General features: G+C 41.9%; 13 protein-coding genes and 6 non-coding genes across 31 annotated transcripts; 10 read left to right on the plus strand and 9 right to left on the minus strand.

Annotated features, from left to right (window-relative positions):
* The first annotated feature begins 2,602 nt into the window (after positions 1-2,602).
* On the plus strand, positions 2,603-32,721 carry NARF (nuclear prelamin A recognition factor). Of its 3 annotated transcripts, XM_077834268.1 has the most exons (13): positions 2,603-2,858; positions 3,114-3,185; positions 4,078-4,252; positions 5,077-5,157; positions 7,950-8,093; positions 10,340-10,472; positions 12,544-12,678; positions 19,666-19,784; positions 22,901-23,030; positions 24,034-24,106; positions 27,449-27,586; positions 27,989-28,146; positions 28,728-32,721. In XM_077834268.1, exons 3-13 carry the CDS (start codon positions 4,226-4,228, stop codon positions 28,967-28,969), a joined length of 1,380 nt encoding a protein of 459 aa, XP_077690394.1. In that variant the 5' UTR covers positions 2,603-2,858; positions 3,114-3,185; positions 4,078-4,225; the 3' UTR covers positions 28,970-32,721. The 3 variants fall into 3 exon arrangements, with proteins under 3 accessions (XP_077690394.1, XP_077690393.1, XP_077690392.1); XM_077834267.1 differs by lacking the exon at positions 3,114-3,185; XM_077834266.1 differs by lacking the exons at positions 2,603-2,858; positions 3,114-3,185 and having other exon boundaries at positions 3,996-4,252.
* A 2,670-nt stretch (positions 32,722-35,391) lies between these two features.
* TRNAQ-UUG (transfer RNA glutamine (anticodon UUG)) lies at positions 35,392-35,463 on the minus strand. Its single transcript has one exon. It is a non-coding gene; the product is annotated as a tRNA-Gln (tRNA).
* Positions 35,464-36,536: 1,073 nt separating this feature from the next.
* TRNAQ-CUG (transfer RNA glutamine (anticodon CUG)) lies at positions 36,537-36,608 on the minus strand. The gene has a single exon. It is a non-coding gene; the product is annotated as a tRNA-Gln (tRNA).
* Positions 36,609-38,140: 1,532 nt separating this feature from the next.
* On the minus strand, positions 38,141-38,212 carry TRNAM-CAU (transfer RNA methionine (anticodon CAU)). The gene has a single exon. It is a non-coding gene; the product is annotated as a tRNA-Met (tRNA).
* Positions 38,213-41,946: 3,734 nt separating this feature from the next.
* On the plus strand, positions 41,947-42,053 carry LOC144275337 (U6 spliceosomal RNA). Its single transcript, XR_013348016.1, has one exon. It is a non-coding gene; the product is annotated as a U6 spliceosomal RNA (small nuclear RNA).
* A 1,962-nt stretch (positions 42,054-44,015) lies between these two features.
* LOC144274567 (uncharacterized) lies at positions 44,016-96,227 on the plus strand. Of its 4 annotated transcripts, none has more exons than XR_013347894.1 (13): positions 44,016-44,153; positions 50,011-50,207; positions 53,700-53,825; positions 54,738-54,863; positions 58,815-58,897; positions 60,615-60,724; positions 61,918-62,120; positions 62,214-62,339; positions 62,645-62,767; positions 63,233-63,344; positions 63,469-63,539; positions 63,633-63,836; positions 66,581-66,749. XR_013347894.1 is itself a non-coding variant. In XM_077833447.1 (10 exons), the coding sequence occupies exons 5-10, from the start codon at positions 58,834-58,836 to the stop codon at positions 96,119-96,121; spliced, it is 642 nt and encodes a 213-aa protein (XP_077689573.1). In that variant the 5' UTR covers positions 44,016-44,153; positions 50,011-50,207; positions 53,700-53,825; positions 54,738-54,863; positions 58,815-58,833; the 3' UTR covers positions 96,122-96,227. The 4 variants fall into 4 exon arrangements, 1 of the variants encoding a protein (XP_077689573.1); XR_013347893.1 differs by having other exon boundaries at positions 63,633-63,736; XR_013347895.1 differs by lacking the exons at positions 63,233-63,344; positions 63,469-63,539 and having other exon boundaries at positions 63,633-63,736.
* Positions 96,228-96,963: 736 nt separating this feature from the next.
* Positions 96,964-161,207, plus strand: FOXK2 (forkhead box K2). Of its 2 annotated transcripts, none has more exons than XM_077833445.1 (9): positions 96,964-97,392; positions 138,972-139,166; positions 142,022-142,169; positions 142,684-142,830; positions 145,265-145,458; positions 146,330-146,505; positions 147,481-147,777; positions 149,617-149,826; positions 159,266-161,207. In XM_077833445.1, the coding sequence occupies exons 1-9, from the start codon at positions 97,055-97,057 to the stop codon at positions 159,460-159,462; spliced, it is 1,902 nt and encodes a 633-aa protein (XP_077689571.1). In that variant the 5' UTR covers positions 96,964-97,054; the 3' UTR covers positions 159,463-161,207. The 2 variants fall into 2 exon arrangements, with proteins under 2 accessions (XP_077689571.1, XP_077689572.1); XM_077833446.1 differs by lacking the exon at positions 96,964-97,392 and adding an exon at positions 136,305-136,437.
* A 6,430-nt stretch (positions 161,208-167,637) lies between these two features.
* On the minus strand, positions 167,638-198,095 carry WDR45B (WD repeat domain 45B). 4 transcript variants are annotated; one of them, XM_077833332.1, is made up of 10 exons: positions 197,895-198,095; positions 186,358-186,432; positions 183,240-183,341; positions 181,383-181,470; positions 180,751-180,845; positions 176,931-177,121; positions 171,330-171,415; positions 170,912-171,013; positions 170,388-170,509; positions 167,638-169,173 (listed from the first exon to the last, which is right to left on the minus strand). In XM_077833332.1, the coding sequence occupies exons 1-10, from the start codon at positions 197,959-197,961 to the stop codon at positions 169,067-169,069; spliced, it is 1,035 nt and encodes a 344-aa protein (XP_077689458.1). In that variant the 5' UTR covers positions 197,962-198,095; the 3' UTR covers positions 167,638-169,066. The 4 variants fall into 4 exon arrangements, with proteins under 4 accessions (XP_077689458.1, XP_077689459.1, XP_077689460.1 ...); XM_077833333.1 differs by lacking the exon at positions 197,895-198,095 and adding an exon at positions 195,019-195,037; XM_077833334.1 differs by lacking the exon at positions 170,912-171,013.
* A 4,864-nt stretch (positions 198,096-202,959) lies between these two features.
* Positions 202,960-265,144, minus strand: RAB40B (RAB40B, member RAS oncogene family). Of its 3 annotated transcripts, none has more exons than XM_077833210.1 (6): positions 224,484-224,527; positions 217,649-218,170; positions 215,416-215,476; positions 212,567-212,644; positions 207,636-207,858; positions 202,960-205,333 (listed from the first exon to the last, which is right to left on the minus strand). In XM_077833210.1, exons 2-6 carry the CDS (start codon positions 217,699-217,701, stop codon positions 205,062-205,064), a joined length of 687 nt encoding a protein of 228 aa, XP_077689336.1. In that variant the 5' UTR covers positions 217,702-218,170; positions 224,484-224,527; the 3' UTR covers positions 202,960-205,061. The 3 variants fall into 3 exon arrangements, with proteins under 3 accessions (XP_077689336.1, XP_077689335.1, XP_077689334.1); XM_077833209.1 differs by having other exon boundaries at positions 217,649-218,173; positions 224,484-224,524; XM_077833208.1 differs by lacking the exon at positions 217,649-218,170 and adding an exon at positions 264,163-265,144 and having other exon boundaries at positions 202,962-205,333; positions 224,484-224,544.
* LOC144274408 (uncharacterized) lies at positions 237,413-239,168 on the minus strand. The gene is made up of 2 exons (XM_077833211.1): positions 238,675-239,168; positions 237,413-238,019 (listed from the first exon to the last, which is right to left on the minus strand). The coding sequence occupies exons 1-2, from the start codon at positions 239,084-239,086 to the stop codon at positions 237,637-237,639; spliced, it is 795 nt and encodes a 264-aa protein (XP_077689337.1). The 5' UTR covers positions 239,087-239,168; the 3' UTR covers positions 237,413-237,636.
* Positions 265,145-286,260: 21,116 nt separating the features above from the next.
* Positions 286,261-305,886, plus strand: LOC144274344 (ketosamine-3-kinase-like). Its single transcript, XM_077833102.1, has 6 exons — positions 286,261-286,457; positions 295,021-295,172; positions 301,463-301,554; positions 302,048-302,130; positions 302,651-302,773; positions 303,918-305,886. The coding sequence occupies exons 1-6, from the start codon at positions 286,317-286,319 to the stop codon at positions 304,254-304,256; spliced, it is 930 nt and encodes a 309-aa protein (XP_077689228.1). The 5' UTR covers positions 286,261-286,316; the 3' UTR covers positions 304,257-305,886.
* Positions 305,887-318,342: 12,456 nt separating this feature from the next.
* LOC144274403 (fructosamine-3-kinase-like) lies at positions 318,343-332,363 on the plus strand. The gene is made up of 6 exons (XM_077833203.1): positions 318,343-318,691; positions 321,765-321,916; positions 322,454-322,545; positions 323,910-323,992; positions 325,276-325,398; positions 329,789-332,363. The coding sequence occupies exons 1-6, from the start codon at positions 318,551-318,553 to the stop codon at positions 330,125-330,127; spliced, it is 930 nt and encodes a 309-aa protein (XP_077689329.1). The 5' UTR covers positions 318,343-318,550; the 3' UTR covers positions 330,128-332,363.
* On the plus strand, positions 319,486-319,607 carry LOC144275344 (U6atac minor spliceosomal RNA). The gene has a single exon (XR_013348023.1). It is a non-coding gene; the product is annotated as a U6atac minor spliceosomal RNA (small nuclear RNA).
* Positions 332,364-334,230: 1,867 nt separating the features above from the next.
* TBCD (tubulin folding cofactor D) lies at positions 334,231-586,592 on the plus strand. The gene is made up of 40 exons (XM_077833123.1): positions 334,231-334,344; positions 335,046-335,264; positions 346,071-346,121; positions 346,344-346,441; positions 348,036-348,137; positions 351,751-351,897; positions 352,677-352,732; positions 355,616-355,748; positions 369,399-369,444; positions 372,439-372,571; positions 376,324-376,469; positions 383,318-383,378; positions 383,877-383,951; positions 390,614-390,708; positions 434,151-434,307; positions 451,221-451,278; positions 460,834-460,863; positions 468,303-468,388; positions 474,133-474,213; positions 477,160-477,233; positions 478,076-478,193; positions 480,172-480,232; positions 482,575-482,597; positions 491,635-491,666; positions 493,929-493,991; positions 495,199-495,275; positions 498,942-499,023; positions 503,919-504,037; positions 511,933-512,024; positions 514,841-514,981; positions 530,864-530,947; positions 537,162-537,320; positions 542,719-542,857; positions 556,587-556,708; positions 557,912-557,989; positions 563,740-563,829; positions 564,938-565,025; positions 577,693-577,802; positions 580,909-580,993; positions 585,955-586,592. Exons 2-40 carry the CDS (start codon positions 335,072-335,074, stop codon positions 585,964-585,966), a joined length of 3,597 nt encoding a protein of 1,198 aa, XP_077689249.1. The 5' UTR covers positions 334,231-334,344; positions 335,046-335,071; the 3' UTR covers positions 585,967-586,592.
* Positions 398,627-401,234, minus strand: ZNF750 (zinc finger protein 750). The gene is made up of 2 exons (XM_077834278.1): positions 399,799-401,234; positions 398,627-399,344 (listed from the first exon to the last, which is right to left on the minus strand). The coding sequence occupies exons 1-2, from the start codon at positions 401,232-401,234 to the stop codon at positions 398,627-398,629; spliced, it is 2,154 nt and encodes a 717-aa protein (XP_077690404.1).
* QTGAL (queuosine-tRNA galactosyltransferase) lies at positions 585,963-873,178 on the minus strand. Of its 2 annotated transcripts, XM_077833125.1 has the most exons (14): positions 872,369-873,178; positions 865,350-865,466; positions 865,130-865,229; positions 855,865-855,929; positions 827,287-827,352; positions 783,937-784,032; positions 648,259-648,354; positions 632,964-633,088; positions 613,401-613,536; positions 601,754-601,822; positions 599,906-599,980; positions 591,390-591,478; positions 587,305-587,338; positions 585,963-586,081 (listed from the first exon to the last, which is right to left on the minus strand). In XM_077833125.1, exons 1-12 carry the CDS (start codon positions 872,576-872,578, stop codon positions 591,398-591,400), a joined length of 1,236 nt encoding a protein of 411 aa, XP_077689251.1. In that variant the 5' UTR covers positions 872,579-873,178; the 3' UTR covers positions 585,963-586,081; positions 587,305-587,338; positions 591,390-591,397. The 2 variants fall into 2 exon arrangements, with proteins under 2 accessions (XP_077689251.1, XP_077689250.1); XM_077833124.1 differs by lacking the exon at positions 587,305-587,338 and having other exon boundaries at positions 585,964-586,081.
* A 24,714-nt stretch (positions 873,179-897,892) lies between these two features.
* Positions 897,893-932,731, plus strand: METRNL (meteorin like, glial cell differentiation regulator). Its single transcript, XM_077833424.1, has 4 exons — positions 897,893-898,240; positions 904,976-905,364; positions 931,005-931,064; positions 931,810-932,731. Exons 1-4 carry the CDS (start codon positions 898,131-898,133, stop codon positions 932,124-932,126), a joined length of 876 nt encoding a protein of 291 aa, XP_077689550.1. The 5' UTR covers positions 897,893-898,130; the 3' UTR covers positions 932,127-932,731.
* A 133,426-nt stretch (positions 932,732-1,066,157) lies between these two features.
* Positions 1,066,158-1,066,238, minus strand: TRNAS-AGA (transfer RNA serine (anticodon AGA)). Its single transcript has one exon. It is a non-coding gene; the product is annotated as a tRNA-Ser (tRNA).
* A 55,052-nt stretch (positions 1,066,239-1,121,290) lies between these two features.
* TRIM16 (tripartite motif containing 16) lies at positions 1,121,291-1,137,027 on the plus strand. The gene is made up of 6 exons (XM_077833730.1): positions 1,121,291-1,121,857; positions 1,123,761-1,123,856; positions 1,127,327-1,127,560; positions 1,128,955-1,129,126; positions 1,135,935-1,136,030; positions 1,136,390-1,137,027. The coding sequence occupies exons 1-6, from the start codon at positions 1,121,291-1,121,293 to the stop codon at positions 1,137,025-1,137,027; spliced, it is 1,803 nt and encodes a 600-aa protein (XP_077689856.1).
* The last annotated feature ends 16,406 nt before the right edge of the window (positions 1,137,028-1,153,433 follow it).

The following is a 1,153,433-nucleotide window of genomic DNA, read 5'->3' on the forward strand; positions in this document are numbered from 1 at the left end:
TTTATGAGGATTGTGGCTGTTTTACTGTAGGAATCCAAAGGCCTATGAGGGAAACAGAAAAATTTCAAAAATGGGAGTATAGTATTCTTTAATATTTCCTCTTCAAAAGTTAATAAATATTTAATTTAAAAATATATAATTTAATTTGACAATGGAAGAATAATTGTGCCAATTTTAGAGATTATAATCTAAGGGCCAGTAAACTCTTTCACAACCTGAAACTATCGTGAGGAGTGCCACCCTCTAACAATCCTTTGTCTTGAGATGTTTAGAGACATACTTCTAACTTCAAACACTGTTCACAGCTGCAGACCGAGTGTGATATCAGTAGGGAAAAAAATGACACTAAGAGTAAAATAGAACGACAGCATTTGTGATCGAGATGGCAGAAACACAGGAAATGAACACCTCAAACTGAGCTGTGTGCCAATTCCGCAATATGAGTACAGTAACATTCACTTAACATTTTCAAAAGTGGCCACTGATTTTGGATGCCTCAGCTTCAGGACTCCCAATATGAGACATCCTGGCTTGATTTTCAGAAGTGCCAAAAACTCATGACTCCTAATAAAGTCAATGGGAAATGCAAATGCTGGCACCTCTGGCCATAAATGTCTGGGGTCACAGATGTTTCAGGTTGGACACCCAAAAACAGAGAGACCCAAAATTAGTCTGTAAATTTGTACCTTACGTTTTTACAAAAGAACCAGGGGTCACCTAATGAAATTAAGAGGCAGCAGGTTTTAAACAAACAAAAGGAAGTACTACTTCACACAATGCACAATCTCTGAAGTGTTTGCCAGAAGCTGGTAATGGGCTATAGGGGATGGATCACTTGATGGTTACCTGTTCTGTTAATTCCTTCTGAAGCACCTAGCATTGAAAGGATACTGGGTTAGATGGACCATTGGTTTGATCCAGTATGACCGTTCTTATGTTCCTGCCCAGATGTGCATAGCTGCACATTTATTTGGTTTTTTAAAAAAAGATAAAATGGAAAAGAGATCTCAATATTGAATTTGACCTTTGTGTTAATGTCTGAAAATGTTGAACCTGTGATCCAGGTGCATAAGGATCTGCGGCTGAAATTGTAGAAGTCTTTTTCATGGAGTTGGGTGTATCTGCTGTTTTGGGAAGGAAAACTTTTGTGGTAAATAATACCATTACAGCTGAGGCTTCCAGTTGGGATCTACATGAAAACAGATTCAAGGTAATTTACATTTTAAAGGCTAAAAAGTGGCAAAGGCCTCAGAAGAGAAGTGAAACATGTACAGTGCTTACTAAATCATGAAAGCCAGAGTTATAGAAACAGGAAATTATCATTTGCATTTTATTTTATCTACATGATTTTTCCATAATCTTCCTAAATCCAGAAGGAGCTATCTTAGAGAAACTCAGAGGGAAAAAAATAAAAGGAAAGAAGTTTTGCCCTTATGTAATTGTTGAATATTACATACAAACAAACTCAAGAACAGCACGAAAAGCTATTCCAATCTCTCTATATGTCAATGACTTGGCATTAATGTTAACTGTCTCATTAAGGGGAATGTGTGTAGAGTTGTCATGCAGAGGATATATGAGGCTTCATACTACTGTGCATAATTACGGAGTTTACATGTTTCTACTGTATGCCATTTTCTGATTTATAACAGCACTTTAAATTATGCTTTGGGGCACCAAAAGAGCCAAATACTGCCTACAGACAGCTTCCCTTCTCACTGCAGGGTGTGGGCAAAGCAGCTTTCCTGCTATTTTTGTTATTGCCAGTGAACAAAATATAGAAGCAAAAAGAAAAGGAGTACTTGTGGCACCTTAGAGACTAACCAATTTATTTGAGCATAAGCTTTCGTGAGCTACAGCTCACTTCATCGGACGCATACTGTGGATGAAGTGAGCTGTAGCTCACGAAAGCTTATGCTCAAATAAATTGGTTAGTAGTATGCATCCGATGAAGTGAGCTGTAGCTCACAAAAGCTTATGCTCAAATAAATTGGTTAGTCTCTAAGGTGCCACAAGTACTCCATTTCTTTTTGAGAATACAGACTAACACGGCTGTTACTCTGAAAAATATAGAAGAAATTTCTATTTGTCTCTCAATGAAGATACAAGCAAATAGTGCAGTTGTGTTCATGTATTGTTTATTGAAATCAATATATGTGCAGTAGGGACAGCCTTCAGGCTGGGGCAAGTAGGTCAACAATTTAGATAGTTTGATATAGGCTCTCTTTCTTTGTAATAGTCATAGTGAAAAAACCAACACAAAAAGCTCGATTAATATAGGAATGTCTTAACACAAAAATCCTCAAGGAGATCTGTAGAACTTCACGTTAGTTTCTGCTTTTGAGACGCGAGAAAAGCACATCCTGTATGGAATGGGGAAGAGTGTACAAACAAGGCAGTGCCCTTTAGCAATGTCTAAATGTCAGTCTTGAAGCTCCTTTGCTGCTGTGGCTCCCACTCAGTCCTAGCCTAGCTGTGAGAATGAAGCATTACGTTTACGTCGTCTGCAGCAGAGAGGCGCTGTCCCTTGCAGTTCCAGACGAGTGCCTGGGACTACGTGACAGCGCTCAGGTCTACAATGAACACTTCCAACTGAGTGGGAGGCTGCTGGGGGAACAGCTCAGGGCACTAGCGGGACAGAAAGACTTTACATTAAATAATAGCTGAAAAACAAGAGCATTTCGCTTCCTTTACTGGAGCCTGTGCTTGCCGCCCTACCCTTGTTGCCTAGTTTTCCCCCCTAATATATATATGGATCTCTTTAATAGCTGCAGCATGTTCCAGGCTTTACCTCATGCTATTTAATTTCTACCAGCCAAGAAATAATTTATTGTAGGTTAAATGAAGTCAGCAGCAAGGTACAGTATCTGATTCTTCTCCCTTCCTTTCTCAGCCTTCTCTTTCATTCCTTTAGCTGCATGGCGGTTATTTTGTTACTGCTTGTGATTGCACGTCTGTGTGTTTTGTATAGACAAAAAATGTTATGTCTTTGCTCTGCATCTGAGTGCCAAGCAATGTACTGGGGTTGTGACAATGGGAAATTGTTAGCCTTGAGCTGACTTTGCGGGAAAAATCGTTGATGGTAGTGAGAATCATGAATCGTTTCATTGCAGATGATCAGAATTCAAGGCTTAAGGTGCCGTACACGGAGCGATTTGTGTAATCACTGGGATGAGGGAAGAGAGGTTTGTGTATGTGATTAAAAGGGGGGCTATTAAACGCTTAAGTAAAGAATGAGACGCCACCACATTCAAGAGACTCAAATCAAAAGCAGTTTTTCCTCCTCCGTTGTGACGGTGTGAACCTGTTGTTCCCGTCCTTTTGATGATCCAGCAAGACAGAGTCTACACCAGCACTATGTAGCACTCCCACCATTATTAAGAAGAGAGCTGTGCTTTCCCTCGAGAAGCGATGTCCTAAGTCTCCTCGGGTCTTAGAGCAAGATACAGTCTCTTCTGCATGTGCAGGGGTGACCCCTTTTACCACCCTTGTTTTGCATGTTCATTTCACATCAATTGCATGTAGTGTCAGAGCTTGCTACCTCTGTGCAAAATACAGGGATGACCACAATCACCGACCCCCAAAGCAACATGTATTCGCTGCCAGAATCTACAGAATGAACATGAATCAGAGTCATGGGTTACAGATTTGTATTCTAAGCATGTCAAGGGGGTGGGGGAGGGGATTGTTTCTCTACAGTACATTAAAGCCATTAATCATGATGGTTGCAGGCCCTGCATCTAGCCCACTGATCTTCCTAAAAGCTTTTCCTCTGCGGTATTTGTTACTCATTACAATGTTAGCAAATTCTCTAACGTGTAGTGTGAGGATTATTTTTTTTAAACCGTCCATTATAGAGTCTGAAGAAGCTACAAGGTCCTTCCCACCCACAGGAAGACCGAATTGGCTGCTGTGCAGTCAGACCCTCCCACTCCTGGGCATCCCGATGGCTTTTGAAAATGCCAATCAGGAGGAGTGCCATAAGAGGGCAGTAGGGCAATAATAACAACAAAAGGCAACAGGAATTGGAAGGAAGAGCTGGCTAATTTCTTGCTCTTTGGGCCTTTATTATTGCAGAGAGCTGACAAGCAAAGTCACTGAAGTCCGGCTGCTTCCTCCTTTCTTCCTCTGCCTGTAGAATAAAGAGAATAACACTCTTCTGTAGTAAGAAAATCACCTTTAAAAATTTAATAGACATACCAAAAAGTAATACAAAGACTCACAGATGAAGTGTGAAAACTGCACCAAAAAGGTGAGTACTATTTTCTTAAGACTTTATGCATTGGAAACAATCGGTAGTTTGACTCCACCCCAGGTCAGGCACTTGCTTGATCTGTTACATAATATGAGGATCCTTTGTCTTTCAAGGGGTTTCCATTTTTGAATAAGTAATTCGAGTCTGTGCTGCTGGAGGGACTTAACTTTATACCGCAGGGCAGGGCTAAGTTGCAGCCAGTGCACAGTTAAGTGACTTGAACTTTTTTGTATATTATCTCTGAGACAGGTGGTGCAGTAGTAGAATTTTGTTATAGATTACAAGGTCACAGATAGCCAGTACACAGCCCATACTTCCAAATGGGCCTGCCTCTTGTATTCTACCTTACTGATACCATTCAAATATTAATTTATAACCTGTTTTTTTTTTCCCCAGGAAAGGTTTAATTATATTTATTTCTCTGGGCAAGTTGTGATGGAAATGACATTTAATGTAACCTACTGATGCTGTTTTTTTGGTGTGTGACAAGATCTTTTATACAATTTTCATTATATTCATTATAATTGATTACGTTTCAAATGGCTTTATGTGACTATTTTATGGTATACTATAGTGGTTGCCATATATACTGCAGTCATTTCTCTCTACTCTCTTTCCTTATCCCTGCCCCCAGTGTTAAAAATACACCCAAAGCTGTAAAAGCCAAGCAGGTGAACTTCCCATCAATGTTTTCATTGTAATAAACATGTTGGAAAAATGTAACACACTATCTGAAGTCATAGACCTAGTTAAAAAAATGTTTTTTGAGTAGTGTTTTTTTTTTTTTTGTTTATAACACACATTTCTATTATCTCTTTCAGGAATGTAGTAAAAAACAGAAAAATGATGACAAGCAAAATACATCGGTGGATCCACTGAGCGCAAATGATGAAAATGAGGAGGTAATGTTCCTTTTTTTTAAAATGATTTTATTAATCTAAGGTATATTATTGCTTTGATTTTTAGCCTTCTCTGTTCTGTGCCTTTTTTTCCTTTGGAAAAGAATAAATAAATGTTCGGATAAGCTATACATGAATAAAAATATGCATTGTACTTATAAACCAAAGCCCTACTTATAAGAACCATTGACAGAAAATAATCCAGAAGGGAGCTGGAATAGGTAGAGCCCTGCAAATCCGCGGATATCCACTTTATAGACACAGATATATGTGGGCTCATAGAATATCAGAGTTGGAAGGGACCTCAGGAGGTTATCTAGTCTACCCCCCTGCTCAAAGCAGGACCAATCCCCAATTTTTGCCTTAGATCCCTAAATGGCCCCCTCAAGGATTGAACTCACAACCCTGGGTGTGGATCATTTTTGCAGATCACAGATGGAAACCGATGCATTTTATATCTAAAGCTCTGCAAATCTGTGGATATCCACAGATGCAGATATCTGCAGATCATTTTTGTGGATCAGATGCGGATACAAATTTTGTACCCACATAGGGCTCTAGGGATAGGGATACAAACACAGGGTTTGGTTTTTCAAAAGTGCTGAGCACCTAGAACTCCAATTAAAGTCAATGGGGATACACGACTATTCAACAGCTATGAAAAGCAGGTTCATTATATTGATGGTTTCTTAAGAAGGATGAAATTGAAAACATAGCACTCGGTGCAGAGCACCCACGAGGTAATTTCTTTCAGTGGCTTTGTAGAAAGAGTCAAAAAGGCTGAAAATGCTTCCTCGAATCTTTTTTTTAAAAAGGGGGGGAGTGGGGTTGTGCCTGTTCTTATTGTATCTCAATCAAGCTTTTTTTTGCAGTTTTAGTCCTCCAAATAAATGTGGTTCATAATTACAGAATGATATGCAGCTGATACTTTACCAACACTTAAAATGACACAGTATCTCCCCTCCCCCCTGAAAAAAGCATCTTGCATTCTAAGGGCCTGATCATTCATGGGGCTGAACGCCTTTGTCTATGAGTGAAATCAGTAGAAGTTTAGGCTGCTCAGCATCTGACCTGATCTGGTCCAACCCATGAAATCGTTACTCCCATGAGTGGTCCAAATGACGACAATGGAATACCTGAGTAAAAGTTACTCACAAGTCAGAGTTTGTAGGATCAACTCAAGGCAAATGCAATATACAAGACAACAGTTTCCATGCAAAAATTGACCCTACAACTTTCTTTCTTTTTTGGGGGGGTTTTGTTTGTTTGTTTGTTTTTAAAGAAAAGAAGGAGGGTGCTTGACGCTTCAAACCACATAAAAGTATGTTCTAACTATAGGTGAAAGAGGTAATGTTGCTATAGGTCTCATACCTGGTTTGCTAAATTACACTAAATAACACTTTTCGTTTGAGAGTTTTGCAAGGGGTCTGGAAGTCTCTCTCTCTCTCTCCTTTGCAGAAGTTCCTCCTCCCTCAAACTAACTAACAAACAATATTCCATCCATAAATCATAGAACTGGAAGGGACCTCAAGAGGTCATCTAGTCCAGTCCCCTGCACTCAGGGCAGGACAAAGTATTCTCTAGACCATCCTGACAGGTGTTTGTCCAACTTGCTCTTAAAAATCCCTGATGATGGAGATTCCACAGCCTCCCTAGGCAATTTATTTCAGTGCTTAACCACTCTGACAGTTAGGAAGTTTTTCCTAATGTCCAACCTAAACCTTCCTTGGTGCCCATTGCTTCTTGTCCTATCTTCAGAGGTTAAGAAGAACAATTTTTCTCCCTCCTCCTTGTAACAACCTTTTATGTACTTGGAAAAGGGTTATCATGCCCCCTCTCAGTCTTCTCTTCTCCAGACTAAACAAACCCAATTTTTTCAATCTTCCCTCATAGGTCATGTTTTCTAGACCTGTAATCATTTTTGTTGCTCTTCTCTGAACTTTCTCCAATTTGACCACATCTTTCCAGAAATGTGGCGCCCAGAACTGGACACAATTCTCCAGTTGAGGCCTAATCAGTGTGGAGTAGAGCAGAAGAATGACTTCTCATGTCTTGCTTACAATACTCCTGCTAATACATCCCAGAATGATGTTTGCTTTTTTTGCAAAAGTGTTACACTTTTGACTCATATTTAGCTTGTGATCCACTATGACCCTGAGATCCCTTACAGAGCTGTCATTCATATAATGTAACACAAAGACAATGCAACTTTAGGGCCAAATCCTGCTTCCCATAGACATGGGACTCATCTTGTTTAAGTCATTGAGACAGTTTGCCTGACTCAAGTGATCATGATATGACCTTTCCTTTGTTTTGTGTCCTTAAAAACTATTGCCAAAGTTTTCAGACTTGGGTGTCTGATGTTAATTATGTAAATACATATTAGGCATTGAAGAAGCCTGAGAAGGTAAGTACTCGCAACTGCCTGTGAAGCTAATGGATGCTATGCTCAATGCCTCTTCAGATCAAGCCACTTCAGGTGCCTAAATATGGATAGGGTTTAGATGCTTAACTTCCAAAATTCTGAGTTTGAATTTTTTTGCCACTAGTATCTTCTGAAAGATACTACACAATATCTCAAAATGCTTTGGCATAGAATAATACAGTTTAATAATTTCAGAGGGGCCGAGAAATCAAGAGGTACTGAATAAACCATTTTCTAATTTTAAATGATACACACACACGAGGGGGACGGTCTTGTGTTTTTAACAAAATAACAGAACTACTGTTGGAGTTTAAATAAGCCAGTACAAAGGCCCTGAAAGTTAGCTTATCCAATCTCCTTTCATTTCCAGAAAAGTGAATTCCATAAATTGGCTAGTGCTAAAATATTCCTTAGTGACTGCCTAGCTTGTGACAATTGTGTGACATCAGAAGAAGGTGTCAGGATTTTCCAGCAGAATCAGAAGGAACTCTTTCGCATACTCAACCTTAACAAGGTAAAGTGACAAAGCATGCAGGAATTTGTGTGAGAGGAAGGATGTGAGATAGTGACTAAGCCGTTTCAGTGATAAATAAAAACCCTTGAATAGTATAGCAGTTAAAGCACTTCATCCGTAAAAGTAAGATCATGGCTGTAATCTAAATTTTGTGAGATGTATTCTGTAAGGCATAGGTAAGAAGCTGTAGGGCAAAGCATGATGATTATCTCATAACTTCAGTAATAAACTGTTGGGTGTGCAGTTATAGTGTTGCAAAACATACACTTCTTGAGTGTTGGAGGCATTCTGTTTTTTGTGATCATGGTGAAAGTATGAGATAATTTCATACCTTGCGCATATTGTTATCAAAGACCTGACTGCAAAAATAGAGAGAATTGTAGCATTAGTTTCTAGTACAGCGGTGGGCAAACTACGGCCCAGGGGCTACATCCGGCCCTCCAGACACTTTAATCCAGCCCTCAAGCCCCAGCTGAGGAGCAGGGTCTGGGGCTTTCTCCACTCCAGCTGGGGAGTGGGGTCGGGCTTGCCCCACTCTGTGTAGCTCCTGGAGGCAGTGGCATGTCTCACTCAAGCTCCTATGTGTAGGGGCAGCCAGGGGGCTCCACACGCTGCCACTGCCCCAAGCGCTGCCCCTGCAGCTCCCATTGGCCGGGAACCGTGGCCAATGGGAGCTACAGGGGGGCGTCTGCAGACAGGGCAGTGTGGAGAGCTGCCTGGCCGTGCCTCTGCATAGGAGCTGGAGGGGGGGGATATGCCGCTGCTTCCAGGAGCTACTTGAAGTAAGCGCTGCCCAGACTTTGCATCCCTGTCCTCCTCCCGCCCTCTGAACCCCTCAGTCCCAGCTCGGAGCACCCTCCCGCACCCTGAACTCCTCATTTCTCGCCCCACCCCCGAGCCCTCACCCCCTCCCGCACCCCAACCCCAATTTTGGGAGCATTCATGGACCACCATACAATTTCCATACCAGATGTGGCCCTCGGGCCAAAAAGTTTGCCCATCCCTGTTCTAGTACATGCTTTAAGGTATGAATGATACCAGGCACATTTGAAAGGTGTGTATTCAGATGTGTATCTTGGGTTCTTTTTCCTCTTGCAAAATAAATAAATAATATTATAGCTTCTGTCTGACACAAAGAGTGCCATTTTATTGCTGAGGGTGGTTCTTTGGAAGCTTTCCTAATACACACAATACTTGAGTCTGCTGATCTTGACATTGACTTAATAATCTACCACTCCAGACTATTGTACTCTCACCCAGGAGGCAACAGCTACTCTTAAAATTTCATTTTTAATTGAAATTGATACCACTCTCTCTACCTATTTGATATATCTAAGTATTATCAGTGTAAGGATTCCTCCCAGAATATTCTAGCCAGTTTTTAGGACTGGTTTGATTCTATAGCATGATGTGGTTGTGTAAGTGTGAGACAGACAAAGATTTAAATGTAGCAAAATTATTGCTTTCTTCCAGTTCTAATGTCTATTAAGTCATCTGGTGCAGGATTTCTCTATTCCTGTTTTATTGCTTGTGTCTTTTAAGTCTTCCACTACCATTGGTGAGAAACATACACGACAAGCATCATGTCCTAACTAAAACACAAAGTGTACATCTTCACATATATGACGTGATCCTCACAAGAATGTTACCTTTGCACATCAGTCTTTTTCTTCAACCAAACACACTTGATTGTGCATATATAGCATTGTTGGGATGGTTTGTTTTAGGGTCCAGTCCTGCTGAATGCCTTCAATTCCAGTTGAAGTTAAGGCCACTGCGGTATCTCTCAGGATCACATCCTTAGTTTGAAGGATCACATTTAAAATTTCAAATCTCCATGCTCCTGTAAACCTTAATCTAAACACCTATATTTGTTTCCAAGTTCTTCCCATATTTTTGGAGCATTATGCTTCCCTTAATTATCAAAATCCTGTAAGTGTTGATTCTCTAACTCTGCTTGTCTGCTTAACAAGCCAAGGATAGGGTTGTCCTGGGAGGGATGGAATTCCTTGAGTCATACAACAGCAACTTCTCCAGCTGAGTGACTCTCAACATTAACAGAACCAGAAGGAAATTCCATTCTACACTCTGTAAGGATGGTAGTTGCTTCATTGGGGCTTTCATGGTATGTTTGTTTAATGCGTAGGAAATTAGAGGAGCGACTCTTGAGGATGGGGTGGGAATGAGAAGGAGAGGGACCTTATGCTGTTGTAATAATCCACCTGCATGCTTTGTTTATTTTCCAGAAATGTGATACCTCAAAACACAAAGTGTTGGCAGTGTCTATATGCCCTCAGTCATTGCCTTATTTTGCTGCTAAATTCAATCTGTGCGTAAATGATGCAGCTAAGAGACTCTGTGGTTTCCTCAAAAGTCTTGGTAGGTTCTGATTCATTATTACACTGGGAGAACACAGCAGGGTTATCTTGCGTTTCTTTCTTCCCTGGCAGAATTTTGCAGCACTGTCCAGTTATAAGAGACCGTTTTGCAATTGTTTGCAATCCCTGGCCCATGTCCCTGCCCCCTGGGGCATGCCACCAGGGGCAGGTGGACTGTCTGGGGCTCCCCACAGTGGCCTGAGGTCCCTGGAACCATGGTCCGACTTCGGCTTCCAGTCTGGGCAGGGTGTGGGGCCTTGGCCCATCTCAGCCCCTCCCCACCACCAGAAAGAGACGGGCACTTCTCCTGCGTCTCGGGCAGGTGTGGAGTAGCACCACAAATCCGAGACAAATGCTGTCTCAGAGTCATTCAGTCCAGGATAGGACTTGAACTCTGCATTTCAGAACTGCCCCCGCCCCGCACCCAATTCAGGACAGGTGGTAACCCTATGCAGGAGTGATTGATTTGGAGAACAGCTGCATCCTTCTCTATCTTCATCACTATCAAAGAGAGCTCCTACAAAGTACTTTTTCAGAGTTCCTTTACCTCACGTGACTTAAACTGAAAAATATATGTAGCAGGAGCAAAAATGTGTGCTGAGGTGCTGTGGAAATACAGGGACCTACCTCCTTATTTGCTGTAATTGTCTGAAGACAAAGTAATTTTGGAAAGGAATGTTAAGAATTGTTTAAGAAAGCAGCCAGTTCTGAACCACCTTGCAGCCCTCTAGGGGGTGGTGAGTGTCACTACTGGGCCTCCCTGTAAAGGGCCAGTGTGAGGTAAGGAAAGTAAAACTATTGACCCATCTGTCAAGCGCTGCAACGTGTGAAATTTTGCCAAGTGGAAGCAGAAGGAAGCCCCAACTGTGAGTAACTGTTTTGAAAGAAACTGGGAAGTTTTAGTTATGGAAAAGATAACATTGTTAGAAATAACACAAGTGACTGTCATAGTCTAATTTCCAGTCCATGGGGGAAATCCTGGCCACAAAGAAGTCAATAGGAGTTTTCTCATTGAGCTCAGTGAAGCCACAGTTCTCCATATACCTTTACTAAGGGGAATTTTACTCCTCATGCTATCAGACCAATCCTTTGAGAGTTTGAGTACTGATAATAGTCTTAGAAGTTCTGCTTCTTTGTTCCTGTTCACCGTTGTTTCAACAATTTTTTCCAAGCAGTATGCAGTCTCTCTATTTGATATTAAAACTATACTTTTTTGATGTCTCCTATACCATGTGCTTCTAAGACTTCCTATATGTGTACCATTTTGCTAAAACTTCCTCTTTCCTATCGTTTTTCCTACTTAAATAATAGGGAAAAGAAGATGCTTTTCCTCCTCCAAGATCTATGTCATAGTTTTCCACAGAACAAACGTTATAAGTGTGTGTAACTGATCCATTTTTTTCCCATTAATAAGGGAAATAATTATCTGAAAGGAACACTGTAAGTATTGGTGGGCCCCAAATATATTTTAGATTGTTTACATTATCTGGGAATACATTATACTAGGTACAATGGTATAGATAATATTTTACAGCTGTATAGAAACACACTGACAAGTAAATAGATGGGAGGCCTTTGGTGATGTACAGAACATTGTGCAGGTATTTACAAGTATTTAGGCAAGGGCATCAATGGAAGGTTGTCCTGTTGCAGGGATATAAAAGTTCGTACAGATAAGTATTAGCATTGGTTGTAAAGTAAAGTTCATAGTTTGAGTCCTTGCCAGCAGCCGAGTTCCGCAATAGGGTGTAAGTGTTCACTAATGGGCAAACTTTCTATAAGGAAACAGATTTCCTTTTGAAGTTTTGAAGGGATTCATATTGTTAACAAGTCAGCAGCTTTTTAAAAATCTGTGACACAGACAATGTGCTTTCAGATTTATGGTTTTGTTGTTCAAGTATGCTGCAGGTGTTAAAAGTGTGCCAAAAACTGGAGGGCAAGCAGGGTTTGCGCATTGTTTCTTTGAGTTTTTAAAGGTTACTTAAAAGCCTGGAGATGGGGAAGAAGGTCTGTGAGATGCAAAGCACTCCAGGAGTTAATTTATCACATATTCTTGTCCTTTTGTTTCTCAGGGGTGCATTATGTATTTGACACCACTATAGCTGCTGATTTCAGTATCCTGGAGAGCCAGAAGGAATTTGTGCAGCGGTATCGACAGCGGAACCAGGAGGAACATGCCTTACCAATGTTTGCCTCTGCTTGTCCTGGTGAGAAGTTGAGTCCCTAACTCTGCAGTATTGTATAGTCCCCCATTTATCACTACTGAAATAAAAATAGTGCAGTTCTAGTTGTGTATCTTGTAGAGCATAAGATTTTTGGCCTCTATATTTCAAGGATTCTGAATCTTACAGCACATCCTCCTTTCCTGTAGTAATACTTGGGAGCTATAGCACTGTTCAGATTCTTTGCAGACATGGAGCTAGATTCAGCCCTGAGTTAAGCAGGCTGCTGCGATGGAAGAAAATGTACCTGGAGAGCAGGGGGTTTGGTACCACATGGCACATGCAGCTTCTTCTCTGCCAGGGAGCCAGGATAACAACAAAATTGGGCAGTGTAGATGGGGAAAGTGTGACCAAGTTAGATATGGAATGTGCTGTATCACTACATCCCTGAGGCAATCTGACATAGGGGTTCTCCTATGGAGCCCCAACTGCAACTTAAAGCTGTTGTCATCCAGCAGAACTGTGAGAAAGTTGAGTAGTGCAAATGCTGCCTACCTTCCCCTGAGTGTGAATTCAACCAGGGTCTGTTGCACACTGCAGGTTCAGGGAAGCAAAATTAGTAACTCTTTGCACACACCATTAACCAGTTAAGTTTCACATTCTCCCTGTGAGAGAGGCACATATTATTTAATTTTATAGATAGAGAAACTGAGGTACAGAGAGCTTAAGTTAAATTCATGGAGGTTAAGTCCATTAATGGCTATTAGCCAGGATGGGTAAGGAATGGTGTCCCTAGCCTCTGTTTGTCAGAGGGTGGAGATGGATGGCAGGAGAGAGATCACTTGATCATTACCTGTTAGGTTCACTCCCTCTGGGGCACCTGGCATTGGCCACTGTCGGCAGACAGGATAGTGGGCTGGAGGAACCTTTGGTCTGACCCAGTATGGCCGTTCTTAAGTGTCTTGTCCAAGGCATCAAAAGGAGTCTGAGCAAGGATTAGAATTTAAGGAGTTCCTGACTCTGAGTCATGTGCTTAAACCACAGCACTCTCTCCACTACATCATTCTTCTCTCACTGTGTGGTTTTGGCTCTGCCTTCCATTTCTTTGAATTAAATATTTCCTGTTGAAAAGCACCATTAAGAAAAATATACTTTTACTAAGTGCTTTAATTAGAAATCATGACTTCCATTAACCCATGCAAAATTTTTAACTTGGCACTGGAGTATGGAAGGAAATGGTGAAATGAAACTATGTTCACGATGACTGTGTGAGTGGAACAATTTAATGTTGAAGGGAAGCCATCAACTTGAAATATCACATTTCTTTCTGAGAAGTGTATGCCTTGTTACAGGGAACACCTACCATTACTGGAACCAAGACAAGTTAAAGGGGACAATTTTTTCCCCAGTTTGTTTACTTTGTATAGTCAGTTATGCTATCCCCTGTATACTCAGTTAGCTAGTCATTTTAGCCCAGATCCTCAAAGGAAGTTACTCACCGAACTCAATAGCAGTAAGGTGTCTAAATACCTTTGAAGATCTTGCTGAAAAATCCTTTATAAACATCAACAAAGGAGCAGAAAATGCTTTCTTAGCAATAATTATTGTACATTTCAGGACACATGGTTTAAGAGGAGGTACTCTATCCAAAAATGGATTTATTTATTTTTTTAAATAGTTTAATATTAACTAGTTCAAGTGGGCAGTGTTCCATTCAGGAAATATTACTACAAAAGAGAAATGAAGGATGGTTTACAAACATAGCATGCTTTCCTTGGAGGGTTGCCAATCTCCATAATCTGCCATTATCATTTAATGTAAAATGTGTGGGCATATAATTTTGAATAGATTGTTTGTTTGTTTTCTGGAAAACGATGGTTGTTGTTTTTTTTTTTTAAATTATACTCTTACGTTTTATTGTGTAAAGGTAAGTATCTTTGTCGGGTGGATAACTTCTGTATATTCTCTGCTGGATGTGTTGAACATACACTTCTAGGAGCTGCATGTATATATCAGGAGGAGAATACCCTTTAGGTTTGTCTGTTAGGAAAAAAGCATTCTAGTTTGTTTTGTCTCCTGTGTTCAGAAGCAGATGTGCCATATGTTGTCTTTCCCTGCAGCTTGCAAGGTTTAAACAAAAAAGCACTCAATTTGTTACTCGTGATTTACCGGTAATTAACATTTAGAGGCCAGTCCAGCTCCCGCTGAAATCAGTGGCAAGATTCCCAAATTGACTTCATTGGGATTGGGATTAGGTTCTCAGAGAGTATAGTGGGCTCTAGAATAATTGCCCATAAGTGTGGTTTTGTGTTACAACTGAGCCAGAGGAAATTTGTTTTCCCTCATCTACAAATCAGAGATAATAACACTTAGAGGGATATTATGAGTCAGTCAATTAATGGAGGGCACTTATGGGCTTATCTACACACTAAGTTTGGCACCTGCTTTTAGCAATGGTACAACTGCATTGGTGCAAGCTATTGTGTAAGTATTAGTGGAGACGGGTCAGATGTTTTCAGCACCACTGCTGCAAAATAGGAGCAAAATATTGTGGTAGACAACTCTCTGATTGCAGGTTTTATTGTCATTCACAACGATACCTCATGCTCAGTTGCTCTCTAGATGTATAGTAAATATGTTCAACTTTATTTCAAATGTCTGGGGGGTTTTTTGTTTCCATTCTACGAACCTATGATATAAATTGCTCCCAGAAGTTCTGTTTGTTTAAAGGGTGCATTCCTTTATCTCAATATTGGTTTAAAAGTGTTTTGTACACAGAAGATCACTCCAGATTGAGGCACAACAGTTTCACTTCAGTTTCTTTCAGGGTGTAGTTCTCCATATCTTGAACCATTGCCCTTAAATATACAGTGACATAGTGATCTGTGATTCAAACTAATGCTCTCCTTTGATTATAAGACTGCAGAGACCATGATAAAGGGTCATCTTTTGTGGATGCATTTTAATCTTATCATCATATGAGGTTTCTCTGCTTTCCTGTTGGAACTGTGAGGATTTCTCATTTTACTTCTGCTTTTATATCCCCTACTCAAGACCTGGCATCACAACAAATCAGCCATTTGCCTGATAGAGACTAAACTATCCTTTAGCTCTTGTTGATTGTGTTCCTTAATTGGCCAGATTGGTCAACATTGAGTGACATGATGCACTCCCGCTTGGAATTGATCTGCTGTTCCCAAAAAATTCCCATCCCCTGCTGACTCCTAAAGCAAGTGACTGGGACAGGCAGTCACAAATAGCAGGAAAGTACATGGCTACTAGGTGACTGTTCAGGCCTGTTCAAATGTCTTTGGCCCACTGGGCCAAATTCATTCTCACTTTTTTTCCACTGAAGTGTATGGCGTTATGCTGACGATAAATTTGGCTCCATATTTCTCTGTAGTTTATAGCAATATGTATGTGTTCAAACCACACATTTTTAGACCATTTTTCATACAGCAGATACCACTGATGATAATACATGAACTGAGCCTGGGACCATTTACACACTGATTTGTGGTTTCATAAGACTTAAAAAAAAAAAAACAACCAGCAACACCCAGAACTGGTAGTTTAAAGCTAATATAAACCAGAAGATGGCCTAGAATTAATGCAAACATATGAGGAGTCTGTATGGTTAAGTAGAAGTGCTTCACTCCAGTAAGAAGCAGTCAAGTTTCTGCAGACCTATTGATGAGTAGGCAAAAAACAAACAGTGCATGTGTGAAGGGCAGATAAAAGCCTTGTATTGCTCATTCACAAAAGCTACTTCCATAACTAAACGGTGACTAATGCCCCTGTGAAGCTGGAGCTAATGGAAACTTGTTTGTTTCCTACCTATAGATAAATGGTAGAAGAGCACATGAAATAAATCGGGCCTACCTAGCTGTCTGCAGCTGCTTGGATTTTAATGGAACTCCACTGGGTTTGTGTGATTTATAATATTGAAAACATTTGGTTTCTGAAAACCAGCTTCCTAGGCACTGCACTGTGATGACTAATGAAAATCATGCCAGATATTTAAGGGCAGGGCCTTCTGAAAACATTGATCTAGAGTGACGTAGTGGAAAACTTCTAATTTAAAATAAGAGGTGCTTCCTCTTTTTAGGTTTCAGAGTAACAGCCGTGTTAGTCTGTATTCGCAAAAAGAAAAGGAGTACTTGTGGCACCTTAGAGACAAACCAATTTATTTGAGCATAAGCCATCCGATGAAGTGAGCTGTAGCTCACGAAAGCTTATGCTCAAATAAATTGGTTAGTCTCTAAGGTGCCACAAGTACTCCTTTTCTTTTTCCTCTTTTTAGAAGCATAATCTGTTCTACAGTCATGTACATGATATGGGGTGTCATATAATTGTTAAAGGGCTTGAGATTCCAGTGCTATCAGTCCAACTTTTATTCCAGGCACTAAAAAGAAAAGTAAAAAATGTGGAACATTTATTTATTTTTCATCTGACATTGAGTGTGACAAGGTGAGACCTATAGCACTGGTTGGAACCAGGCATAATGAAGGTAAACACAATACAAACTTCTTGTTCATAGCTCTGACAGGGCACCTCAGTCCTGACATGTAGATCCCTTAACTAATTAGCCCTTGTTTCTCTTGAGCACCGATAAATAAGTGTATGTTGGGGGGAGGGAAATTGGAGGGGGGGTGTTTCTGTGATGCAGAAAAATGCCTGTTAGGGTCTCCTGTGAAACTGGACAGTCTCACTGTCTCTTTTTTTAACCAGAATTGGAAACACCAGGCAGGAGGACGGCTAGTGCTCCCCTAAAGTGCACATGCCTTGTATAATTCTCCTCATACTGAAAAGGTGTCATCTGAGTACCATCCTGATTACAATAGTGTCTGCTTTTATTTGTCCAAGTGCCTGTTTTCAGCTGACCTGCATGTATAAGTAGTGTGTAATGTCTTCACTTTTATAGTGCTGCTTCTGTATGGTCTCCAAATCTCAAGATTACCCCAGGCCTACAAATATAACGTTTTCTGGTAGCATGTGCTCTGTAGCCATTGTATCTCTCTTACAAACACTAATCTGTTTGGGGACGGAGAGCCTGTCTGTTGTGGAGTGGGTGTTGCCCGTGGGCTAAGATATTGGGCTAACCCTAACTTTCTGTACTGTTTAGTTTTTGAAGTGGCAAAATATAAATCTACCAATGTAATAGACACATTGTAGGCCCAGTGGTTAGACACTAGCCTGGGACTTGGGAGAACCAGGTTCAATTCCTTGCTGTGTTCCAGGCTTCCTGAGTGACCCAGTCAAGTCCGTGTCTCAGCTCCTCAGCTGTACGATGGAGATAATAGCATTGTCCCGCCCCACAGGCATGTTGTAAGGATAAATACATTAAAGATTGTGAGGCGGTCAGATGCTACAGCAGTGGGGACATAGAAGTACATTAGATAGAATGTATCTATTAATATTTACAATAATACACAGAGACTTGGGATGCTTGTGGGGTTTTTTAAGAGGATATGGATAATTGATTTTCACGTATAACTGTAGCTGAAATCTGATTTGGCCAGGCTTGTTCCCAGTAATGCAGTGAGTTTTTAGATGATGCTTCATTCGACTCTGCTGTTCTGGAGAAGGCACACTGTACAGTATACTGGGACACTGAAACTTAGAAAACAGAACGTTACAGAGTTACTCTTCACTCTCAGTAGAGTGGAGCAGATTAGTAAATGGTGATCCAAGTGGTGGCTGCCAAAAAACGTTGGCTTGTTTCATTATTAGCTGAATCCCCAGGTGAGGTGCTCTCGTAAATTTGTGCATTCAAGCGGATGTAATACATAATTCATTTCACAGTGGATTCTAGGTTATAGAATTAATTACCCAGTAGGTTCACCAAATCCATTTGTAGATTCCTCTTAGTATCCTTCAGAACAGCAGCCCTCATCAATAAATCTTTTACTGACATGGACAAACTGCATAGTCAGAATAGAAATTTGAAAGCACATGCAAATTGTGATTGTCTTATGGAATACTGAGGTGAGGTTTGTTCTCTCCTCAGTGTGTAGGGAGACCTCAGACTTGTCCAATAAGTGTGCAGGGCAAAGGAAAGGAGTAAAAGGAGGAGGGGGAAATTGTATGATCCCAGTCTGGGTCCCCTCAGTGCGAAAGTACTCATGGAGCTACGTGTAAAACAGCAGGTGACTCCTTGAAAGTCACTGGATATCTTTTCATCTCCTGTGAGCCCTTAATACAGCCAGATGCAGGAGTTAGCTCACCTGTACAAGGGTCAGGCAGAGAGCTGCTGGCTAAAGCTTCTCTTCTCTGCTTCTGCTGTACTTGGCTCAGCCAGGGGAGCACCAGTGGATACTCCCACCCTAAGCAAGCTGTCTGAGTGAGGGCATGAGGAGGAAGAGCAACCAGAGGAGGAGATGAAGGGGGTAAACGGAGGAGAGCAGCAAAAGAGAGAGTGCCTAGAAGACAATAAAGTGAAACTGAGAGAAAAGGAAGGACAGTCCAGTGGTTAGGGTGCTAGTCTGGCACTCAGGACATCAGAGTTCAGCTCCCAGCTTTGCAGCAGATCATTTGCATGATATTGGATGAGTCACTTAAGTCTCTCTTGGCCATCTGTAAAATGGGATAATAGAACTGCCCTACCTCATTGGGGCAGTGGGGGGATAAATCCATTGACTGTGGGGCACTCAGATTGTACAGTAATAAGGCACCACATAAGTACCTAAAAGATAATTGGTGGCAACTGTGCCAGGGGAGAGCAGAAGAAGAAACCAGTCACCCATCCAACAATCCATAACAAAAGCAGCTCCACCAAAAAGAAAAAGTTGGAGTCCATCAATGCAGGGAGTCTCTGGAGAACATAGCTTCTGTTGGCATTAATAAGAGTTATTGCAGAAACTTCCTGCATACGGCAGAAGACAAGTCCATCTTCCAATCCCCACTTTTAACAAGAAGTTTCCCATCAGCCTCGCCATCCCATCATGCTGGATTTTTTTTATCCCTTTCCTCAAGGACCCATTTCCATATGCTCTCAACTTTGCTATCTTTCTTCATTCACTGTAATTCTAGGTTGGATCCGGTATGCTGAAAGGGTGCTTACCAACCCAGTGACTCCACACATTTGCACTGCGAAGTCTCCACAGCAGATCATGGGGTCCCTGGTGAAGTGTTACTTTGCCAGGCAACAGGTAACTAATTCTGCTTTTCTTGACTGTTCTAGAGAATTGTTCTCTTGCATGTTGGTTTCTAATATTTAATTACAGATGTCTTACACCTCCTCCCACCCATTCATTCTTCCTAAACGGTCTGTGCTTACATCTTAGGCTAGATTGTGCTTTGCTGCTATGCAAGTGTGCAAGACAAAGAACCTCTCAATTTCACCCCACGCTGGCAGAACATAGTTGCAGTCATTGTGCTCTCAATGCCTCATGGAGATTGGATTTAATTCTTTATGTAAAAAAAAAAAGAAAAAAAAACTAAGTGACCAAAGTAAAGCTGGTATGCCAAATGCTGCCCACACAGTTCTACAATACAATCTTTAAAGCAGAGGGTATCATGCAGACACTACAGGTCCCAGCATGCAATGCTCTGTCATCTCAGATGGAGCTGAAGCATTTGTATGCTGAGAACTGAAGTATCCACTGGTTCTGAGTTCACAAGTTTATTCTGCCACTAATTTTAGGTACAGTCTTGAGCAAGTCATGTCCTCTCTCTGCCTCAGTTTCTCCATGTAGGGTGACCAGGCACCCCAATATTATAGGGACCATCCCAAAATTAGGGGCTTTGTTTTATATAGGCAACTATGCTCCCCCCCCCCCCAAAAAAAAAAAAAAAAAGTACCCTGATTTTTCAGACTTGTTGTTTGGTCACCCTATCCCCATATGATAGATGGGGATAATAATACTTAACTATCTATTACTCCTGGAGGGATTCTGTGCCAAAAAATGCAAAATTCTGCATATTTTATTTGTCAAAATAATGCAATATAATCACACCAGTTTAAATAAATTACCAAAACAACTGAAACTACAATACAGAAAAAAGTCACAATAACTATTCATCATTTCCTAAACACATGAAAGTTAAGTAATAAACACTTGGTTACTGATACCCTGCATTCCAGTAATCCTGGATTTTCATTTAAATTACATTACAGAGCACCAAACAGCAAAAAAAAAAAAAAAAGTAGAAAGTCATATAGTTTTGCTAATCATTGTCATGGACTTGGCTGGGTACTTCGGGAAGTGCTTTGTTCTGATTATCCTGACATTTTACTGACTGCTTGCTAAATGTTTTATTTGCTGTCATTCATTTTTTTTTTTTTTAATGGGTAAGTAAAATAAATCCTGATCTGTAATCTAACTCCATTGTGGTACTTTGGCACAGGAAAAAAGTGAGAGAGTGCATAGCTCTTCCTAGCTCAGGATTCCCTTAGGCTATGTCTACATTTGTAGAGTTTTTGCACTGTAAGTTTAACCGGTGATGGGGAACGGATCAAAGTAAAGCACTGGTTTGTGTACTCACTTAATTCCTCAGGCCTCCGGAGCATGTTTACATTAGCAGCACTTCCATCGCTGATGAGAGCAGCACTCTAGGGCAGCTATCTTACAGTGCAGCTCTCTCCATTTTGAGGATAGGCCCTGTGGGAAGGGGGCGGGGGTGATCACGGGGCATCCGGGGTTCCTGCACAGCCACCTCCTCCCCAAACACTGATCAGCTCCAGTAACTCAGCATTGCTCCAAGCAGGGGATCGCTTGCTCCATGGAGCAGGCATTGTCACCTGGCCAGATGATAAATGAGCACTTGCCAAGAAAACAGGAAGGGGAGTTTCAAAGTTCCTGGGGCTTTCCAGGGGGAGAGGTGGATGTCTGTTTACCTGGCAGCAGAGCTGCTGGCAAGAGTGGTCACCTAGGCACTATGGGATATCCTCAGGAGGCTAAAAGCTATGTAAACAGAACATAACTTCACTTGCACTTCACCGCAAAAGCATCACCAGTAAGAGCTGTATGCCTCTCGTGGATGTGGTTTTTCTTCAAAAAGTCATTGGCAAGTGTAGATGCTCCCATGGTTTTTGCGCAAAAAAGGGAATTTTTCTGCTTTAAATGGCAAGTGTAGACATGCCCTTACTGTCATTTTTATAATAAGACTTCTTTACTTCGCTCTGGCAATGTAGGGGCCTTAAAACTTTCACCGGTTTTAATGCTCCTGGAGGAGTTGACTGATAATGGGAACAGTTAATTAACAATAGGAACAATAGGCATGCTGCTACATTTCTGCCTCAGAGAATGAGATCAATTAACCATCAACAGCAACTTTAACAACTTTACTACACAGTCAGGGTGCTACATTTGTGCCTTGGAGAATGAGATCAATTAACTCAAGCAGGCTGCTTCATTTGTGCCTCTAGCCTGTCTCATGCATATAAAAAGCCTTACCCTTACACGCCAGGGAGCTGCAGTCACAAGAGAGGGACAGAGTCTCACTTACTCACTTTTTGGCACACATGTACACCCAGCCTCTCTTCCTCTCCCCCCAACCCCCGTGACAGTGATCAGGTAGGCACGCATGCCCAGCTCCCTTCCCCTGTCTCTGAGGCTGCTCCGGGCACACTGGAACAGACATATGCTGCCTGACCTTCTGGGGAAGAGGCATGTGTCCCCTGGCAGATTTTTTTTTTCTTTTTTTGCATTTTTCTGCTTTGGGGGGGGTCACAGAAAAATGCAGCCCATATGAATTCTGTGCCCCTGCATGGGCGCAGAATCCCCCCCAGGAGTAACCTATGATGTAGGGGCGTTGGTTGCATCAGTGAGTTATTGTAAAGTGCTCTATAAATATGTATGCTGCTGGTGCTGTTAGTAGCTGTCAACCTCCTAGCAAATGACCAACATCTCCTTCAGATGGGCAAAGTATGAGTGCCACTGTGATAAATGACAGCTGCAGCTCCAAATCTGGACATGTCCCATGTCTCAAAATGTACAGCACTAGAAGTAGCTTCCGTGAGAAGAGGCTTCTTGCTTTCTCTGTTCTTACAGACAAATTTTAGTTAACTAGGTCACTTGGAAGAAGTAAGCTGTATAGCCTAATGTGTTCGTTTGGGATAGCTCTGACAACTACTGTAACATAATCAACTGCTACAAAACAAAAAAAAGTTGCCCCAGTTGCTGTGCCTTGCACTTAGCTCCAGACCTAATGTGACTGTAAATATAACCTGTGTAATTTTCTGCAATAATACTTTCATCCATGTTTGTCTCCATGCATTCTTGGCCTTTTCACAAAATTCAGATGTGCCCTTTTTATTCCTTAGAACCTATCTCCAGATAAAATTTTCCATATAATCGTGGCTCCTTGCTATGACAAAAAATTGGAAGCCCTGCGGGAAGATTTTTACACCCCCTTGTATAACTCTCAAGATGTTGATTGTGTTCTAACATCAGGTAAAACCTCCTTTAAATGTACTCCCATATAAAATGGCAGCATGATTCACCAGTTGTTTGAACTGACTTTATGCTAGGTCAGCTTTTTTTTCATTTAGCATTTTGTAGCTGTCAAAATAAGGTTTAGTTTCATCTGATTCCAAAAAAAGGACCCTTCTTGAGTTACTGACTGTATATGTATTGCATAGACATTGGGTGTGGGATAGATAAAAGAACAAAAACTGGCTGTGTCTGTGTTCTGCTCTCCTTGTCTTATCTAGAGCAAGTATCTGAACTTGCGCTGCAGTCAAACCTTTCTGACAGGCAAAAGCTGTCCCGGCCAGCATTTATTTTGTGGCTTTGTCCTCCTTATCTACATTCCGCCTGTTAATTCATTAACACACCTCTCTTGGGAAGACTACTCGTTCCCACCTTCTTGCCCCCCAGCAGCTTCAAACAGCTGCCTTGTTTTTGCACAGAGGGGCTGGGAGGAATAGAAGGAAAGGGTTGTCTTTTAAGATCAACCTGCCACAAAAACATTTCCTCCTTTTCTGGGCAATGTGGAAATTTCTCCCAAATGCCACCCTGCCCCAAGGCTCAGGAGGCGTATCATCCAATACCGGGCCAGTGATAGGTTGAAAGTTATTCATTCATTCTTAAACACTGCCAACATAGTTTGGTAAATATGTGGCACATCCAGAAATGTGTAGTGATGTGGTATGGCATAAAGGTATTCTTGGAACTCCTATTGGGTGACCTGTAAGACTCATTCATGGCTTCATACGAAGGTTGCCAACTTTGAATGTATTCCTGGAGATTTCATCACATGACATAATCTTTAATTAAAGATTAATCGTTAATTCCTGGAGACTCCAGGCCAATCCTGGAGGGTTGGCAACCCTACTTCATACCACACTGTCCGTGTGTTTTTGCTCTGCCAGTCTCCGCTATCTGTCGTCTTGAAGAGAGACTGTGTGTGTACTTTGGTTTGTGTTAAAGATAATTGTCCTGCATTGCCCTACAGGTGAAATTGTCCAAATAATGGAGCAGAAAAATATATCTATGAAAGAAGTGGCTGAAGTGGCTATAGACAGTTTGTAAGTAGCTTTTGCTGTGGGCTATGTTGTTTATTGTGCCAGTGATCAAATAATGTTCTGCCATACATAGAAGTCATCACATGTGTAGTGCTTTTTCAAACAAATAAGTTATTCAAAACAAAAGTTTGCATGCACCAAAACCAGACTACACTGAAACCTGTTCACATGCACAGTGGCGAAAGAAACCAGCATTTTTCTTTTAGAGGCCTCTTGTATCTCCCAATCCATGAAGTGGTAAAATGCAACAGATAGCCCTTTCTAATGGATATATTTTTATATTAATCCAAAACCAATCACCTAAAACAGCAGCCTCTTCCAAAATGAATTCCTCTCTAATTGTTTTTAAAAGCCTAATTTAAAAGAATGAAAGCTGTGCTGTGCCAAGATTGTATGTTCAACAGGCTTCGGTGTCTGCAATGGATATGATTAAAAGAACCAGCAAGTAGCTTTTATATGTATCTTTGTGCAGTAGTATTAGGTCTGTATAAAGTGGTGAGATTCTGGATTCTACTGAACTGATGACTTGTTAGTGTTATCATGGGGTGTTTTGATGCCCCACCCTAAGCTTTTTTTTTTTTTTTTTTTTTTTTTTAAAGCTTTGCTATAGTTGAACCTGTGTAAGGGCTAACTATTCATTCCCTCAGGGTGTGTTCTCCTTCTAGTACCCAGCTTCCCACTAGACTGAGCTGGGGCAATTTCTGTGGGGTTTATTCTGTGTTCTGTCATCCCTTCATTCAGACCAGCATCTTGACAGTAAATTTCCATTTTTCCTATTGTCTTCATGCAGAATTAGTGACAAGTGAACACCACCCTCTCTGGGTATGGTAAATGTTTTTTTCCTGAATGGAGCAGCTAGGTTCTATCCAGATTAGATCAAATAAATACATCTATTGGTTAAAGGACAGCAGAGAAAAGTCATGCAAAACATTAGAGTATTTGTTTACTCACTGCCTAACTAGAATGGAAACTATCATGTACACTCACAGAATTCCTAGAGTGACCTGTAGCTCACGAAAGCTTATGCTCAAATAAATTTGTTAGTTTCTAAGGTGCCACAAGTCCTCCTTTTCTTTTTGCGGATACAGACTAACACGGCTGCAACTCTGAAAACAGATCCACTTAGTTAGTTACAAAGGTAGAGTCTCAAAGGTTATCCAGTTCCAATTTATGTGTGATGCGTGTTAGTCCAGTCTCATTACACAGCTGCATAATGAAGTGACAACTCTCCTGCAAAGAGTGAAAGAAAGCTCCTTCAAGTCTACCCAGAATCCCTTTGAGTTTCTCCCTTCATCCTCAAATTGTATCCCGCCTAAGCATTATCTACACTAGGGAAGTCTAGGTTATACAGTGATGATAACGCCTAAATCCTGTTTACACTACAGCCTTTGTGATTACTTTTGCTAATGGGGCTGCACTGGCTGTGAGTTGGGCTGCACTGGCTGTGAGTTAAAGGTACCCATTTTCTAAAGGCTTAGAGAGGCCAGGTCGGTGGCTTTTTGTTTTATTAAAGAGCAAGCTTGATGTCAAATTTTAAATATACCATTGGAATGTCTTTTAAGCTGTATTTAAGCTAAGTTATATTAGGGGTGAGAGCAACGCATTAAGAGGGATAACATGATATCAGAATTGAATCAGGCTACCAGACTTGACATAACAAGACTTTATCCGCCCCTACGGTGATTTTTCACCCATTAAAAACAGATCTTCAGAGGAATAGGAATGAAGTGAGAACAAAAGCTTCTCCAGTGCCATCTTACTTTTAAAATTAACATTAAACAAAATTAAACTCCTCTTTAAAAATAAGCCCCAATACACTTGAAGCTGTGGTATAATCATTGTGATTGTTTGTTCAAGTTACTTTTTAATCCTAAATGACTTCTGTTGTAATTCTCATAATTACTATCTTAACTGGAGAACATTACTATAAATATAAGTTAGGCAAATACAGGACACACTGACACCAAACAAAACCACAGCTGGTAACAACAAAAATCACTATCAGTTACATAAACCCACCATTAATGGTCTGGCTCAAAGAGCAGGTGGACATGCTATAAGCCTGGTTCTCACTTGTTAAATGTAGGTTTTATTCCTAGTTCCCTAGGAATAAAACCCCAACTTTTCTGTAGTTCTTTTAAGTTAGATGTTTGATATATTATTATTTTGCATTAACAGTTCCTGCCTTTGGTTTCTGGTTGAATGTAAGGAACTCAGGCTGCTACTACCAGCAGAATGCACAATCTATATAGCACACAAGCAGTGTCCCAGCACAGATCACTCTGGATGCTCAGGGAGGAGTGCAAAGTAGACCAGAGCTACAGATGCTTTTCCAGCAGAAGTGAGAGCAGGGTGACGAAGTTGTTATCCCCAGAGCAGCTAACAGGCTGGGACTGCTGTCAAAAACGCCTTTTTCTCACAATAGTGAAGCCATGTATCCCCGACCACTCCTTTTCTACCAGAAAGATAAAGTATTTGCCAGTGATTCTGTAGGACTGCATTCCCATCACCTACACCCCTTGTGTCCCAGCATAAAACTGACATTTTGATCACTAGAGATCATTCAGTACTATTCTTTGACCAGACATGAGTCAATTCCTGTATTTATTTACTTCTACAAATTTCAGCTTGGATAATTGTGTTCTGCCGACAGGTGAATCCAATGTCAACTGGATATAGTATTTTTCACTTCCTGCTATCCAACAGCTACCATGTTCCATGGAATGATCCCTCTATATTGTTTCTATATCAGTTTACAGACATAGTGTTGGAAATCCTTGAGGGTATACACAGTCCCATAGAAGCCAGCAGAATTGCTCTTATGAGCAAAAGTTTGCAGGATCAGGCCTATGATCTGTAAAGTACTTTTAGATCCTTCAATGTTAAAAGTGCATCCTACATTACAATAAACATGATCTGATATTTATTATTTCACATTCATTTTGTTTTGGCTGGGGGGTTTTCACAGTTAAAACAAGTGTTTTCGAATTGCCTAAGTGCTGATACAACTCAGTTTCCATGTGACTTTGAGTGTGGTTTTTAAAATGCCTCTTAACCAGCTAGTCTTGATGGCTGTTTCCAAGCCATTTCATTCTATTATGTATGAATATATTTTGTTAAACTTCTGTTGCCTGAAGTTTTTGAAGCTACAGTTTTTTTTTCTCTTTTGCCATTTTCATTTTACCACTGTCTCAAAACACAAATTGGACAAGTTCATTTCTAGGAACAAATATTCTTTTCCCCTGACAAAAAGTGTTATGGGAGAGAGAAACAAATCTCATTTTCTTCAGGTGAAATGATCAAACTCTGAGCTTCTTTCTCCCTCCTTTTTGTCCATTTTCTAAGGTTTGGTGAAATAAAGGAGGAGGACTTAGTACGGCATGATGGGAGGAGATCTGATGGGTACCTGGAGCACATCTTTAAACATGCTGCCAAAGAGCTGTTTGATATGGATATCAAGGAAATCACCTACAAAACACTAAAGTAAGTTGGATTTTGGATGTTTGTATTAATGGAATGGGATAACATGAACCTCAGTGCAGTAACTAGGTATTCCACATATCAAAATCACTGGTTTGCATTGTCCTTAATAAGCTACCTGTAAATTCACCACTGGAAAATCACTGTTGCTAACTCTCTTGTTTTATTAATAATACTTCTTCTTTGAAGATGGAATAGATATTTGTTCTTCAATCTCCACCCAAATTTTTATTTGACCGACAACACTTAGGAACTAGAAGCCCTGCCCATTCATTCTCAGGTTATCCCTTTTTTCTTCTATCATGTGAGCTCTGTGGGCATGTACTGAAATGCTTGTATCATCCTGTTAGTAATCCCTAAGGGATCTGAGGGTTTAGAATTTTCTCTCTCTCTCTTTCTGTACAGAAACAAGGACTTCCAGGAGGTCACCCTGGAAAAGGATGGTGAGACAGTGTTGCGCTTTGCAGCTGCGTATGGCTTTAGGAACATCCAGAACGTGGTCCTGAAACTGAAAAAGGGAAAGTTCTTGTATCATTTTGTGGAGGTTCTTGCCTGCCCTGGAGGTAAGAATGATACTGGATCCATGGTGACTTTTTTTCCTGTTTCTGTGAGTATCATGGGAAGGTTCCAGAAAGAGCTGATCCTTATTTTAATGATAGTAAGATGTTTACCACTCCACCATCAAATCTGAATGGTCCAAAATAAAACACACCTGTTTAGGCTTTCTGAGAGTCCATTCCATTTATTAGGTTGTCCAAAATGAGAGGGACAGTATTTGTTTTCTGCTGGGTGATCTGTAAGCACCTAGTCCAGAGTGCTGAGGAGTTGTCTGTCCTTTTGTGAAATACAGAGTTGAGGGAAAGAGAAGAATGTGGGACCTAGCTGGTGAAGAAAGGAGGGGAGGAGGAAAAGAGATTTTTGCTATGGAAACCCCATCAACATTTGGACACTTGCTGATGACAGAATCATTTTTAAAGGTGAACAGTGACTTTTAGCAGCATCAATGGGGCTGCTGACTGCAAAAGGCAGTTATCCTTTTTAATTAGCAACAGGACAACACTGAAAATCGAGAGTTTAAACTACAAGATAGTTCTTCCCCCAAACAAACTAATCCCGTCTCATTGCTGTGGTGTTCTATTTTTAGGGTGTTTAAATGGAAAAGGCCAAGCCCAGACTGAAGATGGAAAACCTGACAAAGTGTTGCTCAGTCAGATGGAGGAAGTGTATGCTGCAATTCCTGTCAGGCTTCCAGAAACCAGCATGCATGTGCAAAAGCTGTACCAGGACTGGCTGGAAGGGATGGACTCCAAGAAGGTCCAGGAAACTCTGCACACCAAATACTGTGCAGTAAATCAAACAGCAAGCAGCATGGATATCAAGTGGTGACAAATCAGGCTCACGAAAGATGAAAAAACTTGCATAGGTTAGTTATGAACTCAGCACTGGAAACATTCTATGCAATTGGGGATGCTATGCACTAGCCGAGTGTACGATGAGTACGCTTTCTGAATTGCGGAATATTCCTTACTTAATACAAAGAACCATTGCTCAATTTTTTATGTTGAATGCCTTGGTTCCCTATGGGTCTGTTAGACTCTTACTGTGCTTGACCTCCTGTGTATTTGGGAGTTTTTTGTTTAGTTAAGGTCTAATCTTGCAGGGTACAGTGAGCACCTTCTTCTAGGTGTACAATGCCCTCAACTTGAAGTGAAATTAATGCAGGTTGAGGGTTCTCACCACTTTTTACAGAACTGGCACCCTCAACCAGGAGCTATTGTAATCCTTACGTATGTGATTCCTTTCGCCAGGCAAGAACAGCCACCCTGTTTAGAATTGTTGTGTTCAGTGTACCGTAATTTAGAACTCTTTTTGCCTTGTTAACCAAAAAATGATTATTTTACACAAAGCGACAGATAAAAAATGTAATTGAGAGATTTACTTGACTCCTTCCACCACTATACAATAAAGAGGTTTATTCAGCTACTAAAACGTTGACAACAAGCTTCCTACGGACACACTAACCACAAAGGGAGAACATTCTGATATAAATGGCATGTCTTTAATAATATTAAATGGTTGTAACACAGTCCTCTCTTCCCTCGTTCTTTCATTAAGGATTTTTGCTAACAGGCTGGTTTGTACAAATAGTTAAACCTGTTAATCTCTCTTCAGAAACTTGCATCATGAATTAATCTTTTCTGTAACTTTTATTTTCTTTTGTCTGACTTGTTTATGAAAGCGAGATATGGTGACCCCATGTGAAGACAGGCATGATGTTGCCTGCAATCTTCACCCTACATCAATTCTATGCTAGACTTCAGTCCTGATTTACAATACCTCTGCTATTCCATTTCTGGCTAGTCCTGAGCATATACCGTGTCAGATTGAATCCAGAGACCAGATAAATTTGTTGAGTGCCTCTAACAAAAAAAATCTTAATTTTGGAACATTCTTGAGCTGATAATATGATGTAAACTGATAGTGCTAGTTTGGGGGCATTTTTATGTACATTACATGGCTGCTTCAATTAACAAGCTATCATCTTAAAAAATCATGCTTGATAGATGTAACCGTCTGTACAGCCTCGCAGTTCAGGGAGGGATGTTTAAGGATGTGATGTGACATTCCAGCCATTACAAGGCTTCCACCAGATTTCATAGCAGCCTCATGCTTGTTGTTTTGATTAGTGGCTCTCTCAAAACTGGAAGGATTTTAGCTTTCACGTTTTGTTGAGAAAATATGAATGGGGTTTGTCGTGATCTCAGGAAATGCATGAAAGCAAATCTTGTGGATTTCTTAATATCAGTTACTCTGTGTGTGTGTGCGCACAAAGCTAATAATACAAGATCTTGATGGAGTATATTTGAAATCAGGATCTACCCTTGGAATGTAGGAGGTGAGGCATTCAATGCTTCCAGTCTTTTTTTTTTTTTTTTTTCCCCTTTTAAATAAAGTATCTAACAACAGAGTCGATTATATTCCTGTTGGAGGCAAATGTGCGTTTTTGACTTAAATAGGAGTAGGCTCAAAACGAGGAGGGGGAAAAAAGGGTGCTGAAATGTGTGGACTTGCTGGAAGGGACAACTGGTTTAAAATGAACTTGTTGATGTGGTTGCAGGTTTCATCCAAGCCTCCTTTACTTTTAATAATACTTTATTTCAATGCAAAAGGCATATGGATCTGACTTGTATGGCTACCTGCATGCAGAGTAAGCCTTCAGGTTTGTTGTTGTGTTTTTGTTTTTGTTTTTTTTAAATAAAATGTTTTTGACGCAATAACTGAACATTTAGAGAAATCTACCTCTGTGCTAGGAAAAGAGTTTGGAGCAGCAGGGAGATCCTGGAAAACCTATACATCCAAAAAAATTTAAAATTGTCTATTAAAGAATAACCTGTGGGTTACATGAAGCTCGTGAACACTTTCAATACTTGAAAGCAACATGACCCCTTCAGTTTTAATTTCTTGATCTATTCTGATATCCCCAGAACCCTTCAATGGAATCACATTGTAATTAAGTTTTATTGTTCTAAGTTAGTATATACATATATTTCTATATGTATATATGGCTTAAAACTGGTTGAAATGTTAATTTATATATATAGCTTCAGTTCTGTGTATAGTTTATTTTTGTAAAGGAAAATGTGGATATACTTGACAATGTGAAAAACTGGTTCTCAGTTTAAATTTTTGATTAAAACTTAATTCTTCACTATGCTGTGAAAGAGCCACCTTCCTATGGGATTCTTTAAGTGTAAATCTAGAGATTAGAGCACAGCTTCATCTCATTGGCTGCTGCCCATCACTGAACAAAAACCCTCTCTGCCATTTTGCTTGAGCACACATGCCTGTTTCATTCAATAGATCCTCTTTCCATACTTGAGTTTCCACAGGAACAGTATCAGATGAGATGGCTGTAAAATATTAGTTGTTCTTTCCCATTATAAAGGCAGATTAAGAATTCACTTTCTTTCAGCTTCTCAATTTGAAATGCTCCACACTTAAAAAGTAGCTGTGTAACAATCTCTTAGAACTGTTACATGCCACAACCTCTCTTTTAAAAAAGAGTGCATTTTGAATGTTCATCCAACATATAGCTGTAGTGGCTACATACAGTATCATTAGGTGTACTATAATTTGGGATTGTGGGAGTTTTCTGATTTTTCAGGGTTTAATTTTTAGAAAAACTGAGACTATTTTTGGAATAAAAAATCTGATTTTATCATTTAAAAAAAAGTTTTCCATTAACTGCCAGTTTGTGAAACATCCAGGAATCTCCTCTGCAAAGTTTAACATTGCAAAAATCATTTTTCAGTGTTTTTTTTAACAAATCTCTAAATTTTTTGCTTCATTGAGGTTTCAGCCTAAAACTAGAAACCCATATTATGATTTTAGGTAATGCCCATCAGGTATCTAAAATCAGATTCTAGCCTTTAAGCCTACATTAGGAAAGTTATGCTGTGTTGACAATGGGTGCAGCTAGCTAGTTTCTGAAACTGCTGAACATAATGTAGTCCTGTCTACACTTGCAATTAAACTGTTTTGCAGGAGCAGTTTATTTACATTTGTTGACAGCACCCTGAATCACAAAATGTGTAAAGTTTCTAGTGTAATCACAGCCATAGTGCTTTACTTCTCAGTTGAATGTTGTGCTGGGACACTTCATCGCTGAGTACAAAAGAACGTGGGGTTTGCCGTGGACTTTTTTTCTTTTTAAGGAAAATTAAATCTGTGTTTAAAAATCTTTGGCAAAACAAAAATGCTAAACTGTATTTGGAGGTTGTCTTTAATGCCATAAAATATCCTAGACGTGTAATGTACTGGTAGTGAGAGGAGTTGTATTATAGTATTCTTCTGAGGTCTCTAGTGGGAAGGGTAAGTGTTGTAAAGACATCTTGCCAAGACCTCAGAAATAAGAGAGTTTGCCTCTTAGTAGCCACTGCTCCAGTGTATTTTTGTTTGTTCACCATTCTTCAAGTGAATACGATCTGGGACTGTGATATTTAATAAATACATGTCTGTACACAGCTCAGCAGCTTCAGCTGGATGATACTTGGATAATCAGTTATCTAAACTCTGGTGCTTTGTATTTCAAATGGAGCATGAACTTGAATTGCCCTAATAAATATCTTTGAATCTAATTTTGTGGTGGTTTTGTTTAGTTACATACATGGGCCTCATCTTATTCCAAGGTGCGTATTGCCTCAACACAGACACACATCTCTCTCTGAAAGCTTAGCAGACCCAGACAATGTACTTCATACAAATGTTTGTTTTAAAATATGTTTTGAGATGGTTATTTACCTAATGTGAGGGGAGGAGACTGTCCTTCCATGTCCCTTTCAGAGACCAAAGTCTGAATGAGCCCATATTTCACTATCCTGCCAGCCCCACCCCAGGGCTGAGTGTGCTGATTGTCCAAGGTTGTTGGTCCCCGTCAGTCTGGCAAATGAGATACCAGCACCACTTTTCTTTAAGCTTATTGCACCGTCATTAAACTGCCTAAAGGAAAATAAATGTTCCTCATTTAGAGCTGCCTTTGGACACACGGCAATAACAATTCTTTACATCCACTGTTCATAAAACATTTGGACTATAAAACTACCAACTCTTCCCAGTCAAAGTATGCACGCAAAAACCTTTCAGCTAACTACAGGAAATGTTCGGATATCGCTTACTGAGTGACTATGTAAGCCAGCCAGGTGGCTCCTGTGGAGTTCCTAACTTTGAAAACAATTATGGAGAACAAACTGGTAGAGGTTGGTTTGTGGTCAGTAACTGATTATACTGTAGCAGCATGTAACTACACTGTAGTCAGTTCATTTAAAGCACTTGAATGACAAAGACTTGTATTCTGATTCTGCAACTAAGGAGTTTGCCGTAGAATCCATCTTCTGGGAGCAGAATTGTGCTCCAGAAGCCAAGATTTAACTTTCAAAATAAGTTTGTAGTCATCAAGATTGGGAAGGAGTTTCCCAAACATGAGACAAATGTAACTTTCTGCTTTGTTCCCCTGAGTCTGTACACAGCACCTCCAGGAGCAGTTTCTTTACAAAATTGTTCTCAGAACCTACTGTGTGAAATTCATCCTGGTGTGGGAGATGCGAAAAGGGACCAGATTTTTAAAGGCATTTAGGCACCTAAAGATTCAGATAGGGGCTCTACTGGGATTTTCAAAACTACCTAGGTCGGGGTGGCCAACCTGTGGCTCTGGAGCCGCATGAGGCTCTTTAGAGGTTAATATGCAGGTCCTTGCATAGGCGCTGACTCTGAGACTGGAGCTACAGATGCTAACTTTCCAATGTGCTGTGGGGTGCTCACTGCTCAACCCCCTTCTCTACCCCAGGTCCTGCCACCACTCCACCCCTTCCTCCAAAGCCCCTTCCCCGGAGCCGACCATGCCCTCGCTCCTCCCTCCTCCCCACCAGAGCCTCCTGCACGCTGCAAAACAGCTGATTGCAGCCAGGGGGAGATGTGAGGAGGGAGCGGGAGGTGCTGATTGGCGGGGCTGCCAGTGGGCAGGAGGGGCTGGGGCTGGAGGGGGGTAGCAGATGGGGGCCTGCTTACATTACTGTGGCTCTGGCAATGTTTGTTGGTAAATTCTGGTTCCTTTTCAGGCTCAGGTTGGCCACCCCTGACCTAGGTGCCTAACATCCATTAAAATCAGGTGTTTTTGAAAATCCCGCTAGGTACCCATCTGACTCCTTTGGGCAGTTAAATACCCTTTGCACCTTTTAAGGCAGTTGGTGGGGTTACCTGGGCAATGTAAGGGAGAGGAAGGGAACTGCTTGCAGAAGGGAGGGCTCTGTATCTATGCACTGTGGAGCTCTCCTGTCACCCAGCATAAACTGACTGCTGAGTGTTAGTACTAAAATAGAGAGCAGGTGAGGGGACCTCGGATTATGTGGAGCCAATGACTCTAGGGTGTAGTCTCCATGCTGAGTTGCAGCTTTTTAATAGATGATTTTTAAACGAAAGCAAAAGGTGGTCTGGATAGTCTTATCTTGGTTTAGTTTAAGTCAGTTAACAGCACCTTTAAACTGCAATAAATTACAGTTAAAACTGAAGTAAGGGTGCTCACAGATGGATTTGCACCAGTGTAATTAACTGGTGCAAATCTGTGTAGAGAGGCCTCACTCCACCCCACCAGTGTCCAGGCAACAATCATAGTGACACAGGGGTGAGGCAGCCTTCCAGCCTGGCCCCTGCACTTGGATTGGCAGGGGTTCAGTTTCACCTGCAGAGACAATCAAGTTATTTTGGCTTTATCTGAGAAGTGAGTTTCCTCCAGGATGAATCATCACGTTTCTTTTAAAGGATGCATTTTAGAAATTGGTATCAACTTTAACTAAATTGCTCTTAAAAAAACAATATTAATCTTTTGAATAAAAGGATTTTCTATAACTGGGCATCACACTATACCAGGTTTAGACAAAACCTGTTTAAAATGTAAGGGCTGAATGTATGAGGAAAAATGAAACAGCAAAATAATTTGTATAGGAACCATAGAAACTTGGTTTCAAAATACTGTGCAGTGTTTACTGAAAGTTTTTATAAAGCACAAATATTACCCTCTTGGTATCAGAACATGAAGAAGAACAATGGGATAGTGCAGTGCATATATCAACAATTTGTTTACAAGAGGTTGCCTTGCAAAAAAGTCACTACCACCAGATGTATTTATTTATTCAGCCCCTTTTATTTTGTTATACAACGTCTTCCAAATTCGTAAATAAGCACTTACCTGCTGTGCCAATAACTGTAATGATTTTTTAAAAAAAGAAAGTTGGTAAAAATACCGCACGTAAATAAGGTTCTACCGAGATTTGAACTCGGATCGCTGGATTCAAAGTCCAGAGTGCTAACCATTACACCATAGAACCAAATGGTGCCCCCAATTTCTGTTCTACTGGCTAATAACAATTATTGGCTCACTGGGGAACTCCAAGTCGAGTTTTGCCCACCATCCGTTTAAAATTGAGGTTCTTTGCCACAAAATTTATCTTACAGACTTTATTCTCGGCTAAATCTCACGCCTCACCTGTACAATATGATGATCCCTCTCAGACATTAAAGTGGCAAGGAGCCTTCCTCAGACTGCAGCTTTGATTATTTAAAAAAAAAAGCAAAGAGGTCTCCGGTTTTGATACATACAAACTAGTTCTAACACAGCCCTGTGCATGCAAAAGAACGTGCACGCTGCATTGCTAACGCAGAATTTAGAACTGAATTCCCATGCAAGAAACTGACACGACACAACACAAGCCAACCCGCTTTTGATGCTTACTCAACCAGTGTCAGCTCCACTTTTAAATAAGATTTATGAGGCTGTTTCATTGGGTGCTTTTATTATAAAATATTATAGTTCTAGTAATATTTTAAAGCTAAAATGTGAATAACAAAAGATAAATTCACAGATAGGCCCAACACAGTTAAAGTTAGATAATACATAATTACTTTTGCTATAGTTAGGATTACTTGCATTTCATTATAGAAGGAGCAAATGATTCTTGCCCCATAACTCATACAGACTACAGGATCCTTCTAGCAAAGTTATAATGACCTCACAGTAAAAGCAATTATTAGCCTTGCATATAGTTGAAGGTAATAACAAAAAATCACAAGAAAATAGATAGATATAGCTATAAACAACCTGCAGTTTGTTTTCTCTTTTAAATAAAACTGCCTTTCTATTCATTTTCCAGTGGCATCCAATACATGTATAATAGTCAATGTATAATGTGCCCTTTATTGTTGTTTTCAATATATTTTTCTAATTAAATCCACAGTTCTTATATTTACTTGGCAGTAAAGAAAATATAATAAATAAAATATGAAGACTTTTAGGTTCCACTGAAATAATATTTATATACTTCATATAAGCGCATACTAATAATACTTCCTTGGCAATACTTAGTACAGAAACTAAGTCACACAACAAAACCTGAAAAATGCTAGGTTCCACCGAGATTTGAACTCGGATCGCTGGATTCAGAGTCCAGAGTGCTAACCATTACACCATGGAACCACCTGACTAACCCTTCAGAATTGGTCCTATTGAGGTAACGTCAGAGCGTATGTTCTCGTGAATAGCTGTGGGATTTTTCTCTTACGTATACATTTCCTCACGCATTAATTCTACATATTAACTAAATCCTGAAGTAATCCAGCACAATTTACTTCAGTAATAAACAAACCATTTTTAAAAAGAGCCCAGAAATACGTGGCATTTCTGTCCTGCTTTCAGTGATGACACTGATGCCTTTTTTTTTTTCCCAAAATTCAGCCGGTTGCCTACTTTTCGATGGAATTTCTTACCCATATTGCAATTTTGCACGATGAAATATTTTTGCTTTAAATTATGGACTTTCCGTTTTTGCCCACGTGTTGCATTTTATTCCATGTTTTTACGCTTATAGTTTCCCTTCTGTGCAGTTGAGCGCGACGTATCGAACGTTGAAGCTTTGCTGGCCAAGTAGCATTTTTGCTGTACGTTACCTGTAGCAATTTACAACCCGTTACGCGTTCCGTGCTGCATGACGTATTGTAAGTGGCTTGTAAAGATTTCCCTCATCCCGCAGTCCCACTTTGACATTGTAGATGTTCTTTAGTAACCTAATTTCAGTAAGGAAAAAAGAAAACACTCTGGAAAAATCACAAACTGAATAATGAATTACTTACCCCACCATCTATTCTGAATTATTCCTAATTAAGACCCAATCTTCAACCAGATGGGGGAGGGGGAGGAATGGAATGGGAATCTTGCAAGATGCGGCGCTTTGGGCTCCATGTTTCAGAGCAGATCCCAGGGCAAGTTCAGAGCTGACCAGAGCCAATCCTCCTCACAGCTGCCCTCTCTATTCGCATTAACGTCAGCCTCTTGCAGGATCAGACCCTAAAATGAAAGCATGTAAATCAAATAACGAGTATTAATCATCATAAATTATTGGCAGTAAACGTGTAAAATCAGAGTGAATACTGTGGATAATAACCTATGCCACAGGTTACTATGATAAAGAGAAAAATAACAGATTAAACAATAAGACTGAAACATGAGTCTGGCTATCTGTTTTGTATGTTGGTTTTTGTTTTGTTTTCTCAATGCTTAACACACTAGATTATCCGTAAAAACTCCGTGTACTACCATTAGTACTAATCATAAGTAATAACAGGCTCTTTGTGCATTATTAATTATTATTATTATAGCTGAAGTAATGGTCCATGAAGTACTGTAAACGTTGTAGAGACAAATATATTTTCACTATAAGAAAAGGAGGACTTGTGGCACCTTAGAGACTAACAAATTTATAAGCTTTCTGAGCTACAGCTCACTTCATCGGATGCATACCGTGCCACAAGTACTCCTTTTCTTTTTGCGAATACAGACTAACACAGCTGTTACTCTGAAACCAGTAAATTAAGTGATATTCTATTGCCCAACGGAGCGTTCAGGTGAAATAACTTTAGCTTTAACATGAACATTGAAAGATGTCACTACAATACATTTTTAAAGGAGAAAAAAGGTAAATAGCAGAGGATGAAAGGAGAAAAAAAGTTAAATAGCAGAGGATGGTTTCGATCCATCGACCTCTGGGTTATGGGCCCAGCACGCTTCCGCTGCGCCACTCTGCTGTGTAGTAACCAAGTGTCCAACTATAGCCTTTAGAAAGTGATATATTTAATTTATGAGGTTTTTTTTTTTTTTTTTTTTTTTTTTCTCCCTTTTGCTGGTGCTTGGGCACAATAGCTGAAATTGCTGTGTATATTTTCAGCTCAGCAGCATGCTCCCACCCGCCCTCCCCACACAAATATGCTCCCCCAAAATGTCCTGTGCAATGCTTGGGATACAAACATTCCTTTACCCAGTAAAGTTTAGAGACTAACCAATTTATTTGAGCATGAGCTTTCGTGAGCTACAGCTCACTTCATCGGTTGCATCCGATGAAGTGAGCTGTAGCTCACGAAAGCTCATGCTCAAATAAATTGGTTAGTCTCTAAGGTGCTACAAGTACTCCTTTTCTTTTTGCAAAGACAGACTAACACGGCTGTTACTCTGAAACCAGTAAAGTTTGAGCTTCAGATGTCTCCCTCTGAAATGCCATAATGCGATGGCCATGTCTATCAGGTGAGTTTACCTGCCTCACAGTTTGCCCAGAATGGCAATAAGCCTGGAGATTTCCCTCTTTCCCCAGTTATAAGGGAACAATGACAAATTACACTCTTTCAAATCTATTTTTTGCAGCAACAAACACTGGGACAATATTTTCCTCCCCTAAGCAAAGGGTGGAGGAAAGCACAATGCAGTTCTGCGCTCATTAAGTCCAAAGGTGAAAATGTTGGCCCCCTACCACTCCCCTCTTATGGGCCCATGAAAGTATCTAACAGAAGTCTGTGGTGGTCCCAGTCCCCTATACAGAAATGAATCATTAAATCATTATTTTGAGGTGTCCTGATCAGGGTTTACAAATACCTATGTTGCCCCTTTTCACTCAAGCAGATAGCCAAATTTCAGGGCCTTGAGGATGTTCCACTGACAGGTAAAATTAGATTAAATCTGGTATTTTCTATGTTGAAGTTTTGTTTATTTACAAAGAACATGCGAAGTCCCGTGTCTCCGAAGCAGAAGGAATCAAGAAAAAAAAAAGGAGCATTTTTTTTTAAGCTCACAGCCCCAAGTAGAGTGACCAGATCACAAGAGTAAAATATCAGGACGCATTTTGGGGCGCACAGCCCCAACCGGAGCCATGGGAGGGGGGCGCACAGCCCTAGAAAGCTTCGAGAGGGGTGTACCGCCCCTGCTGCAGCCCCCTGCCGCAATCCATGGGGCAGGGGCTCATGGCCCCAGCTCCAGCCCCCAGCAGAAGCCACGGGGCAGGGGCGCAGGGCCCTGGCTCCAGCCCCCCGCCCCGCTGCTGGCTCAGTCCAGCTAACAATCACCTCACCTCTCAGCAGGGCTGGGAGTGTGGCCCCGGGGACAGAGCAGGGAGTGGGAGAGAGTGTTTGGGAGGTCTGTGGGGGGGTGCTGGGCTGTGAGGAGGTGGAGGGTGCTGGGAAGTGGGGGAGATTTGTGTATTTTGGGGTGCTAGGCAATGGGGGGGCTTGTTGGAGGGGAACTGGGGGCAAGGGGAGGCTGCAGGGTCCTGCCAGCCGCTTCCTGGGAGCTGCGTGGAGCCAGATAGGGAGCCTGCCAGCTCGGGTGACCAGTCCAGCCCCGCACCAAATATCAGGACAAATGGCGTCCCGATCGTACATCAGTTGGGATGCGGGAAAAACAGCTAAATATCGGGACAGTCCTGATTTTATTGGGACATCTGGTCACCCTAGCCCCAAGCCTCTTTAGACAACAGACCCAAAAACTCTCAAACTAGTTTTTCCCAGGATCAAAATGTGCTCAGAGAGTAAAACTCCTAAGCTTTCTTCTTTATTTACCAACTACAGTGAATTTTAACCCAACCCATAATAACGTTGTACCCAGCTAATAACAAGCTACATGGGGGGAAATATTTGATAATTGGACTTTGAATCTAGCAGAGAAAGCTATAACATGAACCAAGTGTTGCAAGTTGAAGATAAATAAATTCATACTAGAAATAAGGCATCAATTTTTAACAGTGAGAGTAATTAAGGAGTCAAACAATTTACCAAGAGTCATGGTGGATTCTTCATCACAGTCAATTATGAAATCAAGATTAGATTGTTTTTTGGAAAATATGTGCTAGGAATTATTTTGCGGAAGTTCTATGACCATAAGCTCAGACCATAAGCTCAGATCACAAAGGTCCCTTCTGGCATGGAAATCTACGAATCATCACAATTATCAAAGGAGGAAAAAGAGGCCCATCCGGGGGATGGAGGCCTCATTACGTTAGGAGATGGACAAATATAAGAAAAACCCACTAACTACCTACCAGATCTTATTGTAACAAGGATAACAATCAGAGACGAATTAAAAAATGAAGAGGATGATTAACAATACATATTTCAGAAATATTTATTTTAATGCAAGACTAAATAATAATAATTAATAATGGGCCATTCAACCCTGGTCTGACCATCATTAAGATGAAAACCCTTGGATTAAGGGACACAGATCATAGGCCTGTAAGCTATTGACTTTGAGAAATTTCAGGTGACCCGCTACCACATCCGATAAGCACACAGGACCCAGCCCTGCCTGGCAAGGACCCTTTTCAGGACTGGCCAACGACAGACAAAGAGGGGGAAGAAGAAGAAGAAGGAGAGGAGGATATCCTTCCACAGGGAGCCCGTTGCCACCCTCACTTCTCCTACTACCTAGAGGTGGGAAGTACCTGGACTCCCACATCGAGGAAGAGCTGAAGGATGGGAAAGGAAAGCCTCATTGGCGCCGGAATGCTTTTTGATAGTGAGGATGCTGAAAGTGAACAAAACTATCCCCAAATTTTTTACCTCATGCTCCCGCCCCACACCCTGCCCCCGCAAAGGCCAGGACTAGGGCTGTCTCTCCAGGAGGCAGGGGACACGGACGGGGTAAGGGAGCTCAGGCTGTGGCCACGGCTGGGGACAGAAACGGGGCCAGGAGAAGATCCCCGTCTTTGTGAATGGCAGCAGGAAATCCCAGCCTGGGGCCAGTAGTTAGGACCTCCGGGCATGGGGCCAGCAGCCAGGACCCCACGTATGCAGCCGGGCACAGCTACAACACCCAGCCCCCACAGAAAATCTGGGGGTAATGCAGCACCCCTCAGACCCCACTTACCGAGCCTATGCCTTCTCTGAAGGGCTCGCCTTCGGCCCTATACCTCCCTAAAGATTCCTCCTCGGTGCCTGGCATCTTGCATGCCCAGCCTGCCTTCAGCAAGATCTAGCAGGAGGCAAACTGGCCAGGAGCCCTCACACAGCACCTAGCTCTCTTCTCCTGGGGGCTCACTGCTTCGCCTTTCACCTCCACCAGGCCCAGAACACCGCACCTGGCGTCTCACGCCCCGGCCCGCCTGCCCTCGGCAAGATCTAGCCGGACGCACACTGGCCAGGAGCCCTCACACACACTTGGCCCGCTTCTCCTCCCGCCCTCTCCCTGCTTGGCTCTTCACCTCTGCCAGCCCCAGAGGACTGCACTCCGGTGACCACAGGGGACTCTGACTCCCAGCATGCCTTGCTCTCATTCGCATACCAAGACCTCTGTCCTCTCCTCCCATAGGGGTGTTTTGTGCTGCCCCACTGGGCAGGGGCAAACTGTATCCAGTTGGAGGAACAAGGACACATGGAGGAAATCGAGGGCTCTGCTCCCATGCGTCTCCCTGGAGTTCCCAGGCCTGCCTCTCTCGCCCTAACTGGGAAGCCTCTATCTTCTGTGGGGTATTTATAGCTTAGGGCCCAAACTCCACCCTGTGCTTGCTTCGGCAGCACATATACTAAAATTGGAACGATACAGAGAAGATTAGCATGGCCCCTGCGCAAGGATGACACGCAAATTCGTGAAGCGTTCCATATTTTCTTTTCCCTGCTCGCAGGCCCTTGGCAGCCGGGGAGGCCCCGCTGGGTGGGCAGGCACCCTGCTGCAGCGCTTCCCGCTTTGCCCCTCGCCTTTCCTGGGAGGGACCCGAGGGGCCTCCTTTGGCGCAACGGCATCTCCTGCGCCTTGCGCTGGGCAGGCACCGCATACCCCACACCCGGCTGCCTCCCAAGCCGGCTCGCAGAGACAAAAGGATCCGCTGCCGCAGACGCCACCCAGCCCTGATTCACAGGGACCCCTTTATGGGACCGCCTAGGCGCCCACAAGCAGAGACGGGGAGGAAGAGGAAGAAGAAGCAGAGGACGATGTCCTTCTGCAGGAACCCCGTCACCACCCCTGCCATCTGGAGGCGGGAAACGCCTGGACTCCCACACCGAGCAAGGGCTGATGAAGAACAGGAAAGGAAAGCCTCGTTCTTCTCTGTAGGCCTCACCTTCGGCCCTTCGCCTCCCTACCGATTCCTCCTCGGCGCCGCGCCTCTCACCCCGCGGCCCGCCTGCTCTCGGCGAGATCCTTTGGCACAGCGGCATCTCCTGTAGCTTGCGCTGGGCAGGCGGGGTCAAACCATACCCAATTGGCGGGCGAAGGACGCATTGAGGTAATCTATGAGATGCCTTTTCACCTCTGTCAGGCGCAGAGGACTGGAGTCCGGAAAGTTCTTGGAACTCTGACTTCTAAGATGCCTTGCTCTCATTTGCATACCAAGACATCCTTCCTCTCATCCCTGAGGGGCATTTTGTGCTGCCCCACCGGGTGGGTGGAAACCATGCGAAGGAGTTCACTCTGGTCATCATGCATGTCCATTGTGTTCCCACGCCTCCCTTGCTTTCCTGCGGTGAAATAGTGCATCATGTTCTGACAGAAAGAAATGTTCAGACTAACTTGTAATGGTCTTCACTCTTTTTAAGAGTCAACACTTCATTTTATGTATTTTTTTCATTTTGGCATCGATGTTGTTTGAAAACAATTTTTAAAAATTTTGTTGCTGAGTGAGCAGGGTGGCACGCTGTTTTGTGAGCATTTCTCATGTTAAATGTTTTTTGTGTAAACAGAAGTATTTTCATTCTAAGTAATTTAGAGATCATTTTCTGGGCCCCCATCCCAATCATGATAATTGCTTAAAATTATGAATTTTGAATCATGAGAAAAATGGGTGTTTTTTTTAATTTCATTTTCATTTCTGAGCGCATAGTTTACTCTGGGGTCAAATTTTCAGGCGTTACTCTGTGGAACCTTTTAAGGCGAGAATGTTTCTTTTTAATGAATACTCCGATTATGAGGTCCAGGGCCTGCAGTTCTTGGAAAAACAGTAAAAAACTGTCATTAGTAACAAACTACTCATTCATGTTGCAAACACGGCACCAGTAGACACTTGAGAGGAAAGCCAGGATCGCGCAGCACCCTTCTGTCGCCACGTATGGCGTTTGTACAGCAAAGGAACTGCAGACGGCCCTGGGCCCTGCATCGGAGATCTGCAGCCTTTTGCAAGCTCTTCTGTCCGTCCTCTGCCCTGTTTCAGCTGCTGGAAGCTGACGGGAGAGGCGTCTCGTGGGGGTGGGGAAGCTCCAAGGACCCACTGGAGAGGGGATGGCAGCTGCTGAAGGGGGATTCGCGCACCCCGCTTGGGGCGCGGGGAGGCAGCAGCAGCTGCGGGCTCCTGGTGCCCCTTGTCTGGGGGGAAAGTGCTTGAGAAAACACTCATCAGCCCGGGGAAGCTACTGAGGGAAAAGCCCGGCGCCTAGCCCGAGGCTCGGGGCGTAAATCGACCTGGAGGTGACCGGTGTGCCTCCAGTCCTGCCCCGCAAGGGGCGTGGCAAACGGATAGGGGCGGAGCCTGGCGTCCCTTGGGGCGGAGTCTGAAGTCCTCACACGATGCTGGGGAAGCTGCTGGGCGAAGCGTTGGGTTTCTCCTTGCGCCCTGGCCCTGCCGTGACGTCATCCGTCAGCGCCAGTCTCGCGGTGTCACGTGGCCCGTGTGTCTGGTAGTGTCGGGACGACAACCCCCCCCCGCCAGCGCATCGGTGTCTCTTCGTTGGTCCCGTGCGCGTTTGCTGCGGCCGGGGCCGGAAACCCCGGCAGGAGGTGAGAGACAGAGCGGGGCGTGGGGTTCGGGTGGGGGTTAAAGTCATGGGAAGGGGGAGGTGTTCCGAGGCGGGGGAGCTACCGCGCGGGGAGGGGCGTCGGGCAGGCACTCTTGGGGGCGGTTGAGAGTCAGGCTGTGGGGGTGAGGAGCTGTGAGTCTGTGGGAGAAGCCGGGGAGGAGTGCTGGCGGGGCTGGATGCGGGGACAGCCGCACCAGGCTGAAGAATAGGGTCTGGAGTCTGTGCTCGGTTATGGGGTAGGGGTTCTCTGCTCTCCCCACCCTCGGGCTGCGTGCCTCTCTTGCACCTCCCAGGTTCCTGTTACAAATGTCCCTTGCTTCTCGTGAGGTGAGGGGTGATGTAGGCAGCAGAGCTAGTGATAATGTTTTTGTCACGGTACCTGGATGCTGTGGCAGGACGAACAGAAAAGTGGAACACAGTGGGCGGCAGGGCTTGTCTTTGCTGTTAAAAAACCTTGGAATTTTTTTATTTCCCGATAACTAGCATGCTTGAGCTATCCCAAGGTAAAAACACAGTGAAGACATCGTGGTACATCAGTTTTAATGTGAGGTTAATTTGCTGAGATCAGCTCTGTCTGGTGCTGATTTCTGTGAATTTACCTCCGATAAATCTGAAGTGCCTTGTGCTCCCTGTGTCTTCACCTCGGTGTCGCTCATGTACCTTAGTTACCTTGAAATTAAAAACACAAGTTTTTGGGGGGAATGAAGACAAATCCTGATATTGATGGTTGTATTTCCGTTACCTGTGGAAACCCATTCGTAGTTTTGCAATATTAAGGGTTACTTGGTATATGAGACTATATGAGAGTACATAGGTACAAATTGGGTTAATGCAGATCAAGATTATTCACAAATGGATCAGTGAATTAAATTATTTACCAATGTTCAGTATGTCTGTTGGGAAAATAGCACAGCAGGGCACAGATTATCCAACAAGTTCTTGGAATGTACTGGAGACAGTTTTTTATTTCAGAAGGTGGAGAAAGCTACTGGGGAGAGGCTGTTTTAGATTTGGTTTTGACAAATAGGGAGGAACTGGTTGAGAATTTGAAAGTGGAAGGCAGCTTGGGTGAAAGTGATCATGAAACAGTAGAGTTTATGATTCTAAGGAATGGTCGGAGGAAGAACAGCAAAATAAAGAGTGGTTTCAGAGTAACAGCCATGTTAGTCTGTATTCGCAAAAAGAAAAGGAGTACTTGTGGCACCTTAGAGACTAACCCATTTATTTGAGCATAAGCTTTCGTGAGCTACAGCTCACTTCATCGGATGCATACTGTGGAAAGTGTAGAAGATCTTTTTATATACACACAAAGCATGAAAAAATACCTCCTCCCACCCCACTCTCCTGCTGGTAATAGCTTATCTAAAGTGATCACTCTCCTTACAATGTGTATGATAATCAAGTTGGGCCATTTCCAGCACAAATCCAAGGTTTAACAAGAACGTCTGAGGTGGGGGTAGGAAAAAACAAGGGGAAATAGGTTACCTTGCATAATGACTTAGCCACTCCCAGTCTCTATTCAAGCCTAAGTTAATTGTATCCAATTTGCAAATGAATTCCAATTCAACAGTTTCTCGCTGGAGTCTGGATTTGAAGTTTTTTTGTTGTAATACAGCAACTTGCATGTCTGTAATCGCGTGACCAGAGAGATTGAAGTTATATCTGGTTTATGAATGTTATAATTCTTGACATCTGATTTGTGTCCATTTATTCTTTTACTGTCCAGTTTTGACCAATGTACATGGCAGAGGGGCATTGCTGGCACATGATGGCATATGCCAACAGCTCTCGTCCCCTAACGCCCCAACTCTACTTGCGCTCTATTGATGACATCATCTGGACCCATGGAAAAGAAGCCCTTGAGGAGTTCCACCATGATTTCAACAATTTCCATCCCACCATCAACCTCAGCCTGGTCCAGTCCACACAAGAGATCCACTTCCTGGACACTACAGTGCTAATAAATGATGGTCACATAAACACCACCCTATACCAGAAACCTACTGACTGCTATTCCTACCTACATGCCTCCAGCTTTCACCCTGACCACACCACACGATCCATCGTCTACAGCCAAGCTCTGCGATACAACCGCATTTGCTCCAACCCCTCAGACAGAGACAAACACCTACAAGATCTCTATCAAGCATTCTTACAACTACAATACCCACCTGCGGAAGTGAAGAAACAGATTGATAGAGCCAGAAGAGTTCCCAGAAGTCACCTACTACAGGACAGGCCTAATAAAGAAAATAACAGAACGCCACTAGCCGTCACCTTCAGCCCCCAACTAAAACCCCTCCAACGCATTATTAAGGATCTACAACCTATCCTGAAGGATGACCCAACACTCTCACAAATCTTGGGAGACAGGCCAGTCCTTGCCTACAGACAGCCCCCCAACCTGAAGCAAATACTCACCAGCAACCACATACCACACAACAGAACCACTAACCCAGGAACCTATCCTTGCAACAAAGCCCGTTGCCAACTGTGCGCACATATCTATTCAGGGGACACCATCACAGGGCCTAATAACATCAGCCACACTATCAGAGGCTCGTTCACCTGCACATCCACCAATGTGATATATGCCATCATGTGCCAGCAATGCCCCTCTGCCATGTACATTGGTCAAACTGGACAGTCTCTACGTAAAAGAATAAATGGACACAAATCAGATGTCAAGAATTATAACATTCATAAACCAGTCGGAGAACACTCCAATCTCTCTGGTCACGCGATTACAGACATGAAAGTTGCTATATTACAACAAAAAACCTTCAAATCCAGACTCCAGCGAGAAACTGTTGAATTGGAATTCATTTGCAAATTGGATACAATTAACTTAGGCTTGAATAGAGACTGGGAGTGGCTAAGTCATTATGCAAGGTAACCTATTTCCCCTTGTTTTTTCCTACCCCCACCTCAGACATTCTTGTTAAACCTTGGATTTGTGCTGGAAATGGCCCAACTTGATTATCATACACATTGTAAGGAGAGTGATCACTTTAGATAAGCTATTACCAGCAGGAGAGTGGGGTGGGAGGAGGTATTTTTTCATGCTTTGTGTGTATATAAAAAGATCTTTTACACTTTCCACAGTATGCATCCGATGAAGTGAGCTGTAGCTCACGAAAGTTTATGCTCAAATAAATGGGTTAGTCTCTAAGGTGCCACAAGTACTCCTTTTCTTTTTGCAAAATAAAGAGTGGATTTCAAAAAGGCAGACTTCAGCAAACTCAGGGGAAGCAAGTCTAAGGGAAAAAGCAACTGAAGACAGTTGGCAGTTTTTCAGAGAGACATTATTAAGGGCACAAGAGCAAACTATCCCACTGCACAGGAAAGGTAGGAAGTATGGCAAGAGACCACCCTAGCTTACCCAGGAGATCTTCAATGATCTAAAAATCAAAGAAGAGTCATACAAAAAGTGGAAACTAGATCAAATTACAAAGGATGAATATCAATGAGTAACACAAGTATGTAGAGACAAAATTAGAAAGGCCAAGGCACAAAAAAGATCAAACTAGCTAGCGACATAAAGGGTAACAAGAAGACATTCTACAAATACATTTAAAACAAGAGGAAGATCAAGGATAGGGTAGGCCCATTACTCAATGAGGGGGGGAAAACAATAACAGAAAATGTGGAAATGGCAGAGGTGCTTAACGACTTCTTCGTTTCGGTTTTCATCAAGAAGGTTAGTGGTGATTGATTGCCAGTGAAAATGAGGTAGGATCAGAGGCTAAAATAGGGAAAGAACAAGTAAAAATTACGTAGACAAGTTAGATGTCTTCTAGTCACCAGGGCCTGATGAAATGCATTCTAGAATACACAAAGAGCTGACTGAGGAGATATCTGCGCCATTAGCGATTATCTTTGAAAAGTCAAGGAAGATGGGAGAGATTCCAGAAGACTGGAAAATAGCAAATAGTACCAATCTATAAAAAGGGAAATAAGTACAAACTGGGGAATTACAGACTAGTCAGATTAACTTCTGTATCTGGAAAGATAATGGAGCAAATAATTAAGAAATCAATTTGCAAACATCTAGAAGATAATAAGGTGATAAGCAACAATCAGCATGGATTTGTCAAGAACAAATCATGTCAAACCAACCTGATAGCTTTTTTTGACAGGGTAACAAGCCTTGTGGATAGGGGGGAGTGGTAGTGGTATATCTTGACTTTACTAAAGCTTTTGTTACTGCCTCACATGACTGTCTCTCAAACAAACTAGGGTATTGTAACCTAGATGGAGCTACTATAAGGTCGGTGCATAACTGTTTGGAAAACTTCCCAGAGAATAGTTATCAGTGGTTCAGTCCTGCTGGAAGGGCATAATGAGTGGTGTCCTGCAGGGATCAGTTCTGGGTCCGGTTCTGTTCAATATCTTCATCAATGATTTAGAAAATGGCATAGAGTACACTTATAAAGTTTGTGGATGATGCCAAGCTGGGAGGGGTTACAAGTGCTTTGGAGGATAGGATTAAAATTCAAAATATCTGGACAAACTGAAGAAATGGTCTGATGAAATTCAATAAGGACAAATGTAAAGTACTCCACTTAGGAAGGAACAATCAGTTGCACACATCAAAAATGGGATATGACTGCTTAGGAAGGAGTAGTGCGGAAAGGGATCTCGTGGTCATAGTGGACCACAAGCTAAATGTGAGTCAACAGTGTAACACTGTTGCAAAAAAAGCGAATGTCATTCTGGGATGTATTAGCAGGAGTGTTGTAAGCAAGACACGAGAAGTAATTCTTCCGCTGTACTCCGCACTGATTAGGGCACCACATTTCAGGAAAGTCCAGAAAAGAGCAACAAAAATGATTAAAGGTCTAGAAAACATGACCTATGAGGGAAGATTGAAAAAATCAGGTTTGTTTAGTCCGGAGAAGAGAAGACTGAGAGGGGACTTAAGTTTTCAAGTACATAAAAGGTTGTTACAAGGAGGAGGGAGAAAAATTGTTCTTCTTAACCTCTGAGGATAAGTCAAGAAGCAATGGGCTTAAATTGAAGCACGGGAGGTTTAGGTTGGACATTAGGAAAAACTTCCTAACTGTCAGGGTGGTTAAGCAATAAATTGCCTAGGGAGGTTGTGGAATCTCCATCATTGGAGATTTTTAAGAGCACGTTAGACAAACACCTGTCAGGAATGTTTTAGATAATATTTAGTCCTGCCATGAGTGCAGGGGTCTGGACTAGATGACCTCTCAAGGTCCCTTCCAGTTCTGTGATTCTATGTCTGTGTATCTATTTATTTTGTTTGCAAACATTCTCAAAACAGGATTTTGTTCATATTAATACTCTTGAACAAAACAAGTAATTTGAATGTCCATAAACAAATTGTCAGTTGGAATCAGTAATGTGTGACATCAATCTTCAATTACGTATTGTATTTTTATATTATTATTTGAATTTTTTTTATTACCAAACACTTTGGGCAACAATCAGTAGGTTGAAAATGTTTGTATAAACTTTTCTGTGAACAGTTACCAAATCTTTGCCTAGCTCTAGCAGCACTGGCATAGGGTCTGCTACTGTTTGTAAAATCATCCTTTATATTTAAATATGAAATAAATTGATGAGCTTGATTCATGCTCATGAAGAGCAAGACAGTGTGTTGCTAAAGCAGAATTGTAAAAATCTAACTGTTCAAAGTATTAATGCTAAACACGTAATTTGGAGCTTTTGGTCGGGAGTTCAAATTGAATATCGCAAAGAATTTGTGAAGTGATTAGTTAAGGTCTTTGTTTTGAACATGTGAAGCACTACGTAAGCACTAATTATGACGGTTGCTTTTGCTGACATTCTTTCTCTTTAATATTTAAAAGCCAACAATGCCGAGAAAAAGATGCGCAAGACCAACAAAATTACCGTCTTCAGAAAAGAAAACCAGGAGAGAAATTATTGATAAAAGGGTGGCGTACACAAGGATATACTTGGGGAATCAAATTGGCCGATGGCTGACCTTAAGGGAAAAACTGGATTTCAAAAGTGACACAGACCTTGCAGGATTTTTGCTGGATCTGTAAGTAAAATAGTACCCCACCTGCATGAATATGAAACTAATCACCTTTTTTTTTTATTATAATTATTATTTTGCATATTAGATAGAAGTGGTAGAAGGTTCCCAGGATGGTGGCAGGAGACTCCAGGAGGAATTTGCCTTTGATGTCCTGTTCCCCTCAAAATCCAACTCCATCATAGTACCATTTCAGAATGTGGGAATTACCATACTGGAGGAGACCAGCTGTCTCTATTGTTTAGTAGTCATCAGTATCAGCTACTTTAGAGGAAGGTTCCAAAAAACCCTGCAGTCCCAATTATGGAATAGTCTTACTCCAGGTAGATTGTCTTCTTAACTCCCCAGAGATTGATTTATGCCCTGAAGCTTTCCAAAACTCTTGATTTTATTTTTAAATTTTTTCTTAAACATCTCGATATTTTTGTTATATGTATGTTCAATTCTCTTTTTGAATCTTGTTATATTTCTGGCCTCAATTATATCTTTTGTCAGCAAGTTTGATAGGCAAATAGTGTTGTGTTAAATTTTCATCAATTCTATATTTGTCACCTTTCAGTTTCGGTGAGTGATCCCTTGTTTTTGTAAAATGAGAGGGTGAGTAGCAGTGACTGATCTACTTTCTCAGAACCGGTCATTAGTTTGTACACCTTTACTACATCTCTTCCTTATTTACCCCCTCTCTAAGGTGTGAGTTTTTTTTAGTGTCCTCTTATGAAGATAGTCCATGGCTGTAATAATTCTTATTGTCCATCTCTGAATCCCCTCTTTATTTCTACTACATCTTTTTGAGATGGGGTGACCAGAACTAAACAGAGTATTCTAGGTAAGATTGTACCATTAGTTAATAGCTATATATAGTTTTAATTATTCTCCATCTTATTCCTTATGCATCCTAACAATTGTCCTTTTCTGACTGCTGCTGAGCAACAGGTCTCCATTGAGGTGTCCATACTGATGCACAGGTTTTTTTTCTTGAGCTGGCAGATAAGTTTAAATACACTGAGTTCTAAATTATTCATTCTAATGGGCATTATTTTGCATTTGGCAACACTGAATTCCATCTGCCATTGTGTTGCCCATTCAACTAACTTGATTAGGTCTCTTTGAAGGTCCTAATAGTCTTTAGTCTTCACTAACCCAAGTAATGTTGTGTCATCTGTAAATTCAGCCATGTCATTACTCACTGCCTTTTTTCCAGATCACTAATAAACACTCGTTCTTGCTGTACTCAACGGTTAACCTTGTGCTATGTTGAATATTGGGATTCTTCTTTGAGTGATTGTCCACGTGGATTCCATTCGTGCTGTGCATATGTCCCAGGTACACAATATCATATTCTTTTGGCCAGCAGTGTCTACTGAGGCTGTACCAACTCACTAGATATCCTTATGCCCCCTCACTGAGGACATAAAGGGCAGCGTGAGTCCAACTAGCTCTCAGTTCCTTCTTACCGCCCATGTCACAAAAGACTGAACCGCTGCAGTTTCCTTGCTTCTCTGCACACTTCACTAGTATAGTGTGTGTGTCTTTAGGATAGTTAATTATTATATAGTTAGTGTTAGTCTTTTGTCATTGGCATAAAAAAACCTTTTTAATTAAATACTTAAAGGCAGCCCCATCTTCCTTAGTTTTGCAGATCAGTGGTCAAACCCTGCATCTGGATCCAAATTCCTGCAGCATCCTGGATGCTGGATTGTAGAAACCCACCAAAAGAAGCTATTCAGCTGAAGTTCAGAACATTGTGCTCCAAAGCTGAAAAGCCTCAGCTAGACTAACTTAAAAAACCTAGTGGGAGAGGTTTGTTTTTTGAGCATCTCAGCACCAGCTTTCTGTCCTGAGAACATCTCAGCAATATTGGATTGTTTTTTAGTCCTGAAACAATCTGGGCCTTCCTGTCAGTATCATAAGGGTCTGTCTAGCAGCAATACAATGGTAAGGTTCCTTCAGGGCTTTACTCATGTTTTTTCCCCATCCCTCTTGGGACCTCAGTATAATATTGGCAGGGTTGGCGAGTTCCCTGCTTTGAGCCCTTTGTAACCTGTTCCCTCTACCATTTATCTATAAAATTTGCCTTTTTAGTGGCTGTTACATCAGCTTACAGGGTTGGAGAGATTCAGGCCCTCATGGCAGGTCCACCTTATACAGTGTTCTATAAGGACAGAGTAAATCTCAGGCCTCATCCCAAGTTCCTGCTTAAATTTGTTTAGAAATTCCATGTAAAACAATTCATTCATCTCCCAGTTTTCTTTTGCTAGCCTCATTCAGCCCCCAGGGAAACTAAACTTCACACACTCGATGTAGTAAGTTAACTGTCTGTGTGTATTGTCAGGACAAAACCAATCAGAAACATACCTCAACTGTTAGTGGCCTTTGAAAAGGTGACTGCAATATTAGGTCAAATATCCTCTTAGAAATTATCTAAGTGGGTCTCCAACTGTATAAGGACATGTTATGATTTAAGTAGATTAGGTCCATTACATCCAGCCATGTAAGAGCTCATTGCACCAGAGTTTAGGCAGCCTCTAATGCCTGCTTGAAGATTGTCGATTTCTGAAATCTTCTAGGGAAGCTACGTGTTGCTTGACCCACACTTTTACAGGATGCTTCCCTTTGGTAGAGGCGTCCAGATTGTATCCTTGCTTTGGTAGTGCTGTTCTGCAGTCATTGTTTAAGTTGGACTCCTACACGTCTCCAAGCAAAGAGAAGCTTGTTAGTCATAAAGAGTGGAATCTTGTTCAGTCACTCAAACAAGAAAGAAGTTACTTACTTTACACTAACTTCAAGAGGTTGTCCACATAGATTCCATGATCCACCCTCATTCCCTGTTACCACAAAATCCTACTCCTCTGGAATTCGGTATTGGCAAAGAAACTGAGGATGGTTGGGCCCATTCTTCCCTTTATGGTTGGGTGGGGTATGAGGGCATCTAGGGCGCACACATGGCCCAAATAGACATGGCTCGCCAAATAATCTGATCTTGCGTGCATGCAGTCCATGTGTGCCAAGAGTGGAATCCACATGGACAACATATCTCAAAGAACCACAGTTATCTAAGGTAAGACATTTCATGATTGGCTAGTTCCTTTTTTTTTTCTTTTATCTCCTTATGCTGTGGATCTGGTTGCACTCAGCAGAGTTTGTGAAGAAGAGGGGTGGAGAAGGACGGGTTTTGTTGAATGGAAGGCTGAACAGGGACAGATGGTGAAGGGGAGGAAGTAAAAGGAGCTCGTGTGACTCAACAGCTTGCCTCTCTCTCCAATAGAAGTTGGTCCAACAAAAGATATTACCTCACCCACCTTCTCTAATTAGACATGTGACAGTCATCACTCTGACCACTCTGCTTGATCGGTTGTATTTTTTTACCTCCACCCTGCATCTTTCTGTTTTTAGACAGTAATGTCTTGGGATGTGGACTGTGTGATCTCATGGCTGTGCAGTGTCTACCATGTTTTGGGTGCTGCTTGTATATAACTACCATCCTTTTAATTCTTGTAGCTATGACAATGATGATCAATTACCTAAAGAAGCAGTAATCTCCTTACCTGAAGATATGAGAATTGTAACTGCAAAAGAAGAAAGAGATTTACATGATGACTCCTCTTCAGCAGAGATTGTTGGAATGTTAGTGATATTACTTTATTTTATGCAATTGATATTCATAAAGATAGATGTAGAATACAAGTCTTCTAGCCTTCTCTTAAGTTAATTTTGCTTTATTGTCTTATATCAGATTTATGGCATTTTATGCTCTGGTGTATCCTAATAAGAAGAATGCATATTCTTTTAAAAGGTGTCCACACCAAACCCATTGGTCTGCCTGTCAGAGTCCCCTTCTTAAATACTGTATTTTACTCTTCAGGGCTTTAAAAAATCTGTTTAATGTAAGTAAAACATCTGCCTGAATGAATGGGTGGAATTGAGCCCATGGTGCTGTTGGCTCTGTTAGAGATGGAGAGGCTGGGAGCAAGTGCCACTATTTCTCTTTCAGGATGTGAGGGAGAGACAAGAAGAAGAGTAGTTAGAGCCAGTAATGTTTTTTCCATATGCTGGGGTGGGGGAACAACGGAGTAGAGTGCACTCTGAGCCACTGCTATTTTAATAGAACTAGAGATGGGGAGAGTGGGTCGCAGAACAGTCTCTGAACTGCTGCTCCTTTAAGAGAAGGGGATGGAGTGAGTAGCAGAGGGCCTACGAGGAAAGCAGGACCTGGGAGGCCAACGGCTATCCATATTTCCAGGAGAGGAGCAGAGGCAGCAGCAGAGAAGCAGAGCGTTGGTTGGTGCGTGGGATAGGGTAATGATAACGTATTTCATTAGGCGGCTTGAAGATGGGTCAATAGACATAAAATATGCATGATTTTGGCAGGGCATTTGGCAACCCGAGTATCTCACCTCAGGCAGCAGCTTGAGTTAATGGTTGAGTAGGCGTTGTGAGGAAATTTTTCAAGCCATGGGACTTTAAAAGACAACAATTATAAAATTAACATTAACCTTTCTTAAATATTTTACTAATATCAAGCCTTCTGTAATATAGATGTGACAGTGAGGACCAACTGACTGCAGAATCAGCCTGTTCTGTACCACAAAGTAGGGGAATCAGAACTGTGAAAGAAGAGAGGCAATTGCAGGATGACTCCTCTTCAGTACAGAGTGATGAAAAGTTAGTGATACATTTTTTTCCCCCCTACATTTTGAAATTTTCAATGAAGTAAAAATATTTTTAAAATATTTGCTGGTATCCAAAATAACTGGAAGGGCCAGGTTTTGTTATCTCCTAGTTACAACAAATGTTCTAAAAGGGAAACGAGTTAACTTGACTGTTGAGACACCTGCTCTTCTTGGATTCTCACAAGACTGTTGTTTTTCAGTCTGGTACTTGCAATTTATTGAAAGCAAGAAGTAGCTAATTTTATTGCTCTGTTTTATTAGATGGTGTTGCTTCCTTAAACCACTGGAGACTGGATTTTATATTAAATATTTTTTCTATGTTAGAAATGCATATTACTTCTCCAATTTAAACTGAAATCTGACTTCCCTAGTAATCCAAATTGAGTTTGGTTTATTAGCTGAAAATTTCCAGACAATAGTGTAACAGCTTTTAAATGACTCATGTCAAAAAGAAGCTGTGGTTCAATCAAACTGGAAAGAACCTGAAGCAGTTGTATATAATCTTTTCACTCTGTTTCAAGAGATGCTCTGTTGTGTCTCTTAAAACTTGTTACATACTCAAAAGTAGACTTCTTTCCTGGTCTAGAGTCAGTGAACACATCAACACTGCTATCCTTTTAAGTCAAGAGGCACATCAGTACTGCTTCTCATTTGGCCAAAATAATTAAAATAGAACCATGTGAGGTGCTACAGAGCCTGCAATCATTGAATGTGTTCCCTCCTTACAGTATGCCCTATCACTTCTGGTCTGTATAGTCAGAAAGTTGGTTTAAAAATTAAAACTAAGTCTCTCTCATGCAGCAATGCAGAGCACAACAGTTAGGACAATGCAAATGATGCTGCTTATTTCAAAAGTTTAAAATGAATGGATTAAACATAATTAATTTTTCAGTTATAAACAAGTATGTATATATTGTTTATATATTCCTGAAAGCATGCTGGACCTTTCACAAAATAAAAAAGTCACTCTCCTCGCTGCAGGGAGCTTAGTTTGTGACAATTAGACATATGTAACAAGTGAGCGCAAAAATGTTGGAGACTGGGAGAGAAAGCAGGATGAGGGTTACCAAAGTAAGGTTAATTGGCCACATAGATTTGTGGAGTTAGATGCCTTGATATTTCAATTCTGTATTTAGAAATATTTATTTATACTCACAGGAAGTTAAGGATCAGGTGGTTGACAGGGATACTTTGTGCAGCAGAGCAATGAAGCAAAGCAAAATCAATTAATGATTAACAGATTTAAGACAGGTAACAATGAAGAGTCAGTTGTGTTGAGTTCTGGGATTTTTAGTGTAATATTGACATCAGAAGGACAGAGTGGATTTAGAAGAGTGCAAGTACAGTGAAGTGCTGCTATTGGAGTAGCTGCTGCTGTTAGCCAATATTGTCTTTTGAAATTCCTCCCTGGGTGGCTGTTGGTGTGGACCACAGGTTGCGGGGAGTGTTGCTGCATCTAGTGTGCTCAGTTGGATTCCCTTGTCTCTGGGGTGAGGAGAAGTGAGCATCCAAACTCTTGTCTTCCCAGCAGTGCTGTGCATGGATTGGTTGCTGCTGTAAGCCACTCAGAGCTGTTGGTCTTGAAAATCCAATTCTGAATGGCAGCTGCTGCTGTATTTATAATGTATGCATATAGAGGTGGCATGTGTGTATACACACACTAAGTATTTTAAAGCGCTAGAATCAGTTACTTCAGTGACAAAATGTAAGGATACATGACATGCACACACAACAAAAAGTTGTAAAATCACTATTATTAAAAGTGAATAAATAGACTGGGAAGATTAAGTCCAAACAACTGTTTTAATTGAAACAGTACCTTGCTGTGTTTGCAACCCAGACACTGAAGCTTTACATAATGACGCAAGAGCTGGAAATTCAAACTAGCTAATCTATTTGGTTAGGTATGCTGAGTGAACTACACAAAATAAATTGCATAAATAACAGTGAAAAAGAACGTGGTCTTTTAAATCTTTCAGGTTTTAGTAATGTAAGTGGTTCTCAGTAACACAGATGAAGAAACTTAGTATCTCTAAAAATATCATTTTGAATCTGATGTTGGTCCTTTAACATTGCTTATTACAAACTGAAATGTTCTCTGCACCTCTTTTTCTTGACTTCAGAAATATGTTTTGGAGAGATCAAGTGAGAGTGGGGGGAATGGAAGGGAGGAAAGGACTTCAGTCATTTAAGCAACAATTTAAAGGTGCACAGAGCAATTTTGCTGGTCTACACAATCCATTCCATATTGTGAAGCTTGCGAAAACAAACACATTAAATATATTTGTTCAGGGCACCTACAGAAATGAATATAAAACTTTTTCTTTAACAGCCATAGTCTTTTAACATACATGTGACGGTCATAACCAAATATATAAAGTAACTGTGAAAGAGATGGAATGGCCAGACACCACTTACTAACATTCCATCCTGTACTACTGATGTCTTTTTACGTGTGCATTATGACACTGAATGCGTGCACTCCAATGAGGGATTCTACAATCCCTTAAGACGGGCTGGGCAGACTTTTTGGCATGAGGGCCACATCGGGTTTCTGTTGTATGGAGGGCCGGTTAGGGGAGGTTGTGCCTCCCCAAACAGCCAGGCATGACCTGGCCCCCGACCCCTATTCCACCCTCCCCCTGCTTCTCGCCCACAATGGCCCCCCTGGGACTCCTACCCTATCCACCACCCCCTGGTCCCTGTCCCCTGACTGCCCCTGGACCTCCGCCCCGGCTGCTCCCATCAGCCCCATCCAACCCCTCCTCTCATTCCTGACTGCCCCCCCCCCGGACCCTTGCCCCATTCAACCACCCCTTCTCCCTGTCCCCTGACCGCCCCCGGAACCCCTGCCCCTGACTTTCCCCTGCCGCCCCATCCAATCCCCCCTCTCCTTCCTGACTGCCCTCCCGGGACCCCTGCCCCCATTCAACCCCCCTGTTTGCCGCCCTCTGACTGCCCCGATCCTTATCCACACCCCCAGCCCCTGTCCCCTTACCGCACTGCCTAGAGCACCGGTGGCTGGCAGCACTATAGCCGTGCTGCCATGCAGCACAGAGCACCGGGTCAGGCCGGGCTCTGCAGCTGCACTGCCCCAGGAGCTCGCAGCCCCCCGCCCAGAGCATTGCACCAGTGGTGCAGTGAGCTGAGGCTGCGGGAGTGGGGGAATAGCAGGGGAGGGGCGGGGAGCAAGCCTCCTGGGCCAGGAGCTCAGGGGCCAGGCAGGAGGGTCCCACAGGCTGTAGTTTGCCCACCTCTGCCTTAAGGTGACTGTCAGTTTTAAAGCATATGTGATTCTGCTAGTTAATGAAGTCCATATGGAAAATATTTCCAATGTATTTAGGGCCACATTCTGTTCCATTCAAGTCAAGTCCTCTAGTTTTGAGATTGAGTAAACGTTGGATAGTCAATCCAGCAAACATTGCGCTGACTAGTGGTATAGCTGTGTGCAGTTCATTTTGCTCAGCTTACATTTACTTTGTATCCATTTGTGTCTACTTTTAATGATTCTTATAAAATGTTATAACATCAGTCTAAAATAGTGTGGTGCTCATGGAGGTGGTAATATAATTTAGCCAGTCGACTTGGGAGACTTCCACCAAACCTATTCACATCTTGACAGTAGAGACCAAGAAAAGCTCTGGTAGGTATGATTATCCATTTCTTTCTTTAGGTTCAGTTATCCATAAGAATTGATAATTAATTGTTACATAGTTTAGTGATCTTTCTAAAAATGTACTTTTAATATGTGCACGGGATACTAGAGAGCCTAAGAAATTATTGTAATTTCATGGTGTCCAGTCTTCTAGATATACAGTAATATATTCCAAGAACATAGGCCTACCTTTTAAATATAAGTTTTCTATTCAAAATTATTATTCCTGAATCTTCTATTTCTGATTTTTTCCTAATGTGATTAATTTGAATATTTCCCTTTTAACAGATAAGTCAGCATTCATACAATGAGGTTTCCTGGTATTCAGGTGAAGATTCTTCTATTGGCTCTGAATCTGACCTTTCAGAAAGGTAAACTTATTGAATACAGAAGGTATTTCCTTGGTGCATAGTATGAATTGATACTTTGAAGAGCAGTATATTTTATATTGTTTGCAAAGTATTTACTAAATATTCTTATTAAATGAATATTAAAATTATATTGTCTCAATGTTTTAATTTCTCTTCTGGTTCATGGGGCTGGCATTTTGGGATATAAATATTTAGCGTTCTTAAGGACTTCCTTTAAATCTAAGCAGCTTCCACTATTTACTCTTTACTTGTTTGAATGATAACCTTGTAACTACAGTCTTGTTGTTTTCAGAGCCTTTGTAGCAAGTATTTGCCTATTTCATACCCATTTGATCATCTGTTGTACATATCTCCTAGTTTTTAATAGCAGATTTAAGAAATAGTGTTGTTTCATGTTCTTCAGGACACTCCAGGCTGTGAAGGGTAGGGGAGCTCTTACTACTCAGACAATTCAGTTTGGTTTTGCAGGCTTTTTTTTTTTTTTTTTTAATTTTATTTTAATTAAGCTGTTGGACTTCTAAGAACCTAGTTCTAACCTTTAATTCTGGTTTCTCAATTCCGTGTCAACTTTGGTCACTAGTTCATGGCTGTCAGTCTTTTATCTCAAAGCAATTCATTCTTGCTTTGAATAGATCAGACTTTCCATCAGTCATCCAACTCAGAAGCTCTTATTTTGTGATTTGTTTTCATTCTGGTTTTAGGTTCGACCTAATTAATAAGATTGTGAGTAGTCACTGTTTTCCTTAAGATTTCGCACTTCCCAATTTCCCTTGCAGACAGCCATGCTTATCTCTTAACGTACATCAAATAAGTGAATATTTGCCACTTAGAGTACAGCGTGAGAACTCTTCCTGTAGATTGGCCAGAACTCTTCTGGCATAAGACAGAATTAAGTTCTTGTAGATGTTGTGATCCAAAGTCAGTGCTTGAAAAGTGTGTGAGTGTGTACATACAGATAACCATGTTTACAGAAGTTCAGCGCCAAAAATGCAGCTTTGCTCATATAGCCCTTAAGTAATAGAAGAAAGCAAACATATAATGGCTTACCCTTCAGGGCAACAACCACCTTTTTGTGGTGTGTCTGTGAAGTGCTAGCACAATGGGGCCTGGATCCCTATTTGGGCTGTAGGTACTACTGCAGTATCAGTAGCAATAATATTGATTTGCGAGAGGAATGTTGTATAGAATGGACTTGTTTTATATCCACATAGAAGATATTATGTAAAACTTATACTGAATATAAATAAAAGAATAATATCTCGAACTTTTAATTAAGTTAATCACTTAAGTAGTGAAATGTAGTCATTTTTCTGCAATGGATCAACAAAAATGACCACACTTGCTCATAATTTAGATGGTAGGGTTGGCACTTTATCAGATAGCGGCACTGCAAAGTTTCAACTTTTTATCACAAAATAGTGGTGTGGACTCTCTGGGTTTTATGAATCTGATGTGTGCTTATACCAGGAACCCATTTACCCTCTTCCACAGAGCCTAGTAACCAAGAGGAACAGCCAAAGTGTCTGGTGAGTTCCTTTCGTGACCTTTTTTCTAGTCACTGCTGCTAGCGTATGGCATTGAACAGTGTGACAAAGGCTCAGGCGCGGGCGAGCAGGGGGATGAATGACACTAGCCTGGCTGGGGAGATACAGTGGTGCGGAGCAGGGAGCTGTGAGTGGGGCACTTCAGTTTACGCTCCCCATCTCTGTGTCCGCAGCGCTTCTCCGCGATGAGCCGCCTCCACGTCCTGCCGGCGGGCTGCCCGGGGTCCGCGCGGCCCGCACAGATCCTTGGTCAGCGGCTGCGGCTCGCCTGAAATGCGAGACGGTAAGCGCGGCGTGGCTCTACCCCTCCCCACCCCAAATGTGCGTCATCAGGCTGCGACAGGACTGGGTGGTCACGTGTCCCGTGTTTATCTCGGTTCGGCGGGTCGCGCGCGCGACCTCGTCGCTCTGGGCCGCGCGCACCTGCTGTTGCTGTTGCTGCCGCCGGCGGCGGCGGCTCCGGCGCCGTGATTCCCCGCTGGTGAGCGAGCGAGCGAGCGGCCCCACGGGGAGGGGCGCGGCTGGGAGACGGGACCCTGCCCCGCCAGGTGCCCGGAAGGGATCGGTGGTGGGGGAGGGGAGGTGGTGAGAGGATTCCGGGGCTGGGGGAGCGGGAGGCGGGCGTGCGGGGGGAGCGGGGCTATGGGGAAGCAGCGCCGTGTGCGGGGGGCGGAGAGGGGCCCCAGGACACAACGCTTCCCGCACGGGTCCGTCCCGCTGGCACTGCCCGGGCTGAGTCGCACCGCAGGGCAGCGGCCGCTCCGGCGCCGCCGGCAGGGCCGGGAGCTGGGCTCCCTCTGCTCCCGAGCGAAGCCCTGAGGCTGCCTGCCCTCGCGGTGAGAGCGACAGACGAGGCTAAGGACGGCGCCCGCGCGGGGCAGCCCGAGGCAGAAGGCTCCTGCATCCCGCGAGGGAGCGAGCCGCACCATGGGAAGAAGAGCTGCAAAATGGGGCAGACGGGGGGGAAAGTGGAGGTTAAGAGTTGCTCCGAGCAGGGGGGAGCTGCAGGAGTAATGAGAGCCCCGAGAAGGGAGAGAACTAAAGGGGAGTGGGTACACAGGGGTTAAAAAAATTAGCAGTTGATTTTTTTTCTAAGATGGGGGGGGGGATATACAAGAAAGCACATTTTTTTGAAAATCCGCTACTACACATATGCGTGCATGGATGTTGCTTATGGTGTATATTGTGATCTATGTTCAGTTATGTATGTGCTCCCCAGAGAGGTGCTGAATCCTTGTTTAAAGTCAATAGGAGATAGAGGTGCTCAGCAGCTCTCTCTGGTCAGGCTCCAGGATAACCTCGGTTCTCCTAGAGCCTGAACCATGTGTAAACTGATTTAATTGGTATATTTGGTCCTGTGTTTGTGTATAAATATTGCAGTGTTTGAAATTAGCATTTACAGCAATGACTTAGAACACTGACATCTGCATAATTGCCATGAACTGCATTTTTACTATTATTTCTCTTTTTTGTAAGCTTACAATGTCGTTACCAGCAAAGAGGTGTGGTAGACCTCCTGTACTGTCCTGCTTGGAAAAGAAAAAGAGGAAGCAAAGTCTCGATAGAAGAAGAGGAAAAACAAGAATCTATGTGGGAAACCATATTGATAGATGGTTGACACTTAAGGAAAAACTGGATTTCAGAAATGATGCAGAAGTTGCAGGATTTTTACTAGATTTGTAAGTAAAATATCACCACATTTTATTACAATTGAATGAGCCAAAGACTATTCTCAAAGTTAATTTAATACCAAATGTATGTTTGTAATACAGATATGACAACTGTGACCCATTGTCAAAAGCATCAATCTGTTCCCTGCCTGAAGATGTGAGAAGAATTACAGTGAAAGGGGAAAGAGAGTTACCAGATGACACTTCTTTAATAGCAGCGGATGGAACGTTAGTGACATTCTCTATTTTTACATGATTGGTATAAACAAAGTTTAATCTGTGCTTAAAAAGATCACAGGAGAGTCTTTTTAATTAAAGTTCAGAAAGTTTATGTACAGTAAAATCGGCAGTCCATTTTAATAAAATTGGAAACTTCAGAATGTGCACAAAACAGGTGCTGGTCTTCCCATTATGTATATATTTTAGAACTTTTAATGATATTTCAAAGTTAAATGTATTCCTTCAGAATGCTTGAAGAGAATAAATGTAGACATAAGCAATATTAATTAATTATGCATATTTCTGTGATACAGGTATGACAATGATGACCAGTTGTCTAAAGAATCTACTTGTTCTGGACCCGAAGATGTGAGAATCATAACTGTGAAAGAAGAGCGGGATTTGCCTGATGACTGTTCAACAGAGACCGATGACACGTTAGTGACACTGTTGGTTTTGCATGTTTTATATCTGAATATATTATTTTGCATCAGTTTATTATCACTTTTAATTTTGTTTATTAGAAACCCATACCATTCATGCTCTTATCCCTTGTTTAAAAACAACTTGAATGTTTTTGGATGGTCCAGATGAGGGGAAAATCTGAAGTATGTTGTGGGAAAGTTGAAAACCTCAAGGGGCACACACAGCAAACGTGCATCTCTGTTTGCTGCCTTCCATAATTGTATGTAAAGCTCACTGATATAACAAGAAAATATAGTGTCTCAGGTATTTTACCGTGAAATTGTCAGTACATTTTGATACTTGTAGCAGAATGCAGCCTGCAGACTAATGCGATTTTTGTGCGTGCAGTTACCTTTGCTCAAAAGACAAATGTTTCATTGTTGCCTGTTTTGGAATGATGTTACATACAAAGTGACATGTTAACCTATCTAAAATAGTGCCGTGTTCCTCGGGGCAACCACACCATCAGTCGACTCTACTGATTTCTTTTACTGCAATACCAACAGTAACTGAGGCATTCACAGTTGAGATCAAAGGAGCCTCAAATAGGTATGCTTGTCCATTACTCTTTCTTTAGGTTTCAATTATCCACAACAGCGTTACTGAATACTTTAATTTGGTCCATATTTTAGTTATCTAACTTTCTTTAAAAATGTATTTTTAATGTGTGCAGGGGACACTGAGAGCCTAGGACATTACAATGGCATTGCATGGTGTGTCCAAACCCCTCGCTAATATGGTGAAGTACGTAAGGCATGAAGCATGTGTTTGCATGAATCTTATTTTCCACTATTCTTTTTTGTAACTTTGTTAACTTTTCCTACTTTGATTTGACAGATTAACAAACTGGAGTTTCTGAAAGTGATTCCTCTTGTGATTCAGAAGAATGTTGTTTGGAAAAACGGAGCAAATTACAAAATGGATGAAGCGGATAAATTCAGGTACATTCAAACTGGCATCTTATTCTGGCAACAGAACTTAAATGTGGTTTAGAAAGCAGCAAGGATCTGAGATTAACTTTGTGAGACTGATATATCATGGGTAAGTGAAACTTTCTATGGAATACTTGTTTTATGGCCTTTTAGTATGTCAGAAATATTGCGTAAATTGGATGATCATCATTAAAATTTCCTCATAGTCTAATATTAGATAGGTATACAGTACTTTGGAACAATTTTATAATCTTCATCTATATGGAGATGAATATATGAATTAATATTACTCCAGTGCTTTGAAATGGAAAATGCTGGACAAGTGATTGGTTTCAGAGTAACAGCCGTGTTAGTCTGTATTCGCAAAAAGAAAAGGAGTACTTGTGGCACCTTAGAGACTAACCAATTTATTTGAGCATGAGCTTTCGTGAGCTACAGCTTACTTCATCAGATGCATACCGTGGAAACTGCAGCAGACAAGTGATTGTTAATAAACAGGCCAGGTCACTGGGCATATGCATGCTCAAATAAATGTTAGCTATGTTTAAGAACTAGGAAAGTTGGAAATATAAGTGAAGTCTCTCATTTATGGAACAAGAAGCATTTCAGGTAATTACAAACTACCTAAGAATATTTATTTAATTGGATCACTTGAATGGCTGAACATGGATTTTTTTTTCCAGAAAAATACTACCGTTATATCTTAAGTACATATATGGCCCTCTTTATTTTAGTATCTGATCGCCTAACAGTCTTTATAGCTCAATTACATTGAGTATAGGGCTATCCCAGCAAGTTTTTAAAAAAACATTTATTCTTCCTATTTGACATTTCTTCTCAAAGAAGAGAGGAAGAAGATGGCTCTCCTGAGATGAAAGGACTGTTTTTTCTGGGTCTTAATCCTGGAACATAATGTTAGGTGGCTCTGTACATCCAGACCAAATACCTTTTGTCCTCATGTTCTACAGGGTGGTTTTTTTTTTTTTGCCTGAGCAATACTACAAATTAACAATCAGTTTGTTCAGCAATCCTGTTCCCACCAGTGTCACAGTTATTGGGTTGCTGCTTTGGGTAACATCAAATCTGTGAGATAAACTGGTGATGCTCATTGATACTGCTCACAGAGTAACATACTAATACTAAGCTATGTTTCTGGGTCTAGTTGTTCCTGTCCATGCTGAAGTGGTTCTGGCAACAACTATTTAAATGGTTATTCCAAGACAATGTCCCTGACAGTTGTGGATTTTTTTTTCTGAGAACCACTCTATATAGAACCCTCCTTCCCCAAGTAGTTTCTTTCTTCTTCTTTTTTTTTTTTTGGGGAGGGCTGGGAGATTTCTGTCCAGCTTGTTCAGTTAGATGTGGTGACCACCACCGTGTTTAAACAAAGTTCAGATCTTGGCAAACCATCCAGTAGCCTACTAAGCTGGAGACTTAGTCCCCAACAGTGTGTGGGGAGGGTGGTGCACTGCAGTTTCCTTGAAGTTCCAGTTATATTACAGCTTCATGAGGTTAAAATCTTTAGAATAAACACTCTGTTAAGATGAATGGAAATGATACATATCACTTTTAGGGACATATTACACCCATTCTCTGCAGCTATAGAGGACTCTCTTTGGCTCTGCCTACACTGAGGATTTTCTGAAATTCTCCCATCCTTCTCTGGGCAGTGTTAAATGATGTGATTAAAAATGCTTATTGCCAATCTGGAGTGATGGTGGAAGAATTCTAAGAATCCTCAAAGTAAATAAGATCCACTAGTGGAAACAGTGTAATTCAACCTCACTGGGGATGCAACAAGATTTTGGGGAGCCTGTATGGGACATGAGTACCTCTTGGAACAGTAGGTATTTGGATAAGGTGCTGATGGATCTAGTTAACAGTGCATCACTTCCACTCTCACAGAATGGCAAATGGTGTGGAGGAGGCTATTCTGTGGCTGAACTAACATCCACATGGTATCTCTGCTGCTGTACAGTAGCCTTGGGAATATGAGGGAAAAGAATGACTGTCAGCCCTACAGAAATTCCCAATATTGGTCCTGGCTACTCTGGCTGAGTGCAGAGCTAGGATTTGAATTGAAGTCAGTTCACACCTCTCATCGTTTTGGATAGATTCAATAAGACAACATAACACTGGTTCAGAAATTGAAGGGGTATCTTTGCAGCCATAAAGGGTAGATACTTTTTTTTAAAAGGCTTAAATTATGGAGAAAACTGATAAGATGTCACGGTCACCAGGGAAAGTTTTCTGCTCATCACTGGCAAGTGGGTTATTTTTCAAGCCCTGGCAGTTTTTGCTAGCACGCTTTCAGGTGAAGTACAGTCAGTACCAAACACAGAAATTACGACCTGAAGTAAAATGAGCCCTGATGTATTCAGCTTCCTTTTTTTCAGGCTACTTTGTTCATATTTTGCCTTGGAAAATGTGTGTAAACTGTATCTTCTATCACTGTTTTATTACTATCATTTTTAAGTGAATGTGTAACTATTTTTGTCCTTAGAAAAATAAGATGGGGTATTTTAGTGTAAAATACCACAGTCATTGAGTTATTTTGATTGGAACAATATATGTTAAACTGTATTGAACCACAGTGAGAAGAAATATTGTGAAAGTGTAGAATACCAGTATGGTAAAAAGTATGTATTGCATGTGCAAAAATGCATATGAATCATTATCAATGTAACTAGTTTCACATAATCCAAAAATAATTGGAAACAAATAGTTCATGTAAAATTCCACTGAGAAGTACTTGTCTTAATATAAATTATGTGAAAATAAAACCATATTTGTTTAGGTTTCTGAAGGCCACAAAAAAAGCAAGTTAATGATCATTGTCACATTACTTTTCAGGCTGGCCAACAAGAAGAATATCAAGCGTTTACATAATGGTGCTGAGACATTTTTGATCTCTTCTGGTTTTGCTGCGAGGATGTTATTTATTATGGAGAACTTATTGTAAGTTGTAGTATAAAATTCCATGTTAATTGTCGAGCAACAAATTAAAATTCATTAACTGAAACTTCATTGTGGTATGTTAACATTAATAAAGAGTGTGGAGTGGACTGTTTATTATGGGAGTCCATAGTGAAAACTGCATCGATGTCAGACATGGCTCTTTGATGGGAAAGAGAAACAGCAAACTACACTAACACTGGTAGGATAACTTCTGATCAGCTTGAGAATGATGGCTTACTTTCTATAATCTTTGAACATTTTATTCACATTCAAATATGTGGTTGAAATGTTCAAATGACATTCTAGAGGTGGTGGTAGTACCATCTGATCATGTTTTCTTTCCTGTAATTTTTTTCCCTAAAGTCCTCCTCCTTATGGAGCAGGTTCAATACATGCCTGGATTTTCTGCAGAGAGGTTGTGCACTGAATGATGAGTTTTGATAGCTAATGAGGACATGCATGTGGCAAATACATGCATTGATAAATTTCAGTGTTAATTATTTTGATTGCTCATGTATTAGTTTTCATTTTATTAAAACCAAAATAGTGCTTTTTTTTAATCTTTGATTACTTATGTTTCAGTTACAAAGGCCATATCAGCATTGAACATCACAATAATTATTAAAGCTCAATAGAGTAGTAGTGATTCTGTATATAATTGTGAGTTTGTGTGTAGTTACTAAATATGAATAATCTTGGAAAGTTTTCATCTGGCAATAGTGAACTAGTATGTGTGTATGTTCAATATGTGCTTATAAAATGGCTTGGATAAAACTGTGAGCCTAATTGGCCAAAGAGAATGAAGTCATATAATCTTCCATCTAACACACTCATGGGGATTTAGGTGTTGATCCTGCATCCTTCAAGTCAATCAGAGCTTTTCCATTGACTGGAATGAGACCAGGATCAAGCCCTTAGAGACAAACTCTTCCAATTAGACCATTACATAAAATATGCAATTTTTAAAAGGCACTTTAGTTCAGCTGTTGTTACAAAGCAAATGCTACTCGTTTTTCTTTAACTCTTCTTTTGCTGGCTTTGAAGTACAGTAACATTGAGGAAATTCTGTGTCTTGACAATAGTTATTTTGTATTATTCAATAAATGTTACATGGGCCACCAACTTGTTGAAATAAAACAGAAAGTGGTGGTATTTGTTGGAAACTTCCTATTGAGAAGGAACGTTTAACACTTTATATTATGACAGGTTTCAGAGTAGTGGCCGTGTTAGTCTGCATTTGCAAAAAGAAAAGGAGTACTTGTGGCACCTTAGAGACTAAAAAATTTATTTGAGCATAAGCTTTCGTGAGCTACAGCTCACTTCATCGGACGCATCTGATGAAGGGAACTGTAGCTCACGAAAGCTTATGCTCAAATAAATTTCTTAGTCTCTAAGGTGCCACAAGTACTCCTTTACTTTATATTATATCTTTCTCCCTGTTCTTTCAAAATTTTGTCCCTGGCTGCCTGATGTTCAGTAATGCAAGTCTAACTGCTGAATTAGTCTGGCCTAGAAAAAATGGCATCATAACTGGTGGCGGTCACTTCAGTGATGAAAGAGCTAAAAGAAAGGTTTAGTCTTCAACTTAACTTCCACCCTTTCACAGGATAGATCATCAGAATTTTTTCTAAGCTAAACACATTTGAAGTGTTCCATTTCAGATGAACAGTTATTTAGCTACAGGGCGTAGACATCACCAGTATGGTTTTAAACAGGAAAAAAATGGTTTGCTATAGAACATTGTTTTTTTTGAATGCAGCATTACTGTTGCAGTTGCTTTCTGTGTAGCCATAGGTCTTCTAATTCCTTTATTGGAATTCAGAAAGAGCTACTGAATCTTTGAAATGTAAGTGTTCTAGCTGTATTTAAACTGGGATACATTTGGAAACCTCCTTCTAAATGCAGGCATATTTACCAATCATTTACATGGGAATTTAAGTACAAAAATACAGACTTTCATAACTACTAAATTTGGTAGTTGTGTTCTTTCGCCTGTTTGCGTTGGCAAATAATTTTTTCTTGTTTTAAAATCATAAAAACTGTTGATATGAAATGGACTACTTCAAATACGTTTAGTTTAGAAATAATTCTGATAATCTGTCCTGTATTTTTTGAGATTTTCTTTTTAGTTAATTATTATAAAACTTTAATGAGAACAGGTTTCTTTTTAATAGCTCTTGCCCTTTATTTAAAGTGTGGAATAATCAGCCCTGTAACATGACAACTGATGTCTGCATAGCATGGGAGTAGTTTTCTTTTATTTTCCCAACTTAAAATAAACATGTTTGGATGTCTACATTGTAGTTCTTGTGAGGAATAAGCCGTGGGAGCAGATATACCTTGGAGAAATGCAGGCCTATTCCTTTATATACAGTAAAGAATAAAGAAAATAGGGTAGTTAATTAAAGTTGGTTTTAAAATAGAATATATATTCATTTTTTGTGAGACCTTAACAATTCTGTTTCTATTATAAATGCCTATGCTCAGGATTTATCATGCAGTCATAAATCAACAAGGGAAAACTGGTCACACATGTTACCTAGGATATATAATGAGGACATAGAAGTCTTTGGTTCTAGTTTCAGCTCTTCCACAGACTTGCTGGGTGATTTTTGTGGAAGTCAGTTTTCTCTCTATGCCTCCATTTCTTCATCAGTGCAGTGGGAAGAATATCTACCATAGAGGAATTGTGAGGTTCAAGTGTGTTTTGAACCTTAGAAGGAAGTCACATTAGTACAAAGTATTTAGTAAATAAGGCTGAGCTCTAACCATGATTGTTGTAGAAGTGGGATCCAAGATTTTCCAAAGGTTACTAGTGATTGCTTTGCTTTTTTTCCTGTACCTAGCTCAAGATACCTTAAAAGAGCCCCTTTAAAGTGTGTCAAGCTGAGCACAGAAAATCGCAAGTCACTTCTGAAAATCTTGGTCAATGATTTTTATGTTCTAAATGTGTCCTTGATAGGCCCTTCAGGATTTTTGTTATGAATGGCTGGATATAACAACACTTTAAAACAAATTTCCTTGCAAAGTTCAACCATGGACTGCATGGAAGAGAACTGGTGGTTAGAGACAGCACTGCAGCTGGGCAATAAACCAGTTTACTTAATCTCAGTGAGCTCTTAAATTCTACAAAGCTTTTTTTGCGTGCAGGAATTATGTACAAGTTAATGTTAAGCAGGGAGTAGAGAGGAGGGAAAGGCTGCAGGGGGTGTTTTTGCAGGGGCGGGGTGGGGGGTGATTGGTGTTGAGAATAGTGGAGAGTTGGCATAGTAGGAAGTTTTGGACAGGGAGGACTATGATTGGTGGCACCAGAGGAGAAGCAGTTGTGTGTGAGGGGCATGGAAGGAGCAGGACCATATACGGGATCATTCTTTGCGGGCAGTGGGGTTTCAGTTTGGTGGTGGGGGAAATGAAATAGAAGAGGAACTGCAATCTGAATATTTTTATGGCTTGTACTAAGCCATAGCTACTTTCTTATTCCGCTTCCTCTCCCTGTTCCAGAAACTGCTGTCCCATCCCCTCCACTCTTTAACAGAACTCCAATTCTCCCTCATCACCATGACACCCAGAGTCCATGGTGAGTGGACATATGTGTGGAATTCACCTGGGGTGTTGAGAAATAGACTAGGCAACTTCTAGGAGTGAAAGTAGCTGGTGGATCTAAGCAGTTGTCATTTCATTTCTTTTCAAATGTAATTTACCTTATATTGAATAAGAGTAATAACTTGGATGTAAAATTTAAAAACTGCTCTATGTGTGATATCAAAATGTTTGCGAGAGAATTTTGGAGTTTGTGGTGATGCTCGTTCTTTAGTGACAAGACCCAAGTGTTTATATTGAAATACTTTCTTTACCAAAGTTACTAAATCTTTGACCAAGAATTATTATGGAAAATTCACTTGTCCTCTGAAGTTGTTGTGTTTTATATATGGAACTAAATCAGTTATTAATATATGAAATGCAGCTGGTTTAATCTTGCTTTATGTGCAATAGTCAATGAAACGATAGGCTTGTTTATTTGTGTATACACACACTCCAATTTCTTTTATTTTGGAAAGCTGGAATAGTTTTACAAAGAATAGGATGCAGCATGTGCACTCATCTTGCTTTACTATATTCTTTTCTCTTTGCCCTTTTCACAACTACTGTAACAAAGTTAAGAAAAGACATAACTCGTCAGCGTAGGAGTAATTTTCTTTTCTTTTCCCAACTTAAAATAAATATGTTTGGATGTCTGCATTGTGCAGATCTAAAAAAATACTGGATTTAGATAGTTTGTTGTGCACATGCAAAAAAACCTATCTGCACAAGTATATGTAACAAGTGTTCTATGAATTTTCAGATATATACTGCAAGGGCATTAATTTCTCAGGCATTTAGGGAGAGCAAGGGCTGTGCTGGGTGGGGCTTGCATACTATGTCTGTTTTTAAGACATCTTATTTTGTTTTTAAGTATATTTGGTGCATTGATTAGTGCACATTTATATCACTGTGAAAACTGTGTAGGAGCTCATAGAGCATGGGGTTGCATACCTATCTCCATATTTATATGAATTTGGAAATATTAATGATATAGTGAAAGTTGATTTCTCCTTACATTATTTCATCACATTCTAACCATGATAAATGGAACCCTGCATGCAGGATCCTCTGCTAGGACAAAACTCTTTCTAGGTAGTTTAAGGAGAAACTGGCCAAGGCATTTTTGAGGCATGGGTGTTGAAATTTGAAATTTCTTTATTTTTCCCCTTTACAGCTCCAAACCATTAGAATATCAGAGGAAATTTCAAAAAGGGGGAAGCACTTCTGACTAATTTTTGGGTGGATGGAGAAGATAACTATTTTGGGGCTAGATTGTAGATTACCCCTTATGCAGCTGTGCAGTGTGGTTGGAAGCATAAGATACTTCTTCCCCCTTGCGCTTCCTGCATGGGTAGGATAGAGTTGCAGCTCCTATGCATGTGGGTGTGCAGGTGCTATTGCTAAGTGGCTCCTGCCTAGGACAAGCTCCCCCCTCAAAAAAGGGGGAGGAGTAGGGAAGATCATGGCTTTGTATCCATCCACGCTGGCTAGCTTTGATGTCCAGCCTTTATGGGGGAGGGGAGGGAGGGAAAAACAGGAGTGTGACACACCACTTAGTGGGGTGTCATAGATTTCACTCCCTCTAATACACCCACAGAGGTTTAGGAGAATGCTTTACAATGCTGTGCCAACTCAAGACTGTGGCTGAATGCCATCATTGAGCCCTTATTTAAAGCGTGAGGGAGTCCAGCTTGATTTAGGTGGCTTTCTTATCTGGTACATATAATGCAAGCATTATATGTTAATAAATGTGCATGGAGCCGATGCAAACTACAAAATATGTGCATAGATCCAATGCATCTATTGTATTGTCGATGCTGGGTGCATGCATGTGTTCTAAAAATGTGCATAACGCTGCATGTAACTTTATGCTTGAACATCAGACAGCTGCAATGCTAATGGCAGGAACTATAAATCCACAAAAATAAGCTTTAATAATGTAGGCAGAATATATCCCACCAAATGGTCCTCCAGTTAACCTACTAAAATATTAATATATCCACAGATTATGCTGGAAGAGCTAAAAATCCTGCCTATTGAAATCCATATGAATGCCTTATACATGGGCAATTCCAAATGAAAATGTTGGATCATTATCTTGCCACATCCTGAAACTTTTGATATTGTATTGACTCTTTAATAGTTTATGACAACTGTGGATGTATGCAGCTTTAATTTTGTACATGAGTAGCTCAGTTAATTACTCGTTGCTTGTGTACTATGAAGTATTGCTTAGTTCAAGATAGCTGCAGTAGCAGCAACATGTAAGCTTTTCAGAACAGGGACTTCTCTTCAAGTTTGTGTAGAAAGCACTTAATACATAGTGGGTGGTGCTGTAATCCATACAACTAATCTTTCAGGCTATTTATACAGTAGTCTGTAGTTGAAAATACACTGGATTTAAGACGTCCACGGGAACTTCTGTGTGCTCTTCTTACAAGACTGAAAAGAAGTACAACTGACCTATCAAAGCATTCAGAGTATTAAATAGTGATAATCTGGTGTATCACAGATGCTATATGTGAGGATCATGTACTTCTATTTAAGATACGTCTACAAAAACCACAAGCTTGAGTCTTAATACAAATTCCAGGGAGATTCTTAGAATAGTGTAGATTTAAGATATCTAGAGTTGGCAAACTTCTTAAAATCCTTAGTTACACTTTCAAGATTGACTAGGACCAGTCCCCTGAGGTATAAGACTCAGGATTTGTCAAACTGAGATACAAATATCAAACTTGCATGTGCCACAAATGGCAGGGGCCTAGAGTGCTGGTCATAGGGGATAGAGCAAAGGTGGTTTGGATGACTCCAGCTGTGCATTTCCAGATTTTCAAACTTCTTATAATTGAACCTTAACTTGTTGTTTCTTGGCATTACACATTTTTTTTAATTCAGTAGTGCTCTCCAAATTGTTTTCCTCTTAATTTTCTGTAACTTTTCTTTTTAAACCGTAACTCCAGTTTAGGAATTTTTTGTCTTGGCATTTGATATAGTCTCTTGGGTTTTTTGGTTCTGTGAAAATATACATTCAGAAAATTCCAAGGTACACTCTTCTGATCTTAAAAATTGCTATTGCATATGTGCACAATATTTCTATAAGTTTCTACTACATGTAGCATATGCTCTGTAATTATGTAAGCTATTGTCTATTAAGGTAAGATTTTAAATTATGAATATTTAACATTGTCTAGATAATGCTTTTTTGTAGTAAAAAAAACCCTTAGCTATTCCAGTCTAAGATAGTTAACTCCAAACCTTTCAGTCATTCACAAAAACAATTGGAAGCTTAGGTAACCTTTGTATTGTTGTGGTCCTTTAGACTAGGACTTCTCAAACTTCATTGCACCGCGACCCCCTTCTGACAACGAAAATTACGACATGACCCCAGGAGCGGGAACCAAAGCTTGAGCCCACTTGAGTCCCACCACCCTGGGGGTGGGGGAGGGTCAAAGCCAAAGCTCAAGAGCTTAAGACCCAGGCGGGGTGCCTGTAACCTGAGCCCTGCCACCCAGGGCTGAAGCCCTCGGGCTTTGGCTTTAGCCCTGGGTGGTGGGGCTCAGGCTTCGGCTTTGGCCCCAGCAAGTCTAACACCAGCCCTGGCGACCGCATTAAAACAGGGTCACGACCCACAGTTTGAGAACCGCTGCTTTAGATAAATACATGCGCTAACTTTCAGTGACCAATTAAAAATAGTAGTAGAAACTTAGTAGTATTAAGGATCCAATTTTAAAATGACAAACTTCAGGAAATAAAAAAATAATGCTGCCTTTTTCTGAGCATTATGAGTAAGAGATGTAATGCTGACAGCTTGTATTAACCAGGTTGCATAGGGCATTCAGCAAAGAAATATCTTAGCTAACTTTTTTGTAATTCCTTTATCTCTGCCTCTTGAAATCCTTTGGCAGTTATTAATTCATTAAAGACATTTTAGATCGTTCTGCATCATGAATTGTACAGGATCTATGTATCAATTATGTAAATGAACTGTTTATTTTAGTGTCTTGATTAAACTGGGAAGTGAGAGCTCTTGGAAAGAACTTAAGTTAATGAACACGTTGTGCTCAATGACCCTTTCTCTCCTTCTCCTCGCACGGTTCCCTGGAAGAAAAAGCCTGGTTAGTGGTGCAATTCAGGGGATGTTTTGGGGTTTAAGTCAACTTTAGTTTAGTTTCAGCTTTCCAGATCCCCTTTTAAGATTAGAATGTCAATTAGATACGTATTATTTAAAGAGGTAGGATGATTTCCAAAATGCAACCCCCCTCCCCCCTTCGTTCTAAAATATCTTCCTTTCATTGTAAAAACATCAAAAACGAGTTACGGCAGTGTTAACATTCCATATCAGGAGCTGGGCAACTCAGACAACATCATCATCCAGGATGATGTTTATTGATGCAATGGGAGTGCATTCATAGTCCATCAGCTCTCTGTTGTCAGCTCCTTTCCTGTGAACCAGAAGGGAACTGAAACTGACTAAAATCCTGCTTTCCAATGTCTGAATGTAAGATTCTTACCAACTTCAGACCCCTGCTGGCTCTGAAACATGGAGCCAGCAGTGATAAGTGATAAATGGTGTAGGATGTATCTGTGATCCCGGTACACACTGGGTTTTGTTTGTGTTGCTTATTAAAGCCCTAGCTCAGGAGAAGTTATTGCATCTCCTAGTTTGGAGTAATAGTCTGCCTTTCTTGTAAGAGAAATTAGTCTCAAAAATGTAGAATTTCGTGGGGTGTCTTTTTTTTTTTTTTTTTTTTAGCATTAGATTTTTGGGTTTGTCAACACTGATTGGCTTCTGACATTTTGTGTATAATAGATATACAGCATATAGAATGTGATATGTATGTCTAAGCTTCAGAAAAAAAAAAGTTGTGAAAATCCTAAAGCAAAAATGGAATGTGTAAGTGTAGCCAAGAAATGAGTCCTGGGTAAAAACTATGGTAAGCATGCTCTTATGATTTGTATCTCTTTCCTTTCTGTTTAATCAAAACAGAGCATGAATGAAAGAGAGTGAGCATGCACAAGTCTTGCACCAGCATGCACAAGACCTTACATGGTATGTCTACACTGCAACGTAAGCCCCTGCTTGAGCTTGGGCTCAAGCCAAACTCCCCCTTGCATCTGTACTACAATTGTGCTAACCCAGGGCTCAGACCCAGGGTCCCAGGACCCTGCAGGGCAGGAGGGTCCAAGCACAAGTCAACCTGAGATCCAGGGTCCCAGACCTATTGCTTTGCAGTGTAGATGCAGCCCCACTTTACTCAGGTCCTGGGAGTCTGCCAGAAGTATCCCACAATTCCATGGGACAACTTCCTTGGTCTTCTCTTAGTCCCAACAATCTGCAACCCACTGTATTGAAAGTAGAAGCCATACCCCTTGGTGAATGGCAGCAACACAGATAATCATAAACCCATTCTCTTCTGATCATCAAACTGAAAGCACAGTATCCGAGAACCTCCTGGGTTTGCAATGGAAAGTAAGCCAATCAAGCTTTTTTCAAAGTGAGCTGCTTCATGGTCATGGGAGGACAGCCAAATTTTGGTGAATTTCTGATGTGAAGCAAGTAAAACTGTGGACTTCAGCAGAAGCACCAAAAATGACCACACATACTAGCAGATAGCTAAAAAGTTGGCAGGTCTGCAGATTATCCGGACAGGTGATCAGAGCAGGGAGCGTATTAAGAGGTCGAAGAGCAAGTAGCAGAAGACCAGGGACAAGAACCACACCTCAGGCAACTGGTCAACAACATGCCCACTTTATGATGACTTTGTCAAGGTTCTGGGCACTGTACCCAACACAGAGCCAACCGTATTTCATGAAGATCTGGTCACCCAGGATGTGCCTTCTTGGTCCCTGAATCCAGCATGGGGACTGATGGGAGCCAACACTAGGCTCCCAGTAAGGAGCATGAAGTTCCCTTTTAATGAAATCATTCCTAGAACAGGCTGCGGATCAGGATCAACAGCAAATTCTTGGTCCCTACTTTGAAGAACTGTTCGATTGTTTTCCCTCCCCACCCTCAAGGAACAACTCGCTGCCGAGTCTGCAGAAAACCTGGTGGAGAGAGAAGCCACCCCAGAGCCCAGTAAGTGTATGACTGAAATTTACAGTTTATTATTACAGTAATGGGAGGGATTTCTGCTGTAAGAAGCAATGCAAAAATGATAAGCCCCAGCTAGCAGTGTGCGGCCATCAATGGCAGATTATATCACAGTGCCTTGGTGTCACCACTCCCCCCACTAAGTGGAATTCAAAATGGCAAGTTGGAATTTCAAACATTCATAAACAGCTGTTATTTTAACTGTTAAGTCACAGATGTTTGCTAGGGTCGTTCATATTTTCCTTTCGGTAATAAATTTGCCACTGTGTAATCATTCCTCTGGGGTCCCTGGAGCAGCCTGTAAACAGTGAACTGAGTGTGTTGTATTTGGGAAACAGTATTCTATTTCCAAATGTAGTCCATTTCAGTTAGAGGTAATCCATGCAGTCTGTGGGTCACAAAATCATTTCTCCAAAGTATGAGTGGGGTGTCAGTTTTCCCCCAGAACTATGCCAGGTGGTGGATGGAGGAAAGCTGCAGATTTCAGAATGTTCGTGTTCAGCAATAACAGAGTAAGCCACATGTGAGCTAACACAGCATCATGTTAATTCCCTCATGGGTTATGACCCAATCTTGGCTGCTGATAGCTGCAAACTTTTCCTGAAGCTGGACTTCAGATAGTCAATCACATTGCAGGGAAGGGTGTATTTTCTAGACCCCTCCCTCTGTATAGCTGATTAGTCCACTCCACTAACAGATTTGCTGTTTGGTCACTATATGTTTGAATACTTCAGCTGCATAAACTGCAGGTTTCCCTCCAGCCGCTTGGAGTAACATCTCCCTCTGCCAATAGGGTACCACAAGAACAGTTATCTTTCACAATATAGAAGGCCTGAAATGACAGAAAAAGCCTTTTGCAGCAAGGGCACTATACATACCAGCCCTCCATCCCTCATGGAAATTAGGAAAATTTTATGAAACACAAAAAAGGGTTATAATTTTAAACTTACCATTGTTTCTGCACTTCTATGATTGCGATTAACAAGGCTGTATCCAGAGACAGTCTGAGGACTGAAGCATCCCCTTCACATTATATGTTGGTTCACTTCAGAAATGTTACATTTTGTCCCTGAGATTCCACAAAAATTAATTCTGTGTTTTAGTTTAGACAATTATCCTCTTTCATGTCCTATTTCAGGACCCTCAACCTATGTACCCCCTGCTCTTCTTCAGGAACTCGATCCCTGGCTCAACGTACCTTCATGTTCCAAAAGGAATTGTTTCCATGATGAAGTTATGGTTGATGTTCTTGAGAGGGCAGACCAGCAGGTCCAGTACCAGAAGAAGAGTGACAAAAGACTGGAACAATGGCATGTTGACAGGCAGGAGGACAGGCTGAGGTTTGTTGTTCAGGTGGAGGACAGGTTTCAACTAGGGAGCAGGCACTTGCAAAGCAGTGCCTGGCATAGGAAGGCTAAGGGAGGAGGACAGAGCTCAACAGAGAGAACTGTTTCAGCAACTCCTGTCCATAATGGCTGCCTCTCCAACTCCATGGCATGATGTTCCTGCAACATACCTCAGTCCAGCAGTAACTTCGATAATTCTGTGTTGGAGTGGCCTATGCATTCAGGACTCATGAATGGCTGGGCAGGGCAGCCTTCCTTCGTCAATCCCCCCTGCCACCTTCAACCCCTGTCTGGTGGAAATATCCCTCCTCCCCTCCCCCAACAACCACAGAGTGAGGGGAAAATGTAAAGAAGGGACAGGAGAATGTTGGGCCAGGGAACATGTAGTGATAGGGGGATTGTGTCATGTATTAACTATTTCCTGCCCTTTTGGATGTGTGGTTTTGTAATGGCAGCTGGCCTGCCCAACGCTGTGTGACTGTTTTACTATTTTAGAACATGTTTCCAAATAAAGCCTGTTTATATTTTTAAGAACATTTATTGATACTGCATTGCATCATAGAATTATGGCTTGAGAAAGTAAAGCTAAAAAATGTTCAAGAACAATTAATAGGTTTGCTTACCAATGCTTCTTTTATTTAGGTATGGTACATCAATTCACATTTCAATAAACTGGCTGTACACCCATTCTGGTCCCGTCCCCCCCCCGCCTCTTCTCCAGCCAAGTTCATTGTTCATCATGTCACTCAGACTTACATTGCATGTCAGTCCACCCTACATCCCTCCCAAGCTCTGCCCCCTCCCCCCCTCCCAAAAAAAAAAAAAGGTAATAAGCCACTTTTTCCCCACAAGCGCATTCTTATAGGTACTATTCCTCCTCTTCCTTAGGGCCATGCAGGCTCATAATATGAGAACACAGCATCTGTGACTTCTGGTTCCCGGTGCCATCAGCTTCCACAGTGGTAGCTGTACTTTCTGGTTGAGGGTACTGATCCAGTATCCCCTTGCTATTGGAGGCCCAATCAGGGGAAAATAGCTCACCTCTGGCTTCGCAAAGGCTGTGAAGAGCACAACAAGCCACAGTAATTGACAGAATTGATGACACTGACATTCAAATGACTTTGTAGACACCTCCAATATGATTTTAATCTGCCAGAAACACATTCAACAACCATTCTACACCTGCTGAGTGTGTAATTAAACCTTCTTTTGCCAGGGTCTCTGAAATGGTTTCAAATGCCAAGGCAAAAGGGAGTATGTGGGGTCCTCCAGAATAGCAGTGGGGAAAGGAACATCATTTATGTCGATGTCATTTGGTGGGAATAATGTCCGAGTGTGGCCATGAACGCAGACTCTCAAGTGGCGAGAAACTCTGGCATCTCAAACTTTTCCAGTACAGACAACGCTGACGTTCAGAAATCTGCCTCTATAGTCCACTAGTGCCTGCATAACTAATGAGGACCCTTTGCGGTTTAGGTACACATGTGTTCCTTGAGGAGGGTAAACTATGGGCACGAGTCCCGTCAATGGCCCCAGCACAACTGGGAAACCCCATTCTCCCAAAGTCAGCAATTACCTATGGAATATCTTTAATGCATGCCACCTTGGGGTAAGCCACTCAATTGTCTCAGTTGCCTCTGCCACTACTTTACTCACAGTCAACTTTCCAACCCCAAACTGGTTGGCAACAAACTTGTAGCAGTGTGGGGTAGTCAGCTTCCACATGGTTATAGTAACCCGCTTCTGGATCAGCAAGGATGCCGTTAGATGTCTCTCTTCACATTTGGAGGGTTGGGAGTGAGCTGTTCACAAAGCTCCAGAAATGAGGCTTTCTTCATGCAAAAGTTCTGGACTCATTGTTGGTCATCCCAGGTCTGCATGATAACCTTGTCCCACCAGCCTGTGCTTGTGGCCCTGCGCCAGAAGCAGCAGTCTACGTAGGGGGCATCAGTGGCTACACCAGTTATGCTGATAAGCATCTGCCAGTGCAGATCTGCAATGCCAAGGTATTCTGCTTCCTCCTGACACTCCCTCAGGAAATCTGTAAGATACCTTTGGTGGGACAGAAAACACCATTGAAATTTCCACCGTTGAAATTGGCACCTCATGAATGTGCTGTCAGTTATGCAGGAGTGAAAATGCAAGCAAGAGGAGTTTGTCAAAAGGTGCCTCCTCCATGTCGCTGGGTCTGCTAACTGGGAGTGCAAGGACCAAAATGACTGCTCAGCAGGTTGTATTGTCAGGCTGCTCAAACTACTGCTCACCCTGCACATTACAAGAAAAGTTTTCCCACAGTGCATCATGGCCCTAGGGCGAGAGTGGACACATTTCAGGAGGGCACCTTGAACTCTGGTATATGGTTACTTTGACTTGGCTCTGTGCACTGAAGTGTAGATGCTAGATCCTTAGGTTCAAGCATGGATTAGAGAAGTCTTTTAATGTAGGGTTAAAACACAATGTAGATGCTCAGGCCCAGGGTTCCCTAATACAGGTCAGTCAACTGGAGTCCCACGAACCTTAGGACTACAATGCAGTGTAGACATGTCCATAGTGATGTGTTAAGGTCATACCTTGTGAAACCCAAAGATGACTGACTTAAAATGCTTCTGAGACAGTGTTTTCCCAGGAAGTACTCTGGTTTCTATTGATACAAGATCTCAATACCTAGGGATCCCTATTTGGACCATTAGCTTTCCCACCTTTAAAGCTCTCTGCCACAACCAAGATCCTAGCTGAGAACTGGACAAGATTCAACCATGTATTTCTTGATCTGGTTGTTAAACCAATATAAAAGCAGGATGGAAAGTGATTTATTCTTTTCTTTCATGTGGCAACTTGAAAAGCAACATAAAAGGTCGACGTTCAAGTTTGTCAACCACTCTGTGGCTTGTAGTGACATGGTGTGAACCAAGGTTGTCCCTCCAGAGAAGGATCTTAGAGGACAGCAGTTGACTAGGTGTTCTATAGTTCGGATATCTTCTCCACATTCACATAGTGGTTTGTCCTTCTTCTTCTAGTTGTATAGTAGATAGTTGCATCACCTGTGTGAGGTTCCGACATGGTTCACTGTGATCCATATCTTAGATGGCACAGTGAAGCGCAGTTGTTGGTCTGTAATATCCATAATCTGTTCTTGATCCTGCTGTCTTCTCACAGGCTTGGACAGTTGTCTTTTGACGATAGTCCCAAGTTTTAAGAGCTTTGTCTGCTACTCAGACAGGGTTCCTGAACCTAACACAGCATCTTCAGGTGGGTTGTGGGGGCAAGTTTAGAAATCTTCATAAATGGGCAAATCTGGATTTGTTTATTGCATTGTCATCGTGTTGTATTATTGCTGCTCCTCTTTGGAGGGATGATGGTGAGATATGTGCAATGACGTGAGACTGTTGTTGACTTCAGCACTCCTGTGACAATTCCCATAGCAGTGAACAATTGCTTGTCAACAAGTTTTATATACATTGTCTGTCCATACTAGTGTGCAGTATTCAGCTGCTGAGAAGACAAGGGCCAAGATGGCTGTCTGTAAAGTGTGAGCATCTGCTCCCCTATTGGTCCCAGCTAATTTGTAGATTTTATCATCCTTCGCCTTTATTATGGCTGTGGTCTTTGTCAGATGTTGTATGTGAGAACCACTCCAAGATATTTCAGGAAATCCTTGTGCCTAAATTTAATTTAGCAGAAAGTGACATTTAGGTGCCTCTTTGCATGGTGGTTGCTCAGATGGAATGCGGAGACGGGTTTGTTTGGTTTTTTTGGGGGGTTTTTTTGTTTGTTTTTTTTTAGGTCAGTCTCCATAATCAATAATACTCCCCAGTTTTTTCAGAGCTTCTGTGATGCATTTCTCTTGGGTAAAAGTGCTCACTTGGATGGTAAATGTGAGATCATCCGCTGTCCAAAAATCTGTGTCTGGGTCAGTGGCATATTGCTGATACAAATATTAAAGAGTGATAGTGCCAAGATAACTAACTGTGGGAGCCTGTTGTTAGTAGACAGGGTCTGCTAGTCTGTTTCATTAGTGTACAGAAATCTTTCAGTTGGTGACATGACTGTCAGTACATGCAGTGTTGTTCTGCATACACTATTTTGGCAATTTCTAAGCAGACCATCCCGCCAAACCATTTTGCATGCTGAGGATAGGGCCACAAAGTTCACTGTTCATTTTGGGCTCACTTTGATAGCCAGCTTCCATGTAGGTTGTCAGTGTGATTACCTGATTGCAGGTGCTTTGTCCCAGGCTAAATCTGGATTACTCCGTAGGGTTGTAGTCCTCAAAGATGGTTGTAAGTCTCTGGAGTAAGAGTCTTTCCAAGATATTGTATGTTATGCATAGTAATAATATTAGCCAGTAGATTTTCAGAATGCAGGCTTCTGTCTCTGGTTTGTGGGTGGCAGTGAGCTTTGCTTGCTTCCATGTCATTTGGCCAAGGCCGTGCATATTGGTAAAGAAGGGTGTCAGCCAGTCATGGCTATCCTTATCTAGGCTTTTCAGAAATTCTGGGAAGATACTGTCTGGGCCTGCAGTCTTGCGTAGATTGTTGAGAGTTATGGCCTTATCCACTTCTTTTCTAGTTAATGGCTTTGATGGATTCAGTGTTGTTGGGCATGGAGCGATGAAGCTCTTTCTTCACTTTACTTTTGTGATGATTTATTTGAGCCGTGGAATTCTGGGTGGCGGTGGCATCGGCTGTGATATGTGGCACTCTGCTTTGAGGAGGATTAGGACCACCAAGTTTACAGAGAAGCCTCCAGATTTTCCTATTTGAGTGGGTAAAATCTAGGCTCTGTGAGGCTTTTGCCCATCTGTCTCATCTAGTGGAATTAAGTGATTTCAGGAGAACGGTTGTAGTGGTGGGGTTACCCATTGTCCTGTACTCCTTTAGGAGTGCCTCACTGTCTGCCAACTAGCAGGGAGCGTAGGTTTTCCTGTAGCCATGGGAGATATTCCTTTTTGCGGCCACTTTAAGGAAAAAGAAAAGGAGTACTTGTGGCACCTTAGAGACTAACCAATTTATTTGAGCATGAGCTTTCGTGAGCTATAGCTCACTTCATCGGATGCATCCGATGAAGTGAGCTGTAGCTCACGAAAGCTCATGCTCAAATAAATTGGTTAGTCTCTAAGGTGCCACAAGTACTCCTTTTCTTTTTGCGAATACAGACTAACACAGCTGTTACTCTGAAACCTGTCACTTTAAGGAAGTGAACCTGTTGTAGTTGGCTACATTTGCAGGTATTCGGTGAACCACTTTTTCTGTGTAGTTGTTCCTGTCAGGCTTCCTAAGGTTCCAGTGTGGCTTCAGTAGTGATGTGATTAGAGGGACTTGGGAGACCAACATGTATGGCTTATTATCTCTCCATACTGCTTGTTCTTCAAATGATGTTTTTTTCCAAAATGAGAAAAGCTGCCCCCAATAAATCATGAGAAGCATTCTTATGGGGAAATTATAATGTTCTGTTTTATGCCATATGTGTTTGTATACCATGTTCATCACTGTAGTTTCTGAGAGCCTTCCAGTAGTACAGTAAGCAATGGAACTAGTATCTGTTACATCGTTTGTTTTTCTCATCCTCTCCCTAGAGGGAGAAGCGTGCACAGCAGAGTGTCTTGATCTTTTCTCAGTATAAATGTACTGTTGCTATGTGAGTGTTAAAGACAGCAAGGTCAAAGAAATGCACCTTGCACTTAGATGGAAAGTGGTGAAGTTTGTGATGGTGGTCTTGAGTTCCAGGGGAGTTCATTGCACAGTCTCGGTCCCTACCTTAGGAGAAAGTTCTGGTCCCACACAGATAAGCTTTACACTTCTTGTTGAAAGTCCCACTGTGCCAGAACAGCACAGTTGTTCCCTATAGTCTTTATCTTAGAGCTTTAGGTGATTTTTTAGATATTCAGGACACAGGTCATAGACTGGTTTGATTTGTGGTTATAGCTTGAGACAAAATAAATGCATTGGGTGGGTCATACTTCTCACTGGTCACTTTGCTTTATTGCATTTACGCCAAGGATGAATTTGGTCTGCTTTGACAAAGTTTGTTATGTTGGATAAATCTGTAAAATCTTGCCCGTGTCTGACTGTGGGGAAAGAAAATCTTTTTCCAAAGAAGAGCATTTAAATGTTGAACAACAAAAGCTTTCAAAATCCTAACACAACTGCCACCAAGAGATCTAGTCAGCATTATGGGGGAACTACGCAGCCATAGAGCCATTTGAGAGTATTCCTGCAATGTGCTCTACCTTGGGTTATGTTAGAAGACCACTTGGAAGATTCAGCTAGTATAAAATGCAGCACTCCACCATCTTGGTAGTATGTATTAGCATGAAAAATCACCTGTGCTTCATGAACTACTGATTTCCTTTTGTGGTGAATCGTTAGTATGGATTTTGTGTTGTTTACTGCCATCTTGTTCCAGAAAGTGTTCTGATGGTGAGAAGAGTGTTGCAGAAATGTTTGTATTTACAAATGCTAGTAGAGAACACTGCCTTATTTCGATTTTGAGTTTCTGCACTTGGAACAGGAAAAACAGTATTTTATATTCTGTAGCTAGCACTTCAACCCTCATTTTTGCTGCTTCAAAATTTCTTATTTCTTGAGTCAGAAAATGTTAGTTTCTGTTTTACCCAGCTTAATTATCCCGGTTGCTATAATTGTGACACTGTATTCTCAAATGGAAAACTTGAAAAAGTTTTTTAGTAGCAAGATTTCAGCTCAGGATTTGCACAGGTATCTTTTGCCATTAACCAACAAGCCCATACCAAACCACACATGTACAAACATAACTAAGAAGCTTGTATACATTGCAGCTATCTTTTCTGCTGTTGTACTCCACTCTTAGAAATTCCTTTTTAAATTAAGGTTTCCACTCCACCTTCATTTTCCACAGATTACACATAGTGAGGAGGATTTTTCATTATGTGAACTCAGATTGTTGTGCTTAGCAAAATGGGCATTTTTCTTCTAACATATATGTATGTTATTGGGAAACTGCATTGAGGAAGGTTATTTAATTAAATGACAACTTATTAGAAGGTGAAGCACCTCTAAAAATCAAACTTAAGTGAATTGTTCTATATTTTTCTTCTGTTCAGCTTAATCTTGCTCCAGAAGGGCAGTTCCTGTTCACAGGGGACTGTTTCAAAATATGCTAGGTGTACTAAATGTGTGAAACATTTGCTTGCTTACCTTTATTTTTTGGCCCCAATCATGACAAGGAGCAGTATCTACTGACTCCAGCAACTTCTGTTGCATCTTCCCTCCTTTCTGAAAATCAAATGTAAATACAATAAAACCAGCTAAAAATAACTCATTTTATTAATACAATACACAAATGCAGGTGGGTAGGATGAAGGCCAGGCAAGAATACTTGAACTCCTGCAAGATGACAGGATTATTCTGCCTTTTACTGGACGTCTGTCAGTATTTGTTATCTTTGAACATCAGTTGCTTTCTGATCACACAGGCATTTCTTGTTTTTAAAACAGTTCCTTCTGCAGTGGCCTCTTTGATTGCTGAGATTGATCTGATACCTGGAGCTTCTCTTTGTTGCTCCTGGTGTTTTAGTTATTAGTGTTTCTTACAACTGGTAGAACAGGAGCTCTGTCAGTAGTGTTCTAGATCAGAGGTTCTCAACCTTTTCTTTCTGAGCCTCCTCCTCCTCCCCCCCCAAACATGCGATTAAAAGCTCCACGGCCCACCTGTGCCACAATAACTGATTTTCTGCATATAAAAGCCAGGATCAACATTAGCAAGCAGGGCAGTTGCCTCGGGCCCCATGAAGCTACATTGGTCAGGCTTCAGCTTCAGCCCCGGGTGGCAGGGCTCAGGGATCTGGGCTTCAGCCCCATCCAGTGGGGCTTCAACTTTCTGCCCTGGGCCCCAGCGAGTCTCATGCTGGTCCTGCTTGGAGGCCCCCCTGAAACCTGCTCGAGTCACCCTAGGAGGCCCCAGATCCCTGGTTGAGAACCACTGCCATACTACTTTTTGTTTGGGTATTTTGTTTTTCTCATGAGACTTTTAGGGTGATTATGACATGTGACCTTGGTGAAAATGATAGAAATGTTCTATTGCCTGCTTTATGTTTTGGAATTTAACATTCTTCCCCATTTGCAATTGGGGTAAATTGTACGACATTTTTGTCATAGTATGCTTATAAAATATTTCAGTACTGGTGCTTCTGTGACTGTTATTAATTTGCAAATTTTTTCTCTTGCTGATTATCCTAGTGCCACTCTTTAATGTCCTCAAACAGAATTCTGAGTGGAGTACTTAATTGTGACAAACTAAGTATGTTAATGTGCCCATGAAACACTGAAAGGCTCCTGCATTTTGAAGTCTTTGCAGTTGTCCAATTTTCTCTACCTTTCTGGGTCTGGTTGAAATCCTTTGTCACTAAGTATATGTGTGTCCTGCATAACTAATTTCATTCAAACCAATTTGGCATGTGTTCCTTTTGATTTTGTTAAGGCTTTTTCCTTTGGCTTGCTTCCGATCACTCTGTAGTCTTTTACTGTGTTCTTATTTTCTCCCCAAATCATATCGTCAGTATGTTTACCCTGTCCAGATCTTTAGAAATCTGGGACATGTAGCTTTGGTGGACCACAGGTGCATTCAGTCCCAAATGGAAGTTTCTTAAACGCACACCTTCTAAAAAGAAAGTTGAAGATGCAGAGTTTTGCACATTTTCTATCTAGTTGGACTTGTCATAACCCTTGTTATGCATTCCAAACTTTTAGACATGATCTTCCTTCAACTGTTCCCATGGTATAGCGCTCTGTCTGGCCTTATTCAGAGGTTTTGAGTCATTATAGGAACGTAAAATTTGTCATACTGGACCAGACCCAAGGTCCATCCAGTCCATTATCCTGTCTCTGACAGTGGTCACTACCAGATGCATCGGAGGAAGGGATAAGAACTTGCAATAGACAGATATGGGATAATTTCTCTTTCCCCACCTCCTGAAAAGCACTCATCTGGGACTCTAATAGTTACTGTATATTTGTAATTGCTGTAGTATCTAGGAACCCTAGTCATGGACCATGACCCCATTATGTTAGCTAGGCACCATATAAATATAGAAAATGACAGTCCCTGCCCCAAAGAGCTTAGAGTCTAGAGACTGGCTTAAGCTATCTCGTAGAATTTATTGTAATTTAATTATGATAACACCAGTAATTCTTGATATCCACATAACTATCAAGTCCTTTCTTGAGTCTTTAATTCTTGGCCTAAACAACTTCCTGTGGCAATGATTAATTACATGTTGTGTGAAAAAGTATTTCCTTTGATTGGTTCTTAAGTCCCACTTTTTAATTTCATTGAATGTCTCCTTTATCCTGGGCTATGAGACAGGGAGAAAAAAAGCTCCAGATCTACCTTCTCAATGCCATTCATTATTTTATATACTTGTGTCATGTGCCCTCTTACTAATTTGCTTTCTAAGGCAAACAATCCCAATCTTTTCAATCTCTTCATGGACTTTTCTCATGCCTTTGATAATTCTTGTGCTCCTCCCTGATATCCCTTTAGTTCTGCAATATCCTTTTTGAACTGGAGTGACCAGTTCTGCACATGTTATTAAAAAAGAGACTGCACCATTGATTTTAAAATAAAGACATTATAGTACTTTGTATTATTCACAATCGCGATTCTTATGTATACTAGCATCTTGTTAGTTCCATACACATCTGTTGTTGAAAATTTTTTTTTTTTTGTAATTGAGCTACCTACAGTGATGCCCTGGTCTCTGTCTCGAGTTGATACAGTTAATCTAGAACCCTATATGGTGTATGAATAGTTCCCTCCAATGTGCATTACTCTGTATTTATTGACACTGAATTTCATTTGCCATCATGGTGCTCATTCACCTAGCTTGTTTAGGTCTCTCTGAAGTTCCTCACAGTCATCTCTGGTCCTGAGTAACCTGAATAACTTTTGTCATCTGCAAATTTTGCTACCTCATTACTTTCTCTACTTTCTAGGTCATGTAATTTGTCTTTTTATAATGGGGTCCATGTTGTCTGAATCTGCTCAATAACATTTAATTTTACTATCTGGTTATGTTCAGGTTTTTATCTTCTATTGGTGCTGCAGACACTTTATGTGGTGTATATATTATAGGCAGCACGTTGGGACCTCTATCACTGTGATGTTTTACATCCTTAATGCATCCCAGTCCATTAAACACTTCATCACATAATTTGAGAACATGTTTTGCATCCTGCTGAGTAGATAAGCTATGCACATATTTGCTCGTCTGCATTTGTAGAATACTGTCCAACCCAAGCACATATGGAACTTCCTGTTGAACTATTTTAAACTCCCTGAGTGATAGCCGTCCTTACACAGACATACTGGTGTGGTGTTACCACTTCGGATAATTTTTGTACCTGCCATATGAAAAATGGTTGGCATTTTAAGAATTATAATATTGGCATTAACTAATCTTTTTATATATGATTGCTATGTGTATGTTGCACATAACTCCATTCTTTTTAAATTCACTTGTCATTCATTTTATTTCTAATTTCACAAACCAATCTGTTAGGGAACCTTACTTTATAAAACGTATTAAGTTAAGCAATAAACAACTCCTGTTTCTGTGTTACCAGAAATTTGCACTCCAACTGTATGTTCATTAAATGTATTTTGCTTTTGTATTTGTGCTGAGAGTAACACACATTTGTGAACTAGTTGTTTTTGTTGCATATATTACTGAGCACCCGTTCAGACACTTTTGTGTCACGATTTCCTGTTTATTACAAACGAATCTAGTTCCTGCTGCTTGTTTACTCTTTTATGCTGTCTTTAACATCTTGGTATGTATTTTTAATAAAAAAAAAAGTGAAATAATTGGAGTGCATCTAATACCCTGTCATGAGGGAAGTACAGTTTTCATTAGCCCTACAAATATCCACTGTCCTTTGCAAAATCCAGTCCATTTTTCATCATAACTTTTTTTTGGTCTGGTTACTGGTTTTATCAAAAATAATTCAGTCATTCCTAGTCCACCTGTTGACAGGTCCAATCCTCATGACTTAGCTTTACTACATAGGCCTGTAATGGTCAACTGACGCACCTAGGAGTTGGTTTTGAAAATATGAGGATATGCCTTTCCCAGGTGATATACTTGCATCGATCAGAGTATTCTTCAAATATTTGAATGACATTTTCAAGCTGTCTTGTACTTCCTTCATGCTCCCACAGAAAAGTATTATAGATCTCAAATGCCTCAAGGCCTTTCACTTGCAGCAGTTGTGGAGGGATTCACCCTATCTAGTTTCTCTTTAATACCATTAGCTTCCAAGAAAACTTGGGCCATGTCTGTGCTAGGAAGTTATACTATTTTAACTAATATACTAATATAGTCTAAAGTGGTATAATCTCCCTACTGTGAAGGCAGTTTTATTGGTATAAAGATGCTTTAAAATTATAGCTTTTCCCATGTGGGAAGGGGAATAATTTCACTGATATAAGGCACCTTTATACTACAACTACATCTACACTAGGGTTTGTAGGTCTTTGACTATTGGTTAAAACTGATATAATTATACTGGCATAATTTACAACCGCTACTACAGCTTTCTTCAATTCGGTCAGGATCCCTTACAGATTGAGTGGTGTATACTTCATTTACTCCATTTTTTACAAGGTTTAATTTACGTCTGACCCCATGTAATAAGGCTGTGCTGACTGGTAAGAGACTGAAACTTTATCACCTGACATGGGTCAGAGTTACGAGAGGTTAAAACCCCTGTTAAATGGCAGGGTCACCACCCATTACTCCAGTGGTTACTGTTACAATGGGGGAAGATCCTATCAAGGGTTTAATACAGAAATACTAACCACTCTTAATTGTCATAGTACATTCTGCCATGTTACTCTCATCTCTCGATTTGAGGATATGTAGAAATTATTCTGAAGTGTGCCTAAAGATTTAAAAATAGTTGTTTAATAAGTCTCAATATATGATGCTTCCTTGAAGCGCTTTCACAATACAGCATGAGTAGGGCTGGTTAATTCTTACAGAAAAAAAATGTAAAAGTCATAATTTCAGTTTAAAGAAACTCATGGCATGGTATTTTAGTAACTGCTTATCCATAGGTGTCAATAATAATTATTAAATGTGTACAGTTAGCAAAACACCAAATTAATGTAAAGGGCCAAATATGGTCACAAAATAATAGAAAAGTTTTGCTCAGTAGCATGTTGATTGGAGTGAATAAGACTAACATAGGAACAAAAACACTGACGTTCACTTTTGCCAATGGTTGTGATAAACATCCAACCTTAACCATGATAATCAATACTAAATACAGGCAGTGCTGCAATCATTGTGTGTTTTGCTTCTGTGATATTAAGACTTGTTTTATGGGCAAAATTAACATTTTTGCAGTGTAGAAGTGGAAGAAATACCAGATTAAAAATGCCTCTGAACAATCTATCCCCATCTTCAATTAATTGTTAAAATAGCAACAATAAAATAGAACAGTGAAAAATTTACCCTATTGCCACTTTATTTGGCAAACATTATTTTAAATCCCATACTAGGTTGAACTACAAAAGTATTGAACAGTGGGGTTAATATTTCCAATTAAAACATAATAATCCTATACATTGTTTAAAACCCTCCTGTTGCGTACCCTTGAGTGCCTATGTGGATCTGCAGCTCTTTTTTAAACACAATTATTACTCTCTGTGGGTGGGGATGTTGCATATTTAAAAGTCATACTTCTGTCTGAATGTTTTAACCTTCTGTTTCTTGTAACAACTTAGAAATTAGAAGACCATTTCCCCCCTATTTTTTAGCTTACTTTGCTTTTGCATTTGATTACTTTTTGGTTGGCATTAGTTTCACTGTCTCATTTGCATAATAATTTCTCCCTTTTTGTGTGGATCTTTCACACTGTAACAATGGAGAGGAAATATTTTTAAAAACAGGGAAATGGGATTGTAAAACTACAAAAATTGGCATAGGAACTTGGGGCTGGTATAGATTTTAACTAGATTTCAAGTTGACAGTGTCCCTTTCAGCTGCCCTTGGCTCTGCTGCATCACATGGTTTCTTGCATTAGAAACTGTTGTAATCTCTAAAAACACATACTATTGCCTCTCAAACAGTCTCTTGGGCAACTGCAGGCAGTTTCATTGACATAACTGTCTAGTGTATGCTCAGGTGGTGATTGTTCTGCCTGCCCCACCCCCAGGGCCCTTCTCACTGTTTACAAACACACACTGCCTAGGTCACTGCCCAGACATTGCTGATGATGTCATCTAGAAAGCACATGTCTCCCTGCAGCTTCAAAGCTTGCAAATTTCTCCCAGCAGGGTGGCATAAAGTGCAGTTTGAAGGGGCAGGGGTTCAGCTTGTACCCTACTGATGAAGCAGACATCTCCATACATCTTATTCGCTGTTCCCATGCTACATGGTTTTGGTTAATCAGAGATTATTGCTCCGCACGTTGCAACCTCCATAAGCAGCTTGGGACCTAGAGCATGCTGGGTAACATGGTTTGTAAACCAACTGCAGACATTTGTGTTGGATAAAATAACTGGCGTGGATTTCTCAGTTTGCTGGACTATAGCTAACCTAGGGTTATAAACTACAGCAGAGAAAACCTGACTTGTCCTTATTCTCAGCGGTATCATATACTAATTCGCTTTAAATGTTTAGTGATGATAATTAGCATTTACATATCAAGGACAGCTGATCAGTTTTGATCTTTTTTGAATAACTAATGACATATATATTTTTGGAATTTATTTTAAATTTTTTCCCACCTATGTTGTGGTTTCAACACCAAGTAGATTAGTACAGAAGCATGATGCAGATTAGAGGGTCTGGTTTAAAAACCCCTGCCAAAAAAGAACCAAAAACAAATTGAAACTGAGTATGCAAGCAAACTAGAGGAAGGAGACATGTTTATTTGTGTCTTTTAAATTACTTTAAACACTGCCTAAATATTATCACACCTTTTGATTTTAGATTTTTGTTCTGTTTTTTAAGATAGTTAAAATCTGTATTGTGAAGGCTAAAATTCCTGCCTTCAGAGAAAAGTGTTATTTTTCTAAAGTTCTGTACAATTAATTTCTTGAAAATAAAAATATTCTGGGATGACATTTTTTGATTTTGCTGGATATCAAGTCTTTGCAACAACATATAGATGTTTAAGTGTGCAAATGGCAATTTTTTTCTATTAAAGGAGAGATTTCCATACCAGACCTCACCCCGTTGGATTTTTTTATAGATTTGTTTAGAATTACACCCATAATTTTAACTTTAAAAATCTTGCCTTTCACTAAAATCTGCCATTTGCAAAGCAAACCATTAGACTATGGCCTCAGTCCTGCAAAGACTTAAACAATTAAGCATGAGAGTAGTTCCATTAGTTAATGGGATCACTCGCACGCTTAAAATGAAACGTGTCCATAACTCTCAGCAGGACTGGGGCCTGTGTTGGGGAGCTGTTATTACTCCTCATAATGGCCTTGCAAGATGATAAGCAGAGGAAAATGTGTGTGCTCCTCAGGGAAAAACTCACATAATTTAAGGATCATCAAGTTTCTCTTCAGCTCACCCCCATTCTACAAGAGGCCAGTGTAAATATTTTCTATTTTGTAAACTGTGAAACTGAGAACTGTGAAATAGTATAATTTAAGGATAGAGTGCAACTTCTGAATTTGAAATATATTGTTGTATTAAATTGGATCCATAATGTTACTTATGTGGGTTTATATGTCAATGTTTTTTGTGAATAAAAACAATCTCAATGGAATTATATGAGAGACTTCTGTAACACGGGGATTACTGATAGATCATTATGGTTTGGGGAGCTGTTAACGTCAGTTGCCAATGTGTACTTTTAGGGACTCTTAATGGACAGATCAATTGGGCTGTCTGTAACCCATTCTGTCATGTCAGTGGAAATATGTATTTCTAGAAAATGATACTTTATCTATAAATAGGGTGCATACATACTGTAAGAATGCATGAGAGAAATCCTCTAGCTTTTCTTAAAATTATTTTTTCCTGTCTTAGTAATACAGGCTTGGAGTGTTATCGATAATACCAACTGTCTATGAAAATATATTGTAAATCATACCCATTGTGTGTTGAGTATAAAACAAGATACTGAAAAAAAATCAGAATTATTTTAATTTAAAAATGGATAGTGTGTCTCTTCTTGGATGAGACCTTATATACCAAGTATCAGTTAGTTCATTTTAAGGTTGAGTGATAAACACTGAAAATAGGGCTCTTTAATGGAATTGCTGACAGATCCTTAATTACAATGATGCTAACAGGTGCTGCTATAATATGTCAGAGTGGATTAGACAACATTCAGCTGCTTTGCAAATCAGGCCCAGGCCAGTGAGGTGCCATTTGCCCACAATTCCAGTTGCCTTCAGTGGGAGTCACACATGCTCAGCCCTCTCAAAAGATTAGCTTCTATATATCTACAGCCCAGATCCTGGCCTAAACAGCCAGGATGGGCATTGGGCAGATGAATCCCCCTCTCCTCCACCCTGATTGTGAAGCAGCTGTGGAATAATTTGAGGTCCCTTATGTAGACCCCCTACGGACAAGAGAATATATGCAGTGATGGATCTTTTGGCCCCACCGATACAGACGCCAAGCACAGAACTGCTGAGCTCTGTGCAGAGGGTGTGGCTCCATTGTGTCCAGCTTCTTTGTCCCGTTTGTGGAACAGAATGCAGAACCACAAATGGGAGTCCTGTTGTCATGGGTCCCTCTTTCCCTACAGAGAAGGGGGATGAATTTTTTACTCAGTGACGAAAGCACTGGCAGAAAATTTCCTCCTGTCACCTCATTAAAATAGCTGTTACTAATACATCAGTAAAATGACTTTCTCCTGAATGTTGTGTATAATCTTTTGCAGAGTAGCATACTAGCTACAGGACATTTCAAAAGGGAATTTATGATTGCATTTAGTAATCTATATTCTAATTTAGTGGTTGATATTTAAATAATTTTTCTGTAGAGTCTTTATGCAAAGGAAAAAAAACTTAGTTCAGTTTGTATATTTTTATATTTTCCACAATGTGAGTACTAACTGCTTTTTAATGTTTTTTCTTAACAGTTTTAATTTGTGACTGCTATCCACTATTAAATTAGCATTAATAGATGGAAGGTACACGTATAAGAGCAATGCAAAATGACCTGTCTGCAGCTGGCCAGTTGGGAATTTACCTGGCTCCTATTCCAACCTTCCTCTTCCCTCTATCCCTGGGTGTAGGTGGTGTGGTGTGGAGGAGGTGGAGCTCCTTTATGGCAACTTTTAGCTGGTATTACATTAAGGACCATAGCCAGCTATTGTAAACTAGAGCATCCCCTAGGCTGCTCTAATTTACATTAGAGCCAGTGGTGGGGCAGGTTGAGAATCAGAAGTCATAACTGCCTCCTTGAAGCCCCCGCTTTGTCTGTACTTAGCATATCTTGATGGAGGAGAAAATCTGTCCTTAAATCCCCAAATATGTGCAAGATTAATCAAAAGAGCTTAATCCTAACCCACTGCAATATATTACTGTGTGCCTGACTTTTTTTTTTTTAAATTTGGAACTGGTAATGCACACATCTCTGTGAACATCAGAGTAACAAATATGTGAGTGTCTACGACCTCATTCACTGCTGATGTAAGCAGGCAACTCCACTGGCTTGAAAGGTGTAGCACCTGCCTACACTAGCAGTGAATTTGTTCCTAAGATCACAGAACATTGGCTTGACATTACTTTGCACATAGTATGTAATGTGATTTTTTTTAAGCATGTTAGTTAACATATATTCTTAGTATCCACTTTTACAGTTAAATACCTGTTAATTTAAACTTAAAAGAAACTTTAGCTCAAGACTTCAAGTTTTGGACTAGATATCGGCTATGCCTTTTAATAAGTGAATTGTGTTTTGGTTAGAGCATGAAAAAATACATTTCCAAATGTATTTTAAGTTCTGTAGTAGAAGCATACCTGTGTCTCTAAACACCTTTACAGATTGCTTAAATATCTAATATTTTCAAACATTCTGTTTGGAAATAAAATGACTGTTAGCCACTATTTCATCAATATCTGGATGTCATCCAACAGCCAAACAAAAATCTCTTGAGGACTTTTAGGATCTTCTGTTGAAGCGTTCGTGGGGATTATATCCGTGTATAAATATAAATAGGCTTCCTCATCAGTGTGCAACATTATGCTGTTAATGATAGAAGCTAAGCAATGTATAGCTCTGTTATCTAAAGTCCCAATTCAGACTTTAAGTACACAGATCTTGTTCTTTTGAAGGCAAAGACAATGCACCTATTTGCATTGTTTAAATGTAGCTACATATGTCTTAAATTTGTACAACATTTAAATTACATTCCCTTACCAAAATTGCTTTTTCAGCTGGCAGTTCCAATAACACAAACCCTAAAAAGTAGGAAAATCAATAATTAAGATATTCATTACCTGTCCAACACACTTCTCTTCATTTCCTTCTTTGAACTTCACATCTTCCCCTTCTACCAGCTACAGCATCTACCTTCTCACTGTGTGTATTCTTACCAAGAAAATGTCCTGATCAATGTTTTAATTATAGTTGAATAGAACTAATTTGCAAATGTTTGTATGGGCTTTGAGCATGTAAAGCATTCTGTAAGTGCAAGTGTTTCAAGAGAAGTTTAACATTTGAAGTATTGAATGCAGTTAGCGAGGGCCTGCCTTAATATTTTCATATGGTTATACTTCTGGCCCTTCCCCCTAATATATTAAAACCATGAACAATCCTTAGCGAATGTCATGTTTTATCTGACATCTGCATTGTAAATATAGATGGGAAAGAGATGATGGTAACATATGTAGGAGAAACTTGCATCCTTCTGACATACTTAAAGATACAGCAGAGCTCTCAGTACAATTTTTAAAAAATGGAAGTAACTCCTTTATGAAACAGACTACAGGCAAAACCGTGGCCTGAGTGTGAGGATGCACGTGGGAAAGTTAGTCTCTTTCACACCCGACTTAGCTTCCTCTGGAACTAACAGCAAAATCTCCTGTGTGCTGAGGGAGGAGTCATATTGTTAGGCCTGCTCTGATCCATCCTGCCCTTCAACTGTTGGGAGATATTAGGAGGTGCAGCTGGCATCACCTCATATCTAATGGTAAAGACAGGCTTTCTGTTCATGGTGGTGTATGTATTGTACAATACAAGATGGTTTGTCTTCAGAAATTGAAAAGCTTGATTTAATGTAAGTAGTTCTTGGTAGCAGCCTGAATGTGTGTGGGGGCTGGGGTGGGGGGTAAGCAAGCTGAATGTGTGTGGGGGGGAAAACACGAGTCTTGGGCTTGAATCATTACCTTGGTGCACAGAAGCTTAGGTATTTCTATTCTTGTTGTTTTATTTCCTTTTAGTGGTGTTCGGTGGTGAAAAAGAACATCCTGTTTGTGAAAGCATCCATGGAAGGGGGAACAGGGCCTCAAAACCTGTTGAAAGATGCTATTTCTTTTGGACTGGCTGCTCTTTTGTACTAAAAGACGGGTGATGCCTGCTTAATGATGGTGTAGCCCTAGTCAGTTGCCTAGGGTGGTGTGGGACTATACAACTCCTCCTCCTCCTCCTCCTCCCCCCCCCCGCATCAGACTGGAGCTCAACCCAGGATGGTGGCTGGGAGAAATACATCATCCCTTTGGAAGCATGGCCGGTGACAGCAGTCCCCTTTTAAGGGACAGGCTAGCGTGTCCCTATGCCTCATGGGCATCGAGTGTGAGTTGTCACTGCGGGGCTGCAGCACTTGTCCCGTTGCCTTAAGGAGAAAGGTTTGAGGGTAGGAGGTCAGCGGGCACAGTGCCCTTTCCCTGCGGGGGAGAGGGGGCTGTGCGCTGGACTGTCTCGCCCCGCCCCTGGGCGGCTCGGGACTGGCCTACTTGTGCCTCCCTTGCCCCTGCTGCAGCCTCGGCTAAGGCTGGCCCTTGTCTTCCCTAGCGAGCGCTTCGCCGTTGCTTTCAGTGTGGCTGGAGCTGGCAGTGCAGGCGCCTCGCGGAGCCGCTCCCGCTCCTTCCACGCGCTGCGCTCCGCTCCGCGTTTTCCTGACGTCCGGGTGTGTGCCTTATTCTTGGGGCTACCACACTAACTTGTTGAGCTGCGCTGGCTCTAGCGCCTCTTGCCATTGGCCGGTGCGGCATAGCCCCATGGGCGTGCGGGCCGTGTATTGGCCGGGCCGGGCCGTCCATCAGCGAGCGGCGGACTGCGTCAGGTTGGGTTGAGCGGCGTCCCCTTCCCTGCTCAGTGTCTGGCGGCGGCTGCGGCGCCGGTGCGGGCGGAGGGGCGCAGGGAGGGCGGCCCGTTCGCTCGCTCGCTAAGATGGCGGCGGCGGCGGCGGCGGCGGCCGTGGCCCGGCTGGAGGGCCGTGAGTTCGAGTACCTGATGAAGAAGCGCTCGGTGACCATCGGCCGCAACTCGTCGCAGGGCTCGGTGGACGTGAGCATGGGCCACTCCAGCTTCATCTCCCGGCGCCACCTAGAGATCTTCACCGCTGCCCCCCCGCCGCCACCGGCCGGGGCGGACGGGCCGCCGCCGCCTCAGGGGGACGCCGCCGCCGGTGGCGGGGACTTCTACCTGCGCTGCCTTGGCAAGAACGGGGTCTTCGTGGACGGCGTGTTCCAGAGGCGGGGGGCGCCCCCGCTGCAGCTGCCCCGAGTGTGAGTACGGGGGAGCGGGCCGGCTGCAGCCCAACATCCTCTGGGCCGGCCTGGCCGCCCCGGGGAGCGAGCCATCCCCATCGCTTGGGAGCGCTGCCCCTGCCTCCCCGGGGACCCCCTGCTGGAGGGCGGGTGGTGCTGCCTCCGCACGCCGGCTGCCCCGTTTCCATTTTGCTGGCACATGGTGCATGACAGGCAGGGAGTCCTTTCGGTGCAGGGGCCACGCATCATGAACCCCATCGGTACGTCCCCCAGAGCACCCCATCGACAGCCAGCCAGGGCTCGTTGCAACCATCCCCGTGAACGGGCTTTGCGGTGGGTCCTTGCTTCCTTGTCCCCCATGCGGGGTGCCCCGGCTGGTGCCCCTGATCTGTGTCCATTCCACCAACATTCCTCTTCCTTTGGGTTGGCCTGTTAGATACAGGTGGCAAGCATAAAATTACAGGAGCATTAGGGTTGTCTTTTGGCCACTAATAACCCTTTTCCCTCTGCTTCTCTCGCACATAAGTGTGCAATAATAGTGCTTTGTGGGTATAAACTAGCCTGCACCACTGCTTGGAGCTATTACTGTTGGTAAACAGAATTGAATACACTCTTGCGTATTGTTTGTGTGTTGCAAAGGAGAACACAAGTTATGTGTTTATCCACGTATCTGGGATTTCAGATCAGCACTAAGCAAATTTTGTGGTCCCATTTGTACTGTTTTAATAAGTTTTTGTTGTATTTTCTGCATTTTCTGTGTAGTTTTAAGACTAGTTTTATATTTGTGGTTAGCTAAATTGAATTATGTTTAAAATATTCATACTCAGAATTTTAATATGTAGTTCTTTAGGTAATTTAGCAATGAAGAGAGTTTGCAAACAACAATATATTCCTTCACTTTTAGCAAATCGTTTCTGCAGAATATTTTTCTGGTGAAGTGTGTGAGGCCTGGTATTTTTAAGGGTGCACTGAACTACAAATATACATTCCATCCTTTGAAGAATTATTTGGGAAAAGTGAGGTGTTTATCACAGTCTGTGCATCCAAAATATTTCAAAAACATAGCGTATCTTAACTAAAATACATGAAAATGTTGTTTTTCATTATTTCCGGAAGAGTAGTTGTAAAATGTTTTAGGGGTGTGTTTCACAGGAAGCATGCTGTCACTGACAGAATCTAGTTACCGCACAGGTTTTTAACTTTATTTTGGAGAATGAGAGTGTGGCTTTGCTATTTAGATGTTTTTATGCAGTTTAAGCAATTCACCTATAAAAATCATACTATCTTAAACCTGTGCTTTCTAGGAAATGCTATAATTCTGAAAGGGCTTGTTAAGGAGCTGTGTGTGTAGTGTTGTATAATCATAAATACAGTTGGATGACTTGTTTGACCTTTAACAACTATAACTTCTATTTTTGCTTTTATTTTCTATTGTAATAAGCATGTCTGTCATGGCTAATCTGTTTTTTCTTTTCTTTATAACTGGCTTTTAAAATATTTTTATCTCAGGATATTTGTTAAATACAGGAGCAAGAACGCACTATTTTTTTAAATCTGTGTATTTAATTTTAAACAAGTCTTTAAATTGGTATATGATGTACTGCAAACAGATTTAAAATTAATTTGAGCAACTTAATCTGGTAGCAAATTTCCACTAAAAACCGAAGGTCATCAGAAGCAAAACACATTACAGTCACTGTGTGCTTCTCCTGTTACGTTATCAGTGTGGGTCTTGAATTGTATTTTGCTTTAATCCTTTTAAGTCTGTAATTTGCCACATAATTCTAATGGGGGCAGAAAATGTTAACTTGTGTTCAGGGTAATTTTTACACACATCACAAAATTTTGCATAGTAAACAAAGGGAAATTTTTATATAAGGTTAAATTATCTTGTGAACATAGGCGGAGTTAAGTAAATTAGTATTTGAAAGTGATTGCAGCAAATGATTGCATGATTATTTGGACTGTACACTTTTAACATTAACTAACTAACTTGAAAGCTTGAAAGTTAAAATAATATTTCCTGGCTACAGAATGTAATTAAGTTGAGGCTGGTAAACAGGGTAGCACACTTGCAGTCATTATCAGAAATTGTAGAACAACATTGTACGCTAAGTAGATTGTGATTTCTTTGAGAGATGTGAGGATAACTTTTAAAACTGTAAGAGCAGGCAAAATTGATAATGTCACCAGTAGGCTGTTGAACGAGATCTGCTTTCTGCTAAATGCTTTTGGATGGCTTATGATCTGTATCATTGCTGAAATATTTAAAAGCCCACTTGTGTGGAAGTTAAGCCTTCAAAAAATGTATAGCATATTTGTAGCTTTCTAAGTTTAGCAAAGTTCTTTTGCAGCAGTGCTTAGGCAAATCTAAAGCAGACATCAATTACTTATACCAAGTAATTACTATGAAATGTTGATGACTAATGTTATTCATTGAAGCCATGTCCTTGAATTTCACTGTGGATTTAAACTGACATATTGAATGTTATCTGCAAAGATTTAAATAAAAATAAAACTACTTTAAGTCCAGGTGAGCTAAATATATTAAATAGCAAGTTATGTATTTTAATTCAAAAATATATTATAATTTCAAAGTGAGTGATGCAAGTTTCATATCTTCCTACCTATGGCCCAGGTGATTACTCAGACTTAAAAAGAAGAAAAAAAAATCTAGTAAATTGCCCGCAATATTCCTGGCTTGTGATAAAATTGTAGTTTTAAAAATTGTCCAGTGGCAAATATGCTTTAAGCAAATCTGAAACCTGCTTGTCCCCTCGTTTGTTTCAATCTTTTAATATGTCTCAACCTGATTAAGAGGCTGGAGACTAATCCTACATTTCCATTGTTATAAAGAATATTTGTAGATGTATGATATGTATTTCATAAAGATAAAAAATACTGCTGTAAACTTTTACACCAAAGTGGTATTCCACTAGTTAAGGCCTGGAAGTTTACTTGTATTTAAACTGTTACACCTGAATATGAATGTCTTCTGGAATTAAGCTTTGGGATGCTATGGGATAATCTCCTGAATATACGTGTGGGTTTTTTTGTTTGTTGTTTTTGCTGTTAACGGCCACTGTTTTTGTAGGATCTGAACACGTTGTGTGTGTTCAACCAATTGCAGTAGATAACTCAGCAACCTTATTCCCAGAGCAGTTTTGATCTAAGTGCTTGTGCAGTAACAGGGAAGTAAACAAAAATCCAGGGTAGTTTCAAATTCTAGTAAAAGGCCAGGGAAATTGGTGTCCTGATGGTAAAGGGCACAATTAGTAAAGATGAAAGAAAACCGTTCCCAATTTCTCAGTGGTAATGCAAACAATTAAACTTAAAACAAAAACTAAATACCACAAACCCATCTACTCTTGAAAAAATAATTGAAATGTCTAATTTTGTCACTGTCCCAGCTGAGCATCTAAAATTACAAGGTTCATAGCCTCTGACTTCAGTACAATTAATATTTGAACATGATATAATTAACATTTTAATGTTACAGTCCTACCTGTTCCTGGAAGTGGGGAACTGAAATAAAATTTGTCAGTCTCCTGCAGAATACATACCTTAAGAATCTGGGAAAAGGGAAGCTTTGACAGTTTGGTAAACAAAGTGGCATATTTGTTTCAATAATAAAGAGTGGTACAAAGATGAACACCATGTAATGTTTAATTACTGTTGATTAGTTGACTGTCTTAGTCACTGCAACTTTGTTTTGATTATACTTCTCTGAAACTTTCAATCACAATGTAAATGTCTTTTCAGTCAGGAGGCACTATTAGTGGGAGCAGTGTGGTTTTTGTTCCTAGGCCTAACAGATTTGCATATATACTAACTGCATGTCACTTTGCTAGATGAACAAAATGGGGAAAAAATTAGTAGCAATTTTACACTCAACAATAAATAGCGCTTCGCTCAGTATAAGCATTCTGAAGCATGACATAAAGTGTTCAGAAACCTGTTAAACTACTTGAGTTTGCATAGCTTTAAGTAAAACCTGTTGTAATTACCTTTGAAAGACGCACAGTTTGACTTTTTTTATTAAATAGTTTCTAAATTGGCTCCAGTTGAAGTTTGTGTCAGAACTTCCACTGGGTTCATTGGAAATTGGATTGGGCCAATAAATAGTAATGAAATTGGAGAATTGAATTTTAAAGTACGGAATGTATTACATATATTTTTCTCCCATGTTGAGCAGAAATAGAAGGTAAACCTATAACCGTAAACCTCTTTCACCTGACAAGGGTGTATATTTCACCATAGTGCGGTACAAATTTTTTTTATCAGATGAGGACAACTACAGCACATCTAGGATATTGAAAATAAGTGTGATGTAATAGCTGCTGCGTGTCTTAAGGAAGTAAAATCAGTAGTTATACTTGTAAGAGTGTATGAATCACTGTTTTGAAGGAGCCACAAGTTCAGTCCTTCTGTCAGCTGGTCAATAGGAGCTCAAAGTACATTACAGCATTTTAGCAGTTTATTTGAAGAATGAAAATTATCTTTTTTGCTGGGAGTAGAAGCAGTTGGTAACAATGCTGTTAAGTTTTTATAGTATTTTTTTCATACTGCTGTCACTAGTTAGGAATTATTTTTTAGACAGGCAGTAATGCACACTTGAGTGCTTGAAGGTACCTGAAACTTTGGCCTTAAGTGTCCTAATACAACACATCTGGTATTAGTGTATTTTGATTAAACCATAGACTTGTATATCAAGGATTACTGATGGGTTTTGGTATCCTAAAAATGAAGTAATAAAAAATACTATTTAGTATGCAAAATAGTAGTATGAAAATAATGTAGCAAGGCATATAATACTTCCAACTCACTGGACAAGTACAGGTTTCAGAGTAGCAGCCGTGTTAGCCTGTATTCGCAAAAAGAAAAAGGAGTACTTGTGGCACCTTAGAGACTAACCAATTTATCTGAGCATAAGCTTTCGTGAGCTACAGCTCACTTCATCGGATGCATTCACTGAATGCGTCCGATGAAGTGAGCTGTAGCTCACGAAAGCTTATGCTCAGATAAATTGGTTAGTCTCTAAGGTGCCACAAGTACTCCTTTTCTTTTTGGACAAGTACAGATATTCGGCACACCACGTAACTCAGTCTCCTCTTCTAGCTGTGAAATAGAACACCCCCCCCACACACAAACTCGCACCACTCTGAAAATTACAAATGTTAAAATATTTATATACCAGAGTCTCACTTATTCTGTGGAGAGGACTAAGTTACACTTTTAGTTATGGTATGTTGTCCAGGTCTACAGAGGTGGGGCTCTATTAGTGCCATTAAATTACAGCATCTCTCCCATGTATTAAAACTAAGAGGTTCTGTACAAAGAATAAGGTTGTATACACTAACTGAACTTTTACTTGCTGAACATAACAGTAATTTCACTATCAGTTAATTAGGAAAAAAAATATGAGGCACGCCAAAGCCAACACTATTTCAGTGCCCTTTGTTTATTTGGACACTAGTGGATACAATTGCTTGATTTATGTGCACAAGTCCAGTTATTGTGTAAATTAGGTTCATAATTGCACACATGCGAGGTGAAAAGTGTCACCAGGATTCAGGTAACAGTTGAGATGAATGGGAGGGTAACCTCGCTCTCCTGGAGTTGATGGCCACTGTCTGCAGATTCAGAAGACGATTCTTCTAGTTTTCTTGTCATTTGTTCAGTTCATGTTTTAAAGGCTTTCTTGAGGAATATAAGAAGTGAATACTTAGTTTTTTTTAGAACATGAACTTTTTATAAAAAATAAGAGTGTCACAGCAACTAGATAAATACCTCAAGCAAGCTGTATTTGACATACGGACAGGGTTTTTGACACCGCTTCCCTAGATAAAATTGTCTGAAAGGTACTCAAAGTTGAAATATTGTTGAAGCCTGTGGTTGACGTGCATTTGGGGGTTTGATGGGGTGGCTGAGAATTTCATACAGATGACCACTAATTTATCTGTTTAATAATTTTAAGTATAATATTAAGAAAAGTGAGAGTTTTGGCTGTGGCCTATGAATCAGACTTCAGAATTTTTTAGTTTATTTTCTAGAATGGGTAACGTGTTGTCTATTGACAAAAATGACTAATGTTAATTGGGAATATATTTAATTGGAGTTTGTGGCTACTTTAAACTTGTGTGTAGCAGAAGTAGAATCTCGGACATCAAGCACAGTGAAGCCGCACTGCGCTGATCATTAACCGATTAAGGTGCAAAAGAATGTGTTGTGAGTAAAGGTAGAGCACATGCTATTTGAAATGAGACTGCAATGAATGTGATATTTATATAAAGTCTTTTTTATGTAGCAGTTGTCTTTTGCAATATGCAAAAGACAAAATTTCACAATTCAACACTGAGATTATCAATTTGAGTATCTGTTCAAAGTTTTACAGTAATATAAATATTCAGACACTAATCTGTTGGTATGGAGTGCAGTATGCAGTCAGACTAATACAATGTTATACTTTCTGTGTATGTAAATCTGTTTATGGTGCCTTATATCCATGATGTGATAGCGCCCTCAGTATTTCTCTGTAAAATGATTTCACATAGGAGAATTTTACTGCCTTTTGTAGTAAGCTTACTCATGACCATACACCTCAGTTAATTATAAGAGGAAATGTATTCTTTGTATTGTTACATGAATTAGTAGAAACCAGGAAATACATTCAAGAATTGGTAGTTTTTCTGTCCCACTATTACGATTCTAATCATGTGAGAGAAGAGGGATGTTCTTTTGCTTTAGAAGCCGTAAATGTTACAAGGCAAATGGAAGACATCTTATATCAGTTTTATAAAGCCTGAAAAATACCCATTGCCTTTCAGAATTGACCAACATACTGTAGAAATACAAGAATGCTTTTGAAATCCCTACTTCACAATTGCATTTTCAGCGTAATACATGCATATAGTAAACATGATGATTTCCTACAATGTGTCTCTCTTGAAATTGAACCATAATGTGTTGGAGGTTTTTTTGTTTTTGGAAATAAGGGAGAAGAGTAACAAACTGTTCTGCATTATATTTCTGTTGCTACTAGATTAATATGGGGAATTTAAGAGGAAAATAGGAAAATAATCACTGTGGTATCTTCCACCCTCCCTTCCAAAATGGAGTAATATTGTATTGTTGCGTTATGCCATGCCTCATCAGGAGAATAGTTATGGCCAATTAGGAACAGTTGTACATAATATATCACAACCCAAAGATGTCAAAGTAATTAGGACATGCCATGTAAGTTTTAAGCCTGAATCAAGGTTGTATTTTAGAAAATTGTCCTCTCCTGTGAAATAATATCATATTGTAGGGGTCTGTCCTGTAGTTCTGAGAAGTGTTAATTGTGTTGTGCACAATACAAATATTTTTTTCCTCATATCTATACCAATACTAGACCAGTCAAAGTATGAAAGTCAGTTGTCTTGTGCCTCTGCTACATATATTGAAAAATACAAGAATGTCTTCAAGAAATTCTAATCTTAACTTTCTTGTCTAAAAGTGTATAAATTTTAGAAAATCAAAGGGCATACGTTTTGAAAAAAGCTTCAATCTTTAGGTCATGCAGTAATCTGAGTCATCTCTTCTACTACATCTAATGAGTTTTTAGTGGACTAAGTGTAATAACTAACTGACATCTCACATGAAATTTCATGCTAAGTTTTTGAGAAGGTGCCTTTTTATCAGCTGCCTCACTTATTTTGACTGTGCAAAGTTGAAATGTAATGACAGTTGTTTACAGTGGTGATCTGCCGCTGAGGAGTTTTTTAACCTAGTTATAGCTTTGGGGGGTGGGGGGGCGGAGACTTGTTAATTCTGCAACTATTCCTTGTTGGATGGTATTGGAAATGAATGTCATATTCCTTAGTTGAGATTTCCTTACTGTTTTGGAATGATTGGGGTTTGATAGGTGGGTGTGGCACAGACCCATTGGTGGTTCACTATTCTGTCGGCAACTCTTGGAAGGCCTGACATACTCACTAACCCTAACATATTGTTGTCATAATCTGTGTCTTAACAGGTGTCATGTAAGGTAATCTATACAAATTGTAATATGCTGGTCTCAGAAATCATTGCATGGTATATGTATGGGGTGCATGCAAAAATTCATAAATGTGTGCTGAAATTAAATCCTTAAAATGTGTTTGACAAGCAGTGCATAAGACCAGTCTGCCCTAGACAAACGAATGTGTATTTGTTTTTCAGACAAGCCTGGGTATCAGGCAGAGACGGTGAAGGTATATTTACATATAAGGTAAACAAAGATATCAAGCTAAGAAGTGGGGGAGAAGGCAGTATGGTATCTACACCAAGCAAGAGAGAGAAACTTTTTTATTTCAAAGGTTTACTGGACTATAAGAAGAATGGGAAAGAACCCTGTAGTATCCTTTACCTGAGTCATCAAATAAACTATACACTTTGAGCTCTGTGTGTTGGGGTTATGGCTAAAGAGGAGGCCGGCCATGCTGAAAGGATTGTGGTGAAAAAAACTTCACTGAACAAAAGATTCTAGTTTAAGTTGTGATTTAGTCTCAGGCTATGGCTACAGTAGATAGCTGCAACTGCACGGTTGTAAGATCTCTAAGCTGACAGGAGAGAGCTTGCCCGTTGACTTAATTCATCCATCCCCAATGAGTGGTGGTAGCTAAATCCGGGGGAGAAGCTCCCCACTGACAGCGCTGTCCACATCATCTCTTTAATAGTTTGTAACTTATGTTGCTCAGGGAGTGGCTTATTCACACCCCTGAGTGACTTAAATTAGACCGACATAAGCGGTAGTGTAGACATAGCCTCAGAAGTGTATTTTTACTTTTGTTTGTAATCATTTCTATCCTTATTTCTTTTAGTTGATGTCACTTACACCTATGTCCTTTTGTTAACAAACTTGTTTTACTTTTACTATAAACTAACTCTGTGCTTTGATTTAAGTGGAGGGTTTGGCAGCTCTACTTAATAAGCTGATATGTACTGTTTCTTTAAAGGAACAGCGCACTTGTTAGGGTTTATTGGGTGCTACAGTAAGGAGGGGCTGAACACTGCAGAGAAAAGCATCTCTGAGGAGCTTGGTAATTGGAGTTCACTGATTGTTATCTTTTAGGTAAGGTTTTGTGTAGAAAGAATAGTAAATATGGCAGGCGACCAGCTTGGCTTAACAGTGAAATCCTTGCTAATCTTAAACACAAAAAAGAAGCTTACAAGAAGTGGAAGATTGGACAAATGACCAGGGAAGAGTATAAAAATATTGCTTGGGCATGCAGGAGTGAAATCGGGAAGGCCAAATCACACCTGGAGTTGCAGCTAGCAAGAAATGTTAAGAGTAACAAGAAGGGTTTCTTCAGGTATGTTAGCAACAAGAAGAAAGTCAAGGAAAGCGTGGGCCCTTTACTGAATGAAGGAGGCAACCTAGTGACAGAGGATGTGGAAAAAGCTAATGTACTCAATGCTTTTTTTGCCTCTGTCTTCACGAACAAGGTCAGCTCCCAGACTACTGCACTGGGCAGCGCAGCATGGGGAGGAGGTGACCAGCCCTCTGTGGAGAAAGAAGTGATTCGGAACTGTTTAGAAAAGCTGCACGAGCACAAGTCCATGGGGCCGGATGCGCTGCATCCGAGAGTGCTAAAGGAGTTGGCGGAAAGCGTTCAGCGGAGGGCAACAAAAATGATTAGGGGACTGGAACACATGACTTATGAGGAGAGGCTGAGGGAACTGGGATTGTTTAGTCTGCGGAAGAGAAGAATGAGGGGGGATTTGATAGCTGCTTTCAACTACCTGAAAGGGGGTTCCAAACAGGATGGATCTAGAATGTTCTCAGTGGTAGCTGATGACAGAACAAGGAGTAATGGTCTCAAGTTGCAGTGGGGGAGGTTTAGGGTGGATATTAGGAAAAACTTTTTCACTAGGAGGGTGGTGAAACACTGGAATGCGTTACCTAGGGAGGTGGTGGAATCTCCTTCCTTAGATATTTTTAAGGTCAGGCTTGACAAAGCCCTGGCTGGTATGATTTAGTCGGGGATCGGTCCTGCTTTGAGCAGGGGGTTGGACTAGATGGCCTTCTGACGTCCCTTCCAACCCTGATATTCTATGATTCTATGACTTGCAGAGTCCTGAAGAGTTTGTTGGCCGGGCAGGCAAGCTGGTGTGTTAGGAAGATGGCACATTACTTAGTAGCCCCAAAGCTCTCACTTACTGACCTTGAGAGGGGTAACACTGCCTCACACTTCTGGGAACCCCAGCAGATCATCAAAGCAAGGTATACGAAATTATGATTTTTTTTGTAGCACCTCACATTCCAAGGTAGCAGAGACAGGTTCAAAAATTCTTTTCAGCTCAAACGGTTAAGCCTTTGTAAGTCTCTTCTCATTTGGTTGTGTTATTTGTATCACAGCTTTTAAATGTGCTTCTATTTTGTACTTTTTGCTACAATACTGGAAATGGTATATAAGCTTCTTAGAGAAGCACTGTCAAGTATGGTTTGTTCCACAGTTTAGGTTTCTGCGAGGGGAAATAAGATTAGATATGTCTTCATGAATAACTAAACTGAATTTAATTTTGTTTATTTTCTCTAGCACCGTTGGAAACAAACATATCACCATTTTATTAGTTCATGAGAACTAGAAAATAAAAATTACATATGCTCGAATGTGCAATCAGTTAAGCACATGCTAATTTTTAAACATAAAAGTATTCTCACTGACTTCAGTAGGACATCTCACCTATCTGTTTGCAGAGTCAGAGACATAGAATAAAAAAACATAACTTTATTGGAAAAATGATGAGAAGTTAACTAGAATGAAAATGTGTTCATTTTAATAAACTGAGATATTACTAAAACAGTGAGAAATTTTTAAAAAATATAATTTTGTCCCTCTAACTAGTATATTGCATTGTAAAAGTGAAGTTTGACGTTAGGAGTATGGCATTAGTGACATTAGTAACTATAGGCTTGTTAGCCTGAGATCTGTCCTAGGCAAAATAAAGAAAAAGCATTAGTGGGGAGGGGATTCAATAGATTAATTATAGTCCCATCCTTTACTTTATGTCAGTCACCATGGTTTTATGGAAAAACAGACCTTGTTAAACAGACATGATTTCATTCTTTGAGATTACAAATTTGGTTGATAAAGGTAACTGTGTAGATGGAATGTATTTAAGACTTTTGTGAGGATTTGATGTAGTACCTCACAACATTCTTATTTAAAAAATTAGCCTTCTACAGTATCAATAAAGTGCATATTAAATGGATTAAGAGCTGGCTAACTGACAGATATAAAAAAGTAATCATCAGTGGGGAATCATCATTGAATGAGAGTGTTTCTAGTGGGGCTCTGCAGAATTCAGGATTAGTGCTCTTCAGTCTTTTCATCAATGATCTGGAACTAAATATAAAATTGGTGCTGGCAAAATTTGAGGATGATGCAAAGATTGTTAGAGTGGTAAATAAGGTTGAGGATAGGACAGTCATACACAGCAGTTGAGGTTGGGCATAGTTTAGCAACCATTCAGACCACATTCAAAGTTATGACTCTAGAAATAAGGAATGGAATGCTAGCCATTCCAGCGTATTGAGGGACTGTATCTGGGAAAGTAGTGACTCTCTGAAAAGGACGTAGGGGTCATAGTGGTTAAGCCTCCAGTGCAATAGTGTTGCAAAGAGGATTGGTCTGTTCCTTGAATATATAAAGAGGAGTAATAAATGGGAGGAGGGAGGTGAGACTTATACTGGAATATTGTGTGTAGTTCTGGTGTCCAGATTTTTAAAAGGATATTGAATAATCTGAGGATGCAGGAAAGAGCCACAAAAATGATTTGAGGACTGGAGAAAATACTCTCATGGTAAGGCTAAAAAGCTCCAAAAATTTAATTATGAAAAAGAAGATTTTGAGAGGTCGCTTGATTTCAGTGTATAAGTACCTTTACAGAGAGAAAATACCAGATACTCAAAGGCTTTTGAATTTAGAAGAAAAAAACACAACAAAAGCCAGTATCTGGAAGCTGAAGTCAGACATTTGAATTAGGCACAAATATTTCTCAATGAAGGTGATTAACTATTGGAACAGACTACTAAGGGAAATGGTGGATTCTCCATCTCTTGATGTCTTCAAATGAAGACTAGATGTCTTTCTGGAAGATGCGCTTTAGCCAAATTGCAGGTTATGCTTTAGTCAAACCCAAGTCATGGAGATCAATATGGGGTAATTGGGTGAAATGTGGCCTGTGGATATGTCAGGCCAGGTCTACACTATAAATTAACAGTTATAACTGCATTGCTCAGGGGCATGAAAAATCCACACCCCAAGCAATGCAGTTACATCAACCTAGCCCCTGGTGTAGACAGCACTATGTCATCAGCAGGACTTCTCCCGGTGACATAGCTACTGCCTCGTGTGGATTAACTATACCAGTGATCCCCAAACTTCTTACTTCGTGTGTCCCCTTACCCTTTTCTGTGCTGGGGCCCCAGGCGCAGAGCTGGATGACACTCCCTTCCTGCCCCTCGGGGGGGCTGGCCTGTGTCTCAGCTGTGCTCTCCCCCCCCGAACATTCCTCGGTGCTCCCCGAGGGGTCAAACCCCACAGTTTGGGGACCTCTGAACTACACCAATGGGAGAGGCTCTCCCATTGTTACAGTTGCATCTTCACTGAAGCACTACAGTGGCGCAGCTACACCACCACAGCTACACTAATGTAGCTGCTCTGCTACAGTGTTTTAAGTGTAGATCTGCTCTCAGATTAGGTGCTTCGAATGGTACCATCTGGCATTAAACTTTAGAAATCTATGAAAGAATGCAGTAGATCCTTGCCTAATTATCTCCTGTTGCGTTATAATGAAGTATTTTTCTAAAACAGTGGTTTTCAGTGGCAGTGAAACAGTGGCAGACTGTCTAAGATTTCCAAAGGGATCTGCACCTCCATTTGAAATTTTTTAGGGGTCTGCAAAAGAAAAAAGGTTGAAAACCACTGCTCTAAAGTGAAGTACATCTCTTACCTGTAATAGTAGGCACCGGAGGTAGTCTGGGCTTGCTTTTTCATATCATTCTTGAACTAAATAACATCTAGGTTGGCACTTCTGAGCCCAGCTGTGTGCCTCTATATTTGTCTGCTCTAGATTCAAATTGGTAATTTATACATTTTTCTTAATCATGTAATTTGGCTTACACCAATAAATGTCAAAGATCAGTTGCTTATTAACTGTATAAAAATACAGCAACTCTTGTGGCAAATTCATGAACTGAAATACAGCTGGTAAGGCCAAAACCTTTCTGTTAGTCCTGATACTGGTAGTAAGTCAGGTCACCAAGTAAACAGACTGGAGAAGATTGTTTCTTTTTACACATTTAATGGACATTAAATTTGGATTTTCTAAAAGTAAATAAGAAAATTAAAAAGAGAAGGCATTTATGATCTGGAGGTATGAGCACAGGGTAGGGAATTCTAATCCTAGCTCTGCTTCGGAATTGTTTGCAACAGTGGGCAATTTGTTTAACCTTTTGTCTTTTTTTCTCATCTATAAAATATGGATGATGACTTAACACAAAAGGGTTTTGGGGCGGGGGGCGAACATACAGTGCTTTGAGCATGTAAACTGCTATGTACATGCTAAACATTTTTATTTATAATACCAATATTTTCAGAATTGTAAATCACTCCCTGTGCTTGTTCAGATCAGAAGAAAAGTATATTTGTGTATCTGAGAGCTGGACTAGAGTATTTGATTTAAAATGTTTGTTAGAACATATAATTGGATTAAGAATCCAAAACTACTACAGCACAAAAAAAAAATAAGTGAAATTGTCATTTAAGCACAAATATTTCTGCAAAAACTTGGACCTGGAATTTTGATATTTTAAGGCTATGGATCTCAGTGTTATAAAATGTTACTGTACCAAGCTGAAGCTAAAAATCCTATATGGCTGTGGAGCTACAAGCACTTAGCTATTCATTTTTTTTTATTTTATTTTAAAGAACTAAAAATGGAGTTAAGGACAGTAAAGACTTAAATCCAGACTGGGTGTGCTAAATAAAGCCTATGAGTGAGAAATATAATTTGTCATTTTATATGGTAATCGGGGGGGTGCTTTATGGACAAAACTCTTGCCCCTGTAAATTTTCAGTATAAATCAGACAAAAGAGGCACATGGTGCACAAATCAGATAATTTGGATTTACACAAATGTGTTGGTTCCAGGTGTTACATTTCTTTTAGTTTTGTAAATAAAAGTTAATGTGTTTGGGTGTAAGAATGGTGAAGGATGAAGCAATAGGTTTCAGAGTAGCAGCCATGTTAGTCTGTATTCGCAAAAAGAAAAGGAGTATTAGTGGCACCTTAGAGACTAACCAGTTTATTTGAGCATAAGCTTTCGTGAGCTACAGCTCACTTCATCGAATGCATCCGATGAAGTGAGCTGTAGCTCACGAAAGCTTATGCTCAAATAAATTGGTTAGTCTCTAAGGTGCCACTAGTACTCCTTTTTCTTTTTGATGAAGCAATAGTGATTTTGTAGGAAGTGCTTGGAGGAGAACATCTAGGAAGCCTGGAACACAAGAGCGGGGGCGTTAACATGTGGAGGCCACACGTGAGAGGGAGGAGGCAGAAGGAGTTAATAGAGCACAGAACATGAATGGGGAGGTAGTGAAGGATAACTCAGAATGAACATCCTCATGCAGAGCCTGAATGTAAGGATAAGGAGTTTAAACTTGATTTGGAATGAGCTGGTAAACAGCAGGGGGATTTGATCCAGTGGGAATATAACAAAAGCATCAGACAAGGAAGTTGATTTTTAGCCTCATGGTTAGTGTGTGTGGATTAGAGGGGAGAGGGCAGGTTGCAGTAGTCATATGATAAAGATAAAAACATAGGCCAATATTTTTACATTGGGGATGAAGTGGAAGTGGTAGATTTTTTTCTAAATGTTCAAGAGGCAGATGTAGCAAGATTTGATAAGAGGTAAAGATGGAGGGAGAAGTTGAAGATGATGAGAGCTTGAGTGACTACTGTGTGGTTGTCAACCTAGAAGAGAGTAAAGAGGCTTCTGGTTTCTGGCATTTAATTTGAAGAAATATCATTATTGAGGAGGATCTGGAGTCTCATCAGTCATAAAGGTGGTAACTGCAGCCATAAGAGCAGGTAAGCTCACCCATGAGGGAAGTGTGGTGAGACAAAAGGAGATGCTGTAAATAGGCTGTGGAGGCATGCAAGGGAAAATCAGAATAGCCACTGAAGGCATGTTGGCCATGCAAGAGAAAACAGAGTGCAAAGTCATGAGAGCACTTGAAGGAGAGCTTCTCAAAGTGATGGGAGTTATAAATATTTGTTTAAACTATTAAAATAGTTCAAGAAGGAACTGCAAGGACCATTGATCTTGGGTGTGTTCCTCCTTACCTCTGGTATTCAGTCAGAAGAAAATTTTATGACTGTTCCTCCTTTGTCCCAAAAGTCAGCTCCTCAGCTGCTTCCTGCCTTTGGCTGAGATGCACCTTCTCGCCTATTTTTCTTGCATCTTGGCCTAAATCTAAATACCTGGAGAAGATCACTGGAAGAAAAGGCACATGTGCCCTGATTGCAACTCACCACCACTGACTGCCCTTTTTTTGTAAGGCCTGTTTGTACCTTGTGCTCTAGGTCATTGCAGATCTAGTTCAAATGCAGGCTCTGCTTCAAGGTGATGGTAACATGTTATCTTGGTATGCTCCAGGGCCTGTACCTATTCTGTATTCCCTGTGCAGATAGTGCTTGAGCATACTGCAGACAGGAGGAAAATGACAACTTACAGGAGTTGTTGGGGAAGTAGGATGCAAAGGAGGTGGGTGGCCCTGGTTTCTATTTCAGAACACTCACTTATCACAGAAGGGAGATTTTCTGCCTACAGGGCAGGTGACTGAATAAGGTTTATGCCACCTGCCTACTTTCCTCGTGAAAGGATCCATGTCCTTCACCTGTAAGAAGCTTCTAAAAGTCCTTTAGGATTCTCCCCGCACCCTCTTCAGCTTGGTTGGTGTCCTCCAGTCAGGAGCCACACACATCCTTTGAGTTAAGCAGGAAATAACTGAAGATGCTGAAGTGGTTTGGATCTAGATGACATGTGCTTGTCTACCATTTTGTCATCTGAATTCCTGTTTGATGTCTTGAATAAGTTAGGTCTTCAGGACCACTTGAAGGACCAAAAAAAAATTGCAGGAAGAATTGACACTGCTTACCTTCTATATGGTTGAAGAAGGGAAGAAAAATAAGAGAGTTCTTCTTCCACACCCCTCTATGCAAATGGTAGAAACAGACTGCCACTTCTGATGCACACTTGGCTATGCCCTAGAAATTGTAGAAGCTTTACAGTGGGATTTGTCCTAGGACACCTGGTTAGCAGACCCTAAGGACGACTGCTTCATTTCACTGCATTGTGAGTGAGAGTAGTGTCATTCTCAAGGATCTTTCAGACAGGAAAATGGATGGAGCAGTTAAGAAAAATCTTTGGTTTAGAAGGAGCTCAAATTGCATCAGTAAGCATCTTTCATTTCTGTAGCCACTGTGACAGGATTTTGGACTTTCAAGCTGGCAAATAAAGTCAGCAGGAGTTTAATGTAAATCAGTTGGAAAAAATCTGTCTAAATGCAGTTTGCTGCCTCCACAGACATGTCAGCATAAGTACACACAGCGCTGGTAGTCAGCATGACATACCCCAAATGCATCAAGAGTAATGCCCTATTGAAGGAAGCAATCTATCTCTTATGATGCGTGAATGTTCTGGTCTGACCGATTGGGTCCATCGGGGAAGTAGACACTGTCCCGTGACACTGTCCCATTGATGAGCTCCAAACTTCGACAGCCATCAATTCACCTCTTTTTGTCTTGGGGCCCAGTCACCAACTGCAGCAGATTCTGGTCCCAAAAAGGAGAGACCCGGGATGCTTTTTTGTTCAACTAGAAAGGATTGATGGTGCAAGCATTTCCATCTCCCTTTTCTGCTTCTTTTTTTTAATATATAAAATTAATATAATTTTATGGAAGCACTCAGAGGCCCTAGGCAAAATGTTGACCCCGTTGTGTTCTATGCTGTACAAATACATATTAAACAGTATTGGTCTTGAAGAGTTTGCAATATAATCTTAGCTAACTTTTATTAAAATCACCTGAATTATGGAACCCACAGTCATACAGTCTGACTTACAATGATGTCTTTGAGTGCTAGCTTACTGCCTTTTCCTTACAGCAAGTTTGCAACCACATCACTTAGATCAAGGGTAAATACTATGGTTTAAAATAGTTACCTTTTCAATATGAGTATGTGTTTTGAAATGAAGGCAGAAATGAGTTTTGAGTTTAGGGTAGGCTTTTCAGTTGTAGTTATTCATTCAGGTTTCTAGATATTGATAATCCCAACAAACAGATTTTGGACCTGAAAACCACAGTGCATTTGTCAGTTGAAATGATCAAATAACAAGCACATTGGCAACATACAGGAAGGAGATGCAGTAGGTAAAAACCACAGAACAGCTTCAGTTGTTTGTTCTCTTAAAAATTGAAGTGTAGGCCTTTCTGCTTTTAAAAAGTGTTGCTGGTACTGGCCTGTTCATAAGATTGAGAAATGCAACCAATTCATATTCCCAGCATGTCCCAGAATTGTTCAAACACAATGTCAAAGTGAGCAGTGAATAGAACTGGTCAAGAAACAGTTTAGTCAGAAAGTGCTGATTTGTCAAACCCAAAATGTTTAAAGAAAACTGTTTGGGTTTGACAGATTTTCTCTGTTTCCATATTGAAATCTGTGAATGTCCAATTTTTCAGTAATAACGTAGCTATCTTCCAGGAAACAGCATATTTAAATGTTGTTGAAATTATATTTTGATCAAGCATGCTTGCTGGATGAGCCTTTTTCTTCTCAACAGGAATTTTTACAATGTGGAATGGCAGTTAGGTAGTGGCATGATTCAGCCAGCCATGCCCTACAGAGAGGGTACTGGCGCTGTATCTCTGGTGGCAGCACAGGACTCTGTTCAGACACTCCATGAAGAGTTTCAGCAACAGTGGCACTGTATGTTTCCTGTGTCTTATTACTTATTAGCCTTGGCTTGGAATATGAAATAGGGCCTTTATTAAAGGATTTACCAGTTACCTGTTCTTAGAGAAACTGAAATAAAAATGCCCCCTTAAATGCAATCCCTTACCCTCAGAAACAGGGACCAAGTTCCCAGTACACAGGCTCTGCTTTAATCAGGGCCCAGGCAGACACTCACCATAGTTTCCAGAGGCAGGGGAAATTACTTCCAAATAGTCTCTGACTGGCTTCATTCTCCAGTAATGTCCACTTTGTATGAGCCATCATGATGTTGGGCTGTGTAGCTCCTCCCAGAAGTTTCAGGTTGTCCCTGTTGGTTCCAGGCTTTCCTTTATCAAATCCTTCCTTGGACATGATGATGGGAGGTTACATTTCTCACCCTAGTACTATTTCCTCTTTATATTCTGCCCCATAATAAACTCCTGCTAAAGCTTTCTGCCTTTATGATTGGCAACTGGCAGTTTCTTTAGATCAAGGCAGGTTGATCTTCCACTTCGAGGAAGTCCTTTCTTGCTTGATTGGGTGTGGGGTCTGTACAGAAAGAGCATCAGTTTGTGGAGGTGGGCATGAGTATTCTAGATATCTGATGACAGAATCACAGGAGATGAATAATCCTTTCCAGTGTCTTTAACACACAACTCTCCACTAACTTTTATTTTCCCAGTAAACCCTTTGGAATACTCTAAAGTTACTAACCCCAATCTCAGAAAGTTTGGAATGGCTTTGCTCTTTGCTGCTGCTAGATAGAGTCAAACCCAGCCCTCATATATACCGCCTTATCCATGAGTATGTTTCGTTTCTATCTCAGTAGGACAGTCCTGCTTATAACAGTGTTGTTTTTCTGAGGTTAGAAGACTGGTGAGGCTGGAAGTGATCACTAGCTCCAGCTTACTACTTGACTATAAATAAAGCTGATCTTGTGAGGACTGAGTGGCAGTAATAAGTAACCAGGAATCTTGTTTGAGAGAATTAAATGTTATCTTGAGTTACTGCCAAAATGGATGTTCTTTAAGCCCTCTAAAGAAAGAACCAGTAGAAGTTGTTCCTTATATACACTGCTGATGCTAGCTGTCATTGCTTTTAGCGTTTGCTTCACTTTCCATGGAGCAAGACATCAGCCTTTATAAAAAAAAATAATGGTTGTTGCAGAAGTCTGTTTCTCACAAAAACACACATGCTGATGCAGCTGACTCAGCTCCCAAAGGGAAGTATAATCAAAGAAAATGTGGTTTTGTTTCTGAGTATGGGAGTCTTATCTCTAGCAATCCCTCTGGCCTTCTTAGGAGTAGCTTTGACAGGGACCAAGAGGAATAGTGTTCTACGATATCTACACCAAGAGGATGGTCTGTTGTTGGTGTACACAATATGCTGTGTTGTAGGTTAGGTTTGTGAAACAAAACCAGTCCCTGCCCTGAGGTGCTTACAATCTAAAAATGAAGTGTGTATATTAGAGAAGAAAAGTTGTGAGATGAGAGAGAACGTGGTTTGACTATTTAAGGTATCAAGCTGAGGGACAGATTGTTTGGCTGAGGAGAGTAAATCAAGGAAGAAAGTATTTCATCATGATCATCTTTGACAGTTGAACCAAAATTGACAGTTGCACGAAGTAGTATACATTGGAGTTTCTAAAGTTACTATTAAAGTATAGCAAAAAACTGCAGTTATGGAAGTGAAGGAATAACTGTCGAAATAGTTTGCTTTAGTCTCTGCTCTTGCGGAATTAATGTAATAAAAAAAATTCTAACCATAAACTGTTCTACAAGTAATATTTACTGTAACTGATTCCAGATGTGTAACTAATGTAGAAGACTCTTCTAGTATTAGTTTTAAGTCTACCCTATTTCAGAGGTGTTCTGCTGGATTTAAAACTTTTTTTTAATAGTTGTTGTTAGTCTGGTTCTGATACTGGATTTAGCTTCTTGTTCCAGTTGGATGTCATACACTGGAAGATTGAGTAGTGCAGGGCTAATTATTTCCAGATAAATATAGGTAAATACCCTGGGGGTTGGGCTGCTGCTGTTACAGTGACATTGCACTTCAACTTAGAGGTCCCTGGGTTCCAATTAAGGAACCATTGGCTGTTGGATGTGTTAATACTAATGCACTTTTGTCCTACTTATTATTAGTCTTGGTAGGAGCTGTCTGCTCAAACTTTCTGTGGCAGTGTTATGGAGGAGAATGTATGTAAGCCTGTAGGGAGATTTAGACCCTGATCCTGACCATGCAGGAACAATTGTAGGATTGGGGCCTTACTGAAGAGCGCTAATGGGGAGCAAAGACTGGGGGCTAATAAATCTATTCCCTGTGAGTGGCTTTTATTTTTAAATACCTGGGAGGTTCTCAAATATTATGATGGCGTGAGTAGTAATAGTACCTAAATAGAAGTTGTTAGACTAGCCAGCTTGAAGACATGCTAAATGGACCCTCTATGAAGCTTGAAAGCTTGTCTCCTCCACCAGCAGAAGTTGGTCCAATAAAAGATATTACTTCACCCTTGTCTCTCTCATATCCTGGGACCAGAGCATAGATTAGGGGTAGGCAACCTATGGCACATGTGCCAAAGGCGGCATGCGAGTTGATTTTCAGTGGCACAATGCCCGGGTCCTGTGCAGTGGTCCAGGGGGTTCTGCATTTTAATTCAATTTTTAAATGAAGCTTTTAAAACATTTTAAAAACCTTATTTACTTTACATACAACAATAGTTTAGTTATATATTATAGACTTATAGAAAGAGACCTTCTAAAATGTTAAAATGCATTACTGGCATGCGAAACATTAAATTAGAGTGAATAAATGAAGTCTCGGCACATCACTTCTGAAAGGTTGCCTACCCCTGGCATAGATAGTTCTCTGAGATCATTTGCTCAGTGTGGAGCAACAGTCAATAAAGCTAACAATGTTAGGAACCATTAGGAAAGGGATAGATATTATAGAAAATATCATAATGCCACTGTATAAATCCAGGGTACATCCACACTTTGAATACTAAAAGAAAAGGAGTACTTGTGGCACCTTAGAGACTAACCAATTTATTTGAGCATAAGCTTTCGTGAGCTACAGCTCACTTCATCGGAAGTGAGCTGTAGCTCACGAAAGCTTATGCTCAAATAAATTGGTTAGTCTCTAAGGTGCCACAAGTACTCCTTTTCTTTTTGCGAATACAGACTAATACGGCTGTTACTCTGAAACTTTGAATACTGTGTGCAGTTCTAATCAGCCCATCTTGAGATATTAGGATTGGAAAAACTATAGAGAAGGGTGACAAAAATGATTAGGGGTATGGAACAGCTTCCATATGAGGATAAGCTGAGAAGACTGGGACTGTTCAGTTTACAAAAGAGATGACTAAGGGGGAGGTAAGAGATCTATAAAATCATGAATGGTGTGGAGAAAGTGAATAGGGAAGTGTTGTTTACCCCTTCACACATCACACGAACTGAGGTCAGCTAACGAAATTAGTAGGCAGCAGGTTTAAAACAAACAAAGGAGGTACTTCTTCACACAACGCACAGTCAGCCTATGAAACTCTTTGCCAGGGGATGCTGTGACAGCCAAAATAATAATGGTTCAAAAGAGCATTAGCTAAGTTCATGGAGGATAGGTCTATCATTGGGTATTAGCCAGGATGGTCAGGGTTGCAACCCAGTGCACTGGGTGTCCCTAAATCTCTGACTGCCAGAAGCTGGGACTGGATGACGGGATGGATCGCTCTGTAATTGCCCCATTCTGTTCATTCCCTCTGATGCCATTGTCAGTGGACCTGATACTGGGCCAGATAGACCATTAGTCTGACCCAGTATGGCCAGTCTTGTGGTCTTATGGGACTATACAGCTACAATAACATCACAAACATCTATATAGGAAAGGTAGATCCCCCTCCCCCAAGAAAGGTATAAAATTGGAGAGACGTGAAACTCGAATACTATCATGTGGGGGAATTGGTAATAGATCCTTTCATCAGTCTGAATCCAGAACGGGCCCAAATGATCAAAAGTTACTATCTGGTGGCTAGTTGGTGGTCTGTATCTGTTTGTAGTGGACATAGGTTCATATCACTGTTGACACCAACTGGCAAGGACCCTTGCTGGCAGCCTCAGATTGTTCTTCAATATACATAACCAATTCAAAGTTGATTGCAGAAATTAGTTGCACCCATATTGCACACACACTTTCCATATTTTGGAGTTTTACTGTGTTAGAAGAGTGATCTGATTGATGGTTGGTCTGTGCCACTTTTTATATTGTCATGTTTGGAGGCACGAGGACAAAGGCAGGTTGTGTGCCCAGTCAGAGGTCACTACTTTTCAAAAGTTCATAGCTCATGCACCCTTCCTGGATCTATCCAGGCAATCGCCTCAGAGATCCACAGATACTATAATAGCCATTTTATATAATTTGAATCTAGCAGTTGTAGAAATTAGTTTAACTGCCGCCACATGTGATATTTGACAGAACTCCTTTAAATGAATCCATGCCAAGCAAAGCTATTGTTTGGGGTACAGTGGGATAACAGGCAAGCCAAACAAAATTAGTATATATTAATCTGCTGAGTGACATGTATGTCTCATTTGGGCTGCCACATACTTCCTATGTGACCTCTAGCAAATTATTTAATATCTCTCCCTCAGTTCCTTGTCTGTTGAATGGGAAAATTTTCTATCTCCCATCCTTTGTATTTCCTGTTTAGGTTGTAAGCTTCTTCAGGGTAAAGACTCTCTCTCACTGTCTCCATACAGTGCCTAGCACATGGAGGCTTCCAGATACTGCTGTAATACATACAATTCTGTTAAATTTTGCAGTCAGCTAAGGTAGTGTGTGTTACTCCTTGAATTGTGTATGGTAAACCCTGAAGGGGATACAGTTTTGCTCCTAGTATTCTGTGTTGCTGAAGTAGTTGATTCCTCTAAGTTTTCAATAGTTCTGTCCATAAACTCTCGTCCTCTTTGTTTTAACAGGGAATTTGAGTTTCTCTTCTTATGAAAGTTAGCTGCTTACATAGGACAAGAAATATTAAAACAACAAGAGTAGTCCCTGATATCTGTGTAACATTATGAAAGGAGAAAATTGATGGAAGGTTCAAGCAGTGGCGATATTTATAACTGAGGGGGATCCACTACTTTTAACTACTGAAGGAGAATGGAATTTTGTCATAATTAAAACCAGTCTCCTTGACGTACATTACTATATTACTTTTATAAAATGTTTTTAATTGTTTTTTTCATTTACAACGTAAGTGATTCAGAAACTGGTAGCATATTTTAAAAATATTTAGGGGGTACAGTCATCCTGTTCAACTTCAGGTTCACCAATCATTTCCAGTGCGAAGAGTCACCCTTATTGTCTTTTCTAAGCTTTGCTGTTTGACTCTGTTTAGTAGAGCCCTGCGCAGGTACAAAAATGTGGATCTGCATCTGATCCGCATCTGCCCAAGATCTGCTAGTTGTCTTTTACCTGGATTTGCATCTGTACCTGCAGCAGCAAGCTGTCTTACAAGGGCTAGCGACGGAGGAGGGAGGGGGAAAAGGGAGCAAGTGGGGGGCAGGGTCTTGCAGGGAAGAGGCAGCACAAGGGTGGGGACTGGGGGTAAGGGGCAGCGCAATGGCTGGGTCTCAAGGAGAAGGGGCATCGTGGAGGAGGGGGTTGTGGAGAGGGGCCTCGCATCACGTGCTGCTCCCAGGGCTTGCGAGCGATGGTACGCGGCAGCAGCAGTGCATCACAGTGGGGTGAGGTGGCGGGGCCCTGCCCGCTCTAAACCCGTGGCCAGGGGTGGGCCCTACTGCTCAGGTGCCGGGTCTGGGAGCGCAGCCAGTGTGGCCGGGCCATGGTGAGGATGCTCGCGCTGCCCGAGAGGCCTGAGCTGCTGGACAGGAAGCAGCGCAGTGAGCGGGTGCTGGACAGCCTTGACTCAAACCTGCTGCCCAGCCCCAGCTTCTGGCCCCTAGTGTTGTGTTGTCCCCTCCGCCCCCTGGCTGCCAGAGCCAGGCGCAGCCAGTGAGTAGAGCTCTGCATGGTTGTATCTGCATGCGACCCACTATCTGCGAAAATGGTCCACGGATATGAAGCGGATATCCATAGATTTTCAGGGCTCTACTGGTTAGCTTTTTGCAATGAACTCTGTAATGAAAGTGACGTACACGCTAGGGAATCACTGCTGAGGACAACCAGCAGCAGCACATTTCAAAAGCAAGACTTCCACCTGTTTCCTACTACTACCACAGTCCCTGCCTGTCTTCAGTAGTGCTTCATGGCAACCTTTGGTACCTTGAACTTTGAGGTCCTGATAGTATTTACATTAAGGCTATTTTCCCCCAGTCTGGCAAAATAAGGGGGGTGTAAAATTGATGTAAATGACATTTAACCATTGTACATTGCCGGAGTGCTGTAAAGTTGTCTTAAAATAAATGAGAATCAGACTCTTAATTCCTTTCATGGTCTTGTATGAAGGACACACAAGCTGCTATATAGCGATGACAGCTTGTGGAAGCATTGTGGAGAGATAGAGATGCTTGATAAACCTAGATCAATCACTGAGATGTAGAGATGGCATGAAAGGTGTTCATGAGAGAAGACTGTATGAGGAAGCTCTAATCTTTGATGTTTCAGATAATACTTTAGCATGGCAGTGCATTTAAATATTGCAGTTCTGTGGCTTACCAGTTTGGAAGTGATTAACAAGCCCACTGCACTTGTTTAGGGGGAGGAATCTTGTTCATAGTCCCGGTCATCAAACTCCTGTTTTGTGGCCGGGAGGAGGGGGCAGTGCATTGATGATACTGCTTCTGTGAGGAGTTGTCAGAGTCCACAGTCCTGCAACTATCTGAAGATGATGCTGAAATCTTAGAGGAAAAAAATCTATTCAGTCTTGGGAAAATAGCTCCCCTTTGGGGTCTGTATCCCATTCCATGAGAAAACGGTGAGTGAGACAAGGAGCAAATATGATGTACATCCTGCCCTTTCTAAGGCAGTGTAGCATTTCCCTTAGCTTCCAAAATGCTGCCAGCCTGGGGTCCCTTTCACACTTAGATATGGCAGTAACCTTGTTATTCAGAAAGTCTGTGCTCTTTGCTGAAACTTTCTATGAAGTTATTTGGTAGCTTTCTAATGGGGATTCTGATCCACTAAGAATTGGATTGACACAACTGATTTCAAAGAGGCCAACAAAAATGCTGGTAGATAAGGATTTCTTGTCACTACTAAACTGTGGTGGATTTGAATAGGTGATTTAAAGCTGAAGGGCTTCATATCCCATTGCCAGTCTTCTGCATCATCTGGGTGGTCTCTTCCCTTACTGCCTTCCTAACCCGTAAATTAAGGTGAAAGTCAATGACTTTTTTCTAAAGTTGTTGGAATTGTCTCATGAGAGTGCAAATTAGCTTTAAGATACAATTTTGTAACTGAGCTAATTAGTGTTCTAAGCTCTTAGTGATTGTGATTCCTGGTGATAATGAAGGGAAAATTACTTTTAAAATATCAATTAAAACTTTTTGACTTGTATAGAAAATAATGAAAAATAAGTTCATGTTTTATGGCAAGTTTGTGATATATGGGAAAAGTTTGAAGTTTTTTACATATTGTTACAGATGTTAAAACAATTGTCTTTACAGGCTAATGCTTTAAGTACTCCATGTGTCTGTGGTCTTCCTTTTCAGCTCCCATTTGATTTCAAACCTTTACCACTTTCTGTAAATGCTGGAAAGGATATATAGGGTCATAGAGACTAGCTTAATACTGGATAAAGCCACACAAGTGACCCCAACAAATGTACATACCATTATTATTATTATTTATTATTTTTTGTATTTCCCCCTCTCCCAACTTTCTGTTGGTACTAGTTCTTGTAAAGTGTACAAATAGAAATAGTATATAGTCTTTCACTGTTCCAGGTACCAATATTAACTAAGATCATCCTAATGTACAAATAAATTGTGAAGTATGAGTTAAAAATGAGGAAAGTTGGGTAAAATGGATACTTGCTGGTAAAATGGATACTTGCTGGTTGGTAGTATTTACCTTTGCCACTGTATTCTGATATGCTTAAACAGGAACTGCCATAAATAATGTGGTAAATATCCAGTTTTCAAAGGCACCTACTTTAGCAATTGTAAGGGTTTTGTTTGTTTTTGTTTTCCTGGAACATCTTCAGGATAGAAAGTTTTTGCCATCAGTGGCAGGTGCTTGGAAATTAGGAAGCTTTAAGTAACTGCAGTTTTTATTGCTAAAGTGTAAGTTTTCTTATTACCGTGGCATCTGGCTGAAACCTAAATCAAGCTTTCTGAATGTTCAGACATTGACCATCTTCATGTGTGAGCGTAAACGTGACACTATATTAATATGGTGGGGCATATTATAAAGAATGACTGGAATTCTGGTTTAAGCGGTAGTGAAATATATGCACAAACCTTTTTAAAAGTATAATTAAAATGCTTAATTATAATTATAAGTATTTCAAAATGCTTCCATGTTCCTCTATTTTGACATAAGGGTAAATTCTGCTGTGGAATTTTGAAAAGAACATATTAATGGTGACTTTTTAAAAAATAGGCAAATATATTTTTGATTTCATTGTTTGTGCTACAAAGTAATATGAACTGTTACTTTTAGATTATCCAATATTTGTGCATGGAAAAATTAAGTATTTTTCAGTTCTTTCTTAAAAGGTTTCAGCTGTGAAAGGGTAGGAAAAGGATATTTCACAATATATGAACACATTTGTCTGAGAGTTTTCAAGATAACAAGTGGTTTACATGTCAGTTTGAGAGTCCCATTCAGTGAAAAATGAAGCCTAGTTGATATGCTGGGGAAGCTGGGCTGAGCAAACTTGGCTGCTTTTTTATAGCAAGCTCTAATGCATTTAGAGCAGCTTTTCAAATTTTTGCTCACCTGCGGCAACTTAATTGTTGGAGCAAGTGAGCAAAAATTTTCCCTTTGGTTTAGTGGTGCTATGGTGTCCTTGCTGTTGCAGATTTTGTATCTGGCATTTTTGTAGTGTTCCTTGTCTAAAAGGGTCCCCAAAGTATTTTACCAACTTAAATAGCTATACCAACTTGGTTTCTTCAGAAGGGAAGGGGGGATTCTGTGCTACAGGGTTAGTTGCTGTTGTGGAAGCTTTTAAATAGTACAGGGCTAGTTGTTATCTACCCCATAATTTTAAACTCTGGTTTAATGGAATTCCAGTCTTGGATTAGGTCTAGCGTCCGCTGAAGAGGGACAGGTTTCAGAGTAGCAGCCGTGTTAGTCTGTATTTGCAAAATGAAAAGGGGTACTTGTGGCACCTTAGGGACTAACAAATTTATTGGAGCATAAGCTTTTGTGAGGTACAGCTCACTTCATCGGATGCATTCAGTGGAAAGAATTTAAAGGAAATGGATTAAAAATGGTGTAAATCCTCACACCTTCAGGTTAAAACTCAGAGATTCTTCTGATCCTCCAAAATGCCTCAGGGGAGACAGTAGAAATTCAGTGCTTCTAGTGTGGAAAGCTGTTCTCCGTTGGCTTTTAAGGGAACGTAATGGATCAGCAAAGCTAAGTCACAGTGTGAATTTTGTTTTTCTTCAGAGAATCCTGCAATAAAACCAAAAGAAACTGCTTCTAAAAGAGCACAAAATGTATGACTTAAAGCAAAAATGTCTGATGAGGATTCATTATGTCTGACTGGACTAAATGTTATCTTTGAATATGATTTCATATAGAACCTTTCATCCTGGAGGATCACTCTGAGCACTGTATACCTTGCTACCCACCTACTGAAATGCATCTGCCTCTGAAGCAGAACACAGTTAATGGTGAATTGTGTTCAGTCGTTTAGGACAGGAATTGAACAACAGTTTATTTAAAGATACTATCATGAAATGAATCCCAGTGTTAAATCTCCACCTTCCAGCGTAAGACAAGCTAGGAGCTCTGTTTTTGGCTATCTGAAGCTGATCTAGCTTAATATCACTCACTTCTTCCCACACCAAGTATCACTTGCTTAGCTAGCTGAAAAGATATGGGGGAATCTAGGTAGGCAGAATGTAAATACTTTAATTACAATTTAGCCATGACACAAGGGTCTAACATGACTGGATTTGTGAAAAAGTCTTCTGGGATTTTTAATTATTCCAAGTGTTTAGGATCTCAGTTATATGTCCAACAACCTGTGTGTTAAGAGTAATACTACCCCCCAAAATATTAGATACTTACTTTTAAGGATATAACTGCAATTTTAAATAAATATCAGTTAGTTTTAGAGAGATTAACTTTCATTTTGTTGACTTGGAGAAGGTTCCATTTTTAGAGATACTGTCAGCTTGAAGTTTTTTACATGGACTAATTAAACCCAAAAATGTATTTAAATGCTGATGAGCCTTTCCTTTATTGCTAGCTGCCCCGGACAGAAGCAAGTTCTGTTTCTTTAGTCATTTTAATTTAATATCAAAGCTGTTTTAAGCAGTATGTTGTTTGATGGCTGTGTCTTAATCTGATGCCCTGAATTTTTACTTTTATTTTCTGAGAATGCATTCCTGATGTTAGCTTTCTCTCATGGTCTAGACAAATTTTTCCTATTATTAGTTCATCATTTTTACAGCAGTGAAGTTCTTTCAGAGAGGCAGAAACAGTGGCAAATTCAGCATGTAGTCATCTTCCCAATTTCCCAGAAATTTGTTGTGTAAGCTCCAATAGATGCGTAAGAAGTGAGATGTCTATGATTGCTGTACATGAACACCTACAGCCCCACAACACAAGCAGAGTATGTCCAGCTCCTAAAGAGAATGCATGCACCTCATATGTAGCTTTGCCATCATGCTCACTTTGCCTGAGGGTGAAGTGCAGGAGACTACACATTCTCTGAGCTGTGGTTTTGGGAAGAACATGTGGGAGAGGTAGTCTACTAACACAGAAACAAATCTAAGAAAATAAATACATTGATCTGAAAGTGGAGGTCTTACAAACTTCAGACTTCAAGTTTTTTTTTCACCTTGCTGTCTACCATCTAGCCTTAACTGCTTTGAGACGCTCTACTGTTCCTTTGCGGTCAGCTCGTACATTTGAAATTGTTTAACCTGATTCAAAGGAATTTTTCAGCTCGCAGGACATAGATAAATTTTTCTCCTCAAGGTGGGATCAGGGAGAGGTTGGGAAGGAGGGGGATGATCCTAGGGTTAAAGCAAAGACCAGGAGTTGGAAAATCTAGTTCCTAGTTCTGCTGCATACTTCTTGTAACACTTCAGGCAAGTCACTAACCTCTCTGTGCCTGTTCCCCCTATCTGAAATGTGGGGTTAATACCCACCTTACATGTGTGTTGTGTGGCTTAATTCATTATGTTGATTCTTGTAGTGCTTTGAGATCCTCTGGTGGGAGGTGGTATAGAAATGTAAATGGATGTTTGTTTTTATTACATCACAGATGTGACTGAACATAGCATGTGTGTATGTGAAAATGGTTGTATATCAAAAATATATTCCATTTTTTCCTCTTTAATTTAGTTTGATTATAAATTTTATTCTTAATCTGATTTCTGCTACTGGAGGGTGCTTAGACTGGTCCAGGTATTTTTGGGTGGGTTGTTTCATCTTAAGTGATGTGACTGCATGTCATTAACATCTTGACATTGGCTTTGACCAAGAAAGTGGGATTCTCAAAATGTCTTAAAGTAACTAGGCTCTTTGTTGTTCAGCACTGAGCATAGAACCTGTAAACAAGGGTTAAGACTTCCTTTCACAATTGGTGACTTCTAGGAGCTTGGACTTCCTGAAATCAAGGCATAAGTTTCTCATAACTTTTCCAAGCATATGGTTAGAGCAGTCACGTAAAGTAGGGCATTCTTACAATATGGCTTTTAAATTCACCTGACATGTCTGGTCATGGATTCTAACAACTTTACTCTGTCATCTTCGAGAGAAGGTGGGTATATGCAGATGAAAAGCTTAGAACAAAGGGTTACAGGCCACAAAGGGCCTCTCTGTTTCATGAACTAATAGGTATAATTAGAATCAAAGCATTAAACTAAGAGCTCTAAGAATTGGTTTCTATATGATAAGTTTTAAGTTAGCATCAGAGTATTGGGTTCTGTTTTTGACTCTCCCATTGACCCTTGGCAAGTTACTTAACCTCTCCGTGTCTGTTTCCTCATTTGTAAAATGGGGATAATGAAACCTCTTCAGAAAACTCGATGCAAGGATCTATGTCCGAAGTATTTATTCTTTCTAACATGAATGTCTTGTTAGATTTAGTATTATGATTACTGTATATTTCATCTTCATTAATCTTTCCCATATTGTACTTTTCTGTTGCCTGTTATGCATACTGTAATTATGAACTGTGACTACGCATACTTAAGGTTGTATCCTCTCAGGAGCTCTCTTGAGGCATGGAGAATCCATACATTGTACATGGATCTATACCAGTGGTTCTCAACCTGTTTACCCATTGTCGGCCACATGTGCATCTCTCTGTGTTATGTCAGCTGCACCCACAGAATATATATACTACTTGTTATGGCCCTGAGGATGTCACATGAGCTGCAGCTGTGTGCTAATTGGGCTGCAAGTGGCCCGTGTGTTGAGACCCACTGGTCTAAACAAATCCATTAGCAGTACAGTTATGTTAAAAACATAGAGCTCAGAGTACAGCTAAAACCATGGGTGTCCTTTAGCACTTCACGCTGTACTGCAGGGCTAGTTGTGGAGTAGACCTAACAGGGATACAGCTGGGAGAGGAGTCTGACAAAATTCTGTTTTCTGATCATCCAGTGCTGATCTAGAGAGGAAAAAATAACAATTATTTCTGTTTGAAGTTGGGATAAATATGAAGTACTACTTGTGGTCTCTGGCTCACTTTTTCAGTGGGCTGCAGTAATCGCGGATTAACAGATGAGGTAATGGACAGTATTACCAAGTACAGAGAGACTGGGCTTCTCAGAAGCTTAGACCTGGCCTATACATAAAACTTAGGTTGACCTAGCTGTGTCACTGAGGAGTATAAAAAATTAAACATCATTAGGCTGACCAGCTGTTGACCTAGCTACTGCTTCTCTTGGGGGTGGATTAAATACAGTGATTGAAAAACTACTTCTGTTGCTGTTGTGGCTGTTTACACACTATGGTGCTACAACAACACGGATGCAGCGCCAGAGGTGTGCCACTGTAACGGGTATAGTGTAGACAAACCCCTAGTGTTAAGTAGACCTCATTCTCTTGATTCAGATGTAGAGTTGCATATATGCAGACTTGCCTCTACAGATAGCTATTTTAATGATAAGCGAGTTTTGGCATAACTTGTGATAGAATATAGGTATCTGATAAGGTAATACATATACCACTTTGTTCTAACCTGAGAGTCATAGGTGCCTTTTATAGTTATGCACGTATCTCAACATTTCATGACAGCACTTTCTCTACTTCCCCCTTTTGTTTTCATTGTAAGGGATACTACAACACTAAAGTACTCGGTTTTAAAGGATTTGTTGGTTTTAATATGGTTTTGCAGGCAAATCTGTTGCTGACAGTTTACTTAGAAGTGAATGATGATATTATTAGAGTGCGGTGTTTCCACATGTTCCTTTGCAGCCAAGCAGTACCCCCAAGATGTGCTGACGGGGGAAAATGCTGACGTGGATATCTGTGACTGGCCTGCACAATAGTAAAGGAATATAGTACTGTTATTTTATATAGTGTCTACTTCCTTTTACTAAAAATAACACATTTTATAAAAAGCTAAAGTGTTTCAGAACAGTTGAAAATGTAGGCTTAAATATTTGGTGGTAATAGGAGAATCATTCTATAGTGCAATTGTATGAAAGGAAGAAATAGGAATTGATTTTACTTTTTTATTTTTAATTAGAAGCTATAGTATAGTGCAGTGATGTATGGTTTGTCAGGTGCTGAAATAGCCATTTATAAATCTGATACAAGTATGGGCATCTTTTTTAAAAAATGAAGTAAACTTTATCAGTTTAGGATGAAATTTACTGATGGAGACCACACAACCAGACTGCACACTGCTTTTGTATACAGAGATGCTAAATACTTGAAAATGTACTATTTCCATAGGCGGAGTTTCTTTTGTATTCACAGACTGGGGAGCCTCAAATTCCAGAGGCATTACATGAGCAGTTTTAATGAATTAGTGTCTGGTTTTGCTGCAGCAGATGTGACAAGCAGCTTTATAAGCTGCTTCCCATCGATCGCTGTTTTCCAGCTCTTTTGTCTCTTTCTTTTGGTTAGAGAAAAGCAGTGAAGAGCTTGGTTTCTACAGTAACTGCTGCCTACATTCCTGCCTGCAGGCCAGTTTCTTTCACTACTCCTTGTAGCCTATGCAGGGCTACTGTATTAGGTTTCTTTAGGGTTGTTTCTTTCCCCACCCCCTTGGTGACTTTAACATTTTACCATGTAAGAATCAGAAGATCTTGTGGTGGGAATTTGTAGTTTCAGTATATGTATTTCTAATTAAGCAAAGCACACTTCCAAGAATGTAGACTAGCATCAGTATTACTTGCAACTGATGAATGCCAATTTTTGTATGGCTGATGCTTGAAGAGCATTAAATGTCTGACTGCAAAAGAAGAATTATGGTGTTGGCTGAAAATTTGGGATGTCACTATATATTGTTTGTGGTTTAATTACCTTTTGAGAGGGAAAGAAGTGTTAAATACCCGTATTCATGTTTGAAATTCATTCATTCCCAAATATGCATTAGCTGATAAAGGTAAACATGTTTGTGAATCTTTATTTTTTTTCCCTCTTCCTCAGCCACCGTCAATATCTTTGTGTCATAGTGACATCCTGTTTCTCTGGCAGAGGAGAGCTAGTTCCAGATCCTTCTGGAAGTAGTCAGTAGCCATTTTAGAAGTGGTACTGAGATCTCTACAGATTTTCAGGTACTCGCTTCCCTACTCAAGCTGCAAGATTGTACCTTGAATCTCCAGTGTGGTAGTGCGTGGTTTTACTGGCACATTTCTGTGCCTGCCTCTTGAGATTCTGCAAAGTTATGTTGACCAGATTGGGCAAATGTGTAACTGGAATATTATCTTGACATAGTGGGACACTTCTTTTGTGCTGAGTCCTAATTTATATACAAGTTTTTGCATCGCAAATCGGACACTGTGGTAGTTTTTTTTCATGGTTGTTAGAGCATGTGAACAATAACAGCATATGCTAAAATACTTGAATGTTTAAGTGGAAAAATGTGCCTCATGCAAAAAAGAGCTACTTGTCAATTTAATGGTCCTGACATCTTGCTCCCTAGACTATCTTGAAGCTGATTGTTGCAGAGGCACTGATGCTCTGATATTGGTGGGAGAATATGCTTTGCAACTTTCAGCCCTTTGCCAATTAATATGTAGAATTAATGGAAACTTGGAAGGAAGTTTCACTAAGGCAGTGGTTTTCAAACTGTGGGTCGCGACCCAGTACTGGGTCGCGGAATGTAAGATGCCAAGTCATGGCGGCCCGGTTGGTGGTCCTGACCAGAGCCATTAAAAGTCCTGCTGGCAGTGCTGCCCGGCTAAGGCAGGCTAGTCCCTACCTGTTCAGACACCATGCTGACCCCGGAAGCGGCCATCAGCAGGTCCAGCTCCTAGGCGGTGGGGGCCACAGGGCTCTGTGCGCTGCTCCGAGCACTGGCTGGGAACTGGCCAATGGGAGCTGGGGGGGGGGGGGAACACGGTTCCTGCAGGCAATAGCTGTGGAGCTCCATCTAGGAACCGGACCTGCTACTGGCCGCTTCCAGGGCACAGCGTGGTCCGTGGTGCCAGGACAGGCGGGAAACCTGCCTCTGTACTCCCACTGCGCTGCTGACCAGGAGCCACTGGAGGTAAGCCCATACCCCAATCCCCTGCCCCAGCCCAGAGAACCCTCCCCCACCCTGAACCCCTCATTCCCGGCTCCACCTCTTAGCCCTCACCCCCGCACCCCGACCCTCTGCCCCAGTTCTGAGCCCCTCCCACACTCCAAACCCCTCATCCCTAGCTCCGTTGGGTCACGAGCATCAACAGCTTTCTTCAGCTGGGTTGCCAGAAAAAAGTTTGAAGACCACTGCTCTAAGGCATATCAGCCTGTGGAGGTAGTTGAGAGAATCATCCAGGAGGACATGCTTTCCCCCCCGCCCCTAAGACCTAGTTGCCCCTACTTTAAAATGCAATTGCTCTTGATGATTTAATTTAGAAAAATGAGTCATAATCAGTAAATGGCCAAACGTAATTGAAGTGGAAACTGGTGGCAAATTACCCAAATCAGGGTTTATTTAAAAAAAACACACACACTAAAAACTCCACCCCATACCCTGATCCAAAATTTGTCTTCCTGTTTATAGGAAGCAACACTGCTCTTCTGCTTGGGTAGTTTTTTACATTGCCAGCAAAGGGTGTTGCCTAGAGCAAATAGAAGAGGCATGAAAACTTCCTTTTTTAAAAGTTGTTAGTGTTTGAAATCTTCATGTTTCAGTACTCTCGCGTTTGACTTGTAATATTTAGTAAACAAATTTTGTGAAATCAGTGAATTTTTTCATAAATCTCTTCACACCGTGCGTGAATTTTTACAACTTAGTCACAAAATCCCTAAAGCTGGAATTTCTAGTGGAAACACATGAGTATAAATGGTACTGATTAAAAAGCAGCTTAAAAAAATACACCAAAACCTCATCATTTAGGGAGAAGATTCAATGTCATTCCCTTTTTTTATTGCAAGAAAATGAGTCCTCTTTCCCCCTGTAAGTCTCCATTATAGCATTTCTTACATTGTTAGCAGTTGTCTTATTTGGGTATTCCTAGAAGGAATTTTTACAAGAATATCTGAACAATTATTTGTTTTCTTTAAATATAATTAAATATTTTGAATAGTTTGCATTTCAGTTATTAATATAATAAAAACATTTAATGCTGAGGAATTTGAGATAAAAATCTAAAACAGTAATGGGGATTGTTTGAATTAATTTTATGGAACTGTCTAGATGGATTTACATATCTACATATAGTTTGAATTGGGAGCTGCTTTGGAGCTAGTGTTAAAATTTACCTTAACAGTTTTTTATAGAAGTTATTACATTATTAAATTAATTTAAAACTTTTTAAAATGACCTTTGCTTTTTACGAATATTTTTCAGTGTCCAGAGAAGATCACATTCTGAAGACTGACTGTATTTGTAACTTAGTTAATTGTTTCTACATGTTCATATGAACCATATTAAGCAGAAATACTTTAAGCAATGCTGAATTTGTAAACTAAGCAACAATACTAGAATGTAAAATCTTGCTAAGAATATCTTGTAAATTTAGCTCTAAAACAAAGCATAATATCCCAGTTCCTGTTTTTCATAAATTTCATTTCTGTTGGTTCCATTGAGGGCTGAAGTAAAAAAAAAAAAACAGCTCCTCTGCTCTTAAAGTCTGTTGTTTGAGTTGATTGGTGTGTGACTTGCAAAATACGTCAATTTGGAATTCTCTTAAACATAATCCCAACTTGTTTAAGCTAATGTTACAAAATGTTCTGGGAATGAATCGTTCAGTTTGCATACGCCAAGCAAAGTGCCCATGAACCTGAAGTTCCATGGTACAAAATTTAGCTGATGTAGTATAAAACATAAGATACCTTCTGTTGGAGGTGTGGGATGGCACTGGTGGTAAGGATAAGTGAAGGAGCAGAATCCCTTTCTCCCTCGGGGATAAACTTGTTACTCCTCAAGTTGACAAACTTTTGTCACTTTTAAGTATCTAAAAATGCAGTGCTTTACCCCATCTCCGGGATTTCTTAGTGGTTTCTATGCTTCGCTTTGGAGTTTGAAGCAAACTGAGCACAACTCTTTGACTCCAAACAGCCCCTCTGCTCCTACAGTCTAATTTAGGTGATAACTGAACAGTGTGTTCACATTGCCAAACTGCAAATTTAAATGGGGGCAGGGGGATTGTATTTTGTTTATAATGTAATACGTTTTTTGTCAGCCATTTCCTATCAAACTAGTAATCAATGAAGCAGCAAAAAGAGAAAAGACTCTATTGTGACTCTTTCTATAAACTATTTTCATGATGAATTAAATACCTAAACAGTTTACAAATGTTTTAAAATCCTAACTTCCTAAATGTGTAATGTTAAGTAAGCCTGGATGGCAGACAATTCTACACCTTGATCATAAATTTGGTAGCAAAACTTTTCACTTAACAGTTTAAATATTGCTGTAGTACTGTAATATGGAAGAAATAAAATGCTGTGTAACATTACAAACTTGCCAGAACTATTTTGGATAAAACAGTTGAGTTGCTTTATGTAAAATATAAATGAAAAACAGTTCAGGACTCGAAGTGGGCAAGCATGCACTGGAACATCTTAAGAGCAACTACCCCATCTCCAGGCACACCCTCCCCCCAGCTATGTGTATCACACAACATTGTCAGTCTGTGATGGAAGTGCTGTTTATATACAATGTACCTTTGAAGGGTCATGCTTCCTTGTAGGCTGAACAATCTTCAGTGAAGATCATGGTGGTTTTCTGGTATATTGAAGGGTAGACGAGGTAAAAGAAAATTGTGTAAAAGAGGAGAGGAATCCAAACTGGGGATGAAAGTCTAAATTATTGAGAAGCCATCCTGAAGCCAAAAGAAAAGGGGATCCTTGTTATGATGTAAATGACACTCTAGGGGAAGGATGGTTTTATCTTGGGAAATACTGTGATCTGTCTTTCTCTCCCTTGGTCAATTCAACAATCGTAGAAGGGGAGGAACAGAGACTGTGGATCACATTATTGGTGATTACTTTGCTATCAAAGAAATCCTAAGCGAAAACCTACAGAGTGACCCAAGATTCTTGTTGATTACTTTCATTTCTATTTTAAATAAAGTACAGTGGGGAAGATAGAGGATCCTTGTCATTCCCACTCCTTATCGCTTTATTGTTCCTAGCTATTTTCCAGATTTTTTTTTTTAGTAAAAGTTTTACAACATCTTCTAAAAGGAATCTCCCCTGAAGATTTTGATACCAGGATGATTCGTAGGGTTATCAGTGCTAAGTCCTCATAATATACTTCCATTTGAAAAATGGAGGTGTTGATCGAAGGAATTGACTCGTTCTGTAGGGGCAAATGGTGTTGCCAAACCATGTCTTGATCACTACAAGACAGCTTCAAACTGAATGGTCTAGGGCAGTGGTTCTCAATCTTTCCAGACTACTGTACCCCTTTCAGGAGTCTCATTTGTCTTGCGTACCTCAAGTTTCACCTCACTTAAAACTGACTTGCTTACAGAATTGGACATAAAATACAAAAGTGTCATGGCAAACTATTACTGAAAAATTGCTTACTTTCTCATTTTGTCTGTGTGAAATTTTAGTTTATAATGACATCACTAGTGCTTTACGTGTAGCCTGTTATAAAACTAGGCAAATACCTAGATGAGTTGAGGTACCCCCTGGAAGTCCTCTTTGTACCCCCAGGGGTGTGCTTTTACCCCTGGTTGGGAACCACTGTTCTAGGGAATATTGAAGCGCTGGGTCTGACAATAGGACTTGAAATGCTGGTGCCACAAAGGACACATCAGTGAGAGCTAGGAGTTCTAGCCTGTTTCATGGCTGGGTGCTGAGACAGGAGTAGGAATCCAGTCAGGTGATAAATTTTACAAGAGTGTAATTCTGCCCCCCTTCACCCCCCGCCAACAGCATGGACAGAGCTGTGAAGCAAAGAGGGAATGCTGGAAATGTGGATGTGACAAGTACAACCATACTGTACACATTTGCTCCTCTAATGAAACCATTATCTAGCAGCCTATGAAATTATTTTTATTTATTTAACACTTACATTGCAGTAATGCCTGCCCAGTCCCATTTTGCTACGTGCTATACAGACACATAGTAAATGACAGTCCCTGCTCCCAAGGAGTGATTGGAAAAGTCAATCTGTGGATTTGCTTTTTTTCTCTACCCCTCTGTCCTCCCCAATTTCATTACTCAATCCATTCTGGATTTATTTGTGTAGAATAAAAATATTGTGTGCTACATCTTACTCCCACCCTCTAGTCTGTGCTCGGTATGTTTTCTGTTTAGATGATAAGGTCTTTAGGGCAGGGACCTGTCCTCCATTTGGAGCTATGTAAATAATAAATACAACACAAGTACTGTTGTCCTGATTCATTCTTCTTTTTTTAAATGACCTAAAAGTGGATGCTATCAGTTATGAATTTTGGAGCTGGTAAAACCATGTTGTTATGTAGCTTTTGGAAATATTTATTTTCACCACTTAGAAATATGACACACACTTTTCACCCTGTAACTGGTGGTTTGAAAATATTTTAACTGTTTTTGATCAATCCCAAATGTACCCATTTGATTTCTCACTGTGAACTGCAATACCTTCCCATGCGTAATAGAGCAGGAAGGTTTCAGTGGTACAGTAAGATGAAATGCAAATATTTAGGTGTTCACATGTTTAACTAGATTAGAAGTTTAGCTGGAATCATATTATATTCTCCGTATAACACCATCCTCTCAGAGCCCAGCATTTGGAATGTTGAAAAGTGTGGTGGTAATGCTCACACAGTATAAATATAGTACCTAGCTTGTTACAAGTGATGTTAAGCTTGGCACAGAGTTTAATATCCAGTACAGAGCTTTGGTTACGCAAAGCTCCTATCTTCTCACACTTGACCAACACTTGAGAGCCACAGTGGTCTCAGACATAGTTTTTGGAATCAGGGCCTTGGACTTGGCAGGGGGGAAGCTGTTCCGTATCTTTGTGTATGATGGCCAGGGGCTAAGAAGCGATCAGGAGACAGAATGGCAACACGAGGGAAGAATTTTTAGTGGAGTGTAGATAGATATGTAGGAAGAGGGGGTTTGTGCTGAAGCTGACCTGGAATTCAAATTTTGTGTCTTTGGATTTGCCTGTACTTCAGTTTAGGTTATGAAGCCTCTCTCCCGCTCCCCAGTAAAAGCCCAGCAGCATTTTGGAGCATTGCCTGCTTACTAGTAGATGGTATCCTTGTACTATGCAATAACCAGTCTGAACACTGAATCAGCACTTGAAGTTATGTACAGCTGCTTCTGTATTGCTCTTCAGTTGAAGTGAGTCTTCTCTACAAAGTATTCAGTCATTGAGACTGAGGAGTAAATAGACTTGAATCTGCAAAATAGTTACATAAAATATGTAGAAAAGTCTGTTCCACAAAAGTCTAAATATTTAGGTTTCAAACATACAATATTGCTACTCAATTTCTGTTATTAATGTTTACTTAAAGTAAACATTCTGGCTTATTCTTCTGTGCTGACAAAATGGATGCCTTTGCTTGCTTTCTGTTTGTGTGCTCTTGAAGAGTGATGATGTCGTTGTTAAGAGAAATGTTGGTTGGGATAACGTTGGCTTTCAACAAAACAAACTTTATTCCTTTATTCCTTTTCTGTAGAAAGAGCAAGGAATTCCAGCTTTATGGTGTGGCAGTAATGTCATCTTTACTGTATACTCAAGTTTTTCTACATTTCTCAGCTACAGTCCTTCATTGTGGTTGTTAGTTTAAAAACAATTAGCTAGGATTGCATAGTGAAACAGGGAGAGTCTAGTCCATTTCACTTTCCTGCTGCAGCCCATGTGCAGTGTTTTGGCATAGATTCTGTTCCCAATTTAGTACATCAAGCATGCTTCGGAATCAAGTTGTCTGTTAAACTCAGACATGGTCCTTATGAAATGAGATTGAAAGGAAGGTCACAGTCACATTTCCCCCCCCCCCCCTTACTCTTTAAGCATGTAACATAGGAAAACATGATCCATTCTCGCTAGCAGTGAATGTCCATGTTTGCATTAGATGCATCTATCCTTAAAAGTTGTGCCAAAGTTATAGTGACACTTGGAACAAATGCTGCTTGCACCTGTTCCAAAGCAGCTTTGTTTCCTTTCTTAATAAAACTACAATAGAACCTCAGAGTTATGAACTGAGCAATCAACCACACATCTCATTTGGAACTGGAAGTACACAATCATGCAGCAGCAGAGATGTTAAAAAACGCAAACATGGTACTGTACTATGTTAAAAGTAAACTACTAAAAAAATAAAGGGAAAGCAGCATTTTTCTTCTGCCTAGTAAAGTTTCAAAGCTATATTAAGTCAGTGTTCAGTTTTAAACTTTTTAAAGAACAATCATAACATTTTGTTCAGAGTTCTGAACATTTAGAGTTACAAACAACCTCCATTTCCGAGATGTTTGTAACTCTGAGGTTCTACTATAGATCTGTGTAAAAGGATCGCTTCGCAATATGGTTTCTAAAGTTTGTTTGTAGATTGTCATTGACAAAGCCTCTCGTTGAGGGGCATGTAAATATGGATACCTTTGCATATCTAACATGGGTTCAGTCCTGTGCATATCTGACAGATTTCCAGGAGGGAGAGGGCAGCAGTACATCTAACATTATTAGCTTATTGCTGATTATGAGCAAAAGGTAAAATTACTTGAAATGGTTTTTGTTGGTGCTATGGTTAATAACAGAATTAAATGTAGGTATGCTCAATCTGTTTGTGTACAGTTAAACTATAAATAGCCTATTCTCCTGTTTAATTGGGTTAATTTCTAAAAGCTGTAGTGCTTGCCTAATGAGCGTGCGTGGGGGGGGGAATGTTTTAAAAGTTCATTAAAGATGGGTTTTTAATTAATGTATACAAAAATTAAACATTTTTGCATATTGTTTATATAACTGGATTTTATCAAATTTAAAACAGTTAACAGTTAAAGCAAACATACAGACTTATGGTTTAACTTTTTGTTTATAAGTGACAATTTTTGCATTAAATCTGTCTTAAACAGTCTGTTTTTCTGAGTCTAAATTAAGGCTACATTTGCCATGACTGTTCATTTCTGGTAGTACCTATTGCTTTTACAGTTAGGCACCATTAGCATTGCTGTATGCATAGTAAATAAAGTGGTTTAGGAGAAAAAGAACAAAAATTGCTTTTAACTAATACGAGTGAAATTACATAGGCCCTGATCCTACAAACACTTATGCATCTGCTTAACTTTACTTCTCTGAATAATTTCACAATAGGACTACTCAGAGAGTAAAGTTAAGTAACTTCATAAGGGTTTGCAGGATCAGGGCCATAGTGAACAAAATACTACTGATGAATGGATATTGGAGGACTTGTTAGCTCTCTTAAGTAGTTACTGACAGTTCAGTATACTTAAACGAACTGAGGTTTGAGATTTTTCTGTGGCAGTACTGATTGTTTGGGATACTGTAAATTGTTAATGCACAAAACCCATTCCTTCTGATGTCACTTGCTGTTCAGATGTTTTTGAAATAATACCCCATTTGGAGTATGTTTCCAGTTCAATCTCAAAATGGACTACAGAAATCTAGAGAGAGTTACAGCGTTAAAATAATGTATAGACTTAATACAATTATATTTGTATTCTAAAGTCTAAAATTTTGACTTTCTAGTGTTTACTAGATCTCTGTGCCTGTGTGTAAAATGAAGATAATTGCAAATCATTACCCAAGATAGGCTTTTACTACTTTAATCAGGGTTAAATATTGCTTGTGAGTTACGCAAAAAGGTCTGTTATGTATTACCTGTAAACAAGTTGCATAAATATTTGTTTTTATTTTTCAGATGTACTTTCAGGTTTCCCAGCACAAACATCAAGATAACATTCACAGCTCTGTCCAATGAAAAGAGAGAAAAACAGGAGTCCCCAGAGTCTCCAGTGAAACCTGTGCAACCCCAGATCTCTCCCTTAACAATAAACATTCCAGACAACATGGCTCACCTGATCAGCCCTCTCCCTTCTCCCACAGGAACTATCAGGTATTTAAAATTGGCAAAATTGCATGTAGGGTAATATATGGTTCCAGAATCAGTACAGAGATGCAGTTCATTTGATGTTGCTTTCCTTATGTAATAATGCTTAAGTTGGAGCTCAGAGTAGCCTCAGATGAGCCTTGGAGTAAAACTATAAGTGTTGTGGTTTTTTTTCAGTGGCTATCTATTCACATAAATATACAAATCTGTTACTGTCATTAAAGTCTGACTTTAAATTCACAAAAGCAATAAAATTGTGTTAGGGCTGTACTCTGAATGCATCCTTTTGTTCCTAGTATTCTAGGATGGTTAGAGCAGTGAATGAGCCCACATTTCCCAGTGGCTGAAATATTTGGACACACTAGAGTGAGTTTAAGAATTAAGCATCAATCTTAACTTACAATTTTCTTGCCATTGTTGGTCTTCATTATACCTGTGACAACACTTTAATTTAGTTTCTATTTTTATTTCCATTGTTAGTGCTATTCTTAAGCAGTTGACTAAAATCTAGTTTCCTTAGTAAGTTTGTCAGCAGAAAAATATGTTTTAGCTGTTTGGCAATGCTTACTTTGAAAGCTAATGATTAAAAAAAGAGTCTCTTATTGACAAATGACTGCAGTCAGTAAACTAAGTTTCTTGTTTATAGTATCTCAGTATAGCATCAGGAGAAGTATAGTGTTGAGAAATGTTTTGGTAGGTGTGGTTAATTTGGTTGGGTCTGTTAGTTTAGCTGTATTGATTAGAGACTCAGAGCCATCATTTGGCTTGTTGTTGGGTTGAAGTTCAATTAAACAAAAAGCTTAATTGCTCTTCTTGCAAACTTATAAAAGCATTTTGAATAGAATTTTCAGAAGCACCACAGTCACTTAAATATTTTTGAAAATTCCACCTTTTCCTCACAGATTCTGGTAGATATGCTTGATTCAAGGAATGTAAAGCTAGTGTGTCTAATTCTGTTGATCTTCAAATTTGGATCCTGTTATGAAGTTTAAATTCAGAGGTAAATCTGTTGATACTTAACAAGAGCAGAGATCTTGATTCCAGTTTTGTGATGTTGTTTGCAAATGGTGCATTTGGAAAAAGTGATTTGATAGTATAGCAGTCTTGCATTTTTTTATTTAAACCAGGAAAAATTTATCTTCCCCAAGAAATGACTGCATTCATAAATATTTCACCATTGCTTTTTGCATTATCTCAGCTGTTGCAATTATCTCCCAAGGCTATTAAACAACTGTTAAACTATACCGTTAAAAATCAAAGCAGTTCTGAGTCTATTTGACTAGCTTGACATTTTCTTCTTTAATTCACCAAGTTGTGTGGAGGATTTCTAAACTTGCTTTGATTATATCATATATATATTGCTGTGAATACATGGTACAGTGAGCAAAGTGTAAAGGGATACTGTCAGTTGATATGTGCAAAACTTACATAGCACAGCAATGACCAACACTTTTTAAAAAGTGCTGACCTTCTGACTCTTAACCCTTAAAACAAGGCCTGTTTCACACAACATTACTAAAATTCCATCTTCCCTGCTGGACAGTCCAGTAACAGCTAACCTCAAATGTTGGAATTGTGGAGATAAGCTTCTCTTCAAGAACAGTGGTTTTGTATGTTACTCTGTCTACATGTAAGAACATAGCAGGCAGTGCAAAGGGTGTAGACAGCAAGATGTTCCTGTCTGCTTGCAAAGCAAATCTTGGCAGATACAACTTTTTGTCCCACCAGTCCAGATGGTATCCCTTAACTCTAGTTTTCCTTAAAGTCTTAAATTTTATATATTTTGATTAATTTAAAATAGTATCTTTGATTTAGAACAAGGCTAGTGGATGGGGATCTGGTAGACGTCTCAGATTCCTACTTTTATTTTCGTATATGCGTTTTTTGATGCTTCTGAGGGCAGAATTGAATCCTGTCATTATGTAAATGTTTTGGGGGCTTATTGCATTACATAAAAATATGTAAGCAGTGAAAAGATTGTTCAATGACTGTGTCTCAAACGTAAAGGGACAAAGGAAATTCTGGAAGTATAGCTCTTTATACAGCTATGATTCGGGTGCACTATAAAAGGTGGAAAAAAACATAAACTTTCAAAAGATATGGTAGAAATTTATTTGAATTTTCGAGTTATATTTTATACCTTCTCAACACTAATGAGTCTTAGCAAAATGCCAATTATCAAATTTTACCTTTGGCTACTGTTTTGTTGGTGTCCTTTCCACTTATGTCGTCATCTTCCCAACCTTTGGCCTATTCGATTATTACGTTACATGAGGATTTACAGTGTTAATACAGCTCAGTGTCTGTATATAATTCTAAATCAATTTACCTGAAATATATATATTTGATTAAATAAGAATCACCCAGAACTCTTCCTTTATTATATTTTCGGAAGCATGCTGTTTCATCCAGACACATTATTGAGTGATTCTGACTAAGCTAAAAACAAGCACGTGGTGGAAATCTCACGTAGACCTACTTTCTGAAAACTTTCAGATCAGCGGTTCAGACGAGAATCCAGAATTTTTGGTTGTATAAGTAGACCGAACCTCCAATTAAAATGGACATATTGTCAGCAAAGCTTACATAAATACAATATAGCCTACAAAACAGTTAATCTTCTTTCTTTGAAGAGAGAGGCTGAAACCTCATTTGACAGGTTTCTTCCTGGAGTGATTTTGATTCTTACAGCGAGTTATAAATCCCATTTTCCAAGCATTTATAATGGAAATACTGACAGACCCTTAACGACAGTCTGGGAACGCTAGTGAGTTTTCCTACAATTAGAGCTATTTGATTAGACAAAATGTGGTGATATACTGTATAACAAAATAGTAGGATCCTCTTTTTATATTCTACAGTGCTGCAAACTCCTGCCCATCTAGCCCGCGTGGTGCAGGCTCTTCAGGGTACAAAATGAGTCGTGTAATGCCATCTGACCTACATTTAATGGCTGACAATTCACAGTCAGAAAACGACAAGGAAGCATCGGGTGGTGATAGCCCAAAGGTAAAAGTTGCACAGAATAAAACCATAAATAAAAATAAAGCCTTGAGCCCAATGTACCAATGTTGGAAATTTGTTGTCCAAAGTATATGAACTTAGACATGATTTGGCATTTAGAAATTGAAAACAGATTGGAGCCAGAGATCTTTTGTGTTTCGATGTGCCTTGTATCTTGATTTTTTTTTTTTTTTAAATGTAGATCTCCATTGAAGAGTTTCATGTCTGTATTGGTTTTTAGTTACTTGCATGACCATCATTTTTTAGACATTTAGATTCATAGTCCTTGGTTAAATGTATTAGTTTCTTTTGATTTTTACTGTCATCTTAAATCCTCCTAACTGGAAGATGTAAGTCTGGAAGATGTAAGTTTGGTTTTAGCTTTTCTTTTGAAATCCTCAAGTCATCCAGAAGTGTTGAAAAATGAAGTTGATTACTGCATTTTGTAATTTTAGAAAAGAGGTATACTACTGTAAAGTTTATGGAGGCAAATGTTTTAAGGGTTCTTTTTTTTTTATAGGATGACTCAAAACCACCTTATTCCTATGCACAACTAATAGTACAAGCAATTACAATGGCACCTGATAAGCAGCTTACACTAAATGGAATTTATACGCACATAACTAAAAACTATCCATACTACAGAACAGCAGACAAGGGCTGGCAGGTAAATCTAGTATTTCTTTTAAAAGTCATGAATAAAAACAACTATTAGTATGATAAATGAATGATAGTAAATAAACCAAGTCAAGTTGTTTTATTTATACTGGTTATATTAAGTGACCATGACAGCCCTTCAGTAGATTTTTGGTGGACTGAATGGGTCATAAATTCATATGTAATGGATTTCTAATCTTAAAATCTCTAGGTTGGCAGGAGCTTAGGTGTACTATGGCAGCATCATTCTCTAGCCTTAGTATTCCCTAGAGTTGCAATAGTGGAATTTATAGGACTTCTGTTGGAGAAAAATATAAACATACGTAGAAATGGATTTAAATGTTTGCCATAAAAGAATGAATATTTTATTAGAATTTCTTCTTGCGTTAACATACTTCTGTTACCTCAACAAGCCAAAATAAGATCCCAAAATCTCGGAATACAAGCTTGTTGAAAGCTGTGGTCTTGACCTTACAGCTCCTTAACTACAGGTATACATATCTTGCTTTATCTTGCACTGTTGACTACCTCACTTTTGATTGTGCTCACACAGGTGACTAGAAAGTTCCATTTGCCCATGGTCAGTTCTATTCTAACAATAGTAATTGTTTTTTAAAATATTTTTGCATGCCTTATATAAGATATATTTCAGGATTTTGTCTAAAGTACATCTATATTTGTGTCTATTGTACTGTTGTTTTCCATAGAGACTAGTTGGCTGATACAGATCTGCATTATGGCCTCTAGTTTTAAAATTAGGTGTTACATCGCTGCATGTTTAGATGCATAATACTTTGCAAAAACAAAATGGCAAGCACAGCACATCCCTTCTGTTTCAGAGAATTGAGTAAGAATTACACTAATGCATAACAATAGGAAAATATAATAAAATGGAGTGGCTGTTTTGGTCAGTAGTCCTATAAAATATTGCCATAATGGTAGGTAACTTACCTCATTTGTGAACAATACTCTTAGCCTTTGGCTTCAGGCAGTAGATGACAATTTTGTTAACTAACCTATATGCTTCAGGCTATGTTTTAGATAATTGTTTCAATACCTGATGAGGCTATGGATATATTCATGTATATTCTAGAACTTTTTTTGAAGGCCCATCATGTTGGACTCATTCTGTCGTGTATTTTTCCTCCAATCTAGAAAAGTTGGATTTAATATTCTCTTCTAGCAGATGGAGACACAAATACAACTGATAAACTTATATTCTTCACACCACCTGCTAGTTCTGTTTGTCATTGGCAGGGGAAACAGCTTCTGTTAGCATCAGATTGCATTGAAGAAACTGTACATGGGTAACATTGCCCTAAATTCTCTAAGCCTGCTGTCAAGGTCATGAATCGCATCTGAGGCTGACCTGTGACTAGGATTGGATTTAATTTTGAGGATTTTAAAGAGCCTTGATTTGGAATGTTATGAAAATTTTCCCCAGATGCTAACATTCAGTGGATCAGAACTGGACAGTTAAAGTTAGTATAAACTTAAATGGTTGTATTTGTTTCCCTCCACTTGAGTTATCAAATTCTGAAAGGTCTCAGTGTGATGTGTGTGTATATATGAAGCATATAAAGTCAACGATAGATTTTTCCCGCTTGCATCAGAACATCAGTACCTTCATACATTTCCATCCAAGTCCTCTATGAAGTTGCAACGGATTTTAGTCTTCATGACACTGCATATTGGACATATGGTAATATGCAGACCACAGCATAGTATGATGATCATTCTAGAAACTACATTTGGACCTACTGCCATTCAGAGTTTTCCTAGGCCCACTAAATCCTTGGCCTCTATGTTGAGATTGTCAGGTAATCAATATCTTTCCCTGTTTTGGGGAAGAATAACTGGGAACTGAAGTTGCCGAAAGAATCTTCCTCCTTTTGTGTGGCTTCTGGTAAGGAAAGGTGAACTCCCAAGTATCTAGCTGTATCTGAAATTTCTTTAATAAAACCTTTCCTTTCCTTACTATGAAATAATGAGAGTATTATTGTATAAGATCAGTATCAGAATCAGTGAATATAGTATGTTTTAGCAGCCCCATGGGAACAGTTTTGACTTTCATTTGAGCAGTGGAGGAAGGTATGGTGTTTCAGGTACTACTATTCTTCTTTTTATCCACTGCTTTATGTCCACACAACTTTTGAAACCATGCGTTGTGACTACTATCCTTCTCATGAGAGGATTGAAATGAGATTCCCTTAGGAGCTTGTTAGCATTGTTCTTTAATTGCTGGGAGAGGTTTGAGCAATGCCAAGGCTCCCTTCCCCAGGCTTTAGTATGCTGCCTTTATAGCGCTAGCAGGCACCTGCTGCTCTAAGGAACTAGAGACCTGAACCCCGAGTCTCCCGTACTACAGACCACTGCACTAGGCCACATTCTGACTTTTTAGAAAAAATATATATGAATTCTACATATTTTTTTATGTTCCATAGAATTCAATACGCCACAATCTCTCTCTGAATCGTTATTTCATCAAAGTACCACGTTCCCAGGAAGAACCAGGCAAAGGCTCATTCTGGAGGATAGACCCTGCCTCTGAAAGCAAATTAATAGAGCAGGCTTTTAGGAAAAGGCGGCCTAGGGGAGTACCTTGCTTTAGAACCCCTCTGGGACCACTCTCTTCTAGGTAAGGAAAAACAGATGAACAAAAAGACATTTAATTTTCAGAAGTTTACCTTAAATGTTAAATTTCCTGCTGGAAGTAAGAGAGAACAGTACTTTAAATAGTAATATGTTGGTACGGTAAGACTGAATTATAATTCTATAATAGAACCAAAAACGATCGCTGTTTTTAACCTTCAGGCTCATACAAACTAGATAGTTTTGTATATAGTACTAAAATCACAAGTTTAGTTATTTAATTTAAAACACCAGTAAAGATTGCCCTGATGCACGAGGTTTGTTTTCTATTGCTTTTCTTAGTGCTAATGTACTGGCTCAGTTTACATAAATAATTGTTAGCTTGTTAACTTAAGAAGGGCTTTCTGTACTTCAGTGTTACACAGTTACGATTTTAATTGCTAACTTTATCCCTCTCATGCCTTTAAAAATTGTGTTTAGTTTGATGATGCTTTACCAGTATTCTTAATGGTGAAATATATAGACTTAATTACTAGCTATGTAAAGATTGTGTCCCCTTTCTGCTCCTGCTGGCTTCCTTTGACTTACCCTTAGATAGAGCCGCTCATCATTCTGTCCCCCTAGAAAAAACATTTGTACTGTTGCATGGATTGCTTGGAAACACTCCATCAGAAAAAGTCCAAATGTTTCTATTCCATTAACCTTAGCCAAAGTCTGCCTTTGATTTCTCCTCTTGGTTAACAGAGGCTTTATGCAGAGTAAAATCATGGATTTGGTGGGTACTTGTTTGGTAGAAGGCAAAGGGTTCCCCCTTGTGGAAAGTAGATATATTACAATATTTTTAGAGGCAAGGTCACTCATCTTTCACAATTAACTTAAAACATACCAGCTGCTGCTTTCATTTTCTTAAAATACAGAAGTGCCCCAGCTTCTCCTAATCATTCTGGAGTGTTGTCTGCCCACTCCAGTGGCGTACAGACCCCAGAGAGTTTGTCAAGGGAAGGATCTCCAGTCCCAATGGAACCTGAGTCTAGTGCTATCCAGCCAAAATTAGCAGTAATACAAGAAGCACGATTTGCACAGAGTGCCCCAGGTGAGAATTTTTAAAATACTTTTTTGGTTTGGGGTGATGAGGGAAAATTTGTAAAATATGTTGCCTGAAACAGTCTTGGTGGAATTCACACCTAAATTAAGAAATCCGTAAATGTTTTCAGATAGATAATAAACTTTTAAGGCAAAGCATGGAGAAGTGCAGAAAATCAGTGTGCGAAATATTTCCTGAAAATGGCTAATACGGTCGATACATTTTCTTCCTGGTATTTATGTATGTTCATTCCGCACAGATAGATGCTTACTTCGCTGGTAAGCAGAGGCTGTACTTCTATCTCAGTTAGGAAAATAGTGGTATATCAGTGACATCTCTTCTTCTGGAAAACTGTTCTATCTTTTTGTGCAGCACAGATTGTCCATGCGCAGAACATGAATTTGGATTAAAAGCTCTATTAAGAATGGTTGGTGAAAACCAAAGTGATTTCCTGGATCAAGGGTTGCTATACTAAATTAAATGTCTGTCTTATTTACAGTACACATTTGTAGCCATTTTGCTCTTACCCAAAGCAGAGGACAAGAGAACTAGAATTGGGAAGGGTTGAGGAGTTGAATGGTTGAATCCTTGAATGGATGTTTCTTTTGTACTGATTCATCCCCCCTAATCCCCCATATTTATCTGTGTTGTATTGGTAGTTTTATTTGTGTTCTAGCTATCAAGTTTCCTAATGATATCACTTATGATACAATGAAGGCCTGTATAGGTCTTGTGACAAGATACATGGAGTCAGCAACAGCAGTCTGATCATTCCAACTCTACATGATAAAATTGTAAGGTGTAATTGTAAGGTGCGATAAGAGTCTTTATTTTCCACGTTTTAGCTTTTGTAGCAACCAGTGAAAGGGAGTAGCGAGGGTTGTTGCTTTTACAAGGCTTCAGTGTTCAGTGCGTTGGGATGATTAACTAACAACATACTTGATTCAAACTTCCAGTCTAATTTATCTTTGTCTTTTTTGTTAGGATCACCTCTATCTAGCCAACCTGTTTTAATTACTGTACAACGGCAGCTACCACAAACTATTAAACCCGTCACCTACACTGTTGCAACTCCTGTGACAACATCAACATCCCAGCAGCCTGTAGTTCAGACAGTTCATGTTGTTCACCAGATACCAGCTGTGTCGGTCACAAATGTGACTGGATTAGCACCAGCAAACACTTACACTGTAGCTGGACAGGCAGTGGTTACACAAGCTGCAATGCTAACCCAGCCCAAGGTAGAACCTCAAGAGAATGGAGACCACAAGGAAGTAAAAGGTGAGAATTGACTGAGTTCAGTAAGTCTCATATAAATATGTGTGGTTGTCTAACACCTTATTTACCTTTAAAAAATCACTTCATAGGTGCAAGTGAAAAAAACATTTGTTAAAATTAGGGCTGTTAAGCGATTAAAAAAATGAATCACACGATTAATTGCACTTGTAAACAATAATAGAATGCCGTTTATTTAAATAGTTTTGGATATTTTCTACATATGCAAATATTTTGATTTCAGTTACAACACAGAATACAAAGTGTACAGTGCTCACTTTATATTATTTTTTATTACAAATATTTGCACTGTAAAAAAACAAGACAGTAATTTTCAGTTCACCTAATATAAGTATTTTAGTGCAGTCTCTTTAACATGAAAGTTGAACTTACAAATGTAGAATTATGTACAAATAAATAACTGCACTCAAAAATAAAACAATGTGAAACTTTAGAGCCTACAAGTCCACTCAGTCCTACTTCTTGTTCAGCCAGTCGCTCAAACAGGTTTGTTTACATTTGCAGGAGATAACGTTGACCGCTTTTTGTTTACAATGTCACCTGAAGGTAAGAAATGGCACTGTTGTAGCTGGTGTCGCAAGATATTTATGTGCCAGATGCACTAAAGATTCATATGTCCCTTCATGCTTCAACCACCATTGCAGAGGACGTGCATCCATGCTGATGACTGGTTCTGCTCGATAACAATCCAAAGCGGTGCGGACCGATGCACGTTCATTTTCATTATCTAACTCAGATGCCCCTGGCAGATGGTTGATTTTCTTTTTGGTGGTTTGGGTTCTGTAGTTTCTGCGTCGGAGTGTTGCTCTTTTAACTCTTCTCAAAGCATGTTCCACACCTTATTCCTTTCAGATTTTGGAAGGCACTTCACATTCTTGGTCGCGTGCTGTAGCTATCTTTAGAAATTTCACATTGGTACCTTCTTTGTGTTTTGTCAAATCTGCAGTGAAAGTGTTCTAAAATGAACAATGTGCTGGGTCATCATCTGAGACTGCTATAACATGAAATATATGGCAGAATGTGGGTAAAACAGAACAGGAGACATGCAATTCTCCCCCAAGGAGTTCAGCATCATCAGTATGGAAGCATGTTCTCTGGAATGGTGGCCAAAGCATGAAGGGACATACGAATGTTTAGCATATCTGACACGTGAATACCTTGCAATGCTGGCTACAAAAGTGCCATGCGAATGCCTACTCTCACTTTCAGGTGACATTGTAAATAATAAGCGGGCCGCATTATCTCCCGTAAATATAAACAAACTTGTTTGTCTGAGCTATTGGCTGAACATGAAGTAGGATTGAATGTATTTGCAGGTTCTAAAGTTTTAGATGGTTTTGTTTTGAGTGCACTTATGCAACAAACAAAAAATCTACATTTGTAAGTCGCATTTTCATGATAGAGAGATTGTACTACAGTACTTGTATAAGGGGAATTGAAGAATACTATTTCTTTTTCTTTATAATTTTTACAGTTAAAATATTTGTAATAAAAAATAATATAAAGTGAGCAGTGTACACTTTGTATTTAATAAATTTCAGTTGGTATTCTATTGTTTAACAGTGTGGTTAAAACTGCGATTAATTGTGATTAATGTTTTTAATCACAATTAAGTTTTTCAAGTTAATCGTGGGAGTTAACTGTGATTAATCGACAGCCCTAATTAAAATAGAATGTTTGTTCCGTGCTTTTTCAGATGCTTTGAGGTTATTAGTAAGATTAATTATATTCATTGGAGGGATAAAGTAACTAAATCAGTTTTTGTCATGTTTTGTTTTAAGCCGTCTTGTCTTAACATATTAAATAACTTTTGTTGTTTTCCAGTTAAAGTGGAACCTATACCTGCTATTAGCCATGCTACAATAGGAGCTGCTAGTCGTATCATTCAGACATCTCAGACCACGCCCTTACAGACAGTTACTATAGTGCAACAGGCACCTCTAGGTCAACACCAGCTACCAATAAAAACTGTAACCCAGAATGGAACGCACATAGTACCTATCACCACAGCGATACAAGGACAGGGCAACACTGGTAAGCTTTTGACCAATATTTCGTATAGCCACAAACATTTCCAGTGTAGGAACTGCCTTCAGAATGAGCAAATTTGTACAGTTTCTCAGAATGTCCATTGTAAAATCTCATTATTTAGATTCCTTCCTCAGTCCTTTGTACCCTCACTGAAAGCAACTAGAGTTGCACGTACAGTTTCAGTTTGCCATCTGCAGCCTTTTTACATTTTATATATCTATATAGAGATATATATATATAGAGAGAGAGAGAGTATATATAGATATATGTGTGTGTGTGAGACAGACAAACAGACAATTGGTGTCTCCTTTCACTGATTGTTACCAGAATAGGAATTTAATCTCTGGAATTTTTAAAGGGGCACTGTCAGGGATGACAACTCCCAAATTAAACCCAACCTAAAAATAACTTTTAAAATGTTTTTTTAGTTCTTGAAAACTCCGTTCCTGCAAAGCAAGGGCTGCAGTACTACTAAAATGGACAACCAGTCCTCTGGGTGGTCAAGAACAAACTGGGTGCAAGGCTTCTTTGTGGATCAGCTTTTTAGGTCATTCTTCTGCTGTACCTTTCTCCAAAGCTTGTGGAAAAAAAAATATATTAAAATTTACAGGAATTCTAAAGGATTCTTTTGAAGCTGCTTGCCTGTCTTAATACCCTCAGACGTCTCAGTTTTTGAGTAGGCAGTCTGATTGGATGGCAGGACAAAGGTACATTCATATCAAATACAGCTTTTGGTTTGGTTTGTTGATAAATCTAATTTCGTGCCTATTTGTTTTGACAGTTTCCCTTTGAAATAAATATGCCCAAGGTGAATTAAAAAATTATGATTTAAAAAAATCTTCTGTTGATTATTTAAAGAAGATTAATCTACATGTTGCTAATTCTTTGCTTTCTTCTCAGTTTATACATGCTTGTTTCTTTAATTAAGTTTCCTAATTGTTCCTGGAATTTCAGATTTTACAAAGGAACTTCTTTCTAAGAGATTTTCCTACTTAACTTGTTCAAGTATGCTTGGAAAAGTCAAGTCCAGGCCTTTGTTAATATCATTACTATGAGAACAACACAAACGCAAACATAAAATGCAAAGATAGCACAGACTATTGGGGTTGTCAGCTGACACCTCCTTCCAATATAATGAGCTTCCACAGGTCAAGATATCTGTAATGCTTCAACAAAGCTATATTCCTCCATCAAGGTTTTCAGTCTGAAGTCAGTTAAGAGTTCTTGAAAATGCCATTCTAGGGTGTCTGGCTTTGTATTTAGGAACCTAATTTTAGGCTTCTATTCTTAAAAATATTGGCCTTTGTATAGAAAAAAAAGTTTGCAATAACTTTGTTGTTGAAAATCTGAGTAACTTTTCATTATTATCACTGAAACAGTTTTGTTTTGAAATGACAAAGATTTTGTCACTAGGAGAAGTTTTTAATAAAAGTACAGTTTTTTAGTCACTGATGCTATAACCATTTAGATGCATGCCTAAAGTTAAGTACATGAGTAGTTCCATTGAAGTCAGTGGGACAATTCAGGTGAGTAAAATTAGATGTGTATGTACAGTATTTGCAGAATCAGAGCCTTAATTTTCAATATTTAATTTTTTTTGTCCACAGCAATTTTGTAAAATTCAAATAGACCCCTTTCAGTAAAGGCATTTAAAAACAAAAACCACTTTATTTATAATTTATTATAAATCTAAATCTAAAATTGCCATAGCGCACATTTTCAATTAGTTTTACAAAGCTTCAACCTGATTTAATCTTTGATTTAAATAATTTAAAATTGCCTTAACTTTCATCACTCCACCCTGAATTTGCCATTCAGGAACAGACGGGCGATCCATTTTTTGTCAGCATCTTATTTTTGACAGTGGCCTGTACCAGGTGCTTCAGATAAAGCTGATAAGAACCTTAATGGACGGTTCTGGAGTAACTACTCATACTGGAAGTTGTTGTGTTAACTGAAGCATTTGCTTATGCCCAGAAGCATAGGGGCTTATATCTCATAGATTTTCTCTTATTAAATGTAACTTGATGGTCATGTCCATATGACTGTCATTTTTTGAATGCTGCCTTGTCTTGTGGCTAGTAGTTTGCACGGGTTAATACCTTATTTTCTAAACAAAACAAAACATTTCCTGTTATCAGTTTAAATTTTTGTTTGCCATTTAGTTTAATTGGATGTATCCTTTTGAATTACGGTAATGATTTGTTTCAGAGTAGCAGCCATGTTAGTCTGTGTTCGCAAAAAGTAAAGGAGTACTAGTGGCACCGTAGAGACAAATTTATTTGAGCATAAGCTTTTGTGAGCTACAGCTCACTTCATCAGATGCATTCAGTGGAAAATACAGTGGGGAGATTTATATACATAGAGAACATGAAACAGTGGGTGTTACCATACGCACTGTAACGAGAGTGATCACTTAAGGTGAGTTATTACCAGCAGGTAATGATTTCGACCATCTGTTTTATTTTCTCTGAACAATTTACTATGTGCCCCCTCTTATTTGTCTCCTCAGTTAAGAGTCCTGATCTTTTCAGTGTCTTGTATGGAAACCTTTCCATTTCTCTGTCGTAGTAGATCATCTTTGTGTCCCTTCTGTATCTGCTACATTTTTCTGAGATGGGATGACCAGAACTAAAAGCAGTGTTCAAGATGAGGGTATAACATCATTTTATATAATGGCATGATAGTATTCTTGATATGAGTAGGTATTTTATTGAAATACCTAGGTCCTTTTTGTGAGTGGTTTCAGTTAAAATAGAATGCTGTAATGTTTATTAGTTTAAATTATTCTGTCCAGTGTGCACTACTTCGCATATTTCCAAATTGCAATTGAACTACTATCATCACGTCCATTTGCCTTGCTTTGATAGGTCTGTCTGAAGTTGTCTTTTTTTGAGTGTCCTAAATTTTGTCATTGTGACACTTCAATTTTCCCTTCATTTTCACTTTTGAAAATGGGATTTAAGTTCCTAAATCATAGGAGCTTTTGAAAACTTTACCCCAAATCCAAAGTCATCCTTTGCTCTTGTGTGTGCACTAAAACTAGTTGTTCCAAGAAGGAAATATTTATGGAATCAAGGGATTACTTCTCTAAACAGGTTTATATGCAGGTGACTGAAGTCCCCTACTGTTGCTTGTGTTTAGAATACATTACTCTCTCCATAGGAGATTTTTCATGTAGAAACTGTCATCTTTAAAGTAAGGCTCAGACTTTTTAAACATCTGGGTTTTAAAACAGCTTTTTATATAATTACAGTAGTCTGTTTTCTTTTTTTTTCTTCCCATTTGAAGTAACTATCTTCCTTGCTGGCTATTCAGAGATCAGATTAGGAGTTAATCACAGTGCTGATTAGAGAGCAAATGATTTATGCAAAACCAAGCAAAAAAGGATATAGCAGGAATGCAGTCTTTTCACTGGGAGAAGAGACACTGTGAAGTATCTGCTATATCAGAAAAGTATCTTGACAGTATCGATGGTATCAAGCTGTTTGCTGGCCACATAAAATAACTGTGAACAGGCATTGTCTACTATAGTTTAGTAAGAACAGACTAATCTGACAGGTTTCAGAGTAACAGCCGTGTTAGTCTGTATTCGCAAAAAGAAAAGGAGGACTCGTGGCACCTTAGAGACTAACCAATTTATTTAAGCATAAGCTTTTGTGAGCTACAGCTCACTTCATCGGATGCATACTGTGGAAAATACAGAAGATGTTTTTATACACGCAAACCATGAAAAAATGAGTGTTTATCACTATAAAAGGTTTTCTCTCCCCCCACCCTGCTCTCCTGCTGGTAATAGCTTATCTAAAGTGATCACTCTCCTTACAATGTGTATGATAATCAAGGTGGGCCATTTCCAGCACAAATCCAGGGTTTAACAAGAACGTCTGAGGAACAGTGGCGGGGAGGGGAGAGGAGGAATAAACAAGGGGAAATAGGTTACTTTTTATAATGACTCAACCATTCCCGGTCTCTATTCAAGCCTAAGTTAATTGTATCCAATTTGCAAATTAATTCCAATTCAGCAGTCTCTCGTTGGAGTCTGTTTTCGAAGTTTTTTGTTGAAGGATAGTCACTTTGAGATCAGAAATCGAGTGACCAGAGAGACTGAAGTGTTCTCCGACTGGTTTTTGAATGTTATAATTCTTGACATCTGATTTGTGTCCATTTATTCTTTTACGTAGAGACTGTCCAGTTTGCCCAATGTACATGGCAGAGGGGCATTGCTGGCACATGATGGCATATATCACATCGGTGGATGTGCAGGTGAACGAGCCTTTGATAGTGTGGCTGATGTTATTAGGCCCTGTGATGGTGTCCTCTGAATAGATATGTGGGCACAGTTGGCAACGGGCTTTGTTGCAAGGATAGGTTCCTGGGTTAATGGTTTTGTTGTTTGGTGTGTGGTTGCTGGTGAGTATTTTCTTCAGGTTGCGGGGCTGTCTGTAGGCAAGGACTGGCCTGTCTCCCAAGATCTGTGAGAGTGATGGGTCGTCCTTCAGGATAGGTTGTAGATCCTTGATAATGCGTTGGAGGGGTTTTAGTTGGGGGCTGAAGGTGACGGCTAGTTGCGTACTGTTATTTTCTTTGTTAGGCCTGTCCTGTAGTAGGTGACTTCTGGGAACTCTTCTGGCTCTATCAATCTGTTTCTTCACTTCCGCAGGTGGGTACTGTAGTTGTAAGAATGCTTGATAGAGATCTTGTAGGTGTTTGTCTCTGTCTGAGGGGTTGGAGCAAATGCGGTTGTATCGCAGAGCTTGGCTGTAGACGATGGATTGTGTGGTGTGGTCAGGGTGAAAGCTGGAGGCATGTAGGTAGGAATAGCAGTCAGTAGGTTTCCGAGATAGGGTGGTGTTTATGTGACCATCGTTTATTAGCACTGTAGTGTCCAGGAAGTCGATCTCTTGTGTGGACTGGTCCAGGCTGAGGTTGATGGTGGGATGGAAATTGTTGAAATCATGGTGGAATTCCTCAAGGGCTTCTTTTCCATGGGTCCAGATGATGAAGATGTCATCAATATAGCGCAAGTAGAGTAGGGGCGTTAGAGGACGAGAGCTGAGGAAGCGTTGTTTTAAGTCAGCCATAAAAATGTTGGCATACTGTGGGGCCATGCAGGTACCCATAGCAGTGCCGCTGATTTGAAGGTATATGTTGTCCCCAAATGTAAAACAGTTATTGGTAAGGACAAAGTCACAAAGTTCAGCCACCAGGTTAGCCGTGACATTATCGGGGATAGTGTTCTTGATGGCTTGTAGTCCATCTTTGTGTGGAATGTTGGTGTAGAGGGCTTCTACATCCATAGTGGCCAGGATGGTGCCATCAGGAAGATCACCGATGGATTGTAGTTTCCTGAGGAAGTCAGTGGTGTCTCGAAGGTAGCTGGGAGTGCTGGTAGCGTAGGGCCTGAGGAGGGAGTCTACATAGCCAGACAATCCTGCTGTCAGGGTGCCAATGCCTGAGATGATGGGGTGCCCAGGATTTCCAGGTTTATGGATCTTGGGTAGTAGATAGAATATCCCAGGTCGGGGTTCCAGGGGTGTGTCTGTGCGGATTTGATCTTGTGCTTTTTCAGGGAGTTTCTTGAGCAAATGCTGTAGTTTCTTTTAGTAACCCTCAGTGGGATCAGAGGGTAATGGCTTGTAGAAAGTGGTATTGGAGAGCTGCCGAGCAGCCTCTTACTCATATTCGGACCTATTCATGATGACAACAGCACCTCCTTTGTCAGCCTTTTTGATTATGATGTCAGAGTTGTTTCTGAGGCTGTGGATGGCATTGTGTTCTGCACGGCTGAGGTTGTGGGGCAAGTGATGCTGCTTTTCCACAATTTCAGCCCGTGCACATTGGCGGAAGCACTCTATGTAGAAGTCCAGTCTGCTGTCTCGACCTTCAGGAGGAGTCCACCTAGAATCCTTCTTTTTGTAGTGTTGGTAGATTGTTCAGAGGTGTGTTGGAAATATTTCTTGAGTCGGAGACGTCGAAAATAGGATTCTAGGTCACCACAGAACTGTATCATGTTCGTGGGGGTGGAGGGGCAGAAGGAGATGCCCCGAGATAGGACAGCTGCTTCTGCTGGGCTAAGAGTATAGTTGGATAGGTTAACAATATTGCTGGGTGGGTTGAGGGATCCATTGCTATGGCCCCTTGTGGCATGTGAGTAGTTTAGAAAGTTTAGTGTCCTTTTTCTTTTGTAGAGAAGCAAAGTGTGTGTTGTAAATGGCTTGTCTAGTTTTAGTAAAGTCCAGCCACGAGGAAGTTTATGTGGAAGGTTGTTTTTTTATGAGAGTATCCATTTTTGAGAGCTCATTCTTTATCTTTCCCTGTTCGCTGTAGAGGATGTTGATCAGGTGGTTCCGCAGTTTCTTTGAGAGCGTGTGGCACAAGCTGTCAGCATAGTCTGTGTGGTATGTAGATTGTAATATATTTTTTACCTTCGGTCCTTTTGGTACGATGTCCATCTGTTTGCATTTGGAAAGGAAGATGATGTCTGTCTGTATCTGTACAAGTTTTTTCATGCAGTTGATAGATTTCCACTCCATACGGCTAAATGCAGTGCCTTGCATAATGACAGGTTTCAGAGTAACAACCGTGTTAGTCTGTATTCGCAAAAAGAAAAGGAGTACTTGTCTGAGATCCATAAAGGAAGTTTAAAATCAGAGTATCTATCTGAAATGCATGTTTCTGTTGTTGGAATGAACAAGTGGCTTTTAACTCTTTTTAATAAAGTGTTAATGAAATCTTGTCTAGTCTGCAAACCAAATTTCCTATAGACACTCATCTCTATTTCATTTTCATTTTCCATTACAACCATTAATGTCTTTCCTGAATGGGTAAAAGCAAAATCAGTCTTTGCACAATCTTCTGTTCATTTAAATTAGTGTTGTAGGATGTTAAACTGATCTTGACTAAAATACTGACGCTGATACTCCAGATGCTGGTGATTGTCACTATATACAGAAATTGATTTTACAAACCATGGTGCTGCATATATTGTCTAGCTGCCTTTTCAAGGTGATGCTGAAATTTATTTTCCTTCGCCCATTAATTTATTCTGATTGGGAGCTGGATTTTTCTGCTGCAGGAAACATTGCCCTTAAATTCTTTATCCTATTTTTGGCCAAATAATTATTTTTGTTGTACATTGCCCCCATTCCTGGCCATTGGGTTCATTGATTATTGTGGTGTAAACACCAAAGAAGAATATGAGCTGCTTTCTAAAAATCTACATTTTATCATCTTTATAATGTCATCCTTTTTATGTGAGACATATTTTACAAGGATCGGAGGTGTATTGTGTCTATAAAATTAGAGAGGTTTGTGTACTTTTCAGTCACATATTTACTCCCCCCAACTGAAATTTTATTTTCACCAGAGCTGTGAGAGTGCAGAAAGGAAGCTCTTGTATGTAGCCTGATGGTGTCCTTGTTAAATTCAAAGTTGTTATCTGTCATTTCCAAGTCCTCGGATATTTCATTGTCTCACATAATAATTAGTATTTTAGTAGTATTTGCAGTGGACGTTATACAGTACTACTAGGACCTGTGATTTTTTCCTAAATGCTGAGTAGTAGAGGGGGACAACTGCTTTGGTAGAGAGCTTCTTAGGACCTTGGCTCCTTTCTGGCCACATGACTTCAGATGCAGTTTATATACCGCTCCTAGGACAGCTAGGTCTCTCTTCTGTCCCTTTTACTCATATATTCCAACAGGAAATACAATATAATGTGTAACAATTGGGGGTTACTCAAGTACAGCTACCAGCAACCTAAACACTAAAACTTAAGAAACGCTGGATTAGTCAAACACACTACACAGCAACAGTTCAGCCACTTACAGAATCCTCAGTCTTCAGCGGGCCCCACTCAGTACTCATACATCATGCAACAGAGCAAAATCTCCACCAAAATAACTTTGGGGCACGAACAGTCAGATATCAGCTACGTAGCTTTCAGACCACAGTAACTTACGCTGGGAACCAAAGGTGGCCTCAGGATTTGGGAGAAGCAAAGGTGACTTAAAGCTATCTTCCCTTGATACTTCACTGAGCTCAGCTCGGCCAGGTCAACAAATCTGGTCCTTTAAATCTAAAAATTGAACGAAAAAACTTTGAGAGGAAAACCGCTTCTGGAAATTTTCCATCTGTGCCTTGCTCTCTTAAACATGCCTAATTAGAAATGAATGAAAGCTTGAAAAGCGTCTGTGGTGGATGTGGTGCATGAGATTCATACTATTTAATCTCTGCAAATAATGAGTAATAAAAATACAACCAAACCTGGCAAGAGTCCAGCAACATAACATTCCTGTCTTCACTGTGCCAAATTGAGTGTGTATGTGCACACATTTCTATAAACGTTAGTTGTTTTTAAAAAGCACGATACACACATTTCATTTTTTCAGATGGTGCAGAATACCTTGCTAAATTTCTTTTATGTAGCATTAACTGTTCACTGTGCTAAACTGTAGCAATGCACTTAAATGTATATTAATCAGCTACACCCTAATTTAGCTATACAGGACTGTGGAACTTTGCTATGTAGAAGATCCTGCTTTCAAAAGAGAAGTCAGCAATATGATGAAAGGTTTTGTACTACAGTGCATCAGTGTTTTATTTGCTGTATACATTACACTGTTGCATACAAAAACTATGCTTAAAAAATTAAGGTGGCAAAGGCAAGCACACAAGTTAGGTAATGCTGAAATTAAGGTTGCCCATGCAACCTCAGTTTAGCCTCCATATGCATTATGATACAGTCTTTAATTACATGATCACATACTACTTTTTCTACAGGACCCCTGCCTCATTCAGTGCTTACTGAATGAACAGCCACTCAATAGTTCGTTTTATCCTTCTTGTTCAGTGTGTGGCCAGCATTGCATTATTTGTTCACCATTCAAACCCTGCTCTCAGAACAGTGAGTTTTGTTGTTTGGTTTTGATTTTGTAAATGTTTTTTTCTAGAAATTCCAGATTCTGTTCATCTTGTTTACATCAGTATATTGGGGAAATCTGCAAATGCAGTGCAGAGTGAAGTTTTAAAATACATTTAAAACCATAACTTCAGCATAATATGCTAGTCCCTTGTTGCCAAAGGAAGTAATGGGGAATAACTAGAGAGCACTTCCCAGCTGTGCCAGAGACTCCATGTGTGATGGTGGGTTAAGTCACTTAATCTCTCTGTGCCTTAGTTCCCTGGCCACAGAGTGAAGACGCTTCCTTTCTGCCACCCTTTTTCTTGACTATTTAAATGGTAAGTTCTTCAAGGGCAGGGATTCTTACGTTTGTACAGTGACTAGAAGAATGTGCCCTGAATCCAGATTGGGGCCTCTAATGCGCTGCTGTAAAACAAATAATAGAGGAATTCATAATGTTTAATTAGAGTTTGACTCTTGTATTGTCTGTTTCAAAATTAATTTGGAATCTGAAGTTTTTCATTATCATTCTTACAGCTGCTGCAAGTCCTTTGCATATGTTAGCAACCCATGCATCTGCATCAGCATCTCTTCCAACAAAACGCCAGAATGGAGACCAGTCAGAACAACAGGAACTTAAACGTATCAAAACAGAGGATGGAGAAAGCATAGTCATAGCTGTTAATGTGGACACCCCATCTGTTGCAGTGAGTGATCAAGGCAGCCAGAACTAGAAGCTTAGTGGAGTTTTCTTTTTTCTTTTTCTTGGGGGGAAAAAAAAAAAATCAACTCCATGGTGCCAAAAGGAGACACTTAAATATAACACCTAAAACATTGGAACATGTTCTCACGCAGTGGGGAAAGGGGCCCTGTGATCAGACTTCAACTTTCAGCACTGAAAAAACAACACAGGTGGCCTTAAAACTCAATAATTTAAAAAAATCAAACTGCAAAACATCTTGTTCCAGAGGCTGTGACCCTGCTCCTCCCCACCCCCTACTGAACTAACTCTGTGTACACTGAGGAGAAATCCAGTGTTGGGGAGGTCCGCAGCTTTATAAAATCTTTATTGGATTATTTTAAGGACTGAGTATCTCAGTGTAATGGCAGCATGATAAGCGCTTAGTGTGAACTGGTTTCAAACGATTGTATATTCCTTAAAGGGAACAGAGGCAAGGAGCCATTTCCTACATCTTGGCAGCTAGCCTTTCATAATGACCTACCCAATGCAGTTGTTGGTAGATATGCAGTATTTTGTTGTTCACATGTGGAATTAGAAATTTTTGAGGTGTATTTTCATTTCTTTGCAAAATAATGGGGTCTTCGACATTTCAAATCACTCCATTTCTACTCCGGAAACTTTGGAATCACACAATACTTTTCATGTGAAATTTTGTTTCGTAAAAAACTGAATGTAGGGTTTTTTTAACCAATGGAATGATTTACTTTTGTCTGTTCTGTTAAAGTTCAGATAAAGCTACTTTATTACATCTGCAAATTTTCATATTTTAGCAGTTGCCTGATAAATTTAATCAAATTTTATTACCATGTGTAGTGATCAAATGCTTCTTCGGGCTTGCATGTAACTGATTAGAAATTACAATGTAAATGAGCCGTTAACTGACGTAAAGAACTGCTATGAATTTGACCAGAGCTGCACTTACCTGTTTCTCTTTCTTGCTACCTTTTGCTGTTTGTTACTTTGTGTTGACTTTGACTGTCCCTGGTATATTTTTCCAGTCGAAAGTAAAACAAGAGTCTCGCTTAATATTGTGTATGTTTAAGATAACAGACTGTTCTTCATTTAGAAAAGATAAAATTCTTTATCACAAGTCCTTTTAAAAAGAGAGTAAAAAATTATCTTGTCAGAGGTATATTCAGTATTTTTAAGCTTAAGCACCCATCTGTAGAAATTAATCTGACCAGTTTATCCATAAAACTTTTGATGTCATACACTGACCCTCTGGGGTCTCCATTAAGAGTAGCTGTTGTGGTTTTCTAACAGTGGCTACCATATTATTATAATAAAAGTTTGTTTTTTTTAAAGTGTGTGTTCTGCGGTTGAACAGTTTAAAATGTATTGGTAATTATTCACTTTAATTGTGGTAATAGATTCCACCTTACATTTCCAAATTAAACTAAAAGTTTAGGTTGCTGTTCAGTCTTTAATTCACATAATGTCTTGTTCCTTCATACAGCGAGGTGAGTGAAGGCTGGAGAGTGGGTTTAAACTTTGAATTCCAGTTTGTTACTTTCTGTTATTATGCCATTATTTATATAAATATTTGTTTTCCATTTCAAAAAGAAAAATCTGTATTTTCATGATGGACTGAAATGGCTTATATTTAGGCAGCTTTAGGAAACTCTATTTACCTGAAGACCAAATTGAGAAATCTGTACTATCATGTTAATCCACAAAATGGAGCTGTTACAATGTCAATGCAGATAATACATATTAAAAATTATGAAAAATACTGTACACTAGCTGAGTTTATAAGAGGCATTTTTAAAAAATCCATGATGTAAAACTCCAGAATGTTACTCAAAGTGTTAATGGGAGTTTTAAAAAAATGTAGAACAATAAGCGTCCCTCAATAGTAATCTGGTTTTTGTTATCGGACACTTCATAATTTATACACAGCCATGTAGATTTAATTTAAAATCAAGGCAGTAGTTGGATATAAACCTACTGATTAGAACTTGGTTTATATTCAGAAGTGAGTCTGTTCACAACTAGAAATGAGTGAATGAGTGAAATCTTTTTAATAAATGTTAAATTATTCAAAATATGTCACTAAATTAAGTCTAACAGTTACTCAACAAGTGTGTTTATGAAGCGTTCACTTAGGTGTGCTGCTTGTCAGAGTTTATACTGGCCGTGCCAATATAGCTGCTAATAGCAGAGCAAGTGGTGACTTGGTCCTGAATGTTTAAGCAGACAAAGGCTGTGCTGGCATACTCTTCCTGATCCCGCCGAGTATGGAACAGATTTGGCACTAACTCTTTCATACCCTGAAGGTTCTGCAAATGGAAATTTGGTAGCAGATCTTGACTAAAACCATTTGAGCCACCTGGAGTTTGTCACAGGAATTTGCCTTCATTAAAGGAGATAAATCCTGTGCATGAAAGCTGTGGGATATATTTTTCTTTTAATGTGTGGGTTTCCAAGCAGTCTTTAAAAATTCTCAAGTACAAAAATGCATAACCTCTTCCACGGATGCAGTACAGGATTTAACTACTTAAAATTCAATCCTAAATGAATTGACAATATCAGGTTATTTTTAAATCAAACTGTTCCTTTGGTAGTTCAATATATTATACTCTGCTTAATGTCAAACACATTTGGTGGTAGAACTGAGTCAGAGTAGAATCTCACAGCCACCTTGCTTTGGCTTTGACTGACCAAAAACTTGCCCAAATGTGCCATAAATATGGGGGTTTGGCCTCCGTCTAATATTGATTGGTCTTTGATCCAGTTGCCTCTTATGACTGTGATGTACTGTATTATGCTAACTACCTTCCCTTGGATTCCTTCCAGTGTCCATCTCTCCTTTTTAACCCTGCTTTTATGAAAAAGGCTGTGAAAGTGTCTAATATAAGCAACCCAGCTTGTAGTACTCTAAATGGGATTTGACCAAAGCATTTTATAACTTCACGCCTTATTTAGAGCTCGTTTACAATTGGCTCTAACTTTGCTGATTCAAATATGGAAGATTAAAGTGTTCACTAGCACCCAGTGCTAGTCTGTGTCTTGCTCTTATGCTGACTTCCCTGTGAGATGTGACTCTTTATGGCAATGTCTCCAAAACCCCACCTCTCCAAGGAGAAGACTAGCTTTTATGAAATTGGGGTGGAGTGGGTGGTGGCACTCACTCCAGACAGCAAGACTTTAACCGAAGCCCCTGGGAGATAGGATCCTCTTTTTTAGTCCTTGAACAAGAATATTCTCAGGCCTCTCCTCGTGCGGGCCATATTCAGAGCCCAATACAACCAGAAAGGACTGCTGCTACAGTGGGACAAAACACTCATTTTTTTCTAGTAAGTGAAGTTATCTGAATGTTGAGCCCTCACACAGATTTTTGTCTGTTTGTCACTTTGCATAAATGCACAACAGTTTACTATTACACTACTCTTGATTTCACTGATTTAGGTACAGCAGCCTGTACTAACCACAAGGATATCTGTGAAAGTGCTTGGGTGAGTAAATCACTTTCCAGTTTAGATTACTAGACAGAAGAGAAAATAGGGATGAGAGATTTTTTCAATTTTCATTGTTTTTGTTCCAGAGTGAAATGATTTAAATCACCAATTTTAATCCTGATTAAAATCAGAAAGTAGGAAGTCTTGATTTAAGTATCAGTTTTGTACTTTAGTCATTTTTCTAGAGATGTTGATTCTCATTGGATGTTAACCATTAAACATGTAGATTTGCAACTAAACACATTCTTCACACTAAATTTGGTACTACTTTTTGCTCACCAAGAAGATAAAGTATATTTATACAAACAGTTATATAGCTTAACATACATTTATTCAGATTTTTTATTGTTCCAAAATGGTGAATGATGCATTTATTTAGTAGATTAATTTTTTACTTGTGATTTGTGTCAGTCTGCAAATGGATGGAAGTTGGAATTCAATCAAAAATGCACATAAACAGCAACTTCAAATTGTTTTTATTAAGTAAACCTACCTTAAATGTGCTGGACACACAAGGGGAAACAGGGTTACCAAAAACCTTTTGAATTTGTGTAGTGAGTGAATTGAACTGATTTGTTTCTGGTAGTCATGTCTTGGATATTTATCTCATTTTTATTCATAAATTGGAAGAAAAAAACAAGCTTTCCTTCTGCTTTAACTTACAGCTGCTTGCTTAGTTTTGAATGAACTAGTCATTGAACTGAAATGAAAACATTCTGAACCTGCAGAAGATGATACTGCTATCGAAAACCAGATTAGTGCTTCAGCAACCTGATTCTGGGTGTTGGTCAGTTTCATCCAGCAGTTTGGCTTTCTTTAATTTAGAGTTCAATAGATTACAGTAAATCTAGGCCTTAATATAAATTGCTATAATTTTAAATTTATTTCTAAAATGTAAATCAGATTAGTATGATCTCCCCTGGTTGGTTCATTGATTGGAGGTGCAGGGACAATATTTATTTCCTTTCATTCTCGTGCTGAAACTGTAAGAAAAACAGCAGTATTCAAAGCATCGCAGTTGAAGAAGAGTGTGGGAAACCTTGTTACCGTCTCATTTTGAAAGGAGACCTATTGGAAATGTGAGTACCCACTTGGAAGAAAATTAATTCTTACTGATCCTTTTATGGTGTGACTCTTGCTGTTAGCAAATGTGTAGAAATTTCACTGAAGAAATTGAATTGGGAACTCCCTGTTACTGTATTTATTGTACTGGCTAACAATTTTTCTTTTCAGGATTTTGGACTGTCTTGTAGATGTTAAGATGGTGTCAGAGCATTTCCTGTTCTCTGAAGTTGTAATGGGTCTGCAATGTCTTCTGGATTAAGAGTATACATGTGCTTTTGATCAGCAATAGATTAACATCTGTGGGTCTTGCCAACACTATGGCAACCAATACATAACCTCCTCATCAAGTCAAGAAGGCCCCCTTATCTATTATCAGCTTTATGAGCTAGCTATATTTCTGGGAGAATTCTGCACTTCTCTGCGTGCACATAATTAATGAGCCCCATAGATTTATTTTTTTTGTGCAGAAAAAAGCTGAACTGTTGCTGCAGTTTTGCCCTTTTCCCACTAGAGGGTACTGTGGTGCAAGAGCAGCAGCAGCTCCCAGCAGACAATAAGTTTTGCAGTTCCACTTTTGCCCACCAGAGGGTGCTGTGGGGATAGAACAAAGCTGCAGCTCCTGGCCACTTCTTCAGGGTGCCTGTTAGGCCAGGTCAGGAGACAGGGGCTGTGGGGAGACAGACAGTGTGGAGCTGCTGGGGGGTTTAGACGGGCTCATAGGGGAGGACAGACTTGGGCAGGGGCTAAATGGGAGTGGAGGCACAGGTCCACATGGTGATGAGGGAGATGTAGAGTTACATAGGGATGGGGGTGGTTGAGTAGGGACACAGACACATGGGGAGGGGGTACCAGGCCCCAGGAGGCAGAGACACATAAGGGTGCAGGAATACATTGGGACAGGGGCAGATGTGCCTGACTGAATGGGAGGCAAGGGGTCAGCCAGGGTCTGCATGGGGGAAGCTCCCTAACACTCCCTCCCTGCACCTAAAAAAACCAAACTGTTCCATATCCCTGATACCCAACAACCTTCCAAGTTTACACCCAGTCTCCATCCCAGCAATTTACTTCCCTCTCCCTCAGCTCCTCTGTTACCCCCAAGCCTTTGCACTGCTTCTGAGGGGTGTGGGGAATATGGTTCTGTAGTGTAGCTTAAATTAATTATTAGTCAGAGTTCTGTATTAATATGCTTAGTAAGGAATCTATTTGTCAAAAAACATTTCCTGAATCTTGTCTGTATTGTTACAGATATGCTTGTTGACAGGTATTTTGAAATAAATGACCAAAATAATTGAAACTGGTGTGATTATAGTGTTTTGACAAATAAAATATGCAGAATTTTGAGTTCTTTAGCACAGAATTCCATCAGGAGTATAGCTGCTTTTTAATTAAGACAACTGGCTCTACTATCTTTTAAAGATTAAATGCTATTTAGATCTATTAGTTATTGTAAAGTAACAACCTCAAACCTTTCAAAATCTTAAATTTAAACCTTGGATTTTTAACCTGTAGTGAGTAGACCTATTAACTGGTAATGGAAAGGTGTGAGTGTGTTGGACACTCGATGACTTTAGTACTAGGGCCCAGGATATGAAGTAAAGAGATACTGCATCATCTCCTTACCCCCATCCACAAGGCTTGTTTCCCTATCAAAGAAAGCTATTAGGGTGGTTTGACATGATTTCTTCTTGACAAATCCATGCTGACTGTTACTTATCACCTTCTAAGTATTTGCAAATTGACTGCTTAAATTGTTTGCTCCATTATCTCTCCAGGTACTGAAGTTAAGCTGCCTGGCCTGTCATGCCCTTTTTCCTTCTTCCATGACTTTTCAAAGAATCTCCTCAGTCAGTATTCTAGGATGCATTTCAGCAAGCCCTGATGGCTTGAAGACCTCTAACTTGTCTGAGTAATTTTTAACTCCTATTTTAACCTGACTACCTCATTTTCACTGACATTCACTAAATTAGATGTTCACTTGCTACTGAACTTTTTGGTGAGAACTGAAACAAAAAAAAGTCTTAGGACTTTTGCCACGTCCATAGTTTGATACTCTCTCCCCCCGACTGTAACAAGTCTACCCCTCCCCTTTTGCTTCTAATGTATTTGTAGAATTTTTTTTGTCACACTTTGTCTCTAGCTAGTTTAGTCTCGTTTAGTGCCTTGGCCATCCTAATTTTATCCCTTTAGAGTTTATAGTCCTCCTTTGTAATTTGATCTAGTTTCCACTTTTTGTAGGGCTTATTTGAGTTTCAGCTCATTAAAAAGCTCCTGGCTAAGACAAGGTGGTCTGCCATACTTTCTATCTTTCCTATGCAGTGGGATGGTATGCCCTTATGTCTCTGAAAACTGTCAACTCTGTTGAACTGTTTTTCCCCTTAGATTTATTTCTAATGGGCTCTTACCTACCAACTCCCTGCATTTGCTAAGCTGCCTTGAAATTGTTTTTATTGTGCAGTTTTCCCTCTTATCATTCCTTAGAATCATGAATTCTGTCATTTCATGATCACTTGCAAATTCTTTGTTTGTCTAAATCAAATCTAGAACAGCCTCTCCACCTTCTGAAAAAAATTATCTCTAATACATTCCAAGAATGTGTTTGATGCTCTGTGTTTTCCCAACAGATGTCTGGGTAGTTGAAATCTCCCATCATGACCATGGCTTTGGCTGATTTAGTTATTTAAAAAAAGCCTCATCCACCTCCTCCTCTTGGTTAGATGGTCTGTAATAGACCCCTCCCATAACATCCCTGTTGGTTTTTTTTATCCCTTTTACCTTACCAGAGACTTTGTACAAGTCCAAGTGTATACAGCTTTTGATCTGTAAGAGAACACTTTTTCCCTCCTGAGCAAGCTGTACCCTTCTCTATCACACCAAGTCTGGGATGCCAGTTATGCCTCATTGTTTATTAACTAGCATTTCAAGTTCTTGCTTCTTCCTCATACTTAGATACCCACATTCTCTTATCCCTGCTATGATTCTGACCCTGTTCTGCATATTTTTCCCACTTACCTGTGGTCTTATCTCTTGCCCTCAAACCTAGTTTAAAGCCCCCCTTGCTTGGTTAGCAAGTCTGTATTCAAATATGCTCTTCCCTGTCTTTGATAGCTGGACCTCATCTCTGCTTAGCAGTCCTCCTTCCTGGAACAGCATCCCCTGGTCAAGGAAGCCAAAGCCATGCTCACAGTCCCAGCTTGACATTCACCTCTATGATGCATCTGTTTCTGCAGGGGCTCCTACCTTTCCCTAGAAGGATTGAAGAGACTACCACCTGTGTCCCCAGCTCCTTTACCCTTACTCCCAGAGACCTGTAGTCATGTCTGATCTGCTCAGGGTCATACTTTGCAGTATCATTAGTGCCCACATGGATGAGTAGAATAGGGAGTGGATGTTAGAGCCTGTTCCTCAGTTTTGTTTTAATATGAAGTACTTTTGGCTAAGTTTCAGATCTTACACTCAGACTCAAAGTTTACCATTTTTATCCCTAGACCCTTTATTAAAAAGGGGACATCAGCTATTCTTGAGAATTGAGACTTTATAAGGCAGTTTTCCTATAGTATACTGTCCATCCTAAAGGAAGTGGTCTAACATTGCTGTTAAAGGGGTGTGTATAAAAAAAAGTTAATCCAGTGCTTACCTTAAATGAATACAGCAAAATTAGTCATTTATTTAAAAAGAAACATTACAAATAAGTGTGCAAAACAAATGATTAAATACACGTAAAAGCAACATGCAAACTTGACCACACAATCTGCATAAAAGTTAGTCCTTGGTCCATTTTATCAGATACTAAAGAAACCTGCCAAAAATTTAATTTGCAGCTAAATAATCTTGAGTGAACTAGAACTTCAACTTTGAAGCATCTGTGAAATTAAAGCTGAGGCATTGTATGAATATGCCTCATGTAATTAGTGCTAGGAATTGAGAACTTGTGTTCTATTTCACTTTTTTTTTAGAAAATGGTATATGCCTTATTTCCAAAATCAAGGCTACAGCGTTGTCCAAATAGTTGCAGGGGGGGGAGCTGGATGCAAGTCAGTTGATAGCTGTTTGATTTGACCTAACTGCACCTAAGCAAACACCATTCAATATGCAACACTTCAAAAAATGCTTTGCAGATTTAGAGTCATCACAAGGTAGTGTACTTCACATCACCAACTTTAAACTGTGTATTAAGTGGCCTGTAAAGTCTCCTGGTTGAAGCCCAGAGAGTTGGTATTTTAGAAGCAACCCAATGCAACTGTTAAACCAACTTAAATTTTTAGCTGGAATGGATGTGTTTCATTATAGAAGCAGCAGCATCCCCTTCAAACATGAACTTCATTTGTCATAGTATCCTATGCAATTTACTTCATATGCTGAGTAGTGGTTAACCACATCAGCAGTACCTAACTGTGCCTGTGTGTCTAATATATATAGTTTGGCACCACTGAAAATTACTGTAGTGCTGATAGTTAATTCAACTTAACCAAGAACATCAGTGTATACATGACTATCAATCTGTGGCCACAAAGCAACTGCACCACACTCCAGCCCAGAGGGCAAGTGCAGTTCAGATTGGGTTTATTATAGCCACCGGTGTCATCTCTTCCCTTCTGCATGTTAAGGTGTATGAAAAGGGAAATAAATCCCTCCTGTTCTAAGGCAAGCTGCTGGTATAACTAACCTAGTTACCTAGTATTTACAGTTATTTCCTGCCCCCACAGAGAGGTTCAGTGGAAGTGATGTAATATGGTGCCTGAAATAAATTCACATCCTTGCCTGAAGTTTGTACAAGACACCTCAGGTATGTGGCAGGCACTCATCTGCACTCAATTTCACAGTTTAACACCACTTCTTGAAGAGCTGACAGAACCCCCGTTATTTCCCCCTTCTAATATTGAAAAAAATAGCATAGGAGTTTAACATAGGTAGAAATCCTCTACATCAGAGCTTGTTCTGCTCATGTTGGGCCAGGCTTCTCAATGAGGTCTGTTACACATCTTGATCAGTATTGGACATACATACCCAGTCCTTCTAAAGAAGCAGAATAACCAAGGCAGTACTTTGACCAAAACACTTTCTTCCTCAGTTTAGTCAAAGCTTGTCATCTGTCATTTCTAGAAACTGAGCATAGACATCCCTTGAGCATTCCCCTTTTTGGTTGAATAAGAATTTGTAGTAGCTACCATCTGCACATATTGCTGAAACAAAAAAACCAAAGACATTTTGTTTTACAGCCTAAAAAAGCAATATCTCCAGCACATTTCTTCAGTGTGCAGCTTTTTGGAAACTCACTGTTCTCAACCCAATAGGACACCTTGTTGAGCATTAGTTTGGCTGGTAGCCTAGAGAAAAAAGTTACTGTCTACAAGACAGTAAGGCAACTCCCATCTTTTCATGTACTATGTATATATACCTGCTACTGTATTTTTCACTCCATGCATCTGATGAAGTGGGTCTTAGTCCACAAAAGCTTATGCCCACATAAATTTGTTAGTCTCTAAGATGCTAGAAGGACTCCTCGTTGTTTTTGTCTACAAGATTTTGTCCTAAGCATCAGTGCAAGGAGTTTTTTGCTGTTTGCTCAAAGCCCACATTATTGGTCACACACCCTAGTTCAGAAGTGGGCAAACTACAGCCCACCAGCCATTCTAATCCAGCTCTCTAGCTCCTTCTGGGCAGCAGGGTCTGGAGCTTGCCCCACTCTGGCACTCCAGCGGGAGTGTAGGGTCAGGGCTAAAACTCTGTGGCTCCTGGAAGCTGCAGCATGTCATTCCCCCCCTCCAGCTCCTACATGTAGGGGCAGCCAGGGGGCTCCACACATCGCCCCCATCGGCCAGAAACTGCAGTCAATAGGAGCTGAGGGGGCAGTGCCTGCTGACAGGGCAGTGCACAGTGGAGGCCCCTGGCCACAGCTCCGCCTAGGAGCCAGAGAGAGGACATGCTGCTGCTTTCAGGAGCTGCTGGAGGTAAGTCTTGCCCAGAGCATGCACCCCTAAGCCACCCCTCCTTGCCCCAAGCCCCAGCCTGATCCCCCTCCTACATCCCCAACCCCACCCCCAATTTTGCAAGCATTCAGGGCCCACCATACAATTTCTATACCCAGATGTGACCTCAGACCAAAAAGTTTGCCTACCCCTGCCCTAGTTCTCGTTAGCACAGATCCTATGCAAGCCTGAAGGCCTGACCCACCATGAAGGTTTGCTTGCTCACTTTTCCAGACAGCACTGTCAAAGCTGTCACCATAATCCCTCCCTCAAACTGAGGGGCTCTAATGTCTTAGCCAGTCATCCTTTACAGTATTTAAATAAAAAAAATCTATCAGAGCAAAAAAAAAATAACCTTGTCACTTGTGGAAGAGCTTACCAGGGCTTGCTTTTCAAACAGAACCCTTGGGGAAGTTCAGACAACTTACCTATGACAGCATTTGGCTCTGTTCCAAAGGCACAAATGCATGGAGAGCCTGAGGGAACCTGAAATTTAGAAAAGCTCCATTTGGAACTGAAGTATTTGGGGAGGAAGCTGGCTGAGGCCAAACTGAAAAGAAAAAAAAAGATGTACATAAAAGATCCACCACAATGATTCTGATGCCACTTCCTTGATTGTTATGGTAACAGGAATACCAGAAACACCATGAGGTCCACTAGGGACTCCACTAGTGCTATATAGATTCTATGGAAAGCACTCACATATTTGTATTTGTTAGGTGGCAGTATAAAACCATACACTACATAGATATCTTGGGTTTCGTATCTTACTCTTGAAGATTAATCATTGCTAAGTTTTTGCCTCATTAAATGCTACTATGGAAAAAAACAACTTCATTTTGAAATAACTTGGGGGAGGGGGAGAAACAGTCTTGCTAGCATGTGTTTAATACCAAAAATTAAAACCCAAACAATCTCAAACCAATAGGCTAGAGAATGGATGAAAGCCTACCTAGACTGCTTATTCCTTTTGGGGTCTTCTGCTGCAAAAATATGCACTGTACCATGGTCACTTGATACACAAATTAGGGAAGCATCCTGATTGAAGTTAATGCTGTAGACACAAATAATTGCGACAGATTTTTATTTAGCCTTCATACACCATAGTAGCTTGATCTGTAAGGTGTATATATATATTGCATTTAACCTAGAGTTAGTCAGATGGAAAAAGGAGACAAACACTAATTAAACTGCACACACAACCTGAATTTAAAAAGGCACAAAATGTAGTTAGGCTAGGCACCTTGTGCCTTTGCACAAAGAACCACAGGGAAGTTTTTTTTTCTAATCTCAGCACAAAAAGATACCAGACGCATCAAAAGATGGAGGAAGTACACTACTTCAAAAGGGGGAAACAATTTTAAGCTTACCAGTAGATATTAGCTGCTTGCGAACCTCTTCGTAACTCCTGGATTAAATGCCCCGATGAAGTATCAAATATTCTTATGAGAGTCCCCTGGAAAAGTAATGAAACATTTTATTAGTAAAGAAGGAAGAAGTCTAACTATCCTATATTCATAAAAAGGATTACAAGCACATCCCATGCAATCCAACATTCAGAAACACTAGTATCTTGCTAAAAGAAAAGGAGTACTAGTGGCACCTTAGAGACTAACCAATTTATTTGAGCATAAACTTTCATGAGTTAGTCTCTACGGTGCCACTAGTACTCCTTTTCTTTTTGCGAATACAGACTAATACAGCTGCTACTCTGAAACCTAGTATCTTGCGAAGAGGATCAAATCCTAATTGACTTGTGTGTGGATTACTTTTATCCCATTATGAACCAGGAGGATCCCTCAATAAGGTTATGCTTAAGATTTGAAAGTACTGGAGTCTTCTGTTCACACTACTGGTGTCTACTTTTGTTTGACCAATGTCAGAAAAACTATTTAGTAATGTACAGATGACCAGCTGTAACGTTCTGAAATGTTACTGGAGTCCTGATATTGGTTTACTGGAACGTGTTTCCAAGAAGCTGGGCAAACATTCCAATCATCCATTTCTCACATTCAGAACTCAACTTCCTCAGTCACTACTCTGCATATTTCTGAGTTAAACCAAGACCAAACAGCATAAAGCAGGAAAATCCAAAGTTTAGTTTGTGTTGGAATCTTCTGGAAGGATTCCCTAAGTACTGTTGTCCAAGCGAATATTTCTCACACCATCTAGCATCAGGCAATCCCCATTGCAAAGCATTATCCCATTTCAGTAAACCAAGCCATTCAAGAGACCCAATAAGAAAGTCAAACTGCACTCCCTCAGAATACCACATTCATGTCAAACCAACCTGATAGCTTTCTTTGACAGGGTAACAAGCCTTGTGGTCAGGGGGAAGCAGCAAATGTGCTATATTTTGAATTTAGTAAAGTTTTTGATACCGTCTCACATGACCTCAAACTAGGAAAATACAACCTAGAGGGAGCTACTATAAGGTGGGTGCATATCTGGTTGGAAAACTGTTCCCAGAGAATAATTATCAATGGTTCACAGTCAAGCTGGAAGAGCATATCTATTATGGATCCAGTGCTGTTCAATATCATCATTAGTGATTTAGATAATGGTATAGCGAGTACACTTAAAGTTTGTGGATGATACCAAGCTGAAAGGGGTTGCAAAATACTTTGGAAGAGAAGATTAAAATTCAAAATGATCTGGACAAACTGGAGAAATGGTCTGAAGGAAATAGAATGAAATTCAGTAAGGACAAGCACAAAGCACTCCACTTAGGAAGGAGCAAATCAGTTGCATGCATACAAAATGGAAAATGACTGCCTAGGAAGGAGAACTACAGAAAGGGGTGTGAGGGTCATGTGGATCACAAGCTAAATATGAGTCAGTATAACACTGTTTAAAATAAAACCCCACCATCATTCTGGGATGTATCAGCAGGAACGTTGTAAGCAAGACATGAGAAAAAAATTCTTCCACTCTGTGCTGATTAGGCCTCAACTGGAATATGTGGCCAGTTCTGGGCAGCACATTTCAGGTAAGATATGCTCAAATTGGAGAAAGTCCAGAGAAGAGCAACAAAAATGATTAAAGGTCTAGAAAACATGACCTATGAGGGAAGATTGAAAATACTGGGTTTGTCTAGTCTGGAGAAGAGAAGACAGAGAGGGGATGTGATAACAGTTTTCAATTACATAAAAAGTTGTTACAAGGAAGAGGGAGAAAAATTGTTCTCTTTATCCACTGACGATAGGACAAGAAGCAATGGGCTTAAATTGCAGCAAGGGTGATTTAGGCCAGACATTAGGAAAATCTTACTGTCAGGGTGGTTAAGCACTGGACTAGATTGCCAAGGGAAGTGGTGGAATCTCCCTCATTGGAGATTTTTAGGAGCTGGTTAGACAAACACCTGTCAGGGATGATCTAGAATACTTACTCCTGCCATGAGTGCAGGGGACTGGACTAGATCTCTCAGGAACGTCATGTTTGAATTGGTCTGCTATTTAAGACCAAATACATGTACAATAAGAAGAAACAGTCCTAATTACTTTGTTTCTAAGTACTGTACCACTTCCATCTGACGGAAGTCTAGTACACAACACGGTCCCTTGAAAATGGCGTTACAGCCAAAATTACTGCATGCATTATTTCTCATAGCCCACATCAGTAAAGGGTAACAACCTTTTATCAAGTTAATCTAACTTTGTAAGTAATACTAACTTTTGGACAATGCTTATAGAACATTAAATAAGTAGTGTAGTCTGAAATGGTTGCCTACCTCATCGATCATTAATGATGGTCCCTTACGTATGCTCTTACCTCAGTTTACACATATGGGTTAGCCACTTAAAAGTTATTAGGAGCTAAGCTCTCGGCCTTGAGGAGAACAGTAGTCCACCCTGGTCTACATGCAATCACTACCTTTCATCTCTGTCATTCTCCTTCCCTTTGGGAACAGGATTGGATTTTTAATCATTTTTAAAAGTTTAATTTTAATTTAGGAAAGACTGCCAGGTTTTTTTTAAGCATTTGATGCTATTGGAATGTACATTAATACAGGCAAGATTCTAAATAGACTGGTTTGAGAGCTTATTTCAGCTGAAAGGTAAGAGGAAAGATAGCAAAGAGTAAGCTAGGATTTGGTTTTTCATTCCCCCAGTTTCTCTAAAGTGGAGTTCACCAGAATATTTAGTCTTCCTGCCCCCTCCATACACATGGGGCCTCTTATGAAGTGCTCTGCCTTGCATTCTTTCTACTCTGCTCTTCAAAATGGCAGAGGAGATATAGGTAAAGAGCAGCACAATCCACAAATGGGAGCAAAGGTGGAAATATGACAGGAAATGTGCAGCCAAAGTATTCAAGAACAGAAGCTTAAGTTTAGGATCCTAGGTCTGTATTTAGGAGCCTACAGGTGAGATTTGCGTGTTTAAGTCAGGGGCACACAAACTTTCTGGCCCGAGGGCCATATCAGCATTGAGAAACTGCATGGAGGGTCGGGTAGGGAAGGCTGTGCCTCCTCAAAGAGCCTGGCCCCTGCCCCCATCCACTTCCCACCCCCCTCAGAACACCCGATCCATCCAATGCGCCTTGTCCCCTGACCCCCCCCCCCCCAGGACCTCACCCCCATCAAACCCCTGCTTCTCCCTGTCCCCTATCCACACCCCCACCCCCTGGGACCCCATCCCCTATCCACACACACACCCCCGCTCCCTGACCCCTATTCACACCCCCAGAGAGGCCCCCCCAGGATTCCCACGCCTATCCAACCCCTATCCCCTGATTGCCCACCCCAGAACCTCCATCCAATCCAACTGCCCACCAGGACCCCTTGCCCCTTATCCAACCCCCCTCCCCCACCACGCTGCTCAGAGCAGCAAAGCCCCGCCGCCCAGCCCGAGCCAGCCACGCTGCTGCCACGCTGCCCAGCAGGAGCAGCAGGCCAGAGCGCTGGCATCGTGTCACGCTGAGGCTGCAGGGGAGGAGGGACAGCGGGGGAAGGGCCGGGGGTTAGCCTCCCTGGCCAGGAGCTCAGGGGCCGGGCAGGACGGTCCTCCAGGCCAGATGTGGCCTGCAGGCTGTAGTTTGCCCCACCTCTGGTTTAAGTGAATCTGGAGCACTGAAATCAACATTTTTTGAAAAAGCTCATCCCTGAGATGCCTCACTGTGGCTCTAGGGTCCTAACTTTGAGCTCCTGTTTTGAAAGTGTTGTCCCTGCAAAGTTAGGACTATACACTACCATTTTCTGAAAAATACATCCCTTGACATAGCAGCATGAAAAGTGTCCAGTGGAAATCTGCTTCCCTCCTCCTCACGTAATGACTGACTTTAGAGAGCTTTTGAAACTTAACTGATTCAGGAGTACAAATCCTACTGATTTTCAGTGAAACCTGTTCTGAGTCACTTGGGTGCTTTTGGAAGCCTACACTCAAAAATTATGTAAAGGAAGTGATTAGCTGTTATCTAGTAACGTTACTCTGATTGTGATACCAATATTAAAAAAACAGCATGACCAAATAGGTTTATAGTCCTCCAGTCCTAGAAGTTAAAAAGGTTTTTACAATGAAATGACAACAGTCCTTAAGAGCAAAGCTCCTGGCATCATGCCAGTGAAAATCCATATGTTAGTAACTTCTAAATTATGCAGTTCCAAAGGGTCTGGTAGAGCTGTAAAATATTTTCTAGCAATGTATAAAGCTTGGAACACATTTTCCAACATTTCAACACAGTGATCAAATACGTTCCTGGATCTGAAGCTAAAAATCAAGTTCAAGCTGAGCGAAAGCCAGCAAAGACTAGATAGTACAGCACCTGACAGACTTGTAGAATGTCCTTCTTTCCAGAAGTCAACTTTTTAAGTTAATAGTTTGATCTGTTACTGGTTTGTATGTCCATGTACAAGACAGTCAGGGTTAGTGGAAGAGGACATTTTTCTGAGGCTTTAGGCTCAAGGGAGGTTGTCTTTCAGTAAATCCATGGATTCCTTAGAAGCAAATTAAGAGTCCAGTCATGGGTAGCAGGTATCAAAGGCAGGGGAAGGCTAAACCTACCCAAACTGCCAGCATGGCCCCGCCCAACCTCCACCCCCAGGCCTCCTCCTGCTTCCCACTGTGCTCTGCTGTGGCTCTTCCTTCCCACAGTGGAGCCCAGCCAGGGAGCCCAGGCAGCTGTGGGGAACTGCAGCAGACCCTGTATCTCCCTGAGGTGCAGGGGGACTGAGAGCCTGTGTCCCCACCCAGGGCACGAGGGTCTGCAACTCCATGCTAGCTCCCCACAGCTGCCTGCACGGCTCTCCCCAACCCAGCTCTGGACAGGGTATGCAGGGGCCTCACAGCCACACCCACAGCCTGGCCACAGTAAGAGCCTCGCAGGCAGCTGTGAGGAGCTATGGACCCTCCACCTGCCCTGGGCTGGGGGCCTGGGACATGGGCAGGGGCCCCCAGCCTCCCCTACTTTGGGGAGGGCTCTGGTGCCTTTGTCCTGGGCTGGGGCTACTGGGGGCTGGCCTGCAGCCAGTGCTTGTGCTGCCCGCCCACCCAGGGGCTGCGCTGCCTGCCCGCAGGGCGCTCTGGAGGGGGGAGTCCTCTGGGCTCCAGCAGGGAAAGGGAGGGGCAGGGCCCGGGGCAGAAGGGGTAGGTCGGCCCGGGGATAGCCTCCTGAAGCCCATGGTTCACCCGCCGCCCATGAGTCCAGTATAGTAAACAAAGCTTGTTCTTGGTTCAAGATAGCTGGACTCAATTTGAATAAGTCCATTGGGTTACAGAATGAAGTAATGTCTCAGCTCAAGGCTGCTGGAGTTATGCCAGATCTCTAGGGAAGTATCCAGTTTTTGCTGAAGGAGCAGTAGAGATCAATGGGAAAAATTCTGTGCGCACATATTTAAGTCTCAGTAACTAGGTTCCTTAAGACTTAGTTTTCCAGTAGTTACAGTGTAACAAAGCATTTGTGCCATTAACAGTAGGACCATATCGTATATTCATAAATATAGCCACTGATAATAGAACATTTGATTATTTGCTTACTTTTTCTGATGCTGTTGCAATTCTTGTTCCCTGCAGGTTTAAAGCTATACAGCTCAAGACTCCTTCATGAGCTGGTATGTCTACAGGAGGCTTTTCTGTATTAGCCAGATCCACTATCTGCACATGCCCAGTATGTGTCCCAGGGAATGCAAGAAGGGAATTATTACTATTTGGACAAAGGACACAGAGACCTAAAAACAAAATTGACAAAAAAGAAGCAATTTATTTTCAAAGCCTTAAAAAAAAAAAATACACAAGTTCTTACAATACACGATAATTTTAATGTAAGGAAATCCTAAATTTCACATCTTAAATTTAGAAATACATTTTTGAATTGTACTGCAAAAAGTGAAGACATAAGGTTAAACAAGCTTCTAATGTCTCCAAATATAATCCAGCAATACATGCACTGCACTTACAAGCAAATATTTGGGGGGTTGAGGGGATGTTAAAAAGGAGCGTAGCAAATTAACAGAGTGATCTCTGGGACTGCAGTTCATCCTACAATGCAACCAGGATAGCCCATGTTCTGTCTAAGAATCTGGACATTTTCAGCAAGTAGTTTTACAGGTCTTATGTACTAGCTACCATAAGATGGTCCAAAGCCTATAGAAGTCTGAAGAAAATATCACCTTGCCAAAATTTAAAAAGCAGGGTAACAAAATATATTTTTAGAATAAAACTTAAGTTGGAGGGGCAAAATTAATTTCAACTACATTTTTAACTCCGAGAGCCAAAAAAAAAAAAAAAAAAAAAGATCAGAAGCCAGACTAAGATGCCTCATCTTCTGGCCCCCCAGATTTCAAGCTAGTACCTATTTACTGAAATGGAACTTACGTCTCTTCTGAATTTGGCCCATTAAGTCTAAGGGGTAAATTGGTGCAAGTCACACCAGTGGGGCAGAAGTGCATTCTGACAGGAAAAAAAAAAAAACAGGAAGGTATAACCAAGGATCAAGTTAAAATAGGAGACTCTCTCATTTAGACCTTCTGGCTCCTTGGCTTTTAAGTTGGTGCAATTTATATGCAAATTACACCACCATGCACACATCAACTCCAGAAATGCCAGTGACACTATCAGCCATGGCAGCCTTTTGAAAGTCCATATCTCAGCCTATCAATGGTAGCATAGATTTTAAGTACTTTTGGACAGGGCTATGCCTCCGTGTACACACACACACACACCCCCCGTAGCTCAAGGGTTGGCGATCTTTCAGAAGTGGTGTGCCGAGTCTTCATTTATTCACTCTAATTTAAGGTTTTGCGTGCCAGTAATACATTAATGTTTTCAAAAGGTCTCTTTCTATAAGTCTATAATATATAACTTAACTATTGTTGTATGTAAAATAAATAAGGTTTTTAAAATGGTTTAAGAAGCTTCATTTAAAATTAAATTAAAATGCAGAGCCCTCTGGACTGGTGGCCAGGCCCCAGGAGGTGAGCGCGCCACTGAAAATCAGCTCACGTGCTGCCTTTGGCATGCGTGCCATAGGTTGCCTACCCCTAGCTCAATGAGGCCCTGATCCAAGTAGTATTTCTATAGCATGCACCACACTTAGATATTTAATCTGAAAAGCTCAGTGATTTAAGAGCACTTACTCCTCGCTGTCTTGGAGAACTATGTGGAGAGAGACTATATTATGGACAATACCAGTGTTATAAAGACTGAAAGGACTGGTAATTAAGGGCAGTCTTCTTTGTAGAGACAAGGAGGGTGAGGTAATATATTTTATTGAACCAACTTCTTTTGGTGAGAGACAAGTGTTTTAGCTTACACAGAGCTCTTCTTCAGGTCTGGGAAATGTACTCCGAGTATCACAGCTACATACACGGTGGAAGAGATTGTTTAGTGCAGCTTTTCTCAAATGCAGCCACTGTGGTTGCATGTGACCACCAGGGGCTTTTCTTGTGGCCACAGCCTTCTGGACTGTTATTGGGGGAGGAGGAGTGTGGGGGGGCAACAGTGGCTCCTCCCTGGTGCTCCTGGATATACCAGTTTGGTGTTGGTTGCTGGGGCCACCAGCAGGGGTTGGACCCTGCCCCCCTCTGGAGACAGGTGGGGCACAACACTGGAGGAGCAGCTAGTGAGTTCCCTACCTTCCCAGGGGCAGTGCAACTCAGGCTTTGAGCTTCAGTCCTGGGGCAGCAGGTTCTTGCCGTGGGGCTTCAGGCTCCAGCCCTGGGCTCTGGAGGCATGGCTTTGGGCTCTGTCCTCCAGCCACAGAGCTTCAGGCTCTGGCTCACTGCTGCCTCCCTGGCCCCCACTGCCTCCTCCAACCCCTCCCAATCCAGGGCTTAATTTGTCCTCAAACTTGCCAGGGCTGAGTAAGTCTGCTGTGAAAAGTGATATTAACAAACATACAAGTATCACTTTGCCATTTTACTAGCTAGCAACAAACAAATACACGTCCTAATCATTGTAAAATGTGTGTATTTGTTTGTATTTTTCCTAAAGCTAATTAAGTATTGGGGGGGGAGGGAGAGTGTTAAAGCAGCCACCAGGAAGAGTTGGTGGCCGCACTCTGAGGCCACCAAATAATTTGTCCTGAGAACCCCTGGTTTATTGTAATTAGTTCACCTTGAATGGTCTCAGATTAATGTGTGTTAAGTGGCCCATTAACACCTTCCCAGCCATGGGGCAGTAAGGAGGTCAAAAAAAAAAAAAAAAAAAAAGAAGCTGGTAGGTGATAGTGGGTTATAGATTGTTGTAATAAGCCATAAATTCAGCAGCTCTAGGGAGTCCAGGATTTTTAATGTCTAGCATATGACTTTAGAACCCAGGATCATCTTTTGAAGGTGTTGTGCAGGTTTCCTTTGAGGACAAGGATTGAGAGGTCAGATATAGAGGAATCTCTTGGGGTAGAGGAGGGAGTGTTTGCCCACAAGTGATAGGGTGTCTTATTTTTCTGTGCAAGTTCATTCGAGCACCGTGATTGTCTCATTTCATCCACATAGTTGTTCTTGGGCCATTTAGTGCCCTGGATGAGGTACACCACATGTTGAGATAGGCATGTGTAGGACTCATGAATCTTGAAAGGTGTGTTGGGGTGAGGGGGTATTGATCATCGTAACAGTGGAGATATGTCTGCAGGTTTTGTGTCTGTTGTTCTGGCAAGGTCTGGTGCAGCTTTGAGTTGATGTGTCCTGGTCGGTGGGGAGCTTGCTTCTGAGGAGCTTGGAGGGCTGTTTGAATGCCAGAAGAGGGGGTTCAGGAAAGATTTTTCAGGATGTGGTTCCCATCGAGTATGGTTTGTAAGTGCTTAATGATACCTATATGGGTTCCAGTGCGGGGTGGTAGGTGACAACTGGGACTGTGCAGTTGGGAGGGGGTTATTTCCATATTGGAGCAGACTTGCTTCTTATTTGGGTGGCCTGTTCCGTGATGTGATCTACTGCTGTCTCTTTAGTAGGAACTATCCTTAATCATTAGTATTCTGTGCTAGAAAACTCACCCATTTTCAGAGCACACAGATTTGCAACTTTACAAGTACTGTGCCGAAAAGGGCAGCACCACCTTACTTTGACAAACCAACCCCAGGTATGATGAAATGTAGATTACGTGAGAGCTTTCCTGCAATAAAGTATTATGAAGCATTGTGAAATAAACTTTATGCTAACAGTTTGCAACAAAAGTATCATCCCACAAGGGTATGATTAGAATGTTTCAAAACAAGTCATTGTTAATGAAATTAAACAAAGTGAATAAAGCAAGGAATTTGAACTAGAGTAATATAATGATAAAAATGGGACAGACTCAAAAGAAGAGTAACAAGGGCCAAAAAAGAACACCTACCTTCCCCCACTTTAAGTACACTACTAACCTTTAGGGTTGTAGCAGGTTTCAAAGACATGCAACTGGTGGGGATTGTGTGTGAATGTGAAAACTTTAATCATGGAGTCCAAAACTACCACAATTCTGAAACAGATAAAAAGGGAAGCACTTATGTCTTATCAATCAAGAGCAGGGAAAGGGGACAGAGACAGATACACACTCACACCCCTACTAATGCATAATTATTTCAATTGTACAATGCCTTCAACATACTTTAATTAATTTGATCCTTACACTCTCCTACCCTCCCAACGAACAGTAACTGCAGTTCCTGCAAAACCACTTAGTCATGACTGTGGGTTAACTAACAAGACAGATAAACCAGCTGTTCACAAATTCAAGCACAGGTTCCTGCTACAGACCAACAGGAACTCCTGTAACATTCTTCTGTACATGGCAAAGCAGAACGTGTCAGTGGTAAGCTATACACCAATCTACATGAACTCTGATCCATTCTCCCTTTAAAAAGCTTGTCCAAAAGCACCATTTTAAATAGAGTTCTAGTTGCAGACATGCTTTAAAGAACTTCCTTCCATAAACAACTGAGAATCTCTCAAAAATACCTCTACACATAGCAGACAAAATGCCTTGCACATGGAATAAATTTTTACTCATACCTACCTATCTCTTCGCAATTTAACGGCTTTGACTTCTGTTGAAAATTCTATTTCAATAACTGTCTTCTTTTTCAGATCATCCCAGATCATCACTAAAATGGTAGAAAAGATCCCATCAGAAAACCAGTAATATTTCATTTCAGTTTTCTAAGATGTTTGACACAATCTCTTCCTAACTGGAAAGCACTTATATCAGTTTGATAAAGTGATAAGAAAAGCTATTTGTTGCACATTGATCCTGGGTTTGTATTCAGCCTGGGCTTACAGCAGTGGATGGTTGCTTTCCCCCCCTAAATTAAGTAGTAAAGAATTAAGACAGAAGCACAATTGTCAAGGTATTACTAGAACATTAATATCTCAAGTGTTTCCAGAGTGCTTTACAAACTGTGTACAAAACAAAAACCAATCACTTTACTGATCTTTGAAATGTAACCAACTCTGTAGAGGAACACTGCATCTGTTTAAGAGTATACACCAGTATAAAATACTGTAGGATAGGAAGTGAATACAAGTAATTGAAACCACAGAGAGGATTTAGGTAGCTAGATTAATTATGGATATGCAATACAACCAAGACACAAGGGCAAAAATGACAAGTGGTCAAGACCCCCATTGTAAATGCTATCTAAAAAGATAGCACCTCCAGTACAACAGTAAATTCTAACACCAGTGAGCTGGTTCAATATGAACGGAAAGAACTCCATGCACTTCAAACCACTTACTGAATCACCATGTGTTCTCTTTTGCTGTCTCCCATCAAATTGAGCTTTCTAGTTAAGTCTTAGGTGGTACAGTTGCCTAATACAATACAAAGGCTGACACTTTAAAAGAAAACTAAGATGTGGGGACTGGATGCCTTAACTGCAGAGGCAGTCTCACTTTCAGGTCAACTGCTTTGAGTAGGTACATCAGTGTTGATGGTTTTGATCAGATTCAAAGATACACGAATACAAATAGCTGAAGCAAATGATGATGAAATACAGGCCACTTCACTACTACCACATTATGAGCATTCATTGTAACCTGACAGTGTCAAAAATTAAACACTAAAATGGCCAGCACCTTATAATTTAGCACCGAGAGCAGGCCAGCTTCACTGACTTGATAACAAGGGCTTAGCAAACAATAGAAAAACCTCCAAAATTAAGTGCCAATATTTCAGTCTCTGTGCATCTCAGAACACCAAGTCCTCCAATTCAGAAAGACTTGGTCACAGTGGAAGGGCTTACTATTTTGTTAGCGATTGTCAAGTTCTCTAAATAGGTCAGGCACAATAATGAGTATAACTATGACTTCTGGGAAAGTTTTCAATCTTGTCAAGATTGAAAGTGAATTGTAAAACCATTACTGCAAGAAATCTGTGAAGACTTCCCCCAGCCCAGCCCTCTCAGACAAAGGTTTTTAAATTGTTAAAATGTATGAGAAAGTTTTAGCAAATTTACAAATCATTGGCCAGGCTTGCAGCTCAGTCAGGTTTTCTGTTTTTGCATGACTGATTTTTATTGGCATGCAGGTCTGAGTAGGTTTCTTTAGAGTTTATTTTCAATATCTTAGAAAATGGTGAGCAAGCCATTCACCAAGTAAAATGACATAAAAAGAACCACAGATATTCCAAAACAAGCATGACAGAAGTAGAGATAGAGAGTCTGGGGTCAAATTCATGAGCAGGCATAATGCCCAATGGCTTAAGAGGAAGATACATATCTTCCTTGAACTTAAAATACTAAAAGAATTTTAGGCAGGTTGCAACACAAAGACTACACACAGACTTTCTGGATTCTATAAAAAAAATTTAGTTTGCGGTCTGTTGGATGCCAGAAACACATTTATGAAATCTGTTCCTTAGTGCTCAACACTGTACCTTTGTTAGGTGGATATTTTGGCTTTTTTCCTCCACCAACTAATGCTAAATAGTTGCACCGAAATAACATTTCAACATGGCCAATGCCTCCTTCTAGAAATTCTGTAAAACAAAAAATGAAATTTGTAAATATACTCAGCACTTAATTTCACAGCAAAATGGGTCTTAGATAGCATTGGAACATTTTCTTCTTTACAGAAAGTGTGACATTTTAGGATTTACTACAGAAGCGCAAAATACCACTGAGGTCAAGCCCATGTTAAGAGGCCTTTTACTGCATTGCCACAAGAAAATGCTTCAGTATATGACTACGGCTACTCTCAGTTATCTACACTATGGAAAGATACTGTGTGAAGATCTCCTCCTGTCCCCATCTGGATATTAAGAGAATCCAAAGAAGAGTGATTACTCTTAGCTACAATTAACAGCTTTTTCAGCAGAGACCACAAGTTACATTTAAAAAAAAAAACTATACAACACAGGATACTTAGATATTCAAAGTTGTTTATGATTGCAAAAAAGTACAATTCCCCCCCTCCCCCCCACCACCACACACACACACAAATACTGAAGTATACTTTTTAAAATGGAAAACAAGAAGTTACTCATTTATGGTATGTATATATCAATGATCCGATTAAAATTAATTTCTCTTTTATGGTATGTTAACACTTCTTGCAGGCAACAAGAAAGAAGAGGGTTTTTAGGAAGGATTTTGAGAGAAAAAGTGGCTAGTGAATACAGATTAGGTAGGCATGCCATGTTTATGGGCAGTATTGAAAAAAGCAGAGGAGATGAAGAGATATCAAAGCTAGCATCAGATGTGATGGGAGAGTTGCAAGAGAAAAGGGTAGAGGCACTTGTCACTATTTTATGCCATTTACTTTTTTGATTTTCCTCTCCGTTTATGCAATCAGTTAAGCAAAAGTAAGTGTATTCTAGTCAGTTTCACTTTTTGGTTCTCAAATTCTACCATCCTTCCATACAGTCTTCAGGGGCAAAATAGAGCTGTTCTTAAATCTCACTCTGCACAGTGAGCTCTATGGTCACCAATATCTGGTGGAGGAAAGTTCCATAGCTGTAGGGCAGCCAGTCAAAGTTCAGTCCCCTTCCACCCCGATAATCATTTTCAAAACTACTAATTTTATTGGCTCCAGTCTCTGCAATTAAGTACAAAGCTCTGGTTAGTATTAACAGTGCTATAAGCACCTCAATTCAAGTAAACTGAGAAACATAACTTGGCATATGGTAGGGTATGTACTTCTTTTAGAGTGTGTAAGTAAGTTCTCTTGGGCAAGGCACAGTAGATCAGGATCTTGACCTGGATCTGGTATTGGACAGGTAGCCAGTACAGCATGCAGAAAAATGGGGTTGAGGGGGAATGTGCTCAATCTGTTTTGCTCTGAAGATGAACCAAACACATGCACATCCATCTGGAGCTTCTTCATGGCGTTCACTTCCATCCCCAAGTAGCAGTGAACTATCTGGACTAGGAAATAATGAATGCTTTGGTCCAATGAGAAGGAACTTTTAGCTAAAAGCGCCATTTGGGTATCCAAGAGTAGAAGTCCAGAAGGACACTTTAGTCCAGCATTACACTGATGGTCAGTGGACAAGTGCCCTAACATTATGGTTTTAGACAGTTACCCCCCAATAATATGAGCATCACTTCTGTCTTGCACAGATTAAGCTTCAGTCAGCTGCTTTTTAACCAAGTCTCTCTCTGACTCAGATACCAGGAAACCAGAGTGATGGTGCTGTCTATGTTTAATGTAAAGTTATGACAGCCACTATGCTTGAGGGCAGTGTGAAAACAGTGTTGGATTATATACAATTCAAATTTACAGATAGATGTGGAGGAGCATGTGCCACCAACAAGGCCTTCATGACAGGAGGTTTAGGAAAGAGACCTCTCCTTTGGAAGTGAGTCTCAGACAAAACACAAATGAGAAGCAGACATCCAGGTTTCAGAGGAAGAGAGGAAATGGAGTTTAAGTAGTTAGAAAGTCATGAATGACAATGAGCTTTCTGAAGGCAGAGCTGGCATTCCAGAAGGAGCAGAAAGAGGAGTGGGATCAAAAAGGTTAGGGACGCGACAGATTAAAGAACACAGAACCTGAGGGATGGGAAGCAAAATAGGAATGGTAGGAGTATACTCAGCAGGGATGAGATTAAAGATAGACATCACTAGCAGTTAGGAGGAGCTACATCCCTCTTAGGGCAACTAAAGGATGTACGGACTGGAATCAGAGACCTCCACACACTTTAAGTTAGAAGAGAACGCTTAAGAAAGGAGGACTGGAAAAGCAGTGAGGCTGTTAGGAAACCCCAGAGCCTCACTGGTAGTCAAAGGGAGAGAAAGGGTTATATCTGAGGTACAGAAAACACTGCCATTCCTCTCAGAACAGATGCAGTCTGGCTCCCTCCACTGGTTAGAAGAATGGTTTTCGCTAAGTTTCTGTCAAGTCTTATTGTTGAGCAAAAACTGTATATAGGCTTTAACAGAACCACCAAAGCAGTTTTTACATGACAGGATCAGGCAGAAAAAGCCCAGTACAGATTACAGCCTAATCCTCTAGCCACTTGATGTGGCGCTCTCCCTTATAAAACACACCACAACTTGTTTAACCTGTGACTTTAGAGAGCTACCCCAGTTCTTTCACACTTACAATGTGTTGCTCACCCCCTCTAGTGACCAGTCCACAGAGGTTTCAGTCTGATACTAGCTTCAAGATCACACACCTGAGTCTGTTAGCTCAGGCAGTAGAGGATTACCAGAAGTTAAATTGCCGATCTAGAAGACACATGATTGAGACTCGCTGTGGAGCCAGTGGAGCCCTCCTTGGCTAGAAGGAAAGTCATTGGACAAGGGCTCAATGCAGGAAGAAAGTAACCCAGGCAAGAGCCCTGTGGAGAAGACATGTAGGCTGGACTTTCAAAACAGAGCTAGCACAGAAAAATGACAGGTTTCAGAGTAGCAGCCGTGTTAGTCTGTATTCGCAAAAAGAAAAGGAGTACTTGTGGCACTTGAGACTAACCAATTTATTTGAGCATAAGCTTTCGTGAGCTACAGTTGCACCCGATGAAGTGAGCTGAAAAATGAGAAAGCATCTCACACCTTGTTTCTCTTTTTCTTTGAGAGGATCTGCATTATAAACTCTGAATCCATTTTCCATTCCACATGCAAAGCATCCTAAAACACAAAATGGAAAAATATGCATTAATTATGTAATACAGGCAAAATAGAGCAAGTCGGAGGGCTGGGGGGGGGGTCACTATTCAAGAGCTTTAATGTCAATGAAATTTATTTCAAGAAGAATGTTGCGTCTTTAGTTTAAAATAGAAAGAGTGGAAACAGTGCAAAGTTGTTTTTTCCACTTTGTTTCAATGTTGGAAGTCCCTGGTGTTCTGTTTAAACAGGTGGTGAAGAAACAATGGAAGGAAAGGAGATACTGTATCACATAGGAGGCAGTTTGATCATGAGTCAATACCAGGGAGAAGGAAATCAGTTTTGGTGTATTCTTACTGAAACTTACACTCCCCAGTAACAGCTAGCACAGAAAACCCCTATATTCATTTCATGTACTAAAAAAGGAGTCCTATTTCAAATATTCAGATTACTAATTAAAACTTTACTATGTTATCTAACAGGTTCGTTCCTGAAATAGGTGAGAATAGTTCTTTATCTATCACACTCTGATAGTGGCATGCAGGATAGCACAGTGCAACTTGGAAGTCCATCAGGTCCACTTAACTGTGGGGAACTAGAGCAACTCAAGCAACGGAACTTATACACTAAAGAGTTTTGAATATACAGAGATTTTACAGCTCTGACCATTTTTTTTCAAGCTGAAGCCCAGAAGTGGGTTATGCAGATCTCTTAGATTGGGGGGGGGGGAGGAGGCGGGGGAAGAAGGGAAGAGAATGACTTTTAAATGGATTCCTCCATACTCCCAGAGTGAGTTCTTCTGCTGTTTTATTTGATTTACGTTAGTAAATACTAATGATTCTACTTATCACAAGTAGTGAGTCATACTATCTGCCAGTATTGGACAAATGGCAGAACACACAGAAGCCATTAACAAGCATCCAGAGATTCTAATTATTGTGCATGCAGAGAGATTGTTACAGAAAAAAAATAACTTGATAAAACAAATACACAATTTAAAAGTGAGACAAGATGGGTGAGAAGAGCTCTGGGTAGCTCAAAAGCTGGTCTTTCACCAAGAGAAGCTGGTTCAATAAAATATATTACTTTGCCCACCTTGTCTCTTGTATCGTGGGCCCAACCCAACTACAACAGCACAAACAATAATTTACAAGTGGCATACCAAAATTCATAAAGAACTTTGAGATTCAAGGGCACAAAATGATTGGAACAAGTTTGATTTTCCTATGCAATGATCTGAAATTTTTTAAACAACCTTTAATACAAAAGTTGAGAATGTGTGTGTTAGTGTGTATCCATAAGGAACATTGTGACACTCCCCATCTCTATGTCCACCCTTTTTCAAGATGATACATTTTTACAAAATATGCCAGTACTGCATCATCTGAAAACTCATGATTTGCTGATCTTTATTGTCCTAGTAATGTGTGTGGCAACGTTATATGTAAAGTTATAAGATTCTACTGTATGATGTTAGTAAGGGCTAGTCTACACTAGAAGTGCTACAGTGCAGCTGTACGTCTGGCAATGACACTCTATGCCAACATGTGAGAGCTCTCCTATTGGCATAATAAAACCACCTCCGCAAGAGATGGTAGTTACATTGGCAAGAGAAGCTCTCCCACCAACAAGCACTGTCCTCACTAGCGCTTATGTCAGTGTAACTTAGGTCACTCGTGGGATGGCTTATTCACACCCATGAGTGACAAATTATGTTGACATAACCTGTAGTGTAGACAAGCCCTAAGACATATTCCAAATCTGGGGACACAGCCACAGACCAGTTCCTCAGAGACAAAAGTCAAACTGATGCCTCAACCAGGTGTCAACTAAATCAAATGGACCATCACCTGGTTAAGTGACCATTCTTTGGCAGGAAAAAGGGTATGAGTGAGAAATTTACATCTTGGCAAAGAAACAGTTGGAGGTTCCTATCCCCACAGACTAGGTCTCCTGAACCCCAGCTTGAGAGAGTTCTCAAAGAAGAGGAAAAGGTGTAAGAAGGAGAACAGATGCCCCAAAATATTCCTCCCTTTCTCTCTACCCACAGCAGCCACAACACCTGAGAAACAAAGAAAAAGCCTAGGACTGAGGGATAGATCCTGTATGAAAGGAATTCAGCCAGTAAGACTGCTGAATTATGTGGTGAGAGAGACTGTTTTAAATGCACTTAATTGGTTACAAGGAAATAAAAGGTAAAATGCAACAAGCTATGACTTTTAAGCCTCATTACTTGTAATCACTTCAAATCTTTCTGTAGTTCAGAAATTTGTTTTATCTAAACCAGTGTGCTTGGATTGAAGTGTTTGGGAAACTCCATTTGAGATATGCACAAATCCTGTATTTTCTATTAATAAATTGACGGATTTATATGAGCTTCTGGTGTCCAGCCCTGTCCTGGGCAACACAAGACATGCATTTCTGAGGGAAAGTCTGGGCCTGGGAATTTGCTGGTGTTACTCTGCAGCATAATTCAAGAGTACCTGGCCACAGCACTCACACAGTATAGCTGGGAGTAATTTACATGCTGGAGGTGGTGTGAGCATAGACCAGGTAGTTGCTCTCACAGAAAGCAGTGTAAAAGGCACCCCAGGTTGTAGAATTGACAGGAAACTGCTGTTCAACAGATTGCACCCTGGGTAATGTCAAACATCTACTTTAAAATAATAAAAACCAGGGTCTTGTTGGGCTCCGAGTTATAAACCCCAAATTAATATCTACAAAACTATTAATAAAAACCTCACTTCGCACTTTCCTTCTTCATCTTGCCAAACTATTTGCTCAGATCCTTATGTCCAATTGTTCCTGCATGTCAAAATAACTTGGTTGTTCTGCAGCTAAATGGCAGACAGACAGAGCCTGAAAAGAAGGTTCAGACTGCATATTTTTCTCTTTGTAAACCCTTAATAGCAAGCAGACATCTTATGATTTTATTATAAATAAAGTACATATGTTTATTATGGAAATCTACAATTAATGAAGCGACATATCCCCAAAATGATTATATTGGGTACTCTCGATTGGTGTTTCCTAATGATTGGTCCATGAACTGTCACTAGACCATGAGATCTCCCTGACATAGTTTAGGAAGGCAGCAAGCCAGTCCCTAGTACCAAAAAGGTTGAGAAACACTACTTTAAATTATGCCACATAAATATATGCGGTGAAGCATCTGCATGGCACCAAGGATATTCAGAATCTTTTGACTATGGATTATCAACTATATACTGGAATTATTTTACAGATAATTTTAAGATAAGCGTGGCTGATATGGCACAATCACTGAAAAACAAATGGATTCAACATTTTTGTTTTTCCTGAAATTTTAACTAGCTTGCATCAGCAAATCATCAATTTCAGGAAAATAATTTGTTGAGGATTGGCAGCATCCTGCATTTGTATGCATGAACCTTCCAGGTCAGCAGTCAAGATAGTACTTGATATATGGAGAAATCCCTCCCCTCTCACAAGGGGCTGAAATACTGCCAGAATTTTAAAGTAACCCAATAGCCTATTAAGCTGTTTAAGTGTAGGTCAACAAAAATGGTTGAGGGAAAGGAGGTGGTGAACATTAGAAGTTTGTGCTGAAAAATTTGAATGGTTAAATCACTGGATTTTTAGGGTATTCCTTCTCTTTTCCTAGGTTTTACTGCCATCTTACTGTAAGAGATAGTTTCTTCTCAAATATGACCATACACCAGCTTGATTAGTTGGAGGGGAGCCATTATACCATGCACAGGATGCAAGTTTTGGAGCATCCATAGGATTCCTGCTGACTGAGCTCACAGAAAGCAACAATTACAACAGGTGCACTGCTCCTCCCATTGTTGTCAACAGGTGCTTTGCCACTGATTTTCAGTAGGTACAGTGTCACTCCTATTTGGCAGGCACTCATTGCCAGCAGACTCCCGGGGCAACACAAGCAGCTACCTTTACATCTGCTTTCAGTACTACAAAAGTCATCTCCCAAGAATAGAAAAGAAAGACCAATGATTTTCTTCAAAGGCACTGATGTACTAGTTTGTAGAGCACAACTTCAAGCTGGGCTTTGAGATTTCTGCTTGACCCAGTTTCTAAAAAAGTTCCATATGTCTGAGAGTGTATACACATGGAAGAGGCCAAATGGTGAATATTACCAATCAAGAAAGTCTTTTCACTAACTATAATATTAAAGGTTTCAGAGTAGCAGCAGTGTTAGTCTGTATTCGCAAAAAGAAAAGGAGTACTTGTGGCACCTTAGAGACTAACAAATTTATTTGAGCATAAGCTTTTGTGAGCTACAGCTCACTTCATCGGATGCATTCAGTGGAACATACAGTGGAGAGATTTATACACACAGAGAACATGAAACAATGGGTGTTACCATACACACTGTAACAAGAGTGATCACTTAAGCTATTACCAGCAGGAGAGCGGGGGGGGGGGGACGGGGGACTTTTGTAGTGATAATCAAGGTGGGCCATTTCTAGCAGTTGACAAGAATGTCTGAGGAAGATACTTTAATGTGTTGAACTGAGAGGCTTATAGTCAAGCTAGAGCCACAGCTTCATTTTGCCATGTGTCATTGATTTGCAGCATACATTGAGCTGATAAAGCAAATGGCTATAGTATTCCATGAGCTGCAACTGTGGAGTTAATAAATTGATAAGTTATCTGACAAACCTTATAAATGGCTCTAAGGCTCTGTAGCTTTTTCCCCCATAAGGGAGAAATTATCTTTCCAAGGTAATGGCAAGCATGGTATGGTGATGATATAGTTCTGGATGAGAGCTGATATTTCTTGGAGACTATTTTTTCAAATTACATTTCCTTTCTATGAGAGGTTCTCTACAGAATGATTGATATATTTCCAGTATACTGTGGTGGTAAAGTAATGCTTTAAAAAAAAACCTGTTAGATACTAAAAAAATTTAAATTTTGCTTTAATATTAGTGAAGGACCAACATTTTATGACAAACCCGAATAGACTATGTTAGCAGACATTAAAATTTGCTATAATGCCACTGCATGTTTTCTACAAAGGCAGACTCCCCAAGGTAAGGGAACTAGAAGGAAAGCTCAGAGATTCCCAGGAAACTTAACTGAACACAATATACTTAGGGTATGTTTACTTGCAGCTGGGGGTGTGCTTCCCAGCCCCGGTAGACAGACTCCCACTAGCTTTGCTTGGCCTAGCACACTAAAAATAGCAGTGTGGACACTGCAGCATGGGCAGCAGCTCAGGCTAGCCACCAGAGCTCAGACGGGCTTGGCTTTGGGTGGCTAGTCTGAGCCGATGCCCATGTCCACACTGCTATTTACAGTGCACTAGCTCAAGCAACGCTAGCATAAGTCTGCCTACCTGGGCTAGGAGGCATGCTCCAAGCTGCAGTGTAGGAATATTTTCAGAGACCAATACAACAGGTGGCTGGAGTGGGAGAGGGAAGGAAACAAAAATGAGCTTCCATATTTAAGGATTTTGGGGGTTTTTTTCTTGACAGTGAAATCTATGCAAGACAAGAGGACTCTAAGTTCATAGTCCAGAGGTTTGAGCAGGAGAGAAGTTTAACAAGCAAGCAGTTTATTACACCACTGCTACAAGCCTGATCCAAGAATTTTGCAATTATTGTATGTATCTGATTCCTTTAACCAATTTTAACTCTCACCTTTCTTTCTATAAATAAAGCTTTAGATATTAGATACTAAAGGATTGGCAACAGTGTGATTATTGGGTAAGATCCGAGTTATATATTGACCTGGGTATGTGTCTGGTCCTTTAGGATCAGAAGAAGCCTTTTGTTTGAGGAAATTGGTTTTAAATAAACCACTCATCATTAAGTCTAGTATCTGGGTGTTGAATCCAGGACCAGAATACTTAAGGAGGCTGCATTTCTGACTTCTTGATAGCCAGTATGGTAAGACAGAAGTTTACTTTTGTTGCTGGATTGGTATATCTCATGGAAGAATAACCACCAGTTTTGGGGTGTGTCTGCCCTTTTCTCCAGCAACTTGTCCTGAATTTGATATTCTCAGTTGTGACCCACGGAGGCAAGGTGACAATCTCTCCTTCACATGACAACCTGCTCTGAACCTTTCGGATGAAAGAATGGACCAAACAAAAGATACAGACATTGACTCGGACATGAGGTACCACTACTACACTTTCAACTCTGTAACTTGTGTTTCCATAACCTACAGTAGCTCTTATTCCTGTGACAATGCCAAGTGACTTAGGAGCCTAAGTCCCATTTTCAACAGTGGCTTAGGCATTCAGAAGCTTAAGTCTCATTGAAGAAAATCAATGTGACTTAGGTGCCTTTGAAAATTTTACACAGCATCTATAAGCGTAAGTATTATTTTCTTTACTTTTATCCTTTTTCTTATTTAAAGAAAAAAGCAGTACGTTGTTTAATCTGCAACTATAACTTGAATTTGACTATTATTGGTGGAATGAGTACTATCTGCCCATATTGACCCAGTGGTGCCAAAGTAAAAAGGGAGGGCTTGGAAGGGGCTGAAATGCCTGTCCTGGAAGTGCCATGCTGCATAGAGGAAATCTTTTTACTTTAGGATCGAGGACACATAGATGTGTTATATTGATGTCTAACAGCATCCTCTGCTCTGCGCACATTACCTAAACTGCACACACTGTCTAAAAGTGGTCAGCTGCAAAGTCATTTCTGCATCATGAGGTCTAGACATTTTGTTTTGCTGTTAGGCAGGCTCAAGAAAGGGAGAACAGCCTAATAGCTTGAACACAGGACTGACAGATAATCTCTGGATTCCATTACCAACTCTGTCATATGCAGTATGACACCTAGGGGGCAGGGGGAGTGAAAGGGGAGGAATCCCTCTCAGTATGTGAAATTACTCCTTCCTTAGGAGACAAGGTTATTATGAGGTTTCTTTCATTCGTTCAGTAATTTTTGTGAAGTGCTTTGAGATCCTTGGACAGAAAACACTACAGAAGTGACTAGAATTAAGATTATATCAAATTTTAAATTAATAAAAACTTTGACAAAAAAGTTTGTTGTGAAGTACTTGACAGCACTTAACCTTTTCTGTAAGACAATGAAAAACTATCCTATATAAAAAAAACCAATAGTAATATTTCTCAAAGCTTAAAAGGTAAATATGGGTTTCTGATACTTCAGATGAAACACGCCAGTCATAGAACTAAGGTCTTTTCCAGCCCTATTAGATCATCCCTCCCATCTTCCTGTGAGTACTGGATTGGCTATTCTTGAGTTACTGAGAAATGAGGTGATTGCAAAATTATATGCAGGCACTCACACTAAGTTTCAGCACTCCAGTGATTCAGATTTCTATATTTAGTTAGTAGCAAAATGGAAGTAGTGAGGTTTTCCTCCTAGCTACTGTTATTAGAATTACATTCACAATAACCAGGAAAAATAACTAATAAGGGCTAGTCTACACAGGCAACACTAGTCTATGTGGCAGCGCTTTAACGTGGCTGGTGTGGTCACGGCAGAGCGCTGGGAGACAGCTCTCTCAGCGCTCTTTTAAAAAACAAAAAACAAAACAAAACATACACCTCCATGAGGGGCGTAGCTCCTAGCGCTGGTGCACTGTCTACACTGGCACTTTACTATGCTGAAACTTGCTGAGCTCAGGGGGATGTTTTTGCACACCCCTGAGTGAGAAAGTTGCAGCACTGTGAGTGGTCAGTGTAGACAAGCCCTAAGATAAGTACTTTTGTATCCTAAATGCTATCAGGTATCATACTGGTTAGGCTATTTTTTAAATGTACATATATACCATTTATAACGAGAAAGCGTTACAGTAGCTTGCAAACAGAACCTCCCTCACTTTCTTTGCCTATATAACTAGGGAACTGTTTAAGTTGCCAGTTTATTTAGAAAAAGTACCTAACAATGCAGCTAAGGTAAGCTCCTCAGCTCAGGGACTATCTTCCTAAGAGTCTGTACAACTCCTTCGTACATTTTGGGATGCTACCATAATTAAATAATGCTCAGCATCAGGGGTGTCATTTCAGACAAATTCAAGAGGTGGGGGAAAAAGTTGCATCAGCATATACAATATTCTTTGTCCCAATTGGCATAATCAAGAATAACTACAGTACTAGGCAATTATTTCTTTCCTAATGACAGATTCAAAGTTGGGGGAGGCTAAACCGCCCCCTCTTGTCCCATAGCAAATGACACCCCTGTTTGGCATACACTTCATTCTGAAAACAATGGGAGTCACAGCACCAACAAATTTATTCTAAACTGAGGACCTGATGCTGCAATGGGCAAAACCTTGTAGCACTCACAAATGGGTGCAAGCTTAAGATGGGTTTCAGAGTAACAGCCGTGTTAGTCTGTATTCGCAAAAAGAAAAGGAGTACTTGTGGCACCTTAGAGACTAACAAATGTATCTGAGCATAAGCTTTCGTGAGCGACAGCTCACTGCATCCGACGAAGTGAGCTGTAGCTCACAAAAGCTTATGCTCAAATACATTTGTTAGTCTCTAAGGTTAAGATGGTATATCTAGTCAATATTCCTCATTAGTAGTCACACATGCAGAACAAGTACCAGAGCTAATCTCCGATGTTTGAATACACAGATTGAAACTGTGGACCCAAAATCCAAGTTGCCCACACTTACCACTATTTCAAATGTGAGATAAGATGACAGGGGAGGTATTAAGATCAATTTAGGTTTTTTTTCCAGCCAACGTGGTAGCTCAAACACCTCAAAGGTGCAGCTTCACTAAAAAACAAAAAAATCACACACACACACCACACTGCTTACAAAGACAGTGAAACATTATATGTGTCACGGAACAATTCACATTCATTCTCACTTATTAAAAAAATTAAATCAGCTTTATTTGCTATGGCTACAAATGGAAAAAAAGGAAATATTTAACAACTTTGTTTTAAGCTATAAGACTTATTTCCTTGCACTCTGGAAGAAAATTCTGGTACTCATCCACAAATCTTTTCCCCCCCACAACACAAGAAAAAGATACTTATTCAAAAGACTGATACTTTGTACATTGAGACAGCAAGATTAGGCATACGTGCACTGTTTCTTGGAACAGATTATGAAGGAGATTTTCAAAGGCATTAGGAGCAGCAATGCACCTAGCTGCTATTAAAAGTCAGAGAGTTAGGCACTTTACTTTCACTTGTACCTTAGAAAGTCTCCCCCAGTTTCCCTGAGAACGGAGAGCCAAGCATAGGACGTGAAGCTTTAATTAGTTTTTTTTCCCCCACCCAACGGGCTCTACATATCATTAGATAGAATAAAACATTATTGATCTACTTATATTGTCAGTGTCTTTTTAAGCATGATGTAGAGTACAAAAATCAGACAGCACAACCAAATCTCCACCACTAATTTGTACAACATAAAAATGTGTTAAAGTGACACATGCTATTTGGCAAATTACTCCCCCAGTAAATCTCAAGAGAACCTCCCTTATTTTAAATCAGAAAATTAAGGCCACATAAGAAGCTGTTACAACTTAAATATCTTTCATTTCAGTGACTAGTGTTTTTAGGTGCCTAAATATAAAAAGGAATCTGATTTTCAGAAAGTGCCAAAGAACCCGCTAACTGAAAAGCGGGGGCACCCAAAAAAAAAAAAAATCACTAACCACTTTTGAAAATTCTGGTCACGGACTTTGGCTCCAACACATTCTTCTCAGACTTGATGGCTGAGAGAAACACAAATGAGGGCATGGTACTGCCAACACCATATAGAAATATCTCTCTACTTTAAGGGACACAACAGCTGCATCTACACTGGTAAAACCCAGATAAATAATGCTCCAACAGGAGTAGTGAGAGTGGAAACTGTAGCGTAAACAAGATGGTAGCAAAAACGCTATCACTTTGTCAGTGTGATAGCTTTCACTGATCTTACCATGTATAGAACTATGCACCAGATTTTTCCTAGTATATAAAAAGCCAGAAAGCATCTCTAAACATGATTATTGCAGAAGCCACATTATGAATTGGTCCCAATTCTGACATTTCATTTCCCTAACAGCACTTAAGCTAAAAGAAAAGGAGTACTTGTGGCACCTTAGAGACTAACCAGTTTATTTGAGCATGAGCTTTCGTGAGCTACAGCTCACTTCATCAGATACATACCGTGGAAACTGCAGCAGACTTTATATATACACAGAGAATATGAAACAATACCTCCTCCCACCCCACTGTCCTGCTGGTAATAGCTTATCTAAAGTAATCGTCAGGTTAGGCCATTTCCAGCACAAATCCAGGTTTTCTCACCCTCCACCCCCCCACACAAATTCACTCTCCTGCTGGTGATAGCCCATCCAAAGTGACAACTCTTTACACAATGTGCACATTGTGTAAAGAGTTGTCACTTTGGAATGCACATTGTGTAAAGAGTTGTCACTTTGGATGGGCTATCACCAGCAGGAGAGTGAATTTGTGTGGGGGGGTGGAGGGTGAGAAAACCTGGATTTGTGCTGGAAATGGCCTAACCTGACGATTACTTTAGATAAGCTATTACCAGCAGGACAGTGGGGTGGGAGGAGGTATTGTTTCATATTCTCTGTGTATATATAAAGTCTGCTGCAGTTTCCACGGTATGTATCTGATGAAGTGAGCTGTAGCTCACGAAAGCTCATGCTCAAATAAACTGGTTAGTCTCTAAGGTGCCACAAGTACTCCTTTTCTTTTTGCGAATACAGACTAACACGGCTGTTACTCTGAAACCTGTCATTAAGCTAAAAGAGTTAACCACAATCACACTCCAAAACACAAACCACTTCCCAAACCTGCTTTAGGATTTGAAGATTTACAGCTATGCTGCCCCAGAGTAAAGCCACACAGGCCCTGAATTTAGTCAGAGGTCAAGGCAGTGCCTGGGGCCGCAGGTAAACAGCGCAGTGTGGTGTCACGAAGGCGGCAAGGAGGACATGCTGCCACACACAGGCTGCCCTGGAGAGGCATTTCAGCCCCACTCCAACCCGCAACAGGTCACACTCCCCTTTGCCTCATGATGAGCCCCACTCCCTCACCAGCCGGGGGGCTAGTCTGTGTTATCCCAAAACTTTTGTTTGGTTGGAAAAAAAAATTGGAGGAGGGAATAAAGGGAAGGTTTGAGGACAAAAGGATGGAATATCTCCCCATTACGACACCCTCCCCCCGCTGCCCACCCACTCCCAGCCAACTCCTCCCCCGCCCCCACACAATCACCCGCCACCCCCACACTCCCAGCCAGGCCCCCCGCCACCGCGGCCCCCGCCACCCCCACACTCCCAGCCAGGCCCCCCGCCACCGCGGCCCCCGCCACCCCCACACTCCCAGCCAGGCCCCGCCACCGCGGCCCCCGCCACCCCCACACTCCCAGCCAGGCCGCGCCACCGCGGCCCCCGCCACCCCCACACTCCCAGCCAGGCCGCGCCACCCCAGACAAACCCCACCGGAACCCCATCTACTCCCAAGCTGCCCCCACAGCCGTTTCCCCTGATTCGGCCGCAGCTCCCCGCTCCCCCTCACCGTGGTCCTGATTGAAGCCGGCGTACAGCAGCCCGTTGCCGTGCGGGTTGGCCGGCAGCAGGTTCATGGCTACTGCCGGATGCGGAGCTGGCCCGAGGCCTTTAAACCATCGCGGCCGCGGACGGACTGAGCCCGGACGCCGACACTCCCCGCGGCCAGCGGGCAGGCGCAGCGACACAGGCAGGCCAGCGGCTGCTTCCGACCCCGTCAGGCCGCGCGCCGAGCCAGATACCATCCACCCGCCAGGCCGGGGAGCGCCGAGCAATCGAACCGCCGCCCGCGGAGGCTCACCCCCCGCGACGGGTATGTGGGATCCACTGCCCCCTCCCGGGGTAGGGTGACCCGGGGCTGGCATGGGGGATCCAATGCCCACCCCCGGGGCTGGAACGGGGGAGCCACTGCTGCCGTCCCGCGGCTGTCATGGGGGATCTGCTCCCCTTCCCTCCGGGACTGGCCTGGGGAGTCTTCTACCCCCTGAGGAATCTCCCCTCACAACCGAGAGGGAAGCTCTGATTTAGTTGGGGTGGGTCCTGCTTTGAGCAGGGGGTTGGGCTAGATGACCTCCTGAGGTCTCCTCTTCCAACCCTCATCTTCTATGATTCCCTCTGGGGCTGCTTTGAGGGAGGCCCACATATGGGGCTGGCGAAGGTGGAGCCTGGCTCTGGGTATGCATTGAGGGCCTAGAAGTCCACTGTGTAGCACCCATGCAAGCTGGGCTAAGGCAGGAATTTTCTGTTTCTGTTGTGTTATTCTCAGTGCTCGCCAGCTCAACACATTTCAGTGGAGTACAAAGGGGTGCCTGGCCTTTTCTCCCCTCATGTCCCTGATTACACCATTCAAATGGTGGCAGGTATGGAACATCCCCATCTCTCCCTGGGTATTGCTACAGCTCTCCAACATGCTGTGCCCCATCTCAATCCAAACTCTGCCCCGGGTACCGATATATCATCACCCATCTTGATCTGAACAATGGCTGTATCTTAATACAGGTTTGTGTGTGCAATACCCCGTTGTGATCAGAGCGCCACTGCCTGGCCGGTCATAATGCACAGTGGTCACCTGAACTTTCTGCCAAATAAATCACGCCCTTCGTAGCCTTCTATATAGCCACAGGGACACCAAAACTTTTCATATGAGAGCCATGTTAGCAGTTTGGATGGAAGCCTCAAGGGTTACCTTTAATTTATATAAAATGGAGCAGATTGCTGCAGCTAAACTCATCTTTAATAAAGAGATGCAGCCCACAGAGGCTGCAGGTTGTGACACTGCCTCCCTTCGCTCAAGAAAAAATGTCACATTCAGGGACCTATAATCTCTGTGGACCTCACTACTACTGATTTTTCTCAAAAAGAAAAGGAGGACTTGTGGCACCTTAGAGACTAACCAATTTATTTGAGCATGAGCTTTCGTGAGCTACAGCTCACTTCATCTATGATTTTTCTATTTAGGTTACAACCTATAGACCCCATTCAGGATAGGGATCCCACAGTGCTGGACAATGTATAAACATAAAAAGACACAATCCTTGCCTCAGAGAGTTTGTAATCTAGTTTAAGACAAGGTGCAACAAGGAAGTATAACAAACAATAGGAGGGAAAGGGGATGAGGATGGGAAAACAAAAAGACAAAACACTAACAGTCTAACACTGTTCTAACCACTTTCAGCCAATCACTGCCTATTTCAATTTTATTATTATTCTTTTGTAACCACTGCCTGGCTTTTTGTTATTGTTATTAGCTATTACTATTGAGTTTTTGTGTGTGTATTACAGAGGATGCAAGCTACCTGTCTGCTGCTGAAATAGCTACAGCTGAGGATGTTCAGGGCAATACATTTAAAAAGAGGAAGAAGGGAAAACACTGTTTTGCTTGGCTGATCTCAGTATATTTATTATTCCATACCCCCCCCCCAAAAAAAAAATGAAAATACTGTTACTAAGTAAGGCCCTGATCCTTCAATGACTTTTGCACATGCTTAATGTTATGCACTGAATATTCCCAAAACAAAGCCACTGTGTGTAAAATGGGACTGCTCACAGTCCATAACATTAAGCATGTACCTGAGTCTTTGAAGAGTCAAGGCCTGAGACTATAAAGTCAAGCTCTCAAAAGTTAGACAATGCCAGAATCAAAGTGGCATGGGCATGTGGTCTCCTTGTGTAGTCTTACACTTACATGCTCATGTACTAATTTTTCCACAGGGACTCAGCCTCATTCAGCAGTCAAGATGAACAGTACTTACTGAATGAGTGGCCACGCAAGATTTATTTTTATCTTTGTCATGCACTGTGAGGGCCCAGGCCTTATTGATTACACTCTAAATTCTGCCAGTTGGCTGCAGCCACAAAGGACCATTATACCAGTTGGGGATCACCTGAGCACAGGGACATTCTGTCCACATACTCTTTTTCTCAACAATGTCCCATACACAGGAGTTCTTAGCTGGCCATATCCACTGGCTTTATGATTCCTTTGTACTGACAGAGAGGCAGAGTAGAAATCTGACCCTGAGGACCCATATTTAATTTTGTACACTCCTATTTGTATCTTTTCTTGCTGTGCCATATCAGCCCCCTTGCTGTGTAATGTATGCACTCTGCAGTACCAGGGAAGCCTTTACCAGGAACATGAGAAGTGAGATGAATTTTCATCCCTCTTATCGAGAGGCTTTGGCTACCATTTGCCCAAGAGGTCCACATTTAGGGAGTGCCTTTTGGACCCCCAGCTTCCCATGATATCCCAAAAAGAACTTTTTATCATCTGTGACCCTTCCTTTACAATGTGCTCTATGGTAGGCCTCTCCTTACAGACCATTCTAGAGCTACTAATGCAGAATCAGACTGCTTACAGGTTTGGTGGTGGTAGATACAGAAAATCTATTACACCATTTCTCTAAAAACTGCACTGACTACCTGTTCATTTTCAAGTGCAATTCAGGATGCCTGCTTTGATCTTCAACATCCTGTGTGGTTTGAGCCCTGTCTCTTTGGGAGGCTCTCTTTCCCCCCGTGTATTGCCATTGTTGAGATCTCCTAAGGAAAAGATGTTCTCAGTGGATGGCCCCCAACCACTGTATCCTCTTCCCTCCACCCAGCAACTACTCGAATTGTCTGTTAGTGTTTATGGCCTGGTGTAAGGTCTATCAGCCTCATGTTTGTCTCTGGGGTAGGATGAAGTTGGATAAGTTGGTGTGTAATGTAATTTGAGAGGTTAGGTAAAAGTCTTTTGTTTTTAAGAGTTATCTATGTTAAATATCATACAGGCACCCGGCAAAGTTGCATTGGTTGCATTTTATACATTTTTGAATAAGCATGCACTGTGAAGCAAAGAACCTCTCTCTGCCTACTAGCCAGCACACCCTGTCTCCTTGAAATTACAGTTGGGAGGTGGAACAATAGCGAAATCCTCTCCTTAAGCGCTCTAGCTTTGCAGAGGGAAAGAGACACACACAAGAAGACACACCTCATACAGCTAAGGATATTGCATGTCCTGGAAACACCCTTTCTTTGGAATAATTAAGACAAGTATAAAGTTTGCCACAGAACAAAAACTGAACTTTGCTCTTTTGTGGCTAATTTTCTCTTTGGCATCCAACTGCAGACACACCCTTGAGCAAGTCAATGTTTTTCCTCTCACCAAACAGGATCTTATCTTTCCTTTTTCTTTTTTTTTTTTTTTAAGTAAATGAAGAGTGAGCAAAAAAGTTCTCGTCACCCATGTTTTGGGAAACAATTTCTTTATAGTTGAAGGGAAAGAATTTGTATAGGACAAAAATACGGAATTTTGTGAGATCTGAGTTCCTCTGTCCCAGACTTGGTGCCATCTAGAGCAGGCATGTTACTTAACCTTCTTGGGACTCAGTTCCACAGTTTGTAAAATGGAGATTATAATACCACCTACCTGATAGGGTTGCCAGGCTTACTCAGGGTTTGTAAAGTGCTGAGAAATCCTTAGTGGCAGACATTAAAATATGTTATAAATAACCTGTTCCCCCCCGCCCCAGCCTCTGTGGTCTGTCATCATTTCTCATTATGTTCTCCAACAAATTCAGACTGTAAGCTTCTGGGGACAAGGAACTTTTTTAAAGGTTGTCTATAAAGTGACATGCACACTACATAATAAAAATGCCACTACATAAAATAATCATTATCTTTGATAGTTTGTGGAGGAAGGATTCTGCTATCACTAGTACTTAGCTTCCCTCCCCATCTAATGTAATCAAAAAAGAGAATTTCTCTCTTTTTTTTTTTTTTTTTTTGCCCGCCTATAGCATTTAATTGAAAATTGTATCTCCGCAATAGAGTTTTATTGAAGGGTTCAAAAAAAAAAAAAATCCACCTCAGGAAAAAGTTATTTTCTATTAAATTGTGTAGATGAAATAATTTCTACAGTACTTATCAGTTCCATCCTTATTAAATTATGTAGAACTTTTCCATAACACCATGCTCAAAGAGTATAGTTTTGGACATTTAGCGAGCAGTTTGAGCCTAGTAGCAGTGAACCTATTGGAAGCAGGAATAGGTCCTAGAATGTGGATGATTGTTATTGATTTGAGGCAAGACAGCCTGTTGTATTAGGTATGGAAGCTGAGAAAATTGGGTTCTAGGCCCAGCACTGCCATATTTCCTTTGTGACATTGGTCACATCAATTTGGCCAGGGATTTTCTTTTTAAATGTATCCACTACATTTGAATGATCAGTCTGAGCTACCTAGATCATGATTTTCAGAGGTGTTGAGCACCTTTGTCTTCCACTATCTTTTACTTCAGTTGCAGGTGCTCAGCATCTCTCAAAAATCAGGCATCTCAAGTTGTGGATATTTAGATTTAATGGACCCTTTGGAAAATGTGGACTTTAACCTGACTCTTTTTCTCTATCTGTAACATGAGTAAAAAATAGCGAGCTATCTCACAAGGGTATTGTGGCAGTAAAGTCAGCAGAACACTTTGAACATGTACAGCACTATTATTAAAAGCCATTCCCTTCCCTCCAACATAGAAAGGGTCATGCTTTTCACATTGTTTCTATATCAATAAGGTCAGTGCTTTTTTGCACTCTCTTGAAACAAATTTAATTGAGCCAGTACAGCAATATTAAAAACATCTACTATATAAATATTTAAAGTATCTTTTTGATCACAAGTTGATATATACAGTTTAAGAATGCAACAGCACAAATTGTTTATGTACAGTAATTAAAAACTACAATGAGAGATAAGTGATCTATTACCAATTCAGATAATGCTTTAAACTGATCCCCTGAAATAAACGCACCATTAAAGATACAAGTATAAGTCAGTTGTACTGCTTACCATTTAGGGTTTGCTTAGGGCATTTGGCTTTACATATCAAATCTTATTCTGGAAAATGATCTCACAGTCCAAACTTTCCACTTCCCTCTTGGGCTTGTTTGTTTAGCCCTTATTTATTCTGAGGAGTGAGGGCAGAGATGGAAGGGGGTGCAGTGTTTCAGTATCCAACTATAAATTAATTTGGTGTTTTTAAGAGAATGAAGATTTTACACTTTTACTATTGGACCACAAGTAAAGAATGCCAACTTGAGGGAGAGTCAGAGCTAATAATAACCCAACTGATCTGCTTTGGTACTAAGAGTTCTAGCAGAACTTGCTCTGCCTTTGCAAAATGGAGACTTTGCTTCTATCCACATGCCTGCTTTGGGATGCTCTGCTTCTGGCTTCACCTGCAAGGATCATTCAGAAGTAATGATTCCCAAAAAGAAAACAAAAAAAAGAGAGGGTGGGTGATCACCCCCCAATTTAATCTTTATAACAGAGCCCCACTGTACTTGAGTGTTACCATCTGATCTTCTAACACATTTGCATCTTATCATTTATTAATCTTTTTGTTGTGCATAACCTACTGAGCTAGAATCCCAGTATAGCCTTGGCATTTTGTACCTGATAGACTTGCACCACTAGTGGTCTGTTGCTATGGAGATGTAGGGACATCTATGATGATTCAGAACTATTGCTACTGCAAGATGTTACCAAATTACATTTCAACAGAGGCACTTGTAAACACTGCAGGGACGCTACATACCACTCTCACCAAAGGTGCTGGAAATTGGTGTTATCACTCCTCTGCGTGTCAATGAGCCCAGGAACACGGTGCCACACCATTTCCATCACTTAGACACCTTTCCCCACAAACTGAGGATTTAACTCATACTGCTTTTCAAAATTTCTTATGCCACTTTTGAAGATTATGCTGTAAGAAGGGCATCCCCATGATCTATGAAACAGCCTCGCCATAAAAGGAGGGCAAGCCACCTACTGAAGAATAAAGAACAGGCTTTGTTTTTCCAGGAACATTTATTTTTAAATAATATTGTTCTTTCCCTATAAAGCAGCTCTTCAGTCACATTCCTCTTACTGCTGTTGCAACTATTGTCTTTGGCATTTTCTTCTTAGAACTACACTTTGTAGAACATCTGGTACAAAAAATGTAGATTTACAGAAAAATAAGAATATAAACCACAGATTAATCCCCAGAAGTATTAAATAACATAGCAAAAACTTTATCAAATCTGTTTCATACACTTAATGGACAAAAACATGTTGTGCATAATATTCTATATACACATTTGCAGCTTAGTTAAATTAGTGCTTCGAGGTTACCAAGGAAGTTGTACAAAAAATAATCATATCCACTACTTCAATAGTACTAGAATGTCTCACCATTTGTAAAGTTTCAATGTATACAATACATTGCATTTAAAAAAATCTCTGCTTGAATCTACAAACTGACACACTAATTTTTGCCTATTTGCAAATAAAGTTTGTGATAAAACAGATTTTTATCTAGTGAATTAAACAAGTCACTTCCAAGATCTATTGTAATTAACAACTTAATAAAATGATAATTATTCCCTTTATAAAAAACACACATCTCAAAACACGAGCATTGTGCACAACAAAAATTCCAATCTAAAAGTCCAAAAGCAAAGTGTCACATCCACTTCTGTTGCACAGAACACATCATTCATTCCAAAGCAGCATTGTTATAGTGAGCACACTGTAAAATAAGTCTTTCCTTATTTTTGTCAATGTCATGTGATACACAGAGCATGCTCAGCTATTCAACAGGACTCCCTGTGTTCAAGGCTCCACGTGAGGAAAGTCAACCTTGTTCTTCAGCCACATCAGGTTTAGGAAATTTTACAACTGTTTCTTGTACAATTTTTTGGTGGGCTCTGTGGGGGACGGATGATTTTAGCTTTCTTTAGGCTGTTCCTTTTATTGTTGTTGCTGGCAGTGAGTGAGTAGGAGCGTCCATGCATCATCCTGGCATTAAGGCCGTTGGCCATAGAGAAAGATTTTAGATGGCTTCGTAAGGCAACAGGGAGCGGGAGCTTGTCGACAAGATGCACAGGGGTGCAGGAAACTATGGCACGGCAGCAGAGATCTTGCAGATTCAGTACTTTAAAAAACAGACAAACATATTATAATACATAGTATGCTTTTGTCAGCCATATGGTGGCAGCACACACAGTATCATGCGTGTCCATTGTACTTTTAAAACCAATCCTCTCATTTTTCCTCTCTTTACAGTTCATTATACCCTTCCTCCAGTACTAGATACTTGCCCATAACACTAACCTGCCTTACAGAATAAAGGCCCCATCTCACAAGCCCTACACACATGGAACTTTCATTGGCTTCAATGAGAGATCTTGCAAAATTATTCCCCTCTCCCCCAAGTTGGATAGACCTTGGCCACCGCCACTACGCCGGGGACACTGGCAGCAGGGCGGTAGCAGTGGCCAGAGCCCCAGGCCCTTTAAATGGCCCCCGAGCCCCAGGGCTCCCAGCCACGTCTGCAGCTGGTAGCTCCGGCGGTGATGTAAAGGGCCCGGGGCTCCCAGCTGCCCGCAGCCGGAGACTGGGGCCCTTTAAATCTCAATTTAAAGAGCCTGGAGCTCTAAAGGCTCCGCCTCTTCTGGTTGAGGCCATGCCCCTTCTGGTCAAGGCTCCGCTCCCTGCTAAGGTCTCCAGCATACCGGTAAGTCCTTTAAATTAGTTTCACCCCTGCCTAAGACTTAAAGCTTAGGAAAGACAGCATCTAGTACAAACTCCTAAAAACTCTACTCCCTGCTCCACAATTTTCTACAGAATACAAAAAAGTGCCATTATATGAGGCTGCCGCTACAACCCATTCATACATCTCAAGGCTTTTCTTCAGAGATTGGGATAATTTGGGATTCAGGCTCTGGTGCTCTTGTATGATTTTTGGCATGTCTGATGCCTTTTTTTAAGGCTGTGAGGAATATTCTTGTCTTACTGCTTAAGTGAATAAGGAGTGTAATACTGCACAAATCAAAATAAACCTACACCAGTTTGTTAATCTAGTTTTTGGTAGGGTACCTACTTAAGTTAGGGAAATATAAACCTTCTTCAAAGCCAGTAAGTCCTTTTAAAAAACACTTACATTTTGCTACAATTTGTACCAAAAAAAACCCATCCAATTTTTATTCCAATAAAAAAACCCTATTTAGATATCCAACAATTAGGTCAACTGAGCCTATTTTCATTTAAAAAAACAGTTATTTGTACTCTATGATCCAGTTTTTCCATTAACCATTTCCATGCTTTTTATCTTGGAATCAGCTGAGGTGAGTCATCTAATAATGTACCTGTTCCAAAAATTACTTTGTTAAAGCATAAACTGTAGTAATCCTCAGACAGAGTCTGATCCTGCAAGATGCTGAGCATCCTCAATTCCCATTGACTTCAAATGGAAATAGAGGGTGCTCAGCACCTTGCAGGATCAGACCTATACAGTCTGATTGCTATTAAAAATGAATCATATAAGTCAGTGACTCAATTAAATACTTAACAGATCCAAATTAATCAGTAGATGGCTGTCACTGCACAATTATTTTCAGATGCTTTTAAAAAAAGCTTGTAACAAGAAGTTCATCATAATGAAGTAATGAGAATACAGAATTACCATACTTGATTAAATTAATGGGTCTCTCAAGTCCAGTAACGTCTCAGCAACAGCTGCCACTACCAAATGCTTCTGAGTAAAATGCAAGAAACCCTCCATTAAGTAACTATGGGATTAGCGGTCTCCAAGGAATGTTTCCTCCTTACCTCCAATAAACGGAGGCTGTCTTAAGCCCTGAAGCATGAGGGTTTATATCCCTTCCAAAACATTTTTTTAAAGTATTACTGTAACAACTATGCATATTCATATTATTCCTAAATAATCTCTTTTTGAATCTTGCTCAGCCCTTGGTCTCAGTAATATCCTGTGGCAATGGGTTTCACAGGCTAATTTTGCATTCTCTGGGGAAAATATTTCCTTTTACCAGAACTGAATCTGTCACCTTTCAGTTTATTGAATGTTCCCTTGAATTATGAAAGGGTGAACAGAAGCTCTCAATTTAATCTTCCCTAAATTATTCATTATTTTGTACACTTATCACATCCTTACCTCTTATTTAGTGTAAAAACAAAAACACAAATTTTTTCAGCTTCTATTCACCTTGTTTCACTGTCAGCATGTGTCATTTAAGGAAAGATCAGCTAATAACATTGTTAGCAAACCTGGTCTCTTTACATTTTTATTTAACAAAAATAAATTAATAAAGCATTTAAGGTACATGTCTCAAGGTTGTCAGCTTTTCACTGTTACTTTTAAGACTTTCAGAGGTTCAGTCTGACAGTTCTAAGAGTAATGAAGAAGAATGAACAAATGCATATTGTGTTTTGCCTACCCTTGTTTGGCCTCCAGAGCCGGTCCATCCCATGTCTCATTAACACTATCCTTGCCAGCTCAGTAAAAGACTCTGTGATGTTAAAGTTACAAAGTGGGCTAACTTCAAAAAAAGTCATGCCTAGTCTCTCGGCATAGGCTTGTGCTTGTTCAGTGGAGACTTGACGCTTGAAGGCTAAATGAAGGCGATTTCCAACCAGGATTTTAGGTACACCAGGAGCATGCTGAGTGAAGAGAAGCAATAACAGATTAGTGTTATAACCCTTCACCTCATCCTCCAATAAAATACTATAAAGCTTTTCACAAAGATTCAGAAACAATGCTGTACTCATGAAGCATGTCAAGTCGCAAGAGGATGTATGACATGATGGAAAAGTAAGCATACTTACTGTGACGTTGCACTCCATATGCTTTATGAAAATATGCTTATGAATGTGAATATGATGCAACTGGAATATGCTTTATGCAAATGGTCTCTTGTAAGGTATCATTACAAAGCTTATAATCTATTGAGTGTGTTCATCCCTATCTATTTGCATGTATTATTTCTATGTCTGGAGTTAGGAGAATAAGATATAAACTTGTATTACTGATGTAACCATATTAAGTGGAAGCCATTAAGGGTGCTTCAGAATCAATGACCTGTAAATGGCTCTGTTTACTTGCAAACCTTCCTGTGTATGTGTGGGCCAGCCCAGGAAGAATGGAGGCTGGGGTTTCACAGTGACATGTGATTATGTCACATGATGCTGGAATCCATCTTAATCCTTGTACTTTTCCGTTGATGAGGCGGGGGTGGGGACAAGCACCCACTAGATTCCTGCCTGTGCCAAAGCTATAAGAGGGGGTGGGTGGAGCAGGACAAAAGAGGCTGCCAGTCATGAGAAAACCCCTGCTTACCACCTGAGATGTCTGCTGGAACGAACAAGGACTATACCAGGGGAAAGGACTGGGCCCAGACTAGGAAGGAGTCTTGTCTGTGAAAGAAGCTTATTAGAACATCTTTGAGGGTGAGATAGTACCTGTAATCAGTTTCTAAATATATAAGGCTTAGACTTGTGTGTTTTATTTTATTTTGCTTTGTGACTTAGGGTATGTCTACACTTGCAGAGTTTTTGAGCTGTAAGTTTCAACGGTGATAGGGAACTGGTGAAAGAAAAGCACCGGTTTGTGTACTCACTTAATTCCTCAGGCATCAGCAGGGACAAAAGTAATTCCAGACACTTACTGATACAGGGCTGGGGCCGGTGCCTCAGGTGGAAGGGCGGGGCTGGGGGTCAGCATCCCCCAGCCAGCCCTTCCAGGCTGCCTGGCCCGCACCGCCCAGGGCTCCAGTGGCGATTTAAAGGGCCCTACTGCAGTAGCAGCATCCAGAGCCGGCCCTGGGGCAGCTGCACCCTTTGCCCAGCCCCCGCCCGTCGGCGGCTGAGGGGAGGCAAAAGGGGCAGGGACATTAAAGCGCTGCAGTGTCCTTTGCCGCAGCAGCACTTTAATGTTGCTGCATTCCCCCGCCATGCCCACATCAGTGGCCCTCCTGGTAGGGGGGCCACAGCAATGCTAACGCCGATGGGGGGTCGCAGCAATGCTAACGCGCTGCCATGGCAAAGGACCATCCTTAAAGCACTGCTGCGGCAGCACTTTAACGTCCCTGCCCCTTTGCCTCCCCTGTCAGTGGCCCTGCCAGTACGGACCCTACCAGCAGGGCCGCCGACGGGGGAGGCAAAAGGGTCAGGAAGATTAAAGCGCTGCCACGACAGGGCTTTAATGTGGGCTGCGTATGGGCTGGTGCGGGTTCTTACCAGTATGCCGTACCGGCCTGGACCAGCTCACTTTCACCCCTGGGCGTCAGAGTTTTTACACTAGCAGCACTTCCGTCACCAATGAGAGCAGCGCTGTAGGGCAGCTATCCCACAGTGCAGCTCTCCAGAGGTCTTGTGGGAAGGGGGGGCTGAGCGGAAGGCATTCTGGGTCCCTGCTCAGTGCTCTGTGCTGCCCTGCTTCATGTCCCAGAAGCCCCATTACTTCCTTGTTTATTTCATGGCATTTTTTTAAAAAGCCCCTGCTGTCTGGCTGCTTTCCCCACCATAAGCTACAAGCAAAAGGACAGGGACTTTCAAATATCCCGGGGCTTACAGCGGGAGGAGCAGATGTCCGTTTACCTGGCATCACAGCAGCGGAGATGCTGGCTAGAGTGGTCACTTTTGGAACTGTGGGATATCCTTCGGAGGCCAAAAGGTGTTTACGCTGGTAGAACGTGTCTTCACTTTCATAACAGCACAAAAAGAACAGCAGTAAGAGCTGTATGTCTCCCGTGAAGGTGGTTTTCTTTTTGCGGTGAAACTCAGAAGTTTCACCGCAAAAAGTCATCAACAAGTGTAGATGCTCCCATGGTTTTAGTGCAAAAAAGGGACATTTTGCACTTTAAACGGCAAATGTAGACATAGCCTAACTTTGTTCTGGCTGTTATTACTTGAAACCACTTAAATCCTACTTTTTATACTTAATAAAATCACTTTTGTTTATTAATAATCACTTACTCTGGGTTTAATACCTGGGGGACCAAACGGCTGTGCATATCTCTCTAGCAGAGATATAGAGGGCGCACAATTTACAAATTTACCCTGTATAAGTTAATCCGTTTTATTCTGTATACATTTGGGGTTTGGATCCCACTGGGAGCTGGGTGTCTGGGTGCTGGAAACAGGTAACCTGATGAGCTATTTTTAGTTAACGTCTGCAGCTCTGGGGGCGTGGCCCAGACCTTGGGTCTGTGTTGCAGCCAGCTAGCGTGTCTGGTTCAACAAGGCATGGTTCTGGAGTTGCAAGCTGGCATGGAAAACGGGCTCTGAGGTAATTTCAGCACATCAAGTGACAGTCCCAAGGGGATCTCTGAGACTGAACCTGTCACACTCATATCTACAAGAGACTGGGTTGGGAGGAGAAATGAAGGGACTATGCTTAGTTCTTGGGAAATGGGGCGGTAGTTATTTTGTCCCATCCTTGAAACCCGTCTTTTCTCAAAGTTTCCTCATTCAGTTTATTACAGAGAACAAACATTATAAATGTTCATTGTTAAGCTGCTTCTTTAAAAAACGTAAGTACTGTATCTTCATGGCTAAATTCAGGACAGAATGATCTCTTTTGGGGGTATGTCGACATTGCAGAGAGGGTGTATGATTGCAGCACATGTAGGCATACCCAAGCTAGTTTTAATCTAGCTAGCTCATGTTCCAATAGCCATGAAGCTTCTTCAAGCCCACCTGGGACTCTGGGGTGGCTGGCCTTCACTGAAACCTGTGCTGCCACAGTTTCACTACTCTCAGTATTCAAGCTAGCTATCTTAAAGATAGCTCAGATTAGTGGAATGCTGTGACATTTTTAGTCAGGCATGCAATTCTACACTTGCATGGAAAATGGCATTTCCTCTATTCGGCACTGGTGAGGCCACAACTGTAGTATTGCGTCCAGTTTTGGGCCCCCACTACAGAAAGGATGTGGACGAACTGGAGAGAGTCCAGCGGAGGGCAACAAAAATGATTAGAGGGCTGGGGCACATGATTTACGAGAAGAGGCTGGGGGAACTGGGCGTATTTAGTCTGCAGAAAAGACGTGTGAGGGGGGATTTGATAGCAGCCTTCAACTACCTGAAGGGGGGGCATTTCCAAAGAGAATGGAGCTAGGCTGTTCTCAGTGGTGGCAGGTGACAGAACAAGATGCAATGGTCTCAAGTTGCAGTGGGGGAGGTCTAGGTTGGATATTAGGAAAAACTATTTCACTGTGAGAGTGGTGAAGCACTGGAATGGGTTACCTAGGGAAGTGGTGGAATCTCCATCCTTAGCGGTTTTCAAGGTCAGGCTTGACAAAGCTCCGGCTGGGATGATTTAGTTGGGGTTGGTCCTGCTTTGAGCAGGGGGTTGGACTAGATGACCTCCTGAGGTCTCTTCCAACCCTTATCTTCTGTGATTCTACGACCCTCCATGTGGCGTGACCTCGCACAAAAGGTGCACACAAGGTTATGATGTGCGGAGGATACAATCTTGTTCAACATGGTGTCCTCCATGCACACTTGGGTGCCCGACAGAGGCATCCCTTGGGCACACCATGTCCTGGGACATGCAATGCATGCCTTGCATACACAGACAGCATGTCATGGCTCAGATATGTCAGATTAGATATTTTTCTAAAAAAAATTGCTTTAGTTCAAAGAGGAATTAATTCAGAGAAGTTCTGTGACCTGTGTCATGCAGGAGGTCAAATGAGATGATCAAAGGGATCCCCTCTGGATTTAGAATATGTAACTCTATGAACTAGGAGTGTTGACAAATAGTATTATTATTACAGTATCAAAATCCCACATCACATGTGCGGGACCTTTTAGGTCCATTTTCCTCTTTTACAGAATATATATTTTCACATTATACAAGTAAACTGCTTTTAATTTAAGACAGTTTGCATGTATCAGAGAAGTAGTCACTTGCATTCAAAAATCCAAGATAGTCTTTTTGAGATCTTTGGATTAAATGCACTATAACAGTGCTTAAGGCTTTATAAATAGTGACTTAAACCTCATAATCCCCATATGACATGGGAAAGCATTTTTTTTCATAAGAGGAAACTGAGACAGAGGTAAAGTGATTTGCTTAGGTAACACAGAAAGTCTGTGGCAAAAGTGGTCACTGAATCTAGGAATCTTGATCTCCATCTCCATTTTCTTCATCTAGAATTGACATCTTTTTAAATAAGTGGGCAGTTCACTTGTTTGTTACAGTCTAAAAGTATAACAAAAATACAAGTCTGTCATCTTGGATTCCTGTAATGAATTCTGACTGCAGTTACACAGTATAAACCAGTAACTGGAAAACACCACGAGCAAAACACATGCTTAATCACTAATCTTGTTATACATAAGTGATGTTCTAGGATACATCTTACCTCATCTATCTCCTTTATCCATCGATCAATACCATCAAATGACCAGCGATTTGTAATGTCATATACCAGTATCACCCCCTATGTGAAAGAATATTAACATGAATATCACTTAACATATACAAAATGCATAATACATAGTACTACCTCACTCTATCACCATTCTATTATCTGTATCAGGATTATGGGGTTTACAATCCTGCCAGATGCTGCGTGCTCCCTGAGTGGAGTGGAATCTCACAGCATCTTCCAGAATCAGCACCTTTGTCCCGATCTAGAACTGGGAATGGAAGGGAGCATGGAGGGTGGGAAGCATTTAGCAACTTGCAGGATCAAACCCAGATTCATCAGTTTGTGGTCAATGTTAATTCAATTATAAAACCAAATTATGAACATGTTTGGGTGATGTATACATCACAAGTAACACAGACATATTGCTTCCAGTTACACTGTATAGTGTCCAAAAGCTAAGGGCCTCAAATTCTATGGAGATCCAAATACCTCACTAGCAGAAGTAATCAATGCACATTATCACTGTTTACAGCAATACTTTTAGGAGCCTACCCCATGTTTTCAACCTGCAGCTAATGAATTGATGTGTCAGAATGCAAAAACACTAAATATAATGTAGCTGCACAAACATCTGAGTCTGTGGTAATAAGTTTCAAAGTGGTAGCCATGTTAGTCTGTATCAGCAAAAACAACAAGGAGTCCTTGCTAATAAACTGGATTTATAATTTCCCCCAATTCTTGACTAAATTCCATTAACTATTTATCCTTCTAGTTACACAAAATTTGAGAAAGTTTAGCATATAAAGTCCACTTGGACATTTGCTTCTTAACTAAAACTCCCATTACTTCTAGCTTTTACTGCAGCCTCTATTCAGAGGTGTAATGATAAGTAGGACTGCATATGTCTGTAGAGCACATACATTCTGCTCCCTCTTTTGGTTGAGATATAGTGGTTGCTAGAGGGCAGTATTAGGCATGTAATAATTCCTTAAGGGCTCCTCCCTTTCTTATTGTAGCTTCAGATTGTGGCATCTTGTTAGGCCTGATACTCTCCTTCTCAATGAAGACAGCAAAATTATGAGAACTAGGACACCAACATGAGCATGAAACTTACAAAAGTACTTTATTTATACAGCACATTTATATATATATTTTATAGCAGCCAAAGGTGGATCTGGCATTTTAGAAGAAACTCCCATTCTTCTGAAATATACAGCTCCAACCTCAAAGAACTTACAATCAAAGCCCTTAATCCTGCCAGGGGACCCATGCAGGCAGAACCCTGCATCCAGATGGAGTCCCACTGATGTCAATGGGGACTCATCTGCATGGGTCTTGCAGGATCAGGCCCAAGCTTAGATTTTATTATCCTGGCTTGTTGCATCAACACTATGGAGTGGGGAGGAAGGCCAGTGTTTACAGCAATATGATCAGGCAGTGACTCAGGTCAGGCATATAAAAATCATGATGGTTCAATAGTAGTATTTTTTTAATTTATAATCATTATTTATTTGCCTTGTGTCTACTGTGGAAGGAGTGAGCCTTGGGGGATTTAAATGAGGAAAAGGTGGCAGATTAGAAGACCAGAAATGGAAGGGCATTCTATGGATGGGGCAGCACAGAGAGTGTTGTGGGGGAAACAGATGAATGCTGCATCAAAACTGGCATTGAAGTTGGGGTAGGAGGGGCAATGTAGTGCAATAAAATATTTTGTATGGCCAGACAGACAGCTCAGAGCTATAGAGCTTTCGTGAGCTACAGCTACAGCTCACTTCATCTGCTTATGCTCAAATAAATTTGTTAGTCTCTAAAGGTGCCACAAGTACTCCTTTTCTTTTTGCGAATACAGACTAACACAGCTGCTACTCTGAAAACTAAACAGAGAGAGTCTGAGGAAAAAAACAAAGATAAGTTAAAGCAGACTAAGGACCTGATTATCTCCGATAGCATAAAATCCTACGCAATATAATGACATTCTGCTACAGCAAGTCATACCTTCCCTTTTGGGATCAGTTTCCCCTCTTTTGGCATTAGCTAATCTTGTCTTGCATGCTATGCAAATTTACAATCTTCTTATAATTTCCCCTCTTTTAAGCACACGCTTAAATCCATTCCTATTCAACAAAGCACTTAAGCATGTGGTTAACTTTAAGCACATGCTTTACCGAATAGGGACGGACTGCTGAAATACGGTCTAGAAGTACAAGTCCCTAGTGCAGTGATTCTCAAACTTTTGTACTGGTGACCCCTTTCACATAGTAAGCCTCTAAGTGCGACCCCCCCAAATAATTAAAAACACTTTTTAATATATTTAACACCATTACAAATGCTGGTGGCAAAGCCAGGTTTGGGGTGGATGCTGACAGCTCACGACCCTCCATGTAATAACCTCGCAACCCCCTGAAGGGTACTGACCCCCAGTTTGAGAATCCCTGCCCTAATGCTTGAGCTAAAGGGAAAGTTACTTTAGCTTTGGGCAATAACAGACTGTTGTAGTCACTGGGGCTTCCTGGGAGGAGTAAGACATAAGATTATGCATCAAGTCAGTGTATTACACTATCATTTCCTAAGTTTAGTCTTGTTCTTCATTTATTTAATAAGAAAGTAAAAGATACTGTCCCTTTCCTGAGATTGCTCTCATTTCTTTCCCCCCAGAAAACACTGTGTTGTATTCAGGAATATTACAGTATCTGTGTGCTAATTTACTTTATACAGTGAACTCTAAGAGCCAGTGTAATAAGGTTCACTACTCTTGTGATATATCTTTACCAGCTCTACATTTATTCATCCATCCATCCACCAGCAATTATACATTACAATGAAGACAGCTCTGAGCTTACCTGAGCACCTCTTGAATAGGAACGAAATATGGTGCAGAATCTCCCTTGTCCTGATGTATCCCTAAACAAAATAAGTTTTTATTAGGAGAAGTAGGGCAACTTCTTACGTTAAGAGTTAAATATTAGCAATTTATACACACACCAGCTCATACTAACTGGACAGCATCAATCTCTTCCCATCTGTTAAGCAGTAGCAGTCACCAAAACACATAAGAGCTTTCAGCGCTCTGCAGTTATTTACACACTAACTTGCTTTCTGTGTTAGTCTTCTACCCCCTGCTCTAAAACAGGGGTTCTCAATCTTCATGGCACCATGACCCTCTTCTGATATCAAAAATTACTACACAACCCTAGGACGGGGGGCCTGAAGCCTGAGCCTGCCTGATCTCCACTGCCCTGGGTGGGAGGGCCAAAGCCCAACTCCATTACATCCATTCTGTGTTAGGCCATGTCTACACTATGAAAGTACTCCGATTTTACAGAAGTCGATTTTTGGGAACACATCGTATAAAGTCGAGTGCATGCGTCCACACTAAGCACATTAATTCGGCGGTGTGCATCCACAGTACCGTGGCAAGCGTTGACGTTCTGAGCAGTGAACTGTGGGTGGCTATCCCACAGTTCCCGCAGTCCCCACTGCCACTGGAATTCTGGGCTGAGCTCCCAATGCCTGATGGGGCCAAAAATCTGTCGCGGGTGGTTATGGGTAAATGTCGTCAGTCAATCCTCCCTCCCTCCGTGAAAGCAACAGCAGACAATCATTTCGCACCCTTTTCCCTGGATTGCCCGAGCAGACGCCATAGCACAGCAAGCATGGAGCCCGTTCAGCTCACTGCAGCAGTTATAACCATTGTAAACACCTGGTGCATTATCATGCAGTTTATGCAGAACCAGCACCTGACAAACCAGGTGAGGAGGCGACGGCAGCGTGGTGATGAGGACATGAACACAGATTTATCTAAAACCACGATCCCCAGAAATTGGGAGATCATGGTGTTACTGGGGCAGGCTCATGCCGTGGAACGCCGATTCTGGGCCCGGGAAACAAGCACAGACTGGTGGGACCGCATAGTGTTGCAGTTCTGGGATGATTCCCAGGGGCTCTGAAACTTTCACATGCATAAGGGCATTTTCATGGAACTTTGTGACTTGCTTTCCCCTGCCCTGAAGCACAAGAATACCAAGATGAGAGCAGCCTTCACAGTTCACAAGTGAGTGGCAATAGCTCTCTGGAAGCTTGCAAAGCCAATCAGTCGGTAATCAATTTGGAGAGGGCAAATCTACTGTGGGGGTTGCTGTGACGCAAATAGTCAACACAATCGTTGAGCTGCTGCTATCAAAGGTAGTGACTCTGGGAAATGTGCAGGTCATACTAGATGGCTTTGCTGCAATGGGATTCCCTAACTGTGGTGGGGCCATAGACAGAACCCATATCCCTATCTTGGGACCGGACCACCAGGGCAGCCAGTACATAAACCGCAAGGGATACTTTTCAATGGTGCTGCAAGCACTGGTGGATCACAAGGGACATTTCACCAACATCAACGTGGGATGGTCGGGAAAGGTTCATGATGCTCGCTTCTTCAGGAACTCTGGTCTGTTTAAACGGCTGCAGGAAGGGATTTACTTCCCAGACCAGAAAATAACTGTTGGGGATGTTGAAATGCCTATAATTATCCTTGGGGACCCAGCCTACCCCTTAATGCCCTGGTTCATGAAGCTGTACACAGTCACCCTGGACAGTAGCAAGGAGCTGTTCAACTATAGGCTAAGCAAGTGCAGAATGGTGGTAGAATGTGCATTTGGACGTTTAAAGGGTCGCTGGCGCAGTTTACTGACTCGCTCAGACCTCAGCGAAACCAATATTCCCATTGTTATTGCTGCTTGCTGTGTGCTCCACAATCTCTGTGAGAGTAAGGGGGAGACGTTTATGGAGGGGTGGGAAGTTGATGCAAAACGCCTGGCCGCTGAATACGCGCAGCCAGACAGCAGGGCGTGCTGCACATCAGAGAATCTTTGAAAACCAGTTTCATGACTGGCCAGGGTACTGTGTGACACTTCTGTTTGTTTCTCCTTGATGAAAACCCGCCCCCTTGGTTGCCTCTAAATTCCATGTGAGCCAACCGCCCTCCTGCCTTCAATCACAGCTTGCTTGCAAAGGGAATAAAGTCACTGTCGTTTACAAAACATGTATTCTTTATTAATTGATTATAAAAATAGGGAGATAACTCACAAGGTAGCCTGGGTGGGGTGTGGGAGGAGGGTAGGAGGGAAGGAAAAGTCCATTTTAAAACTTCTTGAATGACAGCCTTCTGTTTCTTGGGCTGTCCACTGGGGTGGAGTGGTTGGGTGCCCGGAACCTCTCCCCCCTGCCCCACGTTCTTGGGCGCCTGGGTGAGGAGGCTATGGAACTTGGGGAAGAGAGAGGGCGGTTAAACAGGGGTTGCAGCGGGCAGTCTGTGATCCTGCTGCCATTCATGAACCTCCACCAGATGCTGGAGCATGTCCGTTTGATCCTGCAGTAGCCCCAGCATTTCCTCATGCCTCCTCTGATCTTCCTGCCGCCACCTCTCCTCATGTTCATCGGCCACTTTCCTGTACTCTGCTATTGTGTCCCTCCACACACTCTGCTGAGCTCTGTCAGTGCAGGACGACTGCATGAGCTCAGAGAACATTTCATCACGCATGCGTTTTTTTCGCCGCCTTATCTGAGATAGCCTTTGGGACGGAGGAGGGAGGCTTGAAACATTTGCAGCTGCTGGAGGAAAAAAGGGAGTGAAGTATTTAAAAAGATACATTTTACAGAACAATGGTTATAGTCTTTCAGGGTGAACAACACTATTCACAGGTTTCAGAGTAACAGCCGTGTTAGTCTGTATTCGCAAAAAGAAAAGGAGTCCTTGTGGCACCTTAGAGACTAACCAATTTATTTGAGCATGAGCTTTCGTGAGCTACAGCTCACTTCATCAGATGCATACCGTGGAAACTGCAGCAGACTTTATATATACACAGAGAATATGAAACAATACCTCCTCCCACCCCACTGTCCTGCTGGTAATAGCTTATCTAAAGTGAGCAACAGGTTAGGCCATTTCCAGCACAAATCCAGGTTTTCTCACCCTCCACCCCCCCACACAAATTCACTCTCCTGCTGGTGATAGCCCATCCAAAGTGACAACTCTTTACACAATGTGCATGATAATGAAGTTAGGCCATTTCCTGCACAAATCCAGGTTCTCTCACTCCCTCACCCCCCTCCAAAAACCCACCCCCATACACACACAGACTCACTTTCCTGCTGGTAATAGCTCATCCAAACTGACCACTCTCCAAGTTTAAAACCAAGTTAAACCAGAACATCTGGGGGGGGGGGGTAGGAAAAAACAAGAGGAAGTAGGCTACCTTGCATAATGACTTAGCCACTCCCAGTCTCTATTTAAGCCTAAATTAATAGTATCCAATTTGCAAATGAATTCCAATTCAGCAGTTTCTCGCTGGAGTCTGGATTTGAAGTTTCTTTGTTTTAAGATAGCGACCTTCATGTCTGTGATTGCGTGACCAGAGAGATTGAAGTGTTCTCCGACTGGTTTATGAATGTTATAATTCTTGACATCTGATTTGTGTCCATTTATTCTTTTACGTAGAGACACTATTCACATTACATAGCACATGTGATTTTGGTACAAGGTCGCATTTTGCATCTTATATTGAGTGCCTGCAGCTTTGGTGTTAGAGATCACACACGCAAGGCCGGGCAACAGAATTCGGCTTGCAGGCGGCCATGGTAAGCCACAGTCTTTCGGCTTCTGCAACCTTCATATCAGCAGCGCCCTCCTCTCCCATACCAAGCAAAGCACATTGAGTTGCCATTTAGTGCTGTGGTTTTCCTGTTAACATGTGGCAGCAGAAACCAAACTAACCCCCCTCATACAATGCTCTGGCATGATCGCTTTACCCCTCCCCCCACCACGTGGTTGGTATCAGGAAAGATCCCTGCTAGTCAAATGCGAACAGCTCAGTGCCAATGCCCGCCCTCTCCCGCCCCACTGCGTGGCTAACTGCGGGGAGGATTTCTTTTCAGCCCCAGGCAAACAGCCCAGTAGGAGCAGCCACCTCTGAATGTCCCCTTAATTAAATTCCCCTATTTCAACCAGGTTACCATGAACGATATCACTCTCCTGAGGATAACGCAGAGAGATAAAGAACGGATGAATGCCAGCAAACACTGGGACCACACGCTGCCAGGCTTTGTCATGCAGTACCACCAGATTACTTGCTACCAGCATAGTGTGGTAAAGTGTCCTACCCTGGAGAACGGAATAAGGCTGCTCTACCCAGAAACCTTCTGCAAAGGCTTTTAGAGTACCTCCAGGAGAGCTTCATGGAGATGTCCCTGGAGGATTTCCGCTCCATCCCCAGACATGTTAACAGACTTTTCCAGTAGCTGTAGTGGCCACGAATGCATCCCAAGTCCTCAGGGGAACTTAATCATTCAAAAACGCTTCCTTTTATAACATGTATTATATTTTAAAAGGTACACTCACCAGAGGTCCCTTCTCCGGCTTCGTTGGGTTGGGAGGGTATTTCAGTCAGGATGATAAAAAGATCCTGGCTGTTGGGGAGAACGGTGTGCTTTGTGCTCTCCTCAAGCTCGTCCTCCTCATCATCATCTTCCCCGTCTGCAAAATCCTCTGGCATAGCGGAGAGTACCCCATCATCGGAGTCCACGGACAGGGGTGGGATAGTGGTGGCGCCCCTCCCACCCCCCCAGAATTGCATGCAGCTCAGGGTAGAAGCAGCATGTCTGGGGCTCTGTCGTGGAGCGTCCGTTTGATTCTTTGGTTTTCTGGTACGCTTGTCTGAGCTCCTTAAGTGGCACTGTGTTGCGTCCCTGCTGTAGCCTCTGTCCCTCATGGTCTCGGAGATTTTTTGAAATGTTTTGACGTTTCGTCTTTTGGAATGTAGTTCTGATAGCACGGATTCCTCTCCCCATACAGCGATCAGATCCAGTATCTCCCGTTCGGTCCCTGCTGGAGCTCTTTTTCGATTCTGGGACTGCATGGTCACATGTGCTGATGAGCTCTGAATGGTCACCTGTGCTGATGAGCTCGCCTGGCCAAACGGGAAATGAGATTCAAAAGTTCCCGGGGCTTTTCCTGTACACCTGGCGTGGCCAGTGCATCCAAGTTCAGAGTGCTGTCCAGAGCGGTCACAATGGTGCACTGTGGGATAGCTCCCGGAGGCCAACACCTTCGAATTGCGCCCACACCAACCCTAATTTGAAACGGCGATGTCGATTTCAGCGCTAATCCCCTCGTTGGGGAGGAGTACAGAAATCGGTTTTAAGAGCCCTTTATGTCGAAAAAATGGCTTCGTTTTGTGGATGGGTGCAGGGTTAATTCGATGTAACCTGCTAAATCTGACATAAACTCATAGTGTAGACCAGGGTACTTATATTACCTCCCTCTCTGCATTACTGTAGTGTCTGAGCACCTTAGAATCTTTTGTTTATTTATCCTCCCAACACCTCATGAGGTCGGAAAGCATTATTATCCCCACTTCACAGATGGGGAAGTGCGGCAGAGAGCAACTAAGGGTACGTCTACAGTACGAAATTATTTCAAAATTATTCTATTCAAATTTTCAGAAGCTATTTTATACATTCGGTCTTCTGTGTCCCCACTAAAGCGCGTGAATTTAGCAGATTGCGTCCACGATACCAAGGCTAGCATTGAATGTCGGAGAGGTGCACTGTGGGTAGCTATCCCACAGTTCCCGCAGTCCCTGCCACCAATTGGAATTCTGGGTTAAGCTCCCAGTGCATGATGGGGCAAAAACATTCTCATGGGTGTTTCTGGGTGTGTGTCGTCAGAAAGCTATGGCAGACAATTGTTTCATGCCTTTTTGGCATGCAGACGCCATACTGCTTTCAGCAGATGGTGCACCGCAGCTCTCCTGCTACTATGAATCCACCTCTCCAGCTCAACTCTGCTCGGCTACCGTGAACCAAGCAGCACAGCTTCTGCCGCCAACTCTGCTGTCCTGCTATTGCCATGCTTCCGAGCTTCTCCATGTTGTCTGTCCTGTGTTCCCACCTCCCTGAAAACCACAGAAGACAACCATTTTCAGCCTTTGTTCAGCTACCATGAACCAAACAGCATAGCTTCCCCTGCCACTCTAATCTCCTACGTTTTGCACCCTTTTTCCAGGATTACCCATGCAGGAACCATAGCCATGGAGCCTGATCAGATCTCCACTACAGTTTTGACCATTGTAAATACCTCACACATTATCCCTATCTTGGCCCCGGAACACCGGGGCGGCCAGTACATAAACTGAAAGGGGTACTTTTCCATGGTGCTGCAAGCACTGGTGGATCACAAGGGACGTTTCACCAACATCAACGTGGGATGGCCGGGAAAGGTACATGACGCTTACATCTTAAGGAACTCTGGTCTGTTTGAACAGCTGCAGGAAGGAACTTACTTCCCAGACCAGAAAATTACTGTTGGGGATGTTGAAATGCCTATAGTTATCCTTGGGGACCCAGCCTACCCCTTAATGCTATGGCTCATGAAGCCATACACAGGCACCCTGGACAGTAGTAAGGAGTAGTTCAACTATAGGCTGAGCAAGTGCAGAATGGTGGTAGAATGTGCATTTGGACGTTTGAAAGCGCGCTGGCGCAGTTTACTGACTCGGTTACATCTCAGCACAACCAATATTCCAATTGTAATTGCTGCTTGTTGTGTGCTCCACAATACCTGTGAGAGTAAGGGGGAGACGTTTATGGCGGGGTGGGAGGTTGATGCAAATCGCCGGGCCGCTGAATACGCGCAGCCAGACACCAGGGCAGTTAGAAGAGCACAGCAGGAAGTGGTGCACATCAGAGAAGCTTTGAAAACCAGTTTCATGACTGGGTAGGGTACGGTGTGAGAGTTATATTTGTTTCTCTTAAAGTTACCCACCCCCTATATATATATGAAAGGAAATAAAGTCACAATTGTTTAAAAACCATTCTTTATTATTTGTTGCACAAAACATTGAGAGAAATCAGAAACTAGACGGTGGGAGGCTATTGGGTTAGGGGGGTGGAGGAGGAGGGAAGGACAAGTCCAGAAACCAAATCAAAATTTAGGATATGCCAGCTTTCTGCTGCTTGTGCAATCCTCTGGGGTTGACTGTGTTGGTCCCTGTAGCTTCCCCACCCCCACCCCATGTTCTTGGGCGTCTGAGTGAGAAGGCTATGGAACTTGGAGAGGAGGGAGGGCGGTTATTCAGGGCCTGCAGCAGCAGTCTGTGGTCTTGCTGCCTTTCCCACATTAGATCCACCATACAGCGGAGCATGTCAGTTTGCTCCCGCATAAGCTTGACCATAGCATCCTGCCTGCTCTCATCGAGCACGTCCCTCCTCTCTTCGTATTCATGTAACGCATCACGCGACTCTGCAATTCTTTGCCTCCACGTGTTCAACTGGGCCCTATCAGTGCAGGAGGACTACATGAGCTCGGCAAACATGTTGTCCCGAGTTCGCGCTGGGGACGGAGTAGATAGGGGCCACATTGAAACATTTGCGCCTGCTGCAGGAGGAGAAAAAGGGAGGGTAGCATTTTAAAAGATACATTTTAGAGAACAAAGGGGACACTGTTTCTCAGTGAAACAGGCAATTCATAGTACACAGCACATGTTCTTTCTGTACAAGGTCTCATTTTGCCTCTTATACTGAAGTGCCTGCCACTTTGGTGTGAGTAAGCCATCACATGCAGCCAGGCAACAGAATTCAGCTTGCAGGCAGCGGCCAGGCAACAGAATTCAGCCTGCGGGTTCTCTGGGATGATCGCTTCACACAACACCCTCCTCCCCCCGCACCACGGGGCTCCGATGAGGCTCTGAGCAGGGATGAGCCCTTTAAACTAAACGCGAACAGCCCAGAGCAGCTGGGTTTCCCCCCACCCCGCACCGCATGGCTCCAATCAAGCTCTCACTCACCAGAAGTGTCTTCTCCAGGGTCATGGTCCGGGAGCATGCTTTGGGAGTAGGGGGAGGCTATTGACTCCAACGTTAAGAACAGTTCCTGGCTAGGGGGGGAAACAGATTCCCCACTTGCTGCCTTGTACTGTCCTCCTCGCTCCGTGCTACTCCCCCCTTGTAGGTGTCCACAGACAGTCGTGGGATAGTGGTGTCGTCACCCCCCATAATTGCATGCAGCTCACGGTAGAAGTGGCATGTATGGGGTTGTGACCCAGAGCGCCCGTTCACCTCCCTGGCTTTTTGGTACACGTGCCTGAGCTCCTTGATTTTTGTACGACACTTTTCTGTGTCCCTGGAGTAGCCTCTTTCCGTCACGGCCCTAGAGACTTTAGCATACATATTTGCATTTTTTTTTTGGAAAGTAGTTCTGCCATAACAGATTTGTCTCCCCAACATGCAATGAGATCCAGTACCTCCCGTTCAGACTGGGAGCTCGTCTGCAAATCCGGTACTACGTGGTCATCTGTGATGGTGGACTGTGCTGATGGTCACTTGTGCTGATGGTGACCAAACAGGAAATTCAAAAGTTCCTGGTGCTTTTACTGCCTACCTGGCTAGTGCATCAGAGTTCAGAGTGTTGTCCAGAGCAGTCACAAGGGAGCATTCTGGGATAGCTCCCAGAGGCCAATATCGTCGAATTGTGTCCACAGTACTGTAACCCGGAACTGCGATCTTGATTTTAGCGCTACTCCACTTGCCGAGGTGGAGTACAGAAACCGGAGTAAAGACCCTTTAAATCGAAAAAACTGGTTTGGTCATGTGGACAGAACCAGTTTTATTTTGAGGTAACTTGGCTAATTCTGAAATAACTGCGTACTGTAGACCAGGCCAGGTTACAAAGGAAGCCTATGACGGAGCAGGGAATTGAATCCAGATTTCCCAAGTCCTAGGCTAGCGTCCTAACCACTAGACCATTCTTCATCGCTTTGCTAGGTACTTTCAGAGTGCAGAAGATATTACCTGCCTTGAAGAGTTACAGTCCACTGACTAATATTGTTTAAAAGGCACTGAGGAAGAACAATGGAACAAACACTTACCACAGCTGTAGCTTTATTCGACGGCCATCCAGAAGTATTGTCGTCGTCTTGTAATCAATACCTGGAAAATAAATTTTGTTTAGAGTTAGAATCTTAGACCTACTGAATTAAGTAGTGTCTGGATATTTATATCTTTAAAAGAAGTTAACAGCAAGGAAAAAATACTTCCATTAGTCCAATATGTATGGGTCAAACACATTCTGTGGATTTGAAGTTATGGAGACCTCTCAAAGCTTAGAAAAAAGTAGTCAGAAGTGGCTATGAGGCTGTGGGTGGCACTACAAAAACACACCATAATGCAAGCTAGCATCAGTGCTCTGAAACACTGGGCTTGGGTACTACATCTACAAAGCATACAGTTAAGGACCTTAAAAAAAAAAGTCCCTAAAATACAACAGATCTTTCAAATTCAATTTTTAAACATTCTTTACAAATATGTAACAGTCTGACCACTGAGCCAAACCATGCAGTAGCACTGGTAAATGCACTTCTCAAGTGTCCTCTAAACATTTGGCTTTGTTGTAGGTCAGTCATTTCCTATTTAATTCAACATGCTTATTCAAGAATTCCCCTAAATCAGTGACAAAGGTGGACACTAGCTCTGAGAACTTCATAAATATGAGTCAAGTCACATTCGGGTAAGACTAAAGATGATATATTTTATTACCTGAAGGCAAAGTACTAGGTAAGCAAAACAAAAGACTGAAAAGAAGGAAAAATGTGTTGCTGTGGAAAAAACAAACATTCAGGGAATAGGGTTTTATCACAGCTGAAATCTTCAGTTCAACTGAGATGAAGTGCATTCTCTATGAAGTTATATTACATATTTCTGATTTATAAAAGCCTACCTAGATACCATTTTGACCTGCTCTAACAGGTCAGAACCCTGGCTGTGCAAGACTATGTAGGAAAAATAAACTAAGGTATGAATTTAGCTTGTGTGTGTGTGTATATATATATAAAGAGTCATGAAGAGAATCATAGAATATCAGGGCTGGAAGGGACCTCAGCAGGTCATCTAGTCCAACCCCCTGCTCGAAGCAGGACTGATCCCCAATTTTTGCCTGAGATCCCTGAATGGCCCCCTCAAGGATTGAACTCACAACCCTGGGTTTTAGCAGGCCAATGCTCAAACCACTGAGCTATCCGTATACGAACAGCTAATAACAGTATCTGAACGTCTTTACAGTTAGCATTAGTCACTGTGATGTGACTTTTAGAATGAAAGGCAAAGGTTTTTGCCATGAATCAGAAACAGCATGAAACCATAACAATGAGACCAACAGATGTCAATTGTGTGGTTGTAGAAGTCTAATGTTCTTCTGAATGAATAATGTTCTTCTACGGAATAGCTTTGTCTGGCTTCAACTTTAAGAATATACAACCTGAAATCTATTTCTATGGAGTAGAAGGAAATGAATGAGGCTGTTAGAGCAAAGGGTACAGTTCGTGTCAAGAGCCTACTATTAGTGCAAGCAACAATAAGATAATTTGTTTCTTCAGCTTCCTATTACACAATAAGGATTACAGAAGAGCTCTACATAATTTCTACTGAACCAATCTGCATTTAGTAGAAGACAAGAAAATAAATCCTTTAACTCTGCTGGGAGCAATATCTAAGTTTTGGTTTTGCTTTTTTAAAGAACAACATTTTAATTTGTTGTAAGTTCTAAACTGTTATGGCTCTGGCCCAATTTGTGAAAGAATGTACTTGAACTCCAAGTCACACTTTGGAGTAATTATGCCTTCTTAGTATTTACATCCGCAAAACAGTAAGAGAGTCTGGAACAGTAATTATAATATATCTGCAATGGAAAATTCAAGTGAAGCATATCATTCACAAATGTGAGTATCAGACAGGGTCATTGACAGAGAGACAATTAAGGACTCAATTTGGGAAGGTGTTTAATGTTAAGCATGTGCTTATATACCTTACTGGGACATACAGCTGAACAATTTCTTTGAGGTAATTATTTGTGGGAAACTTATCCCTTTCTTTTTGTAAATCATACTTTAACTGCTCCCAATTTCAATTAACATTTATTAGTAACTATTCACTGGGTAGCTTGGAACAACATTTTTCAACCAATGGGTTGTTTGTGCTCAACTGTTCAACTTGAATACTGTATTTACTCTTTGTGGTATGTGAGATCACCTAAGATACACTATACTGTTTCTGATCCTTGGCTGGATGGCAAACTTTTAAATAAAAGGGAGAGGGGGAAAAAAATCAGATAACTAGTGAACACTCCTGTTTGCACACAAATGCCCCTGCTCACATGTAAATACAGGTATCCATATATAGAGTAGCCATTCCTCTCCAAACAAGAGTCACGTGAATGATTTCAAAAGCAAACAAGGCAGAACAAACATAGTCAAAACAGCATTTCAGGACTGAAAATAAAATTTGACCTGCTCTAAAATCAATTATAGTTTAATGAATATGGCACAAAAGAGATGCACTAGTCCCTTCACATAAAGCTTCATTAAAGGTGCAGTTGTCTGAGAGTATATTACTTTAGAAGAATACTTTTTATTTTTATAAAACCAAGGAAAAGCAAAGTTAAGGCTTCACTTAAACAAGTATCTTAACTCCACTCCTGTAAGAAGAAAAGGAGTACTTGTGGCACCTTAGAGACTAACAAATTTATTTATTTAGTCTCTAAGGTGCCACAAGTACTCCTTTTCTTTTTGCGAATACAGACTAACATGGCTGATACTCTGACTCCTGTAAGAGATACCTTTAGAAAAATCAGGTCATATTATTGTCTTCAACCATAACCTCATTTTATCCGTGATCATGAAGAACAGAATGCTTTATGCTTGTGCCACTTTACAGCCTTAGGAACCTTCTGAAGGAAAAATTTTCTCCCGTCCTCCACTGACAATCACCCTAGTGATTGGGTTACATTTTCAAGTCTCCCTCTATGGAATAGGGTTAAACTTTTTCCCTCTACAAAAACTGAATGTCAATCTCCAGCAGTCATTGAATGTGCTAGACCAGAGGTCCCCAAACTTTTTTTGCTGAGTCCCCCTTTGGAGATTCATGTCCCAGGCACAGCCCCCTTGGCACAGGGCAAACGGGGGAACCTCGATGGTGTCCAGTTTGGACCAACACACACTGGTTACCCTGAAGAAACAAGAAAAAATTCATAACCAGTCAAGTCCTTCAGTTTGTTGTGCCCCACCAGAGGGAGGACCCCACAGTTTGAAATGTTTGTTAGCTGACATTCCCTAGAGATGTTACAAATGCAAGAGTTAAACTTCTGAAGTTAGACCTTAAGCATCGAAATTTAGTTGACTATCTTCTAGATCACTGCTAGGGAAATCCAATAAAGCAAGTTTTATTTCTTGCCTGATTTCTGCTACAAAATGGCAAAAAAATAGTGGTTTTGTTTTTAAATCCAGGGAACACCTGTAAATTTAGGAACTTTTAATTCAGGGACCCTTGTCAATTTCACTTCAAATTTGGTAAAAAAGCTTTACCCTGGCCCCAGATCCAATCTACCAATGGTGAGGTCACTGAGATTTTTGTGCTTTTAAAGGAGTGTAAACCTGCCCCCCCCCAAAACAGGCTTACAAATGGACAACCTCAGTTGCTATTTTAACTATAGTGTGACTAACATTGCTTCATAATCCAAACTAGCATTACTGCAGTCATTAACAGTGCCATGAGAAACATTTCCATGTATAGAGCTTTAAAAATATTTGTGGCTATTTCTGATGATATTCAATACTGGCCGCGTATACGTTTACCACTGCAGCTGCTAATATTCATGTGTAGGATGTTGCTACAAGCAAGCTTTTTTTTTTTTTTTTAAATAAAAGCATTATATATCTTTTGGGTCTCAGTAACAAAGTAGTTTCCTAAAAATAATAAAAGGCATATTTACAAAAAACAACCAAGTAAAGAGAAATTGATCAATAAATGAAACATAAAAATACAGAATGCCACTCTGAGACACATACAGCAATGTCTGTTAAATGATATCCTCATATAAATCTGCCAAAGTCTATTCTTCAGCAGAACTGCTTAGGTACATTAGATTACTTGACTTTCTTCAATGAACATTTTCCACATGGAGTGGATTTTTAAAAATACTCATATTTCATTCATTCTTTCACTTGCAGGATCACACACACACCCCTCAATATTCTGTTCTTCCACTTCACTAGGACCACTTCTTCCACTAGGAATGGTCTAGATCAGTAGTTCCCAAACTTGTTCCACCGCTTATGCAGGGAAAGCCCCTGGCGAGCCAGGCCGGTTTGTTTACTTGCCGCGTCCGCAGGTTTGGCCGATTGCAGCTCCCAGTGGCTGCGGTTTGCTGCTCCAGGCCAATGGGAGCTGCTGGAAGCGGCGGCTGAGGGACGTACCGGCCGAACCTGCGGATGCGGCAGGTAAACAAACCGGCCCAGCCCGTCAGGGGTTTTCCCTGCACAAGCGGCGGAACAAGTTTGGGAACCGCTGGTCTAGATAATACTTGAGTGCCATGAGTGCAGGGGACTGGATTAGATGACTTCTCAAGGTCCCTTCCAGTCCTATGATTCAGTAGTGAAAGAAAGATTTTATTCAATGCCATATTTGGGCTTGACAAATCCAAAGAAACCAATTTTCTGTACTTTTTGAGATAAAAATTAATCCTTTCATCTTCGTACTTAACACAATAATATTTAAATTTTACTTTTAAAAAGAACTCCATTTCCATTAACTTACTTATTTCCCTCTTCCTTTAACTGTATGCCTATTACGTCAGCTAAATTCACACACTGGTGTTTGTCAGACCCCAATCACCCATCAAAGCACTGATCAGCAACTTTCATACTTACTGCAGTTGATACAAGAGACCATCACCTAGTCAGTGAATTCAACATTGAGACATTTAATAAGATGTTAAAAACCAAGTCCTATACTTATGAATATCATTCCACAGAAAGTTTATAGCAAAAAAAAAAAAAAATCTATCAAATCAAATTAAAATAAAATAAAATTGGGCTGCATCTCTTAATGTTAATGTAAAACAAAGGTCAGGTTTAGTGTCAGATCCATTTTTGCCTTCTGCTTACTTGCCATTCAGAATGATCATTCTTTAACTTCCAATCCTTCTGTCAAACTTAATTACGGTACTAAAAACTATCTGTTTAAAGTGTACAGACTGTACACATACCAAGAAAAATAGAGTCTTGGCTCCCAAGTTATTGGATATGTAAAATGAAGCCAGGAATTATAATACACTCTCTCACACTTTAAGGGAAGCTGTTGTTTCAGTCATCCCCAGATATGCTAAAGATCCAAGGATGCATGGTAAATAAAGGTGAAGCTCCTTCATCACCTGTGACACCCAAATATTAGCTACTGCCCTTTCAAAAGGCTTGATAAAATCCTATCCCAAATTATTCGTGTAAATCAGGTGAGGTTCATCCATCACAGACATGGATCTGACAGTTTGAGTCAAATGATTAGCATTACTGCAGTTTCGAGGGAGTCAAAGGATCTCTTGCTGCCATGTCCCTGGATGCAGAGAAGGCCTTTGACTGTGTATCCTGTCATTACCTTTTTTACATACTTGCTACATTCGGATTTGGTACTCAATTTATCTTCTGGATTAAACTTCTTTATATGAATCCATTTTTCAGGATGATTACTAATAGCACTATCTCAGAACCATTCCCAATTCACAGGGGTACACGAACAGGGTTGCAGTTTGACCTCTGTAATTTGACCTACCCCTAGTACTGTTAGCTATTGCTGTCCGTAGAAAACAACATATACATGGAATCAAGATAAGTCAAACAGAGCACAAGATCATGCTTTATGCTGACAATGCTCTTGGCCGACTATCCAAACCTGAAGATTCTATTAAAACTAATAAATGCATTTGGACACCTCTCGGGATATAAAATCAATAGGGAAAAAGCAAATTCTGGGCATAAGCAAAATGCTAATAGGGAATCTCTGACAACTGGAATTTTAGGTGGCATCCCAAACATATGAAATATTTAGGGATGCTCATCCCCAGTGAGATTGAGAATCTGGTCAACAATGATCTAGAGCCCATTTTAGCACAGGCAGCAAGAGATGTGGGCAGATGGTAAACCCTAAGCCTTTGAGGCAAAATTAGTATTATTAAAATGAATGTGTTTCCCAGAATATTGCATATCCTGAGAGGTTTCCCAGGTACTATTTGTCAGCTTTATTTTAGGAAAATTAATGACATTTTAAAAACATTTCTCTCGTGAATGGGAAGCCAAGAGTGGCTTTGTGTAAACTGCAACTCCCAATAACATCCAGAAGCTTCCATTTCCCCAACTTGCAGCATTATCATACAGCCTGTATTCTTAGTCAGGCAGGCAGTCCTATGGCTCCAGAACATAGCAGGATGATCAATATGATAATAGGTATCTCTTTAAAACTCATTTCCCAAAACAGTGTTTTGGGATACAGCCCATCATCTTAGAAACTATCCAACTCATGGAAAGCTTGGTTCTCTAGAGCAGTGCTTGTAGTCAAACAATTCATATTCTTCAGCTGGAAGAGCAGGCTGTCTCCAGGCACAGAAGCTTGGCTCAGCAACTTGGCTGACATGAAAAGCAGGTAACGTTCTTGAGAAGAGGGATCTTAGATAAATATGACTTTTTTTTAGAAACCTTTGATTAGTCTTGAGCAGATGGAAACTGCCATGTCGCTCCCTTTTTCTCTCCCAGCTTCCCTTCCTTCCTTTATTTTGTTGTTCTTTTGTCTCCCCCTGCCCCCATTTTCCCCTTATTTTTGAAAAAAAAAATCAATAAAATATAAATTAAAAAAAGAAAAATAGGGCCAATTGAAATTACAAACTAATCTATAATATTTTAAATCCTAAATGTATTCTTTGATTCATTAACTTGGTCATAAAACACAATTAAGAAAGTAATCATACACAATTTGCTGATTCCTGAATATGACAATTTTCTCATTTTGAAACCCACCTGTCAACAGATGCTATTTGAAAAAGACAATGTTCTGGCTGGCAGGCACATGGATAGAACTCTTTCCACCCTTTCACTCTGACTGCCTACTTCCCTCTAAGTGGCCGGAATATTGAAATTTACAAGAATTCTACACTCAAAGGGGGTGTTCTTCAGTCATTAGATAAAAGCTCCTTCATAGCTAGAGCACTTTCTTACATAAATTTAAAGAATGTTGTTATAGCCATGTTGGTCCCAGAAAATGAGAGAGACAAGGTAGACAAGATAATATCTTTTATTAAAGACCAACTTCTGGTGGTACAAGCTACAAGCTTTCGAGGTTCACAGAGCTCTTCTTCAGATCAAGTGAAGATCTGAAGCTGGTGAAGCTCAGTGAAGCTTGAAAGCTGGTACCTTCCACCAACAGACGTTTGTCCAGTAAAAGATATTACCTCACCTACACTGCCTCTCTCATAAACGTTAAGAATCAGATTACTTAGACTTTGGCAACTCTTCCAGAAGACTTCCCATCAGTTTTAACCCATATTATTGACTCCAATTCTAGATCAAACCAGTATTGTAAATAAAGTTTGTTGTGTATTTTCCATCAGTTGCCTTTTTTATTAAAAAAACAAAACAGAAAGCAACAAGTACTAAACCAAAAAAGCCCCATTTGAAACCAAAACAGACCTTTGATTAAAAGAATAAGGGGCTAAAACCTGTGTACTTAGAACTATTTTTGTTTTCCTCTCACTATTCGTGCCACTAGATGAAAAACTGAATTGTTGATAGTCATGTTGTACACCAAATCCAGACATTTTTGATGGATATAATGTATTTTGGTATACATGCTTTTTAAAATCCAGATTCAGTTTACAGTAATGTAATCTAAGATGGCTAAATATACTAAACACATAGGAAAAATATTTGTTCAGAAAAGGAAACTCCATTTAGCATCAGCTAGTGAATTGTCTTTTAACTGAAGTAACAGCCAGTGAACCATGCCTATCACTATAAATAGAAAGGAAGTAGAGAGCATAACTGAAATCACATTTAATTCTATCCTGTCCTAATATTTACTCGTAAGTGATGAAACAGTCTGTTTTTATCTGCATATCACTACAGACTTATCTTGCCATGGGAATTAGAACTAAAAACTTTCCACTTCAAAAGGAAGCATCAATTACAAACTTCAGTTCAGCATTTCCTCTCCTCCGTTCATCTAAAGGAAAAGATATCAGGCAGTAGCTCCTTAACTGAATGTTTACTACAGATTTCAGTTAGCATCCTCAGATGAAAGGTGCTATATATAGCATGTTATTGTGTAGAAGTATTATTAGCATTACCAGGGGGGAAAAAACATGTTTTCCTTATTTTGGTGCATTTTAGTCACGGCTTTCAGAAAAGCTGGAAGGGAATATCACCCTCCAAGTTTCAGAAATCTCAGAAAACTCATCAAGATTTGTTTTTTAGAAAGATACAGGATACTATACAGAAATGGTATTTTTGTTCATTCTCTCCCCTCAAAGGGAATGTATGAAAGAGGTGGTCCTCCTTCAGTTTATTCTATATGAGGTTTGCACTCATTGCTTATGGTCATGACAACAGGATTTTATACTATCCCTCTTCCAAGCTAATCCCTCCAACATGACCAAAAAAAAAAAAGAAAAGCATTTCTTCCAAACCAAAAGACAGCCTGACTCCCAACCAGCATTTTTATAAATCTTGGTATGTGTAAGAAACAAGGCCACTCAGATAAAATATGTTGTGTGTATTCCCACATATTGTATATACCATGATACCATCTCTTCCCCTCTCTCTCGCTCTCTGTGTAGTTTTGCCAATCAACACCAACAGAGAATCTAACTTACTATTCACTAATTATCTCCACACAAATGTGTTTTGCTAATCCCAAAGCAGTTTACTATCACAAAAATGACAGACACACTGGGGCTACGCCTCTGGTAGGCAATGCTCAGAATTAAGTTTATTTCAGAACATGTTACAAATTAGAGAAAATAACGTGATTTTTTATAAATCTAAGAGTTTTTAAAAAATCCTATTATCTGGGGTTTTTTTTTTTTCAAAATCTTTTTCAAACAGCAATTCTTCCCCTATCCAAAACTGATACAAGATCTAATATAAGAAAGTGCCAGTGTTGCCTAGAAATGGTTTTCTAACTAAGACTGTCAAGTATTTGTAGGTCTCAATCCTTTTCACATTGGCATATCAGTGGCTGGTTTGCGCTCATTTTTGTTTTTTTACATTTACACTCCAGTATTTGTTGCTATAGGCTGGGGGAGGGGAGCTTGGGAGAGGGTGAAGGGAGAAGAGAAAACTGTTTTACACCATAAAAGATATGGAACTATATGGGCAAGTATAAAGAGAATTTGACACTGTGAACAAGCGCATGTATGCTTTTATGGTGTTTTGTTTTTTAAATCCTCCAGCAAAGTGAATGTATGTGACAATTATTTGTAATGGCTTTGAATACACAAAATGCTAAGGGGCTTAGTCTCAGAGAGTCATTATTATACAAAAGCAAACAATCAAGAAGTGCACAATTTGTTAGCTCTAGACAGACTACTAAATTTATTCCTGATCTGCAAGCAACTGCGCACAATGATAAGAGTGCCAAAAACTGTACTGAATTGGCAGTAGTTTGAAGACCAATAGGTAGATTTTGTCGTTTCATCAGGAGGGCCATAGGATTTTTAGTGATGGCATTTATATAATAATAACTTTTCAAAACACCACAGTTCCTTGTTTTGCTTTATGTTGGTAGAAAAACTAGCACAATGGGGTCTGTGTGTGGTAGTGCAAAGTAACAAAACATTCTGAAGAGTAATAAAACAGAGGTGAAGTTATGGATCTTACCTACCTCCTGTATTGCACTTTTCATCTGAATGCTCCTCTACTACCTGTTTATTTCCAAATGATGTTAGTCAAATGGTATTATGGTGCTTTCACCTCATTTATGGAGTTGGCTAGTTCACCTATGGTAGGGAATACACTTCGCCAAAGCACAAGGACATATGCACATTTACACAGGATTTGGTGGGGGAGAGAGAAAGAAAATCCTGAAGCCAACATAGTAACTCAGCCTACTAATATAGTTTATACCCAGCGCGTCCCAGTTAAAGTCACTGTAACTCTAAAATGCGGTTACTATCTTATAAGTAATACATCAAGTTAGTTCACATTGCCATTTATTAAAAAAAATAAAAAATAATGCCAGCAGTTCGCTGGTATGCCCAAACCACTGCCTTTAATGCTGACCAATACTGTCTCATTGTTTCCCTGTACTCCCCTGCTGGCCTCTCTGTATCTGTTGTCTCTTATCTTATATTTCGATTGCAACCTATTTGGGACAGAGATGGTCTTTTTGTTCGGTGTTTGAACAGCGCCTAGCACAACAAGATACTGGTCCATGACTAGGACTCTTAGGGTATGTCTACACTACGAAATTAGGTCGAATTTATAGAAGTCATTTTTTCAGAAATCGTTTTTATATAGTCGATTGTGTGTGTCCCCACACAAAATTCTCTAAGTCCATTAACTCGGCGAAGTGCTTCCACAGTACCAATGCTAGCATCAACTTTCGGAGCGTTGCACTGTGAGTAGCTATCCCACAGTTCCCGAAGTCTCCACTGCCCATTGGAATTCTGGGTTGAGATCCCAATGCCTAATGAAGCAAAAACTTTGTCGCAGGTGGTTCTGGGTACATGTCATCATGCCCTCCCTCCCTCCCTCCATGAAAGCAACAGCAGACAATCGTTTCGCGCCTTTTTTCCTGAGCAGATGCCATACCACAGCAAGCATGGAGCCCGTTCAGCTCACTGTCACCATACGTCTCCTGGGTGTTGGCAGACATGGTACTGCATTGCTACACAGCAGCAGCCCATTCCCTTCTGGCAACAGACGGTGCAAAAGGCCAGATAACCATCATCATCATGTCCAAAGTGCTCCTGGCCGCCTTGGTAAGGTCGATCAGGAGCGCCTGGGCAGACATGGGCGCAGGGACTAAAATAGGAGTGACTCGACGAGGTCATTCTCTTTAGTCCTGCTGGCAGTCCTATTGCACTGTCTTCTGGCGAGCAGCCACGAGATGAGAATGGCTAGCAGTCCTACTGCACCGTCTGCTGCAATCAAAGATGTAAAAAGATAGATGGAGTGGATCAAAACAAGAAATACACCAGATTTGTTTTGTATTCATTTGCTCCCCCCTCCCTCCCTCTGTGAAATCTACGGCCGACAATCGTTTCGGTGTGGTCTGTCAGAGGCACCTTGAACAGTTTAATGGAGATTCAGTCCTGCCTGAAATACTGGGGGGAGGGATAGCTCAGTGGGTTGAGCATTGGCCTGCTAAACCCAGGATTTTGAGTTCAATCCTTGAGGGGGCCATTCTGTGTGACATTAGTTTTTGTTTCTCCTTGATGTAAAGCCACCCCCTTTGTTGATTTTAATTCCCTGTAAGCCATGTAATCAGTCGCCCCTCCCTCCCTCAGAGCAACAGCAGACAATCGTTCCGCACGTTTCTTCTGTGCAGATGCCATACCACGGCAAGCATGGAGCCCGCTCAGATCACTTTGGCAATTAGGAGTACATTAAACACCACACGCATTATCCAGCAGTATATGCGGCACTAGAACCTGGCAAAGCGAAACCAGGCGAGTAGGCGACGTCAGCGCGGTGAGGAGAGTGATGAGGACATGGACACAGACTTCTCTCAAAGCATGGGCCCTGGCAATGTGGGCACCATGGTGCTAATGGGGCAGGTTCATGCGGTGGAATGCTGATTCTGGGCCCAGGAAACAAGCGCAGACTGGTGGGATCGCACAGCGTTGCAGGTCTGGGACGATTCCCAGTGGCTGCGAAACTTTTGCATGTGTAAGGGCACTTTCATGGAACTTTATGACTTGCTTTCCCCTGCCCTGAGGCACAAGAATACCAAGATGAGAGCAGCCCTCACAGTTGAGAAGCGAGTGGCAATAGCCCTGTGGAAGCTTGCAACACCAGACAGCTACCGGTCAGTCGGGAATCAATTTGGAGTGGGCAAATCTACTGTGGGGGCTGCTGTGATAAAAGTAGCCAACGCAATCAAAGATCTGCTGATATCAAGGGTAGTGACCCTGGGAAATGTGCAGGTCATAGTGGATGGCTTTGCTGCAATGGGATTCCCTAACGGTGGTGGGGCCAAAGACGGAACCCATATCCCTATCTTGCCACCAGAGCACCAAGCCGGCGAGTACATAAACCGCAAGGGCTATTTTTCAATAGTGCTGCAAGCACTGGTGGATCACAAGGGACGATTCACCAGCATCAACGTGGGATGGCTGGGAAAGGTACATGACACTCGCATCTTCAGGAACTCTGGTCTGTTTCAAAAGCTGCAGGAAGGGACTTTATTCCTAGACCAGAAAATAACTGTTGGGGATATTGAAATGCCTATAGTTATCCTTGGGGACCCAGCCTACCCCTTAATGCCATGGCTCATGAAGCCGTACACAGGCAGCCTGGACAGTAGTCAGGAGCTGTTCAACTACAGGCTGAGCAAGTACAGAATGGTGGTAGAATGTGCATTTGGACGTTTAAAGGCGTGCTGGTGCAGTTTACTGACTCAGTTAGACCTCAGCGAAAACAATATTCCCACTGTTATTACTGCTTGCTGTGTGCTCCACAATATCTGTGAGAGTAAGGGGGAGATGTTTCTGGCGGGGTGGGAGGTTGTGGCAAATTGCCTGGCCGCTGATTACGCGCAGCCAGACACCAGGGTGGTTAGAAGAGCACAGGAGGGCGCGGTGCGCATCAGAGAAGCTTTGAAAACTAGTTTCATGACTGGCCAGGCTACAGTGTGAAAGTTCTGTTTGTTTCTCCTTGATGAAACCCCCCATCCCCTTGGTTCACTCTACTTCCCTGTAAGCTAACCACCCTCCCCTCCTCCCTTCGATCACCATTTGCAGAGGCAATAAAGTCATTGTTACTTCACATTCATGCATTCTTTATTAATTCATCACACAAATAGGGGGATAACTGCCAAGGTAGCCCGGGAGGGATGGTGGAGGAGGAAAGCACTGGGAGGGGTGGTGGAGGAGAGAAGGACAAGGCCACACAGCACTTTAAAAGTTTAAAACTTTAAAACTTATTGAATGCCAGCCTTCTGTTGCTTGGGCAATCCTCTGAGGTGGAGTGGCTGGGTGGCCGGAGGCTATGGAACTTGGGGAGGAGGGCAGTTGGTTACACAGGAGTGTAGCGGCGGTCTGTGCTCCAGCTGCCTTTCCTGCAACTCAACCATATGCTGGAGCATATTAGTTTGATCCTCCAGCAGCCTCAGCATTGAATCGTGCCTCCTCTCATCATGCTGCCACCATCTATCAGCTTCAGCCCTCTCTTCAGCCTGCCACCTCTCCTCCCGGTCATTTTGTGCTTTCCCGCACTCTGACACTGTCTGCCTCCATGCATTCGTCTGTGCTCTGTGGGAGGACACCATGAGCTCAGAGAACATTTCATCGCGAGTGTGTTTTTTTCGCCTTCTAATCTTCGCTAGCCTCTGGGAAGGATAAGATCCTGTGATCCTTGAAATACATGCAGCTGGTGGAGAAAAAAAAAAGGGACAGTGGTATTTAAAAAGACACATTTTATAGAACAATGGGTACACTCTTTCACGGTAAACCTTGCTGTTAACATTACATACATAGCACATGTGCTTTCGTTACAAGGTTGCATTTTGCCTCCCCCCACTGCGTGGCTAACCCCTCCCCTCTCCCCGTGGCTAACAGCGGGGAACATTTCTGTTCAGCCACAGGCAAACAGCCCAGCAGGAACGGGCACCTCTGAATGTCCCCTTAAGAAAAGCACCCTATTTCAACCAGGTGACCATGAATGATATCACTCTCCTGAGGATAACACAGAGATAAAGAACGGATGTTGTTTGAACGCCAGCAAACATGCAGAACAAAGCATTGCAGTGTAACGATTCCCGACTACGTGCTACTGGCCTGGCGTGGCAAAGTGTCTGACCATTGTGGACGGAATAAGGCTGTCCTCCCCAGAAACCTTTTGCAAAAGCTTTGGGAGTACGTCTAGGAGAGCTTTATGGAAATGTCCATGGAGGATTTCCGCTCCATCCCCAGACACGTTAACGGACTTTTCCAGTAGCTGTACTGGCCACGAATGCCAGGGCAAATTAATCATTAAACATGCTTGCTTTTAAACCATGTATAGTATTTTAAAAAGGTACACTTACCAGAGGTCCCTTCTCCGCCTGGCGGGTCCGGGAGGCAGCCTTGGGTGGGTTCGGGGGGTACTAGCTCCAGGTCCAGGATAAGAAACAGTTCCTGGCTGTCGGGAAAACCGGTTTCTCCGCTTGCTTGCTGTGAGCCATCTACAACCTCATCATCATCATCATCATCATCTTCCCCGTCCCCAAAACTGGCTTCCATGTTGCCTCCATCTCCAATGAAGGAGTCAAACGACACGGTTGGGGTAGTGGTGGCTGAACCCCCTAAAATGGCATGCAGCTCATCATAGAAGCGGCATGTTTGGGGCTCTGACCCGGAGCGGCTGTTTGCCTCTCTGGTTTTCTGGTAGGCTTGCCTCAGCTCCTTCAGTTTCACGTCGCACTGCTTCGGGTCCCTGTTATGGCCTCTGTCTTTCATGCCCTGGGAGATTTTGACAAAAGTTTTGGCATTTCAAAAGCTGGAACGGAGTTCTGATAGCACGGATTCCTCTCCCCATAAAGCGATCAGATCCTGTACCTCCCGTTCGGTCCATGCTGGAGCTCTTTTGCGATTCTGGGACTCCCTCATGGTCACCTCTGCTGATAAGCTCTGCACTCACCTGCAGGTTGCCACGCTGGCCAAACAGGAAATGAAATTCAAAAGTTCGCGGGCCTTTTCCTGTCTACCTGGCCAGTGCATCTGAGTTGAGAGTGCTGTCCAGAGTGGTCACAATGGAGCACTCTGGGATAGCTCCCAGAGGCCAATACCATCTAATTGCGTTCACAGTATCCCAAATTCGACCCAGCAAGGCCGATTTCAGCACTAATCCCCTTGTCGGGGGTGGAGTAAAGAAATTGATTTTAAGAGTTCTTTAAATCGAAAAAAAGGGCTTCGTCGTGTGGACGGGTGCAGGGTTAAATCAATTTAACACTGCTAAATTCGACCTCAACTCCTAGTCCAGACCAGGGCTTAGGAGCTACAATAACGTACACAAATAGTACATTTAATGGCAAAAGTAAAGACAACTCCACTCTAGGATTGCCAACTGTCTAATCACAGAAACCCAAACACCCTTGCCCCGGCCAGCCCCGTCTCCAAGGCCCCACCCTGCTCACTCCATCCCCTCTCCCTCCATCGCAGGGGGTTGGGGTGCAGGAGGGGGTGTGGGCTCTGGGCTCGGGCCAAGTGGTTCAGAGTGTGGGAGGGGGCAAGCTCTGGGAGGAGTTTGGGTACAGGAGGGGGCTCAGGGCTGGGGCAGGAGATTGGGGTGCAGGAAGGGGTGTGGGGTGCAGGCTCTGGGAGGGAGTCTGGGTGCAGGAGGGGGCTCAGGACTGGAGCAGGGGTGCAGGAGGGGGTGAGGCCTCCAGCCAGGCGCTTACCTCGGGCGGCTCCCAGTCGGCGGCACAGGGGAGCTAAGGTAGGCTTCCTGATTGTCCCAGTCCCGCGCTGCCCCCAGAAGCGGCCAGCACAATCCTGCAGCCCCTGGGGTGGGACAGGGGGCTCTGCATGCTGCCTGCGCCTGCAAGCACCACCCCTGCAGCTCCCATTGGCTGCAGTTCCTGGCCAATGGGAGCTGCGGAGTCAATGCTTGGGGCGGGGCAGCATGAAGAGATCCGCTCCCCCCTCCCCCGCCCAGAGGCCACAGGGTCGTGCCGGCCACTTCCAGGAGTGGCATGGGGCCAGAGCAGGCAGGCAGCCTGCCTTAGCCCTGCTGCGCCACTGGATTTTTAGTGCCTAAAATTTCCCAGTTTGGCTTCAGTAGCCTCTGGGAGATAGGGTCTGATTCACTGTTCCCTCTAAACTGTAAGCGTGTGCGGGTGCACACAGATCCTAAACCCCGTGCACACGACGAAACACCGCACGCACAAAAATTTGCACAGAAGCACAACAATTTGCACAGAAGAAATTTTTTGTGCACACGGCCTGTCAAAAATTAGAGGTTTCAGAGTAACAGCCGTGTTAGTCTGTATTCACAAAAAGAAAAGGAGTACTTGTGGCACCTTAGAGACTAACCAATTTATGCTCATTTATGCTATTTATGCTCATGCTCAAATAAATTGGTTAGTCTCTAAGGTGCCACAAGTACTCCTTTTCTTTTTTCAAAAATTAGAGGGAACATTGGTCTGATTCCAGAAGATTCCTGGCAAAACTGGAAGGGTTGTGAACCCTACTCCACTCTGAAGGAAAACATTTTGGATTAGAAATTAAAAAGTGTACTATCAGTTGAAAAGCCATTTCATCAGGATTACTCTGCTTTCTGCCTTCGCTACACCTTCTTCCGTCTATTGCTGCCTTATGATCAACCCTTCATAGTGGATGATGGGATTATGACACCAGCGGAGAGTCAGTCCTCCCCTTTAATTCATCTGCATACTTCAAGTCTGTTGGTAAAAGTGCCTTACAGTTCTAAAACCTCAATTTAAAAATAATATTAACTCTCCGGGGCAGAGTCTGTCTTCTTTGTGTGTCTATAGTGCCTAGCATGTTGTGGGTCATACTGAAAACACACACAACTTCAACCCCCTTATCTTGTGCCCCCTTTTTGTGGTATACATAATCTCTATGAACACAATACAAGCAAACAACATAAGATCAGGCATTCTGCCCATCCAGGAAAGAACAGCAAATGGACGCTTGGCACACGTGAAGTACTCTGACACCACAAAAAGTACCATTACTTTATGAAAAGTTGTCTTATCTAAGCTTCCCAGTTGCTTAGGCATAATAACTGCTCATTTGGCTACTAACTGTAACCTAAGTTCCCTGTAAACTGTGCAGCTGCATGGCCACATAGCAGCCTATTTAGTGCCGCACAGGTGCTCAGGGAACCTGCCCGGCCTGGACCTGCTGTAGATGGTCCGGGGCGCCCCTCCTCCAGCCCCAACTCAGCCCCAGACCTGACGCTGCCAGGGATGGGGTGGCCTGAACCCAGCCCCAGCTCGGACCTGCAGCGGTGTCCCTCCCCTGGCCCCAACTCAGCCCCGGCTAGGGGAGGGACACCCCTCCCCCAACCCCAACCCTGCCCTGGCCCAGCCCTGCCGTGGCCAGTGGAGGGGCACCTATCCTGTGGCCCCAGCCCTGAAGCTGCCATGGTGGGGAAAGGCGCCTCTACTCCCCAGCCCAGATGCTGCTGCGGGGGGGGGGGGGAGCACACTGGGGGGATGGGAGGGGGGGAGTCCTGTCTCCCTGACGTAGTCCCAGAGCATCCTCCTGCACCCAAAATCACTCATTCCCGGCCCCACCGCAGAGCCCACACCCCCAGCCAGAACCCTCACTCCCACCCACACACACACATCCCAACCCTCTGCTCCGGCCCTGAGCCCCTTATCCCCAGCCCCACCCCAGAACCTGCACCCACAGCCGGAACTCTCACACCCCTGCAACCCAACCCTCTGCCCTAGCCCTGAGCCCCCTCCCACACTCTGAACCCCTCTGCCCCACCCCCGCCACATGAATTTTGTGATGTGCATCGTCACATCACCTCCATATTGATGCACATCACAAAATTCATTCCACACATGTGTGAGAAAAATTAGAGGGAACTCTGACTGTAACTGTTCAGCTTCTTGTACATTTACACTAAGGCAAGGTTGGAAGGGATGTACAGAGAGCTGTTACAATAACTATAAAAGATTGCTTTCCAGTTCTTATTAAACTTTAGTTTACTTACTTCTGAAAACACAAAGTTTAAAACACACCCAGAGTTTGTGCTAGAGAATAGCTTCGAAACGCAAATAATATTGAAAACAGATGAAATTCTTCACATTGTGCAACATATTCCAGAAGAAAAACACAATGGCCTCTCATATCTTGGCACAAGTTTAAGATATTTGGCTCAAGAGAATCATGTACTCTGAGTTACTGAAGTCAGCAAGAGCCTTTCCAATTATTTCTTCAGGCTTTGGATCAGGCCTCATATGAAGAAGCTGATTCTAAGGGAAAAGACAAACCCATTTCAGTGAAAAAGATCAAGCTAGGTTTCTGAAATGGACAAGATGCAGCCAAGTTTCGTAATTTGTATTTTGTAAATCTACACTGTGCTACCACAAGCACTCTCAGAGGTTGTGATGACCTTTGCTACAACGCAGCAAGCTTTGACAGAGCAAGGGGAGATCCAAAGTACATCTGTAGTGTCATAATGACAGCACTCTCCTGAACCTTCAAATGACAAAAAGAAGAGAATATTTGAAAAACGTTTCTTTAACCTTAAAGAGCTGCACATGAAATTCATCCCCTATAGTAAAAGAAGGCTAAAGTTGGTATTCCCAGCCAGTGCATATATATACAATGGTCATTTAACTCTTTTAAAAAGTGCTAGCAAAAAAATTCTTATTGATAAATTTATAATTCACTCATGTCCCATTCATTAAGCCTTGTCATTGATTCAGTCTCCATTGAGGAGGTTTCTTTATATCCTGAAGGTTTCATGACCCCTAGACCAGTGCTTCTCAAAGTAGTGGTCCGTGGACCAGTGCCGGTCCGCGAGCCATTGGCTGCCGGTCTGCGGCGAGTTTCCAGGAAAGAAAGAATAGTATAATTTAAAAATCGCACCGGAATTCCACCAAGAATAATTATCAGTCGATAAAAGTCGACAATATTAAATAATATTATGTTTTCAGAAGTACATATTGATAATTATGCCATAGTGCTACAGCATGTTTTGCATGAGACGTGTGAGCATGCACTTACCCTACTCCTTCGCATATAAAGATGCCGCCCCACCGGCAGTTACCATCAAGAAGTTGAATAAAGAGCATCATACGGATCTCTGCGTGTTTGTCATTTGGGACCCCGTCCAAACCCACTGATTTGAGAATGTAACTACTAATAATATTATAAATTTTAATAATAATTATTTTCTGTCCTATTCTGCCATATCCCTTACGAAGTAGATAGAGACAATTGGGCACCACACACCTATAGCCAAATAGACAGTCCTTGTAGGAGCAGGATTTTATAATTGTACTAATTGTACTATAAGAACTGATGTAAACTTTGATTTCATTCTGCCAGCCACCCTTTTTGAATAACAGAAAAGAAGGACTGTCTGAGACTGGGATCCTGTTTCCAATATGCATTACAATTAGGACCTGTTATAAAGTTTAGTTAGTAAGAGACAGGATTTTATATTGTGTCTATGATAAATAGATTAGAGAAATGTTGAGGGCCTGAAGCCCCATTGTGAATTGTTTTAGTTATAAGATTTAGCAAGGCTTGATTTACAATGTATTCTGCTGAATATAAAATACTGCTGTCTGTATACCTTTTCAGGTTTCTGTGAGAGACTGTTTGTGTGAATGAGGAATGAATGCATCAGAAAAAGATATGGTGTGAAAGCCATCACATCTTGTCCAGATGGTCAAGAAAAAGTGAAAAAGAAAAAAGGAGTACTTGTGGCACCTTAGAGACTAACAAATGTATTTGAGCATACTGGACACCATTAAATTAGGCTTGAAGAAAGACTGGGAGTGAATGTGTCATTACACAAAGTAGAGCTATTTCCCCATGTTTATTTTTCCCCCCTACTGTTCCTCACACGTTCTTTTCAACTGCTGGAAATGGCCCACCTTGATTATCACCACAAAAGGTTTTTTTTCTCTCTCCTGCTGGTAATAGCTCACCTTACCTGATCACTCTCGTCAGAGTATGTATGGTAACACCCACTGTGTCATGTTCTCTATGTATATAAATCTCCCCACTGTATTTTCCACTGAATGCATCCGATGAAGTGAGCTGTAGCTCACAAAAGCTTATGCTCAAATTGTTTAGTCTCTAAGGTGCCACAAGTACTCCTTTTCTTTTTGCGGATACAGGCTAACATGGCTGCTACTCTGAAAGAAAAAGTAAGAGACTTGGAAAGAGCAGAAAACATCCATTGTATTGGATGCTAAACATGTTAGCAGCATTGACAACCTCAGAGGTGAGACAGGCACCCCTGAAGGCGAGACAACAAATAGGAGATAACGATGGGAAGCCCGACAATAACCATCAAATGATAACAGCAGAAAACCCCAAAATTAACACCACTTAAGGACTAACAATTACAGGATGACATTGCAAAATGCATGGACTCAAATGGGAATTTACTACTATAAAGCTGGGGTGTTTTGCCATGGAACTCTGGGTTCAGTCCTGCAAAGCCTTGGAGCATCGGATTGCGACCAACAGAGCCCAGCTTCTCACTCGTGCTCAATCTAACTAGCCATTACATTGACTCGAGCTACAATAGACTGGTAACTATAAACAACAACTGGCAGGACGTACGTGTGTGTGTGTGTGTGTGTGTGTGTGTGTGTGTGTGTGTGTGTGTGTGTGTGTGTGTGTGTGTGTGTGTGTGTGTGTGTGTGTGTGTGTGTGTGTGTGTGTGTAAAGCATGCTACCTGTTGCATTTTCAATAAATGCGGCATATTTGCCTTTTCCCCCTGAAAAGATCCCATGTGTTTTGTATGAGCATAACGTCCTCGCTTCCTCCATATCTATAAATTGTTTCATACACGCTCTCATTGTTCTTACTTATAGCCTTCCCCTCTTCTAGAATCAAACCTACGTGTTTCTGCCAGGAAGTTCTCGAAATTCCTCGCTTTCTCACTCCATATCTTTCAGACAGGTAAATCTTATTTTTGACGTTCATTATTCATTCTTTCCATATGTTCAAACCCTCTTAACTTTCCAATTATTATGTTGTTTTCAATTTAATTTTAAAATTTATATATTTTCTTATCCTAACATTACTTACCCTATTAATCAATGTTCTTCCGCACATATTTCTCAATTAAAAGCATTCCCACTGCATTTATTCGGCTTTTATCCTAATATCATAAATTAAGTATATACCCGGGGTAATGGAATTTATATTAATTATTTTTATGCCTAATTTACACAGGGCGAAGCGAGGCCCAATCAACATATTTAGCAAGCAGAGACATCCGGTTGCTGAACATGCAAGTTATTCTGAATTAGATGACGGCAATATAAATGAAACCGAAGTATTGTCAACAAAAAATTCATACTAGCTTTACTTGGAAATATGACTCCTCATACATTCAGTTCAGTTTTGTAGCCACGAATGATGGTGGAGTGCCAAAACCACAGTGCGTTATTTGTGGCGACGTGTTGGCTAACGACGCAATGACACCGTCAAAGCTCAAGAGGCATTTGTCAAAGTTTGACTCAGACTCACAATTTATCAGACCACTCTGTTTTATTAGCAAAGCTGCTCTGCTAATACATTTAGAAGTGAGCCCCCCGAGTGGGGCTTGTGTCTTTTAATTTATACAGTTTTCTGGAGGACAAGTTACAGAGAAGTTACAGACAAAAGAAGAAAAAGATTTTAGTCACCACCCTTCAAGATCCCTGAGACCAGTCACGTATCTTCAATTACCTGCCACCCTTAACAATCTCCTTTAACAGCTTCCAGTTAACTTAACTAATTGCCCTTCACCCCTTCCATTCTGATGCCTGCTTCTTAGACGTGCTGGCTCTATCTTAATTGCTTCTCCATTCAAAAGCTAACTGTCCCTACGTGTGCTCCCTCAGATACTTTGTAACACGTTTTGGCATGCCCTCTCATATACAACGTATCCAGCATGTCCCCTTATACAATGTTATACTTCCACACATTTAAATACAAAACATAATGAAATTAGTTCAAAGCCAAAAGAGTTCTTCGAAAGGAAGCATGTTGATTTAAAAGGCTGTCAGAAACAGATCTTTGAAGTGTCACACATAAATACTGGTGCTTTGCGAGCTTCTTATAAAGTAGCGTTTTGCGTTGTGTATGGCTTTTTAGCCTTAGCAATCAGTGAGACACTAGTGATAGGCTGTATTAAAGATGTCTGTATGGAAATGCTGGACGAGCCGGTGGCAAAGAAAGTGGCTCAGGTGCCACTTTCAAATGACACTATAGCTCGATGAATTCACAATCTGGCTCACAATATGGAAGATCATCTCATAGGACAGATTAAATTAGCACAGTACTTTTCTTTGCAGCTTGATGAATGTACAGACGTTGCTAATACGGCAATTCTGATGGTGTATGTGCGCTTTGAACATGAGGGTGATTTGAAGGAAGAGTTTTTGTTTTCTGTTTCACTACCAACAAAAACAACTAGTTCTGAAGTGTTCAAGACTGTGAGTGACTACATTGTTAACAAATGGGGGTTGGACTTCAAGTTTTGTGTAGGCGTATGTTCTCATGGCGCTGCCGCAATGACAGGATGGCATTCTGGAGTGGTTACCCAGATTAAGGCACTTGCACCCGAATGCAAGTTAACGCACTGCTTCCTTCACCAAGCAAGTCCTGCAACAAAAAAAAAAAAGTCAACAGAACTAAACAGTGTGCTCAGCGAGGTCGTAAAAATTGTGAGCCATGTAAAGGCAAATGTTATAAATTCGAGACTATTCACTGCGTTATGTGATGATATGGGAGCTGATCATAAACAGCTCCTGCTGCATGCCGACGTACGTTGGTTATAGAGGGGAAAAGTCCTGCCAAGAGTATTTGAGCTCCGAAACGAGCTCTCCGAGTTTCTTCAGGACAAAAAACCAAATTGGTCACAACTGTTCCGAGATGTGGACTGGATAGCCAAGCTGATTTATTTGGCTGATATCTTTGCCATTTTTAATGATCTCAACACCTCCATGCAGGGAAGGATGGCTTTGTGTCTTACAATGGCAGACAAGATTGACGGACATAAACGAAAGCTAAAAGCATGGAAGAGTCGAGTGTCAAGAGATTGTTATGACATGTTTCACAACTAAGTGACAATCATCGCTGATGCAGGTGAAGACCTTGATGTTACATCTCTACGAAATGTCATCAGTGAACACTTGACAAATTTGGCGGAACGTTTTGAGTTTTACTTTCCAGCAGAAGAAGATCCATGGAAAGGGACTGGATGGATCCGACATCCGTTTATTCCATTGAAAGATGACTTAACTGTCACTATGGAGGATAAATTGTTGGAGCTGGCTGCTGACGAAAGACTAAAGAGGAGTTTGAAACTACAACATCACTTGCTTCCTTTTGGATAAAAGTGAAAGCAGAATATCCTGAGTTTACTGAAATTGCTCTGAAAATTCTTCTCCCATTTCCTTCAACATACCTCTGCAAGACTGGCTTCTCAACCATGAGCGTCATTAACACAAAGTACAGGAACAGTATGGATAGTCATTCTCCATTGCGTGTGGTACAGTCCTCAATTGAACCACGACTGGATAAACTGACAAAGAAGAAGCAAGCTCACCTTTCACATTAGTAAAGGTTAAGATTTTAAAAGCGTATTATTGCGTTAATAAATTTTTTTATAATATCTTTGTTAGGAGACTTTGCTGGTTTGATTTTTTAATATTTTTTATTGTATTGTAATATTGTATTATTTGTTTACAAAATAAACATGAAATAAAAAATGTTTGCCAACTTCTATTTTATTCATTATATTGTTTCCGATATAAATTAATATTACTACGAATGTTCAAATAATATTTTCTTGGATCATAAACGAATAATAGTCATTTTATACTATCCGCACTAAGCCTTTCAGTCAGTCAGTCTTCAATGTATTTAATCTCCTCATGTACACCACACTCCCATTCCAATTAATACAGAGAAGTATATCAGTTTTTCTGATCTGATGTGCTACGTGCCCATGTGAAAACGATAATGATATGGCACAAATATGGTACTTGTCCCTGGTACATTGGGGAAAAAAAATTGCCGGTCCGCCACATCAGATCGTTTGAGAAGCACTGCCCTAGACAATACCTTTGCATCCAACCTTGGCACCATGACTCCCCGGGCTAAAAGCTACTGTCCTGAAAAGTCAGAGACACCACCCATGCAGCATTGGTACTTACAAAGACAGATTTCACCAGAAACTGTGTTTCCAAGCGCAGTAGAAAAACTACTTTGGCACTTCTAAAATGTGAGATTCTAAGTCACTTTACAAATATTAATGCATTTAAACACCCCATGAGGAATGTTATGGGGATAAAACTTGGCTGCCCCACTTTACAGATGACAATCCTGCAAATCTCAGAGTTCAAAAGTCATGAGACCCCCTCAAAAACACACACATACATACAATTAATCCCATGCATTTGGGTTCTGGTTCTGATTTAACTTTCAGTAAAAAGCCTCTCTACACCTGTTTGTGCACTCACCTTTCAGGACAAAAACGCAACACAAAATGCATGCAAAAAATGGAGTTCTCCTTTTAACAAGAACTTCTCTATCATAACCTATGGTGTGACAGCCTCTCTTTTGTGGTCCCCTGTTCACACTCCAGTCCTTGGGTCTCCCAGTTTCTCTTATCCCCTCTCCAGCAAGCTCCAGCTTGCCAGTGAAACTGTTCTGTTTCTGACAGAGTAAGCAAGGTAGGTATCTTTTCCAGCACTTCCTGAGGTTCAACATGGATTACCTCCCAAACTTCCTTAGTACAATGGAGAAAGATCCAGCTCCCTTGTGCTCTCCCATCTTGCTGTTTCTGCAAGATTCCACTTATTTGTAGCTACTCTGAGCAGAGGAATCAGTGAGCTGTCTGCTCAGGAAATGGAACCGACGTCAGCAGCAGAAACTGCAGGCAAATGATCCAGAAAATCCAAGTTGTTCACAGCCCTTCAGGTGATCCTGGACTGTGTGGGAAAAAAAGGTGCCGCAAAATTATGTTACAAATAATAGTCATGCAATGCTGGCAAGTCTGAAGACACTGATGCACACAGGTTAGTTTACTTGTTCATGATACTGAAGAATCCATGGCAGAACCAGGAACACAATATGTACATCTCGCAACCCCTTCCCAATACAACAAAATTATCCTTCCTATCAAGGATGGAACTCTCAAATCAACTGGCATCTACAGGGACATATTAACAAACAGGTGCATAAAATCAGGCCTAATGCACAGCAATTTTGGAGACTTTGGAGAGGATGCCAAGCGAGCAGAGAGAAGCAGCAGTAAAAAGCTGAGTCTTCAGGTGCAGAGTTGCTAGCATTGCATAACTATCATTTGTACCCTAATTTTGAGGCAGCTTTTTTGCAGCTGAATGGTGGTTATGCACAATGAAGGAGCTACGTGTCTTCTCTTGGAGTTAATGGGGGTCGTGAGGGCACGTATAATCGGGGAGAAGCCTCTCAGGGAAGATCTGTGGAGCTAGCAGAGGACATTTGCTTTGTGGAAAGATCATCAGGATGTCGACATGTCACTTTAGAAGTGTATCAAAACTAAAAGGTTTAAAGACAGCAATGGAAAGTGAAAGAAAGCAGACAATTGAAAACTTTTAATGCACTCAATGGGTTAATCTGTCCTGGCAGACTGAATGTATAACCTGTCATGACCCACCTAGTCAGAATAAGTTATAAAACAGATTTATATATTTACCAAAGCAACTTTTATCATGTATCCACTACAAACCCTACAGTTGTTATTTCCATTTAATGTGTAGTGCCACAACTGTCATTGGTATAAGAAAAGGAGGACTCGTGGCACCTTAGAGACTAACCAATTTATTTGAGCATAAGCTTTCGTGAGCTACAAGTGAGCTGTAGCTCATGAAAGCTTATGCTCAAATAAACTGGTTAGTCTCTAAAGGTGCCACAAGTCCTCCTTTTCTTTTTTGCGAATACAGACTAACAAGGCTGCTACTCTGAAACCTGTCATTGCTATGTTTAACTTTGAAGACCATTGATGTCAGCACCCTAGCATTCACAAGTAATCCGCAACAAAAGCATTGCTGCACAGAACTAGTGCTGTACTTCTCTTACACCAACTGAGATTTATTAGGAAGCAAAGAGCCAAAAAGATTTAAGAGAATGTGCCTTTTCCAGGATGGGGAAAAAGGGTGAGATACAAGAGACATCTCAAAAAAAAGAGTACAGCAAACAATTACAAGTATTGGGAACTATATAGAGTGTGGTCTTTAAAGCAAGATAATAATTTCAGTGTAATTAGTTATGTGTACAAGCCTTAATGCCAATTTCTATTAAAAATGCTTTACAAGCTAAGAAAAAAAGTAACCCTAAAATCATGTATGGCTATCATTGCTACATGAGCACATACACTTGTAGATCATCTTCATTAACTTGCTCTAGAACACCAATACGCAATCTTAAAATTAATCACAACACAAACTCTGAGTATCCATTCAAGCAATGAAGTCTGATGAGAGACAGTTACTGCATGAAAAAACAGATACTACCTTTAGCTACAAGTACTTGTTTAAATATCTTTATTTACTGGCAGAAAGTCTAAAGTTTCCCATTATACAGAGACATGTATAAACCAGTTTCTCACTACCAGTAAGAATCCTACTTCAGTGGGTAATGTAAAAGTAGACATTTTTCGTATTCAAAATGGAGGTCTGTATTTTTATATTCAAAACATTTAAAAGAAAAATGGTTATGTATGTGTCAAGATGAATGAAAACACAGAAAATTGAAAATGTCATAAAAGTAAACTTGCTCTTCCGCCATTCTCCCACCATCAAATAAAGCACTGCTTTTGAATAGAGCCGAGAGATCTCTGTAGTGAAGAAAACATTATGCAATATGCGCACATTTGTTTTTCCTACAGTGATCTGTGTTGTCCTCTAGATGGATAAGCAAAACCTCTTATCAATCTGAAGGAGTAAAAGAGAAAGAGCCTGTACTTCTAGTGTAAATGTTTATAAAAACATTTGTGTTATTCCCCAATGAGTCTGCACCAAAGGATTTTTAATCAAATTAAATACACTGGTTTCCAGTTGAATAGAAAGATGACAAAAACCTGTGTTCCGCTGGACTGCAGTATAAGTTATTAGAATTGCAGCTTTTTAGTCAATCAAAGACCATATAATTATTTCCCATGTAATCTTCTACACTCAACTGTCTGGCTTGCAGATGTCAGAGAAAAATCCTATGTAGGCAGAAATGAGATAGTAGCTGTCAACTAAATTACACTTCTCTCAAATACTTTAAGCAAGAACACGCCCTGCTTGGAGTTAAAGACTAATATTTAAAAGAAAAATATTGCATTATAGAGTTTCACTAGCAATGCTATGGTTAAAGAGGTGTTTGCATTCTCAGCCTCTACTTAGAGTATATAGGCTTTAAGTAGTTTTTTTAAAGACATTCTTCAAGCTTCAGAGTAACAGCCGTGTTAGTCTGTATTCACAAAAAGAAAAGGAGTACTTGGGGCACCTTAGAGACTAACCAATTTATTTAAGCATAAGCTTTCGTGAGCTACAGCTCACTTCATCGGATGCATACTGTGGAAGATATAGAAGATGTTTGTTTTTATACACACAAATCATGAAAAAATGGGTGTTTATCACTACAAAAGGTTTTCTCTCTCCCCACCCCACTCTCCTGCTGGTAATACCTTATGTAAAGTGATCACTCTCCTTACAATGTGTATGATAATCAAGGTGGGCCATTTCCAGCACAAATCCAGGGTTTAACAAGAACATCGGGGGGGGGGGGGGGGGGGGGGAATAGGTTATTATCAGCAGGAGAGTGGGGTGGGGGGAAAGAAAATCTTTTGTAGTGATAAACACCCATTTTTTCATGATTTGTGTGTATAAAAACAAACATTTTCTGTATTTTCCACAGTATGCATCCGATGAAGTGAGCTGTACCTCACGAAAGCTTATGCTCAAATAAATTGGTTAGTCTCTAAGGTGCCACAAGTACTTCTATTCTTCAAGCTGAAATCTTTCATACTTTGTCTCAGTCCAGAGATGCACTTTTCCAAAAAGTGAAGAAAATCCATTTAAGTTATTTGAGTCTTAAAGCATGAAAAATTGATTTTTTATTTAAATAAAAGTTATCCACATGCATTTTTTGCACACCAGTAACTCAAAAGTGGTTTGAAGAGACAAGGCTGGCCTGTACCGCAGTCCTCAGAAAGTATGTGTTAGTAAGTGTGAGGAAAGATAAGATAAGAATAAGAATAAGAATGGATAAGAATTAAGTCAAGAATGATTGAGATAATTATTGTGTACACAGAACATTCTTCCTTGCTGATGCACAGAGTGTGGCTATCCAGATACCAACACACTGGGTCTTCATCCACAGGTCTCTCTCCAGCCTGAGTCAATCATTTCCTTCTCTGCACAGCCCCTTGTATCTCCCTTCCCAGATCTACCCTTAAAAAGCTGCCAGACTTGTTGGGTCCCTTCCGGAGTTTTGTGGCTGCAGCTTCAAATTTCATGCACTATGGATGGGAAATTTTGGATTAGTTTGTGAATACATATGGACACCTCTTCTTTCCCCTTTTTCTTTAGGGACAAGCAATTTGTGTTCATACAGTGTTGTCACAGATTTTAAAGGGATATGGTCAACTTTAATTTTACGTTTACCTATTAAAAGATTCATTTTTCTGATAAATCTACCTTTGACAAGCAAGTACAGAATTTCTGTTGTGGATTAAGTTTTGTAACACTTTTCTATTCTCATGCAGTTATTAAAGTTTTTTTTCCAGCAAGGATTTCTGGGCAGACCTAACCATGCTCATACTACCACTAAACATACTTTCTATATTTTCCTTCTGTGCACATATGTACCTGCTGCCTTTTCAGTTCTACTGCTGCAGTTATTGGGAAACACCTATTTACAGAGCCCGGGGAATATCCTTCATGCAACCTCACTCCAGAGCAGTGGATGAGGGTGATGCAACTGACCATCAACAAAACAGTGAAACTGACTATACACTAAGTGCTGATGACTGCAAAGTAAAGCTGAAAAAATAGAGATGTGTTTCTCTGTCAATCTCAGATGCTATTTGCAGCAGCAGATGGAAATGTGATTTTCAAGTTTATAGTGCCCTTTTAGAACTCCAGAAAAGTAGTTTGGCTTTCCCCACAGCACCCATAACTGAGCCACATTGTATATATTTAATCACACCTAGCCAGAAACCAATGTTGCTTAAGTGAAGGTTGATACAATAAAAATAACAATGTTAGGAAAAATACTGGGAAACTTACTTAGAAGAAATAAATTAAGACAGTATACGTAAAGATGTAAAAACCCTTTGTTCAGCCATTTGCCAACTAAGATCTAGACATGCAAAAGTTAAGTACAGGAACTCTGAAAACCAAAACCACTTTTTCAAGTATGCAAGGGGTTAGTTAATTTAACTACTAACTTCAAAACCATCTAATTACTTCCTTTTTTACATTATACTCCATCCTAATGGTAATCATCCACATTTTTAGGTTTCAGAGTAGCAGCCATGTTAGTCTGTATCCGCAAAAAGAAAAGGAGTACTTGTGGCACCTTAGAGACTAACAAATTTGAGCATAAGCTTTTGTGAGCTACAGCATCCAATGAAGTGAGCTGTAGCTCACGAAAGCTTATGCTCAAATAAATTTGTTAGTCTCTAAGGTGCCACAAGTACTCCTTTTCTTTTTCCACATTTTTAGCAGTCTTTTCCGTCTCCTACAATAAACAAGGTAAAAGATTGGATTTTAATAGAGGCTTGGTCCCATCCTTATGACAGACAGACAAGGTTGTCTCTCCACAAATTTAAAATTTTTATTAAAGCTAATGTTAAAATTATATAATACACAGGTTGAGAAAAGAGTGTCTGTACATCTCGGTATAGTGCTTAGATTATCCACAGATACAAAGTTTGTTTAAAAACTCATAAAATACATATAGTACATAATCTGCAATAACCCAAATTTAGATAAATTTAATGATATAGTTTGGACATTAGAATCCAAATACTTGGGTACATCACTCATGAAAAGTTATACAGAGAGTTAGTTGTAGAAAGCAAATATAGGAATGAGTGTAGATTGTCCCTCAGTAATTGAGCATTTAGGATGGGTTGTCCTTTAGTAGATATAATCCATCAAAAAAGTATTTTAGTTACTTGCACTTCAAGAATGCATGGCATTTTTACAGAAGCTACTGTAGTTAACAGGCAGATTTAAGGCACTGAAGTTCACACTATATGAAGAAGAATATATTGCATTTGTGAAGAGAGACCCTAGTTACTGGTACTGTGGGAAACATAACTTTGAATCTTCTGACTTTGGGGTATTCAACATCTAAGTATTGAAGCTGCATTAATGTAGTTTGCATTTATGAATTATGATCACAGTAACGGCTACACAAACTGACCAGTCATCCACTTACTCTGGTCAATGCTGAATGCTCCAGAAGAAGTCATCAAATTCTGTTTAATACAAGAAAAAAGAAACCAAAGTGGCTTTTGTATTTCATTATAATTTTATACTGCTCTTCCTAAGAGAACAGACCTACGTAAAACCTTCCAAAAGCACTTAAATTAATTAGGAGCCTAAGTCCACTTTCAAAAATGAACTAGCCACATAGGCACCCAAGTCCCATTGAAAGTCAATGAGGCTTAGGATCTCTAAGTCATTTTTTACCCTGAGTCTTGTTACCCTTGTGTTGGATAGCAGCCCTCCCAACTCAGGCACTCCATCCAACCCTAGTTGCTTATTTCAAGAGCTTTTATATAAAATTTCTGCAACAAGAATCACTCTGAGCTTACTCATTTCATCTCATGGAGTAGGTTACCAGCAGCCTTGAAACCCAGGACTTCTTCATGCTCAGGCACGATTTTAATGTTCACTTATGATTTTGAAGCAATACCATTGGTCCATCTAAACTGTGTATATTTTCTACCCTTGGCTCACCAATTATTGCTTAGTTACCATCCCCTTTTGAAACTGATTACAAACTTCTGTCACATTTGTTAATTACTGTATATGTGTGATGAGAGAATTTGCATCTACCATGTATTTCAACATCAAAAGCTTGATGTTGAAATACATGGTATTTCATGGTAAAACAACACAAGTTGCAGCAAAGTGTTAAAGTCATGCTATAACCAGAAAGCCAATTTCTCATGAGAAATAAATAGCTCTCCCATTTCCCGGCCCGCCCCACCAAAAAGACTCAACGCCTTTTATCACAGCTGTGTCTCTGCCTACACAGCAATCACAAATTATTGAGCTTGCAGAAGGTGCTTTTATATGGAAATTAGGGTATTTACATTTCTAAATCTTGCCCCTCCCTGTCACAGTTGCCAAAGACTCACCTTCTTCATCCTGCAGAGAATCCCCTACCGACCTCATCAATCTCCACATTACATGTACCTGAGAACTCACCAGTTCTCTAAGGATTTCCCTTTTTGGTTTAAAACCCTTGTTTTAATGAAAGCAGCACCAATACGTTACTACTGGCTGAAGATAGCTGGAAAATATAAGCCCATGACCAGTGTACGGACAGATTAACAGCCTAATTAACATGTTAGATAGGAATGTAATTATACCAAGAATGGGTAGTACACGTTATAGCCCAAGGCCTTTGTACTTCAGCACATTGGATCCAGCTTACATAGCCCCTCCAAATTCTGCTACCAACACAATTTTCTCTCTCCTCCCTATCCCAGCCCAGATGAGACACCATCTTCTTGTCCACTGCCACAAGCTGTTGTGAAGATTTAAGTAATTAAGACAGTTTAACTATGCATGAGATCTTAACTCTCCTCTCTTTTCTGAGATGTGGAAGAAAGGGAAAATTGTAGCAGTGGGTGGGTGGAACATTTTGTGAGTTAGCGTGTGTGGATTCTAGGTAGGAGTTTAAAGTAGCCCATATTTAAAGCCACAAGCCTCCAAATTAAAGGTGAGTCAGAGACTGTGTCAGTAAAACTTTTTTGTTGGTCGGGGTGTAAAAAAACCACACCGCTGATTGACATAAGTTTCACTGTCAGAAGCACCAGTGTGGACAGTGCTATGTTGGCAGGAGATGCTCTCCCGCCAATATAGCTACTGCCACATGTTAGGGGTGGTTTAATTATGCAAGTGGGAGAGCTCTCTCCTGTCAGCATAGAGTGGCTACATGGGACACCTTGCATCTGCAGCAGTACAGCTGTGCCACTCTAAGGTGTCTAGTGTAAACATAGCCAGAGACTGTCTTTTTGTTCTCTGTCCATACACCACCTAGCACAATACGGTCCTGGTCCATGACTCAGGCTCCTAGGTACTATTACAATAAAATAATAAATAAAGGTTTAACGGCTATCAATTCATATTCAAAACTATGCAAAGCCAATTTCGTAGATCTCATTTAAACAAGTCAAACATTAAAATAGTACGTACTAGGCTATAATTTATGGCACTGAATGTAAGACTAGGCATTAAATTTGATGGGTTGTATAATTACATTATACTACTTAAAATTTTTCTTTCAATACTAATAAAGAAGCTATAATTTAAGATGTAAGAATACAGGGCTAGTTAGTATTAAACTTTCAGTCTTAACTCTGGAATTGAGTGTTTTCTTCTCAACCATAATTCTGCATTAACACTAGTTGTCTAGACTATCATACCTATGTATTACAACACATGAAAACAGAAAAAAGAGAAAAAACTATTATTTACCTGTGTATAACCCACTTAATCACTAAACAGTTTTGGGTTCCCCATTGAAAAATTCAGCCACCTGGGTGGTTTTCACAATAGCCAACCACAAAGAAACATGTTGGGACTATTACATAAGTAGATTATCCACACCAGGTAAAAGTACAAATGTTCTTTTAAAAAAACAAACAAACAAAAAAAAACCAACCATAAGGCAAACACACCCAGCTCATATTGGGTAAATATTTAGCCCAATATTATTTCTTCCTCACAATTCTCAACCTGAGTTCCAGAAAACAAACAATCCAGAGAATCCGAGTAAGAGCCTGACACAAATAAAACATTCTAAGGCCTTGTCTACACTGCCACTTTACAGCGCTGCAACTTTCTCATTCAAGGGTGTGAAAAAATACACCCCGAGCGCTGCAAGTTTCAGTGCTGGCAGTGTAGACAGTGCACCAGTGCTGGGAGCCGCGCTCCCAGCGCTGATAGCTACTCCCCTCGTGGAGCTCTCCCAGTGCTGGTGCCGCAACTGCACAGCCACTTTAAAGCGCAGCCACGTTGCTAGTGAAGACATAACATTAGTAAGTTGATTTCTACCTTTCAAGCAAATGATCTCAGATATTTTCCATTCAGAGTTCAAATCTGAAAACAAATAGGTTCCAGTAACACATTAAAAATTAGCTAATACACTGGCCCACATTCAGCCTGAGTCAGAGTTCAGTCCTAGTGGTTTAATGGGACAAAGTCAGATTGAAGTCTGATTAATTTTTAAAAGGTCAAGATACTTTCAAATAGTGTACCTGTCCTGAAGCCCTTGCCAATTCTGTGTTTTTACAACTTCTTTTCCCCCCCATGTTTTTCCTCTCTCTTGCAGCTGTGAAAAACCTATACAAGCAACAGGAAGACTGATTGCACATGACAAAAGCTGAAATTGGCTACATGCAGACAGATGTTGAATGCACAAAGTAAACTGGGGAAAAAAGAAAACTACTGTATTTTTCTTTAGTGTCTTTCAGTTATAGTAACCTTAGGTGCTACGTGTAATAATAGCAAATTAAAGTCACTTCTCTGAATTTTGTAACAGAATCTGAAATAAGAAACACGATACCAGTGTCAGATTTTAGCACCTCATTATTCTTCTAAAACACTACATCATGTAGAATATATTTGATCAAAGACACATTTAATTTTAAAAACGATAAGTTAGGGGAAAAGTCAGTTAAACCATAAAAACGATATTCGTGAAAATCAGGCATTTTAAAGGTTAACCATTTAAACGATCCAGTTAAACAAACCACCTTGTTTTTGAGGGGGACACAGACAATGTAAGCCTATTGATCACTTTGGTTGAGAAGCATCTGTCTAGAGATCCTGTCCTGTGCTGAAATATGCTGCTGTGGCATACATCTAATGTATGGAGGAACAGATACTATCACACCGACGTACCTGAGCTACACCATGTCAGGACAGATAGATGATCAACAGAAGAGTCAAAGTGGGAAGAATGTGGTGTGCAGTGAAGCAACAACAACAACAACAACAACAAAAAACTAGCCCCTTTCCCCAAGACCCCCCCCCGCTAGCGCCTCTTTACCCCTTCCCCTGAGGGTGACCCCCTGCCAGTCACGCCTCTTCGCACCCTTCCCCGAAACCTCCACGCACACACTTGCTGGGGAGAGAGACATGCAAGTGGCAGGTGGAAGAGGCCTTGGGGGAAGAGGAGCAGTGCAGGCAGGGCCACGGGGCGGAGCGTGGGGAAGGCCACAGCCCAAGTGCCCTTTAAGCAATGATGCTCTAAATCTGGCAGGCTGCCGCGCCTCCCAAGAGAGGTGCGCCACGTCCTGTTTGGGAATGCTTAGCCTCCCTTGGCCTATTACACCCACTGCCCATGATGGAATATGCTGTGATTTTTGGTGTAAGTGACCATTTATCACTAGTGCAGTTTGTCTGGGTGGCAAGATAGACTGGAGAGTCTAAGGGAACTGACTGTGACTCCATGGTATAACTGTTACAATGACCCAGGATTTGACATTTGTTACTGGGTTGGTGAAATCTAATTATAGAACACACCACTAGTTTGGGGTGTCTGCCCTGGTTTTGACAGTCTGTCCTGAGGTAGGCACTCACAGGCACAAGCCGCTCCAGAGAGCGTGACAGATATGTCTGCACATTTTGCATCTGTTGCTCTGGCAGGATCTGGTGCTGCTTTGAGTGGATGTGTCCTGGTCTGTGTGAAGCTTGCTTCTGATGAGGAGTCTGGCAGTGTGTTTGGGGTTGATAAATGAAAAAAACCCACCCCATCACCTGTGGGTAAACACTTTGCGCAAAGTGATCACTCTATATCAGTCCTCATCCTCAAAGGAAACCTGCGCAGCACTTTCAAAAGATGATCGTGAAAGCTTAAATTCATAACTTTGCTAGACACTAAAAATCATGATCTTAATAAAGACACAAATTATGGCTTATTACAACAATCTGTAACCCACTAATACCACTTTTTTTGTCCTGTGACTACACGGGTCTTAATGGGCCAATTCAGCTTGAATGGTCCTTTAGAATATGTGCTAACTACTTATGTGACGCTATCTGTTTGACCTGGTATTTAGCCATGACACTGGTACCTTTCCCAGACCTGAGGAAAAATTCGATGTAGCTCAAGAGCTTGTCTCTCTCACCAACAGAAGCTGGTCCAACAAAAGATATTAGCTCACCCAGTTTGTCTCTCTAATATGTTAATTTCACTCTGCCACTATTAGCAGCAGCAGAGGCACTTGAGTCATGCAGACTCAAAGACATCACTGCGTTCATTTACATTTGGAAAGGGATCCATGCAACTGTAGTGGCTAAGAACTTCTTTTTAATAATGAAGATTCATGTTCCATAGAAATTAAGGCTTAGGTCCACATTCATTGTTGAGTCTATTCTCTCTTTGTGCCCTCCCTCATAAACCCTTATTTCAGATGCAAGAGCATTAGAGTCATACCTAAAATACCCATAATGCAACCTTTCCTTTGCTTGTGAGTCGCTGAAAATGTCAGTCATGAAAATTGTCAAATTACAACATCAGCAACGTATAATTTACAATAGTTCATGAGCAAGCCTCCCTCTGTGTAAGAGCACTGATGTTTAGGCAACAACAGAGCAGTTCTCCTTTACATAAAAAGGGTCATTAAAAAAAACGTGTGGACTAAGATTTCTTTACAATGGTTTTAGTAATTTCTTGCTCAGAGACACACTCCTAGGAAAAACTTTTAAACTCAACCCAGCAGGCCGCACCCACAACCCCACCAAGCAAAGCTCATAGGAATTCAGGAGCTTAAACTGAAAGCTAGTTACGTAAGTGGAAAACACTGCAGTTTTATTCACCAAAGACAGTTCTCATACAGCACAGGCAGAATCAGTAATATATTGCCATTCAAACCATGTGCATTTACTCCCCCCAGTTTTAGCAGCAAGAAGATCAGTTCTAATACAGCCCTGCTTTCTTTCAGAGTACTGAGAAAGGAACAGCTACCATGACTTTTAGAAGTGTTTTGAAGTTTGAATTTCCCCATTAATGAGAAATTAAGAGAGAAACATTTAAGATTGCACTGATGTAAACAAATGGAATGCTTCTTTAAACATAGTGCTAAGGCAACTCAGAGCCTGACAGTGCATCTGTCCTTCAGGACAAAGTGCGAAGACAGACCTCAGGAAAACTAAACTTACTATGACTACTTAACTACAGGTGCTCTAACTGATCTGTGGACCATGGGTGGTCTGCAGAGAGCTGGCTGCTCACATAATGCCCATATTCTCAATCCTTAAAGAATCCACCCTTCAGCCCACCTCTCTTGCTAACTATTGCCCCTTCTCCCTTCACCTTTAAACTGATCAAATGTTCTATTACAATCAATACCTCAACTTCCTTTCCTCCTGCTCACTCATTAATCCCTTTTACTTTGACTTCTGTCCTCACTACTCCACTGAAACTGTTCTCAGAATTTCTATCTCAGGGCCTCTATTCCATCCTTATCCTTTCAGACCTCACATCGGCTTTTGACACTACTAATCACATTTTTAAAACCTTGCTCTTCCCTTGTCCATCATGACTTGTCCTCACTTGGTTCTTCTTCTACCTCTTTAATCATACCTTCAGTGTCCCATTTGGAGTCCCCCACCTCCTCTATCCATATGAGTCGCATAGGACTTGATATATGGCCCCTTCCTATTCTCATTTTACATGCTCTCTGGACAATCTCATCTGCCCATCTGGTTTTGACAATCATATGTCAATGACTTACAGCTCTCCCCTGTATCTAGTGTTGGACTGCGGCCTGTCTCTCTGACATCTCCTCTCGAAGATTACACAGTCAGCTTAAACCTAACATGGCCAAGACAGAATTCCCAACCTTGCTTCCCATACCCTCCCCTTGCTTTTTGTTCTGTTACTTCTGACATCAATGCCAGCCTCTTCCACCCATGTCAGCTTCATGCAAACCTCTCCATGCCTTCTAGCACACCACCTTTACCCAAGGATCACCCTCTTTGAGCTGATCCATCAACTACCCTCTCTTTCCTCAAATCCAACCTCAGGATCCACCTCTATTACTTATCAGCCTATTATATTCTAGGTGCTTACAAATTGATTGTTTAATAATTTTTCCAATATCTTTCCAGGTATCAAAGTTGCCTGACTGCTCTATAATTCCTTGGGTTCTCTTTGTTCTCCTTTTTAAATACAGGTAGTAAGTTTGCCCTTCTCCAGTTCTCTGGGACCTCACTCATCATCTATTAAGATAACCATTAAAATAGTTCCACGGTTGCTTCAGTGAGTTCCTTAAGTACCCTTAGATGAATTGCACCAGGCCCTGTTGACTTATATATATCTAATTTATCTAAATATTATTTAATATTTCTGTCCCTATTCTGGTTTAGGTTCCATCCCCCTTGTTCTTGCTAATAATCACCAACCACACTCCTTCTTCAGGCCCACCTCTTCAAGCATTCTCTCCTTCTTATATCCAATAATTCCTTCACTCTCCTCCTTCTGATTTATCACCCTTGGGTGGGCACAAACCACTGTGTTTGTTTAATTTTTATAATTTAGAGTGTAATTTCTTTGTCAAGTGTCTTATCTGTTTGTGAAGTGATATGTAAACTTACTGCCTTGTGCACATTTGTATATGATTATTACACTGATGGGAGAGCTTCTCTCATTGACATAGCTACTGCCTCTCGCACCGGTGGATTAACGATGCTGACGGGAGAAGCTCTGCCGTCAATGTAGTAACGCCTTCACTAAAGAGCTACAGCGGCACACTGCACTGGTGCAGCTGCACTGCTGCAGTGCTGTATAAGAAGACAAGCCCTTAGTATGGGCCTGATACACCGAGCATTGAAGTCTGTATGGATCTTTCCATTGGCTTCCATGGATTTTGTATCAGGCCCATATTATTTGGGATATTAAATACTCAGTTCTCCTGTTGACTACACCGGGGGTTAGGCAGATGTGGATTTTTCACACCCCTGAGTGACGTAGTTATACAGATGTAAATTTGTAGTGCAGACCTGAAGTAAGATAATGATAGTCATTTAAGGCAGTCAGCAAATTTGCAAGGTGATCTATAAAGGTATGTTAGAACTGTAGTGAAGAGCTAAATGGCGAAGCTGAGTTGGGTTCTATCAAAACATCAAAACAAAAAATCCACAAAGGACATCTCTTTTGCCTACACACAACCCATCAGAATTCAGTTTTGAGTCAGTTTATGTAGCTCATACTTCTCTCCTTTGCAAATATATCTGGTATTGATGTGGGCTCTTCAGTCTCATTCCTTAAAAGGTTAAATGAAGGAACAAACTACAAATAGAAACCCCATCTTAGAGGACCACTGCTTTGATGTCACAAGTTTTTTATATTCCAAAAATATAAAACTTTCCAAAGAATTGACGTATGGTAACATTTCATTGCAACTTATCAGTCTTATGCCCTTTTCTTCCCTCCTCCCTTACTTTTAAAATCACACAAATTGGTAATCCACCTTTTGGGCTTTTTGCAATCAGTGCATCATTTGCTGACTAACAATTCATTTTAGAGTAAGTATTTTTGTATAAGAATTTTAAAAAACCACATTTCTATGATGCACAAAAGTTATAATAAGCACATCCTTGAATCTCTGTGTAGCACACCATCCTAAAATATTGACTCTGTTTAACACACCATCCTAAAATAAAATGTGTGTTTATTTCAACAGTTGCTGGGTTTGCAGCTACAAGAAATAATGTATATCTTGTTTAGTTATACTTTGTTTAAAAAAAATACCTAAGTACAACCATGTTAAAATATGTCATGAATTTGTAAAAGGGAGGTTGGCTAGGAGCGTTATAACCCATCCCTTAAAAATGATTTGCTTTAAAAGGCAACACTTCCACAGAGGAACAAACATCCAAAAGCATTCTGCTGCAAATGACTATCATTTATAAATAAAGACGACTCTACCAATGCTCAACACCCCTCTTTACTTATTGGTCACAGGGAACACGGAACAGAATGTTATTAGGACAGCTTTGGGTAAGATGATCCCTACTTCTTTCATCAGTGATCTCCACTTGTCATTGATGAAGCATGTCTCTCAAGTCTTAGCTCCCAAAGTAGTTTTGAAGTGGAGACTTGCTGGTATGGGATTTGAAACCAAAACAGATAGTGATTGTACTCCCCTCTTCAAGAACATAGGCATAGGAAAACATCACACCTCCTCTCCTTTCCATGCACTCTTCCCATTCCAACTATGCCTGGGAACACCACAGTCATATCAGGAGAGATCTGTGGAGGCAGCCGTTTCAAACGTGTCAAGCAACTGACAGTCTAAGGATTCAGGTGTAGGAGATAGTACCTCTGCCTCCCATTCAATTGCGAGTTCTCTAATTTACAACGGAACTTGATTGCTGGAATCTGGAATAGCCTAATGGTGCCTTTGAGCACACATAGTTAAAGGGGAGGCAGGCAGCAGCAGACTGAAGCGCCAGACGAGAAGTTCATCATTGTCATAGGGAGGAGAAGCATAGCAACACTGAACAACGGAGACTGGGAAGGGAACTAGTGGGAAACTAGTTACCATCTCAAAAAACACTTACGGGAGTGGTATGGCCTCTGTCCTACTTACCCATGTTGTACCCATAGGGCGACTCAGTGGCTCCATCCTGCAGGCTAGCCAAGATCTCTCCTTTGCCCACGTCGCTGTCCCCCACCAGCAGAAATTTCAGCAAGAAGTCATAGGCTTTCACTGGGCTGCCCACGTGGCTCATCCTCTTTTTCCCTTACCCCCCGAAAATAATCTCTCCGGCGAATCAGCTCCCAGAGCCCATCACGGGAACCCAGGAGGAAAAAAAGTCACCGTGGGAGCAGCAGCAGCAAACAGCAACAGGAGACAAACAGAGGCATGTTCAACAGCGCCGCCGCTCAGGGCAGGCTGCAATGGGGCAGGGGGCGCCAGCCACGCACGGGGAAGGAGGTAACAGGTGGTGCAGGGCTAGATACTGCGACATGAAAACGCATCTGGTGCCAGGGACCGGTCTCAGCCTGCGTGGCCTGGGGACACTCGCTACAGCCCAACTCCGCACAGGCACGGCGGGCTGGCTGCTGTATCACAACGCCGGCAGCAGCCCGGGAGATGCGGACGCGCACCCTATGGCGCTGGGGGTCCAGCCACCCCCTGCAGCGGGCTGCGGGTCGTTACCGAGCAATGGGGACACCCGTCATGTCGTGACAGAGGAGAGACAGGCGTCTATCGCCTCAGGGGCGGGGGTGGCGACCTATCAGGGAGACGGGCCGCTATCACAGGGGGCAGCCGCGGGGGTGGGGGGGTGGCCTTTGGCAGGGAGGGGTCACGGGACAAGCCCGGGCCACAGCGGGATCCAGTCGCGGGGCTCCAAAGTGTAGGTGCGCGACGCCCCGTCCCGGCGCCACCGCCCTGGCTCCCCAAGGGATCGGGGGAGTCGGTGCCCAGCCCGAGCCGGAGCTCGGTCCCTCCGGCCGCGAGCGAAGCGCGGGTCTGCGTTTCGCGCCGTTCCTGGCCGCGATCCTGGGTCCCCGCTGCCTCCCCTCAGCGCAGCGAGCTCGGCACTGCAGTGGCACTGACTCTCTACCCCCGCTTTGCCCCAGCACGCAGCACCGTGACAGCAGCCCCAGCCCCAGCCCCAGCCCCACCCAACTCGGCTCCCATTGGTGCCTGGCGATCCTGGTCCCCGCCCTCCTCTTCTTCTATTGCAGCGCTACGCTAAGGGCCGCGCCCACCTCCTTTTCCATTGGGCAACGGGTCTCCCAGCCTCGCCCGCCTCTTCTTCTATTGGGATATCGGAACCCTCAGCCCCGCCTTGCTCTTTTTCCATTGGGGGCAGGGTCTTCGGAATCCCGCCTCCTCCTGTTCCCATGGGGGCACAGCGGCTTAGTTGCTGGGCTAGTTCTCCCGCGCTATTGATGCTGCCGCCCGTCGATCACAGATTTCCACGCCCCCTGCAGGAGCGGGGCGGCCTGTTTCATTGAGAGTAGAAAGAGAAGGAGGACTTGTGGCACCTTAGAGACTAACCAATTTATTTGAGCATAAGCTTTCGTGAGCTACAGCTCACTTCATCGGATGCTCACGAAAGCTTATGCTCAAATAAATTGGTTAGTCTCTAAGGTGCCACAAGGACTCCTTTTCTTTTTGCGAATACAGACTAACACGGCTGCTACTCTGAAACCTGTCATTGAGAGTAGAGTTTTGGGAGTATTTAAACTGGAGTGGGGACCGCGGGTTCGAATCCAGCCCTCCCTGCTAGGATCCCAGCCTACTCCCACGCCTGCGATTAGAGGCTGCAGGGGGGGCTGATCCCACTCACAGCAAAGCTGGGCCCCATGGAACTGCAGGGTTTGTGCCTGCGACCATAGAGCCCTACCCCCAGAGCTGGGCAGTGCAGTGACCACCTGGGCAGCAGCTGTCCCTGGCCATTGGGAGTCTCTAAACAGAAACTGTGGCATGAGGCCTGGGCAGCCATTGGTCCTGTCAGTCCTGATCCTGTGGGTACGACTCCCAAAGGGCGGGGTACTGGCTGCTTTTCTGAGCACCTCCCACCACGAGTGTGACATATTACCCCTGTGCCCACCTGCCCATCTGGTAGGGTGACTAGATGTCTCTATTTTATAGGGACAGTCCCAGTATTTGGGGCTTTTTCTTATATAGGCGCCTATTACCCTGCACCCCCATCCCAATTTTTCACACTTGCTATCTCGTTACCCTGTCCTCAGGTCATTTCAATGAACACGCCCTAAGAATAACATAACAAGGAGCCCACTGGTTTTAGGAGGCAGGAGACCTTGGCTCTGTAACCCAGGCTGCTGGCCTGCTCACATCAGGACTGAATGAGACCCAATGGCTCTCCTTGCTCACACCTCAGAAAGCGCATGTGAGAATTAAGTGTGTTGGGATGTCAGCATAAGAGGCATTTCTACCTTTCTAGGGACATGGGAAGGGTTAATGAGTAGCAATGTACCCAAGTCAGGGAGGAAGTCAAAGGAGTGGTAGCTTCAGGTCCATCTACAAATTCAAAGTAGACATTAAGAAAATTCAGTTTTTTCACTGACAGAGTTTGTCTAGAGATGGTTCCCCTAGAGGCTAGAATTGTTAATTATTTATATAGTGCTATAGGTGATCCTGGCACAAATAAGCAAGGTCTCTCCCTACAACAAATGTCTATCTTTGGCTATAACTGATTGCTTGGCAGGATCTTATACCATCAAATATGTACACACCAGAAATGCATCACTAACTTAAATAGAATGGCTGGGATTCTATGTAAATTATTTACAAGTAATATTAGTTCTTAGACATAATGCTGTTTGTCAGTATACTAAGGTAATCAATAGTTAGAAATTAATGGTTTCATGGAAGAAACAAATCTAAAAGGGTGTTTAGCTCATTGCTATGGTCTGGCACTGAAGAGTCAGCACTAAACGTAGATAACAATGGGCACAAATGGAAACTGGAGGATTTTAAAAAATAGAAGTTGTTTAAAGCTGCCTGTATTCAATTGAAGTGTGGTTTTATCAGATCTCACAGGCTTAGGCTGGGCTGAGCCAATAACAGACCGCCAAACAAAATCTTCATGTGGCTGAAAAGAGTGTTTGTAGTATTCATTTTGATTCAGTACTGAAACAGTATCTCACCAAGGTACTACAGGACAGTATGGTACTGGAAGTGTCATGCTGTGGAATGAGTGCTCACCCTCATCCTGCCCCCATCAGTAATGTAAACTCTGCACATCTACCATTAGAGGTTAGCATTAGTGCAGCTAGATTAGTGTCACTAGACCAATGTAAACAAACAAACAAACAAAAACAGAAGTAGATAAAGCCTTACTGTTAAAATTGTAGTTTTATATTGTTTGTTTGCAGCATTTCATAGCAAATACGTACAGTTTTGACATGTTCATAAATCCAGTAGCATTCAATATAAACATGTTTCTCTAACATGCAGGACAAATATAGAACTGCGTAGATGGCATAAAATATATATTTTTAAAAGCAGTAAGACATACAGTTGTATTAGAGGTGACATTAAGATAATAACAGGTTTCAGAGTAGCAGCCGTGTTAGTCTGTATTCGCAAAAAGAAAAGGAGTACTTGTGGCACCTTAGAGACTAACAAATTTATTTGAGCATAAGCTTTTGTGAGCTACAGCTCACTTCATCAGATGCCCACAAGAACTCCTTTTCTTATTAAGATAATAAGAGCTTTGGTAAACACAACAGCATAATGCTGTGCAACTACAAAATACAACAGCATACAAAGCCCTTTGAACTAGAAAAACAAGGAAATCTTGTTTTGCTCTGTTTTGTTTTGTTGGAAACCTAAGCATCATTACCAAAAGCATATTGCTGTTGGGAGGAGCAGCAAATACAGCCAGTCAGGGTTTACTCTGGGTCATCTCCCTTATCATACTTTTTATTGATAACAAAATAACTTTCTTCACTGCTAAATCCTGTGCACATAGGTATAGCAGAGAGCCAGTCTATAGGAGCTGTATTTCAAAGCTTCACCGCAGTCTTGGACCAAACTATTTAATTGCTTGTTTAACACCTTTGGATTAGATGCACCCAACCTTTGCAATGCATACACCTAAAACAGCAACTTGTCAAGAGCACAGGGTTTACATTTAGGCCTGTTCCTGGGTAGTGCTGAGTGCCTTCACCTCCCATTGATTAAGGTGGAAATTGAAACTATCCAGCATCTTACAGGACTGGGCCCTTCATTTGTAAATACATAATAGGATTATACCATTATACTGGTCCTGTAAATAATTGGTTTCAATGGATTTTACTTCTAATTTACACCTGTGTAAATGAAAGAAAAATCTAGGCTACTTTGACAGGAGATAGGTGTGTGACACACTAAAACTGTCAGATATAAGTAACAGCAGAGCTCTGTAAGGTATGGAAGACAAGGATGAGAAGTTTAAACTTGATGTGGTAAAAAAGATGGAGCCAATGGAAGGATTCAAAGGAGTGACATAGACCAATAGTATTTTCACTGTATTTTCCACTGCATGCATCCGATGAAGTGAGCTGTAGCTCACAAAAGGTTATGCTCAAATAAATTGGTTAGTCTCCAAGGTGCCACAAGTAGTACTCCTTTTCTATAGACCAGTAGGTAAGTGATAAAGTTTTAGCAGCCCCGTTTGGAATAGAGGAGAGCATTTAGGTGTTGGGGAAAGGGGTGATTTACATTTGTACAGTACGCACAGACTAGCGAATGGTAAGGGTTAGCAGGCTCAAAATTAAACATGCAACTTTTTTTTGTAATATTTACAAAGGACATGAAATTCACTGTGCATAGACACATACCTTGCCGTGTGTATCCATGTCAATCTCTAGGGGCATACAAATGTGCAGATGTATTTTACCAGCTTTCCAGTTAGTAACATTCAGTTAGAATTATTTAAAAGAGATGAGTTACTCTATAGCACTCTTTGCTCAAGTTTTGGCTATCCGCCCCAATCAGAGGAACACAATTGGAAGCTGAGGTCTGAAAACTGGCCAACTTAAATTCACAGTAACTTTTGTTTTCAAACTTATTTTTTTTAAATATACATATATCAGATTTCCATAGAAACTTCTAACACTGTGAATGACTCTAGACCATTCCATGACAATGTGAACATAGTACAACCGGAAACATTTGTGTTTGTAATATATGTGCTTTTATTTCTCTGACCTGGCACAGAATACTGCACTCCTGTCTTTCATTTTAAATCAGGAATTTTCATTTAGCATAATCAGTCAGATGATAGTTATAGCTCTGTTTGCTCCATTCATTACTTTATAGACTCAAAGTTCTTCTGAGAGTATTGCAAATTAGTTTTCTGCAATAAATTCTAGTTTCAATGGTCTGATAATGTGATCTTTGGCTTAATGCATGAGCTGACTGTGGAACTTCCTCATATAGTAGCATGTTGCTAGAACTACTGCTTCTATATGTATATGTGAGAAGTGTACTGTTTTTTCCAGCTGTTCTATGTGTCAGATCATGTATTTCTAATGTTTAAAACTGAGCTAACAGACATTCTGCTGTCTTGGTAGTTTTCAATCTTTTTGCTATGCAGGCAACTTTCTGTGCTGGCTATAGCACAACACTGGAGAGCAGGAGACTACTGTTCTAACACTAACTTGTTTTGTGATCTCAGTCAAGTTATTTCTGTTTTCTGTGCCTCAGCATTCCTATCTTTAACATAAAGGAAAGAAATTACTTACCTAAAGTAAAGAGGTGTTCTGAGGTTTAAACCACAAATGGTTGTAGAGTGTTTTGAGATCCTCATATGGAGAGTGTTCTACAAATGCTAAGTATTAGTTATGATAAATTATATACATTACATGTAACAATTGTGTGTGTAATTTGTGTTTGTTTTTTATATAGTGGTAAAACCTTCATGCTGGTGGTAATCTGTTCATTCCTTACATTTCTTCAGGTTTTGTTATGGCAGACAGCTAAAGGAAGGACAGCAGCTAAATTCTTGAAGTGGTAGAACTGATGGTTAAATTGTACTTCACTGGATTTTTACTGTGTGTTGGGATTGTTTAGCTTATTATGAAACATTGTAAGAAATATGAAAATAAAATACTAAAAATAATCATTTTTATAACAGGCAACGGGAAACCTAGTGGGTGGGTTCTGTTTATCTATTCTAGTCCTTACATTTGCAGTGGTTGTTTTTCAATTGTTTCTAAGTTATAGCAATAAAACTTACACTTTTCAAATATTTATTTTGATGTCAAACTATGAAGCACTAGAGTGTTTCCCTTTTCCTGAATATTTCCACTTACCTTTGACATTTACTTGTAATCGTGTTTGGAACAAATGCTTGGGATGAACCCAGGTTTGTTTTGCACAGCAGTTCATAGTTACACTTTATACAGGAACTAGTGGACTAGGAATACGCCCACAGTTCCTTAACCCATTAGTCGTTGTAAAAAAACATAAATGTCAAAAAAGATGTTTTAAAAAAAACTTTTCTTTTCTTTTTTTTTTAAAACATCTTATCTGCTAATCCACCTTAAAGTATCCTCATTGCCTGGTTAGCAACAGTTGAAAATAATGGCTTTAAAAACAGGAGAGGACATAAAAAAAATTCCCCAGATTATATATTGTTTTATATGTAGATCAAGTCAGAACAAGTCTGAGCTGCAAAAAAATTAATTACCTACAGTTCAAGATAAAAGAATAACTCACAAACATCCGATGAAGTGAGCTGTAGCTCATGAAAGCTTATGCTCAAATAAATTTGTTAGCCTCTAAGGTGCCACAAGTCCTCCTTTTCTTTTTGTGAATACAGACTAACACAGCTGCTACTCTAAAACCTGTCACAAACATTGATTTCCAAAAGTGGCAGCTTTGCAATAAATCCTTTTGGTTTATTTTTTTCCTTTTGTTATGAAAAACTCAAACAACTGTCCTGTTAATTACCATGTGCAGTTTCAGAACAGCAGTCTCCCTATTAGAAGTGAGTCAGAACATGAAAATTTTATCTAAACTTCTCACCAAAATGTGATTTGGAAAGAATGGAACCTAATGAGGCAGGGTTTGCCACACATGAAATGGACCATGGGACCAATGCCCAAACCAAACTACTTCTAATTTAGCCTGGGGGCCAGGGACTGGACACAAAAGGGTGGCAAGGTGATTTCTCCTCTCACCAGTTCCTGCATTGACTGCACCTCAGACAAATAGGTCTTCTGACTTCGGTCCCACTTTCATTAACATTCTGCCTAAACGATACCTTCAGAAGGCTGCAGAGAGTTAGAGTGTTACTAAGGCCTGGATCCTGCCAACACTTACGCATGTGCTTAACTTTACTACCATGAGTAGTATATTCGCAGAATCAGGGTGTAAGTGCTTACATGAGTGATCAGGAACAGTCAGCATGGATTCACCAAGGGAAGGTCATGCCTGACTAATCTAATCGCCTTCTATGATGAGATTACTGGTTCTGTGGATGAAGGGAAAGCAGTGGATGTATTGTTTCTTGACTTTAGCAAAGCTTTTGACACGGTCTCCCACAGTATTCTTGTCAGCAAGTTAAAGAAGTACGGACTGGATGAATGCACTATAAGGTGGGTAGAAAGTTGGCTAGATTGTTGGGCTCAACGGGTAGTGATCAATGGCTCCATGTCTAGTTGGCAGCCAGTGTCAAGTGGAGTGCCCCAGGGGTCGGTCCTGGGGCTGGTTTTGTTCAATATCTTCATAAATGATCTGGAGGATGGTGTGGATTGCACTCTCAGCAAATTTGCGGATGATACTAAACTGGGAGGAGTGGTTGATACGCTGGAGGGCAGGGATAGGATACAGAGAGACCTAGACAAATTGGAGGATTGGGCCAAAAGAAATCTGATGAGGTTCAATAAGGATAAGTGCAGGGTCCTGCACTTAGGACGGAAGAACCCAATGCACAGCTACAGATTAGGGACCAAATGGCTACGCAGCAGTTCTGCGGAAAAGGACCTAGGGGTGACAGTGGATGAGAAGCTGGATATGAGTCAGCAGTGTGCCCTTGTTGCCAAGAAGGCCAATGGCATTTTGGGATGTATAAGTAGGGGCATAGCGAGCAGATCGAGGGACGTGATTGTTCCCCTCTATTCGACATTGGTGAGGCCTCATCTGGAGTACTGTGTCCAGTTTTGGGCCCCACACTACAAGAAGGATGTGGATAAATTGGAGAGAGTCCAGCGAAGGGCAACAAAAATGATTAGGGGTCTGGAACACATGACTTATGAGGAGAGGCTGAGGGAACTGGGATTGTTTAGTCTGCAGAAGAGAAGAATGAGAGGGGATTTGATAGCTGCTTTCAACTACCTGAGAGGTGGTTCCAGAGAGGATGGTTCTAGACTATTCTCAGTGGTAGAAGAGGACAGGACAAGGAATAATGGTCTCAAGTTGCAGTGGGGGAGGTTTAGGTTGGATATTAGGAAAAACTTCTTCACTAGGAGGGTGGTGAAACACTGGAATGCGTTACCTAGGGAGGTGATAGAATCTCCTTCCTTAGAAGTTTTTAAGGTCAGGCTTGACAAAGCCCTGGCTGGAATGATTTAGTTGTGGGTTGGTCCTGCTTTGAGCAGGGGGTTGGACTAGATGACCTCCTGAGGTCCCTTCCAACCCTGATATTCTATGATTCTATGCTGAGTCATTTGATTTTCTGCTTGTTTGTTTGCTCATAGAGCTAGTCAGAAGCTATGGCTACACTAGAGAGTTTACAGCAGTGCAGCCGCACTGCTAGTGCAGATGTTCTAAGCCAATGGGCGAGAGTCTCCTCTTGACTTCATTAATCCACTCCCAATGAGGGGCAGTATCTATGGGTATGTCTACACTACGAAATTAGGTTGAATTTATAGAAGTCGATTTTTTAGAAAGCAATTTTATACAGTGGATTGTGTGTGTCCCCACACTATGCACTAAGTGCATTAAGCCGGCGGAGTGCGTCCACAGTACCGAGGCTGGTGTCGACTTTCGGAGTGTTGCACTGGAGGTAGTTATCCCGCAGTCTCCGCTGCCCATTGGAATACTGGGTTAAGCTCCCAATGCCTACTGGGGCCAAAACATTGTTGTGGGTGGTTTTGGGTACATGTTGTCAGTTGCCCCTCCCTCCAGGAAAGCAATGGCAGACAATCGTTTCTCGCCTTTTGTCCATGCGGGCGCCATACCACTTTCAGCAGATGGAGCAGTAGGACTGCAAACCATTGTCCTCATCCACAGCTTCTGCTGCCACTCTGCTCTCCTGGTGGTCTCACAGGGTCACTTCCGCTGCAACTCTGCTCGGCTACTCTTGTCTCATCATACCACAGCAAGCGTGCAGCCCACTCAGCTGTTGTGTCCTGGCAGCAGACAGTGCAGTAGGTCTGCAAAACTGGTCATCCAACCAACGCTTCCCCTGCAACTCTGCTCTCCTGCAGACGCCATACCACGGCAAGCATGGAGCCCGCTCAGATCACCCCGGCAGTTATGAGCATTTTCAACACCTTGCGCATTATCATGCAGTATATGCAGAACAAGAACCTGCAAGAGGAGGTGATGGCAGCGTGGTGACAAGAGTGATGAGGATATGGACACAGACTTCTATCAAAGCACGGGCCCCAGCAATTTGGCCATCCTGGTGGCAATGGGGCAGGCTCATGCCATGGAACACTAATTCTGGGCCTGTGAAACAAGCACAGACTGGTGGGACCTCATAGTGTTGCAGGTCTGGGATGATTCCCAGTGGCTGTGAAACTTTCACATGCATAAGGGCTCTTTCATGGAACTTTGTGACTTGCTTTCCCCTGCCCTGAAGCACAAGAATACCAAGATGAGAGCAGCCCTCACAGATCACAAGCGAGTGGCGATAGCCCTCTGGAAGCTTGCAATGCCAGACAGCTACTGGTCAGTCGGGAATCAATTTGGAGTGGGCAAATCTACTGTGGGGGCTGCTGTGATCCAAGTAGCCAATGCAATCACTGAGCTGCTGCTATCGAGGGTAGTGACTCTGGGAAATGTGCAGGTCATAGTGGATGGCTTTGCTGCAATGGGATTCCCTAACTGTGGGGAGGCGATAGACAGAATGCATATCCCTATCTTGGGACTGGACCATCAAGGCAGCCAGTACATAAACTGAAAGGGGTACTTTTCAGTGGTGCTGCAAGCACTGGTGGATCACAAGGGACGTTTCACCAAAATCAACGTGGAATGCCTGGGAAAGGTACATGACGCTCGCATCTTCAGGAACTCTGGTCTGTATGAACAGCTACAGCAAGGGACTTACTTTCCAGACCAGAAAATAACCATTGGGGATGTTGAAATGCCTATAGTTACCCTTAGGGACCCAGCCTACCCCCTAATGCCATGGCTCAGGAAGTCATACACAGGCACCCTAGACAGTAGTCAGGAGCTGTTCAACTACAGGATGAGCAAGTGCAGAATGGTGGCAGAATGTGCATTTGGACGTTTAAAAGCGCGCTGGCGCAGTTTACTGACTTGGTTAGACCTCAGGGAAACCAGTATTCCCACTGTTATTACTGCTTGCTGTGTACTCCACAATATCTGTGAGAGTAAGGGGGAGATGTTTATGGCAGAGTGGGAAGTTGAGGCAAATCGCCTGGCTGCTGATTATGCCCAGCCAGACACCAGGGCGGTTAGAAGAGCACAGCAGGGCATGCTGTGCATCAGAGAAGCTTTGAAAAACAGTTTCATGGCTGACCAGGCTACGGTGTGACAGTTCTGTTTTCATCCTTGATGATAACCTGCCCCCTTAGTTCACTCTACTACCCTGTAAGCCAACCGCCCTCCCCACTTTGATCGCCGCTTGCAGAGACAATAAACTCGTTGTTTCAAATTCATGCATTCTTTATTAATTCATCACACAAATAGGGGAATAACTGCCAGGGTAGCCTGGGAGGGGTGGGGGAGGAGGGAAGCACCAGGTGGGGTGGGGGAGGAGGGAAGGACAAGGCCACACTGCGCTTCAAAACTTATTGAATGCCAGCCTTCTGTTGCTTGGGTAGTCCTCTGGGGTGGAGTGGTTGGGTGCCCGGAGTGCGCCCCCCCCCCGGCATTCTTGGGCATCTGGATGAGAGGGCAATGGAACTTGGGGAGGAGGCTGGTTGGTTACATAGGGGCTGCAGTGGCGATCTGTGCCTTTCCTGCACCTCAACCATATGCTGGAGCATATCTGCTTGGTTCTCCAGTAGTCTCAGCATTGCATCCTTCCTCCTCTCATCATGCTGCCACCACCTTTCCTCTTGATCCTGCCACCTGTCCTCTCGCACATCCCTCCTGTCCTTGCATTCATTTTGTGCTTTCCTGGACTTTGCCATTGTCTGCTCCACGCATTCTGCTGGGCTCTTTCAGTTTGGGTGGACTGCATGAGCTCGGAGAACATTTCATTGCAAGTTTTTGTTTTTTTTTTCACCTTCTTATCTGCGCTAGCCTCTGGGATGGAGATGCTAGTGGCAGCGTTGAAACATTTGCAGCTGTGGGAAGAAAAAATGGGAGAGTAAAATTCAGAAAGGCACACTGGCCATTTAAAAGGAGGGGCTGATGTTTTCAGGTTAACATGCAGCAAAACCCCACACACACACCCCCAATTCTTTGGGATGATCGCTTCACCCCTCTTCCCGACTGTGTGGCTAACAATGGGGATGATTTCTTTTCGGCCACAGGCGAACAGCCCAGCAGGAACGGCCACCTCTGAATGTCCCCTTAATAAAATTCCCCTATTTCAACCAGGTGACCATGAATGATATCACTCTCCTGAGGATAACACAGAGAGATAAAGAACAGCTGTTGCTTGAATGCCAGCAAACACCGGGACCACACGCTACCATGCTTTCTTATGCAATGATTCCAAACTACATACTATGGGCCTGGTGTGGTAAAGTGTCCTACCATGGAGGACACAATAAAGCTGCCCTCCCCAGAAACCTTTTGCAAAGGCTTTGGGAGTACCTCCAGGACAGCTTCATTGAGATGTCCCTGGAGGATTTCCGCTCCATCCCCAGACATGTTAACAGACTTTTCCAGTAGCTGTACTGGCCGCGAATGCATCCTAAGTCTTCAGGTCAAACTAATCATTAAACCCGCTTGCTTTTCAACTGTGTAGTATATTCACAAAGGTACACTCACCAGAGGTGCCTTCTCTGCTTTCAAGGTCTGGGAGCCCAGGTTGGGAGAGTACTGTCTCCAGGGTGATCAACAGTTCCTGGCTGTCGGGGAGAACAGTTTCTCCACTTGCCTGGTGTGCGCTATCTTCCTCGTCCCCAAAATCCTCATCCTTGTTGTGTGAGACTCCCTTGCAGGAGTCCATGTACAGGTGTGGGGTAGTTGTAGGGGCACCCCCTAGAATTGCATGCAGCTCATCATAGAAGCGGCATGTCTGGGGCTTTGATCCCAAGTGGGCGTTTGCCTCTTGGATTTTTTGGTAGGCTTGCCTGAGCTCCTTAAGTTTCACACGGCACTGCTGCAGGTCCCTGTGATAGCCTCTATCCTTCGTGCTCTTGGAGATTTTTTTTTTTCAAATATATTGGCATTTCGTCTTTTGGAATGGAGTTCTGATAGCATGGATTTGTCCCCCTATACAGCAATCAGATCCAGTACCTCCTGTTCAGTCCATGCTGGAGCGCTTTTGCGATTCTGGGACTCCATGGTCACCTCTGCTGATGAGATCTGCACGGTCACCTGTGCTGATCAGCTTGCCACGCTGGCCAAACAGGAAATGAAATTCAAAAGTTTGCGGGGCTTTTCCTGTCTACCTGGCCAGTGCATCTGAGTTAAGAGCGCTGCCCAGTGGAGCACTGCTGGATAGCTCCCGGAGGCCAATACCGTCGAATTGCGTCCACACTAACCCAAATTTGACCCGGTGATGTCGATTTCAGCGCTAATCCCCTCGTCAGGGAAGAGTACAGAAATCGATTAAGAGCCCATTAAGTCGCCAAAAATGGCTTCGTTGTGTGGACGGGTGCAAGGTTAAATCGATCTAACGCTACTAAATTCGACCTCAACTCATAGTGTAGACCAGGGCTAAGTTGGTGGGCGAAGCTCTGCCACTGATTGATGCTGTCCACACCGGTGCTTAGGTCAGTGTAACTTATGTCACTCACCCCCCTGAGTGACATAAGTGGTAGTGTAGCTGTAGCCTTAGCCTTTTTTAAAACCAGGTTTTTCCTTTTTTTGGTGTGAGCTACACTTAAAGAATGATGAAAACAAGCATTAACAGCAAATCTGTGACAGTGTTAAATCATTTATTTCTGGAATGGAAATTCCTACATCCTTCCTGAACCACCATCTATGGATGGGGGGAGTGGAGCGCAAAGCATATTTGCCTTACATTCACACAAATAGAGACTTGGAGTCTGAAAAAACAAAGAAAATTCTGTGTGTGTTTGTATGTACACACCCCAACCAATAAAAAGCTCCAAATGTCAATTACCTTTTCTTTTTTTGTACATACTGTCAAGCAGTAAACAGAAATTAGCAGCTGCTGCAGTGTTTTATTCAGGATGTATTAACTGATGACTCACCAAATAATTCACAGCCCAGGGTACCAGTTGTCTCCTCCCCTACAGAGGGAAACACTATTTTAAACAGAAAGTTAACCACCAAGGACATCACAGGAATGCCGACAGTATCAAAAAAAGAGAGAAGCTTTGATGAAGAACTCCCTCAGGGTTTAGAGGAGGGCAGTGCTTAATTTGTAATGAAAGGTGCTGGATCTGAATAATTTTTTTTATATTCATAACTGATCCAGCAAGCCCAGAGGTGCCGGGGCTATCAACTGCCAAGCCTAGAGGTGCTGGGGCTCAGCCCTGGCACAAATTAAGCACCGGGGAAGGGTGTGGTCTCAAGAGTCTATGGCAAACTTTTTTTAAATGCTCAAAATCAGGAGCAAGCAATCTACAGAAGAGGAAAAAAATTATATACAATGTCAACCCACTCTTTTCCCTTCACAGCACGGCCTTGTATATCATTAATGTCCTCTTTCTCAGCAAGAGGAATCTGCATTGTATTACTTTAACGTCAGTATTTGGTTAAGATTTATTTTTATCCATCTTTACGCGAAGATTGGGGATATGGTCCGATGGTTTCTTTAGATTCTTTTCAACATGTAATTAATGAGGATACCACTACAGCTTTGGCCAATAGGCAAGCACTTATTATACCTATAGCAACCCAGTTCATCCACCCAAATGTTGAGCTAAATGCACTCCAATCCCTTACGATTAAATATTAAGCTATTCTCCAGTACATCTTGCAATACAATTATTTACTGATGGCATTATGGAGGAGCGTATTGCAACTCCATAATTAAGACTGGCAGCAAAGTGACTCAACACCAGCTGGAGCACAGCCTCCTGGCTAGGAGCAGCATTGAAGGGTTTTGTTCTCTGTAGTCCTGCTGCTCGGGTCCACTAGTGGTCCTCTTTTGCATTGTGACTCAGCCTTCCAGCTGGGTTACCTTTGGTCTCATCCCGTTTGGGGTGAATCAGGGTTTTCATCTAGTACTCCCAGGGCCTCACACAAGTTGATAGACCTCATCCAGGCCCAATAATCCTTCTAGCCCAGGGGTGGCCAACTTGTGGCTGCGGAAGCACATGCGGCTCTTCAGAAGTTAACACGCGGCTCCTTGTCTAGGCACCGACTCTAGGACTGGAGCTACAGGCGCCAACTTTCCAGTGTGCTGAGGGGAGCTCACTGCTTAACCTCTTGCTCTGCCCCAGGCCCTGGCCCTGCCCCCACTCCACCCCTTCCCGCCCCCTCCCCTGAGCCTGCCATGCCCTCGCTCCTCCCCCCAGAGCCTCCCAGCTGATTGGGAGGCGGGGGAGGGAGCAGGAGGCACTGATCATGGAGGCACTGATAGGGGGGCTGCTGACTAATTATTGTGGCTCTTTGGCAAGATACAGTGGTAAATTCTGGCTCCTTCTCTGACTCAAGTTACCCTCCCCTGTTCTAGCCTCTTGTGTCTGGGATCTTCTGGCTAGATTTTCCTATGAGGAGGTAAGGGAACCCAGCCCTCCCTCTACCCAAGGTTCAAGCCCAAGAATCCTTGTGGCAAGTGATTAAGGTCTGTTCAGTCAGAACTCTTGCTTCTTCCTGGGGCTACTTCCTACAGTGCATCTACCCTCTCCTCAGAGAGCTCATATTCTCAGCAGCAGCCCAGTTCCTAGTCTCAGTCCTCAAGGTAACAAATGAAAAGAAACCAAATTAACCCAAATAAAAAGCAGCTCCACCTTCTCTGTCATACCTTGAGCCTCCAGCCATCTGTCCTAGTGTCTGGTTTTTGCATTTAACCTAAGCTAGCTAGGTGCTCCACTATACTCCTTCCTAAGAGCTGAGGATGAACACTCTGTTCCCCTCCCCGCATTAGAGCTTTCTGAACTGAGCTTCTCGCTTTTGAAGGCTCCTCTTCCAAGATTGGCATGCCTCGTGTCTGAGCCCAAAGCTGCTCTTTAACCTCTTCATGCCTGGTGCAGGGTTGGTGCATCTGTCACAAAACCGAATGGAATTTCCATTCTAAGCTGCATTTTTCTAGCTCCCTTTAAATGTCGGTTGGCATAACCAACTTGTTTTCAAATTGCTTGGCTTAAAAGTCAAGCATGAAAGGAATTTGCCCTGAGAATTTAGGAAGTGCTACTTAAATAAAAATTACTCAAGGTTTAAGTTTTTCCCTAGTCCTGTAATTTTGCAGCCCATGTGTTCTCCAAGCTCCCAGTGTCAAACACAGAGACAGCATCTCACATACTTGACACTGGGCATTTCTCAGGTCAGTTTTCTTGAGTGGTCATATGTCCTTATAACTTGGAGCCATAGAGAATAGGGAGAGATCAAACTGGACAAATTAGTTTAATTATCCTGGAAAGTGCTCTGCCTCTTTGGTACTATTCTTTATAATTCTGCAGAGGGGAAGCCAGGGAGGAGGGGAAGATGTGTGGATTGCAGAGGAGACATTCCCCCATGCCTCCTACTGCTCCCTGACCTCTGTAGAGAAATTCCAGGGGAGTGAAGACTGATTCCATCCTCCATTCTTCCTGCTGTTTCCCAGGCTCCATGCAGGGGGTCCAGACTCCTTCCGCGTTATCTCCTCTCCTCCCCATAAGCCACAGTAGGCTCTTCAACTGTGGAAGCAATAATGCAAGTTGTTGGGCTTGATAACGTCACTTATAAAACAGGGAAGCATAATTCTCTCCACTGCAGGTAGCTCACGCTCAAATAAATTGGTTAGTCTCTAAGGTGCCACAAGTACTCCTTTTCTTTTTGCGAATACAGACTAACACGGCTGTTACTCTGAAACCGTCCACTGCAGGAATCACTGAGTGAAATTCTCTGGCCTGTGGTACACAGCAGGTCAGACTAGATGATCCAAGTGGTGCCACCAAATCTAGGAAAGCCGTTCAACATTCCACAATAGGCTCATCAAGGCTTATGATCCTAATTAGGCTCATGGGGTGGCTGACAAGTTGGGGGTAAGGTAAGAAGCAGATTCCTGGGGAGTGAAGTATCTCTACCTTTCAGGGGCAGCAGGCGTGTACAATTTTTGGTGGTGCCCAGAACGGGTCCAAGTCCCGTCTCCCCCACACCTGCCTTATAAGCTGATAGATATTTTTGTAAATAATGTAAAAATGGACAGGAAACAGTAAGCATTTAACAGTTCCCCTATATTGCACAATGTCGGGGATGAGGGGGAATGAGGGCTCTGGCTGGGGATGAGGGCTCTGAGGTGGGGCTGGGGATGAGGGGAGTGGGAGGGAGCCCAGGGCTAGGGCAGAGGGCTCTGGCTGGGGGTGAAGGCAATGATGGAGCTGGGGCCAGAAAGGAGGACTCCACAGTCCCCCCAGCCCTCTCCCCCGCGGTAGCACACTCACCCAGCACCGTCACTGTATATGTGCTCCTAGGGGCCGGGCCCCTCTCAGGTCCAGGAAGCCCCCTTGCCGCCCCTGTGGGGGGGGCTGGGAGGGGTGGAGGGAAGGCTGCTATCATGTGTGTGCGCCTCCTCTCCCTGCAGGTGGCAGTTGCTGCCTCAGCCTGCTGCCGAGCGGCAGGGCAGCCACCTGCTCATAGACTCATAGAATATCAGGGTTGGAAGGGACCTCAACAGGTCATCTAGTCCAACCCCCTGCTCAAAGCAGGACCGATCCCCAATTTTTGCCCCAGATCCCTAAATGGCCCCCTCAAGGATTGAACTCACAACCTTGGGTTTAGCAGGCCAAAACTCAAACCACTGAGCTATCCCTCCCCCCAGGGCGCAGGCAGGGATGCTCCAGGAAGGTGTGCGGAGAGAGACCCTGGCCCCAAACACTGGTGGAGCTGGGCCCCTGTGCCCTGAATTTGCTGGAGCACAGGCACCACAGGCCCATATAACTCGCCACCCCTGCTACCTTTCCAGGGGTGAAAGTAAGCCGGTATGGCGTGCCCGTAAAAAGTGGCCACTGGTACTGGCCTATACTCCGCTGATGTTAAAGCGCTGCCGTGGCAAAGGACCCTGCTTAAAATGCTGCTGCGGCAGTGCTTTAATGTTGTTGGGCCCCCCCCCCGGGCCATTGCCGGGGGCGGCAGAAGGAGCAGCTGCCCTGGGGCCGTGATTTAAAAGGGCCTGGGGCTCTAGCCGCTAGAGTCCCAGGCGGCACAGGCTAGGCCGTGCGGATTGGCTGGATGGATGTTGCTGACCCCAAGCCCCTTCCCTTCCGCCCGAGGCCCTGCCCTTTCCAGGGGCCGCAGCCGGCCCCTGTACCGGTAAGTGTTGAATGTTACTGTCAAGGTTCCTCCCCCACTCTGAACTCTAGGGTACAGATGTGGGGACCTGCATGAAAAACCTCCTAAGCTTATCTTTACCAGCTTAGGTCAAAACTTCCCCAAGGTACAAAATATTCCCCCCGTTGTCCTTGGACTGGCCGCTACCACCACCAAACTAATACTGGTTACTGGGGAAGAGCTGTTTGGACGCGTCTTTCCCCCCAAAATACTTCCCAAAACCCTGCACCCCACTTCCTGGACAAGGTTTGGTAAAAAGCCTCACCAATTTGCCTAGGTGACTACAGACCCAGACCCTTGGATCTTAAGAACAATGAACAATCCTCCCAACACTTGCACCCCCCTTTCCTGGGAAATGTTGGATAAAAAGCCTCACCAATTTGCATAGGTGACCACAGACCCAAACCCTTGGATCTGAGAACAATGAAAAAGCATTCAGTTTTTTACAAGAAGACTTTTAATAAAAAATAGAAGTAAATAGAAATAAAGAAATCCCCCCTGTAAAATCAGGATGGTAGATATCTTACAGGGTAATTAGATTCAAAAACATAGAGAACCCCTCTAGGCAAAACCTTAAGTTACAAAAAAGATACACAGACAGAAATAGTTATTCTATTCAGCACAATTCTTTTCTCAGCCATTTAAAGAAATCATAATCTAACACATACCTAGCTAGATTACTTACTAAAAGTTCTAAGACTCCATTCCTGGTCTATCCCCGGCCAAGACGACTACAGACAGACACAGACCCTTTGTTTCTCTCCCTCCTCCCAGCTTTTGAAAGTATCTTGTCTCCTCATTGGTCATTTTGGTCAGGTGCCAGCGAGGTTACCTTTAGCTTCTTAACCCTTTACAGGTGAGAGGAGCTTTCCCCTGGCCAGGAGGGATTTCAAAGGGGTTTACCCTTCCCTTTATATTTATGACAGTTACTTTCACCCCTGTACCCTTCCCACCTGCCAAGTGCTCCTGCTGCCCCAGATCCTTGTTGCGGCAGGCCCCAAGCTGTGAAGAAACTAAGGCACATTCCCCTTGCATTGGGCCCCAAGAGCATAAACATTTCCAAATTAAAAATAAAAGAAAAATTACCAGGATAAAAACATTGCTAAGGATAAGATTACATACCAGTAATTTTGAGTTTAAAAAACCATTAATTGCATTCTGGCTTTAATATAGGAAAAATGAAAAGCATTAAATATGTCTAGTTTAGCTAATCTAGTCCAAAGCAAGGAGGTACATTTCTACAGCTATCAGAAGAATTTTCACACAAAGTAGGGAAGGATTATTTTAGTGTGTGAACCAGAAATAATGGGATTAAATTAAGAAAGGGAAAAATGGGCTGAATATCAAGATAAATGTCATCATGTCAGTAAAATGTAGTCAAGTATGGTACACTCTTCCAAGGGAAGCAGTGGGAATACTATCACTTGAAATGTTTAAGACTAAACAAAATACTAGAAAAATAAATGGAAGGGTGCAATCCTGCACTGGCAGGGAGATGAATGGAAGATCTAAAGCAGTGGTTTTCAACCTTTTTGGGCTCATTACTCATTTGTAAATGTTTATGGCCTGTCACATCCCAGTAAACAGTCTGGGGGTGGAGGCCCTGGGGTGGTTTCAGTCTGATCCTTCCCCCAAGGGGGGCTGGGTGCTGCCTGGCACTCACCCCACAGTGGTGGCTTCTGTGCTGTTGGGCTGGCTGGGCTTGTCTCTCCACTCTGGGCAATGCAGCCTCCGAGGTTGCAGCACTGCTCAGGTTTGTCCCTGCCCCCCTGACTGAACCAAATCTGTGTGATTGGAGTTGTGACCTGGCTCATGGGATTGCAGTGCCACTTACTCAAATTTGGCCTATCTGGATTCCTGTCATCATGACAGCTAGGCTAAACCTGAGTGGCGCTAGACCCCAGAGGTCGCAGTGCCTTGGAGCAGGGAGGCAAGCCCAGCCAGCCTGCTGGGACAGGAGCTGCCACGTGACCCTTCAAAACATTCTGGTGACTGTGATGGGGTGTACAAACCCCACCCTGGGCAACAAAGGGTTAAGTGATTATTTTGGGCCCAGCCAGTCCTGCCTCACCACACCTGAAGCAAATGCTCCTTTTGATGGAGGAATTAAAAGACCAGGAAACAGGTGGTAGACTTGCAGTGGGAAGGTGGAAGTCTCTAACAAAACTGGTCTAAAGGGCCCTCTCTGAGGAAAAGGAGGACCTATTCCAGGAACAGTCAGAGAGGGAAGCATCCCCCTCCCCTTTATATTTGGACCCTGGATGTTGGTAATCCCTTTTTGTTTTCATAGACTATTTATTTTCTTGGTTTCCCCAGCAGAGGAAAGCTTTGGACTGAGCTAGGGGGAAGCTGCCCTCTGTAGAAAGTGGCCTGGAGACAGCAGCCCTGGTTGTCAGGCCACCCTGGGTCAGAGCCTAGTGGAGTGGGAGGGCCTGCACTCCCCTAACAACAATCCCCCGCCCCCGGTCACAGGGGTTGTGGCCCTGACTGTTTGGCCATGCTTCCTGACCAACCGCTGAGCGGAGGATGAAGAAAAGGAGTACTTGTGGCACCTTAGAAACTAACCAATTTGTTTGAGCATAATCTTTTGTGAGCTACAGCTCACTTCATCGGATGCATGCAGTAGAAAATATAGTAAGATTTTACATACACAGAGAATATGAAACAATGGGTGTTACCATACACACTATAATGAGAGTGGTCAGTTAAGGTGAGCTATTACCAGCAGGAGAGAAAAAACACCTTTTGTAGTGATAATCAAGATGGGCCATTGCCAGCAGTTGACAAGAACATGTGAGGAACAGTAGCGGGGGGGGGGGGGGGGGGGGAATAAACATGGGGAAATGACACATTCACTCCTAGTCTTTATTCAAGCCTAATTAATGGTGTCCAGTTTGCAAATTAATTCCAATTCAGCAGTCTCTTGTGGGAGTCTGTTTTTGAAGTTTTTTTTGTTGTAATATTGCGACTTTTAGGTCTGTAATCGAGTGATCAGAGAGATTGAAGTGTTCTCCGACTGGTTTTTGAAAGTTTATTTCCCCCCCTCCCCCGCCCCGCCCGCCGACTGTTGATCACAGGTTGTCAACTGCTGGAAATGGCCCATCTTGATTATCACTACAAAAGGTGTTTTTTTTTTCTCTCCCGCTGGTAATAGCTCACCTTAACTTATCACTCTTGTTACAGTGTGTATGGTAACACCCATTGTTTCATGTTCTCTATGTAGATAAAATCTTCCCACTATATTTTCCACTGTATGCATTCAGTGAAGTGGGCTGTAGCCCATGAAAGCTTATGCTCTAATAAATTTGTTAGTTTCTACGGTGCCACAAGTACTCCTGTTCTTTTTTGTGGATACAGACTAACACGGCTGCTACTCTGAAACCTGTCCTTATCTAAAGGATCTTTTCCATTTCTAAATTTGTCAATTAGTTGCCATAGAAAATTATTTGTGAAATTACTGAAAACAATTTCAGTAGGAAAGGAACACTATCATTCTGCATCATTTCAGACAACATATTGCTATAGCTGCTCTGGTTAGTTCCTACTATTAGCAAAATATTCTTGTTGGAGAACAAATCTAATATATTATTCTGTAATAACCGGAAAGCACCGACTCAAAATATTTTTAAAAGCACAGTATTTTGCGATTATCTTGTTTCAGTGACAGTAGCAATATATATATTTCCCTACAAACTGTTTTTCCTGTCCATGTGCTTCCTTTGCACTTCTATTAGGAAAGAATCTAAACGCACCCTAGGGAAACAAGTTGAAAGAGAACCCTTTTCACAGTCTGTTTGTGAAATAAAACACTCCAGAAAAGGGGCAACTGTTGGTAATATTAACTGGACTAGCTTGGGTACCTGCCCAGTGTGGACCAAACAACCAGGGAAAATGCCAGAATTATTTGGCCTAGTCACTGCATTGAGACGGGGGGGAAGGAAGGTGACTAGAAAAACAGTGGGTCCCCTTTGGTCCCCATCTCTTGCTGGGCCATGATTCCCTCTTCTCAGCCATGACACCCCCCCCCAAAAAAAAAAAAAAGCACAGGCAAAGCAGTGACTACTCTTTAGTTCACATTTTGTTCTGGGGTTCAGCTTTCTCCCCCATACAGTCTGCACAGCAGCAACACCGTCCCCCACAGCCCCTCTCTGCCCTCCACGGCACTGACTCCAGCATGTGTCACTATCTACCTGCCCCACTGCAAAGCAGTTTCCCCTCCCCCTCAGCTCTCCTCTGCCCCAATGCAATGCTCCCCTCCCCCTCGGTCCCTCTCCGCCGCCGCACAGCCTCCCCGAATGCAAAGCCGTGGTCCCCCGGCCCTGGCCGCCCCCAGCACAGGCAGCCTCGCGCCCGCCCGGGTATTCAGATCCAGCAGGCGCCTGCCCAGGCTTCGCTCAGGCGATTGTCACTGCGCATGCCTAGTGACAGCAAGGGAGGAGGCTCCAGGCTCCCTAGCGGCCGGGCTGCTCGCCGCGCGCGCCCCGCCCGCCCTGGCTCGTGCGGGCCGCCGCGGGAGCAGCATGGAGGCTGCGCTGAAGCGGGAGCTGGGCACCTCGGTGCTGCGGCCCACGGGCCACTCGGGCGGCGGCTGCATCAGCCAGGGCCAGAGCTACGACACCGACGGGGGCCGGGTCTATGTGAAGAGCAACTCCAAGGCGGGGGTTAGCGGCGGGCCCGGGGCTCCCCTGGGGGGCGGGGGGCTGGGTTAGCGGCCGGCCCGGGGCTCCCCTGGGGGCTGGGTTAGCGGCGAGCAATTGGGCAGAGTGGCAGGGGGTTTCACTCGGGGGCTTGCCTCCTCACTGGGAGCTAGGATGCTGGTAGCTCTTTAAGGGTAAGGGGACTAATTGGAGGGCTGTTCGTGCTAAAAATGAGCTGGCTTCACCTCTCAGGATTGGATGGGGAGAGCACTGCATAGGCTCGGGTGTAAGAGTGAGTAGTTTTAGAGCTGTCTGTACCATCTAGGGCTGAGTGTAGGCGGTTGCTTAGGGTCAGCAAAATGCCTAGTAACTCCTGTTTGTGGAAATATTTCATCTGGAAGCCAGTTACTGTAGATCTGAGACATTCCTCTTGATGGCAACGCTTTGCTTATACTGCATTTGGCTAGAGTTTGTCTGGGTACTTCTATAATAACTTGTATGTATGTGTCTTATAAGAAAGGCAAATAAATTCACTTATAAATGTAAAAAAACCTTCCTGTTTGAAGGACCGTGCTGGGTGGATGTTTGCTAGCCTAACTAAGAGCTGGTTTGGGGCATAGTTAGTCTTATGCCACATGCTTGAAGATACAGACTCCATCTTCTGGGTGGGATGGAATTAAGTATCTATCTTCATTGATCGCTAGGGTGGGTGGCAACGTCTGGTGGTCCTTGGGGTGAGCAGCTATATTTGTATCAGGCACCTCGCAATATTAGCTAGCCATAGACTGCAGCACAGTGGTATATTTAATGTCCTACAGGATAACATGGCAATGCTTGCTATAGATATTATTGTGCCCCATCACCTTACTACAAAGATTTGAAATAGACTGTTTTATCCTTTCTAATGTATTGGGGATGTAATAATAGAATTATAGAATGGGAAGGGACCTCGAGAGGTCATCTAGTGCAGTCCCCTGCACTCAAGGCAGGACTAAGTATTATCTAGACCATCCCTGACAGGTGTTTGTCCAACCTGCTCTTAAAAATCCCCAGTGATGGAGATTCCACAACCTCCCTATGCAATTTATTCCACTGCTGAACCAGGAAGTTTTTCCTAATGTTCCTAATGTCCAACCTAAACCGCCCTTGCTGCAATTTAAGCCCATCGCTTCTTGTCCTATCCTCAGAGGTTAAGAAGAACATTTTTTCTCCCTCTTCCTTGTAACAACCTTTTATGTACTTGAAAATATGTCCCCTCTCAGCCTTCTCTTTTCCAGACTAAACAGTCCCAATTTTTTCAGTCTTCCCTCATAGGTCATGTTTTCTAGACCTTTAATCATTTTTGTTGCTCTTCTCTGGACTTTCTCCAATTTGTCCACAACTTTCCTGAAATGTGGCACCCAGAACTGGACACAATACTCTAGTTGAGGCCTAATCAGCACGGAGTAGAGTGGAAGAATTACTTCTCATGACTTGCTTACAATAATCCTGGGTTCTGTACTATTCAGTATTTTTGGATAATGGAGCAAGAGTATGCTTATAACATTTGCAGATGACACCGAGCTGGGAGGGGTTGCAGGCACTTTTGAGGACAGGATTAGAATTCAAAACAACCATGACAAATTAGAGAACTGTTCTGAAATCAACAAGATGAAATTCAGTACTTCACTTAGGAAGTAAAAATCAAATGCACAACGACAAAATGGGGAATAATTGGCTAGTACTGATGAAAAGGATCTGGGAGTTATAGTGGATCACAAATTGAATAAGAGTCAACAATGATGCATTTGCAAAAAAGTCTAATATCCTTCTGGGCTGTATTAACAGGAGTGTCCTATGTAAGACAGCTGCACTTGGCATTGGTGAGACCTAAGCTGCAGTGTCCTTTCCAGTTCTGGGTGCCACACTTTAGGGAAGATGTGGACAATTTGGACAGAGTCCAGGGGAGAACAAAACAATTATAAAAGCTCTAGAAAACCTGATGTATGAGGAAAGGTTTAAAAAAAAAACCAAAAAACAACCCACTTAGTCTTGAGAAAAGACCGTGGGGAACCTGATAACAATCTTCAAATATGTTAATGGCTGTTATTAAGCAGATAGATGGTGATTGATTGTTCTCCATGTCTGTTGAAGGTTGGACAAGGAGTAATCAGCTTAATCTGCAGCAAGGGAGATTTAGGTTAAATATGAGGAAAAACTTTCTAACTTCAAGGATAGTTTAGCTCTGGAATAGGCTTCCAAGGGAGGTTGTGGAATCCCAGTCTTTGGAAGCTTTTAAGAACAGGCTAAACACCTGTCATGGATGGTTTGGTCCTGCCTCAGCGCAAGGGGCTGGACTCGGTGACTTCTCTAGGTCCCTTCCAGTCCTACATTTCTATGTTTCTGTGATTCTTTAGGATGTAAGTCAGTCTGCAACTGCCTGGACTTAAGAAGAAATTTCCCTTATGGAGCAGAGTTTTCCATAATTGTGTTTGATTGGGTTTCTTGCGTACTCCTTTTCAGTATCTGGTACAAGCCATTGTGTGAGACAGGATAGTGCATTAGATGGAACATTGGTCTTATACAGAGTGGTAGTTCTGTGTTTCTGCTGGAAGTGAGGAAAATTATAACAGGAAGATATTCTAAGGGTACATTTCATTTAGGCCCTAGGTGGAAGGAGAACAGTGGACACATGCAAGAAAGAACTATCTACCCATAGTACAACAGCTTTGGGGGGAAAATTTGAAAGAAAGTGTCCACTATGTCTGTTTCCAGTCTTCCTACCCTTTTCTGCTTGGTGGTATGAGCAGCAGGGTAACAATGTCACTCATGCTGAGGTCCGAGCTGGAAAGGTGATGAAAGGGCTTGTTGTCTAGTAGTAGACTTAGAGCACCTAGTTTTGATGGCAACCTAGTACTTCCACTTGGGCCTCAGTTAATACATACAACACTCTGGCAATAATTTTTTCAGCACATTTGGGAGTGCTTGAAAGAACTAGGAGCAGGATGGTGCTGAGTAATAAAGGAGAGATGTTGCTTTAAACAAAAAAGTCAGAAGACCTGGATTAATTTGCTATTCAGTCGGCCACTGTTTTCTATGCTTTTGCATGTCTATAAATGCCGAGTGCTGATGAAAGCAAACGTCACCTGACTGTATTATAATGCTGTGCTGTGTGTGCAGCAATGCACTATATCAGCAGTTCTATTATCAAGGTTTGTTTTTAGTTATTTATGCTATCAAAATTTGCAACTGGCTTAAGCCTGGCATAGTGTTTCAGGCAGAGATACAATTTTATTTAACCAATTTAGGCATTTGTAAGTCATAAAGTATTAAACTCCTTAATAGATAATTCAAGAATTCTTGCTTGCCTCCAGTCTGGGGAGTTTGTACTCTATGCCCACTGCGGTTTGTCCTGTGACTTTAATTCCTGTATTTGGCCCCAAACTGTTCTGTTGCTATTTTATTCACTAGGTAGTTATATTTTATTAGTTTCATTAATGCTTATAGCATAGACTGCAGCTTCGCTGATGTCTACGCTACGAAATTAGGTCGATTTTATAGAAGTCGATTTTTAGAAATCGATTTTATACAGTCGATTGTATATGTCCACACTAAGCGCATTAAGTCAGCGGAGTGTGTCCTTACTACTGTGGCTAGCATCGACTTACGGAGCGGTGCACTGTGGGCAGCTATCCCGCAGTCTCTGCCGCCTATTGGAATTCTGGGTTAAGCTCCCAGTGCCTGATGGGGCCAAAATATTGTCATGGGTGATTTTGGGTACATGTCGTCAGTTGCCCCTCCCTCCGTGAAAGCAACGGCAGACAATCGTTTCGCGCCTTTTTTCCGTGCAGACGCCATCCCACAGCAAGCATTGAGTCCACTCAGCTCAGCTCACCGTCACTGCGGCTGTTGTGTCCTGGGTGCTGCTGTCAGCAGATGTTGCAGTAGGTCTGGTAACCGTCGTCATCCACCGCTTCCACTGCAACTCTGCTCTCCTGCAGCTCGGGGGATCCGTTCTGGTCCACCTGGGTGCTGCTAACCGTCGTCATCCACCACTTCCGCTGTAACTCTGCTCTTCTGCAGACGCCAGACCATGGCAAGCATGGAGCCTGCTCAGCTTACAGTCACAGCTGCTGTTGTGAGCATTGTAAACACCTTGTGCATTATCCTGGAGTATATGCAGAACCCGGCTAAGAGACACCAGCACAAGGAGGATTTTGATGAGGACATGGACACAGATGTTCCTGAAAGCACGGGCTGTGGCAAATGGGACATCATGGCGGCAGTGGGACTGGTTGATACAGTGGAATGCCGATTCTGGGCCAGGCAAACAAGCACAGACTGGTGGGACCGCATAGTGTTGCAGGTCTGGGATGATTCACAGTGGCTGCGAAACTTTTCATGCGTAAGGCCGCTTTCCTGGAACTCTGTGAGTTGCTTTCCCCTACCCTGAAGCGCAGGAATACCAAGATGAGAGCTGCCCTGACAGATGAGAAGCGAGTGGCGATAGCCCTGTGGAAGCTTGCAATGCCTGAATGCTACTGGTCAGTCGGGAATCAATTTGGAGTGGGCAAGTCTACTGTGGGGGCTGCTGTGATCCAAGTAGCCAGTGCAACCACTGAGCTGCTGCTATCAAGGGTAGTGACTCTGGGAAATGTGCAAGTCATGGTGGATGGCTTCGCTGCAATGGGGTTCCCTAACTGTGGTGGGGCGACAGACAGAACGCATATCCCCATCTTGGCACCAGACCACCTTGCCAACCAGTACATAAACCACAAGGGGTACTTTTCAATGTTACTGCAAGCACTGGTGGATCACAAGGGACATTTCACCAACATCAGCGTGGGATGGCCGGGAACGGTACATGACGCTCGCATATTTAGGAACTCCGGGCTGTTCGAGCAGCTGCAAGAAGGGACTTACTTCCCAGACGACAAAATTACTGTTGGGGATGTTGAAATGCCAATAGTTATCCTTGGGGACCCAGCCTACTCCTTGCTTCCATGGCTTATGAAGCCTTATACAGACAGCCTGGACAGTAGTAAGGAGCAGTTCAACTGTAGGCTGAGCAAGTGCAGAATGGTGGAAGAATGTGCTGTTTGACATTTAAAAGCTCGCTGACGCTGTTTGCTGTCTAGGTCAGACCTCAGCACAACCAACATTCCCATTGTTATTGCTGCTTGCTGTGTGCTCCATAATATCTGTGAGAGTAAGGGGGAGACGTTTATGGCGGGGTGGGAGGTTGAGACAAATCGCCTGGCATCTGATTTTGAGCAGCCAGACGCTCTTCTGTGATTAGAAGAGCACAGCTCAGAGAGGCTTTGAAAACCAGTTTCCTGACTGGCCAGGCTACGTTATGACCATTGTGTGTGTTTCTCCTTGATGCAAACCCGCCCCCCTTGGTTGATTTTAGTTCCCTGTAACCAAACCACCCTTCCTCCCCTCTTCGAAATAAAGTAAGTATTGTTTTGAAACCATGCATTCTTTCTTTATTAATTTTTTTAAAAAGTGAGTTAACTGACAAGGTAGCCCGGGTGGGGTTGGGGAGGAGGGAAGGACAAGGCCACATTGCTTTTTGTAGCTACACTACAAATCAGACTGTTTGAATGACAGCCTTCTGTTGCTTGGGCCATCCTCTGGAGTGCAGTGTCTGGGTGCCTGGAGCCTCCCCCCAGCATTCTTGGGCATCTGGGTGAGGAGGATATGGAACTTGGGGAGGAGGTCAGGTGGTTATACAATGGATGCAGCGGGGATCTGTGCTTCTGTGGGCTTTCCTGCAGCTCTACCAGATGCTTCATCATGTCCGTTTTCTCCCCCATTAGCTTCCGTTCTTCGCGCTCCTGCCTCCGCTCTTCACGCTAACTTAATGCTTTCCTGGCCTCTAACACTGAATGCCTCCATGCATTAAGCTGTGCCCTATCACTGCGGGAGGACTGCATGAGCTCGGAAAACATGTCATCGCGAGTGTGGTTTTTTTCACCTTCTAATCTGCGATAACCTCAGGGATGGAGATGATCAGGGGAGCGTAGAAACATTTGCACCTGGGGGGGAGATAAAAAGGGAGAGTAAAATTTAAGATGATACATGTCTGAGAACAAAAGGGATACTCTTTCACAGTGAATCAAGCAGTTCACAGCAGACAGAACATGTGCTTTTTAGGTACAAGGTTGCATTTTGCCTTTTATATTGAGTGCCTGCTGATGTGGTGACACATCACACGCTACTGGGCAACAGAATTCGGTTTCCAGGCAGCCATGGTAAGGCACAGGGTACATGGGGTTGGCTTCTTACACATAACATGTGAGAATGGTTTCAAACTGCAGCACCATCCTTTCCCATAGCAAGCAATGGGTTGGGTTTCACATTTAAAAGGAGGGCCTGCGGTTTTTGGGTAGATATGCAGCACACACCTCCCCGCACCCCACCGTGTGGCTATTCTCTGGGTTGATCCCTTCACCCCTCTCCCCACCACTTGGCTATTCTCCAGGATGATCCCTTTTAGCCAAGCGAAAACAGCCCAGTATGAACGGGGTCCTTTTACTGTTCCCTTACAAAAATTCCCCTATTTCAACCAGGTGACCATGAATGATATCATTCTTCTGAGGCTAACACAGAAAGATATAGACCAAATGTTGCTTGAATGCAACCAAAACCCAGGACTATTCGCTGCCATGCTTTGTGCTTCATTGATTCCAGAATACTTGCTACTGGCTTGCCGTGGTAAAGTGTCCTACTGTGGAGGACGAAATAAGGCAGCCCTCCCCAGAAATCTTCTGCAAAGGCTTTCAGAGTACCTCCAGGAGAGCTTCATGGAGATGTCCCTGGAGGATTCCCACTCCATCCTCAGACATGTGAACAGACTTTTCCAGTAGCTGTACTGGCTGCAAATGCATCCCAGTTCTTCAGGGCAAATCAAACATTAAACGCTATTGCTTTTAAACCCTGCACTGTAGTTACAAATGTTCACTCACCAGAGCTGCCTTCTCTGGCCTCAGGGTCGGGGATCCCGCCTTTGGAGGGTATTGGGTCCAGGGTGATGGAAAGGTCCTGGCTGCCGGGGAGAATGGATTCACTGCTTGTCTGCTGCGCATTCTTCTCCTCCTCCTCCTCCTCTTCCTCATCCACAAAATCCTTCTCCATGTTGCGTGAGACTGCCCCCTTGCAGGTGTCCACAGACAGTGGTGGGGTAGTGGTAGGGTCCCCCCCAGAATGCCATGCAGCTGATCATAGAAGCGGCATGTATGGGGGTCTGACCTGGTGTGCCTGTTTGCCTCCTTTGTCTTTTGGTAGGCTTGCCTGAGCTCCTTAACTTTCACGCGGCACTGCTGTGTGTCCCTGTTGTAGCCTCTCTCCATCATGCCCTGTGAGATTTTGGCAAATATATTCGCATTTCTTCTTTTGCTCGGAGTTCTGCCTGCACAGATGCTTCTCCCCATATAGCAATCAGATCCAGTGTCTCCCTTTCAGTCCATGCTGGAGCTCGTTTGCGATCCTGGGGGGACTGCATGGTCACTTGTGCTGCTGAGCTCGCCATGCTGACCAAACAGGAAATGAAATTCAAAAGTTCCCGGAGCTTTTCCTGTGTACCTGGCTAGTGCATCGGAGTTCAAAGTGCTGTCCAGAACGGTCACATTGGAGCACTCTGGGATAGCTCCCGGAGGCCAATACCGTCGATTTGCGTCCGCACTACCCCAAATTTGACCCCGCAAGGTCGATTTTAGCACTATTCCCCTTGCCAGCGAGGAGTACAGAAGTTGATTTTAAGAGCCCTTTAAGTCGACGGAACGGGATTGATTGTGTGGACGCATCCATTTTAAAATCGACCTAATACCGGCTAAATTCGACGTAACCCCGTAGTGTAGAACAGGGCTAAGAGACCTTTTGTCCAATCCTTTCTCTCCTCGATAGTATTTACTTATGTGATTAGTCCCATTGAAGTCAATGGAGAGTAAGTACTACTCAACATGTATGGCATTGGAAGAATCAGGCCCTAAAGTTGTAACTTGAATAGATTCTCATTTGAAAGAACATCACAGCTGCAGGTTAGCCACAAAGTCATTCTTTATATTTTTGCTGAGAACATAAACTTAAGGGATGGCAGCAGTTATTTTGATATTTGTAGCTAGACTTTTAGGTAGACTATTGATTTTATGCAAAACTACACAGAATACCAACATGTAACACTGTCCTTTTAATGTATCTATTGATGATGTTTGTATCCATTTTTCTACTCAGATGCTGCACATCACGTTAATACAGTATTTTTGTCAGCAGTATGCATGTGAACTCTGTTCCATGAATGGAGATGGAGCCTGTTACCCAAGCCTTGATTGTTGAGTTATTTGCCTGACCCTACAAAATGCTAGAAGCTACGCTGCTTCTATAGGGGCAGGTTTATGGATAGGAACTTCTGTAATTCTGAAATTTAATGTCAGGTCTATAGGTCAGACTTAGCAGTGTAGGTATCACGACTCTGGACCACTGGTATCTTGTACCCGCTCTAGCAAAAAACACGCTACTGTCTGTTTAAAATCTTTACTTGGGGAAAGACCTTCATTTAGCCATAAGAGCATTCAAGGGGAGTGACTTTTTCCTTTGTATTTGACAGGCCAGAAGAATGTTTGAGGGAGAAATGGAAAGTTTATCAGCCATCCTGGAAACACAGACAGTAAAGGTGCCCAAACCCATCAAAGTTATAGACGTGCCAGGAGGCAGCACTCTATTTGTGATGGAGCATTTGGAAATGAGGAGTCTTAACAGGTAAATTCTAATTGTGTCATTGCTTCTTGCTGTGACCAGAAATTTAGATTTAAGGGAAACCATTTAAATTACTTGTTTTGGGGATGAAAATTCATTTTGATATGTTGGGGTTTTTTTGCTAGATCTGGAAAGGAGGGGAAGCTGCACGCTGTATACGGTGCCCTTTAGTATCTCCCAATACTTTTAAACCGTGAATCAATCATAAACTGAAGAGAAGCTCCAGTTATTGGGAAGAGACAGATGATAGTTACGAGAGATTCAACTATTAGAAACATAGGTAGCTGGGTTTGCGAGAGAAACATATGGTGACTTGCCTGCCTTGTGCAGAGGTTACAGATCTCTCAAGACATCTAGATAGACTTATGTGTAGTGCTGGGGAGAAGCCGGTGGTCGTGGTACATGTAGGTACCAGTGATATAGGGAAAGACAGGAGAGAGGTCCTGGAGGCCAAATTTAGGCTGCTAGGTAAGAGATTGAAGTCCAGGACCTCCAAGGTAGCATTCTCTGAAATGCTTCCAGTTCCATGTGCAGGGCCGGTTAGACAGGCAGAACTGCAGGGTCTCAATGTGTGGATGAGACGATGGTGTAGGGAGGAAGGGTTTAGATTTATTAGGACCTGGGGAAACTTTTGGGAAAGGGGGAGCCTATACAGAAAGAATGGGTTCCACCTTAACCAAAATAGAACCAGATTGCTGGCACTTATAATTAAAAAGGTCATAGAGCATTTTTAAAACTAAGGGGTGGGGGAAAGCCGACAGGTGCGGAAGAGCACATGGTTTGGACAGATACATCCCTTAGGGGAGGATCTATTAATGGAAATTCTCTACCTCCTAGTAAGGAGAAGAGGATGGAAGATGATAAAATTCAGGTAGGATCTGATGAGAAACAGTCTAACGAAAAAGAGTCCCATTCAATTACATCATGTAATGGCAGACAGCTAAAAAGTGGCAAGTTTTTTAAATGCATATATGCAAGTGCTAGAAGTCTAAATAATAAGATGGGTGAACTAGAGTGCCTCATATTAAATGAAAATATTGATATAATAGGCATCACAGAAACTTGGTGGAATGAGGATAATCAATGGGATACAGTAATACCAGGGTACAAAATATATCGGAAGTACAGAACAGGTTGTGCTGGTGGAGGAGTGGCACTATATGTGAAAGAAAGCATAGAATCAAATGAAGTAAAAATCTTAAGTGAACTAAACTGTACCATAGAATCTCTATGGATAGTAATTCCATGTTCTAATAATAAGAATTTAGCAGTAGGGATATATTACTGACCACCTGACTAGGATGGTGATAGTGACTGTGAAATGCTCAGGGAGATTAGAGAGGCTATAAAAATAAAAAAATAATAATGGGGGATTTCAACTATCCCCGTATTGACTGGGTACATGTCACCTCAGGATGGGATGCAGAGATAAAGTTTCCTGACTCCTTAATTGACTGCTTCTTGGAGCAGCTAGTCCTGGAACCCACAAGAGGAGAGGCAATTCTTGATTTAGTCCTAAGTGCAGCAGAGGATCTTGTCCAAGAGTTTAAAATAGCTGGATCGCTTGGTAATAGTAACCATAATATAATTAAATTTAATATCCCTGTGGCAGGGAAAACACTATAATGGCACAACATTTAATTTCAGAAAGGTGACTACGCAAGGAAGTTATGAAACAGAAATTAAAAAGTACTGTGCCAAAAGTGAAATCCCTGCAAGCTGCATGGAAACTTTTTAAAGACTCCATAATAGAGGCTCAACTTAAATGTATACCCCAAATTAAAAAACATAATAAGAGAACCAAAAAAGTGCCACCCCATGGCTAAACAACAAAGTAAAAGAAGCAGTGAGAGACAAAAAGGCATCCTTTAAAAAGTGGAAGTTAAATTCCTAGTGAGGAAAAGAGAAAGGAGCATAAACTCTGGCAATTGAAGTGTAAAAATATAATTAGGAAGGCCAAAAAAGAATTTGAAGAACAACTAGCCAAAAACTCAAAAAGTAATAGCAAAATTTTTTTTAAGTACATGAGAAGCAGGAAGTCTGCTTAACAACCAGTGGGGCCACTGGACGATTGAGTGGCTAAAGGAGAACTCAAGGAAGATAAGGCCATTGTGGAGAAACTAATTGAATTCTTTGCATCACTCTTCATGGCTGAGGATATGAGGGAGATTCCCAAACCTGAGCCATTCTTTTTAGGGGACAAATCTGAGAAAATGTCCCAGATTGAGGTGTCATTAGAGGAGGTTTTGGAACAAATTGATAAACTAAACAATAAGTCACCAGGATTAGATGGTATTCACCCAAGAGTTCTGAAGGAACTCAAATGTGAAATTGCAGAACTACTAACAGTAGTTTGTAACCTATCATTTGAATCAGATTCTATACCAAATGACTGGAGGATAGGTAATGTGACTCCAATTTTTAAAAAGGGCTCCAGAGGTGATCCTGGCAATTACAGACCAGTAAGCCTGACTTCAGTACTGGGCAAATTGGTTGAAACTATAGTAAAGAACAAAATTGTCAGACATATAAATGAACATAATTTGTTGGGGGAAAGTCAACATGGTTTTTGTAGAGGAAAATCATGGCTCAGCAATCTACTAGAATTTGAGGGGGTCAAGAAGCATGTGGACACGGGGGATGCAGTGGATATAGTGTACTTAGATTTTCAGAAAGCCTTTGACAAGGTCCCTCACCAAAGGCTCTTAAGCAAAGAAAGCGATCATGGGATAAGAGGAAAGGTCCTCTCATGGATTGGTAGCTGGTTAAAAGATAGGAAACAAAGGGTAGGAATAAATGGTCAGTTTTCAGAATGGAGAGAGATAAATAGTGGTGTCTTCCAGGGGTCTGTACTGGGACCAGGCCTATTCAACGTATTCATAAATGATGTGGAAAAAGGGGTGAACAGTGAGGTGGCAAAATTTGAAGATGATACAAAACTACTCAATATAGTTAGGTCCCAAGCAGACTGCAAAGAGCTACAAAAGGATCTCACAAAACTGGGTGACTGGGCAACAAAATGGCAGATGAATGCAAAGTAATGCACATTGGAAAGCATAATCGCCACTATACGTATAAAATGATGGGGTCTAAACTAGCTGTTACCACTTACGAAAGAGATCTTGGAGTCATTGTGGGTAGTTCTCTGAAAACATCCACTCAATGTGCAGCAGCAGTAAAAAAAAAACGAACAGAATGTTGGGAATCATTAGGAAAGGGATTGATAATAAGACAGAAAATATCATATTGCCTTTATATAAATCCATGGTATGCCCACATCTCGAATATTGCGTGCAGATGTGGTCGCCCGATCTCAAAAAATATATATTGGAATTGGAAAAGGTTCAGAAAAGGGCAACAAAAATTATTAGGGGTATGGAACGGTTGCCATAGGAGGAGAGATTAATAAGACTGGGACTTTTCAGCTTGGAAAAGAGACGACTAAGGGGGGATATGATTGAGGTCTATAAAATCATGACTGGTTTGGAGAAAGTAAATAAGGAAGTGTTATTTACTCCTTCTCATAACAGAAGAACTAGGGGTCACCCAATGAAATTAATAGGCAGCAGGCTTAAAACTAACAACAGGAAGCATTTCTTCACACAATGCACAGTCAACCTGTGGAACTCTTTGCCAGAGGATGTTGTGAAGGCAAGGACTATAACAGGGTTAAAAAAAGATAAGTTCATGGAGGATAGGTCCATCAGGGGCTATTAGCCAGGATGGGCAGGGATGGTGTCCCTAGCCTCTGTTTGGCAGAAGCTGGGAATGGGCGATAGAGAGTAGATCACTTGATGATTACCTGTTCTGATCATTCCCTCTGGGGCACCTGGCATTGGCCACTGTCGGAAGACGGGATACTGGGCTAGATGGACCTTTGGTCTGACCCAGTATGGCTGTTCTTATGAAGATTTTGCAGTAAGAATTGTGGAAGTTAGGGAAAAGAACTCGGAGATCATCTTACCATGTGATTCTTACCTTTGTGGGAAATGAAGCTCTATTTATTGTTTCTTATATAGCACAGGAGGGGTGTACATTGCACTTCCAAATAGATAAAGATGAAGTTTGTGTCCTGAATATTGATAGCTTAAAATCTGAGGGCCTGATTGTCCCCTTTCCTGGAAGAAGACCCACTATGGAGGTTGTTCCTCAGTTGTTCCATCAGGGTGCTGAGTTGCCCCCTCCTCACCTCTCTGGGCTTCTGCAGCTGGCTTAGAGAACCTATCAAGTAGCAGGGCTTCAGAAATGTAATCGTGTTTGATTGCGCTACGGGTCCTCCTTGATCTGTGCTGGGCTCAGGAGATAGACATGCATGTCTGCTCAGTTTGCTCTCTCCTCCTCTTGCCCCCTCCTATCTTGCGAATGCTCAGATTGATGAGGAGCCCACCGGGAGGTCCAGGGAATAAAAGGGATCCTGCTGCAAAGGTGGCTGAACTCCCTTTCTGTGAAAGTTGGGCAGAGATGAGCATGAATATGACCTTGATGTACTAATTTCAGAGGTGTGATCAGGCCCCATGTTAGAATAGGAACAACAGGAAGAGATGACAATGCACTGAATTCAGGGAGATGTTGTTGTGGCAGGTGAAGACTAAGAGTGAGCATAAGGTAATGTGGGAGGCTAGTATCTTGAGTATTACATGGTAGGCTTCTATCTTGTGGGAGGAGTTGCAAAATTTTCAAGAGAATATGAGCTTGTACTTGGAAAAAGTCTAAGCATGGAGGGTTAGAATGAGAGGGCAGAGGAGACGGATATAAGCTCAGAAGTCAAGAGGAACAAATTCACATGGAGTTTTAAGTGGAGGGATAACTTTTAATTCTGATTGGAGATGGATAGGAAGCCAGTGATGGTGCTACAGGAGTTTTGGTCTTGTTTCCTTGAGCGTGAGAGCAGTCTAGCTTTTGCGTTCTGGTCTCTGACTTTGAGAGAGTAGAGGTCTCAGCCATAAAATTGCAATAGATGAGGTATGAAATGATTAAAAGAATAGACACTTTAGCAGAGGTAGAGCCCAGGAAAGGGTGAATCCAACTTATCCCCTGCCTCTGGAATGTAGCTGGAGGTGCAAAAACTAATAGGCTGTATGATGCATGATCTTCTCAGGCTGATTATTAAATGTACAGGCCTCATGTAGAGCTAATACATAGCAGAAATGTTGTATTGCAGTAATTACTTGGTGTTAGGGTTTCTCTCACTTTCATTTCAATGTCACATTGTGAGAAATAGCCATTGTGTCCTAATAAATGCAATTTTCAGAACATTTTGGTCTTAAGCTTTTTTTCCCTCCTCAAAAAGATGTCTTTGTAGAGCAGGGGTCTCAAACACACGGCCCGCCAGGTTATTTTCTGCAGCCTGCGAGCTCCCCATGGCACCCTCACCCCTCTCAGTATTTACGTAGAGCAGCTCCAGCCTGGGGCGCACTGGGGGCAGGGTGGGCTCCCTGCCTGCCTTCTCTGCCCCCGCGCGGCTCCGGGAAGCAGCTGGGACCTGGGGGAGGGGGGAACAGGGGTCTGTGTATTGCCCTGGCCGCTCCTCCAGGTACCTCCCCTGAAGCTCTCATTGGCTGCGGTTCTCCATTCCTGGCCAATGGGAGCTTCGGGGGAGGTACCTGGAGGAGTGGCCAGGGCAACACACAGACCCTTGTTCCCCCCTCCCCCAGGTCCCAGCCACTTCCCAGAGTGGCACGGGGCAGGGCAGGCAGGCTGGGAGCCCCCCCTGCCTTCGGTGCCCACCGGGCCGGACCCACGCCCCGAATCCTTCCTGCAGCCAAACCCTCTGCCCTGAGCCCCCTGCTGCACCCCACCCCCCTCCTGCACCCCGACCCCCTGCCCTAAGCCCCCTGCCTCACCCCTCCTGTACCCCAACCCCCTGCCCTGAGCCGCCTGCTCCACCCTGCACCCTGACCTCTTGCCCCATCCTGCACCCCGACCCCCTGCACCTGAGCCTCCTGACGCACCCTGCACCCCTCCTACATCCCCTGGGGGCAAGAAGGGGGCGGAGTTGGTGTGGGGATTTCAGGGAAGGGGTTGGAATGGGGGAAGGGGCAGGGTGGGAAGAGGCGGGGGAGGGTTGGGTCCTCACAGAAGGGGTGGAGTGGGGGTGGAAGTGGGGCGGCCCTTGGACTAATGTACTAGTCCTCATGTGGCCCTCATGGTCATTTGAGTTTGAGACCCCTGTTGTAAAGCATGTGGAAAAGTTCTCAGCAAAGTACATGAGTAATTCCCTGCATATCAGGATGAGAATTCACTGCTTACTATATGCTTCAGTGATGCTAAAAGAACTTATTTTGGTTTCTTAGGCATTCAGCAAAGCTTGGGACACAGTTGGCTGATCTCCACCTTCACAACCAGAAACTTGGAGAGAAGTTGAAGAAAGAGGGGAATACTGTTGGTAGAGTACATAGTTGTCTGTAAATTTAATGACCTTAAGCTAGTTAACAGATAACCTGTAAAACAGGCAGTTGCTAAAATGATTTTGTTATTTCAGGAACATCTATTTGGCTCCAATAACACTGCCATGCAAATAAACTTGGAACACATTTTTTTTAGTATTTGAAGCAAGATTCAAAAATAGCAAAAAGCTCTTTATCTCTTTCATGGGCAAAATATTTCTTAGACTTGCTATCCCCACTATTTATTCCAGATCGTTACCTACAAAAGCTTTGTTTCAAAGGAGAGATATCATCAGATGATGTGATTAAGATTAAAATTTAAACATTTTCGATCATGTCCTAAAGTTAACTGAAGGCAGTTTAATAAAGATACCGCAGTGTAAGCTGTCTGCTACCAGCAAACTACTGTATCTCCATCTGATCTAAAGCCTACCTACACTGAACATGTTTACAATCTTTGTAATCAGTCTTCTTATTTTTTTGGTTTGCAAGGTAAAAGTGAGGGGCAAACAGACATCCAGTTTGTGGATCGATTTGGCTTCCATACAGTCACCTGTTGTGGCTATCTCCCACAAGTAGGTTCTGCTTAAGTCTTGGAACTTATTTAACCTATTGACACTTCTGTTGTTTTATGTTCTTAGGAATTTAAATGTAACACTTTAAGACTTTGCTGCACATTTTTCTAATTGTGGAAGAGCAAATGCTTCGATTGTAGGAGATGAGTTTTTGCTTTGGTTTGGAAAACATAAAGGGCCAAGATTATTTTGGATGTAGCTCCATTGATTTCAGTGGAGTTACACGAGGAATTAATATGTTCTAGATAGCTTGGAAAGCAACAGCCCAAGACAGGGTTTGGAGTTACACTGGGTAACTATGATCTCTCTGCTGTTGCTTTTATTCAGTGAAATGAGATTTTAAATAAGACTTGAACCTTTCCTGAACACTGGCTAAAATAGACAACTGAAATAGTAACACCTTGCACTAGACAGACATCAAGACACAAATTGTTTTATTTCCTAAAAGACTATATTTAAAAAATGCTGCCCTGTGTTATGCTATGTGTCCAATGCCTAACCTCTGATACTGCTTTTCCAGGTGAATGACTGGCAAAATGACTGGGTGAGTTTCTATGCCAGGCAGCGAATCCAGCCCCAGATGGATATGATTGAAAAGAATTCAGGAGACAGGGAGGCAAGAGAACTTTGGGCACAGCTTCAGGTAGAAGAGCTCCCTGTGACTCTTAATTTATTGATAGCTAGGTGGGGTTAGTTGGTTTTTCTTTTAATAAAGAAATTAGGTCCAACCTTCTGTTGGCATGTTCTAGGATTTTGTGAGAAGGGAACATATATACCCAAAGACTCTACAACACCCTTTATGTGGAGGTAGAATGGCTTCATGCAGTGCTCCCCAATACTATACTCTAAAGCAAATCCTTATAGGCTAGTCCTTTGGGTAGTGCTTTGCATTGCCAGTCCAGAGATCTTAGTTCAAGTTCATATCTCCTATTCTCTGGAATGGGAGTGGTACATGCTCACTACCTGAAACACATGTAGGGGAATGCCATGGGTTACTCAACAGCATCACCATTTCACGTATGGGTTGCATTCATCTTTTTGAGTGGATGCTCTTTTAGTTATTTTCTCACTATTTTGTGGAACATGACATAAGAACAGCCATACTGGGTCAGTTCAAAGGTCCATCTAATCCAGTATCCTGTCTTCCGACAGTAGGCAATGCCAGGTGCCCCAGAGGGAATGAACAGAACAGGGAATCATCAAGTGATCCATCCCCTGTCACCCATTCCCAACTTCTGGCAAACAGAGGGTAGGGACACCATCCTCTACTCATGGATAATAGGTTTCTTACCCCTTCTTCCAGTGGAACAGTATCTTTGAATTTGTTTGCAAATGGCTAAATTTGGAGTACTAAGTGAATGTTTAACTTTGGACTTTTTATAACACGGAAAAGTGATTACGACACATACTGAAGTTAGGAAGAAGTGACAAAAATGCAAGATGAAATCTCTAACAGAGACATTTCCCTGTATTGCAGGCTTGGGGATGGGATATACGATTGGATGACTATGGTCTTCAACCACTAATATCTATGATTCAGTAAAAATAGAATCCATGTTGATCCCCCTCTGAAGTTTTTTATTTTAAATGTCAAAAGGTGCCAGTCTGTTTTGACTGGCAGTTAACCAGCTAATTTTTAAGAATGTTGAATTCATATTTCATAACCTCTATGTGTGTGCATGCTACTCTGATGATTTCAACATCTGCTGTCTGAAGTAACACTCACCCTAGCATTCCTCATCTTGAGGCATCTCACTGGTAACTCTTGCTTTCTTTTCCCTTCCCAGCTGAAGATACCCAGTTTGTTCTGTGACATGGAGATTGTTCCTGCTCTCCTTCATGGGGATCTGTGGGGAGGAAATGTAGCTGAGGATGACTCTGGCCCCATTATTTTTGACCCTGCTTCCTTCTATGGTCATTCAGAATATGAACTTGCGATAGCTGGGATGTTTGGTGGCTTCAGCAACTCTTTTTACTCTGCTTACCACAGTAAAATTCCCAAAGCTCCAGGGTTTGAGAAACGACTCAAACTCTACCAGCTTTTCCACTATATGAACCACTGGAACCATTTTGGATCAGGGTACAGAGGGTCTTCTCTAAACATCATGAGAAACCTGGTAAAATGACTTCATCCTCAAGCAGAGTATCTCGCGCCCCCACCCCCCCCACACTTAGGAAAACCCACACTTCTCGGTGAAGCAACTACAATAATATTAAAACAGATACTTAACCCTCTCCCTCTTTGCACACTAAAGATATAGAATCGGAGAGTCCTGCTGAATCCCAACTGTGGCATTTTCCATCCCTTTAAGATATAATCACTTGTTGCAGGAATAATTTATTAGTTTGCTATCCAAGGAGGTGCTAATTCCAGAGTTACATGAAAGAACTTGCAGGGTCAGGGTAGTGTTGAACAATTCTGTTTTGGCAGATTGAATCAGAGAAGAAAACTTGAGTGTAAATGACTTGGAAGAGGTCCTCTGATAGAGACCAACTGTGCCACATATTGCTAAATGTTTGCACTTGAACATTGACTCAAAAATCAACACAAAAAGCTTGGTGAAATGGAAGGATGGCCTTTCCTTACATACCAATGCAAATGGCTGAAGGAGTTGCTCATTGGGACTTTTCCTTCTGGTTGCTTGTTCAGCCAAATTCTTTTCAGCCATGCATTTCTAGGTACAGGTACCAAAGCAATAGCATGTTAACATGAAATCCTGAAAGGAATAAAAAGTGATCAGAACAATTTTAATATGGTTCAAATGGGTGGAGTCCTCTGCCCATCCTGTTACATAGCACTGTGTCCAGACTTCTCAAATGTTTCATGTTTTGTGTGACACCATGTGTTTGGGCTTTGTTGGCACATTCTCAGGCAGTCCCGTATCTGCTAGTCAACCAGCTTCTGGCTAGAGCCTATTCACAGCTGATACCATCCTGCTTTTTGAATGGAGCTGTTGTCTGATAGGGTTTCCTTTCCCGCTGGATGTCTTCAGGCAGGGCTGGCTGCATGTACGTTCCTCGTGGGAGATACTGCTGGCTGGCACACACAACTGACGATCATTTTTGTGGTTGCCACATAATTTGGCCATTAGTTCAGTACCATCAGATCAGTGGGTGGTTTCCACATAAGTTGTCCAGAATTCACACTGCAGGAGCCAGGATGTGTCTTTTTGTATTTCCGAGAGCCCCACTAGCTGCACTACTTAGCTGTTGGCACTAGGCATTCAAGACCAAGGGAAGTCAAAATTGGACTGTGGATGCATGTAAGAGCACCTCACCACTTAATACCTGTGTCACTAAAATTTCTTCAAAGAATTAATGCAGGAAAACATTAGGTTGCAGGATAGTAGCTGTTCCCTGTGTGCTTGCAGGACAGTAAAACTAAAACAATAGCTCTGCTGTCTAGCTGTGGGCTTCTAGTGATGTTTCGACAAAAGGACACCAGGTAGGTGAGAGATGCATGATTCCGTACATGCATGTTAAGCATATGGGAGTGATTTTTATTTAACTAAAATGTTTTTCACTGGATTTAAGTTGGTACTCTGATCTGCTGAATTTCTCTGACCGCTGGTTTTGCAGTGAGTACTGATATGAATTTTGGTGACTACCATTAGAATATTTCGCCTCCCCCTAATCCTAGTAGTAGTTTCACTGGCTATTAATTGTTGGCTGAAAAAAACCCCCAAACCTTGCTTGGCAGCAAAGGTTTTTCCTCATCTCCTGCTGTTTAAATAAAATGTTAGTTTCCTAATTGATTATTGTTGTCTGTCTCTTGTCTGTATGAATAGCTTTCGGCTTACTTTCACAACTGGGAAGCTGTTCTAAACTGCTGGAGAATAGGAAGGTCCTATATCCTTCCCAATAAAAACCCAGTGTGATGGTTCTTGGGGCACCCAGGACAGTGACTTATCGTGTTACCTCCTTCCACCAGCATTGAGGTAGTCTTGCATTTGCCAAGGTGGGTGTCAGCTTCCTAACACCACCAACTCTATCATTCAGGCCCTTTCCTGTGGGCCTTGCGTTGCAGGTTGGCAAGAAGCACACCCCAGTCTCTGAGTTTCTTTGAAGTGTTCCCCTGTGCTATGCAGTCCCTGACACTGGTTACTCACAAAAATCACAGATCCTCTGCCCCCAAAGGTGCAGTGTACCCCAGCTTTACATTATACACTGTTCCTGTATAGTGCACCACACTTGTAATGACACACAAAGAGGTTTATTTACGATAGAGATACTGCTAGAAACAAGAGGGAATGATGGAAACACATTGTTACAATACAAAACAAAAGAATAAAACGTGAACCTGGGTCTGTACTTACTAACTGTTAAACCCCCATTCCTATCGAATAAAGTAGATTCTGTACCCCTACTCCCAGTTCAGTCTGTTACAGAACTGGCTGGCTTCATGGCAGCCAGGATCCAATTTTTCACATGAACATCCCTGCTTCTCAAGATGTGTCTCAATAAAAGGATCAAGAGTGCCTCCCCCCCCACCCCCTCCTCCATGTACTGAAAGAGGCTTTTGTCTTTATTCATAGGCAAGGTGATTGTTGGTTATAGTTTTTCTTTTTTTACCCCCAAGTAGTTTTGATTGTTTGCGGTTGTCTCTGAGGGTTTTCCATTTAAAATCTTGGGATGGAGCAAAGCTAGAAAGTTGGTTCTGGCTACCCAGGGTAGGGTGACAACTCCTTCCTGCTTGAATGGGCCATCACAGAGACATTATTCCCTGGTGACTAACTTTTATTTCAAGTCCATAAAGCATACTTTCAGTATATTATTACTCCATTATTACCTGTACATAGATTTCACAACGATTATGAATCTTGACATGCTGGGAGCTTTCTGTGGATATCTTACACATTACTCTTTGTGGATAAATATCCTGCAAGATGCGGTTGGTGTAGTGAGTTTGTCAGGTCTGAGGTGGTATTTTCACAGAATGGGACCCTTTGCCAAGGATTCTGTGTCACACCCAGATCCTGCTTTCTTACTCAAGGACAAAACTCCCATTGACTTCAGTTGGAGCTGAAGTAAGCTCAAAGACAGCATATTTGTGGAGTCTGTCACTGAATAAATTAACCTAGATACAGTGTAGCTGCGGGAGTGCCTGTCCATGTTGCCAGACGTGCAAGAGACATTGCCCTGTTTGTTTCTAAGGGGGTGATGATGTCAATCTATTACTCCAGCTGGCTTACAAGATCCACCCAAACTTAATGGTTGCTTCCTGGGTAGTGGTGGGGGCAGTAATGATGATTGTTAGGCAGTGGCCAATGTGGCTGGAGCCCTCAGTGTTCACTTCCAGACTCTCATGTTAAGGCTCATATTATTTCTGGGTGTTGTCTGGACTCCACTGCAATGCATTTCTAACCTGAGCACTCTTTAACTGTTCATTTTGTGTACAAATCTCTTCAGTAAATTGGGACTTTAAAAAAAAAAAAAAAGTGTCTCAAACTGATAGCCTGCAACCAGAAGATCAACTCTGATCTGAAAACAATGACAGATTTTGGATCAGTCACTTTCCAGAGCAATAAATCCCTCCAGAGATGGTAGCTCTCCCACACGCAACAGAATTTTAGAAAAAATGATTATACTGTGTGCGGGCACTGAACAAAGATTGCAAATAGAAATAACCATGTTGAAAGCAATAACAATTTTCTAGCATTTGGTTAACTTTTTTAATCTACATTCTGTTATAATTAAGGACCACAGTCTGTTATACAAGAATATACATGACATGCAAAGTGGCATCAGGCTCTGCAGTACCACCAATCTTTGGGTGCAGTGCTTCCTTCACCCAATAAGTGACCGCAGAGTCTCAAAGGGTGGCTAGGGTCTCTTCTGGAGAGAGGCAGCCAGTGGATTTTCTTAGGAATTGCTATATCCTATAAGGTAAAAAAGTGTTAAGCGTTATCAGATATTTTCTTCCCCAATGTGTAATTCTACATTACTGTTTTATGACTGTCCTCTCTCTTGCCCTCTCTTACTACCCCACCCCCCATGCTCCTAAGTTCTCTTATCTCCCTCCTACATGCCTGATCAATGTCCTGTTCCCTGTGTGCTCCACCCATGTTTCCCTCAGCCTTTCTGTAGTCTGACACTCGGGAGCCTGGCTCATTTTGCCTGTACCCTCACTCTGGTAAAGGCAAAATGGTTCTACACCCCGACTTCTGGGGCTCCTGTTTCTAATCAGTTCCCTTGCCTACTTTGCTGAGCAGCTGGAGGCAGAAAATCAGTTGAGATGTATGAATGTTGCTCTTTATACTGGTACACTTTAAAATAACTCTCTTATCTTTTTGCATCCACTCTTCATCATTTTTATTTATTTATTTATTTTTAAAGTAGAAGTCGCTTCTTAGCAAGGTCACCACCCCCACAGAATCAGCATTTCTATGACAAGTCATCTTGGAAATTCAATAAGAAAAGCTTTTATTTTTTTAAAAAGAACTCCAAGTAAATTTTCAAAAAAACAAAATTTAAAATGAACTTTTTGAATGAAACTTCCTAGAACAATTCCACCCTGGGGTGAGATGCAATCTGCACAATTGCAGAAAGATTAGCTTCTCTAGGAGGAAGTTATGGTGGAGGAATGAAGACTGGGCTGGGGAGCTGGTTTCAACCATTAATGTGAACCGGTTATCGAACCTTCATAGTAAGACCAAGAGCCTGAATATCAAGTAAAACATTTCCTGTCTGGAAACAAATTTAAAAGGAGGGTGTGTTAGGCAGGAACAGACTGAAAAAATGAATAATGAGGAGTTTTATTATTTATTTATAATGAGGTAACATGTAAGACCCCCAGTCAAGGACAGGACCCCAGTTTGCTAGATGCTGTACAAAGACACAAAACAAATCCCCCAAAGAGTTTATAATGTAAGTACATGATGAGACACCAGGTGGATACAGATAAACTGATGGTGAAGTGCAAGAAATAAATGAGATGCTAATTTAAAAAGTTATCATGAATCTGTGGTTAATGCATTCTCTGACTGCTTTTAATGCTGTTTAATACCCAATTCCCATGTGCATAATGATTAGTGTAGCAAAAAGTATACAGCTGCTGTAAATGAGCCTGCACCCTATCTTCAGTTTAACATAGTTACTAAAAAAAGAGAAAACACTTCCAGGACCTGCCAAGTCGGGCTAACAAACAATCGTCTGGGCCTCCAGGATTACGTGCTCCTCAGGTTACAGACTGCTATCCCTTCGTGTTAATAACTGCAAAAAGGGTGAAATGTGTTCTGCGGACTACAGCTGTGATGGTGGAGTATATATATATCTATACATAAGGTGTCTTAAAAATAGGCCTATGGTTTTGAATGTCAGGCTGAGATGCCCATTACTGACGTGTCCACATTGTGGAGTCATGCAGGGACCCTGGCAAACAGATGCATGAAAAGCTTGTGGGCAGTGGGATGGCTTTTAACTGTATATATTAGTGACAGAATAATAGAAATATAAGGCTAGAAGAGACTTCAAGAGGTGATCAAGTCCAGCCTCTGTACTGAGGTAGGATCAAGTAAACCTAGACCATCCCTGACAGGTGTTTTTTTTCCAACCTGCTCTTAAAAACTTCCTATGATGAGGATTTCACAGCCTCCTTGGGAAGTCTATTCCAGAGTATAACTACCATTAGATTTAGAATGTTTTTTATAGTTTCTGTTTTAGGGTGGGATTTTCAAGAACAGCATTGGCCTCACTCTATTCCAATCAAAGTCAAAAGTAGAGAAAAGTCAGTGTTGAGTGTGTTTGAAAGTCCTGCCTATAATATCATGACTCCCTAAGCCCAGGACTACACCTCTCTTGGTCACTGACCTGTGGACTCATCTTTGTCCCTGGTTTTCAGTTTGATCTTTTCACTCATACAGACCTCACCCACCATCACAGTTGCAAAATCTGCTTGGGGATGTAGATTTTTGCAGTTCCATGCTACTTTTCTTCATGTCCTTCATCTCTACTATTTGGGTTTCAGAATGGATCTCACTCAGTGATCTTGTTGGACACTGGTGGTTCTCACAGAAATAAGCAAGACTGGTTAAATCCAATATTCATGAGCTGGTCTGCCAGATGCTTTTCATGAGAGGAGGTAAAAAAACCCTTTTCTTCATGGCACCAGTCTGCCTGTATCCTGCCACCAGAATAACTTCTCTTTATTCTTTTACAAAACAAAAATATAGTCTCTTTCACTCAAGAGAGTTACCATGTTCTTGGTTTAAATCTTCCATCTCTGAGCAGGTCCCAAATTATATGCTGAGCTATAGCCTGCACATCATCAGTGAAGTCCAGGGGGTTTACAGGATTAAAGGAGTGCTGATTTATTTGGCCCCTGAAAACTTAGATGAATAATTGTAAAGGCTTTCCAGGACAAGCCTGGATTTTATAATGAGAAATTGTTGTCCCATGGCTCACACTGTTCTTAGTAGTGTGTTGATGGCTAGTCCGCTTTCTTGTGGTTCTAGAGATCTTTGTTATTCCCAGGAAGAAAAATGCATCCCTCTCAAATAGAAAGTAGAGGGGCCTCTGCATTCTTTCGGAGTGGCCTTGAGACTTCTGTGAAGATAAAATCTTTTTGCAAACATTTCTAGAGCTGTCATTGCAATTAGAGCTGGCTAGTGGACAACAGTTCTGTTTTGTGACTACTTTCAAGGCTTTGAAATTTGTTGTTTTGCATTGCAATGCAAATAAAACCTTTCAACAGTTTTTGCAAAACAATTGTTGAAAGATCAAAAAGTTCAGCTTTTTTATTTGGGTCTCTCTGTGGAGTCAGAGCAGCCTGGACCTCAAAATCCGTCCCATCAAAATTTATATTTCTCCATGAAAATTTCAGCTTTGATGAAATGACATATTTTGATGAAAACCTGTTTTGTTGGAAATTTTCTGTCCAGCCCTCATTGTAACTAAGTAGAGGTTGCTAGAGGTCAAAACCAGATTTCTAAATATGATCTCACACACCTGTTTTACTAAGATTACAGTACATACCTAATCTTCTGCTCCTTGATAGGGCAAAAATGTCTTCAAATCAAACTGGTAGGTTTTTTATTTACTTCAGCTAGGCAAATGGTGCAATGAAAATGGCTCTGCTGGATGCAAATGAAAATAATGAACATGAAAGACAGCTGGAAGAGTTTATTTTGGGCCTGTCATTTGAGCTTTGTTTTGGGAATAGAGCAAATTAGACAAACCCTGGATACCACAGTGAAAAAGGATCTGTGCAAACTCCAGCTGGTGGGGAGAGTATCAGTTCTTGAAACATATCAACTTGTAGCAGTACTTTGTACATAGAAGTGGCTGAAAATAGAGAACAAAATATGCTTTCCTCCATGCCACACATTCTTGCATAAAATCTATTCTCCATTCCCAAAGACACCAAATCATCAGAGGAAAGTATCTGTTGCTCATCCTGCTGAAATACATTACTTGGTAGTGTGACATTTAATTTCTTGCAATTCAAACAGTAGCCATTCCTCTCCAATCAAGTGATTAGTTTTCTTTTATTGTCCTAGTTTATGCAGGTGACTGGAAGATACTGTAGACTTGAAGACTGGGTTGTTTTCCTGGCTTCTCTGACCTACAAAACCAAATGGAAATCAGAAACCCTTTCTTGGCACAGGCTCCTTTTTAAATATAAACACAGACTATACATCCAGAGCAGTAGAAGTTTCAAGTTTTGATGGCCTAGAAATTTTTTTTTTTTTTTTAATGACAAGCATGGAGGATTTGGGGCAAATCTGTTTATGCTACAACTACCCCTGTCTACAATACAAGTTCATAGTGATAGGGCATATCAGACCTGAAATGTGTTTTGTAAGTGGTTTAATGACTTGGATGTGTCCTGAGTTTCCTCTTACTCTTGCATCTACAGACTTGGATGGAATTACATCTGACTTTCACTAGTGTGAGATCAGAATCAGGCCCTATATCATTACCCATCACAACCATGATAATATTCTTTATTTGTTTCTTACAGTGGATTGTGTTCTGCCACCCTTACACTGAGTAGTGCCTTACTCCCCAGTGGGATTGCCTGACAATTAAAGTATTACTCAACCTGAATAAGGGCAGCAGAATTTGGCCCTGAATTTGCTGCTTATTAGTGATAAATTAGTGTAGTAATTTTCTTAACCAGAGAGGAGAAATAACATAGTGAAAATCTACAGTATATATATCTAAATGCAAAGCAACACTTATGAATTTCAAAAGCAGCCTTTAAGGAAAATATACTTTCTATATAAACAAGTTACATTTTATTGTTTAAAGGGTCATTCAGCAAACTTCACATCATTATTAATATTCAGTGCAGCCATTTGCTTGCTAACATTAAGTGACAGCCCTAGAGGGTGTTACTACAGTTGCTGTTTGCTGTTCTGTCGAGAGATGGCCTATTCTGCTCTCATTTATTCCAGTGCAACTCCATTTGCAGCAGCTTCAGCTGGGCCCAGAGTTTGCAGTTTGATCTTGAGAAGTGCTGTGTCTCTGTTTTATCTCATAATTGTAATTATATTTTAATTAATTAATCATACATCTTAATAAAAGAAAAAAGTCACCCATGCATTTAGAGGTATAAGTGAACAATATGGTATTCATCTATAATATACAGTGCAGAAAATACTTCCCACATCCACTCAGCAACCTTAAGAATATATCTCATGTATATCTTAGCTATACGTAAAATAAAATCGCCTTGTTCTGTGACCTTGTAAGCCATATCAAAATCACCCTAACCTGCAAGGTTACTTTGTGTTTGTTTTTCCAGCAACACTGAGGAGACACTATATATCACAGTATATGAGATTATGACATATGAAAAATTAATTACATTGACCTGGTTTAGCTCTTTGGAAAATGTATTTTCATATTTCTACTGAGCTTTTATTCCATTGCAACATCACTGCTGTTACAGGCACTTACTCCTTGTTGTCAGAATTAATCCATTGGCAGAAATGGTCACCAGCACAAACCAATATTTCTCTCAATATGATAAAAAACGTAGTTCAGTGAAATCATCCCCAAGAGTGCTGATTCAGCTTCAGCTTGAATGGTTGTAGCCAATACCATTGAAAATAAGTGTACTTTTGGACAGCAGCCCATGTCCCTGGGCTTTGCAGTCACTGAAACTGCTCCCTTTTGTGAGGGGTCTTTGCCCCTTTGCCATAGCATGCCAATTTTGGCTTTATGCATCTAGCCATATGCCTCGTTCCTCTAACCTGATTACCATATGCTTATGAGGCATAATACTTACTTGTAAGCTTCAAAATGTTTGTTTGAGGGTGGGGGGAACTAAACTACTTAAGTTGAAGGCATTACATCTGAGCTGAGCCAAATACAAGAGACAAAGCATTTTAAATTCTATTCAAGTTCTTATATTGCCCTCACTACCACACTCAGCACATATATATACCACATGCCTAATAGCAAATTAAAACCTACAGCACTGTGGCCTCTCCAGATCTCAAACAAGCTAGTGTGTTTTAGTCTGTCATTGTATGTGTATACTATACAATAATAACCCATCTTACCTGGCCTTTGTTTATAAATGCCAAACAAAATGAAAATGTAAATACATGTTGGGAGGGAGGGGTGGTTTGCTTGCTTGCTGCTTGGGTTTTTTGAAGTAAAAGGGGTCTGTATCACTGTAATTAATGTCATTCTTACGGTAGAAAGGCCTTTTTAAAGAGGAAGGTTCTGGAGTGTTTTCCTAAAGCTGGTCTGACTCTGGATTCACATAATCTCTTCAGGGAGTTTGTTCCATAGCCAGATCCTCTGAGTGAGACTGCCTTTCCCCAGGTCTCATGCACTTAGTCCTGGACTTTGTGAACTGCTGATGCTTTGCTATTTCAGTGTCTCTAACTTCCAGGTACATGGGCAAGGTGCATCCTGGTGCAGCCACTGGAATGTCCCTTCTACATCCCTGAACTCCCAATATGTAGAAGAATATTGCCATGTTCCACTGTACTACAAACAACAATAAAGGGATTAAAGGAATGTGCTGTAATATACCTTGAGACTTTTCCCCTTCTCCACATTGTCTGTCTCAGTTCTTTGTCCTGGAATAATGAACAGCTGGTATACATAGCTCCTGGCTGCTCTGACTGATGGATGCATGGCCCTTCTGGATCACTTCTCAGGGAATTGCTGGCAAGCTTTTTTCCTCCGCTTGCTCAATACAAGCAGGTTGCTTGGTGATTGATTATGAAGCATCATACTTTGCAGAGCAATCTTTAGATTTCTGTCTCTCAGGTAAGCTGAATGATATGATGTAACATCACATGTGTGTATCATAAACTGACCTTCAAGCTACTGAATAAAGCCAAGGCTCACCACCCTCCTTACTGCTCAGTTTTCTGTTCACTGCCAGTTAGAACATCATAGGCAACAGCAATAGGAGACAAACAGAACTACAGAACTTGCAGGGGGTAAAAACAGCTTGTACCTACCTGCAGCTAACTCCACTCCAATCTATGGTAGCATAATCCAGAGGATAGACTCTGAGCTTGGGAGTCTAGAAATGCTCCAATAAATAACCCCTTCTCTCAGCTCCTTACTGCTCTCCTTTAATTCCCCCCTCATATTTCATTGTTTATATTTTAGCCTTTGTGATCTGACCATGGTGCTGAACTGCTGATGGGACAGGGCTGGGTTTACTCCAAGGTGATTATTTTCAGGCACTTTTGTTATTAAAAACCCATCTGGGACATTTCTGAGTTGGTTTGTTTCCAGTGTATTAAATCAGGATGATTTAAACATGTTGATTTAAAAAAACAACACAACTTGATAATAGGTTGTGAAGCCTTTCACCTCTAGGTCATCCATTCAATTCCAGCCCAGGTCAATAGTAAATACCATCTCAGGGATGTTCTATAACCTATGTGAAATAATTGGATTATCTCAGTCAAGTTCTAAGTGGATAGAGGTCCACAGCACAAAAAAACACCACAATTGGCAGCAATTGGCAACCTTGTTAGAAATCTCACCAAAGAAGCCAAGGACTATTTCGACTGTGGAAATGGAAAGTGAAGTCCAGGGCAGGATTCAGGAACGGTCATTGCAGTCTGGGTGAAATGTGCCCTGCTGCATCCTTTGCTACGTCTATTCAGTGGGTAGAGAGAGGATTTAAGTCTCCAGGCTTGACAATCAGGCACTTTTCACTGGCACCATTCGACCAGTGTCCTCAACTAGTTCCCTTATTTTCCCCTATAACCACTCCTATTCCTGCCATTTTTTTAGTGGTCCCAAAATACTCACTTGGTTTCCATATCATTGTGGTCCCTCTCCTCTTGTAAGGGAAAGGCCATAGTTGCTCCAGTGGTGGAGCCTTCTTCAGGGTCTCCACACACTCCTGGTAGTCAAATAGACTGGCCCTCCACTAGCCACACATCACAGCCATGTGATTTTTTAAATGCCCAAAAGGAACAGTCCAGGATCCAGGGGAATGAAAAACAAACTGTTAAATTTTGTTGGTCTGAAAGTACCAACATCTTTTAGAATAAAACCACTGATGTGATCTCAGTACTAGCATCCTGCACTGAACAATTTCATTCTAGTAAACAGGAATTGTTGACCCTGTTGGATGTTGGTCAGCATCATAAAACCACTCCATAATTTGGAACAATTAATTTCTACTGTCCGTTTCTGCTCAGGTGAGGCCCAGTACTGAAATATCAGGGATTGCTGTCCCTCAAGATGGAAATGTGTTGTCAGAGCTTTGTGGGGACCCAGGATCTGGAATAGCTACAGAGGTTGCAACTTTTAACATTGAGATTTATTAGCAGAGCTATGTTGAGGTCCAGCACTGGCATAGCAGAGGATAACATCTCTCACTCAGTATTGAAAGTTCAATTCTCACCTTGATGCCAACCTCCATCACCCCCTTGTTACATTTTCAAAAGAACCTTTGCGTTTTCTCCCATGGTGCCCCTCGTGATTGGGAGGAGCTCCCTCTAAACGTCCATCAAGTTACCTCATTATCCTCCTTCAAATCACTCCTTAACATTCTCCTTTACTGTAATGCCTAAAAAAAACAACTAGCAATGGTTAGGCTCCTGGTATGCTGAGACCACTGCTTATCATACTATCCAATATTGTCTTATTGTTCACATGTACTGTCCTGTCAACCTGTCTGTATCCATCTGTTCTCTCTTGTCTTATACTTAGATTGTAAGCTCTTTGGGGGTAGGGACTTTTTGTTCTTTCTTTGTACAACACATACCACAATGGGCCATGACTTGGGGCTCCTAGGTGCTATGATAATACTAATTAAATACATAAAATAATAATACCAATAATAAAAAATAATAAATTATGCAGGTCAGAATTTAGGTGATCTAGGGACACAGAGGGGAGCAACAGCCCTTGCCTAGTACCTCCCTGAACCATTCTGGCTTAACTCAGTATTTTCAGATCCTCAGTTTAATGGGTACCAGCTTTATCTCATTTAAACAATGATAGAAAAAGAAAAGAACTTGTGGCAGGTGTGTATGAGAGAGAGAGATACAGTAAGTGCCATTGCGCTTTTCTGTGCTCTTCGTAGATGAAGATTCTGTACATAGTCCATGACATGGAAAGCATTCCAGCTCATCTTCCTGGCAGTTTACAGGGAGGAACCATTGAAAGGGACAAATCTTGCTCTATTCTGTTGACTAAGCTGCTTTCTATGGCTATACAGAAAAGAGCTCACAAAAGGTGGAAAGCTTGGGCTTATCACAGTTCTTTATTCTCGACCTACCACAGGAAACTGCTCAAGATCTCAGAGCTTGAGCAATAATAATAAATGAATAATAAATTGTTAATACCCAGCTCTTAAATGGTGTTTTTCATTATTTGAACTATGTCCACTTTTCCATTCCTTGGAGAACTAGAACCATTTTGGGACAGAGGTCAAAGGGGTTAACTCTGAACATAAAAAGTAGTCTACATTGATGAAATCAGTGTTTCTCTAGTAGAGCTAATCATTCCTTAACCTTTAGTGATTCACACAAGCTGCTTATTATTATCCATGTAAACTAACAAACTTGTAAAGAAAGATAAACTCATGATAACAGAACCAGGTGCTGAGGATGAGGGGAGTGGCATCAGAATCCAGAGAATCATTAGCAGGATGGATGGCAGCACACATCTACTCCACGTGGAGACAATAGTTAGGGCCTTTTGTATAGATTGTAACATTACAGAATCCAGTCCTAACTCATATGACTGGTCCTGTTGACCCCAGTGGGGCTTACCATTTGGATCAAGGCTGTGGGATCAGGGCTATGATAATACTTCAAACCTTCTATCTGAGGATGCCAATGAACTTTACAAGTGAAAATTAATTAAAACTCACAACACCCCTATGAAGTAAGTAATTTGTGACACCCCCCTCCCATGTTATAGATGGAGGAGTGAGATACAGATAGGTAAAGTGACTTTCTCAGAGTCATATGCTAAATCAGTGGAGGAACCAGAAATAGGATCCAGATCTCCTGAATTTATGTGCTTGTGACGACAACACTATCCTTCTGTAATCAAGCCTGATCCTGAGCATTTCCTGAAAAATGCTCAGTTCCATCAACCTCCATTGTCTATAAAAGGCTTTGGTGGCACTTGGCTCCTACTGAGGGCAATGGGAATCTTTCCATTGACTTTAATGGGAGCAGTGCCAGGCCCTGAAGAAGGCATGTGGTCTAATATGTCAATGGAGACACAATGGTTCCTAGTCTATACAAAGCAGGTATGAACGGGAAAGATCATTGCTTTTCCCATATCCCAATTTGCTGATTTGTGGTTATATTGAGGCCTTTGGGTCGCCTGATCTTAAACATTTACAATAGGATGACCAGACAGCAAGTGTGAAAAATTGGGATGGGGGGGAATAGGTGGCTGTATAAGACAACGCCCCAAATATCAGGACTGTCCCTATAAAATTGGGACATCTGGTCACCTAATTTACAACACCACCACCACAAAACTCTGCCTCTTGCACAGTCTTCCATAAAATACAACCAGTTTATGTTATTGTGTATAGTTTTCATTGCTGAGCTCCCTCTGGTGGTTGATGATTTAAACGTTATCTCTTTGGTACTCATGTGAGCAGTGCTGTAGAGGGGTGGGGGGAGGTGAAGAAGAGGACAGTCCATACTGATTACCCAGTGAGAGGAACTACAAATACCAGAAGCTCTCAGGACAGCCATCGAAGGACCCCAGGATATTCCAACAAATTCAATATTTCCTAAATATCTATTTTTTAAAAAAAAAGTAAAGCTTTAATTTCCAGAAATAAATATTTCTGGGAATTATTGACTGATTTGATTTTTCTCTCAGCTGTTATTTTTCTCTTTGGTGTGTGTCGGTTTCAACCTCATAGCAAAGACACAGCAAAAAAGGAAGGACCCAGACCTTTAATCCTGTTTTGCAGTGGATTTAAGAAGAAACAATTGCAACAGGGGAACCAATGGAAAAACTCCTGAAAACTGAATTGAAGACCTCCATTCTGAAGGCGTTTGGGAGCTCAGGAGGAGGGTATATTAGCCGAGGGCAGAGCTATGAAACTGACAGCGGGCAAGTGTTTGTGAAAATCAATCACAAGCCTCAGGTTAATGCTGATAATATTGCTGCATGTTCACTGCAATATGCTTAATTGTCTGGAGATGTTTGTTGATGATTGTAAATTGTGTGTTTTCAAGCTTAATGTATTTTTCTCCTTTTAAGAACTGAAATCTTTTTAAAGCACATTTTAGACAGTAGGCTCAGTTAATGTTTATTTGTAATGCTGTTGTAAAGCAACTTGACATTCCTTTGCAATACTAAGTGCAAAATAATTTACATTGCTGCATAAAAAAGCATAGAGCAGAGCAATTGCCCTCATGCTTAGAATTTGTTATTGGGCCAAATACTATCCCTGAAATGGCTATTCCCACCCTCCAAAGCAGAGTACATTCTTTTATTGGGGAAAGGGTTTTGGTCCACAAAACCCAGGATCTCTTGAGATCAGCAGAAGCATTGAGCATCTGCAGTGCTTCCTGGCACCATGGCAACATAACTCCTACAGGAGATATGCTCCCATCAGCTTCCGTATTCATCCTTGCTCCTCAATCCCCCTTAAGAAAGTGGTTTCACTTGATGCAGTGGAAACTGAAATATGTTAATACTGACAGTATCAGGAATCCTTGAATGGTTGTGGGAGAAGGAGGGATTACTTCCGAAACCCCACTTCCACCTATCCTGATCCTACCCATAGAGTCTGTTCCCCATGGCATAGGGAGGAGGAAGGGAGTGTGCTGTGGTGCTGGTGAGCCACCATCCTGGATCTTCTCATTTTTCCTACCCTCTGTTCACAGAAGCAAGGGAGCATGTGGGCCATTGTTATGTTGTATTATAATTTAAATTGTGTGATACGAAAGGAGAGAAGGTTAGCACTCACCTTGATAAGGGTGGGAGAGTTGTAGTGGCCTTTTCAACACACATATGGTTAAGGCATTGCCACTTACTCACGGCACCTAATCACTTGTGGGAAGGATGCCTAGAGCCCTGCGTATGTACCCTTTCTTATGTTTTGTACAATTCTAAAATAATAAATAATTGGTTAGTATTAAGGCAAAACTAGAAAAAATACTTGAACTAAACCATTGGCTCCAAGCACCCTATTACTTTGGGAATATTGGCATTCAAATGTGATGTTTGTGGATTGGGACATTCTCTAGTCAGAACAAGGCTATCAGTCAATTTACAGTTGAGAAATAGGAGTTTAGGAGGAAAAGTGTGGCCTGGTGGAATCCAGATGCACAGAGGAACTGAGGGAGATCCAGCCTAGGGGCAACTGCTTGACCACTGTCTGCTGGCTGATTTTTAACACAGAATTGCCATCGACTCCCCTAGGACCCGCTTTCAGGTACGTGGTATTGGTGCCACATTTGTGGAATCTGCCTTAGAAAAATAGAAAGACTGACTCAGCCAGGAGAAGAGAAAGAAATCAGTTTAAATGTGCATGTTGAGATTTTTGTTTCTATTGCATTTAGGAGCTTTTTAAGTGGTTGGTAACATTTTGCTGAGTTAGAATGTTTTAGCCAACAGTCTGAGAGGGCTAAGTCATCAGATCCCCATTGTTTACATTTACCGGATGGTTCTGTGTGTGCATGCAATAATTAAATTAGCTATCAGTTGATTGCTGTAAAAACCTTGATTAACACAGTACAACCAAGTAAGAGTTTAAAAATTATTTAAAAGATCATTGAAATAAAATTGGAAAAAAATCTCCAGGCTATCTATAAACTTGTTTTATTCTTCCTCTTCCTTTTTAGGTAAAGATTAATCTTTCTGCAACCCAAGGAATTTATGCAGAGATTGCATGTGCAATATAATTTTGGATTTCTTGTTTTTCTTACTAATACCTGTACCTGCAGCTTGTTGCATGTAAATGGGTTCCTCCTTCTGTGTGGAGCCCCACTGACCTCAATAAGGCAATCACAATAAGTAGTAGGATTGGGGGCTAAAGGCCTGATCCTGTCGATAATCCTTACTGAAGCAAAGTGTCCATTGACCTTAATGGGGTTTATCTGTGCGAGGAGTGTAAGGTTGGGCACATAGTCAGTCTCTTCCTTATTGTAAAAAGCCTTTCTCTGCTGTTATTAAGGATAGTCCAGTGCCTCAGGAACTAGTTTAGGGTTTATGGGACTTGGATTCAAGTTTCTATTTTGCTACAGACTTCTTGTATAACCATAGGCAAGTCACTTAATCTTTCAGTTCCTATCTGTAAAATGGGGATAACAGCACATCCTTACCTCCCAGGAGTGTTGTGTGGATAAAGACTGGGAAGTGTTTAACTACTATGGTAATAAGAGACATGTGAGCACCTAAGATAGACAAACCCTTTCCTTATCCTCCTAAGAGAGAATAAAATAACATAAAAGTACTCAAATTTCTATTGCTGAACCCAGAAATCAGGTATGCAAGAAGCATCTAGCAGAAAGGTAACATTTCCTTACAGAAGAAAATGTGGGAGCTGCAGTCTTCGCTCAGTGGGAAGTTGGAAAGAAAAGGCTTTAATTTTCCAGGAAATACTCTTAGCTGTTCTGTTACTAAATAAAGGCAGAACAAAAAATTCAGCCATAAATTTGTAGTTCAGTACATGGGAAACTGATAAGTCTGGGTTATTTCATTCTAAAACATACAATTAAAAATGGGCAGAAAGAGTAATACTGTCACTTAGAAGGTCAAACTGTTCAGCAGTACACTGGCTTAATTAATGTGATCAATCTCCCACTTGGGACTTGCTGCTTAGTCACAGTCTAAGGATTTACTCCTTTATTTCAAGTGGCAGGTTTTTATGCTTTTCTTGTTGAAAGTTTTGGGTTCTAGCCCCACTGGTAACCCTGCTGTACCTAGGTTTGAGGCCAGAGATTAACTACACATAGATGTTTTGAGTATTTACACTGATAAGTAGTGTAATGTGTTGAACTATGCTGAACTTGCAAGAAAAGCAGTAACAATACAATCAAACCAATCTATCCTGGCTGGGACAGAAGCATTGCTAATTTGCTGCTACATTTTATTATGAAGGATTAATAGATTCACAGATTTATAAACAACAAATATTTTCCAATACACCTAGTGCAGAAATCATTTAGCCCAAGGATATTTGCCCCAGTGAAATTCTTGTTTCTGAATAGGCTAGAAAAATGTTTGAAGGTGAAATGGCAAGTTTAGAGGCTATCCAGAAAACCAACACCCTGAGAGTGCCCCAGCCCATTAAAGTGATTGACCTTCCAGGAGAGGGTGCAATGTTTGTCATGGAGTACCTGAAGATGAAAAATCTCAACAAGTATGTCTGAACTTCATACTTTCTTTGTTACTATGATTTTGAGAGTCTCTGCTTATAATTCTGTTGTGTTGGTGGGAATCTCTGAAAGAGTCTATTCACTATCTTCGGCAAATGATATCACTCGTGTGTCTGATAACTGTAAAAATAAAAAGTAAAAGTGAAATTCAAATCAACAATCAAGCTTCTAGGCCAAATTCTCTCTTGAATTTGGCCCTTTATCTCTTTCAGGAATATGTGGTCTATACCTGACTGTTCACATTTGTCAGAGCAGCTTTACTCACAGGTAGCAGCCATGTGATATATCTGTACATTTCTCAGACAATTAACTTGTCTTTGAGAGGTTCTGTTAAGCTTCTGTTGAGTTAAACTATTCCATTGCTTTCTCTTTCTCCTGATTTTTAAATTGCCTCCTGCTTTACAGAGTTGCTCCCTGCCTTCTCTGGTCTTTAATTCTCTCTTGTTTAATAAATGGTGTTTAAAGGCATATTTTAAACGAACAGATAAAGAATGTATGGTTTTGTTTTTCTGATCTTACAGGCACTCTGCAAAGCTTGGAGAGCAGATAGCAGATCTTCACCTTCACAACCAGAAACTTGGAGAGAAATTAAAGAAGGAGGGAAACACTGTTGGTAGAGTATAGATTTAAAGTACTAGTGCAATACTGCGATAATCACTTCTGGATATGACACAGTATTTAATACATGTAGCATTATAATCCTTATGAATGGAGAAAACCAATTTAAAGGGCCCCTGTCTGCTAAAATACCAAATATATATACAAAGTATCTTTTGATCCATAGAACACTAAACTTAAATAATTTGTAACTTTTTACTTTGCCTTTACTAAATAAAAAAAAAAACTGCTAACAATAAAAAGATTTCTATTGGGTTTAGTTTTTGTAATTTTTTAAAAACAAAAAATTTGGGTCAGATTTACCTTTCAGTATCCCTGTAAGCCTTTCATCATCATGTACTATCAAGATAATCCCCTGAAGGTTTTTGAACCAACCAAGTAAAAAACAACAACTATTAAACATGTCTATAGGTCAGGTACAGTTAACTTGTTATTATAACCTGTAATACCATTTAATACAAAATATACAGAAATTCACATTTACTTACACTAGAGATATTTTACACTTGCAGTAAAATACATAGCACTTTTTATTAAAATAATAAAGGAATGTATCTTTAGGTTAATAAAAAGACAAGTTAGTTCTACTGAGTATTACTGTTCATCTTGAGGGCAAAGTTAATTCAGTAGGGTTCTGATCCAGTTTCCACTGAAGTCAATGGGAGTCTTTTCAGTGACTTTTTCTACAGCTTGATCTAACTCCCACTGAACAACACATGAAGCACAGCAAGATCATTTGCTATGTCAGGGTTAGTAGTGTTCAAATCTAATGCCCAGATTTTGCACCTAGTTGTGTATGCATGGTTCCCACCGATTTCTGGGGAGGACAGAATGTGCTCTATAGTGGTATACTTATTACCAAGTAATTACATTATTTGTGAGTGAGGTGGAAGATTGCTGATCTGTCTGAAATAATGTACAGTATGAGACACACAGTTAAAAGTTTTGGTTAGGAGGCAGCAGGGTGAAGTGCTTAGAAAAGTGTGGGTGCAAATCAGGAGACCTGGGTTCTGTTCCTGATTCTGCCACTGACTTGCTCTGTGCCCTTCAGCAAGTCAATGAACCTAACTGTACCTCAGTTTTCCTTGCTGAAAAACAGCCCAGGTTTTTTACTTCCATCTTTAATAGGTCTGTGATTCTCCAAAGAAAAAAAGCTACATATACATGCACAGAATTATTACTCTTTGTGTTTTAAAGTATTTAGTTGACCTATTGTTTAATTACCTATTTTCCCCAATTTTTTTCTGCCTAGTCATATCAGAACTGGATTCATAAATCTATTGCTCTTGCAAAGTTCAGGATTGGAGGGAAAAAAAGCTGGTTTGCCCTTTGGACATGATCAGTCTTTTTGTTTGCTAGGTAAAGGTGCAGGACATTCTGAACCTCAGTATGTGGATAAATATGGATTCCATACAGTCACATGCTGTGGCTTTATACAGCAGGTAAGTCCCAGCTCTGTGAAAGTTATTATTACATATTAAAATCAAACACTAATTCTATATTCAATGGCTTGTTTTAACCACCAGTTTTGTTCTCGCTGTTTCATTTTCATCTTAAAAGTTTTTAAAGTATAAACAAAACGTAAATTTTACCTCCAACTTGGGAAAAGATGGGGTTTGTTTTCCTGCACAGGACTGCTACTTTCTTGGACTGATAAGGTTTTGTTCCTAATTCAAAACTGTAAGAGTTCTGATAGACAAAAACCTTATTAATTACATAACCCTGTCTCATTCACTGAGCAGTGGCTATTTTCTGCAATGAAAAAATAGGTATATAATTTTTTACATGATCCTAATGCACACGCATGAGGAAGAAGAATTAAAGTTTTGTTTGAGCTTCCTAATGTTTTTCAGTGCTTAATTTTGCAACTGTAATAATACTCTTTTAATGTAGTTATTTGTGTCTGTATAAAAAAAAATGGAATAATTTAACCACTCCTGAGATACAGCCACTTCTGAGGTGGAACCTGGCAGCACACAGCAAGCCTACACAGCAGTTTTGGACAGGAAATGAAAACTACTCAGGGATTCTCCAATGTTCAGACCTCTTGCTAAGAAAAGGATCCCTTCACAAATTACTTCCATCCTCTCCCAAAACTCACTTACATAGTTCTCAAAAGGTGAAATTCCCTCCCATCCAAAGGACCAGTGGCAAAGTCTATGCAACACTTAAATTCAACTTAAAACCCTCAGAGCAGGCTTCATATGGTGCATGGGCCTTCTGCTGGCTCTCTGCACAGGGGTGAGTTTCAACCAAAATATTTAACTGTGCAGACCATTGAGAAGGACTTTGCAGACTACTAGTTGTCCCTGAACCACAAATTGAGAACCATTATCTAATTGAAATGTCGGAGGGAATTTTGGCTATCCAGAGCTAATAAAAGGTTAAGCAATGTTTAATATCTGCAAGTGCCCAGAGCCTTAGGTTTATTTCTCATATGAAAGATAGCCCCTCCTTAACATGGGCGCAAAAGGCAGAATAGCCTTAAATGAATGATCAACAAAACATTTAACAGCATCCTAAATTTTTCTTGGTGGTCACCCATCCCAGAACTGAGTAGGCCTTGACCGTGTTTAGTTTACAAGCACCCTGGTAGCAAGGCAACAGGCCATAGTATCAGTAATATACAGTTTAATTTTACAGATATATCAGCAGAAAATCTTTACAGTGCTGTTTCCTCTTCAACTGATCATGATTACTTGAATCTTGAGATCTTATTTTCCAGGTGAATGAATGGCAACGTGATTGGCCTACTTTCTTTATATGTCACCGACTCCAAGCTCAAATGGATTTGATTGAGAAAGATTATGGAGACAGAGAAGCAAGAGAACTGTGGTCACAGCTTAAGGTAGGTAAATAAATACATGAATGTGTCTCATAGAGATAAAAGGTCCATTGTACTTATAAAAAATATACAAGATGAATACTTCAGTGGAATTTTACACAATTTTTATGGCAAACTTTATATGGCTTTTAGTAAACAGGTCTAATTTTACTTAAGGTCCAGATGCCAGAGTTAAGAAAAAAGGGTGCATGTTACTGTAGATGTACATGTTTAAAATGGGTGCAGAAGTTAGCATTGCATCCTGGCATTGAAATGTACATCTTAGAGCCCCCACCTAGTATTGACCAGACTCTACATTATTGCTAAAAAGCCAGAGCATCTGTGAATAAATATAACTTAATTTTAGTAGATTGAGCATTTATAGATCAGCTACACTTTTATTCCCGGAATTTATTGTAGGATTAGATTGCTGTCTAATGGTTGTAAGCAAGACACAAGAAGTAATTCTTCTGCTCTACTCCGTGCTGATTAGGCCTCAACTGGAGTATTGTGTCTAGTTCTGGGTGCCACATTTCAGGAAAGTTGTGGACAAATTGGAGAAAGTCCACAGAAGAGCAACAAAAATGATTAAAGGTCTAGAAAACGTGACCTATGAGGGAAGACTGAAAAAATTGGGATTGTTTAGTCTGGAAAAGAGAAGGCTGAGAGGGGACATGATAACAGTTTTCAAGTACATAAAAGGTTGTTACAAGGAGGAGGGAGAAAAATTGTTCTTAACTGCTGAGGATAGGACAGGAAGCAATGGACTTAAATTGTAGCAAGGGCGGTTTAGATTGGACATTAGGAAAAACTTCCTAACTGTCAGGGTGGTTAAGCAGTGGAATAAATTGCCTAGGGAGGTTGTGGAATCTCCATCATTGAGGATTTTTAAGAGCAGATTAGTCAAACATCTGTCTAGGGTTGCCAATTTTCTATTTGCACAAAACTGAACAACCTTGCCCTGCCCTGCCCCTCCTCTGAGGCCCCGCCCCCACTAACTCCATCACCCTGTTATCTCATTCTGTTGCTTGCTCTCCCCACCCTCACTCGGGTTGTGGGTGCGGGCTCCAAGGTGGGGCCAGAAATGAGGAGTTCAGGTGCAGAAGGGGGCTCTGGGCTGAGGCAGTGGGTTGGGATGCAGGAGTGGTTGAGGGCTCCGGCTGGGGGTGCAGGCTCTGGGGTGGGGCCAGAAATAAGGAGTTCAGTGTGCGGGAGGGGGCTCTGGACTGGGGTGTGTGTGTGGAACCAAGAGGTTCGGAATATGAGAGGGGGCTCTGGGCTGAGATAGGGGGTTGGGGTGTGGGAGAGGAGTCTAGGCTCTGGTCTGGGGGTGTAGGCTCTGGGGTGGGGCCAGGGATGGGGGATTTGGGGTGTAGGAGGGGCTCTGGGCTGAGGCTGAGAGGTTCGGAGTGTGGAATGGGACTCTGGGCTGGAGCATGGGGTTGGGGTTCGGGGGGGGGCGGGGGTTGGGTTCTGGCGATAGGTGCCAACTCCCTGGGTGGTCTGGGGCTGGAGCACCCACAGGGAAAAATTAGTGGGTGCTCCTCACCCACCAGTAGCCAAGCTCCCCCCTCACCTTCTTCTCCTCCCGCGCAGTGCGCTGCGTCCCTCTCCCTCCCAGCACTTCCGGCCACCTAACAGCTCTTTGGCGGCATTTAGGACTTTCCAGGAGGGACGGGCAGGAGCGGGAATGCAGCGTGCTCAGAGGAGGAAACGGAGAAGAGGCGGGGCAGCAGCGGGGACTTGGGGGAAGGGGGTGGAATGGGGCTGGGGCAGGGACTTTGGGGAAGGGGTGGAATGGAGATGGGGTGAGAGCGGTGCAGAGGCGGGGCCAGGGGTGTCGAGCACCCACTGGGCAGAGGGGAAGTCGGTGCTTATGGCTCCAGCTGGGGGTGCAGGTTCCAGGGTGGGACCAGAAATGAGGGGTTCATGGTGTGAGAGGGGGCTCCAGCCTGGGGCAGGGGGTTGGGGTGTGGGGAGGTGAGGGCTCCGGCTGGGGGTGCAGGCTCTGGTGTGGGGCCATGGATGAGGGATTTGGGGGGTAGAAGGGGGCTCTGGGCTGGGGCTGAGGGGTTCGAAGTGTGGGAGGGGGATCAGGGCTGGGACAGAGGGTTGGGGCATGGGGGCTGAGGGCTCTGGCTGGTGGTGCAGGCTCTGGGGTGGGGCTGGGGATGAGGGGTTTGGGGTGTAGGAGGGCGCTCCGGGCTGAAGTAGGGGGTTGGGAGGGGGAACAGGCTCTGGGCTGTGGGTGTGGGTTCTGGAGTGGGACCAGAAATAAGGGGTTCAGGGTGCAGGAGGGGCTCCAGGTTGGGACTGAGGGGTTCGGAAGGTGGGAGAGGGATCAGGGCTGGGGCAGAGGGTTGGGGCCCAGGGTGAGTTCCAGCTGGGTTGGGGCTGCGGATGAGGGGTTTGGGGTGCAGGAGGATGCTCTGGGCTGGGACTGAGGGGTTCGGAGGGGGATCAGTGCTGGGGCAGGAGGTTGGGACATGGGAGGGAGTCAGGGATGCATACTCTGGGTGGCACTTACCTCAAGCAGCTCCCAGAAGCAGCTCCTATATGGAGGTCCTCATGCCCAGCACCATCCCAGAGCCCAGACCCCCAGCTCAGAGCCCATACCCCCTCCTTCACCCCAACCCTCTGCCCCAGCCCTGAGCCCCCTCCTGTACTCCAAACCACTCATCCCTGGCCTCACCCCAGAGCCTGCACCCCCAGCTCAGAGCCCGTACTCCCTCCTGCACCCCAAACCCCTCATCCCTGGCCTCACCCCAGAGCCTGCACCCCCAGCCCAGAGCCCTCACCCCCCTACACCCCAACCCCTGCCCCAGCCCAGAGCCCCCTCCCACACCCTGAACCACTCATGCCCAGCCCCACCCCAGAGCCCTCACCCCCTCCTGCACTCCAACCCCCTGCCTCAACCCACAGTCCCCTCCCACACTCCAAATCCCTCTGCCCCACCCCCCAGCCTGAAGCCCCCTCGTGCACCCCAAGCCCCTCATCCCCAGAGCCCACACCCTCAGCTGGAGCCCACAACCCAGCCCAGTGAAGGTGAGGGAGAGTGAGCCACTGATGGAGGGGGAATGTAGTGAGCAGGGGTGGGACCTCAGGAAAGGGGTGGAACAGGGGATGGGCCCTAGGGGAAGGGGCAGGGCTAGAGTGTTCAGTTTGGTGCAATTAGAAAGTTGCCAACCCTAGCTTCTGGGAGCTGCATGGAGCCATGGCAGGCAGGGAGCCTGCCTTAGCCCCACTGCGCCGCTGATCGGACACCTGGCAACTCTACACCTGTCAGGGATGGTCTAGATAATACTTAGTCCTGCCATGAGTGCAGGGGACTGGACTCGATGACCTCTTGAGGTCCCTTCCCGTTCTATGATGGTTAGAATAGGGTCAAGAGAAGGTCAGGATTCCTGTGTTCTAGTCCCATCTTTGCCACTGTCACTCCATGACCTTTGCCAAGATACTTAACCCCTCTCTTATTTTCCCCATCTATGCAACTGGTATTATGAAGTTTAATTAATGAGTATTTGTAAAGAGCTTTGGGATCTAGGGATGAAAGGTGTAACAGAAGAGCTTCTCATTATAATAAAAGAAGCATTCCATAATATGTCCTGTGAATCCTGTGCTTCCATGGTTTTACAGTGCTATGGGTAGGGATATAATTCCTCAGGTTCAGAGGAGTTGAACATTTTGTGGCTTTAGCACAATGGATAATTCCAAGAGTGAATTGTTAAATGAGTCTAAAATGCTCTGAAACTGTCTGTGGAACCAGGCACTCAATGAAAACAACTGAACAGTATAAACAGGCTCAAAATAATATTGTACAGAGAATCAGTTGCATGGAGGACTTACTTTGATGGCGCACAATAAGAGGAAATGTTGCCTCTTTCTGCGCTTTGCTCCTTGATAGGATTCAGTAGCTCAGGAAGGGAAAGCAAGAGAGAAAGTGAGTGTAATCAAGTGGCTGCTTGCTTGGTTTTCAGAATCACTGTTCTGTTCTGACACTAAAGCACCAAGTTTATAGCTCTTTGTTCCATAATGGCACTTCAGTGAGCACAGGAGACTCAGGATTTTGGTGCTAAAAGTTGTTTACTTCTTAGAACTGTTCCAATGAAAGGAAGCTGTTCTTTATTTATTGTGATAACCTGTATTGTCCATGCCTGTAAGCATTATGACAATAGTGAATGTGAGTACTAGTGAATGATACATTAAACTCTGCCTGAAATGAATCAGAATTATTCTTGTTGATTAACACTTTTGACCTGCTTCTGCATCCATTGACTGTAGTTTGAATAGGGCTTCATAATGACTAAAAAGAGACAATGACTTTTATTTATTCTGTTATTTGTATTGTATTGCCTTTTAGTTTTTTTCCTTGGTCAAATTATAGTTTTTGCTTGATTGTTCATGCTTTTTCCAGCTGAAGATTCCTGACATGTTCTGCGACATGGAGATTGTTCCCGCTCTTCTTCATGGGGATTTGTGGGCAGGAAATGTGGCAGAGGACAATTTTGGCCCAATTGTCTTTGATCCTGCTTCCTTCTATGGCCATTCTGAATTTGACTTAGCAATTGCTGGGATGTTTGGTGGCTTTAGCAGCTCTTTCTTCTCTGTCTACCACAGTAAAATCCCCAAAGCTCCAGGTTTTGAAAAACGAAACAAGTTGTACAAGCTCTTTAATTATATAAACCACTGGAACCATTTTGGGACAGAGTACAGAGGATCTACTCTAAATATAATGAGAGAGCTCTTAAAATAACCATGTAGAGGGTGTTCCTCAAAGAGAATCTATCTATCACAGCCTCTTTCTAATTCATATTGCCTACTTGTTGATAGCAACACAAGCTAGAAAGAGTGACACATTGATGAGAAACCCACACGGCAGATATAAAAGATGAAGGATCCTTTGTACGCATTTAAACCCAATAAATGCTTGCGGTGGTCTCGTTTACTAGCACACATCCACACTGGTGAGTTAGGAGATTGTGTACAGTCTGTTATCCAGTTGGTGAAACTACATGTTTGAAAAGCAGTCTGATTGACAGCCTCATCTCATTCTCCATAGGATAACCCAGTTTTCCCCACTCTGTCATCACTCTTTGCCCTTCCTGCCCTATAAGAATCTTATTGTGGGATTGGAAATAATCACTACATTTATCACCTCCTCCTCCTCCTCCTCCTCCACTTTTACATTTGACTTTTCTCCTCCGTTCCCCTCTACCTACCTCCTAAAGGATCAACTCCAACATCTGTTGTGGTCAGTGGGAGACTTTTTTGGCTTTGAGGGTAGTTGAACTGTGTCCTAATTCAGTTGCATAGTGCAGTCTATGAGTTAGTATTTCTTACATTTATTTTAAATTAAAAATTTTGTTCTAGACATTTTTATGACTCTCCTTTCTAAAGGAAAAATGCAGTTCAACGGATACCCCCTAAGAGTAGGTCTCAGCGCCTACTGGAGAATGAAATATATATAGAATGAAAAAATGGATTATCTACATAAGATGTAGATAAAAATATATTTTATTTAAAACAGCCTTTTGAAAAACATACTAAAAAACTCCCTGCAATGTAACAGACTTAGCTGTTTGAGAAGAAGAAATCAGCAATTCCAGATACTATATTGATTGGTACTCACTCAATACATATGAGTTATACAGAATTAATCTTAATAGAGAATTGGGAAACTAACCTATTCCATCATTGCTGATTTACTAAAGTAAAGGCACGCTGTCAAAATGGTGAGGTCCAAAATTTAATTGTTTTATACTTGTTTGCAGAGTGCCTGTAATTGTTTATGACAGGGCTGCATTCTCCATCACAAACAGGTGGGCTGCTTTTTGGATTTATAAGCACCAGAGTGTTATTTATTAAGTCCCCTCAACAGTTCATCAGTATATGCTTGTGCAGTCAACGTACATGTGAACATAAACTTCCCCCTTAGCCTGCTTTCCAGGGAGGAAGGGGGAAAGACCTCTTAATTCTGTATCCTGTCCCTACCTGTCTCCTCCCCTTGTACTTCCTTCCTCTTCTTCCACTATTCCCTGATGATGGGTTGATTGTTCTCAGTAGCTCAGCAGCCTCCTGCCTAATTAACAACTGTCTCCCAATTAAATCCACTCCAGGGGGAATAGCTAGCACCATAATGACAGGTTAGCGCTAGGTTCCTAGCACTCTTTCCAGTTGTTGAGCAGCTTTTCTTTTGAAACATATTCTGCTTGCTCTCTTTATCTTTAAAAAAACAAAATAGATGTGTAATATTAGCAGCACAGAATTGTGAGCAACTGTAGAATAACAAACCTAATTACCCTTTAATGGAAGAAAAGAAGTGGTAAGTAAACAAAACAGTTATAATTAAAATCCCACAAACGCATACATGAATAGGAATATATATATGGGAGGGATACTGCCTGTAATTGTAGGGCTTCCAAAGATTTATAATGACCAATGAGTAAACCAGAGTTAAAATGATTAAATATGCTTTGCCATTTTTCTGTTAGTGTTAGCACTGCTATTATGAATCAACTTGAAAAACACCATCCTTCCAATGAAGTAAATCACAGCAGCTATTGAAACAATGTAGATTATTTTATCCATTTTTGTTTGTTTTTCATTTTGTTTAATGTATATAGTCTCATTTTAAACTCTCAGAAACTTTGGACAGTAATCAAGTGAATTTTCTTTCATTGTTCAAATATATAATGGCAGAATCAGAGGGTTAGATTGAAAACCATGCTGCTTCTGAATTCCGTTAAAATTAGTCCAAATTATCACAAGTAATTAAAGTGATTATGCTTCTGTGATTGAAATGGAAAGGTGGAATAATCTTGTTTATAACTAAATTGATAGTGTAGTTATTAGGTGGAGAATCCAGGTCTGAGCTAACAAAGTCCATGAGAGCTAATATGTATTACCTAAAATGTGAACTAAAATACATGTACTGCTTTGTAAAATGTGAAATTAAGATATGTGCACATCAAATAAAATCTAGATACTTGCACTGCAGTAACAAGATCCTGATGTTTCTATGTCTTGTGATTACAGCTTTTCTGTGTTAGTGAAATTGAAACTAAAGATGGGACTGTTATTTGGGAGGGGGTGGAATTGTTGGGTAATGGGACTCTCAACACCAGGAAGCATGACAGGAAGGAGCAAGTGGAAGATTGGATGCTGGGGTCTAGGAGAGAACACAGCACTGGATGGGAATAAGGTCCTGGAATAGAGCTGAAATGTGTCTGGAGGGTGAGCTATTGAGCTGGAATTAACTGAGGTGGAGAGTTTCTGGGGATAGGTAATAGCCAGTAGGAGGGAAATGTTCCGAACGTAAGTGATCACTGTCATGTGGTAGCAGCAGTTTTTAGTATCAGCACAATGACATTTCTTCCCCCCGAGCATGACTGTATGAAAACAGTTCATTTTATTTCCAGAACTGAATATGATTTGGCTCAGGATTGGACATTGTCTTATTCTGTGCTAAAATATATAATGCATGTTTCTGTATGGACTAAACATCTATGTAGATAACACACAACTGCTCATGAAATAGGATCATAAATGGAGTGATCTGATTGTCTGCTAGCCATTCTGCTTACAACCTATGCAGAGTGACTTCTGAGACAAACTCTGTGCAGCACTTACTGGCATGAGCAGGGTTCTGCATTTGCTGAGCTGGACAAAGCTGCTATCTTGGGACCACAGACCTCCTAGTGTGAATTTTGGATAGTCTAATAATGCATAGCAAACAGGGTCACATGCATCCAGAGCAAATCCAAGGCTTGATAGGGAAGTTCTACAAGTAGTAGGTTGTCTACCAGCTGACTACTAGGCTGGCAGACACTACACTGTTTTTATTGGAGTGTAACCGTATTAGTTATAACTGATTAGCTCAATCACCTCATATAGCATGTGTACCCGTTTCCAAAAGCTGTCAAAGAAGGGTTCTGACTGATGGGTCTGCTTTCTAACACCTGGCATAACTGCTAAACTAGAGGCGGATGTCCCCCAGAGCTAGGGGCCAGGAACACCTGAATTTTAATGCCTGCTTTGACAATTTCAGAGTAACAGCTGTATTAGTCTGTAACCGTAAAAAGAAAAGTAGGACTTGTGGCACCTTAGAGACGAACAAATTTATTTGAGCGTAAGCTTTGGTGAGCTACAGCTCACTTCATCAGATGCATCCAATGAAGTGAGCTGAGCTTATGCTCAAATAAATTTGTTCATCTCTAAGGTGCTACAAGTCCTACTTTTCTTTTTGCTTTGACAAAGTGATATGGCAAGTGATATGGGCCAACATTTTCATAAGGGTCAGTGAATGTTGGTGCCTCAGTTGTGGAGCACCCAGCTTTGAAATACGTAGGTCCTGATTTTCTGAGGTGCTCAGCGCTGGCCGCTCCCACTGACTTCAAATGGAGTTGGGGATGTGTGGCGTTTCTGAGAACAGGGCCCAAGGCATCTCAAACCGGGCATCTAGAATTATCAAATGCTGGATGGAGGCCTGACCTTGCATGTGCGGAGGGGGGAGAACACCTGCCTGGCACACAGAGCCAGTGTGAGGATTACATAGCTAAGGGGGGACAGTGGAGTGGCTGCTAGCTCCCCCAAAGTCACCAACGTTTCAGGCCCTGGAACTGTGATACAAAGGAAAGTTCACAGCGTGAGGAGACATTTAATGCCGCCCCACACTGCTTTTGTCTGGCAAGCCCCTGTTGGTCTGAGACAGGCTGTTCCCACAACCCCACCCCCTCCATGCTTGTGAGTGGAGCTCATGGAGCTGGGTCTCTGCAAGGCCCGCCTACTCCCCGCCCTCTCAGCTGCCGCAGCACGGAGAGGAGTGGCCGCGTTCAGGAACTGAGCCGTGGCTGCGTTCTTCTGTTCCGCGCGGCGCCCCGTAGCCGGGAGGCAGGTCGGCCAGGGCTGAGCACGGGAGAGGAGGATTCTGTCCGCTGAGAGGCCCCTGGTAGCGGAGCAGCGGTTGCCAGGGTAACGTGGCAGCTCCTGGGCCCCTGGCTCTGGACTGCCCCAGCCAACGGGGACGGGAAGCCCCGCCCGTGGCTCCGGGTGCAGCAGCTCCGCGTATGGGGGCGTGAGGGGTCCCTGGGGAATGGGGTAGCGGGAGATGGAGCTCTCGCTCCGGTAGTGATTCCCAGCCCTGGGGGGCGAGCCGTGGGAGTTCGGGGCACGGCGGGATGGGGTAGGGCAGCGGAGCAGCCGCATCCCGCGTGTTGGGGCTGCGGGGAGGAGGAGCCCACGAGAGAGTGACCTGCAGCGTGGGCGTGGCTCCTGGTGTAAGATGGAGCGGGAGTCAGCTAGGGGAAGAACGGCCCCTGGGGAGGACGGCGGCTCTTTCAAACCTCCTTCCGCAGCTGTGGGATGCTGGTCTAGGGGTGCTGCCACACCCCTGGCTTGAAGTACATTCCGTTATATCTAGTGTTTACAATTTGGTGCAGTGGTTCTCTGCACCAGATTGTTCCAGCACCCCTGAGTAGTGGCTCCTCTTTCAGTCCCACCCACCCCTTGGCATGGGATGTTGGGTCTCAGGGGATGGTGACCCCTCTTTCAGTCCTGCCCACTCCCCCCTGTGGGATGTTGGGTCTGGGGTGGTGGCAGCCCCTCTTTTATATCACCCTGCCGGATGTGGGTTTAATTAAATTGTAAATGATTATTTGCTCTTATGTTACCAGGGAAGAATTGGCTGCTCTCTTTGGAAATGGCTTTGAGTGAGATGAACGGGGATGGCTCTGAACAAGAGGAAGGAGGATGCCAGGAGCCAGATGTCATTGCCAGGGGAAATATATTGGAGAGTTTTGCAGAGAGTCAGGAAATCAGAGGGTTAATTAACAGCCTGAAAGGAATATATGGGGACCTGGGAACACGAGAGGTGACAATTGAAAAATTCATAGGTAAGTTTTCTTGGTTTGAAGATGTACAACCTATAGGGAGTATATTTTCATGTTGGTTGAAATAACCTCATAGGACAGTGTAAACAAATGTTTTTACACCAATTCTTGCTCTTACAATTATTCAGAGGAAGATTAGTTTTATTATTTATTCACTTTACCTTCCAGATAGATGTACCAAGCTTATTAGCCATGATAATGGGAGTCAGTGCTCTCTTGGCTGTCTGAACAGTCATATAGCACAAGATCCTCTCAGTGTATCAAGGAAACCATTCCAGAATGAACAAGCAGTAGGTTTAGATATATATTTTTAATAATTGACTTTAAGGGTGAATTATCTATCCTTGGACTTGGTCCTAGTCCCACTGAAATCAACGTAAGCAGGAAGGGGACCTTTTTAGTTAGTTCCTCTGCTTGTAATACTGCTGTTTGATTATTGGTTTCATGAAATGAAGCGTTGCCATCTAGCTGTTAAAGCACAGGTCTTGGAGTTGGAAGATGTGAGTTCTGATCCCACTTTAGCCACTTGTCTGACCGAGTTGTCTCATGATTGGATTATTCTTGTTTCCAAGTACTGACAGCATGCTTGTGACTGTACAAGACAATTGACAAGTGCTATGAAAAGCTTAGTCTAGGAGGGGCATAGAAAGTAGATAGTGTGAGGCCCTGAAGAAGGAGTTGGTTAGGTAACTTTCCTCAAACTTTAAATTCTGTTCATTTGTTTTGGGGTCTGATTCCTAACAAAAGTAGGTCTCTTGGAGGGATTTGAGGAAAGGGTTGCCCTGGTATCAGGGGTATGGGAGGGAATTCAGTGCATAGAGGATATAAAGATGGATAAAACGATGAGCATGGAATAGAACACCAGAGTGGAAAGAACATGGAAGTAAGAGTTCATCGTTGTGTTAAGCAGAAGGAAAAATATGCTTTAGAAAAGAGCCTTTAGAAATATCATATTGCCTCTATCCATGGTACTCCCAAATCTTGAATACTGCATGCAGATGTGATCACGCCATCTCAGAAAAGATATATTGGAGTTGGAAAAGGTTCAGAAAAGGGGAACAAAAATGATTAGGGGTATGGAATGGCTTCCATATGAGGAGAGATTAATAAGACTGGAACTTTTCAGCTTGGAAAAGAGATGACTAAGGGAGGATATTATTGAGGTCTATAAAGTCATGAAAGATGTGGAGAAAGTAAATAAGAGTTGCTGATCATTTGCAACTTCCATTGAAGTTAACAGGAATTGTAGGTGCTCAGGAATTCTGAAAATAAGAACTGTGTCTCAAACTAGACACCCCAGAATTAGTGGATGCTTTCTGAAAACTTGGGCCTTAGGTCTTCTGTGTGTATTTCCCTATGTGTAAAATATGACTAATATTTAAATATGTCACGGGGTATTGTGAAAATTAAATCACTATTATATGTGAGATGGTTTGAGATCCTTGTATAGAAGGTCATGTAGGTGTATAGAGTATATTAGGCAGCTACTGTGATGAAATTAAGAGAGGTATCACAGAGAAGTGACAGTTACCAAAGGTGATACCTACAGTAAAGATACGTGAGGGAGATATCAATTGGTTGGGCCAGATTGTCATGACACACATTCAGCTCTGTACAAATATGGAAATAGTGAAGAAGTGACTTATTTTCTCCAGCAATTATTTAGATACAGTCAAGAAAACGTTATATTTTTGGCTTTTTAAAATATTATTCCAGAGGTTGTATGTTGTCAGGGCCGTCCTTAGGATTTATGGGGTCCTATGCAGTATTATTAAACTGGTGCCCCTATGCCCGATGGCAGCCCAGGCTCACAGCCTGAGGGGGGGCGGGGAGGGATGAGGCAGCAAAGGATAGCAAGATGCCCGTCCTGCCTCACGGTGGCGGTGAGTCACAGTTCCCCCCAGAGACCCCGTACCCTCTCTGTCACGCAGAATGGACATGCAGAAGATACCTAATTAAAAGCACTAAAAGCACTTATTGGGAATAAAAAATCAGTCACAGATTTTTTGATATGCCCTGAAGTTTGTCAGTTTTATTTGCAAAAACTTTGTAGTAAGGGTGAGTCAGCTGTCTTGCTGAATACAACATTAAATATTATGGAATACATGATGCAGCTCTTCTCTGTTTTACATTTTCTTAATCAGTATTTCTAAGCTGATTTTATATTTTAAATGTACTCTTAAGCCTTCATAAAGTAATCATTCCAGATTTCTACGTATTTAACTCACTGAAACAAAGACGTTATTTTAAATCAGTCACAGAAGTTTAGTGTGTTCATAACAATGTTCATTGGTTTTAGAAAAAGGGAACACTAAATTAGTTTGTGTGATCTCCATAACAATAGACATGTTTATGAAATTTCACCAACTTTCAAAAATGTTTTCAAAGATTTTAGGCGTAACAAAGGATTTTATATCTTACTAAGGTACTGATTTTGCTGGAGGGTTCTCTTAAAACTAGTTCATCAGATAGTCAGAAGTAAAGAAAGGGAAACTCTTTGTCCAGCTATCTGGAAGGAAAGGGGTGTTTTCCCTTTAAGGGCTCTCTTCAGTGGGGGCTGGAGGGAGAGGGGGTGAACGGAGAAAGAGATGGACAGGAAGACTTTAGAAGCAAGTGGTTTTTTTTTAGTAATTAAAATGTGTATTTTAGATAAGGGTGGTCTTTTGAAGGATTTATTTAAAAAACGATATGTCTGAAGATTCAAGCATTTAAGGCTAAAGACGATTGTGCATCTAAAAATTTATGCAAGGATTTTTTAGAGATGTGATTTTATAATCTTCACCAACTCACTAATGAAATATTTTTAAAGCAAATTTTAAACTAAGGTCCTGTAGACTAACATGTTCTGAGTAAATGTTACAGTAATGTGCAACTGTTTTTGTCAGAAACTGACAGTATATACCTGGGGTTTGGCAAGTACCTGGTAAATGGCTTCATTACCCTTTGACAGGTTTCAGAGTAACAGCCGTGTTAGTCTGTACTCGCAAAAAGAAAAGGAGTACTTGTGGCACCTTAGAGACTAACCAATTTATTTGAGCATGAGCTTTCGTGAGCTGCAGCTCACTTCGTCGGATGCATACTGTGGAAACTGCAGAAGACATTATATACACAGAGACCATGAAACAATACCTCCTCCCACCCCACTCTCCTGCTGGTAATAGCTTATCTAAAGTGATCATCAAGTTGGGCCATTTCCAGCACAAATCCAGGTTTTCTCACCCTCTGCCCCCCGACACACAAACTCACTCACATTTATGCTGGAAATGGCCCACCTTGATTATCATGCACATTGTAAGGAGAGTGGTCAGTTTGGATGAGCTATTGCCAGCAGGAGAGTGAGTTTGTGTGTGTGGTTTTTGGAGGGGGGTAGGAGGGTGAGAAAACCTGGATTTGTGCTGGAAATGGCCCACCTTGATTATCATACACATTTTAAAGAGAGTGGTCACTTTGGATGGGCTATTACCAGCAGGAGAGTGAGTTTGTGTGTGTGTGTGGGGGGGGGGGGGGCGGAGGGTGAGAAAACCTGGATTTGTGCTGGAAATGGCCCACCTTGATGATCACTTTAGATAAGCTATTACCAGCAGGAGAGTGGGGTGGGAGGAGGTATTGTTTCATGGTCTCTGTGTATATAATGTCTTCTGCAGTTTCCACAGTATGCATCCGGTGAAGTGAGCTGTAGCTCACGAAAGCTCATGCTCAAATAAATTGGTTAGTCTCTAAGGTGCCACAAGTACTCCTTTTCTTATTACCCTTTGAGTGGCTCTTTAATAGTTTCAGTGTTGTGCTAATAGGTCTGGTAGGCTGGAAGGCTTTTTCACTTTTAACTACTAGATCCCCTCCAGAGGAAGACTCACCAGGCTGCAGCAGCCAGCTGTGGGAGTCTGCAGGAAGGGTCAGAACAGGGATAGGAAAGCCGAGAGGGTGGACACTAAGACCCAGTGGTACCCCAAATTTTCAGGTGTCCTATGCAGCTGCGTATGTTGCATATGCCTAAGGAGGGCCCTATATGTTGTTTTGACATAATTACTATTGAACATACATTCCATGGAAGGTTTCAGAGTAGCAGCCATGTTAGTCTGTGTTTGCAAAAAGAAAAGGAGTACTTGTGGCACCTTAGAGACTAACCAATTTATTTGAGCATAAGCTTTCGTGAGTTACAGCTCACTTCATCGGATGCATTCAGTGGAAAATACAGTGGGGAGATTTGTATACACAGAGAACATGAAACAATGGGTGTTATCATACACACTGTAAGGAGAGTGATCACTTAAGATGAGCTAATACGAGCAGGAGTTGGGGGGGGTGGGGAGGAGAACCTTTTGTAGTGATAATCAAGGTGGACCATTTCCAGCACAAATCCAGGGTTTAACAAGAAAGTCTGAGGAACAGTGGTGGGGGGAAGGAATAAACAAGGGGAAATAGGTTACTTTTTATAATGACTCAACCATTCCCGGTCTCTATTCAAGCCTAAGTTAGTTGTATCCAATTTGCAAATTAATTCCAATTCAGCAGTCTCTCGTTGGAGTCTGTTTTTGAAGTCTTTTTGTTGTAATATTGCGACTTTTAGGTCTGTAATCGAGTTACCAGACAGATTGAAGTGTTCTCCGACTGGTTTATGAATGTTATAATTCTTGACATCTGATTGTGTCCATTTATTTTTTTACATAGAGACTGTCCAGTTTGACCCATGTACATGGCAGAGGGGCATTGCTGGCACATAATGGCATATATCACATCGGTGGATGTGCAGGTGAACAAGCCTCTGATAGTGTGGCTGATGTGATTAGGCCCTATGATGGTGTCCCCTGAATAGATATGTGGGCACAGTTGGCAACGGGCTTTGTTGCAAGGATAGGTTCCTGGGTTAGTGGTTCTGTTGTGTGGTATGTGGTTGCTGTTGAGTATTTGCTTCAGGGTGAGGGGCTGTCTGTAAGCAAGGACTGGCCTGTCTCCCAAAATCTGTGAGAGTGTTGGGTCATCCTTCAGGATAGGTTGTAGATCCTTAATAATGCGTTGGAGGGGTTTTAGTTGGGGGCTGAAGGTGATGGCTAGTGGCGTTCTGTTATTTTCTTTGTTGGGCCTGTCCTGTAGTAGGTGACTTCTGGGAACTCTTCTGGCTCTATCAATCTGTTTCTTCACTTCAGCAAGTGGGTATTGTAATTGTAAGAATGCTTGATAGAGATCTTGTAGGTGTTTGTCTCTGTCTGAGGGGTTGGAGCAAATGCGGTTGTATCGTAGAGCTTGGCTGTAGACAATGGATCATGTGGTGTGGTCAGGGTGAAAGCTGGAGGCATGTAGGTAGGAATAGCAATCAGTAGGTTTCTGGTATAGGGTGGTGTTTATATGACGGTCGCTTATTAGCACCATAGTGTCTGGTTTGAAGGTATACATTGTCCCCAAATGTGAAATAGTTATGGGTGAGGACAAAGTCACAAAGTTCAGCCACCAGGTTTGCTGTGACATTATTGGGGATACTGTTCCTGACGGCTTGTAGTCCATCTTTGAGTGGAATGTTGGTGTAGAGGGCTTCTACATCCATAGTGGCCAGGATGGTGTTTTCAGGAAGATCACCGATGGATTGTAGTTTCCTCAGGAAGTCAGTGGTGTCTCGAAGATAGCTGGGAGTGCTGGTAACGTAGGGCCTGAGGAGGGAGTCTACATAGCCAGACAATCCTGCTGTCAGGGTGCCAATGCCTGAGATGATGGGGCATCCAGGATTTCCAGGTTTATGGATCTTGGGTAGCAGATAGAATACCCCAGGTCGGGGTTCCAGGGGTGTGTCTGTGCGGATTTGTTCTTGTGCTTTTTCAGGAAGATTCTTGAGCAAATGGTGTAGTTTCTTTTGGTAACCCTCAGTGGGATCAGAGGGTAATGGCTTGTAGAAAGTGGTGCCTCGCAGCCTCTTGTTCGTATTCCGACCTATTCATGGTGACAACAGCACCTCCATTGTCAGCCTTTTTGATTATGATGTGAGAGTTGTTTCTGAGGCAGTGGATGGCATTGTGTTCTGTGCGGCTGAGGTTATGGGGCAAGTGATGCTGCTTTTCCACAATTTCAGCCCGTGCACGTCGGTGGAAGCATTCTATGTAGAAGTCCAGTCTGTTGTCCTCGAGTCCAGTCTGTTGTTTCGACCTTCAGGAGGAGTCCACTCAGAATCCTTCTTTTTGTAGCGTTGGTAGGAAGGTCTCTGTGGATTAGTATGTTGTTCAGAGGTGTGTTGGAAATATTCCTTGAGTCAGAGACGTCGAAAATAGGATTCTAGGTCACTGGAGTCTGGATTTGAAGTCAATCTCTCTGGTCACGCGATTACAGACATGGAAGTTGCGATATTACAACGGAAAAACTTCAAATCCAGACTCCAGTGAGAGACTGCTGAATTGGAATTCATTTGCAAATTGGATACAATTAACTTAGGCTTGAATAGAGACTGGGAGTGTCTAAGTCATTATGCAAGGTAACCTATTTCCCCTTGTTTTCCTAACACCCCCCCCCCCCCGATGTTCTTGTTAAACCCTGAATTTGTGCTGGAAATGGCCCACCTTGATTATCATACACATTGTATGGAGAGTGATCACTTTACATAAGGTATTACCAGCAGGAGAGTGGGGTGGGGGGAGAGAAAACCTTTTGTAGTGATAAACATCCATTTTTTCATGATTTGTGTGTATAAAAACAAACATCTTCTGTATTTTCCACAGTATGCATCCGATGAAGTGAGCTGTAGCTCATGAAAGCTTATGCTCAGATAAATTGGTTAGTCTCTAAGGTGCAACAAGTACTCCTTTTCTCCTTACAGTGTGCATGATAACACCCATTGTTTCATGTTCTCTGTGTATATAAATCTCCCCACTGTATTTTCCACTGAATGCATCTGATGAAGTGAGCTGTAGCTCATGAAAGCTGATGCTCAAATAAACTGGTTAGTCTCTAAGGTGTCACAAGTACTACTCCTTTTCTTTTAGTGAAATATTACTTAGCTGTGTATTTCAAGAGTTTACAAAAAGTCTGCCATGCCTGTTTAATTTGTGATATTCAAAGACTGATAACTATATCAAACTAAAGCCAGTTTTTCATCCATTAAAAGGGATAAAGTAACACTAAACTTCAGAAAGGGAGACTTTGGTAAAATGCAGACTAGTCAAAAAGGCCCTGAAGTTAAAAGTAAAATCTTTGAGATGACATGGATGCTACTTAAAAAACAAAACAAAACCAAGAAGAGCCTCAGAAGGTATGCATGTTGCTGAACAAAACAGGAACCAGGCAGGCAAGTAGTAAATCAGTGTGGCTAAATGGGAAGGTCTGAGAAGCTATTCAAGCCAAACAAATCCTTTAAAACTTGGAAATCTGATCCAGGTGAAGCCCACAAGTAGGAACATACTGTACAGCATGCGGTATATGAGGGAAATTAAAGGACCAAAATGGATTTTGAAGAGCCAATAGCTAAAGTTGTAAAAAAACCCAGAAGATTCCCGAAGTATTTCAGAAGCAGGAAGCCTGCAAAAGAATCGGTGGGTCTACTTGATAAAATTCAGCACTGACAAATAAAAGGTAATGCACTTTGGAAGGAATTACTAGAACAACTCATGGATGCTTGCTCGGTTCTAAATTAACTGTGAGATGCTCAGGAAAAAGACTTGGTCATCATTGTGTACAGCACACTGAAAATCTCTCTTCAGTGTCCTTTGGCAGTCAGAAAACATACCACAAGAACAAGTGGTTGTCCTGTGAATCTGAAAGGTAACACATGTAAGACTGATAAAAAGAAATATCTTTTTTACACAATGCATAACCTGTGGAACTTACTGTCAAAAGGTATCACTGAATCCAAGAATTCAGCAGGTTTAAAAAACTGATTAGACACTTTGTGTGTAAAATGAGAATTTTCTACAGTTACATTAGGTAGGAAAAACATTATGCGGGATCTAAACCTTTGTGCTTCGGGGCATAAACCAACCAATAACTGCCTAATGATAGGAAGTAACTTAATCTGTGGGCAGAATATTCCATAATTGTCCATTATAGGGCTTTTTGACACTGTCCTCTAGAGCAGGGGCTCTCAACCTTCCCAGACTACTATACCCCTTTCAGGAATCTGGTTTGTCTTGCATACCCGCAAGTTTCACCTCACTTAAAAACTACTTGCTTACAAAATCAGGCATAAAAATACCAAAGTGTCAGAGCATACTATTGCTGAAAAATTGCTTATTTCCTCATTTTTACCATATAACTGTAAAATAAATTAATTGAAATATTAATTTTGTACTTAAATTTCAGTGTATAGTATATTGAGCAGTATAAACAAGTCATTGTCTGTATGATGTTTTAGTTTGTACTGACTTCACTAGTGGTTTTTACGTAGCCTGTAGTCAGACTAGGCAAATATCTAGATTAGTTGATAGAAAGACCTGGAAGACCTCTTTGTAGCCCCAGAAGTACGTGTGCCCCTGGTTGAGAACCACTGCTCTAAAGTATCTGGTGCTGGGCATTGTCAGAAGCGGGGTACTGGACTACATGGGCTACTAGTCTAATCTGGTGTGGGAATTCCTATGAAGATCTATCCAGTGGTACCAGTTTAATTTGTTGAACACTAAAGAGTGAAATTATAGCATGGAAAAAAACTATTTTTCCAGTTCACTCTTTCTAACATGATTTTAGGGCTTGTTTCAAGTTGCTGGATAGCATCATGGGCATGCAATTTGTCAGGGTACTGAGACTATGTACACGCTACCACTGTCTATAGTATAACTTATGTTGCTCATGGGTGTGAATAAGTCGTGTCTGCCCCCACCCCTCCAAGCGATGCAAGTTACACTGACCTAAGTGCTGGTGTGGACTGTGCTATGTCGGCAGGAGAGCTTCTCCCATTGACATGGCTACTGCTGCTCATGGAGACTGGAGTAATTAAGTTGACAGGAGATCTCAAGCTATCGTTGACTTCAATAGGATATTGGCCTTTGTAAGAACTGCAGAATTGTGATTGTTGCTAATAGATAAGCATTGTGTTACCATATCAGTGGAGTTATAGGTGTGAAAATAACAATATTAGTGGATTGGTTTAAGTTGGTTCCACAGTGCCATCTAGTGGTATTTTTAGTACAATGTTTTTAAACTTGCATTGCATCTAGGTCCTAACAATTGGTATGGTGAAGAGAGGAAAAAACACAAGGGGAGGAGCAAATGAATAAAGAGCAGAATGGTTTGCAGAAAAAAGAAAGGGTTAGAAGGATGTTATTTTGGTTTTAAAGGACAAAAGAGTACATTTTCCCTAAGAGAGATAGAAGAATAACCTGATGGGGTGAGAAGGAAACAGCCAAAAGAAGAAACGATATATTAGAGTGTAGTGAGGGGGGGAAAAACAACATCGTTTAGGCCAGTGCTACTCAAAGTGGTGGTCTGCGGACCGGTGCCGGTCTGTGAGTCATCGGCTGCCGGTCTGCGCTCACATTGGGGGGGAAAAAATTGCTGGTCCCACATATCAGATAGCTTGAGCAGCACTGATTTAGGCTATAATTTGATTTCCCTGGCAGCTATGTCATATAGTAATATGTATATGTTACACATCTCCGTCTCAGCATGGTTCATTATTGCTGAGATGATCCAGTTTTGCCTTCCAAATGTGAAACAATGCAGTATTGTCTTCTGAAGTCTGCCATCAGGCAGGCAGCTTGAAATAGTAGAGGTGTGAACTGCACAAAGCCCACATCCTGGCTTGAACGCATAGCCAGAGTAGCTGAGCTGTATGCTGAAGAGTTTCTCCAGCCTGGAGAGAAGAAATGGTGGAGCTGCTCCATGGCTGCTTTCCTGTGTCCACTTCCCGAGCACTGGAGTAGCCTCTCGTATGTGATCCATTGGTTGCTGTTGGATCTGCATGATAGTGGCTCCAGCAGCCTTTTTCCTACCCTGCTTGGACTCTAGAAGTCTGTGTGTGAGGATTTTCAGCTGGAATCAGCAGCTGTTGATGGTGAAGGACCGAGTAGAATGCAATAGCCTTGAAGATAAGTGGGAAAAGGAGTCTGTCAAGGGGACGAGCAATGGGAGGGGTGAAAGGGGAATAAGTCTGAGCTATTGGGGTGCAGGATAGGGGTGTTCTACTTGCAGCAGCTACAGTGCACACTCAGTATAATGGTGTCCTTCATTTGCAGTGCTCTATTAGAAATATATGGCTGACTGCTTGATCTTGGGAATGGAGAACTATAGTGAGATCAGCAAGTTGAGGACAGCAGCACACGGGGTGGGGAGGTATAATAGTGACCTCACTCACATCTCTTCATCTCTATGCGTATAGGTTTTTCCTTTAGCAATGTGGAAGAGGCCTAGAGGGAACTGCATGGGTCTGTGGTTGTCTTTACTACGAACCTCATACTACATTAATGGACAGGATGCATGATACTGGTAACCTCTCTGAGAATTTTGTACTCTTTGGTACTCTGATACGCAGTAGAGGGCAGTGTCAGCATTTAGCCATTAAGGTGGAAACACTTTAGTATAAAGTTTTGTAGCAGGGAGTATATTTAAATAAAGTTAACACTTTCTGCACTCTAAAGATATGTCTACACTACGAGCTAAGGATATGATTCCCAGCTCACGTACACATAGCAGCACAGGCAGGCGCTGAGTACGTATCCCAGGGGTTCAGGCAGGTTTGTGCTCAGTGCAACTAAGCTGTGCCTCCACTATCCATGCTACTGTGGCTACCCTGGTATTTATATAGGTGTTTTCGTGAGGTGGACGTCACACCCCTACCTCATAGTATAGATTTAGCCTAATTAAGGACATCTCACTTGAATAATTTAAATCTCTTTTTTTCAGTTATAATGGACAAGTACCAGGAACAACCTCACTTGTTGGATTCACACCTAGGTAGGAACATCATCTCTATGTTTTTTTGTGAATATTTTTTGACACAAGCTGCTAAACTGAAATGATTCATGTTTGCCTTGTAAGCCTGCTGTGGCTGGTGTTAAACAGTGTGCAATGTACTGTTATACACCCACTGCCTAACTTTTTGTGATTAGAAACATGCAAGCTAATTCAAATGCTTCCTGTGTTTTGTTTTCTCCCCCACCCTTCCTCCTTCTCTAGAGTGGATGATGCATTTATTGCTGGATGTGGTGCGGGATAACAAGTCTCCTTGTCCACTAGTACATCTGGCTTTTAAATTTCTTTACATCATTACAAAGGTATAAATGAGTTTTTTTTAATAATGTAGAAACTTTCATCAACTTATTTGTTGGTTAAGAATTACTTACTTTCTTAGAATATTTGGAGTGACTTTATATTTCAAAATATTGCAGTTGAGTTTTGAATGAAAAATAACACAATGTAGTTTTCTGACTTACACTGTTGTATTTTAGAACATGTTAAAATTAGATTTTAAAAGATCCTAGAAGGTATTCACCCATATATATATATATATATATATATTTTTTTTTTTCATAGTGTTGATCACAGCTTAATAAAGAGCGATTATCTTATGGGCACCTCCCCTCCCATTTGTGGCCATGAGGATCACTTCCCCCATTTGCAGTCCCATAATGTATCTGTGGCTGCTGCAGCAGCAGTTCTCTACATGCAAAGTATTTAGATATGTTTAGCTGTCTTTTAAATGTGATAAGTGTTTAGTCTCTTTTTGAAAAAAGATACATATACTGTGTGCTTGTGTTCTTCATTTTTATCTCTTGTTCCCATCTGTTCTGTTTTCTCTTTTTTCCATCTCCATCCTTGCTCATGCTTTTTGCTGCATTCCCCTCCTCTTCTTTCTCTGCATATGTTTCTCTGCTACTTGGGCCCTTCTCTCACAGACATTCTAGTCACATTGGTGAATCTGATCCCAGCATGTGAATTTTGTTTCCTCTCTTCCTCCTCTTACATAGCTGTGGTCCCTAGTGCAGGGGACTAAGTAGACTCTTCCTTCCCATTTCCTGCTGATTTGCCTGTTTTTACAGGCCCTTCTTTGCACTGATGATGCTGGATAACTGTAGAAGCAGTTGGAAACAACAAGTTGGTACCATGTGACCTGTCACCTCTCAGTGTTGAATCATTGCAGTACAAGATCTTAAAATCAGAGAAGACAAAATATAAAACCTTTGTTCAGCAAAAGTGTTAGTTGCTCGTGAGGCTCAAAGTAGTAATTCATATGATTTTCCCACTAGTAGGGTTGCAGACTAAGTTAATGCTGAAGTAGTCGGGGCCAAATCCTGGTCATTTGGAGTTCACCTTTGACTTCAGTGGGCTAGAATTTGGAGACTCTAGAATGGTGTCATTTTGTATGGCAGTGGCATGTCTCTCCATTACTTGAATTTAAGAGCGACCTTGAGACACCCACTCAGTGGATGGTATCATGTAGGTAGTGTTCTGACTGCTCATCTCTTCGGTTTGCCTGCTGTCTTATTAGCGGAGGGGCGGTAATGGTATGGTCATAGTTCTGGTTGGGAGGGGTGGAGTGGAGAAGAAATTTTGCCATAAAAGTCGAGCAAAAGAAGGGATGATGGAAAAATGTCATGGATCTCACAATTACATGGTTTTGTTAAATTCTGCCACTGACTCTAAATTACTTGGTGAAAAATCAAAAGACAGGATATCCCAGCTTGTCACCCAGTAACAGCTTTAGTTAGTAGAGTTTGTGATATGTAGTATTTTAAGATATTACCAGTTTATTTGAAAGTTAATTCATATCACTACTGTACCTACTGAACATCATATGTAAGATGCTTCCGAAAGTCGTCTTTGTATTATTTTCCTTGGACATGTTTTATTAAGTTGTTTCTTTGGTAGGTACGAGGGTATAAAATTTTCCTCCGACTGTTTCCTCATGAAGTAGCTGATCTACAGCCTGTCTTGGATATGTTTGCAGATCAGAATCCTAAGGACTATGAGGTGAGATTCCCCCCTCCCCCCCTTTTGTTTGTTTTAAAAGAAAAAAAGCCAAAGAAAGTATTGTGCAGAAATGAAAATGGAGCAACATAGCTTGATGCAATTATTCTTAAACTGGATATAAAAGTATATATTTATATGTCACTATGTATCATGAAACACTTAGAAATGTCAAACTGGATAGCTAGATTTAATATTCTGAAGTATCCTTTTCAGAGGAAAAATGTGGTCTTACTAAAAGATGCTCTGTTGGATTTTTCCATTTTTATTTTTGGGAGTAGGGAGGTGTGTAGGGAGTTTTGAGTGTTAGTAAAATTGGTGTAAACACCAACAAAAGAAGATGCAAGGGCTAAAATAAACTATAATGGACAAGGGTTAAACTAAATTTAAAGGGAAAATAGGAAAGGGTTAAATACTGAAAAAAAATTAAGTAGGGGGCAGAGAGAAAATAGGCAAGGGATTAAGGAACAATTAAAAAAAATTTTCTATCCCAGATAAAGGGGGTTTATAGTTATAGTTTGTTACATCAAAATGATGGAAAATTGTGAAAATAAAATCACAGAAGACAGGATAGTTCAGTCCTGTCAGATTGTAAGCTCTTAATTCCTGTCCAGACAACTCAGCATCAACTGAGTATGTTTTAAGCCCTGTGCGGATACAAAATGTATATCTGCGGATATAAAGCGGATATCCACGGAGCTGCAGGGCTCTACCTGGAACTGCAGCGGCGAAAGCAGCAGCATGTCGGAAGCCGTTGCTGCTTGTAGGAGCCAGTGTCTCAGGCGGGCAGCTCTTCCTGTGTGGCTGTACCGCCCCCAACCCCACCCACTGGAGCGGGCACCAGGCTCACTGGCAGCTGTCCCTTTTTGCATGTGTGTGCAAGTGGCTTGCATGCTCTCGGACAGGAGATGCAGACTTCTCTGTGGAAAGGGCTCTTGTCCGGTAGTGTGTGAGCCCCCCTGGCAGAAAACAAATGATATTTTGGGGACATTGAGGAAAATCATAACGTATCTGGGCAAAACAGATCAGTTACATTTTTCGGCTATTGAGTGCCCAGTCTTGGAAAAAACCCAAAACGTTAAACTATTTATTTGCTGGCATCTTTTGTCTTTTCACTGAGGAGTAAATCCAGGAGACTGAGTTCTGAAACTATGTAATGAAAAGGCAAAAAATGATTTTGCCGTGTAGCCAGCTGATGCTATGTTTGAGATTGCTGAGAATGTTCTAGGCAGGAGAGTCTGTTTGCTTATTTTTTTTTTTTCTTTCTGTCCAACAAAATGACATGGTATGAACTGTAGTTCTTGAATTCCTGCCAAAGGTGGTGATTGAGTTCAAATTTGTGCTGTTTGACCTATAAATGAGGAAAACTATACAAATGTCTTATTGAGATTGAATTTTTTAAAAAAATACTTCCTTTATACTGCTCAAGCAACAAGGCTCATCAGTATGAAACAGTGAATTGGATTGCATTGGTGCTCAAAATTTACATGAGCAAGTTGCTAATTATTAATACCATTTATTGTTCCTGCCTGTGCTATGATACAGTGTACCATTGTTGTTATTGACCAACACACAATGGTAAAGCGGTCAAACATAGATGTGGGATTTTTATTATATCAATGTTTTGTTTAAAATACAAGAAAATATTTTCTCTCAAAATTGGCAATTTCTACTAAATTATTCAAAGATACTTCTTAACACTTTAATCTGTGAATAAGTATCTTTCCAGATCATAGAAATACCTATATAAAGGATGAATTTGGTTGCACAGTAAAACCTTGATTTCTCAAGTGATTATATTGGGGAAGCATAGACATGAGAAGTTATGAAAAGGTTGCAGATGTTTTCTCTTCTTGTTACTCATTTTCAATTATGTAGGAATTGCCCTTCAGTGTTTAAAGAGACATTATCAATTTAAACCATACTCTTGTCTGAAAATGTTTTGTCTACTGTTCTTACAAGTAACATCTAAAAATACTGTAAGAGATTAAAGTAGAACACATTTCTCTTCAGTTTTGTGGCACGTGACAATGTCTACATTAAATTTCATTTTTACTCCTGTATAATCAGTTCCCCTACTGTTTTTGTTGGTCTTTCACACAACAAGAATAGAGAGAGATGATTTTTTAAAAAGACCCAAACAAACAGGAAAATGGCGATAGCTAATTCATGTGATTTTTACAGGGACACTCAGGACAGGTGTGGTACCTGACACTACTTTTAAACTAATTTTTATAAATTTGCTAGATTTCAACTTGATAACAACTTTGACAGGGATCCCAGAGGGGCCACCCTGAGATTGCTTAATCAGGGCAAACTGCAAAGAATGGGGCAGATGATCCCGAAAACTGGTGGTTATTCTAATACTTAGATTCACCAAAACAGCTTCTACAATACCTTACTAGTTACTGAGAAGCTAGAAATACAGTTCTGTTAAAGCAACCCAGTCTTGGGCTCCCACCCAGACAGCCAAGTCAAATATGAGGATTACTGACAATCTTGTTCATCATATGAAAAGTTCTATCAGTCCCAAAGGATCAGATACTTTTCCTACCACGTCAATGAATATTTCAGATCTTACCCAAATACACGCTTACAGCCAATTCCTATTAATGAAACTATAATTGAAAAAGAAAAGAGAGCGTATAGGTTAAAAGATCATTATACATACAGACATGAATAAAATTCTTAGGTCAGTTTCATTCTGAGGTCAAAGCTTAGGCGAGCTTTAGAGTTGCGAAGAGTTCTTTCAGAATTAGTTCCATAGGTTGTAGTCCAGTATCGGGGTGATCCAGACTGGAGCCGGAGACCTCAGTCTTGTGACTGAAACTTCCCTTGATAATGCTTAAGCAGATTTGAGATAACAGGATCAGGGCCCTAGAGTTTGTTTTATAGTTCGCTGGCAGCCTCTTGATAACCGGTATTCCTTGGGTGAAGCATTGTCGCTTTGAAGTAAGACTTCCTATTTCCTCTTCACTGGTAATTAGCTGCATTGATTAGCATACGACAACTGCCCATCTCCAGCCATTTACAGGTAGTTTACTACAGACTTCAAAGAGAAATAAAGACAATGATATTGTTACACCCAAACTTCATCAAAATGTTAATATTCCCTTTTGATCTTTTATTCAATAGAACATAGTGACAGACAGGAACTGTCTCTGGTTACGTTGTCAACATCTAACAATATGTATGTACACGCACAAAAAATTACAGTCATTATCTACTAATATGACAGGTTTCAGAGTAGCAGCCATGTTAGTCTGTATTCGCAAAAAGAAAAGGAGTACTTATGGCACCTTAGAGACTAAATAAATTGGTTAGTCTCTAAGGTGCCACAAGTACTCCTTTTCTATCTACTAATATGTCTCTAAGGGTTGAATTTGGGTCATTTTATCCTGTTAGTTGCTTAACCCCTTCTGGCTCAGTGTCACAGTAGCTCTTAGTATTGGGGTGCTGCCACACTTCTCTCTCCTTCTGTATTCTAGGGCATCTCATGTCTGAATGGCTTTCCCTGTATAGTTAGGTTGCACGCTCCTGAGAGCATGGGTTGTGTCTTTGCTCCAACAGCGTATTTGGAGCAAACAAAGTTTGTTTTATTATATTTTTTTCCTAGACGTGGGAGACTCGCTACATGCTCTTGTTGTGGCTCTCCATGACATGTCTGATACCTTTTGATTTGGCTCGTCTTGATGGAAATATCCTTTCTGAAGAAGGACACACTCGAATGCCAATAATGGATCGCATACTCAAAGTAGCAAAAGTAAGTGCTGCTTGGTTTTGTACACAAAGATGTCACTGTATTTTATTATATGTGATACATTTTGACCTCTTAATTTTGAGGCCTCATTTTGCTTATGTAATACGAAAGGGTTTAGCCCACAGTTGCAAATCCTGCATACAGTTTTTTCCATTCTTTAATGTAAGAAGGAAATTAAGTTTTTCATTCTTCTAAACTGGTAGACAATTTAATTTTAAGACTATGTAGTTTAAATGCATATTTTGTTAGACTAATTGATTTCAGAAATAAATGGGTAGTGTTTTCATGCTATAAACCCAGGTTAGTCAATTTACAGTCCTAAGTTTATGACTAGAGCAAACAATGATATATGAAATAGACGTGAAAAAGTGCTCAACAGGCTACAGCCAGCTTGATTGAAAAGTAGCATCTGTATAGATAAACTTTCCCACAAAGTTTAACCTGATGTAAATTGAAATGGTTAAGTTACAAATCCCTTCAGGATGGTTTTATAATAGCATCAAAAAATGAATAGCTGATGTTATTGACATTAGTCTGTATTGCTTTAATGCAACAGTATAGAAAAGATGATCCTACTTTCAAAGACATTGACATGGGAACTTTGATTTCTGGCATGTGGCTTGCTAAATGGAAAGTTGTTTAAACTTCTTTCTTTCATTGGCTCAGTCTAATGTTCATAAGAGTAAACATTAAGAAGTACGTATTTTCAAACCTGTTGTGTAGTTTATTACTAACTCTGTCTCTGCAAATGCTTTGACAATTAATTTTCTTTTTACCTTCAGTCTTACCTGGTTGTCAGTGATAAGGCTCGAGATGCAGCTGCTGTACTGGTTTCCAGGTAAGTCTTGTGCTGATCTTGGCAAAATGGAAAATGTTTTAATTTCTTAGCTTGAAAAGATTTCTATTGGCAGTACTGGGTGGACTTACAGTATTGGTAGTAGTACATGGAATACTTGTATGAATGTAGCCCCAATATATGGTGACGAAAAGTCATTGCCATAAGGCAGCTGTTTGGCCTATCTGAAATAAGCATATTCCTTCCTGTATGAGAGGAGAGGTGTCTATAACAGTTGATGCTTTTAGCAGTCTTCATCAGTACTGCCAAGAAAATGAAATTTGAATTACATTCTCTTGCCTGTAAGGAGTGCTCTTTAGTATAGGATTCAGAAAGGGTGGAAAATCATTCCCTACGGCTGCTGGTTACATAGTATATTATGTGGATTATGAGACGGTTTCTGTTTTCTGTTCTTTTAATCTGGCACCTTCTTGGAACACTAAATTCATGCAGATGGACTAGTAACATTAAATTTTGTTCTGTGTAACAGTACTTTTCTCATCTTTCTTCTCCCCTCCCCCAAAAAGTAGTGCTGCTGTTTTCTTTGTTTTTTTTTACTGTCAAAGAAGCCTTAAAGTGAGAATTAGACATAGGATGTTGGAACATCCTAACCATTTATCCTACATAACACGTGTTCAAGCACCAAATAAGCTGGCCTGTAAGGAAGGTACAATAATTCTCTGTCACAGAGCTATAAGATTGAAAGTTTGTCTCTCTCATCAACAGAAGTTGGTCCAATAAAAGATATTACCTCACCTACCTTGTCTTTCTAATAAGCCAGTGGATGTATATTTGGTACTGACAGTAGCCTGTCTTGTTTTCTTGTTCTAGTCCAGGGGTTGGCAACCTTTCAATGAAGAAGAGCCATTTTTTTGTTTTTGTCTTTGACCAAAATATTTCGAGAGCCGTATCACACGCAAAGCTACTTGTAGAGTTAGAATTTATCAACTAATTATAATTAAACAAATTAAAGTTATTACTACTCACCAATACTTGTAATGCGACTTCTGCCATTTGAATTTGAATATAAACAGGAGGAGGCTGGAGTGCAGGAGGTGGTGCGGGCTCTGGGAGGGAGTTTGTGTGCAGGAAGGGGTTCTCACCTGGGACAGGGGGTTGGGGTGTAGGTGAGGGTGTGGGTGAGGGTGCGGGGTGCAGGCTCTGGCTGGGAGGCATTTGCCACGGGTGGCTCCCAGTCAGCAGCACAGCAAGGCTCTGGCTTCATGCCGCTCCTGGAAGCGGCTGGCTGCTGGCACGTCTCTGCATGCTGTGCGGGGGAGGTGGCTCTGCACGTTGCCCTCAACACCATCCTCACAGCTCCAATTGGCCAGGAATTGGCCAATAGGAGCTGTGTGGGCAGTGCTTGCGGGTGCGGGCAGCGCACGGAGATCTGCTGCCCCCCTCCCCCCGAAGGGGCGCACAGAGATGTGCCAGCAGTCAGCCGCTTCTGGGAGCAGCATGGGGCCAGAGCCTTGCTGTGCCGCCGACTGGGAGCTGCCTGTGGTAAGCGCCTTCCGGCCAGAGCCTGCACCTTGTACCCCCTCAAAAAACGGCTGCCCACCAGGGGGCAGCCAAAGATCCGCATCTGGCTCCGGAGCCTCAGGTTGCCGACTCCTGTTCTAGTAAATTTTGAATGTGCACTCCCACCCTGCCACTTCCCCAAAAAAACAAACCTAGCTCTTCAAAAGAGCTAATCTGCATCTTTTTTAATCTTTGCCCCCCCCACCCCAAATTTTTTTTTAAAATTCCATCCACCCCTTTGGACTGTAAGTTCAGTTACTATAAGGCATTCATAAAGATGAGTTATTCATGAAAAGAGAGTAGTTTAATAGTTGGACTGAATCTAATGTCCAATATGACTTGCCAGTAATACAGTACATTAATGTAAGTTTCAAGCACCTGCTAACAGGATGACACCACAAAGAAGCCCTGTGTTTCAGTGCAGGGTTCTATTCTGCCCCCTTGTTGTCAGTCCCGCACCACCTTTTCAGTTAAAACCTAATTTGCATATGGATATGCACTCATAACAAATACCAGATAATTGAACTGGAGAACATTCTGAATATATTTTGATACACATTTGGATCTATTGATTCTTAATGTAAGGTTGTATCATTAGCAAAATTATCCTTTGGAGATAAATTCCAGTGACTCTTTGCCTTACATTTTACTTGGGAGGGAATTTGATCACATGGTTAGTATACAGATCAGGGAACCAGGACCCCTGGAATCCGTTTGTCTGTGGGACTGTGGATACTTTGCTTTGTGGCCTTAGGGAAGTTGTTGTGACTTTTCTGAGTCTGTCTGTTTCTCTGTAAAATGGGTATATTACTATATCTCTCAGGATGTGGTGAGGATTAAATCATAAAAGGTTTTTTAGATGCTCAAATAAAGGTGCTACAAATACAGATATATTACTTGCAATATCTAAGACTAACATGACTAAACTGCTGGTAATTAACACTGAGCAGTAGTGACGCATCTTACAATTTTTGATCAAATTCTTCAAATTTGCAGAGGTTGATCATTTTGTTTTGTTTGAGTGCAGTGGCTTCCCATAAAATTGAAACGAAAAATAATGGAAAGCATCTTTTTGGGGATTCCTGAAAAATCTAACAATTTGTAGTTCCCGACAGTTAAATTGATAAATTTCTTAATTCCAGTTACAGGATGGTGCATTGAAATGAAATACTATAGGTTAGGACTTCATTTGGAAATGGTAGGGTTAAACATCTGACATTTGGAATGTTCATACCAAAAATGTCTTGGAAAATGTCCATTTGACTGTTGCCTTTAGGAACTGAAATCAGTTTGGGTAGCAAGGAAAAATAGTTACTAATTGGATTGCTCTGAATGGGTAACTTGCAATGTGTTTTTCTGTGACAGGTTTATTACCCGCCCTGATGTCAAACAAAAAAGAATGGCAGACTTCCTGGACTGGGCCCTTTCAACATTATCTAAGTCCTCCTTCCAGACCATGGAAGGGAATATTGTAATGGATGGCATGCTTCAGGCCCTGGTAAACACTGTTGATACCATAAAAGATCGTCCAAGTAAATTAATGCATTTATAGTGTTTTGTTCCACAATGTGCTATTGCTGGTACTAAAATACATTCCTGTTAAATTTTTAAGACGTCCAGAATTTTGTTTGTATATATCATTTGGGTTTCTATTAGAACACTTCTAAATACGTGACTTCCTTAGTGCAGGTTCTATCATTGGGGAATCACTTTTTTTTTTTTTTTTTGCCATTGGCAGATAAAATAGAATATAAAAGTTGGTACCCATCCTAATTTTTAAAATATGCATTTGAATACAAAGTGGTCATTTCCTAATTCGCCATTTATTTCTGGTTTGGTACAAAAAGCTAAAAAAGTGGCGTAATAGTGATATTAATTGACAATGTCCAAAACGGAAAGCCCAGGATTTTCAAAAGTCTGTGTCCCCTGTAAGATCATTCAGATTGGATATCTAAAATTGCTAGTGATTTGTGACAGTCTTTGCCCAGTGTTCTGTTGAACTGGAATAATGATCTAACCATTTTTAACAGGCTATTTTATTTAGACTGTCTTTGAATAATCCAAAAAAGAAAACACATGTTATGTAGTATTTTTGCATTAGTCTGTTTTTCAGCTGTTACTTCCTCCAGTGACATTGCTTGCATTAAATAGTACTAACAGAGCCCATAAATTGAGGGGGTTTATTCCAAGATTGACATTAAAGACTAAAATATTTTTTCTCCTATGAATCGTATATTAATTTCATATTGTGTCTAACTGTAACCGTGCTCTTTGTCAGTGATCTTTTGGGTGATTGCACACTCCTTTCATATGTACAAATGTCCAAGATATCCTACGTAAATAAGATCGTGTTTGTGGTTTATCCTTATTACATATAGATAACTTTAAGGGTGACATACATGCTTGATGCAACATTTTACAATATACAATGTATTGTGTCTGGTGTTTTTGGTGCCCAAATATATTGGAGTGTGTTTTTTGTTTTGGTTGGCTGTTTTTCATCAAAGCTGAAGTAACATAAGTGCCATTAAATAAAGTGTGGTGTTGCACAGTCTTATTGGATTCAGGATTTGCTAACGTGCAGTGAGACTTTACATAACTTGCATAAATTTGCCACTCCCAAATACAGCGCTGTATGTTTGTTGTGGTGCATTACTAAATATTGAAGCAAGTTTGTGGGGCTGTAGTTGACTTTTTTTGGTCTTCGCTTGCATCCCCAGTTCAGAAAAATGACCCTGAGCTACATTTAGAATAACTTGTGTTAAGCCTTGTTGTTCAAGAAAGGGGAAGTATTGCTCCGTAGGCATTGCAGTGCTTTTTCAAAAGAGTTAGAGAACAGTGTTTCATCATCTCCTTGTCAGACCTGGAAAAGCAGACTGTAGACTGTTCTGAGGTGCATGATGAAACTTGCAGGGTGTATATTACATTTAGTGTTTTGTCATTCCTTTGAGTTTGGGTTTGGCTTTGGCTTTATCCACCTGTTCATTAATGCGTGTTAAGCGAAACAGGTGAACACTTAACAAGTAGAATCGAAACCAGAGTATGATTTAATCCCTGGAAGCAACAGGTTTGATATGATTTATTTTCTTCCCCTTCTGGGAAGGGAGCAAGTGTTTGGCAAATTTATGTCGTGTGTGTTCTACTGTTGGTAATTTACATTCAAATCATTATTGACATTAATTGTTTAAAATGCCCTTAAACGCTTCAGGATTGAAGGCAAGAAAAAGTTTAATATCAATTATAGAAATGAGAAACGAACGGACTCAAAAGGAAGAGAGGTTTTGCGAAAAAATATTAATATCTTAAAAGTGGAGTAGAATATGAGTAAATGAGTATTTCTTTCAGGAAATTCATTTTAGGAAGCTTTACTTTGTTTATACTGCACACTTGTTAAAGTAAAATCATGAGTCAAAATATAGGTTTTCCTTCTCCCTTGGAGAGGCTATATAGATTTCTTCGTACTATTCCCCCTAGTTAGAATTTTGTATAACTGATATTCAATAAATCATTACTGGATGGCGTGGAACAAAATGCAGCCTTGGCATGTGAGCACTGAGATTGCTTAATAATCTCCAGAAATCTTTATGCTATCCTTTTTGACTGTTGTTTTGTGATGATAGCCCCACCTGCACAGTTTCCCTTGACTGTGAGTCTGTCCCATCCCAAATAAATGAGCAAAGACCACTCCCCAATCATGCTGAATTAGCATGATAGTAATTGATTCTGGTAAGGGATGGTCAGAAATTTATTACCCTTCTGGAGCAAGGATGAGAGAAGGACAATTCCTTTCCTGGGCTGCTTCTGGGGTAGGGCAGCTGTGTGGTGTCCCAAACATAGAGCGCGCGTGTGTGTATATGTATGTATGTATGTGTGTAATTAATATATATATATATATATATATACACAGAATGAGAGAGAGAAAGAGAGACACACAAACTAGTCTTAAAGATTTCTTCTACATAGAAGTCATAGGTTTTTGCATATTCTCTGGAGAAGAGTAATCTAGCATTACATCTAGGCTCTTGTTTGTCAAGTGAGGCAAACTACTCTCCTGGTTTATGATATCACTGGGAAGATGATGAAAATGCTTTTGGAGGTTGGTATTCAAAGAATGTACTTTGGAACTTGCTTTTAGTGGGCTTGGATATGGCAAGACTGTTTTGAATTAGAATGAAACTCACAAATTGTTTCAGTGCATTGCAGTGTGCAAGTTTCGATTCTAGTTATAGTGAATCCTCCACCTACTGCAAAAACTTTCTCTTTGTGTGTGGGAAAACTTTGGCTCTAAGAATATTCCACTGATCAAACACAAATGGGGGAGTTTTACATTGCTTCTGTTTAGTCTGCCTCTTCATGGATTTAAATTTCAGTGACTGGTTATGTTACTGTTTAATCTAACTCAGCATTTTAAATGGAGCATGTACTATTGTGTCATAATTCTTGTTGAAACATGCACTCTGCATTACACATCTAAATTCCACTGAGGGGCTTGGTTTTTTTTACACCTGCTGACAGTAATACATCATTTCACAACAGGTGTGCCCTAGCAGGAAGCACTGCTTGCAGTATGTCACACTTAGTTTTTAAAAACGTTTTTTAAATTTTCCTGTAGATTAAAATGTACTGTGTATGTATATATGATTTTCTATTTATATAGAATAGGCGAGGTCACAAAAGCTGAATTATGAGGAAATGATTTTTAAAATCTTAATTTATGGAAACATTTAACGTATTTCAAGGATCTGCATTCTAAATGATCTTGGTCTGAAAGTTTGCTTTTAAACCTGCCATTATATCAAGTAGCCTTTTAGTTATTGCTGCAGGGTGTAGCACTCCCAGTTCTTGCGTGACAAAGATGACCTAATGTTGAAGTAGCTTAGGGCATTGAAACTTATTAAACCTTATTTAATTTGATTTATCAGTGACTCAAGATGCAAACGTGAATAATAATTAAAAATAAAACACCCTACACGGTGATTTAAAGAAACTTGGGAACCTTAAGAACTACATTTATTTGTATCTAAGAACAGGGCATTTCCCTGAGCTGCCTCTAGTGTAAGGATTGCTTGGTAATAGTTTCACACTTATATGAATTATGCCTCAGGGAAGAGACAGCTCTGCTACACTGTCCTTTCTGACCCAGAGGCACAAAAATAAATATTTGGTGTAAACATTGCCCAAGTCTTTTTATATTTTTGTTTCAGAATTTTGGTGTTAAGAGATAATTAGTGATTTTGGGACTGTCTATTGCTCTTAAGGATTTTATCTTTTAAAATAAAATTGCTTAGTTCAGGGCTATAAAAAAAAAAAAAAGCTGCACAAGTATAAGGAGAATGAAGTGGGGGAAAAGAGAGAGGGGCATATCTTTCCAAACCCTGTAGATAGGGAGGCCACTGGCCTCTTCACTGCAGTAATATCCCTGTCCCCTTCTTGATGGGGTTAAGTGTTCCAATTTCCCATTGTGTCACCTTTGCAACTTTTCCCCTTTCTCTTTCTCAAATAAACAACTTGTTTAATTAAACTTTTTATGGCAGTTTTCGGAGTGATTAGTTTGAAGTTCAGAATTTTAAGTATCGGACGCCTGCTTCGTTTCTTACCAAGCCTTTATGCTGCCTTGGGCTGCTGATACTAAAGTTGTAGTCGTTAAAATCTGCATGTGCTCATTTACTCTCATCCCTTGACCTCTGTCGTTAACATGGACATGAGTTAGGCAGATAAATTCCCTCTGCCCCCAATGGTTTTAAAACGTTGCTTGTACCTTCAAACTTCTTGTAGGGGACAGCACACTATAACTTCTGCTTTTCCCCGGATCTGTTTCCTGTGTTCCTATTAATGTATGAAAAGCAGGTCATTGTACACTTTATTGTTACCCTTTGAATTAGTTGTTGTGCAGAGTTTCACACAAGAATAATTTGAATGCCATGTTGAGTGTGGTGTAGAGCCAGACTGTAGCAATTCCTGGTGGTAAAGTTTTGCTATTAAAATATTCTTATACTTCAAACCAAGAACTTTTAATATAATATATTGCATGAGGACATGATTTTAAGGATTGTCTATTGCAAAAGGTTCAATTATTCTCTTGCTTTACTGTCTGATATAGTTAAGCTATTCGGAGGTAATGAGACCGCCCTAGTTCTTTCTTATGTACTTACGGAGTCTTTGTACAGGGCCACTCAACTCAAAAGATTTTAAAAATCACCAAGTCTGAAGTTTGAAAGTAGATGAATACAAACTTAGCTTTCAGTTGATCAAAATTTAGAGAACTTGTAAAATCTGTACTGTTTCCATCACTCTGCATAAAATTGCTACATATTGAAGTTTGCATGACAATGTACTAAACAGCAAGTTCAAATGTGCTGCATATAGCTACATAGAGGCAAATGTGAATGCTCTACTGAAGGAACACATTTCTGAAATATGCTAGTTTCCCATCTGATGTAAACAGAAATTATATGAGGAATAAAATAAGGGTCATAATTGAGTTACTTTACCATAAATTACACGTGTAGTACATTAAATCTTTTTGTTTTGGTGAGGACCATTATTTTGACTGTTTTTCATCTTAATGTTTTGTCTACGTTGCTGTACCTAGCCCAGAGGCTGACATAGCTGATAGTTTTCTGGATATTATTCGTTTGACCTCTAGGGGTTGCTCCAGAGTGATAGAATATGCTGTTTTCTCGCCTCCCTCTGAACGTTGGGATTATCCTTCTTCATCTTGGTTTATTAGAGCTGGAGGATAGCTTCAAACTTGTGTCTCCTGTTTGACAGCAGGACGTGCTTGTTGCCAAGCAGTCAGGCCACCCTTAATAGTGATGATTTGTATAGCTTGGGGTATATGTCCCAGAGGTAGTACTGATTCATAATCTCATAAAGGCCAGGCCTAAATGGGATATGTAGACAATTGGAAGGTGAGGTGCGTTTGTGTATGGTGGTTTTTTTTCCCCCCCTTCATGATTACTAAAACTAGTTTTTTGTTTGTACCATACACCATGTTGATTCTAAAAGAACAAAACCAGACTTGACAGTCAGATTATTAGTTATATGGCAGTGCTTTTCTCTAATTTGTAGGTGGCATAATTACTTAAGGGAGAGGGAGTTACATACCTTTCAACAAGCTGGTTAAGTTGGCATATATTTTATGTTCTTATTAAAGTGGAAGGAACATGGCGTAACTTTATGATTACCTGGTGCATCCAATAGGCAGCTTCCTTACGTTCAATATTATTTGTTGCTGACCTTAAAATTTTCTAAATAGAAGGAAAACGAAGCATATTGTTTCCTTTGTATCATATTTTTCTAAGAATGATGTGCCGTGATGTTTTTCCTGCTTTAAAGGCAAGAAAACTGAATCTAAATAATCTTATTTGCTCTCTGTTTACTCTCTGACTTTTCTCCTTCTCTTTTCTTTTCCATTCTCCTTTCATTGGAGCGAAATTTAATTTTTCACTTTTAATCTTTTTTTAATTTTTAAAACCATCCAATGTGTGCTCTAGGATTTCAGAGTTGTTCTGAGTCCATCACTTTACCTTATACATATAAACAACCGATGCTATATGCCAGGAGAAAATATGCATGCTACTTTTTTGAGACCACCATGCAATTAAAATGGCTTTTATTTTCCCTGGAAAATAAATCTTGTACATTTTAAGTTATTTAATGGTGATGCAAAAAGGATTTCTTTAAAAATTGGGGCCAGTGCTTGGTTTTTGTTTTTGTTTATGATGTGTAAAGAAAGCTGGAAAGTTTTTCTTTTCTTGTTTTGTTTTTTATGTCAGAAATATCTGGAATATAAAGTCAGGTTTTTCCTAGCTCTGCTGGAAGATCTCTTGGGCATCTAAGAACACGCTTATTTGGAGTTCTCACAACTTGGTGGTGGTTCTACCTGGCATCTTAAAGCATAATTTGCTGGGAGAAAGTGATATGGGTGTGTGTTTGTTTATTTTGAGAAGAAAAATGTATCTAGAACATCTTTTACGGGAGCATGATAATTTAGTGGAAGGTTTTATCAGTCCCTGTATTGTATTTTTTGTTTGTGCAAAAGAAATCTTTTGATCTTTCTGACTTGCTGCATCTCTACAGCCATGAGCATTTTATCTCCTGGTGAAAACATGCTAGCTGTTAAGTTGCGGTTTCTTTAGGTGGACAGAGATTTTAAAAATGAATTGTCTGGTTGAACATTTGCATTTATATAACACCTGCTCTAGTGTTAACTAGTTGTTTTGTAGTTATATTAAAAACAACAAATGTTTGTCAGCCTTGTGTCACTGCTGCCTACTTGTGTTGGTGCAGTTAAGGGGTGGGAAGGAAGCCTTTCCTTGTGTCCAGAGCTTGCTAAACTCAGAGCTGCTGTGGACCTCAAGGAAAGCTGATTCTCTAGGTACAGCACCCAATTTGAGTGCCCTACCACTGGTCCTAAAGACTTCAGGAACTGCTAGCAGTAGTGATCTAGCCAGTATCAATAAATGAAACAAGATATGGGGAGATAATCTCATCTATAACTGGTCCCAGACCATTAGGTCTTCAAAGACAATACCTAGTTCCTTTTAGACTGTTCCATGAAGTGAGTAGGTCACTAATGCAAAGCATGGAGCTTGGTGTTATGTACTCAGAGCCTCCAACCCTATTAAGCAGGTGAGTCACTGCATTATGTAGCAGCAGGAACTTTTGGATGCTTTTCAAAAGGAGCTCTAAGTACAGCACATAATTATGTGCAGTGTATATTGGAATATACATATATATTAGAACATAGAAAGATCCATTCATAGGAGTAGACAAGAAAAATATGTTCTTTATGTAGCGCATTGTGCTGTAGACCCACTACAATGACTATTTCATTCTATTAATTGCTGGTAATTATAGTGAATTAACCTCCTATTACTGAATAATCCAATAACTCAAGACTTAGAGTAGATGCAGGGTTATTCTTTTGAACATTCACAGTAATATTTGTGTAAGGGTATGTCTACACTGCAAATAAAAACCAGCGGCTGGCCCGTGCCAGCTGACTCAGGCTTGTGGGGCTTGGGCTAAGGGGTTGTTTAATTATGGTGTAGCTTGAGCCTTGGGATCCTGCAAGGTGGGAAGGTCCCAGAGCTCAGGCTCCAGCCTGAGCCTGAACGCCTGCACCGCAGTTAAACAGCCCCTTAGCCCAAGCCCCATGAGCCCAAGTCAGCTGGCATGGGCCAGCTACACGTGTCTAATTGCAGTGTAGACCTACCTTTAGTGTAATTTGCCTTTTGAAAAGAGACAGCAGCCATCAGGTTTTCTAGTATAACTTACAGCAGAGCTGTCTCAATGATTTTATTAACACTTGCGTATATACTGTAAGTGGTAGCCTTCCTTCACTGCTGCAACTAGTGCTGGAGTGATTCTCTACTGGAAAGTAGGGAAGAAAGTAGTTCAGCACTTACTTATTTAGCAAAATCTTTGTAGGAAAATTGGTGCATGTTTTATTCCACTCTTCACCTTTCAGAGAATGTGACATGAAGGAAAGCATTACAGAGAAACTGTCAACTTGAATTTTTTAAATTGGCTATAGGAAAATAAGTTTCCTTTTAAATGGTATGTGCTGAACAGTTTTTAAAAATCCTCTAAAACATTTTGAGTTTCCCTGCTCTCCTTTCTATGTCTAGAAAGGTCTTTCTGCCTGCCTGCCTGCCTGCCTGCCCGCCCGCCCTGAGAGCAATATCCCCCAATATTATATAACTTAAAATTGCTCACCTATTAAATACTTGCTGCTGCTTGTGTATATGTAAGGGGAGGTACCTTCTGGTTGCATTTCCTGAGGGGACAGGATAAAACTTTTACAGTGGCCATTGAGGATGTGAAACTTAAAGGCTGGTTCACTTTCTCTCATGGAGAAGCCTGTGGTGTGAGGCCAGAATGGAGGGACTACAAAATCCAAGTTTCATCTCAAGGACTTTTCAGAAAATTGTTCTAAATTGGAGGATTTAGGGGTACTGTGGAGAAGATGAGGGTGAAAGTAGACCTCCAAAATCCAGACATCAAGGAGATCCATGGAAAAGGGCAACCGCAGAGTTTCATGAACAGCTACCCATCTGTACTCCTGCAGGAATTGTACTGCCCTTGGCTTGAGTCCCCTTTGCTCATTATAACTCTGCAGGAGTTTGTTGCTTGAAACAGCATTTGCTCTTGCCTGTATTTCTGCACAGAAATAATGTATTTCTCTTATGGTAGTGTCCAGAAGCTGTAATCAGAATATAATTACATTGTGCTAAAATCATACAAAGGTAGAAGAGTTGAGTATTTTGATGAGTAGAAGATGGTGCTGTGGCTAATGATTGGTCTAGTAATCTGCCCCAAATTCTGCAGAATGGCTTCCTCATGGTCTTGGGGACTTGGTGGTAGATGGCAGATGATGTCGCAGAAGTGTCCACACAGCCGGGGTTGTGATGAAATGGGCCTAAGTAGCTTGCTGCAATGATCTTTCTTTAGTAAACATAGAGACAATCTAGACTAGTTTGTCGTGATAGCCGTTTGAGCAGAACTGGGTATATCTGAAAATTAATGATTTTTTTATACAGATTTAGTACCTTTATAAAATGATGTTTATGATGGTAACTATATTGCTACTGACTACCTTTTTGAGGGCCAGAGTTGACTCTGTAGTGTTTGCACTTCATAAGTTATTTAGGGCTCAGTCATGTGCTTGAAAATTTCCCTACTACTAATGTAAGCTGTCTGGGACAGGATACTGGGCAAGATGGACCACAGTCTGACTCAGTATGGCAGCTCTTATGTTCAAATATGAAATAAACTGATATAAATCTTCAAAGCCCACTGTGTAGCTTGTAATACAGTGATCAGAAATACTAATTTAGGATCCTGAAATGCAATTTAATAACAAACTAAAAACAGGTGCATAGCCTCAGGGTATTTTTGTTGCTTTTAAACTGTCATTTCAAGTATATAGGCATGTAAATAGTTGGTGCGTGTGGGGAAATATTTCTAGGGTAGGGCTGTGTTCCTATTACTTTAACTCCTGGCCATATTTACCTTGGAGATTTCTTTCCTTGTGCATGACAAAGCAAAAAGGAAAAATAAGGTTCTCGATACAGTAGCTTTGTTGCGTATTTAGAGAACGTTTACAGATTGTGCAGAGAAAGTCTTTGGGTACCTTTGGTCATTTTTGTTTGGCTTAAGTAGCTTTCTCTTGATTGTAATGCTAAGTGAAGCCTAATCCTGTTGAGATTTTTAACAGTAGCTCTAAATATGCCTCAGCAAATTCTGTTTCCAGAAGAGATTTCATTTTTATGTGGGTCAGTATTGTGTTCTGATTTTCAAAAAGGTTTATTTACATTATTGACTGGGTGGGCAAAAGGATAATATAGGAAAGTAAATTATATATATTTGTGAAGTGACACAAGTTTTTGGTTACTCCATCATTTTCTGTTTTCTAGAATTGACATCTATATAAGAGTTCTAGATTATTAAAACCTTAACTAAATCCTTAATTTATGGGAAATGCTATTTTCCTTCGTTTTGGGTTCTTGATTATTGTTATGTAGTGTTGCTGTAAGCTGCTAATAGCTGCTTCATATCACTGTAGATCAGAGGTGGGCAAACTACGGCCTGCAGGCCACATTTGGCCTGCAGGACCGTCCTGCCCAGCCCCTGAGCTCCTGGCCTGGGAGGCTAGCCCCCAGCCCCTCCCCGGCTGTTCCCCCTCCCCTGCAGCCATGCCACAGCATGGCTGCCAGTCCTGCCACTCTGAGTGGCATGGTAAGGGAGCGGGGGGGTTGGATAAGGAGCAGAGGGTTCTGGGGGGCAGTCAGGGGACATGGAGCGGGGGAGGTTGGAGGGGGGCGGAGGTTCTCGGGGGCAGTCGGGGACAGGGAACGGGGTGGGTTGGATGGGGCGGAGGTTCTGGGGATGTGGAACGGGGGAGTTGGATAGACATGGGAGTCCCGGGGACCTGTTGGCGGGTGGGGGGCGGTGGATAGGGGTCGGGGACATGGAGCTGGGGGTTGGATGGGGGTGGGGTCCTGGGGGGGCGGTTAGGGGCGGGGACAGGTAGCAGGGAGCATTGGCTGGGTTGGGGGTTCTGAGCGGTGCAGTCGGGGTGGGAAGTGGGAGGGCATGGATAGGGGGCAGGGGCCAGACTGTTTGGGGAGGCACAGCCTTCCCTACCCAGCCCTCCATACAATTTCAGAACCACGATGTGGCCCTCTGGCCAAAAAGTTTGCCCACCACTGCTCGAGATGTACAGTAGCTGCATTTCAGTAGTGGGTAGAATGTTTCCTATAACTTGTTACATTATAGAGGCTCCCAAAATAAAGCAATAAAGCTGAATAAATACAAGGTTGTTATATTCTTTTTTTTTTCTGTGCTACTATCCTAAAGGCCCCGGGACACAGCCACAGTTCTTGTAGCTGAAGCTGTGTGTGTGTGTGTGTGTATGTATGTATATGTGTGTGTAATATATATTTTCTTGTAGCTGTATATTGCACAACACCATGGGTGTAGCTACATGTTTGAAATTTGTGTGTGTACTGGCCAGCTTTTCAGTTGTAATTTTCTTAAGCAGGTCTGCTGTTCATCCAAAATGATCTGTAACTCAGTGGAGGTTGTTACATAGAGATGCCTGTTACATGTGATAAATGGCTTAAACAGCCCCCTTCCCCCCCCAGCCACCCACAACTCTTGCCATTCACTAGAAGATAATCTTCCCCATAGAAATTGAAACTGAAACATAAAGCATGTAGCATTTATTGTGTGAGAGACTCATGAATTTCAGTTGCTGAGCTTTAATATAGCAACAGTTTAAAACAGTAAGTGAAGGAAACTGTAGCCAGTTGAAACTAGTGGGGTGCTGTTCTCCTGCGTTAGTTTTGATTCATGACAAAAAATTATCTCCTGATTTAAAAAAAAAAAAAAAAAAGGTTGGAGAGGTTCAGTATTCTGACAAAAAAATACTGTAGTTTGAATATACATGTGGTTTTTGTTGTCCGTATAAATTTGTAATGAACTTAGATACTAAAGCTGGACATACTGAAATCATATAGAATTGATTAATTTTGGTTTCAGTGAAAGTGTAAACGGAACACATTGTAATAACTTACTTTTTTACTAGGAAAAGAAGATGAAGAGCAAGAATGTTGTTTAAAAAAATGAGTGATGTAGGAGTTTGTGCCGGTATCTCTTCGTAAGCTATTAAATGTACAACATTGAGAAATGTAATTAGGCAATGACCTTATGCCTTCCAGACACGTAGACTTTGCTCATTATTTGACATAGCACCTTGTTTTGAGAGGACTTTATTCTACTTGCCAGACCATAAGTGAGCATCCCGTGCCAAATTCTGCCTTCTGATACCCATAACTTTAATGGGAGCCCCACATGCATATCAGATGGCATATTGTGGATTGCAATATATTTTTATGGTGTCTTGGCTTATAACAAATTTTGTTTTCCTTTGTAGATTGTCCTCTGCCCCCAGCTCACATTTCACCATTTCAGCTCATAGTATATGTCCAGGGAAAGAAGGTTCTATGATTGTCAAATTAAGTCTTGAAAAAATGCATTTTGAGTGTGTGGGGATATATAGGCTGTGTTGCCTTTTATGCAGAAAGATAAAGTATTTTTATAAATTACTCCAATAATGTATAATGTGCTTTGAATATACAGATGATGTGCTGTCCGAACTAGATGGCAGTCTACATGGAACTTTTAATCTCCTAGGCATTCAGTATTACTGTTATCTTTCTTTTTGTTGACGCTAGGAAAGAGATCGTGATTGAAATTCTTGCCCTGGCTCTGGCCCATTTATGCTGGGGAAAAGGGCCAGAGCGGTGTAAAGGGGCTCTAAAAACCTTGGTTATGATTGGAGAAGAATTCCTCTGATGCAGGCAGTGTGAAAGCTAGTTGTAAGATTGCTTGTGAGAAAGTGCCTTCAAGTCCTGACATAGGGGCTGGTAAGGGAAGGCTTGGAGTGGGGCTGTAATACACAGACAGACATAGATTCACTCCAGCATTGTGTCACATTGAGTGACCTGGGGTGACTGGTGTCATTTAGACAGGCCCCCAGGGCTGTCTAGGGGTATGTCTGCACTGCAATAAAATACCTGCAGTAGGCCTGTGTCAACTCAGTTGGATGTGCGGGGCTCTAAAATTTAAAGTGTAGATGCAGCCCATGCCTGAATATTCAAATATATTCATTTGATTACAAGATTGTCTAGTTTAAATGTTCAGTTAGATATCCTGCATCTATGTTACTTAATACAGTAGGTTTTTTGTTTGTTGCACTCTGAATAACTCCTTGTCGGTGCTTGGAGTTAATGTGTTCCATATGTAACTTAGCAATTATATAGCAGATTTCAGTGTAAATTAAAGTCCTGTGGCATGCTCTTTTTTTTGTTACATATAGTATAAGCATAAACATATTCATATACAGTGGAGAACTTTTCTAACATGTTCCAAAGATGGAAAAGTAGTGACCTCATCACCAAGGTTGATTTAGTTCAGTGTACTATAAAAGTTATGCCCAATACTGCAATTTTATAGCCCCTCAGCCTGAGCCCCATGAGTCTGAGTCCGCTCCCATGGGCCAGCCACGGGTGTTTTACTGCAGTGTAGACATACCGTAAGTTAGGTCATGGGCATCTCCAGCCCCCATACTAGCCCAGTGTCAGAAGTGCACAGATGTGGCTTAAAGCTACATTGGGACTCACCCGTGTCTGCAAGATGTGTGCTTTGCCTCTTAGGGTACATCTGCACTGCAATCTGGGTGTGTGATTACAGCACATATAGCAGCGAAGCCATGGCATCACTGGCTTCAGTATGGGCTATACAAAGCCCATCTGGGACTTTGGTTATGTACTTAGGAAGCTAGCCCACTCTGAAGTCTGTGCTGCTGCAGCTTCACTACTATTTGTATCCAAGATAGTTAAATTAAAGCTAAGTCAGGTATGTCTATATGTGCTGCAGTCACATCTCCGATTGCAGTATAGAGATACCCTTTGAGGTGCATCACAGTATCTCATATTGTATGTTTATATATTATGGTGAGAATTTTGTATTACTGCAGGAACATTGAAGAATGCTTTAGATCTTTGGGTTTGGTAAATTGTGCTTTATAAGTTGTAATTACCATGTTCCACAAACATTTTTCTTTTTTTCCCCTTAGGCGCAGTTATTTAAACATGGCAAGAGAGACGACTGTTTACCATATGGTAAGAATCATAGAATATCAGGGTTGGAAGGGACCTCAGGAGGCCATCTGGTCCAACCACCTGCTCAAAGCAGGACCAATCCCCAAGTAAATCATCCCAGCCAGGGCATTGTGAAGGCTTACCTTTAAAACCTCTAAGGATGGAGATTCCACCACCTCCCTAGGTAACCCATTCCAGTGCTTCACCACCCTCCTAGTGAAAAAGTTTTTCCTAATATCCAACCTAAACCTCCCCCCACTGCAACTTGAGACCATTACTCCTTGTTCTGTCATCTGCTACCACTGAGAACAGTCTAGATCCATCCTGTTTGGAACCCCCTTTCAGGTAGTTGAAAGCAGCTATCAAATCCCCCTTCATTCTTCTCTTCCGCAGACTAAACAATCCCAGTTTCCTCAGCCTCTCCTCATAAGTCGTGTTCCAGTCCTCTAATCAGTTTTGTTGCCCTCTGCTGGACGCTGTCCAATTTTTCCACATCCTTCTTGTAATGTGGGGCCCAAAACTGGACACAGTACTCCAGATGAGGCCTCACCAATGTCAAGGCTCATATGCTCTGTGATATTTATTCTTAAGGGGAACTATTATCAGTTATATAGTTAAGAGAAATTGTTTTAAAAAAGAAATATGTTATATAGTTCGCTTTCAGTGCTTTTAGGTGTGACACCTTGAATCTGCTTTTGGGCTCCTGTATTATGCAGGCTTACAGCAGCCTGGCTAAGAGACGTTCCTATTAATTCAATATTAAACACTCTTCTTTTTGATCACTAATCCTGGACCAGTGGTTGGGAAAATTTTCCTGGTCTTGAAAACATTTGTGTTGGGCTACTAAAGACTTGGAAGCTTCATCCTTAAAATTGTCATTATGAATTTCCCAACTTGAATTTTGACATGACTTCAGTATTCTCTCTCTAGAACTGCTAGAGATGAATTGTTAATGCAGTAGTAAAGCTGGAATGGTCACAGGCTTTCAGAAGGCATAAAGCATTAATTTGTATAACTTGAAATAGTAACCACTAAAACCATAATAGAATTAAAGAGAGTGATCGGAAAGATGTGTTTTTTAAGACAAACTATTTTGAAATTTGCCAGGGCTAGAAAGAGATGCTTTATATCATTTGAAAGTTAGGAACTTGTAGATGGCTTGCAAATTGGATTTTGAAACTGTTACTGTTAGGTCAAGGGATTATTTTTTTTAAAGATACTAATTAATCACTTTTATACAGGACTAGTATAACAAGTTGCAGAACACTTAGGCCAGTGTAATGTTTAAATCTTTACACTTGTAGCACATTCTGTAAGAATTAGGGCTGTCAATTAATCACAGTTAATGCAAGCGATTAACTCAAAACTAATTAACATGTTGTTTTTTTAGCAAGCGTTAATTGCATACCAGGGCGTCATGCTCGGGAGGGACATCTGTGTGTCTCTGGTTCAGGAGTGCCTCTCTTCCTGCTGCCTTGCTCCACTGCTGCCCCGGTCAAGCTGTTCTGGACTGGGAGCCTGTCTGCTGCACAGAGTGGGGTGGGGATGTCAAGGTGTCCTCCTCCCCCTGTCCATGGTCGCTGCTCTGCTGGGGTCCGGGAGCAGGGAAAGCCTGTCTGTTGTTGCTGTTGGCTCAGGAGTGAGTGCTGCCCAGCTCAAAAATGTTCAGACTCCTGAGTGTTCTGCTTAAAGAGACAGCTCACCCCCAACACCCAAAATATTTCAGTAAATGACATTCTATTATCAACTGTGCGATTAATCACAACTATTTTTTTAATCTCATGATTTTTTTAATCATTTGACAGCCCTACTAAGAATGATAGCTACATGACAGAGAGTTACTTGTCCATATTAATTGCTTCTTAGGATCATACATCAAAGCATTCAGGAATCATTTTAGGTTGCAAATATAAAAGGCTTTGTTTTTATTTGTAATCAAAAACGAAGTATCCATCTTGAGTACCTTTAACACTACAACTTTATACTGAGAGAGTTTTGAGTTACTCATTTATGGCAAGAGCTTCCCTCAGCTCTCACTTTCCACCAGATTTTGAAACTTGTGATGCATGAATGTACTGTATGTCAGTGATTAAAGATAAACCTTGTAACAATACTCTAGGTCAGTTATATATATATATATATTTTTTATATTTTTATATTAGTTATATATATATATATATATTTTATATTTTATATATATATATATATATATATATATATATATAAAAAATATAAAAAATAGCACTTTTCATGTTCAAAGTGCTTTACAAACATTAATCCTCACAAAACTCTCTTGGAGGAGAGGTAGGGAGGTATTATCCCCAATTTATATATGGGGAAAACGGATGACTTGCTCAAGGACACAGAGGAAGGCTGTGTTGGAGCCAGGATTAGAATTCCTGCCTCTGTCCTGTTCTCAGAACACTCATAATAATATTTAGCGCTTTTCATGTTCAAGGCTCTTAACATACATTTTTATAATGAATCCTTCATGACATCCCTGTGAGGTATGTAAGTAATGTTACCCCCATTTTATCAATGGGGAAACTTTTGCAGTGTGGTTAAATAGTAATAATAAGTTATTTGCACTTAAATAACACTGTAAGATGAGGACCTCAAAGCACAAATATTAATGAATTTTGCTACCTAATTCTCCTGGGAGATGAGCGTTATCCTTTTCTTTTGCAAATGAGGAACCTGAGCCACAGAGAGGTTAAGTGACCTACTTAAAGTCAAATAGGAAATCGGTGGTGCAGCCAGGCATATAACCTAGATCTTGTAAGTGCAGTCCTGGCCCTTAACCAAAATTTTTTTTCCTCCTCTAAAACCAAAGTGAGTTAGTGATGGAACCAGGTTTTAGAACTTGGAGTTCCTGGTTCACAGTCTGTTGCTCAAACCATTAGACCACCTTCTCTTAATTATAATTATGCTTATGTGTTAAACATTTGTTGTTTCTTGATATTGATGGGCAGCAAGAAGCATTTTTGTTCAGCACATTTCCTTTCTCTTTTACAGCTTCTACTGTACTTGAATGCCTTGATAATTGCAAGCTGTCAGAAAGTAACCAGACGCTTCTTCGTAAACTAGGGGTGAAACTTGTTCAACGACTTGGATTGACATTTCTAAAACCAAAGGTGGCAAAGTGGAGGTTAGTTTAAAAGAAATAGAGCAAACTTACATGCATTAGTCCTTTAAACAACAGTATTGGATTTTGAAATTCAGATTTACTTATACAGTGGATGAGTAATAAAACTGGTACATATTCATTTGATTACAAGATTGTCTAGTTTAAATGTTCAGTTAGATATCCTTCATCTATGTTACTTGAATACAGGAGGTTTTTTTCTTTGTTGCACTCTGAATAACTTCTTGTCAGTGCCTGGAGTTAGTGTTCCATATTTAACTTAGCAATTATATAGCAGATTTCAGTGTAAATTAAAGTCCTGTGATGTGCCCTTTTTTTGTTACATGTAGTCAGGGGTGAAAGTAAGTCGAGTGACTTACCAGTACGCTGGGGCCAGCTCTGGCACCCAGAAGGGGTGGGGCCTAGGGCGGAAGAGGTGGGGCTGAGGGGGGTCAGAGCCATCCCCAGCCCACCCTGTAAGGTAAATGCCCCCCCATTCCTTCTCCTCCCCCTCCTCCCCTCCCCCACCGGGGTAGTAGCAGCAGCCTGGGGCTACAGGGGCTATTTAAAGGTCCCAGAGCTCCCCTGCTTCTACCGCCCTGGTCCTTTAAATAGCCCCCGTAGCCCTGGAGTAGCGGCGGCGGGGCTCCGGCTGCTATTTAAAGGGCCGGAGCGGTAGAAGTAGGGGAGCCCTGGGCCCTTTAAATAGCCGACAGAGCCCTGCAGCTGCTACCCCAGGGCTCCAGCATCAGGGCTCTGGAGGCAATTTAAAGGGCTTGGGGCTCCAGCCACTGCTGGGAGCCCCAGATGCTTTAAATTGCCCCCTGGGGAAGCCGGGCTGCCCTGGTACGGTGCACTGGCTTACTTTCACCTCTGCATATAGTAAGTACAAGCATAAACATATTCATATACAGTGGAAAACTTTTCTAACATGTTGCAAATTTGGAAATGTAGTGACCTCATCACCAAGGTATTTAGTTCAGTGTACTATAAAAGTTACACCCAATACTGTATTACAGAATTCTTACTCCCTGATCAAACGTAATGCCCATTTGGAAAAAAAACCTATTCATAAACCAAGATTATTTAGTTTAGTGAAATTCTATTGTCACCTTTCCTCTGGTGCCTGGTTTTATTTATTGCCACAGGGCAGACCCTTTTTCAGATTTCTCGCACTGATATTTTAAAATTGCAGGCTCCCTTGTCAGCTATTTTTATCATTTGGATTGTATCTTTCACCTTTGAGAAAGTCCCTAGGCTTAGGAAATTCTTTCTAGTTGTAGAATGTTCCCCTCCTGACTGCCAGAAATATCTACTTGTTTAGCAAGCTGAATACTTTCACTTCATTGCATATTGTGTTTTCTCTAAGTTGCACAAATGGTGATAGTAGTGGCATTGAGTAAATGGTCTTTTATTAAAGTATTTAATTTTATTAAACCTTTTCAGTTTCAGGAGTAGTGGAAAACTGTTTATATTTTCAGCTTTATTTTAATCTCTAATCTATTTTTTTAATCTTTCAGTTAATCAAATTCCCTTTCTTATGTCTTTCCTTTTTACCATCTTAAGAGTTTGCTTTCAGTGGTAAGGGTCAAAAATTGTCTGCTCACCACACCCTTTGAGGTTGATTGGAGCAGGGAATTTTCATGTAAGTGCAGAATTTATCCCTAATTTTTTTCATTTTAAACATGGACGTGTCAGATGTTGTAGCATTATTTGCTTCATTTTGTGTACATAAATGACAAACTTAGCTCTCACGTGAAGAATGATGATATCTGTAATTGTTGTGTATGTCTGAATGTACAAAAAGTTAAATTATCAGTCATGTAGTGTATGTAATCATATTGGCCTTTGATAACTTCATTATTTAATATTACAGTTTAGCTCTTACCATGGCTAATTTCTATCTAATTAACCTCTAATGGTAATAAAATGTAGTGACTGAAATGGAAAAGTTCTAATATACATTTCCACAGTTCTGTACCTTTTTCTCACATTTGGCATGATTTTCAAGCACCATGGAATACAAAACAAGCCAAGTTTTGAAGCTTCAGTTATCTGAGATATTGGAGTATAAAATTTCTGATTTAAAAAAAAAATAAGAAAAGGGTGTGTAAATGCTTGAATAAGTGAAGATGCATTACAGCGAAGACCAAGCATGGAAAATTACTGCTCAAAAGAAACCTTTTTCAGAGCGTTGCGAGCAACTGACAGAAGATTAGAATTGAATTTGGAATTCAACTTTAACTATACTGAGTCTCTCTAGGTCTTTTATAATAATGATTTGCATTTGTTGGGCAGCTTTCTTACCAAAGAAACTTGGATCACTTAATAAATGTAAACTGATGGACAAAACTCATATAGGAATCACTTCACTTGCCGCTGAGTTAGACCTATCTCTGAGGTAGAATCTGGCAGTTGTTTTACAGTGCACAGCAATTTAGTGTGTGAAGTGCTGATAAACACTATGTCCACATGAATTGAGATGGGGAATTTGAGGCAGAAAGTAGTCATTCAGCTTATAATTTTTCCAGGATGCTGGAGTTAACTAACTGTCCTGCTTTTGCTATAGGTGACTTGGGATCTTAATCTTAATTATTGTTTGTTCTCTCTGTGTCTCAATTATCCTACACTATGGGTGTACAAAGTAGTTTACAGGCAACAAAAAATATATGGTCCCCTTTCTCCAAGAGACTCATCGTCTAGTTGAGATAAATGTCTGAGTTAAAAGGTAAATGGAGGGGAAAAGGAGAGAAATTATAAGCTCTCAAATTCTCTAGTCTTTGCGTGTTCAATTTAAAAAAAAATGTATCTAAGTTGGCATGGAAGTGGAAAGAGGTGAAGGAGGTTGTATAGCATATAGTTTCATTTCGGAGATTTGGAGAAGTATAGAGAGGTTGGCTGAGGACAGTTGTGAAGGAAGGAAAGGAGGCCTGGAGGAGTACAGGGTCCAAATGGGCAATAGTATGTGCTGAGAGAGAGAAGCAGGGACTTGAGGAGTAGTTAAAATTTGAAGATGGAAAATAATTACCACATTTAACTTGATACTTACATTGTGTCCAAAAGATGATTCCTTCAGTTGCACAGTGCTTCCTGGTACTGTGCTGGAATATTGACTTCTTGTTGTCTTAGGTTATGTCTACACACTGAGCTAGGGGTGTGATTCCCAGGTAGCATACATGTACTTAAGCTATTGTTGGTATAAATAGTGGTATAGCTGTGGTAGCATGGGCAGCAGCGACATGGCTTAGCTGTGCTGAATACAAACCGTTCCCAACCTGTGGATATGTACTCCGCAATCGGCATTGCTAAGCTTTTCTGCTACTGCCTATGGTACTGTGGCTACGCTGCTATTTATACTGGTGCTAGCTGTCACTGGGCTATCGCAAGTACATGTCAGCAAATTGGGAATCATACTCCAAGCTCATAGTGTATACATAGCCATAGAAGGAAGGATGCTACCTACTGAATCTCTAGCATATTTTCTGAGGCAATTAGGTGTTTAAGGAGGTGTTTCAAAGTGCATCTGTTTTGCTTGTGAAATTTGATAGCTCACAGCATAAGGTGCTGTGAGAACACAAGTGCTATTGTATGAACATATATATGGTGTTCTTTGAGTACTAGAAAAGTGTTTTTCTACAGTAGATTAAAAAATACTACCGTGAAAATGTACTACACTGAGAGAAGGTTTTGAGGATGGCATATGGTGTGTTCCAGGATCAACTTGGTAGGCACACACTTAAACAAAAAATTGCAAATAAACTTTGTTTTCTGTACAGGTATCAACGTGGTTGCAGATCTTTGGCTGCTAATCTGCAGTTTTCTGCCCAGGTTCCAGTTGCACAGAACGTAGTAATTGCTGCTGTTGATGCTGCTGATGATGAAGAGGAATATGACATTCCAGGAGAGGTTGAGAATGTTATAGGTGTGTTGGATCCAAATAGAAATATTTTGTTTAGCCAGCAGGCATTACAACTGGCAACAACCTGGGATGGGCTTAAGAAAGAATTATGGTTACACAAACCGCTGGTAAAGTAATGGAGAAAATTATAATATGATGTATCTGTGTATAATTGGACAGGGTTTACCATATTTTGTAAAACTATGCCATGGTTTTCAGCATGTCACTTTTCCCACAAACAAAAATGAATAACTCCCATGGGGGGGGGAACTATTTTACTTTGAAACACACTTGCCCAATCTTATTCAGTAACATGATTCAGATCTTTCTGCTTTTGGAGTGGGACAGAATGAATTATATTATGATTTTAAAAAAGGTCCAGATTGTGTTCAAATAAAGTTTAAAGGCCTGCGGTAGGTCTGATTTGAAATTTTAAGCTGTGGTAGAATCAATGGTACAGCTTATTGTACCTAGGAATCCTAACATATAGTGTATGGTCATAAACATAGTGCTCAGCTAATTCATTGATTGGTATGTTATAAATATGTAGGCATTAACAGCAATAGAGGGCTCACAGCACTGGGCAATGTAACAAGCCACTCAAAATACCAAATTTTGTTAAAAAATGTATTTTGTTTAAAAAATACCAGTACTGCTGCTTTGAGTATGTGTCAGGGTAGATCTCATTTGAGGTGCTTATAAGCCTCACACACACACAATTGGAGTCTTTCAAATAGCCATGTCTGAGCTTGTGCATGCTCTTTTATCACCTGGTGCTCCTGTACAAGGGCGTAAAAAGTGGGACAAGGCAGCTCAACCACTCCTGGTGGACTCAAAGCCTTTAGGCTTCAAACCTTGCGCTTCCTCCGATGGGCTAATCCTGCAAACATGAGCATAGCACATGCCTGTTCTGCTTGGGTGAGACTCGTATACCAGAAAGATACCTAGGATGCTGATCGTTTTCTTCTAGGACTTGAAAGTCACAGAATGCCCAACTGAAGCTCCACTTATTGGAGCAGACAGTGAAGGTTTCTTTGGACTGAAGGAGTCTGGTACTGGAGAAAACAATGTCTGGAAACCTTCCCCCCTCCCCCCTAGCAGATGAGTGACACCCAAGGCCAGCACAGAGAAAATCCTGGAAATGAAAAAAGACCTGGTGCCAGTACTGAAGTCCAACATGGAGAGAGATCTCTCTGAGCATAAGGACAGAAACTCTAGGTGGAACTCAGTGCCTTCCAATAGAGACAGGTTTCAGAGTAACAGCCGTGTTAGTCTGTATTCGCAAAAAGAGAAGGAGTACTTGTGGCACCTTAGAGACTAACCAATTTATTTGCGCATAAGCTTTCGTGAGCTACAGCTCACTTCATCGGATGCATACTGTGACATCATTATCATCTGGACCCATGGAAAAGAAGCCCTTGAGGAATTCCACCATGATTTCAACAATTTCCATCCCACCATCAACTTCAGCCTGGTCCAGTCCACACAAGAGATCCACTTCCTGGACACTACAGTGCTAATAAACGATGGTCACATAAACACCACCCTATACCGGAAACCTACTGACCGCTATTCCTACCTACATGTCTCCAGCTTTCACCCTGACCACACCACACGATCCATCATCTACAGCCAAGCTCTGCGATACAACCGCATTTGCTCCAACCCCTCAGACAGAGACAAACGCCTACAAGATCTCTATCAAGCATTCTTACAACTACAATACTCACCTGCGGAAGTGAAGAAACAGATTGATAGAGCCAGAAGAGTTCCCAGAAGTCACCTACTACAGGACAGGCCTAACAAAGAAAATAACAGAACGCCACTAGCCGTCACCTTCAGCCCCCAACTAAAACCCCTCCAACGCATTATTAAGGATCTACAACCTATCCTGAAGGATGACCCAACACTCTCTCAAATCTTGGGAGACAGGCCAGTCCTTGCCTACAGACAGCCCCCAAACCTGAAGCAAATACTCACCAGCAACCACACACCACACAACAGAACCACTAACCCAGGAACCTATCCTTGCAACAAAGCCCGTTGCCAACTGTGCCCACATATCTATTCAGGGGACACCATCACAGGGCCTAATCACATCAGCCACACTATCAGAGGCTTGTTCACCTGCACATCCACCAATGTGATATATGCCATCATGTGCCAGCAATGCCCCTCTGCCATGTACATGGGTCAAACTGGACAGTCTCTACGTAAAAGAATAAATGGACACAAATCAGATGTCAAGAATTATAACATTCAAAAACCAGTCGGAGAACACTTCAATCTCTCTGGTCACTCGATTTCTGATCTCAAAGTGACTATCCTTCAACAAAAAAACTTCGGAAACAGACTCCAACGAGAGACTGCTGAATTGGAATTAATTTGCAAACTGGATACAATTAACTTAGGCTTGAATAGAGACTGGGAGTGGCTAAGTCATTATGCAAGGTAACCTATTTTCCCTTGTTTTTTTCCTCCCCCCTCCCTCCCCCCCCGACGTTCTTGTTAAACCCTGGATTTGTGCTGGAAATGGCCCACCTTGATTATCATACACGTGGTAAAGAGAGTGATCACTTTAGATAAGCTATTAGCAGCAGGAGAGTGGGTTGGGGGGAGGTATTTTTTCATGCTTTGTGTGTATAGAAAGATCTTCTACACTTTCCACAGTATGCATCCGATGAAGTGAGCTGTAGCTCACGAAAGCTTGTGCTCAAATAAATTGGTTAGTCTCTAAGGTGCACAAGTACTCCTTTTTCCAATATAGAGAGATCACATAAAGCCTCTGAGGGAAAACTCACTAAGCCCCTCAGTGAATCCAGGGTTATTGAGAAGGTGCCATCTATTATCATGGCACCCATGAAGTTTACCATGATTCCATCTCCTCTGATCCAGATGACTGCGCAATCATCTGTGTCGTGTTAATTGGCAGAGTTGCTAATGGTACCACTGTGCATGTCATTGCAGACTCTCGCATGTGATTCTGAGACTGTCGGAAATTATCCTCGCACCAAGACAACTACTGGTACCACTGATACCAGGAGTGCCATATGTATCAGTGCTGCCCTTAGAGGAAATCTATTCTTCATCCTTGTCACTAGGACATTCTTTCTTGCCTTCCTTGAGTAGGGAACCCTCTCCCCTGAGGTCAGCAGGTGAGACCATGGACAGACAAGGCAGTTCTCCCTTATAAGGCCCTACTGCAATCCCTCTGGAACCGGCACTGGGTTGGCAACCATCACACAAGCCAGCTGGACCCTTCTGGAATACCACGATAGTCCTATTGGACTCAGTGGGATCCTTCTTCACATACTTCCAGGAGCGGATCCCCATTCCATTCCTGGAAGAGGAGGTTGTACTGCTTGGTGACATCTCTGGCCAGACCACTGTTGCTGAGCCAGGAAAAATGCCAGGTAATGCCTGACATGGGACCAGAGGAGCAACACAGTCCTACTTCACCTTCCAAAGATTTGTTGTCCTTGTTACCAAATGAGACAGTAGCCTCAGTACTGATACTGGTGCTGGACTATTTTAAGATGTTCCAAGATCTGCTTATGAGAATAACAGACAATCTAGAAATAGAGATGTCAGTTAGCTAAAAAGATTCTCAGGTTGTTCAATTACACTGATGATATCCATGACAAGGGCACTGATGATGTGAAGGGCCTTGTGGCTTCAAGTTTCAGGCATTCCCAAGGAGGTGCAAGCCATGATAGAAGATCTGCCTTTCGAAGGGAAGGAGTTGTTTAGCAAACACAAAAAAGCTCTGAATTTCTCTGTAGCATGGGACATGGGTCACTTGCTGGAGGATTCTTTGCTCCTTAAAGTCTTTAAACCATGATTTGAGGACTTCAATAGCTCAGACATAGGTGAGAGGTTTTTTGCAGGAGTGGGTGGGTGAGATTCTGTGGCCTGCATTGTGCAGGAGGTCGGACTAGATGATCATAATGGTCCCTTCTGACTTTAGTATCTATGAATCTATGAACTCCAAAGCTACACTGTTCTCCTTGGGAAACTATACCCAGCCCCCTTACTGAAAATTGTGTCACTAGTGACCATGGATGTTAGAGAGGAACTAGGCATGTCACACATGCTTGATTATCCTTCCAAGAAAAAGCCCAGAAATAGCAGGGGATGCCAGTCTCCTCTTCTGGCACATGGTGCTAGCATCACATCAACAAATTTAATGGGACTGTCAGGAACTGCATCAGGAGCAGTTCCAAGCATGGAACCTTTGGAAGCCACCTTATCCTAATCTGCTGGGTATGGTCTGCTATAACTTCAGACATACATCATTGTTCATGGCTATTCTATCCAATTTAATTCCTTACTACCCTCCATTCTTCCCTTTCCCTCTTCAGAGGCCCTTCTTATGAGAGCCTACCATAAGTAGAAGTGGCCTTGTTGCTTTGGCTAGGAGCCATAAAAAAGCTGTCACCTGAATATAGGGGAAGAGGCTTCTGCTTCTGCTATTTTCTTACCCTTTCTTCTTCAGAAAATTTTTGTCCTTGGGAGACTCAAGAAATACATAAGACATCTCAGGTTCAGGATGGTAATGCTTGCCTCCATCACTCCATCTCTTCAAGTTCATGACTGGTTTGTGGCTCTTGACATGTGTGGCGTGTACTTCCACATAGCCATCCTACCCAATCCAGAGGAAGTACCTAAGATTCACAGTGAGGCCCAACTATTACCAGTACAAGGTACTGCCATTTAGACTCTCAACGACACTCAGATTCTTCATGAAATGGTTAGAGGTGGTAGCAGTATGCTTAAGGAAAGAGGGCACTCACGTCTACCTGTATGTGGATGATTGGCTGGTCAGAGGCAGGTCTCTGCAGGAGACTGAGATAGCCCTAGAGTATGTCGTCCTCTTGTTTGTGCAGCAGTCCCTTACTGTGAACTACAAGAAATCATCTCTGTCCCCATCACCCTCAAATGAGTTAATAGGGACTGTGCTAGACTCTCAATTGGCAAAAGCCTACTATGCATTATGTATATAAGCCAGAAGCAATCAAGCTGTGGACGTGGTGTCTTCGCCCTGGGATAACCCCATTGGCTCTGAACCTTCCATGAGTCAGCAACAGCCTGGCAGACTTTTTGAGCAGACATGCAGCAATCAACCATGAATGGTTACTTTGGAAGTCCATCATAGAGCTGATATTGGCTCATTGGGGGATTCCCAGAATAGACCTTTTCACCATGAAAGACAATACCAAATGCCTGATCTTTTGCTCCAGAGAAGGCATGAGCCTGGGCTTATTGTCAAACTCCTTTCTGCTACAGTGGATAAAGATGTCATATATCCCTTTCCACAGATCCCCCCCAAACTCCAGGCTGATATCCAAATGACAGATGGGACAAGGCCACACCTTATTGACCAAGGCAGTTTTGGCTGTCAGACTTATTGTGGATATCAATCTGCTGTGATCTGCTTCCCTTCCCTCCTTCCAATCTCCCAGCTTGTCTGAATATAATATCCCAGAATCATGGTCAGATACTGCACCTGGACCTACAGTGACTAAGTCTGAGGGCTTGGATGTTGGCTGGTTCAGCATTACTCACAGAGACTGACAAGTTCAGGAAATTCTTGGACAGAGCAGAAAGCAATTTATAAGAAAGTCCTTCTAACCAAAATGGAAAAGGTTCTCTATATGGGCAGTCCAACATGATCTAGATGCAACAGAGCCTGAATACTGAAAATAATTGACTGCTTGCTGCTATTGAAGCTTTTAGGAGTCCTCAGCAACTACGGTCTTTGAATTGCAAGGCATCTGAGAGGGTTGCAGCCACCCAGCCCTTTTTGCTTTCACTGGGAGCACAGGAATATTGCATGTGTGATCCAGAGGTGCCAGCTATTAAAATGTTTCTGAACTTGCATGATTGAGGTGCATGTGTGCCTATAGTGGGATCCATGTTGACTACAACATCATCTCAGAGAACCACAGTTACTGTAGGTTAAGTAACTGTTCTGTAAACATTGCCCCAACCTTGTCCCCTGCATCCCAGGGACAATTAATTGCGTAAGAAAACAGGTTGCAGTACCACTGATTTCCCCGCTTTGGGAGTTTGCACAGTGGGAGCTGCTTTAATAGTCCAGACAGTATAGGCAAGAGAGATGTGCAGATTCATTGTATTCCCTGACTCATTTGGCCATATTCTTCTCTGGCTAGTGCTGGAGACTGTCTGTCGATGTGTCCCTCCCTCTCTTTGTCCTGTGCTGGCTGTTTTGTAGGCTCTCTAGCAGGACAGTGTAGCCTTCTATTTGAGTGCCTGTTACCCCTTTCCTCTCTTTCACCTTTGCCTCAGGGCCTCAGCTAAGATATGCAAAAGCAGACATAGGGTTATGTGTGCACTGCAAGCAGAGGTCTGGCTGAAGCACCTGTAGACATTTCCCAAGCTATCGTTGAACTATCTAGCTTGGGTAGCAATACCAGTGAAACTGTGGTATCATGGGCTAGCTGTTTGGGCTATACCAGCCTGCCTGGGACCCCTTCCTGGGTATGTACTCAAGAGGCTAGCCTTTGCTGCTCTGGTTTCACTGGTATTGTTAGCTTTGATCTAGATAGCTTGGATATGTCAGGATGGCTACGCGTGCTGCAGTCACAACTTTGAGTGCAGTGTAGATGTATCCTTAATCGCCGTGCTAAATTACAGAGCTACCATCTATTCAGAAAGCACTAATACCCCTTGTTTGCTTTTGTGGCTTCAAATTTCATTTTTGTCACAATCATAACAAGTATGGGTACAAATGTTTTTGTTTAAATTAAGAGCTGGTTGTGATAATAAGGAAATGAGTTTTGAACATTTGTGGAGAATTGCTCTAAAGAACTTGGAGTAATCTGCTTTGCTTAAAATAATATTCTCTACAGAACAATTGCTGATTGGATTGAAAGACAAAGACACCATTGTGAGATGGTCTGCTGCAAAAGGGTAGGTTTCTTCTATTTAATTTAAAACTAATAGATTAGCATAACAGCTGAATGTTTCCCAGGGCTAAATAACTGCATGTTGTTTTCTCAGTGTTATCGGTTATTTATGATGGTTGCAACACAAGTGATGACATGGAGCCCGTGTCTGCTAGTGTTCTTGGATGGAGGTAGAAGTGGTGGGGCAGCGAACTAGGAAATTTTAACTAGGGTTGAGTTTGGAATGATGTGTGAGGATTTTACTTGGGGCTTTTTTGCAATAGTGTTTCTTCCCAGTTGGCTGGTCCACGTTTTCGTCTTTTCCATTTGAAAATCTTATTTCTTTGTTAAGCACATTATTTTGTAGCTTTTCAGCTTGTAGTCTGACATTTGTGTCCTAGTGTGACACTGTTGAAATAATGCATTGTGTCGTCTGTAGTTTGAATCCTGTTATCTTAGTGTAAACTTTTATCTTAAATTACTGTAATTATACAGCAAATCACTTTTCTTCTCTTTTTTGCAGGATTGGTAGAATAACTGGAAGGCTTCCAAAAGAGTTAGCTGATGATGTGGTTGGATCTCTGTTGGACTGCTTTAGGTAATACTATTTTGTATTTATGCAATAGCTTGCATCCTTGGATCTCAAAATGCTCCTATGCTGTGTACATAATTTCACAGCTGCCATGTGGCCATTTCTGGAGTGGGAGGGCAACATTCAGGCAGGCAACTGGCCCATAGCACATATAAAACAATAAGGAGAATTGGAATTTTGGCCAAGGGCATGGGGCAAACACCTACATGTGTGAAAAGTACTACTGGAACTTTAATGTCCATGCAAGTTTGGACCTCATTGTTAGGGTCTCATTGAAAGAATAAAACAGAATTTTGTGGTGGTAGGAGGTGGTTTGGATTAGTGCACTAACTTTTTCATGACAGATCTGTGTTCAAGTTCTGATATGCTGTATGTGAAATTGAACTTGATGGTTTTTCCTATCCTAGTATCCAGTGAATATTTCTTCACACAGCAAATTATGTAGGCATAATTTGCTATGACTTGCAATGTGGCATTTTTCAGGTCAGGGGTGAGGTGCATTGGCAGAGCAGTGTGGGAAAGTTTGAACAGTGTCCTCCTACACTGTTTGTGACTCTGGCTAGTACTGATGTATTATGTTCATGAACACCGCAAAATTGGTTCAGAAGTATAAAAAGAAAGAGGGAATGTTTTCTTGTACATGTAAGAGCAGAATTGTTGCATATGTGAAAACTAAATTGCTATGAAACCCTTTTCTTCCCATCCAAAGTTGCCTATTGTGTTTAGAATCAGCAGAAAAGCTGAGGAGTACGTGTACGTTTGGTTTACAGGTTACTTGTCCTAGCGTTAAACATTCATAAGTAATGCTTGGCTTTCTGAGGTGGAAGTGTATGGTCATGGTTGTCTTGCTAAAAACTATATCAGCTTATTGCATTCAGGATCCATATGTGCCTTTTGTTACTCAGCGTAGGCAACTTTGCAAGCATCCAGTCTGTATTAAATGTTCTTCCTTAGATGTGTTTTTTTCTTTTCTGCAGCCTCTAGCATGCCCAGGGACAATTTAAGGAGTGTAGTAACTGTGTCTGATATCAGGGGGTAGCTATGTTAGTCTGTATCCACAAAAACGACAAGGAGTCCAGTGGCACCTTAAAGACTAACAGATTTATTTGAGCATAAGCTTTCGTGGGTAAAAACCCCACTTCTTCAGATGCATGGAGTCATGCTTATGCCCAAATAAATCTGGTAGTCTTTAAGGTGCCACCGGACTCCTTGTTGTTTTTGTGTGTCAGATGTTGGCTTGCAGATTACCGTTTGCAAACTAAATAAAACATGGTAAGAATTTTCTATAATGGGAATATTCAAATAAAGAAATGTCTAAGAATGAAACAGCAGTAGGACAAAGGACACTATGGAACTTTTAGCACATGATCGGAGGGTATACCCAGCTAGTTATTCTGCAACAGGCTAGAGCATTGTAGAGTTACACCCCAGTTTGCTGCATACTAACTCACCAAATAAACATGCCCTCTGTGTAGCAGGAAACCTGGTTTGTTTTCTGAATATTGGAGTAGATTTGTAAATACTTTATACTCAGATAATCTCACTCTGGGGACAAAGTACTAGATATACCTTTTAAAATCTCTGAGGATACTCAGAAACTGTTAGCAATAATGGTCTCCATAGAATGTCAATCAAAATATGTAGAAAATGTATTTTTGTCTGGGTCAAGAAGAGGGAAACCATATTATATATTACACTTCAGTCCAGAGAGTAAGTGAGTAAGAAGAATAATAAAAAACAGAAGGAACTAATTAATACATATGATGTTGCTTTTTGCTATGGGAGTCACAAATTTTGTGATTCTTCCCCCCCCCCCCCGCCCCACATACAATTTTTTTTTTAAACCATCATGATAGTTGATATTCTGTGGGGCTTATTTTTATTTTTATTTTTTTTTGGCCTGTGGATTAATGATATACTATGCATGTGAATGAGTTTCGCTTAGAATCTTGAGCTGCCCAATAAAAAATTGTCCAGCTTAGGTGGCTAAGCAACCACACTGTGTCAACAAAAAGAACCAGACTAGTGAGATGTTTCATTGCTCCAGGGTTAGAAAGCTTCACTTTCCCTCAAGGTTTTTTTTTTTTTTTTTAAAAAGATACAAAACCCAACCTCAAAACATTTCAGAAATCAAATTCAGAGAGAGATGGGCTTGGGTAGTATAGCTATATAGCTGCCCGCTATTAACACAATATGAGCATGGCTAGTTAATTGTACTTAAGTGTTCACAACACTTGACTTTTTTTTAGTTACTGATTTGCACTTTACTTAGACTTTTTTCACAATTATTCTCCCATGGTTTCTCCCAAAATACTAGAATAAAAATGCCTTATTTAGGGTGGTTGACACAATGCTGGAATATCGACTTCAGTCAGCAATGGCAATAATTCTAGCATTCCTTGGCTTATCTCATCTGAGATAGGTGTAGAACGGACACATGGGAAACATTTTCCTCTGTTTTGTATTGTAGCAAGGAAATTGCAATGGAGAAGCATCCGGTAGGTACATATCCATTTTGTGCTGGAGGATATAACTAGACCTTATGCAGAGAGGCTAAGACTTGTAAATCAGCACTAAGTGTGGCAAACTGGTTAGCAAGTAGACCCAATAGAAAATTCTTCAATGTGTCCAACTTCAGGCTTGGTATGTATAAGTTACTATTTCAGCACAGCCTGTTTGTATTTTTTAGCTGTCTGGATGAATTCTAATTAACAACTAGATTTCATAAAACTATACAAGGTAATAAGTAGCTTCAGTTGCTTCCTTGGATTCTCCTTCACAGGATTGCCATCTTGGATTTTGTGATGAGCTGGCAATGCTGAATAAATTAAATTGGAGAAACATTTACTTGAATTGAAGAGTAAAGATGAGATACTCTAGTTTATGTACATAAAGAGAAGTGAGAATGGAACTGATCTACTTGAACAAGAGTCGCTTGAGTCAATATGAAGAATTTTCATGACAAATGTGCAAATGTACAGATTCAAATGTATATTTGAGAGTCTCGCTATTTAACAGTTTAATAAACAACAAAATCCAAGTCAAAAACTGATTTCAAGATGTATGCTTAGCTGGAAAACAGATCAGAGAGATTATACTAGTGGTGCTGGTCTGGACTGAACTGGACTGCAGTCTGCCTTGGCATGGGCTAGTGAGGAAGCATCATATCAACTGCAGTTCTAGCCCTGGTACGGAGTACAGAAAATTTTTGAATTGCCACTGGTGTGCTGTTCCATCTCATGTTTCCAGTTGTCTTTGCTGGGATGCCACATGGTCCTGGACAAAGAGAAGCTTGCAGTGCTGTTGTGGGAATGAAGATGATGAACCTGGTGGCCAGGATTACTGTGAGATAGGACTGTGTAGAAAGGTGCTGTGTGGAGACGGGACAGGCAGAGGGAACAGGTTTTGTAAGAGCTGCTCTTGAAAAGGACTGAAGCAAGACAGCCTTTTTAAAGACTTCTGCTGAAATCCTGGCCACTTTGTTCTCTAGTCTTTCATCAGCCTGAATGGAATTTCTGTGGAATACTGAGTAGAAGCAAAAGCTCATACCAAGAGGATGGGAGGGGAGAAGATTTAGTGACCAATTGCAGTGACCTGTCTGTGGTGCAGGGTGATATTGGAGGCAGTACCAGGTGGTAATATGGTATTCCTCCCCCTCCCCAGGTTGTTCTGCAGGGAATGTCAAGTTACATACACTGGTTGTATTCTTGGCACTTGATCACACTTCTGCTATATCTTATTAGTAAGGTTATGATTTTGGTGTGGAAACTTTCACATCAGAGGGACGGGAAAAAAATAAGTCACAGGTCACTAAATAATGTAGTTTTTGCTTCATCAACATATACAAAAGTATAGTGTGCCTACTGAAAGGTGCAGCCTGGTCGAGGGGTTGGAGAGTGAGCTCACTGTGCAGCGGTGGCTCCTGTGCCGCGGGGCTGGGGCTGCTCTTGTCCAGGTGTTGCAAACTGGATCATGTGGTCACAGCACCGCTCAGGTTTGGCCCATCCACCTCTCTGTAGGAGATGAAGCCCCTCAAACACCAGGTCCCAATGCCACTCTATAAATTATACTCGGCGCTTCAAAGACCAGTAGTTAGTTGCTATATTTTCATTTTTTTTTTTAAAAAGATCTGTTTTTCAAATCTGGGTGATTAATAATCTAATTAGTAAATAGGTGACTTCCTTTTTCTCACACATTAATAGGATGTACTGTAGGCAAGGAAAATAGAAATCTGCTGTGAATTTTGCACAAAATTTCTCCTAAAAAAACTGAATACCAATGGGGATTTTCATTTTGTATTTTGCTTGGCCCTACTCTTTTATAATTTAATGCCAGTAATTGCTGGATATAAGATGGGTCATTCTGAAATATGTTAATTTAATTATGTGAATAATAAGAAAAAAAATAAACAAAACTAGGTCAAAATAAATGGTTAGATAATCTGTAGATATTTTCTGAAACTGCACAGATATATGATAAAATATATTTCAACACATGACTTTTGAAAGGGGCCTACCTTATAGTTTTTCAGACATGTTTGTGATGAGTGATGGGGGATTTTTGATAGGGATCCATAATCCACATTACTTATGCCTAATTTAAATATTGTTACTGATTAAAGATATTTTTAATGACTACTTTTATATCTATGTGAAAGCACTGAGTAATGCAGATTATTATTGTTGTTAATTAATATTATCTAATAGGAAGTAACATTTAACTTGCTTAGATTGGCATCTAATTTTAGTTCAGCAACTTTGGTAATGATTTTCAATAATAAATTGAATGTTTTGGCTTCACGTGTGGAAGCTAGTAAACCATTATAAGATGGGGAGGATTGCTTCTTTAGGGCTATTGTTTCTATCTGTGTGGTTGCAGAGCAAAAAAAAAAAAAAGTTTGAGTATGAAGACTGCCTTCACAATAATGAGGGAGAAAAATCTTTCTCTTTAATATGAGATCTGAAGTCCAGCAGAACTTGATGGAATTAACCTAAGTTAATGATTTTTTTTGCACTTAGATATCTGTTGTCCTTTTGTCTCAGGAAGCTCAATTAATTCACCAAAGTATTTATTTTTCACCAATTTAAAACTCTTAGAAAATATTTTTATAAGGAAATGCTAGAAGAAAATTATTTCCTTCATACTCACTGCATATGTACCTAGTGGCATAGACAGAAAACTATTCTCATTGAAAACTCTGATTAGACTTTAGTATGTGATATTTACTTTGAATGACTTAGAAAGTGTGTGATACCTTAGCAATTGAAGCAGCACAAACATATTTTTTTTTAATATGCAAGGTTTTGGACTACAAAGGTTTACAAACTTCTTTGCACATGTTGGTTGGTGTCCAAGATAAGAAAATATTCTGTTACTTTTTTCAGTTACTAATTTGACTATTGTGGTTTTAATATGCGGGATTTTCTATGTCTATATGTGCTTATATCACCACAGTATATGGGCTCCTCCAAAGTATTTACAAATTAAAATAATCATTTCTCCTCTTCTTGCCCAGCCTTTTAGAGAAACAGCTTGACTAGTTTATAGGAGTTATTTTATTTTGTTGTTTTGTTAGAATTTTTTTATTTTATTTTTGGTGTGGGTTTTGCTATTGAAAGGTAAAAATCTAATGTGCTGTGTTTTGTATTTTAGAATGAACTAGATTTACCTGTACTGAGGTGCTGGGATTTACAAAGGAGACCAAGGTGCCCAACTCCCTGGGTCACCTTTGACAGTCCCAGCAAGAATGCATATTCTAATCGTGGCTGTAACTATGCATTTTTCTGTTTTAAAAAATTAGATTTATGCTCTGATTAGTGTAGTTCAAAGAAACTACACTTTGTAAATATCGTGCTATTACTAAATATTAAAAGTGAATGTATTGAGGATCCTTGAGGATCTTAAATTTGAAAATTTTAGAATTCTTAGTGGTATCGTATTGTTTTTAGGTTTTCTTTCTTATTATTAACTTAATACAAAATAAAATGTTCATGTGAATATGATGTTGCATTCTACAAGTCCCCCCCCTCATTTGTTTCTGCTGTCTCTGCAAAAGTGTCTAAATCTTGAATCACTTTTGGTATTCTTGCTCTAGATCTTAATTATCAGCCACTGCAGGTCACGCCAGTTTGTTTGATGTTTTTTGTATTGTGGATAAAAATCCACTATGGCTTAGTGTGAAGTCTGCTCTCTCTCATATTTTACTTCTGATGTAGACAAGCACGTGTTTGTTCTGGAGATAGAATGCCATTATATTAATACACTGTACCACCTACCCATTTTATACTCCTGGTTTTTGTCATGCACCAGGTTACTGAAAATAATTTTCTTTTTGATAATGAGATTTGATAATAATTGGCACACGAGTATCTGAAGTTGAACTTTTTATTTGTATTTGAGGGTGAGTATGTTTATATCAATAAATGGTTTAAGCACAGTGTTATTTATTCAGTTGAACAATTGCACCATTAACATGGTAGTTAAAGTAGGAAAGAACAAACATTTAAAAAAAATATTTATGCAGTGGTTCCTGTATTTAAAAAAAAAAAAAAGTCTGCTCTAATACTGTGAATACAAACTGCAGTAGACAAATAGTGATTTGGATTACACATGATAAAACCCAAAATGCTCAAGTTAAACTTAACAGTGTTTCTGTGTTCTAAAATTAGTTTCCAGGAAACAGACAATTCTTGGCATGGAGGATGTCTGGCTCTGGCTGAATTAGGCAGGAGAGGATTGTTACTCCCTTCCCGAATCGCAGATGGTAAGTTTCTTGAACCCCAATAATATATACAGTAATATGATATAACCTGTGGACACTGTGACCGGCTCCCCCCTCGGCTGCAGCCTGGGACTGTGCCCCCTGAACTCTCCCCGGCCTGGGCTGTCTCTCACAAAGACTTGCAGCAACCCCTCCAGGAGCTGTGATCATTCAGCACAACTGCATGTGGATTCCCACACCCAGCTAGATTGCATGAATGCCACTCGTGAATCACACAGAGAAAGGCACCAGCCAAATGCCCCCGGTTCCCAGCACTGTACCCCAGGAATATACTGTCTTGCACTGCTCAAGATGGGCAGTGCAAATTTATTAATTAGTTCACCACTTCAGCAATGGAAAGTGGACATACACCAGCCTTTGCGAAGCTGAGCAGATTGCCCCACATTTCATACAAGCTCACGGATAAAGATAACCAATTAAACAAATTTATTGACTATAAATGGTAGATTTTAAGTGATATTAAGTGATAAGCAAAAAGTCAGAGTGGTTACCAAAAGAAAATATAAGCATGCAGTCTAAACTCTCAATTCTATTAGACTGGGCAACATCTAGATTAAGCAGTTTTTCTCACCGCACTGGATATTGCAGTCCTTAATATACAGGTTTGTTCCTTAAACCTGGGCCAATCTCCTCTGTTGGAGTCTTGTCTTCTTCTCCGTGTCTTAATTCCTTGCAGTGAAGGTGAGGGCAGGAGAAGGGCCTGGTATGTGTCCACTCTGTTTTATATCCTCAGTCCATGTGCTTGGGGAGCACAAGTCCAGACATGTCTGGGGGGCATTGCTGAGTCTCTCCAAGCAAGGTTGAGCAATTCCCCTGGTGTGGCCTCATGCAGGTGAGTCATTGCATTGTAGCTCCCTTGCTGGACAATGGTTGTTCGACACCCCGCCCGGGCGTTGGTTATTTTCTTTGCTGTTGCCTCTGGGGAGCTAATATCTGTCTGATTCTCCAACTTATAGCATGTTTTAGTGACCACCATACAACACAATTCTCGTAATTTCATATGCATTAATGATACACATATATGGATAGAGTAGTGACTTTCAGCAGTTCATAACCTTTCCTCTGATACCTTACAAGGCATGCTTTATATGTAAGATCATGATTATATGAAAATGAGGAATATGGGGGTTACAGTATGCTCCCCCAAGGTGTAGAATGTATCACACTGTCTTTTTGTTATGTGTATTTTAACTACTAAAAAGTGCCACATTTTTCTAATCTACCAAGTGGTGTTGTAAAGAACTTTGGCAGAGTTTATATATTGTAAAATACAAATTGAAACAAACTGCCGCCCCCACCCAACAACTGAACAAACGAAAATGATCACCTAAGTCCCTTAATTTAAGATTATCAGATGTTGTTGAAGTGCTTGTACTGGAAGAAGATAAGGCTGGATAGAAAAGCTTGCCTATTTTCTATGTTAACCAATTTTTGTGCGCCAGACTTTGGTTTTAGGTGCCTAGAGAAGGGCACTGGCTTGAAATAATTGTCTTGCCTCACTACTAAAGTAATTTGCCATACTGTTGAAATGATTGAGACAGAGTGGACAAAGTGTTAATTTTCAAAGCCGTACATAGTGTGTATATATATATAGAGAAAAGCTCCAGGATCACATCAGTGAAAGCTTCATGGCCTCCAGCTTTTGTCCTGTTTTTGAAAATCTATTGATTCTTTATATTCTCTTTATTTCAGTACTGCTCCTCTTCATTCTCTGTCTCCATAAAATGACAAAGGCCAAAACTGTATAGGTCAGGAATACAGGATGTCTTTTATCATTGCTTAAAATGGTTCACTTATCATAATTTGGCAGAGCCTCCTTTTTTTATTTCAGTATAATTTTAGAGGTTTTCCTCCTACACAGAAAATCTTGGTACCATGCAAATATCTTTCTGCTTATACCACTATCTAATTACTTCGGCCCCAGTCCTGCAAATTTATATATAATGGTTAACATTAAGTTGAATAGTGCCATTGAACTAAAAAAGTTAAGCATGTGTGTAAGTCCTTACAGAATTGGAGGCTTAGACCTTTATACCTGGAATCTGATAGCCTGATAATGCAACATTTTTCAGTAATAATATGGAGAATGTCAACTGTAAATTAAGGGGTGTCAGGAAGTTTGGAATCAAATGTGGCTGGTTGGAATCCTGGCTCTGCCAGTAATTTGCTGTATGCCACTGAGGCACATCACTTTACCTCTTAGCCTCAGCTTTCAACATGTATGAAGTGAGGATGACAGTGATACCTCCCCTTCCTCCCTCACGTAGATGTTAACAGTACAAACATCGGTAAATCTTATCTGAATATGCATGGGCTATATATGTACTAATCTGTGGGTTTTTGACCATCAAATTGTTTCATGGACGTTCTGAGGGGTAAAGAAAGATGGAAATAAAAAAATTACGCTTTGCAGCAGCCTGTTTACTTTGATTGCACATCTACATTTTGTGATCTGAGGATGGTAATGACTTTCCTGCAGGATTCCTGCTTATGATATAATTGTCTTTATATCTTTGGCTACGATACTTTCATTTAAACAATTGAACACCTATAACCTCAAAATGAACCTTGATAAAATAATATAGGGGTAATCTTTAACAGGGCCCTGTAACAGGTTCACAACAACACCAACCCCGCTTTTTCCTCTCCTCCTTTTCATTTAGGGCTTTGTAGATCAAAACCCACATTTTCAAACTCCACCCTGAAGGCAGCCAGTGCTGGATATGCAGCACAGAAGTCATGGTTTCTCACAAAAAAATCCTGCTTTATAAGTGGTCTGCTCTGTCTTGCCACTTTGATGTAAGGTGTATCCCCATATAAGAGTGCATTACAGTAATCCAGTCTTGAGGTGACAGAAACATGGTTTATGGTAGCAAAGTCTACATCTGAAAGAAATGGTTACAATCTCTAGGTAGACACAGATTAGTGAAGAAAGTATTCCTACACTGCTGCTATTTGATCATCTAAAAGCAACTAGGACCCCAGTCCTACCGTCTGCAAACATAAGTCACAAATGGAGGGTATGTATTCTCAATTAAAGGAGATGTTATCATTTCCATATCTTCCAGTTGCTTCTCCCAACTAATCAGTGTCACAATCTCAGTTTTTTCTGGATTAAGCTTCAGGCAGCTAGCTCTCCTTGATGCCCCACTTTCCCTCAGACATTGGGCCAGGAACTCAATAGCACTGGATGTTCATCAGCATACTGAAAATATCAGATTCCGTATCTCATCAGTAACCCTTTAAGCAGCTCCCTGTGTGCACACTGCATGGGCAAGGGAGACAAGGTGAACTGCATACAGCTCCCTTAGGAGGAAGAAGCATCTGTCCTTTCCCACCTTCTGTGAATACTCATTGAGTAAAGAATGGAATTCCCCAAGAGTATCATCATCCACTCCTACTGTGATCTGCTTGTGCAACCATACTTTGGAACCAACTCCTGAGTGACTCAGACTAAGTGCATGTGTACACGAGCACTTATTACATGGAATATAAATCTACATTGCTTCAGTGTGCTATGCAATAACTCTCCATATGGACTGTTCTGCTGCCATATAAAAAGTTCTCTACTGTGCATTGACCTGCTGCAGTTTCAAACAGCAGGGTGCAAAGCACATTTCAGAGGTGATTGAAATTTTTCCCTTGAAAAATCACCAAGTGCTTTGCTTATATAAGGCCGAAGCACTTCATTTAGACCTTTTGTTTGGATATACTGTAAATGAAACACTTTGAACTTGTCAAAACAGCTTTGTGGGAAATTTCAAAATTTTGACTTTTTATTCTGATTTAGGATGAAAGAAAACTTCAAAATGTCAGAATTTCCCCTGGACTGGAAATCTTGAATTTCAACCAGCTCTAGTCAAGAGTAACCTCTCTTTTTTTAGGGCCCGAACAAACTGTTTCAAGAAGCAATAGCTGATAGTATGGAGACATAAGTTCTCTAAACCATGTCCTGATGTGACATTCAGCAAGTTTGTACCAGTAATTGAATTGCCTGTTGTTATTGTTTAGTAGGTTGTTGTCTCTTTCTCAGCATTCTGCAGTCACCATCACTTATCTGATACAGAGGTTAGTAGCATGCATAAAATGTTCCTGTTTCTCACCCCCTGTGTTTTATGCTACACCAGGCTGCCTTTAAAGAGGACTCCTTACAGGGACTGAAGATGAGGCACTATATAGGGGGGTGGATATTAAAGATGTAGAATAACTTGAGAAAATAAATTACACCACTGTGAGCTGGAGGGCATTTCATACAAGAGCTTTAATGTTCTACAGAGCGCAGTATCTGTTCTACTTACAAAAAACATGTACCTTATCATTAGAAAAGAACTAATCTTCAGGAAGGCAGGTCAACATTGTATCTATCTATTGTTAACAAAAGTGCTCAGGGTGATTTGGGAAATTGTAGGTTGCTAAATCTTGCTTTAAATAACAGGGAAAAAATTAGAAAAGTCTAGCTAGCTAGTTATAAAGCATCAGTCTGAATATAGTGGGCAAACTAGCATTTAACCTCTAAGTATGAACTATGCCTCTTTTAACTGTGTTAGAACACTATTGAAAATTGAAACAGGTAAAGGAGAACTGGTGGGTGTAGTTTAATATAGAGTTTAAAATGGCCTTTGATGAAGTTCCTCATAGAAGGCCATTGAGCAAAACGAGTAATAGGTGGGTGGAAGATGAAGTCCTGCAAAGGATTTTTTTTAAAAAAAGGCTTGGGATAAGGTATACAGAGTCAGAATAGACTGTTTTCAGTATGGAAGGAGATCCTGAGAAGGGCAGAAGGAATTTTGGAGGCATGGTGGTAGGAGAACATATGGTAAAGAGGCATGAGAACATGTTTTTATTAACTAAGATGATGAAGTTTGCCTATGAAAATATAAGAGAGTCAGTAATGAATGGGATGGAGGAGATCAGCCAGTTGCTCAGGTCTATGCTTTCCAATAGGTGAACATGTGAAGAAAGCTGCAAGCAAGCTTGCACAAGCATGAAAATGGATACAAGGGATCTTCAAAAGTATCTCTGGGTATGTCCACACAGCAGTGTAAGCTGAAGGTTAGTGGGACTTGAGTCAGCTGGCCTATGTCAGGGAACAATGGGCTTGATTGTCTACATTGCATTTTAACCCTAGGTCTAGGGCTCTGGTGTCCACATTGCAGTACACAGACCTGAGTCAAAGTAGTCCTATCCCAGAGTGCCTAGCAGCCATGCCCACACCCCCCATGGTGTCGACATTCTAGTCCTACGAATGTGTTGCACTGCGGGAAAACACTACTGCTGTTGATGGGACTCAGGTGCCCATAAGGAGCACATGAGTACATAAACTGCATAATTATCTTCTTTGGTGGCTGTCGCAGTAGAATGACTGCAGTTTGAGAACTCTTTAAACTGAACTCCCACGTAATCTGAGAATTGGCTCTCCACCTTTAGGTTGAGTAACGTTGGCAGTGCTGCTCCTCTTCTGCTGGGAACTCTGGGATACATCTGGAGAACTTCCAGGACCTGAGTCTAGCTAGGGCCACATGCACACAGGAAAGTAATCGGGCTCAGGACCCTAGGTCCCAGCTTAACATGGGCTTGGATCCTACAGCTATGCATGGCCCCAGGACTCTAGGTCCAATCTCTAGATTAGCACAATTGGTGTGTGGATGCAAGGGTGGTTAGGCTTTAGTCTGGGCTCAAACCCGGGCTTGCATTGCTGTGTAGACATACCCAATGTATAGCTAATCTATGGAACTCACTGCCTTGGTATATTATTGATGCAGTTGGCTTAGTCCTGCTCAAAAAAAATAAAAATAAAAAAATTGGACTCTAGTAACAACTATATGTACAGTACTAAGGATAAAGTAACACTTGTCATTTATCTTCATACTTCAAGGCATTAAACTGAATACCAGCTAGGGTCAGGGAGAAATTCTTCCTACTCTCTCTGTCGCTTGTTATTATACAGTTGGTTGCTAATTTATATAATGTACCTAAGTTATTAGCATTGGTTGTTAGAATTATCAAACATCTAATTTGTATAGTCTGCAGTTAATATTATATCTAGCAGAATCTTGCCTAGCCAAATCCATCTTATCCCAAGATGCCATATTATTTGGAAATTAGATTATGCCCCCAAAGTGCATCAGTTGCATTGAAAAGCATCTGTTCTTTTTAAAATTCATTTTATGGCCATTGTTGTCTTTTGTATAAATGGGGCTCTCCTGTATCTGAGTAATTAGTTGATGTGAAAGGTGTGTATATATGGTTTAAATTGGTTTATGATCTTCCTTTGTTTTACTCAAACTGATTGGGCAGTTTCAATTTTTTAATACCAGTTATATTAGCAGCTGCTGTACAAGTCTAAACATGATTACTTATGAATCATAAGTAGTACAGTTTTTTGTTAAACCTTTGGCAAAGCTTGTCTGGATAACATCTTTGTGGGATTTTCGGGAGTGCCTGTAGTTTCCCAAATGGCTGGGATGTACAGTATGCAGATTCATTCACCTGTAGCTTTCCAGTTAAGGAAACTCATCTTAATATCATAAGATAGGTGGCTGATATGCTAGGCCATGATTTACTTCAATTGCTAGCTCTAAAGCAAATATTGGTGTAACATGCTATTGATTATTTTTTGTGCAAAACACACTTTACCAACAATAATAACATAGACAATTTATTTGTTCCTTAATCATTAAAATATATGGAATTAATAATTAAAGTACAGTTCTTAGCTTTATTTGAAAAATGAGAAGTTCTTATACACAATTATAGAATTAGAAAATAGTTTGTCTGCAAAAGCACATTAAGTTCCAGAATTAGTGATACATATTTACTGAAATTGAAACCTTCACCAGCAGTGCTTTCCTCAAGTGAAATAAATTATTGGCATAGCTATCCTTTTAGGCTGGGATTTCCAAAGGAGCCTAGGAGTGTTAGGTGCCCAAATACTGTTGAACTCCAATGGAATTTGGACACCTAACTCTTTGGAAAATCCCAGCCTTAGGACTTGTCTGCACACGGAGTTGTACTGGTTTAATTCAAGCTATAAATTTAAACTGATTCAGTTAAACTGGTGCAAACCCTGTGTGAGCATGAGCACTTTTATTTCAACTTGAGAAGCTTATTTTGGTTTAAATTTAAACCTGTTCTTAGCTGACTAAGTTGGTTCCTGGGCCTTTGCTATGTCCGTGTTCTTCTGCAGGACTAATTTTATGAAGAACAGATTTAATTTAAAGCAAAGTAAGCCTCTCAAGCTGGAATAAAAGTGCTTATGCAGGGATTTGCACTATTTTAACTGAATTGGTTTAATTAAACTGGTGCAAGCTTGTGCATACCCAAGATCTAAAATTTAGCAGTGCTTCTTCAGTACAACCATTGCGGTGTATTCACATTCAAAACACAGTTTTTAAACTAAGGTCTAAATAACAAATTTAAATTTAAGCTGAATTTAAACTACTGCAGAATTAAAGAAAAATTATTTGCTAGGGAAAAAAATTAGATTCATTAAACAAAATTAAGTTAAATATGATATGAGAGCGCATGATGAACAGTATATTGTTTCTAAAGTTTATAAGTCTTGTAATAAAAGCAGATGTAAAAGGTATTTTACCATATTGCAATTCCCAAAAACATTAAACATCCATCTCATGTACTTCGATTGGCTTAAGTTATGAATGCAAAAGGTTACTCATGAAAATCTGAGTTTACACATAGGAAATTTCAATTACTTAAAAATATTAGTACAAAATTATAAACACATTCTATTTACATGGTAGTTTGTACATAGCTTCTTATGGCCCAAACAAAAAAGTCAGCCGAAAAAATAAGTCAGTACAGAGAAACTGTGTAATCTAGCAGCTAAGTTTAACAGTTGCTCCATGATGTAAAAGGATATACATTAGCAAGTGAAATAATATTATGATACTCGTGTTCTCTTTCTTAGAGTAAACACTCTGCTGCAGTCATTGGGTCTTACTCTTTTAGACCCTTGCTGTGATTTTGCTGAATCTTTTTGATTTGTCCTTTTTTGTCCTTTTGCTTTGTGATTGCGGTGATTATCCTGAGTATCTGAAGAACTGAGGATGGGCTCTGTACATGGAATACTACAGTCTTGAGAACTTTGCTCTTCCTTGTCCATTCTTACTTTACTAGGACTATATGCAGCTAGCTGACAAAGAGCAACCGCTGCTGTTTGTTTTTGTTCATCAGAATTGTCAATTACTCTTAAATCTTGGACTTCAGTACTCTGTGCTGTGAAAGAAGGCTTGTCACAGGCACTGTTAGGATTCATTGTGTTGTATACATCTTCAGAATTTTCATTTTCATTGTTTGGAGTGGTTGCAGTCCCAGCATCATATGATGAACGCTGAAATGAAGTTTTCAGGCTGATGATGTTATAGGAATCTTTCACTGAGAGATTCAGAGGCATGTCTTGCAATTCAGTTAAAGTCTGAATTTCCATTTTGGAAGCATTTTTGTACAGGTGTTCATGAACAACTCCTGTGTGTGTGTCAGGCTTCTTTGAAAGATTAAGTGGAGTTATCCCTGTGTCGTCCTCTGTGTTGGATAGAGAGGCCTCATTCTTTGCTTGACTTTCAGTCTGAATATGTGTATCTTCCCCAGTGATGTGAACACTGAAAGAAATGGAAACAAAAAACATAATTCATTAAGTTTTTTTATTTTCTAATGGGGAGGGGGAAGGAGAATTGTTTGACCAGAACTCTAACTACATTGGGCAGCCTTTAAACGTGAAAATCACTGTGGCTAATATCAGATTTTGTAGTGTTCGGGATATTTCTTTAGAGTAGGTAGAGGGAAATGTGGATACTAATGGAACAATTGAGTTAAGTTATATATTTATGGAAAGCTGGCAAGCTCTATTAAGTGACCACTGTACTTACAGGTTTTATGGGAACTGGTATTATACTTTGCATAGATATACATATAGTTTTTAAAAATTTTTTTAAACATCTCAACATTGTTGATAGTATTTCATATACTAGACATTTAAAATATGAATAGAGTTGTCTTTGTTTCCCCTAATAAATCTTGAAAAAGCAATTTGTCGAGGGTTTGTTTTTTTATTACCTGGTAGATGAATCTCTATATTGTTGTTTCTGCACATTCTGAAGTAGAGTTGATTGATCTGTGCTTTTCCTTGCAAGTCTGAAGGCTGAGAAATTTTCTTCCTGTTGGTCATACTTCCCAGTTACAGTGGAAGGTGATTTGCTAGAGAGGTCAAACAGGCCTTCACAGACATGGCTTGTCTGAGTGAAGTTAGTTGGGCTGGGTCTACCAGGTGAGCCTGTTGCTGCACTCCCTGCACGGGGGCTCATTTTGGCATTCTCTCTTTCATTTGTGTCTTCTTTTGAATGGTTTTTGGCATGCAGCAGTGGAATTTCTTTTTCATAATCAGTCTGCTTTTTATGGGCGCTTAATGAGTATTGTTGAGATGGACTTGAAGAAGTTGGATACAATAAGGTAGTTTCCTCCATTAGATGAGAACTTGGATCTCTGCTAATACCAGCTACATGTGGAAATCTATAAAATGGAGGATCTGTTGGTCTGCAAAATCCATATGGCACTGGGGGACTGGAATGATATTGTGGAAGTAATCGGTAGTGCTCATATGATGATGGATTTATTGGCTTTGGGAGTGGCCCAGGGTGGGGAAGAAAATGTCTTTGATCTTGGGTCCCATAGACAGACAGCACAGAGTTTTCACACTCTGGTGAGTTACTTGGAAGCAAGTAAGGTGCATAGATTGCCAGTCCATGCTCATAAAAAGGGGGTGAATACTCTGGAATCATTGGATGCATGTAAGGTGGAATGGGACCAAAACCTTTTGTGGGAGGAATTTTATGTGGAAACTCTGGTGGGATAAAAGTAGAACCTGTTTTCCATGGATGGTTTGGAGTATGAAATGCAGACTTTGCATGAAAAGGCAAGCTTTTGTTCGAATTAGACAGGGATATCATTTCAACAACCTCATTAGTTTCTGGGCCTTTACTATGTCTGTGTTCTCCTACAGGAACAAAAGCTGAGGGCCTTACAATGCCATCCAAACCAGGCTGCATGTTGATTACACTTTCTGCTGTAGTACTGGCAGGAGTTAATTCCTTCTGTATTACAGACTTTTGTTCTTGAGCTGATTTATTTGTTGTCTGATTTTGTAATTCTACATTTTCCTTGGCATCATCTTTTGCAAAAGCATATTGAGACTTAGAATCAAGATTTGATAGACCGTTTGTGATAGATTTAGAAGAAGTTGGTTTAGCTGTAGGTTCTATCTGATTGAGCTGTTTGGGCTCCAAGGAACTGGACTTTGGGCACTTGATAACTCGATCCTGCTCTGATACTAAAGTAATTGAGTTTTTGCAGAGACCATACTTCATATGGTTAAAAAGGTGGGATTTCTCATTGCAGGTAAAGGGGCACTGAAAACACTTATATTTAAATGGTTTTCCTGGAGGCCTTGGGATATAATGAGGTTTCTTTGGTTTACGCTCTTTGAGGAGACTCATTTTTCTGCTTTAAAGCTTATATTTAATGTTCCTTTATAAAATAATTTTTTTGCAGATCTCTTCAGTTTCAAACTGTTGATGTTTTCAGTTTTTCAGGTTTCAAGAATCTGTTCTCCACATTAGAAAGGAAAATTTGATTTGAAGCCAGCTCTTCTGTTGCAAGATGTTAGGGAAAAAGCAACTCTCCAGTAATTTATAGTACAGGAACTGTAACAGAAAAATTTAAGTCAAATATGCTGGCACACAATAATTAAATAAAAAAAGAATGCATTCTTTTGACCACATCTGTCTGAAGTTTTTTTCCTTGTTGAAATGTGTCAAGCACATGTATTACCCATATGTAATATCAGGTGGGCTCATAGAAAGCTGAAGTGAACGTTTTCAGACTTGGATGCCCAAAGTTAGGCATCCAGGTGCATATTTAGGCACCTAAAGAAGTGACTTTTTTTGCGAGAGAGAGACACTCCGAAAAAAGCTCTTCTGAAAGCTGAGGGAACATTCATTCAGAAGGTAAATAGGACAAAAAAAAGAGTATAGATAGGTGGAGCTGTAGGGAGGGATGAAAGAAGAGGGGGAAGAAGGCAAGGGGTAGATTCTGGCAGCAGCAGGTGGTATGGCGCAAGCCTGCCAGGCCAGCTGAAATCCCTCCTCCTCTTTTTCCTGGCTGAGATGTTAGGGTGGAGAGTGGGATTGGCTCCACTCTTGAGAGCTGACCCAGTCTTTCCAGAGACCAAACAGCACTCCCTCCTGCCTGGCATAGCATCTTTTGGCAGTCTAAGAAATGTTTGAATGGATATGTTAGGACTGGCTAGTGCAGGGCTGGGCAAACTTTTTGGCCTGAGGGCCACATATGGGTATGGAAATTGTATGGTGGGCCATGAATGATCATGAAATTGGGGGCTGGGGTGCAGGATGGGGTGAGGGCTCCGGCTGGGGGTGCAGGCTCTGGGGTGGGGGGGGCTGGGATGAGGAGTTGGGGGTGCAGGAGGGTGCTCCAGGCTGGAACCAAGGGGTCTGGAGGGCAGGAGGGGGACCAGGGCTGGGGCATGGAAGAGGGGCAGGGGCGCAAGCTCCAGGCGGTGCTTACCTCAAGCAGCTCCCAGAAGTAGCTGCATGTCCGCCCTCTGGCTCCTATGCGGAGGTGTGGCCGGGCGGCTCTGTGCCCTGTCTAATCTGCTGGCATTGTCCTTGCAGCTCCCATTGGCCTTGGTTTCCGGCCAATGGGAGCTGCAGGGGCAGTATGCGGAGCCCCTTAGCTGCCCCTATGTGTAGAAGCCACAGCGTGGGGGTCATGCTGCTGCTTCCAGGAGCCATGCAGAGCCATAGCACACGTGGAGTGGGGCAAGCCCCGGACCCCACTCCTTGGCGAAAGCTTAGGGCTGGATTAAAATGTCTGAAGGCCCAGATGCAGCCCCTGGGCCGTAGTTTGCCCACCCCTGGGCTAGTGTCTCGGGGATAAAAGCAACTCCCATTTTGGGGTCCTACTTAAAAGCAACTCCCATTTTGGGGTCCTACTTAAAAGCAACTCCCATTTTGGGGTCCTACTTAATTCAATTAAAAGACATGGGCATTAGAATAGGCATTAGAATCTCAAGCTAATAGATTCTAATGTCTTTTCTAATGCCTATGTCTTTTAATTGAATTAAGTAAGACCCAAAATGGGAGTTGGTTTTATCCCCAAGACACTAGCCCAGGGATGGGCAAACTATGCCCCAGGGGCTGCATCTGGCCCTTCAGACATTTTAATCCAGCCCTCAAGCTTTCGCTGGGGAGTGGGATCTGGGGCTTGCCCCGCTCCAGTCAGGGAGCGGGGTTGGGGGCTTGCCCCACTGCACGCGTGCTATGCACAGCTCCTGGAAGCAGCAGCATGTCCCCCATGCTGGCTCCTACCTCCAAGGTTCCCTACACAGATGAAGAATGTTAAATGTTAGTCATCTGTGTAGTGGACCTTGGAGGTAAGGGGGTGGATTGAGTGAGTGTGAGAGAGTGTGTGTGTGTGTGTGTAGAATATGTAATATTCAGGTAGAAACGTGTCAGACAGCCATTGATTTATAGGGGTATGATCCACTTGCTTTCTTTCAGAAAACTAAAGAAGTGGATACTTTATATAGCCTGATGATTTTCGGGTAGATAAGTCAGGAGGGCTTGTATCAGCTTGTTCCAGTATGTTCACTGATTCTGAAGGCGTGAGAACCTCTCAGAGTCAAGTTCTCATGATTTTTTAGGATGTGTTATGGCAGAGATCTAAAAACTGATGATTTCATCATGAACTATAAGCATCATTATCAAAATGATGACTGTTGCAAAACCACGTACTGTATCTATTGTGTTACCCGAAACTTCAGGAATACTAATTGTGAGTGACTAGTGTAGTTTGATATTTTTCTAAAAGCTTTACTTACATAAAAGTTTGAATTAGAAGTATTAAAATATTAAATTTAGGAAAATAACTACTGGTAACTACATGCTGTTGAGATTTTATTTAATGTATCAAGATGTCTTGCATTTCTCAAATCAGTCACTTTATTAATAGAAAATTATGTGCAAGACATTAATATTGAAACCTGGAGGCAAAGCTAGAAAATTGCTGCTTATTTGAACAGGTATAGTAATTTGAGAAAAATGTTCTTGTATTCAATATATTTTGTGTTTCTGCTATCATAGACATTTAAGTATTTACTGTTTTTAGTAGAATTGTAAACTTAAAGGCAGCTTGAATAAATTCTGCAGCACTTTATGGGAAAAAAATAGCTACGTTTAGATTTGCCTATAAGAATGGTTTTGATTCTTACAAACATTTCATTAAGTATGTATTTTAAATATATAGATTTACAACAAGTTAAATAACTAGAAACAAATAACTGCATGGTAATATTTAATGTATTTCTCTACATCAGGAAAAAAATTTAAAGCTCTTTGTTTTTTTTGTCAGACCTAGATCCTAGTTATCTCAGCATGATGTTAGTAAAATACATGCCAGCATGTTAAAATTTTGTCAGTATCAGTCACTTGTTAGAATTATGATTCAGTACACAGAAAATAAATTGCCAGACAAATGAAATTTAGCTAGAATCTCTCTGAAATATGTAAGCATTGCTCTTGCTAAAATAAGAAATGGAAAAAAAAGTTGGGTGATTTGCCATTGTTTTGACTGAAATAAAGTTTGCTGCATTTTTGACTAATGTATAACTAAAGTGGAGAGCTTATAATAACTTGGTCAACTCAGTTTGGACATGTTAGTCTTTGTGCTTTCTTGAAAGTACCAGAAATAATTATGCTTGAAGATAGTGTTGTCAAAACAAACTACTCTGGGCATGCATACTTGAGCAGTTTACATCAACAGTTTGAGTTTGTATTTGAATTTCAGATGACAATATTTATTATAAAGAGAATGTTAATTAGTTTTTCGTGTTTAATAATTAGTTTCTCCTTGATTAATAATGTAAATTCTCATACTTTCCTCCTTGTGTATGGTGTTTTTTCCTGTTGTTGAACAGGAATAATTTGAATAATATTTTAACTATCCTTTCTTAACCATGTAAATGGATTGCTGCACCTTGCCAACTCCTACAATATGAATTTTTAGTTTTGAAATGTCTTTGCAATGTGTGTATAAAAGGGCGAGAACTATAAAAGCTTTACATGTGTATATATATATTTTTAAAGTTTATTTTACCCTAGCGTGATTCTTACCTACCCAGCATGATGCCAGTAGTGCTTATAGAGGAAGTTGCCCTGACACCTCAGACAACGAATAAGTACACGGAGGGTTATTTTGAGGTTTTCACCTCTCTTAATTTTAGGCCAGTGTCTGCCTGTTGTATCTATCCTCTCCTCCTTATTTTCAATGCTTCCCTGAGGAACACTAGCTAAAACTCTTCTGGTTGAAAATTCCAAGAATAAAATACTTCTGGTTCCAACAAAGACTGAGAAATCCAGTTCCATTCTCTAAGTAAAACCCAACAATATTTGCAGGGGAATATATTTCATAATTTAAAATAATTATTCACAAAATAATACAGCTAGGAAAAATATTAGATCGTCCAAAATAGCTGTTCATGTTTAAAGTTGCTGTATGCACAGTACATAAAAAAAAAAAAAGACCTCATAGATGTACTATATGTAATTTGTGTGCTGAGGAAATTAAAAGTTAAACTGTTAATATTAGAATAGCATTGTCAATGTTGTCATGAGGAAAAAAATTAGTTTTTTCTTAGAATCTGAATAACACAAATATAATATCTAAAATTTATCATGATCTTCAGTAACAGTCATAATTTTAAAGTAACACTTTATTTCATTATTATTGTGGCTATCTGATTTTTAAAATTCATATTGGATAATTATGTAATTATTATAACAAAGTTCCTATCCCTAGTTTCCAACCTTGCTGGTATTTTTAATGGAAAATACATTCGGTTACTATTTGGTGAAACTATAAGAGAAGGGTTCATTGGCCTTTTATGAATTGCTTGTCTATGGTAGGTCTTTTAACGTAGACTGGGGTAGTCAATTATTTTTTGTCATGGTCCAAATTTCTTGGTCAGGGTCCAGACTCCAGAGAAACATTTTTCATACCGCAATAACTAAGTAAATAAAAAGGTTTCGAGGTCTGTTCAAAAGTGTCTGGCGGTTCCGATTTGGCCCATGGTCTGCCTCTAGAATATCCCTGTACTAGACTGTCCTTTTGCATAACAGCCCCTCACTCCTACTCCTCAGCCTAGATGTGTGTCATTTTGGTTGGCCACAAGTTTTTTGTCCTGGTTTTTAAAGAGACAAAACTGTTACCAGCCTCTTATTTTCATACTATCCTAGCAAATCCTACAAGAAAGAATATTGTGATTTTGTCACTATACATATAAATAGTTGGTATGGAGATTCTAAGTGGTAAAAGTTATTTAAAAAAGTCTAATCTACCAAAGGGGTAGTTCCAGAATTCCTTTATTGCAAACAGTGGTGGTAATTATAATCTTTCTTTGTAGGACATTGCTATGACAGGTTGCGTTACAGTTTGTCATACACATTAATATATGTGCTCAATTGTTGTTGCAGTATTCCTTTTGCTGATGTTACTGACCAGGAGTACTCATTGGGGTGGAACATTTTGAAGGGCATGCTATAATTAAAATATTGTGATGTGGCATTATTGCATAACTCAAGGACATGCCATTGTCACCTAACTTGTGTGTTGCAAGAACAAGATTTGTGAGTTTTATTCCAGTTGAGATTTTCCAGTGATTAACTGCCACTCCCTCCTACACTTTCAGTTCTTTTTCAACAGGAAAATAAATGTAAGCACAACTATTAGTTGATGGGGAGGAAACATAGGGAAGAGGGGTCGTTTTGTGGGTAAATAGGATAAGACATAGGAGGTTGGGGAGAGAAGAGTTTAAGGCTGCATGAATAGCTCAGCTAGGAAGCACAAGATAGTACCCCAAATCTGTGGTGTAAATACAAGGTTAATAGCGTCAAACCTCAGTTAATCAAACACAAAGTAAATTGAGTGCAGTCATTTTTTTAAATCAGTGATGCACATTTAAATAATTTAAAACTGAAGTTCTTACATTGTATGTGCTTAATCATGATTCATTTTAATTAACCAAAGAGACAGATGATTGTGACTAATAAAACAGCTGTATTTTCTCATACTGTGTAGAATATACCTCCTAGAAGCTTAAAAAAAGTTGAAACAAGTGCTCAAGATCTTATTTTGCACAAATTTATAGATTGGTCAAAATATTAATATTTTATAGTTAGAGAATAATCAAAAGAATATCTGGTACCTAAAATATTTTTGTTGTCATAATTATACCACAGTTTAAATTGTTGTTAACGTGCTCGGTAAACAGGTGCTTAAAATATTTTTTTTTGAAAAATGTTGTAATTAATGTAAAAAGTCAATGGGAGCTAAAGTGAAAAAAAAATCCTTTCTCACAAAATAAAAGAACTATTTCACTTAAGTCATGTTAAAGTTTTATCAGAAGCTTCTATGCAATAAGTGCACCTGCTAGAAGAGGAGTTATTTTGCTTACAGAGGCAGTGAAATATAAATGCTAAAAGAATAAGGGAATACATTTTGATCCTTTCGTATTGGGTGTCATTCTGATTACCATTACTCTTTAATTGATTTTACGTTTAAAAAAGTACTCACCAGATACGTAGATGGCTGAAGTGTTCAAGGTGATCACTGTTGCTAAGCTGTAGCTGTCAGTGCGGAGAGAGAAGTACCTGTTCTGTGCTTGATGGCTAAGTGAAACTGAAGGAGGCTGTTTCAGTGGGAGGGATTTAAAAAGTGTAGGAGTTGAGCCCTCAGGGTGTAGAGATGCACCTGATATTACTCCAGCCTGAAGCTACGATTCATGTATTTGTATCCACTGCTTTCGTTCAGCATTAGCTCAGCGTCTGAGCTATCAAACAAAACTCTTGTCACTTTTGTGCCCTCCAACAAGCACATTTCTCTGTTCCCACAGTCATGTTTGTGCCACTGCATAATGATCTACTGTAAGTGAGGTGAAACATGGTGTAGATATGTGCTTAGCTTATGATCTTTTAAATCCGTTTAGGTGGGACACAGATCATAATGATTAAGTGTTGGTAAACTGTAGAAAAAATTGCATGTAAAACACAGCAAGCTGCAACAAACAATATTTGGTTTCAGTTCTATAGAAACCATAGTTTTGTATGAATGCCTTTGTATGTTTGGCTTTTTAACACATTTGCTTATTATCTTTTTTTCTTTCCTTTTATTGAAATTGGTTTGTCCTTCATGAGTCTCTTCTCTGGTGAAGGCGGGACTCAGCTAACCCCAAGCTTGCTTGCCACAGGAACCTGCCAAAGCTTGCTTATAATTGACAGCCAAATGCACAGATACTGTAAATGGAAAGGAGACTCCTCAGTAGGAAATTGATTATCACATCCACGCATTCACTCCTTTTGCAGTTTAACTTTATGGCTGGTGAGCAAACCAAATTATAACCCTTGGCTAGCATTGACACTTGCTTTTAGTTAGATTTATAAATATGACAAATTTATTACTGCGTTCACCAGAACTAAATTAGATATCTAAAAGTTATCTTTGCAAAGCTATTAAATGAGAGAACATAGCTCATGTATTCTATCCCTTTAAAAACCTTTATGGTGCTTCATACTTTCTCTGAAATAAATTCCTTAGTTTTTGAAAGTCAAAACTGGATGTAGGCAGAGTCAAAGTTCATGTAAAAGAGGGCTATGAAACTGCTCTCCACATTTAGTTTAACAAATTCCTTCATTTATTTCCCCTGTGAATTCATAGTGAATTCAGGCAGTCAGCTTCAGACTGGGCACAAATTATTTTGTCTGATTTTTTTTTTTTTTTTTCTCCCCAGCGTGAGAATCAGTTGTGGAATTTCGAAAGAGTTTCTGCTGATGTGAAAGGGAAGGGTGGGTTTTTCTCGCTGGGTGTGTTACTTCAAGAAAGGAAAAACCAGAGGGAATGTTTCTGAATGAACATGAGTTTGGTAATTTGCTATTGAGAGAGCTTTTTTGACACGAGTGTTGTGTCAGACCTCTACAACAGGAATATGGAGACCAATAGAGAATTAGTTATGTAAATGCTGTTTCCTAATGTGTAGACCATGTTCACTGCTGGTATAAACAGGCATGATTCTGGGAGTTCTCTGTGTACACCAACAGTGATTTTTGCCTTCCATAGTTGTTTAAGATCTGTGTGCTGAATCCTGTTATCCGTCTGCACTAATGTCTCCTGTGGACTAAAATTGGAATTCTGCATGTGCAACTTAATTTCATATTAGGCAGTAAGGTGTTTTGGTTCAGGTATGGTCTGTCTTTCTGTTTGCACAGCATTTCACATGATAGGGTGCTGAGTCTCACTGAGGCAGTCGGGTGCTACTGCAAAATAGATAAATAATAAATTTTAAGGCCCAGCAGACAATGTTACGTTTGTATTACAAACATCATACAAAATACAAAACTTATACTTGTCTAAAAAGGTATGATTCCCTTGTGCAATTATTGCTAAGAAAAGAAATGTTTTGGCTTGACATGGGATGTAGGACCTTGTGCACAAGGTAAAGGTAATTTAAAAAAAAAAAAAAATTTAAAGCAGAAGCTTTCCAACCTTTTTTTTATAGTGGAACCCAAAGTTTAATAGATGGATTGACTTGTGGACATCCCCGGTTCTATTCACAGTTGCGCAGATCACGTCCCTTCCTTTTTTCAATTGCACAGCATCTCTGTGGCAGTTATAGTGGAGGAATAACATTAGGAAGTGTATTTTTAGGTTCTTTTAATGCAATTTAGCAGTTTGAAAAGGAGTACCAGCATTGTGTTACCATCAAGCTCTGCCTGCACCATTTGTCTGTAAGGACTGTTACATCCCTTCTCTTCCCCCTTAGTTCTGAAGGAGAGGTCTTAGTCTATTTGTACTCTTAAGAAAAATTTTTCCCCAGGGGAGTTTGCCATGTTTGCTTATGTTTAGTACTTCTCTGAAAACACTGTTCCTGAAAAGAGAGGTCCTTTGTTTCCTCAAATATCTGGGAGGTTTTCCTTTAGTATTCCTTTTCCCACTGTAGGAAGCCTTTCTCTTGTGCTTGTGAGACTGAAATGGAACATGAACGATATACTTAACTGTCTCCTTGTGTCTTCTCTAAAACTTGCAGCATGTATTTGTTTTTCCATTCCTTTTCCATGGAGTGAGAGGATACATTTTTTGTCTTTCTTTCATTCCCTTAAGAGTGATGGATTTGTTTGACTCTTGGGAAACTGAGGTATGTTTTCCTGGATAGATTCTGAGAAAATATTTTTAAGTACCTGAGAGAACTTTTCAGCTTCTGAAAGTTAAAGGAAAGTTAAAGGACAGAGAGGCAGTTAAGTTTTAGAAACTGTTGATTTGTTTTGTTTTTCTGGTCCTGCTCTCGCAAGTGTGAGGGAGGCAGTGAAGTGCTGTCCTGCTCCTGCCTTGATCCAGATATATCATGGAGCTATTAAACACTTAGCCACTCCTAGAAATGGCTGTTGTTTGGCAGGCCAGCCCAACTCAGCTGTGGCTGAAGTACAGCTGCAGCAGGGAACAGCTAAAGAAATTGGAGGTACTATGTATACGTTAAAAGGGTATAAAAGACATGAAATCCAAAGCCTTAGGAAAATTCCAAGTGGTAGAACCTAAGTGATAGGATAGCTCCTATATAATCTCTGCTAGGAATAATAAATTCTGGTAACACAAAGACCTAGTAAAAGCTGATAACCAATATTTATTTTATTGTTTTTTGTTAATTCGTTGCACTTGCAGCTTCTATCATTATTAGGTAAACCTAACCATTCACCTGATGGGTGACACTGTTTAAACGAGGATGAGCACAACAGTCATATTAGATGGTATAAACTCCAGGATTGATGTAACACACTGGTGTTTATTACTGAGCTGTCCTTTTGTCATTGTTTTAAATGGCCTTTTATTTCTGCAGAGGTCTGTATCTATAGTTTAAGTCCTGCCCGCTCTGTAGGCTAGGAAATGATTCTTATGAATCTTAAATGGAATTTAGACCAGCCTTCCTGACAATCAAATAAGTGTTACCCAGTGGCCATAGTTGGTTTCTGTTGACAATTGTACGGTAGCAAATAGCCTTTCTTTAAGATGCTTAAATACTAAAGTATTGGTGCTCTCTATATAGTAAGGAAGGTAGCTGAAGATCTATGTTGTTTAATTTATCCCTTTATTTCGGAGACTCAAAAGTGTAGTTGACTTGGTCAGAGAAAAGCTGTAGGGAATTTTTGTAACAGCTTATGATTCCCCCCCCCCCCCTTAGGTGAGGAATCTTTGGTCTGTCTTTTCTGTAAAGAGCTATTTTTAATACAGCAAATTGTTCACCTACATTTAATTTCCCTCACAAATTTTCTTATTTTATAATGCCACCATCAAGTTATTTTATAACTCCACAGACCTTCAAGGTCTGTGTAACAATAGCCACTACCCCACTGATAGTTATTTTTTTCCACAGTCATTCTACCTTTGCCATTGTTGGGGCTCCTATGAAAGCAGGAATCTGAGTTCCCACCTCAGATGAAGCAGAGTCAAAAAGGGTATAAATAGCTTAGGCATCTTGTCCAGGGTAAAGGGAGTTGTGAATCCCCTCGCCAAACAGAGCTGCAAAAGAGATGGCAATCTCCAGTATTACATTTCTACATCCTACTAAAGTTGTCTTAGTAGTATAAATATATTGAGCAGCTACTACAGATAATGCAGAGAATCAGAAAAGATAACCTTAAGGTAACTCATCTGGTTGGATACTACGATGCTTTCATTTAAGAATGGAAATATTACCTAAAAACATAATCACATGTCCAGGAAGTCCCCTCGCTTTCTACTGCAGAACCTGTAGATGTAGTTAAGTGTTGACAGATCCAGTAAGAATTAGCATGTCTTTGATTACATTACCCTAGCCAATTCCAAAATAGCACAATCTTCTTTGAATCTATTTGGTATGACTCCAGTGTTATGGCTTCTGCTGTGTCTCAAAACATGCATGGATTTTACACAATATCCTCTTTAAGTATCCTCTTCCAGTTCTATATGGATAGTTATTAGTTTTAATGATTCTCCAGTAACACCTTTTGAAACATATCTTTATTCTTCCTAAAGACTTTGAGTTCCTGACTTTGGAGATATGTCTGGGCATGTTAGCTTGGCAATCTTTTGTAAGCCATTTGTCCAAGCTCACCAGTTCAACTTATCCGTACAGAAAATACATAAAAATTCAGAAGTTTAATACCAGATTACAAATGATATTTTCAGGTGTTTGTTGTGGCCTATATTGTAACTGCCTTTTTGGCATTGGAAACTAAGATGATTCTTGTGCTGGCTCCTAACATCTCCCTGGGGTAGTGAACCAACACAGGGGAAGCAGGTTACTTTGGAAGTAGATGCTCGGGGCCGTGTTATAGACTGTTTATAATAAGGGGTTTTAGTAGTCATTGTTGTCTTTGCGTACCACTCCAGCAGAGAACCAAAATATGCCTTGCTTCTATTTGTGGTTGGCACTTGTGTTTTTTATTTTGCTCCAATCTCCATGTTTGCTTAGGATTTCTGGCACAAATCCATTTGCTGATATACTATCTAGTGTTTCATTTAGAATTAATTTGTACGTACCTTAATTGTTTCATGTTCAGTCTAAACTTGAGGGGCTAGTTTTATTAGTTATGTGATATATTCCAAGTACGATTCGGGGTATAGCTTACTTTGGTTTTTTTTCCCTCCTAGAAATTTGACTCCTGCTTCCTTGAAAGATGTCAATAGGTTAAAAATTTAGATAGAATTTTTAAAGACTTTCCACTGGACAGAGGAAATATCCCTTTATGGTGTGTTTTCTTGTCTGCCTCAGAAATCTGTAATAATAAAGCGCATAAATCAGCAGCTTAAACATATTTAGTTGAATAAGATATTTGTCCTACTTCTGAAAAAGATTTTAAGAGTGAAATTCTATTTAAGAGTACTGTTTCTTACTAATTGATTATATCATGTGATCTATTCTAAATATTTAGGTGTAGGTAAATGTTGCATGTTAGCAATTAGCCACATGACTTCCATTAACTTACTGTAGTTGTGAGGTTAAATTCTTGTACACTGAAAATGTACTCCTTCAAGCAAAATTACTAGAAGTCATTTAGACAGATGAGGTGGTTGAGGCAATGTCTTTTATTGGACCAACTTCTGTTGGTGAAAGAGACAAACTTTTGAGCTCACACAGAGCTATTCAGGTCTGGGAAAGGTAATCAGAGTGGCACAGCTAAATAGAAGGTGGAACAGATTAAGAAGTTAACTTGTTATAAGAAACCATTTGAGGAGAAGTGGGCAGTTAAGACCTCTGCAGTTACAGGATGAAGGAGGGTTAGTGGTTTACAGATTGTTGTAATGAGCCATAAATCCAGTGTCTTTACTGAGTCTATGGTTTTTAATATCTAGCAAAATTATGAATTTAAGCTCCCTGGCTTGTCTTTTGAAGGTGTTATGCAGGTTTTCTTTGAGGATGAGGTCCAATAGGTCATATATGGTGTGATCATTTTGTGAAAAGTGTTGACCCAGAGATACTATGGTGTTTTTTGTCTTTTATCATTATCCTCTGAGAGTTCACTTGGGAGAACAGTGATTGTCTGGTTTCACTCACATAGTTGTGATAGGGGCAGTTAGTGCACTGGATGAGGTACACCCCATGTTGTGATAGGCACATGTAGAACCCATGGATCTGGAAAGGTGTGTTGTGGGAGGTATTGATCATCATAACAGTTGGATGTATGTCTGCAGGTTTTGCGTCTGTTCTGACAGGATGTGGTGTATCTGGTCTGTGGGGAGCTTGCTTCTGATGAGTGTAGTGAGATTGGGGGTTGTTTGATGAAGGCTAAAAGAGGGGGTTTAGGAATGGTTTCTTTCAGGATGTCATTTAAAATGTTAATACCAGGAAACACTATAGGAGAACTAGAGTGGACTACTACACTGAGGATTGTAGCTCTCTTAAATGAAAGGCTCCTTACCTTACAGCATTTGTAGGTGATGAAATCTTAATATGCGCACTTAGTTGCTGTATGATTTCACATCTCTTTGGTCTTGCTGCTGTATTTGTGGTTTTGTAGCCTTCAGCCTTTGTTTTGTTTTGTTAATTGGGTGGGGATAAATACTAAATCAACAAGAGAATCCTTGTTTACTTGAATTTCCGGTTTGCTTGTGAAAGGACCTTATTAAAATTTCTCTTGATGACATTACAGTATAAACTTTCTAATTAATAAGATGGAATATATAGGAACTTTAAAATGCCAAGAGTTTCCTAATATGCCAGCGGTGAGATTAAAAGTGTGCTTATACTGAAGTCTCCACAGCTTCTTGACCACTGCAAATAGTCACAGCTATATTTAATTAGCAGCCGTAAAATTAGGGGGCTGATCTTGCTCCCATTAAAGTCAATGTTAGTTTTGTCAGTGATTTCAGTGGGAGCCTGATCAAGTCCTGGATATTTCAGGTAACTTAATTTTTGCATAGTGCACTGTATGGTCCAGCACAGTCCTACTCTTTTTTTATTTAAACATACTAATTGTTAAAGTAAGATTGGAAGCAGTTGCTTCGTGGAGGTTAGAGGAAGGGAAGCAGAGGGGAGGTGAGAGGCGCAGCAGAATGATTTTGCATGGTTGAACATGAAACTGGATTGGTGTTAATTTGGCAGGATTCCAGTAAGGAAAACACTTTTGTTGTCAACTAGCCTACACATTCATACTCACTTATTCATTCGCAGAGGATGAATTTCATCTCTCTTCCTGTACTGTGTCTAACAATGAAAGCTACTTTTTATTCAGCATTTCATATAGAAAGCAGTCACTTTGATTATATACATAAAGAGTTGACTATGTGGTTGGCTCAGAGGCTACTGACTCAGTGTAGGTGATCCAAGTTCTAAACTTGGTTTCTCACTCCCAAACTAGTGGGATCTGGGAACATTATGGATGCACTAGAATCAGTTTCTGATATAGAAGGTGGAAGAAAATGCTTTGCATATTTCTTTAGCACTCAGTGCATGGTAGGAGGAAGGAAATAACTTACAAACTGAAGTAACTATTTTCTGGGGAGGGAGGGAGGGAGAGAAGAGGAGGTGGGGAGAAGGGATAGAGGCTAGAAGGAAGGAGGAGTGGAACATGGAGGTCTGAGAGGAGAGTCACTATGTGAGGTGGGGGTGGGAAGCAATCAGAATAAACAGATAGCACGTAAAAGATAAGTCCAGGGACTGAGAAGGACATTCAGCTGCTTCTGGGGAATGGCTTTACCTCCGATGGCTTTCTCTGCCCCGGGAGTGCCTGCTTTTACCTTTTTGTAATTCCATGAAGCTAGGATCAGGGCTTGATGTCTCTCTTGATCTCATATAGGGGAACCTTGGCTGGCCTCATTTCTTGCCCTTGCTGTGGCTCAGGTTGCTGTTTGGAGGGATTCTCTATAGCTTCTAGAGCTTGCTCTATCTCTAGGGCTCCTTGCTTTACTGCCTCCAAACAAGAGCATGGAATCTAATGCTGTCAGTACAGAAAAGACCAGTGTGCTGATTTAGTGGAATAAACTGACTGTGTACTGTTCCAGTGAATGGCAATCATGGTGTATTGTTTCTGTAAGAGGCATAAAGGTATATACTATCTAGAAGTACACTAATAAATATTTCTGTAAGATATTGAAAAGAATGGTCCAGGTCCTCCGCCAGTATCAATTGGCATAGCACCATTAACTACACCAATTTACACCAACTGAAGATCTAGGGTAGAATTATCAAAAGCACCCAAGAGACTTAGCCTGAGTCCCATTTTCAAAACATTTGGACTCCTCAGTCTCACTGAAAGGCAATGGGACTTGTGCTTCTAAATTTCTTAGGTACTCTTGAAAATTTTACCCTGGACCAATATTTCAGCAAAGATTTATGTAATTAAGCAGCTTTTCAGTCCTTGCAGCCACCTGTCAGTTGTCATTTCTATTCTTTTCCCGAAATGTATGCATCCATCACCAATTAAATAGATATATGAAATGAGAGCTTTTATATGCTGCCATCATTGCTCTGCTGAGGTTTCACTAATCTCAATAGCAGACATTCTGGCTTTAAAGAAACATCCACCTATGTGTAACATGGTGTGTTTATGTTATACAAAAGTTCCCAGCTACTGTGAAAGTTATTATTAATTTGATTAAAGTGGAAATGTCCTCTGTGACCTGTGATAACAGCAGAATCTTTGTTAGCATTCTTTGAGGCACAGAGAGAGATACCAGCACACTTGTTGATGTTTGTAACGTAACAAACCTTCATGTGTTTTGATCTGGTAGTACGCAGAATGGTGATCCTTGATGTTAGAAGCAAGCTTGATTCAGCAGTTGGTGTCAAGGTGTGCGTGTATATTTATGCAAGGTCACTATCAGACTTTGTAGCCTAGGAGAACAGGAGCCAAGAGTGAAATAATCCAAGAGAATTATAGTTTCTGTTGATAATGATATACTTGTCTTTATAGGTAATTGAGTTGAATTGATTTTCATGTCAGCCATGTTCTTTCTAAAGTAGGTAACAGGAAAATCTAGCTTCCATGTGGGTGCTCAAATCTTTGACGGTATTTTAAAGGATTGGTGACACCTTTATATTTGAAAGTTGTTAGCCACTTCTTGCTTATGAGGAAGAAGAATGTAAACTCAAAAGATCTTACTTTAAATCTTCAATTTAATATAGCTGCTTACTACAATAGACTTCAGATTTCAAAACAGTCCATTTTGGGAACTAAAAATATTGTTTAACTATCAGAATTACACAAAATAAATCCAAGATGTAATCAATTGTAAAAGAGTGTATCTGAAGTGAAGCTAAAAAAGTAGAAATCTCTGTCAGAAGGAAATTTCCTTTAAAGGTGACTTGCAAAGGATTTTATAGAACTTGGGCTTTTTCTTTTTTCTGATGTATAAAAAAGAGCCTGACAACCTCACTATGTGTGAACATTGAAAAGAGAGGCTCCTTTTCCTGCCTCCTCTTTATAGGTCACTTTAAAGAATTTTGAAGCGCTGGCTTGTGGTTGTTTTGTATGAAAGATGCAATCTGTTGAATGATGTCTGCTTTTGTGAGAGAGCTCCATTTTCTTACATTATAGCTTCCCAAACTTCTGTTGTCAGGAGTGTTTTGGAAAGAGCTTCAAGGACCTTTAGCGGTTTTCATACTTAAAGTCAATACTTCAAAAAAATTAGTGGCTAATTTACAATTGCTAGAAATGTGTGTAGGATTGAACATATATTGTCAGCAGAGCTGGTAATGCCCACTATAGTCAAGGTTGCGTAACACAGATGCTATTTTCAGTTGTTTAAATTTTTGCTAAATGTTGTTTGTTTAGGCTAAAGTTTTTCATACTGGGTGGATGCCCCAGGCTGAACTTTTTGGCAAGTTTCAGTGAAATTGGTTGAGGTGTTTCAGAAAATGGGATAAGGGAAAAATACGTTGTTTTACCCATGTTAAAAAATTCTTAAAACTGTTTAATTGAGAAGGTCTGGCAACTCCATGCTTTGGAGCAAGGTCTTGAAAACTTGGCAGGGGGATTGCCTTTGTGTCAAGAATGTGCCTTTTGTTGGTCCTATGTCAAAACTGCCAGAATTTGGCCAAGTTAGAAGTCTTAGAAAAATCAGTTTGCACATTCTCAGTAGAGGCTTGTTAGAGTTTGGCAGCTAAATTCCTCAAAGATTCCATCTGTACTGAGCATGTTCCATCCTGAGTCTGCAGGGCTTGAGGAAGACTTTGCCTACCCTTGTTCCTCTAGGCAGCCAGGGGCCAGTGTGGTTCAGGATGCCAGAATTAAGAAGAGAGTAGTGTCTCTGGTGCTCTCCATACTGCCCCCTGCTGGTGTCCATGCAGTGTGGAGGAAGAAACTAGCTGTGGGGAGTTCACTGGGACAAGGAACCTGGAGAGGTGGGTAGACTGGGACACAGTTAGCAGAAGTGGGTAAGTGCAGGAAGATCGATTCGACAAAGAGGTAGTGTGGAAATTGAGACTGGCAGGGCAGAGAGACTGGAACAAGGAGGCTGGGGAAAGGGAGGAAGACGACAGGGACTCAAGTGAGGATTGTGGAGCAGGAGGTTGCTAGTGGTTTGGCAAGAAAACTAGAACTGGGAATGGGAAACCAGGAGTGCTGGTGGTGTTATGGACTGGTATTCTGTTCTTATGGAAATGGATGATAGTTTCTATGTATGTCATTTTTACTCCATCTATATCCTGATTCCTTTCTCTTTTCAGCCTCTAGAGCAGGTTGCTTATTAAAAGGGCCTTGGGTTTTTTGGAAAGAGAACCCATCAGGAAGTCAGGCTACTGAAGTGTATTATTCTGCTTTGTGGTGTTAGTTCATTGTGAGGCTTTTGGCAGGTATCCAGGTACTTTTTAATCTTTTTCATCATTGGCAGCGTGGTGAAGCACTGGAATGGGTTACCTAGGGAAGTGGTGGAATCTCCATCCTTAGAGGTTTTTAAAGCCAGGCTTGACAAAGCCCTGGCTGGGATAATTTAGTTGGGATTGGTCCTGCTTTGAGCAGTGGGTTGGACTAGATCATCTCCTGAGGTCTCCTCTTCCAACCCTAATCTTCTATGATTCTATGATAAAAGAAGAAATGGAAGATAATTATTTTAATTATGTCCTTTAACTCTTGGAAGTATTTTAAAAATGATATAAGGTTTTAAAAATAATATATTGAGGAAAAGTTGTTGGGCATTGTGATGGGATGTACAAATCTCGCACTGGAGAACAAGGGGTTAAGGAACAGCTCTGGGTTTAGGTGGCCCTGCCCAGCCACACCTGCAAAGCCTGCATGTGCTGGAGGCAGTGCTTTAAAAGGGAGCAGAGGAGCTCGCAGGCAGGCAGGCAGTGGAACAGAGCAGATGGCTGCTCTGAGCTCTTAGAAGAAAGTACTACCCAGGAGCTCATTGTGTGAGACCTGACAACACAGACCTGTACAAACCTGCAAAGGAAAGGCAGGTGACTGAGGGCTTGTCTACACTACCACATGGGGTTGATCTAAGATACGCAATTTCATGTGAATATGTGAATAGCGTAGCTGAAGTCGACGTACTTAGATCTACTTACCATGGTGTCTTCACTGTGTTAAGTCGACAGCTGATGCTCTCCCGTCGATTCCACTTGCGCTTCTCATTCTGATGGAGTACCGGAGTCAATGGGAGAGCTCTCAGTGGTCGATTTACTGCATCTCTGATAAATTGACCCCTGCTGGATTGATCGCTGCCCGCCGATCCAGGGGTAGTGTAGACAAGCCCTGAGTGTACAGATCAGAGACTTCATTCAGTTTCTGTGATTTACTCTCTGATGGTAAAGGAGACTGGGGTAGGAAGTGGTCCAGGAGGGCTGCTGCTTTCATATCTGTAGTATTTTTAACCCTCTACCCCCAAGCCCTGTTTCAGGGCAGCACTTAAGCACATACTTAAATGCTGTCCTGAGTAAGATGCTTTCCTAAATCTGGGCCCAAAACCCAAATATTCAAAAGTAACCACAGCACATAAATATTAAATGCATTCTTTTGCTGAAGTCTAAAGTGAAAACTTCAAACCTCAGTCACTGAAATTAATATAAGTGGCCTGATTTTTACAGATGCTGACCATCCACAAATTCCATCAAAGTCACTGAGAGCTGCATGCTCAGCACCTTTGAAAATCAGGCCTCTTACATTTAAATGTGTAAATATGTATTTAGGAGCCTAATTTTAGGTACCTAGGTTTCAAAATGTTGGTCTTAATCCTGAAACTGCTTGTGATTGCAAAATTAAAATTGCTTATGATCTAAAATGAGAGACTTTCTTTGATATTTGAGTAATGATGATGGATATGCTATGTAAAATGTGGCATGTTGACTTGCTGCACAGAGTGCATGATCTTTTCACTCCTCATTATTGTCTTAGGCTCTTTAACAAGTTAAACCCACCTAAGGATAAATCCACAATATGTTTGTTTTAGGGAGTAGTATTTTTGTGCTTCAAATGTATGAATTTAGTATGTTTCTTGAACAAAATTAATTCTACCTACCTATGTTTACAGCTTAGTTTTTATACTTTGTGATTCATTAATAATCCTGACAGTGGGTGGGTGAGATTCTGTGGTCTGCAGGAGGTCAGACTAGATGATCATAATGGTCCCTTCTGACCTTGGTATCTATGAATCTATCTATGCTTAGTCTTTTAAAAAGTGCGTTTTACAAAGTACTTTACTCGTAGTACACCTACTTTTTGTTGGAAATAATTATATATCCGTTTAGTATTTCCGTCTTCTTTATGATCCTAAAATAGTAGGAACTTTGCTTATTATTCTTACACTAATTTAGGTTATCTAAATTACATAATCCCAAGTAAAGTAAGAGAAAAAAACCTGCCTAAGAAAGTTGCACCAGCTGAATTCAAATTTGTTTTTTAAAGAGTGGTTTATTTTAGGTTAGCTGAAACCAGTTCCTAACTGATTTAAGATAAACTGAAATAAACATGGTTTAAACCAAAATAGTGTCTGTCAACACAGGGGTTTGCAAGAGTTTATAATCAGTTAAACCTGTGCAAGTTTATCATGTAGACAAGCCCTAAGGCTAAGGGAGATTTTTTTTTTAAAAAAAATTGCCCTATCGATGTGTCTTATATAATAAACATTGGAATAAATGGAAAGCACAGCAATGTGTGATAGTGAGGTCTAAGTGCATTTGTGATTCTTGATGATACTTGCTATTTTCCAGCTGCATGCAGAACACTTTTGGAAAAATCAGACTGAAGCTAGAGAGATTTTTGTTTGTTTAGATTGAAATGTCTGACTTGACTAATATTGCTTGTTAGTTTCATTAATAGTAAAATGCTTTAAGATTTTCTGTGCAAGTTGTTATAAGGTGGTATTTGTCGAAAACCTGTATTAAAAAGTAAAATATTTTTTATATTCTTGTTTCCCTCCAGTCTTTGAGAGAATCTTCTAATCTCTGTAAAGGTGGGAGGACAGAAGTTGTTACTTTTTTTTTTCACAGGACCTGAACAAAATGTGGTGTTGCAACCTGCAGTTATGTTGTTAGGTTAGGTAGGGTGGAGTGTAACAGGTGCTTATTAATACCTCTAGGCTATAGCTAAAGGTGACTGTATTTTCTTGAATGTTCGGAGCTCAGCAGGTGGATACTATTTTAATAACTGGATCGAGAATGGATTCTGTTTCCTATCTGAATAAGAAGATGTACATCCAGTACATAGCAATTTTACAAATTCAAAACTTGTTCATTTCAACCACATTTGTTCAGTTACTCAAAATAAATTATCCTGTTCCCAGTTTTCTCAGAGTATGATGAAACACACTAGCTCCTGCATTTCTAGTCCCTTTTTGTTTTTTTTCTCTTGGAAGTTGATTTTAGCTACAGGTTAACAAAATTCTTTTGAATTTGTGAAAATTGGAAGTAATGTAGACATACATACACACCACAATGTGAAAATAGAGAATATTTGACAGTTGGCTGCATAACTAATTAAAATGACATCACTGATCAAATACAAAAGCTGATTGTAAAGCACTAGAGTCTTTTACTGCTCAACATGCCAAACAAAGCTGTAGGAGAGAATGAACCTAATCTGTTTACTCTTAGAAAAAGCTTTGGCAAGATGTAATTAATTTAAAAAAGTGTGTGCATGTAAGGAAGTGTGAATAATCTCTACATAATCACATGATAAGCTGCACAATATCAAGAATTTTGGGAAACAGTATTATGAACAAAGGGCCAGATGCTGCAAATATTCTGCCCACACTACTCTCTGTTAACTTCATATGGAATCTCATGTATGTAGCATCTACGGCACCAGTCTTTGGTTTCTGTATTGCTAGAACCCTGGGTTAAAAAGTACATCAGTATACTAGGAGTAGTTTTGGTGTGTTTTTATATTTATGGTACTTGAATACCAAGATAAAACACTCTTAATGCAAGCTTTAAAATTTATTCTAAAGTTTGATTGTGAACATGCAAATGCTTAAGGACCTGAATAATCCTGTTGAACTAAATCAGGTGACATAGAACGTTACACACACAAATGGAAGAATTTGTAGCATTGGGTCCTAAGCACTTAAACTATCTAGTAATGTAATCCTGTGGGTATTTTTATGTTACGTTTCATTGTCAAAATTATACAATGTCAAAACTAGTACAACAAAAACATATTAAGCAGATGTAAAAGTATGGGGGTTTAAGAATATTTTAAAATGTTTACATTGTGTTTCCTTCATGGGGAAAATATGCATTCTGTTCAAAAGCTGTTTGTTCTTTTTTCCATTATAATAAAGAATTAGGCTAATATCTTTTGCTCTTAATGTAAAATATGTTATCAGTACCTGGAAAAATACTGGAAAAAATTATTAAACAATCAGTTTGCAAGAACCTAGAGGATAATAGGGTGCTAAGTAATAGCCAGCATAGATTTGTCAAGAACAAATCATGCCAAACCAACCTAATTTCCTCCTTTAACAGGGTTACTGGCCTAGTGGATGGGGGGAAGCACTAGATCTGATATATCTTGATTTTCAGTGAGGCTTTTGACATCATCCTGCAAGACATTCTCATAAGCACACTAGGGAAACTTGGTGTAGATAAAATTACCATACTGTAAGGTAGGTGCACAACTGGTGAAAAACTGTACTCAAAGCATAGTGATCAGTGGTTTGCTGTCTGACTGGGAGAATGTATGTTGTGGGGTCCTGCGAGGGGTCATCCTGGGTCTGGAACTACTCAATATTTTCATTAATTACTTGGATAATGGAGTGGAGAGTATACTTATAAAATTTGTGGATGACCTCAACTTGGAGGGGTTACTAGCACTTCAGAGGACAAGGTTAGAATTCAAAATGACCTTGATAAATTGGAGTATTGGTCTGAAATCAACAAAATGAAATTCAATCAAGACAAGTGCAAAGTACTTCACAGCTACAAAATGGGGAATAACTGATAGTACTGATGCAAAGGATCTGGGGGTTATGGTGGATCACAAACTGAATACAAGTCAACAGGGTGATGCAGTTGCAAATAGATTAATATTCTAGGGTGTATTAATAGGGATGTTATACATAAGACATGGGAGGTAATTTTTCTTTTCTACTTGGCACTGGTGATGCCTCAGCTGGAGTATTATGTTAGGGTTTGGGTGCCATGCTTTAGGAAAGATGTCACTAAATTAGAGAGGGTCCAGAGGGAGCAACAAAAATGCAGGGCTGGATTAACTCTTCGTGGGCCTGGCGCCAAACATCTTTGTGGACCCCGTTGGGGAATGATTGTAAGAGATTATAAAATGAAAGGGTTGGGTGGGCAGAAGGCTCAGGGCTGGCAGGGCTGTGGCGGGAGTGAGGGGCACTGGCTGAGTGTGTAGGGAAGTCCAGTGCTTGGCCTGGCTGCAGGAGGCTGCCCGGTCGGTCCCTAGAGCGAGGCAGAAGCTGGGGGGTAAGAGCACAGCGGGGCATGGTGGGGAGGATTGGTCCCCGGCCAGAGCGAGGCAGGAGCTGAGGGCAAGCATAGGTACTGGAACTAAGGGTGCTGCAGCACCTCCTGGCTTGAAATGGTTGAGACTAAATGTGGTTTCTCCTGTAACCGGACTTTTAGTTTCTGGTCAGCACTGCTAACCGGAGACTGCCAGGTCCCCTTTTCTACCGGAGTGGAGTTTCCAGTCAAAAACTGGATACCTGGCAAGGGGCGCCAGAACAGCCTTTTAAAAGTGGGAAGGGTAAGCTTAAGGGCAAGCAGAAAGAGGGTGGAGCAAGCAGTGGGAGAGGGGAGGAGCTGAGGGCGGAGAGAAGCCCTAGGTAGGCTGCCCAGAAGGAGCAAGTCATGGGATGGAGCCGGGGGTGGGTGGGGGGAGGAAGCTAGCGGGCAGGGCCATGTCTGTGCTGCCCAGGTAGGTTGGAGACTGTGGGGATCAGCTGACAGAAGTGTGTCCCAGCCCACGTCCAGCACAGAGCAGGGATCCCCGTTCCCAGCACATTGTTGCGCTTGGGGACCCCTGAAATCGGTACCCCTCACCACTTCACACCTGACTCACAAGTGCAAGTGGGTTGGGAAAGTTTGGGTGCACAGAGTGACCCTGGCCCCGCTGCCCCGTTACTTCCCACCTTGGCCACTGCCTGTGGCAGAGAAGGTGCACCCCGGGGGTGAGGGGCCCTGCCTGCCCACCACTGTTCCGCTGCAGAGCTGAGTGGCAGGCAGGGGCTCCACTCCGGGATGCCAGTGACGGTCCGTGGCTTTCGAGTTCCACGGGGGAGCCTGAAGTGGCAGACCATCTGTCACTGGCGGCCCAGAGGAGTGTCAGCTCCCTCCACACAGTCCCTCCACAGTGACGAAGGGTAGAGAGAGGAGCCGTCAGCTGGCTGGCTGAGAGGAGTGAGTGGGTGGAGTGGGGGAGAAGTGCGGGGCTGGAGAGGAGAGGACTAGGGCAGGAGCCAGTGCTGTGGCTGCTGGGCTGCAGTGTAAGTGAAGTGGAGCGCCGGGCTGGGCTGGCAGGGCCCCTGCTGAGTGTGGGCCCGGTGCCATGGCACGGTACTGCAAAAATTATAAAAAGTTTAGAAAACTGCCCTATGAGAAAAGGTTTAAAAAAAAAAAGGGGGGGGGGAGACTGGGTGTGGGGAAACTGATAGTTTTCAAATACGTAAAAGATTGTTATAAAGAGGATAATGATCAGTTACTTTCCATGTCCACTGAAGGTAGGACAGAAAGTAATCAGCTTACTCTGCAGCAAGGGAAATTTATGTTAGATATTAGGAAAAACTTTGACTATAAGGATAGTAATGCACTGGAATAGGTTACCGAGGGAAGTTGTGGAATCCATGTAATTGGGGATGTTTACGAATGGGTTAGACAAACACCTGTCAGGGATGGACGAGGTTTACTTGGTCATGTCTAGGCGCAGGGAGCTGGAGTTGATGACCTCTCGAGGGCTTTTTCAGTCCTACTTTTTTATTATTCTATAATGCTAATAACTAGGTACCACAGTGAATAGGTGTCTTAGAGACAGAATGTTGTGTATGGTGCATAAAAAGTCACATTGAATTTTGAAGTTATCAGAGTTTGCAAATATCGACATCTTGAATGATTAGGTACAAACTGTTGTGAACTAAATACTGTTTACAGAATAAAATAGATAAAATTTACTGTATTTTATACTTTCAACAAGTATAGGCCTGGGAATAATTAATTTTGTTAAAAATTATAGGGTTTTATCTAATAATGGAATTATGTTATGACTTTATTCCAGAATAATTACTTTCAAAAAGCCATGGTATATCTAGACACTTTGAACAGAGGACAGAACCACTGTAGGCCCTCATACACAAGAATGTAGTACTTGGTTCATCTGCTTTGGAAAGATAACTGGCTGAATTCATCCTGCCAGGAATAGAAATAGTAACTGGTTTGTTTGATTTTAGAATAGCGACAAATGTGTCCTTAGCTGGCTTTAGGGAGTTTACATGATAATATCAGAAGATGACTCTCATTTTCTTTTAATATACTTGAGATGTATCTTTTATGTCTTTGTCTGCAAGGTTAAAGAGCTCCCTACTATTAGAAATGTTTTCTTCATGGAGATGCTTCTAGACTTGATCAGGTCACCTTGTAACATTCCTTTTGACAAGTTAAATAACGTTCCCTTTGATAAGTCACAATTCTTTTATTGTAAGGTGGGTTTTCCAGACCTCTGATCATTCATGTACCTCTTTTCTAAACACTTTCATGTTTTTCAGCATTCTTTTTGAATTGTAAACGCCAGAACTGAACACAATATTCCAATGAAGGTTTCACCAGTGTATTATACAAAGATAATACCACCTCCTTATTCCTACTCAGTGTTTTCCTGCTTACTCATCCTAGGAATGCATTAGCCCTTTTAATCACAGCATGGCACTGGGAGCTCATGTTCAGATGGTTATCCACCATGACTCCTAAATCCTTTTTTTGAATCACTGCTTTCTAGGATATAGTCCCACTGTAATTGGGACATGCGTTCTTGGTTCCTTGATATTTGACCTTGCCTTTGGCTGTATTAAAACACATGTTTGACTGAGATCCAGATAGCTTGTATAAATGAATTGTCATTATTTATCACTCCACCAGTCTTTGTTTCATCTGCAGACTTACTCGGGATCTGGAAAAAGTTATAACATCATTGCTGGTAAATTTGAATAGCATTGAGCCAAGAATGGATCTTTGTAGGACCTCACTAGAAACATCCCCATTTGATGATGACTTAGACTGACGAAAGTCTCATCAAATAACTTACTGATATCTATCAGTTAGCAAGCTTGTAATATGTACTACATTGATTTTGTATGAGCTAATTTTTAACTGGAATGTCAAAGTATCGGCATAAGTCATCAGCCCCCTTCCTCATGTCTTGTCACTCAGCCTTTCTGTGGCTTTCAGTCCATTAGCACTGATAACTTTTACTCACCCCTTTACTCCCTGCCATCTCTTCCCTTTCTTCCATTGATATGGCTTTTGAGTCTCTTCATGCTTCACTCTATTCCACACTTGATCTCTTTGCTCCTCTCTCTCATCACAAGGTTTGCTCTGCCAACCCGCAGCCATGGTGCACCTTCAACACCTGCTTCCTCCATTCCTGCACTCTCACTGTGGAGCATCTCTGGCAGAAATCTCTTGACCAGGATGACTTCCTCCACTATAAATTCATTCTCTCCTCCTTCAGTTCTTCCATCTTCCTTGCTAAACAACTCTGTTTCTTCAAAACAGTTGAATCCCACATATGAAATACCGGTGTCCTTTTTGCTGCCTTTAACTCACTCTCCACACCCTTCCTCCACCTGCCCCCACTCTCTTTGCACAAGAACTCACCAATTTCTTCCAAGAGAAAATTGACAAAATACTATGGGACCTTCTCCCTCACCTTGGCTTGCCTTCCCTTCTCCACCTGCAACTTTTTCTTTTCCTTCTCCACTGTCATAAGTGCAAAATTTCTTGCCCCTTCATTTGCCACATGGACCCATGCAATCTTCTAATCTCCTTCATGCTCACTCTCATCCCCTCCCTTACTCATATCCTTAACCTCTTCTCCTCTGGCTCTTTCCCTTCACAATATAAGCATGTTTTAGTCTCTCCCATCTTACTCACCCTTGACTCCAGTTGTCTTTTCAACTACCACTGCATCTCTTTTCTCCCTTTAATCCATAAGATCACTGAACATGCTTTTACAATCACTGTTTGGAATTCTTCTCTTCCAAGTCTGTTCTAGCTCCTCAATAGTCTATTTTCTGTCCCTCGCACTCCAGGGAAACCACTCTCACCAGTGTCTCTAATGACCTCTTCCTAGCCAAATCTTAGAACCATACTCAATCCTCATCTTCCTTGATCTGTCAGCTGCCTTCGACACTGCTGACCATGTTGTTGTTCTTGAAATCTTAGCTTCCTTTGGCCTCTGTGGCTCCATTGTCTTCTGATTCTCCTCCTACCTCTCTAATCGCTTCTTCAACATATCCTTTGGGGGGATCATCCCCCCTCCAACTTTTGGTGCGGATTCTTCAAGGCTCTGTCCTTGGCCCTCTTCTCTTCTCTCTACACCTCATCTCTGGGTAGTGTCATCCGTGAACACAAGTTCAGCTACCATCTCTGTACTTATGACTTACAGACCTACCACAACATCAGGCCTGTCTCCTGTCCAAACTAAAATCTCAGCCTGTCTCTGTCTCCTTGTGGATGTCGAACCATCAGTTGAAGCTCCACATGGCTGAAACACAGCTCTTAATCTTTTCTCCCCAAAGCCTTCTACGATACCTTCATTCTCGATCAGTATGGACAGTGGCACCATCCTGTCTGTCAGATGCTTAAGCTGGTCACCATCTTTTCATTCGGACCTTTCTCATATCCATTTTGTCCAGGGATGATGTCAGGCTAACAGGCCTAGTTATCCTGGTTATTTTGTTTAGTCTTTTAAAATATTGGCACGTTAGCTTTTTTTCTAGTTCCATAGGACTTCTCCAGTATTCACAGAGCCATTAAAAATCAATATCAGTGGTTCAGAGAGCTTCTCTAAAATTCTGCATGGATACACTCCACCCCACCGCAGCTGCAATGGCTCTAACGCATGCAGCGCTTGGCTCACTGCAGAGGAGCACACAGTTGCACTTCCTTCTGAGAGTTGTAGTTTTGTGTCCTACATCTGAGCAAGCTGGGGACTACAACACCCAGAATGCCCAGCGGGCTATTGCCACAAATTGCAGCCTGCTGCTGTGTGATTCAGAGAACCGAGCTGGAGTTTGAGTGCTGAGTGACAGCTGGTCCATTTGGGTTAGTGCAGTGGTCCACAAACTGTGGGATGCTCCCTTCTAGGAGGCCTTGGAGGAATGTTCGGGGGGAGGCTGCGGTGGGACCCAACGGCCAGACCCCATTGGGGGCGGGGAGGGAGCGCTGTCCTACCCCACCCCCAGCTCTGCTCCTGGCTCCAGCTCCACCCCCAGCCTCAGCCCCCGGCCAGATCTCCGCTCCCGGCCCCATCCCTACCCCCAATCTTGGCCCGTGGCTGCGGCTTCCTTACTGGCCCCATCCCCACTTCTGGCCTGGCCAGGCAATATTCTTAGACTCCCAATTATCTTTCTCCTTTTTCTATTAAAATTATTCCTTCCAGTCAGAGTTGCTCATGATTGTTTTCAGCTTTGGGAAATTGGCCCCACGTATGTGTATTACTAGTTGCAATTGTATTGTTTTTGCACATAATTAATGTAAACAAGTCATAACTTGTACCTAGGCAAACACTGATTTTTAGATTTCAGAGTAGCAGCCATGTTAGTCTGTATTCGCAAAAAGAAAAGGAGTAAGTCTCTAAGGTGCCACAAGTACTCCTTTTCTTTTTACTGATTTTTAGTTCAATGTCAATTCATATTTATCCATCAGAATGAGGTCTGATGATAGAATTTCCCCAAACTGGGGACACTTTTGTGTTAGGAAGCAGTTTTGTATTAGAAAATTCTCATCTCTAATCTGTAGAAGCACTAGAAATGCTACTGGCATCATAAGATCTCCAGTATGTGTTCCCGATTTTGAAATTGCCCAGTTTTTCTTTCTACATATTCTAGATAGATGATTAAGGAGCCACTTGTTCCTTTCTCTAGTCTTGTTCAGTTAAAGGGGGAGGACAGGACAGCCATAAATGTTCAAAGTAGGGGGCATAATCAGTCTTTGTTGAAGGAAATTTATAGTAATTTTGTAAAAGTGCCTTTGGGAGCTGTTTCAGCGTTCTTGTAGAACCAGCTAATTCCATTTTTCCATCAGTTAATACAGCATTTTTCAAATCGAGTTTGACTGCATTTTTGAAGATGGTGGTATTGCTGTTTATTTCAGAAATGGAAAAGAAAATACCAAAATATCAACTTTGCTGTGCCATTTTCCTTTGAAGAGGGGTTGTATGCCTTGTATTTCTTTTATGTAATATTTGTCATCCTATTGGACCTTGAATACTTTTCAGATTATTATTCTATTTTATTTATCAGGCTAAAATCCATTTTAAAAGTTGTTTTGAATACATCCCTTCCTATTTGTTCTGGCATTAGTGTTTTCCAACAGTGACTGAAGTAAAGGTCATAAACTGACCTTATGTATATTGACATTAAATTAATTACTATTCTATTTTTTTCTTCTTGTGATCCAAGGGTAATTCACTAAGGGCAAGTCTACAGTATGAAATTAAGTCGACCTAAGTTACATTGACGTACAGTCACCACAGTAATTGGTTTTACATGTCCACACTATGCTCCTTCTGTTGGCAACAACAGTCAATGTAAACAATGCAGTGTCTACACTGACGCTGCATTGACCTAACTACATCAACTTCAGTGCTACGCGTCTCGCGAAGGTGGAGTTAAGTCGGAGTAGTGGGCGAGTTACGTTCGTGGGAGTTACATTTTAGTATAGACACTTACAGAGTTAGGTCCATAAGGACCTTTGGACCCATGTATTACGAGAAACAATGTAGTCTGCAAATCTGATATCAGAAAGAGAGGATTAGGAGTTAAATTACTTCTGTTTCCCCACAGGTTGTTGTTTCTGCAGGCGTTCGCATGTAATTTAATAAACTAATATCTAGAGAGAAATGTATTTAAACTATATTACTGGACTCATTGACAAAAGGAAGCCCTCCAGGAAACTTAGTAGATGTAACAAACTTTGACAGTATATTACAGGAACTATGAAAAAAACTTAATTCAAAGGTATTCTGAAGCTTCCTCATTCTTGAAGGAGTGAAATTAGGACCTGAGAGCTGTAAATTTATTTTTAAAAACCGTTTTTTCCCCATTCATAATATAGAGGCAGTAAGGTTTAGGAAAAAGGATGCATCATCTCTTCCAGTTTTGTTTGTGACGGGGACCCCTACAGACATCGGAGCTGAGGTTTTCACTTGCCCATTGTCTCGACCATATTCTCACCACTTGACTGCTGGTTACTGTAGGATCATTTGACCAGTCTAGTTAGATTCTGGGGTTTTCATTTGACTTTCCCTTTGGTGATTTCTGTTTTACTCTGACTCAGTTGTTATCACTTTTCCCATGTGACTAAGAAAGCAAAGCACTTTTCCATGGCTGTTATGCATGAAGTATATGATTTGTTTTATTCAGACTGGGAATCAAGAATAGAAGCCAAAGCACTTCAGCTACTTTATAGTAAGCTGACACTTCACTGTTCATAGTTTTATTTATTTATTTTATATTTATAAAACAGACAAAAAAAGCACATATTATAAAATCTGGGTGAATATAACAATTATCTAAAGTCACAAATAACCATGAAGATAAGACCAGCAGCAGTTTTTACTATATCCAGGAATAGCTGATACAACCTAACAACAATGTGCGTCTTCCTCAAAATTATGCCTTACGCAACATCCCCATTCACAAAGTCCTGCAAGAAAATGAACTTTTTAGTGTACCCTGAAGGTCAACAAATTCAGGCTGTCTTGGACCAAATGCTGTGGCTGTTGGGTGTGGGGTAGGGTGGTGATCTGCAAAGCTTAGTTTGAGGGGGCTTATGGAGAATACTCTGGCTGTAGTGTCCCCATTTTTATATTGAGTGAGCTCTAGCTTGTGTGCCTTTGCAATATGGCAGAGTGGGAGAGGTGGTATAATAAATAGTCAGGTCCTAGGCCTTTTAAGGCTTTGTAGGTCAAAACAAATACTTTCTGTTCAACCTGGAAACTCACAGACAGCAGTAAAGCAGAAAGACTTGGTTTAAATTCACAGTGAGCTGCTCCAGTTAACAAGCCCCTACAGGCAACCCCATCCCAATCTGCCCCCAGAGGTAAGCAAATAATGTCCTGCAGAATACTTTTGGGTCATAAATAGCTTTCTGAACCCAGGTTACCTCCCTCCACCTCCAGAACACAACTCATGCTGTCAGGAATCCTGTTATTTCACAGAAACCATTGCCTGAAACAAGCATGGCCTTATAAATGAGACGAACAAGCTGAGAGCAGGAACAGAAACACAACAGGATCCTTTCAAGAATTTTGCCCAAAAACCAGTTGCAGAAACATTGATGGCAATAGGAGCCACTTACCTGTAACCCCGCCCTTCCTGGGTAGTAAAAGAAAGAAGAAAACACTTGGTATGCCTCCTTTGATGAGGGGACTGTACCATTCACTCTCTAAAGTGTGCAGTAGTATGACCATACTAAGAAAACAAAAACCCCATTGCTGAAACTCAGAGACTTTGCTAAATAATGCCTTGTGTCTAAATTCCATTTTCTAAGAAAGCCAACTGAGAAGTAGCAAAAGAATCTCCAAAAATAACAGTTAGCTGCTGGTGTCCTAAATTTCTCTGCCAGGCTTTATGCCTGAGGTCCTCCCTATGTGTTAGGATATAGAGGTAGTTGTGGATAACTACACTCCACCTCCACAAGACTTAATCTTCAATATTGAAGATTTCCGTGAAGCCATTCTTGGAGCTGGGGGGACAGGGACTGAAGTACTAACAATGACAGGCAACACCTGGCTCCACATTTTTATTATGTCAAACATAAACAGGATTGTCTTTCATCTTTCTCAGTATCTGGCTGAAATGAATATTTGGATGAAAAATAGGTATTTAAAGACTAAATGAGGCAAGATTGCTGTCAGGAAGAGAAAAATGCATTGAAGAATTTATCTCCTTTGTAACCTCTCTCTCTATCAAGGGCCCCTGTCCTTGTTACAGTGCAGCTTTGGGTGTTTTGTTTGACTCCGTAATACTCTTGGAAGCCCAAATAGCTATGGCAGCAAAAAACCCCACCTGCTTCTATCTGCATTCTATCCTGTCAGACATATTCTGGTCATGGTTTAGTCCAGGTGATCTGTGCTTTCATGACAATGCTGTTTGTTGCATCTTCTTATATCTTGGAATGAAGTCACACAATGAAAAAGCTCCAAATGGTACAAAATGCAACTACTCACCAGGCTTCTGTTGTATACAGAGGCTATCCACTCAATACAGTGAGGGAGGATGAGAAGAGAGGGAAGGAGAAAATGCTAACTATGCTTCTTATCTAAAGTGCTATGAGAGAACTTGTGTGGGTAGATAGAGAATTTTATTTCTGTTTGGCAAATTAAATCCCAGAGTTAGTCGTAAAATTGTGTTTTGAACAACATGTCTGTCTGTGTCTTTGCTAATATTGTGTATTTTGTTTGAATGTTCATGGTACTGGCAGCTGAAGAAACAACTTAGGTGGATCACAGTATGCGCCTGCTCAGTAGTCTCTCTCTCTCTCTCTCATATCTGGCAGCTGCATAAATGACTTGGATGAAGATCTGTCAATTTCACGTCTGCTGTTGCCACAGAGAAATGTTATACAGGAATTACTTGCAGTGTTAATGTGTTCGCTTGTGGAATGTTTAATACATAATTCCCATAACAAATGGTATCATGGTAATTATTGGTTAAAAAGATCTCATTAACCCACCCTGAAATTGTACGATGTAGTCCTCCAACAAAGGGTACGTGAGATACACTTGACCTTGGCTAAAAGGCCAAAAAGCAGAGAGAAATTGATCCTTAGTTGCTGAATGGAACTCTCCATTACCCAGAGTTGTCATGCAAACTGTTCAGAATGTATTCTGTGGTTCTCCGTGGTATTGCACAATTTGTGGAGTTTGTGGACAAACTAATTTTTCAGTGAATCTCCTTCCTCATTGTTGTAAGCTAGTCAGGGTTATTTAGAGAGATTTGGATCATCTTCAATAATTCTAAAAGTTTAGGGGAATTTGGGACAATTTTATACGTATGGGTCTAACTTCATTTGGAAGGCAACTTGGAAATTGAGTGTTAATAGGCAGATGTATTTTTAAAACATCAACTCTTAAGTGTCACTCATCTCATAAAGATTACTTTGCACTTTACTAAACTCAGTGGTAAGTTAGAGACACAAGGTGGGTGAAGTAATAGCTTTTGAGCTTATCCTGAGTTCTTCAGTGTTAAAAGTCAAGTCAATATTCTATGTACAATTTAGAGCACGCTGTCAAATATGATATGGCCAAAAAATATACCTGCAAAACTATGAAAATAGTTCCATTTTAGGCACCTGAAGGCAAAATTTCAGACATGCCATTTTCACCACAGGCAGTGCCAGCTGTAGTTTACAGGTGGTGGTGGAATAGGTGCAGTTACATGACGTATAGTACAATTCTGTCAAAGTGGAGCATGCATATTATTTTGTATTCCATAAGTAAATCTTTTACCTTTCACCACACCTGTCTTTACACTATGTTGTGTGTAGGTTGGGGTAAAAATGTACACATTGTACTTTGAATCTTCAAAGGAAAGTCTAGGAACTAAAAGTTATTGCCAAAGCCATACAATGTATCAATTTTAGGCCTGAGTGTCCATTTTAATTAATAAAACAAATCTGTAAAAAGTTTTATCAACTTTGTCTTTCAGCAGTGTAAAAAGACTAGAGAGTCAAGCTTTTTATCATTTGAAGCAGCTTTCTGCTGTACTTCCTTATTTTGTTATCCCCTTTCTAACAAGATACTTAGAACAGTGCAAGATATTCCTTATGTGGACTCACTAGTATTTTACCCATGTACCATCTCGTAAATCTTTGCTAATCTAGGGTGTTGCCTTCTATGTACTTTTGAGTATGAGAACAATGAAATACACTTGAAGGGGATGAGAAAAGAAACAGAGGTTATTAGTCAAGAAACAAAATGCCATGTAAAGTCAAAATCCTGCTTTTTTAAATTTAGCCCTAAAACCACAGCCTCTATCCCCTGAGAACAGCATTCAGTTTGTTCTAATGAACGCAGGCAAATGTGTACCTTTCCTTATGTCTTTTCATTTAAAACTTATTTTATATTGAATGACCTTGTGTTTTTGTTATTTACTGTATGTTCATATTCCTAACTGTTGTGAATTTCTTCACTCCACAGTTGTTCCTGTTATTTTAAAAGCATTGACATATGACGAGAAGCGGGGAGCCTGCAGTGTGGGTTCCAACGTAAGAGATGCAGCATGCTATGTTTGCTGGGCCTTTGCTCGTGCCTATGATCCCTTAGAAGTGAAGCCATTTGTTAATCAAATTTCAAGGTGGGTTACTACAGTGAGAGACTGAGAGAATTCATTTTTTTTTCTTTAGGCTATTTACAGTACAGAGAATGGAAGACCGCTAAAAGAGATTTCAGAGACTTAAAACATAGATTAATGTTACAATTACTGTGCATCTAAAACTTTAAGACAATCATTTAAAAATGAAGTAAGGATAATTTGTTAATGTTGTTCAAGAGGAAAACATCTGGTCAGGGGAAGTATTCTCTCCATTAAAAAATTGCTTTGTTGTCACAGGTGATGTCAATGAGATTAGATGAGCTGTGAAAATTCTCACTTTTTTATCTTTGTATTCAGTGGAACAGATTTGTGGCTGTCCAGAATTTTTTTAAAAAAAGGCATAAAAATTATCTGCTCTTGGTGGTAATAACAATTATACCAGACATCTTAATCAAGGTACAACAGCAGTGTAATGTTTGGTCCTTAGTTCTGGGAGACCCTCCCTCCCTTTTTCCTTCAGATTTTCAGAGTTTAAGGATCATCATTGAAATCTAAATTTTATTTGATATTTTTCAAAGAACACTGTTAAATCAATTTTTAAGAGGCCGAAATATTTTCTTATTGTGTGTGGTGACTCATTTTCTTGTATTTCCCTGTCGCTACAAAACAAAGGTCAAGAAATCCATAAGCAAAAATTACTGAGGGACTGATGCTGCTTGGTGTGGAGGCTCCTTCCATCTCTCCTGCTTTTCTGCCCAGTCTTCAGCTCTAGGGCAGCGCCATTCCAAGGGACTGTGAAACCAGTACTGCTTCCTCTGCCTCAGATCAAAGTGAAGGAGAGGTGGAACTGATATTCTCTTCTAGAGTTGGGTTGCAGGTTTGCAGAGTGGTATGGGGTGGAAGCAGTAGCAAGGGGAAAGGCTAAGGCGCAGAGCTGCTTTTTCCCCTTACATAATGACAGGTTTCAGAGTAACAGCCGTGTTAGTCTGTATTCGCAAAAAGAAAAGGAGTACTTGTGGCACCTTAGAGACTAACCAATTTATTTGGCATAAGCTTTCGTGAGTGAGCTGTAGCTCACGAAAGCTTACGCTCAAATAAATTGGTTAGCCTCTAAGGTGCCACAAGTACTCCTTTTCTTTTTCCCCTTAGTTTCTCAGACACTCACTAAGTTCTAGTGATGCAAGAATTTTTTTGCTGCTTAGATGATGAGGTGCAACCCATCATTAGCCATTTTTAGATCCTTTTGGCTTCTATATACCCATATTTCTTTTGATTCTCCTTTGACCGATCCAGTTAAAAAATTCCTGTGAAGAATAGCTGATGCAGGCTTCTTAAATAGCCTTTGTGGGACAATTTTTTGCTTTAGATACTAGATGTGGCTTACTTTGGAAAAACTTGTACTGGAAGATATTGTCAAAGTATCAGATTGAATTACATAATACGCTCCAGCAATATTTCACTCTTGTTTAATTGAAATTGGAGAAATGACAGTCTAGCCATAGTAAATCTTACTTAATAGCACTTCATTTATCTATCCATTTCTTAGATACATGTTTCAGCCTTAGTCTCTCCCCTTTTCTCAGAAATGTTTAAGAACTGAGTTGTACAGTGTTGTCTTGTGTTAGTAAAAATATTTCTTTTGCAGAATATCCTGTAGAGTTTTCCTACTTGTAACAGGAAGCTTTATTATAAATAATTGAAACTAAATCAAAATTAACAAATAATGGGTCAAAGTATGTTGTGCCTTCCAGTTCTTTTGTTTTCATGGAATAGTCCTCTGCCAGTCCAGAGTCACTACAGGAGTGAACTCTGCTCTCTGAGGTTTGGATGGAGAAATGTGCCACCTCCTGTTCCTTAGGGTATATCTGTGCTGCAGCTGAGAGTGAGCCTCCCAAAGTGTGGTGGATAGACATGCTAGTGGGGCTTGAACTGGCATGCTAAAAATAGCTTCATGGAGATTGCAGCTCTGGCAGAGACTAGAACTAGTCAGCTGAGCTCAAGCCCACCCAGTCCCCTACGCTTGAGCTCAGGAGACTAGCCTGAGTCTCTGCTGGAGCTGCAATAGCCACACAGATATTTTTAGCATCCTAGCTCCAAACCCTACTAGTGTGAGTCTGTCTTTCTGGGCTGAGAGGCTCGCTCCCAGATGTAGTGTAGATGTATCCATAAAGACCCAGCCCTTGGTGCATAAAATAGACTAGAAACTTTCAGCAGATGACTAGGCACTAATGCAGCTTTCTTCTTCCACTGCTGGGATTGCTTTTCTACTACAGCTCTTACCCTTCCTTCTTTTGCTTTTGTCTTCTTTCTGCCTGACTTGTGAGATTCTCTCCTCCGAGATACAGGTTTTTTTCTCGCTGCTGCCCCTGACTGGCGGTTTAGGAGTTCTTTAATGGCTACTTTGAATCATAAGCTTGTAGCAGTAGCTCCTCTTGGCTTGTTGGCAAGTTTCCAGTGCTCCTCATCTATAGCATCAGCTCAAGTAGCTTTTTTTCTTGTCTCCACTGAAGTAACTTTTGACCAGCTGGCACTGGTCTCCAAAAGTACTGTCTGCTTCTTTAATTCTAGGCTTCCCTTCTTGGCCCTGGCCTGCTACTACTTGCCAGTCACATTAGTCCTTAGGGCTCTGAAGCAGTGGTGCCCAGTTGGGTTTCAGCTTGCCTTCCAGGATCCCGGTGGTTGCTATACTAATGTCCAACTGAAATGAACTTTAGTTGTCATCTCCTCAAATTTATTTCCTTTGCTGAAACACAAGGCAAAGAAAATAATTACGTGAAAATTCAGAGATCATAGGGGTCGCTGCCTTGTGGATAAGGAAGTTTCACCTTGTTCTGATCTTCTGCTCCTTTAATTTGTAGGATGCTTTTGATGAGGGAAGAGTCTTTGATGAGAGGAGTGCCTATGGGGAAGCCTGATAGTCCAGTTCTCATAGATGTTTTTCAGGAGGTGGTGAATAAAACAGTCATCTCCAGAAGGCACTCTTTCAAGCTAAGGAAATCTACAGAGGAGCTAGTCTTTCCCATACCAGGCTCCCAGAGGGAAAACCTTGAGTCCAAGGGGGTCGTATGCAGACCTATGAGGTCCAACTGGACCTGTCATAAATGGTATGTGGTCTAGAAAGACAAGTATGCCAAATTTGCCTCTTAATCTCAAGGCTAACTAAAAAGATGAGGATCCTGGTCAAAGGTGCTGCCTTCCTCAAAAATCTGGTCGTAAATCTTTTTTTTAATTTTTATTGTTTTTTTATTCTGAGGCGTCTGTTTCCACCCCCTGGCTTGGGTGATCATATCTAGGATCTCTCTTGAGTCCAACAAACTCATCCCTTGTCAAATCTAAAATCAGTTACAGCAAAATGTCTGAGCACTCCTCAGTCTTCCTTTTTATCATACTTTTCTTTTGTCTGGGATGTGACATGTACTTATGCCATTTTCTCCTTTGCTTTATCATGGAACAACAATATCTGGGTCTATATATGGGATGCAGATTCTCCATTAAGATTTTATCTAATTAATGCACTGTTTGATGGCGTGAAACTGTTTGGCACGACCTTGGGCTGAGTAAGCTCTAGTTGACTAGACTGGGAAAAAAAAAATCTTTTTTGGCTTTCAGGTCTCTGGGAATGGTTTCAGAAGGGATTTAAAGGTATCCCTTCTAATAAAAGGCCAGACCAAATAAGCCATCTTTTATGCCTACAATACTAACACCAAGTCACAGTGCAATTATGCTAGCCCAGGCTAACTTCAGCTGAGTGGGAAGAAGCTGAGGAAATTCCAGAGGGTCTGGACTGGTTTGAGTAGTGATAGATTGCACACAAATAGCAATAGACAGAGTCTGACAAGTATACTTTAGCTAGTGCTAGTTTCATAATAACGTTATGATGAAAGGTTCTTGTAGTTAGATTTGTTAGTGTCTTTTCTGAATATAATAACTTAGTTTGAGCTCTCTCAGAAGTAAAGTTACCACTCTGAGTAGAAACAGGTAATAAAAAATATTCAAGTACAGCATGACACACAGTTTCACCGTGACACACAGTCAGCACACTTTGGTTAGGGGCCAATGCAATGATCACACACATTTTTTTCTTTTGTTGTTTTAAATCTAGCCTTAGGTGTGTCGCTGTTTCACTTTAAGAAGAGTCATACTTTTAGCCACAAGCAAATTGTTGGCTAACTTGAAAATGTGAAACTCAGCATCTCAGAACAAAGAACTTGATGTTCATTATGGGTTCAGTTACACAGCAAAAACACATTCTTTCTCTGTCTCTAAAAATAAGTAGGTAAATTTTTACAGAAAAAGAACACAGATTTTTTTTTTTAAAAGCACACACTTTAAAATGCTGCACTTGAGTCTTTTCAAACATATGAACCCTGCATCACAAATACTATCGTTCTGGGTAACAAAGGTTGAAAGGTTTCAGAGTAGCAGCCGTGTTAGGCTGTATCTGCAAAAAGAAAAGGAGTACTTGTGGCACCTTAGAGACTAACAAATGTATTTGAGCATAAGCTTTCGTGAGCTACAGCTTACTTCATTGGATGCATGCAGTGGAAAATGCAGTGGGGAGATTTATATACACAGAGAACATGAAACAATGGGTGTTACCGTACACACTGTAATGAGAGTGATCAGGTAAGGTGAGCTATTATCAGCAGGAGAGAAAAAAAACCTTTTGTAGTGATAATCAAGGTGGGTCATTTCTAGCAGTTGACAAGAACGTGGGAGGAACAGTTTGGGGGGGGGAATAAACACTGGACAATAGTTTTACTTTGTGTAATGACACATCCACTCCCAGTCTTTATTCAAGCCTAAGTTAATGGTGTCCAGTTTGCAAATTAATTCCAATTCAGCAGTCTCTCATTTGGAGTCTGTTTTTGAAGTTTTGTTGTTGAAGAATTGCCACTTTTAAGTCTGTAATCGAGTGACCAGAGAGATTGAAGTGTTCTCTGACTGGTTTTTGAATGTTAGAATTCTTGATGTCTGATTTGTGTCCATTTATTCTTTTACGTAGAGACTGTCCGGTTTGGCCAATGTACATGGTAGAGGGGCATTGCTGGCACATGATGGCATATATCTCATTGGTAGATGTGCAGGTGAACGAGCCTCTGATAGTGTGGCTGATGTGATTATGCCCTATGATGATGTCCCCTGAATAGATATGTGGACACAGTTGGCAACGGGCTTTGTTGCAAGAATAGGTTCCTGGGTTAGTGGTTCTGTTGTGTGATGTGTGGTTGCTGGTGAATATTTGCTTCAAGTTGGGGGGCTGTCTGTAAGCAAGGACTGGCCTGTCTCCCAAGATCTGTGAGAGTGCTGGGTCGTCCTTCAGGATAGGTTGTAGATCCTTGATGATGCGCTGGAGAGGTTTTAGTTGGGGCTGAAGGTGATGGCTAGTGGTGTTCTGTTTATTTTCTTTGTTGGGCCTGTCCTGTAGTAGGTAACTTCTGGGTACTCTTCTGGCTCTGTCAGTATGTTTCTTCACTTCCGCAGGTGGACATTGTAGTTGTAAGAATGCTTGATAGAGATCTTGTAGGTGTTTGTCTCTGTCTGAGGGGTTGGCGCAAATGCGGTTGTATTGTAGAGCTTGGCTGTAGACAACGGATCATGAGATGTGGTCTGGATGAAAGCTGGAGGCATGTAGGTAAGTCTAGTGGTCAGTAGGTTTGTGGTATAGGGTGGTGTTTATCTGACCATCGCTTATTAGCACTGTAGTGTCCAGGAAGTGGATCGGTCCAGGCTGAGGTTGATGGTGGGATGGAAATTGTTGAAATCATGGTGGAATTCCTCAAGGGCTTCTTTTCCATGGGTCCAGATGATGAAGATGATGATGATGTCATCAATGTAGTGCAATTAGAGTAGGGGGATTAGGGGATGAGAGCTGAGGAAGTGTTGTTCTAAGTCAGCCATAAAAATGTTGGCATACTGTAGGGCCATGCTGGTACCCATAGCAGTGCCGCTGATTTGAAGGTATACATTGTCCCCAAATGTGAAATAGTTATGGTAAGGACAAAGTCACAAAGTTCAGCCACCAGGTTTGCAATGACATTATCGGGGATGCTGTTCCTGACGGCTTGTAGTCCATCTTTGTGTGGAATGTTGGTATAGAGGGCTTCTACATCCATAGTGGCTAGGATGGTGTTTTCAGGAAGATCACCGATGGATTGTAGTTTCCTCAGGAAGTCAGTAGTGTCTCGAAGATAGCTGGGAGTGCTGGTAGCGTAGGGCCTGAGGAGGAAGTCTACTTAGCCAGACAATCCTGCTGTCAGGGTGCCAATGCCTGAGATGTTGGGACATCCAGGATTTCCAGGTTTGTGGATCTTGGGTAGCAGATAGAATACCCCTGCTTGTGGTTCTAGGGGTGTGTCTGTGCGGATCTGTTCTTATGCGTTTTCAGGGAGTTTCTTGAGCAGATGGTGTGGTTTCTTTTGGTAACTCTCAGTGGGATCAGAGGGTAATGGCTTGTAGAACGTGGTGTTGGAGAGCTGCCTCGCAGCCTCTTGTTCGTATTCCGACCTATTCATGATGACGACAGCACCTCCTTTGTCATCCTTTTTGATTATGATGTCAGAGTTGTTTCTGAGGCAGAAACAACTTTGGATGGCATTGTGTTCTGTGCGGCTGAGGTTATGGGGCAAGTGATGCTGCTTTTCCACAATTTCAGCCCGTGCACGTCGGCGGAAGCACTCTATGTAGAAGTCCAGTCTGCTGTCTCGACCTTCAGGAGGAGTCCACCTAGAATCCTTCTTTTTGTAGTGTTGGTAGGGAGGTCTCTGTGGATTAGTATGTTGTTCAGAGGTGTGTTGGAAATATTCCTTGAGTCGGAGACATCGAAAATAGGATTCTAGGTCACCACAGAGTTGTCCTTCATAGTCCTTTAAAATTACTTAATTGGATGGAGGTGCTCAGATACTACTGTCCTGGGAGGAGTGTAGCAACATAGGTAGGTATCAGCCTTGAAGGACAAGGGGGTAATCATAGAGTAGTGCATTGAAAGGTTGGTAATAACCAAAAGTTGGTACTGCTTGATGGATGTTGATTGGATATGTAAATTAAGTGATGATCCATTTCATGTCTACTTCAATTTTGACGTAAATTGATGTTCTTGTTGGGAGTCTCAGGAGAGAAGCAGCATGTGAACTGAACTACATTTTTGCCCCGTTACCAGTTCAGCTTGTGGTATTGAGATTACAGACCAACAGTGTGGGTTTTTGACCCTTCACTGAAACCTAAAGCGTTACTGGTGTGAACAAGCATTCCCTTTACTGCTAATGAAGAGCATTGATAGAACTGATAATATCTTACCAATTGACAAAAAGGGAAAACTTTTCAATTGAGCCACTCTACATTTGTGGGGGAAGCTTGCTCTGTCACTTCCAGTGCTGAACCTGGTCTGTAGTTAAATAGGGGACTTAGGTTTATCACCTTCCACAAGTGTTAATGTTTTAAACAAAAATATATAATAATCTTCTTTTATAACGAAGTATTCTGCTATACAGGAAAAATCCTTTGATTCACAAAATGGTGACTCGCCTCTGCCTTTTTGTGGGCATAGGTGCTGTGTTATTAACAAGCGTTGTTCAGCATACTGATGTGACAAACTTGTTAAGGTGCCAGTAGGACCTAGACTATTTACCCCTACTCTAAGATCAGTACTACTCCTCCTAACTAATCAAATTGTAGATGAACAAAGTATTTGCCTCAGAATTATAGTACTTTTATCTGGATGCTTATCTTGACTATTTTTATTTCTGTCCTTATTTTGGTATCTGAACCAACACAAATGCCCTTTGGAGTGTTTATTTTTTTTAAGTCCGGTTCAACTGGTTTCTAAAGGAACAGTAGTTCTAACCCTTCCCTGCACTATCCAAACTACAAGCCCACATGCAACACAAAAAGAAAATTGTTGGGAGCATGGATAATTAAAAATTAAGTAACCTGTTGAATTAATTGCAGGACTGCCTTACCTTCTTCTGGAGTATTTGCATGTACCAAAAGTATCCTATTGGGAGTATTTTTTAGGGAATTTACCATTTGTTTATAATGCCTGATTCCCCCTCCCCCCCACTGTTTTACTTAAAATGAGTGAATGTTTCTTCCGTACTAGGAGAGTGCAAATAATGTGTAGTTTAAGAACTGTGAGGCATTTGAAAATAATTCTATTCTCATTCCCCCCCAGAAAAAATCCAAAGAAATGCATTCTATACTAAGCAGCAGCTTTGCACTTTGCAGTTTGTCTAAAGCCATTTGTGTAGAATTTTTTGAGTAACTTCTAAATTGTGCTTCAGTTGTAACCTTCTCGATTTATTTAATTACATTGAGCTGTTGGAATGCATTTTCATGTCCCTAAATAAAATGACACAATTGATCAATAAATTAATTGTTCTTAGCATTTGTACCTCTTTTATTAAGTTATAATTACTGACTACTCTCTCCCCCTCCTCCAATTCAGCATAGCACTGTACTATACAAATAGTGCATGCAGTGTAGGAGTGTAAGCAGTTTAGTCTTCCCTGCGGTAGAGCGTTGTTTGTGGTAAGAAGAAAAAGAGGGTGTGGCTATCGGATAAACTGAGGTAGCTTGCTGCAGGGCAAGATTGTCCTGTAGAATCAGGAAGTTTGAAGCATTGCTCTGAGCTACATCTTGTGCCCGGATGAAACAATGAGAATAATTTCTATGTAGAAAAATCTATTTGTTGATTTAATGCTGTCTTCAGAAGAGGGCTGTTGGATAGAATTTGCAACGTTGATGGTTGGTCTTGCTTTTCTGTAATGTAGAGCTGTTTGCTAAAAGTTAATCTTGAATTTAAATGCTGTCGTCTTTTTTATTCATTTAGTGTGTTGTGTTTAAGTCCCAGTGTTACAATCTCTACTAATAGTATTCTTTCAAAAGATTTATTTACTGCAATACACACAGTTTTCACACAATATAGCTGGCATTGCTATGGCCTCTTGAAATTTTTATTTAAGAAGTGATACATATCTCTTTACTTTTAATATTGAGGTATCTTTTAAAAGTTAGACACTACTAAATTCTGTTTTCTAGTATGCTGCCACAACTGCTTGGGACTAAAGTATCATTAAAGATTCCAACACAGTTCTTTCTAATAGTCAAATTAAGTTAAGCTAAAGATAGTATTGTAACAAAAAGTTAAATATACTTGGAACTACAAAAGGTGTCTCCTGGAGACTCAAATGAGTGAGCCATTCTTTGCTCTACCTGTTAGAAATCAGGTGCGGTAAGTTCCAAACAAGTCAAGACAAGTTTCTTTACCTGCCTTAAAAAAAAAAAAAAAAAATCCCATTTTATTTGACATGAACAGTTTCTTTACATTGTTTACTTGTGGCACCTTAGAGACTAACCAATTTATTTGAGCATAAGCTTTTGTGAGCTACAGCTCACTTCATCGGATGAAACTTTACGTTGTTTGTATCGCATAAACTCCCACAACGAAAGCAAACAGGAGAAGATGCCTTAAACATGTTTAATCTTAGAAAGACTGTTCTCATTGCTAGTTGTATTGCATATCACAGCAGTGTGTGTGTGTGCACTTATTTGAAATATGAAATGAACTTGAACAATTCATTAACACAGTTTGATGGGTTTTAAATGTTCTTAGTAAAAGGATTAACACACAACTATGATCATAGAGAAAAGGCTTGATTTGTGAATGCAACAGTGAAGAAGGGGCAGTAAGCTCTGTTGTACTGTTGCTCAGTGTTCACTTCTATGCATGTAAAATAGTGTACAGTCTGCTTCATGGTTTCTCTTGTGTGGTCAGTAGGTCAATTTCCCCTTTTGTTTATGTGGATCTTTCATACACTAACAGAGGAGAGGAAGAACGTGTAAAAAAATGTGATTGGCAAAACTAAAAAAATTGGCTACAGGGCTTCTGTTAGGTTTAGTAATGTGAAATTATTTTGAATTCAATTTTTGGAATTGATTAGATTTCAAGTTTACATTTTCCCTTTTAATTACAAAGCAGAAAGAACAGGACTTGCACTTCAGCTGGTAGCTGAAAACTTGTAATGTTTGATTCTAACCTTTAAGATCAGCATGTTAATTATGAAGTTATTGGGAGAGAATAAAATGACATCATATTTTTTAATAGAAGCTGCTTTTTGCACCTTAATCTCACTAAAGGTACCATTGTTACAAGAGAAACTGAGGATAGTGTAGATAACTAAAAGCTAAAACTGATACTCGGTCTGTAACTGTTGTTTTAGCAAAACTATCTCACAGTTGAGTTCAGGACAGCATACATAATGCTGAACTGCCTGGCTTGGATGGTTCATGTCACAAAAAGACACTGTCAAAATGTTTCATAATTTACAATTAATGTTTTGACCTTATGATGGGTCACATTTAACCCTTTGGAAACTTGAAACAGAAATCTGCTTCTTTTTCTTTACCAGCATAATTTTTTCCTAATATTGTGCATACCCACTTTTGTGTTTTAAAGGGTTGCTGCACCAAAAAACACATCCCTCAAATTCCCTTCCTTGTCCCCCAAATGGGGAAATGTTTATCTATTCCAGGAATTTTCACACTGTTTTGTAGTGACTTGTAGATTTGTAGACTACATTTTAATAGAGAGTATATTGCAGTCAACTAGTCTTCCACTCATTATTATACACATCATCACCCCTCCTCGTTTATAATCACATAAATCCTTGTGGGGATAGCAGTTGTGCACATGGAAGAGTAATATTAGGAAGGTATTTAATATATTTCTTTAGCTGTTTTCAGTGCAATAAGAGTTATATCCTCTTTGAAGAAAAGATTAACTATGTATATTTTTGCAGATGAGTACTCTAAATACAGGGTGATTTGATGGCATCGTGTAATTAATACCTTTATGCTGAAGCAAAGCCATTGTGAATTTACCTTTCAGCTAATATTTATTTCCTGTATTGCCTAGAGTCAATAAATAACATAATGAAGAATTTCAGAGTCAGAAAGGAATAATTTTCTGCTTAAATGATTCTGCTGAAATGGCTATTACTTGCCAAAGCAGTTGAATGCTGGAGGTGGGTTTATAGAGATGTAGACCTGATCTTCTGGGATATACTTTACACCTCTCTTGTTATATGGCACATTTAAACACCAGCTTCTGTTAACGTGAATGGGTACTGAACTGTGCAAAATCATGATGTATTGTGCATAAAGATTCCTCTTTTGTTTTGTCAGTTAGTACCATTGTAAATACTCTTCTTCGAGTGCTTGCTCATGTCCATTCCATATTAGGTGTGTGTGCTTGCCACGTGCACCGGTGCCGGAGGTTTTTCCCTCAGTAGTATCTGTAGGGGACCAGCTCTGTCGCCCCCAGGAAGGGCACGCACATACTGCGGTACAAGGGGCGCCGCTGGTTCCCCTACCCTCAGTTCCTTCTTGCCACCAGTGATGGTGCTGAAATGTCTGCTGCTTTGGTTAGCATTGTGTTTAGTTCAGTGTTTCTTCCAAACGTTTACTGTAAAATAATTGTAAAATAGTTGACAGCTAATAGTTCCCTTAGTGTTCGTTCTAATATAGTCAGCCCTGGACGAGACTCAGCCTAGGGATGGAGCATGCCCCAGTCCCCAGGCTTTATGCCCTGTGATTGTTTTAAGTGGCCTATGCCCATCAGCAACATGCACGCTAGAAGTTTTTGAGGTGTCTAGGCGAAGGACACATAAGCGACAAGTGTCGCAACTGTAAATCCTTCAAACCCCAAATGAAAAAGGAGAGAGAGATCCATATCAGGGCACTCCTGATGGAGTCGGAGCAGAGGTCTGACTTGGCCCCGAGCACTGCAGCATTGGTGTAGAGTACCCCGCCGGCGCCATCTTCGAGTCGGCACTGATTCCACCTCCCTGGCTCTGCCCAAGAAGCCAAAGAGAACTATGAGGGGATGATCCCCCACTTCCCGTAAGGGAAAAGAACAGGGCTGGAGGAGAGCGAAGACCTGTGCCGGGCGGCTCAACACCTCCATCAGGGAGTCAGATCCCAGCTCAAGTTGAGCAGTTCAGCCTATCTTGTAGAATGCCTGCCACCCTGGACAGTGATGTCCTGTTGACACAGGAGGCCTTGCAGGCAGTGCAGGAGATCCTGACGCTACTGGTGTCGCCCACACTGGCTCCAGTGGTACCCTGGTCTAAGGGTAAACCCGCCTTGGGACCTTACCGTGTGTCCCCACCTCAGCGGCACCACTCCCCTTTGCAGGGGACGGCCCGCCAGGGCTCACCTGCTCGGAGTCGTCACGCCTCAGAAGCAGGGAGGCAGGCTCAACGAAGCCCTCTTCGGTCTCCGGACCCTGGGCACTGAGAGCAGGATTCACTGTGTGGCTTGCCGGCAACCTGGCGCAGACCTACTGAGGCCTACCTGGCAAAAACATTGAGACTGGCCTTTTGTGTCTCCAAGGCCTCGGCACTGGTCAAGTGAACCATTGTTTGAATGCGGCTACCAGTTACTGACCCACCGACACCCGTCACAGAGACGTGAATCCCCGCGGTTGGGAAGATCCTCCTGACGACCGGCCCGCTTCAGCTCCCGGTCCTGTTCCAGGTACTGGTCAAGCAGCATAAGGCATAGATCGCCGGTTTACCGACACCGATCCGCCAAGCGCTGATAGTTCCCCAGGTTCCTGCGTGAGGGACTTGTCTAGTTCGGTGAGGTCGATGTCGAGGTATTGTTGTTGGCACCGCATGGAGAAGGAACACCGGTCTGCTTGATCATGGTCGCCTGGCAGTGACCACTCCGGCTCCGGAACTGAGTAGGAGTCCTTGATAGCAGGACAAGCCCTGGCACCGGCAGTACGATCCACATCATTGACACCACAACCCACTCTGTTGCCCAAAGCCAGTGGCTGCCGGCGGCCTGGTACCCCTGGAATGTGTGGGGGTTTCCCCAGCCCTCGCAGACAGTCCACTCGTTGTTGGGGGCCTCAGGCCATCAGGCTCAGCATCTCGCCCTCCACCAGAGGCAGAGGCCCCTGAAGGCAGGACCCCCCAGGTCCATGAGCAGTCAAGGGAACAGCCTGCTGGACCACCAGGGGACATGGTGGCTCTCCCACGGCAATGGCTTCGTCCTCATCGTCGCTGGACGAAGCCATCACGGGTCCCCCTCAACCAGTTCCACAAGATGGTGCTAAGACTCATCAGGAACTATTTGAAGAGGGTTGCCTCCAACCTGGGGCTCCAGGCGGAGAAGCTAGAGGAGCCATTGGACTTCTTATTTGAAGTCCTCTGCTCCACGGCACCTGCTAGGGTGGCTTTGCCCCTACACAAAGGGGTATAGAAAATTATTAATGCACTGTGGCAAACCCCTCCTCCCTGTCCCCCATTTCAAAAAGGGCTGAACATAAATACTTTGTGCCAGCTAAAGGCCACGAGTATTTCTACACCCACCCAGCCCCAAACTCTATTATAGTTGAGGCTGTTAATCAAAGGGAGAGGTAGGGGGAACCCGGGCCCACACCCAAAAATGAAGACTCGAAGAGACTGGATCTATTTGGGTGAAAAATTTATTCGTCTTCTAGCCTTCAATTGAGAGGCCAACCACCAAGCCCTCCTCGGCTGCTATGATTACAGCATGTGGCAGGCCGTGGCCAGGTTCAAGGTTTCGCTTCCTGAAGGGCTCCGGAAGGAATTCCAGGTGATCCTCGAGGAGGGCACTGCTGTGGCCAGGGTGGCCCTCCAGACAGCTTCAGACACAGCGAATTCCATGGCTTGCACCATGGCCTCGGCCATCTCCATGCAGCGGGTATCCTGGCTGCTCCTCTCTGGCCTGTCGACAGAGGCTCAGCAGTCAATGCAGGACCTTCCCTTTGATGGCCAGGCCCTGTTTGCAGAACAGATGGACAGTAAGATGCATGGACTCAAGGACTCCTACATTACCCTGAAAACTCCAGGCTGTATGTCCTCGGTCCAGCCTGTAAGTGGTTCAGACTGCAGCCAGCTCAGGGCCAAGGGAGGCAACCCCGGCAGGACTGTCCCACAAAAAGAGCAGGGGCTATAAACGCTGCCCAAACCACCTACCTTCTCCTTCCACCCAATTGAGCTTGACCTGCAATAAGCAGGGGAGCAAGCAGGAATTTGAGGGTGCGCCTGAGGGCAACCTACGAGACTATACCCCAGATTTTTCTTTCTTGCCTTTCTCCAACCACCTTTCTTTTTTCCTGCCAGCATGGACCATTATAACTTCGGACCGCTGGGTCCTCTGTATAATGGCGCAGGGCTATACCCTCCAGCTTATGTCTACCCCCACCCCCCTCAGTCCCTGTCCCTCTTCAGGGACCCCTCTTATGAGAGTCTCCTCGCGCAGGAGGTAGAAGGTTGCCACAGCTGGGTGCGGTGAAAGAGGTTCCTCAGGAGTACAGGAACAAGGGGTTCTATTCCCGGTATTTCTTAATCCCAAAGGCCAAGGGCAGTCTATGGCCCATCCTGGGCCTACGAGACCTCAACAAATACATAAAGAAGTTGAAGTTCCGCATGGTCTCCCTGGCCTCCGTCATCCCCTCCTTGGATCCAGGAGACTGGTATGCCACCCATGACTTGAAGGATGTGTACTTTCATCTTCCAAGGACACAGGTGCTTCCTATGCTTCATGGTGGGATCTGACCACCACCAGTTTGTGGTCCTCCCTTTCGGCCTAGCGACAGCACCGAGGGTATTTACGAAGTGCATATCAGTAGTAGCGGCTTAACTCGGGCATCAGGGTATCTAGATCTACGTGTATCTCTACGACTGGCTGGTCAAAGGTCAATCCAGGTCCCAAGTCAAAAGGGGTCACATGCTGATCACTGGGCCTGCTGGTAAATGACAAAAAGTCTGTTAGTTCCTATGCAGAGGGTAGAGTTCATTGGAGTGCTGCTTGACTCCACCTACTATGGACATGAGTAACACCTCTTGAAGAACACCAGTTACGGAAAAGGTAACTGTCTTTTCAGATATTAAAAATTTGCTTTGCAGTTAATCCTTAGGAAGCATGGTTTACTCATGCTTTTTGTAGCAAAGTGTTTACATTGTATTGTGGTTCTGTAACTCCTTCTAAGCTTCAAGGTGTAGTGTATGTTATTGGAATGTCTTGTATGGTTCTCATTACTTTGGTTTGTTTTAGATATATCTTACATAATACATTTGACATGTGGTGTTGACGTGTGGGGTAGTTAGTAACCTATTACTTTTTAATATTAGTTTAAAAAGCTGCTAAGTTGATTCCAAACCCAGAAAAGTTTGGCAATTGTGTGCAAGCCTAATGTCCTGCTAAGTTTAAAAAACCAAAAACTTGTCAGAGAATCAGGGCACAATTGTAAGTGTTTGCCATTGACAGCTTAATACATAGATTTACTTTTGTTTTAAATACAACACTTTATAAAAAGGTATATATTCATAGACTATTAATCAAATATTGTGATACAGTGTGACTTTATTCATTTGCATTGAGTGGGAGATCTATAGCATAATAGGGGAGTCAGTGAACCTGCACCCGGATAATGTAACAAAAGTTGTATTTTTGTCATCTGTAGTTCAGTTTTCAGTATTTGATACTACTAAATGGTATACTAGTAAGTGTATTGGGGCATACAGTACTTCGTTTAAAAAAGTCAGCTTTAGTGACTTGAGATGTCAGAGAGTTGTCTTCTATGAAATCACTACTGAAAGATGGGGAATAATCACCAATTGCTGAGCTCTATAATCTAAAAGATAGCATAGTAGAGCAGAGAGTAATTATTTTATGTTCCAGACTTGTAATCTTGCCTATCACCATGTCTCAGTAGAGATACTATACAGAGAATGGTATCTGATTCTTTGTTCTAGAGTTGATTGAGACGCTATTGAACTGACACCAATGACAAGTAGAGCTTTGATTTTAATTGAATTTAAAAGTTAGTCTTCTTAAAATGTCTTGAAATCCTAATTTAGTTTTATTTTCGTGTATGTCTAAAACATTTTTGGCATACATATATTTAAAGACATATATTTATATAATGTGAAGGTTATACATTAAAATACTGAAAAGTTTCGTATTGAAAAAGCAATGGGATAATATTAACAACGTTACAGTGCTGCTTGGTTGCTAGTCCATCATCCTTAAGCTACCCAATGGACGATGTCTAGTGTGGATGAGCATTAATCAGAATTGCCAGTGCAGGCCAGTTGCTGGGTTTTTCAATTTGTGTTCCCCTTAACTTCCTGCTGTCAGTTGGCCAAGGTGGGAAGAGAACTTGATTATTTTTGAACTGTGAAATATTATATCCTATGCTGCAGAGAGTTAAACTATGCCTAATCATGTCTCTGGATTGTTTTCCCCCCTAATGAGCTATCTTAAAAAAAATCACTTGTGCATTTGTTCATATTCAGTGTATCAAAAGGGGCAAGGAAGTTTGCTCTTTAAAATATAGTCATGTCCATGTGTAACTTCCATTCATCTGAGAATCTCAAGACTCTGTTTGTTAATGAAGCCTCATGAAACTCCAGAGATTACACGCTGCCATCTGTCTAAAGTGTGTCTTTAATGCTCTAATCTTCTGTCTGTTGGTATGCAAATAGAAACAACTCCGTACTGTGAATTGACTAGCTATGCTATTGCCTTTAAGGTTTTCTGTTATCAGATATTCTTTTATGAATGTTTCCATTCTACAAATAATAACAAAAGTTTGCAAGAGTGGTTTAATAATGTGTCCATATTGTGGATTGTCCCAGTACTCTCTTTTGCCAACTCACTACAAAGTAATGTGAACCGGGCTTGCTGCTTGCACATTTCCTTAATTTCTGAAGAGGTGGGAAACAATTCTGTGAATACAGGGAAATATTTGGTTAGCAAGCCAGATCTGATTAAACTATAACTCTGATTTGCATTAAGAAATTGTAACTTCTTTCCAGGGAATACTGAGTATTCAAATGGAAGGTTAAATGTTGGTATGCTGTTTGTAAATTGTTAATTTTAATATTTTATTACTTATACACTGTATTTTTCTTTTTCAGTGCATTGGTAATAGCTGCGGTGTTTGACCGTGATATTAACTGCAGAAGAGCTGCCTCAGTAAGTTATCGGTTTTGTTTATGCCTTTCTTTTTTTAAAAATTCCTTTATAGTTTGCTTGCAATACAAGCTAATAATGTAGAGCTAGAGTATTTGAACAAAATATTGTATGTCATGAACAGTAAGTATTTTGTAAAACCTCTATAGTGCATATTTAAAAATACAAAAAACATGGCTTTACACTTCATATAATGGATCCATAGTTAAAATCTGAGCTATTGTTACCACAGTTCCATAGTGCAATATATTTCTCAGAAAGAGCTATTTAGTAATATACTGTGACTATGTAATAATACATAATGGTGACTGCTAATATATAAAACTCTACTGAATCTTAACTATACTATGTGGCATCTAGTGTGAAGTTGTTCTGTTCTCATTGTGTGTCCATTGTCATTTTCTAACTGCAGTAAATAAATTTAAAAAAAATTCATTTCTGTAGAAGGAAAGAGGTTGACTTGTAAAGATGAAGCTCTTTCTGTAGAGCTAGGACATTTAAGTAAGTCACCTATGTAAGTATCTAGGATAGGATAAGAAAGAAGGGCCAGGAACACCAAGTGTGTCCTATAGAAACTCTATGCAGGACACTGTGATGGTGGCAAAAAGGTGGGAAGAAAGCTTGACTGTGGAGGAGGAGGAAGTATATGGAGGGGAAGTTATGTTCAAGTGGGGTGGGAGGAAGGGTAGGAGAGGAGAGGCTTGTTATGTCTGGGGATGTAATTCCGTATGACGTAATGTATATGTAACTTGATTAGATTGGATTTTTTTACTTCCTCATAAAGATCCTAGCCCTGAGGAAGGAGTCTCAACCTTACAACAACTAGAACAAACAATATCTCATCAAAAAATTAAAAACCTATAACATACTTAATGAATAGTCCATATAAATAATACAAAAGACATAAAAATATCCATCAACAAACCCACATGTCCCTATCAAATTAACCATCTTTCCAAATGCCCAAAAAGAATGGTGGGCTCTGTAGTGTACCCAGAAAGTTAAGAAATCTAGTCTCTTAATGGGTCTAATGTATTCCAAAGCCAAGAAAGATTCCTCACAGAAAATGCCCTAGTAGCATCTCTGTCTCTTACAGTCCACCTCTATTTAAAAGCTCAAACTGCTGACTGAAGCTGCCACGTTACCACTTGGAGAGGGAGTCAGTTGTCTGTGTGACCAGATCCCAAACCATTTGTGGCTTTATAGGTTAAAACCAAAACCTGTGTGTGGTAACTTCACCTAGAAGTTAATAGGAACAAGAGCAGAACATAGAGTACTGGTATAATATGATCTCTGCGTAATGTGTCTCTCAACAAATGGGTGGCAGCTACGCTCACTGCCCTAGTTTCAGCTTCTGTATAATCAGAACATGTTGCCCCACGTAGAGTGCATTGTACTAGACTAATTTCAAAATCACAAATTATTACAGTAAGGTCTGTGTATGAAACTAAAGATTTATACCCTTTTTATTCCAGGCATAGATGAAGAAAAAGCACTGAGAATGAAATTGTCTAGAAACTAATTAGTTAATTTTCATTTTTCAAACTGAGAAATATTGGAAAAAAAACCTAGTAGCATAAATGGTGAAAAATCAATTAAATTTTAAAAATATTGTTTTAATAATCCAAAGAATTAGTTGTTACATATGTAAAAAAAATGATTTTCAACCTGACTGCCTCTTTGAGTGCACTGCTAAAAAGAATTTTGTATGAATGCTCCGTACTCATACTTTATTCATTGATGCCACTAATTAACTAATTTCAAGAACAAAGTGATTCTCAGCATTCTTTTCTGAAAGAACATTTTGTGCTGACTGATTGTAGATTGATTCCCAGAGCCATTTTTACATCTGAACTTGTCCACGTAAGCCTTGGGTAAAGTGAAGCTGTTTAAATAATTTTTTTCCAGAGTATGTACCCCATCCTTGCAGATTATTTGCTTGGTACTCTAATGGGATTTTTTTTGTCTCTTAAGTTTTATGATTCTGTGTCTAAATAGTAAAACTGATACTTCGACTGTGAATTAAGGTGCCAAAATTAATACTGACTAGAACAATACTTACTAATCAGGCTCAGTGTGGATTACCTTTCTGTATTTCAAATGGATACAAATTAAAATACAATGATTTGGTTGTTTCTGCTATTACTGTCCTTGTATACCTAGCAGACAGCTTGAAAACGTGATTTTAATGTGGTTCATCACTAAAAAGTTAGTGTATTATATAAGGCTTTGGCACATTTTTATTGTGTGCTGTTTATCTCCTTCCTTGGGTTAGGTGTGGTTTTTGTAGGTGGGTATGGAAAGCAGTGCTACTGTCTACTCATGGTAAAGTGTACCTTCTGTGAGCTGTGCTTTGGCTAGTTTCTGGATGGAAGATTACACTATTTGAAGGAATCAAAGGCTTTGGTAATTTAATCATACTGATCCTTCCCAGTTCAGATTGTGCTGTAATCATAGCTGCAGGGTAACGTTGCATACAGTATGTCTGTTAAGTCCCACCCTAACTGCACTCCTCATTGCACCAAAGAATTGCTTCTCATAGAGAACTGAAACTGTTTTAAGAGGAAGTCTGTAGAAAATAGTCACCCAGTGTGGTAAATGTCCTTATGAATATGCTCTAGTTGATATCAAGTAGATTCTTGAAGCTCTTGCATTTTTAAGCTTTTACAAAAAACAAACCAACGACAAAACAAATACATAAATAGAATTTGAATTTCTTTAATAAACTGAGGGCAGAACCACAGTTGCAACGGATTTGTTTAATATCTAAATTAGTGGGTTTAAGAAAGTATCCACATGTATCATTTTGAATGTGTATATAAGGTGGATTGTTTTGATTTGTATGTTACTAGTGTCAATTCAAATTGGAAACCCTATAAAGAATGTGGAAATATGGTGAAGCATATATCTCTCTCAAAACAAATTAAATTGTGTTCTGTAAATGTATTTCAATGTAAAAAATGGTATCTACTGAAAGTCATTAAGAATATTGTGTTGCGTTTATCATATGTGCTGAATTAATTTTTTTTAAAAGTATGACCAATTCATAGCTTGTATATTTCCACTTCTGTTATTTTCTTGCCAATTTTAACTTGGTGTAATTAAAAGGCCATTTCTTTTGCTTAACTTGGTGGCTTGATAATACCACCTGGCATCATGTTTTTTAAATTAGTCTCTCCTCCTCCTCTTGTATCAGTGGTTGGTTTAAGGGAGGACTGGTACCACTGATTTCACTGTTTGGATTGCTCTATTGCTTGAACTGGAAATGTATAGTTATTATAGCTTTTTAGTATACTTAGTTAGATGTTTGTTAGCATTTTCTGCTTTAAATTTGGAAGCAGGGCTGAGAATATTTTCTTGAGACACAAGGTGGGTGAGGTAATACCTTTTTATTAGATTAACTTCTGTTTGTGAGAAAGGTGTTTGGTGTATGTTTTACTTATATGTATCTCTGTGTACCCATACTATGTGTGTTTATCTCTTTTTAAGCCCTAGTCCTGCATGCTGATAAACATGTGTGGATCCTTGCTATAAGAATTCCATTGAGCAGTGGGAAGGTGTGATTGAGTTAGAACATAAAAAAGTATCTAAGAGAATCTGATTTTTTGAACCCCTTAATTTTAATATTGAGTAAAAACAAATGAAAAAATAATTCCCAAGGGAGATGATTTATACCAAGTTTTAATTTTTAAGCCCAAATTTTGTAGAACTCCAGAAATAGGGCTATCTAATGGAAGTGCTGACACAATTTGACCTGAGTGATGTGAAAAATAAAGCTCATTTTATGAGGTACATGCATTAATGTGTGTAGTAGCCAGGTGGTTTCTGAATATAAAGTTGAAATAAACTTCTGGAGACTATCGTTGTTTAACATGCCTTTCTTTCTTTTGGCTTTTTGTTTGAATTCTGTTAACAGTATTTTTCTCATTAAAATGAGTCACATTTCCCCAAGACTTAACAAAAGATAGTAGGCATGAACGTATCCATTGGCTTTTTTGGATACTTAACAACAGTTCAAGCTAAGACAGGTTCAACTTGACACAAATACAAAAATAATAAAAATAAAAATTAATCCTAAATAACCACTCCCTGCAAATGAAATTGGCTGTCATAGTTTTAACCAAATTTAGCTTAGAGTTATGGAAAGTTTCAAAGAGCTGTTGAATTGTGTGTGGCAAATAAAGCAAACATTTAGATATTTTACAAATTGTAATCTTTGTAGAGTCTAGTGCTTGTACAATATACTGAAACATACATTTTTCAAAGGCTGTTGGACTGAAATGTTAGATTGTTTCATTGGACAATGAAACAAATACTTAATGCTAACATCTAGACTAAGAAACATGAAAAGAAAACTTTTTGAAGTCAGTGGGAATTGTGCATGTTTACTTGAAGGCAGAACTCGTCCTTAGTAAGTCAATTATGAAGTTTACTAGTCTCTTACTAAATTATCTTTTGTTGGGTGCTTTTCTTTTCAGTTTACCTAATTAATATATTTAATGAAACCGATTTATTCATTAGAGAAGACATGTTTTACTTTGTTAGAGGAATGATGTTTCCACCATGTTTAATTTAGCGAATTCTGTTTAGATTTTCATCTGCATGATGTTATTTAAACTGACATAGAAAATGCAAAAGGAAAACAATAGCAGAACGTAAAAACGTACAGTACATTAAGGATGGTTATTCTGCAAAGTCTTCACTTATAATAACTATCTGGCTAACATGTTATATTCAGTGTAAAATTCTTCTTTCCATTAATGACTAGTTTATGGTTATACTACAATATATTACACTGAATGGAGACTTACTCAGTCAGGCGCAAGTGGTGTTCTCTATGGTGAAGAGTGGTGTCCATCCTCCCTGTGGAAGGAAAGAGCCCAGGTAGAGACCGTCGAAACGTGGAAGTAAACGAATGGCTACGCAGGTGGTGTCAGACAGAAGGCTTTGGATTCTTTGATCATGGGATGGTGTTCCAAGAAGAAGGATGGCTAGGCAGAGACGGAGATGCTAACGAAGAGCGGGAAGAGCATCTTTGCAAGCAGGCTGGCTAACCTAGTGAGGAGGGCTTTAAATTAGATTCACCAGGGGAAGGAGACCAAAGCCCTGAGGTAAGTGGGGAAGTGGGATAACAGGAGGAAGCATGATCAGCAGAGCGCAAGACGGGAGGATTCCTGTCTCATACTGAGAAAGCAGGACAATCAGCGATTTATCTTAAATGCCTTTACACAAATGCAAGAAGCCTGGGAAACAAGCAGGGAGAACTGGAAGTCCTGGCACAGTCAAGGAATTATGATGTGATTGGAATAACAGAGACTTGGTGGGATAACTCACATGACCTGGAGTACTGTCATGGATGGATATAAACTGTTCAGGAAGGACATGCAGCTACCTGAAAGGGGGTTCCAAAGAGGATGGATCTAGACTATTCGCAGCGGTACCAGATGACAGAACAAGGAGTAATGGTCTCAAGTTGCAGTGGGGAAGGTTTAAGTTGGATATTAGGAAAAACTTTTTCACTGGGAGGCTGGTGAAACACTGGAATGGGTTACCTCGGGAGGTGGTGGAATCTCCTTTCTTAGAGGATTTTTAAGGTCAGGCTTGACAAAGCCTTGGCTGGGATGATTTAGTTGGGGATTGGTTCTAGTTTGAGCAGAGGATTGGACTAGATGACCTCCTGATGTCCCTTCCAACCCTGATATTCTATGGTTCTATGAATTGCAGATATTTTATAAATAAAACAAAAAAATGTCTGGCAGTCTGAAATCAATACTGTCGAGCTTAAAAATACAGATGTCCCACTCAGCTGTTGTTGAATTCGGGCCTGTATATTTATGGATAATCTGGCCACTTACTCAATTGAAACATTTCCTAAGGTAATCATAATGCAGTTGGTCAGTGATTGAATTGCTTAGTCAGTTAGGGGTGTAGGCATTAAGGGTGAGAGCCATATCTCTGTTGCAGCCCCTTTATGCCAGGGAAAAGGGCCTGAGCAGTGTGTAAAGGAGCCCTATAAAAGCCCTTTATCCGACCAGGAAGAATTACCCTGATTTAGGCACTGAGAAAGGCCTCTGTATGTTGTATTCTGAGGACCTCCTTGCAGGTCATGGCAAAAGGGTATGCTAGAGGATAGGGATGTAAATTGGTAAACGGTTTACAGGTTAACCGGTAAGAATTAGTCTTGCCAGTTAACCGCCCTAACTGTTAACTCCAGCTGTGCCAGCTGGCGGCCAGCTGGTCAGAAGGATCTCAGCCCCGGGCTGGCTGGAGCAGCCCCAGTGGTTAAATGATTAAATGATAAATTTTAATAATTTAAACGGTTAACTTTTTAAAACAATATTTACATCCCTACTGGAGGAGAGGCTGAAGGTGGAAGAAGCTTGTCAGTATTAGGGCTACAGCATGCAGTTGTGCAAAGATGTCAGGCAGCACTACAGCCCATGTTCCTGCCCTGGCAAGTCGCTGTAACCTAGACATGCTCTCAGAGCTTTATAAGAAGTTACACCGGGGGCCTTTCCAGTACACTTAGATTGCTACCGCATCCCTGTGCTATGAGTTCTCACCTGTTGTGTGGCTTACATTGATTCCTTGGAACCATAGGTTATTCCAGAGGGAATTCTGCACTGCTGCACAATGCAGAATTTGCACAGAATTAATGTTCTGTGCAGAATTTCATTTTTTTCCTGAAGAATTGGTGCTGAGGAGCTGCTGGTTGCCAGTAGGGGCCACTGGACCGGGCAGAGCCTGGCTTCCCAGTGCACAAATAAAGGACCCTGGTGGGGGGGGAGAGAGGGGTAGCTGGAGGGTTTCTGGCAGGTATTGTTCCCTGCATGCCCTGAAGGAAGGAGCTGATGTGTGGGCTGTGGCCCCACAGTGAGCGGAGCGCCCGGCCCAGCGGGAATGGAGTCCCTGCCCAGCATCAGTCCTGCACAGTCCAACACTGAAATCACCACAGGAAACTCCATACAAGCGTGGTTTGACCAGCATCAGGATATTTCTGCCTCTGGATCTCTGTGGGGAGGGGATGCAGGTATCTGGCCTTATGGCTGGGCTCTGCAGGGGTGTGTGGGGGTCTGGGTTGGGGGGGGCTTGCAGCTGGGTTTGGGGGGAGGTATGGGTGTCTGGGCTGAGGGGCTCTGTGCAGCCGCCTCCAGCACCCCCTTCAACACTCCCAATACCTCCTGAATACCCTATGCCAATACACACAGACCCCTTCAGGACCACCCAACTGTATCCACCTCCAGCTCCCGCTCCCCCCCCGGCAGTGTCCTGTATTTGGGAACCTCTTGGTAACCTTATGGGGGCAGGGTGAAAAAATGAGAATCAACTAAAAGACCAGAGAGGCAGAATTTTCCCCCAAGATGCGCCCAGCTGGCATGTGTGACACATGCAGACGGAGGCACCCAACGAAAGCATAACAGAGAAACAGAAATTGCGTTGTCATGTGGGGTTCCTTTAACTTTCTGCTCCTGGGGGAATCTTTTTTGTTCCAGAAATACTTGCTGCAAGATATTTTGAAATAGATTACCAAAATAATTAAAACTGACATGATTCTATTGCATTATTATCACAAATTATATATGGAGATTTTTGCAGAATTTTAAAACATTGTATGCATTTTTAAATTTTTTGACGCAGAATTCCCCCAGGAGTAACAGGTTCAAATCCAAGCAAGCGAACTCAAACTTTCATTTTTCCAGAGTTCAGTATTTACTCTGTTTTTCTTTTGGAAGGAATCTTACAAATAAGTGATGTCTGTCTATGTGGCAATCCAAAGATCCCATGGTATTTTTGAGAAGAATAGGATTTTTGCCCCAGCGTTCTTGGCCAAAATTTCCCACTGTGTTGGACATCAGTTGTCAGCTGGCTGCTGCTGTCTTTTCCCAAAAATTGTTTGTAAACATAGTGTCATTACATAAATGAGGTGAATAATTATTAGTATCCAGATAATAGTGATACTTACTTTTTTTGAACAATTTAGAAAACCTCTGCCAGTATTTGTACTTCTTGCTTTTAAAAAAAAATTGCCTCTTTATAAAAAGAAATTTTAAAATTTGTATGTAGTATATGTCAGGGACAGTTCTACTCCAGACTAGCTGGTGGGGAGTGGGGGAAGATACTGGAAAAAGTAAATACTGTGTGGGGGACTACATTGATGCAGATTGATCAATGCATTGATGCAGATATATATGTAATGCTCTAATTACATATATTCTATTTTCTTTATGATCTGTTTATTGCCAGACATAAGAAGTGTACATCAATTAAGATGCCTTCAAGTTTTGCAAGCTCAGAGACTGATATTTTAACATGCTTTCACACCTGAATGTTTCAAATATCAGTGTTCAGTACTCAAGAATAAACAGCTAAAGCAGTACAATCCCAATCACGCTGCTCTCAACAGCCTCTAAGTATTGTATTTAACTAGGCTTGGCAGAATTAAATTTTTATTTTTTATAATTTTGATAGATAATATTGATGTTTATTTTTAAGCATTTTTTCTGTGTGTATCTAGTTAAATGTTCACAGTTGTGAAAAATTATGGGGTGTGTGTCAAGCAATGAGGGGGTAAGACAATTATTTAATGACAGTTGATTTTGCAGTTAAAAGAATTAAACCTTTATAACTGTTAAAACACAAATTGTCAAGATCACATGTCAAAATATGCAAAGTAAATATCCTTAAATCAAATTCTAAGTTTTCAAGCATCATTTTTCTTTTACTTTGTCGATCTGTAAAATTCAATTATTATGGATGGAAATTTTTATTGGTTTGTGTGTGTTTGATGAAACTGATGTTTACCAACATATACTGATAAAAATGAATCCTTCCAAGCCTTTACATCACATAAACAAGGCATTATAACCATGATATTATCTAAGGCTATGTCTACACGAGCACTTTGTTGGTAAAACTGTTGTCAGTCAAGAGTGTGGAAAAAACAAAAAAAACCCCACTTCCCTGACCAACATAAGTTTTACAGACACCGCTATGTTGGCAGGAGATGCTCTACCACCGACATAGCTACGGCTGCTCATTGGGGGTGGTCTAATTATGCCAACGAGAGAGCTCTCTACCATTGGCATAGAGGTGTGCTGCTGCAAGGTCTGTAGTATAGACATAGCAGAGTCTTTATGGAAGATATCTGAAACTTTCCCAAAGCAGATAAACAAGACAGAGCTGTCCTGATTCCTTTTGTCGCAGGCTACTGACTTTTGATTGTACTGTGAAGCCTTGTCTTAGGAATCAAAGACTACTCTTATGGGTGTGATTATTTTAGTCAACTTGCATTCTTAAACTGTTATCATGCAACAGACAGATTTGAAAGCACATTAGAACATAAAGCATCAGTGACCTTCCCTCCTCCCCCCCCAAAAAACAAACCAAAAACAAAAAACAACCCTTGAGGGCCTATTCAACTAACAAAGGTGACTTTATTTTAAAAAGTAAAGCCATGGGTCATTTATATTGCTGCGTGTTTGTTTTGAATTCATCCTCTGGTGTTTATCGAAAAGAAAACTGACTCATTTTTGTATGTTTGTTCTCTCTGTTCTGTAGGCTGCCTTCCAGGAGAATGTTGGAAGACAGGTATAGTAACTTTTCTGATTCTTCATTAGACTTCTTGCAGATACATTGTAACATGTTACTCCTAAAACCAAATGAGTAAAAGAACAACCAAATTTGGGGAACACTGTTTTGAAACAATCATGTAACATATTTTCATCATTTGAACCACAGGTTCTTGTGTACTTTTTTCCCCTTTAAACTTAATTGAGAGTTTTTAGGACATTAGTTCCAGAAGCCTTTTAGCAAGTTGCTTCTAAAAAGCAAAACATTGATGTAAAGTCGCACAATATGCCTTAACTTGCATTAAGGTAAGTTAAGTGAACTACACAAGGCCTCACAGCAATTTGATCGCATAGCTAGCACTAGAACTCAGGAGTCCTCACTTCTGGTTCTGTGCTTTGTCCAGTAGGTCATGCAGTTTCTCAAACCATAATCTGAATTTTCCAAGAAATTTGTTAGTTTTGAAGTATGAGTTGTTCAAGTAGAAAAGTCCACTTTATTTCCATGTCACTTGGCAGGCAGATATTTCATGGCATAAAAGACTTAGAACAGTGGTTTTCAGCCTTTTCTCATTTGCAGACCACTAAAAAAGTTTGAATGGACAGGCCCCGTTGGAAATCTTCGACCTAGTCTGTGGACCCCCCAGGGCTAAGTTCCCTCTAAACTGCGTGGCCGCCTAGCAGGCTATCGAGTGCCGTGCACTTCAGGTGTCCCTCCCCCAACTCCCATGCTGCTTCTGCCCTCTGCCTTGGAGCTGCTCCTGGGAGCCTCCTGCTTGCTGTGCAGAGTGGGGATGTGGAAGGGGGCACTGATGTCAGGGTGTCCTCCTTCCCCCCTGTCCCTGTACCCCATCTCCACAGAGCGGGGTGGGGGACACAACAGGGCTCAGGACAGAGGGAGCTTGCTGGCAGTTGCTGCTGTGTCTGAACATGCTGATCTACTTAATAGGGCAGCATGCTTAAAGTGGGGGCAGCATGCTTAAAGGGGCTATGCGTGTGTCTGTCTTTTTCACACACTCTCACTTTCTGTCTTTCACAGTCACCTCCCAACATATACTTGTATTATTATTGTTGTTACTTCTTGATACTTCTTGCGAAGTGTGGTTTTTTTAGTTGTTTGACTGGTCTATGCATTTCATTATGCTTAAATTGAATTCTTTGAGTAGTGAGTTCTAAAATGCCCAACTTGTCCTGGCTGGAGTAATTATCCCTATAGTAACTTCTTAAAAGTATATATTATATCTAGGTTTTTGGTTTCTACTGGTGGTGCACATCCACACGTTATCTCGATATGGTGCACATAACAAAATTCATTCCACACATGGATGGAAAAAATTAGAGGGAACACTGCTCCAGGAGTCCATGGACCCCAGGTTGAAAACCACTAACTAAAAATCTCTTCATCTGTGTGCTGAATACACTAACTGCTAAGGTTTCTGCCTGAAGTCTAGAAGAAAGAGAAAAAATTAGCCATGCAATTATTTCCCATTTATAATACTAAAATAGTGTAAATACATTAACAAAATCTTTGAGATTGCAAATCATGTGTCTCACATATAAAAAAAAAAACAAACAAGCACATTTAAGGTGATCTGAGAAGCTTCTTATCTGCAGGAATCTGTGTTCAGGCCCTCATGATTCTCCTCTAAGAGCTGACATCACTGACATATACAGCAGAGCAGGGAGCTGTGTTCCATACACTAATATAGGTGTTAGTGATGTCATGTAGGTAAAGAAGCGCAGAAGCTTAAAAACCTGATTTTAAACTATTTTGTAGTGCCAATATACTCCTGGCACTATGCATTCTCACCATAGCACATTTCCAGTATCTTGTTAAAAGGTTATTTGTGGTGTTCATTGGTATGGTATTTCCTCATTGCATGGTGTTATCTTGATTCTCATTTTTACTAAGATTCTTTTATGCCACTTTGGCAGTGTGAAAAGGCCTTATAGTGTGTGTAAATGTGATACTGTACTGGGTATGTGTTAGCTGCTGTATTAAGGTCAAAGCAACATGGAGCTAATGATGGTCTCATCTTGCCTTCATTGGATTTAATCAGAAGCAGGGATGAGGGGCAGGGGGCAATGGGCCCAGGACTTTTAAAAGTGGGAGGGGGCAAACAGTAATGTGATAAAGTTTACAGGCGGTACAGAATTATTCAAAATAGTTAAGTCCAAAGCTGACTGCAAAGGGTTGCAAAAGGATCTTAAAATTCTGGGTGACTGGGCAATGAAATGGTAGATTGAATTCAGTGTTGATAAATACTAAGTAATGCACATTGGAAAACATAATCCCAACTCTACATAAAAAATGATAGATTCTAAAATTACTGCTACCACTCAAGAAAGAGATCTTGGAATCATTTTAGATAGTTCCCTGAAAAGACTGGTCATTGTGCAGCGGTAATAAAAAAAAAAAAAGAAAGAAAAAAAAGAAAAAAGGTGATGTTAGGAACCATTAGGAAAGGGATAGATGATAAGACAGAAAATGCCATAATGCCACTGCATAAAACCATATTACACCTATTCTACTGTGTGCAGTTCTGGTCACCCTTTTTCAAAAAAGTTATATTAGAATTGAAAAAAGTAGAGAGAGGAGCAACAAAATAATTAGGGGTATGGAGCAGCTTCCATATGAGGAAAGATTTAAAAAGACTGAGACTATTCAGCTTAGGAAAGAGATAATTAAAGGGGGATATGATAGAAGTCTGTAAAATCATGAATGGTGTGGAGAAAGTGAATAAGGAAGTCTTATTTCTCCTTCACATAACACAAGAACCAGGAGTCACCCAATTAAATTAATAGGCAGCAGCAGGTTTAAAACAAACATAAGGAAGTACTTCTTCACACAACTCTTAGTCAACCTGTGGAACTCGTTGCCAAGGGATGTTGTGATATAAATATGTGTGTGTATAACTAGGTTCAATAAAGAAATAGATAATTTCATAAGTGATCTCTCTCCTGCCATCCATCTCCACCCTCTGACAAACAGCGGCTAGGGACACCTAGCCTTACCCGTCCTGGCTAATAGCCATTAATGGACTTAACCTCCATGCATTTATCTAGTTCTCTTTTAAACCCTGTTATAGTCCTGGCCTTCACAACCTCCTCAGGCAAGGAGTTCCACAGGTTGACTGTGTGCTGTGTGAAGAAGAACTTCACATGGAGGATAGGTTCATCAGTGACTATTAGCCAAGATGGTCAGGGCTGCAAACCCATCTGACATGGGCTACTGTTGGAGGACAGGATACTGGGCTAGATCAATTGCTGATCTAACCTAGTATGGCCATTCTTATGTTCTTATTGAAAAGGCCCCTATTCTAAGGTCAGTTTTCAGTGTTAGGCTTTCTATACTCCAGCTGCCCCAAATTCTCTGTCACACGAGCTGGGTGTTCACTCCCCTAGTGTTGGGAGGTGGGCAATAAGGAATGTGTCCAGAACTGATGTGTGTTTCAAGATGAAGTTAGGATAATAGTGGAGGAAAGCTTCAAGGGAGGGCTTCTTCGGTGATGGTGGCCCAACTAGGGCTGAGGTAAAGAGGACATCATGATTTCCTTGATTCTCCAGAGCGTCTAGTCATTGCAGAGCAGTTCACACTGCCTCCATGTCATGTGGTACTGGATAAAGCAATAAAACACCTCCCCATGATTTCAGCTTATATCAGGTGGGATGCAGCCCAATGATGCTGTAGTTTTTAAGCCAGCCCTGCTGAAAAGTACTGGATATACATTAATAGGTCAGTTTTGTTTAAATGACTTCTCAAAAGTGTCGAGGCAATTCCAATGAACTTTGGATGACTATGCGGCTTTAAAAAAAAAAAAAAAAGTGTATGAACTGTCAACACCTGAAGCTAAGAAAATACTTGTCTTGGTGAGATGATAGTTTTGATTATGCATACTTATTTCATAATGGAAGTGATTTGTATAAATGGCTAAAATTATTTTTGTCTTATCCATAATATCAAGATTTCAGGATATTCTCTATCAGATCTAGATGTTTTCAATACATTATAACAGACTTAGGCTGAACAGATAGAACCAGACATCCACGCAATTTGTTGTAGAATGGCCTGTGGGTTAAGTATTCATTTATGCTCCTTTTTGAAAATATTGACTTTATTTCACCCTTTTACTAGGGAGGTCAAGACAACTACACACAAGCTTACGCTATCTGACACTTTCATGTCCCCAGTACTAAATTTACTAAACCAGTTTCAGTTTTCACTGTGAGAGTTTATGCATCTTACATGTATGCCACATCCAGAAAATAAGTTCCTGTTGCATCTTAGCATTGTTTCTTTGGTTTTTAAAGATGTGAGCTAATTGAATGAATATTTGGCTACACCTTTTCATTCAATGAAAGATTTGTAGGGTTGTTTATAGATCAGTCAAAAAGATTCAATCCCAAATTAATCTATTGCCAAAAAATTTCATTGCCAGGCATATGTTGATACATATGGTCTACATTTGAACTCATTACAGATTTAGCTAATGCACAGATAGACAACAGATACTGGATATGTTCTGGCATTTTCTGGAGGGATCTACGATGAAATAGTAAATTAGCAGGGCACAGAACCTGACAGTGGAATGGAACAATATCCATGACTCACCTTGTTCCTGTGGGAGGAGTAGTGAACCATTTCTTGCTGCCTAGGAGAATGGCTACTTCAAACCATCAGATACACCCATTATATCTCTTTATAATATGATGCAACAGACATCCTTTTTCTGCGTAGGTGGGAAGTAAAGTACTTTTTCTCCATCCAGAGCACTTAATACTTTTAGTAATTAGATGAGGAGAAGAAAAGTGCAGTTTTGTTGCTTTCTTGTTCCTGACTTCTTCAGCTCTGTAATGCCTCCTATCCTGGAGGTAAGAGAAGTGTATGTGTGTGTGTGCTACAGCAAATAGGTTGCTGTTCACTGTTAGGGTGGATTTAAAGATTCCATGTAGGTGAAAGGTTTTTTCTTTAAAAAGTCCCAGAATATATCTAAGAATAAATCAAAGTAGAGGCACTTTTTTTAACAAAATTAATTTTAATATTGAAGTGCACTTTTAAAAAATCCTTTGACACAATGGACACTTTCTAGATTATTTTGCATTCCTGTAGCCCCAATGGAGAAGGGATGTAAAGCAAAGAAATTGTCCAGATTTCCCAGAACCTCTACTCCTGCACAGCACTCATTGTTTACATATCATGTGACCTATCCCTTTTGTAACTGGGTGTAGTATGTTTGGTTATTAGCTAGTTTACGTTTGCCCTTAATTATAGGTTGAGTAGGCCATGCTGTCTCCTCCATCAGGAAATATAACTTTGTATCATACCATTATACTAAATGAAATCCCGGTCAGCCAATCAAAATTCTGAAAATCTGAGCTATGTATGAGCTATTAGACATGACTGGCAGTGAATTTACAGCTGATGACTGCATGCATAATCATATGTTATGAGTGTCTTCTGAAAAAAGCAATAATACATTTGCATAGCACAATCAGAAGTGTGATTGCTACTATGGAATTAAATTTGTTGAAAAATTGCTGGGTTTTATGAAAACTTTCTTTAGTTAATGGATAAACACACCATGAAATATATATATAAATGGAGACTAGTAAATAACTCTTACTTTTTTTTTATATGTGGTGATTTTCTTTCTACCTGTCCTCTCCTACACAGTCTCTACTGGGTGTTGTTCCTTTCATATGACCTGAAAACCTGATTCTGCTTATATGTCTGTATATACAAGATTTATACAACATTATTTTCTGTATTGGTAACAATATTGCTAGTGTGGAACAAGTAATTGAAGGAAAAGCTCTTGTTTATAATGAAATTTGTCTTAAATGTAAATATCTACTCTCTCTAATAATGCTCACTGCCTCTGTGACCACTTCATTACAATGGAAAGTATAGTTAATTAGCTTTGTGGATTTAGGCATGACTCTGATAAGCAGTTCCCTCAATTCCAATTGATGACACAGGAATTGAGGGTGTTTAGTTTGTCGTCAAGGCAATCAGTGCCTCTTAGCATTGAGCTCATTGTTCCTAATTTCTAATACCACCTTTGATTTTTTTAAAAATAAATCCTTTTACAGAGATGAAGGTGTTTAAGAAACTTCCTGTGTTATTGGATATTCCAATCCTACTGTTTTTCTAAAAATAATTTCAGCACAAACACATTCTGATATGAATGTATTTACTCTGCACCCTGATTGATATAGATTATATTTAGTAAAACTATGGCATTTTCGGTTTGATAGAAATCCTAAGAAGTTATGCTTCATCTGTGTGATATCACTGCTCTGTGTCACTGTATGATATTTTCTCCACTGTGTTATCTTAGCCATGAGACCTAGATCAAATCTCAAGTTAATTGATTTGCTGTAATAGAATAATTTTGGGTGGTATCTTAAGAGTGATGTGTTGTCTTGTAAAAAGTTTATCACATTCTTGACACATGAAGTTTATACAATATGAAGATAGAGGGACTTTATTTCTTATAGCAGTGTTAATAGGTAGGTCCGCAATAAGTAATGCTGTTAGCTTTTCCACTATAATTTACTATTAAGACATTTACTGTATCCTGAAAACAGAAACGGTCTCTGATGGACAGAAATAATCTGAAGAGGCTACCATGAGAGCAAATCATAATGAATGCAGGTGGCAAAGGGAGTGACTTTTGGGGCAAGGAAACTCCTCCAAGGCCAAATGGAAGTGGTGTCTGAAATACTTGGTTGGTCAGTGATGGATAAATTGGATGCCATTACAAGCCAAGATTAAGATGATAAACCTATTCCAGGGAAAGTAGATAAATATGATATATACAGTGTTGTTTAGGGGAGAAATTTTAAATTATAAAGTGGTGGGCATCTTGGTACAGTGTCTATATCATTCTGAGTGTAGCTAGAGGTATAGGTCTAGATAGATACACATGGTGTGAAGAAGATGAGTAACAAAACAAAGAAAACAAACATTATGAATCCAAATACTCGTGCCACCCCTTCACCTTCAAAGTGAATCTACAAACAATTAGGGCTCTATTGTGACTTCGGATACACACATGGCTTCCATTGAAATTGGCCACGTATCCTTAGTTGTATTATGGCACTTTTAAGGAACATGGCAATGAACTAGAAAAATGCAATTATGAAGCATCCAAACTTGAGGACCAACACCAAAATATATTTTAAAAACATTTTAAATTAATCATTTCAAATGATACTTTAACATTACTAAACTTACTGCCTGCTATTGTTTACTCTGTCTCTTGGCCATCCTCTTTTAAATGGAGTCAACTGTTCAGCACATCAGATATCTCTCTTGTGTAGATATACTTTCCACAAAATCAGGAGTTAGTGTGTATAGGTGGTGCCTGTTAGTATAGGTGATATTTTCAACTGTTGTTGACCATTAATACAAAATTTGATCAGTCGTCATTTTTTTTCTTCTCTTAATATTGATAGGGGACTTTTCCACATGGCATTGACATTTTGACTGCAGCTGATTATTTTGCTGTTGGTAACAGAGTTAATTGTTTCCTTAATATAAGGTAAGTTCCCATGCATTAGTTTCCCTACACTTAACAGAGCTTTATTACCTTATATTATGTTATATTACCTTATAATATTATCTTTTTTAATAAACAGGAAACTTATTTTTCTTATTCCTATCTGTGAACACAGATTATGTTCAGAACATGCAAAAATTTGAGTGAGTTGGCCCAAGGTTCTAAACTAGGTCTGATGTTCTTCATTGTTAACTGTGTTATCAGTAAAAGGGGGTAACAAGCAAAGTGGTAAAATTTGCAGGTGACCCAAAATTATTTAGGTTAGTCAAGAATGGAGAAGACTGTGAGGGACTTAGAGGGAACCTAACACAACTAGGTGCACGGGCGGCATGATGGGAGAACAAATTCATTGCTGACATATGCAAGGTAATGCCCATTGAAAGGAGTAATTTGAACTATTAGTTTCATTACTGAGGTCTTGTCTACATGGAAAGTTACTGTGAGGAAGCCAGGCATGTTAATCTACAATGCACCAGCTTCTTGTGTAGTAGTGTCCTGTGTGGACACTGCTGTAGTGCAGTGAAAGTCCCGGACTGTGGCTTAGTATGCTACTACTTCAAAGCATAGTACTCTAAGTTGCATTACGAGACTTTCACTGTGCTGTAGAAGTGTCCACATAGGACGTTACTGTGCAGCAAGCTGGTACTCTAGATTCACATGCTGGGATGCTGTGCAGTAGCTTGCCATATAGACAAACCATAATTTATATATTAACTATAAACACTAACAATAGAGACCAGGGCATCACAGTGGACAGCTCATTGAAAATCTTAACTCAATGTGCAGCAGTAGTTGAAAAAGCAAACAAAATGTTGTAGAGTAGGCTGTTTAAAGAATTGGACGGTGAATAATATTTAAATAATTAGGAGCCCGGTGGCACCTTAAAGACTAACAAATTTATTTGGGCATCAACTTTTGTGGGTAAAAAACCCAGTTCTTCAGATGCGTGGAGAGAGATTTTTTACCCATGAAAGCCTATGTCCAAATAAATTTGTTCATCTTTAAGGTGCCACCGGACTCCTCATTGTTTTTGTGGATACAGGCTAACACGGCTACCCTGCTGATATTTAAATAATTAAAATGCTCTTGTAAATCAATGGTGTGACTTTAGCTGAAATACTACGTTCAATTCTTTTAACCCGTGTAAAAAACTGCTAGCATGGAAATAGAGAGGTTTCAAAGTCAGGTGATAAAAATGACTGGTACAACAGAGACTTCCTTGTGAAGTGAGATTGAAAGACCAGGACTGTTTAGTTTAGAGAGGAGATGGATTAGAGAGGGTCTCCTATTACTGTTCTAATACAAGAGTAAGGGAACATTCAGTGAAACAGAAAACACATTTAAAACTGATACAAGGAAATATTAATTTCCCAATACAAAGTCTCACTGCCAGAAGGTATCAAGACCAAGAGCTTAGCAAGATTCAGGGTATGTCTACACTGCAGCGTAAGCCCAGGGTTAGTGGACTTGAGTCAGCTGATCCATGTTAGGGAGCCCTGGGCTTGTGCGTCTACATTGTATTTTAACCCTGCATTAAGACTTTTCTAACCTGTACTTGAACCTAGGGCTCTGGCGTCCATGCTGCAATACACAGACCTGAGTTATAGTAACCATATGCCAGATTCGCTAGCGCCTCATCCCCTTTTCCCCCAGTCCCCAAATGTGGCAGCTCTAGTCCTAGGACCGTGGTGCACTGTGGGAAAACTTTGCTGCCCGTCCTGATGTTACAGGAAATTTGAAGCATCTTGCTTAGCAAAAGATTTGGTCAGTTCGCTCTCCATTTCAAACCCAGGAGGCTCTATGATAGTGTGCTTGTGGATTGGTGATCAGAAGAGAATGGGTTAATGCTGACCGGAGCTGCTGCCATTCGCAAAGTGAGCGTGTCTTTCATTTTCAGAAAAGTGGACGGCAGATTTTTGGGATAGAGAGGACTAAGGAACTTGTCCCATGGAATTGTGGGATTTTTCTGGCTGACTTCCGGGATTCGAGTCAAGTGGGGCTGCATCTACACTGCAAAGCAGTATGGCTTGGACCCTACATCCTGGGTCCAAGCCATACTTAACTCAAGTTTGGACCTTCCAGCCCTGCAAGGTCCTGGGACCCTGGGTCCAAGCCCTGGGTTAGTGCAGTTGCAGTGTAGATGCAAGGGGGACTGTGCTTGAGCCTGGGCTCAAGCACAGTCTTACGTTGCAGTGTAGACGATTAACTTCTTTATATTGAGCTTTTTTTTTTTTTTGAGTTTGCTTCAGGATGTGGTGTTCTGCTGTGTGCTCTATATCTTGACTTGAACCTACTCAGCTAGCAGTATAATGATTTAAATATTCCCTTATCTCTGTGACTACACTTCTCTTTATTGTTGCACTATGTGGAGTGCCATCTTAAAATCAGAAGCATGATACAGTTTTGGCCATCCTGTATTTCCCCCCTCTCTGTTTCAGTCTTCTGTTCCATCTCAGTAAGGAGAGGTGAAAAAGAATGGCTGTTGCACACATCATACAAGGAATTATGCATTTTAAAATATAACAGATATAACAATGTGGGGCGTCGTGCCCACTCAGACAGAATAGAGGTACAGACCAAATGCCAGGACAACAAATGGGGAAATGGCGCACACTGTACACATACCTGCTTTTTAATTCCCACAAAGCAGAACAACAGGTTTAATGTTTTCTAGTTATCTTATTATGATCCTATTCCCTTTGCTTGAGCTATATAGTGTTTTGTTTTGTTTTCATTTAACTGATCCTTCTTTGTATTTGTCCATAATTCCCACCTTATCCCTTCTCTTTCCTTTCCCTACTCCACATCCTTTTTCTACACATAGGCTAGTTGGGGGATATAAGCAATCTTCAACCAAACCAAACTAGGGAAATGCAATTGGTCATATTCTCTGAAGTCTGTTTAACTGCGCCAATTTGCACCCACAGAGCATATGGCCTATTACTTTAAAAATGTACACAGCCTTAAAAGAAGTAGTAGATTTTTCTGGCTTCGGGGTAGTGAGAAGTTTGTTTCTCTTCACTTTTTGCATTATTTTGTTGATGCCTATGCTGTTGTCTTTTCTTCCATGCTCTCTGGTTCAGCTCTCTTTTTCATTGTAACTTTCAGTGTGGTGTTAAGCATACATGATAAAAATGTTTCATTTGCTTAAGGGCAAAAATATTCTAAATTAAAAAGTCCTGCTTTATTTTGCCTGATTACAAAGCAGATAACAAAGTATTTCCCAGCTCACTCTAGATCCTATGGCTGCTCTTTTCTTTCCTTAATTTCTGCTGCACTGATCACTTTAAGAGGAATTTCACCTAGTTACTGAAGTGTGATTCCTTGAAACCATATTCACTATTCTTAATCGAGATTTTGTTCTTGAAGTGTGTGTGTCATCCTGAAGTGTGTGTGCCATCTGAGCTGTAATTAATTGGGTCAATACTTCATTACTTCCTTAATTCTTTGTGTGAATGGCATCAAAGCACAAGGGGATAGGTATATATTTAATTGTCTATACAGAAAATATGCAACATTACATGACGGATGGAAGAATGGACCTCTCTGACAGGGCCTCTCTCCTTGATTGCTTAGGTATAATTTCTTAGGTAGTTTTAAAAAGCAGTAACATGGTGTACAGAGTCCATAGTTCTGATTTAGAATCTCAGCCCTTCAGAGATCTGTCACATGACTCTTATGCCTGCATAAATTCCCATTAACTATAAAGGGACTGTGTGTAGATGTAAAAGTCTGTACATTGCTTCCTTTGAGTAATCATAACATTAATAAAGTTCTGACTCTGGATGTTTATTGTTCTATACCTTTGAACTGATAGAAATAATTTTCTGCATTTGACTGTTTTCATTAATGAAGGCATATTTCAGAGGTACAATATTATATATAAAAAGTTGTATGGCTATTGCCACATTATTATTAGATGGGCTGGTAGCCCTGCATATTATTAAAGTTGCCCAACACTTCCAATAAAAACCCAGGTTTTAGTTTCTTATATTGAGCTAAAATTTTCTTTGCTGAATGTCTACCTCAGGCTGACTTTTTTCTTTTCTTTCTTTTTTTTTTTTTTTTAATTTCAGTAGTAATGCTTCAGCCATTTCTGAGAACAATGAAAAACAGTGTTTTGTCCATATAAAAAAATCTGGTGACTTTGTCTTTAAGAAGCTCTGATGTACCTATGTTTTAGAGCAGGCATTTAAAATTTGGCTGGGGGTGGGGCGGGGTGGGGCTTCGTATCAGAGATGTACTTTTTGCCATTCCAGTGAAAATCTGCCCAAATGTGGCCAAGTTAATAAGCCTTTACAAAATCACAGCTCATATGTACTCAGTAGATTTTAGCAGCTAATTCCCTAAACATTCTGTCAGCATTGGGTGTGTTCCAGCCCAGGAGTGAGCAATTGCAACTGTGAAATGCAGGTCATGCCGGATCTGGGTATCTGAACTGGGAGTTGGGATATATGGGAGTCTGAGACTGGCTAGGCAAGGAGACTGAGATGGCCTAAACAAGGAGATGGGGCCTGGCTGGTCAGGGAGAGTGGGACTGGGCAATAGGAGGTTGGAAATGGCTGGGCCAGGATACTGGTATCCAGGTAGGGGAATAGGGATTGGAGAATGGGAGTCCGTAGGTAGGGTGCGGGGACTGAGATCAATCAGACGAGGAGCTTGGGGAACTGGAATTGACTGGGCAAAGGACTGGAACTGAAACCAGTGGAATGGGAATGTGGAGGTGGACAGACCTGAAGAGGTGTGGAGGTATGTGGGTGTCAACATGGTGCCACATGATGGAGTTCGTGTTTTCAGTTTGCTTTTTTAACACTATGTGGGTCAGCAGTAGAGTTAGGACCTTTAGATCCACTGCACAGATCTGTCACTTGAGCTAATGGAGTAACTCATAGTAATAATAGTAATAGACTGTCCTCCATGTACACCAGCACTAGAGGGGGATGATGCACACACTATGCCAATATAGTATAATATTACTGTATTTTAAAAAAAAAAAAGCACTTTTCCCCAATCTAATCTTGAAAATAATTATAAATGTAGAATGTATTAATCATTGGATTTAAACAGTAAAATCTATAAGCAGTTTATTTTTACTAGTATTTATTGATCATATAATTCTTTATATATGTATGCAATGGTGTTCACTGATCTCAAAATAGTTAAGAAAAATATTGTAAATATTAACATAATGAATGTTACATAATATGGAATATCATGTTTTTATGTACCCCTTTTAATAGACAAACGGGTAGTATATTTTTGAAGGTTTTTTTGTTATTGCATTAAAAGCAATGGGGGCAAAATCTTCAAAGCAGTATAGTAGAACCTCAGAGTTACGAACACCAGAGTTACCAACTGACCAGTCAACCACACACCTCAATTGGAACTGGAAATACGCCATGAGGTAGCACCAGTACCATACAGCACTGTGCTAAAAAAAATAAAAAGAATGTTTGTTTTTTTTAATTGGCAAGGTGAGGAAACTGTTTCTGTGCTTGTTTAATTTAAATGAAGATGGTTAAAAGCAGCATTTAAGTCAGTGTTCAAATTGTAAACTTTTGAAAGAACAACCATAGCATTTTGTTCAGTTATGAATATTTGAGTTACGAACAACCTCCATTCCTGAGGTGTTCATAACTCTGAGGTTCTACTGTATGTGCCAAAATTCAAACTGATATACATTCTGTATTCTTTTATATATATGGATGTACTTATTTCTTTTTCAGTGTGTACATTGCTAGTTTTCCTGAATATACACAATCAATGATTGACCACCTGGTTAACATGAAGATCAACCATTGGGATGGGTATGTTTCAAACATGTAACTTATATTATTTGGAAGTCAAAAATTCTGTAAATTTTACTTTTCGGAACTCTTCAGTTATCTTTCTTTAAAGGGAGAGGGTGGTAGTTGTCTATTTGTTCTTGTCTGTACGATGGTAGGAACTAGAAGCCTCGATCAGGATCAGATTCCATTGTGCTGGGGCTTACAAATGCTAGTTATATTTTCCTGAATCAGGGACTAAGGGACTGAGTCATATTCCTTAGAACGTCTAAAAATCATATTATGGTAATTATTTTTTAATAAAACAGGCCCCTCTGAAAACCGTTTTTAAAAGTATTAACAGATTTGTGCTCCTTTTTAATCTTGGAAATTTGTAATAACTTTTTTCCATGAATGATAACATTTAAAAAAAGAAATGTTAACATTTTAGAATTGCTAATGTATTTGATTGGGCAGGCAATGGCTTACATCAGTGGTTCTCAATGTGGGGAGGGGCCTCTAAACTTTCTGGTGTGGCATGAAAAGCACTCGCACTTACTCATGGAGTCACAACAGCACTGAAATTTGGCCCCTCTGTAATGACATCATGGATTGCATGGACATAATGAAATTATTCCAACACTTCTGATTTTTTTTCAATAGCAGAGAGGTGGATGTGGGTATCTCCCCACTGTTGGATCTGGGTACCTCCCCACTTAAAACATGTTTTTAGTTTTCGTGACATTTAAACCTAGTTTTAGGAGGTGAATAAAACACATCATTATTTAATACATTACGTAGTATATCTGAGTGTAAACATCATCGCCATATAATTATTGTTAATTAAGTAGACTTAATACATGAAGATAAATGTAGTTATATTCGCTGTTGCATGAAGATTGAAATGTGTATGTATAACACAGATGTGATGAAACAGTACTATAAACTATTTTTATTGCTCATGATGATGTTCCTGGCAGATATGGGATGAGCCCTGAAGTGCTACCATCCATATTTGTTTTGCTTTTCCTCTCCCTTTGTCTCTTTCAGCAGTAAGTTTTTATTCATGTAGCCAAGAGCTAACTGCAGGCTGCCTGGTTTGGGCCACTAGTGTTTGGGAAATGCCATATTCCATAACATTGAGTGGTGTCTTTATTTGTGGTGTGGAAATACAGTCATACACTGTAGCCGTGCTTTTTTACATGACAACTCTCAACTGGATTGGATATTTGAATTAACTATCAGAAACATTTTTTAATGGTAATTTACCTCCAGGAATTCTAAACAGGGTTCTCCTTAAAATCTCTCATTTTGTCATGGAGAAATGAAGGGGAAAAACAAAGCACCCATTCATCTCTTTGTGAGACTTATTGTCTTAGTCACGGTTTTGTTTAAGTTCACATTGTTTAAATGTTTGTTCATACATGTGTCTGTGTAGGACTCTCAGAATTCAGAAGTTTGTCCTTTCTGTTGTAATTTCACTATGTTGTAAGTGTTGCAGAATCAAGAAATGTTAGAAGTAGACTAATAAGAAACTTCTGTTAGATAATTGTGAGGATGTATTTTAAGGCTTGAACTTTCAGAAAAGCCTAAGGATTTTCAATTGGAGTTGGGCACGTTACTCTTCTTGGCTCCTTTTGAAATCCCAGTGTAAATCAATTCTGAGGAGTAAACTAATTGATTGATTTCCATGTAAAGTAGTATTTTTAAAAGTAGGTTGCACAAAATATGTTGACTGTTATGGAACCTTTGATCTTGGAACCAATGGATGATTTTTTTAGTTAAGATTTCTGATATTTGACCTATTATGTTTAAAAAAAACAAACGTAGGTGTTCATTCTTCTAGAACGATTGCACAAAATAGTCTGCTAAATGTTATTTTGCAAATAGAATGACACGCATAAGTGAAGCCATAATAGTTTGTACATGTCTGGTATATGCTGGATTTCCTTTGACTTCCAGAAACTTCCCCCTTAGCATTCATCAACTTGTAATAATTATTGGTATTGCCCGATGTGGTGAAAATGTATATTTGATAATATACATGTTACACAGAGCTTTTGTGATTAATCTTATTGAGTTTGTGAGCTGTTAGATATACGTGTTTTAAAATGAGTCTAAGCTTATTTACTAGGTTTTTCAATATTCTTTCTTTTTTAAAAAAGAAATAAAAACCAACACCACTTGAAGTAAGAATGAGGTACCTGTAAACTTAAATTTAAAAAGCTGTAACTATGGTCTAGCTGCTCTGGGACCACAATTATCCCTTTCTTTTGCTAGACCATGACAAAAAGCATCTGCAGCAACAAATTTTTTTCCTTTTTTTTTTCTGATTTCCTTACACTTAAGAAAAAAATAATTTAGCCAGTATTCTTTATAAAAGGTAGTTTCACTGTCCTGAATTAAGAGTAGTAATCAGCAAGGGAGAATAACAATGTTAAAAATGAAGGTAAAACATTTCTCATTATCTGTGGAAGGCACCTGTGGATTTCCTTAACATGGTTTCTCAGAGCATGTTTGTGTCTCACATAATTGTGTAGCTTATAGTTTAGTCAACATTTCTATCCTTTTGTGCCCTCTGAGGGTCTTTTAGTGTGTGTGGGCTAGCATGGGATACAGTATTTACTGAAGAGAGTCCTAATATATATAATTCAAACAATATATATGAAGCTGATTAATTTTTCATTCCTCCATTTAATAACAGAAATGCATTTCTTCACTGGAAAAATGTTAAATGCTCTCACACACAAAAAGATAGAGGAAGCTTGAGGTACTGAAATAGCCCTGAAACAAGGGTGTACTACTAGGCCTGTATGGAGCCTGTTGAATTCAGCAGGATTCTGTGCTGTGCAGGGGTCGGTCTGTGCAGATCTGATTGCAGGACGGGGTCATAATATGTAACTGCTTTTGTTATGAAGAGCAGCAGTAAATAACTGATACTACAGTGATTTATGGAAGCTGAACAAAAACTTTCTTTAATTTCCACAGTGTTATTCGAGAACTGTCAACCAAGGCTCTACATAACCTCACTCCACAGGTCCCTGAGTATATGACAAATGTGGGTGAGTAGCAATATATCTGTGTTTGAGGTAGCACCCCATATCAAGTGTTTCTGGGCACCTAGCAAAAACATACCAACAAACAAGACTTAAACAAAATACAAGTTAATATGGCTTAATAAGAGATTAAGCAAGATTTTTCCCACAGTGGTGCTGTAATTTTGATGGCGTTAAAACTTTCTTTTTATGAATTGTAGTGAGATTTATGAATTTGGGGAGGGGAAAAGGCAGCAGAATTTTCAAGTTCAGCTTTAAGCCACTCCAAAATGTAAAGTGACTAATGTTTTTAAACCAACATTCTAAAGCAACTGAAGAACCACTTTATGCATAAACTGAAAAAATCAAGAAATGTCTGAGAGCATCTTGAAACCCAAAGATATCTTGACTAGCATATGTAACAGCTAGTAAGCTACAGATTTGTGTAAATCTTTCCAACATGTGTGGTTAGGGTAGATAAAATGAAATACAATGCATTTAATATGTGGCTAATAGAGAACTAAAGGAAGCATTTGCTCATAGTGTGTCTTTGGGTGGGGAACCATTTTTGTTACACCAAACTGAAAAATCTAACTGTGGAAATGGAAATTCTTGGTATATTTTGATAACACAGGCAAATCTTATTCCCATTTTTAAAAATGATTTTCAGATTTAGGGATCTAAAAATGATTTTCAGATTTAGGGATTTGAAAATGTTTTTGCTCTGTATCTCTCTAAGATACAGTTCTTGCTCTATATCTCTCTAAGATGACTTCTAGAAATGATTTTTCCACATTAATTTCTAGATGGAAGTGTTTACATGTAGTAATATAATATGTAATTATTATTTTTTATTTCATTTCTTGCAGTTTTGCCAAGACTGCTACCATTAGCAGTGGGCACAGATTTACACACTCGGCATGGGGCCATTCTTGCCTGTGCTGAGATCACCCACGCACTGTACAAACTAGCAGCAGAGAATAATAGGTATAAAGACAACATTATGTAAACTATTATGTTTCTTTCTCATGTATAATCTTTCAGAAACCTCTCCAGTATAATTATGAAAATCTCCATCTTCGAGAACTTCTCTTCTGTTGTGATTTTTGTTTGTTTTCATCAGTGCTGCCAAGCCTTCACGCTTTACTTGGTGAGGTTATATACCTCCGATCTAAATCCATGAGTAATCATAAAAGTGAGACCACCTGTTGTCATTCTCAAACAAGAATAGAGAAAAAAGAAAAGGAGTACTTGTGGCACCTTAGAGACTAACCAATTTATTTGAGCATAAGCTTTTGTGAGCTACAGCTCACTTCATCGGATGCATACTGTGGAAAGTGTAGAAGATCTTTTTATACACACAAAGCATGAAAAAATACCTCCCCCACCCCACTCTCCTGCTGGTAATAGCTTATCTAAAGTGATCACTCTTCTTACAATGTATATGATAATCAAGTTGGGCCATTTCCGGCACAAATCCAGGTTTTCTCCCCCTTACAATCTCCTTTAGATAAGCTATTACCAGCAGGAGAGTGGGTTTGTGTGTGTATGTGGGGGGGAGAAAACCTGGATTTTTACTGGAAATGGCCCAACTTGATTATCATACACAATGTAAGGAGAGTGATCACTTCAGATAAGCTATTACCAGTAGGAGAATGGGGTGGGGGGAGGTATTTTTTCATGCTTTGTGTGTATAAAAAATCTTCTACACTTTCCATAGTATGCATCCGATGAAGTGAGCTGTAGCTCACGAAAGCTTATGCTCAGATAAATTGGTTAGTCTCTAAGGTGCCACAAGTACTCCTTTTCTTTTTGTGAATACAGACTATCACGGCTGTTACTCTGAAAAGAATAGAGAAGACATTGTCACAAGTGTGGGTTAACCACAACAGTTTGCCAGACTACTACTGAGTGAAGCATCTTTCCTTCTTTGCTGTGAGACAATCCCTCACATTGTTATTTGGGTTGGATTGATGTAATTTTTCACTTACTTAATTTTGGCCCAGAAATGCAGTTTATAGATATTAAATTTAGCATATGTATCCAGCATGATTGCCATAAATTAGTTGGTGGAGTTACTGACTCTCTCTTCAACCTTCACTGGAATGGGTGTTGTGTACGCCTGTGTAAAATGATTGTAAAACACTATCAAATTGTAATTTGCCACTCACTCACACTAGTAGTAGCATTTTAAATTTACTCTGTTCTGATAGGTATAAATAATTATACAGGATTCAAGGTAGTGGATAGTGCAGCCTTTGAATGTAAATCTGAATAAAAGTAAAGAAACAAAATTCTGTAAAATTCTTCAGATGTTTATTAATCAAATGCATTTACAGAATTTCGTTTTAGTTTTAGTCTCATTTCTTCCAAAGCTCTGACATCCAACCTAACTCTTGTATCCCAGGGGAGCTGAACTTAGGCAGGGGAACAACAGGTAAGTAGGTAGTAAATAGGTCTGCTTTTTTGACTCCTGAAGTTGTTCAGATGCACTGTTACGAAAAGTACTTGTGCATGTCAGCAGTATAACAATGACACTTAATGTAATTATTTTATTAAAGTAATGATTGTACATAGAAGCTAAGTATGTTTTGTAATAAAAAAACTTGGAAAAGTAGAAAATTGGAAACTTTTTGAGTTTTGGAAATTTGGAATTTGGAAAAGTGTTAGAATTATGTCATTACGTATAGCCATATTCTGTTACAAAAATGTTATTGTATAATTCTGCAGAAATAATATATCTGAGTGCTTGTCAGAAAATAGGCTGTTTGTATGTTTCCTAAACCCGTTTAATGAACATTAATGAATGTTACACATTTGTTCCGAGAATCACTTAGTCATAAACTCTTAAGTTTTTTCTGTCACTTTAAAAGTGCAACATATATCTGTTGATGCAGGGCTGTTTCTGAATGTAAATTCAAGAAATTGCCATGTTTGGACTTAAAATCTTTTTATAACATTGCAGATCAGTTACGAATTATTTCAATGAAAAATCGTTGGAGGGACTTAAGCAGATCCATTGGGAGGTTTGTGCCAAGTATAAATAGCGTTGGAATCTTAAATGTGTTGTTTCATTTTTATACAAAGGATGTTGAAAGGTGTTTTTTTCCTTTTAAAAAATTCCCCCAAATCCTGCAAATGTTTCGCGTCCTCCCGACATCCTTTTCTTCCGCTTTTGCTCTCTCACTGCTGTGTGTGTCTGGTGGGAATCCTGTGATCATGCTGACTGACTTCACTACAAATTTGTTCTCTCCACTTTGACATCTGCCGTCTTCCTAGTTAAGCAACTCTACTTCTTTATCCTAATTGAATCCCTTGAAATCTCAGTGTCCATTTCACCACGTTTGATTCCCTCCTTGCACCCTGGTGCCCTCCTACCTCCACTTCTCTCTCTGCACAGATTCTCACTTCTTCAAGAAAAATATCTGCAAAATACCACATGAACTTCTCCCTTCCCTCTCACCTCTTGCCCTTCCTCTCCAACTCTTCTTCTTCTCTCTTGTTTCTCATTTGCTCTCCTCCTCAACCTCCTCCATTTACTCCAGTGATCCTATCCAATCTCCTCACCTCCCTTGCAAACCACTCTCATCCCCTTTCTTGCCCTTCTCTTTAATCTCTCACTCTCTAGTCATTCTTTCCCCTCACAACACAAGCATGCTTTAGTCTCTCCCATCTTATGGACAACCCAACTGTGACTCCATTTGACTCTGCAACTATTGCCCCATCTTCCTTCTTCCTTAAGTTCACTGAATGAGTTCTTTTCCTCCACTTCCTCCCTAGACCCTCTCCAAATCTGGTTTCTGTCCCTTGCATTTAATTAAAATGGCTATTACCAAAGTCTCTAATGACTTATTCTTCTTTAACCTGTCAGCTGCTTTGACATAATCAACCATGCTCTTCTTCTTGAAATCTTGTCCTTCCTTGCTTCTGGGATGCACTTTTTTCCTGGTTCTTCTCTTACCTCTCTAATTACTCCTCCAGCATCTTCTTCAGAGGATCCTCCTCATCTTCTCTCCAGCTTTCTGTGAGAGTTCCACAGGGCACTGCCCTGTGGTCTACTTCTCTTCTCTTGCTACACCTTGTCTTTGGGTTATCTCCTTTGCAAATACATTACACAAATACAGCTATCATCCACAGGACAACTCACAGTTCTACATCTATTCTGGACCTGTCTTTCTATTTCAGACTAAAATCTTGGCCTGACTTTTTGACATCTCATGGATGCCCAGCCACTAGCTCAAGCTAAGCATGGCTAAAACAGATCTCCTAATCTTCCCTGCAAGCCCTCCCCCGCCCTCCTTTTTTGATCTTCATCATAGGCCTCTCTAGATCCTCACATCCAAGCTGTGTCTAAATCTTGTAGATTCTTTCTGCGTAACATCTCTAGGATATGGCCTTTCCTGTCCATCCACACAGCTTTAATGTAATCCAGGCTCTCATCATTTTACAACATTCTCTTCCCTGGCCTTGACAAATGTAATTTGTTGCACTCATATCCATTTGAAATGCTCCTGCAAAAATCACTTTCCTAGCTCATCGCTTTCACCCTCTCTTTTCATCACTCCTCTTGCTACCCTTTCTCCATTGCATCACATGTAAGATGCTTGTTTTTACTTTAAGGACATTTCACAGCCTAATTACATGCTATTTATCATCTCTCATATGCTTTGAGGTGTCAACTCCTACCTCCGATCAGCTAATGCGACCAGCCTTCATTGACTGCATATTAAATTTTCAAACAAACATCTTTGTACTTCCTTGCATGCTGCCCCTCATGCATAGGAATTACTGCCCATAAACATCCATGAAGCCACCTCATTGTCCTCCTGATCCCTCCTTAAAACTCTCCTTTGCTGTGATGCCTACAAAAAACTTGGCAGTGGTTATGAGTGTGATGAGACCACAGCCTGTCATGCTGTTTAGTATTGTTTTCTTGTGCACTCCTGTCTGTTTCCACTTGTCCCTTGTAAGCTCTTTGGAGCAGAGTTTTTTTTTCTGTGTTCTTTCAAACTCTGCACTGTGGAGTCTTTATTTAAAAGGACCAAATTTTTGAAAGTAAATGTTTAAAAAAAGTGCTCCTAGCTGCCAGTATAAATGCAGAAGCAAACAGATTGTGGAATGATGGGTAATAATGAACTATATTTGTTTGGCTTGAGTATGAATTCTTTCGGGATTTCTAAAGTTTATATTTTTTTGAAAATTAGTTCTGTGAAAGAAGAATATTGGTTTTTTTTCAAATGATGCCTTTGAATTCCCAAGTCCTAAAGAAACACTTTTGTTATATAATACGTATTATACAAGAATCACATTAGGCTGGGGGGAAAAGGCTTAATTTATAAATCAAACGTTTTCATCTGTTTTATTACAGCTTTGCAGTCGTCAGTTGTACAGGTAAGAAATTTGAAACCAAAACCATTGTTTTCCATTGTGGCAATTAATATTGTTTAGACCCAATAAATATTTGAAATTCAGCTTTTTAAAGTTGGTTACATCTAATATACCTTAGAACCTCAATTCACTGGAGGGAAAACTCAAATTCTTTTTGACTCTGCCTGTACCTAGGACTTTGTTCTAAAACAGTGTTGTTGAACTGGAATTGGGATTGTTGATGCATGTTATGGGGTCAATCCTAGTTAAAAGGTGGTGAGAACTGCATTTGATGCTATATTGTAGATAGGATTGGGACAGACAGAGCTAAAGAGAGAGGGGAGAACACTCCAAATAAAGCAGCATATTTGCTAGTCCACAATTTCAGTAATTTGTAGTTTTCTTCCTCATTACTATGCCTGAGCTCTGCATTCCTGAACTTAGTTGAGAGAAGTGATTTGTAATCTCTCTTTATCCTACAAAGTGCTAAAATGGCCAAAAGGTTGCCTTGTAGTCAAAGGTATATTTTTAATTTCTGCATCCTTTTGTAATTGATTGTCAGCAGTGCTACAAGCAGTTTAATTCTGTTTTTCAATTCTTGGGCCAGATGGAGGCTTTTTTGAATTTTCTTCCTTTTCATTCACTTCTTATTCAGTAAAGCCTCTAGTAAGTAAAGGGTAATTTGCGTGAGAATTTGGGTAAAAAGTGAGTTAACCCTGAAATCAGACTTCAAGTTTTGGCCCTTTGATCTAAAGGAATCAAGATCCAAATAAACAACCTGTGTTTCGTAAAACTGCAGTGTATGTTCTTGATATTTATCTAGTTGAGCTCTTTGGACATGGAGTATCTGACTTTGAGGTCTGGTCTACACTGTGTGTGTGGGGTGGGGGCAGGAATCAGTCTCAGTTATGCAACTTCAGCTACATGAATAACGTAGCTGAAGTCCACGTACTTAGATGTCTGACGCTATCCTGTCGATTTCGCCTGCGCCTCTCGCCCTGGTGGAGTACCAGAGTCCACAAGAGAGCACTTGGCGGTCGCGATAAATCAACACCCGCTGGATCAGTCGCTGCCCATCGATCCAGCGGGTAATGTGGACAAGCTCTGAGATGCTGTATTGTCTTTGTTGGTGCATTTGTAGCATAAAATTGAATATCTATGACAGTAACATTACTTAAAATGTTTCCCATTCCATGAAAACGCATTAGGATTTGTCAAAGTTTCAAGATACTAAAATTTGCTTTTTAAAGGTTGTATTTGTTGATTTGAGATAGCTTCTACTAGTTCATGGCTTAATGTGCCTTAGTTTATAACACTGGTGCTACGTGTTAGCAGTGACTTTGTGGGTGGCTGTTTTGGCTGTTATAAATTCTTTAATGCCAGGGTGGAGCTGGGGTATAATTTTGTTTTTGTCACAAAGTGCACATCTTGCACTTACTGGTGTTATAAGATGCCTACTAGTGTTTTCATCACAGATAGGCTTCTAAAATTGATTCTCTGTCAAGTAGCATACTTGATTAATCATAATTTGCACTAAGCAACAGTTGTATAAAAGACAAAAATGCATAATTTAAAGCACATTTTAAAAATATTATTGTTACGGGTAACAAAATTCTTTAAAATTGCCTAAGAAAAATAAACCTTTGGTTCAGGTTCCAGAAGCAAACCTGCAATTTGACTTAGGTATTACTAGGCAAGCACTTGGTGGAACAAGTTAAACTTGTTTGATGATGAGTAATTACTGCACATAATGCTTTCCATTTGAGAAATAACTCCCTGGAATCTTCAGGGTATAACAAGACCCAGTAAGAATATTGAAAATTAAATTGCTTCACCTGAGTGAATTTTATTTCCATCTTTCTGGTTCTTAAATTAAACTACCTCAAAAGATTTTTTTAATGTATTCATGAATGTCATAAATGTATATTTAATACTGGCCAAAAGTGAAACTGTAATAAAGTGTTTAGTTTTTCTGATGCTGATGAATTTTAACATGTCGAATAAGCTAGTTTCACAATAAAACTGCAAAGGCCTGCCAGAAAATGAAGTTGAGGTAAAGTGTAAGGAGTTGCATGTTTAAAAAGTGGTCATTAACAAGTTTTAATAGCTGTAAAGTGCATTATAAGAGGCTATGAGCTTGCTAGTCAGCTATATCTCATGGTCTTTTCATACACCTAATATCTCCTGTCTAGGATTTAGTAAAAGTCCCAATGCTGTAAATGGGGCATTGGTTTACCTAGTATTACATGTAAATTAGCCTTTTATTAATTTATTTGAGCATAAGCTTTCGTGAGCTACAGCTCACTTCATCGGATGCATACTGTGGAAAGTACAGAAGATCTTTTTATACACACAAAGCATGAAAAAATGGGTGCTTACCACTACAAAAGGTTTTCTCTCCCCCCTCCCCACTCTCCTGCTGGTAATAGCTTATCTAAAGTGATCATTCTCCTTACAATGTGTATGTTAATCAAGTTGGGCCATTTCCAGCACAAATGCAGGTCGTCGTCTCCCCCCCCCCCCCCCACACACACAAACCCACTCTCCTGTTGGTAAGTCTCTAAGGTGCCACAAGTACTCCTTTTCTTTTTGCGAATACAGACTAACACGGCTGTTACTCTGAAACTTTTTATTAATGATTACCATTAGTAAGACTGACCTAATTATGAACTGTGGACTTAGGTTATGCCTGAAAAAATTATAGGGCAGATCATGTTTTTTTTAATATGCAAACAAGATTTTGCATTGTCTCAGAAATTGAGATATTATGTAATACATTTGCTGTAATCAGATCTTTGTTTTTATATGCTGTTAAGCCAGATCTCCCTGCCCTCAGTTTCATTAATCATTTTTTTCATACGTTAGTTCCTCCCTTCCCTCCTACTTAAATGCTTTTGTAGATTTACTATTGTGTCATGAAAACGTTAAAGTAAGTCTACACAAATTCAGTATTTGCCTACATTCTCCTTTCCTTCAGACATGGTATTGATTAATTCTGTCCAAAAGCTTTCTTAAGAGTGCTGGTTGGCTGAAGAATTTTCATGTATGTTTTTAGTTAAGCATATGATACGGTGAGCTTGGTTTTGATTTCAATCTAATGTAAATCAGGAGTAATTCGAGGGAAAGCTAATGAAGTTACATCAGTGTGAGCTGATCATCAGGTCCAGTATACCTTTTTTGTGTGTGTATGATATTTTGTAGTTTTGGAAAAATTGACATACCCATACCTACTTTAAGCATTACCTAGTGCAAACAAAAGCTTCCAACTTGACACATGTGGAGAGTTATGTCTTAAGATATCTCATGTGGGAAAAGAGGCCAATATCCCAGCCTAATTATATTTGAAGCATTTTAAATCCAATCTGTATGGTGTTCACCATGAAACAAGTATGGGTGATATCTTTTCTTGTTAGCTGGGACATTATCGTAATGCACTTGAGGCATTGTAGTAGCATTCATTGTCAAAGAAGCTTTGAATAAAGTTACATTTTCAATAGTGATCCTTTTCTTTAAATGGCGGCGTCTTGCATATGATTGTTGAGACTCTTGAGGAGATATCAGGTTGAAGAGCAATTCTGAACATTAACTTGTACCTCATTTCTTGACTCCAGTTCTGAAGTTGATATAGGTCTTGCCATAAAGACTGGGGTAACATGGTCATTTAGAGATGAGTAGAGCATTGATACAAGCTGAAATGTGGTGCCTCTTCCAGATACTTGTCTCTGGCTTTTATACTACTAACTGTGGATTTATTAGGCCTTCAAGGTTTCAGTCAGTGCTGAATATGCCATGATGTATAGTGTTAATCATAGAATTATAGAAATGTAGGGCTGGAAGGGACCTTGAGAGGTTACCATGTCCAGCCCCCTGCACTTAGGCAGGACCAAGTAAACCTAGACCATCTCTGACAGGTGTTTGTCCAACCTGTTCTTAAAAACCTCCAATGGTGGGGATTCCACAAGCTCCCTTGGAAGGGAGAATTTAACTACCTTTAGAGTTAGAAAGATTTTCCTAATAGCTAACCTAAATTTCCCTTGCTGAAAATTAAGCCCATTACTATTTGTCCAACTTTCGGTGGACATATTTGAAGACTGTTACTAGGTTCTTCCTCAGTCTTCTTTTTTCAAGACTAGACATGCCCAGTTTTTTAATCTTTTCTCCTAGCTCAGGTTTTCTAAACCTTTCATAATTTTTGTTGTTCTCCTCTGGACTCTCTCCAGTTTGTCCACATCTTTCCTAAAGTGTGGCACCCAGAATTGTATATGGTACTCCAATGGAGACTTCATCAGTGCCGAATAGAACAGAAAAATTACTTCCCAGGCCTTAGATATGACATTCTTGTTAATCCAGTCCAGAATACTAGCTTTTTTGCAACTGCATCATATTGTTGACACACATTCAATATTTCATCCACTATAACCGCCAGATCCTTTTCAACAGTACTACCACCTAGGCAGTTATTCCCCATTTTGTATTTGTGCATTTGATTTTTCCCTTCATAAATTAAGTACTTTGCACTTATTGTTATTTAATTTCGTCTTGTTGATTTCAGACCAGTTGTTTGATAGTCAAGGCCGTTTTGAATTCTAATCCTGTCCTCCAGAGTATTTGCAACTGCTCTCAGCTTGGTGTCCATATATATATTTTACCAGCATATTCACCACTACATTATTCAAGTAATTGGGACCCCACTAGATATGTTCTCCCAGTTTGACAGCAAACCATTGATAATTACTCTTCAAGTACAGTCTTTCAACCACTTGTGCACCCACCTTACAGTAATTTCATCTAACACACATTTCCTTAGTTTTCTTATGAGAATGTCACATGGGTTGTGTCAAAAGTCTTACAGAAATCAAGATATATCATGTCTACTGCTTCCCCGTTTCTGCTAGGCCATTATCTCTGTCAAAGAAGGAAATTAGGTTCGTTCGGCATGATTTGTTCTTGAGAAATCCATGTTGGTTATTCCTTACAACCCTATTATCCTTTAGAGGCTTACAGATTCATTGTTGAATAATTTGTTCCAGTATCTTTCCGGGTATTGAAGTTAGGTTCACTGGTCTATAATTCTCTGGGTCCTCTTTGTTCCCTTTTTTAAAAGATAGGTACTATGTTTGACTTTTCTCCAGTCCTTTGGAGCCTTACCTGCCTTCCATAAGTTCTTGAAGATAATTGATAATGGTTCTGAGATTGCCTCAACTAGTTCCTTAAGTACCCTAGGATGAATTTCATCAGGCCTGTCTACTTGAATACATCTAACTTATCTATATATAATTTAACCTGTTCTTTCCCTATTTTGGCTTTCATTTCTTCCCCCTTGTTTATATTAATTGTGTTGAGTATCTGGCCACCCTTAACCTTTTTAGTGAAGAGCAACTCCCAGATCCATGAGTCATTTGTTGCCACATACTGCGTATTGTTTTGCTTTAATCTCATTGCTTTGAATTCAGAGACTGTCTGTGTGTTGTAGATGGGTATACACATAAGAAGGTATTTCATATTTGTAATATGGTAATCGTGGAACTTTGAGTTTAGACTGTCGTGTTCTGTGTTGGGATTGTTCCTTATGTGTTAACTAATGTGTTCAGCTGCTGTGGCAGCATCCTTATGCAACAAAATGTGATGACTTGCCTAACTTTTAAGAACTGGCTGATCAAGCAGAGCTGTTTTGCAATGAGTTGAAATATAAGTATGTATCATGGCCCTGATTACTGGTGTGACAAAATTTCCAAATAAAGTGTTCCAAATCCCACCCTTTTTTCCCCTAACAAACCTCCTAGACATGGATCAAGTGTTGCAAAAGCTTTGTGCTTGCAATGAAAAGTCTAGGATATTTCAACCTTTTTGAGAGGGTAAGACAGCCTGCAGGTATCAGCAAGTACCAGGCTAAGGATAATAGGCTTGCCTCATTGTTAACAGCCTCAAAGGTCTTTGAAATCCCAGTAGTTTCAGGGCAAGCATGTCTCTTGGCATGCATCCCAGTGAAAGACTCTGAGGCATATAAACTTAGTGGGAGACAAATTCCAGTCTTGTGAAAAGATTGCTCTTTCAATTCCCACAAATCCAAATAATTTTCAAATAATTTTACACTCAGCAACACTGGTTCTTCCAGGAATTCATGTTAACAACAGTATCTTGGGGAGGACATTCATAATACTGTGGCAACCTTTAGAAATTTGGTGTCCTACAATTGCCTTTTGTTTAAACTGATATTCAGATGGCGGTGATGTATTTTATATCAACAAGCAAAGTGTTTTATATCAGCCTTCAAGTTTTGAAATAGGGTAATGTCTAATGAGACTTCAGTGGTTGCTAGAAGGAAGACTGATTGTAAATAGTTTTAGTAGCTATGAAAGATAAGTCCCTCTACAAGCATGTAGATCAGCTTGTGCTCAGCTTCTTTGTGTTCAGGGAAACCTATTTTTTTGTCAGATGTCTGAAAAGGAGGCAAAAAGTGAGGACTCCACATCATTTTCAAAATTACCAGTGACTTCAGTAGGGTCAGGATTTCACCCATAGCCTTGTGTCTACAGGAAAAAAAAAAAATTTTTTTTCTGTGATCCAAATTTAGGTCTATGATTCTGTGACCTTTGGTTGGTTCCATGTTGGTTGGTTGAAATTTAGTTTCCACATCATTTGAAGATGAGCATAACAAATCCCATCAGATTCTCAGCTATTCCATCTCTGACCACTGAAAACTAGTTCCCTCCACCTCAGTTTGGAATCTTTTATACAGATGACATGATCACTGAAATATTATTGGTCACACTGCTTTGTATTTCTGCAGCCCTATAATGTATAAACTAAACCTTAAAATATTCCTGTAATTCTATTTTGAGTGGACAAAGTCCCTTAAGAAGCTGAATGGATCTAATTTATTTTTGTAATGAACCTATGTTTTAAGGGATTCATATCAAAATAGTTACTGTCTGCATTTCTAATTGTCAGATTTGTTCTGCCTATTCTATAAATTACACTTCACAGCTAAAATGTCCAAACTCGATTTCAGTCTTAATCTGGCTTGATAAATCTCTTAACGTTTTTCAGTATAGTACATTTATGTTTATACTTGTAATTTTTAGGTAAGGGTGACCATCATATATATTGGTAGTGTTTTTCTACCACTTGAGGAATTTGTGCATGTGAGAATGCTACTAATATTTTAATTCTTATTATTTAAGTATGTTTAATTATCCTCAGTTGGCACTCTAGGTCTGTTAGCAAATAGGTGAGCTGTAAAATTCTCTGAAGAAATTCTAATATATGTAACATATGGGAAGAAAAGATTGTAAATTCTTTTCCACATAGAGGTTCATTAACTATGTCGCCTAAAGTTAAAACAGAATCAACAAATAATATGAATATCAGTGAGCAGTTGCTTTATATAACGAAAGTATGAAATGTTTTGGTATTGTGTATATGTGTACGTTAAGTTGGAAATCAGATAGCAGTTTTTTAAATTTTGGGAAGGGGGAAGCATTCTCGTTGGGATTCTCATGTTGTGAAAGCATGGCAGGACATGTTTAATAGTTTCCATTAAACAAAGACCATGTACATCACCATTAATCCAAGACTAATGCTAATATGGAATAATGTATGTCAGCAGAGGTTCTTAGCTTTTTGGATAACTTCCAGATTTAATGTATTCAGACACCTGAATAACACTTACTGCTTATGATGCCATAGAAGCTGTTCAGTTCTAAAATACTCTGTGTAGCGTTATCCTTGTAATTTGAAAAGGAAATTCCTAACTTCTTCCAAAATTGACTTTAAAAACAATTCTGTGAAAGTAATTTGAATTTGCATGTAAATTAAAAACAAAGTACTGTTGCTTGGTTCTAATCGGGGTCTAAATAAAGTGGAAGTAAACATTCATGTTCAAATACGATATTAGATCTGCGATCTGGGAGCTTTACCATTCCATCTCTGCTGCAAGGAATTTCCTACCCCAATGTGTGAATTTCACTGAATTACACTGAGCTCCTATTAAAAAGTCACTTTCTGTAGAACTGTGTTAGCATTTTAAGGCTCCAAAATTGTATGGAAAACAGTTGGCTAATGGAAACTGGTACTGCAGTAGTCAGTTTAAGGACTGAATTTGATCTATAAACCTTGAGGGAAGCACATTCAGGTAGGTCATGACATTTGGCGATAGTGTGTAGGTTTTTTTGGGGGGGAAATAGGAAGTGCCAACACTACAGTAACACTTAGAATAAAAGTGGACTGATATTTTGTGTCAGTTTAGTGAAATGCTGAATAATAAATTGATTGCTCTTCCTTAGGAGGCAGGGTTTATGAGGAACAGCAGCCAAACACAGCAGATTTCCCTATAGAACGGTCTGCAAATCCATAACTTATGAGGAAAACCTGTTAGGTTGGCAGGTCTGCATTGCCTGGACCACCAGTGTAATTTTGCTGAGTGGTATATTGTAGGAGAGCTCTTCCAAAAATCCATGCTGTATAGAAGGCATGCATCTGTATTCTCAAGCTTTAAACTTTGTTTTTCTGTTACCAAATGACACTAAGCAAAGAGGATTTGAAGCTTTATGCTCTGATATAAAAGAATAAACTAGAGAATAAAGTTCTAATATCTTTTGAAAAGATTTTCAAACAATTGCTTCTCAAGTGGAAAGACTCTAGGATGGTGACAGATTTTGTGACTGAAAAATCCTGTGGTAAATTCCACAGGGCCATAGTACTTCTAAAGTGAGGCTATCAGAAAAAAGCATGAACCTGAGTGCCTTTTATTTTTCAAATAGGATTAGAGAAATTAGGTCTTTGTTCTTTGGAAAAGAAAAGATGGAGTGTACAATAAGGTTTTGTATGGAGCATTTTGTAATGAATTAAGGCAGTAGACGGTACAGTGCTGTTTGAGAGTTGGTCAAACGTAAGATTGGAGGGTTTACAAGCTTAATCTTGGGAAGACTTGAGTGTTACTTGTTGTATTTCTGTGGCTACTTTTCATTTGAAAACTTATTGTGCTTTAGTAAGCAGCTTACCTAATTGTATGCAGTATTCGATCATCTGAAAATATTGCATTTTTGTTTCTATTTTCCAGGGGTTTAGGTGGAGAACTAATGAGACCAGCTGGTAGGTGTCCCTCTGCATGTTAGCTGGCTGGTGCTATTTTTGTTGAATTAAAATAGCAAATATATGTTAGTTAATTTACTCTATTTACGTCAACTTTTGCATCTCTTGGCATTCCACTGTTTTCTTGCAATATCAACACTGTATATATAAGATCTCTCTTTCTTTCTCTGTCTCCCTTGCTTGCACATCCCACCCACCCACCTACACAACCTACATTAAAAGAACAGTAAAGTTGCAAAGTCAAGTATTCAGAAGTTAAGAAATGCCAGTATTCAGGTTGTCAATGCAGTCTTAAATTTGGCCCCGGTATCATATGCATTATGACAATGTCTAATTACATGATCACATACTATTTTTTTGCACAGGAACCCTTCTTCTTCATTCAGTGCACAGGATAGAACCACTCTGGAGATGAATCAGGGTAGTGTAGTGAAGGAGACATCATTGGTATTGGGGTGGCGTCTGGCACCATAGCTGGATCTGAGGCATTATCCTGTGGCACTGCTATTCAAAGAGCTCCCAAACCACCTGGAACTGAGCTTATGCACTATGGCCAGATGCTTCATCCAGACTTGCAGTCACTGCATCTGAAGATGTGGCTGTTGGGTGTTTAGTACCATGGACCAGGACTGCTCCCTACAGATCCAGGAAATCTTGATATAGAGCCGGAAAATTTATTCTTTTAAATGAAAGAGGTTCTTGATATGGGAAGTCCAACATGGTCTGGACTCTCTGTAGTCTGTTCTTTGACTACTGATTGCACTTATAGCGGGCTGGCCTTTAGTTCAAAATGGATTAAAATCCACGTCACAGCAATTTCAGCTTAGCATGCACCTGTGCAATTATGTTTGGTCTTCTCTCACCTACTGTTACCAAATTTTTAGCCACCAGTCTGAGAACCCACCCCTGTCTGGGACCTCAATAGTCCTCTAGAATTTAATGGAACCTCAATTTGAACTTCTATCAGAATGCCCCTTGCATCACCTCACTCTGAAAGATGATCTTCCTTGTGGCTATTACTTCAGTCAGAAGAGTGAATGAGTGCCTTCAGGCACTTATGGCTGAACCTTGCTATATGACATTACATAGGGACAAGGTGTTGCTGAGACCTCACCTGAAGCTCATTCCTAAGGCCTGGGCTACACTGGGGGGGATTTGAACTAGACAAGACGTGATAAATCGATCCCTGATAGATCGATCACTACCCGGATCGGCGGGTAGTGAAGATGTACCCTAAGGTTATTTCAGAAGTTTACCTAAACTAGTTAATCAACCTACCTGTCGTCTTCTTGAACCTATGTTTGGCAATGGGGGGAAAAGAAATTACACACATTAGATTACACTGACAGGATGAAACCATTCAGATTGTTTCCCTATGTACTTTTAGCCCTAGTCAGGTGTTCTAGAGATCTAGCCATCTCATCACAAAAGCTATGGAAATGGATAACACAGTACGTCTTGCAATGATATTAGCTGGCATGTGCTATCAGAAATCTACAAGGTGGCTATGCAGAGTAATTCCCCTGGCCTTTGTCAAAGACTGCTCCTTGGTTTTAGTGGATAGGTTGGATGCCAGTTTTGGGAGAGCAGTGCTACAATCACTATTTGACTGATACAACTGAAACTCCTCATTCATTCCCACTGTCCCATAGGGATACTACTTGCCAGTCACCTACGATGAAGTCCACACTGACACATACTCGAAGAAGAAAGAATGGTTACTTACCCTACAATAACTGTCCTTCTCTGAGATATTGTAGCCAGCATAGATCCCATTACCCATCCTCCAGTCCCCACATTTTGGAGTCTTCAACCAAGATGGGCTTTGAGTTGTGAGGGAACTATGGGAGGTTCCTGGCCATTCCACCCTTTATATCCTCGCATGGGAACATGAGGAGGCACAGGGTGCATTTATGGCCCCAACAGACACAGCTATTAAAAATAAAATCTGATTTCACATGCCTTACAGTGGGACTACCACATCTGGAAAGACCCCAGTTACTGTAGTGTAAGTTCTTTTTTGATGTTGGAACCACAAGAATAATTCCATTTCAGTTTCCTTGTTATATATTTATTTTTGAGCTATAATGTTAGAATATTTCTATTTGCAACATTTTCTGCTCTTCTGTTTTAAGTACACTCTTTTACAACTGTATATATTACATCAGTACTGGTATGACTGCATTTTGTCAACATTATTGTAAGTTACTATTTTCAGAAATGACTTAATTGCCTTTTTTTCTCTCCTCCCCTCCCCCCCAGTCTGCACTTTAATTGAAAAGTTGTCACTTTCAAAAATGCCATTTCGAGAGGATCCCATAATCGGTATGTAATACTACTTTCAATGGTCTTATATTATGGCATCATTCTAATTATATTCTCGAAGATACATAGTACTAGTCAGTGATGTTATTCAAGGAAACTAAGTTTTGATAACCTACCCTTACTCACTAACATCTTGTTAACAAATCTCAAAAAGGTACACAAATCTGTGGTTGAAGATATTGCATATAGCAGTGTATGAAGAAAATTTTTGTTTGTGTCACCCCCAAGCAAGCCTCTTTCTCTTAAAGTTGTCAAAAAGTCTCTGAAAATCATAATATTTAGCAGTGGGAAGATAAGACTCTCCTTTTGAGCATTTCTGCTTGATTAAGGGTTGGTCAGTAACATTTATTATTTTTTCAACAAATAGAGGGTTCCTGTTGGAATGCCCTTTTTTGTACTCCCCACCTATGAAATCCTGCATCATGGTGACTATTTTTGACTGAGGGCTAGTCTACACTAGAAGTGCTTCATTGGCACAGCTGCTTTGATGTAGCATGTCTGATGAAGACACTCGTGCAAATGGGAGAGCGCGCTCTTGTTAGCATAATAAATCTACCTCTGCGAGAGGTGGTAGCTATTTTGGTGGGAGAAGCTCTCCTATCGACATAGCACTGTCCCGACCAGTGCTTAGGTGGTATAACTTATGCTGCTCGGGAGGAGAGGGGGCACTTATTCATACCCCTGAATGACCTAAGTTATACAAAAATAAATTGTAGTGTAGACCTGGCCTGGACCTTTAGCAGCATCTGTCCTGAATAAGTTGTTACAAATTGTTTCTTCCTATCTGTTCATCACATTACAGGCTCAGGAGAAGAGCACTGAGCCCTATAGCTTGTGTATTTCATAGATGACACTTCATAGAATATCAGGGTTGGAAGGGACCTCAGGAGGTCATCTAGTCCAACCCCCTGCTCAAAGCAGGACCAATCCCCAATTTTTGCCCCAGATCCCAAATGGCCTGCTCAAGGACTGAACTCACAAACCCTGGGATTAGCAGGCCAATGCTCAAACCACTGAGCTATCCCTCCCCCCTTCAGTGAATGGAAACAAGATAACTACATTCATTGTAATTCACACCTTCAGTTATTTTAGAAAGAGCAAGAAAAAATAAGTAGTTTTAATTAATTGCTGATCACTATAAATAGAAGTCAATATACCTAAGACTATATCATTAAAATTATACTGAATATCTTTTCTGCCACTCCAGATGGCTGGCAATGGTTGATAAATGACAGTTTAAGAAGTCTGCCTCTTGTTTCAAGCACTGCAAGACAGCAAATAAAGGTACAGTCATTCTATCCTCTTTGGCTTTATTAAACAAATACCATGAAGGCAAACATTCCTGATGATATATTTTCCTTGTTGCTCTCAGCAGCATTATAGCCTTTGTTCTACTAGAAGTTCTCGCTTCCTGGTGTGGGATAGGAAAACTAATGGTTTTAAAAAAAACAGAAATTAACAGTGGAGCTGAAAGGACTAGTAAGACTAATGGTTTTGTCCTTTTTGGAATTCTGTCTCCTGCTGTTGTGGAATGGTGTAACCTGACTGTGTGGAGTTTATCAGAAATGCTTTCTCAAGTTTAAAACCAAGCAGTATCATCTTTGCTTTCAAAAAATTTCCCCCTTCATGATGATTTATTCTGTGGTTCTCCAGTCTCCTTTTCTCTTAATACCCTGTGTTTTGTATTTGTTTGCATGCTCACTTAAACAGACAACTCTTTTGTAGGCTCTTGAGTGGTCTGTGTGTTTTTGTCTTGTGAAAGTTTCATTTTCTTTTCCTGAGGGATATGAGAGATCCCTGAACGTTCATCTCTTAAGTTGGCTAAAGGAGTTCCTTTCTTGTAACCATCCAGTCTCCAAAATTCCAGAAATCATCTTTTGAGTGTTACTTTCCACCTTAGACAGTTGATATTGTAAAGGCACTTACTTACAGTAATGCTTCAAGCTGACGTCTTCTACCTGTCTGCCATTTGATGATAACTTCAAAAGCAATCTTGCTTTGCTGATTTTATTTTGTTTAAGGGGCTTCACTTTGGCTTTCCTGTTTTATTTTGTAGGTCTCAATTTTCATGATGGGAGTGACAGTATAATGCAATGTTGTTATGCATACAGAAATAAATAGTATGTGTTGAACTTTCTGCCCTGCTTTCCCAATAATTGGAGAAAGGATGACATTTCACTAGACTTGTCTTTCCCTCTTAATACCAGGAGACTCTGGTTTGAGATTGCTTTATCTGTGCTCTGTATAGAATAAAGTATGCTGACTGGGGGATTATTGGGATGGAAGGAGGGTACTCGGGGTATTCCTGTAAATGCTGCCACAATTATCCTCTCCTGATGACTTTTGCAAATCAGATTTAATGTGACTGTCCAATTTACCAGGACTACAGACTCAGAGGTGTAAAAATCCAGCTGTAGTCCTTCTACCTCTAACATCATTCTGACAATGTTACTGATGTGTGAAGCAGAATAGTATCCAGCTTGCTGGAACTCCATAGTGTTGACTCCATAGTGCTAACCTGAATTAAAAAAAAGTTTTTGTTGGTAAAGCAAGCAAATATAACTCAAAACACACAAGTTTCATTGTGTAGAAGGTAGCATTTTCACACAACTACTTTTCTCACAATAGACAAGCTTAAGAAAATTCCCTTCTATAGCCCCTTTTAATTACAAAAATGCATGAGTACTGGTGGCCCAGTTTTTTAAATACATACAAAGTCAGGAGAGGAGGAGAAGGCAGGAAGGTATCCAAATCATTGGAGAAGAATCTAAAATCAGAAATTTTGGAGTTCTTGATTTACCCATGAAAACTGTAGAGATGTAGCCAAGAAGTTTGACAGGTGATTTATTGTAGGAAATTGACACTGAGCTCGTAGACAATTGATCATAGACTTAAGGCAAGAGAATTTGGACCAAAACTCTTGATTTTCAAGCTAACCTTAGTTGGATGTTGCCTACTGGGTGAGAATCCTTCCCCTGATTTAAAAAAAAAATGTTTCAAGGACAGAGAGTTAATCTTTTTTCCTGGCATGGGAACATCTACTTTACTTACATAATGCAGTTTCATGCAAATAAACAGTGAATAGTGAAGGTTTTTACATCCAGATATTTTATGTGAAGCTAAGATATGGCTCCACGTTAGTGAGAAGATAATTTTTCATGTTTCCGAGTACCTGCCTAATACAGAGTTTTAGAGTAATCAGCAATATTAAAATAAATAAGATTCTTTCTTCAAAATCTCTGGCTCAGCATGGAGATAAAATCTGATGAATATTTTTGAGGTGTTTGTAGTGTTACAGCTGTTTTGGGTCTAGGATACTTGAAAAAGTGGAGGTGAGGTCATATCTTTTATTGGGCAAGCTTCTATTGGTGGAAGGTACACACTTTCAGGATACATAGAGCTCTTCTTGACCTGAAGGTACAAGCTTTCAAGGTCAAAAGCTTGTACCTTCCACCAACAGAAGTTAGTCCAATTAAAAGATATTACCTGATCTGCTTCATCTCTTAAATATTTTTTGGGGTAGAATTGTGAGATGACAGAGGAAACTCTTGTTTTACCAGTCCTTCAGAGTAACAGCCGTGTTAGTCTGTATTCGCAAAAAGAAAAGGAGTACTTGTGGCACCTTAGAGACTAACCAATTTATTTGAGCATAAGCTTTTGTGAGCTACAGCTCACTTCATTCAATGCATTCAGTGGAAAATACATCTTTTATACCCCTCAGCATTTCTTAGATGTTGTTTCTGAGTTCATTTTACATTTTTTGAGGAAATACAGTTGTTACATATGATTTTGGAAATAATGTAGATTATAGAATAGAGAAAAAGATTTCTGTATCGTACACTTCTAGGTACAGCAGGAAAACTCTACGAAAGCTTATGCTCAAATAAATTGGTTAGTCTCTAAGGTGCCACAAGTACTCCTTTTCTTTTTACCAGTCCTTATTATTCACAGTTGAGAACACCTATGTTATTATGAAAGTATCATTATTATTAATACGGAATGAAGAGCACATGTTTCTTTTCTTTTTATATGCTCTCAGCTTTATTACTACATTGGTCATCACTGTTTTATTGGCTGAAAAATGTAGCTCTACTGTGAATTTCTCAAGCAATGTCTGTGATAGAATTGTTTGCTGCACCTGTCACAGAGATCCGTCATCTAAAGATATGGAAGTCCATGTGTACAGTGCTGCTCCCCATCCCCATTCTAAACTGAAATTATGTAATCATGTTGAGGGACTGTCAGACAAAAGCTGTGCTGTATATTCGGTTTCTATGATTTTAAGTTTCAGAGTAGCAGCCGTGTTACTCTGTATTTGCAAAAAGAAAAGGAGTACTTGTGGCACCTTAGAGACTAACCAATTTATTTGAGCATAAGCTTTCGTGAGCTACAGCTCGCTTCATCCAATGCATTCAGTGGAAAATAAATCTTTTATACCCCTCAGCATTTCTTAGATGTTGTTTCTGAGTTCAATTTACATTTTTTGAGGAAATACAATTGTTACATATGAATTTGGAAATAATGTAGATTATAGAATAGAGAAAAAGATTTCTGTATCGTACACTTCTAGGTACAGCAGGAAAACTCTAAAATGAACTGAGAATATGGTACACAGAAATCAGTAATAATTTCTTAGATTTTAATCAGTATAATCTATTAGTATAGAATATATATAATCAGTATAATTCATAATGTCGTCTTAAGAAAACATGACAATTGTAAGGATACACTGGTTTAAAGATACTCCTAGAGGATAATGTACAAGAGGTTTAATCAAAATAAAAAAGAAGTTGATTTCAATAATTTTGGAGAATAGTATAAAGAATAATTATAAATAGGATTAATATAAAGAATTCAGTTCTATTTTCTTATCCATTATCCTATCTCTGGACACAGTTATATTAGAGTAGACATTTTATTATTTTATTAAATCTCACAATTTTATTTCAGGAAGCTGCAGTCTCTGCACTTGCTGCATTGTGTAATGAATATTACATCAATGAACAGAGAGAAGCCAATCCAGCTCTTCAGGGTAATGATGCATATGTATTGTGTATGTTTTCATTAACGAATGTCTTTTAATTATTCATGTTGGTTATGCAGGTAGAAGAGATTCAAAGGAGGCTAAATAGGTTGTTTAAAAAGCATCACAGTGGATTAGCAAATTCTGAAGGCCCAGCCCAGTTCTGTACCATTTTAAAGTACATTTAATTGAGTGTACACATTTATATAATTAATATACACCATCCTTATGTTCCATATGGAAAAATGCCTTGGAGGGATGAAAGAAAAAGATTGCATGTGTATAGGACAATGTTATTTATAATGTCTTGGGTATTTACTTTTTGAATTGCTGCTCTCAGTATTCAAGCTCATTATTTGTGTGCACTCCTGAAAATACTCTTTCTTCTTTTTAATTCCATGTAATTTGAACATTTTACCTTTAATAACCAAACCAAGGTGCTTAGAAATACCAATAATTTACAGATCAGGGAGAGATACATAGATACCCAAGAACTAGTTTACATCTCTTTTTTTTTTTTTTTGGTCATATTCTTTCTAAAAAGAAATGATGGAATGTGACTATTTTTGATTCAAGGGACTTTAAAGGGGTTCAGAGAAGAATGAAAGTGATTAAGGGCTTTGAAAAACTCCCTCATGAAGAGAGATTGAAAAGAGCGGAAATGTTTATTTTAGAAAGGAGGTGAATACGGGGGAACATAAATGTACAAAATAATGACTGGAACAGAGAAGGCAAATAGCTTTTGTTCTCTCTGTTGTAGACCTCAAGAATAAGGGAACATTCTGTGAAACTGAAAGGTGGCAAATTCAAAACTAATAAAAAGAAATATTTTTTCACATAATATTTAATTAGTCTTTTTGGAACTCATATTTCCACAAGATGTTGAGGCCAAAAATGTAGCAAGATTCAAAGACGGAATGGTGATTTGCAAGTTTAACAAGGTTAACCAGAGTTGTTATAGTTAATGCTTAATTTGTTTAATATAAAACCTCATGCTTTTAGGGTTTAAACCATCACTTATTATCAGGGGTTTGGGTGAGACATTCACTGGGGGGCAAAGTATCCCGTACTTGCCTAATGTGAGGTTGCTTGCATCATCCTCTGAAGCATCTGGTGTTGACCATCATCAAAGACCGGCTGTTGGATTAGATCAGAGGTGGGCAAACTGCAGCCCGCGAGACATCCAGCCTGCAAGACCCTCCTGCCCAGCCCCTGAGCTCCTGGCCCGGGAGGCTAGCCGCTGACCTCTCCCCTGCTGTTCCCCCTCCTCCGCAGCCGCAGCTCACTGTGCCATTGGCGCAATGCTCTGGGCAGCGGGGCTGCGAGCTCTTGCCGGGCAGTGCAGGTGCAGAGCCGCAGCCTGACCTTGTGCTCTCTGCTCTGCGTGATGGCATGGCTGGCTCCAGCCGGGTGGCACGACTGCCTGTCCTGGTGCTCTGTAGTGCCACCAGCCACTGGTGCTCCAGGCAGCACGGTAAGGGGGCAGTGAGCGGGGGGGGGTTGGATAGAGGGCAGGGGAGTTTGGGGTGGGGAACAGGGGGGTTGGATGGTGCAGGGGGCAGTCAGGAATGAGAGAAGGGGTTGGATGGGGCGGTGTGGCGGCAGTCAGGGGTGGGAGGTCCAGTGGCGGACAGGGAGGGGTGGATGGGGCAGGAGTCCCAGGGGGGCTGTCAGGGGGCGAGAGGCAGGGAGGGTTGGATAGGGGGCGGGGGTCAGGCCACACCTGGCTGTTTGGGGAGGCAGAGCCTCCCCTAACCGTCCCTCCATACAAGGAGAACTAATAGGTCAGACTGGACATAAACGTTGTTGTTGAAGTCTTGGTAGATGAGGGTAGGGGACTGTGTGCAGAAGAAGATAGGAAGGTGTCAAAATCAGAAAGGAGAGTGGACATGGTAAAGTAAGAGGGCAGCAGATGACTTAAGCCTGGTCTACCCTGAAAAGTTATATTGACTTAGTTGCATTGGTCAGGGATGTGAAAAAAACACACTCCAACATAGTCAGGCCGACATAGCTGCTTCTACACTGGGGTTTAGTCAGCAGAAGACTGCTTCCATAGATGTAGGTAACGTCATTTGGGGAAGAGGTGTTCCTACACTGGCTATGTCTACACTAACACTTTTATCAGCATAACTCTCCTGCTGACATAGCTACTGCTGCTCGTTGTGGTCTAATTATGCTGACAGGAGAGCTCTCTCCCGTTGGCATAGAGTGGCTACATGGGAGATCTTACATCGGTGCAGCTGCATCGGAATACCTGTAGTCTACCAAGGTTTTCTGGACATCCATACACATGGTGATAAAAGTTGCACCAAGAATGTAAACAATTTTAAAAAATGTCAGTATGCCTAGTTTTGTATATTTCTGTGGAAATTATCATTTTCTCTGTACTACCCATAACATGTACATACTATATATCTATAATCTATTTCTAGGAACTAGGAACTTCCCTAGAATTCCTGAAAAAGTTATGTGGGCAGAGACTATATCATACTCCATTGAGCAACATAGGTACCATGATAATAGATATTCCTATTAGGGCAGGTCCAAGCAGCAGTGGAGGGGTTAAGCAAATGGGATTTTGGTAATATTGCACCAGTGTTACATGACTGCATGGTAGCTAAATAATACCATAAACTTTAGTGGATCAGAATCTGAATTTTTTCACAACAAGCAAGTCCCAACTAGCCTGCAATGTTACTATCACATCACTTCTTTCATTTCTCTTTATTTTCTACTTTCTTTCCTTTGCACTTTCACTTCTCATCTGCTGTATCTATTTTCTTTCGTCTGCGTTTTTATTTTCACTGTTTTTCTTGTATGCCTGCAGCTCACTTTTGAAATTTTTCCCTTCTGATCTCCTCTCAGTAGCTGCAGGTCATGTTTAATGAAAATTGTAGAAACTTCACGGGCTGTGCTATTTTACCAAGCACACATCAGTAGGGGGCATGTAATGTCACATTGCTGGAGGTAGAATAATTACTACTGCTTAGCAGTTATCAGTTGCAGTTATCAGTAAATAGCTGCTGGTTTGCTTTCTGTCACTTCTGAATTTTCTGTCATTCGACTAAGACTGTCAGTTTGAAATTAACATCAATCATAGCAATGCTGCTGCAACTCCATCATCTGAGATGTTGTCACTGAGTGCCTATGCAAGCATGGTATCTGCATATGGCCTCAGGGCTCTCTATTATGGGCCTGTGGTTAGGAAGGTTTTAAAATAATAAATATGTCTATATGAAAATGTGTTAGCTCTTGAATAGGTAGCTAGTTTCCTGTTTCCTGATGAGATACAGTAATTAAGACCTGCTGACTGTATGGGGATTTAAAAAAAAAACAAACCAGAATGGAGTCATGAGTTGTGATTAAATGCATTGCCTTATGGCAAACTATCTGTCTTCCCCTGGCAAATATTGCATAATCATTTAACCCTTAGATGACAGGTAGCAACTTCACTGTTTCGATCTTCGTAGCCATTCTGATTTCTGTGTCCCTTGCAAACGCTAAAAAGAAAGTACCTATCTAGTAAAGCTACTTATTTTTGAGACTTAACTTTTTTTTTAAAGAGATTATGTAAATTGCAGCTCTCAGTCAGAAGTATTTTAGTTCTGCATAGTTACAAATTACACAGGTTTTACTCGATCATATATTTTGCTCTTCGTTTAAGAAAAAGTTTGGTACAGTAGCTGAAATCTGGTAAGTCAAGAACATCTCATTTGGTGCATGATGTCTACAGTAAGAAATACATTTCCTACACATACAGTTTATTGTGGCAGTAGGCTGTGTGCAGTACATTGTATTCTTTATGCATGGACAACATGCAATAAAAATACAGAGACGGAAGGTTCCACATACTTCTCTTCCCTATCTCTATTTTCTTTGTTCTCTCTCTCTCTCTCTTTTTATTTTATTTTATATCCTCATTTTCAACTACATGTCACTTCCCCCTCTGGTTGGATCCTGTTTTTCTCCAAATCAGTTTTTTCTCTCCCCTTCCTAGAATCTCCCTTTCCTAGTTCCTTTTCTCAGTTTGCGGGTGCATCTTCTCATTCCTCTACCCTCATTAGGGCCACTTTCCCTGCCACTACAGACTGCAGTGTAGAGATCCTGAGTTCTGGAGGATGAGGATTTCCATCTTGAATGTACTCTGTGCCTCAAGGAAGCCCTATGGATTTTTAAAGATTTGTGGATAGACAGTTATCATGATCAGAGCAGCAGTGGCAGAATCATGGAGAGGATTCAAAGAAGAGCCATGAAAATGAATAAAGGGTTAGAAAACTTGCCTTATAATGATAGGCTCAAGGAGCTTGATCTGTTTAGCTTAACAAAGAAAAGATTAAGGGGAGACCTGATTACAGTCTATAAATACCTGCATGGGAAACAAATATTTGATGATGTGCTCTTCAGTCTACCAGAAAAAGGTATAATACAATCCAGCAGCTGGAAGTTGAAGCTGGATAAATTCAAACTGGAAATTAAGTGTACATTTTTAAAAGTAAGAGTCATTAAGCATTGGAACAACTTACCAAGGGTTGTGGTGGATTCTCCATCACTGGCAATTTGTAAATCAAGATTAGATGTTTTTCTAAAAGATATGTTCTAGGAATTATTTTAGGGAAATCCTTTGGCCTATATTGTATAGCAGGGGGTCTCAAACTCAAATGACCAAGAGGTTAAAAATCAGTCTAAACTGACTTTGTTACATGAATAGTATTCAGAGAACTATAACTGACAATTCTTAAAATTTTTGTTACTTTTTCTGAGAAAACAGAATATTAATTTATCTTCCATTTTAGGGTTATTGAATTGAAGAGAATCTTCATCTAGCCTCCCTGTTCTTCTACTGGTAGGCTAGCTAATATAGTGATGCAGTAGCTGGGTTCCACTTTGCAATTGTATTTTTCTAGGTGAACTGTTGCAGCAATATATTTCAGAACTTCAGAACACAGAGGAAATGATTCGTTGTGGGTTTTCGCTAGCCCTGGGGGCCCTTCCAAGATTTCTGTTAAAAGGCAAGCTCCAGCAGGTGAGGTAAAGTGTGGCCCTTACCACAAAAAAGAAAAGAAAAAAAACGTGAGGGGGTACAAGTTTTAACTGATTCAGGAAATAGTTTGAATGAAGTCTGAGTGCTTAATCAAATACATGATAGAAGATCATTGCCATGGGTGTTGATGTGGAGGGGTTAGTTTATAATACAGTAACCCAGTCAATCGTAATGACTTTGGCTTAACATATATTCAGATAATTAAAATCGAGACTTTTCTTCACATTCTTAGTGTAGAAACGAAAGACTGACTGGATATGGAGAATGAGCTATGTCTTTGCTAAAGCCCTTTGTTTTTCATTTTTTTAAACAATTTTCCATGCAAAATTCCTGGCTTAAAGAAAAAAAAAAAAGCCATTGTTCTTCAAGTGCTTATTCATGTCCATTCCATATTAGGGGTGTGTGCTCACCACATGCACTGGTGCCGGAAGTTTTTCCCTCAGCAATATCTGTAGGGGACTGGCTCTGGCATGGCACCCGCATGGTGCGGTATAAGGGGTGCTGCCGGCTCCACCCACCCTCAGTTGTTTCTTACTTCTTACTACCAGGGACGGTGCAGGAACATCTGCTGCTTCAGCTGGCATTGATCCCTTCTCTGTTCTTGCAACCTTTGAAATCCTGTAAAATAGTTACACATAGTTAGTTTTCTTTGTTACCCTTAGTACTAGTTCTCAAACTCTCTGTTAGTCCCGAACGGGACCCAGCTGGGGGTCAGGGCATGCCCCAGTCCCCAGGCTTTAAGCCCTGTGATCGCTGCAAACAGGCTATCCCCGTCAGCAATCCCCATACCAGCTGCCTAAGGTGCTTAGACAAAAGGCACATAAGTGACAAATGACATATCTGCAAGTCCTTCAAACCTCCTTCAAACAAAGAAGGAGCGTGATATCCATCTAAGAGCGCTCCAAATGGAGTCAGCACTCACTCTGGCACTGGAGCAGCATTCCAGCTCTGCCTCGAGCACTGTCGCCTCTGTGTGCAGTGCTCCCTCGGCGCTGCCATGAGCCGGCACTGATCTCCCTCCACGGCTCTAGGGAAGAAGCCGAAAAAGACTGCGAGGGCCCGGTACTGATCCCAGGACCGATCGGGCACCAGAGACCACTGATCTCTGGGCTGTCGTCCATCTCCAAAAGGAAGGTCACCCTACTCAGGATGATCCTCCCGGCAATCGGTTCTTGGTAGCCCCTGGTCCCGTTCAACGTCCTGGTACCGGTCGAGTAGCGCGAGGCACGGATCACCGGGTATCTGACGCAGATCTGCTGAACGCCGTCAGTCCCCGAGAGCCTGACCAAGACAGTCTCGCTTGGACAGGTCAGTTTCGGGACACAGCAACCGGCACCGGTCAGACAAGAGCCACTGCTTAGCCCGATCCTGGTTGCCCTGGACCGACCGCTCCCCTGGGAGCTCCAGTTTGGAGCAAGGTTCCCTGACTGCGGGACAAGCCCCGGTACTGATGGTGCCGATTACATCATCAGCACTGAAATCTGTCCCATGGCCTCAAGTGCAGTGGCTGGTGCCATGGTACCTGTGGAGCACTTGGGGGGTTCATGCAGCTTTCCTAGGTTGGCCGATTGTGTTGGGAGCCTCGGAGAGGCTAGCGGCCTTGGTATCCTGTCCCCCTCCAGTGCTGGATACTTCGTGGGGTAAGACCCCGCAGGTCAAGGAGGACCCAGGGGAGCAAGCTGCTGGACCACCAATGGACGTGGAGGTTCCCACAGCACTGCTTTAGCCTCGTCTGGCGACTACAAGGACATCATGGGTCCCCCTCACCCAATTCCTCAGAATGACACTTTTGAAGAGGGTCGCTTCTAACCTGGGGCTTCAGGCAGAGGAATTGGAAGTGCCCTCGGAGTCTGTTTGATGTCCTCTGCTACTCGGCTCCTGCCACGGTGAAGGGGTTTCTAAGATCACTAATGCCCTGTGGCAAACTTCCTCTTCCCTGGCCCATATGTCTAAAAGGGCCGAATGCAAGTGGCCCCAACCAAAAGGCAGAATTACTTATACTCCCACCCAGCCCCCAATTCCCTTGTAGTCAAGGCAGTTAACCACAAGGAGAGGCAGGGACAACCCAGGGCCACCCCCAAAAATAAAGACTCGAGGAGGCTGGATCTTTGCGGATGTAAGGGTTATTTGTCTTCCAGTCTTCAGCTGAGAGTGGCCAACCACCCAAGGTCTCCTTAGCTGATATGACATCAATATGTGGCAAGCCATGACCAAGTTCGAAAGGTCATTCCTCGAGGCTTCCAACAAGGAGTTCTGAGCGATCCTCAATGAGGGCACATCCATGGCCAAGGCGGCCCTCCAGGTGGCATCAGATGCTGCTGCCTGCACCATGGCTTCTGCAATCTCCATGTGGTAGGCCTCCTGGCTGCTCCTCCCTGGGTTGTCCACCAAGGCGCAGCAGTCAATGCAGGACCTGCCCTTCGACGGCCAGGCCCTATTTGCGGAACAAACAGACAACAAATTGCATGGCCTCAAGGACTCCCACAGCACCCTAAAAACCCTGGGTGTCTACGTCCCAGTCCCTGTGCGTAAGCAGTTCAAACCTCACCAGCCGCAGGGCCAGGGGAGTCAGCCTTGGCAGGACCAGCCCCATAAATGAGCCAGGGGCTACAAGTGCCGCCAAGCCATCCGCCTCCACTCTCTGCCCCTTTGGGGTCAACCCGTAATAAGCAGGGGGCCAAACAATCATTTTGAGGGTGCGACCGAGGGCGACCTACCAGACTATTCCCTGGATCCATCCTTCCCTGTGTTCTCTAACCACCTTCCCCTCTTCCTCCCTGCCTGGATGGCTATAACCTCGGACTGCTGGGTCCTCAGCACAGTGGAATGGAGTTATACCGTTCAATTCCTTTCTACCCCCCTTTCCCACTCGCCTTCCCCATCCCTGTTTCAGGACCCCTCTCATGAGAGTCTCTTTGTGCAGGAGACAAAGGGGTTACTACAGCTGAGTGCGGTGGAAGAAGTTCCTCTCGGGTACAGGAACAAGGGGTTCTAGTCCCAATACTTTTTAATCCAAAAGGCTAAGGGCAGCCTACGGCCCGTCGTGGACCATAGACCTCAACAAGTACCTAAAGAAGTTAAATCTCTGCCTGGTTTCCCTGGCTTCTGTTATCCCTTCCCTGGATCCCGGAGACTGGTATGCCTCCCTCAACTTGAAGGACGCATACTTCCACATAGCGATCTTTCAAGGACGCAGACACTTTACGGTGGGGCCCCACCACTACCAGTTTGCAGTCCTTCCGTTCGGCCTGGCGACAGCACTGAGAATGTTTACCAGGTGCATGTTGGTGGTGGCGGGGGCTTACCTCAGGTGCTGGGGTATTCAGAACTACCCATACCTCAATGACTGGCTTGTCAAGGGCAGCTCCAGGTCTCAAGTCCAAAGGGATGTCGCGGTGTTTCAGGCCATGTGCTGCTCTCTGGGCCTATTGGTAAACAACAAAAAGTTGACATTCGTGCTGGTGCAGAGGATAGAGTTCGTCGGAGCGGTCATCGACTCGACCTGTGCCAGGGTGTCCCACGCATTGATGAACCTCATCGCGGAAGTCTCAATGTTTCTTCTGATTACAGCCAGGGTCTGTCTGCGCCTCCAGGGTTACATGGCAGCATGCACTTGCGTGGTCCGCCAGGCCAGGCTCTGAATGTGGCCCCTGCGACAATGGCTGGGGACAGTCTATTCCCGGTCCGGAGACCTCTTGGAAAAGATGTTACCATTCCCCAGGTGATACTTATCTCACTGCAATGCTGACAGGACAGTTGACTGCAGGACAATTCTGGGGGAGGTTTGGTTCGACAATCCCCCTCACTCAATCGAGTTGGTGTCGGCACCTCGAACCTCAGCTGGGATGTGCATCTCAACGACCTCCCGACACAGGTGATGTGGTCCCCGGAGGAGGCGAAGTTGCACATAAACGTCAAAGAGCTCCGAGTAGTCCAGCAGTCCATCTGGCGTGCAGAGTCTTCCTGCCCCACCTGTCGGGCAAGGTGGTACGAGTCCTGACACAGCCTCGATGTTCTACATCAACAGGCAAGGGGGAGCCTACTCGTCGACTCTGTCAAGAAGAAAAGGAGTACTTGTGGCACCTTAGAGACTAACCAATTTCTTTGAGCATGAGCTTTCATGAGCTACAGCTCACTTCATCGGATGCATACCGTGGAAACTGCAGCAGACTTTATATACACACAGAGATCATAAAACAATACCTCCTCCCAGCCCACTGTCCTGCTGGTAATAGCTTATTTAAAGTGATCCAAGTTGGGCCATTTCCAGCACAAATCCAGGTTTTCTCACCCTCCACCCCCCACACACAAACTCATTCTCCTGCTGGTAATAGCCCATCCAAAGTGACAACTCTCTACACAATGTGCATGATAATCAAGGTGGGCCATTTCCTGCACAAATCCAGGTTCTCTCACCCCCCTCCAAAAACACACACACACAAACTCCATCTATAGGACTTCTGCATCAGCCATGAAATCTACCTGGAAGCTTGTCACCTTCTCGGTGTCAAGAGTACGCTGGTGAACCAGCTCAGGAGGAATTTCTCCTCTCACCACGAGTAGTTGCTCCATTCAGAGGTAGCCTGCATGATCTTCCAAAGGTGGGGAATTCCCCAAGTGGACCTGTTCGCTACCAGACAGAACAGGAAATGCCACTGGTTTTGCTCTCGGCAAGGTCTGAGCAGGGGCTCCCTCTCCGATGATTTCCTCCTGTTGTGGTCAGGGAGCCTGATGTACATGTTCCCTCCGATTCCACTCATCAGCAGGGTCCTGACAAACATCAAGAGAGACAAATCTCAGGTTGTCGTGATCGTTCTGGCATGGCCTGGTCAACATTGCTTCGCCACGCTCATGAGCTTGTCAGCGGCCCCTGCCTGGCCCCTGCACAACTTCCCGGACCTGCTATCACAGGACCACAGCTGGCTTCCACACCTGAACATCGAGTCCCTCCACCTCTTGGCGTGGATGCCGCGTGGCTGAACCCAGAAGAATGGACTTGTTCGGAGGGAGTCCAACAGGTCCTCCTGGGGAGTAGGAAGCCCGCAACTAGACTGACTTATCATAGAATATCAGGGTTGGAAGGGACCTCAGGAGGTCATCTAGTCCAACCCCCTGCTCAAAGCAGGACCAATCCCCAATTTTTGCCCCACATCCCTAAATGGCCCCCTCAAGGATTGAGCTCACAACCTTGGGTTTAGCAGGCCAATGCTCAAACCACTGAGCTATCCCTCCCCACTGGCCAAGTGGATGAGGTTTTCCCGCTGAGTGTCCGAGCATGGCATCTCTCCCTCACGTTCTTCCATAGAGGCTGTCCTGGACTACCTGCTCCCTTTGAGGAGCCAGGGCCTGGTACAGTCTTCCATTAGAGTGCATCTATTGGCCATCTCCGCTTTTCACCCACCGATCAATGGACACACAGTGTTTTCCTATGACATGATGGTCAGATTCTTGAGACGGCTCGAGAGACTCTTTCCGCAGATATGGACCTCTGTCCTGCAGTGGGATCTTAACTTGGTTCTCTCTAGGCTCCCTGGCCCGCCCTTTGAGCTGCTGGGTTCCTCTTCCTTTCCCACCTGTCACGGAAGGTCACGTTTCTGGTGAAGGTGACGTTGGCAAGACGGGTCTCTGAAATTAAAGCCTTGACCTCAGAACCTCTGTGCACGGTCTTCTACAAAGATAAGGTTCAGTTGTGGCCCCACCCGGCCTTCCTGCCAAAGGTTGTCTCCACCTTCCATATGAACCAGGACATCTTCTTCTCGGTGTTCTGTCCCAAATTGCACAAGACCAGTGAGGAGAGGCATCTGCACGTCCTGGACGTCTGGAGGGCCTTGGCTTTGTACTTAAAATGTACCAAGCCTTTCCGAAAATCGACTCAACTCTTCATCGCTACAGCTGATAGGATGAAAGGTCACCCGGTGTCCTCTCAAAGGATTTCTAATTGGATTACCTCGTGCATAAGGACCTGTTACTACCTGGCAGGGGTTCCGCTGCCACCGATTGTCAGAGCCCTCTCGACGAGAGCACAGGCATCTTCGGTGGCCTTTCTGGTGAACATCCCTATCCAGAACATCTGTAGAGCCTCAACATGGTCCTCTGTTCACACATTTACTGCACATTATGCCATCACTCAGCAGGCCAGAGATGATGCTGGGTTCGGCAGAGCTATGTTGTAATCTACATGTCCGTGAACTGCTACCCAACTCCAGGGGTAGTGTTTTGGAGTCAGCTAATATTGCATGGACATGAGCAAGCACTCGAATTAAAGACAGTTACTTTTTCCGTAACTGGTGTTCTTCAAGATGTGTTGCTCATGTCCATTCCATAACCCACCCTCCTTCCCCACTGTTGGAGTTTCCAGCAAGAAGGAATTGAGAGTGGGGGGAGCCGGTGGCACCCCTTATACCGCGTCATGCAGGCGCCACTCCACAGGGCGCCAGAGCTGGTCCCCTACGGATACTGCTGAGGGAAAAACTTCCAGTACCAGTGCGCGCACACCTGATATGGAATGGACATAAGCAACACATCTTTAAGAACACCAGTTACGGAAAAGGAACTGTCTTTTTGGTTTTATTGATTTCTTCCCCCCTCACCGTCCTCCCCCCTGTCCCCCGAATTTTGGGTGTATTGGAACTCCCTGGACTCCGTTCCTCCAGAAGGAGAGATGGTGGCTTGATCCCCCCTTGCAGAGTTCCCACTGAATGGTACAGTCCACCTGTGCAGAGTAGGGTAGCTACTGGTTGATGGCTGCTGTTCTGCAGTGTGGGGAGAGAGATGGGCAGGGAGCTGGGTCCTGGCAGCTAAGGCTATCTGACTGCTGCAGTGACAGGCCTTCAGGAAGTGGAAGGCTTCTTCAACTACTACATCATGGTGAATACTGGGCATCCCTTACCCCCAACCATAGGTCCCAGTGGATATTGGGTACACCCCATCCTCAGCCTGCTGCACCCTTCCCCTCCCTATCTGCTGCACTCCATCAGTACTGGCCTCTGTGAATAGCCCTTGTGAGTAGCTTCACCTTCAGCTCAGTCCTGGGGACATGTCACCACCCAGAAAGGAGCACCAGGGAACAGAGCCTTGTCAACTTCCCCTTCCGGAGAGTGCTCCCTCCTATCCCTGGCTCTTTTGCCCCAGGGCTGGGAACTGGGCACTAATCCCCCTGCAACTCAGGGGAATGGAGCTGAGGAGCAATGATGTCCCCCCTGTTGCTGGTGGGTCTGTGTGTCGGCGTGACTGGGATTTGCGGGAGCAATGCTGGGTGTCAGTGGTAGGATTATTTCCTATTCATTTGTCCCCCTCCCAGTCACGGCTCCCAACCTCCTGCTCTTCCTCTCCCCTCTGCCCCATTTTCCCCTGCTCTTTCCTGGCTCCCACTCCTGCATCCCAGCTCTGTGACAGGTTGGATGGTGACTTGGGGATAGGGGTTCTGTTCAGGTAATATTTCTTGTCACCAACAGTAAATGGTTTTAAAAAGATACACTTTATTTTGTAATGGGGATTAGAAATAGCGGGTTCACAAACCCTTACTTTTCTCTACTTGTTGCTTTATTCCCCCCCATCCTACCATCCCACAATATTAACTCCAATATTTACCTGGAAAACTGAAGCTAATCTTTTGCACTGATTTGCATGCAAATTTTAATTTTTGTAATAAACACTTATAAATTCCTGGAAATATTTTTTAAAAAAATGGAAATGAAGGGCTTTGGGCAAAGGGTAAAGAAGTTGTCTGTCCATGTGGGAGTAAAGTGCATTGAGGGGGTAATATGTAGAAGCTTGTGCTGCCTGCTGCTTGTGCAGCACCTGTCATATGGTTAACTTCATTCTCCAGCTTTTTTAAATCTAGTGTCCATCGTGAGCATGTATTTGTCTTTTTTCAGGTTTTAGAAGGTTTGAAAAAAGTTATCTGCATTTCCCACAAAGATGTGAGCTTTGCAGAATCAAGAAGAGATGGCCTGAAAGCAACTGCAAAGTATGTTTTGTCAGCTTTATTTTTATCTGACTTTAAATCACTCTATGTAAGATTTTCAATGTTCGTGTCATTTTCTATTCTAACCTGGTGATGGGTTAAATTCACTCCCAGAGGGGTGGTTATACATTCTTGATGCGATCATATGGATCCCCACTATTTGTCTCACTTAAATCCATCCTTGATGCCACATGTCATCCTATTCTTCAGACTGAGAAGCAGTGTGTGGAACTATTTTTGGAGGTTGTCAGCATAGTTTCTTAATCAGCCAAATGCATGCCGGTTGCATGTTGGGAAGCTCTCTCTTTTCATGAACTGGAAGTTAGTGAGCTCAGTGGTACGAACCTTGGCTACTAGAAACCGGAATGAATTTGAGTTTCTTCATTTTACTTTCAATAACATACAAAGCCCCAAATAATACAAATATCCTGCATTTTCTTTCTTTCAAGGGATATTTTCAAGGTTGATGAGTCCAAAATGTTACCAGTTTTAAAAGTATCATTCACATATACAATTCAGATAACTCTATTACATCTTTCATCAGTATAAATTAGGTGTGCAGTGCATATAAAAACCAAGTTAGCTATTAATATCTATTAAATGGCCAGGGATTTCTTTGTGATCATGTGTACAGACATCACATTGGTCCTCTGCTCTACCTGTTTGGTCCATTATAGTGAGTAGGATGATGAGATGTAAAATAATCCTGCTTCTTTTTGCATTTATCCTACAAATAAAAAACAATGTGTTAGTCGAGGTCTACACTACAAATTTACATCAGTATAACTGTGTCACTCAGGGGTGTTAAAAATCCACGCCCCTGAGAGCTGCAGTTATACCGACCTAACCCCCAGCGTAGACAACACTATGTCGATGAGAGAAGCTCTCCTGCTGACATAGCTACAGCCTCTTACGGTGGTGGAGTAAGTATACCAACTGGAGAACTTTTCCCATTGGTGTAGTAGCATCTTCACTAAAGCACATCAGCACAGTTGCACCACTGCAGCACCATATGTGTGGACAAGCCCTTAGTTTTAGACCTACAAGCCTTGATACCATGTCACTTTAAGTCTTCCAGATATATTGTTTATGTAACTATTTCAGTGTTGAATCAGAAATTATAAGATCAGAATGCAACAGCCACACACACAGAGGGTCATGCTTGATGCTGTCTTTGTCCTTCTGTGAAAGGTATTTTAGACATTTTCTGAATGTATATGGCAAGGAAGTTTGTATGCCCAAAATACTAGAACATAAGAATGGCTCTACTGGGTCACACCAAAGGTCCATCTAGCTCAGTATCCTGTCTTCCGACAGTGGCCAGTGCCAAGTGCCCCAGAGGGAATGCACAGAACAGGGAATCGTCAAGTGATCCATCCCCTGTCGCTCATCCTCAGCTTCCGGCAAACAGAGGCTAGTGACACCATTCCTGCCCATCCTGGCTCATAGCCATTGATGGATCTATCTTCCATGAATTTATCTAGTTCTTTTTTGAACCCTGTTATGATCTTGGCCTTCACAACATCCTCTGGCAAGGAGTTCCACAGGTTGACAGCGCATTGTGTGAAGAAATACTTCCTTTTATTTTTTTTAAACCTGCAGCCTATTAATTTCATTTGGTGACCCCTAGTTTTTGTGTTATGAGAAGTAGTAAACAACACTTCCTTATCTACTTTCTCTACACCAGTCATTATTTTACAGATCTCAATAATATCTCCCCTTAGCCGTATCTTTTCCAAGCTGAAAAGTTCCAGTCTTATTAATCTCTCCTCAGACGGAAGCCATTCCATACCCCTAATAATTTTTGTTGCCTTTTCTGAACCTTTTCCAATTCCAATATATATTTTTTGAGATGGGGCAACCACATCTGCACAAAGTATTCAAGAAGTGGGCATACCATGGATTTATACAGAGGCAACATGATATTTTCTGTCCTATTATCTATCCCTTTCTTAATTATTCCCAGCATTCTGTTCGCTTTTTTGACTGCCGCTGCACATTGAGCGGATGTTTTCAGTGAACAATCCGCAGTGACTCCAAGATCTCTTTCTTGAGTGGTAACAGCTAATTTAGACCCCCATCATTTTATATGTATAGTTAGGATTATGCTTTCCAACGTGCATTACTTTGCATTTATCAACATTAAATTTCGTCTGCCATTTTCTTGCCCAGTCACCCAGTTTTGAGAGATCCTTTTGTAGCTCTTCGCAGTCTGCCTGGGTCTTAACTATCTTTAGTAATTTTCTGTCATCTGCAAATTTTGCCACCGCACTATTTACCCCTTTTTCTAGATCATTGATGAATATGTTGAATAGGACTGGTCCCAGAACAGACCCCTGGGGGACACCGCTATCTGCCTTTTTCCGTTCTGAAAACTGACCATTTATTCCTACCCTTTGTTTCATGTCTTTTAACCAGTTACCAATACATGAGAGCACCTTCACTTTGCGTAAGAGCCTTTGGTGAGGGACCTTGTCAAAAGCTTTCTGAAAATCTAAATACACTATATCCACTGGATATCCTTGGTCCACATGCTTGTTGACCCCCTCAAAGAATTCTAGTGGATTGGTGAGGCATGATTTCCCTTTACTAAAACCATGTTGACACTTCGTCAACAAATTATGTTAATCTATATGTCTGACAATATTGTTCTTTATTATAGTTTCAACCAGTTTGCCTGGTACTGAAGTCAGGCTTACAGGCCTGTAATTGCTGGGATCACCTCTGGAACATTTTTGAAAAAGAGTGTGAAGAAAACAAAGCCTGGCATGATTTTTGTCCTTTTTCTTTAGAATTTCTTCTGTATTTCTCTGTTACAGAGTTTGTCAGACAGTTGGTGTGAAGAGAGAAGGACCACAGGATGAATTTGTCTGCAAAGATAATGTTATTCAGATCTATATGATGTTACTTAATGGTATGAGTGACTATACCACAGACAGCCGAGGAGATGTTGGAGCATGGTAAGGCATCTCACATTTTGAGACAAGAAAATGAAGTTTCTTTCTATTGGTACTTGTTACCACTGATGTGGTCTACTGTAAGTCTGTAATTAGAAGTCATTCAGACTCAGTGGTTTTCCAAAAGCTACGAAGGGAAAAATTGGATGTAGCTAGACACATGGAGATTCTAGTAAGGCTAGAAGTAAATATTGTGTAGCAAATGAGGACAGTAATTATTTCTCCTTTGCCTCAGAAAAAAACTAACCCACACTGGGTCCTTCTCTAGCTTCTCTAGCTTAGTCCTCTGTTTCCAGGTGATGAAATAAAGCATCAAGGTAAATGAGAATCACTTGTGAGGGTGTTTTACTCGGATGCAGGAACAAATAAAGTCATGACATCTATCCAGTGTTCATGTTATGCTTATAGTTACTTTAAAATATCATATATGCTCTTAATCATGCGTCTGACTAAAAGAGTAGCCGAACAGGAACTCTTCCTATCACAGCTTCATATGTGGCCCACTGGCCAGAAGAGGGAGCCATTGTATAATTTGTTAGGTGCTCCTATTTCATTATTGAGTTTAAAACGCCCATTTTAAAAAAAATTAAATAGTATATTTCTTAAAGGCATAGTAGTCTTTTCTGGCTATACTGACTTTAGGTTTCAGTGGCTTCAGGTTTTGCATCTAAAAATAATAACTTTAAATGTATGTTTTGTGTTGATTGGGTGCTTTAGTCGTCAAATCATATGTACAGAGTAACAACATGATGAGAAATTGTTCAGTACATATATTTACATTATTGAAAAGAGAAGATTTGGTGCTATTCCCTCAGTGAGATGGGACAGAAAGTGTGTTTTTTAAATTGACAAAAGCCAAAGACATTGTAAGAAGCTTTCTCCTTAATTGAACTTGAACTTAGACATTAAAGTGTACATAGAATTTGGGATATGAGATCAGTCACTGGTTGGAGATCACTGCATTCCTTGAGTGCAATGGGCAATAAAAAGGGGTAGGGACTGCATGTTGTTTTCCTTCATATTGTGAAATCCAGAAGGAAGTATTGGGGGGAAAAACATGTAAAATGTGAGCCTTAAGGGATAGATAGATACCCAATAAAGAAACAAGAAAGTCATCTTGCTAGGCCATGTATATGTAAGTCTGCAGGAACCAAAATAATTCTAATTTTTCAGGAATTAAACAGCTGTCCTCTGAATTGGGGGGAAAAATAGTATCTGCCAGTGCAAATTTACATGACCGCTTCTGCTTACAGGGGGACCTGTCCCTTTAGTTTACTTTCTTTGAATATGTGTCAGGATGGATCCCACTGTAAGTGTGCATGGTTCTCATGAGTAAGGCTGCGAGTCTGTCATGGAGGTTGTGGAAGTCACAGATTCTGTGACTTTCCGTGACCACCATAACATCTACAGTTGCAGCGGCTAGTGCAGCTGACCCCAGGGCCAGCCACACTGTCTGCTGCTGGGGCAGTCCCTGGGGTCAGTCGCTTGAGTGGGCCCCAGGGCCATCCGCATTGGCCACTGCTGTGGTGGCCCTGGAGCCAGTCACTCGGGCGCAGGGGCCAGCCGCACTGGCCGCTGCTGGGGCGGGCCCAAGTTGCGGCTGCAGGGACTGTCAGAGCAGTGGCCGCAGGGGTGGCCAGAGGCACTTTAGCTCACGCCGCCAGAGCAGGGGCCAGCTGTTGGCCCCAGGGCCCCCTAGAACAAGGGCATAACGGGGGCCCTGCAGCGGCACCCCAGGAGCAGCTAAGCTTAGTCAGGAGTATTTATAGTACAAGTCATGGACAGGTCAGGGGTTGTGAAATTTTGTTTGTCTGTGACCTGTCCCTGACTTTTACTAAAAATACGTGTGACTAAATCTTAGCCTTTCTTATGGGAAGGGGTAAATGATACTTTCCTATTCACTTTTTACACATCATTCATGATTTTGTTGATCCCTATCATATTGTCTCTTAGTCACCTCTTTTTCAAGCTGAGTAGTCCCAGTCTTTTTCATCTCTCTATATGGAAGCTGTTCCATACCCCAATCATTTTTGTTGCTCTTCTCTGTACCTTTTCCCACTCATATATTTTTTTTGATGGGGTGACCAGAATTGCATGCAGTATTCAAAGTGTGGGCATACCATGGATTTATATAGTGGCAATATATTGTCTGTCTTCTATCTATCCCTTTCCTAATCATTCCTAACATTAGGTTCAGCTATACTCTTCTCTTGGACCAGATCCTGTGCACTACATAGGACTAAATCAAGAATTGTCTCTCCTCTTGTGGGTTCCAGGACTAGGTGCTCCAAGAAGCAGTCATTTATGGTATCTAGACATTTTATCACTGCATCCCTTCCTGAGGTTACATTTTCCCAGTCACCCCTATTATTATTGTTTTTTCTGTTTTTGTAGCCTCTCTAATCTCCCTGAGCATTTCACAATCATGTCACCGTCTTGGTCAGGTGATTGATAGTATATTCCTGCTGCTACACTCTTGTTATTCACACATGGAATTTCTGTCCATAGAGATTCTGTGGTAGAATTTGATTCATTTAAGATTTTTACTATGCTTTCTTTCACATACAGAGCCATTTCCCCACCAACAACTTGAGCTAAAATAACACAAAATGCTTCAGTTCAACCTATTCCTTTTTTTTTAACGTGAGCCAGCTATAAAACAGGACATTATAATTCTGAAATGCTTTTTCTTTTGCATTTTTGCATTTTATATACCTTCTGAAAAACAATAAAGTACTTCAAAGGTTGTTTGAAAGCCCTACTTCTGACTGAGTGGGTGAGTGGCTCCCCCAAGACTGATCCTTGGATTTCTGCAACAAGACTGATGATTGAGTTCTTGAAGACTAAGACATCTGTGATGTAGTTGGTTTCTGCTGACCTTTAGCCCAGCAATGCCAGCCAATTTCTGAACTCAGTATTCATGTTGTTCAGTATTGTGTAAACCTTTGCTAGCTGCAATTTTAAAAGAGGGGAGAAGAAAACTTTTGTTACTTTTCTGCTATAAAAGTTTATTTCCTTTCTGTTTAAGTAACAACGTTTTTATTAATAGGTTTCTTTGTGGTGGTGGTAAAGTTTTATGCATGTCTGAAATAGTGTAATGGAGGTATTTTTTAACACAGTTAATGCTGTATGCAGCAAGTTGTATTTTCACTGTGGGTCTTTCTAATACATTTTGGCTTATATGGATTCTTTATTATACACTCAAATTATGCATACCTAAATCAGGATTGTTAATGTAATTGTCTGCTGGAGTTCAGTTATACATGCCACTTCTTAAGCCATCTCTCCAGCTATTGCATCAAGGCACCATTACTGTCTACCTAAATGTAACTAAAATAACAGAATTCTGTAGACAGGTAAGTGCTAAGCACTATCCTCAGAGGTCTGACAAGCTGTCTACAGAGTTCTGTTTCTTTGTTATTATTCAGATTTGAAATTTAGTGTCATTCTGGTCCTGAGCTTTTTCGGGGATCACCTTCCATTATCCCCACCTTTAAAAGGTCTTGGGTAAGGCTAACCTGCACTTCTAGCCAGGGAGCTGGGTGAGCTAGAGTAGGTTGTTATGAAATATTATAAGTTGCTCACTCCTATTATGGACTGTTCATGATGCCTCCACAGTATTCAGTTCCAGGTAGGGTATTTCTCTCTATGTTGGCAATTTTCAGTTTATTCAGTTATGGATACATTCCATATACACAGAGTTAACTCACCCTAAATCTCCCTGTTAATTTAGTGGGTGTGGATGGCAAGACTCTATATAGTCTGTGTCGAGATGCACCCAAATAAAGCGTCAAGAGATGATTATAAGGCCTGAGTGGCTCCAGGGAGAATGTTGTGACCATTAAACCTGAACCCCACCCAGGTAACGAGAGTTCCAATCCAACCCTGTGCAGAAATCTGAAATAAAAAAGGAGGCATGTTGCTCCAATCTGCTGTTTCATTGAGTGGGTATGTTTCTAGTGGTGTTCTGCAGGGATATATTCCTGGCCCTATGCTAGTTAACAATTTTATCAATGACTTGGAAGAGAACACAAAATAATCACTGACAGAGTTTACAGATGACACAAAGCTTTGGGGAGTGGTAAGTAATTAAGAGGCCATGTCACTGATACTGACCTGAATCATGTGGTAAGCTAGATACAAGCAAACAAATATGTATTTTAATGCAGCTTTATGTAAATGTGTACATCTAGGAACACAGAATGTAGGCCATATTTACAAAATAGGGGACTCTGACCCTGGAAGCAGTGACTCTGAAAAAGATTTAGCGGTCATGGTGTATAATCCGCTAACATGAGTTCCCAGAGCAATGCCATGGCCAAAAGGGCTAATGTGATCCTGAGATGCATAAACAAGGGCATCTCAAGTAGGTGTAGAAATACTTTTGTATTTGGCACTGGTGTGATTGCTGTTGGAATAGTATGTCCAGGTGTGGTGTCCACAGTTCAAGGAGGACATTGATTATATTGGAGAGGGCTCAGAGAAGAGCTACAAGAATGGTTAATTGATTAGTGCCTTATAGTGCTAGGCAATATTGATAATTAGATGTAAAAGTTAAGTGTTAATACTTCATTGAGATGGTTGGGGCACTTCACATTTTCCTTTAAGTTACTGTTTTAGGCAGTTTACATTCTCACATAAATATCACTATATTAGTTACAATTAGTTCCCTTTGGAAAAGTTTTCTTATCAACCATGAGGGCTAGACACTTACATTTTTCAAATAGAAGCCTAGATTCTGGAGAACATTGCTTCAGTCAAGGTAGATTCTACAGCAAATTCTACAGCTGCAAAAACATGGAGTATACAGAATGCTGGTAAAAATGCATTGTTAAGAATGCATGTTCAGCATGCTTTCAAAAATATGCCAAAATTATGTAAATGTATATTGGCAATGATTAGGAATGAGGTGAAAGTAGTTTGAACATTTCAAACTGTCTTTTTTTCTCATCCATACTTCGCAACCTACAGTACTACATTATCTAAATAAACATTAGTCTGTCTCCCATACTTTGTCAAGCAGCCAAGAATCTGTTGTGATTTAATAAAAATCAAATTCATCCTTAAGGACCTTAAACGTATTAGCTTGAACACAAAGGCAGATGCCTTAAGCTAAATATGTAATTGCCATCATGAATGCTAAAACAGCCTATAACCAACCACATAATCTAGATATGGAGAATTACAATCACATTTTATTTGTAAGATTGTATATTATTATTATAGTGCTTTTCATCCCAGCAGATCACTATACAGTTTAAAACAAGAACAAACCCACTCTCTTTTCCTCCTTCCCCTGCCATATACAAGTAGTGTACAGGGATCATCCAATTTACCACTGAGATCTAGCCATCTCTGGGATGAACCTGCAGCAATTATTTAATAGTGTCCAATAACACTACACCTCTGTTTAGGACAAGAAGTGAAAAATAAGTCATCTAGCCTAAACTACAAGTGGAATTTTAGACAGAATATTTCCTTGAGAGCCATGATAATATGGAATCAGTACTCTTCATTGTTAATTGACAGATCTAATTCTACAAGATGCTCTGTCACAATGCTTAGTAATGCCTTGGAAAAGCATACAGGGATAAAACAATCTGCAACAATCCCCCTTGTTGAAGTTCAGTTTTGTTTCCTTGTGTTTGTCAATACATGCTCTGAGGTGAGAGTGCCCAGCTCTCCTATATTCACCTTCAAAACTGTTGTAAAAGCTTACCATTGCAGGCACAGTATGTGCTCCTTATGATGATGGAAAGGAGAAGGAAAATAACTTGTGACCATCAGGAAAAAAAAAAAAAAAGTTAAAGGGCAAGTGGACGGTTGTAAGGCTGTCCTATATATGGTAAGGTTTGTAAATATTTTAGTTGTGATATTTCTGTGTCACAGTTAGAGACCTATGCTGGCCTACCGATAACCTGCATTTGATAGTTTTTCCTTGTGGCTGGCGGTCACTTTACTATAGTGACCATCCCTAGAGCTTTTTAGTAATAACAGGTCTACACACTCCCATCCACCTTCCTGGCAAAGGTGGTGATGCATATTTGAATCTTTGGAGCAGAAAAGGAACTAACATACAGTAGAACCTCAGAATTATGAACACCTCGAGCATGGAGGTTGTTCGTAACTCTGAACAAAATGTTCTGGTTCTTTCAAAAGTTTACAACTGAACATTGAGTTAATACAGCTTTGAAACGTCTCTATGCAGAAGAAAAATGCTGCTTTCCCATTATTTTTTTTAGTAGTTTATGTTTAGCACAGTACTCCACTGTATTTGCCTTTTTTTGGGGGGGGCGGGGGGGAGGGTCTGTGCTGCTGCCTGATTGCGTATTTCTGGTTCCAAATGAGGTGTGTGGTTGACTGGTCAGTTCTGCTGCATGCTGGTGGTTATTACACTTTCTCACAGAGGTGAAATGTAGCACCTCCTGAGGGTATGGCATGATGCCTTTAGAACTCTCTCTGCTTCCTGCTACTTATGTGATGGGAGCGTGATCCCAGAAACATGCATTTGCTAATGTTTCTTTTCTGAAGGTTTAAGAGTAAATACTTTTCTCATATACAGTCCTCCCTTTTTCAGCATCTACCATTCAGCTGTTGATATGCTAGCCTTATGGCAAAAGTATTTGACATGCCTCCTAATGTGCTGAAATTTTCAGAAGCCATTGTAAGTACATTCAATAGTAAATGCAGCTGCACAGACATTTTAATAGGAGTTTGACCAAACATTGCAATTTTAATTCAATGCCATAAGTTTAGGACATGGGTTCTCTCACCCAGAATGGAACACCTCTTCATAGCGATTGTCTTGTGAACCAGTTTATTTCTCATTCACAATCACATAACATCTGTGTGGCAACTACATTAATTGCTTATGTGGAAAAATTAATATTAGGGAATTATTTGATGATGATTTGTGCTGCCTTAAGTAGGATACAGCAACTGGAAACAAACAAGAATCCTCCTTCCTACACCTCCTGAAGACTCACCATTGCTGTGATGTTACAAATCCCTGACTGGTAATCATACTTAGGTTGGTGGTAATCTGGACCGGTCCCTTTTCCCTCCTACTTCCTCACTGTTAGGGCTTGTCTACATGGGGCAATTACTGGAATGGCTATTGCAGAATAAACTATTCCAGAATAGCTCTTTTTGTGTGCAGCCTCTTATTCCGGGATAAGAGTGTCCGTGTGGAGTAGCGTATTCTGCAGTAGCTGTTCTGGTCAATTAACCCATGTAGACTCGCCCTGATTAACTTTCCCATTCCTCCCTCTACTTTTGTCATTAATTAAAAATAAAATCTTCAATAGAACCTGGGATTTTCAAAGGATCCTAAGGGATGTAGCTGTCATTGAAATTCAAGTGAGATTTGGGTGCTAACCTCCCATAAAGCTCCTTTGACAATGCCAGCCAAAATCAACAATAACATGTAACTAAAGAAAGCAGTTCTCACTGGAGACTGTTAAAAGCTGTATACTTTTGAAAAACTGGCCCCTAAAGTGTGAGTATTTCTAGTTTAGTTTCTTTCAAACAAATAGATTTAGGTGGAAGAACTGTAGAAAAAAAATCTCAATTTCTGCGTGAAAGAGACCTTTTCTTTAGTGTGTGTTTTTTTTCTTTGAAGGTTTTGTGGGAAAGTTAATCAACTTTACTTTTCATATGAGAACTTAACATTCCTTATGACAGATTGTTTGCTGGGACTTGTCCAATCTGTCTACAGATGTTAAAAAAGAATATCTAATAATAAGTTACTGTATGAACAAGAGAAAATACTCCGTGATGAAAGATTGCCAAGCTGTTATATTGAGTTTCATCATTTGTTTTCTAAGTAGTATAACTTTCTTACTAACACTTTATAAGTGGATCACCCATTTTTAGACTTCATACACAATCACCTTGTATTGCCCTTGGAAATTCTACAAAAGCACAAGGGTATGTTTTCTTCACAATATATAGGTGCAATTCTCATAAAGTTTGAGGAATTATGAGGAGTTTGTATTGAAAAGGGAAGATGCTGCCAGGAGGGTTGATGTGGCAAATTTGATGGGGCAGGTGGTCCTTGAGTGCTTTTAAAATTTATACCAGCTGAGGATCTACCCCTATATTTCCCATATGCTAGAAAGAAGTTAACTTTCAGTACCTGTGAGTTTATAAGATGATATGACTCTTAGGGATGGGGACATTTTGTTTTTTAAAATGGTTACTTTATTTACCTTGTAGCCTTTATATTGAAATGATCATATTTAATCATTATGAAGGCAGAAAACTTTTGCACCATATTCAATATACTTAAGATATAGAAAAGATAAATATTACAAGTACCTCATAGTGTTATGTACATAATTTTCTGGTATTTATAATTAAGCCACAAAACTACAGAACTCTGCTTATATGCAGGTTTCAGAGTAACAGCCGTGTTAGTCTGTATTCGCAAAAAGAAAAGGAGTACTTGTGGCACCTTAGAGACTAACCAAATTATTTGAGCGAAAGCTGTAGCTCACGAAAGCTTATGCTCAAATAAATTAGTTAGTCTCTAAGGTGCACAAGTACTCCTTTTCTTTTTGCTTATATGCAGTTAACATGTTTTGAATTACAGAATTTTTTTCTGGTTGAGAAGATTAAACTTAGAACTTTACACAAATATGACACTTCTGAGAATCCTTTAAATACAAATGATAGTCCTTTGTTTTGAAATGAGAATGTGCATGAAAGGGTATGTCTACACTACGGAATAAGGTCGAATTTATAGAAGTCGGTTTTTTAGAAATCTGTTTTATATATTCGAGTGTGTGTGTCCCCACAGAAAATGCTCTAAGTGCATTAAGTGCATTAACTCGGCGGAGTGCTTCCACAGTACCGAGGCTAGAGTCGACTTCCGGAGCATTGCACTGTGGATAGCTATCCCACAGTTCCCGCAGTCTCCGCTGCCCATTGGAATTCTGGGTTGAGATCCCAATGCCTGATGGGGCTAAAACATTGCTGCAGGTGGTTCTGGGTACATATCGTCAGGCCCCTGTTCCCTCCCTCCCTCCATGAAAGCAAGGGCAGACAATTGTTTCGCGCCTTTTTTCCTGAGTTACCTGTGCAGACGCCATACCACGGCAAGCATGGAGCCCGCTCAGGTAACCGTCACCCTATGTCTCCTGGGTGCTGGCAGACGCGGTACAGCTTTGCTACACAGTAGCAGCAACCCATTGCCTTTTGGCAGCAGACAGTGCAGTACGACTGGTAGCCGTCCTCATCGTGTCCGAGGTGCTCCTGGCCACGTCGGCTGGGAGCGCCTGGGCAGACATGGGCGCAGGGACTAAATTTGGAGTGACTTGACCAGGTCATTCTCTTTAGTCCTGCAGTCAGTCCTATTGAACCGTCTTATGGTGAGCAGGCAGGCGATACGGATTGCTAGCAGTCGTACTGTACCATCTTCTGCCGGGCAGGCAAGAGATGAGGATTGCTAGCAGTCGTACCATCTTCTGCCAGGCAGGCAAGAGATGAGGATGGCTAGCAGTCGTACTGTACCATCTTCTGCCGAGCAGCCATGAGATGTGGATGGCATGCAGTCCTTCTGCACTGTCTGCTGCCAGCCAAAGATGTAAAAGATAGATGGAGTGGATCAAAACAAGAAATAGACCAGATTTGTTTTGTACTCATTTGCCTCCTCCACTGTCTAGGGGACTCATTGCTCTGGGTCACACTGCAGTCACTCAGAGAGAAGGTGCAGCGAGGTAAATCTAGCCATGTATCAATCAGAGGCCAGGCTAACATCCTTGTTCCAATAAGAAAAATAACTTAGGTGCACCATTTCTTATTGGAACCCTCCATGAAGTCCTGCCTGAAATACTCCTTGATGTAAAGACACCCCCTTTGTTGATTTTAGCTCCCTGAAGCCAACCCTGTAAGCCGTGTCGTCAGTCGCCCCTCCCTCCGTCAGAGCAATGGCAGACAATAGTTCCGCGCCTTTTTTCTGTGCGGACGCCATACCAAGGCAAGCATGGAGGCCACTCAGCTCACTTTGGCAATTAGGAGCACATTAAACACCACACGCATTATCCAGCAGTATATGCAGCACCAGAACCGGGCAAAGCGATACCGGGCGAGGAGGGGACGTCAGCGCGGTCACGTGAGTGATCAGGACATGGACACAGATTTCTCTGAAAGCATGGGCCCTGCCAATGCATGCATCATGGTGCTAATGGGGCAGGTTCATGCTGTGGAACGCCGATTCTGGGCTCGGGAAACAAGCACAGACTGGTGGGACCGCATAGTGTTGCAGGTCTGGGACGATTCCCAGTGGCTGCGAAACTTTCGCATGCGTAAGGGCACTTTCACGGAACTTTGTGACTTGCTTTCCCCTGCCCTAAGGCGCATGAATACCAAGATGAGAGCAGCCCTCACAGTTGAGAAGCGAGTGGCGATAGCCCTGTGGAAGCTTGCAACGCCAGACAGCTACCGGTCAGTTGGGAATCAATTTGGAGTGGGCAAATCTACTGTTGGGGCTGCTGTGATGCAAGTAGCCCACGCAATCAAAGATCTGCTGATATCAAGGGTAGTGACCCTGGGAAATGTGCAGGTCATAGTGGATGGCTTTGCTGCAATGGGATTCCCTAACTGTGGTGGGGCCATAGACGGAACCCATATCCCTATCTTGGCACCGGAGCACCAAGCCGCCGAGTACATAAACCGCAAGGGGTGCTTTTCGATAGTGCTGCAAGCTCTGGTGGATCACAAGGGATGTTTCACCAACATCAACATGGGATGGCCGGGAAAGGTACATGACGCTCGCATCTTCAGGAACTCTGGTCTGTTTCAAAAGCTGCAGGAAGGGACTTTATTCCCAGACCAGAAAATAACCGTTGGGGATGTTGAAATGCCTATATGTATCCTTGGGGACCCAGCCTACCCCTTAATGCCATGGCTCATGAAGCCGTACACAGGCAGCCTGGACAGTAGTCAGGAGCTGTTCAACTACAGGCTGAGCAAGTGCAGAGTGGTGGTAGAATGTGCATTTGGACGTTTAAAGGCGCGCTGGTGCAGTTTACTGACTCGCTTAGACCTCAGCGAAAACAATATTCCCACTGTTACTACTGCTTGCAGTGTGCTCCACAATATCTGTGAGAGTAAGGGGGAGACGTTTATGGCGGGGTGGGAGGTTGAGGCAAATCGCCTGGCTGCTGGTTACGCGCAGCCAGACACCAGGGCGGTTAGAAGAGCACAGGAGGGCGTGGTACGCATCAGAGAAGCTTTGAAAACCAGTTTCATGACTGGCCAGGCTACGGTGTGAAAGTTCTGTTTGTTTCTCCTTGATGAAATCCCCCGCCCCTTGGTTCACTCTACTTCCCTGTAAGCTAACCACCCGCCCCTCCTCCCTTCAATCACCGCTTGCAGAGGCAATAAAGTCATTGTTGCTTCACATTCATGCATTCTTTATTCATTCATCACACAAATAGGGGGATGACTACCAAGGTAGCCCAGGAGGGATGGTGGAGGAGGGAAGGAAAATGCCACACAGCACTTTAAGCACAGCACTTTAAAAGTTTACAACTTTAAAATTTATTGAATGACAGCCTTCTTTTTTTGGGGGCAATCCTCTGTGGTGGAGTGGCTGGTTGGCCGGAGGCCCCCCCTCCGCATTCTTGGGCGTCTGGGTGTGGAGGCTATGGAACTTGGGGAGGAGGGAGGTTGGATACAGAGGGGCTGCAGTGGCAGTCTGTGCTCCAGCTGCCTTTGCTGCAGCTCAGCCATACACTGAAGCATACTGGTTTGGTCCTCCAGCAGCCTCAGCATTGAATCCTGCCTCCTCTCATCACGCTGTCGCCACATTTGAGCTTCAGTCCTCTCTTCAGCCCGCCACTTACTCTCTTCAGCCCGCCACCTCTCCTCCCGGTCATTTTGTGCTTTCCTGCACTCTGACATTATTTGCCTCCACGCATTCGTCTGTGCTCTGTCAGTGTGGGAGGACAGCATGAGCTCGGAGGACATTTCATCGCGAGTGCGTTTTTTTTTCTTTCTAAGCTTCACTAGCCTCTGGGAAGGAGAAGATCCTGTGATCATTGAAACACATGCAGCTGGTGGAGAAAAAAAAAGGGACAGCGGTATTTAAAAAGACACATTTTATAAAACAGTGGCTACACTCTTTCAGGGTAAACCTTGCTGTTAACATTACATACATAGCACATGTGCTTTCGTTACAAGGTCGCATTTTGCCTCCCCCCACCGCGTGGCTACCCCCTCAACCCTCCCCCCTCCCCGTGGCTAACAGCGGGGAACATTTCTGTTTAGCCACAGGCAAACAGCCCAGCAGGAATGGGCTCCTCTGAGTGTCCCCTGAAGAAAAGCACTCTATTTCAACCAGGTGACCATGAATTATATCTCACTCTCCTGAGGATAACACAGAGAGATAAAAAACGGATGTTGTTTGAACGCCAGCAAACATACACTGCAATGCTTTGTTCTGCAGTGATTCCTGAGTACGTGTTACTGGCCTGGAGTGGTAAAGTGTCCTACCATGAAGGATGCAATAAGGCTGCCCTCCCCAGAAACCTTTTGCAAAGGCGTTGGGAGTACATCCAGGAGAACCGCGAATGCCAGGGCAAAGTAATCCTTTCACATGCTTGCTTTTAAACCATGTATAGTATTTTAAAAGGTACACTCACCAGAGGTCCCTTCTCCGCCTGCTGGGTCCAGGAGGCAGCCTTGGGTGGGTTCGGGGGGTACTGGCTCCAGGTCCAGGGTGAGAAACAGTTCCTGGCTGTCGGGAAAATCGGTTTCTCCGCTTGCTTGCTGTGAGCTATCTACAACCTCATCATCATCTTCTTCGTCCCCAAAACCTGCTTCCGTATTGCCTCCATCTCCATTGAAGGAGTCAAACAACATGGCTGGGGTAGTGGTGGCTGAACCCCCTAAAATGGCATGCAGCTCATCATAGAAGTGGCATGTTTGGGGCTCTGACCCGGAGCGGCCGTTCGCCTCTCTGGTTTTCTGGTAGGCTTGCCTCAGCTCCTTCAGTTTCACGCGGCACTGCTTCGGGTCCCTGTTATGGCCTCTGTCCTTCATGCCCTGGGAGATTTTGACAAAGGTTTTGGCATTTCGAAAACTGGAACGGAGTTCTGATAGCACGGATTCCTCTCCCCATACAGCGATCAGATCCCGTACCTCCCCTTCGGTCCATGCTGGAGCTCTTTTGCGATTCTGGTCACCTCTGCTGATGAGCTCTGCATGGTCACCTGCAGCTTTCCACGCTGACCAAACAGGAAATGAGATTCAAAAGTTCGCGGTTCTTTTCCTGTCTACCTGGCCAGTGCATCTGAGTTGAGAGCGCTGTCCAGAGCGGTCACAATGGAGCACTCTCGGATAGCTCCCGGAGGCCAATACCGTCGAATTGTGTCCACAGTACCCCAAATTCGACCCGGCAAGGCCGATTTAAGCGCTAATCCACTTGTCAGGGGTGGAGTAAGGAAATCGATTTTAAGAGCCCTTTAAGTCGAAAAAAAGGGCTTCATCGTGTGGACGGGTGCAGGTTTACATCGATTTAATGCTGCTAAATTCGACCTAAAGTCCTAGTGTAGACCAGGGCTTAGTCTGTTTGCAGGAAGACGGTGAATCGAAACATCCAAAATATTTAGGTTTAAAACAATTTACTAGGCATATATACTCACTAATTTCCATGAAGGTTACACTGAGTATTAGGGATGTATAATACACAGTAAATGATAGTGCAGACAATATACTATATTTTAGTACTGATACACAAACTCCAGCTAAATCTTTAAATTCTTGCATGATGAATAGAATCACAGAGGCTCAGTTCCCTTTGCCTATTAGCCAGGACTTCAATAAAACATACACGGTTAAGACAACCACCACAGAAAGATGATAAAAGGAAATGATGTTTCAAAAATCACTTTACATTTCCTTGAACTTTTTTTAAAAGAAAGAGTCTAAACAATTAATAGTCAAGTTTAAAGCACTTTCCCCCCTTCCTTCTGAAGGTGGGAAAGGTTTTATATATAAATATTCCACAATACCTAGGCACTGTGTGTATGTCAAATACTTACCAAATAGTTTAAGACAATTAAGTGCTACTCATAGAAGTGACATAAACATATATGAAGCTTACTGATATCAAACTAAACATTATAAATGGCCACAGTCTTTGACATTGGGTGCCTAAAGCTAGGTATTTAAATCCATATTTTGGCAGAAGTCAAATGGGAGAGCTCATCCTTTTGAATTGAGGGGTACTCAGCCATTTTGAATATCATACCATTTTTTAGGTGCCTACTTTCAGCAGCCAAGCTTGAACTTTTTGCCAACATATCTGTTTGATTAGATCGGGGTCAGCAACCTTTCAGAAGTGGTGTGCCGAGTCTTCATTTATTCAGTCTAATTTAAGGTTTTGCACGCCAGTAATACATTTTAATGCTTTTTAGAAGGTCTCTCTCTCTATAAGTCTATATATTATATAACTAAACTATTGCCGTATGTAAAGTAAACAAGGTTTTCAAAATGTTTAAGAAGCTTCATTTAAAATTAAAATGCTGATCTTATGCTGCCATCCCACTCAGCCTGCTGCTAGCCCGGGGTTCCGTTCACCTAGGCCGGCAGCAGGCTGAGCGGGGCCTGCAGCCGAGACCACGGCTGGCAAGGGGCTGGCAGCCACAACCACAGACCAGCAGTGGGCTGAGCGGGGCCGGCGGCCAGTCTGGGGTTCTGTCCGTCGGCCCCGCTCAGCCAGGGTCTTGGCCGCCGGCCCCTCTCAGCCCGCTCCTGGTCTGGGATCCCAGCCCTGCCCACATAGAGTAGGTATCTACCTTCTCCCTGGTTCTAGCCCATTCTCGTCCTCTCTCTGCACTGAGCTGAGGGTGGGAATGCTCAGGGCTGGGGGTGAAGGTGCAGGCTGGGGGTTGGGGTGTACGGTCTGGCCAGGAGCTAGAATGAGGGAGGGGGCTCAGGGTTGGGGCAGGAGGTTTGGTGTGGAGTGCTTACCTGGGCAGCTCCCATTTGGTGTGAGGGGTGCAGATGGGAATGTGGTGGTGGGGGTGCAGGAGCTCTCGTTTGGTGCTCAGGGTGGGGTGGGAATGTGGGGGGTACAAGAGTCAGGGCATAGGGTGTGGGGGGGGCCTGGGGGTGTGCAAGGAGGGTGCAGGAGTCAGGGCAGAGGGCTAGGGGCATGTGAGGGGAGTGCAGGAGTCAGGGCATGGGGTGTGGGGGGGTGCTGGAGTCAGGGCTGGGGTCGGGGGGGTGCAGGGGTCAGGGGTCAGAGCAGGAGGCTGGAGTGTGTGTGAGGAGGGTGCAGGGGTCAGGGCAGAGGGCTGGGGGTGTGGGCTAGGGTCATGGGGGGTGCTCCCAGCCCCCTGCCCAGAGTGACTCACGGCAGGGGGCTGGAGGGGATATGCACTGATTCCACCCCCCTTCCCCACAGCCCCGTCCCCACCTCTTCTCCGCCGCCTCCCCGGAGCAGTGAGCGCGCTACAACTCTGATTTTCCCCCTCCTCTCAAGGGCCATCAGCTGATCGGCGGCAGGGAGGGAGAGGAGGAGGGGCAGGCACCCAGCATGCTGGGGGAAGAGGCTGGGGAGGGGGACCTTGCCTGCCCTGCAGCAGCTGCCAGGACCAAGCTTCTTCACCCTGCCCCCGTGGGGGCGGGGGGCAGAGAAGAGCGCGCCTGGGCGGGCAGGATTTTTAATGGCACGCTGCTGCCTGCCGGGGTCCCAGCCTGGGTTCGGCAGCGGGCTGAGCAGGGCTGGCAGCTGGGACCCGGCAGGCAGCAGTGTGCCATTAAAAATCAGCTCACGTGCCGTTTTTGGCACGCGTGCCATAGGTTGCCGACCCCTGGATTAGATGAATTATATCTGTGCATTTATTTTAAAATTGTTGTACTTCATTTCCACAGGGTACGAGAAGCTGCTATGACAAGTTTAATGGAGGTGACACTTTTTTTGGTACAGAATGAACCAGAGTTGCTGGATGCTAACATGTAAGTAGCTTGTGCTTTTTGTATACTGTTCTGTGATTTCATGTTTGGTAATTTCCAGTCCCTGTTAGAGAGTATGTGACCATACGTATAATATTGCCTGCATACTGTATGTAATACCTCTTACCAAGTATTTACAAAGCTTTTCATAAAAATCACAGCTAGGGTGACCAGGTATCCAGTTTTTGACCGAAACACCCGGTCCAAAAGGGACCCTGGTGGCTCCGGTCAGCACTGCTGACCAGGCTGTTAAAAGTCGATCGGCGGTGCTGCGGAGCTACGGCAGGCTAGTCCCTTCCTGTCCTGGCTCTGTGTTGCACCCCGAAAGTGGCCAGCAGCTCCAGCTCCTAGGCAGGGGGGCAACGGAGTTCCATGCGCTGCCCAAGCACCAGCTCTGCACTCCCATTGGCCAGGAACCGCAGCTAATGGGAGCTGCGAGGGCAGTGCCTGCAGGCAAGAACAGTGCATGGAGCCTCCTGGCCCCCCTGCTTAGGAGCCGGACCAACTGCTGGCCGCTTCTGGGGTGCCCTGCAGTCCGCTGTGCCAGGACAGACAGGAAGTCTGCCTTAGCCCCCCCTACTGTGCCACTGACTGGGAGCTGCCGGAGGTAAGCCTGCACCCCGAGCCCCAACTCCCTGCCCCAGCCCTGAGCTGCCCCCAAACCCGGAGCCCTATCCTGCACCCCAAACCTCTCATCGTCAGCCCACATTCCCAGATGGAGTCCTCACCTCCCCTGCACCCCAACTCCCTGCCTCAACCCGCAGCCTCTCCCACACCCTAAATCCCTCATCCCCAGCCCACCCCAGAGCCCGCATCCCCAGCTGGAGCCCTCACCCATTCTCGCACTCCAACCACCTGCCCCAGCCCGGAGTCCCCTCCCGCACCTGAATCCCTCATTTCTGGCCTCACCCAGGAGCTCTCACTCCTTCCTGCACCTAACTCCCTGCCCCAGCCCAGTGAAAGTGAGTGAGGGTGCTGGAGAGCAAGCCATCAAGGGAGGGGAAATGTAGTGAGCAGGGTGCATGGCCTCGGGAATACTGGTCCCCAAATATTTCTTTGCAGAACCTTTCTGTTCCTATCCCTAGCTCTCTTTTCCTCAGAGAGACTCTTACCCTTTTATATTTCTGGTTTGATGGCAATAAAACTCACCTGGTCTGACGCTGGGATGAGTCAGAAGAACAGATTTGCATATTTATGTAGGGTCTTGGAACTAACTTGGTAGAAAGTTGTTAGAAGAGTATTGCATCTCTAATCAGGGTCCTAGAACTTGACAGAGAGCATAGCTGACTTCGTATTGGCCTAATTCTTCTTTTTTAATATAATGAAAAAGGAAACACAAGCCAGAAACACAATTTCTCCATATTTTGATTTATTTTGTATTGTATTCTTAATAACCCACAGAATCCAGACATTAGAGCTGATGTAGGTTCACCTGCAGCAGAACCTACATAAGAACTTTAGAAATCAATATGGATCTGCAGAATAGAGTGGATAAACCAGTCAGCTAACTATGTGCATGTCATAAATATAAAGGGAAGGGTAACAATCTTTCTGCATACAGTGCTATAAAATCCCTGCTGGCCAAAGGCAAAGTCCTTTTACCTATAAAGGGTTAAGAAGTGAAGATAACCTCTCTGGCACCTGACCAAAATGACCAATGAGGAGACAAGATACTTTAAAATCTGGAGTAGGGGGAAACAAAGGGTCTGTCTGTCTGTGTGATGCTTTTGCTGGGAACAGAAAAGGAATGGAGTCTTAGAACTTAGTAAGTAATCTAGCTAGATATGCGTTAGATTTCTGTTTTGTTTAAATGGCTGGTAAATAAGTTGTGCTGAATGGGATGTGTATTCCTGTTTTTGTGTCTTTTTGTAACTTAAGGTTTTGCCTAGAGGGATTCTCTATATTTTGAATCTAATTACCCTGTAAAGTATTCACCATCCTGATTACAGAGGTGATTCTTTTATCTTTTCTTTAATTAAAATTCTTCTGTTAAGAACCTGGTTGCTTTTTCATTGTTCTTAAGATTCAAGGGTTTGGGTCTGTGTTCACCTATACAAATTGGTGAGGATTTTTTATGAAGCCTTCCCCAGGAAAGGGGGTGTAGGGCTTGGGGGGATATTATGGGGGGGGGGGAAACGTTTCCAAGTGGGTTCTTTCCCTGTTCTTTGTGTAACACTTTGGTGGTGGCAGCATAAGGTCCAAGGACAAATGGTAAAAGTTTGTACCTTGGGGAAGTTTTAACCTAAGCTGGTAAAAATAAGCTTAGGGGGTCTTTCATGCAGGTCCCCACATCTGTACCCTAGAGTTCAGTGTGGGGAAGGAACCTTGACAGTGCACCTTTTCCTTTTATTATGATTATTAGTTATTTATTGAGAGACCTGTACAGAAAATTCTTGGTGCTGTAGTAAGTGAACTCTTTGAAACGGTACTTATCCTATGCCTCAACTGATTCTATGCAATAGTTTGTTGTCCCAGAAGTTAAATTTTAGATGATACTTAAAATAGTAAGCCTGATGGCTTGACAGAAGATGAAAAATCTTGTCATATTTGCTAAAATGGGTGCGTTAGCCTGGGTGTCCTGATTAAACTATAATGCAAGTAATTCTAGTTATATTTACTACTACTATTTGCAGTAGTGTTATAACCATATTGATCCTAGGATATGGGAAAGACAAGGTGGGTGAGGGTAATATCTTCAGTTGGACCAACTTCTTTTGGTGGAAGAGACAAGGTTTGAAGCTTCACAGAGCTCTTCTTCAGGTCTGGAAAAGGTAACCAGAGTGTCACATTTCAGGTTTCAGAGTAACAGCCATGTTAGTCTGTATTCGCAAAAAGAAAAGGAGTATTTGTGGCATCTTAGAGACTAACCAATTTATTTGAGCATGAGCTTTCGTGAGCTACAGCTCACTTCATCGGATGCATACCGTGGAAACTGCAGCAGACTTTATATACACTCAGAGAATATGAAACAATACCTCCTCCCACCCCACTGTCCAGAAATGGCCCAACTTGATGATCACTTTAGATAAGCTATTACCAGCAGGACAGTGGGGTGGGAGGAGGTATTGTTTCATATTCTCTGTGTGTATATAAAGTCTGCTGCATCCGATGAAGTGAGCTGTAGCTCACGAAAGCTCATGCTCAAATAAATTGGTTAGTCTCTAAGGTGCCACAAGTCCTCCTTTTCTTTTTTCAGAGTGTCACAGCTATATACAGGGTGGGACAGATTGTTAAACATAAGGGGCTAACACGTGTGGCAGGAGACCACTTAAAATGAAGTGAGCAATTGATACCTCTGCAGTCAGTGTCCTTTTTTGAGGTCATGATTTGCAGTGTTTAACGGAGTGATTCATTTATGTTCCGAGGCTTGTCTTTTGAAGGGATTGTCCAGATTTGCTTTGAGCATGAAAACTGAGAGGGCAGATATGTAGTGATGGCTTTATGAAAAGTGTTCACTAATGGGTGATGAGGTGTTTTTGTCTTTTATCGTTTTTCTGTGTGAGTTTGTTTGAGAGTGGAATGATTGTCTGATTTCACCCACATAGTAGTTGTTGGGGCATTTGATGCCCTGGATGAGTTGTGCCACGTGTTGTGATAGGCATTAGTAGGACCCATGGATCTTGAAAGGTCTTGTGGGGAATATTGATTAGGGTAGCAGTGGAGAAATGTCCACACATTTTGCATCTGTTGTTCTGGTAGGGTCTGGTGCTGCTTTGAGTGGTGTGTCCAGGTCTGTGGGGAGCTTGCTTCTGATGATGAGCATAGTGAGGTTGGGGAGTTGTTTGAAAGCTAACAGAGGTGGTTCATGAAAGATTTCTTTCAGGATGTGGTCCATATCAAGTATGGGCTTTAATTTTTTGTTGATACCCCATATGGGTTCCAGTGTGGGATGGTAGGGGACAACTAGGGTTGTGCAGTTGGTTGGGTTTTTTCCCAAGTTGTATTGAAACAGGTTCTCTCGGGGCATTTGGGTGATCTATTCCATGATGAAATCTACTTCTCTGGTGGAGTGTCCTTTTATGATGAAAGTGGTTTTAAGAGTGTTAAGCTGTTTATCCCAGGCTTTTTCCTGGGAGCATATTCTGTGACATCTGAGTGCCTGGCTGTAGATAACCGATTTCTTGGTGTGTCAGGGATTGTTACTGGATCTGTGGAGGTAAGTGTAGCGATCCATGGGTTTCTTGTATGTAGTTGTCTGTAGGGTTCCACTGTTGAAGCTCATAGTGGCAGCCAGGAAGTCAGTGGTGGTGTGTGACTGTTCTAGAGAGAATTTGATGGATGGGTCAGTGGTGGTTGAAGTTGTGGTGGAAATCTGAGGGAGTTTAGGTCACCTGTCCAGAAAATGGAAATATCTTCAATGTATCTCAGGCATATAGTTGGTTTTGTGTGTATTTTTCAAGAAATTCTTCCTCGAGGTGGTCCATGAAGAGGTTGGCATATTGGAGAGCCACCCTAGTGTACCCATGGCTGTTCCCATAGTTTGGAGAAAGTTTGTTATTTAAATGTAAAATTGTTGTAGGTGGGGATGAAATGGAAGTATGTGGTGATGTGTTTGGGATGGATATATAAATGTTGTCTATTGCCTTGTAAATATTTGAGGCAATGCTGTCATGGTGAGGGATGCTGGTATATAGGGAGGTGACATCCATGGTGGCAAGGATGGTGTTCTGCAGGAGACGGTTAATGTTGTGGAGTTTCTGGAGATAGTAAGTTGTGTCGTGGAGGAAACTGGCCCTTTGTGTGCTGAGTGGTTTGAGGATGGTTTCTGAGAGTCCTAATATTACTTCAGAAAGAGAGCCATGGACAGACATAATGGGTTTGCCTGGGTTCTCTTGTTTGTGTATCTTGGGAAGCATGTAGAAGGTCCCTGGGTTGGGTTTTTGGGGGATGAGGTTGTAGAGTTTCTCTTGAAGTTTTGGGAAGGATTTGATATTCCTGGGTGAATTGTGGTATGAGGTGGAGTTCTTTATAGTACGTGGTGTCTGACAGTTGTCAGTTGACCTCACTGATGTCATAATTGAAGACTACAGTGGGTTCCCCCCTTTTGTATGCTGTTTGATCATTATCTGATGTCTGGATTTCAGGAACTGTATTGCTGTCCCGTCCACAGTGGAGAGATTGTGGTGGATGTGATGTTCTGTTAAGGATTTCACAGTCGATTTTCCCCCCTAAGCAATTGATATAATGATCAGCTGTGTAGTTTTGTCTAGTAGGGGTGTCCAATGAGATTATTCATTCTTTCTTATGATTGTTGGGGGGCATTAATTGTAGTAGTTGTGGGTGGTGGTATCTTTGTTGTGGAAGAATTCTTCTAATTCTCCACATTTGTTATGATATCGGGTTCTGTGGCTCATTACAGCAATTTGTAACCCACTAACCCTCCTTTGTCCTATGACTGCAGTGGTGTCAATTGCCCACTTTATTTGAAGTGGTCTCCTGCAACATGTTTTAACTCCTTGTACTTAACTATCTGACCCATCTTGTATGTAGCTGTAACACACTGGTTACTATTTCCAGATCTGAAGAAGAGCTCTGAAAAGCTTGAAAGCTTGTCTCTTCCACCAAACGAAGCCGACCCAATAAAGGATATTACCCTCACCTGTCTTGTTTCTTTCATTTGCTACTATTGTAATTTGTGCCATGCCCAAAGGTATGGTGGAGCCTCATAGAGGGGAGAGTTCTCTTTCCTGAAGGACTTACAATCTAGATACATGAGTTAGGGGAAGAAAAACAGGTTGGGTTGGACAGACACATAAAAAAGGTGAAGTAATGACTCAATTAAACAGTTACAACAGAGTTTTTGCTACATTCCAAACTTAATGGTGGCTGAATTTCACTGGTGATCCATATACAACATCCAGTCCATGAAAAGCATCTTGGTATCTTTCTGGATGGAAGGTGCTATGTGAGTGCAAGGTATAGTTAATATTACTATCATCTAGTTGTTTGGATCTGGAGGTGTTTTACAAATTAACTTGTGGCTGTTCTTAAAGATTCTTTACCACAGTAGATAATGTCATGCATTATCTAAATGTTCACTATAAAAAGAAATAGAATAAAACAGCAATCCCATTCCACAGTTCAATATTTTAGATAGTGCAGTGGGTGCAAGAAATTATTTTTAACCATTTCAAGCAATTTCTGTTTAAAGTATGTACATTTATTTATTTATTGTGATGTGATGGATTGAATTAGTTTTTTGTCTCTTAATTTGTAGCTGTAAACAGCTTATGTGCTGTGTGGCCCAGCAATCGGCTGAAAAAATAGATAGATTTCGTGCTCATGCAGGATCTGTGTTCCTCACTCTTCTGTACTTTGACAACCCTCCGATTTCGTACATACCCCACCGGGAAGAATTGGAGAGGATATTTCCAAGGTAATCTAGATCTTTATCACCTTCTAATTTATTAAGGAGGGCTTGTGGGTTGGAACCTGTCTGTGAAAATCCTTCCTGGTCTACGTCAATGTAATGAATAAATTAGTGTGTAAAAATGCCCAAGCAAACTAGGATTTCTTTCTACGGGCAATTCCATTGGAGGAGGTGCTCTATGCCAATGGAAATTTAAAATGTATATAGCAAAACTTACTTAATTTAGCTACTGTATGCAAATGCACAATGAGATTTTATAGAGTATTTAAGGAGGAGTTGGAAATTGCGGTATGTGGCTGAATATATGGTAAGGATTGAAAGAATGTATAAAAATTATGAAATATAGACAAAATAAAATAAAATGGGCATTTAACTCAAAAAGTGTTAGTTTTGTCATATGATTTAATTTGATGCACCCTTAATGATATTGCAGTGATTGAAGTTCTTCTTTTAATGCTGGTCCCAGTGGGCATTCACTGTGGATGTGCATGAAGCCAGAAGATGTTTTTCTGTAGTAATGTCTATTGGTCTGTGTCTGCACCCTCTGCCTTCCTTATGCTGTGAAGCGAGGGCATCAGGGGAGACAGACTCTCCAGTTCCTTTCTACTGCTCATGGTTTGACACCGAACCCTCCAATGTCCCAGGCTTCTGCTAGCTTTTCTACCTGAATTTCATGTATGTAATTTTTTTTCTTAGTTAGCTGTTGGTGTTAGGTAGTTTTCTTTATTGGTGGGGGGAGGGGGATTCCACCCTTCTGTTACCCTCAGTACCAAATGAGACTTCACACCCAGGTACAGGTGTGTCTAGAGCTCACGGAGAACATGTGCCAGCACTGACCATACCAAGAGCAGTGAACGCTCCAAAACCATCTACACAAGGGGCAGGACCATTCCTTGCACCATCTAAGGACAGAAGGAACTGTTCAGCTTCTGTAGCAGCAGTACTGAATTGCAAGAAGACTGCCGGACCCAAGCCTGCAACGGCAGATCCACCTACATTACAAGCCCCTCTCACCCTCCGCCTGTTAAGTCTTGATATTCCCTGCTTGAGGACTTGGCAATCTACATGGATCCAGAATTGTTGAGCCTTTCAGATCCAGTTTTGTCCAGGGATACCTGTACACTGATGTCACGTCGCTCACCAGCCCCAAGTTGTGGAGTAGAGGTGCTGACATTGGTATGCCACTTGCCAGTTCCTTCCTCTAGTCCGAGTGTTATGAGTAGTACCACTGGCTCCATCAGTAGACTCAGATGATTCTTATTCCTCCAATGATCACAATCGGCAATACCAGGAGCTTCCCTGACAGGGCTTTCAGAGCCTTCCAGGTCCCATCTCATCCCCGTGGAGCACATTAGCCTAGGGACCAATGGTACTCCATGGGTCTGTCTGTCATACCTATACAATCCTACCCACTGGCCATACGGAATCTCTGGGACCCTTACAGTAGGCCCCTTGATGATGAGGACCCTGGACAATAAAATGGATAGAGGTCCCCTACCAGGGAGGAGCCTAGAGAATCTCCTCATGCAGAGTACCTCAAGGAATCATAGACTTTGTCAGAAGGGACCATTATGATCGTCTAGTCTGACCTCATGCACAATGCAGGCCACAGAATCTCACCCACCCACTCCTGTAACAAACCCCTGACCTATGTCTGAGCTATTGAAGTCCTCAAATCGTGGTTTAAAGACTTCAAGGTGCAGAGAATCCTCCAGCAAGTGACCCGTGCCCACGCTGCAGAGGAAGGCGAAAAACCCCCAGGGCCTCTGCCAGTCTGCTCTGGGGGAAAATTCCTTCCCAACTCCAAATATGATGATCAGCTAAACCCTGAGCATGTAGGCAAGACTCACCAGCCAGACATCCAGGAAAGAATTCTCTGTAATAACTCAGATCCCACCCTGTCTAGCGTCCCATCACAGGCTATTGGGCATATTTACTGCTAATAGTCAAAGATCAATGAATTGCCCAAAATTAGGCTATCCCATCATACCATCCCCTCCATAAACATATCAAGCTTAGTCTTGAAGCCAGATATGTCTTTTTGCCTCCACTGCTTCCCTTGGAAGGCTATTCCAGAACTTCACTCCTCTGATGGTTAGAAACCTTCGTCTAATTTCAAGTCTAAACTTCCTGATGGCCAGTTTATATCCATTTGTTCTTGTGTCCCCATTGGTACTGAGCTTAAATAATTCCTCTCCCTCCCTGGTATTTAGCCCTCTGATATATATATAGAGAGAGCAATCATATCTCCCCTCAGTCTTCTTTTGGTTAGGCTAAACAAGCCAAGCTCTTTGAGTCTTCTTTCATAAGACAGAAAGAAAAGGAGTACTTGTGGCACCTTAGAGACTAACCAATTTATTTGAGCATGAGCTTTCGTGAGCTACAGCTCACTTTATAAGACAGGTTTTCCATTCCTCGGATCATCCTAGTAGCCCATCTCTGTACTTGTTCCAGTTTGAATTCATCCTTCTTAAACATGGGAGACCAGAACAGCACACAATATTCCAGATGAGGTCTCACCGGTGCCTTGTATAACGGTACTAACACCTCCTTATCTCTACTGGAAATACCTCTCCTAATGCATCCCAGGACCACATTAGCTTTTTTCATGGCCATATCACATTGGCGGCTCATAGTCATCCTGTGATCAACCAATACTCCGAGGTCCTTCTCCTCCTCTGTTACTTCCAAGTGATACGTCCCCAGTTTATAACAAAAATTCTTGTTACTAAACCCTAAATGCATGACCTTGCACTTTTCACTATTAAATTTCATCCTATTACTATTACTCCAATTTACAAGGTCATCCAGTTCTTCCTGTATGATATCCCCGGTCCTTCTCTGTATTGGCAATACCTCCCAGCTTCGTGTCATCCGCAAACTTTATTAGCACATTCCCACTTTTTTTGTGCCAGGGTCAGTAATAAAAAGATTAAATAAGATTGGTCCCAAAACCGATCCTTGAGGAACTCCACTGGTAATCTCCCTCCAGCCTGACAGTTCACCTTTCAGTATGACCTGTTGTAGTCTCCCCTTTAACCAGTTCCTTATCCACCTTTCGATTTTCATATTGATCCCCATCTTTTCCAATTTAGCAAATAATTCCCCATGTGGAACCGTATCAAATGCCATTACTGAAATCTAGGTAAATTAGATCCACTGCATTTCCTTTATCTAAAAAATCTGTTACCTCCTCAAAGAAGGAGATAAGGTTGGCTTTGGTACGATCTACCTTTTGTAAAACCATGTTGTATTTTGGGTTAGGGTTAGGAAGTAGAACAGCCAGTCCACCAGCAGCTCTTTCTTCCTTCTCTCTAGACGAGCAAATGACACTGGCCTCATCCTCACCACCAGATGATTATAGGCACTATTTGGACCTCTTAAGGTTTCTACACCCTAGCTACATTTGACCTCATCCTGAAAATGGCAGAAAAGAAGTATTTTGTTCCATCCAACGGTGGGGAATATTAATTTTCCCATTGTAATCTGAACTCTCTCGTGGCCCAGGTTGTCACAGAACGTAACAGATTATGCCATCTAGCTCCACTTTTTTGGACAAGGATACCAAGAGGCTAGATCTCTTTGGCAGAAAGAACTTCCTGTCTGCCAGCCTCCTTTTCCGTGTAGTGAATTACTAGGTATTAATGTCCAAGTATGACTTTACTAATTACAATAAACTGTCATAATTCGCTAACAAACTGCCACAGGAGTTTAGACCCCAGGCTATCCTTGATTAAAGGAAACTAGTTGCCAAAGCGTCACTCAGTGCAGTGGATACAGCTCATGCTCCGTGATGATTTTGGTTATCATGAGCAGACTTCATGGCTGCAATCCTCAGGGTCCCCCAGAGAGGTCTAGGCAACAGTGGAAAATCTCCCCTTCAAGGGTAAAAATCTGTTTAGTTAGAGAACTGGTGAATTACTCCATTGCCTTAAGGACTGTCCATGGCATGCTCAGCTCTTTGGGAATATATCCCCCTGCATCCCGGAGGAAATATTCTAGGCCATATTCTCATAGAAACTATCCTGCCTCTCAGCTCTTCTATCATCAAAGGGTCTTTGAACCACGTAAGACATTCCAAAGGATGCCGTGCAGAGGCAGAATTACTCCACCACCATCCTCCTTTCACTCCCAGCCTCCCACCAAGAAGTCAACCTTTCTCCACTCAACCACTCAGTGCACCCTTCGGTGGCCATCTGGGCTGTTTCCTTCTGATGTGGCAGCATAACACATTGGCAAATAGGATCTGGAAACCATCTTGGCAGAGTACACTGTAGAATTCCTTTCTGCCCGTTCTACAAAACCCCTCTTCAGGCACCCTTTTCACGAGACATTTCTCAAACAAGAGGGCGACTCCCTAATTCACCTGAGGAGATACAGACTATATCACTCTTACCACTGGGACAAGAGCTTTTACTCCAGATATTTCCTGGCTCCCAAAAAGGAGGACTGGAAACCTATCCTGGACCTCAGATGGCTGAATGTCTTCATATGTCATTTAAGATTCAGGATAACCATCTTGGCCTCAGTCATCTCCTTAAATGAAGGCAACTGCTTTTCAGCCCTTGATCTGAAGGATGCCTACTTCCATATAGACATTAATTTAGGACACTGGTGATTCCTGAGCTTTATGGTGGGCCTGGAACACTTTCAGTACAGGGGTCTTCCTTTTGGCCTCCTGACAGCGTTTACAAAGGTACTCTCTCCTGTAGCATCCAGTGTTCATCAGCAAGGCAGTCTGATATTCCCCTACCTCAACTATTGGCTGCTCTGATGGAGAAATGATTGAAAAATTGGTTCAAGCTTCATCCTTGGATGTGTTCTTTGGTTTAGTGATCTTGTGATTGGTGGTGCAGCATATATCCTCACACCCTCCTTAATGAGTATTGCTTGGGGTTCACCCACAGTGAATGTCTGTATAGGAACCAGCACTTGAAGAAATGAAGGTTACTTATCTTACAGTAATGAGTTCTTGAGATGTGTAGTCCTTATGGGTATTCCACGACCCACACTCCTTCCTCTCTGCTCAGATCATGCTTGATTTGTGGTAGGGCGGGAACTGGAGAGTCCCTTGGGCTGGTGGTGTAGGGCGCAGGCTTGGACCAGTGAAAATTGCTCCTGAAAAATCTTCTGGTCTCAGGCACATGGAGCGGATGTGCACCCACAGTGAATACCCATAGGGATCACACATCTCAAAGAACATCAATTACTACAAGGTAAGTACTCTTCATTTTTCATTGCACTTTTCCCATATCCTGAAATAACAATGATTAAGGTGATTTATACACTTCTGAGTGTATTTCTTCCATTACATATGCTTTCTCACAATGGGGATGCATTCCCGGATTCTATGCAGAGAGATATTAAGATACAAACGCATGATAATTTTCTTTTCTCTGGACAGGTCAGAGGCTGTAACTTTAAACTGGAATGCCCCCTCACAAGCCTTCCCTCGAATCACACAGCTTTTGGGTTTGACAACATATCAGTATTATGTACTGCTGGGTCTCACGGTGTCTGTCGGTGGATTAACAGAGACAACGGTAAGATATCAGGGCACAGGCTGTTTATTGGCTAGAGGTTGTTTATATCCCCTATAACTACATGCTGATTAAAATCCATACTTTGTTTCAGTGAACACTGTAGAACTTTTATTGGTGAATTCCAATCACAAGCTTTTAAAAGTTGTCTGGGAAGCATATTCACTTTATTCATAAATATGTTCTTGGTCCATTGAGTGTGCAGGAGACAAGGAGTGAGGACACCTGTGACTCACTCCTTCGGCTTGCAGAAACTAGGAATGTCACACAGGTAGGTAGTGCAGTCAGACCTAAAGGAGATTACTCAGTATTGTCCATCTCTATCTGACCAACGGCATTGAAGAGCACTGGAGGAAGTCCTCTTCTGCTCTTTGTGGCTGGGATGATATACTCCATTGAAATCAATGCTAAAACTGCCATTGACTTCAAAGGGGCCGAGATTCACCCTTAATGACACTGAGATGACAGTATGGTTGGTGTCTTTGATGGATGTCTCTCAAAAGCAGAAACAATCTCTGGGATTTCTTTAAAAAAGCATATTCTAGATACAATGACCAGGAAAAAAACATTCTATCTAGTCTGACCCTCTTTTTTGCATTCCCTACATTATTCACATAGACAGTAAATTTATCTTTGCTTTTGGTAGTCTATTCCTCTGCCACTATCGTTCTGTTAACAATATTATTCTATCCTAAATTTACTCTTCAGGCCATTACTACTTGCCTTATCTTCCAAATTCTTAATTAAAAGGCATAGGTGTGGTTGAAATGCGTATTTTTTTAGGGCATGTGTAATTATGGTTTTATTATTTTCCAATTTTATTTTAGCACAGCTTGTGCTCTCGAGGGGTTCTCCATGTCATGTTATGGGGTGCAACCCAGACCAGTGAGAGGATGTCACTGCTTGTCCTGTAACCCTGAGTGCCTTAAAATGCTCTGCTTCTGTAGCTCTCTGTCTGGACACTCCCAGCCATCATACAAGCATGCACTGAGACTGTATGTGTTAAGCAGCCCTGGTTCAGCTGGTCTGACTCCAGCAGCCTGTTTGTTACACCAGAGCCACATACTCTGGTCACCACCAGCCTTGGTTACTCCTGGCCATGGTGACTCCAACGCTTTCCCCAGTATCCTGAAATGTTTGCCTTGAAATGTCCAGCCCTTTCCTGGAACATCCAGAGAAGTAATAAAGCCTATTGCTCCTTTAAAGAGATAAAAACACAGCTGCTTGTTGCTTAGCTGGAGTTAACCATCACTCCAGTTCAAACACAGCACTGGGTTGGTTTAGATTAATAATAAAACAAATGTATTGACAAACAGAGGTTTTAACTGAGTTCAAGTATAAGGGATACAATCAAAAATGGTTACAAACAAATAAAAGTGAAAACATACACAAAATTAATCTAGCAAGATGTTCAAGATGTTTTTTCTCTCACCCACCAGCTTTTTACTGGCTGGCTTGACTAGGACCTGTTCACAGAGGTCAAATCGCTTGGTTTCTTTGTCTCCTTAAGGTGTAGGATAATTTAGGTGTTTGTTCCCCCTCTCTTTATAGTTCAATGAACCTTTGAGATGTATTCTCTGAAGGGTACCTCTATATAAAGTGAATTACTTTCTGCTTAGTAAAGGAGCCATGAGGTCTGGAAGATAAGGCTCCATGCTGGTTTATCCTCTGATGGTGGTTGCTACTATGAAAATTATCTTTTCCTACTTCAACCTCCGATATGAATGAATAGCCAGTTGAATTTGGGGGACACCTTGTTTGAGGTGTCAGCATCTTTCCATTGTCTGAAGAAAACGTATTTATCAAATCCCCCTGACATATCTGGTTGAAACACTTTTTTGTCACAGACTTTAAAGCATAATTTTATCCATAATTTTACACACAGCATTGTTATGTATATTTTATAATGATGTTATTGACCAGTGTGGTGTTTGTCAAATGATACCTCACAAGGCATATTTTATACAAAAATCATTGCAATAGTGTATAGGGTGTGACTGGAGGGGTGCCTAGGGTCATGCTCCATGCTTCCTTTTCACCTGCTCAGAGCCTAGGCTCCAGATGATCTCTTTATCTGAAGCCTTTCCTATGGGATTATGTCCAAGAGCCCAGGCTCCAAACTCTGTCGGACCTGTCACAAGACCTTCCCTCTCAGCAATGGGCATTGTAGCTGCTCTGGAGAGACTCACGTCCTCTTCAAGTGCCAGGTTTGCCCCAGATTCAAAAGCACACCCAGAAAACTGAGAGGACACACTGAAACTACTGCTTTGAGTGCTTTCTGAGATCTCCCTACCCCCGCCCCATTATATCAGCCTCAGGCATGCAGTCTGCTCCAGTGCTCTGGTAAGCAAAGACCCTGGGACTCTACAAAATCTTCAAGACTAAAAAGAAAAGAGACTTCATTCTCCTGAAAGAGAGACCAAAAGAAGGGGAAAGTCACCTTCTTGACTTTGGAACAAGGACACCTTGCACCCCGATATGCGTACCACTGACGCTTGGTATCTCTTGTACCACCTAAAAAGACCTCTAGCATATCGCATATGAGAAACCTCAGAGCAAGCAATCTCAAGCAGCATCAGTGGTGGTACTGGAATTGGTACCTTCTAAGCACAAGGATTTCTTGAAGATCAAAGTAATGATCCTCATACCGTCCCCCTCAGGCTATGGTAAAGAGAGCATGGACTGCCCTTCTGTCTTTCTCTGGTACCTCCCAACATGTAGACTCCTGAGGAACACTATCCAGATTCCCCAGTACTGTCCAGGTTCCTCTCTCAGGGATCTCCAAATCCTGAAAGAGCCCGAATCCCCTTCACTAAGTGGTACCGAGAGAAGTTTCCCACTGGTACTGACTTAACTTCAGAGCAAGCTTACCCTCTGGTTCTTCTACATTCTTGCACAAATGCTTGACCACCAGTTACTGATACCTCACTAACCTCTGGGTATTGACACTTCTTGCTGCTCCTCTGGATGTAGGTGAAGACGCTTCTTCTGACTCAGATGTGTTGGTACAGGATTCCACCACCTTTCCCTTCCAGCTTCTCTCTCTTGAGGTGCATCCCAAAGAAAATCCCCCCCAACAGATGACTGGCCTGTCAGCCTGGCAAGAGCAGCCTTGGGGTCTTGCCCCCTTTCTTATGTCTCACCACAGTGGGTGTTTTGGAACCTTTGGGTCCCTTATGGTGAACAGTTCTACAGGGTGTCCTCACATAAGAGGTCCCACCAAGAACACCAGCACTGGCTCCCTTTCTGCAGAAGAATCCCCAAAGAGTAGGAGCAAGTTGCAGAAGAGGATACACCACCTCACAAAACTGCCTTCTCTCCAGATGAGGCTCTTATGCCGCCCCAGCCCTACATGAATGATTTCAAGGCCTTTCAAGACCTCATGAAAAGGATCAGAGAGGCCTTACAGGTCCCCGATGGAGGAGTTACAGGAATCTCAACATTCTTTGCTGGACATTCTACATACTTTCCAAAGGGCAAAATTGTTTTGCCTATCAATGATGCTTTGTTGTTGCCAGGCCATATGGTGTGGCAAACACCACCTGTAAGTGGGATGATTAAAAACAACTATATCCTGGCCAGGGCTTTGGACTTTCTTTTCTCCCATCCTACTCCTAACTTGGTCATTCATACTGTCAGTGAAAGAAATAGACAGTATTGGTCTAGATCAACACCTTCTGATGAGGAGCTTAAACACCTGGTCCTTCTCGGCCACAAAAGCTACTCCCTAGTTAGTCACTTTACAATTCTGAATGGCCAAGTATCAGGTATTGATGGCAAAATATGACTAAACAAATTATGCAGGTTTTCTCATTTTATTGAACATGTGCCACAAGATCAGAGGGAACAGTTTCAGGTTCTCATTGGAAAACGCCAGACGATTGCCAAGGCTTCCCATAAGGCCTCACTCGATGTGACTGACATAGCTTCATCCTCTACGGCTATGTCAGTGTTCCGTTCAAAGGGATGTCATGATCACAACTCATTGGGAGACACCCTTCTTACCACTTGGCCTCATGCCCTACTGTATGCTTACCTCTCAATGCTGCTGCTTCTCAAGATCATGGACAAATTGAAACAGGTGAGATTGGTGGCCATCCTCATGGCTCCATCTTGGCCAAGATAAGTACAGTTCCCAGATGTGGTCTGCCTCTCTTTATGATCGTCTCTTCAGCTCCCTCTAACAATAGACCATCTGCTCCAAGATCCACCTGAACCTCTTGTCGCAACACCTCAAGGCCAGGCTCCTCGATGGCATGCTGGCATAGAATGGGATTGCTCTGCAGAGGTACTTTAAAATTCTGTTGAATCACAAGGACAATTTACCTGCAGAAGTGGAAGTGTTTCAAATCATAGTGTTCCTAACAATTCATATCTTCTCTTGAGTCTCCTCATGCACTTTCTCGATTACCTGCTACATTTAAAAAACATGGGTTTATCTCTGAACTCAGTTAAGGTTCACCTGGCTGCCATTACAACCTTTCAAAGGTTTTCAGTCTTCACTCACTCCACCACTGAGAGATTAATTAAGGATATGTTTAATCTTTTTCCTCCCATCAAAGAACTATTCCACAATGGGACCTCCACTTAGTCCTCGATGCCCTTGAAAACACCTCATTTGAACAATGGGAAATTGTTCCTTCTTCATTTGTCCTTTAAGACCTTGTTGCTCATAGTCATCACTTTAGCCAAAAGAGTAGTAGAACTAGGAGCTCTTATGGTTGACCCACGGTATATGGTGTTCTGTTGCAATAAGATGACATTGTGTCCCCATCCTTGCTTTCTACCTGAAGTTTTATCAACATTTCATATTAATCAAGACGTTCACCTACTGGTGTTTTACTCCACGCCTCACTCCTTGAGAAAGGCAGCTAATCTCCATACTGAATGTAAGACGAGATCTTGCCTTTTACTTTGATATGACTGAGTCTGGCAGAGCTTCTCCCAGAATCTTTATATTCATTGTGGAAAGAATGAAAGGTCAACTCGTTTCCACCAAAAGACTGTCAAAATAGGTTTCAGGATGCATCTTAACCTGATATGATGTCTTGGGATATGCATCCTCCACCTAGGGTGATTGCCTATTCCACCAGGTCTCAATCTACCTCTTTGCCTTACTGAGGAACGTTATTCATCTCAGACATTTGTAAGGCTGCCACCTGGTCTTAGGTGCACGTTTTCCCAAGACTGTGTTGTTGTGTGTGCTTGTCGAACAGACATGGCCTTTGGTGAGACTGTTCTATGATCGATTCTGAATCTGCCTCCTCAGCATCCTCCTCCATATTGATGTACTGCTCAGGAATCTCCTGACATGGAACAGTCACAGGGACAATAACTTGGAGGAGGAGGAGAGGTTATTTACCTGTACAATAACTGGAGTAAGATGTTTTGTCCCTATGGGTGCTGCAATATCTGCCATCATTCTCTCTGGACTTGGTGACTAAGAAGGAACTGAGGCAGTGGTGGGTCTGTCCCTCCCTATGTACTCTCATACTGGATCACAGAGTGCTGGGTGTGCAGGTGCAGACTCATGGACACTGCTGACAAAGTCCTGACTCAAGAGGGCATGGGCACACACATTGGATGTGGAGCACCGACACGGACACAACATCTAGAAAAACTCCAGTTACTGTACAAAGTAGGTAATCTTTCTTTCATCTGTATAGGTTTCTGGTAGTACGGTAAAGGAGGATCATAGAACCATAGGGTTAGAAGGGACTGCAAGGGTCATCTGGTCTAACTAGAGTTTTTGTGTCTAAACCATCCAAGACAGATGGCTATCCAGCCTCTTTTGAAAACCTTGGGTGAAGGCGCTTCCACAACTTCCCTAGGCTGTACTAAAGGAGGAATGCCTACCAAGTGGAGACAGAGATGATGAGTGTAATAGTAACATAACTGAGCAAATAATGAGTTCATGAATGATTGCTAGAAAATATTGGGAATAGGTGATTGGTTACATGAATGAAGCCGCTGCAGTAAGGTAACTGACTATAACCCAAATCTATGCTTTTCATAAGGATGATTGGATGTTCAATGAAGTATGTACAAGGTTTCAGACAACCAGCAGCTACTTTATATGAGTGAGCCAGTTATCTCAATGCTTAGTATACCTTTCTGGGTGGCTTCCATACTTGTGAAGGTGGACAACGCTGTTTTATGTAGTTTTTGTGTGTGTTCACTCCATCTTTAAATGTAGTGGCAAGTACATGTGCTTGCATTAGCTTTAGAGATTGAGGGGAGAGGAGCTGAGCCTGAGTCTCCCTAGCACTGTTGTTATAAAGACCAGGCAGCCACATTAAGAGATGTTGCTCAGCAGTGGATAGGTTTGAAAGGGAGCAGATAATAAGACAGAGAGGGCTTTCTAGGTAGAATGACATATTACCAAGAAGGCTGAAGTTCTGGGATGACAAGGGGAAGAGGAAAAGAAATAACTTGGGTTTCTTCTTGAGTTTGGGTGTAAGGCAAACTAGGGAAAACTGAGAGGTAGAAGAAAGTTTGTCAGGCTGGAGGACCTTGATAGCAAATTTTGATCCTGTGGGAAGTTTTTTTTAAAAAATTGAACCCTGGTGTAATATGGTATCCACGGGCCTTTTGGTTAGTCAGATGAAAATGCTTAGGGAAGGTAACACTTCAGAAAAACAGGTTTCAGAGTAGCAGCCGTGTTAGTCTGTATCCGCAAAAAGAAGAGGAGGACTTGTGGCACCTTAGAGACTAACCAATTTATTTGAGCATAAGCTTTCGTGAGCTACAGCTCACTTCATCGGATGCATTCAGTGTAAAATACAGTGGGGAGATTTATATACATAGGGAACATGAAACAATGGGTGTTACCATACACACTGTAATGAGGGTGATCACTTAAGGTGAGCTATTACCAGCAGGAGAGAGCGGGGCGGGGGGAGAGCCTTTTGTAGTGATAATCCAGGTGGGCCATTTCCAGCAGTTGACAAGAACGTCTGAGGAACAGCGGGGGGAATAAACATGAGGAAATAGTTTTACTTTGTGTAATGACCCATCCACTCCCAGTCTTTATTCAAGCCTAAGTTAAATGTATCCAGTTTGTAAATTAATTCCAATTCAGCAGTCTCTCGTTGGAGTCTGTTTTTGAAGTTTTTTGTTGAAGAATTGCCACTTTTAGGTCTGTAATCGAGTGACCAAAGAGACTGAAGTGTTCTCCGACTGGTTTTTGAATGTTATAATTCCTGACGTCTGATTTGTGTCCATTTATTCTTTTACGTAGAGACTGTCCGGTTTGGCCAATGTACATGGCAGAGGGGCATTGCTGGCACATAATGGCATATATCACATTGGTAGATGTGCAGGTGAACGAGCCTCTGATAGTGTGGCTGATGTGATTAGGCCCTATGGTGGTGTCCCCTGAATAGATATGTGGACACAGTTGGCAACGGGCTTTGTTGCAAGGATAGGTTCCTGGGTTAGTGGTTCTGTTGTGTGGTGTGTGGTTGCTGGTGAGTATTTGCTTCAGGTTGGGGGGCTGTCTGTAAGCAAGGACTGGCCTGTCTCCCAAGATCTGTGAGAGTGCTGGGTCGTCCTTCAGGATAGGTTGTAGATCCTTGATGATGCGTTGGAGAGGTTTTAGTTGGAGGCTGAAGGTGATGGCTAGTGGCGTTCTGTTATTTTCTTTGTTGGGTCTGTCCTGTAGTAGGTAACTTCTGGGTACTCTTCTGGCTCTGTCAATCTGTCAAACTTCAGAAAAAAAACATGATTTACAACCATATGTAATTTGCCTTAAATGATTCTAAGAACGTCAAAATAATCAGCCTGGTTTAAAGCAGAATGATGCCGTGCATGTGTTAACACAGTGTAATGTTTACTTTCATTGCAGTTGAACAGCAGCAATTGCAGCAGCAGCAAATGCTTTAATTTGTCCTACTTATCAGGTCACTATCCAGGATTGAAATGGAACAGTTTTTTTCAATTCAGGATGTATTTCAAAGAATAAGATACAGGCATGGTCTTGTTTGTAGGTACAAAGATGCTATAAACGTAGTTCAAAACACTTTGCATCTTGAATACTTAAAGGTCCAGTCAATGTTTAAAAACAGGCAAAAATAATCTGTTTAGCCTTCATGTATGCTTTATGGAAATGATAAAAAACTCTAGGGAATGGACTCGGAAGGCTTTCCCCTTCCCTCCTATTACTGAATTAATCTTCTCCACTGTGTCATAGTGTTTCTTTTAAATGCAAAAGAAGGTCAATATTTAGCTTTGGATCCTGCATAAGATTATTATCCTTGACCCAGTCTAAGATTATATAGGGTCAATACCTTATTATTCCAGTTATGTGAAACAGTTTTAAATATTTTTCAATTTCAGGAATCCTTCATTGCAATTATGGGGCTACTTTTTTCTATGTGTAGAATGAATAACTGTGTGTTCAGTCTTGGTATGTTTCTTTTGCAGTTATGTGTGGTTCTCAAACTGCTTTGTGACTGCAAGTTGTGCCTAAATAACTTTTATGAGCTTGAAGTTTTAGTCCATGAGATTTTTTGAGATGAGAGATCAGTCAGTGAAAATTTAATTCAGCGTATACACTGTAAAGAGGAGACTTCTGTCTTCCCAGAAATTGTTGCTATAAATACAGTTTCCTGGTAGAATCATGAAACACCTGGAAACTCCCGCTGTAAAACGTTCAAACAAGTGCACAGCTCATCATCAGAGCTATTAAATATTCAGCCGGTGTAATGTTGCATGTTCCACTTTTCCCTGTGTTTCAAGGGTCCAAGTGTAATAACTTCAGTATGCTGTGAATGAAAGTCACATTTCTAATGAGGGGGTTCTGGCTTCAGAATGCCATATTTGAAAGGGTAAGAACATGCTTAATTTATCAGTAAGGTATATTTGACAATGAAAAATATCAGCTCATCCATGAGTTCTTTACACAAAGCTTTTAAGATTTCTTATTAAGGTAGTGATTTCCAACCTGTGGGGTAGGTCTCTGGGGTGAGACCACTCGAGGAGGGCATATTAGTTCCATGTAACTACTTATGCTACTCTGCCTGTAGCTCCAGAGATGAAAAAACTAAGCAAAGGAGAGTTCCAAGAAGCTCCTACCTCCTGTGTCTAAATAACCTCTCTGTGATGTGGAGGAGATGGGGCAATGAGCAAAGCAGCAGGGAGATGAGAAGAGTGGTAGGGTGAAGTTGAGGAAACTACTGTAATCCTGTCTTCTTAGTAAAAGCGTGGTTGGTAACTATGGGAGTGTGCTACTTTTTAGCTTCTGCCCTAGTTAGGAAAGAAGGTGGCAGCTCTTTAGAAGCCACCTGTTTGGCTCTTCTTGGTGCTTTTGTATTTCAGTACACCAAAGTCATTGGCAGGGGTGCTTCTGAAGCAGCCATTCACCTGGACTGGTGCTTCTCTGTTCTCAAGAGTAAACAGGTAGACAACGAATTTCTCCCACTAACTCAAATGGCTCCTCCCAAGACACAGAGACACACACACAGACAGAGTGTGTGCACGTGTGCGTGCTGTGTTCATATGTAGGTAGGGGTAGCAAAACTTCACTTTAACTTCCATCAATTATTTGTGAGCACAAGTTGAGGAGACTCTTGATGGGAAAGGAAATCGGGACTATTTCTTATGTGTAATAGCTTTATAGAGAGTGAAGATGGGGATGTTTTGAGACTTTTGATATTTTTGCTTGATTTCCAAAAGGGAGTTTCTCTAAGACTGAAAAAAGTTTGTTCTCTCTCTGTCAGTAGCAGAAATGAGCACAACAAAATATGGCATTAGCATGTAACATTCGTCATATAGAGCAGACAGGGTACAGTTTCATTTTTTGAAAAATAAAGAAGTCGGCTTAGAGGAACTGTGTGGAATATGTCTCACTCAGAAGCATTTTGATAGCAGATGTTTTCTTTTGAAATAATTTTAGTCCAAGTATTTCAAGTAATCTGAAAAAGTAGTTGTCATTTGGGGTTTGAGTTTTGGCATTCTGCAGCATTCTTTTGTTTCAAAGGATATTTTTTAGAAAAGAATCTTCTAATAGTATAACTGGCTTATGATAATGCATATTTCTTATGGCTACATAACAGAAAACTTCCTGATGTTCTCAAGACCCCATACATCAGGAAGTTTTCTGTTACGTAACCATAAGAACTATGCATTATCATAAGCCAGTTATACTATTAGAAGATTCAAACTGTAATTTCAAGCATGTTGCATGATCAGTGCTTCTGAGACATATTGCATGATGATGTTACATGATTATTATATTGTATTATATCAGTCTACACTAAATCACAGAATGTCCTCCTGGGATTTGTTCAGTACAAATAAAAAAATACAGTGTGAAATGTTATAGATGTTTAATAAGTAAGGACATGATATCTTCAAGAAGATACTATTTTGTAAGACAGTCTCATTGGAGGACTGCAGGTTTTTGCCTGGCCACAAATATGAAACAATTCTAGAGAGCTGTGCTGAAGTACAGCAATAAGATTTATACCAGCCATTGCTGGATCTGTCTAGCTATTAAGTGAGTTAATGAGTCAAATGACAAAACATAAAAATTGTAAGCACACCAGATTTATGTAAGTGTTCTGTATGCACAAAATCTATCGTGTGTAAGAGCATTAATCTTTCTCAAAAGTAAAGTTCTGAAATAGACTCAGAGCTTGCCAAACACTGTAGTGACTTCTTGTGCTGCTTTGGAAAAACTGCTGCTTCTTTGAACAGTTTTGTCTTAGTTGCCTTACTAAATTAAAATGCAAGGACATATTTAGATGGTTTGAAATTTGAGAAAATAAGTGTGGTTCTACATTATCCAATTATGCTGCCTTACACTGCAACCCATAATCAGAAGAGAATCCTTTACACTGGCAAGTAGTCCACTGGTTTAGAAAAGTTTGCAGGAGTGGGTCCATGGGTCTATATTCTGAATTTGCAAGTTTGTTATCAAGCAGAATACATTTGAGACTGATTTCAGACACCTTTTAAAAGAAAGTATTGTGAATTGTTTATTAGTTTACATTAAATGTCACTGACATAGAACTTCAGAAGGGTTATTTGCCTTTGAAGATTGGGAGTATTAAAAGAAGTATTGTGAGCAGGACCATGCAGACATGGGCTCACTTGTGCTAACTACTAGACTTTATTATTTTTTAGTTCTAAGGAAAACACCCTGCTGCCACTTAAGTATAGTAAATATGTCAGGATTTGAAATGAGCCAGGAACAGTGCTATTTATTGAGCATAACATACCGTAATGTACATTTCATCTCCTTCCTGCACATGTGCAGGAACGTTCTGATTCTGTGAATAGATCTTTATCTGTGCAATGAAATGTATATATATCAGTGATATGAAAATTGTAAATTGGAGCAACTCTGATAAAACTGTAAAATGCTCATTTATTTTTAGATTCTTTTGGTATGTATGTGTACCTTTACCACTTTTACCACTTCTGATGAAGACAGTCTTTTTTAGTAGCCATTACATCAGCTCGAACGATAGGGGAGACTCAGACTCTCGTGGTGAGTCCCTCTTACGCAGTTTCATAAGGGACAGTCACTATCAGGCCTTATCCCAAATTTCTGCCCAGCGTTGTCTCTGGTCTGAGTTCCATGTGAACCATCACTTCCCAGTTTTCTTTTCATTGTTTAAAGGGGACTCCTCCTACCCACCTCCAAACAAACACTTTACTGTTTGTTAGTTACCAAGAATGGAATCTATGAGGACAATTATTCAAAGAAGAAAGAACAGGAGGACTTGTGGCACCTTAGAGACTAACAAATTTATTAGCGCATAAGCTTTTGTGGGCTACAGCCCACTTCATCTGATACACAGAATTAAACATATTGTAAGAAGATATATATTTACATACAGAGAAGGTGGAAGTTGTGGAAGTTCTCTGTATTTGTGTGTGTGTGTGTATATATATATATATATCTTCTTACTATATGTTCCATTCTATGCATCCGATGAGGTGGGCTGTAGCCCACGAAAGCTTATGCTCAAATAAATTTGTTAGTCTCTAAGGTGCCACAAGTACTCCTGTTCTTTTTGCGGATACAGACTAACACAGCTGCTACTCTGAAACCTGTCAGAGAAGAATGAATGGTACTTATCCTATAGCAGTGGTTCTCAAACTTCTGTATTGGTGACCCCTTTCACGTAGCAAGCCTCTGAGTGCGACCCCCCCCTTATAAATTAAAAACACTTTTTAATATAGTTAACACCATTATAAATGCTGAAGGCAAAGTGGAGTTTGGGGTGGAGGTTGACAGCTTGCGACGCCCTCACCCTCCCATGTAGTAATCTTGTGACCCCCTGAGGGGTCCCGACCGCCAGTTTGAGAACCCCTGTCCTATAAAAACTGTAAATCTTTGAGATGTGTTCATGTGCATTTCATAATCTGCTCTCCCCCATTTCTATGGAGTCCTATTCCATGCATTTCTCTGTTTTGTTAGCTTATTCTACATGCTTATATTGACTCTGCTCACTGTTGTCTTTTAATGACATTTCTGTGGAACTGCATTGTTAATTTTTTGAGACTTTCAGGGAAAAACATCTGGGGACTTGGCTCTCTTCAAAATTATGGTGGTAATCTGAGACAGCTGGAAATTAGTCAGTATGAAATATAAATTAGGAATGTGGCAAAAAAATGTATGGTTAGACACATGCTTTCTGAAATATTTCCATGAGACTTTACAGATTTCTTCATGTCAACCCTCTGCAATATTTGGATAGGGAAAGTGCTTGATTTATTAAAATTTTATTTTACTCAAAGAAAGGAGAACTGTTTGCAATTGTGTATCATTTCTTTCCTTTGCAAAAAGTCAGTGGAAATATTTTTTTATAATGTAGTATAAAATAATTCATTAGGTATTGAATTTTTCAGTAAATGTCTTGTACCTTAAATCTTTTTATATACTCTGAAGACCATAAACATAAATATGCAGCATAATTTCAGCATGTGAAGAAACTCCTTTAAATTACTTTTGATGTATGAAAGTACAATATTTACTCAATTTAGTTCAAATTTTCTTTGAGGACAATTGGCTTTTACAAACATCTACTCCTAGGTGCCATCAAAGCTTGATTATGGGTTTTGAAATTCAGCATACCTCAGTAATGATGTACTTATTTGAATGACATCTATATGTAGGTAGTCCAACTACTGCTAGTTTGGGGGAACTGTGGTATGCTATTTATATAGTGTGTTGTATACTACTGTTAAAACTTATTAAAATACATTATAGAAAAGTGTTATTTACATATTGGTTGAAGTATTTGAAAACTAATTCCGTCCGTTAAATGTTTAAAACGCTATAGTCCTGATGCTCCAATGCACATGCATATCTGCCATTGATTTCTGTGCAGGTTAGCTGTGCACAAGTTTGAAGTATAGAAGCACAATGGGTTTTCTAGGTTATTTTGGTCTACATGTGAACCCTTTACTGAATCTTTTTTTCCCCCTTTTAGTTCAAGCTCCTACAGTGGCAAAACTTTAACTTGAAAAAACAATATTGTTTAAATGGAAAGTGAAATAGCTGTCTTCCTGTCAAATCCTGGCAGTGAATTTGTACACTCAGTCACTCTTGGATATGATGTAAAGAAGTATCTAATCATGGTAAACATGTGAGGCTCACATGATCAGGGATGAACATATTCATGTCCAGTTCATGGATGTTTAAATCTTTTTAATTTATTTCAACCACAGCCAGGTGTGTTTTGCACACTGCTTCACTTGAAATATTTCTCTTTTATAGGTCAGGTACTCTGCACAGAGCTTGTTTGACTATATGAAGAAAATCCAAAATGATCTAGGCGCCATGAATAACTTTTGTGAGACATTGCTACAGGTCTTTGAGGATAACCTGCTGAATGACAGGTAATCTTTCTCTCATAAAAGAGTTAGTTGAAACAATGTGCACTGAGCAGATCTTTCGAAGTATGAACAGTTGTCTAAAGTTGTACCATGTAAATGTTTTAAGATATTGGGGAAGAAAGAAAATACCTTCAACAAAACCCCCAGAAAAGACAGAGTTATGGTATGGTGCAGTATATAAAGAAGGAAACATTTACCTTATTGCAATGCTGAACATATTGTGATAAGCTGTAATATTTTAATGTAATGCAGTATTTGGGGGAGCTGATATTCACCTTGATCGATTGGTCTATCAGCCCACAGAGAGAGCGCTGATCACAACACATCAGTCATGTTGTTTTAGCCCGTCCTTCAGCCACCTGCTGGCCAGGCTGTCAGTGTCACCGGACATCTGATCAGCATAGTGCACCGCAGCCCAGAACCCCTGAGTGATCCACCAGCCTCAGCCTCCCAAGTAGCTGGGATTATAGGCGCGTGCCACCATGCCCGATGGAGCGGATATTGATGTGATAAAATATATGTGCAATTTGTAGTGCAATCCACCATGTATTTATTTAGGAAGGGTTTCTTTAGGAATACGCAGATTGTAACTGTAACATAAAACAGGCCAGTTGAAAGACCAGATTTTTTACATAGCAAGATTTATTCACCTAAACCCCACTACCAGACATGTTTGTGAGCTAGTTTATTTTCCTGGGGAATTTTTTCTGTTCATGAAATTTTGCAGAATTTTCAGTCTCCATTTTAGAGTTCACTCAGCAGTGGTAGCTGGGAATACACGTGTAGCTGTTTTGGCTGCCATGACACGTGCTCTAATCCATTCAATAACTAGGCTAAATGAAAAGTTTTTGCAACTTTTAATAAACTCAGTGAAGTACATTGTTCAGATTCATAAAAATTATTGTACAGGTTTGAGTTGGGTTTCCAGACCCCTACAGACTTACACCCACACTAGCTGTTGACCTGCCTCTTCCCTTTGGCTGCAACAGAATGCAGCCATCTCAGCCAACTAGAATGATTTAGCCAACTCACAGAAGTTACCTAGCAACCTTCCTCTAGGGTGGAGTGGAATTCTAATTTAAATAGATGTATGTAGATGAGAGGTATTTTTATAGGAAGCAAGAGTGGGGGGGGGGGGGGAAGAGTATAAATGAAATCTGTGCCAAGAAATGTCTTTACAGTGTGTACTTTTTTTTTTTACATTAGGGTGTCTGTACCCTTGCTAAAGATGCTAGATCAAATGCTGGCCAATGGTTGCTTTGATATCTTCACCACTGAAGAGAAGTAAGTGCTAATTATTCTGCTTTGAAATTGCTGTTTTATATCGGAGGACACTGAAGGGGATAGCTGCTGCTGTGGCTAATTTACATGTTTGTGTTGTGTTACTAGTGAGAATGTTGTTACCAGTTGAATGTCAATGTTCTTAAAACCAAAATCTGATCATCTGTACCTTGACAGTGGTCCTTTCTCAGAAGATCTTTTCTTCTGTTGAAAAATGCATCAAAAACCCTGATAATTACAATTGCGGGGGTACTTTTGGTTTCACAGTGTGCTATGTGCTTTTTTAAATCTTGCAACAAACTCATGTACGTATAGTGGTAGTGCCAAAGAACAGCTGCCTTACACTGAGGTGCCTGCTACGCTGTATATTAGGCAACTTAATCATTTTGTTTAAATTTCCCTGAAGCTGCAATAATCCATTGAGCGACTATCAAGAAAGGTCAAATCCAAAGGTCAAATACTGGGGCTAAGAGCCTTGGCAATATCCCTTTAACCCATTTTAGCTCTCTTTTTATCACTGTTTTATGACCAGCAAATGAACGAGATTCAATCTGCATATTTTCATCTGGAGAAGGTGTGGCAGTGACAGATTCATACAATTGCTGAGAATTGCTGTACAGCCATAATTAGCTGTACATATTATTGGGAATAAATATATTGTTCACCATGCCATGTCCATTTCACTGGCAGTATTTCCCAGTGTGACATGCTGAGGCAAAATGCCTCTGCTGGCCAACATTTTTAAAAATTCATTGTTCTGTGAGTTGCAGGGTGCAAGGCCCAAAGTTTCCAGTCAAGTTAAATATTCTGGAAGGTAATATCTTGGGACTGAATAAATGTGAATAAGCATTCCAGTTTGAAGTCTGACAAGTAGTATGTCTGCACATCTGCAGATACCTGGCAGAGCTGTACAGCACTCAAAGCGTTATATGCAATTTTATACTGGATTTGGCATCTATTTTAAAAAGTTTCTCTTTATTTTAATGTTAAAATCACTCACAGTGGATGCACTTTGAAAGTTTCTACTGGTCTGAAAGTTTTAACTAATTATACGAATATTTCCAATTATATGTATAGGGTATATTTCTTAAACTAGTAACATATTTCTAAATGGTAGAAATTGGAATATTAAGAATTAATAAACCATCACCACCCTCAGGCAAAATAAAACCATAAATTAATCTGATGAATTTCTCTCCCTTCCTTATTTAGAGGATAAAGACTCCAAGAAGTTCACTTAGCAATCTTGCAATACAGATCTAATTTATCTGGGAAGAGCTTAGACGGTGCTGTAGAAAACTCTAAGCTAACTGGAAAGAGTTCCAGAGTGCTGCCCTATGTTTGCAGTAATTATAGTTTGATCTGGGAAAATCTTTCTGGGATGGTTAAAAGATAGTTAAATTGCCACCAGTTGTCACGGAGTCCCTGGGCGATGCTCTGGAACTGCTCCCCATGAAGCCAGTCAGGACTCTGGGGCAGTCGCCTTTCTGTGAGCAGCCTGTCTTCAGGGGACACAGCTCACACAGCTTCCACCTTCCTGGGTCTGACCTTGGAGCATTCAGCATCCTCTGCCCCTCCGTGCGCTTCCCCAGAAGTCACTGCTTTTTGTGTGAAAGAATATGGGAGTGTGTGACTGCTGGAGCGGATTCCTCGAGCAGAACCACTTGTATGCCCCCTCAGCCAAAGAAATGTGCCAAAAAGGATGCAAAAATACAATGCAGAATGAGTCGGACTGAATTGCAGACACACTGCCCTATAACATACAGCATACAATTTTAGAGCTAGAATGTATTTAAAAAGTGCTGGGGGTTAGGAGGTGAATGCTTTCTCTCATTTTTAATGTCAATATGTGTATGCCAGAAAACATCAGCTAAGAATTATAGTGCTGGTTGATTTTTTTTTTTTTTTAACATGAAAAATGTCCTGTTATACAGTACATTACATTTGATCTATAGAGTATGCAACTCTTGCTCAAAAGCCTGGAACATGGAACAAAATTATTTGTTGGGGTTTTTTCTTAATCTGGGCAACTACGTCTTGGCAAGTTTGTCTTGGATTTAGATGCTCCAACACCTATGATTATGATGCCAATGACTGCTTAGCCTTCAGCTGACTATCGTTAAATTTCGTTATAAAAAATGAGTATTTGCAAATGCAAATGTCTATTCTGTTACAGTAAAAAGGAGGTTTGTATATACTATATCAGACCTCCTTTTTTCCAACAGCAGTTGCAAAAAATATTAGCTGTCCAGAGCAGGTAAATAATATCCAAATTGTTGCTGAATTCTATATTTAAGTTATAGCTATTGGATTAATGGTTTGATACCCCTTGGGACATAAATACTTTGCATTAGCCTGAATTGCCACTGGATGTCATTCTTGCTTCACAGGAACACAGCTTGGAGTGCATGTTCTTGACTATTCAGAAGATGCCCCCCTAAAGCTGGGTTTGGAAAAGATAGCGGAAAGCATTCTCATTGCTCTGTCTAACTGACTTTTAGTGCTCATGAAATGTGCTGGGCTGACAATGCTAGGTTTCTTTAGTATATACTGGACAAATACATCACTTGACAGTTTCCCCAGAACTGTCCTGTCAGTGTGCTTCAACCCTGACTAGATTGATAACCTATAAGGTTGAGAGCGGAGCTGAATCTTCATAATCCATTCAGTCCTTTGCACCTCTGCTGAGGCTGCCAACAAGGAGGCCAGTTATAGAATGGATACCTGCTTAATAGGAAATGGCATAAACCAACTATTTTCCTAGGTGACCAAACGGCTGCCAGTAACAACTTTCGTTCGCTCTTGCCCTTGGCCAGGTTTGAATCTGTGCTATTGAGGTGAAAAGTCTGTTTGCCATTTCTCATTCACCGTCTGGTCTCCTTTTTTCCTCACTAATAGCTGCAGTACTTTTCCACTGAGGTGTAATGGTTCCTCTCTGCAGACATACACTGTTGCATAAAACTCTGAATTTTAACCTAATACAATTGTGAATTTTTATGGAATTCATATTCACTCATATGGCCTCTTCACCATTCCTCTTCATTTTAAAGAGTAATGTAATTCTGGCTGACTGTTAGTTGGTCAGGAATGGTGGCAGAGGCCTAGGCTAGCACATTTGAACAGTGGTTTTAAAGTCCATTATAGTCTAGGCCCTGTGTGGCAGGGTTTCCAGAATGCTTGCTGAAGGCTGATCCTGCAAGATGCTTAGTAATTGATTTGAGTGGGAGATGGGGGCATTTGGCATCTTGCAGGACTGGGCTGTAATACAACAGGCCCAGATTGTGAATCTCTTATCCTCAGGAGTAGTTCCACTGAAGAAATATCTAATTCCTGGAGCTAAAAATACCTAGACATATTCTAGCATACAGTACCTACAAAGTTTGAACAGAATAGTCTCTAAATTATCATTCTATTGGTATAGTGTGCACTTGGCAACTTCACATAAGTACTGTCTGTATATGTTCAGCTATTAGGTGCTCTCATTTCTAAAACTGTCAATATAACAATTTGCAGAAGGTTTTATAAAGTGCCATAAGATGGCATGTCATTACTGATGTGGCTCTTAGATTTTAATACTACTGGCGATTCCTTTAAGTAGTGGTAATTCCATTCCTTAATAGAGCCTAAGCTGAAAGGGGCACAGCATGGCTCTCCGCTGATTTCAAGACCACCCCAAGTAATGTCATGATTGATCTAATTGAAATGCAGCTCACCTTAAAACAAAAATTCTTTTTGCAGGAACACGTGTGCCCAATTTACATAATGTAAAGACTTCAGACTGATCTCTTTTCCCCAGATACTGATTCTGTTTCTGCTGGAACCATGCCCACACAGAAGAAGGAATTTTCTCAATTTCCTTTAAAGAGGCCAAGCTATTTGAGTCATCTGAGATCACACATAGGTTAGGTTTAGTTATTACAAATGTGAAATTGGCAGATGACAGAAAGGAAAGTGGGTCTGTTTTAAACACCAAATGCTGCACATAAGGTTACATGAACTAAATTTTTTCCAGATGCTCTGTTCCAACTGGCCTCTTTGTTGCTGTGCTTTTCAGCAATGTCTATATTGTTGAAACAGTTTAAAATCTCACCTAATTCACCATATTGCTGTTATCCTGTGCTGAAAGGCAGGCACACACTGCAGATACTGTAGTTAAACTCCTGTAACCTTCAGCCAGTCTGGAAAATAGCCTTGTGTAATTTGCCGGCCCAGGAAAAGATACCCAGCCTTTATTATTCAACGACACACAGTTCACCCCATGCATACTGCCATACACATGTAGCTGGGGATTAATACACACACCTACTTATCTTCCTATCTACCTACCTAAACATACACCATTGGACATGGATACACATGAACTCTCAAATTCATGCATGCATGTACACCATCCCCCTCAAATGTCTCACACGTGCACACTTCTCACCAATCTCAGTCTCTTTGCAGGGTTGGAGCAGAGCTGATGCGAAATGTGGCTGTGGTGGTAGCACAGAACTTACCACTGCATGCCCCTGAGTTAGAGATCTTCGCCAATTCCACATAACTACACCAGTGCTTTTGCTGAAATTACCTTTTAAAATAATGTAAAGCACGCTGAAGCCTATTGTATGAAAATTATAACTTATCATTGCTATCACTTTTGTATTGTTGCAAAATAGATACGTTAAATTATATTGTACACTTTAATCTTATTTTTAGATCCACAGTTTAACTCAACATAACCGAGATAAATGTCTGGATTTTGCTTTATGCTTTTCATACATAGTACAGTGGAGGTTTCCTAAATGCACAATCTAGGAATAAAACAAAAGTATTTCTTTGCCAGTGTTGTTTTTTACTAAACAAATATGAAATGGTGTCATGCTACATTTATGACACAGCAAATTATTCTGCTGTTTTTTTATCGGATGCCTAAGAGTATTGAGCAGAAGATTAAACAAGTTATGCTGCAACTATAAGGATATATTCTAAGAGCCCATGAAATATGAACAAACAGAATATTAAACAACACTGTTTGTGTAAGCATCTGGGAAAGAACTGTGAGAACCACGTTTCCCATATGGTGTGTGGAAAAAACACACTTGCTAAATATATTTCAAGATGGTGTCAAACTGTATTGCATTTAGCAGTAAAGCTTTGGAGAACTAAGGCACTTAGGAACTTAGGAATCACTAAGAGATCATGGCAGTACAATAGTTTAAAGTGCATTGATCCTCACTTGATACAAAAAAAAGTTTGAGGAATTTTAAAACAGCAGGGAATGATTAAGGGCTAGTTAACATAGCAATGCATAACATAAATAGATTTTTATGTGGATACAGAATGTTTTCTCTCTCTTCCTTTGCCATTTCTGATCCAACACAGGTTGGTAGTAATAACAAGACATGGCATCTAATTGTTTGGTGGCATATGTGGAATGAATTTGGTTATAGTTCACTCCCCCAGTGTACAGGTAATCGCAGCACAAAACAATTAGTATTTATTTCTCCCTTGTCAATATAGAGGTCAGTGACTGAGTAAGCATTGAGGCTGAAGTAAATCCTCACCATTAGAAAGGAGGTCCTTCAAGAAAGGGGTGAATCAGATTGGTAGAGCATTGTTGGGAAAGCTTCCTATACTGCTGTTTGTTCTACGAATAATACTATTTATCTGGCACCCTCCATGACAACTATATTCATTTAGAAATAGAAACCTAAAAGAGTTCTGTTTGCCTTGTAAAATGAATAACTAAAATGAACTTTTAAAAATTTCAGCCATCCGTTTTCTCTGAAGTTACTTACTCTTTGCAAAGAAGAGATCAAGAAATCCAAAGACATTCAAAAACTTCGCTCCAGCATTGCAGTGTGAGTTGGTATAAAAATCTTCCCTTTTTAACTCAAGGAATGGAGAAAGATTCAACTTCCGAACATAGAGCAGTGAGGTGGGATGGGGTGATTGGAGAATTGTTCTCCTTTGTCTATTTGGCATGAAATTTATCTGAAAAAACACATGTGAATTAATGTAACTCAAAGTTTCCATGATCTTTATAAGTGTGTTTTAAGAAAAACACGCACAAAGAATCAGTAAAGATTTGATTCCAGGAGTCCCCAACCAAAATGATTAAACTGCTGGTGCCCTATGGGGTGTGTTAAATTATTAGCTTTTTACTTCTGGAGAGCTTGATTCAAATGCTGGCTAGATAACAAACATAATTAAGTAAATCACCCTGAATCCTATTTGTGAGCTAGAACACAAAACCAGTTTGGATGTTTCTGCTCCAGAGAAAATTACGTCTGGAATAGCAGGGAGAAGTTGCAAGTCAGGACTGAGGTGCATCAGGAGCGTTGTAGGTGGGTGGGTGAGATCATGGCCCTGGAAACAGTGATGTTAGTCTGAATTGATGTTCCTTGGCAGAAGCTGGTATGACACTGTCAGCTGTAACTCTGCTGAAAGCACAGGATACAGCTAGGATATTCTTGACTGAATGTGTCAATGCTCTTAGTCTACCACTAGTTCACTTTTTCTACTCCAGTATTTGAAAGCATTCTAGAAAGATTAAAATGAGCAATAAGCCACATATCCGAACTATCCTTTACTCCTAATCAAATCATGCATTAGCTTACACTGTGTCTTTGTTTCCCTGTGTGAGAGCTTATTCTCTTTGTGGTGATTTTCACACACATTCTTTGGTGCTGCCTGTCAGTAGTTTTAAAACCATATTTGTGTTTGGCATACCTGTGTGGCACCCCAGACATTGTTTACTAACCCTTAATGATTTTTACTATACTTTCCTTTAGTTTGCTTTCCCACGGTGGCTGGAAAATAAAGTGAGACTTTTTGAGGGAAGCAAAACTTTTATTTTATTTATACATATTTATAAGTCTTAATTATTAACCTCAACAATAAAATGTACCTTTGTGACTAACTAGTGAAAGGAAACCACTCAAGTTCTATACATTCTTATTTTTCTAGGTTTTGTGGCATGATTCAGTTTCAAGGTGACATGAGAAAGAAAGTTTTATTTCAGCTGTTTCTTCTTCTTTGCCATCCATTTCCTGTGGTAAGTATTGGAGGTGTTGCCATAAGGCTTTTGGAGAAAAGAATATAATCTTTTTTACCAAGAAATAATGTTGTTAAATACTACTTCAGGTGAAAAGGGATTGAAAGTACATTTGACATACAGTGTTCACATTTTTTCACAGATATTTAAAAAAAACATATTTTTGGGTAGGTTTTTCTCTGGATGTTACTCATCTGAAATCTTAGTGCCTGCCAATTCTTTACCTTATTGATTTGCTTGTATGTTGTGTCCATATTCTTTCCCCTTTGTCTGAGTCTTTACCACAAAGCATTTACGATCCAGAAATTGCTGCCATTCTGTTTGTACAGCCCAATGAGGCTCTAATCTCCATTTTGGTGCCACCCATAATAAATTCTTCCTTGAGTTACTGGCCCTACTGATGCTCTGTGTGAGGGGGTGTGTGTGTGTGTGTGTCTGTGCTTTTGATTGGAGATTTTTGTTAGCAGTGCCTTTTGATCTGCGCCAGCACCCTATGCCTTCTTGTGCTGTGGTATTAGGGAATATAGGGAAGGGCGGACCCACCGCTGCTCCGGTTACTTCACCACCTATGGTTTAAGATGGAGTATAATAGTTTCCACTTGCTAGTTGATACAGATTTTTTTATCCTTTTATTTTATCTATTTTATTTTGTATTTCTTTATTTTTTTATTATATAGCACAGGCTTCAGGGGGAGAGGGGGTTACCCCTTTCCCTTTTATTTCATGGTCCTCCAGCCTTGCAGCCTCTCCGAGTGGGTTATACCAAAAAAACACAGGATTCAAGCCCTGCCGAACCTGTCATCGTTTTTTTCCCCTCAGTGATGGGTATTCTAGCTGTCTCTGCTGCCTCGGAGAGTCCCATGTCCTGTCCATGTGTAAGGTCTGTTCCAACTTCAAGGACAGATCAACAATACTGAGGAAAGATAGACTGAAACTGTTCCTTATGGAGCATCCTTGAGAGATCTGCGGGGTCCAACATCCTCCTCTCTCTTGATAAATATGCCTCACCAGCTCAGAGCACTCCAGTAATTTCCTTGGCACCAGCTTCATTAAGCAGAGACCATGAGCAACTTCAGGCTCTTCAAAGCCTTCTAAATGGAAAAGACCCACCTCCCCCGAGAGAGAGCTCAAGAGGGAAAAGTCATCCTAAGACAAAGGAGTCAGGAGACTTCACATCCTTGTGTGGGTCCTGTTGAGGCTCCTACCTCTCCCAGTACTGAGATACTATGACTACCTAGAAAGTAAGCCGCATACTTAAGTCTTCTGACAAGCAGCCCACACGTGGCATCATTGTTGGTACCAGGATTGGAGCCCTCCAAACACATGGACTTTCGAAGAAATCTGCTTCAGTTCCTTCTCCAGTACCATCTCCCTAAGGCAACAACCAACAAGAGCCCACAGCTCTGCCATCTCCAGGACCTCTAGATGTGCTTCACCCTGAGGAACTATGCCAGGCTCTAGCCTCATCAGTACCGTTCAGGTTCTTCTCCCATAAGGATCTCCAGACTATGGAGGAGCCCAAATCCCCTCTGCTGAGGGATACCAAGGGGACTTCCAGCCAGTATTGACATAGTCTTCAGAGCCCCCTTCGGTGCTGGTGTGTCTTCATACAAATACTTAGCCGTGGGTCCTGACATGGTCGCTAGTCTGCGTTGGCCCCCCCTGCTGACACAAGCCCTGCTACGGGCACCTATAGCTCATCCACTGGATGTGGGAGGTGACTCAGAAGTCTCCATCCCAAGAGTCCACTGCCTTCCCATTCCATTCCAGCCTTTCTCCCTCCCTTCAGATATTTCCTGAAGACAAGATCCCCAGGAACCAATTGACAGACAACCTGTCAGCCTTGACAGGAACATCCCTGAGATCCAACTCCTTTCCATTATGTCCAACTCCATTTGGCCTTTTGGAACCCTTGAGCTCCTTATGGTGACCAGTTTTACAGGTGCTCTAACACAGAAGGACCTGCCAAAATCAACTGCCACCTCGGGATCCTTTTCCCCAGGAAGACCCTCTGAAGAAACAAGAGTAAAGGATAGAAAGATGACCTCCTCCTCCTCCTCTCCATAGGAGGCACTTATGCCCCTCCGCCTCCTACATGGATGACTTTGGAGCTTTTCAAAACCTAATGAAACACATAGTGCAGAAGCTTTACAGGTCCCTTTGGAGGAAGTACATGAACCTCGGCATTCTTTGGTGGACATATTGCATAACTCCTGTCAAGGTAAGATAGGTTTACATATCAATGAGGCCTTACTATCACCAGCCCATATGGTATGGCAGACACCAGCAACCATCCCTCCCATATGCAAAAAGGTTGATAAGTACTGTGTGCAGGCCAAGAGTTTGGAGTATGTATTCTCCCATCCTTCCCCTAACTCTTTGGTGGTTGTTGCTGTCAGTAAAAGAAATAGACTATTAATTCAGATCAACACGCTCTGATAAAGAACTTAAGTGCCTGAATCTTCTTGGCTGCTCCTCAGGGTTGCCAACTATCAGGCCTTGATGGCAAAATATTACACTACAAATGGCAGCAACTTTTCACGTTTTATTAATCATTCACACCAAGGGAAGAAGGAGCAACTTCAAGCTCTCATTATGGAAGGACAGATGATCACAAAGGCTTCCCTACAGGCTTTTTTTAACATGTTCTGTGACAACTGCTGTTGTCATGCATCAAGTCTCCTGGCTGCAATCCTTTGACCTTCTCAACAAGGTACACAGTACTATGGAGATCCTCCCTTTTGATGGGCCTAAGCTGTTCAGTGATGTCATAGATCTCTCCACTTGCTCAAAGACCAATTTCTTGGCATCTATATGCCTTCGAAAAGGAGAACATACAGTAAGGCACAGACAGTACAGCACTCTCGACTAGTCCGCTACCCAAACTTCCTAGGACGAGCTAAACTCCCAGAATACGGTGCAGGTTCCGCAAGAATGGGCAGTCGTCTACAATGACCTCTCAGTCGGCGACCTCTTCCAAATAACCATTTTTACTGATTGGTCGAGGGTCATGAACCACTCCTTATACTGGATCTTCTGCTGCAGCAACCCATCCTCCATCCACCCTATGGAGATCACCTCCCATTTTCACCTCAGACAGATGGAGTGAAAGGGTGGTATCAGTGGGCTATTCCATCCAGTTCAGCTCTATCCCTCCTTCCCATTACTATTCAGGGACTCTTCTCACAAGGGTCTCTCAAAGCAAGAGATGCATCTCTCATGCTTTTGGGGGCGATTGAATCCCTTCCTCTAGTCTTCATCATGAAGGGTTTCTGCTTTAGGTATTTCCTAATTCCCAAGAAAAAAGGAAGATGGAGACAAATCCTGGATCTTAGGACTCTGAACACTTTTATCCTTAAACAGTGATTCTGGATGGTCAAGCAGTGAGAATTCTATCTTTACATCCTGGGGACTGGTTCATCATCCTCAACTTCCAGGATGCCTATTTTCATATAGCCATGCAGCCATTGCATCAGCAGTTCCTAAGATTCATTGTTTGCAAGAACTACCAGTACTGTGCTCTACCATTTGGCTTATCAACAAATGCCTTCTCAGTCTTTGTGGCCCACCTTTGTTGGATGGGAAATCTTCCATATCTGGCTGACTGGCTCCTCAAGGTACTGTCAGCTACCAAAAAGGCCCTGGGCCTCTTGCACTCTCTGGCCCTTTGTCTCAACATGGAAAAGTCTACTTTGATACCTATGCAGCCACTCTAGACTCCATAACAGCCAGAACGTACCTACCCACAGACAGGTTTGTCACAATGTCCAGCCTCATTTCCACTCTACAACACAGCCCACAAAACACTGCAAGTTCAATTTTTGGGCCACTTGGTGGACTGTACATTTGTAACATTCCATGCAAGACTACACTCCTGACGTCTTTGAGCCTGGCTCAGGTATATCAAAAGGGAGGTTCTCCGCAGTACTGCCAGAGAGAGTATGGCATCACCAACAAAAACAAACTTTCCAAGTAGGTGTCTGCACCATAGAGAGTCCTCGATCCGTCAACTGGTGGAAGGATCCCCCGAAAGGTCTGGGTAGAAGTTCAATTCTTGCGTCTACTCCCCGCAAAGATCATCACCACAGATGCCTCCCTGCTAGGTTAGGGTGCCCATCTCCAGGACTCTACAGATGAAGGCAAATGGACTTTCCAGGAGGCTTCTCTCTATATTAACATTCTTACTCCGGGCAGTCATGGCACTTACCATCATTTCCTGCCCAATATCAGGGTCCACTCAGAGTAATGATGGAAAACCAAGCAGCCATGTATTATATAAATTGCCAAGGAGGAGCAAGATCCCAGTCCTTATGTTCAGAGTCAGTAAACATATGGAATTGTTGCATATCCCATCAAATATACAGCTAAGTGGTTTACCTGCTGGACTCGCTGAGCAGGCATTCCATCAGGACCACAAGTGAAAGCTGAATGACTCAGTTTTTCAGGAGATTTGACTCACCTTGTGTTCTCTGGCCATAGATCTTTGTGATGCTGTCCAGCATGAAGTGCCATTGCTTCAACTCAGTGGGAGAGAACACTCACAGCTTGTTGGGAGATGTCTTCTTTCCCCTGGCTTCTCTTTCTGCTGTTTCCTTATCCTCAAACGCCGCCGCTACTCAAAGTTCTGAACAAGCTGATTCAAGAGAGAGCAGTGATCATTTTCATAGTGCTGTCATGGCACATGTAGGTATGGTTCCCAGACCTGATTTGCCTACCTGTGTCCACGTCTTTTCCTTCCTCTGACAGCGGACCTTCTGACTGAGGAATTGAGCTCCATAATCCACCCCAACCTATCATCACTGCATTTCCAGGTGTGATTTGTCTCAGTGGCTCTTGGGTATGAAACAAGATTGTTCTCTTGATATCCAGAGAGTACTGACAAGTAGTAGAAAGCCCACCACAAGGAATACTTACCGACAGAAGTGTAAGAGTTTCCAACCCTGGTGTGTCCAATAGTCTGTATCTCCTTCCGAGTGTCTTATCCTGAACATACTCAATTACCAGCTGAATCTGTGGACTCTGGGTTTGTCACTGAGTTCTGTTAAGGTTCACCCAGCCACTAAGACAGCTTTTCACTCACAGGTTGAAGGCTTCTTGTGTTTTCACACATCCTACAACCGCGAGATTCCTTAATGGTCTGTCTAACCTAATTCCTCCTGTAAAAGAGCCTACATCCACCATGTTAGAACCTTAATTCAATTCTTAATGCCTTGTCTTAGGAAAAACTCCACATAAGCCCATGGGGACCTGTTTGTTTCTTCATCTGTCCTTCAAAACATCATTCCTCATAGCTGTCACCTTGGCCAGGAGGATAGGAGACCTTAGAAGTGCTTATGGCTGATCCAGCACAGGTGGTGTACTACCGCAATAAGGTGACATTATGCCCCCATTCTTGTTTCCTACTTAAAGTCTCGTGTTTCTATATCAATCAAAGTATTCAGTTACCAGTGATTTACCCCAATCCTCACTCTTTGAAAAAGGAAGCCAGTCTTCATACTCTGGATGTGATAAATGCTCTTGCCTTCTACCTAGATAGGACCAAACCCTTCAGAGTTTCTCCCAGACTCTTGGTTACTGTCACTAAGAGAATGAGGGGGACAGCCAGCCTCCTCCACCCAAAAATTGTCAAAATGGGTTTTAGGTTGCTCAATCCACTTCTATAGCCCTACCGAAAAACATACCCTGCATCAACATTTGTATAAGGCCTCGAGCTTGGTGTTTGTACACATATTTCCACAACACTATTCTACAATGTATGCTTCCAGAGAGGATGCATCCTTTAGCAAAGCTGTTCTTCAATCTGTACCATACCTGCTCCTCAGCTCCCTCCTCTGTAACTGAGGCAGTGCTCGGGAATCTCCTTACTAGCACCCATAGGGACAATAACTCCAAGAAGGAGAGGTTATTCAGTTGGTACAATAACTGTGCTGCTTTGAGATTTTTTTGTCTCTGTGGTGCTCCACTACCCTCCCTCCTCCTCTGCTTTGGAATCTTGCTAGGCTTTGAGGTTGAGAAGGAACTGTAGTGGTGGTGTCTCTGCCTGTCACCTATATGCCCTTGTACTGGAGCACAAGAGGCACAGGGCGCAGACACAGACCCATGGGCACTGTGGACAAAAAATGCTGATCAGAAGTGCATGGGCATGCACATGTCCTCATGTGGAGGACCCATAGGGACAAAACATCTCTAAGAACTCCAGTTAATATACAGTGTGACAGGGTCAGGCCAGATGGCTACAGGAGAGTAATAGAAGGCAGATCTATTAGTCCCAGGTTAATCACGTTCCTTTTCCCTGGGTAAGGTAACAAGGCAGTTCCAGAACAATCAGGAAGATGCTGGAACCAATTAAGGCAGACAGGCTCATTAGGACACCTGGAGCAAATTAAGAAGCTGCTAGAATCAATTAAGGCAAGCTAAAAAGGGCACCTGGTTTAAAAAGGACCTCACTTCAGACAGTGAGGGGTGCGCAAGGAGCTGAGAGTGAGAGGGTGTGCTGCTGGAGGACTGTGGAGTACAAACGCTATCTGGCATCAGGAGGAAGGTCCTGTGGTGAGGATACAGAAGGTGTTGGGAGGAGGCCATGGGGAAGTAGCCCAGGGAGTTGTAGCTGTCACACAGGTGTTACACGAAACACTATAGACAGCTGTGATCCACAGGGCCCTGGGCTGGAACCCGGAGTAGAGGGGGCGCCCGGGTTCCCCCCAACTCCCTATTGGATACAGGAGGAGTTGACCTGGACTGTGGGTCCCACCAGAGGGGAAGGTCCCTGGCATGTTCCCCGGCCCACTAGGTGGACCAGCAGAGATTGTGGGGATTGTTCTCCTTCCTTTTCCCCATGCTGGCCAGTAATGAGGTTAGCTGAGTGAACGGCAGGTTTGAGCCACTAGCAAAAGTGGCCAAACTGAGGGCTGCCATGAAGTTAATAGGTGGCTCCTTGCATAGGTGCTGACTCTGGGGCTGGAGCTACAGGTGCCAACTTTCCACTGCTCAACCCCAGGCCCTGTCACCACTCCACACCTTACCCCAAGGCCCCCTCCCCTGAGCCTGCTGCACCCTTGCTCCTCCCCACTCCCTCCCAGAGCCTCCTGTATGCTGTGAAACAGCTGATCGCAAGGGGCAGTAGGCACTGGGAGGGAGGGGGAGGTGCTGATCAGCAGGGCTGCCAGCAGGCAGGAGGTGCTGGGGGGATTGGTGGGGGGCTGCTGATGTATTACTGTGGCTCTTTGGCAATGTACATTGGTAAATTTTGGCTCCTTCTCCGGCTCAGGTTGGCCACCCCTGCACTGCAGATTCAGTGAAGGAATACTAAGGGGCTAGAAAGTGAATATTCTAAAAATGCACTTTTGAATTCCAGAGTTACAAATTAATTACTATTCAGTCATTTCCAGTGCTTTTTTCATTACATAGTAGAAACTCCTAACAGACATCCTTTTAGATTCTATATAATTATTTAATTCTGTAAAGATAATTTTCAAAATGTGTTGGAGAATCCAGGGTCTCCACCTCAATTTAGCATTTAGATATGGATCTGGACCCCACCCTCTGTCTGGGATATGTGTGTTGCACCTCCCTTCCCATATATCTTCATGAAGGCTTCAGATCTTTGGCATGCTGTAGGCAGTCCCTCTCCAAATTCTTTGTCTTTGATCATCTTCACAGAGTGGGGCCCAGCTCTCCTTCCTATCCTTTTTGTTTCCCAGTTGCTAAAGCCAATTTGGTGCAAGAATGAGCTGTCTTCCTCCCTCCCCCGCCCTTCTCTGGAGACAAAACTGGGATCTTTCCCAGACCAGAACTGCCCACCATGCTGCTTTCCTCTATGTGGTCCCTCCTCACCCAGCAAGGAAGAGCATACAGAAGATGAGCAGTCCTTCCAGGAGCCTCAGAAAGAGAACTTGGCCACAATTGCTCCCAGCAACTGTGGGACAGTTGCTCAGCTAGGGAAAAGGGACTCAGCGTCTGCTGAGTTGTTGGGGCCTTTGCATCCCCCACACCACCTGAGGCTCCCCTGGAACCTCTCTGCAAGAGCAGACAGGGCTATCTTCTTGGGTGGATTTGATTTAAATCAAATGGATTTAAATCACTAGTCAGGAAGACTCAATTTAATCATGGTTTTCTGCATAAAAGTGCATTCTTGTTGGTTGTTATAACCTTAATACATATTCTTCACAACTCAGAGATAGATGTAAGTTTCATTTTTAAGGTAAACACTATACATTTTTAAAGTTATTTATTTTGAAAACTTTTCAGATTAGTTTTACAGCTATATCAAAAAATGAATGATTGTTTGGTTATTTCATTTACCAAAGATGATTGAAGCAGATATTTATGAAGTAATTGGAGGTGAACTATCTCCAATTCAACAGGTTAATCATTAATATTTGGAGGATTTTCTTGCCATGCTGTTTTAGGAAGAGAACATCACCAAACAGACATTTAAATTGTTTTATTTAACTAAAACAACAATGTTATGTATTCTGGATTTTTTTCTTCAACAGCGAACATATAATATTTTAACAAAACAAGCATATGAATTTTTGAATTTAGTTAAATATTCAAGTTTTTTAAAATCGTTTGTTTTTGTTAAAATTGTTTAACTAAAATAGTTAAATGAAATATTAAAAAAAAACCTTAAATAGACTGTCAGCCAAGTCAACATGAGAAACTTAAAATGTTGGCTTCTGCAGCTAACTCAGTTGTCTTCACCTTCATGTTCCTGTTTGTTCATAATCTGGAAAAGAAAAACAAGCTTTCCTACTTTTTCAGGTCCCAAACGATTTCTCAATTTGGAATGAATTAGTCCAAAGGAAGAAAATATTCTTTCTACACCGTCAGCAGAAGCTACTGCTGTTAAAAGTGAGATTATCACTTCAACAGTCTCTGAATCCAAGTGCTTAAGTGACTTCTACCAGTTCACTGGTGTGACTTTCTTTAAAACATCATCAGCAAACATATATTTCTTGAATGGTTCTCAAACTGGGTCTCTTTTTACAGCCTGTTGCCATTATAGGTTTTCCCTTCTAGTGAGAGAATGGAATGGTAGATCTCAAATCAATGAAGACGACACTCGGAAGGACCTCAAGACTTCCGGAATATGCTGCTCAAACAGTTCCACTTTTGTTTCTACTGCCTGTCCCTCCCTTCTCACATTTATCTCCAGACTACTACTTCTTGTCCAGATCTATTCCGCCCGCAACAATCTTGTATTCATTGAACTTTTTGAAACTTTGTACTTTTACAGAGAGGTAAGGGATTGACTCTGTGTACACAAATTTGCAGAGGGACAATAGGGTTGAGGTCTATTATTTTTCACCTCCATATATATTTATTTAATTAAAAACATTTTTGCTGTTAACAAGCATGTTATTTTTGGAGACACAAATCCACAGTTTGAGAAATGCAAAACTAAGCATCTCTGATGGTATATGCTCACTGAACATTGAGTCCCATTGGGTAGATCAAAAGATTAACCTAAATAATCTATACAGAAGCCCCTGGAACCCCATAAAATTGGGTCCCTAATCCATGAACTATTGGAGCTCACTTACAAAACTTTTCTTAAACATTACATGAATACATTGTCTCATATTATAGAATTAAAATTTATAATTCCTATTGCATGATGAGATATCTTTGAGCTATAATGTATCTTAATTAAAACTATCTTTAGATAGGTGTTTTCCGCAAAAAGCATTTTACCAAAAAAATCCAATTTAAATTAAAAAAATTGGATTTTTTTTATTTACTTTTTTTAAAATCAGGGTTGGAGGGGACCTCAGGAGATCATCTAGTCCAAATCCTTCTCAAAGCAGGACCAATCCCCAACTAAATCATCCTAGCCAGGGCTTTGTCAAGCCTGACCTTGAAAACTGCTAAGGAAGGAGATTCCACCACCTCCCTAGGTAACCCATTCCAGTGCTTCACCACCCTCCTAGTGAAAAAGTTTTTCCAAACATCGAACCTAAACCTCCCCCAGTGCAACTTGAGACCATTACTCCTTGTTCTGTCAATAGAACATTTTTTATATTTCCTCCACTTCGGACAGTTTGTGCTCAGAAACCCTCTGTGGGTTAAGACTCAAGGGGCAGCACTGTCCTCAGAAAAAGGGACCAACATCCTGATTTAAAAAAAAACTGAGAGAGAGGTGCAACCCCAATATCTCCAAGAGGGGAGAGGTCACTCCTAGAAAGGAAATGATCGGGCTGCCAACCTTCTGCTCAGGTTAATCGTCACATCTGTCATGACCTTCGTAATAAAAATAGACATAATTTTAATTTACCTCCTGAAAGTAAATTCATATGGCAACATTTCAAAATTTTAATTGCAGATCTGCAACTATACAATAAAGACACTCATCCAAGGACCTTTGGTGTAACTTTAAAATCCAAACAGTCCATACTAAATCTAAGAATCCAAACCAACTCCAGTTAATTATATATGTTAAATACAGTATAAGATGAGGATTTCAAAAGAACACACCTTTGGCCTAAGTCTGCTGCCATTGAAGATGATGGTCAAATTCTCATTGACTTCAATGGGAGCAGAATTAGACCAACAATGAGAACTTCTGAAACTTGTTCACACAGCTTGTATGTCAGTATGTTCATTATAATCCCATATTTTTAAATACCATATTAACGTATTATCAGTATCATCAGTAACTACCAAGGTTTCACCCATCTTACCTATTATCAGTTACCTATTTATCTCTCTGCAGATTTAGGTCCCCATTCAATATGGTACATGCCAAATTTTAAGCATATGAATTGTCCCATTGGCATCGAGTAGAACAACTCATGTGCTTAAAGTTAAGTACCCGCTTAGGTACTTTTCAGGTGCTATCTATGTATCTTCCTATAAAAACAAACTCCTTTTGAAACATAATGTTTAAAAACAACAACCCCAAAACAATACTTAGCAGTAAAAGTTGAATATAGGCTGGAATTTGGCTTACAAAATCTTAAGCCCAGGGTGATCTAAAAAAAAAAAAAAATCAGTTTCGACTGTTTTAAACTGATGAGGTTAATAATATTCAAGTGTAATCTTGTGTCTCATAACTCCAAAGTGACTTAAATTTTGAAGAACAAATTTTACTACTTTTGCTATTTTCAAGAATAAAGTCATCCGAATCATTTAAAATAAGAAGTTTCATACTGTGTTTGCACAGGAAGTAGTTTTCATAAGTAATATTACTACATATGGTTAATGTACCTTCCAAAATCTATATTTATAGTACATGGTATATGGTGATATAACAATTGTAAAGTAGCCATTATAATCTGTTGTGTAAATAATATATGATTTTAAAATGTTTTAAATAGGTATTTACATGGTAACCCAAACTACCATTTTGCAATAACACTGTCATATTCCCATGAGAGAGTATTTTGTGGCCTCTAGTTAATCAATATTTAAATAAGCGCAGAAATCCTTCTGCTTAAACACTGAGGTTGTTACAGAAGTCAAAAGTGAAGAAATCCAAATTTCTTTCAAATTGCATCCTTCTGTTTTTGTTCTCTGCCCTGAGAGGTGCCAGAGTAGATGGATGAGGGAACCAGGCTGGCATAAAGGGAGTCATTTGGACCTTATGCTTACCAGGAGATAGGGACTGACTGTTGCAGGGATCTCCAGGTGCCTTGATCAGTGCTTGGATTTCACTGATGAAGCAAGGCAGTGTGTGTTGAATAGATACTGGATGGAGCAGATTGGGAAGCATCACCTATTGCAATAATTACTTCCAAACAAGCTGGGAGGCTCCCTGTCTTCTGTAGTAGAAAATAAGGGATTTATGGTTCTGAACAGTTAGATTATCTAAAAATGTATTGTCTTTCTAGACTGTTTGTTGTGTATTTGGCTAATTTGTCCACAACTAAGTATATACCAGCACAGAATAGAAGGCAAATAATATGAACCTTTCTTTGGGTGCCCTAAAAGTAAGTGTATCTGTCTGTACAGTAGTGGCCTACAACACTGCATGAAAATTGCATGCTAGAGAAGAACATGATATATTCTACAATGAATAAGTGAATATGCATCTATAGAATATAACGCTCAGAATTTTAAGCCACATTTTGAGGAACCACAGGGAACATTAAGGAGACATTTTCTTAAGAAAATCCAAAGTATATTGTTTGTTCTGCCAAAAAATGCCTGTATGACTCATCTCTCTCTACCTTAGCATTCCTGTTTGTAAAATCAGGGATGTACTTTTCTGCCTCATATATTTGTTGTGAGGGTACTATTTGTAAAGCACATTGCAATTCTTTAGCATCTTCCATCTGAGGAGCTCAAAGTATTAAAGTAGAACATAAATCATCAAATAGCCATCTCTGAATAAGTGATTTCATCTTAGGCGCGCCACACATTTAATAAACCTTACACTCACAACACTTCTTTGAGATACAGAAGAAATGCTATAATATCCATTTTAGAGATATTCAAACTGCAGCATGGAGGTGAAGTCACTTTCCCCAGGTTCCACAGCATATCACTGGCAGACTCGGGAATATCACTCCCAGTTCTGCATTCTGAACATTATACCACTTCTTCCACTAAAGTATTCTGAAAGTACTGTGCATAACAACTGTAAATAACATGTAGCTCTTATGTAGCAGTCTGGATAATTTCACTGTTTTCAGCAACTGTAAATTCTCTCTCTCCCCTTCTCTAGATAAGGAAAACAACAGCCAGTCAAGTGTATGAAATGTTGATAACCTACAGTGATATTGTTGATCCTGATATTCTGGATGAGGTCATGACAGTACTTAGTGATACCAACTGGTAAGTGAATTCATTGTCCGAGAAATGTTTAAAAATAAGGCCAATTTTAATAATTCTCATATCTATGAAATTTTTGTTCATGAGGAAAAGTGGAAAAGGAACTATAAATGACGTGACATCTTTAGCAAGATCCACTTATCGCTTTATACAAGTTTTTAGGCCAAAAAGGGTATTGCTGAAAGGGATCTTCCTGCCTTGCAAGCTTGTATATTGTATATTATATATTGGTGGTAAATAAAGGTGCTATGGTTTTATTTTTACTTGTCCAATGGTGTTTACTAAAATACCCATAATTTCTAATAAAGAAAAAGGGGAGGAAGTCCTGGAAGTTCGTTGTGATTCCACAATGCATTTCTTTTGTGTAACAGACAAACCTCAATTGCAGACACGTTTTCTTGGCATTCTTGAGCACTTCCAGTATTCTGAGAAAGGGTGGTATGTGGGCAAAGAGTTGAAAAGTGTCATAATGAGAAGAATTACTCCTATTTTCCTATGAAATATAGGTTTCAGAAATGTTGAAACCTCCTTCAAACAAATATTCTGAAATAGAGTAGTCTGACATTCCCCAGTGGAACTTTCATATTGTAGTATTAATTAAATAATACAATTTAAACTACCTTCTGGTGTCTTTGTCATTAAACCTCTTCTGGAAAGAAGGCCTGGCATGCAATTGTGAATTAATATAGCTAAATGTACCACAACTACTTGCCAGAATTTTGAGTAATTTCTATTACTCTTTTCGAAGAACTCTTTTATCAAATGCTCTGCTGTAATGGCAACATTGTCTTGTCCATGCCAGGTGCAGTGGGTTATCACTGACCCAAAGGTATTAAAATGTCAGTCAGAGGTAGTGTGGGCTCAGTTTCTGGTTGTAGTCTTTCACTTGAAATTCACCTAGTGGTGAAAAAAAGGACTTCTAGCAGTCTTACACACAACAAAATAACAGAACAGAAACACGACTATAGGAAAACTGAATGCTATAAGAACTGCTGATTATATTTATGCCTAAATGTTGATTTTTTCACAGCTTTACTTAGTGTTGCATTATGAGCCTGAAATATGAATCATTAGGCGAGACAGACTCTGATTATATAGTTCTAGATCCACAGAGGATGTAGCATAGGTGTTTTAAAGGTCTCACTGCTTAAAAGATAAATTAGTTCATTTTTTGACTACCCTTTTTGATGCCCTTTTCCTTACCAGTATTTTCTTAGTTCTGTGAATGCAACAAGTTATGTTCTAATCATTGTATTAAATAGATGTGTTCATGACTTAAACATTTCCAAACTTTCCCATTTTAGTGAATTTTGTTGTCTTCAAGGAACAAGTAGACTTAGGACATGCTTTCACAGTTTCTCTGAAGCCATGTAAAAACACATTGGCATTAGTCACTGATTTTGGATAATTGTTCTGCATGAACTTAAGTGGAATTTCCATTTGGACAGCTTGTTTTTGGCAAGCTAAACAGTGCTGGATCTGAAACTGGGGAATTATTTTATGCCACAGTTTAATCTCATTCTGCTCTGAAATTCCTGACTGGTGATAGATTTTAAAGTAAATGATGTGTCGTGTTTGTTTAAAGGCTGTCAATATAATGATTGGCTGCTACTACTTTTCTTAATCTCTCAGTACAGAATTAGAACAGCTATATGAGCTTTTCTCAGATTTGCAGAATCTATTTCTTTTCAGTCTTATGTCTTACATTACCACATGAACCTCTACAGTTAAAATAATTTGTTTCCACAAACTTTTGAAATTGCTCCTCTTGTGTTAATATCTTTCAGTGCTCACTCAGAAAGTTAAAGGTTGTTTAGCTATTTTGGCATTAAATCCCTCTTTCATCTCCATAAATTGTGAAGAAGGGAGGGAGCAGTGGCTGTTGCTATGTCATATACAGAACAAGTTCAGAAATAATGCTGAGACAAGCAACTGGTTTGAGAACAGTGTTGTTTGTATGGTAGATTCCCCCTTATTAATTTGTCACTGAAGTAATCAAATGAAAAGAGGAATATTTAAATCAAAATCACTACGGAAAATATGGTGGTTACAGGCCTGGTCTTAAATTAGTCAGCCATCAGAACCCTGCCCTGTACTCACTAAAATTATGCGGCTGCCTGCCTGTTCTATTCTCTGTTGGTCCAGTGCTTAGTATACACCCCAAATTCAAATATAAGTTTAATACTTTGAGATTTAAGATAGAGTTCTAGATCACTTGAAATGTGATTGTTTCACCTGGGGAGACTTGGTAGATAAAGCAGTTGATGAATGTAATGTTTATTAAAGAAGACTTATGACACCTTGCATGGGATCATCAAGAGTTTGTTAAAATTCTCAGACGCTCTGGGCACTACAGGAAGGGCTTTATACTTCTGAATTAAAATAAATCTGTGTTGACAGCGGGAAGCTGAACCAGCCTCAAATATTTTGGTTAAAAAGACCATAACCAGGATATGCATATTTGAAATATTCTCCCTGTTAGAACCACCGTGGGTTTAGGGTACAATTGTTGAATTTATAATATAACAAAATGTGCCTTTTGTTTTGGCTCAGAGCAAGTTTGCAACTTGCCAAAGTTGTCACGTATCTTTCAAAAAGGCCAGAGATATTCAACATTTAGATTGTATGTATCCTTTTCTGTAGTACTGGAATCAGTGTCGTCCTCCCCAGAGAATTAATTGGGTATGGGACTCTATGTACCATGACTACCTTTACAAAATCAAAATTATGTACATGATTGTGTCAGAGGTACCAAAGGTTTCCCTTTATTTTAGACTCGGAAATGCCTGCAGTATCGAATAATCAGTTGGGGACAATGACACTTCTAACAGACATACTGTAAAGAGTCCTCTGGTTTAATGTAGTGCAGTAAAAATGTTATACTTTTTTTGTATCAATCAAATAAGAATTTATTAAGAGTAAATATGTTTCACTATACTTTGATAATACTATTTAATGTTTAACTGTATTTTTAATATAGTATCCTTTCAAACTGTTCATTAAGCTGTTCTTTTCGTTGCATGTTACAAATTTAGTCACGAAAATTATTTTCTTTCTGGATGGACTGAAAGCATGAACATTAAAAGAAATTCTCTTGTCTTGGTTATAGGGATGCTGAATTACCACTAGTGAGAGAGAAGCGCAACTATCTCTGTGACCTAATGAAAGTGCCGAAACCGCAACTAGTGTCCAAGGTAGAGTGTGGGGTTTTTGCTATAGAATTTTCCTGAAGGAACAAAAAAAGCATCAGTTATTTTACTAAATATCCTGTACTTGTTAATGACATCTAGAAATCCAAGACCCATGGGATTGTGCTAGAGATAAGTACAGAATGTATGGAGTTGTCTAAAACAGTTTTTATAAAACCCTCCAATCCCATTCCTTGAAAACATTCCAGACTTCTGGTGCAAAGCTCAACTTACTGAGACAATGCAAGCATGAAATAATGTAGCACAGATGCCTGTGTGTACAGTGTGTGTGTCTGTGTTTTGTGGAAAAGAATGGTAAGAATTTCCCCTTCAAATTTAATAGCAAAACTAAAATTCCATGACTTATGTGACTTCCTATACATTGATTCTGCATTTAGGATAGAAACGGTATTGAAAGATTCAGGAAAGTTACATTCTAAACCCTAATAATAAATAAAGTACTCCTGAGAAGTGACAACATGTAACCTTAGGAAAGAATTTCCTTACTCAGTTTAATATACACATGGTGGGCCAGATTTGCAGAAGTATGCAGCATGAAGCCAGCGCAGTTTTGAGTACAGCTCATTCTCCACAGGAGGAGAACTCTGTTTTGATCACCGTGCCTCTAAGCCAGAGAAGCATGAAAGAGGTTCTTTTCCTCCAGATATGCGAGACAATGAGGAGGAAGATGTTGGCCACCAGGATAAGCAGGCTAAATAATACCAAGGACAAATATTAAATACACTTGTCCTCCCCCTTCATTCTTTCTTTATGCAAATTGTTAGGAAGGCATGGAAAATGGTTCATGTGGCAGGTCCTGAAATTCTACAGAGTCACCCAAAGCCAAACTCTTCACTGTCTAAACTTGATGCAACAGGTAATTCCTGCAGAGGGAGTTTACTTACTAAAGGACCCTGCAGGCACAAAGAGAGATGCCATTCTTAGAACAGATTTCATAGCCTCTTCAGCAGCCCTACTGTCACTAGCAAGCACATGCTTGCTAATGCTACAGTGTCCTGCTGTGATGAACTAAAAACCTCTACCTTCAGAACAAAGAACTCAGACTGATACCTAAAGAAATACCAGTAGCTGCTGCATTCATAAAAAGATGATGCATGGACTCTCAGTTGTCCTGGCCCTAACTCTAGCCCTGACAAGTGTAAAATTTATCTGTATCTCAAAAGTCTTAGTTGGAATCCCATTCATGGAGAACCTTGATAAGATGGTAACCGATTATATGAACAAAGTATTAACTTTCTACTCTGTGGGATCAGACACAGACAGGGGGCAGAATCTCATTTCAGCCCTACTCACAGCAAAAGTACCAGAGGAGAGATTCTTCCTGTTCCAGGAGAAACACCTGGGCTCAGAGTCCCATAAAATCCAAACCTTTCTTCCCGTTTGAACACAGTGACTGAGATAGGGCCTGCTTCCCTTCAAAAATAGGACCCAGGTTAGGATATCCTGTGTTGCAGGCATCAGATTTCAATCTGGTTCACAGAGGTGATAGTGTAAGATGAATATTATCTGGAGCTCCAGGCTCTGCAGCTTCAAGAGATGAGAAACAAACCACACCAAAAGCACTAGAGTTTGTCCCTTAAGGCACCTCCAGGGCTCTCTTCCATCATCATTGAAGAAAGGTATCGGCAAGAGTATGAACAGCCTGATGAAGAAAACAAATTTCAGGACTATTGTAGTCTTTCTGGAAGGTCTAGCAGAAATTTACCTGCATATTCCAGTGAGATTCTCAAATAGGGTGGAATACCCAGTGGGATGTATACTTGGAGAAGTATAGGTAATGGTTCTGAACAAAAGTAATCCAGCCAAAATATAAAGGTGAGATGGCTCATCAGAAGGGAGGGATAGCTCAGTGGTTTGAGCATTGGCCTGCTAAACCCAGGACTGTGAGTTCAATCCTTGAGGGGGCCATTTAGGATCTGGGACAAAAATTGGGGATTGGTCCTGCCTTGAGCAGGGGGTTGGACTAGATGACTTCCTGAGGTCCCTTCCAACCCTGATATTGTATGATTCTGTGATCAGGGAAGCGGACCAAAATTGTTGGGACTAGACTCTAGCTCACAGATGGTCAAATCTCTCCTCTCCCACCTTCAACTATTGAGAAGATCAGGGGACACCAAGAATGCTGGGATACCCAGACCTAGTTCAGCTTCCAGAGAGGTCTCCACTTCATTTTCCCAATTGGCAGGATTTCCTACACCAGAGCTGTCTGCTGCATCTCATTGCAGACAGCTAGGTTTTTAAGACTTGCAGGTTCTCCACCTCTTTTGCCTGTGTGAGACTGGAGACAAAATTCTGTCACTTCAGTATTGCAAGGTCAGAGCAGTGAGCAGGCTCTCAATCTTTCCAGACTACCCTACCCCTTTCAGGAATCTGATTTGTCTTGCATACTTAAACTACTTGTTTACAAAATCACTACAGTAAACCATTACTGAAAAATTGCTTACTTTCTCATTTTTACCATATAATTATAAAATAAATCAATTGGAATACAAGTATAGTATATAGAGCAGTGTAAACAAGTCATTGTCTCTATGAAATTTTAGTTTGCACTGACTTCACTAGTGCTTTTTATGTAGCCTGTTGTAAAACTAAACAAGTTGATGTACCTATCCCCTGGAGCAGTGCTTCTCAAGCTATCTGATGTGGGGGACTGGCAATTTTTTTTTCCAATGTGAGCACAGACTGGCACCGGTCCACGGACCACCACTTTGAGTAGCACTGCCCTAGATGACCTCTGCCTACCCCTAGGGATATGCGCACCCCTGATTGAGAACCACTCTCTTAGAGGATGGCCTAGACTTGCCTGCAACCTCTTTCTATTGCATTTCTGCAATCACTTTGCATTCAACACACTAACTCATCTATATTTCTAGGTATATCACCAAATTAACCAGCAGTCAAACCTCTTCCCTAGCGAGAATCTGTCTACAATGCAAAGACTCTCACAATCAAACTTATGGCATTTTATTCCTTTTCTATAAAGATATGCTTCTTAATTGCAACCACATGAGCTAGAAGAGTTTTCAAAATCTTCATTCTCAGATACTACCCATAATGCATCTTCTGTGAGGACACACGGCTGGTCTTAATCTCGAGTACAGATGGCTCTAGGGTAATTCTTCTTTTGTTTTCCCAAAGTCTAACACCAAAAGAAAAAGCACGGCCTGTGGCAGATGTGAGAAGAGCAGTTCAAGTATTCCTTAGTAGAATCAATTAGCTTAGTAAAACATCATTTTTATTCTTTTCCCTATAAGTTCCATGCATGTGCTTGAAAGTATCTAAAATCATCCATTCTTAGGTAGATTCAATAGCGTTGCTGAAGCACATTCATCAACAGAAGAAGCTGGCGCCTACTCAACGCTTCCATGATCAGCAGCCAGAACAAAAATCTGTAAAATGGCTACCTGGTCATCCATCATCACCTCACATACTTGACTCTTCTTCAGAAGAAAAATGTCAGCAGGAGGATGCTCTCAGCTATGGATTTAAAATAGATTAACACTACTTGGGAAAGGGTAACATTCTTTTGTCCCATTTGTCATTCCATCCCTACGTCCCAGACTGGGGGAAAGATTGTGATACAGAAATGTGCTAAAATGGGGCAAACTGTGGGAAGTAAGGATTTGCTGTTAATTTATACTTAATCTTTTACTTAAAATGCAGCATTTCCCCCACAGTTTTGGAGGTATTCATACTGGTAGAAGAGTTGTGGCCAACCCCTGGAACATCAGATAAGATTTAACTGCCTCTGGTGTTTGTAAGTAGAGATACAACCCAAGTGTGTTGAGCTGTAAGAAGCCAGGTTCTGAAAGGAAATTATCATGTAACACATTAAGTCACAAAACCAGTTATTTGTTTTGTTCTGAAAACATTGATAGTGAAAGGGCCAAGAAAACCAGCTGCTGAAGTGATTCTTACTCCCCTGATATACATTTAGTTAATTTGTACAGCAACCAGAACAGATAAAGAAAAATTCTTAACGTTCTCATCTGGTAAATCACTCTTGTTTAAAGTGAAAGCTAAACTTGTGAGTGCTGGTGTTTTAATGAATTGGGAGATTAAGAATCTTGTTTTACTATCAGTGTTGACTGCTCTTTGCTTCATAAATGTTATGATTAAGCATTTCAAAATGTAGAAGGTATAAGATAATTGGTAAGAAAATTGTCTTGAGAGCCAGGTGAGTTTTAAACACTTGGAGACTCATATGAAAGATTGGAAAGAAAAGTGAACCCTCCCCTTTGATAATACGAGGCACCTAATGTGTACATATGTCTGGGGAAAAATTATTGCAAATACTGTAATGCGAATCTTTCCTTTAGTATCCCATCAAAGTTACAGGGCAGAATTTGGTGCTTTACTACTTCCTCCTCCTCCTCCTTATGTTTTCTAGCAATGCTAATTAAACACTTGCAGAAATAAAAATAGCCTTGCAGTTTACTTGAAAACTTCTATTTGTTCTAGCTAGTATTAAAGAATGACAATCCCACTTGCAATCCTACTGTGTATTACTAGTGGAGGAGTTTCTCAGCAGTTAAATCCAGTGACACAAACATTTTTCCGTAGGGATGCGGGGTGTATGAGAGAAAATACACAGCACACTCTACCTTTCTCTGAGAGCTCGCCTCATAAAAGTAGAGGAAAAATACAAACGTGATTAGATAAAACCAGGCATAACATTTGAATACAAGCCACTTGAACTTTATTTATCTTTTTGAAAAACATGTGTCAGTTGAATCAACATTTAAAATATTATTCATCTGTTTTTTCTTTTAAATCTAGCAGTTGTGATATTTACCATCTGTTAAAATGCAATTTACTTTTAAAACAAAGTCCTATTTTCCTTTAATTGATAACATGCATTCAGTTATTAGTTGGATTAAAAGTAACTGAGTACCCTACCTAAAAGGAATTTCATAAGTTCTTCTTTTTTTGTTTCCTGTATGTAGAGTGCAGCATAGTAAAGCAGTCAGTGTTCTCTGTTGCTTTGAAAACTGAAGCTCTCTGGCACTTGCGTCATGAAGGAGGAAGTGATCTGTGCTGTGGCATCTTGATAAAGTGGAGTCTCAGACTGAGCTACAAAATATGATTAACAAAATTAACATAAAGAGTGAAAAAGCAGCCTGTTTATCTGTCAGTATCTCTGACCACAATATAAAGGCAACAAAGGTCCATTATGTTTCCAGTTCTTAAATTTGTTATCTGTAGCCACAAGATGGCAGTTTGTCCTCATGATCGTTGTCATAATTGAGGTGCTTTTGAATACCAGTGTCTTGCATTCCCCTTATAAAACCTGAATTAGTGTGTCTCCTCTAAAATCATTGAGCTTGTCCTGGTGTATTAACCATTTACAGTTGTGGCTAATGCTTGTGGTCAAGACAAATATTTAAGATAATGTAACAATTCAGAGTGGCAATACTTAATGGTAATTAAATCTTTCATCGTTACCTTCAGGTAATACCTCTCTCAATAAACTGTTCTTTTATTGCCTTCAGCCCTGACTTACTGTCTGCAAGCAAAAGCAGACAGTCTTCGTTCTGGGTAAGGTCAAAGCCTAAAATAAACAGAGACTGTTGAATAGTGTAAATGAGTGGTGACTTTGTGTTATAAGCTAGAGTTCCAGAGACATCAAGCAGAACCTCACTTTTCCAACTGAGGAGTACAGAGGTGATAGGTCAGTGCTTCAGCCAATGCCCTTACTGTTAGCAATTTTTAAAAATCAATCATCCGTTATCAGCTAGTCACATTTGCCCTCAGCAGCCCCCTGGGCCTCTAAAATAGATCAGTGATTGCAGGCTACATTGAGAGTTGACAGGATAGTACAGGTAAACCTTTTTATTGGTTGTTTCATGTAAACTCCACCCCCTTCATGTATGTATTACAACAATTTATAGTAGATTATGCCAATTTATGAGCATGAAGAGCCAAATTCAGAGATGCCATGGTTATCAGGTAGAATAACCACATTTATTGTTCACTTTGTGAATATCAGAAATGGTTCTTTTTGAACGTTTGTTGCGACAAGCTGCAGTTCTCCAATTAACTTAACATCCACATAAGTGCTCACACATCCAAGAACCTGGCCAGCTCTTATGAAAAACTAACACCTGCTTGTTTTTAACTTAATGTTCAAAAATTAATTCCACAAAACAAGCATTACAACATACTAAAATAAACTCTCAGTATTGGTGCAAACCAACTGTTTATCTCCAGTATACATGCAGCACAATCAATGTTTTAAAAAATTAGCTGTATAGCTGTGTCTGTACAGGTAATTAAAATAAGAACTGAGGTCTCACCAAGCCATGATTCTAGTGTTGGTAACACAGTGACCTGAAAGTGGATGAGAAAGGACCACTGTTAAATGATGATACCACTAGCAATTTGCAACGGGTGTGACAGCGCTTGAAAATAGACAGCCCCATTGTTCTTCTGAGTGCAGGCACAGGACACTGAAAGTGATGAACTACATTAGTCTCTGTACAGAGTGAATCGATTCATTCCGCATTTTCAAAACCAAAATTGCAACCAGTCATTCTCCAGAAAGAGGCACCTAATAAGAAATGATACGACAGCTGATTTTTTTTCCTCCAGAAAGGCCAACTATAAAAACCCATAACTTAACTGCATTTGACATTGAGGAAACCTACCCCTACTGTATAGTGAAGTAAGAGTGAGTGACAGGATAAGCATTTGTAGGATGCTTTGCTCCAACAGAGGGGGTGTGGAAACTGATTTTTAAGCTTATCTGACATACAACAGGATAGCACAGGCTCTTTTAGTATGCTATATAAACCCATTCAATTCTTTCTCTAGAGTCACAAGGGAAGTTCATTATATGAATGATTTTCAACAAGTGTATTAAATAGTTTTCTTCCTGAAGCAGAAGGGAAGGAGAAATATCCAAAAGCTAAGGTGGCAAGATTTTCAATTTTGCACAAGTGAACAAGCCCAGAAAATAGCTTCACACCAAAATGACTTAGGGCTAGATCTCAAGTACATACACGCTGCAAAGAAATGGCCCACTACCCTTGAGGACCTATCTTCACAGGTGTAGGAATGGCTCACACCTCAAATGCCACTCCTTATAGAAGGTGGCTGTGTAGCTTGTAGAACAGAGGTTTTCAAACAGTGGGGTGAATCCCCAGAGGACCGTTCCAGAGGGCAAGCGGCCATGATACGTAGCTTGGGCTTCAGCGAAGCATAGCAGGGCTCAAGGAGGAAATGGAACCTCCATCTCCTGACTCACCTCTTTTTGTCTGGATTGGGGGATCGGGGGGCCGTAACACAAAACTTTAATTCCAGGGGGGCAACTCAAAAAGTTTGGAAACTGCTGTTATGTTGTATAATCACTGTTTGAATTGTACCAGCTGAAGATGATGATTGACTGTAAGAATAACTTTGTGGCCCAGTTTGGCAGGTGGCTGTATAAACCTGACATGGTTCCTTTTCTTTCCAAGTAGACTCAAACCACCTATACTACTATTGTTTCATTACCAATGCTCATCCTGGCACTCCCATTCTTAGAATGGGACATTTTTTTTTTGAAGATTTGCTATAGGGTACGTTCCGAAGTAGGCGTGTGAGCTGTGACTCAAGGTCAAAATGAATAAAGCTCCAGTGGAATCCCCACACTGTCAGAAGCTTTAGTTTTATAAAGATTGTGGTATAAAAATATTCAATCAACATACAAAAAACAGTCATATGAAACTCAAATGAGAAATACCCTCTGTGCTATGAACCTCAGCATTGTATCTTAAAGGTAATACTCCTGAAATGGGGTTAGCTTCACAGCCATGCAGCACAACACCCTGTATTAATCCACAAAACAGGTATGACATGGAAAATGATAGGACAAAGTACCCAATCCTGAACAGGACCCACCTGTATGAGTGACAAACTTGGTCTCCATAGGTCTCACAATTGTTAGCTTTGCTGAGATTACCAAGTCTGGTCCCAATGGAAATTCAATGAATAGACACCAATCTGCTGCAGCATAATAGTTAGGGATGCTGCTAACTGGAGTGAGATCAAAACAAAGCCACTACTAAAGCAGGCTGGCTTTAAAATGGCCACTTAGAGCCAGATTCTCAAAAGAGCTCAGTAGCCAATATGCTTTTAAATAATATGCAGGTACGGAGATCTTTTGTGCAGTCACCTATATATCAGTGGGATGAGTATAAAAATTGAGCCATTTCATCTCTCTATGAGAAACTGACAATGCAAAATTCTAGTGATGGGATCACCATCTCTTTAAAATCTAGGCCCGAGGGGTTTAGTTACCAATCCCCTGGTCTGAGAGGCCACCACCACCGGTTTATGCGCTATTCTAGAAAGAAAGCTGAGAGGCCACCACCACCGGTTTATGCACTATTCTAGAAAGAAAGCTGAGAGGCCACCACCACCGGTTTATGCGCTATTCTAGAAAGAAAGCTGCAGCCACTTTTTTCATATAAATACTACATTCTGAGCAGCAAAGGATAAACACTGTGAGTTTATAACAGCCTTTTCCTCCGCTTCTAGCTGGTTGGCAAAAGCTGCAATTTCAGGCTCTTTTACATGTAAATGGGAAATCAGAAATATTTACCAGAAGCACAGAACATGATCAGCAACTGGGGAGGGCAATGAAATGGTGGTCTCAGTATTGATAATCTATACATGGAATGGGGTCCTGGGAACAAGAGTGAAGTGATGCACGTGATTCAATTCAAAACAGGATATGCATGCAAGTAGCAGGGAAATGGAGACGCAGGCTCAAAGTTACAGGCCTCTTTTCTGAAAGGAGCCATTATTAACCAGGGGTTTTTGAGGTGGGGAGGCACTCTTCTCCACACAGATTTTATAATTTAATTCTGCACAGCTGGTCAAGGAAGCAAAGGCAGCAGTACCCTTTTACTAAACAGAGTGACAACACTTGCTGGAATTCTTTAGAATTTAAACTTAGTATATTTTTGTAATAAATTTGAGTATATTGATGGTATAACATACAGCTTGATAGGGAATGGCTCTGGATGCTGTGAGCCATTTCACCAGCTCAGACCAACTACCATTCAAATAGGCAACACTTGTTGTCCAGCCTAGTATCATGCAGACAGAGAAAAAAAGTCAAAAGATAGCATCTACTGTACGGCCCCTCAATGCTATGCCATTCTCAGGCTGTCAAACTCACCCAACAAACAAGAAAGATGAACACAAAAGATAAAGATACTGATAAAGGAACAACAGTAACTAAGACAACTCTTTATTCTGTGGTTAAATAAGTAGCGTAACTAGCAACCAAAATATCTGTTACTTAACCAGAGTAGAGATTTTCCAAAATAATTAGTGATTTTAGGTGGCCTACTTTATAAAGCTTAGACCCCTTTAAGGTTTTTTAAGTGCTACACAATTAGAACCAGACCTGTCTACTGTGTCAAGCTGGGCCCCTAGAATTACTAGGTAAGGTAAATTACCTCTTCATTATGTTAATTCACATCTAATAAACCACTAAGTGGCATCTTTCACTTGAGGGATAGTCTAAAGCAGAAGCTGATCTGAGGTTTAGTTCGTTCTTGAGCAAAGTTATAACTTGAGGTACTCAGTGCAAGAAAAACATTACTTCTGTGTTAGCAAAAATCTACCTATTTTTAAGCATACACAATAGGAGGCTGAGTGAAAGCTCTGAGCATCTATATACGTTATCCTCTGGCTTCCATATCAGTTCCCATATACACTATACTCCTAACATGCCTGAATCACAGGGATGCCATAATTTAGGGCCTCTTTAATCCCTCAGCACTAGCAGTTCACATAGATACAAAGCAGTAATGCAAAGATTTTACCTCAGGAAACAACAGCTGCTGTTGTCAGTAGCAGGAGATTAACCAACTCCAGGGAATGGCGTGGGGCCCCTGACCACTCTGGACAGAACCTGAGTCACCAAGGTCTCTAAACACTTTCATTGTTGTGAACATTTAAACTGATGTGTACATTGTGTTTGATATTGCTGTAATGTTTCCTTATGGTAGCAGCTTGCTCTGTAATCTAATGGATAGTACTGGATGGGCTACTTACACCAAGAGTATAAGCAGCAGTAACAAATTTTGTATACTTAAAATTAGCAACAAATATAGCACATTTCACTATTGTTTTTGTGATAATAAGCAGGAAGAATCACAATTATAAACTGACTACTAAGCCAGTAATGTGCCATATTAACAACTGGTAAATATAGATATCAAAAGTATAGTTTTATCCTGCCTTTAGAAAAGAATACATGATCAGAAGAGATACACTGGGTGAAGTTCAAATTACTAACTATAAAACCTAACCCTCTCTGGACACAGTTTTGTTTTTAACATACACATCGCTCATGATATATAAAGCACCAATTTCAGTGCTGTACCTCAGTGTTCAGTTGAAATGATGATAATCCAGTCCCTCTTTCAAATCTAGTGTGTTCAAGTTTTCTTCAAACGCTCCACCTGTCAGATCCTGTGGGATGAGAGACAGCATTAGTTCATTCAGGTGAAATGAAGAAAAGCCCAGTTGTTGATCTAAAAATTAATAAAAGAAGAGTTGAGAAATCTATCTGTGCATACATCCCCCCACCCTTCTAAAATTATTGCATTAGTTTAGAAACTCATGAGCCTAGACAGCTTATTTCCAGAGAACAGAGAAAGCTTTAAAAAAAAAAGGTTTTACTTGTATCTCTGAGTTCAGAGTCTGGTTTGTTCTTTCCTTCCCGAACTGGTCATGTTCCGGATCAACCCCCAAGGCACCCCACCACCAACCCCTGGAAACAAAAACCTTGTAGCTCCAGAGAGAAATACTGGCAGCTTTCAGACTCTCTTTTCATCCTCAGCTCATGGGGTGAAAGCCGGCATGTTCAAGAACTTTTCCAAGCTAGCCCAGGGGGGATGGTCACCAGTTCAGACTGGTGGCAAACAGCTCATTCTAACTGCTAAGCACAGAATAGGTTTGCACTGAAATCAGCTCTGCAGAGGACTATGTGTGAGTGCTTTTTTTAAGTACATGCATTTTAAGAGACTGGAACGAGGATGCTATTTAACAAAATAGTAATAATTGTGGATTTTGCATAACGATGTGCTTGTCTGATGCAATACACCTTTCATCAAGCAACTGGCATATTAACCATAGTTACAGGTGTTTCCTTCAAATCCTTTTTACTGTCTGGACAGAAACTTTGTATTTTTGTTCCACGCACAAAATTGCAAGGCAGTGATACAGACTCAAGTGGAATAGCGATGTCATTAGGTAAACATGCCAACCTCAGCATTTCTGATGTGATACTTCGCCCTCCTATAGTCTTTAATTTCACAAATCTTTAAGCTCTTCATAAATAATTTATTAATCATGACAATACCCTATGATGTAGGTAAGGGATAAGCCAGGATTGCTGCAGCCTCCCTTTGAGTGAAACACAGCAGCTGTGTTAAGGGCTTTAACAACACACACCACCACTACGAAATCGTACAGGAAAGAAGTAAAGCATAATATGTACAATGAAACAGCCGGAAGAATTCGGGAGGCAGAATGTTCAACTGTCCTGGTCAAAATCTAATGAAAAAAATTGCTGCAGGATCTTTAATAACCACAAACTATCAGAACCTCAGCTTTACTTCTCACCCAGCTGAGGGGATCTCCTGCTTCCCATATCACTGAGGGGCAGTCAAGGAAGAGTGACATTAACAGAATCTCTTACAAACATGACTTCTCATAGCATATAAGTGTTCCCTGGAGATCTCCCATTCAAGCAGTGAACTGCCCTATTCCTGCTTTAGCACATGAGATGTGAGAATGCTAACAAAAGGATCCAAGTAGTGCTAATGTCATGTCTACAATCTGGATCATTACTGCCTTTGGGGAAATAAATGTTGGATTCTGTGAGCATCAATAAAGCGGTGTTACTCCTCCTTCCATGCTCCTCCACTTCTCAGAGGGTCAGGTTTGTGGTTCTGACTTTTTAAAGAACAACTCTTCATTCTTTCTCCTGCTTGAACTGACAGATGAAAGGAAACATCTGCAGGCACATTGCTTCAGACCTCAAACCCACTCCAGCGAACTGTGCCTCAAAATCATATGGCTCTAATTACCTTTTTTCATTCTTCCACTTTAGCCTGCACGGCAAAAAGTATCGAGAAAGCTGCTGCAGCACCATTTCAGCAACATGGTAACCACAAGCCCTAATGCTAGTATTTATTGAACTCCGATGCTTTCTGTGCCTGAGAGTAATATAGTAGTAACTAATACATAATTTACATAGCACCTTTCATCCCAAAAGAGTCTAAAGCAATTTACAAAGTGCTCAACAAAATACCTAAGTAGGGTATAGGCCACTCACCACCCAAACACTGCTACCTCTGGGGCAGAATGTGGCAGCTGGACACAGCAACACTAAACCATTTAGGACAGGAAGTACAGACTATCACACCCAGCTGGAAATGTGAAATAAAATGAAATGTGGCTATTTACACATGGACACTAAACACAGAATCTGCAGACTTCAGAAGTGAGAAGCTTTTTTTCAAGGAAGTCCTTGCTTTACAAAAACAACGCCCAATTGCTCAAAACTGTTTGACAGGTTCATTATGTTTCTTTAGAGACTGCTGAGCTGGGGTGTTGGGAAAGGCCCTTTTTGTGTGCACGCTAACCATTTCCCATTCCCTTGGAGAGACACCCCTCCCCCCAACTACAGGGACTGCTGGTGTGCCTGTCCTTGGCACAAGGAGCCCAAGATGTGGGGGAAGCTGTGCCCTCTTTTCTCTGGCACACCTAGGTAAGGGCCAGGCACAGGATACAGTTAACTCCTGTGCTGCCTCCCCCTGGTATCCAGTCATTGCCACAGCATCTCTCCTCCCACTCAGGAGACAAGGTAGACCCCATATCAACAGTGTACACTTTATAAACAGAGCAGACTCTTCCCCTTCTACACAAAATCCCACTCTTTTTTAGAAGACCAGTAGCTTCAGGGCCCTGCCTCTCTCATTTGCTCAGCACCCGCTTCACCTATTGCAATCAGTGGTAGTTGAGGGCACTTAGCAGTTTGATGGACTGGGCCCTAGTTCTGCAATTCACTTGAGACCATGTATGTCAGTGGTCTATGTGCAAGACTCCCTGCTCAAGTTAATGGGGAATTCTACATAAGAATGTATGGCTAAGTTATGACCCATGGTCTTCACCTCTCCCAAGCCAGGACAGAGGGAGCTGGATGAGCCTCCCACTGCGTTGTCAGAGTGCTGTATATAGGTTTATTTTCAAGTTCTGTTTTGTTTTTTAAAACTCAGATGTTAAATTAAGCAGGGTGGTTAAAAGGAATCCCATCATTCCCTGAGCAGCAGGTTGGGGAGCTGAAACGAGGCATGGCTTTACACAGCTGAACTAAAGCAGGAAGCTGCCAGGAAAACCTACTGTATTTCACACACTGTAGCTTTTGGCTTCTTAATTGAGATTTGAAAGTAGAAAAGCCCTTTTCACTTCAAGCACTTGGAATCCAACCTGAGCCAAAACACTCGGTGGAATAGAACTGGAGCAAGGAAGGGCATGCTCCTCTCTCCTACTTTGGGCAAAGTAAGAAAAAAAAAGAACGCAAAGCTGTAGGTGAAGCAGGTTTTCAGGTTTTGGAATAGAATTTGGACCATCAAGAGCAAAGACTTTATTCTCACAATGAGCAAAACACACCAGTTCACACACACCCATTTTCTACCTCCACAGAATTGCAGCTATAGCTCTTTGGCCTAAATGTGCTGAAAGCTTTTTACAAATGGAGCAGGGACTGCATAGTGTAGCTTTTCCTTTCAAGAACTAATCTTAACGTTAATGACAAATAATACCAGCATAAGCCAGAAAGGTGCTGCCTGCAAAATCCAGTGAGCAAGCAAGCACTATACTGAGTAAATGGCAGTCATGGAATTTCTACATAAACAAACCATTTATTAAAATTATTTAATCTTCTCAAGTGAGCAGGCACAAACTAGGCATGTTTTGCAACAGTTAAAATCTACACTGGAACAGAAAAAAAGCTCTTCTTGTCCTGGGTCACAAAAGAAAGTAAAACAAGCCTATGGAATGTATTCTTGTACAATATTTTAAACAACAGGACAAGTCTTCAGGAGAAATGCCATCTCATTCCAGAGCACAGGATATTGGAGCCCAGCATAAAGAGACCTTGCCATGATCAACTGTCTCTCCAGAAAAATCTATCAAACCTCTATGGTACTTGATGCACCTGGAGACAAAGGCACCTCAAAAATGTTATCCTCCATTTTTAAATCAATGAAGCCTTAACATGGCTGAAATTATGGAGAGAAGAAGGGGCCTGCATACAAGTTCAAACAGTCTAAAAATATAATAAAGACCGAAGCCTCAGCTTTATACTTAAGTCTGCACAATATCATCACAGATCAATGAAAGTTCAACATCTCTGCAGATTTCAATCAGTTTAGAAACCATTTCCTGTAGTGGTCAGGTCTAAAGTATGAGGACTTCTCCACACAGGAGACCTAAATCTTTTAAACCACAGTGTGTTACAGGCTTGTTTTGTTTTCGGTGTAGGGCTGCTTTCCAGAGCAGATTAAAAATGACTACCGAAAGATGTGGTCATTCAAGTCCAGCCACAATAGCACAGCCAGTAAGAATCAGATTTCAATTTAAATCAAGCTCATGCAGCCTCTGCGAGAAGGTGTCATACTAACATAAGTTACACTATGTGTATTGTTGGCAGAAAGAGGGCTGATGGAAGAACACTACATAAAGGTGACCTGCAAAGGCAAAAGGGGAGAGAGAAAAAAAGAGAGGCAGAATGGTCCAGTGGACAAGGCCCTGGAATGGGACTCAGGAAACCACTGAACTTGCTGGGTGACTTTGGGCAAGCCATTTCACCTCTCTGGCTCTGTTTCTCCCCTCCCACCCCATCTTTTGTCTTGTCTGAGAAGACTGCAAGCTCTTTGGGGACCAACCCGTGCTATACATTTGAACAGTGCCTAGCACCAACGAGCCCTGATCTTAGTCAAGGCCTCTGGGCACTATTATACAACAAATAAATAATAATAATAAATAATAATAAACAGGGCTTAAGATCAGGTTTCAATTCCTGGATCTGCCACAGACCTCCTCTGTATCCTTGGACAGTCATTTAAGCTCTCAGTGTCCCATCGTTAATGTGTACAAATTGATTTGAGATCCTTAGAAGAAAGAAATCTCAAAAGAAGCCCTTTCTCTTTTCAATTTAGTCCTTGTCCACTTGGCCGCTATTATATTCTCTTATGGTTTTAATATTGCTCAAGGCCTGTGCAGTGGCCTCTTTCTCTGCTACCTCACTAGCAGAATTTATGATCTCAGCTCCAGTAACATCAGTTTTCAGAGTAGCAGCCATGTTAGTCTGTATTCACAAAAAGAAAAGGAGTACTTGTGGCACCTTAGAGACTAACAGATTTATTTGAGCATAAGCTTTCGTGAGCTACAGCTCACTTCATCGGACGCATTCAGTGGAAAATACAGTGGGGAGATTTATATACATAGGGAATATGAAACAATGGGTGTTACCATACACACTGTAACAAGAGTGATCACTTAAGGTGAGCTATTACCAGCAGGAGAGCGGGGGGGGACGGGGGGGACCTTTTGTAGTGATAATCCAGGTGGGCCATTTCCAGCAGTTGACAAGAACATCTGAGGAACAGTGGGGGGTGGGGTGGAGGGAATAAACAAGGGGAAATAGTTTTACTTTGTGTAATGACCCATCCACTCCCAGTCTCTATTCAAGCCTAAGTTAATTGTATCCAGTTTGCAAATTAATTCCAATTCAGCAGTTTCTCGTTGGAGTCTGTTTTTGAAGCCTTGTGTTGTAATATTGCCACTTTTAGGTCTGTAATCGAGTGACCAAAGAGACTGAAGTGTTCTCCGACTGAATGTTATAATTCTTGGCGTCTGATTTGTGTCCATTTATTCTTTTATGTAGAGACTGTCCAGTTTGCCAATGTACATGGCAGAGGGGCATTGCTGGCACATGATGGCATATATCACATTGGTAGATGTGCAGGTGAACGAGCCTCTGATAGTGTGGCTGATGTGATTGGGCCCTATGATGGTGTCCCCTGAATAGATATGTGGACACAGTTGGCAACGGGCTTTGTTGCAAGGATAGGTTCCTGGGTTAGTGGTTCTGTTGTGTGGTGTGTGGTTGCTGGTGAGTATTTGCTTCAGGGTGGGGGGCTGTCTGTAAGCAAGGACTGGCCTATCTCCCAAGATCTGTGAGAGTGATGGGTCGTTCTTCAGGATAGGTTGTAGATCCTTGATGATGCGTTGGAGAGGTTTTAGTTGGGGGCTAAAGGTGATGGCTAGTGGCATTCTGTTATTTTCTTTGTTGGGCCTGTCCTCTAGTAGGTGACTTCTGGGTATTCTTCTGGCTCTGTCAATCTGTTTCTTCACTTCAGCAGGTGGGTATTGTAGTTGTTAAGAATGCTTGAGAGAGATCTTGTAGGTGTTTGTTTCTGTCTGAGGGGTTGGAGCAAATGCGGTTGCATCGTAGAGCTTGGCTGTAGGCAATGGATCGTGTGGTGTGGTCTGGATGAAAGCTGGAGGCATGTAGGTAGGAATAGCGGTCAGTAGGTTTCCGGTATAGGGTGGTGTTTATGTGACCACCACTTATTAGCAACATAGTGTCCAGGAAGTGGATCTCTTGTGTGGACTGGTCCAAGCTGAGGTTGATGGTGGGATGGAAATTGTTGAAATCATGGTGGAATTCCTCAAGGGCTTCGTTTCCATGGGTCCAGATGATGAAGATGTCATCAATGTAGCGCAAGTAGAGTAGAGGCATTAGGGGACGAGAGCTGAGGAAGCATTGTTCTAAGTCAGCCATAAAAATGTTGGCATACTGTGGGGCCATGCGGGTACCCATAGCAGTGCTGCTGATTTGAAGGTATACATTGTCCCCAAATGTGAAATAGTTATGGGTGAGGACAAAGTCACAAAGTTCAGCCACCAGGTTTGCTGTGACATTATCAGGGATACTGTTCCTGATGGCTTGTAGTCCATCTTTGTGTGGAATGCTGGTGTAGAGGGCTTCTACATCCATAGTGGCCAGGATGGTGTTTTCAGGAAGATCACCGATGGATTGTAGTTTCTTCAGGAAGTAACATCAGTGTTACCATCAGCCAACAAGACAGCTCAGACAGTAGGGTGCAAAAGTGTAAATGAGGATGTTACCTGGCCACGGTCTCTGGGTATTTGACACCAAAATTGTGACTATTTTCATTCTTAATTTCACATCAACAGAAAGGTGATTAAAAGATATTGAGATTCCAGAGGCCATTTCACAAAGATTCCATCTAAGTAGACAAAATTGTGGCTCCAAAAACAGTGTCTTTAAAGGTGCTATGCAGTATAGTGTAGTCTGCACACAGAATACAGTCACTGATAGAGAAAAGTACTGTAAAATTACAGTTGAAATCATGGATCAGAGTTTTCAGAGCAGACAAGATATTGTATAATAGCTTCCTTGTCAGGGCTTCAGAAATTAGATGCACTGTATAATAGGTTACACAGCTGTTTTGTCCTCAGTCTTCCACCCACCATTATGTTTCATATGAAAAATTAAATTAGTTGCAATATTACTAGCCAATGTCAGGCTTAGTACCAACCTGTCTACAGGATAATGCCCTGGGGTACTTGCAGTCTGGTTTTACAACTGTGAAGTACTTTGATCTCTGTACTGACCCTAACCTTGGGGGCGCTAAGGTCAAAAGGGATTATAGGGGATGAGTTTCAGCTAAATAATCATACAAACTGAATAGGTTTTTTAAATGTCTTTGTTTATATGAAGGAAACCTGCCAATATAGTATTTAAATATGTAGCATTAGTTGCAAGTTTCAGTAACTTTTAGTATTCACAGTAAGAGTGTATTTGCTATCATGCCTTTCAGCATCTGATCTGATGCTTTTGTGTTGTTCCTTATTTGGGTTGTGCTATGTTGTTATTTTAATGTAATAGCAGAATATCTGCTGCTCATCTTTTAGTAATTCAGGAGTCAATCGAATGAGTGAAAGAGAAAGCAGTTGCAGTCTTTGACTCTCAGCAGTACTCAGACGCAAAAGAGGCTTAAGGATGGGCATGTTGCACACGATAACTTAAGGGCTTGATTTATAAAACAAAGTCTCTGTTTCCGCACCCACAGTTTGTGTGCCTGAACACAGTTATGGTTGCAATATTTTCGGTATAAACAAGGGCAAGTGACCAACCATGTCTGCAACATGCAACCACATTTGTGCCCACAAAACTGTACGTCAAAAAGGGAGACCAGATTAAGGACCCTTTAAAGATATCCTTGCTCTTATTACTCTTAATATTACTCCAACATTTCCATTCCCTCCCTGCAATAATCTCTAAAAACAATTTCACAAAATTGGCCTCTACATCTTCGGATGAGTTTTGACTAAAAACTAGGGCTGTCGATTAATTGCAATTAACTCACGCAATGAACTAAAAAAAAATTAATCGCACAGTTAAATAATAGAATACCAATTGAAATTTATTAAATATTATTGGATGCTTTTCTACATTTTCAAATATATTGATTTCAATTACAACACAGAATACAAAGTGTACAGTGCTCACTTTATATTATTTTTTATTACAAATATTTGCACTATAAAAATGATAAACAAAGAAATAGTGTTTTTGAATTCACCTCATACAAGTACCATAATGCAATCTCTTTATCACGAAAGTGTAACTTACAAATGTAGATTTTTTTTTTAATCGCTTGACAGCCCAACTAAAAACACTTCTATAAACCACTGGAAAATGTGTTTTATAATAAAAACAAAAGCACATCCTTAATTAGGGTAATGCTTGTAGATACAGATGTGGTTCATTTAGCTTATGCCAAAAACTGTACTCACCAACTTTACACAGATAACGAAAGGTGGGGTCGCGTCTCTGAAATGTTGTATGGGAATTTTGGGTTTTGGTCTCTCCTGCAAACAATGAAATTTGGTTAGAAGACAAAGGGTTATTTTTAGCTCAGTAATGGGCGTTGCTTGGCATTAAAGAGTGAAATTGTATTCAAAGATCATGTATTAGAATGGCTCAAGTGGTTATATACTCATGCTCATTATTTTGCCTTTCACTTCAAATACAATGTAGTTTCTGGGTCACCATAAACACCCAATAACTAATTTCATCTTTCATACAATCAGCTTTCTTAACTCCAACCTACAGAATGTTGTTTCTGGTGCACTTTTTTATATGACCACTAATTTGAGATGTATACATGCCGTAGACAGATACACACATGATTTCAGGCCAGAGCTTATTACACAAATATTTCAACTGGATCGTCCAGAATGAAGGCCCTGGATATTACAAAGTTACTAAACACCTCAATTCCCATTGCCTTCAGCACGAGCTGACGGCATACATCAGCTTCTCAGAGTACTGAGCTCCAAGGGTCTGACTGCCCAGTGAAATCAAGAGCACTGAATCTGGCCTTATGCTTACAGTAGATTCTCGAGAGTGGAGCTAAATTGTTTTATTACCATAAAAATTGATATTGCACCAGGACTGTGACATTTTCATTTTAGATGGTTCATTTACTGCCATTTAAATATCTTCTTCCTTTATCTTGAGTGGCACAAAAACCTGCTGCCTGCATTTTGTCCAGGTGATTCCCAGCTGGGCTAGTGAGAGAGATGTCACCTAGGGAGCATGTTACAATCTATCCTTTGGACTCTTCTTCAAAGAGAAATACTGTGCTAGGTTGAATATGGGTCTATAAATAACCATAAACTTCTTTCTTTCTTTCACCATAGATTTTAGCTTTTATGTATCATGGACCAAATCCTGCTCCCACTAAAGTCAGTAGCAAAACTCACTTCAACAGGAGTTTGTCCCCATACACAGAATACATTAAAAAGATATTTGTTTTTCTTCCCCTCTAAACTTACCACATTTTCAGTGACTGCAGTGTGCTCCTGGCTACCTCTCAACTATAGTACAAAGAACTTCCCTTACCTTAGACCTAGAAACTGACCTCTCTCCCACACAGAGTTGCTGTGATCATGCTTTTTATTGGTATAATTTATTGACACAGGAGATGCTAAGTCATGAAACCCCACATCATTCCATTTCCCCTCTCCTACTAAAGAGCAGTTGAATCTTTGTGGAAAACAGTCTTCAGGGAAATAATTCTGCTTCTATAAATCTTCCCTCCCCATCCAAACCACGTAATTCCCTTTCTTATTCTGCATTTCTAGAGATATCTACATGAAAACAGGATCCTTGTTCCTGAAGAGTCTCTGTTTCTGCCTGCTTATTCCCCACCTGTAGCGATAGCTATTGGTGAGGAGACTGGAGGGTGCAGGATTGCTAACATAAGAGGGGCCAATGGTTTCATTCTAGCATGGGTTGGAACTGACCAAAACTTGTTACCATCTGTTCTATACACTATGTGAAATGAGTTGCTGCTCTCGTTCAGGTCTCAGATTACAAAGAAACACCTTCACAATTGGTGCTGAATGTCACTCTGGCTCCCTACTGTACAGGAAGAAAAACTCCACACGTTCCATTACCCATCCCCAGCACCTAAACCCCTAATTAAATAAATACAGTATGGACTGCATACTATAATTCTTCACTATATTTAAAATTAGTGACCCTCTTTTTGTTGTTTGTCCAATGAGCTTAGAATGTCACTTCTCACAAGATAATTCCAGTTGACAGTAATGGAAAGGACAGTAGTTGTTACTAACCTTGGATTCTTGGTAAGTGTAGAAACCTTTTGCTATTTTTTTTTCATCAACATCACAAAATGCAGCTACCTGGTGAAAACAGAAAAAGGAGACAAAGGATTTAATAAAGCTCAGTACTACCAGCAAACGTCTCACTAGCTATCATTTCCCCCACTAAACTTGCCCCTCTATTCCCTTTCTCAACTTCACAAAGCCCTCAAAAGGAATCTGATCTTCAGCTTCTCACGAGCCATTCTGAAAAGAGTGCAGGATGGTGGTTTTCAAACTGTCTATGAATCACCATGGTCCACACAGTGACTGCTGGTACTTGGAGGAGTGTGGGCTGGTTACATGGGCCTTTATCCTGCAAATGCTTATTCTTATGAGTAAAGCTGAGCGCATGTATGAGTGAGTGCAAGATTGGGGCGATGGTTCTGGCTCTCCTCCTTGCTTGGAGCTGCTGAATCACATTAAAGACAGCTTTCCGTATTCTATTGTTGAGGCAGACAATTACTGCAGTTTGCCATAGAGGTGTTATGCACCTGGGAATGGGAAAGCAGGTGCTCTGTGTGATTGCCAGTAGGAGGGAAGGTGTTCATGAGACATGCACTCTACTTACATTATGAGTAGGGCTGATCAAAATATTTCTGTCTGAAACTTTTCTCCAGTGGAAAGCAGAATTTTCTACTGAATGAAAAACCATCCCATTATGAAAAAGTGTGAGAACCCCTGATATAAGCATTGTCAAGTTATAACAGGTTGTCCTTTCTAAAGTTCTAGAATAACGCCTTATGTAGGCACGTGGTGAAAAAAAACTTCAATGTCCCCTGAAAGATGTCAGTTAACAAGAAGCATGTTAAACCTCACTGACAACAAATCCATCATTTTATCCCATTCCTTGAAAAAATGTTTAAAGATTAAAGATTAATTAAAGACTTTTAAAGATAACTTTAAGGTGATTTAGTAGTTCACTGTTCACACACATTTTCTGGGACAGATTTCAAACATTTTGCTCATACACACAAAAAAGCTACAGAAAATCTTTGACATACATTTGAATTAAAAAAAAAATCCAGCCTAAGAGACTTCCTGCTGCCAAACACACACATTCAGAGCCACAAGACAACTAACAATATTAACAGCAGCATCAAGTAAGCACATCACAACCTTATGGCTCAGAATAGGAAAGCTTGTTTCTAAAATGTGGCTCAACAATAGACCAGAAATACAGAACACAGAACAGACCATAGTTTGGATTGGACAATTTCAATTCTAGGTGGCAAGTGGCATGCTTTATAGTCACTTGTAATGTACAAGGAACAAAAGCAAAACAAGAGGACCTTGAGCTCAAATTACACTGTAACACCACTAGACAAATGTACCTCTCATTTGCTTTCTGGATAACCAATACCTGCACATTTGCCTGAGTATAACAATTCTGAACTAAATATCCATTAACCTACATATGTTAAAACACTACAGAAACTACCTGTGGAGCTAACAGATTTCACCAGATACCTGTGTACAACATGACTGCAATAATACCTGAGAACATTTCTGTAACAGTACAATAAATTCTTAACCACAGTGTACCAAAATTTGGGGAGCCTGTATTCTCACCTCTATTTTATATTACACCTAAATTCATACATTCATACACACCTATGTACTTGTAAACCGCCTTAGAAAATGCAAACAGATTTTTTAAAAACGGCCAAGTTAAACAGATTTAAGGAGCATTGTAAATTACCACAGAAATACTTCGGTTTCTCTTATTGTACGCTGTAATGAAGCATTATTTCTGGATGCAAACTTGCCAAATATTTCAAATGTTTCCTTATTTGCATTCCTCACAAATATGCCTGTGATCCCAGTTATATGGTGGCTCCAAAATAAAGCATGGGTTGCCAATAACGTTTTCCAGAGAATTTTACAAATGCAGCCTGTGTTCTTTTGGTTTCCATTGCCCCGTTCATGTTACCCTCTCAGGCCTGTCAGAATGAAGCAGAGCATTTGTTTGTAGATATTTAGTTAAGGTCTCATAGAAATCAATTATTCTGTGGAGGGATGGGCGGCATTTTTCTACCCTTTTTATTTTTGCATTAAAAATTGATTAACAAGACTTAAAAACTAGAAAGCTTGAAAATTCAGACAGCTGGGTTTTTATTTCTTAGTCACATAATGTTGCAGAAGGCTGGATTCTTTTCATAGCAGCAGCCACCTCATTTTCTTCCTATGATTAAGATAATCATTTCCCTTAATCTAGTGATCCCCACTCCCTCTGAAGACAATGGAAGCCTTTTCATTAATTTCAGTGGGAGTTACATCAGTCCCAGTTTTCCTAGTGCAAAAAAGTTATTGGTGGAGGAACTTAATTCTTGCAGGAAATATAAAACAATACCCTGGATTTCTGTTCCAAGGACCTGAGCTATCTTTTTTGCAATATCAATGCTGTTATGGATAATTTATTTAATTATTTTTCCAACTTTGTGATCAAAGAATAAACTGTTCACCTTTCAGCTAAGATAAAAGGAAAAGCATAATCCAGGATTAATTCCCAAGGAATGAAGTTGAAAATTCAACTCCAGGCCCTGAAATGAAGAGCATTATTGTGCTGAGCATCAGCAGGATTTTGTTCTTAAATAACTACAAAAAAGTCTTGATCTGTCCATGGACTGTATTTATAGCCACTCAGTGTTATGTACCCAATGACCTTTCCTGTATGACTAGGGTCCTTGACCAGCATATTACCTCCCCCATGTACCAACTATGGCCACTACCTGCTGCAAAGTATAAACAGCATGTGTTGGCCACACTACACATCCAATCCTGAGGTCATCTGACATATGAAACTCCCAGTAAAGGCAATAAAAGAAAGCATGAAAGAATCAAGCTAATACAATGTATGATTTTACATAGCAGGTAAGTATATGAGACAAATTTCCCTTGGAAGATGGGTTGATTCAACCCAAATTAAAGTTTTCTTTCAGAAAGATGAATGCCTAATACAGAGGTATCTTTATATGTAACTTCCAATGGTTTTAGGCAGTTTAAACCTGATAACTATAGTACTGTAAAACACATTAGCCTTGAATAGGTAATTCTTCCACTGGGTTATACACCATGTGGGTGGTCCAAGAGACAGTTGATTATTTTTCTGCCACCACTATTTATTTTTTAATTTAAAAAAATGTGTGTCCGGAAACTGGATACAGAACTTGCACCCAACTGTTTATGCAATAAGCAGAACTCAGAGCATCAGGCTTACATGACCTGTTTACTTTAGACTAATAGGCTTAACACAGTCTCTCATTTATTTTCCTCCACCAATTAATTCCAATCTTGTGTCTTTTATGAAGACCATCCGTGTCTGCAGTACTGTATCCTGGGGAGAAACCTATGAATTATAAAATAATGTAATGACTGAAAAATACTCTCAAGCTGGATCATAAGTAAATGAGTTAGTTACTCTAAGGCTTATTTACTGCTTTCAGTTGGCTCAAAAGCCAAAATAACCATTATTAGGAAACAACAGAATGCAATATTGCAATGGCTTCTGAGTATCTGTGATTGATTTATCAGATCACTCTTTGGTTGTAAGAAAATGAGAGAGTGGCAAAATATTTTTTGTTTTGATTGTCTGTTTTACTCAAATCTTCACAATTCCAAAAGAAAAAAAAAAAGATTGCTACTTTTCCAAGCTAAAATATAGGAAGGGAAAAGCACAATTCCAGCAGCTACACATAAGTCATCAGTTATACAGTTATTATGAGAAACAGTGCTTTATTGGCAGGGCTTACATCATATGTAAACAAATGTAGCATTAAAACCAAACCAAAACACAACGCTCTTTCACAACAAAAAATCTATCTGGACCAAATTCCAAAATCCTAACTCTGACAAATCTCCCACTGGGGGAGATATTCCACATTTGGGGAAGAAGGAAACATTTTTCTGGCAGGTTGTTTTTAACAAAAATGGCAGTTGTTTGAAGCCGGTTAGAGACTAGAAATGTTAGATAGTGCTGCGCACACACCTTCTGAAAATCAAGACTCTTTAAAGTCTCTCGAATTGGGGACCCCAAAATTGAGGAACCCCAAATCACTAGCTGCTTTTGAAAATCCATCTAGGGTGGGACAATGCTTAACTCTGCTGCCAATGAAGTCAGTGGGAGTTTTACCATTGATTTCAATGGGAACAGAGTTGGGCCAACACTGAGCACTTCCTGGAACCCCCAATACTAATATACAGTACAGGAAATCAAGAGGATTTGCCTTGGAATATATTCATTATTATTATTTTTGCAAAACTAGTTTTTTGAAAGTGTCTAATAGTTGTAACAAGATGAACAGTAGCTCATTTCATACTTGATGTGCCTTCTGATTTCTTGTTCACTACAGGAAATGGCTTTTTACACTTTCTCCTCTGCTCATCATTGTATTCAAATTTCCAGTGGTAAGGCCTATGCAGAGATTTAGCAACCTAAGAACACTACTTTTGTTAGCAGGGTGTTCTTCACAGTATTTTCTTTCCTCAAAATTATATTTCACTTTGATAATGAGCTTGATATCAGTTGCAATGTGCTTTACATGTAGGCTGATGATTTCCAGCATGCTGTGGAACCTGATTATAGCAAACTGGGACGGTGAACTCTACAATGAAGTACAATGACTTTGCTACTTGATTTTCTCTACCACCTCCCTAAACACTGTGATGCACAAAAAATACAATGCTAGCTATAATGAACCTCTATTGCTTTACTGTAAGTTAGTCCCATGTGAATAAGCCTTAGAAAACTGTACAAAACACTTACCAAGTCCTCTCTAGCACATTTTCCCTAGATCATATATTGCAGAATTATGATAGGGGATTTTATTGCCTGGGCTCATGCATCTTTCATATATTTTAAATCTCTAATGAGCTTCACGATCTTTCTCTTTGTTCCAACTTCTTACACTGATAGTTGCTTGAAGGCCTAGGGATTATTTTAATATACGTTTCTGGAAAAGTAAAATCTATTCTTTTCACGCACCTCAGAAAAAAATAACTCAGAGTGTAAGCACCATAGTATAATAAAAGAAAGTGAAGTTAATCTCAAACAAAAAGAGACACCATGCCAGATGTACAGGCCTTCCAGTCTGTCTCAACTGGAACCACAAAGCTAATAAGCATGACCATTCTTACACAAGATCCAAAGATCATAATCAGCATTGAAGTGCCAATCTCATTCCACCTGTTCATCGTTACTGCTGAACCACAGGAAGGCGGTGTGCCTTTTAATTCCAAGCATGTGCTTCATTTATCAGATCTGAGACACTGCTCAGTTAGAGACAGCATTACTTCCCCTCAACACATATAAATATAACAATATCCCTCATCAGAAGGCTGCAAAACCACTTGACTGCCAGAATCCAGTGCCTATGTTGCAGCCAACATACAACATAAACACCTCTAAGCATAAACACAATCCCTTATTACATGCAACAAATAGCTCCATTCACAGAAAACAGCTTGGGACCCACTGGTAAGTTTCTATTCTCCAGAAATGGAGGACGGCCTTTGGTCACTTCTTTAGCAGCCAATTCCTATTAAAAATATTGAGACTGCTTGTTGTGCCTCTGTCTGTCATCTCCTCTAGTTTGTTTTAACTGATTCAATAGCTTGAAAACCCAAGCCTGACATGCGATGGCCAAAATCATTAAAATGCTTTGAAACAGATGTAATACCTTCTCTAAAATTACACTCTTGTGGTCTGGTCTTAATCACTGGGCTACACAGGCATGTTACCCTATACAGGAAGGGTCTGTCCAACATAAAAGTTGTACCAGTATAGTACAGTTAAAGTGGTAAAACTCCCCTAGTGTGAGCGCAGTTATATAGGCATAAAAGTGCTTATTCCCATAAGGGACAGAAAATAAGCTACACGAGGTATCTTTCTACAATTATAGATAACAAGGGGCTTGTACAAGTATAACTAGTTCAGTAAAAGAATCAGATCCCAAAAGAAGAGTTATGACAGTTTTGGAATAGCCTTCCAAGGGAAGCAGTGGGGGGAAAAGATCTATCTAGCTTTAAGATTAAACTCGATAAGTTTATGGAGGAGATGGTATGATGGGATAACATGGTTTTGGTAATTAAATATTCATGGTAAATAGGCCCAATGGCCTGTGATGGGTTATTAGATGGGGTAAGATCTGAGTTACCCAGGAAAGAATTTTCTGTAGTATCTGGCTGATGAATCTTGCCCATATGCTCAGGGTTTAGCTGATTGCCATATTTGGGGTCAGGAAGGAATTTTCCTCCAGGGCAGATTGGAAGGCCCTGGAGGTTTTTCGCCTTCCTCTGTAGCATGGGGCACAGGTCACTTGCTGGAGGATTCTCTGCTCCTTGAAGTCTTTAAACTACGATTTGAGGACTTCAATAGCACAGATATAGGTGTGAGGGTTTTTTTTGTAGGAGTGGTGGGTGGGGTTCTGTGGCCTGCGTTGTGCAGGGGGTCAGACTAGATGATCATAGTGGTCCCTTCTGACCTAAATATCTATGAATCTATGACAGTAATATTTTCAATTGCAGACTAGGCGTAAACTGCAGTCACCGTGCTGCAGAATCTGTACTGTAAGTGCTTCAGATACTGAGCATCATAATAGTTTTCAAAGAGATTTCCTTGCTATCTTTAATTCATAAGTCATATTTCTGTTAAGTTAATAACGTGGATGTTGGAGGCAGGGAGTCTCCATTTCCAGGCTCTCCACACCTGGGTTTTACTGAAACTTGTACTTCTTCCCCATTCTTATTTCCTTGTTGCCATCTCTCTTTAAGCTCTCCTGTAAAACAGGTTCGTAACAGCGCGATTTGTTTCTTCACTAAAAGCAGGGGTGTAAGTTTGCTTTCCTCTACTTATATCTCTAGAGTCTCAGTTCTCCCCTTTTCACTCTCTGAGGCCCTTCATATATTTTAAATATTTTGAAACCACTGCAAAAGTTAGAAGTTTTCTGAGCCTGTAGTACAGGTACAGGACTGTAGTCGCAGCACAGACAGATGACCCTGTTACTGATAAACCACAGCACCTTGCAGATAAAAAAGGTCAGTATCAGACTCAAACATTTGATTTAAAACATTAAGTGGATAGATAACATGCTACAAAGAGGGGGTTCACAAGATACTTTCCTGATATGCTATTGATGAAAAGGGTTGTCATACAGAGGCTTTATGGGGTTGGGTTAGCCATGGTATTATGGGCGCACTTCTGAAGATGCTCTCCCCTAGTAGCTTAATTAGCGTAACTAGAGCAAGAGCTTATTCATTGCTTCTCTCACTGTTTTTCAGTTAGCTGCTTATGTGCTGTTCTCTTTGGAACACTATTTCCAGCTGTGGCTTTAGCGGAATAGTACAGAAACAGTGCAAAAGTATTCCTTTTAGCTGAGGTTTGACAAACAACAATAGAATAGACAAGACAGCACCAAAAAATCCCTCTAGGCATACATAGCATCCCAGAAACATTTGGTTTCCATCTTCAACTGCACATTACAGACAAAACGGATGTGTTTTAAACAAAAAAAGGTCTGTTCAGTTTCACTCATGCAGAAATGCTAACACTACCCCACTGTCAACTGTTTGAATCAAGAAGGGTAAAGTCAGGAAGCAGCATTTCCTTAAGAATACTGAGATACTGGCAATCAATTCATTAAAAAAATACTAGTTAAACAAGTGTTGTTCCTGCTAGGTTACTATCAGGCTAGCATAAACACTGAGCTCTGAATTCATGCCTGGACTCTTTGGAGACAAAATATTATTTCTTTTAATCACCATCACATTCTTAGGGAGGAGAGGAGGATATTAGCTAGGTGTCCTTTTTCTTTAGGACATTACCACAATGCCATTTCAGACTATTTTCAAAACACAATTGGATAACATTTTGCAAGTATCTCTGAACAAAGGAAGACTGATGCTTCCAGAAAATGCCAAGTTCCGTTTCTGAAGCAGTAGTGCTATTAAGTACACAATTAGTATACTTTTCATATGCTTCATATACATCTAATAAATATAGGATATCCCACTCCTAAGTATACCAGACACATCCACTGCTTCAAAAGCTCAGGAGTGGCCACATTATGCTTTCCACTGGACAGCCCAAACTGATTAATCCCCATAATGAAAAGTCAGACATATTCAGATTTTTGCATTGCTCCAACCAGAATCTAATCTATAAATAAAATATTCACAAGTGCCTACATGACTAAGAAGTCTAAGTCCCATTTTCAAAATTGAATTATACACTACAGAGTCTAATTTTTAATGAGGCGATAATACTTTAATAGTAATAGGATACAGCAGTAATAAAGTTGAATACGGGTACAATTTTCAAAAGCATCTAAGTGACTTAGGCCCTAAGCATATATGTCTAAAAGTCATTAGCATACAGGTGATGTACCAGATTCTACACCTATTTATGCGAACACAACTTCATTGAAGAAAATGGTGTTGCACTGGTCTAGTACAACAGATTTTGTTGTTAATGTTCTATACTAAAGTAGGCTATTTTAAATAGGTGACACATTTTCATTTGGACCTTCACTTAGTATTATGATTCAGTACCTGACTATTTGGAGATTCAAGAACATGGAATACCACTTTCATGTCTATAATCTAAACCATACTAAATCTTTCGGATTACCCTGTAAAGATAATTTCCCTATATCACCCTGAAAAGATCATTTTATGATTTTAGGCTGTAAAAGGTGAAGCAAGAATTATTTACAACCTCTGAGCTTGTGGAATTTTGTTGTTTAAAGTCTTTGACAGATTTTTGAGGAAAAGTAAAGATCAGATACTTTGGGTACTTTTCTCTGTTGATTTAGACAGAATTTGATCTGCTTTGAGTCAGATATAGCAAACTATAGTAACTTGTCTTTTTAAAGGCAGGCAGCATGAACTCATGAATATTGCTTGGTATTCGGAGTCAGGAGACTTTGGCTTTGTTCCAAAGCTTTGCCATTGACTTGCTGTGTGATCCTGAGCAAGTCACTTTGACCCAAAGTTTGAAAAGCATCCACTGATTTTGAGTACCCAGTCTGAGACACCTAAGCATGTTTAAAAATCAAGCCCGAGAATCTACAACGGCAACTGAAACCAACTGAGATAGCTACAGATACTTTGTTTTAATTGCTAGTTGATGCTCCCTCTTAAAACTGCCATGACATGCCTATATTTTACCAGAATTTTTCTGCAGAACACCACTGAAATGAATCAGACAGTAGTGTGCATTTGGCATGTACACCTGCAACAGGCAAGTGTGTTTCCTAGATGTAGCAGGTATAGCATTTAGTAACAAATGGGTTAATGGCTAAAGCCATGTTTCAGTATCCAGGGACAGCATACTGAAATATGCTTAATTACAACCTTGACAGAAGCAAAATAATATCATGGTCTGAAGCACTGCCAAAGCAAACATGATACAAAGGTCAGATGGAAAGAACATCAGGATCCCGGTTAATTAGAAGCACATCAACAGTGCTAGAGTATTGCTGAAGCAGGGCTGCTCCATACTGCACAAGGGATAAGTCTTAGCTTCTCAGCAGCAAAACAGCTCAAACAATACCATGAACATTTTCTTGCCCTTTTCATCTATTTTGTGATGGCATCCTCAAGTTATCACTGTTTCCTACAGCACAGGATATTAACTTCTATAGAAGTAGGTGTCACTTGCATCACAGAATTAGAGAATCATTCTATCTTAAATCCAGCTGCATATTAAATTGGTTATATATACATATTTAACAAAGCTAAGGAGATGGGTTGCAACACAGACACCACAGACTGTTTTCTGGTTTTCATTTCAGAATTTCTTGCTTTTGTGTAGTGTCACCAAACACCCTCCCATCTCTTACCTATGAAATTATTTCCTAATTCATACAGGGCCATCAGCTGGAAAGTGTGGTGAACTTGAGAGAGTTAGGGGAATTCACACAGCACTTTGCAAAACACTGACGATATACAGAGTGCCTTTTTATAGAAACCTCACAGACTCATGCACACTGCATCGAGGAGCCAAGATGACTCAACACTTTGAAGCAAATTGTTCTGTCCTTTTTACTGAAGTAATTTTTCTTACGTGCCCAGCATTAAACTTCTCATTACTTGCAAGTTACTTTACCCACTGCCTCATTCACAGATAAAGAAGGATGGCACTGGAAGCACATTCAAGAGATCGGGGTTCAATACCTGCTATCACAGACTCCTTATGTGACTGTCTCCCATTTCCACCCAATGAATTCAACTGTGGGTGTACTCATTTGTTTTACTTTCTTACTGGATGTGTGTGGTCTGAGGACCACTGGATTAATCAGGTTCTCATGTTTTCATTCTCTTGTCTTCTTTCCATATTTTTCATTAAAATGGATGTTTCAAGATCATTTATAGGAAACAGACATATGACATTAACCCTGGAGCCTTTATCTCAAAAACATATAAGACAAGAAGAAAATGATATGAGAGCAAGGTATTTTAATTCCCATACAAATCTCTCCTGAGCAAAATTCTTTCATTGCCAATTCTAAGTAACTACCGTGTTCGGAAAGAAATGCATTATAAATTAAATCCTATATTCATATACAACATTTTCTCCTCTATGTTTAACAATCATGATTTCTACTGGGGGATATAAGGTGTCTATTCCACATAACACAAACCAGATTATTTAGCACGTCATGAGGCCCTTGTCCAGGATTCACCTCAGGACAGAGATGAATGTTATGCACATATGAAACATTTCAAGCCATGATATTTTAGTACTGTCCCACCCAGAAAGACTTTTTTCCTTTAGTTCACCTGGAACTGCTAGGTGGTGTGAAGCTTATACAGCAACAAGGCCATGAGCTGTGACATACGGTCTGATCATTTATTACATGCAGTCACCAACAGGCAAACACAATATAACAGTACATCAGTTGGAAGAGAGATGAATACCATGATTTAAAAAAAGATAGCAGCACAGCTGACACACAGACTGGGAAACTAAGTACATTTTTTAAAAATGCTAGGGGGACACATTATGCGACAACAGTGCTTCCCAAACTTTAAAAGCCCGCGAATCCCTTTCATTACATTGTGAAATCTTGTGAACCCCCTCCTAAAAATGAATATTTCCAGGGATTTAAGTTTAAATTTCCTCCCATTCCGTGAGGCTCCTGCTGCTGGATCCCGTTGACCGCTCCGGTCAACTGAGCTCAACTGAGCTCGGGCTGCAGGTCCCGCTGACTGCTGGGGCTTGGGCTGCCAGCCCCAACTGCCTGGTGCCGCTCTCCCTGGGGCTCGGGCTGCCAGCCCCACGCAGAGCGCTGGGGTTCAGGTGGCCAGCTCCCCCGCTGATGGGGGCGGGGCTCGGGCTGCCAGCCCCAACTGCCCTGCTCCGCTCTCCCTGGGGCTCGGGCTGTCTGCCCTGCAACTGGGTCCCACCTGCTGCCTCCAGTGCCCGGAGTCCTCTGGCTGCCATGAGTGAAATTTGTCTGGAGAACCTCCTGTAACGTTCGGCGAACCCCCAGGTGTTCGCGAACCCGTTTGTGAACCACTGTGCTACAACACCCTTAACTATCAAGGAGCTAGTAGGAAGGAGAGAAGAAACTGCGCTTTTTACAGCTTTTACCCACACTTGATTTTCTTGACATCTCACCTTTTTCTGATTAGCTGGTGATAAGCTTCTATAGAGCTTCCTGCCCTGTTTGCCAGCATTCCAAATGGTGAAAGATGTCCAGTGCTTGAGGGCTCTGTCTTCAAGAAACCTGACTCGGTGATTCCAGATGGTTCCCCTGGGGAATTGGAAAAGATGTGAGTCTGGCCCCTAAATGGATTAACAATGTAAGAAATAGCACTGTCAACACAGACTCACTCTTGATGCAAAAAGCACACTGAAAGATCACACTAGCAACAATTCCAGTGGAAATTAATTCTGTGGCTGGAAAAAAAAATCTCTTGTTTAAACGTTAAACTTGTTGTCTCTGCCTCTGGGGGTGGGAGACTATGTTCTATTTACAGTATTCAGTTCATATGCCATGCTCTTTCAATTCACACTGAAAGATTTTGAACACACTAGAGTCACAACCTACATTTCTTCTAAAGCCTAAAATATATTCATGAGATACACAGTAACTTCTCACTTAATGTTTTAGTTATGTTCTTGAAAAATGCGACTTTAAGAGAAACGATGTTAAGCGAATCAAATTTCCCATAACAATTAATGTAAATGGGGTGGAGGGGGAAATTTTTTTCATCAGACAGAAGACATTATATGCATATACAGTATAAATTTTAAACAATTTAAAACAAACAATGTAATACAGGTATAAGTTTTAAACAATTTTAAACAAATAATTTAATACTGTACTCAGCAATGATGATTGTGAAGCTTGGCTGAGGTGGTGGAGTCAGAGGTTGAAAGAGGGTGGATCATCCGGCTGCTCCTCTTGCTGTTCTTTCCGAAGTGCCAAGTGGTGCTCAACCCAAGCTCTGCTTCCACTCCACTCCTTCCCCCGAGGCCCCACCTCCACCCCCCGCCCCACCTCTTCCCACCCCTGCTCCACCCCCTTTCCCCGAGCACGCCATATCCTCAAAGGATGGGTATTTATGTTACTAGAGAGAGTGTGCATGTGCACACACGTGTATATACACCCACCCACACATTTTTATCTGGATGGTACACACATATAAAGTTGTTATTGACAGGTTTTGACTACCATGATCTCAAACTTCTGCAATAATGTCATTCTTACCCCCTTGTTCTTAGGCCTGTACAGCCTCCCTATTTGCTCCACACCCCAACCCTTTTTTGGCAATTTCCTTCAATAACTGAGGGTGGAACATGCAGTCTCTGCCCTGAAAGATATTGTTAATTGGTCTTCCAAAAATGGCTCCCACTTTTCCCAAGAAACTAACTCAGGGCCCAAACCTGTGAGGTTCTGAGCACCTTCAACTACACTTGAGAGAGCTCAGCGCCTCATGGCAATGGACAGTAAAATGAGACAGGTCTACAATTTACAGGTCTACAATGGTCCAAAGCTTTTTGAACTGGGTCTCAAAATATCCAGTAGTGGAGCCTACTGCCATTATATACTCATTCTACACAGCTTGAATGTTACTGTTTTAGGATTCAGAGTAGCAGCCGTGTTAGTCTGTATCCGCAAAAAGAAAAGGAGTACTTGTGGCACCTTAGAAACTAATAAATTTATTTGAGCATAAGCTTTCATGAGCTACAGCTCACTTCATCAGATGCATGCAGTGGACTTTAGGATTTTAGGAGTAATAACAAGAGACTTTGACTTGAGGTAATTCTTTTATAAGATGATTTTTTTAAGATAGCTCACGAAGATGTTAGGATTTTTTAAAAAAAACATACTATTACAATTAGGAATACTTAAGTTTGAAAACCATACTGCTGAGCTGAATCCAGAGGTGAAAGTGGGCCGGTGTGGCATACTGGTAAGAAATGGCCACCGGTACGGGCCTGTGCATAGCTGACGTTAAAGCCCCTTTTGCCCCCCAAGGGCCAGTGGGGTGGGGCCTGGCGATTTATAAGGGCCTGGGGTTCCCTGCTGCTGCTGCCGGGCAGGTGCCCTAGGCCCTTTAAATCGCTGCCGGAGCCCCAGGCAGCGCAGGCCAGGCAGTGCTGAAGAGCTGGCTGGGGGAGGCTGACCCCCCCCAACCCCACCCCTTATAGGGGCCCGGAGCCTGGCTCCTGTACCAGTATGACTTTTAAGTTACTTTCACCCCTGGCTGAATCAAAATAATTGAAAAGACATCTGGATAGTGAAAAGCTATATTTAGAAAACTGAAATGTTGATAGTTCTCCTGAATATTACGGTATATAAAATTCCTTCTAAATAATAAACTCCTACATTTCCCTTGACTAGTTTCTAAAACCCTAAAGTGTTCTAATTGAAAACATGACTCAGATATTAAATGTTCTGCTTATATTTAGGTTTTCTACCTAACTATAATTTCTTTCCATGTTACTTAAATATAAAACCACTCCTTAGCCTTTACCATCATCTTGGTATTTTTTTTTTTTTTTACATATAAGAGCCTCAACGTTGCCTTTCAAGATGTTGTGCCTCTTAGCACTGCTAAAATATAGCAGAACTAGTTCCACCATATAAATACAGCATTTTTCCATGTACTAATTTCCCACAAGTTAACACCGTGGACATTTTCTAGGGCTTTTAATGGATTGATATTTTAGAGTTTTAGATATTTTAGCCTTAAGAAGTCCAAAAATATCTCAAAGTGCAGAACTGAGGGATAAAGGAGCTTTTAGTGCTTCTACTCTGCTCTTTATTTGAAAAGGTGGACTTAGCCCTGCCATTCCCAACAGTTACAATGTTATTCTTTAAATGCAAGTGAGTGAGGCTACAGGAAGGGAGGGAGAGGGGTGGGGGCGGGGGTGTGAGAAAGAGAGATCAGGGCAGAGTTATTTTCTTCTTGAGCAGGATTTCTTTTTCTAAATGATACTCCCAACAGAACATGTTCGGTGTCATAAAATACAGCTCCCTGTTACTAGGCTGTTTCAATGACTGAGCTACAGTGGTTTAGTATTAAATATCTTGAGAGTCACAGTAACTTCTTGCATTAAAATGGTTTCTTTAAAATGATCTACGATGAAGAGTTGAGCTATACCATAATCCTTTCTGAGTTTAGAGTGTGACTCACTTTCTCTTTTAAGTGCAATTTTGAACCACACCCAACTTTGCCAAAACCAAATTGATTGACCAAATTTCTCAGGCCTAAGGAGAGTGGGTTGTTGTTTGTTGAGGGAAGATGAATTTTGATGTTTACTGGACAAGGAATTTGTGACTTCTTCTTTTTGGCAGGGGAGACAATGAGGGACGGGACCAACATAGCTTAAAATGGTCTGGTCTAGAAACTGCAGATGTGATTTGTTCATTTATTCTCAATGAGATTCGTGCTCTGGAGGGTGTGTTTTTTGTTTTTTTTTGTTTTTTTTTTTGGTAGGCTGGATGATTAATTCTCAAATTGTTCATTTTAGGATTTTGTGCACATCTGGGAACTCTGAATTCTCTACAGACTCTGCCAGGCATATGCTTAACTTGAAGTGCTCTGATAAACCTGCAGGATCAGCCTGACAATGATTTGTTAAAATCTAAAGCCAAACCTGCCAGGTTGCAGGATGTGAAGTTCAGCTTGAAGCAAGCTTTGAGGAAAAAATGGTTACTTACCTTCTCATAACTGTTGTTTCTTGAGCTGTGTTACATATGTCCATTACACTGTAGTTGTGTGCGCCTCTTGTGCACTGGTACCAGAGAGTTTTCCCTTGCAATACTTGTAAGGGGGGGTCCTCCACACACCACCAAGCTCCTTGTGTCTCAAAGTGAGGGAAATAAAAGGTGGTGTTGCCCTGCTCTTCCTTCAGTTTCTTCACACTGGGAACCAATGATAGCCTCTGTGATGTTCGGGAAGGAGAACGGGTGTGTAATGGACACATGCAACACATTTTGAAGAACAGCAATAGCAAGAAGGTAAGTAACCATTTTTTTCTTTGAGTGCTAGCATGTATCTATTACTCTGTAGGTGACTCCAGGCAGTGGGTCTTAGAGTCACATCAGAAGAGGGACTGTAGGACTACCCTGCCAACATTGGCATCTTCCCTAGTTGCAGCAGACAATGTGCAATGTCTGGTGAATGCATGAATCGAAGGCCATGACACTGCTCTACAAATGTTCATAATTGGGATGTTTGCCACAAATGCTTCCAAGGTCGAATGTGCTCTGGCTGAGTGTGCCATAAACTTGCCAAAAGGCATTATTCCTTTGGCAGCATAACACACTGTAATGCAGCTGGTGATCCATTTTGAGAGTCCCCAAGTTGTGACTGGATGACCTCTCATGTTCTGCGTAAGAAACAAAGAGCTGGAAAGAAACCCGAAAAGGCTCTGTCCTATCTAGGTATCAAGCCCATGCTCAACGAATATGTGGAGTCTTCACTCTCCCTTGTACATATTTGGCTTCAAGAAGAAAACTGGGAGGCAGATGGACTGATTCAGGCAGAAATCAGAGACCAAGAGAAATTTAGGATATGGTCTAAGCTGAACCTTGTCCTTGAACAAAACTGTATCTAGTGGATGCATAGTCAATCTAAACCTTTCAGGAACCTGGCCATGATTGGGTGAGTGAAAACTTTTCTCCCCTCTATGCAAGGGTGCCACCAGATGTAAAACCATAGTCCAGAATTCTCAATTAGACTGAGTTGGGAAGACACTGAGAGAGCCCATCCAGATGGCAAAATGTCTCCACTAGGGTAAGTAGCCTTTGTTGAAGGTTTTCTGCTATTAAGGAGAAAATTCTGGACTGCCACCAAGCAGCGTGCCTCTTTTGCATTCAGTCACTAATGAATCATACCATGAGGTGCAACACTTGTATTTGGGTGCAGCACCCAACCCTGGTTCTGTATTTGGAGGTCTCTTGGTTATTGGTAACAGCATTTTTCAGCAGACAGTTTGTGGACATCTGAATACCACATTTGTCTCAGTCAGGTGGGAGCTATAAGGATCATTCTGCCATGATCTTGCTTGAGCTTGATAATAACCCTGGGAATCAGGGGAACTGGTGGGTATGCACAGAGGAGGTCCTTGTTTCATGGAAACAGGAAAGTGTTTGATAAAGATCAGGAGCTGTGATGCTCCGGTACAGGACCGGGAATGCTTCCTGTTCTGCCAAGTGGCAGACACATGTATTTATGGATAATCTCCTATGCAGAATATCCAAACTAAGATATCCCTGTTGAGGGACCAGTCATAGGCAGCGTGTGACTTTTACATTTGGGGAAGCTGGGTGCGAGCGCCGGAAGCTCCCTAGAAGTGGGAAGAGCTGCTAGTGCCTGGACTGGGGCTTCGCCCCTGCTTGGCTTCCTCAAGGAGAGGCCCAGACCATGCTCCACTCTGGGGCCCCACTCCACCTCTTCCTGCTCCTGCTCCACCTCTTCCCCTGAGGCCTTCCTGCCTGCCGCTTACTCCTCTCCACCCCCTCCCCCTCCACTGTGCTTAGTACCCATTTGTGCAGGGTGATGGATTGCCCTGCATGTGGGAAATGGGATAACCTGTCCCAGAAAGGTGGGGAATGGGCAGTGAGATCCAAATTGGGTAGCGAGCTATTCTTTCCATAAGAAGAAATCAGCTGCTTTGAGGCCTCGGGATGCCTTGAGACCAAGGAGGTACTGGCCTTCTCCTCTGTGACCTTTGCTTCCTAGTCAAATGGTAAGCCTTATGGAAGAGTTAGTATTGTTCTCTAGGCTGGTACTGAGGATAATATTTTGTCCTCTTCATCACTGTGGTGTAGAGGCTCAAGGACTTCAGAACCTCCTTAAAGCTAGGGGAAGATTCATCCATTCTGGCTGAAAGCAAGGCACATCCTTCAAAAGGGAGGTCCTTGGTAGCCTGTTATACCTCCACAGGAATCCCAGAGGCCTACAATCAGGAGGAACAGCTTTCACCATGGCCCTGGCCACAGAATCTGCTGGGTCCAGAGAAGCCTGAAGAGCTGAATGAGACACAACGTGTGCCTCAGCAACAAGGGACAGCTTGCTTGGAAACAGGGATACTGCTTTCCAATGAGCAAAGTCGTATCTTGATAGCAGGTCATGGTGATTGGCAATATGGAGTTGTATCTTGCCATTGAAATAAAGTTTCCTACAAAAACGTCAATTTTTCTGACATCTTTGTCCAGGCTTTTTTCTTTCACACAGACCACACCCAATGAGCCGAGGTGGGATGCTCAAACCCCTGGAATAGAACCTGGTATTTCCATTTCATTTGTTGGGCCATAGGTGGGATAGAGGCAGGGGTTTGCCAGATTGTTTTGGCTGGTTGTATAACTGCCTCGATTATAGGCTATCTTTCCTGCGACTATGGGATTAAGATGTCTGTGAGCTTGTGGCTATTCTCCTCCACTAGCTCTACTTGAATGCCCCCAGCCTGGCATTCTGCTGAGGTGCTCCTGATGCATTTTAAAGACATCCAGTAAGGGGGAGGATGTCTCTGGTATCAGAGTCTCATCAAGTGAGGAAGAGGTGGTATCGGGCTCTCATCAAGGGCTGAAGCGGAGGTAAAGCAGATAGCTCTCAAGGCTGGTCTTGCTGGACTAGGAGTGGTTGCTGCTGTAGAGTGGGCTGAGGTAAGTCAAATACCTAAAGGCTGATCAATATTGACTCTCACTGGACTGATAAGAGAGGGTTCCCTCTTGGGGGATCTGTTTGCATGAGGCATTGGTGAAGTAACCTGGATGCTGGTGGTATCCTCCAAGGCATCCAATAGATAGGGCCACCAAGGGGGCTGCTACGGTACTGGCCCCCAAGCACGTCTGGCCCAAACTTCCCAATCTCTGGCCAAATCTTTCTTGAAGCCATGGAGAATGGTCCTGCGAGGGCACTGGAATCAATGGCTCAGGTCTCTCACACTGAGCCGTTACTGATGAGTGGGAAGCCAACAGGTGCACTGTACCATCAGTACTGCAACACCCCTCTGTAGAAGTGTCTTGGACCCGAGATTTTGAAGAACTGGATACCAACTTCTGCTTATGTTTCAGAGACCAAGATTATTCTGATATCTTGGGCCTTGGAGAAGATGGTGCTGGGGCCGGGGATCTCCTACGGCCCCTTTCTGCCGAAATGGCTGAGGAAGCATGCCAAGAGGGAGTCTTCAAAGAGCTTCCCTTAGATGATCAAGGGGCTCTGATGACAGTTTAAGGACAGTCTCCATCAAAATACGTCAGAAGCTCCTCCCTCAGTTTTTTCATTCTGTTCATGAAGTCATGACAAATGGAGCACCTGTAACCTCTCCCAATCACTTGAGACAGTGGCAGTGAGGGTCACTAACAGGCACATGTTTTCTACAGCCCATGCAAAGTTTAAAATCTCGGGATTTTGGCATAGGCTCTCTGCTTAACAGATGCAGTCTGGAGACCTGCTGGACTGGAAAGATCAAGTGGAGAGTAACGTTTTTCAAATCAAAACAAGAAAATAAAGAAATAAAAAGGGAACAAAGAAATGACTAACGATTTGAGTACCACTGGGAAGCATTAACCAGTTTTGTTCCCAGGAAACACCAACGTTCAGACCACAGACAGTAAGAAGGAACTGAAGGAGGAGCAGACACAAGGAGCTCAGTTGTAGGGGAGACACCCGTAAGGGCACTGCTAGGGAAAACTCTCTGGCACTAGTGCACAAGATGCTCACGCACTTACAGTGTAATGGATATATGCATGCACTCGAAGACAAAACTCTGCTACAATTCCAGCATGCAGAAGAACAAGTTTAACTAATTAGCACAGTTAACCTATCTGATGTATATTATTGAGAATAAGTAGATTTAAATAGCAGGGATGCTGCTACTTGCTTTTGACACATGAATTAAAAACACTAATAATATTCCCAGAAAAAAGTTAATTAAGTCAGAATTAAGGTTATATTTAAAAATCATTTATTTAAGAAAAGCCTGATTAGAAAATTGCAGTTATAAAAACGAAGAAAAGATTCAAAATCATGAAATTCTGAATCAATGCCAGCACTCTACATAGCCATCAACAACTCATTCACACCCAATCACACAATAACATAATACTAGACCACAGACTCACAGCTCAAATACTGTAAATACATAATTGCAAACTGCCTCCCACCCATTACATATGGGCCACCAACTCTAAGACAAATCCTCCCTCCTTCCAACTTCATCTGCTCATACATCCAAATACTGACAACCAAACATGCTTTTAACTCTTTATAGCCTTCCCTCAGCCCTTTCCTCCTCAACCTACACAATTATTTCCATGTCCATTTTCCCATTAAATTATAAAACCATATCCATTTACAATGCAACAAACCAGTGACACAAGAACGGTCAGTTTGTAGGTGCTCATGCACTTGACTACAACAACAAACCAAGTATGCAAAGCTTAGAATCTATGAGCAGCCCTGCAACAAAAAATAGTCTGCCATGACAAACAGTCACAAGTAACCCTATAACCACAAATCGGTATGTGTAACCCAACATTCATGATCAATCATACAATAACAAACCAGTGTGTGTGTGCACTCACACCAGAAAAAAGGAAACTGATCCAGAAAGTGACAATTTTGAAACTTCCTATGGATTATTTAAGAGTAACACCAAGAATTCAACTGTTTTCTCTCTCTTTTTTGTTTTTTTTTTTTTGGTTGGTTTTTGGTTGGGGGTTTTTTTGTGTGTTTGTTTTTTCTGAAGGAAACATTTATAATAAATAACATTTCTAAAAGAAAAAGAGCAGTGGAAGAAATCATTGGAAAAACAATTCTTTCAAATAAAGTTGTAAGGCTGACAAAATGACTAAAAAATGTGCTCTAAAATAAAGTCAGCAAGCTAGCAGAAGTCTGTGTGCATTTCTGTGTCTGCACATTTGAAAAAAATTCCACAATGTAATTTATACAAATCAGACAATGTAAACAAATATTAGACTGATACTAAATGTTGAGTCCACATGGCTGTGGGACCGTAACAAGGAAACATCTGTAAATGCTGAGGATTGGGTGGGATTATCAATTTCAGCAAGTTCAAAGGGTATTCTCAACAAGAGAAGGCAATCCAAGACAGGCGTTTTGTTCTTGATCCCTTCATCCCGATTTGGCTGAATCACTTCTGCTTCATGCTTGCAACAATTTCTTTTATTTTTTTCATTTGTGCTCATTTCCTACTGTTTTCAATCATTTTACTTAGGTTTTTCAAATAACTATTCCCACTGTATAGTGTAATATTAAAATTGTATCATTTACAGTGGTTTAAAGAAAATGTATTGTAGCTGAAAACATTGGTTTAGGTTCAGGATTTTTTTAGTATTTAAACTAGGATTCCACTTCACATTTAAAAATAACTAGTCTACTAGGTACAATAAATTGATTTCTAGTGAATTTATGTCTCAAGTATAAAAGCAGTTGAAAACTGGCACATTAAAGCTTGCACTACTTTAATGCTACTCACGCTATTGAAAAAAAACACCCCATGTTTCCTAAGAGGCCTTATCCAAAGACCACTGAACACAACGGAAAGACTCCCACTGATTTCAGTGGGCTTTGGATCAGGTCTTAGGCTAACATTTTCTGGAGCACCGTAAGCATACAATGTCTGTACATGGTGTTGTGTTCATACACAGCAGCCCTGCCAGGAATTTTACAAGCATTAGCGATTCAGATTGGTTGCAACACCTGAACATGGTCTTTAGCTGAGGACTGACTGACCTGATATGGGATACAATGACTTTCTCCCCAGTGTGGATGGGGAGTTACAAGCAGTGTAGTCTCAGCAGTTCAGCTGGTTCTCTTAACTCCATTCTACAGTGCAGCATACAGCATTTGGGAACTTACAATAGTTTCTGCTCCCAGTAGCAGTGCTTGGTACTCGGGGGTAGGTGCTTTAAGAGTCCCAGAATACAGTGTTACAAAATGCTCGTAAGGTGCACAGCATGTGGGTGTGCCAGAATAGTTCTGTCAGAAACACTGTTGCTGTGTGCAAGTGGTAAAGCACTGCATTTAACAAGCAAAACCACCATCCACTTTGTACAATTTGCAATGGCCCCCCTCTCAATTTTGAGATACACTTAGGAGTAAATTGGGCAAATTCTCTCAGGGCTCAAACCTGCATTTCTAACACTTAAAAAATCCCATTTATCTGAGAGTTTTGCCTGAGTTAGGACTGTATTTCTGCCAGGGAGAGACTAAGAGTGCTGTCTAGAACCAGGAATAGCATGGAACAAGGATGAGCGAGCTACCAACACACAGTACTGGCAAAGTGCTTTGATCAGGAGTAGTAGACACATCCTAGCGATCACATCCTAGCTAAACTTGGGCCTCTTGTGACCAGAGACTGTTGATTATGCCAAATTATTTGGTGTTTTAATTATGCGGGCAAATAGGAAATGAGGTGAGAACAACCAATTGCTTTTTCTTTTCTTTCCTTTTTCTCACCTAAATCAAGATTTGTCGTGAGGTCTCCAGAGATGAAAGACCAGTCACTAACTTCCTGGCAGAATTCGGCATAATGCTGTGAGCTGTGGGTTGTTCCAAATTATTTTCATAAAGTGGGTACTGTTAAACTATGTGCAAAAAAAAATATCAAAAATTGAACGTACAGAACCTACACTGAACCTACTATTTCCCTTAATCTGGTCCTGGCATTTTTTTTTTATAAACTTTTCTGAACTTTAATACTAGAGCTCTCTCATCTACACCTTATGAAAAAACATATTTGGAGCTGAAAATCCAAAATCATTGGCAATTAAGTGCTGTGTGGTACTTATTTTAATGTCACATCTGAAAGAAACCCCCATGCCCTTTAGATTTCATATTAGCTTCAGCAGAACAGAAAGTCATAAAGTTAATAACAACTTGTCCTTAATCTCCCAAATTCTTAAAATGCTAAATTTATATAAAAGTGAGAGTAAATGATTTTACCAGTATACACTGCAGATTTAACACTGAAAAAAGCCAAAATAACTATTTTTTCACATCACAATCAGCCAGACTGAACACCAGCAGAAATGGACACCTCTATCAAGTTACACAGACCTGACAAATCAACATGTTACACAGGCAATGCTTCTATCTGCCAGAGTTTTGGATTAATGTTTATACTGATTCACACACACAAGGCAAATTATATGTAGGGAATACATGCTGGGGATTGTATCCCAGAGATCGGAAGTGTTTTAAACAAATGTGTGGGAAAACATTCGTGCATAAATACACAGTTAACTGTAAAAAAAAAAAAAAAACACACCACCGTAAAAAGGAATATTACCACAATTTTTACTATATATTTAAGAGAAATCCAGATTGTTCTAATTTACAGTATTTGTAATACACTCATCATCAGATTATACATGTATGAAATGTCAGATCTTTCTCTGGAAATGTAGTTAAGATTTAGTTATGGTACAACTAGTAATTTGCTCACCATATCCCCAAGCTGCCTGTTGTTTTCCCTGCATTCCCAATGGAATCTTGGGAAGATCTTGCTTTTCCTCACAAGAAATCGTCCTTACCTCTCATCTGTGAAACCTCATATTTTCAACCATCTTTCTGACCCTGTTCACTTGGTGTGTAATTTATATGCCAAAGATCTGGAAGATGATATACATTTCTCATCCTACTTTAACTTAGATTTTTTTTTATTCCTTATTCTGCTTCTTGGTGTGTGTTATAGCAATTCAGACTTACTTATAAATCTGTAAATGGTGTCAGTAGGTCTACATGAATAAGTGTGGGGATACAACTTTAACCTCATTCCTGAATTTGGCATAATGCTGTGAGCTGTGGGTTGTTCCAAATTATTTTCATAAAGTGGGTAATGTTAAACTATGTGCAAAAAAAAATATCAAAAATTGAACGTACAGAACCTACACTGAACCTACTATTTCCCTTAATCTGGACTTGGCATTTTTTTTTATAAACTTTTCTGAACTTTAATACTAGGGAAATCTGTATTTTTATTAGAGTCTTGTTCATGTACCAGCCCTGTGATCTGAGAAACTTAAAATAGGAAGTAATACATGTAGCACTGAGGAGTGAGGATTTCTGCTGGGGATTATTAGTTGGCTTCAGAGAGCTCAGTTAACGTTAGCATCTATGAGTTTTTGAGCACAGCCAATCCCATATATGGCTACTTAGCACTTCATCACTGGTGGTGGTGTCATAACTTGGAAACATTTCATACCCATAAATAAATGAACCCACTAGGAATAGCCATTCCATATGAAATTTCAGCAATGTCTTGAAGGCAAAGGGGTATACTCCCGACAGCCACGCCAGCTAATGAAAAGAACCTTGGATTTGGCACAAAGTATCTTTTAATGCAATCATAAAGGCACATTCCTGACACAGGGCTTTAGCTACTGCTGTCATCCTTTGACATTTGCCTTTTTTGTATTCTTCATAGCATGCTATATTCCCAGAAGGAAAGTTAATGGAGAGAAATATGAAGGTTAAGTATTTTTCCAGAATTAGATGTTAGTGGAAATTCTAGACTTTTGCTAGTTTCTCAAAAAGAGAGGTTAAGTGAAAAGTTTTTTTTTTTTAAAAAAGATTCTACACTGAAAAGTGACTGTGTAAAAATGGCCCTTCTTAACACATCAGATCTGTTCTCTGTAAGTATTCAGAATCAGATCTCACTTTAGTGACATAGATACATTTTTACTCCTGTCAGAACTGAAGAATCAACACAGCTAAAGAGAACACAAGCCAGAGTCAATGCTGTTTTACACAGCGCCAACAGAATTGTTAATTATCTTCCAACTGTGGGGTCAAATTCTGCCCCCTTTTGCATCACTGCAACTCCAGTGAAGATGCAGCAGTTATACGGCTGCTGTGACGGCAGAATATGCTGCAGAATCATGACTACAAGAGCTAGGTCCAGAAAGAATCCAGCATGACTCTCAGAACTGAGGTAGTATGCATGGCTGGCAGTTTGGGAAAAAACCCTCAAAAACATCAATTTGATTCAACTGCCAGTTTCTGCTAAAAAGAGCCCTAAGCACTACAATATCAGTAGGTGATACAGGTCAAGACTGAAAGGCAGTCACTTGCACTGTGGAGAAGTCACTTTAGTGATACCCAATACTTTAATTTGTTAGAATTTGCTCTGTAGAAGACACCTTGAAACATAAAAATGCTAAGAGCTAAAATGATAGTAATGGTTTCTTTAGTAACAAGAATTAAAACTAACCATATCCTAGTATATTTTCTGTCCATGTACCACATTGCCAGGCTATTCTGAATGCACAAAAACCCAGTTACTGTGATTCAATGTTATTAACTATGCACAGTAACATGTAATTTGTGGGATAAAACATTGCAGGACTGTCAAAGTAGAATACCAACTTTGTTTTTGTGTTTTAAATTCTTCATAGTAAAATAAAAAGAGTGACGTTACAATCTGGCAAGCAGATACATGGCTTATTTCTCCACATTTGATATAAAACAGAATTTATACACTATATAAAAAGCAAAAAGTCAGCAATGATCATAAAGGAACAGTGCATATATCTATATACACACACTGCTTTCCGAAGTTATGTAGCTGTGTTGGTCCCAGAATATTGGAAAGACAAGGTGGGTGAGGTACTATTTTTTACTGGATGAACTTCTCGAAACTTTGTCTCTTTCACCAACAGAAGTTGGTCACATAAAATATATTATCTCACTTTGTTTCTCTACCTAGAAACACAGTATATACATATTATACATACAAACAATACATTAAAAGAATGCTATTTAGGTGATGGCAGGCAGGCGGAATATAGGCGTTTTGGATGGGGACATGATTTGTAGGGGCAACAGATAGCATGGAGAGGAATGGATGACAGGAGCTGGGACTAGAAATATGGGATGACAGGGTTGTGGAATGAGGGAAACAGGAGAGGCAATGAAGGCAGCAGGAAATTTTGGTGGTATGTGGGAAAGTAGTAGAATTAGGCAGGGAATATAGGGTTGGTGGGGAATATAAGGAGTCAGAATGGGAAAGAAGAGGAGCAGAGACAGGAACATGAGGAAACAAATAGATCAGTAGCTCAAGGAAGCACCACTCTCTATTGGGCATCCATATTTGGTGGGGATTTCCCTGCACAGAGAAACCACTCCCAACAGTATGCTCAGTCTGCACTGGTTGTCCCAATGCCCCACCAGTGAGGGAAAAGCAAATGACCCTGTTCCCAAAGACTCTGATGACTGTCATGGTATATTGCTTCGGCTCATTTAATGACCATTCCGAAAAACAGAAGATTAGAATGGTCTCAGTGGACAGCCTCAGAAGACTTGGGAGGGGATGGGGAACACCCACCAGGTTGCATCTCTCAAAAGACAACTCCAGGGATGTCCCTTTTTTTAAATTTCATGCTTGGTATGAACTGCCCTACATCAGCGTTGTGTTCAGGATTGACAAGTGTAGAAAGTTCAAAGTATGTGACCACCACCATAACTAAATCAAGTAGATGCCAAAATTCGTTAGATTCCCAACTAATTGGATCATTGTCCTGGACACAAGAAAATTGATAACCAGCTTCAGTGATATCTCAATAAGATGTTTTCTCTAATGCATATTTTAGGCTATATAAATAAGGTGAATAAATATAAAAACTATAATCCCCTTTGTCTGCATCATAGTTTATGGGAGATCACTTTTATGGCATCTTTTGAAGATTCATTACCAAAGAACAACTATTATGGGCAGACCCACTGATCCTCAAAAGACAAGGCAAACAGGTAAACGTTTGCATGGCATCACCATATCCTACATGCCCATTTGTAGAAAATTTAAGATAAGCCAGAGCGTTTGCATTGTGTGGTGTAACCTTGAGATTCCTTTAACAGTTTCAGGCTGCATCATATGAACGAACACTAAGTGAATGTGGGACTGAAGGGGAGAAAAGTGCGACTGACTTCTAATTAATATGATAATTAAAGACTTAGTCTGTGTGAACCAGCAATGAACACCATAATGTAGCTCACCTATTTCAGCAAAACGTAGTTTAAGGAGTGTCAAAAGAGAGAATTTCAGTTATCACCTTTAGGTTTCTGGTTCACCTAGGTTGCCCCTTATGTTGGGATGTTCCCAGAACAAGTAGCTGGGATTCCTGCCTTGGGGGATAAGGGAATGCCATTTTCCCAGACTTCAAGAGCCAGTGCAGGTGCAGTAGAAGGGAACTGTAGCAACTTGCAAACAGCAATTAAAGGAAGTGCCTGAAATGAATGACACTAAAAGCAATTATTTTAGCTATACAAACCACCTCCCAGAAAAGATTCTCACACAGTTATTTTCAGTCTTTGCATTTCTACATGTTCATAGCCATCAGCAACAACTACAAGGTATGATTATGCTCAGTTACTGCCAAATTGTGGTTCCCGTGATGGAAAGGATTAAGCTGCACTAGCAAAATAGCTACTGCTTTCCCAGTGGCATTGAGTTGCATTTCCTACCTTTTGTTCAATTTGTGAAAGATGGGCTTGAACAGAAAGGCTGGATCCAAATATCCCTGAAAGTGAAGAAGTTCAGATCTGGATTCTAACTTGCCATCTTGGGCCAAATACTTGAACTAGATTTTATTTCTGTTTCTTTCATTTTCTGGTGACTTTCTTGTACTGAAAATCTGTTGATAGTATATATTTTTCCATTTGGAAAATTATTCTTAAGTCTTTCATAATTTTCCCAAGATCTTTCTTGCTATGCCTCCCATGAAGCCATCAGTCATTAGGGATGGACAGAAGTACAGGAGCCAAAATTTTGCAGGAGCGAAGTGGGGCCATTCAAGCATAGTGGTAATGTAGCTATGTAATATGTTCCTCTGCTTCTGAACAGCTATAACTATCCCATCCACACCAATAATGCAACAATGGAGCTCTGTGTTAAAATGCGCAGTGACCAGCTGAGTGAATGCAAGAATCAGGAACATCTGCTCTATGAAGCATATTTCTAGTCTGAAATGGCAGACAGAGTGACAATAAAAGCCATATGATTTAAGTTTTCTATGAGCAGTATTAACTTCTCCTCCATGTTCTTTGACCCCGCCCACACCTTGGATGGGGTTACATAAGTGAATCAACAGAGCAATACCACCAGATGCACAGACATAAGTCCCACATTTGGCCTGAGATTCTACCCATGGATGCCTGGCTTTTTATGCAGAAGAGAATCATGGAGGCTTATAACAGAGATGAATCCAAAAGTGTAAAGAATTCAATGAGGGTTGGAGAGAGACCTCTTCAAATGTAAGGTTTTGAAAGAAAAAAATAACACCTTTCAATCTAAACTACAGATGGACTCTCTCTCGGACTCAGGATCCAAGCACCCCAGAATTTGCAGTAAGTTCAGAACCTGATCTGAACCTTGTAGATAAAACCCATTTCTCAGTTGACTCCTATGTCTGTACTGGTGGATGAACTGATTTGTTTTTATTTGTTCTGTTGAACTTCACGTGAACTTCATTTAATTGCTGGATTCTAATGTCCCACTGAGTTACTACATTTATACTGTTAAAAGCTTCTATTACTGTCTGAGTTCATCATCAGGTCATGGGTCATTGATTGAGACAGAGTTTGTACTGCAGCCTCTTTTTCATGAAAGACTTATTAAGCAAAGACATAGACCATGAAATGTTAGTATCATCTACTTTTCAAGCCACTAATGAGGTCATTAGTTCCTATGGTATTTCAAATGCCAAATGCAGAAGTGGAAGCGAAAGTTAAAAACGTAACTGACCTCAACTTTGTTTCAGTTCTAAAAAAATATGTTACGCTATTCTTTTTGTATGTTTATTTTAGGATGAATATAGCATTGTAGGAAATGAGGTAACTACATCATCACTTAAATGAGGTCACTTCCTCAGAAAACCATTAAAACTGGTATTTTAATACCCATTATCTCCAGCAAGCCAGTATCCCAGTCACAGTGTAAGGCAGGGAGCTGTGCAGCCTTAAAACCCTGGGTCAGAAAGGAATGGGACAAGGATCGCTGCCCAGAGACAGGTGATGGCTGGAGACTTGAGACCTGACTGGGGCACTCCTGGAGTGGACCGTGGGGGATACAAGTGCAGTCAACCTGAAACTGTGTCACTATGTTCCAGCTGACTAACAAATAAAGTCTTGTTTTGAAAAGGCTGTCTTCTGTCTCTGAAAACATCTGCTGGTTGCAGAGCTTCTAAGAGGGTAAATCTCAACAGGAGACTAAGCTCATCTGGACCTGCTGAAGGAGCCACAGTGAGAAAGAGCCAAAGACCCAGTCTGGGTGTAATATAACCAAGAGGATCCCCTTTAGCAAAGTGGAGACCCAGGGCTGTCATTAAGAAGGGTACACTCCCAGAAAGACAGTACATAGGATGGAGACATAGCACACCCTATGGATCTAGAAAACTACTGAGACGGAACATGGAGGGATGAGCTTCTAGAAGAGGTGGAAGATACTGTAAGGCAACTTATGAAGACCTGATGTTACTAATAAGGTTAGGCTCTTTCACAGGTGACAATGAACTTCTGTTTTTCACTGTTTCTGCAACAACACACCCTGAGGTCATCCACATCAAGTGGTTCCCAAAGTTATTTACAACTTTGGCACAGCATAGTGTAGGCATCCAAGAAAAAAGATATTACACAACTTCATGTTAAAAAAAATCACATAAAATAATACTAACAGCAACAACAATAATAATGGGGTGGGGAAGCCAACAGGAAAAATAGCAAGACAGAAAAATGAGACAGAGAAGGTGCCAATTTGGATGCCTAAAAATGCACATCTGAAACAGTTTATAGAAGTTCCACATTCTCAGTAAATGTTGTAATCCAGGACGCTTATGCCACACAACCTTGCACATTTGAATAAGCAATAACTTGCAATAAACTCAGAACATGCTCTTTTCCAAAAATAAGATGCTTTCCCACAGAAACAAGCAACAATCTTCCAAGAAGATTTAGCATCCTGTGGCGCATGGCTGAGACATCTGTAACTAGCTGCCAAATTGGACATACATATAAACAGAAAGAAAAACCCTTATATTTAAATAATAGTAAAAGGCATTCATCTTATATTTATTTGAAAATTAACATTTTTTTCTATCTGATTTAAACAAATACTTCAGAGTTTATTATCTATATTAAAAAATAGCATATAGTTGCACCCTACTACTTACCATCAGCAACTCTTTAAGAACTAACCAATGTACGGAGACAAAACCAGGTTTTTAGTTTTACTAATTAACTCTGTAGAGCCCATACAGCTAAGACTGAGGTTATGTTTAGACTGCCACAAACAAAGAAACAAAAAACCCTTGGGTTAGCTACCTGAATTAGCTAATTCAGGTTAAAATCATAGTGAAGACATGCAACTCAGCTTTTAACTTTGGTTTGTAGCTTGAGTTAAAGCTTATAGGAGACCCTGGGGCCTGAATTCAAGTTGCTAACCCTAGTTAAAAGCTGAATTGCTATGTCTTCACTCCTATTTTAACCCAAGTTAGCTAAGGTGGGTTAGCTAACCCAAGTTAGAAACATACTTTTCCCCCCAGTATAGACAGACATATCCAAAGTGAGTGAAAATCCTATTCTATTTCATGCATCTATAACAAAATGATTTAGTGTACTGCTGCAACTGCAATGCAGGAACAGGTCTCTCTGAAAAAATAACTTGGTTCACAGAGCACTTTATTAGTAGGTATGTATATGATGTACAAGAAGGAAACAGCCCAGTTTGCTTCTCAGATCCCAGGCTGAGCTTACACGACTGCCAGTTAGGAAGATCATCTTTTGATGGGTAAGATGATATAGGGAAATACCAATACCATTTTACAGAATTTCTTTTCAGGGTACAATAGCACTGTAAATGCAGTGACTTATGAGAAAGGTCTTGAAATAATTACTCTGCAACATCATGTGTTTTTCAAACTTCAGAAATTGAATCAGTTTTTTAAGTTGTTTAAGGGAGGGAAAGAAAATAGACCAGTAACAATGAAATTATCAGATGAGAAGTTCACTGCTAGTTCAATTTTTTACTTTTTTAAATCAACTATTTTGTTAACATGTGACAAAACTCAGTACTACGTATGGTAGTTCTTTTTTAAATTAAAATTTCAGTTACTTCTTATTCGCTTCCTATTTCAGGACTCATGTACCAACTTTTTATCTGAAGCAAATTAAAGAAGATTAGTCATAAAAGCCTAATACTACCTGGCAATTACAGAGCATCTTTTGTTAGAGGATCTCAAAACCACGTTACAATGATTAAATAATTAAGTATAATTTCCTATGGTTAGGTATAATTATCCCCCTTTTACAAATTGGTAAACTGAGGCACAGAGTGATTAAATGACTTGGCCAAAGTTACGCAGTGAATGAGTGACAGCATTAGAACCCAAGAAGTCCTAAGAGTTCCAACACCAAGATCCCACTACTTTTCTCAAACTGGGATTATAGTGAGAAAAGAAAAGGTAAGCAGCCTGCCACTGTCAGAAGATGCCATTACTGGTATACTACATTATGCTCTCCATATCATTGCAAGATTGAGGCATAGTTAAAGCTAATTATCTTGTCACTAAGCCCCCCTATAAAAGTGCGAAAAGGAACAAGTATCTTGACCATCTACACTTGGGAAAGTGATTAACCACCTCACTTCCACTGCCAACAACGCATGAAACAAGCAAGTTTTATCTATTACAAAAATACAACTTACTCTAGAACAGAATGAGTTGCTGCCTGTGGATGGTAGCGATACTGGAGGAGGCACTGGTCAACTCGAAAGACTCCACCACCCTTTCGGATATGTTCATAAAAGAACAGCAAGTCTTCTGGAACACCCTGTAGAGAAACAGCTCATTCAATACAAAAGCCGCTGGCATTCCTCATTAAAATATTACAAGTGACAGAGTGCATATTTAATTGTTTTGCCAAATAAATATGTGACGGGTTGGATCACAGAAACCCCCTGGGAGTTGCCACCTGATGTGCCAAGACTACTTCTGCTCCTGCTTTCCTGCCTTGTCAGCTTAGGACTTCAGTGCCCTGCCTGGTTTGAGCCAGGCCCGCGAGCCTGCTGCAAACCCAGACCCAGGTCTGAACCACAACCCCTAACGGCAGTAGGCTCAATTGAAAGCAGCTTACAGAAGTGTGCCTGTCTTTAACACTCAGACGTCCAACTCCCAATGGAGTCCAAACTCCAAATAAATCCGTTTTACCCTGTATAAAGCTTATACGGGTAAACTCATAAATTGTTTGCCCTCTATAACACTGATAGAGAGATATGCACAGCTGTTCCCCCCTCCCCCCAAAGTATTAATACATACTCTGGGTTAATTAATAAGTAAAAAGTGATTTTATTAAGTACAGAAAGTAGGATTTAAGTGGTTCCAAGCAGAACAGAACAAAGTGAATTACCAAGCAAAATAAAATAAAACATGCCACTCTAAGTCTAGCACAGTAATAAAAACTGAATACAGATAAAATCTCACCCTTAGAGATGTTTCAATAAGTTTCTTTCATAGACTGGAGCTGGACACCTTCCTAGTCTGGGCACAATCCTTTCCCCTGGTATAGCCCTTGTTCCAGCTCAGGTGGTAGCTAGGGGATTCCTCATGATGGCTGCCATCCTTGTTCTGATCCACCCACTTATATATCTTTTGCATGAGGCGGGAATCCTTTGTCCCTCTGGGTTCCTACCCCTCCTTCTCAGTGGAAAAAACCAGGTTAACGATGGATTCCAGTTCAGGTGACATGATCACATGTCCTGTGAGACCCCCCAAGCCTTCATTCCTCTCAGCCTGACTCACAGGAAGGGCTGCCTGCAAACAGAGCTATCTATCCACAGTCAGTTGTCCTGGTTGATGGGAGCCATCAAGATTCCAAACCGCCATTAATGGCCCACACTTTGCATAACTACAATAGGCCCTTGGAGTTATATTTCATATTTCTAGTTTCAGATACAAGAGTGATACATTTATATAAATAGGATGACCAAACTCAGTAGATTATAAGCTTTGTAATGATACCTTACAAGAGACATTTTGCATGAAGCATATTTTAGTTACATTATATTCACACTGTATATATAGAGTGCGTCACAAAATAGTTTTAAAATTTGTCTCCTGAATCTCTTTTTGTGTAGACCTAAAAGTTGTCTAATGGGTCTTTAAAAAAATTTACCCAAATATAAGATAATGCTCGTTGAAAACCAGTCAACACTGCTTGAAACTGAAGCCCTGTGAGCCAATGCTGACTATGGAGACAAGAATAGCAAAAGAAAGGTCTTTTCATTTTGACCAGGCTTGTAAAGCTTTATGCATGATAGCCCCAAAAGAGGCAAACTGAACTGCTTAAAAGTTCATGAAAATGTTAAGTAATCAAATAATTTATTTAATGGAATCTGTGACTTTATAACAGTGTTATTTACAGAGTTACAGTTCTTTCGTTGGCTCCCATTCAAAGTTTCATATTGGTTCCCACTAGGGACAGGTTAACCAGGTCCAATAAAATGAGAGCCAAACCTTTACTCAAACCTTAGACTGATTTAAGGTTTGAAAAAGTTCAGTGTTGTTTTCTTTTCTTTTAATTTTCATGAACTGGTCTCTGCTTCTGACTAGGACTGGAAGCAGCAGTGCTGAAGCAATGCAAGAAAAGTTGTTCTCCCAGAATTCCTGAACCAACACCATCTAAGAAGTATTAGAAGTCTTATGAATAAAGCTATGATTATGTCACGGAAGTCATGGAATCCGTGACTTCTATTGACCTCCATGATATTTTCTGCCCCCAGACTGGAGCTCCCAGCCAGCTCCCCCTCCCCCCAGTTCCCAGCCCCCTCACTGGTGGAGACACCTTGCAGCTGTCCAGCCAGGAGCAACGGGGACTCCCCGCAGCTGTCCAGATGCAGCGGGCAGTCCCCACAACTGCCCAGCCATGGTGGGCGGGAAGGGGACCCCCCGCAGCTGACCAGCCGTGGCGGGCAGCTGGGGAACTCTGCAGCTCCCAGCCGTGGTCGCTGGCGGGGGGACCCCCATCATGACTGCCCAGCCGCCCCGGGGGCAAGGGAACCCTGTAGCATCCCAGCCCCACAGGCAGGACGACCCCGCAGCTTCCACTCCCCACGGTGGTGGGGGACCCAAGAACTCCCACTGACCGCAGCGGTGGGGGACCCGGGAGCCCCAGCAGCAGTGGGTGCTGAACCCACCTCCACATTTTGTTAGGGACATTTTTAGTGAAAGTCAGGGACAAGTCACGGGCTGCTGTGAATTTTTGTTTATTGCCCATGACCTGTCCATGAGTTTTACTAAAATATCTGTGACAAAACCTTAGCTTTACTTATGAATAGCTGCAATATTTCTAACCTGCTTTGTAGAGCAATGAATTTGGGATAAGCAGTCCAACCATACTCCAATGATTGAGTTAGGACCTCAAACATGATCAATGAGACAACCTTGCTTCAGACTTCAAAAAAAAAAAAAAAGGTCATGCCTTAGACAAAGCATAAAAGGGGCAGTGATATGGCCAGTGGTACTCTATTACATGTTAGCCATACCTCAGATTCCAAAGCACCTTGAAAAGCATGGCCCTATTCTATATGTCATTATAAAGGATGGAAAGTATGTGTTTGTACTTAGCAATGGTGCAACCATTTGAAAAAATTAAAGTAAAACATGGTTTAAAACGTATAATTATCACACACATTTTCATACACTGTTTTTCTCTCCTCCCACTCATTGTTTCTGAGAGATCACATGACTATCATGCAAATAAACATACAATACAAGGAGTATTCATTTAGTATTTGAGTGTGGCACCTAGTAAAAGCTGAAGAGGCAATATAACAAAGACAAACACAAAGAAGAGAAAGAGAGAAAAATTTATATTCACTATCTCAGGACATCAGGTAGGCAGAAACAGACTAAAGCTTATGTATTTATTGCCAGGTATTTTATTTCTACAGAAAAAATAATAAATACACTAACTAATTAAAATGGTTAAAATATTCTGGCTATTGCCATAGCTTGTGTGCTCCTCACAGCATTAAGAAAATACAATTTAAAAAAATAATTTCTACAAACTTGGACCCTGCCCCTCATTCAAGTTCACATTATTGGTAGTATGTGGGGAAAGAGAGGTGTAAATTTATGATTAGAGATGGAACTGTAGTGTCTGTTTTAGCAGAGAAGAGACAATTTGTTGCAATGAGTAAAAAAGGGGTTCCTGGTGGAGGCTGCTGGACACAGACTCACTCTGTGGTCCTCAGCCATGGGCAGAACACCTTACTGCAGTAGAGGCTTTCTAGCTCCCAAAGTGACTAACACAGTTTAATGTGTTGTTAATGTCATCACATTTAGAGTATACCTAAGAACTGGCCTGGACTAAACAGCCATGGAGGAACAGTTTAGTACACTAAAGGATGACTCCAGGACACACAATACAACCCCCTCTGCATTCTGGGAGAGCTCAGAACTAGAACTAGTTCTAAATTTTGCAACTCAGGTCCCTCTCTATAATTGGTTGAGCTGGAACACTGAATCTGATCCCACTCCCAAACTCTGGGGAAGTGTGGATTCAAATCCAATTGCTGGGTGACAATGGCCCATCTCTAATTGGTATGTTTATATTATGAGACACTTGCCCAGTTTTCTCATCCTAGTGCTCAGATGCCGGAGCAAGCTTTCACAGAGCTTTGTGCAGTTTGCAATTTACATGGATATCTAATGCTTCAGAGGTCACTAAAGGAATCTGGGTGAGGGTGCAGGAAGAGAAAGCAGCTGTTCCCATCAGAAAGAAAATAAAATACCATTTAGACTGAAATTCTTTGTTCCCTAAATCACACACTAAGTTGAGTCAGGCTGAGTGCATGGTTTTATTAAATATCAGTCTACTGCACTTGTCAAATTCTGGTTTGGAAATATCATTACACCACTTGCAAATATTGGTAAATCATTTTCATGTGGAGTCTCATTTTCATCCTTAAAACTGCTATGGCCGAAACATTTAGCAACATATTTGAGCATAAACTGATTAAAAACAGTTATTGTCAAAATAAAATGATCCCTCTAAAACTGGGATTTGATTCTTGGTCCCTATTTTCTATTTCTTCTGCTGAAAGGGGCATTTCAGAGCAATGTGCCCAGTTCCCAGGGATGAGCAGATGCCTTGCATTGCTCAGCAGTGACCTCTCAGCTAATGAAGGAGCAGCATTGCCAAAGGAAATGCATATATTTTGCAAGGGATGGAAAGATGTTGACTATGCCATGGGTCCTGCAGGGATAGGACTACTTAGGGCTCTAGGATATGTACGGTGCTTGTACTATAGCAGTTTCTTCCATTTTGAGATATTATCAGTTCCAGCTGTATTTCCCGTTTTAATCACTAGAAATCCATCTCACACTGGTACCACCTTTCAAAGTAGAAGGATCTGCAACCACTCTCGGGATATTTTTTAATGCTTTTTGAAAACTGATGGCTTTAGATAAAAGTACAGAATAACAAGACATACAGTAATGCAGCTAAAATGTATCCTGCAAATAATTTTCGCACTCCACGAAGACAGTTGAATAGCACAATATCACAAATCAGTGAAATATGTAACAGCAACCCAGAAAATAAGCAAAAAATAACTCCAGATGCTCTTTAGAACAGTTTGTTACTACTAACATTCCACCTGGACTTATACACACCATGGCCCTTTCCACTTCTACTAGTGTTTTGTTTTGTTATATTTCTACTCCTGCTACTCAAAATTGTTCAAGACTCCAGATCACTATAGAAAAGCCATAAATTCTATAAAAAACTAATGCAGAATTCTCTCCTTTGCCTCAGAAACTGCAGCTGGAGGGCCCTGGCTAAGATAGATATAATGTATTATTCTAGGATTTTCGTTTCAATAACATGCTTCACAAAGTTCACTAATAATGGATGATCAGCAAGGAAACTTCACATGCTTCATAAAAGGTCTTCAGTGTATATTTTTAGTTACACAAAAGACAAAATAAAAACACCTTTTTCATGTATTAAATAAGCCAACAACTAGTTCAAAAGGGGGTTCCAAGTGACAGAACCATGTAGCAAAGACGACTTAGCAGCATCTCACATCTCTTTTGAAAGGTTGGTTTACCTCTTTCCTGAAGAAGAGCTTTGTGCAGCTCAAAAGCTTGTCTCTTTCACCAACAGAAGTTGGGCTAGTAAAAGATGCTACCTCGCCCAGTTTACCGCTATCCTGATATTTAACAGCAGGAAGAGCATTTGGGGGCAATTTTCCAACAGCAAATAGAAAACAAACCCTCTATAGATAACAATCTAGACCCTTGCAGAATTTTAACTACTCAAAATAAACCAAAACAAAAAACAAATAGAATTTTGGCTGCAGAACTCATGGTACCTATATCCTGTCTGAATACCAGTTACTGTACTGAATGTTCCTTTGTTTTTCTGTGCAGTTGCTCAGAACAGATTATCCAAATGTACTATTATTCCATACAAAACCAAAACTACATTAAAAAACCATTAAGGTTGCAAAGTGAGGCTCTCAAAAGTTAGGTAATGTCAGAATTATAGTAGAAACTTTAATTCTGCCTCCATGTGTACGCACTATGATACAATCTTTACTTACATAATCACAAGAGAGTTTTTTCTCAAAGGACCTCAGACTCATTAAATGAGGCATCTGTTCAATATTTCCTATTATTCTCAACGTTTGCTGTATGACCCTATCTGTTAAGTTACTAGAACACAGGGATTGCCAGACTGAATCAGAACCATGGTCCATCTAAGTCTAGTATCCTATTTCCAACAATGGACAGCAGCAGAGGCTTCAGATAGGTTTCAGAGTAGCAGCCGTGTTAGTCTGTATCCATAAAAAGAAAAGGAGTACTTGTGGCACCTTAGAGACTAACAAATATATTTATTTATGTTCTAATACATTTGTTAGTCTCTAAGGTGCCACAAGTACTCCTTTTCTTTTTCGGCTTCAGATAGTACATCAAATCCAAAAGTAGGTAAATGTATTGCCATAATGCACACCATCTTAAACATGAACTGAATAAATAATATTTTTATTTCTTCAGAGGTTTCTCGATTGCATTCATCACAATGGTATCTCAAGTGTCTCAGAAACATTAATGAATTTATCTTTAACAACTCCTGTGAGACATATTCATATCTGCATTTTACAGATGGGGAACTGAGGTAGAGAGAGTAAGAACAATATTTTCAATAGTGTCAACCAATTTTGAAAGTCCCAATTTCCAGATCCCCAACTTGAGATACCGGGGGCCTGATTTTTCACATATAAAGTACCTATTCCTAGACCTATGTCACAAGACATACCAATGGTTCAGGATGGAACACCTCATACCACTGAGCAATATACTTTGGGGGATAAGCTATTTATTTGAAGGGGAGCAGAAGGGACTATTCTTCTGGCAGGTTGTTTTTGTTTAAAATGGTTGGCGTTCAGATGCTTGAGTGTTCCAGGCTCTATTGTGAACAATGGATCAGTGGATATAGGGGTGGTGAGGCAGACAAAGTTGCATGAAGAAGGCAATAAATCACTTAATTCTATAATTTATCACATATCTCTACATATGTACCATAGGCACACCACACATACACTGGTTAATATTTTCAAAGTCAACAAGGGGAGTTAGCCACACAACTCCCATTAAAATTAATGGAAGTTATGTAACTAAATTTCCTAGTTGGCTCTGAAAATCTCAACCACACTTCGCATTTTCTGCTCTTCCATTTGTATAAAATGGAGAAATAAAAATTGAGACCTTTCCCTAAGAATGATGGTGCTTGCCATTAAAAAGAAGCTTGCATTACCACAGTATTCAGTATTCCCTTTATTTGAGAGCAAATGAAACAAAAAGTAGAGGGTAATACTGAGTATAGGTCTGACACTTTCCTAAATGCTTTTAAGAGAACTACCTATCTTGCATTATGGGCTCAATTCTCCATTGTTCCTGAGCTAAACATAGGTATAATGAATGGCAGGGAGGGGTGCTACTGACAATTACTCCCTAATTCTTAGCTGTTTGGCTCCAGTAAAAGCTAAAGCCGGCAAGAAGGCTGCTTTAAGTTAGGTGCTGGTGGAAGATCTTCTGCCAGATGAGAATCATGCCCACATGTTCCCTCCTCCTCTGATGCATCCACACCCCACTTTGACATATCCCGCTGCTTCCTCTATGTCCTCTTCCTTTCCTCTTTACACCTAGCAGTACAGTTCCAGTGTAGGAGGTGGTGGTGGGAAAGCTGGTGTGGAAGGCAGTGGAGCTGCGTCTGTCAGCCTTGTGCGGATGGAAATTTGCCCTATATTGAGAAATCTCAAGCTGGCAAAACTGGGGAATCCAGTCCTATAGATTTTATAATTAAAAAATTATAAATTATAAATTAATTTAAAAAAACAGGACAAGAAAGGCAAATCTACCATTGCAACTATGTATTAATATATTAGGAAAATCTGAATTGTGTGGAAGGAGAGCTAGCCAAGTTTCTTGATCAGAACACTCAAGAGAAATCAGGCTGTAATTGGGAACACTTTTTTTTCTTACTGATAAGCGTATGATGGAAAAGGCTGGAACCAGAGGGAGCCAAATTTATCTCAGTCCTCAGAGGAATCTCAAAGTGCTGAGAGAAAGAGTGAGTGGAAGAGGAAATAACTTTTGTCTCCATACTTACCTGATTAATGAAGTATTTTAGCAGGATTCTGCTGCCAAAGTTTTAAAGCTTATTCATTCCATACCTTATACCGTAGGCCATGCATTTAAAAAAAACAACTCCAAAACACTGCAATAGTAATATTACATTGGAGTTGCACTAAAAGCCATTCAACTGATTAAATGGAAATAACATAGTACAAAACAGTTATAGAATGAACTTCCAAATTCTTATTGATCAAAATACTTATTCCTAGACAGACCCAAGAGCTAAATTTTAAAATTACAGCAGCAGCATGTGCTGTGGTGTTAGCAGCATGTTGCTGAATATACATCTGGCACAAGAGACATCCTGTCTCAAAGAAAGTTCACTCACTTCAGGCCAACACACTGTACTGAAGGGGACTTTTTAAGGCTCATCTCAGCAACAGGAACATGCTTGCTAAAACTGCTGCCTTCTAGAGCAGTGCCTCGCAACCTTTCCAGACTACTGTACCTCTGTCAGGAGTCTGATTGGTCTTGTGTACCCTCTACACCTCACTTAAAAACTACTTGCTTACAAAATCAGACATAAAAATACAAAAATGTCACAGCACAGTATTACTGGAAAATTGCTTATTTTCTCATTTTACTATATAATTATAAGGTAAATCAACTAGAATATAAATATTGTACTTACATTTCAGTGTATAGTATATAAAGCAGTATAAACAAGTTGTCTGTATGAAATTTTAGTTTGTACTGACTTCGCTAGTGCTTTTTACATAGCCTGTTTTAAAACTGTGCAAATATCTAGATGAGTTGCTGTACCCCCTGGAAGACCTCTGCGTATTCCCAGGAGTATGCATACCCCTGGTTGAGAACCACTGCCCTAGAGTTTACTGCTGATGAGAGCACATGTGCTTGTGAACCGCTGTCCAATCGCTGGAAGTTGAAGCTAGATAAAAAATTGCACCTTGCCTAAATGTAGCTGTTAGGGTAATTAATAATTGGAACAATTTACCAAGGGATGTGATGGATTCCCCATCACTTGAAGTCTTCACATCAAGATTGCCTGTCTTTCTAAAATATAAGATCTAGCTCAACCACTAAATACGGCCTTGAGGCAGAAATTATTCAGTGACAGTCTATGATCTGGGGTATACAGCAGGTCAGTCTAGATAATCACACGGATCCTTTCTGGCTTTAGAATCTATGGAATTATGTCCCATTTGTAGCTAACCATGGATCTACAGTGACACTGAATACCACAATATGACTGGTGGGCCTAGCAGCTGGCACCACATGCACTGTGGCAGACTGCCATCTGTTATTCCCAGGCCATCTGGGATAATTCCATCTTGCACACCTTGGTGTAGCTTCTTATGGTATGTCTACACTGCAAAGTGAAGGTGTGATTGTAACATGGGTAGGCAGATCCAATTTAGCTTTAATCTAGCTAGCACAGGTAACACAATAGACACAATAGCATTGTAGATGTGGTATCATGGGATTCAGTGTGGGCTACACCAGTCTGGTTGCTAGCCTGTGCTGAAGCCCATGCCACCATGTCTACACTAAAGCTAACACAAGTACGCCTACCCATGCTGCAATCGCATCTTAACTTTGCAGTGTAGACATAGCCTTAGACGTTTCAAGCAAGCTAGATTTGTGGGTATGCACTGAATTTTTTTTCCAATGCTGAGCATTGACTGACAGAACATAATCCAAAATCTCCAGGATCTTATAGGCTTGGTACTCTATGTTTGCATATGTTACATGAAATTTTTCTGTTTTAAGAAAATCTTGTTAACTTTATTTCATGAAACTGTTATTAGTTTGACTTCCATTAGGACAGTCACCAGAAATAGGCTGGAGGACCCATTAGAAGTCACCTCTTAAATTATGACAGGTTTCAGAGTAACAGCCATGTTAGTTTGTATTCGCAAAAAGAAAAGGAGTACTTGTGGCACCTTAGAGACTAACCGATTTATTTGAGCATAAGCTTTCGTGAGCTACAGCTCACTTCATCGGATGCATACTGTGGAAAGTATGGAAAGTACACAAAATCTTTTTATACACACAAAGCATGAAAAAATGGGTGTTTACCACTACAAAAGGTTTTCTCTCCCCCCACCCCACTCTCCTGCTGGTAACAGCTTATCTAAAGTGATCACTCTCCTTACAATGTTTATGATAATCAAGGTGGGCCATTTCCAGCACAAATCCAGGGTTTAACAAGAATATCTGAGGGGGACCCCCCCAGACGTTTTTGTTAAACCCTGGATTTGTGCTGGAAATGGCCCACCTTGATTATCATACACATTGTAAGGAGAGTGATCACTTTAGATAAGCTGTTACCAGCAGGAGAGTGGGGTGGGGGAGAGAAAACCTTTTGTAGTGGTAAACACCCATTTTTTCATGCTTTGTGTGTATAAAAAGATCTTGTGTACTTTCCATACTTTCCACAGTATGCATCCGATGAAGTGAGCTGTAGCTCACGAAAGCTTATGCTCAAATAAATTGGTTAGTCTCTAAGGTGCCACAAGTACTCTTTTTCTCTTAAATTATTGCACTGAGTAATATTTGAATTGGCTTCTCTTCAGAATTATCCAAAACACTCTTAAGCCTCTTAATCTTTCTTTAGATCTGTGACTCTGTCCCTTTGCTCATACCCTGATAAGGCCTTTAAATCATTTTGCCCTGATTATAAAACAGGAAATCTGTGACAATGTTATATTTGCTTCAGTGTTTGCGAAATAAAGTTAAAGGGTTACTAGAGACTCTGCACATTTTCTTTCTTCTAAAAGAGAAACATTTCTGCTCTACTGGCAAATAGCAATTAAATTAAACAAGGAAAAGGTGAAAGCCAAAGGGTCAGGGCGGGGTGAATTCTAAAGTGCGCTTAATAATACACTAGCAAGAAATGTCTTCAGAAGTGGGGGGAGGAGGTGGGTTTTCAAATACTATGTAAGCATAATTTATCATTGACTCCAGCACTTTCTTTTCTTCCTGGATACTACTCAAATACTGATCTCTGTTCAGCTTTAACTGTACCATGCCAAGAATATCAGAGCCTGTGTTTTGTCCTCATTTTTCCCCCAGAGCACCTTGACAGGTCATTTGACAGTCTGACAATATTCTAATTCATGTTCCAAAACCCCACAAATTTCTCCTTAACCTTTCAGCTTCCAGGGCTTATTATAAATGCTTGGTTTCTTGAGGGAATTCTGACAGTTTTCTTCTGGCCCAGAGAAATGGAGAAAGGTACTAGCGAGCCCCTCAAAGGCTATAAAGCTCCTTTAGACATTTGGAGTATTCACGGCATTCTCCTGTGCACCAAGATGTATTTCAACCCCACCTCAGTTCCTCCTTTCCATGATCCTTTATCACAGGAACAGATCAGAGCTGAGAGCGAGCCACTGCATTCTGAACTGCAGTTTGTATTCAGAAATGCTAGCTGCTCACGCTACATGATTACACCTGGGGCTCATTAAAAATAATTTCCCTCTGTTTGCACTTTTAGGTAAGTTTTAAAACGGGGCAAGATTTACGTAAAATTCTAGTCTGGATACACTTAAAAAGGAATGTTAAAGTTGGGGGTGGGGTTAGGGGGCCAGGATAGACGGAGCATTTAGTTAGAGAAGACAATATTTTACACTGATCTGCCCTGGGTATCAGGGATAAAATAATTGTGGTATTTCTCACTCTAATCTCATGGTGAAGTTTGTCCATATAAAAGCATAATTATGCAAACTGCCTTTTTTGATTCTCCTTTGTTCAGCAGAAGTTTGAAGAAGAGGAGTTTGCTGGTTAGGCAGGCCAGAAAAGATTTTGGGGTTACCTATGTCTTATGTGCTTTAAGTTTCTCAAAAGTATTTACCAAGCAGTAAGTTAGGGTATCGTAGTGTAGTAATTGTGTAGCTTACAATTACACACTTAGTTCACACAAGACATTAGAATTAAGAAAATGTTGGCCAGGATGCAGGTTATTTGTCTTTTCCAAAAGCACCATGGGATCTTTAACTTTTACTTGGATGTCCACAAGAGACAGGGCAAAGCTCTGTAGTCTAATGACTGAAGGAGGGAGGATATGTTTAGGCAGAGCTATGTGCAGACCCATAACTAGAATAGCAAAATATGTTGTTGGCCAAAGGTTGAGGTGCTATGATAAAGATATATAGTGGAAACTTCACAGAGCACCAGCCTCCACTATATCTGTTCCTGGCCAAGGTTATCAGTCCCCGATTCTCAAGGGCAATCAAGTTTTGAAATGTACCAGTCATTTAATGATACAAGGAAACTGTACATAAAGCTGGAACCCTTCATTCTCTTTGTGACACATATGTGAAGCCAGTGATGGCTTTTTAATAACATTTCTATGTGTTGGAATAAATTTACAAGCAAGGTGCTACACACTTGATCAAATAAATTAGATGGCGTCACACACACAAGTTTCCCAAAGAGAAAACTTTCACATACTAAGCTCAAAAATTGTAAATAAAATCTTGCCACTCGTTCCAATAACAGAGGTCACTAAATTTAATTTGTGTGGGATGGATGCACTCCAGGAAGTCTCTCTCTTCAGTTTTCTGATAAAGTTCCTCAAAAATACATTCATTATACCACCATCCTCCTACCTCTGGATGTACTGTAGAGAGGACACTATCCTAAATAAAGTGGTTGTCATTAAAATCTTTATATTCTTGCCTAGATTTCAGTGGTATTCCATATTACTCAGCATACCATGAACACATATTAAAATCAGTTACTTGCAAGGCAATTATATGAAAGTTAGTAGAGTCAGTCAGTCAGCTTTACTGGATAACTTGCTTTCTCTACTTCAAAATATTTCAACCCTGGCTCTTATGATTAAATAACTAAATATTCTCCTCACTTACATATAATGGAACTGAACAAACATAATTAAATACATATAACAGTGATAGCCATTCCATTCTACTTATTTACATTGTGTAATAGGATTTTTATCATTGTACTTGGATAGCGCACAAAGTATATTTGTAATTGTGCCCTTTGATGTACAGTCAAGATTTTTAGTCACAAGTAGACAAGCCCCATTTCAGAAGAAGTCATTTATAATTCTGTTTGGATATTGCAATAATGCTAATGCAGAGAAAATATGTCTTTGTAGTGAATGAACATCTTGAAGGAGAGGAAGTTTGTTAATAAAATGGAGTCTTCGTAAGCAAATGCTTTAAATTTCCCATGAAGCATTGGGAAAATTAGATATACTTTACTAATAAGAAGGATTTAGACATTGGTTAACATTTGATTATTCCATGTGCTTTGTTTACTTAGTTCTTCAAATCACAACCTCTCCAACATTTGACATATGAAGAACAGGTGTTCAGATTTAATTCCAAGTGAGAAATGCAGCTTTTTGGTATGGAAACAGTTTTGCAAATGGAAAGACTAGAATCTAGAGATTTCTTGATCTATTTCTCTGTTTACTGGCAGCAACCTGACACCTGTAGATTGCATAATTAATACTAACTCAAGAAGGTGGAGAGATATGATTAACAAGTCAGATGATGAGTCAAGTCAACATATACACAAACAAAGACAACCCAGTGTTGACCAGTAACTCTGTTCCCATTGTTGCGTATGGCAAATCTCCCATTTATTCCAAAGGGAAGAGCTAGGCCAACGCTGTGCACTTCTGAAAATCCCACCTCAATGGTTAAGGATGAGATGACTTGGGAAATTGCTGCTTTCCTCCCTTGTCACAATCCTGCAGTTGTGGGCAGTGGAAGCATTTGAACAAGAGACTCCCGGGTTTAGAGATGAGGGGGCTATTAGCAGGGCATTTTCTTTGAAGGTCCCTGGTCTCCAGAACTCAATCCCGTCTGTCTGCCAGAGACTGGATTTGTTGATCTCCTCGACACCCCAACAAAGCTACTCTTGTCCCACCAGGTGTTCGGGGAGGGAGTAAACTGTGGGAAATGAGGCTAAATTTAAGGATTTTTTTTTATTATTATTGACTGGCAGGTAACTATTATGTGTGTATTACCTATATCATAAATCCAAAAACCCTTAGACTTGGCATTGCGGCCATTTAAGGTGATCACTTTTACTCACAGGAGGCACGTATGCTGTAAAATAAAATTTAAAAAGTAGGAAGGCAAAAAACCCAAACCATATTAGCATAGTTACAGGGCAAGGCTCAAGAGGTGATTTAAGTCAAATGGGTATTCTTCAGATAATGGAAAGTCAACCCCAGGGTAAAGCGAGCGAGAGAGAGAGAGAGAGAGACACAGAGACAGAGACAGAGAGATAAAGAAAAGTCATATGGTCTGTCTACTGGATAGGGCATTGGATTGACTCAGGAGACCTGGGTCCTATTCCAAGCTCTGCCACTGACCTGCTGTGTGATCTTGGGCAAAACATTTCACCACTTGGACTTTGTTTCCCCTCCCACCCTTCTCCATCTTTTCTATTTGGACTGTAAACTCTTTGGGATAGCGATTCTCTCTCACCATATATTTTTACAGTGCCTAGCACAACGGGGCCTCACTGTCAGCTGGGGTCAGTAGGTGGTACTGTAAATCTAATAACAGCAATGATAATAATCTAGTATTGTAATAAGTAGTACATAAATTAGAGTAGGAATTACCTTCAGCAGTACTGCAATGCTATGTCTGGCAGTATTACATACAAGTATTCAGAAACAAAGTAGAATATAAGTGTGCTGGTTAATTATCAGAATGTCCTTCCATCACACAGGATATGTCTACACAGCAGCTAGGAGGTGAGACTCCCAGCTCAGTTATACGTACATTGCAAGCTCTGTTTGAGCTAACACATAAAACTAGCAGTGAGTTTGCAGTGGCACAGGCAGCAGCTCAGGTTAACTGCCCAAGTTGTACAAAGGAGGTTGGGCAGGATTATACTCAGGTGGCTTGCCTGAGCTGCTCTCTGTGCCACTGTGGCCACACTGCTATTTTTAGGCCCTAATTCAAGCACAGTTAGTGCATGTATGTCTATCCGAGCTGGGAATCACACCCCATAGCTGATGCATAGACGTAACCAATGTTGTTTCAGCGCTGTGCGCCAAAGCCTTAACTCTAGAAACACACCAAAAAGCTGGAGGAGTGTTTGTTTATGAACTGAAGTCTTTTCTGAAATTTGCAAGCCAGAAGAGGAAATGCTTTTCCTCAGTTTTATCCCCTGTAGTATTTGAGTTTAGTTATCCACACATGAACTAACATTCTGTGGCCCATTTAATAGCAATAGGAAAAGACCTCTTGAGAGCATAACGCTACCAATTGTCCTGCTAACACACAATTCTTAACAAAATGGAATCAAGAATGGAGTATCAATTTTGTTTCTATCAGTAGCACTTACCTTCCCACCCTCATTAAATTTGCCCACGTGACAAAACCATTCTCGGGAGCAGAACCAGGTAGGCATGATCACAGTGGGTCCATGGGAGGTAAACACCTAGGGAAAAAAGTGAAACCTTAGTGAAAAGGAAGAATAGTCCTAACAGATATACTCTTTGATAATAAAGTTTATTTTCATTTATTAACTTATGCCCTTGTCCTGCAAAGACTTAGGCTTATCTTGGACTTAAAACACATCAGAAGCCCCATTAAATTCACTGAGACTACTCATGTACTTAAAGTTCAGCACCTGCACAAGTCTTTGCAGAATCATGGCCTAAAAAATGAAATCTAGTATTTCCCACTTCATTATACTGTAGCACTGTGACTGTTCCTATTGGTAATAGCAAGTTTTACAACAAATCCAAAAATCTTGAAACTATAATTCAAGTTTTGAGAGATCCACCACAACTGAAATTCTACTAGTTTTACTAAAAATACTAATCTTAATAATGAAAGTACATATATAATGGAAAGTCTGTGTCCAGTGTGCTTTCAGAAAGCACAAAATTACAAACTTTGATCTATCTTCTATGATTTTCTGTGGAAAATTGGGGAAACTGAAGTACAGCTTGATTTTAAACCAGAACAATATGTATACAGTACTTAATGCTACCTGTTTAAACTAAAAGTCTTGGAAAGAAACATATGATTTGATAGACAACATGAATATAGTTATTAATTTTAAATTTTTGAATGCTCACAGCTTCAATGACTAGCACCAACACAGCAAGGAACTGTACATAGTCAACCTTTGCTGCCTTAAACAAACATGCCATAAACCCAACTATGAAATAAACCAGAATATCCGGATTATGTCAGATAAACAAATTATCACTTTTATTACAAGGAAAAATATCTAGCAAACCAGGAGACTGAACTTGTCAAACAGAAATCTGACGTTAAAAAGGCATATTGTGTCCAGCTCCAAAGAAAGTTATTTGTACAAGCAGGTTTATGGAAACAGAAAAATAAACAAATTTAATGCCAGTTTCAATCACTAATGAAAATATATTTGTTTCCAGAAGATCATTTCAAAGTATACTATAGATGCAATAATTAATATTACTCTACAGCTAAAATTCTCCAACTTGGTTGCATAAACTTAGCCTTCCGAATCCATAGTTAGATACCTGTTGCTCTCATTAATTACAATATGAGCTGGGGTTGCTCAGTTCCTCAGGCCACTTTTCTTTTTAGATGGATAAATAGGGATTTAGGATCTTAACTTTAGGCCCACAGATTCAAGTCTTTTAAATTTAGTTCCATATTGAGGCACCTAGGGATGGTATTTTTAAAAACATCTAAGTGACTTTGTAACACAAGTCCCACTATAAGGGCTTGTCTTCACTACTGGGGTAAGTTGACCTAATTTACACTACTCCAGCTATGTGAATAACGTAGCTGGAGTCGACCTAGCTTAGCTTGACTTACCCAGGTGTCTTCACTGCGCTGCGTCAACAGGAGACACTCTCCGGTCAACTTCCCTTTCTTCTCAGAGAGGTGAAATACTGGGGTCGACCGCAGAGTGCTCTGCCATCGATTTAGTGGGTTTTCACTAGACCTGCTAAATCGACCCCTGCTGCATCAATTGCAGCAGCATCCATCTCCCTGTAGTGAAGACCAGTCCTAAGTCAATAGTCCTGTGCTGAGACTTGTGCTGCTAAGTCACTGAAGCATATTTGAATATCCCATCACTAAACAGAAATGGCCTGCCTTTCAGAGGGGCTAAGTACCAGACACTCCCAGTGAAGACATCGGGAGCTGAAGGGCACTCAGCACCTCTGAAAAATCAGACCACTTTTATTTAGGTGCTTAAATATGGATTTAGGCACCTAAGTTGGAAAATCATGGCTTATATGTATAAAAGTGTATATGCTGCCAGTATTTTCCTGTGAAACAACCTGTTGGCAGATGTTGATTCTGATGGGAGATGCTGAGCCTGGCAACGAATTAGCAGGTGTTGATCAGCTGACTCACTATTGCAAGTACTTATTAGCTCCACCATAGATACCAAGGAAGTGGGAGTGCCCAAGGTGGAACCGTAGGATGAAAAAAGCTTAGGAAGAAACATTGGACTGCAACTGAATGGAAACTTCTTTATCATTAAAGCAAAATTCCAGAAGCGGGACAAGTATGCTAAATGTATTTGAAGGTGAAGGAGACTGGAAAAGCCACTTGCTCACTACAGCCCTGATTCAACAGAGCACTTAAGCATGTGCTTAACTTTAAGCAATGCAAATAGTCTAATTAACTCCAATGAGACTAATCAGATTCTCCTAAGGGTCAATGCTGATATTTTGGACAACCTTTATTTCATCACAACATATAGAACACCTAATGAGACTGGTTATAAGTAAGGCTATGTTTTAGTCATGGGCATTTTTAGTAAAGGTAATGGACAGGTCACGGGCAGTAAACAAAAATTCACAGCCCATGACTTATCCTATATACCCTGATTAAATCTTGGGTGCTCTGGGGCAGGGGCGGCCCAGAGGCACCGTGGGTGCTCTGGAGGTGCTCTGTGGGGGGACCCCTGCTTCTGCGGGGGGAGGGGGGAGTTGCTGCTGACAGGTTTCCTACCTGGTTCCACGGGGCTCCCCAGAAACAGCAATATTTCCCTTGGATCCTAGGTGGAGGTGCGGCCAGGGGGTACTGTGCACTCTCCACGCCCCAAGCGCCGGCTCCGCAGCACCGATTGGCCAGGAACCATGGCCAATGGGAGCTTTGGGAGTGGCGCCTGCAGGCGGAGGCACTGTGCAGAGCTGCCTGACCGCACCTTCATTTGGGGGCCGAGGCACATGGTGCTGCTTCCGGGGAGCCCCCCGAGGTAAGCGCCACCCGGAGCCCTCACCCCCTCCTGTGCCCCAACTCCCTGCCCCAGCTCTGAGCTCCCTTCCACGTCCAAACTCCTGCTGCTGCTGGGGGAGGGAGGCATGGAGGCTTGAGACTGCCCCAGCAGCAGCCAGTGTGGCTGGCCCCGGGCTGCGCCAGCTCCTCAGGTGGCTGCTGCAGAAGTCCTGGAAGGTCATGGAATTTGTGATTTCTGTGACCTCCGTGACAGACTCTCAGCCTTATTTATAAGCCAAAACAAATCATTTATGTGTATGGACAGAGCATGAAAACGTTCTTTGCATCTCTTATAAGGATTTGTTCTCACATATGCACAGTAATGCAGATGTTTTTATGCAATTTATATACACTGACCTGTACAAGTACAGTACTGTCAGTTTACATGGGTATTCAAGCAACATTTTAAGGATAAACCAATGTTCTGTATATTTCTTTGGAGATGCAAATAATTTTTACATGGTTAGGTTGAGAACAGGGCTAAAATTAATCTAATGATAGATGTATTAACTTGAGCAACACCTGGTCATGCCAATAAAGTTATTCATGGTGAAAACAATGGGGAGTGAGTTGGTTGATGACTATGGAAAAGGAGACTAAGAACTTTATTATTTATTATCCTGAAGGAAATTGTCCAGGACAATCACTACAAGGAAGCTGTACAGTTACTGATGAATAACTATTTTTTGTTCTTAGTTTTTTAATTCTCTGCATCGTTGCTCCATAAGAACGGCCATAGTGGGTCAGACCAAAGGTCCAGCTAGCCCAGTATCCTGTCTTCCGACAGTGGCCAATGCCACGTGCCCCAGAGGGAATGAGCAGAACAGGTGATCTATCCCTTTTCACCCATTCCCAGCTTCTGTCAAACAGAGGCTAGTGATACCATCCCTGCCCATCCTGCCTAATAGCCATTGATGGACCTATTTTCCATTAACTTATTTAGTTCTTTTTTGAACGATGTTATAGTCTTGGCCTTCACAACGTCCTCTGGCAAAGAGTTCCACAGGTTGACTGTGTGTTGTGCGAAGAAATACTTCCTTTTGTTTGTTTTAAACCTGCTGCCTATTAATTTCATTAGGTGACCCCTAGTTCTTCTGTTATGAGGAGTAAATAACACTTCCTTATTTACTTTCTCCACACCAGTCATGATTTTATAGACCTCTATCATAGACGTCTTTAGTCATTTATTTTCTAAGCTAAAATTCCCAGTCTTATTAACCTCTCCTCATATGGCAACTATTCCATATTCCTAATTATTTTTGTTGCCCTTTTCTGTAACTTATCCAACTCCAGTGTATCTTTTTTGAGATGGAGCGATCACATCTGCATGCAGTATTCAAGATGTGGGAGTACCATAAATTTATACAGAGGCAATATTATATTTTCTTATTATCTATCCCTTTCTTAATGATGCCCATTATTCTCTTAGCTTTTTGGACTGCTGCTACACATTGGGTGGATGTTTTCAGAGAACTATCGACAATGACGCCAAGATCTCTTTCTTGAGTGGTAACAGCTAATTTAGGCTCCATCATTTTATATGTATAGTTGGGATTATGTTTTTGCAATGTGCATTGACTTTGCATTTATCAACATTGAATTTCATCTGCCATTTGATTGCCCGCTCACCCAGTTTTGTGAGGTCCCTTTGTAACTCTTCGCATTCTGCTTTGCACTTAACTATTTTGACTAGTTTTGTATCATCTGCAAATTTTGCCACCTCACCGTTTACCCCTTTTCCCAGATCATTTATGAATACGCTGAACAGTACTGGTCCAAGTAAAGAACTCTGAGGAACACCACTATTTACCTCTCACCATTCTGAAAACGGACCATTTGTTCCTACCCTTTGTTTTCTATCTTTTAACCAGTTACTGATCCACAAGAGAACCTTCCCTCTTATCTCAAGACACCTATTTTGCTTAAGAGCCTTTGGTGAGGAACCCTGTCAAAGGCTTTTTGAAAATCTAAGTACACTATATCCATTGGATCACCCTTGTGCACATGCTTGTTGACCTTCTCAAAGAATTCTAGTGGATTGGTGAGGCATGATTTCCCTTTATAAAACCCATGTTCTCTCTTCCCCAACAAATGATGTTCATCTGTGTGTCTGATAATTCTGTTCTTTACTATAGTTTCAACCAGTTTGCCCTGTATTGAAGTTAGGCCTACCAGCCTGTAGTTGCCAGGATCACCTCTGGAGCCTTTTTTCTTTAAGTGGCATCACATCCAGTCATCTTGTACAGAAGCTGATTAAAAGGATAGGTTACAGACCACAGTTAGTAGCTCCATGTAGTAGAATAGATTTTGACACATATATAATCAGTTTGATGAAATTAGAGTTAGTTTAACTGCTAAAAGTTATAGATACTAATGAAAGAAACAAACAAACAAACAAAAACATTAACACAATATGAAGCAATAAAAGTCTCCCACAACCCAAAACATTCTGTTCCAGTGCTTTTAAAAGCTAGAAGCTGAATACCTGTCATCAAACCAAACAGACTGAAATATTTTGTTTCTCAAACTCCTAAAATTATAGTGTAGCAATTTCAAACAAAAGACATGATATGCAACAGAATGGATGTATTGTAATTTACAACATGTTATTACCGGGATCACATCACTTCTGATTGACGCTTTTAAAAAGAAATCCAAAACTAACAAACAAAATCAAATCACTCACTGAAATCAGACAAGGCCACTTTTGGTCCCATATGGTGCCATTTAGGAAAGTCTAGCTCTATGATGGAACAAATGTCTAGCAAGTTGAAGGGCACACATTTCAATGCAATATTTTTAGAACATACTATTGCCATATATAAGAAAAATATGAAAACTATTCAGATGCTTGCCTGTCCCCCACAGGAACTTTATCAGGATGATATATAACAAATGTAGAGAACAGTGACAAAAAATGACCTTGGTAGTTCTAGATCAAAATTTTACATAGGTAAGGTAAACCCCTCCACTCATGGATGTGTACTTGTTAATTAAAGAATACTTAGTACCTTGCAAGATCAGAATCTATGATTCTCTGTGCGAGCCAGCTGCATTAGCTAGGGATAGTATGCACAACCCTCATAGGTAAGGGAAGCACCATTGTCTAGTGAATAGGGCACTGGAGTGAGACTCAAGAGACCTGGGTTCAATTCCCAACTCTGCCACTGGGTGACCTTGGGCAAAGTCACTTCCCTCCCTGTGCCTCAGTTTATCTATCTGTAAAATGGAGATAACAACACATCTCCTTTATAAAGTACTTTCAGATCTTTGGGTGTATAGTACTATGTAAGAGCTAAATATTATTAGGTCCAGATGATATATTACAGCACAGAAAGGTTAGAGTGGCTGCAAAGCATCCTACTTTGGATCAGAGACATGTAGCTATGGAATCAATTATAAAACCAGGGCTTGCAGATGCACATTTTTAATGATACACCTGTAAAGAAGGGAAGATATAAGAAGCTACTGTCTCCTTGGAGGGCAACTGAAAGTAGGTCAGGTACTTTATCTTGGAATTTCCATATTTTCAAATGTTGGGTGTTTTAAGTTTAATCCTGATTTTTTAAGATGTTTTTTGAAAACAATATTTTTGCTTTCCCTGCCATGACCCCATAAACCAATTCCACACGCTAAAGTCCTTCCCAAACTAAGCAATGCTCTAGAATTAGAGTTGGTCAGGAATTTTGCCAGTTACTCAGACTCAGAGCAAGTAATAAGACTGTGACATCTGACTTCAGGCTAAGGATTTCCTTCAAGAAGAGGACCATGGGAGAGAAAGGGACATTGGCTGGAAATCATAGAAGATTAGGGTTGGAAGAAACCTCAGGAGGTCATCTAGTCCAACCCCTTATTCACAGCAGGACCAATCTCAACTAAATCATCCCAGCCAGGGCTTTGTCAAGCCAGACCTTTAAAATCTCTAAGGATGAAGATTCTACCACCTCCCTAGGTAACTCATTCCAGTGCTTCACCACATCAAGGAAGAGGAGAAGGGATGAGACAGCTCTTTAAGTAGCAGTGACAGAACATTCAGACTGCAAGTACTGGCAATCATGGGAAGGAGACTTGGGTGGGAAAAAAGCCTTTTAAAGCACAGTAGCACTTATTATTATTACAGTAGCCCCTGCAAGCCCTAGTTATGGACCAGGACCCCACTGACCATTGCAATGGTTCTGGCAGTGTTTCCCAAAGTTTTGAAAGCTGAGCTTGCTTCAGGAAATAAAATCTATCAAGAAATCCCACCATGTGCAGTTAAAGACCTACCCATTCACATATACATCTTCTGCAGCATTGGAACACTGGGTTATGATTTTGTTCAGACAGATGCGAGAGCCTTTGTTTGGCCTGCTCTGGATTTTTTCCAAACTATTTTTCATATCCCCCGTCATTGTACATATTTGCTGAAACACTGCAAAGTTGGTAGAATGGGTTAATAGGGTCTGCAATAAAAACATTCTGTAAGTTACCTGGTCCAGGTTTTATTGCTGAATTGTTGTTGGGGTTTTTTTTTAGATTGCAATGGTTGCAACCAGAGAAACAAACAAGACAGTCTCACCATACCCAGAATGTTAACCAATAAGAAATCTCCACAGTCTGCATTACAGCCATACTAACCAACACATTATACAATTAATGTCAGAGAGATTTGTGACCTCCCCTTGATCCCGATCCAAGGCTGCTGCATTGCACCCTCTCCAGGAGCTGTCTCCTACTTGGTTCTGTTCCCCCACTCCTTACACACCCGCCACCCAACAGGTCTCATGCCACTTGCTACTGTGCCTCCTTCCGGGGTGCCTCTCCTGACTGTTTCCCCTGGGCATCACATGCTGAGCAGCAGCCACAGCCTGGCATCCCTCCCCACTGCTTCTTGCAGTGGAGAAAACACAGGTAGAGTCTCCTGTGGGACTGATTGCTCGCAAAGACCCTGATGGCAGGGAGAATTTACTCAGCACTGACTGTCCAGGGTTACTGTGCTTCTGCCACTCCTGTGGTATCAGGAATGCAGGTACTAGCATCAGAGGCCCAGAAGCTCCGCACACACCAAGTGCCAGTGCTGCCGTCAAACGCAATGATAATACAGGAGCACCTGTGTGTAGGGAAGAAAGGGACAGGGCTCAAGGGAAAAGGGACTGGATGGGTTGACAGGGGGTTGGGACTCATGAGAGACAGGGGATTTGGTGCTACCTCTGCCAGTAAATAACAATTACAAACACAGGAGGTGAGAGTTTTTTGGTTGTAAACAGGAGTCTCCCTGGTATACTGGGAGACTTGGTCAGTCTGGTTACAGCACAGCTATATTATAACTAGGTTTGGTTTTCTCAGAGACCTGCCTACTTCTGCTTACCAAACAGCTGTTTTATAATTTCCTGTATTCTCTCAGTTCCCAGTCCTGCCTCCCTAATGGACCCTGCACATCTGGGTGAGGTCTACATAAGGAGTTAATTCCCTGCTTACAGGAAAGCAAGCAGGGCCTTTGTGTTCTATCACAAACATTGTCAAAAGTCTTGTCATGTTTATACTCTATGTCAGCTAAAGTTGCTGTTATTTAGAATGTATTATGAGCTCTGAGAATTAGCTAATTATAAACAACAGGCCAAAAGAAAACAATAATTTGTTAAAAACAATAGTACAGGTTAACTATCAGTGAAGGTATAGATCTTAACCAGATTTTGGAATTCCTAAACAATATCATCAAGATTCTGCATGCACCATTATCATAATCAAATTGTAATCCAGTTACATAAAGTTCCAAATAGAAAATGACATAACTGTACAGCAATCTTCACAATTTAATGAAGTAATCTGTTAAACCATCTACACCTAACAATCTTGTATTGTCAACAGGTTTTGTTCTTGGCGGTAAGTCTCTGGGTTTAGTTTAATCAGATCTGTGCTCACTAATTATTCTTAGTGGAATCACTCTAAATTCCAAAAGAAAATTTTAGGAACAAGGGCTGAAAATATCATAAATTGTTTTACTCCTCAAAACCAGATTGAGGACGTAGGTCATATAATATTTTTTAATTACATTAACATTGTGAATAAAATCACATGTGATTTTAGGCCCACAGAGGCATGTGCTTCAGGTGATGTCAGCGTCTGACGAGAAACAAATTCATGTACTCTGAGTGATGTTCATCTGTTTACAGGGGTCTTCAAGGAAAGGATTATCTGCTTACCCAGTGGATCAGAATCCAACACACAGGTGTCAAATGGATAAATGCAGCTGGTGGGATACTTTATCATATTCTCTCATGCAGGAGCAAAACAGGAAACAGGGAGATAGTTCACAAGTTCACATGAGTAAGATATTGAGTCAGCAACTCTACCTGCCATCCAGCATTTGTGAAAAATAAATAGGTTTAGACAAAATAAAGTGATCTTCTCTGATACTTTAAGAGGTTAAGGCACTACTCCAGCTTGTGAGCGTACTAGCCTTTCACTTCTGGTGTTCGTGTTAGGAATCAGACCCGCATGCGTGTATATTTGGCATCATCATCCTGCCCTGAAGTAAGGAGAACAAAGATTTATCAAACAAAACCACAACACAGTTCACTGAAGCTTTAAAAACCTAAAAATTGATTCCAGTTTGATTTGGCTTGTGCAGAAGGCCTGAGTTGGTTCTTATGGTATCTGAACTGATTTTGCCCATTCCTATTCCCTTACAGACATTTGTCAGTATCACCAAACCAACGCTTGCTTCACCTTGACTGTTAAGCCCTGTTCCAGAAAAGCCCCAGACTGGAACAGCAGGGGGTGAAGCTCAGAAACAAGGCCTGCTGAAATGTATATGGAAAGCTGTTGATTGTACTGCATATAACAACTGCCTGATACAGGTTTGATTCAAGTCAGCACTACTAATCCTTCAGTCTCAAGACTATGTGCACCTGAAAACAATTTTGAGGGGAAAATTCTTTCTTTTAGACACTAGAAAATTAAGTGATTTATCATGAGATAGTGAAAGATAAATAAAATAGATCTATTACAGGCAAAGTCAGCAAAATTAATACAAAAATTCAAGAGAAGACAGCAAAAAGATGGGTCTTGTCCTGAGAGACACAGAAGCCAGTGAAAGTTAAGAGCACTCCACACCTTCCAGAAACCAATTTGGGCCAGATCCTGGAAGACTGACCACTCACACTGACTTCTTCACCAACTGTGGACTGACTTAATCAGGAGTTGCTGGTTCTCAGTACCCCAACAAAGGCATTTAGTATCTTGCCGGTAGTGCCCAACTTTAGCAGTAGATTTATTGTGCACTGTGTTGTCAAGGTGATAACTTGAAAAGTTTTTTGTGTGGTTTCATACAAGATATAACTTGCTTTTAGTTTTGTTTATTAAAACAAGCTTTTGAAAATCACTTCCCAGTCATCAGTTTTAACTTCAGTAAAACCAGTGTTTTAATTTATCATTGTATAAAGCTTATTATCTTGAACACTCCAGTATAGTCACCATGCCAAGACCTGTAGTATTTCTTACTCAACAGCAAATGCACAGATCCAGTTTTCACTCAGCGTACAGGTGTGTCAGTCCTTTTCTCCAATATAAGCAAATAAGCAACTTATCATAGACTTTAATAGCTAGTTCTTGTTGAACATTTCCCGTTCACATGCTGTGTGTGAATACTCCCAAGTTCCAGGTATTTCAATTAAATCAAAGCAAACGATTATCAATTCGTAAGCAACTCCCCCTACCCTCCTGCAACTCAGAGACAGAGGCCAGCCATAAAAACAGTCCCCATCCTCTCCCAAGGGCAGGCACTACTTCCTGATGCACTAGCCACTCCAGAGAGGCCAGAAGAGGAGAGTGGGATCATAGCTACCCAAGTACAAGCCTGCCTGAACTCCTGGGTCCATACAGCCCTTGCTGCCATCCTTGCCATAATGTCGACACTGCTATTTTTAGTGCACTAGCACAAGCGGAGTTAACATGTGCCTATCTACCCAGGCTGAGAGGCATGCTCCCAACTGCAGTATAGGCACACCCTTTATGAATCAAGCCCCCTCTCCATGGAGAGCACTGAAACCAGTTTGAAGAGGGTGAGTCAGACTGAGAGACCCTCAGATACAGGAAGATCTGGGCTTGCTAGAAGAATTTAAGTTGGTTTCTTTTCTGTCTCTGCAACTTAAGAAGAAAGCACGTCTAACTTAGCTTGTAGTGAAGCACAAGATAAGATAAGATTAAATGTGCAAGTAGGATGTTTGTTTTAAAATCTCCTTTTTTCTAATGCTTACTTCCAACTCCTAAATAAAAATCCTTTGTTTTAAGGAGGCTGATGGCCAATATCACTGGTCACAGCTTCCCGAACCCCAGTCAGAATTGCAGTTTGATAAGCACTGAGTACAGAATAGCATACCTGGGTCCTGGTCTAAGAGTGGAAGAATTGAGATTCCAGTCTGAAACAGGTAAGAACAAGAGGCCAAACACCTGAGATGGGAAACCAGACAGGGGACAAAGATGCAGTTAGCCCCATAACCAAGACACTTATCAGTCCTAAGTAAACTGCTTTCTTTTTCCTTGCTGAAGTAGTGTTTTTCTACTTTAAGTGAAGATGAATGACTTCACATGACAACAACCACCCAGCCAATAATATATTTCTATTTCTACAGCCAAACCCTGGATCGGTGGGAACTCTCTTTGTTTGGTGATCATGGGATGAGAAGAGGATCATATATACATATTAATGCCAAGATTTGCAGTTTACTGGACAAACTGGTAAAACCTCATCATGAAATGGTTCAAAAATTAAGCTGTAAGTGCAGATCTGGCTTCTCAGATGAGATAATGAATTTATTCTTCATTTTCTGGCTTGCCTTAGGGAAGCTTAAGTCATACTTTTAGCAATCTGTGGCTTTTGAGTCAGTCACATCAGCTTGATTTCCAAAAGCTGTGGAGAGAAAATGCCAACTGACAGGGTGTTTCAGAGCATTCTTAACTAAATGGATAAATTGCCTCGTGTCTCTAAAAGACTTGCGTGGGTGTCTTTATTCAGTGACACTGTGCAGTATGCATCAGTCTATTGAGTAAGTTCACATTGCTATGCAAAAATGTTTATGGAACAAAGGTCCTTCTGTCACTACTCACTGATGCCTCTTCAGTTCATTTGATTCGGTTGCTTTAAGTTACTGATGTTGAGAACAAGATAGCACCATGTTTTTTATGCTGAATTTCTCAGAAACTGAGCACTCCTCCTTTATGGGCAGCTTTCTTTGGTAGCATCTAGGATAGGGTTCCCAACTCTGACTGAAGCTATTCCGGGAGATATTTTTTTCCCCAACATGACGTAATGTCATTTTCTTAAAATATCCTGTTAAAATCTCCAGGATTTCTTTCAGTAGTCACCAGCAGATTGATGCTAGTTCCGGGAGACTCCAGGCCAATCCTGGAGGGTTGGCAAGCCTACTTCTGAACAGAAAACCAGTAAGGTTGTGAAGGCTTCTGCTATATTAGGAACAACACTGTGACACTGTAGTCTCAGCCTGATGCTGAGACTGCAGTCTTCCCCCTAGTTAGTGTAACACTATTCTAATGTTTTCCCAGATGAGTCTCTACATAAGCTTTGGCATATGCAGAAAGGAGCAGCCAAATTCTTTATCCTTACTAAGATCATATGTGAATCCCATGCTTCAGGTAATAGTTTGGATGCTGTTTAACCTGAGTTGCACAAAATTTACCACGACCCAGGATATTTTTCATAAGCCCCTTTTGATTTTCTAGTGACACAAATTTCTTTTCTCCACCATGTCATGTCATGCAGTTTAAAGATGCAGCATGCTCATGTGCTCCTCCTGTTTTTGTCTTTATTACTTTTGCTACTAAATGGAAAAGTGAGTCAAGGCAACCTATACCTGTACCATCCTGTGACCCTAGTAATAGGGCTTATTGCCAGTGCTTGGCATAGATAGAGGGGATGTCCTCCTTCTGGCCGTCGTTGGTGTTTGTCCAGATTAAAGTTAAAAGATCCCATAGCACTGTGTCAGTGATAAGTAATGTTCTAGACCAGGAGTTCTCAAACTTCATTGCACCACGACCCCTTTCTAACAACAAAAATTACTACATGACCCCAAGAGGTGGGAATGAAGTCTGAGCCTGCCCGAGCCCCACTGCCCTGGCAGGGGGGCCAAAGCCAAAACCTAAGGGCTTCAGCCCCAGGTGGGGAGGCTGTTACCTGAGCCCCGCCAGCCCTGGTGACTCAATTAAAATGGGGTCATAACTCACAGTTTGAGAACCGTTGTTCTAGACAATTTTCCCCTTGTCAGTAAAATAGGTTTGAATGTCCAAAGCTGTATGTGAGCTATAGCTGAGAATTTTACAGCTGATGTTTTTGCCTACAAAGTCACTGTATTTTGGCATTTCTTTGTAAAGTACTTGGGGATAGGTATAAAAGGTATTCTATAAAACAAAACTTTCATGATTCACAGGTTCAGCCATATGATATCACTGCATTGGACAAAATATCATCCTCATCACTGATTATTTACAGAGTGCCATAGATGTCCATGAATAAACAAAAGACAGGGTCACTGCCTCAAGTTGGTTACAATCCCAGTTAGATACTATTTACAACAGCACATAGGAATATGCAAGCAGTGGTGAATGTATTACATTTCATGCATGGACTTCTTCTGCAAGCATATATAGTAACTTTGGTTAATCTTAGCAGTAAATATAGTGACATAAAAAGTTGATCTTTGGTTTTTATTTTATCTTGATGTGCAGTTTAAACTATAAGTTTAAAAAGAAAAATTATCACTAATTTTTTAAAGTACATTTTTAACACTGTTAAGTATATCTAACCAAACTGCCTTGAGGGACATGTTGCATGAATCATTCACATAAATCCCTGCCTCTCTCCACCCCCACCATCCCCACACTTCCCACTGTAAGTGACTGGAGGAATTGGTAGGAGGGTAAAGGAGAGAGAGATTTGCTTGTATCAGTTGGTGTAACAAACTCTCTTGTCCCTCACTGTTTATTACCTGCCAACCAAGGACACCAATTTTAAGGACAGCAAACACGGCGGTCCTTTGTATGATGATTCTTAAATATGAAATATTACATAAATAGAAGTTTCCATCCAGTATAAAAGTTGGATATCAAACCCCAAAATTTGGGTCACAGTGTGTGGATGGTATGACTAATTTAGGGAAATAAATTATTGTGGACTATCCAAACAATTAGTTGCATGTTCCTAGTATGACCTAACAGCAGATGCCTTTCCTTCCCCCTCCTCTTTCCCTAATAAAGCCAGCTTCTAATGATGATAACATATTAACCTTCTGCTTAGTGCTGAAATTAAGAGAATCTCAGCTAGCAAAAGGAATTGTGTATATAGTTTCAGGAAGTTATCACAGGTCTGGCACCCTGTTATTTTCCTGAATAAACTGTTAAAAAGTCATCTTTTAGCATTCGTGCCTCAACAAGCTTCTCCAATGCTTGGAAAGGTTCCAGTGCTTAACAAGTCAAGTGTTTATAAAACAGGAATTATTCCATCCAGTAAAATGAAATACTCAGTACCTAAAGGTTATCTACACAACTTCTAGAAGTTTTGCGGTTTATGCTGGACTTGTGCCTCAGAAGGGAAAGGAAAGAACCTGTTTAAAGTCATATTAACAAACTGTAAAGGAGAACAAAATTTTTGTGTCAAGACATCACAAAGACCAATGTTTATGTAATAAATCTTTAAGAATGGGCTTAATATTTGACTTGCTTTCATTTTATGCAACAGAGCCACATAGTTATTTACAACCTTAGCATGATGAAAGATAGACAGACAGAATCCTTTTCATAACTGAAATAGCAAGTAATCTCAAGCTATTGTAGATCACATAGAGTTAGATTTACACAAGGATGCACCTCTGATGAAAGGCTGTGTAAAAATGGCAATTGGACAGGCAACTGACTTTCACATACTTAGTTTCTCAACAGGTGGTGCTAAGGGGCGCCACAGTGCAGGGCAACCGCACCTGTATTTTCCCCTCAAAGGTCCAGCAAGACCACTCACTCTCAGGCTTCTAGCTCTCCTGCCATTGCCTTTCTGAGCGAGACCCACATCTCTCTCCCTTCTGAATGGGATTTTTCCAGGCGGCACAGTTCCCTGCCTTCATTGTGTCATTCCACCAGAGGCAGGCTGTCCAAGCACACCTGCTTGCTTTCTCTTCAGAGACTGACAGAGTGATTGTCAACAGTTATAAATTACCGCACAGTTCTTTTTATGGAAGCCTATTTTATTCTTAAGGTAAAAGCACTACAGAGAAAACATATTAAAATCCATACAAGAACCTAGACGCATGCTAATAAGCTTACCAGAATTAACCCCAAATTAACATGGGCTCTGGCAGGAGCAGTCCTTCAAACCCCCCACCCAAGAGGGATTCTTTGTGGTTACACGTTCATCACAGCTTCAGCTCAGAACAAGCACTTAATCTTATGGGACATCAGTAAACATGAACTGGCTCCTGTCCATTTGCTGGAGTAGGAAAAAGGCAACAAGCCAATTTAAAACCAGGCTATTTATCCAAAAATCTTTTCTTTGTCTGCTGGTCCATGGAGAATCCAGTTTGGACTAGTACAGCGGTTCTCAAACTGTGAGTCAGGACCCCGAAGTGGGGTGTCAGACTTGCTGGGTCCCCAGGTCAAAGCCGAAGCCCAAGCCACACCACGCGGAGCCGAACCCCAAGGGCTTCAGCTCTGGGGAGTGGGGCTCAGGCTTCAAGGTTACAGGCCTCCTGTGACAGGGCTGTAGTCCTCAGGCTTGGCTTGGCTTTGCCCCCTCACACCCAGAGCGGTGGGGCTTGGGCTTTGTCCCCCTCCCCCGCTGTCTAGGGTGGCAGGGTTCCTGTGGGCTCAGGCTTTGGTCCCCGCTCCTGGGGTCATATAGTAATTTTATTGTCAGAAGGTGGTCGCAATGCAATGAAGTTTGAGAACCCTTGGACTAGTATATGTGCACCTCTCCAGGCAATGGCTTCACAGCATTGAGAACCAGAGGAATTAAAGTAGCATTTACCCCCTCCTCCTAACTAGAGAAACCCCCTTAATCTTAAAAGTTCACATTGTTTCAAAAGGTCCTTTGAAGATCCTTGCAATCCCACAACAGTATATAACCAGTTGCATTTTTAATACAATGAACTCCAAAGATGTTAAACTTAATTCAATAAGGTTTAATTGAATTCACTGAAATTTGTCCAGGATATTGTCCATCTGTCACAAGGAGTACATAAACTCCTGTGGGCTTAAATAAGTCATGGGGGGGAAGGATAGCATCCAGTAGTTAAAAGGGAAGTTTGTTTTGCACTGCAACGGAATAAGATGCCAACCTACATGTTCTAATGTAGTTGATACATTTCTACATATAACTAGGATTTATTTAAAGGAACGGTATAAGTCTTTGAATGCTGCTGCCTTGAAACAACATTATTGAGCAATGTATTTTATTTTTAAGTAACTTTTAAAATGCTTTTTTAATTTATTTTGCATTAAATTTTTAGTGTTAAAATACTAGCTCCCCATATCCCTACACAGGCCAACAGGGACAAACAAAAAGTAACACAAAGTATAAAAACAACCAGTAGAAGAAAATAAATACGCATAGGTCAAACCTAGCAGTTATATTTAACGCATCATATTCCTGTCCGATCAAGTAATAAACAGTTAGCATATTCCTGTCATTTATATTCTGATTTTTAGAGAAATAATCAAATTGCAACTAAACTTTGGAGTCCGAGAACATATGAACCCGGCCTATTTCTTATTTGTTTATGGTATATATTGAATGACAGGAAAGAAGGAATTTCTAAACAAAGGGTTGTTTTGTTAAGCCCTTCAGAGCCAATGACATATTAACTGTTCTCTGTTTTACATGTGATTTCTTCAAACTCCAGGCCTCTCAAGAACACAATTTTGCAAGGAGCTCAACCTTTCATGTATAGATAGCATAGTTGCAGTGACAATGTTAGATAACTTCCAAGAGCTGAGGCTATTCAGATGGCTTGGAAGAGACAATACATTTCTTTCACCTGCACCAGCCTATACAGAAAAAAATATCGTGATTTATTTGCAGTACATCAAAGAAGAAAGAAAAGTCACTCAAATTTTTAAAAATAAGCTATTTAAAAGTAAATTATAGCAAATTCTGAAGTTCAGTCACAGCTTTGCCATCACTTCCACATATATTTGCTTGCACTCCTAAATCATCGTAATCCCTTCCTATATGTCTCAATAAAAGAAGCAAAACTATATACTGATGTATCAGAAATTTGAATATCCACCACTATTAAGTGTAATACACAAGGCTGATGGGAATTTTATGTAATGAAGGGATTTTCAAAGACCTTGCAGATCCAGTATGTGGCCAGGTTCATATTTTCATCTGAACTGAACAATACATAACCAGTTAACAGACTACTTCAGTGTCCCAAGATATAACCCAGAGACCAAGGAACTTCAGGAAACAAAGGGATTCATCTCCCACTCTGAGATTCAAGTTAAAATAACTCATTTTACATTAGAAAGTTAGTATTTTTAAAAACTGTTTCATGAAAAGGAAAATGCTTAAATTTCTCCAGCCCACCTCAAATCAACACACTTTTCACTGGAATAAGTGTCAATGTAGATTATTTGGTAGCACTTTCATCTCTGGGCCAAATTGTCTCAGGATCTTCTATTATAATAATTCATTGAAGTGTTGTCTTTCAAAGATATCTTAAACCAAGATTCCTCCTTTTCCATCTTTGGTGACTGTTTACATTAAAGTTAAAAATCCTTTGATATCTTGTCTAGAAAGAATAGGAGAGAACTCAGGATTCCTGGTACACAATCCTTCTGTCTGTAAAAGAGATTCTAATGTTCAAGGCTGTGCACAATGATAAATATCTATGTTAGTTATCCTGCAATAACCTAAAAAAAGACAACTTTTTAGTATAGCAAAACTGCGATATAATTCAAAATAAACTGCCATCACTGATGCAGGGCTAAGCAGATGCAGGGCTAAGCATAACAACTGGCAATGTCAGATTGGCAAATGATGATTTTTCGGTGGCAACCTAAGCATAACCTAATAAATTGGGTAACCTGCATTTATACTGATCAAAAGTATTTTTATTGGCTGGTTATGCCAGGAAAAGGTTTCATAACATTCAAGTATACAGAAAATAGATAGTGAAGAAAAATCACTGATTTTTAAGTCACCATTTCTTTCCATATTTTAATTTTCTGAGAGTTCTGAGTAACCACCCAACATATAAGAGTACATCTGAAAGATCAGAATTAAGATGCTCATTGAACACTGCTAAACAAGTAGAAACTGAGAGGAGGTGGTATCTAGAAAAAAGCAATTATCACACATGATCTGAGAGACTGTATCTGAGGAAAAAACAGCATTTTATACTTTGGTCTTAATCAGTGTTTCCAGTTACTGATGTTAATCTGTAAAAGCACGAGGAACCCTTTATACATGAAACTCATAATATATTTCTTGAGCATTTATTTGCAAGGCAAGCAAAGCAATATTTGCCAACTTTGGTCATTCTGCTTTAATTTATATAATTTGTATTCAGAAGTTTTTTATAGTTTTAGTGTGACTGCAGTACTATTTGCATTTAGTGCATCATGAATACTAAAAAAAAAAATCACATATATTTTGCTGTATTTTTACACTTAAGAATTATGTAACCGTAATACCTTTAAAAACCAAAATGATAGTGACCAACCAAAACTGAGACTGGAGGTCCCTGTAGGTAACTTTTTACTGACTCTCTAGTCCTGGTCAATCTAAGATAAAGTTAGAGACAGTACTGCAAAAACAGAGTCAGAAATAAAAAGTATGAAAAACAAATACAAAACCTCTATACTTCCACCAGGAGCAAGTCTCTGGCAGGTTCAACCTTGATAGCATGGTTGGCTGGGGACTAGAATTGGTTGTCTATCTTTCTCCTCTCTCCTTTTGCCAAATTACATCGGCCTTTCAGCTAGACTCTACACACCCTGAGGAGAGTTGCACCAAGGGGACTCAAAATATCCTCAGATGGAATAACATTGCTGATAAGGATGGATAACAATAGATTTCAGATCAATTATTGTATAGCTTCATTTTTATTCTCTATGTTCATGGATAAATCTTATTCCAGTCTTTTCACAAAAAGTAACGGACCTCTTGTGAAAGGAAGCTATGACTCCTTGAATAGTTCAAATGCCAGCAAAGTAAAAAATGAGCAAAACAGCCAACTGGTACAAAATAAATTTCCTGTCCGCACATGATTAGAAAGCTCAGTCTGTTTTTTATTTACCCTAAAATAAATCCTATTCTTTGCAAGAACACCCACTTTTATGACATCACATGCAACGCATTAAGTAGCTTTCAGACCGCAAAGCTGTATAACGACATATAGTAACTTTACCTTTATGGAGCCCACAACAAAACAAATCTCTGTTAGAATTTACAGAATCTGTAGATTTTATTAGCATAGTTCAAAGCTTATGATTCCCCTGCTGACAGAACCTTCATGGGAATAACAATAGCAAGATCTTGCTAGGTCTGAGTTTCACATATTGAGTCTGCAATATTTTTGAAATCTGCCACAATAGGTTCATAATAACGCATGAGCTGCTTCGGTTGTCTGTCCTATCTGAACTGGTCAATTTGGCTAGCAGCATACAACAATAAAATAGCGAACAAGCTGTCACTGCTTCAGTTCTTGCTCAAACAATGACCCCCTGTTTACTGACCTCTATAAACTTAAGCTGACTAAAGAGCAACTGTAACAACCTCTTCTTGTAGAAAAATGGTAGCTACAACACAGGACAGAAGGGAGGTCTCTAAAGTTAGTGAAACTCAAGGGAGAGTGGAAAATGCTTTAGGAATGCTGAGAAACCCAGAAGGTAGAAAAGGAAAGGTAAAGATGATCTTCTAAAAATGATGTCCCAGGTGTATAGCTGTATACACATAAATGGCAGGCAACAATGTTTCTAATGTGAGACTTCTTGAGGACAAGTCATTCACAGTTTAAGATAATCCTTCTGACACTGATCAGGAGAAAGTAAGTGAAGCTGAAAGGAGAGCTTGTTGCTATACTGTATTTTACATTTACATAGTATCGTTCATTCTGAAGAGCTTTACAAAAAACCCAAAACCAACAAAGAACAAAACCCCAGCCCCTCAACAACACAGAAGCACTAGAACAAAACTTAACTCCTATCAAAAGACTGATGGGGTCTTTAATGTTCATACCAGGCAGGTAAGGACTAATTTTTAAGGAGGTGTCAATGATTAAGCTGTTTCATTTTGTGACTTAAAAGCTTTTGAATTATTTGTGAGCCAGAGCCTGGCTTTTGGTAATTTATTCAATATAAAAGATTCTCATAAAACCCCATCATCCTGTATTCCACATGGAACTTAATTTATTTACTGTATAGGATTGAAAGGCTTGGATTTGAACCTATGGCCCAGTTTGTCACGTTCTGTGTTTGCATAACACTCAGCACAATGAAGTTGGTCCATTAATGGAGCTTCGAGGCGTTACCTCAATACAAATAATGATGATAATATGAAGGTTTGAAAAATCCAGAATATATGTTTCTCCTAACTGAAACGTAGCAGGGGTTTAAAAACTGTCCAAACAAAAAAGCCATATATTACCAATAGGTTTTTAACAGATCAACATGATGTGATTTGAATAGTAAAAAAAGAACAACATATAAAGTAATCTTTCTCAAATCAGTCAGAATTTAACGAATATATGTTAAGCTTAATCTCCATGCTCAGAACACTTCAGGCTTTCTCCCCAGTGACTGAGTCACAATACACATATTTTCTCTACCATCTGGAACTACCAACAGCATTTACAAGAGGTATTTCACCCTTTGAGAGTCACTTAGTCTGACACTCATCTGTTATTCCTCCTTTGGAATGTATAACTAACAGTCATCACTGAAGACTCTGGTCCTCCCATCAATACCATATGTACTACTGAGTCTGATTCATTGACTGAAGTCTATCAAATTTGACAGAAGTGTCTCATTTCCCTATACAGCAATCTGCCAAATACATGTGAAGTTGTGGAGGGGCTGATAATGAGAAATTCTAATACAGAGGGGGGCTCTTTTCCTGGCTGACTCACAGGTTCACTTCTGCCATTCATCTAGCTTTGGAGATGTGCTTCTACTAATGCTAGGACTAGTGTGAACTTTTATTTAAAAGCTAGGCTTGGGGAAGAAAAAAATAAACAGTTCAGCCAGAAGGAGGAAAACCACCTTCTGTGGTGTACTGTTAAAATTACAAGTTATTACTTTAAGAATAAGGGGTTTACTGGCCTAATTTGCAGGGAGGAGGATCTGTAGGAAGTATGAAATCATCTGAGTCACTCTGCAAATCAGCAAGGTGATCTGAGTTGTGTATCGCTGCCTTAGGGAGCAGACTGCTTTTTCTCTCTCTGTATTTGGTTCTTGCCTATTAGGGTTCTGGATTCCAAGAAACAATGTAGTGAACCTTCCAAAAAGCATTTTTTATGAATTGTCTAAATTTTCTGTGTGGATGCTGTGAACATAACACTATCCACCTCTGGCAAGGTAAAAAGATATTTTATCAACACTGGTTTTATGAGCTGGGAGCATTTTAAAAATGAGAAGCCTCTCAAACATCCAAAAAATTAAAGTGTGCAGTTACAGAAGGACAAAAACTTTTAATCAATCAGATGCTGTGGGCTACAGAAATCAGATGATTCATGCACAAGTTGACCACCTTGAGGACCGTTCTATGATTGCCACTTCAAGAAATTGCTTTGTTTTTAAATAGAGCTCTAAAACATATTCAAAAATGAAATTTTAATACGAACATTCCCATTTCACCTATCTTAACCTATTTACCATGGGCCTGAAATACCGGGAAGCATGTTCTCCAATTGTGAGATTTAGTCATCGCCTCTTGAAGTTACAAAAGAGAAGTCAAAATCAAAGGCAAATATTTACACATTTACAATTTAATTTCACTTAAATGATGTGCCTGTGCTAGAAGTATGTAATTAACTTTGTTTAAATTTGTTTTGTGCTTCTTCATAGAGAACTCCACAGTCAAATGCAAGTTTCATGAGAAACTGTAAAGACAAATACATCCAAGTTCTGAAATCACACACTTGACTTCAAACAGCTCCAAGTTAAGCCAAGATGCATTAAGTTAAATCTGTGCTGGCCCATTCCATTTCTTTTGAGTGTTTCTCCATGTTCTAGATTTACAGCTGAAGATTCATTGTAGTAATCCATGCATTTATATTCTTCAGCACAATGTGATTCAGAAGGCCCATTCCTACCACAAAGGCACCTATACTGCACCTTGACAATTCTGTATTTTATTGGCATCAACACATTTCTGATTGAAATTTAAATGTATCTAACTGGAAAACAAAATGTTTTCCATCTCTTATGGTTGACATTTTCGGGGTTCTTCAGTAAATTATCCATCCCTACTTCCTGTATGCCAGACCTTTAACATGTGTCAAAGATATAGCTCAAACACAATCACAGGAATTTCACAATCATTTTTTAAAATCTTCAAATGAAGGTGAAGACAAGAAAAATCTCACACTGTCACCTAAAATATAATGCACTGATATAAAACATATAGTTTCACTAAGGGAAGTTAAAGGTACTTTTCAGAACAAAATTCTCCTATATAATTTATGTGATGGAACACATTATCTGATGGGACTACGGGGAAAAAAATAATCCTTTGGATTGCTGCACAAAATCAATAGTATGTGGTAGCACTGAGGTCTGGATTCATTATGAACCTTGGCAATGGCCTTATGTTTTATTATGTATGGAACATAAAAAATCTGATGGGACTTAAAAATATCCATCCGTTGATGGAGAAGTCAGCATGGTAAGCAGTGAACTCTGGATAGGTGCCATACTAGCTATGTTACTGCAACATATTATTGCAATATATTGCAGCCAGAAGAAGCTAGTATTTTCATATTCAGTTGAACTACATTGTAGCACCTACAGACTAACAAAATGCGGTATTGCTTTTGTCCTTTTCCTGCAGTGGCCTCCAAAGTGGGGTGTGTGCACCCGAGGGGGTGCACCAGAGGATCACACGGGATGCGCGGTAGGAGGAGCGCCGCCGGATGGCACTCCGAGGTTTTTTTCTTCCGCGGCAGCTCTGCACGCTTGCGGCAGGTCTTCCTGTCTTCTTTCTTCGGCGGCCCACCTGCGGCAAGTCTTCCACTCTCCTTTCTTCAGCAGTACCGTGGGGGGTGCGCGATCCAAAAACTCTGGAGACCACTGGATTAGAGCATTGGCATTAACTCCTCAGAAATGCTCCAAAATTCTTGATTCTCTGAGACCCCAAAAGCACCCCCCCACACACACCAACAATTCTTCCTTAACGCACTGCTTTTTAAAGATTTTTTTAAGCATTGTGCTTCTTTCCTAGAAAGAGGGAAATGCACAGTTAACATAACTCATTATATTGAAGGACATATTATTGTTTATTATTTATATTGCAGTAAGACCTAGAACCCCAAGCAGAAATCAGTGCCCCATTGTCCCAGTTACTGCACACACATATAATGAAAAGACATTCCATGTCTCAAAGTGCTTATACTTTATCTTCCCTGCATCACATTATGAAATAGTCTACAAGAAAGATAAGTGGGGTAAGATAACATATTTTATTGGACCACTTCTGTTAGTGAGAGACAAGCTTTCGAACTACACAGACAGAGCTCTTCTTCAGGTCTGGGAAACTTACTCAGAGTCTCACAGCTGTATTTAGCTGTGACATTGTAAGTTTCCCAGACCTGAAGAAGAGCTCCGTGAAGGGCTGAAAGTTTCTCTCTCACCAGCAGAAGTTGATCCAATAAAAGATGTTACCTCACCCACCTTGTTTAACATCCTGGGACCGACATGGCTGCACCACCACTACATACTACAAGATATCAGATGAAAGTCCCATCTCAAGCCACGAACACCAGTCTTATGTAGATGAAAGAAAGATATGATCCAAAGAATTGTCAGTGCTGCAGGGATTTAAAAATAACATTAACCTTGACTCTTTGCATATAACTAGATAAGATTTTTCTATAGATAGTCTTTTCTCCACAATCCATGTCTTTCCACATACACAGCAGCTGACCTAGCTTGGCCTAGACGAGTGACATTTGTATCCATACTGGAACAAAATCTGCCTATAAGAACAAGATAAACTAAATTTTCTTCGTTAATGGATAGATTTATATGTTGTTTTTTCAGTCACGTTTTATAAGCTATTGGACCTAACTGCTGTAGGATGTAGCACTTTGGTTGACCTTTGCAATTTACAGATGCCTTAACTTAGTCACTCTTATTTTGAGGTTACAGCCATATGTTTTTCTTTAAACTACTGTTATGCTTGAAGCTGTGCTAAATTATAAAAAAAACCCAACCCCATAGCTTCATGCTTATCCTGTTACATACAGACTAGTACATGCATGCTATCCCCTTTCATAGCATACAAGCTCTGGTGTTCCTAGAGTGAATCGTGCTGTCAGATATTTATTATTTATGTAATAGTGTACTATTGTAAGGCCAGTCCTGTACAAAACACTGGGAGGGAAAAGCACAGTCCCTCTCTCAAGGAGCATACAATTTGAATCAGACACACGGTATGTCTACATTGCAATCAGAGATTGCCACTTTGATCCACCTACCTCGCGTAACAATAGCAGTGAAGCTGTAGCAGCACGAGCTGTCCAACCCTGCCTAGGATCCTGGGTACGTACTTGACCAGCTATCCTGTGTTGCCACGGCCTCACTGCTATTGTTACTCAAGCTAGCCAAATCAAAGCAAACTTGGGTATCTCTACACATGCTGCAATCACACCACAGATGCCAGAGTCCAAATAAAACTCTGTATAGACATTTTAAAAGGGACTATATCAATCTTAAAGTCAGTCATTTAAAGGTACCATACCTCTCCTTCAGTTCATCCTGTTAATTTCTGGGTTGTATAATCACAGTATCCAATTTCTTAAAAATCTCTCTCTCTCTCCTGCTGCTGTGTGAAAGACCCACACAATCAGCAGTGGAAACTGAATGACTGTGGGGAGAAACAATGAAACTGACAAGGTAAAGTGCTGTCACATTAACTGAGTAAAATGGAAGAACAGAGAAAAATACTTTTTCATTTATCTTTGGTGTCAACTGTAACTATAATAAGTAAAACATTTTCAAACAGAAGTGTAATTTTTTAAGTTAATAGCTTGCTCCCCTTTCAACAGTCTTACGTAAAGCACACATGATGCAGAAGATAAAATGTGGAACGCCATGATTCAGAACTAGGTGGGAAACCACTGAAAGGCCTCATGGAAGAAGGTGTTTAAAGGAAAGATTTGAATGTGGACAGGGAGACTGTCTGGTGAGCAAAAAAAAGGGAGTACATTCCAAGAGGAGGGTGATGTTGTAGAAGATGGCAAGAGGCAGTAGGAAACAAAAGGAATGGTAGTACGGTTTTGTATGACACAGTCCCTGCTCTAGAATAACTGATAGTTACTACTAACTGCACAAAGTGTCATCAGTGTACTTATACTAGTGTATGTGTTTGTTTACTGCAAAGCCAATGGGTTCCTGATCTCAGCTGAGTCCTGTTGGCAGTAAGCACTGACATAATACCAATAAGAACAACAGCACATCTATCAAGAGGGGAGCAGGAGGAATTAAAAGCAGATATATAGGCAGAAGCAGTTACATACTGCCTTGAAGTTGAGGACAAGAAGCTTGAATTTGATGTGATGGAGAGTGGAAGCAAGTGATGGGCTTTAAAGAGGGAAGGGGACACAGAGTGCCAGGAGTGGAATATAAGTTTAGCTGCAGTTTTTACAAAGACTGGAGAAGAGCAAATCAAAAAGCAGGAAGACAAATGAGGAAGTCACAGTACTAAAGGCATGAGATGATCAGTGCAGAAATATATAGATAAGAAAGGACTGATTTTCATGCTATTTTAGAGGGATAATTGACAGGATTAGGTGACACTCTGAAGGGGTAGTGAGGGACAAAGTTGAAAACAATTGCCTTAAATGACTGCTTATTGGAACAGCTAGTTCTACAGTACACAAGAAAAGAGAATATACTCAACTTAGTCCTAGCTAACACACAAGAGTTGGTTCAAGAAGTAACTTCAGTTGCACCACTTGTAAGTGATCACAATATAAACTCAACATCCTTGGGGAAGGAAAACTACCAGAAACTAGCATGATAACACTAAGCTATAGAAAAGGAGATTTTTTTTTGAGTGAGGTGGTGGTGGGGAAGTTGAGAGACAGAGAGAGAGAGAAAGGAAGCTAGTCAAAAAGGCCCTAATATATAAAGCAAAGAAATAAAAATCCTTAGCTGTGGCATGGATACTGCTTAAGAAAACAGTAACCGTCTCAGAAGTAATGCATACTTCTCAACACAAAGGGAAGCAGGTAGGCAAGAAGTAAACTAACTTGCAAGGTTCAAAAATTTACTCAAGCCACAAAAGAGACCCTTCAGAAAATGGAAATCCAACCCTAAAATAAGCACAAGCTACAGAAGGCAACATATATGAAGGAATTTAGGAGGTCTAAGATGGAATTTGGAGAACAAATAGCTAACGGTATAAAAATAAATAAGAAAGCCTTTAACTATATGAAAAACAAAGACTGAGATAAATGGTGGGTTTGCTGAATCACCAGGGGGCACAGGGAGCAATTAAGGAAGAGAAAGACATGACTGAGATGCTAAACAATTACTCTGCATCTGTCATCACCACAGAGGATGGTGAAGAGATATCTACCTTAGGGCTTTTATTTTGTAGTGATATAAATGAGGAACTAAAAGTAATTGATGTGACAAAAGTGTCAAGGAAAGAGGGGCTGGAACTAATTAAAAATAACGGTGAATTGGCAACACAATGGCAGATGAAATTCATTGCTGACAAGTACAAACTAACATACATTGGAGAGAATAACCTGAATTACTCATACACTGGGTTCTAAACTAAGGCCACCTCTACACTACAAAATTATGTTGACTTAAGTTATGTTGGCATACAGCCACCACAGTTATTATATCACCTGTGCATGTGAGCACTTGGCTCCTTGTGTTGGAGATGCACATCCTCACTACAAGCACTCGTATTGATGAAGAGTGCAGTGCATTGTGGACTAGTATCCCACTGTGAAACTCATCACCATCCAGTGCAGGGTGTTTTGGGAAGTTTTTGCAATGCCTAATGTGGCCAAAACAAGTTGCGCAGGAGCAACTGGGAGCATAGGGTCAACTTCCCATAATGCAGTGTTCCTCATCATAATTTCATATACATCCAATAATATTTTGCGCCTTCCTTCAAAATCCCCATAAATCTACACATCCCTCCTCACTGTCTGCCATCTTTGACAGAAGTATGGAGCTTGCACAGCTCTTCATTATTGTCATGAGTGTTGAAAGCACAAGGCACGTGATCCTGAAGTATATGTAGAGCCACAAGAGGAGCCACAGGGAACATGACGATTCTTTGGAGGCTAGATTGCTGTGGTACAGAGAAAGAAACAATTTAAGGTTGTTGTTGGCATCCATGGAGCAGCTGGAGATGGTGGAATGCGAGTACTTGGCCCCAGAAACAAGCACTGGCTGGTAGGATTGCACTGTCGTGAAGGTTTGGGATGATGAGCAGTGGCTGCAGAACTTTCAGATGAGGAATGTGTAATGGACCAGGGCATAGGTGCTCTTGCCAGCGGTCACAGCTGGGCTGAGATTTACCCACCAGGGATGGGAGCTTCTTGGCTGGAGTTAGAGAAACCGCAAGAGTCAGGCCAGGGTCGGAGACTGGAGATCAGAGGCAGTACCAGGTGAAAATTGAGAGGCAGAAATCGGGGACAAAGTCAGGCTGGAGTCAGAGACCAGAGATCAGGAATTGAGGTAAAGTCTGGCATCGCAGCAGGCCAAGGTCTATGTAGTAGCCCAGATAACTTCCTGGGGCTACCCCTGGGGTTTACTAGGGGCACTTAGCCAATCAGAGGGCCACAAGATACTGTCACTCAGGGTCTTGTGGGTGGTACTTCCTGCGGTGCCTACTCTACACAGTGCTCCCTGGGTGTGCCACTGTATAGCCTCCTGGTGGCAGTGTAGAAATATCAGCTGCCCCAGGTTCTGCAGACCTGGGTTCTAGTCCCTGGGCCTTTACACAAGGCCACGTTTCTGGATTCTGTGTGCCAAACTCACCCTAGGCCTCCAGTGCAGGGACACCAAAATGAGATCTGTACTGACAGTTAAGAAGCAAATGGCAATTACACTGTAGAAACTTGCAGTGCCAGATTGATTCCTGACTGACCAGCAGTGATTTGCAGTAAGGAAATCCTCAGCAGGGACTGTTGTTATGAAAGTCTGCAAGGCCATTAATCGCATCCTGCATAGCAGGATGCAACTCTGGCCAATGTGCAGGACATAGTGGATGATTCTGCAGCAATGGGGTTCTCAAACTTCAGTGGCATGACAGATGGCATGAATATTGCTATTTTAGCACCACACCATGTTGCCACAGAGTACATCAACAGAAGGGGCTACTTTTCTATGGTAATGCAAGAGTTGGTGGATCGCCAGGGACGCTTTACTGACATCAATGTGGGCTGATCAGGAAATATGCATGACACCTGACCTGTCAGAAAGCTGCAAGCAGGGACTTACTTTCACAATCTGCACACTACCACTGGGAATACTGAAATGCCAAGAGTAATGCTCGGAGACCCTGCCTATCTCCTATTCCCACAGATCACGAAGCCATACATTGGCCAGCTCAACAGCACAAATGAGCACTTCAACTACAGGCTCAGCAGATGCAGAATGACAGTTGAATGTGCATTTGGTCATTTGAAGGGTTGCTGGCATGGTTTACTTACCAAATTGGATCTGAGAAAAATATCTCAGTGGTTATAGTTGTCTGCTGTGTCCTGCAGAATATCTGTGAAGCAAAGAGGGAAAAGTTTCTGCTGGGGTGAGGGTGGAGTTGGAATGGCTGTCCACTGATACAAAGACTATTAGATACAGCCAGATATAAAGGCTATTAGAAGAGTTCAACGTGGAGCTATCCGGCTCAGGAAGGCTTTGAAAAACCATTTTAATGGTGAGCCAGAGTAGTGTGTGTTCCTATAGTGTGATCTACTTGGCCTTGCTCTTTTGCCTGAATCTTTTGAATGAATCTTGTAGTGATTGCTGTGTATGTAGGAATATAACATTCTCAATGCACCTATTAATATTGTCTGTGAATGATATTATGGATTCTGTGATGAAGTGAAGTAACAGAACAGTAACAGGGCGTCAGACGTGGTCAGGATTAGACAGCATACGTTCTGAACTAATAAATTTTGTTCCAAAAAATAAAATTTTATTCTGTAACATGAACCAGGCAATTTAAAAAAAACATTTAAAACTTTGATAAATTAAGGGAACTGCTCTTATGGAGGAGAAAGAACATTCATTTCCATTTCAGGTATACAGACACCAACTGTGGCTTTCACAGGTCAGTCATGTGAAGCTGTGATTGTCTTTAATGTCTCCCCACCACCCCACTGGAGCGGTAAGGATAGTGCACCAACCCCTGATGCCACTCAGAATGTTGAGAGGGCGGTATAAGGAGGTCCCGATATTGAGTTCTCTATGAGCTGCAGAGGTAGGTAAGCATGGGATCGTTGAATCTGCAGGCTCTACCAGAGTCTGCAGTATGTCTGTTTGCTGTCTGAGAAGTGCAAGCATTTCCTGCTACATGTTCCTCTCCTTGTCCTGCGTCTGTCTCCTCTTTGCTCTATCCTTCTCCATGTTCTCTATAAAGGTAGTCCTCCAAGCCCTGTGCTCGTTCTCTGATGCAGCACTGGCTTGCAGGATCTCCTGAAACATGTCCTCCCGAGTCCTTTTCTTTGTCCTCCTTATCTGGCTCAAGCATTCCACTTGTGTGGAGGGGGAGATCCTAAAGGCCACAATGGCAGCAGCTTCAGATACAACACACAGAAGTACCACTGTCAGTGTATTCATGATGGAATCTGAAACTTAAGATATTGAACTCACTCCCTTTACTCCCCAAAAGTTGTAAGCATTACATTCTCACTTCTTCTTGGGATTGATAGAGCACGGTGCCAGTCACAGCACCAGCCGTGGTGAGTATGGCCCTCTCGGGGGTTGGGGAAATGAGAGGGGGGAATAGCTCGCTGGCATAATTATAGGCATATATGGCAATGGAACTGAATACAGGCAACGGTGACTGTAGCTGATATCTCACTCCGGAGGGTAACAGAGGCAGAGAGCACAACTGCTGCTGGTGTCCAGGTGCTGCCTGTGCCCATATGCTGCTAGCCTGTGTACTGCAACGGTGCCAGCCCAAGTAACTGCTGGGTGGTGTGGGAAAATGTCCTACTTCAGAGTAAGAAATAAGGCAGCTCTCCTCAGAAATCTTCAGCAGAGTATTGCAGAGTACCTCCATGAAAGTTTCATCAACATCTCTACAGATGGGACATCCTGGTGCATATGAACAAGCGGCTCTGTGTGGCCCCCTTTGCCTAACTCTAGAGGGGAATGAAAAGCAGATAGCAACTCTACCTCTCTTCGTTGTTCCACTACCTCTGCTGGCACAGGTAAAAAAGAGCAACTAAAATACATGCGTCCTGCTACTTGGGGGTTCCATCCCTGTAATTTCAAAGCAAACTACATACATACCAGAGGTTCCTTCCCCTGCATCAGGCTGCCTGTGCTTGACTGTTGGGACTGGCTGGACTGTGGTGGAATCAGAAACGTGTCCTGGCTCACTATGCAGCTGGATTTCCTGGTCGCCTGTCCCCCTTACTACTCCTCCTTGCTGTTCACGGAGGGGCCTGTGACTCAAGCTCCACAGAAGTATCTATGGTGCTCTTGGGGGTGGTGGTGAGGTCTTCACCGAAGATGGCTTGCAGCTCTTTATAAAAATGGCAGGTCTGTGGCTTGGCAGCAGATCGATTGTTGGCCTCCCTGGCCTTTTGCCCGTTGCAGTTCCTTGTCTTTCATGCAGCACTGCTAGTGGTCCCCGTTGTGGCTCTTCTCCTACATCCCCTGAACAATCCGCTGGTAGATGTCTACATTTCTACAGCTGGATTGGAACTGTGCCTGCACAATCTCTTCTTCCCACAGGCAAAGGAGATCCAATACGTCCTGTGTAGTCCAGGCAGGAGCACATCGTCCACGTGTAGCTGGCACAGTCAGCTGGGCCGTTATATTCAACAATGGAGAGCTGCTAGGTGTGCTCGCCAAGCTGTGCAACTAGGAAAAGGAATTTCAAAAATTTGAGGGGTTTTAAAGGGGAGGGATGGCTTCCTGTCCACCTGACCCCTGGGCAATGGAGTTCACAATATTGATCAGAGCAGTCAGTGTGGGGCAGTGTGGAGCAGACAGCTCCTAGAGGCTAGTAACAGTCGATGTAAGTTATGCAGTGTCTACATTATTACTGTGTCAACCTAAACACATTGACCATGACTCTACACCGCTTGGGGAGATGGTGTTATTAATTTGGCATAGTGGGGCACTTACATCCGTGGGAGCCAAATTTAAGTAAAGACACATCCACAGCTAGCTTGAAGTAAGCTGCCTTGCATCTGTATAACCATTTAGCGTAGACCAGGCCTAATTGTATCAACAGAAAAAAGTTCTGGGCATCCATGGAGACAGCTCAATGAAGACCTCTGCTAAGTGTGCATAAGTGGTTAAAAAGGAAAGGAAATGTAAAGATGTATAGGAAACAATGGCGAATAATATGGAAAATGTTGTATTATCCTTATTAGAGAGTCTCTCTAATATCCTGGGACCAACATGACTACAACAGCACTGCAAACAACATATTACCCTTATATACATCAAAAGCATAACATTAAAATATTGCATTCAGTTCTGGTAACTCCACATCAAAAAGGATTTAGCAGAAACAGAGGATTCAGAGACAGGCAACCAGAATTACAGGCATGAAAAAACTTTTATATGAAGATAGTCTGAAAGACTGGGACTTTTTACCCTAGAGAGGAGATGAATAAAATTTACCAAATTAGAAATTAATCAAAGTTAGAAATAAGGCGCAAGTTTTTAACAGTGTGGGTGACTAACCATTGGAACAAAATATCAAGGGAAGTGGTGGATTCTCCATCTCTTGATGTCTTCAAATCAAGACTTGAAGTTCTTCTGGAAGATATGCTTTAGTCAAACACAAGTTATCAGGCTCAGTACAGGGGTAACTGAATGAAATTTAATGCCCTCTGTTATACATGAGTTCAGATTAGATGATCTAATGGTCCCTTCAGGCTTAAATGCTATGGATCTATAACATGATAAAAGTTTCAAAATAATGAATGATATAAAGATAGCAAGTAGGGTGAGTAGAAGTTCTCAGTCTCATAATACACAAACTGTGGGACATTCAATGACACCGGAAGGTGACAAAATTCAGCACTGATAAAAAGAAATACTTTTTCACATAATCCACAATTGGTCTGTGGAACTCACTGCTATGAGATATGATTGAGGTCAAGAGCTTAGTGAGATTCAGAAAAGGCTTAAATATCTACATCAATAATAAAAATATCCAGAGTTATTACAGTGAATTCTTTCTACAGTAAGTGTTTTGGAAAAGATATAACCCCCTTCATGCATAAAGGCATATGCCAACCTTTAACTAGAGGGGTACAAGATTAAAAATGTCCTTGGGGACTGGTTCTCCCCTAACTACTTGTTGCAGGTTTTTCTTGTATTGTCCTCTAAAGCAGCCAGTACCACCCACTATTGCGACAAGATCCTGGATTAATTGAACCACTGGCCTGATCCAGCAAAGTAATTCTTATGTTACTGTGTGAGGTTTAGAGCTTCTGTGATGAGAAGGAGTGGGGAATCTTCAATGAAGATGGATAAAGAAGGGAAAGGAGTAGAATTTAGCAAACAAGAAACCTACTTGGTCATGTGGGACATCTTTGGCTACTGCAGGGTCATTCCCAACTGTTTCAGAGTAGCAGCCATGTTAGTCTGTATCTGTAAAAAGAAAAGGAGTACTTGTGGCACCTTAGAGACTAGCAAATTTATTTAAGCATAAGCTTTCGTGAGCTACAGCTCACTTCATAAGCTTTCATCGGTATATGATGAAGTGAGCTATAGCTCACGAAAGCTTACGCTCAAATACATTTGTTAGTCTCTAAGGTGCCACAAGTACTCCTTTTCTATTCCCAACTGTGTATTTCCTATTATTGTTAACTATTCGTATTATCACAGCACATAAGAGCCCTAGTCATGGACCACATCCCCATTGTGCTAGGTGATGTATAACAGAACATAAAAAGACTGTCCCTGCCCCCAAAGAAAGCACTACTTAGATTGTAAGTTATCTTACTGCTGAAAGGAGTAGATAGAAAAAGATTAAGATAATTAAAACAAGAGTAAACGAGAACAACTATTTGGTACTTTAGATTAATGTTAAGGGCTAATAAGCTTGACAATTAAGAAAGGAGCTCAGTGGTTTTAATGGTGAGGGGAAGCTTTCTTTTATAGGAATTTGCTTACCTTCTTTCTTGGATTTCCCTTTATTATTCCTTTCATATCTGTCACTCTTTTTTATAATGTGTGTATATATTTATATAAAGTCCTTCCCACAGTGCAGCTTCCATAATCAGGCCTAGATCAAACACTTAAGAAAATCTTTCCTCATTTATTCTGGTCTCCCCTCAACTCCCTTCTGAAGCCTGTTTATGCCACATGAAAATTAAGCGCATGTTGCCAACTTCTGCATGTGTTCATTTTTGTGGTCAGGCTGTCCTGTTATTTTAAAGGTGTAGTCATGCAACAAAAACAAAGAAAATCTCTTCCTTAGTCTCCTATTCCTTTCTAGCATTTGCCATCTGGCCACAGGAAAAAAAAAAGAAAGTAATTTAAAGTATTTAATAATAAATATTACATCGTTTTCCCCCTCAGCCATATTTAGCTTGCAGCCCAGAGTAAAGACTCTAGAGAACAATTTGCTGCCATTAGCTGAGGACTTTATTAATCAGAGTACTACGTGCTATCAAGGGTGATTGTTTTCCCACCCTTCTGCATCCTTCAGCTCACACAATTTCATCGCTCTAGGAGGAATAAAGCCATGAACTGGGATCACTATGATGTTAAAAGCGGATGCCACCATTTATGTATTTCATGGAGTACTCAACTGTACCATGTTCCAAAACCTGCCTGTTACAATGAAAACCCACCAGACAGAATACAAGTTGCTTTCCATGTGAAATAAAATAAAATAACACCCCAACATAAAAATAGACCTGGGGCATATTCTGATCTTTATTACATTACTGTAGGTCTGAGATTCGCTCTATTTAGACCAAAGTATGAGAGATCAGAATCTGGCCAAATTATTATTTTCCAGAGTACACAGCTAATTTTGACCATTTTGAAATAACTATCATTTTATGAGACCATTAATTGTGCTGCTCAGTAAAGCCATTTAATCACACATAATAAAGACAATAATAAGATGTTGACCAAACACAAATGGTTATTTTAAAGCTAACAAATACAGGTTTTGAATAAGTTTTGTTAAAACTAGTATGGGAAGTTCATGAATTTTAATACTGATAAAATAGTTATAAAGGTCAACAAAAATATCATAATAATATTAACCCTAACTGTCCCTCATTTGGCAAATACATAACCTCTTGAATATATCTGGCAGTACACTGTGAAAATTAACACAAAAGAACTTAAGAATGCCCACACTGAGTCAGACCAATATCCTGTCTTCTGACAGTGGCCAATTCCAGGTTCTTCAGAGAGAATGACCAAAACAGGGCAATTAGCGAGTGATCCATCCTCTGTCATCCAGTTCCAGCATCTGGCAATCAAAGGTTTATGGACATCCAGAGAGTGGGGTTATGTCCCTGACCACCTTGGCGAAAAGACATTGATGAACCTATCTTCCATGAACTTTTCTAATTCGTTTTTTAATACATCTGTACTTCTGGCCTTCTCAACATCCCATGGCAATGAGTTCCAGGGGTTGATTGTGTGTTGCGTGAACATGTACATCCTCATGATTGTTTTAAACATGCTGCCTATTAATTTCATTGGGCGACCCCTTGTTCTTGTGTTATGTGAAAGGGTAAATAACACTTCCTTACTCACTTTCTCCACACCATTCATGATTTTACAGACCACTATCATATCCCCCTATAGCTCTCTCTTTTCTGAACTGAACAGTTCCAGTCTTTTTAATCTTTCCTCATATGGAAGTTGTTCCATACCCCTAATCCCTTCTCTGTACCTTTTCCATTTCCAGTATTTTTTTTTAAATGGGGCAATCACAACTGCAGGCAGTATTCAAAGTGTGAGTGTACCATGGCTATGTATAGTAGTACTATGATATTTACTGTTTTATTATGTATCCCATTTCTAATAGGCCCTAACATTGTTAGCTTTTTTGATTGCTACTGCACATTAAACAGATGTTTTCAGAGAACTCTCCACAATGACTCCAAGATCTTTTTCTTGATTGGGAACAGCCAATTTAGACTTCATCATTTTGTATATATAGTTGGGATGTTTTCCAATGCGCATTACTTTTCTATTATAAACACTGAATTTCACTCTGTTGCCCAGTCACCCAGTTTTGTAACATCCCTTTGTAACTCTTTGTAGTCTGTTTTAAACTTAACTATCTTGAATAATTTTATATTATCCGCAAACTTTGCCACCTCACTCTTTACCTCTTTTCCAGATCATTTATGAATACACTGAACAGCACTGGTCCCAGTAGAGATCTTGGGGGACCCTGCTATTTATCTCTCTCCAATATTAAAACTGAACATTTATTCCTACCCTTTGTTTCCTGTCTTTTAACCAGGTCCTGATCCATGAGAGGTCCTTCCGCTTAGCCCATGACTGCATATTTTGCTTAAGAGCCTTTGGTGATGGACCTTGTCAAAGGCTTTCTTACATTACAAATACACTATATCAACTGAAATCACCTTTGTCCAAATGCTTGTTGACCATCCCAGAGAATTCTAATAGATTGGTGAGGCATGATTTTCCTTTACAAAAGCTATGTTGACTCTTCCCCAACATATTGTGTCTGATAATTCTGTTCTCTACTATAGTTTCAACCAATTTGCCTGATACTGCTGTTTGGCTTACTGGCCTGAAATTGTCAGGATAACCTCTGGAGCTTTTTAAAAAAATAGGTGTTACATTTGCTACCTTCCAGTCATGATTTAAGCGATAGGTTATGTACCACAGCTAGTAGTTCTGCCATTTCATATTTGAGTTCCTTCAGAACTTTTGGGTGAATAACGTTTGCACCTTGGCTGGGATGATTTAATTGGTGTTGGTCCTGCTTTGAGCAGGGGATTGGACTAGATGACCTCCTGAGGTCTCTTTCAAACCTAATATTCTATGATTCTATGGTCCCAGTGACTTATTACTGTTTAAGTTATCGATTTATTCCAAAACCTCCTCTACCGACAACTGAATCTGGGACAGTCCCCATAGACTGTTCCTGACACAGATATTCATACAACTAGGATGAGATATTAAAAGCAACATAGGGGACTTAGACATACAGATTCTAAAATGAATGATCAACTGACGTATACCTAAATCCCCTGCACCGCTTCGGAAAATATCAGACTTTGTTAACTTCTGTAGATTATAAAGTCAACAGACTGTATTTTAACTAGGCTGTGGAGTCAGGTTAACACTTTACATCATATGTAATGTGTTTAATTGGTTCTGAATTTTAAATTATTTTTGGTGTTGTTACATCAGTTGGAATATAGAGACAGGGGAGAGAGAGGAAGTACTAGAGTGATTCATGGAGGGTAACGGGAAATGTTAAAGGGAAGTGATTTAATTTTTTTTTTAATTGGTGCTAATAGAAACAAACTATAATGCAAGGTAACACAAACTGAACAGCTGCTAGCCACACTCAAGGTACATACAGGCTTTATATGTCCCAGAATTCCCGCTTCCTTGAATTTAGCTCTAAAGGATCCTTTTATTATTTCTAGCTCTTTGTAAGGGAACTTTCAAAGTCTTCAGACAGAGCTATAAATGCATATTACCTATCCTAAACAAGAACAAAATTAACAGAACAGTGAACTGTTCTTTAGGGGATGAAGACAAGAAAAGTAAATACCACTAAACAATGTTTTCATTTTCTAGCGTTAAGGGAAAAGGTTTGGTTTTCTGCAAATAAATATTTGCACGTCTCAGGCCTAATTCAGTTTAAAGAAAAAGATCACAATGTGGCATCTGTAAATGCTTTGGGGGCTATGGAAAATTGGCTTTTTGCACCACTGAAGCCCATGCCAGGCTATAAGAGCCAAGTTAAACCATATAATTTTGAAAAACTGACCTGGGCTTGAATGCTTATATTACAGACAAATATACAACTAGAACTCTGGACATATTCACTTGTGAAACTGAATTGGCCAACTAAACAGTACTTGCAAATTTCATGCAAAAGATCCACAGCAGAATCATTAAACATTCATGTAACCTGGCTGAATTTATTTTAATATATATGATATTACATTTCATTTTCTCTCAAAGGCCTTTAGGATTTACAGAAGATAAATAAATTAGGATCAGATCTGAGACTCTAGATTCTGAGTATTTGACTAGTAACCTCACCAGTAGAATGTTTTCCTTAGGAAATCAAAGCAACCTTTAACTCTAATCTTTCCCTGATGTCTTCCTATTACATCACAAGTCTTTGGGGGATGCCAGAGTACTGTGTGCATTACAGTGTCCTGAGTGAATTCAATTTACATTCTATAATCACTTCAAAATCATAACTGCAAGAACAAAGAAAAGATTGAAAATAAAAACAAAAGTCACTTAAATTTTTTTAAATGACATAGTTGGCTCACAATAATAAAAAGCAGCAGGTTTCATGTAAAAGACAAATACTCCCCCCCCCCCACCTCCAACAACAGACACTATAATTTTATGTGACTGAGAAAAGCTCAATACTTCTGCAGTTTATGTTTAAAATTGTTTTCCCTGAAATATACATAAAATGATTATTAAAAAGTTGGGAAAGGAGACATCAGTGCCTTAAGAAAGGTAGGGATGTGTGTCTGCGTGATATATAACATGCCAAGAACGCTCTGATGTCTTACAGTAATTTGTTCTGCAACCGAGCAGAAGTTGTTTTCCAAGTCCTCAAACAACGCTGTGAATGTACAGGAAATAAAAATAGTGTCCATTAAATTGTAAAGTTCTGCAAAAACACAGGGCTGAGAGGAATAAAAAGGTTTTTCTCTCCTATTAACACTTGCCTGCATTAGCTTCCCAAGTAACAGGTTGATAGGTTTACACATAAGATTAAACTTTGCAGCTTCATTCACTAATATTTGCCCAGCACCCTGGTTAAGAATCCTGCTATTTACATTTGTTTACTCCACCACAAAAATCCTCATAGCATCAGGACAGAAGTTGGAAGACACCACCTCGTCCAATAAAATCAGCTCTTGAGTCTACATACTATGACCAGTCTTTGTTCTTGCTTTAATCCTGTTTGCACTTGGTGCTCCCTATCACTGCTTGAATGATTTGCCATCCACCCATCAATTGAGTGTGTTAAAAAACATTTCAGAAGTCTTAAGATCCTGAGATAGGAAGGAAGATATCCATACTTTGAGATCATCAAAAGGATGCTCATAACCATTAGTTTTAGGGTCCTCCTACTCCAATTTGATCAAACAGACCATTAAAATTCAATCATTAGAATTTAACAACATGAGGGAAGGGTTAAATGTCATTTGTCTAAACTTTATGGATATCTGTGGACTACAACGTTTGCAAGTGTGGATTTATCAAATGAGATTCTTTACAGTGTGCTTGCACTCTAGGGGCTGATAAAACTACTCGCCCAGTGGTGAGTAGGGAGCTTTGCTTAGTGAGCCCATCAGTCCCTGCAGAATGTAAGATTTAATTTTAAAAAAATGTGCCCCTCCAAATGTGAACTACTGTTGCAATGCATTCCTGAGTCTGCTTGTAGTTTTCGGGAGCAGCTGCAGACTCTAAATCAGTATCCTGTGCAAAACAATGAAACAAGAAGAAGAAGATAGATGTGGTTGCTTGGGAAAGCCTTGAACAGCAGAGGCAGGTGGCATTGGAGTTTTTCTCGAGGAGGATACACAAGCATATAGTTTTGGCAGGTTCTTTGTATGAAGCGACGTGGCTAAGACTTGGGCTGTCATATTAAAGGCTTAGATTCTATTCCCAGTTTAAACATAAACAACCTTGTACAACATCCGCAGTTACTCCTTCTGTAAAACAGAGAGACTGCATGCTTGCCTCCATTGTAGGATACTGATTATTGAGCTGTGCCTCATATCATTAAGTGAAGTACACAGAATTATTAACTCCGGTCAACAAAGAAGTGAGACTTGAATCGGTCCTGTGGTGCTCAGTCTACTGCATCTTCCCATAGGCCAAGCATATTTTAACGGAGAAAAGAAGCAAATGTTATTTTGTCTGTGTCCTGCCCAGAAGTTCTGGTCCATGTGGCTGCTTCAGTAGGCTCTATGGAGCATGACAGCAAGTGCAGTCAGATGGAACATCCAGATAAGTGGAGAACAAGTTTCTAAGACATTATACTGTGCATGTGCAAATCATACGTGTTTTCCTATTGGACCACTACCTCATTTTTCTGTCATAGATGATATATATGGTCAACATGATGCAGTTAACTACCACTACACTGACACCATGCTAATATCATCAGTGATGATGTTGAACAAACATGGAAGTAAGCAAAAAGGGCTGTAATAATAATTCCAAATCCTTCAGAAACACAAATGAAAAAGCTTCAGTGGATGTCAAATGGAAGATAATTGAGTTAAAAGGGAAAATGTTATTTTTTCAATTTTCCTTAAAAAGCTGAAGGAGAATAGGGAAAATATACGGTAGACCTGTATTTAATTTTAATACTAGAAAAAAACAGCAGTTTGGGTTGCATTCAAACTCAACTACACTCAGAGCAACAGCTGGCTAGGATCTGCTAAGCAGTCCTTCTGATTTACAGCTTCAGAACTTTCATGGGTCATTCAACACAAACACCTTTGTTTGTCACACATAACCTACTTAAAAAAAAATGATTACCATTTAAATGTGGCTTTAAATCTCTAAATGACATGTTCTGAAAGCTATGACATTGTTGGTACTGCTCCCTCTCTTAAAAGTAAAAACACAAACTTTTATGCAAACTTTATTATCAATATTTTTGGAAAGAAATAACAATTTAAGCTATTCCATTACAATCTGGGGCAATTATGACTTACCTTGTTACATTTAGCTAGAAACTAAGCTTTACTTTCAACCCACTGAAACTCATTTGGTGAAATGAGGAAAATAACATGAATTTTGATAGGATCTTCCCATAGATTATCTGGAAAAATAAAACTAGAAACCCATATATAAGATAATTATGTATATATATAATTATTATTTGTTTCTAGAAGCACCTGCAATATTCTTGGGGCTGTTCAAATACAAAAGGCATGTAAATGACTATTTAAACTATAATCTCTTTAAACAGTTATTATATTGAATGCATATCTCCCACCCTGAGCTGACTCCACTGAGATACCAAACTAGTTCATTATTTTTATTTAAGAACATAAGAATGGCCATATTGTGTCAGACCAATAGTCTATCTAGCCCATCTTCCAACAGTGGCCAATGCCAGATGTTTCAGAGAGAATGAACAGAACAGGGCAATTAGCAACTGATCCATCCCTCGTCATCCAGTCCCAGCTTCTGGCAATCAGAGGTTTAGGGACACCCAGAACATAAGGCTGTATCCCTGATCATCTTAGCTAATAGCCATTGATGGATCTATCCTACATGAATTTATTGAATTCTTTCTTGAGTCCAGTTATAATTTTGGCCTTCACAACATCTCATGGCAATGAGTACCACAGGTTGATTGTCCGTTACGAGAAGCAGTAGATCTTTATATTTCTTTTAAACCTGCTGCCGATTGATTTCATTTGGCGACCCTTGTTTCTTGTGTTATGAGAAGGGGTGAATAACACTTCCTTATTCACTTTGTCCACACCATGCATGATTTTAGAGACCTCTATCATATCCTCCTTTAGCCCTCTCTTTTCTGAGCTGAATAGTCCCAGTCTTTTTAATCTCTCTTCATATGGAAGCTGTTCAATGCCCCTAGTCATTTTTGTTGCCCTTCTCCGTACTTTTTCCAATTCTACAATATCTTTTTTCAGATGGGGTGACCAGAACTGCATGCAGTGTCCAAGGTGTCGGCATACCATGGATTTATACAATGTCATTATGATATTTTCTGACTTATTTTCTATGCCTATATAATTTCTCAATGGTTTCTAACATTGTTAGCTTTTTTGATTGCAGCTGCACACTGAACAGTTGTTTTCAGAGAACTGTCCACGATGACGCCAAGATCTCTTTCTTGAGTGGTAACAGCTAATTTAGACCCCATCATTTTGTATATACAGTTGGGATTATGTTTTCCATTGTGCATTACTTTGCATTAATTGAATATCATCTGTCATTTTGTTGCCCAGTCACCCAGTTTTGTAACATCTTTTAGTAACTTTTCCAGTCAGCTTTCAACTATCTTCAACTTTTTAACTATCTCGAGTAATTGTATATTGTCTGCAAACTTCGCTACCTCACTGTTTACCTCTTTTCCAGATCATTTATGAATATATTGAACAGCACTGGCCCCAATACAGATGCTTGGGGGACCCTGCTATTTACCTCTCTCCTTTATGAAAGTGGACCATATACAGTAACTCCTCGCTTAACGCTGTAGTTATGTTCCTGAAAAATGTGACTTTAAGTGAAACAGTGTTAAGCAAATCCAATTTCCCCATAAGAATTAATGTAAATGGGGGGTTAGGATCCAGGGAAAAAATTTTCACCAGACAAAAGACTATATTTTATATATATACACAGAGAGAGAGATACATATATACATACACAGTATAAGTTTTAAACAAACAATTTAATACTGTACACAGCAGTGATTATTGTGAAGCTTGGTTGAGGTGGTGAAGTCAGAGGGTGGAAGACAGTGGGATATTTACCAGGGAATGCCTTAATGCTAAATGATGAACTAGCACTTGACTGAGCCCTCCAGGGTTAACACATTGTTGTTAATGTACTCATACTCTACAAGGCAGCAGGAATGGAGGGAGGGCAGACAGCATGGCAGAGAGAGACAGACACACACACCCTGTGTGTGTGAGAGAGAGAGAGAGATGTGCATTGTCCCTTTAAGTACGCTGACCCCACTCTAAGTACATTGCTTTTTTAAGTAGATCAGCAAATTGAGACAGCAACTGCTGCCAGCAAGCTCCCTCTATCCTGAGCCCTGTCATGTGTCCCGCCCCCCACCCCCGAAGTCTATGGAGATGGGGTAAGCAGGGGAAAGGGAGACACCCTGACATTAGCTCCCCACTTCCCCCGCTCCCTGCAAAGCAAGCAGGAGGCTCCCGGGAGCAGCTCCAAGGCAGAGGCAGGAGCAGCACGAGGCAGTGGGGGAGGGACAGCTGAACAGCAATTGATAGCCTGCTGGATGGCAGCTGCACAGGGAACTTAGGGGAGCGGGGAGCTGATGGGGGGCTGCCAGTCCACCCTGGTTCCAAGCCCCCACCAGTTCGCTCCAACGGGCTGCTCTTCCTGCAAGCAGTGGACAAAGCAGGTGGTGGCCAAACGACATTATAAGGGAGCACTGAGCAACTTTAAACCAACATGTTCTCTAATCGATCAGCAACGTAACAATGAAACGTTAAGTTAACCAGGATGACTTTAAGTGAGGAGATACTGTATTCCTACCCTTTGTTTCCTGTCTTTTAACCAGGTACTGATCCATGAGAGGTCCTTCTCTCTCATCCCATGACAGCTTATTTTGCTTAAGAGCCTTTGTTGAGGGACCTTATCAAAGGCTTTCTTACATTCCAAGTACACTATATCAGCTGAATCACCCTAGTCCACATGCTTGTTGACCAGCTCAAAGAATTTTAATACATTGGTGAGACATGATTTCCCTTTACAAAAGTCATGTTGACTCTACCCCATATACTGTGTTTATCTGTGTATCTGATAATTTTGTTCTTTACTATAGTTTCAATCAATTTGCCTGGTAGTGAAGTTTGGCTTTCTGGCCTGTAATTGCCAGGATCACCTCTGGAGTCTTTTTTAAAAAATAGGCATTACATTTCCTAACCTCCAGTTATGTGGCACGGAGGCTGATTTAAGCAATAGGTTATATACCACAGTTAGTAGTTCTGCCATTTCATATTTGAGTCCCTTCAGAAGTCTTGGGTGAATACCATCTGATCCTTGTGATTTAGTACTGTTTAATTTATCGATTTGATCTAATACCTCCTCTACTGACACCTCAGTCTGGGTGTTGGAAAAACGTCAGTAGATTTTACTTTCATGGTAGTTGTAGCATACTATACAATGAATATTAATTTCGATTTAACAACATACAATAAAGTCCATGAGTCAGGTAAATGCTACTTTTCTTTTAACATGTGATTGGCTTGAGTTTAGGCAGACAGCTAATGTGAATCTGAAGTAACAAGTGTTAGGTGATTTGTATGTTCTTGAAATCATTACAGTTAAGAATGCATTAAAAACACATCTAGGCATGAGTGAAGGCATACATTGCTGATAGAAGGCTTGTTTTATGGATCACAATTCTAACCTGACACTTTTCTACTAGTTTGACATTATAAAAACAAATGAGAGTTTCCCCTTGAATCACTCATCAGTAATGTCACTATAGTCTCAAATGCAAAGTCCTGGAAACTGTAATACTCACAGTGACTCAGGGCAACTGTAATAATAAATTCAGTGCTAGTGAAGGTCAGACTGCCAACAACAAAGAGAAAATCTTTCTCTATACATACTTTTAAGCTTCCTGTTTCCGGAAGTAAAAAAACAACAACCAGTACTGTTCTGTGTGCAATATATTCTGTATAGAGACACACAATCCCCCACAGAGGCATAACATCCAATACATTGCTTTCTTTCTGTTATCTACATCTATATATTCTAATACATATTTCCTCCAAAATTCCTATTTTATTACAAAAAATTGGAAGACAATATTTTTCAAACGGGGAGACAATATTTACTTTAAACATCTTGCTATATTTAAAACAGAATCTCATTAGAATTAAATATTGTCATCAAAAATGGTCTTCTTGTTGCTAGATAAATGCTGAAGCAAAGTCAAAAAAGAGGAAGGATTGTTTTGTGACTGGGGTGCTAACCTGAGACTCAGGAGACCCAGATCCAATTTTCTGCTCTGCCACAGAATACATGTGGAACCTTGAAGAAATCATTTAGTGTCTCTCTGTGCCTTACTTCTCCATCTGTAAAATAGGAATAATAGTACTTCTCTATCTTACAAGGGTATACTGAAGATAAATACACTAAAGACTGTGAAGTGCTCCAATACCACAGTAACAGGGGCTGTACCATAGATAAATGAGATACAATAGATTAATATAACAGAAGGCCAATGGATAATCTCTTTGGCACTGATTCAGGAAGCCATCCTTATATAGCAGAGCACTTAAGCACTTCAATAGGCATAGACTTAAGCATATGTTGAGTATTTAGGTGAATTGGAACATCTATGAACAGTTGTAACCTGCCACAGGAAGTCCTGTCCTGCACCAACAAAATCCTCCTGAGATTTCAAATTCAAGAGGTTGGAGATACAGGACAGGATTAGAAAGGCAGTGGGATCAACAAAAGTGGCTTTTTAAAAATAAGGTGATTGATCTATAAAAGCTACATTTGTGTTATGATGTTTACTTGGGTCTTCTCTGTTGACTACAGGTCACCGTTGTTAATCTGAATATGGAGGAACAGCAATTTGTAACCTTTCAAAAGCAGCTGAAAAATTTTAGTTATGCACAGAGTTCCATGATAACAAACATGTTCTTCCCCCTCAAAAACTTCAAATACTGCCCAAAAGGCTGTAAAACTAATGAGGTATAATGCCTTTAGGACTTGTTATTCTGGCACACTTCACCCAACACCCTATGAAAAAATGACAGCCATGCTGGACCAGTGAAATATAACCTACTCTGGCTCAAAACTGCTGCTGAAATATCAGTCAAGGAAGAAAGGAATGTCATGCAGCAATTTTCTGGATTCAAAATTTCAAACTAAGCAATGTTTTTCTATTTGCAAATGTACAAAATTACAGGGTGGCAAAGCTTTCCAGCCTGCCAGTAACAATGGTTAGAAGGAATTTGTTCTTTAAAGGTCACACTGGAAAAGGGAAATGATCCTGTTTAATCTTTTGAACTAGGTTCCACTTTTCTCTACTTTATGTCAGAAATTTTAATTTTGGTGAGAGGTGAAGAATGTGGTAATGTACCTCCTTACTGCTATTTGTACTGTACATTTGCCTTTTAGGACAAAGTAGGAAAACACCCACTTGGCTGAGGAAAAGCTCCATTTAATGTAAGTGGTGGAGGCATTCAGTGAAATGTACTTATTTTAAAACCACAAACATGCTCCAGCTGCTTCCCTGCCCCTGGTGTGTCAGCTTTATAATGTTGAAGCAAGTGCGGCCTTTCAGGCACTTTAATTTCAATTTTGTTGCTTCTAATACCCTTTATTTCCAAGGAGAACTTCTCACATATTTCATTCCATGTGATTATTCCGTGATTATTCCATCTGCCCCTTCAAAGGGTCATAAGCCAGGTTTACGTACAGTATCTGCAAAATGTAAAGTTAAAAAATTTCATCAAGATGTTGTACAAGTACACCTCTCTTTTTAAAGTTAAAAGGAGAATGTGTCTGTTTTTATTTAGACCAATGAAAATGCAGAGCAACTCCATAGACTCCAGTAGAGTTATTCTGGTGCATGTGAGAGCTGTTCAGTATTTGTATTTCCTGATCTAAGAGCATTTAGTTAAAAAAATACTGTAGAAGGACTCATAAAATGATCTACCCTACTGACATTGGCATCAAAAAGGTCTTGCATGAAAGACTTCAAGCTTCTATATTATTTTGAATCTTTGTTGCAACAGGAAATTTAAATATACACACACAGCACGCGAATTTTCATGCCATTCGCTGTAACAAACCAAGACAGATGAGTTACAGTATGACAAGAAACTGAACGCATCCCAGGTTTGTGTTTTGAGTAATAAAAAGTTAATTATAGGGCTTTCCTGCTACAGCAAAAGATTAGGTAAGAGACTTCCTGCCTTCCATGACACTCAGACAACATTCACACAAGGCAAAGATGACAAATTTTAGACCTAACAATGTTAATTTAATCACCACCAAAAAACTATGTAGGTAATTTTCTTCCTAATGATCATTGTGATCTTTGTATGTCAAACTGAAGATCTGGCGTCAATTCCCAATCATAGTAAAATTAAGCCATCAAGCCACTCAATTACTGTTACAGTCCAGGGCAACTGTACCAGTATTTACCCTCAGTGGGCCAGCAAGGGTACCCACTCTCAGACTTCCAGCTCCCCTGGCCGTCACCTCTCGTGGGTGAAGACACATGCCTCTCTCCCTTCTGACTGGGGTATCTCCAAGCTGAACAATTCCCTGCCTTCACTATATTATTCCCAGCAGAGACAGGCCACCCAAGCAGACCTGCTTGCTTTCTCTTCAGACCGTTAATAGTGCAACTGCCCATGGGCACAGATACAATGCAGCTCTTCTTATGCAAGCCTATTTTATTCTTAAGGTAAAAGCACTCCAGAGAAAAGAACTTATTTAACACTAAGAGAACCTACATGCATTCTAATAAGCTTACCAGAGATCACTCCAACCCTAACATGGGGTCTGACAGGAGCAGTCCTTCAGCACACCACCTAAGGGGTTTCCTTGTGGTTTCAAAGTTCAATACAGCTTCAGTTCAGAACAAGCAGTATTGGGACTCAGGCCCAGTCCTTCCAAACGTTCCCTAAAGATTGGGGCCCTCTGTGGACCAGGGATCCTGTCCATTTGCTGGATCAGGAAGAAGGCCCTGAACCTGTTTAAAACCAGGCTACTTATCAAAAAATCCTTTCCTTCTCTGTTGGCCTTTGGAGAATCCAGTTTGAACTAGTATAGGCAACCTTTTGAGGGGGTGGCTTCAAAGGGCTGATAACCAGAGGAATTACATTAGCATCTCCCTCCTCACACATACAATTCCACAATCATGCATACACAATTGCATATTTAATTCAATAGACCCCAAAGGAGTTAAACCTAATTCAATAAAGTTTAATTTAATTCCATAAATTTTCATCTCAGTTCCATAAGGTTTGTCCATGATATTGCCACTCTTGCCACAATTTACCTTTCAAAACAATAGACAGACTTGCACTGATACCATGCTTTTCTGGATTTCCTTGGGAAAGTATTTTTACACATGATTTTCTGTCTACAATACCACTATACATTTGTATTCTCACTTCTATTAGATGGGATACACTGAACTAAGCTGAAAGCAAAATCTGACTTTCTTCTAACTACCTTCAACTTTATATTGAAATGGTGTGATGGGTACCTTTCATTTTCTTTCACCTACAAGAAGTCATTACTTAGTTGGAAAGGCCTACCCTTCTAGATGGAATGTTTAGTTAGAATCACAAAAATACAAAAGTAGAAAATGTTGTATCCCCCCCTTAAAAATGTGCTAGCAGTTATCCTAGACATTACAAATCAATAAGACTTGCGTTAGTATCCCAAACTGGTTGAAATGTTAATATAAAGCAATTTAAAAACACATATTCATCAAAAATGCGCTCGATATCCTTCATCTGTAGTGGAATGCAAAGATGGTCAGGTCCGGGTGCTCCCCAAGTGCATGAACACTTAATCTGACTCAGACCTGTTCCTTTTTCCCATGTGACCCTCTGACCACTGAAAATTATGAAGGAGAAAGGTATATGCGGAGAGGTTGTAAGATTCAGCCTTTATCAGTATCCTGCTCCTATATATCCATTGTCTCTCTTCAGAGCAACACGTACCCTCAGGTCCATTCACACACGATTGCTCTTACAATTACCCAGCACCAGGATTACTGCTTCAGTGCCAGCAGATAATATTTTGCCTTTCATGCCTGCAACTCAGAATAAAAAAAAAGGAAAAATATGGCTCTCGGCTTTGTTTTTTGGGGACACAAAATAAACAAGTAAAAGAAAAGAATAAGAATTTACAGATAAAAAGAGAAAACAAGAAACTTCTCAAACTGCCCAGCTGTCATCACAGCTCTAGCTCTGGTGCTTGCATTCTGTTTGAATATTTTTATTCACTTGTTTACATACAGTCAAACAGTTCCAAACAACATAATGCATATGCTCTAAAACAACTATAGTCATTGCTCCACGGCAGCAAAGTAAACCTGCCAAAACCTGTCATTCAAACAAAGTGAATTAAATAATAAATAAAAATAATAATTTACAGTTAAAAGGAATACTGTCTTTCTGACCAGTTCCTTGACACATGATTCAGATCTCACCCCTCTTCTTGCCAAATTTCAGATAGCTAATTGTTTCTTTTCATTGCAAAATGTTAATTGTAGCTCAAGGGAAATATTGTACTTATGATCTAACATATTTGGCAGAAGGATGCTTGTACACATTGCAACAGTATGATGCCAGTACACATTACAATAAGTGTGTATGTTTTAAATAAAACAACACTATTATTCTGGGGGATTATTTGTATTTTTATATTTACTCAGCTAGAAACAAAATGTCATGTAGATAGCTATCAGGGACTTAGATTGTAGTGCATTTATATGAAAGACCACAAGTTTCAAAATACCATCCCCTCCTCTCTTTCCACAAACCCACACCCATATTTACTAAAAATGACACTCTAAATAAAAACTGGAATTAGTTTATCATTACCATTAGTGGTTCACTAAAGAGAAGGTAAGCCAAAGTTTGTCATGATGTACTGACAAACTCTATCATAAATCAAAAGCGTTATGAAACAAGAATGGACACCAAAAACATCACACAGCTGATATTTTCATGAGTTCCTAACATTCTGAATGTTGAGTTATGCTTATTAGTGAATTCATTTCACACAAAGTAAATTGTAAGTAAATTCTTTATGTTCCTAATAAAATGGTTCGCTGTTCCCTGTTTTTAAATCAAACTGTACAGAGCATTAACAAGACCTTACAGTTTAACTAACTTTTCCAAGCATACCATCTGTTGTCACTAGACACATCTGTAAATGTTTCTAGACACAATTTGGGTTTTTTTTAGCTTAGCAAGAATCATCCATACTTGTTTTAAGATAAACAGCTCGCCCCCTACACTTAAACATCATTTCTCCCCTGCCAGCTGTAGTGAGAAAACACTCTCATTGCTGCAGCTGCTTACTAAAACTAACAAAGATTTTAGCAGGAAATATTTAAAGGGACAATTGAAGTTTACATCCAAAATTTGACCTACATTAAAATCATCATCCGCTGAGCAACATCCTCTGGGCTCTGTATATATATATTTGTTTAAAAGAAATTAATCTGTCAGCAAAAATGTAAAAAATAACCATTGCTTTTGTAAGACCTATGAAATTTTGTGTCTTGCATTTGCAAAACACAGAGGGAGCATAAATCAACTAACAAATGCTAACAGAAATTTACTGCTAGGCCACCCAAGAAAGTAAACAGAAATGCCATGTTGATTTCAAGTTCCAGCAGAAACAAAGGAGATAAGTGTGTAAGATGAGAAAATAAAAAGTGTCATAGGCCTGATTTTCTGCTGCCTGGCACCCTCTCATCATTTATATCTTTGCAAAAATGGTGTAGAACTCTGCTAGCAACAAAGGAAGTTTACGATTTGGTAATGTTTAATACTCGTTTTGTACTAATTCTGCACAATTATAAATGAAGACACAATGTTTAAGACAGGGTAGAATCAGGACCTTAATTTTCAAACTTCCTTGAGGAGACAATGGATACATTAAAAAAATATTTTAATAGTGATAGACAGTATCCCTTTAAACACAGCATAGAATGTATGGTATAATGTTAGGTATTGCTACTATTAGGGCCCCATGTATCATATGCACAATGATTGATGTGGCTGCTTAAATTGACACACTTGTTCTTCAGAATCCAAGCTTTCATTTAAAAAAAATTAAGTTGTAGGCTTTTGTTTGCGAACATAACCATCAAAATAAAAATGATGAGATGATATCTGAGTATGCCAAATGCTCAGGGAAGAGTGAATTGACCTGTTCTCAATGTGATGTTAGCAATGAATTATAATAAAAGTACTTTAACTGTTAAGTATTCCACTGCTTATGACTTTATATGTAATGTACTTATCCATCATCGTTGGACAAAGTGGCATATATTAGAATTCAGTGCAGTGGGGCGGCTAGCTGAGATTGAGATTATGCTGGAGTGGAGAAATAAGTAATTCAACCATCTCCCAAAATTTAAAGTCATCTGCAGGCCTGCCCAAAAGAGAAAGGGAAAGGGAAGGTGCATTCCTTTCCCAGAGCCAAAAGTATCAATGTATTGTATTTTCAATAAAAAATCTTGCAGCACAATGAAAATTGAGAATTTGGAGGCAGTGTCAAATAAAATTGAATTTAATATCAAAATAAACAAGGGACAAAGTGCTGACTGTGAGACTGAATTTGAGGTATAAAGTGACATGGAGAAGGGCTAGGGAGGGTAATGATTCATAATTCTGGGGCTCCTGCTACATAGCTCAGGGGTCTCTAGACTCATAATATGCAGCAATATGTAACACTGGGCAGAAAACCTTAGCAATTTTCAATTCTCTCTTTTGCACACAACACAGATTGGGTCCTTCACAATGCCTCAGTAACTAGAATTTGGGGAAAGTTTTACTTTCCCGTGCAATGTCACACATGTAGAATATTTCCATTTTATTCTCCTACCTTTAATAAATACATGGCACCTTGATACTATGGCCACCCAAGAAATATCCAATATAGATAAATTTGTTTTATCTTTCAAATTTTCATCTTTACACACATTTAAAGAAGTGAAATCTATTGTCATGTTGCTTAAACCAAATCCTGCAGTCCTTATTTTCTGCAAAATTTCCACTGAAGTTTATGTACTTAAGGAATCAGAATTCGGTCTTTAATTTGTAAGAGTTAAGAGTTAAAGTATCAGAAATCCCTTCTAAGTTCAGTGGAAGTGTGGAAGAGATTTGATGGCAGTTGAAAACAGAGTTGTGAATAGCAAACAATAGCATTTTTCAGGGGGGAAAAAACCCTATGTTTTTCTCGGCCACTTGACTATCTTAGGATGGAAAACATCCCTGTAAAGGGGCATCCATATGTAAGTATATTATACATACTGTCATTCTAATGCTGTTCATTTGGAACTGACATCATAACCCTGGAAAGACATGCATCTAGAGGTACACAGAGCTTTGGTGTGCCAGGCGTACACTACTCTACATTTCTATTCCTGTTATGCAACTATACTTAATTGGAATGTTTTCTGAATTTTAGCTACAAAATTATTTTAGCCTACTGCATCTTCATTAGTCAGTGTTTCAAGAACTACATCTCTATAAGCAACCACTTAATATTTAAAAAAAATTGAAAAGCAACTACCTAAGGACACAAAAATTAACAGAAAAAAAAAATATCAGAACCAGAAAGCCTGCCAGAGAGTCAGTGGAGTAACTGGATAACCAACGTGCTAAAGTAGCATTCAAGAAAGACAAGAACATAGTGGAGAAGCTAAATTAACTCTTTGCATCGGTCTTCACCGGAGAGGATATGGGGGAGATCCCCACATCAGAGCCAATTTTTTTGGTGACAGATCTGAGGAACTGTTCCAGAATGAGGTCAATAAGGGAGGTTTAGGACAAATTGGTAAAACAGTAATAAAGTCACCAAATGGTATTCACCAAAGACTTCTGAAGGAACTCACACATGAAACTGCAGAACCTATTGCTTGAATCAGCCTCTGTACCACATGAATGGAGGATGGCAAATGTAACATCTATTTTTAAAAAGGTTTCAGAGTAACAGCCGTGTTAGTCTGTATTCGCAAAAAGAAAAGGAGTACTTGTGGCACCTTAGAGACTAACCAATTTATTTGAGCATGAGCTCTGGAAGTGTTCCTGGCAATTACAGGCCAGTAAGCCTACCTTCATTACCAGGTAAACTGATTGAAACTATAGTAAAGAACAAAATGATCACATGTAAATTAACAAGATATATTGACGAAGAGTCAATATGGCTTTTGTAGAGGGAAATCATGCCTCACTGATCTACTAGAACTCTTTGGGGAAGTCAACAAGCCTGTGGACAAGGGTGATCTAGTTGATATAGTGTACTTCCACTTTCAGAAAACCTTTGACAAGGTCCCTCAACAAAGGACTCTTAAGCAAAGTCTTCACTAGACCTGCTAAATTGATCCCTGTTGAATTGACTGCAGCAGTGAAGACATCTCCCCATAGTGAAGACAAGCCCACCATCTGGAATACTGTGTGCAATTCTGGTCTTCCATGTTTAAGAAAGATTAATTGAAACTGGAATAGGTGCAGAGAAAGGTTACTAGGATGATCAGAGGAATGAAGAACGTGCCTTACGAGAGGAGACTTAAGGAGCTTGGCTTGTTTAGCCTGACAAAATGAAGGCTATGGGGAGATATGATTGCTCTTTATAATTACATTAGAGAGATAAACACCAGGAAGAGAGAGGCATGATTTAAGTTAAGAGCCAATGATGGCACAAGAACAAATGGATATAAACTGGCCATCAAGGAGTTTCGGCTTGAATTTACATGAAAGTTCCTAGGCAACAGAGGAGTGAAGTTCTGGAACAGCCTTTCTAGGGGAATAGTCAGGGCAAAACCACCTAACTTGTTTTAGGACTGAGCCTGATAAGTTTATGGCAGAGATGGTATGATGAGATTGTCTATAATGGCATATGGCCCATTCCTGTTTGCTATTAGCAAATATCTCCAATGGCTAGAGATGAGAGGTGCCTGGCTGGTGGGTCTCACCTACTTGCTAAGAGCCTGACTGCCATATCTGGAGTTGGAAAGGAATTTTCCCCCAGGTCAGATTGGCAGAGACTCTAGGGTTTTTTTTTTTCCTTCTTCTGCAGTGTGGGGCATGGATCACTTGTTGGTTTCGACCAGAGTAAATGGTGGATTCTCTGTAACTTTTAGACTTTAAATCAAGATTTGAGGACTTCAGTAACTCAGCCAAAGGTTATGGCACTATTGCAGGAGTGGGAGGGTGAGGTTCTGTGATCTGCAATATGCAGGAAGTCAGACTAGATGACCATGATGGTCTCTTCTAGCCTTAAATCTATGAAACAAAGGGTAGGAATAAATGGTCAGCTTTCACAATGGAGAGAGGTAAGTAGTGTGGTCCCCCAAGAACCTGTACTGAGACCAGTGCTGTTCAACATATCCATAAATGATCTGGAAAAAGGGATAAACAATGAGGTGGCAACATTTGCAGATGATACAAAATTATTCAAGATAGCTTTGTATTTAACTAACTATGAAGAATTACGGAGGGACCTCACTAAACTAGGTGACTCGGCAACAAAATGGCAGATGAAATTCAAGGTTGATAAACGTCAAGTCATGAACATTGGACAACATAATCTCAACTATACATATAAAACGATGGTGTCTAAATTAGCTGTTAGCACCCACGGAAGAGATCTTGGAGTCATCGTGGATAGTTCTCTGAAAACATCTGCTCAATATGCAGCAGCAGTCCAACAAGCTAACAGAATTTTAGGAACCATTAGGTAAGGGGCAGATAATAAAACAGGAAATATCATAATGCCATTATATAAATCCATGGTATGCCCATACCTTGAATACTGCATGCAGTTCTGGTCACCTCATCTTCAAAAAGATATATATTAGAATTGGAAACAGTAAAGAGAAGGGCAATAAAAATAGTTAGGGGTCTGGAACAGCTTCCATATGAGGATCGATTAAAAAGACTGAGGACTGTTCATCTTACAAAAGAGACAATTAAGGGTGGGGGTTATGACAGAGGTCTATAAAATAATGATTGGTGTGGAGAATGTGAACAGGAAAGGGTTATTACTCCTTCACATAACATAAGAACTAGCGGTCACCTGATGAAATTATTAGGCAGGTTTAAAACAAACAAAAAGTATTTCTTCACACAATGCACTGTCAACCTGTGGAACTTGTTGCCATGTTATTCTCTGAAGGCCAAAGGTATAACAGTTTAAAAAAAGATTTAGATAAGTTCATGGAGGATTGATTTTGCTTCCTTCTTCTTCATCATGTTATTGAGTTTCCATTTCAGACCAATAAAAGATATTACCTCACCCACCTTGTCTAATACTCTGGGACCGACACAGCTACAACAACACTGTATAGGTGGAGGATAGGTCCATCAATGGCTATTTGTCAAGATGGTCAGGGATGCAACCTTAAACTCCGGGTGTCACTAAGTCTCCAACTGCCAGAAGCTGGGACTAGATGACAGGGGATAGGTCACTCAATAAATTGCCCTGTTCTGTTCATTCCCTCTGAAGCATCTGGCTCTGGTTACTGTCATAGACATGATACTGGGCTAGATGGACCGTTGGTCTGACCCGGTATGGCTGTTTTTGTTATGTTCTTATGAGAAGGATCCTTCATGCTTCTGCCAAGACTTATAAAATTGATGATTAAGGCTAAGAGTTGGTCATGGATTCCATGATTTTTCGTAACCTCTGCAACTTCATCTGTGGGTGGCAAGGCTTGGGCAGTCAGTTCAGAAATGCAGAATTCCTTTCAGTTAAAATCACTGCTTTTTGACTGCATATATGAACAAAACCTAGGAACGAAGCCTCAAAGAACTTTTTCTGAATGCAGTGCATGCAACATGCACGGCACATCTTCTCAACTTAGTGGGTGATAATTGGAGAAAAACATTTGAAAAAGTAAAAGAACTTGTCAATGCCATAAAACATGTATTCATTGCCTGTCCTGCCCGCAAAGCATGGTTCTGTCAAGCGGTGCAGGAAAATGGGAAAGTGCCTGCAATTCCATCTTCCCTGGTAATCACGTGGTGGAACAGCTGGCTTGAAGGTGTCCATTTTCATACCAGCCACTTGCAGGATTATGTGGATTTGTTTGACGAGGAGTGGGAGTGAAGCTGGAGTTCATCTGTTGAAGATGCGGTCACGTTGCAGCAATTGAAGCGTTTATACCAAGAATAATGGCAATTTTCACTGCTTACAAAAAACCAGAAATCAGATCGCATAAGGTGGCAAATGATTTGGCCGATCCTGCCAGATGGGCAAAGTCATTCAGTGGCACGACTGATAACCTGTTAGCTAACAAAGCCCTTCCCAAAAAGAGCGATAAAATCAAAGTCTACACGACAGGTTCTGAATGGTTTTGTCAACCAGTTTTTTTAAAAGCCTGCCAAGTGTTTGATCCCAATCAGGCCAAACTTCATGACCTTGCATCATTAAATGTATTTGAGTCTATTCCCATGTTTGAAGACAATGAATTGGAAAAAGCCGAGTTTTGTATCTACAGCAGTGCAGTTTCTAAAATGAAGTGCCTTGACATTGTGGAATTTTGATGCAACTTAAAAGATCACTTTCCAAGACTGATGTGACAGCTCTGAGGTGTTTATTGGTGCTGGTTAACAGTGCAGACTGTGAGAGCTCATTTTTGTCTTACAAATATATCTTGCAAGATGACAGATGCTCTATCAAAGACGACAACCTGGCGATGTACAACATGCTGTTTCAGAATCATGGAAAGCTCTAATTGTTAGTAAATGACTATTTTATGCTCTAACAATTAACCTTGTTAGTAGTCAAAATTATATAAGGTTTAATAGGCAATTTAAAAGCTTCTGTACTGATGTAGTGAAAACTGCATTACTGTATCACACTTCCATGATTTTACTGTTTATTGCCCATGTCCTGTCAGTGACTTTTAATAAAAAAATACCCATGATAAAATCTGAGCCTTACTGACGACGTATATTTAAAGACATAATTTGTCCTTTCTGTGACTGGGTGCAGGGACACTGAAAAGTTCTAGACGAAGAACGGATTGACTTCAGTTTGTTGCACCACATCCTGTGTACAGGTATTCAGGGGTAGATTAACAAGCAGTGGCTGTTTGAGGAGACCGAACGATAAAACACCACGTTTTAGGAAAGTTTGGCTCCACACCAGATGTTATAGGACTGGCTCTGAACTCCACACTGGAGAGTTTTTCTATTTACATTCTAGTAACGTTAACTTATTTTACTTTATCATAAACATTAACTCTTGAGCAAAGACCTTGCTAATTACAATTGATTATTTTTTCTTGTTGAGTTATTCCACTATCTCACACGACGCCACGCAGGTAGGTCATCAAAAACAGGGCCTAATGGCACCTGCAGAGTTTTCGGAAGTGTTGCTTTCATTATTGATGATATTGTTAAGTGTAATTGGAATCCAGTTATCTATTGTGAGTTTTCATTTGTAGATTAAAAACTCATTATTTACCAAACATTACCAGCGATATCTGAAATATTACTTCTTCAGTAGCCACTGCACAGTAACAATTAGTGAATACTGACTTTTTAGTAGAGTCTGTATACTTTTGCCACATTAATCAAGAGATTATGTCTCATCCTGCCAGAACATTAGGCTGAAATTAAGGCAGTTATACTTCTATGTTCAGCTTGCATCCTACTCCGCTATTTACTACTACGGCTCAAGAAGGTAGGAAGAATGGATCCATGAAAAATCGGTACTGTTAAAAGTCTAGGCTAGAAAAGATCATGACTTGAGCCTTTGTAGACAAATTGGTGTGGCTAATAGCATGATCACACCAACTCTGAAATGAGTTCAATCCTCTCCATCGCATCTCCCAAAGTGCAGTATATTACTGTAGACACAGACACACACAAAACTGGGCCAACTCTTAGTTACCATTTGATTAAAGACCTTTGGCTTGTCTTAAATCTGAGTCAAAAGAGAGATGGAAAGATGTCTCTCAACATGTGAGACTACTCATTAGAAGGACAGCACATCAAGTTACATATAAGTCCTAAAGAAATCTGGAAAAACCCTGTTAATGGCAGTGAAAGAGAAATTTAATTCTGTAAAACACTAGTTAGAACTGAGAAAAATATGCAAGTATTCTTAGAGGATTGATCATCCAAGCCCTTGAACTTGCTGTCGTGTGTCAGAAAAGATATCCATAATTAAAAATATTGGTCTTCCCTTGCTAATAGGATAAATATATTTTACTTAAGCTTATTATAGATACACCCTCCATGTATCTCTCTATATAATATATATGCATTTGTACAAACATGCACATATAAAATCCTCCGAAACAACTTTGTAAACTTGGTGTTTAGACTGTGCACATTTTTCCCCCTCCTTTTAATATGAACACTAAAAATCTAGGAAACCACCAGTTAAGGCATCACAAGCAACCAGACAAACCTTAATTCCTGGCCCTTGCCTCCCAAGTGCCCTTACCCACTCCTCTCTCCACAACAAATTCCCTTACTCCTCCACCAACCACTCAAAATGGAGCAGAGTGGGTACTGTGTACAAGGGCAATGGTAGTGTTGAGCATGGCGGCACAGAGCTAGTAGGGGGTGTGATGGGTTCACCCCAGGGTGCCACCTGGAACTGGGGTACCACTGAGCACCCTGACCCACCAGCCTGGGCTTTCTCTCACACTGTACTGCTGTGACAAGCTACAAAGCCCTCTAGCCTGCACTTTCACCAGCATACATACAGGTAGGGACACACCCAGCTGCAGTTACAAGCAGGCTCTCTGACCAGCCCCTGCATGGGAAGGCAACTCCCAGCTCCTCAGGCACGCACCTCCTCTGGAGTATAAACCCAAAATTATACCGTCTTGTGCTGCACAGGGAACTACACAGTATAAGCCTATAAAATTTTCCCCCTCCTTCAATGTGGAGAAGAATATGCAACAGCCTTTTGTCCCTGAGTTATGATTTCCACACACTTCACTCCAACTGGTTTAGATAAAGCAAAAACAAGTTTATTAACCACAAAAGATAGATTTTAAGTGATTATAAGTGATAGCAAACAGATCAAAACAGATTACCTAGCAAATAAAACAAAAAATGCAAACTAAGCTTAATATACTAAACAGATTGGATATGAATAGTAGATTCTCACCATAAGAAATGATACAAGCAGGCTGCAGATTCTTAAGGGGCAAGCTGCACTTGCTTTGCAGCTTGGAATCCCCAGGTGTTTCATTCACAGGCTAAAATCCCTTTAGCCTGGGTCCAGCACTTCCCCAGTTCAATCTTTGCTCCTCAGGTGTTTCCAGGCGTCTTCTTGTGTGGGAAGCAAAGAACACCAGATGATGTCACTCCCTGCCTTATATAGCTTTTGCATATGGTAGGAACCCTTTGTTCCCAAAGCTTGGTTCCCAGACTGGTCTGTGGAAAAATACTGACTTCCCAAGATGGAGTCTAGAGACATGTGGCCTCATCACATGTCCTTGTAGAGTCATAACAGCATTCACTCACAGGCTGTTTGGAGCGTTCACAGGAAGGCTCACCAGGTGGGAGATAAGCTTCTCCTAAGGCCTATTGTCTTTGTCCTAATGGCCCATTGCTCTGAATAGGCCCTTCCCCACCCACTATCTAGACTGAAAGCATCTCATCTACTGGGTGTTACACAGGTGTAACTACATTTGAAATACAGTTACATAGTCAACATTCATAACTTCAGACACAAAAATGATACATGTATACAAATAGGATAATCATATGCAGCAAATCACAACTTTTCCAATGATATCTCACATGACCCATCTTACATAAAATACATTATAATTATGTCATAATCATATAATAATAATATCACTGTGAAGAATATGGGGTACAGAGTCACAGGGGGCACAAGAGGTTGTTGGGGAGACAACAGGGCATATGAAAACAGGGATAAGGGAAGACAGCAATCATGGATATTTGGCAGGGATACTGGAAGCCTCATCCCTCTGTGGGTAGGGTTTCCCTGTGCTGAGGGAACAGACTCCTTCTTGAAGGAGGTGAAAAAATAGGAACATCACATCAAAACAGTACAGTAACCAGTACTTCCATTTTGAGATCTGAGAAGCCATATGAAGAAAAACATCAATAGCATAATAAACAAAATGTACAGCAACTGTAGACAAAGCTGCCATTGGGGATTTCAGGGCTCCTAGTAAGAATCCTTAAGATGGGCTCAAAGACAGAAAAGTTTTAGCAGGGATTTTCACAGACAAGATTAAGCTTTAGGATCTCATCTCACTTTTGTGTATAGTCAGATAGTTTATGATTTTTTAAATAATGATTACTACTACAACTGTCGATGCACCTTTTCCAGGCCACAAGTGCATGAGCAAACTACAGAATTGCAGAGTATTATTACTGTAAATTAAGATCTGTTCCTAATGGATTTAAATCAGTCACATTCAGCGGTGGTGCAAGAGGGCACAACACTGTGATTCTAGGATTGAACTTGTGTCTTACGAGAAAATTCCATGTACTTAATGTAATATCTGGCATTCTCTTCTAAGCGTGTTCATATGACAGAAAGTAACGGGCTTAATCCACAGCAAGGGAGATTTTTGTTAGATATTAGGAAAAACTTTCTAACTATAAGAGTAGTTCAACTCTGGAATAAGCTTCCAGGGGATGCTGTGGAATCCCCATCATTGGAGGTTTTAAAGAACAATTTAGACAAACACCCGTTAGGAATAGACTAGACTTAGTTGGTCCTGCCTCAGTGCAATGGGCTGGACTTGATGACTTCTTAAGGTCCCTTCCATCCTTATACGTCTATGATTCTATGACATTACTAATGTGCAAGCACTGTAAGACAGGAAGCAAAAGACTCTGCCTCCATCTGGTTTAAAATATACAAAAGAGACAGATCCAAATTTAACCCTCAGGGAGAAAACAGATCCCACTGAGTACACTTAGGAGCAGAATTTGGTGCTTAAAACTCTAATAAGTAACAAGCTGTCATCTACTACTTATCGATTTCCCACAGGTGTCAATCCCCAAAAGAGAAAATCACAATTAACAGTGTTTGCAATAAAGAGTAGCCTTTTACATCATTATATAGGTAATTTTCTTAATGAAAGAAGAAAACTGTTAGTACAATCACCTAATGAAAGGTATTAAGACTATATCTATACTACAAGCTCTATAGTGACACAGCTGCAGCACTGCAGCTACACTACTGTGTCACCATACTATAGACACTCACTACAGCAATGGAAGGAGTTTTTCTCATCAATGCAGTAAAGAGGTGGTAGCTAGACTGGCAGAATTCTTCACACCCCTGAGCGATATAGCTAGGTCAACCTAAATTTTCGGTGCAGACCAGGCCTAAAATCATCTTCAAGCAGAATCCAAATTTTACCTCTTCCATTGAAAAGAAAGATAAAACATCAGTATCTTTTGAACGTATCAGACTAGTCTGAATTATAAATTAAAAGACTGGTGGATGAAGGAGGATTAAAATGTAACATAATTGATAGACACCCTCTGACAGCTCCCCATGCACATACTATACATTATACAGTACACATGCACAGATATAAATATGTTTATGCATGTGTAGAGCTAATACCCTTCTACATGTTCCAACACATCTCATTATTCTACTGTTGAGTCTAATTCACATGAAGTCATCTTAAAGATCAACAAAAGTAACAGGATATGCTGATGTCATTTATAGTTGTCTGTTTTTACAGACTAAAACATATGGATTTAATTTTAATCTACACATTTTTATTGTTGGGTTTACTTTTTCCACCCAAAATCACCCTCCATCACATAGATAAACATAACCAGATTTTCCTAAGGTTTCTCACTCTTTTGCTTATCTGCAATAAATATTGAAGATGATCATAAAATCCCTTTTATAGATTTTGTATTATACATGCCGCATGGATGGGATCATTTTAACCTTATCCTTCTCCAAAAATTAATCCCTTGTCATTAGTAAAGGTTTTACTCTTTTTTTCTTGACAGTTTACTAGTTTGAAAAAATTTTCAAGAGCTAATGAGCAAGGTACAGAACCACACTGAATAAAAGGAATGACTAGAGAAAGCTCCAAGACAGAAACTTTTCAAAAAAGAAGACTCATTGTTTGCTTTGCACAAAAAATCTTTATCTCCCAGTTCAACACCCCTTTGTAATTTTAGTTACATAAAACATTTACTCTTTTGAGATATTTGAAAATATAATCCCAACCTTTCTGAAATCTACACTAAAGTCTGCATTGTGAAAAACACAAATGCTAAGTAAACCACCCTCGAACTGTTACTTTTCCATGTTCGCTATCCACAAGAGAACTAAGAAAAACAAGATGGTTTTAAAAGTTTTCTTCCTCAAAATAAGGATATGCATTATTTTAATCACACCATACTTATTATGCACAATGCATTGTTTCCATATTATATTTGCTGTTCTACAGCACTGAAGACAAAGGACTGTTCTATAGTGCTTCTGTGGCAAGTATTCACAACAAAATGTCACAGGCATGTTACTCTATCACTCAATTGTCCCAGCACCGAAGGTCCAAGTTTATCTCTCTTCTATGCAAATATAATTTAATCTCCCATTTTTATTATAAATTATTTAAATCATTAAAACAAGATTACAGAAAAAGACACTTTAAAAATATTCCAGCATAGTTCCTCGCATCTTCTGACACTATTATTGTTGAGTTCCTTGTTTCACACTGATCCCATAAGTTTGGGCCTTGACAGGCTGAAGGCCATATACATGAAAATGTATGAGTTGTGCCAGAAAGGCTTGCTTTAGGAACAGTTTACATTCTGGCCCTTTAAAATTCTTCCTCCTCCTTGGGCTTAATTACCCCTCCTTTTCCCTGCTCAGCTACTGTTTTCTGTTCCTTTTTCCCGTTATGCTCCTCCACCTGAGCCAAATCTTTTCTCTCAGTTCCTAATCCTTCTCATATAATCCACCCATTCCTCCCATAGTTGTCCTGTTGACCTACTTATTGTTGCTTTCCTTTACAATCTCACTTTTTTCATTTATTCACTATTTCTACCTTTAGGCTCTCTAGTCCCCAAAATTTACCCTTTTCCTCTAACCTAACCTTACTCATCCATCAACCTCACTTCCTTCATCCATCTCACTGACCTCAACAACTTTACATGTACCCCTTTCCTGCTACCTGTGTCCTCTCCCTCATCCAATTCTCACCCCCATAACTATCTCATAATACTCGTATCATCATCCACCTTTCACTTTGTGCCTTTCACTCTATATACTTATTTCTCTCACATCCTTCCTCTTTATTTCCATGCTGCCCCTCAAAGTTTCTTCTTTCCTTCCATTAGAAAAATCATTTCAGCCTGTGATATGTGAGCCCAAATACACAGGCAGCAACACACAATGGACAGTCAGTCACATGGTATCACTGCATAGCAATAATAGTGGCAGAGTTAATCTATTTCAGATAGTGTGAAAAAGGAATATAATCCAAAACCACGTCTACAGTGAAAGGTGCATTCAAAGGATCAGAAATAAAATTTAAACTTTACAGAATATTTGTTGTTTCTCACAGTCTCTTCTCTACAACTCCTATCTCCTCTTAAAGCTGCCAGGAGTTTCCCTGTTACTCACTTCTTAGGTAGCACATGATCACCATTGTGTAATGACAGGACACATCACAATGATGCAATATTACCAAAGAGATATCTCAGTAATTACATCAGCAGTGATTCACTCCTATGTGTAGTATTAGTAAGACTATATTCCACTTAACAGAGGAAGCAATAGTGAAGCAGTTTCATGAACTGGTTCTTCTACAAGTGCAACATAATAACAGCACCATAGTACTACACATCACATGAAATCCTGATATGGCAGCAGTTCTCCCTTAAGGAAACCCCTAAGCATCTCCTACTTTTCTCCATTTTTATACCACCCATCCACCAACTTTGCAAGCTTAGGCTGAACACGACTCCCTTCAAAATCCATCAAATCTGCTTACTAACTGAGCAGAAGTGATGGTGTTGCTATTGAGACACGGAAGTATCACCTCCTGCCCACACTGGTGAGTATGCTGCCTCCATTCCACTCCTAATTCCTGATTAAGGGTTGCTGCTGGTCCTGTTTTATCCAAAAATATCCTGATTATGAGATGGAAATGTTTTATCCTGCAAGCCCAACTTTGCATTATGTTGGAACTTGATACAACTTAATCACACAAAACCATATTGCCAATAGTGCATGAATTAGTCCCATTCAACACAATCATGCAAGTTATAACTTGGTCCTGCTGGCCTGAGAAACACGATTGAAAAATTGATCACAGGTTTCCTCCATAGCAATGAAAAACAAACTTCACTGTCCTGTTATTTTAGATATCTACAGCTCAGTACTACTAGTATTAAGGAGAGGATCTAGGATCATTAGAATTAGAGATGGGAAAACCTTTTAAGTCTACCAACTTGATACAAACGGATGTATCAAATATTAAACTTCTACTACATTTATTCGTCATACACAAGAGTAGATACATAGGGAGCAGGAAACTGAGTTAAAGGTCTAATTAAAAAATCATACAGAAGCTGGTTGTCTCTTCATGAATGCAACCAATGGAAAGAATTATTCTGAAGCTCAAGGCTCAGACCCTTTATGGCATACCCCTGCTAAGGAGGAGGGATACTACACTAACCAACAGGCCATTGGTCTGCTCAGAAGCCTGCATTAGCAACCTACCAAGAGGGCTACACATATGCATATATTACCAAAATAAATGCACACAACCATACTGTCTGCTCACAATTGTACCTTGCTTCATAGATTAATATAAGTGGAATCTCCTTCCTTAGATATTTTTAAGGTCAGGCTTGACTAAGCCCTGGCTGGGATGATTTAGTTGGGGATTGGTCCTGCTTTGAGCAGGGGGTTGGACTAGATGACCTCCTGAGGTCCCTTCCAACCCTGATATTCTATGATTCTATGATAAGTAGATGTTTGAGTTCACCAACTTTGTCCTAATTCTGCATCTGCAATGACAAGATAATGTAACAATCGGACTTGAAAACTATCAACTATTTCACATCGCATGGATTGCACATGAGAACTCATGGTTTTCAGTTGAGAAAGAGTCCGATAACTTCTGCTCTCAAACTCAGAGCTAAAGAAGAATCTCTTCTGGCCTGTACCCTCTGTCAGAAAGCTGCAAGCTGTTGACATGATCACACTTGCTCAAGTCAACATTCCATTCAACGGGAGGAAGTGGTACACATACGGTTACAGACTACAGAGGCCACAAGCTTCATATCATAACTCTGCAGGCCACAGCTGAATGTCAAGCATCCCTGTTTTAAATTAGCATTTCTTTACCAGAGAATTTTCATTCAACATATTTTACCATGGAAATGAATTTACAAAAACATCCCATTTGCATGTTGTCCTCCTAGTATGTGATTTTATTGTTGCCAACCAAGTTATACTTCACCAGACAGACCTGTGTGGAGGAAACAGCCTGCCAAATCTAGAATTACGGTTTAAAAAACAAACAACACCAAAATGAACAGGACAGGGTTCATAAATCTCAGGTACCATCAAACTAAAGAAGGTTTATTATTCCTTTTGATCTCAGTCTTCAGAGCAGCCAGACCTTTCTATCTATCGGTACCTGACACACTGAGAGAAGACATACAGAAAAGTGGTCACTTTCGTAATTTATTTCCAGTACTTACACTTCTTTATTGGTCTTTCTAGGAACTGATATTTAAAAGCAACTGCAGAGGCATTTAGAGGAGTTGAAAAGTTAATCCACAAGGACCCCAAAGATACTGATTGTTCTTTACCCTTACATTAATGCAAGAAAATAATATTTACAAATGCAAACTGATTTACAATAGTGGCAGTAAAAAGCTATATTTATTAAGAAATGTTTTAATCCACTCTTCTAACCCGAGAAAAGCAAGAAACAAGTCAATTGTGTCCTAGTGTTTTGGCAACAATCTTTGTGTAGGATAATGTTTAGCTCTGAAGCAAGTACTATAACATCATTTACACTGGTTTCCATTTCACCTTAAGAAATAAAATAATAAATAAAGCAAGAATAGTTGTAAAACGAGCTTTAAAAATAACTCAAGGAAAACTTTTACATCTAAACTTCTTCTGGGGACTCATTTACATGCTTGGTGGTCTTGCCCTCAGGTCAAAGTTTTTGGAAACAGTTAGAATAAATTTCCTATCTATCTCAAACTCCAGTGGAACTTCATCACAGGTTGTTCCTATTAAGACAGCAAGCTAATTAGGATCGTAGCAGTCCAGTTTGATCAACAACTGGCAGGCACCATTGGGGTCAGTAGCGTTGATATGTACCATTAGGGACAGTTATACATGAATTATTGAAATTCTGTTTGAAGCAGATGAGGGTCTGATTCTCCAGGGGTGAATGTAAAATGCTACCATTCTGATTTGGAAGTACTTTACATATACTTGGTGTAAACAGCAATACAAGGTGTTAGGCATTTTCATTCTTGACAATTTCTCAGCTGAGAAAGTCACCAACAACCAACCCAAGAAAATGAGTTTTAACAGATTCCTGTCAGTGTCAATACCCCACATGCTGAAAAGAACTGTGAAAGAAAATGAAAAAACAGCATGACAACATATCCTAATGTTTATGAGTAGGTCACTGGAATGAGGAACTGGGATTTTAACAATGTTGCAGTGCTCCCTTTGGTTAACATACTGAAAAATAGTTTATGAGGATGCATTTCAAAATGAATTTTTTGGAAGTTAAATTTTGGGTTTATTTATTTTGATTTAATAAAAAAATCCATCCAACCAGTGCCTTAGGCATACATTCAGTATTTATTAACAAAAAAAAGAAAAGAAACACCACATCCATATCAGAAAGGCCCAATGACCAAAAACTAGGTTTGACGCCCGAGACTGCATGCCTATAAGCTGTTTAAATATATTTTTACTATTTCTCTTTTTAATACCATGTAAAAGTAGTGATTGGGATGGAGGAACAATATTCACTATCACTACATTTGCAAACATACAGTATGTGAAAATACTCAGATGGACCTTACTGTATAAAAATACAGCATCTATGGCAAAGACTCCTATTTCATGTAAATTTAATTTATTTCATGGTTCAGAGTAGCAGCCGTGTTAGTCTGTATTCGCAAAAAGAAAAGGAGTACTTGTGGCACCTTAGAGACTAACAACTTTATTTGAGCATAAGCTTTCGTGAGCTACAGTTAGTCTTCAAGGTGCCACAAGTATTCATTTATTTCATGAAGAGCCCTGGGAAATGTGCATTTTTATGATGAGGAATGAAATCCCATAGAATTCCTGCTTGAGAGAGAAAATAATATGACCAAACAGTTCTAAAATGTTTGTGTCATTTTACTGGTTTTGCAGAGTTAATTTCAACATAATAATTGAAATTTTGTCAATTAAATAAAAGATCCTACCCATAGATATACAGAAAACAAGAAACCTAAACATTATACAGTAATTTAAATCTGTATTGGAAACTAGAGACAGTGTTTTAAAAAGCAGTACAGTGTTTCTGTTGTTCTAAGTATTTTTTGTGTAAAGTAGAAAAATCACATCCAGACGTTCCATTTTGGCCATAATCTAGCTGCCTTTGCCTATTTGCTAATTACCTAGAGGAAAAGTGCCATTTTTGAATTTTCGGAAACAATTAATATGAGCCAACTTACAAAACTGTTTATCCTTTGGGGTTTTGTTTTCTTTTTGTTTTCAAAAAAATTGTGAGTCAATGTCATGCTTATGAAAATGAGAGGCATGGGGCCAGCTCCAGCTCCTAATGAGGTCAATGGGAGCTTTGCCATTGACTCCAACAGGAATAAGAAAAGGCCCATAATGGGGATAGATTCTATGCGAATTTCATAGGTCCTAGCTTGAGCCATCAAAAATGCTGATTGTGGAGAGTGCAACAGCACCAGTTTGACAAGAGTGATTAACATGCCATTTGGTAATCTGCCCTCCCTTAACTTTCTCTCTCACTTTATCTGTTCCTATCTCCTGTTTCCCCTGGCCCCTTTATGTCTCCCTGACAATTACACTTCTAGTTTTTCTGTGGAGACATTGCCTAGATAAAAGAAAAGGAGTACTTGTGGCACCTTAGAGACTAACTAATTTATTTGAGCATAAGCTTTCGTGAGCTACAGCTCACTTCATCGGATGCATAGTACCAAATAAATTGGTTAGTCTCTAAGGTGCCGCAAGTACTCCTTTTCTTTTTGCGAATACAGACTAACACGGCTGTTACTCTGAAACCTGCCTAGATAAAGTTACTCAAAAATCACTATTTTTAAGAGCAATTAAATAACATTTTTTTCATTTTAAAATGCATATTATTTCTCACTGTTTAAGATGTTTCTAGACTAGGAAGCCCCCTTGTGAGATTGCATTACAGCAACTGGACACACATCCTTCAGTTTGGTTAAAACACAGTACAAATCCAAATAGTCATCTATGCTGAATTGCCCTGGCAATTATTCTAATACGAAAAATTAACGGTTCCAGAATCTAGCTCAAAATTAGTGATAATGCTTATAAATGAGGATAACTAGTTGTCTAGTGCAGGCTCCCCACATTTAAATCCTGTGGATATCAGCTCATAATTGAACTGTAATTGTTTTATGATGTCTCAGTGGATCAGTAGTGGAAAACAGGTAAGGTGATCAAATGTTCATGATAAAATGTAGCACTCGCATGGATATCTACTCCATACATGTGGGGCGCATTTAAATACACCTGCACACTTTCCCCAGGATTATCAATCAACATTTTTCAAGTAAGAACAAGGCCAAGAGAGTCTTACTATCATTTTTATGAAAAGGAGACAGCATATTTTAAAACAGCTAATTGTTCTTTGGCTTAAATTCAGCTTGAAATACATGCTTTACCTTGAAAAGGCAATTTCACTTCAAAAAATTAGATACATGATTTATTGTTTACCACAAAGCACACAAGTTGAGTAGTTCATACACAACTGTGCCCAGGTCAACTCAAAAGTATGGCTTCCCTTCATAACCAATCCAATGTTGTGATTACAGACTGTAGACTTTGGCAGCTTCTCTATGTCACACTGTTGCAAGCACAATTTGAAAGCGCTGCATATAGCTCAGTACTGAGACAGGAAAAGAGATTAGAAATGAAAATCTTGTTCAAAGTTGTTACTTATGCCAGACCTACCAAGTTGCCTAGAGAAAGCATTATGCAGAGAGTTAAAGCCCCTTTGTTATGCAGCTTTGGCCATATTTTGTTGAGCTGTGGGAACTCTCCCCCACTCCATGAGTACTTATGAACGAGAAGCCAATTCCAAATGCCTGAAAGCATACAAGAATGTTGAGTTGTCTGCAATACAATATTTAATTTATATGACTTCATTTTGTAAAGTAAATTTCCCCATGCTACAGCAATCTGGACCTCCTACACAATGAAAATGATTAGTTTTGGTGTAATTAATTGATCCCAGACAAAAAGTTCACTCACTGAAAGCAAACATTGTGGCCACAGTAAGTAATCTAACACTTATACAAAAGTGCTACAGAACCTAATGTATAATACATGCACACACCCCCAACTGGTGATGTAGAACGTCATAATTTTGCCTTATAGGTCAGAATGAACGTTATTATTTGAATGTGAAAGTTAAAATTTCATATCTGTGAATTTATAAACTGTAAGGATAACAGACTATTAATATAAATGATTTTGACTGGTCACATTCTTATTTTTAATATTTAGGAAAAACAATGAAACCTATGTAAGTTTGATTCTTTACTGCAGCAGCTAACTTTCAGTGAATTAAGTTTTAGTCTGGGATCTTCTTATTTTTATGAGAAATATTATACAGCATTGTTGCCCCTTCTTCTGACACCAGTGTCCTGATTGACACCAGAGAAACAGAAGATTCAAGGCCTTGTAGTTAATTTCTGAGCAGAGGAGCAATCAGTAACAGAGTGTGTGTACATTCCAAGAGTAATTTGTTTTATTTACACATGTCCACCAGTCCTGGAACAGAGGTGGTCAAACAGGATGCAGGCAATCCATTCTTTCAGGAATATCTGCCCAAAACCGGTGACCAGTTCCCAAAGAATAACTCTGCCTCAAGAATGAACTATAGTCAGAAGAACGAAAATCCTCCTGCTGCTTGCCCAATTCCCCCTCCAAGGGGCACTAATTCCTACACAGAACCTTGTATAATGAAAATTAACCCCACCATAGCATGTTTTCCTAAGACTATATATTATCACTCTACAAAAAATAACTGAAAGGACTATGAATAACAATGCTACCTGGTGACACTGCCATAACTGTAGATTGAGTATAATTATGCTACATTATAAATATTTTGGGATATAAGAGTTTATGCCTTGGAAACCAACTTCAGAGCATTGAGTGTTATGCGCACAATTCTTTACATTCTGGCAGAAAAGTTCATACAGAAGCATTATGTGCTGAATGCATAACCTTTTCAACGGTGTCACCTAGGAGTTTGTACAGAGGAGCATCCTTCATATACACTTTAGGAAGCAAACAGGACAGCTCCTATCCTGTGGAGGCCCTAGAACCTACTATAATTAAATTGTCAATTTATGAAGGTGTTTTTCATTGTTTTAAAAATCATAGTCTTACTAACTATAAAAATGTATAACATGTTCTTAAAATCCTGCAACTGCACAGGCAGACCCCTGCACCCACACGGAGACTGTAGTTCCATCAGCTAAGCCTCTGAGGTACCACATGATCAAACAGAGGAAGAGGTCGAGAAACAGTTCGGCCCCATTCATGGTGTCATACCTCGTATGTCACAGCTTTCCGACCCCAGCAGAACTCCTACAGTTGCAGGACCGGGATCAGCTTCAACCCCCACTCCCAGATCTAGGAAGATGGACTTAATTGCATCAGAACTAGTGTCACTGGTGCTGATGGTCACAGCACCAAAAAGAGGCATTAGGACAAAACAGCTACTGTTAGCAATGCTGGTTCCTAGGCAACAGACCTGTCTGATCCTTTTGATTCAGACAAGGGTCCTGTGGCCCCAAAACTAAGACTAGTTCTGCACTTAGCATCAATAGTGAGGGAGATGGACTTGAGTGTGGCATCAAATATGACAATGTCTCAGTCCTTGGATCCACTGCCAGTTCTTGTTTTGGCTTCCATGTTGGTTCTGACTACTTCCTCAGTTCCAGAGATTTCTATCACCATGGCAGTTCTATCACCTCTCAGTGCCACTGTGTTTATCAGAGCTGAGTGTGAAGTCATCCTCTCTGAATGATTCATAATGGTTTTGTTTCTGGGGCTGTTTTCCACATTGTTTCTTAGCACTTAAGCTTTTACAAAAACTCAGTAACTCCAGTGTTTAAAATGAATTTATGTAAAAAGCCCCAAATCAATATTGGTTCAAACCAATGTCCTCACACAAAAAATGTACTTGATTGTCAGTTTTACCACATTATTTTTCCTTTGTTGGTAAATTGCTCTCAACTTTCAACCTCCCTTCCCTTTCTTCTATAAAGGCAGATGGGAATGCAGAACCCTCTAAATCAATCTTTATCCTTCCTTTCTTTCATCTTCTTTAGCTAAAAGTTATGTATGTTCCAAGTTCACTTTTCACCACAAACCCAAATTTAGTGTATTTTTAGGGCTTGCCTTAATACTTATTATGCAAAAAGAAGAGCTGATAAAACACAGGTATATAACATACTCTTTTCAGACTGCAGTCTCTCACAGTGCTAATTTCTTGAAATTACTTAGATATAATTCTAAGTTTTCTTTTCCCCAGATACTTACACACAGCTCTCAATGGAAGATTTCATGGCAGAAACCCACGAGAGTACAACAATTAGAATGAAACACAATCACCACAAACCATAAGACAGTTACAATCTAAAAATGATCACATGGGAATTATGGCAGAGGATAGGTATTTTCAAACATTTAGAAATGCTGTCAGATTTCATTTATTGCAATAATGAACGTACAGCAAAAGCTGAAACTACAGTATAATTAAACTTTTTTCCAACACAAAATATTTCTTGGCAAAAAAGCTAAAATAATTCTCCAGTGTAATCATAGTGAAAGCATCTGGATTTTTGGGCCGGTCATTTGTGCTTTCAATTATCTTTATTGCAGACGTTTAACTGTAATGGTTTTATACATGTATTTATTTCTTTTTTATACAAACGATTAATTATATTTCATTTGTTATAGATTTGCCCTTCTTTTCCCTCCACAGCAAATCTATTTTTCAATCAGACATATTTTATTTTATTCAGGCAAGGTCAAGTATTAAACTAGACATAACAAACTTTTAACTCAGTACTATACAAGCTTTATTGTATCTCATATTTAGTTCAAAATACAGAATATCCTAGTAAGGGTAATTAGAGTAATTTCTTACTTATTTTATTCTGTGCATTAGATGCAGCAATCCCTATGGATGAAAGTAAACTTTGAGCAAAAGTAAATTATTACATATATGTAATTTGTATTCTGGTGGTGATAGAAACCTTAAAACCAGCTTGTGCCACAAATGGCTTCCAATCTAAAGAGACAAGACACACTGTGTGAGGAAGGACATCAACTGTCATCCAAACTGAGTAATCAGAATGATGGATAGCAAGCACCATATGAGTTCTACTTCCACTAAAGAAGAAAGGGCAGAAAGTTTAGGTCTCCTAGCTGGCACACAGACACAAGCTATATTCTGAAAGGGAAGAATCTTCTATCCTCTTTTTCTGATTCTCCCTCCACTGCTTCCTACTTCTACAAGAAGGACTTAAGAGCCAGAAAATGAGCCTCTTTGTACAGTCCCATTTATACAGTTCAGTAGAGCTAACTTTGCCCTTGCCAGAGCCAAGGTCCTGTGCCACCTCCTTATGTGAGCCATGGCTTCTCAGATCAGATGCACAATCAGGTGCTGCCAACACAGGTTTTTAAATTTTTTGTGTGGTCTGTGGCAGCGTGCTTCTGTCAAGCACACTGGGAAAAGGCTCATCAAAACAGCGGCCACTGAGGATGTCTTCCTCCTTGGTTAGAAGCAGGACGCAAACTGGGGAAGAGAAGAGGGTCTCCCTGCTTAGCATGAAAAACCTTTAAATTCAATCATCCATCTTGCAACATAAGAACGATTCTTTTGCACAGGTTGTTACAGAACAATCCACAGAAACAACATTTTCACATAAACAATTACCTCTCCTGTACATTAAAATCACTAATGCTGAATTCAAATCAGTGAGCAACACTAGGCGTAACATTTGGGTAGAAAACAACACAAGGCTTGATCACAAACACCAGCACTGCCAGGGACCAAAAGTCACACTTGACACGGTCCCAAGCAAAATAAAATAAAGCTTGGTCCTCTTCAAACAGAACCAACGATTTCAGATTAATACAGCTAGGACAATAAAAGATGGAACTTGGCTATTTGCTGAGACAAGGATTCAGAAGATGGGCATTCCATTTTCTTTTGAACAATAATTTCTGACCTGTTACAGACTTTACAGCTTGTATTTCACAGATACAAACAATAGAGCTTCAGTACACCACCACAACTTGCAAATAGCTTGAAAAACAAAGGATTACTGATAGATTTCATTCAATGAGGATGACATTAACTGTCAACAAATTGAAGACTAAGAATGAAATGGAATTCCTTTACTAGATTAAAAGCCCCTAATTACACAATTACTGCTTGTTAGGACAAGTCCTCTGTACAGTCCTTCTGTCAACAACAGATAATCTGCTTCACCCACCTGAAAATTATGATGCCCTATCTGAAAAAAGGAGGGCGACTCACGAGTCGGCTCTTTGTCTTCAACCAACACAACACTGCTAAGATATGTGAAAAGTATGGATCAGTTTGGCTAGTTCTGAGTGGGAGTACTCCCTCACAGATTGCTCAGTTATGGCTCCACGAGTCTGAGATGTTTTGGGTGCGCCCTCAGGGCACCGGCCCAGCAACACTGGAGCTGTAGGAACACTAGCAGCATAATTACTTCTGTAGAACAAGTGTAGCATGTACTTCCTCAGAGAAGCCTTAAAGCAAATAGCCACAGTGGGATGGGGCCATGGCCAGTGCTGAATTAAGCCTAACTGGAGTCCAGTTCCAATACAACAAAGGGATCCCAACAAATCAAAGTGTCCATGGTACTCCTGGACCCTTATCTTGCCAAGGCCATTTCCTTCTCCCCAGACTTCAGGTAGTTTCCAACAATTTCTGGTGGCAGATCCTGCTGGCCCTGCATTCTTGGATAGTCTGTATAGTCTTACTCATTGGATACAATGGTGGGTGCAGTTCAGAGGGTGGAACCTTATCATAACAGCACTCGTTAGAGAAAAGACAGTTACCTTTTCCGTAACTGATATTCTTCGAGGTGTATTGCTCATGTCCATTCCATATTAGGTGTGTGTGCTCGCCATGGACTATGGACCCAATCTTATGGGGTTCTAGGGGCTTTTGTATAAACTATTTAGGTTAATCTTTCTATCTACCAAATAGGACTCAGTGCTCAGTCTAGAAGATAGCATCAGATGCTTAGTTTTGCCGTTCTCAAACTGTGGATTTGTGTCTCCAGCGATAACAACAAAAACGTTTTTAAATAAATAAATAAATTCTAATATATAGAGGTGAGAAATAACAGACCTCAACCCTATTGTCCCTCTGCTAATTTCTTTTCACAAAGTCAATCCCTTTCCTCTCTTTAGAAGTGCAAAGTTTCAAAAATTTCAATGAACAGAAGTTTGGTAGGGGCAGAATAGATCTGGACAAGGAGAAGAAGTCTGGAGATAAATGTGAGAAGGGAGAGACAGGCAGTAGAAACAAAAGTGAAACTGTTTGAGCAGCACTTATGTAGAAATCCATGATTAAATCGAGTCTTCCTGACTAGTGATTTAAATCAAATCTACCCTGTGCTCAACGTCATACAGAACCAAAATATAAAGACTGTTCCTGCTCCAAATGACTATAAAAGACTCAGAAAACAAGATTTACACTCAAATCCCAAAAATAGGATGACAACAGTGGTTCTCAAAATATTTACCATTGTGGGGTGCACATGCAGCTCTGTGTGTGTTATGTGGGCCACATTCACACAATATATATACTACCTGAATGACCCTCAGGATGTCACATGGGCCGCAGCTGTGTACTGATTGAGCCACAAGTGGTCCACCAGCTGAGAATTACTGGATTACAGTTATCATGTTTTATGAAGGTCTCCAATCCAACCTGTTGTCAAGGTTATTTAAACAAATGTGACTCAAATGATCCTGCCATCTTTTATACAATAGCATTAACAACATTTAGTATTCATTGTATATAGCACTTCATGTCTTCCAAATGCTTAACAAACATTGATTAATTCACACCACCTTTGAACTATTTTTGCACTTTTAACACATGGAGAAACAGACAGAGAATAAGTGAGTTGCCCGAGGTCACAGAGTGAGTCTGTTGCAATGTTAGGCATTAGAACTTTGGAGGTTGTCCCAATTCCTTGATCAGTCCACTAGACCGTCCTCCAATACCCATAGTTTTATGTGAGGGATAGAAAAAAGAGCAAATAAATTTTAAAAAAATCCATTAAGAAATGAGTGGATTTTTTTCAGTTAACTAGCCAACCTTGTCTCATACAATGTCAATGTCTACAGTGCTCATTGCAGGCCAATGGCATTTTGGGATGTATAAGTAGGGGCATTGCCAGCACATCGAGGGACGTGATTGTTCCCCTCTATTCGACATTGGTGAGGCCTCATCTGGAGTACTGTGTCCAGTTTTGGGCCCCACACTACAAGAAGGATGTGGAAAAATTGGAAAGCATCCAGCGGAGGGCAACAAAAATGATTAGGGGACTGGAACACATGACTTATGAGGAGAGTCTGAGGGAACTGGGATTGTTTAGTCTGCAGAAGAGAAGAATGAGGGGGGATTTGATAGCTGCTTTCAACTACCTGAAAGGGGGTTCCAAAGAGGATGGATCGAGACTGTTCTCAGTGGCAGCAGATGACAGAACGAAGAGTAATGGTCTCAAGTTGCAGTGGTGGAGGTTTAGGTTGGATATTAGGAAAAACTTTTTCACTAGAAGGATGGTGAAGCACTGGAATGTGTTGTGTTACGTAGGTAGGTGGTGGAATCTCCTTCCTTAGAAGTTTTTAAGGTCAGGCTTGACAAAGCCCTGGCTGGGATGATTTAGTTGGGGATTGGTCCTGCTTTGAGCAGGGGGTTGGACTAGATGACCTCCTGATGTCCCTTCCAACCCTGATATTCTATGATTCTATGAAAAAGGCATTAACTGAAATTTGTTTATCTTACCAAAATGTGAAGTCAGGTCTTTGCACAACTACATCATTGTCTGTGCTGCGAGCAACAACATTTTATCAAACTTTCCGTTGTGTTTTTTCTCTAAGCTATTCAGTGTCTTATCCAAATCAGATTTTTATGAATATTAATTTTCCTAGGACTATTTATAAAAGATATATGCATTCTGGGACTCCAGAGCAAGAAATATGATGCAAGATTTCAGCCACACAACAAATATTCTGAAAAAAACCAAGTCTGCAGGTGTAAAATTATACCTGCTGTGGATTATTTTTATTATTAAACATCAGCAATGCTGAGCTGTATAGACCACTATTTTATGATTATTGATTATTTTTATTATGATAGTGGCTAGGAGCCCCAGTCATGGACCAAAGCCCCATGCTGCCAGGCCCTTTACAAATACAGAGCAAAAAGACAGTCCCCCCCAAAGAGCACACACACTAATAATAAAACAAGAGATAATAGATGGATACAGACAGATGGGGGGGTACAAGGAAAACAGTAAGACAATATCAGTCAGCATGATACGCAGTGGTTTCAGCACAGCAGAAATCTAACCTATCATGCAGAAAGATAATCCATGCCTTGAGGAATTTAGGCTGTGATTTCAAAGGCGCCTGAGAGTTAGGCATCCAAATCCCATAGAATTTCAATGGGATTTGAGTACCTAACTCCTTTAGGCACCTTTCAGAGGTAATTTGTATTTGTTTTATTTTCTTGATTTCATTCTCCTCTTACCTAAAGTAACACTGGGGTGAAGAAAAGTCAGTGTTTGCAAGTGTCACAGGAAAAGTATGCCATTGAGATTGGTGTAACTGGTGGAGAGTAAGGATAAAGGGGACATGATAAGAGATCAGGGATAACATTCTTAAAACTGCCTAAGTGAATTAGAAGTAGAGCTGGGTGAAATTTTTTTGGCCAAAACATGCAGATTTGGGTTGACTGAAACATTTTGTGAATTCAAGTCATTTCAGCAAATTCTTTTGGTTGAACTTTTTCTTTTTTTAAAATGATTGTTTTGCTGGTATAAGATGTGGGGCTTGCTGGTATAGTTCTACCAGAACATATATACTGACAAACTCTTTTAAGAGTAGACAAGGCCAGAAGCTCTTAGGAGCCAAAGTCTCACTGAAAATAATGGGGCCTCCTGCCGCAAAGACATTTTAAAAACATATTTACTTCCCTTACATTTTTATATATTCTCCGTATAAATCTGCATAATACAAGCACTTGTAATAAAATAATTACGAACACTTCATATGAATGCAAACAGTAGTGTTTCTGCTACTTTCTGCCCTCTCTCAAAATGTACCTTTTCCTCCTTTATTTTCTAAATACAGCCTTTTCTACGGTAAGTTGTTTTCCTGCCCTTGACTTTAACAGAATTTTATGATATCTACTGCACAAAATAAATTAACTAAAAATAATTCATAGCACATGGGGACCTTGCGGTAAGCTTTTGCAATACTTTTAAAGTTATTTAAATTAACTTTTGCTTTTTATCTAATGGCTTGGCTATTTGAAATGACAAAAGTATTTTATTCACAGATATGTATCACAGAGTACTGTAACATACTTGTTAATTCTATAAACCCTTTGTTTCAATCACTTGACATTTTGGCAAGCAACAACAACAATGGTTTAGTTTAAATATTGAATCATGATTGTACAAAGTGAAGTCTTGAAGCTTGCTAAAACCGACAACATTTCATTTCTGATTGACACACTGTAATGTAGGCAAGCCAATCCAGTAGCTCAGCCACAGGATTAAAAGTGGCAGTCAGCTATTTAATAAAGGCTGGTTATAGTCAGTAGCCTCTTGGAAGTGACCCAGTGTGCAGCATGAGTAAGGGCCTGAGCCCTTCAAAATCCCACCTTCTGTATGTACTTCATAAATTCTTCACAAATCATACCTGATGTCTAGAGGCCCCCCAAATTCCTGTTGTTCCGTTGTGGCCTAGGAGAACTTTTAATGTTTAAGGCTGCATCTTAAGGTGGGAGTCCAGGGTTGGGGCTGCCGCGGGACCGGCCTTTATTCTCTTTTTTATAGATTAGAATTCTGACAAAGGAAACTGCCTGCTGTTTCTTTATACTGTGTTCAGGGACATTGGACTTTGTGACATTTTTGGTAAATAAACAATATTACACCGAGAACATACCTGACTCATATTATCAATTTCCCTTCCTAACATAAACAACCCTGCAAAGTACCGAATACGGAATAACTGTTCAGGCCAGAGGGACAACATTATTTTCAACAGCCTGGACCTGTGAGGCAGAACTACGGACTGCTAGGAAATACTGGGGACTCAAGTAACTTCTGGACACCGGGAGGCCTTATGATTTGCAAGGCCCACCACTAGGTTGGAATGACATTCTAAGAGGCCTATCACTCACCGCCATTTCATAATACATTCCATCAGGATTTGATTCATATACAAATTTCTGGGAGATGGCTGGAATCCCCAGGCTTCTTCCTTTTTGGTCCAAACATCAATCAAATCTCTAATGTGCAAGAAATCATATTCTGGAGGAGGGTTGTTTTTTTGTGGGGAGAGAGGGATTACTTACTTGTAAGATACTGAATTTTACTAACAGAAAGAATTCTTCTCATGGCAAGCATAGCATATTTCATTACAGCTCAAGTCACAAAAATGACCTTTCCAGGTATTTTCAATGGAAATTAGCTATAGAGAAAATAAAATAAATAAAAACCAAACAGGCCAAGAATAAGAATAAACTGTATTATAAAGTAATCATAGATTCATAGATGCTAAGGTCAGAAGGGACCATTATGATCATCTAGTCCAACCTCCTGCACAACGCAGGCCACAGACTCTCACCCACCCACTCCTGCGAAAAACCTCTCACCTACGTCTGAGCTATTGAAGTCCTCAAATCGTGGTTTAAAGACTTCAAGGAGCAGAGAATTCTCCAGCAAGTGACCCGTGCCCCATGCTACAGAGGAAGGCAAAAAACCTCCAGGGCCTCTTCCGATCTGCCCTGGAGGAAAATTCCTTCCCGACCCCAAATATGGTGATCAGCTAAACCCTGAGCATATGGGCAAGATTCACCAGCCACATACCCAGGAAAGAATTTTCTGTAGTAACTCAGATCCCACCCCATCTAACACCCCATCACAGGCCATTGGGCCTATTTACCATGAATATTTAAAGATCAGTTAATTACCAAAATCATGTTATCCCATCATACCATCTCCTCCATAAACTTATAGAGTTTAATCTTAAAGCCAGATAGATCTTTTGCCCCCACTGCTTCCCTTCATGGGCTTTAAAATACTGCAGCACTAATTCCAACATTTAGAGAGCTAAATGAAGTAAGAATGACAGCAAATAAAACATTACACAATGCAAAGAAAGACGGATTAAGAAGATTCAACTCCCTTTTACATCTAAATAGTGCTTAAAATGAAGTTATAAAAATGAAACAAGCAGCATTTTGCTTTCTGTTCTGCTGACACTCCAGGCTCGTGAGAATACTCTGTAAACTGGGGCCAACATCACAAATAAAGGCTCTTTTTACACAGTCATGTGGAATTGGATTTAGCCCCTGAGAATACATTTTCCAAAGGACTGACTCACAATTACTAAGGAATTTCCCTCTTAATTTTTCTAAATGCATATTTCAAACTAAATTATACAAGTTCCCTAAGAGAAGTTTCTTAAAAGAGTGGGCTTTTGTTATTATCAAGGGATACCATATTGAATGGAGGCCAAAACTAATGTATATTATTCTATCTTCCAGAACTTTAGCTCCCATTTGTAATTTATTGCCCTTCTAGGAAAAAATCAAAGCAATTGTCTGTATTGTCCAGATTTTACTATTTTGTCCCCCAGTAACTGGCAGTCAGAGTCCTTCTGTGTCAGATTAGTATGAGGGTTGTTTAAATGCTGCAAAACAATAAAAGACCCGCAGCATGGCCACGTCTGGCCCACAGCAGCTGCCTGGGGCTCATGGGGCTAAAAATTGCAAGGTAGACGTTCGGGCTTGGGCTGCAACCGAGGCTCTGAGACCCTGTAAGGGGTGGGGAGTGAGAAGAGTAGTACATAGCTTGACAATTTTGATAAAAAATGCAGCAGAATAATATCTGAGCAAACTAGTCTGATGGCTTGGTTCACGGTGACCTTAAGATTCTTGCTCTTCATGCTGGCAGGAACTTGGTGCAACGTGAAAGTGATATGTTTATGTTCTACAGGGGTGCTCATATCCTCCATATCAGCAACAACCTCTGCTGCCAATTAGTGGAGCAGAATGTCTCTGATTTCACAAGACAGCAGCAGCCTTGCGTTTCCTAATCAAGGATGAACAGAATCAGCAACTACACTTGGAAGAAATTGTCTGAATTTCCTAAAAGATAGGAACTGATCTCAAAATAAAAATAATGTAAAAACAAACAAACAAAAAAAGGAAGCCATTTGGATTAGTTTGGATTTTTCCCTTGAATTCTTGCATCAGGTAGATGGAAATCTACAGTGTAGACAAGGTCTATGAATTACCCAAGAGAAAAATAGTTCATCTTAAAAAGATCTCAGCACTGGGTGCTGCTCTTAATGCAGATGTAAAGCCCAACTATCAGCTGGACAGCTAAATTTATATTTAGTCAGCATTAATCATACATACATGTATTATTCCCATGTGTTTTCCTGGGATATAAAGACAGTTCCCAGTAGATTTTTTTCCTTTCTGGTTCCTTTAATTTATCATGTAAACTGCCATTAGTAGCACCATTCCCACTAGCAATATTACTTCTTTCAACTAAACTTCTTTTCGCATTGTCATGCTGTCTTTCTGAACAGGAAAACTCCTGTGCCTTATATTGCAAGATCTCAAGTCTGCTAATTTCTACATGTACCTATACAGAATTTAGAGCACATCTGATTAGAACATCCGGACAATGTATAGAACATAGTATTTTACATGCTTTCTCTGAGTATCCAAAACAGACCCAAGTATCAGGCATTCTCCAAATTTTCAGATCATATAGAAAATTTATGTTTGGTTAAAATTAGTTTTTAATATAAGAAGACAGGATTCCCAAGAAACACCACCGTTAGTTGCTGCGATATTAATCTGAAATACTATGTATTTTTAAAATAGTTTTTACTTAACACTTTGTTGAACTTTAAAGCATCCAATATTGCAGACCCCAAGGACTGAATTTTTCAGAGAGGTTCACAGTATTCTGAAGAGACCTCCTAAACCTTTGAGTAGGTCTGCAAGCAAAGGCAGAATGACTGAGTGATATTAAAATTTGAATGTAGCATGCATAGCTGTCTACAGAATCTGCTAAATGGAGCTCTCTCCATTTTCCCATATTGGCTTTATAGGGCGTTTTAGCTTTCATGGCATGTATTCTATCAGTAATGAGCACCCCCGACAAAATTCTTGCCCAAACTTTTACATAATGTCGTTCTTTAAATCTTACTCTGGTGAGCACAACCTAAGGCATGTAGTCCCATGGGACCTCTTGCACGAGTAAAGTTGTACATCCAAGTTTTAACAGAGTTTTACTTTATCGATTACAGCAATCTAAGTAAAAATCCATTCCACTGAGAAAAGTGCAATCCCCTTGTAGCCTGTTAAGTCTGGATTTCTGTTTCACCAGTTTCAATATTTTTGCATTGTTTTGACTTACTGTGTGTGCTATCTGCAATAAGCAGATTGTCTCATCTTCATTAATATAACCTCTTTCACGCTGACCTCCCAGACTGTATTGTACTCAAACTCTACAGCCTCACCTACAAGACTCTACCATAAATCCTGCCCTCACTTATACATTCTTCTCTTACTTCCTCTATACTCATAGTGATTATGCCCCTTGCCATGCTTCCTCATAGTCTTGGCTTTGCATCTTTTCTCATGCTAACCTATATGCCTGCCCAGTATTCAAGCACTCTCTTCTATCTTCTTTGTCTTCATAAATAATCCTACATGCTCCCTCTCATGAGCTCCTTGTGCTTTGTCCTACTTAGATTGCAAACTCTTTGGGGCAGAAAACATACAAAGCTTTGTAAAGCACTGGGTAAATTTATGGGATTATGTTATGTTCAAAGATAATATAGTATTACTTACCATAACAAACAATGCTGAACAATTTTTCCCCACATTAAAAATATGCGGAACTTTTATGGAGAAGGGGTCTGTCAACTGTAAAAAGCATTTGCTGAAAAGCAATTAAACTATTTGTGCATTGATCCATAATTCCAGACTGAAGCCCCTTCACCATAAATCATTTTCACCAGTGTGACCTCACTGATTTTTATCTGGAGACTCTGACATGTTGTCAACAAAGCTCTCTGTGGAGTTTCCTATCATTTCTTTCTACTTGACAAAAGTAAAGGCTTGGTGTTTAAACAATATAATTTAGTATCTTGAATACTTGCATTATATAATTATTGTATAATAATTTAATTTCTTATTGCTATCTTTAAAAAGCATTTGCCATGCTAATTTGATACATAGCAACTCTACGGAACCACAGTTCAATCAACTTTACCCATGCCCTCCCTCTCTCAACCCCTCCAATCATTGTTTACACTAGCTTGTTGTCTCTATGTTAAACTACTTATAACCTCTTTGGTGCAGGAACTGTCTCCTATGTGTTTGTAAAGTGCTTAATACAATAGGGGACCCATTCTGTAATAGTAATAGTAACTGTTATAATAATTAGGTGTTTTCTACAAAATAAATCCTATAGTGATAAAGGCTTTGTAAATTATCTAGCTAGCTACAGAGCTACTCGAAAATATGGTATAATAAAAACCAACTGATACAGAACAATATTTTCAACAAAATAGGTCTGTTTTGCACATGTGAAAAAAAATTACAACTCTAAATAGGAATTCAATTATACCTGTTTTACAGTTTTCAGTAGATGGCACTTAATAGAAATAATTGGGCATATTAAAGAGAAAAGAAACAACAGAACAGGCCTGACAGTATAGTAACTGTCTAATCGTACAATTGCTTTTTCAAAGCAGTCACCTAAATGTTGATGTGCAATTAGTCAATGCATTTGCAAACACCTTATATTTGCTTTGTTCTCCATTCCTTCCAAAGCAATGAAAGAAGTATTTCATTTTGAAGTTTGTTTAAATATTCTTTGGATTAATCTTTACTGAGAAGAAAGACAACCATTGGAAAATACTGTCAACAAGGTAAAAGAAAAGAAAATACAAATTAAGGGGAAAATGACAAATAGATTACTAAAGAACACTTTTCAGAGTAGCAGCCGTGTTAGTCTGTATTCGCAAAAAGAAAAGGAGTACTTGTGGCACCTTAGAGACTAACAAATTTATTTGAGCATAAGCTTTTGTGAGCTACAGCTCACTTCATCGGATGCATTATGAACCAATATAAACACATATTTTCAAATAGTGAGACACTAACCACAAATATTTATTAATTTTTCCACCTACAGATGAATTACCATTCTTGTGATGCCTTTGGCGTATCTGTGAGGAATCAGATGTACAGACAAGTGCCATCACTGTATCGTTGGCTTTGGAATCTGTAATGTCTTTCCACTGCTCCAAATGGTTTCATGCAAAAATTGAGTGGGACCCAATGGCATGACTAGAGCCATTGTAACGCTGTGCCATTGATTCCTGCTATGTCATTTAAGTGGGTCAGTATCACCTTCAGGATGACTGTTAAAAGCCACATAGTAGTAGTATGAGCATTGAGATGTATTGGAACTGGTCAACATATTTTCAGCTAAACTTTTTCCTTCAAAAATGCTCTTATTCATTGAAACCATGAGGAAAGAGAGCACAGTTGATCTGGAGTCATCGAGAGACAACAGACATGGAGCACAACCATGTCTTTTTTATAAAGTTAATTTTTGGAGTGGAACTGTACTTTAAAAGGACATGGGTAGGTCCAAAATTAGATAGCTCTTGAACAGTCCGCTCTTCACTCTCTGCCAGATCCATTCATGTGATTTGCTACATATTCCTACTTTGGGAGTTTTGTGCTAGAGCAAAGGATTCTTGTAACCAAAACAAATCTGGTTTTCATATACACTTCTAACTGCTATTATCCTTTAATTAAGTGTTTTTTAAAGTATATTCACAGGCTGGCATTATCAAAATTGTTCAGGTAATTTTATTTGCAAAAATGAACTGAACAAAGTTAGCCCTTCAGTATCATAGCTCAGCCAAGTCCTTGCATGGCAAGATATATATTCTAAGGTTATCTTCTTTGAAACTGGTGGCAGAGCAGGATTTGGAGACTGTGGAAAAAATAAAAATAAGCTGTGAGGATGTGGGTCAGTCTTTTCAGGTATTATAGAGCTCGGCATGATCTCCTATAATTGAAGTTGATGCTTTACTTGTTAAACATTAAAGTTTTATTTTAAAAGTTAAAAATCTTGAAATTGGCTAGGTTTGGACTTGCTGTAAATATAGCACTTTGTTCTGTAACTGAAAGTACCTCAGACATGCAGAGATTACTCTTCACCCTAGCTACCCACCCACACATATCAATATACCAAAGATAAGGCAAGAAGAAAAGCAGAACTTTCCATACAATCGTAAGACAATGAGTCAAAATCTATATTTAAATGTATTACTCATTTTTGGCACAAGGGTCAGATAGACAAAATCAAATACAAAACAGGAAAGTCAAAATGCAATCATCAGGCTAACCCCAGTTTATCGATCCTATCTTGATGTCCATTTAGGAAAGACAGATTCTTTCTAAACTGGGGTGGGAAGGATAGGGAGAAGTTGGAGAAACCATCAAAAAGGAAAGCAACCTGTTGAGGCAGATGGAATGGCACTCCGACAGTTCGGTCCATCATCTGGGAAAAGAGGGGTTTGCACAAACTTGGATAACTAAAATGGGGTGTGTCAGATTGTCTGGACACCTCTGATCTGTCTTCAGTGCAGGCTTAAAAGCAACAATTAACTATTTAAAGCAACAGACTCTAGATTTCACTGAAGTCAGCTGGAAATGTATATTCGCTGCAAGACACTAACATGCTGAATGATGCTTCTTAAAAATAAAAACTTGTTCCTGGTTTGAGTAATAGAAGGCAAATACCAAAAAGACAACAGTCCCACCCACAATATTCACACTTACTCAACTGTGAAGATTGGAATATTTTCTGCGTGTGTTTCAATATTACCATTTACTGGAAATCTTCTGAGCATCCTCCCCCGTTTCTTTCACTTTGTAGTTAAAACAGGTAAAGAAGCAGCACACATCTATAGGGATCTAAAACACAGGCAAGGTATACTGGCGCAATAATGCTAATTATCTTCTGGGTAGCAGATGCACAGATGACAGCCATTAGCTTTTCTGAAGACATTAAATGTCATAGTTTTTGTACACCATGACTTGTCAGTTGACAACAGCTAGAGATAGTTTCCATAGTTACAGGTTTCAGAGCGGTAGCGGTGTTAGTCTGTAACTTGTACTCCTCGTTGTTTTTCCATAGTTAGTAAAAGTTCCCAATAGTCCACTACACCACAATGATACTACCCAATAACATGCAGAAATATCATATTTCACTGCTGTATTTTGGCCAAGTTGTAAAGAACAAAGGACTCAGTGATCATGATTTCAACTTCCAATGTACAGATGTTACTTAAGAACAGTGGTGACTGTGCTCAAACTATGAGGCAGGGTGAGGCTGGCAAATAGATAATACACAAAATCATTTCTGACCTTCTACTCAAGGCTTGTCTTCTTGCAGCCAGACTTTGGTCAGTCTCCCTGAGCCCAGCCACTGGGAGGTTGGTCCTGGAGCAAGCTGTCTCTAACTCTTGGCTGAAACCAGGCTTCCCGGACTGAGCTGGGCCTTCTCCTCTTAACTTCCCCCTCCATACCAGATATCTGTTGCAGGTGTAACGGGTGGGGCTAATTGGGTCCAGAGGCCCTCATTAGACCCCTCCTTGCCCTATTTCAGGGATAGTTGTAAGAATATTATTTTAATCACAGGCAAAACAATGTATTTTTTTTCCTAGCCTTGTTCTCAGAAATGCCTGAACAATTTTTCCTGAAACTTACCTGGCATGGAAAATCTAACCTAAATGGTTAAAGTTTGGTAAAGTTATAAGCAACTGAAAACAGGTTATTATAATGGGACATGTGAGACAACCTTAAGTAGGCATTGCTACCTCTGCCACTTATAATACATTAAACTGTCTCTCTCTCTCTCTTTTTTTATGTTGGATAACAACGTAAAGGGAACACAATAGTACATCTAAGCAATCCTTCATTATTCAGCCTTTGGTGTACACTACAAAACAATGGCTAACTTGTATGATCTACATTTGGCTCTATAGTGATGTCACTGGCACTCATCCCATACTTGGTAAGTACAGTAGTTGGTTACAGTAGCAAAGAAAATAAAAAAACAAATTTAGTGATACTATGGACAAAATATAATGGATAAATGGTACTTTAAAGAACAAGTTTGCATTCATAGCCAAAGCCACTTTCTCTTAAGGGAACCAGAATGAACTGCATCAAATTCATTCTGAAGGCAAGGTTTTTGCTCTAGTGTTACACTTAGTTGAACATATTTCAGAAACTGCAGGTACTTTTCATGCTTTTCTGATATTCACTTTATGTGTCTCAAAAAAACCTTCCATTCTGAAGTCAAATTCGGAGCCTTTTCCTGAAGACAAAACTTTATCCTTAATTTTAACCAAATATCAGCCAACAGACCACAAGTAACTGCACTGTGCCTTCAGCAATGCTCAATGTACACCAAGAACAATTGCTTGCAAAGGGCAATGTTTACAGCTACAAAACAATTTCATTGTGAGAATTCACATTAATTTCAATATTAATTGCATACCATCCCAGTATTTCTGCACACTTTCAAACAAGGTAACCTGCTTTCTGTAGTGTATAATATCAATACAGTGATTGGTGCTATACAAATAGCAAAGATAAATACTTAGGCAGTTAGAGCAGAGACAATCAATTTGCTTTTCAATAGAATAAATGATGGATACTTGTCTCTCCTGGAATTTCATGAGTAAAGAGTTGCCTTTACTGTATCTTCTGTTTCTTTTTCACTGTAGAAGTGGTTCCAACAACACAACTTTGCCAGAGAATTACTTTTAAAGTGGAATAAACTTATTCTATCCTAGTTCTTTATTCTACTTTTCAACATCAAATGCTTCATTTTTACTTACTTTTTATTCTTTTGGGGAAATTTAAACTATAGTTTGAAGAGTGTAAGTATCCTGAACATTTAGGACACAATGGCTAAAAGAAAAACCTTCATGGTTTAACACATTGAGTAAGGATTGTAGTATTGGGGCCAAACAAAGTTATTCTTGACTGTAAGTAATGGGATGAAATTCTGGCTTCCCTAAAGTCAATGTGAGTTTTACCACTGACTTCAATCCTATGTTATCAAAGAGCAGAGCAAAACAAAAAAAGCGAAAACTAATGCATTTCCAGGTTAGAAACAATCTCTTTTGAATGACCAGATCTACCAATGCTGATTGAAGAGAGCCTTCCAGCAGTGAGGCACCTAATAAGGAGCAGCAGCAATAACAGATGGGGAAGTAAGCTTAGAGGCTACTTCTGGCACCTAAAAGCCAGATTTGTGGAGAAGAAATGATTCAAGGCTTCAGACAGTGACCCAACAAATCACTTATATGTTGCTGACTCTCTTTCAACTTGGGAGGTCAAAAAAGTCTATGTTGTAAGTGATCTTAAGAGGACAAGATTATTACCAAACTAGACTGTGAAATCTTTCCTTAAGGGAGAAACAGACAGAAGTCACGGAGTTACAATTACTGAGTTCTGTGTAAGTAGGTAAAATGCTTTATCCATTCTCACCTTCACATGTATATGTATTAGCGACTGAATCACAAGGCCTAATGGTTATATTTGTTCCTATTCAGTATACCTGAATTCAGGTTAAAAACATTTTATGATTTAGTGCAGTCTCACTCAGTGGATAGTTGCCTTTTTTTCACTCTTTAGACATCACTGAAATATGGCTCGTTATCACAATAGTCTCTTTTTTTAATAAGATTATTGAAAATCATTGCGTTAAGTTTGAGAATATTATTCTATAAAGATGGTCAAGTCTTCTAAACAGTCTGCTCCAATTTCTTGTGAGAGATATATATAAATTAAGTGGCCCATCAGTAAACAGAAATATGCATCTGCCTTGAAGTAACTTTTCACTACATTTTAGAGAACATTAAACATGTATAACATAATGGGATTAATAACTATACCTGAATATGGGAATTGCTGCTTTGTAATAAGCTTCTGAGCATATTTTCCATATTTCTATGGGCAAAATTCAGTTCTATCTCAAGCAAGCTCTCCAATGAAGTCTATGTTGACGATGACCGTTTCTTTGTAGAAACTGAGTAAAAATTTAACAAAGACCTTTAGATTTATTCTTATATGAACAAACTGTACTTCTTGCATTTAACTGGCTTCCAAGGTTTGACTAACAAGATGACCATTATCTCCTTCAAAGATAAGGACTGTGAGTTGTTAAAATGAACAAAATAATGCAATGATTCTGTATACGATGTTGAAAGTGGATAACTAAAGAGAATGATCACCTAATGTCAGCACCTGTTGGGTTGTATAATTAAACTTGATTCAGAAGAAGTTGATTTTGCTAGATAACACAAGGTGAAGTCTGTCTCCTTGGATATGTGGTGGGCTTTAGTGGAATAAGATTAAAAATATGGTTACCCACCTTTTTGTAACTTGTTCTTCGAGATGTGCTGCTCATGTCCATTCCATTTTAGGAATGTGCATGCCCATGTGCGCGATCGGAGACTTTTGCCTTAAAGGTATCCATAAGGCCAGCTGTGGCGCTTCTGGAGTGCAACGCTCATGCTATGATACATCAGGCGCTTCCGGCCCTGTGCCCCCTCGGTTTCTTCTTTCCAACAACTCCGACAGCAGGGCAAGAGGGCAGGAATGGAATGGACATGAGCAACACATCTCGAAGAACAGTTTTGAAAAGGTGGGTAACCCTTCTTTCTTCTTCGAGTGCTTGCTCATGTTGATTCCATTCTAGGTGACTCATAAGGAGTACCCTCAGAGGCGAGCTCAGAGTTCATGGTCTTGCAGCTTGCACTACTGCTCTGCCAAAGGCAGCGTGATCCCACGTTTGCTGGCTAAGCGCGTAGTAATGAGATGCAAAAGTGTGGGCTGAGGACCAGGTAGCAGTCAGACAGATCTCTTGGATCAGCACTTGCTCCAGGAAGGCTGCCGATGACGCCTGTGCCCTCGTCAAGAGGGCCGTCACGATCGGGGAACCTTCAACAGTTAGTAACATTAACGGATGCAGGCCGTGATCCTCAAACAAAATTCTCTGGGCAGACACAAGGCAACCCTTCATCCTGTCTGCCACATCAACAAACAATTGTGTTGACTTATGGAATGGCCTTGTCCTATCTATGTAGAAGGCCAGTGCCAGTCTGACATCCAGGGTATACCCCCTGCATTCTTCATCCGTCGCATGAGGTTTGAGACAGAAGACTGGTAAGTATATGTCTTGACCCATATGAAACTGGGAGCCGACTTTGGGCAGAAAGGCTGGGTGCGGATGTAACCGGACCTTGTCCTTGTAGAAGACCATACAGGGCGGCTCCAAGGTGAGTGCCCTGATCTCCGACACCCTGAAGGCCGAACTTATAGTGACCAAGAAAGCAACCTTCCAAGAGAAAAGCAGGAGGGAGTCTGAAGCTAAGGGCTCAAAGGGTGGACCCATGAGCCATACCAGCACAAGATTCAGGTCCCAAGGGGGAACTGGGTCCCGGACATGCAGGTAATGGTGCTTCAGACCTTTTAAGAACTGCGCCGTCATAGGATGATGAAGATCGACCTGCCTTGAAATGGAGGGTGAAATGCCGAAAATGGCCACCAGGTGAAGTTTTACCGAAGAGAGCGACAGGCCCTGGAGCTTGAGGTGCAGCAAATAGACCAGGACGTTTGGTTTGAAGCGTGTCAGAGACTCCCCTTGGGATAACAAGGCTGGTACATATCAATTTCTTTGTTAAACTGACGAACTCATAAGCTTGCAGCGTCCAGCAGGCATAACTGGACACTGCAAGGTGGAGGTTCCTAGTATTGTGTCTGGGACCAGAGATATTGGCTAGTGTCGTTCAGTTGCACAATCCAAGAAGCAGCTTATATGCTTACATAGATTCATAGATATTAAGGTCAGAAGAGACCATTATGATCATCTAGTCTGACCTCCTGCACAACGCAGACCACAGACTCTCACCCACCCACTCCTGAGAGAAACCTCTCATCTATATCTGAGCTACTGAAGTCCTCAAATCGTGGTTTAAAGACTTCAAGGAGCAGAGAATCCTCCAGCAAGTGACCCGTGCCCCATGCTACAGAGGAAGGTGAAAAACCTCCAGGGCCTCTTCCGATCTGCCCTGGAGGAAAATTCCTTCCCGACCCCAAATATCGCAATCAGCTAAACCCTGAGCATATGGACAAGATTCACCAGCCACATACCCAGGAAAGAATTCTCTGTAGTAACTCAGATCCCACCCCATCTAACATCCCCTCACAGGCCATTGGGCCTATTTACCATGAATATTTAAAGATCAATTAATTGCCAAAATCATGTTATCCCATCATACCATCTCCTCCATAAACTTATCGAGTTTAATCTTAAAGCCAGATAGGTCTTTTGCCCCCACTGCTTCCCTTGGAAGGCTATTCCAAAACTTCACTCCTCTGCTGGTTAGAAACCTTCATCTAATTTCAAGTCTAAACTTCCCAATGACCAATTTATATCCATTTGTTCTTGTGTCCACATTGGTACTTATCTTAAATAATTCCTCTCTCTCTCCGGTTTTTATCCCTCTGATATATTTATTTACATGCCAGAGGCTGTGCATGAACAGGGAGGGATAGCTCAGTGGTTTGAGCATTGGCCTGCTAAACCCAGGGTTGTGAGTTCAATCCTTGAGGGGGCCATTTAGGGATCTAGGGCAAAAATTGGGGATTGGTCCTGCTTTGAGCAGGGGGTTGGACTAGATGACCTCCTGAGGTCCCTTCCAACCCTGATAGTCTATGAGTCTATGAGCCCAGGAGTGGGGGTTCTCACAGCAGAGCAGGATAAGGCTGGCTCCCAGAGTCAAGGATTGACGTGACCTAGCAGATCACCGGTCCGGATAACACCAGAGGGGAACATCAAATGGGATTTTGCCACCAATTCAGGGACGAAAGGACATGGTCCGGCACCCTGACCACCCGGTCCAGGGTGTGCCTGCTGGGGACATAGACTGCAGCCAGCCATGCCCGAAGGGATCGCAGGTGGATCCAAACGTGGCTGACCACATAGGTGCATGTGACCATGTGACCCACCAGGTGCAGGCAGGTGTGGGCTGTAGTGAGCAGATGGTTCCATAAATGTGTGATCAAGTCCGACATGGCCCAAAAACGCGCTTCTGGAAGGAAGGCTCTGGCTCGTGTGGAGTCTAGAACAGCTCTGATTAACTCTATGCACTGGACTGGCGATAATGTGTACTTTTCCATGTTTATTAACAGACCCACGTTTTAGCATGCAAAACACACTTGGTCGAGACTGCTGTGCACCTGGTCGGGAGACCTGCCCTTGATAAGCCAGTCGTCAAGGTATGGAAACAGGTGGACCCCGTGATGCCTCAGGTAAGCCACCACTGGTGTCATGCACTTGGTGAACCCTTGGGGCCGAAGAGAGGCCAAAAGGTGGCACTGGAAGTAGCGCCTGGCCACTATGAAACGCAGGAAACGCCTGTGACCCGGGAATATGGAGACATGAAAATAAGTGTCCTTCAAGTTGAGAGTCTCCCAGATCCAGGGAAGGGATTATGGAGGCCAAGGAGACCATGTGGAACTTCAACTTCTTGAGAGACTTGTTGAGGTAACGCAGATCCAGGATGGGCCTTAGGCCCCCCTTGGCCTTTGGGATTAGGAAATAACTGGAGTAGAATCCTCTTCCTTGCATGTCCTGAGGAACCTCCTCCACCACCCCCAGGTGCAGGAACTTTTCGATCTCCTGAACGAGGAGTTGCTCTTGAGAAGGGTCCCTGAAGAGGGACAGGAAAGAGAGGGGGTGGAAGGGAAGGGTGGCCGCAAATTGCAGCATATAGCATTGGGATATTATATCCAGGACCTGGCAGTCCGAGATTACCATTAAACAAGCCAAATGGAAGGAGAGGAGACAGTCCAGGAACAGGCAGGAAGGATCCAGGGAACTAACTGGGACGTCGCTCCCGAGTGCACCCTCAAAATGAGCGCTTCTGGACTTCTAAGTGTTTGGCTGGCCCAAGTTGTGCAGGCAAGTGGGATGAAGATGGGCAGCATTGGCTGAAGCTAGTGTCCCTTCTCCTTGCAGAGCCCTGGCAAGGCTGCCAAGACCTTGGCCGTAGGGGCAGCTGGAAGGGCTTCCCAACAGACTGCGCTGTATGTATGCCCAACGAGTGAAGGGTGGCCTTGGTATCCTTCACTCCATGCAGTCTGGCATCCGTCTACTCAGAGAGAAGACCCACCCCGTCAAAAGGGAGGTCTTGGATTGAAGTTTGCATCTCCTTTGAGAGGCCCGCGGTCTGGAGCCAGGCCACCAAAGATTCGACTACCCAAGCCACAGAGTCCGCCGCATTCCAGGCCATTTGCAGGGAGCACCTGGCTGCCAAGGTGCCCTCCTCCACCAGGGTGCCAAAATCCTGAGCCAATCCCTGTGGGAGGGACTCCTAGATCTTGTTGTGGGTATCCCACAAGTTTAAATAGTACCTGCCCAGGAGGGCCTGGTGGTTTGCCAACTGGAATTGCAGTCTGGTGGTCGAATAAATCTCTCCCCGAAGAGATCCAGTCTTTTAGCCTCTTTATTCTTGGGAGCAGAGGAGGAGTGAATTTGCTTGTCTTTTTCGTTGACTGCACAGATGACCAACGAGCCCGGAGGTGGGTGGAGTGACCGGAGCCGGATGAGCGGTGTCAGTGCTGGGCCAAATGGTAGCAGGGCCTGGGAGACCAGAGCCTGGACGGGGAACGTTCCCATGTGCCACGTAATGGGGAACATCGATAAGAGGCAGACCAGCAGGAGGGTGACGGTGCCAGGAATACGGAGACCGATGTTGATGTTTAGGCGAATCGTGCCTAGGTGGCAGTGACCGTGATTGCGGTGCCAGCGACTGGGGGTGAGTGAGCCCCAGAGGACCTGGGCTGCAGCCATGGGGATTTGTGGTGCTGGGGTGGGGAGCGCTGTCTTGTCTCAGAGGATTGTGGGCTCTCCGCTAATCCCTGAGAAGTCATGGTGGCTGGCTTGCCATCTTGGGGATCCTTTCCCACATCCGGCTGCCCCTGCTGCGTCGACGGTGCTGATGAAGGCCTTTGCTCTCTCTGCGCTGGGGAGGCCTGGGCGGGTGCCAGTTGGAGTTTGGGACCTATACCGCTCCCCTGAGTCGGTGATGGACCTTGCGAGGAGCTCAGAGCCCTAACTGGAGAGGCGCGCACTCGTGGCTCCAGAGTGGCTGGGTGGGCCGAACTAGGTCCCTTGCCAGAAGACCCTTGGGCCTTTTTGCCTGCTGCCAGGGAGCCATGCTTCCACCTCTTCTTCTTAGGCACCAGAGATGTTGAGTAGTGCTGGGCAGAGCCCGGCGCTGGGAGTACACTACATACTGATGCCAAGGTGCTTGCCGATTCTTGGCGGGAGGGTTCAGTCACTGGACGAAGGGCCAATTCCACTAGGAGAGCTCAGAGATGGATATCCCGCTCCCTCTGAGTTCGTGCCTGAAACTTCTTACAAATGCAGCACTTCTCCTTGACATGCGAGTCGCTCAAGCATTTGAGACAGCTGCTACATGTAGGGACTGCTAACAGGCATAGGCCTGTTACAATATGTGTAGGACTTTAACCCAGGGGACCAGGGCATGCCCTGCCTGGGGCAAAGTCCCACTGGGACTCTAACTATTTACAACTATAACTAACTATTAAGAACAATTAAAACTATTTACAAAGCCCTAAGGCTGAATGGCTCTTAATGAGGCAAGAAAAAACACTAACCACTTGGGAAGCAAGGGAGAGAGGCGCTGAGACTAACCACCATGGGTGGTAAGAAGGAACTGAGAGGGCACAGGGCCAGCGGCGCCTGATATACCTCAGCATGAGCGTGGCACTCCCGAGGACGCCACAGCTGGCCCCACAGATACCACTAAGGCAAAAGTCCCTGACGACTGCACATGTGGGCGCGCACACACCTAGAATGGAATCCACATGAGCAAGCACTCAAAGAACTATACATCCTCCATAACAACAGAGAAAATCCCTCTTTACTGCTTTAAAGAAATGAGGGATGGTCTTGTAGCACAGAGAAGCAGAAGAATCCACCGTGGTCAAACCAGTGCCCTGATGACCTAGCCAAGGTGTGATGGACTCCATCCCTTGCTCCCTCTCTCTAATCCTTGTATAGCGGTGGTGCTGAGAGTCACTGAACCAAACTGTAAACCCTGTCTATGATGGAAACCTCTTCAAGTCAGGGGGTGCGGCAGCACTCCCAGCGGCCCTAGTTCCAGTACCTATGCTCCCTTACCGGTCTTCCCAGGGTTTTCTGCTGTTAGGCGTTGATTGTTTACTCATTGGGCATCACTTTGCCTTGCTGGATGCTCCCTTGATTTGGGTCGGTTCTGCCAGTTGTTTAATGGCTCTAATCACGCCACCCAAACAGCCAGGTGACACCTATACCCCATGTTCCAGCTCTGGTTTAGCAGGAGACAAACATTTTTTTAAAAAAAGAAAAGGAGTACTTGGGGAACCTTAGAGACTAACAAATTACAAGTACTCCTTTTCTTTTTGCAGATACAGACTAACACGGCTGTTACTCTGAACCCTTTTTTTTTTTTTTTTTTAACAATTCAAAGTGTAGAGGGACACTGAGGCACACTTTGGATTCATAACTATATTACAGAAAATTCCTACTTCATCACAAGATACTATAATATCAAAGTGTAATATCAGGTGCCTCAAAATTTCTGATGTGTTTTGCATCACGACACCCCTGTGAGGTTGGGAAGTACTTTTATCTCCATTTTACAGATGGGGAACTGATGTACAGAGAAACTAAGAGACTTCTCCAAGGTCACACAGGAGGTCTGTGGCAGAGCAGGCAACTGAACCCAGGTCTCCTGAGTGTCAGGCTACCACTCTCTCCCTCCAGGCTAGCATACTTCCTCTCTAAAAAAATAACACACCTAAAACACTGCCTTATTTTATCCCCGATTGTACGTGAAGGTACAAACCGAATTGATCTTGATTCACTATTCACTAATTGACCACATAAGTTGCTTAGCCAGTAAAATGTCCAGTAGATGGTCTTGATAATGCCCTGACAAGTAGCACCTGAATGACCTTAATATAAAAATCATTAGTACATGATCCCTGAGTGAGTACATTGCAGGAAATCACAATAAAAAAAATTACAAAAGTTTTAACAAAATATGTACCAAACAAGAGACCCCAACGCTGAGCTAAAAGCTTCTTTTTTCTCTTCCTAATTATAGATACAAGTATTTTACCCACAAACCAATGCCCACTGTTGTCTGTTTCCTCTGGAGGCAACAGAAGTGTAACAGCAGCTCCCTAGGTGTGAAAAGCCAAAACATTTAGAAGTTCATTATATTTGTCATTCCACCTGAAATCTCCTTATAGTTATTGTCTGTGTATAAAAGTATGATCTCAATCATTTTTCAACTGCAGTCATTGGAAAAAAATATACCACAAATCACATTTTCTTTCTGTCAGATAAAGTAAAGGATGGAAGAACTCCAAATGAAATTCTTGCATACTTTTCAGTTTTCATTACATAGTGTACAGTAACTGGCTTGGTGCCACTGCCAGAAACAAATCTTAGTCAACCTACTTCATAATTAGTATTGTGCCTGAATGTGGCTAAAGCTTACTTTTGAACTCCATGTTAATACAAGCTACACTATTTTACCCCTTTTCTGAACTAACTACTGGTAGGAGAGGAATGAAGCAGGATACCCAACATTTATCAGAAAACCTGATCCCAAGATAGAACAAACCCACTGTAGTCTTAAAATTCATTGTATCTTTAATTTGGCTTTGAATTCTATGCAGCTGGCAGAATTAAGAATAAACATGACTACTCGTAGAACACTGACACCGAAATACTAAACATTGAGCAGCTGATCTTATGTGCATGCATAATAGTGCATTCCCTGATGCAGTTTTCAACTTGGAAAACCCTGAGAGTCTTTTATTTTAGATTCCCTTTAACAGTTAACTACTGAAGGCCTTATTCATGAGGGAAATTTATCTTGGGAAATGCCCTGAAAGCACAGACTGTACTCTTCCTATGTACAATAGTTACTATTTTCCGCAGATTTATCACACATTTCCCCAAACAGATTACCTCTTGATTGATACATGATAGGTATCTCCGGAACAGAGAATAAACTCAGGTAAGGGAGAGCACAAATGGAAGAATAAAATACAAAATGGACAATAAATATAATTGTATATCCTTTTTTTCTACTTCAATATTATTTCCAAAATTTAAGGTAAGAATATTTTATCCACTGCTTTAGTTAAAGATGCTCACTTTTTCAATTAACCTTTTTCTTTGGACAGATTTACCTGGCTACATTTACCATTTCATTAAAGGATTTATGGTAAATTATTTTATATTTCTCTTTGTTGTCTTGCTTTTTATTTATTGCCACAGCAGTAGCTGAAAAGAAACTTTTGGAAAGATCCCATAAGGTACAAAATTCCTGTTGACTTTGGGACTATACATGTCCAGCCAACCTCTCCATAATCACACAATGACTCGTGAACTATGGTGAGCCATTTTTAATTTATTACAAGATTTTTTTTCTTGGCAACATTAGATCTCTACTCAGAGAATCATGTCCAAAGGCTAGATGGCACTGGATTCTGGTTTAAAGTTAGTTCTTTACTTTCGCTAAGATGAAAACAAACAAATAAATAAAGTCGCCATACAATGGAGTACAGTTGTTGTTTACAAAGATTTCTCCGACACTGAGAAGGCAAGGATCCGATGGAAGAAAGTCAAACCGGAAAAATGAAAGGATACATACTGAATATTTTTAAGAGAATTACATTTTATGTACTATTCTTCCCTTCTGCTGCGAAGGAGGCAAGCTACAGCTAGACATCTCCTGAGAAGACCATCCTGTTTATGAATGGATCCAAAAGTAACAAATTACACTTACCTCTGTGGCAAACCAGGTGACAGCTCATCCCAAGGCCTATAGGCCTAGCTGAAAACTGAAAAATGCATAGCTGGAAACCAGTCTAACTCACCTGTGTGTTAGTTTTGTAAAAATAGATATTAGAGTTATAAGAATGTGTTTAGACTTTATTAAATGCTTTTAAGTTACTATATGCGTTAATATCATTTACGGCCTGTCTACACTGGCACTTTACAACGCTGCAACTTTCTGGCTCAAGGGTCAAAAAACACACCCGAGCACTGCAAGTTTCAGGGCTGTAATATGCCAATATAGACAGTGCACCAGCCGGCGCTAGTAGCTACGCCCCTCGCAGAGGTGGGCTTTTTAGAGCACTGGAAGAGCTCTCTCCCAGCGCTGTGCCACAACTACACAAGCCATGTAGCCAGTGAAGACGTGCCCTTATAATATCTGTATCCTACCTTATAGGTAACATTTAAGTATTTGCTCTGTAACTAGAAAAGTGTTGGCTATGAAACTGAAAACCCCCAGTCAGGAGAGAAGCATTACTGAGGGCTTGTCTACACTGACAATTAACAGCGCTGCAACGTTCTTGCTTAGGGGGTGTGAAAAAACACTCTCCTGAGCACAGCAAGTTGCAGCGCTGTAAAGGGCCAGTGTAAACAGTGTCCCAGAGTTGGGAGCCGCGTTGAGGTGGTTTTTTAGAGACTACACAAGGCAGTGTAGACTAGCCCTAAGTGTGAAATACTAGTTTACCACAAGAAGTGTCATCTCCTCACAACAAAAGAAGGTCTACAAACATCAGATAAGCCGTTGTGTAACACCAGAGAACAAAAGGCCTTGTTGATTGCTCCCCCGACGTACGTGCACAAATGCTGGGCCCATCAGTTTGAACTGTGAGGGAAGGGAATAAAAATGTCTCACCGGAAAGAACTTTATCTTTATACTGTTTGGGCTCTAGGTTTAGGAATCCTTGCCCCTCAATCAAAGAACCCAGTTGCTTAGCTTGGGTTAGCCCTGAAGGACATAAAAGCATGCTTATATTATAGAAGCTTTTATTACCTTCTGAAATTAAGATTGTATCTTATTGGAGTGTGTATGTTTACCTGCTTTAATCTTGTAAATGACTCATTTATTTTTCCTAGTTAATAAACCTTTAGTTAGTTTATTATAGGATTGGCTACAAGCATTGTCTTAGGTTTGAGATCTGAGGTGCAATTAAACTGGGGTAAGTGATTGGTACTTTGGGACTCTGAAAAACCTGAATATTGTTGTGATTTGTGGTGTAAGGGACCCTCTATCACAAAGGCAGGCTTGCCTGGTTGACAAGATAGACCTGAGTGCCCAAGGGGACTGTCTGTGGCTCCATGTTAAGGCTGTTATAGTGCTTGAGGAGTTCACACTTGTTACTTGGCTGGTGATATCTAAGTATAGAACACACAACCATTTTGGGGTTTGTAACAATCTGCTCTGATGTTGGCACCCATGTCTGTGAGCACTCCACACAGCTTGATAGCTGTATGGAACAATGAAGGTAAGAAAGTTGGGAACTTCTCAACATCACTTACTGGTTTTAAGAAAAGGAGTACTTGTGGCACCTTAGAGACTAACAAATAGCACAAGTACTCCTTTTCTTTTTGCGGATACAGACTAACACAGCTGCTACTCTGAAACCTGTCATTATTACTGGTTTTAGTGCATGAGTTAAAATACTTGTAGATAAGGACATTATTTGCTTTAGGATTTGACACATTTTCTAATAGATGTGTAAGGAAACATATTAAGTACACCAACCTTTACAAAGTACCTTTTGTTAGCTAGATCCTTCAGAATTAATTAACCCCACATGCAAATCACAGCACCATCAATCCTGTGTGGCTTCCTGCCCAGCAGTGACAATAGACAGTTTAAAACTGAGGGCTTGTCTACACTGGCAATTAACAGTGCTGCAAATTTCTCGCTCAGGGGTGTGGAAAAACACCCCCTGAGTGAAGCAAGTTGCAGCGCTGTAAAGTGCCAGTGTAAAGAGTGCCCCAGCCCTGGGAGCCGCGCTGCCACAGCAGCGCTTTAGTGTTGCCAGTGTAGACTAGCCCTAATTCTCTCTCACTCTCTGCCTCCCCACCCCACTCTCCCATCCTGTGAAAAAAACTTGCAAAGGAATTTAACAGGATGCGAACAACCTTTACCAACAGCTAGCCGGAGAGGCATTCATTCACTATTGTATGAGATTAAATTTAAACACAGCCTTTTCTTCTTAAAGTTCTGCAAGGTCCAACACCACCACATATCAGCAGCTCCCACTTGAATTGCACTATGCTGGCAATGTCACTTCAACCATGTAACCCACTGAACCAGTGTTGGCTTGCTGTTATTTTATGTTGTATTTGGCCAGATCTGAGAAGTTGCTTTTCTGTTTGCATTTAATTTAGCCCTAAAATAATGACACCTTTCCAAAGCCAAATACACCCAAAGTAACTTTTAGCAGTTTTAGATATCCCAGACCTGACCTCGTTTTGTGATCACTTCAACCTATGCTTCACACAAATGTCCAATTTTGAGGAAAAGATTAATCTTTAAAATGTTCTTCCTACTTATGTGTTTATATTTTATTCTATCTTTATGCACTTTTAACAGGTGCCCTGATTAAACCTTATGCTGAGGCCCCCTTTTACACCACTCCAGCCACTTAAGAGGACCATAATGGGGGTGTAGATTGACCTACAATATGGGGTTTTCTATCTAGTGTAGTGGCTGTATGCCAATAACTCCAAAGTAGGGGACATACTGGGGACAGGCTGGAACGCGCTGTACTGAAGCTATTTTGTGCTAGTGTAATAGCCCACAGTAAGCCATTGCAAACTGGTGCTACTTGGCGCAGCCTTGGAGCTGCTCCAAGTTGTGCAGGGTCCAGGCGAGTGCCTGGTCTGGACCACAGTGAAGAAGGTTGCAAGATGGCTTAAAGCAGGGGTGGGTAAACTTTTTGGCCCAAGGGCCACATCTGGGTATGGAAATTGTATGGCAGGCCATGAATGCTCACGAAATTGGGGGTTGGGTGTGGGAGGGGGTGAGGGCTCTGGCTTGGGATGCGGTCTCTGGGGTGGGCCAGAAATGAGGATTTCAGGGTGTGGGAGGGACTCTGGGCTGAAGCAGGGGGTTGGAGTGTGGGGGGGAGGGCTCCAGATGGGGGTGCGGGCTCTGGGCTGGGGTTGCAGGAGGTTGCTCTAGGCTGGGGTGGAGGCGTTCGGAGGGAGATCAGGGCTGGGAAAGGGGTTTGAGGTGAGGGAGGGGGTCAGGGGTGCAGGCTCCAGGCGACACTTACCTCAAGCAGCTCCCAGAAGCAGCGGCATGTCCCCCCTCCGGCTCCTACGCGGAGGCGCAGCCAGGAGACGCCGCACAATGTCCTGTCACAGGCGCCGCCCCTGCAGCTCCCCTGCAGTTTCCGGCCAATGGGAGCTGCAGGGGCAGCACCTGGGGCAGGGGAAGCGTGTGGAGCCCCCTGACTGCCCCATGTATAGGAGCTGGAGTGGGGACATGCCACTGCTTCCAGGAGCTGCGCAGAGTGGGGCAAGCCCCCAATCCCACTCCCCAGCTCGAGTGCCAGAGTGGGGCAAGCCCTGGATCCCGCTGCCCGGCAGGAGTTCGAGGGCCAGATTAAAACGTCTGGAGGGCCGGATGTAGCCCCCGGGCCATAGTTTGCACACCCCGGCTTAAAGTCACCTGTGCCTGCAAGAAAGGAGTAATGGAGAATCTAGCTCTTAGTGAGAATTTTAATTATTGATTTAAGATATTCTTATTAACAATATTTTTTGCTAACTGTAACACGTTTCCAATCTTTGATACGCATGTGCATTGCAAAGTGCACATGTTCAGGCCTTTGACTGTTTGATACCAAGAATGCTAGGATGGTGGTGCATATGATCAGAGAAGATCATGTGGCTAGGAGAGCATGTGACTGTATAGAAATAAGGAATGTTTTAACTTTAGTCTCTAGGAGCCCAAAGTCAAAGCAACACCACGTGGGTGCTCCTTAGCGTACATCTACACTGCAGTTAGACACCTGTGTCTGGCCTGTGCCAGATGGCTCAGGCTAAGGGGCTGTTTAACTGCAGTGTAGACATTTGGATCAGGCTTCATCTGGAGCTCTGGGACCTTCCAACCTCCCAGGGTCCTAGAGCTCAGACTCTAGCCTGAGCCCAAATGTTTACACTGCAATTAAACAGTCCGATAGCCCAAGTCAGCTGGCATGGGCCAGCTGCAAATTTTTAATTGCAGTAGACATACCCTTAGTGACCAGGAAGGAGGTGAATGAAATGGGCAGAAAATAGCCCAAGGAAAGACGATAACTGCCAGGGTGTCAGGCAGACAGCCACTGCATGTTAAGGGTCTTTAGGCTGGAACCTACAATAGACAAAGGGCCTGGGTCTGCCTTCCTCCCCACCCCAGTGTCACTCAAAGGTTCCTCAGTGATCCCTGAAACAGGGACTAGAGTGATAGAATCCAGAGAAGGGTGGAAGAGTGTGCTAGAACCCAGAGAGGGGCCTAAAAGACTGGGAGGCTGGATCCAGAAGCAGGCTGGGAGAAAGACTGGTTCTGTTGAATTTTTATTACATCAGAAAGGGACAGATTCTGTTAAGACTAGCTGCTAAGGCCTACTTGATGGAGATTTCTTTTATCACATCCAGATCTGCTAACTTGGGCACATTCATTTTGCAGAGATTTACAATAAAGTACCTGCAGAGGATTCCTCTGATCACCAGTACAACCAGCTGTTAACCAAACTGTAGCATTCTGTGGGTGAAGTCCTGTTTTCTTTTTAAACAAACATTTGAAAGGAAAAGGTTTCCTTTGGAAATAATTTGATATAACCTTTGACACACAGTTTGTTTCAAGCATCGAGATTATTCTATCTGGCCTTCATCAACTCCAAATGGGAAAACATTGCCAATTATAGATATTTCCAACTAAGCATTTTTTGGGGGGTTGGGGGGGAGTAGGAGAGGGAGGAGGATTAAAAGAAAACTGATTCATACTGAGAAAGCAGGGCAATCGGCTAGTTATCTTAGGTGCCTGTACATGAACGCAAGCCTGGGAAACAAGCAGAAAGAATTGGAAGTCCTGGCACAGTCAAGGAACTATGATGCAACTGGAACAACAGAGACTTAGCGGAGAACTCACATGACTGGAGCACAGTAATGGATGGGTATAAACTGTTCAGGAAGGACAGGCGGGGGAGAAAAGGTGGAGGAGTTGCACTGTATGTAAGAGAGCAGTACGACTGCTCAGAACTCCAGTATGAAACTGGAGAAAAGCCTGCTGAGAGTCTTTGGGTTAAGTTTAGAGGTGAGGGCAACAAGGGTGATGTCATGGTGGGCCTCTGCTATAGACAACCCAGACCAGGAGGATGAGGTAGACGAGGCTTTCTTTGGAATATGAACAGAAGTTTCCAGATCACAGACCCTGGTTCTCATGCGGGACTTCCATCACCTTGACATCTGCTGGGAGAGCAATACAGCAGTGCACAGACAATCCAGGAAGTTTTTGGAGAGTGTTGGGGACAACTTCCTGGTGCAAGTGCTGAAGGAACCAACTGGGGGCCGTGCTCCTCTTGACCTGCTGCTCACAAACAGGGAAGAATTGGTAGGGGAAGTAGAAGTGGGTGGCAACCTGGACAGCAGCGACCATGAGATGGTCGAGTTCAGGATCCTGATAAAAGAAAGAAAGGAGAGCAGTAGACTACGGACCCTGGACTTCGGAAAAGCAGACTTTGACTCCCTCAGGGAACTAATGGGCAGGATCCCCGGAAGGCTAATATGAGGGGGAAAGGAGTCCAGGATAGCTGGCTGTATTTTAAAGAAGGCTTTTTGAGGGCACAGGAACAAACCATCCCGATGTGCAGAAAGGATAGCAAATATGGCAGGTGACCAGCTTGGCTTAACAGAGAAATCTTCAGTGAGCTTAAACACAAAAAGGAAGCTTACAAGAAGTGGAAATTTGGACAGATAACTATGGAGGAGTATAAAAATACTGCTCAAGCATGCAAGGGTGTAATCAGGAAGGCCAAAGCACAACTGGAGTTGTAACTAGCAAGGGATGTGAAGGGTAACAAGTAGGGCTTCTACAGGTATATTAGCAACAAGAAGGTGACCAGGGAAAGGGTGAGACTCTTACTGAATGGGGGAGGCAACCTAGTGACAGATGATATGGGAAAGGCTGAAGTACTCAATGCTTTTTTTGCCTCAGTCTTCACAGACAATGCCAGCTCCCAGACTGCTGCACTGGGAAGCACAGTATGGGGAGGAAGCGAGGAGCCCTCAGTGGTGAAAGAACAGGATATGGACTACTTAGAAAAGCTGGACATGCACAAGTCCATGGGCCTGGATCTAATGCATCCGAGGGTGCTGAGGGAGTTGGTTGATGTGACTGCAGAGCCACTAGCCATTATCTGTGAAAACTTGTGGCAATTGGGGAAGGTCTCGGACGACTGGAAAAAGGCAAATATAGTGCCTACCTTTTAAAAAGAGAAGAAGGAGAATCTGAGGAACTACAGACCAGTCAGCCTCACCTCAGTCCCTGGAAAAATCATGGAGCAAGTCCTCAAGGAATCCATTTTGAAGCACTTGGAGGAGAGGAAGGTGATCAGGAACAGTCAACATGGATTCACCAAGGGCAAGTCATGCCTGACCAACCTGATTGTCTTCTAGGATGAGATAACCAGCTCTGTGGATATGGGGAAAGCAGTGGATGTGATATATCTTGACTTTAGCAAAGCTTTTGATATGATCTCCCACAGTATTCTTGCCAGCAAGTTAAAAAAGTATGGATTGGATTAATGGACTATAAGGTGGATAGAAAGCTGGCTAGATAGTTGGGCTCAACAGGTAGTGATCAACAGCTTGATCTCTAGTTGGCAGCTGGTATCAAGCGGAGTTCTCCAGGGGTCGGTCCTGGGGCCAGTTTTGTTCAACATCTTCATTAATGATCTGGTTGAAGGGATGGATTGCACCCTCAGCAAGTTCGCATATAACACTAAGCTGGGGGGAAAGATAGATACACTGGAGGGCAGGGATAGGGTCCAGAATGACCTACACAAATTGGAGGATTGGGCCAAAAGAAATCTGATGAGGTTCAACAAGTGCAGAGTCCTGCACTTAGGACGGAAGAATCCCATGCACTGCTACAGGTTGGGGACCGACTGGCTAAGCAGCAGTTCTGCAGAAAAGGACTTGGGGAATACAATGCATGAGAAGCTGAATATGAGTCAACAGTGTATCCTTGTTGCCAAGAAGGCTAATGGCATATTGGGCTGCATTAGTAGGACCATTGCCAGCAGATCGAGAGAAGTGATTATTCCCCTCTACTCGACACTGAAGAGGCCACATCAGGAGTATTGCGTCCAGTTTTGGACCCCCCATTACAGAAAGGATGTGGACAAATTGGAAAAAATCCAGCAGAGGGCAATGAAAATGATTAGGGGCCTGGGGTACATGACTTATGAGGAGAGGCTGAAGGAACTGGGCTTATTTAGTCTGAGGAAGAGAAGAGTGAGGGGGGATTTGATAGCAGCCTTCAACTACCTGAAGGGGGGATGGAGCTAGGCTGTTCTCAATGGTGGCTGATGACAGAACAAGAAGCAATGGTCTCACATTGCAGTGGGGGAGGTCTAGGTTGGATATTACAAAAACTATTTCAGTAGGAGAGTGGTGAAGCACTGGAATGGGTTACCTCAGGAGGTGGTGGAATCTCCATCCTTAGAGGTTTTTAAGGCCCAGCTTGACAAAGCTCTGGCTGGCATGATTTAGTTGGGGTTGGTCCTGCTTTGAGCAGGGAGTTGGACTGATGACCTCTGGAGGTTTCTTCCAATCCTAATCTTCTATGATTCCATGAAAACCAGTTGTAGGAATCTGTGGTTTCAGCTATAATTCTATAACTTGTCTACAAAGTTACACTAGAGCATTCTAACACCATACAGTGAAAATAGAAGCTTATGAAAGGCCATATGGAACTAATTCATTAAGTTCACTGAAATCTCACATTGCTCATGTTTTCCTGTTCTCATACTATCAGATCAAATTGCAAGCAGCATAGTCTAATAATAAAAGTAAGCGCATCAGTAGCATTAGTGAAGCAGGAGTACTGGACATGTCTATAGCCCAGAAGAGGTATTTTTAAAAAATGTGTCCCAGGGCAAGGCTTTTTGAAAGAAAATATATAAGGTATAGAGAGCAGAGTACTTAAAACAGCCCTATGAGTATTAACTCATTTCAGAAATGGGTAAATGGAGCCACAAAGTGTCTTGCTCAAGGTCACATAGTCAACAATAGCAGACCCAGCAGTCCTGACTACCATGATAGTCCCATATTCCAGCCACTAGACCATATTACTGTACTATTCTAGTCTAGCATGTAGATTAGAATATTGTATCATTTGCCTTATTCTTACCATTGCCTTACTCATACCATTAAGAAAAAAAAGTAAGAATGGCTATAATACTAGGTCAGACCAATGGCTCATCTCACCCAGTATCCTGTCTTCGGACAGTGGCCGGTACCAGATGCTTCTGAGGGAGTGAACAGAACAGGGCAATTTACCCAGTGATCTATTCCCTGTCATCTAGTCCCAGCTGCTAGCAGTTAGAGATTTAGGGACACCAGAGCATGGACCACTGAGGTTTGGCTTTGCAGTATGGCTACTCACAGCAAAGCTAGCTAACCCAGGGTTCTGATCACCCAGGTTAACTCTGCAGTGAAGACATGCCTTCAAAAAAGAAAGATACAGAGACTCCATACAACATACTGTACCAGCAGCCCCTGACTAGGAGATTCAGTTACATGAGTTAATTTAGCCTGTCAAAAGCATCTTTGTATAAATACAGAAACTCATTAAACTATAGAAGGTATCCATAAATTCAGTCTCACTACACTGAAATGGGTAAGTGTAGATCTTGTTTTCTGTTCAAACAAATATAGTTGGATTGTTTAAAACCCCAAAGGTTTGGCCTCTCTTCTTTTTCCTGTTTAACGGTCCCTGGCTAATATCACTGACTGTTTAACAAAGATATATAACAAAGCAAAAACACTATATTTATATACACATACAGAGAGAGAGAGAGCGAGCACGTGCACGTGCATTGAATCATACATTGAAGATAAACAATACAGAAGGAACCTATTATCATGTTTTATATAAAGGAAATAACATTTTTAGGTAAACTTTATTCAAACCAGGTTGATGTATGTTAATTCTAATGTTCATCCTTAATGAGAAAGATACAGATAAGCATGAATTTAAAACAATACGACTTTTATCCTGTTCCGTTGTTTCTCCTTCCTGTCCCCAAATCCTTCATCAGCATATATTTAGTTCCCCTTTATAAAGGGATAGCGTCATATAAAATAAGCCCAAAATTTGGCACACTGCACCTTCAAAAGTCACCATAGTTTTTTTCCAAATACACAGATGCTGAAAATTCCTATTTAAATAAAATATAATATAAAATAATATTAAATAAATAAATAAATAAATAAATAAATAATACCCCAGTAGTGAGAGAATGAGAGTTTCAAAGCCAACTATATAGTAAAAATAAATAGACTTGGAACTGTAGGGATTCAGCCCTACAACAACAAAACAATGCAGAAAAACAACAAAGAGTCCGGTGGCACCTTAAAGACTAACAGATTTATTTGGGCATAAGCTTTCAATGTACAGTGAATGCAGACAGATACTGTATACATGACATCAACTAGGATATGTCCATGTCCTGCCATGATGATATTTTTGTGCAGTCTGTAATATGAAATATATCTAAGATCATGATTCCTCCGAGCATTTCAGAAAACAAAAGCATTCTAATTTTCTCTTTGCTGCCTATAGATAAGAATGTGGCAGAGAAGCACAATAGAGAAAACAAGTGATCAACCACACTATACATTTGGCAAACCAGCGTCAATAATGTTCCTCTAAAGTACAGTAGTTTTCCCTAGGAGAACAGAACAAACACGGTTCAAAGTCGCTGCCAGAATTACATTACCATATCTTCCACGCACTGCCTCATTTGGATTCTTCTGTAAATATACATAATGGTTTTTTTGTTTTGTTTTGTTTTTTTATAAACATCACTTTCACATCCATTTTGAGGAGCTGTCTCCTGGGTTAAGATGTTTACTTAGCAGAAACTGTAGTTCTCTATGTTGCCTCTGTATAAAAGCTCTTGCCTCCCTTCCAACTGTCAGCTTCTCATTCCCTCCTAAACAATGTTCAAAGACTCAGAAGAAGAGAGCCAAAGGGAGGGTCAATGTAAAAGGAACAGAGAAGTCCAGCTAGTGACAGTGGAGGAATGGTCCTGCAGTTAAGCAGAATGGACAAAAATCATGATTTAAAAACTTTTAAATTAATTTATATGCAAATTATTTTAAATATATATATTTTTTCATTTACTTGTTGCTAGTACTTTATTTTCTTCCCTAAATTGATGATGTAGATATTTTGAACTTGTTTCTTTAATTGGTTTTTTAATTGTAACTAGCATTTCAGATTTTACCCAGATATTCTTTTAGATTAACAAGTTTCATATTTAAAATGCCCATCCTATGCTGAAAAAGACATATTCACGGCTTCATTAACACCACAAACTCCTAAAAAAACAGACCACACTATCATTGCAACCAAAACCACCTTCCAATATACTGAACCTCCACAAGTCAAAAAAAATGTAAATGTTTCAGCCAAGCTATACTTCATCATCAGGGTTTGTAGGATTGAGTCAATGGGACATGTGCTCCCCAGTCCCTTAGGTGCTTACAAAAATCCCGCTCTAAGGTGCCTAAATATGGGTTTGGGAGGCTAACTTTAGGCTCCTGTTTTTGAAAATTGTATCTCGTGCATATTAAACGTTCACAGTACCTTTGTTAAGGCTTTTCACTGTTAACATGGAAGCAATTTTGTTTTGAAGTGACAAAAATTTTATGTCACTAAGAGAGAAGTTTTTATTAAAAATATTTTAGCCCATGATGCTACCCCATTTGCCGTGCCTTCCCTAGGAATAAAGGTGCACTCTTAATTTGAGTTAGCTAACTTCTGTGAAAACTACAAACTGTCTTGGCTTACACTAGGATTTTACCTTGAGTTAGTTAATTCAAGTTAAGAACACATCTTTTTTTCCTAGTGAAGACAAGGCCATTGAAGAGATGTTCAATTCAAGGCCATTCAATTCCTAGCTCTGTCACTTCCTATATGACATTGGTTCAGCAAGTCACTTAATCTATGCCGCAATTGTCCATCTTCCATATGGATTAATAACACTTCCTTTCGCCAACTCTTTGTCTGTCTTGTCTATTCAGAATGTAAGCCCTTTGGGGTGGAAGGGTTTCTTATTATGTGTTCCTACAATGCTAGCAGAATGGAGCCCTGATCTTATCTGGGGCCTCTAGGCATGACTGTGATAAAAATTAACAACAACATTACTTTCTCCTTCATTAAATTACTTTTTGACATCCCCAATGTGGGAGACTAGCAAATGGCAGCAATCCCTGATAGGTGGGTCAGGAGCCACGTGACGAGAAACTGAAGCACTAGATCAAACATCCAATCTGGTGCTGGAGATCACAGAGTATTAGTGTGAATTAAGCTCCCAGTGGTAGCTGTACAAATTTCAAGGATCTAAATATTTCGGGGACAAACAGCAGAGACTGCTGCAACCCAGTAGAGTGAACTCCAAGCCTTTCTGGGAGTGCACATTTAGCTAGATCATAACAGGTTTGAACGTACATTTTAATCCATGCAGATGGACTCTGAACTGAAATAACCTGGGTTTTGTGTTATTCTCCATAAACCACAAATTATCAGAAGAATGTATGGAATATCTTGGTTCTAACCAGGTAACAAGTAAGCATCCTTTTTACAAACATAACCTGGCCTCTCCTGACAGGTCATGAAATATATGATTAAAAAGACTGGGGATGACATCTGGGTCTCACTGAAATCAATGGGAGTTTTGCCACTGACTTCAACAGAGACAGGATTTCACTCAAGGACTGTTAAAGATTGGTTCAAATGAAATTCTTAAAATTCATCAAAATCTGAAAAAAAATCTGAAAAAACTTTCCAAAGACACTGGAAAGGTGAGTGGACCATCCACCAAAGATTCCAAGAGGGTGTAGCAGAACACTAGTCCTTCTCCACAAAACACGACCGCCAGGCACAGGTGTGGAGAAGAATTCTGTGGAGTCAGTGGGCCACATGGCCAGGTTGGCATCCCCATATTATGTAATATATTTAACTCTCATGGTTCTCCAATTGCATTTTGGCTATACTGAGGCTAGTTTACAGCATATTTTTATGTGCAGTGTAGCTTAACTGAGGCTGGTTTAAAGTGTGTTTTTACACATAGTTTGACAATAATTCTGGGGCTTCCAATCTGAGGTTTTTTATTTTAGTCTTCTTTTCCTCACATTATACAAGTCACAAAATCAGTGAAGAGTGGGCTCCCAATAGAAAGCAGGCAGTTTTAGCTGCTACCATACCACCAAGTTTTCCCCCAGTTGTGGAATTTCTTCTTTAAAATTACTTAATCTAGTGCAAATAAAACCTTTATACCATATGCTAAAGGGACTACTCTACTTGCAGTATGAGAATGGATTTAAAAGCATGCACTCTTATATTTTTTAATGGTTTGTTTTTAAAAACATTTCAGCATCTTTAAATAAAAATAAATAGCAAGCAAATAATTAAACTTTCCCTATAGTATGTCTTTAATATGCAACATACATACATTAATCTTACATAGCATAAAAAGATAAAATAGACTTAACTAAACTTGGCATGTGCAATATAATACCATGCTAGACTCCTGGAACGCATTATAATTATTACTAAATGTTATTTTATGAGATGACAATTTTTGAAATTTATTAGAATTTTTCTAGAATTAGAACATTCTTAGTACTCACATAACAAGGACAATGTATAAAATCAAAATTAAAAACTACTGGCTTCAACAAACTAAGCAAGAAAATATAAATATTTCTCTTTAAATACCTCATAAGAAATTAAGTAAATGCAATGCCTAATAAAAAATCCACGTTTCTACAGTCAAAAGTAGCTATTCAGTTTTTACCCAGCTGATCTAAATCATAAAGGCTGGTCTATAAAGAGCAGTTTTGCCAAAGGAGTGGACACCAGTTTGCAAATTATAGGATTAAAAAACTCAGGAGTAGATAAAACAGGCAACAGCTGTGCATATTTGTTTTTATCAGGGCTCAAATTCATGGAAAAAACCTAAAACTCAACCAGCTTTACTAAAAAAATTATTCAGCTTAGATTTTTGGCCTGAACAAATGAAAAAATCACAATATTGTATATGCAGAGTTCTGAAATGAAGGCCACTACTTATGGTCTCCATCCACAAACCAGTGTGTTTCACCATAAGTCAATGACTGCAATAATCTCTCTTTCATGCACAAGTCCTCTGATCCAACTCCTCAAGAAATTCATGAGGGACAAAATCACAGAGACTGGAAATTTAAATGCATCCTCACCAAGTGAGACCAAAGAGATAATCCAGTCTTCTGATACAGTCTCCCACAGTATTCTTGCCAGCAAGTTAAAGAAGTATGGATTGGATTAATGGACTATAAGGTGGATAGAAAGCGGGCTAGATTGTCGGGCTCAATGGGTAGTGACGAATGGCTCGATGTCTAGTTGGCAGACGGGTTCAAGCGGAGTGCCCCTCGGGTCGATCCTGGGGCTGGTTTTGTTCAACATCTTCTTTAATGATCTGGTTGATGGGATGGATTGCCCCCTCAGCAAGTTCGCATATAACACTAAACTGGGGGGAGAGGTAGATACACTGGAGGGGAGGGATAGGGTCCAGAGTGACCTACACAAATTGGAGGATTGGGCCAAAAGAAATCTGATGAGGTTCAACAAGTGCAGAGTCCTGCACTTAGGACGGAAGAATCCCATGCACTGCTACAGGTTGGGGACTGACTGACTAAGCGGCAGTTCTGCAGAAAAGGACTTGGGGATTACAGTGGATGAGAAGCTGGATTTGAGTCAACAGTGTCAACAGAAGGCTAATGGCATATTGGGCTGCATTAGTAGGAGCACTGCCAGCAGATCGACAAAAGTGATTATTCCCCTCTATTTGGCACTGGTGAGGCCACATCATGAGCATTGCGTCCAGTTTTGGACCCCCCATTACAGAAAGGATATGGACAAATTGGACAGAGTCCAGCAGAGGGCAATAAAAATGATTAGGGGCCTGGGGCACATGATTTATGAGGAGAGGATGAGGGAACTGGGCTTATTTAGTCTGCAGAAGAAAAGAGCGAGGGGGGATTTGATAGCAGCCTTCAACTACCTGAAAGGGGGTTCCAAAGAGAATGGAGCTAGGCTGTTCTCAGTGGTTCCAGATGACAGAACAAGGAGCAATGGTCTCAAGTTGCAGTGGTGGAGGTCTAGGTTGGATATTAGGAAAATCTATTTCACTAGGCGGGTGGTGAAGCACTGGAATGGGTTACCTCGGGAGGTGGTGGAATCTCCATCCTTAGAGGTTTTTAAATCCCGGCTTGACAAAGCCCTGGCTGGAATGATTTAGTTGGTGTGGTACTGCTTTGAGCAGGGGGTTGGACTAGATGACCTCCTGAGGTCTCTTCAAACCCTAATCTTCTATGATTCTGTGAAACACAGTCCTATAGTTTTTTTCTTGATTGGAGGCAACCGACATTCTTTAGCTACAGTCCAATGCACTTTCCCATTTATTACACATATTCTTTGAGTAGTAACATGGCTGTAATGCCATTTTAACAAGTCCTTGTAAGTCACAGTAGACAAACCTTAATAGGGGTGGAAAAGCTCTGACGATTTCAAAGATTAAACTAAACTATCTAGTACACTGGGAGATCTTTCCCCTTCATCCTGGTGCATTCATATTTCCTTTTTTGATCCTTCTTTCTTTCCTCCCTCCCAAAATGATTCTTACCTTCCAGAACTCCCAACAGGACATGCAAAACTGTGCAAATTCCTCAACAGGCTCCCCCAACCCTTTCCCTTTGTCTGACCCTCCCAATATACACACTTTTTTTATCCTAGTCTTGCACCTGGCAGTTTCTCTGCTGTCTCATGGACGTAGGAAACTATTCCATTCAAATCTGACATGCTTTGAGGATTCCACTATAAGTATCTGAGCATGTCTGTGTGCCTATGGTGGGTCTAATGCAGGGGATTTGAAAAAGCATGCTGGGCCCAGCAGAGAGACTGCTAGACCTTGCAATTGCATCAACTAAGCTGGGGGTGAGGGAAGGAAGCCTGTTAATGCTTGCAGAGAAAGATGAAAATATTTAGCCTTAAAAATGTTATGTTTTAATTCCAACACTGAAAGACTGAGGTTCAGCCACTCCATTGCCTAACTGTAACCCAAATTCTATAAAAAAGAATCTACTTATCATAAAGTATTTTAAAGTTATCAGTCCTGTGCCTTACTACATCTTGTTGAAATGCTTAACTTGTCACCCCTGTGGAAAAGACTGCTGAAACGCTGACATGTAAACTCTTCTGCCATTACTTACGGAGGACAAGAATCAGCCAGCAAAGAGGGAAATTGGATGCACAACAAGGAGAGAGAGAGAGGTCTGTAGTAAGGACAGGAAAGGTGACAGGCAGGAAGGACTGTGAATCATATGGAAAAGAAGCAACAGGAACGGCCTGGGTATTGGGATGAAAATAGGAGTCAGAACTGGGAAGCACTAGGCATCAAGAAAGAGAAGCATCAGGGCAGAGGGAACAAACCTATCTGCTATTACCACTAATTCAAGAGAAGAACAAAGAAAAGGAAAGAGAAGGTGCAAAGGCACTCCTGCAGGAGCACAGCTTTTTGGGGGTTAAAGAGCTACTGATACCAATGATACTACATATGCAAGGCTGGAGTATGTCACCTAAGCTGCTCTTTCTGGTAGGTGTAAAGGTCAGCTGCTTGTGTGAACTCAGTGCCAGGTCTCTATTTAAGTCACAAGTTACACTTTGTTTTCAATGATTTGCAACAAAGCATCATCTGCAGGCACTATAAGGTTAAACAGGTAGTTATTAATCCAGTGCTGACTGGCTAAACAACTGGAATTAGAAATGCAGGAAAAGGCTGAATAAGAAATCCATTTTTCTTTAAGGAAAAAACATCTTTCTTCACTTGAGACCTAGAGGTTCTCAGTCCTTCCACTACAGCTTCCAGATGATCCACAGCTGTTTGGCATCTGTTGCAATATTCACCAGTATACTCATTCTCTTATTGGCATTATACAGCTACTCCAACATGCTCATTGGAGTCCCATCATTGTCAATGTTACCCATAGTGTTCTTTTTATAGCCAGAGCATTGCAGCTCACGGTTCTGTATAGGTACAACAGAGCAGAAAGCTGGAACCAGAGATCTACAGGTGTGATAAATGAACTATTTTGCTTCCTAAAAGAAAAGTGTGTGTTGGATTATAGAGCAAAATATCTGTTTAACAGAGCCCTAGAACAGACATTTTCACATTTTCATTTTTTACCATATCTAGCATTGAGAGAATATAAATATATTATCTTTTAAAATAAACCGAACATGCTTGTAGTACTTGCCTTTTTTCCATAATCAATGAACCTGCACGCAATTAAAAAGGCAGCAGCGTAGCAGTTCTTTCAATTTATGATTAGATAAGCATCTTGTTTACACTGTGATTCAGAGAATACATTTGTGACTCAGCTCGGTTATTTTGCACGCACAGGATAAGCCAAACATTTGGTTGCTTTGTTTTTAAATGGAAAAGTCTTTCAGCATCTGAGACTGATTATATGTTCTCAATTAATTTTAACGGGCTAGAGAAATAAAAAACGTTTTAAAGATTACTTCTGGCATCAGTTTGTTACATAGGACTGTATGGGCAACAGATCTCACTTGAAACAGCTGTGTAAAGTTACTCAAGTTAGCTTGCTTTTTCTCTCTTTGATAAGTGTCTAGCCTGCATGGGAATTCCAATTTATTCCAAATCTCATTCTGGTAGAGTTTATTTGCCAACCCTTTCCCCTTCACAGGCAGAAACTCTCTCATTTTCAAGCAGCTGCTGACATGTGAACTTCTATAAATTCCACCCACACAGACATATAAGCCACCTCAACATTCTGATACACTTAGAAAACTAGACCCGAAAACTTTTAATTCATGAAAACAGAAAGGGGGGTGGGGTGAGTAGTACAGGTTGCATTTAATTAACTGAATTGCAAAAAGACAGCAAAACAGCTACATTTATTTCAGTGATCATAGACCTCACTGAGGGAAAAGGAGCTGTGACAAAGTTTTTGAGATAGAACATCTATCAAGATTTCCTGTGATATCTGTACACTTAATGTGTGTTAGTTCTGTAATGGAGCCTAATAGCATCATAAAGATGTATTTATGTTAACCATGATGTCATAAAATAAACAATATGAACACTAACCTCACGGTGAAAAAAGGAACATAAAAATAGGATAGACATGATAATATAGATGTAAGAACAATATGTAAGATTGTGTGGGTGGACCCAGTACTATGTGCATCTGTAAATAAAATGACCTTGAGCTCTCATCACTCGTAAATCCCTGCCATAGACAATCTCTAAAGTAGGGAATAGCAAATGCTGAATTCCATACAGTAGACCTATGTAATCTGTCCAGCGGGTACAGATTAAGGGAATTCTGAGCTCTACACACTCTGCAACTGGAGCACATATGGCCCCTCCCTCAAATAGCAGTAGAGGTGCTTGCCTTTCATCTTGGTTGGGTGGTGTTGGCAGGGCACACCACACTAGTAAGCTCCCCATTAAAATTAATGGGGTAGTTCACACCTTTCAGAGCTACAGTTTCACGTTTTCTGCAAACTCAGACAGACATCACAGCAGTACTTACACTTGGGTAACATTTTTCAAGTTTTTCTTCACAACCTTTTAAAATGGAAGCTTTGATTCTGATAGAATCATATGATTCTAGGACTGAAAGCCCTAAGCACTCACCTATAACTACTGTGCTTTTTCAATCAATATCCTTTTGTTATCCATATCCTGACCTTTCGTAGGCACTGACAATTATGGTTTCTACTAGCAGACCCAATGGTACAACTCACGGATAACAGTATTTACAAGTTAAGGCAGGCGGAAAGAAAACACATTTTAAGAGATAGTCCTGGAAAGCATGTTTCATTGGCAGTGACTCAACATGCATGATACTCAAACTTTTGTGGAAAGCCTGTCTGTGAGTAGTTCTCAAAAGGGCAAACAGCACAGCAAGTTGACATGGTACAGTGTTCATGTCCCATTCCCCGTCAGTACCTAGCCTAAGCCAGGGAAGCTAATGATCTAACCAGTGGACCAAATTTGGTGATGAATCCTGGTCACATGCCCCCTGAAGCATGTTGCGCCTATGCTAAGAAGATGATGGTACAGAAGGTAGTAAATTACATAGTGTCACTAAAAATAAAATAGTATTATTCCATAGGCATTCTTTCATCATTTCTAGAGGTACCCTTCATTTTAAATTCACATGCTATAGACTTATCAAAAAAAGCAGCTAAAATTACCACCTATTTTAAAGAAAACTGCCCTGTAGTTCATTATGCAATTTCATTATAAAGAAATGAAAAAGTGCAACAGGGAGTCAGAAACATGATTTTTAATTAATTTAACAAATGTCAAAAATGTAATATATAGAGTTTGATCAATATAGCCCTGAAGGACAAATACATGACATCTGGCCTACTGTTCTCAGAGGCCAAAAATTTAAATGTGTAATTCACAGCAGGTTGACGCTGGAGCAGAATCTAAATTGAGATACACAGGTCTGCATTGCCATTGCTTATTGTACTGGTGCAGCTTTCAGCTGATCCCTACATGTCAGAAGGAAGAACAGAGGACTGGGAATCAAGTAACTTGAGCTCTGTTCCAGCTCTGCCACTGATTGGCTTTATCACCTTGGTAAGCCTCTGTTAGCTTTTACAGATGAGGGAAATAAGGTATCACACCATCCAGACACAACCTTCCCACTATTATTGATTGTCCATACTGGACACATAACATGTTTTTAAATTTAACTGTACTTAACATCTGGGGTTGAGGGGGATCTGGCTTTTATATTTGTTTGGGGCATACAATCGGGGAGCTGTGGATTGCTTTATCATTTATGATTACTGAGAAATTACTGTACTGCCTTTATACAAATGAGAATTCTGGTACAAGGAACTGCATAACTAAGAAAAGAGTGTACAGCTATGATCAGAAACCCTATCGTATACTGTTGACTGGTGGAGATAATTTCATTTCAGTTTAGTATACTAAATGGGATAATTTATAAATTAAAGATAGGCTACGCAGACAAAAAATATTTCAGCCTCACTGTGTATAACACTGAAGTATCAGCTACCACTTTAAAATGGTCAATTAGAATGCAGGTAAAGAAACTACATTTTCCAGAAAAATGTTTTGGCTAAGTGTTGTCTTCACTGTTACACTCATCAGAATATTTATCCACAAGTTTCTATCTTTTGTTTTAGTCAGATATAACATACAACAGTATGGCCTAACATTTAGCTCTACATATACCTACACATTTGGAATGACGACACTTTTCAGCAGGCTTATAAGTAAGCATTTCAGTGTTAGCTGTTCCAACTTTGTACTCCAGCACATGCACCTGTGTATTTACACCAAAGTTACATTAACATTTCCTGTCCTTCGTTCCTGACAAATTAGTACAAACCTTGTAACAACAATGGCAATTTGCCATAATGGCTGTAGCCATTCAATCATTTCGACTTAAAAGAAAGTTCATTTGTGCCCCTATCTAATGCCCTAAACCTAATACAAAATGAGTCTTTCTTCTACACTGCATCTTTCACAGGTTAAACCATTTGAATGTAGAACCTGAAGCTCAGGAGTTGAGGGAAGTGAGACAAATATATTATACCCAGGATGGGTAAGGAATGGTGTTCCTAGCCTCTGTTTGTCAGAGGGTGGAAATGTATGGCAGGAGAGAGATCACTTGATCATTACCTGTTAGGTTCACTTCCTCTGGGGCACCTGGTATTGGCCACTGTCGGTAGACAGGATATTGGGCTGGATGGGCCTTTGGTCTGACCCAGTATGGCCGTTCTTATGTTGTTATACCTGCCACTGAATGTGTAATTTTTTTGCCCCCTGTTCTATTACATAGCTCCCAAAATGATTCACACTTATTAACCAAAGCATAAAATCCCAAACACAGTAGGATTTAAGAGATATATCTAGCAACTGGTGGATGCCACCAGAATACTGGGAGGCTGTCCATACTATTGCAACACCATCATACACGGGCACTATATATCCTACCAGTTATTTAAAATAACAAGAAATCTTTTTATATTTCACTAGATTTTATCAGTACTGTTTCCTGCCCTATATGATACCTTATTCTGCACAACTGTAAAGATGCAGAGCCTAATATAATTATTAGACAGAAGTTAATTGTCTCAGATACCATGGTTATAGGTTTGGTGCAAAAATCTAGGTAGATTGGTGAAACTGTTCCATTTCAGAACAAAATATCGACATTTCCTGCAGAGCTCAAATTCCAATTTTTTTGTTTTGAACAAGTCATTTAGCTCTTTTCTAAAATGTTTCCAAGGCTCCCTGAGTTGCCTAGAGCCCCAGTAGACCCACCAGTCTCTGGGAGCCCTGCCTCTGGGGCAAACCACCTGGCAGGATGCCAAGGATCCCAGAGGCTGGAACCACTGGGAGCCATGACTCTGATGTGGTCTGCCTTGCCTTCTGCCCTGGAGCTGAGGAGCCTGGAGTCAGGGCTGGTGAAGAGTAGTGGAGCCAGAGAACTGGAAATGGTTTTTCCAATGGAAAAAAAATCAGAATTTTCCAGCAAAACTGAAATTTTGTAGAAAGTCAATTTTCCATCTGAATGGTTTTCCAGTGGGAAATTCCCAATCAGTTCTAGAGAACATACTTTCTGAACCTGAATATCTCCCGACCCAGGAACTCTTTTCTTTTAGGGGTACGACCTTTTAAAAGAAACAAAAAACTTTTGGGACAGAGGGGGGAAACTGCCAAAGTTAACCAAGCATATCACTAAAAATCAGTACCCTGGCTGGTGGTCACAGCACAAAGAACAGGCCAAGAAGACTTAATTATCCTCTCCTTCCCCTCCACTGAACTAACCTTTTCCCGCTCTACTCTTCTGCATGTGAAGGCCATGGAAGGGGTGTGGTGTGTGAGGGAAGCTTCCTCCATCACTACTTGTACTTGTTGTTAAAGGACTTCAAACTCTAACGCTCTGTCTACACTAGTAATTATCATAACATCTCCCACCATTATACCACCAGCCATGCAGCACTACCAAGGGCAGAAACCAAAGTAGGAATTCAAGTGTAGACAATGCATTGACATTTCTAAACACCATGCCATCTAACTCTGCTTTCAACACTACATGGCGGTTGAAGTGCCTGCAGCAATTGAGGGTAGTGGTGGGGAGGTGCTGCCTACACTAGCACCCCACCTTTCCTGCTAGCAGTGGAGCTGTACTAGTTATGTGCAATAGTGGGAATTTTTAAGAAAACTGATAATACAGACAAGGCCAAAAGGCCATGTCAATCACCTTCAATCAGCACTAAGTTCACAAAAAATAATTGTTTGAGCTATTGCTTAAAAACATGTTTTTTCCCCATTTTACATTGTGCTCTGAATATGGATTAAATCAAACCAATTAAAGAGGAGTATCGTGCTGCTAAAAGTCACGCAGCGTAGCCGTATGCTCTCCTGCTGACAAAAAACTTCTACCCTCAATGAGCAGCGTTTGCATTGTCACCGACAACACGCTGTTCACACTGGCACTTGTCGCAGCAAAACTTTTGTTTTTGGGGGGAGGGAGGAGGGGTTAACACCTCTGAAAGACAAAAGTTTTATCGTTCAATTGCCAGTGTAGACATAGCCTAAGAAAGAAGGGAATTTCCCTCCCCATGAATCACCACAGTCTGAAAGAAAGGACAAAACCCCTCCAAACTCTATTAAAAGGAAAGGCTATCCAGAAGTGAAGGCTAACCAGAAACTGAAGGGCAGTATCTAGGCGAGATGCTATCTGTGAAACACTGGATCCACTCTATGATAGAGGGCACACTGGGAAACTGAGCAAAGGCAATAGGTACCATATATTAGATAAAAATCCCTTTTCTAACATAAGTGTAAAATCTGAGGTTGCATTTTTGTTTATTTTCTGCATAGTTTGTGTGTGTTTGCTTCCCCTTAGCCATTTCATTTTGAATCTGTGGCTTTCTGTTAAATAAACCTTTTTCTGTTAAATAAACTCCAAACAGGTCTCTGTTATACAAACTGTGTGGTGCATGTGTCCCAAAGTGAACTGATAACTGGGGAACAGATTTCACTCCTTTTGGGGTGATGATCCGTGTGGGAGGGTGGACGGGAATGTCCGAGCATCTGGTAGTTCAGAACTTGGGCTAGACCAATTTGGGGAGACATGGGACCAGAAAGGCTATTGGTTTCACTCTGCAAAGAGTAACTACGCTGGTGAAAGCCAGGGGTGAGACTGTTTGTAGACTGGTTTATGTTTGTAGACTGGCTACTGGTGTCAAGACTCTGAGCCATAGCAGCATGCCATTAAGGCCCCCAAAGTTATAAGGCTAACCATGAGAGAACCCCTTACTGGTCTGGGTAATCCCCAAAAGTAACTTATTCTTGAAAATGGAACTTAAGTTCATAAGCAACTTAAGCACGTTTGAAAAATTTACCCTTTGTAATTAACCTTCTTTGACAACAGCTCCATTCCCTGATTTTTGCTGTTGTGCTAAGTGTGGGACAATAGACCTGCACTCACTTCACTTTGCCCTTCATATCAAATTTAAATTTCTCACCCTTAACCTTAAGGGCCTAACATAAATGTGCTTTGGCATACTCCTTGAATCTTCTCCCTCATTTTTCCCACTCTAGTATCATTTGCTCAGCCAATGACAGCAGTCTCACTGCGTATTTCATTTCCTCCTTTCATAAAGCTCTCTTAAGTATGGAATGAATTTGTGATTTCAGTGCAACAGAATCCCCATACTTCCATCCACATCTCTGCTAATGACTCACTTCTTCTGGGAGGACCACAAATGTAAATAATGAAATTGATTAGATTTGATTATTTAAATTTTATAATCTTAGAGTGTCTCAACCGTACTTGAAATCAGAGAAACAGTATAGCTCCCAAGTGATAACTCTGGCAGTGAGTTTTCCAGTTTATTATTTCTTGTAACTTAAAGTAGAGTCACCATCCCGATGCTAGATGCCGGCCAGCTGCAGTTCTATATGCTCGCCCTTCAAGAATAAGATGTTTATGAGTTCAGCATTGCTTCAGCTGAGCATGGATCAATTTCAGTAATCCGTGGAACTGCAGCCAGTGGCTTCTACTACCATGGAGCCCCACTACAAATGAGTTGCCCCCGGCACTTACAGTGTTTGAAAATGGTGATTACAGCCACTGCCAACATTTATCCAGCCACCTGATTTTAAAAACTAGCAGCCAACAAAGCAGCTTGTCCCACCATGAATTCCATTTTTATGGTGTTTTTAAAAGAATGTAAATCCTAACCTGTGAACATACCGGGATCTCTTTTAAAGTCTGCCTCATATTACACGTGTGTAAAAAAGCTTTGGAGTCAGTAGGAGAGAATTTTTTTTGTCATAAAATTATTCGTAGATCTGCACAGCAGATGTTCACAATTTTAAAGGGAACAGAGGCCTGTCTGTGGTCAGCCAGCAAGCTCTGTTTCAAGTGGGTAGATCAAGGCTCAAGGCAGCAACTATTTCCTGTCAGCACACTGGGTGACAGCAATAGCAGCTTTCGTGGGTTATACCCCAGTTAACTTGTACAAAGTCACTTTTGTGAGGGTCTTGTTCTGTTTCATAGCTGACAGGATAATAATGCTTAAAGGTTCAGTATCCCCTTTTAAAAGGTGTATGTCAACTGGTGCATAAAGTATTATTGCTTTCCTCTTACTGTGTACATTTTTGTGTTTCTTTGCAAGATGACTGCGGTATGCCTTCAGAAAGAGGGAGCATACCTATCCTTTCATTACTATGCTAATTTAAATTTAGAGTCAAAGCCCGTTGTAGTGCAGTCCAGCCAGAGCATCCCCTTTTGGTTGGACTGGTAAAGCCTGCCCCAAGTTCCCTCCACCAGAGTATAAACAAGTCAAGACCAGCTTCAGGTAATAAATACCACCCTCCCTAGATGGTCTGCTTTATTGAACAGGAAATGTTTAACAGAAAACATCACAGGCATACAGTACAGCTTTCTATCTCGACTTCCTGGCCAAGGGACTCAGTCACTCAGTCTATCGGTCATCTGTATTGAGTTCAGTATTCGTCTCCATTGAGGCTCTCCGTCTGGTTGCTCTCACCTCAGGTCTCCTAATGCCATCTGGGTAGAGGTTTCCTCTGACGTTGGGGTCCACTGTGGTTTCTCAAGGGCTTCTCCAAATACTAGGCAAGCCCTGCGGGCAGTCTGTTGACAGTGACTCCCCTTCTCTGAAGCATTTCTTCCAGGTTCTGTGGTATGGTAGGCTCCCCAGAGAGCTCTCTCTTTCCAGGATCCTCCTTTAGGCTCTCTGCCCTAGGAGATTGTGTTCTGCTTAACGCAGGAGTCCTGCCCTAAGAGCTCAGCTTCTGCTGGACTCAGGCTCCCTGCGTCAGGAGCACAGATTCTGCGTAGCTCATTCTCCCTCCCTTGGGAGAACAGCTTCATCAAATTCAGGCTCTACATCCTAGGAGCATGGCTTTTGCCTGTTTCAGGCTCCCTGGGAGCTCCCCTCCTCTGGAGCGTCCTTTCTTTTAACGGGTCTCCCTCTAACTAAGGTCCTTAGCCTTTTATCATGCCCAAGTGACTCCCTGCCTAACTTTTAGGTACTGCTATGATAGCTGCTGACTATCATCTAAACTCACTTCCTGTGATAACACAGGCCATAGCACTTTCTTGAATTAATTCCTGCTTCAATTGGAGCATATCTTTTAGAAAAAGCATCCAATCTTGATTTTAAAATTTCCAGTGATGGAGAATCCACCACAACTCTCGGTGAGTGGTTCCAATGATTAATTACCCTCACTGTTCAAATATTTGCAACCTTATTCCTAATGAAATTTGTCTACCTTCAATTTCCAGCCATTGGATCTCATTATACCTTTATAGATTGAAGTGCAATCAAATTTCTGTTCCTCATTTAGGTAATTATAGACTGTGATCAAGTCATACTTTAACCCTCTCTTTATTAAGTTAAGGAGTTCCTGGAGTTTCTTACCGTAAGGCATGTTTCCCAATCTTCCATCAACTTGTAGCTCTTCTCTGAACCCTCTCCATTTTTTCAGCATCCTTCTTGAATCGTATACACCACACTTGGACACTGTATTCCAGCAGGTGACATAGTGCCAATTACAGAGGTAAACGAGTTAGAGGATGCTATCTAATACTATAATAAGAGAAAGAGAGAGACAAGCAGAAAGAGAGAGAAGGGAAAATATAGGACAGCTGAGATGCACAGTGGCACTGACTGGCTACCTAGATGTGGGGTTTGTGTTAGCAGCTCTGCACAGCAATAGCACTAGAAAACAGAGAGAAAATGAATCAAAGAACAGATCAAGACTGGGAGTGGTAATGTCAGAGAAAATTTTGTTTGGAATTTTTCCAAGACTGGAACATAAAGCGGTATGAAACTTGGCTGAGGGGGTTTTCCTCACCCAGCCCTAACCACAGCACAGGTGGAATATTATCTTTTGTATTTGCTGCATAGTAGACAGTTATCAACCTCTGTTTAATCATAAAGCCTAGGAAATTAACTAGCCTCACTGTTATTTCTCTCTTCACCATCTTTTCTGATTAAAAATTTAGTTGTTTAAATTTAAGAATTTCCCAGGATATTCCAGCAGCTAATTCTCTTGCAGTTAGCCGTTGCTCCTCCCTGGCTTTGGACCAGAATTCAGAGCACAGTTCCAGGAAAATATTTGCCCTAATAAGCCCATTATCAATGGAAGACTGAAATAGCACAGATATTAAACTTTTAGCCTGAGTGCATTCTATATAAAGGGAATCAAAACCCACCTTTAGTACACCAGAATGACTTTTGCTCCTAGCACATTTTAGAAAGACATTTGTCCTCAGCAGGAAAGCCCTCTGCAATCTGGTTACCTGCACCTGATGACCAATTTACCACTGGTGATTTTGGTGTCTCCCAAAATATTAAGGAGACATCTCAAGAATCCCAACCATCATGATATAGAGGCAGAGAGCTGCATGGATACAAAATATTCAGGAGAAAAGAATTAAATCTGAAAGAATTAAATCCCAGCGCTGGTAGCTATGCCCCTTGTGGAGATGGGTTTTTTAGAGCGCTGGGAGAGCTGTCTCCCAGCACTCTACCGCGACCACGCAAGCCATGTTAAAGAGCTACCACAGCAGCGCTTTAGCGTTGCCAGGGTAGACTAGCCCTCAGAGAAGGCACCTATGCCATGGGGGTGGACCAACCCACGTCACTGCAAGGATCTTTCTAGCAGCTGGAAGAAGGTATAAAAAGAGTGAATGACCTCATCACTTGGCTTCTTTGCCCCACCCACATCTCAACACCTAGAAGAATGAATGGAAGACAAAGACTTTGAACTGGGGAAGATTAGTCCCAGGCTGGAAAGGGATCCAGTCTGTGTATTGAGGAACTGTAAGCTGACTGTACTATCCTGTTAGGGTGAGAAACTGTTTGATTCAAATCTTGCTTAGTCAAAATTAGAATTTAGACTACAAATTTATTTTTGTTTTTTAGGTAACCAACTTTGATCTCTATGCCTGCTGCTTATAATCACCTAAAATCTCTGTCTGTGGTTAATAAATCTGTTTTATATTTTACCTAAAACAGTGTGGTTTTGGTTGAACTGCTTGGGAAATCTCAGCTCAGATTACAAAGGCTAGTGTATGTCCATTCCACTCTGAAGGAATGGCAAACTAATTAATGAACTTACACTGTCCAAGGAAGCGTTGAGCAGCGTAAGATGGCACAGTTCTGAGGTGTAGGGCTGGAGCTGGGGGGAACTGGCTGGAGCCCCTCTATTGAATGGTTCATGAGTGGCTAGGAGATCATTCATGTAACTCAGTTGCATGTATCCTTGCCTGTGAATGGCTGAGTAAGTACAGTGCCTGTCAGAGGTTTGTAACTTGACAGTAGCATCACAGTGTGAAAGACAACTCAGGCTGATGGGTTTGGAAGGCTCAGAAATCCCACAGTCCAAGTTGCATGCTGGGGATCCCATCACAGACACACAATCCTGTGAGGGAACAGAGGTGAAACCTAAAAGGAAAGGGGGGAGTGAAATCTGATAACTGTTGTATTAATCCTAACAAATGGCATAAAAGACCACTCTGGAATACACTGACAATGATCCAACACCACAAAGGAGAACACACAGTACAAAACCTGAGGCCAAACTGTTGAAAAATAAATAAATAAAATGAAAAAAAAAAAAAAAGCATAATAATCATACAGATGGTTAGGCAGAAGCGTCTCCTGCAGATGAAAGAGTTCAGTTTTGTGGTTTGGCATGTTTTACTTTTTAAAGTAAATTTCAATTAAGCTGTGAGCAAGTAGGTTTAACCAAGACGTTTCTCGCTGTTCATCTGGTGAGTGAAGGTGTGAAAAAGTAGCAGTGGATGTGATGCAAATTTTCCAGTCATTAACTCAGAGTTGCACCTAACTGGTGTTTAAAAAAAACAAAGCAATTCCTTTGGGAAATAACATAAATATCCTATTCTGAGCCAGAGTACAGGTTGGGAACTGAGATAGGGAACTAGGACCTAGATTTCAGTGCTTCACCTTTCAATATTTCTAATTCTGACATAAACATGAATCCTCTAATCATTTCACCAAGCATGCAACACCTCTGCTCAGTAAACATTTATCACATCTTCTGAATCTCCCTTGCAACTGGATTGTTGTTGCTTAGTATCCAAGCTGATGAACAAAGCCAGGCCACATTTCTGCAAAGAAAATTAGTCCCTGCTTGAAGAGAGTCATAGATTGAGTTCTGCAAAACACCAAGTTGAGTATATCTTCTGAACCGTGGTTGAGATTTCCAAAGGGACCTAAGGGAATTAAGTGCTCAACTCTCACTGGCTTTCAATGGCAGCTAGGCACTGAACTCCCTTAGGCCCCTTTGAAAATTCCAGCCCCTCTGCCTTCCTCCAGCTGAAGGTTCAAAAAGGTTTCTATTTTGTCATCCTTGAGTCTCTGGGATTCAGGGTGTTGGAAACTCTTTCATGGAAAAGGAATCAGCATTGAATCTGCAGATCTAGCAAACTCAGTAGCTAGATTCCTGAGTTAGATTTGTGGTGCATAGTTCTGGCTGACCAACAACTGATTTTCTAGTCCCATGGGCCATTCCTGATGCACCTTCATTTTTGACCAAATACTACAGCTCAACTGTCACTGTAGACAGAGTATCCCATGAAAACAGTCCCTTAGTTAATTACTCAAGTAAAAGATAAAAGGATTGATGCCACATTTCCTCATTGCATGGAGACACCTTGAAATGTTAAATGTCCACTAGTAGTGGTACTCACCAATGCCAATAACAGGTGGAGCAAAACAAAAGGCAGCTTGGACCCACCTCATTAATTTTAAGTATCAACAATCTATTTGGTGTTGCACAGTACACAAAAAAAGACAAGAAACTGTCCCAAACAGTTTATAATTAACAAATATCTCCAGGCTTTCAGAAATGGAGACAAAACATGACAAAAAGGAATGGGGTGGAAGTTCTATATGGAATGCCCATTATATGGGTGCTCAAATCTCAGCATCACAGTCCTTCTTTGTAAAGTTGCAGAAAAATTGTGTTCCACAATATTAGCATTCATTGTTTTAAAACTGATGGGCCATTGGCTATAGCTACAGTTTGAGCTGGGAGTGCAATTCCCAGCTCGAGATGACACACTAACACTAGCTCTCATTGAGCTAGCACACTATAAATAGAACATAGCCATGGCAGCGAGAGTGGCAGGAGAGACTAGCTGCCTCGAGTGCATGCCCATCCAAGACCAGAAGCTCGCACTGGGAATGGCTAGCTCCTCCCTCCATAGTGCTGCCACGGCTAGAATCTATTTTAGCATGCTAGCTCAATGAGAGCTAACACAAGTATGTCTCATCAAGCTGTGAATCACAGTCCCAGCTCCAAGTGTAGATGTACCCTGTGTCTCAGTTATACCACTCTGGCAATGTAAAGAGGCCAGCTGGGTATAACTGGCTGAGTCATGCAAAGGGGCCTTGTTATAACTGACAGGTTTCAGAGTAGCAGCCGTGTTAGTCTGTATTCACAAAAAGAAAAGGAGTACTTGTGGCACCTTAGAGACTAACCAATTTATTTGAGCATAAGCTTTCGTGAGCTACAGCATCCAATGCATCCGATGAAGTGAGCTGTAGCTCACGAAAGCTTATGCTCAAATAAATCAGCTAATCTCTAAGGTGCCACTAGTACTCCTTTTCTTGTTATAACTGAGAAACCCATTCCCATAGCTTCTTGTGTCCCAAAAGCGCCAGCTGTCCCCTGCTCGGCTACCATAACCTCCAACTTCCTCATCTCTCCAACATCTTCTACAACGCATTTATGCATTTTCAATGCAAAACTTCGTGACACACTAAAAATTGATATTTAGGAACCAATAAAATATGAATGGAATTTAATATCAAAATAAATAACACAATGGAGACTGCACTGATTGCATTTGCTATTTGTTTTCAAATTTCATTTCCTAAAAACACTTTTTCTACTCATACATGTTATAAAAAAATCACATCCCTAACTCAAATAGTTATACTAGGAAAGCTTTTAAGAATAGATCAGGCCCAAGTCACAGAGAACAAACTTGAAGTAAAAATTTTAATATTAATCAGTACTCAAACACTGGTTTCAGAGTAACAGCCGTATTAGTCTGTATTTGCAAAAAGAAAAGGAGTACTTGGGGCACCTTAGAGACTAACCAATTTATTTGAGCATAAGCTTTCGTGAGCTACAGCTCACTTCGATTCCTTTTTTGTTTTGTTTTGTTTATTTGTTTTACTGGTCTAAGAAACCTAACAACCATTCCATCCTGAAAATGACCACTACTATAAATTTTAATATTGTAACATCACATTTTAAGGCCTTTAGGTGGTTAATGAATAATGAAGAGTAAAGAAAATCCTGTGGGCAAACAGGGGTGTACACACCACTAGAAGAAATAATACTTTGCACTCGTACAAAGCCTTCCATAGGCTCTTGCAAATATTCATTCTTTATGTTAACAGGTGCACTTTATGGCCAGTCCAGTAAGCTGAACAGGTCCTAGAGCCATAAAGCATGGGAAATTATTTTAAACACTTAAAATCTGTCAATTAAAAAGCAAATCCTCAGCATTTTGCAGAGTTTCTATTTCACTAGATCTTTAACAAAATAAAACAAAAAACAACTGCAGCTAGCAGCAGCGACTAACATGTGATACTTCATTTAGCATAGTCAAAAAATTAGCCGTTTTGGTAACATATCATTTTTTAAAATAAGTTCATGAAACTTGCCGGTTGTACACTTCTCTCCCCACTTCCTTTTTTTTAACTTTGTAGGCGGCAGGCATTGAAAGTGATGTAAAGGTTAAATCCACCCACATCATAGCCAGCGAGGTGGCAAAGGACCAAGAATTAGACTAGCAGCCAGATGCAAGACCATTTCCTTCCTCGTTATACACCCCATGCACTGCAACTGCTCAGATTTCCGTTTGGGCTATGGCTTGGCTATCCTCCTGCTAACCACATGCCTGCCCCACCTTCTCTGACATCCTTGTTCTCAAAATGTGATCTGCATATACAGGCTGTACTTTAGATGAACTAAATGTATGCTAATCATGTTTAAGCTATCTACATATTTTAACACACAAATATCTACTACCTTGGAAAAAGGACACAGCATTCACACCTGCATTTAACCAGTGCAAACCCCTTAGAAATTTAACTATTAATCTTGATCCAAGCCCTGCATGGTACTAATCACATTCATATTGAAAGAAATTAGGATTGCTGAAAAAACACCCCACAGGACCAGGCTCTTGTGCCCAAAAATTTTAAGACTGGGTTAGAACTTGTTTTCTTTACCACATGCAAAAAACCCTACATTTTTTAAAATCTGCATTAATACTGTACATACTTTTAGTACTGATGAAAGGAACAGGCTGATGTAACTGTGTCTTAAAAGAAAGCAACCCTGACTACCCAAGCAATTAAAACAGTGAGAACGACAAAGACAGGTATTAAACATGCTAAATTGATGCTTCTTTAAAGATTTGCATATGAAACTAAAATACCGTTTGCTACAAATCAACTCAACATAACTTCAGGTGTCCCTGCTTTTTTGACCTACTGTCCAGTTTGGCAAGTGATGCTCCCTACTCTCAGATATTATAGTGATCGGCACCACAGTTTAAGCTAGATAGCTATGAAGATACAAGCTGAGACACAGGTTTCCATATACCAAATTTGTTTTCACCAAGAAGTAGTTTGGTGATTCTAATTTAATTTAGAACAGTGAGCTTTGCTGAAAGCACTGTGCAGCAACATAGCAGGAGCTGATAAAATCACCAGAACAGTTTTTCAACTGTGCTCAGTGGTTCCAATGAAAAATACAGGAAGTACCAGGTACTGAGCTCTTTTGAAAATCTGGTCCACTGATTTTTACCCAACAGAAGCTGAAATGTAGACTAAACAAACATGGCAAATGAGTTATCTTCCACTAAGGAGTAAACCATCACTAAACAATTCTTAAGTGTCTGGGCTCCTGAAATGCAGAAGCCTTGGGGAAAAAAAAAAAAAAAAAGCTTTGAAACTAGACCAATTTTTTTGGCTGAAATTTTTCTTAAAAGCGAATTATTTTAAGAATTCATGCATATTATTCAATGTGAGAATATGCACTATACTGTGCTTAGTTGCAAGAGGTAGAATGAAGTATTTTTCCTCTTAGTCAAATTAAAATAGAGAGCTTCAATAAAATTAAAAATAGTGAACTCATGGCTGAACTAGCATTTTTCATTAAAATTAAGTGCGAGGATGTTTCTGTTATCTGTGGAATCAGCATTTTGACTTTCAAACTCATGAAGAAAGAAAATTACAGGAAGTTTAGGGTGTATCTGTACTGGGCTCTCATAAAAGAACTGACTGAAAACCAAACAGCATCTGATTATTTGGCAACTTTTGGATTTACAGTAGTTTATCTTTTGAAGATAAAAATGTTAAGATCACTTTATTATTCCAGCTACCATTTGAAGACAAACTTATTTTTAAGTCATTCCTTATCTGTTAGGCAAAATCAGTCTCCTCAAGCTACAGAGGCAATGGGATAAGAGCCCAAAAATAAGACTAAAGTCTGTTCATTTGTATGTAGGCCTGTCAGTTAATCGCAGTTAACTCATGCGATTAACTCAAAAAATTCATCGCGATTAATCTCAGTTTTAATCGCATTGTTAAATAATAGAATATCAATTGAAATTTATTAAATATTTTGAATGTTTTTCTACATTTTCATATATATTGTAGTCTGTGTTGTAATTGAAATCAAGTGTATATTATTTTATTACAAATATTTGCACTAAAATGATAAAAGAAACAGTATTTTTCAATTCACTTCATTCAAGTACTGTAATGCAATCTTGTCATGAAAGCACAATTTACAAATGTATTTTTTTTGTTATATAACTGCACTAAAAAACAAAACAATATAAAATTTCAGAGCCTATAAGTCCTCTGGAATGGTAGCTGATGCATGAAGGAGCATACGAATGTTTCGTATGTCTGGCATGTAAATACCTTGCAATGCCAGCTACAAAAGTGCCATGCAAATACCTGTTCTCACTTTCTGGTGACATTGTAAATAAGAAGAGGGCAGCATTATCTCTTGTAAATGTAAACAAACTTGTTTGTCTTTGCGATTGGCTGAACAAGAAGTAGGCCTGAGTGGACTTGCAGGCTCTACTACTTTATATTGTTTTATTTTTTAATGCGTTTTTTTTTTGTTACATAATTCTACATTTGTAAGTTCAACTTTCAAGATAAAGAGATTGCATTACAGTACTTGTATTAGGTGAATTGTAAAATACTATTTATTTTGTTTTTTTACACTGCAAATACTTGTAATCAAAAATAAATGTAAAGTGAGCACTGTACACTTTGTATTCTGTGTTGTAATTGAAATCAGTATATTTGAAAATGTAGAAAACATCCAAAAATATTTAAATAAATGTTATTCTATGATTGTTTAACAGTGCAATTAATCGCGATTAATTTTTTTTAATCGCTTGACAGCCCTATTTGTAAGGTAACATATCAACAAGCTAACTATAAAAGATCAAACAACCATAAATGAACACTCAGTAACATTTAACGTTTCAAAAGCTGTAAGTTATTTAGTTCAGTTCACAAAATGTCCGAGGTGTAATGCATTCCTAGATCTAAGCCAATTAGAAGGTGGTGTTCAGAGTAGTTTAGCTTGTTGAGGTTTTTGAAACATTTATAGTTACATTTTCAAAAGCACGTAAGTGAATTAGGAGCTTAAATTCCATTTCCTAAAAGAACTTAGGCACTTAAGCTCCCAAGTCCCACTGTCTTTCAATGAGACTGAGGCTAAGCACCCACATCATTTAGGCAAATGGGATGTAGATACTTTTGAAAAGTTTACAATTGGTCTGTTTCTCCTTACTTTTAGCATCTACTGCCCCAGAACACAGCTCTCAAAGATTCACCAAGATATTTTGGAAAAAAAAACCAAACACCTACAAAACGTAAACCTATTTGGTTCTATACTGTGTAAGATTAACATCTGAAGATACCAGAGCAGAGACTCAGCTGGTATAAACTGATCCATAGACTCCAAGCATTTCAGTGTTGATCAGGTTCATTTCATAATTCTTTGAAACTTCACACCATGCATCACGCCAATATGTCACAGCTATCAAGAACCTTTTGGAACAAGGAGCCAATCCAAAGGGAGTATTTTGAGTTATTTTCATAGTATATTGCAATGTTTCTATTATAAACATTTAAGTATTAAATTATGAATCAAATTCAAAGCTGGTATAAGAACTGATAGCTAATTGAAGTTAATGGATCTGCAAATGCTTGTACCAGGTCTGAAACTGACTTGATTTCTTTTCAACAATAAATGAAGAAACGATACAAAGTCAAAAGATTTTGCAATATCCATATTTTTTCTGTAGAACATCTTTAGGTCCAAACAAAAATGTTGAAATAATAAGTGAAAATTTAAATAATTTTGAGCTATTGCAGATCTCTTTCTAAAAGTTCAAGAATATTTAACCCAGAGATGCCTTTATACAGTGCTTCATTAAGAAGCTCCAATTATGCTTTCAGTCCACAGATGTGGGTAAGTACTTCTCATTAGGTGCTCTGCACTCCCTAGGACTCCTAAGAGCCCCTTGGACGTATAGTTTCTGAAGTAAATATAAAACCACTGACAATCCTGTGTGCCTTTTTTCATGCTGCTCTGCAGGCGAGAAGAAAAATGAAGCTGCTAAATAATTTTCTTTTATTGTACATGTTTAGTTAGGCCCAGACAGCTTAATGCAATGCATTCTAACCATACAGCTTGTAACTTCAGCTGCATTTGCCCAGGCCAAAACTCATAGGACTTCACTATAAACTTAGTTTTTGGACACATCAGAGAATGGAGAGGGCAGAGGGGAACAAAATAAAAACAAACAAAACCTTAGCTGACCAAACATAATAGTTGTCTTAAAGCAAATGTTGAATGTTTCAAAAAAAAAAATCTGGCTTTTCTGCTTCACGTATACCTTCTCCTGAGAAAGTCCATAATGGTCTAATTTTCAACAACAGTACCATTGTTAATCTACAATCAGAAAGTCTCTTTCTCAGCCCCACTTCAGTCTTTACTAGCAATGATGAGCAACACCATTGTGAATGGCTATATCTTTTCTTTCAAGCTTTTAGCTCATTTGCTTCAATTCTTGCTCTAAAGACATACCTGAAATCATTCCTCAGCATTAATAAAGCCACTACTTGGACTCCAGAACATATTTAAGACAGATGCAATGGCTTAAATAAATAAAGGCACCATGTTTTAATTCAACCCAATACCAAAGTCAATTACAAATATGTCACACTATGACTTTTATTCAAGAGTAATTCAGAACCCCTAAGATCTCTAGCAGGATGCACAAAAAGCTTCTTGAGTCAGATTGGCAGCTTTAGCAATCTGTTGGGTGAATCCAGCAGTTGGCTCTAATGGAACAGAAAGTTGCATGTTAAGGAATCCCAACGTGCTATATCCTTCCCCTCTGTCAGATGATCCAGAGAGATCAGAAAACTACTAAATTGTACCCACAGGTGTGGTATGAATATACAGTTAAAAGTTACAATCCAACAGTCATCTCTGAAAAGATTCTAAATCCAGTCAACTCAGAAAGAATTTTCTAAGATAAGCAGCCATATGCATTATGTTTCAGGGAGCAATATTGAGCTGTTAGGGTCCATGTAGAGATAGAGCCATTATAGCTTGTTCTGTCAAAGATCTAACTGGGCAATTGTTGAACAGGCTTGGATCTGAGTTAAACTATATTGCTCAGAGTCAAAAACAACATTTTAAAAAGTACTTACTAAAAATACTATTTGCATAATTTAAACTAACATTAAAAACCACTCAGATAAGTGTTTTGACTTATAAGGTTCAGTAAAGTTTTCAGTTTATATATCTCCAGATCAGACTGCAACAAAATTTCATAAATGGATCTGATTTAGAGGTCCTGTAGGATTCTTTTTAATCTGCAATTTTTTCCAGTTTCCAAAGCAGCATATTAAAACAACTAAGTCCTTTAATATTAATTTATGTGTTTCGTCCTGTGGCTGTTAGTGTGATTCAATTACATATATGGCCATAAGAGTCTAAAAACTTGGCATCTATTGGGTCAGAAGAAAACATTAAAAAAACCCTCTATAAATGTTTATAATCCATGTAATAATGTGTCTGAAAATGCATATCTACAGTATACAGAGTATACTATTTAATCCCTTAATTACCATCTCCACCCTTAAATTACAATAAAAATAGTGTACAAATATCTTTTAAACAGAAGTAAATGCTGATCTACAAAAAAAGAAATGAAAACTAAATTAATCCCAGATTTCTGTGATGATTACCCCCACTAAAGAGGCAGTGGGGGCAATTAGCAAAAAAATAAATATTAACTAACCTTTCAAAAGGTGTTTTTCACCATCGATTGTGCTCTCTTGGTACTCTCCAGTTCCCTGAAAGTAGCCCAGAACATATATTCTGTGACATTATAAATACCATGAAGTATATTGGGATTCAATTACATTTATGGTATTTGGAATGTCACAAAATGATGCACTGTGGGATATATTTAGTGAACCAGGAGTACATCACAAAGGGGAAAATAAAAATTAAAATGAAAAAGCATTTTTGTACTGAATGCCTCCACCAGACTGAGAAGAGAGGGCACTCCACCCAGAAATCTGGGATAAACTCACATGACACAAAATGGAAACAGCTGACACTCATGCACAAGAGAGAGGTGAAGTTTGAATTTCAGCTTGCATCCTGAATTCTTTGGCTTTTGTCAGTTTAAAAATCAGACTTTTAACATAAACATATGTATTTAGAATGCTATTTCATTCATTTCTTTAATGGGCAAAGTTTGCATGGCTCAGAAACGTATTTCAGAATTCCCATCACAAAACGAATCTATTAAAATTGCAACTCTCTCATCATGAGCATTGCTGGAGAAACCATTTATCTGAACCACCCAGGTCAGATTCTCCTAAAAAAAAATCTACAAACTATTTGCAACTGGACTCAGATCATTGTGGAGCACTGGAGTAGATAAAGCAATTGCTTTAAAAGAGGAAGGGGTTTTTTTTTCTTCAAAATCATGAATGCTATACAGACAACTACATGGTAGTGACAGCATGTTAGAGGGCCTCCACTTTGCAGTTCAGTGGTTTAATTTCCCAATATATGGCACAATTAGTTCATCTCTATAAAATATAGTAGTGTAGCAGAAACAGCTGAAAAGTGCTGAGCACTGAGCGCAGACACAGATGAAAAGAGCCCCTCAGTACAGGAAATGGCTGGAAACGATATACTGTAAATTAAAGCCAATTTTTCTGCATTTCCTGAAGGATTGCTCATCTCAGAGATTCAACAAATCTCTTATTAAAGGCCCAGAAGTGAAACTATAATTTTCTTGAAGTTTATTTACTTTTTCAAAGAAAATAAAAACAAAAGACAGACAAGGCATTCATAACAAACTAAATCCCATAATAAATAACAGAATCATCCTGTGAATATTAGAAAAGAGCTGGCTTGGTTTTCCCATTTCTTTTTCCAACTTTCAACTCATGCAAAAACAATATTAAGAGAGAAAACGTTAAGGCCCTAATTCTACTCTAATTGAAATCAATGGCAAAAATTTCAGTCATGTCAATGGTGTGATATCAGGGCCTGAGATAAAAGGAAATTTGACACAATTTTCAATCATCATCATTTAGTTATAGAATCTATCAGCACCATCAGACCTTGAAAAAAATGATGGTACTGTATACAGCCCTTAGGGTTGCAGTGGGCTTAACTTTTTTACCAGTTCATGAAGGACTCAATCCAAAATTAATTTGAAGTCAATGGAAATATTTCAATGGGTGTGGGATCAGTCCTTAAGCCATGGGCCTTTTTCCCCATCATTTCCAACTGTGTGTTGTGATCATGCATCCCACGGCTGAACTGTCAGAGGCATACGGTATTTCTCAACTCATAAGCCTCTTCTACTGCCAAACTTAACGTCAACACCAAATATTCCATTGGTAACTGTTTTTCTTTTACCATTTTTACTTGATTAACAATCTGAGACTAACGTTTTATTATTGCAGGGCAGGACCACCAAACATGTATGAATGACCCCTATAACCACATCCTTTCCAAAACAGAGTTGAGCAATCCCCATGCAACTTTTTTTCAGACACGCTGATGTATGACACCATTGGCACTTTACTTTGTAGTTCTTTATAATAAAATTATTGTCCTTTAGAACAAAATACTCTGTTTCATATTTCAAACCTATGATTATCTGTTATTGTGCATTTCAACGGTTTCCACTGCAGATCTTAAAGGAGCTCTATGGATTCCTCTCTGTGTTATGCTTACCACTCCAGAGGCTGTATGTCTGTCTTTAGGGTTATGGCAGTGGGGAATGCAATTGAGTTTACACTATGAAATCTAACAAACAAGGGTGTATTAATCTCTTGAGCCACTTAAACCTAGTAAAATTAAAAACAAATGTCTTCCTGCTATAACACCACAAAAACCAAGCCCAAAATATGTGCTTTTTAATGCACGCTAGGACAATCTTTCGCTAACCACCCATTAGACGTCTTATAATACTTAGCACACACATTCTTCTACAAACTGGACTGATTTCTTCCACAGTTTAACTTGTTTTTGCCAAAGACACTTTTAGTTCAGTGTTGGCCACCCGCCTAATGAAACAATCTCTTTTAAAGCCTAGTCTGCTGTCTTTAGTTGCACAAGATGCGTTGTACTTAAAAACAAGGATAATGCAACCTGTGTTTAAGCCTTCAAAAAATACTATTTTAAAAATATCACCAGCAAAAGTTAACTAAATATATACATACATATATATATACACACACATTATTTATATTATCAGGGTGTAATGTTACAACTAAAATCTCCTTAGGATAGAGGATTTTTTTCTCTTATTTAAATATGTATGCTAAAAGAAAAAGTGAAATAGCTTCAACCTTCTCAAGAGTAAGGTCATCACTATGCAATAACCATACACTCCAAAGGCATTTTTTCCAATTTACAGGCACTATTATTATACTTTTAATGGGTATATTAAAACAAAAGATTTAATAATATATTTCTATAATTTCTATTCAGTCAAATATCTGTTGGAGTTTTTAAAAGTATTTTTGCCTTTAGTTTCTCAAAGGACAACTCTGATCAGCACCAAGTATCATTAGTGAATGGGAAAACACAACTAAACAAGCCTTTCTGTCTATTGCGTTAGCATCACAGATTGAATCACAACTGAAACAAGAATACCTGTGTAAGAAGTTGTCCAGGTGTCAGATTATTGATCCAACGAGTATATCGTTCAGTAGAATCCAATGGCTCTCTCCTGACTTGGCAACCTATAATCTAAAACAAAATAAAAATCACAAACTGTCAAACCTTAGAGATTCAAGCATCAGTAAAAGCATCTGAAGTTAAATAATTACACACAAAAATCCCTCCATTACACATTATTAAGGTTGCAAGGTCAGGCACTCAGAAGTTAGGAAATGCCAAAATTACAGTTACCTTGCAACCTAAATTCATCCCCCATGTGTGTATGCATTATGATACAGTCTTTAATTTACGTTAACACATACTATTTTTCTCAGTCTCAGTTCCAGCTTCCACCCCCTCTCCTTCCCAGGCTACTTGTCCCAATCTATTCTTCACCCGCCCATGTCCGGCTCTTGTCCCCTCTGCATTCGACTCACACAGCTTCTTCCTCCAGGCTGCCTGAGCTTGGCGGGCGACAGGAAGGGAGGACATCATGGAGAGCACAGGACAGGCAGTCTCCATGTTCCCAGTCCAGGTGCCCAGACCAAGCATGGCCTGCAGCAGCCCAAAACTGCAACTGCAAGGAAAGCCCTGCACCATATGGACAGAACCTTTTGGGAATATAACTGTTAAAATCTAAGATTTCTTTACTGAGCATGTGGACACTGTGATTTTTCAAAGACTGATAAGTAGGCCTACCAAATTCACAGCCATGAAAAAAGGTGTCACGGACCATGAAATCTGATCTCTCCCTGTGAAATCTGGACTTCTGTGTGCTTTTACCCTATACTATACAGATTTCACAGGGGAGACCAGCATTTCTCAAATTGGGGGTCCTGACCAAAAGAGAGCTGCGGGGGGGGGGGGCACAAGGTTATTTTGGGGGGGACGGGGGGTCGCAGTATTGTCACCATTACTTTTGTGCTGTCTTCAGATCTGGGCGGCTGGAGAGTGGTGGCTATTAGCTGGGCATCCAGCTCTGAAGGCAGTGCTTCGCCAGTAGCAGTGCAGAAGTAAGGGTGGCAATACCATACCATGCCATCCTTGCTTCTGTGCTGCTGCTTGCGGCGGCTCTGACTTCAGAACTGGGCTCCTGGCCAGCAGCCATCGCTCTCCAGCTGCCCAGCTCTGAAGGTAGCAGAACCACCACCACCAGCAGCGCAGATAAGGATAGCAGTACTGCAACCACCCCTACAATAACCTTGCAACCCCCACCCCAACTCCTTTATGGGTCAGGACCCCTAAAATTACAACACCATGAAATTGCAGATTTAAATAGCTGAAATCATGAAATTTACTATTTTTAAAATCCTATGAATGTGAAATTGACCAAAATCCTATGACCTGTCAATTTGGCAGGGCCCTACTTATACCTTGACCAAATAGAGGTGGTTTTCACAGGGATGGCAAAAGACATAGCTCTTCCACAAAGGTCACCCCCCTGCTACATTTCAGCTTCCTGCTCCAATGCATGGGGGTACTTGAGCTTTTCAAAGAAAAAGTCACCAGAATTTTTTTTAAATTGGGCAAAACGATGTAGTTTTCCCTAGCCTCATTCTTGTAAGTGTCTTAATAATTTTGGCTGAAATTTTTCAAAGAAAACTCTGCCAGATGCAGGCATCTGGCATGTAAAATTTCAGCCCAAACAGTTACAGTCTTACAAAGTTATAAGCAACTGAAGAGAGAGTCTTATAATGGAGAGTATTGGGCAACCTTAATAAAAGGTTGTGCTATTAGCCCTGCCTATATACTGTAATATAGAGTGGTTTATATCAAATGAAGAACTATTCTCTCTGAATTTAACAAGACAAATCAAAACATCAATATAGTAAAAAATCTAGATACTGTATTTTAATAAATTATAACTGTGCATTCAAGCAAGTATAATATTCCCATAGCATTAGAACAAGATTCTCTTCTCTGATTCCCACTATGTAGCTCTACTGCATACAAAGAGTTTGTTAAGTATGCAGAACTCTTTGAAATCAAGAAAATTTTTGATTTGAGTGCACAGGTAGAGGGCAGAACTTTACAGGCACTTTTTAGTTTTTATCTGCACATGCATTAATGTGTATCCCATGGAATTTTATGTGATCATTTAATTGTTTGCTTTAGAAATCCTTGTTCAAATAAAAACAGTGGGAGAACCTGACAAAATCAAGTGGGTTGGAGAAGTAGAGAGACAGACAGCCCTCTCAGTTTACTAATCTGTGTAGGTCTCTGAGCCACCAAAAATGTTCTCATTACTCCACTAATTAATTATGTATCCAACAATATTGCTGACATTCCACACCTGCTGCACCATTACTTTTCCAGATTTTGACATACTTGTCACTGTGGATGTGATCATTATTTGCACCAGAAATTAATACCAACATTGCAGTATTAGGAATTCTGAGCATCGAGTTGGGATGATAGGATTTTGTTTGTTTGAGGCTGGGAATACTTTTAAACCACTTCTCTTTTTATATGTTCAGAAGGAAATATAACGGCACATATTGAGGACTGCTGCCCTATTAAATACTTTGAACTCTTCTATTCATGTAAATGTCTTTAAATTCACACATGCAAGTGGCTGGGTTGGAATTGCTCATGTGCACAGCCAGAACAGAAATAATACCATGTGATTTATCTGGCCAATCTTAACTAATCAACACTGTGTGATCACAGAAAACTTTCAGAGGGCTGTTAGCGATCAACCAACAGTTAATAAAATTCACAGAAGAATGTGATGAATAATTTTTTTTAAAAAATAACAAAATCATGATTCATGTACCCCACAGAAAGAGGAGCCAGAAGCTCAGATAAACTATTTGAATTATTTGTTCAACTCTACTTTTGACTTAGCACAATAAAGCTTGAAACCTCCTGTCAGCTCTCCCCGAATCAGAATCAAATAAAGAGTCCTAAGGGCCAAAGTTACAATTTCTAGATATTTTAATAATGCTAATCCCAATTTTTTTAAAATTAATATTGAATGGAAGTTTTCTAACTTCCAATTTTTTTGGAATTTAACATTCCATATTTTTAAATGTTTCACAAAAGTTGATTAGAAGTACATTCACACTATCTTTCTATAGAGGGGGTTATTTTTAAGCAAACTATTTTAAAGCTAATGATTTACAGAGGCTTCTGCTAGTATATATTAAGGCAAGATAGACTATCTTTCTTGCATTGTAAGAACTGTGTGTGGAAGTTCAGAAGAAAGCTGACAAAATGCAAAGTGCTGTGCTAACACAATCCTGCCTTTCTGAAAGGTATTCCATAACAGAAAGATAAGGAAGCTTAGCTTATATACACAAATACCCTGACCCTAAGCTCTACAAATACAAGTTAATGAACAGCTGTCATGAGGTGAGAGATTAGTATGGGAGCCCAAACTTGTTTTCTAAAAGATTGGTTTCCAATTAGAGAAAAATTGGTCATCTCCCCCATCCAGCCTGAAACCTCAGAGAGGAGCAGGCCAGGTTTTTTGTTTTTATTATTTCCACTTTGGACTGCTTCCAGCTCACCCGGACCATTACCAGCAGCACTCAAATGTGCCGTCTGTTTAAGACTGCTTCTTAAATCTGGAGCACTGTTAGGTACAAGCTCTCAGATAAAGGTGAGAGGTTAACATGTAAACCCCTAAGCTAAACAGAACTACTGGCTCAACTCTCAGCAGGACTGTGTGCGCCCTTTATTCTTCCAAGACAGATAAAATGAGTTCCATGAACTTTACTCTGTGTGTGTGTGAGATGGAGGAGTGGGGAATGTATCATAGATTGAAACCTTTAAAAATGAGGTTCCACTTGCTCTTCTCTTGAATGTATGTATGTCATTTTTCATAAAAGTGAAGTTTGGCTCTGTGTCCCTGGCCAAAATTTCCCCTTCTTTCCCTGCTGCTATACAGGGTGCTGTACAATTGTTGGTTGCTGCTGTCCCTCCCACCCGAATGCTGGTTGCATTTCAGTGGTACATACTGTATACAGTTTGTAAAATGTTTTGGATCCTTTTGGATGAAAAGGATCATATTAGCATAGAATATTTTTTATCCCCAACAAACAGAACAAGATTTCAAGAATTGCTCACTATTTCTTATTGTAACAAAGCAAAGATAGTTGCCAAAGCAAATTACTTCATTCCTGGTGGGCAAGAGAGGTGTACTTAACAGAACATTTTGAACTTTCATTTGAAAATAGTTTGGTTCAGGTATGGTTCTAGGGATTGGCAAAGTCTGGCTGAGGAATCTAGGCCAAGGCAGGCTTCTGAACCCTGTTAACCTATCCCACCTACATACCAGGATGGGTGGTACCAGGACCCTCCCCAGAATATGAAATTCATCCTCTACACATGTTCTGCTAACTCCTTGCTTAACATTGTAGTTATGTTCCTGAAAAATGCGACTTTAAGCAAAATGATGTTAAGTGAATCCAATTTCCCCATAAGAATTAATGTAACAGGGGGAGGGAGAGGTTAAGTTCCAGGGAAAAAAATTTCACCAGACAATTTAATATTGTACATAGCAATGATGATTGTGAAGCTTGGTTGAGGTGGTGAAGTCAGAGGGTGGAAGAGGGTAGGATATTTCCCAAGAAATATCTTACTGCTAAATGATGAACTAGCACTCAGCTGAGCCCTCGAGGGTTAACACATTGTTTTTAATGTAGCCTCACACTCTACAAGGCAGCATGAATGGAGGGAGGGGAGACAGCATGGCAGAGAGAGACAGACACACACTGTGAGTGTGAGCGTGAGCGTGAGCGTGAGCATGAGTGAGAGAGACGCGCATTGCCCCTTTAAGTACGCTGACCCCACTCTAAGTTCACTGCCTTTTTAAGTAGATCAGCAAGTTGAGACAGCAGCTGCTGCCAGCAAGCTCCCTCTGTCCAGAGCCCTGTTGTGTCTCCCCCTGCTCTATGGAGATGGGGTAAAGGAGAGGTGGACAGGAGCATGGGGGAGGGGGACACCCTGACATTAGCACCCCTCTTTCCCTCCCATTGTCCCCTGCACAGCAAGCATGAGGCTCCCAGGAGCAACTCCCAGTCAGAAGACAGGAGCACCACACGGCAGTGGGGGTGGGACAGCTGAACTGCCCAGCAATTGATAGCCTGCTGGGTGGCTGCCGCACAGGGAACTTAGGGGAGCGCGGAGCTGATGGGGGGCTGCCAGCCCACCCTGGTTCCAAGCCCCCACCAGCTCACTCCAACGGGCTGCTCTTCCTGCAAGCAGTGGACAAAGCAGGCTGCTGCCAAACAATGTTATAAGGGAGCATTGCACAACTTTAAACGAGCATGTTCTCTAATTGATCAGCAACATAACAAAAATGTTAACGGGGACGACTTTAAGTGAGGAGTTACTGTAAGTGAAAGAGATGGAGGAATGGGAATAGTTTAGAGTCTTACATACAAAAAACAAAGAGAAGAGAAAACTATTGCTGCAGGTAGTCATTAAACCTTATCCATGGCAAAGCACTACACCTAACAAAATGACTGTAAAAACAGGGCATGCATTATGCTGTCTCAATATGTTTATGTTAATCCAAAAGAAAATGTAAACTAACAAATATAAACCAGATAGTGTAGCGGGTCCTGTGTGTACGTTTAAGATTTAGATGTGGTGATAACTCGGTATTTCAACAACCAATTCTCATCGTTAACCCAACCCTAATTAAAAAAACAAAACAAAACGCCAAAAAAACCCAAAAAACAAGAAAATAGCCTCTCTCCAGCCTGACATAGACCCCTGAAACCTTAATAGTTCTCTTACTGATAGAGATTCATGGTACTGGAATCTATGTGTTTTTTCAGGAAGTTGGGAAGAAGGGTTAGAACAAAAAAACTATGCATATCCGAAGCAGAAGGAAGGTTTTGCCACCCCACTTCCATAAATACAGAGGAAAAGGTTAATGACGCTTCAGCTCCCTGAACTTTCAAACCAAGTGCTTGAAAAACATTAATATTTTGTGTTCATTAATGGATGTAATTTGCTTATCTCTGCCCAATCTTTCACCTTCTGGCTCAGTTTGAGTTACCACCCCTTCCCATCCACCATGTACCAGGAATATATCCCATACGCAATGCAATATCTATATCAGAAATTAGCAACTTGGCATATATTTGATGGAATACTATAATTCCAAGATTTTTCATCCAGAATTATGTAAAAACAGAAACTTAATACTGAACTCTACTGCCCTCAGAGTAAGGCATTTAGTTATTTCATCTTAATAATAATATTTTAAAATATTTATAAACTACCATATGCTTAAAGAAATCTAACACATCACAAATGTTATAAAATCAAAAGAACAGTCAACAGTTTCTTTGACATTTTACAGAAACATGGACATCGATTTTCAAAAATGACTAGTAGATTAGAGTGCTTCAACTTTTGGTGACAATCTTCTCAAAGGCCTTGATTTCAGAAAGCGCTGATCACTCATCCTCTGAAAAATCAAACCTCTTTAAATTGTCGAGTTGGGCACTTAAAATGGAGGCATCCAAAATCACTGTCACTTGAAAGTTTTGGCCCATATTTTTAGCAGGAACCTGCCCATGCCACAGTTTGGGAACTAAATATTTGTACTTTGCAATGCTGAAGTGGAACAAGAGACAGGAACCAGTTTTTGCAGCTTTAGCCAAGTAAAGGAGAGGTGACAGTTTGCAGCTGTCAGTCTTTTCCAGTATAAATCACATAATTTCTCCATTTCACACATTTGTTTCAACTTTTGTTTCTTCTTTGCATCCATTGTGCCCATGGAGAAAAATCTGAAACTATTAAACCACAAGGAGAATACATGACCTCAGAGTTCAGATAAATTCAGTTTTTAAAAATGTTTGTTTCAAAATCAAATACACATACAAAATAGTATCAGAATTTTTAAAAGTCCAACATACTAAAGAGAGTTTACTACTCTGATCATTTAGACAAAACAGACCCTCAGATACTGTATCTGTGACGGACTCGCTTGTCTTACAGCCTTTTCACTGTCATATATGCCCACAATTTATACCTTCCAAGTCAGAAGCCTTGTCTCCACAAACAAATAGACCACTGCAAATCTACCCTGTATTATTAGCCTGCTGTGGTCTAACTGTTCCTATGGACCCTGCTGTTGCCCGTTAACACTTCATTAAGTCACTTTGATCTAGTCCTCTTTGAAAGGGAACTAGCTCAAAGTGCTCTAACAAACTATTAATATGTATCAGCTGGATGCACATGGACAGTTAGACCCAGGCAGGGGAAGACTCACACCCCCACCTGCCCCAGCAGACTAGCCCAGAGTCTCTCTAGAATCTCCTAGGAGATGACTCCCTTGGTACACATCCTACCATAAAATCAATAACCTTCCACTTAGCAGGCTCAATCTGGCACCACGTAAGTGAACAGCAGTGAGAAGTTGTAGTATCTCTTGGAGATGAGCAGATAATCAAAATAAACTAACTAGCAGTCTCTGTTAATCTTACAAAAATCAATATAAATTTAATTTCCAGCAATTAAGTTCATATAGGAAAAGCATAGAGAAACAAAAGAAAACTAGGTGACTGAGCAACAAAATGGCAGATGAAATTCAATGTTGATAAATGCAAAGTAATGCATATTGGAAAACATAATCCCAACTATACATATAAAATTATGAGATCTAAATTAGCTGTTACCACTCAAGAAAGACATCTTGGAGTCACTGTAGATAGTTCACTGAAAATATCCACTCAATGTTCAGTGGCAATCAAAAAAGTGAACAGAATGTTGGGCATCATTAAGAAAGGGATAGATAATAAGACAGAAAATATCATATTGCCACTATATAAACCCATGGTACATCCATACATTGAATGCTGTGTGTAGTTCTAGTCAGACCATCTCAAAGAAATTGTATTAGAATTGGAAAAGGTACAGAAAAGGGCAACAAAAATGATTAGGGGTATGGAACAGCTTCCATGTGAGGAGAAATTAATAAGACTGGGACTTTTCAGCTTGGAAAAGAGACGACAAAGGGGGGATATGATAGAGGTCTATAAAATCATGACAGGTGTGGAGAAAGTAAATAAGGAAGTGTTATTTACTCCTCATAACACAATAACTAGGGGTCACCAAATGAGATTAATTGGCAGCAGGTTTTAAACAAGCAAAAGGAAGTATTTCTTCACACAACCCACAGTCAACTTGTGGAACTCTTTGCCAGAAGATGTTGTGAAGGCCAAGACTATAACAGGGTTCAAAAAAGAACTAGATAAGTTCATGGAGGATAAATCCATTAATGACTTCTAGCGAGGATGGGCAGGGATGCAACACCATGCTCTGAGTGTCCCTAGCCTCTGCCTGCCAGAAGCTGGGAATGGGCGACAGGGGATGGATCACTTGATGATTCCTGTTCTGTTCATCCTGTCTGAAACACCTAGCATTGGCCACTGTTGGAAGACAGGATACTGGGCCAGATGGACCACTGGTCTGATCCAGTATGGTTGCTCTTATATTCTAAAACTAGAATTTAAACACAACGCATAAGCAAGCGAGCAAAAATCTTGATTTCAGAGATGAAAGAAATTATACTAGAAATCATCTCACATGGTATTTGCTGGGGAAAAAAATCTCTACTCCCTTCTCTAGCATGGGCTGGAGTGAGATCATCACTAAATACAGATTTATATTATTAATATGAGATGGATCAATGTTATGCCAACATTATTAATGACGGCAGAGAGCAGTCAGGGACTAGTGAAATTAACCTCCATGCAAATTCAGACTAGTTCACCCCTTTTGATGAATCAGTAGAGAAACCAAAGATTACATAGATGTGGGCCAATAGGACTCTGCTACCAGAACTATGAAGGGTTTCAGAGTAACAGCCATGTTAGTCTGTATTCGCAAAAAGAAAAAGAGAACTTGTGGCACCTTAGAGACTAACCAATTTATTTGAGCATAAGGACCCACTATCAAAAGTGCTAGAACTAGGGATGCTGCCATACCCCTAGCTTGAAGTGGTTTCCATCATATACAGGATTTATAGTTTGGTTCAATGGCCCTCGGCACCCCCACTGTAAAAATTGTTCGAGCACCCCTACCCGCAATTGTTTAGTTGAACATCCTCTGATGAAATATACTGGGGCTCCGCAGTTGCCTGGAGACTGCACTAGCTGCAGAGATGGTCTCCCTAGATCATGAATAAAGCACACTGACAGAGCACCGTGGGAAAGTTTGTAGAGCCCCGAGCAGGGGTATTCTATCTGCTACCCAAGATCCATAAACCTGGGAATCCTGGATGCCCCATCATCTCAGGCATTGGCACCCTGACAGAAGGATTGTCTGGCTATGTGGACTCTCTCCTCAGGCTCTACACTACCAGCACTCCCAGCTATCTGCGAGACACCACAGACTTCCTGAGGAAACTACAATCCATTCATGATCTTCCAGAAAACACCATCCTAGCCACTATGGATGTGGAAGCCCTCTACACCAACATTCCACACAAAAATGGACTACAAGCTGTCAGGAACGGTATCCCCGATAATGTCATGGCAAACCTGGTGGCTGAACTTTGTGACTTTATCCTCACCCATAACTATTTGGGTACAATGTATACCTTCAAATCAGCAGCACTGCTATGGGTACACGCATGGCCCCACAGTATGCCAACATTTTTATGGCTGACTTAGAACAACGCTTCCTCAGCTCTCGTCCCCTAATGCTCCTACTCTATTTGTGCTACACTGATGACATCTTCATCATATGGACCCATGGGAAGGAGGTCCTCAGCTCTCGTCCCCTAATGCCCCTACTCTACTTGTGCTACACTGATGACATCTTCATCATATGGACCCATGGGAAGGAGGCCCTTGAAGAATTCCACCTGGATTTCAACAACTTCCACCCCACCATCAACCTCAGCCTGGACCAGTCCACACAAGAGATCCACTTCCTGGACACTACAGTACAAATAAGCGATGGTCACATAAACTTCACCCTATACTGGAAACCTACTGACCACTATACTTACCTACTTGCCTCCTGCTTTCATCCAGGACACATCACGTGATCCATTGTCTACAGCCAAGCTCTAAGATACAATCGCATTTGCCCCAATCCGTCAGACAGAGACAAATACCTGCAGGATCTCTCTCAAGCATTCTTAAAACTAAAATACCCACCTGTTGAAGTGAAGAAACAGACTGACAGAGCCAGAAAGGCACCCAGAAGTCACCTACTACAGGACAGGCCCAACAAAGAAAGTAACAGAACGCCACTAGCCATCATATACAACCCCCAACTAAAACCCCTCCAGCGCATCATCAAGGATCTATCCTGAAGGACAATCCCTCACTCTCACAGACCTTGGGAAACAGGCCAGTCCTCGCTTACAGACAGCCTCCCTACCTGAAGTACATACTCACCAGCAACTACACACCACACAACAAAAACACTAACCCAGGAACCAATCCCTGCAACAAACCCCGTTGCCAACTCTGTCCACATATCTATTCAAGGGACACCATCACAGGAGCTAACCACATCACCCATACCCTGAGGGGCTTGTTCATCTGCACATCTACCAATGTGATATATGCCATCATGTGCTAGCAATGCCCCTCTGTCATGTACATTGGCCAAACTGGACAGTCTCTAATCAAAAGAATAAATGGACAAAAATCAAGACATCAGGAATTGTAACATTCAAAAACCAGCAGGAGAGCACTTCAATCTCCCTGGACACTCAATAACAGACTTAAACGTGGCAATTCTTCAACAAAAAAAACTTGAAAAACAGACTTCAATGAGAAACTGCAGAACTGGAATTAATTTACAAACTGGACACCATCAAATTAGGCCTGAATAAAGACTGGGAGTGGATCGGTCACTACAAAAAGTAATTTTCCCTCTGCTGATACTCATATCTTCTTGTCAACTGTTGGAAATGGGCGACGTCCACCTTGATTGCATTGGCCTCGTTAGCACTACAAAAGTAATTTTCCCTCTTTTGATATTCACCCCTTCTTGTCAACTGTTGAGAATAGGCCACTTCCACCTTAACTGAACTGGCCTCCTTAGCACTGACCCCTCACTTGGTAAGGCAACTCCCATCTTTTATGTGCTGTGATATATATACTGCTTACTGTATTTTTCACTCCATGCATCTGATGAAATGGGTTTTAGCCCACGAAAGCTTACGTCCAAATACATTTGTTAGTCTCTAAGGTGCCACAAGGACTCCTCGTTGTTTTTGCTGATACAGACTAACATGACTACCACCCTGAAACCTGGCCACACACTGTACATTCTGCACATAAAGGACTTCTTTGCATGATTGCTCATATGACAACTTTTCCAAAAGCTAAATTTACTTTAATGACTAAAAATAACCACTTTAATAACTAAAATAGTTAAAATGTTATTTGTGGATCTATTACAAAGACTTAGAACAAAATGCTTTCTTATCATCATTCCAATGCAAAGGAAATTATATGGGGGAATTCCTATTAACACTTCACTTTATCAGCAGAGTTGGTGTGTCCAGTTTTGTGTGTGCTTGTGCGTTTTGTTTTTTAACAGGGGACAGGCAACCAACAATTCTGATTAAACAGCTTTTCAAAGCTGGATTCTGCTGGTCATTGTTATCTAAAGTCTTAATAAGTGTTTGTATGTGTCTATATTTTCTTCCTGCTCGCTTTGTGATTATGAGTGCTACTTAGTCAATCCCTATTTCTAGTAATGTAATATGGGTCAACATAGCAGAATGTTTCCTTGGAGACCAGAATGTAAGGATACAAAAGCTATGACAGAAATGAAGTTAAATTTAGTATCCTTTCCCAGATTTCCTAAAAACACCAACATACACACACACACACACAGAGAGAGAGAGAAAAGGCACATTGGAGATCATTCCAATGTACACATTAATTTTGTAGCTGAAATGTGGTTCAAATTCACCATGGCATTTTGACAAAAAAGGGCTCAGAAAAAAGGTGAGACACTGGTCCCGACCCTGTAAAACAGAAAATTATGATGCAGCCTTAACAGTGGTATCACTAGTGCAAGACCATAATAAACTAACATAATAAATACTTACCAATCCTTTATTTATATTGACTTATCTGATTTTTTTTAACATGTAAGTAGAATGCACTACCCTATAAAGTGGTTCCTTTTAGACTGTTACTTAAATTGTTTACATTTTGAAAGTTAATTTAAAAAATTTAATTTTACCACATATCTGAGAATTCCTGTGATACTTGGGGAGGTAACAACAGATGTGCCCAGGGTGTTTTTCCTTCCTGGTGGATACTCTAATTGCCTCTAAGATCCGCCCTCCCATGGAATTTCTTTAATTGCAGCCTCTGTCCTTCTGGAAGAAGATGACATGACTCCTTTCTGAGCCAATGAGTGCCACTCCTTCACTGAACAAAGGAGTCTCAGCTATCATTTCACTACCTTTACAGTTACCTACCAGGCCAGCAGAAGACTGTGTTTTAAATGTGAAGTGTTACAGGTTTAATGATGGTCTTCAAATTATAAATGAAACTATCATGATGAGTTTATGTATTTTACCAACAAATGTACACTCATGTTGTTGAGTATGGCCTCTTTGTTCACAGATGTCTTGCAATCACTGTTCCCTCTAAGCTGTGCGCACACAGATCCGAAACCCCACGCACACAGCGAAACACCGTGCGCAGAAAAATTTGCACAGAAGCGCAACAATTTGCACAGAAGAAATTTTTTGTGCACACAGACTGTCAAAAATAAGAGGGAACATTGCTTGCAATACACAACAGAATGGAAAAGGAGTACTAGTGGTACCTTAGAGACTAATCAATTTATTTGAGCATAAGTTTTCGTGAGCTACAGTAGTGAGCTGTAGCTCACGAAAACTTATGCTCAAATAAATTGGTTAGTCTCTAAGGTGCCACTAGTACTCCTTTTCTTTTTGCGAATACAGACTAACATGGCTGCTACTCTGAAACCTGACAATAGAATGGAAATGTTCAGAAGAATTATGATTACAACCAATTCATAACAATGTTAATATTTTGTAAGAAGTGAAATGTTCATGCTTCCCTCTGCACTGACATGACAGCAATGCTTTGCACACACAACTTCCTGCTTTCTTCTCATTTTCAGAACCAGCTCCACTCAAGATATATTTTAGCAACATCTTACAAAAAGCATTTCCCATACATGTGTTTTGGAGTGTTAATTTGACTGTTCAGCTCTAAAATGTATGTCTGGGCCTTGAGTCTGCTACCTGAATCCCCCTCATTTGTCATTTCCCTATTATACCTGTCAGGATCCTCAAAGGGCCTGGGGCTGTCATTTACACTAAGGCTTCTTTATATCACACTCTGGCTGTGTAAAGGGACCTTAATGTGGGTGTAATGTAATTTACACTGGCAGAAAGAGAATCAGGTAGAAAAATCTCTCTTACCTAAAACACAAATTGTTCAATATCACATGTCAAAATACATGAAGTAAATATCCTGAAAGCAACAAATCACACCTGCTTTTATTATTCCTTCACTAGTCAATTTGTAACAAGCCTAATTCACAAGTCTGAAACACTGGATTTTGACTCTAAATAAAGTTCTAAAGCAGCATTTTTCTTACTTTACCTATCTGTAAATTTTGATCATTACAGATTAATATATGTTTTCATCGGTTTGTGTGTGTATGGTTAAATGGACATTTACTGATAAAAAAAACTAATTCTTTCAAGCTTAATTATGTTCTGCACATCAGATTGTAAGAACTCTATTATCTGAAGATTAAGATGAACACCTCAAATTGTGAGAGTCATTCAGCATATTTATTTGTTTTTAAAGTTATCTTGTACTTTCAGGTTCCTTGAAGTTTAGTATCTCTGGTGCCAGCTGAAAATGACCCCCTGCAATATTCTGTCATCACCACCTACTACAATACCAGGCTCATGACCAAAACCAACCTATAGGGAGGAGGAATTGTTAGGTATTTGCCATTCATCCCTCACCCATCTCAACTTTGTAATATGCACTGAATTTATCTCAACTCCATCCCAGCTCCATGTTCCACCAAGTTTCCTTCGTGGGGGTGAAGTCATCAGCAGAGTATGGTACAGCCCTTAGCACTTTAGAGCCTTCTACACTGATTTTGGTAAAGGTAAAATGAATCCACATGACCTCACTGCTTGTTCATGCTTTTTTTCATTAAAAGCGAGAGGCAATCAATTTTGTCTGATGAATAACAGTAACTTTTTGATCGAAGGTAATAAACGTGGATCAAAATGAAATTGTCTCACTTTTACAGTTAATACTCGCAGCTACATATCAAACTAAGCCACAGAATACGATGAAATGTGTGGGGGGAAAAACAACAACAACCATAAATCTAAAACAAATGGCTGTCAGACAAGGAACCATGTCTAGTTTATTGTGGAGTTAGGAAATTTATACCAGCTTCCTTTCAGTTTTCCCTCTGCCAGAGTGTAAATAAACCTTCACAAACAAAAATCTTTACATAAAATTAACACACACAACTCAGATTTGCTTCCCACAGGCTGCAACCATGGTACTGCAAGCCACAACGACTTTTTATTGGTGTTGCTCAGTGATCACAGCAGTTAGTTTTGCAGACATAAAGTTGACGACCTGATTTGAAAATGGGACTTAGGTAGTTTTGAAAATCTGATCCCTGACCTGCAACACTGTCATTGTGAATTCAAAAAGCAAAGGAAAAAGAGGGGAAACAACTATTAAATTTGTTTTTATCACCTCTCCCCTTTTGCTCTAAGAGAGAATTGATAAAAAAACTTCTTTCAAAATAAGACATGATATACTTCTGTGGAATATGAATGATACTGCAAGTTTAACAATGAATTTTCATGTTGCATTTTTTCTGCTTATGAACTTAAAGTCAACCAAAATGTGAGTCACATTTTTAAATATGACATAGGGTCACTTAAATTTCTAACTTAATGAAATATTGCTGCCAGCACAAATCTCCTACATAACTTCAATCTCTGCAAGCACTCAAAAATCAATATTTTGTTTCCTGCTTAAAAAAATGAAACAAGCACTGTGAGGAAGTTTAAAAAAATATACAAAGTAGCCTCCTCGGAAGTAATTCAGGAAAAGCCTACACATAACAGCAAATTTCAATATATTTTGCCTTTCCATCACCAGAAAATTTGCAAACCCAATATGTGAAGTTACTATGATCAATTTATCTCTGATTTTACAGATTGCTTTTTTTTTCCCTACTTAATGTTTTCTTGGTGTAACAAGAAAAACTTAACTGAAGTACTGCTGATTCATAAGGAGATGGAAATGGCAAGTGAACCATTAAAAGCTAGGCTATGAAACATCCTACCTGACCATTTGGGACAACAAGAATTCCAATCAGGGCAGACTAGATGTACTTACTTAGCCCATGGACAGTCTGCTGTCCTCCATTTAAAAATCTTGGATAGGCTGACTGACCAAGAAGTCCAGTCTGAGGCTAAAAATTAAATGAAAATTTGCCTCGCAACTCATTCTCTTTGTAAGTACTACAAAGTTGGATTTGCTTTGTATCTGATACTTCACTGGTTAAGCAGAGGCAGTCGAAGAAATTAGGGGAGTCCCTTATTGTACATTGGGATGAGTGCATATTCATAATTGTTTACAGCTTAAAATAATGGGACAACCATTTCTAGACAAACAGAACTTAAATTCTCGCAAAAATCACCTTTCAATAATTTTTCCAAGCTTGCAGGTTACAGCTCAGTAATCCACAGGGACACCAAAAAAACACCATTATTTTGAGTTTGTCTGGATATTTATTTAATAAAGGGATTTTCAAGTAAAGAATACTTCTCTAGATTTCTTTTAATAATTCATGATTTCCAGTTGGTAGATTTGTGGATTTTAAAGGCTTATAAAGGGAAGACACAGCTTAGTTTTATAACATTCTGGCCTAGCAATGTGTTTTCATCTGGACACATCAATACAACTACTGACCAGAAGACTAAATACAGAGACCTGGAAGCTGAGAGAGTTTAAAAAGAAAACTTCACTTGAAACTTGGTCACCTCAGTAGCACAACACACATGCACTGAAGGATTGCAGGTTTGTGGCAGGACTTCTCTCCCAGAGTCAGCATGTCATATTATTTATATAGTGCCACCAGTGTACACATGCTCTACAATAAATGGTTTATGCCAGACAAATAACTGGTTCCACATAAGCATTTCGGAGCAGGACACTTCTTATTATCTGGCATAGCCCTCCTTTTGTACAGCCAAGGTGAGCAGTGTGTACTGCCTGTCAGTAACATGCACAGAGTATTATTATACAAAAGAATCCATTCAAGTAGAGAACCTTAGAATGCTTTCATGGTTAGTAATTTTTTCTCTCTGACAAAGCATCTATTATTTTACTTTTAATTCATAAAGATTCTATTTTCTATTGCCATTATTGGCAGTAGGACACCACAATGACAGTGTGCCACTGCACTATCTACCCCAGCCATTAGTTCTAGGCCGACAAAATATGATGTGACCTTCACCCCTCCTCCAATTCTATCCTCCTCTTCCCATTTCTTGTTTGTTCTCCTCCTCTTATCCCTCCACTTGCCCAATCTCATTTCATTTCCTGATCTCTCTCTCTCTCACACACACACACGCACACACACATCCCCTCCTTTACTCTTCTTAATCTTTCACTCTCCTCTGGCTCCTTCATCACACAATACAAACATGACTTAGTCTCTCCCATCTTTAAAAAAACAAAAACAAAAAACACTTGACCTCTATTTGCCTCTCCAACTACTGCCACATTTCCCTTTTCCTTTTAATCTCTAAGCTTATTGAATATGCTGTTTACAAAGTCTGTCTGGAGCTCCTCTGCTCCAATCCAATCCTAAATGCTCTCCAATCTGTGTTCTGTCCCTTGCACTCCACTGAAACCATGCTTCCAAAGTCTCTTATGATCTCTTCCTAGCCAAAGCTCAGAACGAGTACTCCATCCTCCTCATCCTTGAACTATCAGCCGCCTTTGACACCATCAGCCAAGCTCTTCTTCTTGAAATCTTGTCCTCCCTTGGCTTCTATGACTCTGTCCTCTTCTCGTTCTCCTCTTATCTCTCCAATCACTCCTCCGGTGTATCTTTTGGAAGATCCTCCTCATCTGCCGTCCAACTTTTTGTAGGGTTCGACAGGGCTCTGCCCTTGATTCCCTTCTCTTTCTACATTCTCACATCCAGGGTATACCTAAATCATGCTGATTCTTTCTGCATAATAGCTATAATATAAGACCTTTCCTATTCATCCACACAGCTAAAACTCTCACCCAGCTCACATTTCAATTACTGCAACATCCTTTTCTTTGGCCTTGACAAATACAGTCTTGCCCTGCTCCTATCCATTCAGAAAGCTCCCCAAAGATAATTTTTCTATCCCATCGCTTTAACTATGTCACCCTTCTTTTTGCATCTCTCCACAAGCTCCCCCTTCTCTATCACATCAAACGTAAGCTACTTGTCTTCACTTTCAAGGCCCTTCGTTGCCTATCTTCACCCTGCCTACAATCTATCATTCAGTGTCAAAAAATTGACTCCTGTCTCTGATCAGCCTGTGAAACCAGCCTCCATTGCCAATTGTTAAATATTCAAACATGCACTTTCTCCCATGCCGCCGCTCATGCTTCAGAGGAGCACTCCGTTAACATCTACAAAGCTAGATCATTATCTTCCTTCAAAGCCCTCCTTAAAACTCTCCTTTTCCATGCCAAGAAAAAATTTCACAATGATAAGGCCAGGGGTATGCTGAGACAGCCTACCATACTGACCAATACTGTTTCATTATGCTCCTTCGTTTGTCTGAATCCATCTGTTGTTTTGTAATTAGACTAAGTTCTTTGGAGGAGGGACTGTCTTTTTGTTCTGTGTTTGTACAGCATCTAGCACAATGGGGTCCCTGTCCATAGTTTGGGCTTCTAGGTGCTATGACAAACACAAATAATAAATAAAATAATATAAACCGTTAATTAAACAATACTGATAAGGAAAAACCAACCCTGCCATTCTATCTTGCCTGCTAAAAAGTGTGGCCCATTTAATCATTTTCTCTCACTCAATCAAAATGAGCTAATTTAAAGCAAAATATAAGTTGTTCCTTTTACATCCTCATTGTATTGCACAGCATCAAATACAAGTATTTTGTGGTTGATATTCTCCACCTCCACCCCCGGCATTCCCCAGGGTTCTTCTACTTTCACTTCCCTGAATATTTACTCAGAGTTTGTTAAATTCAAGTCAAATGCTGCCTCATTACAGCTTCTTTCACTACTTAGTGTTAAAAAGGCACCTTCCATTAAAACCTTACTATTCCCTTGTTTGCCTCCAGCTAGATTCCCAGCAAGTACGAGACATAACTCATGATTACAGTCTCAGTACTTAAAGTCCCAATTCCAGTAAGTATTGTCAGAGCACATACTGCACTTCATTCCCTTCCTGCTTGAAATGGTTAGATTCATATGAGAGTTTCAACAACCTAAACTTTTAAATACAAACTTTAATCCAACTGACTAAGCATTTTATTTGTTTAGTTATTTACCATTTCAATGGTAACTTTATGTTCCAGTGGCTTGCCAGTGAAGTGGAGAATGAATTAGACATAGCAGATGCAATGTACTACAGATCCTGGGTGGAAACTTACTAGACTGCACAAATTATTTGACTTCCCAAAGAGGTAGTAATGTTGGCTGCAAAAGGAACAAATCATTTATCTGGCTGGCTGACATTAAAAGGCTATGGAAATTTATGGGGAAAAGGGATTGAAGAGAGAAGATACTTTGGGCAGGGTAGGAAAACACAGAAATATTTTCTGTTGCTGTACAGTCCAGATCCATCATTTTATGGCAGAAACAGTGGCAACTATGTTTTACTTTAACTCCTAAACATCGAAGTGGCAGATTCCAGCTCAGAAAGACACCAAAGATAATTTATAATTTAAAGCAACAGGAGAAACTGAAGGGTGAGAAATGTTAAATACACAAAATATTTATTCAGTTCTATCTGACACTTTGCAGATGACACTAAACTGGGAGGAGGGTAGATACGCTGGAGGGTAGACATAGGATACAGAGGGACCTAGACAAATTAGAGGATTGGGCCAAAAGAAATCTGATGAGGTTTGACAAGGACAAGTGCAGGACGGAAGAATCCCATGCACTGCTACAGACTAGGGTCCGAGTGGCTAGGCAGCAGTTCTGCAGAAAAGGGCCTAGGAGTTACAGTGGACGAGAAGCTGGATATGAGTCAACAGTGAGCCCTTGTTGCCAAGAAGGTTAACGGCATTTTGGGCTGTATAAGTAGGAGCATTGTCAGCAGATCGAGGGACATGATCATTCCCCTCTATTCAGCATTGGTGAGGCCTCATCTGGAATACTGTGTCCCGTTTTGGGCCCCACACTACAAGAAGGATGTGGAAAAACTGGAAAGAGTCCAGCGGAGGGCAACAAATGATTAGGGAGCTGGAGCACATGACTTATTAGGAGAGGCTGAGGGATTATTTAGTCTGCAGAAGAGAAGAATGAGGGGGGATTTGATAGCTACTTTCAACTATCTGAAAGGAGGTTCCAAAGAGGATGGATCTAGACTGTTCTCAGAATGAGGAGTAATGGTCTCAAGTTGCAGTGGGGAAGTTTAGGTTGGATATTAGGAAAAAAAATTTCACTAGGAGGATGGAGAAGCATTGGAATGGGTTACCTAGGGAGGTGGTGGGATCTCCTTCCTTAGAGGTTTTTAAGGTCAGGCTTGACAAAGCCCTGGCTGGGATGATTTAGTTGGGGATTGCTTTAAGCAGGGGGTTGGACTAGATGACCTCCTGAGGTCCCTTCCAACCCAGATATTCTATGATCTTAAATTCCAATTCATGCTACAAAAACACAACAGCAACCTATTTTGTGGAAAAGACACTAGCATACTGATCTCATGCTCTGTCATAATCCTGCATTTCAGGGTAACAGAGTGGAGTCTGGCCAAGTGTTTTAATTGAGACAATAAGAATTTAAGTCACAGATCTGATTCTCCATTGCATTACTCCTAGTTTTATGGCACTGCAACTCCACTGACTTCAGTGGTGTTAAAACAGACATAATGGAGTAGAGAATCAGGTGTTTCATGTATTAATGTTCTAAAATGGTCACAGTACATTGTTCTAAAGACACAGCAGTGAATTATGTATCTAACTATGGCTTAGTAAACACAATCCATGTATTATAAATTCATAACTTGCTGCTAACACACAACAGTTCAAGATAGCACCCACACTAACTCAAAACCAGTGGTTAAAGTGACCTGCCTCCACTAACTCAGTGACCTCCACTTTAAATAAAAATGAGTTAAAATGGGGAAGGAAGAGCTGTTGCCTATGTAAGGTTGCTTAAAAACAAAATGCACAGCACACAGTATAAGCTGAAAATGTATTCTACTGAAACACAGAGGTATATCTACATCACTTCCTCACATATTTGGTTTGCATAAAGATGAATGTGCCATTTCAGCAGCACAGCTGAAGCCTGATGTGCCATAACCTTTTTCAATTGTTCACTAAGAATTTTTTTAAATACGATACATAGTAGGAGTAACTTCTGATTTTCATCGTATCAGCTCTTATAATTTTCCCTTGCACATTCAAGTGGAAAAAACCGAGGGTGGAAGGAAACAAAGATTAAATCATTTGATAACTTTTGAGCAATTAAATACGACACAGAAATTATGTCAATGTGGCATTTCTTACTTCTCTACTTCTCTTTAGCACAAACATGTTTCTCTCTCTCTCTCTTTCATAAATCAACTTATGGGCCAAATCCTCCCTTCATACAAAAAACCCCACAGAGCAAAAAAATCAGCCTATCTGTCTTAGGTACTTAGTCATTACTGTAGCATCTGGGCACTCACAATCTTTAATGTATTTATTCTCAATACACAACTGTGAGGCAGGGCAACTCTATCATCCACAATTTATAGAGAGGGAACTGAGGTTCAGAAATACTAAGTGATCTACTGAAGGTAACACAGCAAGTCTGTGGTGGACCCAGGTCTACCAAGTCCTAGGTTGATTACTCCTGAGGGTATTCTGCACCAAAAAATTAAAAATTCTGTGCCAAAGATTAAAAATTCTGCAAGCTTTATTTGTCAATAAATAAATGCAGAGACTCCAGCACGGCAGTGGGGAGTACAGGACACTGGCTGCACGAACGTGGGAGATCATCCTCCAGCCTCCCCACCTCCCTCCCCAAGGACACGGACTCAGTGGTGAAGCTGCACCCGACCCTGACACAGCACAAGGCCTGGGTTGCCCCAGAAACACCCTGGGGCCCTGCCACTCTGTGCCAGGCACAGCAGATGTGGGGCAGGCAGGCTCAACCAGGAAGGATCCAAGTGTGGAGAGGTTCAGTGTGGGCTGAGAGGAATCTGTGTGGGACAACCTGGCTGAAGGTAGCTCAGTGGGGGGGGGCCTAGTGTGGGGGACCTGGATGCACAGAGGATCATTTGGGGGGTTCCAGGTGCAGGAGCAATGGGACTCTGCAGGGGCTTCCAGGTGAAAGTAGTTGGGGCTCAGCAGGGGGGTCTGGGTACTAGGGGAGTGGGGCAGCGGTCTGGGTGAAGCTAATTGAGGGTCAGTGGCGTAGCAGTCTGGATGTGAGGGCTCAGCATGGTGCAAGGGGGTGGGGTTCATCAGGGCTGGGGTTTGAGTGCAGGGAGCTCAGTGGGGGGTGATCTGGGTGCAGGGGTGGGGGTCCAAAGGCAGGGCGTCTGGGTGCATGGGGCTCCAGATGCACGGGCTGAGGCTCAATGAGGTGGGATTCGGGTATGGAGAGTTATGGGGGTTCTGGGTGTACGGGGTGAGGTTTGGTGGGGTGTCTGGGTATGGGAGGTATGGATGCATTGGGGTTGGGTGGATGGGGGAGCAACTCCCTGTGCAGTGACCCCTCCCCCCGCAGCTGAGGAGCTATGGGGGAAGAAAGCAGGGGAGGATGCTGAGCTTCCTGCAGCTGGGCGAGGCTGACACAGACCCAGCCACTCCTTGCAGGGGAAGAGGAAGTCCCATCCTCTCCTGCCTCCAGCCCATCCAGGACCAGCATCTGATCCTGGCTTAGGGCAGAAGCCACTGGCTGGGGTGTCCCCAGCCCTGAAGTGATTTGCCTCTCCACCGGCTACCTGAAATGATGTACCTGCGCAGCTAGGGAGTGGTGTGTGACCGTTCTTGCAGTTTTCCTTTGCTTCCCTGTCAGAAAGTCATTTTCCTGCAGGTAAGCAAATAAACCTGTGGGGGACATGAATTCTGCGCATGCGCAGTGGTGCTGAATTTTCCCTGAAGTAGCTAATGCACAAACTATGAGGCTATCCTTCCTCACTCAGGAACCATGGCCTTCAAATCCCAGAACCCAAAATTCCTAGGAAATCAGTTTCTAAATCCTACTCCCCAGGATCCCTCCACGATGCACCCAAATCCCTCCACTGCCTCTGGAAGCCAGGCTCTCTTAGGAGCCATTCTGCCATTGTATAACTCTCCTGAAGATTTGCACTAAGATAGCTATGCTTTATATTTCAAAAGCATTTACATGCCCTTGTAGAATTCTATCAGGTTGACATGGGAGCATGCTGTGTACTGCAAGGGTCCTTCAAGCTCTCCCCTTACCTCATCATACTTCATAACCCAAAGCCTGTGATGCCCCAGATGAATGATGGTCACTGGAAGGGGCTTTTTGCGGATTCACAGCAAAGGTGAGGAGAGTTGCGATTGGCTGTCATTTCCCCTTCATGAGCTTTGGGATCTTTGGGCTTGTGTTCCAGTTCTGAAGCAGACAGAAGCACCTGGCTCTATTCAACAGGCACTTAGAAATAACTGTAGCCACACTACTCTGCCACAGACTTCCTGTGTGACCACTTAGCGTTTCTGGGCCTCAGTTCTCCATCTGTAAAATGGGGATAATAGTACTTCACAGGGGTGTTGTGAGAATAAATACTTTAAAGATTGTGAGGCGCTCAGATACTAGAGTGATAGGGGTCAGATAAGTACCATAGAGATAGACACACAGACTACGTCAGCTCTGTCAAACTATTTGTACTTTATTGCTTATGGTCATGTCATATGCCAGCATTCTCTACCCAACCACCTGTCAGCTGCAGTGGGATTTCTATGCATGGAACAGCAGCAGCATCAGGGTCATGGGACTAGATTGTCAAGAGATAAGGTCAGACTTTCAAGTGTTCAGCACTCACAACTGGGGTCAGATTGCAAAAAGGCTCAGTTCCCAACTTGCTGAACTTTTTTGAAAGTCTGGCCACTTATTTTGGTGCTGAAGTGGGAGCTGAGCCCTTTGAAAAATCTGAACCTGATTTAGGGTGCTGAGCTCTTTTGCAAATCTGGCCCTTAGCGTCCAACTAATTCATAAAATAGCTGCAAAGATGAAAAGCGGGGCAGCTCTATAGTGTTCTTGTTTGCGACAGAAATAAATAAACTTGCATCTTTCCATTTGTTCCCAGAGCTTGAAAAGGCTGTGAGAAATAGATATGAATTTTGGATAATATGCAGACTACTATACAAAAATTCCTATTTTGTTTATAGCATTTCTATATCCAGTGTTGCCACAACACCTAGCTTTTAAGGTGACATGAAAAAAAGCAAAGAATCCAAAAAAATCTAAAGTTTGCATCTTTTACCATTTATGAAAAAACATGAAGGTTTTTTAAAAAGAAAAAAAATTAAAAACCTACTCTTTCCCTTACTAGAAAACTAGATCTTTGGTTTACCTAAATAGTGAGGTCACATGAGGCAACAGCCTGAGCTGCAGTTCTCCCTCCTTCCTACATAGGGAAGAAGGAATTCCATTTTGTGGACTGTAGGAAGCAGGAAGGAAAAGGAGCCGCTCATGTAACTAAGTATTTAGGTCTGCCAGTAAGTCAAAATAAGCAAGACAGTAAGCATCAAAAGTGAAACAGTAAAGGGACAAACCAAAACTGAGTCATATCAGCTTTAAATCAGAATTGTGTGCTTTGTAAGCATTAATAGTGGAAGTCTCTCTCCATTTGAAGCCATTGTGCCTTTAAGAACATAAGAACGGCCATTCTGGGTCAGACCAAAGGTCCATCTAGCCCAGTATCCTGTCTTCCAACAGTGGCCAATGCCAGGTGCCCCAGAGGGAATGAACAGGGGGGAGGGATAGCTCAGTGGTTTGAGCACTGGCCTGCTAAACCCAGAGTTGTAAATTCAATCCTTGAGGGGGCCATTTAGGGATCTGGGGCAAAAACTGGGGACTAAGTGACCTGCTGAGGTCCCTTCCAACCCTGATAGTCTATGATGATTCTAATCAAGAGATTTATCCCATCGCCCATTCCCAGCTTCTGGCAAACAGAGGCTAGGGACACCATCCCTGCCCATCTTGGCTAATAGCAAATGATGAACCTATCCTCCATGAATTTAACTAGTTCTTTTTTGAACCTTATTGTAGTCTTTGCCTTTATAACATCCTCTGGCAAGGAGGATTTGTAAGTAAAGCATTGGCTCCTTACCTAAATAATAACTATTCCAACCCACATTTGTGTGTTATGTAGATGAACTCCAACGGGGTGAAAAATGCAGACAGCTCGGGAAAACCCTCCTCTAGTTTCAAGAGCCATGGGTCATGACCTTATTGGACACTGAAATTCCAGAAGCAAAGTGGGATACATGTTGCACATCCAAGTAGCAGAATACCTTTACTGTTCACATCTATTTCACTGGGGCACTGGAATCAGAGCTCTGGGAAGAAACCTGAAAAACTAGATGTAATGTGCACTGAGCTCTTCTGCAGTGTCTGATTCTCCCTCCCAAGCCATCATGGTCTCTTCATTCAAGACCCTTCTCAAAACTCACTTCTTCCACAAGGCCCACAGGAAATGAATGTATAGCTTCACTTAATTTAAAAACCAAGATGCAGATGCACAGTTATCCCTCCACCTCCGCATTCCCTGCTGTCATGTCTCTTGTGTTTCTACCCTTTAGACTGTTAGTGGTGTGAGATGGGCTCTGTAGTTTGGGGTAGTACACAGTGCCAAGCAGAGTGCTGGCGCTATCCAAATAACATTTTAAAGTATTTATATTTAAAAATGTAAGTTGGAAATGCATACATTTATCTGATAAGAGGTTCTTTTACTTATGAGACACTACAGTCAATAAAGAGGAATGGGCACGATGTTCTTCTTGAACTTGAGGTCGGAATCCTACAAGAACACCGTAATACATTTACACTGCATGTGTGGCTTTAAAAGACGTTCTCTAAGCACTCCTTTCACTAGAGGACAGCATGCAGTTGAGTTGCTGGCCACATTCAGTTCTTTGGCGAGTAAAAACTTTCTGAGCAGCTCCTCTGCCAGAGTTTACCTGTGATTAAGGGCTAGTCTACGCTGGCAACGTTAAATCACTGCTGCAGCAGCGTTTTAACCTGGCTTGTGTAGTCGCAGCAGAGCGCTGGGAGAGAGCTCTCCCAGAGCTGTAAGAAACCACCTCCATGAGGGGCGTGGCTCCCAGCACTGCTGCACTGTCTACAATGGCGCTTTACAGCGTTGAAACGTGCTGCGCTCAAGGGGGTGTTTTTTCACACCCTGGAGCGAAAAAGTTGCAGCGCTGTAAAGTGCCAGTGTACACAAGCCCTAAGAGAAGTAAAAGCACGTACGTAGTTAGGCTGCCAACTTTAATTTGGACCAAAGGTTACTTATTGGAGCCCCACCCCTTTCCAGTTGGACACACCCTTTTTCCACTTCAGTAGCATAGGAACTGTCAAATTACAACGTTCCAGTGAGTTAAAATACAGCTGGGAGGAGTGGGGGGAGGGACGGGACTACTAGAAGTAAATTATTAAATTATTGTCACATATAATAAAACAAGCTAAATTAAGAGATACTGAAAACCTACACCACTGCTAGGCTTTCAGGAAATAGATTTATTTATTCCATTCATTAAACTTGGCATTGTCCATTCATGATGAAAGAGAAACAAAACAAAACAAAAATAAATAAAACACCTATTACACAGAACAGCAACTTATACTTATATAGTCACTCCAAAGTCCACCGAAACTGGGAATGGATTCACAGACCAAGATACCTTTTGTGTTGTTCATACACATATGCGCACCTAATACTTGTGTGCTACTGAGTGAAACACAATATGTTTTTCTGGCATGATCACACTAGTCTGGCAACTTGTGTTTTTTGGCTGACTTTATTTTTTAAATAAGCAGATCATGAGAGATAAAAGAGTGAAATCAATTATTCTCTCAAATAGCTCTTGATGTCCCCCTTTTCTGTATTTTTTTAATTGATACTAAGAACAAGGGAGGAGGGGAGAGAAAATTTACTCCTAATTTAAAAAAAAAAGCTTACAATTCCTGTACAAAACAGAATGCTTACACTAATCTACACTGTTAAGTGATCTGCAAAATTAGAAACTAGGGCTTTTATATAAGAGCAAAGCTTCCCACAGTGTACGTGCCAAGCTTGTAGCGTAATTAACTGAAAAATGTGTACTGGTGTGTTGAGCCTGAAAATAAGCAAAAGAATGGAAATTTGTGCACATTTACAACAAGGGTATATGATTAACTCTCTTAATCATACGCCAGGTAGGTGCATGTAGCATATAATGAACACAATCATGAGGCCTGATCCCAGGTTATTGAGTGTCTTATAGTGGGTAAGACTAGGCAAATGTAAACACACATTAAGTAGATAATGTAGAGGAATACTTCCGTGTTACTCTGCAGATCGTTTCTGATGCATGTTTGTTCATACAAGATATCTTCTCATTTCATGTTCTAATACGAACAGGTAGCAGGGAATTTTCAAGGTTAGAAAGGCCATAGGCCACATCGGTTACCTTTTATGCTACATGTTCAAATTCAAGATTGACTAGTTCTGGCTAAAACTTGGTGTATGAGGGAGAAAAATAAAACCTGGCAGGCTGATGGGTCATCTCTGTGCTGACTTCAAACCCTATTTCTATTATTTTCAGTGTAGTTTAAGTGTTCTGAACTTCTTTTATTGATGTGCAGTTGCCAGTTATGGTACAGGATTTTGGAATTTAGTGAAGCAAAAAGCAAAAATAATATGAACAAAAATAAAAAATTATTTTCTCTCCCCCCACAATTTATACCCAAAGCATATTTTAAGAACTACAGATGTTTTGTTCCAAGGATTTCCTATAGTTATTTTCTTTTATAATGTTAGTGGGTGGGAAACCCCTGTCATATCTTTTTCTTTTTCCTTCCTTATTTTCTTATCTTATTCATTCTGAATTACTATTGAGTCTTTGTTTACTTACACAAATATCATCTGCATTTTCCCACCCCCACCTCAAACAATGGTTTTAAATCAAAAGAATCAAGAAAAAAATTAATTGCTCACTAATAAATGTGTTGCAGATAGTGGGTTTTTTTTACTGTATATGATGCAATGGTTTTCAGCATTCATTTGGAAAAACATAAGATGGAAGTGAAGGAGCTGGAGAGGATACTTGAATAGTAGAATCTCTCTTCCTGGGCATTTTTAGTAGCAATCTCAATCTATACATGATAATCTTGTCCACTAAGTAAGAGGTGAAGATCAGGTGTATACTGAACTAAAGCAGCTGGACAGGTGGAGATGCATGAGGATAATGTTCAGGCTTCAAGTAAGCAATGAGAATCTGCATGATGGTGCAACAATTCCACTGAGCAGACTGGAAGCTCAAGACAGAAGACTACGATTCAGGACCAGCAGCGACCCAATGTGTTTTACTGTGATTATAAAGTGTATCCATGTCATTATAAAAGGAAATACAGACAGCCAAATGGAATTTTTGATGGATGATAAACTCTTTTCAGATAAGTTTATGATATAAAACTTGTTCAATTACCTTACTATAATGGCACAGCTGTGACTCAGCATAAACTAGTCAGATCACTCAATTTTCATATGAAACATTATAATTACCTCTAAGTCTTCTGCAGGCCTTTACATGTCCATTTATAATTTAACCAGAAAATGGTTAAAACTTAATTATGTTAATTAGCATGATTACAGAAGTATGATGCTGTCATTTATGATATCTTTGTATTGGGCCATATTCCTTGATGACATAAATCAGCACTTCTTCATTGGTCCATTTCTGTGTTTTATTAAAGCTGCACAATGATCAGAACCAACTTTACTACACATAAGATTTGGCTTCAGTTGATTAAGAAAAAAATCACGAAAGGATAAGAGGGAGTTATTTGTTCAAATACGTTGCAGAATTAAAACAGCCTGATGCATTGAGTACAAGTCTGAGAGGAAGGAACTCGTGAGTCGTGTTTCCAGCTCTGTTACTGATTCTGCATGTTTCTGGGCAAGCCGTGGCAGCTAAGTTCCCACTTTCATAAAACAGAGATATTACTTAATGGCCTTCTTCACAGATGTGCTATGGGATGTAAGGGAATTAATTGTTTGCAAAACACTAACTATTAAATACATAAAATTGTGTCAATAATCATCTTTTGTTTATGCATAATCTAATTCTGTATCATTTAAGTAATTTACATTATGTATAATGTGAGACACCTTAAAGGAAACATTAACAACCATTTACATTATTTTTTTAAATTCAGAAACGTTAACTCTAAAATGAAAAATTTGTGAAATACAGATGTTGCCAGCAGGAAACAAAAACTACAGATACTCAGAACTCAATGAAGAGAGAGAGACCTACGTAAGGCAGAATATGTGGAGCACTGGGACTTTTGCACTGACACACTATGAGCATTCACTAGGCACGAACTCAGATTGTAAGTTACAAACATATTTAAAATCTATTTATACAATCAATGGAGGTCACAGATCACCTCCATATTGGTGCACATAACAAAATTCATTCCACACGTGTGGGGAAAATTAGAGGGAACACTGCTACTGAACATCACTTAATGCAATTTAAATAAAAAAAGATGAATGGAAGGAATAAATTCAACAAAACAAGTTCGCAATCTTCCCCAACAGATTGCTTTGGTGGTAAGGGAGGACTGCTTGCAGTTCCTCTTCTTTCCACTTCAATAGGAGAACAAGTAGTCACTGGAAAACACCACATGAACTCAAGCATTTCACACCTAACAACAGCATGTAGTCTCCAGTTCAACCCTTCACTATTTAGCAATAATAAGTGTATCATATTTTACACACACACACACACACACGCAAAAGTGGATATTTTCTGATAATATATTTGCTGTGAATATTTGAAGATAGTTTCAAATTCATAAGAAAATGTTGCAGCAGAGACCTCTAAGAAGTTTTTCAAGACCAATCAGTGCCCAGCTCTGCAAATTTTTTTCAACTTGGGGTAATCCTTGCTTTAATTAAAAGAAGTCTCTGTTAAAAATTCAGTTGACAGTAGAAATAATAATGAGCCATTAGAGGATTTTGTATCTTCAGTAAATAAAAAGGAAACAAAAAATGAAAAACTAAGAAACACTGAATTGCATGCTCTAATTTGATGAAACCTTGTAAAAACACGTAAAACCATAAAATCGTAACTCAAAAGTGCACAGTGGGGCATTTGGCCATCAACTGTGTCTAAAAAACAGAATGTTGCACTCCAAAAAAAAAATGAATCAGGAACACCACATACTTAGTGGAACCATGAGGCAATACAATGAGTCTCAATGGGGAAGTATGAAATTGCAAGCTGTGTTAGATTATCATGGAAATCAAATTAAATGAGTTTCAGAAGTACTGCTTGAAGATAAAACAAAAGAAAAACTAAAGGAAGCTCTAAAATTTCCACATACTAGCTGCCCTTCTGAGATCAGTTTGAATAACGCTTTGTGTTCATGATTGTAGAGCTGGGACTGAACCAAGACCACATATTATGAATATCCCAAACTTTGGGGAGGTTTGGATGTAGATCCACACTTTATAGCTGTCACTGAAAACACCTCTGTATTCACACCTACACACTACTGTAATAATCTTTGTGCAAAACATGCTTTGTGAGGTACCACTGAAAAAACTAGTAACACACTGATCAATATGATCGTGTATGTACAAAGTGCATATTAAGAGTTATGAGCATAAGCCTAAATTATGACTACAATGTGCTTATCAGACAAGTCTGGGGATGGAGTAAACTGGTTTCTCAAGCACAAAGTACAAGCTAATGCCTCTAGCCAGGTGCCATCAAAGTTGATTGGCAATCACCTGTCAAGTGGCCATTCTTTGGCAATGAAGGTGAGGCAGGAACAGATCAATCTGCATTTTAGCAAAAAACAAAATCATGAGACTCCATGTCTCCTTCCTCACAGCTGGAATGAACTTTATCTAGGAGTAACGCTCAGGAAAATGCATTTCAAAAGGTGACTGGACTATAAAAGTGAGGGGCAAAAACACCACAGATTCTCTCTCTCTTTCTCACCTAAGACGACAAAGGAACCAGCTCTTTGACTCTGGGGGGAGATCCTGACCTGAGAATTTGGTCAGTCCTGTTGCTGGGAATAGGTGGTAAGGATTTTACCTTGAACCAAGTCTAACTTGTTAAGTTTTAGCTACTAGAAAGTGTTTATCTATTTCTCTTGTAACCATTTCTGACTTTAATATCTTGTACTCACTTAAAACCTCTCTCTTTGTAGTTGAACAAATTTGTTTTATTTTTAATCTAATCCAGTTTTAGGGTTTGAACTGAACTGTTTGGTAACTCCAATTAAAGTAGCAAACTTTTGAACACTGACCCTTTACAGGGGCAACAGACCTCTAATATCTGAACTGTCCAGGAAAGGGCTGGACAGGGCAGAACACATATTTTGGGGAAAATTCAGGACTGGGAGTGTGCTGGAGTCACCTTGCAAGTTGTAACCAAGGCTGGTGGAAGCCAGAGCATGACTGGAATGTTGCTGACAGGCTGCTGGGGTCAGAGTAGCTGGACCAGGGCTATAGCTATACACAGACACTCAGGGTGGACTTGCACATTGGCTGTTTGTGAGTAGCCCAAGTTCAGACCTCGAACAGAAAAACATTGAGAGGCACCCCAAGTTGTGGGGCAGGTGGTGAGACAACCTCTCGCTGGTCTGGATTGACCAGAATGTGACAATAGCTCAATCCCTACTTGTGAATATGGTTATTTCAGCATCTCTGTTTGTTGCAGTTAGGAATTTGATCTAACAACTGCTTTAAATAAATGTGGATAAATCCTCTTCTCTTTGTATATGATTACTCAAACATATTTGTATAGCTCATGAGATAGGGCTTGCTTCACATCTTTCTGAATGGTAAGAGCATAATTACTCCCAATGGTTTTCACTATACACCTGAACTGACTTAAATGTTATTGTATTCAGCCTTTTTTACATTAGAAGTTAAGTAGATATGAACCGGAGGAAGGCAGGGCATGAGAACCAGCCTTGGAAAGCCCATGGCTCCACAGGAATTTAAAGAACTCCTCAGATGCTTTCAGTTAACCCTAAGAAATTTTTAACATACCCAGTTTTGCGCACACCATTTGCAATTATGCATCACCACAGGTGCTCTCAACATGATTCTTCCCTATAAAAGTACTAGAGAAGCATGCTAAAGCCTGAATTCTGTAGAAAAAAAGATGAACCAAGAATAAAAGCTAAGCTGCCAGTTCTTCATAGCAGGCACTAACCTCATTCTCCCTTGCTGTAATCACTGGCAGATCAACACAGAACTGAAGAGACAATGTATCCCAAATTTCCAAGTGGGCAGCTCAATTACCTTAACTCCTTTCTGCTCTGGAAATACATTATTGAGGGGTTAGGTTTCCATTTTTCAGTAAATGTGAACTTTCAATAACCTTTTTGATGGGGGGGGAAATTAATGAGAAACTTTGAAGACAAAAAATGGTTCAATTTCAGATCGTGCTAAATGAAATTAAAGTTGAAATTTCTCAGGGGACTAGTTTTTCATTTTTCAGTCATCTCTAGTCTAAAATATTCTGCAGTCAGTAACAGATACATTTCTAAACAAGTTTTTCTTTTGGGGGGGGCTACTATTTATCACAGTTTCCGCTCTAAATCCTTGGCTAAAAACAATAGGCATATGGATTTAACTATACCAGTATAGAAAGGGGAATCAGCTAGACTGGCACTGCATCCACAATAGGCGGGTTGTACTGGTAGAACTCCTTCAATAACAAAAATCATACCCCTAACCAAAAAAAGTATATCAGTACAAGATGTGTGTGTAGACCAGGCCTAATACATAGAGTAAGAGTTGCCAATATGGAATAGAAGCTTTAGCTGCCAATCTCTCTCTCTCCATTATATTTCCTTACTCAGTAACATTTCAAAATTTTCAAAATTCTTGCAGCTACACCCTCTGCTACTCAGCTATTCATTGTTTTCCAGCAGTGGAGGATTGAAAGAGGTTTATTTTGCAACCTTACACATAGCCAAAGAAAATGCACTCAGAAGAGCCTTAAATCAGAAACCATAAGAATCTCACACACCGTAATAATCTAACCAGGATCTTTAAACAGATTTGATCCCTCATACATTAAGGGTAATTGAACAAACCACTGCTCAAGATGAAACTTGTCCCAAATACTTCCTTTACTTATCCCCTCTCCATTTCAATTTAATGTAGGGCCTTTAGCCTTTAATCCTTTTGGGGAAAGCTGCCTGCCCCCAAAGTGCATGTATGATTGACTCAAATTCAATGTTAAATACACATGCAGAAATTAAGGCCTCCCTGTTGCCTCCTCATACAGAACCACCCTCACTATGGGGCTGGGGAGCTGCCATTCTCTCCAACCCTTCCTTACCTTTAACCTGTTTAATTATCTTTCCCATCTCCCTCCCTACCCTACCCAACTCAGTCTCCACCCCAACACTTTTATTCTCCCTTCATACTCTCCCACAGCCTCCTGTTCCCACCCCATTGCTTAAAACCACCTGCTCACACTTTTCTCCTCATTCACAGTTGTCTACAGCTCACAAATATCCTCTGCCACTTTCCGTTCCACTGAAACCACTACCTTCCTGAGACTTTTCAATCTTCCACTTTCTCCCAACCACTGCACTCCCTGTCTCCGGATGTACCTCTTCAGCCTCAGCATTCCCTATCCAGTTCCTAACTATGGACAGGCAGCCTGGATTCTGCCCAATTAAACAACAGTGGGTGATGGCAGCCATCTTTACTAGGGACAGCCTCAAGCTTCATTCAAATACTGTATGGAAATTGTGGCCATCTCAACTGAGGGCAGGTTTGCTTCAGCTCAGCTGAAGATTATTCCTGAATAAAGGAAAAATTGTGATTTTGAAGCCAGGAATCATGAGACCATGTGAAACTTTAAAAATAACGAACTAAATATTAATATTGCAAGATCTGTAGTAAAATCTCAAAAGCTGGCATCATGTATGACATTTTACACATTTCAGCAAATGGATGAATCTTTCACACAAAGGCTGCAGAGACTTTAGATCCCAAAATGTGATTCTCTAACTTGACCAGAGAAGTCTTCACTCAGAACAAGATAGACTGTGGCATGCTGGGACCAGCGGTATCTAAAGGCTATACTTATATGTTAAAAATAAGGACAAATGCCATCTCAATTTTACGCAAATTGTATGTGGTTTTGGAGTTCCTGGCAAAATACCAATATACCCCTCAGTTGCACAAAGTATGGGGCAAGACAATTAATTATTAAAAATATGTATTACTGTTTCTCCTCTCTTGCGCGCCTGTGTGTGTGTGTGTGTGTGTGTACTAAACACACACATTGTTTCAGCAAAAGATATCACATTACCTACACTGTTCATGTCTAATTGTCTGGCATATGAGAAAGAGAAACTGATTTTCAAATATTTAACACAGACTGCTGTTATTATGCATAAACTATAAAATATGATTAAAGTCTATATAACAATCATACCATGGATCCATAAATATCACGTTAGATGTGGTTATTGACATGTGGAGGCCATACTGAATATACATTTACTTACAAAGCTGTATAAGTAGTAATGTTTTTCATTTGTGATGTTTGATTAAATGTAGAACAGACTTAAGCTAACACCATACCTTTAAAAATCTACCCTTTTACACCAGTATAACTATATCAGTTAGGGGTGTGAATTTTTTAGGCAGTAATTATGCCAATGCAAATGCTGCAGTTATACCAGTATTGCTTATTTCACTTACTGAACCAGAATAAGATATATTCTATAATGATATAACTACAGCCTGGGCTATACTTAAGTTTTTCTGGCATAGTTGTGTGGGTTAGGAGTGTGCAGAAAAACCAGACCCCTACCCAACATAGCTGTGCCAGCAAAAGCCCCAGTTTACATGCAGTTATAGTGGCAAAAAGTTATTTTGCTGGAATAGCTTATTTCATCTGGAGAATTGTATAAACTGGCAAAGAAACTCTCTTCCTGGTAAACTGGGTCTCCACTAGGAAGGTTTTCCTGGCTAGCTATACAGTACTGGCAAACTCTTCCTAGTGTAGAGAAGGCCTGCATCCAGATTAGGTTTTAGAGGTGGTACTAGCCCACTGGGGCCCGAAGCAGGAATATTTGGAGGGCCCTCCTTACCCCTGACCCACTCCAATAGGGTCGAGGCAGTCAGGGAGCAGATGGGGTTGGATAGGGGATGGGGTTCTGGGGGGCAGGGAGGGGTGGTTAGGGGCAGGGTGTCCCAGGAGGGGGCAGTCAGAGGACAAGGAGTGGGGGGAGGCGTTGTATGGGTTGGAGGTTCTGAGGGGGGCAGTCAGGGGTGGGAAGTGGGAGGGGGTGGATAGGGTTAGGGTTTGGGGATGCGCAGCCTTCCCCACCCGGCCCTCCATACAGTTTTGGAACCCCGATGTGGCCCTCAAGCCAAAAAGTTTGCCCACCCCTGCTTTAGCCAATCTGCTTCTCCCTCACTCTCCCCTGCCTCTTGAACTGGTAGCTGCGTCACTGCTCCACCCCTCCTGCAAAAGCACACTGACTCCTGCCATTCTGCTACTTTCTTCTCATCAGAGAAGAAGCCAGTGGCTCCTCAGGTCCACTTTGTCCATTCACTTGGACAAAGTTTCTGCTCAGCCTGGTTAAGCAGACAAGTGGGTTTTTTCAAGCCCTTTTATTATCTAGCTCATTTCTATTCAACATCTATTATATGAATAAGTCTTAATTTTTAGTATGTTACTTTACATCAGTGCCTGCCAGGACATGTCCAAATAACATGTTCAGGTCTGTCTCAAACATGCTGAGGAAGGGAAACAAAAGGCCACCTGACAGAGTAATTCAAATGGAAACAAAGATTACCTCATGGTTTAGCCCATGAAAATTTAGAATTGCGTTTGTTTCTAAACAGAGTTTGCAAAAAGAAAATCTGCTGATGCGTATGCACTGACTAGAGGATGACATAATATTAAGTGCCGGGAAGACCTGGGACATTTGGACTTCAATTAAAAAAAACCAGGAGTTACAAATGAGGGAGGTTTACTCAGAGCCAAACATTTTGTGGCACAGAAAAGAGAGACAAGTTTAGGAGGTAGGATATTAAGGATTTTTCTACCATGCTCAAAATGCAGATCATATTTCAGTACTCCATAACTATGCTTAATGGAACTCTAGCAATGCTTTCCATAGTATTTGCATCGACTTAATTATTTCTATCTATCTTCCATTTTTAATTTCTGTGAAGTTATTCATAAGATACTTCATTCTTTCATTTAGGCCAAACAAAAGAGATATCTGGCTTATCTAGGGCACAGAAAAGTGAGCAACTGCTTGGGAATAAGGAAACCAGGCTTAGAGGAAACTGATGTCTCATTACTTATATAATGAGGAGTCTTTAAGGTGCCACCGGACTCCTTGTTGTTTTTGTGGACACAGACTAGCATGGCTACCCCTCTGATACATTACTTACATAATGACAAGTGAGGAATGGCAAAGGCCATTTGAGAGATGGCAAGAATCAGATGGTATACAGGATACCGTTTGTTACAGGTGTATTGTCAGTTACAAAATATTGAGAAGTTCATCTATTATTTTCCAAAATAAAAGGCTGAAACAAACCTTTGATCTTGTAGTATTTGAAAATTTTTCTTTTACATGATTCTAAAAAGTCAACCACATTACAATATAGTCATGGTAGGTATCCGATAAACACATTATTGTAGAACCTCAAATATACGAAAACCAGAGTTACGGACTGACTGGTCACCCGGACACCATGTGAAAACAGAAGTAACCAATCTGGCAGCAGCAGAGAGCCCCCCCCCCCCCCCCCATGAATACTGTACTATGCATCTTAAAGGTAGGCACATCTGTGCTGCCTGTCCCCACCCCCATGCATGAGGCAACCACTTACAGAAAGACGTTGAGGCTGCCAGCCCAAGGCAGCCGGAGCGAGCCAGCACAGCAGGAGCAGCGCTGGGGTCTGCACCGCTTTCACCCCTCCTCCCCCTTCCCCCCCCCCCCCCCCCGTGCTGAGAGGGGGACGCTGTTTTTACCCCCCACCTGCAGGACAGGGGACACGCTGTTTTCACACACACCCCTGCCAAGAGGGGGACAAGCTTGCAAACTCATGCCAGGGCTGAGTAGGAAGCTCAAGGGCTGCTGAAGCCTGACATGGAGTGTCAGCTGCTAGATCTGGAGCCCAAACTGCACTTTGTTCAGAATTACGAACATTTCAGAGTTACGGACAACCTCCATTACCAAGATGTCCATAACTATGAGGTTCTACTGTAATTTGTCCAGAGTAAGCATCAACTATATCTTGTATAACAATTTGCATGCAGCCTGTGGTGTTTCTCCTTTTCAAGGTATGGCAATTATGTTTTGGCAACCAAAATTAGATAACTACCCTGAAATTCAATGGAAGTTGCATATGCAGTTGGGTATTAGCATAACTCTTGTTTTCGCACCTATGCGGCATATCTCATCCATAGATCTCAAAACAGTCTTCAAATGGGGATAATTATATTTATCCTCATTTTACAGATAAGCCAACTGAGTCACAAAATGATTAAATGATTCACCTAAGGTAATTGCAGTGTTGTTGTAGCCTGACAAAGAGCACTGTGTAGCCTGAAAACATCTCTCTTTCACCAATCAAAGTTGGTCCAATAAAAGATATTACCTCATCCACCTTGTCACCTAAGGGTACACAGAAGATCTGTCACAGAGCTGGGAACACAACTTACATCTACTGATTCCTAGTCTAGGTTCCTATCCACTGGACCATGCTACCTCCAATAAATCAGAACTGGTCTAAGCTTTTAAGCCATTTCATACAATATAGAGACACAAGTGGTGCTCCTATTTTAGGCCATACTGTAATCCAAGCATGTTGAACAGAAGTTCATCAAAATGTTTAGATTTCAAACTATTCACATATTTTAGTAAGTTTTACTTAAGTCTTGTAACTCCAATAAAACACTGGAACATCTAATAAACTGCCATTTTATATGCTTTCCAGTAAGAAGAAGTGTGACTTCAATTTTCAAGGGAGTCTCCGGCTGTGTGGAACGTCATATGGTCACATGTTCTAAAGCTGTTCTTTCTTCCAACTCAGTATTAAGAACAAACAGGAGAAGGATATTTTTAAAAACAGGACATATCTATGGTAGACAAATTCTCAATTTTGCCAGCTCTAACCACACTGCAACAAGGCTACCTTGTTCAGAAAACTGTTAGAGCATATCCATGTCTAAGAGTAATGTAATTACCAGACTACGTAATAACTGCCTCAGCCCCCAAGACAAAGTATATGGATGAGGTGTAATGTGTGGTTTGAAGGGCAGACAGAAGAGTCTTAAATGGCAATCTGTATTTACGGCCCTACTCTAGCGCTAGACTAGTAATAATATGATACAGCAAACAAAAGCCTTTCAGACATACACTGGGGTGACCAAACTGTTGGCATGTGGAATGCAATCATTAAAAATTGAAGTTCTTGGCTGCAAATGCCCCAAGATTATTACTATTTGCTGTCAGCACAGCAGGTGTCCTGACTTTCTGCTTGTCTACCCATTTTTCATCTCACACTCCATTTCACCATGAAGCTGTCTGCCTGGCCCAAGGCAGATAAAATAATCTCCTGACTCCATTCCAATTAATTTGCAATAACAACAGAAGCAAATGGAAGCAGGTTACACCACATTCATCTGATACAATGTGGCACAGCTGCTGAGCAGAAGGCTTCACTGAGAAAGTTTCTGTGGTACTGCTCAGTATTCTACTGTGTGATTGTAGCATTAGGATAATATCAAGACAGTTTCCAAATTCTTGGAATTTTGTCCATCTCAGATTAAATGGATGTAGCAGTAAGACAAATGCAGCTCTCCTGCTGCTTATTTCACATCTCTCTAGCAGTGCAAAAGAAGTGCAGTCTTCTTGCCCATTCAATCTTTAGTCCATGAGATCAGTCTGTCAACAAGGCTGCTAATTTTTTTAATACAGATCTTCAGCTGGATGAAGAGCAACTGGCTGAAGATGAATCTGAATGAGAATGAACTGCTAGTGGGAAGAGTGAAATGGTTTGATGAACTCTTCTCCTCCATAACAATCACTTTTATCAAAGATTTTCTCTGTAATATTGGTCACTGCCTGGGCTTCCCCCTAGACTCAGCATGGTACTAGGATAGCCAAGTAGTTACAGCAGCAAGACACTAACAACCCATCTGTGACTGGCCAGAAAATGGTGCCTAATGAATGCAGACCTCGCCACAGTGATTCACACATTTGTAACATCTGGACTGAACTAATGCAATTCTTGATATCATGGATCTCAGCCTGGGAATTGCAACGTCCCTCCTTTTCTTTATGTGACTAGTGGGAACAGGGTCTTGAAACACTGTCAGGGAGGTAGTGGAACTTTTTTCTAATGTACCATGCAGTCATACTAAAGAAAAGGCCTCATTCCCTTTCTTTACATGCCTATTGGGAACAGGGTCTTGAAACTACGGCAGGGAGATATTGAAATTTTTTTCTATTGTAACACACAGTCACAGTAAAGCAAAGGTTGAGAACCACTGCTCTATATCTGGAAAGCAAACTACATGCCCTGGGGCAGTTCCAGCTTGTTCAGAATGCAGCAGCTTGACTATTCAGCAGGAACATATGACCCCAACAAACCAGTCTCTGGATTGGCTCCCCACTGTATACAGTTCAAAGTCACTGTTCTGATTTTCAGAACCTTGCACAGAACTGATCCTCGCTATCTGAGAGCACATCCCTCCATCCATGACTATGATCCCCTACAACAGCTGAGTTTCACTAGAACGATGATATTGCCAACCAAACGGAATAGGTTTGTGTTTGCAGAAGACAGAACCTGCACAAGAGCTGCATCAGGAGTATGGAACTCACTGCCAGATGAAATAAGAATGACCCTTAATACTGCTGTATTCAGGACAAAATGTAAATCCCACCTGTTCGCCCAGTATTTCGCATAATAGTATCCTCATTCTCATAAATTCATTCATTACAAAATAAAATATAAAAACCCTGATCCTGCTTCTAGAGGCATTGAAAGGAGGAAGAAAACTCCATCATATTTTAAGCAATTAGATAAGATCAGATCCTACAGTGATGAGCGCCATATAAATACAGTGGAACCCCCATTATCTGATCTAATTGGGATCAGGGTCAGATCGGATAACCAAAAATCTGGATAAAGCGAAAAATGGGCGGTTGGTGTCCCGTTGTCAGCCCCGAGCAGCGGGACCCCCGCTGCTGTCAGCCCTGGGACTGGTGGTTGAGTAAATATGGAGAGCTGAATTATGGAGGCTCAATTAAACAAAGTTCTACTGTATCCAGATTGAAAGTTGGGCTTTTAAATTCTATCTTACGTTAATATCTACTTGGCACATCACTAAGTTGGCTCTAATATTAATGATCTCCAAAGAAGCAGCATTCAGTTAGCTTCTTATACTCTTTCCTTCCTGCCTCCATTCACTCACCCTCAGTTCTCACTTGAAATCTCAGGTGTGGGGTCAAATTAACGATATGGATACTTGTGAGGGGTGAGTACCCCACACAGGCCCTGAATGAGTTAATGTGGGCCTGAGAGGCCAATTATGTTACCGGCTGCACTTGGAGTCAGAGCCAGGCTTAACTGACGATGAAGCTCAGCTGGGCAGGAGCAGGCTGGTTAGTATAAAGAGACAAAGTCTGTAGCAGAAGAGGGGCTGCAGGGGAGTGTCTGCAGTGACTCGCTGGGAACAGAGAGGTTGTCAGGAGGAAACCCAAGGGGAAGAATAAGTCCTGGGACCCTACCCTGACTGGAGAAGGCTGGCAAACAGCCACGGAAACATAAAGCAGCTACTGGGGTGCAGCAGGCCTCGTGGTGAGCCCTGAAAGAAGGGAATAATTTGGACTGCCAGAGACAGAGAGACCTGGAAGATGTTCTGTGGAGGAACAGAGTAAAGGGAACTTAAGAAGTTTGAAAGGGCAAGCCTGAGAAAGATTGGGTAAGAAGGAGCCAAGGGAAATAGCAGAAAGGAGAAGGACTGCACAGACGTTGGCTGCTGGTTATAGGTTCTCTGGGCTGAAATCTGGCGTAGTGTATGGGCCCACTGGGAAGGTAGCCTGAGTCCAGAGAATGGGACTAGAACACTGGAAAGCCCTAAGGCAAGGGTGTGAAGACCAGGGGCCTGGAGATGGGGAGGCTCAAGAAATCGGACTGTTTTATGTTGGGTTTCTGTTATCTTGAAAGGGGCAACTAAATCATGACCTGGTCAGAAGGCCAAATTACAGGGAAAAACATCACTGCAGCAACGGAGCAAGCATCAGCATATGGTGCCATGCAGGGGAGAGAGATGCTATGCCACAACTACCCAGATGGAGGTTCTTCTGCTGCGTGACCTTCCTTTGCAATGCTCAACTGATCAATATCAGCAGCAATGGAATCCAGTAATTCTACCCATGGGTAAGGAATGAAAGAAATTGCTGCAGTAGGTGAGAGAGAAGTTTTAAGTCAGCCATGGATTATTCAAACTACATGCACACTTCTGACTAAGGAGTAGGGGAGGACACGTCCAAGGTCATGAAAAAAATCTTTCCTTTGTGCCAATCTCATCCTTACTAACATATATCACTATTACACAACAGGTCCAGACAAGCAAAATTAGACAGAGCAAAACATGAACACACATTTATCTACTGCACAATATATTTTCTATTAGGAAGAAATGTATGCATTGAAATTTGCCCACACTGAATAAAAAATAATTCACTTTTGAGCTCAGTTGTTCATTGGCCGCTTTTGAACAAAGACGCTTTGCCAAATTGTGCATGGTAATGTTGCAGGGTGGAGTTATGCCTGAAGGAATTAAACTCAGACAACTCTGTTCAGTTCATCTGATGCTTAAACAATGTTTGTTTACAGTTTTTCCAGTGGTAAATGAACAGGACTATGAACTAATGCATTATTCTAATTCACCCAATCCACTAGCTACTTGAAGGTTTCATCAAAGATGCATATAACCAACCAAGCCGGAGTTCACTCACATTCATATAGTGAGATAATATTGTGCAAAATGGCTTTAGGCATTACAACTTTTGATCTAAATCCAAACTACAGCATTAGGCATACAGCAAATGTCAAGTATACTATACGCACATTTGAGAAAAGGCAAGTAACTGTGCTACAAAGACAGGTTATGACTGACAGTGGCATATATTAACAGCCCTTGCTCGGCCACGGAAACACTGGGGAGCAAAGCCCTTTTACTTCCCTGTCCAGATTGTACTCCAGCCTTGGGGGAGGGAAAGCAGAGTCTATTTGCAAGATACTAATCCCCGAGAGCAAGTGGGTGGGGAGTGGAAAGGACCACAAATGAGAAAAGCCCTGTCTCTTCTGTCCCAACTCATTTTTGAGAACTGTTGCACCTCCCTACTGTAGAGACTTTGATGCTTTCAGACACTGATTTTTCTTGATGTGAATAGTTTTCCTAATTTGTGTTGTGATTATAAAAACAGTTAGGTTACAAACCACTATTTAGCAGTAATCATGCTAATAAAGATCAACATCTAAGCACGCGTAAGTCTATTCAGTATAGCATCAGGACAGTTTTCATAAGTCTTTGCCCGAACAAATTTACAGATGCCACATATCTTTCAATTTCTGGTATCTTAATATCCAATTATATTCATTTATACATATCAAAACACAAATCCCCCCACACAACTTTCCACTTATCTCTATTCAAGTATGCTTGTAGTACAAACTACTATTCAACAGCAGTCCCACCAATCCCATAAATTATATAGAAAGGAATATCATATTTCACAAGAAAGCTAACAGCATGAAGCTTTGGAACACACAGGTGTGGAGAAGAGCAGGTGCACATCCCAGCACTGAACAACAGGTTGTTTAGCAGACATTCCTTAGCTGAAAGAACTACAATGCTCTCTATTCTGGACTAAGTGTGTTTGGGAGGGAAAGTTCAAAGGTGATTAACTCTCAGAGTGGTAATTTTAAGAATGTCTATTTTGTTCCCAAACCTCCTATAGTAAATACCTTTTTGACAGATAAAGTCAATTGACCTTTGCTTTACAGAAATCCCTTGAACACTGCCTTCAAAGCTTTAACATTTTCTCTTGGGAGGTTTATTGCACTGTGAAATCTGTTTTTACCAAATATACAGAGATACAACTAGTTTTTAGAGGCAGAATTCTTCATGTCAACCACATATGGACAAATAAAATTGATATTACACATCAACATGTTCATCAAGTTTACCATCTCCGGGAAGGTAAGTGGAACATATATAAGAACTTCAAATGGCCCTCTACTGCTGGTTCTAGTCATTGAAATACACTTAAAACTGTGCTTCTAATAACCACACTGTTCATAAAACCTTAATTTCACTGAACAAACACATTTATATCACAGGAATAAAGAACAATTGTTCTACAGACGACTACTTTATTTTAGAGCAAGTATTGGGGAAAAAACAAATGTCAATTTAACCATAGGTTTGTGCAACCATTTATATAATAAACCATACATTCCGATTGTTTGAGGACGTGTAAACATTAACCACAGTTGTTTAAATCATTGTTGTAAATTCTCCTTTGTAGTTTTTCATATTACATAGCGTGCTACATTAAAAAGTGTTCTAGTTTAAATGACATTCTATTCTAATACTGGTTTGGAGAAACCTTTCTAACCTATCTGAAACTAGTATATTACTGTCAAAAGGTTTGGTTTGCCTAACAGCAAACAAGCATAAGAAAAAAATTCAAAGTAACTATTACATACAAGGCTCTAGCTAAAGGAAAACTGCATGTTGAGAATGCTTAGCCACCACCAGCCCAGTGAAATTTTCCCATCCTTTTAAAGAAATGTATCCAGCCACACAGTTTTATGGTTTGGGGTGGTTTTCTTGTTTTTTTTAATGAAAGTAGTACTCACACTATTTGGGTGCTGAATGGCAGCTTCATGCTGCAGTCTCACCCTCTGTGGCATCATCACATCATCCTGTAATAAATAGCACACTGTTACTGAACAGAAAAAGGGTCACAGTACAGTACTCAACACACACTAGAATATGTTGTTAGGTTAATAATCATTTCACTGGCCTGCTAACAAAGCCTTTTTAAAAATACAAAGGCACCAAATATTAAAACCACTTTGACCATTGTTTGGTTTCCTTTAAAATGGACTATAACAGAGATAAAAGGTATTTTAAAAGGAACCTAATAAAATTTTGCAGAATTAAAAATTAGATGTTAGGCATTATCCCTCTCTTGGGGGTCTCTAGGAACACGCTTGAGTGAAGATCCTCTATCTGCCACCCCCTCCGGAGCATTTAGACCATTCAGCCCACTAACCAGCCCCTCCAAACAGTGCTGAGCTCTCAGACTCCAGCCACAGGTTAAACACACCATTACCCAGAACACTACCTGAAGGTGTCAGTCTTCTGGTTTACCTCCTCAAGGGGCACATGGTAGGTATAATGCATTAAATGCACAGACACTTTGCATAGGATTCTAGCACACTATTGCTCTTTACTTAAGCATGAGAAATACAAAGAGTACAGATGATATAGGAAAAAAAACAAATATCCTAAATGCAATGCCCCTCACTCAAGTCTAGCTCATCCATCCATTGGGAATCCTTGGGGGAAGTAATCTGTGTTCAGGTATGCAGATATTCTCCCCTGCCTCATCAGGCTCTGGCAGCAGCTTCCCTTAGAACAGCTGTTCTCAAACTGTGGGTCAGGAGCTCAAAGGGGGTTGCGACAGGTCACCGGAGCTGGCTTAGACCTGCTGGAGCCCAAAGCCAAAGTCCAAACCCCGCCGCCTGGGGCCAAAGCCTGAGCCCCACCACCCTGAGGGCTTCAGCCCTGGTTGGTGGGGCTCAGGTTACAGGCCCCCTGCTTGGGTCTGAAGCCTTTTGGGCTTCGGCTTTGGCCCCCCAGCTCAGAGCGGTGTAGCTTAGGCTTTGCCCCCCACTTCCCCCATCTCAGGGCGGTGTAGCTCAGGCTTTGCCCCCCTCTCCCTCCGGGGCAGCGGTGCTCAGGCAAGCACAGGCTTCGGTCCCTCCTCCTGAGGTCATGTAGTAATTTCTGTTGTCAGAAGGGGGTCACAGTGCAATGATGTTCGAGAACCCCTGTCTTAGAGAGAGCCAGTGAAAGTGGCTGAAGACCTAGTTCTTCAGAGAGTGGGGAGCTCACCCAGTCTAGGACATTTGTAGTTGAATAGAGGACTATCCCTAGTTAATGAGTCTCTTTGGAATTTTAGTCCAATATGGAGGCAAAGAGACCTCAGAGAGGCAGTTAGCTCCCTCATTCAAAATGGAGTTTGCGTCTTGGTAAAGATACATACAGAGTTCACAGTCTCACACAGAATTCATAAGTGGTATACACAAATCTCCCAAATTCCCACAAGACCTCTAAAGGTACAGAACAAGGAGTTATAATGTTCACTGTTTTGTGAAGTCAGAGAAATAACCTGAATAAAATTTGTCTATGGTACCTGTAGTCTAAAGTTCCCTGGTTATTCGTTTGGAACAAGGAGTCCGGTGGCACCTTAAAGACTAACAGATTTATTTGCGCATAAGCTTTCATGGCTAGAACCCACTTCAAAGGATGCATGGAGTGAAAATTACAAATGTAGGCGTTATTATACTGACACATGAAGAGAAGCGAATTACCTCACAAGTAGAGAACCAGTGTTGACAGGGCCAATTCGATCAGGGTGGATGTAGTCCACTCCCAATAACAGATGTGGAGGTGTCAATTCCAGGAGAGGCAGAGATGCTTTTGTAATGAGCCAGCCACTCCCAGTCCCTATTCAGGCCCAAATAAATGGTGTTAAATTTGCAAATGAATTTTAGTTCTGCTGTTTGTCTTTGAAGTCTGTTTCTGAAGTTTTTTTGTTCAAGTATAGCTACTTGTCAATCTGTAATAGAATGTCCAGGAAGACTGAAGTGTTCTCCTACTGGCTTTTGTATGTTACCATTCCTGATGTCCGATTTGTGTCCATTTATTCTTTTACGTAGAGACTGTCCGGTTTGGCCAATGTACAGGGCAGAGGGGCATTGCTGGCACATGATGGCATATATAACATGAGTAGATTTGCAAGTGAATGAGCCTCTGATGGTATGGCTGATGTGGTTGGGTCCTCTGATGGTGTCGCTAGAGTAGATATGGGGACAGAGTAGGCAACGAGGTTTGCTACAGGGATTGATTCCTGGGTTAGTGTTTCTGTGGTGTGGTGCGTAGCTGCTGGTGAGTATTTGCTTCAGGTTGGGGGGCTGTCTGTAAGCGAGGACTGGCCTGCCTCCCAGCGAGGATTGGCCTGCCTCCCAAGGTCCGTGAGAGTGAGGGATCATTTTCTAGGATCGGTTGTAGGTGGTTGATAATGTGGTCGAGAGGTTTTAGCTGGGGGCTGTACGTGATGGCCAGTGGTGTTCTGTTATTTTACTTGTTGGGCCTGTGCTGTAGGTGATTTCTGGGTACCCGTCTCGCTCTGTCAATCTGTTTCTTCACTTCAACAGGTGGGTATTGTAGTTTTAAGAATGTTTGATAAAGATCTTGTAGGTGTTTGTCTGAAGGATTGGAGAAAATTCGGTTGTATCTTAGGGCTTGGCTGTAGATAATGGATCGTGTGATGTGTCCTGGATGGAAGCTGGAGGCATGTCGGTAAGTACAGCGGTCAGAAGGTTTCCAGTATAGGGTGTTGTTTATGTGACCATCACTTATTTGCACTGTAGTGTCCAAGAAGTGGATCTCTTGTGTGGACTGGTCCAGGCTGAGGTTGATGGTGGGGTGGAAGGTGGAATTCTTCAAGGGCCTCCTTCCCATGGGTCCATATGATGAAGATGTCATCAATGTAGCGCAAGTAGAGGAGGAGCACTAGGGGACGAGAGCTAAGGAAGCGTCGTTCTAAGTCAGCCATAAAAATGTTGGCATACTTTGGGGCCATGCGGGTACCCATAGCAGTGCCGCTGACTTGAAGGTATAAATTGTCCCCAAATCTGAAATGGTTGTTGGTGAGGACAGTCACAAAGTTCAGCCACCAGCTGTGCCATGGCCTCATCAGCGATACGGTTCCCAACAGCTTGTAGCCCATCTTAGTGTGGAATATTGGTGTAAAGAGCTTCTGCATCCATGGTGGCCAGGATGGTGTTTTCAGGAAGATCATCGGTGCATTGTAGTTTCCTCAGGAAGTCTGTGGTGTCTTGAAGATAGCTAGGAGTGCTGGTAGCACAGGGTCTGAGGAGAGAGTCCAAATAGCCAGATAATCTTGCTGTCAGAGTGCTGATGCTTAAGATGATGGGGCGTCCAGGGTTTCCAGGTTTATGGAACTTGGGTAGCAGATAGAATACCCCTGGTCGGGGCTCTGGGGGTGTGTCCATGTAGATTTGTTCCCGTGCTGTAGCAGGGAATTTCTTGAATAGCTGGTGTAGTTTCTTTTGGTACTCCTCAGTGGGATCAGAGGATAGTAGCCTGTAGGATGTGATGTTGGAGAGTTGCCTGGCAGCCTCCTGTTCATAATCCGACCTGTTCATTATGACTACAGCACCTCCTTTGTCAGCCCCTTTGATTATAATGTCAGAGTTGTTTCTGAGGCTGTGGATAGCATTGCGTTCTGTACAGCTGAGTTTATGGGGCAAGTGATGCTGTTTGTTCAAAATTTCAGACTGTGCATGTCTGCGGAAGCACTCTATGTAGAAGTCCAGTCTGTCATTTCAACCACCAGGAGGAGTCCACGCAAAATTCTTCCTCTTGTAGTGTTGGCAGGAGGATTCCTGTGGGTCAGTGCACGGTTCAGTGGTGTGTTGAAAATATTCCTTGAGTCGGAGACGACAAAAGTAGGCTTCATTCATTTGCACATTTACTCCGCTATTTTTAAGTAGATTTTTGAGGGGTGACAAGCCTTGTAATTGAAGATTGTACACTAGGTGCACAGTACGACAGGGATCATGACACATATGTATAAAATAAAGCCATGTATAGAAGAGTTCCTCAACTCCACAGGCTAACAACAAATAAAGTAGATATTGGGGTGGGAAAGGGTGGGGCTGGGGCGGAGCAAGGGCGGGGGCTTTGGGGAAGGGATGGAGTGGGGGCGGGGCCAGAGCAGGGGGTGGGAAGAGGCCAGGCGGGGGCGAAGCAGGGGCAGGAAGAGGTGGGGTGGGGGCGGAGCAGGGGCAGGGGGAAGAGGCGGAGCAGGGCCTGGAGCAGCACACAGCTGCATAGAGCACCAGGAAATTTGGTGCCCCAAATTTCCTGGTGCCCTACGCAGCTGCGTATTTCGTGTATGGGTAGGGACATCCCTGAATAAATGCCTAGGACAAATTCTGGCTCTAAAGCTCTGACCAGGAGGGAATTCCAGAATGCAGCAGTGGTGTCCATCCTGGCTCCCACAAAACAAACAGAACTGACACTCCACAGGCCTGTCCAGGAGTGCTCTGTGTGGTAGGCAACTATTTTGCAATTGGTGGCTTTGTTTGTTTAATTTTTTGAAATCAATATTATCAAACTTTTCAAACCTTTATAAAGTTTATTAGCAAACCCAACTCAGCCTTCTTTTGAAACAAGCTTTTTGAAAACATTCCTTTCAACTCCCACAATCAGCTTAGTAAGCAGGTATACTAGGAATATTTGTACAATAGATAGCTACAGTAGACAGCCAGATATATGGAGAGTAGCATCAAACAGTCTAGAGCCCATGCAGAAAACAGCAATATCAAATGCCCATGGTTTACAAGAATCCATGAATAAAAGTAAAATGCTGCCTTTCTGCTTAACCAGTGAGGTGACCGAGCTGCTGATGTCACTCCATGGTAGAGGCAATGAGGAGGGGAAAGGCTAAATTATCACTGTGTGTTACTAAAAAATAGCAATCACCAGACCTGGAGGGGGTCTGGTGAGTACACAAGCCTCTTGACCTTTGGTTTCATGATTTGAAGACAACAGAACCCCTTGTTAAAACTGTAGTCCGATGACGCATAGGAGCTTGTTTTTTTTTTTCATTTTTTATATATAATGCATGCACCTGTCAGTCTTTGTATAAAAAAAATACAAACCCATTACCAAAAATATCTAATTCTACAGTATTTTCGGCATGCAACTTAGTAACCCAGTGAGCTAAGAATTGTTACCAAATAAATACAAAGAACAGGGCTTTTGTTTTCTTAGTATTAGAAGTATGAGAGTCTATTCTCCCATCAACTTATGGGGGAGTATCACAGGAAACTTGTGTGTATGAATAATAATTACAGGTACAATGCATCCCACACATCAGTGAGGAAATACAAACTGCTTACAGTGTAATCAAACAAAGGATATTCCACTGGAACACTAGAGCAATCTAATTCTGAAGGAGAAATCCAAAAACCTGTGAAGAGGTTTCACGGAGACTGTAAGCTCCCAGTACTCAGACACAAAACCCAACAAAAAACAAAAATTCAGGAATGTTGTAATGTGATATGAAGATATTTACTTATAGGTCAGTAGTTTGAATCCTACCCAGGTCAGTAGTGACCAAAAGTTACTGTCTGAAAATTGTCTTTTCATTTCAGTACAATTCCTGTAGATACCCCTGCAAATCTTACATCCCTAAAAATACCCATCATGACTACAACTGGAAACCTCATTAGGAATATCAGCAGAGAGGCAGAGGTCTGAATATGAGGCCTTGTCTACACTACGAAATGGGGTCGAATTTATAGAAGTTGGTTTTGTAGAAAGCGCTTTTATACAATCGATTGTGTGTGTTCCCACACAAATGCTCTAAGTGCATGTAGTCGGCAGAGTGTGTCCACAGTACTGAGGCAACCGTCGACTTCCGGAGCGTTGCACTGTGGGTAGCTATCCCACAGGTCCTGCAGTCTCCGCCACCCATTTGAATTCTGGGTAGAAATCCCAGTGCCTGATTGGGCTAAAACATTGTCGCAGGTGGTTCTGGGTGCATATCCTCAGGCCCCCCTTCCTTCCCTCCCTCCCTCTGTGAAAGCAAGGGCAGACAATCGTTTTGCACCTTTTTTCTTGAATTACCTGTGCAGATCCCATACCATGGCAAGCATGGAGCCTGCTCAGCTAACCATCACCGTATGTCTCCTGGTTGTTCGCAGACGCAGTACTGCATTGCTACACAGCAGCAGTTTATTGCCTTTTGGCAGCAGACAGTGCAGTATGACTGGCAGCCGTCGTCGACATAGTCCAGGGTGCTCTTAACTGACCTCGATGAGGTCGGGGCACCTGGGCAAACATGGGAGTGACTCAGCCAGGTCATTTCCCTTTTAAGTTTCATCTCATGGCAATTCAGTCCTACCAGCAGTGCACTGTCTTTTAATCAGCAGCCAGCAGAAGATGATGGCCAGCAGTCATACTGCACCATCTTCCACCAAGCACCCAGGAGATGACGATGGCTAGCGGTTGTACTGCACAGTCTGCTGCCAGCAAGATGTATAAAGATAGATGAAGTGGATCAAAACAAGAAATAATCCAGATTTGTTTTGTATTCATTTTCTCCTCCCTCCCTCCGTGAAATCAACGGCCTGCTAAACCCAGTTTTGAGTTCTATCCTTGAAGTTTTGAGTTCTATCCTTGAGGGGGCATTCTGTTTCTCGCAAAGCCACCCCCTTTGTTGATTTTAATTCCCTGTAAACCATGTTGTCAGTCACCCCTCCCGCCGCCAGAGCAACGGCAAACAATCGTTTCACGCCCTTTTCCCTGGATTGCCCTAGCAGGAGCAGACGCCATAGCACAGCAAGCATGGAGCCCGTTCAGCTCACCACAGCAGTTATGACCATTGTGAACACCTCACGCATTATTGTGCAATGTATGCAGAACCAGCACCCGAAAAACCAGGCGAGGCGGTGACGGCAGGCAGTGATGAGGACATGAACACACTTTTCTCTAAAACCCCTTCCCCCACAATTTGGAGATCATGGTGTTAATGGGGCAGGCTCATGCCTTGGAACGCCAATTCTGGGCCTGGGAAACAAGCACAGACTGGTGGGATTGCATAGTGTTGCAGTTCTGGGATGATTCCCAGGGGCTCCGAAACTTTCACATGCATAAGGGCACTTTCATGGAACTTTGACTTGCTTTCCCCTGCCCTGAAGTGCAAGAATACCAAGATAAGAGCAGCCCTCACAGTTCACAAGCGAATGGCAAAAGCCCTGTAGAAGCTTGCAATGCCAGACAGCTACTGGTCAGTCGGTAATCAATTTGGAGTGGACAAATCTACTGTGGGGGTTGCTGTGATGCAAATAGCCAACGCAATCATTGAGCTGCTGCTATCAAAGGTAGTGACTCTGGGAAATGTGCAGGTCATACTAGATGGCTTTGCTGCAATGGGATTCCCTAACTGTGGTGGGGCTATAGACGGAACGCATATCCCTATCTTGGGACCGGATCACCAGGGCAGCCAGTACATAAACTGCAAGGGGTACTTTTCAATGGTGCTGCAAGCACTGGTGGATCACAAGGGATGTTTCACCAACATCAACGTCGGATGGCCGGGAACGGTTCATGACGCTCGTGTCTTCAGGAACTCTGGTCTGTTTAAACGGCTGCAGGAAGGGATTTACTTCCCAGACCAGAAAATAACTGTTGGGGATGTTGAAATGCCTATAGTTATCCTTGGGGACCCAGCCTATCCCTTAATGCTCTGGCTCATGAAGCCATACACAGGCACCCTGGACAGTAGTCAGGAGCTGTTCAACTATAGGCTGAGCAAGTGCAGAATGGTGGTAGAATGTGCATTTGGACATTTAAAAGCGCGCTGGTGCAGTTTACTGACTTGCTCAGACCTCAGCGAATCCAATATTCCCATTGTTATTGCTGCTTGTTGTGTGCGCCACAATCTCTGTGAGAGAAAGGGGCAGACATTTATGGCGGGGTAGGAGGTTGATGCAAATCGCCTGGCCGCTGAATACGCGCAGCCAGACACCAGGACAGTTAGAAGAGCACAGCAGGAAGTGGTGCGCATCAGAGAAGCTTTGAAAACCGGTTTCATGACTGGCCAGGGTACTGTGTGACACTTCTGTTTGTTTCTCCTTGATGAAAACCCGCCCCCTTGGTTGACGCTAATTCCCTGTAAGCCACCTGCCCTCCCACCTTCGATCACAGATTGCTTGCAAAGGAAATAAAGTCACTATCATTTAAAAAACATGTATACTTTATTAATTGATTATAAAAATAGGGAGATAACTCACAAGGTAGCCCGGGTGGGGTGTGGGAGGAGGGTAGAAGGGAAGGAAAAGGCCACTTTAAAACTTGTTGAATGCCAGCCTTCTGTTGCTTGGGCTGTCCACTGGTGTAGAGTGGTTGGGTGCCCGGAGCCTCCCACCCCACGTTCTTGGGCGTCTGGGTGAGGAGGCGATGGAACTTGGGGAGGACGGAGGGCAGTCAAACAGGAGCTGCTGCAGCACTCTGTGATCCTGCTGCCATTCATGAACCTCCACCAGATGCCGGAGCATGTTCATTTGATCCCGCAGTAGCCCCAATATCTCCTCATACCTCCTCTGATCTTCCTGCCGCCACCTCTCCTCACGTTCATCGGCCACCGTCCTGTGCTCTGCTATTGTGTCCCTCCACACAGTTCTGTCAGTGCCAGATGACTGCATGAGCTCAGAGAACATCTCATAGCGCGTGCGTTTTTTTCACCGCCTTATCTGAGATAGCCTTTGGGAAGAAGAAGGGGGGCTTGAAACATTTGCAGCTGCTGGAGGAAAAAAGAAGTGAAGTTTTTAAAAAGATACATTTTACAGAACAATGGCTATACTCTTTCACGGTGAACAACACTATTCACATTACATAGCACATGTGATTTTGGTACAAGGTCGCATTTTGCATCTTATGTTGAGTGCCTGCGGCTTTGGTGTTAGAGATCACACACGCAGGACCGGCCAACAGAATTCAGCTTGCAGGCGGCCATGGTAAGCCACAGTCTTTCGGATTCTGCAATCTTCATAACAGCAGCCCCATCCTTTCCCATACCAAGCAAAGCCCGTTGAGTTAGCCATTTAGTGCTGCAGTTTTCCTGTTAATGTGCAGCAGCAGAAACCAAACTAACCCCCTCCCTGCATCCAATTCTCTGGGATGATCGCTTTTCCCTTCCCCCCACCGCCTGGCTGGTATCAGGGAAGAGCCCTGCTAGCCAAACACAAACAGCTCAGTGCCAATGGCCCCCCCCCCCACTGCTGGGCTAACTGCAGGGAGGATTTCTTTTCAGCCCCAGGCAAACAGCCCAGTAGGAACGGCCACCTCTGAATGTCCCCTTAATCAAATTCCCCTATTTCAACCAGGTTACCATGAACGATATCACTCTCCTGAGGATAACACAGAGAGATAAAGAATGGATGTGGCTTGAATGCCAGCAAACACTGGGACCATACGCTGCCAGGCCTTGTCATGCAATGATACCAGATTACTTACTACTAGCATGGCGCAGTAAAGTGTCCTACCATGGAGGACGGAATAAGGCTGCTCTACCCAGAAACCTTCTGCAAAGGCTTTTAGAGTACCTCCAGAAGAGCTTCATGGAGATGTCCCTGGAGGATTTCCGCTCCATCCCCAGACATGTTAACAGACTTTTCTAGTAGCAGTACTGGCCACAAATGCATCCCAAGTCCTCAGGGCTACTTAATCATTAAAAAACGCTTGCTTTTATAACATGTATTATATTTTAAAAGGTACACTCACCAGAGGTCCCTTCTCTGGCTTTGTTGGGTTGGGAGGGTATTTCAGTCAGGGTGATAAAAAGATTGTGGCTGTCGGGGAGAACGGTGTGCTGTGTGCTCCCCTCAAGCTCGTCCTCCTCATCATCATCTTCCCCATCTGCAAAATCCTCAGCCATGGTGGAGAGTACCCCATCATCGGAGTCCATGGATAGGGGTAGGGTAGTGGTGGCGGCCCCCCTAGAATTGCATGCAGCTCATCATAGAAGCGGCATGTCTGGGGCTCTGTCCCAGAGCGTCTGTTTGATTCTTTGGTTTTCTGGTACACTTGTCTGAGCTCCTTAAGTTTCACACGGCACTGTGTTGTGTCCCTGATGTAGCCTCTGTCCCTCATAGCCTCAGATTTTTTGAAATGTTTTGGCATTTCATCTTTTGGAACGTAGTTCTGATAGCACGGATTCCTCTCCCCATACAGCAATCAGATCCAGTACCTCCCGTTCAGTCCATGCTGGAGCTCTTTTTCGATTCTGGGACTGCATGGTCACCTGTGCTGATGAACTCGTCTGGCCAAACAGGAAATTAGATTCAAAAGTTCCTGGGGCTTTTCCTGTACACCTGGCCAGTGCATCCAAGTTCAGAGTGCTGTCCAGAGTGGTCACAATGGTGCACTGTGGGATAGCTCCCGGAGGCCAATACCTTCGAATTGCGTCCACACTAACCCTAATTCGAAACAGCGATGTAGATTTCAGTGCTAATCCCCTCATTGGGGAGGAGTACAGAAATCGGTTTTAACAGCCCTTTATGTCCAAAAAAATGGCTTCCTTGTGTGGACGGGTGAAGGGTTAATTCGGATTTAACGCTGCTAAATCCAACATAAACTCGTAATGTAGACCAGGCCTGAGAATGAGCTAACCTCTCAACCTAAAAGGCTCTCACTCCAAGTTAGAATTAAGAAATGCTGACAGCACGAGGAAGTGTTCTTTGCTGCCTGTTTGTTCTTTACTTGTTTTGTTGGTAAGTAAAAGACTTCAGTCTTCAGGCTTGCCATGCAGTATCTTTCATGACCACAAAAAACTCATGTTTATAAAAAGAAAGATTGAAGAAAACTAAAAAGAAACCCAAACAGAGTCTGTAAAACATCAAACATTCCATATACTCTAACATTATTTTACAAAAAATATTACTCCTGGCAGGACTTTTAAAACAGAATGCATCAGCAATTAGACGGTACTTAAAACATACTCCATAAATTTAGATTTTGAATTCATTCTTCTTTCCACTCTAGCATAAAGAAACAGTGTTTTCTTAAACAAGATAGGCAGTCTTGTAAAACTGGGGTAATTCCCTTCCTGCTCTGAACAGAGTACAAACACCTCTTACATAGTCCAAACTTACCCTCTGCCTGGGGTATGGTATTAATGTTTTTAAAATATTAATAAAATCAAACTTTAGCCCAAGCTTTCCCTCCAAGATAAGCTGTTTGATAGGTTTCCACTGTTCCAGTCCCTTGTTCCCTTCACTTCATAGAAACATTCCAACTTTTCTCATACCTTGGTTGGAGCTAAGAGATCACTCACTTATCACCCTGATGAGCAGTATCTAACTTCACTTGTCTATGTGAAGTTCTAGCAACTGAGCTAAGTGAATCAACAGAGGAGCCCTGAATCCCTATTCTGTGTCCTAGAAGTTGCCATTAGAGCTGGCTGGAAATTTTCTGATTGAGTTTTGTCGGAAATACTGGTTTGTCAAACTAGAAGTGTCTCCTAAAAGCAAGCCTCCCCAAATTGCAGGCAGGCTTCAGCAGTGAAACTGACAAAAATGTCAGTTTCAGTCAGCAGCTGCCTGTCTCAGGTGGCATATTTTGTTTCCCAAACACCATGTGTCAGTCAGTCTGTTTCCTAAGCTCAGTTTGGGCGGGGGGTTTCCAGTTTGTGAGAAATTATTAAAAGTTTGATTTGGGGCTGTTTCAAACCTACACAACTGAAATACTGAAATGTCATGCAAACATAAATTTGTAATCTCAAGTTTTGGCCAACTCTAATTGCCATCCTCTTGCATTTCTATAGAGCAATGTCATTTTTCACAGCTCTCTACTAAGAACAACAAATATTCAACCAATCTTTCTTCCTTTCTCATTAAATGTTTAAGTCAGACCAATGCCAGTAGGAGTGATCTAAGTAACACCCAAGCAGTTGAATAACCTTGATATAAGGGTGACGCCATACTTTATCAAAAATGAAAACAAGAATTGAAAAGTTCCTGGAAGTGGATCCAACTAATTGATGCACTTCAAGGTTAAAGATAAACTAATGAAATAATCACAGAAGCGTTTTCTTATCACATGAACACAAGTTTCCAAAAAATATAAGATATATAGTCACAAGTATTTCTTGTATCTAGTCATTAGGCAACATTTTACAATAATGTAGGAAACATGACTGATTTGCAAAGACACAGGGGGGAAAGGTCTTACTCATCAAGTGCAGTCCAAGTGGTACAAAATATACTCCTGAGGGCATTCCGCACCAAAAAAAATAAAAATTCTGCACGCAATATTTTAAAATTCTGCCAAAGTCTGCAAATTTTATTTGTCAAATAAATGTGGAGGCTGCAGTGTGGCACTGGGTAGCACAGGTCACTGGCTGCACGGAGGTGGGAGATCACTGTGCAGATTTCCCCCGGGACACGGACTCAGTGGTGAGGCTGCACCCAACCCTGAAACAGCACAAGGACCAGGCCTGCCCCAAAACACCCCAGGGCCCTGGCCCTTCTATGCCAGATGCACCAGGTGTGCGCAGGCAGGCTCATCAAGGCAGGATCCAAGTGTGGATGTGTCATAAATATAAAGGAAAGGGTAACAACCTTTCTGTATACAGTGCTATAAAATCCCTCCTGGCCAGAGGCAAAATCCTTTCCCCTGTAAAGGGTTAAGAAGCTAAGGTAACCCCACTGGCACCTGACCCAAAATGGCCAATGAGGGGACAAGATTCTTTCAAATCTGGAGGGGGGAGAACAAAGGGTTTGGACTGTCTGTGCGATGCTTTTGCCAGTAACAGATCAGGAATGCAAGCCTTACAACTCCTGTAAAGTTAGTAAGTAATCTAGCTAGAAAATGTGTTAGATATTCCTTTGTTTAATGGCTTGTAAAATAAGCTGTGCTGGAGGAAATGTATATTCCGTTTTTTGTGTCTTTTTGTAACTTAAGGTTTTGCCTAGAGGGATTCTGTAGGTTTTGAATCTGATTACCCTGTAAGGTATTTACCATCCTGATTTTACAGAGGTGATTCTTTTACCTTTTCTTTAATTAAAATTCTTCTTTTAAGAACCTGATTGATTTTTCATTGTTCTTAAGATCCAAGTGCTTGGGTCTGTGTTCACCTGCACCAATCGGTCAGGAGATTATCGTCAAACCTTCCCCAGGAAAGGGGGTGTAGGGCTTGGGGGGACATTTTGGGGGAAGACGTCTCAAAGTGGTCTCTTTCCCTGTTCTTTGTTTAAAACGCTTGGTGGTGGCAGCATACTGTTCAAGGACAAGGCAAAGTTTGTACCTTGGGGAAGTTTTTAACCTAAGCTGGTAAGAATAAGCTTAGGGGGTCTTTCATGCAGGTCCCCACATCTGTACCCTAGAGTTCAGTGTGGGGAAGGAACCTTGACAGGAGGGGCTTAGTGTGGGGGGATCCAGCTGTGGGTTGAGAGGGTTCTGTGTTGGGCAATCTGGGTACAGGTGGCTCAGTAGGGGATCTGAGTGCAGGGATACAGAGGGGCTTGTTGAGGGGTTCTAGGTGCAACAGTAATGGGACTCTGCAGGGGGGGTCCAAGTGATGGTGGTTGGGGCTCAGCAGGGAGGGGTCTGCGGGTGGGGGGATAGAGCTCAGCAGGGGGGTCTGGGTGTGGGGAGTTCAGTGGGGGGTCCAGATGCTGGGGGTGTGCGGCTCAGTGGGTGGGGATCCAGGTACAGCTGATTGGGGCTCGGTAGGGTGGGGATCCGGATGCATATGGCTCATTGGGATGGTGCAGGGGGAGTAGGGGCTCACCAGGTGTGGTTCTGGAAACAGGAATGGTGAGGCTCAGTGGGAGGGTCTGGATGTGAGGGGGTCTGGATGCATGGGGGTTGGGTGGATGGGGGAGCAGCTTCTCATACAGTGATCTGTCCCGCTGCAGCTGAGGAGCAATGGGTGCAGGAAGCACAGGGAGGGAGGGGAAGGGCAGTTTCCAGAGCTTCCTACAGCCAGGGGAGAAATCTGAGGGTGGGTCTGACATGGCCCCGGATGCCGTCCAGGGGAAGAGGAAGTCCTGTCCTCCCCAGCCCAGCTGGGACTACCAGCTGATCCCAGTGCAGGGTAGTAGCCACCAACCAGGTCTTCCCCAGTTCTGCCCCATGCCCCACAGTGATTTACCTCTGTGCCCTTGACACCCAAAACTGCTGGGGAGGGTCGCATGACCGCTCTTGTGGCTCTCCTTTGCTTCCCCATCAGAAAGTCATTTTTCTGTGGGGAAGCAAAGAAATCTGCAGGGGACATAAATTCTGCGCAAGCGCATTGGCACAGAATTCCTCCAGGAGTAAAAAAAAAAGGGAAGACTAGAAACTCCATAGATCATAAATACTTCAAAAGTATGACAGCTCTTTTTACCACCTAGTCCACAGTTATTAATATAGCATGATCCCAGTGAATCCGGGTACACTATTGCACAAGTGTTCCAGTAAAATTTTACTCTACTGTCCTGACGAAAAAGATATAAATTGGGGAGGAGAGGAAGGGAAACAGGCACATTAACAAATGTAGGCTCAAGCCTGAAACAAAGCTTGGTAAATCACAAGGCAAACTATCTGGATGACAGAACAGAATTCACTCTTCAGTTAGATTGTTCATTTCATCTGCTAAAGAACCATCACCTTAATTCTTTATGCCAAGAAGAGAGATGGGTCTTAATATAAAATGTTACTTTATAGAGGCTTCAGAAGACATTTTTAAAATATTAATCTTTAAATCTACCACTTATTGGAATTATATAGGGCTTTTTAACTGAGTACTTGTTAAACACAAAAGAAAACAAGAGTGGTAAGAGACAAACCCACTAAAAAGCAAGGAATGTTAGTGCTGTCTTTCTCTCTCACAGCCCTTCCACATATACTCTTGTTCTAAACAATTTCAGTGCTTGTGACTCCTTATATATGGATCCTGCACAATTAATATTCTGGGAGCATAATTAACAGAAATTGATTGATTTACGTTCAAATTACAAAGAAAAAATGGGCTTCCTGAATAAAATAAACACGATCAAACCAAAGGACAAAATCATTCAGATAAACATGGCATGGCCTTGCACACATATATCAACTATGACTAGATTTAACTTTTTATAACCAGACTGATAACTTGACAGCTAAGGTCTACATAGTGAGATTTGGTTTCAATACCAAAAACATTTTGGATTCGAAATGCAGGTATGAAATTAGTTCAACTGCCAAGTGCCTTTACATGAATAATCTGGTTATATTCAGCAAGGAGGGACCAATAAATAATTCAGCTATTATTACTTTTGAAACTAACACTATTACTGCAGGGACAAATCAGTCTAAATTGCTAACTGCACTGAATTAATGTCAATTTCATGGCAGAAATGCAGTAAGTGGAAAGGTAATAAGCTGCAACTTTATTAGCACTGTTGACATGACAATACTCTCTCTCAGACACACACACAGAGTTTATATAAAGAGCCAGCTTAGTTTCTGTTGGGCTAATGCCTCACTTGGTTCCCTCATGTCCTCTATTTTCCGCTAAAGCAACAATCATCAATTATGCCATTAAACAGTCTCCAGTCACGCCATACATGCCATTCTGTCAGTGAAATATTCTCACTGTGTCCCCACCATGCCCATTTCCATGCTAGAATTGGACCACTCAATCCACACACAGAAGTGTCTGCAGGGGAATTCTATCTCATCAGTTGTATGAAGTGGGTGTACATCATGTCTGTATCCTAACTGTATTCTCCTCTACTCCTCGTGGTAGCAATAATTATTCATTAACATTGCAACAATGCACAATTACAGATACAGAGCTGGATTTTCAAAATAACTCAACAGTGGCCTACCTCTGCTCCGCTTGAAGTCAATAATAAAATTCCTATTGACTTCAAAAGGAGCAGAGTTAGGCCAACACTGAGTGCTTTTGAAAACCCCATCCAAAGTACCCAAATGTTACATGCTATGAGCTAAATTTCAACCATATGAATGTAGTAACAGTCTGAGCATTTGTATCTGTACCAACGAGAGCATTACCCAAGAGACAAATAAAATGAAAATCCATCCCTCTACCTGACCTGATATATTCCTTCCAGTTCCAATATTTGAAAAATAAATACATGGTTTGCATAAGAAGAATGGGTCCATCCCAACTAATCACTTCAAACCCAACAGAAATATATGGTATTAGCATGGTTTAACAAGTGGCAGAACAAGAAATTACTGGTTCCACACCCAATAGGCTGGGTCATTCAGGTGCCTCTCCCCCCACTGACAGAGGAACCAGGTTGCAGATTTTGTCTTATGCCTCCACAGAGGTCAGCAACATTCTTAATTAAAGTGCCTATGTTAGCTTGTTTTAAAAGAGGCAGTACTACCCAGGGAGACAAATTCAAACTGTAACCCAATTTTAAAATTCTCCTCCCACTTTTTTTCAAACTTCCCTCCTGATGCTGAAAATGAGGGTTAAAATACAAACTTTTCTGCTAAGTGACCCTGGCAATAACTCCAATGGAAGAGGGTTTTTTGTTTTGTTTTGTTTTTTGCTATCACAGACATGGGGATGTATGATGCACTTTAATTCAGTTCTCCTCCACCTGCTCTGTTCTTGTGAAAAGGAGATAGGTACAGAAAAGTAGTATTACACCACAAAACAGCGAGACCAAGAGGCTTTTATGTGTCATTACCTTGCCTGTTCAAAAGAATGGAGCAGGTAAAGCAAAAGAACAACATGACATACATCTATTTGTAACCACAAACCAAACCCCAAACCAGAACCATTAGTATCTCTGTATATTCACCTCTTCTGACTGTATTTGGCCAGACAGAGAAGGAAACTTAACCCAGCTGCTCATCTTCAGCACTTAGGCATTTACTGTGTACAATCTTTTGTTTGTAAAACATGCAGTGAGAAGTACAAAATAAAACCGTATAAGAACACCTTGGACAATTTTGGTAGCCTTGTGCTTTGGTTGGTCGGGTGCCAATCTTTTTATTTTTTTTTAAACAAGTTAGTGTCCAAATAATACCTAAAGTACTACAAACATGAGATTTCTCTTACTATTCCACAGTTCATGTGCATTCAAGTTTTTTCCACTATCCAGTCAAACAACAGAAATCATTCACTGTGTACCACACACTATAATAGTGAAACTAAACTAAGGTTCTGAGAATTTTCAGCAACTTTGGAAATTCTAGTTATCTAATACTAATGATTATCTTTATGCAAAAATAGTTATTGTACATTTACAGAATTGTTATGGGGCAATCCTATAAAAATATATAGTAATTAAGATAATGAATATAACAGATTGTACTGTTTAAGATTGGTTTCTATAACTACAGACACGAGATTTGATTTGATTTTTGGTTTAAAATTTGGAACAAAAAGGCAGTGACTGGACAAACATATTTTAAAGAAAATATTCCTCTTATGTTAGGCACATTTTGTTTAAAAATCACGAATTTAAATCACATCACAAAATAGGGAGGCCTTAATTTTTTTCATATTTCAGGGGGCATTTTATAAATGACATTGAGAAACATAATTTTAAATGTAATTTGGAAATAATGTTTTATTTTAAGAACTAAATCACATTATTCAATCCATATTACTAAACAGATTTCAATTAAAAACAAAAAGTGCATCCAGACTAATTTTTCAGAAAAAAGTAAACCATTTTTTTCTGATTTAATTCATAGACCAAGTTCAACTGAAAATTTAATGTAGCTTAGTTTCACTAGACTACAATATCTATGTGATTCTCAGAAGTGCAACTAAAGTAGCCAAGACCTTGTGATCATGTCCAAATTTGCTTTCAAAGGCTCTGAAAGTAGAGATGGGAAAGACCCGTCACTGCATCTTGTAAATCCATCAACCACTGCAAAATTGTTTTCTACAGTACATTTCAGTTTGTCCAGTTTAGATTTAAATGACTTAAGTGATGGGGCTTCAACCACTCCCTTAAGAGATTACTCCACAGTCTGAGACCTCATTTTCAGAAATATTTTCTTTACAGCCAATTTAACATTTCCTTTACTCAGTTTTATCCCATTACTCCTAGTTATATCCCTAGATCACTCCAAACAATTCCTCTTCCTCCTTACTGTTTTCAAACTTCAAATACTAGTTTTCATGTCCTTCCAATCACATTACTGTGTCCATCATTTATCATTTTTTCTTTTCGAACTCAATCCTGTAGCCCAGGGATGAGCAAACTATAGCCCACGGGCTGGATCTGGCCCATCAGGGCTTTGGATCCGGCCCCCGGGATTGGCACCCCCGTGGTGCTGTGGGGTTAAGGCTGGCTCCCTGCCTGCTCTGGCCCCGTGCCGCTCCCAGAAGTGGCCAGCACCACGTCCCTGTGGCCCCTGGGGGGGAGATGGGGGGGACAGAGGGCTCCGCGCGCTACCCTCGCCTGCAGGCACTGCCGTCCGCAGATTCCATAGGCTGGGAATGGGGAACCACGGCCAATGGAAGCTTCAGAGGAGGTAACCACATGCGAGGGCAGTGCACAGAGCCATCTGCCCCCCTTCTCCGCCCCCCCGGGCCACAAGGACATGATGCCAGGCACTTCCGGGAGCGGAGCAGTGCTGGGCCAGGGCAGGCAGGAAGCCTGCCTTAACCCTGCTGCACACCGCTGCCACCCCAGAGCCACTCAAGGTAAGTGGCGCCGGACTGGAGCCCACACCCCGAATTCCTCCTGCACCCCAACCCCCTGCCCTGAGCCCCTTCCTGCACACCACACTCCCTCCCACACCCCGCACTCCCTCCTGCACCCCAACCCCCTGCCCCAGCCGTGCATGGAATTTCCCCACCCAGATGGGGCCCTCAGGCCAAAAAGTTTGCCCACCCGTGCTGTAGCCCCTTCAATTGCATATTTCTCTGAATTCCCTCCAATTTGTTGACATTTTTCAGTTCTGAGGTACCCTGAATTATATGCAATATTCTAAGTGATTCAGTTCTAATCGTTGACAGGATAACTAGTTTCAAGGCTACCCCTCTGGAGCTGCCACTGAATACTGTTTTTCAACAACAGTTTTAACCTAGGTTATATGATTATGCCAGAAGATTTTAAATTGACGTGTGCACATCAAACTAATTCAACAGTGGACAAGAAGCACCTTCATCCTCTCCAGGACAATAGGTTGCTACAAGTTTCACTGCACTTTCCAAATATGTGTTTACATTCCATACTCATGTCACTGTATTCCTCTCACCTGCTCTCCACTGATACTGGCCCAGATTGTGGCCCTTCCCGTGCAGGAGTGCAAGGGAGTTAAGAGGCTATAGAAGCACCCCTTTACTTCCTTGCACCAGCGCATTGTACCACCACCTCCTGAGTGCAACATGAAGCAGACTATGCAGTTGCACATGCCTCCCTTGTGCAGATGGGCAGAAGGAGGCAAGGAATGCATGGAGTGAGGCCTTAACCCTACCTCCCCACTGCACCTGGCAGTATAGTAAAGCCAGCATGTCAAAGAGTCGTGGGGAGTCTTGGAGAGAGATTGTGACTCTCCATACAGCTCTAGGAGCACTGCAAAATTCTCCTCATTGCTATGGACTGGATCATAGACTGATACACAGATCACAGTAAACAATTAAATTAGTCCTTGGAACATGTTACGGATTCAAAACAGTAAGGGCTCACAAGAAGTAGATTAACTATGAGAAAAATCTCACAGCAAATATCACAGTCATATTTTACTTCAGCAAAGCGAAATGTGATGCTCATTGTGATCAATCAAATCCATCAATTTCACCGGTTGCTATTAAGCATCTCAAGCCATTTTTTTCCAAAATGGAACTAGTGTCATAGTCAAAGTTAGTATTAAGATTCTACCCACTTAAATATTCCCTGCACTTTCAACCAGACTGGAATTCCTGACTTCCTGTCCTAAAAGCTCTTATGTGCTGTTAACCAACTGCCCCATTTTACTTGAATGTGTCTGCATTTCAGTTAAATGACTCCAATTTGCAGGCACCATGGAATCTTTTGGGATGAAATGTATATTACTAATGTAAGCTATTAGTCATAACATTCTAATAGTGCTTTTCATACCCTTTAGAAAAAAGTTCACAAATTAATTTTCCCTGCTAAAAGGAAAGTATTTATACAATGCTTCTTAACAAATAAAATGGAAACAATAGAAAAAGGATAGTTTCCATCCCTGAGGGACATTGCAGTTTCAATTATTATGTCAATAGTGTACACCTCGATTTATTACATATTCACAAAACGGTTGCTACAAGTTAATAAAAATCTCACATAAATATCTGAAATTATTAAAAATAATCACATAACAAATTTACCGACAAATTCAATGAAAAGATGTCAGATAATATGTGGTTTATTGTAAATGTAAATATATATAGGTATATAAAATGTAAATGCTGTCAAATAACTATTTAAGTAGCAATAAGCAAGGCACCAAACCAAAAATAGAATCCTTTGATAGGTGCTCAAAATAACCCAGAATTTATACAAATGTTGTTGATTACAAACATGCTTTCTGTTCTCCATAGTCCATTTTAAGCAGAGAAGCAATTTGCTGAAAGATGGGGGAATGAAAAGGTCTTTATTCCACATGAAGAGCCAACAGGGATTTCTAAACAAGCCTAGATGTGTTTCTGCCTTTGGGGGGCCTTGAGCTCCATCACCTTTCAGACAGACAGGCACTCTGCCTGCTCATGCTCATATCTGCTATATCCCTTCCACAGAGGGTTGGCTTGCTTCAGTCAAGTTCCACAAGTTCTTACACTTGGAACAATTGCAGATGCTGCTAAATATCCAAAGCCAGTTATAGCAGATAACTGTTTTCCTTACAGCAAGACACTGAACTTAACAACAAAACAAACATTGCTAACTGAGCAAATTATTTGTTTTGATTTCACTGGTTGGTGGGAAAAAAAAACTTCAGAAGAAAAAATCTGAACTTCAGGACATTATTTAAAGTTGTCTCTGTTTAAGTATTTGTTTCTTAAATCAGTCTGGACAAATTCAAAATGACAAGCATTTCTTAGCCACATCTATACATAATCTGCCTGGACTACACTAAACTACAGAGTGCTAACCTCCTGAAGAATTTGCCTGAAAATTTAAATTTTTCTCCACGTTTTGACTGAACATAGCAATTCAACATGTAAAATATATTCTTCATTAAGATTGACCTTGTATTACAAAACAGAAGGAACAATTCCATTTTAAGTGCTAAATTAAGAATGAAACCAAAGGTTAATGCTAAAATAGTCACCTACAAATTCCACTACTTTCACTTGTTTAATTAACGTATTTTATGTTTTGCCTCCTACATTTATTTTAGTATTTGGGGATAAGGTTTGAATTTGCCTAATTAGCATATAGGAAAATCAATTAAACCCTCCTCACAGTATGTACTTAAAAATAAACTGAACTTCATATAGGCACTGAAAAACATCTATAAACCTACGAGTTATTAGAAAGTATTTTAAATACTTGAACTAAATGTTTGCTTTTTTTATTGTTTTAAATTATATGCTAAACCTCTTACATACTAAATGAAAGTATTCAAATTTTAAAAACATTTGAAAAGTTTTAGTAAAAATTTTATTCTTTTATAGATCATTGAACTCATAATGTGTCCAACTGACCTTTCTTTCTTTCTTTTTTAATGCTTATGAGTAGTGGCAACAGTGTACAGCTCACTCCATATCGCTGCACAGGTAACGGGGATTAAAATTGCTTCCACCTTGTCTTCTGTCTATTTTGAAATGTAGCTTGCCTTAGCACATGTCAAAGATTTTTTTTTTTTTTGGGTGGATAGAGAGTAAATAGATTACAAAACCCCACAAAATAAATGAATCTGCAATAGAAAGTCTGATCATTGCTTCTTTACCTAAGCTTTAGAGTACTGATTTGACAGAGCAAAAATACTTACTTCTGGGGGAATTCTGCACCAAAAATGTAAAAATTCTGCACACAATATTTTAAAATTCTGCAAAATTTTGCATATTTTATTTGTCAAAACAACACAATATAATCACACTGGTTTTAAAAAATTACCAAAATAATTGAAATTACAATACAGTGGATGGAGAATGGGAATGGAGAGCTTTGGAGGAAATCCCCAAACACACTCTCTCTAATAGTACTGTAGCTAGTATTGACCCTTTACTTCTAGTTAGTCAACAAACATATGCAGCCATATGCTCAGTTTTGCATCATAGGCAACTGAAGAGGAAAAGATCAGCAGCCACCAATTCAAATAAAGGAACATTAATTCCTGAGCTTTCTCCTCACGTACGGTAAATAAATTTAACATCCTTTCCTGATAATATCACTTTGAATTGTTAGTGAGCAGCAGCATTCTGGCAGTAAACGCAACATTGTCTTTGAATTGGTCAACAAACAAGCATACATAAAACAAAAATCGTGTAGCACAACGTAGCTGGCACAAAGCTTTTCAATGGTGTTTAAAATAAGTCTGATAGTATAGTATATGTTACAGAGTATGAGGGGTTGAGTAATCAGTAACTGTAGTTCATAACTGAACACACTCATATTCCTTCTGGAGTCCCGTCATCATGGCACTGCACAGAGGGCCCTGCTGAACCACCAACTCTTCAGTTCCTTCTTGTCAGCTGGCTCTGACAGAGGGGTAGGTGGGTGGGTCTTGGAACGGACATGAGCAACACATCTCAAAGAACAACAGTTACGAAAAGGTAGGTAACCATTTTTTCTTTTTCAAGTGCTTGCTCATGTCAATTCCAAGTAGGTGACTCCCTAGCATTTCCTAGGAGGAGGGATCGGAGTTCATTGATTCGCAGATTATAATACCGCTCTGCCAAATGCAGCTCTGCCAAATCCCTGGCCTGTTGTATGATGGCGTAGTGTGAGGTGAAGGTGTGGACTGACGACCACATTGCGGCCTGCAGAACTCCTGTGTTGGGACCTGGGCCAGGAATGCCACTGAGGACGCTTGCGCCCTTGCGGAGTGCGCTGTCAGTGCAGGGGCTGATACCTTTGCTAGGTCATAGCATGTTTGAACGCAGGAAGCAATCCACCAGGAGATTCTTTGAGAAGACACTAGGAGGCCCTTCATCCTACCTGCTACTGCAACAAAAAACTGGCTCAATTTTCTAAAAGCCTTCATCTGTTCGATACCAAAAGCCAATGATTGCCAAACGTCCAGAGCATGGAGCTTTTGTTCCCAGCTGTTAGCGTGTGGCTTAGGGTAAAAAACTGGGAGAAAAAGGTCATGATTGGCACGAGACTGAGAGGCAACCTTTGGAAAGAAAGACTGGGTGAGGTCAAAGCTGAACCTTGTCCATAGAGAAGATAGTGTATAGAGGTTTGAATGTTAGGGCCTTAAACTTGGACCCTGTCCTAGCTGAGGTTATCGCCACCAAGAACGCTACTTTCCACAACAGGCAGAGTAGCAAATATGTTGCTAGCTTCTCGAAAGGGAGGCCCCCATCAGTCTTAAAAACACCAAGTTAAGGTCCCATGCAGGGATTGGCTGTTGAATTTGAGGATATACTCTGTCCAGTCCTTTAAAAAGCGGCCAATCATTGTGTTAGGGAAGGCTGATCAGCCTGCAACCCCTGGCTGAAAAGCAGAACTGGCAGCCAGTTGAACCTTTATTGATGACACTGACAGACACTGTTGCTTCAGGTTCAACAGATAGTCCAAGATAAAGGGTACTGATGAGTGCATGGGAGAAGTACTCCACTTAGCCAAGTAGGTGGTCCTAGTGCATTGGCAGGGAACGGTAAACCATGTGGCAGGGGCTAGGGCTTAAAATGCCTTTGTTGCAATGCCAGGGTATGCATGCCAAGAGACTTGAGGGTGGCCCTTGAGTCCTTAAGGTGATGTAGCCGTGAGTCTGTCTTTTCAGAAAAAAGAGGGAGGAGCCTTCGAATGGGAGATCCTGAGTGGACTGCTGGACCTCATTTGGGAGTCCTGAGGCCTGCAGACAAGAGCTCCTTCTCATGGCCACGGCCGAAGACATGGTCTAAACGGCTGAAAGGGCAACGTCCAGGGCTGCCTGCAGTGTGGCCCGTGCCACTAGCTTCCCCTCCTCCACCAAGGTGGAGAATTCTGCCCTAGATTCTGATGGCAGTAGCTCAATAAACTTTGATATAGCTCCCCACAAATTGAAGCTATATCTGCTGAGGATCGCCTGGTGGTTTGAAATCCATTGTTTTATTTTTGAATGCAGGGCTTTTTTGTACATAATTCTACATTTGTAAGTTCAACTTTTATGATAAAGAGAATGCACTACTGTACTTGTATTAGGTGAATTGAAAAATACTATTTCTTTTGTTTTTTACAGTGCTAATATTTGTAATAAAAAATATAAAGCGAGCACTGTACACTTCGTATTTTGTGTTGTAAATGAAATTAATATATTTGAAAATATAGAAAACATCCAAAAATATTTAAATAAATGGTATTCTATTATTGTTTAACAGTGCGATTAATCACATGGTTCGCGATTAATTTTTTTAATTGCTTGACAGCTCTAATTCAAACCCTTTAGAGGGGACAAAATATTTCCTCTCAGTCCTCTTTGCCGTCAGGGACAGCAAGGCAGGGGTCTGCCTGTGAGACTTTGTGGTGTCCTGAATCATTGAGTTAGTGGCAGAGCAATACAGGACAAGCCCAGTGAAGTCAGGATGTCCACCATGGGGTCCGAGGACGTGGTGACTTCTTCGACCTGGAGTACCAGGTTCTGGGCCACTCTCCTCAAAAGCAATTGGAGAACACTACTCTCCTCGAATGCGGGGGCTGGAGAGATCCTGCTACAGCTTCATCTGGTGACGAGGATGATGAGGCCGGTATGGGAACAGGTTCTTGCTCCTGACCTTCCACACCAAGTGGGTCTCACAGTGCTGGCTCCTCTGGTACGGTGGCTAGTTCAGTGCCGTGCGGTTGGTTCTACACCAAGGGAAGCGGAGGAGGTGCACGGCTCTCAGAGATCACTGACTGAGACCTCCTGGAATGAGACCCTGGGGCTTGATGGAATGTCCATGAAGTCCAAAAAGGCCACTGCACCAGTAACTGCCACTGCGCAGGCCAGGGCACATTATGGAATTGCTGATCCATTCTTGTGTGCCTCTACTCTGATCTGTGTCCGCTCCTTCTGGACACGTAAGTGCAGTGCCTGAGTGGCCCTGCATGGGTCACAATGCACTCAGGGCCTTTTGCCCCGACGTTGGTGTGGACAAGTGCTCCCTCTCCAACTTCTTCTGTTTCTTATGGGGTACTGGAGACTGGGAGCGGTGCCTGACTGAGCCGTGGGTGGAGCCCCTCTGTATCAGAGAATCCTGTTGGTACCGAGAGTCTCTGGAGCTAGAGTCCCTTCTCAATGCCGAGGTCTCCCTCATAGATGCTGGTGCACGCCACACTGATGTTGATACGCTGGGTGCACTAAGACTAAATAAGAAACTAACTATTTTAACTATTTACAGGTAACTACAAGAAAACCACTAGGGAAAGCCTTGCAGAAGCAAGAGAGAAATGACGTTCTGGCTAACTGTCACAGGCAGTAAGAAGGAACTGAAGAGGCAGGGGGTTGGCAAGACTATATACATGGCGCCATGATGGCATGACAACAGGGTGCACCTGGACCAACTGGACAGATACCGCTAGGGGAAAAACCTTCTGGAAACTGCCTGCAGTGCGCACACACCTACTTGGAATCGACATGAGCAAGCACTCGAAGAAGAACAATGGTTATAGCAGAAAACAAAAACATATTAGCTTTTAGTCAAACCACCAGCACTTAACACAAGAATGGGCTGACCAATTTCTGAAAATTTTGAGCCTTGTATCCTCTTTTGTTTGCTTTCTTCCCAATTTGCTGTCATCACAAAGCTACTCGTGCTTTGAGATATAAGCAGCTTGACTTCAGCTGAGATAGCAAGTAAACAGTTCTCTCTGGAGTCAATACTTCAAAGATACACAAGCAAGAAGTCTAAAAAGCAACACATTCTCTCCTCACATACACCAAATGCATAATAAATTATGTAACCTGCTCTGTAGTAACCCAGAACTTGCAACTATGAATGCAAATCTGAAAATCAATTTCTTGGCAATAATGCAGCACATTCCATATGCCTGATATCAACATTCTTTTCTAAATAACTTGATACTGGGCTGGTGAACTGAACCTAAGAAGTGAGGGGGCATATGGAAGCAGACAGACAGCTCAGTCACACAGCTGGAAACATCTGTGTTTGGGTTATTACCACATAGTATCTAGTAGCTACTGTCAGATAGAATACTGATGAATTCCTAGTTTTGTAGCAGTTTCTGCAATTATTTTATCCCCTCTATATTAATGTTTTTTAGCCAACAACAGCAGCCACAAAGAAAAATAGCAGAACATTATCTTTAATAACACATTTGATGTATAACTTCTAGTATACAGGGACTTGAGTTTTGCTAGCTCAGAATGATTTCACCTTTGAAACATCTAGTTGTTAGTGTGAATATGTAGAAATTAAACAGAGAACCAATATTCTCTACCTATTTTCAATTATTTTTCAAGCTTGGACAATAAAAGTTTTGTTTGGAACCACTTCCAATGGTCCTAAATGTATACAGCACACATTCATTTCAAAATTAATCTTCCACCAAATCCGAACCATCCATTAGAACATCTGGGAGAAAAAAAATATTATTCAGCCTTAATATTTGTGAATGATTGCTTCAGATTACTTTACCCTCTAGAGTTAACTAGTGAAGGGAAATTATGCAGCAGTGTAAAGGTACATGACATATACATGTAAATAAGAATTCAAACATTTAAAAGAGATTTACACACACAGTTTCTCTCCTCTTCAATGTCAAATAAAAAATATAAGTAATGCTCTGATTTATAATTGCCTGATTTAAAACTAAATTTGTCTGTACTGGAAGAGACAGAATAATCCCCTCTGATATTTACCACAATGAATCACATATATATATATATATATATATATATGTATTTTGCAGAGATGTGACATTGTGCTACATGGTGCAACAGACTTTTTACTTCTGGAGACATGGGATTTTGCTGGCTAAGCTCACAAGAAAAATTGGTGCGGTGGTTTCATCCTAAATCCCCAGCATTTAACCATGCTACACAATGTGGAGCAATTGTCTAAGGCTGGGATACCTAGGGGTTTGCAAATAACAACTGACTTTGGGTCACATCTTGCTTGCTTTACTCATTCAAGTAGTGCCATTGAACCCCAAAAGTCAGTAGGACTCAAATTCATGGAACTACTCACAGGAGTTAAGATGGGTAAGATTTGGTTATGCCTGGGGCAGTTTGCATTGAACCTGCCCATATTCATACAAATGGAGCCTGATCATAAGCCCACAAAAATCAATTGGAAAACACCCATTGACTGCAATCATGCAGGATGAAGGCCTTAGTCACTCACTTCATAGGCACAATTTACATGAAACACCTATAACCTGCTTAAAACACGATGTTTTGTAAGCGAACAAAATCTAGAACACTGAACTTATCTCCTCAGACTTACTTTTTTAACATTTGCTTCCGAATGAAATGGTTAGGAAACTAACACTGAGACCTGGTAAACACACTTTTGCACTGTACTTGGGTACAAGCTACTGAAATGAATAACTTTGTGCTATGTGAATGAAGTGAGATCTCCAAACACCCAAGGATTCATATAAGATCTAAACTCCGAATGCTCAAACTGTCACCTCTGGACTGTATGTGTGGTATTTCACATGCACATTCTGAAAAGTCACTTTCCACAACCTTTCTCAAGTACCATACTCCTTTAAAAAAAAAATCTATTTAGGTAGGAAATTAGAAAAACCTTAATATAATGCAATTAAATTAAACAGGCAACATGTAACTATGTCACTAAATACAGTACTAAATGGCATTAGCAATATTTCAACTAGTCAAGCAGGAAACTGCCAGCAAAACATATTCCGCAATTTGTTCTTGAATGGGAAGGCAGAGAGAAGAAATCACTGGCAGACTCCTTGGACCATGAACAAATGTAAAACATATCAGCTGTTTAATAATGTTTAGCATCAAGAGATCAATATAGGACATTTTTAAAAAATACTGTATCCAATTGATATTGCAAGAGGAATTTATAGAATCAGAATGCGATCACTTGAGTTAAAAATCTAGCTAGGACTCTAGCATTAACATCTCCATTCTTAAAAGATCTCATGACACTTTTTATAAAGACCACAAGCAATCAGGAATTTGATTTTACACTGTATCCAAAAAACTGGACTTCCGGCAGCAGCATAGTGCCCCATCACTACACAAAGGCCTGGTTCAGTTCCAACTCAAATTCAGTCTTATTGAATCGTCAATACCATCTCTCCTGCAGAATGCCTAAATATTGAGCTGACTCAGCCTTGTTTACAGCAGCTTGTCAGTCAAATGGGATCAGAGCAGAAGGTAAAAAAGTCTGCAGCTATATACAAGGTTGAAAGATTAATACAAAGTTGGAATTAGTACTTAATATGTGTAAAACACGTTTAAACGACTTGACTTAAGAAAAATCAACCACCATATTAAAAACAATCTAAGTGTTTTGTTGACAAAACTAAATAAAATATAAAGAGTTAACTTACAGAATCCAGAAAGCAGAGGTAGGTCCCTGAACTCTGTATTACTGCTTGGTTTTTAGCAAAGCCAACTAAAGAGAAAGTAAAGAGATAATGTTTCACATAACTTTAGAATTATTTTTATCGCAACATTTTTTAACTTATACTGTAGTCAAGATTAAATGAGACACACAAGTGGAGATCTACGTTATCATGAAAAATGTTTTGTTTTACATGCCTTAAACAGAAATCTTTGAAGTATTGTGGCTATCTGGTCCAGTCCTGCTCTCAACACCACCAGTCTGTTGTGATGTGATCCAAACACTACATCTCACATGCTGCTAAGATCTCAGGGTCTGGGAAGTGATTGATCACTGTTCCTGGCTCTGGGTCCTTCAGGTGCATTCCCCAGGCACAGGCCCCATGTCTGAAATCATTCTTGAGCAGTGGGATCCTGCAGTCTGGTCACCTAGACACTGGAAGCCTGGGCTCAGCTCTCAGCCCACCCAAGCCCCCAATTGCTTGAATGCATTCCCCTGAGACCACCTGGCAGTGAGTGCTCAGGTTTCTAGTTAATCCCTCTAAGGGCATAAAGGGAGGAGACAAAAAGCAAAGCAAAGGAATTTCTTAAACACACACAACTTTACTCTTTAAAAGCACAAAACATCTATGAAAAACAAACTCCTGAATGCAATCCCCCTCATTTTGATCTCTCCACCTTTAATGAGCCCATGGTTTCGTCCAAGTCCTTCATGCCTACACTCCTCCTTCTGGGCCTTCTATTTCTGGAATGGCTTCCTTTGCTTAGAGAAGCATTCCATTTTAAAGTAGATTTTGTCCCTCTTTAGTCTGATGGAAAAGACGGCAGCTCTACAAGTGCTAACAATACAGCTCCATAATTACAAGCCACGGGCACTCAGGTAGTAACAGTGGGGCAATCTTTTTTCCCCACCTGTAAATTACATATTTTATAGTGTTTAGATGACCAAATGGTCGACCGTCAACCAATGTGTGTAAAAATATATTTCTCCAGGATAGGGAAACTAAAGGAAGAAAAATATTTGACACTCCACTCTTTGCCTTTATGGGTGTAAGTGACTTCCTCCAGATTTGGTGAGGATATTCTGTACAGTAATTTGCAGTTCTGAATAGCAAATAGACAACCAGGAATTTGACTCTTTGAGGGGTTTGAATTTTCTGGGGGGGTGTGGGGTTGTTATTCAAGTTGAAAACCAAGAGGACTGCAGAGAAACATTTGTTTTTAATGAAAAGCTTCAGATGCAAACTGGACTACATATTTTACATGGGTGCTCCCTTTTTGCCTATGTACACTCTGCTCTAAAGAAGGGGTTCTCAACCTTTTTCCTTCTGAGGTCCCCTAACATGCTATAAAAATTCCATGGCCCACTAGTGCCACAACAACTGTTTTTCAGTAGATTAACAGCCAGGGCCAGTGTTAGGGGTAGCAAGCAGAGCAATTGTCCAGGGCCTCACACCACAGGAAGCCTTGCAAAGCTAAGTTGCTCGGGTTTGGGCTTTGTGCCCTGGGCCCCAGTGAGTCTAACACTGGACCTGCTCTCTCGTTTATTTTGGTGGAACCCCTGAAACCTGCTCACAGTCCCCCCACACCCCTAGGGGGTCCCAGATCCCTGGTTGAGAACCTCTGCTCTAGAGGTCTTTACCCTTAAACAATAAAAATTGACACACTGGAAAAGATTATTAATCTGTCTAGGCCAGTAATCTTCCTCCAACAACAGCCAATGGCAGATGCTTAAGAAGAAGGCATATACGGTAGCATATCATGAGGAACATTTCTTACTGACTCCAACTGGTGATCATCTTATGCTCTGAAGAAAAAGATAACACTTATTTTTTCCTAACTAGTGTAAATGTTGGTGTTCTTCTCTTTAGATTCTTCAGTAAAGGGTTAAAAAAATGCTCAGGGATTTTTTTTTAACTTAAACTACAGTTGTATTCATTAGAAATTAAAAAATTCAATAGCCACGGTTTTCATAATCTTCCTTGTCTTAAGTAGGATTGAGCATGGATAGTGTACTCTCTACCTATGGGGACTGTAATGGACTTTCACCATACTAGTTTAAAACACTGGTCAATCTACAATACTGGTTCAAACCCAGAAGCAAATTAATAATGAGTACAAATCACCACCACTTTATGGCTCATATAACCACCATTTTATGCTGGCCTACATGAAATAGGTTGGTAGGCTCAGTCCAGGCCTTAGTGAACAGATGTACACATCACCCTTATTTAGCAATTTCACCAGTTGATCACAACTAGGCAAATGCTGAGCTACGTCAAGTGTACACTGTATTCACATCTAGTCCATGCTAAAACACTCTGGTATTATTGTTACATTGTCCTCCCTCCCCCATTCCCACCTATTGTTTCATCTGCCTTTTGTCATTAACCAATACTGCAAGTTCTTTAGACCATGGACTGACTTTTACTGTGTTTGTACAAACCTTCACACAACAGGGCCTCAATCCTCATCTGGGCCCTCTAGATGCTATTCTAATGGAAATCATAGACAAAAAAAATCAAAAGGGCAAGAATTTGCAGACCAGCCAATCTTTTTGGCCTGTGGTGTGGGCCCTGTAGAGGACTGCAGCAAGGCATAAGAGAAAAAAGCCTGCAGAGTACTACTCTGCCTGTTCTGTAATAAATAGAAAATTTTCCAGTGCTGCAGAGACTATTTTAGACAGACTGCCCCTCTCTCTCAACAGGAAATAATATAATATTGGTTATTGTCTTTATCTAGAGCTACATGGAGTGCTGAAGGGAGCAAATCAAAAGGCACACAGTTACAATGAGCATAAATATGGAATGCTTACATGGAAACCTCTCCATGGGAACACAGACACACACAAAAGTGTCGTCAAATTATAATGCTGATATCATGGATCCATTGTGCCCACCTTAACAGTGCAGCTCTAAGAGAGGAGACCCAGGCTGTTTCTAAAAGCGTACAATGATTTTTACTAAGGCCTTGTCAACACAAAAACTTTCAGCAGTTTAGTTAATCCACTGGAAACCTGTGTGGATATTCCTATTTCTGTTTATGAGTGTCTTATTTCAGTTTAGCTTAAATCTATTCCTGATGGAATGAAATTAAAGCAAAATAAGCCTGTTTAAAACTGAATTAAAAGTGTCCACCCAGCCTATTGCACCGGATTAACTAAATCTATTTAAAAGTCACTTGTACATGAAGACAAGTCCTACTAATAAGCAAAACTATTTAAAAAAAGAGGTGAAGCCAAGAAGCAGCAATGCCAAACAGCTGGTGTAATCATCCTTAACCCCCCTCCACCAATTCTACCATCCCCTAGAAAAGAAAAGGCAGAAGAAAAAAGGACAGCATGGCTTTTCAGTGCATTCTCTCTTAAGTGGAAGACAAAGGACGAGGAACAGCACAGGAGTGCTTAACATGCATGCCCTGAAAGATACAAGAATAGCACTGGATCTTCCATACATGATTAGAGTCCATAGGGTTTCAAAGTTGCATGCCTTTCTCTGAGCATTTACAAACCCTTTCCCCAAAGGGCTAAATGTGGTCACAACTCCAGGAGTTAACATCTAAGATGTTGTCTACATGAGAAAGCTGCACTGGTTAACTTAAAGAGTGATTTTAACCAATTCAATTAAACTGGTGTGACTTTCCAGTGTAGATAAGGCCTAAGTTAACAGCCTGGTACCTGTACTTTTCCTCCTTCTACAGATTGTTCTGCACGAGGCAAGCACAAGGGCACCTAATTTAATCTGAAAAACCTTTCGAGTCCTATTTAATACTATACCTGTAATTTAGGCCCCGACTATGCCACAAGTGCAGCTAAGTCAGGAACCTTGTTACAAGATGGTTGTCACCTGACCAGGTTACTAGATTATTCCACTGTATAGTCTAGAAGATATGTGTAGTATATCTTTAAATCTACAGCAGGTAGACAGTAATGGCAAGGGTGGAGAAGCTTTAAAGTGAAGCACAGATACAGAGTATCTTTAAGGATAATACCTCATCTAATTCTAAAAGATCCTTGATCCGTATTTACAGAAATTACTTTCTATGGGACCTTCAGCATGTTCCCTAACCAGGCTAGAGCTCTGAACTAGTAATACAGACAGATTCATACTGAAAGTAAATCAAGGAACAACTGTTGTACTCTGACTGTACTATAACATCTGTACTGTACTGTAACTGACTTCCATGAGTCAGTTATAGTACAGTACAGATAGGTCCTTCATCATTCTTCCTGAGAATTCAAAGCGAAGAGATCATTTCCTGTCTGCATTTTCCACTAACTCCTGGGAGCACTTTGGCCCAACCACCAACAGCACAGTAGCACTCAAGGTTACACCTAAATTAGTTGTTTTTAATACCTTTTATATGTAATAGTAACTCATACGACAAAACGAGTTGGTAAATTCAACAGCTCTCACAAGACTAGAGTTGAATTTCTGGCATCCACAGCTTCAGTAAGAAACAGCTAAAGCAAATTAGCAAGTCTGGACATGCCAAACAGGAGAATCCATAGTTTTGAACAGTTGCCTCCTAAGGGAAAGGGAAAAAGAGAAGGATGGAGTTGACCTTGCACTCGTAATCCCTGCATTGGATCAATACCTATTCTACCAGGATCAGCTGTAACTAAGCCTATATACATATTTCACTCACTATTAACATGATATTTCAACAGTCATCACTGTAAAATGAATGAAGTCCAAGGAAGCAGTGATCAAGGAAAAAAAAGGCAAGGTGATTCAACTTCAAGATGAAAGTTAAAAGATTCAGAGATAAGGAACTTTCCAAAATCTTTAAGATACTGCTTTTAAATCAAATATTTTAGGAGGGAAAATTTGAAGTATAAAATGTTATGTCAAAAAAGGTATAAAATATTTTTTCTAGATTAAAACACATGTCTGGAATTTTATTAAACAGTTACTTATAACAACAGTGTCTTAAGAATAAAAAAGGTATGTTAATTTTGTGATTTAAGAAGAGATTTAACTCCCTGGGGAAACTAGATATTGAAAATTGGTTTCTCACAATGAATCCTGTGTTTGGCATAAGCAAAGAATTTGCTTCAATATTACTGTACTGAAGAAAATCAAATGTTTGTGCCAGAACTCTCTTTTGTAAGGCCTGCTTACTTGGTGAAAAGAGCCTGTTACTATGGTCACAACAGTAAAAACTTAAGCCTCAGTGAGATATTAACATTCCTTGCTCTTGGAAAGAAAAAGGATTTTTTTTAAAGCCAGTGACCCTTTCTTTTTTAGTCCCCCCCGCCCCCGCTTTCTTTTACATGATTGAAAAGAATCAGAAATGAATTTTAATCCCATATAAATAGTCCAAGACTTGAATACCGACTGCCACATTGTTTCTGTGTTGGGGCTTCTTTCACAGGAAATATTCCTTCCAGTTGTAATTACTCATAAACATACCAAAATAAATCACTGAAGACAAAAGCATAATAAAGATTTCAAACTACCCTGGCTCCCCAAATGTAACAACCTCTCAAGCAAGAGAGGTCCTTATATGAAGAGTGATCTCACATTGACTCCTACATAATAATCTGTTTTTTAAAACCAAGTGTATTTTGTTTTATTATTATTTAATGGGATGTACATGAACACGCCTTTTGATTACGTTTTGTTTGCTAAAACTAGAGGAGCTTTTGTCATTCACAGATTAATTCAGTGCACAAACAAAATTTTATTTATTTCCATATATTGACACCAAAATTGTCTGGAAATGTTTGTGAAGAGGAAATTAAAAATTACCTGAAATAAAATTAGGCGTTTCTTGAATGGGACTGTATCACCTAGAATGAGTACAGGTTTCTTTTGGGCTGCAAACAGGTTGCTTCATCAAAGAAAGTAGAAACTGACCCAGAGTATTGTTTCAAGATGTTCCAAAATTATGCCTCTCAAATTACTGGTATATTGCAGGACATTTGTTTAAGGTCAATTTTCTGTCCCCAGCCCCCTATCCATCCACGGCTGTTGCCTATACAGCTCCTACAGAGACTATCAGCACACCATCCTCCTCCCTGCTCTTCTGACCAGTCTTCCACTTTGTTCTCTGCTCAGACTGAAGAAGAGATCAGAAAGAGAAGTGAACTGCCAGTGTGAGAACAGCATGAGCACAGTTATACATGGAGGTGGATGGAGCAAAGTTATACATAGCTGGGTGGAGCACAGAAGAGGGAATAGACAGAGAGGTGAGAGGGGAAGACAAGAAGAGTAACAATGATGTGAGCTGCATTGCAGGGATCAATGTCTCATTCTACAATGATGGAAGGGCTGAGCGATACATCTGCAGGTGATGTGGTTAAGGTTTATATTTAAATACAGCATAATTAGATGGGATTACTTTGCTTCTTTCTTAAGCAGTATCTGGATCTCTTCAAACAGAACACACAAATTGCAAAGCTCATAGAGTATGATGCAATGAAATGCAATGAAATAGGGATGTTTTAAAAACTCTAGTTTGTTTTGTCACCAAGTATCTTTGGAGAGTAGTGTGGCTAACTCATCACACATGAGAATGGAAAGGGAAGAAAACCCAATTAAGAATTATATTAATGGAGGAGGAAGGCATTACTGTTTACCATGCAAATAACCAATGGCAATTTTTACCAACTCAACGGAGTTGGATGTTGACTGCAGACCTAGAAGGCTGCCCACATACAAATGGAATGAATTATATAGCTACTGAGTACTTCACTACTGGGGTAAATGCTCTATTAAAAACACTGTACAACATCAGTCTGTGGTAAATAAAGCTACAGTCTTTTAATTTCCAACTGTGATGTATCCTGGGAGCACATGGGTAACAAACAGGGGAGGGGGTGGATGCCGATGTTAGGATTTTAACACCACAAACTAAGCAGCGCAGAACCTCTTCAGCAAATGTGAAAATTAGAGATGTATCTTGAAAATATCATCAATGAACTGGAATCCTGAGGAGGATTTTATTCTTAACTTTATTCAAAATTATTAGTCAAATTTTAAAAACTGTATTTGATAAGTTAAGCAAACTTTGATTCTACTGTACACCAAAAGCCTCACACAGCAACATACTTTTTGTCGTAGTCTTATATTTTGAGCAAAACTGTGAAAAAACTGTATGAGTAAAAGAAAAACAAACTACTAGGAGACTGCTTCCCCACCTATTCAATACGTACATTTAATTCATGTTAAGAATGATGACAGATAAACAAGAAGATCAATCAGGGAACACACGGTACCCTTATAAACGTTTACACTACAGGCTATAGACCAGAGGTGGGCAAACTACGGGACCGTCCTACCCAGCCCCTGAGCTCCCAGCCAGGGAGGCTAGCCCCCGGCTCCTCCCCTGCTGTCCCTCCTCCCCTGCAGCCGTGCAAGCAGCACAGCTTCCACCCGCCCACCTCCCAGACTTTCCAATAAGCCTGTCCTGACGCTCTGAGCGGCATGGTAAGGGGGCAGTGGGGGGGGGGTTTGGATAAGGGGCAAGAGTTCCCGGGGGATAGTCAGGGGGTGGTTGGATGGAGTGGAAGTTCAGGTGGCGTGGTCAGGAGACAAGAAGCAGCGGGAGGAGGGGACTGGATACGGGGTGGGGTCCCAGGGGCTCCTGGGAGGAGGGGACAGGAACTGGGGGGGAGAGTGGATGGGAAGGGTCCTGGGGAGCAGTTAGGGATGGGGGTCTTGGGGGTCCTGGTCAGGGGACAAGGAGTGGGGTGTTGGATGGGTCAGGGGGCCTGTCAAGGGGCGGGGGTGTGGATAGGGGTCGGAGCAGTCAGGGGACAGGGAGCAAGGGGGGTTGGATGGGGGTGACGTCCCAGGGGGCGGTTGGAGCGGGGGTTCCGGGAGGGGGCAGTCAGGGGACAAGGAACGGGGGAGTTGGGATGGGTCAGGGGCTCTGAGGGGGGGCAGTCAAGGGGCAGGAAGTGGGAGGGGGCAGATACGGGGCAGGGGCCAGGCTGTTTGCAGAGGTACAGCCTTCCCTATCCCGCCCTCCATTCCGTTTTGCAACCCTGACATGGCCCTCGGGCCAAAAAGTTTGCTCACCCCTGCTATAGTCGTATGGTTAGTGAAATTAGATGGAATTCCTAACTAACAAGTTAAAACTTTCTTAATAAACAAATCAACAGATAAATTTTAGAAGACATTTATTAAAAGGTATTTTGTTCTGTTCCTCCTCAGGCCTCTGCCCCTTCTCATGAAAGCAACTACTCTGTCTTTTCTTCCACATCATACAAAAAGAAAGCTAGGTTGAAAACTCATCTCACAAGCTTTACAGTTCATACCCTACTAAGCCTATCTTCATTCTGTAGTAGTTGTCCTTGGTAATACAACTTGAATCCGTCATTTACCAGCCAGTTATGACTATTTCAGAGCAACTTTTTTATTTCTGACTTGGATCTAAATGTAACCATATTTAGAGTCATTCAAGTACTGGAACTAACACACAAAACAGGCCTAGCATCTTCATACTCTGCAACTAAGGCTGCGGAAAAGGAAAAATCCCACCTATAACAAAGCCTTTAAATTAAATTAAATTACATTATACATGAAAATAGACTTTGTTCCCAAGAACACATTCTGAAAAAATAAATTATTTCAACTGATTAACCAGAAGAACTATATTACTGCCCAGCATTAAAAGATCCAATGCATCTGACTAAATGTATACAGTACTGCAAACCCCAAGTGTTTAAAAATCATGAGTCTGGCTGCAAAACAACATGAGATAGGTTTAAAAATCATAATATTTTAAAAACTAATAAATTTGCAGTTCTTTTTACCTTTGCCTTCTGGTTTCTAAATCTTTTGGGTACACTCAGTTCAGATACTCAGGGTTTTCTCTGCAATTCTGCAGCCTAGAAACTTACTTTTTTTTTTTTTTTTATGAAAGCTGAGATACTCATGTAATCATTTGTATCCAGGACCAAGGGTGTTAAGAACACCACCAAGTATCACCAGATTTATAATAAAGTTGCAAGAATTGGCAACATTGTTAATACATTATAAACAAAAAAACTTTTGCTGAGTAAAGCATAAATATTAAGCCATAGTCCACCTTCCTGCATGTATAGACAACTTCCACTAAAATCAAAAAGTAGGGCCAAATTCTGTCTTTATTTGGGCTGTGCCTCTGAATGTGGATCTCCAGAAAATGATTTTCTATAGCAATTCCATCTTACTGCAGAGACCATTCTTAAACTAACAATAAACTGTTCCTGCCAAACCAAATTATTTAGTCATTCTTTAAAATCACTATTAAACAACATACCTCCTTGGGGTTGAGGTGAATCATGACCATCAATGACAACTCGAATACCCACATCTTCTAACTTGAGCTTCCATTTTTCAATTATATTAATTGAATTGTCCTGAGAAAGTGATGACATAGAGGCAACAATTTTAACTTATAGGGTAAGCTAAAGTAAATAAAAATTCTTACAAGAATTAGGTTAGATAATATTTTAAAACTAAATATAAAATATACATACCTTACTAGCATCATTAAACACAGATAGCTCCATGGTACCTTCAAAATCTTGCTCCACAATTGACTTCAAGCATTCATCCAACCAACATTCAGTATTGCGAACAGGCAGAATAACAGACTACAATGAACAAACAGAGAACACACGAACATTATACAACATGAAAGCATCCATTCTCCTTGTTTATTTGCTGTTTATCCAAAGAATACTCATTTAAAAAAGGAAAGTGCCTGATCCTTTCATACCCTTTCATCAAATATGTACATTGGCCATAAAAAAGAAAACTGCTCTTTCCTTCACAAGTAAATGGTATTTCTTCTCCACCAAGCTTTATTTTTTTACTCTGCAAAACCCAGTATGTGTTAGTTTCTGTGGTTTTATTCCTTTGAAAATTCTTTGAACAAAAAGCAAACAAAATGTATACACCACCAGTTATTTACTTGTAGCACTACTAATTATTGTCTCCAGTCTCTTAACTTATCCTCAGCTTCACCATTTTACCTCCATCTTCTCTCAGTTCAGTGGGGATCTATTCTTTTCTATCCCAGCTAACCAGTTTGAACTTTTATCTGTAAAGTAGGCAACTTACATATCTCATCTCAGAAATCCTTTGTAATACTTGGCCAATGTACTGTTGAGAGAGGCTGCTTCTAAGTAAATATCAAAGAGACTTCTTTGTTCCACCCAATAAAAAATTGCCTCTCTAATTGCACCAACTATTTTATGTGTGGGACATATATGTATAAAATGTAGAACTTATTTAATTTTTTTTTAAATTATCTGTGAATTATAAATGATAAGACACTAAACAGCAAAACCCATTAACGTTTTCAATGATGTTTCGCAAACAAAATATCTGTATTTCAAACTAAAGATCTCATTCAGTTCACAGTGTGATAGCATTAATACAGCTTACTCCGTTATCATCATGGTAACACATTTAGAACGGAATTACATTATTATAGGCATAACTGAAAGCACCATCTATTATTAATGTTGCCTAATACTTCTCATGAAAAAAACCCTCTTTCCAGTTGCTTATAACTTTCCATACTTTAACTAATTTTCTATATAGGATATCTGTCTCTGATTGAATTTTTTTTTGGAAAATTTCTGCAAAAACAAATCAGAGAACCAAGGCTAGTGAAAAACAATGTTGTTTTGTCAATGTTGAAAAATTATGGAGACCGTTTCTCTGAAATGCTTTAGTTCCTCCACACTTTGAAGCAAGGACTTAAAATTTGCCAGTGGGGTGGCCTTTGTGTCAAAGATGTGCCTTTTGCTATCCATACAAAAAATCTGCCCAACTTTGAACAAGTTATAAACCATCAAAAAAATCTGTTTGCACATGATCAGTAGAGGCTTATTAGAGCTTGGCAGCTAAAAACTCCAAAAGGTTATGTTTGCACTAAGCATCCTCCAACCCTGGGCTGAGCAGAAACTTCACTGCAATTTCAGCTCTTGCCTGTTGCAGGCTGTAGCCAAATACTGGAAATGAAAGCAGGAAGACTATCTTGCCAATGCTCTCAATGTCTCCTGAAGGTGCTCAGGCAGCATGGAGAGGGAAAATGGTTTCTTCAAATGCTGAGGGAACAAGGGTTAGATGAGAGTGAAGGGAACAGGAAACAGATTGGGACAAAGACCTGGAGTGGAGAACACAAAACTGGGACTAGTGACTTACAGTGGGGGAGAAGAGAGGGAAACGGGGACTGTCATGGTAAGAAAACTGGTATTGGGAGAGTGGGACTGGGTGGGCAAGGAGACTGTGAGCTGGGTGAGATGGCAGATTCCTAGGTCTTAATGCCAGGAGAGACCATTAGATTATCTAGTCTGACTGGAAAGAAGACTGGGACTGGAAGCTATGAACAGGAGGAGGATGGAGGGGGACTGGAGTCAGTGCATGGGTTGAGGGAGAATGGGACTAGCTAAGCAATTATACTGATTCTGGAAACTAATGGGGGAGGCTGGTGTTGGGGGAATAAGTTGGAGGAGACAGGGCAGAAGGGGTCAAACTTATATGCATTCTGTACATAAGAAACTGTTTTCTGTAGGATCCTTCCCTCATTTGTTGCCAAAGTGGGAAGGTGTATAATGATGAGGCAGAGGATTGCAGGAAGAGAAAGGAGATAAAGGTAGTTGAATGCTGCCCTGGAGAACAGGATTCTATTCCTGCCTTTACCACAGAGTTCCTGCATGATGCTAGGCAAGCCACTTAGACCAATCCTTTCACTTGGGGTCCCTAATTCTGCGTTCCTCGTTTTCTAGGTGCCTGACATGAGACCCTGGGATCTGGTGTGCAGAAGTGCTGAACACCCACAACTGCAACTGAAGTCAATGGGAGCTGTGCTTTTGAAAAAATAAAGTCCTATATGTAGGACCCTACCAAATTCTTGGCCATGAAAAATGCATCTGTGAAATCTGGTCTCCCCCTGTGAGATATGGTCTTTTGTGTGCTTTTACCCAATACAACACAGATTTCAGGGGGGGGACCAGCATTTCTCAAACTGGGGGTCCTGCCCAAAAGGGAGTTTTGGGGGGGTCAGAAGGTTATTTTAGGGAGGTTGCAGTATTGCCACCCTTACGTCTGCACTGCCTTCAGAGCTCAGCGACCGGACAGCGGCAACTGCTGGCCGGGCACCCAGCTCTGAAGGCAGTGCCCAGCCAGGAGCAGCGCAGACGTAAGGGTGGCAATACAATACCATGCCACCCTTACGCCTGCGCTGCTGCCTTCAGAGTTCAGCGGCCAGAGAGCAGCAACTGCTGGCCAGGCGCCCAGCTCTGAAGGCAGCAGCGTTGAAGTAATGGTGGCAATACCATACCATGCCATCCTTACTTCGATGCTGCTGCTGGTGGCAGCTCTGCCTTCAGAGCTTGGCTCCCAGCCAGCAGCTGCCATTCTCCAGCTACCCAGCTCTGAAGGCAGTGCTGCCGCCAGCAGCAGCACAGAAGTAAGGATAGCAGTACCACAACCCTCCCTAAAATAATCTTGTGAGCCCCCCCACAACTCCTTTTTGGGTCAGCACCCCTACAATTACAACACCCTGAAATTTCAGATGTAAATGGCTGAAATAATGAAATTTACCATTTTTAAAATCCTATGACCGTGAAATTGACCACAATGGATCATGAATTTGGTAGGACCCTCGCTATATGCTAAGCACTCTGAAAAATTAGGTCCTAGGTGTCTCAAAGTGGGCACTTTTGATCTTATTTTCTCTGTGCCTCAGTTCCCCACCTGTAAAATGGGATAATACCACCCCCTTATCTCACAGGGGCTTTGTGAATATTAAAATTTCTGAAGCATTCAGGTACTATAGTGATAACATCATAGAAAATTCTGTGAGGAAATTAATAATTCTGTCTTCAAAGTATGGTTTGAATAGTGTGCAGTAAATAAGATCTGGAACCATACTTCCAACATTTGAACAAATTACTGAATAGCTACTCATTAAGTGACTACCATTCACTCTGTGCACTGAATGAGACAGGGGTCCTATGGAAAAAAATGGTTTGTGATCATGTAATTAAAGACTGTATTGTAATGCAATACACATGAGAGGACTGAACAAACTCTGGCATTTCCTAACTTCTGAGTAGTTTTTTGTGTAATGTAATATATGCCTAGAAAACAATCATGTGAATTATAACTTCGCACTTCACTCGCACATTCCCTCCACAGACCTAACAAAAATTACTGAACTTTACCACACGTGAATTAATCCTCTCATCACTCCTGGGAAATAAGTATCGTCACAATTTTATCATTCTATAGATGGGGAAACTGAGACAAAGAGGTTGAATGACTTGTCCAAAGTCCCACATGAAGTCTGTGGAAGAATCCAGGAACAGAATCCAGCTCTCCAGATTCCCATGATTTAACTGCAAGACCATGTTTCTTTCAAAGATTAATTCATGTCATCACTATATTAGAATTAAGAAGAAAGCAAAAACATTAGAAAAATGTTAAAATGAAATTAGCAATGGTCTGCGTTGTGTGTGTGTGTGGGGAGGTGTTTATCTATACACACATCTCTATACGCACAAAATGCATCTACTTTAGGCTTGATGAAGCATATGGCCTGATATTATGATTGGCAAATATCAAGCTGTCCAGTATTTCACAGCAAAATACAAAGTGATATTCATTTCAGACTTTATATTCTAAACCTAATTCTATATTCCAAGGTGCCAGGGAATCAAGCTCTATGAATGAACTCACCTCCTAGTTTTCAACAGGGTGTTTTACTAGGGAATAGTGGTATTTCAAACAAGTGGAAGGGCCGTGTTTGCACAATAATGCCTTCTCTGCTTTTCTTAAATTTTCAGAAAAATAAGTTTGGTCCTCTGCTTTGATAAAATTATTAATATCACATAGAAGACAAAGAATTATATGGCATGCAAATTAAGAAATGAAGTTTTGAGATTAAAGAGCTTTGCTTCACATTAGTACTTTGAGACTGCCAAGCACATAAGCAGAAACCTGAGATTGTTTCAAAAGCAACTGCTAATGCTACACTACACAGTCTGATTCAGTCAATACATTCAATTCACTAAGGATTTTAGTACTCCCAAGATGGCAATTAGAATAAGACTTCATATTTTGAACCACATTAACCCAATGTTATTATATTTTTTAAAAAGGAAAAGTACTCTCCCCAAGTCTTCTGATAGGCTTAGTGGTAGCATTAACTAGCCACAATACATCCACGCAAATCAGTGGTTCTCAAACCTTTTCTAACCAACTAACCTCAATGCAAAATTTGTTTGGCTGACTACTCTATCACCACTAATTTGAGTATTTAAAAAAATACACATAAAATGCATTAGCTGAATCTGTCTATATTTTTCTCGGATTTTATCTTTAAACAAAAGTAGAAAGGCAAGGTGTTATATTACCCAAACACACTTACATCCAATATGAATAGTCAAAAATTGCAAAAGCAGCACTTTCATGGTGCAGCCTGTATTACAAAATTTGTAAACAACCACCAGCACCATCAAGGTGCTTGGAGCTCTGCACGATAGTTTATAATGTTTTTAAAATATTATTTTAAAAAAACCACTGTGATCAAGTTTCCTCTCCTCAGAGCCACCACAGCAAAAGTGAGATAGATGCCTGTCACACTAAGTGCAGTTGTGGAATCCCTGAGGATGCCTCTGAGCAAAAGTCTCAAGAAAGAAGTATTAAATGTATATAACAGTACATACATGATTATGAACCAGTTCAGAGTGACTGATGACTTTGGGGTTTTGTGCCATTGCTTCAGGTCCTATCATCCCTACTCAGTTTGCTGGTTTTCTGTGGTTGCTGGGACCCACTCAAGTCCAGATTCAGAGGTTACAAATATCAAAATCCAAACCTTTAATTTTTCCTACAGTTCATTTCTCTCCGTTTTTAACTTGGTTTACAAGTTACATTTGGCAATGACCCCATACTACAAATCCTAAAGCAGGTGTTCCAGTTAAAGTGCTTCAGTTAAAGTGAGAAAATAACCATGCAAAGTAGCAAATTTCATTCAGAGGCTCTAACATGCCTCACTATAGGAATACATTACATGCACTTTTAAAATAATTATGTGGTAACATCTCTCCAGGGGCACAGACAAGAGTCTTGCAAATAGCTTATATATTTATTGTCATCTCACAAATTCAGTTCACAAGTGTTTAACTTGTAATTAGCCATATCATCATTAGCCGGCATTAATTTGTAGCAGAATCCAACAAAAGAGTATTTTAAGGACCCGTAAGCTTGCAGAAACTTCACACCAAGTCCCAAGGATATGACACAAGACTGGGAGTTCAAGAGACATGAGTTTCACACCCAAGTCTGCCACTTATACAATGTGGAACTTATCCAGAGCCTTTTAAGACAATAGGAGTTTTTCCATTGATTTAATAAGCTTTGGAAAAGAACCTGTGTGGTTTTGGGTTCTAACTGTTATAAACCTCAGTTTCACATCCTTGAAATGAGAATAATGAAATTTAACCCCTTGTAAAAGGCATTTTGATCTATGGATGAACAACACTAAACTACTACTAAATGATTATTATAAGTCTCCACTACTTCTACAAATGTCACTAAACCAAACAAGTCATTTTTTCATGAATATGTACTGAAAATAACACACACTTTTAAAATGGCACTCTGTTCAAGTGATTCTGCACTAAAAAGCCTTCTTTTCCAGTCCCTATCCTCTTTAAAAGTTGAGATTTAAAAACAGAGTAATAGTTCAAAAGTGCCTACTGACTTAGGAGCCTAAGTCCCATTGACTTTCAATGACACTTAGGCACCTTAGTCACTTTTAAACATGGCACTTAGGCACTTTTGAAAATTTTACCCATCAGAAACAAATGTCAATTTTTGAAAACCAGCATGGGTTTTCTTTAACATATTCTTTATTCCAAGCCATTTCAGTCCTTTACTTCTGGCAAGATTGCATTAGTTGTGGCAACTGTCTTCCACAGGATGGCCATTTATTTCAAATTAAGTTAATAAGGTTTTTAGGCCCCAACATTTGATCTGACTTTATATTGTTAGAAACAGTGGAGAGAAGAGCTTTTAGATGTCTAAAGATCTTTGTTTTTATTTTTTTCCTAGTGCGCTGTTTTGTTTCAGTAGAGCAAAACACAAACTACTGTTATTTTTGAACTGAAACAGCTACATCAAGAGAAGAAAATACTTTCCCCCCCTTCAAAAGAAACACCTTACAAAGAGTACAGAATACAAAATAAACAATTGCTATAAGAAACTTTGGGCAATGTACTTTCATGTTCAGTGATGAGACAGGGGTATGTCCAGCCATAACAGAGCAATTCCTTTTCTCTGTAAGTACAAATGTTGTAAAAAGAGAGGGCCACAATCCTGCTTGCTTTCCCTGAGTAATCTCCCCTTCAAAGGAGACAACTGGTGTAAGCATGCAAAGAAGGATTTGGTCAGAAAGGGAATAATTCTTTACAAATTCTGAGACTGACCATCAAGTATAGAAGACTCAAGAGTGTAAGTGTAACAATGAGAAACATACCACTTGAATTCTACATCCTTGCCCAATTATGGAGTCCAATGATGCTCTGGACTGCAGCTGGGGATTGTCTGGTACAGGAAGTGATAGAGTTGCTGGACATCTACACTTGGCAGGTACAGCATCACAAGCACACAGTCCTTTCTGCAGAAAGGAGACTTGACCTCCAGCTGCTGAGGAGGGGCTCCTAGGAGCCCCAACTTCTTCTGACATTTCTATCTTTCTCACCCTTTGGACACACACAAGACAAGCTCTGGGGAGAGGAGTGAAGTATACCACCAAGGGGGTACAGCAGGTTCACTATAAAAGAGGTCCTCACATGGCAACAGAGCATGAGGACAACACTTTCATTCCTGCTTCCTTGGAGTGGCTCCTGAGAAGTGAGAGCAGAGGGAACTCAAGTCCAGTTCTAGCCTATGTTCCAGAGGGGGTGGAAGGCCCCATTCCAGGCAGCTGCCAACGTGAGAAAACCACAGAGTTTACTGCTAAATGCCTCTGAACCAGTCAAAATGTCCAGGTCTCAGACTGAAAGTACCAGGGGTTGGGTGGGTCCAGGCCATGCATAGTGTTAATCCACGCAACACTCCCATAAAATGCATAATCACTGCCACTCAGGGGGTTGTTCGCCCTCTTCCCCCCTCAGGGTGCTGTTTCTCCCTCCCCGCCCTAGGGTGTCCTGCTTCCCTCCACACACACTCTCCCTCAAGCTGCTGCTGCTGCTCCTCTCCCCCTCTGCGAAGTGCTGCTCTCCTGCCCCTCCGGGTGCTTCAGCTGCCTGCTCTCTTCGCCCCCGTTCGGCTCACCCCCCACGTGCTGCTTGGACCCCGCGCGCGACCCCCTAGCCGTTGGCGGCTCAGCGCTCACTGGAGCCGGGCCCCCGACCCCAGAGCCGACACGCCCCCAACGCTCTCCGCCGCGCGAGAGGAATATCCCCAACCCCCTGCGCCGGCCAGCCAGCCAGGGAGAGGAGTGGAGACAGCGGCTAGAGGGGCCGGAAGTGAAGCTGAAGAGGCGGGAAGGTGACAGTCTAGGGAGTGGTGGGGGGGAACCATAGAGCAGGAGGATTTGGTGGTTTTTTTGAGGGTGATGGGGAGGGAAGTGTGATTCTGCGGTGGTGGGAGGTTCGGGCGCTATGGCAGACTGGAGGGCAAGGCTGGAATGATGCAGGTGTGGGGGCCTGGGGTGGTTGAGGATGGGGGCATAGGCGCTGGAACTGGGGGACCTGCTGCACCCTGGCTTGGGTTCCATCATATACAGGTTTCAGAGTAGCAGCCGTGTTAGTCTGTATTCGCAACTAGAAAAGGAGTCCTTGTGGCACCTTAGAGACTAACCCATTTATTTGAGCATAAGCTTTCGTGAGCTACAGCATCTGATGAAGTGTCTGCAGGGTTTGCAGTTTGGTTCAATGTCTCTCAGCAAACACACACACACACACACACTGCCCCCATACAAATTGTTCCAGTGCCCCTGGATGTTTGTAGACCTAGGGTGAGGGAGGGGGTGGAGGAACTGTGGTTCGCTGGTTATTGGCAGCAGAGGTGGGTCTTGGGTTTAGGGGCGGAGGGGGGGATGGGTGGTATTTGGGGTTCTGCCAGAGGGGATGTAAAGGGTGATCATCTCAAGCCTGATTTTCAAGTTGCGTTGGTCTCTGGCAGGGGACTTGTTTGTTTGTGTAAGGAAAGCTGTTTCCACTGTAAACTGCTTTAATTTCATGGAAACTTTCTCTTGTTTTCATTAGCCCCAGGCTTTGTTAAACACTGTTTTTACAATATCTAAATTTTCGACCCTATTTCACCTGACGATGCACCTTTAAATATACCAGTCATGTTATTTTCCATGATGTAATGAAGTTTAGATGGGTGTGCATGTAAATGTTGTTTGTTTTAATAGTAACATTGGTTCCTGTAGTTACTTATCCTACAGCTTATCTAGTTGTCACACTTTTAAACTTCTGATTTTTTTTTATTTTTCAATTAAAAAATACTCCCTGTGTCTCTTTCGTCTGTTATTGTATCTCATTAAGGACTGGTATTGCAAATGCAACCAGTATCACATTTTTAAATAACAATTAAACTGGCTTTAAAAACAACCCAACAACTGTATTTTCTTAATGATATCATCAGTAAAGATAACATTGATTAAAGCAATGATCCTGGAAACATTTATGCAGTAGGATTGCTCACAGTTATAAGTGATTGCAAGGTTGGGACCTATATGGCAAGCTGTTTAGAATATAAAATATTTATACAAAGTAGGGATGTAAGTAACGTTTTAAAAACAATAATGTGTAACTGATTAAAATTGTATTGGTTACACAGTTAAACATTTAACCGGGGAACTAAGGGGATCCCCACTTTAAGGCAGAATCCCCACTGCCGGCCCTGCACCTGGGGAGCCCCGCTGCCAGCCCTGCACTTGGCATCTCGATGCTCCCAGGGTCCCGGCTGCCAGCCCCGTGCCCAGGAATCCCCGCTGCCAGCTCCGTGCCTGGCACGCCCAGGGTCCCTGCTGTCAGCCCCTGGGCTCTCGGGTGCTGGCTCCAAGCCTGGGACTCTGCTGCCCAAACCAGGGTCCCAGCTGATGGCCCCACCCCACAGGTCCTGGATGCTGGCCTGCCCCCAGGGCTCTGCGTGGGGCGGCAGCTGGGACCCCGGGCATCCCAGGATGCCAGGCGCAGGCAGCAGCAGAGCCCCAGGCATGGCAGAAGCCGGGACCCCAGGCATGGAGCTGGCAGCCAGGTCTCCGAGCATGCAGGCCGGCAGCCGGGACCCTGGGCAGAGTTTAATCGTTAATAGAAACCACTAAGCATCAAGCTTATAGGTTAGCTGGTTAAACTTTTACATCCCTAATACAAAATCATCTTTGGCAACCTAAATCTTCCAATTGTCCCTGGATTATTTAAAGACTCTATTAAACAGTCAATTCAACAAGTATAGAGATCAAAGTTATCTTAAAATGTTTGTTGGTATGCAAATATGGATGGGTGAAGGATGTGGGGAAGACAGCCAAACAATCATAATTCATCATTGGAATTCATTTAAAATTATCTGTCCAACTTCCCTCCCTCCTCCCACTCTGTGGGCAATGTTGGGAAATGTAATATTTTTTCCCTCTGATAACATAGGCTAACTTTGTACTTCCTTGTTGCCTTCATTACTTTTTTTTTTATCCAAAATAGATGTAGAAGTTTATTTATTTATCTGTATTGCAGTAGTACCTAGGAGTCGCAATCATGGACCAGGACACCATTGTGCTAGGTGCTGTACAAACATGGACCAGATTGTTTCTCCCCCAAAGAGCTTACAATCTAATGGCTTATCCTCACTATACAGGCACAGCTATGGCCCTGCAGTAGTGCCACTGTAGCACTGTGGTGTAGACATTTGCTACAACTATGAAGAGTTTTTTCCCATCACTGTAGTTAATCCACCCCTCCAAGAGGCACCAGCTAGGCTGGTGGAAGAATTCTTCCATTGCCCTAGTGGTGTCTACACTGGGGCTTAGTTTGGATTTACTACCCATCTCAGGTGTCTGAATTTTTTCACAGCACTGAGTGAGGTAGCTAGATCAATGTAAATTTTAGGTATACACCAGGTCTAAGTAATTGAAGACCCAAACAAGGCAACTGGAGATGCATTTTGAGTTATATTCCACAGGTAGCTACAGAGGGCAGCTAAACTAACTTCCTTTCTAAATATATAATAAAAGCTTTTATTTTATTAAATTATTATAAGTACTATTGGAAGAGTGGGCCAGATTTGTAAAGGTATTTAGGTACCTAAAGACGCAGGGAGAGGCTGAATCTTTAGACACCTAACTACCTTTACAAATCTAGCCCTTTGTTACATAGTTTTAAACTCTATCCTTGATTTATTTTTTTATTTTAATGTATCACAGTGGAGAGAGGTATAATAATGAACTGTATCAAGTTCTTCTTTCAAGAACATAGTGTGCCCAGCTTTAAAGCAATTGATAGAGAAGGAACTGTCTTACTTTAAACACTGTTTCAGAAAACCGTGGGAGCAGTAACATTGTACTGAAGCAGTGTTGCACATAACAACAGTTACAGTTTCTTAGAGGAGTCATGTCATGTTGGTATAACACTTACTTTGTATTATATTAATAGTTATATCTTTTTAATATCTGTATGATGTACTCTCATTTTGTAATTTGCTAATTCTAAATGTTTTAGCTGTCAAACCCTCTTGACCTAAACAATCAGGAAATGCAGGTTATGCCACTGCTAATTAGAAAGACATTTTGCTGTAGGATTACACTAAAATCTTACAGTTCACAAATTACATCAGTTACCATATGGACAGTTTTAGGCCTCAATCCTGTAATCTGATCTGTGAGGGCTTGTGAGGAACGCAATTGACTTGATAGGGAGATCCTTATGAAGCACCCCATGACATGCAGGTTCTGTATGGATGTAGTGTTTTAGCCACATGGGTGAGAGTACAATATTGACCCCTTGCTCTGGGAGCTTCTGAAAGGTTACTCCTACAAATGGAAATACTTGTTTATATTGTACAGTATATTAATATTCTGGTTTATTTCTATATTTGCTGGAAAGAGTTACAGTATTTCAGACAAGTGTTGTCTAATCCTCGGTACATATTATGTGGACATAGAATAAGTGAGCATAAAAATATCCTGGATAACACATTTAACTTTGAATTTCCACATTTTTGTATCACTGTTTTTAAATAAATACTAAATGATCCAACTAACAATGCAGGAGAGGCATTCAGTATGTAACTAGTTTTAAATCAACTTTATACAATAAGTATTAATTTTTAAATACATTTTCATGACCGCACCGTGATTTTTAAAAAGCAAGATATTCAAGTAGCAAGAAGTGGTAGTTGTGGCATCCATAACTTTGGTGAATATAATAATGTTCTACTGCTTTTTATTCCTTCAAGTCAAGCAGAGCCAAAACGGCCAAGAGTGTGTGAGCTGTGTTGTCTTCTTTGTGCATCAACAACAAAATTGTGAACTAATTTACGATTGGTTATGCCTGTGTACATCTGTTAAGGCAAGGGTGTCACTGATGACATACTTTGGCCTGTAGAGCCAAATTACTGTTGATGGTACTCAGTATGGAAAAACTAAGTCAATTTCCCCATGTAGACAAGCCCCCAGATCCCAGGCTGAATTTGCAAGGCTGGCAGGTAAAAATAAATAATATTTTTACTTGTAATGTGAGCACATTTAATTTGGATGAAATCACTCAAAGACAGTGTCACCTTTTAGAGTAGAACCACACTTTAATTGTTTATAATTTTATTTAATATGTTACACTGTCATAATAGAGTACATCACATTACATGTTTTTGGTTTTTTTAAATGACTCAATCCTGAAAAGATTGTGGTTGCTTTTATGAGCTGATAAAAGTTATGAACGTGCTGCTATCAGCAGTGCTGACCTTAGGCCCCTGTGTGGGTGGAGAGGACCCCACTCATTCCTGTACCTGTATGCAGGCTCTTCTTGACACACGAACTACCATCCACTAATAGTACTCTTTCATTTCTTGTTGTCCTTCTCTGAATATATGTTGCACCACTATCATTTTAGGTGGTTCTCCTTTGTTGCACTTCAGCTGTTGTCTTATCTGGTTGTTGTTTAAGATGTTGAATATATTTCCTTGCTGTTGTCTTTTCCCTTTATAATGTTTTAGATGTATCCATGTAGGAGTTGGTTCAAAGCCTTACAAGCAGATGAAGGGAGTTATCTCCTCACCAAGGCCATGGCATCAGAGGCAGGCAAAGAACTGGGATTTAAAAATTTTATTAAGATATATTGAGGGAGTTACACTGGGGCACCACAGGTCTTTCTTTGTATAGGGTCCTCCATAGCTGAGGGAGTGTTATGCATAGTCAAATGATCAGACTGTACTAATACTTAATTGATCTCTTCCAGATGGAAGGTACATGCCTTCACAATAATTTAGTTAATTTTTTTAAAAGAAAAACAGTGATATTAAGGAGACATTTTTATTGGAGAATTTTGTGCAGTTTATTGATAGCACTTTATGGGATATCCATCTGGGGTTGTACAGTATGGTTTTGTTCTTAAGTAATTAGTCCTGAGTCCACTAAAGTAAAAATAGTGTTTCCCCAATTTACCAAAAATGCTTTACTGGTTGAATTATTTGGAAAGATGTTATTTACAAAAGGCTGCAATATTCAGCTGGTGGAGACAGCTGAAAGTTAGCCTTTAAATCCCATTTCCCTATTCTCAACAAGTATCCCGTGTGCCACAAGTGGTAACCCTTGAGAATCAAAGCTGCTCCTTGAGTAAGAATAAATCTTTAGAAAATTCAGTTTGCGTTCTTTGTTTTTCAAAGTCATGCATCCTTTTGATCTTCTTAATGACCTTAGTGCAAAGCACTCATAAAATAGAGTTATGCTGGAGAGCTGAGGAGAGTGGGTGAAGTTGAATACCTTCCAAAAAGGCACTGGTAAATGTGTAGTGTATACAGTTAGAATTTTGCTGAACTTCAGTACCTTTGGGAAGTTAAACATTTTTGCGTATAAGTGCAGGAAACATCTGACATTTTAAGATGGGAGAGTGCTTAAAGAAATAAATCATACCCTTACAAAGGAATGCAGATGTAACAAGAACTGGAACATCTATAATATACAATGATCCACAAAACAATGTATTTGATGCCACATCTTTTTATGACACGTGAACAGGAAGGAAAATGAATAACATTTTGAGTTATAGGTTAGTCATAGGCCTCTACATAAGAGACTTCAAAAACTCTCTGACCCCAGAGACCAATACAACCTTCTCTTGATCCATCTTCCTTGGAAAGGAACACAGTAAGATGTTTAAATATTTCCCCTTCATTATTTATGGCTTATCTATTATATTATTGAAGTGTGGTTCTGCCCTAAAAAGGGACTTTAAACAGTGGCATAATTGGTGCTTGTGTCTGACTCCATATCAGATCTGCCCAGTCTTAAAGATTTTGTTCCTCAAACTCATCCTGGGATCTGACAGTCAAATCCTCTTCTTTCAGGTTCATGGATAATCAGTAATAAAGATTTTGCAGCTAAACCTAAGTTTAACAATTCTGTTGATAATACATGAGCCAGAATAAAATTTAGCTCATTCTCTTGTAGCTGTATTGGCTCTGCTTTGTTAACAGGAGTAAAGAGTTGTAAGTTATTTTTTGCCACAAAAGTAAGCAGATATGAGCACAACAGAGACAGGAAACTGTTCTGTTTCAGTAAAAAGATGCCATTCCCATTTTTACATATTTTCCTTTCTAGCCATAACTGATCTTAAAGAAGCTCTTTGAGTACTCTGACAATTGCAGTGGCCATCTAAAGTGCTGTTCTAATCCCTGAGTCTCCAGATCCATAAGAAAATAAGCAAACAAGCTGAGTAAATGGGTATTTGGTCATAACTGGGTAAATGATATTTACTATTACTTCACACAACACACAGTCAACCTGTGGAACTCGTTGCTGGGGGATGTTGTGAAGGCCTAAACTATAAGCAGGTTCAAAAAAGAATTAGATAAGTTCATGGAGAGTAGTTTCATCAACGGTTTTAGCCAAGATGGTCAGGGATGCAACCCCATGGTCTGTTTGTGGCTAAGCCCCTGACTGCCTGATGCTAGACCTGGATGATAGGGAGATGGATCACTTCATAACTGCCCTGTTCTATACATTCCCTTTGAAGCTTCTTGCATTAGCCACTGTCAGAAGACAGGATACTGGACTAAATGGATCATTGGTGTGACCCAGTATGGCTGGTCTTATATTCTTAATATATCTTAACTATTTCGAAGAACAGTTGAACGTTGGTACACATCAGTTTGCAATAGCTGTATTATTTTTTTAATATATATTTCACAATATGACATGAAGAAACAATGGCAAAATTGCTTTAATGCAAGCTTTATATGACACTATTAAGGGCCCCTTTTAGGCTAGTACTAAGTGAAATTTAGTTAGCAAAACTATTTCAATGCAGGTCCATGGAGAATACAGTAAAATGATTTAATTATGTAGATACTCTATGGTTATATAGTCCTGAAATCTTTAGGATCTGAGACAATTATGGTAAAACAAGATATGCATGAGGCTTTTCTGCTCCCTCACAGCTCCTACTTAGATGAGCCCCTGCCTGAGACAAACTATATACTCATCTACTCCCACTGTGATTGTCTAATCCTTCCATAATCAATCCAGCTACTCTACTTCCACTGAGACACTTTTCTCTCAAGCAATCTCTCCAATAAGGTTTTTCTTATTTTCTGCTACAAGAGATATATTTAATTTCACCATCTAAGGGGCTGGAAGCCTCATTTTGACTTCAAGTGAAATAAACTATAAATAATATATAGCTTAGATCTCAACCACAGGTACGTGTACCCCTGGGTGTATGCAGAGGTCTTCCAGGGGGTACATCACCTCATCTAGATGTTTGCCTAGTTTTAAAACAGGCTATATGAAAAGTACTAGAGAGATCAGTGCAAACAAAAATTTCATACACACAATGATTTGTTTATATTGCTCTATATACTATACACTGAAATCTAAGTACAATATTTATATTCCAATTGATTTATTTTATAATTATGTGCTAAAAATGAGAAAGTAAGCAATCTTTCAGTAAGAGTGTGTTGTGATACTTTTGTATTTTTATGTCTGATTTTGTAAGGATGTAGTTTTTAAGTGAGGTGAAACTTGAAGCACACAAGACAAATCAGACCCCTGACAGGTACAGTAGTCTGGAAAGGTTGAGAGCCACTGGCTTAGACTGCAAGTCCCTTGACTTCCTGTGTTTTGTCCAGTGACCAACTCTTTGAGACAGATTTTCAGCTGGTGTAAGGGGACATGACTCCACTGACTTCAGTGGAGCTGTACCTCATTACAGCAGCTGAGGATTTGGCCCATAGTGGTCACTGGACAAAACAGTGGTTAATAATTATGATTAATGGAGATTTATTCTGTTTTAGCATTCACTTTGTTGGATAATAGACACTCAACTAGGCTTTGATCCTGCAAACATTTGCACCCATGAGTAACTGTATATGCATGTGAATAATCCCATTGAATTAAATATGACTCCATATGTGTAAAGTTACATTTGTAGGTGTTTCCAGCGCTGGGGCCTAGCTGAGTTATAGGTATAATCAATAACCCATGTGCCAGTTGTGGTTATTCTGCATATTAAATTGAACTTTGACAATTCAGACTGTTTGAGAGCATTGATGTGTGCATTCTTGTACCTTTCCACCTCCTCAGCCATGATTTACATGTTGTTCTTATTGCTTAGTAATCGTGAGACGATTGAATTACATCTGGTTTGGCCAAAGAAAGGAATGGAGTGAGGAATTTAACTGAAAACCCCAACTCACTGAACACTACCTGCCACTGTCTAGGCTTTGCTTAGGAAACCTGAACTCAGGTGAAATGTGAAAAGTAAACAAACTGTCTTTCCCCAGTTGACCAACTTGAAAAACTAAAAGCAGTACTGACTGACCTCTTCAGAGCATGAGTATTAAGTTGGTGGATGGCACGTGCAGGTTGGTTCACTAGAAAAAGCATTTCATTGTGCAGCCCGATAAATCAGTGTTGTAATAGGGATTATTATTATGTTTGGACTTCATGTATATATATGTCATTTATTTAGGACTGTATCTTTCTAGATATGATGGAAAAGGAATACCAACAGAGGAAGTAGTCCTTGTGCTGCTTCAGTATTGTGACTTGCAGCCTGTCTGAAGGCATAACAAAGGCCTAATTGTGTGACTGCCCAGCTGAGCCAACAAGCAATGAATAAGCGAGTGATGGTCAACAGTGCAAGTACTGGATATCACAGAGGGCAATTCAAAGGGTGTATAACTGTGAAATGAGTGAGGAAGGTGTAAAGCAAAATAGAACTAGAGAAGCACTTGTAGCAAGATATAAAGGTAGTGTCTCTTTTATTGAAATGGCTAGTTTTTCATGGGGAACAGAAAGAAATTACAAAGAGATTGATAACTTGGTGGAGAGGTAGGGATAACCCTGACATAGCACTTCTTCAAACATGGGGAGCTACAGGAAAACAGTTCTTCTCTGCAGTCTGAGAGGAGGGAGATGTAAAACTAGTGTCTGATCTAACTGAGGAGTGAGAGGTGCTCTCTGTGCTAATCAGGTCATCTAGTCCAGTGTCCTGCACTGAGGCAGGACTCTATGTTATCTAGACCAGTGGTTCTCAACAAGGGGTACTCATACCCCTGGGGGTATGCAGAGGTGTTCTGGGGTACATCAACTCATCTAGATATTTGCCTAGTTTTACAACAGGCTACATAAAAAGCACTAGTGAAGTCAGTACAAACTAAAATTTCATACAGATGACTTGTTTATACTGCTCTATATGCTATACACTTAAATGTAAGCACAATATGTATATTCCAGTTGATTTATTTTATAATTATATGGTAAAAATGAGAACGTAAGAGATTTTTCAGTAGTAGTGTGCTGTGACACTTTTGAATTTCTATGTCTGATTTTGTAAAGCAAGTAGTTTTGAAGTGAGGTGAAACTTGGGGGTAAGCAAGACAAATCAAACTCCTGAAAGGGGTACTGTAGTCTGGACAGACAAGTGTTTGTCTAACCTGTTCTTAAAAACCTTCTGCAACAGAGATTCCACAACCTCCTTAGCAAAAACAATAAGGAGTCCTTGTGGCACCTTAGAGACTAACGAATTTATTTGGGCATAAGCTTTCATGGGCTATAACCCACTTCATCAGATGCATGGAGTGAAAAATACAGTAGGCAGGTATAAATATACAGAACATGAAAAGATGGGAGTTGCCTTACCCAGTGGGGGTCAGTGCTAACGAGGCCAATTCAATCAGGGTGGATGTGGCCCATTCCCAACAGTTGACAAGAAGGTGTGAATAATATATCAACAGAGGGAAAATTACTTTTTGTAGTGACCCAGCCACTCCCAGTCTTTATTCAGGCCTAATTTGATGGTGTCAAGTTTGCAAATTAATTCCAGCTCTGCAATTTCTCATTGAAATCTGTTTCTGAAGTTTTTTTGTTGAAGAATGGCCACTTTTAAGTCTGTTATTGAGTGTCCAGGGAGATTGAAGTGCTCTCCTACTGGTTTTGAATGTTACAAGGGTCTTGATGTAATTTGTTCCAGTGCTTAAGTACTTTTACAGTAAGGAAGCTTTTCCTAATGTCTAGTCTAAATCACCTTTGCTGCAATTTAAGCCCGTTACTTCTTGTCCTTGTCCTCAGTGATTAAGGAAAACACTATATCACCCTCATTTCTATAAAAACCTTTTACGTTCTTGAAGACTGTTATCATGTCCCTCCTTAGTCTTCTCTTCTCCAGTCTAAACATACCCATTTTTTTCAATATTTTCTCACAGGTCATGCTTTCTAGATCTTTAATAAATTGTGTTGCTCTCCTCTGGACTTTCTCCAATTTGTGCATGTCTTTCCCGAAGTGTGGTGTCCAGAACTGGACACAGTATTCCACCTGTGTCCTTATCAGTCCTGAGTAGAGTGGAAGAATTACTTCTTGTGTCTTGCTTACAACACTCTTGCTAATACATGCCAGAATGATGTTTACTTTTTTTGCAACAGTATTACATGGTTGCCTCATATTTAGTTTGTGATCCATTATAACGTCCAGAGCCTTTTCTACAGTACTCCTTCTTAGGCAGTCATTTCCCATTTTGTATTTGTGCAGCTGATTATTCATTTCTAAGTGTAGTATTTTGCATTTGTCCTTATTGAATTTCATCCTATTTATTTCAGACTACTTCTCTAGTTTGTCAAGATCATTTTGAATTCTAATCCTATTCTCCAAAGCACTTGTAACCCCTCCTAGCTTGGTGTCATCTGCAAACTTTATAAGTGTCCTCTCTATGTCATTATCCAAATCATTTATGAAGACATTGAATAGACTCAGAAGTGGGACAGATCCCTGTGGGATCCCACTTGATATGCTCTTCCAGCTTAACTGTGAACCACTGATAACTACTCTCTGAGTATGTTTTTTCAACCAGTTGTGCCTCCATCTTATTGTAGGTTAGTTTAGATTATACTTGTCATAAACTAACTAGGGAAACTCATGTGAGAGAGTGTCAAAAGTCTTACCAACACATAAAACTTTTCATCCTTATACAGCACTCTTAACAATGGTGGCAATCATCTCATTTTAAAGTTAGGAAGCGGAGATACCATTGTAATTCAGTATAAAAGAAGGAACTTGAAGATATTTTTTCTTTTTTTAAAAAAATCCCTCAATAATAAGCAATTATATATAATTTTTCTTGTTGTTGGATCGTAGTATTCTAAAGGGATCTAAGTCCATCTCTGTAAGCACCTGAGGAAAGCTGAAGACAGAAAAACTTTGAGACAGATTTAAAAAAGTCTTATGTATTTTATAGGGCTGTCAATTAATTGCAGTTAATTCACATATTTAACTCAAAAAACTTAATTGCGATTAAAAAAATTAATCGTGATTAATCGCACTTATAACAATAAAATGCCCATTTAAATTTATTAAATATTTTTGGATGTTTTTCTACATTTTCAATATTGATTTGAATTAGAACACAGAATACAAACTGCACAGTGCTCACTATATATTATTATATTTTATCACAAATATATGCACTGTAAAAATGATAAACAAAAAAAATAGTATTTTTCAATTCACCTCATACAAGTACTGAAGTGCAATCTCTTTATCGTGAAATTGTAACTTACAAATGCAGAGTTTTTTTGGTTACATAACTGCTCTCAAAGACAAAACTAAAACTTTAGAGCCTACAAGTCCACTCAGTCCTACCTCTTATTCTGATAATCGCTAAGACAAACAAGTTTGTTTACACTGACAGGAGATACTGCTGCCTGCTTATTTACAATGTCACCTGAAAGTGAGAACAGGCGTTCGCATGGCACTTTGGTAGCTGGCGTTGCAAAGTATTTACATGCCAGATTTGCTAAACATTCGTATGCCCCTTCCATGCTTCGGCTACAATTCCAGAGGACATGTTTCCATACTGAGGATGCTCATTTAAAAAAGAATGCATCAATTAAATTTGTGACTGTACTTCTTGGGAGAGAATTGTATGTCTCCTGCTCTGTTTTACACACATTCTGCATATATTTCATGTTATAGCAGTCTTGGATGATGACCCAGCACATGTTCGTTTTAAGAACACTTTCACAGCAGATTTGACAAAACGCAAAGAAGGTAACATTGTGAGATTCCTAAAAATAATTACAGCACTCAACCCAAAATCTGAGAGGGACGAAGTGTGGAGCATGCTTTTAGAAGTCTTAAAAGAGCAACACTCTGATGAGGAAACTATAGAACCCAAACCACCAAGAAAAAAAAAAAAAAATCAGCCTTCTGCTGGTGGCATCTGACTCAGATGATAAAAATGAACATGTGTCAGTCCGCACTGCTTTGGATTGTTATCAAGCAGAACCCATCATCATCATGGACGCATGTCCTCTAGAATGGTGGTTGAAACATGAAGGGACATATGAATATTTAGCGCATCTGGCATGTAAATATCTTGCAACGCCAGTTACAACAGTGCTATGCGAATGCCTGTTCTCACTTTCAGGTGACATTGTAAACTAGAAGCAGGCAGCGTTACCTCCTGCAAATTGAAACCAACCTTGTTTGTCTGAGTGATTGGCTGACCAAGAAAAAGGACTGAGTGGACTTGTAGGTTCTAAAATTGTACATTGTTTTATTTTTGAATGCAGGGTTTTTTTGTATATAATTCTATATTTGTAAGTTCAACGTTCATGATAAAGAGATTGCACTACAGTATGATGTGAATTGAAAAATACAATGTTTTTGGTTTTTTGCAGTGCAAACATTTGTAATCAAAAATAAATATATAGTGAGCAATGTACACTTCGTATTCTGTGTTGTAATTTAAATTAATATATTGGAAAATGTAGTAAACATCCAAAATATTTAAAATAAATGGTATTCTGTTGTTGTTTAACAACGTGATTAATTGCAATTATTTTTTTTAATTGCTTGACAGCCCTAGTATTTTAATCAGCCTTCTAAATTTCTTTTTCTCTTCTCTTTATTCAGAGTCTCTTTTTTAATGAACCTTTTGCTTAAGTGTTTTAGTAACATGTCTCTTTTTGATCAGAGTCCTTGTTAACCTACTCGTAATCACAGGGCTCTCTACGCAAGTATTAAAGGAATGCAGATAGAAGTGTGCAGAGGGAGTGAGAAATGGGAAATGAGGATGACTTCTTGGTTTTGAAAACAGAAGTCTAAGGATACTGGGATCTGAGGCTCACCAACGCTTTTTCCTGTCTAAGTCAGCATCAGGAACGTCTTCATTGTTCACGTCACTGTGGGTTTCTAACTGGAACCCCAGCATTGTTTTTCCCTCTCCCTGCCCTTTTTCACATGCCAGCTTCAGTGTGGACACATCTATTTTGGCTGCCAGTTCTTTAGTCATTTGGAGCATTAAGAACCTCAAGGTGAGGCTTGGAATCCAGTGGGAGTTGAACTGAAAAAAAAAAAAAAGGATATTGTGTGTTTGATGCATGCCAGGAAAGGTTCTCCATTTTTTTGCCGGAACCCAGAATGTACTATTGCCATCAACAGGGTGCAATAGTATGAAGTAACACGATTTGTCCTTTTCTTTGTGAGCTAGCCTGGTCGGACTTTCATCCAGAATCCAAGCTAGCTCACAGAGGAAGAATGGTAAGAATGCCTTTCCTCTCTCTTTAGGTACTTCCAGAATGCCTGTTGACATGGTATCTAAGCACTGCCCCAGAGACTATTTATTGATTTAGTTATAGTTCTCTGGGACCTCATTATCATTTCAACTAACACTCTTTTAGCCTCAGCAAGGCCTGATATAATATATCCAGGCTTCCATGTTGCCTTGTCTTTACCACTGTTCTCACAATATACTGGCAAGTCACCATAATGTTGCACCACTCTTTTCTAGACAAGAATTTTGAAATTTCTTGTATCAGCCAGATTCAACATCATAATACGAACAATAAGTTACTTGCCCAAGTTTACATAATGAGTTGGCGGAAGAGATGGGCTTAGTGCCCTGGTCAGCTGATTCTCAGTCCCATGCTTAATCATTGGACCACTATCGCAGTGGGAGTTGCAGCTATGTAACTAAGAGCTTAATTTTGCCTAATAAAGATATTGTAGGTGAGACAAGGTTTAAAACAAATAAAAATGATTGAAAGTCACATTCATTTCCCGGAAGATGTACTGCTTATAGCCAGGCAGGAGGAAAATACGTATCCTCTAGTTTTGGCCCCCACCCTCTTTCTCACCAGACATGAGGTTCCAGACAGGGTCCCTCTGCAAGGTCTGAGGGAAGGGGGTAGATTGCCACAAACATGACCCACATATTCTTACTTACATGGACAGGTGTGGAGGGGCCTCTTCATGCACAGATCTCAGGCACATTGTTACGTGATCTGGACCATTGCTTTTCTACAAGTTTTTCCATAAATATACAACAGCCTTAGGACATGTGGAAAAATCCATAAAAGAATTGGCTGGTCATACAGTGCCTAAACCTGCCTCAACCGTAATTAATTGCATTCATCCCAAAACTTCCCTTGAGATGAATGTTATCACATCCCCTAGAGATTGGATTGTAGATGTAAAATGTATTTATGAATCTTTAATCTCACACTCTGTGTTAATGGTATGTTGTTTGTTAATAGGTCACCAGTAAAAGCACCACTACCCTCCACCCACAAGCCTACATTTAGTAAATGGATTTTAAATGAGTCTCTGAGATTAATAAGAAATGAAAATCCAAGTACAACTGATAACATTCTAGAAAGAGCGGGCCAAACCCTGCTGTTCTTACTCAAGCATAACTTCCACAGAACTCAATGGGAGTTTTGCCAAACAAAAACTGTGTAAAGATTTCGGGACCAGGTTCACTGTGTTTACACACTGCAGCAGAATCCTTGGAGGACAAAGACAGAGGAGAGAGGCCATTTGTATATTAGTTGTATGGAGGTGCTGGTCCTGACTCCATAACTAAGTTGAGTTCTATTTTGCACTGAAGACAGGGAGCCAACGCTATATATAAAAGAGTACAGCATGTCCAGTACATCCTCCACATGTAGTGACACTATACATGGGGGGAATGTGAAAAACAATCTGACTTTTAAAATGAATTTAATCTATTCTGGGACCACAGGCACTAATATGCCTTAATTCTGATCCTAAGATTTTTGTATGGTGTCACTACAGGACAACGTTACAGTTATTTGGGTGTCTTAACAGTGCATTTCTGTACTTTAACATGTTTGGATTTCTTTTAAGTGTAACCTCAACTGAATGTCCCAGGTTTGCAATTCTTGGTTTTAGAACAATTACAATATTCTGTTAATACATTTACTCATAAATTACTGAGGTACTCTCAACTTTAAGTCGATCTTAACATAAGAATCGCCAATAGACTTGATATTTTTGAACATGAAAAATAAGAATCTGATTAAGACTCCTTGGAACTGAATCTATAGTAAAGTACTGAGGTGAAATGGCACCTTGTAAAGAAAGAGGATGTTGAGAGTAAGATTTTATATTGAAGTCCCAGTGAGAGAATAAGGGCTGGTCAACACCCACAGTTGCACCAGTTTAATTAAGGCATAATAATAAACCAGTTTAGTTAAGCAGGTGTAGCTTTTAAATTAGTTTGAGTGTCTGTGCTGGGGGGGAGCTCCAATTTAACTAAATCCGTTTATAAATTGCGTATAGACAAGCCCTTATAAAGAAGCTCAGAGAAAAGTTACACAGTAAAATGACAGCACTGAACTCCCCTTATACTAGTGGTCAATGGAATGAAAATAAACAAGAGTTGACAATATTTGAAAAGCAGAAACCAAAAAAGTTTCCTGTTACTATAAACACATTTTCACACTTGGGTCACTTTGTACACAAACACACCTTGTACCATAAAGTTCATGTTTTCCTCATCTTGGTGATCATCATACTACACTATTTTAAAATATCTTAAAAATACGGATACTTCCTGAAAGCTACATATCTGTGAGCTCTCCAGTTGCCTATAAAGAATGAGATTCTCATCTGAGTAACGCTGCTGTCCATCCGAGTTCTCCGTTGACTTCAGTTGAATTACTCTTGAAATACCCCAGTATTACTGAGATCAGAATCTCACCCTAGCTCTCAAAAAGACTTGCTGTTGAAAATTACATGTGAAATTTGCAAACTATTGAGCTAATTTATTTACCTTGTTAGCTCATCATGTCTGCAAAAAATACCTTCTTCCCTCCCAGTAACCTAGCAACGAATACACAGTACAAGATTATTTTTTCACAATTTATAGTAAAGATGCATTAAATGCATTGCCTGGCCTTAATTCTATGAAAAGCATGTAGCAAACAACACTGCAGTTGTTTGTTTATATTGGCCAGGGTTGCATTTGTTCAGTGTAGTGTGGTATTTATTTTGTCTAAATATTGAAGCAGAAAAGAAAATAGATTCTTATTTTCAGAGAACTGTTATAAATATTGTGCTTAGTTTTGGTTTTATGTGAAGTGACTATGGATGGCTTTGGACCTGTCTTTTGCTGTCACATGCTCATGCTGTGTATTAGAAACCTTTGAATAATATTTGAAGTATTGTTGTTTCCACATGCTGAGTCCACAGGTTGCAATATACATGTAGGCTGGAAGAACAGGAGAAAATGAAAAAGTAAGCCAGCCAAGAGGATATACATGCAGATAAATATCAGCTTTACCAGTGGCATAAATTAAGTTTTCTAAAACAGGAAATTAATGTTTTAGATGGTAGAAATAAACAAGTGTTCCTCTTCAGAAGTTTCAGATTAAATAGAATTTTTCCTGAAAGCTGTGTTTCTGAGAACTTTTTGGCAAATGTATTAAAGACCTAGGTTATTGTGAAATGAAAGGAAACACTAAAAGTCATGGATGAAATGCATAGAACTACCCCCCAAATAACAGCATACTGAGATCTGTTCTCAAAAATTCCTTTTCTGCTTTAATGGTACAAAGTCGCGGACATCTGAGCATGGTTTCATTCGTGCAACCCCTGGAGGCTTAGGCACCAAGTCTTCTGCCTGGGTCCGCATTTCTCTGTGGTAGTATCATTGTGTGGGAGGGGAGGTGCTCTAGGTTTTTCACCCATCCTTTGAACTTTGGGTCACTTTTTTGATCCATTCAGTAGAAGCTGCAATCAACTGTGAGCATATAAGTCCAACCACCACTATCTTTCCTATTCCTTAATGCTGTGTGTGATTGGGGAATGCAAGTTCTGTGCTCGCCTGTACCTCTGATGCTGCAGAGAAGCTCAGCAGCCTAATGTGTGAGGGGAACAGGGGAGCAGAACAGTAGGGTTTCATGACCCCAAGCCTGGCTTCTCAGATTTGGCTGGAGATAGGGTTTGTCCCATGTTGCGATTTTAATCACTTTTTAACTATCACTCCCCCTTCACTCCAATACCATAGTGATGGAGGCCATTCTCTGAGGTCTGGAAGGATGGATGGTCCAGTGGTTAGGGCCCTAAAATGGGACTAGGGAGATCTGGTTTCAATTCCCTTCTCCTCCACAGACTTCTGTTATCACCTAGGCCAAGTAACGAAACCTCTCTGTGACACAGCTCTCCATTTTAAAATGGGGATAATATCATAAGAATGGCCATACAAACCAATGGCCCATCTAGCCCAGTATGTGTCTTCTGACAGTGGCTGGTGCCAGATGCTTCAGAGGAAAGTAATCGAACAGGGCAATTATAGAGTGATCCATCCTCTCATCCAGTCCCAGCTTTTGGCAGTCAAAGGTTTAGGGACAACCAGAGTACAGGGTTGCATCCCTGACCATCTTGGCTAATAGTCAATATCCTTCATGAATTTAGCCATTTTTTTTATCCAGTTGTGTTTTTGGCCATTACAACATCCCATGGCAACAGGTTCTACCGGTTGTGTCTCTCTTCTAAGATGAACAGTCCCAGTCTATTTAATCTCTCCTCGTATGGAAGTTGTTCCATATCCCTACTAATTTTTCTTATCCTTCTCTGTACCTTTTCCAGTTCTAATATAACTCTTTTGAGCTGGTATGAATACAGCATTCAATGTATGGATGTACCATGGATTTATATAGTATCATTATGATATTTTCTGTTTTATTTTCTATCCCTTTCCTAATGGTTCCTAACATTCTGTTTGCTTTCGTGACTGTCACTGCACATTGAGCAGATGTGTTCAGAGAACTATTCACAATGATGGCAAGATTTTTTTCTTGAGTGGTAACAGCTAATTTAGACCCCATCATTTTGTATGTATAGTTGATATTATTTTTTCCAGGGTGCATTATTTTGCACTTATCAACATTTAATTTCATCTGTCATTTTGTTGCCCAGTCACCCAGTTTTGTGAGATCCTTTTGTAACTCTTTGAAATCAGCTTTGGACTTACTATGTTGAATAACTTTGTATTGTCTGCAAACATTGCCACCCACCCTTTACCCCCTTTTCCAGATCACTTATGAATATGTTAAACAGCACAGGTGCCAATACAGATCCTTGGGGGAGCCTGCTATTTACCACTTTCCATTGTGAAAACTGACTATTTATTCCTCCCTTTTATTACCTTTCTTTTAACCAGTTACTGATCCATTGAGATGACTACGATTGTGAGCTGCTCAAATACTATGGAAATGGTGGTAATAGGTCGTATAAATGCCAGTAGCTAGATAGGCAGATGATAAAGGATATTTGTCTCTATAAACAACAAATGGTTTGTCTTATCTGCCTTTATAAATTCAGAGTAAACTGATTTTATTTCATTCAGATGTAGTGCAACTCTTCACATTTGGCTTGTATGCTTGGTAGCTGATGTATGTTTTAAGATACATCTGATTTTATTACATCCCAAGTCTGGGTGTCTCCATTGTTTTTGGTGTGTTACCTGTCATAACTTGCTTGGCCAAACATTGAAATTTCAGGGGGTTCCTGTTTGTTGGAGAACTGGATTTTATAAATCAAGCCTCACTCTTGTGTCCTCAGCAAAATCCGTTGATTCTAGAGGTAGCTGATTGTGATCCTAATTCAAACATCCAGAGACGGAAGTTCAATTGTGCTTGTAGCATGAGCTGCCAGTTCAGTGGGTAGTTGTTTGTTTATCTAAGAATGCTGCCTGTGTGTTCTGGGGGACAAGGCAGCACAGCTCAAAGCAGTTTCTCCTTTGGCCTCAACACTTAGTGAATATCATCTTACTCTTGTTAAACAGCAGAGTCCGAACTGACTGCCTTGCACCAAAAATCGTGATGCCTGTAACTGGAGTTCAATATAAACTCAGACACTCAGTCGAGATATCCTCCCCTGGGAAAGTTTGGGTTTTTTTTGTTTGGTTATTTTTTGTTTTGATTTTTTTAAATACAAGGCCTGTCATCTGCTGCAGGCTGGTACATTCCAAAGGCAAAAAGTTTGCTCTAAAAAACACCTTTGAGCCAAGGTAAAAGTCAGCCATGAGCAGTGATGGCTTAGGAGTGACCAGATCTTTACTCAGATCCCCGGTGATGGGATCTTCTAATAGACATGGACAGATAAAAGTAATCCAAGAGATGTGATTCTGGCTGAGTTCATTCCCACCACTCAGATTAACTCTTTCAGAGGCAAGGACATTCTCTGCCCCAAATCCCTCAGTTCAAACACTGAACCTCCCACCTACTCCATTATTCTCAGACCCTTTCCTGTCTTCAGACATGTCAAGTCTCATTCACTGGGTGTGAGAGTTACTCATTAGCATGCTATCTCACTCTCTCACATACATTCCTAAGCTTATCTCCCTAGTTTTGAGTAAATATATATAGATTTAAAATATTTTTACTCAGGCACTACAAGAGACAACAATAGATCTGAGGCCTGAAGTATGGGACTTAGAGCCTGGAAAGCTGCTTTCCAAGCTTATGTGCTGTCTGGCTCTGTGGTAACCATGGAGCTACAGACCAGCATTCTATATGCTTGTGAGAGGACGCTATGCAGGGGTTGAGATGAATATTTGAAGGTCAAAAAAATATGAGTTTGCCCAAAAAACAAGCAGGACTTGATTGAAAGTTTTCAAGTTCTGCAAATACAGTTCAAAATTTAAACCACACTGGACAAATTCACGTTCTCAGGGATCTCCAATCATCCAGGTTTTTGTTCCAACCAGCAAATAATTGTTTTTATTAAAATCTACTGGTTTGCATTGCATATATAATTCTCACATGCCCTAGACTTTAGTATGAATTAGGACATTTAAGTGTTTCATTTCAAAACAAGCTGTTAAATTCTGGTTGGATTAAAACTCTGGACTACTGGATGTTGCCAAGGACCAAAGATGAAAGTCCCTGTCTTAAGCAACGACCTAACACTCCGCCTGGAAAGTCTCACTCTTTGACCTTGAATTTCACTCTTTGGGGCTATAAATCTCACTCTTAAGGACAGACAACCCTTGGCATCTCAGTGTCTGCCCATTGGTGCACTGTGTGTATCGTCTCCAAGTCCTACTTGTTTAATATTTATCTCCTTTTATTTCTATCCTCTGTCCTCCTTCTAGCTTTTATCTCATTTCTTCTTCTTATGTTATCTGCACCTTCCTCTCTTGCTTTCTCTCCAGGCCATTATGTGCTGGCCTTGACCCTCCATAAAATGTTCTTTCCTCTTTCCTTGAAAAATATGCCCCCTTTATGTCACCCCTTCAGGTATCCTCCTCTGTCATACCAATGTAGGACTGAACATCATCCACCAGTGGCGAGAGAGCATCTTGCAGGTTAGCACAAGGGTCCCCCTGCAAGGGGGAGGCCGAATTTACCTCCTCCAATGAGAATAGCATGCCTTGCCTGAGATTAAAACAAATCAGCAGAGCAAGATCTGGTTGTGGGAGTTGCGAAACACATGGTCACATGCCCCAAGGAGCCCATTGGTTACGTAATCAGTAGCATGGCTCTCAAGGATTTTCCTACATAGGTATTTCCTTCAGAATAACAGTGTTGAATGAGGCCTTTCAATGCATTCACTCTGTCACGCTGTTTATACCAGTTTTGTATGTTCAGCTGAGACGCACTTAAACCAAAATCCTGGATCTGAATGTGCCCTTATTATGGTTTCTATCTGCTAGTACACAGACATCCTTTGGACAAAGTTTAAAGCCAGATCTGAGTGTGAGCCCATCACCAATAATCAGTAGATTTTTTTAGTTTTTTTTTTAGTATTGAAACAAATTGCTTATCTTCCTCCCAGAGAATCCCCCTTTCTACAGCTTCATATTCTCTAAATCTTTTAAAAATATAATCCTTTTTTGGCATGGACACATAACTGTGAACATTCAAGCAAGTTCATGTAAATGAATATGTAGTACCATCCAGTCAGTAACTAGGCCTCAATCCTTCTACTTGCTCTGCATACATGGACATCCAGTGGAAGGCAATAGAGTTTATATTGGCTCAAGTGTCTGACTGCATGCAGTAATATGCTGTACTGGAGACTATGGTTCTGTATTACAGAAATGTCACTTATTAACTTCTGTTTTCAGGGTTTTATGAATCAGTCCCAAAAATAAAATGGCTCCTGCTGAAAACTTGGTATGCTGTACATAGGAATTATTTTATATCTATAGCTCACTATTATATTGTATAATGTATCTTATTTATACAAAAATATCCTCTGGGAATTTTTTTTTTTTTTTGCTGTTTCTGAATAATAAGTGCAAAAATTAGTGTTCAGAATGTTTTCTCTTGAAACAATATTTGCTTTTCACAGCTCAAACAAAAAAGCTCAGAGCATCCAAAAACTGCCTCACCCATTGAGTGTGTTCCCAGATCTCAGCCAACAGCACTACTATGGACTAGCTGTGAGTAGCCGGAAGAGCATTCTGGGTATTGATATGCAAATGAACACACCAAGCATCCCACTTTGTTTCAGAATTTCTATATCTAGTACTGACAGTCACTTTTGAACTGAGAAAATCTTAACTTAGGCATGGCTTGTAATAGGGGATCCTTGGTTTGCCCATTTTTATGTCCATCAGCATGCAGTAGTGCTTTGGTCTGGTGGAGGTGAAGTTGATAATAGGGTACAACACAAACACCATAGAGACATGGAGGTTAGAAGTGGCTTTCGGCCTCCATGTCTTTATTGTGTGATTGGGTCTGTAGAACTAATTGCCACTGGAATTTTTGAAGTAAGCAAAGACAGAAAGGCAGAGCTAATGGTCATTTTCAAAATAGTACTCATTACTCCAGGTTCTTATGTGACAGGCTACATGATCTTATTTATTTTTTCCTCAACTCACTGGGTTGAAATGAATGTATTACAAAGGCATTCATGCATTATAGTGATGCGACTATGTAAAGAGGTACACAGAGGGATAAATTTAAGACTAAAAGAATACAATGCTGTTTTTCTATGCTTTCCAGCACTATTTGCAATCAAAATGTCCTTACAAACAAAAACTTCTTATGAAGAAAGAATTGAGGTTCTGAACTTTAAAGTTTGTGCTACTGCACATGCTCAGTAGAATAAAGAATTTTGCATTATGGCATGTTTTATTACATTGCTGGATGTTGTCCCTGCATGTAAATTACATATTTACATGCATTGCATCATTTGATGTAATTACAATAATTATGTTAATACTTTATAATCAACAATAAATACCCCTAATTTACAAAACAAAAACTACATGGAATGGAAATGGAAGGGAATGCACTGTTAAAGATTCTACCTTTCATACATAGGCAGAATGGAAGCACCACCTCAAAACTATAATATATTGGTTTGTGTATGATGTCCCCTTACACAGCACCCTGACACTTGTGAAGGGTGCCCTATAAAGCAATAGCAATAATGGTATACTACATTGCAAATAAGATTTGAATGTTTAATGCTTATCTGTGAACTGCTGCCTAGAAAAAGTGGTGTAGTCCCATTAACAAAATCTGTGTGACTAATAATTTAAAGGACACAGTACACCAAGAAGCTCAATGATCTGGAAATATTTTAACCCCTTTCCTATCTATAGAAGTACCTTATAATTCTGCCACTCCACTGCTATTTCATTCAAGAGAAATGCAGTGCCTCAAGAATGAAAGAGTGGTTTGTGTGGCTGTGCACCCCACTGCTGCTAGACCCAGGTTTCTCCCCTCAACCATTGGCATTCATTTCTCCTCTTGTCTCAGTTGTTTTTTTCTCAGGCCTGGTTCTTCTCTTGCCACCCTGTTCAAAGTCTTGAATGTATTTCCCTGCTGCTGGCTTCTTTTTCAGTCACTTGCCAAATATCAACTGGGTATCTATCAGAAAGGGTTTACAATCTAAAATCACCACAGGTAAGGGACATTACAAACAAGACAAGAAGGTATCCAGAATGTGGTGTGCTCATTAGAGTTTGAAAGTTTTACAAATGAGGTGGGATTTGAGTACTTCCTTGAAAGTGGAGACAAAGGGAACCCTTCTGCAGAAAGATAGGGCCTATTTCTATTAAGGAAACTTGCCCTGGCCCAAATAAATCCCTAATGTAAACCATGTGAGTTACTCTAATAAGTTACCACAGTAAGTTGCACTGGGACAAACCCCATTTTGCCCCCACAGAAGGCTTGTGTAACCCACACACCTCCTGGGTGTGGTGTTCTGTCCCATCTAGTGGCACCGAGACCACTTAGAGAGATAAAATGAGTCTGCTCTACAGCCTTAGCTAATAGCCAGTTGGCTATTAGCTCATGCAATAGAGGCTCATACACTAAGCTCCAGAGTATAGGCACTGACTTCCATTGTTCCCAGTGGGTGCTCAACACCAATGCTTTTGTTTAAATCAAGCTGGTTAACTGAGAGGTGCATGCTAAGTGCTGTTTTACCACTGCTGCTGCTCCCAGATTATGAATGAGACCCCCACTTTTTTCAGACCACTTCAAGCATTGAATACCAGTTGATATGTGTGGCATAAGGATTTAAGTAGAGTAAAGGCTCCTATTAACGGGGTGGTGATGCCAGGTGTGGGGGAATGGGTAATATGAAAGCAAGGACAGAGATGGGAATGGACCAAACATAAAAAGGGGTAATGAGGCTTATGCTGGTGGGTGCCAGTGGAGATGAGGGAAGAGATCAGCAGGGGCAGAAGTAGGGAGTGCTCTGAAGGCGATGCTTTACATTTTTTGTATTACTTTTCGGTACCTTTGAAGTGGCTGCTCTTTGTCCTGTGGTTTTTCAACAGGAGGGCGAGTGTGATACTGAAGGAGGGCATGTGTCCTGCTAGGGGAAGGGAACAAACCTGTAGCACGGTAGGGGGCCACACCACACAATGAGGACGAGACGAGTTCATGCGCGGCAAGGCCTCGAATTGTGCCAGGAGTGCGAAAGGGAAGCAATCCGGCGCCGGGTTTTGCTAGCTCTCTGCAGGCCCCGTTCGGGAGGAGCCGAGTTTTGTGGGTGGCTCCGGGAGGCAAGGCAGCTCCCCGCCCCTCAGCTGGGAGTCTGGAGAGCTGGGGGAAGGAAACTTCAGAGTGGAGCCGAGTGGCTGAGCGAGGAGCAGCGCGCCGGGATGGGCACGGGGTAGCAACTCTGCCGGCATCTGCGCTTCCTTTCCCAGGGGCAGGCTGTCCGTGCAATCCCCCCCTCTGGCCCCACCATGTAGGGAAGCCTCCTTGCACGCCGCGGATTCCTCCCCTCCACCCCTCCCACTGCATCGCGCCGTGTCTCGCTGGGGTTCGCACCAGAGCAGAGGGGCTGCTGCGAGGGACCATGCTGAGCGCTCCAGCGCCCGGGCTGCTGCCGCTGCTCCTGGCGCTGTCGCTGCTGTGCCGGGGGGCTGCCGGGCAGTACTCCAGCGACCTGTGCAACTGGAAGGGGAGGTAAGGACTGAGCCATCCCCCCCCCGGGCCCGCCAGCCGTTTGGGGGGAGGAGGAGGAGCCCCAGCGGGGCATGTTCCGAGCCCCAGCGGGGCATGTCCCGAGCTCCGAGGGAAGGAGACAGTCAGCGCTGCGTGTTTCCCCCGGTTTGGATTAAATTCTTAAAGCGCTTTCGTTAAGTTTCTCCGTTCCGGGGGCAGCTCAGTGTCCAGACGAGCCAGGCAATGTGCGGTTCTTCTTTAACATTCCGCAATCCGGGGGAGGGAGCGGAGGCTCTTTGCGGGATGTCTGCCCCGCTTTTAAAACCTGGTTGAAATCGTCACAAGTTGGCAGACCCCAGACCATAGCCGATTTAAGCCCCCGGATGGGATCTGTTCCATCTGTGGCAGGATTTCACCCTTTCGCCCTTTCCGCCCCCTGTGGCTGAAGGAGAAATGGGACAACTTGATTTTGAACAGTGTCTTTCCTTTTAAAGATATCCCCCTCGGCTCCCCCTCCAAATAATTTTTCAGTCCTACTGCGTCGATAGAATGCCTCTGCAGTTGGTTGAGAGCTACGGGGCCATGGGTTACGTTTTCAGGCTTGAGTCTCCTCTCCTCAGTTTTGGCCCCGTGTCACTTTCTGATTTCAGTGGACCGATTCCTGATTTACACTGTTTCTTTGGTGGTTCTCCTCTCGGACCCTCCCCCCCGTCTCTCTACCATTCAAAATCGGTGTTTTTTTTGTCAGCAGTTTAATATTGAAACTGAAAGGCACGAAGGTCTTGATCAGATATGGTAAGGTGGATCAATAATGGGGTTTACATGTCCCCAGCGCCTCTCTACATAGTCTTGTGTGAAATTTTAACAAATAGAGGCCCCGATCCTTCTTCCATTGACGTCAATGAGAGTTTTGTCCCTGATAGAGGGCGAAGGAAGAAGTTGGCCCAGATATGTGTGTATGTGGAATTTGGATTTGGTTGTAGCAAGAATCTTTCCCTTTTGGTCTGATTTTTGAGGCGGGATATAGAGAAGGGGGTTGATTAACATTCCAGGAGTAACTATCAGCATTACCAAAGACATGTGCCATGGGGAGATGAGGGGGAGGTAGCCTTAGCAGGCATAGGAAGGGTATTTTTACTGATCCACAACAACTTCCACATCTGTGCAACCTAACACCGAAATAACCTGTTTTGTAACTCATGTATGGTAACCTCCTACACTTGGCATTAACTTTGTTGTAATGCAATACACCTGCAAGTCCTTTTTGTGGTGAAAGTTGACTCTGTGTGTGTGTGTGTATATATGTGCACCATACACACACACAGACAGAGGTAATTAAGGAATTGTCTGGCTCAGATATTTTATTTTAATTGCTGGTTACCTTGTTTATTTTTCATGTTTATTTCAAAGCACCTTGATAGTTTGTAATAGGGTAAAGATTTTAGGCCCAATTCTCCACTTACTTTGGTGGAAATGAGGAATAAAGTCAATGGAGTTACACTGGTGTAAGTAAGAGGAGAATCAGGCTCTTTGTGTGTTCCTATTAACAGTTGACCTAGCTTCATTCCGATTTCACCCTTATTGAACTCACTGCTTTACCACACTGATATATAAAGCTGTTGGGCCAGATTCTGCTCTTAATTATACTGGTGGAGTAACTTCAATGCAGTAGCTCTGGATTACACCAGAGTCATTTAGGGCAAATTCTAGGCCATTGTTCTTTGGCTGCCATTACTATTCTAATCACCCTAGTTGTGAAACTTCTTTGAATGCTCAAAGTGTTTGGCTCCTAAACTTTAATCTTTTGTAATAACTTTAGTGTGTCTTCATGGTTTTGCAACCTCTTCTACTGTTTATAATCTAAAAACTCTTATTTATATTCACAGTCAAAATTGTTGCTAAATGAAGTACTCATGTAGCATATATTTGGTTTTCTGTTTGGCTAAACCTGTTTTTAATGGGGTACGAGTGTAAAACAGTTAATGTAATAAATTCATGCGTTTAATCTCAATTGATTAAAATAAGAGTTTAGTTTAACTTGGAATGGAAGGATGTTTTGGAGAGAGTTCAAAGCAATACAATCTGAAAGATGCATACAGTTGGCAACTATTTATGAACTTCTAATGACTCTTGGCAATTCGTAAAATGTTGAACTATAAATCCAGTTGGGGGGTGGGGGTGTTTGCAATGTACAACTGATATGGGACAAAGCCTACAGTTCCTTGTCAATTTCAGTAGCAAATTCCTAACAATCTGGCTTTTCATAGGTAGCTCTGTGGTCCTATAGTTTGGGGGCAGAGCATTTCAACTTTGCATAAACAAGGCCTAGAGCATGGATGGCACTGTCATGTACACACACAGAAAAATCCAATTTTTCTTTTCTTTTTTTTTTTTTTCAGGGCTTTTGCCCTACTCCTCCTATCTGAGCTGGTGACCCTCCCACTGACCAGGCAGGGCTGGACGTGGCTCTGTCCTGAGCCACTCAGTTTTTTGACTGCCAGCCATAGGGGATAGTTGAGAGAAATGTGAGTCATTCTTTGCTACAGAGAATTTGGAACTGAATTGGTGACCCAGGCTTGGAATTTCCCATTGTCACCGGTCAGCCCCATTTTTGCTTATTAAGGAAATGACACATCCTTGGTGATCCTTTCAGTTGCACAAGAGCATAAGGGCTGACTTCTTAAAAATAGGTGGAACTGCCCATATTGAGCAGCATATGTGTCACTACTATATCCAGAATGCAAATGAATTTGGAGCTCAGGGTGAGACAAAAGGCAATTGCATGTAGATTGAAGCTGACCTCTAGACCTTCTGAAAAGAGGTAGTGACCCTAGGACTGATACCCTTCAATTATCATCTAATTGTCACTTTATGGGTACTATTTGTGTGTCATCCACTCTATCCATAAATATGTTTTTGCTTCTTGAGAATAAATAGATACTGTAACTAACTTTTTTTAGACAGGGCAATCAAATCTTATGCTTAAAGGCACAAGCTGTTTGCTCCCTGGGGTCAGGAAGGAATTCTTTGTTTAAAGTATAGCATTTTGCAATCAATTAGTTGTCTTTATAGCTGTCTGTCTACGTTAGCTATTTATAAGGTGCCTATCATCTTGGTGTCTAAGTGCCATTGGAGCTTCAGTCTTCTTACAGACTAGATCCAGGGTATTGCCAGATGCAGGTAAGCAGACCTGATAAGTCAGGGCATTTTTGCAGTTGGTGAGATTATACACTTAATGTTTTGGACACCCATTTTCCATTAATGAAAATTGCCTGGTCCATATATCTTAGGCATCTTTGAAAATATCAGCTATGATTTCTTTCAGTGTCTCAGATTTCCCAGGGAACGTTTGCCATAATGTACAGTCTGATTACTTACACTGCAGTTGTCTTTAGCAAGATCTTGCACTGGCTTAAAAGGCCTAGTGGAGACCCCCAAGCCCCTGAGGAAATTAGAAACCACACCATGGTGTGGTCCAATCAGAATTCATAATTATTTTGTTTATTTTTCTTTGAGTGAAAAGTGCTGCTTTGACCCCACTGAAACCTAACCAATGTAGCCTTTAACTCAGACTGTGGGCTTGTCTACATGAACATTTCGTTTGTGACAAGCTGGGTGTAAATCTACCCCACACTAACCTGCTGTGCTCTAAGTGTCTGCATGAAGCCTGCAGCCGCACACTAACAGTTCCCTAGCGTGCTTTGATCTACTCCCATTTCAAAGCAGGGTATTTCAAAGTGCACCAGGGAACAATTAGTGTGCTGCAGCATGCTTTGCAGAGACAACGTGTGGCAGGCTTGTGTGAGGTCGATTTTTACACCTTGGCTTGCCACTAAATAGATGTTTGTTTAGACACACCCTAGGAGTAAAGACACCTCAGTCCTCTTCCCAGTTCTTCCATGGACTGGCTTTGTGACCTTGGGCAATTCACATTGCCTCTCTGGGCATCTGTTTACCCATCTGTAAAATGGGGATATTACTTTCTCCCATTTTTAAAAGTGCTTTGAGAGCTACAGATGAAGATCGCTGCATAAGAGCTAAGTGCTCCTATTACGGCCATCTTTCCCATTGCTATGGTGGACACATTCTCCTCTTACAAACATCACCTGTTGCATTATCATATATAATAATTGGTTTCACAAATGACAGTAATGGATCTTCCAAGACATGCAGTTATATGGCCCTTTGAGACTTCAGGAAGGCTAAACATCAGGCAGACAAGTGCAGTGGCTCAACATATGTCTCTTGGGATCTGTAGGAGGAAATATTGTTTGTTAGAACCTATTCCTAGAACAAATAGTACAACTTGTGGGAGGGGCGGGGAGATGCTTCATTCATCAACACAGCCATAAAACAACTGACCTCTTGCTATGTCATATATTTAAAAAATAAAAACCTCAAGTTAATTTAAAAATAGCTTTTATGACCTCTGCATTATGTGCATGTAGGACAGTTTATTACTGGGTACTGAGAAGTAAAAATAAATTGAACAAACTTCCAATATGGTGATAGATGGCAGTATTATAAAAGTTCCATTTCATTTGGACTAGGTCTTTAATATTCTGCAGGTTTACCTCAAGTTTTGAAATCTGCTCAATTTGAGTCCTCCATTATAATAGAGCTTGATGTATACAGCAGATACCTGTACATAAGAACGGCCATACTGGGTCAGACCAATGGTCTATCTAGCCCAGCATCCTGCTTCCGACAGTGGCCAGTGCCAGGTGCTTTAGGGCAGACAGCCCTACTCCCTGTACTCACTGTATCTGTCTAACAGCGTCATTTTGTTGCCTGGGGAATATAATTGTCTTCATGTAAGAATTTTGGAATCCATCTTCTTTCATTTGAACAACAGCATGAATGTGTATATATTTTTGCCATGCAAAAATTCACCGTCTCAATATTGGGATCACCAGCAGCAGCATTTTTATTGTGTTTGAGCTCCCTATTCTGCCCCTCACCTTTCCCCATATGTTTTAACAGTATCCTTCTTGGGTGAAATTCACCCCGGTACAGAGGACCAGCACAAGTCCTATGCATTACCTTAGTCTTAGTTTGAAGGTTTATTTGAGATCTCTGTGATGCATAAGTCTTCTGCCCAGGGGTGAATTTCACTCCTACCCCCCAAACATTACTTTGGGACACTTTATTCACTGACTGCAAAGAAATAAAAGACCAAGTTCTTCATTTCTGGTTTTGGCTGAGTGTCACGCACAAAACCAGTATTGAAAAATTGATTTTTGTGGACAAGATGTAAACAGGCAGTCAATATGAGGTATCCCATTGAAACTTTTCTTTCTTGAATATGTCAAGTACTACCGTGTGTCTGAGGGCAAGAGAATAAAGGTCAGGGACTGGTCGCTCTCCCCCATCCTTTGTGCTCTTGATGTGGCTTTCAAGATTGTTCAAAAGCACATGTTTGCAGACAGTATTATTAAAACTGAGTTTTTCTGAGCTTCCTCATGTAACCTCTATCAAGTGGGTTACACTGACACTAACAATAATGAGTCACATCAACAGTAAATGCAAACCATATGTTGGTTTGTTTTTTTTCTTTTTTACACATGGCTTCTCGTAACTTGTCTAAATGCTGACTGAGTTTAAATCCAGCATCATTTGTTCTGTACCTAAATATGCTGAAGAAGTGGGGAAGAGGGAGATGTGTGTTTGAGATATGTGTTGAGAGATCAGAATATCATGTTCATGATTTATGCCATGTTAAAATGGGTTCTGTGTCTGACTCTGTTACAGACTCCAGTGTGATCTTTGTGCCTCAGTTTACACATCTATAAAATGAAGATGTTGTGAGACTTAATTATTTAATATTTGTAAAGTACTCTTGAGATTCTCTCATGGAATGTGCTGCAGAAATTGACTGTTATTAAGGCTTCCAAGGAGGGGAAACTACAGGGAAGCTGAAGCTCTTAAACTTTATTTTTCAATACCAGATTTCCACTATAACGTTTCATGATCTTCCATCTTCAGAATCATTCACTGTATTTTTCTGCCCACACAGTACTGCCTTAGAATAAACATTATTAAACACAGGTGTGGGTTTTTGTTCTTAAACCTCATTGCCAAACTTTTAATTATTTCTGTTAGGGGAGAGCCTCAGCTGAGATCAGGGGCCCACTGTGCTTATAGGCTACTACTTAGCACAGAGGGAGAAGCAGTTTCTGAGCATGGGAGGGAAACACTGGCATAGAGTCAAAGTGACTTGTCTACATCTGCATGGCAAGTTAGTGGCAGGGCTGGGCCTAGAACCCACATTTTCTGATTACAAGTCCAGTGCTTTACCCACTAGACTGCACTTCCTTCGTAACCATTTTGAATGCTGAAAAATTTGGAGATGTACTGCATATTGTGGGCCATATCTTGCAAACCCTTTAGTTAGTCACATGTGTACAGGTTTTCAGGATTGTTTCCAATGTCACTAGATTCTGCTGCAGTTCTTCTTGTGGGGTGTTTTGCATAGGCAATGGAAAAAGTTAAGGTTTAATTCTGAATTCATTTTGAATTGTGGTTTAACTTCTTATGGATTTGTCTGGAGCTGTTTTAAAGCCCATCCCAAAATATCAACACATTTCACGGTCTTGATCTTGCAAGACGATCTCTGTCAACCACCACAATGGATCTGGCCCCTAGTGCTTAGTAGTGCTGTAAAGAGTTTTGCTGACTTGCCTGTTTTCTGAGATTATGAACAATGTTTAAATAGTTCTGCTACTCATCTAATTTCACTATTCTCTCTATCCCTAGTGGCTTAACTCATGAGTCTCATAAGAAGGATGTTGAACAGGTCTACCTCCGCTGTTCTGAAGGATCAATAAAATGGATGTATCCCACAGGAGCACTCATAGTCAATCTGCGACCCAATACATTATCTGCCTCTTACAAACACTTGACTGTTTGCATAAAGCCTTTCAAGGACTCCGCAGGAGCAAATATTTATTTGGAAAAAACTGGAGAACTGAAACTGTTGGTCCGAGATGGAGATCACAGCCCCAATAAAGTGTATTGCTTTGGCTATGATCAGGGGGGCTTGTTTATTGAGGCCACCCCTCAACAGGACATTAGCCGGAAAATTACAGGATTCCAATATGAATTGATAAACAAGGGGACGGCATCTGATTTGCACACAGTTTCTGGTGAGTTTTGAGCAGCTGGCTGCGTTTTCATATACTATATTGGATATCTAACAGATGGTAAAGTTAATAAATGGGAACACATCAAGGTCTGAATTTCATCCACTTTTAGGTCATGCTAATAAATTCTTCTTTATGTAGAAGAATAGTTTTGTGTGAAAACTAGTAACATGGACTGAATTCCAAAGAACTGACCCAGAACAGCACAGAGTCACTGATTCTCCCCTCACATACCGTCTACACTATGGGTGCTGCAGTGGGATAGCTGTGGTGCTGCCTCTGTAGCTGTAGTGTAGATGCTTCCTACAATGACGGAAGGGGTTTTTCCATCCCTGTAGTTAGCCCATCTATCTGACTGGCAATGGTAGCTGGGTTGATAGAAGAATTCTGACCTAGCCACCTCTAAACCAGGGAGGGGGGTTAGGTCAGTTTAACTATGGTGCTTGGGGTATGTGAATTTTTCACACCCTGAGTGACATAACAAGGTTGCTCTAAATTTTAAATGTAGCCCAGGCCATAATGGTAAACAAACTCAGTGAAGTTACACCCATTTACAGCCAGTGTGAGTCAGAATCAGGCTCCAGAATTCCTGCTTAACACTATTTCCCATTTTTATTGTTTTAAAAGACCCCAGTGCTGTGTGTTTTCAATAGTAAACATTTTAACAAGGAGCAATGCCTCCTTTTTGTGTTTCCTCTCTGCAGATACTCCTGCTCTGCTGACCTAATTACTCTTTACAGAGACAGAAAGTGGATGAGGTAATATCTTTTATTGGACCGACTTCTGTTGGTGAAAGAGACAAATTTTCAAGCTTACACAGAGCACTTGAAGCTTGTCTTGTTCACCGACAGAAGTTGGTCTACTCAATAAAAGATACTACCTCACCCATCTTGTGTCTTTAATATCCTAGGATCAACTGGGCTACAACAACAGTACAAACAACTAATTACTCTTTGTTTTAACAAGGGGAGTGGTACTCCTTCCTCAGCTGGAGCTGTACCTGTTGTCTTTGTATTTGCAGGGAGTCAATCAGCGTGAGATGGTGGGGCACTTTAACACTTTTATAATGCTGTTACAGCATAGAACTAGGAATCAGTCCTGTAATTCTTGTCCACTGAGAGTACCCATTGCAGCTCCATGTCCTTCTAAAACCTATGAGATGAGATTTGCAGTGTACCCTGGTGGACAGCAGATATAGGTTATTTTGTACCAAATGAGGGAGTGAGTTCCAAAGTTAAGACCCCTGCCGGTAGTCCCCTCTCTTTTAAACTGATCTCTACTGTGGCAGTATCACAGGAACAAAGTGGTGTCTCCTAAGTAGTCAGGTTTCAAGTCATTTAGGGCTTTACAAGTTAAAACTCGCATCTTAAACTTACTCAACCCTGAGAGCAATAGGCAGTCTGTACAGATTCTGAGGCACTGGTGACATGTGCTCCCAGTGAAGGACACCACTTAACAAGTGGTGGCATAGCTGATGATCTTCCATTTTTTTTATTCTCCATATTTCTTAGATTGCATATATAATTTATTTCGGCAGTCATTTCATGCCAAATAAATTTTAAAAAACCAAAACCCCTCCAAGAAAAGACTTCTACTTTCCTTTTGTGTGTAAATACTTTCTATACTGTCAAGTAATTCTAGTATTTGTATGTCAATTCACATATTGCATTTCTGAATACAGCTGTTAGTTTATGACTGTATTCATGATGTAGTGAATTGTTAACTTAGTGATATAGTAAGCTTATAACTCATGCAACACCCATAATAACTGATAGGTGGCGCATTTGCCATTAAAACCAAAAAGTTAACGCAATTTTATTAATGCTTTTATTTCATTATGCTACTTGTGCAATTTTATAGCTGGATGTCTAGGATTCATTGTGTCTACAGAGAATTATCTAGTGAGTCTTGATTGCTAAAAGTGATACAAATGGAGTCACTTAAATATACACAGAGGAGCTGTTTCCATTAAGATCACTTCTGCAAAGACTGATATACTGAAAACAGCATATGTTAACTGCATAGTAAAATCCCCCTGTGGAAAACATTAACTCTAAATACTCTTTAAATCTGGTGTTTGAAAACTACTGAATCTGAGAATTTTTCTGTCTTTCTTGGGGGTGTGGGAAATATAATCAAAATTGTAACAAACCACTCCATACATTTTATGCTTTTAAGAGCTCTTTTTTTTTTTTTTAAGCTAATTTGTCATGTAGGCAAAGTTAGAACATGAAAAATAATTGCCCTGTTCCTGCCGTTTACAGTTCACTAGCAGACTGCTGAATCTGTGAAGTTGGGCTTCCTGTGAGCGTAGCAGTTAACCCAAATATCGTAAACTGCAGAATCAGGACCAAATATACTAAATGCGTAAACTTATACATTTTTGGAGAATTAGCTATGCTAGTGCTATTAGTTGCTAATAAAAATATATTGTTTGTTAAAATCTTGGAGATATTTTGGAATTTGGAGTTGATCTTATCTTGAGCTTTCCAGAAGCCAAACTGGTGACTGTATGTGATCATATTCTTTTCCTTTGATAAGGATATTAACAGTGACTTTTTCTAAGACTACTGCATCTTTAATTGTTATAGCCACTGTTCTGGAAAACAGCACTGGAATTCAACCAATCTGATACGTATGTGTTTTAGGCCATGTCTGCACTTACAAGCTTACAGTGGAACAGCTGTACGATCGCCCGTGTAGTTGTGTTATTCTGATGGAAGAGAGCTCTTCCATCGACTTAATAAAACCAGCTCAGCAGATGGCGGTAGCTATGTCGGTGGGAGAGCTTCTCCTGCCGACATAGCGCTGTGCACATGAGGACTTATGCTGGTTAAAGTAATGTCGCTTGGGGAGGGGGGATGTTTTTCACACTCCTGAGTGACAAAAGTTTTACTGACATGAGTGCTAGTGTAGACACGACCTATGTGCGTACGTGCATCAGATGGGCCATCAAGTGTCTGTGTGATTTGGAAGAACTTTTCTCCCTTGGTGCTAATCCCACGACAAAGTCTTCAGATCAAACTCAAGGGATCTTCAAGGTGTATTTTAAATTATTGTTGTCTGGTTTTGGAACCCCCTAGCCCCTGGAGGCATCCTACTCATATGTGTTCACCCTGTTTGGTTCCTTCCAACAGTCAAATGAACCTGATTTAAATTCTGTGAATACCTATATGTCTGGTGGAGCTGCCAAATAAGTAGCTGCCTACACCTCTAAAGGATCAATATATCTTGGGCATCTTGACAGATCCTGGACCAGCCATTCTTCTGTAGCTGATTTCTATAAAATCATTGATTGAATGCTTGCTCACTTGGTTGCTTATTAGGTTTCTGTTTGTCTGGAAGATAAATTTGCAATCAGTTGATTTCTCAACTACTGTTTCTTCAACAGAGAAAAAAGGCCCAACCAGAGCAAACCTTTACCTTCCTTGAATTGAAAGCCTGATCTGAGGGGCCTGTTTCTAGCTGAAGGGACTGTTTGTTACTTTGGCACATGCTTGGATTCTGATTGTGTGACTGTTGCAAATGGAAAAGTGAATCTGATCTTCTGCTTGTCACAATCTGGTAGAGTTCAACATAGTTGGAAAGCATCTACTTGAAGAGATGCCTGTGACTAGAGATGCTGTTGCAGATCAAGGCTGAGATGCACTGGCAAAACTGCACAGGGAAGCTTTCCCTTTTCCTGGATCCAGCCAGTGCGCTTTCAGGTGCTCTAAACTAAGCAATGTATTTTGAAAGATTAAGAACAATAACAAAATAAAACAAAAAAAGACTTAAATGACAAATACCCAGGTGCAGTTATCCTGCTCCTTCCATTCCTCAAGCTAGAATATTTAATGAAATCAGGTAGTCTAAAATTTCTGTGCACTGTTTCCCTACATAGTGTTGTTTACTGGTGATGATGTTATTGTACTCTGCCCTTGAATTTATTCTCTCTTCCTAACCTGGCATCCCAGCACTGATTAAAGAGCACAAGTCATCTGTTTAATATTTTAGTGACCTATTGTGCCCCCAGAATCCTGACATTGCAGGGTGCATCAATAAATCAGCAGTGATTGGCAGGGTGCCAGTGATTTAATTAGAAGATCCAAAGTTTTATTAGTTTACTGTCATTCTTTCTCATTTAATTGGAATTTAGCAAATAATACAGTGAAAAATGTAGATTCTGAACAGGCTTCTTAATGTGCTTAGAGCAGTCAAAAAACACTGTGCTTTAAGATTTCCTAAGTCTCTGAGTTCAACCCTTTCCTTGGCTGTAAATCTGCGATAGCGTCATTCATCACATTTTCTAAGGCTGCTCTGGAGAGCTGTAGAGAGTCCATGTTGTATAGAGACATGTTGTAATCCAGATTACAGTAATTCAATACTGGATGATTTATAGCATGGTGTTTATTGTTTTAGTGATTTTTATCATGTGACCACTTGTAAAAATACCATAGTGCTTTTAACTAATGGGGAAAAAAGTAGTAGACAAGAGGCCAAATGCATCCATGGTGTAAATCCACCTGACTTGAGTGCATTTATGATGGGGATGAATTTGGGCCCACATTTCTAGTGAGGAAAGCAGGTTTCCAAGATTGGCTACCCCAAGTTTCTAATTTAGCATTGAATAAAAGTGTGGCCTATATTATGAAACAATGCATCCCACAAGCATCTGTCATATGTGGACGCAATCTACATAAACTACCGGTCGCACAGTGCTATGTTCCAGTTTGCGTTGAGAGGCCATAGTTAGATCAGGCTGGATGGATCATTACACACTGGGACCTGTAGGCTCTGCAGGTTGTACCTAATATTAAAGAGGAAGCTAGCTACAACAAGTGGGTCCATCTGATGCAAATTAGCTATGCCCAAGAAGGGTTACATTGGCCTTTATGACAGGTTTCAGAGTAGCAGCCATGTTAGTCTGTATCTGCAAAAAGAAAAGGAGTACTTGTGGCACCTTAGAGACCATAAGCTTTCGTGAGCTACAGCTCCGATGGAGTGACCTTATGCTCAAATAAATTTGTTCATCTCTAAGGTGCCACAAGTACTCCTTTTCTTTTTATTGGCCTTTATGTAATTTGTTAAAGTTTGGCGACCTTCATTTCATACATCCTCCTCTAGATACATAAAGTGGTAGCTGAGTGTATTGCTGATTCTCCTAGTCTAAAGGGGCAGATGTATTATGCATTTTTGCTCACTAGCAGTTGGCAATGAAGCAGCATTGCTGCCTTGAGCCCTTAGATACACAATTTGGACTCTGAATTTTCATCCATTTTAGACTGGGATCATTGATTCTGATCCAAAGCTCAGTTAAGTCAATAGGAGTCCTTTCATTAACTTTAATGGACTTTGGATCAGGTCCTGTGTTCTTAGGAGGTTGTTTGCTCACCTGCAGAATTGATGCACTGTGAAATTCTGACCAATGGCCTTAGAGAAGCAAGAGAAATCTTATTTGCTTGGATTGTTAAATGAGATTCTTTTAATATTTACACTTACCCCGATAAATACTAGAATTACTTGACGGTATAGAAAGTATTTACACACAAAAGTAGAAGTCTTTTCTTAGAGGGGTTTTGCTTTTTTTTTAATTTTAGATAGCCACAGGTGCTGACTTGCTCCACCCTGAGGCCCCGCTCCCACTCCTCCCCTTCCCCCAAAGCCACACCCCTGCTCTTTCCCCTCCCTGCAGCGCCTCCCACCCACTGCCGAAAAGCTGATCAGTTGGGCTCACTGAGTAGCTAATTGGTGGGTGGCTGGTGAGTGCTGAGCATCCACTTTCTTTCTTTTTTTTTCTCCCTGTGGGTGCTCCAGTGTCGATAGCCCTACAACAGATACCTTGATTACATTAGAAAGGATTTTCCAGTATAGCTATACTGACAAAGCTTCCTAATGGATGTTCCCCCCCTGCCCCACGCATTTCTAACTGACATTGCTATGCTCGCCAACGTTTTTAGACCAAAACTAAATTTTCTACCATAACAACATAATACATTCAGTTTGTAAAAGCATGGAGGTGTATTTAGGACATTTTACTCCTCAGGACTCTGATTTTTAGTAAATAAGCCAAAGTAAGAAATTACAGTGATAAAATGTATAGAACTTTCTTATCCTAAATCTTTTTTTGGGGGTGGGGTGGGATGGGGTGGGGGAGAATTGAGGTAATTTCAGCTGGAAAAAGGTTGCTATTACAGCTGTCGAGTAAGGACCAGGTTTGGATTCACTTATTCATGTTGAGAAGCACCTCACTTAAGCTATTGGTATCTAGCCCAATGTCAGCTGTGTAGTCAAACTTGAATAAGGAAGTGTTTACCACTTCACATAACACAAGAACCGGGAGGGGTTACCCAATAAAATTAGTGGGCAGCAGGTTTAAACCAAACAAAAGGAAGTACTTCTTCACACAACACACAGTCAGCCTGTGAAACACATTGCCATAGGATGCTGTGATGGCCAGAAATATAACTGGGTTGAAAAAAGAATTAGTTAAGTTCATGGAGGATCGCTCCATCAGTGGCTATTAGCCAAAACAGACAGGGACGCAACCCCATGCTCTGTGTTTCCTAAGCCTCTGGCTGCCAGATGCCGGGACTGGAAAACAGGGGATGGGTCACTTGATAATTGCCCTGTTCTGTTCATTCTTTCTGAAGCATCTGGCATTGGCCACTGTTGGAAGACAGGATACTTGGCTAAATGGATGATTGGTTTGATCCAGTATGATCACTGCTTGTTTGTATGTTATGTTCTTGTAACTTGATTGCTGGAGTTCACTGAAAATATTCATGTGACTGTGAGTTGTTCTGTGCTAGCAAAGTCAAACTTTAACAGAAATGTTCTTTATCTTGATGACATCTATCCATTATAATGCAGGTTCTGCTACCCGTTTTACGAGTTTCCTTTATTAATGCCCAGTAACTAGCTGAGACTGTTTATAGCTAACTGAGGTGCAGCACTCAAATGTTTAAAAAAAAAAAATTGGATAAATCCAGTTTTCTAATTGAGAACAATATCCAGCTACTTCCTGTAAGCTGTTAATTCACTGGCTCGGGCTGGTAGAAAGTGTTGGTACAATGCAAATATTTAGAAGCTTTCTTAACTCCCAGTCAGCTATTTCCTGTGCCTCTCTTGAGCACTATAAGGGGTACAACAAGACACTAGAAGTGGGTCACCCTTCCACCCCAGCATTATGAAAATGCTAATAGCCTTCAGTTACTGCAGTGCCCTAGGGCACGTCTTCACTGGCCAACTCCATGGGGGGCATAGCTCCCAGCACTGGTGCACTGTCTATACTGGCAGGTTACAGCGCTGTAACTTGCAGTGCTCAAGGGGGTGTTTTTTCACACCCCTGAGCAAGAAAGTTGCAGCACTGTAAAGTGCCAGTGTAGAAAAGCCCCTATTCTGGTCTAAATTTGGGATCAATTGCGCTTTCTGCCTCTTGGACTAGTGATGTTGCTGATTCTCATTGTCTAAAAGGGCAGGTGCATTTTGCATTGTTCACTGCCTAGCAGTTGGCGGTGAAGCAACATTGCTCTGCTGGGCATTAATCCTGCAAACACGTAGGGATGTGAGTAACTTTAGGCTGGATTTCTCATGTGCATAAGAATTTGTGGGATCAGAGTATTGGTGTTGGATTACTTTCCCATCCACCGTGTGTGTGCTTATTGGCTGTATTGGCAAAGAGGTGGTAGAAATGAGCACGGCTCCCAGAGAATTTTAACTAAAAGCTCAGTGATCTGTGCGTTTTACAGGACCTGCCTTCTGAATCAGTGTCATGGGTGAGAACCATTGGTGAGGAGGATTACGAGGACTGCTCCTTAATTTCCAGTAGGGCTGTCGATTAGTCGCAGTTAACTCACGATTAACTCAAAAAAATTAATCGTGATTAATTGCACTGTTAAACAATAGAATACCAATTGAAATTTATTAAATATTTTTGGATGTCTTTCTATATTTTCAAATATATTGATTTCTATTACAACACAGAATACAAAATGTACAGTGCTCACTTTGTTATTATTTTTTATTACAAATATTTGCACTGTAAAAATGATTAAAAGAAATAGCATTTTTCAATTCACCTCATTCAAGTACTATAGTGCAATCACTTTATTGTGAAAGTGTAATTTACAAATGTAGATTTTTGTTGTTGTTATATAACTGCACTCAAAAACAAAACAATGTAAAACTTTAGCGTCTACAGGTCCACTCAGTCCTACTTCTTGTTCAACCAATCACTAAGACAAACAAGCGATTTGTCTTACAGATATGGGACATAACGCTGCCTGCTTCTTATTTACAATGTCACCTGAAAGTGAGAACAGGCATTTGCATGGCACTTTTGTAGCTGGCGTTGCAAGGTATTTACCTGCCAGATATGCTAAACATGCCTATGATCCCTTCATGCTTCGGCCACCATTCCAGAAGACATGCTTCCATGTTGATGATGTTCGTTAAAAAAAATAGTGCGTTAATTAAATTTTTGACTGAACTCCTTGGGGGAGAATTGTATATCTTCTGTTGTGTTTTACCTGCATTCTGCCATATATTTCATGTTATAGCAGTCTCGGATGATGACCCAGCACATGTTGTTCATTTTAAGAACACTCACCGCAGATTTGACCAAATGCAAGGAAGGTATCAATGTGAGATTTCTAAAAATAGCTACAGCACTCAACTCCAGATTTAAGCATCTGAAGTGCCTTTCAAAATCTGATCGGGATGGGGTTTGGTGCATGCTTTCAGAAGTCTTAAAAGAGCAACACTCCGATGCGGAAACTACAGAACCTGAACCACCAAAAAAAAGAAAAAAGAAAAGAAAATCAGCCTTCTGGTGGCATCTGACTCAGATGACAAAAATGAACGTATGTCAGTCCGCTCTGCTTTGGAAGGTTATTGAGCAAAACCCGTCATCAGCATGGATGCATGTCGTCTGGAATGGTGCTTAAAGCATGAAGGGACATATGAATCTTTAGCGCATCTGGCACATAAATAATCTTGTGATGCCAGCTACAACAGTGCCTTGCAAATGCCTGTTCTCACTTTCAGGTGACTCTGTAAACAAGAAGTGGGCAACATTATCTCCTTCAAATTATAACCAAACTTCTTTGTCTGAGCGATTGGCTGAAGTAGGACTGAGTGGACTTGTAGGCTCTAAAGTTTTACATTGTTTTATTTTTGAATGCAGGTTTTTTTTTGTACATAATTCTACATTTGTAAGTTCAACTTTCATGATAAAGAGATTGCACTACAGTACTTGTATTAGGTGAATTGAAAAATACTATTTCTTTTGTTTTTTACAGTGCTAATATTTGTAATAAAAAATAATAATGTAAAGTGAGCACTGTTCCCTTTGTATTCTGTGCTGTAATTGAAATCAATATATTTGAAAATGTAGAAAACATCCAAAAATATTTAAATACATGGTATTCTATTATTGCTTAAGAGCGCGATTAATTGCAATTCATTTTTTAAATTGCTTGGCAGCCCTAATTTCCAGTGAATATCAGATGCTTATGAAGCTACCATAATAGGTTCAATAGAAATATGTTCTGGAATTCAGTATGTTAGCAAATCCTTTGGTGGTATTTCCCAGCTCTCTGTGCAGGATTAATTCCAGTGAGGATTCATTCAAATTTCAAAGCATTCACCACTGTAAATCAATCATTTCTTTTCTTTTTATTATTTCTTCTTTCCTAGAATCATCTGTCAGATTTGTTAATTTTTACTAAATAACCCTCAGAATAGAAGCATTAAAAACAATTCTCTGACTCTTTAGGATTAAGGCCATGTCTACGCTAGCAAGTTTGTAGCAGCACAGCTGCACCTTTGCAGTGGCGCCATAAGATCGCTCGTGTAGCTGCTCTATGCCGACATAGCGCTGTGCACGCTACCCGAGTGAAACTTATGTCGTTCAGGGTGGTTCCACCCCCCACAATCTCTGAGCAACATCAGTAGTAGTGTAGACATGGCCTCAGTTTTGCCAAGAAAAAAGAACCACTTACTGTGGTCCATTTGTGTCCACACAAAGCAGTGGAATATGTTTCACAGCACTTCATCAGCCAGTATTCATTTGTTGATTGCATAATTGGCTTCAAACAAATAAAGCTGCATTTCAAGCCAAACCAAGGCTACACCCAGAAACAATTGCTTGTGAGTGAGCTGCCTCCAGCTGTGAGGCTTTTGAGGCAGATTTTCAGATAAGGGTAATAGGTTATTAGGAAAACAAAATTGTGCTTTCTTCCCTTTGCTCATCCTCTTCGCGGACATGCTCTTAAAGCTATTTTTTGTTACCTGTGCCCAAAAGATGATGAGATCTACCAGCCAGATGCAAATGAATGGCTAAAGAACAAAGCAAAATCCAATGCCACATACTTTTTTTTAAAAAAAGTGAAACAAAAGTTGAAAGGTGGAGGATTTAGTGTGAGCTGCAGTGAAGCTGTTGTTATTGGCAAGCATCTAGTTTGGTTGGTCATTTGTAAAGTACATGCTCACCTAAGCAAGGAAGCTACAATAGGATTAGATTTGAGAACCCAGAAACTTGTTTGAACCATTTATGTGACTCTGGAAATTTGGGACAAATTTGCAGTAGTTGGCAGAGATGGTGAGATTGAATGCACAAGAACCCTTTGCTGAGAACTGAGCTGCCCCAAAGTAGTGGAAACATATACAATCTTAAACTATTTAAACTGGGAGGTGGGGAGGAAGGCTTGCATTGCAGGGCCTGAGTAAAAGGTAGAAAATGGAATGTTGCTTGCATCAACACCTTTAAAACTTTGGAGGGAGAGACCCAGGGTTTCGAAAAGGACTTGTGTGTAACATTTTTTATTAATAAAGTCCCATAGAATACTTCACCCCATTACCTGTTTTCATGTTTCCTGAGTAATATAGAGGGAATTTGGTACTGGATCCCCTTTCTTCCTTACTCCCTGTACTCCAAGTGTAGTATACAGCTGTGGCTGCCCTTTGATGTTGCCAGCACAATACAGTCTGCTTCTTCAGGGAGCGGAGGAGGTGACAATAGAGTTGTAATGACAAATACACAGGGAGAGGGTAGAAGAAAGTAGCTTATTTTTGCTGGACTCCCCATGAATGCACTTAGCTTATTTCTCAACTCAGTGGGCAGTCAAAACCAATAAGCAATCAGGTATGTTATCCAGGCAGCTGGGGTTCTGTTTGCTTTGACCCTTATGTATAGCAGAAGATAGCCCCACCAGCAGAGTTGCTTGGCAGTCTGTAATAATGCTCCTTGCTTGCTCTGCAAAACTGTTTAGTTTGCTAATTCCTGAGGCTGTAGTAAAAGAAAGGACTGGTGATGGGAGGAGGGGAATGGGATTGCATCCCCCGCCCCCCCTCCCCCCCGCTCTGGAAGGAACTCTGTTACTACTGAGATGTGGGCCAGGTTTTCACATGTGGGGACCTGGTTTTAATAAATTGCAGTGTAGAAAACCTCTTGATCTTTAATCTGCTACATTATTTACAGTAAACACAAAATATATAATGTAATACAACACAAATACTTGGAGTTTGTTTAGGGCCTGACTTTCACTGCCTTAAACCTTTCAAAGTTTCTTGTGCAGTTAATGGTAGCAGTTTATACCCATTTTGCCCAGGTGTAAATGCCTATAAGAGGTGCAGGGTAGTGTGGAAAGTCTAGCCCATCTGGCACAGAAGCATGATCTTATTACACAGAAGATTCCTGTGTTGTGTTCCGGTATATGAATCTGTCGAGCCCTGCAATCAGAAATGAGCATGTAACTTTGAAGGGGAAAATAAATGTGTCCATCAAGAGCAGTGATGTTTCAGAAAATGTCTTAAAAATTAGTGGATTTTTATTTTTTATTTTTATTCCATACACAGACCCCAGAGTTCTCCCTCCCATAGAGGAATTCCACTGGTAAAACAGGACTTAAAAAGGGCTCTTATGTCTTTAAAGGCTCACTTAACCTTTGATCTTTCACTACGTCACTTTCAGGTTTAACTTTAACCAGCTTCTTGTCAATTAATTTCATTCCACTCAGATCCATACTACATATGGGGGGCAGGAGGGTGGTTGAAAAATTCCTGGCAAGCATCCAAATTGTGTTAATCGGCACCAGCTCTCTATTTTTTATTATACTGATACCAGAGAGCAATGGGGAAATTCTGAAACTAAAGCAGAGCATCTGATTTACCATATCGTTTCATTAACACAGGAGCATGAATGGGTGACCTATTGGAGAATGTCTACCCTACAGACCCTGGACTAGCTTAGCTATGATGGCATAGGTCCTACTGTAGATACAGCCTATCCTGACAAATGGAGTTTTTCGGTTGATGTAGGAATACCCCCTCCTGGAACGGTGTTAGCTGTGTTGACAAAAGCCCTCTTCCATAGACATACCTGCATTTATACTGAGGGTATTGTTGTCACAGGTGTTTCAGTCAGAGCTGTGGTTTTTTCACAGCCCTGACCAATGTAGCTATGCCAATATACCTTGGAAGTGTAGACCAACCTTTAGTAATATCCTGTCAACTTTAGATTTACATCTTATATGAGGATTTCTTTCTTTCTAACTGAAACAGCTTTTTAAAAAAAATATTTTATGCATAATTTCATGTTCCCCTCAGCCTGTAGCTAGCACATCATTCAGGGAAACTGAAACTTATTGCTACTACCAAGATGTTCCAGCACCTCATCAGGGGAGGGAAGTGGCTGAGTCATCAATTTCTGCTGAATTTAATCTTGCTTTAAAATAAGTTTTCCAGTCCTCCTGATGATAAAGATAACTTTGTGAGCTGTCTTCCTGAGTCTACAGACACACTGCTCCAATGCCACTGGTACTGCTCATGGCTATTTTATGCAGCAAGGAAGAGCAAAGTTAATACTCTGGTCAGTTTCACTATTACTGTTCAGAAATCTGTAGAACAGACAAGATTCGTGTCCATATTGCACTACTGCTGCTCAGGGAAGGCAAGAGTAGTAGTGGTGGAGCTTGTTATAGGAAAGCAGGAAGGAAAACTGGATGCTATGCTATGGGCAGAATATTCCCTTCCAGCAGCTAAAAGATGGGGGAGCGTCAAATGTTTGAGAGTTTTACTAGCCAGAGGCTGATATAAAAGATGGAATTGCTCATTTGGGTCCAGGAGTAACACTCTGTGGAAGTCCCAGAACCCTTCTGTTTTCCAGCAGCTGGGAGATTAGCTGGGCTACTCAGCAGGGCACACTGCCCGTGGACCTCAGTGGTAGTGGGAGCACCCCCTCTTCAGTTTTTATAGACCTCAGGCAAGTACTGCCTTTGGACTGGTAAAAGCTACATGCTCTGTCCATTCAACTGGTAGATGCCTGGGCTGTTCTAGGTCACTTGTGTGGAGATGATGATTGTGCAAGGGGGCAGCTGCTATGCACAGTGAAGCAGAGAGGCATGAACTGTGGGATAAATAAACACATGGTTTTTTTTTTTTTTTATGGTTTCATATCAGTGTTTTGTGTACACAACAATTCCCACCAGCTCAGTTCACTTTTTAATTGAGTTGTGGGGAAGAGAAGCAGAGAAATAGCTGTTGAAGATTCGCCTCTACAGCAAAATGAAACAAAATAGTATCCGTTCTGTGGAAAAAAACTTCTGCTAAGTCCTGCCCTCTGGGGTAGGAACAATGCAAGGGGTTTAGCTAAAAATTCAGTCTGCACAAGTAATTTTAAGCACAGAAGAATATTTATTATGTGCAGCCAACTCTGCTCCAAAGGGCTAATTGCAGGCAGGCTTAATAGGAGTTACAGGAATGGGGGTGGTGCAACGGCTGAGGCGCAAGAGTGTTGATCTGAATTCGTGCCCCTCTTGTAATCAGCCTGGCTGAGGCAGGAAAGTCCCGCCCCTGCTTGGCTGAGTCAGGCCTGCCTGGGTCTGAGGCTGGCGCAGAGCCTCTTTGAAGGCTTCCCCTGGGAATAGGTGGGCAGAGAGGAACAGGGAATGAGTCAAGTTTCATCTCTGCCCTCCTTCCCGTGTGTGTGCGTGCATGTGTGTGCAACCCCTTGGTGTGGGTGTGTACAAGCCCTTGCTCAGGGCTGAGCCCAAAGGTGCAATTTAGCACTGTGTGTAAAGCTGCTTGAATAAAAGAGCTGTTCTGCATTTTCTAAATAAATGCATGTTTGTGCATCTAGCTGGCCTTTGATCTGTTTTAAGTTGTTGGATCTGTTGGAGTGTGTGCTGTGGCTGTGAACAGCAGAATGAGGTTAGCTTGCCAATTTTAAAAATAAATAGTACTGAAGATCCATCGTTGCTTCTGCCAAGTGAAGTTTCATTTTGAAAATGACGTTTAAAAACCAGGCTCATTAAATCCCTTCATCAGGAACTGCTGATGTAAACCTGCTTCTTCGGTACTTAGAACTTTAATGCTGTCTTGGAAGAAGTTTCTGTTAAAAGTTAAATTCTGATTTAGGCGCTCGCATGGATTTTATATTTCTCACAGTGCAGAGGTCATTGTGTCTCCAACAATAAGGTTTAGATTGTGCTTCCCCAACCCCTTCTCTCCGGGAAGGAAGTGAAATGAACTCAGGCCTCTGGGCACAATCCATGACACAGCATCTTAAAGTCTGAATTTCATTAAACTTATTTGCAGGTTAAATTACTCTTGGAAAATTAAATACCATAGTTCCAGTCCCTGCCTAAGGCTTGTAGATTTGTGTATGTTGAACTGAACGCTGAAAGCAAGTTAAGCCAGAGAATCAGAGCTGATTTTTTTAACCTTGTCTTGCTGTACTTTTATTGTTATAGAAGATAAGTGCCCTCACTTTCATTCTGTTAATGCAAGGCTAGATATTGTCTTATTTTGCTTTTTTGGCAGTGACCCCTTTGTGTAGACACCGTTCTGGAACCATAATACCCAAGTTTCAGCAAAAGGCTCATTTGTAAACTCTTTATGCATGCTTTAGTGCAGGGGTGGGCAAACTACAGCCCAGGGGCCACATCCGGCCCTTCAGACATTTTAATCTGGCCCTCGAGCTCCTGCTGGGAGTGGGGTCCGGGGCTTGTGCAGCGTCCCGGCACACATGGAGCGGGGCAACTCCCAGAAGCAGCAGCATGTCCCCCTTCTAGCTCCTACGTGTAGGGGCAGCGAGGAGGCTCCGCACACTGCCCCCGCCCCAAGTGCCGTCCCCGCAGCTCCCATTGGCTGGCAACCACAGCCAGTGGGAGCTGTAGGGGCAGCGCTTGCAGATTGGGCACTGCGCAGAGCTGCCTGGCCACGGCTCCGCGTAGGAGCCGGAGAGGGGATATGCTGCTCCTTCCGGGAGCTGCTTGAGGTAAGTGCCTCCTGGAGCCTGTACCCCGATCCCCTCCAGCACCCCAACCCCCTGCCCCAGCCCTGATCCCCCTCCCGCCCTTCGAACCCCTCGGTCCCACCCTCCTGCACCCCAGAGCCTGCACCCCCAGCAGGAACCCTACCCCCCACTCACACTCCAACCCCCTGCCCTAGCCTGGAGCCCCCTCCTGCACCCTGAACTCCTCATTTCTGGCCCCACCCCAGAGCCTGCACCCCCAGCCGGACCCCTCACCCCCTCGTGCACCCCAACCCCCAATTTCGTGAGTGTTCATGGCCCGCCATACAATTTCCATATCCAGATGTGGCCCTCGGGCCAAGAAGTTTGCCCACTCCTGCTTTAGTGTCATGATTGACAAGATTCAGGCCCCAACCATTGGTTCATTGACCTACTATGTGTGCCAACTGTTAGATAATCATGGGCCAGCTGTAGAAGGGAGGCATAGTGTTTAGTATCATGACCTTTGTTCTGGGCTGCCATTTATATCTCACTCTGAGGTTAGCTGCTCTGTTCAGCTTAGCCCTGCTTAATGACATAATAACTCCCAACAAAGACTGTGAGCTGAATTTATCCCACATGTGACTCCATCAACTGCAGTAGAATTCTGTACACAGGAGTTTTTCCCAGTATGTCAAGTGAGTGACTCTCCTCTTCTGCTGGTGAAAGAAGCAAAGTCATTCTCAAACCTGCATCCTGATGTTATTTAGCTGAGCACATGTTCCACTGCAGTATGTTTGTTATACAGTTTAGAACTTTCATAGTAAAACATTAGTATAGGAAAGTTGCAGTGTTTGCAGAGTTTCATGTAATACTATCCAGATAAGAGATGGGAAAATGCCATAAAGCAAGGGAGTGAGGAGATGGCTCCTTTGTGTCATGTGGTCAGGAGTCATTAACTTCTGCCACAGCTGTGGAGAAGCTCTCTACGTTAGACCTCCATATTTTCTCCATCATGTGATTGAAATGTGATTTTTGTGGCTGGAGGTATTGTCCAAAGTGCAGGTGGCTTGGATTTAGTTCTGTTGACATGAGATCTGTTTGCGTCAGATTTAAGATGACTGCCCTTTCACAATTCGCATTGACGCCATTTCAGACCGCATTTTGGGATGGGGTCAGGCAGGTCTTAGAATCCAGATCCAGAACACTGATGGGAGGAGAAGAGTTGAGGGCTTATCTAGAGCAGCACTTCAGACTTCTGTGATAAATGATGCAGTTTCCCCCTCCTTGTGTGTTCCTTCTCCACCACCCCTCAGGCTACACGGTGGGTTACAGCTCCCCAAACCGAATGAGAGGTAGATAGTGTACTGGTTGATGCAGGTACAGTCATAGGCTGGTAAATGGAACACTTGTCCAGAAACCTCAGCTACCACTGTTGCAGAATAGTGGCTTTTTGGATTGAAGTTCATTTCCTGGGAAGATGTTGAACTCTTCCAAAAGGAGCCTAAGAAGGCCTTGGGAAAATTAACTTAAGAGCCTGCTCTGACTCGAGCCAACAGGAGTGGGATTGGGCCATGGAATAGGAATATTTTGTTTCTCAAATACTCCACCACCAGCAGAATCATTGGGACAAAACTCATTTTGCTGAGTCTTAAGTAGAAATGACTCCGTGAGGAATGCATATTAATCAGTGGCCACATCTGTGCATTTTAAAATTAAGTTTAGATCACAGGAATCACTGATGATTAGTATTTTGAAGCCGTTTGTTCCATGTGGATTTGGTGCTGACATTCCCTGGAGACTGAAGTCCTCTGGTGGGGCCCCAAAATAGGCACAGAGCATATTGCTGCTGTGCAGAATTGCCTGCACTCCACTAACCCTACCTGGAAGGAACACCTCTAGGAGTATAAGGGACAGTTCAGTCTCCCAGGGCCCCCTTCAGTCCTTGCTCTGTCTGCTGAGACTGCCAACAAGGGGGGCAGTGGTGACAGTGGTTTTCCTGGGCTGAGCTTGACTAGTAGGCATTATTATTAGGAATCATGTTTATGTGATAGCGCCTAAGGACCAACAAAGAGTGGGACCCCATTGTGCTAGGCATTTCACAAACAAAGAGCAGAGAAGTCCCTACCCTGAAGAGTTTGTGATCTAAATAGACCAGACAGACACAAGATGGGGAAACAGGCTGTTAACACACAAGCAGAGTGATGATCAATGTGATGGCAGCAAATGTTAGGTTAGTTCCGTAGTTTTTGGGGGTCTGTGTTTAGTTAGGAGGGATAAGAGCTTCAGCAAGGCTTGGGTTCTCCCAATGGGTTTTAAAGTTAAAGCTAGTGTTCGTCTGATTTATAAATAATCCTTTGAAGGGTTGTTATGTGAGAGAATGCCATCTTCTGTGGGAATGGGAAGTACAAACAAACCACTGTTGCCCTCCCACTGCACCGCAGGCACGCACTCTTACTTCTTGAAACCAAAGGATATGCCTCCGTAGAGTGGTTTTCTGCAAACACTTTGCATTAAGCCTTTCCATTTCTGCCTAAAGGGGAACCCTGTCTGCTTGCCGTCTACCAGCAAGGTTCTTGTAAATTTCAACATGCAGGCTGCTGATGTAATAGGGCAGGGGGTGGCACTGAGGTGGACTCAGTAACCAGACATCTTGGGCTTGTTGAGGGGATGTCTCATGAGAAGCTGCAATTTTTCACTACTGGACACCTGGCCTAGGCAAGATGTTTAACGATGAATGGTTGGACAAAAATACAAGTGTGGCTGAAGATTCTGCTTAGTCACCGTGGTTTGGAAATTCCTATCATTGGACTAAAAGAAAAGGAGTACTTGTGGCACCTTAGAGACTAACCAATTTATTTGAGCATGAGCTTTCGTGAGCTACAGCTCACTTCATCGGATGCATATCCACGGTATGCATCCGATGAAGTGAGCTGTAGCTCACGAAAGCTCATGCTCAAATAAATTGGTTAGTCTCTAAGGTGCCACAAGTACTCCTTTTCTTTTTGCGAATACAGACTAACACGGCTGTTACTCTGAAACCTGTCATTGGACTGATTGTCCTCTGCTTTGCCTCTTGTGCAGTTATTTGCCTCTATATTGAAGGGGTATGAAACAGACATTCTGATCTGGTAGCATTTGACACCTACTTTGCCCAGGTGTAAACACTGAGTTATGGAACAAGGCATGGGAGAGTCGAGATGGCTGAGGATAGTTATTTATAAAACTTATGATACATTATTGTAGGTAACATGGGTTGTATGTGTTCTGAAGGGCCAGTGTGAGGATTCTGGAGGGAAGCAGATTATTAGGGATTTCATCTCAAAATGTAATCTCTTCTGAACCATCACTTCCCTCAATTTTAGGTAGTAGCAGCAGCTCACATATGGCCATATGCATTTTGGAACTGCTACACATCAGGGGAAGAGGGGCGGCTGCAGCTGTAGATTTGGCAGATCCCAAAAGCTGGCTTTGGGACTCAACTAGATTGTTCCCCAGCACCTGCCCTTGACTCTTTGGCTCTCTAAATGGTGGGAACACCAGTTCTTTATCACAAGATGCTGTATTAAAATCACACTTGAATCTAGTCTCTGTGTCGAATGATATCTCTTCCAAACCCATTCATCTTTACTTCCTTTCCAGCACATGCTGTTGGGAAGCCCTTTGAGCTTAGAAACACCAAGCAGTGATCACCTGCATTTGCAGTTTATCAGCAGTCTCTCTCTCTCTCCCCATGGGAAGGACAGAGAGACAGGTTCAACAAGTCTGCTGGCCAACAAGTGCAGTCTATTGTTAGTATCACCATGTCCTTCTCAGTAACATCAGGTTCAGAGGGCAAATCGCTCAAAGCAGCTGGGACATGACTGTTAGCTTGTGAGGAATGATGTAATTACATCCCCCTCTGCAGTGAATTGAATAGAGAGGCCTTCAGAGGCACAGACCTGGGGGGGCTACCTCAGGTTACTTCAGGTCAGGATACTGTCAAAATCCATCAGAGGAATTCCCAATAGATTTGGCAGCCGACATGCACAATGCAGGCATTATGCCACGAGCGCTTTAGTTGAGTTACAGGCATCTGGGCTTTGGAGGGAACTAATAAAATGTTGCTTTTTTCTTCTGCTGCTGCATGAATTAAGGCTTGTTGAATTAATGAATTTTAAAAATCAAATTGGTTGAAGTTTGGGGTTTCTTTTGTCTCTAGTTCTGATAGCTCAGTGTTGAAAGTGAAAGAACCTAGTAAGCCACAGAACTTAGTCAGTAAGCAGGGAATGCAATGTGGAGTGTGGGTAGAATATCGTCCTGCTATGATTTTGATGCTCTTCTCTAATAACTGTGCAGGTTTCTTCATAAAAGAACTTCAATCAGATCCTAATTCTCCTGGGACAAAATAAGTGTTTTGCATTTTTGATGTAAATAAATATGCTGTCCACATTGTAGGATGGGGTCAGGGTGTGCATGGCATTCTGGCCTTGGATGGAGAAAACGTGGCCAGCCAACAGCCTGTATCAGATGTTAAGTATGGTAATATGTGTAAGTCAGCACTAATTTAACACATCGTACGTGTTATTCCAGGAGTGGGCAAAGTCTTTGTCCCGAGGGCCACATCTGGGTATAGAAATTGTATGGCAGGCCATGAATGCTCACGAAATTGGGGTTGCAGTACAGGAAGGGGTGAGCGTTCTGGCTGGGGTAGTGGGCTCCGGAGTGGGGCCAGAAATGATGAGTTCAGGATGCGGGTGGGGGCTCTGGGCTGGGGCAGGGGGCTCTGTCTAGGGGTGCGGGCTCTGGGGTGGGGATGGGAATGAGGGGTTTGGGGTGCAGGAGGGTGCTGTGGGCTGGGATCGAGGGGTTTGTAGGGCGGGAGGGGGATCAGGGCTAGGGCAGGGCGTTGGGCACCGGGGGGGTGGCTCAGGGGTGCAGGCTTCTGGGGGTGCTTACCTCCAGCAGCTCCTGGAAGCAGCGGTATGTCCATCCTCTGGCTCCTATGTGGAGGTGCGGCCAGGCGGCTCTGCTGTGCACTGCCCCGTCCACAGGCTGCAGTTCCCGGCCAATGGGAGCTGCGAGGGCAGTGCTCGGAGCTTCCTGGCTGCCCCTATGCATAGGAGCCGGAGGAGGGACATGCTACTACTTCTGGGGGCCGCACAGAGTGGCCCCCAACCCTGCTCCCCAGCTGGAGTGCCAGAACAGGGCAAGCCCTAGACCCCGCTCCCCAGCAGGAGCTCGAGGGCCAGATTAAAATGGCTGGTGGATTTGGCCTGTCAGCCATAGTTTGCCCACCCCTGTGTTATACCCTAATAAAGCACATGTTTTTAAAAAATCCACAGACATTGACTCCTCCCTGTGATTTCTTGCTCTTCATGAGACTGTATGAAATTGAACTTTCCATTTTAATGACTGAATGTATTCTGCCTTTTATGGTCAGTTGGCCTCAGCAAGGATCGGTGTCTCTCCCCGGGACCCCCACCCCAGTCACGCACACTCATTGCACAGTAGACCTGGTGGTCTGAATGCAAGTGACAAAAAGGCGGTAGGGAGGTGTTCTAGAATATTGTGTTGTCACCAGGGATGGTGCTACAAGTAGTTCTGAATGTGCTGCCTCACCACCAAACTACGGTGAGTCAGCTTGGAGCTGGAAAGGAGTTCTGAGTAATGGTTTAGTGGAAGGTGCACAAAGCACCCCATTTTGACCTAGAATCAGAGGCGGATTGGGGGTTTATGGGGCCCCTGGGCCAGAGCAAGTGGGGTCCCTTCCCCATCCCTTCCATATGCGGTCCCCCTGCCCCTCCCCCTGTGTTCCTGCCAGGAAATGGGGTCGGGGCACGGGGGCTTGCTTGGTGCTCCTGCTGGGGAGTGGGGTCAGGGTGCCCATTTTGACAGGGGCCCCACAGTTGGCCTAGTGGCTAATCTGCTGCTGCCTAGATTTGAAAGGAAAAAGTTAATATGGTGTCCATTCTTCTGAGAACCCACTGTTATCAGGACCTGGTTCCGTATTTCAAATATACTAACAAATGTCCTTATCTGTACTACTACCATTAGACTATTAAAATGAAAAGAACCTTTAATGTATCATTTTCTTTTCAGATCTAATGCTCTTATTTGGATTGCACTCTGTTTTGAGAACTAAAATGGGCTGGTTGTTCTCATGTGCAGATATTTTGTTTGGGTTTGTAAGAGCTACAGAGAGATAACTGGATCTAAACACACAACTGTTTTCACTGACATTTTACAAATCATCACAGCTTTTCCATTATCAGGTTTTGTAAAACCTAATACAATAAAATATTTTTTTGGTCTGGACTCCCTAACTTTGTCACATGCACTGAATTGGGGCCATAGCAAACTGTGTAATACTTAAGCGTGTTCTTAAGTTCCATTAAAATTAATGGCATTAAAGTACGCGCTTAAGTGCTTTGCTAAAGAGGAAGACCAAGGACAGAGTAGGCCTGTTACTCAATGAGAGGGGGAAAGACAATAACAGAAAATGTGGAAATGGCAGAGGTGCTTAATGACTTCTTTATTTCGGTTTTCACCAAGAAGATGGTGGCGAGTGGACGTCTAACATAGTGAATGCCAGTGAAAATGAGGTAGGATCAGAGTCTAAAATAGGGAAAGAACAAGTCAAAAATTACTTAGACAAATTAGATATATTCAAATCACCGGGGTCTGATTAACTGCATTCTAGAATGCTCAGGGAGCTGACTGAGGAGATATCTGAGCCATTAGCAATTATCTTTGAAAAGTCATAGAAGATGGGAGACATTCCAGAAGTCTGGAAAATGGCACTGTATTTGCCCATCTATAAAAAGGGAAATAAGGACAACCTGGGGATTTACAGACCTATCAGCTTAACTTATGTACCCGGAAAGATAATGGAGCAAATAATTAAACAATCAATTTGCAAACACCTAGAAGATAATAAGGTGATAAATAACAGTCAGCACAGATTTTTCAAGAACAAGTCATGTCAAACCAACCTGATAGCTTTCTTTGTCAGGGTAACAAGCCTGGTGGATGGGGGGAAGCAGTAGATGTGGTATATCTTGATTTTAGTAAGGCTGTTGATACTAAAAGAAAAGTACCGTCTCATAAACAAAGTAGGGAAATACAACCTAGATGAAGCTACTATAAGGTGGGTGCATAACGGGCTGGAAAATTTTTCCCAGAGAGTAGTTATCAGTGGTTCACAGTGATGCTGGAAGGGCATAACTAGTGGGGTCCTGCAGGGATTGGTTCTGCGTCCAAAATATTCTGTTCAATATCTTCGTCAATGATTTAGATAATGGCCTAGAGAGTACACTTATAAAGTTTCAGAGTAGCAGTCGTGTTAGTCTGTATTCGCAAAAAGAAAAGGAGTACTTGTGGCACCTTAGAGACTAACCAATTTATTTGAGCATAGCTCACTAAAGCTTATGCTCAAATAAATTTGTTAGTCTCTAAGGTGCCACGAGTACTCCTGTTCTTTTTACTTATAAAGTTTGTGGACGGTACCAAGTTGGGAGGGGTTGCAAGTGCTTTAGAGGATAGGATTAAAATTCAAAATTATCTGGACAAACTGGAGAAATAGTCTGAAGTAAATAGGATGAAATTCAATAAGGACAAATGCAAAGTACGCCACTTAGGAAGGAACAATCAGTTGCACATGACTGCCTAGGAAGGAGTACTGTGGAAAGGGATCTGGGGGTCATAGTGGATCACAAGCTAAATATGAATCAACAGTGTCATGTTGTTGCAAAGAAAGCAAACATCATTCTGGGACGTATTAGCAGGAGTATTGTAAGCAAGACACGAGAAGTAATTCTTCCGCTCTGCTCCACGCTGATTAGGCCTCAACTGGAGAATTGTGTCCAGTTCTGGGCACCACATTTCAGGAAAGATGTGGACAAATTAGAGAAAGTTCAGAGAAGAGCAACAAAAATGATTAAATGTCTAGAAAACATGACCTATGAGGGAAGATTGAAAAAATTGGGTTTGTTTAGTCTGGAGAAGAGAAGACTGAGAGGGGACATGAGAACAGTTTTCAAGTACATAAAAGGTTGTTACAAGGAGGAGGGAGAAAAATTGTTGTTCTTAACCTCTGAGGATAGGACAAGAAGCAATGGACTTAAATTGCAGCAAGGGCAGTTTAGGTTGGACATTAGGAAAATCTTCCTAACTGTCAGAGTGGTTAAACACTGGAATAAATTGCCTAGGGAGGTTGTGGAATCTCTGTCATTGGGGATTTTTAAGAGCAGGTTGGACAAACACTTGTCAGAGATGGTCTAGATAATACTTAGGGCTAGCCTACACTGACAGCGCTAAAGTGCTGCCATGTGGCTTGTGTGATCACAGCAGAGTGTTGGGAGAGAGCTCTCCCAGTGCTCTAAAAAAGCCACCTCAATGAGAGGTGCGGCTCCCAGTGCTGATGCACTGTTTACACTGGCGCTTTACAGAGCTGAAACTTGCTGCGCTCAAGGGGGTGTTTTTTCACCCTCCGAGTGAGAAAGTTGCAGCTCTGTAAATTGCCAGTGTGGACAAACCCCTAGTCCTGCCTTGAGTGCAGGGGACTGGACTAGATGACCTCTTAAGGTCCCTTCCAGTTCTATGATTCTATAGATCAGCCTATGTTAGTTTTGCTAGCTATCAGAAGGTTTGGAGGTTTGGTCTGGATACCAATCAAAAGAAATTGTGCTAGAAATCTCCCATTCAAGCTTTCTTGTGAGACTTCAACTATTTCTTGCCTTTGGCTGGGTTGGGTACAGTGCTTCCAAACTTGACTGAAAAGTGGAATGCTATAAAATAGCACAAAAATGCTGAGTATGGGAAAGTGTGTTTCGGTTTGGTTGTTTTAATTGTAATCCTCAGAAGTTCTGTTTAGTTCATGTCTTTGGATAAAGGTTCAGGTCAGGACCATTTTATCAAAACCACTTTGCCTGTTTTCTTAGTCTGTAGCTCTCAAGAATTTCACAGCCTGCTTTGAGTTATTCTCTCAAATCTCTCCTGCCCAGAAATGTGCATTTTGTGTTCCAGTTAATCCTATTAAGCAGTGTATTACATGATGTATTAATCATTCGACTGGTAGTAGTAATTATTCTCTTTGGATCACTGCTTTGATGGGACCTTGGAAAACAAGACAGATTTGCTGTGTTTTACGTTGAAGAACGGTTCTGCTGTCTAAAATAAGAAGTATAAAAGTTAAGCATTGAGGAAATAGCTAAGCCAGGGAGCCTTGTTCATATTTGTCTAAATGTACCTCTGAGTCCAATGGATGAATTTGCTATCAGGGTTGAAAGTTGGCAAATCTGCTTAGTAAATGTTTCAGATGATGATTTTGGGTGACTTTTAATTTGCCGTAATCTCGGATTGTCTGACCAAGTAAACTTTGCTTTTTAACACTTAGACTTGTCTCCATTGTGTGATCTCCATTTAGCTGTCTTAGCAGTTGTAATAATCCAGAGAGAATAGTACAGTTGATATTTTTTCATTTTTCTTACTGATATTCAGGTGCAACCTTAAGATCACATCAAACAACAAGAACACGCTCTGATTCTCAAGCATTCAACAAACAGACTTAATTAGTATTGCTAGATAGTATAGACCCTGATAGTAAGCAAATTCCTTCACTCAATAGGGTATTATAGAAACATCTGTACTGCGACTACAGTACCTTCTCTTCAGAAGTAGCTGGCTGAGTACAAAGAGGAGCCACATTCTTGCATTGATTAGATTACTGTAGATACTCAGATATTTCTAGCAGTACAGGAAATGGTCTTTGTACTACTTGAGTTTTAACAGATATGGGCTTGAGTTTCCATTCTGTCTTGATGTCTTCAAACACATGCTTCCCCCCCTCCCCACCCCCTGGGGCAACATACTGGATCTTTGATCTGTTGTTAGGCTAAATGGCTTGAGAAGTAACTCAACTACACTTATATAAATTATAGAAAGGAAGTTTTGCCCTAATACTTTAAATCCAGTGTGATCTTCAAAGCTTTTACAAGGGCTTTGAATTCTACAATGGATCATACTATAAACATACCCATAATACATTGCATCTGCACATATATATGTATTGTATAAACCCTCTTAAAGTGTATAGATACATAGATATCTATCTATATGTATCTATAATATGTGTGTGTGTGTCTATACACTTTAAAAGGGTTTATACAGTACCTATAATACATACACAGTATAATTACTATATAGTGAATCTCTTAAAAATTCCTCCTGGAATATACGTTAATCTTAAAGGTCTGATCCTGCAAGGTGCTGAGCAGTGAGCACATTCAGTTCCCACCGGCTTCAGTTGGGTTGTTGAGCATTCTCAGCCACTTGGGTGACTGGACCCTGCATGTTTACTCATTTGAATGTAAGCCACTTGTTTGCTAACACAAACAGTTCCACAACTTGTCTTCCAGTCTCTCATTATCTCTGCCCCCTTTCTTTCTAGCTCCCTGCCGTCCCTGCAGTGATACAGAAGTCCTCTTGGCTGTCTGCACTAGTGATTTCGGTGAGTTGTTTTTTTCTTCTCTGCTGCTGCTCCCCCATCCACTCCCCCTTACTATGGTGGTTGCTGGATTTGGCTACAGAAACTGCTGCAAACAATGATTAAATTTAAACACCAAATTGCAACAAACAGGGAACTTTCACCGGTTTCTGTAAACAAACTGTGGGCAAAGGGACACACAAAGAACCAAGAGAGAACATTTTTATGGGAGGAGACATGAAGGGCCTCAATTAAAGCCATTGTACTTGGCTAGCTCTTTCTATAGAGGACAAAGAGAGACCTAGCAACAATAATAGAGGTAGAAGTTCAAAGGTTTCTTGGGGGCATGCAATAGGATTTTCCCCTTGATGTACTAAAGTGGGCCACTAACAAAAGACCAAAGCTGTGTTCTTTTCAGATTTCTGAAGGGGGAAGTTAATGTTCAGCTAATAGCAAAATGTATTGACCGAGAGAAACATGAATTTTCTGAACATGCTTTTTACTGTGGTGTAACTTTTTTCTTATAATTATTATGTTACTATTTTTAACGCAACTTTCTCATGCTTGAATTTAAAGTAATAGAAGCAAGTGGGCCTGTGTAGTCCAGGAGATGGGCTGCAAAGATTATAAATATCTCTCTTAGTCATTTGAACTTACTAGGTCACATTCAGAGGTGATGTAAGTGGATGCTTATATTGGCGCTGAACTTGGATCCAAGCCTCCCAAAGCAGTTTCATGTAACCCTCCCTTTATTTTGTTTGTGTCCTAGTTGTCAGGGGTTCCATCCGAGATGTAACAAATGAGGCAGAGCAGCAAGAATCTGTAATAGATATCAGTGCAAACAAACTTTACAGGCAGAAGAGCAAAGTCTTTCAGCCCACAGAGGAAAATGGGAGCTGGCGGGGACAAATAAAGACCCCACTGGAATGTGGGGTGAGACCAGGAGATGGAGACTTCCTCTTCACGGGACGCATGCAATTTGGGGAGGCCAGGTTAGGCTGTGCCCCTCGTTTTAAAGACTTCCAAAGGATGTACAAAGAGGCAAAGGACAAAGGGCTAAACCCATGTGAAATTGGCCCAGACTGACGCCCCCTGTTTGGCTGAAGATTGCTCTTAGCGCTTGGCCGGAACTAATTCCTGGCCCTGGTAAACGCTCTGAACAAAACGGTAATTAACTGAAAGCATGGAGAAATCTGGTGTGCAGAGTGAGAGCCACGCGGAATGTGTCCATGGAAGCAACAGAGGTACGAGCTCAGAAGGCTGCCAAGCAACCAAGGCTGGATTTTTAACCCATCTGGTCCCTATGAACTAAGTTATTATATTTTTTTAGCAACTTCCTTAGGAAAACAAGCAAACAGAAAACTCCAATGTCTTTAAAAAACCCAATGAAAATCAACCTGCCTTTGTATCTTTTTAATACTAATGTTTAAAATGTCTTAAGCTGATGTAGCATTTGGTATGGTGTATTCTGTATAAATGGTCGAAAATGTGATAGAACATGGTAAAATCATCTTAACATTGATGCTTTGTAAAAAGCTTGGTGTACAATTCGAAGATGTTTCTTATGACAGAAATTTATGGAGCCAAATTCCTCTTTTTTATTTGAAAGAATGTACAATCACCGCCTGCAATTTTTCGTTCAGGCTGGCGAATAGTTTCCATTCCAGAGAAATAAAGGTCCCTGGATTTGACCTACATTGTTTCGACTTTTATTCTCCTTCTCCATAATTGTAGCCTCCACAGGTCCAGATGTGCATGTGGATCAAGCGTCCATATGCTATAGATTACTGCTTGCATATTTTTGTGGCTGCTGAAGCCCAAGTGCCTATGTGGGGTTGGGAACTGCAGTGGTTTTCAAAGGGGGAGTGGGATCTATTTTTGGAGATTTCTTAAAGAAACATATCCCAGGCAAGAAGCTTTGAATGACTCTTGCTTTCACCTATGGTAGATTACTTGGGAAATCAGTCCAAAACAAGTATTTCCTCCACCTGGGCATGTTCTAGCTATAGGTAAACTGGGCAGCTGCCTAGATCAGCGGATCTGCCTACAGTGGTAGAGGCAGTGAGGCCAAACCTGAGTGGTGCTTGACCCACTCATGATAGAGGAGGAAGCCGTGAGGCCAAACCTGAGTGGTGCTTGACCCACTCATGATAGAGGAGGAAGCCGTGAGGCCAAACCTGAGTGGTGCTTGACCCACTCATGATAGAGGAGGAAGCCATGAGGCCAAACCTGAGTGGTGCTTGACCCACTCATGATAGAGGAGGAAGCCATGAGGCCAAACCTGAGTGGTGCTTGACCCACTCATGATAGAGGGGGCAGCTGGGCCAAATCTGAGGGAGTGGCGCTACAACCTGGTGCTTCCCCCATCCCGCCACCCCTTCTACCATAACCACTGAACCATCAGAAGGCTCACCGCGTTCCTCCCGAAACCCCTCCATTCTAGGGGATAGCAGGGGGGCAGCATGCTGAAGTTTTGACTAGGGCAGCAGATTGTCTTGAGTGGCCTATGCCCCCTCCCCACTCTTCCCATTCTCTAGGAGCCTCAACTGGCCTGTGGTAGCTCTCTCTGACGTGGGCACTGTCACCTGAAGATGTGTCACCAAGGTAGGTTCATCCCCTCCTATTCAATTTCACCTGGAAAATAAAACCCTTTCAAAATGAACAAGAGGTTGGTTCCTTTGCAGTGTGGTGGTGTCCGAATGACAATATGGTAGCTCTCTGTGAAGCAGCCATGACATTCTACGTAACCTGTTGCTACATATCTGTGTCAACTCTTTTCTAATGCTGCCACTTTGGGGGTGCATAGCTATTGTTTTTGTTCCAACCCCAATATTTCCCATCAACACCATCTCTCTTCCACTAATGCTTCCATGAGTAAACCTTCCATTAAGGGATAATCCTTCCTCTCACCCTGTCTTGCTAATCTCCTTTACCTCCATTTTAACTAAGGGAACTATTCCCTAAGGTTTAGCTTTGCCCCTTTGCATGTAAATTGGGTTAGCTGCCAAGATTGGACATGTCTACAGTGGGCAACAGTGATCCCCCCGCTTGAGGTTCTAAAATGGGCCATTATTGTTATGGAAAAGTCCTGTAGGGTTTAATAGGAATGAAGTCATTGGGGTTCTGTTGAAATTATTGGCCAGGGGATGGAGGGGGTTCTGGAAAGGAAATCCCCACTAGGATCCTCTTACAGACATCTCTCCATGTCACAGGCTTTGTCTCCTTTTACTTGTTGAAAAAGCCATGGCGCCCAACCCACACTTGGAAGACCCTGGCAAGAGATCCTCTGGAGGCTGTGGCTAGTCACATTAAGGCCCTGTACCTCTTCACAGGCTCTGGCTCTAGACAGTCTTACCTGCTTGGCTGTATGAGACTTGCACTGATCCTTGCGTGGGGGGGTCCCAGGCAGTGAAGAAGAAGAAAATAGCCCTGTACTGTTACCTTTTTCTGACATATCTGTGAGCTTGGCGGGGCAGGGGATGATGTGCTGATCAGCCTAACCTGTCTCTTCCCCCTCCTCCAGTACAGATGCTGGACTACGTGGATGAATTTCTACGCAGTGCCTGAAGGTGGAACAGTGTTGAAAAGGGCAGCTGAAGCTCACCGCGTTCCACATATGGGTGGGGGTTCCTCTCCAGGTACAGACTGATGGAGGTCTGATCTAATCCACAGAATATATGGAATTACATCCTTTCTATAGTTCTTAAGCTATAACATTCGACTGTGAGATAATCATTCTCTACTAAATCCTGCAGGATGTTTCACAAACTGTGTAGAAAGGTGATCCCTTTCTATTCATTTCTGTGGGGTTTTTCCAGAAAGGTAACAAAAAGTCAATGGATCAAATGAATGTTTTTTTATGGCAGCTTGTTAGAGAAAATTGGATTGAATGTTCAGCCAGCATTTGTAATAACAGCAACAATAAATAAACTCTATACCAAGGCAAGGCAACTTTATTATTCAAAACATGGTTTTTTGGCTGTGGTTTAATTTCAGTGACCAATCCCCTGCACTTCCCTCTTCCTCCCACTATCAATGCTTGGATTTAAGCCCAGGTTGTTCCCTTTCTCTACCCTTGCACTGCATTCCTCAAGCTGGGAGCATAGGGGGCAGAGTGCGTCACCTCCTTTTATTGCAGCTCTGCAATAGGCTGAGTTAAAACATCTTAGTGCATTCTCCTGAAAGCTCCTTGCACCTTCTGCTATTGACAGGTGTCAGGGAGATCACAGTGCTCCCTGCCCCTGCTGTTGTGCTGTGCGTCACCTCTCCTGCAAACTGCTGACACACTTTGTTAGAAAAAGCCCTTTGAGTTGCCACATGCCTATCACACTACTGGGAGTTGCTTAACTAAAATTACAAGGGAGTGAAGGGAGTGGTTGAATGAGCAATAACTCAGTACAAAGCCCAGCTCTTTGGGAGTAACACCTTTCTATGCAATGTTTCTGTCTTCAACTCAGGTTAGATGGCCAGTCATGCTGCAGCATACCATGTGTAATTACAGCGTGCTCCACCTGCAGGTTGGCCTGCTGCCACTTACATAGGTATATAGGTGTGTGTAATATGCATGGATTCTCTTCAGTGAAAGCTGAGTAAAGGTTTTTTCAGGAGGAGTCCACTCAAACTGAAATTACAGTTCTAATATTCTTACCATTTAGGTTCTGAATCTGCTGTGAGTTAACCCCAAATAGGCCAAGTTGTAAGATAGAGAGGTACATTTGTTGCCACCTAATGGGGACGATTTGGACGAAGACAATCCAGATTACTAGATCAACACAGACAAATTAGGTAGTTGCAAAGTATTTTTTTCCAATCAGTATATTTTGGTGGAGAAGACACAGGGCCCCGTATTACCTAGACCTAGTACAGTACAAATCAATTGTGCATGGTGATGCAGTAAAGTGGTCATCATGGGGTTAAATGGGTTACCCAGAGTGCTTGGGGATGGAGCCAGACTCCACCTCTCCTCTGCTTCCTGTTTTATCAGGGGGAGTTTTCCCACCAGCTCAGTTTGTTGTGGGGCAGTTGAATAGAACAGCGAATTCTTCAGCCTCAGTCCTGTGAGTAAAGGGTTATTTTTGTTGCACTGAGTGGGCCTCTTACAAAAGTCCATTGCTGCTGTAAGAAGTGAAGCATGGGGGGGGAGGGAGGAGCAGGTGGGGTCACTGTGCCCCCAAGATTTGCTGCTTTGCTTGTACTGAGTATGCTCAGAGACACTGCTGAAGCTGGTTGCCCTCACTATGCCCCCTCCCCTTCCCCCGCACTATTGGCCGGCCCAGGTCATCCCAGGCTGCTTTCCCAGTAAAAAATGAATGGTGAATGTGAGTTTCTTTGGTAAGAGCCTTCTAGCTTGATGGCACCCAATATATAAGACTAGTGATGTGTGGGTTTGTGCATTTGCCTCTCAACTCTGGGACCTAAATGTAAATCATGGTTCACGTTGCAAGTGAAAATTGAGTCAATGGCTTCCCTCACAGTCCCTGATTTTTACCCTCAAAGGGGTGTGGTGAGGAGGTGTGATTCTCCCCTAGGCAATCAGGGTTGTGAGGCACCTCATTACCACCTGCTCCTAGTGGGGAGCAGCTTTGTCTATGCCCGCTGCAGATCAGCTCCCTGAAATCACAAGCACTGGCTTCCAGACCTCGCTCTCTCTTTGCAAAACCCCTGAATCCTCAGAGCATGCCCTGTTGTGTCCAGCTCGTTATCCACCGAACACTCACAGAACTACCAGGCCTGCTGTTCCCAAAGGAACAATACACACCAGCTTGTAAGATCCACCTCAGGATCAGCCCTTTGCTTAACACCACAGCACTGAGATATATGTCTAGTGAAAACAAGAATATGTTTATTATCAAAGATTCAAGATGCAAGTAATAGTGAGTAAGAATATTGGAACCAAATGGTTACATATAAAACAAAATTGTAACATGCTCTCTAGAGACTAAACTAACAGGTTAACCTCCTATCTAAAGAAGTTTTATTTTACCCAAAGTTCTCCTCAGTGTTTTCAACCAAGCCTGGCTGAGACCACTTTTTCATGAGGTAAAAGCTCTCTCCTTTTATTCCTTCAGTTGTGGGGGGGGCTGGATGCCTTCTCTGCCCCTAGATACAGTCCAGCAAACCTTTGAAGTGTTCCCTACAGAGAAGGTTATTCCCTCCACTTGTTTCTTCCTGTTACATTTTTTTTCTCTGTAGTCCTCTGCAATCATTCATCTTCATTCAGCTCAGATTGATGATAAGCAACCCATTATGAATGAGACAATGCTCCGTTTACATGTGAACAAATAGCTGAAGAAACATCTCATATGACAGAAAACCTGTTTTTCATTTTGGCAAGGCACTAGTACCTACAGACTCCGAGAACATGTTTTCTGTATATACACATAGCTCCTTACATAGTATTTGTACATAAATTGTACAATGATTATGGTGACCAGAGTGACACCAGCTTTTATTTAAGATGTCACATGACATTGGTGAACAAGAATGTACGCACCAGACCCATAAGAGACTGTAACCCCTCTGCACCCCTTTGCCAGGTGTCACTAAGGTTCTGGGGGTCACAGGAGCCCATTACCCAATATATTAAAACGCTAGACAGGAGACATGAGGAGTTTATTGCAGTAGGTGGGCTGGCAGATTTGTGTAGGTGCCCTTAACTGGAGTATTATCTACGTAGCAGAACATACGGGCTTGCAGGAAAGTTTGCACTGCACCAGCCTGCTATAGACCAGGCAATTGGTCTCTACTTTAAGTAGTAAACACTTTGGAAGGTGAAGGAATGCTATTGTGACTGGTGTGCCTGCAAACAGTGTGATTGAAATGCCTGTTGAGCCTAGCTAGATACTGACAAGAAAACTCAACAGCTTTCATCTAAGTAACATTTACATTTTGTCTCTCAGTTCTTGGCTATGCTAGACTAAGGCCTGTTGTACACTGGAAAGTTGTACAGATACAACTATTTCAGTGCGGGAATAGGGTTTCTTACCAATATACCAGTACAAGCGCCACTGTGGAGGCAATTATACTGATATAAAGGTGCCTTATTCCCTGTCCTATATGGAAATGAGTATAGTGCTATAAAGCACCTTTATACCAATATAACTACGTCCACACTAGAAGGCTTGTACTGATATTACTATACCAGTATAGTCAAAGTGATACAACTTGTGTAGACAAGGCCTTGTTTCCTAGAACGACACCCTGTTGCTACTTCCCATGCAGCTCCACTTGTAGCAGTGACAGCAGCAGTACTAGTGTAGACAGGCTGCTGGTGTTTTCAGCAGTGTCCTCAGTTTCCCATTGGAAGCATAAACTTGCTCAGACCCACTCTCATGGGCGGAGGAGAAAGGATTAAAAAGTAAGACTCATTTGATCAGAGCCAACATGTGATGTTTTCTTCCATGCAGCTCCTATGACTGCTTATGGAAGTTACCCCTGCAATGTGAAAGGTCCCCCAGGAATTGCTACATTGTGGTGTGTGGCCTTCTCTTGCTGCTAGTAGCCTTTTAAATTTACCATTCAGTTGCTGAGAATTGTAAAAATCAAAACACTGACCAACCGTGTTGCCATGACACCCTCTAAAATAATGTGGGAGTTCCTCTCCCTGCCCACGATGTACTTCATGAGAACAAACGTGTTCCTAGAGCTGGGAACTTTTCTTGAGGACTTTTGTCAGTGATGCAGGTTGAACAAAGTAGTAAACAAAAGGCAGCGGCTGGCTCCAGATGCTGAGGTAGAAATCAAACTAAAGCCACAATGTTTGTCAAATAGAGAATGACAAAATCAGCAGAAAAGGCACTTTTGAGCTTCTAAGAGGGGAGATGGTAACAACAGAGCGCCAAAATAAACATAGAAAAAGCTGACAGCTGTGACTGCAAGCTGGGGGTGGGGGTGGATGAGGTAGTAAGAGGTGGTGGAAATTTTCATCTCTAGCTCACTGGTCAGAAGCCAGCACAGGTTGGCAGCAACTGGAAGTTAACTCCATTGCCAGTCCACCAGCTGAGCATCTGGCCCATTGTGTTTTTCCAGGTAAGTCCTTATCTTACCAGATACAATGTGCTGAGTAGCGGCTGAGGTCTGTACTATGATAGATGGGGTGCTGGAGCAAAGGTGGCTCTGTAAACCCTCCTTTACCCTTTCTACAAGGAAAAAGTCTTTAAATCCCAGCTTCACTGGAAGATCTCAAGGTGGAGTGCCTATGGGGGACAACAACCTCCCAATCCCAAGAATTGGCTGGATATGGAATGGTGATGAAAATGAAACAGCCTTGTGAAAAAAGTTTTGCTTTTTCGCATCCACCTGTCTGCCAGGGACCCATCTGCCTTGATCGAACACCGAGCGGCATTCAGGAACCTTTGTCAAAGGGGCTGCAGAATGGTGGAAAATTAAATGAGGCTGCTCATAAATAGCTCCTCAGGCTCCTACATAGCTTTTTTTCCCTGTGCTGCCCAACATGGTAGTGTTTTGTGTGGGTGAGGCTGAGGCCGAAACACCCAGCACCTTCTGATCTGTGTGTCAGGCAGCAAAACGTGGAGGTAGGTACAGGTTGGGCAGAGTGTTCTCCTGCATTTTACTGGCAGGGCTGTGGAATTTATCCCCAGGCTTGCTTGTTTTGTAATGTTGACAATGCCTCAGTAATTCTATTGAGACCAATCAGTGATTTTTAAAGAGAAGGCTCTTCTCAGCCACATTGGGTGTGGAACATGGCCTCCCACCCATGCTCATGGGATGCTGATCATGGGGTAATTTTAAGAACCACACCTATTCTTCAATTGGTTAAAAGAAATCTCTCCTGTTTTTGTTTTTTTTCCAGTGGGAGAGATACATGGCCTTTATCTATGTAATAATCTGGCAAACAACCTTGGTATATGTGGGGATTTGCAAACCTGTAGAGGAGAGCACAACCATCATGATAAGAAAAGGAGGACTTGTGGCACCTTAGAGACTAACAAATTTATTTGAGCATAAGCTTTCGTGAGCTACAGCTCACTTCATTGGATGCATCCGATGAAGTCAGCTGTAGCTCACGAAAGCTTATGCTCAAATAAATTTGTTAGTCTCTAAGGTGCCACAAGTACTCCTTTTCTTTTTGCGAATACAGACTAACACGGCTGCTACTCTGACAACTATCATGATGTTATAGAGAGGCAGCTCCTATGACAGGCAGGCCCCTGCCCATTGATGTGCTTGAACTTGAAGATCAGAGATATGCACTCGTTGTGGATGAGCTACTGGATGGCAAGCCAGTGTAGCATACTGAGTGATATGTTCTCTTTGAATAATATAACCAAGCAGCAGGTTTGCTGTGGGTTGAATTAGTGGGAGGCTCTTTGTGGTATTCCCTTCCTTCCCCCATTAAAATATGTTGCAGCAGATATTAAAGGGGATATATCTGCTGTGTATAAGTAAGGTCACACTCAGTTAAGAACATAAGAATGGCCATACTGGGTCAGACATTATCTAGCCCACTCCCAGTATCCTGTCTTCCAATAGTGGCCAATGCCAGGTGCCCCAGAGGGAATGAACAGAACAGGCAATCAAGTGACCCATCCCCTGTCGCCCATTCCCAGCAAACAGAGGCTAGGAACACCATCCCTGTCCATCCTGGCTAATAGCCATTGATGGATCTATCCTCCATGAATTTATCTAGTTCTTTTTTGAACCCTGTTATAGTCTTGGCCTTCACAACATCCTCTGGCAAGGAGTTCCACAAGTTGACTGTGTGTGAAGAAATCCTTTTGTTTGTTTTAAACCTGCTGCCTATTAATTTCATTTGGTGACCCCTAGTTCTTGTGTTATGAGGAGTAAATAACACTTCCTTAGTTACTTTCTCCACACCAGGCATGTGGAGTCAGGGAGGAGGCTGCCTGCAAGTGCTCAAAGGGGAGAAAGCGAGGAAAACGAACAGCAGCCTGCACTCCTGTGCCAGCTGACTAAATGTTTTTTCCTGCTGTTGCCAAGCGCTGACTCAGGCGTTCTGCCGGTTACTAGCTCCTTCTAAAGAAACAAGAAAAACCTGCAATCAGCATCAGATTCAGAGGCCACGGAGCTGCAGTGGGGATGAGGCAATGATCCTTCCCTGGCTGGCTGGCTGGCTGCCTCCTGCATGCCTCAAGGGAGTGGGTGAGAAATAAAATGAAGGTCTCAGGGCTGCTTTTTTATGCAGATGTTACAATCTGGTTGTGGAACACACGCCGTCTGCCCGGGCGTAATTACTGGGGCAGGCTAGGTGTTACAGCAAGACAGCCTATGTAATAACCTCCCCCAGCAAATGGGTGAATCAGTGCGTTAGGTTCTCCCTCTGATTTACAATACATCTCTGACCCAACGAGAGAATTTCCAGTATAACTAGTCATGCATGTGTTATAGCAAAACTACAGGGTCGGAGGAATACCTGAGTCTGAGTCACAGAGCATGTTGTGAGATGACTGGCCTAGGAATAAACACACTCCTGGGCCTTGTCTCTTACTGGGGATGGATCCAAGCCACAACACTGAGATCCAGTTCTACATTATAAAGCTCAGGGGTGCTGATCATTGCAAAGATCTCGGATTTTGGTTCTTCCTGTTATAAAAATAGGGGCCATTTGAGATTAGGAGCTTGGTTTGGATTTAGAAACACTCCTTGCACAAAGTTTTGGGGTGTTCAGATCAAGGGGTCAGTCAGTTGGTCTACCTGGCCAATCTATCTGGCCACTCTCCCTGTGGTATCTGAGCATGGGGTTTTGGTTGAGGCTTTCTGCCAGGGCTCCTCTCAGACAACATCAAACTTCCCAGGTCTCCTCACAATGCGATACTAATAGGCTGCTCTGTTTTCCGTTGCAAATACCAATCTATCCTTTATACCAATGAATCGCAGGCTTGGTGCAATTTGTAACATGAGTCTGGAAAGTGTTGGATGCCTGAGCGATGGAAGGGGCGGGGAGAGGAGGGTGAGCAGCCTCTCAGAAACCTCTCATAGCTGCTGTATCTCAAGTAAGAGAAAGTGGCTCCCAAAATGATCTGCTTCAGGAAGGAAGAGATTTCTTAGCCTGGAGCCCAGGACAATGTCAGAACCAAGCAAAAGTCCTTAGATAAATCAGTGGGGCATCCCAGGCAATATTCCCAGTTGACTGGAGAGTGTCAGAGAGATGATCTTCCCTTGGAGGAGGAGATGGGAGAAGAGGAGTGGACACAGCTTGTGACAGTGAACACAAGAACGGCCATGCTGGGTCAGACCAATGGTCCATCTAGCCCAGTATCCTGTCTTCTGACAATTGCCAGTGACAGGTGCTTCAAAGGGAGTGAACAGAACAGGGCAATTTCAAGTGATCCATCCCCTGTTCTTCAGTCCCAGCTTCTGGCAGTTGGAGGTTTAAGGAACAGTAAGTGAAGATTTGGCAAAATGTTCAGAATCCTGCACAAACAATAATCACAAACATCCAGCATGTAGAGCTTATTGCCTGAAATATAATTGGAATCAAGCTGGCCTAGCCTGTGCTGCTCTTTTGGATTCAATGGGAAACAGGCGCAGGTTTCATATTTCCACATGTGTAGCACAGTACATTTTATTTTGCTGTAGCATCCTCAATATGCGGTGGTATAAAATCGGTGGAGGCAGGGGATAGCTGACAGGCAAAATGGAAGCGTGTTCCTGAGCCATCTTACAGCACCAGATGCAGCCCATCCTCCGTGTAACGATGAAGGGGCAGGCAGTGACCAGCCTGTCTCCTGTGAGCCTCCTTTGCACAAAAGGCCAAATCCCAGTCCCTCTGATGGCAATGGCAGCTTTGCAATGAAGGGAGAGGAAGAGGAGGCTTTCTCTTACCCTTTGCCTCGTCTATTTAGATTGTAAGCTGTTTGTGGGAGGGAATGTCTATGGCTTTCTGTACAATGCCTGGCACAAAGGGTCCCTGATCTCGACTGGTCCCTAGGCACTGCCCCAATAAACATGTTGCATAATAATAAGTTAAGAGAAAGGGAAGGTTTTAGTACAAGACCGAAAGAGGGAGAGGGACTGTGCAGCTCGGAGGAAAGGGGTGACTTGGCCACTTTGCCTCAGATGAAACCTTCCTTTTCTCTTTCGCTTATTGAACAGCAGGCGGAAGATCTCCAGCCAGATGTGGCAATGACCCCACCCAAGGGGAGAGACAGGAGAGCAGGCCAGGATTGTGGAGGGGTTGGAACAAGTGTGTGACGGTGGAGGCAGATATGAGGTCAAAGAGGAAGGGTGGCGAGAGTCCCTGCTGACATTGGGGATTGCTAAAGAGTTCAGAATAGCCACCGTCCCTGTCACAATAGGACTCACGCCTCCACACTAAACACAGCCAAAGAGCAAGGCTTGGAATAAGGGGAGTGTTGTTGGGCAGGTCATGTGCCCATCATTTTCCCTGTGTGGTCATCTCTGTTGAGAATGGTCTATAATCGATGTGTGTTTGTGTGTGGAGGGGGCGGAGAGGGGCATGGTGAATGGTCACAGACTCACCAACCACTTTCTCTGGTTAATTAGGGAAGCATTGAATGAAATCAAAGTCCAGCTGGTTTGTACCCAGGCTCTATTTGCATGGAAAGGAAAAGAAAAAGTAAGATCAAGTTCCTCGCCCTGGAGTAGTGATTGAGAAGTGTTTTCCATTTGGGAATGGATTTAGAGCTCACTCGAGTCAGAGTCCGGCAGCTCTGGCACTCTGCACATGGGCACTGTGTAATCACTCCTCTACCAGTGCCCCTCAGTCCATTCCTGCCCTTCCTTTGCTCAAAAGGCCAAATCCTGGTCCCACTGATGTCATTGGGATCTTTGCCACGAACTTGCATCCCTATAGCAGCCCCCACTGACAGCCCACATTATTCTTGTCCTGTCCTTTCCTTTAGCAGATGTTAATTACTGGTATATTGTGGTTTGAAGCAGAGGACAAATACTCAGATTAGATGCAAACAAACTTATTTTTTAATTATGGTCTAAGCTAACGATTTTCCTAGAAACTTGTCAAAGCTTTGCACGGAGGCTATCGGACAGACAACAGAAAGCCAGTGCTGTATTCTGTGTGTGCGTTGTCTGTTCTGCAGTCCACACAGGGAGACATAATTCTGGCACAAACAAGCCATAGAACCAGCATTAGGCACCTGTGCACTTGCCCTAGCACAGGGATGAATATAGGTGTGATTTCCAAGATCACATGGAAAGTGCAAAGTCCCCTATAGCAAGGATCTTGGGGCAGCTCTGCCTAGATGAGGGAATATTTTTCCTTTTGACTATGAAGTATTATTGGTTTTCCGTGGCATTTTTTCCCTCAGGACTCATCCTGAATCAGTCGATATGCAGTTCAGTTCTAATGTTGCTGAGTCTTAAGTTCAAAAATCCCAGCAAAAGAACAAGCCACCAGCCTATCTAATGAGAATTGTCCTGTCGAAGTCCAGTCCATGCGCACCTTTCCTGAAACTGTTCCCTCCCCCCCCACCCCAGGTGGATGCTTCACTCTGTGACTCCCTTTCACCATGAAGGGCATCTTGAACCATTGTTGGTACTGTGCCATGTTTTGACTCTGCAAATAGGTGTGTCTTGTAGACTCTCCTCCTGTACATGTTGGGTGATAGATGACAGATATTGGAGTATTGGGTGGGAGAGCTGGAAAGGCAGGAAAGAATAACAGTAAGGAGAACAGTGAGGGAACCTGACACCACTGAGCTATTCAAACACAGAGACAGCCAAACTCAACCCCAATGTAAATGGATGTGTATGCGGCTGCTGTGTTTGCCTGAAATACATACTCTGTGAGAAGGTGTTGATCTTACTGGGAAAAAGTTAAGTGGGTTCTGTTGGTGCACCAAGGCAGATGTCTTATTTCCCCACCTGGATATAAGGGAGGTGGGCATTTTTCTCCTGGGAGAGGATCTAGGGTGTGGGCTGAGCAGGCCTGACAGAGGAACCCTGGGAGTATCTAAACTTCTGGAGAAAGCTTGATCTTTATTTTATTTTGTTGTTTTGTTTGTTAAATCGAAAACCTAGCGAAAGGGAGAGTTGGGACACTACAGAGCAGATTAGAAAAGGTACCTACTTAGAGAGTGCATTTCTACAGAGGTTTCCCCCTCCTCTCATCGGGGCTGAAGTTGGCTCTAGCTGCTGAATCTTAACATAAAGACATATTATGAGCAGGGAAGGGAAGCTGATGTTAAGCAATGCTTGTGTAACTAGCCCATTTTGGGGAAGTTACTGCAGAAGTAGTAGAAGTAAACTAAGGAGAAAAGCTGCTCTTTATATTGCACTTCAAAGAACAAAACAGTCATGAGATGAGTTTTCAAAATTAAGCCTTCACTTGCCTCACCTTCCACGCAGCTACAGTCTTTTGAGAGGTGAGGGCGTTGCATTTAGCAAAGCAGGACAAGCTGAGGTATCCATCTCTTAAAATATTGCAAAATCTGCAGAATGTGTGATTGAGGCTGACAGGGCCAACAAAGAATTCAAACTGACACAACATTATTCGCTGAGTAGAGAGCTATATCCATGGAAGGCTGGGAACAAGGAAAGTAAAACCCTTGTCAGTTTGGGCCTCATGACCGCCCTGTATGGGGTTGATATATGTGTACACAATATGTATGTGTTGTACATGTCTATACATGTCTAGCTTTGCACATAGAAACTGATAGCGACTGGTGTGCGATACTGCCCCAGACTAGCAGCACTCACGCACACAGCAGAAAGATCTCACCCACTCTCTACTCTCTGCTCTCCACTCTCAGTGGTGCTTCTTTGTACATACTTCTTTTCCTTACATAAGAGACAGTTTCCCTTGAAATGTCATGGCTCAGCCATGCCTCCTGGAAACACTAGAGAAAGCTCCTGGAATCCAGAGGGAATGTTAAAAAACAACCCCCCTGACTCATTCCCTTGTGTAACTAAGGATGTAAACGCAGCATCAAGATAAATGGACACCATTGGTGTCAGCTCACTACATCCCTGCAGGGAGAACTCAGGTTGATCAGCTGTAAAGGGGGAGGCTGCCCCTAGGTGTGAGCTGAAGGAGCAGCAGCTCCAGCAGAAATAAATGATATGTATGTACAAGCAGGACTACTATATATTACCCCATAGAGAGGTAGCAACCTTTAAATTTTCAGGCCAATCTGTAACAAAGTCATCTGCTTATTCACAAAACAGGATCTGTACAGCCCTCAGGAGCGGCCCAGCACTGCCCCTGAGCCAGAGAGATCTGTGCCTCCTGTACCCATGGAAAATCTCTCTTAGAGTAAATTGTGCATATTGCAAACACTTGCTGTTATTTAGATGGATGTGAGATAGCTCACCCTGGACCTGAGTTCAGCTACTTAACTTTGTAAACTCAGTGTACACAAATGCTGCAGAAGAGTTAATGGAAAACAGAGAGGGGGAGGAAAATAAAGAAAGACCCTTCAAAGTCTGAGCTGCACGGAGTAATATTTGGGTTTGGTGACTCCCTGTATCGTAGTGATGGGAATGCAGAAAAGCTTTTAGAGTCCAGAATATACATGGAAGCTGACAAGACCATGGGCTAATATCAACAAACCTGTTGGAAGAGCAGATCCTGTCCACTCCCACAAAGCCACAGTGTTATTTTCCTTTCAACAAACGTATTGAGACAATAATAATGCTGTGCAGCTTGGCCGTCCAGGACAACCTGATTTATTATGAATCAGAAACAATTGCAGCTGCTGAAAAATATGAGCCTTGGACACAGAAGGTTTTTTTTTTATTTTTTTGAAATCCTCAATCTTCCTGCATGAACTAAAAAAAAAAAAAAAAAAGAAAAAAAGACTCCTTTGCCTGGTCCCTGAGGAAGCTCTCCCTCACCCAGCTCACGATTCATGGGGGGCTACCAGGCACAGCTGGGCTTTCTGTTTGATTTTTAAATACTTTAATAATTGTTGGAGGAAGAAAAGAAGCAGGGAGGGAATGGAGAGAGGAGGCTACACAAACAGCTGGTTAACATTCATAACTGGAGAGGCAGAGGGTGGGGGAGAATTCCTCTGCCACAGGTACTGAGTAGGGCTCCTGTCAGTGGCCACTTTAGGCCCCCACGACAGCCCAGAACTGGAAGGTGCAAGGTGGCTCAGAACCTTTCCACCTGGTGAGTCTTCTGTACTGTGTCTTCTGGGGGTTCCCAGGCTCGATAACAGGATGCGCTGTTTCACTGGGAAGTTTAACTGGGAAGCATACTGTTTATATCAAGTCATTATCACTGTTCCACTCTGTAAAAACTGGAGGTTTCTTCTACAGATAAAGGGGCAGAAGGCCTCCTTGACAGCACCGGGTTTTGCTATTATTAAATCAGAACTTTATGGGAATCTTTTATGTAGGGCTGTCGATTATTCACAGTTAACTCACGCGATTAACTCAAAAAAAGTAATCATGATTACAAAAATTAATCGTGATTAATCACAGTTTTAATTGCACTGTTAAACAATAGAATACCAATTGAAATTTGTTAAATATTTTTGGATTTTTTTTTACATTTCAAATATAATGATTTCTATTGCAACATAGAATACAAAGTGCACAGTGCTCACTTTATATTATTGTTTTTGATTACAAATATTTGCACTATAAAAATGATAAACAAAAGAAATAGTATTTTTCAATTCACCACATACAAGTACTGTTGTGTGATCTCTTTATCATGAAAGTGCAACTTACAAATGTAGATTTTTTTGTTACATAATTGCACTCAAAAACAAAACAATGTAAAACTTTAGAGCCAACAACATATTATAACATGAAAATATATGGCAGAATGCGGGTAAAACAGAGCAGGAGACATATAATTCTCCCCCAAGGAGTTCAGTCACAAATTATTTAATACATTTTTTTTTTTAACGCGTGTCATCAGCATGGAAGCATGTCCTCTGAAATGTTGGCCAAAGCATGAAGGAGCATATGAATGTTTAGCATATCTGGCATGTAAATACCTTGCAATGCTGGGTACAAAAGTGCCATGCAAGTGCCTATTCTGACTTTCAGGTGACTTTGTAAATAAGAAGCATATCTCCTGTAAATGTCAATAAACTTGTTTTTCTGATTGGCTGAACAAGTAGTACGACTGAGTGGACTTTTAGGCTCTAAAGTTTTACATTGTTTTGTTTATGAATGCAGTTATTTTTGTACATAATTCTACATTTGTAAGTTTAACTTTCATGATGAAGAGATTGCACTACAGTACTTGTATTAGGTGAACTGAAAAATACGATTTCTTTTTTTTTTTACAGTGTAAATATTTGTAATCAAAAATACATATAAAGTGAGCACTGTACACTTTGTATTCTGTGTTGTAATTGAAATCAATATATTTGAAAATGTAGAAAACATCAAAAAATTTTTAAATAAATGGTACTATATTATTATTTAACAGTGTGATTAATCGAGTTTAATTTTTTTAATCACGTGATTAATTGCAATTAATCTTTTTAATCGTTTGACAGCCCTGTTTTTATGATTCATTCTCCAGATGAAACATGAGTGTGTTGTATTTGCCTGTAATGATGGAGCTTTTCTAATTCCTGCTCTTTAGGCTGGATTCTTCCTCAAATGGTGCTGGGTTTTTTCTCCCCCTGAAGAACATGATCATGTGGAGTGATGTTTTTCCCCTTGCTTTCATTACATTTCTATTCCGTTAGAATGAAAAGGCTGCAATGAATCAGGCCAAATTAGCTACATTCAATTATTGCAACAGGGGCTATGCAAGGTCTATGGAATTGCTGTATTCAGTTCCTTTCCTCCTGGGTTTCACTGACATTTCAGATAGTAAATGAACAGTTCCTTCTCTCCACAGATGTTTTCTGTTGGTCATAGTTGGGAAGAGTCCTTAGACTCGAAATCCATGTGCTTTATTTGTGGTTTCCTTGGCTTGTCAGAATCAGACTAATGTACAGAATAAGTTCAGTATTGGCTGCTTTTGCAAAATAGGCAGTGGAACAGTGGGACTCAAAAAAAGAAAGGGAACAGATCCTCTCCAGTCCAGGAGCCTCTGGTGCTTAACGCTATCTGGTGCACTGTCTTCATATTATCTTCCTGTCCTTGAAAAGGAACAATGAAAGAAAAAGTGACTAACAATGGCCACACCTCTACAGGTTTTTAAAAATGTCTCCTGCCTGGAAGATACCAGGTTTTTTCCTTCCTGAGCCTGTGCCAAAGCTGCTAAAATACAGACCAGTTGGAACAACACAGTAGGTTCAAGCCACAGCGAGGTCACAGGAGGAATGAGTTGGATCCTGTTGTAACTGCTCCACTTGCTTTCATCATAAACCACTTTCTGTCAGCATTGGAAAACTGCAGGCGTTGGGCCATGTAATTAAGATGAAAACGAAAAGGTTCACAGGTGCAAACGGCCCTTCTCCAGCCTGCAGAGGAGACAGAGGCACCCCTGGGCTTTATTTGGAGTTAAGAACTTGAACCTGAAATGGAACAGGCTGTTTTGCCAGAGCACTGTGGGTATTTTTACTTTGATTGCAAGTGTGGAATTTGCATGTCTTCCACTGCGGCTTTGTGTGTCACGTTCCCTTCTGAAATGGTAGACTGGAATATTAGATTAGTGATTGTCCCAAGCCTTGAAAGGGTTGGGAATCTGGATCTGATTATTCTGGCTCTGGCTCATCTCTATGTGTACACACATACACACACATGCATACACATACAGACGCATGCGAGCACACTCATACAATCAACAACCAGCGTCAGTTTTAAGTAAGGTACTTTTCTTTTCCAGTTTGCATTCTTTCAGGGGTAGGCATGTGTGACTTACTGTGATGGTTCTCTGAGCTCCCAGAACTGTGAGTCACCTTGTTACCCTCTGCCTCCAGCATGAGGGAGTCTTGCTTGTGGTATCTGAGGGTTAGCTCCCAAACACCAGCAGTCTTTCAGCCACTCTCCTCCAGGCGGTGCCAGCCCTGTGTGCCTTGCAGGTTAATAATAGGTTCTCCACAGTACCTGATCCACTCGAATCATTCCCCTATGATATCCAGCCCCTGGCCCTGGTAATTACAGAAATCCCAGATCCTCTGCCCCCACTGGTGCAGTGTATCCTGGTTTAGCAGGTTTACCTTAAACCACTGCTCCTGTATAACACACCACACTGAGGTCCCTTCCAACTCTGATAGTCTATGAGCCTATGAGTCTAATGACACAAAAGAAGGCTTATTTAAGAAAGAACAGAGGTTTCACTAAAAACAAGAGAGAGTGATGGAAACAGATTATTAAAGTGCAAAACAAAATCATAAAACGTGAACTAGGGCCTACATTTACTGATAGTCACCTTTCCTATCCACTAAAGTAGGTTCTTCTCCCCACCCCCCAAGTTCAACGTGTTGCAGATCTGGCTGGCTTCCCAGGAAACAGGATGGATCCAATCTTTCTTGCAAAACACCCTGCTCACAAGACGTCTTCTCAGTGAATGGATGCAGAGGATCTTTCTCTGCCCTCTCATACACTGAATCAGTCTTTTGTCTATTCCCAGGCAGGGCAATCCCCGGTCTGTTACACTGTTCCTTTTTACCTCCAAGGTGTTTTGGTTGTTCCCAGTTGTCTTTGATGGTTTTCTATGAATTGTTCTGTGATGGGGCAATGATAGACAATTGAGCTGGTATTACCTTGGTACTGATTGAGGCGTTGGGTGGGGAAGCATGGCAAAGCCCTCCTGAATGAATAGACCGTCATCAAGTAGTATTACTCCCTGGTGACTCCAGGGTCATAATCTTCAATATAGTTACATTATTCCTTAAGTATCACTTGTATACATGTCATGCCAGGATTATGAACAGCGACAAGTTGCAAGCTTTAGGTAGAGACCTTACACGTTGCTCTTTATGGACAAATGTCTTGTAAGCAATGTATTTGATATAGTGAGTTTGCCAGGTCTGAGATGAGAGATGTTTGCAAAGAACAGGGGACCTTTGGCCAAGGGGCCTTTGTGTCATACTTGCTCTTCTGAGCTCATTCTGTTGCATTCTATGTGATTCTAAGGCCTTTAAAGTTAAATTACAAGGTGTCTTACGAGGGCCCCATATGCTGGATACCAGTCAGGGGAGAGAGTGCTCAGTCTCTTTGGTGGATGGATCAGGAATCAGGCATCTTAGGGTTCAATTCTAAATACCTCCAGAGCTGGTTGGAGACTGGAATTCCCATTCCACAGGAAATTGTGAAATTAAAAAAACATCATTCTGAAATAGAAAAAACCCTCCAACATTCCTGTGACATGGGAATTCACAATTTTCACACAGAAAAATTTCTGAGGCTCCCTGAGCTTCCCAGGGCCTCAGTAGCCTGCCAGGTGGGGAGCCAGGCAGCTCATGGCACTTGAGAGCTGGGCTGTCAAGGAGCCAGGGAGGCAAGCTGGCAGAAAACCTGCCTTGTTTCCACTAGAATTTTGTCAAAATTGACACAGTCCTGTGAAACATTCTGATTTTGATGAACTGGTAGTTTCTGACAGAAAAAAATTCTGCCTGAAAATTTCTGATCAGCTCTACCTGATCTACCTCTATTACAGTTTAATAAAAAAGAATGTGATCTAAGTTCAGAGTCTGGTGTTAAAGAATTGTAGTCTAACCACGAACTGGGAGGTTTTGCTTTAGGGATGGGTGGGAGAAGGAAGTTATTAGACTGGGGATGACGAAAGTAAAAAGAAAACTGACGTATCTTCATGCCTGCAGAAGCCACGCAATTGCAGTATATTACAAGTGTAGTTTTCTGTCTTATAGTAACAGAGTCCCAGCTTCGCAGTATGACTCAACTTAACAGTGCTGTGATTGGCTGAACGATCTCTATCATCTAACACATGAAAAATCCTGGCCTGTGATTGGCTGATGTGTGTGTGTGTGTATGATGTGCAATTTTTAGGCCTAGAACAAAGTTAACCAGAAGCAGAAGTGAACCAAGGCAGACTCTCTGATTAAGAGCCATTTGGCTTTTTGTTTACAGGCGTGACATAGCTCATGGAATTTTAACCCCTCCTCTGAGGTGTGGCTCAACCCTACGCCCTGAGGCTTCTACTTGCAGTTGGTTCTGCCCTTTCTGCAGGGTTGGGGTCTGCGTTCTTTTGGGGGATGCCTGGTGCCTCCACCCAAGGTGACTCCTCACTATGCCCAAGACATACGGGGGTGCTGTCCCTTGGGAAAATGAATAATGCTACTGCTGCTGGCAAGGAGTATATAGTCCCGTACACAAGAAACAATAAAGTACATCAGTAGAAACCCCAGGCAAGAAATTACACACTCAGAAATGACAAGGGCAGTACTTATTGGGAGTAGAATAGGATTTGGGGAAGGAAAGGGTTAGCATTAACTAAGAGGTACTAGCACCATTGACAAATCAACCAATTCTCTGCTTCGCACCACTCACAACTCTTTCCAACCCCCAGCTCCCTCCCTGGCACCTTCCCAGGCAGATGGTACCCCAAGGATGAGTCCAGAGATAAGTAGTGCAGAGCTGTGAACGCTGACTTTCTTGCACAAACAAACAAACAAACAAACAAACAAAAAGGGTCATCTTACAGTGTCACTTCTCTGGGTGGGGCAGGGTCCTCTCCTGGCTCCCTGGCCTGGAGTCTTGTGCAGGTCTTGGCTGGCTCTCAGTAGCCAATGCTGGGTCAGATCTCTGGTCTCTGCAGGGCTGGAACTGCCTGACCCATTCACTAGATCCCACAGCAGTGCAAAGACTCCCTTTGTGGAGAGGGGGAGTTAATTAGCTTCTCCTTGAGCTGTGCTCAGATCCCAAGCCAAACTCAAAGCTCAAAACTGAAACTAAAATGAGTCTCTTTGCCTCCGAGTCAGGCTGTCCCCTCCCACTGAGGGGCTGAGCAGCACCAGCTCATCGTTGGCCTAGCAAACCGGCAGTCCACTTTACACCACGCAGAATCCTCCCTACTGGCTTCAGCAGGAGTTTCTAATCCATTCTGTCCTCACGTCTGACTCCAAACCTGCTGGGAAATGTTTTCCGGGGGCTCTGATAGCCATTATTGTTAGAGGCTCAGTTCAGAGGTTTCATGAGTTGGCAAACTCCAAGTGGCGGTTATAGGAGCATAATTCAGTTCTGTGCCATCTCAATTTCTGACAGTGGAAGCTCCTCTCCAAAAACTCAAGCTTGTTGTAAAGCATCATGAAATGTTTGTGCCTTCAGGCTTCCATGTTGATTCTTGAACTGCCATGCTCCATCTTTAGAAGACTGAGACTGTGGAATGCTCCATACAGATCGGCTCTGTAGAGATCTTTGGATCGCAAGAAAAGCCCCTAGCATCCTATGGGCACTGCTAGGAATAAATAATAAATAATTATATCAGGCGCAGAGGGGTTAGCACAGTCCTAAGCACCACTTATATCCTACTTATGTCCTCAAAATAGGGTTTAACTGGAACTTAAGTTGGAATAGGCCTTGGCATTCATCTGATTTTAAACCAGACAGTCCTCTTCTTGGGTGTTTTGTTCCCCATCCGCTACTGAGACAAAACCAGATATAGGGGCACTCTTTTGAAGAGTGCACCACTCCATCCTTGCTGGGGTGTGAAGTCACACTGGCAGGGGGCAGAGTTGCTCTTCAAAATGGCATCCTCTGTATGGTGTGACATCACATGCATGATGCGTGCAAGGTCATGCTGGTGGGGGTTGGGTCACTCCGGTAGGGTGGGCCCATGCCCTTCCTGGAAGTACCAGAATGTCTGGTATTCTGCGAATGTGTCAGTGGCCACCCTATGCAGGGCCGTCCTTACCCATACGCAAAGTACGCAGCTGCATAGGGCAACAGTAAATGTGTTTTCCTGTGCCCTGCACAGCTGCGTGCTGCTCCAGCCCCTGCCCCGCCTCTTCCCGTAGGGCCCCAGAATAGCTAGGGATGGCCCTGACCCTAGGCCTTGCCTTGGCTCTCTACACTGTGGTGAATTTCACCCATTGTGAGCCTCATATGGGGGTGAGGACTGCAAAGGTATCAAGGGAGCCACAGGTCAGAAGCCGCATGGTCTGAATGGCTTCAATGTACCCAAAGCAGTTTAACAGAGGAAAGAAGGACTAGGATAGCATAGAAATCCAGAGGATCTAGAAGTGTGGTAACAACAACAATAATAATAAAGTTGTTATTTGTATTGTACTACAGTAGTTCATGGACCAGGGCCCCATTGTGGTAGGTGCTGTACAAACACAGAACAAAAAGATGGTCCCGACCCCAAAGAACTTACAATCTAAGTAAAAATACATAAATAAGTGTGACATTACCTAGGGTACAATCTGGACTGCTGAACAGCTGTGCCCCTTCAGTTCTTCTGTCTGGGATGCCTTTTACACTGCTTTGCTTTGAGAGCAACCACTCCTGGTCCTGCTCACACAGCCTCCAGCATGCAAAATCACTCCCAGTTGAATTATAGGAATACTTCTAGCAAGCCACTCCTGAATTACACTGCAGAGCAACACCAGCCAACTCCCAGTCCCAGATTTATCCCCAGAAATGTGCGCTTTATACTGCCCAGCTCTCTCCTTCTGAACAATACAAGTTCATAGAAAGTCTGTCATTTCATCAAAGAAAAATGATATGCACAAACACTGTCATCTCAAGTGGTGGTTTCAAAACATTTCAATCCAAACACCTACTGGTTTAGATAAAATAATAAATAATAATAAATAAATAAATAATAATAATAAAACAAGGTTATTAACTAGAAAATATAGATTTTAAGGGACTGCAATTAATGAGGCATAAAAGTCAGAATTGGTTACAAAGAAAATAGAAAGATAAAACACAAGATAATACCTAACTTAACAAGTTAAGTGAATTTAAAAGCAAAAAGGGTTTTCTCACCATAAGCTTACATCAGTCTGTCAGGATTGCTTCAGCCAGGACCTCCAGTTAAATGATGTTTCCTTTTTCTTTCAAGCGTTGTAGCTGCTGTGAGGAGAGATTAGAGGAGAGAGGTGATTTGGGAGCCTCTTTTTCTCACTCTTATACCCTTCTCCTCTCTTTGAGGATTATCTCCAGCTGGGGTTCAGGCAAGAGCCAGTCTGTTTATACGGAAACCCCCAGTTGTTCAATTGTCCATATGTAAAATTCTCTCTCACAACCTTTCCCCAAAGAATGGCTGCTTAACTAGGTGATAGTCCCTAATAGTCCATTTGATTATGCTGGTACCTGGGGTGGGTGTCAGTATCTCTTTTGTCTCTGAAGAACTGGTTTGGACCTGCTTTTCTAACTCTGGAACATGTTACAGCAATGTTATACAGTAGAGCCTTATAACTTTACATACAATGTTGCCACACATATTTTACCAGGACAATAATGTTCAGCAGATTATGAATTTTAAATGATCTCTCACAAGGCATACACAATTTATCATAGTCTTGTAAAAAGGGTGAACATAATGGTGCAGACTGTCACAATAAGTAAATAAATAAAACATGGAATTCATTAACCCAGTTTTATGGACCAAGTTCACCTTTGTTCAAGACCAGTACAAAGTGAATGCAAAGTGGCGGTAAAATGCTACCATTCTGATTGGGTGAATCAGCCCCCAAGTTTCTGAATGTTCTCAACCTGGTCAGTAAGTTCAAACATATTATTATTATTATTTTTATTTGGATTCCAGTAGCACACAGAGGTCCCAACCAGGATCAGGGACCCAGTGTGCTGGGTACTACATGTCTTTAAGACCCCCTCAGCTAGATCTCTGGGAGCTTAAACACAAAACCAGACCATGTAGAGATGACAAGACTTTCCAGCTACTTCAGTCCATCCAGAGGACAAGTAAGACATGGATTAGGGTTATGAACTTGTCATTCTCTGCGAGAATGTTGCTTTTACAATTAAAACCCACACAACCCCCTGGCTCTGGCTGTAGCTTGTTTCAGAGTAGCAGCCTTGTTAGTCTGTATTCGCAAAAAGAAAAGGAGGACTTGTGGCACCTTAGAGACTAACAAATTTATTTGAGCATAAGCTTTCGTGAGCTACAGCTCACTTCATACATCTGATAAAGCTCACGAAAGCTTATGCTCAAATAAATTTGTTAGTCTCTAAGGTGCCACAAGTCCTCCTTTTCTTCTTGCTGTAGCTTGTGTTACCCCAACAAAAAATCTGACATTTGACACAGAATGGGAAGTTAAAGAATGCAAGGAATTTGGTGACTCAACATAGGATTTATTATACCAGTCCTGCCGCTTAAGCCCATGTAATGTAAGATTGTTTTACTGCATGTGGTGCAGTTCTGTGGAGCTAATTTATAAGAAAACAATAATTATTCAAATGGGAATTTTTTCTGAACCTACATAAACTTGTTATCTGCTTGGCAGCGGGAGATGCTGTGGAGAAATGCACATTTACATTTTTTTGCATTGATGATATTTACATTTTCAGGAGGAAGCCAAAGTGCATACGTACTATGATGCTTGCCATTGAATTTGACTGGGCACCAAATGGTAAGAGAAAATGAGGCTTTTGTGAAATGATGCCAGTATATTAGGTCACACTATTGGTCTAACACTAGTTAAGAATTCACTCAAATAGATGGGGTCTTCTGCTGAAATGTAATGATGTTTATTAAAACCTGGGGTTGCAAATTGGCACATGGGCTGAAAATTATTTGTCAAGACACCATGGGGACAGGACTGTGCAAGGGAAGGATGTCAGGCAAAGTGGATTTTCTGTACAGCAATGGCTGCATTAGGATGGCCTGTGAGGTGTTTGCAAAACTCTCCAGCAAATATGACAGGACAGAGAGATCCTTGCACTGAGGCAAAGTCACATACACTGCAGAAACAATCACCAGCACTCGAGCGCATGTCTGTCTTGATCCTCAGTCCAAGAAATCCAACCAACAGAACAGAGCAGATGGCAGCAACACCAGTTTTGCCGGAAGGTGCAGCTCAGGATTCATCAACATTCCTGTAGCTCAGTTTAAGCCATTGGCCAAGGTTTATGTGTTTCTGAGAATGTCCATCTGCTCTCCACAGGGACAGAGATGCCTGGTGTTGTCAACATGGTGATCATGAACAGGTGTCAGAGGGTTGTGACCACACTGTGCTCCCCATATTATTAAACGGAGGAATGTCCCAGCTAGATCCTGTCTAGGAGGGAAGGGGTCCTGAGGTGATCCCTTTATGAAAAGGGTGGGTGGGGGGGTCATTATTATGCTGGCAGACCAGGTGCCAGCTGTTACCAAGGCTTCAGGTCTCTGCCAGGCACTGACAAATTCACTGCTGGAAAACAGTTTGTTTCACCTGTGTGTCAGAATGGTTAAGCTGGGTATTGATCTTATAATAATGTGTTTGACTTTATGAAATGCTTGTAAATTGCTGCGTGTATTAATCCCACTTATAATATCTTTGTCATATGCTGTCACTAAGTCCAGCTTGCCTGAGTGGCAAGATAGACAGGAATGCACAAGGGGAGTGTCTGTGACTGCATGGCGAGACTATTGTAATGCTTTAGGAGTTCACATTTGTTACTGGGTTTGTGAAATCTAATTAAAGAACATATAGGCAGTTTGGGGTCTCTGCCCTGCTTCAGGACAGTGTGCCCTGAGGTTGGCACTTACAGTTGTGAGCCACTCCAGACAGCATGACAGTCATAATATGGAAATGGTTAAGAATCCCTGCTCTTGCTCTGCTTGTTCGTAGATAACCTTCACTCTCTGGCTTCTTGAATTCTTTGTTGCCTGGCTTCTGCCAGGACACATTTTATATCTCATCAACTGAGTGGGGAATTCTGAAACTGACATGCAGATCTTCAATTAAAAGAGAATTTTCTTATGCTCTGCATCCTGAAGACCTTGGAGAACAAGACTTTTTTGTGGTCTTGAAATTCTTCCAGGTGCCTTACATATATTTATGTAGGAATTCCATATGACAAACATTTCTGCCAGACTGCTGAAGTCAGATTCACCTCTCCATTGACTTTGGGGGTATTACAGCAGGATGAATTTGGCTCATTTTGGCTCATTTTGTTCAGCAACCCTCAGAGAGAATGGCTTGGTAGAATTCTTAAATTTAGGCCAGAAGGCTGAGGGATTCAAATCAAACACCAGAATTTACACTCAAGCCCAATGCTGATAGATCAGTGAAGTTCCAGTAGTGGTGATGGTGGTGAGGTAGTTCAGAATGGGATGTTAAACTGATGATGGATATCCAATAGAAGTTAAAGATCCCATGTGGTACTTTTCAGAAAATAAAGGCATAAACCCAGTGGCCTGGTCAACATTTCTTTTTTAACTATTTTTATTGAGAGCTTTTATGCAAAGCTGGGCAAGTGCCATTACTGAGTGATCAAAGTCGGACTGAGGGTCCTAGAGAATTTAATCTTTTATTTATCTACAGAACAGTTAGCATCATCTGCCCTGATACTTTGATACTCAGGGCATCCCCAAGCACTGTATGAAAGCTAGATTTAAACCCACATTCTATTATATTATTCCAGGGCTTTTTTTTACATCTAATGTCAAATTGACTCTTTTATATTTTAAAAAGCTTGTTTTCCTTTAAATGAATTGTAATCCATACTGAAGACCTCTAGGTGTGATTGCAGGGGAGCAGTGTGACCTAATGGTTAGGGCACTTGACTGGCACTCAGGAAATACGTGTTTTAATCCCATTTCTGTCACTGACTAGTTGTATGAAATTGGGCAAGTCACTTAAGCTTTCTTTTCCGCAGTTTTCCCATCTGTAAAATGTGGGTAAAGAGACTTTGTGATCTGCCCGTGAACAGTGTTAAACATTGGTTTCAGAGTAACAGCTGTGTTAGTCTGTATTCGCAAAAAGAAAAGGAGTACTTGTGGCACCTTAGAGACTAACCAATTTATTTGAGCATGAGCTTTCGTGAGCTACAGCTCACTTCATCGGATGCATACCGTGGAAACTGCAGCAGACTTTATATACACACAGAGAATATGAAACAATACCTCCTCCCACCCCACTGTCCTGCTGGTAATAGCTTATCTGTTATTTGTGTTAGTTTACTCCTTTGAAATCCTGTGTCTATGGTTGGAAGAAGTATCTGAGCTAATCCCTTGCCTATTCTGATCCCCTCCGGCCATCTGTACCAAGAACTTCCTTGTAAATGTCATTGTAAAGACAAAAAAAAATAACCTTTTCTCTTCCTTTTCTCCAAAAACAGTGAGGCTGCCTGCCTTCATGTCTTTTCAGACATATCTACAGTGGGGAGATTTCCCCCCTTCCCCCCCAAACATAACTGGTGTAACAACTGGTTTGGTTAAACCAATTTTAAAAGCTGTTGGAGACTTAGTGTAGACCAGGCTTGAGCAGGCTTGAACTATTTGTACTGCAACAGTTTCAGTTACAGCTCAGCAAAAATAGTTTGGGACACCCAAGCGTGGTCTATGTTATGACTCCAATCAGTTTTCAGACCATTTTAGCTGAACCAGTTTTAAAACCAGTTAGAACTTTGGGGGCGGGGGAGGAATTCCTCACATAAAGATAGACCTCGTGCGTCTGAGTTTGGCCTCTTTTGACAGTGTCTCCACTGGTTCCACCACCACCTGGGAGGGAAGTCCGGTCCCCATGTCCATTCATTTGCTGGTCTATCAAGCTGAGCCTTCCACTCAGGTGGAACTTGCCCTTCCGAAGACAGTTTTAGGTTTATACCAAATGAAGCCTAGGCAGAATACCTCCAGGCAGACAAACCAAAAGGACCCAAAGTGATCAGGGTATTTCCGTAAAAACATAAGAGTTCCAACTGTTTTTTTATCAGTGTCCCTATACCAGATACAGGAAGTCACAGAAAACTTTACTGAGCTGCAGTCAAGCTTCTGGCCAGTGCAGTGGCCATTGAGACCACTGACCTGTCTCATTTAAGGCCCATCCTACTAGCTTAACTGAGGAATATGTTAGATACTCCATGCTGCAGCCACTGGCTTTTTGATTTGGAGCTTGGATCAAGTGATGGCGAAGGCAGTTCTGAGTCCCGCCCTGTATCTGAAGGATTTAATATATTTCACTGCCAAAAGAAACAACATAAATCATCCTTATGAGCCCAAAACTGTCTAGCTGCCTTGGAGGAAAAGTGCAGAGTCAGGGTGGGGCATGAGGACACAAGGGTGAATACTGTTTTTAATTGGTGGTGTATAAAAATCCCTCTCAAGCTGTCTTAAATGCAGTACAAACTTGGGAGGTGGATGGCTCTCTCTGGTCGTATCTGTCACAGATGTGCCAACCCATTTCTCAGAAATGCAGAAGTCCAGGGACCAGTGCTGGGGTGCGGGCTGCATGTCCTTTCAGGGAGACCTGTGTGTGTCTTTATAAAATCCATTGCACTGGGTGACGTCATGGCATGATGAGACACCAGGTCATAAATTTCAGGAGGAGAAAAGACACCACTGTGAGTCAGATGATGGCAGTAAATTCAGATAACAGCTCATTAGTGAATCTTCCCAAGGAGTTTTTGATTTTTAAATGGGAGAATAGTTGTTGAAATTCAGCTGTTTTTCATCTGTTTTCCATTTGCATGAGCCGACATATCTGATTAGATAGCAGTGCCTCACCTCTCCTAGACATGGCTGAGGATTCTCCCAACCCCCTGACTCTTTCTCTCTGTCTCGGGTGTCAATACATTCAGGGTTTGTCTGTGCTTTGTTTCGTGAGCTGACATTATTATCTTCAGATGCTCTGAATGGATGGCACCCAGAACTCCTTCATTATTGTCTACGTAGCGCAAAGGGTCCCATCTGGCTCCCTCCTCTGAGTTCATGTGGAGGGCCCCAGACAGTGCAAAACTGATGTGGCTTCACTCTGGGGTCTGGGGGTTGGCAGGATCCGGGTTGCTGTGCACACTCTTGTACTGGTGGAGGCCTCCTCTGCAGGGTTGGGGGCAATGAGAGTGGGGTCAGAGATCCCTTCAGGCCTATTCCCTGCAGAACAAGGGAGCAGGAGCCCCATGAGTTGTCATGGCCTAGGACCATGGGGCTCTGCAGCCAGGGAGGAGGATTCCTTCTGCGTTCGATTCCAGGCTCTACCAAACGCTGCCTGCGCAATCTTCTTGGGGAAGTCACTGACTTGTTTTTTGCCTCAGTTCCCCCTCTGTAAAATGGGGCTAATAACATTTCCCTACCTCACACGGTGTCATGAGGATACACCCATTACAGATTTTGAGGTGCTACAGTAATGGAGGGAGTACCTAAGATATGTAGCCTGCCAGATGCTTAGCAAATATGTCATTGAGAAAACTCCCACTGACATCAATGGGCTTTGGATCAAGTCCTTACAGTGCAAACCTACACTGTTCTAGCTGGATCCTTTACATAGTGATATTAATGGAGGGATTCTCACATTCAGGGCTTCAGAAGGCAGATGTCTTCTTTCAGGAAACAGGGACAAACACTGTGTTCAGGGCAAGCAGACCTCTCTGGTCCTGTCTCTCTCATTCCTTCCCATTGATATACGCGTGGGCCACAAGATTCATGTGTCTCATCCTTCTTTTTCCCTCCTGCTACTGCAGCCAATTGGTCACCAGATGCTTAGAGCAGATTTAACCCATCAGCAGTGTTGGCTGGCCAATGAATGGACAAGGCTCATGCTGAAATTAGGCTCTCATGGTCAGCAGCTCTACCAAGTGAACTGTACAAGCCTGTCTGATCAAGCCGATAGGAACTGTACAGCTAAGCTTGTCTCAGCCAAAGAACATTTTTGGGCATATCCTCCACATCCAGGAAAAGGGGGGGGAGTGGAGTTTCCATTACAAAACAGTTTCCTCAGGGTAGGCTCATTGTAGAGGACTAGATGACTCCAGGACTTGCTAACAGATTACATCACCTTTCACCATTAGCCTTCTGGCTTGAATCCAACCCTGACTGGTAGCCACCAGAAATCACCATCTGAGCAGCTGTTCAGTGGCCTGTGTGAAATGATTTGTAATGGACGGATATCCCCGTTGCAGTTGGCATCCTTTATTGCCATCTCAGTGAAGAAAATTAGTTCCCTTCTCACTCCTACAGTTGGTCTCTCCAAGTCAGGAGTGAGACATATGGACGTGGTTGGATGGGGGAGGTTTGCACGGTTGTTGCCCATAGTGTGCTGTTTTGGGTTAACCCTAAAGACTTCACTTCTCCATCTGGTATATTTTGCAAGCACGAAATGAATGATCAACATTAAAAAACAAAAAACAAAAGCTTCCAACATTTTGGCTACTTTGGTGTCTGATTGCAGATGGTGAACAATAAATGTGTTCCCTCGTTTGATGAATGTCTTCTGAGTAGGAGGTGTGGGGCTTTTTAGGCAGTGGATTGCTATGCATTTGCCTTGTCTAGCCATGACTAGACTGTCCCCCACAATCATGCTGTACAAGGCTAGTTGCAGATCATGTGACTTTTAGTAGACGAGTGTGGATGTCATGTGACTTTCACTTATTTTCTCAGGTTAGTTTCTGGGCACCAGGGGGGATTGTTTGCTATGGGGCAAGGGGAGCAGTTGCCCCTGACTTTTCATAGGTCTATATGCTCCATTATGTCTCCAACTCCCTCCTCAATCCTCCTACCCCACAACCCTGCAGGATGTAATATAATCACATATAATATTCTACATACTGACACCACTTTGCTCTCCCCAGAATTTTTCTGAAATGATGCCCAGATCCATTAAAGAACCTGTTGTCAGGAGTCAGGGCCTGCAGCAGAGCCAGTCTCCAGGCAACCTAATGAGCGTGGTTTCAGAGTAACAGCCATGTTAGTCTGTATTCGCAAAAAGAAAAGGAGTACTTGTGGCACCTTATAGACTAACCAATGTATTTGAGCATGAGCTTTCGTGAGCTACAGCTCACTTCATCGGATGCATACTGTGGAAACTGCAGAAGACATTATATACACAGAGACCAGGAAACAATACCTCCTCCCACCCCACTCTCCTGCTGGTAATAGCTTATCTAAAGTGATCATCAAGTTGGGCCATTTCCAGCACAAATCCAGGTGTTCTCACCCTCCGCCCCCCGCCCCACAAACTCACTCTCCTGCTGGTAATAGCCCATCCAAAGTGACCACTCTCTTTAAAATGCGTATGATAATCAAGGTGGGCCATTTCCAGCACAAATCCAGGTTTTCTCACCCTCCCACCCCCCTCCAAAAACCACACACACAAACTCACTCTCCTGCTGGTAATAGCTCATCCAAAGCGACCACTCTCCCTACAATGTGCATGATAATCAAGGTGAGCCATTTCCAGCACAAATAAGTGCTGGAAATGGCCCACCTTGATTATCATACACATTTTAAAGAGAGTGGTCACTTTGGATGGGCTATTACCAGCAGGAGAGTGAGTTTGTGGGGGGTGGGGGGGGCGGAGGGTGAGAAAACCTGGATTTGTGCTGGAAATGGCCCAACTTGATGATCACTTTAGATAAGCTATTACCAGCAGGAGAGTGGGGTGGGAGGAGGTATTGTTTCCTGGTCTCTGTGTATATAATGTCTTCTGCAGTTTCCACAGTATGCATCCGATGAAGTGAGCTGTAGCTCACGAAAGCTCATGCTCAAATACATTGGTTAGTCTATAAGGTGCCACAAGTACTCCTTTTCTTAATGAGCGTGGCTGGCCTGTAGCAGGCTGCCAGATTGGCTACATATCTGATTGGTTGGAAGAGTCAGCAGATCAGCTCTTAAACCCAGCAGCAGTTCAGGAATCAGCCCAAAGCATTTACCTTCAACCATGACAGCTCCTGCACCTGCTTAGTCCTTGCCTTTCCCACTTTGTCCCAGCCCCGCTCCTGCCTTGCCTTACTCATAGAATCATAGAATATCAGGGTTGGAAGGGACCTCAGGAGGTCATCTAATCCAACCCCCTGCTCAAAGGAGGACCAACCCCAACTAAATCATCCCAGCCAGGGCTTTGTCAAGTTGAGCCTTCAAAACCTCTAAGGATGGAGATTCCACCACCTCCCGAGGTAACCCATTCCAGTGCTTCACCACCCTCATAGTGAAATAGTTTTTCCTAATATCTAACCTAGACCTCCCCCACTGCAACTTGAGACCACTGCTCCTTGTTCTGTCATCTGCCACCACTGAGAACAGCTGAGCTCCATCCTCTTTGGAATCCCCCTTCAGGTAATTGAAGGCTGCTATCAAATCCCCCCTCACTTTTTCTTCTGCAGACTAAATAAACCCAGTTCCCTCAGCCTCTCCTCGTAAGTCATGTGCCCCAGGTCCCCAATCATTTTCGTTGCCCTCCGCTGGACTCTCTCCAATTTGTCCACATACTTTCTGTAGTGGGGACCCCAAAACTAGATGCAGTACTCCAGATGTGACCTTACCAGTGCCGAATAGAGGGGAATAATCACTTCCCTTGATCTGGTGGCAATGCTTCTACTAATGCAGCCCAATATGCTGTTAGCTTTCTTAGCAGCAAGGGCACACTGTTGACTCATATCCAGCTTCTTGTGCACTGTAATCCCCAGGTCCTTTTCTGCAGAACTGCCGCTTAGCCAGTCGGTCCCCAGCCTGTAGCGGTGCATGGGATTCTTCCGTCCTAAGTGCAGGACTCTGCACTTTTCCTTGTTGAACCTCAAATTTCTTATGGCCCAATCCTCCAATTTGTCTAGGTCATGCTGGACCCTATCCCTGCTCTCCAGTGTATCTACCTCTCCCCGCCAGCTTAGCTGGTTCTGACCCTGGGCTCTGATTCCTGACTTCTGACTTCAGATGTGAGCCTTGGTTCTGGCATCTGGTGTCTGATTCCGGTCTGACCCTCGATGCTGCCTCCTGGCTTCTGACTCCAGCTCTGATCCTGGCCTCTGACTCCTGACTAGGGTTGCCAGGCGTCTGGTTTTCCGGTCGAAAAAGGACCCTGGAGGCTCTGGTAGGTACAGCTGACCAGGTCGTTAAAAGTCCAGTTGGCGCCGCAGCAGGGCTAAGGCAGGTGCCTAGAAGTGGGACATGCCGGCCACTTCCAGGAGCCATCTAAGGTGAGCGTTGCCCAGAGCCCACACCCCAAACCCCCTTCTGCTCCTCAACCCCCTGCCCAAGATTGGAACCCCCTCTCATACCCTTGCTCCCTCCCAGAGCCCACACCTCTCACCCCCTCCTGCACCCACCCAGCTGCCCCAGCCCTGAGTCTCCTCCTGCACCCAAACACCCTCCCAGAGCCTGCACCCCATGCCCCCTCCCACTCCCAATCCCCTGTCCCAGACCTGAGCCCCCTCCCACACCCAAACTCTCTCTCAGAGCTTGCACCCCTCCCACACTCTGAACCCCTCAGCCCTAGCCCCACAGCAGAGCTCGCACCCCAAGCCAGAGCCCTCACCCCCCCCCACATTCCTGCCCCAGCCCAGAGTCCCCCGCACACCCTGAAGCCCTCATTTCTGGCCCCAGCCCAGCGCCCGCATCCCCAAACCAGAGCCCATATCCCCTCCCACTCCCTATCCCCCTGCCCCAGCCAAGAGCCCCCTCCCACACTCCGACCCCCTAATTTCTGGCCACACCCTGGAGCTCTCACCCCCTCCTGCACCCCAACCCCCTGCCCAGTCCGGTGAAAATGAGCGAGGGTGGGGGAGAGTGAGCGACAAAGGGAGGGGGGATGGAGTGAGCGGGGGCGAAGCCTCAGAGAAGGGCCGTGGCAGGGGCAGGGCCTTGGGAAGGGGTGGGGCAGGAGGCGGGGTAGGGGTGTTCAGTTTTCTGCAATCGGAAAGTTGGCAACCCTACTTTTGACTCTGGCTGTGACCATTGCTTCTGGCACTTGGCCGCTGACTCTCCCTTTGACCATGGACCTAGCCTCTGACCCCAGCTCTGACTCTGGCTCTGGCTGTGACTCTTGGCTCTGACCCGGATTCCTTCCTCCAACCACTAGGCATTTATCACCCATGTCCTGGTCTTGTGACACTTGTCACCTACGTGAATCAGAGATCACAGTACAGGACACTACTCCTTGAAGAAGAGAGAGAGCAGGATGCAACCCTCCTATACCTCAAAGGCAAACGTGGAAAATAACATGGGGAAAATATGTGCACTTTTCTCAAAAACAATCTTTCTTTGGGTCAGTTCAAATTTTTGTCAAAAGTTCAGCTTAGATTTTATCCCACCCGGTTTATCCATCCTGATTGAATGCTAAACAAAATGGGTGAAATTAACCCTTGTGCAGAAGGATTTAATAATTTTATTAAGATGATGTTAAAATAAAAGAAATGGTACAGTGTTTAAGCGTAGAAGTTTCTGGTTATCAGGGAATAAGGTACAGATTATCAAGGAGTGCAAAATTCGGTTTAGGATCGGATGGCATAAGGAATACATAATCTGCAATATCCCCAATTGGGGGTAAAAGGTTAACGGGTCAAAGTACAGAAATTGAGATATGAGGATATGTTGTCCATATAATGGCTATGTTCAGGTGTGGAATAATATGAATGGATACGATGATGAGGATGGATTTACCCTCATTTGGTGAGATTTAATGTTCAGTGAGTTTATGGTTCCAGTTCATGTGGTCCAATGGAAAAAGTCTCTCAGTCCCTTTCTCACAGTTGATGCACAGTGTTGTTCCGGCTCACACCTCCTGGTACTGTCGGTTGCCGGTGATGTGTTCGATGTAGATGTCCCTGGATCATCGGATGGCGTCCGAGACCATGAGGCGCTGCATGAGCCGTGCGTAGTGTCGACCGATCCCACAGGTCCACAGCACACGCTTGTTGCAGGGGTCCCAGGCACCCAGGGCTCCGATGATCAGGGCGTCCATCTGCACCTCACAGCCCTTCGCTCTCAGGGTGTCGGCCAGGGGGGCGTATTTTTCCAGCTTACAAGCTCAGGCTTCGCGGAAGGCTGGGGTCCTGTTCTCAAAGGAGACCGTGACATCAACGAGGATGATCTTTTTCTGGGCCTCATCGGTGACTACCACGTCAGGTCGCAACTTGCTGTCAGAACCTTTGTGCAGAAGGACAGTACAATGTATATGTGCCACTTAAATCCAATTTAAGCTCTGTGGATTTCAGTGGGTCTTGTGTGATGCAGAGGCCATGAGCCGGATGTTTGTACTGGGGTGGATTTCAGCCTGCATCAATAGATAAGAATGAGGAGTGAATCACTGGCGCCTTGTGCAGCTTGTATAGACTGCAGTGTGCTGTGTCAATGCAAAATCCATTTGAATCTACAGCAACAAGTTTGGATTTGAGAACGAGGATAATTTGTCTTGTTTTACCAAAGCTTTGTAAAAAGATAGACGTTACCAGATGGGATCTGCAGCTCTCAGGTTCATGTATCAGTTGCATAATTTCCTGTGTTATTCCACCACTGTAATGTTTTTTTTTTCCAAGTCATCTTCTTTGCATACTAGGTAAGGCTTATATAAGCATATGTTGGGGATATATATTAAAAAAAAGTATGTATTTTCCTTGGCACCTGATTCCTGGCACATGAATCAACACTCAGAGCCATCAACTGTAGCTGTGATACAGATGTGCAGTGCCTATATAATCTTTCATTCCCGTATCAAATAATTACATCAAGCGAATTTCTTTATCTCAAGCACCTTGTTGTGGGACAGAGATCGGAATGCATGAACTGCTGACTTCCCTTACAGCTTTTACAACAGATGTTTAAAAAAAAAAATAAACAGGGTTCCTAAATGAAAAACAAACATGCAGAATGCTTTAGATAAGTAAGGAGAACCACTTGCACATAGTCAAAAATCGAAAGAGATACATTGGAGGAAAGCCAATAGCATATAGTCATACTGGGACTAAACAAAACCAGGTGAGCCTCCTGCTATTGTAGAATGTAAAATGTGATTTCCTTTGAGATGCATGTGGTATTTGCTTCATGATCATCCAGAGATTTTCAGTCTTGCTTTATGTATTTTTGTTGGCTTGGCAAAAAGTGACAGAACAATGTTGTCTCTGAGTGACTAAAGGGGACACTGCAGCAACAATGACATTCACAATCTGAGAGCAATAACTCTATCAGATCTGTGGGGATGATCTTTCTCTCTCCGAGGAGAACTTTGCCCTGTGGAAAGTGAAGGTTACAGTATTGTATCAAATTAAAAACAAACACAAAATGGGAGTGTCTCACTTGAGAAAATAATTTGATGGGGCCTAATGCTACAAATAATTATTTCATACAAAAATAATCTGTATTATTCCCCAAATACCATTCAGGCATGGGGCCCTGTCCTCAACATGCCCCTGAAGCACTAAGGATGGGACCCAGCTCTGGCTGCTTTATATTTCTGAAGCTGTGAAAAGTAGCAGTAAAGCTGCTTTAAAAGGGCAGGCAAGGATTCTCCCTATCTCAAGGGAATCGTTGGGTGGCACAAAGCTGGTATAGATGGCTATAATGTCACCCACCCCTTCCTTGCACCAAGTGGCATGCCAGAAGCAGGAGGGAGCATTGCAGAGCATAGGATGCTCTTGCAGACATTCAGCTGCTCCAGTTGCTGGTTTCAAATGGTATAATTTAGAGCAGTCCTGGAGCTGCTCTAAGCTGTGCCAGTGTCCATTTCATCTCCTGGCTGGGCCAAGACTGGGGCATCAGAAACTTTGTGTATCTGAGGATGGAGCCTAAACTGTCTTTGCTCCCAGTAAATTATGCTCCCAGAGAAATCAGTGAGAAGATTTCCACTGATTTCAACTGGTCTGTTTGTCGGGTAAGGGCTAAGTGAGTAAATAACTAGAGTACAGGCAATGTGGGATGAGGCCCTTTATGGAGGTTTTAAGTACACTGAGAGCCATTTTAAGCAACTACTCAAGGGACTACTCTTAGCAAGATTCAGAAAGAGGTTGGACATTTATATGGATAAAAAGAATATCAAGAGGGATGGTAGTTAATGCTAGAAAATATTTGGAAGGGATATTAAATCTCCTGCTTTAGGGCTTCAGCCGGTCTCTAACTATTAGAGAATAGGATGAGACCCAATGTAGAATGCAGACTGCTACTGCGGCATTCTTACATCTTCCTTTGGAATGTCTGTTATTGGCCAGTGTGGAAAACAAGATACTGGACTCGATGGAGCTCAGGTCTAAACCAGTCTGGCATTTCCTGTGTTTCTATGGATGGACTCAAACTGGTTGAACAGAGATGCTCTACTAGTAAAGGTGGAACATAATTGTAACTCATATGTTGAGGATACTTCGGGGAGGTCTTTTAAGCCAGGAGGTTGGTAGTAAGCATGGTCTCTAGTCCCATGTCCATTGTAATTGAGAAGCTACTTTGGAACAGGCATATGTTGATAGCTCCCTTTCCTGATGCATGAAGTCCCGGATGACTGGAAAAAGGCTAATGTAGTGCCAATCTTTAAAAAAGGGAAGAAGGAGGATCCTGGGAACTACAGGCCAGTCAGCCTCACCTCAGTCCCTGGAAAAATCATGGAGCAGGTCCTCAAAGAATCAATCTTGAAGTACTTGCATGAGAGGAAAGTGATCAGGAACAGCCAGCATGGATTCACCAAGGGAAGGTCATGCCTGACTAATCTAATCGCCTTTTATCATGAGATTACTGGTTCTGTGGATGAAGGGAAAGCAGTGGATGTATTGTTTCTTGACTTTAGCAAAGCTTTTGACACGGTCTCCCACAGTATTCTTGTCAGCAAGTTAAGGAAGGATGGGCTGGATGAATGCACTATAGGGTGGGTAGAAAGCTGGCTAGATTGTCGGGCTCAACGGGTAGTGATCAATGGCTCCATGTCTAGTTGGCAGCCGGTGTCAAGTGGAGTGCCCCAGGGGTCGGTCCTGGGGCCGGTTTTGTTCAATATCTTCATAAATGATCTGGAGGATGGTGTGGATTGCACTCTCAGCAAATTTGCGGACGATACTAAACTGGGAGGAGTGGTAGATACGCTGGAGGGGAGGGATAGGATACAGAAGGACCTAGACAAATTGGAGGATTGGGCCAAAAGAAATCTGATGAGGTTCAATAAGGATAAGTGCAGGGTCCTGCACTTAGGACGGAAGAATCCAATGCACCGCTACAGACTAGGGACCGAATGGCTAGGCAGCAGTTCTGCGGAAAAGGACCTAGGGGTGACAGTGGACGAGAAGCTGGATATGAGTCAGCAGTGTGCCCTTGTTGCCAAGAAGGCCAATGGCATTTTGGGATGTATAAGTAGGGGCATAGCGAGCAGATCGAGGGACGTGATCGTCCCCCTCTATTCGACATTGGTGAGGCCTCATCTGGAGTACTGTGTCCAGTTTTGGGCCCCACACTACAAGAAGGATGTGGATAAATTGGAGAGAGTCCAGCGAAGGGCAACAAAAATGATTAGGGGTCTAGAACACATGACTTATGAGGAGAGGCTGAGGGAGCTGGGATTGTTTAGCCTGCAGAAGAGAAGAATGAGGGGGGATTTGATAGCTGCTTTCAACTACCTGAAAGGGGGTTCCAAAGAGGATGGCTCTAGACTGTTCTCAATGGTAGCAGATGACAGAACGAGGAGTAATGGCCTCAAGTTGCAGTGGGGGAGGTTTAGATTGGATATTAGGAAAAACTTTTTCACTAAGAGGGTGGTGAAACACTGGAATGCGTTGCCTAGGGAGGTGGTGGAATCTCCTTCCTTGGAAGTTTTTAAGGTCAGGCTTGACAAAGCCCTGGCTGGGATGATTTAACTGGGAATTGGTCCTGCTTCGAGCAGGGGGTTGGACTAGATGACCTTCAGGGGTCCCTTCCAACCCTGATATTCTATGATTCTATGATTCTAAGCATTGCTTATGTTAGAAAGAGGTAAGTCACTAAAGTCTCTTTTCAACATCCATTGACTTAAAAAAGGGGGCGCTCTTGAGAAGAGTGTAAAATCCTATGGAATCCTCCCAAATTACCATCATTTGTTTTCTTGCCATGGAGCAAGCAACAGGCACTAATAAATAATCTGATAGGGGAGTGCACCTGTCGCCTATAACAGTAGTAAAATGGGTTGGTGGAAAGGAGGATTCTGCCTGGCGTATAAAGGCGTTAGCACATGCAGGTGTCTATTTGAGCCACATAGCTCTGTAGCCATCTCATTCCCCAGCCGTGTTTGTAATCACACCAATAATAATGCATCCCAGGAGGCAAGGTGACATGGGAACACTTGCCATTCTTGGGTAGATGGGTCATTCTTGGCCATTCTTGGGTCTTTTGTCCTTTGAGCTCGTGCCTCACTACACACTAAAGGCACGTGAGCTAAAACTGGCCACATTCCCCTCTGTTATTACTTACATGTAAGCTTTTATGACTCGGTCAATTTGTGCCGTAAGGCACAGCCACACGGCATGCGAGGTGCGGAGGTGCACAACTTTGTGCTGCCTCTGGCATGCTTTTATAGGGTACAGCAAGTGCTCCTGATGCGTGGGGACAATACTCACAGTGGTGCAGAAGGGGACAAGTCCATGGCTCTGCCCTTAGCATGCCCCTGAAGCACTAAGGATGAGCAGGGATGAATGTTGTCATGCCATTCTCTCTACTGGATACACAGATTCTCTGTCTGTTATGACCAACGTCAATGCACGAAATGATAACCCTGACACTGCTGCATGCTGGACAGTTTCTTTTGCTTTGGGCTTACTATGAAAGAAATTGCCTTCTGTGCTAAGGACCAAATTCTTCCCTGGCTGCAGAACAATGGAGTCCTTGATCCAGAGGTGCCAATGTGGGCCCACTGAAGAATGGCAGGATTGGTGAATCCTGCTAAGGGTTCCTCGCCTCCTGGTGGAAGATGCAGCTCTGCTCTGCTGGGGCTCCCAGTGCCACAGCATGTTGCTGAGGGTGAGGATAGGATAGGGGCATCAGCCAGTGAGGAGCAGGGCCAATGAAGCTGCATTATGTGTGTCAAACAAGCATCCCCCCATGGAGGGAAGATCACCAGCTACTGGGGCTAGTGCAGCACTGTAGCCCATTCTTTAGCTACCTTGTCTCTATCCATTGGCATCTGGAGTCACAGCATCAGCCATTCTGGCTGCCTACTGGTCCCAGGATTAAGAGATTTGTAAAGATCCAACGTGTAGCTGTCAGGGCCTGGCTTCCCCCCGTCTGTTTTGAAGTGATTTAATTGTTTCTGGAACGTGGAGTCTGAACTCAGGCATCTGAGAGATTCTGCTGGGGCATCTGTAACAGAGAGAAGTTATTCACGCCACAGAAATTCTCCAGGACTGATTGTCGAGGGCAGGTTCACCAGTATGCAATTGTTGGTTGTGTTTGATAAGCAACTGCCTCTTTTTCCTCTCGTTTGGTAGACCACTTTATTCGGTTTCATGGATTTTATTTACATGACTCTTCTGGCAACCTGCTTCTTGCTGGATAGAAAAGCCAAAAAACAGTCTGCTTCTTCTACTGGGTTCACCATTGCTTCATAGATGTGACCTCATTTATTGCTCAATCGCTTTGTACATTTGTTAAGCTTTTCCCCAGTTTCTCATATGGCTTTGTTGTTGTTAAGACATGTTAAGACTGACCTGTTTGTATATTTTGTCCAAAAGGATCATTTAGTGTTCTGTGCCTTCTGAACTGTGGCTCTGATTTTTTGTTTTGTTTTTAAGAAAAGGAATAAAGGCAGCTGCCCCTCCATGTCTGGAATAGTTTGGTGGCTCCTCTGCCATCTTTATTCTTTAAATTTGGGGGACAAAATTCATCTCAGATGAGAAGTAGAGCTACACCATTGATGAATATAAGCCTTTGCGCAATAGTAGTGCAAAGACTCCCCCAGAACAAAACAACACCTAAACTAAACAAACCCAACGAAAGCTGAACCAAGAGACACTGCTGGCAAAAGACCGTTGTGTCCTACCTTTATTACATCCCTCCCGAACCCCACCACCTCCACTATTTGTGCCCTATTGGCAGAGAAGTGATTGATTACATGGACAGGAAGAATAGACGCCTTTCCCAGTCCTAAACATGGTCCCTCCAGGACACGGTCAAGGCTCAGTGGTGGGGCCGTATAGGATCTGTCTTGCTACTGCTGATGTGTCTGTTCCAGGGCTAAATAGAAGACTTCAGTCTCTGGAGCTGGTAACTGGCTCCTTTATGAGCACTGATTCACACACATTTTAGTTTTGGAAAAAAGCCTTTTCAGCTGGTTATTTGATGGGAGACTGAGTTATGGGATGCTTGAATCCTGATTGGCTGAACTTGCATAGCTGTGAAACTTAACCAGGTGTAGCTTGGTATGAACATCTGGCTCACCTCAAGTTGTGGACACAAGAGCATCGGCACACTTGGTCTTTGCCATTGCAATCTCCTTTAATGCATCTTTCACAGGACACTTTGGATAAAATGTAAGGGGTTTCATTAACTACGTGCAATTCAAAATGAGAATATTTGAAAACAAACTTCCTGGAGCCCTCTATTTCCCTGTGCAAGTGCCTTGTCAATGGCAATCAGGGTTACTCAAGTCATTTGGCAACATGACGCCAAGCCGCTGAAGCCCAGTGTTTTCTTTGATCTTTCATATCAGGTGTAAACATAAATTGGTGAGGGCAACTGAACAAAGGCAAATTTTGTTCCACATGCAGAACAAACAAGAGAGCACAAATGATTTTAGAAAAGTAAGCAATTTGCAAGGGTGAAAGGGAGGGGCAAAAGGCGGAAGGGGAGACTTTAATGATCTGATGTTGGAATGAGGAAGGGCCATATTTTTAAAGATATGTAACAATGCAGAGAGGCACCTAGTGGGATTTTCAAAATCATGTAGATGAGCAAAGCACCTAAATCTCACTGACTTCCAATGGGAGCTAAACACCTTACTCGCTTAGATGCTTTTGAAAATTCCACCCCAGCTGCCTAATTCACTTTTCAAAATGGGATTTTACATTAAGATTCCATTGATAAACAGTTTACGAAGGGGTAATAAATTATCAACAGATGTGATAAGCATGCCATTGACATCAGTAGAATGCGTTGTTGATGGCTAAAGACACTTGGATAGAAGGTGTTAGAGATGGTTATAAGCCATGGTTATACGCAAATCACTGACCTGCCGGACTCTATAACAATCGATTAACCATTTATTTAAACATATAGTAATCATTTATTAATCCTTAACCATTTAGAAGTGGGATCTTAACATAAAGTGTGATTAAAGAGTCACTATGCAAAAATGACACCTTAATCAATATCCACAATCAAACTTGTGGATATTCAGCGTCAGTCCTGCAGACTTCACTGGCTAAAATAAGTTTTAGTAAGTAGCTCAGAGCCAATACATCCCTAGGAGAGGGGGCTAGATTCCACTCCAGCTTGAGCATCATCAGTAGATATTTAAATAAGCAGATCACCCCAAATCTTTATTGCTGGTGATGTGTGAGCCAGAAGGAATGCTGCTTGGTTTTCAGATTCCAGGAGGAGTTTGCGGGGCAGGAGATTAGAATCACTCTCTTTTTACTTTTAAGATGAACAGCTTTGCTCTGGAGTAAGGGAGGGACCATAAATATGGATCCTTAAGGTGCCATTTCTACAGAGCAGAACAGTATGAAGTGTGAAATGCATCTCAGTGCCGAGGTCCAGCAGAAAGGCTTATCACGGGCAAACCTCTTCACCCCTCTCTGCCTCTGTTCCTCCCACTTTGTCTTGCCTATGTAGATAGTCCTTGCTGTGAACATCTTACAGTCTCTCACCATGTGTTTGTACAGCACCCAGCACAATGAGGCCACATTCTCATTTAGGGCTTCTAGAAACTCCTGTAATGCTAATAATAAATTGTCGATAATCACACTGTTCCCTTTTAGAAGCCAATCAGACCACAGCTTAGTAGACTGAATGTGATGAGAAAGATCCTGTTGTGGTAGAGGTGCGTGGGAAATGGTTTTCTTGTCCCACAAGAATTTTGGAATTTGTTCCCAGCCCGAACTGAGTTGAAAAGTCAAAATCTTGAAAAAGTTTCACAAACCAATCATCATAATGAAAGAAAACAAACAAACAAAAATAAATGGATTGGGTCAATCAAAACATTTTGTCTCAATAATTTTGAAAAGTTTTGTTTTGATTTTGACATCTGTTTTTTTAATCTTTCGTATGAATTAACTAACAATTTTAAACAAAAAGTCATTGTGAACAAACCCCCAAAACTTTTCTTTCTGAAAATGTCAAAACATCCCATTTCTGCAATTTCAAAACCTAAGAAAAATAATTTTTAGAATCAGGAGGTTTGTTGAAACCAAACCATCCCAGAAACAGTATCTATTTAGATTAACCCGCATTTTCTGATTTAAAACAAACAAACAAACAACTGTTGGAATAGTCCCACCTAACTCTATTTTTCAGTTCTGCTGAGATTGGTCCTGCTGGTAGTTCATTTGTCATGAATGGCTAAATCTCAAAGAAATAATTTATTCTGCTATATCAGGAAAGCCACTGGATATGCAGTTCTCACATAAGGTGAATTGGAGCCTATTATATAACCCACAGTATACCATCTAAGCGTAGGATTTTCTGGTCGTGCACGTATGCATTCTTTGTTAATAAAAGCAAATGTCTACGAAGGATGTGGCACTTTAAACATAACTGTTATAACCTGCAAAGAGTTGAGAGTGGAAATAATCTGTTGATGTTCAAGATGTTTTATACCCCCAACTCTGGGGTAAATAGCCAACTCATCCACTGAGACTATTCCAAAAAAGTCCCTTCTGAGTCACAAGAAAAGATCAACTTTTAATTCACAGAGACCAAAGCAAGACACAGCACTCACAACACATGTTGTTCAAATACCCAGATTCTTAAAGGCTTCCTCAGTTCACCTTACAGTCTTGCTGTCTCCGTACCTTGAATCTTCCAGCTCTCCAATTCCTCCACTTCTTGGATCATGCAGGCCTCAGGTCCCTGTATTTAGAGCTTCTCAGTCCAAACCTTGGATGCTTTACAGTCTCTAGGCATGACTGCTTGTCATGCTATAACCTGGCACAAAGGGCCCCATGGAACTGGTGGATCCAGCTGCTGTGGAAGTCCCCTGATGAAGTGGGAGCCTTTGCTTGATATAGAACTTGTGTAACATCTCTGTAGAATGTCCCCTGAATTGCAGCGTGGCCTAGAAAATGGGGCATGGAGCTCTGCGGTGCTGTGGCTCTCCCAGCTGCCACCATGTCCCCATTGGGGCCATAGGCAGTTGTACCTAAGTCATGAGGCACAACAGGAGAGCTGCAGAGGTGGCATAAAGTGACTTTTGCTCTCTCCTGCTCCCATCTTGTGCTGGCCATGTGTGAGACTTAGGCCCTCTGTATGAAACAGAAGGGGAAGGATACCCAGTCAGGGCTTCAGACAGTACACTGAACTGCGTTTTTGTAATCCTTTTCTCTGTTCATGCCATGCTTCTTTTACCCTCCAAAGACACAGAAAATTCCAATTTAATGTAGCGAGGTATAAAACTGTAAACCAAGTGTGACGGGGTGTCTACCCCACCCAGGCGGTGGAAGGGTTAATGTAGGCACGAGGCCAGTTAACCCACCTGGTTGCACCTGGATGGTGGGCCAGGCCTAATTAGAGATGAAGCCCAGCTAGGGAGGAGCTGTGTGATGCTGTAGAGAGGAAGTTGGTAGCAGAAGCTGGCTGCAGGGGGAGAGGTAAGAACTTTGCAGTTACTCTCTTGGTACTAAAGAAAGGAGAGAATTGTGGGGAACAGAATGGCTCCTGCCGGGCAAGGAGGATGCCAGGGCTGCAGGGGAAGAATACCCAGAACACACAAGAGTGGAGCAAGCTCTTGTGGCTGACCCTGACACAAGGGTAGGAACTGAACCTCTCAGGAGAAGCCCTGTGTAGTGTTGCTTGTTACAAAGCACCAGGAAGGGGCTGGGGAAAAGGCCCGAAGAAAGACTAATGGTAGGAAGGAGTCCAGGTAAGCAGGGGCAAGGTTACTGATGGAGCAGATGGTGGCTGTTCATCATAGGGTACTGGACTGGAAGGGGCTTTTGTGGATCTCAGTGGAACGTATAAAAACTGGGCTTAGTACCTTTGTGGATCCATGCCTCAGATGCCATGAAGATGAGGACCATATAAGTGCCCTGATTGATAACTGGATAAATAGAATATACTTTCTCTCTGATTAGATGCCCAGTACCCCTCTATCTTTATGATCATCTCCTTGTGCTGTCCTGCATGCTGTATATGAACTGAGATTACTGGGGCAGATTCTTAAGCTGGTCTAAATCGCCATAGTTCTTTTGACTTCAATAGAGCGTTTGCTGATTTATACAATTGAGGATCTGGCCTGTTATTTATAGGGGAAAAACAGGAATAAAATTGTAAGTGGAGAAAAGTGAGAAAACTAAGCATTTCTTAGGACTTTTGTCATTAAAAGAAATCATGTTGTTCTGATGTGATTAGTAGAATGGAAAAGTGAAAAGATGATAGACCTCACCAGGATTGAACCAACAGAAAAGCGGTTATGTTTTAGGGGAATCAAAATAAGCTCATTTCTTGCAATAATAAGATAAATTATGATAAAACACTCTGTCTCTGAGCCTGTGTATATCACAGGCTGGCCTGGTAAGCACTTATCGGCAGGGAAGCAGCCAACACACGCCAAATGGCTGGGCTGAATGTTATTTTGGTTTGGCTAAAGCAAATTGCAGTTTCCCTTCTCCGTGCAATTTTTAAAACACAGGTTATCATCTTAAGGAAATAGTATATGAAGTTGATGAATGGTTGTTAAAATAACTTATTTGCCAGAAATATTTATGGACTCTGCAATTTAGTTGCAAATTACAGGAAACCAAATCTGGATCCTGGATTTGGGATCAAAACTAACTAACCTTCCTTTGCTATTCTTGATACTATAATGGGAGTTAGTGTCTGTCTGTCTGTCAATTTTGGGTCCCAACTTGAGTCATCTCAAAGGGAGATTTTCAGAAAATGCTGAGCACTCATTCTCTGAAAATTAGGGGCCATATCCTCAACTTGTGTAAATTGTTGTACACCAGTAAGTCAGTGAAGCTATGACAATTTACATCAGCTGAGGATTTGGCACCAGGCCCTCTTCAAGGTGTTTCAAGATGGGCAAGAATGGAGTCACTCAAAATCGCTAGTCACTTTTGCAAACCTTGGCTATAATGCTGGATGATGCTGAAGTAGGCATAGCGACAGGAAAAGAATGTTCCTTGTAAAAAGATAATCATGCTTTTTTGAGAACATGGAACAGTGAAGTTTGTTAAAGCAATCAGTAAGTGTCATAATGTTTATTTAACCGAGAGCAAGGACGATGGAAAAGCATTGCAGCTGGGGAGAAGCCCAAGAGTGCTAAGGAGTGGAAGGGAGTTTAGATTTAGTAGCTGTCTCCCCTTGAAAAGAAAAACAAGACATTACAGAGTTGGGGAGGACACAAAGTAGCAGTTGACTGCTGGCTTTTATAAAGGAGCAAGGTTAGGGTTGTATTATCTGAAGTTCAGCTCCAGGTTAACAGCTTGGAAGATGTGGTTGCAACCATAAAGGGAACAAAATTTAACTCTTTTCTAAACATACACTAATTTCGTTTGAAGGCAAATAATCTTTTTTGGCTGTGTTTTTACCAGCGGTGGATGCCTTATTGGAGCAGACGAGCAAGGTCTGAATTCTTTCAACAAATGAAAGGAGAGAATTTAACACCACACAGATAGTATGGGGCCAAATTCTGTTCTAGCTGGCATCTTGGGGAGTCCCAATGAAGTGATGTTATGGGGACAACTTGACTTCTTTGTGGGAGGCCAAGACAAGGAAAGAACAGAGCATTTTGTAATGATATGAAATCAGATATCTGGACCTGACTCTGAGAGTGCAATCTGATTGGCTCCCAAGGGAAGTGATTAGAATTGGTCAGAAAATGTTCTTTTTCTGCAGAAAATTTTGCTGAAAATGATTTTTATTTGTTTTTGTTAAAATTTTCAGTGGAAAATTTCAACTGTGCTGAAAGACAGAAAACCCCCAAACCTCAAATATATGGCTAAACACAGGTCATTTTTGACCAGAACCAGAAAAACTTTTGGCTGAAAACAAATGGTTTTGGTTTCCGGATGAAAAAATGGAAATTTTTGAGGCAAGCAGACACTTTCTATGAAAATATTCATTTGATTGAAAATCCAATTTTCCATCGACAAAACTTCAGACAGAATATTTCCAATGGGCCTTAGTTGGGATATTTAAAACTAGCTAGGCACTAGAAAAATGTGGAATAAAAAACAGGTCTGCATTGGCTGCAATCAGCTGTATGAGGTAATTGGTCTTTCCCTATTTCTGATTTCTGTATTTCTGCTTTATGAATGAATCTGAGCAAACCACTTAATGTTACAGAATCAGGAAAGCAGTTACTGCCTTGTCTGTTCACTCCTTCTCTGAAAATGTACAGACCCTCTTAAATCTTACCTGCAAAGCTACAGAAATCCTACTTCAATGGCCTAAAAGGAGGCAGTAGGTTTTCTATAAGAGACCTGCCACCAGTTTCAGAGCTGCTCTACTATCTGTTTCGCTGCCTTCTCGACTGGTATCTTTGCAACAGACTCCAGGCATCCCAGTCCCTCTGCAAATATTTCAAACCCCATAAAGCCTATTTCAGAGACCTAATTGCCCATAATTTACATGCCTCTCCTCACTTTGAAACACAAGAAGATTGATGATAACATCTCGAGTGACAGATGTGGTATCTGTTGCTAATTACAAGCTGACATTATGGTCAAGCAAAGCCATGGGGACCATAAAAAGCTTATTCAAGGTCTTCTACCATTTCAAACACAGGCTGGACACAATGCCATACATTTTCTGTCTTTCCAAGGCGTGCGCCTTCTGAATTATGCCAGCAGTTCATTCTTTAAGAGGAGATGATTAAAGAAACTGAAGAAGCTGCAACAGTGTGTTTTTGTTTATGGGGAAACTGTGAAAGTGTAGTAAAGAAGTTTCTGTACCTTTCACTGAATAATAATTTGCCCTTCTATAACAGCTTTCACCCAAGAATCATAGAATCATAGAATATCAGGGTTGGAAGGGACCTCAGGAGGTCATCTAGTCCAACCCCCTGCTCAAAAGCAGGACCCATACCCAATTAAATCATCCATGAACACTTTCCAAACACTTATTGACTCAGAACACTCCTGTGAGACAGGTAAGAATGATTATAGCCATTGTACAGACTGGTAAACCAAGGCACAGAGAGTTTCAAGTGGCTTGCCCAAGGTCGCACAAGATCAGGGAATGGAACCCACGAGTCAGCTTCCTTACTCTGACCACGAGGTAGGAATAGGGCTCAAAACCTGGAGGCTCTTGTTTCTTGTTCTAGCCAGGAGACACAACTCCTACTACCATGCTCAGGTTGGGGAAAACAACAGCCTTTCCTCTTGTGTTTTTCAGGTGTTACTATCTCCTGTGCGATTGCTGCTCTCCATGCGGTACCTGGCCTGTTGCTACATACAGACCTTCTGTTTCCAATCCTGTCAACTTCTATGAGCACAGACCTTTTTGTAAAAATGCATTCCCCACAAGAAGTCATTGGGAGTTAGAAACCTCCAGGAAACGACCCCAGAAGAACACCAAATAGGGTAACTTTCCTTCTACAAAATTCCAGTGAAGAAGGTCCCAAATGCATTGATCCTTCTTTAGGGTGAAATTCACCCCTTTGCAGAGGGCCTGCATGAGGCCTATGTACTTCCTACGGCTTGGTCTATGCACAGAACTGCACCAGTTTAACTAAAGAGATGACTTTAAACTGATTTAGTTTAACTGGTGCAACTTTGTGAGTGGATTGTAATGACAGTTTAAACCCATCTTATATTGGTTTAGGCCGGGGGTGGCCAACCTGTGGCTCTGGAGCCACATGTGGCTCTTCAGAAGTTAACACGCGGTTCCTTGTATAGGCACCGACTCCAGGGCTGGAGCTACAGGTGCCAACGTTCCAAGGTGCCGGGGGGTGCTCACTGCTCAACCCCTGGCTCTGCCACAGGCCCTGCCCCCACTCCAGCCCTTCCCGCCCCCTCCCCTGAGCCTGCCGTGTCCTTGTTTCTCCCCCTCACAGCCTCCTGCACACCACAAAACAGCTGATTGGCAGGTGCGGGGAGGGAGGGGGAGGCGCTGATCGGCGGGGCTGCCGGTGGGTGGGAGGTCCTGGGAGCCGTGGTGGGCGAGCGGATAGGGGCTGCTGACGTAGTACTGTGGCTCTTTGGCAATGTACACTTGTAAATTCTGGCTCTTTCTCAGGCTCAGGTTGGCCACCCCTGGTTTAGGCTACGTCTACACTTCAGCCTATGTCAGCAAAACGTGCGTCGCTCAGGGATGTGAATATTCCACTCCTCTGAGCGACATAAGTTACATCAACATAAGCGTTTGTGTGCACAGCGCTGTCAGCGGCTGAGTTCTCCTGCCAACATAGCTTATGCTGCTCCTGTCAGCCTAGAGCATCTTCGCCAGATATGCTGCAGTGGCACAATTTCACCAGTGCTGCACCACGCCTGCTGAAACACCCAGAGAGTGATCTAGGGTGGGAGCAGACCAGGGGTGGGAAGAGGTGTGACTAGTGAGGTCCTGTTGTCCGGCAACTCCCTGCTGCTGCAAGCCTGATACAAACTGTGTCAGTAACGGCACAAGTTAGGACAACTCTCAGAATTACCCTAGTCTGTGCAAGGGCTGATCCAGCCACTGGGAGACTCTGAATAGAGCATGTTCCAGCAGCTTGCCTGCTGCCCTGTGTTGATCCTAGTATCAACACAGGAGCAAGCTCTGCTGGTAGATGGGTGGTAAATGGGTCATCGGCCCCATGCTGGCCCTCTGCACCCAGCTGAACCCAGCCTTGGGGTTGCCAGGTCTGCCCACTTGTTTGTCTATGGCCTCCATCTATCCCCGTCAGTCCCTACTGCCATGTTCCCTTAGATGGAAGGGGGCCATGGTCTGCTCTCGATTACACAGATGCTACTGTGCTGAGGTCAATTGTCAGACAAACAGACTGGCCAATGTGTGGATGACGAATTATGATTGGTGGGGTCACCTGCATAACATCAAGAGCAGAACTGGGCACATGGCCTTTTCTAAAGCCACAGTGATGCAAACTGAATGAGAGAAGGGTGTAGATCAACTTTCTTTTCCCTCCACAGTTCCCCATGCCCAAGGAATGGACAGTTGCCACCCAGGTCTCCCAGTTACCACCCATCACTCACACTGGTGAGCCTCCCAATACATCCCAATTTAAGACTCCCATTGACTACTGTGGGCTTTGGATCTGGCCATAAGTGAGCTTCTTCTTTTGTCCTTTCAGGCAACAGAAATACTGTGGTCCCAAATTGCTCAGTGGATCTTACACCTCCAGTGTAAAAGTCTATTTCATTCCACAATCTTTGGGCTCCTTGGAATTCTGCAACCTCGGCAGGAAATTTGTTCCCAAGCACATTTACATGAATGAAGGTGGCGTTATGTGGAGCTTCAAAGAGGCAGGCAGGTGGGCTTAGGAGATGTGATAGCTGATGAGGAAGCCATAGGCTAAGTCTGGTTTATGTAACAAATAAAATAAAATGATTTCAACAAAAACTCATGAATTTTACACATACAAAATGGTGGGAAATCTCTGTATCTTATGCAAAGAGCTTTAATTCCATTTCTGCACCCCGCTATGTGCAAGGTTAATCAGACTGTTATACAAGGCTGCTGGCCCAAATTTTAATGCATTCATTGTGTTTCAGAGACTTGGAATGGCTAATTATGGATAACAAGCTCCTGGATTATAATAGTCATCCCAGCCCACAAGCATACATTTGAGTTAGCATTGGGAAGAGGATAATTCTACAGAAATAGCTCATTATCTTTCAGTGGTTTGAGCAGTTTTAGCTGCAATTGAGACTACAGTAACCTATAAAGGGCATTCAGATCTTTTGCATCGACTCTTCAGACGCATGCTATACAAGTAGTCTTGGCAGAATTCAATTTTTTAAAATAATTTTGACAGCTAATATCAATGTTTATTTTTGGCAGTTTTTTCAAATTTTATAGATTTTAAATTTTCACAGTTGCAGGAAATTATGGGGGGAGGAATCAGACAATTATTTAATTACAGTAGACATGAGATTCAAAAAGTTAGAGCTTTGCAAAGCATTAAAACACAAATTGCCAACATCACATGTCAAAATATCCAGAGCAAATATCCTTAAATCAGTACATCATACCAGTCTTTACTATTTGTTCGCTAGCCCATTTGTTACAAGCCTAATTTAAAAGTAAAAATCCCTGGATTTTTATTCTTAAATTCTCAAACAGCATTTTTCTCACTTTGCCTAACTATAAATTTTGATCATTATCAATGGAAAGATTTTTTTGGTGGTTGATGTGTGTATGGTGAAATCAATGTTTACTGACACTTACCAATAATCTAATCATTCCAAGCCTAAATACAGGCTTGGGAGAAAGATATTGTGCTGGGAAAGTTGAAAGAAGCCATTGCAAAGCCCTGCAAATGTCCTGCTAGGCCTTGCCACTAATTTTCAAATGTAAGGGTTTGGAAAATTTGGGGGACCTTGGTAATTGTGGAGAAGAGGCTTGCACAAGGATTAACAGGACTTGAACACAGGTCAGGAGAGCCATCAGGTAATAGACACCACCATACCACGAGCTGTAACCCAGCTGCTTCCTATGATCTGCACACCGCAGCAGATGTACACTGAAGTCCCATCTGAGAGACCTGATTGGCTGCTGCCCTGAAGGTTCCCAGTTGACCACTTGATCCCATATAAGCCAACTGGACATAGCAGGAAGTGTTCAGGCAACAATGTGGATCCCCAGCGAACTGCCATGACTGATTCCGCTCCTGAGCTCACAGCATTGACTTTGGCTTTGACTTGGATTCTTCTGACTTTTACTCCATACCCAGAACCCTGACACAAATTCAGACCTTGAGCTGTTTGAATTTTGCCATAGCACACTGACTGCTTGTCAGGGAGCTGCGTGGGGAGGGGCTAATTCCACAGGTTCAAATCAGCATCCAAACCAGACAATGAAACTGTGATTGCCTTTCATGATAGGGAAGAGCATAATGCAAGTGGCTCTATCTCACAATGGCAGAACCACTCAGGAGGCCTTCTCCAGTTCTAACACAGGCAACCTTAAGAAGCATTTAGGAGGAATGCTCTACAGCTCTGAATTTTGTTTGTTTTACATAATTAATTGCCAATAACTGTTTGAATAACTAGGAAAGGACTGACAGGTACCAAATAGGAATAAGTAGCCTGAGCCTGCTGCTTTGGATTTGGCTGCCATGATAATACTAGTTCAAAATGATCTTCTAGCACTCACATATGAGAAGGTGATGACGTGGGCCAGGGTCTACACTTAGAGACTTTTGACAGTACAGTAATGTTGGTTAGGAGTGTGACTTGTGGGGGTGGGGGTTGACATTTCTATATCAGCAAAAGTGCTAGTCTAGATGCAATAAAAGTGCTTTTGCCAGGATAGCTTATTTTGCTCCGTGAACCACGATAAACTGCATCTAAACTTGGAGGTACACCTGGTTTAAGTCTATCAAAGTCACTATATAATGATAGCATCACTAGAGCTGAACAAATAATTGATTGGCCTCCTCCCTGCTCCCTTCCTCCCTGCAGGTTTGCTGGCTGAACTGAAAAAAAAATTGTTGTTTTTTTTCTTCCTGAAATGAAAACCAGAAAAAAATTCTTTCAGGTTGATCTGAAATGTCGATTTGAATCAGTGTTCTCTAAATGGGTCATTTAGATTTTTCCCCCCTCAAAACAAACTGTTTTGACATTTCCAAATTTTTTATGTTCTTTTTTTCCCCCAGCCAAATCCACTAATAATTTTGGTGCCTCCCAAAATGCATTTTTTTGGGGCAAAATTACTATTTGTTGAAAAAATATCACCCATCTCCCAGTGTCACTACATAGGGTAATAGATCCCACAAATGGAGGGGATAGAGAGTCAGTGAATTCCAACTGGAGAGTGTAGAAGACGGGAAGAGTGCTGTCTCCATGGCACAGACCTTCTCTATCTTCCTTTGACACCCCCGGAGTCTTTTCTGTGAGGTTTGAAACCTGCTCAGATGAAGGGAGAAGGCTGGGATGGTGTCTTGGGGTGTGGGGTGGGATGGCTGCTATCTGCAGCCTTATACCCCTGGAAACCTTCTGGACTCGAGTAGGTAAATTAAACCTGAACCTGTCTGCAATAACTTCCCTGCTTTCTGTGTACCCTCCTCCTGAGGGGAAAGGGATATTTCAAGTGAGTAAAGGAGAGCCCCTGGCAGCAGTGACTGGAGGCACTGGGCTAGCAGAGGAGGCCAAGAGGCAGGGTGGAAGCCCAAAGCCTTTGGGGATCCATTGGTTTTTGGGTGCAATGTCTAATACTCAGCCACTTCCAGGAGAGGAAGAAGGGGATCAAATCCTGAGAGGAGAATTTGCAGAGAATTCTGCAAGTTGAAACTCTCAACGTTTCCCCTCCTTTGTGGGACAGCAGACCTTGCAGATGTTGCTAGGACCTGTGGGTATTAAATGTTCTTTGCAAAATAAAGTGAGGAGACTGATGGTAGTGTGAAAGGACTCATCACAATTACTTAGCTTGAGAGCGTGCCAAGGCCTGTGTGTGTGTGGGGGGGAGTCTTGGGGCTGCTTCCTTGGCGCGTATTTTATTTCCAAAGAGAGTGGTTAATATACGTTAGATCTGGCTGAAAAGATGCCAAGTCAGGCCTTGCCTCTCTGTGCCACGGGCCAAGGAATTGGAGAAGAGCCAGAGGTGGAGTCACAGTGTTGTTTGCCTTTGTGTCCAGAGTTCTATCTTTATCCCAGTCTGGTTTGGATAAAAATGAAATCCAGACGGTCTAATTGGCAGTGATGGCTTCCCTCTGAATTTTTGTTTATTGCTTTAATTTGTGGTGCATCAAATGCTGCAAAACCCTAGGAGGTTTATGAGTAGAATGGTTTCATAAAGCAAGGCGGACACGAGCAGCCCACATCAGTACAGCTCACATCAGTACCTCTGTGCTAATGGGATAACTCAAGGGCAGCAGGGTTAAGGCCCTTGGTTTGTGCTCTATTAATGACTCACAAGATACCAACATTGGACTCCTATCAAGCAATATGGCTTTTGTCAGAAAATGCCCTTGCTTTCCCTGTGCAACTCCCAGCCAGTGAATGGGAGTCTGAGAGACACAAGGTACAGACAAGAGAAAGGCTGAGGGAGCAAATCCTCCTCTGTCAAGGCTGCTAAAAGCCTCAAGTATTGGGGTATCTGTACTCCTGGGGGAACACAGAGGTCTTCTAGGGAGACTCAACTCATCTAGACCAGTGTTTCTCAACCTGGAGGTTGTGACTTCCAGGGAGGTCATGGAATGAGTTTGGGGGGATCACAAGTGAAGGGCCAGCATTAGGGGGTGGCAAGCATGCCACAGGGAGCCCCACGAAGGTAAATTACATGCTTCAGCCCCATGCGATAGGACTCAGGCTTCAACTCTACCTTCCAGGGCTCTGGCTTCAGTCTTGGCTTACAGGTGAAAATCAGGCTCAAGTATCACACTGAAATGTAAGCACAATATTAATATTCCAATCGATTTGTTTTATGATTATATGGTCAAAATGAGAAAGTAAGCAACTTTTCCAGGAATAGTGTGGTTGTGACACTTTTGTATCTTTGTGTCTGATTTTGTAAGCAAGTAGTTTTTAAGGGAGGTGAAACTTGGGGTACGCAAGACAAATCAGACTCCTGAAAGGGGTACAGTAGTCTGGAAAGATTGAGAACCACTGCCCCAGTGCAGCAGAAATGGCCCACACAGGGCACACTCCTGTGCAAATAGGGTATAGGCAGGGGAGGTGCAGGCCAGCGGTTGAGTGTGCATCCAGTGCTCCGTAGATCTGCTGGCCATTGCCTTCTAAGGGTATGTCTACACTGGCAGAGTTACAGCGCTGCTCAGAGAGCGCTGAAGGGAAACCGCTGTTGTGTGTTCACACTGTCAGCTGCCTGCACAATAGCGTGTTCACCTTTGCGGTGCTTGCAGCGGTATTCGGAGCAGTGCACTCTAAGAAGCTATCTCACGGAACGTTTTAATTTGTGGTGGCAAAAGACCTATCTGGCTTTAAGATTGAACTCGATAAGTTTATGGAGGAGATGGTATGATGGGATAACATGATTTTGGCAATTAATTGATCTTTAAATATTCATGGCAAATAGGCCCAATGGCCTGTGATGGGATGTTAGATGGGGTGGGATATGAGTTACTACAGAGAATTCTTTCCTGGATATCTGGCTGGTGAATCTTGCCCATATGCTCAGGGTTTAGCTGATCGCCATATTTGGGGTCAGGAAGGAATTTTCCTCCAGGGCAGATTGGAAGAGGGCCTGGAGGTTTTTCGCCTTCCTCTGTAGCATGGGGCATGGGTCACTTGCTGGAGGATTCTCTGCTCCTTGAAGTCTTTAAACCACGATTTGAGGACTTCAATAGCTCAGACATAGGTGAGACGTTTTTCGCAGGAGTGGGTGGGTGAGATTCTGTGGCCTGCATTGTGCAGGAGGTCGGACTAGATGATCATAATGGTCCCTTCTGACCTTAATATCTATGAATCTGTGGAACATCTCTTCCTCTTCTGCCACTAAGAGTTGTGGGAAGGTGGAGGGGGTCGCTGGTCATCCTGGGTCCTGTCCCAATGCCCCGTGATGCAGTGCTTCGCATCTCAGTAATCCCTGTGCTTCTGTCTGCATTTGGTGCCACCTTTCAATGGTTTGTGTACTGTGCGGTCTGCCTCTTCGGGCTGCAGGAACGGATCCCGCACTGCTGACCAGTATGCTGCTCGCTCTAACTACACGTCACAAGTGGCAGTGGAGTTATTCCTTAAACTACAAAGGCAAGAGGAGTGCGACATTAATCTCACCACACATAGTAGCTACGACACGAGATTGCTTGCGGCATTCATGGAGGTGCTGATCACAGTGGAACACCGCTTTTGGGCTCGGAAAACAAGCACTGAGTGCTGGGATCAAATTGTCATGCACGTTTGGGATGATGAGCCGTGGCTGCAGAACTTTCAGATGAGGAAAGCCACATTCATGGGACTGTGTGATGAGCTCGCCCCAGCCCTGCGGCACAAGGACACGAGAATGAGAACTGTCCTGTCATTGGAGAAGCACGTGGCGATTGCACTGTGGAAGCTGGCTACTCCAGACTGCTACTGGTTGGTCGCTAAACACTTCAGAGTGGAAAAATCAACCTTTGGACTCTTGTTGATGGAAGTGTGCAGGGCCATTAATCATCGAATCCTGCTCCAAAAGACTGTGACTCTGGGCAACGTGCATGAGATTGTGGATTGCTTTGCACAAATGGGCTTCCCTTACTGTGGAGGGGCGATAAATGGCACGCATATTCCAATTCTGGCACCAGATAACTTAGCCACCGAGTACATTAATTGGAAGAGGTATTTCTCAGTGGTTCTCCAGGTGCTTGTGGATCACCGTGGATGTTTCACAGACATTAACAGAGACTGGTCCGGAAAGGTGCATGACGCACGCATCTTTTGGAACACTGGCCTATTCAGGAAGCTGCAAGCAGGGACTTTCTTCCTGGACCAGAAGATTACCGTAGGGGAAATGCCCATTGTGATCCTGGGAGACCCTGCCTAACCCTTAATGCTGTGGCTTATGAAGCCATACACAGGGCACCTTGACAGCAGCAAGGACCAGTTCAACAACAGGCTGAACAAGTGCAGAGTGACTGTTGAGTGTGCTTTTGGCTGTTTAAAGGTCATCTGGCGCTGCCTCTATGAGAAGCCGGACCTGGCTGATGACAATATTCCTATGCTTATAGCTGTGTGCTGTACACTTCATAATATTTGTGAAGGGAAGGGTGAAAGCTTCACTCAGAGCTAGACTGCTGAGGCTCAGTGCCTGGAGGCTGAATTTGAAAAGCCAGAGACCAGGGCAATCAGAGAGGCGCAGTGCGGGGCCATAAGGATCAGGGATGCCTTGAGGCAGCAATTTGAAGCTGAAAGCCACTGATATTTGTTGCTATGCTTGGGAGTGCCGTGCTTGTAATGCTAGGAGGTGATTGCGATTGGTGCAGACGATGCACTATGAAGGAGTAAGAAAATTGCCTGTTGCTTTGCAGGGCTCTGTTTGCTTTCAGTTAATGGAATAAAGATTGTTTTCAAACCAAAACAATTCTTTCATTAGAAAAGAACAACCAGAGGAGAGAGACAAATAAAAAAACACATCAGCACTGAGTGGGATGGGGGAAGGGAGGGTCCCAGGAGGAGGTGGGGTCCCGGGATGGTTAAAGATTTGCTTATGTCCAGGTATAATATCCAACCTTCTCCTTTAGCGTACAGTGCAGCAGGTAATGTACTTCTGCAGAGCTAAACTGCAGAGGGACGGGTGTTGAGTGCAGTGGGTACTGGGAGTCCGCAGGGCTGGACTGATGGGGGTAGGAGTGGAATGCAGCGGGTACAGACTGGAGCCAGGAAGTTGATAAGAGTGTGTTGGCGGTGACTGAGGGGCGCATGGGAAAGAGTTTTGTGACAGCGGCTGCAGGGGAGGGCGGGTGCAGAGCCTCTCAGTTTGTAATGCTAGTATTGCCTGGAGCGTGTCCGCTTGGCGCTCCATAACGTTTAAGAGCCGCGCCGCATTCTCCTTTCGGTCCCTCTTCTCGCTGTCCCGCCACCCCTTCAATTCTTGGTTTTCGGTCGTGGAGTGCATCATGACATCACGCAGAAAGTCCTCTTTAGTTCTTCATGGCTGCTTTCTAATTCTACACAGCTGTTCAGCCAGCGATAACAAAGAGGGAGGCTGGGCTCCCAAGGTCAGATCTGTGAAGCCAAAATGCAACGTTTTACAGAAGCAGTACTGTTTGCAACTGTCAAGGTTCCTTCCCCACTCTGAACTCTAGGGTACAGATGTGGGGACCTGCATGAAAAACCACCTAAGCTTATTTTTACCAGTTTAGGTTAAAACTTCTCCAAGGTACAAACTATTTTACCTTTTGTCCCTGGACTTTATTGCTGCCACCACCAACCGTCTAACAAATATAACCAGGAAAGAGCCCACTTGAAAACGTCTTTCCCTCCAAAATCCCCCCAAGCCCTACACCCCCTTTCCTGGGGAAGGCTTGATAAAAATCCTCACCAATTTGCATAGGTGAACATAGACCCAAACCCTTGGATCTTAAGAACAAGGAAAAAGCAATCAGGTTCTTAAAAGAAGAATTTTAATTGAAGAAAAAGTAAAAGAATCACCTCTGTAAAATCAGGATGGTAAATACCTTATAGGGTAATCAGATTAAAAACATAGAGAATCTCTCTAGGCAAAACCTTAAATTACAAAAAGACACAAAAACAGGAATATGCATTCCATTCAGCACAGCTTATTTTATCAGCCATTTAAACAAAACAGAATCTAACGCATATCTAACTAGATTGCTTATTAACCCTTTACAGGAGTTCTGACCCTGCATTCCTGCTCTGGTCCCAGCAAAAGCCGCACACAGACAGAGAGAACCCTTTGTTCCCCCCCCCTCCAGCTTTGAAAGTATCTTGTCTCACATTGGTCATTTTGGTCAGGTGCCAGCGAGGTTATCTTAGCTTCTTAACCCTTTACAGGTGAAAGGGTTTTTTCTCTGGCCAGGAGGAATTTAAAGGTGGTTAGCCTTCCCTTTATATTTATGACAGCAACACATAGACCACTGATTCAGTGATTTAAAACACTGCCACTATTCACATACCTGTCACTAACTGGCTGACCCCAAGCAAGCACACATGAGCCACAAGACCCCCAAAATGGTAGGTCTAGGTAGGAGTAGCCGCAGGGGCAGGGGAAATCAGTGTTCCAGGACTGTACTGTACATCTGGCATGTGGCTCTTGGGGACAGCCAGCACTGTAGGGGGCATTGCATTATAATCATTACTGTCCCCACATTTTCCCCAGGCTGTGTTTATTATGGAAGATATCTCGCTGCTGAGGGTGAGCAGGGAATCAATGGAGGGTCTTCTCCAAGATTGCGGTTTCCGCCCTGGCCCTTATGTGGCTCGCCTGTGTGCAGCAATGGTCCTACCCAGTGATGGCAGATGGCGTGGGAAAGTTACCTTTATTGGGGCAAGAAACAAAGCAGCTCTGCCAAAGAACCTGCAGCAGTGCATTGCCTAGTATCTTCCTGAAAATTTCCTGGCGATCCCTGAGGCAGATTCCTGTGAAGTGAGGAAGTCAATCAACACCCTGTTCCGCCGCTCAGACTAGACATGTGGAGGTATGTGCATCATACAGACACAAGCCTGCTTTCTGCAACCCTTCTTCCTCCAACAACTCACTTCAGCAATTCCCAAAATCAAAGCCACTTACCAGAGGCCTCCTCTCCTGTTTGCGCTTCGCCAAGCTCCTACAGCTGTGATTGGGTAGCCTTCTCCGGGGTAGAGAAGCGCTCCTGGCTGCATGCATCTCTGACCTCCGAGTTGTCCTCTGCCTCTGGGTCCCTCACCCCCACCACATCCTCATCCAAGATTTCCTCCTCCTGGCTTGGTCCACTGTTGACTGGCATGCGAGCCACCGAAGTATCCACAATGGCCTTTGCAGTGGAGGTGGGGTCTCCACCGAGTATCGCGTCCAGCTCTTTGTAGAACCGGCAGCTCATGGGCACAGGACCAGAGCGGCGGTTTGCCTCCCACGCCTTGCGGTAGGCATTCTGCAGCTCCTTCAATTTGACCCTGTGCTGCAGTGTGTCCTGGTCATGGCCCCTTCCTGTCATGCATCGTGAAATCTGTCCGTAGGTATCATAATTCCTACGGCTGGAGCGCAGCTGGGACTGGACAGCCTCCTCTCCCCAAATGCTGATGAGGTCCAGCCGCTCGGCATTGCTCCAAACGGGGGATCGCCCGGTGCGTGGAGCAGGCCTGGCCACCTGGAAAGATGCGCAGACACCACTGCACGCATCACTGAGCAAACAGGAAGGGGACTTTCAAAATTCCCAAGGAATTTACAGGGTGGGATGACGGTTGGTCACCTGAGGGCAGGGCAGTAGAGTTCAAACCGATGACCAGAGAGGCGAGAACAGGCATTGTGGGACACCTGCTGGAGGCCAAGTGCAGTGCTGTGATGGACCAGGGTGTCTACACTGGCACCACGGCACGGTACCCCCAGCGCAGAAAGCTGCACGCCTCTCGTCGGGGTGGTGTTTTCACAGTGCTGCAAGCGGCGTGGCAGGGTGTGCACCTCAGGAGTTATAGCACAGAAAGCTGCTTTACTGCGCAGAAACTTGCCAGTGTAGACAAGGCCTGAGAGGGAGAGTGCAAGAGCCCCAGGGGTTCCCTAAGGCTGTAGTAGCAATTGCTCAGTAGCCTGAAGGAAGGGCAGTGAATTCCTTCCCTCCAGTCCCTGAGTTTCTCAGGCATGTCCCAGGGGACAAGGTGTAGTTCTTACCCTCTAATTTATCTGGCTCCCTTGAATTAGCTGCATAGAAACATCCAGATGCATGTTCAGAGGCTGAGAAGCCTAGCAAGGCCTCAGGCTGCTACTCCCCATTCACAACCAGCACAGAATAGCATCTGTTAATGGAGCTGCTCCCCCAGTCATATCAAATGATACTATATATGCATGACTGAGCTCTTCACATTACGTCTCTGCAGGCTAGGGCTGTAAAGCCATGGTCTTTGGAATAATGGGACTACATTGTATGGTTCAGGGAGAGACAGGCACTTTCCTGGATCAGATACCGTGGGTCAAACCAGTTCCAGGTACGGAGAACACCAACACTCAGCTGTGTGCTGATGTTCAGTTCCAACGTTCAGCATGTTGCATAGAGTCAGTGCTGCCACAGTGCAAGAAGATTTAACATCCTTTTCAAGAAGGCAACAAGAGAGGTGTTGAACTGTGAATGCTTTACTGAGGGCTTGCAGGAAGAGCTGGTTACCAGTTTGCATACATCTGCATTTGGTCCTCTGTTCCCCGAGGCAGCCACTTCAGTCTGGTAGGGAACTGGGAGTCAGAAGACTTATTACCAGCTCTGATACTGACTTACTGGTTGACCTTGAGTAGGACTCTTAACTTACCTAGACCTCAGTTTTCCCCATTAGTAAAACAGGGAAAATTACACCAACCTATTGGTTAAAGCACTTTGAGATCTTTGGATCAAAGGCGCCATGGGAGTGTGAAGGGTATTGTTCTAATCAAACTCTGGAGTGTATTATGTAGTTCATTGGGCTAGTGCAGAGGTGGGCAAACTGCGGCCCGTGGGTCACATCTGGCCCGTGGGACTGTCCTGCCCAGCCCTTGAGCCCCTGGCTGGGGAGGCTACTGCCGGCCCCTCCCCTGCTGTTCCCTGTCCCCTGCAGCCTCAGCTCACCTTGCCGCCAGCCCTGGTGTGCTAGACTGCACGGCAGTGTGGCTGGCTCCGGCCAGGTGGCATGACTGCCAGTCCTGCTGCTCTGAGTGGCATGGTAAGGGGGCGGGAAGTGGGGGCGGGGGGTTGCATGAGGGGCAGAGGGTCTTGGGGGGCAGTCAGGAGACAGGGGGGTTTGGATGGGTTGGAGGTTCTGAGGGAGGCAGTCACGGGGTGGGAAGTGGGAGGGGGCAGATGGGGGCAGGGGCCAGGCTGTTTGAGGAGGCACAGGCTTTCCTACCTGGCCCTCCATACAGTTTTGGAACCCCGATGTGGCCCTCAGGCCAAAAAGTTTGCCCACCCCTGGGCTAGTGTTGCTGTTACAGGAGTTGGTCCAGGAGAGCTGCCTTCCAGCTCAGATGATTCTACAATTAGGGTGACTTTGGGGTTTTTTTCGTGGGTGGTGATGGTGGTTTAAAACATTTCCTTAACCTTGGTTTCAGCTTTCTCTGCTTTAACCCCACACAGCTCATTAGGGTGGGGATTTAACTCCTGGTATGCTGTGACCCCGAGTACTGTGAAAGTGTATTAAGTGCTGAGATATCAGACTGACCCTTGGTGCCTCTTCTTTCTTCTCCAGGAAGGCTGCGGTGTGTCTCATGGTAAAGGCAACGGAACGCAAATTCCTGCTGCAGTTAAAAAAAGACTATTGGACCGAATAACAAATGTATAGCAGCCTGTGCACACTTTCGTGCGGTGTTCAGCTGTAAATATGACCCAAGTTTATAACAACATTCTGCTCAAAAGCATGAAAGACCATCTACCTCCATTTACTTTTTTTTTTAGCTGCTTAAGAAATATATACACACGTCTAATATGTTTACATTAGCAGGAAGCAGGCAAATAGTTTTAGAGATAATGTTTCAGCCCATTGTGAGTTACATGCTCTGCAAAGATTGTTTCTTTTTACAACGCGGGAGGGCAGGAGAAGCTGAAAAAAAATCTCTCCAACCCCCTAGGAATGATCCACAGGAATTTCCATTATCCTCCCCTCCCCCAAAGAAACTTGAGATTGTTTGTAAAGGGAAAAGGAGATGAAACACTCCTGATCCTTTCCATATATTATGGGGATTAATTCTTTTAATCTTCTTGCAGTCATCACTCAATTATGGTAGGCTGAACCTATGTAGCTTATTTCCACCACTTGTGGGGAGAACTGTGGGGGGATGAGAGGCTGAAAGTCCAAGGAAGGAAGGGCTCAGTTTAGAGGAGAAAACTTTTTAAGTTAATGAAAAATACTATTCCTGGTTTAGGGCCCAAATGAAAAGCTGGATCTGTACTGGCCTTCCCCGCCCCTAAAATTTCCCATCATCCATGGAACCAGTGCAGTTCCTTCATTGTCATCAGTGGGAGCAGGACTAGACTAGAGCAGTCACTGTTGTTTTGATCACTGTGTCAGAGCAGGTCTAGATGACCTGCTATTTGAAATGTCAGCAGCCACCACTGCCTTGTCTACACTAGCCTCCTGCTCTTGCTATTCATTGGGGCTGCACAGTGAGAGCAACTAAAAAGGCTAGTATACACCAATTATTTCATACAGGCCAACAAACAGGAACCCAATGGTAATGACTTCCAGTTGCTGTCAACCTGGTCTGGAATTGAACTGGTGAGCAAATGGGATGCCATATTCCTCTTATTTTAATTTAATACAAACCTTTATTTGTTATCATAACGCTTTGGTATTGAGCTCTGCAGGCTCAGTATTTATCTTATCCCTGTTCATCCGAGGCTGTGACCGATCACTCTAGAGAGTAAAGTCTCCAGGGCTATGGTGAGCTTCTTAGCAGGAATGAATATAGCTTCCTTTGCCAGTAAGGTAGCTATATTTAAACTATGTATCCATAATGCTTACGCACTGGGAGTGGCCATCTCATGCTTTAATGTGTACCCCTTTCCACTATTTCAAGTTACAAGGAGGAGGGAAAGAAATTGTTCTTCTTAACCTCTGAGGATAGGACAAGTAGCAGTGGACTTAAATTGCAGCAAGGGAGGTTTAGGTTGGACATTAGGAAAATCTTCCTAACTGTTAGGGTGGTTAAGCACTGGAATAAATTACCCTGAGAGGTTATGGAATCTCCATCCTTGGAAATTTTTAAGAGCAGGTTGGACAAACACTTGTCAGGGATGGTCTAGATAACATTTAGTCCTGCCACGAGTGCAGGGGACTGGACTAGATGACCTCTCGAGGTCCCTTCCAGTCCTATGATTCAAAACAACACAAAAAACAGCAATTATCTTGGCTCTCCAAAACCCACCTCTAACCAGCCATACATTAACAACTCACTCCCACCCCCTGATCCTGCCTTCATCCATTCCCACCTCAAATACTTGTGTACAAAGAAAAGTCTGGAAGGTGAACAAATCTGAGCAACAAGGAACCCTGGGAAAGTATATTCCAGAGGATGCCCTGCCAGACACTCCCTCCTCTCTATATTGAGACAATTCCTCAGATTGCTGCTGTGGTAGTATGGAGCGAGGAGAGAGGCTGTCTTGCAGGTGACGGGCGTACAAACCATTTAGAACTTTAAAGGTTAGAACCGACACCTGGAATCCACCCATAAGCCCATTTGCCACTATTACACCTCACAGAGTCCCATGAAAAGTTCAGCTTCTTAAACAGGCTGCTGCATTCTGGACACACTTCAGCTTCTGAATGGTCCCAAGGTGCAGCCCATTACATTACTCTAATGCATGGTAACTTCACAGACTACAGGAACCAGGCTTGCACTGCCAGGAGACAGGGTTGTTAAATTCATGGTCTAGTTGGCAGGGCTGAAGGGAGCCCCTTTAGGCCAAATTCTTCCCTTGGCCACACCTGAGCAACTCTAGTGAATTCATTAAGTCTTCAGCAGGGTTGGTCAGGACAGAATTATTCAGCTCTTTGTCCATAGCCAAGTGTTGGCACAGTAAAGCACTGGGAAGAAAGAATCCTTCAGTCCCACTGGTTCTGCTAGCTCATCTGTGTCCGTTAGACTCTGAAAATACAGGGAATAAAGGCAAACTGTTTAACTTGTAAGATGATTAGATGGGATACAAATAGCCTGGCGGGTGTGTATTCTTCACACTAGTGCATGTCTTACCCACTGCCATGGGAACCAGTAATGACCACTGTCTGTCTCCGTGGAAACTGCTTCTCATGATGTCATTCCCCCCCTGTTAGTGCAAGCAAAGCCGTGGAGGGCTGTTGCAGTGGTCAGAGTCCACAGTGAGGGTAAAATGAGAAGCTTAAGACTCCTGGTGTCAGAAGTAAATTAAACTAGATAAAGAATGAGGATATGATTGTGGTCTTCCCAGCCTGGGATCCTTCCTTGAATCAATGGGGACTCTCAAAGCCTCAAGACAGGTTTGAGGGGAATCTGAAATCTGACAGTCAGCTCCTTGATGGGCAAATAAAAGGCAAGGATGCATAAGGAAATAACAGATAAGCCCAATCAAACTAGAACAGGGGATTGTTGGCCAAAAAGTGAAAAGAGCTCTGTCTAAGAAAAGGCATAGAAAAGCAAACAGAATGAACTCTGACCCTGCTGCAGCAAGAATGAGAGAGAGATCCAGTTCTGTTGCCTTACTTGGGTCTGTTAGGCTGGGAAAGCCAAAGAGTATGGTGGGTTTAAGAGCCAGGTTAATGCTGCAGTATGAGACTAAGATAGAACTGAATGATTCCTCAACTTGCACTTTCCTAGCTGTGCTCTACTTTGAAACCCCAATTCAGCAAAGCAATAAAGCATCAGCTAAAATCCATCTCTATTCAGCAAAACTTTTAAGCATGTTCTCAAGTCAATGGGACTTTAGCATGGCAATTAGATATGCTTAAGAGCCTTGCTGTATGGAGGGACTGCTGAACTGGGCCCTGAGAGCTTATCTCTCTCTCTCTTTATTATCCTTAACTTTCTGAATGTTTCCTGTGGGTAATAACAGGTGAGGACTCCAAATTACTAAAAATAAACTGGATCTTTATTAAGAGAACTATTGACAGAGATGCTGCAGCTAGCATTTTAGCCATGTGCACACAAGCTGACTTCCTGACGCTTTCTCCAAACTCTTCCCTCCTGCAACCTGTGATCATCCTTCCAAGTTCCATGCAGATCACTACAGTTAAGGCTTCTAAAACAGGGACATGCATCTGAGGCCCTTTGGGACAGATCCTGTTTTTGCACGCATGACTCCTGTAGACTTCTCTGAAAGCAGCACATTTCTGTCTGGGAGCAGGATTTTTGCTTTCTGATTGTGAATGGAATAAAGGTCACTTGAGAGCCTGATTTGCTATTAAGTTCCTCCAATTTTACATCAGTCTATGTAAACTCTTTGAGATCAATCAAATTACACTGGGGTAAAACTGGAGGTACGCAGTGGTGAAGCTGGTCCTTTCCTTAAATGAACAGCAGGGAAAGAAGCTGAAAAGTAACTGTTCACCTTCTTTCCCTGCTGTTTATTTTGTTTTTTGGTTCCACTTCTGATGATGCTACACTGCCTCTCTACCACTAATAATGTTTATGTATCCCAGAACTGACTTAGTCACGGGGTGTCATTTCATGAAGTTTCAATGGATGGTGCCTGTTTCCTCTCTGGGACCCCTGTGAGGTAGGGCAGTGCTTTATCTCCATTTTGCAGGTGGGCCACAGAGAGGCTAAATGACTTGCCCAAGATCACACAGGCAAGTCTATGGTGGAATAAGGAATTGAATGTGGGTTGCCTACAGCCTTGCCCAATGCCGTAACCTCCAGGCCAACCTTCCTTGCACTAATAGTCATAATAAAGACAAAAAGGGACTGTGCACCCTCGATAGTCTTAACACTTAAAATGAGAACATAACAAAGGCTTGTCCAGTTATGATAATAAGTCATTGCTGGGTCCTAGTGGAAAGGGGGCCACAGCATAAAAGCCATGATCAGAACTGGCCTCCTTGTTGGCAGATGCAGCAGTGAAGCCAAGGAATGAATGGGATCTGGAGGCTGCACTCCCCTCTCACCCATGGGATGGTTGCAAAGCTATTTGGATTAGTCTGTCCATTGAAGCTATTTGTGTCAGGGATGGTTCAGAGAAAACAAGAACCCCTCCCCACTCTCCTCACCCAACATTGACCCAAAACTCAAATGTAACCCAAATAGAATATGTGGTGGGGTTCGAGAACGTTTGGTTAACTATTTTTTCATTTGGTTTAGCTGCTGAGCTCTCTCACTCTTGGGTTCCAATGTGCCAAAAAGGCTTCTCTCCTGCTGTTTCTGGCACCGCTAGACACCAGGCACACTGCATGTGACTGTTCCCATGGGATTTCCAGCCTGTTTCTGCACATTTGGAGAGTCCAGCTAAACCTTGGTGGATTGACATTCAACCTTTGAGTGATAAGAACCAAGCTCAAACACTGAATGTTTCCTGGGACATCTCTCACCAGTTTGTCTTACTGAAAGTCAGGGCTGCAGGGCATAATGGAGACACAGCAGAGCACTCTATTCTGATCTCAGATCTTAACGTTCTTACATCCTGAGCTTTGTCACTTCCAAATATCAACCAGGTTTGGAAAACAGGGTTTTATCTGGACCAGATCTGTGCTGTTGTTTCAGGTGTAAAGACATCAGGCCTGATTCTGATCTCATTTTCTCTGATGCAGATGTAGAAGTCATTGGAGTTATACCAGTGTAAAACTGATTTAAGTGACATCAGAGTGAGTTCCTGTCAAGGTTCCTCCCCCACTCTGAACTCTAGGGTACAGATGTGGGGACCTGCATGAAAAACCTCCTAAGCTTATCTTTACCAGCTTAGGTCAAAACTTCCCCAAGGTACAAAACATTCCACCCTTTGTCCTTGGATTGGCCGCTACCACCACCAAACTAATACTGGTTACTGGGGAAGAGCTGTTTGGATGCGTCTTTCCCCCCAAAATACTTCCCAAAACCTTGCACCCCACTTCCTGGACAAGGTTGGGTAAAAAGCCTCACCAATTTGCCTAGGTGACTACAGACCCAGACCCTTGGATCTTAAGAACAATGAACAATCCTCCCAACACTTGCACCCCACCTTTCCTGGGAAATGTTGGATAAAAAGCCTCACCAATTTGCATAGGTGACCACAGACCCAAATCCTTGGATCTGAGAACAATGAAAAAGCATTCAGTTTTCTTACAAGAAGACTTTTAATAAAAATAGAAGTAAATAGAAATAAAGAAATCCCCCCTGTAAAATCAGGATGGTAGATACCTTACAGGGTAGTTAGATTCAAAACATAGAGAACCCCTCTAGGCAAAACCTTAAGTTACAAAAAAGATACACAGACAGAAATAGTTATTCTATTCAGCACAGTTCTTTTCTCAGCCATTTAAAGAAATCATAATCTAACATGTACCTAGCTAGATTACTTACTAAAAGTTCTAAGATTCCATTCCTGGTCTATCCCCAGCCAAGACAGAATATAGACAGACACACAGACCCTTTGTTTCTCTCCCTCCTCCCAGCTTTTGAAAGTATCTTGTCTCCTCATTGGTCATTTTGGTCAGGTGCCAGCGAGGTTACCTTTAGCTTCTTAACCCTTTACAGGTGAGAGGAGCTTTCCCCTGGCCAGGAGGGATTTCAAAGGGGTTTACCCTTCCCTTTATATTTATGACAGTTCCTTACTGTGTAAAAGCAATTGCAGGGTTTGTGCAGAAATTATGGGCTCAATATCTCAATTTGCTACTGATGTGGGAGTGAACATGAGCAACAAAGGAAGCGTCCTGATTCAAGTTTTCCTTTAAACACTGACCTTCCAGAGAGGGGTTTGGAGCCAAGTAACTGACACTGGGTACAACAACTGTGAAAGTGTTCTCATTAGGGCTGGTTGTTTCTTGCAGTGAACTGTGCATCACATTGAAAACTGATATGGTGAAAGAAAATAGTCCCCTTCCTCCCTGTGCCCTCCTCCTCCGGAAATCCATGAGGTAGTGTGTATTTACTTCGAAAGATATATGATCAAACACATGAAATACCAAAGGAGCAATTAAAAAAACAAATGAATAATAAAATAAAAAATCCCATGATTCTCTTTTTCTGTTTTAGCTGAAAGCTCAGATGTAAACCAAATGGTTAAGGACAGCAACTCTCCCTGTGCCATATAATATGCAGTTCTAGGTTCCTGGAGGTACTCATAGCTGAGTTATAAGGTGCCACGTAACATTCTGGCTGGCATGTATGAAACCACAATGTGAAGCCAAGCCATAGCTCTTAGTGGCTGGAAGGTGAACAAGTCACCTAATCATTCAGTTGTTAGTCATTGACAATGTTATAATCCCACTGAAATCTGCAATGAGTGAACCTAAATATGTGGAGGTGCAGTTTGGATAAGCACCCAGAATCTCTGGTCCTTATGGAATTGGAGTCTGCAAAATCTGAAGCCTTGCAAGAAACAGGGCCTCAAAAGATTTCTGGAACTTTCTGCTTCTGCTCAGATCACAGTTAGAAAAGTGCAGAGGTCACCAAAATGAAAACTGCTGGGGGGAGAAAATGTGACCCAAACATCCTCCAGTCTCAGAAATAATTTAGTTTGAGTTTTGGGCAAAGGATTTTATGTACCGAGACCAATTTCTCCATCTGTAATTAAAATATATTCCAATGGTCCCAGGACAAGTCCTGTCCCTTATCAAAAAATAATTGCTACAATAATAGCTTATTGCAAACTGTAGTGTTTGGTGCTATTGAGCTAGGATTTTTCAAAGGTGTCAAAGGGAATTAGTTGTCCAACTCCTAGTGAAATTCACCCAATGCAGTATTATTTGTGTATATAAACAGTAATAATTGTTATTTGTACTCCCATTGATTGTATGGAGCTCTGATTATGGTTGGGTTTCCTTGTGGTAGGCACTGTACAAATATAGAGTAAGACAGTCTCTGCTCCAAAGAGCTTGTGCTTTAAACTGACAAAACAGAAGAAGGGTTGGGGAGAAGTGTGTGTGTATTCATTCAGGTTTCTAGTTCTACTTCACAGCCAAATTTTCCTTTCACGCCTGTGGAACCTTATTGAAATCAATGGAGTTGCACAGCTGTAAGTGAGAACACAATTTGGCCTTCAGTCATTATTCAGGCAAAACTGCTATTGGGTCAGCACTCAGTTACACTGAAGTCAATTAAGTTACTCTGGTTGACACCAGCATGACTGAGCAGAATCTGGCCCAGGGACTGCAACGGGAGTTCAGAGTGAGTAATGATTTGCCCTGCACTGCGTTTGCTTTTAAGACTTGTTTTTTTTAATACAGACCCTCATTCTTGTTCAATTCTTCCCCTTCCCGAGCCCCAGCCTTTTCTCCTGTCTCTGACGGTTTCTCTGTCAGTCTTTGCCTGAGGCGTCTCATATTCTGTTTTAGAAGAGGTGGACTTAGCTGGTCTAGGGCTGTGATGAATTAGCTTGTGTTTGTTCAGCACAAAGCACTATATAATTGCTTAGCATTATTATTATTGGCCGAATGTTTCTTGCTGCTTTCTAATGCTAACCTAACCCAGTGGTTACAAGACTAATCCAATGGTCTCTTTGTGGAAAGGTCTGCACACAGGACAGAAATACTGGTTTAAGGCCTTGGCTCCCCTCTGGTTTTGCAAAGTGCCATTTTTCACTTTTAAAGGATAGATTCCTTACCATGGAGAGGACATTGATTATTTGCATTACGAGACGTGGGTGCTCACAGAGCAAGAATAGCTTTGTGGTTAAGCACTGGAGTGGGCATCAAAAGAGATCCCATATTGTATTCCTGGCTCTGCCAATGCCTGACATCCTGTGTGACCTTGGGAAAGTCTCTTCCATCTCTTGTGTCTACATTTTGACTCTGGAAAATGGGGATGAAAATTCCTACCTATTGCAGAGGGATATTGCGAGACTAAGATAATTACATGTTTAGCAATTGTGCTGAGATCCTCTGACGGGGGTTGCCGTATAAGAGCAACGCATGGATTGTTAGTATGAGATCCCTGCTGAAATAGGGAAAGTGTGCTCCAGTTTGTTCCTGACCTCAGTTTTGCAGAGATATCAGTGGTGGGGGGTAGGCATCTGCCTGGGTTGCTTTTCACCTGCACTGGGAAGGAGGAGAGAAGAGGGCAGATGGTTGAGTTTAAGTGTTCTCTTGATGCAGAGCAGTTGCCATCAATGGCTTAAGGGGACTTGGTGCCTGATCTTGCATTTCTTGACCCCCCCAAAACTTCCTGCAATTTCAAAGGGAGTCGGGACCCTTGTGGAGGAGGAGGAGGAAGCAATGATGTAGGATTATGCCAATAGACAGCAGAAGAAAAGCTCAAATATTTTATTGACTCATGGGCCAAATCCTGGTACCTGGGCAGAGCCCAAGTGAATGGACTATGACGTGATCCATGGTGAATGAGGGGTAGGAGTCTCACTCTGTGATCACAGAGCCTTACACTAATCATGGCTAAAATGGAGCCTCTCCCCTTTCCTCACTTTGTTTTGCACCAATCCTGTGCACTGGGGTTAAGCCCTCCAAGCAGAGGTTTGGGAACCTCCATGCACTGGGAATACAAGAGCCACTGCAGTTGAATCTTCCTGCTGCAGCACTTTGGTCCGAGGATTCTGCCCTTACCATTGGTCTAGAGTAGAGATTAAAGTTCCCTTATATGAATTCTTTCATAGGTGTCATGTAGTATGCATTGTGTTTTCTCCCTGCCTTAAAACCAGAGGGAAAAGATGACTTTTTGGCTTTACAGCAATCTTCAAAGCTCTTATATATTACATTTAAAAAGCACATTAAACTTGGCTTCTGCAGCTCTCAAAACACAAACTATAAATCCACGCCTCAACGTGGAATCAATAATCTAGTCATGTCAGCTGGATTTTAAACATAGTTCTAAGCCTAATAAAGGAACAAGATTATAGTAAAAATGTGCTGCCCTCAGCAGGAAGCACCTGCCAGGCTGTGGGCTGCTTACGCCAGTATTTAGCAGCAGTAAATCTTTGCATATGGAGAGGCTCAAGCAATGAAAACTATTTGATTTCTTGCACTCACCATCTGAAATGGCACTTGATACAATTTTCCTACTGGCCTCTAACAGCTGCAGGAGTGAGTGCCTAAGTGTGAAGAACATCAGGAGTGAAAGATTTCTACTTGGGATAGGCCAAGGAAAATAAACCTCTAAGAATCAGAAAGGGAAGGCATGCAAGAAAGTGGTGATTGTACTTGCCTTGTGGCTGCCCAAGGGGAACTGCCAGTTCTGTGTTAAGAAGTGACTCAGGAGCCTGGTTGTTAAAACTGTGGCTTTTCCATGAAAACCCTGTTGCCATAGAGGGTCCACGCACAGTTCATTTATTTAAATCATTTGACAGCATTTTGAGTAATAAAGAAAAAAAAAAAAAGCCTAAGTTTTCTTTAACAGTTGCACAGATGAGGTTGGATAAATGCTCCTCCAGGTGATGTAGTGTGACATAATGAGTTTTGCCCAAATCAAAGAAATCAGCATTTAGATCTGTATGGGCCAATTTTGCAAAATAGCTCTGCTCCATTTAGACACCAAAATAAGGATGGCCAGCTTTTCAAAGTAGCTCAAATGTTGGATGCTAAACAATTTTGTGGATGAAAATCATATTTTGCTTCCAATGAGAAATGGGACAGGAGGTTTTTGGGTTTTTTTCATTTTGACCTTTTTACTGCAAAGAACTCTCATATTCCATTTTTGAAACTTGACTGTCCCCTATAGCATTGTATGAAGCTCTTGTCTTTAACCAGTAATTGCTGATACCTTCTTACCTCATGGCATTTGCAAGTCTAAAACAAACAGCACCCCCTCTCTAGGAGGTTCCTTAAGGGGTGGGTTTACATGTAGGATTTTATGTGTAAATTGCAATCCAGAGTCACGGTTTGTCAGAGTGGAAGAGAAATGATTCAGGAAATGCAAAAGTGTGATAGTGTCCGATACAAATGTGATTTATCTGGTGAGGAATAGCATCTAGATTTGAAAGGTCAAATTCTGCCCTATCGGGCTAAATTCATTGTGGGGGTAACTCTTAGTGACAATGGAGTTAACTCTGGATTTACACCAGGAAGATGAATTTGATCCTTTGATTTCATTTGGGGTGTAAATCAGAGCAGACTTTAAAGCTAAACACATAGGACCAGATTCTTGCTGGGTGTGAATCAGCAGAGCTCCGCCCACTCAGTGAAGCTATACCAGTTTGCATTAGCTCAGGATCCAGCCCGTATAAGCTGGTTTTAAACACCATTTATCCAGCACTAAGCAGTTTTGGAAAAGACTAAATAATTTTAAAAAACAATGTTTATGTAAAACCTACATAAACCAGAGATGTTTCTTTCTTAGGGTTCTGCAGGAGTAATTAATTGCCTGACCCTATTTCCACAGCTGTGTTGTCATCATTGCTGACGCACATATAAGGACATAAACAAGAAGCCATGTTCATTTCAAACTCCATTAACAAACCAGAAAAAGACCAATGCTTGGCAAGTGGAACAGGGTGAAATCAGTACAGAAATATTTTACGTTCTAGCTTCTAAGAGCATGTCCCAAGCAAAGGTGAGCAAAATGAAAATATGAAAACTATTTTCTAATTCAAATCTGTATTAGTCATGATTGTTTGTGGGGTTCACCCAGTTCTGTTATTCATGATCAAATCCACAGATAAATAAGCCCTTCAAAAAAACTAACACCCACCCCCCCCAAACCCCAAACAAACAGGTGAATCACTGTGAATGCTGAATTTTTGAATTTACTCCATCTGTTCATGGACTTTCTGTGAGCAAAAAAAAAAAGAACTAAATTGGGGTATACTGCTTACTGCAAATTATTCACTCATTTCTAATATGGGAGGTTTCATAGAGATTTTTTTAATGGCCGTAAGGGATTATTAAATCATCTAGCCTGACCATTTGTACAACACAGGCTGGAGAATTTCATTCAGAGGATGTCCCGTATTGAACCCAAAAACTTGTGTTTGACAAAAGCACCCCTTCCAGAAAGGCATCCATCCAGTCTTGATTTAAAGAATCCACCTCTTTCCTTGTGAGTTTGTTCCAATGGTTGATTGTCCCCATTGTTCACATTTTGTGCCTAACTCTAATCTGAATTGGTCTGATTTTAACTTCCAGTCACTGGTTCTTGTTCTCACTTTCTCCACTAAATTAAAGAGCCTTTTAGTAGCTGGTATTTTTTCCCCCATTTAAGATACTTATCCACTGCGAGCAACTCACCTCTTGATCTCCTTTTTGATAAGATAAACAGGTGTGCTTTAGTGCAGGTTTCTGTATATTCTCACCACCATCTGGCAAGGAGCATCACTTTGTGACTAAGGATGCTGATAAACTCATAACCCTCTGCAGTGAGAATGAAATATGCAAGGATGCTAGTGGGAGGGTGGCCAAGTTGATGGAGTGCAGGCGCCACCTTTTACCAGCACATAATGGACGTGCTCCATGCATTGCTTCAGTCCACATAATCGTAGTGGCAATTTTAACTGCCGTGCCTATTTATCGCCATAACTGATTGATTAGTTGACAAACATAGCCAGCAGGAAGTGCAGAAGCAGGTCTATACACAACATACAGGGGAGGGATAGCTCAGTGGTTTGAGTTTTGGCCTGCTAAACCCCGAGTTGTGAGTTCAATCCTTCAGGGGGCCATTTAGGGATCTGGGGCAAAAATTGGGGATTGGTCCTGCTTTGAGCAGGGGGTTGGACTAGACCTCCTGAGTCCCTTCCAACCCTGATATTCTATGATTCTATGAACTCTGCTAGGCCACGCCTAACTCTTTTTTAAATTTGTTTGAAAATTCTAGTGGAATGTGGTTCTGAGGTGTTTCTTCATCTTTCTCATGCAGGCTTGTCTACCTTGGAAGTTTAGGGGAAGAGCCTCATCTGGTGCAGATTGTCCTAGGTCCACTGGCACTGTCCAGCTCAGGATCTGCAAAAAATGTCTTTACTGTCCCTTGGGCAGCTCAACTGCTGGCAGCAGCAGCACAGGGACCGCTAGAAAAGACAAGATCCTGGCAGTTGCTAAGGTTTTTAAACGCTGTCATTAAGACTTGGTCTATACTAGAAAGCCAAGGTCTCTCTTTCAAAGAGCTTGGTGTCTATAGCTCATGACATCATGCTACTAGTGCCATAACCAAAAGGTTTATCATTATAAATCCTGGGTTTGGGTGTTTATTTTTCAGGCATTTAAAAATTCTGGGGCCTGAAGGTTAAGAAGTAGTGTAGTCAGGCTAAGTGGAATGTCTGAAGAGTGAATTGAGAAAGGTGTCACATTGATAGGCCTTAAGGCCACTGTTCACAGCAGATGCAGTTCAAGCATCTCCAGACTGCTGGGACCAGAACACTTCAATCCTGGCCTGCAGGAACCATTGCTAAGGTCCACAGAGTGGTCCAGGCTATGTGCTCTTAAGAAGTAGTTCAAATTCTCCGCCAGGCTGCCAGTTATGATGTATGACTCCTATATACTAGGATCTGTGCTAAAACCACTAATTCATTTCAGGAAGGTCCCCAAGCATCTGTCAGATGGTGATAACTTTCAGTCACTCCCAATCCAGGTTTTGATTTGAACCAGTGACAATAGGGTCATAGCTCCATATTGTATTGCAAGTTCTCTGAGCCAGCCTAACTCTGGATGGATTTTTTTTCATGTTTAAATAGGGAAGTCAAATTTTCTATTTTTTGATGACTCAATTTTTTCTTGAGTCATATGCACATTAAAAAAACATGTAAAGTAAATGGACTGGGATGCCATACTGAATATAAAGCTGAATTCCCGTGAAGGCCTGGGTTCTATGCAGTTAGGAGGCTGGTCTGCTGATCCCCTCTCTCTCATGGCACAATGTCAGTGATTATTTGTGGCTTTTAGAGCCACAGATATGGGGAAGGGGGAAGCATAAGGCAACATATTTTTGTACAGAAGGAGTTATTTAGATTCTTCTTGCATATAAACAAAGCTACACACAGCATCACTTGTTTGTTTCTTTGTTGACACCGAAGCTGGCAATGCCTAGGAAGAAGGAGAACAATACTGCAACAATAGGCCTTTGATTAATGATGCCATATTCTTTTTGTCCCAATTTCAAATATAAGGACAGTCTTGCCCAACAACCTGTAAGAAGCCCATGAGTCAAGGCATGGTAATCTCAAATGATTCCACAGGAAACAGACAGAGGGTTTGTTCCTATGCAACAGAGGTGTGGAGCATTGTGCATAAAGGCAAAAGTGCCAACGAGGACAGGGAGTGCGGAGGAACTTGATCTTGAGTCAAGAGGGATGCTGAACAGCTGGAAAGTTATTCCTACCTGCTAGTAGGATTAAAACGGGAGTGCCTAGCTAAGCACCTAATTGGCACGCTAAACTCATTTCTCCTGGGACCTGCCCATTCTCCATGCACACCCCACAGCTCTTTAACTCTGCACTTCTGAGAATAAGCTTGCAATGTATTAGCATTCAGTGCAGAGTATACCTGGTACTTTGTGTGCTTTGCCATTGCTGACAAAAGAGCTACGATACTGGATTTTAAATGCAGGTCCTGAAAACTCATAGCTGTCAATTTTTACAACACTTTCTAACCTGATAAAGACTCACCCTAATGAACCTTGTCTTTGGCAGTTGTACCAAAATCCAGTTGTCTCAACCAGACACAGTGCAGGGATGCTGTACTGTTATTGACCTAGAACTGGGCATTCAGGGCCTGATTCACTGCCCATTGAAGTCCACACAAAGATTCCCATTGACTTCAAAGGAGATTGCATAAATGAGAATGGAAGACCCCATCCAATCTGCTACGCCCTGATTGACTGATGGGATAGATGATTGTTGCCCTTTGTCACTGTTCCTCTATTAATGGCTTATCCTGTCATCCAACAGCTGAAATATTTAATTATTCCTTTCATGACTGAGATATCAGTAAGTATCAGCCATACAGATTCAATCCATTTAGGTAGCCTGTCCTGATCTTTGTGGTATTTGGATCTTCTGTATCATATGTTTGTACAATCCAATCATTTTGTCACCCTTCCAACATTTGTCTATTTCTCTTATTCCCTCTCTGGTATCACTAACTATTAAACACCCAGTTCCCATGGTGTTCAGATACCATGGTGATGGGTGCCTAGTACAGAACTGAATACACTTGCTGAGTATTGCTACCTATTGACCTGGACCTTTAAGAAGAGGTGAAACTAAAAAGTGGGATTTTCTTCTCCCGCAAAGTACAAGGATTTGAGGCTATTGAGCCGGAAAACGTCCAAGCCTGTGTCAGGTTAATACACTTCTGCTTTGTTGCTTAATTAGCCACATGCAACATTCCAGTGTGTTTGGTTTTTCTTTTCTACAACTCCCTGCGCTATCCTTACATCATGTTCTATTCTGGCAAACTTGTCTTTAGGGGATAGACAGGCATAGTCATGCTTAGCCTCATGACCTCACCGAAACCAGACACCACCTGATTACTAAGCAGTGTTATGGTGCTCAGAGTCAAAAGCCACAAACCAGTTCTACAGTCTTTGCCATGAGGAGTTAATATCCTTCCCTCTCAACAAGGGAACTGACATTCAACTTTCCATCTAGTTTAAACCTATTAGGCCCCATTCTGCTCTCAGTATAACTTCATTGTAGTTACTCCAGGTTTATGCTGGTATATAGTAGGAGAATTTGGGTCACTATTTCTGGAAAGATACTTGATTGGCCTATTGCCCTTGTCAGTACTGGTGATGAATAAAGCTTCAAAGGTTCAGGCTGATATTTTCAAAGGATCATAAAGGTGTGATGTCCCCAACTCCCACTGAAGTTCATGGGCACCTAACTCCTTTTGGCTCCTTTGAAAGTCCCAGGATCCACCTTTTGCTTCCAGTTTACTGAGGCACTTGAAGGTTCGAAGGGTTATCCAGAGTTTATCCAAACTCATCAGAAGCTCTTACTATGAAAAGAGATCTGGAAATGTCACAAAATTAGATTCCTCTCATGTCAGATTTCCCCTACTCCTTTGGTTTGGCCACAGTGGAACTATGATGAGAACCGCTTCTCTTCTGGTTTTACTACTTCAGGTGCTGGCCAAAACCAAAGAAATTCAGAGACATGCAAAAATGTTGAAATAAAACAAGGCCAGAAATGTTCTCTTGACATTTTCAAACCTCAGAAAAGTGTTGGGTTGAGCCTGGTTCAACTTTGGACAGGTTACTTCATCTGATCTAGCCAAAACCAGATGCTTTTGTCCGTACCAGGAACCGAACATTGATCGCAAAGCGTGAGTGGCATTAGCAATAGCATTGGTTTGCTGAGCTGCTGTCAGAATCATCTGTTCCTCTCCACATGGGTGTAATGGGAAATTGCTTGAATTCTATCCAAATCATAAAACAAAGCCAAACATGGGGATTCATTTGGTATTTGTGCTTTCAATCTTCTATCAAAATGATGGTGTTTGGAACCTGAGCTCTGGATTATTTCACAGAGCACAAAAAGTATTTGCATTGGCTCATCAATGTGAGTTATACGCACACACCACACTACCTATTTCATATATTTTAATGCACTGGTTTGGATCCGCAAAAGCGGTGCACCGGGGCACCAGGCAACATTCGTTGTGCCCAAATAGGATGGATATTTGAGTTACCTCAGAGTTTCCCTCTTCATTTCCAAATGCCTCAGCTGTTTCTGTAACCGTGCGAGGAATGTGCATGCTGATAATTTGATCTAATTATCACCCTTTAGCCTATGGCTGTCACGTCAAGAGCTCTGCTTACTTGCCCCATTCCCCACATGCTTGGAGTGACTGCAAGACAAGTTGTAGTGGAAAGGTGAACACAAGAGAACTTTCTCTGGGACAATTAAGCTCTGGAATCTATGGCAGGCTGAAGACTAATTTGGGTTCTTTATCCCAACCTAACAATGTCAGAGGAAGCTTTGTTAACCCATCAGCTGTTAGCTTACATTGATAACTCTAAAATAATCATCCCTTCCTCCTCCCCAAGATATGATAAAGTCATCTGAAGTTAACCCTTTACAACTGAGAGGACACCATTTGCTGGAGATGGGGACAGAAGAGTCATTCTCTTTGTTGACTTGATGTTATTTTTAACAGTGCAATGCAATTTGATTCTCTTACCTATGGGAGGGCAGTGTTGGGGGTTATGTAACTATAACTGATTTCATTCAGTTTCTTCTCTGGCTACTGTAAATCTATTTGATTCCAGTTTGGAACGGTCAGGGGTTTGACCCAGGGCAAATACCGCAGGACTGGGTGATCCAGGGAAAGGAGTATCAGAATGGACCAGCCATCTGCTGGCATTGATGGGGACACAAAGGAAATGTAGCCATTAATACAGGGTATCACATTTCCCTGCCTCCTACCATCCAAGGCTCTCACAGGATTTTACCAAACATTAATCAGTCCTGTGAGTTAGGTAAATATTGTTGTGTCTGTTTCAGAGATGGGGAAACTGAGGCAAAGATGGGTGAAGCGTAAGGCTTGCTCAAGGCTACACAGTGAATGAATAGCAGGGCTGAGAATAGAACCCAGGAGTCCTCTGAGATGAAGGGCAAAAGACTATGGAACAGGAATCACCAGGAAGTGGGGGAAAAAGGAGTACTTGTGGCACCTTAGAGACTAACAAATTTATTTGGGCGTAAGCATCCAATGAAGTGGGCTTTAGCTCACGAAAGCATGGAGTGAAAAATACAGTAGGAAGATAGATAGATATATATATATACACAGAGAACATGAAAAAATGGGTGTTGCCTTATCAACTGTAATGAGACCAATCAATTAAGGTGGGCTATTAGCAGGAGAAAAAAAACAGGAAGTGGGAGAAAGCATCAGGGAATGGAAACCTAATTTTAAAAAGCATAACAGCATAATAATGGGTGTGCAATCTTTAGGAAGGCCAAGTACCTATTAAAGTCAATGGGAGTTTTGCTTGAGTAAAGGACTGCCAAATCTGTCCCAGTAAATGTTGATATTGTAGGTTTTGTGGGTTTTTAACCATGAGCCCTTTTAAAATAAAATCTCCTTTAAACCTCCCTCTAAAACCAAACCAAAACCAAAAAACACCCAAACCCACAATCCCCAGCCCCCTTTCGCTGCCTCATCTTTTCAGTTTCAGTGAATAGTTTCCAGGCTTCATTTCCCTTTCTTCCGAACTGCTGTATAGCATGAATCCTCCATCAGCAGCACATTGTTCTCACTGACGTTTATTACTTTGTGGGCTAAATGACTGTGTACTTTGATCTCATGTTGAATCCCTTCTTCAGAAAGGGGAGAAATCAACTTCTTTTGTTTGTTCCTCATTTTGGCAGAAAAGTCACAGTATGAGGGGGCGGAAATGGTAAGGAAAGGCTGAGAAAAGGAGGTGTGTGAGCACCCTGGTGGAGAGAGAGGCCAGCCAGCCCAGGTCTGCAAAGGACAGTACAACCAAAGTAAGGTGAAGTCTCAGGGAAAGAGCCGACTTATTTTTTTTCCTGCCAAAAACTTAGGTAAACATAGATTTTCTTCAAAATCTTCCAGTTTTTCAATCAAACCTCAACAGTTTGGGGTGAAATTTGCCATTTAGCAAATAGGTCAGTTTTTGTTGAAAAAAAATTTTGGACTAAAAATTTTCAGCCAGCTCTACTCAGGGCTTGATGCAGATCAACAGAGCCCCCAAGCAAATCTCACTGACTTCTTGCCCGTGCTAAAAGGGGCTTGCAGAACTTACAGCTCTACAGATGTCACAGTTCATCCTCTTGTTGCTTTTCAAGGAGGGGTTTCACTTTTAAAATTCCTCTCCCTGAAGGATTCCATTGAACTGAAGCACAGCAGTGGCTCTTCTGTTGTCTGCCTACAAATCATCAGCTACTCTACCAATTGAGAGAATGGGAAGAGACCAAATCTTTTACTTTCATCTGCTTTCTAAAGTCACACAATTTTCTCTGTCTCTCTCTCTCTTCAGTCTTCAGTGCAAGTCTAAAAACACTCAAACAAATCCAAAGACCATGCCAGCAGCCAAACCTCTTGAACAACCCTACAATAACAAACCACCGTGAACAGCACAGAAGCAACCCTACAATAACAAACCAGTGTGAAAATCCCACCGTTCAGGATCAGGTTGCCAGGACTTTTTTTTTTTTTTTTTTTTTTTTTAAACGTGCTCTAGGTGTTGCAGATATAGGTTCTGTTTGCAGATCTGATGATTTCTGGAAGAACTGAAGCTCGTTAAAAATCTAAAGCTTCTAGCCCGTCTGGTTGGGAAGAGAACTATAACTGTGCATAGCACAAATTGATTGTTGTCCTGTTTGCCCTACATCCAGGCAACTGGAACCATTGACTTCATTCACAGCGGGCCTGGCTTCTCAGAGTGAAGCTTCAACAAATGGAGAGAGGGAACCCAGAAGCAGGACCTTGGATTTAATGCCCAGATTCCAACACTCAGTAAAGTCAGCTACAGAGCTGACCATGGTTTGACTGTTTTCCCCATTCATCTCAGTTGGGAAAAAAATATATCACCCTAGTGCTGGAGATGGAAGAGGGACTTTCACACTTACCAAACCCACAAATCATGGCCAGGTGCCTGTTCCCTGAATGCAAAATCTCTTACCCTTAACCTTGTGGCTTAACCTTATTGTCTTGTAACTTTGTGGCACCTCAACTATTGACAGCACTTTGAATTTTTATACCATGGTGTACTTAGAAATCATTCTTTCTGCCTCTCTTAACTTACCCCTGGGTGGATAATCCCTTACTTTCCTCCAAGAGCCTGAATAACTGTCCTGATGAAGGAAGAAATCCATAAGCTGTTTTGATCTCGTCTTGCAATAGCATCAGAATCACAGCCCCATAAGGCTAGGCACTGTACACATGTCAGAAGATACAGTCCCTGCCATGAACACCTAGGGTCCTGATTCAACAAAGCACTTAAACACATGCCTTCGTAAATCCCATTGAAGTGGGATTTACAAATAAACCTAACTTTAAGTAAGTGCTCTGCTGAACAGCAAGGTAAGCAACTAACAGCTCTTGTAAAAAAAATAGAAATGTATACCCACTTTCCTGTGGTTTAAGTTGCTCTGTTACTCCAGTGAAATCCCATTGCAGTCAATGGGATTGCATTGATGAAAGTGAAAATATTTTAGCTCTCTATATATAGGGTCCATGATCCCTTTATATATCTCTGAGCAGTTTTCTGGTTGCTATTTCTGTCTGGTGAGGGAATTAAAGTATAATGTAATCCCAAATCCTGCATTTAAGTTCATGAAACTCTAGTGGAAACCCTTTTTTGCATTTCATGGGTATCTCCTCAATTTATTTTCCTGTTTTGACTTTGATCTTATTCTTTTCCTGGATGAACTCTGCTCAATGGATTCTCAGTGCTGTGTGGTTGGAGCAGATGGCGAAGGAAGTAACACTGATGTTATTCTTAACCTCTAATATTATAAAAATAGCCATGGTGAAATGCTGCCCATGTCAGTAACACTTGTCCCAGCTTAGTTCACCCTAATTGCTGGGATAAGAAATTTACTAACAATAACAAAAATAAATAAAAATGTTTTTCTAGACTTTGAGAACTTTTTGCTTAAGAAAAGAATGTTCCATTTGTAACAGCAGGGTTGTATATTTTTAAAAGCCCAAAGATACACAAGTGTGGCAAGGAATCAGAGATGCTCTGCAATTCAATCCAAGTTCTTTTTTTGACCTCCATTGGATTTGTGGAGATATAATTTACAACATGACCCCCGGCCTCAAATGTTGCTTATATTTTTACAGATTTCAGAAATGACCTCGTTAGAGAGTTTAAGATGATGGATATATGGAAAAAGAAATCCATCAACCTCAGCTTTTTTTTTTTTTTTTTTTTTTTTTTTTTGCAACACAGAATTTATGCACAGAACCATAGAGAATGTAGAATTCTTTGGCTCACGGCTAGTTCAGAAAGCTACAAAAGGAATGAGGAGTATGCTATGGACCTTGGAATATAAGTATTGACACTGGACCAATGTACAGCTAAGTTAGAACTATGCATAAAGTCCCCATTTCAGCAAAGCATTCAGCACATGCGTAGTGTAAGCACATGGTTATGTGTTTTCATAAATAAGGCTGAAAATAGAATTAGATTATTATAATGGCAATCTCCTGCATAACACAGGCCCTAGAACCTCGCTTAATAATTTATGCATTTTCTGCTTGAGCTATAGCATATATTTTACAATCATATCTAAATCCAGGAAGTTTTTGGAGAGTGTTGGGGACAACTTCCTGGTGCAAGTGCTGGAGGAACCAACTAAGGGCCGTTCTCCTCTTGATCTGCTGCTCACAAACAGGGAAGAAGTGGTAGGGGAAGTAGGAATGAGTGGCAACCTGGGCAGCCATGATCATGAGATGGTCAAGTTCAGGACCCTGACAAAAGAAAGAAAGGAGAGCAGCAGAATATGGACCATGGACTTCAGAAAAGCAGACTTTGACTCTCTCTGGGAACTAATGGGCAGGATCCCCTGGAAGGCTAATATGAGGGGGAAAGGAGTCCCGGAGAGTTGGCTGTATTTTAAAGAAGCCTTTTTGAGGGCACAGGAACAAACCATCCCGATGTGCAGAAAGAATAGCAAATATGGCAGGCGATCAGCTGGGTTTAACAGAAATCTTCGGTGAACTTAAACACAAAAAGGAAGCTTACAAGAAGTGAAAACTTGGACAGATGAGTAGGGAGGAGTATAAAGATATTGCTCAAGCATGCAGGGATGTAATCAGGAAGGCCAAAGCACAATTGGAGTTGCAGCTAGCAAGGGACGTGAAGGGTTTCTACAGGTATGTTCACAACAAGAAGGAGGTCAGGAAAAGTGTGGGTCCCTTACTGAACGGGGGATGCAACCTAGTGACAGATGATGTGGAAAAAGCTGAAGTACTCAGTGCTTTTCTGTCTTGGCCTTCACAGACAAGGTCAGCTCCCAGACTGCTGCACAGCATGTGGAGGAGGTGAGCAGCCCTCAGTGAAAGAACAGGTTAAGAACTATTTAGAAAATCTGTGTGATGGGTTTGGGCCCTTTGGGGTGACCATTGATGTGCTGGGATGCCACTGAGTCAGCCTATTCTATCAGCCTGGGTCCCCTTTACCTGGCCTTGCTGGGTTAGGCTCACAAGCCTCTTCCAGCCAAGCACACAGGCAGGGCCACACCCAGTTGCACAGAGACAGAGATCCACTCTGGAAAGATTCAGCCTTGGGGCTTGCCCCAACGCTCTGGTGCCCACTCCCTTTAAGGGGTACAAACCCAAATGTTTTATGAAATTTGCACCCTCCCTCAATGTGGAGAGAGATAGGCACAACTTCTTGCCTCTCCCCCCACCCCCCAGTAAGAAATTACATAAACTGGGTTATATTATAAACAAGAAATAACTTTATTAACTACAAAAGGTGAATTTTAAGTGAATATAAGAGAAAACAGACAGAACAAAGCAGATTACTGACCAAAAAAAAAAAAAAAAAGCCGCAAGCTAAGCTCAATATACTTATGAAACAGGTTACAAAATCAAGCATCAGAGGGGTAGCCGTGTTAGTCTGGATCTGTAAAAGCAGCAAAGAGTCCTGTGGCACCTTATAGACTGACATATTGGAGCATAAGCTTTTGTGGGTGAATACCCCACTTTGTCGGATGCAAAATGTAATTTCTTACCTTAAATGTTGTTTTAGGCAGGTTGCAAAATTTCTGTGGTTCAGAGTTCCAGTAATATTTCTTTTCAGACTGGACCCCTGGCTCAGTCTGGACTCCCCCCTTGCCTTCCCTTCAGATTGCTTTAGCAGTCTTTCTTCTTGGGCAGACAAGGCAATGGAGAGGAGGAGTCCCATTTGCCTTCCTCCTCACCCTTAAATAGGATTTACATAAGGCGGAAATCCCTTTGTTTCCCAAATTTGACCGTCCCACCCCTTCCCTTCCAGTGGAAAGTTACAAGAAGTTCCAGGTAATGTTTAGTATCAGTGACAAGACCACCCGAATCTGTAGTATCAGTGTCCATGAGTCAGTGGCAGTATGGAGAGTCTGCAGGAAGGCCAAGCCTTTTCACAGTGCATTGTCCCTGCTGATGGGCCATAAGCCCTGTTTGGCTTTTCCATTGTTGTACCTGAAGTGTTAACAGTGGGAGTCACCCAAAGTAGCATAGTTGAAATACAGATACATAGTCAATATTCCTAACTTCTGATCTAGAAATGATACAGGCATACAAATTGGATAATCACATTCAGTAAATTATAATCTTTCCAATGATATCTTACAAGACCCATCTTGCCTAAAGTACATCTGTTGTGTCAGATTCATATCACGAATATATTTTTATAAAGAATATGGACTGAAACGTCAGAAGCTGGACATGCACAAGTCCATGGGCTGGATGCAATGCATCCAAGGGTGCTGAGGGGGTTGGCTGATGTGATTGCCGAACCATTGGCCATTATCTTTGAAAACTTGTGGCAATCGGGGAGGTGCTTGATGATTGGAAAAAGGCAAATATCGTGCCCATCTTTAAAAAAGGGAAGAAGGAGAATCCGGGGAACTATAGACCAGTCAGCCTCACCCCAATCCCCGGAAAAATCATGGAGCAGGTCCTCAAGGAATCCATATTGAAGAACTTGGAGGAGAGGAAGGTGATCAGGAACGGGCAACATGGATTCACCAAGGGCAAGTCATGCCTGACCAACCTGATTGCCTTCTAGGATGAGATAACTGGCTCTGTAGATATGGGGAAAGTGGTGGATGTGATATACCTTGACTTTAGCAAAGCTTTTGATATGGTCTCCCACAGTATTCTTGCCAGCTAGTTAAAAAGGTATGGATTGGATGAATGGACTATAAGGTGGATAGAAAGCCGGCTAGATCATCAGGCTCAACGGGTAGTGATCAACAGCTCGATGATCCAGTTGGCAGCTGGTATCAAGCGGAGTGCCCCAAGGGTCAGTCCTGGGGCTGGTTTTGTTCAACATCTTCATTAATTATCTGGACGATGGGATCAATTGCACCCTCAGTAAGTCTGCGGATGACTCTAAGCTGCAGGGAGAGGTAGATATGCTGAAGGGTAGGGATAGGGTCCAGAGTGACCTAGACAAATTGGAGGATTGGGCCGAAAGAAATCTGATGAGGTTCAACAAGGACAAATGCAAAGTCCTGCACTTAGGACGAAAGAATCACATGCACTGCTATAGGCTGTGAACCAATTGGCTAAGCAGCAGTTCTGCAGAAAAGGACCTGGGGATTACAGTGGATGGGATGCTGGATATGAGTCAACAGTGTGCCCTTGTTGCCAAGAAGGCTAATGGCATATTGGGCTCCATTAGTAGGAGCATTGCCAGCAGATTGAGGGACGTGATTATTCCCCTCTATTCAGCATTGGTGAGGCCACATCAGGAGCATTGCGTCCAGTTTTGGGCCCCCCCACTACAGAAAGGATGTGGACAAATTGGAGAGAGTCCAGCGGAGGGCAATGAAAATGATTAGGGGGCTGGGGCACATGACTTATGGGGAGAGGCTGAGGAACCTGGGCTTATTTAGTCTACAGAAGAGAAGAGTGAGGGGGGATTTGATAGCAGCCTTCAACTACCTGAAGGGGGGTTCCAAAGAGGATGGAGCTAGGCTGTTCTCAGTGGTGCCAGATGACAGAACAAGGAGCAACGATCTCAAGTTGCAGTGAGGGAGGTCCAGTTTGGATATTAGGAAACACTATTTCACTAGGAAGCACTGGAATGGGTTACTTCGGGAGGTGGTGGAATCTCCATCCTTAGAGGTTTTTAAGTCCCAGGTTGACAGAGCCCTGGCTGGGATGGTTTAGTTGGGGTTGGTCCTGCTTTGAGCAGGGGTTTGGGACTAGATGACCTCCTGAGGTCTCTTCCAACTCTAAGATTTTATGATATCCAGTTTCACTGAATAAGGATGGGATTATTGACAGGAGTAGCGTTTTGCCACATCAGGACCATGTCCCCTTAAAAAAATGATTACTGTTTTCTGTGAGGGGGGGAAAAGATCCTGCCCAGCTTTTGTTCCATAATTTGAATTATTCTGTGGTGCAGGGAAAATGTTGATTATCTCCTGACTTCTCCTTTCAGCTGCTTTCTGCTCTTCTGTGCACTGATAGTCTGCTCTAGGTAGCCAGGTTGAGAACAAACTCTCAGGAGTGCTGGTGAAGAGCACTGCTTGATTTCTCTGGGGGCTGTGTTATTCTAGTTTTTCACTAACACAATGAGATGATATTGACCAGTCAGTATATTACACTACTGTATGTAGCAAAAACACCAGGAGGTGTCCTAGCAGAAGAACTGTATCAAATATGTGGGGGGGGGGGGGAAGGATTTGCATCAGACATTCATGGTAATAAAAATCGTGAATTCACTTGGATGGTATTACGGCAAACATTTGTAGGAGACAAGTTTTGTTCCTTCACATCTTCTCAGGAAATAAATGTTGGGTCTACAGGTGACAATTGTGATTTAAATTAATAAATAAAATATCTCTGTGGACATTCCAGTCTGTAATTTTTCCTACCACCGCCTGCAAGAATATATACATTTTGAATCCTCCTGTTGAAAGGGTGAATTTTTCCCACCTCCAGAAAGCCACTGCGAAGCATATGCACCACTTAAAACCCTATAATGCCTCAAATTAGGATTTGGCTGGGAATTAAATGGTTCACAGGCCTTGTACTGATGCTCTATACAGTCAGGAGTTTAATCCAAGATGAGTAGAAGAATAAAATTGAGTTAATCTGTATTATGTTTTTATCCTGAGATTGTACATGTGCCTTTTAGAGTAAGACATCCAAAGCATCATGGGAAAGCATGCATTCCAAACAGAAGAACCTAAACTTTATAAACGGAAGCCACAGTGCAAAACAATTTCCAAGTATGTTATCTCTACTGATTATCTCACTAATCTATGCCACCTGACTCACTGCCAGCATTTACTTCCGTCTCTTACTAAACAACCCCCTTTCCCCACATATTGGGAATAAAATGTGTTGATATAACTTGCAAACTGGGCCTTTAGGACAGCTCCTGAAACCTAGGCAGTAAATCGCCCTTGATCAATGCAGATGGCCTTTGACTGCTGTGGAATTACTTTAAAATTTTTAAAAAGGCCACTTCATAAAGCAAGAAATTAACGGTTTTATGTCTGCCACGCAGTGCAGAGACAAAAGGTAGCTGTTTCCTATTCCTTTCTCTTACGCACTAGCCCTAATCAGTCTCAGAAACTAACATTAACCCATAATACAAATATCAGTTTGTGTAATTTGACCACACATTGAGGGATAAGATGGCCTTGTGGTTAAAGCATTGGACTAGGATTGCCACAGACTCCCTTGTGACCATAGGCAAGTCACTTTGTCTCTCTGTGCCTCAGTTCCCCATCTATAAAATGAAGCTAATAATCTGTGACAGACTGTCTCTCATTACCTGTATGTACATTAGGGTATGTATCTAGCACATTAGAGTCCCAGTCTTGGCTGGAACCTCTAGGTGCCACTGTAATGCAAATAAGTCAAATTTTGAAACATTTGGGAAATTTTGAAACTTTTTTTGTTTTTAAAAACGCTGTATAAAAAGTATGATATTTTTTTTGGTGAACCCCCTATGTCTCTCCTACATAGGTGGTGGAAGAGGTAATGAAGCCCAGCTGGGAAGGAGCTGGGTGGTGTTACAAAGAGAGGAAGTGGGGAGCAGAAAGGAGTTGCAGTGAGAGAGAGGGAAGAACTCTGCAGCCACTCTCTGGGTTATAGAGATACCTATGTGGAGTAGGAAGGCCCCTGCAGGGCAATGAAGAGGTCCAGAGGGTGGTTAGGGAAGATACCTGGAAGACGCAGGCTTGGAACAAGCTCCTGTGACTGACCCTGACACAAAGGGAAGAACCAGATATTTGGGGAGGAGCTAGAGGAGGTGCTGATCCTTATAAAGAGCCCAGGAAGAGGCTGGGAGACAGGCCTGTGGTACTGGAAGGAGAGCAGGGAGGCAGCAGCAAGGGATCTAATGAAGAGGACCTTGGCTGCTCTTCATAGGGTCTCTGGCTTTGAACTGAGTGGAGAAGGACGGGCTGGGTTCCCCCACAGGATACCGTGAAAAGTGGTATGGAAATACTATTGCACAAGGGAGAGAAAAGGACTATTCAGTGTGGAGCCAGGCCTCTATGGAGAAAGCCCTGGGAGGCATTGCCCTGCACAAGAGCAGAAGGAAAACCCCACAGTGCTCAGGAAAGAGTGAAGAATCAGCAGAGGAGTGAGCCCATGTGGGAGCAAGGAGCTATGCTCATTTGAGTTTAGGTCACTGGACCCTTTCTTTACCCCACAAGGGGAAAGACTTTAAAGTGACCTGGCTGGAGGGCTGAGTCACAAGACGAGGCATACCACTTGCAGGACTGGAACAACTGTCAGCAGGGGGCACTAGAGACCAAAGCATTGTTAAGTCATACCTGACCACGAGGAAGCACCATGGTGGTGAGTCTAACCTCTATGCCCACTCCCCAAAATGTTGGAAAATGGAATACTTGTGAAAGTTTTGAAGAGGGAAAAAAGTTTTAAACAAAAAAACTTCAGCCAGCTCTAGAAACTGTTAGGAGCAGAGAGACAGTCATTGGGCTAGTGGACAGACAGTGTTAGGTGAAGGCATGTGACTGGATGAGATCACTCTGAGACTGGCTGTAAGAGGAGGGGGTCCAAACACAGGAGCTTAGCAGTGCATGTTTTGCAGCACACAACCATCAGGCACTTCCCCCTAGTATGATGGTTAGAACAGCATTTGGATCACAATTGCGTATTCAAGTTTTCCCATTGTGCTTTACAAAGCTATTTTATTCCAAATAAGTTTTCATACTAGCCTCATCACTGTAGTAACTGTGTGCCTTTGCAGTAGTTCATGAAGTGACTAAAGGTATTATTCTTTCTTTCCTCCACTCTCGCGGAGATGTGTGTGTGTGTGTGTGTGTGTGTGCACGCACGTGCAGTGGAGTATTTTGCCTTGTGGGATTATTCTTGTTTTGTTTTGGTTTTGAAAAGCACAAATTTATATCTATGAGTTAGATCCTGGCTTTGCAGTGACTGTGTAGGCAAACAGAATAGCCATAGTGCGCTCAGAAATAGCTCCCACACAGCTTGGCTCCTGAGACTAGCTTTATTGACAGAAGGAATGTTGGCCAGGATGCCCCATTCTTAAAACCAAAATGTAATGTTATGGCTTTTTGACTTGCCACCTGGACAGCAAAGAGATGGGCAGATAGAATCTAAATTTAACAACTCCTATTACTGTAGAACACACAACTCCTCTCTAGCAGTGCATTGGCTGTTAGCCCAAACGCTGGTGAAGCACACTAGCATTCATGACCTCTACCCCGAGAAGGGAGGTGCCTGAAACCAACAGAGTTCTACTAATGCATCAGGAATTCTGTGCAGCATCATGCCTTTGTTAGTCTGTGTGTGCTAGTCAGGTCTCAGGGGGAGGGTAAATGGGGAATGTGTAGAAAGAAAGGCATGTTGCTAAAATGAATAAGGGTCATGATCATACTGAATAGAACTAAAGTCTACAGCTAAAAACCAAACCTATATCGTGATTACATGTATAAAGCCAAAAGCTTGTCTTCCCCAGGCCCTTTTCTAGTTACAAGACCCACGGGTCTCCATACCCCAAGCCCAGTTATACAAAATCCTGCCTTTTCGTACATTCTCCCAGCAGCATTTAGCACCCCTGCTGAATGCCATGGAGGAGTAAATGACTAACCCCAGAAAGGGAAAGCCTGGCAGTTGTCCTTCCCCCATAATGACCATCTGCATCACTCTGCTTCCCCAGAGGTAGCAGCCTTTTGCAGAGAGTAGGTGCATTCAAATTTAAAGGTGCACTACACAGAGAGCAATCTCAGAACATTTGCAGCAAAAAGACATGATCCATCTCCAGTCCAAGTTATGGGCTCAATGCAGGAATCACAGGGTGAATTCTCTGGCCTGTGTTATGCAGGAAGTCAGACTAGATCATAATGGTCCCTTCTGGCCAATTTCTCACTATGAACCACAGCCACATATGCTACAGGAAGCAGCTCTAAGCGCTAATGTTGCGGTATGAAAATTTTCATAAATCAAACCTGAGATCTGACAGTTTTAATCACACATCCAAAACTCGTGCTAGGTCTCTGAACCTTTCAGCAAAACTGAGGTGGTGGCAGAGTGAGGCGGAGGCTGATAGATAGTGTCAGGAGGAAAACAGGCAGAACTTGCCAGTTTTGACTTCAAATCAAGGAAAATATGGTGGCTTTGGCTAAAGTGGGCTTTGTGGTTGTTGTGCATCAGAAGCTGTGTGTGTGTGTGTGTGTGTGTATGTGTGTGCGTGCGCACATGTGTGAACCAATATGGAATCAAACAAACATTTTTCTGCCACATTTCTCGTTGCTCTGACTGGAAGATTGTAAGGTAGAGAAGAGGTCGTTTATCTCAGTGTTGTGTCCCTTTGCTGCTGAAGAGCTTGGAAAGAGACACACGCACGTAGAGGAACTGGCTCATTCTTTCTGGTCATACTGGCTTTCCTCGCCCAAACTCCCACACTACCAATGCTCTTTGCTAAAAGAAAGTGACTCGTTAGCTGTTGGAATCAAGGGTGGATAAGTCAGGATCTGCGTGACCCCTGCTAGCATTGGAGTGTGTGAATGATGTTGTAATGAAATGGAAAAGCAGGGAATATGGGCGGTGTTGTGTGCAGGCACCAACTGTTGGCTCACAGGCCTTGTGTGGAACCCCGGAGAAGGCTTGTGACCATGTTCTGAGAGAAGTCATCCGGTGGCATATGCGAATGAAACAGATACCTGAAGATTTATATCAGACTCATCTAGGCACAGGCACTGACTTTCTCATTTCCCCGGGGGTGCTTGACCCCTTGCTCTGCCCCAGGCCCTGCCCCCATTCTACCCCTTCCCACAAGGCCCCACCTCTGCCCCACCTCTTTCCTCCCTGTTCTGCCTCTTCCCCTGAGCCTGCCCCACTCTCACTCCACCTCTTCCTGCCCCCACTCCTCTCCCTCCCCTCCCAGCACCTCCTGCCTGCCACTGAACAGCTGATCAACGGTGGGTGGGAGGTGCTGAGGGGGAGGGGGCAGAGCTGATCAGCGGGACCCTCTGGTAGGTGCTGAGCATCCACTATTTTTTTTCCCTGGGTGCTCCAGCCCTAGAGCACCCCTGGAGTCGGTGTCTGTGCATCCAGGACATGTTCAAGGGTTCTGTTACCACAGTTAGAAGGCTATGTGGGAAACATGAACAGTATCTAGAAATAGCTGGAGTATGTCCAGGCTCTGGACTTAGCCCTTCTTGTTCATGCTGGTGCTCAATGAACTCCTAGGAAAACATGCAGAGGGTAGCACCCCTCAGGTCAATGTTCCCTCTAATTTTTGACAGGCCACGTGCGCAAAAAATTTCTTCTGTGCAAATTGTTGTGCTTCTGTGCAAATTTTTGTGCGTGCGGTGTTTTGCCATGGGCGTGGGGTTTAGGATCTGTGTGCACCCGCACACGTGCACAGCTTAAAGGGAACAGTGCTCAGGTGAATGCTTTTTGCAGATCGAGAGCTTGTGGTAGAAAGCAAAGAGAAAGGGGAACAAGTTTTAGAGCAATAGAGGCACGTACTTGAAAGAAATGGCATGAAAATCAGTAGATCTAGAACAGTATATTGTCTTTGTCTTCCTTCAAGGTACCATTGAATCTAATGAGATTTGTAAGTCTGGGAGGCCAGCCACTGTCAAGATATGGAAGTTCATGTATCCAGGTTTGATAGTACAGGATAATGATGATCTCACTGATGAATTTATAAGCAGAAGAGGAAAGGCATGAACTAAATGGAGATAAGTGAGTGGAGCACTCCCATCATACTGAAAAGTAAGAGCTACAAGATGGCAATTAGGCCTGCCCTTTTGAATGGCTCCGAATACTGGGCACTGAGGAAGAGACGAGAGAAGATCTTCACTACAGTGGAAATTAAAATGTTAAGATGCTTGAAGTTACAAAGATGGACCCTGTTCAGAATGAATGAATGAGGGTAAGTGTGAAGGTGGCACCAATTATAGAAAAGCGGAGGGGAATTCAGGCTTAGATGGTTTGGGCATGTGAAACGGAGATTGGAAGAATATGTAGGAAATAGGGTATTAACCTCCCCTTCAAAGTTTGAGAAGGGCTGGAAGAAGATGGATGGATGTCGAACAAAAGGAGTTGATTTGCTGTGGAGCTTCCGAAGAACTGCTTCAAGTCAGGCTAGAAGAATACAATTATTATAAAAATAAAGACATGAGCAAATGTGCACAAAAATATAAGTCAACTGGGATACAAGCTGGGGCTCAGGTCTGAGGAGGAACTCCTCTTTTGAGGACAGTGGCATGACTGAGTCATCCAAATTGCTGTTTTTTGTCTTTTGTTTTTGAATCCTGTTTAATTGTTTCCTGATTAGATACAGAAGTCGGATAAGGAGGCATCCTGCTCTCTGAACTTGTGTAGGGAGCCAGCTATGATCAGAGACTAGAATTCAAATTCTGTCCTCAGTCACACCAGTACCAATCTGTTGTAACCCCACTGATTCCAATGGAATTACACCAGATTAGAACCCGGGTGATTAAAGGCAGAATTAGGCCTGCTGACGCCAAGAAGGCTGACATCCTGGCATGATGAATCTTTCCAAGTCAAACATTCCTTGCGGGCCAGCAAACAAGTCTTTGATCAGTGCTGAGGAAGAGATCAGGCAGAAGGGAGGAGATTTCAACACTTCGGGTTAGACTCTTTGGATATGTCTACACTGCAATTAAAAAATTGCGGCTGGCCCGTGCCATCTGACTCGAATTTGCGGGCCTCAGGCTAAGGGGCTGTTTAATTTACAGTGTAGACACCCGGGCTTGGGCTGGAACCTGGATTTTAGGACCCTGTACATAAGGGCTGTCAGAGAAAATGAGACAGATCTCAGATAATTATCCAACACCTCAAGTGAAATTATTACAGACATAGGCAAGGGCTAATGGATTTATATTTCCAGGAAGAGATGTGTGTGTCTGAGAGCCTTCCGCAGCATGAACATCCTTTTTCAATAATGAGCTGATACTGAACACAGAACAACCCCTACATGGCAACACCCATGTAGGCTCCTGGAAACTCTGCGAGGTTCCCCTTTGCATTCACCTCTTTGGGATGTAGCCTCCATGGGCACACCCTGTGACCCAGAGTGGTGCAAAGCAGCCAGAGCGGACCCAAGACTTGGAATATTAGCATGAAAAATAAGATCAAGCTCCAGAATTTGAATGCAGGCCAAAATTGTGAATGCCCCGAAAGTGCTGGGTGTTTGTTTGGCTGGGCCCCTTTTCATGGTTAGTATAAGGGTGGAAAATATGTATACTAACAGATTGTGAGCAGCTGTTTTAATGAAGCATTCATGGTTTACGCAAACTTTAAATCACACCAAATGGGATACATATGTTTTATAACTAACCAATATGAAGAATCAGAAAGTACAGTATTCTGGATCCAGAAAGCTAATCTTCTTGCATGATTCAATTTAATAATGAGTTTATATGCTGGAAAGCAACAATGATGCAAACAACAGAGTAGGGCTTTCCAGAAAGTAATCACATTTTAAAACTGAAAAATTGGGAGAATTACCCTCCTGGATCTAAAATATCTTCCTTCCCAGTTCTGCTTATCACAATATAGCCTGTGTGTGTGTGTGTGTGATTAAAATGTGGAATGCTTAGCCTATAAAGGTTAGTTTGGAGACAATTTTGCTGTGGATCAGAATCCATTCACAATAGTTTCAGAACCTGAGGGTTTTAACACTCATTATATTCATTTCATTACTTTCATCCTAGGTGATTATAAATTATGGGCCTGACTCCCCATAATGGAATGTCAAACCAGGCCTTATATGCCAAACCCACAATGCTTCTCCCAGGCAGAACTCCCCACTGAGCGATTTCAGTGACAGTTTGCCCGCGTGAGAGCTGAGTAAGGGATCTGGCCTCCTGTCTCAGTGTAACTTGGTGCTTACATGTTGGCCCTACCTCTGGATTGAACTCCAAATGCCATTTTTAAAACATTCTCCCCTTCTCCACACCTGAAGAAAATTTTTTCATTCATAAAAATAGTGACAGGAGTGGAGGTAAAATGTCTGGGAACACAGAGAGAGCCATTTCTGCCAATTAAAGCCTGAGGCCCTGCCCAAAACTTGTTGAGAATTAAACTTTGCTTACTTATTCAAACAACATGTTGTGGGCCTGCTGATCTGGGACGGTTGTCATGGTGATTCTGCACTAGCTGATGTCATCCCTCTTTTGTAGAAGCAAGGGCTTTTCAGCTGACCAGCTCTGGGAAGAGCTGCTTAAAATGCTAAGGCATCCCGGGAAACTCACTAGGGCCTCTGCATCAGAGAATACATAAAAGACATGAATGAGATGGCACCACTAAAGTTGCACAGGAATTGATGGGAACCGAGCATGGACATGCCTATATGGGGCAGACACCAAAGGTATTGTGGGTAAACAATGGTGGCACTGATAGGAGCAACAGAGATTGGAATCAGTGAAGAAACTAATTGAGGCTGTTGAATAGATGGAAAGAGAGAGGCAGTCAAAAATGTACAAAAGCATGGAAAAATGAACCAATAAGTTGTTTGCATTGGGCTTTAGGAATTTAAAACCATGATAAGGGTGCTGAGTGATAAATGTCTTCAGGATGTTGGGTGTCAGATCTAAGGGTCTATGGCTGGTATCTTTATGGCCAGTGTTTAAGCCATGCACCTTATTAGCAAAATGCCATTATTCATGCATTTCTATATTCAGGGCCAGATTCTGACACAGTTATTCACATTAGGTAGAACCTTATTCCTTGAATCAACTGAATTGCTCAACGAGTCAGATAGTACTCACCATGAGTCAGGGTATCTGAATCTGGCACCTCCTAATTCTTTCTTTGAAAAGTTAATATGAGGTGTGGTGTTTGGGGTTTTTTGGGGGGTGGGTGGTGGGGGAGCTTACACAACTCATGGAACTCACCGCTACAGGGCATCACTGACGCCAACAGTTTATAGCAGGGTTCAAAAACTGATACAGACTTTTATATGGATAATAAGAAAAACAAAGCTCTATGAGAGGATAAAAAGTACAGGAGATACAACTCCTATGCTTCAGGTTGTTGCCCCGTAATTGGTGAATGAATACCTCATAATGTATGTTCTCTGAAGCAGCTGTTACTTGCTACGCTTTGGACAGGATAAAGGTCTAGATGGACCAAGGCACTGACCTGGTAAGGCAGTGACCTGGTCAGGCAATTCCTGTGTTTCTACGTAGATTGATTTATTTTACTTGCTCTGTGTGTGTGTGTGTGGCTGCTCCCCTTTCGCCCCCCACTTTGTTTCCAATTTATACTTTGGTTATCTTTTTCCCCAAAGAATAAGCAATTTTATTAAGGTTCCATTTATGAAGGGTTGGTAAAAGATTAATATGTTATGGACATGAGCGGGGGTGTTATAGGTGGTTATAAACACTTCAGTAGGAAGTGTTATAAGGTTATAAGCAACTTATCGGACTCCATAACAATAAGTAAGTTGATTAAACCACTTATTAAAAAAATCTATTAATTGTTTATTAACCCTTTAAAAACTATTTATAAATGGACCCTGAACATAAAGTGAGATTTATCCTGCTGAGGACACAAAGGAATAGATTTATGTTCTCATTTACCCCACTGTAAATCTAGACCTCAAAGGAATTGCTCCAGATTTATACTAGCATAAATGAGAGGAGAATCTGCAATGTTTTTCCTTTCCATCAGAAATGGAGACCTATGTGTAAACTTGCTCCTTCAGGCTGGGAGGTAGGAGATTTTCTCTGGCTGGTACAGAAACTAACCCTGACCCCTAGAGGAAACCCAATCACTCAAACAGTCTGACCTGCTCATGTGCACATGCATCCACACATGCACGCTCTCCACTCTTAAGTTATAGAAACAATGTCTGCCAGCAGAAATCCAGTTCACTATTATTAAAACCTATGGCAGAGATGATTTTTCTCTTTTCCCTCCCTGGAGTCCCAAAATCCCAGACTTCAGACAATACCTTCAGGAATTGCTCCTTGGCTGTGTTCTTAAATGATATTAGGATTCTTATGATCATGATGGGGTTGCACAAATGTAACTGCAAGCAGAAAATGGCCACAAAGGTCTGATGTTCACATACTCTTTACAATGAAAGTCTAATCTGCAGCCTGTTACATTATCATATCTCTCTGCTGCCTCTTGAAGGAGAAGCATCTTTTCAGCCGTTGGGTCAATAGTCATTGAGGAAAATTTATCACATTGGGTCAACCATTTAGGAAGGAACAATCAGTTGCACACATACAAAATGGAAAATGACTGCCTAGGAAGGAGTACTGCAGAAAGAGATCTAGGGGTCATAGTGGATCACAAGCTAAATATGAGTCAACAGTGTAACGCTGTTGCAAAAAAAGCAAACATCATTCTGGGATGTATTGGCAGGAGTACTGTAAGTAAGACATGAGAAGTAATTCTTCCGCTCTGCTCTGTGCTGATTAGGCCTCAACTGGAGTATTGTGTCCAGTTTTGGGCACCACATTTCAGGAAAGATGTGGACAAACTGGAAAAAGTCCAGAGAAGAGCAACAAAAATGATTAAAGGTCTAGGAAACAGGACATATGAGGGAAGATTGAAAAAATTGAGTTTTTTTTAGTCTGGAGAAGAGAAGACTGAGAGGGGACATGAGAACAGTTTTCAAGTACATAAAAGGTTGTTACAAGGAGGAGGGAGAAAAATTGTTGTTCTTAACCTCTGAGGATAGGACAAGAAGCAATGGACTTAAATTGCAGCAAGGGCGGTTTAGGTTGGACATTAGGAAAATCTTCCTAACTGTCAGAGTGGTTAAACACTGGAATAAATTGCCTAGGCAGGTTGTGGAATCTCCATTATTGGGGATTTTTAAGAGCAGGTTGGACAAACACCTGTCAGGGACGGTCTAGATCGGGGTGGGCAAACTTTTTGGGCCAAGGGCCACATCTGGGTGGGGAAATTGTAAGCAGGGCTGGTGCAGGGGATTGGGGTGTGGGAGGGGGTGCGGTGTGCAGGAACATGCTCAGAGCAAGGGATTGGGGCAGAGGAGGGGTGCGGGGTGTATGAGGGGGCTCAGGGAGGGGGTTGGGGTGCAGGAGGGATGTGGAGTACAGGACAGTGCTCAGGGCAGGGGTGCAGGAGGGATGCGGACTGCGACAGAGGGCTCAGGGCAGGGAGTTGGGGTGCACGAGGGGTGTGAGGTGCAGGCAGGGGGCTTAGGGCAGGGAGTTGGGGGGCAGGTGGCAGGATGCAGCAGGGGGCTCAGGGCAGGGAGTTGAGGTGCAGTGTGCAGCAGGGGGCTTAGGGCAAGGAGTTGGGGGATGGGGGTGCAGGAGGGGTTCGGACTCTGACCTAGCACCGCTTACCTAAAGCGGCTCTGAGGTGGCAGTGGTGCGCACCAGGGCCAGGGCAGGCTCCCTGCCTGCCTGTCCTGGCCCCACGCCTTTATTTGCCAAGATGCCACCCTGGGGCAAGATGGGCCAGAAGAAAAAAATTAAATGATTGAGACAATGCTGCCCAGTGTGGACACTAGCATTAAAGGACTTCAGCTACCGCTTGGGGCAGTAAGGGATGAGAATAAACAGATTAGAGCAGGGGTGGCCAACCTGTGGCTCCGGAGCCACATGTGGCTCTTCAGAAATTAACACGTGGCTCTTTGTGTAGCCACCGACTCCGGGGCTGGAGCTACAGGCGCCAACTTTCCAATGTGCCGGGGGGTGCTCACTGCTCCACCCCTGGCTCTGCCACAGGCCCTCCCCACACTCCAACCCTTCCTGCCCCCTCCCCTGAGCCTGCAGAGCCCTCGTTCCTTGCTCCTCCCCCTTCACCCCCAGAGCCTGCTACATGCCACGAAACAGCTGATCGGGAGGTGCTGGGCAGGAGGGGGAGGCGCTGATCGGCGGGGCTGCCAGTGGGTGGGAGGTGCTGGGAGTGGGGGGGGGAGCTGGCAGGGGGGCTGCTGACGTAGTACTGTGGCTCTTTGGCAATGTACACTGGTAAGTTCTGGCTCTTTCTCAGACTCCGGTTGGCCACCCCTGGATTAGAGAGACAATTTGGATTTAGAGGACCAGATCCTCAGCTGGTGTAAACCTGCACAGTTCCATTGCAATCATAGAGTCATAGAAGTGTACAGCTGGAAGGGACCTCAAAGACATCCAGTCCAGCCTCCGGTCCTGAGGCAGCACCAAGAGAACCTAGACCCTCCCTGATAGGTGTTTGTGTAACCTGTTCTTTAAAACCTCCAATGATGGGGATTCCACAACCTCACTTGGGAGCTATACAATCAATATGGAACTACCCTGGCTCTTACAACTGAGGGTCTGATGTGGGTTTTGTAAGTTAAGAACCCCACTCTGGAACTGAAATGTGTATGTGAGTTGAGTTACAGTTCCATCAAATCTGAACTGAGTCCCTGCAGATTATGCTGGTAAGACTCTCAGTTACAGTAGAAGCAGCAGCACCCCATACTCTGGGAGTATAAAAACAATCAGGTGTGTTTGTCCTGAATTTCTACTTTACATTGGGTTGCGTCCAAGAGGCTGACAGAATTCTCTCTGCCACTATGACTCTCTCGCTTGTGCCTCAAAATAGAACATTTGTGGCTGGTTGTTTTTGTTTGCATGCAGGATGCTCCTTGCACCTTTACTTTGTTTGCGTTGATTTGTATTAATATCTTGCTCTTAATCCTAAAATAGCCTTAGTATTTGTATATCTTTGCAGAGCTAGAGGGTCTTATTTCAGGAATGCAATCGTGAATCCTAAAATGATATATATCATAACATAGAGCTGGAGCCCAGATGGCCTTTGCAGAAGTTCAGCATAACTATTGAGTGGCATAACATTGTTTGTTTTCTTTTCATTTCCCACCTTACCAAGATGCCTTAGAAAAATGCCCATGAGTCATTCCTGGGTCCTGCTTTGTGCTCATGGACCATGTGTGGTTGCAAAAGTAACACTCCTGGAGTTCTATTTGCTTTGGAAAACTCAACAGACAATACAGCAAGTCATTGGAGTCAAGCTATTCTTGATCCTGCTTTCATCCTTGTTCTCAAGTCACTTTCCCACTTATTTTCCTGCATGACACATCAAGAGGGACTCAACAAAAGGAATCCCCACAGCACATCATTACACAATGGCTTTTAGGCTGTGGCTTAGCCAGGGGTATGCTTAAATAAATTTGGTGCTCTGTCTCCAGAACAGGTATAAGATGGAAGCTATGCCCACACCATCTGTGCAAACCTTCTGAGGAAATCTAGGCCCAGTTTGGAGTGAACCTCTGGGACTCACTTTTGTGTAGAAACCAGGTTCAATGGTGAGCTGTTGATGGAATTTTCCAGTGAGTGTCAAGTTCCAGCCTAAACCAGCCAGAACTGAAGAAAAGATTAATCCAAGCCATTGTGAGCTCAACACCTTGATCCCAGCCATGTCTATCCTGTTGTGGCTTCTGTCAACAAAACTTCCCTTGCAATACTTGTTTGTATGGTGTAGGCACCTGTCCACTAGGAACTGGGCTGGGATCACCAAGTTTCAGTCCCTATTAACTTGGGCCTGGTGACCTAGAAGCACAAGGCTCTGTGTTATGTGCAGTCCCCTGAACAGTCTAGTTCCCAAGGTCTGTGTTGGCTTTTGTAGCTCAAACCCCAGGCCTAATTTGTATTACATCTGGCCTTTGGTTTGAAAAGCTCCTGCTTTTGGCTGCCTTTCATTTGCTACCTCTTCAGACAAAATATGGGAATTTTTTTGTCTGATAACTTTACACTCTGAAACTCCCAATAGGATTTTTCTTTCATTTGCCTAAAATATTCCAATTAGATACAATCAGTTCCTTGGCACAACACCACTTTCTTGAAACTGTAATCCCTCCATTTAGGCTAAATCCTCTCACTGGGTTACCTAATTGGTGCAACACCCCCTCCCCCCCTTGCCCTGCAGCTTGTGTCAAAGTGCCTTTTCTATACATTGTTCTGTAGTGTCCCTGGAACTTTGTTAAATTACTGAGCTATGTGGACTGTGTTCAAGGCCTCTGGGTCTCCCTTGAACTTGCAAAAGCATCTCCTGTTTCTGGGAGATCAAATATATGTTCTCCTGATCTACTGCCTTGTTAATTCGAGGAGCCTTCAACCGTGTGATAAATGTTTCTGATGTATGTTTCTATTTCTCAATTCTTGTTCTGCCCTCTGAATAATTTCAGTCTATGATGTAGGGCAGTCTTCCCCATTCCTCCTTTGTGCACACATGTACAGTACCACTGGGTATTTCTGTCATTCTCTGGATATGCAGGTTGCCGCTGAGTGTTCATGCTCTCTTAATGACTGTAGAGTTTTTTCTCCCCTTTAAACTCCTCCTTGATGGCCTAGAATGCAATGGTGTACCTACTTTGAGTTAAATTGCTTTGGGTTTTTATTATTTTTGTAACCGTAGTGTAAATTTAGTGCTTGTGAAAGCAAAGGACTAGTAGCCCTGCAGATAAAGGAGCAGGGCTGGAGGATACAGCCCCTGGTTTCTATTTCTGGCTCTGCCACTGACCAGTTGTGTAACTTTCAACAAGTCATGTCAACCCTCTGTTTCCCCTCATGTTTCTTTACAGAGCTATGTAGATTGTAAGATCTTTGGGGCAGGGATTGTCTCTTACCATGCGTTTCTACAGTGTCTAGCGCAATTGGGCCCTGATTTTGATGGTAGTCTGTATGCTTTCCACACACAGCTCTGGCAATGCTCCTCATTCTAGCCTTGCAGCACATCCCTGCTATTCAATGCTTGTGCTCCAGAGCTCTAGCAAATTACTGCACTCTTTATCTATAGCAACCACTACTGTTTCAGTTCTGGACAGAGACTTTCCCTGTCTGGAGACTTTGTTTTGCAACATTATGAGGCATATGAGGAAACCGCCAGGACCCTCCATTTTAATTGCGATTTGTCATTAATTTAGTTTCCATAAAAGAATATCCTCTCAGTTTGACTTATGATGTTCTCTAGGATTTTGAGCTGATGGGCTCCTTCCTTCTGAGTTCCACAGGACTACTCACACAAGCAAAATTACTCACTGGCATGTTTGTTTGCAGGATTTTGTCCCAGACCAGTAATGACCCAAACTCGTCACCATCTGGGATCTGTTTGATAGCCTTTATAAAACAAATCTGGTGAGATTCAGTGCAGTTGCCAGTACAGAAGTGTCCATATTCCCACAATTAGCATTAAGTGCCTTCTTGGCAGGCTATGCAGAAGACCCAAGGATTGAATTATCCATGGAAATTGGTGTTCAACCTCTCTCCTAAAAGTACTCTGGCTGGATCAAAGCAGTAGCACATGGGAAGAGCAGGACAGCAGTCTCATCCATGGGTAAACTGCCTCATTCCCCTGAGTCGTCAGGCCAGCCCCATATAAATTCAGTGTGTAGAGAAAAAAAAAAAGGGGGGGGGGGAGACGGACATAGCTGGTGTAAAGTGACGTAGCTCTCTTGAAGTATAAAATAAGACTCCATTGACTTCAATGGAGCTATGCTGTTTTACACCAGCTGAGAATCTGGCCCTATGTATTTTTAAAGTATATGGACTCTGATCCTGGAGGATATTTTCCACCAGATGAGCATTTAAAATATAGGCAGTTGTCAGTCTCTGACTACGGTCCATGACCGTGTCATCTTCTGTAGACTTTACATCCCCTAATTTATTTATATATATTTCTGTTATGAAGTTTCAATCTATTCCCTGGTACTAGAAGCAGCATTTCCTAGCTGGATAAAATGTCAATATGCCTTGCTTGCATGCTGGGTATTGTACATAGCTCTATCCCCAGACACCCTTAAATGTCTAAGCAAAATTTGAGGCATTGATGGCTGGGGCCTCTAGACACTACTGTAATACCAGTAAACACATATTTATTGTGAATATCACTATTGTTATCCCCATAGCACCTAGGAGATCTCATTATGTGGTCCATAAATAAAAACTGGTAAGCATATTGTACTGTTGTAGAGCAATACTTGCCATTTATTTGCACCTGTTGTCAAGGGGAGCAAAAATAAGAGTTCATGATTTTAACTTGTCTTACCCTAGGTACACAGTGGATCAGAATAAGGGCCCATCTAGTCCATCTATTTCTCACAGTGGCCAGATGCCTTAGAGGAAGGTGGAAGAAACCCCATCTGGCAACTGTGGAATATTCTTCCATTTGGGGAAGGTTCTTCCTAATCCCAGATACTTAGAGGCTGGTTTATGCCTTGAAGCCAGGAGGGTTTACAACCCTCATAAATTTGGATCCTATCGAATGTTACCCTAGATGTTCTTATTATCCATATAAATTCCTTTCTGAATCCTGATAAGCATTAGTCTCAACAAAATCATGTAGCAGTGAGTACCATTATATGTGGTGTAAAAATGCTCTGCCTGCTAATTACACGGAGCATGGGTTTCAGCAAGCAAGATTCTGCATAGATGTGAGTTGGCATTTAGAACTTTGTTTATGGAGATTAGGATCACAAGATAGGCTGCTATTACAGTAGCACATGGCACAGGGATTGTTTATACAAATATATCAGAGGCCCACTGACACAACATATGGATTTACAGATTGCAGGGCTTGTAGGCTACTTGGGAGGTCAGCTGTGACTCTGGTCACAATCCTCCATTGTAACAGGTAGCCCAGTGATACTGCGACATTATTGTTCCTGTGAGCTCTTTGGGGCAGGGACTGGCTTAATATGTTTGTAGAGCACCTAGCCCAGTGGAGGCCTGGTCTTGGTTGGGGGTTAGGGTTAGTTAAGTGCCAACAGCCTTGGAGCAGAGGCCAGAGTGACAGGTTAAACTCGACTCACTGGTGACTAAGTAATTTGAAGATAAAAGACCTAAGTCATAAGCACAATTACTATTAATGTTTTTCCAGCTATGCCAAATTCTCAAAGCAGTCCATGCATCTCCTTCTGCATAGGGTGTGGCTTTAGCAGACCCCAATCCCTGCAGCACACTCGGCACCATACCCTGCCCTCGGTCTGGCTGCAAAGCGTCCACTGGTGCCAGTGGAAGTTGCAAGCATGGTTCAAGAGCAGCATATGGTGACACAGCCCTCAGGGGGCGCAGCTCAAAAAAACCTCATTGGGAAATTGACTGAGGGAAAAACCTGGAAGTCGAGAGCTCCTACTTCTAACACTGGCTCTGCCGCTGTGACCAAGGGCTGGCAGCTCGTGTCTTTAAATCACCACTTTGCCGGAGGGAAGGAGGGGTTGGGCTGCAGTGGGAATCCCAGAAGGTATTTGGGTGGGAACTCCTTCTTGAGGCTCCAGAGGAGAACAAGCAGCAGTGTCAGCTCTGGCACCCTAACAGAGAGCTCAGCCTATGCTCCCCTCCCTTCTGCCTTGGGGGGAGGGGTGTGTGGCCCTGGCCCTGCCTTTGGAGACCTTAGCGCTCCTGGAGAGTGTTTACCAAGAGCAGTGCCATATTATGTCTGGCCTCTGGGCAGGCGTGGCAGTGGGTAGGAAATCAATAACTTTGACCCTCTCACCATGCAACAGGGTAAAACATGTCTCATTTGCTGTTCGGGGTACTGATTCTCTTGGGGTGTCTACACTGCAATTAAACACCCATGGCTGGCCTGGGTCAGCGGACTCAGGCTCGCGGGACTTGGGCTGCAGGCCTATAAGATTGCGGTGTAGATTCTCAGGCTGAAGCCCAAGCTCTGGGACCCTGCAAGAGGGGAGGGTCCCAGAGCCTGGGCTCCTGCCCGAATGTCTACACCACAGTTTTACAGCCCTGCTGTCTGTCCAAGCCCCATGAGCCTGAGTCAGCTGACCCAGGCCAGCCGTGGGTGTTTCATTGCAGAGTAGACGTACCCTCACAGACGGTTGTGGAAAGACAAACAGGGAAGCACAGAGATTATCATTAGCTTCATCTCCAGCTGCATCTAACTCCACAATGTTTTCCCACTGTTGCTGGCGGCAAGAGGCTAACAGGACAAAGGCAGTACACTAGAGAATGGGGCATCAAAAGACAGGCACAATAATAGAGGGGGAGTGGGAGTGATGAATGGAGATTTCCTACACATGTTTACAAGGGCAGACACTGATACCCGCCCTCCTGGGTGACTTCAGGGTCACTGACACCGAGGTATAGATAAAAGAGGGACTGTGATGCTAACCAAGCTCTGGGACAGAAGGAATTTCCACTAGGGGGACCTCAGAACAAGGGGCTTGCAAACGCTTACAAAAGATATCCGTGCTTGCTAACTAGCAAAGTCCCATAGACCCCAACAGCATCCCACCGCCCATGGCAGTGGGGAGCCTCTGGGAGTCTGATGGAGCTGGAGACAAAGCTAAAATGCCTGCCTTCTCACTGCTGTCTGTAAGACGGACAGTGCTGTAAGCCATGAATGAAAGAAGCTGGAGGTTGTTACACTGGGACAATCCCTAAAAATGGCAGTGAGTGTAAAACAAGAAACAGGTGCTGTGATTCTGTATTTGCTTTTTGACTCCAAAATCAGCACCTATCCCATGAAACCCTTGAGTACCCAGGAGATGAGACTTCAATGGAACTCCTCATGGGACAGAGCACTGTGCTGGGTATTAAGCATTTTCAGGCTCTGGCTGTAAGACAGTGATTCTCAAACTTCTGTACTGGTGACCCCTTTCACTTAGCAAGCCTCTGAGTGCGGCCCTCCTTATAAATTAAAAACATTTTTTTTATATACCTACCACCACTATATATGCTGGAGGCAAAGTGGGGTTTGTGGTGGAGGCTGACAGCTCACGTCCCCCCATGTAATAACCTCGTGACCCCCTGAGGGGTCCTGACCCCCAGTTTGAGAATGTAAGACAATGCCAAGTAGAGTGCTCAATAAAAACAAGGGATAAATTATGGCCCCTCATAGGCACTTATATGCTGTCCAGTGACATAGGTGGGCTGTAAATGAGCTGCAAACAAGGCAGGATTTACGGGCAGGTGAGCCAGGCAACCATCTGAGGTGCTGGGCACCAGGCTGGGGGTGCTGTTTTCATTGTTAGGGACAAAAGGGAAAATAGAATGTTTGAAGTAACGTGTTTCAAGTATTTCATATGTAGATTCATTTTTCACTAACCTCCTAGAATGTTCTGGACCTTTGTAGAATCTCGTGAAACCTTCCCGGCTTTCTGAGATCTACATTTTTCTCAAACCTCCTAGAATGTTATCAGCCATGCCCTCGCGGGTATATAAGGGGCGGGGTGTCACCTGTCATTCAGTGAGATATAAGAACAAAGTGAAGTGAGAGCCCAGCTGCGATACTGTGAACCTTGTTTTATTGTGTAAATTGTGAAAGTGTACTTGTGTTTTAAGACTTGCAGAGTCTAAGGCAACTAATAAAGGACATATTTAAGGAGACACCAGAGATATCTATCGAACACCTATCCGTGCAACAATTTAAAAGAAATACTGTTACTTCTTTTGCCATGCTTGACACATAATGTTTGATGACTTTCTAAGACTGTGGAACATAGCTTTTGTTCTCCCTAATACTGTCTGTTTTCCCGCATAGAAAATAAGATGACCCTGAAGAAGCCTTCAGGAGCTCAGTATAGGAAGTGAAAAGCTCAATTGCAATCTAGTCTGCAGCAAGGGGCAATTTGATGGGAAACAAATGGATGGGGGGTGCCATTTAGTCTAGGGCCACCCCTGGCTGCAAAACTCTGAGGGAGAACGGCCCTTGTTTAGGAGCAATAGAGGGCCAACATAAGTAGCTCCATGCTGCCCTCTTGCAAGCCTGGCTATAGAGGACCAGGTGGAGGTGGAGCTACAGAAGGGAAGTAGCCATAGTGCTTGGTGCTATGGAGACTCTAGGCCACACCTCAGCCCCTAGGCAACCTAGTATAGACTGCTGTAAGTTGGAGAAGCCCTTCTGCCTTCCCTGCACTATGTCATTTAGGAGATGCAGTGCAGAATCTGGCCCATGGTCCCTTAAGCCTAGTGTCAATGTTGCGAATGATGCATACAACTAACAGCATTTAGGGCTTATCCTCTTTGTAAACCTTGTTTGATTTTTTTCGCCACCACCCAGCCAGGTAGGTATTATTACTCCCATTCCACAAAGGAGAAACTGAGGCAGCAAATCCTGTCCACTGGGCTAAGCCTGTTTGTGCTGTGGCACTGGCATTGGTGCCCACATGCAGACTGAATGGAGCAAACAAATGGACCTGCAAGCACTTGGCTTCAGCTCTATGAGAAACCCAGCAAGAAAATGGTCAGGCTCCCTGCTAACTGTAAAGAGCCAAAAAGAGGAGGCAGAAAACTTTCAAGCTTTTATAATTTGTATGACAGCAGCATCCAGCGTCGCGCTAAGCAATGTAGGCCCGCAGCCTCCAAGGTATTTAGGCACCAAACTCCTATTGATTTCAATAGAAATTAGGTGCCTAAATACCTTGGGGGACATGGTCCTGTACAAACACACAGTAAGATGCAGTCCCTGTCCCAAAGAGATCACAGTCTAAAGAGACAAGACAGACCAAGGAAGTGGCATTATCCCCATTTTATGGGGAGCTGAGGTCCAGAGAGATTAAGTGACTCATCCAAGGTCACATAGGGAGTCTGTGGCAGACAGAGGAATTGAAACCAGGTCTCTAGAGGTACACCTACACAGCAGGTAAATACCTGTGCCTGGCCTGTGCCAGCTGACTTGGGCTTGCAGGCCTCTGGCTGTGGGGTTGTAATATTGCTGTGTAGACATTTGGGCTTGAGTTAGAGCCTGAGTTCTGGGACTCTGCAAGGGGGGAGGGTCCCAGAGCTCCGGCTGTAGCCTGAGCCCAAACATTTACACTGCAGGTTTTAAGCCCGACAAGCCCAATTCAGCTCACCCGGGCCAGCCATAGTTGTGCTGCAGGTCTTTTATTCCAGTATAGTTGTACCCCCAGTGCACTGTTCATCCCCCAGAAGCAGAAGTGATTTAGCATGGGCATTTGAAACAACCTTTCGCTGATTACCTTATCCCCGACCCTGAGGGATTAATTCGTAGAAATAAGAGAGTAGATTGGGCTTCTCTATTATGGCTGCACAAAACTTTAGTTTACAAAATCCAAAGCCCAGATAGCTTAGCCTGATTTCAGCTCATGGTATGAACTTTAAACTCAGCCAAGGTGCTATGAAAGCATCGCTGGGCTTTGTCAACCCTTTTGGAGAACCTGGGTCCAGTTTATGGCTGAACCTTCTCTACTAACTGATGGCTTCGCGCAGAAACTAGAGGGGAGATCCTCACCTAGTATAAATTGTCATAGCTCCATTGAAATCAATGGAGCAGCAGCAGATCTGCCCTTAGTTCCTTGTGAGCAAAACTGGGCCCAAATCCAATCAGTGAAAGGCAAACAATAAACATTGATGGGGGTGAAAACAAATAGCCATGCAAATTGGTTACATTTTTGGTAATATTTTAAAATCTTTCCCTTCCCTTTCTGTTATAGTGTAACTCCTTAGATAGTGCTTAGCTTGATCAGGGTCATGTTAGGTCTTTGGCTCCAGGATGCAGAAGGAAGATAATTTTTGGCTTAAAGCAATTGGTTACATGGCTGATTAACAGCTTTCTATAACTTGCAGTGCAAATGTATTTGCTTTGGCTGCTGTGCAATCTAAATACTTCTCTGTGAGCCTCAGCTCTGCAGCTCATTGTGGCTTTATCTCCATTTGTTTCAAAGGTATTTCAGAGTAAGGGCCAGCAGCTCCTGGGGCATAGTCTCATCTCTGTCTGTACTAATGGGGAGTGATATTCATCTGAGAACAGAGGGCTGGTTAAGCCCGTGGGTCCTGAGCCTGTGAAGACTTACACTCACACTTCACTAGCTATGTATAGGGACACTGGCTTCATTGGGAGTAGCAGCAAGTCCTAAGGCCAAATTTGGATCTGGTCTAAATAGGCCAGCTTCATTGAAGCCACCTGGCTAAATGCACTCCTGAGGAGTTCAGGGCTCCCAGCAGTGGTATAACTGCTGGGGAGGGGTAGGGGCCAGAATTGAAGCTCCATGAGGGAGGGGAAAGGAACTATAACAGGTGGCCAGAACTCCTGAGTATGCTTCTACTTCCCTCTTCTCCTGCAACCCTCCTTAAGGGTGGTGCTAGAAATGCCACTTGTCCTGCTCTTGAGACAAGCATATGGAGTCATTACTTTTCCATATACCCATATTATGTCTATCCCTGTAGGATCTGTGGCCTAGATTCTCAAAAGTATTTAGGCACCCAACTCCCACTGATTCTGTCCCGAAATATCTAAGTGTCTGATACAAAGTACACATCCCTGCAGCAGTGGCAGGTGACTCCAGGCCCATGGAGTCCCACCTACTTACACCAGGTCTGAATTTGCCTCCAAGCATGTAAACGTACCCTGAAGAAATCCCAGCTGGCCCAAACTGCGCTGGAAGAGCTAAGCAGGCTTCTGACTATTTTTATTCCTTGAATTTCATGTATTTCTTCCTTTTACAAATCACATCTCTGGTGAATCCTTAATTTTTTATTCCTAGACCTGGATAAATATGGAGTCTGTTCCAGCGGCATGAAACTTTCAAAGCCACGGCCAGCCAGTCTGTGCCTTTTAGCCTGCCTTAGAGGGTAAGAAAGACCATATCTGTCGCTTCTGGGCCCAAGATCAGTCAGTTCCTTTCCGATTGCTGTTTAGGGTAAGAAAGTCCATCTCTGTTGAGCGGAGATGGCTGCTGGGCCTATTAGCAGTGTTCCAAGACAAACACAGGCACACCTCCCTCGCTTGCCCTTCTCCCCCCAGAATTCACAGCGCATGACTCAGAGCAAGGAAGCAGACAGTACAAAATGCCAAACTCCTTATTTCACTTTGTCAGCCTGGTAAAAACACTGTTATTTTGGGAGGAGGCCATGGTTTCTTAAAGAAAAGCTTTGAGAAAATAAACAGAAAAATCCCCCTCCCCAGCACCCTGACCTTGCTCCACTTCAGGACTGTTGCATCATCAAATACACAGGTGCAGTCAGAACCCTCCCACCTACAGCCCACAGAGTTTGGCTGAAGTTAGGTTTTACTCCTTCATCTTCGACTGGGTTAGAATTAGGAGCACTCCCCGGTTCAATGCCTGGCTTTTCACCACAAATAGGACTTCAGGCCAGATCCTCTACTGGTGTAAATTGATGCAGCTCCATTGACTTCACCAGAACTGACTCTTTTTGTTGTCTGTTCTTTCTCTGTACCAAAGGAAGTGACATTTTAGAAGTTCCCTATTTGTTAGCTAGTCCACTAGATCTTGTCAGCATTTGTACATTTCCTGCCTTCCTTTATAAACATCAGGGGAAAGCAAAATACTTCAGTGCTGGATTGTTTCTCGGTTTTGTTCCCTATCTGTGTTGATATCCATTGTCTGTCTTGCTTCTCTCACACACAAAGCTAACACAGTGTGGTCAACTCTCAAGATTATATCACGAACCTTGCAATAGTTGATGGTTTTCTTAAAGCCTAGCTTCTAAAGGCATGTGATTAGTTGACAGGTTTCAGAGTAGCAGCCATGTTACTCTGTATTGGCAAAAAGAAAAGGAGTACTTGTGGCACTTTAGAGACTAACAAATTTATTTGAGCATACGCTTTTGTGAGTTTCTTTTTGTGATTAGTTGAGAATCTGAACTTAAAAAAAAGAAAAGAAAAGTGTTTCTTGCCCTCACGGCTGTGGAGGAAAGCTTGAAAATGTGACCCAAGGGCACCCTAAATACTCAAATACCAGAAGACAAATAAAAAGGACTGCAAATGTATTTTTTTTTAAATCTCAAAATGTTGTGACAAATAATGCTTCAAATGCAAACAACTCCCACTCCAAGTCAATGAGACAGATTCTGATCTCATTTGCACCAAAATAAACCTGGAGTAACTCCGTTGGAGTTAACAGGGGTAAGTGAGATCACAATATAGCTTGAATTCTGCCTGTTACATGATTATAAATATGGCATAGTACCACTCACTGGAGCATATAGCAGCAGGGCAGAGTTTGGCTTGATGTGTAATTTACAACGCTGTTTAAGCCACATCTGAAGTTGGCCAAGAGAATTTAATGGAAGCTTCACTACGTCCACCAGGAGTTGTACCTATGTATCTGAGGATACATCTTCACAGGAGCTGGAGCTGTAGTTGATTGAGTGAGTGTGCTAAAACTAGAAGTGTAGCCACTGACGTGGCATAGCCTAGCCACTAAGACTACTCACCTGGAGTTTCAGATGGGATTGTACTCATGGAGGCTGTTACACTGCTGTTTTTAGTGTGCTAGCTGGATTGCAGCTAGTGTGGGAAATTATACCTCCCACTCCAGTGTAGATAGTATATTTCAGTCTTAAATTAGCACTACATCCATTTGTGTGAGCTGCCACTAAGAGCAGAACAGTTCCAGTGAGAAGCATCAGCTTTTCTTCGTAATTACCAAGGAATTTCAGGGATTGAAAGATTTACAATCCCATTCTGGAATTCAGGGTGGGCCTACCTTATTGGGGCAAGTGGTTCAATGGAGGGTTTACTCACATAGTAAGATGCTACTCTGTGTGAGTAAGGGCAGCAGAACTGAGCCATGTAGTGACAGCTTCTGTCCAGGAGCTCAGTTAACTGGCTTCTGTTTGATGCTTGCCTTAACCCCTTAACAAAATGATCTCCCACAATGGCAGAGAACTATCCAAAACTCCAAGTAGTGATCAGCTGTTGTGTGGAGAAAGAACTAGGTCAATCAAGTCACTGCCTTGTTCTGCAAGAAACAAGGATGGGGTACCAAGCTAGAGACTGGTTTCTGTATTCTGTGAAGTGTCAGGAAGCTATGAAGCCAGTTTCTGACCTGACTTGCAGCATTGTAAATCAGAAGTAACACCACTGAGTCAATGGAGCTAAACTACAGTAAAACTGGTTGACATGAACAGAGAATAAGGGGTCTGGCTTTATTTTAAATATGTTCCGGACCCACGCCCATCCTTATTAAATCATTGTGCTACAACCAGGTGTCTTATAAAAGAAAAATGAGTTGTGAGGGGGAGGGGAATAAGCAATTTCAGGCTGACTTTCTTGATGTAAAATGGCAAATGAACTGCCAACAACATCACCAATAAAGCAGGTCATTAAATCAAGTTTAATGGGGATCTGGATATAATTTTGGAGGAAGAAGAAATCTGGAGGTCCAGCTGTGAGCTAGATTTTTTTTTCTTAGTTTAGAGATGAGGTAATATGGTCAAAAATGTAGTTATACAAAATGATCTTCATTATTTATTCTCTTCAAGAGCTTTTGTCTCACATTTCCTCACGTTAAAAGATTTTTTTTTTTTTAGAGCCACAAAGCCAACCTTGCATAAGCCAACCAGCCATTTTCCTTTTGCTGAGTACCTCATCGTTACCAAGAGTAATGAAACTGATAGACCTGCAATACAACTGCAGGGCCCTTTGATCAATGACATTCCCACCGCTCCAGAGGAAGTTGTGATTGCAAATTGTCTCATACATTGGTATGCACCCTTTATCAGGCAGTTTAGCTGAGAATGCATGAAACAGCCTAAAATGCAGCAGGGTTGATTCTGCAGTGCTTGGTTTTATCAGTAAACTAAGCTGCCAAGGATGGGAAAACACACAGGGCTACATTGTGCTTATTAGCTACAGTCCCACATTGGGGGATGGAAACAGGGGGTGTTAGGGATGGACTGTACCTGAGAGATGCACAGACCCTACCTGACCATCCTGGCAAGCAGTCTGCACTATCTTTTAGGATTCTTCTTCCCCAGTGCAGCCAGCTTTCTCTGCAGGCCAGTGGAGAGAAGGGTTCAGACACAGTCCCTATTTTCTCCTCACCCTCTTTCAAGGTGGCGTGAGTCCCTGCAGTGCATGGAGGGAGCTGTCTGAGTCCTCTCCCAAGTGCAATGGCTGCAATAATTCCTGGCTAGCCATGGGATGTGGAGTGGGGGTGGAGAAAGGCTCTTTGCATCCCAGCCCCCCAGGCAAGGAGGTAACGGACAGTCTGACCCATAGTGAGCAAATGTGTGTGGCAACTCTCGGCTATTTTCAGTCACTTTTCTGACCCCACCTGTGTTGGAAGATGGTGATATGAACAGCAGGTAGCTTTGTAGTTGTCTAGGCAGATAACAGCCAGGTCTTGCTGGGTGGACAGTACTGATCCGGACGAATTCTTCACCCACCATCACAGGCTGTGTGATTATGTACCTTCTAAATGTTGAATTTTGGGAGACTGGAATGTTTTCCACATGGAAGCATGTGAAAAATAACTTTGAATTGAAAGTAAGAGAGAGTTGGGAACCCAGGCTCACTTCAAGCTTTGGGCAAGTCCATTTGGGCTCAAGCCTTTTCAAAAGTGTCCACTAATTTTAAGCACCTATGTTTTTGGATGACATATAAGTCAAGTACACCTGTGCAAAACAGGTTAAAATGTTACCACATCACAGTGGCTGCATTTTATACCTACCTTGCACTCACTTTGTAGAGGAGTAAATGATGACCCAAGGGGCATGACAATGGAGAATTACCCCACTTGGGTCCGATCTTAAGTTTGCATGTTAGAAAATCAGGGACAGAAAACCAAAATGCATTCCTAGTTATTTTTTTTCTGCAAAAGAATTTGCTTTGTGATATCAGGGAACAAGCTAAAAAATTGCCAAATTAGCCCTTAAAATCTCTTATAGCAAATTTTAAACTTGAATAGCATGAAAGGAGAAATCTAAGTATAGACTTAAAAAAAAAAAAAGAGAGAGCGAGAGAAAGAGAAATACTTGCCTGGAATTCTATTTTGTGAAAGACTCAGTGATATTTGGATTTGACTAATGTGAATTAGAAGAGAAGTCAAATAAACAGAAGAGGTCTTTGAAACATTTTAGTGCAAGGGCTATTTCTTAACACACACAAATCACGCTGATTTCCTCTGAAATTTACCCCACACCGAGCCTCAAGTCCAGAGTTAGAAAAACCAGCAGAGTGCTCAAGTTTCTTAGTCGTTGGCTTGTCTGGCCTGGAATCACTGCTGGTTCTGGAGTCACATCAAAGACATAAGAACGGCCGTACTGGGTCAGACCAATGGTCCATCTAGCCCAGTATCCTGTCTTCTCACAGTGGCCAGTGCCAAGTGCCCCAGAGGGAATGAACAGAACAGGAAATCATCAAGTGATCCATCCCCTGTCGCCCATTCACAGCTTCTGGCAAACAAGCTAGGGACACCATCCCTGCCCATTCTGGCTAATCGTCATTGATGGACCTACGAATTTATCTAGTTCTTTTTTGAACTGTTATAGTCTTGGCCTTCACAACATCCTTGGCAAGGAGTTCCACAGGTTGACTGTGCGTTGTGTGAAGAAATACTTCCTTTTGTTTGTTTTAAACCTGCTGCCTATTAACTCAGCTCCCTCTTCCCAATACTTCTGATGTCCTTGCTGTCAGGAACAGCCTCCTCCCACCTGCTCCCTGCTTAAACTGACTGATATGTGCATTGGCTGATCTGATGGACCCCACAGTTGGGCCCATAAACTCAACCCCATCTCCCATCTTTGCTGGACCCTTGGTGGTGAAGTCTTCTCCATAAAAGGTCCCCAGCAGAGGAGGCTTCACCCTGCCCAGCAGCTTCCTGCTCCATTCACGGATCCTTTCCACTGGTACATTCACCAGCCAGTCTCCCTTCCCACTGCCTGCCTGCTGGGACATGGACTCCTCCACCATCTTCCTGGATTTTTAGGGTTGCATGAGTGGGTGATTTCCTTCACTATAATAAATGCCCTGCATGGCAGCTTGGAAAATGAAACAGAAATTATTTAGGAAACATTTGATTTTTTTCTTTCTCTTTTAAACTGCTCCTAACAAGAACCTAGATGGATACTAGTTGACAGACAGACCAATGCAGTGACTAAGAAGGAAATTTTCTTTTTTAAAGGATTTACTGTAAAACCCACCACCTGTTCAGACAAGGCCTTGATTGCAGTGGACAGAGGGGGAGGAATAAGTATCTGTGTTCTCCTCCATAAGCCACAATTCCCTAGCTCCTGGGATTATTTTTAGCAGTTTTGCACTCCCCTGTTTATTTTCTTTACACCAGTGCACATACTTCATTCCCTGTAACTTTCTTATTAACACAACAGCAGATGGAGAGCTCAGAGAAGGAAATTTCAGTGACTGAATGGCGCTTGCAGAAAGGAAAGTTTAGCCCTCAGTTCTAATAAAGTGCAATATATACAGCATATAAATCCCAGTTCCTATTGCGAATTGTCCTCTCTCCCAGATTCCACATCATGCTGCCTTTCACATGCCTTTCTGAATGTATTTGATGCTCTGGCAGGCTGTAGCTTCATCTGCTTTTCATTTCCTCGGATGCTCTCGGCATCAGATTTTTTTTTTTTTTTTTTTTTTATGGTGAGCCTGTTGCAACACTCAGTCTCTGTGACTAGGGAGGTGTTTAGTCTGTTGCAGGTTTTTCCCCCCTGTAGCTAAAAGAGAAGGAGGGTGATAAAAATTGAGGTCATGGGAGTGTAAGTGGAAGGGACTTTACTGATGCAGAGAATCTGTCCAAACTGAAGGCATCTCATTAGATATGGGGAATCCTTCAAAGTAATCAAATCAACAGTGTAACACAAAATGTCCATGAACTTTCACATCCTTCTCATATCTTAGGTACTTATGTGGTCCCCATTACTGCAGTAGCTGAGCACCTCACAGTCTTTAATATATTTATCCTCACAACACCTCTGTGAGATAGAGGAGAGCTATTATCCCCATTTTTCAGATGGAAAACTTGGGCCCAGAGAGGCTAAAGGGGAGATTCACATAAAGGGGAGAATCTGGTCCATTGGTCTTTTTGGAGGAGATCTTAGAAACTGAGGCTCTGTCTTCTCTGAATGACATTAAAGACTCTGGTGCTTTTCATATGCTTTTGCCCCAGTGTCTTGGGCTGAAATGTCCTCTCTCCTTCACTGTTGTGCCTAAATGACTTGTCTAAGGTCACAAAGGAAGTCTGTGCCAAGGCAGTGAACCCAGGTTTACTGAAGTCCTAGGTTAGTGCTTTAACCACCAGACAATCTTTCTTTCTTAGTTCCTACCTTCTGATGCTCTCTGTGACTGTTGATTTGTTCATTGGTTCTTTTCTTCATCTCTGTGTTTTCCAACATCAATAACTCATTTGCTCAGAAAGACGGGCTGTTTGATAGTTTATAATTTTGTTTCCCTCCATTGTGCATTCTCCTTCTATACTGGCATTAAGTCTTGAACTAATGCATTTTCAGTCTGAGTCCCCGTATTCCTTACTCTTAGTGTCTGGTTCTCTGATCATTACAGCAAGGTCACTTGGGAAGCCTTAGTGGCCTGAGCATCAGTTTGAAATATTAGATTCCCTAGCGCCACAACAAACTGGACCAGCCCTTTCAGTCTTTAATGGAGCCTGATTCTGCTCTGATTTATCCTGGCACTTTATAAGGGCTTAATCCTGAATGCTGTAGCTCACAAAAGCTTATGCTCAAATAAATTTGTTAGTCTCTAAGGTGCCACAAGTTCTCCTTTTCTTTTTGCGAATACAGACTAACACAGCTGCTACTCTGAATACTGAAACTAATGTGAGTTTTGTCATTGGCATCAGTGGTTAGGATTGTGCTGTAAATCCATATTAACTCCACCGGAATCAGTGGGGTCACCCCAGATTTACACTGTAAGAATCTGGTCCATTGGTCTTTTTGGAGGAGATCTTAGAAACTGAGGCTCTGTCTTCTCTGAATGACATTAAAGACTCTGGTGCTTTTCATATGCTTTTGCCCCAGTGTCTTGGGCTGAAATGTCCTCTCTCCTTCACTGTTGTGCCATGGTATCAACCGGTATGTCTATCGAATGGGACCTACAACTTCAGTGGTTATATGTTTCAAGTGCTTTGGGATTAAAGGTACTATATAAAGATCTATATGTTAAAAATAATAATCACGATGCTACAAATGTCTGTGGCTTGCATCACTTTGTCCTGCTTCCAGAAGGGAACTATGCCACCTAGAACTTGCAGTGTCCTGGAAACGTAGTAGGAAGTTATATTAATAAATTCCACATACTGCTTTAATATTGTTGGGCCATGAAACAATTTTCAGTCTAACCAGTTTGCATTATGTTAAACAAACACAGAGGCTCCTAGTCCTAAGCGAGAGCAGCGTGTATTAATCACATTGTTTATAATGTGCTTATTTGCTATTTTGGAGGCGAAGCGTGTTTGACATTCCCAGTGCTCACTTAGCAGTGAACTTTGCTTTACGCTGGACACATCTCTCTTTTTCTGCAAACCGCAGTTACGTTTTCCAGAGAAATGTTTACTGCTTGGGGGTCGCTGACATAATTTTAAACATCTGCCTGAGCTCAGGAAAGGGAACAATTTTAATTGTTTTCCTCGTGGCCTTTTAAAGCTCTGGTTACTCTTTTTACATTCTGAGCCATGTCACACTTTTACTTACTTCAAGCATCTTGAAATGCACAAAAAAGCAGTTATTTCAGACTCAGTGAACGTAAACAGTGCAGCCCTCACATGCTGTCACTTTGCTTTTACAACAGACATTGGAAATTGATTTGAGTGCTCATGAAAAGCTGACAGCCCTCGAAATGGAAATCTTGTAGAAGTACAGTCAAGGCAGTGACAGAACAAACTTCGCACACAGCATCTCAACCACCCACCAAAATGCCTCATACCTGGGAGGTAAGTGGGGCTTTCTCTTTTGGAGGAGATTTCCCACTGTTTCACCAGCAACGGAACTCCTGGTCAGTGGCTGGAGACCGAGTATAGTCGGAGCACTGGCAAACACTTGTCATCTATGCATGCTCTGAGCATATGCACATGGAACTTGAGGATTCAGGTTTCACGCTTGGCTCTGCAGGAGTGTGGTTCATTTGGTAGCTGTTGAAGGCTGATTTTATTTTCCTTTGTGACCCCAGGAATTGCCAACTACAACAGTGTTCTGAAAATTTTGATTAGCTTGAATAAACTAAAGGGCTTGTCTTTGAAATGCTTGCAAAGGGTCTAACTTAGCTTCATGTCCCTCTGTTTGCTAAAAGGAACTAGCTTACACCACGAAACCTGAAAGTGAGAGAGATTTTGATGTTGTCTCATGAAAGAGGCTGTGGGATGGGGTGGATGCACCCTACACTAAGCAGGAAGGGGTTAATGAGAGCCTGTGGCTCAATTAGCCCTGCCCTTCTCCAAATTACAAGCTTGAAGGGAGGGTTTAAAAAGGGAAAAACCCAGCTCACTCGGGGGCTGGCTGGGAGGAGAGGAGGTCTTCTTATGCCAGGTATATCCCAGGACTACCTGAAGGAATGCCTCACTGGAGCTGGAGGATGTCTAGATCCTGGAGCCTCCCTAGGGACAGGCAAGCTTGGCATGAGGCTCCTAAATATACTTTGTTCCCTGGGACTATGTGGGCTTTCCTTTTGGAATCTGTGGAGGAGTGTGCCCAGGAAGGGGCTGGTAAAAGGCCTAGAGACAGGCTGTGGTAGGAAGCAGTGGGGCAGCACTTAACTGCTTATTACAGGGTTGCTGGGCTGGAACCCAGAGCAGAGGGAGGACCTGGGTTTCCCTCCAGGCCCCCTGACAAAGGTGATGTTTAGGCCGTGGAAATAAAGTCTGGAAAGGACTTAAGTCTGTAGTTTAGCTGAAGACCCTGTGTGAAGCTGCTGGGTAATAGACATACAAGACATACATATGGTCACCCTGGAATGGGGCGGCCATAGATGCCTGGCCAGAGGGCTCAGTCATGAGGAGAAGTAGATCACCACTGAACTGGAGCGGCTGTTCGTGGGTGGTGCCAAAGGAGAAGCACCAGGCTATGCCACACCCAACCACGAGAGCGTGCACAGTGGTGAGTCTGCTCTTTAACAGGCTGATTTCAATGGCAGGGATAGTAATTTGTTTAAAAAAATTGCAGCTATTTGAAAACTAGACCTGATTCTGTATCTGTAACGCCATCAAGCAGATGAGGCAAGAGACGGGAATATTTTCATTGTCAACCTTTGAAACAACCTGGGCAGCTTTTCAAAAGTGAAAAGGAACTCCTGCTCTTGCATTCCTTACCGAAATGCCCCTTTAGCCCCCTTGGGGAATGTATGCAGGTTCTGAGCTCTAGGTCCACCTCTTCTAGAGAAGAGCCTGAATAAATCTCTCTGTGGGTAGGTCTACACTGCAATAAAAACCCCACAGCAATGAGTCTCAGAGCCCAGGTCAGCTGACTCATGTGTGGGCTACAGGGCTAAAAATCGCAGTGTCAATGCTTGGGCTAGAGCCCAGCCTCTGAAACACCATCATGGGGTAGGGTCTCCAATCCAGGGCTCTAGTTTGAGCCTGAACCTGAACCGCTACACTGCAATTTTGTAGCCCTGTGACCAAGTCTGCTGACCCAGGCTAGCCATGGCCTTGCCATGGATCTTTTATCGCAGATTAGATGTACCCTGTTTCACAATCCTTATTTAATGCGAGCCTCTACCACGCCCAAAGGGAAGGAGCAAAATCGCTACGCTCATTTTTCAAATGGTCTGATTGAGTAACATAGGGTCAATTTTTCAAAAGAGCTCAGGAGGGCCGAGCTTTCAAGTACTGAGAAACCACAATTCAAGCCAGACTTTCAAAAGAGCCTAGCTCCCATTTAGGCCCCTAAATAGGAGCCAGATTTGCAAAAGGGCTCAGAAGTGCATGTTGGGTGCTGGCCCGAGTTGTGGGTTCTGCTGACCTCTGTTTAAATTCTGGCCATAAAATCTAGAAAGTCACGTAGGAAGGTCACATACCTGGCTTAAGATCACATAGGAAGCTGGCAGCAGAGCTGTGAATATACCTCCATCTTGTCCGTAAGGCTTATAGTTTGTCATCATAAAAAAAAAAAAAAGGAAAAGATGCATTTTAATCATAGCAAACATTCATGGGTTCAAAAATTTAATGTCTTTTAAAGAATGAGAAGCCATTGGACATAATGTATCATTACTGTAATCTTGTTTGTCCTCGGAAATCATGAGAAGTCAAATGAATACTCTTTTACAGCAAAAATTGTTTACAACCATTTCAAGTCTATACTCTACTTTGCCGGGTATATAGAGAGCCCAGTTAACAAAAAAAACCACATGGAGGCATGTTGATTAGGGTACTGGGTTGGGTGAGGAAGGCTGTGGCTTTGTATGACTACAAGATTCTAAAAAAGATTGCCTCTTTCTATGGAGATCAGGAGCTGTCATAATTAACTACAACAAATTCTGGAAGGGATATTAAACCTTGTGCTTCAGAGCTTTAGCCAATCTCTGACGATTAGAAGCCAGGTTGATGCCTAAGTAGGGGCCAGATCCCTGCATAGGACTATTATGGTGCTCTGACACTTTTCTAAAGCATCTAGTGCTGACCACTGTCAGAGACAAGACAGAGGGCTGGACAGACCTCGGGTCTGATGCAGTCTGGCAAGTCCTGTGTTCCTATGAAAAAAGCAGTAGAAGCCATGATTTCTGTCCCAGTGCTGACAAACTCAGAGTTACAGTGGCTATGCTGTGATGACTTTTCAGAAGTGCTCAGTGTTGGGCCAGTTCTGCTCCCAGTGAAATCAGCTGGAATTTTACCTGACTCCAATGGGAGCCAGAGATAGGCCAAGCACCGGGTCCTTTTGAAAATCCTACCCCCTGAGAATCATCTGCTTCTGTTGATTATGTGGGCAGTGTAAGATTTTTTGGCATACTCAGCTATTTATTTCCTTGTTTTTTATGTGCTGGTGTTTTGTAAATGATGGGATTACTAAATGCACTGTTGTCCTAGGTAACCTTAGCTGGTTCTTGAAATGGAGATTTTGGTTTTTGGAGTTACGATCTAAGTACAGTTTTCTCCTGACATATTAGCAGAACACAGGAGCAACCTCTAATTTTCCTGTTTTGTCATGTCCACATTTATAACTATTTGTACTTTTACGGGTGCTCTGAATGTCTCTAACATATTTTCACTGTTTCTATTTTTTCTGACTGTTAAATGCAATTTATGAAACCTGGAAAAAATATCCAGCTATGCTGGATGATTGCAACCTAATAATTCCCTTTCTTGGTTGGAGCTGGGGAGGTGATGGAAAGATTGACAGTTCACACCTGTTTTTGTCATAAAAGATGCCTTTAACTTCAGACAGGTTCAGTAATACTTCTGCTGAAATCTTCAGTTGTTACAAATTCCCTTTCGCTTTGCTACGTGCAATCATTTATTTTATGGTGTAGACTACTTTGTATAGTCAGGACATAATCAAATCCAATATTTTACTTGGCAATGGCTCTCGGTCACAAGCTCAGCCGCTCAGAATTTCTCATCGCTAGCAATCAGCAAAACCCAGGCAGGCTCTTACCATCTGCTAATGGACTTATGTGGAGAAGAGGAGGATTAACAAAGAGGTGATCTCAGCCACTCATGCTTTGCATGATGCGTGCATGGTAATGTAACAATCATAATTTCAAGAGCTGCATGCTGATGATCAGAAATCCTAATCAGTAGTTACAGCTGTAGATTGCTAGCTCACGGTTCTATAGAAGCTTGATCCTGAAGGCCATTAGCGACTTGAAATGAAAACCTATTCCTTATCTAAATTATTTTCCATCCAATGGGTGTGAATGAACACACACACACACACACACACACATGTTTGTTATTTCAGGGGTTTAGGGGGAGGGAATGCTTGTGGGTGTTGGGCTGTGCACATTGGTTTGATACTATGAGGTTCCTCATTCCTTTATTAGGAAGTACTATAGTGTTGGTCTAGACACTACGGTCTAGATTCTCCAGCTAGCCAGAGGAGTGCTCATCAGGTCTGGAGAGGTGGATCCAGGAGGACCCTGACCAATGGGGCAGTTGCCCTGTGTAAAATAGAGCAGCCTGAAGGCTACACTGATCTTTGCTGGGTGCCAGTGATACCCAGGAACCATTCTGGCAGCTGAGCACTAGCTGGATGCAGGGATATCTTGCCCAGGCCTTCGTTTCATTGGCCATGCCCTCTGGTCACATGATGATGTAGGAGTTACCATCATGACTCAGTGCATCCTGGGAATTCCCCTATCCTGGGAGCATCCTGTGGTGGCTGGCCCCACTCACTTTAGGGAAGCTTTTCCTCCAGGAGCTGTGCAAAGCAGCCACAGAGCACTGGCAAATAGAGTGGGTCTTACAGAAGCTATACGGCAGTGTCTAGTCAATTACTGTAGCAAACCTTTTCTCAGGGATCTGAAGGCTGGGCTGCTGACATTGAAGGGCTTAATATAAAGAAGGCCCACAGAGAGTTGGATGGACTTTGCAAAGAGTAGGGTGACCAGATGTCCCAATTTCATAGGGACTGTCCCAATTTGTGGGTCTTTTTCTTATATATGCTCCTATTACCCCCCCACCCTCTGTCCTGATTTTTCACATTTGCTGTCTGGTCACCCTAGCAAAGAGCAATGTGGAATCTGTCACATTTTTGCCTTCCCAACTGTTTTGGTACCTGGTGACCCACTGTTCCATCCAAGAACTACTCCTCAAAGCCCTGCATTATGGTGACCCAGCTTCAGCTAGAAGTAGCTTAACTGTGACTCCCCTCCTCCCCGAGAATTTCTCCAAGTTGATGTCACTCTATCACATTCACACTTGGTCTCTATTTTTTTTTTTGAAAGGGCAATAAGAATTGATGGAGAGATTGAACATAGGGGGATGATATATATGGAATGGGATGACTCATGAATTTATTAATGGGCTATGGAACCTTTGGCTACTAGGTCATTGGTTCCAATAAAGCCAAGATCAGTGTTTACTGAACATCATCTTTTGATGGACAGTCAACGGCCTAGGTGGAATGGGTTCGTTGTTTTAATAAGACTCCTAGTCAGCAGGTATCTACAGAAGGGAGAACCTCACTAATTTGGCCCCATTGAATCAATCATAGAATCATAGAATATCAGGGTTGGAAGGGACCTCAGGAGGTCATCTAGTCCAACCCCCTGCTCAAAAGCAGGACCCATCCCCACTTAAATCATCCCAGCCAGGGCTTTGTCAAGCCTGACCTTAAAAACTTCTAAGGAAGGAGATTCCACCACCTCCCTAGGCAACGCATTCCAGTGTTTCACCACCCTCCTAGTGAAAAAGTTTTTCCTAATATCCAACCTAAACCTCCCCCACTGCAACTTGAGACCATTACTCCTTGTCCTGTCCTCTTCTACCACTGAGAATAGTCTAGAACCATCCTCTCTGGAACTACCTCTCAGGTAGTTGAAAGCAGCTATCAAATCCCCCCTCATTCTTCTCTTCCGCAGACTAAACAATCCCAGTTCCCTCAGCCTCTCCTCATAACTCATGTGTTCCAGACCCCTAATCATTTTTGTTGCCCTTCGCTGGACTCTCTCCAATTTATCCACATCCTTCTTGTAGTGTGGGGCCCAAAACTGGACACAGTACTCCAGATGAGGCCTCACCAATGTCGAATAGAGGGGGACGATCACGTCCCTCGATCTGCTCGCTATGCCCCTACTTATACATCCCAAAATGCCATTGGCCTTCTTGGCAACAAGGGCACACTGCTGACTCATATCCAGCTTCTCGTCCACTGTCACCCCTAGGTCCTTTTCCGCAGAACTGCTGCCTAGCCATTCAGTCCCTAGTCTGTAGCTGTGCATTGGGTTCTTCCGTCCTAAGTGCAGGACCCTGCACTTATCCTTATTGAACCTCATCAGATTTCTTTTGGCCCAATCCTCCAATTTGTCTAGGTCCCTCTGTATCCTATCCCTGCCCTCCAGCGTATCTACCACTCCTCCCAGTTTAGTATCATCTGCAAATTTGCTGAGAGTGCAATCCACACCATCCTCCAGATCATTTATGAAGATATTGAACAAAACCGGCCCCAGGACCGACCCCTGGGGCACTCCACTTGACACCGGCTGCCAACTAGACATGGAGCCACTGATCACTACCCGTTGAGCCCGACAATCTAGCCAACTTTCTACCCACCTTATAGTGCATTCATCCGGCCCATACTTCTTTAACTTGCTGACAAGAATACTGTGGGAGACTGTGTCAAAAGCTTTGCTAAAGTCAAGATACAATACATCCACTGCTTTCCCTTCATCCACAGAACCAGTAATCTCATCATAGAAGGCGATTAGATTAGTCAGGCATGACCTTCCCTTGGTGAATCCATGCTGACTGTTCCTGATCACTTTCCTCTCATGTAAGTGCTTCAGGATTGATTCTTTGAGGACCTGCTCCATGATTTTTCCCGGGGACTGAAGTGAGGCTCACTGGCCTGTAGTTCCCAGGATCCTCCTTCTTCCCTTTTTTAAAGATTGGCACTACATTAGCCTTTTTCCAGTCATCCGGGACTTCCCCCGTTTGCCACGAGTTTTCAAAGATAATGGCCAATGGCTCTGCAATCACAGCCGCCAGTTCCTTTAGCACTCTCGGATGCAACTTGTCCGGCCCCATGGACTTGTGCACGTCCAGCTTTTCTAAATAGTCCCTAACCACCTCTTTCTCCACAGAGGGCTGGCCATCTATTCCCCATGTTGTGATGCCCAGCACAGCAGTCTGGGAGCTGACCTTGTTCGTGAAGACAGAGACAAGATTGCTGGGAGTCTGGGCAAAAAAGCCAGTGACCGAAGATGGTCCCCCTAATCTAAATTCCCCTATTGCCTCAACTGGTTGTCCCATCAGAGATCAAGCACAATGGGCCTGATTCTCTACTGCTTTGTACCTTGTGTCGTCATTTAGACCTGTCCAACATGCTACCAAATCAGAATGGAGGCCTTGCACTCATTTGGCACAGGTGTGAATGACAACACAACTACCAGGTAGCAGGGAATCCAGCTGATTGGTGAGGCAGCATGAGGAGGCTTGCATTGCCATGGTTCTTCTGTGAAGCTACACTGTGAACGTTGCAGGGGCATCAGTGTGGCACCTTTCAGAAGCACTTGGTTCCCTTAAAACCATGAAAACCCACATCCCTTCAGTAAAATGCTGCATTGTCGTGTTCTCCCAACAGCTCTCCTATTTATCAGGAACTCAGCCAATCAACCCGTCTCTGGACTATCAACTTCCTTTCACCATCTCTGCCTTTTTCAGCAGTTTTTAAAGGGCACCATCACTGCTGCTTTTGCTGCACCGGGTTGATAATTGTGCTAACAGAACGAACACCAACATCAGGGTGATTATGCTGAAAGAAGCTGTGTCCAGCATTTTTCCATGGTGCCTTTAGTCCCCTGGCCAGTAGGGAGTCTTGCAAATTAAAAACACTGCACAGATGGGCTACCTCTGGGAAGTTGAGTGGGGTTAGCCTGCAGACCTAAGTTTTAAGAGGCTTGTGACTTAGAGACTAAACCAACCAGATCAGCCCTAATTACCTTAGAATGATTCATTGCTGATCACCGTTTTTTCTGGGGAAAAGCAAAGACCTATAACAGAGCTGCTGTAGCAGGAAGACTGGACTGTGTCTCATCTCTAGAGAGTACTATGGGGTATTTTGGCAGAACGCAATGGAAAAAACATGGACTATGACTGTCTTTGCAGCTCTTGGCCATGTAGATAACTTAGTTTGTTTCCAGCCCTGCCAGACCCCTTTGCCTTAATTAGCACAAACAGCCCAGAGAAAATAAAAGAAATGTCTCCCTCTGGCTTCTCCCTGTTCCATAGTCCACACAGATCTGAGCATCCAGCAGATTCTGGCATTCGTGAACTAGAAGGAGATGGTGCAAATTACAACTCCTGTCATCTCTGGCTTGACGTTTCAGAGCTCTGGAGTCAGCTTTGAATTATCCCTGCAGGATTGACTTTTTGTTTTATATGTTAAGTGGCTTGGCTCACAACTGTCTGATTTTTCCAAATGGCATAAATCTATAGACATTTGCCTTTGGCTCAGAAAGTTCCCCAATTGGAAGTCAAGACAAATGAGTTTCCCAGAGCCAAGGTCAGCATCTGGAGTCAAATAATGAGATAAAGGCCCGCCCCCGCCCTCCCAGAACCCCCCCAATCAAACAAAAAACCACTTTAGTTATTTTTCACATGCCTTGAAATTGCTGTTATCCATCCTGTGCCCCAAACCACATTCCAGCCCGGTCCTGTGAACCTAGGCACAGGAAGAGCTGGCACCATTCTCCACTAAGTCTGCCATTGCCACTGAAGATGAAAACCTCCTGTAGAGCTATACATGTAACACCCTGGAAGGATTCCCCTACCTTCCCTTCCAGCTTCCTGAGCTAGGCTTTGGACCAACCTAAGCTGTTAGCCCTTGGATAAACCAGTGTCCTGAGAGCAGGCTGGGAGTCCTCCGTCAGTGCTATCCAGACCTCCAGTCAGGATGGATGTAGTTGTAAAGAACTAGCAAGCATTATCCTCTATTTCCAGCAACCAGGGGTGCACCTAGTGATGGGGCATGCTGGGTGAGGGGTTAGGGTGAAAGGGGGCTTGACCAGAACACTTTGGGCTCTGCCTATTATTCTGGGCCATGGCCAGCAACCTGGGCTGTTCCAAGGGATAAAATAAAAAGGGTAGGGAGGTGGGATGGGGTGAACACAGCTTTTCCACATCTGCTATAGTCCGAGTTAGAACTGCCCCTCCCAGCTGGTGCAGTGAGAGCTCCTTCTCCTGTTCACTCTGTTTAACCATCAGGTTGATCTCATTTACATGGGGTGCCATGTTGATCCCTCAGAGCAGCTCAGAGCTGCAACCCTTCCTCTTGTGAGGTGAAACATGGAGTTGAGCCCCCTGTACCTCATTCTGTGTGTGGAGGTTCCTTGGGTTGGGTGTGGGGAGAGGGAAAGTTCCCCTGTTTCTGGCTGGGTAGCTGGCTAGTTGCCGATTAGCATGGAAAACAAACCTGCCTCCCTCCCAGAATAGGATCCTCCTGGGGCCTGCCAGTTTATCACACCAATAGAACTCAAAACCCAGTAGGAAACACTTGACTGACATTCTGCTGCCAAAAATATTAAAGGTTAAAATAATCCCTGGCAGGACAGCTCTCCCCTGCTGCTCCCAGGTGGAGGATACAGTGACTCCAGCTCTGCCTTTGTTTCCTGTGCCTCTTTTAAATTAGTGAGTGAATTTAGCGCACAAGAAAGTGAGGGCCAAATAGCCCTGGCTAGAACCAGACATGATGTGGAGGGTGGTGTGCAAACTTCCTTCTCAATGCACCTCTGTCAGCACACTCTAGTCTGATTAGAATTCATTATAACAATTTATTTGTATTATCATAGCACCTAGAAGCCCCAGTCATGGCCCAGGACCCCATTGTGTTAGGCGCTGTACAAACACAGAACCATAAGATGGTCCCCGCCCTGAAGAGTTTCCAATCTAAATAATAGTTTTGACTTGAAACATTTCCTAGTAGTCCTAGTCTTGGGCCTTTCTTGAACTGAAATTGCCAGGTGTTTGGGGCTATAGTGGGATACAGCTGAGCTCAAATTTGGGTGAAACAGATGGTTCGTCTGTGACATTCTAGGTGGGGGGAGTAATTCACACAAAGGCCAGGAAGTTGCAGATTGAGGTAAACAGGGTGAGGTAAAATATCCAGCAAATAATATACTGCAAACCACAGAAAAGTAGAGAAGGGAGCAGGGAGAATTGCCTTTCGATTGTAGCCACATTTTTGAGTTCTGGGCTGACGCACCTTTTCTTTTTCACTTTGCGTAAGTCAGTATTGAAGCTGTCTTTTGTAATCTTTAATTTGATTAATGTATTTCTCCCTCCAACTGCCTGGGTGCTGACTTACATTTCATGGATAAACAAGGGGTCCCATTCTGCTCTCATTTACTCTGTCTAAAAGTCAGTCAGCGAAGTTACCACCATGTAAAATCAGCGTGTGTGTGAGCGAGAGAAAGTGATTAGGATGCTAGTTTGGGAGACCCCTGCTCTACCACAGACTCTGTGACTTTGGGCCAAGTTACGTAGTTTCACTCAGCCTCAGTAAAATACGGATAATAGTTTCCACCTCACAGGATTCTGGGGAGTGCTCAGATAACGGTAACTGGGAGCCATATAAGTACCTTAGCAAGACCGAGTAACAAGCCCAATTTTTTGGACACTGCCATGTCTTCAGCTGGTGTACACAGGTATAGTTCCATTGAAATCCATGGATTGATACTGCTCTTTTACACCAGCTGGAGACCTGACCCCACAGTGTTTGTTTTGCATTTTGATGTTTATATGCTCAGTTATGTAGCATATTAATATAGTGCTAGATACGTAGCTTAAACCTCTGGGGTCTTCTCACCAAGAAGTCTTGCGCATCATGTTTCAATTTAACACATAATAAAACTTTTCCTCTTCAAAGCACTGTGTAAGCACTGGCTGATAAATCCTCAAAGTAACTCCCTGAGAAGCAGGCAAGACTGATTATCCACATTCTACTTTACCTCTTTCACTGGGTTCCCAGTAAGGCCAAACTTCTCAAGAGTGGTCTCTAATTCTGTGTGCCTCTGTTTTTGAGTCTTATTTTTCTGGCGGGCTGAGCACCTGCCACTTGAGTTGAAGTCAGTAAGATCTGGCACCTTTGAATATCAGGCCCCAAATATGTTGAGCTGGGCGCCCAAAACCCGAGGCCACCAGAATCACAGGCCACAGCTGAATATTTTGGCCTGACTATTCGTATCTGCTGAGGAGAGGCCCAAGAATGGGAGAACAAGTCTGGATTAAGACAGATGGATTGGCAGAACAGTAAGGGGCAAGCTGGTAGATCAGTGCTCAGGTGGGTCAACCACGTCCAGCTTAGTTTCAGTCAGCAATGTCAATTACCCATGCCCAAGAGTACCCAGCTCTCCTCAGGTCAATTTTAAGACACACTTACTGAGGAATGTTGACTAAAAATTGCACCAGACAACCTGAGCAGCCTCCTTTGGATCCAATGTCAAACTTCCAAACATCAGATTGTTTTCCTTAATGCCATAGTGCCCTACTGAAAACTAGCCTGAGAGGCAGGGAGCCTGGTATCCTTGGCACCTTGTACGGTCACTTATGCCAATGCCACTGAGTGCAAGATGCTTCCCTTCTGATCAGGAGGCCTTTCACTCTCTCTTCCTGCTGGTATAAATGTTGACAAAAGGTACAGGGCAATGGAGGATCAGGCCCAGGAAGTTTACAGCATCTTCAATAGCTTGAATCATCAACTAGGGTTGCCAATTTTGGTTGGACATACTCCTGGAGGTTTCATCACATGATATAATCTTTAATTAAAGATTAATCTTTAATTCCTGGAGACTCCAGGACAATTCTGGAGGGTTGGCAACCCTATCATCAACACATACTTTGAACCCATGGATCATCCCCTACCTGCATATCCCTGGAGAATTTGGTTGTTTTGTGCAGCTAATTTAATAGAGTCATGCACTAATGACTCTGGTAAATACTTCGCCAAAGAGAAGCTCTGTCGTTCTTTTTCTTAAAGGCGTATGACAAACAGATTTGCTTAAGAGGGTGGGATATATACATCTTTTCTAAATATTAAGTTAGGAGCTCACAAGGTTTGCTTACTTCAGTCTAACTAAGGTGTGCTTATTTACAGACAACGTGACTCCACAAGGAGCAGGTTATTGGAGTCAATCTGTTTCAGATCTCAAACACAGAGTATTTTGCAAACTGTGGAGAGCACTACCTTACTTTTACCCTCTCAAGAAATCCTACAAAACTCAGATTTAATCTCTTGGCAAAATTTGGCTACCTTTTGATTTCTTTTAGGGTTTACACACATTTTGTACTATAAGTAGTAAAAAAGGAGAGAGCTATAAATTCACAATTGTCCATAGCTTCAATAAATCTGAAATTCACCCCATCCAGAGGTCTATCCAACACTTAGTTCCCACTTAAATTGTCCTTTGGAGACTTAAGTGGTGCATAACGCTTATGTTGGCTTTCAGCGCAGGGATACATTTTACTCGAGGTGCATTGAGTTGTGCATGGGACTCATAACTGGAATAGCATGCAGCACAGCATGTGAACCAACAAAGTAGTGTTGGAGCCTGGGGCTATTGTAACAGAAGTCACTTCAGGTCAGGATTCATTGACAAAGTAGGAGCCTAGTTCTCGGCAGAGGGTATTATGGATTAGGAATGAGACACATTGGCAGAGGTCTGCTGGGCCCAAGAATAGACTCGCAGGTGACAAGTGATGTGAATTGGCAAAGCTATAGTAGGTCAGGAGTGTAAAGTTGGAATAGCAGGGATGCTTTGGGTCATGGCTGAGGAGCATTGGCACCACCAGGATCTCAAGTTTGCACTCTGCCTTGTTCTAGTCAGTGCTATCTGCCCAATACATTCACAGAGGCACCAAGTTCATGCAAGTCAAATTAGCATGAAAGAATAATTCTCTACAAATAGTCTAGCATGCTCTCAGTATTGGATCTGAAATAACTGTTGCTCTTTTAACTGAGTTCAGGTATTCTCCATCATGTAAAGGACTGTGACTGTGTGCACTCATCTCTCGTGAGCACCTCCTGTCGGGTGTGTGTGAACCTGCACTCTCTATTTCTCTGCTTGCAGTGTCCACTGTTGGCAGTTACCCTCTTCAGGTGGTTCTTCAGTGGCTCAGTCCTCTGGCCAAGTCACACAGAGTCTCATCACATGAAGGAACCACCTCTGGGGTAACAAAAGTCCAACAGGACCTATCACTGTGCCCTTGTTGGCATCTTTAGCCCTGTCTTTGGCCTCAGTTCTCACGCCCTTCTGGGCTAGCTTGAAGTCTATGTCTGTCCAGGTATAGAGGACCGCCCCCAGTGCTTTCTCCCTGGAGACTAAGTCCTGCCCTTAATTTGGGCTTCTAAACAAGCCTTATTCCCTTCTTAGAGCTTAGGCCACCCTGCTACTCCTCTGGGTCCCAACTCAGGGACCCTACAAAAAGCAGTGAATACTGCTGCAGCTTCTCCTGCTATTCCCTGCGCCACTTCCCACATAGCCCCTTCCTCTTCACCCCGACCTCAGGGCTGAATTTCTTCCTCATGCAATGCCAATGTCACCAGAACCCATCTTTTGGTTCTCCCTTGGGCTCCAGCAAGGAGCATCTTCCTTGTTCCTCTGGTTCCTGCCAGCAACTGACTAGCTCTGACCCTGCAGCTCTTCTTATCTGAGCCTGCTGAACTCTGATTGGCTGCTTCCCTGCAGCCTTTATAGGCAGGCCTGGAGGACCTACCTTAACTGCTTTTCTGGGGCGGAGTGTGGTAGAACCGTGAGGCCTCTAGCAGGGTGCCTCAGAGGGCCTGGTACACCCCACCACAAGGGCGTAGCAAAGTTGGAGGGCCTTCTGAATCATACTACATGCCTCTTATCTGTCCATTAAAGGATGGATCCTAAGCTTAGATGCATAGTGCCCAGCACTGCTTATCTCAAAACACCTGAGGTCCACTAACAGGACTCTAGGACTTGGCCCCTGCTAACGTGCCATGTCAGATTCTTTCAGGGCACCTGTGGTTAGATTCTACCTCTAAAAGCCATTACACTCATTTCCTGTTGGTTTTTGTCTGTAGTGTCCTCTCTTGGTTTTCTGTCCAACATAAGATCCTGAATATTACCTAGTCTCTAGAGTCACAATGCAACCTGAGAACCATAATCAGAAATACTAGCAAGAAGGTAGAAAGAATTATACTTTTTTTCAGGAAATCTGTCTTCTCTGCCATGGTAAATACTCAGAGACACTTGTTTCGTGCAAAAGAGGCCAAAGCAGCACATATGTGGTCCATAGGCTGAAAGGGTATGAGGAGTCAGTCCTTCCTAGAAATTGAGCTGGCAGAGGGGTTCACTTTTTGGGTGAAATCCTGGCCCCCCTGAAGTCAATGGCAAAATTTCCATTGACTTAAATAGGGCCAAGATGGACCCTAAATCAATATCTCTACCATGGATCATCACCCTCTACTTTCCACAGGGCACAAATACTCTTTTCCAGGCTTTAGGGCCAGTCCAAAGCTGGGGTTGTTTATGGTAGTCCAAATGAAGTCAATTGCAAAAGTCCCATTGACTTTAGAGGGTTCAAAATTTGGCCCTAACATGTTCTATGTCTTTTGGGCAAGATCAAGCCTAGAATAAATCTAACGTCTGATTAATCATTTTCTTTGGGCAGTATTTTCTACCCTTGCAGGAGGATGTATTTGACAATCTAATAGGCTCTTCTGCCTCTGACTACTATGATACTATCCATTGTTGTATGTAGTGTTATTGTAGCCATTTTGGCCTCAGGATATTAGGAAGACAAGGAGGGTGAGGTAATATCTTTTATTGGACCAACTTGTGTTGGTGAGAGAAACAAGTTTTCAAGGTACACAGAGGTACATATCCCAGACCTGAGGAAGAGCTCTGTATAAACTTGAAATCTTGTCTCTGTCACCGACAGAAGAGATTACTTAACTCACCTTGTCTCTCTACTATGATATCCATCTAAGCCTGGCAGCAAAGCTCAGAAAGGTGCTCTAAACTGTCATGCCAGGAGTGGCACTGCTATGTAAAAATAGCTGTATGCAGAAATGTTATTTTATTGCAGCGGTTGCTATAGTTTCTCTTCTGGCAGGGATTCCCTTCCAATAAGCTCTGGTTTTTGAGGGGGTGTTAGAAGTCAGCTGTTTCAATTCACATCAGGCTGAACCTTGGCATGAAGACATGCATATGTAAAACTCATCCCCCTTCGTGTCCTCAGAACATTCTTGATGCACACGCTGCTGTTGCACAAGAGTTATGGGCTCAGATACAAAGTTCGTCTTAAATCACAATTTGAGTTTCCAGTACAATGGGACATTATTACAATGCAGAGGCAGCCAAAGGAAAAGCCAAGCGCAGTAACGATTCAGCCACCCAGGTACAATAAAATGAGCTCCAGTACGAACGCAGAGCTTGTATCTCATATTGTTCCTTATTTTTTTCATACTGTGCTTTATTCTTTCCAAGGACTGGACAGAAAATGAGAAACATCTTGTGGGCTCATCTACCACAGTGCAACTTACATTTGCTCTGAGCAGCAAGTGCTGAATGAACTGGAATGCAAAGTTAGCAATTTAACAGGTTCTTACCCTGTGACACTCCTCCTTGATGTACAGTTTGGATGGCTGGTGTTATAACATTGCATAGAGGTTGCACAACAAATTGAAAAGGAGCTTGACATGGGAAATTCACCCTTGTACAGCGAGCCAGCCCCAAGTGTTATGCCTCACTTTCATCCCACTTAAGCCACCAGGGTTGCAGTGGTGCATAGGCCTTGTGTCTGCACAGGGGTGAATATCCCCTGTGGGGCTTACACATCAGTAGAGCTGGCTGAGAAACTGAAAAAGAAAATTCCCCAAAATGTCGGCACTTCTTGACGTTATTTTCATGCTCCAGATTTTGAAAATGAATATTTTGTTATTTGTTTGAATGTTTTCACAAAAACTCCTATAGGCATTTAATTTTTTTTTTGGCTTTTTGGGGTTTTCCTTCCCCCTTTTGTTTTTTCCTTTTTCCATTCTACCACTGAAAAGGGGTGTGTGTGAAAACGAGAGGACAAACCCATTAGTTGTAGAGTTTTTTTTTTTTTTTTTTAGAAAACCCCCCGGGTTTGACGGTCTTAGATTGGTATAAAAGATAATTGTCCTTTTTGGGGAAAAGAGAAGCAAGTTGAAATGGGTGGGAGCTATCATTCTTGTTAAAGTCTAATCCTGTTTCATCCCAAGTGGTGGTTGGGATTTGGCTGGAGCCGGTGAAGGTGGCAATGCCCTGTCTGATGAGGATATATCTCAGGATCATGGTGACAAAGGCTCTGGGCCCTGGGAGATGAGTGAAGTTTGCTCCAGTAGCCAATTTTTCTCCCAAAGTTTCTTTCTTGAAGGACCCCAAAAGGCAGAATAGCCCATCCCATTATTAGTTTGTCCACCAATTTTGACACACCAATTTTGATTAATTGATTCTGGTCCTCTGCTCCTTTTTGTTTATTGGGCATGATTTTAACACAGTCCTTGAGTTACATCAATAGGCCTTTTTGTTTGGACTAATTTAGTCCTTTTGTCTCACTTGTGCACCTTTTCCTATGAACGTATTATTGGTTAATGTGACATCTTATGAACTTACATTTACTCTTTACAGTTGAGCTCACAATTAGGGTAAACTTGGAGGCCTAATTATTACAACTCCTTTCCTACATGCAGCCTGCAGTGTTCCTGAAGCTCCTTCTGTCCTCAGTATAAAAACAGCCTGTGCAGGCTTTCTGGCATCCCTGTGGAAAGTTGTCAGTGATGTATGAGATGAAAAATCCCCTCTCAGGGGACATGGAATCTGTAGACAGTTCTTTGAAATCCCCAGCTAAGATAGTCTCAGAGCAGCTCATCATGCCAAAGCCTCAGATAAGGGAAAGGACAGGGATCTATTTAAAAAATAAGTGTTTCCCTCCCTCAGTCCTACCTTTCTTGTACCCTCTCTGTTCCTCCCCCATAGGAGCCTTTGTTGGGGTGCACCCAGCCAGGAACTTTTCAACTTTCCCTGTACATGCATTCCCATTCAGATCGTCACAGTGCCAAGTACTGGCCCTTTTAAATAACACTGTTTTAGGCTGGACAAGAGGGGAGCTGAGACGTCTTCTTTCATGCTGTTTTATTATCTCAGCCTCACACCCGTTTGCCTCTCGTCCATTTGCTTCCTCCTGTCTGATACCTAGATTGTGAACTCTCTGGAGTGGGGGCCCCTCTTTGTTACTTGACCATACCTAGCTCCGTGGGGTTCTGATCTTTGACTGGAGCTCCTAGGGGCGACTGTTGCAGACATAGCATAGAATACCAGGGTTGGAAGGGACCTCAGGAGGTCATCTAGTCCAACCCCCTGCTCAAAGCAGGACCAATCCCCAATTTTTGCCCCAGATCCCAAATGGCCCCCTCAAGGATTGAACTCACAACCCTGGGTTTAGCAGGCCAATGCTCAAACCACTGTGCTATCCCTCCCCCCAAGGTGAGTGGCAGAGGCTTCGGGAGCTGAGAGTTTGCCTCGGACCTCAGGGACACAGCGTGAGGCACCATCCCAGGCATTTCTATGCAAGGAGCAGAACTGGGTTTACTTGGGGTGGGGAGTGTATTGAGAGCATCTCAGGGGTCTGTAGAGATGTATTGCCCTGGTTAGCAAGTATGGCCTTGCTGTGAGTAGGATTTGAACCTGTGCGGGAAACCCTATTGGATTTCTAGTCCAACACCTTAACTACTCGGCCATCACAGCTGTGAGCCCCATCAAAATTTGTGCTATATTTTTCAAGTAATTTTGCTGCCTTAAACAAGGGCCAGAGTGAAATAGTGTTCTGTCCTTATATTAAAAAAAGTTACCGATCAGAATCCAAACAGCAGTCAAGCACCATGTTTCAGAACAGCAAAGCAGTTAGTTCTTTACGTTACATTGTAAATACACTTCTACTGGAGACTCGGTTACAGCAGTCATTCCTGACACAGGTAAAGCATGGCTTAATTTTGTCATGTAGACAGGACCTTAACCATGTCCCTGAACCACAATAGATCCTTTGATTCTCCAAGGCTTTAGGATGGGTCAGGGACATAGTCAAGATCCCATGTACGCTACAAAGATGGTGCCACATTTGGCCCGTGTCTGGGGACAACCATGTTGTAAAGGGGTCACAAACATGCTTTTATTTGTAGTTTTAAGCAGGGCTTGAGTGTATTAATGCTTGGCTCCCTGCGACAACTACACAGCGGTTGTCTCCTACCCAGCTGCATTTCTACCCGAACCATGTATTCCTGCTAGAGCTTGTCAGCTGATACCAGTCACTGGCCAACTCATGCCATGATTCAGTTGTACAGAAGGAGACAACTCAAGAACCCTGAGGCTCTGTTCCTGCCCACTTGCTGTTCCCGTAGAAGGTTTGATGGCCCTAATGAAGCACCAAAGCCAACCTGGGTCCACACTTGTACTGCTGCCATTTCAGGACATCATCCAGGGGGGAGCCATCACAGTCTGAGCCTGAGAATAACCATGCGGCTTATGCCTCCAGTGTTTGAGTTGTTCGGAAAGGATGAGTGGACAAGATAGTTATTGTGAGAAATCTGGAATTGCTTGGGGGGATAATAACCTGCTGCTTGCTCCTTCAGGATCCAAGGTAGTGAGTGGGGAGACTAGGTGGCTCTCTTCCTCCTAGGCCATTGTTTGTTTATGAAAAATGGATTACCAGCTCCGATTCCTGCCACTGACTCCACTCCTTCTGGGTTTCTCTGCTTTGCGGTCACATTTTGCAGACATCTGGATTCAATAACCCAGTTGATACAGCCCATAAAATTAGAAGAAACTGAACACTCCAGAAGGCAGAGGTCAGTGAGTGATTCATCCCCATGTAATGTGTTGGGGCTGAAGTGCTCTGTGATTAGCTAACAGACTGCGTGGGGTTCTGGAGGGTGTTGTGGTGCTGAGGAGCCGCTAGCCCGGCCCATGTCTCTGAGCTCAGTGAGGAGAAATGGGAAAGGAGGGGGAGGCCATCATTTCTTTAAGAGTTTCCCTGACCTTGGAGAGTAGCAATGGGGACCAGCAGAGTTATAATTATAACTCTCGGCACTGCTATAATATTCTTTATCCAAAGATCTCTATATAAGCTTGCTGGAGGAATGAAGGTCCAGTGGTTAAGGTGCTAGCCTGGGACACAGGAAACCTGGGTTTGCTTCCTCTGCCATAGTCTACTTGTGTGACTTTGGGCAAATCACTTAGGGCGGGATCCACAAAGGGACTTAGCTGTTGCAACATTGAGTGTCCTAGCACCTAGAAAATCACAGGGACAACCGCACAATCCACAAAGCTGAGTTAGGCCCCTAAGTGCCCTATACAATGGGCAGGGGGGAGAGAGGCACTTAAGAATGTGATCCACCCAAGCCAGCATGCGAGGCGAGGAGCCACCTCAGCTAGCCAATGGGATATGCTAATGGCAGGTGTGTGTGCTAACCCCGGCCCCTATCTCAGAGACAAGCACCAAAGTCCAGGCTGCAGAGAGGCAGCCATCTGTACTTAGCGATCCATGAACGGGAACCTGGAGCAAGGCAGCTTAGGCACCTAAGCCACTTCTGGAGGGAATGAGTTTGGCACCAACCACATTCCACACATAAGAGCAGCAGGAGGAGGTGGTGGTGCTGCTGCCACCTACCTTGTAACTTTTAGCTTAGTGGTTAGAGCCTTTGCCTGGGATGTGGGAGACTCAGGTTCAGTCCCCCCGCCCATTTCTGCCAGAGTGGGAGAAAGGATTTGAACAGGGTTCTCTCACCTCTCAGGAGAGAGCTCTCACCACAGAGTATGGGATAGTCTGATGTGGGGCTCCCTCACCCTCTCCTATGAAGCTGTCTCACTGTGGATAAATAATGGAAGAGTGATTGGAGCAGGGGGACTGGAGCCTGGGTCTCCCATGTTGGTGCCCTAACCGCTGGACTGCGGAGTCATTCTCACTTGCTCTCTGGCATGGCAAGTGAGTTTAGGTGCCTATAGGGTTTGTTGGCAGTTTTGTGGATCATAGTGCCTAAGACTCCTTGTGGATCTGGGCCTTAGTTTCTCTGTGCCTCAGTTGCCCACCTCCAAAATGGGGATAATAGCACTGCTCAGATAATGTTAATGGTGGCCTGCCACAGGGTAGCTGGTCTCTGTGGATTGACTGAACCCAGTGCCCCTGGACTGGAGCAGGTGAGCCCAGTTCAGCTAACTCAAGAGGGCTGGGCAACATCTGGGCCTATAAAGGGCTGCTGGAAGGAGGAAAGACTGAGAGAGGCTGAGCCCTGGGGAGAAAGCCACAGTGGAGTGGAGCTAACTCCTGTGGTGGGTCCCTGGAACAAGGGGCTCTGTGGCTGCTGCTCCAGGAGGGGAACAGAGCTGATGGAGGATGCCAGGGGCTGTAGGGTTGTCAACTTTCTAATCGCACAAAACCAAATACCCTAGTCCCACCTCTTCCCTGAGGCTCTGCCCCCCCCATTCACGACATTCCCCCTCCCTCAGTGGCTCACTCTCCCCCACCGTCACTCACCATGACTGGGCTGGGGCAGGGGGTTGGGGTGCGGGAGCGGCTGAGGGCTCCACATAGGGGTGCGGGCTCTGGAGTGGGGCTGGGGATGAGGGGTTTGGGGTACAGGAGGTGGCTCCAGGCTGGGGGGTGGGGCTGAGGGATTCGGAGTGCAAGAATGATTTGGAGTAATTTAGTTGGGGCTGGTTTTCCTTTGAGCAGGGGGTTGGGCTAGATGACCTCCTGAGGTCTCTTCCAACCCTAATCTTCTATGATTCTATAAGGGGGCTGTGGGTTGAGGCAGGGGGTTGGGGTCTGGGAGGGCGTATGGGTTCTGGGCTGGGGGTGTGGGGTCTGGGCTGGGGCTAGGGATGAGGGGTTTGGAGCGCAGGAGGGGGCTTCAGGCTGGGGGTGTGGCGCCAAGGGATTTGAACTGTGGGAGGGGCTGCGGGTTGAGGCAGGGAGTTGGGGTGCAGGAGGCAGTACAGGCTCTGGGCTGGGGGTGTGGGCTCTGGGGTGGGGCCAGGGATGAGGGGTTCAAGGTGTGGGAGGGGGCTCTAGGCTGGGGCAAAGGGTTGGGGTGCAGGACTGGGTATGGGCTCTGGGCTGGGGGTGCAGGCTCTGGGCTGGAGCGGGGGATGAGGAGTTTGGAATGCAGGAGGAGGCTCCGAGTTTGGGGGGGGCTCGGGGTTGCGGCACGGGCTTACCTTGGGTGGCTCCTGGTCTGTGAAACTCGGGGGGGTGTGTGTGTGTGTGTGTAAACCTGAACAAGCAGAAATTAAACAAAATTCACCCAAGCCTTTGTTCTTGGAAGCTACCAAGCTTCGCATGGCTTTACCTGATGAAGTTAAACCCAGCCGCAATACTGCTAATGACAAGTGTTCAAAAAGCATCAGTCACCCTTCCCCTCCCGCCAATCCTGGATATTTGGCTTAAAAAATCATGAGATTTAAAACATGATTCTTTTTAATTACCTTCTGTTTATTGAGCCTTTAGGGTACTCTCTTGGGTCCCATTTTCAAGCTTTTTCTCCGTAACCAAGAGGGCTGATGGGAGTTGTAGTCTCCCGTGTTGCAGATCTGTCACAATTTTGCAACTGTCTGCAGTATGTTTGGGGGAACATATTGTATGAGGTTTACATATCACTGTGGACTTGTATGTATTATTGTGTTTTACCGATGTGGGAGGGTAACCACAGCTCTGTCAGGAGTTAAAACAGTGGGGAGTGATTATGTCAATCACTCGCATTGTAAACACCTCCAGAGAAGTACCATTCTCTGGGGAAGTTTGCATATTCTGGTTCAAACTGGATTTCCAGTGACTACGGAGACCAAGAAAGGGCTTTTGGCATTAGAAGGCTGCATTTAAACTGACTCAGGACCTTTTTTCGGATCCAGCAAATGGACAGGAGCCGCTGTCCAAGGGCCCCAACCCTTGCAGAAGTGCTGGAAAGTCTTTCACCTGGTAGGGCCCCATCAAACTGATGGGTGACTTCTAGTAAGTTTTAGCATGCATATAGGAATGTCTATTGATTTTTTTTAACATGTTTTCTCTGTAAAGCTTTCACCTTAGGAATAAATGTGCTTGCTTAAAAAAAGCTGGTAGCTTGTAGCTGCTGGCCTATGCTGTTGGTAGCCCTCTGAGAGAAAGCAAAGAGCAGGTGCTGGGAATATCACAGTGTAAGGCAGTGTACAGCCTCTGTGGATGAGGGGAAAGCAGTGGACATGTTGTTCCTTGACTTTAGCAAAGCTTTTGACACAGTCTCCCGCAGTATTCTTGCCAGCAAGTTAAAGAAGTATGGGCTGGATGAATGGACTATAAGGTGGATAGAAAGCTGGCTAGATTGTCGGGCTCAATGGGTAGTGATCAATGGCTCCATGTCTAGTTGGCAGCCGGTATCAAGTGGAGTGCCCCAAGGGTCGGTCCTGGGGCTGATTTTGTTCAGTATCTTCATAAATGATCTGGAGGATGGTGTGGATTGCACACTCAGCAAATTTGCAGATGACACTAAACTGGGAGGAGAGGTAGATACACTGGAGGATAGGGATAGGATACAGAGGGACCTAGACAAATTGGAGGATTGGGCCAAAAGAAATCTGATGAGGTTCAACAAGGACAAGTGCAGAGTCCTGCACTTAGGACGGAAGAACCCAATGCACAGCTACAGACTAGGGACTGAATGGCTAGGCAGCAGTTCTGCGGAAAAGGACCTAGGAGTTACAGTGGACGAGAAGCTGGATATGAGTGTGCCATTGTTGCCAAGAAGGCCAATGGCATTTTGGGATGTATAAGTAGGGGCATTGCCAGCAGATCGAGAGACGTGATCGTTCCTCTCTATTCAACATTGGTGAGGCGTCATCTGGAGTACTGTGTCCAGTTTTGGGTCCCACACTACAAGAAGGATGTGGAAAAATTGGAAAGAGTCCAGTGGAGGGCAACAAAAATGATTAGTGGACTGGAACACATGACTTATGAGGAGAAGCTGAGGGAACTGGGATTGTTTAGTCTGGGGAAGCGAAGAATGAGGGGGGATTTGATAGCTGCTTTCAACTACCTGAAAGGGGGTTCCAAAGATGATGGATCTAGACTGTTCTCAGTGGTAGCAGATGACAGAATGAGGAGTAATGGTCTCAAGTTGCAGTGGGGGAGGTTTAGGTTGGCTATTAGGAAAAACTTTTTCACTAGGAGGGTGGTGAAACACTGGAATGCATTACCTAGGGAGGTGGTGGAATCTCCTTCCTTAGAAGTTTTTAAGGTCAGGCTTGACAAAGCCCTGGCTGGGATGATTTAGTTGGGGATTGGTCCTGCTTTGAGCAGGGGGTTGGACTAGATGACCTCCTGAAGTCCCTTCCAACCCTGATATTCTATGATTCTATGAAAGCCCCCAGTTAAGAGTGAGAGAGATGTGCATCTTCACCGAAGCCTTAAGTAGGTGTCCTCAAGGGCCCATGGAGGGGGAGTACGGTGCAGTTACTCTGAAACTGTGACAACAAAAGGAGGGCAAACTAAATTGATGCCCATGGCCCACTGTGAAGGACCAGGGCAGGACCCCCCGTTCTAGCATAGCCAAAGGTGAACTCAAACACAGCACTGTGATCATGGCAAATCCCAAAGGGACACAGCCTCCTTGCAGATTGAGTGCCACCCAGATAAATCTCTAGGTCTGGAAGGTGTTATAAGTGCAAACAAATATAAGAGGAGAGCTGGCTGAGAGTTGTGAGCGATGGGAATATGATTGTTTGTACATGTATAACTCTTTGAGGCCCCAGTTGAGATCGGGTTTCACCCTGTGAGATGTTATCCGTTCACATTGGAGGAGACTGCTTCTGTCCCAAAGAGTGTATAGCCTAAATGGACAGTGGGGAGGAGGAAGGAAGTATTATTCCCATTTTGTAGATGGGAACTGACGCACACAGAAAGACAGGGCACGTCTACACAGCACTCAGCAGGTGCGATTGCAGTGTGGGTAGACGTACTAACTAACTCGCTAACAACAGCTGCCTACAGCAGCACAGGCTAGCCACTCGGTGACCATCCTGCTTAAGGCCCTCAGTGGCTTGTCTTGGCTACACTGCTATTTTAAAGTGAGTGAACTTGAGCAGGCCTACCTGTGCTGTACCGAGTGCAGTGTCGTCAGACCCTCAGTGGCTTGCCCCAGGTCACACAGAAAGTCAGTGTTTGAGCCAGGAATTGAACCCAGCCCTCCTGAGTCCCAGTGCAGTCAGTGCCTTAACCCCAGAGCAAAGGCTACTCAACCCACTTGTTTGTTGGGCATGTCTGGAGGGCAGTACCAGTTATGATGCCCTGGAATGCCTTAGTTTTCTGCACCAAATGCCTGCCCTGGTCACTGACGCTAATTAAATCGGCTATGTACAGGACAGTTCAGCCCACCTACCCAGCTGTATGGGCTTTACCGCAAGATGGTCACCTGACCAGAAATTCATTACGAAGCCCCTGGGAGCTGAGCTGATGCAGAAGCATAGGCATCTAATGCAACAGACTAGAAATAATGACCCTTTGAACTGGGTCTTTCTGCCTGAATGAATTTGGCCTCTCAGTGGACAAGTCCTTGCCCCATCCTTTCATCTTTCATCGCATTATCAAATGGAAATAATTGACCTGGGCCAGAGATCGCTGGGGTGAGTGAAAGGGGACTGACCAAGGTGCTTTAAGTCAGTGGCTCTCAACCTTTCCAGACTACTGTATCCCTTTCAGGAATCTGATTTGTCTTGCGTATCCCCAAGTTTCACCTCACTTAAAAATTACTTGCTTAAAAATCAGACATAAAAATACAAAAAGTGTCCCAGCATGCTATTTCTGACAAATTGCTTAAGTTCTCATTTTTACCATATAATTATAAAATAAATCAGCTAAAATATAAATTTTTTACTTACATTTCAGTGTATAGTATATTGAGCAGTATAAACAAGTCATTGTCTGTATGAAATTTTAGTTTGTACTGACTTCACTAGTGCTTTTTATGTAGCCTGTTGTAAAACTAGGCAACTATCTAGATGAGTTGATGTACCCCCTGGAAGACCGCTGTGTACCTCCAGGGATACACGTACCCCTGGTTGAGAACCACTGCTCCAAGTTGCTTCCTGCTCATTGTGTTCAACATGGCTCTCCACCTGTGCCTGGCAAACCCCTCCCTCTTCCCAGTGCCTCCAGCACAGTGAATCTACAGCCACTGATGCCGCCAGCTGACTAGTGCAATGAAAAGGGGCGTTTAGCTTCTGTGTGGCTGGCCTGCAATGAAGGCACTCATGTTGCAAACATGCAGCTGCCTTGCTTTAGCTTTCAGTGCCCTGTCTGGCTTCCTGTTACATTTAGAATAGCAGGTATTGGGTAGGAAAGGGAGGCCATCAAAGCTAGGTCTGATGAAATGTACGGCTGCTGGTAAAGCCGTTAGCAAGGGAAAACAGGCTTAAAAGTATGACACTGCAGCTTAGGCATGGGTTTCCCCTTGCAGTTTGTCACTGAGTCATTCCTCTGGGTCATTGTCATGAGAAGGTTACTGGAAAGGAGTGAGATTTGAAAGGTGTTCTGGTCCACTTGATTCCTGGAAGGAGTCCTGGATCCTTCTGCCAAGAATGTCAGCGCCCCACCCCCACACCTGCAAGTTTCTCCATGGTCACTGGCAGAACCATACAGCCCCTGATGAATGCAGCTTTTGGGGTGGGTGATGGGGAGAGAGAGAACCTGGACTCTGAGCTAGCAAGGCCCCAGCCCTCTGAGGTGTCTGAAGGCAAACACCAGACAATTGGGGTGCATACGTTTAAAAGCAAAGGGTTGGCTGGGCAGCCTCGAAGCTCTGTGCCCTGACCAAATAGGAGAGCCATGCTTGGAATCTCAGACCTTGCTTTGAGTTCTCTGAGCTGCTACGGGTTGGGAATTCTGCAGCGGTGGCAATTTCTGTTCCTCTTGCTCAGTGATGATGCCTCTTACCTGTTGGGAAGGGGGAATCAATGCAACCCTTCCAGCAGAGGGACAGTCCTGGTGACAGTGATCGTTAGAGGTGGGCAAAAAATATCCGGTGAATAGTAAGCTTGCCAGAAATGCATTTCTCAGGACACCAAAACTGTTTGTGAATTCGGGTTGAAGTCAGTGAATAGTTTCAGCCAAAATTTTTTTTTGTTTTGGAAATGTCAAAATGTTTCATTTGACCCAAATGAAATGTTTTCACTTTTTCATTTTGATGAGAAAGTATGAAAAGTAAAATCAATTTTTTTGGTTTAGCCACCAAACTGAAAAATTAACAATTCATTCAGCTCTAATGATGATATTTTTAATCTTTACTTCATAAAGCCTCTTCCATGTTTATTTCCCCACCAAGCATGCTACATGCAATATCAAACAACTGAATTCTTTGCTGATGCAGTAATGTTTTTCTGTTGCCCCGTGTCTGAGATAAGGATCCCTACAGCCAGGCCAGACTTCCTGGGTGAGTTGTTTTATGGATAATAGTATGTGGTTCCCTAGTGAATGTAGCTATTTATAGCTCTGACAACAAGGAGTGAGGGAACGCTGCTGTTAGAAACAGGCATCTAGTCGTGCTCAGCAAGCCCTAATAAATCAGAAACCTTTCCTCCCCTCAAATCTCTAGCCTAGGTGAAGTTGTTAATCTCATGGCCTGTGACACACTCTTTCACACCCACCCGGCCAAATCCCTTGCTTTGCTGCCAGGCAGTTTGCTGACAGCTTGCAGTGTTTACACTGGAACACCTGAGAGCTGTAAACAGCACTGGCTCCAGTTCTCCCACAGGAATCTAGCCTCCTTGGCTGTGTCCACACTGAGCTTGTTGTGCAAATCTTCCCCCACCATTGCACCAGTGCAGCTAGGCCGGGGCTGCATGTGACATCTAGCTAGCAGGCTGGTGGGTGTACTATGCTAGCACTCCCTGTGTTGCTGGAATTAGTGAATGGCCCTTGTGCTACAACAATGGTGGGAGACTTTCACGAAACACGAAGTGTAGACAGGGCCCTAAAGAGTTGGAACCAATGGAAAGAGAGTCTTTTGCAGTGAGTGTTGCAAAGAGGACCCTCCCAGTTGTAATTTGATGGAAGGTGCTGGGGGGATGGTTCTATAATCTGAAAATCTGATCATGATTCTTAGCGCTGGTGCATGCTGTTGGGCTGAGCACTCTTGAACCAGTAATCTTCTACATGCAGAACACTGCTTGTGCAGACAGGTGCTGCCTTGCAAGGAACCTCTCAGTCTGGGCCTGGAGGTGCCCCATTGTGCTGGGGGCTGCACAAATAAGAGTGAGAGGCAGGCCTTGCCCCATCGTTTTTATGATCTAAATACACAAGATGGACAAAGAGTGAGAGCGGAAACAGAAGATCACACAGTAGGTGAGTGGGGATGGAATGGAACCCAGCTCTGAGTCCCAGTTCTCTGCGAAATCCACTGACTTGTGCTGCCTCTGAGCAGCTTGGTTTCCTAATTCAGCCCTCGGCCGGCTAAGAAGGGTTGTCTACTCCTGGTGATGGTTTTTGTGATGTGGGACCCTCCTCCCCTGGGAACAGCGCTCAGGCCAGGTTATCTAGCTGCCAGCAGATGGGAACAGCTTTTGGTTATTACTGACCAGGGCTGGATTGAAACTGCTGCCTGCCATTTGTTTGTGAGGATGAAATGTTGGCTTTCCATAAAGCTGATAAAAACAACATGCCTGGAATGTTTCCCCTACTGCATCACCACCCTGTAACACCATTCAAATCCTGAGGACGTACCAGTGGGTCCTGTTCAGTGCATATATAGAGGGATGTTAGTCTCTCTGTAGTTTGCTTCTCTTTGTAAAATGGATTTTGATCCCCTCCAACGTTGCCAAAAGCAAACTGACAAGTGTGATCAAAGCCAAGGCTAGATATTTTCTGGAAGGTTTGGTGTGAACTGGACTGGGCATTTAGGAGGCTTGTGAGGCCCAGTCATTGAGCTGGGTTTCATTTCTGCGATACCTTTTGTTTGGCTCATCAAGTCTCCAAAGTAACTTCACTTTGCAACTCCAAACTCTTAATATGTTAGATTTGATGAGTTCTTGTGCTTGTAACTAGTTTAGAGAGGCTTGTTTTGTTGTTAATACCATTATACATATTCAAAGTCTGCATCGGGGCCATGAATGACCTGTGATGCATGCACGTGGGCAATGAGTGCATGCATCTGCCATGCCAACTTAAATATGGCTTTTAGGGGCTCCAAAGGGAGAAGAAACAGCCTGGGGAGCTCCTAAGAAGTACATGGTTCTGATATAGTGGTTGGGGGGTCTCTACTAAAATACCTCCTACTCTTATTCTTCTCTCCTGGCCTATAGCAATGAGCACTAGAAACCAGGAAGGTCTGGAGTTCTGTTTGCTCCTTTTTCACTGCCCTGCAAATGGTATTTAGTTAGGCCTCTTAATAGGCCTCTTGAGGTGATCAGATATCCTGATCCTCATTTCACTGGTGAGAAAACTGATGCACAGGAATGTTAAGTGACTTGCCCAGGGCTCCATATTGAGTTAGGCCCAAATCCTCAAAGATATTTTGGTGCCTAACTCCCATTCATTTCAATGGAAGTTAGGAGCCTAAATACCTTTGAGGATCTGGGCCTAAATGTCTAAATCAGCACTGCAACCCAGGTCTCCTGCCTGCTAGCCATGCGCTTCATGCACTAAACCAAAGTGCTCCCCAAGTAAGTCACTCAGACCCAAACTGTAAAATGTGGCTGCTGATTTTGGGTACATACTCTGAGATAACTTGGGCCTGCCTTTTTGGAGCCGCTGCATACCTGCAGCTCCCACTGACTACTGCTGGCGTCAGGGGTGTTTAGCGCTGATGAAGAACCAGGCCCAAAGGGTCTCATGCTGGGCACCCCAAATCAATGGCTGACAGTGAAAATGTTGGCCTTCTGTTCTTTTGACTCAGTTTCCCCATCTGTAGAGTCTGGCAAGTTGCAAATACTTTAGAGGATGAACAATAGCAGCAGGAGTAAAAGCAACCATGCTGAGTGAGGCACACAAAGGAGACACACCCACTAAAGTAGGGGGAGGGAAAGTAAATCAGATGGAAAACAAAACCCTTTCAGTTTCCATAATTAATAGTGTTAAAAGTAAAACACAACAGACAAACACCCACAAAGCTCACAGAGGGGCAAGAGTTCAATTTGGCCATTCTCTCAGTTCCCCATATGCTGGGTTTTATCCGCCCTGATCTCAATGGAGGGGCAAAGATCTGTGTTTTTAATACCCATTTGTCCTGTAGGGAACTGGGGCAGATAAGCTGACCCACCTTTCTGCAAAGGGACACAGTGCCGCTCTTGCACAAGAGAAGATGGCCACTCAAACAGACCGTTCTGTGGCAAACTTAGTAAATCAGAGGAGCCTTTTGTGTCTTGGGTCATGGAGGAAGTCAGCCCTGGGGGGAAGGAGAAATTAATTAGACTGAATAAATCACATAGCAGGGCTTGCTGGTAACTAGCTCAAACAGAGAGCAGCAGCTGTGTGATGTTATACTCCACAGAACTCCAACAAGATGCCTTCCTCTGGAAAGGTTAGAGGTGATGTTGCCCTGAAACGCTATTTGGAAGATAGTGCTGGTGCGCTCTGACTTAGTACTGATGACCCTTTAAACAGAGTGCAGGGGTCGGATGGCCTTTGCATTCAGGGGGTTTGAATTATTTCTTTGCCCAGTCAGGGCCAGGGGACTCCCAGCAGGTGCCAGTCTACCGAGGGGAGACTAACCAGACTGGTACGGAACGGACCAAGGGAGGACTAAAGGGAAACTGAGGCTGCAAAGATTAGCAATATCTTAAAGGAACATGAGCAGTGTAGTTTTAAGGATGGCTCCCTGAGGGTTTAGCTACAGCATCATGTGCCAGGCAAATGTCACTTAACCTTGGTCTCAGTCCTGAGCTTTCAGGAAGTGCTCAGCGTCTGGAAAGATCAGGCCCTTGGTTCTCAAATATTTTGTTTGCATCTGTATTCATCCCCATGCGACCCCCATTCACTACCAGTGTGATTAGTGCCATGGGGGAGGCTGGCCTCTGACACCTGAGCGGGAGCCATGCGTGGCCCTTTAATAGCTGCAAGGGGAGAGAGACGCATCAATGTGCTTTGAGAGTCCTCCCCATTGTGTGCAAAGGCCAGTGCTTTCTGCACAGGCTGAGTCACTAGGACATCATGCCTGTGGGCCAGCTCCCTGACAGAGACACATGGGAGATGTGGTTTTGTGCCCTGGGTCTGATCCAAGAGCTCTGGCCCAATTCTAGCTTCTGAGCTCCTAGGGTGTGGTGCAGAGAAAGAGGCTGTCAGCTTCTGAATCACACTTTGGCTTTGTGCAGCTGAACCACAATGCACCCCAGAGCTGTGCAGCTGGCATTTGCAGCAGAATTAAAAATATATATATTCACTATCTCTCCTCCCCCCCCCCCCCCGCCCCCCGAGCTCTGAAAGCAAAGGGGAGATCAAGAGTTTCACACAGGATCTGGTTTCAAGCAAATGTTTTCTGCAAAGCTAACTTAAAATACTGCCTCTTATTGTGTCCACTCAAATGAGTGTTCTAGAAGTCAGGGCTATTGTAACACACCAGAAAATCACTGACATTGGAGCGCAGGAGGCATCCATCTGTCTATCAAGTAATCAGAGTCTACAGCATAGGTGATGGACCTCACTGTGCGGGGGGTACTACCGCACTCCCTGGCTTGAAGTGGTTTCCATCATAGACAGGGTTTACAGTTTGGTTCAATGGCTCTCAGTATCCCCACTATAAACATTGTTCCAGCACCCTGGGTCTACAGAGAGAGTCCATGGAAGCCCAGTGGTTACAGCAAGAGCCTGGGGATCTTGTCAGGACTCTTGAAGAGCTGAGTGAACTTTTTTTCAACCAAAACTTTTTTTGGTGAAAAATGCAGATTCAGCAACACCAAAATGACTTTTCCTTTCGAAAATTCCTTCACATTTTTTTTTAATTTTGTTAATAATGCTCAAAATCTAAATGAAACCTTTTGTTTGACCCAAAACAAATTCCTTCTGACTTTTCAGTTCACCAAAATTTTTGAAAAATGTTTGATTCAACCTAAAGTAATTTTTTTTTAATTTAATTTTTTGGAACTGCTGGCAAACTGAAACATCTGTTGTTTGTACAGCTCTGCTCTTGGATTCTTTTCCCAACTCTTCTACAAACTCCCTGTGACGTTGTGCAAATTGCTTAAACCTGTCAGAATGTTGGACCCTGGCCCAAAGAACTTACAATCTAAAAGTTGTTTTCTGCTTTTCAGAGGCCTGTGTTCTTTGAGGGGTCCCAGTGCAGTATCCACAAACAACCACTTGAACTGCTTGGGAATTTTTTTCCCTCTGGGAAAAAATTGAGTTTTTTTAAAAAATTGTTAGTCAACATTTTTCTTTGAAATTTTTTTCAAACACAAAACCACCAAATCTCAAATGTTTGATTTGAAAACCAAAACTATTCTGGTTGAAATTTGGGTAGAGACCGACTTACTATGTTTGTAAGTGCCTGGCACAGTGGGGTCCAATCTGGTCGTGGCCTTTAGAAGCGACTGCAATACAAATATTAATAACCATTTTTGCTAATGAAGGAGCTAGTCTGGACTTGAACTGATGGGATGGAGGAGGGAGATTCTACAGGCCCACTGGCAAGCCTCCCAGCCAGCCAGCAGCCAGCCCTCCCATGCTGTTATAAGATTAGAACCTTTTGGCTGCGGCCTTCACTAGTTTTGTTGCTCTCAAGTTGCGAATATGTTGAGAATGTGGTGAGCAGCGAAAGTTCCAGGGAACATTCTTTCTCTGAACTGTTCCATTTGTGTCTAGGGACATGGAGGTTTCATCTTGCATATTAAATCCCAAAGCAGAGCGTATAAGAGGGCGATGCACCACAGCCGTTTTCAGAGCTCTGCATATTTCAGGCCTTGTTGGAGCTTTTTAAACGTTCAATGTCTGAATGGACGCAAACCCGTAAATCATGGGGTATTGTTTCTGTATCCTGTTTGGATGAGTGTTCGCTCTAGTTCGAGGCCATGTCTACATCAGAGTTTTCTGCACTGGTGTAACTACAGCGGTGTAGCTGAACCAGTGCAAGGCAAACTACGCTGTTGTGAAAAGTGGCGTGCACACGGTGCACTTGTTGAGTTCAGCTTGATTTCAAACTGGGGTGAGTTGCACCCAGGGCAAGTCACTTTTTACCCACTTGCAGTGTGCCTAACACCAAAGTTTGAACTTTGCACAAGTGCAGCTATGTCACTGTAGTCCTGCTGGTGCAGACAAGGCCTAGGAGTCAGGCTTCTGGTGTGAATGCTCATGCTAGTGCTGTGTGTATTTGTTACTGTACTTTTGTTTTCATGAGAGCTTTACGGTCCAGTATAATGAGGGTCCCTGACATTGCAAAGCTCGGGGACAGAGTAAAGTCCCTTGGTCAGTTGGAAAGTCTCATGGCCTAGCCATTTTTATCCTCTGATTCACGGTAATTATCCAAGTAAGAACATCAGGTGAGAATTTGTCACAGCAAATCATCCATGGCAGAGAAGCCCTCAGTTCAGGAGAGATGTTTGATGCTGCAGAAGTTGTCACTGTAGCCTCAGATGTGCCAGGTCTGAATCTCTTTCCTTCTGGGCTAAATTATGTCCGCGCCATTTTGGGCCTTCTCCCAATGAGACTGGTGCGGATAGACGTGGTAGAGACCACCTTTGGGAAGTCTGCATTACTACAAAGCCCTGTTCCACTGGCAATCCATGCACCCCAGTGGTACAAGGGAGATTGGGGGGCAGGCAGGGGTGAGCTGGGGGATCTGTGACTAGCTGGATCCATTGGCCATTCTCCCCAGCAGGGGAGAACACACTGGCCATGGGAGACACAGCAGCAGCAGCTCTGCAACTGGTCTACAGCGAGAGGACTGCTCCCCCGGTGATCCCCAACACACAGGCCAGTCAAGCTGCAGACTGGTTCCAGGATTTAACCTTTTGAGTCTCATCAGTCCTGGATTGGCAGGAGGATTGAGAAATGGACCACAGGATAACCTGATGATAAAACTAGTTCAGAGTCTACCACCTATGATTCAGTGCCCTAAGGACGGAGACCTGAGGCCCAGGGGCACAATCCCTGTTGTCTCTAAGCCATGCCCAGGCTCTTGGATTGTCAGATGATACATAGGCAGCCAGAGAAACAGGATTATATCATATTAACTCCTGAAAGGTCTGATCCATTGTGTGGGAGACTAGAGGAGAGTCAGATTGTACCGAGACAATCTCTGCTTGATCAAGTACTTGGGCTGTTCTTTCATCCCCACCTACTGGCTGGTCTGGGGAAATGTCCTACAGCTAGCTTTGCAAACAGGCATCTTGGGAACAGCTCAGTAACATGAGCTCAAATACAGTCCTTCCTGCATTTAGGAGATGGAATCCAGTCTGTGTCTTGCAGTGGCGGTGGAAAATGCTGATAGACTAGCTAGGGGGAGGTTTCCAGACTCTTACAAATCCCCCTGCGCAGGGGTGCTGGAACAATTTGTGTAGCAGGGGTGCTGAGAGCCATTGAACCAAACTTTAAACCCTGCAGATGATGGAAACCACTTCAAGCCAACACCCCTAGTTCCAGCACCTATGCCCTTGCTGTCTGTATGTTAAAGGAAGGGGGGGGGGGAAATCACTGTGCTCAATGAGCATTGAGCTGATTTGGCAATCTCACTTTGACGTCAGGTCTTTATCAACGTGTTGAATCCAGTCCAGTGCTGCTTACTGGTACATCACAGAAGGGAGAACAGGCAGCCTAATGCTGCTGCTGTAGTTAGGACTGCTGGGTTTTCTTCCTGGCTCTCTCTGTGGGGCCTGGGGCAGATCACAAGCTATCTGTGCTCTCAATGTATTCCTGTGTAGAACAGGTGCTATGGAGCTCTGCCTGCCTCAGAGGTGCTGTGAGGCTTAATTGCTGGTAAAGCAGGTTGTACTGGATTCTCCTGCATGTGTCATCACTGGCACCTGTTCAGAGTGGGTGTAAAATGCTAGCCAATCAGAATGGTTGTATTTTACACCTAGCTTTTCCACTGACGTAAATGACACCACAGGTTGCCGGGGCTGCGGAGAATCAGGCACTATGGGCTGGTCTAATGCACAGGTTTTGTATGACTGCAGCGAAACTGGCTTAGCAACTGACGAAGGGCATGTCTTCACTAGCAATGGCAGTGCTGTAGTCGCGGCACCAGCCCTGGGAGAGAGCTCTCCCAGCTCTCTAAAAAACCCACCTCCACGAGGGGAGTAGCTCCCAGCGCTGGTGCGCTGTCTACGCTGTCACTTTACAGTGCTGAAATTTGCTGCGGGGGTGTTTTTTCACACCCCTCAGTGAGAAAGTTGCAGTGCTGTAAAGTGTCTGTGTAGATAAGCCCTCAATTAAAGCAATACATCCCCCTTAATGTGGATGCAGTGCAGTTATTACTGGAATAAAGGTGCTTATAGCTTATTCCCAGAACTAGGAAGTAAGTAGAGATAATGGTACAAAAATTGCATGTAGACTAGACCATGGAGCTCTGTGGCTAAAGGTTCTCTCACATACCTACAGGGTAAGGGTTGTTCCTGCCGGGTGCCTGAACTGGCTCAGACTGTTCCAGGAAGTGGGTTGTACACAAGGGAAGGGTGTCTATCCTAGGGCTGACAGCCATGCCAGAGCTTAATGAACAGGAGGCTGCTGTGGAATGTGACTTGTAAATTCTTAGGTGAGTCACAAACTTCAGGTATTTACGTTCCTGACTGAAAGGGGACCTGACTGACTGAAAAACCTACATACCCTGTCCTCTGGAGGGTCTCAGGTCCCTAGCTGTGGCTCTGGGAGCAGTTCAGACCAACCCGTCTCCATTTTTAAAGCATCCACTTTTGCAATTCGTTTTTTCACTCTTTTCTTTTTTTTTCTCTCTCCTCACCATTTGAACGTAGAAAGCCAAAACCAACAAATGCCCTGCACCAGAGAGGAGAATTTTTGGAAGTAAAATAAGCCCCCCAAATAATGAACCCAAAAGGAAGCTTGAATCTGTTTTGTAGGCAGCATTAGAGCCCCGTTGCTTGATTACCCTGCAGTGTTTGTTGTTGTAAACAAATTGTCCCGTGATTCAAATGGGTAATTGCCTCTGTCATAGCTGGGTGACGCCTACCCACTCATCTCCTGCTGAAGAGGCAGGTGTTTTTTTTTCAGTGCTGCAGTTTCCAAGTTGTTCCTCTTAATACTCTCAAACAGCTAGTTCTAGGGTCCCAGTTTTCACCCCATGTGCTGTGCTCTTTAAAAATCTGGCCCTCACTGTCACAGTCGGAGCTGCAGGACTGAAATCACCTGAAAATCTGGCCCATAATTAGATCCTAAATGGAGGCTGAACTCTTTGAAAATTTGGCCTTGATGGTTCAGCCATTTGGCCAGATTCTCTACTGCCCCATTGCGCTGCTCAGTTGATGTAAGGAGGCTTTAATCTGGCTGAAAATGCTCAATAGAATTCCCATGGCCCAGGGGAACTCACTTCTGGGGAACACTGTGCCACTGGTGGGTCTCTGTGTCTGCCCCCATCTTGACATCCTGGCATAGGGGGCATGTTGAGGACAGGAGGAGGCAATGTCTAGAGCCAGAGGGTGTCTGCTCTGCTAAAGCTGTCGTCCTCTGGTCCAGGTTCAAGGACCCTGCAACAGCAGCACAGTTTAGAGCAGCCAGGCAACAGCTTTTCAGCCGCTGGGACCAGGACGGGCTCTCAGAATTGGCCCCCTGATGCCTTGCCACTCTTCTGCACCGAGCAGGAGAGAATTTTATGCATTGTGCAGCTATATTAGCTTCCCTGTGAAGGAAAGTACTGGAGAAAAAACAACATGAGGAAAGAACCATGGGGGAATGAGAGTCAATGTTCCTTGGCTTTCTTCTTTCTTGATTAGCTGTGTGAAACTGGGCAAGTCTGGTAGGCCTAAATTTTCAAGTGTCCACTGACTCCGAACATCCAATTTGAGACATTGTGGGTCTGATTTTCAGAACATCTGCAACATCCATTGAGTTCAACTGGAGGTGGGGGAGCTCAGTCCATGCTCTAGTCCGGCCCAACTTTGGCTGGCCAAAAATGTTCCACCAAAAATCTTTTTAGCTGGAAATTTGGTTTTCGACTAAACAAACTTTTTCGTGAAAAGTGTTTGCTTTCTGCAGCAAGCTTGGACTTTTTGATGACAAGCTGAACATCTGAAAAATGAAAAGTGTCAATTTGGAAATGCCATCCCAATGCCCCTGGAGAGCTGAAGGAGGCTTGAGGCATGCAAACATTCTGCTCTATGGGCAAGGTTCCTCATCTGGACTGCATCTCCCCTGGCACACTGTGGACAAGGGCTCGCGTGATGCACCACAGCAGTTCAGCGAGAGGAGAACAGAGTTACCCTGGTTTACTCCAGCTAAGGCTCTGGCCCAGAGACAAGCACTGAAGAACGAGGTCAGGTTCTCCTCTTGCTTCAACCACTGTAATTTACCGATTTCAATGGGATTCTGCCTGACTTACACCAGGGTCACTGAGAGGAGAGTATGTCCCATGAAGGAAGAGATTTCAACCCCTCACAAACTGAACTATGTGATCATTTTCATTGTGATTTGTTTTAATACTAAGACGTATATTTATCTACCCAAAAATATGCTACTGTTTCTGGCACAAAACTCCTGTACATTAAAAATAATCCCAGCTGCTTCAGTCATTTCTACTTCAGACCAAATACTAATATTGCCCTTGGCTGTTGCCGAGGAAAATCACTAATGTGATTGGAACTAGGGCTAACACGCTCTTTGAGTTAGTCGCTTGCTGCATTAGCATCATATGGCTGAGCAGCTGGAGCCAGAGATGTCCCTGGGGTCTCTACTATATAGCCTTAATCTTATGGTTCCTTTAGTCCAGCCTGGCATTCACATCCTTTCACAGACACAGCTCTGAAAAGAGACAAGAGATCTCTGCGGTTTTATAGAACCGAACCCTGTATAGGTCTTCCCCCCCATGACTCTCCTGATGTGCAAGGCCGAGTGCCACGGTGTCCAAGAGTTAGCATACATGTGTGTCCACACACTGCATATCCACACACACTCTCACTAGCTTAGTTACTGGAATCATCACAACAAGCTGAGAGCAACCATGATTAATTGCACGGTATTATTTCATCACCCTTCTACTATTTCCCCTCCCATTGGTTTCATCCCATCTGTGTGTCTGCCATTGCGCAAGGTGTCTTGTCTAAAGCCTGGCCTGTAAATTCTGTGTCTGTGTGGTTTTGTGCTTGAGTAACTAGCAACAACGAAAACAATAGCCTTATAAAACCCCTATACTAATTCTTAAGTTACCTTGCACCTGACTTTTCAGCCACCCGTCAGCTCCTCCAGGCCTGGGCTGTCCAGGGGCCAGGCTGGTCCCAAGGTTAATAAGAATAGCTAATGAGCTGATCCAGCAGCTGCAGGTGCTGGGGGTCCCTGGCCGTGCCCACTTGTGTCTAGTTATGCCCCCTCTGCTAATGATCAAGAGAGGATTGTATAGAAGCTGCTGTTGTGGCCCAATGGCACTGGAGGATTCCTCTTCACAGGGGAAATCCCCGCCCAGAGGAGTGAAGCTGGGTTCACAGCAGCTTTATGCTTTTTTGGATTGCTTAGTAATCTAAGTCTCAGGTTTGAAATGTTTGGACGCTTGGGAACCATAGGTTCAAATTACAGTGGGGTTGACAGATAAACTGAGTTTCATGCAGCTCTATGCAGGACATGTAGATGAATGCTTAGAAACCAAGATTTCCTCCGCTACACGTGTGTGGACATTCAATATCCTACAGCATTTTTGCCCCACTGCACTTGGTGAAAATTTCCCCTTTCCTTTTTCCCATGGCCTTGCAGTGTGCTGTGTGCCAGGTGTCTGCCTGGCTGCCACTTTCCACCTGAGAAATGGCTGCATTGCTGTGGTGCTGAATGTAGATATAAAACACAGGATCTTGCAGGATGGTAGGTGGTAGATGTCTGTCTGTCTGTCTGTCTTTGTCACAGTGAAATAATCATCTGAACAGAGATGTTTCAGAATAGCAGCCGGGTTAGTCTCTATCCGCAAAAAGAAAAGGAGTACTTGTGGCACCTTAGAGACTAACCAATTTATTTGAGCGTAAGCTTTCGTGAAGTGAGCTGTAGCTCACGAAAGCTTATGCTCAAATAAATTAGTTAGTCTCTAAGGTGCCACAAGTACTCCTTTTCTTTGAATAGAGATGGAATCAGGGTCTGGGTGGGAGGAGGACTCTGCAGTTGGGAGGGATTTAAAATAAATATAAGGTGGAGAGAAGAAGGATTTTTGCATGGCTGGCTTCTGCTCCTTATTCCCACTAAGATGCGCCATTGTAATGGGCAAGATGAAGGATTAACAGCTTGCATAGGTCAAATATGACCCTGAGGAGCAATCTAGTTACTTTCTAGCCTGGGCGGTAACTCGGATTCCCAACTGCTGCTTTGCTTAGCAGTCTTGTCATTCCTTTCTTGAGGGGGAGTGAAGATGTCCTGGTACTCGTGACAGTCACTCCCTCGAGGCCTGATCCTGCTTCTGCTCAATAACAGCAAAACTCCCATTGACCTCAGTTGGAGCAGCGTTGGCTCCTTGGAGCACTTCACATATGCATGATGCACATGATATGTAACTGACCAGAATCACTAATAGGGATAGACAAATCATTTCACAACATGTATTCCCCCCCCCCCGCTTCCCCGATACCAATTTCTCTTCCTGCTGAAACTTCTTTCATTCCTAGAGCCAAACTCAAGCCTAAACATGAAGGCTCTGATTTGTATAGGTATGGATCTTGGTCTCCAATATTGGGTGTATTTGTACGTCTGGGTAGGACCACAGAACTGGTGATGATGTGAGAGAGGCTATTCCCAAGTGAAAGTGAACCTGTGCCTGTGAGGTTTCCAGAAGTTTGCAGCCCCAAGAGGTCAGATAATAAGGTTTAACGTTTATATAGCATTTCTCATCAGACAGGAAATGAGTCACAGAGTGATTAAATGACATGGCCAAGGTCACACATAGTGCCAGTGACAGGGCCAGAATCTGGGTCTGATTCCTAGGCTCATATCCCAGTCATTGCACCACACCTTCTCTTGGACAGGTGGAATAAGAACCTCAGCAGATAGTGAGGAAAAACGTCTCCATAATTGGTTATTTCTTTGAGAAAGCAGTCCGTGATATGCTACTTTTCAGATTCAGGAGTCCTTTATTGAAGGATCCTGGGTAGCAGTGTGCCAGACGAAGGTGTTTCAGTAACAGAAAGGAACTTTAATTAAACACTGCTTAGACCATTCATCCTGCTCTCCAAACTCGCTAAGTGGCAGACTTTCCTGAAGTAGAACTTTAATTCTCTCTCTCCCCCAGCCTCCCACCCTGTCTTCATATATGGAGAGCTCATCTGCTGAGGTGAATGGCATCACATCACCAAAATGCCATTGTTACCTTATTTCATTAGACTGAAATATAACCTCAGTAAACCGTTTGATTGCACAGCTTTAAAACACTGCCCCCTCTAACCGCTAATCCCATTTCGGTTTCTAAATTTTTGATCTTTAAGAAAAAAAGGAAAACCCTTCTAAAACCATAGCCAGACCAGGGATGATATAGTCCTTGGGCATTTTGGCAGTGAGAGTATTCACTGGGAAATCTTTGCAGATTCACTAATTATCCTTAAAGGATTACATGCAGTTGCAGATGGGTTACTAATTGGTTGCTTCAGTGCCAGGTATTTACTATCACTGGGAAAGTTAATCAGAAAGTAAGTTGTGTGGGTACCCATACAGCATTCTTCAAACCTCAGGTGGGCAGCTGAGCTTAGATTTTGTTCCAACAGATTGTTGTTGTTTGCTAAAGAATACTGTACTCTAAAGCGCAAACTCCAGCAAAATAGATGTACAGGAAGAAACATAGCAGGCACTCGGACGCCGACTGAGCAAAGCATGTAAGCACATACTCAAGCCCATCTCTGTTCAGCAGAGCATTTTAAGAACGTGTTTGAAGTTAAGTGCTTTGCTAAATATGGATGGATTGCTGAATTGCACCTGGATTCTGATCCCCTTACAGTTTGCATCACTATTAATCTCAAAGACACTTGCTATGGTGCTTGTGGTGGAATTGTGGAGTTATGGGGCAGATCATCGGCTGGGGTAAATTAGTGGAGCACCATTCACGTCAGTGTCTCAGTTTACACCATTTGAGAATCTGTCCTGGGAGAATAAAACCATTGCTGCCAGTGACTCCTGTGCAAGGTTGATCAGCTAATCTGGCCAAATGGCTTTAGTCTAAATGTCTAAACATGTCTTGACTCTTCTTGTAGCATCACTGTGAGATGTTCTATCCTAGAAACCCACCTCAGTTAATAAATATTGTACCATAATAACCCCCACTACCATACCATCACATCTCTAGACCGTCGACCCTTGGGTCAACTTTGTGGAATTCTGCAGCATTTATTTTTGTAAGAGTAGGGTCCACATGTAGGCAAAAATGTCTTTGACTTCAACGAGTTCAAAGCAATGTTTCCTCATTTTCAAGGCAACTTCTGGAAAGCATAACCCATTAAGAAGTTTACCATGGTACCAAATACCAGTGAGCTCAGCTTAACTGAGCATTGCAGAGAGCATGAAGATAAATATATTGATTATTCTAGATACCTGGAAACTTCAATATGGAGATCTTACCTTCACACCAGCGAAGTGAGAAAGTGGAATGAAGGAAAACAAGGAGCAGTGCAACACTTTGCTGTGAAGTGTGTCTGAGCAGAAAGCGAGTGGACAGTCCAGATCTTAGCTCTTTTTGACTAAGTAACAGCACTCATGAAGAAGGCCACTCATCCATAATCTACTCTACTAGGGTGGAAACATGATCATCCTTCAAAGACAAGATCTAAACTTTATATGTAATTGTAACAGGGGGTCAGATTTGCATGAAGACTAGCTTCTTGTCTAGCACCCATCATGTCTTAGTGCCTCACAAAATGATGTGTACTGTCCACATAATGATAGAGTTCACTCTTTTTCTCCGCTCTACTCTCCAGGGACTGGAATTTTTGTTGTCATTATTGTGGAAAGGGCAAGTCAAGAAAGTGGGTTTGCATTTTGCTCTGCTGGTGCTGAGGTCCATGCTCAGCCTAGGAACACCGGCAATGCCAGACTAGATCTGATAAATCCATCTAGTCCAGTATCTTCTCTCCCACAGTGGTCAGTATCTGCTGCTTCAGAGGAAGTTGCCAGAAATCCTTCAGTAAAGAGTAAGTAAGTCCTTCAGCCCCATTTACTGAAGGATCCTTCAGTAAATCCTTCACCCCCATTGCTTTGAGGAATCTGATTTCTTCTAGCAGCAAGTTCTGTATTCATGAGCCAGTTGCTGAGAAAATTCTGTCCTCCATGCATGAGTCCAGCTTTTCTGGCTGACCGTTCCAGTGGAATATAGCTGCTGTGGAAGGTCAGCTTCAAAGACCTTCATGGAACTGGCTTGAACCGACCTCCTCACCTTGCATGAGCATGAAGACTGAAATCTTCAGTGTCCCGATACCATGCCAGGTCTCAGGTTGCAGGTTCTTGATCCTCCCTGTGTTTTTTATCCTTGTCCCATGTTATCAGACAGCACATTGCATTACCACTGCCTTGGCATTTTGGTTCTTGGTGACCTTCCAGAGTTTAGCTCACCTCACTCAACTGAAGGATCTTTTTACCGACAGATCTTAATATTCTGTTCCTCCAGAGTTGGTTTGTTGTATTTTTGGCAGAGTGGGGTTATCCCCCATTACTCAGCTGCTGGATAATTCCAGGGCTCTTATCCTTCAGGGGCCTATTTCTTTGAGTTTCAAGATTATGTAGTGTGTGGCAAGCTACTAAACTGGCATGGATTTCCCACTGTCCATCTGCAGAGCATCTCCTTGTGTAGCATCTACTTGGAAACCTCTTTCTAATGCTGGCAAATGTTATTTCAGTAACAGAGTGTGGAGATTTATGGGCTTTGTCAGATTATATTTCAAGCAGGTGTTGAGAGGTTAATAAAAGGTGTCATTTAATATGGCCTTAAAGGATATTTACTATCATTCATGTGCCAACAGAAATAAATATAATCAGAGCCATCTGCAGATCTGCCGTGCTGGAATTATGCATGCAACAGAATCTAGTGACTGACTCACTAGCTAAGCAACCTTGTATAGGAGTCAATGGCTGTAATAGCCTTAAATTCTGCCATAGGTAGGATCAATTTTAGTATGTGAATTTTGGTCCTGTGTGTGTGTTCATATGGTTAACATGCCAGTACCCTGCATTCTGTAATGCAGTTGACAAACATCGCTGAGGTACCTACCTATCTTGCATGTGAGACAGCCATCAAAATGAAGCTGAGTTATACAAGATACATGGGTCCAGTGAGAAGACAGATCACTTCAGAATGCCTGTCGTGATGTATTGGTTACCGTTAATTTGGTTACTATTATTCATTTTTTTATACATCAAGAGGGATTTTCACATGCGCTCAGGATTGGCCTACTCTACCCCCACTCCACTATGACCATTCACTTCATTGGGGGCAGAGTTAGGCCAATGCTGAGCACTTTTAAAAGTCCCACTCATGCTCTTTATTTGTCAGAGTAGACACTCTGCTGGGAGGTACTGTCCTAGTGGATCGTTATGTCCAGCATCTCCTTGGCCAATTAGGGACCCCGTCAGGTGGAAAGCTGCAGGAGGAGAGCTCTGAAAGCAGGACAAGGGTGTGTCTGAATGCTGGTAGTGGTGGTCTTACCCCTCCGACCTGAGTGATCACCCCAAGTGAAATCCAGGGTGTTACAGGTTGTTCCAGTTAGGAGGAAAACTTGATGATAGTCAGGTATGTTCTGTAGTGCAATCTTGAGTGTTTACAAAGAATGTACGTGCAGTCCTGTTTCCCTGCATACAGGAGGAACCAAAGAACAGGAGAAAGTTTCTTGGCTTACATCCCCATGCCTCTTCAGCCAGTACCAGATGCAGAAGCCCCGTCTCTGGCTTCTCCCAGGATCACACACCATGCTTGTCTAGGTTGTCTGTCTCAGGGTATGTCTACATGGCAATGAAAAACCCCACAGCACTGAGTCTCAGAACCAGGGTCAGCTGATTCAGGCTCGGGCTGTGGGGCTAAAAATAGTAATGTAAATGCTTGGGCTGGAGCCTGGGTTCTAGGATCCTCCCTGCTTGCAGGGTCCCAGAGATCAGGCTCTAGCCTGAATGTCTACACTACAATTTTATAGCCCCACAGCCTGCGCCCCACAAGTCCGAGTCAGCTGAGCAGGGCCAGCCATGGCCATGTCCCAGGACTTGTATCACAGTGTAAACATGCCATCTGTGTTCTGGCTTCTGCTTCTCTTACACAGTCCCTTCTGCCAGTAATTCACTACCCAGCAAACTCTTCCCCTAGACAGCTCGCATTTCTGGGCAGCCTTGGGTTTGTCTTTGTTTTGGGCAGGGACATGTGCCTGTGTTTTGGGTGTGGAGACTATTATCTCAGTCACTTCTTTACATTCGTCCTGACTGAAAGGTGGAATTTACATCCAACTTTAAAGAACAAGCTTTAACCCAAGCCCCAACTTAATTTGTTATTTGCACTGGGACCATGCCCCCAAAGCATGGGAGAATTCTGGATGTCAACTGCCCAGTGAGGAGATCGTGGTTCATAATAAACTATTTCTGTCTCTGCCTAGACCTCTTCCTAGCCCACACAGGGGATTATCTGCCAGTTTTACAAAATGGCCTATCTGTTCAGTTATCCATGATCCCTGGCGACAGAAGAAGTTTAATCGGTGTTTCCTGACTTCTTTTCGCATTAATTATCATCAGGGATGTATTTTCTATGATTCTCTTAGGACTATAGTCATGGGAAAGGGAAACAATAGCTCGGTATTTCTCTGTGGCTTGCAGACAAGGGGGATGGCACATGTCGTAGGTGTGTGGCATCACTTTGCCTCAGGGCTATGTGACTTTAAGGACTGTGCAAAGGACTGTTGCATGGATACACAGCAGATCAGTCATGCAGTTCTAACATGGTTCTGTTTTTAGCTCCTCAGGATGACTCCTCCCTTTTAGCATGGCCAGTGGAATCAGGAAAACCAGCTGTCCACACCTCGTGATTACTTTCCGTGCTTCTTTTATCCACAAGGTGATGGGGTTAATGTATTCCTTAGAGTTACACTGAAAATTAAAACTTGTACTTTGGACCAATTGCTTCCAAAAATGAATTCCGCTCCAGACAGGATACTTGGGTTCAAACGTCAGTTGCAGCCTATGATTACTGAGGACAAAGTGATGGGCTGGGAGTGCTGTAGAAATGGAGCGCCCAGCCCTCGGCACCTTGCTGCACACCTGGACAATGAAGGAGGAGTGCAGGGATTACAGAGGGTTGCCTTTTCATCCAGTCCTCCAATAGCAAGAGGCAGGATATCTAGCACGGAAGTGTAACCATGTGGGGGCCCTAGGTCTCAGTAGGAAGCATGAGCCAGCGGTCAGGGTGCTAGCCTCAGATCCAGGAAACGTAGGGTCAGTTCCTTGCTCTGTCACAGACTACCTGTGGGACCTTGGGCAAAGTCGCTTAGACACTCTGTGCCTCAGTTTCCCTGTTGCACAATGGGAATAATAGCCCTTCCCTGCCTCACAGGAGTGGTGTGAGGATAAATACACTAAAGGCTGTGAGATGCTATGGTAATGGGGGCATATATGGGGGAAATGGGGTTAAGGCATGGGCAGAGTGGGAGAGGGGGAAGGCCTTAGGCCTGGTCTACACTAGAGTTAGGTAGATTGTAAGCTGCCTTGCGTCGACCTAACTATGGGAGTATCCACGCTTACATTTCTCTCCCGCCAGTGTAACTGCCCTACTACACAGATTTAGCTCCTCCATCCCATAATGGAATTAAAGTTGTTGCATCGAGGGCAAGAGTCTTAATGATTTTCATTGTCCCTTAACCTCGTGTCGGAAGCGGTATGGACCTTCTGTGTTTCCTGTTAATGTGCTGTTTTGCTGGCAGCCTGACAAGCTGGAGCTGCAGCAGAGCCAGGGGGGTTCCTGCATGTGCTCCTTTTAGATGGAATTTAAATCCATCATACAGGGCCAGATTAGCTCATCCCCTGCTCAGTCCCGGCAGACATGATGAAATCCAGCAGCAGATATCCCAGAGCAGGTGATACTCGGGTTAAAGGTATTTCTGACCAGAAATAAAGGAGTAAGACCAGACCCTTCCTCTGAGGGTGAGGAGACTTCCCAGGATGTAGCACTGCCATGGTTCTGCATAATGGGAATGCTGCACCGGTGGGGGGGTGTGCATGTATGTGGTGTGAAACTCTCTTGGGGGCAGAGCACAGCTTGGTGTGGAGGGAGAAGGAATGGTCTGTGTGTGTGATGGGGGGCGGGGGGGGAGTGGGGTTGAGGCATGGGCAGAGTGGGAGAGGGGGAAGGCTCAGAGAATCAGCTGCTCCATGTATCTTTCTGCTGTAGCCTGCAGGAGGGCTGGCTGCATAAGGCTCATGGAGGTTGTCCCAGTCATTGGGCTGAAGTAGCCTCCCTAGCTGTCTGTGCTCAAGACGGATTCCTTATCTCCTGGGCATCTGCCCAGTCCTGCTGCTCAGGCTTGTGTCCTGCTCTGGATCTGAGACAAGGATCAGGAAGTTTAATAATCAGCCCGAGAGGTGATGGCGGTGGATATCCCAAATGTGGATGACTGCTTCCCAGTTTTCTTCTCTGCAAATTAAATGTGACATTCAGCAACATGCTACTGATACCAAATTTAAACTGTACAGGCAATGCAGCATGAGTGCTACTCAGCACTGGGTGCCTAGCACTAGCAGGGATTCTGCATGTGCAAACACCGTGGGCAAAATGGGAAAACGAGACACTGTGGAGAGCAGCAAAGCAAGATGAGGAGGAATCTTCAGAGCAGCAGCAGAACGATCCTCTAGGGGACCTTGTTCCCTCAGCTGCCGCCAGTTTGGAACCTGATGCTGCTACCTGCCTAGACTTCGGCAGAGAGTCACTTCCATGGCTCTCATCAGTCTAATATTTACATGATAACCATGTTTGTTTGATCAGTGGACCTTTCTCAGAGGAGTGTTTTTATTACCTCCGTGTGACATGCTGCTGTATCGCTTGATTTCACTCTCACAACCTCTACGTGCCCTGCAGCGAGAAGGACAAACAATTCTGCACTTTTCTTCCATGGAACATCAGGGAAATGTTGACATGGAAATTAACTCTTAGCATGGAGATTAGTGTGGAAATATGTTTCTGTGATTGTTACAGCACTGATCTGCCAGCGTGGGGAGAATAAACTGAGGCTCCCTAAGGACTTGGACAAGTGGAGGTTATGCCCTAATTATTCTTACTAGAGATGGGCAAGCTCCAAGAGACTTGGAATTTATCAGAATTAATCCAAACCATAAGAGGCAGCATGGTCCAAGGAAGAGGATAAGTCCTTAGACTGTAGACTCCTTGGAGAGGGCATTGCTTTGACTGCTACTGCTAATATACAAGGCTGGCTTCCCCATAACTCTTCCAGCAATACGTTTTTCAGTCCTCGGTATTGTGGAGTGATAGGAGATGTTTGCTGATTTTGCAGAAGGAATCAATGATCTACAAGGGTCCCTACATAATCCAGTACAATTGTGTTGCCATGGATTTAAATAGACCTTTGAAAGCATGGCTGGTGAAGGGTTTACTGGCTCTTCAGGTTCTGCTGTGCCAGCAGTATTTTGCCTTTTGAACACTTTCCTTCCCTCAGGGGAGTCACTAGCCATTCCACGACTACCCTCTCCCTTCATTTCACCTGCTGGGAAGGATGTTTAAGGGACATAGAACTGGCTGGAAAAGGGTTTTCTCTCCTCTGCTCTCCACCTGTGAAAAATTGACAAAAACAAAAAAATTGTGATTCTTTTAAAGATTTGGGATTTAAATGAAAAACTAGCTGAACATTTTGACTTTTGGTTGCTAGCCCTCCCCTTCCCCTTTTTATTTTAGCTTTTTTTTCCAATGTAAAGCAGAAAAAAAATAAACAAAACTGGAAACTTTTCTTGAATATTACCATTTGATCAAAAAGCTTTTTCTGGCCAAAATAAAGAGAATTCCCTGCTACTGTCCTGGCCCAGATACCTGGCTGGCTTCACCTTGTGCCTCCCTCCCTGCCCACCTGGTAATGTTATTGTCCCTATCCTCCGAGGGTACGTCCCAGAGCTTGAACACTAGTGTTCTAGCATGTGGGTTACACCATCTTGACTCTTAGCCCACTTGAGACTCACAGTCCAACCGTTTCTGCAGTTCAGTCAAGCAAGTTACCTACAATGTGCCATGCAAGAGCCAACGTGCTATGAGATAAACCAGCATTTATTCTTGCTATTGAAATACAAGTACGTCCACCAAGCAGAAATACTACCATGTTCTAATGAAAACCAAGGCATTGTCCTTAGAGCTGGTCAGTGACTGGAAAATCAACACACAAATAGTGGCCTGAGCCTTTCAAAGGAGTTCTGCTACCTTTCCCCCTCCCCTTCCCTTCCCCTAAATACATAAAACATGCTCCCAGAACTCTCGCTCTCACCAGGCTGGTAGCAGGTGAGCAGCGCTGAGGGGCTGGCGAATACAAACACCTTGGGAGCAACTGTGGGTTACAAATGTGTAGCACAGGGCATGTTTACAGTATTTGCCATTCTGGGCTCTTCAGTAGCTGTAATAAAGCGACTCTGTTAATCTTTAACCCCCGGCACAGTGGGGTGGTGAGAATAGATCATGTAAAGGGTATTTTTACAAAGCCTTCCAACTGAACACCAGGCCCATTTAGTAGGGTTTCAATAAACGGTCTTTAAAAACCCTTAAAAACCTCTCTCCGTCTCTGCAATAATAATCCACAGCTGCCCTCCTCATACAGCAGCTGGGAGTGACAGGTTACCCTGTAAACCAGCTGAGGTTTGGCTCAGATAAGAGCCCAGAGGCTCAGATTAGGCATGGGTCCGTGTGAACACCAGATTCTGTATCTCTTTCCACCCCCCCATCCCCCATCTGACATGGGGGGCTTTGAATCCAGCAAAACCAGGTCCCCTCCCTGTAAAACAAGGTCTCAAATGTGTATGTCCTGGGACTGGCTAGCCCCTCCTGCTGCTCACCCTGCTGCAGCTATGCTCTATTTTTAGTGCGCTGACTTGATCATTGCCAGTGTGGGAATGTTTGCTCGAGCTGGAATTGACACCTCCAGTGCAAAGTGCAGATAGCCTTTGTCTGGCAGGCTAATACCATGAAAACAGCCTTTCCTGGCTCCTTTAGCAGATCTAGATTAAGTACTTATGGGACTCCCATTCCTGTAGTAGCTGAGCACCTCACACTTTAATGTATTTATCCTCACAACACCCTTTGTGAGGTAGGGCAGTGCTGTTATCTGCATTGTACAGGTGGGGAACTGAGGCACAGAGAGCAAGTGTCTTGCCTGAGGTCACACAGGAAGTCTGTGGCAGAACAAGGAAATCAGCCAGGGCCCTTCCAGGTCTCAAGGTAATGTCTCCCCCTAGCCACTGTGAAATGGATGAATGGATTTTGTCTAAAGACTTCAGCACTACGTTTTGGTTTCAGTTCTTGTTTAGGGTGGAGACTGAGTTTAATCCCACTGAGATGACCAGTTCGGTACCTGAGCTGCTTGACTGCAGACCATGATGAGAACCAGGAGATAGGTGTGTTTACTTTACTGTTAATGCCCCATCTTTTTTTTTTAAATTTAATTTCATTTTATTGCATTCAAGATAAACAAAATGAGGACACGTTCCCATGGGAATCAGAAACTAGCCATTGCTAATGTCACTTTATGACCGACAGAACAGCACAGCCAGCTAGTGAATCCCTTCTTGGCACTCTTCTGCTAGAAGGAGGTCGCATAGTGGTAAAGGCCATGGTGTTGTCTTGCTGTGCCCTGTAGAGAAAGGCTGAGTCTGCACCAGTGGGGCTGGCCTCATGTTGGGGTGTGTTGAGGAGGAAGCAGAGGGGGTCCCCACTTTTTTGAGCATGTGGGGTGACAGCTGTAGACAAGCTCTGCACCTTTGTGGGTTCACTCCTAAGTAGATGACATGATGAGGTGTGGGCATGACCAGAAAGCTGGATTCGAGCATAGGAGCACAAGATGTGGGGAGAAAACACTAGGGTGGTATGCCAGAGTGCCAAGGCTGAGCATTGAAGCACTTAAGGTGCATGCCAGTGCACCAAAGAAAAAGTGCACCCCTGCACTGAAGCAAGGGCCTCACAGTCTGAGCACCCACAGAGCCATTTAACAGAGTGAGGACACAGAAAGGAGAAGTGGGGAAGAGATGCTAGGGCTAAAGTAATGGGAGATCTGGACTTTTGCCCCCCCGCAGCCAAGAAGAAGCCGACTAGAACATTGAGAGGGTGGAATTTGTACCTGGTAGACAGGTAGGGTGCGGCATGCACAAGCCTCCACAGTAAGGAGCCTAACATGCACTCTACTCCACACTACATCTGCCCTCAGGAGTTAAAATCTTAGCACTCAGGGAGTTTCCCTGTTGTGGGCTTGGAAGCTAAGAACCAAGAGTGAGAATCCTGCCAGACGAGGTCGTTAGAGAAAATCTTTTCTGTGGTTTAGTGTGTGTGGAGCCAAAAATTAGTACTTGGATTGAGGCTCTTCAAAGGCACTTCTTGAACCATTCTGCTCAGCAGCTGTGCTGGTCACGTGCCCTGCAGAGCGCCCATCTCTAATTAGCATGAGCTGGGTCCATGTGGCTAAGACTGAAGATGCCTGGTGTAAATGATATGCTGCCCAGCAGGGTGGGATCTCGGTCTGAGTGTATTAGGGAGGGACCTGAGCTGGTCTTTAGATGTCAGGCAGAGCAGTAGAGTTAAGTGAGTTCAAGGAGACTGGCTGGGATTCAGAGGTGGTGGTGGTGGGGTAACTACTGTGTTTTCCTTTTCAAAAGGTGAGTGGGTGGGGCAGGTACTAGGAGACAGTTCATCCCCTCTAGGTCTCAGCTCCATGGGTTGGCTGCGGCTGGCAGCAAGTGGGGGTTGTTACCATGTTCCGTGACACAGTTAGAGGAACCGGTGGTCTCAGTCCCCCTTTAATTAATAGGGCGATGTGAGGGCAGGAGGGACGCCTGCCCTTACTGTCCCTGTTCTGAGGGATAAACAGGGGCTCCAGATCCATCACGCTGGCACCAACACAAAAATCACGGTGAAGGGCCTGGCTACACTTGCAGATGTAGAGCGCTTTGGGTTAAACCAGCCTTTGTAGAGCGCAGTAGGGAAAGCGCTGCAGTCTGTCCACACTGACAGCTTCAAGTGCACTGGCGTGGCCACATTTGCGGCACTTGCAGCAGCATTGGGAGCGGTGCATTATGGGCAGCTATCCCAGCATGCAAGTGGCTGCAACGTGCTTTTCAAATGGGGTGGGATGGGGTGGAGTGTGACAGGGAGTGTGCTGTGTGTATGTGCAGGGAGAGAGAGTGGGTTTTCGGGGGGCTGAGAGCATGTCAGCATGCTGTCTTGTAAATTCAGACAGCAGCAGACCCCCCTCGCCCACCCCGCCTCTCTCTCTCACACACAGCATTCCACACTAAGGGTTGCTTTGTCTCGGAGCAGATAAGCAGTCGCTGTCAGAAACGGAACTTTCAAAGGGCATTTCCGCATTCCTACAGCCGATTCCAAACAATGACAAGAGTGGCCACTTGACTTTAGGGGATTATGGGACGTTTCCGGAGGCTGAGCAGAGCACAGTAAAGCAACACCTCATTCACACTGGCACAGCAGCGCTCCAGCGAGGGCGCAGCAAACGTTATTCCACTCGCCGAGGTGGAGTACCAGCAGCGCTGTAGCTGCGGAGTCAGAGCGCTCTATGTTTCTTGCCAGTGTGGACGGGTGGTGAGCTAGTGCGCCCTTTATTGCGCTGTAACTCGCAAGTGTAGCCAAGCCCTGAGCCGTAAAGCTGGGAGCTGAGCTATTTGGGACGCCCTCAATGAGTCCCTAGGAATGGCTTGGTATGGTCAGTGCCACTCCCCTCACAGCTTCCCTCACACCCAATTGCAGCAGTTCAACCACTTGTCACGTAGTTATTGCAAAATCCAAATGAGTGTAAACACCAGCTCCCCTCCCCCTGTGTTCCTTCTACAGGTGTTTGGGGAAGACACTGCCCCACACATTCTAGCAAGTCCATGCCTCAGGGATATACACAGGGCAGCCCCAACCTGTTCAGTGTGAAATACAATCTCCTTTCATCTGGGGATAACTTGCTCTCCCACCTCTTGGCCTGAGGCCTGGGTGGGGCTGCAGGAGGTTAATAGACTGTTACTGCTGACAGTAATGAAGAGATGACAGAGATGTCTGGAATCATCGTTCTCCTGGGTGGTGACAGACCTGGTTTGGGGGCGGGCGGGGTGGGGGAATAGAAACAGGTTTCCAAATCAAAGCACAGACACAATCTGTTGGGAGAAGAAACATGGGGCTGTTCTCACTGTCCTACTCCAGTTTATCTTCATATGCCCTGTACTAGTGAATTACATCTTATCTGCTTTGCTGCCATTGAGGCTGTCTGATACAGCTCTTTCTGCTGCCATTGGTGGGGTAGTTTGGAACAGCATGTCCACAGTGCAACTGGTGGGTGCAGCTCAGTGTTCCTTCTAGGTAATATTATTAGTAATAAACAGTATTGGAGACATATGGAGCTTTCCGGTACTACAGGGACCCATGTCACAGGTCACCTGGCATCCCAGCTAGGTGCTGCAGTGCTCAGCCTTGGCATTCAGGACTCTCTGGCACACAGTCCTGGCATTTCCTCCAGCCCTTTCTCAGTGCTTCTCTGCTTGCATCGAGCTTTCTGGGGTTTTGGCACCCAAGTTTGGCTCTTGGCTGCGGCTCAGAATCCAGTTCTTCAGCACACCTAGCCCCATCAACTGCTTGAACCAGCGGCTCTCTCCTCTATCCACAGGAGAGAGCTGGCAGCAGGGCATTCCTCTCACCTCTCACCTCAAGTCTGCCATAGCGTGGCTGTTTGAATGTGCTGGACTGCTTTTCCTGGGGCATGCTGGGTGGTGGCTGAGAGGAAAGCTGAGGTGACTGCTCGAGTGTGGGGTGCCCAGGGAGGCAGGCTACCAGATGGGAAAGATGGTGAAATTGGGTAGGGCTTTGAGGAGCAATACCAAGGACAGGCATGCTGCCCAAAGCAGAAGAGGGGGCATAGAATAGGCCTGGTTTCAGCAGTGGGGGAGGGGCATAATAGGATCCATGTGGAGAAGGACTTGGGCAGAGCTCAGGAAGTACCAGCTAAGTTCCAATCTTCCATTCTTGCCCCCATAGGATTTCAGTAGCACACAGCAGCCCAAACAGAAGGTTAGAGACCATCTAAGGGAGTGTCCTCTTGCAGGTCCTTTTCACGCAGTGAGCTCCATTGCCCATCCTCCTCTCAAGGATCCCAGCATCCTCGATAGATATTCTACACTCCTTCCTTAAACCTCACATTGATCTAGCTGCAGATGGTCTGCTCTCAAGTCTGCTGGAGGGGGCCTCAGGCCCATCACCTACAAGATGAGGCCTCTACTGCCACAGCACTCTGAAGGAACAACAAACTAGGGATCCTGAATCCAGAGTCGTCCCCCCACCCCCACCCACAACCCGAGTAGGGTTGCCAACTTTGGTTGGCTGAATGCCTGGAGATTTCATCACATGACATAATCTTTAATTAAAGATTAATCTTTAATTCCTGCAGGGTTGGCAACCATACCCCAGAGACCATCAGGTTAGATCCCCTCCTGACAGGCCATTTAAAATGGGGAGGCTCTCATAGTTCCAGTGCTCACTCAGCACTTGGACTGGGAGTGTGCCAATGTAGCAATGCAGGCCTCTGGCTTGTATATCTTGCCTTACAGAGAGGGCTTGGTCCAAGGAACAATGCTGGGGGCCTTTGTAGGTGAAGCTGAGCGTGACAGGGCTGCTTGCTTTCCTAAGCATTGATGTACCGGCTGGTCTGAGTCATTATATCCTGGCCCTAAATCCCAGGAGGTACTTCTGTTTCACACCCTGAATCCCCTGCTGTTTGCTTGCTGTTACCTTGGCCGTCAGCAGTGCTGCTCATGATTCCCTGTGTCTCCCTGGCTCACAGCCGGTCTGTGTAGCCGGCCTAAGACATGCTGTGTTGTTCCCATTGAGCCTAAAGGGGAACATAAATGTTTTTGCCTCAGTATGTCTCAATTAAAATATATAGAGATAGGGTGAGTGAAGTAATCTGTTTTAGTGGACCAGCTTCTGATGGTGAGAGAGACAAGCTTTTGAGCTACACAGAGCTCTTCTTCAGGTCTCAAAAGCTAGTCTCTTTCACCAACAGAAGTGGGTCCAGCTAAAGATATTACCTCACCCACCTTGTCTCTCTTATAGCATGGGACCAACACAGCTGCAACAATACTGAAATCAATTGAAACATGGAATTTGCCTTTCGATAGCTCTTTTCTCCCAGGGAGAGGGATGGTGCCCTCTAACCTAACCTGGCAGTGATTTACCATTGGATGCAGGGATGTAAGCTGGTCTCAGTCCCCAGAATAACAGAAAAGGGTTGTTTGTCATGGAGGCCACACCTGAACATCTCAGAGGCTTTCCTTCCTCTCTTCCCCTCCCAGGGCCCCTCAGCAGCTGCAGCAGCCAGCACACAGGGCCTGTAAATTGCTGGCGAGGTGAATACCTTCTTTGACACCAAGAACTAGACCGAAACTATGTCAACGGAGGGAGAGCTGGGGCAGCTTTTCCTGCTTATCCTGTTTTGAGGCTTTGAACTGCATCCTGGAGGGTCAGTGTGGAGGAGACACCTTGGATTGGATAGAAAGGGAGCCTGAAATCCAAGAGCCTGGGAAAGAAGAAACCCCTTGCCTGGGAGAAGTATCGGTTATGATGCACTTCAGAAACCATCACTCTCAAGGGGATTAGTCAGGAGGGAAGAGGAGTTTTTGGCCACTCGTTCCAGAGTGAGGGTGATTTGGAGTGCGAGGGGAGAGGCTGGGGGGCAGAGATGAGGAGATGTTCTGGTGACCCATCTCTGAAATGGTGGCTGGTACCTCGTAGTGTGCACAAGTGTTTGTTAGGCCTCTGACTGAAAGGAACATCTGCCACAGTGACAGATCTTTACTTTCTCCAGCGCCAGAGATCTCAAAACATTCATCAGAGTGTGCAAACTGACACACAGGGCCCAGAGCAGCCACCTTTGGATTTCGAAACACAGCTGCTGTTTAACAGTGATACTATGCCCAATGGGCCAGATCCTCCACTGGTGCAAATTGGTGTAACTTTATTGATTTCAATGGAGCTATCTCAGTTACACCAGCAGAGGATCTCGCCCTACAGAGATCTGATTGAAACTGCAGTTTTAGGGAGGCAGAATTGGAATTTTCCCAGGACATCATGATGCCCACTCCTGCTGTGGTAGAAAGGGGCCTTCAGAGAGCAGGAGGGCCTTGGCTGTACATCTGAAAGGTGGAGGTGCGGGCCAGGTAACACCTTGACACAGGAGCACACCCCTTTGAAGTCTTAGGCCTGCTCTGTGCTCAGTGTCTGTATCACTATAACTATGTGGGTTAGGAGTGTAATGTTTTTACCATTAGTTATACTGTAACAGCCCTTAATGTGGGCACAATTATACCGGTATAAAAGTGCTTTATGCTGGGAGAGTTTATGCCTTTTCCTGTACATGAATAAGCTATCCTGCTATCAGCACCTTTCTGTGGTATTGCTGTGCCCCCAGGAGGGGGGTTGTACTGCTTTAGCTCTATTGGTATAGTTAAAACAGCACAACTTTTGTGTACACACAAGGCATCTGCAATGCTACAAAGAGAAACTTTGCTTTGTGTTTCCTCCATGCGGTTTCCTGCTGCCCTCTGCTGTCTAATGTGCTTGGTGCAACTGCAAATTGATCAGCATCAGAAACTGCCAGGTCAAACTTGCCCAAAAGTTTTTCCTTTCTGCCCCTTTCTTTCCCTTTTAGTGATATCTAGTGATCGCTGGCACCCAACACATCACTCCGAGCTGTTAAAGAAGACACTAAGGGTGTGTCTACATTACAGCTGGGGGCAAGCCTCCCCCAGACAGACTTGCAGTAGCAGGGCTCAAGCTAGCCCTCTGGTAGCTGGGTGGATGCTGTGGCTCTGGCAGAGGTTCGGGCTAGTCACCCGAACTCAGATCCAGGGGGTTGGGTGGGCTTGAGGGCCCAAGCTGCCACAGCCAGACAGCTATTTTTATTAGTGCACGAGCTGGAGCCTTGCTAATGTGAGGCTGTCTACCTGGCCTGGAGGATTGCTCCCAGCTGCTGTGCAGACATACCCCAGGGCTTATCTACACGGGGAGCCTCAGGAAAGTTAATGCAAGTTAACTCTTAAAGTAGATTAGTTAAATAGCATTAATCCTCTGTGTGAATGCTCTCAGTCAGAATTCAAGTGGCCTTAATTTGATTTTGCTTAATTCACTCTGGCTGGCCCTAGTAGGCTCTTATCCTTTCATGTGATGTAGTCACTAGAAGGGACAATGACTCACGGCCTCCTAATGCAGGTCTCATAGGCAGGGGGTTAGCTGTATTTTCACACGTGGAAAAGCACGTTTTGAAGCATTTGTTCAGAAACCTGAAAATGCTATAGACATTGCATCTCCCTGCTCTGCTGGCTGCATCTGAGCCCTTTTCACTTCCAGCACCATGGCAGGTGACACTAGATGCTTCAATTTTGTTAGCTCCCCATGTAGGTGACACTTGTAAGATCAGGTCAGCACGAGGATGGCAGCATTGCCAAGGCAGTGGGAGAACGGGGCCAGATTTGGGGTCTTGTAAGACCTTCAGTGGAGACAGGACAAGCTCCACCCAAGGAGAAGTGCCTCTTTGAGCAATGAAACCAGCGTAGGTAGTACAGGGCATTGTAATGGGAGGGGCTCCATCATCAGTTCCCAGTCTGATGAAGATTAATGAAGATCAAAAGCTCACTCCACCCATTGCCTTGTTTCAAATACAGTGCAGCCTCCTCAGACCCCTGTGGGAGCTGAGAAAGGAACAGACTGGTTTATATTGGCAGTGGGATGTAACTTTTGGGCAGGGTGGGGTGGCCACTTTGAAGACAAACATGTCCTAAGAGCATGGTGGAGAAGTGTGTGTGTTAATGTGAGAGGTTAATGCCAGGGCTGTGGAAACATTGCAGGGCTTGGTTGGCAGTGGGTATTGTGAATTAATTGCAGTGCAGTTGGCTTCCAATGGATCAGAAGTGACCTAATTTTTGCAAACCAGTTTCACAAACGTCTCTCCCCTCTCCACTGTAGCAAGCTCTGGCCTCCTTCCTGAAGGGATGTGAGATAAAGGAGAGCACATGAGGCCTAGGAGAGCGGCTGGCTGGAGGGAGCGCTGTTTGAAGATGTGGCTGTGTGACCTGGTTTGGGCACATACTAAATCTCAAACCTCAGCTTAATCTGATGCAAATATTGTGCCCAGTGCTGGCTGCAACCCCCTAGCTCCGCCAGTGGTGAGTTAAAACATGAGCCTTTCAAAGGAATGCCTTGTAAAGGAGTTGACCTGGGAAAAGGTCGTGCGATCTTGGCTCCATGAGGATCTCAAAACTCAAGTTACAGAACATTCCGACACAGACTGGGCCAGAGCCTCAGCTGGTGCTAACGGGCATAGTGCCATTGCTTTCACGGGAGCTGTGCTGATTTACAGCAGCTGAGGATCTGGCTGATGAGAAGCAGTGGGGCCTATTGGCTAAAGCAGAGAGGGGTTCCCTTCTTGACAGCTACCGATTGCCACGTGTCACTTTCCCTGTTTCCCCATCCGTAAAACCATCTCCCCTCATGTAAAACACATGGAGATCACTGGATAAACAGAGCCCTAGAAGTGGGTCTACCATCATCCAGCACGGGGCTGAGTGCTTGAGTTTAGTTCAGTTTTCCATACACCCTCCAAAGATCTCCACTCCTCTGGGGCTGTGCCGTCACAAAGGTGACACCTGGAGGCTATCAGGCATGGACGTACAACATACGCATGCATGGCACTATGTTAGTGTACAGTGGGAGGAGTGGAAAACTACAATGGCATCCTCCCTGTGACTGTCACTTACCACAGGTAACACTATCCCCGATAATGTCACGGCTAACCTGGTGGCTGAACTTTGTGACTTTGTCCTTACCCATAACTATTTTACATTTGGGGACAATGTATACCTTCAGATCAGCGGCACTGCTATGGGTACGCGCATGGCCCCACAGTATGCCAACATTTTTATGGCTGATTTAGAACAACGCTTCCTCAGCTCTCGTCCCCTAACGCCCCTACTCTACTTGCGCTATATTGATGACATCTTCATCATCTGGACTCATGGAAAAGAAGCCCTTGAGGAATTCCACCATGATTTCAACAATTTCCATCCCACCATCAACCTCAGCCTGGTCCAGTCCACACAAGAGATCCACTTCCTGGACACTACAGTGCTAATAAACAATGGTCACATAAACACCACCCTATACCAGAAACCTACTGACCGCTATTCCTACCTACATGCCTCCAGCTTTCACCCTGACCACTCCACACGATCCATCGTCTACAGCCAAGCTCTGCGATACAACCGCATTTGCTCCAACCCCTCAGACAGAGACAAACACCTACAAGATCTCTATCAAGCATTCTTACAACTACAATACCCACCTGCGGAAGTGAAGAAACAGATTGATAGAGCCAGAAGAGTTCCCAGAAGTCACCTACTACAGGACAGGCCTAACAAAGAAAATAACAGAACGCCACTAGCTGTCACCTTCAGCCCCCAACTAAAACCCCTCCAACGCATTATTAAGGATCTACAACCTATCCTGAAGGATGACCCAACACTCTCTCAAATCTTGGGAGACAGGCCAGTCCTTGCCTACAGACAGCCCCCCAACCTGAAGCAAATACTCACCAACAACCACATACCACACAACAGAACCACTAACCCAGGAACCTATCCTTGCAACAAAGCCCGTTGCCAACTGTGCCCACATATCTATTCAGGGGACACCATCACAGGGCCTAATAACATCAGCCACACTATCAGAGGCTCGTTCAGCTGCACATCCACCAATGTGATATATGCCATCATGTGCCAGCAATGCCCCTCTGCCATGTACATTGGTCAAATTGGACAGTCTCTACGTAAAAGAATAAATGGACACAAATCAGATGTCAAGAATTATAACATTCATAAACCAGTCGGAGAACACTTCAATCTCTCTGGTCACACAATTACAGACATGAAGGTCGCTATCTTAAAACAAAAAAACTTCAAATCCAGACTCCAGCGAGAAACTGCTGAATTGGAATTCATTTGCAAATTGGATACTATTAATTTAGGCTTAAATAGAGACTGGGAGTGGGTAAGTCATTAAGCAAGGTAGCCTATTTCCCCTTGTTTTTTCCTACCCCCCCCCCCCAGACGTTCTGGTTAAACTTGGATTTGTGCTGGAAATGGCCCACCTTGATTATCATACACATTATAAGGAGAGTGGTCAGTTTGGATGAGCTATTGCCAGCAGGAGAGTGAGTTTGTGTGTGTGTGGGGGCGGGGGGGGGGGGTGAGAACCTGGATTTGTGCTGGAAATGGCCCACCTTGATTATCATACACATTGTAGGGAGAGTGGTCACTTTAGATAAGCTATTACCAGCAGGAGAGTGGGGTGGGAGGAGGTATTGTTTCATAGACTCTGTGTATATAATGTCTTCTGCAGTTTCCACAGTATGCATCCGATGAAGTGAGCTGTAGCTCACGAAAGCTTATGCTCAAAGAAATTGGTTAGTCTCTAAGGTGCCACAAGTACTCCTTTTCTTTTTGCGAATACAGACTAACACGGCTGTTACTCTGAAACTTACCACAGGTAGGAGACAGGAAACTTCCACCTCCAAACTTTGTATGGCAGGCAATACAGTACTACATAATGCCAAATGTGTTGCTATGCTGACACCTAGTGGTGTGAAGGAAGAGGAATAAATGTATCCTCACAAGGCTGCAAGAATGAAGGATTTTCATAATTATAAAAAGAAAAGGAGTACATGTGGCACCTTAGAGACGAACAAATTTATTTGAGCATAAGCTTTCGTGAGCTACAGCTCACTTCATCGGATGCATTCAGTGGAAAATACAGTGGGGAGATCTATATACACAGAGAACATGAAACAATGGGTGTTATCATACACACTGTAACGAGAGTGATCACTTAAGGTGAGCTAATACCAGCAGGAGGGGGGGGGGGGAGGGGGAGAAAACCTTTTGTAGTGATAATCAAGGTGGGCCATTTCCAACAGTTGACAAGAACGTCTGAGGAACGGGGCGGCGGGGGGGGGGAATAAACATAAGGAAATAGTTTTACTTTGTGTAATGACCCATCCACTCCCAGTCTCTATTCAAGCCTAAGTTAATTGTAACCAGTTTGCAAATTAATTCCAATTCAGCAGTCTCTCATTGGATATATGCCATTATGTGCCAGCAATGCCCCTCTGCCATGTACATTGGTCAAACTGGACAGTCTCTACGTAAAAGAATAAATGCGAATAGAGACTAACACGGCTGCTACTCTGAAACCTTTCATAATTATGTTGACCAACTCCTTCTGAACCTGTTCTTTTGCTCTGGCACCTGAACCAGAAGATATGAAAACTACATAGGGGAAAAAGTAAACCAATATGGTGTTTTAAAAAGAGAGTTGCATGTGAGTGCTGGGCTGTATTCACTGGTTGAAGGGAAGAAGCATGATCTAATAGTTAGAGCTGGTAACTGGGATTCCAAGCTTCTATTCCTGGATCTGCCACTGACTTGTATACTCTCAAGCAAGTCACTTGCCTTCTGTACCTCAACTTACCCATCAGTAAAAAGGGGGTAGCTATACTCATTTACTTCGCAGGGGAGTTACAAGGGTTCATTAGAACAGGAGTACTTGTGGCACCTTAGAGACTAACAAATTTATTAAAGCATAAGCTTTCGTGGGCTACAGCCCACTTCATCGGATGCATAAAATAGAACATATAGTAAGAAGATATATATATATATATATATATATATATATATATACACACACACATACAGATAAGTTGGAAGTTGCCATACAAACTGTGAGATGCTAATTAGTTAAGATGAGCTATTATCAGCAGGAGAAAAAAACTTTTGTAGTGATAATCAAGATGGCCCATTTAGACAGGGTTAATTAATCCAGGTTTGTAAAGTACTCTCTGTGGGCTATTTGGGAGCCTGAGTTTCCAGTGGAAATAATAGGAAGTTGCGGACAGTTGCAAGGCTTAGGGATGAGTGTGGAGCATGCTGCAATGCTCATTCCAGTTTTCACACCGCATCTGCTGTTAGGTAAGAACTGTAAATGAAATCCCAAGTGGCAGCTAACTCAGAATTAAAATCCCCTTGAAAGCTATCTATAAAGAGGGGTAGGACACTTAGGAGGGCCTGGGTGCTGGGCATGTCCTCCCCCTTCCCAAATGGATGCATGGACTGGGCAACATGGTGTGGAGGAGCTGACAGAGGATATGGCTTTCTCATTTGCAAACAAGGGCTAACATATTCTGAAATGAAGCACAAGCAGGAGGTCTGTGTACAGATTTCCCACTTGTGTTCTACAGATCCCATCCCTCTCCCATCACCTTCCCCTCCTGGACACTGCACCTGCCTAACGGTGAGTTGTGAAACTGAATGGGCAGGTGCCCTGGAATCTTCTGTTGATTGTCTGGAGAAACTCAGGCTGCATATTCTAGAAGCACTCTTTAGCTCTTTGCCATACTCCCAATAAAGTTAATAGCAAAACTCCCATGGGGTCCCTCCAGTTAAGGTCACTGACCTAGTTCAGATTGTTGGATAGACGAGAATCAGGGGGACTAGATGTTAAGAGAGTACATATGTAATGAGAATTTTAGAAAGAGTCATTTCACAGAGAGGAGAGTAGACAGAATGAACTCCCAGATTAGATGGTGGAGTCAAGTACAGGATGAGCCAAACCTGGATGACCTTCTGCTATGTACTAAATGAATGGGGTATTAGTCCATTTTGTGCTTGGGGAATATCAGACCATGTGTAAAGGAAGTTTTCATTGATCGTACCCTTTGCACCATTTGGTCTGCTTTGCATGGGAAAGTTTTCCTTTTCCCTAACACAAGGTATTTGTAGATGTAGAGCATGGAGTTGGCAGAGTTTCTATCCAAACATTTCAGGTATGAAGCTTGTGTAGCCTGCCTGTGGACCTTCAGCACTATCCATCTTAGTGACAAATGCCATCTGCATATGGCTAGTGTTCATGTATCTTTTTATGGTGTTCTTATCACACTTCTGGCTGTGTCATCAAGAGGCTGAACTCACGATCTCTGGAGCTAAAACATGAACCTTCCCTACCTGAGCCGAAGAACAGAGCTGGTCAGAAATTTTCCAGTGGAACAGTTTTCTTTAGGAAAATGCTGATTGGATGAAATTGCAACATTTCACAGGAACATACTAATTTCATCAATATTTTCAATGAAAAATTATTGAAACATTTCATTTTGATACAGTCGAAGCACTTTGGTTTGACATTGTATATTATATTTATTATATTATAAGTATGTCATATAAAAGTCAAAGTGCTAAAATCAAAACAAAGTGCTTTAGCCTCACTGAAACAAAACATTTTGCTAAAGTCATTCAGCTATTTCTGAAATTCGCTTGGTTTGGAAATCGCATTCAGCAGGAAATGTTGATTTTTTTTTTTTTTTTGTTCCAGTTTGGTGCAAATAGAAATTTCAAAATATCAAGATTTCCTGTGGAAGTGAAATTCTGCATATCGCCCAGCTCTACTAAAGAATCAGGTCCCTTAGCTTAAAGGCAGGAACAGACACGTTAACTATCCCCATGGCCCAGGCACTGGAGCTGGACAAGGACACACTTGTCCAGTGTGTTATACTGATATTATTGATTCCTTCTTGCATTCTACCTGTAGATATTGGCTGATAGCAATTGCCGGGCCTAGTGAGCCAGAACAAATAATAATTGTGAGAGCAGCCAGCAGCCCTTTATGGGGCAGCAGGGATAGTGCAAAGAAGAAAGAGCATGCTGGTGTCTTTAGGAGGGATTCAGAACTTCTGTCAATGTGCTTGATCCAGGAACAAATAATCACAGAAATGTTTCTTCTTGTCTTTATCAAATGGCTCGTGGGCATCTGTAGCACATGGGCCAGAGACTCTCCACTGGTGAAGCCAATGCAGCTCCAGCAATTTATACTGGTAGAAAGGATCTGTCTCTATGTTTCTACAACAGGTGAGGAGAGTGAGATCATACCTGAGCTTCTGCAAACATTCCCACTCGGTTTGTACTTAGCTTCTGCTCTATCCTGGGTAAAGGTCATGGAATATACAGGCAAACCCTCCAGCTGGAGCCTCTGGGGAACCACACTAAGACAGAACTGCCTGTGTTATTCAGGGCTACATTTTTCCTAATTAAGCAACCATGTATCTGGCAGGCACTAAAGCTAACACAGCTGGCAAGAAATTGGAATTCCTTCCAGCACAAGCCTTAGCCAAATATCTCTATCATCTGCCTTGATGGATGAGAGTGGGTGGGGACTGCGCAATCCCCTGGGAATGGTTCAGATCTGAAGATAGAAATCCTAGCTGCCCCCTCTTCAACTCCCAGTGCTGAACTGAATGCATGAGCTGGAATAGCTGTGGAGTAGGCTAGTCACTGGGGGTTTGGGGTGATGCTCTGGAGGTCTCTGGAAGTGAAAAATGAGTCATTCACCTATTGGCAACTGACCTCAGCTTTTTCCAGCATTATATTTTCCCTTTGGTTGCTCGTACTTGCTCTTCTGATTGCGGTTCTCATGGACTGTAATAATCATAATCATGGTTTTGAAACACTCAGACCCAGAGGATTCTGAGTGCCATACAATAAGTAATCTGAAACGTAGGCAGTTAGGAAAAAACGATGCCTCTTTGTCTCCTGTGTACTGCATCCTTCAAATTACTGTGTGCAGAGTTCAGCAGCCATCTTGTTCTCAGTGCTTCTGGTGCTTTGTTTCAGAGGAGACACATACCCCACATGCTTTCATGGAGACTTTGCTTTTGTGCTTTCACATTGTTTCCCTCAATCTAGAAGAGACTTCATGGCAGATGTGGGTACGTGCCTTCCTCTTTCTGTAGGGAGTGAGGACATAGACCGTGCATCGCATTTTCTTGCTGTGGCACTGGTCCCTGAAACCAAATCTTCGCTCTTGTGTATGTTGCTTGTAGAATCTTTGAGGGCTCTTCCTTCCATTGCTCTGCAGCCAGCTGCAGAATTGCAAAGAATTGGTGAGGTAATTTACAGGACCTTTGGCTACACGGAAGAGGGAGTGAGCTGCCTTCCTGTCTCTGATTCTAGCCTCAGGATGGTGGCTCTGAGACCTCTGAAAGGGGCCAGCAGAGCCAAGGAGTCCAGTGCCACTGTTGCCACACAGGTCCATGGGCATGAGTTGCTTATATAGCCATTCAGCTCAATGCAGCAGGGACCTAATAATGGTCCCATTTCTGCTCAATGACTTAGGGTGCGTCTACACAGCAGACAAAGACCCGTGGCAGCTAATCTCAGAGCCTGGGTCAACTGACATGGGCTCGTGCTGCAGGGCTAAAAATAGCAGTATAGTCATTTGGGTCTGGCTGGAGCCTGGGCTCTGAAACTGGGCGAGGGGAAGGATCTTGGAGCCCAAGTGCCTATACTGCTATTTCTAACCCTGCAGGGTGAGTCCTGTGAGCCGTCAGTTGACCCGGGCTCTGAGACTCGCTGCTGTGGGGTTTTTTGGCTGTGTGGACATACCCAGAGCTTTTTCAAGAGAGCTGAGCCTATTCCTGCGCCCAAGCTACCTCTAGCAATGGCCTGTCTCTCGGTGGAGTCCCACAGCTTCTCCCAGCATTTCACCGGGTCCCTCCCCTGAGGCAAGAGCCTGGGCTTTGAGTCTGAGCAACACTCAGCAGAAGAGAGTCCATGTTAGAGCCGGCAGCTCCTAGGTGAAAAGGAGGCAGGGTCACTCTCCCCACAGCCTGGAGCTTCTGCTTGTGCAAAGGGGGTTTGTGTCTCACTCCCTCCTGGGCCAAATGGAAGAAGAAGGGGAGCTCTTGCTCTCCCTCAGCTGGGAGCCCCCCGTAGTACCTCTTTAGTGAACATCTGTAAAGAAAAGAGTCACTGATGCCAAGAAAAGTCACAGCCTTGCCCCAGCATCACAGTCTATGATGAGCTGCACAACTGTATCCTGAACCCACAATTTTCAGAGTAGCAGCCGTGTTAGTCTGTATTCGCAAAAAGAAAAGGAGGACTTGTGGCACCTTAGAGACTAATGGCTTTCCTCACCTCTGCTCCCATCCATAACCCCCCCCCACCACTGAATTAGGTGCAACAGACAGAAGGGCCGGGGGAAATCCATAGCTGTGCCCATGTAGGGGTAGGTGGGAGGTCCCCATTAAGGGCACAGCTATGCCTGGTTTTCATACTCTCCTAAGGCCCCTCTGTTTCTAATCTAACCTATCCCTTGAGGAGTTCAGCCATCGGTAGGTATTGCATATTTGGACACACTTTGGCAGGACCGGGCCCCAGCCCCATGGCACATTTCTCAGGAGTAGAAATGTTGTTAACCCCAGTATCTCAGCCAGATTCCAGCTCGGGTAGCTACATTCTTCCTTCCTGGAATGCCTAGGGAAGTTTCCATAGGATTCAATATTCTTCATCCCTTCCTGTCTTAGGGTATGTCTATACTACGGAATAAGGTCGAATTTATAGAAGTCGGTTTTTTAGAAATCGGTTTTATATATTCGAGTGTGTGTGTCCCCACAGAAAATGCTCTAAGTGCATTAAGTGCATTAACTCGGCGGAGCGCTTCCACACTACTGAGGCTAGAGTCGACTTCTGGAGTGTTGCACTGTGGATAGCTATCCCACAGTTCCCGCAGTCTCCGCTGCCCATTGGAATTCTGGGTTGAGATCCCAATGCCTGATGGGGCTAAAACATTGTCGCGGGTGGTTCTGGGTACATATCGTCAGGCCCCCGTTCCCTCCCTCCCTCCGTGAAAGCAAGGGCAGACAATCGTTTCGCGCCTTTTTTCCTGAGTTACCTGGGCAGACGCCATACCACGGCAAGCATGGAGCCCGCTCAGGTAACCGTCACCGTATGTCTCCTGGGTGCTGGCAGACGTGGTACTGCATTGCTACACAGCAGCAGCAACCCATTGCCTTGTGGCAGCAGACGGTACAGTACGACTGGTAGCCGTCCTCGTCATGTCCGAGGTGCTCCTGGCCACGTCGGCAGGGAGCGCCTGGGCAGACATGGGCGCAGGGACTAAATTTGGAGTGACTTGACCAGGTCATTCTCTTTAGTCCTGCAGTCAGTCCTATTGAACCGTCTTATGGTGAGCAGGCAGGCAATACGGATTGCTAGCAGTCGTACTGTACCATCTTCTGCCGGGCAGGCAAGAGATGACGATGGCTAGCAGTCGTACTGTACCATCTTCTGCCGAGCAGCCATGAGATGTGGATGGCATGCAGTCCTTCTGCACCGTCTGCTGCCAGCCAAAGATGTAAAAGATAGATGGAGTGGATCAAAACAAGAAATAGACCAGATTTGTTTTGTACTCATTTGCCTCCTCCCCTGTCTAGGGACTCATTCCTCTAGGTCACACTGCAGTCACTCACAGAGAAGGTGCAGCGAGGTAAATCTAGCCATGTATCAATCAGAGGCCAGGCTAACCACCTTGTTCCAATAAGAACAATAACTTAGGTGCACCATTTCTTATTGGAACCCTCCGTGAAGTCCTGCCTGAAATACTCCTTGATGTAAAGCCACCCCCTTTGTTGATTTTAGCTCCCTGAAGCCAACCCTGTAAGCCGTGTCGTCAGTCGCCCCTCCCTCCATCAGAGCAACAGCAGACAATCGTTCCGCGCCTTTTTTCTGTGCGGACGCCATACCAAGGCAAGCATGGAGGCCGCTCAGCTCACTTTGGCAATTAGGAGCACATTAAACACCACACGCATTATCCAGCAGTGTATGCAGCACCAGAACCAGGCAAAGCGATACCGGGCGAGGAGGCGACGTCAGCGCGGTCACGTGAGTGATCAGGACATGGACACAGATTTCTCTGAAAGCATGGGCCCTGCCAATGCATGCATCATGGTGCTAATGGGGCAGGTTCATGCTGTGGAACGCCGATTCTGGGCTCGGGAAACAAGCACAGACTGGTGGGACTGCATAGTGTTGCAGGTCTGGGACGATTCCCAGTGGCTGCGAAACTTTCGCATGCGTAAGGGCACTTTCATGGAACTTTGTGACTTGCTTTCCCCTGCCCTGAAGCGCATGAATACCAAGATGAGAGCATCCCTCACAGTCGAGAAGCGAGTGGCGATAGCCCTGTGGAAGCTTGCAACGCCAGACAGCTACCGGTCAGTTGGGAATCCATTTGGAGTGGGCAAATCTACTGTTGGGGCTGCTGTGATGCAAGTAGCCCACGCAATCAAAGATCTGCTGATATCAAGGGTAGTGACCCTGGGAAATGTGCAGGTCATAGTGGATGGCTTTGCTGCAATGGGATTCCCTAACTGTGGTGGGGCCATAGATGGAACCCATATCCCTATCTTGGCACCGGAGCACCAAGCCGCCGAGTACATAAACCGCAAGGGGTACTTTTCAATAGTGCTGCAAGCTCTGGTGGATCACAAGGGACGTTTCACCAACATCAACGTGGGATGGCCGGGAAAGGTACCTGACGCTCGCATCTTCAGGAACTCTGGTCTGTTTCAAAAGCTGCAGGAAGGGACTTTATTCCCAGACCAGAAAATAACTGTTGGGGATGTTGAAATGCCTATATGTATCCTTGGGGACCCAGCCTACCCCTTAATGCCATGGCTCATGAAGCCGTACACAGGCAGCCTGGACAGTAGTCAGGCGCTGTTCAACTACAGGCTGAGCAAGTGCAGAATGGTGGTAGAATGTGCATTTGGACGTTTAAAGGCGCGCTGGTGCAGTTTACTGACTCGCTTAGACCTCAGCGAAACCAATATTCCCACTGTTATTACTGCTTGCTGTGTCTCCACAATATCTGTGAGAGTAAGGGGGAGATGTTTATGGCGGGGTGGGAGGTTGAGGCAAATCGCCTGGCTGCTGGTTACGCGCAGCCAGACACCAGGGCAGTTAGAAGAGCACAGGAGGGCGCGGTACGCATCAGAGAAGCTTTGAAAACCAGTTTCATGACTGGCCAGGCTACGGTGTGAAAGTTCTGTTTGTTTCTCCTTGATGAAACCCCCCGCCCCTTGGTTCACTCTACTTCCCTGTAAGCTAACCACCCTCCCCTCCTCCCTTCGATCACCGCTTGCAGAGGCAATAAAGTCATTGTTGCTTCACATTCATGCATTCTTTATTCATTCATCACACAAATAGGGGGATGACTACCAAGGTAGCTCAGGAGGGGTGGTGGAGGAGGGAAGGAAAATGCCACACAGCACTTTAAAAGTTTACAACTTTAAAATTTATTGAATGCCAGCCTTCTTTTTTTTGGGCAATCCTCTGTGGCTGGTTGGCCGGTGGCCCCCCCACCGCGTTCTTGGGCGTCTGGGTGTGGAGGCTATGGAACTTGGGGAGGAGGGCGGTTGGTTACACAGGGGCTGTAGTGGCAGTCTGTGCTCCAGCTGCCTTTGCTGCAGTTCAACCATACACTGGAGCATACTGGTTTGGTCCTCCAGCAGCCTCAGCATTGAATCCTGCCTCCTCTCATCATGCTGCGGCCACAGTTGAGCTTCAGCCCTCTCTTCAGCCCGCCACTTACTCTCTTCAGCCCGCCACCTCTCCTCCCGGTCATTCTGTGCTTTCCTGCACTCTGACATTATTTGCCTCCACGCATTCGTCTGTGCTCTGTCAGTGTGGGAGGACAACATGAGCTCGGAGAACATTTCATCTCGAGTGCATTTTTTTTTTTGTTCCTAATCTTCACTAGCCTCTGGGAAGGAGACGATCTTGTGATCATTGAAACACATGCAGCTGGTGGAGAAAAAAAAAGGGACAGCGGTATTTAAAAAGACACATTTTATAAAACAGTGGCTACACTCTTTCAGGGTAAACCTTGCTGTTAACATTACATACATAGCACATGTGCTTTCGTTACAAGGTCGCATTTTGCCTCCCCCCACCGCGTGGCTACCCCCTCAACCCTCCCCCCTCCCTGTGGCTAACAGCGGGGAACATTTCTGTTTAGCCACAGGCAAACAGCCCAGCAGGAATGGGCTCCTCTGAGTGTCCCCTGAAGAAAAGAACTCTATTTCAACCAGGTGACCATGAATTATATCTCACTCTCCTGAGGATAACACAGAGAGATAAAGAACAGATGTTGTTTGAACGCCAGCAAACATACACTGCAATGCTTTGTTGTACAATGATTCCCGAGTACGTGTTACTGGTCTGGAGTGGTAAAGTGTCCTACCATGAAGGACGCAATAAGGCTGCCCTCCCCAGAAACCTTTTGCAAAGGCTTTGGGAATATATCCAGGAGAGCTGCGAATGCCAGGGGAAAGTAATCCTTTTACATGCTTGCTTTTAAACCATGTATAGTATTTTAAAAGGTACACTCACCAGAGGTCCCTTCTCCGCCTGCTGGGTCCAGGAGGCAGCCTTGGGTGGGTTCGGGGGGTACTGGCTCCAGGTCCAGGGTGAGAAACAGTTCCTGGCTGTCGGGAAAACCAGTTTCTCCGCTTGCTTGCTGTGAGCTATCTACAACCTCATCATCATCATCGTCTTCTTCGTCCCCAAAACCTGCTTCCATATTGCCTCCATCTCCATTGAAGGAGTCAAACAACACGGCTGGGGTAGTGGTGGCTGAACCCCCTAAAATGGCATGCAGCTCATCATAGAAGCGGCATGTTTGGGGCTCTGCCCCGGAGCGGCCGTTCGCCTCTCTGGTTTTCTGGTAGGCTTGCCTCAGCTCCTTCAGTTTCACGCGGCACTGCTTCAGGTCCCTGTTATGGCCTCTGTCCTTCATGCCCTGGGAGATTTTGACAAAGGTTTTGGCATTTCGAAAACTGGAACGGAGTTCCGATAGCACGGATTCCTCTCCCCATACAGTGATCAGATCCCGTACCTCCTGTTCGGTCCATGCTGGAGCTCTTTTGTGATTCTGGGACTCCATCATGGTCACCTCTGCTGAAGAGCTCTGCATGGTCACCTGCAGCTTGCCGCGCTGGCCAAACAGGAAATGAGATTCAAAAGTTCGCGGTTCTTTTCCTGTCTACCTGGCCAGTGCATCTGAGTTGAGAGTGCTGTCCAGAGCGGTCAAAATGGAGCACTCTGGGATAGCTCCCAGAGGCCAATACTGTCGAATTGTGTCCACAGTACCCCAAATTCGAGCCAGCAAGGCCGATTTAAGCACTAATCCACTTGTCGGGGTGGAGTAAGGAAATCGATTTTAAGAGCCCTTTAAGTCGAAATAAAGGGCTTCATCGTGTGGACGGGTGCAGGTTTACATCGATTTAATGCTGCTAAATTCGACCTAAAGTCCTAGTGTAGACCAGGGCTTGGCCTGCAGCTGTTAAACAGCTGCTGTGCTTCACCCAAGAGCATAGGTGCCGACTCTGTGGGTGCTCCGGGGTTGGAGCACCCACGGGGAAAATTTAGTGGGTGCTCTGCACCCACTGGCAGCCAAGCTCCCTGCCCCCCTGCCCCACCTCATCTCCGCCTCCTCCCCTGAGTGCGCCGAGTCCCCGCTCCTCCGCCTACCTCCCAGTGCTTGCCGCTGCCAAACAGCTGTAGCAAGCTGGGGTGTGGGGGAAGGAGCAGGAATCATAGAATCATAGAATATCAGGGTTGGAAGGGACCTCAGGAGGTCATCTAGTCCAACCCCCTGCTCAAAAGCAGGACCCATCCCCACTTAAATCATCCCAGCCAGGGCTTTGTCAAGCCTGACCTTAAAAACTTCTAAGGAAGGAGATTCCACCACCTCCCTAGGCAACGCATTCCAGTGTTTCACCACCCTCCTAGTGAAAAAGTTTTTCCTAATATCCAACCTAAACCTCCCCCACTGCAACTTGAGACCATTACTCCTTGTCCTGTCCTCTTCTACCACTGAGAATAGTCTAGAACCATCCTCTCTGGAACCACCTCTCAGGTAGTTGAAAGCAGCTATCAAATCCCCCCTCATACTTCTCTTCTGCAGACTAAACAATCCCAGTTCCCTCAGCCTCTCCTCATAAGTCATGTGTTCCAGACCGCTAATAATTTTTGTTGCCCTTCGCTGGACTCTTTCCAATTTATCCACATCCTTCTTGTAGTGTGGGGCCCAAAACTGGACACAGTACTCCAGATGAGGCCTCACCAATGTCGAATAGAGGGGGACGATCACGTCCCTCAATCTGCTCGCTATGCCCCTACTTATACATCCCAAAATGCCATTGGCCTTCTTGGCCAGGAACATGGCGCGCTCAGGGGAGGAGGCAGGGAAGAGGCGGGGCCAGGGCGGGGATATGGGGAAAGGGTTGGAATGGGGGCAGGAGGGGAGGGAGTTGGGGCAGGGACTTTGGGGAAGGGGTTGGAATGTTGGCGCCTATGCCCAAGAGGTGGCTGCATGTTGGTGATGGATGAATGATCCCTGTGTATAAGTTTAATATAAAATATTTACAAGCCACTATGAAAGGCATCATATTATATCTTAGCACTATTTACAAATTGGCAGTTGCCAGATGCACAATGGCCCTCCTGGCCCTGTGCTGCCAGCATGCCCCTTCCCCTTGGGAGTGGGCTCATGCTGTGCCACACAGACCCCTGCCCAACACTGGAACACCCCCCCCCCCCCGATTCCCTATGGCCAAAGTCCCCCTGGACCTGCTATGCCGAGCACCCTCCCAGACCCTGCCACAAATGCACAGTACCCTGCACAGCACAACTGCCCAGCACCCCACACAGAACCCCCACTACTTAGTGCCCCAACACACGGAGATCTTCCCCGCCCTCTCACAGCCAAGCACCCACTCCCCAAGGCCCTCCAGAGACCCCCTCCCCCATGCCCTGCCTGCCAGACGCACTCACTGCTGGGAGGCTACTGTGTTTGCCAGGCTGAGCTGACAATGCAGCCAGGGCTCCGTCAGGACCTACTTGCCTGGAGGGGCCCCCTCCCCCCACTGCCCTCCCCTCTGGGCAAGACTGGCCAGGCTTCTGCATCAGTCCCAGGCGGCTCAGCTCCGGGGAGACAGGTGGGGCCCCACAGGTGGTGGGAAGCAGAGACTGCCTGGAGCCGGAGGTGCACTGGGGTCCGGCCAGGAAGCAGAGAGGAGCTGGCGGGTGGGGCAAGGGGGTGGAGAGGAGCCCTTGGCTGGCCGGCGGGCAGACCAAGAGGAGCAAATGGTGGGTGGGTGGGTGGGGGGGAGCCAGCGGGCTGGCAGGGTCTTGGGGCACAGTGCAAGCAGAGCAGGCCGGGGCCCCTTCTGAGCATGGGCCTGGCTCCATGGTGCCACTGGTGCCATTGTAAACCCGGCACTGGTGAGGTGCTGTGGCCTGCAATATGCAGGTCAAACGAGATGATCATGATGGTCTCTTCTGACCTTAAAGTCTACGAGTCTTTTACAATAGCAAAAGGGTAACCTCCCCAAACCCCTAAATCATTTTGCCTCAGATATAGAGGCATGATGCAAACCATCCTGGAGTCACCAAAGATGCCTATCACCTTCTTCTTCCTCGATGCCAAAAAAGGGATGGCACCTGAGTGGAAGTTCTCTTATTTCACAACTCCACCATCCACTGGAAGAACCAGTTTCACTTTTTTCAGCCTTGCCTTTCTGAACAGAGGAAGGGGAACGCAGGAGAAAAGCTGCATTTAGTGCAGCAAATTCCTTCAGTGCTCACATGATAAAACTGGGAACTTAAACTGTATCGGCTGTGTTTCCCATGAGCAAAGGAGGGGCTAAAAGCCAAAATGAAGAACATGAGCTAATATTTTGTGCAGAAAGTTTCCAAAGGGCATGTGGATTTAAATAATCTCTGCCCCATAACTCAGCCTCTCAGAGAGAACTAGCTCAGTGGTTGTTGCAAGATGAAAAGCGTGCCTACCTATAAGTATTAAATATAACTAATGGGCCAAGTCCTGGCAGTCTCACTCAGATTGTAGTCAGTCCTGGCTCAGTCACAATTCCATTTGAATAAAAAACTCATCAGGGCATCAAGATTTAGACCGTTCAACAGGTGTGCCGTGGAAGAACATGAGGGTTTGGCTCACTATTAATAGTACATTTCGTCAGGCTACAGGGAGGGCTGGTTGAAAATTTTTCATCAAAACTTTTTTTCATTGGGAATCTGGGTATGTGACAAAAATGAAAAATTCTGCAGAAAGGGTCTCCTTTCCTTGACAATTTTTGATTTTTTGTTGGAAACCCCAAAACCAATTTTTTGTTTATTTTCAGTAGTTTTCAGCTGAATTTTTCTTGGTTCCTGATGAAAATTTGAAATTTTCCGTTTGGGAGGAAAAAAACAACTTTCCAGCCAACTGTAGCTGGAAGTACAGAGGACAGCAAGTCCGGGTGGAAGGTTGTAGATTTGAGACAGAGGGACAGTGACAAGATTGACAGCTTTTAAGGAGCAGCATTTATCTACAGCTCACACAACCTGTCATTCACAGAACAAACTCACTCGGGGTTTGCTTCTTGGCTCTGGTTGCACTCCTACTTCCTGAAAGGGGCTGGAAAGAGTTAACAGCTGCAGGCAGTTGGGTGAGTTCAGGTGTGTCACTTTCTTTCATTCCCCCTTTGCTGTGCAGTTACAGTGTGCATACCTTGGAAGGCAGAGGAACTCAGAAATGGCTGACTGTGGCCCCACTGCTCCAGACAGGCTGCCCCAGGAATTGGTACTAGGTGACCCTGTCCCTAAGGCAAAAGGGCACCAGGTCTGTGAGGGCAATGGCTTCCCAGGTGAGAAAACTGAGAGTGAAGAGTTGAGTGGCCATGAAAGCCCAGAAGCCACTAGCCCAGGACCTGACCTGCAGGGCAGTTTGATTGTACATGGCTCTGAGATGGCAACGGGCCAGCCTGGCCTTCTGGAGCAGGGGAACGGTCTGGAGGATGGGCAAGAGATCCTGTGTGACTTCTGCATGGCCCAGAAGGTCCTGGCAGTGAAGTCCTGCTTGACTTGCATGGTGAATTACTGCGAGGACCACCTCCGGCCTCACCTGGAGAACAGCAAGCTGCGGAGCCACAAGCTGATGGACCCCGCGAAGGACATTGATCTGCAGACCTGTGAGATTCACAAAGGCCACTTGGGGTGGTTCTGCCAGACTGACCTGGTGTGTGTCTGTGAGGAGTGCCTGGCCGAAGAGCACAAGGGGCACAACTTGCTCACCTGTGAGGCAGCCAGGAAGGACAATGAGGTGTGTCACTGCCTGGTATTTATTGGTGTTCATTGGGGAAGAGTGATCCAGGATGCAGAGGGGCATAGAGGCAGAGTGGGGCCCAGGGCCTTCTCACTCACAACCGTTATACACTCGTCTTACTCTTACACTAGGATTTGGCATGAGTGGGTTTGCTCCTGATTGAAGCTGTGATAAGGGAGAGGAGCCCTAGGTCTTGTCTGATTTGTAGCCTGTGTAGGGCTCTTGGTTTCATTAATGAGTTACTTGTACTTTATATCAAAGAGGGATTTGTTGTCCCTGGCTGTGGGCCAAATCCTCAAGTCTTTACTCAGGTTCTACCCTGTCAAAACCACCACTCACGTTGGTGTAAAGCAGGAGTAACCTCATTAATACCAATGGGCCTGATTCCCCAGGGCCTGAGACCGTGTGTCACTACTTCCCCCTGTGCCAAGAGGATATGAATCACTACTGTTCTGATTCTGAGCTCAGAATTGGGCTCAACAGAATCACAAAGGAGTAAAACCCAGGGAGGGGTGAGTCGAGCCCACTGTCTTTGTAAGGACTGAGTAAAGGCTCCAGGATTTGACCCTAGAGTGCACCACTGTGTACTGTGTAGCAGTGAAAGACTGGTTTGGGAAGTATATAGGTGCATTTCTTCTTCCTATACTGAGCGAGATACAAATCTGTGCCCTTTGCAGCTTGTGTTTACCTTCCCTTCCACTCCCAGCTGGGGGCGGAAACGGGCTCCATTCCAGGAGCAGGTTTCTGTTGCCAGTACCTGCTCGAGAAGGTTTGTTTAAAAATGCTGTTGATTTATCTGTGAATGGACTAAAGATTTCCTGGTTTAAAATGAGCCAGCAGCGTCTCTCAATGCTGTATGCTTTATAATGGGAATTCCAGTTGTGCCTATAACCTGTCCCCTCCCCGCCCCCCAACAACCCGGCTTTGGCATGATATGTGAGAATCAAACGGGCCATTTCATGTTAATACTCTGGTCTTTTTGTCATGGGTAAAATTTTCTAAAGCACCTATGGGATTCAGGAGCCCAAGTCCAATTTGCAAAAGTGACTTAGGGCCCAATTTTAAAAGGTATCTAGGGGCCTAAAGATGCAGATAGCTGTTTGGGGGGATTTCAGTGGGAGTTTGGTGCCTGGGTGCTTTTGAAAATTCCACTAAACCTATCTGCCCCTTTAGGTTTCTGAATATCTTTCAAAACCTGACCATGAGTCACTTTTGAAACTGGGACCTCTGGCTCCAAGTCACATAGGCGCCCTATGGAGTTAATGGAGTGAAAACCAGTATAAATGAGAGCAGACTCAGACCCTAGAAGTGAGAGGGAAACTTTTTTCAGAACCTTGAAAATTTTTACTTCAAATTTGGGTCTAGAAATGTTCCAAGATTTGGGTGGGCTGGAGGGATTGGTTTTACGTTTGTTAACCATTCCATCTGTTCCTAGTCTTTGTATGAAAGATCAAGGCAAAACCCAGACCCTTTCCTCTTGTATTTTCCCCACTCATTGATCTGGATTCTGACATATCCCTTCCACTGCTCTGGATGACTGACCTTCTTAGGGCTTATTTACTGCAGCCATGTGTGACCAAGGATGTTTTATTTGCTGTTTCTGTTGCTGTCATAGGCTTTCCCAGCCGCTAAAGGTAGCAGGAGCTGCAGAGACAGAATTTTCTAATTTATTGTGTTGCTGGAAAAAATGACACACTCCCCAGATCAGACAGAAGCTAATAAAAATGTCCAGAGTGTTGTGAGTCTGTGGATTGCTCTTGTCTGTGGGAAGTGGAGCGGGTTCCAGCTGGCTGCTTTGGGTACCAAAAATCAGCTATAGAGTTTCATAAAACCCTCTCTCTGCTATCCTGTTTGGTCACTGAGAGAGTGGATTGTTAACACCTGCTTCATCCATTCACAGAGAGAACTTCTGCAGACTCAAGCAGAGTACGACTGGAAACTGAAGTCCACTGAAAACGCAATTGTCAAGCTGCAGAATAATACACAGTCTATAGTGGTAAGGACAGAACTTGGGTTATTTCTCCTCCTCAGATTAAACTGAACCCATAATAATGGAATGAAAATGGTTGTATGATATTTAATGGTAGCCTGGATAATGGTCTTACACTCCTTTATGTGTGAAGTGTATGAAGCCTCCATGTTTCTGTCATCTGCAGACATCTCCATGCCTGTTCCATGCCGCTGGCATGCTTTCCCCTCTCTGGTCGCAAGCCGCTACTCACATTCCATTAAAAACCCTGAGAAGCAAGACAATAACATGTCAATGGGGCAGGTTGGATGGAAGGGTGGGTGGGACACTAACCCGAGACCCAATTCCCTGCTCTGCCACAGTCTTCCTGTGTGACCTTGGGCAAAACACTTAGTCTCCCTCTGGCTCCATTTCCCACCTGTACAATAGGGAGAATAGCACTGCCCTGCCTCTTGGGTGTTGTGAAGAGTAATATGTTAAAAATTGTGAGGTGCTCAGACATGATGGTAATGGGGACCAGATAAATACCTCAGAAAGAGAGATTTACACCACTGAGAATCGAGCCCACTAACTATTACATAAAAAACAGCTTGACACCAAAGATTGAACTGGGAGCTCAGAGAGCTGCAGCATCTCAACTAAAGCTTCCTACATGGGGCTGTAACTAACTCTTTTCCTCTGCAGATTGCTCACAGAACGGGACTTGTAGCAAACATTCACTTAGGGGTTACACTGAGATACTGAATTCCAAATTCTTTGGACAATCTCAGATAACATCTCAACTTCACAGCTCAAACTCCCCTCCAGTGCAGTATTACCCTGAAAAGTGACTATAAAAAGACAGTGGGGTCCTAGCCTGGGTAGAATCACAAGGTCCAGAGGCCACGTGACAATTAAAATGCACGACTGTCAAAAGCTGAAAAACTCCACCAAATTTCAGGCTTTTGAATTGCGGGGGAGATTTTTGGGCTGCTTTGCCTTTAATCCAAGTGGCTTTGTTCATCTCGTGAGGGAACACTTGCAAATGCCAAAAGATTTAGTATTCCAGGGCAGGGTCAGCTTTGTGCCGGCTTCTGTTGTGGAGAATCCACCCAGAACTGTTGTTTGATGATATCATCCAGCTGCCTATGTGAAGCATCTTTGGTGAGTCACATCTCCACAGGGCTTCCAAAGAGCAGTGTCACGTTTCAACAGTTTGAAAAGCGGACTAATCATATTAATTGTTACCCTCTTGAAATTGTCCTGTGCTGGGGCCATAATACTCACGTAAACCCGCAGACTTCACTCCATGGTACAGCCTCCGCAGCTGCTTCCTCGGATAGCACTGTTTTTGATGTTACTTTTCTGCATGGCAATTCATGGTAATTCCAGAACCAACCCTCAGGACATGGCAAATGAGAGATGAAGCCCTTCATTTCTAGGTGGCTGCTTCAAATCTAGGGGAAAGTCGATACCTCCTGTGAGATAATTTGCTGGTCTGAGTCCAGTTTCTATTTCTGGATGAATTCTCAGATCAACAGCCACTGGCTCTGACTCACCTCTTTGTAGGCACTCTGAGCAGAAATGGGAGTTAGGGGCTTAAATGCCTTTGAGGAGCCGGTCCTCAACTCTGATAATCTGGGAGAATGAGGGTTTTTGTTTGATTTACAAGGAAGTATGGAGAGGATCCAAGTCAGCCTGGTTGTAGCCATCCTGCTGGAGAGATCCTGTAACCTCTCCATGAGGCCACATGGTACTTTCCCCCCAGGGACTGTTGAGTAGAAATCAGGGTGGAATTTTACCCTGTGATTCATTGAAGCTATGCCTTATTTCCATTTCCAGCAGCAGGGCTCCAGCCCCAGTGCAGGCGGGGCTGCATCCTCTGTGCCATACAATACCTGTCCTACTTCAATAATGAGAAGAGATCCTGTTTGTTTACTCATTGTGTTCATAGGCCCCAACTTCTACTCGACCCCCGTCTGCTCCCAGCCCCGCCCCCATTCCAACCCCTACCCCAAAGCCCGCACCCCAACTCCACCCCCTCCCTGCCCCTATTCCGACCCCTTCCCCAAATCCCAGCCCCGCTTCTTCCCTGCCTCCTCCCCTGAGCGCGCCACGTTCCTGCTCCTCCCCCGTACCTCCCACCACCAAACAGCACCCACGGAGCACCCACAGAGTCGGTGCCTATGACTGTGTTACCTTCTCAATTATCCATTGGAAGTGCCTCCATGTCCGTTTCTGTGTGTGCTGTGCTTTGTCGCATGGGAAGCTCATTGTGGGAACAGAGGTGTTACTCCTGTGGATTTTCTCCCCTCTCTGTTGGTACTTTGAGAGCCCCCCCTCCCCCCCCAACTGCCCAATTCTCCACAGTAAGTCTCAGTGCTTTGCAACTTGGCCACCAGCCCTATAAATAGGCTTGGCAGAATTTTACTTTCATTTTATAATTTCAGCTGACTGTGTTCATATTTATTTTTAAGCATTTTTATTTTTTATTCATTTAAATGTTCACAGTTGTGGGAAGTTATGGGGGTGTCCGTCAATGGGGAGGGTCAAACAATAATTGTTTCATGACAGTGGATGTTGAGATTCAAAAAATGAAAGCTTGATAACCATTACAACACAAATTGTCAGCATCACATCTCAAAATAGCCAAAGTCAATATCCTCAAATCAAACTCTGCCACGTGCTCAGGCAGAATGTTTCTTCCTGTGCCTGTCTGTGAATTTTGATTACTGTTGATGGAAATATTTTTTTGCCGGTTTGCATGCGTACGGCGAAATCAATCTTTACTGACACCTACCAATAAAAATCGAATCCTTCCATGCTGACTTATAAATAAATGATGGGGATTAACTGGGATATCAGTACTGTGCATTCAGAAGGCTTGCTGTTGGGTTGTTGGTGTCAAATCCCTCCATAGCCAGGTGCTGAGATAGCTGGTCTTCTTATGTATGGGCAATGCATAACTGGTTCAGGCCTATGGTTCACTGTGATCTAACCCCATAACACAATGAAAGGGAAGACACAGTGCTACATGGGCATGCTTTCCTTCATCCTTCCAATTCTCTGTTCTGAAAAGAAATGCCATCCCCTTCCTGGGTCAACTCGCCACCTGCTACAACTTTGATTGGGATTACAGGTTGCCCTTTTAACAGCATCCAGCAGTTCCACAGGTCCAATTAACTTAACCTTTCTGTCACAGAAAGGTATTTCCCTGGCTATGATCCTTAGTCAGTCAAAACCTAAGAGCCCTAAACTGCTCTCAGGTTGTGTGCATGTCCGTGTGTTGGGGCATAGGGGAAGAGACCAGGATCTGCTGGAAACAGGCCATGGGTTCCAGTTCCTTGGTTTGGATTTGCTGATTAGCTGTTGCTGTCACTGCCTTTGTGCTGTGGAGGCATCTCCACAGTGATTAGAAAATGCTGTTTGCACATCCTGATGCATTTGCCAGGAAGGTGCAATAGCGACACGGCGAGGCTGGTTGGAAAAGGCAACAGCGGTGGCTTTTGTCCCTGTAGAGTTCTATTTCCGAAGTGAAAAACCTGGTGTCCGGTCAGTTTGGGGAGCTCTTGGAAGCTGTCAAGATGGCCCACTCGGATGTACTGGCATTTCTAGAGGAGAAGGAGCATGTGGCGGTGAATCAAGCCAATGGGATAAAGATCCATCTGGAGCACAAGCATGCTGCCATGGAAGAGAATAAACTCAGGCTGGAGAAGATGGCCCTCCACACCAGTGACATCCTGTTCCTTAAGGTAGCATGAAGGACAAGGCCTTTCCACAGGGGTGAAAGTAACTTAAAGGACTTACTGGTACTCTGGAGTCCTAAGCAGGGGGGCGTGGCCTCAACCGGAAGAGGTGGGGCCTTTAAATACCCAGGCCCTTTAAATCAAGATTTAAAAGCCCGGGGGCTCCCAGGTGCAGTTGGAGCCCTGGGGCCTTTAAATCACCCCGGGACCTACCAGCTGCAGAGGCAGCTGGGAGCCCCAGCGCTCAGGGGTGATTTAAAGGGCCCCAGGCTCCAGCCACCACTACCGCAGCAGAGCTCCCGGCCCTTTAAATCACCGCCGGAGCCCTGCTGCCACTACCCTGGGGCTCCGGCAGCAGGGCTCGGGTGGCTTTTTAAGGGGCTTGGGTCTCCTGTCACTGCGGGGAGCCTGAGGCCCTTTAAAGCACCAGCCTGGGGAAGTCGGTCCAGTCCGGCATGGCATACTGGCTCTTGCCGGTACGCCGTACTGGACCGTACCGGCTTACTTTCACCTCTGCCTTTCCATTATAAAGACCTGGGGGATGGTGTGTCTGTAGATAAGTGTCTGGTTTGTGGCGTTCAGGTCAAGTGTGCAGTACAATCAGACTGCATTGCGCTATTTTATAATTGAAAAATGGTGCCAGGCCTTCTAAGAACATTAGAACCGGCCTGCATCTCCTGTAACCTGAAATGAAGATTCTGACTCCAAATTCAGAACTGATTGACCCTCCCTGAGTTGTGGAGCGTAAGACTGAGATTGTCAAAGTGCCTCTCAGCCCTAAAGTGCTCTGAAATCTAGGAGGAGAGAGAGGGTGAGATTTTTTCACCTTTGTTTTTAAAGAAGGAAAATGTTTCAGATCTCTAAAGGCCACATTGTTTGAGCCTAAACTGTGCAAAGCTCTGGATGAAGATGATAGAACTTTGCCCTACACCTTTATCTCTAGAAGTTGCTAAGACTTCTCTTCATTCTCCCTGGAACTGACTGAGATGCACTATTAGCCTACAGCCAACAACACTGTAATTTCATTATAAATGCTGGGTGTGTTGTTTCCTTCATTATTTTATGACCCTGGTCTTCTTTTTCTAATGCCCTCAGAGTACAGGGAAGCTTGTAGTGAGGTCCAGAGATTGCTGTTCCTTGGCTTTAGCTTTACAATCATAAAGTTTATCTGGTGAACTTCATATTCAGCCTGATCTTAAGGATCTCCCATAATATAGGTTCCAGAATCAGATGAGTTTAAGTTCTTCAGGGCTTCAATGGAATGGAAAGGGTCAGAGTCTGCTCCCACTAAAGTCAATTTGGATTTTGCTAGTAACTTCATGGTGAGATGGATCTGGTACAAAATCAGCCAAACATATGAGGAAATGAGCCTAAACAGAACTGTTTTTTTTTTTTGGCAGGAATATTGTGAGCTCAAGAAGAACACAGGGGATGATGTGCTTCCCAGTGTTTATATTGGACTCAAAGATAAACTGTCAGGGATCAGAAGGGTCATCTCAGAGTCAACAGAACTCTTGCTACAGCTTGTACAAACCACCTATAAGGAAAAGCTCCAGGAGTTTGCAAAGGAAGGTGAGTCTCATCCTCTGCCTTGCAGCTGTTTAAGTGTACGTTTGCAGAGCTCTCTCTCTCTCTCTCTCTCTCTCTCTGTGAACACTTTAGTGCTGTCACCAGATGGCAAAAGTGAGGTCCTGATAAAATGCCTGCTGCCCAAAACCCACTACCTGAAGCACATACGGGGAGGTGTCTAGTCTAAGGAGGTGGGTGGTGGTGGTCGGGGACTCTCTCCTTAGGGGGACTGAGTCATCTATCTGCCGCCCCAACCGGGAAAACCGAGAAGTCTGCTGCTTGTCAGGAGCTAGGATTCACGATGTGACGGAGAGACTGCCGAGACTCATCAAGCCCTCGGATCGCTACCCCTTCCTGCTTCTCCACGTGGGCACCAATGATACTGCCAAGAATGACCTTGAGCGGATCACTGTGGACTACGTGGCTCTGGGAAGAAGGATAAAGGAGTTTGAGGCGCAAGTGGTCTTCTCGTCCATCCTCCCCGTGGAAGGAAAAGGCCTGGGTAAAGACCGTCGAATCGTGGAAGTCAACGAATGGCTACGCAGGTAGTGTCAGAGAGAAGGCTTTGGATTCTTTGACCATGGGATGGTGTTCCAAGAAGGAGGAGTGCTAGGCAGAGACGGACTCCACCTAACGAAGAGAGGGAAGAGCATCTTCGCAAGCAGGCTGGCTAACCTAGTGAGGAGGGCTTTAAACTAGGTTCACCGGGGGAAGGAGACCAAAGCCCTCAGGTAAGTGGGGAAGTGGGATACCGGGAGGAAGCAGGAGCGCGCGAGAGGGCAGGGCTCCTGCCTCATACTGAGAAAGAGGGACGATCAGCAAGTTATCTCAAGTGCCTATACACAAATGCAAGAAGCCTGGGAAACAAGTAGGGAGAACTGGAAGTCCTGGCACAGTCAAGGAATTATGATGTGATTGGAATAACAGAGACTTGGTGGGATAACTCACATGACTGGAGTACTGTCATGGATGGTTATGAACTGTTCAGGAAGGACAGGCAGGGCAGAAAAGGTGGGGGAGTAGCACTGTATGTAAGGGAGCAGTATGACTGCTCAGAGCTCAAGTATGAAACTGCAGAAAAACCTGAGTGTCTCAGGATTAAGTTTAGAAGTCTGAGCAACAAGGGTGATTTCGTGGTGGGAGTCTGCTATAGACCACCGGACCAGGGGGATGAAGTGGACGAGGCTTTCTTCCGGCAACTCACGGAAGTTACTAGATCGCAGGCCCTGGTTCTCATGGGAGACTTCAATCACCCTGATATCTGCTGGGAGAGCAATACAGCGGTGCACAGACAATCCAAGAGGTTTTTGGAAAGGGTAGGGGACAATTTCCTGGTGCAAGTGCTGGAGGAACCAACTAGGGGCAGAGCTCTTCTTGACCTGCTGCTCACAAACCGGGAAGAATTAGTAGGGAAGCTAAAGTGGATGGAAACCTGGGAGGCAGTGACCATGAGATGGTTGAGTTCAGGATCCTGGCACAGGGAAGAAAGGAGAGCAGCAGAATACGGACCCTGGACTTCAGAAAAGCAGACTTTGACTCCCTCAGGGAACTGATTGGCAGGATCCCCTGAGAGAATAACATGAGGGGGAAAGGAGTCCAGGAGAGCTGGCTGTATTTTAAAGAATCTTTATTGAGGTTACAGGGACAAACCATCCTGATGTGTAGAAAGAATAGTAAATATGGCAGGCGACCAGCTTGGCTTAACAGTGAAATCCTTGCTGATCTTGAACACACAAAAAAAAGCTTACAAGAAGTGGAAGATTGGACAAATGACCAGGGAAGAGTATAAAAATATTGCTCGGGGATGCAGGAGTGAAATTAGGAAGGCCAAATCACACCTGGAGTTGCAGCTAGCAAGAGATGTTACGAGTAACAAGAAGGATTTCTTCAGATATGTTAGCAACAAGAAGAAAGTCAAGGAAAGTGTGGGCCCCTTACTGAATGATGGAGGCAACCTCGTGACAGAGGATGTGGAAAAAGCTAATGTACTCAATGGTTTTTTGCCTCTGTCTTCACGAACAAGGTCAGCTCCCAGACTACTGCACTGGGCAGCACAGCATGGGGAGGAGGTGACAAGCCCTCTGTGGAGAAAGAAGTGGTTCGGGACTATTTAGAAAAGCTGGACGAGCACAAGTCCATGAGGCCGGATGCACTGCATCCAAGAGTGCTAAAGGAGTTGGCGGATATGATTGCAGAGCCATTGGCCATTATCTTTGAAAACTCATGGCGATCCGGGGACGTCCTGGACGACTGGAAAAAGGCTAATGTAGTGCCCATCTTTAAAAAAGGGAAGAAGGAGGATCCTGGGAACTACAGACCAGTCAGCCTCACCTCAGTCTCTGGAAAAATCATGGAGCAGGTCCTCAAGGAATCAATTCTGAAGCACTTAGAGGAGAGGAAAGTGATCAGGAACAGTCAGCATGGATTCACCAAGGGAAGGTCATGCCTGACTAATCTAATTGCCTTCTATGACGAGATAACTGGCTCTGTGGATGAGGGGAAAGCGGTGGACGTGTTGTTCCTTGACTTTAGCAAACTTTTGACACCGTCTCCCACAGTATTCTTGCCAGCAAGTTAAAGAAGTATGGGCTGGATGAATGGTCTATAAGGTGGATAGAAAGTTGGCTAGATTGTCGGGCTTAACGGGTAGTGATCAATGGCTCCATGTCTAGTTGGCAGCCGGTATCAAGTGGAGTGCCCCAAGGGTCAGTCCTCGGGCTGGTTTTGTTCAACATCTTCATAAATGATCTGGAGGATGGTGCGGATTACACCCTCAGCAAGTTTGCAGATGACACTAAACTGGGAGGAGAGGTAGATACGCTGGAGGGTAGGGATAGGATACAGAGGGACCTAGACAAATTAGAGGATTGGGCCAAAAGAAATCTGATGAGGTTCAACAAGGACAAGTGCAGAGCCCTGCACTTAGGACGGAAGAACCCCATGCACCGCTACAGACTAGGGACCGAATGGCTTGGCAGCAGTTCTGCAGAAAAGGACTTAGGGGTTACAGTGGACGAGAAGCTGGATATGAGTCAACAGTGTGCCCTTGTTGCCAAGAAGGCCAATGGCATTTTGGGATGTATACGTAGGGGCATTGCCAGCAGATCGAGGGACATAATCATTCCCCTCTATTCAACATTGGTGAGGCCTCATCTGGAGTACTGTGTCCAGTTTTGGACCCCACACTACAAGAAGGATGTGGAAAAATTGGAAAGAGTCCAGCGGAGGGCAACAAAAATGATTAGGGGACTGGAACACATGACTTATGAGGAGAGGCTGAGGGAACTGGGATTGTTTAGTCTGGGGAAGAGAAGAATGAGGGGGGATTTGATAGCTGCTTTCAACTACCTGAAAGGGGGTTCCAAACAGGATGGCTTTAGACTGTTCTCAGTGGTAGCTGATGACAGAACAAGGAGTAATGGTCTCAAGTTGCAGTGGGGGAGGTTTAGGTTGGCTATTAGGAAAAACTTTTTCACTAGGAGGGTGGTGAAACACTAGAATGCATTACCTAGGGAGGTGGTGGAATCTCCTTCCTTAGAAGCTTTTAAGGTCAGGCTTGACAAAGCCCTGGCTGGGATGATTTAGTTGGGGATTGGTCCTGCTTTGAGCAGGGGGTTGGACTAGATGACCTCCTGAGGTCCCTTCCAACCCTGATATTCCATGATTCTATGATGCTTCTCTGTGCCATGCGTGGACTGTCCTCCTAAGCCGGTCCTGGGCTCTGAAGGGCCAAATGTCTTTGGACCATCTTTGGCAGACTCTTCTATTTTGAATACACCATACAGTGCATTTGAGTAGCTCTCGGTGTTCTACTTCAGTACCATTTTATACTAATCCCTCATCCCCTGTTACTGTCTGATGCTCTGTACAGATTCTCTGCAATATTTAATCTCTACCTTCATACTGTTCCATTAGACTCTCTGCAAAATAAGGAAGCTCTGTTCTAATCCTTGCTTGTGGGTGTATGTTCCTGTCCTGGCATCCTGGTTGTGTTTTCTTGAACTCTTGCTTTGTCTCCAAGCCATGATGTTCAGCTACTCCTGCTCCAGGGGGTTTTGGATTCTCCCTCTGGTTAAGGTGTACAGCACACCCATCAGCATTTTTTACACAGACTCTCCAAGGCAGTCTCTGTTCTGTCTGCACTCAGAGCCTTGCCCTATTTCACCAGTGCTTTGCAAGGAACTGTGCTCTGCTACTGTCAGAAATGCCCTCTGCTGTGCTTCCACCTTGAACCTGCCCTGTGGTAGTGTCTTCTTATCCTCTTTCAATAAAGTAAGGCCTTGTAAAATAAAAAAAAAAAAAAAAAAAATGCAGGCTTCCCGGGCCCCCAGAAACAGACAATCCCAAGGTCACAGTGGCAGAGTCAGGAATAGAAACCCACCAGACGATCCTTCCTGTGTGCAATGAGATCATCATGCTGGATTTGCAACATCACACACTGATTCCTATGGTAACAGATTGGGATGTAGAGATTGCGATTTTACTGGATGTCCAAGCATGCGGGAAAAGTGGGATGATTAAGGGGTGTGTGTGTTGGGGGTGATGTTTCTATGTAAGCACAATACTGTGATTAGAAAAGAGAGCAAGCAGAATGTAGAAACATTCCAGGTATTGCCCCCTCCCCTCACTATTTAACTTTGTCCCACTCTTTCTTTCAAATGATCAATCCACCTCAATCAGCAGTTAATGATTTACTGTGTGAAAAGGTCTGGATATTACCTAGGTTGCTATCCAAATGCCTTTTTAGTCCACAATAGAAATCTGATAAGCAATATGAGTCTGACACAATCCAGCTGAATTCCTCGCCCTCCCATGCATTAACATTATCAGCTGAGTCAGTTCCACTTGTTTATATGTAGTCACTCCTGGTTTCCCCAGTAAAGCAAAGGCTATTTGCTGTTAGGTGCTAGTGCGATCTCTGCCTGCTTAGAGCATGTATGGAGGTCACAGCATCAATCCTGCCTTGCTGGCAGTCTTGACACAAAGTCAGGTATGAGCTGGAGGTGACAGAAAGGAAACCAGGCTCTTTCCTGATGAGAATCAACTCAGCCACCTCAGGACTGAAGTTATTTCCTCGAGAAACATATGGACAGAGGAGGGAGCTGTGGAATCCATGGTGATTTAGCTGGTTTTAACTCCATACAAGTTGTAGCATTTACAGCAAATCTGGTTTTTTTCTGGAATAAATGAGTACTGCAATTTAATAATAATACTTTGTCCTTCTCTACTGCTCTCCATCCAGGGATCTCCAAATGCTCTATAAACATTGCCCACAATTATCCTCCATGATCTAAAAAAGAAAAGGAGTACTTGTGGCACCTTAGAGACTAACCAATTTATTTGAGCATAAGCTTTCGTGAGCTACAGCTCACTTCATCGGATGCATACTGTGGAAACTGCAGAAGACATTATATACACAGAGACCAGGAAACAATACATGGTCTCTGTGTATATAATGTCTTCTGCAGTTTCCACAGTATGCGTCCAATGCAGTGAGCTGTAGCTCACGAAAGCTTATGCTCAAATAAATTGGTTAGTCTCTAAGGTGCCACAAGTACTCCTTTTGTTTTTGCGAATACAGACTAACACGGCTGTTACTCTGAAACCTCCATGATCTATCTATCTCTGGCAGTGCAAAGCAGCCAGAAAGCCAGCTTTACTAGTCACATGGAGATTCCTTTCATACTAGTAATAGCATAGAGCTGGTGACACACCCATCCTAGCCCATGCATAGAAATTTACCTCTGTCATCTCAAGCTATTGCTTCTCCCATTGCCCCGTGATTTCAGTCCTGCCCTTTAGTAGGTACAATGTGATAGCTGTTGCTGATTTCTTATAGTCTCGCCTCTCCTGTTTTCTGTCTTGCTGTTTATTGACTCTCCCTGAATGAAGGACTTTACTTTTATTGGCACTGACCTGCAGCCCTGACTGCTCTCATCTCCACCGGTTGCTTTGCAGTTTGATTCTGTTCTTCTCTGGGTTTGTTCTCCCGCCCATTTCTGCACGCTTGAGTACGATTGGGTTTATGCCAGAGAAACACCTGGCAAGGAAGGACAGGAAACAGCTGCCTAGGGTACAGAGTGGGTCTTGTGTTTTGAGTTTAGCTGATCAGAGAAGCATCACAAAGCCCTAAAAATGACCTGGACTGTGCCACGCCAGCCAAGAGTGCCCTTCCTAGGGTGGTGTGCAGCAGGAACTGCGAGGCTATTGCACTGTTGCACAAATACAATCAAGCACCAGGCATTGACCATTGCACTGAATAAGTCTCAGCTTCACCTCACCCCTACTCCCTGACACTTGAGTGCAAGAGGCAAGGCAGGCACCAAGACTAGGCATGTCTGAGGAGATGTGGGGTTAAGCGCAGCCCTTTTCGTGGGTTTGAGGCACTAAGATACCCAATCCGCTCTTCAGCCCTTCTACTGCTTTTAGGCTGGAGTAACTTACCAGACGTATTCCCTAGCCATAGTTGAGACCGATGTAGCTCTGCAAGCCACCTAGGAGGGCTCCACAGGTGACATTTTGTGCTTGACTTCTCTACACCATGTTTCCCTTCACTGCTTACACAAAGTCCCAGGAGGCCAGGATTCAGTGGGCCTCATCCTGATTCTCATCCACGCCAGCTTCACACTGACATTATTATTGATTGTCATTTGTGTTACAGCAGTGCAGTGGGTTTCAACCCATGGCCCGCGGACCCCAGGGTGGGTTGCAGAGTGTGTCTAAGGGATCCGTGAAAGTTTGTTGTTACCACAGAACAGCAGTGTTCAACCTGTGGTCTGTGGGACTACTAACTGTCTTTTTGTTGTTGAAGAGGACTGTGGGATCAAAACGATGGTGTCTGCACTTGTACCATCCAGGCACCGCATATCAGCTCCAGATCCAGAGACTAGGAGTGACTTTCTCAAGTGTAAGTATTGGAATTAATGACTCTAAAGCAGATGAGGCTCATGGGGGAGAGGGGAATGGGAGTTTGGAAGAGGTTTCTAGAGAGCGACCTGGTTATGTAGTTTATCTTGGATTATCTGTATCTCAGTTGTCTTAATTGTTATCGGCTGAAACATGAGCATGGCCACAGCTTCTTTCAATCCCGGTGACAATCGCCTGGGCTATACAAAGGTATTCAGTTGCCCAGTGATGCTCAGCTAATGGACTATGTATAGTAGTGGAGTAGGATCCATAGCTCATATCTTGGGCTAAACAACATGGAGAGTGTTCACTGGAGAGGCCACGTTAGCCATTTCAGTAACAATTTTCTTTTCTATTTAGACACTTGCCCGTTAATGTTTGACCAAGACACAGCCCACAGATATCTCAGGCTCTTGGAGGACAACCACAAAGTGACTAACACCACGCCTTGGGAACACTCCTACCCAGATCACCCTGAAAGATTTGAGCACTGGCGCCAGGTGCTGTCAGACAACAGCTTGTACATGGGTCGCTACTACTTTGAGGCTGAAATAAGCGGAGCCGGCGTTTACATTGGTATGACATACAAAAGCATTGACCGGAAGGGGTCAGAAAGCAACAGCTGCATCTCGGGGAATAACTTCTCCTGGAGCATCCAGTGGCATGGCAAGGGGTTCTCTGTGTGGCACAGTGATGTGGAGATGCCACTGAAAACAGACACGTTCAACAGGATAGGGGTCTATCTGGACTACCCCAAGGGCACTTTGTCCTTCTATGGTGTCACCTTGGACACCATGACTCTGTTACACAAGTTTGAGTGTGAATTTGCTGAGCCGCTCTACCCTGCTTTCTGGCTTTCGAAGAAAGAAAACTCCATCAGAATAATCAAAGCAGAGGATACTGATGAGAAGACTCCTGCCTCTTCTGCTTCCTCAGAGGAAGCTGCTCCTTCCAACACACATTCAGCGTCTGAGGTGGAAGCATTGGCCAGTACTTAGGTTGTGGATCAATATTAGTATTGTGGCAGCAGGGGCAGCAAGGAGATACATGCTACTGAGGTTTTAATAAGAGGGTCCATTGTTGGATCATATTAAAGAAGTTCTTTATTAAAATCACAAATTAGTTTGATTCCCCATAGTTTAAATTCCAGGGTATTACTAATTAAGAGGTCTCTTGGTTTTTGGTACTGTTTCTCTCCCTCTATGTCTGAAACTTGCAAGCTGCTAATTGCGTTAGTACATTCTAAGACAGAGTCTGTTCTCAAAGCAATTCACACAGAGAGAGACTCAAAGCAATACTCTGTAACAACAGAAACAGCACCCAGAGGCTCCCCGCCCTTTTGTTGTATTAACAATTGTGATTAAAATAGAGATAAAGGATGTATGTGGATGGATGCTTGGTGTGGATAATAACTGAATGATCAGGGAGGTGCCAGCCTAAGAATCCAGTGTCCATCGGCTGAAGAAGGCGTCAAGTGGAAATAACCAGAGGACCCCCGGAGGGCAGACTGGAATCCACCCAACAGCCTCAAGAATGGGAGAACCAAAGAACAAGATAACATCTGGCAGCAGGGAGCCATCAGGAATGTGCCATCTGCTGACTGATTCAGCAACAGCATGATGAAGCAATTCCCATAGACCTGGCATAGGAAGAAATTCCTATAAAAATGGACTCTAGAAAGTGAGAACTTTGGGGGTCTGATTCTGCAAACCAGCTTCCAGGAGCATCAGATGAGCATCTGACAAGGCCCTGCTCCCTCCTCATGTCCAGGCCACCTGGCCAGTGGCTTGGCATAAGCAACTTCAAGGCTGGTAACTATGATAATAACCTTGCAGAACCTGTGTGTGTGTATGAATAAATATGTGAATAAATATCAAATTGAATGGAATGTTATAGCTATAACTAATTGCTTACTAGGATCCTTTCTGTATTCACAATAAATGTGGCATTTTGCCTTTTCCCCTTTAATAAGATCCTGCTGGTTTTTATTTTATTGGTATAACATAAACACACAAAAGATGGTGAGATGCTCAGAGACTACAGCAAAGAGTGCTTAAGCACCCTAGGTAGAACACTGGACTGGCAGGGCGGAGTTCTGTTCCTGAGTTGTTGATGGGTGACTTTGGGCACCTTCATCTTTGTGCCTCAGTTAATTGATCTGTAAAATGGGGATAAAGATGCTTGCCCACCATTGTAAAAGGGGGGCAGTGCTACATTGCTATATAACTAAATATTATTATTCTTTTCCTCTCTGTCCCTCAAGTCTTCCCTACTTAATCTAGCCTTCTATTGAAACCACCATTCTCTTTTTACGCTTCAGCCCATCACCTCAGGCCTGCCCCAGAACATGTGTGCTGCCTTCCTATTTCATACTGCATCTAATCCAAGCTCTGTCTTTGCCTTCATGCCTTTAAATAATCCTATTCCTGTCTAAAACTCTGAATTTCGACTCCCCTTCCACCTCCTCTACTCCCTATTCTGTCTTCTCTTTGCTCCTTTTCTCTCTGTCCCACTGCCAGTTTTGTACCTTCAGTCATGCTCTCTTCTACATTTGGAACAAATCTCCACATCCTGTCCCCCAAATACCTCCTTCCAACAATACTTAAAACCCTCCTTAAACCCTCTTCTTCCTGAAACATGCCTACCTTGTTGTCCTCATTAAAAATCTCTCCGCCTGAACTGTTGTCCTGTGTCTTCGTTCTATTGGTGAGGGGAAGCACCCTGGGGAAGGCATTGCATCTTACCCTACATTTGCAGGGTGCCATGCAAATGTATGGTGTGTTATACACAATAATTCCAGAACTCCCTTAGAATGTCACTACTTCAATAAGGCTGTACCAGTATACAGGCCAACACCATATGGTGTTTTGCTCCATGAACCTGGTACTTTATGAAGCACTGTGTGAGGGAAGATGTACCCCACACAGGTAACAAAAGGATTAACAGGAGCCTGAGCCCAATTATGTGGCCTCAGAATGGATGGTAGGCCTAATTGGTGAGCAATCCCAGCTGACAGGGAGCTGGGTCTTCATAAAGGAAGGAGCTCAGGGTAGTGGGAAAGAAACTAGGGAGGAGACTCAGCAGAGGGGTAGCTGGGTGTTTAGCCCAAGAGAGGAAAGGCAGAAAGAGGCTTGGGGCTAGAATTAGAGAGCTCTGAGTTAGGAGGAAGCCTGGGTATCTGGGGGCAGGTTGTTCTGAGCCAGAAGGAAGCTGGAGGCAGTGAAGGCTAAGGGGTGTCTGGGACTGGAGTGCAGAGGGCTTGCAGGGGATGAGGGAAGAATTCACCAGCCACTCTCTTGGCCCTAGAGAGGGGAGAGTGCTGTGGGGAACAGGGAGGCTTGCAGGGCAAGGAGGAAGCTCAAGGAGGGAAGATACCTAGAAGACAGAGGAGTGGGGCAAGCTCCTGCGGTTGACCCTGACACAAGGGCAAGAACCAGGCCTCTAGGAGGAAGCCCTTGGAGGTTGTTGCTTGTTACAGAGAGCCCAGGAAGGGACTGGTGAAAAAGGCCTAAAGAAAAGCTAATGATAGGAAGGAGTCCTGAGAGACAGCAGCAAGTGTCTGATGGAGCAGACCTTGGCTGCTTGTCCTAGGTTCCCTGGACTGGAACCCAGCATGGGGCTGGATTCTCCGGCCAGCTAGTGGGAGGGTGGGGTGATTCCCCTCTGATGTAGGGGGATAAGGACAGGTCAGACTCTGGAGAGAGGTGTGTTCAAACCACTGGGCCCAGAGTCAGGAGCCGGAGACATGACAAGGAATTGTTTGTTGGACTCTGTTAGCCCAGAAGAGGTGAGACTAACCGTGACCATGCTGCAGTGCTGAGTTATGAGAAGAGGCAGACCATTGATGGGGACACTACAGAGCTGCTCTCCCATGCCTGGCTGCGAGGGGCAGCCCCAGCCGTGAGTCCACTGTTGCACACACCCTGATATAGACAAAGCCATTTTACAAGACACACCCTTCCTCCACTAATGCTAGTGAACCCAAGGCACAGTGCCCCCCCCCCCCCATACACCGTGTTACCATCTGAGTTGGCCTTCCGGCAGCAAGCTGTAAAACTGCCTTTGATCCTCCTTCCTGACCTGCCCCTATTCCAGACAGAGGGGTAGGGGCAGAGGTCAGGTTGATACAGGGACATTGGGGTGTAACTGTAAATTAGGGGAAATGTGGGGTTTCCTCATTCTGCCAACTACAAACCTTCAAAAATCATGAGTCTGGCTTAAAAAAATCTTGTTTTTAAAATAATGAATGTTGGGTTCTTTTCTTTTACCTCCTGGTTCCTGAATGCTCAGGGCACACTTGCTTCACATTTTCAAGCTTTGCTCTGCTAACTGCAGGGCTAGATGCTTCTTTATTTGTATATGAAAGCTGAGGCTTTCATGCAAATCATGCTCCCAGTGATGGGGGCTTTAAGAGAAACACTAAAAATCACAAGAGTCACAATGAAATCATGTGAGTTGGCAACACTGGCTTCTGCATGTGGAGCCTGTGACATGCCCCAGCCAGGACCATGGCAAAGAGGAAGCCACCTTGATTTCTCTAGGGGACCTTGCGCTCAGCACAAAGTAACTCGCCCACGTAGCATAGGGACATGAGTGGTAAAAACCACTACCTATCTCTGGTGGGGTGAGCACCCATAATCCCAGAGTCCCCTGCCAATGAAGCACTGACTGCACAGTCTGAGGAACAAACGGCCTGCATATAAAAACCAAGGAAGGAGCTCTGGAAATACAGAGACAGATAGAGGTTGGTTCGTGGGATAAACACCACTGAACAGAGAAGGAGTTTCAAAGATGACTCACATCCTGGGTGTGAGATTTATTTCTTAATCCCCTCTGTTGAGGGCCTGGAATCCATAACCTTCCTCTCCTAGGCTGCCAGCCTGAATCTAGTGACTACTTGGTGATCTATGGGGGGAGATGAGTGTCTGGGTCTCTGTACTATCCCTATGGGCAAGTGTCCATTTCACAAAGCCAACACTAAATCCTAGTTGACAGGCCAGGGCTGAATGAAACTGGAGTCCTGAACTACCTGCTCTCACAGCTCAAGCAGTGGTCCTTGCAGCTGTAGCTGTGGGCAGAGAAAGAGGCAGTGCAGATGAGATGTGTACTAAATGTTCTCTGCTGCACCTGTTCTTTAGATAGAGGTCTCGGGACCCCCAGACCTAGGATTCTTGGTGCAGAAAGGCTGCCCCCCACCTCTCAAACTCCTGTACCAACTGCAGCTCAGCAGAAGCAAGGCTTGGGACTGATGGGGTGATGATGGTGCAAAGGTGGGGAGAATCCTGAAGCAGCACAAAGAAGTGAATTTGATGTGCAGCCGGAATTGGAGAGGTTAAAAAGCAGAGGGGAGAGGGTTAGGGGTGAGTGGAGTGGGTGGGAGGAAACTGGGAGCAGAGGAAATAAAAGAGAAAATGAAATTGGAACAGAGTGAAAATGTGGGGAAGGAAATAGAAGAGAATTTCAAAGGGAAAAGGATCCAAGTGATAAAATCATGACCCGGTGTATATATAGATCATGGAATGCAGTATAAAAAAATGATAAAAGCAAGCTGATAGAAAAGCCTGGCGAGGGAAAAAGAAATCCTACCCCATGCCCCAGGGAAATGACGAGCAGGAGCAGGGAATACAAAGGAGATCCTGACTAATAGGGAAAGAGGGGAGAGTGGAAAAGAGGAATTAGAAGGAAGGTGGTGCCACAAGAGGGCACTCTTCTCCCACAACAAAGCTACCATTGCTGCTGTGGGAGCAAGTAAATTACTGTGTGGATTAAAAATAGATAAATAATCCACCTGAAAGCCTGTCACTGTGGAAGGAATTTGTGTGGAGGGTCAGTGTGTTTGCCTGTGGGGGACAAGGTTCCTATCTGGGTCACATTTCCACATGAAAAGCAGGCCTCCTGCGAGTTATGGGGTAGCACAGCACAGCAGGGAAAAAAGGCAGTAAACTTTGATACCACTGGGGATTCCTGCTCATTAGAGGAACGGGGCCTAGAGAGGAAGTGAATACTGTAGGAGCAGCCGCAGAGCTGTGTGGAAGCTCAGGGCTAGTGTGTCAGGAGGCGGGGCGTGTCCCGAGTGAGGCGCTTCAGCAGAGCTGTGCGGGGCCCCAGAATGGGACTAGCAGGGGTGCTGCAGGTCAGGACGGAGGAGCACTGGCGGAGCGGCAGAGGGAAGCCCAGAAAAGGAATAGTTTTATTTGTACGCTGTTCCCATTGAACAAAATACGTTAATGTCGCACCAGGAGGTTGCTGCACAATCAGACCAGTGATGGTAATGCTGTACATTTGCAATACTGAAGGGCTTGATGCTGCCATGCAGTCCTTGGAGTCCCTGCAAGACCCCCTGGGGCCAAATGCATCCCTGGAGTCAGTGGAGTCATGCCAAGGCTGAATGTGGCTGATATTGACTGCTGTGAGGGCTACCTCAGCAGGAAGCTTAGGTGCTGTCTCCAGTAATGGAATAAGACAATCAGCTCAAAGTGCCACATGAAAACCAAACTGTTTATCATTTGCTTTGTGCCTCACTCTCTCTTCAAAGCGTCTAGTTCTTGCTGGCATTTTCTCTGTTGCTGTCAGATTTTTCATTAGCAAAAGAGCTTCATTTTAGCAAAAATAGATTGGGGGTGGGGAGAAATCACGGCACTTCTAATGAGCCCCCCACCTCATCATGCAGCTCCACAGCAAAGCAACAGCTGGGTTGTTCTGCTGTGACTTTACTTCACTCCCTGCCCAGGGAATGCAGAGGCATTTGAGTACTAGGGGTGTGAAAGGTGGAGAGGAAAGAAGGAGGAAGGACGAACAAAGAGAATAAAAGGAGGAGGCAGGGGCAAGAAAAGCAGGAAGAAATGAAGGCTAGATTCTTCTCTTTTGTGTTGGTTGCACAGGGGCTGTCATTGCTGTCAGAGAGAACTGAGGGCATATTCATTAAATGAAACTGTCTCCAGGGCATATTCAGCACCACCTCAGTGACCAGGCAATGTTGCTGCCATGCAGAGGGTCAGAGGCTGAATACCAACTCTCTGGGGTAGCAGGTATGTGGAGTTAACATGCTTCCTCCTTGAGCAATCGAGCATTTTTTGTCACACCCCAGCAGTCCTCTCTGGCTGAACTAGCAGAGTTAGTGGGCACAGAAGGGATCAGCTCTACAGGATCTGGGAGAGTGGACTGGGAATTGCATAGAAACCTTCCTCCCACAGCAACAGAAAAAGGTCTTGAAATGCTCCTGGGAAGGGAAAACCCTTCACAGAAATATGGAGAGAAAACAGCCTACTAATGTGACTTGATAAAGGCAGCAAGGCTGGGAGCTAGAAGGGAGTGCTTCAAAGTCAGTAATGAAGATAAGCAGGTCTCAGATTTCTGGGGATAACCTAGTTGCCTCTCTTGATGTGGGGGAACATAGTCTATGCATTGCCCAATTTGTCGGGGGATATCATGAAGGCCACTCCTGGAGACCTGATATCAGACTAGATAGACCAATATAAATCTTCATGCTTCAGGTCATAAGCAAACCATTAACTCCCTGGGGTCAGGAAGAAAATTCCCCTGGGCTCGGGTTATTTCATCACTGCCTTAGGCAGGGTTCTTACATCTTCCTCCGAAGAAGCAGGTAGCGGGTACCGTTGGAGACAGAATACTGAACTAGATGGGCCATTGATCCAGTTGGGCAATTCCTACGCAGCTGTCTGACCCAGTGAGGGGAAATCCTACAGTATCTTCACAGGGCTATTCCACAGCAGGGCTTCCCACAGGGCAACAGAGTCCCTCACTGCATATCTGACAATGGCTGAACACAAAGGCCAGCTGAGCATGAAGGCCATCAGCTGGGGGAGAACAGGCACACTGAGACACTGGGAATGTCCCCTGGCTGCCTTCTAATGCCCCCAGAGGCCTTCTGAGCAGCTGCCAGTTCTCTGAGCCCCAAGCCCTCAGTACCATGATACAATCACTTTAAAGTGTGCTACGACAGGATGCTCCTTTCCCAGCAGGTTTCTTCCTGTCTTCTCCCTGCCCTCATATTCAGCCTCTTTAGAACCAAGGGGGGTGCTACCAGAAACCTCCCAGGGGACAAAGACATCAGCTCCTAATTGTACAGCAAGCCTGGCACCTCCCCTCCCTCTGTGGCTAATTGAACCTGTTCTCCTGACAGGCTGCCTGACTGAGGCACACTGGCCCTCCCACCTAGCAGGAGGCCCTATGCTAATTAGCAGCCGGGCTGACAGCTTTCTCCAGTTCAGTGATATCTTTCAACCTGCCACCTGTCACCCAGCCTCCCCCCACTTCCCTTTGCCTTAAGGAATCATTACTGAGCGCAGCTTTCAGAGCATAGATATAAGAAGCCATATGGGGCAGGTGTGTGTGGGGAGGACCCCTGCAAAGATGGCTTTTTCCAGGAGCAGCTGTGTGATAATTTGGCCTTGTCTTTTGTAAAGGGAGCCTGGCAAAGGCCCTCATTTCTGTGGCCAACACCATTTGCTAATGGTTGGGAAGGGCAGCGAGAGTCCCTCCCCTGCCTGCTTTTCAGAATGGATGGACCCGATCCATAGCTGGAGTAAATCTTTGGAGCCCCATTGACATCAGTGCTGACCGATTTACCACACCTAAGGATGTGGCCTGAGAAGCAGAGCAGGAATACCTAGCTGTTATCTAATGCTTTTCATCCCTTGATCTCAAAGGATGTCAGTATCATCCCCATTTTACAGATGGGGAAATAGAGGCACAGAAAGGGGAAGTGACTTGCCCAATGGCATCCAGCAGGCAAGGGGCAGAGCCAAAAATAGAACTCATGGCTCCTGAGTCCCAGTCCAGTGCCTTATCCTCTAGGTCACACTACCTAAAAGAAGGAAGAGTTCTGCTCCTCTTTGGACTGAAAACAGCAGGTCAGCTCTCAGGCTGGATAAGTCACCTCACTGAGTAAGATGAGTGTCAAAACCTAAGGTGGAAAGGCAAGGAAAAGAATGGAAAGCTAGCTGGCTGGGGGAGGGAGGTAGTTGAACACAGACTCCAAGGAATTGCCATGGAGAAAAGACCCTGACTTCAGATCCTTTTTACAACAGGGCAGGTAGAAAAACCAGCATTTAATTTTTATGCAAATTTTTGAACCCTCCCCACCAAAAGCCTTATTTTTTTATTTGTCAGAATGTTTCATGCTTTAAAAAAAAGAGAGAGAGAGAGAAATGGACGGAAACACAAAATGTTTTGTTTCATTTTGAAGTTAATTTTCTTTTCTTTTTTAGAAAAAGGCATAATGAGATCCAGAGGCTGGAAGCGAGATAAATTCAGAGTAGAAATAAGATGCATGTTTTTAACACTGAGGTTAATTAACAATTGGAACAACTTATAAGTGACATGGTAGATTCTCCAACTCTTGCAATGAAGGTTCTGTCTCTGTAAAAAAAAGATGCTCTAGCTCAGGTAAGGTCGCTTGGCCTGTGTGATGAAGGAAGTTGGCCTGGGTGATTGTTGTCAAGCTGTCCTGCAGTGGCTCAAAAGCATGAGTAGCAACCGCAGGGCAGACTGTTAAGAAGCAGGGCACAGACCGGAATTGGCCGCGTGTTCTATACTTAGATTTCACCCACCAAGTAACAAGGGTGAATTCAGCAAGCATTATAACAGCTTTACCATGGAGTCACAGACAGTCCCCTTGGTTACTCCCATCTATCTTGGCACCCAGGCAAGCCGGCCTTTGTGATAGATGGTCCCTTACACCACAAATCACAATATTTGGCTTACTCCCAGTCCCAAAGGACCAGTCACTTACCTCAGTCAGTTGCTCCTTAGATCTCACACCAAAGACAATGCTTGTAGCCAATCCTATAATAAACTAACTAAATATGTTTCAACTTGGAAAAGGATATAAGAGAGTTAGTTACAACGTTAAAGCAGATAAAGATACCCACACCAATGAGTTAGTCTTAAGTTTCAAAAGGTAATAGAAACTTCTATAGTAAGCAAGCTCTATATGTCCTTTAGGGCTATCCCAGGCTAAGCCCTGGGGATCGCTGGTTTAGTAATTCTTGCCCCCTCAGAGTCCAAGCAGCATAAAAGATACAGATTCTCCTTCTGCTTCAAGTTGCAAGTTCAGCTCTTGGGAGGAATTCAGTTGCACATCGCCTCTTCGGGGTGGGGGGCACAATCTACAAACCCGTTCATCTTCTGAAGTTCCACTGTGGTTCATCTGGTGTTGCTGTGATTTATAGTTACAGAAGCAAACACTTAAATATTACCTTATAACACGGGATATAGGTATTATAAGTGAGATTAATGGAGGCAGCAACTTACAAGCATTTCATGAAGTCTAAACACAAAACACATTTTTCTAACTCTAATGCCTGTTTTAAGAATATTAACACACAGGTGAGCCAGACTGGTTCCAGCTCTGTATTTGTCAGTGTTCAGTTGACACCTGGGGGTTTTGGCGAGAGCTGGCACCTGGTTTGTCAGCATCACAATCATAATTGTCCCTTCTGATCTTAAAATCTATGAATCCTCAGAATTTGATTGACTGACTGATATTTCTGTGGTGTTCATCACAATAGTATCTCAGAACTATTCACTCCTAGCATAGCTATTGCAAAGGGCCTGTAAATTCCATCCAGGGATTGACCCCAGCACAGGATTCCCAGTTCAGGGGGCAGTCCAGCATAGGAGAGGGCATGGTCAAAGCATTTCATTACCCCAGCTGTTCCTCGAGTGCCATAAAACCTACAGGAGCCACGGAAGGGCAGAACCAGCACTGGGGATTGAACTGGTCTCCCATAACTTTAGAATTAGGAAGTTGCAAACTGCCTCCTCCCTGGCCCTGGATGAACATCATTAGTTTTAACCCTGTTTGGGCTCAGCCTCTCCATCAGAGAAACAGAATTTCAGTTAGTTGATGATGCAATGAAGGTTCCACTCAGACGCTGAGAAGAATGTGTGATAACTGAGGTGGAGCAAACCCTTCCCTACTACTTCAATGGAAAGTGCTATTGCAGCGAGAGGCCCAAGTGCAGTTAGGCCAGAACTTGGGTTCAAACCTAGACCTGAACCTAGGATTTATGGGCTCGGTCGTGTCCCCAATTTATCCCAGGGTGCAGTCCCACTGTGCTCAATGGAGCTGTGTTTCTATAATGGAATCTTGACTCTGAACATCTCTGACTCTGTGAAGTCAAATCACACCCTAGACTGGAGCTGAATGTCTTGGCTGGGGGATTATCTCTAATTTCTGCTCAGCTGCCTGTGCACAGAAATCTCTTTATTCCCAGAATGCAAGGGCAGTGTATCCCTGCTATGTGTTCACAAAAAAACATTCTGGGTATCGCCATGCAAATGAGCCTATCAATGTGGCAGATTGTAATTGTTTAAAGTTAAATTATAAAACAAACCACCTCAGTTTCACTGCACATCCCCTGCAAATACCACACTACTGAACTGAGAGGGGAAGCATTTTCAGCTAAACTCCTAAGGCCTGGAGAGAATACCAGGGAATTCAGCTTGTGCAGTGATTTCAGCCACCTAAACAAGTTTTGGAGGTAATATAAGACTATTTGGACCTTGCATTTTTAATTAAGTCTTTTAATTATCCCAGTGTATTTTATTAGCTTTTATGAAGACAGCTGCTTTTTAATGCCGTATAAGCCAAATCTCTGCTCTGAAGCACAACTTGGCCAAATCAGGATTTTGGTCCCCAACAGCCTTCATCAGTGGTTCACTCGGTAATTTAATTTAAACTGTAATTTACCATCCCAGCTTGATTGAAACACGCTCAGCTGGAGTGTTTGTGCTATTATATGATGGACTGGGGCAATGTTCCAGTTACAGGATGATGAGCTTTTTGCTGAAGGTAGGGACAAACACCAGGCAGTCCTTGAGAGGCCAGCAATGTCCCCCCTCCCTGCTCCTTCTCTTCCCCCTTTCTTCTTTTATTGATTTGTATTTGTTCACTAGCGTTGGGTCTAACCCACACTCCTGGGTGTAGAGTCCCTTGAACCTTGGGTGAATCCGAACCCACATACAAATCCAAATGTCACAGCTGCTGCATCTCTCTGTAGTGGGAATTATAGCCCTCTCCAATGCTGGAATTACTGGGTGGAATGCTATGCGCTCTATTAGGCAGGAGGTCCAAGCAGATTCTGTGCTGTACAGGTTCTTGTACCATCCTCGTTACTATAATATCTGAACGATGTGGTGACAATGGTCCCAGTCAGCTTTAGAATCTGGGTCTTGTGTTTCTATGCTCCGTTAACCACAGTACCTGATCACTTCACACGCTTTAGTGTATTTATCCACACCACACCCCAGTGAGGTAGGGCATGGGAAACCCAGGCTCCAAGACCCAGATCCACAAAGGTATTTAGGAAATCAATGGAAGTTAGGAACCTAAGTCCCTTTGTGGATCTGGGCCAGAGACTTTGGGCATGTCTACTACGCAATTAAAAGCCTGTGGCTGACCCATGCCAGTTGACTTAGGCTTGCAGGGCTCAGGCTAAGGGGCTGTTCAATTGCCCGAGCTGCAGACTGAGCTCTGGGACCCTCCCACCTCACAGGGTCCTATTCACTACTAAATGCAAGGTGGAACAGATTGTTTAGCATCAGTAGGTTCTGAAGGTCTTGTGCAGATTTCTTTTGAGGAAGAGGGCTGAGAGGTCAGATGTGGAATGATCGCTTTGTGAAAAGTGTTCACCCACAGGTGACAGGGTGTTTTGGCCTTTGATCATATTTCTGTGCAAGTTCATTTGAGAGTGTAGTGATTGTCTGGTTTCACCCCCATAGTTGTTGTTGGGGCATTTAGTGACTGGATAAGGTACACCCCATGTAGTGATAGGTGTGTGTAGGACCTGTGGATCTTGAAAGGTGTGGTGTGGGGGGTGTTGATCATTGTAGTATTGGAGATATGTCTGCACGTTGTGCATCTGTTGTTCTGGCAGGGTCTGGTGCCTCTTTGAGTTGGTGTGTCCTGGTTCGGGGGGCACTTGCTTCTGATGATGAGCTTGGTGAGGTTGGGGGGTTGTTTGAAGGCCGGAAGACGGGGGTCAGGAAAGATTTCTTTCAGGATGTGGTCCCCTTTGAGAATGGGTTGTAATTATTTGATGCCCCATGTGGGTTCCAGTGTGGGGTGACAGGTGACAACTAGGGCTGTGTGGTTAGAGGGGTCCTCCCCCGCACCCTTATTGAAGCAGGCTCTCTTGTGGTTTTGAGGTCACACAGGTAGGCTGTGGTGGAGTGTTAAGTTGAAATGAGATCTCCTAAGTCTCAGACTAGTTCACTAACTACCGGCCTGTCCTTTCAAACAGGCTAAGCTGAACCCCTGGATCTGCACACCGCCGAATGCCTTTGAGGGGGTCATAATTCCACTCTAGGGCTAGAATCAAACTTGGCTGCTTTAGGCCTGTGATGGGTTGTGCCCCACATCAGCCCTGAGAGGTTTAACAAGGACCTGGGAGGCCAGTTATGTCACCTGGCATCACCTGAGATAAGGCGGGCCAAGGTTAATTGAGAATTAAGTCCAGCTGGGGGTGGGTTGGGACAGCTCTATAAAACCAGGAAGCTGCAAGCAGAAAGGAGCTGTGGGGGAAGGAGTCTGCTGTTATTTCCTGGGAAGATTATCAAAGGCATGGAATACAAGCTATATGAGCAAAGACTGAAGGAACCGGGTATGTTTAGTTAGGAAAAGAGGAGATTGAGGGAGGACATCATAGCAGTCTTCAAATACTTGAAAGGCTGCCATAAAAAAAATGGAGAAAAGTTGTTCTCTCTTGCCACAGAGGGCAGGACAAGAGGAAAGGGGCTCAAATTAGAGCAAAACTGATGTAGATTAAATCTCAGGAAAAACTTCTTACGTGAAAGAACAGTAGGACAATGGAACAGATTGCCTCGAGGGGTTGTGGAAACTCCTTCTGTGACGTTCCCCTCTGTTATCTGGACTGGTGATCTAGGCCACTCCAATCCTTGACTCTGGGAGCCAGCCTTACCCTGCTCTGCTGTGAGAACCCCCACTCCTGGGCTGTTCATGCACAGCCTCTAGCATGTAAGCTGCTCTTTGTGCAACCAAATGACACTAGCCAATATCTCTGGTCCCAGACACAACCCTAGGAATCTCCGTCTTGCAGTGTTCAGTTATGCCTGCTAAACTGCAAGCTTATATGAGTTTGTCAATTTTCCAAAGAAATGGATATGCACCAGGCTTGTTATCCCAAGGGGAGTCTCTGACATGCTTCAAACCAGACACATTGCATCAGGTAAAATAAACACACAGATTTATTAACTACCAAGATAGATTTGACATGATATTCAGTGATAGGCAAAAAGTCAGAGTGCTTATCAAAATAAAATATAAGCATGCAGTCTAAACTGTCAACCCTATTAGACTGGGCAACATCTAGATTAAGCAGTTTTTCTCACCCCACTAGATAGTGCAGTCTTTAATATACAGGTTTGTTCCTTAAACCTGGGCCAATCTCCTCTGTTGGAGTCTTGTCTTCTTCTCCGTGTCTTAATTGCTTGCAGTGAAGGTGAGGGCAGGAGAAGGGCCTGGTATGTGTCCACTCTGTTTTATATCCTCAGTCCATGTGCTTGGGGAGCACAAGTCCAGACATGTCTGGGGGGCATTGCTGAGTCTCTCCAAGCAAGGTTGAGCAATTCCCCTGGTGTGGCCTCATGCAGGTGAGTCATTGCATCGTAGCTCCCTTGCTGGACAATGGCTGTTGATGGGTTGTTTGACACCCCGCGTAGGTGTTGGTTACTTTCCTTGCTATTGCCTCTGGGGAGCTAATATCTGGCTGATTCTCCAATTTACAGCATGTTTTAGTTACTACCATACAACACAATTCTCGTAACTTCATATGCAGTACGCTCCCCCAAGATATAGAATGTCACACCTTCACTGGAGGTTTACAAAAGGAGGCTGCATAGCCATCTATCTCAGATAGTTTAGACCCAACAAATCCTGCATCTTGGCAGGGCATTAGACTAGATGATCCTTGTGGTCCCTTCTAACCCTACAATTCTATGAAAACTAAACACCACCCCTGGTGCCTCCAAGAGGCATTACTTCCCCATTCGCAAGCACTGAGCCTGTGTATAACAACGTAAAACTTTTATTAAAAGGGAGAGGAAACTCGGCATTAATTTGGGAAAACACGGCAGCAATAATTCAAAAGTATGCAAACCACAAGTAAGTACCTGCCCCACAGCATCTTGGGCAGTAGTTCTTTGCCTCAGTGTCCCTCCTTTCGGTGTGAAATCTGATGGACAAATGTCCCTTTAACACATCGCTCCCTTTTTCCTGTGCTACATCCCCCTCCCTGTTGGCTGTCCGAGGCCAGCAAAGTCCCATAATTCAGGGATGTGTTCATATGGGCTCACTTCCCACCCCTGTTAAGCAAATCTTCTGAAGCTGCTGCTGCTGCTCACGGCTATCACAGTTGTCTCTGCCTATGCTAGCCACTCGCTGACACCTCTGCCTCTAGCTGCAATGCTGCGTTCTGAGGCTCCACAACTTAGCCCAGTTCTTAGTGGTTATAGCTCTTAGTGGTTTCACTGGGTAGCATGGAACCTCACTGCTACTGCATCCTCTGCGTTTTCTTTCACCTCAACGCTGTCCTCACACCAGGTCTAAGGTTCAGCCCCCTGGACCTGCTCATCACTGATTTCAGCTCTAGTGATCACTGAGTAGAAACAAGGACTCTCAACTGTGTCCGATTGGTTCTTTGAACACTGGAGGGGGAGGCTGAAATGGTACACAGGATGCTTTAAACAGATGTTCATAGGTGTGGATGCTATCTCCATCCCCTCTGACTTTCACTTGGATTTGGCATTACTTCTCCTGCTTAGTGAGGTTATATTTAGGCCTCCCCCCCAGTTAGGGCATATCAAGTACAGTTCTGCTGCCCATTAGTCATTAACCTTGTGTTTCAGAGTGAATTTAAAGCGAATTTAGCCTCAAACAATCAAAATAGGGTTACTGGCCAAGTAGATAGAGGGAAGCAGTAGATGTGACATCTTGATTTTTAGCAAGGCTTTTGGCAGTCCTGCATGACACTCTCATAAGCAAACTAGGGAAACGTGGTCTAGATGAAATTGCTATAAGGTGGGTTGGAAGATTGTACTCAAAGAGTTCTTAATGGTTTGTTGTCAAACTGGGATGATGAATGTAGTGCGATTACACGGGGTCAGTCCTGGCTCCAGTACTGTTCAATATTTTCATTAATGATTTGGATAAGGGACACAATATGCTTATGAAATTTGTGGATGACACCAAGGTGTGAGGGGTTGCAAGCACGTCGGAGGACGGGATTAGAATTCAAAACAACCTTGATTGGAGAATTGGTCTGAAATCAGCAAGATGAAATTCAATAAAGGCAAGTGCTAAGTACTTCACTTTGGAAGGAAAAATCAAACACACAGCTACAAAATGGGGAATAGCTGGCTAGGCGGTAGTACTGCTGAAAAGGATTTGGGGGTTATAGTGGATCGCAATTGGAATGTGTCAATAATGTGATGCAGTTGTGAAAAAGGCTATTATTAATCTTGCATGTAGTAACAGGAGTGTTGCATGTAACACATGGGAGATAATTGTCCTGGTCTACTCAGCACTGGTGCAGCCTCAGCTGGAGTACTGCATCCCGTTCTGGGCACCATGCTGCAGGAAAGATGTGGACAAACTGGAGAGAGTCCAGAGGAGAGTAATGCAAATGATAAAAGGTTTAGAAAACCTGCCTTATGGGGAAGATAAAAACACCTGGGCTTGGTTAGTCTTGAGAAAAGAAGATTGAGGTGGGACCTGATAACAATCTTCAGATATGTTAAGGGCTGTTATAAAGAGGACAGTGATCAATCGTTCTCCATGTCTAATGAAGGTAAGACAAAAAGTAATGGGCTTAATCTGCAGCAAGGAAGATTTCTGTTAGATGTTAGGAAAAACTTTCTAACTCTAAGGGTAGTTAAGGTCTCAAATAGGCTTCCATGATTCTATAGGCTCAAATAGGCTTCTATGATTCTACAAAGATTGATCCCTTTGGCAAAGCAGATCTATCTGCAGATTACTTAGGCAAAGTAGGGGTGTCTATGCAAATACAGTCTGCTCCTGAGGTCTTTTCCCCCAGTTCATCAGTGGATGGCAGGGGAGAGCTTATTCAGACCCTGGTTCACAGTGAAATGAATTGAATGCCTTCAGTGGGATTAAAGAGACAAGGTGGGTGAGGTACTATCTGTTATTGGACCAACTTGTGCTGGTGGGAGAGACAAGGGGCATTACTCCACGTTTATGCTGCGGTGGGTGGTCACACCATTTTTCTCCAGGTGATATGCTGATTTCACAGACAGAAGGGTTCAAGTGCTCTGCTGCTCACCCAGAGTGCACTGAAAACCAGTGAGCATGAAGCCTGTTTCTTGCACTTCCTAGAGGAAGGAGTTTTACCTAGCTCTGAAA

This window comes from Eretmochelys imbricata, chromosome 14, assembly GCF_965152235.1.
Source record: "Eretmochelys imbricata isolate rEreImb1 chromosome 14, rEreImb1.hap1, whole genome shotgun sequence".
Lineage (NCBI taxonomy): Eukaryota > Metazoa > Chordata > Testudines > Cheloniidae > Eretmochelys > Eretmochelys imbricata.

Bases quoted from the DNA above. Each gene is read 5' to 3' on its own strand.
- NARF (XM_077834268.1), top strand. From the start codon at position 4,226: ATGAAGTGTGAAAACTGCACCAAAAAG. The intron at 10,473-12,543 runs GTAGGTTCTGAT...TTTGTTTCTCAG, and splicing joins TGGTTTCCTCAAAAGTCTTG to GGGTGCATTATGTATTTGAC. The intron at 23,031-24,033 runs GTAAAACCTCCT...ATTGCCCTACAG, and splicing joins TGATTGTGTTCTAACATCAG to GTGAAATTGTCCAAATAATG.
- LOC144274567 (XM_077833447.1), top strand. From the start codon at position 58,834: ATGAGGTTTCCTGGTATTCAGGTGAAGATTCTTCTATTGGCTCTGAAT. The intron at 58,898-60,614 runs GTAAACTTATTG...CTGTGTCCGCAG, and splicing joins GAATCTGACCTTTCAGAAAG to CGCTTCTCCGCGATGAGCCG. The intron at 62,121-62,213 runs GTAAGTAAAATA...TTTGTAATACAG, and splicing joins GCAGGATTTTTACTAGATTT to ATATGACAACTGTGACCCAT.
- FOXK2 (XM_077833445.1), top strand. From the start codon at position 97,055: ATGGCGGCGGCGGCGGCGGCGGCGGCCGTGGCCCGGCTGGAGGGCCGT. The intron at 139,167-142,021 runs GTATTTAAAATT...TATATTCTACAG, and splicing joins TCTCCCACAGGAACTATCAG to TGCTGCAAACTCCTGCCCAT. The intron at 146,506-147,480 runs GTGAGAATTTTT...CTTTTTTGTTAG, and splicing joins ATTTGCACAGAGTGCCCCAG to GATCACCTCTATCTAGCCAA.
- WDR45B (XM_077833332.1), bottom strand. From the start codon at position 197,961: ATGAACCTGCTGCCGGCCAACCCGCACGGCAACGGGCTGCTGTACGCC. The intron at 183,342-186,357 runs GTGTGAGATGCT...TTTGTTTTACAG, and splicing joins CAAAGAAAAAGAGAAACAAG to AATTTCTAGAAGGAGGCATT. The intron at 180,846-181,382 runs GTAGGTATGAGT...TATCTGTTTCAG, and splicing joins GTTAAATTGCGAAGAGATAG to AATTGTGGTAGTTTTGGACT.
- LOC144274408 (XM_077833211.1), bottom strand. From the start codon at position 239,086: ATGAAAGACAGAGGCCATAACAGGGACCCGAAGCAGTGCGACGTGAAA. The intron at 238,020-238,674 runs GTAAGTGTACCT...TTTCTCCACCAG, and splicing joins AGGCGGAGAAGGGACCTCTG to CTGCATGTATTTCAAGGATC.
- RAB40B (XM_077833208.1), bottom strand. From the start codon at position 264,304: ATGAGCCACGTGGGCAGCCCAGTGAAAGCCTATGACTTCTTGCTGAAA. The intron at 212,645-215,415 runs GTAAGCTCAGAG...TCTTTCACATAG, and splicing joins CCTATTCAAGAGGTGCTCAG to GGGGTGATACTGGTATATGA. The intron at 207,859-212,566 runs GTAAGATGTATC...CTCTTCACTCAG, and splicing joins GGATAAAGGAGATAGATGAG to CATGCTCCTGGTGTACCTAA.
- LOC144274344 (XM_077833102.1), top strand. From the start codon at position 286,317: ATGGAGGCTGCGCTGAAGCGGGAGCTGGGCACCTCGGTGCTGCGGCCC. The intron at 295,173-301,462 runs GTAAATTCTAAT...TTGGTTTCTTAG, and splicing joins GAAATGAGGAGTCTTAACAG to GCATTCAGCAAAGCTTGGGA. The intron at 302,774-303,917 runs GTAGAAGAGCTC...TTCCCTTCCCAG, and splicing joins AACTTTGGGCACAGCTTCAG to CTGAAGATACCCAGTTTGTT.
- LOC144274403 (XM_077833203.1), top strand. From the start codon at position 318,551: ATGGAAAAACTCCTGAAAACTGAATTGAAGACCTCCATTCTGAAGGCG. The intron at 318,692-321,764 runs GTTAATGCTGAT...GTTTCTGAATAG, and splicing joins AAATCAATCACAAGCCTCAG to GCTAGAAAAATGTTTGAAGG. The intron at 322,546-323,909 runs GTAGAGTATAGA...TTTGTTTGCTAG, and splicing joins GAAGGAGGGAAACACTGTTG to GTAAAGGTGCAGGACATTCT.
- TBCD (XM_077833123.1), top strand. From the start codon at position 335,072: ATGGCTTTGAGTGAGATGAACGGGGATGGCTCTGAACAAGAGGAAGGA. The intron at 482,598-491,634 runs GTAAGAAATTTG...TCTATTTTCCAG, and splicing joins TGCAGTCGTCAGTTGTACAG to GGGTTTAGGTGGAGAACTAA. The intron at 495,276-498,941 runs GTACAGTCATTC...ATTTTATTTCAG, and splicing joins CTGCAAGACAGCAAATAAAG to GAAGCTGCAGTCTCTGCACT.
- ZNF750 (XM_077834278.1), bottom strand. From the start codon at position 401,234: ATGAGTCTCCTCAAAGAGCGTAAACCAAAGAAACCTCATTATATCCCA. The intron at 399,345-399,798 runs GTAATAAAAAAA...CATTTCTTTCAG, and splicing joins TATAGAGATTCATCTACCAG to TGTTCACATCACTGGGGAAG.
- QTGAL (XM_077833125.1), bottom strand. From the start codon at position 872,578: ATGTCAGAAGAAGTTGGGGCTCCTAGGAGCCCCTCCTCAGCAGCTGGA. The intron at 865,467-872,368 runs GTATGTTTCTCA...TGTTCATTGTAG, and splicing joins AAGGATGTAGAATTCAAGTG to TCTGTTATTCTGCCTGTTCG. The intron at 613,537-632,963 runs GTAAGTTGTATT...CCAATTCCCCAG, and splicing joins GCAACTCATTCTGTTCTAGA to GGGAACCATCTGGAATCACC.
- METRNL (XM_077833424.1), top strand. From the start codon at position 898,131: ATGCTGAGCGCTCCAGCGCCCGGGCTGCTGCCGCTGCTCCTGGCGCTG. The intron at 905,365-931,004 runs GTGAGTTTTGAG...CTTTCTTTCTAG, and splicing joins TGATTTGCACACAGTTTCTG to CTCCCTGCCGTCCCTGCAGT. The intron at 931,065-931,809 runs GTGAGTTGTTTT...TTTGTGTCCTAG, and splicing joins TGTCTGCACTAGTGATTTCG to TTGTCAGGGGTTCCATCCGA.
- TRIM16 (XM_077833730.1), top strand. From the start codon at position 1,121,291: ATGGCTGACTGTGGCCCCACTGCTCCAGACAGGCTGCCCCAGGAATTG. The intron at 1,123,857-1,127,326 runs GTAAGGACAGAA...TTGTCCCTGTAG, and splicing joins ATAATACACAGTCTATAGTG to AGTTCTATTTCCGAAGTGAA. The intron at 1,136,031-1,136,389 runs GTAAGTATTGGA...TTTTCTATTTAG, and splicing joins TAGGAGTGACTTTCTCAAGT to ACACTTGCCCGTTAATGTTT.